The sequence below is a fragment of the Lissotriton helveticus genome, chromosome 1_1, assembly GCF_964261635.1.
Source record: "Lissotriton helveticus chromosome 1_1, aLisHel1.1, whole genome shotgun sequence".
Lineage (NCBI taxonomy): Eukaryota > Metazoa > Chordata > Amphibia > Caudata > Salamandridae > Lissotriton > Lissotriton helveticus.
This window is the reverse complement of record NC_136057.1, coordinates 391039714-392012626: the sequence shown is the minus strand read 5'-3', so window position 1 is coordinate 392012626 and position 972913 is coordinate 391039714. Positions and strand designations below refer to the sequence as shown.

The window sequence follows — 972913 nt, the reverse complement described above, 5'->3', positions numbered from 1 at the left end:
TGGACACCCCTACTTTAAGAAGTATGGGGCATATTACCAAGGGCCTTATCGCCGCTTTAGCGGGAATTTTTCCCGTTAAAGCGGCGATAATTTTATCGCCCTATTACCTAGCTGTCGCTAACACCAGTTAGCGACAGCTAATAGGCGATAGCGGGCATTTAGGGGCCCACTTTGCATGTCAGCGATAATTATCGCTAATGACATGCAAAGTGGGCATGCCAAGATGTTAGCGACTGGAAACAGTCGCTAACATCGCTATCCCCTATTATCAACTTTTGGAAATAATCGCGCTAAGCACGATTATCTCCAAAAGCTAACGCCTGCCCAGAGCAGTTCTTAGCTATGTTATCCAATGGTAGGTGGATAACATGGCTAAGAGCATTTGCTCGGTAATGCATGAATATCGCGGACTTTTCAGCGATATTCATGCATTTCGCCCGATTTTTATCGCTTAGGAGATAAACCTTGATAATATCAAGGCTCTTAAGCGATAAAAATAGTCGAAGCTCGGCGATATATTTTTGGCCGCTAACCAAGCTTAGCGATAATTATCGCTATAACTTGGTAATATGCCCATGTGTCTATAAGCAGCTCCATGTGTGACTGGAAAGAAGGGATGATAGGACAATAGAATCAAAGGAGATTACAGCAGCGGCTTCGCGAATCACTCTGCCAATTTATACCATGTCGCAGTTGTACAGCCAACCTTGGAGTCTAGTGATGGGGTAGATGTCACCCACGAACCCAGGTAAGAGGATGGGAGCCATGTATCTTTTTTCTGTGGCCAGATGTGGCATAAAGGGGGTGTGTCCGTATTAATGCATCACATAGTGCACCTGAGCACATAAAAAATAAAGCCTCCCCTTGAGAAAGGCAGAGAGAGGGTATTTCACTGGAGACATGGTTGTTTCCCCGCCCAGGCCAACCTAATCAGTTGGGATTTTAACACTTTAAAGAAGTTTTGACCGACGAGTAAGTGATATTAAGAAATAAATACAGAATCTTTGGCAGGACGACCATCTTCATGAGAGAGACACGACCTGCCAAAGAGATGGGCAATGAGATTTAACGGGTAATGCTGTGCTCGATAGTAGGGAGGGCTGTGCCATAGTTTGCCCGGATTAGCTCACCCTGATCCCTAATAACCACAATCTCCAAATAGTTAATCTCAGAATTGCACCATTTCAGTGAAAACTCAGAAGTGAAGTGCATTGTGGATGTGGTGAGGGGGAACACAATGGATTTACCCCAAACCCCAAACTGTACTAATTCACGTAGTACCCCATTGAAGCTATCCTGAGGGTTTGTTAAGTATATCGTGACATGGTGTGCATGTAAGGACAAGAGCAAATGTCTAGTGGGATATCTGAGAGCATAATTGTGGTGATGTTGCTGAAGCTTGGCAGCTGGCGGCTTGACTGCCAGCACAAAAAGCAATGAAGAGAAGGGACACTCCTGCCTAGTGCCTCCAGTGATGGAGAAAGGGTCCAAGTTTGTACCATTAATCTACAACCTAGCAGCTAGCTGGGAATAAAGGAGGGCTATCCATGAGGAAAAAGGAAGGCCCATACTTCACAGTACAATTGCAAAGTATTCCCACTCCGGTTAGTCAAATACCTTGGTGGCACCAAGAAACACTGCTACTGCAGCAACATCTGGATCTATGTCCTGCAGAGGCGCAAACAGAGTGTGCAAATTGTGGAATGTTGCTCTCCCAGGAAGAAAACTGGACTGGTCTGATCAAACCAGGAATGTCATGAGGAGTGTTAGGCGTTAGCTAGGGTATTTGCCCCTATTTTGGCATCACAATTAATAAGGGATAGAGGGCAGTAAGATTCGCAATTTGTCCGAAGATTTACTGGGCTTGAGTAAAGTGAAGTCATTGCTTCCCTCATGGAGAGTGAGATTAAATCAGAGGTCTTCGCATCCTGATACACAGATTTTAGAATAGGTAGTAATGTACCGATCTGTAATCCTTGCAGCGCCGACCCGACGAGGAGCATGCCCAATGATGAAGCATGACACATAGCTGGCTGGGTGTGTGAGGGCCCTAAATCCGACAGGAGGAATTCCCATTCTTCTTTCTGATAGACAGTCACCTGCACAATTCTTCCTGGTCACTTCTGGTCTCTTTAGGAACTGCATACTCCGTTATTTGAAATTGTTACATTGGACACGTATGCTGGACCTCTGACAAAAGCCGTATTATCTCTCCTTTTGTTAATTATAGAAATTCTAACACACCACAATGTTTCTAATTTGCTCCATCTATATAGGTCCTTAAGGAGGACATCAATGAGCGTAAGGCTATTGACCTCATGTAGTTCTTACTTCTACACAGTATTTTAACTCTTAAATACCCTAGATTTTGTTGCAACCTCACCGTGTAATGCACATGTTACTAACCTTCGGTAACTATATATCTGTAAGAAACAGTAGTTGGTGTTAGATTCCTTACCTTAGAATATCCCCAGGCGTCAGACTGGACCCGGAAAGTTTTCGTCAGCAGTACCCCTGCGCATCGGTAGGCGTCATCTGGGGCTCCGCGTCCGTCATCAGCGTTGTGATCGCCGGGATGACGTCGGAGTACATAGTCAGTTCTGTACATAGCTTTCCGTACCAGTACCGCAGAGCCATGATAGAAACCGACACTCGTGCCATGAAACTAGGGCCCTTGAAGGGATGCCCTTAACCGTAGATATCGGTTCTCAGAACGGGGAGGATGGGTGGCGCGGTAAGGAATCTAACACTAACTACTGTTTCTTACAGATATATCGTTACCGAAGATAAGTAACTTGTGCATCTGAAAGAAACAGGTTAGTGTTAGATTCCTTACCTTAGAATAGATACCCCAGGAATATCAACCCCGGTGGTGGATCTGCGATCCAAGATCACACCAGAAGGTCCTGGAGAACAGAACGGCCAAAAAAGCCATCTCTCCGGACTTGGCTGTCCAGGCAGTAATGTCTAGCAAACGTGTGCAGCGAGGCCCACGTAGCTAACTGGCAGATGTACTGCAAGGGGACTCCCCGACCCAGGGCAGTAGTAGCCGCCGTGGCCCGAGTGGAATGGGCGCGCAGCCCAACAGGAGGCTCTTTTTTCGCCAAAGAGTAGCAAACCTTGAGGCACAAGACGACCCACCGAGAGATGGTCCATTTGTGCACCGCCCGTCCGTCCTTTGCGCCCACGTAACCAACGAAGAGCTGGTCATCCACCCGGAACTGGCGTGTGCGATCTAGATAGAAAGAGAACGCACGTTTTGGGTCGAGAGGGTGGAGCCCCTCCTTCGAGGGATGCAGAGGCAGATAGAAGGTGGGCAAAGTGATGGACTGCCCGATATGAAAGGCTGTGACCACCTTGGGCAGGAAAGAAGGACAAGTCCTTAGAACAACCTTGTCCAAATGGACAGAGAGGAAAGGAGGTTTAGAAGATAGAGCCTGGAGCTCACTCACTCTCCTGGCAGAAGTGATGGCAACCAGGAATGCAGTCTTAAGAGTCTAAAGAGACCTTGCTCCACGCCCGAGTTCAGACGCCATTCGTGATCCATCATGCACCGGGGGCTGAGTTCGTCCGCCCTGGCATTCAAGGACCCAGCCAGGTGTTGAACCACCAGGGTGACGTCCTGATGTTCCAGCCATGTCCAGAGGCGCAGAGCCTCTTGACAAAGGGTACAAGACCCCACCCCGCCCTGTTTGTTGCAGTACCACATGGCGGTGGTGTTGTCCGTGAACACCTGCACTACACTTCCCCGGACAGAGGGAAGGAATGCCTTCAGTGCAAGACTGATCGCCCGCAGCTCCAGAAGGTTGATATGGAGCCGGGGCTCCACCGGAGACCAGAGGCCTCTGATCTCCTTCTCTCCTTTGTGGCCCCCCTATCCCAGGAGGGACGCATCTGTCACCACTACGTGCTCCAGTTGGGGTAGTGGGGAGAAATCTGCCGCTGACCCAATCGCGGTTCGTGAGCCACCACTGCAACTGACTCGCAGTGCCCTCCGAGATCAAGACGTGGTCGGACAGGTTGCCCTGATGCTGTGCCCACTGAAACTTAAGGTCCCACTGCAGAGCCCGCATCCGCCACCTGGCGTGATGCACCAGAAGGATGCAGGAGGCCATCAGCCGCAGGAACCTGACCGAGACTCGGGATAAAGGCTGAAAGATCAGAATCAGAGCCTGAATATCACGAACCCGCTGTTCGGGAGGATAAACCCGAAACTGCGCCGAGTCCAGAACCGCTCCGATGAAAAGGAGCTTCTGAGAGGGGGCACAGGTGTGACTTCGGCACGTTGATGGAGATCACCAGTGAGTGCAGGAGGTCGGCCATAGTCTGGAGGTGGGAGATGACTGTCTGGGGCGAGCCTGCCTTCAACAACCAGTCGTCGAGATAAGGGAAGACTGAAACCCCTGATCTGCACGGATGAGCTGCGACCACCGCCATCACTTTCGTGAACACCCGAGGTGCACTGGTAAGGCCGAAGCTGAGCACAGTAAACTGAAAGTGCTCGTGGCCTACCGTGAACCGCCGGTGGAATGTGGAAATACGCGTCCTGCAAGTCCAACGCTACCATCCAGTCTCCTGGGTCCAGGGTAGCTAGGACCTGAGCCAAGGTCCGCATCTTGAACTTCTTCTTTCGGGGGAAGCTGTTGGCGCTCTGTAGGTCCAAGATAGGACGTAGGCCTCCTTTGCCCTTCTTGGGTACCAGAAAGTAGTGGGAATAGCAACCACGTCCTACTTCTGGCCCAGGAACGCGCTTGATGGTCCCCTTGGCCAAGAAGCCCGTAACTTCCTCCTGCAGAAGTTGCAAGTGATCCCCCGACATGCGGTGGCATGGCTGGAGGGGTCGCCTCGAAGGGAAGGGAGTAGCCCCTTCGGACATTTTGCAGCACCCACCTGTCAGACATGATGGTGCGCCAGTGGAGGAGGTGCTAGACTAGGAAGGCTTAGAGGCAGATGCTGCGGGAGCGGATGTGGACGGACCTTGCCGTTGTCCCCCGGCCCCGCCACGGTGGTAACCATGTCCGCAACTGCGTTGATACTGATTCTGCAGCCTGTGGCTGGCTGGACGTGTGGGGGCGCCCTTTCCTTGGCCACGAAAGGAGCGAAAAGCGGAAGTTTGATGGTGTTGGCCTAGGCCCAAGAACTTGGCTGTAGCCCTGGAGTCCTTAAAACGTTCCAGCGCACAATCCGCTTTGTCGCCAAAAAGGCGACGGCCATCAAAAGGCATGTCCATTAGCATGGCCTGGACATCCCCCAAAAAGTTGGTGGACCTCAGCCAGGCGTGGCGGCGAACTGCCACCGTCAATGCCATCACTCTACCCAGTGAGTGCGTGGTGTCAAGTCCACACCTGATCAAGTACCGTGCTGCATCCCGCCCCTCCACCAGGGCTTGGGCGAGCTGTGTTCGCGCCTCCTTCGGACACTGTGGCAGCTCTTCCGCAACCATATCCCACGGAGAGTGGGTGCAACGGCCCAAAAGGCAAGCGGTGTTGACAGACCGCAGCCCCAAACTCAAAGAGGAGAACAGTTTCTTCCCAAACTGATCATACCTTTTGGATTCTCGATCCAGTGGAGCAGTTAGGAAAGCGGTCTGGGACGTAGAGGCCTGAATTACCAGGCTCTCGGGGTGGGGTGGGTGGACAGAAAGCAGGGGTCGCCCGGAGCCGGGCTGTGGCGTCGGGCCATGTTCCGATCCACATGGAGGACTGAGGAGGGCTTGGACCAGGTGCCCATCAGAACGTCGGAGAGGGCTTCGTTAAACAGTAGTAGAGTTCCAAGGAGCTTGCCTGCGGTTTGAGCACCTCAGTGAGGAGGTTAGTCCTCACGGCAGCAACAGGGAGCTAGAGAGCCAAGGCCTTGGCCGCCCTGTTCAACACCACACTGTAAGCAGCCCCCTCCTCCGAAGCCACGGAGGGAGAAGAGACAAATCCAGTGTCGGGCGAAGTGTCCAGACCACTGGTCTCCCCCAGCTCAATTGCCCAGTCCTGGCTCAACTGGCACTACTGTGCCAGAGGATCCTCGGACCCCTCCCAGTCCTCATCATCGTCCATCTCCTGATAAACAGGTAAAAATGATGGAGCTGGGTCGTAGGTGAAGGCCTCACCCATTGACGTCGGAGACGGTGCCGAGCAGCGCCGGTCCGACGCCGGACCCGGACCGGGGCTGAAACTGGGGTCGATGTCGTCCGAAGACTGCGCCGGGAGTGACACCCTTGGGGTCGGCGCCAGCGGAGGGGTTGTGAGGTCGACTGGCGACGGCCCGGATCCAGGCCTGGATCCTGCGGGGCCCTACGGCCTCTGGGACGGGGTCGGCGCCGGGGCACCCGACGGCGCCGGGGCCGGAGCCACCGACCCGCTTGCCCTCCCAGTCTGACCCGAGGGGCCCGAAAGGCGCCTCGGCAGGTTCTGACAGAGGGAAGCACAACCTCATGGCCATGAAGAAAGCACTTATCTCCTCTGGCGTTGCGTGCAGCCCAGGGACCGGCGGGTATGGAGCTGGACGTGGCGCCTGCGGCTCCGACGGAGCCGCGTGGGCGGTGAAGCCCCGAACCCCCGCATCGCGGGGAAGTCGGGAGAGCGATGACGTCTCTTCAATTTCTTTTTCGAATGCCTCGACTTACCTGAGGACTTTAAGCCCGACAAGTGGTGGTGACTCGTCGAGCGGCGATGACTGCGGCTCCGCGATCGGTCCCTCGACTGCCTCCTCGAGCGGCATGGCGCAGAGCCAACTGCCGGATCTCAAACAGCTTACGGGACCGCTCCCGTCTAGCCTTCGAAGTCAAGGCCCGGCAGTCGGGGCACGACTTGTCATCATGGTCGGCCCCAAGGCAATAAAGGCACCGACGGTGGGAGTCTGTCACCGACATCAGGCGGTGACAGTCCTCGCAAGGTTTAAAACCAGGCATCCCTAGCGGCACCGCGAGTCGAGGATCGACTCAAGGTGATCAAAAGAGATAAAAAAGTTAGTCAAAAATTGCCTGGGGTACTGCTCTTCCCGGATCTGCGCTTTCTGGCGCGGAAAAAAGAAGAACTGACGTCAGCGTGCAAGGGCGGCGTCTAAGTACTCCGAAGTCATCCCGGTCATCACGACGCGGACGACAGACACGGAGCCGCAGACGACGCCTACCGACACGCAGGGGTACTGCTGACGAAAACTTTCCGGATCCAGTCTGACGCCTGGGGATATTCTAAGGTAAGCAATCTAACACTAACCTGTTTCTTTCAGATAGTTCCAACAAATTGGCCTGTAGACTACCAAACACTACAGAGTTGGTATAATTAATTTGAAATTATATAATTTCTGAATAGGAGCTGGGAGTGCCGCTCCGGGGCTAGTAACAAAGCATAAAATGTCATCTGTAAATAAAACCACCTTATAGTTGGTATCATTGATTATTATGCCTTCTATCGGGGGATTAGCATTTAAGATACAGACCTTGTTATTTAAATCAAACAAACGATTGTAATACCTTCACCGTTGTAAAAAATATAATCAACCTATTTTTGCAATAGCTGCAATGCTATTCTCATGTGCTCTTTATGTAAAAAGGCTATTGTCAGGTGCCCAGAATAATTGCAGAAGTGTCGGAGCAGGCTCCTTGGACGATAATTGTAGGGGCTACAGAGCTGTGCAATTGAGAGAAAGGTCAGAGCCCCTGGCAGTCTTGAGTTGCGGGTTGTGTGCCCTGAGGGAAATCTCGTGAGAGCCTTTAAAATGTCTTGGCAAATAAAGTCTATGAGCATTAGGCAACAAGCACCGAATACAATCACAAGTGTCATCAGTGCCTGCATGGCAAGGGGACAGTCTCGGAATTCATACACATATGTGGTGGTAAAGTGGCGGTGTGCCAATCTAAGAGTACAAACCGACATACAGAAGCAAGAGCATAGTTTGTTCCACAAAAGTCTCCTTAACTCGCTGGCCCGTTAGCCAAACCGGGTGATCGATGACCATGCTTGACAAGTTTATGGGAACAACAAAGTAATTGACTGCCAATCCGGTTTCAGGACATGATGTAACACAGACAACTGCATTGCAAAACAGATGATGCCTGTCTGACCACAAAGATTACATCTGCTTCCAGATTTTACTGGACCTCTCAGGCATAGCCTCCTTCAACACTTTCAATGTCTCGCCCTGAAGTCTCAAATGCACACCAACAATAGTTTATGCACATCTTGCCCCACCCCCCGCCTCTTCAAACTTTACACATTACTTTATTTGGACTCTACTCACCAATACAAACATCAAAGTTAAACAAACTACCAAAGAGAGACACATCTCTACTCAAAGTCCCTGCTGCTCCAAACGTCCAGTGCCGCATACACTAACTGCAACTCATCCAGACCTGGATGTCCAGCACCCATCTGAAGTCCAACCATACCACCACAGAATTCCTACTATTCACCAAGAAGAACAAAGCAACAGCTATTCCTAACATGGCTCAATGACTTGAATTTTGGCAGATTCGAAGCCCAACTTTCACTCAATGACAAATCACTCCAATACTGCATGTATACCAACCTTTTCTTAAGGACCACATTGATAAGAAACCAAAGACAGCCTCATACCAGCTCTCTATACTGAAGAAATGAAACCATTTTCATACCTGAATCCTGGCTTTGCCTTATTTAAAAAAATAAAAAAAAGGGGGGGGTGCTTGGCAGAGACGAGTAGGGCAGGGCAAAATGCAAGCTGCAGTATCCCATGTGCATGTATAAACATTCTTTCCTGGTTTATGTGTAGTATTACATTTTAAGTGTGTAGATTAGGGTATTTTTCTATTTTCAAAGTAAAGAACTAGGGGTATATTATCAAGAAACAGAGCTAAAATTATCGCCACTTTAGCGGCAGAAAACTGCCGCTAAAGCGGCAATAATGGGCTTGATAATACGCCTTTTTGAATTCCCATAGAAGCCCATGCTCTGGTGTGAACATGGGTTTCTATGGGAATTCTCTACGGCATATTATCAAGCCCATTATCGCCGCTTTAGCTGCACTTTTCTGTCGCTAAAGCGGCGATAATTTTAGCTCTGTTCTTGATAATATGCCCCTAGGTTGGACATTCTGTTATTGCGCTACTGAGTGATTGTGGAGTACTGAGACCTCCACAAGACTTCCCTGAGAAGCCTGGACTGTTCACCAGCGCTACAAGTGAGAGTCAAGTGTTGAGGGGGTTCTACTTTGCCGAGCCATAGTAGGACAGACTACAGAAAATCTGAGGTAAATGAACCCCAGCCTCCACAACAGAGGACAGTAGGCTCGGTTTACCGTGTGTCCCCTCCCACCCCCCCGACCAACGAGGTCTGATAAAGGGTGGAATGTCAGTTCAAGTTTTCTACAACAGAGCAATAAGTTCAACTGTACAAGAGGCTAGGAAGCACCAGACTGGATCTAGAGACTTTTCAGAGTATTGCTCTCACACACCAGGTGGTGGAGTCGTGCAGCTCCACGTCAGCTGTTTTGCCCAAGAAGTGACATCAGAGCTGTATTTATGCACCACCCAGCATGCTGATATCAGTTTCTTTCTGGACTCTGACCCCCATCCTCGGATGTAAAGCTCAATAGCTGATCAGATGTGACAGTGTGCAGGTCTCTAGATTAATGTATTTTTATGTATGGAAAAGGAGACCAAAGGTGGTGAGCAATCTGCGATTAGAGTATCCACCAGAAAGAGTGTTACCAAAGGGAATTAACTTGTTCTTTTGTTGGATACTTTTTTTTCAGAAATGTATATGTGAAACTCAAGTATGAGCACAGGTAGCATCACAGATAATGCATTGAAACATCTAATACAACACAATCACTAGGTAGCTGAGGCAACGGATGGATGCGTCTAGGAGTAGGGTGTAGCGAGCATACAAATACAGATTATGGAGAGTTTCTTTTTCTGAAGATAAACATCAATCGAGTAACATAATTTTCTAGGTGATGTAAGAGTGTGGGCTTTTTGAAAGCATACATTGTCACCGCTTCCGATAAACCACAGCCAAGTCCACCATGTGTGAAAAGAAATATTGGCAGCAGTTTTCCATTCCAATAGAATCAGCTTTGTGCTCATGGCCAACTTAGGTCACTAGGATTAAGAAGAGGTATATCCCTGCAGACATTTACCCAGTAAGGGTATTGTTGGAACAATGTTGATTCTAATTTTGAACATTTTATTAATGACATTTTGAATTTTAACCCACTGATGGAAGATGTGTTAGCAGTTAAGGAGTATATGTGCCTGCCACTGGGCTCCGATTTGCATGTTTGATGCATATAGGCCTATATTGTGAAGTCTCAAAGGAGTCCAGAAGATGTTGTTTCAGACCACAATCTCGTTTAAGTGAGTGCCAGAGTAATTTTAGTTTTAACAAAGGGAAAATCCAGAATTTAGACCATGTAGATGATGGTATAGATAGATCTGTTTTTTCTCTGGTGGGGACTTCTAAGCGCGGATACCTCACCTTGTGAATACATACCAAAGCAGTACCTCCCAATGCGGTAGGTCTATGGAATGGATTAGATCAAAAAATCCTGCCAGACCGAAGAGGCAAAATTCCCATCCTGATTCACCTGACCATTAAGGCACAAGTGTTTCATGAACATGTGCACTGATGCTCACATAGCAGCCTAACCGATCCCAAGGACAGGCACTTTGTGCCAACGCAGTGGTACCTGCCTATCACTGAAGGAATGAGCCCTCAAACCTTGTGGCAGATGATTCTTATGTAATGTGTAGCCCATCTTAATAAACAGGAGTATCCATTATGATATAGTCCACTTCTGCACTGTCTTGCATTTCTGAGCACCAGAGAACCTCACAAATGAGCTGATTGTCCACCGGATGATCCTTGGTACGTCAATGTGAAAGCTCAACCTTCTTTTGTGGTCCGAACAATGGAGTCTCTCTTTATCCATTGAGAAATGAGACGGAGCAAACCATGTTGGAAGAGTGAAAGATTGTTCGACATGAAAGGGAGTCACAAGACAGGAAGAACACTGCTCTGGTCCAGTTTGTCGGGGAGCAAAAAGGTGATGTCGGTTGGTTAGACTGAAAGAGCCGTAAGCTCACTTGTGCAAAGAGCAGAAGAACAGTGAAAAAGACTACTTTAAGAATCAAGAGACTCAAAGGACGGTTGTACACTGCCTCAAACGGGGTACACATAAGGAATGTGAGAGCCAATTTGAGTTCCCACTGAGGCACCACAAAGGGGTTGGGTGAAACATATATGTACTATCCCTTTAAGAAAACACTACACAACAGGTGACTTACAAAGTCAGTTTGTAAGGTAAATGCGAAAACGGCCAGGAAACATTTAAAAATGTCCACTGCAAGTTCTTACTGGGTTAAAGACAATACAAAAAACAAGACATCTAACAGCTTTGCCAATAGTGTGTTCATATTGCAAGAACCACACCAAGCCACAAACCTATAACAGAACCTGACATAGTTGATGGGTGCCTAGCTACCAAAAGTATGTCCACTACTGTGGGGGGAATGTCGAATGCAGTCAACTGTCACCACTAAGTCTCCACGTTTGGAGTTGTAGATAGCACAGGCCACGGTGCAAGACCCTACACTGTCCTGCATTGCTGCTAAAATACAAGATACTTCCAAAGTGCCAGCCTGATCAGAGGATTGATGCTCATGCCCAGAAGTTCTGGGTGCAATTCTGGAGCCACTAGGCTGACTTGGTCCTGCTTGTTCCTGATCTTCTTCAGACCTCTGGGCAGCAGAGGCAGGAAGGCATACAAGGAGTCCCAAGCTGCTCTCTAGGTGGAATGAGTCTCCTAGGTGGATTGGGTCTCTAAGGAAGACCATTCTTGGGAACTCCAGCGAACAAAAGTGTTGGCATTGCACGTTCTGGACAGTGACAGACAAGGTGCTGGGGTGCTCCCCGTTGCAGGAAGATGCCCTGTGTCAACTGAGTTTCTCCGCCCTGGCGTTCAAAGATTCCACCAGGTGGTTCACGATCAGGGAAATGCCAGATGATTCAGGCACTTCCAGAGGTGGAAGGATTCCTGGCACAGGACCACACTCCACCTTCTTTTTTTGCACTGTGGTAGTGTTGAACAGGAGGACCTGAACAAGCCTGCCCTTGATGGACAGTGGAATGTTTTCAACACTCAAGCAAATGGCCCACAACTACAAAACTTTTATGTAGATCTGGGTCTCTGCTGGGAAAACAGAGGCCTCTGACCTCCCTCTCTCTCCCAGGTGACCTCCCCAGTCCAGCAGTGCTGAATTAATTCCTCCAGTCAGCTCTCAGTGGGGCAGAGAGAAGGTACTAAACCTTGTCCAATTGCAGTTTAGCAGTCACTCCTGCAAGCCTTTTGTAATTTCCTTAGAATCTGGAAGAATCTTACAGGTTCTCTTGGCGCTGAGCCCACTGAGATTTTAAGTCCTACTGCAGAGCCTGCATGTGCTAGGCAAGTAGGAGGTCAAGAAATCTCAGAGCCCTTCTCACTGAGACCCAGGACCAAGATTGAAACAGTAGGATCATTGCCTCAATGTCCTGGACACATTGACCCACAGGAAAGACTCACAACAGCACCATATCTAGAATAGCTATTAGGAATGGGAGCAGCTGCGAAGGAGTAACGTGTGGCTTTGGCACGCTGATCAAGAACTGCAAAAATGATAGGAGGTTTGCTAACATCTGGAGGTGGTCTACGACTGACTATGGCAATCCCTCATTCAACAGCAGGTTGTCAAGGTAGGGAAAGACCGGTATAACCAACCTGTAAAGATGTGCTGTGCCCACTGCCACCCCTTTGTGAACATCTGATGGCCACTGGTGAGGCTGAAGGGGAGCACAGAAAACTGAAAATGCTCTTGGCCTACATTGAACCACAATGCCTGTGGAATTGCAAAACTGGAATACGAAGATAAGGTGCCTGCTGATCCCTCGCTAGCATCTGGTCTCATGGATCCAGAGCAGAGCGAAACTGGGCCAGCGTGAGCATCTTGAATTAGTCAAAGTTGAGCGTGTGAAGATGTAAAATAGGAGAAAGGCCTCCGTATTTCTTCAGCTGGTTTTGACGTGGCAAGAACCAGCTTCGATCTTGATGCCAGAATCCAAGTCAGGTTTGGCATTGGCCCCTGAGTGAGGCTGGACCCCACGGCAGGGTCAAGAGGCACAGGTGGCATCGAAGGATGGGTCTGCCAACTGTAATCTTATTGGAGGCCTCCCCAGATTTGTGGGGCCCAAAGGCGCGCCATAGGGAGGCGAATTTTGCAACATGGCTTCTTTGAAAACCTCTGCTGCAACATCATCAACAGACACAGAAAAAGTTGGGGAAAAGTGTTCCTCAGTAGGAAATGTTCTTGCAACTTCTCTGGTTAAGAGAGCCAAGACTGGTCGGTATCCGCTTTCTTTTTTTGGTTTTTGTTTTAGACTTCGACTTTAACTCAGGATTTCAAATGAGAAAAACATCTTGCAAGAGAATGACCTTGGGAGCAGCAACGGGTCCCTGGCCTCGACTAATATTGGGAGTGGGACTTGCACACCTGTCTGTGTTCCTTGACAGAGTTTGGAATTGTGGTCTTGGATCACCTTAGGGTTCATCTGAGTGCAGTCTTCGCAAGAAGTGGAGTTGTACCTAAATACCAAAGACATACAGACAGGATCTGTGACAGTCCCTAAAAGGCTTAAACTCTGTGGTTTTAGATGGGGACATGTTCACTTGCACACTAGAAAAGAACTTGTAAGCAGAAAGTTTGTCAAAGATGAGGAAAAACAATATTTGGGAGCTCTAAACCCATGTTCGAGTGCCAGGAAACTGACGCTAGCACACAGTGGTGGCACATATGTGTGGCTCAGATGTCACATCTGGGACAGGACGAAGCAGACACCAAATTGAACAATCCCACCTGCTGATACACAGATCCATTGGGGCACCAGAAGATATTAGCAAGAGGCAGAATCTGCAGTTAGAAGTATCCAACAGAATGAACGGTGTAGCCTTCCATGTGTACTATTACAACACTTTTTTGTGTTTTTGAGTAGAATAAAGTGTACAATTAAGGTCTGGCAAAGTCTTAGAACTGCGTCTTTACCTTACCAGTTTTTATTGTGAATTAGATCCATTGTGTCAAATAATTCAGGTTATTGTGTTGTGGAATAAAATAATGACAAAGGCTATATGTAGAAAGTGCACATTTGTGCAAAAAGTACCATAAAATTCATGGTAGTATCTACCCGTTAATGCGGGGCTGATACATGATTCAATCTGCTATGTTGCGCACTTTCGTAGTGTAGCCAAACCAAGGTAGTTCATTCACTGTTCCCTCTTTTGCTACTGACAAGACAGAGTTCTACAGTAATACTTGTGGACGCTTTCTTACTCACAAAACCAAAGATTCCTGGTTAGAACCATTTAGAGATCAAAATAATTGTCGGGTACAGCTGCATTACCAAAATCCATTGCAAACACTGACTTTTTTTTCCACCACATTTTCAATTTGAAATGACCAAACAATAAATGGTGTGTAAGTTTGTGTATATATTAGTTTTTCTCCTGTACGTTTTCTGTAAATGTTGTGCTAATACTCTGTTTTTGAACAATACACGTGTACTAATTAACAGCATTACTTTATGTACTAAAATTATGATTCATAACATAATTAATATAATTGTTTATTGCTTCCTCTAAAATGTTAGTGTGGGAAGACAGGCTCCTTCTCCATGGTTACCCCCTCTTTTTGCCGGGTGCTATGCTGTTTCTGACTAGTCTGACTGGAATCCTGCTAATCAGGACCCCAGTCTCTGTGCTTTCTCCCCTAAATTGGTTATGGTAAGTACCTAGGTACCCGTACAAGTACCTAGTATATGGTACTAAGGGACCCAGGGCATAGGTACACCAGGGGTCCCCCATGGGCTAAAACATGTATTATGTCACCCAGGGAGACCACTCAAACTGCCATTGCAGCCTGTGTAAGCTGGTGCTAACGCCACTTGTGAAAGATATAGGTTTCCTATATCTAAGGGCACTGCACTTAAAACCTATGTCACCCCTAAAGCAAGCCTTTCAATCCTGAAGGCAGGGTGCTCGGTTCTAATTGTGAGGGTGCCCGGTTCTAATTGTGAGGGTGCCCCTGCATTAGCAGGCCACCCCTACAACGTTTGGAGTCCATTCTCCTGGGTTGTAAGTGCATCAGCCTTTAGGAGACAGAGTGGCCATGCATCATTACGCAATTACCATCTCTAAACTGGCTGTAATGAACCCAGTCATGTTTGGTATCAAAGATGTTGGAATCGTACCCCTCCACCGTAAACTGTGTGGGAGGTATGATTCCATGCACTGTAACGCTCCTCCGGGAGGCCCTCAGTGCTCCTGGTAACAGTCTTCTAGACCCTGACAGCACACCATGGTTGCTGTCGACCAGAGACACAATTCTGCCCTCCTGGTGCTGAGCCAAGCTCAAGCAGTGGAAGGTAGAACAATACGTATCCTGTCACAGGGAGGTGTGACCACCTCCCAGACAGGGTTTTGTGCATTGGGGCCGGGTGAGAGTGCTTGCCAGAGACCCTCAGTCTGCTTGAAGGGCATATTTGGTGCCCTTCTTTGCATAGTCCAGTTCAAACCAGCTCAGGCAGCCATTGGCTCTTGTTCTGGCGCGAAACTGGACACTACGACATGGGAGTATCTTTCCCACTGTCCGACCCCTTCCTGTGGAGGGAACCCTGAATTGTCCCAAACCTTTCCTTAGAGTACTTAAGGGACTTACCTGTGGGTGGGTCTCCAGATTCATTGTTGCACAAGATTCATTTTAAGACACCACTTCTTCAATCGTCTGGACACTCTGGACTTTGCTGGACTTCACTCTGGGCATCAAGACTGCAACTAGGAAGACTCCTGCTGCTCCTGGTCTCGTCGCCCTGCTCGTCTGTTGCAACGTCCGTGCCTGTGCTCCATACAGGAACCTTCCAAGCCCTGTGGACATCCAAGACACCTGAAGGATTCTCCCTTGAAGTGAAGGAGTCACTTTCAGGAGGCACCACAACGAAGCTGGCTGGTCTGCTGATTCCGAGCTCCCACGGATTCGGAAAGGCTCAGAAACACAGATAGTGGTTCTTCACATCCCTCGAGGTCTGCCCTGTCCTCTCCCCAAGTTTGAGGCCAGTATTCCTTGTCCGAGCCGCTGGAACCAAACCCCTGTGCACTGCGTTGACCTGCTGCAGCAAAGACTTGTTAACTTCCTTCATCCACGGTCTTTAGGCTCCAAGTAGCTCCAACCTCAAGCATCTCCAGTGACCAAGATCTATGTCCTCACTACAACACTTACCTCATGGGCCTGCATCTTTGGTGACCTGCTCGAGGTCCTCTCGCAACTCCAGTGCCTCTTCCCTGTGGGTCCTCTTGAGGGTCTTCTTTGAATTCAGCAGACTCCTCTGATTGCTCAGGGCCTGTCCTGACTCCCCTGCTTGTTGGGAGTCACCTGGACTTTGCTGATCCCAACACTCTACCTTCTTTACCTTCCACATTGGTTGCAGTTGCAAAGGCTTGTTGGTGCTCTCGATCGACACCAATTCCTCAACTCTGGACATCAGACGCTTGTGCACAGTTCCTGATCTTCGACAGTGTCGTCTGGTCCACGCAGCTGCAGTTCCAAGGTCACCCTCCGCTCTCCTGCAACACTCGACACTGGTGGGCATTTGTCTTCTATACCTCCTGCCCACTCCTGAGTAGCATAGTCTCTGTACCCTCTGCTTGCATGTACTTCTCATCCTGAATCCACCTTTGGGTTCCACCGGACACTTTCACCTTCTCCAGCAGTGGCATCTTCTTGAAGTCCTCCATGGAGTTTGATGGCAGTTTCTGATGCCAATTCACACTTATGCACCCGGCTTCCCTGGTGATGGTATCCTGGTTCCTAGGGTATCCATGGGTGTGGTGGCTCTCCTACCTTCTGTCCTCCACTGGGTTTCTACAGGGTCCACTGGGAAGGGTCCTTCTTCTTTAAAATTACATCTGTGACTTACCCATTAACTTTTATTGAGCCAGCGGTCGTGTTCCCACTCTGCATTGAGCCAGCGGTCGTGTTCCCACTCTGCACACAGCCTCCATGGGGTACCTGGTTACTTACCATAGGTGATTCAGTTGGTCCCCGGCACTTCTACATCTTCTGGGTATAGTCTTGACTTGAGTCATGGTTCGCATACCACTATTTTAGTATATGGTTTGGTCTCCCCCTTGGTGACCATTATGTATTTGTGCTACTTACCTGTTTTTTATTGCAACGTGTTGTGTGTATTATGTATATCTCCGGGTAGGAGATATCCAAATGTGTTAGTGAGGATCTTATAAATAAATACATATTTTCATAAATAAACTTTGTGGTTCTTTTTCACTTAATCTATATCAATAAGATTATGCTCTGGTACAACAAGCTGCTTTACACTCCTTCTCCACTAAGCGTGATGGCTGCTTTTTTGTTTAACAGCTACCACTTAGATAGCTTTCTAAGGTTGTCTAAGACCCCTAAAAACACCATAAGGGTTGTCTGGATTGGTGCAGGGTGCCCACTTACATAGGTGTGCACCATATACCAAGACAGCTACTCACAGTCTAAAGTGCCACTGAGTAACTTTTCCAAATTACTAAGTAAAGCAAAGGGGGAAACAGGTGTTGGCAATATTGGCCAACTCTGACTTTTTGAGGGGGATGAGCATCGCAGCCCCACAGCTTCCCTGGAACCACTGCTGCGCAATGCATCCTTTACGCAGGACTTTGCATCGCTAGCTCCTCGACGATGACTCAGGAGGACTTCGCATTGCAGCTCTGCAGCTTCCCAGCTTCCCTGGAACCGCCTCTGTGCGACCCGGGAACTCACAACGTCTGCAACCAGGATTGAAGGTACTGTGTTCTGCAAGCCTTACTTGGTCCCTGTATCTGACCAGCGCTCCATCGCAGACGCTCTGAATTTGTGACTTTGTCCCGGTCTGGTGCCACCAGATAACCATAGTTGGCGTTCTGTGTTTTTTGTCACTATTTTCACTTTAATATTTAAATTTGTATATCTCCTGTTCCCCTGATTGAATTTTAGTTGTTTTGGTCACAAATAATTTACTACATTTTACTATTTTTCAAAATTGGAGTGGGATCTTTCTAGATTTGAGTTTTCAATTAACTAGTGTTTGAAGTGCTGCATAAATACTTTAGACCAGTGGTTCCAAAACTTTTTTGACTATCGGCTACCTTGACCAATTGGCCGGCTGGCCGCGGCTCCCCGTTACATTACTTTTTTTTGGTAACTTCTGTTAAAGGCTTGCTATACTGTATCTTTTTGAAAGAATCTTCAAGACCTGGCCTGAATCAAGAGGGGCCGTAAGTAATGTATGGCATTGGATGGTGCAGCTAATAGGTTTAACTTTAATTTACTAATGGAGTGGTTCTTAACCTGTGGTCTGAGCTAATGCTTTACACAATTAAATAATATTAACATTAATCAATTAAAATCAATAACGTATATATACAAATAAAAATGCAAAATTGTAAACTTTTTCTATATTTACTTTTGAATTAAATAAGATATTTGAGCATCTGTTTGGTGTTTTTGTATTTTTAAGAGTATACCTGTTTTTGTATTTTTGTTTTGAGTTTCAACTCACAAAAGTTGCTTAGGCCAGCTGACCTTGGCTTCCAATAACGCCTTAGTGGGGTGCGAGGGGGAAAGGGGGTCCTTGGCTTCCAATAAGGATTCACTGGGACTCCACACATGTCAAAAGCTTAAGAACACTGTGCTACTGCATGCAAATACAGCATGTGCAGCTTGCAAACAAATTATGGTATAAATGATGTTTGCCTTTGTTAGCACATTTAAGCGAGGCCTATTAACTTTTCCAATGCTTGTTTGCTTCTGGTATAATATTTTTTCTTACCTCTGTCCCCAGTTTTTGCTTTTTTTCGAGAATTGGAAAAAAAAAGGGTACACCTGCATTACCGGGACCAGGGATACCTTACATAAACTTGATGGATCCATTGTGGATGATTTGGACTAAGTACACGAGGAGTCAACAAACATATCTCCCAAGTTATAAGAGACTGTGAAGTACTCAAAAACTCCAGTGTCAAGTCATATAAAGCACAACCCTGTGCGAGTTAGTTTATATTTCAAAACATCAGATTGAAGTACATAATTGCATAATTGACATATCTTATGTACCTTGGGACATGACTTAATAAACATGTATGTAAAGGTTTACTCCAGGATGTTCTGTAGTTTGGCATACACATCAATATTAATTTATTTCTGTGATAATTGTTTCCTTTGGTCTCAATGAACAGCTGAACAGAACTGCTGCAGTCAGCTAATTTTTTTATTTAAAAAGTATTTTAGTCATAATAAAGTTGCAGTTTTACTTAAACAAGTAAGCATTGATTGTAGAGTGCAGTCACAAGTAAAACTTCCTTCTTTGCGCCGAAGGTCTCACATTGATAATCCTATTTCAAACAAGTTGTAGCTTGACCCAACTGGAATACAAAGTGCTGCACGTTAACAGAAGGCACTTTATCAATGTCAAACAGTGCATACTGCAGTAGAGTCTTCCCTGCCCCTAAAGCCAAGCAATCCGTCAGCTGGACTTACATGACAAGTGGATTACGTCATGTTGCACAATGTTGTCTTGTTTTTATATAATAAAATTATATGACGCACTGCCGAACTCGCACAGATATTTTATGTTGAAAACACCTTTGAGTGATTTCAAACACATGAAAACAAACTTTTTTATGGTGTTATAAATACAGGTGGGTAATATACTTTGTTCTGGATGGGCATAACTGTTTTCTGAGAGCCCCAGGACAAGTAAAGGATGTTCATGATTAGGTATGAAATATTCCGACGATGCAGCAAATGCACCATCTAGTGGACACCAGACTCCGCGCACCCAGCCTGCACTCAAAAGGAAGGAATAATTCATAAGGGACTTGGTTCAGCAATTGCGACCATGGCGCCTCTGACTGATTTTGGTGGCACACCGGGGAGCCACGGCGCACAGTTGGGGAACTCCTGCTTAATACATTGCCTCTAAGTTAAGCCTGAATAATTTGTGTCAAGCTACTAGAGCGCTCAGCACAGACTAATGTCGGGTTTGCTTGTGACTTCACCCTGACACACATTGTGGTTGCTGCTTGATATGAGTTCACTCCCTAAACCAGTAACCCAAATTCTTACATTGGTGCTCAGAGGTGGGATTGGGACTTGTGTTTGTGCAGTGCCATACAATGATTTTGAATTGCACTAAAATCCCAGATACATAATTTGATACCAATTAGATTTTTTTTATTCTTTAATTGGCTCTTGTTTTTCCTCAAATCCAATCTCCTTCTACCTGACTGAGACCAAACCTTCAGTAATGGAATTCAAGCTCATCAAAATAGAGAGCTATACTGTAATTGAGCTCAAGCAATTCTGAAAGGAAAGGGGACTTCCAGCCAAGAAAGGAACCAAGAAGTTGGAGCTTCAGGTAGCTTTAAGAGCCTACGTTCAGCAGTTGCTGACAGCAACTTAAGATGGAAATGAGGAGGCAGATATGGAGGTCCAGGACCTGAAAATAAGCCCTGAAATGCAGCATTCAGGGGAGTGGAATGACATCTCCCGAGTTGGAACTCCCTGACAGAGTGAAGAGCAGTGTGTCTATACAAGGTCCGACCTCAGAGGAGCTGGTGGGCAGTAAGGCCAACAGTAAGTTTAGGCTGCAGATGGCCAAACTCCAGATGGTAGAGGTAGCAGCCCAGAGAGTAATTTAAACTAGCTGTGGAGAAAAGGAAAATGACCCATGAGCTAATTCCCAAAGAGCTACACATCAGTGCCAAACAAGTGGAGTCCAGCTATAATGGTGGCAGCATACCCACAGTGTCTGAAGTGGACACAAAAGTTTCCATACCTAAAGATCTGGTGCCCAGCTATGTGGTAGGGAATGACAGACACGTGAATGTCTGCCTGTGATGTGGCCTCTAAAATTCACAGAGTCCCAGAAGAGTTTTGGGGGACACCACTTCGAAAACACATGCCTCCAGTAAGGAGGGATACCTTACTTATACTGGTGGTGTGGGACCAGATGTTCATTCCAATTAAAACCAATCTTATCGCCAAGGTTGCACTCACCCAAGTAAAGTACTGCATTGGGTTCAGGGATAGCCAAAATATGCTGCACCAGTCTTAGATTGATTTTCTTGATTACACCAGCAAGGCACTGAATGGTTGGGTACGGGCCAGCAAAGTTGAATATTTTACTGTGTGATACTGAATGCACACATGTTCAATATCGGTTTTACAGAGCTGTACCAGCACCTGATTGATAGTAAGCGCACTAAGGAGGTGGACCTCTGAGTCAGCACTAGGGTGTCCAAAAAGGTATTTTGGGGGTATGACGGCGGGAGAGAATCACCACAAGGGTAGTAAGGGGGTCCCACCATGAGAAAGAGTGGAGGAGAAAAACTTAAAAATGAGTTCAGCAAATATTTCACAAGATAAAAACAGTAACTGGACCAAGTCTGAGCCTAAAAGGAGTTCTTTGTCAAACAAACAGGGAGGTTTGTCCCTCAGTGTACTTTGTGCTACAAGTATGGGCACTCCAAGAGAGACATGAAATGTCCCAAGAGGGACTGGTGGGTAGACAAGTGTTGCTCTTAGCGAGGAGGTGGTCCCTGTTACCTTGAGGGTGAGGACAGAGGTTATCTTTATGTCCCTAGGGGATAGTGAGATGGTGCCAAAAGCCCATATGCCTTCAAATACTTCTAAAGAGTGGGCACGAGGTGGAGGCTCTGAGAGACACAGGAGCCAGTATGACTTCTGCGAAGTGTCACCTGGTGTCCTAAGAGCAGGTCACCCCTAATACATTCTACCAGGTCAAAGTCACAGATAACTGTCAGAGTCACTGTTCATTGGCTCTAGTTCCCTGTGAGTGTGAGGCAGGGTGTCTCAAGTTCTCTGAAAACAGCTATGAGCCCTTCCAGCCCTGTGGATAGTCTGTTGGGCAATATCCTAGAGTACACTGTCTGGAAGGAAGTGGAGCTCAGTTCACACCTGGAGATGTTAGGCTTGCCTGAATGGGTATGTATGACAACAAGGTCCATGGCTGCCCAAGCCAAGATGGGAGTCAAGGAAGCCTGAAAGAATGTCCCAGGCAGCTGTCAATAAGAGGAAGGGCAAGGGGCATGGAAAACCAGCCCCAATATTCCCACAGTCCAGGTTGATGGGGCACCTGAAGAAGCCACCTCTAAGCCTACCAGGAAGGACATTGCCGCACTGAGAAACCTGCCTGAACTTGCTGGATAGCAAGTGAGAGTGCGCCCACCAGAGAGGAATTCTTCAAGAGTGCCTAACTCTAGACAGCTTGAGAAGGCAAGCTGAGGCCCAGGCAGCAGGTGATACCTCTGGAGATCACCTTATCTATTGGGAGAATTACCTCCTATACTCTGAGCCCAAGGTTCCTGGATCTGGGGTAGCCTGTGTGCTGGATGTCCCTCGCTGTTACAGGACAATCCTACTGGGGTGGACTCATGACATACCACTGGCAGGATATTGGGTACAAGTCCTTTGCTAGGCGTGTCCCCCCGTTCTATTGACCCTGGAAGAAGAGAGCCTCAATACATTCTGTAGGTCTTGTCTCTCCTGCAAGGCCAGTGGAAAAGTAGGGGGAAAGCTGAAGGCTCGCCTGGTTCCGAAGCCTGTTGCTGGCACTCCCTTTGAAAGGGTGAGCATCAACATTTTTGGTCCCTTGGACCTCAAGTCAGCCTTAGGCAACATGTTTACACTGGTCTTGGTGGACCACGCCACGCGGTACTCTGAGACCATTGCTCGGAGGTTGGTGACTGCACTATTTACCCGAGTGGGCACTGACAGACACACAAAATTCATGTCTGCGTATATGAAGTCCATAAGGGATGAGTGTGGCGTCTACACGTTCTCCACGCCCTTTTACCCCCAAACAAATGGGCTTGCTGAAAGATTCAACAAGAGCATGATTATCGGTCTACTTGTGTCCTTTAGGCAGAAGTGGGACATCAACTTACCATGCCTACTGTCTGTCTACCGGGAGGTGCCAAAGAAGGGTGTAGGGTATGGCCCATTTGAGCTCCTCTATGGACACCCTGTCAGCGCACCTCTCAGCCTTGTTAGAGAGGGGTAGGTTCAGGCTCCCATGAAACCCCCTTAGGATGTTGTCAGCTACATGCTGGAACTCCATGCAGCACTTCTGGGAAAAGGCTAAAGACAATCTTGAGGCCAGTCAAGAAGTGATACCATTTCGGGCAGGCTAGGAGAGCCAAGATGGCAGACGCGCATTGCTGAGGCTCTGCTGCCGATCCCGTCCTATACCTAAAATAAAAGACTTTGCCTTGTTTGTTTGAAAGTCCGGGTTTTTCATAAAATTCACATATGTATCTGACAACTTCTGGAGGGCACTTCCTGTACGGGCGATTAAAACCACATCATCTGCGTAAAATAATATTGGAATACGAAACCTATTCATTGAAGGAATATTCAAGGTTGATTATAACAGGCGGGCCTCTACACCATTGGTGTATAAGGAGAACAAAAAAGGGGTGAGGACACATCCCTGATGAACCCTGCCAGTGATGGAAAACCATCTAGTACACTCCCCCTGTTGCCCGAATCAGACACAAGCTGCAGCCCTCATACCCCACCAGGTAGGTTGCTCCCCCTCCGAACAGCACCGCCTGTGTCTCCCTGCCCCAGCTGCTGCTGCTGAGGAAGTTCGAGGCCCTCCACCACCTGCAGGCTACCACCTGCGCCTCATCCCTGGTGGCCAGTGGTAGGCCTGTATTTTCATTGTTGTCTGTGACTGCTGTTGTCTGTCTTCCCCTGCTGCCTGTACGTGGTCCGTGACCGTTTTTCTTCCCTCTGTTCCCTTCGCTGTCCCTGTGCTCTCTCTGCCCGGTCTTTCCTTCTGTACCCCTCGCTTCCACCATGTCTCTTCCCGGTTTTCCCTTATGTTCCCCTCGCTGCCCGTGCCTCTTTGCACGTTCTGCCTTCTGCTCTTAGCTGCCCCTATATTGCTGAGTTCTGTATTTTGCCTCTGTGCCACTAGTTTTTTCTGTATTTCTTTGCCCTTTTGCCTTCTGTGTCACTCGTTTCTCACTCGTTTTTGTGCCCCTTTTGCCTTCTGTTCCACTCGTTTTTTGTGTCACTTGTTTTTTCATTTGTTTTTGTGCCCCTTTTGCCTTATGTTCCACTCGTTTTATGTGCCCTTCTATTCTCTGTTCCACTTGTTTTTTTGTGCTCTTCTGCCCCGTGTGCCACTTGTTTTTCCCTCGTTTCTGTGCCCTTTTGCCTTCTGTGCCACCCGTTTTTCCCTCGATTTTGTGCCCCTTTTTCCTTCTGTTACCTTCGTTGTCCCTCACCACCCTCGCCAGTTGCGTCCCCTGCGGCCACGCCCCCCTGACGGCCCACTGCACATTCGCTGCCCCCGCCTCCCAACTGCTCCTCCCTCCCACAATATGCCGGCCGGTGAGTGGCCACGCCGCTGGCGCCGAAGGCGCGCCTAGGGCATGCCCGTCTGCGCCCATCCGTGCCTGGACCGCGCCCAGCGCCAGAACCCCTGGCCCCCGCTACCACTACGGCGCCAGCACTCTGCTCGCTCTCGACTACGGACGGAGCCACACCTGCTTTAAGTCCGCGCCGAAACGCACACACGGCCCCTTTACCTGCCGGAACTGCAGCTACACCAGCCTCAGAGCCGACGAACCACCCGCCAAGAAAGACCCCAACCACCTCCGATGCATACTACTGAATACCCGCTCCCCACGCAAGCATGCCATCAAGCTCTGGACCTGCTCGAAACAACATCCCCGGACGTCGCCTTCCTGACAGAGACCTGGTTTAACGACTCCTCCGCACCAGACATCGCCATAGCCATCCCAGACGGCTACAAGATCACCCCCAGAGACTGCACCAACGGAGTCGGAGGAGGAAATGCCATCGTCCACAAGAACAGCATCAGGGTCTCGACTAGCACCGACGACGCGCTCGGAGCCGCCGAACACATGCATTTCCAGATCCACACAGACCCTAACTCCACCCTCAGAGGCACCCTCGTCTACCGACCCCCCGGACCCCGCCCCCCAGTTCAGCGACTCCATCGCCGACTTGATCAGCACGCACACCCTGACCTCCACCGACTACATCCTCCTCGGAGACCTGAACTTTCACCTTGAGAACAACAACTCCACAACCCTGATCGATAACCTCGCCAACCTCGGACTGAAGCAACTCATCACAACGCCCACCCACTACACCGGCCACACGCTCGACCCCGTCTTCTCCTCAAGGCCGCAAGTCTCCGTCAGCCACACCACCAAACTCCTCTGGACCGACCACCGCTGCATTCACTTCGCCTTCCAGAAGCCCACCACACACCACTCCACCCAACAGATTCCCCGCCGCTGCTGGAGCAAAATCACCGAAGACCAACTACACGCAAACCTCGCTCTCAGCCCACCCACCGAACCCTCCAACACAGACGACGCTGCCCACAGCCTCAGACGCTGGATCGAGGACTGCGCCAACACCCTCGCCCGCTGAAGAAACCCCCCCCCACAGAGACACCAGCAAGAGGGCCAGCAGGTTCACCCCAGAACTCCTAGCCTCCAAACATGCCTGCCGGAAACTAGAGAAGAAATGGCACAGTAAACAAACTCCGGAGAGCCACGCAGCACACAAGGACGCCATCCGCAACCACTACCACCTTATGAGGGCGGCCAAGAGGACCTCCTTCAAAGACCCCCTCGATAACAACGCACATAATTGCAAGGAGCTCTTCAACATCGCAAGATAGCAGACATCCACGACAGCTTCAACACCCAGACAGCCCCAACAGACAGCAACACAACAGACCCTCCGCACACCATCGACCACGACCCCCTGCTAGCCTGGGCATCGATGACACCATCAAGACCATGCGCACAATCCACTCCGGCTCTCCGTCAGACCCATTCCCGCACCACATCTTCAACAGAGCAAGCAGCTCCATCGCACCCCACCTGCGCAACGTCATCAATCTCTACCTCGAGACTGCGACCTTCCAGAGATCTGGAAACACGCTGAGACGAACGCCCTACTCAAAAAACCTAAGGTAGACCCAAGAGCCCTCAAGAACTTCCGGCCTATCTCTCTGCTCCCCTTCTCGGCCAAGGTCATTGAGAAAACCGTCAACAGACAGCTAAACCGATACCTAGAAGAAAACAGAATCCTGGACCCTTCCAAGTAAGGGTTCTGCAGCAACCACAGCACAGAGACTGCCCTCATCGCCGCCACCGATGACATCAGGACCCTGCTGGACAACGGCGAGACCGCAGTACTCATCCTCCTAGACCTCTCTGCCGCCTTCGACACCGTCTGCCACCGCACACGTGCACGCCTCCACGCCGCAGGGATCCGAGACAAGGCTCTGGATTGGACCACCTCCTTCCTCTCCGGCAGAACGCAGAGCGTCCGCCTCCCCCCATTCCGTTCCAAAGCCTCTGAGATCATCTGCGCGGACCCCAGGGATTCTCCCTCAGCCCGACGCTGTTTAACATTTAGATGGCCACGCTCGCACACGTAGCCCGACAGCACAACCTCAACATAATCTCCTACGCTAACTACACTCAGCTGATCCTCTCCCTCACCAAGGACCCAATCACCGCCAAAGCCAACCTCCACGAAGGAATGAAGGCCATCGCCGACTGGATGAAGACCAGCCGTCTGAAGCTGAACTCGGACAAGACGGAGGTCCTCATCCTCGGCTCCAACCCTGCAGCCTCAATGACCAAGCAAGTCAACGCCATCTCCTCCTCCTGCTTCAACACCCTCCGCATGCTCCGCAAGATCTACAGATGGATCCCAACAGATACAAGAAAGACAGTCACCCAGGCCCTCGTCAGCAGCAGACTCGACTACGGAAACGCCCTCTACGCGAGAGCCCCGACCAAGCTCATCAAACGACTACAACGCATCCAAAACGCCTCGGCACGTACCACGCCACGGCCACATCACCCCCCACCTGAGAAACCTGCACTGGCTCCCCGTCAACAAGAGGATATCCTTCAAGCTCCTCACCCACGCACACAAGGCACTCCACAAGACCAACCCAGCAAACCTCAACAGACCGTTCTCCTTCTACATCCCCAACCGCCAGCTCCTCACCGCCAGCTCCTCTCCGCCGACCTCTCACCCGCCACCGTCCCGCGCATTCGAAGAACAACCACCGGCTCCCACCTCGCCGCCAAGACATGGAACACCCTCCTACTGAGCCTACGACAGACCCAAGACCTGCTGACCTTCAGGAGGATACTCAAGACCTGGTTATTCGATCAGTAACGCCCCCCCCCCCCCAGCGCCTTGAGACCCTCACGGGTATGTAGTGCGCTTTACAAATGATAGATTTACAGTTGTCTAATGAATAAGATTATTGCTTAGTCAACGCCCATCTCCTTCATAATCCTCCATAAGAGAAAAATGGCGACACAATCAAAGGCAGCAGATAGGTCCATAAAAGCTAAGTAAAGCTTTCTTTGATTGACTTGGGTGTACTTGATCAAAAGCAAACTCAGATTGAGACATTGGTCCTGGGTGCCTTTACCCTTTTAAAGCTGTATTGGGACGGGATCATAACTTTGTTGGTCGTCGACCATTCCTATAGTCTATTCAATAGGACACTGCCCATAGGTTTCACAGTGCTGTCCATAAGCGAAATGGGCCTATACTTTTTTGGGACTGATTTGTCGCCCTTTTGGAAGATGGGTATTAAAATAGATTTTTGCCATGACTCCAGCTGGCTCACGTTGGCTATTACATTAAAAAAGTTGGTAAGAACTGTGCCCCAAAGTTCAAGGACCTCCTAAAAGAAATCTATCAGGGTTCCATCCGGACCTGGGGCCTTATTACTAGTGCACGGGGAAAGGGCTTCACTAATCTCCAGATAATTAAAAATAAAGATAGGATTGGGGGACAGTGTGGTATCTTTTGAGAGTAACAGGGTTGCCTCTCGTTTACCTTCAAATGTTTTGTGAAGTGCACCACCCAAGATTCCTCATCCACATAGTAGACTAAAATAGGGCATGTGAATGGTATTTTCTAACTGGCCTGTGATTCTGCCGAAGGGGTTCATTATCTCTAAATCTTTGGTAATAATCAGTCAATTTAATATTTTGCCATACTGATTGTGCATAAAGTGCGGAATACATGCTCATCCAAGAGGCCACAATTCGACTTAGAGTAAAAAACAGAAACTATGCACATTAAAATCACCCATCCATAAAACTCTAGCGATATTCTTACAGTTATTAAATAAATTGTTCATTTTTGCTTCAAATAGGTCTGCGACCGTATACATCTAACAACCAAAATGATTATTATAATACTATATTATTAGTGCGGTGTTATCATCTGGGCCTTTAAGATATAATATGTTCTGATTATGGGAATCATTATGGGAGAATAAAACTTTAATAGTGTCAATATGCCGCCCCTCGCATGGCTGGAGTTTAAAGCAATGGCTGGAGTATGGAATGTTCTGTAGCCATCTATAAATGTGGGAGCTGTTTCCCAGGTCTCCTGTACGCAAATTAGATCGAAAGAGTTTATATACTTCATCCACTCTTGGTCATTCAGTTTGTGTTTTAAGCCTGCGATATTCCATGTAATGGCTGAAATCCTTTCTTTACTCTTGGGAAATTGGGTTGAAAGGTCGAGTCCCTTATGTATAATGGCGGTCTCTACTTTGGAGGACCTCCTTAATTCTTTGTCAATCAAAGGCTTCCAAATCTGACAATATGGTAAATCAATTGGAGGTTAGCAGGGGGTGTCTCTGTGTCTCAGGTGGTTTTGAGTGGGCGATGGGTAAGGGAAGTCAAATAGTCCAATGAACTACTTGGTCTAGGCAGTTGGGGTGCTGATTTATAAAGAAGCCAAGTGGCATCTGCAATGCTGTTGACAGAGTTTTGGCCAATAAATATAGGAGGTTCTGGCCCGTGAGATTTGTCTTAAGGGTTAAAATAACACAGCCCACCCGGATTGATTTGTTAGAACTTCCCACCCAAGGCACTCTGCTTGCCATTAGAATGTTAATATGCGCTTTGGGTCATTTATCTATGTGCTTATAGATCCAATGGCGCGCTTTGTGGCTTGGTTAGTTGTTTCTTTTAGCGTACTCTTTAATTCTGGGGTGTTGGCCAGAATGACCGAATAAGCGCATGCAGCTGGCGGGAGGTCTAGTCTTGTCTCTTCACAAACTCTCCGCTTGTTGAACCAAGTACCCTCCGACCCTGGGACTAGATTGGGCCAGCTCGGGTCCCAAGATGACTCTGTCTTGACGGTTCTGCCACCAGATCTGCTAAAGGTTTTAAGGCCATTGCAGAATGTGAACAAGTGCCAGCAGTCAGAGGGAATAAAGTTGTGACCGGGTGAGCCAGGCGACCCGCAACCCAATAGTAATGTGAATTGGTTGACTGCTATACTCCCATCTCCTCCTTCTATCCCTTCTTCACAGGACGACTGGAACTGGGAACATGCACCGTTGTTTTCATCAAGAGAGGAAGAAACAGACGCTGGCGCCTTTAACTGGGCCTTCCAGTATGAGGAGGCTCCCCCCCCAAAAGACGTCGGCGCTTCTCCATATGAAAAAGGAGAAGAAACCCAGAAGAAGGTGTGCATCGACACCGGAGGGAAGTCGGAAGACGGAGGTTTGGTAGCAGTTGCAGTACAAGAAAGTGCCTAAGAAGATGAACATCGTAGGAGAGATGGCTTGCCGATTACAGGAGGAGCCAAGGCGGAGCCAGGAGGCCAACGTTTCCACGCACCGCCGAGCCACGTTCCCGGAGGAGCATGGCTACTACAGGTACGGGAAAGAGTCTCGGGCAGGGTGGCGAGGCGGGGAAGAACGTCTGTGTAAAACTGCACCGCCTTAATCCCCCTACCGTTTCAGTGCCCGACCTGATTCTCTTAACCCCTGCACGAGTACTTCACACGCATGTTAGCACTTCCCAAGACGAAACCGACTTCACCTTTAAAAACACGAGTACACAGCCAAGCGGTGATTCCTTCACTCCCCGGTCCCTTGGGCTACGTATGCGAAATTGGGCGTCATCCTGACCCCGTTTATTTTACTCCCACATGCCCCAATCCCGGCTGGAGCTCTAGGAGATGTGTCATTGAGAAGGAAGAGACGAGCTGGCAGAAAGAACGAGCCAAGTACCATCTGCCACCACGGATCCGGCCAAGTTCTCCCAAGAAAGACTAACTAGCCGCTATAGACATGTATTTGGGAAAATAAAGCCTTATTTATCCCGACCTGGCCTCCGATCTGTCACTTCTAACCCGCCACAACTGGTGTCAGAAGTAATCCCATGATGGAGTCTATTATACAGCATCTGATCAAGGGCCAGAAAAAGTTAGAGTGGGCTATTGAAAGACAGATGACATCGGCCCAGGCGGCCCGCGAGGTGTTTAAAAACACCATATCTGCACAGATTGAAGGCCTGCAAAAAGTTATCCATGATCCAGGGACTCTCACACACGGAGAGAGGCGACCACCTACCCTAAATCCATCGGGGGTCTCACTCCAGAAATATGTATCCGGGGAGGATCTGGATGCTTTCCTGATGAATTTCGAGCGTGCCGCCAGAGCCTGTGACTGGCCAGAAGAAAAGTGGCCATTCTTCCTGGCGCCTCTCCTGACTGGCGAGGCCCAGTCAGCCTATCAAGTGGCCAATGCAAACAGAAACACTCTATATGCATAAATCAAAGAAATAATCCTTGACCACTTGGGGCTTGACGCAGAAGCCTACAGAGTCAGGTTCTGCAAGGAGAGAGGTGTACCTGGTGAAAACCCGAAAACTTTATTCTTTAGATTAAAAATGGCTGCCGATAAGTGATTGAGACCGTCTACTAGTACAAAGGTGGAGATCATGAGCCGGGTTTATTTAGAACAGTTCACGGAGGCACTTCCCTATGGCAGCATTCCAACCTCTCTGCTGAGCAGGCCATAGAGATGGCGGCCAATTACTCAAGAGCGTAGCCACGAAATTTACCTTGGGATAGCGACAGAAATCCCAAGAGCGGGACACAACCCAAAATCGAAAAAAAAATCAAAGCCAATGTCGGAGGCTACCAAGAGCAAATCCATCAGAGCTGAACTGCCTTCCTTTAAGGGACCACAGTGTTTTGAATGTGGTGACTGGGGCCATGTAGCCCGTCTATGCCCCAGGAGAAAACCAACGGAGGAGCCCATGGAGGTCGGGTACATCCCGAAGGCCGTGCTGTACTCTGCAGAAATGGGCCCGTCTTCTTATGTACGTGTGAAGGTGAATGATAAGGTAGTAAGAGCCCTGTTAGACTCTGGGTGCAAACAGTCAGTAATGCAGAAAAATGTAGCCCTCCCTTCACAACACCTCCCGGATACTCTAGTACATATTAGATGTGTACATGGTCATGTTAAGCCATACCCCCTTGCAGTAGTGACCCTATTCCCTGTTACTCGGGCCCCGTGTACGGTACGGGTGGGGGTGTTTGATTCCCTTCTGGAAGACCTTATTCTTGGAGTAGATAAACCTGACTTTCTTTCCTTATTCCAGGGGAACTCAAAAGTTTAGTGAAGGGTCAGGGAACTCCCCATCCAGCATTAGCAACAACAGAGCCATGGTTGTTAGATCGTAATTTCCAGTTTACCCAGGCTAACAATACCACTCTCTTTAATGCCTGGGAGGTAGCCCACATCAACAAAACTACCCCCCTCTGCTACATATCCCCGTTTCATAATCAAAAATGACCTTTTGTACAGAGAAGGAGGGGCGGGAGAACCCTTACAGCTGCTTGTGCCCTGGGCCTTTCGTGAACAGATTCTGTTCTACTCTCACGCACATCTTACAGCGGGACATTCAGGAGCAGAAAAGACTACTCAGAATCTGTTGCGTCAGTTTTACTGGCCTTTAATTTAGAAGGACACACAGAGATATTCTCAATCGTGCGAAGTCTGCCAAAAAAAGAACTTACAGCGTCCACCAGCCGTTCCATTGCAACCAATGCCAATTATAGGAAACTCATTCGAGAGGGTCGGAATGCACCTCATTGGCCCACTACCTCGGACATCAAAAGGGAACCTATATGCCCTCGTGATTGTAGATTACGCTACCCGATTCCCAGAAGCCTTCCCCCTCAGAACACCCATGACAAAGAACATAACCGAGAAACTTTTTTAGCTTTTCTCCAGGGCAGAATTCCCTAAAGAAATCCTGACAGACCAGGGGACTCCTTTTATATCCAGGCTGATGAAAGAAGTATGCAAAACATTGGAACTACGACACATACGAACGTCTGTTTACCATCCCCACACTGATGGCCTGGTCGATAGGTACAACAGATCTTTAAAAACTACACGGAAGAAAATACTTACCGTTGAGGAAAGAGACTGGGATCGTCTTCTCCCCCTAGGTCTGCATGTCCTACGTGCGCAAGTACAGAGCAGCCTAGATTGTTCAGCTTTTGAGATACTGTACGGAAGATAACCCAGGTCCCTTCTTGAAATTACCAAAGACGCTTGGGAAAAAGAAGAGGAAAATGAACAAAAATCTTTGTTGGAATATACATACCAGCTGAAATCCAAATTGGGGAAATTGAGAGATCTGGCGTATTCCAACTTGGAGAGAAGTAAGGAGAAGCAGAAGATAAACTATGACAGAGGGAAAAAATGGAGGAAGCTATCGGTTGGAGACAGGGTACTGGTATTATTACCCTCCTCCACTCAGAAGTTCCAGAGCGAGTGGTTGATGGTAGAAACCCTCGGCAACACGACCTACCGAGTCCGAATATCTCCCACCCGAAAACAGTGTTACCACATAAATTTATTAAAGAAGTGGTTGGTACCTTTGCCTAAGGACTCCCAACTTGTGTTACCAACCTCGGCCGGGTCCTCCACCCTTAGCCAACTTCCGGTCAACGAAGATCTCACGGACGAAATGTAATGGGACTACAGAATATCCTGTGGCCGTTTTCAACCATATTTTCAGACACTCCGGGTAGAACCTCGCTGGCAGAGCATAGCATTGAGACCACAGAAGGAAAACACGTGAAACAAAAACCGTATAGGATACCAGCGGCACGAAGAGTAGATATAAGAAGGGAAGTCCAAGAGATGCTAGAGCTTGGGGTCATCCGACCGTCCAAAAATAATTGGTCTTCGCCCATTGTGATGGTTCCCAAACCCGACGCAACAACCCGTTTCTGTATGGACTTCCGGGTCCTGAACAACATCTCTACCTTCGATGCCTATCCAATACCTCGGGTCGACGAATCAATTGAAAGACTGGGTGAAGCACAATTCATCACCACCTTCGATTTAACAAAGGGATATTGGCAGGTGCCACTCCGAGAGGAAGACAAAAGAAAAACTGCCTTTGCCACAGAAGAAGGGCTATTCGAATTTAATATGCTCCCATTTGTCCTTCACGGGGCCCCGGCCACGTTCCAAAGATTAATGAACACCATCCTGCAACCTTAGCTATCGTTCTGCTCAGCTTAACTAGATGACATTGTCGTCTTCAGTAAAACTTGGCCAGAACACCTAAAACATCTGGACACCATTTTACATGCACTCAAGCAAGCTTGTTTACACAATAACTCAAAGAAGTCCCGAGCAGCTTTTCACAAAGTGAAATACCTTGGGTATGTCTTAGGTGACGGAGTGATCGCCCCCCCGTCAGAGAAGGTGAAAGCGATAGCCAACACCCCTTACACCAAGCGGGAGTTACGGGCATTCCTTGGCCTAATCGGTTACTACTGAAGGTTCGTTCCCCAGTTTTCAGAGGTAGCGGCCCCTCTGACAAACGTCCTGAAGAAAGAGGCCAAAAAGCAGCAACTAGCGCACCCTACCAAAGAGATGACGAGAGCCTTCCAGAAGTTAAAAGAGATTATCACCACAAGCCCGGTGCTAATCTCCCCCGATTTCGACAAAACGTTCATACTGTCCACTGACGCTTCTAATTCAGGTTTGGGGCGGTCCTGTCTCAGATCTGGGAAGATGGTTCAGAGCACCCCATCCTATACATTAGTCGAAAGATATTTACCCGAGAATGCAAATACCCCACAGTGGAACGGGAGTGTCTAGCTATTAGATGGGCAGTAGACAAATTAAGGTACTACCTAGAGGGGCGGCCCTTTATTTTATATACTGATCATGCGCCCTTACAGTGGATGTGTAGGAATAAAGCCCAGAATCCTAAGGTGCTCTGCTGGCTTCTATCCCTACAGCCATTTAAGTTTGAAGTACGACACCATAAGGGAACAGACAATGGTAATGCTGACTACCTGTCTCGGGCCTTTCCTCTCCATGATCGGGAGAATCCAAGGGGAGGGTGTGTGTGACCGGGTCAGCCAGCCGACCCCGCAACCCGATAGTAATGTGAATTGGTGGACTGCTATACCCCTATCTCCTCCTTCTATCCCTTCTTCACAGGACGAGTGGAACTGAGAACCCTCATCCTTGTTTTTATCAAGGGAGGAAGAAACAGACGCTGGCGCCTTTAACTGGGCCTTCCAATATGAGGAGGCTCCACCCCCAAAAGACATCAGCACCTCTCCATTTGAAAAAGGAGAAGAAACCCAGAAGAAGGTGTGCATCGACACCGCAGGGAAGTCAGAAGACGGAGGTTTGGTAGCAGTTGCAGTACAAGAAAGTGCCGAAGAAGACGAAGATCATAGGAGAGACGGCGTGCCGATTCCAGGAGGAGCCGAGGCGGAGCCAGGAGGCCAACGTTCCCACGCACCGCCGAGCCCCGTTCCCGGAGGAGCGTGGCTACTACAGGTACGGGAGAGTCTCGGGCTGGGTGGGGAGGCGGGGAAGAACGTCTGTGTAAAACCGCACCGCCTTAATCCCCCCCTCCTGTTTCAGTCCCCGACCTGATTCTCTTATCCCCTGCACGAGTTCTTCACACGCACGTTCGCACTTCCCAAGACGAAACCGACTTCACCTTTAAAAACACGAGTACACAGACAAGCGGCGATTCCTTCACTCCCCGGTCTCTTGGGCTACTTATGTGATATTGAGCGTCCTCCTGAACCCCTGTTTATTTTACTCCCGCATGCCCCAATCCCGGCTGGAGCTCTAGCAGACGTGTCATTGAGAAGGAAGAGACGAACTGGCAGAAAGAACGAGCCAAGTACCATCTGCCACCACTGATCCGGCAAAGTTCGCCCAAGAAAGACCAACTTGCCGCCATAGACGTGTATTTGGGAAAAATAAATCCTTATTTATCCCGACCTGGCCTCCGATCTTTCACTCCTACCCCGCCACAAATGTTAGGATGGTTGAAGCGGTTTGGAGTCCTGGTTCACAGAGGCAGAATTGCTGGGGCCATTACAGTCCAAAATATTGTCTGCCCCCTCAGCAACAGCTGTCTGCAAGGCTGGAATTGGACCTTGTAGAACGATTCTTTGTTCACTTCCCTCAAGAGTGGCAAAGGTTTTTTAGCAATAGCACCTTGATTGCATTCTCAATGGATTCTAGGCGTTGAAGAATTGGAAGTAATAATAATGAAATGTTGTCATAAAGATCGTTCCAAGTCGAGGTCTTTGGTGGCATGACATATCTGGGCCAGGGCTTGAACTGGTGTAGGCACGGTTGACAGGGTTTGGTTGGGCTTGAACTGGTGTAGGCATGGTTGACAGGGTTGGCGGGGGTTATGTTGGACTTTCTAGGCATTACCAGGGAGAGAGGCTTTAGCGAGGCTTCTTTTTCTTTTCCAGGCATAATCCGATACTAAGGCAGAGGATGTTGTGCGACTTGTCATTGGATTACGATAAACAGGCGAGTTGGGTAAGGGAGGATTAGGAATGACATCTTGGGTTGTCAAAGTCTGTACCTGAGTACCCACATCTAATAGTAGCTCCTATCACTGTCCACTGGGCCCATCGAGATTCTTATTTCTGTGCGAGCAATCTCATTGGGTATAGCTGTGGTGGCTTTGACAAGAAACTAATCTAAAGAAGTTAGTGTTACCTCCTCTGAAGGCGGGTGGATTGTCTTTTTCTTGCCCATCCTTTGTCGTCTTTCTCCTTGTATAGCTGTTCAGGGGGGGGGGGGGGGGGGGGAGGAGGCAGCCTCTTCCAGGCTCTGACAGGCTTGGACGGGCCCACCTCTGGCCCGGGCGCGTCCCAAGATTGCATCACACTATTTAGCACATTCAGGAGCCAGGAGGAGCATGGGATACATAGTCCCCAGCGGTGCGGTGAAACGCGGCATGGCTCACTCCCCCAACAGCAACAGGAAACGTTAGTGGCTACCCACTGAGAAAAAAATCATATTTTCTCAGTATTTGAACTACTTGGAAAGGAGTGTCCAGGGTATATCATCAAGTCCACTGAGATGTGTTTGCAGTTTCAAGACCCAGCTCTGTTCTTTTTTGAATAGACATTTTTGTGTCACCTTAAGCTGTTTTCCCGATAATGCAGCTGATGTCATCAGCAGCATGGTTGGATTCAAGGAACTGGCTAGTCAATTTCATGGTCAAATGGCCACAACAGGGGTTACTCCTGTGTTTGTTGATAATCTTGATGCAACTTGATGTCATGCCTATGTAATGCAAGTTACATGGTCAAGTAATCAAATAGACACAATTATTGGTATTGCAATTTCTATGTTTGCTCAGGCGCCATTTGGTCCACAACTCCAATCAGTTTCTTTTGTCTGAGTTGTAAGATTGCACGCATTATAGTGGCCACATGTATAATGGCCTATGACGAAAGGGAGACCCACGAGTTGTACTTATTTCCTAGGTACTGTGTGTACTAGCATGCCTCTCGCATTACTTGGTCCTTTGAAAGAACAGGTTCTTCAATTGCCAGGGTTCAGAATATCCCATCTATGTTTTGATGATATTCTGGATCTTAAAGGAAAAGGTGATGAAAGTAGTTACGTATGTTAATTTGGGTGATTTCCCTCTGGCCCCATTGGTCAAAAGGGCATTCCTGAAGTTACTTTCTGCTCATTTGAGTATCTCTCAAAGAAATCTTTCAATCGATCTAGATAATCTGTAGGGGGTTCCCCCTTATTCTTCTTACAGCTAGTACTTTTTGTCCAGTCCGTTTTGAGTGGGATTACCTTAATTTCAGTGTTAAGTAATCTATCCTTAGCTGCATCATCAGGTGCACGTCGTGGCCAGGTATTTTTTTCCTACCAACTGATCTATTATCTTCCCTTTCTTGGCACCACCAATCGTAATAACTGTCACATCAGCACCGTTATTTCAGTAGCATTCAAAAACTGTTTGGAGCGCATCACTGAATCTTATAAAATTCTCATTATGTTAGGAAAATATTGTTTACTTGTAATACGATCAGCCTGGGACCAGTTGATTCACCTTTTGCTTGTTGTGTAGCCTGTCCTGCCCCCTTCAATTAGTTAAGATGATGTCTCATTCCTCGCACCTGGAATTTGTGTTTTCGTTTGTTAGCTTGCCTGCACCAATTTAGGAAGACTGGCCATTCATCTGCAATTATGTTGTTCTTATAGTTTTTTTTCTCAAGTTGTTGAAGTGCTCTGGCTAGTTTATGCTTGCATTCTGTGTTTGGCTCCTGGATTCCCTACCTATATCTCCCCATCAGACTGTTACTGAGCCCACTTTCTCTTTGCTATGGATTACATTCACACTCCTAATGACTTCTATATCTACCTTCCCAGTCTGGTTTAAGCTGTAGTCTCCTATGCAGATGACCATGCCATGAGTTTCTTTCAAAACGCATAAAGAATTAACATGATCAGACATCATAAAATGTCACCCCACTAACAGAGTCTGGCCTGATTAGTGCCTAGTTTCCGAGGAAAAATATTGTGTCCCCTTCCCCCCTACTTTGGTCCTAGGGATCGTTGAGTGGCGCCTGATCCAGCTCTCTCGCCTCAGCTGAGTTTAGGCAGTTGCTGGCCAATGCACCAAGATTTTCAAAGAAAAATAAGATCACAAACCTATAAGTCTTAACACTTTGATTAAAAAGCAAAATAGCACACCCTGTGAATTCATAAGATTGAACAAAAAAAGAATCTGCTTCTGCCGCAAGTGAGCATCTTATGCTGACAATTCCCAAAACATGGAGAGATTTTATAGGTTTTTATACACAGGCAAAAGTAGTGAACACGTACAGAAACTGCTAGATCATAGTAGGTGTGCAGTGTTCTAGTGAGAAAGGCTCAAGCTACCACGTGCTAAGTATGTTCAAACTTATAGCTGCCAAGCATGGAAGAGAGGCTAAATATGTCAGAAGCGGAACAGCTGGCAAGCAAGATGGCGTCTACTTTAATATTTACATTAAGGCAAGCGTGATTTATCAATGAGCATGCCTGCCTAATACTGAGTGGAGAATATAACTGCTTTTTATACACCAATTTAGATCACGAAACCAACTCCCCTTCCCCCTCCCCCTAATCAGCCCCCCCGGCTTGGTACCCAGGTGGAGAGGCCAGCCAGGCTACTTGGCTGGAGATTTGAAACAAGTAGACTTCTGGAGGCAGTGGGCAGTGTCATGTCAGGGAACACTCCTTTTATTCTGTGGTGTACAATCTGCATGTCCAATTAGAAGGCATACTATGTATGCCCCTGCCACAAATTTCACTTGTACAATTAGACTACCTTAGTCAGGCAAGACCGCATCATAACCGCCTCATGCTTGGTATAAGAGGATTGAGCAGGGGGAAATCTCGCAAATATCAATTTGGAGGCTACAGAGTACCATGCTGGTCCTTTGGGCAAGCTGGAAGACCCCATGCAGCATCCCTTCAAAAAGAAAGAAAGTACTGCCTTCGATTTATTGTGGTATGGAAAGCCAGCAAGATAATTGCTGGAAGCCACTGCATTACAATGGTAGTGGGCACACAAAAACAATTAGAACGTAAAATAAATATGCTAGAATTTTTTTTGCCAGATAAGAGCTGGCAGGACAAGACCCCACTCAGCAAAAGACGAGCGAGCGAAATATGTTGCATTGATGGAAAGGTTGAGGTGTCTACATAAAAAGAAATAAATGACAAGGGCACACACAGAGGAAGACAAAGCATGAAGGCTGCTTTCGTGGGTGGTTAAACCTGAATTAGGGGACTAGTTTAGAAGGAGATCCTAAAATACATGGTCCTGGTAACGGTCTCAGGCAGGATTTGATGAACTTAAATTGGAATTTTATATCACTTCTGCTGACCAAATGGCTTCACTGGACTTAGGATACCTACCCGGGACACCCAGGGAGACCCCAAAAGCCCCACTAAGTTCCTATGGATAGATCCTTCTATACAACACTGTCCATGTTAAACATGGATTACAAAATCCTGATTAAAACACTGGCTAGGCGATTGCTTTCCATTCTGCTAATGATAGTCCATTCTGACCAGAATAATTTTTTTTTCTAAATCTAGCACCTCTTAAAATATCAGGCAACGTTTGCGGGTAACTGATGAATCATCACACACCCTCCCACATCCAGCGGCCAAGGCGACCGATGTGATGAAAGTGTTTGATATGCTTGAGCGGTCTAATAACTAATGTGTTTGGTGGAAATACATTCCAGTGGATCTCCCTTTTGTGCTCTAAATCAACAGCAACGATCCAAACAGGCAAGATCATCTCTTCATTGTATGAATAGGATGAGGGACGTGGCAGGGGTGCCAGATGTCAGCGATGCTTTTTGCACTGGAATAGAACTTTCTGCTTGTGTGATGAGAGCTATGGGTAGAGAAAGGATAGATTCTATATTACCTTATTGCATCTTGCAGTCGAAATGCTGTTTTCTCCCCACAATATCTGCTCTGGGATGGACAGCACAGTCAGAACCATGGAGGGAATAGATGATCTCTGAATAAACTGGACCAAGTCCTGTACATAATTTAAAAGAGCTGCGGGGCAGCGGAGGCACTTTTGAAAACGGATCATAATACTGCACTTGAAACCACACTCATTCAGATATGTAGGGGTGAGCATTTCTTATTTGAAGGTTGAAACTAAGGCTGAGAAATCTGGATCCGGTGGTAGCGCTCTCAGGGCAACTGTGGAGAGTAGGAAATCAGTATCCTTGTTGGTCATGGGCCACACCACACTGGCCAAAACAGTAATGCCCCCCTGGTTATTATTATACCGCTTTGATAACTTCCACAACAGGTTTGTAGAATGTCACTTCCAGCCCTAGATATACAGTAATCAGAGAATCTATGGCTTTGGTAGAAACAGGGGGCCAAAGTGGGCTGGGGGGGAAGTTGGGGCACTTCATTCTGTCCTTTACTACTACACACCTTGTCAAAATAAGCTACCCTGAGCCGGGATGCAAGACCACACGCTTAATAGCCTAATCATTAAGGGCATAATGTTGGTAAAGGGTATTTGCAATTACTAAAAGTCCCTCTGGGGTGCTGGAGCAGGAAATGAGTAAGAGCTCGCCAGAGACTGCATTAGGCCCCAGGAATGTCACTGGTGGGTCTGCCCAGAGTACGAGGTACTGCAAATGAGGTTTTTAACAGGTGGGAGCTGGGAATTTGTTTCTTTTACATGACAGGCAAGGATGTAGCATAACAGCTAGAGCTGCAGGCTTTGGAGCTGGATAGCCATGATCGAGTCTTGGCATCGGCTCAACATTCTGTGATTCTGGGTAATTCACTTAATCTTCCCGTGCCTATGAACAGCGCCTGGATACCCTCATGGGTGATTAGCCACACTTTACAAATCCGAGTATTATTATTTACAAGGTCCTCATTGATACGGCTAAGTACTCACTGGATCTCCTGCAGATGCTGATTTGGGATGGGAAACAGGAGATGATGCCTGAAAAGAATACTTGCAAACACTTCTAAGGTTTCTGGATACTCCCGGTTTAAATACACCGTGTTTAAATTCAACCACAGAACATGCTTAACTCCTAGGAAGATTGGTAAAATGTGAGAGTCGGACACCTCAGATTGCCCAACATGCAAACATGGGTTCTTACACATGGTGTGGTGATACTCTAACTTGATACAATACTGGCGAGAAGTTGCATGCTCCCTTGAAAAACATGCTGGGCAGGCAACTGCATCAAAAGTGGTGCTTGCTGGTCTCTTACCCCACCCAAAGGAAAAGATAGCAGACAATAAATGTTTAGGCTTGGCATTACTGCTGACGAAGATTGCAGGGGCGGTTTCTCCATTAGGGCGTAGCCCCGCCCCCTGCTGTGAGCCAGACATCACATTTTTGTGCTATAAAGAAACTGAATAGTTTATTCGGTTTCCAATGCCCTGACCAGGTCGCTCTTTCTGTTATGCCGAGTCAGATGGTGTCATTCAGGGCGGGGCCAATGCTGATAGAAGAGAGACTGAAGTGAACATGGTCAATGCATGTAAAGTGCACATGTCTGGTTGGACAGTTGTTTTGGCAGGTCCAGCTCGACATGCGTACTTGAAGCTGTGCTCTCGCAGCACTCTCGACTCTCTCCCTTTGCACTGCACAGCTGACAACACCGTGCGAGCGGAGAGGGAGAGAACATTGGAGCACTGACGCCGAGAGAGCCGTCTGTGTTAACCCATGTGTGCACGGGGCAGGCACAATTAGCCATTCAGCATGTCCAGACTGACTGCAGCATGTAAGTTAAGAGTGTTCGGTAACATCCGAAGCAGTTACTTTTATTTGTTTTCCGCGGCTACCATTACGATCATTTTATTCAGCAGCTGGTCCTTGTATAAACAGTAAGTCATATTTTACACAGGCCATTTTCCTTTCTTTCTTGTCTTCTAGTGACTGCGTTTTTATTTCGCTTTATTGAGGAGACAGTTCACTATCGACAGCCACTTTTACGCTCCACCACTTACAAAAGTCACCCATCCGCCACTGTAAGACTGATCTCAATGTACCTGAAATGCATCAAAGAAGCAACAATATTTAAATGGAAGCAGTGGCTATTGTCAATCACGAACCACAACGCAGGTGTTGTCAGTCTTTATTGCAGAAATGTGGTAGTTTAGTTGCATGGTTTATTCGCAGCCACAGATATTGGTTCAGTGTTCGTAATTCTCACAACTACAGTATCCGGCAGGCTGTTTGATGTGGTGGAGGGTTAGGGTTACACCGTTGAAGCACTTGGAACCACAAATATCAGAATTCTGTTTTTTTTTTATCATTATGCATGACCGTTCCAGAAGGTATGGAAAATTCTGGATAAACAAGCAGCAGCACTAGTTAAAAGGAGCGTTGTGCCTCTGAATCCTTGCTGGTCAATCTGCCCTCATGGAGTTTCTGCTGTGTTCTGAAGAATTCCTGTTTCTTCAGCTGGATGAAGGTTTTTGAAGTGCTGCAAAAAAAAACCTTCAACGTCTGAAGGAGTTTCTTCTGACGGTTCACAGTTTCCACTTTATTTGCTGGGTCTAACGGTTAGTGAGCGTGGTTAGGCTCTGGAGACTTTAACATTTTGCATAATTGGACATTAGCTTGGACTTTGGTTTGAATAATTTCTTAAAATGTCATATCTTGTTCTAGTTTACAGGTTTATTTTTTGGAAGTGAGTGTGGGCGACATATTCTTCAGGCTGTTCATTATAGGCCATTGTCACAGGCCAGTCAGGTCAATATATTTCGATAAATTGTCAAAAATAATTGAAGATATAAAAAAGATTTACCCGAATCAAATAAGGTTACCGTCTGCCCTTCTTCCCGGGAGGACTAGGAAAAAAAAGAGGAAGAGGAGAAAGAATAAGAGGAGGAAAAGGAGATAGAGGAAGAGTAGAAAAAATAGGAGAAAGAATAAGAGAAGAAAGAAGTTGTGATGGCATAAACCTAATTGGAATGGGTGATGTAAGCTGAGAGTCAGGCCTTTATAAAACTCTGGTAAGATCTGACCAGTATCAAAATGGGCCAAATCTGAGAGCGAGGAAAAAAAAAAAGGGAGTTATGAAGACAGTCCATCATATATTTATGGAATGATACGATTACTGTTAACCACAAGTAGTGAAATGAGGATACACCATCATGAACAACGAGAAGGCCCTCTGGGATATGCAACTGTACAGTCATATATGAAAAGCAATGTGGAGGTGCACATTAGTCAGTATTGTCTATGTAAACCACTGTGGTTGAAAATGTTACGAAGATCTCCCCTTAGCCATGCTTGATGGCCAGAATGTCTGTAATGATTCGACTCCCACAAGGTGGTAGATCACCATCGCTTCAGAACAATAGACTTGTTTATTTTATTGTCCCTATCACCTGAGTTGCACTCACGGCTATTGGCTGGAAATGATTTTGCTATGAGATGCAAATTGTGTACTCTGTCCTTTCTGTATGCTTATTTACGAATTTAATAAAATGGTTTGAATACCCTTTTTACTACAATCACTTGGTGGAAGGTCTATGTGAGGTGGCAGTTTGACCCATATCATCCCACATTGCAGGGAACAAAACCCAGAAAAATGGGATCTACTAGAGAAGAACCAATATTTCCAGTAATACAATAACATAAAAGGCATGACTGAAAAAAATACAGCCACATGACATGGGTAAACTATAGCCTTTGCTATTTATGGTTTGTCATAGATGACAGGAATGTTGCGGCACAGGAATTGGAATACTTGCTTTTGGAAAAAAACAGCACAGGGAGAGTGAAAGGAAACCCACTCATACAAAAATGTGAATCTGGTGTATCTTTATGTTGACATTATGAATTCAGCAAAATAAAATATTGTTATTTACCTTTGGTAACGTCTTTTCTGGTAGAGACTATCAAATTACAGATTACTCAACTCTTTAATACTTCCAGGCATCAGACTGGATCTGGAAATCTTTGAATAGCAATTCCCTCCAGCGCCAACAGGTGGCGTTGTGCAACATCATGCCAACTCAAGTTGTTCCGTCTCAAGCGGATGTGACGTAGGGAACAGTATATATACACGTTACCTGCTTGCGTTGGTGTCAGTTCCTTTCTTTCTGCACCAAGGACGTGCATCCAAAGATTCCTTTGTCGTTTGACAGTTTTGGTAATTTTCTTGAAAAATTTTACTTTTTTGTGTGCATGATGTCACTAAAACTGCCAGAAACACTGTGTAAGTTAGGAGGGAGTATCATTGAATGGCACACAACCATGTAGAAAAATAATTTTAGATAACAGAAAAAAGAGAGGTTCAAAGAAATAAAGATACAACCATATTTTCCTTGTTATAGAAAAGCATGGACCATGATGTGTTTATCTTATGATTCCTGAAAAAAAGATGATTACGATGATACAATTGCATATGTTTTGCCTACTTATTCTTGATGGTTTAAGTACTGGAGGGCAGTACTTGTCAACTCACTACCCTCTGAACCTTTTGCGCTCTCAAATCAGATTCTGGGCCTTCAGTGGAGCCACTACCCAATAATCTGGGAATTTACTTGAGACAAGTGATTAACAATTCAGATGTCATGTTTTTAGTATCCAATGGTTAGACAGAACACAAGAATAGCAAACATGTTTTACATATATATATATATATAAATTATTTTATTTGTGTACAAAAAGTTACAAATGCTGCAAGAAAGAAAGTATAAGACTTGAACAAGACCATAAATAATAACGAAGACACATACTGTGAATAAAAGATGATGTAGGTTTCTTAGCTGTGCTCAGGTTTCTTCACTGAGAACAGTATTGTACATCTGCAGTAAAAACAGCAACTTTGGGTATTCAGGCTCCGGCTCTAGTGAGGGACATTACTCTAGTCTAGACACTCAAAGAGTTAGAGGTGTAGGTGGTGACCTTGAGAATGCCTTGACAAGCAAGACCAGTACATTGGGAAGTCAAACAGAAGCTCTAAAACCAGACATACTCTCCAATAACATGGAAACGCCTGGACCATGCACCCAGCCTTTATAAATGCACTTAGACATTAATGTTTTACCACTCTTCTTTTAAATTCTGCTGTTGGGGTAGAGTGTGCACTGAGACGGTGAAGCACATTCTTCTCTCACAGTAGTGAGGGAAGGAGGATGCCAGTTTTGTGCGACCTAAAATGGAGAACTGTACCATCAGTACTCACCTGCAATAAATTATTGCAAGCAGTGATACAGTGTGCTTGTAAAAAGAAAAATGTAACATCAGAACATACCTCTAATAAGAAAAAAGAAAAGCATTTACAAAAAATTATTGCCTTTCATATATTAAATATTAGTTCCAATATGTCCATACCATATGTGATAGTGGTATGGTAAAAAGCCTGTAATACATTAATTTATCTTTATCCAGTTTCTCAGTTCCAGGGCCAAATCAGCACTATTGAAGATGACACCGGTCCTCTTCTGAAGAGAATGATAGTCAAGGTCAGCGCAACTTAACTGTTGCATACTATTTTTGGAGCTATATTAGCTGAACGCCAACCAAAAATCTCATCACCTCAAACCTGGGAGAAACAAACCTAACAAAAATGTAAAACACTAGAGCGGGGTATTGGACCAAGGAATCTGCACTTTATCCTATGTAATTTGGTTAGTGGATTAATTGTGGGTGCTATGTAGCCTGAAGTCAAACACCCCTAGACTTCCTGACAAATTCACAACAACAAAATGCTACAGCACCCCACACAATGTAATTTGCACAATGAAATTAAATAGTGTTATAAAGAAATACTGCAGTAGGACTTGAGATTCTTTTCTTGCTTTTATTTGTGTTCTTCCAGTTTAAAAAGCGGAGAAGAAACGTAGCCAACGCGTTTCGTCCGTAGGACTTCTTCAGGGCAAAAGAGTATATATAATTTCCTATGTATTAATTTCCGGAATTTTCTTTCAGATTCTGTAAGTTCAACGTTTTCAGATGCGACTGTGAATATCATGTGTGGCCTTATTATTTGTAGCTGTGGCATAGAATCACGTTTGATTGTAGTTCCTTAATATTCCGAATAACCAAGAATATATAAAGGGCAAGTATTGCCTTGTTTGGAAGGATAGCAATCAGATCCTTTCTTGTTTCCTGATTATGAGGTCAGGGAGGACACATATATTCATTGTCCACAAACCATCAGGTTTTAAGCACGAGCCGCGTCTACCGTCCAAGTATGCCGTCACCCTCGACCACCGTGGTACTTGCCCTTTATATATTCTTGGTTATTCGGAATATTAAGGAACTACAATCAAACGTGATTCTATGCCACAGCTACAAATAATAAGGCCACACATGATATTCACAGTCGCATCTGAAAACGTTGAACTTAACAGAATCTGAAAGAAAATTCCGGAAATTAATACATAGGAAATTATATATACTCTTTTGCCCTGAAGAAGTCCTACGGACGAAACGCGTTGGCTACGTTTCTTCTCCGCTTTTTAAACTGGAAGAACACAAATAAAAGCAAGAAAAGAATCTCAAGTCCTACTGCAGTATTTCTTTATAACACTGTATTTAATGTCATTGTGCAAATTACATTGTGTGGGGTGCTGTAGCATTTTGTTGTTGTGAATTTGTCAGGAAACCTAACAAAAAGTACAGAGCAGCACTGCTTACTGAACAGGTTGTACTGTCAGTTTTTCAATTGTCTGTCACGAAGACTCAAACATGACAACAAAATGTATGTGCATGAGATAAAAATATAAAATACATGTGAATCTGATAAAAAATAATTAAAATCTGTATATTCCTCTCAAAATAACTGCAGTGGATTTCAAAATGATCCCAGAGAAGTTGAAAGAAATCTTTCTCTGGAATGTCCCTTGGTTAACTTAAAAAAACAAAAACAGTAAACAAATGGAAGTACAGACATGCACATTTGAGATTATAAATGAAAAGGCCTTAAAAATAAACAATTTCACGCTGTAATATAGACCCATCAAGTGACAAAAGCAGAAGCATTAAAAGGCACATTATAGCGATTTCTGTAATGGAGATAAAAGACGTACATGATTAAGAAATAATATCACAAGGTACCCGTCTCATAAAAGAATGAATATTGGAACACCCACTGGTACCAGCTTGATTCACAAAACAAGTGATGGGCGTGGAAGATCAGTGAAAAGGGAAGCCTACTGCTAAACAAAGGCATAACAAGTTTTAATAAAGCAACAGCCACAATGATCAGATGTGGAAGATTACATTGTGCGATTGTATACAATGCCATACATAGAAGTATAGGGAAAAGGTAACACCATTGTTTCTGGAGTTATTGCTGGACACAACTACATCTTGAGAACATGACCAGCCTAACAATTTACAGTCAACAAGCATCTGGATGTGTGGCACTTGACTCCCATACGTCCTAATACGTGTATGTGCTGTAAATAACCAAAAATATTGTCCAACGGGTGAAGACTCAAAATAATGCTATGGGCATTTACTAGTTCACTGTATCTCACAAAATTGAGAATCATCCTTCTACAGGCATCTAAAGAACAATGACTTCCCAGACACAGAGCTGTATTGAAGATTAAATGTTAGGCCGTACTACAAAACTGCATAAAACACAGTAGGTAGCAAATGTCTACTTATCTACACTGTAATTTATTAGAAGGAACATGGAGTATACACATACTTCACATTGCCCAAGTCACGAGTAACTTAAATACCCGTTAAACAGTTTATACAGAATCCAAACCATCTGATCGTGGTTTCCACTGCATTGCTTTGCGTAGATATTTTTTATCTTTGCTTACTTGGTACATAAATTATACCCTGGTTGAAACTCAAGGAAAGTCCCTTTATGCCTAATATTCCCTTTCCTTTGAACGGGTATTGCACTGCCACAAATGAAAAAATTACAGGTACTGAGCAGCTCTGCTAGCAATTCAAAGTTAATCCTATCAGGCAATAAATTCTCAATAATTCGTAAAGGGGAGAAACTGATTATTCTATATTAATAATAGTTTACTGGGCTTGATACCACCAGGAGATGTCAATGAAAATGTTTTTCTGCAAATTAGACAAAAATATGATCATCTATCACAGGCACAATGGCAATGTGCAATTCATTCATTTACTCTATCTAAAAACACTAGATATGATCTACAGTGTAAGTGTTTGTCTTCTAATAATGAACAGTTCGTAGAATGGTTGGACTTTGCACAAAATTAGAAAAATAAAACCCAAACATCCACCAGTATTAGGACTTAAGTTGGAGAGGTTATCATCAACCCAGATCCTGATTGAGGATATGGAAACTGTGGGATGACAATGGTGGTAATAGTGCCATCAATCCCACGCATTACTCTAAACATTACTGGCAGATCAAATGTTATCAAAGTTAACTCTCCCCAATTTTTATACACTATACTCAGTTATAGCTGCAAACCATACTTCACTCAAAACAATTTGGTAGTATTGCAGTATTATCAACCTTACTTTAACTCCTCATTTTAAATGTCTCGATTTGACATTGCAACTGCCAATGTCGATAATTTTTACTTCCTATGAAAATAGTTACCAAGATGCTACTCACTGTCAGCCTACCCATAGCTTACATAGAATGGCATTCAGTTTTTCTTTTTTGGATGCATGGCCGTTATCACAATAATGAGGCTCCCAGCACGCTATCACTGTGATTATACTCCATTGTAACCACTTTCTAAAACAGATCAGTGCATAATGTAGTTGGCCGTACTTTCAATTTAATCCATATGTGGGTTTTAAGATGGAGAGTGAAAGTAATGTAAAGATCAAAAACGGGTTTTGCAAATGCCTTCGCTTACAATGGTAACCAGGCGGCACATAAACCCCTACTACAACTACTCCCAAAAGTAGAAGGACCAGCAGAGCATTTACAAGATCACTAAAAAAAAACAAGTATTAATCATGTGTCGCAGATGGGCAGCTAAAGTCTTCGTCTTTGTGGCAATACAAGTTGGTCCTCAGTTTATTTCCTGAAGGTTAATGGGTCAGACAGTCCTCAAGGAGTTTCTCCAACTGGCTTGTGCTGTGTGGCATGGGCAACCACCTATACAGGGCAACCGTTTTGGAAGGTAGAGCAACCTATCAAGGATCTGAAAAAGCAAGGAATTTAATGAAGGTTTGATTTACTGGCGCACACAATAATTGTGGACCCATCTTACCAGGAAATACCAATGGCTTCACATGGGCACACCATGATCACTTTCTTACAAATTCTACTGGCAGGATTAAATAGGGGCAGTGGAAGCATCACCCAGATATCACATTATATGTTCAAGGAATACGACTGAGTTATTAATGTAATGCTTACAAATGAGAAAAGGCAACTACAAACAGCTTACACCAAATACAATTCATCCTTGTCAATTAAGATGAAACTATTGGCACAGCATAGCACACAGTGCACATTAACAAGGTCTCACTGCACTGCTGAATGTTTTTAAATAACTACTGAAATTGGGACATTGCAGTGTCGCACAAAACACTACAGGATTGCACATGTTCCTCATTCTACATCACATACGTCTATGGACATTAAAACTCCTTTTTTTCAACATACACATTCGGCTGACAGGGATATTCTGCCTTTGCTGCCCCTAGGAGCTGACCTGTTTTAGGACTGTTTTCATTATCCCTTTAAACATGTCCATGGTGAGCTCCCATGTCTGCCATCATTCCTATTCCTTGACTGAAATGTGTGAGGACCAGCAATGTGGTCCACTAGTACACAATATGGGTAGCTAGAAAAATATAAACCCTCTAACACATACAATAAGGACACATGGCTACAAAACACTATACAGACTACACATAAGAAATATCTCTTGTAGACAGGAACAACAATATTATAAAAAAGTAATTAAACTTAACAGTACGTAAACTGATATAATAATGAAAAGTACCGTGGTAAGCTTTGCAGCAAATGTTAAATCAACCAATATTCAATTTGTCAAAATCTGTAGCTTTGATCTTGACAATCTCGAACGTGTTTAAGTGAAGGTAAAACCCCCCAATAAAGAAGCCACATTTTGTTTAGAAAATAAATGAACATTCTATTTTGCAAGTCCCTTTTTACTCCGACTCTATGTACAGCTATTTTTGGTAACTCAGCTCAGATAAGGCTGCTTTTCATTGCCTCCAGATGCAACCCTGCCAATCCTTACAATGAAAACCAATACGTCTTAACAATTACTTATGTGCGTGGATTAACAAAATAATGCCTCAAATCAAAATCCATTAATTACATTTGCACTATAAAAGAAAACAAATACATCAATTGTGCTTACACATTTGTAATTAAGAAATGGAAATGTGCAACACAATCAGAAAAAGTCTACTTATTTTTGGTGGTGAAGATGACAGTAAATATCAAATTATTTTTGCAAAGATTTTCCTTTCCACTGACATGTAATCTGAGCACTGGCATGTAATCTGAGCGCTGGCAAGATAAATTACACAAGAGATGCACGGAATAAAATGCTTTGGAAAAGTAGGGAAGTTGGTTTATCAGTGTTTTTCCACATGCCCATGCAACAAACATTCACATCTTGAGACGAACGGTCTACCCTAGGCTTCCTATGGCTCGGATCATTTTGTCACAGCCAGCAAATTCTGAGAGAGTTTTAAATAAATGTATTAAAATGTCACACATGCACTAGTACAGACACACACGCACGTACACAAACATTCACTATCCTCAATCACTGCTGCTAAAATTGGGCAGTTACCGCCCTCCAAGGTCTTTGAGTAAGTTTCCACCAATGTATCAAGAAAAAGGACTTTTGATGTTGTTTGTTCTCAACCATGATTACAAGGCAGGTCACAGAGCGGGCCGCGTGAGTAAAAGTAAAGTTGTAATGTTTTGAGCATTGATTTTCAGAAGGTGCAGTTACATTTGAATCCTCATTCACATGCCAATTTGCTGTCAAAGCTTGAGAGACCAATGGCAAATGCCTGCAGTGCACACATGGGGTAGTTATAGTCCAAGGTGAAAACATCTTCTGCCACTCGTCCAAACTGCATCACTATGTAGTCAGCTGTTAAAAGAAAGAGATTTCATTGGGACATGAGAAAGAGTTATTTACAATTTCAATTAAAAGGAAGGGAAAGAGGATAGTTTACATACATAAATAAAAAATCCACAGTACAATATTTATTTTCTTAGGGAGGTTCTTTCGAACTATTGTACTAAAACCTAGTTTGGAAATCCTTACTCATGTTACCAAATAATGAACACTCTAAACAAAGAACTGTAGTCTCACATCAAGAGAAAAATGGGACACAGGAAACGCTTCCAATGACAGAATTGAATTCTAAACTGAACAATGAATTGAGGCTCACAAAAGAACAAGTTACCTACTACCTTCAGTAACACTCATTCTGGTGGATACCCTATCTAATTGCAGATTCTTGACAGTTAGAATAGTCCCCAGGTGCCTGGATTCTGAATCTGCATGGTTCCACAGCAGTGCTCCCTATGCACTGCTAGCTGCTGCCGTGCGGCATCACGCTGGATTTGTTCCACTCAGGAAGTGAATATAAGTAACAAACCCCTAGATGTTGATGTCATTTTCTTGTTCGACTCTACCATCGCCATCAGACGCAGAGCATGAACAATAGTACCAGAGTGCAGATCTCCAATTTGCAACATCTGTAGATGGTAAAAAGGGACACTCTACAGAGAAATGTGGAGGTGGTGAGGCATTTGGGTTAGGAGTATCCATCCAAAGCGGAGGCCTGCCAGATGTCAAGAACAGGCACCCTGAGGCAGCATTGGCTGTGGTAGAATTACCCGTCAGTCTTCCACAGCCTGTTTATTGTATAATGTGTAGCACATCTTAATGCAGAGGTCTATCCACTTTACCTTTCTTTGCCTCGAGCAACACACAAAAAGTTTATCATTCACTCAATGGTCTATGGTGCAATCGATTTTAAAAGATTAAGGGGTCCAGTCGTTGGCGTCCCTCCTATTTTTCAATGTGAAATGGAGCAGAGAATGATCTTATAGTGATGGATTGCCCAACATGAAAAGGAATCGCAACTTATGGCGAAAAGCCGCCCTGCTCGTCAACACCAGTTTGTCCAGAAAAGTGGTGTAGGTTGGCTGCACAGAGAGAGCTTGGAGATCACTCATGCGACAAGCTAAAGTGATCGCAATGAGGAAGACAGTTTTGAGAGAGATAAAATGCAATGAGCAATTATGCATTGGCTCAAAGGGGGTGCACATGAGGAACATCAGGAACGAATTAAGATCCCACTGTGGCATCAAATGGTTTGGGAGGGAACGCGTGTCAAGTCTTTAATAAACATCATCACAGATGATTTAAAGGAGGATGGCTGGTCTGGCAAACACAAAAAGGCATATGGGGATGACAAATAACATTTAAAAGTGCCCACTGCAAGACCTTGCTGTGCCAAAGAAAAAAAGAATCAATAAAACATCTGACCGTTAGGCTATCCGGTCTGTGTTGCAGACTCCACACCCGGTCACAAAGCATCCGGCATAAATGGACCTTGAAAGAGGGGTGCCCACCTGGGAAGATGGATTCCATCCACAATCTCTTCTGGTAGATCGAAAGCATTCAACTGCCGCCACTCAATCTCCATACAAGGAGGTGTGGATTGCCCAGGTTCGGGTATAGAAGCTTGTCTTGCTGCTGCAATAGAAGTTTCTCAATGGAAGCCTGATCATAGGACAGATGTTCATACATAGAAGGTCTGGGTACCACATACTGATACACCGGAGACTAGATCTCTCTGACCACATCGCTCAGATGACATTCCCAACCCTGCAGTGATGAATCCATCACAAGCATCACCTCTGGGTAAGAGGTCTGCAGCTGGTCATGCTGCGGTCGAGCAGCCACTGCTGCAGATGTTTTGCAGTCTCCTCTGACACCTGGATAACAACCAAAAGATTTCCAAGGCCAAGACGAGTCAAAGATGCTCTCAATAAGATTTCGGAAACTGAATCTGAAACATTGGGTAATCAACTGATTGAGAATGCCAATGATGGCAAGAGGTTCACTGTTGTCTGGAGGTGGTCTATGACTGATTGTGGCGATCCTCAACCTCCAAAACTAAGCAGCGACCACCATTTTCATGAAGACCAAGGGACGCTGGTAAGGCTGGAGGGGAACACAGCAAACTTAAAATGATTGTGCCCAATCTTGAACCGCAGGCTGGGCACATGAAAGTATGTGTCCTGCAGGGCCAAGCCGGCTATGCCAAGCCAGCCATGCAGTTGCCCAGATCCAGGGCAGACAGAATCTGGATCAGCGCAAACATTTTGTATTTGTCTTTCCTAAGGAAGGTGTTTAGAGGACGAAGAGCTAGAATATGATGGAAGCCTCCATCATATTTTTCGCACAAGGAAACAGTGGGAGTAATATTCCCTCTATATCCGAGGCCGGAACCATCTCTATGGCCCCGCGGGGGACAGTAGAGCTTGCACCTCCTGAAATAAGGTGGTTAGGTGCTGCTCTGAAAGCCACTCTGATGTGGGATGAAGTTGCGGTGAGTCACAACAGAACAGAGGGATGATCTGGAGGACATCTTCAGGCAAAATATAGCAGTTTGGGGAGAAAGTGCTGCAGAGGAGGGGGACTGAGAAAAGTGCTGTTCTGCGAAATATCTCATTTGTCCCCGTCCTCCGCCACGAAAGGACTGGGGCCACTGTTGGTCTTGCAGTTCACACGCCAACCCTCTGGAGTAGCCTTTTAAAGGTAGAACTGATGAAGAAATTGTCTGGCAGGGGTGGAAAGTCCCAAGGATGCGCTGAGACTCTTCTTTCCTTCAAGTGTTCGAAGGCGGAATCAGTCTGGTCACCAAAAAGGTGCAATCCATCAAAAGGCACAGCCATAATTAATGCTTGCACATCTCCAGAAAAGCCTATGAATCGCATCCACTCATAGCAACAGAGCACAACACTGGTGTAAACTGCCTGATCCAAGAAATCCGCAATATCCAGAACAGCCATAATTATATATTTGGCTGCGTCCTGGCAATCTTGACTGGTTTGAGCAAAGGAGGCCCTAAACTCCCCCTGACAGCCGTCAAGAACTCATTGGCCATGTCCCAGAAGGCGCATGTATAACAGTCTAAAAGGCAGTCCGCATTGACTGACCTCAAGACTAGGCTGGGTGAAGAAAACTTTAATTTCCTGAATGCCTCCATCCTTTTTGACTCCCTGCCTGGAGGGTCGTTGGGAATACATTAAGATTATCTATGCTAGTGGAAGCTTGGAAGCAAAACTCTCAGGAGTAGGGTGCTAAGTAAGAAAATCCGGCTCGCCAGGTGCCGGTCTGCAGTGCCTAGCCACCTGCCTGTGTAAGTTAGAGTTTCACAGGAATGGAAGTAATGAGGCTGGCTCAGGATGCTAAAGACACTTGTCTTGACCTCAACAGAAGGTATTTTCAAGTCCAGGACCTAAGTTGCTCACTTAATTACAACAGCAAATGAAGCACTGTCTTCTGGGGGCAAAATCAATCCTGCATCAGGGGAAGTATAATGCCCACTGGCCTCCTGTAAGTACATGTATAAACGGTTATCATAATAATGTGGGAGTAAGTTATTCCCATTATCACCATTAGCATCTCCAGGTGGTGGCAAAATCTGGTCAGAATCAGAACCAAAAACAAAATGATGGAGCCTCCTAGGATGGCTCCTGGGGTAGAGGGACAATATTATCTGAGCCACACTGTAGGAGGACCTGGTGCGCTGGAGTGGGGTTGGAGAGTGACCCTGGTCAGGTTTGAGACAGATTTGGATCTGGTTGGATGTCGGACAGTGGTCCTGGATTCCCCAGTGATGCTGATGAAAGTCCGTAACGGCGTCTATGAAAGAAGGACCGACGCAGGTCTTTGACATGGAGTAGAAGTATGCACAAAAGTCGATGCAGTACCTGAGGCCAGATCGATGGACTCAGAAGGCATCAAGGGCGTAACCCTACTGGAGGCACATGAGGATCCTTAGGGATTTAAGGCGCACCAGAGGAAGTCAGAAGAGGGTAAAAAAAAGTACACAGATGCATCGGGACCAGTTGCGGAATTGGCTTCTCCAACTGGGATTGGCAGCAAGATCGATTGGAACTTTGACTTCCTTGCAACTTCTCTTTAGACAGATTGTGGGGATGGGGTGAAGCTCCACCTTGACTTTTTATACTTCCTTGAAGTTGACTTACCAGACCACGAAGAACTGTCACTGGAACTGCCTAGAGAGTGGGGACAGGAATAGATGCTTGACTTAGAGCCAGAGCAGAACTTACACAAGGTCTGTGACTTCTTTTAATGTTTGGTGACATACAGCATCACTTCATGGTCGCGAATCACCTTTGGGTGCATGAAGGTACACTCTTCACATGACTTGAAGTCATACCCAGAGTCGAAAACACCAAAGGAATACCTCATCTGGGTTCACTACAACATCTGTTTCTGACAATCATGCCTTTGTTCGAACCCTTCCATCTTCGGTGGAGACAGTGTTCCCTTGCTCACTGGAATTCAATTAGGAGAAAATTGACAACCAACAAAAAAAGGGGCAAAGCTATTGATCGGTGCTCAAAGGCACAGAAAGAAAGGAACTGACAATGACACGCAGGGGTGGTACTTTCATATTGCTTTGCACCATCACTTCGAACGAGCTCAACATTCACCTAGCACCACAATGTCTCCATCTAATTGTAACTTCATACTAGAACATTGTCCCACCCAAAAAAAGAAGTCTTATATTTTATTAGTGCACAGTCATAATTAATCATGTGCTTCGCCCCTCACTTAAAATGGCCTATTGTAACATTAGATAGTACATGCATTGTCTCAAACCTTCCCATTCCACAATAATGTTTTCAATTACCTCTATTTTAGCTTTAAGAATGTGAGGTACTAAGGCTCCAGATGGAGCAATGAGGAGGTCATACCACACTGAGTCATGAGATTCTGTGTTACCATTGAAACGGTTGTCTTCTGGCACATTTGAAACACACTATCAATAAGGGAACGGAGCAGTCAAACTACATTTACTCCTTCAAAATGTGTCCCTCCATTACACGCAGATTACATTTAGTATTAAGTCATAAAACTGATGCACACCAGATCATGAGAAGGACTACGTTTGAAGAAAAAGCAATCTTGAGCAACTTAATAGACACACTGTCTGTTGACAGTTTTTACCCTCAACATACAATCTTCAAAGCAGGAGCTCCATTTTAAAGCACCATCAAGTATAAGGCTCAAATAATTCGAGTTTTGAATATTTTCTTAAAGCAAGCCACTTGCAGTGTCTATTTTAGTGGATTTTACATCTGCAAATAGAGCGAGCAAGCTTCATGCTTTCTTTACTGGTGATCTGTATGCAGTTTTCCACTGCAAAAAAAGGCATTAAGAACCCACCCTTCTTTTCTACCACAGGTGGTGTCTGATTTAAACACTAATTAAACAAGTTCACAGCCTATCTTTTCCCCTAATTCTTCATTCTAGGTGGAGATCTACAAATTAGGAAGGGGATTATCTTTTTATTTAGATTGAATTAAACAGAGTAGGAAGGTCAAACAGGGCTTTGTATGTCATGGTAATGGTCAAAGAAGCCTAGCTTCTTTTAAACATACCATACCAGGTGGCTTTTTATTACTTACATTACAGCCCGGTAGGAGAAAAGTAATAAGCCCTTACTTGACCATCCTAGGGCCCACTACACAAGTGGGAAGTTGGCTACTGATGCTTTAATGAGAAAAGCCTCCATCCTAGGCATTTGTAAGCCTACTACTTGGAGGTCAGTCCGTACTTTTGCTAAACATTTTTGTCTGAACTGTCTCTTCAGGACAGATACCTTACATGGTCAGGCATTTCTTCTTAATTTATTTGCGAAGATAAATTCAAATCTCCGTTTGTTTCATTGTTCCACACATATCAACAAGTAAACATGTTATATTGAGGCTATCATGAATTCCAGAATACTAATGTAATTCTCTTTAAACTCTACCAACTAAATGTGGAAAGCTTGTCTCTTTGTATATAATTGGGAAAGGCATATTTTGCCTTCGTTTTTACTAACCCCTTGAATCCCAAGTCCTCTTAAAAACTGACAAATCAAACCAATTTTTAATTCTTTAATAACCTTTATCGTCTCCATCTTGTTAAATTCACAGCTTATTATACTGACCTAATTCCAGGAGGCTTGTACTTATGCATGTTTGAAACAGTTCAGATAGTTCAAAATAATGTGTTCAGTCTCACTCTGCTTTGGACTAGAAGTTGTTTTTACATGTAATTAGATCAATAGCCACTCAGGAAGAACTGACAAAATCTTAGGATTGCTTCTGTGTCCAATCCCAATTCATTTGCATTATTTAGTGGCAGACAGCAGCTTCAGAAGTAAATAAATTATCCAACTGTTGTAAGGTCGATTTAGACCAGGTTATCTTCTAAAAAAGAAAAGATTTGCAATATGTTCAAACTTAATCGACTTGGGGGAAAAAAGATTTAGGCTGTAAGTTTCATCTGAAAACAATACATTTTGTTGCGCTCATCTTGAGCACATTTTCCTCCTTCCGAATTGTATAACTAAAACAGATTTTTGGGAGAACTCTTAAGATTACAGGTTTGAATATTTACCCCGTCTTTAAACTAGCAACTTGTTTTAGAATCTCTATCTTCCTGTCATTATCAAAAGTTTGACACATTTTTCGTCTCTTACTTTTACTTTGCCCAACTCTTGTAATCACTCTTACTTTTAGGATTTTTTCCCATTACAAAAATGACGGACATTTAATTCAACTCCTCGCCTACAGAAGTCCTCAAAATGTACCTTATCGGAGACTACGGTACTCGATTAAAAAACGGAACCTCCTACACAAAAGCCATATCTTGCAAGTGTTCTTCAACCCCCCATTTGCTTTGCTGACAGAGATAATCTAAACACTAGCAATCTGCTTGAAAGGACTTTGCTCCATATTAGCACTGACTAAACCAACATCATTCGCACTGTTTGATACTATATTAGCATAGACAATATTCCAATTGGCTAAAACTTGGGTAAAATGATCTCAATGTACCTTGATATTAAGTATAATTTGCCTAATACTCAGGTGCACCACTAAGTCTAATACATTTGATTGTAAGCTTATATGGTCACTTTTTGGCTCGCATAGACTAATCAATGTCAGGATCAAGTTAATTGTATCTTTAAAAAAAAATCTGAGAGAAATATTTTGGCTGAAATAATGCCTGGAGTAGTCAGTCTATAGTCTACCATAAACTAATCAGTTAACCTTTTGGGTTCACTCCAACCACTGAATATTCCATCCTCCTACTACTGAATAATCAATCATCTCTTTCAACTAGTCCCCGTGTATATAATAGATCAATTTGTTCGCCATCCCCTCAAATAAAGACATTACATTAACATCGGTTAGTCTCATTTCAACAGCATGCAAAGAGAAACATGGCACAGGATCGTGCATTAAGCAATGCAAGTATTATGGCGGGGTTCCTGTGGTGTTACTAACTGTCCCACTTAAACTTTCCTTGGGGGCAGAGGTGAATGGGGAGAAATGTTATGCATCCTCTATGTGTTGCCGTATTAATCCATTCTTAAGCGAATTGGGATGACATGCAGGTATAGCATGATGATAAAGTGTGGCTTGAAGTTAAACAGAGTGTATTTGTATCTTATTTCAATTTACGAGGAATGTTCATGCTCCTATGTCCTAACAGACATTCATGTGCATGTTCCTTTCCTTACATTAGGCTGGTATTAAAACGCTTTAGAGGAGAATGCCTGAGAAGTTAATACTAATGCTTAAAACTGTGCTAGATTGCCATGTGGTGAACTTCTTTGCCATTTAGGGGTTGTGTCTGAAAAAATGCTTTTAAAATATATATTTTGTATGGTATTATCAACTATAGGTAGTTTGACACATAATGAAGTTGGCAGCATAACCACTGTGCCTCAGTATGCGACCACAACTTCCAGAATTCATTGTCAATCAATCAATCATTCAGACAAATTTGTAGAGCGCGCTACTCACCCGCTAGGGTCTCAAGGCGCTGGGGGGGAGTCGCTACTGCTCGAACAGCCAGGTCTTGAGTTGTTTCCTGAAGGAGAGATGGTCCTGGGTCAGCCCTAGGTGGGTGGGGATGGAGTTCCATGTCTTGGCCGCCAGGTAGGAGAAGGATCTTCCTCCGGCAGTGGATTTGCGAATTCTTGGGACGGAGGCGAGGGCAAGGCTGGCGGATCGGAGCTGGCGGGTGGGTGTGTAGAATGTGAGGCGGCTGTGGAGGTATTTCGGGACCATGTCGTGGAGAGTCTTGTGTGCATGGGTGAGGAGTCTGAACGTGATCCTCTTGTTGACGGGGAGCCAGTGCAAGTCTTTCAGATGGGTAGAGATGTGGCTGTGACGAGGGATGTCCAGGATGATTCGTGCAGAGGCGTTTTGTATGCGCCAGTGTAGAGGGTGTTCCCGTAGTCCAGGCGGCTGGTGACGAGGGCCTGGGTGACCGTCTTCCTGGTTTCGGTGGGGATCCACCGGAAGATCTTTCGGAGCATGCGCAGGGTGTTGAAGCAGGATGACAAGACGGCGTTGACTTGCTTGGTCATCGTGAGGGAGGAGTCCAGGATGAAGCCCAGGTTGCGTGCATGATCCGTTGGCTTGGGTGCGGTGCCCAGGGCAGGGGGTCACCAGGAGTCGTCCCAGGCAGAAGGGGATGGTCCCAGGATGAGGACTTCCGTCTTGTCTGAGTTCAGTTTCAGACGGCTGAGCTTCATCCATTCCGCGACGTCTTTCAATCCTTCCTGGAGGCTGGATCTGGCGGTGGCAGGGTCATTGGTGAGGGAGAGGATCAGCTGGGTGTCGTCGGCGTAAAAGATGATGTTTAGGTTGTGTTGGCGTGCGATGGCTGCGAGAGGGCTCATGTAGACGTTGAAGAGGGTGGGGCTGAGTGAGGATCCTTGCGGAACGCCGCAGATGACTTCAGTGGCCGCGGATCGGAACGGGGGGAGGTGGACTCTATGGGTTCTTCCATCGAGGAACGAGATGATCCACTCCAGGGCCGCTCCTTGGATACCGGTGTTGCTGAGGCGCTGTATCAGGGTGCGGTGGCATACGGTGTCGAAGGCTGCTGAGAGGTCTAGGAGGATGAGGGCAGCAGTTTCCCCGTTGTCGAGCAGGGACCTGATGTCGTCGGTAGCTGCGATGAGAGCGGTCTCGGTGCTGTGGTTTGCTCGGAAACCGGACTGTGAGGGGTCGAGGAATCCGTTTGTCTCGAGGAAGGTGGAGAGTTGTTTGTTGACGGTCTTCTCGATGACTTTGGCCGGAAAAGGGAGGAGCGAGATGGGGTGGAAGTTCTTGAGGTCCGTGGTTTGTGCTCCTTCCTTTTCTATCATGATGTACTGGCTTAATTTATAATGCTAAAAAAGAGTTCTAAACATCACATTTACATGACAAAATACAGTTGTGAGTTACAAGGTCGTTATAGGACAAAATGAGGTGCTGAAAAAATGCATCTTATCTCTGAACAACAGAGACTAAATATTAGTGGACCTGAACAAACAGACAGATAAAAAGAATATGTAAAGTGTCCAGTGCAACAGGTATATCACATGAGCAAAGCGGAGGGAAGCTCCGTAGGTTTATGCAAGTTGTGCAAAAAATTCAGGCAAAAATATGTTAAAGAGTCATCTGTGCAAAACTGATATATATATATATATATATATATATATATATATATATATTATTTTTTTTTTTTCAAAAGAACAAAGGATTCTCCACACTTCCGCACAGCCGTGTGGCAGACACAGAATCACGAACCACACGATATCTTGTACTGTTGTTTATTGGGTCCTCATTTATTTCGGGTTTCTGTGAGCACAAACTTTTTAAACAATGAACGTGTAACAGTTTTTTCCTGAATAAGTGCGTAAAAGGCCTCCTTCACCCAAACACCAGCTGATTTGGAAATCAACAAATAGTTCTGGCCTACCTAGCTCCCCTATAATTTCCCTAACATATTGCACCCGTGGTATCTGAAAGCAATGGTCCAGACCCAGGTAATCTGTTACGGTCTCCCTATTAAGTTCAAGATCACTTTTTAGCCAATCTCAAAACCACAATAACATGGGGAAAATTTGGATATAATCAGAAATAAATCCTGCACCCAATTCATCATGCACAATCTCTGAAGGAATACTCTGGGGAATCCTCAAAATCCTCCTGAAGAATTTGTACTCTGTAACTTGTACAGGGTGACAAGACTTATAACCCCATATCTCAGCATCATATGCCACTGTTGACATGTATTTAGCTTTATAGAGGTCCAACATAGACTTAATATGAACATGACTCAAGAGCCTAAAGATTGAGTCAATACTATGCGCTAACCTATTAAAGGACTGTACATGTGCACTCATCAATAAGTCCTTATAGGGCAAGATGAGATGTTGATAAAAATGCATCTTATTAGTGAACCACAGGGACTAAAACTAGTGAACCTTAAGAAACAGACTACTGAGATGCATTAAAAAAAGCTTGGTGGCACTGACTGGTCCTTTATTTCCTCCCAAGCCAGGGGTACATCTAAAACATTCCCCCATCTACATCTCTGATGGCAGGAAAATATGCAGAGAGGAACTCAGCCTAGCCCAATGACACTTCTGCCTTCTTACAAGAACACCGCAAAAGGATGGCCTTTGAATAAAGTTAATTTTCCAATCATCTGTTTTAAATGCTTTTTTCTGAGTTAACATGCAATTTATTTCTTCCTCTGTTTGCACTCTAAAAGAGTGGCATAGCTAAAAGAACTGCAGATCAAAAAATGTCTTGGCTTCAAATGGCAAAACTATGCCAATAAGTCCAACAGCTAATTTGTGGGCTGCACTGCGAAGGCTCTTATCAATAACTAGACATAAGGTTCTGGAACCTTCCATCTAACCTTAAATGAGGGGTGAGCCTCCTACAACAGCATTTAAGAGTCAATAACCTAATAGTAACTTTTCACTTTTTGGAGATCACCACTACCGGGGTGAAGCTAAAATATGAATGTAAATTAAATTCAATTATGTATTATTAACATGCAAATACAACTACATTTTTACAGCAACATCAACAAATTAAATGTGTTAAATAATAAAATGTAAATATGTTAATTTCATTTTTAAAATCTTTTTAAACAATTGTAAAAATTATTCACCCTCAATATTTTGTTTATTTAGTAAACTTAGTTACAACACTTTTCCATCTATTATTTAACATAGTAAGTGTAATTTGTTCCAAATATAAGCAGTAAATATTATATATTTTAAATGTTGAATTCATTTAATTAATTTAACAGTTTCCTTTTGGTGTTTTTTAATTCCCTGCCTCAATTGTTTCTATGGGCATGTGTTGCAGTAAAGTGTTTGACCATATGTGGTGCTTGACTTGCTCCACAGCCTGACTCGAGTACAACTGCGCTGGTCATGACATCTTTAGGGCTGTAGAACAACTTACTTACCTTCGGTAACACTTTTTCTGGTGGATACAGTTTCTGCCTGTGGATTCCTCACCTTATGAATATCCCCTGCGCCAGCATTCCGCAGAAACGTTTTCCTAGCATTCCACGCCAACGAGGTCGTCACAATGCCATGCCTCCGCACGTGGCTCCGCATGACGTCACAAGAGCCATACGAAGACCACATCGACGTGATGACGTCAGTTCCACTTATTTTTTCCCTGCCACCAAGGCAAAAGGGCAGACCGACCATAGAGACAATGTATACATAGTACACAGTATTCACACAAATACACTCAGTGTAAAGTGAAATAGGAAAGCAAAGAAAGCAAACATTTCCTTTAAACCTACACAAAGGCAAACAGAGGCAAACAGAGGCAATAAAAAATGACAATATGAAATAACCATATTAACCCATACCTCTTTTAGGTATAAAAGGGTGGACAACGGGGAGGAGGGTGTGTCAGTGAGGAATCCACAGGCAGATACTGCATCCACCAGAAAAAGCGTTACCGAAGGTAAGTAACTTGTTCTTCTGATGGATACATCTGTCTGTGGAGTCCTCACCTTATGAATAGAATCCCACAGCAGTCCCACTCCCGCAGGAGGGTGTCCACCCTTCTATACCAAAAAATCTTGCAAAACAGAGCGCACAAAATGGCCGTTCCTCTTTACTTAGAAATCTAAGCAGTAATGCTTCGTGAAAGTCTGAAGGGAGGTCCAATTGCGGCCTTACAGATGTCCAACACAGGAACACCTATGGACAAGGCAGAAGTAGATGATTTAGCCCTGGTGGAGTGAGCTCTAATCCCTTCAGGAGGCTCCTTACCAGCCAGAGCGTAGCAGAAATTGATGCACAAGATGATCCACCTGGATAAAGTGTGCTTGTGCACTGCCTTGCCATTTATGCGTCCAAAGTAGCCCACAAAGAGATGATCATCCTGTCGCAAGTCCTTCTTTCTATTCAGATAGAAACTAATCGCCCTCTTAGGATCCAATCGGTGAAGCCTCCCCTCCTCCTTGGAAGGATGAGGAGGAGGATAGAAAGTAGGGAGGGTTATGGACTGTCCTAGATGGTAGGGAGTTACCACCTTAGGCAGAAAAGCAGCCCTGGTCCTGGGGACCATCCTTTCAGCATGTATGGTCATAAACTGAGGCTTTGAACTCAAAGCCTGAAGCTCACTCACCCTCCTAGCCGAGGTGATAGCCACAAGGAATACGTTTTAAATGACAGCAGTCTCAAAGAACAACTATGCAAAGGTTAAAAAGTAGAACCCATCAAGAAAGTTAAAACCAGATTAGAATCCCACTGGGGCATAATAACAGGAGTGGGCGGAAACATGTTAGTAAGCCCCTTAATAAACCTTATAACAATGGGAGATTTGAAAAGAGAAGGTTGATAAGGCAAACAAAGAAATGCTGATAAAGCCAACAAATATCTTATAACAGTAGCCACAGCACAACCCTGCTGGACCAAATGCAACCTAAAACAAAGAACATCAGAAAGATGAGCTTTTAAGGGATCAATAGACTTCTCTCCACACCATTTAACAAATTTAAACCACCTGTAGGAATAGATAGACTTGGTGAAGTGTCCCCTGGCCGATAATATAACATCCATCAGGTCAGGCGGGAGAGAGAAAGAATTCAGGTTGCCCCGTTCAATTTCCAGGTATGAAGGTGCAGGCTCTGGAGGTGTAGAACCTGCCTCTCCGACTGAGTGAAGAGGTCTACCCTAAGAGGGAGATGGAGCGGAGGATGCGTCGAGAGATAAAGAAGGTCTGTGTACCACACCCTTCTTGGCTAATCCGGGGCAATCAAAATAACTTGGGCCCGGTCTAGGACAATCTTCCTCAGAACCCTAAGAATCAAGGGTACAGGAGGAAACGCGTAAAGGAGTTGTGAGTTCCAACTCAACTGAAACGCATCCCCAAACGCTCCCTGCCTCGGAAACTGGAGACAGCAGAAGGACGGGCAGTGTGCGTTCGAGTGCGCCATACAGGTCCACCCGAGGAGTTCCCCACATCCGGAAGATGTGTCAAACTACCTCCGGATGAAGCCTCCACTCGTGGTCGGCAGAAAACTGCCGACTGAGACTGTCCGCACACAAGTTCAGCACACCGGCCAGATGATTTGCCATCGAGCAAACCTGATGATCCTGAGCCCAGGACCAGAGCAGTAAGACCTCCATGCAGAGATGACACGACCCTACTCCTTCCTGCTTGTTGACGTACCACATCGTGGCAGTGTTGTCTGTCAGGACTTGAACCGACTGACCGCGAAGGGAAGGGAAGGGAGAAAGGCCTTGAGTGGCAAACGTATCGCCCGCAACTCCAGAAGATGGATATGAAGCAATGTTTCCTCTGGAGACCAAAAACCCTTGATTTCCAGATCCCCCAGATGAGCACCCCACCCTAGGGTAGAGGCATCCGTTATCACTGTGGCCACCGATGGAGGAAGATGAAAGGGCTTTCCTTGAGACAGATTGCCCTCCACGCTCCACCAAGACAGATGCGCTGCAGCTTCTCTGGAGATCCTGACTGACTCCCTGAGATATCCGTTGTGCTGATACCACTGCCTGCAGAGACACCACTGAAGCGCCCTCATGTGCCAGCGTGCGTGGTTGACCAACTGAATGCAGGAAGCGAACAGACCGAGCAGGCGAATGACCTTCAGAACAGGAACAACCACTCCATTGTAAAACAAGGGAATCATTTCCTGAATGTCGAGAATCCTTTACGGAGGCAGGAAAGCTCGACAGAATGGTATCCAGTACTGCTCCTATGAACAGCTTGCACTGTGAGGGCACCAGGTGAGACTTGGGTACATTTATCGAAAAACCCACTTTGTCCAACAGCTGGTTTGTTACCTGCAGATGATGATGCACCATCTCTGGCGACTCTGCCTTCAGAAGCCAGTCGTCCAGGTAGTGGAAAACCGGAATCTCCAACCTCCTGAGATGGGCAGCAACCACTGCCATCACCTTGGTGAAGACTCGAGGTGCAGTAGTAAGACCAAACGGAAGGACCGCAAACTGGTAGTGTTGCGTACCAACCGTAAATCGGAGATACTTCCTGTGCGGCTTTAGAATTGGGATGTGAAAATACGCATCCTGTAAATCGATGGACACCATCCAGTCCTCTTGTTGCAGTGCCTGAAGAACCTGCACTAGGGTGAGCATCTTGAATCTCTCCTGCTTGATAAACAGTTTTAAAATTCTGAGGTCCAGGATAGTACGTAACCGGCCATCATTCTTGGAAATCAGGAAATACCAGGAGTAGCATCCCTGACCCCTTTCCAGCTCCAGAACCACCTCTATCGCACCTTTATGTAGCAGGGCAAGAACTTCCTTCTGAAGGAGAAGTAAATGATTCTCTGTGCAAAACCCTTGGCAAGGAGGGTAAGGAGGAGGGAATTCCCTGAAGGGAAGGGCGTACCCATTTTCTACCAGATCTAAAACCCAAAGGTCCGAAGTGTTCAGTTTCCAATCTTGTAGAAAATGGGTAAGCCAACCTCCCACGGGACCTACATGATCCAGGTTAGAGGATTTAGGGCTGCTTTCCTGCATTACCAGGAGGGGTTGGGGAGGAGGAGTAGGAGGAAGAAGGCTGACATCCGGCTCCACGAAGGCGACCTCTGCCTTTACCCCTATAAGATTTGTACAAGGGGTTTTGTTGCTGTTGCTGCTGCTGGGGCTGTCTGCAACCACGAAAGGAAGACTTCCCGAAGCCACGATATCATCTATAGCCATAACCTTTCATCTGAGACTGCAGGCCCATAGACTTCGCTGTGGCCTTACTGTCCTCAAATATTTGCAGAGCAGAATAAGCTTTCTCTCTTAACAGTCTAGACCCATCAAAAGGCAGATCAAGTAGGGCAGCCTGTACATCGGAGAGAATCCAGAAGACCTCAACCATGCATGTCTTCTTGTTGCAATGGATGAACCCATCACCCAGGCAACAGAATCCGCTGTGTCCAGGCTAGACTGGATGACTTGGCGAGCCGCAGCCTGCGAGTCTGCCAGCATTTCACTCAGATTTCCCCTATTCTCATCAGACAATTGCGGAAGAAGATGTGTGGCAGAGCCCATAAGGGTATGAATATATCTACCCAATAGACAAGTGGCATTAGTAGACTTCAGAGCCATGCTAGCCGATAAAAAGACCTTCTTTGCAGATTGTTCCAACTTCTTGGAATACCTGTCAGCAGGAGCCTGCGGTAAAGCACCTGTGGACTGCTTGGAACAAGAAGCCTGCACCACTAAGCTCTAAGGAGAGGGGTGGGATGAAAGGAACACCGGATCCCCTGGAGCAGGTCTATATCTTCTGGACACCGACCTTGAAACTGCAGGAGCAGAAAGTGGGTTGCGCCACACATTAAGGATTGGCTCACTCAATGCTTTGTTGAAAGGCAAAAGTGGTTCACCCACAGAGGACGGAGAATGAAGCACCTCTGTGAGTAAATTAGGCTTATACTCAGCCATAGGAAGCTGCAAATCCAAATGTTCAGCAGCCTTCCTTATCACAATATGGTACGGTGCAACTTCTTTCGAGGAGGAAGCCTTCTGAGAAGCAAAGTCCCACTCTGGGGAAGTATCAAGTCCACTTGCCTCACACAAACACTCAAACAAATCTTCTGTATCATATACTTCTCCTTCCTCCGTCTCTTCAGCCTGGTACTGCTCCTCCTCCAACAACCTCTGCACTTCTCTCCTCAAGCGCATCTTCGGTTGCGGCGTCGGCGGCACCACACGTGTCGTCGATGGCTCTGGGAGCGGCGAAGAAAGATCCGCTGTAGTAACCGGCGCAAACGAATACGAGAAGGTTCACGTGATAAAGCCGGGGACTGCCCATACAGCGTCGACATCCTTGGAGCCAGAAATTGCCAGGACGGCGTCGTCGGCATAAATGGCACAAAGGGTAACGGAGGAACTGGTGAGGCACACCCAAACTAAAAGTCATAGGACCCATGGGACCCGAAGGTGTTCCAGAGGGGTATGAGGCCCTGGCAAACACACCATAAATCGCATTTAAAAAATGCAATGGATCCGAACCCGGTGCCCGAAATTGTGGGTACTGTGCCAGTTCGAGATCCAAACGAGGTAACTCTGGAGTTGGAGCCGCCGGAGCCACAGGCGGAGCCGCAGGACCCTCAGCATCAGCCGGATTCTACACATCCTCTGGAGTCAGTGAAAATCTCGGCGTCGGTGACTGCTCGGGAGTACCCTTGTAAGAAGGAGAATGAACTGGTGTCACCTGAGAAGACACTGAAGGAGAAGGCGAGACAAAGTCCTTTTCTCGACGTCGATGGGCTGGAGAAGGCGACCTCGAAAACACAGCCTTCGATAACGGCGCCGAGATGCATGCCTCTTTTTCTTCTTATGCTTTCTCTTGGAGTCATGCGACGTTGAAGAGCTTGACTTCGATCTTTTACTCCCCCTTTTTTAGGTCTCGCATGAGCGAAAGACCTTATGTCGCCTGCTTGCGGGAATGTTGGACAGGGGATGTGCACGTGCTTTCCCTCGGCGGATTTCACCTCGTGGGCGCGCACGTGCACATCTCCTGTTCAAACATTCAGCAGCCTCTCGCCGTTCTCATTCGCACGTGCACACACAGCCACACTCACGCATGCGCACACACATTCCCACGTGCACACCCTCCCCCCCCCCGGCACACGCAGGGCTTACATACACACACAAACGCGCACACACACACACCCTCCCAACCCCACTCACCGGGCACACGCAGGACTTCCATCACTGGGGGGGTGGGCACCGTCAATGTGCCCCGACGCCCCCTCTCACCGGGTCTGTTGTACTCCTCTCGTCCTGTTCCTCCCTGTGTCCAGACTCCGCTCTGTTGTTTCTCCGTCCCTTCCAGACAGTTCGTGCGTGTCACGCCTCTCCTTTCTCCCGCTCGGAAATCCGATTTGCGTGTCAGGCCTCGCTCTCGCTGTTCTAGGCGGCATGTTTAGGGTTTCTTTTGGGTCCCACGCCTCGCTCTGGCTATCCATTGCTATTCTTAGTGGCGCGTGCGGCATGGTTAGTGTTAGTTTTGCGTTCCAGGCCTCGCTCTGGCTGTCCATTGCTGTTCTCAGTAGAGTGTGCTGCATGTTTAGGGTTAGTCTTCCAAGAGGGCCTGGTTGCTCTGGTTTCAGGGACTCTGGTGTCGGCCTCTAACGCAGCCTGTGTATGTGCTGTGTACATTTGCTATTTCCTAGATATGTATGAAGTGTTTGCACAGTTATGGCTGTGGGATTGTCCTCCAAGGAGGATGCCACGCGCATGCCTCCAGAGAAGCAGGTGGAGCCATTACGGTTTTCTTTTCGATATTTTTTATTTATGCAAAAAAAAACATACTTTTGAAAACTGTTGCCAAATCCTCCTGTGGATTTTGATATTTGCTTTACGTAGGTGTTCAGAAAGTCTCCAGGCATTGCCAGTACTCTGTAATCCGAGCCTGGGAAGTTACTTTGGGAAACCGGTTCAGGCAAAAATGTCAAAAATCATAGTTCAATGAGGATGATTTCAAGAAATATGTAAATGAGAAATGGTCTAATTGTCATGTAAATTAGACATTTATAACAGCACTTTTTAAAGGGGTCACATTTATTTCTATTCCGTCATCGAAGGGAAGGTAGGGGGTGGGAGTGAGGCTTTGATACTGAAGGTCGAGTCTGATTCGAGTTGCAAGGGCATTACCTCTAAGATGAGATGACTTTCTCGCTCAGCATTTTGTCACAGGCTTGCACCCAGAAAATTAGGTAATGGTGTTGCTACAGTACTGGGCCTTGGTAGAGATAAGGGTAGTAAAATGTAATCCTTCAAAACGAAATGGTAAAGCCATTTTTTTAGGAAGGCCCTATACAATCACCAATATCTGAATCAGACCTCAGCTTTGCAGGCTTAGGGGACGCACTGGCATGGCAGCTGCACTACTGTACAGATCAAAACTATTTATCATTATCCTCAGCCAGGGAATAATACCTCATCCAAGTGTCGTCATCAGGATTCGACATGGCACGCTCTGATTATGTAACACCAAGAAGAACAAAGACCCAGACGACTGGTCTTCCCTTTCATGCTTAAGGCCACCAGGGGCGAATATTCCTGTAACTTGTGTGCTTATCAAACCAGCCTTGACGTCCAAAAGCCTACGAATTGGCCTTTCTAAAGTGTTAAGAGGGGATTATCCACAGGTAAACATCACAGGCTTTACCCAAATTCTTACAGGTTGGATTTAGGGCCTGGAACGTACAGAGGGGGGTGGGCAGGATTCCTAGCAGTTGAGATTAAGTCGGTAGAATGTCCCGAGTCCAATTATGCAGCGGAATGTCCAGGAATTTTGATTCATGTACATGTGATTGAGGCTGCATAATATCCAGGCATACCAGTTCTGACTGATAATTTGAGACTCTGGAATTTGTAAGGGGACCAGTACTAGCCAATAGGGCGCAGGCGCCTGGATATTGGGTGTACGTGAGACTGAAGTGTAATATCCAGGGGTCTCAATTCTTATAAGAGAGACAGAGGCTTTGGTTGTTGTGGGGGCTTAGTGTCTAAGGATGAGATCGAGGCAGTGCGGTGCTAAGGGGTAGGTGCAAATGAGGCTATGTAACGTCTAAAAGCCTCTTGTTGTGCAAATGGCCAAAAGTAGCCTCTGTAAGATTAAAGAATGGCTGAAATCATGTTATGTTAAAAAAATTTATGCCGCTCGGTCACCAAAACGGTTTCATGGCGCTCATAACAAATGCGGGGGGCAGGAAAGTATAATTACTCGAAGGCTGACTGGAAGAGATACGTTTTTAACATCCTGCGAAAACAATCGTAGGTGGGGCAGTGTCGGAGAGCAGACGGGAAGGAATTCCACGTTTTAGGGGCCAAAAAATAAAAACAGGAACCGCCGTGTTTTTTCCGTTTATTTATTTTAAATCATTCCATAGAAAGGCATGGGACCTTTTGGCTTGTGGGAGCACACTATACAAAACAATTGGCCTCTGTTTATTGTTTTATACCCTTGAATAACATGGAAAATCATTGGGTCCGCCCTTGTTTGGTCCCCAGTTCTCCCTTGAAGCTCATTTAGAAATCCTCTGCTTCAAATCCAGGGGAGATTTGGCAAAGGACTTTGCTCAGTGCACATCTGGACGTTGCATTCACGCCTCCACTGCAATCTGAAACCACTGAAAATACTGTACCATTAAATAGGCACTCAGTAGAAGTGATTTTGGGGAGATGGTTATTAAGCACCAGCAAGAAGAGTAAATCTTGTTTAAACCTTGAGTGGTCTCCTTCCTTTAATGAACGAGAATGGTTTCTTCTGCAATATGTACAGTCACGGTTTGCCTCCATCTTTACTTACACTGTTTAATTAAAATGTTTAAACTTTATTAATCTCTAGTTAAATTGGAATGACAGCTTACAGTACACAATGTGAACGTTCTGAAAATGTTTGACAGATATACTTTCCAGTCAATAGCCATCTTTTTTTTCTCAGCGGGAAAAAGTAATGTTCAACACATTTTACGTACACTTGTAAGAACGCAGCAGTTAGAGCTTTTTCTCCAATTGTACGGAAGCTGTTAGTACAAATGAGCATTGGTTAAGAGAGCTGGCAAGAACTGGGACGCCATATTCAACAAGCATTTGCAATGCAATCGGTCTTGCATTTACTGCGAGTTTAAGCTATTGGCATTGTAAATGACAATGCGTTTTATTTACCAAAACATAAATAAAAGGCATTGTCATTTACAGTGCCAATACCTCAAACTCGCGTGAATGCGAGACCGGTTGCATTGTAAATGCTTGTTCTTTTCTTGCCTTTGCCATACACAGCTTGGCGTCTGGTTCCTTCAGAGCCTTCGAAATCATCTGCCTGCAAGAAGAACAGCTCTCGACGTCGTGGTCAGAAAACAAACACCAAAGGCAGTCCTCATGAGGGTCAGTAATCGACATATGACCCCCACATTCTTTACCGGGCTTAAACCCCGACTTCCTCGGGGCAGATATGCCAAAACGGAGAGCGAGATGTAATGAAAATTACAATGTTTCCAGTCGAAAGTATGAAGAGTCCCAGAAAAAAACGCTAGCGTCGACAGAGCTGAAAAAAGGGAACTGACGTCATCACGCGACCTGGTCGTCTCACGGCTCCTGTGACGTCATGCGGAGCTGCGTGCGGAGCAATGGCATTGTAACCACATAGTTGGCGTGGAGAGCTAGGAAAAAGCTTCCCCGGAATGCTGGCACAGGGGATATTCATAAGGTGAGGAATCCACAGGCAGATGTATCCACCAGAAGTAGCTTTACAAATGTATTTTATGAATTGCTTTCCCTCTTGTGGGTGTGTGTTTGGTATTAGGATGTCCCCACTCTTTAAATTTCCCTAAGACCCTCCCATTTAGTAATTATTCCCCATTTTCCCACAACGCCCCGGTCCTTCCCACATTTACTTCTAATTTGTATGCCAACGAGTGCAGAGATCTCCACCACTTTGGGCGAGCTCTACACAGAAAATACAGGTGAGGCAGAGGTCTTTGACAGCAAGTTTATGAATTACATATTGTAGTACATGAGTAGTACTACTGTAGAATTACAGTAAGTGCTCAAAAATGCAGTTAGTGAATCTGGCTAATAATGTTGATTCTGCATGTTCTAGAGATTCACACAATAGGATTGTTAACTTTGCTCATGTTAAAATAAGCGGTCAAGCCTGAGTGTATGCTGCCTGGTTGGTTTGAGCAAAAAGAACAGTTGATGGACAGACGCAGAACAATGTCATACATTCACCCCAGTACAGAGATCTGGGCCATGCCATTGCCTGGTTGGTTTGAAGCGTGTGTTACCTAGTTGCTTTAAAGGGCAGCCACCTCCTCAATACTTTAGTCTAATTTCTGATTTAAGATATTTGAGACCATAAAAGTTCCAATAAATAATATTGAAATATTCACGCACTTCTAATATATGTGTGGCTAAATTGATCATTTTCAGGTCTAAGCAGATAAAGAGGTACCAAATATCTCAACAAAGAATGAACGTTTAAAATGACAAGATATTGTCCATGTTTTTTTAAGTGTATTTTTCATGAGCAAATCTTTTCCAGACACATTAAATAATGTTACACCCTATTCCAGTGCAGAAATCTGGAGCGTTTAGTATGTGCAGAATGACAGCTGTGCTTCTGGAGTGGAACAATGTAATGAACAATACATACGTAACATTACTTACGGTCATTGTCATGGACAATCTGAAAGTTCTTCACTGATGCTTGTGTCACTCTCCCATGGAAATTCAAGACGTAAGACTGTGTGTCATCATTCCAAACAGGAGCTTTGTTATGCAGCTCAATTATATTCTCCAGATTTTTATTTTGCCACTTTGAGAGTAAACCTTCATTGTCCTTTTAAAGATAAAAACAAAAGGATATGTAGGTCATTAGCAATATTTAACCTAACCCACATCAAAAAGTGGAAGCACAGCCATTAACATGATCACTGAGGTTCCCTGCTAACACTTTCTTTCCCACATAAAAGTTTTAGGATGTGACAGGTGGAAATGAAGTCAGTACCCTCCTATCATTCAACTAATCTTCTCTCATTTATTTATAAAGATGTTTACAGGGTGCAGACTTAACCAAAGGCCACCAGAGTAACTGAAACATTAACAATAGGCGCCAAAGGGACGGTTACAAGATAGCTTCTAGAGTAAAGAAATGAGTGCTGAAAAGGAGGGGATTCATGTCTTTACAAAACAATATTAGGAACTGGTCGAACATGTATTCCTCAGTTAAAGTGTTCAGCAATTTATGGGCACAGCTGGCAGTTTTTTCATTTCATTTTATCTGGGCACGTCATGAACCATTTATTTATTTATTCAATTTATAGAGCGCACTATCACCTTGCAGGCATGAAGGCTCTTCTCCAGGGTACCGCTATAAGTTTCATATGTAGGTAAGATGGCTATTGTAACACCTTATTATCACACAGAGGGGCTCAAAAGGAGCATTTTATGCTACCAAAAACATACTACTCCCACAAGAACAATATAACACAGTAATTGTAAGTTTGAGAGTATACAGAAGAGCATTACGCTGTTAAGAACGAGAACCCTCAGTCACCCGAAGGTGACAGGCTTCATCATTGGGCTCCCTCCTCACACAAGGACCTCAAGGTACCTTGTGTGGGCTACAACTCCCAACTGTCCTGGGAGGGACTCAGGTGTTTTTAATGGGCAGAACGGTAATAAAGATGAGTGGGGGCAGAGTGCACAAATAGGTGAAAAAAGAATTAAAAGATTTAAGTCAGTGGTCCAAAAACGATCTCCCGGTGGGCAAAGTACAATTTTATTCTGGTGCTCCCATAGGATATAATTTAAAATATGCAACCATTAAACACTCTAGTTTCAGAAGAGCCCACTCCCCCAAGAAAAGAAAACCAAATTACACTACCTAATGAATTTTAGATTATACAGGAAGCCACAATACTCCTTAAGTTATATGTCCTTGGAGAGCACTGTTTGGCAAGTAAACTGCACTTTGCTAATGGGAGTAACAGTGTTATCAGAAGTATAAACAGTACCTGGACACTCACAAAGTGTACCTCTATGCAAGCCCTCAATCAAGCCTCTCCCATGATGTAGAAATTCCTATTTGTTATTAAACTTACTGTTATTATTTCTTAATCCCTGAAATCTTTCCTTTTGAAGCAAGCTTATGCCAATCTGGTGTGATGTCCACTCTACCATTTAAGGCTGCTTCTTAATACTATATGGTTTGAATTGTTTTACATTTTTTTCCCTTTTCATATCAATTGTTCTTATCAACATTTTCGACTTGTAGGCTTTTTAGGATATTATTTCTCGATTTTTTAAATTCTGAATAGCCAGTGTCCCATAGCAATTAGCTAATTTAGTATTCCTAAATTCATCTTGTACATTAAATTAATAAGTGACGCTGTCAGGATTCAAAGTTGTGACATACAGTTCACATGGATGCTGCTCATGATGAACTCAAATGTTATGTTATGTTAAAAGCATTTATTAAGCGCACGTACACCAACGGTTTCTTGGCGCTCAAGTGAGAGTAAAGGCCATGGCAAGAGGGAAGCTCAATCAGGGTAAGCTTGGGTAACAGCCAGGTCTTAAGCTGCCTCCTAAATTGGGCAAGAGAGGACGAGGACCTTAGCGCCACAGGAAGGGAATTCCAGAGTTGCTGTGCAAGAACAGTGAACCGCAGTCCGCCATACTTCTTCCGTTTGGCTAAGGGAATTTGCAGCAGATTAAGATGAGAAGATCTGAGGTTGCGAGAGGGAGTGTAACAATGGAGACACTACGAGATGAAAGCTGGGCCATTACCATGTAGTGCTTTAAAAATAGTGTAGCTCATCTTAAAAATGCACCTCTTGCTCACTGGGAGCCAATGTAAGCTTTTCATTGGTGGGCTGACGTGATGCCTTTTAGGCTGATGAAAAATCCGCCTGGCTGCCTGATTTTGAACTAGCTGAAGACGCCAAAGCTGGTAAACTGGAATGCCCACTTATAATGAATTGGCATAATCCAGACGGGAGATCACTAAAGCCAGAATGACCGCAATCATGGCTTCCCTGCTCAAAAATCTGCTGATCTTCTTTATTTTCCGCAACTGAAAGAAGCCAGCAGAGAATACCGAGCTGATTTGAGCTTTCATAGACAGATCATTACAAATAGTAATCCCCAGACTCTTTGAGGAGACAGCTGGTGTAGGGGGATTACCAAGTTTAGGGGGCCAAAAAGTGGAGTGCCAAGGGTTGGCACACCCACAGGTGAGGATAAGCTCAGTTTTCTCCGGATTCAACTTCAGCTGGTTGTTGTTCATCCAGTCACTTATAAAAACCATTGTGTCTTGAATGTTGGACTCAGATGATGGGGATGAATCAACATTATCCCAAAGCCATTTTGCTGGAAAACATTGCTATATACTAAATGGCCCATTCTGTGATACCAGTTACCTTTTAGCACCCTCATACAGATGGATGCTGTTAGCCTCCCATTCATGTTTGAACTAACATGAACTCTTGTTCATTCAAGAAGTCATGTGCACACATTTCAAACTTTACTCTGGTGATCTCTACATATCAAGGAAGCATTAAAATGTATTTTGGTACCCGGAATGGAAAGATGGGAGTATCTTTCCATCGTCAGACAACTAACTAAATAAATTGGGGAGAACTGCACGAGCACCAAAAATGCTTAGAAGCAGTGCACATTGGTCCCCAATTCCATTATATTAGGCTCTATCTCCCTTCATCCATAGAAAACTATAAATTAGTTTCTTTACTTTTCACATTAGATACCTGTGCACTCCAAAATGAAAGTCACTCAAAGCCATGCATTACAAGCAGGATTATTTTTGGGAGTTATGAACTCCACAGTATGCTACGTTTGTTCCCAAATCTATACTGGGGCCTTCGTCAGGCTTGCTCTTTAACTTAGTTTGCCTTTGCCCCATTAACACAAAGCAAAAAGTGTTCCAGTGCTGGGCTTCCCCGCCTCTCCCAATACCTATAGCAAAATGAAGGACCTGACCATCATGCCTGGGTTTGGTGTTAAAACATAAACCTTACATTTAGTGGTCTGAAAGGAATTCGGTCATGGTTCATATTCATTCCAGGAATAAGCACGGTCATTTTTCTGGGTCCCTTGAATCCTAATACGTTGGTCTCCTGCAAGCCAAACAATACATTGGTAAACACATCTATTAATTTCTATAAGACAAGTACAGGATTTCAATTGTGAAGTCAACAGTTTTGTTCATAAGAAATGTCAAAACAATTTCCATTGGGTGCGCAATTGTAAAAATAAAATAAAAACACTTGATTCAGGCATGTGAATCTATGAAAGATACCCCAATACTGGATAAGAAAACAAGTTACTTACCTGTAACTACGGTTATCCAGTATTGGTATCTTTCATAGATTCACATGCACCCTCCCTCCTCCCCGGCAGAACAGTTCTCTAGTAGGGATACGTACTTCTCACTTGTGCTGGGAAAATCTGAGGAGAACTGCCTCTGCTGGGAAGTTTCTAGAGGGTGCTGACAGCTGATTGGTTGGAACAACTTTCAGTTCTTTTCATATAATGAGGTAGATAGGCTGCTAGGTTTTGGGCCTTTTGGGGTCTGTAGTATTGTCAGCCTACTACAAATTTTTTCTAAGGCACTGCTTTTGTATATATTATTACCGTGGGACTCCTCGGCGACGGGGAATGATTCAGGCATGTGAATCTATGAAAGATACCCCAATACTGGATAACGGTGGTAATCTACACACTTCCGAAAATACATAAAAATGTAGATTCTCCACCTGGACGCACGATTGTGTCAGGGTGTGCCTCTATTCTGGAACCACTCGGTCGTTATGTGGATAACTTCATCAGAGACTTTGTGCCCACAACACAGTGTTACATAAAAGACACCAAGTCCATGAACAACCTAGTGGAAAACCTTACATTTCATACCACTGACTGTATACTCTGTACCCTGGACGTTGAATCCCTATATACAAACATCCCTCAGGCAGCAGGGATTGATGTCATTCAGAATATTCTTGATTCTAGGACCCTTCCCCATTCTGACCCAACATCATTCATTCATCATCTTCTCAAGATTTTTCTGAACCGGAATTTTTTCTCGTTTGATGGTAAATTCTACCAACAAATAGTACATCAATGGGTGCCGTTTTTGCACCAAACTTTGCCATTCTGTATATGGACAGGTTAGAAATAAGCAGGATCTTAACTGAAACTAATCCATTCATTTCCAATACAGTAGAATGTAAGAGATATATCAATTACATTTTCTTGATTTGGAAAGGCTCTGAAACTAGCTTGATCATGTTTCATGACTGGTTAAATGCTCACTGCAAAAGCTTAAAGTTTACACTTACACATAACCACAAACCAATAGCTTTCCTTGACCTAATGATCATTGCTTATGAGGAGAAGTTATACACCACACTGTTCCGCAAATCCACGGAGAGAAATACTTTACTGGCTTTAAACAGTCACCATCCACATGTCCTGAGAGACTCCTTGCCCTTTTCACAATTTTTACGAATAAGGAGGAATTATTCTCGAAACCAAGACTACTTTGATTAAGCAGGAATCCTGTCCAATAAACTCATCAGTAGGGGCTATCCACGCAAACTTATCAAAAGGTCGCTCAAGCGTGCGTTGTACTGTCCCCGTGAGGCACTTTTGTGCCCTAAATCCAAACCAGACAGGTGTCGCTTGGTATGTGTTATTACCTTCTCCCCAGTCTCAAACCAAGTAAAGAAATCTATTTTGAAACACTGGTCAGTTTTGAATGCAGTCGACATGATCCTGTGTTCCAGAAAAAACAGAAACATTAAAGATCACCTTGTCAGAGCACCCTTAACTACCAAAAACATTTCACAATCTCGAACTGTCCCCCACGGTAGGCCATTTCAAATGTGGAGGATGTAGTGTTTGTCATCTAACTATTGAGAGCAAGAAATTCACAATTGGCAACGTTGATACAACATTAACTCACTTTTCTAACTGCAATACAAACAATGTAGTATATGGTATCTTATGCCCATGTAACCGCATCTACATAGGTCACACAACTCAAAAGATCAGAGTACGCATCTGCCAACATCGCAGTCGACTGAGATGTCAAACACCCAATGCTGTAAACCAAAAGAGAGTACGCAGTTCCCCAGTAGGAAAAGAGCGGATGAACCAACGTGAGTGGAGGCACAAAGGAGGGGAATCCTCCTTGTCGCAACAACCCTAGAGAGGCGTTACTGCAGGTCTCAGTTAAAGAAGCCACTGACACGCTCACCTGTGTCACCTCCTTTACCCCCAACTCAACACTCATTAAGATAACGATAAACAAACACTGGGGTATAGTGAACACAGGAGACCTGAACATCCCGAATCCCAGGTTTGCCTTCAAACGTACGCCCAACCTCAAGGACACCCTGGTGCACACCAAACCTAGGACCAAGGAACCAGGTGTCCAGAGGACACTTTGGGACTTACCACCGGTTACCGGTCACTATGCTTGCGGGGATTGTTCAGTCTGTAACCAGACTAATGTCTTTAAGGAGATCCAACTTTCTGACACTTTCACCTGGCACTTCAAGAGGCCCACGAATTGCAACACAGCCAGGTGTATTTACCCCCTAACATGTCCTTGTGACAAAACAGTATATAGGAATGACAATGAGACAGGTCAAGCTACGGATTACTGAACATAAGAGTAATGTTAGATGCATGAAGAATACTACCAAACTATACACACACTGAAAGGACTTTCACCACAAAGCAGAAAGCCTTAAATGGATGGTGCTCGAGTCGCACTTTAGCATCACACACCAAGCACTGTTTAGAATTGAACAGAGATAGGTGCACCGCCTGTCTACTGACATTTGCGGTCTCAATGACAACATACCCTGGGCTGCTTTGACTAATAAGTAGCCTTCCCCTTTGATCCCATACAGAGAATTACTTTTCACACTCTACCAGTGACCCCAGTGTTACCTTGTGTATACATCATTTTACGATAACTGTAGACCGCCCCGCATTTTGTAATTTTACCAGCCCCTCTGTGACTGTACTGGACCCTATCATCCGGACACACGGCAGCAGTTCCCTATTTTGCCCCGCAAAACCACTCGCTGTTACCCACTAGTCACCACGGGCAAAACCAGACCCTTACACTCCACAACTAGATCAGAATTCATTTTCCACCCGGGTTGTTCGTGTGATCTAATGGAGATCGTCTTTTCACAGGCTAACCTTTTTGCCAGCTCTCTCTCCACCCCCACAACCCCCCAGAGACTCGGGACTGGCATTAACACACTCTAAGATGGCCGACTTACTTGCGGGGATGCCACCATATGCACTCTGCGTCCTCTCACTGGGCACCACGTGTCCTACGTTAGACCACGCAGTTGTCATACCACCTGACTAGGCGTGGATACAACCTTGTATTTATGCACCGCAAAACCGACTGGACACCGCTCCGGCTGTGCGGCTCCAGCGCAGGGGTAGATTACCGGCGTTTGTCCGAACCAGGACAGGTGAGTGCTTGGGCGAGGGTTAACTGATGTGTGGGTGTGTCTAGGACAGTATTCCTAAACGCTATGTGTTCTCTGTGTGCCCCGACTTTCCGAGGTTCAGCGGAGTAGGTCAGCTGAACTACCACTGGGTGGCGAATGGTTGTCTGAGGAGTCGGGTGCATGGGGCTCCTACTGCTGTTGGTATTGGCTGTGTTGGGGTTAGCGTGACACGCACCGCAGGCCCTTGGCCTCGGTGGTGCTGCGCACTGCCCCCTCGCTTCCCTTCTGGCATCAAGCTTTGGGCCCTTACTCCCATGACATCAGAGGGCCCTTAACATAGGGTTTATTGCTGGATGATCGACTAACCTCAGGCTACCTCTTTGAGTGGGGCCTCCACAGACCCAGACGTGGATGTGATGCGTACTGCGGCCCCCTGCCCCTCCGCTACCCCCGTTGTCCTTCTTGTGTTACACAGTGTTTTTATTCCCTAACTCCACATGGCACCCGATTAGAAGGTGCCATTTGCCGGAAAGACCACTGAAGCAAGAGCTTCCATCTAGTTGGGTGAGACATGTGATGTTATGTGTGTCTCATCAAGTTTGTTTGCGTACTCCTCTAGTCACTTAGTTTTTATTGATTTTTCTTTTTATACACACTTATAGTTAAGAGCACATATTTCTGACCCTTGCTCTTTATAGATGAACCGTGTGTTGTGGGACAGTAATGGTGACTTATCTGACCACTTTGCCTTTGTTTTTATGTCGTCCCTGTCTAGGTTCCACTAGAATTGGCGGGACTACGTGCTCGCACACTAGATCAGTGGGAGGTAGGTACTTTTCCTCCAGACCACTTAGTGTAGATAGTTGTTGGTCCTGATGAAATGCACTGTATCACTCTGAACAAACTGCATGAAACAAGTCGACCATTAATGTAGAGTAGAGCATTGCTCCCCTGGACCTTAGAGCCAGAGAACAGCCTCTCTTTTGTTTTTTAACAAGGTGGGTTACCACTCTATTAAAATTACTTTGTGGACTATCCAACCTTTTTTTAACCACCCACATACATCTACACACTCCCTCCCCTAGGGCCCTCACACCCACGGTACCATACGGCTAGGAGCAGAAGATCTCCGCTAAGGAGCCCCTTTTTGGGTGCCCATCGGGTATTTCACCGCCGACACAACGAGGAGCGAGCCCATATGATGAAGCATGACACTTAGCTTGCTGGGTGTGTGAGGACTCTAGTTCCGACAAGGAAGATTCCCCTCCGGTGTGCCTCCACTCACATTGGTTCAACCACTATTTTCCTACGCGGGAACTGCGTACTCTCTTTTGGTTTACTGTAGTCGGGCACGTACGCTGGACCCCGTTAAACAGCCCTCTTTGTCCCTCTCTTTGTTTAAAACACCCAATGCTCCCTTGGAGGAACACTTCATGGACAAGCAACACACGTAGGAAGATCTGAAGTGGCAAGTGATCAATGTGATTCAACCACCACCGCATAGCACAGACATTAGCATGATCCTCAACAAAGAGGAACTAAAGTGGATACTACGCACCAACAGTCTACATACCGGCCTCAACCGCATGGAGGATTGAACCAACATGATTTAGAAAATAATTTGTGTACCTATTACTCAATCACCAATAGGTGTACTTTCCCGTGCTGGTCAATGTTTTGCTTAAAATTCCATGTTCTTTCCATTATATCTTTCTCAAGGTCTCTGTGTCTGTACCTTGCCCATTGATCAAGCTACTTCCCTTTATTTTGTTCTGTTTTCTCCATATTCCATGTTTATCCTCCACCTTCTCTGCAATTTGCTCAGAGGCATGATGAGGTACTCCTAACACTGCCACCTCTCTCTTTTCTCCCTTTTCAATATTCTGTACCTAATTAGGTCTAGCTTTCTTGACTACTATTTTTGCATGTTTTACCACCGACTTTAAATACTGGCACTCCTTGCTGTTTTTCGTACCATGTATTATTGACATGCACACTTATTGAATGTCCTTTGGGCAGACCGCCTTCATTTGATGCATCTTAAACAAAACTGTAGTCAATTTCATAAAATCGCTGTTCCTCTTCAAGCATCATTACGATATTTCCAAATGTATTTTGTTACTATGAGTGCTCTAACAATGTTAATCTTGGAAACTGTAGTATTGTTCAACACGTCAACCTCCGACGTACTCTCTTTCTACTTTTCCCTATCCTTTTCCTACACTCCAATATGGCGCTCCCCTTTTTTATCTAGACCCATCAACATTACCCTGACAACCGTGCACATGCATGCGCACTGCTCACTTCCTCACAGGTCTTAAATTCATGGTTTACTGGCTCACATGTCGACATCAGGCTCACCCACTGCACTCTACTGCATGTCGTCCAGGTTACCTAGAAGGTAAGGTATTGTTTCACCACTCGCTCGTGCCCACTTCGGCTACTAGCGTGACCCTCTTCCCATTATGCCAATTTTGTTTTTACTTATAGAATCCCTCCAGTACACCGCAACGCTTCGTCCCAATTGGACGTCCTGGGGCTTTGTAATCTATATTTTCTATTCTTCACTCCGCCGGTGGACTCATACTGAGTGTAAGTTTATTCCCTATAATACATGTGGTTTCAGAACGTGGTTGTGCACCAGGCTTATGTTTACTCACTAGCTTCTTCAGGCACAACGACTATTCCCCCCATCCTGGCTGAATTTAATTGCTCGCCGCTCAAGCCCGTCATCGAGTAGGAAGTGTCCTTGGCTCAGTGTAAGTCCTTAACTTATTAGAGAAGAATTCTCTCATTCATGTTACCATAACCGTAGCATCACGAGCCTTTGGATATGCTCCTTGGCCAATTGTAAGGTTGTTGTCTCACGGGGTATGACTACCCTCAGTCATTTTGTGGCTTGCATGACAATATAGTTAGCGTCATGACCTAGTTCTGCTATCAACACCAGGTACAGACCTGGTGTAGTAGCCACTGAGAACTGCTCTCGCACGTCCTTATTAAATTAAGTTTTATTTTCCCACCGGGATTTCATCATTTTGTTCCTTGTTTGCCGAACCTCCCCCTAAAACTTTCTTTTAACTTGCTCCCTCCCCACCAATAGCTTTTTCTTTTTCTCTTCACTCCTTTGCTTTCCTGGCCTTTCACAGGCCGACTCTCAGGCTACATTTCTTCATCCTAATAATGATTCCCCACCCACGCTAGTGGAGATTAAAACATCGTTGAAACACTATGTCTTGACTCCATTGCTCTTGCCATGATTTCTGTGGAGCACAAGATGTTTTTTTTTTATATCATGACTACTGTAAATAAGGAAATTGCTGTTCAAGTCACTATATTTATACACACTTGCCTGAAGCTCAGAAATCTGTTGATTTCCAATCCTACTTTTACCCACTGCACTTTTGAAATATTTTGGTTGTTTGTTTAAATAAATATTTCTCTAATTTGAATGTAAAACTTCAGATTATATTGTTCTGTTTAACATTTCTCAAACTTACTTGATAGGGACCATTGTCTCTTACGACCTAACAGATGCCATCACAACATGTGGATCACCACCTTGTGGACTCCCTGGCTCCCGTGAAAACCTCTCCCACACCTCACTCCAAGTCACATGCCAGCTGGTATCTCGAGAACTGCTGACTCAGAAAGCATCATTGCAAGCAGCTGGACTCACTATGGCACCAATTCCATGATAACCCAGACAAAGGCTCCTACAAAGCAGCTCTTTGGACCTACAACCAGTACCTCAAAATCAAGAAGTACCTAGATCTCACCGAGCTGATTCATAACAGCTCCAACTCCAACAAAGAAATCTCCGCCAACAAGTAAGGATCTACATCCCACTTGCCAGCTGCATGACTATCACTCCCCACAAGGAGTACTCAACTTACAAACTACTTCTTGGAAAAAATAAAAACCATCTACAACTTCCATACCCCAACCAAACCATTCTACTCTTGACGTCCTCTGCTTCAAAGACAGCAACACCCAGGAAACCACCAGAACTACTGGCCAGCCATCACCACACTGGAAACCGGTAACACCATGCGCTCCATCCACTCAGTGGCCCCTCATACCCATGCCTGCACTACACCTTTGCCAAAGCGAATGCACCGAAACGGACAGTGGATCAATTCCTCACAAGGCACCTAAAAGCAGAAAAATATTTTACTAAAAAGTTTTTGAAATTAAAGAATTTTTTGTGTGCAAAACCTTTAACAGTGCTCAGTGCCCAGGAGCACCACCCTATCCCAGGGTAAACCAAATGTCATGACACATGTATTAAAGTTGCACCACCTCACTATATAATTTAAATATTGTGCACAGGTATATAGAGTCCATCCAAATAATGTAATTCCTTCTTTCAGGGTGTGTATTCTTCTCTTTATTTAAACAGTCACAGCACAATATTTAAATTATATAGTGAGGTGGTGCAACTTTAATACATGTGTTAAGACCTTTGCCAAAGGTCTTAACCCCACATCTGCACAGCTGTCACACCAATACTCAATGGATCTTCTCCACCGCCACCTACCTGAACTCCTGGAAGCACAACACCATCCTACCATTCCTCAAAAAACCATTGGCAGACTCCCTGACCATGGACAATTACAGTCTACGCGTTCTCCTCCCCTACCCAGCCAAAGGCCTGAAGAAACTCATCAACACCTGCCTGGCTATCCACCTCAACACAAATCAGCACCTGGCTCCTTCACAAACTGGCTTCAGACCCAATCACAGCAACAAAACAGTCCTCATCAGAGCCAATTATATCTGTATCTTCATGGAGAAGGTGACAAAACAGCCCTAATTCTCCTAGGCCTCTCTGAAACTTTTGACACTGTCCCCTACCCCATCCTCTTTCAATATCTCCAAGAGGCCGGAATTTGTGGCCCGGCGCTATGATGAAACAGCTCCTTCCTTCACAGACATACCCAACTGGTCAGTCTAGACCCTTACCTGTCTGATGGCAAGCTACCACTGATGAAGCAAGCAACGTGAGAGACCGACAGAGCAAGTGAAAGAAATTCAGGCATTGTTAATTCACGAAGACTACGAGGCAACACTAAACGGAAGACCACAGTGCCCCCAGTCACAAGGGATCAAAATTGCTACCATATATGAAAATATTGCCGTCTCCGTTTAAAATGATTTGTCATGGAAATTTACATGGAGGATCAGTGCGCCCCTCTACATTTCCAAGCAACATAAGCCTAAAGGACCAGGTCCAGGTCCTGAAGAGGAACCCTAAAAAGACTTGGGGTCTGAAACGCATTGACCACCGCATTTGCAGTGTGTCTGGGAGAGATTTTTTATTGTTACAACTCTCCATTTTACAATACTTTGAGATTATACTCCCAGAGCTATACAGAATGGCAGGATAAAATACATATTTTTAAAGTGAATGTTTCCGCCTAGTGTCTCATATGTTAGTTAGGATTGGTCAAATATGTCTTATAAAGCAATATGTCAATAAGTTTGTATATGTCACCCTTATAAACACGACAATGTTTGATGTATGTTTGAATATTGTTCTCAAGTGTGTCCAAAAATTATGTGTTGCCCTTCATGATGACCTTATTTAAATGTAAAACATTTTTCTGAATAAGTCAAAGAAAAGTGAAACAAATCTCGCGAGCTAATGAATTATAAACATTTGTTCGTTTATTTTTTTACTATTGACAAACAAAGCAACTAAATATTTTGTTGGTATAAAAATAGAAGTGGTCCTATCTAGTTTTGCTTAAGGACCCAAGCCTTCTCTTGAGTAAAAAAAAAAAACAATCCTATCTGCTGCATCCACCAGGCTCCTGCCTGACCCCCCAACTCTGTTCAACAACTACATGGCCCCCACGCCAGAACCATAAGCTCCCACGTACTCAGCATCACCTCCTATGCTGACAACATACAGCTCATCCTCCTCCTATCTGTAAACAATTTTCACCACCCACGAAAACTTCGTCTATTGCGTGACGACATCTGTAGCAGACTGGATGAGCAGGAATTTTCTCAAACTCAACAGCGATAAAACCAAAGTGGTTATATTTGGCAAAGATGTATCTCTGGTACCCGGCCTGATAGCCCTCCGAGCTAGGACCCACTCCCTCCCTTCTAATGCTGCTAGGAACCTGGGCACCATGATTGACAGGCACATTTTCAAGTTCAACCACATAAACGCGGTCGCGTCTACTCGCTCCAACACCCTCAAACGGCTCCGAAAAGTCTTCGTATGGCTCCCTTAAAATACCTACAGATCCATCTTGCAAACACTCAATGCAAACAGGCTTAACTACGGCAACGCCCTCTACGTAGGCATCACAGCCCCAAGCACCTAAAAGACATCCACTGGCTCCCAATCCACAAGTGCTCTCTATTACAAACTCCCCACACGTACCTACAAAGCTCTACACAATCAAAGTCTTGTCTACCTCAACAACCGCATCCTGTTTCACACTCCATCCAGACACCTCAGTTCAGCTATCCAGCTCCTAGCCCACGTCTCCCGCATACAGAGAGCCAGAGTTACTGCCTTCTCTTACATAAACTCCAAACCTAGAACAAGCTTCCCTAACGCAAAAGCCACCAGTTCAGTCCTCGAATTCTGGAAAAAAAACTAAAAACCTGGCTCTTCCAATAGGTCCATCTTAGACATGTACAGATCTTTATCCTTCTCAGGTGTCAGGATACTCTCCAGGGTGATTGCGTGCCCTACAAATCTGTATAACATATCATTATATAAACCCTAGCCGCAACCACCATAACCACCACAACAGGTTTAATATATGGAAAATTCAATGGTTCTCGTGGAAGGAGAGATTTCAGAACAATTTATGGTCTGGTACTTGAATCAACTATTGGTATCAACAGAGCTGTGATGCAATGAAACTAAAGACAGATTGTTAGATTATAGACAGCTTATACACAACGCAAAGTGAAATGTGTTAAAAAGTGTTCAGTGCTCACGGGTGGTGATTCACCCATGAAAACAAAAAAAAAAATTCATTCATTAAAGTCTGAATACAAAGACATTTGTGTAGTGGGGGAGAACGGGAGGTCATCTAGAAGGATGGTGTACAGCACAGAAAATAGAATGTCTGTATGAATTGGCTTCTAGAACAAGTGAATTGCTAGTTGACAGTGCATCAACCCTAGCCAAGTGAACAAGTCATCATCAGGACATGGATTCAATTAAAAGGCCCGACATAGGCTAGAAAATAACATACACCAATTAAAAGAGTTATAAGGCAAGCCGCTGTGTTAATACAAAATATGTGTGTGAATGGCACTTACATAATAGGAGCCAGGGGGTATCCATAATTTATAAAGCCGCCAAGAAAATAATTCCATAAAGTTGGCATACATAGAAAGAAAATTGTTAAAATAAGAGAAAAGCTCAAGAGTTACACACTAGGTAGTGGTTGAGGAATTATCAGGAAAGTATTTAAGCTGTAGAGAGAAAAACAGATTATGGGAGGAGTTTAACGTGAGAACAACCCTTAGTATTGCAAAAATGTGAGCTTATGAAAATCGTAGCTTATAAATGGGAAGCGCGTTGGAGCAACAGGAGAAGGTCCGGGAAGGTTCTGGTGAAGAAACAGGACTGTAATCGGCACTGGAGAAAAACTTCTGTTAAAGTCAGTCGCGTACAGAAAGGGGGCCAGACTTGAAGGGGAGCATTAGGGTCACGGCCACTGTAAAAACAACAGACCAATGTGCAGGAGAAAAGAACTGCAGCATCAAAAAAAAGTGCTACAAACCTCGTTCAGAACTTCAAGCGCAGGAGTTGCAGGACAATGGTCAGCCAAAGAGAGAAATTAAGAAAAAAACCTGTGAAAAATGCACAAAAGTTGAGGGGATTTACGAGATCACTTGAAAGCTTAACATTTTTTCATTATGTTCTTTTCAATTTCTTCACTCCAAATTCTACCGAGGATGGTCTAGATGCTCGTACTAGTGGACTTAACAAACCAGGCTCAAAGTTCAGCTATGCCAGGCTGTGATGGAAAGTCCTTTGTGTTAGTTTGGGTAGTAGCCAAGTCTCTGCACTGCAGCCAACAACTGCTTCATCAACAAAACGCACCTTAATAAGAAGCTGGAATGATAACAAGAGGGAAAAACATGGCTAATTCAGTGGGGCCACTTGGTTTCGCCTTGCCTAGTCTTTTTTTTTTCAGCTCCAAAAGAGGATCTTGATGACCCTCCGAAAATGTCCTACAAGACATCTCCCTACAAATAAAGTTTGGCACTTGTCCACATTGTGGTGGCCAGACAATAAAATTAACTTGAAATCCAGACTTCCCATCGCATTTTTCAACGACATTTGGCATGTCTTGAAACAGGGAGCCATATCCACACTAAAGTGCAACATTTCAAGTCTGTCGGGGTGTGGACGGGCAACATGACCCAGAAGAAGTGAGTTCCTGAGCTCTCGCCCAACTGGTTCTCTAATGACCCAGAAATCCTGCAAAATCCTGCTATAGAAAGAGCTCCTGGAGTACACGACCTAAGTAAAGTTTGGAGAGAGTGGAGGGGACCCCGGCGATCCTAGGTGTGGGATTTTCAGTGGCGTGAGCATTTGGGGCCTGCAGCACTCTCCCGCCTGCTGCATGGTTAGAGGCCTGCAGCATCGTGGACTCCCAAAGATAGACGGTCCAAACAAAAACAGGAAGACGAGGGCTACCCGACTCTGCGCACCTGCAAGCAGAAGACGCACTGGGAGGGGCTGCGGGAAAGGGCCATTGCCCCAATTACCTTGGACGGCATTGGGAGGGCCCGCCTCAACCGAAAGATGCAGAGTCAGCAGCAGCGGCCCATACAGTGGAGGTTGGTGGCTCGGCCTGGCCCTAGATGAGACTCTCGACAGACGAAAAAATAACCAACCTGAGGGCTGTTCCTTCTGGACAGTGGCTGCCTCTGCCGGGTCAGCTGGCCTGGGGGAGGGCCACATCACAACCATCAGGAGCCGTAGATGGGAGGGGGGGGGGGAAGGCGTCCACGAAGACTGCTCCAGGAAGAGATGGTGAGGCCAGGTTAGCAGCACGGGGGAAGAAGTGGGGACACTGAACATGGCCAGGTGGGTGCCCCCCACTTCGGCTGAGTCCTGTGGGCCAAGGCTGAAGCGCGAACAGCCCGATAGAGGGGTGAAATAGGCGCCCTACAGGCAAACAGAGGTGGACTTGCATGAAGCTTCCTGGAAATAAGGCAGATTAAGCTGGGGAGCCTGTTACTAGGACGGCCCCCACCCAGACGGGGGCATTGATGAGAAAGGAAAATAAATAAGAACAAAGAAAATAAGAGGACAAAAAAATGAAAAGAGCAAGGAAGAAAACGGTGATACAAGCCGACTGCAGAGACCCCCTGCAGAAAGTGGGCCCGGCTGGGAGAGGCCAGAGTGTGCAGTGAGTCCAGTGGCTGGTACAGGGAACCGGGCACGTGGGACTTACGACAGTGGTTAGCCTGTTTTATAAATAAAGGGGGAGGCTGCCGGAATCGTAAAGCCCAGTCAGGGTCTTTGCACACCAGATAGGGAGGGCAACCTGAAGTGCCTGTGCATAAAGGGGAGACATCTCGTGGTCCCAACAGGGGCAAGGATAGAGCAGCTTGGTCCCTGGTGACCAATACCACTGCACAATACACCACCCCCAGACAGCCTCTGCATAGACTGGCCATGCAGACCGGCCCGGTGGAAGAGAGTGGGTCGGGGGCCTCCTGCCTCAGAGCCATCCACGGCGGAGCTCCTGGTGGCCATACAAGGATCTCGCACAGCACTAGAGCGCCAGATAGAAACAGTCTCTATAGATGGGAATCTCCTGAGGGACGACTTACGCAAAGTCTCCGACAAGGTGGTGACATCAGAATCCAACATTAAGGCTTTGTACAGGGAGGTAACTGTGTTGAAATGCCAAGTCGCAACAATGTCTGCCACAATGGTTGAGCAAGGCAAGAGGGTAGAGTATGCGGAGGGCCACTCTCGCCGCAGCAACATCAGGGTGCTGGGTTTTCCTGAAAGGGAGCGATTGTTGCAAAAATCCTGAACCATAGGGACAGGGTCTACATCTTGAGAGCGGCATGGGAGCAGGAAGTACCGCGGTTTGAGACCTGTTGCATCAACATTTATCCAGATTACACAAAATTTGTCCAGGAGCAACGTAAGTCATTCTTGGCTGTTAAGAAAAAACTCAGAGCGATGGGACTCCAATATATGCTACTGTGTCCTGCCAAATTAAAGGTACTGTACAAATAAGCTTATTTCTTTCAACGGCCAGACGAGGTCTGGGTGTGGCTCGAGATCAGAAACCGTGGAGTGCGTCGCTGGCCGAGGAGCATGGGTCGCACGCTCTCGGAGATTCCCCATGGTGAAGGGCATCTCCTGAGACTCCAGAGAGAATCGATATGGCGGAGGTCGGAAAGATGCAGTTATCTGGGCCGGGGTCCCCAAGGGCAGATACCATAGCAACATCCAGTGGGTATACTGCCTCGGGGGCACCAAACCTTAGAGTAGAAATGATTCCTGATACGGCTATGGGGCATGAGAGCAGTAAAATAAATGACACAGAGAAAGGCAAGGTAGGGTGGGGAGGGGTGTTTCCTGCGAGGTGGGACACTGTGCGGGTGATATACATGTCTTCTACATTTATTTTATTGTGATTGAGATTTAGGGGACCCAAGATGGCCCACTTATGATACGAAGTATTGGTGGGGTTCCATTAAAAAAGGTTTTACAAGCAAAGGTATGAGCACGAATGGGGGATTTGGGAGGGTAGAGAGTTTGGAGTTTTTTTTGTTGTTTTTTGCTAGCCCGTGTTGGGCCAGCAGGGACGTTGCGTCAGTCTTCACACAGCAGTGGGTGGGCTTCCGTACACTGATGTTGTTACTATGGTTGTCCGTGGGAGGGGAGGGCTAGAAGTCCTATGTTACATGGTTGCATTCGGCTGGTTCATGTGTTGTTATTGAAGGCAAGTAGCCATCTTTTTTGCTGAAGATTGTGCAGGGAAGAGAAGTCACACTATAGAACTTAATGGAGAACTCCAACAAATATAAGCTTACTACTTGGAACATACAGGGACTTGGCACTGCAAGAAAGCGGTACAGGGTCCTGTTATTCCTCAAATGACAATACTAGCATAGTGTGCCTCCACGAGACACATTTGACGAGGCTGAAGCAACAAAACCTGCGAAGAAATGGAGAGGACCCTTACCCATCCTTCTCTAAGGGGGTTTTGGTATTTGGCTGAAGTACATGGAGGCAGACACATACTGGTTCTAGGCACGTTAGATGGACAAGAGATCCTGAACTCCTATAGCCCAATATAGATGATGTAGCCTTCTATGCCACCTTTGAGAGATGTAATGTCCCCTTAAGTGGGAGTAGATGCCTTTTGGGTGGGGGGATTTAATTGTGTAATGGATCGCCACCCGCTGAAAGCGCACTAAACTAAGAATGACAGCCAGCTTGTAGGAAGGGATGTCACAACTGGGGCTTGGAGAGGTTTGGCAGGACACACTCAGGTCATGGGAATACACCTGTTACTCAGCCACACGTGGAACATATAGCAGATTTGTTAATTTTGATAAGTACTAAGCTTTTTGTGCAGCATGTGGTCCAGAAGCGCCTAGACACCTACAGGTAGTAGTGCGCTATAGAAATTATGATAACATAACATAACAGTTATGGACGCAAGAGACAGGTTAAAACAAGCATTTGCAATGCAATAGGTCTCGCATTTACGCAAGTTTAAGCTATTGGCATTGTAAATGACCATGCCTTTTATTTATGTTTTGAAAACACAATTAAAAGGCGTTGTTATTTGCAATGTCAGTAACTCAAACTCGCATAAATGCGAGATCTATTGCATTGCAAATGCATGTTTTATACAGCGCTCCACCACCCTTAGTAGGGGGTTCCCAGCAACCCCCAAGAAGAAGAAAAGGACAACTGAAACGTGAAGACGCCATGCAAGAAACCTAATGGAAGAGAAGATGTCCTCAATGAGCCTCCAACAGAAGGGATACATTTCAGTATTTTCCTGAGGATTGAATAGTCTACGGCGCACAAAGGTCCAGAGAAAGAGGATTCTAACACCCTGTCCCTCGGTGTCTGGAGGACAGCCCCCACCCTTCCAAAGCAGAGGGGGCCGCCAGAGAGAGGGCCTGGTAATGTGCCCCTCTCTCTCTGGTCTCTACAAGTGAGCCCCACAGAGTGACCAAGGACTGAATGGGCATGACACCTCACTAACATGGTCAGCATTGCCCAGGGCTAGGCTGGCATTGCCCATGACCTCCTGCCGTATGCTGAGATGCCCATATGTATCTTCCTCGTGCACTGCCCCTTCCCTTCAGCTCACGGAGACCTCACACGCAGAGACACACGGATAGTGCGTGCCAGGGGCCCAGGCTGCTTCCTTCCCGCTAATGTGATAAACAGCCCCCTGCCACAGCTGCCATTCCAGCTGCGAGACAGTAATCCGGTTATGGAGCCATTGAGGGGAGAAATCCGCTTAATGGGCATTCAAGGCGCCTCCTGAGGTGAGAGCGGTCTGGCGCGAATTGCAGCGGCGAGCACATCTGCCTGCATGAATGAATGAATGACTGACTGAAAGTCCGCAGCGGCACCTGGGCAGCCCTCCCTGCTGCACCATTCACCCTCCTTGAGTGCCAACCTCTGCCAGACTGTCAGCCGTGCCAGCACGAGCTCACACACTGGCGAGTCGCCCTCTTCAAGACTGCCACCACGGTGTCTCACCCTATTCTTTCTCCACACGCCCAGGTACTCCTGTGCCACCCTGTTCACAGACTGCCGCCACTGTGTACCACCCTATCGTTTCTCCACATGCCCAGCCACTCCTGTGCCACCCTCTTACCAGGCTGCCAACACCCTGTACAACTCAGTGGAGCCGACGGAGGGGAGGGAAAGTGAAAGAGTGGGTTGCGCGCGCCGACAGGAGAAGTGAATGTGTACGGAATGCACATCTCCTGTCCTTACACGTGCACATCTCCTGTCCGCGCGTGCCATCTCCTGTCTCCCTTCGAGTCGCTAGCAAGACCTAAAAAACTACTTGTCCCAGAATGAGTATTCCTCATAGATTAGCAGCAGGACAGTCGCATAGTTCTGGTATAAGAACAATAGTTACTTGCCTGTAATCTGTAGTTCTCCAGTATTGGTGTCTTTCATAGATTCACATGCCTGAATCATTCCCCGTCGTCGGAGTGGGAGTCCCACAGTACATAAAAAAGAAATAATTATGCACATAAAAACCAAAACCCTTAGTAGTATACAACCAGGAAGTAAAGTAGCCCAAAGCTACAAGAGAAAAACTTCCACACCTATGACTATGCAAGTCATTATATACAGCCCAAACTGCAGCCAATCAGGCGTCAGCACCCACCAGAATGTTCTCCCCAGAGGCTCAGGCTCTCAGATTTTCTACCGCACGTCGTGTGAAAGGAGTCTCCCTGAGCTCTGCTCAGTATTTCACTATTTTTCTGGATTTCACCTTCTTTTCAGGATGTCATCTGCTAAGAAATCTCTCTTTAGGCCTTGTGAATCTTGTGGGAAGCACTGGCTATTTTCAGAAGACCCCCACAAAAAGTGCATCTACTGCCTTTATCCAGATCATGAGGTGAGAGATTGTAAGATTTGCAGGGCCTTCCCTCAGAAAACCCTCAGAGATAGAGAAGGACGCCTACTTCTGTGGCTACAGAAGATTAAAAATCAGGATAATCCTTTATCTGAGGTGGGAACTGTGGCCTCAGGTTCATCTGTGTCCTCCAGGAAGAGGATGGCTGAGGAAGATTTATCTTCTCCTGGGGCTAAGGTGTTGGGAAAAGTTCAACCCTCTAAGGGTTCTAGCTTGCCTTCTTCAAAAAAGGCTTCTCGACCTTCAAAATTAACTCCAGTGTCGCCCCCAAGAAAGACTGGAAAGTCTCTGGCGTTAGAAAGGCATCCTGAGAAAGATTTTCCTCAGAAGAAGGCCCCGTCGTCTACGGCTCCTCCGTCAACGATTCTCATCGTCGAAGCTACTTCAACGTTGACAGTTACCTTCTTGTCGCCAAGACCTAATATGATAATGTAGTCAGCTTCATCTCCGTTGACGCTGGTCTCTGTGTCAGTTAGACCCATCTTGTTGACGAAGGAAATGTCATCTATCGTCGACGGCCTCGTCGTCGACGTAACCACCTCGTCGACCGCTATCTCGTCGACGGAGACTGACTCGTAGTCGACGGTGCAGACTGCCTCGTCGTCGATGGCCTCATCGTCGACGAAGATTGCCTCGTCGTCGATCACTATCCTAACACCAACTCCATCGACGACTGCACCATCGACGGCAAAATAGTAGACGCCTCTCCTATCAACTTGCAAGGAATTGCAAGTTTGGTCCGCCACACCGACTAATGCCTCCTTTGCCCCGCCGGCTACGGCAGCTTCTTTGTTGGAAAGACGTGGCTCTTCATTGAAAGCTCTCTCCCCACTGAAGTTACCTGAACAATTACTGGATTCTGAAGACGACGAGGAACAATCAGATGTAGACGACAGATTCCGCACTGCTAGGAGTCCGTCAGAATTACTCATTAAGTATCAGGATGAGGATCAGGAGGAAGAACCGTTCCCGGAGCCTGTAGATCAAGCTCCTGCCACGGTGCCCACAGCACGGATACCTTTGGCCCTGCTCAACAACTTACAATATATGTTGTACGACTATCATCGCAGGTTCCCTCCATTTGAATTGGCAGAGTCTCTCCCATCGACGCCCATGCGTCAGGTCTCTGTATCTTCATTAAAATCTCCGAGACAACCTTCTCCAGCACCATCTCACCATTCCCAGGATGCTAACACCACGGACGAGGATAGAGAGGAAGGAGAGGTGGATGACAAATCTGTTCTGTCGGAGTGGGATAAATACCAAATACAAACTCCATCACCATCTGCTCCAACTCCTGCTGACTCTCCTCTAGTAGATATTGGAGGTTTCCATCTACTGATGGAGAGAGCTACAAAGAGATTTCTAATACCGATGGAGACAAAGAAGGACAACTGCTTTCTTTGATTGTAAAGATCAGCCGCGAAGGCAAGTAAGGGCCATTCCCATCATAGATTTCATCTGGAAGGTAGGGTTAAAGATCATGGCAACACCTAATTCTCTTCCTGCAGTCTTGCCTCGGTTGGACAAAAATTATAAGGCACCGGGCGACTCACCTGCATGCCTCATAGGACAGCCTAAAGCTGATTCGGTTGTCGCCCAAGCGGCTCAGAGACGGGCCAGGAACCCCTCTTTGCCTGTAACTGCTCCACCAGACAGAGATAGCAGACAGCTGTATTCCATTGGGAAGAAAGTCTCCACTATAGCAGCAACAACTGTCCGTTCCGCAAATTCTCTAGCAGTATTAGGGAGATATGACAGGCAGATGTGGTCAGACATCTACCCCTATGTTGAAATGCTATCAGAACCTGCAAAATCCGAGGCAAGAACATTTTTACGGGAAGGAGAATGTACTTCTGCGGAAATGATCGACGCAGCAGTGGATGTGGCGTCTACAGGATTCAGGCAGCTAGTGGGTGCATCAGTGCTAAGAAGGCAAGGTTGGCTGAAATCTACATCCTTTCGCCAAGAAATCCAAGCTAAAATAATCGACATGCTATTTGATGGGGTGTTTTTCTTTGGCCAGCATGTCGACCAGGCCCTTCAGGCTATCAAAAAGTACATAGAAACGGCAAGATCACTGGGTAGCCTTCAGTTTCGTAAGTCGTCCTTTCGAGGTGCTAAAGGATGTGGATCCTTCTCCAATAGAGGGGGCTACAATCAACAGAGGTCATATCAAACCTCTCAAAGTAATCAGAGATACCAACCTTACAGCAACAGTCTTACGGACAGCGAGGTAACTCCTACTCGCAATCAAGAAGGAAGCCCTCCTACTGTGGACGAGATTCCACCAAGAAACAATGAGACACGCCTCCTGCCACCATCTCTGCCCTCCCCCCAGTCAAAGGTTGGAGGAAAAATATCCCAATTCTACTCGAACTGGTCCGCAATTACTACAGACTGGTGGGTTCTGGATATAGTGGCCAGAGGCCAAAATTTGGAATTCATCAAGATCCCTCCAAACTCTCCTCCCAAGGGCCCACCTCCTGCTCAGCTCAAGGAGCTGTTTTCCCAAATAGGTTTGATGATTCGGAAGGGAGCGATCGAAAAAGTCCCTCATTTTCAAAGAGGAACAGGATTTTACTCAAGATTTTTTCTCGTACGAAAAAAGTCAGGAGAATGGCGCCGCATCCTCGACCTGCGCGCCCTCAACAAATACCTGAAAAAACTGTCCCTCCGGATTTTAACACTTCCATCTTCTTTCGGTAGGGGATCACATGGCCACCCTCGACCTTCAAGACGCTTGTTTTCATGTGCCGATCCTCCCCAGACACAGAAAATTCTTACGGTTCAGAGTGGCTGGCAAGGACTTTCAGTTCAGAGACCTTCCCTTTGGACTACGGTCAGCACCCCGTGTGTTCACAAAAGTTCTAGCTCCGGTGGCCGCATACCTTCGCTTAGAAGGCTTTCAAATCTTCCCATACTTGGACGACTGCCTTATCAAGGCAAATTCTTTTTCAAAGGCAAGCGCGCACGTTCAAAGATGTCTATCGCTGTTCCACTCTCTGGGTCTCTCCATCAACTTCGACAAATCTCATCTGAATTCTGTCTCAAAGGAAGACCTTCTTGGGAGCCACGCTGGACACCCAACTCACTCAGGCTTTCGTCTCAAGAGAGAGACAACACAAGAGCTGCAAGCTAGCTCGCTGGTTGCAAGAAAAAGAGTAAGTTTCAGTTTGACTATTCAAATCTTTCCTGGGGAGGATTTCATCCTGCATCCCTCTGATACCCAACTGCCGTCACAGAATGAGGCCTTTGCAAGAAGAACTCAACCTCCAATGGGTGCAGGTTTCAGGGTCGTTCAAAGACGTCATTCTCATAACTCCTCGGATGCGAGAAGCTTTTCTTTAGTGGACTCAGATGAAGAACTTGCAAGAAGGATGTGCATTCCTGGTGGAAGAACCAGATTTCACCATCACCACGGATGGTTCCCTCGAAGGATGGGGGGGCACACCCTTAGGGAATGACGGTCAACGGGAAGTGGAATGTACAGCAAAGTAAGTGGCACATAAACCTCCTGGAGTTGCGAGCCATTTTCTTGGCCTTTGGGCTACTTTACTTCCTGGTTGTATACTACCAAGGGTTTTTGGTTATTATGTGCACAATTATTGCTTTTTTATGTACTGTGGGACTCCCACTCCGACGACGGGGATGATTCAGGCATGTGAATCTATGAAAGACACCCCAATACTGGAGAACTTACTTACCCTCAACAAATTGTAGGATATGCTAAAGGAAACAATGAAAAAACCCCTTAGTTACCGCATACAGGAAGATGCTACATTATGCTACAACAGGTATATTGCGTTCGCCTTTTACTGCTGTCCAGGAATAAAGGTCATGCAAGTGATGCATGTGGGGATGTTTCAGCATTATGAAAATGTGGGTACTCTCAGCCTGCCCCAAGTATATTCAACAATGTGTGCATCTCGAGGGCCAGCCGAGCAAGGCAAGCCATGAAAGGACGAGCTCCGCCACCTAAATATGCACTGTTGGAATCTGAAAACCATTCACCGAACACTGAGCAGCAGCTGGGTAAATAACTTGAAGACTTCATTAGCAGAGTTAATGAGGCTCCCGCTGTGCTTTTAATGACACCGTCTAGACACCCAATCAAACACAAACCTTACTTCAAACTGAGCAGTGATGCGCACAGATCTGGAGAGAACTTCTCTTCTTGCAGGATAATTCGTATACATTTTACATTTTGAATGTAGTCCTCATCAATCACCTTAAAGGGGCCACCTCATTTCGAGAAAAACACCATTCTCTTTCATCTCTAACAATATCCGGCAATAGGCAATCTAGAATGCTGCTTTAGTTGATGATGTCATCAGATGTTTAGAGCTGTGTTGTGACGTCAATCACCGGGTGCCCCTTTCAGATGAAAAACTGCACCGCTGAATTGCCAAGTATTTTCCAACTTTGCAGCATATCGGTCAGGAAACCGTGATTTTGAGCTTCATCTACAAGTTGTTAATAATTTATTAGACTGAACCAAAGACACTGATCGCCCTAAAAGTGGGCAAACAACTATGACGCGGTGCCTGCAGAGAAACAGGAGTCAATTTTGCAAACGTTTGTCATCTGGTAGTAAAGAACAATACCAATTCCTGATCCCCTGAGACCCAAAAGTAATGGTGCTGGACTTAAAAACATAAATCTGGAAATCTATGCAAAATAAGGAATGGACTTTAAAAGTTCTACTTTTGATTTCGGCAAAAATAGTAAACGTTTTTGGAAACAACTAGTGGTCTTGGTGGGGCCATGGAGAAAGGTAAAGACGACTTCCTGTCTATTGGTAGGTGGTACGAAATTGCATGAACACATACTGCAGAGAAGTCACATGCTCTTCGACATTAAGTGCAGTACACGTTTGACTAATTCTGACTGTAGTTAGATGTTGGTCAAAGTTACCCAATTGTTCAGACTACCTGAAACCAGAAAAAATGTAATGTATAACTCTTGCAAAGGGCAGAATTTATATGAGGAGAAAAGGGGCGAGTGGGTTAAAGTTAGTATATTACGGACAACGATAGCAACTGTTTAATTGTGATAATTTGAGAGTATGTGATCGAGACACAAATAGCACCTGGCTTGCTTATTAATCACATGCTCATTGTTTATCGAATATGAGAGATCAATTGTTATTTAATTTTGAAAAAACAATAAAATGTATTTACGATAAAAAAAATACATCCATCCTCAATCTGTGCATACCCTGTCTCTCAGTGATGGGCGCCATAGGAAACCTGCGACGTTGCACTTGGTGAATATCAGAGAAAACCAGCCTGACCTGTTCTTCCAGCAAGCCCAGCCCCCAGCACCAGGGGGGTTTCACTGACCCTCCCAAAAAAAAAACCACAACACAGGGCAGGTTCGTGCATGCAACGCTGGGAGCCCAGCGGGAGCCCAGCCCGCGATTGCAGCCGCAGTGGTGTTCTTTAAAAAAGCGGGTGCCCACCACTATTATCTTTAATTTGGAACGGGATCCTACCTCGTATTGCAGCCGCCGTATTGAGGAAATCACCGCCGCAGCCCGGCTCGGATAGGAAGCCAGGCAACCTGTGTTGGGACGGGGCGGGGCCGCAAGAAGACAGGAAGCAGACGGGAGCCTACCCCGCGCTCCTGTGCCCGTGAAGCCAGCCGGAAGCGACCGTGTCAGCCAGCGGGGCTCCCGTGCTAGTGGAGAGCCCCGCCTGCTGCCGAGCCTGACCCGCTGATGAGGGTTAGAGCCCGGTAAAAAGGGACTCGTCGAGGCCTGGCAGGAGTCAGGAGCACCACAGAGAAGATAAGCGAGTCCCTAAAGAAAACTCCACTGGAGGGTACCTGCAGAGCGCAGTTACCAGCAGACCTGAGGAGGAAAGACCTGCCTGGAGGGCAGCGGGGGGAGTCCTGAGTCAGCCCGGTGAGTGAGGGGGACGTTTAAACACTATGTCTATTCCCTGTGTGACACTGTCTCACCCCGCATTAAAAAGACGGAACGGGGACAGGAGATGTGCACATCGCATGTGTTGACGTGCCTGTTCACGTGCACGTTCACAGACTCCAATTGCCAAAAGACCTGTGCGTGCCCATCTCCTGTCCCACTTCCAAGGCAAGTCAGCAACAATAGATCTCGCTGGCGACAGCGCTTTTGCGCTGCATTCGCTAGGCAAGACGTAAAAATACACACTAACTTCATAACAAGGGGACAAATCAGGACAACTCCTAGCCTGGATCCTTAGGCGGGAGTCGCCCCACACGAAGGCGACCCACCTTGTGAATCCCAGAGGAGGCGAAGCACACACCCAAAACGATATAGTGGAGGTGTTCAGTGGGCATCTCGAGCAGGCATATTCCAGCTTGGGAGACCCTACTCAAAAGCAATTAGCTGAGTACCTGGGGGATCTGTTCTTCCCACACCTGAGGGAAGAAGGGAGACAAGCCCTGGACAGCCCACTAACAGTGGACGAGATACAAGCTGCCATTAAATCTCTCAATGCGCCAGATAGTGACGGGTTCAAGGTGGAGTTTTATTAGGCGTTCCCAACAGTGGTAGCCTGTCGCCTGCACGAAGTTTATATTGAGGCATTGGAAAAAAGGCCCTCCCCCATCATTTTGGGAGGGCATTATAGCAATGATCCAAAACCAGGTGCAGAGCTTTCCAATACAGCCTCCTATCTCCCAATCACAATGATAAACCTAGATAAGAAACTTTTGTGCAAAACTTTGGTCCAGAGATGGGCAGACGACTCAACACAGACCAATGTGGCTTCATACCTGGTAGTAATACCACAATAAATATGAGGTGGCTCATGCATGTCATCCATGAGGTGGAGGACAGTGATCAGGACCTCGCCTTGGTATCCAAAGATATAGCTAAGGCATTCGACACGGTAAACTGGTGTAACCTCCAGGCAGTTCTGGGTAGAATGTGGGTTGGACCCCGATTCCAGTCCTGGGTTAGCCTGCTCTATACAGAGCCCTCTGCCACGGTTCGGCTGCGGTGGCTGACCTCAGCACTCTTTGAGACCCATAGGGGCACAAAGCAGGGGTGTCCACTGTCGCCCCTACTATTTGCGCTGGAACCCTTGGCCATCAGAATTAGGAGGGACATGGGGCGCTACGGGATACGGATTGGTGGGAGGGAGCATCTGATCTCTTTATACCCCGGTCACACTTCATTTTATTGGACTGCACTGGCAGTCTCGCTCCCATGCTTGTTGGAGCACTTTCGGCGACATCTACGGACTGCGTATAAACATGACCAAATCCTTGATATTTCTACGGAGTGCCCTGCACTGTTAAGACCCCAATGCACTGCTGGGAGAGGTCAGAGCGTGCAGTGAACCTAGTGGCTGGTACAGGGGACCAGGCACGCGGGACTTAAGACAGTGGTTAGCCTGTTTTATAAATAAAGGGGGCGACTGCCGGAATCATGCAGCCCAGTCGGACTTTAGACACCACATGGGTGTTCAAAGAGTCTTCCTTGTGCTGGGAGACAGACCAATTCCGATACCTGGGAATTATGGTCACCCATACCACTCAGAAACAGAAGCAATGTAATATAGAGCGAGTGATGGAGGGGTTGGTACAGTGTCACCTTCTGGAGCACACTCCACGTGTAACAAAATGGTGTTTCTGCCAAGATGCTTTTACGCCCTTCAGCATTCCTTGGACACACTCCCAAGGTCAGTTTTTAAATAACTTCACTCCCTGCTATTAAAATTGGTATGGGCGGTTGTCAGGAACAAGGTGAGCTGAGACACTGCAGCTGCCACTGGAGGAGGGGGGCGGGGCGCCCTAATATAATAATAATAGTGTTATTTATATAGCGCACACAGCTACCTCAAACAGAGGCATCCCAGTGCTTAGCGGAAGTCAGAGTAGATAGGTGCATTAGCTAACCTAGCCAAAGAGCCACGTCTTCAGTTGCTTTCATAACATGGCGTTGCAGTTACAACATGCAGCACATTGGCTGACTGAAGAGAATGATTGGGAGAAAGATCTCCTGGCAGACGACGTGAGAGAAAATACTTTGCCCCCGCTATTACATGGAGGTGGGAGGGGTCAAGGAGTAGGCCCCTTATTTGATTAGGCACACATCTGCACTGTGGGAAACAGCGTGAGGGTGATTCTGAGGCTCACCCCTTTTGCTGGAGAGTTTGTATTCTGGGACCTCCCAGCGTTCCTCCACCTGGGGTCAGAGGTAGATGCTACTGGCTGGAGAGATGGGGGATATGTGACATTAGCAAACCTTTTCCCCAACGACACATTGATTCCTTCTCTATGCGAGCATTGTCAAAATAGTCCAGGACACTTGGCTTACGTGCCCGGAAGTCCCCAGACTCCTCGGCCCTGTTCAGGACACTCCTGGAATTTGGAGGGGGAAGACACTTGATATCCCACTTATACAATGCCATGATTATGGATACACCCATACCAGTGTCACAAGCAAGAGTAGCCTGGGAGAAGGATCTGGGTGAGCCGAAAGCAGACACAGGGTGGAAGGAGGCCTGCTAACTGGTAAAAAGGGCCTCATGTTATGCGTGGTTTAAGCTAGCTCACTTTAATTATTTGCACCATACGTATGTCACCCCGGTGTTGCTGCACAGCATAGAACCTAAAAACCGGACATCTGTCCCAGATGTCAAACTACTCCGGCAACCTTTCTACACTTAGATTGCCACTTTCTAATGGTATATGCCTACTGGGGCCAGGTGGTTGAAACACTATAGAATGTAGGAGGTGTGACACGGAGGCTAGAACCCCCACCTGTATGCTAGGGACACTCAAACAGCATAAGGTGTGAAAATGCAATGGAGATTCATTCAACTGGCACTATTGTTGGCAAAAAGACTTGTAGCTATAGCGTGGATGGGCACTGTGTCCCAATGAGCAAAGATGGTGTACAGACGTGCAAGAATAGGTGGCAGCAGAGGAGGTCAGGATACGTGGGTGGAGGGTAAATGAATATGCAGAAGAAGATCTGGAGACATGGAGGGAGGCCATTGAGGATTTTGAGGCAGTGGTGGGAGAGCAGGTTCTGGTGGACTCGGGGTCCGACTACGGGAGATGTAACAAGACCTGGACAAGATTCAGGAATAAGAATATAGGAGTTTGCAATATTAACCGTACTGAACACACAGCCTGTATAAGTAGGGATCTTCTGGAGGGAAGTAAACTTCTCTGAAAACTGCATGAGAAGAGGTACGATGGCTACAAAGTTTGTTGTTTATTCATAAACTTTGTATTGTATACAACTATGAAAGTATTTCAACAACTGTGAAATTGAAACAAACACATTCTTAAAAAAAGGCAACATTTCAAAGACTAAAGGGTGAAAATAGGAACTGATTAAAGAACTGGTGAACAAAAACCTTACGGGATGGTGGGCTTCAGTTCAATTTGAATCCAAAAGTGTACAAAACAGCAGTGACCCATCAATGTTGTCTGAAAAAAAGAAATGTGTAGACTGGCCTGGTACAAAAATAAACAGGGGCTGCTGGAGAGCAGGCAGCACAATTTAACATACTGCATCTGCCTGCAGCTTTTAATGCCACTAAAACCGTAATTATTTTGTTTTAGTTTCCAATTACAATCTAGAATATTTTACATAATGTGTAGCTGGACTCACAGATAAAATGGAATATATTTTGAAAATGGGAGGAGGGTAAATCCATACCTATGCTTTGATAATATTATAGTCTATCAATCAACGAAAGACGATGCATTCCATTATGGAGCAATAGGTAGGACATGTTGTCTGGAGAGTCTTTAGGAAGTGTGCTATAGGTTTGCTGCCGGGACGTTGCACATGCGCACACATGTAAAAAGATGAATTTGATAAGCGTACACCATATTAAAATATTCATGATGAATTGAGGTTGATTGCCCCCCATACTTGTATTCAAGAGAGCTATTTGGTTAGGCCTATCAAAAGAAGAATCGCTCAAAGGCAAGTCACCGATTTCTCAAATATGACGGCTAGAAAGAATACAACAGCGCTCCTTTAATTTTCTTCAAACCATTTTACGAATTTACTAGCATTAAACATTTGACTGTGGATCTTTGGAGGGGTTAGATGTAGAGAAAAGAGGACGTATGTACTCACGTAGCATATGGCTGCAAGTTCTTGTCGTGCACAGCTGTCTTCTGATTGTCCCTGTGACTTCGATGGGCTTATTCCATTGTCATAAACTGTAAACTTGGTTCCCATGAGATTGGACCTATGATGAGTAAACAAAGAAACAGGTCAAAGAAGTGAAGGTGTCACCTTGGGCAGGTTTAACACTTCCATAGAGGTGTGACACGCCCTAGCTACATCAGATATTCATAGGATAATTTCCTAATGGAGCCATTTCCTCTTGCTTTTCCTTCAAGAAATCTTCATTTTGTTTAACCAAGTAGTGTGCAAAGGTATGGCATAAAAAGCACTTAGGGTCCTATTTTAACACGTGTGCTTAACGATACATACACCAGCGTCTTCATTGGCTAATATCCACTCATCACACATAGAGGACATACAAAGATCTGTGCATATGTACAACAGAATCATTGCACTTTTAAGCCACATACACATGTACCACTCTGTTAATCACTCCTACAAGTCCTGAAAGCACAGTATGATACAAAGGCTCTATTGAGTGGGAGAAATATAATGGACAAAGCAACTTGCCCCGGAAGTAACGTGAATTAGCTCTCAAGATTGTGTGATTATAAGATGTTCATATCTCTCTCTCTCTCCATATCTCTTGCTCTCTCTTTCTCTCTCTCTCTCCCTCTCTCCCCCTCTCTCTCTTATACAACTGTGCCTCCAGAGTAGGCAGAGTCTCGCCGCTGTTATTTGCTCTTGTGCTTGAGCCCCTGGCCTGTATCTTACGGCAGTGCCATGGCCAAACGGCCTTGCGGTTTATGCAACGTCCGCTTGCAGTCTCCATGTATGCAGACGACATGGTGTTGTATGTCCGAGAACCGGCGAGGTTTCTTGCACAGCTTATACGGGAATATGTCCGGTTTGAACGATTCTCAGGCCTGGGCATCAACTGGTCCAAGTCGACTATATTGCCTCTCACGGAGAGTACGCAGCAGTTCGACAGACTATCCCCTAACATGGTGCAGATACTGTAAAATATTTAGGAATTTGGCTACATAGGGACCCGCAAGCTGTCATACAGTCTAACTTTGGCACAGCCATCAAGCGACTTGAGGAGCAGGTAAACCGGTGGATTAAGTTGCAGCTGTCATTTGCGGATCGGATAGCGCTGATGAAAATGGAGGTCCTTCTGCGATTTTTATACCTATTTTAAACATCCAGGTGCACCTAACGCGACACTTTTTCGACAGACTTCGCTCCTATTTGATCACACTAGCCTGGGGAGGTAAGAAACCTCATCTTAAGTGGGAGATACTTACCCTTTTATATGAGCAAGGTGGCTTTTCAGCACCAGACTTTCACCTTTACTATCTCTGCACGCAGGTTCACCATGCCTACTATTGGCAGCATGATCCAGCATATACTCCACATGTGGCGGTAAAAGCAGGTGCTGTTCGCCCTATACCGCTCAAAGCCATGATAGTAAACAAACATACAGTGTTCGAAAAAGGGGAAATCGATACTATACATACTACGTCTAAGGCTTGGCGCAAACTCGGTCAGGGAGCGCATAAATTCTCCGCCACATCCTCTTCTAAACCCTATAATCAACCTTATGGGGTTCCTCAGGGTTCAATACTTAGTCCTTTGTTATTTAATTTATACATCAGTCCCCTTGCCCTCTTAGCCGAACAATCTGGGTTGACAATCTACTCATATGCTGACGATACCCAGATTGTGTATTCTCTCTCGGCAAATGCACATTCTAACCCGTCTTCCCTCCATTTGGGCCTTACCAACATTGCCAATTGGATGTTTGAGAATAAGCTAAAACTCAATGGAGGAGAGACAGAACTACTTCTGTTTGGAAAACAAACCTCCTTGTGGGGCCCACAACACTGGCCCTCTCAGATGGGGCCAACACCCACCCCCTCTAGCACCGCTCGCAACCTGGGCATAATTTTTGATGAAAACCTGTCCATGAAACAACAAACGGTCAGAGTGGCAGCCACGTGTTTAAACATACTCAAGTGGCTTAAGAAAATCAGGTGGATGCTCCCCCAGAACACACTAAAAACCGTAGTCCAAGCTCTAATTACATCCATGATACAGAAAAGGGGGTGGTGATGAACAGAGTGTCTGAATTAAGCAGACCACTCTTACCCAGTCCAAAGATCAGGGCTTGATCCATCACCGTTATTTATCTCACTGCCCCATCCCAGCTCAGAACCTGGCTATATGCAAATTAGTCTGTCCCTGGCCCAGTGCATCATGGGAACAGGGCAGACCAAACTACCAAGCCAATTCTTCACCAGAAAGGAGACAAGCTACCAGGGACCAGTTTCTGGCATTTCAGCCTCTTCGGCCCGGCTTGCTTGAATCCTGATGGAGCAGTGAGAAAGGGACTCATGTCTGAGTATACCCTGCCACACCTATAGTGGCCAAAAACGATACAGAAAAGGGGGTGGTGATGAACAGAGTGTCTGAATTAAGCAGACCACTCTTACCCAGTCCAAAGATCAGGGCTTGATCCATCACCGTTATTTATCTCACTGCCCCATCCCAGCTCAGAACCTGGCTATATGCAAATTAGTCTGTCCCTGGCCCAGTGCATCATGGGAACAGGGCAGACCAAACTACCAAGCCAATTCTTCACCAGAAAGGAGACAAGCTACCAGGGACCAGTTTCTGGCATTTCAGCCTCTTCGGCCCGGCTTGCTTGAATCCTGATGAAGCAGTGAGAAAGGGACTCATGTCTGAGTATACCCTGCCACACCTATAGTGGCCAAAAACGATACAGAAAAGGGGGTGGTGATGAACAGAGTGTCTGAATTAAGCAGACCACTCTTACCCAGTCCAAAGATCAGGGCTTGATCCATCACCGTTATTTATCTCACTGCCCCATCCCAGCTCAGAACCTGGCTATATGCAAATTAGTCTGTCCCTGGCCCAGTGCATCATGGGAACAGGGCAGACCAAACTACCAAGCCAATTCTTCACCAGAAAGGAGACAAGCTACCAGGGACCAGTTTCTGGCATTTCAGCCTCTTCGGCCCGGCTTGCTTGAATCCTGATGGAGCAGTGAGAAAGGGACTCATGTCTGAGTATACCCTGCCACACCTATAGTGGCCAAAAACGATACAGAAAAGGGGGTGGTGATGAACAGAGTGTCTGAATTAAGCAGACCACTCTTACCCAGTCCAAAGATCAGGGCTTGATCCATCACCGTTATTTATCTCACTGCCCCATCCCAGCTCAGAACCTGGCTATATGCAAATTAGTCTGTCCCTGGCCCAGTGCATCATGGGAACAGGGCAGACCAAACTACCAAGCCAATTCTTCACCAGAAAGGAGACAAGCTACCAGGGACCAGTTTCTGGCATTTCAGCCTCTTCGGCCCGGCTTGCTTGAATCCTGATGGAGCAGTGAGAAAGGGACTCATGTCTGAGTATACCCTGCCACACCTATAGTGGCCAAAAACGATACAGAAAAGGGGGTGGTGATGAACAGAGTGTCTGAATTAAGCAGACCACTCTTACCCAGTCCAAAGATCAGGGCTTGATCCATCACCGTTATTTATCTCACTGCCCCATCCCAGCTCAGAACCTGGCTATATGCAAATTAGTCTGTCCCTGGCCCAGTGCATCATGGGAACAGGGCAGACCAAACTACCAAGCCAATTCTTCACCAGAAAGGAGACAAGCTACCAGGGACCAGTTTCTGGCATTTCAGCCTCTTCGGCCCGGCTTGCTTGAATCCTGATGGAGCAGTGAGAAAGGGACTCATGTCTGAGTATACCCTGCCACACCTATAGTGGCCAAAAACGATACAGAAAAGGAGGTGGTGATGAACAGAGTGTCTGAATTAAGCAGACCACTCTTACCCAGTCCAAAGATCAGGGCTTGATCCATCACCGTTATTTATCTCACTGCCCCATCCCAGCTCAGAACCTGGCTATATGCAAATTAGTCTGTCCCTGGCCCAGTGCATCATGGGAACAGGGCAGACCAAACTACCAAGCCAATTCTTCACCAGAAAGGAGACAAGCTACCAGGGACCAGTTTCTGGCATTTCAGCCTCTTCGGCCCGGCTTGCTTGAATCCTGATGGAGCAGTGAGAAAGGGACTCATGTCTGAGTATACCCTGCCACACCTATAGTGGCCAAAAACGATACAGAAAAGGGGGTGGTGATGAACAGAGTGTCTGAATTAAGCAGACCACTCTTACCCAGTCCAAAGATCAGGGCTTGATCCATCACCGTTATTTATCTCACTGCCCCATCCCAGCTCAGAACCTGGCTATATGCAAATTAGTCTGTCCCTGGCCCAGTGCATCATGGGAACAGGGCAGACCAAACTACCAAGCCAATTCTTCACCAGAAAGGAGACAAGCTACCAGGGACCAGTTTCTGGCATTTCAGCCTCTTCGGCCCGGCTTGCTTGAATCCTGATGGAGCAGTGAGAAAGGGACTCATGTCTGAGTATACCCTGCCACACCTATAGTGGCCAAAAACGATACAGAAAAGGGGGTGGTGATGAACAGAGTGTCTGAATTAAGCAGACCACTCTTACCCAGTCCAAAGATCAGGGCTTGATCCATCACCGTTATTTATCTCACTGCCCCATCCCAGCTCAGAACCTGGCTATATGCAAATTAGTCTGTCCCTGGCCCAGTGCATCATGGGAACAGGGCAGACCAAACTACCAAGCCAATTCTTCACCAGAAAGGAGACAAGCTACCAGGGACCAGTTTCTGGCATTTCAGCCTCTTCGGCCCGGCTTGCTTGAATCCTGATGGAGCAGTGAGAAAGGGACTCATGTCTGAGTATACCCTGCCACACCTATAGTGGCCAAAAACGATACAGAAAAGGGGGTGGTGATGAACAGAGTGTCTGAATTAAGCAGACCACTCTTACCCAGTCCAAAGATCAGGGCTTGATCCATCACCGTTATTTATCTCACTGCCCCATCCCAGCTCAGAACCTGGCTATATGCAAATTAGTCTGTCCCTGGCCCAGTGCATCATGGGAACAGGGCAGACCAAACTACCAAGCCAATTCTTCACCAGAAAGGAGACAAGCTACCAGGGACCAGTTTCTGGCATTTCAGCCTCTTCGGCCCGGCTTGCTTGAATCCTGATGGAGCAGTGAGAAAGGGACTCATGTCTGAGTATACCCTGCCACACCTATAGTGGCCAAAAACGATACAGAAAAGGGGGTGGTGATGAACAGAGTGTCTGAATTAAGCAGACCACTCTTACCCAGTCCAAAGATCAGGGCTTGATCCATCACCGTTATTTATCTCACTGCCCCATCCCAGCTCAGAACCTGGCTATATGCAAATTAGTCTGTCCCTGGCCCAGTGCATCATGGGAACAGGGCAGACCAAACTACCAAGCCAATTCTTCACCAGAAAGGAGACAAGCTACCAGGGACCAGTTTCTGGCATTTCAGCCTCTTCGGCCCGGCTTGCTTGAATCCTGATGGAGCAGTGAGAAAGGGACTCATGTCTGAGTATACCCTGCCACACCTATAGTGGCCAAAAACGATACAGAAAAGGGGGTGGTGATGAACAGAGTGTCTGAATTAAGCAGACCACTCTTACCCAGTCCAAAGATCAGGGCTTGATCCATCACCGTTATTTATCTCACTGCCCCATCCCAGCTCAGAACCTGGCTATATGCAAATTAGTCTGTCCCTGGCCCAGTGCATCATGGGAACAGGGCAGACCAAACTACCAAGCCAATTCTTCACCAGAAAGGAGACAAGCTACCAGGGACCAGTTTCTGGCATTTCAGCCTCTTCGGCCCGGCTTGCTTGAATCCTGATGGAGCAGTGAGAAAGGGACTCATGTCCGAGTATACCCTGCCACACCTATAGTGGCCAAAAACGATACAGAAAAGGGGGTGGTGATGAACAGAGTGTCTGAATTAAGCAGACCACTCTTACCCAGTCCAAAGATCAGGGCTTGATCCATCACCGTTATTTATCTCACTGCCCCACCCATAATTACATCCAGGCTGGACTACGGCAACATCTTATACCTGGGAGCATGCAAGGATGTTACTAAGAAATTACAAACAGTGCAAAATGAAGCTGTGAGACTGATATGCATGTTACCAAAAAGATCCTCTACGTCATCTGGTCTCCGGAGTCTCCATTGGCTCCGGATTGAACAACGAACAAAATTTAAAGCTCTATGTTTCATGCATAGAATCAAGGCTGGTAAGGCCCCTGCCTATCTGAGCTCCTTGGTTAAGCAATACGTCCCCCCCAGAATCCTACGTTCCTCGACTCAACATAAGTTCCAGGTACCTAGGATCAATCGAGTTAGACAAGGAGGTCGCTCTTTTTCCTATCTGGCCCCCTCATTATGGAACTCCCTCCCAATTCAACTCCGCACAAATGAATGTTATTTCCAATTCCGTAAGAACCTGAAGACATGGTTGTTTAACCAATAATTAGATTTCATCTGCTCAATATTTTCTCTCCCCTTGTTACTTTGTTTCAGTTTCTTTCCTAGCGCCGGGAAACCTTAGGGTAGCTGTTGCGCTCTATAAAAATAAATATAATAATAATAATAATAATAATAATAAATTGCCATTGTACGCACCCAGCATGCCGCTCCTCCAACACTCAGAACTCTCGGTTACTAGTGAAGCTTACGCACCCAGCATGCTGCTCCTCCACCACTCAGAACTCTCGGTTACTAGTGAAGCTGGCACGCTGCAGACCCTCAAAGACATGGACTTGACCACAATGGCGGATGTGTTTCCGGGTGGCCAGTTCATAACCCCAGACAACATAAGCACCCGAGGCAATATCTCCGCCATGCACCTCTTTGTCTGTACTAGATTACGCTCTGCTATGCGTGCACTCTACCCCCACTTCCCTACAGAATCACCGACCCTGGAGGCGCTGCAATTACTATACACCACTACATCTAGGGCCAAGCTAGTCACTCAAATTTACAAAGCATCGCAGAGGGACATGCCAACTGGGGAAGCAGCTGCATTGACCAAATGGAATGCCGTACTGCCAGAGCCTCTCTCTGAGAATGATTGGTTAAATAGCTGCTGTCTAACGGGTCAGCTGACGGCCAATGGTAATCTAAGATTAGTACACTATAAATACCTACATCAGCTATACTACACTCTGGCACAACTTCATCGATATGGGCTGCAACAGGCTAACACCTGCAAACGCTGTGGTGCCCCTGGGGCTGACTTCTATCATCTAGCATGGACGTGTCCCAAAATATATGAATATTGGAACTCAATCTTAAGAATTATTGATCTGATGGTTGAGGAATCTGTTGAGTGTAACCCAAAGGTGTGTCTGCTGGGAGTTGGCGCTAAGGTGAAGACATCCAACAAAAAATGTGTTTCCATAGCACTGTTAATGGCTAAGCGTAGGATCTCCATCTGCTGGGGGAGAAGGGCTGTACCCACCACTAAGCTATGGTTGCAAGATCTGACCTACTGCCGGGATGAGTTCACATGCTATGCAGAGGAACTACCGACTAAATCCAAGCCACAGGATATATGGGGACCGCTCACATCTTATTGCTGACAATAACCGACATCTGATGCCCGAAAGCTGTTCATAAGACTGCCCTGCATGTATTCACCCTGCACTGTACTTTCTATGAGTGTCATGTCTGTAGATCCTTACACCCTAGACGTTGTACCGTACCACACTAGGAGTTATGTAATAAGTGTATTTGTAACATGCATACTATATCAACGCCGCAACTTGAATGATTGCATGTTGTCCGCTACTGTTTCGGTATGGAAAAAAGCATAAATAAAAAAAAACATTTTTAAAAAAAAGAAGTAGGCAGAGTCTCACAGGGGCTAAGGATTTTTAAATATTCCAACGTATGAGGATCCACAGCCTAAATATTATTGAAGGAATGGTTACAACTAATGGCACCTACATTTAAGGGAAGTATGTGGTTGCTTTCCAAATATGCCCAGCTGGAAAAGGACAATATTTGTGGCGACATTAAAAGATGATGGAGTTCGCTCTTTATGCAGATGACGATCTGATGTTCCTTGCAGAACCTCACGTCTCAGGACCCCGCTGTCTCAAAATCTTAACCTTACTTGGTGAGGCCTCCGGCCTTCCAGGTAAAGACCTCCAAGTGCTTATTCGGGCCTGATCGGAGGTGATGCCAGTACTCATCAGTGACAATACAATATCCCAGTACGAAGTCTCTCCTTTAAATTCCTAGGATTTCATATCGCTCAGCTTCCTAACCTTACGAGGCACCCCTATATGATCCCAACTGGTGTCCCTAATGAAGAGCGATATCCAGAAGTGGTTGCGGCATCCTCTACATGTGATGGGCTGTGTCGCCCTCTTCAAATTGATTCGCCTGCAATTTTTATACATATTTCACAATTTTACCCTACCGGGTGGTCGTTCCAGACTGGTGTTTTCAAATATGCGACATCCTCCTTATGCATAGCTGCCAATGTTTCAGATTACTATGTGTGACATGTTCATAATTTCTGTGTAATTATGAGTGACATTTCAGGCAATGAAGAAGAGGGAAACATATAAATAATATAAATGACAACCAATTGAGCAACAAGAAACTTTAAGGAGATCTTAAAGTGCTGCAAAGCACCAAAAATGGATGGGCACTTACCTAGAAACCTTGTAACCTGATTGTACTGTGAAGAATGTGTAACTATGATGGCTGCCCAGAACTTGGAGGCTATAACCTACTCTAGCCTCTACGTTATTAACACAACCCTGGAGTTGACGATTGAAGCATAGGTGCTAGTAGTGGCACTAACTGTACTTCGGCAGCGGTCCAGGTCGGGCACGCGGGACATCACAAACGCAGAGGCTGACTCAGTGAAGAGATATATATATATATATATATTAGATATATATTAGATATATATTAGATATATATATATATATATATGTATGTATATATATATATATATATATGTATGTATATATATATATATATATATATCTGTCTGTGGCATGCCCAGTCAATGAATGCAAATGAAGTTCATGTTTTAGCATTAGTTTAGCAACAGTGACAGAAGTAACGAGCATGACAGAATCCTTGAGTGAAATAGAAGCAGGCGCAGAACAGTTCTAATGCATAGGTGCCAGTAACATGCAGAACAACAGAAGCTGGTCAGCTATGTTATGCACCGTCTTCATATTAAAAAAGAGCTTCGTGTTTTAAAGCGCCAGTGGCAGTGATGTACATGATAAAAGGATCAGTCCGTGCGTGACAGCAGCAGTTCAGGTGTATCAGTGACTGACAGCAGAATCATTACTGAGTAAAACTGCAGCAACGAGACCCCATGTATGACAAAAGAAGCACAAGCATAAAAGGCAGCAGTTATGTACGAGAGATTAGAACTAGTTCTGTAACCCATGCATGATACACCCAACCCGCCGCACTGATGCTGTAAGCTGTAACAATCATAGTGCCTACAACAATAGAGCATAAGTGTGCATAAAACCAGTGGGCGGTTACGCCGAACCATCAGTGTAAACGATAAGTTTATACTGATCAAGAGGAAGAAGCGAAGGCGGCAGAGGATGAACAGGTTCATATTGAAGAAATTCCTGCATTTGCAAGGAAGGGTAAAAAACGAAGGAGACATATACAGACGTAACAGAAGTAGCCCATTGAATACAATGTGGGTGAAGGGCTTTAGAATTAGGAACGCTAGCCTTTGTGACTGCCTCTAAGGCAGGCACAGGTGAAACAACAAAGATGTGTTTACCTTGAGCGAGAGGCCATTCTTTAAGGATGACCATCTGCACTGCAGTTATAAAATGTTCAGTATAAGAAAAACGCATTTCAGCAGGAGTATACAGATGTGATTTAAAAGCAATGAGAACAGTGTCACCCTCATTGAATGTGACATAAGTAAAACCAATTACACCCAGTGCCATCCTGTTGACCAAATGTGTGGCATTAAGCCTGGTCTGTAAGAACTGCGTAACAAGTAGATCAGACTGTAAATTGCATAAGACTGCAGTATGTTCCGGAATCCAGGAGGAAGCAGAAAAACAGGTGTATCAAGGTATGAAGGGGTTTTATACGCTGAGCATATTCAGGAACGTAAGTACTGCCTAAATTTTAAAAACCAAGCAGGGACTGGAATTTCTTGAGGGCAAAAGGGGGTTGCAATTGTGCACATTTCTAAAGAAAAAAATGGGGCGCCTAACCCCTTCCCTCATTGGTCAATTCATAACCAAGAAAAAGTACTGCAAAAGAAGCAATGCAAGACATCGCAAACTTGAACTTGTAACCAAGTTCAGTGAATTGCGTTATGATGCGATCAACTCTTGCGAGATCGGGATTTAATTAATCATCGCTAAGAAATAGGTCATCGACATAGGACAAAGCTTCAGAATCAATGTCATGTAAAAGGGACACAATACATGTGACAAAAATACCTGAGCTGTTCTTATACCTCAAAGGTAAACAAGCGTATTGCCTCGGGGAACCGAGGGCGGTAAACACAGACCATTGGGCTCTCAGGATCCAGGTTGTGACTGAAAAAAACATTAGAATATCAAGTGTAGTTTTACATTTTTTACAGACAATATTATTAATCAGAGACACGCTGTGCGTGTTCTGCACTGCAAAAGTGCGTGTATGACCATTCAAATGTCTGTAGTCCAACATTATGCAATAAGAGCGGTCAGGTTTCAAAACTGGAAAAAGAGGATTATTCGTCCGAGAAACACAGGGTTCAATTGCACCCACATACTCCAGCTGAGTAAGAATGTCTTTTAACGGACGCTTTAGTGTGATATTTAATTGAAGGTTGAGGTTGAGGGGTGGAACGTATTGGAACATGTAACCAATGTGGTTGCCATATAAGGCAGGGGCCAAAGCCAAGGCCCACTCAGAAGCAGAAGCATGCTTTGTCTAATCAGGGACGAGATGCTAAAAAGGGAGTATAACATCTTCACCACGTGGACAAGCGAGAACAAATGTGGGAGGTAAATCGACCTCCGCCAATAAAATGTCTTAAGAAGTCAAATTATCCCAGAAAGTAGTATTCATTGTTCGTTTAATAACAACTTCAATCTGAATACCTAAATGATAAAGGCGATCAGGGGGAACAACGTGGGTGTCCGCAGTCTCAAATGTAACAAAGGTGTCAGTTGCTCTCGCCACCACAAACTGGCAGAGTGTCTGGCAAACTATGGTGAATTCCACCGTACTGTCAAGTAGAGTCATTGCTCAACTTCTGTGTAGGTTCTCACCGTCTGGGGCATATTTTGCAGTTAAAGCAGCAACCTTCTCTTTTTGGAAGGGACTCTATATTGAGGCAGTTCCTCTCTCGAAGTTTGCATCAAATGAGCGCTGCGTGTCTCGCTTGATCTGCCCGGACCCACATCGTCTGTCGTACTGTTGATCAAACAATTCCTGAAAAGAAAGAGGATCTGAACAGGAAATCGCTCCGGAGTCTTAATCTTATTGCGATCACACAAATCATATCGGCGTTCAGAAGTGTCTGGCAGCGATGACCCACCACGAGACCGGGGCTTCTGTTGTTGTTGCCTAGATTTATCCCAAGACGTCTTAGGAAAAACTGGACAACTATCTTTTTCAGGAGGAGGTTTGCCCAGAGATTGCGCAGATGGTCTGGACCACAAACTATTTCGACCCAAAGATGTATAAACATCAGAAATAACAGGCAACCTGCGCACATAGTCGAAAGCGGCCACTTCAGAAAGGTGTTGGTGTTGAATTAAGGACGCTGCTTCACCTTTAACATTAGAAAGAATCATTTTGGAGACTAACGGAAAATTACCTAGTAGCTTCATTCCCAAATCTAGGGCAGGACCTGCCCCATGTTTATTCTGTACATGTTTGAGAACTTTCAGAAGAACAATCATCAAGGGGGTGCCATAACAAAGTGTATACACTGTAGCAAACACTGTCCCCCAGGTGTCGCAGCCGGCCGGGGCAGGGGTTGGGGGGACACTAGGCAAACACAATGGTAAAGATCTTATGGTTTTCTAGAGGACCCATAAGAGGAAAAACAGCATCAAGTTGATCAATTTTTTGAGCAATTCAAAACTGCAAGTATTCACAGTTAAAGGGGCGTTTGCCCATAACAGAGTTGAGAATAACATGGATTATAACAAGCCCTTCACTGTGTGGAGGCTGCACAGGACATGCAGCCCCAGGTGGAGCTGCCAGAAAGGCACGGGCAACAAACTGAATCAAGCATCTATATAGATGGACTACTTGAGCGTACAACAAACGTGCATCCACCACAGTAGTGGTGGGATAATGTGGATACAGAGCAATACCGGCTAAGACAGGCCATGTGGCCCCATCAATACTTAAGGGGCTCATTCAAACAGAAGCAAGAGGATGGGGAAGGGCACCATTAAACCAAATGTGGTGCTCCCAGGCCGTTAGAGGAAGCTTGATGACCGCAGAAGGGTGATAAGCCACAGGAACATTGGCAATGGAATAAGAATGAAAAATATTGTTCTCATCAACAGCAGGGAACGTAATCCAGGAGTAAAAAACCTCGAAGCAGTATGCAGGGTCTGCTTTTCCACAAAAATAACAGGAAACCCCACATTGGAGACCCCATGCTGTACCAAATGTTGAGCAACCACTGCAAGGCAATGAGCAGGATTTGCAACCGGCTGAGCCATATGGAAAAGAAAGGGACGCAAACGGTAGAACAAATGATGGCAAAAACCTTTTGAAATTCAGGCTTTAAAACCTACAGAAAGAGGAAGTACCTTCAAACTGAGAAGGCCAAACCCCCACACCACGGTTATCTCTGGTTAACGGTGCTAGGGTATTGTAGACAGGCACAAGCGCTACTCAGGGGTCGTGCAAAAAAGTACCAGACCAAACGCTCGCGGCGCCATGTTGCAGGGATTCTGCGAAATCACAGAACTATGCTTGGGACCATAGAACATCACTAGGCAGGGACTGAGTTATCCTACCACCATAGTACTCATGAGCCCAGGACCGACTTACTCTACTACTCACTCACAGAGGAACAAGTGATTACACACCTCAGAACACAACACTCCCAACCCTCTCAGGAATCGCGGTAACAGAAATCACAGTTTCGCTCACACACTCTTACTTGTCCACAATAAGATCGGACAGAGACACAAGAAAGTTTAAAATATTTATTTCAACTATCGTGCTCTAGTATGCATTATACGTGACATAATAAGTAAAAAGATGCCTAACACAAATACGGTCAGCATAGTAAGTAATCCATAAATCATAAATGGAGCTGTCATGGTATTAGACAGGGTAAACTAGCTCCCCTCCCCTTTTTACAGAAGCAAGGTGATTATATATCAGAAGATCTCTAGGTGTTTGCAGCGGACCCCGTACCTTAGCATGCACAGATGAAAGTTCTACATCTCAGGTGTAGTCGCGATCTCTTCTGGGTAAAATCTCTCTTGAAGTGTGTCTTTACATGTCTGTGCATACCTATATGCCAAAATGTATGTGTTCCCAAACAGTTGCATTTGTGTGTTTTGTCTATGTGTTAGAGCCTGACCAAAACAGAATAACAAGAGGCAATGTTGTTTGACCTTGTCTACGGAGTTCAAACTAAATCCCAGGAAAGAACAGAACGCAAAAACAACAGTAGGGTCTGTGTGAAAGTACAGCATGACACAAAGCAAAATACGTTTGTATAGTAACGCGCGTAGAGCAGAGAACAGCCTGAAAAGTGCTCATGCTAATATAGGGAAAAGGACAATGGGTCTGCACGGGACATATGACAAATCCAGAGAAACAAGAAAATAAATCTTTATTCTCCTAGTAATCCAAAATGATTCTCAAAGGAAAAATCAATATCCAGAACACAGCCAACATGTGTTTACTCCCTTCCGGTGCACAGGCCTGTGGGCTTTCTTAAGGTTAACAATATGCAATACATTTGTAAAATTATATACAATTTGATGGTCATTGACAGAGGCCAAAGAAAAGAAACTGAAAAACTAAGGTAAAAACCACGTGAACCCAACCCAAGAAAGCAATTAAGATTTAACAAGGGTTTTCTTCGTCAGTAGGTAAGCAAACACTCACCGTACAACACTGAATTACCAATAGTCATATGGAGGACATCACAAACCAAAATCAAAGTAAATGGACATGGAATAACGTTATTATGTACATAATTCATGTATTCAGAGCAATTGGTTCATGTCGTCCATTAGAAATGATCTTGGGAATAAAAATTAAGTGTTTGTCAAGAGAAGATCAATGTGATTATGTAAAAGGACACACATAAGTGCTGAATGAATATAAAAGTGTATATACAAGTCCTGATTGGCGTGAAGAGTCCAAAAAAATTCATACGGCGCACCGCACCCTGCGAAGCAGATAAAGAGAGAACACAGTAGAAAAGAAACAAACAATTGTCAATGTTGAACCAGATAGTGAGATCATATGGATTGTCCCACTATACATATGTGAATGAATGTGAGAAATGATTAGGTTTAAAGCATAGAAGTGAATCCATGACTTAGTCTAAAAATGAGTACCATTTAGAGCATAAGTTATAAAGTCATTATCACTGAAAGTGCCCTACATGTCCAATTCTAACATGGCACCAGTCAGGTGGAATCACACTCCTTACTCAAGGTCAGCTGTCCTAAGATAATGACCACGGTTCCCAAACTAAATTGGGGAGCTTTACACAAGTATGCCAATCGTTGTAAGTAACAAGTAACTTACTAGTGATCCCATGCCCATAATCATGCACCAAGAGCAGAAGTTATGTAGCAATGTAGGAAGTCATCGGTTCTTACCGTAAGTGAATGGATTCAAATGATTGTATAAAATAGTTGACTCGGTACATGCCAAAATCCACTGCAAGCCACAACTGGTGAGAACTATTAGTCTCTATGCAAAGCGATGCCATCAGTACGAGTATATTTCCCCATTGTTAACCGAAACCACTTACTTTAAACCAGGGCAGCGTGGTCACTGTTCCATGAATCCTCAGCGGTCGCAGAAGTTCATAAATCAGGCACAGTAGAGAAACGGCTCAATAAAGTAAAAGGGGATCTAAATGTGCGCAATGGCGGCAGTTGCAGAAGGCTTTTACTTTTAGGTCGATCAAAGTGTAGTCTCTAGACGTTCAGCAGGACTTATCAAAATGAGGTATTCCCGCCATTCAACCATGAAATGCTGCCGGTGCCGTCCCATTAAAATAGTCATCAAAGCTACTTGCGGATGCAACGAGCAAGGTCAGTGGCCAGGGTTAATTAAGCGGAACAGGTGTTGCCATATTGGAGTGGGGGAGCAAGAGGGGCTTGAAGCAAAACAAGCTCACAGCTTACAAAGACACTGACAATACCAAAGGGGAACCTTTACTTTAACAGCGAATAGGATAGTACCAAGTCAGGTACCGATCATTCAAAGCGAGCTTATAATAGAAAGATGATAAGAGGGTACCCTGGATACCGCTTAATTCACAGATGGGCACCATTATGGGAGTCCATGGGTGATAATATATCACAATTTATACTGAAGTAAAATAAGGATAGAAATTGACCTGGTTGCAGAGGAAAGGTGGAGAATATTCTAGGTCAAAATTCATATTAAGCCACCTAGGTCGTACTAAGGATGGTTATACAGGGGTATCTCGCCCATATTGTGGTTCGAGATATCAGAATGTGCCTGCAACATCTCAGGTTACCAGAAGAGAAAAGGCTGGTGCAGTCATGCAAGAGAACATCTCATGTCCTAAAGGAAATATTAGAGTGATTGAAGGTCCAAACTAAAGTCTGAGTCGGCGATATTAAGTCAAAAAGCAGATCAGGGGAAGAGTCTCATAAAAATCAGGAGGGGATGAAGGCCCAGGCTGACCTCCTTAGGTGGCAAACTCTGCCACTGAACCCTATGGGTAGGATAGCCTTATTTAAAATGATGGCCCTGCCTAGGTTCCTTTATGTGCTCCAGAATACACACCTTTCCTTCTCGCGGTCGAGAGCATGGCCATCAAAATCCTGTGGGTGGGTCAGAGGCCACGATTGGCTCTTGCCCAGTGCCGGATCTGCCATTTGACAGAGGTCTGGGAATGACGAACCTCTACCTTTATTATCTAGCAACTCGGCTCCTCACTGCACACAACTGGTTAAATAGTAGCTGTCTAAGCTTCAAGGTATGCTTTACGGGAGCACTATCCCCCAAACTCTGCCTGAGATTACCCTTGGGGTGCTTTTGGCCTAGCGAGCGGCTCTGTGCCACACCCAATGGTCAGGAAAACTGCACATGGCTTCGCGGAGTTGCCAACCTCTCGGGCTTTAGAGCATGGGACCTCATTGGTGTCTCCCAGCTGGGCGACATCCGGGGTGGGAGTCACATTTGCCCTTTCCAAGAACTACAAACACGCTATTCCCTTTACGCTTCCCAGTTCTACAGATACCTCCAGATACGCCATGCCCTCCATTCCCACATTTCAGATGGCATCTCCTTACACACATGTAGTCCGCCCGTAGTCCAGACCACGACTGGTAATTTGGGGAAGGGGGAATCTCTCGCATTTATTGTTCCCTCATCAATAACACCCCTAACATACTCTCACACCTCAGAGACAGATGGGAGGGTTGGCTTGGGTCTTTTGACGACGCTGACTGGAGAGATGCATTGATGGCTCCCAAGCCAGTCACAGCCTCGGCAAGGCTGCACTTAGTTCAAGTATATTATCGTCATACCGCTTAACTTACGCCGCAGGGTCTCAGCTGTGCTGGACTATGATGTGATGCATCATGTCCCCACCTTACCCATCCACAGGCTGACATTTATCACATGGTGTGGTGTTGCCCCAGAATTACGTGTTACTGGGAGTCAGTAACAGGGGAACTTACTGAGGTTCTGGGCTGGGAGGTTCCTCTTAACCCTATGAACGTTCTACTAGGCGTCACTGATGGGCTGGATGGTTCCAGGGCTGAAAAGCCAAACTTTGGTGGTGGCCAAAAGGGACATTGCGGCCAACTAGCTTGGATAAATTGCTCCCACCATGACGCGCTGGCGTAGAGGGGTGGACTGGTGCGCTGCTCAGAAGCGACCCCTGTATGAGGCAAGAGGTTGTCCAAAGAAATTTCGTAGAATGTGGGGCAAATGGTTCGGAGTAGTGGAGGACTAATACCCCCAATGTACATTCGAGGTTGGGATTGGGTGCAGCACCGTCTTTATCTCTGTCTTGCTTATCAAAGCCTCTTTACTGATGTGATGTTCTCTTGTATTTGCATTGAGCGGTCAAATGTACAAAGAGCTGGTGTTTTTTGTTGGTTTTCTCTAAAATCAATAAACTTGGTTATCAAAAAAAATAAATCAAGAGGGATCAGCTCGACATGGCGGGATGAGCAACTTATATGCTACTTGTAAGGCGGCCATGGGGAAGTAAAATAAAAACCGTATCATAGAAAGGTCTCATAGGGATAAACTGAAATCAGCTTGACAGAGCAGAATAATCTATTGCATCCTACCTAAAAGGGTACAGAAAATCTCTAAGGCAGTTGGACAGGCAATGAGATGTAACAATCACATGATACAAGCCGTCCTAGTTTATTTGTCATAAGCAATGATGCATTTCGGCATCCTTGTTTAGGCCACTTTTCAGTGTTGTATCTTAGAATCAGTTTGCTATTTCTTCTGCGTAGCATAAGTTCTCGATTACCACCCGGTGGGTGTTTGTTGATGATTTCTATTCCTGCAAAATAAAAAGATTTGTTGTGGGGATGTACTTTGAGAAAATGGTCAGTCAATGGATATCCAATTGAGATTTTGTAAATATTCCAGTAGTGTTCTTGAATTCTGGATTAAAGTGCTCTGACAGTACTACCAATGTTCAGTTGGTTGTATGGGTCAGTCTGTATGGAGTGGTGTGGCTCACTGGTTAGAGGCGGCAGACCCGGGAGCAGAAGTCGGCCCGGGACCAGGGTTCAATTCCCGACGCGGCAGGGTCATGGACCAGGGTCAGCGGACTCGACAATTCTAGCCTCGGTGCCTACTCTAACCTGGGGTCCCACTCGACAACTCTGGGCATTAGCTTGCCTAATCTCCACAACGGCCCCATCAACGCTGGGGATGCCTGGCTCCACCTTGGGGATTCCCAGTAGGGACCATCCCACAGGGAAAGCCAGGACGGGTTCCCCAGCGGTATACAGCGCCGGGACGCCCCTTTGCTGGGGCAGCTGTGCGCTTTACAAGTATACAACATTTAACATTTAAGGTGAGGTCTTGTGTTTTGTTTGGTCCTAATTTGCAGCTATTACGGTCAGTATGGCAACAGAGCTTTCACAATGCCCCTCCAAGAACACCCAAACTCTAGTAAGTATAGCAAGCTCAAGGCATTCCAAGGGGGGAAAGGGCATGGAGGGTAAGAAGAGACAGCCCAAGATATTGGTTTCCTCTTCAGAAGATTTCTTTTTCCTTCTGTTAGTGTGTTCTACAGTGTTAACCGTCCTGATGGTGAAAAAAACTGTAAGAGAAAATATAACAATCATGCATAGCCTGCTCTATTCTGTTCAATTGCTTCTCTATCACTTTCTATTCTTTTAGTACACATACCCAAAACTGTGTAAGGCTATTGCTTCTCTCCTTTGCTGTATTTGTAAGTTCGTCTCTTGCTATGTTCTCATTACTCTTTGCATTTGTTATATCTTGTAAATGCTTTTCCAAGAATTACAAGTTTGCAATTATATATTTAAAATATTTTTTTTCTTCCAGAGGAAGTACTTGCGTGTCAAAAATCTGCTCGAGGAAGACTGGCGCCATCTGTTCACTCTGCTAAGTATTTTCTTTCTTTTCCTCTATGCTTGTAAGGTTTTTTCTCCAATGTCTTCTTATTTAATTGTTTTCTTAGTTTATCTCAGTGAAAAAGGAAGGAAGCCTTTTTAAACAGGTGAGTAATATTACTCTTCTTTTCTGTACCGATTTTTTTGCGCTTCGGAATACATATACTCTTTTTAGGGAGGCAGCTGAGTTTCTTGTGAGGGACACGATCACTAGGAGCGTAAGCTCCGAACAGGAGACACTCTTGATAGAGATGCTAGTCTCTCCAATGACTGGCTCGGAAGTGAGAGACTACTCAAGGAATCACCGTCGTATACAGACGGTAACCGACTAAATAACAAAACGCTCCTACCCTGACTAAACTGACACGACTGAGAGCTTAGGAAACAGTGCTACTTCGGAAATGTCCTCAGGTGAAGTACACATTCATTAGCTAGCCATCGCTCCACATTCTATTCAGAGTTGAGGGGGTGGGGAGGGGGGGGGGGGGAGTACACAACTAGTGTGCTGCAAGGAATGCTGAGCTGGCAGACATGCTGAATTTCCATTGCAGCCAGGTCAGTCTCCAATCGTTACTCCAAGTAATCTTTTGCCACCTTTTCTTTGGTTTACAGGTGGACACACTGGTTAGTATTGTGTGGTTGGAAGAAATCCTCCTAAGGATTCTGACAATTGCAGTTACGGCATATGTGGAAACTGGCAGTTCTGTCCAAGAAGGTAGATTGTTGGTTCTCGTATCCACACATTTTGATTTACACTACGTGCCCATCGAAACCCCATTTCGGGAGAATTGTTGATACAATCAGAAATACAAGCATTTTGATATAGGAGGTGCCAACTTCTCCTCGAGATTTTTCTTACATGCTGATGGCCATTATGGTAGTCAATAATAAAACATAGAGATTCCTTGTTTGCCTTAGGTGTATCCGTTTGAGGTCATAGGATCTCAGTACGTTTGATCTCCTCAATTTCATGCATACTTTCTTTAAGATGGTCTGGGGAAAGCCCTGGTGTTCTGGTTACCATTTCTGTTACTTTATCCAGAAAGATCTCGTTCTCATTGCAATTGCGTTTGTTTGGGATGAAAGCTGTCCAAATGTAGTATAGAGTTGACTGCTTTTTCTTTTCTAAAGAGGCTGGTTTGCAATTCATTGTTGTGGATATAGATGGTAAAATGTAGAAATCCATTTTCAGTGGTGGAAAATTTGGCAGTGGTTTTCATGTTCCAAACATTATCATCAAGTTGACTGAGAAAGGCTTTGCAGTAAGTGTACATCTCCTTGCCAGATACAGAAGATGTCATCTATTTAACAACCCTAAAAGTTAATATGTGATGTGTATTCTGAGAATTGATTGGTCGGTTGCAGTCATATAGCATATACAACTGTCCCCCTAGGCACTGGATGTGTTGCTGAGAAAATCCAGCCTTCCTTATAAATGAAGTTTCACTCGTAATCAGTTTCATGAGTTTTATTTTAATACTTTCAACTTGGGTTTTTTATGTTCAATTCACACTATGTATTCATTATCCCAATACAAATTTCATCCAATGAATACATTTCATCCAATGCATTTCGGTGGTTAAACCACCTTCATCAGGGAAACCATCTGCAAATAACAGACAATAGATTCTTTGAGCATACTGTGTTATTCTTACATTTCACGCTACATATTATACCTACAATGATATTTGACCACATTGCTTCCCTTAACCGCTTCTTTACTTTACGGAATTTGCCTTAATGGTTTAGAGGGTTCCCATTTTGGATATCTGCGTCTTACATGATTGTACCCAGTGAACTAGTACAGACAAACTTTGAGAGCCCTATTAGTCCCTATGGGGAAGGGCTGGGGATGCTGGAACTTCACTGCTATTATCTGGCTTCTCAGTTGATTGTGGTCAATGACTGGCTTAGTGGTGGGTGGGACGATCCAGTGTACCGAGGGGAACTTTCCCATTTGAGTTTAGTTTGCATAATGGATATGTTGTAAGGTGCACCATTACCCAACACCCTGCCCTATATTACTTGTGTGATTTTGCTTTGTTGGTGCTCCACGTTACGCTTTATGGGTTGGAATAGTAAACTAACGGGGATGACTCCTCTGTGGAGGGGGCAATGGCTTCATCACTCAGGACGGCTTTCAAAAATGGGTAAGATTCGCATCACCGTCCTCAGAGATGTTTGAGCAGGCAAACACATTCTGCCTTTACGGGATTTGCAAGATCACTACTAGCTCCATCAAATGAAATTCCTTAAATACCTGCAGCTTCATCATGCACTCTTGGCTAACATCCCCCTAGACACTAAAATGCCCACATTTAGTTCCTTGGAGGCCAAGTTGCTGATGGGTTGCATTGGCAGAGGTGCAACCTCCCAGGTTTACCGATTACTCTTTGCGAATGCCACACATGGTTTTAACAAGCTCAGACTCTGCTGGGAGGGCTGGGTCCATGAACTTGATCAGGCAGACTGGAGGGAGGCTAGAATAATGTCGTGCATATTGGCTATTTCTTCATGCCTACGGCAGGTTCAACTGAACTATTTGCATACAACCTATCTGGCCCGATCCATCTCCACAGGACTGGCAGGAATCCCTGTACAACGTGCTTTCCTGGTCCTGGGGTCTCAGTAGATTTTTATCATGTTGTCAGGGCGTTCCTGGTCATCTCAGTGTATTGGTAGTGAGTGGGCAATGAGCTCTCAGGGTTTTGGAGAGGGACCTTGTTCTGGCTCCTAAGGTGGCACTACTAGGCATAGTTGACAAGGTGGGCGGCTCTCGGGCCCACCGCTGGTTTAAAGGTGTCATCACACTGGTGGACCACACTTGTGATAAACTGTGTATAGGTGACATAGAGGGCTTAGCCACCCTAATGAATTTAGAAGGTGGCAACGCCAGTTGGGCCTCGGAGAGGTACCTTTTGCAGTCACTAGTACAAGTCATTTTAAAGGAAAATTACAGTGTGATCCCACCACACGAAAACATTTATATATATATATATATATATATATATATATATATATATATATATATATATGTCTCACAAACGCCCTTGCGCTCAGGCGGGCACTCCCAGTGCCCCATCAGTGTTTTCCTCGTGGCGACACTCGTTCTCACAACCTTCAATGATTGCCATGTCCGACGCGTTTCGAGGACCCCGCCTCTTAATCATGGACTGCTTGCAGCAATAAGGAAAGGCTCACCTGTATTTGTAAATCGTTTTTATTTAGTTTCCACAGTGGGCGTGGCTCGCATTGTTGGCCACTGATGCATGCTGGTACTTGCAGTTGCATACAGGTGAGTATCAGTGTTATTACCTATAGTAGGCTCCCTTGTTGCTGTGCATTAAAAGCAATAAATAACCTTTAGTAGGTCGGCTGGTAGTTTTGTGTGTCTTCATTTAGCCGTGGGGACATCGTTCCTTAAGAGCGGAGATGGTCTCCTCTCCAGACTTTCACCTTGGAAATGGTGCTCGAACCTGTTAACCGCGGCTCGGGCAGCCGCGTAGAATGTTTGTCTCACAAACGCCCTTGCGCTCAGGCGGGCACTCCCAGTGCCCCATCAGTGTTTTCCTCGTGGCGACACTCGTTCTCACAACCTTCAATGATTGCCATGTCCGACGCGTTTCGAGGACCCCGCCTCTTAATCATGGACTGCTTGCAGCAATAAGGAAAGGCTCACCTGTATTTGTAAATCGTTTTTATTTAGTTTCCACAGTGGGCGTGGCTCGCATTGTTGGCCACTGATGCATGCTGGTACTTGCAGTTGCATACAGGTGAGTATCAGTGTTATTACCTATAGTAGGCTCCCTTGTTGCTGTGCATTAAAAGCAATAAATAACCTTTAGTAGGTCGGCTGGTAGTTTTGTGTGTCTTCATTTAGCCGTGGGGACATCGTTCCTTAAGAGCGGAGATGGTCTCCTCTCCAGACTTTCACCTTGGAAATGGTGCTCGAACCTGTTAACCGCGGCTCGGGCAGCCGCGTAGAATGTTTGTCTCACAAACGCCCTTGCGCTCAGGCGGGCACTCCCAGTGCCCCATCAGTGTTTTCCTCGTGGCGACACTCGTTCTCACAACCTTCAATGATTGCCATGTCCGACGCGTTTCGAGGACCCCGCCTCTTAATCATGGACTGCTTGCAGCAATAAGGAAAGGCTCACCTGTATTTGTAAATCGTTTTATTTATGCCTACTATAGGTAATAACACTGATATTCACCTGTATGCAACTGCAAGGAACGCCACGAGGAAAACACTGATGGGGCACTGGGAGTGCCCGCCTGAGCGCAAGGGCGTTTGTGAGACAAACATTCTACGCGGCTGCCCGAGCCGCGGTTAACAGGTTCGAGCACCATTTCCAAGGTGAAAGTCTGGAGAGGAGACCATCTCCGCTCTTAAGGAACGATGTCCCCACGGCTAAATGAAGACACACAAAACTACCAGCCGACCTACTAAAGGTTATTTATTGCTTTTAATGCACAGCAACAAGGGAGCCTACTATAGGTAATAACACTGATACTCACCTGTATGCAACTGCAAGTACCAGCATGCATCAGTGGCCAACAATGCGAGCCACGCCCACAGCCTTTTCTTCCGTGAGAGAAAATGGTGCTCAATCCCCACGGCACGGGCCGCCGTGAAATTAATGAAAAACAAATTGCCCTTCAGCATATATATATATGAGGTAGTATGTGTCTGTTTGCTAACAATCTGACACAGGCACAGACCCAGGCATTAGACACCCTTAGCAGAGACCAAACTCTGGTCCTTAAAGCTTCTGATAAGGGGGCAACGTAGTACTGTGGGACCTCGACAAGTACTTAAAGGAAACGGACAGGCAAATCAATCTGTCAGTCAGTCAGTATGAGAGGGTCATATACCTGGATTATAAACAATCCATTTGAGATTCTCACATCCAACTATGCAATTGGAAAGAGAAAGGACTGCTGAGTACCAGTTTTTGTATAGCGAACCTATGGCTCCATGTATTCAATTCCTACCCAAGATCTATAGGCATAGTGTTAACCGACCAGGCAGACCAATTCAATCAGCTAAGCCTTTTGGAAAATACTTCCAAGTATGCAGACTACTTTCTTCCTGATGTTTTGAATTTACAGATTTTATTAAAGTGAATAGCATTCCTTGGAAACCTAGTTACACTCTAGTTACCACAGATGTGTATTTCCTTTACACCAGTATTCAACATAAACTGGGTATTCATGTTTGTAGACCTTTTTTATTTTTATAGAGCTAAACCCATCTATACGCATGATCATTCCATGATACTGCTCGATATGTTAAATTTTTGTTTGAAGATTAATTTCTTAATCTTTAATGACCAGGGGTATAAACAACGCATCAAGACTGCGATGGGTAGTTGCTTTGCGCCCAGAGATGCAGGGATTTTATGGGCTGGTGGGAGGAAAATTTGAGTGGACTGAGGGCAATGAACATTTCACTGAACATATAGTTCTGTGAGCATGCGATATAGATCATTTTATCATCTGTGAAAGTCCCTGTAGGAAATAGTTTGATTTTTTTAATCATATTTCCACTAATGATTTAAATCCCAAATTCACACGTACCATTCACAAAACTCATATTTTCTAGGTGTTTCCATAACCTTGAAAAATAATGTCCCACACACCAGCATACATCGCAAAAGTTCTGCAGGAAACAGCACACTGCATGTACCCAGATATCAACCCAAAAGCTTAAAATGAAGTAAACTGAAGACACTAGAGTCTAAATATATCATCCGCTTGAGCACAATGGCCCTGGCAAGGTAAAACATTGATGAAGAAATTTTTTTACATAAAGATTAGTCGCAAAAAATATGGACTGCCGCAGACTAAACTCAAATGTAATAGTAATGTATTGGTGTTTGCAACGAGATTCAGTATTTAGGATAACATGCATTTGCTTTTTCTAGTATTTTAACATGCTGGATCAAATATACCTCATGTGCATTCTGCTGCTGGATCAGTTTTTCTTTGTTTCTTTTTTCTTCTTTATATTTTAAGTTGACAATATGTTGAAATTAGTCACAGTGAGATTAGTTCACATTTGGCACTTTTGAATGTGGTGCGAGTTTTAGTATCATTTGGGCATATAGGATAACCTATATGGCGGACATGCAGCTTTTTTCAGTTTCTTTCTGCATCACGCTATTGTGTTGGGTGCTCAGCAAGGCAAACAGGCATTCTAATTGTTATTTGCCCACTAGGCCAGTGATCTAGCATTTCCATCTGCCACCGGGCTTCCGATATTGAGCATATCCATAAGCTTAGACAAATATTCCTGAGGGGTGCGCAAGGCCGCATATATGCATAATGATATTTCGGAAATGCATTTTCTTTTCATTGCATTTTTGTATATAATGATTAATACATTTTTGCTATTTTGAAATGTCAGAGCTTTTTGTCTGGTGGAGATGTTCTTGTATTTTTGTGCGTCAAGAACGCATAACCAAAAGTGGCAGGAATGCGCTCGGGGGCCTTTTGTTAAAGAGCCTATCAACATGGGAAAAGGTAGGAAATCATTTAAGCATACAACAAAGGAAAATGGGGGGGGGGGGGGCAGGGGGGGGCAAATGGACGGAGCTTGCAGATGATTTTGGGCATTTGCATAATCAGGGTAATTAAAAGGAAGACCTATGGTCTCTGCTTTTATATTTTTCTGAGAAGATGGGTGCCAATTTCGGCCCTTGGGACCGCATCCCCCAAAGGCCAGCCTAAATTCAATGGGGTGGTGTGGGGTGGCTGCGTTCCTCCCCCAGGCGGATTTCAGCCACGGGAACCCCATCCCCCGGGGCCTGTACTCTTTATGCTGGGTGCCTGTGAGCAAACCCAGGGGACACAATCTCAACATTGAGTACTGCAGAGGGAGCCTTAATGCCTCCACGGACCCTGTCGGCTCCCCGCTTTCAGCATAGGGAGCAGCCAAAAAATGTGGCTCCCTGCGTGTGGGAGGAATCCTTTCATGTGCTTCCCTTTCCACTAGAGCAGAAAAACAGATGAAAACTCCACTCCCATCAAGCAGGAACAGTTTTGCTTCCGCATGCTGGGAACGGAGTTATGTTTGCTCTCGCTTGGTATGAGCTGTCAAATTTTCAGCCAAGCCAGAGCAAACAGCTATGTCCCAGGTGTAGGCACCCTGGGACATAGGGAGCCGGCCCTGTGGGTCCCGGGGTCATTAGTGACTCCAAGAGGGCCCCCACTGCTTTTGTTTGCACAGTTCAACCCCAGGTTGGGTGGTGGTCCCGGAGTCTTTAAATGCACCCTTCTCTTTCCTTTATGCTTTTTGTTTGGGACTTAGCAGAGTCTTCCTGGTTGAAGTGTTGACAGCCAATCAGTTCTCCGGACGAGATTGAGAGGATTTGCGAAGGGTTTGTACCTCTAGATATACATTTGCTTTTTCTTTTATATCTCCGAAACTGTTGAATGGATTTACACCAAATAACAACAAGCATTTGCAATGCAATAGGTCTCGCATTAGGAAAGTTTGAGCTATGGGTATTGTAAATGACAATTTTTTTTATTTATTTATTGTTGGTTTTGAAAATAGCTAAATTAATAGCTTTGTCATTTATAATGCCAATAGTTTTAACTTTCGCAAATGTGACACCTATAGCATTTGTAATGCAATATGTGTTGTATTTACGTGACTTAGATGTATTGATATTACAAATAACAATGGCTTTTCATTTTTTTAATCATTAATACTTAAATAAAAGTTATTGTAATTTATAATGGCAATAGCTTTTGTAAATAACTTTTGTGAAGATTATATTCATTGTATTTTCTTGTGACGAAAATCCGGGAACAGAAGTGAAATATTAACATCTTTTTGTGACATTTGTAAAAAAGCTTGAAACATTGAGAGAACATATTTGAACCAGTTGTTGTTGAATGGTTGCACAGATTGATGCTGTGGTGGTGCTGAGTGATGTGGTGGGTACGAGTAATGCTGTGGCATTCAGTGAGGCTGTGGTAGCGCATAGTGATGTTGTGGTGCCCCTGAGTGATGCTGTGGTGGGGCAATAGATAGATAGAGTGAGTGCGATAGATAGATAGAGTGAGTGCGATAGATAGAGTGAGTGCAATAGATAGATAGAGTGAGTGTGATAGATAGAGGGAGGGCGATAGATAGATAGAGTGAGCGCGATAGATAGAGTGAGGACAATCGATAGATAGAGTGATGGCGATAGAGTGAGTGCGATAGATAGACAGAGTGAGGGCGATAGATAGATAGACAGATAAAGTGTCTTTATGTTGCATTGAGTAGAGTGTAAGTATGTGGCATGTAATTATGTAGCACTGAGTGGTAATATGTGGAGTGTATGTTGTATTCAGTAGAGTGTAATTTTGAGCATGTAAATTTGTGGCACTGAGTGGTATTTGGAGTGTATGTTGCATTGAGTGCAGTGTAATTATGTAGCATATAATTATGTGGCACTGTTGGACTTGGCCCTTTTCCCCAAATTTTTCGCTTTTTACCCCCCTAAATTGAAATGCCTCCCCCATGGTATTAGACATGTAAGGACCATGTGTGGTAAGAGTTGCCCTGTTGTAAAATTAAATGTCGTGAAATGGTGTGCAGAAAATATTCCCCGATGTTAAACATGCACCTGACTGAAATGTACTGTGTTTTTAAAATGGATGCCAAGGCCCTGGGTAGTGCCATCTGACTGCGTTAGGTCGGCGGTCTAGTTATTATTACCCAGCCACCCCTAGCTTTTGGAGGGAAGCCTGGCACCCAGGGTGCTCAACCCCTCCCCTTGAGCCAGTGTGAACCAGTTTTCCCCAACATTCCGGAAGGTGCTGGCTCTGTGAGGGAGGAGGGTATAAGTAGGGAGAAGTGCCACCAAAAAGTCAGTCAGCGCTGGGACAAGAAAGAGAGGGGACCTGCTACGAGGAGCTACCGCCACATGGGCCTGTGAGCTGGGCCCTGCACCCCTAGAAACCCCTACTCTACTGTCCCCTGGGCCCCTGACAAGGGAGGGCTCCTACCCAGGTCACTGAAGATGTTTGGACCGGGTACCACGCCAGCGCTGCGTGAAGAAGTGCCCAGGAGGTGAGGAGTGTGCCCCTGAGGAACTGCTGTGGGACTGTTTGCCCCCCCAGGGTGAAGCTGTGGCCCCTGTGGAAGTGCTGAGTCGTGAGGAGCTGCCCGGGGAGGATTGTACCCCCTGAGGGACTGTGACCTGTTAAAGCACTGTGCCCCCTGACTGTTGCTGGCTGAAGTGCTGTGAGGCCCCGAAGCGCTGGGCCCTAGGACTGTTGTGGCCCCCGGAGTACTGTTGGCCCTGGAAGCTGTGTGGGCCGAAGGAGGAGCTGTGCTCCGAGAATAGCGCCATTTACTGAGGAGCCTACCCTCGTTTCGGCGCGCTGTGAATACCGCCATATAATTAATTAATTAAACAGGGAGCCTACCCCTTACTGCCGCTGAGGAGACTGTGGCGCGGTTGGAAGATTGCGCAGGTTGTGAATAGGCGAAGATCACCGCCGCAGCCCGGCGCCGCCTTGAGGAACCCCCCACTGCCGTGGGAATCGTCGCAGCGGCCCCCGAAGCCAGGAGAGGGCCGCCGATGTGAGGAAAGGGCCGCGCTAGGCCCTGAGGCCGTCAGGTCCCCCATCACGTGACGGGGGCCAGGCCGCGTCATCGGCCCGCCCCCGCCAACGCCGCGCACGGATTGGTTGTCGGCCAGGAAGGCCGGGTGAAGAGTCGGTGTGGGACCCCCGTGGTCGAGGGGGAGCCCCGAAGCGAGAGTGACCGGAGCGGGAGCCCACCCCGCCGGTCTGAGCCCCAGAGTGAGGGGCCAGTGGAGGAGGCGGGGCCGGGGCACACTGTCGGTGCCAGCCCTGCCGGCACGGAAGAAGCGACCCGAAGGAGGAGGGAGGAAAGCCAGGCAGGCTTCCCCCTCGCGGGCCAAGTCCCCGCGCTCGTCCCCGGTGGCCTCGCCGACGCCGTTTGGACACCCCGGGCCCCTGTGAAGAAGAAGGGCCCGGGTAAAGCAAGACGCCAGGCACCCACACGGCCAGTGAGTGTCCCGGGTCCCCGTAAGGCAGAGGGACCCGGGAGAAGTCGAAAGATACCGCCGGGAGGGGCGCTCGAGGAAGCGCGAACCCCTCCTTCCTTCCACCCCGACGTGAGGGTGCTGCAGGGGCCTCGAGGCACATTGTCGGTGCCTGGCCCCTACTGCAGAGGAGAGCCCTGCGCCCACATTGAGGCGAAAGAAGAGCCCTGGGAAGCCGGTGAGTGAAGCCTCAGCTGCGTGGTGGTTGGTGGGCTGGAGTCGGGGCACAGGGTCGGTGCCCGCCCCGAGGACCTGACTTACTTTCCAGGTGCCCCGTCGGGCAGTGGGCACCTGCAACGTTGGGCCCCCAGCGGAGTCTGTGGCCCCAGTAGACTGTGCCAGTTGTAGGAGGCCGATAACTAGCCCATAGGGTCCCCCAAGGAATTATCGATGCCCCCTGAGTCACGACCACAGCTTATGTCAATGCTGGGTGCTTAGGTTACTGCGCCCCTGCCTATGATTGTCACTACTGTTATGTACTGCCTAGGTGATTTTATAGATAAGGCTTTTGTGCCCCCGGGCAGGTGAATGTGACTTTTCCTTTACAGGTGTGGTGCGCTTCTGTGCCTAGTTTTGATTGTAGGCTGATTACCCTGCTAATGTGATTATGCTAATGTTATGCCTACACTAAGGTTATTGAGGCCCAGGTATACTGTTGTTTTACACATGATGGGTGATTGTATGCTTTGGTGCCCACAGGGCAAGTGAAGGTGCCTTTTCTTACAGGTTTGGGCCTGGTGAGCCCCATGCTGGCCTGACATGCTATTCCAGGCCCCGGTTTATGCCCATGTTAAATGCGTTTTAGGCTGATGTTTGATACCCACAGGTTTATGGTGGAGGAAGCCTCGCTGATTTATTACAGGTGCTCCTATTTATGATGTACTGTGAAACCCTGATGTTTTTCCCTGACAGGGGTTGGGTTGGCTTTATTGTGCATGATGAATATCTATGCTAATGTGGTATTTTGCAATTACAGCCCTCCCCTAAGGATGAGAGTCTGAGTTGGCCCCATCAGATTGGCCTCAGATCTAATGTCATTTTTTATCCCATCCTTTTTCCTTTCAGCATGGACTTATAGACTCAGCCCTTACTTCCCATGTAAATAATCCCCCCTTTATATACTTGGCTCTGGCGCCAATTGGCGCCCTTTTGTGACACTACTGTTTTGCATTTTATTTTGCCTTGCAGGTTGGAAACACTACTAAACTACTTATCTTTTTCCAACTCAAACTGGTGTCCTGCCTCTTTTGTGCTGTGCCTGGTGTGTCGTCTGTGGGTACTGTGTGAGTGCTTCACATGTCCTCGAAGTTTGGCCTGCCCGCTTGGTTCCATGCTACCCCCTTGGAGATTTGGTAACCCCATTTCTTACAGGCACTGAGTGGTATTGTGTGGAGTGTGTGTTGCATTCAGTAGAGTGTAATTATGTGATGTGTAATTATCTGGCACTGAGTGGTATTTGGAGTGTATGTTGCATGGAGTGCAGTGTAATTATGTTGCATATAATTATGTGGCACTGAGTGGTATTATGGGGAGGTTATGTTGTATTCAGTAGAGTGTAATTGTGTGGCGTGTAATTATGTGGCACTGAGTGGTATTATTTGGAGTGTATGTTTCATTGAGTGCAGTGTAATTATGTGGCGTTCAATTATGTGGCACTGAATGGTATTTGGAGAGTATGTTGCATTGAGTGCAGTGTAATTATGTGGTCGTGTATTTATATGGCACTGAGTGGTATTGTATGGAGTGTATGTTGCATTGAGTGCAGTGTAATTATGTAGTGTATAATTATGTGGCACTGAGTGGTATTGTGTGGAGTGTGTGTTGCATTCAGTAGAGTGTAATTATGTGGCGTGTAATTATGTGGCACTGAGTGGTATTTGGAGTGTTTGTTGCATTGAGTGCTGTGTAATTATGTGGCATTGAGTGGGATTTGGAGTGTATGTTGCATTGAGTGCAGGGTAATTATGTGGTGTGTAATATGTGGCACTGAGTGGTATTTGGAGTGTATGTTACATTGAGTGCAGTGTAATTATGTGGAGTGTAATTATGTGGCACTGAGTGGTATTTGGAGTGTATGTTCCATTGTAGAGTGTGTGAGGGTGCAGAGTGTGAGAGTGCAGAGTGTGTGAGGGTGCAGAGTGTGTGAGGGTGCAGAGTGTGTGAGGGTGCAGAGTGTGTGAGGGTGCAGTGTGTGAGGGTGCAGTGTGTGAGGGTGCAGTGTGTGAGGGTGCAGTGTGTGTGGGTGCAGTGTGTGCGAGGGTGCAGTGTGTGCGAGGGTGCAGTGTGTGTGAGGGTGCAGTGTGTCTGAGGGTGCAGTGTGTGTGAGGGTGCAGTGTGTGTGAGGGTGCAGTGTGTGTGTGGGTTCTAATTTTGCACAAAAAAATATATAAACAAGTTTTCGCACAGCATTGTCGTGTTGTACCTCAACATCTGGAGTGCAAGACTGTCAGGGTGTCTTTTTGTAACTGTTGTAGCCTGAACACAAGTAACCTCACCTCATATTAAAAACGTTGTCCCTCCTTCAAAGAGCTGCAGAATACCAAGTGAGCTGTAGATGGTTTGTGCCCGCTTGAGGATTCCAAGATCAGTGGGGGTTTGCACACATGTTTTTCACCAGGTGGAACTGGGTAGAGTCTTGGCTGAATTTGCACATGGAAAAACACTATATTGTTCTCCTTTCTTTTAAGATGCGGAGCTGTAAGTAATGTGGTAATACTCCATGCGGCACCTACTGCACCCTGCAGCATCAGTATTTATAGGGCGTGGTATTACCACAGCAACACTTTGTGTTGTTTGTGGTAACCTGAACTATAGGGGAGCCAAAGACTGCTATCACTATAGCACTCTTGTGAAATGTATATCAATGCTATGAATGGTGGGAGAGAGGTGAATGGACAGGAGATGTGAATGGACAGGAGATGTGAATGGGCAGGAGAGCAGTGAATGGGCAGGAGAGCAGTGAATGGGCAGGAGAGGGGTGACCTGGCAGGAGAGCAGTGAATGAGCAGGAGAGGGGTGAATGAGCAGGAGAGGGGTAAATGGGCAGGACTGGTGAATGGGCAGGAGAGCAGTGAATGGCGAGGGAGGGGTGAGTGGGCAGGGTAGCGGTGAATGGGCAGGAGAGCGGTGAATGGGCAGGAGAGCAGTGAATGGGCAGGAGAGCAGTGAATGGGCAGGAGAGCAGTGAATGGGCAGGAGAGCAGTGAATGGGCAGGAGAGCAGTGAATGGCAGGAGAGAGTTAAATGGGCAGGTGAAAGGCAAATGGGCAGGTGAAAGGCAAATGGGCAGGAGAGGGGTGAATGGCGGGAGAGGGGTGAATGGCGGGAGAGGGGTGAATGGCGGGAGAGGGGTGAATGGCGGGAGAGGGGTGAATGACGGGAAATGGGTGAATGGGTAGGAGAGCTGTGAATGGGCAGGAGAGCTGTCAATGGGCAGGAGAGGGGTGACTGGGCAGGAGAGGGGTGACTGGGCAGGAGAGGGGTGACTGGGCAGGAGAGGGGTGACTGGGCAGGAGAGGGGTGACTGGGCAGGAGAGGGGTGAGTGGGCAGGAGAGGGGTGAGTGGGCAGGAGAGGGGTGAGTGGGCAGGAGAGGGGTGACTGGGCAGGAGAGGGGTGAGTGGGCAGGAGAGGGGTGAGTGGGCAGGAGAGGGGTGAGTGGGCAGGAGAGGCGTGACTGGGCAGGAGAGGCGTGACTGGGCAGGAGAGAGGTGAATGGGCAGGAGAGAGGTGAATGGGCAGGAGAGCGGTGAATGGGCAGGGGAACGGTGAATGGGCAGGGGAACGGTGAATGGGCAGGAGAGCGGTGAATGGGCAGGAGAGCGGTGAACGGGCAGGAGAGCGGTGAACGGGCAGGAGAGCGGTGAACGGGCAGGAGGGGGGCAATGGGCAGGAGGGGGGCAATGGGCAGGAGGGGGGCAATGGGCAGGAGGGGGGCAATGGGCAGGAGGGGGGCAATGGGCAGGAGGGGGGCGGGAGGGGGTGAATAGCGGAAGAGGGTGACTAGGCAAGAGAGCAGTGAATGAGCAGGAGAGCGATGATGGGCAGGAGAGCGGTGAATGGGCAGGAGAGGGGTGAATGGGCAGGAGAGCGGTGAATGGGCAGGAGAGCGGTGAATGGGCAGGAGAGCGGTGAATGGGCAGGAGAGCGGTGAATGGGCAGGAGAGCGGTTAACGGGCAGGAGAGCGGTTAACGGGCAGGAGGGGGCGAATGGGCAGGAGGGGGGCAATGGGCAGGAGGGGGGCAGTGGGCAGGAGGGGGGCAGTGGGCAGGAGGGGGGCAATGGGCAGGAGGGGGGCAGGAGGGGGTGAATAGCGGGAGAGGGTGACTGGGCAAGAGAGCAGTGAATGAGCAGGAGAGCGATGATGGGCAGGAGAGCGGTGAATGGGCAGGAGAGGGTTTACTGGTGGGATAGGGGTGAATGGGCAGGAGAGGGATGAATGAGCTGGAGAGCGGTGAATGGGGCGGAGGGCGGTGAATGAGCAGGAGAGGATTTACTGGTTTGAGAGGGGTGGATGGGCAGGAGAGCGGTGTTGGGCAGGGGTGTGGTGAATGGGCAGGAGAGCGGTGAATGGGCAGGAGAGGGGTGAATGGACAAGAGAGCAGTGAATGGGCAGGAGAGCGGTGATGGGCAGGAGAGTGGTGAATGGGCAGGAGAGCAGAGAATGGGCAGGAGCACTGAAATGGGCAGGAGATGGGTGGATGGGGATGAGAGGGGTGAATGGGGGAGAGGGGTGACTTGGCAGGACGGCGGTGAATGGGCAGGAGGGTGGTGAATGGGCAGGAAAGGGGTGAATGGCGGGTGAGTGGATAAGGGGTGGGAAGGCGATGAATAAGGAGTAACTGGAATATGGCGATGGTAAAAATAAGTTTGTTGAATGTGGATCCGGGGTGTGCAGCACCTCCTCTGAAGAGAGGGGGAGGCGTGGAAGGGACACTGAGGCCTGAGGAGGCAGCCGGGGCGCTGCACGTAGGAGAGGGCGCATCAGTGGATGTGAAGGTCGGCAGAGGGGGGAGAGTTCGAGGAGAGGTAAGAGTGGAGGAGGGGCTGTGAACAGGCTAGTGACCGAGGGCAGGAGTGGGGCTGCGAGAACATAGGGGCGAATAAAGCTAAGGGCGGACAGACGGGAGCCGCACCCCATGGAAGGTGACGGACAGCCACGGCAGAACGGGGGCTTGGTGCTGCCACAAAGGTGAAGTTGCTGACCTGGTACCTGCGGCCCTTGGGGGCCATGACATTTCTTGGCCGCTTCAGACCGCCCTGACCTCGGTGGGGGCCAATATCACAAAGAATATTAATAGCGCTACATTGCTTGAAATTATTCACCTGTTCAGAAATTCCTTAACTGCACGTTAGGAATTAACATACTGATGGGGTTTACTGCAAGAAGCAATAATTTAATCAGTGCTATTGGAGTGTTTCTTTTCTGAGAAAATAGACCGAGCACTATAGAAAATGTACCACTGTAGTTAGATCGTGAATATATAACAATCAAGCAATGACTTCTCCACCAACTAAGAAACTGTTCAGGTGGATGAACAAATTTATATGGAATCATTCAAATCACACAAGACTGGTATTATGACGTGTAAAAGTGTGTATTGAGCATGGGTTTATGACGTTGCAAAGGTATTCCAAGACAATCTATGAAAAAGGTTTTCCAATGCTTGGCAATTTTTGTGAATGTTACAGACAAAATAAACTGCTAGAAAATATTCCTATAAAATTGGGTAAGGACTCTTGCAAAACCGATTTTTTGGGGGGGAATTCACTCAAAAAATATATAAGCGTATTTGGGGAAAATGCAACCTAACCATAACAATTTGAGTGAGCTTCCCATGAAGATGAACTTCAGTGAAGATGAGAAAGTTTGCGAAACTTTGCAGGTGAATTTTAAATTTCAAAAACCTGTATTATTCAGGCACTGGACTTGTGGCTATCTGGCATGGATTGTAGTGTTTGCTCCTGTAATCAGATATTAAGCTGATAATGGTTTATGATGAAAATTCATGATTTGTCTGCAGTAAGACGCATATGCAAGATACACACACACACCCACCCTCCATACCTGTAGTATTAAGGTGGCTTCTCAGTTACCCTCCTGCGCACAGACTTACAATCTTCCCATCAGTGCGAGAGACACTAACACCGGTAGAGACAAACGACGGACTACTCCATTATAGCAGCGTGGAATGAAAAGAAGAAATTAGCAAGCCGTGAGCGTGCACGTCCCGAAACCGGAAGTTCGGGAGCGTCACTCACGGCTGTCGCGCGGTGGCTGCAGAAGTCAGGAGGGGCGACTGAGGACGTTGATGCGGTGAGTGGGGTTTAGTTGTAGGGGGGAGGGAGCGTTTGTATGTGTATGTGTATGTATGTGCATGTGCTTGTCTGTGTGTGTGTTCAGGGGGGGGCTGCGTGCGTGATTGAGAGAGGCGCTGTGTGAATGTGGGACAGACAGGAGATGTGCACGGCGCCGGGAGGCTGGGCATGCGCGTCCACGATGTGAAATCGACGCGCGTGCCCAGCTCTGTCTTGCTTGAGAGCAGACTCCACGACAATAGGTCGAGAGAGCTCGACCTAAAAAGGGCTCTTTTTGGATCAAGAGCTAGCTTTCTGCCAAATTTGGAGTATTTCTGTTCAGCAATTCGGGTTTTAGTAGTGTTCAAAAATACCTGGGGGGGGGGAGGGGGGGCGTGGCCGGGCAAGATGGCCAAACAGACGTGATCTGTTGCGGCTCCCGGTCCACGCGCTGCGCCTGTGGTGATTTCCTGCATTCTCAGCGTCGCTCGTACCGGTTCCTGGTGAGCCCACGCGGCGGAAGATGCCCTGCACCTGATCGACCGAAAACGGTGTTTGCCTCGCGCCGTGGTTGGAGGTTCCAGCCATGCGGCCTGTGGAGCACATGGACGGCCGTGACTGACTGGGCGGCGGAACCCCCGGGGAAGCCTCGGCTGCACTACAACATGCCCCAGGGCCTTGGTCGGAGGACGGATACTACCGTGTCATTGACGGCGCGACTGCGGTGAGGTATGGTGGGGCTACAGCGGCAAAAAATAACAGATTTGCAGCTCCCCCCCGCCCTGCCTGACTTCAAGATGGTGGCAGCCGCGACCTGTAATGGCGGCGCAACTGGCGGCCTCTAAACGTGTACTCAGGTCAGTCCACACCTCGGATTGCCCCACTGATGGCCACCACACAACCGGGGCCCCGCAGAACTAAAGCCCCTAACGTGCCTGTTTGACGCGCCTCGCACCGTGCGGCTTGCTCCTGGACTGCGGCGCCTTTCACCTATTGCGCCCTACGCAGCTGTGCATCACCATCCAGCGGGCCCGCGAGGCTGCACCATGGGGGCTCTTTTGGATGCTCCTGCATCTTCCTGAAGGAGGGCCCGAGCATCGAAGCTCTGCATTGTGTGGCGAGATATACCCCTCCCGATTGCTGTGTGCGTCTTGGTTCTCCTGAGTGACCCCCATGTCTATGGCCCTCCATGGATCCCTTTACGGAGCCCTCAGCCATCCACTAGCTCCTTGGTTCCTGTCAGCCTATTGCTTCGCCTCCTTGACACCTCTGCTGGGAGTTCCCGCCTGGCCGTGAAGCCTCCCCCCATAGGGCCTCTTGCCATCAGCGTCCTGCAGCTGAGCCGCCCTCGGGTACTATTCAGGAGTGGAGACTGGCTTATCAGGCTCTACTGTGATGTGAGATCCGGGGTCCCACCTGACCTCGGCTTTATCTACCGGGAGACGCCCTATGCCTCCAAAGAAGTCCACTTCCAAGCCCCCTGCCAAGGTTTCGGACTTTGTCGCATCTGTTGAAAAACGCACCTTGCTGAGAGGCGACACCACTCAGGCTACCATGGCTCTCACCAAGACCGAGCTCCTTAATATGTTCAAAGACTTTAAGACGGATCTCCGTAAAGATATCACTCAGGACATCAAGTCTTCTATCGACCAGCTTAGATCTGACCTCTCAGACCGCCTCTCCTCCCTACAACAAGATATAGACTTGGTGGGCACCAGGGTCCTGGAAACCCAGCACCAGGAGCAACAACGGCTCACCACAGAGATATGGGACGATGTCCGCTCGCTTCAAGATCAACTTCTCCAGGCCCAGCTTAAAACAGAAGATCTTGAGAACCGCTCCCGACGGGAGAATCTACGAATATGGGATTTGGAGGAAGGAGCAGAGGGGCCTAACAAAGAGGCCTTTGTAGTAGGCCTTTTTTCGGAGATCATATCTCCCCAATCCCTCCAGATCAAACTCGATAGAGTTCATAGAGTGGGACCCATGCAGCGACGTTCTGGCCAAATTCCATTCAGTTAAAATCAAGGAAGCAGTTCTGCAAGCAGCGAGGTCTAAGGATTGTGTCTCGTTCCAAAACTACTCCTGCACCATTTTTCAAGACGTCGCCCCCGCTACCCTCTCCAGGCGGCAAACGCTCCGGCCTATCACCTCCAAGCTACGAGACGAAAAAATCAGATACAGATGGACCTATCCCTTCGCGCTCAGCTTTGACTTCAAGAACAAAAGACGCCACATCACAGATCCTCAGGAGGGCCTCGACTTGTTGGGCATCACTTCAAGCTCAGACAGCTCTGCACCGGGGACAAGAGAGAGGCCCGCCGATACGGAGGCTCCACCTACCTCAGCATGGTCTCAGGGGTCGCGACGCTGATTGTCACCTCTGGGCTCACCTCCGTAGCCCTTAACTCATTCCGGCTGGAACTGCCATGCTGACTACCACTCACTCATCTGCCACTGTCCAGGTGAGCTGGGAATGTTGATTCCTCTAGCCCCGCTGCGGCCCCTGCACTGATGACACCGGGCCCCACCCCCGGGTAGAGGACCCGCTCTTTGCTGGTGATCTTCCTGAGTAAGACTGGGGGGGGTGCCTCCAATTTCTTTTGACTTATATTGATCACTCCGTGTAGTATGGGAATTGCCAGACTGTAAGCATGAGGCATGTGATTTTTCAATGTTAAGCTACCACGCTATGGTCCCTCTCCTGTGCCATGTAGCGGTCTCTAAGGCGCCTACCTAGGGGCCCTCTTTAAACAGAGTGTCATGCACACTTCGACGCTGTTCTGATGCTATGACACTAGCCCGCAGGTGCGGGCGTTGACCGGGCCCTCGGACCAGAGCCCCTCCATGGTCTCCGTGCGGCTCTTCTGGCCAAATGACGAGACCACTTTTTTAGTTAGCTTTTTTCTTTTGTTTTTTTCTATTCTTGTTTTTTCTTGGGGTTGTAGGGTGGTTGGGGAGTTTTTGGGGGGGTGGGATGGTGGCTTTTTAACTTTGTACTTTTAGGGTTTTATGGGCAGATTCCTAGCATGGATTCCACTGTTGTTACTACGTAGAGAGTGCGGAGGGGGGCCTGGTAGGGAGGGACCTTTTGGCTTCAGAATCAATGGATTTATCTTACAGATAGATGGCTCCCATTACCGTAGCCACTTGGAATGTTAAGGGCCTGAACTCTCCACAGAAGCGCCTTAAGGTGTGGAAATATATTGTAGACCACCATTTAGATGTAGTCGCCCTACAGGAGACCCACCTAGCTAGGTCGGATGAACTACCCCTAAAACACAAACAGTTTCAGCTGATCTATAGGTCCTCGGCAACCACCAAACACAGGGGGATGGCTTTACTCTTTCGAGCAGCAATCCAATTCCAACCACTGGGAGTCCAAGGAGACTGGGATGGGCGTTGGATCATGGTCAGGGGGCGTCTGCGAGGGAAGATTTGTACGTTTGTTGCCCTATATGCCCCCAACACAGGACAGACACCCTTCTTACACACCCTGCTGGGGAAAATTGCGGACTTTGCTGAGGGTTCCCTAATCTTACTGGGAGACTTTAATTTAATATGGCAGAAAGACCTTGACACTACACACTCACAGAGATCTGATGCTGGCACCTTCTCTGGGGAAACACAACAACATTTACGAGACCTAGGCCTCCTGGACTCGTGATTATACCTCCTTCTCCCATGCCCACCACACTTATTCCCGATTGGACTACATCTTTATCAATCAGTCACTCCAGGGTGCCCTCCAAGACGCGAAAATCTTCCCCATATCAGTCTTAGATCATAGTCTCTACTCAATCTGCCTTCAGTGGCGCAGTCCGGCCCCTACTACGCCCAAGTGGTACTTTCCGCCCTCCCTTGTGCGCGATAAATCCTCCTGCACTAAGCTTCGTACCGCCATCAACGATTTCTATGAAAATAACCCCCCAGACGGCATCTCTGAGTTCACCACTTGGGACGCAATGAAGGCGGTTGTTAGGGGTGAATGCATTGCCCTCAACGCTGCTCTGAATAAACAGCGGGCTTGTGAGCGCGAGGCCCTTGAGGCTGAGCTCTCCACTGTTGAACGATCCCATAAATCTAACCCCTCGAGGCAAACGCAGCGCCAACTCACAGCCCTTAGAGGCAAACTTCGGGCCATATACTCAAACAGGACGGAACATACCCTCCTTAAACTGCGCCATCTTTCGTATTCACAAAGCAACAAAATTGGTAGACATTTAGCCCGCCAACTGAGAGATAAACGGGAGAAAGAATATATAGGCGGTATCCTAGACTCAGCAGGGAGGGTAACACTCAAAGATGAAGAAAAGGCGGCCCTTTTCGGGACCATTTACAGGGACCTCTATACTGGGGACTCGCTTGATGCGGAATCCCAACGGGACTACCTCAAAACATTGCCCCTGCCTCAGGTCTCCGAAGCCTGGAATGACCTCCTTACTGCCCCCATCACTATCGCAGACGTCACCCTGGCCATTAACTCTCTAAAAGTCAATAAAGCCCCGGGACCGTACGGCTACACGGCCCACTTTTATAAAACATTCGCCTCAGAGCTCTCCTAGTTTGCCTGTTTAATAAAATGGCAGAGGAAGGAAGGACCTCAGGCACCATGTCCGAGGCTGTCATATCAGTCATTCCTAAACCGGGGAAAGACCCTCAATGTTGTGGATCTTACAGCAGGCCAATAGCCCTTCTCAATCTGGACGCAAAACTTTATTCCTCCATAATTGCCAAGCGACTGAATGACCTTATGCCCCTACTAATCCATCCAGACCAATCAGGCTTTATCACTGGGAAGCAAACGCACGACAACACCCGTAGAATCATCCACCTCATTGAAAAATCTAACAGATGTCACATACCAGCGATTCTAGTTGGGCTCGATGCCGAGAAGGCCTTCGACAGAGTCGACTGGCCTTTCCTCTTCAACACGTTGGAGGCCTTTGGCTTTTCTCCCAAATTTATTGACATGCTGAGAGCGAACTACCGTCTCCCCAACTCTAGAGTGGTGGTAAACGGGGCACGCTCAGACGCCTTTATGCACTCGAGGGGCACCAGGCAGGGCTGCCCTTCTCCCCTCTACTTTTTGCCCTTAGTATTGAACCCTTGGCCCTTGCAATCCGTCACAATCCAGACATCAAGGTGATCCCGTTCACTGGGGAATCCCATAAAATCTCGCTCTTCGTGGATGACTTGTTACTGTCCCTCACGGATCCCGAAAATTCTTTACCACAGCTGCAAATAGAACTTGAGCGTTACGAACGAATCTCCGGCTTTAAAATAAATGCCCGGAAATCCTTTATACTTAACCTCAATCTATCACCAGAAACAGTGGCTAGCCTTCGTTCAATCACCCCCCTGGCATGGGCTACATCTGCCATCCAATATCTAGGGGTCTATTTGACACCGACTGTACGCGGATTATATAGCGCTAACTTCCCCCCCATCCTCACCCGCATCAGGGCGGAACTCACAAAATGGAAACCTCTCTTCCTTTCTTGGCTGGGGCGGATCCATGCAATAAAGATGACCATGCTGCCTAAACTGCTCTATGTATTCCAGGCCCTGCCTATTGAATTAGACCCTGACTTTCTCCGACAAATTAAGTCTATGCTATTGCGCTTTATCTGGCAAGGTGGGCGAGCACGTTTCTCCTTCTCCCTGCTCCGCCGCGCTAGAGGAGATGGAGGGGTGGGACTTCCTGACATTCACCTTTACTACAAGGCGGCCCAACAAAGAGTAATAGTTGAGTGGACCCAGAAAACCTCTGAAAAGCATTATTATAATTATTATTATTATGCATTCTTATATAGCGCTCGATTACCCGTAGGCATCTCGGCGCTTGCCTTGGGAACCCGTCCTGGCTTCCCCAAGGTGAAATCCAGGCATCCCGCCGCAGGGGGGCCGTAGTGGAGATTAAGCAGGCTAATGCCCAGAGCTGCAGAGTGTGAACCCGTGATTCGAGTAGGCACCGAAGCGAGAATTATCGAGTCCGTGGATATATGGGCTCAAGACCCTGCCGCGTCGGGAATTGAACCCTGGTCTCGGGTCTGACCTCTGCTTCAGGGTCTGCCTCCTCTAACCAGTGAGCCACACTTCTCCTTTGGTTGCATATGGACCGCAGTGTGTCAGGTAGGACCATTTGGGATTTGATTTGGCGGCCACCTTCTGATAGACTCCCTAACGCATACATTAGCACACCGACCCGCACCACGCTTAGAGTCTGGAACACAATCTCGGGCGACGATAGATGGACTACCTTCCCATCCCCCTTTACCCCAATCCACCACACCTCCCTTTTTTCACCTGCTCTCACCGAAGGCACCTTTGAGGCGTGGAAAAAGGGGAGATATCTCGCATTGAGTCATCTATTCCGGGATGACGAACCCCTCACCTTTGATGAATGCAAAGTAGAATTTGACCTCGGGGACGTAGAGCACTATCATCATGCACAGCTTATGCATTAGGTTCTCCATCCCCAACTCCGAGAGGAAGCCACCCGCCCACTCACCAAATTTGAATCCTTTCTTTGCAAGACCTCCACTATGAAGTGGGTAATTTCCTTCCTTTATACCCTTCTGCTCACGACTACACACTCCCCGAGGCCCAGATATATGAACATGTGGGAAGACCTGATCCAACGCCCCATTGCAGACGAGGAATGGTCTCATCTCTGGTCTGATATTCACAGATTCAATCACTCCATAGCTCTCAGAGAGGCACACCTTAAGACCATGATGGACTGGTATCTCCACCCCTCTAAGCTGCGACAAATATTCCTCGCAACCTCGGACAGATGCTGGAGGGGCTGCGGCCTCTTGGGTGACTTTCGCCACATATGGTGGGACTGCCCATCTATTAGACCCTTCTGGGATGAAATCCTGGCCCGTATCAAAGAAATGCTGGGCTATCCTGTCCCGACTACCCTGGCGGAGTTCCTCCCGGGGCTTCGTGACCCCTCCTTAGAACACCAGACCCGAGCGGATAAGGCGATTATGTGGCTCTGTATTGGCGCGACCAAGGTCACCCTCGCAGCCGCCTGGAAGAAGAAGGATGCCCCAGCTATTTCCCTATGGCATGCTCGGCTCTGGAAGCTGTTGAGCCTCGAGCGTATGGCCGCTATATTCCAAGACGACTACAAAGATTTTGCATTCAAATGGGGTCCTCTGGTTGCTTTCCTCTCCCGGGGCCTTCTCTCCGCTGTATGTCCTGCCTCCATTAGAGCTCTACACCTATTTCAATTTTGATCCATGTATTTGAGCCTAGCACTCTTCTACCCTTTCCCTTATCGGGATGCTGCCGCCACCATGGGTGGGTGGGGGGGTGGGTTAGGGCGGGTGTTATGTTATGTTATGTTAATGGTTTGTGTAAGCGCGACAGGTATCCCAGCAAAGAGGCGTCCCGGCGCTAGAGATCAACAAGTGCAGTACCGATAGAGGTGAAAGAGCTGGAACGGCAATCCTAAGGGGGGGGGGAACAAATGGGTCTTTTGGGGACGTTTATTTTGTTTTTCTTTCCAATGATGCTTCACTGTACGCCCCATGTTGGTACGCCATATGTTGTACTCGTGTTATTGTAGTTGACATCCTTCAGCGCCTCTGGTGTGACTTCCGGCTGTTGTATGTTTTTATCATCTCTCGAGCCCCACTGGGCCTACTCCTTTCCCGGATAGAACACCTGAACTGGCATATTCCTCAGCCGCACTTGGACGATGGGACTTGCTCCGTACATTCAACAGCTGTACCTCTCCATTAGCTAGTGGACTCTACCCTTTGCCCCTTTGACACCCCTTCTTAGGCGATATGTCAAACTTTTTTGCTGTATCTTGTTGTTCCCCTGCGTGGGATTCAATGATGTCACTTTTGGTCCCTTTGGACTGTTTGCTTGCAACTTCCCTAATACAAATATCTTTGACAAAAATACCTATGCGAAAGATCGTTTTGGGAACTCCCTTTTTCTCGGCCCCCACTTGACAAATTACCCTAAAACTTTCAACACTGCACGGAGCGTCGCGCTACTTTTGAAAATGTTGTGAACATTCGTCATACTGCGCAGAAGTTATTGATAAAACAAAAAAAGCTATTCCAATGGAAACCAGGTCCTAACTAGAACTACCTACTGGCAACCAGCAGTAGGTAATATAAGTTATTTATTTATTTATTTATTTCTCTCTCTCTCTCTCTGAAGCCAGAGTCCCAGTCCCGCACCACTGTCACCAAATGCGAGACCCTGGACTACTCACTCAACGTTAGGCCAAGTAAGGACACAGTTTGAGATAGCCCTGCTCACCCTTTTAGTAGCTTGGCACGAGGAGCCAGGCCTATCTCCAAGACACGAGTGTACAGTATGTGTAACCACAGTCACAGCAACCCACTGGTGACACCACAAATGGACTCCACACGAGTATAACCTTTATATAAAAAGATATACGACCAGACCACATGATACAAAAGCCAACATATAATAAAGGGTAGTATTTGTTCCGGCTGGCTGGTAGGTTCAAATCCCAACCACCGCTTTCAAAACGTTATGTTGGTCGCAATGCTAGAATCACAGACGTTGCAATGGACAGACAATAGTGCGCTGCGTAACGATACAATCCTGTGCTGGGCAAAAGAGAAATAATACAATGTGTAATGATACAGCCCGGTACCTTGCAATGGGAGAAATAATGCAATGCGTACCGCTACAATCATGTACTGCGCAATGAAGGAATAATGCAATGCGTCACACCTCAATCACATACTTTGCAATGAAGAAATAATGCAATGCACACCGCTACAATCATGTACTTTGCAATTAAGGAATAATGCAATGCGTAGCTACAATCATGTACTTTGCAATGAAAAAAGAATGCAATGAGGGCCGCTACAATCCTGTACTTTGCAATGGAGAAATAATGCAATGTGTAGCGCTACAATCGTGTACTACATTATGCACAAATAATGTCAGGCGTCATAACACTGCAGTTCGTTAGCAAAAATATTGGCAATGTGTATTACGACAGTCAGCCTCTTGGATAACAGTTGCCCCCCACACGTATCAACAATGACAAAGTACAGCTCTCACTCTGGCCCCAGTACTTCCACTCCTTTGGTCAGTATGGGTCCCAATCTGAGCCGAAGCAAAGGCTCACGTCGCCAGAAGGCCTGAGAAGCCGAGAGAGTGTCTCTCTGAGCCCGCACCCCGCCCAAGCAGTGATCCACGTTACCAGGGGGCGCGACCACACTCTCCTCTCCTCCTTCAGCGACTGGGCTTTCCGTGCAGAACTTTCTCAATGGGCCTCAGCAGTTTGGCCTGGCAGCTCAGCTCCTACGGCGCTACCTGTCAAGGCCGCAACTGTTAGGAAGGTCTCAGGCGGCCACAGGGCACACGTACCCCACGCCTCTGAGATTACGTTACTCTGGGTGCACATTCACTACAGCACCCTCCGGGTCTCCTCTGGCACGAAGCCACACACAAAATGCTGATAGGACTACACGTTCACCAGGCACTCCTTCCTGTGGTCTCAGTTGGCACCAAGACACGCACACTGCGCTGCAGAGACTCACTTTCTTCCAGTGCATACGATGATCAGCCGATCATCTCCACAGTTCCAGGTTGCACCCAAGCACGCACACTGCTTCACTGAGGCTTTCTCCAACTCCGGTGCCTCGATATCCAGGTGCTCTTCACCAACGCCTTCGGCCGCACCGGACACGCTCACCGTGTCCGAGCCTCACTTTTCCTCTGTTGCACTCTATGACCAGGCGCTCTTCACCAGCGCCTCCAGTGCACCCCGACACACACCCTGCACGTCCGAGATTCACTCCACTCCCGATGCACATGTTAACCAGCGGCTCCTCACCAACGTCTCCTGTGCACCACGACACGCACCTTACGCGTCTGAGACTCCCTTCACCTCCGATGCAAACGCTGACCATGCGCTCTTCACCAGCGCCTGCGGTGCACCACGACACGCACCCAGCGGAGTCTCACTTTTCCGTGTGTCCAAGATCACAGGGCACAACTTCAGGGGGTCTCAAGCTGCCACAACACGCGCCCACCGCGTCGCTTGAAACTTCTCCAGAAACTTTTATGTTCCTGTGTTTCCAAACATGGAGCCAGTTCATCTCCGGCCCTTGGGGTAACAAGACACAGCACAAAGAACAGTCTTCTTCAAGCAGGGGTACCCAGCGCACAAAGCACAGTCCGGACAGCCTCTTCCTTGGTTAAAACAGCAAACTGCAGACCAGCCCCAGATCACGAAGCAAGGGTCGGTCCTTCTCAGCAGTCTCTTCAGTTGTTCATGCCTTAGCAGAGGTTCCTCTTGACCACGAAATGGGTCCAAGTCTTCTCAGTCTTAATCCATTTCTAATCCAACGTTCAGGGGTCTCAGCTCTCATAGTTATACCCACTAAATGTCTTTGAAGTTCGTTGTGCTCAGGGGTCCCTGACCCCTGCCTAAATCAGTTCTGGGTGTCTCCCTCCCATTGTCACCTTTCTCCCTTTGATACTGGGGGCCTGGATCCTTAATCACTCAGCAGGAGAAGAGTCAATTGTTTTATAGCAGCAACCCAGGCCTCTTCACCTCCTGGGGCTTCTCCTCCACCTACTCTCCAGATGCAGGTCAGCCTGGTGCCATCTCAACCCCTCCCTGGGTCAAGACCTCCCCCAGCTCCTCTCACCTCTCAGATCCAGATAGTCAATCCACATTCAGCAGAGACACACAGAAATGCTTAAAGCACAAAACTCAACAACTTTCTAAAAGAGTGGTTTCTGGACACACAGTGACAAAACCACTTTTATAGATAGATCTGTTATGATACTGTGAGTTCATACATACTAAACTTCACCTCTCCATTTTAAACTTATGGGAAACTAGGCGAACAAACACAATACCCAGTCTCCCCCCTCCTGTCCTACGGGCAGGATGGCCTTTCACCAGTGAAAAACAAAAAGGAGTGTTTTTCACTGTCAGGACATAGCACACACCTTCGTATATATGTTCTGCCTTTTACGTACACTGCACCCTGCCTAAGGGTTACCCGGAACCTACCACAGGGGTGCCCATTGTGTATGCAAAAGGGAAAGTAAAGTGTGACAAGTGGTTGTACTTGTCAGGACAACATGCTAACTTAGCAAACTGAGCGCAGGCCCTCCACTGCAGGCCTGAGTATCCTTCTCCACGCACCTTTGCATTACTAGCCCTGACTCAGACAGTGCACATCACTAGGGATTTTACTAGTAAGGCAAACATACCAATCATGGCCAAACAATTACCATTACACAGGGAACAAAAATGGAGAAAGGAATACAACAATTTGGAGAGAGAGACTTACAAGCAATGTATGGCTGATTATAAGGTTTTGCTAGAAAAAGAAAAATCCAGCTACTTTACAGAAAAAATGGAATCTTCAAAAAACTCTGTAAAGAACAGTTTCAGACAGGTATTAAACTGTCCAATATTCCTAGTCATAACCTGGCTGGTAGCAGCCAATCCTTTTGCAACATCCTAGCAATTCTTTTTCAAAATAAAATTGAACAGGTTTACAACAGGTTCTCCTTAAATAAGGTATCCATTTCAGAGGGAAACAAGTCTTCCTCTTCCTGTCGGGACATTGAAACCCTCACTGAATTCACTGCTCTAACGGTGAACAGGTAACATTGCAATTCAAATCTATAAAGTCTGGTCGCCACTCGACCCATGCCCCCTTTCAGTGGCTAAATTAGCACCCAAGATCATTGCCTCTAATCTTATGGGCATGTTTAAGGCAGGCCTCCTCCCAAAACAATGGAAAATAGCTTCAGTGCTTCCATTGATTAAAAATACCCAATCTCAATCCTATGGACCCAAATAGCTATTGCCCAAGCTCCCGACTCCTGCTATTGTATTTAGGTTTTGTTTTTTAACGCATAAATAAAAGGCATTGTCATGTACAATGCCAATTGCTTAAACTCTCGTAAATACAAGACCGTTTGCATTCCAAATGCTTGAAGGCATCACTGAGTTGTCCCCTTCTGTCTCTCATGGTCCGTGAAGAGCTCACGGTTTACTACGAGTTAAATAAGCCGGTGGTCACAACTGCGCACAGGGGACACTCCTGCCCTCCTGCATTAAGAGAAACTCGTTAAAGAAAATAGTGCTCACAGACTAGAGAAGACATACCGTGTAACAACCGAAGTAAGAGGGCCAGTCCTCATGAGAGGTTACAAATGAAGACAAGACGATACTAAGGAGGGACTAACAAGCCTAATAACAAATCAAAAGTCAGCATGTACGAAGGACAATGACAAATATGGGCAGAGAGTGGACGGGACTTCAAGTACATACTCCAATACAGCATTGCTCGCAGAGCAACGCATGCGCTGCCCAGGCTCAACCTAATAATGTTTCAATGGCAGACAATATAAGGATAATCTATGGCGTGCCTATATGCCATGCACTTTCTAAATGTGTAGTAAACATCTTATCATATATTTAACTAACAGTTTAACAACTTACACATTCCATTACCATAATCAACCTTCTGCAGAAGTCCTCACCTACAGTGTGCTGCCTTTTACAGACTCTCCACTCAACAAGCCACAATACCTGGCGCCTTGAACATTGGTATTTTTTTGTCTAAAATTTGGATATACACAAAACCATCCCCCAGAAGAATTTGCTTCCTCTTTTATTACCTGGTGTATTACATACCCGTCTTATTCTTTTTCAGGTGCTTCCAAAGCACATACATAGAACCAGACAGCAGCCAATGGATGCACATAGCAACAATAGCAGGAGGCAAATCTAGGTGCTCATAATGCACAGATGTGGATGGATAGACCAGATACGGTTATGTGGCATCAATGGTCAGTTATGGGGAAACATGTAAAAGAACAGGTAAGCATGGAAATTAGTTTTGCTTTGTGGCATTGGGGTAATGACCCAGATGAGAAAAGAAACGGGTGGCCATCATGTGTGGCTAGAGGACATCTGCCTTCTTGAGGTAGGTATAGCCCAAACAGGAAAGACTGCTTGAATGTCTTTTCTCTATGCTGTCTCTTAGATAGTAATAGGATTAAAATATTACTTATAAAATGATGTAAATGTAAGCAAAAGTTGGCACAAGATAACTATAGTGTGTCAATCCAGAAACAGAATCAGCACAAATTCTAAAGAGAATGGTTGTGCTATGCTGGTCCATACTAATGTAAAGTCATTTGTGTAGTTTCCCTAAGTAGTTCAAAACGCCTTTCTTACAAAATAGTAAAAAGCATCTGACAATTTGTTCATATTCTATGCAGCTTCCTCCTTGGTCTATATAGGTCATGTCACATACCCTGCAGGGTAAACATGCATTGTACCTTTCCTCAACGTTTTTCTCCCTTCGTGGTTACATTCATGTAGATTAGAGTCCCTTTGCTTCATTGTAGATATTCAGTTTTATTTAAAAACCTGTTAATGATTCATATCTGGCCAAAAGACCCTGTCAATCATGTCAATCTAAATTCACTAATATACTAGCAACCTTTAACTCTGGTTCTCATTCAAGAAAAATTAATCAGCGTTTAATCCTTGCAAATGTAATGAACTACATACTAAAAAGTGATTCACCCGTAACTATACTTTTCCATCTTAATAGAGTCATAATGAGCTGGAGCCTACCATAAAGCACTTTTGTGAGAATAACTCTTAGGATAATTTAAAACGCCTACTGTCCGGCTTGGGAAGGGGTGTGTCAGTATCAAGACATTTCAATTAAGTTGACAAATTTGAGCCTTGCCTGAAAATCAGTGCCCTTTTCAGATAAAGCCTCAACCGTAATGTTTCCATTAGCACGCATTGACGTCAACGCTCTTTTTTTTTAATAAATCTTTTTATTGCAAAGGCAAATAATAAGAACAAAACAAACAGGAAGAAAACAAGTTACTTGCCTGTAACTGTAGTTCTCCAGTATTGGAAGCTTTCATAGATTCACATGCCTGAATCATTCCCCGTCGTCGAGACGGGAGTCTCCGGTACATAAAAAAGCAATGCTTAGTAGTATAGCAAACTGAAAAGAGGCCTAGGCCCATTTTCCTTTTGCAACCCATAACCTTTGTTATGTAAAAGAGAACAAACTTGTCCCTGAACCAATCAGAGCCCCTCACCCTCTAGAACACTCCCGAGAGAACCTTTTGCCCCTCAGATTTTCGTGCACTTGTACCATAAACATCTTTGGAGTTAATCCGAGGTGAGCCTCTCAGGGGAGGCGGGTGGGTGCATGTGAATCTATGAAAGCTTCCAATACTGGAACAAAGACCTACAATTTAGCTGATGAAAGCACTACAGGAGGCCCTAGTGCCTCTTTTGACCTGGGAGGTCCTAGCACCTCGCTGTGGATGGGAGGCCCTCGCGCCTCACTTGACCCTGATGTCTCTCGCGACACTTTCTTGAGCGGTGCCCATAGCGGCACAAATTTGAATGGTGTCCCTCGCGGCACAATTTGGAGTAGTCCTCAAATTACCTCGACTCTTTATCTTCCGAAGAAGGTGTCTCAAGAGATCCAGACGACGAGTTTGTCTTAGACCTAGATGAGGTCGACCCTGACTTTAATAGCCAACCTGACCCCCAACCAACTTCTAAGAATACTATCCTCACCCGCTAAGGGAAGAAATGTTCTCCCCCTTAACATCTCTCGTCCTAATAGTTCAAAATGGTTCCCCCAGGGACACGTCTCCCGTTTTGTCACCCGTTGGCTTAGAAACATGCTGTACCAGAGACACCCGGAACACCTTGAGATCTGAATCTCCCAGACCCACCATTGAAGAGAAGGTTTGCCAAACGCCTAACCTTGTCCCTGACCTGATCAAATTCTTGTTTAAACTTGGGAGAGACCCAAGGAAAGGTCTGGAGAGAGCCCTTGAGGGCTGCCAGGATCGCCTCCTAGATGTGCTTGGGCCACTCACTAGGATCCTTGATCTCGCAGAGGAATGTCACCTCTCCTCTATTCCCTTGGATGTCAACCTCGTTCGTTGGTGGAGCCAAAGGGCATTAGTGCTCCTTGGAAACGCGAATTCCAGCCTCAATATTGAAAGGAGGAGATCCATCCTCACAAAAATCAACCCTAAATTAGGGGACCTAGCTGAAAAAGAACCCTCCGAAAAGGTCTCTTATTTGGGGAAGATATGATTAAAACGATTGGCAAATATGTCTCAACCTTTACTGCCCTTGACAGGGCCCAAAATAACCTGACGTGTCTTCAACCCAAACCTTTTCGGTAAGGCCGGGAGAAGGGGCCGTTCTTCCGGCCGAGCCTTGCAACGGCCCTTCTCGACCTAGAGAGGTTCAGGTAGAGGCTTCTACCCATCAAGACAACCTTTCTACCCTCAGAGAGGAAGAGGACCCAGAAACAGAGGTTCAAGAGGACGTGGCACTCCCAGCTCCACTAACCTTACAAGTACGTCTTCCTCTTCCTTCTTCTTCCCCTCCCAAGGTTGGAGGCAGATTAAAATATTTTCATCATGTTTGGGAATCCCTGACCCAGGATCCCTGGGTCCTGGAGACTGTACTGGGCTTCAGAATAGATTTTGTGGAGATCCCCTTCCAATCTCACCCACCCCTGCCCTTTACCCTTTCAACAGAACAAGAGAATATTGTAGAGGAAGAAATCCTTTCTATGCTCAACAAGGACGCCATCGTAGAGGTTCCCTGGTCTGTAGTCAGGTTCGTAAGCACACTTTTCCTAGTCGAAAAGAAGGACAGAGGCTGGCGGCCTGTCATAAACCTTCGGGAGGGAAACACGTACCTTGTTTATCGTCACTTCAAAATGGAAGGCATCCATCTCTTCAGGGACCTCCTTCTAAAGGAAGACTGGTTGGTCAAACTAGATTTGAAGGACGCATATTTTACCATCCACATGGCAACAGATCACCAACCCTTCCTTCAATTCTCTTGGAAGAACCGTCTATTCTAGTTTCAAGCTATACCCTTCGGTCTTTCTTCTGCCTCCGTGTTTTCACAAAGATCATGAAAACCATTGTTTCTCTTCTCAGAGAAAGGGGCATTTGTCTAATTATCTATCTGGACGACATCCTTATCATGTCTCAAGTCCACTCAGACCTCATCAGAGATCTGAATACCTCCATAAATTTAATAGAAAGTCTCGGTTTCATCATAAACAGGGAAAAATCCATTCTCTCTCCCACAAAGTCTCTAGAGTTCCTTGGCTTCACGGTAGACACCTCGACCTGCCTTCTCCTCCTTCCTGCCAAAAAGATTGCCAAGATTCGAAAGGAAATCAGATATGTTCTAAAACAAGAACCTCTGACCCTTCGAGAACTTTCCAGACTTCTCGGTCTCCTCTCTTCCTCAATACAGACCATCTTCCCAGGTCCACTGAACTACCGTGCTCTTCAGAGAATAAAGAGAAAAGCCCTCAATTCGGGCCTTTGGTAGACCTTGTGACTCTGGACATGGACGCAAGAGCGGAACTCTCCTGGTGGCTGAAGCACTTAGATGCCTAGATTGGGAAAGCTATCTTCGGTTCAACCCCGCAATTCATCCTGGAGTCGGATGCCAGTCTCCATGGCTGGGGTGCTCGCCTGCTCGACCAAAACACTGGCGGGGTTTGGACCCTGGCGGAATCCTCTCATCATATAAACTTTCTGGAGCTCACTGCCGGTTTATACGCACTTATGAGCTTCAACCACTCCCTCAGGGGGAGGTCCGTTGTTCAGAAAATGGACATTTCTGGTGTGGCTTATATCAATCGCCTTGGCGGGACGAGGTCTGCAGACCTTTCCAACCTAGCCAAAAAACTTTGGATTTTCTGCCTAGAACACAAAATCTCTTCCCGGAAAATCCAATTTGTCTGCAGATTGGAACTCAAGATTCCTCCTAGACTTCACCGACTGGAAGCTCAATATCCGCGTATTCAACGCTCTCTTTCAGTTTTTGGGTCCGTTAGACGTAGACTTATTTGCCAGCTGACTGACATTCCAATTACCGAGCTACTTCAGCTGGATGCCAGATCCGGGCGCTCTCGCTGTGAACGCCTTTCTCCAACCCTGGTCTCACCTGCTCAGTTATGCCTTCCCTCCCTTTGCCATGATTCAGAGGGTCCTTCAAAAAGTCAGGACGGAGGAATGCTTTCTAATCTTAATAACTCCCTTTTGGCCGTCCCAAGCCTGGTTCACGACAGTACTGGAACTCGCTTGCGACATTCCCTTCCTGATCCCAGCAGTCAGAGGTCTGGTTTCAAACGCAGATGGGGAAGATCTTCATCTGATCCTCTCAGGGAATTTGAACCTTCTTGTCTGGAAAGTGTCAGGCAATTAACGAATTGTCTGGACTTTCGTCGTCAGCTTTCTCTCTCCTCGGGGAATCGTGGGCCCGGGGAACACACCTTAGATACAACAGTATTTGGAGAAAATGGTTTTGTTGGTGCTTGGAAAGGAGTCTGGATCCCGTGGAGACTCCGGTCATCAATATCGTGAACTTTCTTGTGGAGCAATTTGATAGAGGTCTTTCCTATCGTTCTATTAATTGCTTTAGGTCCGCAATCTCTGCCGGTTATTCACCCATCAATGGTAAATCGGTAGGTAAAAACACTATCATTTGCAGGGTCATAAAAAGTATTAGATTAAGGAGACCCCCTAAACCTAAGTACCAAACTCTCTGGGACGTTAAAGCTATTCTAGACCTTTTTTCCTCCTGTCCGGATAACTCTTCCCTTAACAGGAAATTTCTCTCCTTCAAACTTGCTACACTCTTATGTTTAATCTCTTGTAGAAGAGTCACTGACAAGAATAGATATTTCCAATAGATGTTATGATATGTTTGGTGTTAAGTTTGAAATGCTAAGAAGGACTAAAACCAAGTCAGATTTTATCTCTTACCCTCGTTTTGACCTTTTCCCTAAGCTTTGCGTGGTGGCCTGTATGAAAGAGTATGACTCTAGGATGAGTGTCCTTCGCCCTAGTGATGCTAATCAACTCCTGGTTTACTTTATTAAGCCATTTAAACCTGTTTCTTCTTCCACCATAGCTAGATGGGTTAAATCAACTATGAGTCTAGCTGGTATTGATCTTTCTAGATTTCAAGCCCATTCTATCAGGGGAGCTATGGCCAGTAAGTCCTTTTGGTCTGGTGGTAAGTTGGATGATATCCTTAAAGCTGCAGACTGGTCAAACGCTAACACTTTTGCTCGTCATTATTGCAAGCCTATCGAGCACATGTCTGATTTTTATTTATTTATTCAAAGTTTTATATAGCGCGAACAAGATCCTTACAGATATCAGAGCGCTTCACAAAGACAGGGTAGGGGCAGTAGGAGTGACCAGAGATAATGGGAGCAGTATAGTAGTCACTAACATGGTAGGATAAAAGTAACATACATAAAACATATCAATATACAATCAGGTAAACAAGTAATATAAGACGGTACAAGTCATTGATCCCACTACAGAGGTGTTCAGGTGCCCTTGGGTGTGTGGATGGCTTATACCAAGGTCTTAGTGTAGCGAGAACACTGAGTGGGGGCATCGGGAGAGTGAATCAATAAACCAACGTGTATCATATAATGGTAGTGACAACATCAAGTTAGAAGTATAGTGCCAGAGGACAAGGTGAACAGAGATACAAAGCAATGCAGAGTCTCTGATCCAACACCAATAAGGTTCAGGAGATCTTGGCCAGAAGGATGGTTTTCACCTCTTTCTTGAAGAGTGCAGTGGAGGAGATCAGCCTAGTTTCAGGCGGGAGCGCATTCCAGATCCTGGGTGCCATTCCAGAGAAGGTGCGCTTGTATGTTTTCTCTTTCCGGAATCTACGAGGTTTCAGGAGTAGGTTTTTTGTACTTCTATTGGATCTCGAACCTCCTGATATAGACAACTTTTGAGCGAGGTAGTTGGGTGCATTGTGGTGCACGGCCGCGTGTGTCATAACTGCAATTTTTAGCTGTATTCTGGCTTCAAAAGGCAGCCATTTTAGAGACTTTAAGTCTGGGGATATATGCGAATGTTTTCTTGAGCCAGTAATGAGTCTTGCTGCAGCGTTCAGGGAGGCTCTTAAGGGTGCAGTTGTGGATAGCGGGAGTCCGCTGAGGGACACAATTCCGTAGTCTCTTCGAGGGATGACTAGAGCTTGTACAGCAGTTTGGAAGTCTTCGGCAGGGAGGTAAGGTTTAATTTTCCTCAATGTGTTGATTTGGAAATTAGCTGCTTTTGTGGCTTTGCTAACGTGCTGTTGCATGTTGAGCTTGGCGTCGAGTGTGATGCCTAGGGATTTCGCCGAATCCACGATGGTAGGTTGGACATTGAGTGCTGTTAGGTTATTGAGCCATGTTTGGGTGGTGGAAATTTTCGCCGGGGGTGAGATGAGTAGTTGATGATGTTGATGAAGATGATGATGTTGTCCTTCGGGGCTACCAACATGCATAATGTAGCCTCCGGTCTTGTAATGAAATTGCGATTCTCCTATTAACATGACCAGAGAATCTAGATTTCATTAAAGACACGGAGGCTGACATTATCCTACCCTCTCCTCCCTTTGACTCTGGTTTGAATTCTTTATTTGCTGGTTAATTTATTGTTTTCATCAAGCTGCGAAGTTTATTGTTATCATCTATACTGTATTTGTTCACCAATAGTGTATGTGAATTGTTTTCTCTAGGCTTGTTTTCTCTTTAACTATACTTCCATAAATGGCTTCTTAACCTGTTTTATCTCTTTTGCAGGTAATTCTGTTTAATGGTCTGGGCTGGTTCTATCTCCTTTCAAGGATCCTTGCTTCGTTCCTTACATCCTGAGTTTCGTCTCCATTTGCAAGTTCAAGTTGGATCTCACCCTTTGCTGATGTCTTTTCCTGCTACGATTGTTTTAAAAGAGGCAGACCGTTTCCTGGTTATAGCCTTTATCCTGTGTTATGTCTATTCTAGAACCTTTATCCTTTATGATGTAGTGCGGCTGCTTGTGAGTTGCATTAAAGGATAATGCATAATGTCAGCCTACGTGTCTTTAATGAAATCCAGATTCTCTGGTCATGGTAATAGGAGAATCGCAATTCTCGGGGCTGATTTACGACCAAATGGTAGTACTTTGAACTGGTAATGGTCCCCAGCTACTGCAAATCGAAGATACAGCCTAAGGGAAGGATGAATGGGGATGTGAAAATATGCATCCTGTAAGTCTAGAGTGGTCATATGATCCCCTGGGTTTAAGAGTAGCCGAATGTCTAGGAGGGTCACCATTTGGAAAAACTGCTTCTAAGGTAAGTATTCAGAGCTCTCAGGTCTAGAATAGGACGCCATTGGAGAGCATTCTTCTGGACTAGGAAGAAACAGGAGTAAAACCCTTTTCGTTTTTGGAAGATCGGCACCGGTTCTATTGCTCCCTTTCGGAGCATTGTCCGAATCTCCAAACGCATCCGAGATAGATGTTTAATCTCTTGACTTGTCGACGGCGTTGAAGGAGGGAATTGAAGAAAACTCAAGAGTGTGCGAATTGTATTTTATGGAAGACCCATCTGTCCGTCGTTATTTTCTGTCAATAATGTAGATGGGAAGCAACTCCCCACCCATGGGAACATGGAGAGGAAGAGCAACATGTAACCAGATCCAGGACGTTGTCATAGTCTATCATCATTGTTTTTCCCTTTACGACCTCCTCGTCCTCTAGGAGCAGACTTTGTATAGCTCCGTGTTTGTTTTTTACCCTATTGCTGAGGATATGGTTGTGATGATGAGGAATAAAAGGGGTTATCTTCCCTTCTTGATAACTCCCTTTGTAGGATGACTGGCCTCTTTCCCTGGTGCCTCGGAAAGGCACCTTACGAGATTGTAGTGTACCCAGGGCATTTGTAGTAACTGTATCTTTTTTGATACCTTGAAATGCCTCATCCACTTGTTTCCCAATAAATCTTCTCCATCGAAGGGGAGATTCAGGATCTTATTCTCAGATTTTTGTTGCGCCGCTTGCGAAAATACTGAATCAGGTTTTGGATGGTCCAGTAAACACGCTGGTGCGTCTAAAGGAGCTTTATATTGTTTCTCCAATCTAGCGAGCACAGGCGTAACTGTCATGGGTGTCTTCATCACTTTTAAACCTTCTTCCAACACATTGCTAACAATTGGGTATAGCCTGGACTGATTTTTTAAATGGCTCCTTGAAATCGTCTAGGAAGCATTCTGTTTGTATTGTCGCTATAGGAAGCTGGAACCTCTTGCAGATCTTTCCATTATATTATGGAATCTGCAGAGAATCCACCGGTCCTGGTGAGGGAGATGCTGGCGATGGATTTAAGTAATCATCCCATTTTTTGTTGGGATCTGTTATTTCTCCCTCTTCCTGGTCATCATCATCTGTGGTGACCGGATTCTGGTGGTGTATTATTTGAGGAGTTGTCGGCCTAACTTCTTGTTGTGGCTCCCTGTTTCCAACTGGAGCGGTAGGGATGGGATTTCCTGAGAAGCTGGTGTCAGCGGGAATCTCTTTCCATAGTCTGCCAGCATAAACTGCAGATCTATCATCATGGAGGATGGCATACCAACCATTCCTTCCCGGTACTCTTGGCGATAGTGCCATTGCTGAGGATATTGGTACTCCCCATATCCCTCCTCATAGTCATTCTCCTCATACTTCACATGTAATTGTGAGGGACTACTGGCGTATCCAAAGGGTCCATCCTCCTCTTCCTATGAACCCTGCTCTTCAAGCAGGTGCGTTCCTGATGATTTCTAATTTTGGAATTTCCCTCGTAGACGAGCCCGTCGACGAGATCGCCGTCGACACCACCGTCGTCGATGCCAACGTCGACACTAGGCGTAGAGAGCTATCCGTCGACGACGACATAGTCATCGTCGTCACCGTCGATGATGATCCTGCCGTTGTCATCATTGACACCACCATCGACACCACCGTCGACGACCACATCGGTCGACGACCACCGCCACCGACACAGTCGTAGACGCCGCCGCCATAGACGATGCCGCCATAGACGATGCCGCCATAGACGATGCCGCCATAGACGATGCCGCCATAGACAATGCCGCCATAGACAATGCCACCATAGACAATGCCGCCATAGACAATGCCGCCATAGACAATGCCGCCTTAGACGATGCCGCCTTAGACGATGCCGCCTTAGACAATGCCGTCGTAGACAATGCCGTCGTAGACAATGCCGTCGTAGACAATGTCGTCGTAGACGACGCCGCTGTAGATGACGCCGCTGTAGACGATGCCGCTGTAGACGACGCCGCAGTAGTCGACAGAGATGGCAATGAGACATAGGCAATGATGGTGTTTTTGATGAGTTTCACCTCAATCCTCGTTGACGACGATGATGGTTTCTTCTGGGGATTGATAAAGCCCAGAGTAACAAATTACAGTCCTTGCAAAATGCAGCTGCTAGGTTGCTGCTAAATATTCCCAAAGGCAGCTCTACGTCAAAGGGAATTAGAGCCCTCCATTGGCTCCCCATACAGCATAGGGCGGAGTTCAAGGCCTTATGCACTGTCCATAAAGTGCTCTATGGGGAAGGGGCCAAGGATATGCAGAGACTTTTCAGGCCCTATATTCCAGCTAGGACACTAAGATCTAGCAATGCCTGGTTCATGCAAGTAGATAAAATCAGGAGAGTTAGATGGGGTGGAAAAACATTCTCCCATCGTGCAGCTAAATTATGGAATAAGCTGCCACCTATTTTTCGACTGCAGCCTAATCATCGAATTTTCAGGAAGATCTTAAAAACTCTGCTGTTCTCAGAGGCATAGTTTGACATCTAGGTAATACCCCCTAACTTACACTAGCGCCAAGACGCTGTTTGCATTTGTGCGCTTTATAAATGTATATCCTATCCTATCCTAACCCTGGGAATCAATAACGTGCTCACATGTCATATCAGTTACATGATAAGCAATATATTACTCAATGTCCTGGTCCACAGAAAATGGGGGAATGTCGCTGAAAGGTGTATATATCATCCCTCTACTCTCAATCCATTGACCCCAAATTCTTGTCCATTTTCGTGGGCAGTCCCTCCCTTCGTATATGACCCTCTCCGCTTGCATGTACCAGTCCATATCAGACTCCCAATACTAAACCGCGGCCCAGCCACTCCCTTCCATGTCCTGGCTATATTTCGCTTTGCTACCATGCAACCCTGGGAGACCCAGATTTTCTCAGTTTCAGACAAGTTGGTAGCCTCCCAAATGTTAAGAAGACATAGGCGAGGTGAAGCCTCCAGAGCCTTATGACAAATCGTTGACATCGCTGAAGTGATCTTCCCCCAGTATGCGATGTAAACATTCTTGATCATAAATAAGTCACCAATTTTCTGAAAGACTTTAAAATTTAGGCCCCACATGATTTAAAATAAATAAAAACATTTTCAAGTGTGCCTTGCATCAGTTCAGATATATTGTCTGTGCTGTATCACACCGGCGTGTATAGCTATTTGTGCTAAGGATAGCCACTCAATGCTGATGGATATGGCCACTGACAGTGCTCTTGGCGATCCATATGGTGGTGGTACTTAAGTGTGTAGATTGCGGTCTATCGATTGAGAACTTAGTTACGGGATACATTGGCAACTATTAATTATCACAATTTTTGATATTACATTATTGAGACATTCAAATGCAGACCCAGTTTTATATACCTGTCGTGGTAATTTTAGACCCGGTTGGAAACACCCCCATTTTACATGGTCACATTTTTAAGTTGCCTTTTTTTCTTAAACAAAGATGCCATTTGACACACATTTGCTGCCTGCCTGGGCAGGATAATATTCTGTGAAATTACAGTTCAACTTTATAGCCACGTGATCACAATGCCTTGACCATTCTTTACAAGGGCTAAGTTCATGCCACAAAATATTGTTGTTTGTTATTGTCTTTCGGCGACAGAGCTATCACGAAAGAATCAACAAAATCAGCCTGACTGAGGCTTCGGCATGGAAACATGGATGATGCTTATTCTATAAACAACATCACTCCCTTGTTTAGAAAGAGGAGCATTTTGCTGGAGCTGGAATTCCAGTTCAGCTGATTCCAGATGAAGCCCAGCTCTCTATCAAGATGGGCTCCCTGATGACATTTACCCACAGGAAATTGGGGAGTTAGATCACCGTACAAGAATTTGGCAAATTCACAAACCCTAGGCACATTAGGTTAGGAAGGAGTACAATATATTACAGTACTTATATGCAGGCATATATTCTCTGTAACAGCAAAATAGTTGAACTTTTCACCTTCTTCACCATTCTCGTAATGCTGATCACATTATTCTGTTTCCTTCTATTGATTATTGCAGTGCACGTATTTTACTCAAGAATCGCAATGCTTCAATAAATATTGAAACGCCATTAAGTGTATTTCTTGTGGATCACTGTGGGTATGCATGAGTAACCAAACGAAAAGATTTCTAGATTTGTTACCACAATTTCCTTGGGGAGTCAGAGTGGTAATGTTCTGAGGTTGCTCAATCTACTTTTACCTTGTCAGGTTTGGGGTACAGATGGTGAACTGTGAGCTATCAGAACTAAGTCCAAACTATTCTGATAGTGTGCTCAGAATCAGTCTCACACAATTATGAAGTTAGTTGTCCAACAAACGCACAGCTTTTACTGAAAAAGTATAAGCCATACGACATGACAGTCCATGCTCTAGCTTGGGTTCTTATTTAATGGATGGCTTGCGTAGCATAAAGAACAGATGTATACTATTCATGGGTTATATTTCCAGCAGTTCATATAAAAACAAGACAGTTTCACACATACACTATGGCAGCAGTGCCTAACTACACAGCTTATGAAGCACTAGAAATTTCACTAACATTCCAAGAACACCATTTAAGGCGCCCTACCACATACAAACAACGTCAGACTAGGTCCCCTAAGTAATGAGGGAGCAACATGGCCAGTCTTATCCGGTTAAACACCCTACCCAGACATAGCAAATCTGACAGCATCAGACCGACATATACTATATACCAATCTGGTTAGAACATACAAATGTTTGATACAATGACAATAAATCCTGCAAGGGCTGCTCAAGTTGCACCAGCACAATTGGCTAAGCCTGAAATAAGTCCAGTGACTATCAATGCAGTCCTAGGTATGGTTCCCATCAGACGGTAGGAAATTTCGTTCTGGATTGCACAAAACTCAAACCAGGATTGAAGCAGTGTTTCCCCATACGAGACCCAAAGAAAAACACAGGATTCTCACCGTATGCCTGTCAATGGGGTATGGCTCACCCGCTGGAAGACTGCACCACTTGGGCTACAGTCTTTGCTGCAGTATATATACACCAGAAAACACGGTACACCCTCATTAGCTGTTTTACCAGAGGTGTTTAAACAGGTCTAAACCTAGTACGGTCAAGGAAAGAGAGAAGACCCCCACGTGTTCCAGGGAACAGGGTACTAAGTGACAATGTAAGTCTAAGGAATATTCCTGGACTGACTTGTGGACAACAGTTGATGTGACACTTACACCTAGATCACATCTCAGCCATGCATGTACTCATTAGAAACAGGCCAAAAACTAAAATGTAACGTTTACATTCTTTTATTAAAATACAGTCTGGTCATTCTTTTAAAATTTCAGAAAAGGCAAGTAATCTGAAAGCATACAATGTAAAGACATCTCATACATTTAAATAAAATACATTATATGTACAATACATAAAAAAGCACCCTAATCTAATAGGTACATTTCATAATAAAATTCATTACCATCAATCAAAAACAAACGGAGAACCCCTTACATTCAGATACTCGAATGATATTTCTACAGATTGGTAAGATCCAATAGCCTTAAACAATTGATATGTGGACACCAAAGTTACTGGATTGATATGTAACCGGTACCCTCTAGGCTTTTGTTGGATTCTCTATTTACACAGTGCGTCGACGCGTTTCGGTGTTTATGCCGTAGATATGGTCACACCTTCCTCAGGACATATATATGCGGGGTCGTCAAATTCCTGTCACTGGTATCCTTCTATCTTAGTTTGTTCATATCAGTGTAGCCGTAAATTTAGACGTCCTATTTGGCTGATCTTGCCGGGTATTATCTGTGAAGTACCCTCCTGCAAGAATCGTAGTTTGGTCTCTTTTAATCTTTTGCGAGGTCTGTATGTTACGTTCCTCTCTCTTGGTTATTCTAATTTTTTTTGTAATTCCCTCTTTTCTTAAGAGTCCGTTATCTTATTACTGATGTGCGAATATCTCCTATCGTACAACAGTGTGTCTATCACCCAAAATAATCAATGGTCGTGCAGGTTGTATGGTAACTTCATCAGCGGGCTTCTAGAACTGGATATGTTCCGGTGAGTGGTCGCTCTCGTCGTAACCTTGCGTCTTTTTCGGTATATTTAAATGTATGAGATGTGTTTACATTGTATGCTTTCAGATTACTTGCCTTTTCTGAAATTTTAAAAGAATGACCAGACTGTATTTTAATAAAAGAATGTAAACGTTACATTTTAGTTTTTGGCCTGTTTCTAATGAGTACATGCATGGATGAGATGTGATCTAGGTGTAAGTGTCATATCAACTGTTGTCCACAAGTCAGTCCAGGGATATTCCTTAGACTTACATCTAAACCTAATACGGCAGCCCCTGACCTGGATTTGGGGATGAACCTGATGGGCAATTTTGCAGCAGTATCCGCCATTATTTTAAGTAACATTAAAGGGGAAGCAGCAGCGTTTGCTGTTTGCCAGCGACTCACAAATGTAGGTCCAGAGACAAGAAATAAGAATAACCTAACCTTTTTGATTAAACCTATTCATCTGTAGGTAGAGACACTTTGGGAGCCGGACCTAGTAAACCACAAATTAAGGGTAATTCTAATAATGATAACTTGAAGCAGGCATTGAGTCTTCCAGGAAGAAGTGGGATAGTAAGAAAAATAAAGCTCTCCTCAACAGGAGCCCGTTGAAAAACACTACAATCTGCGTAAGCGTGATACTATTCGAATGCCTGACAAGTATCAGGATACTGATACACGTTCCTCATGTTCCTTTCAGGAGTCAACCAAAAAATGCTCAGAGAGAGGACGACGGTTAGAGCGCAGAACAGAGGAGTACATGAAACCGAAGAAAGACTCACAATTCTATTCAGAATAAAAACAAGGACGTCAAACCTAAACAGTACAAGGTTCAATTCAAAAAGAAGGTGGTATCTGGCATCAAAGTCAAGCATGCCGCTGATACTGTGGACACTGCTTCTGAGCAGGGGAGTGGACTCTGACCGTGCTGGACAGCGCAGCAGAAGTAGGCACTAATGAACAACATAGTGCGGAAAAATACAAAACCACATATGACATTTCAAATGTTTTTTTCCGCTAAAATATAGTTCCTGAAACCAGGCACTTGACTGCATTTAGCACGCTCGGTCCTCAGAAACAGTTCTGTCCCACGGGTATAGTAACAGTCTAGGGCTGTTTTCATCCCAGGTTATAGAATTTCTACAAGATTTTGACAAACAGGCATTGTCCGATATCAATGACATATCTAACGGATGATGACCTATCAACTCACTTGGATAGAGTAGACTGCAGAGTTTGGGGTTTTGCTCACATGGACTCCAAATTAAATTTAAAAAAATCAAAAATAGCCTATCCAAGTATACTGTTTTTGGAAAACGAACTGTGAAGTGAAGGCAGAAGCCTTGCAACACATTTTCTTGAAAACTGTGCACTTTTACAATCACCAAACAGATTGAAGAAACTCCAAACGATATTGGGCTTTCTATATATTGGCAGAACATAAATACCAGACTATGCAGAACGGGTAAAATCGTTCTATGACTTGATTAGTCCAGACCTTTTAAGCACACACTGGACAGCTGAACACACAAAAATACTATGTTCAGTACAAGCTGACATGCAAGCTTCAAAACACTTGTACATAAGTGTAAACACCCCTAACTTGGCAATCCGTATAAATGCGGGGCATAAGGTTACACCTAATACATGTTCAGCGAAGGAGACACTGCATCTATTGCATATTAAATCGGATTTATACACCAATGCAGTGATGCAGTTGCACAGAAGAGAACATTCTGATGACTGTACAGACTGCTGTAGTGAGCCTTAAAGGCTGCAACAAAGGCCAGCAAACGCTTTACATCCACGACAGGATACGATGGGCCAACTCACTTACAGCAACAGATGCAGGTTACATATTTGATTCCACACTACAAACACAAGCATATCTATAATATGAACAACAATATCCTCTGCCCAATAAAATTATGTATCCATCAGTATGATTACTTCGTCTATACTGACGGTTCTGCTTAGCCTGCTCAACAATCTGCCACGTGCCCAGGAGTTAAGGGTTGTATGCAGGAGGGAGAATTACTCCTGCATAAAACCTAAACACAGTCATTTGATGATTGCACAGCGAAGATGGCTGAAATGAAAGCGCTAATTCTGGCACTTGAGAATACGGATCCCGGATTCCCCACATTGATAATGTGCGATTCGTATTATTGTGTCTCGTCTTACTAGTACTTGCACTACAGGAGCCAGAATGGAGTGAAAGATTCCAAAGGGTACATGATAAAGCACAATATGCTTTAGGGACAGGTGGCTAAACTCCTTTGAGTCATCAGCGTGTAGAAATACACGTTGAAGGGAATTCTACGGCTGACGAAGCTGCAAAAGCATCAGTGCAAACGGCTGCAGTTGCTGCAATTACTCATTCTAACACAAGGATAGATGGAGACATCAGGTCGGCTGTCAACGACGCACGCAATGGCACTCACTTGCCGAAAGGTTTTCCAACTAAATATGCCTACCAGTTGAAAGCCCAAACCATTCAATTTGCTCATATTCCCAGAGTGGGGGATAGAGTAATACCTAATTCAGATCACAGGTTAGGACTAATCCTAGCAGCACATGAGGGACTAGCATCTGCTCATGGAGGGGTGGTGGCTACAATTAAATTATTGAAGCAACTTTATATTGGCCAGATTTATACAAACAGACCAAGGACTTTGTCCTTAAATGCGACATCCGACAGCAGATGATGAGTTTCACCATAGCGCACCCACCACAGACAACTCTACTGCTCTCAAGCACGCCTCTGGCTTGTGTTTATTTGGACTACCGCTGCCCATTACAAATACATCTTGGGAACAGTGGATTTCTGTTCTTAATTTCTAGGGGTTTGGCCACAGCGATCAGCTGATGCTTGAACCGTCATAAAAGACCTGTAAGTCTTTATCTGGGCATACGCAGTAGCCACATTCCATTCAGACTATGGACAGGCGTTTGCTTTCAAGACTTACAGAGGCACCAACGGAAAATTGAGTGTGACTGTGCAGTACTCCTCCTCCTATCATGCTTAGAGAAACGAGATAGTGGAAAGGAAGAACCGTGACTTAAAGCAGTGAACAGAAAAGTTGTGTTTACTCCTCTGAACAGTTAAACAATCTAGCAGCTTCAAGCAGTGGAGATTTTTATTTGGCTATATTTTTATCTATAAATTGCTTTTAGACATGAGATATTTTACTAACCATTTTTATATTGTCTCTTAATATATGATTTGGCTTTCAAAATCCTTTTATTATTAAAGCAGCACATTGCTTTTTAGGATTTTAGGTTTTATATGAAATCTAGATTTTTAGCATATATTTTAGTCGTCTCATGTCCAAGGAGTGGGTGTCATGTGGTCACATTAGGCCCTTTAGAAACACAACCTTTTTATGTGCTCACTTTTTGACAATTGACACATATTTGCTTGCATGCCTGTGCAGGATAATATTATGTGAAATGGCTTTGCTTACATTTTTACTGCGTAGGCACATTATCACAACACCTTGAACATTCTATACAAGGGCTAAGTTCACTGCCCAAAATGTTGTTGTTTGTTATCTTCCACTTAGCGACAGATATCGCAAGTGAATCAACAATAGCAGCCTGACTGGGGCTTTGGCATGGCAATATGTATAGAGCTTATTGAGTAAACAACATCACTCCCTTAGTTAGAGGAGCATTTTACTGGTACTGAGAGGTCCCCCTCCATGCCGGAATTGCACTCCAGCTGATTCCAGTTTATCTCTTCAAAGGGATGAATTCCAGCCCTCCACCAAGACTGTCTACCTGATGACCCTTACCCACAGGTAACTGGGGAGTTAGAGCACCCTACAGGGATTTGGCAGATTCGCCCACCCTCAGCATACTAGGTTAGGAAGTGCTAGGTATGAGTACAATATATTATAGTACTTATATGCATAAATATATTCTCTGTAACAGCAAAATAGTCAAACTTTTTATCTTCTTCACCATTCTCGTAATGCTGCTCACATTATTCTGTCTCCTTCTATTTATTGTGCAGTGCGCATCTTTTACTCAAGAATCACAATGCTTCAATAAATATTGAGATGCCTCTCTGTGTATTTCATGAGTATCACTTTGGGTATGCAGGGGTAACCAATCGAAAAGGTTTCTATAACTGTTACAATTTCCTTGGGTAGTCAGGGTTGTAATGTTCTGAGGTTGCACAATCCATTTGTTATCTTGTCAGGTTTGGGGTACAGATGGAGCACACTGTGAGCTAGCATGGGTAAGGCCAACATATCCTGATGGTGTGCTCCGAATCAGACTCACCCAATTTTGAAGTTTAGGTCCAACAAACGCACAGTGTTTACTGAGAAAGTATAAGCCGTATGACATGCCATTGTGAGGTTAGACCTTACACCTTTAAAACTGTTAATCTCCATTTACAGCATGACTAAGCACTCTTAATTCTCCAAGATTGTGATATTAATCCTCACATCTCCAAACACGAAATCCTTTCCCATCAATTGTAAACATTTATCATTATACTCATCCATTCTTGGCTCTGGGTTCATGAACATTTGTGTAATGCTCCAATGAGATTTGTTTCGCTACATTTTCCAGTACTCTTTTTACGGACTCTGCAGGCTCTTCAATTAGGACAGTAGTCCCCTTCAATTTCACAAGTTTTTATCGGCTAAACTGGTTTAGACGCATATTCAAAAATCTCTTTTCTCCAATTTCAGTAATCCCTAGATAATCATTTTACTTACCCTCATCCATATCATGACCCAAGGATTCAATGCATAGGGTCTTAATATCAACAAAAATAAGTGGGCAGCTAAGTGTCCAAACATTAATTGGTCCATGCATCATAAAATAATGATTTTATGATCCTTTTATATAATGGCAGTTAGAAAATACTGCTTTAAATTAACAACAGCACTGAATTCCACCAGTTATAGATATCTCAAGTGCCTTAAGGTAACTATAACACACCCCCACCATGCACATTTTTCTCATCAATAATGTCATTGTAAATGTTGCAGTGATATTATCAATGGTGTCACAGAACATTTCATGAATGATGTAATATGTGGTGTAAGTAGCAGTACATGGTGAGGGCGTAAGAGATACCTTAGGGCACGAGTTATAGCTACTTGAGATAAGTATAATTTGTGAATTTAAGTAATTATGTTAATATAAAACAGTATGTTTTAGCTGACATTTTCACCTAACTATAACATAGTATAAAAAGTAGACATGAAGTGCAATATGGATACATATACTTCTTTAAGTGTGCCAATGTTTGCTTATATATGCTGCTACTGAATTCAATTTAATGAGCATTGTTTTTAGTTTATACATCAGACCAAGATACAGTAAGGTGAGGAAACAACGCCTAAGGCCCTCAATGAAATTCCTTCTACATGCTTCTAAGACTTACTTGAAGTTTGACAAATTATGCATGATTCCACATAGTGGCTATCAAGAATACATGCTATTCAAAATGTTGGTTTGCATCCTGTTTCTTACTGTAGGAGCCACCATAGTAAATAAATCAATCAACTTTGGAAGAAAAGAGGGGATATACTTTTGGCTTAAAAAATACTTTTAAACACAAGATAAATCAACACTTTAGAAACATTTTCTGAAATTAAAACATTTACAAAGGCAAACTCAGGTGTTCAGAGGCCTTTCAACAGAGAGGTAACTGACACTGTACTGCACTATGCAACACTGAAAGAGCTTGCTGTCCTAAATTGTCAGAATCATTTTTACTATACTATAGATTAATACAGCCTGGTCTCATTTGTTATTCTTCCTCTTTTTAAATTAGGAGCATAATTAGAAACAAATACCACAATTGTGCTATCAATTGTATTTTAATGCTAATTTGGAGATACAAAGTTCAGTAGACTGTTTAAGCACTTATGCATTAGACTCTTCTTATAAAGACATATTTAGATCCCATAAGAAGGTGGTGATATTCAGTGTTCATGAATTGTAATTAAGAACTCATGATATTATGCAGTGTGGGTGCTGTAGATTCACATACAGCTTACACCCCTGGTATCTAATATTGTGCTCAGAATGTTACAAGTCACTTTTCTTTGAAGAAGGAATTTTAGTTTCAAGATTACTTTTTCACTTCGCAGTACAATATGATCAGGTAGTAGGTCTGTGCACTTCCCACAGGGTAGTCATGCCTTCCTGTGGGAGACTGAGATAGCCAACCTCTAAGACTACAAGTAACAGATTGCTATATTGAACTGTCTGGTGTATGGGTGCCTGATTCAGCTTTGGTTCTGTCTGAGAAGGGTCCAGCTTGTTGGAGTGCTTCTGGAAGGGGGCTGAAGGACATCTCAAGAAGTGCTGAGTACCAGGCTGCCTGGCCTCCGGAATAAGTGTGGGGGATGTTTGCAGCATCTTCTTTACCATGTACGTAGAGTGGGGGACAAACATATGCAAATATCCCTCATTAGTCCATCCATATCGGAATGCCTATGGATTGTGAGTATCCAGAGGCAAAGTTAGAGCAGTCTGTGTTGTTGTGGGTAGCAAACAAGTCTATCAGTGGGATACCCCAAAGGTGGAAGTACGGGAATAGGACTTGCAGGTGCAGTTCCCCCTCCGGGTAGTTGATGTGGTGCCCCAGCAGTTGGTGGTACCACATCTCCTGTTACAGGTAAATTTACAATCATTTGCAAGAAACACACAAATCTTGTTGAACCAAATTAACCACCATTAACTTTTAGTAAGCTCCTAAACTTAGAAATATGCAACCTGAAGCTGTGATTAACAGATGTAGGATACACAGTCCTGTATTTACCACAGCCTGTACAGCCCTGAGTGAGTTATTTACCATTGGCGATAACCAAGTCATATTCCAGGTTTTACCCCCTAAAAATGAGGCAAAACAGCAGAACTGTTATTTAACTAACCAAATTCCGCATGTATTGCCTTTTATTGAGGCTTCTAAATTTCCCCCCACATCACCCATCAATACATTTTAGCAGGTTTGACAAGATAAATGCTGGTGGAAAATATCAGGGATTGTTCTCGCATAACTCAAAATTCCGATCCTTGCTCCTATTTGCACAGGGATCCGAATTTATCCTCCCAGCTCATAATCAGCTCATTTTGTATTCGAAAAGGAGAACTAAAGGTAATGGGTACAACCATTTTACGACGCATTTTTAAACTGTAGTCACTACAAATGGTTGAACTTCGAAGTAACACCACATGAACATTTAATGATCGTGAGGTGAACAAACCAGTGCAGATAGGAATATTTTTAAACTGCCTTTCAACCTATGTTATTTATTCCTTACAGTGCTCCTATAAGTGAAAAAATGCCAAAGAATAACAACAGCTAATGGTGAGGATTGTGGAGCATATGTGAGCTATAGTGGAGAAAGAAATGAGATACGCTGTAGTGGAGTACTGTGTTGAATTGCATGATGAAAACTTAAATTGCACAGTGAAACCCCTATTTCATAACAGGTGGCAGGGAATTTGCTGTTATGCCAGAATGAAGATAAATTAATTAATAAAATGAACTGTGTTAATTTTGAAAAGTATACAGACTTGACGTGCAATAGTTTTGATATAATTTAGTTCTAGAACGTCTATATTCTACTTAAGTCTGTATTTCAATGTTGATAATATACCTATATATATATATATATATATATATATATATATATATATATATATCGTCATCTAAGTCAGGTTCTTAGCTATATGCATGTGAAAATAGCCATCCTTCTGAAACAAATGTAGTTGTCTGCTAGTCTGATTATAGTTTGGAGTGCATTCCAGACCTGGGGACCTAGAACAGAAAAGCTTGTTCCTCGCAATCTTTTTCGTTTAAATCTCGGCACTGTTAAGAGGTTATTTGGGCAGACCTGAGATTGCGCTTCAGGATGTAGCTCTGGATTTCTTGCGGATATGTACTTTAGACTATTGTTGTGGACTGATTTGAAGATAATACAACCTGTTGTAAATATGGTCCGTTGAGCCACCAGGAGCCAGTGTAACTTCTTCATCAGTGGCTTAATAGTGTTTTGGTTATTGGAAGACCATTCTTGCTGCTTGATTTTGTGCCATTTGAGGTCTATGGTCGAGGTCTTTAGGCAGTCCCAGTTAGAGGGCGTTTGCATAGTGAATTCTTTATACGACTAGTGCAATGATGATTTGTATAGTTGTTTCCAATGAGAAGAATTCCTGATTTCCCTAATTTTACTGAGTTGGTAGAAACATGAGGACGTTACAGTACTTATCTGGGGTTTCATGGACAGATTCTAATCAATTTCAATGCCTAGATTGTTTACAGCTGTCCTTGGATTTGGGGAGATTGTGGGAGAGCCCATCACTATTGGCCTATAAGCGGGATTCCAGTGGCTTATCTTGTTGTTAGTTATGACAATGTCTGTCTTATCAGAGTTGAGTTTTAACTGATTGCTATTCATTCAGTCCTTGATATATAACATAGTGTTCCGGAATAACTCCAAAATACCCTTCCAGTTGGGCCTATCTGTGAAGACAGTAGTACTTGGTGAATGTGGGGGTGGAGAGAATGTGGTGCTATGACGAGAGCTGACGTCTTTGAAACTGGGGAACCAGATTCAAGTCTTGTTCTGTGTCTCTGGGCAAATCACTTAATCTCCCCACCCTAAGAAATGATTGTGGCCTTGAGCAGTGAAACTAGTATCCATGTAAAGCACTCCATTACGTTCAGGACGAGTTTGCGCTATCTAAAACTACCCAAACAAATTGAGCACTGCGTCTTTAACATTGTGTATCATAACTTAATACAGAGGAATTTCAAATCTGGACAAAGTCCGCTTCTGCACAACTTTGCTTTTCTTTGCCCCGTACAGAATCTTACAAACAGCTGATTGTCCACCCGATGGACTTTGGTATGACAGATGTAAAATCTGACCACACTTTTGGGTTCCAAATGATGGAGTGTCTCCTCCTCTTCTGAGGCATGAATGTCTGAATAGTGATGGATTGACTGACGTGAAAAGGTCACAAACTTTGGAAGAAATGTTTCTCTACCCTTCAGCACCAAATTGTCGGAAAAGAAGGTGGTGCAAGGAAGCTGAACTGAGAGAGCATGAAGCTCACTCGTGAATAGAAGACGCTACCGTGACGGGCAGAACAGTCTTGAGGGTTAGTAGATGTAGGAGACAGCTATGTACCAGCTCAAAGGGGTTACACTTTGGTAAAGCAAGGACCAAGTGATAGACCCACTGTGGCATCACAAAAGATTTAAGGAAACATCACAAATGGTGATTAGAACAAGGACAGTTGGTCCGGCAAACACAAAAAGGAAGAAAGGGCAGACAATAACCTTTAATAGTGCCCATTGCAACAACTCGCTGGCCAAAGGCAAAATGCGCAGTAACGCAACTTACAAGTTGGCTTGTAATGTGTCTGTATTAAGAGTACTACATCAAGCCACAAACCTGTTCCAGTATCCTGCATAAATGGATTTTGTAAAAGGATGCCTTTCCATCAGGATGACATCCACTACTTCAGGAAGTAGATCAAATCCTTGCTGCTCAATCTCCAAACATGAAGGTGTATGTTGCACACGCCCAGGTGCTTGACCCTGCATTGTTGCTACAATAGAATATCCTCCAGAAGTGACAGCCTGATCAGAGGACAGATGATCAAGCCCAGACATTTCAGACACCCCAAGCTCTCCTGGCCCAATACGGAACCACTAGGATAATTTGGCCCGGTCGCTCTTGATTTACTTCAGCACCTGGGGCAGGGGAAGGACTGGCGGAAAGTAATTCCCGAGCTGCACTCTAATGAGTCTCCGAGGGAGAGCCTTCTTGGGAACTCCAACAATCAAAACCATTGACACTTATGTGTTCTCTGTGGTACTGATGAGATAGAGCCAGGGTTCTCCCCTCTGAATCCATGATCTGCTACGCATTGTCAGCCAACTTTTGCTCTGGAGTTTAAAAATCCTGCTAGCCATGGAGATGCCCTGGCGATTCTTGGCACAGAGTCCAGGATCCCACTCTGCCCAGCTTGTTACAATACCCACATGACTGTTCGTGAGGACCGGAACAGTCTTCTCTCGATGGACAGCAGTAAGGCTTTACTCCTCTTGCCCTTAGTCCTTTTAATGTCCCAAATCTTTCGAAGTTTTCAGAGAGCTGTATAAGGACTTCAATTATTATAACTAAACGTAAGCAGTTGTGAATTACTGTGAATGTGTGTATGTTTCCTTTTCTGCGTATAGGTCCAAAGTATTTGTGTCAACAGAATATGTTATATGGGTCATAAAACTAGAAACATAGAATAAATATGACTGGTGGTTAGATTCGACACTCTAATGGTCAAGAACTGATTTTTCTATCAAAGTAAATTGCAAAGCAGTGCATATTTCTTCAGTGGGAATGTGTGGGAAGAACCTTCCCATCTACACCGAACATGGCAGTGATCTCATTCCTATGCTTGTGAGTAATTAGGTGATGACTCCGAAAATGGATGTGTACACAAAAGGACAAGTGATTTTTTTTTAGTCCTTATTCTGCATTGTAGCGCAGTCCCCACTTGATATGATAAATGCTCTTAACCACAGCGCTTGAACACAAACGTCGTCTAGATGGGTTCCCCAACCCTTTATGGATTAGTCTACGACAATCATCTGCTAAGGCGGCTCCTGTCTAAAAAGCATGTTTTTCAGGATATTGTTATTTTTCCATGACTCTATGAGAGGCTGCTTTACAATATTCAAAAGATGATGTCTGTTGTCCTATTTGTCCTTCCATTGAGACCATTGATCTTCCAGACAATGTAAGTGGTCTCAAATGCAGTCGACATGGAGGACAATGAAAATGCAAAAAGCCATGGAACCCATCAAGGATGAGATATGATGTTAGAATGGCATTCCTAAAGGAGTGGACTCTTCTAGAGTGATAATACTCTCTCCTTCAAATGAAATACTTTTGCTTGTGCTCCCAGATCAAACAGGACCTGTACAGGGGCTGTCAATGGCTTTTTAAGGTTTACTTGCAAGAACAAGCGGTGCAATAGGAATATTATTGTCGGCAAGTCCTGGCCCACTGTCCGTGGATTGTGAGCTCTTAATACCTAATTGTCCAGCTATGGCTAGATGAATGTTCTCTGTTGATGGATGAGCTGCCACTATTGCCTGCACTTGGATAAAGCCCAAGGGGTGGACTTCAGACTAAAAGGTAACACTGCCTAGTAGACATGGTATGGACCTACTACAAATCAAAGAAACTTTCTGTGTCTGTATGCTACAAAAACATGGGCGTAGGAGCCCTGCATGTCCACAGAGTACATCTACTCTGCCAGTGTGAGATGTAGAATAATGTGACTGCGTGATAGCATGTGAAATTTCTCTCATTTGATTCACTTGTTTGCAAGGATTGGTCTGAATTCAGTCTTTGGTTTTTTTTTCTGAAAAAGGAAATGTTTCCAATAGATGCCGTTCTCCACGTAGGGAAGGGAAACTGGCTCTATTGCTCTTTTCTGCATTAACATTTTAGTCTCCTTGAGGAGATCGGCTAAATATAGCTTCAACAATGGCGATGGTTGAACAGCCCATGGAGGTGTTTTGAGATGCATAGAGTACCAAACTTCTACAATAGTCAGCACCCACATATCATCTGTGACCTTTTGGCACTCTTTTTGAAGTTTCATCACAGCACCCCCTACTGGAGGGGTTAACAGAGGAAGAAGAAAAAGTTGCTAGTGACCTTTAGGGGGTGGTCACACAGTATTAGAATGGGTTTTTTCTTGAGACCCATTTATTTTGGTATGGATACCCGTGACATTGTGTTGGGGGTTGGAGGCTAGTGGTGGTCTCTATACCTGCACTGTGACCAGGAAGAATTTCTTCCTCTCCTCAAGGCTAACCGTTACAAAGTCTCAGCCTAGTTCTTAATTCAGGTCATTGCATCCTGTGTGATAACCAAACAAAGAAGAGACAAAACTTTTTTGATTGTCCATCTGACTTTATAGAAGTGAGGTATAAACGTGAAGAACACTATAAAGTGACTGTGACCTGCGACTGCCAACTTTGCTGAATCGAAGGAAGCACTGATAACTTGGTTCAAGATCAGGAGGCTTACACCAACCACTTCCACAAAGTCCTGCCTGCAATGTTTTGGCAGTTCTTCCCGACAAAGACTTAATACTATCCCATGTTTCGAAATCGTAACAACCCAATAAACCAGACATACTTGCAGTCTTCAGGGAGTAGCTGCAGCCATGCACATCTTCTTACCAACAGTGTACATTCTTTTACTCTCCCTATCAGGAGGTGCAGACGACTCCATTACCGAAGCATGTCTTCTCCTTAGAGCAGAGAAGATCGGCAAATCTTGCTTGGGTATGCATTTAGAAACTCCAGGTCCTGATGTGGAGGTCTATAGTCCTTTATTAAGCAATGAGTCCGCTTTCGTCACAAAAAGTGTAAGGAATGTATCCTTTGACAACTCCATTAAGCCTGGTACCAGCATAAAAGGCCAGGGAGAGGCTCTACGTTGTAAGGCCACCATTCCAACTAAAACTTATGTACATCGAGTCTCAATAGGGATGTTCGCAATAAAACATCTTGCGCCAAGATATCATAAAATGTGGTAATGCCATCCACTGGGAAGACCCTGTAAGAGATCCCATTAAAGAAGTCTCTATAATCTGTAAAAGATTTCGGCAAATGAGAGGGCAATCTGTTACGTCTATGTTTTCTAGGGTATGTGGCAGGTCAACGTCTTGTGATGGAGAAGGGAGAGCTTGCGGACAATGCGATCTCTCAGGCGCTGGTGGTCGCTTTCTGCAGGGGTCCTAGCGGCTGAAGTAACTGATTAAGAGAATGCAAAAGACTCCATCTCGTCTTTGCAGTAGAGTCAGCATCTTGTAGTAGGAGTGTCGAAAGCCTCGATGGCAAGCAGTGGACCAACTGCGATCAGGTTGACATTGAGCAATGAAGCAACAATGAACGTATTGACGGTGCATATGAAAGAGACATTTGACAGGAGTGCTTTGATGTAAACGGCTTGTCTAAATTGTGTCAATGGTGATGTTTCACACTGAAAGGAAGCCTGTTCATGACTGTTAGAAATTCTGCACTGATGCTTTCAGTAAAGATAGAGACAGTAATGGATGTTGACATAATGAGCTTTTAGCAATGTTTTTAACTTTCTTTCCTGCTTGATCTCCTCTTGTGGGTTACCTCCTGTCCAAATCCTTACAGAAAACAGATCTTATGAGAGAAGGGTGCATTTTAACTCTTCAAATTAAACATCCATCAGGCCACTCTTTTTCTCTTTATTTATACATATTAGACAACCGGTTGAGCCATAGATGCTGCAATGTAGTTTTGAAAAGAGGCTTGTTTACATATTTATTTATATAACAGTCTAAAAATTCTGAAATGTTTGCCTGAAAAGGCTCTTTCAGGGTGATTCTCTGCATTTGGTCATATTTAGCTCGTCAACCATAGTTCCTATACTGAATGAAAAGCATTCCAGTCCTCACATGCAGCAAAAAATTATTCTAAGGTTAATGAGCATCAAAGAAGAACCCACGATGCGTAACACTCTGTACTATCATATAATAGTTGTAAGAAATTAGCTTATTGGTTGAGGAGGGTGAAAGCACTACTTGGGCAACAACCACAATGCTGTCAGGGTAAACCACAAAAGTAACTAAATTAACCTGTGCCGAACCCTCAGGTAGGTTGGCACAAAGCAGTCAGGCTTGACTTAGAGGCAACATTTAAAGTATTTATGAAGCACACAAACAGGAGTAAAGTGAAAACACAACACAAAAAAAATCACAAACCAATTTTGGAAAATAGCCTAACTTTTAATAAATAAAATGACACCCGAATGACAAAAATCCAATCAGTGCCAGCTCTACCTGCAACAGTTCTGTCCAGCTTGCCCGCAGTCTGCTACCCTCTGCTGCCCGTCTAACTGCTGCCCTATGCTTGTGCCTACTCCGCTTGTTTTTTGCCATCTGGTTTGCCTTCTCTGCTAACTTTTCTGCCCTCTGTTTTGCCTTTTCTGCTAGTTATTTTTGCTCGCTATTTTGCCTTTTTTTGCTGGTTTCTTCCCTCGTCCAGCCGTTTTCCTTCTCCTGCCATCCAGCTTTCTGCCATACCCCCAGGACCTACTTAATGGAGGCCGCAGCATGACCACATTGAGCAGGTCTTCGCGCCAGCTCTCCCTATGACAGTTTTCCTATCCAGCTTGCTTACAGTCCGCCACCCTCTGCTGCTTGTCTACCTGCTACCCTCTATTAGTGCCTTATCTGTTCTTTTCTCACTCTGGTTTGCTGCTTCTACTCATTTTCTCCCCTTGGTTTTGCCTTTTTCTGTTAGTTTTTCAGCCCTCTGTTCTGCCATTCCTGCTCGTTCTACTGCCCTCTGTTTTGCCGTTGATGCTCTGTTTTGCTTTTTCAGCTAGTTTTTCTGCCATCTTTTTTGCCCTTTATACTAGTTTCTTCCCTCTTCCAGCTGTTTTCCTCTTCCCGCAAACCAGACCCCCGACCTACTCTGATTACCTACTTAATGGAGGCTGCAGCGCGACCCCATTGAGCAGGCCCCCCGGCCGGCTGCCCGTCATGGTTTTCCTGTCCAGCTTGCCCGCAGCCAGCTATCCTCTTCTGCCTGTCTACCTGCTGCCCTCTGTTTGCACCTCCACTGCTCGTTTCTTGCTCTGTTTTGCCTTTTCTGCTAGTTTTCCTGCCCTTTGTTCTGCCATTCCAGCTCGTTTTACTTCCCTTGGTTTTGCCTTTTATGCTGGTTTTTCTGCCCTCTGCTTTGCCTTTCCAGCCCTGTCTTTCCTGCTCGTTTTCTGCCCTCTGTTCTGCCTTTTCTGCTAGTTGTTCTGCCCCCATTTTGTCCTCTGCTTTCCTTTATGCTTATTTTTCCCCCAGGGGTTTGCCTTTTTCAGCTCGTTTCTTTCGTCTTCCCACCTTTTCCCTCCTCCTGCCACCCAGTGCCCTGCCCTTCCCACAGGACTTACCTAATGGAGGCCGCAGCACAACCCCAATGAACAGGTCCTCGTACCAGCTCCCTCTGCAACATTTCTCCTGTCTAGCTAGCCCGCAGTCCGCTACCCTCTGCTGCCAGTCTACCTGCTGCCCTCGGTTTGTGCCTCCTCTGCTTGTTTCTTGCTATGTTTTGCCTTTTTTTGCCCTCCTTTTTGACTTTTCTGCTAATTTTCTAAGTCGCTGGCAGTGACTATAGCGTGAAGAGTCCAGTTCACCGGAGCTTCATGTGGGTAATCGTCACTGGAGTCTCGGTGCAACCGGGCACATTCACAGTCGTGAAGAGCCCAAAATCTCAGGGTTTACCTTTCTTATGAAGGACCTGGTGTCGCACCTCTTGGTGATCAGTAACTCACTCAAGAAGAGGCCATGCAGGTTCATTAGCAGGTCCAGGGTAGCAGGGACATTGCAGGGAGGCCTGTGGAGTTTGTTCTGTCCCTGTAGCTTAAACAGGTCAGTCAAATGACCTTTGGAGCCGGGGATGGAAGGAGCAGGTCCAGTCTGCCTTCAAAGAGGGCAATGCTGTCCACTGATAGCAGCGGGGCATTCCTTCCTCTGTAAAATCAACAGGTTCAGGAGTGTACTGATGAGTGGCTCTGGAGGTCCAATATTTATACCAGGTGCCAGTCTATGATGTGGGAGAATTCTGGAAAGTTCTTCCACCTTCCTTTGTCATGGCTCCAATTATTCTTGGGTGACAAAAGGAGGGTGTCAGGCTACTTTGTGTGTGCTGGAGGCAAGCCCTTTGACGTATAAGTGTGGCAGTGCACAGCTCTGCCCCCAGCCACCTTAATGGCCCATCCTGTCCACACCTAGTCCCTTTTGTGTCACTGACCAAGGACACTGACAGAAGCCACAAATGGTTAGGACAAGAAAATGTCAACTTTATAAAAGTAGCCTTTTCAGAAATTTGACTTAAAATCTAACTGCAGCATTAAAGGGAATTTTAAATAACAATTCATTGGAATCTATATAGCTTATGTGTACCTTCTTCCAATTCAAATGCATCACATATTAAATATAATAAGGTACCCCAGCGTTAATCAATGGGAAATACAGGCCTTACAGTAATGGAAAACAACTTTAGGAATATTTCATTACTAGGCCATGTAAAACTTGAGCACATGTCCTACTTTTTAAATACAAAGTGATTTAGAAGACAATTTAGGCCTGGCAAAAGGTTTAGTTTGCCTGGTCGTAATGTCAGTTTAAAACTGCACTACGGCTGCAGTGGCAGGCCCAATGCATGTCTGAAAAGGCTATTTCAGTATGTGGTGCAATGAACACTGCAGGCCCACTAGTAGAATTTAATTTACAAGCCCTGGATACATGTAGAAGCATTTACTAGGGACTTACAAGTAAATTAAATGTGGAAATTAGATGGAGGCCAATTTTATCATGTTTAAAGGGGTGAGCACTAGCACTTTATCACAGCAGGGAAAAAATGCACATATTCTGAATGCCAACAAAAACAGGTTCTTTAACAACAAGGGGTGGTGATGGACAGAGTTTCTGAATTAAGTAGAATACTCTCACCCAGTCAAGAGATCAGGGCTAGATCCAACACCGTTTTTTAGCTCACTGCACCATCCCAGTTCAGAACCCGGCTATATGCAAATTAGTCTGTTCCTGTCCCAGTGCATGATGGGAACAGGGCAAACCAAACTACCAAGCCAATTCTTATACTGGGAAGGAAACAAGCTTCCGGGGACCGGTTTCTGCCATTTCAGGCGTCGTCGGCCCGGCTTGCTTGAATCCTGATGGTGCAATGAGCAAGGGACTCACATCTGAGTATACCCTTCCACGCTTAGGGTGGACAAAATATTTAACAACAAGGGGTGGTGATGGACAGAGTTTCTGAATTAAGCAGAATACTCTCACCCAGTCAAGAGATCAGGGCTAGATCCAACACCGTTTTTTAGCTCACTGCACCATCCCAGTTCAGAACCCGGCTATATGCAAATTAGTCTGTTCCTGTCCCAGTGCATGATGGGAACAGGGCAAACCAAACTACCAAGCCAATTCTTATACTGGGAAGCAAACAAGCTTCCGGGGACCGGTTTCTGCCATTTCAGGCGTCGTCGGCCCGGCTTGCTTGAATCCTGATGGTGCAATGAGCAAGGGACTCACATCTGAGTATACCCTTCCACGCTTAGGGTGGACAAAATATTTAACAAGGGGTGGTGATGGACAGAGTTTCTGAATTAAGCAGAATACTCTCACCCAGTCAAGAGATCAGGGCTAGATCCAACACCGTTTTTTAGCTCACTGCACCATCCCAGTTCAGAACCCGGCTATATGCAAATTAGTCTGTTCCTGTCCCAGTGCATGATGGGAACAGGGCAAACCAAACTACCAAGCCAATTCTTATACTGGGAAGGAAACAAGCTTCCGGGGACCGGTTTCTGCCATTTCAGGCGTCGTCGGCCCGGCTTGCTTGAATCCTGATGGTGCAATGAGCAAGGGACTCACATCTGAGTATACCCTTCCACGCTTAGGGTGGACAAAATATTTAACAACAAGGGGTGGTGATGGACAGAGTTTCTGAATTAAGCAGAATACTCTCACCCAGTCAAGAGATCAGGGCTAGATCCAACACCGTTTTTTAGCTCACTGCACCATCCCAGTTCAGAACCCGGCTATATGCAAATTAGTCTGTTCCTGTCCCAGTGCATGATGGGAACAGGGCAAACCAAACTACCAAGCCAATTCTTATACTGGGAAGGAAACAAGCTTCCGGGGACCGGTTTCTGCCATTTCAGGCGTCGTCGGCCCGGCTTGCTTGAATCCTGATGGTGCAATGAGCAAGGGACTCACATCTGAGTATACCCTTCCACGCTTAGGGTGGACAAAATATTTAACAACAAGGGGTGGTGATGGACAGAGTTTCTGAATTAAGCAGAATACTCTCACCCAGTCAAGAGATCAGGGCTAGATCCAACACCGTTTTTTAGCTCACTGCACCATCCCAGTTCAGAACCCGGCTATATGCAAATTAGTCTGTTCCTGTCCCAGTGCATGATGGGAACAGGGCAAACCAAACTACCAAGCCAATTCTTATACTGGGAAGGAAACAAGCTTCCGGGGACCGGTTTCTGCCATTTCAGGCGTCGTCGGCCCGGCTTGCTGGAATCCTGATGGTGCAATGAGCAAGGGACTCACATCTGAGTATACCCTTCCACGCTTAGGGTGGACAAAATATTTAACAACAAGGGGTGGTGATGGACAGAGTTTCTGAATTAAGCAGAATACTCTCACCCAGTCAAGAGATCAGGGCTAGATCCAACACCGTTTTTTAGCTCACTGCACCATCCCAGTTCAGAACCCGGCTATATGCAAATTAGTCTGTTCCTGTCCCAGTGCATGATGGGAACAGGGCAAACCAAACTACCAAGCCAATTCTTATACTGGGAAGGAAACAAGCTTCCGGGGACCGGTTTCTGCCATTTCAGGCGTCGTCGGCCCGGCTTGCTTGAATCCTGATGGTGCAATGAGCAAGGGACTCACATCTGAGTATACCCTTCCACGCTTAGGGTGGACAAAATATTTAACAACAAGGGGTGGTGATGGACAGAGTTTCTGAATTAAGCAGAATACTCTCACCCAGTCAAGAGATCAGGGCTAGATCCAACACCGTTTTTTAGCTCACTGCACCATCCCAGTTCAGAACCCGGCTATATGCAAATTAGTCTGTTCCTGTCCCAGTGCATGATGGGAACAGGGCAAACCAAACTACCAAGCCAATTCTTATACTGGGAAGGAAACAAGCTTCCGGGGACCGGTTTCTGCCATTTCAGGCGTCGTCGGCTCGGCTTGCTTGAATCCTGATGGTGCAATGAGCAAGGGACTCACATCTGAGTATACCCTTCCACGCTTAGGGTGGACAAAATATTTAACAACAAGGGGTGGTGATGGACAGAGTTTCTGAATTAAGCAGAATACTCTCACCCAGTCAAGAGATCAGGGCTAGATCCAACACCGTTTTTTTAGCTCACTGCACCATCCCAGTTCAGAACCCGGCTATATGCAAATTAGTCTGTTCCTGTCCCAGTGCATGATGGGAACAGGGCAAACCAAACTACCAAGCCAATTCTTATACTGGGAAGGAAACAAGCTTCCGGGGACCGGTTTCTGCCATTTCAGGCGTCGTCGGCCCGGCTTGCTTGAATCCTGATGGTGCAATGAGCAAGGGACTCACATCTGAGTATACCCTTCCACGCTTAGGGTGGACAAAATATTTAACAACAAGGGGTGGTGATGGACAGAGTTTCTGAATTAAGCAGAATACTCTCACCCAGTCAAGAGATCAGGGCTAGATCCAACACCGTTTTTTAGCTCACTGCACCATCCCAGTTCAGAACCCGGCTATATGCAAATTAGTCTGTTCCTGTCCCAGTGCATGATGGGAACAGGGCAAACCAAACTACCAAGCCAATTCTTATACTGGGAAGGAAACAAGCTTCCGGGGACCGGTTTCTGCCATTTCAGGCGTCGTCGGCCCGGCTTGCTTGAATCCTGATGGTGCAATGAGCAAGGGACTCACATCTGAGTATACCCTTCCACGCTTAGGGTGGACAAAATATTTAACAACAAGGGGTGGTGATGGACAGAGTTTCTGAATTAAGCAGAATACTCTCACCCAGTCAAGAGATCAGGGCTAGATCCAACACCGTTTTTTAGCTCACTGCACCATCCCAGTTCAGAACCCGGCTATATGCAAATTAGTCTGTTCCTGTCCCAGTGCATGATGGGAACAGGGCAAACCAAACTACCAAGCCAATTCTTATACTGGGAAGGAAACAAGCTTCCGGGGACCGGTTCCTGCCATTTCAGGCGTCGTCGGCCCGGCTTGCTTGAATCCTGATGGTGCAATGAGCAAGGGACTCACATCCGAGTATACCCTTCCACGCTTAGGGTGGACAAAATATTTAACAACAAGGGGTGGTGATGGACAGAGTTTCTGAATTAAGCAGAATACTCTCACCCAGTCAAGAGATCAGGGCTAGATCCAACACCGTTTTTTAGCTCACTGCACCATCCCAGTTCAGAACCCGGCTATATGCAAATTAGTCTGTTCCTGTCCCAGTGCATGATGGGAACAGGGCAAACCAAACTACCAAGCCAATTCTTACACTGGGAAGGAAACAAGCTTTCGGGGACCGGTTTCTGCCATTTCAGGCGTCGTCGGCCCGGCTTGCTTGAATCCTGATGGTGCAATGAGCAAGGGACTCACATCTGAGTATACCCTTCCACGCTTAGGGTGGACAAAATATTTAACAACAAGGGGTGGTGATGGACAGAGTTTCTGAATTAAGCAGAATACTCTCACCCAGTCAAGAGATCAGGGCTAGATCCAACACTGTTTTTTAGCTCACTGCACCATCCCAGTTCAGAACCCGGCTATATGCAAATTAGTCTGTTCCTGTCCCAGTGCATGATGGGAACAGGGCAAACCAAACTACCAAGCCAATTCTTATACTGGGAAGGAAACAAGCTTCCGGGGACCGGTTTCTGCCATTTCAGGCGTCGTCGGCCCGGCTTGCTTGAATCCTGATGGTGCAATGAGCAAGGGACTCACATCTGAGTATACCCTTCCACGCTTAGGGTGGACAAAATATTTAACAACAAGGGGTGGTGATGGACAGAGTTTCTGAATTAAGCAGAATACTCTCACCCAGTCAAGAGATCAGGGCTAGATCCAACACCGTTTTTTAGCTCACTGCACCATCCCAGTTCAGAACCCGGCTATATGCAAATTAGTCTGTTCCTGTCCCAGTGCATGATGGGAACAGGGCAAACCAAACTACCAAGCCAATTCTTATACTGGGAAGGAAACAAGCTTCCGGGGACCGGTTTCTGCCATTTCAGGCGTCGTCGGCCCGGCTTGCTTGAATCCTGATGGTGCAATGAGCAAGGGACTCACATCTGAGTATACCCTTCCACGCTTAGGGTGGACAAAATATTTAACAACAAGGGGTGGTGATGGACAGAGTTTCTGAATTAAGCAGAATACTCTCACCCAGTCAAGAGATCAGGGCTAGATCCAACACCGTTTTTTAGCTCACTGCACCATCCCAGTTCAGAACCCGGCTATATGCAAATTAGTCTGTTCCTGTCCCAGTGCATGATGGGAGCAGGGCAAACCAAACTACCAAGCCAATTCTTATACTGGGAAGGAAACAAGCTTCCGGGGACTGAACTGGGATGGTGCAGTGAGCTAAAAAACGGTGATGGATCAAGCCCTGATCTGTTGACTGGGTAGGAGTGTTCTGATTAACTCAGATACTCTGTCCATCACCACCCCCTTTTTGTAATTATTTTGGCCACTATGAGTGTGGAAGGGTATGCTCAGACATGAGTCCCTTGCTCATTGCACCATCAGGATTCAAGCAAGCCGGGCCGAAGACGGCTGTAATGCCAGAAACCGGTCCCCGGAAGCTTGTTTCCTTTCCAGTGAAGAACTGGTTTGGTAGTTTGGTCTGCCCTGTTCCCATGATGCACTGGGCCAGGGACAGACTAATTTGCATATAGCCAGGTTCCTAACTGGGATGGTGCAGTGAGCTAAAAAACGGTGATGGATCAAGCCCTGATCTGTTGACTGGGTAGGAGTGTTCTGATTAACTCAGATACTCTGTCCATCACCACCCCCTTTTTGTAACAAAAACAGGTTCGGCAACAAAAGGGAAAAACATCCTGGGAAGACTCTGCAAAAAAGGCCCGGACAAACAGTGGTTCTACCAGGAATTATTGCTTGTTGCTATACCAGGAACACATGGACTCACTGAACAGGAACATTAAGGGATGCGGCAGCCCCCAAAGCAATGGATGGTCACTGTATGTCGTAGGTTTAATGTGTTTCTATACGTCCATATAGGTGTATTATAGCAGGGTCAGAATCTATAGTAATACAACCAGATACAGAGGCATTAATTGGCCTATTCAGTTATTCTGCAAGTGACAGTATGTGAGCACTACTAGAACAGCAATGGTATGACCATGTTGTTGAGCTGCTGCATGCACTTAGTTTGGTAAGCTGTCGGGTGCCAGCAATGCTGCATACTTCAGTCTGCGTTGGTGAAAGGCAGAGGCTGACAAGTGTATGCAGGTAGCACGTTTAAGAATGTACACAGAAAATGGATTAAAATTGATGCATCCTAGGGAGGTGGCGTATAAGGCGCAACTGTGCCTTATCCAATATAAAATCCTTCAACGGGTCTATTATGATCGAGCAACACTACATAAGATTGGGCGGGCTGCAAACCCGAACTGTCTGAGATGTGGACAAGACCCAGGGAACTTCCACCACACAGTATGGGGATGACCACTCATACAGACCTACTGGAACAGGATTGTAGGAGAACTCACTAAAGTAATGCAGACGTGCATCCCCCTAGACCCGACATTTATATTATTAGGGATCCCCAGCGACTTAGATATGGACAGACCGCAATTGATAATCAGTGCACTATCCCTGGTGGTCACGAAAAGAGACATGGCAAGGCACAGGGGCGGTCCGGCCCCGCCGACATTACAGGAATGGAAGGCAGGAATGAATATATACATGGCAGTGGAAAGGGTCACATATAAGGGCAGAGGCTGCCCAGGGAAATTTCACAAGATATGGGACAGATGAATGAAATACTACAGACTCGACCTACTGGACAAAGACATGCAGACGACCAACAACAGGGAATTGGCTATCCCTACAACACTTACCCAGGGACGATAGGATACTGTAAAATGGTGATTAGAATGGACATCACATGTTTCAGGTAAGGGAGAGGTACTACTGGAGTGTTTCAGACATACTACAATAGAATATGTACTATGCTCGTATATGTTTCACAGAACCGTGTAGTTTCTGACGAAGGTTGTTTATGTCCCTTTGTGATGACAGTTGTGTTTTCTACTGTTTCTTTCTTTTATGGAATTGAAAACCAATAAACATATACAAAACAAAAAAAAGTAAAATGGACTAAAATTATCTTACATGAGAAAACAGGAGTAAACTAAACAAAATCAGGGTGAATGTGGGAAGTGTACTGATCAGGTTGAATGTTATTGAAGCTGTATGCTAAGTATGAGGAAGGTGTGTGTATGTGGACGCATCTTTGGAGCATGAGGGGTTGTGTGTATAGGGTGTCATGCTTGTACATGCATGTGTGTTGTCTCGTTTTGCTTTATTTACCCGGTCATTGATGACGGTTTGTGACTGGCATGGAGTAAAGGCTAGTGATATACACGTATATACTAGGTTAATGCACATACAGCGGCAATTGGAGCCTATCAGCTAACTGTCCAGACATATGCTGGGTGTTGCCCGTTACAGTGAACCAGATCTGTGGTTTTGCTCCACAGACTCAGATGCCCAAACAGAAACAAGTTGATAGGATTTAAATTATCCTTGCCAGGCACCTAACTCACAAAATGAGCCTCAATCTAATAACCCCAGATAGCTTAGCTTTCTACCTGAGCTCCTCACCAAATTCAGGCTCAACCAATAAACTTGAAGAGCTCAGCATATGAATAAATATGATAAAATGGACATTGAAAAAAGGCATAGCTAGGTAACTATACTCCTTTAACCTCAGTTCATCACAGCCCTTACTAAAGCACACTACAAGGCTCAATCATCTCTCAACTCCTCCGTTATCCTGGCCTTATGCGCTAATAGGGGCTGAGAATATCAATATCACGTTACTAGTACTAGTACACAGATGGCATGCAGATCATCCTAAAACTGAAAAATTCCATAGACATAAATATAGCCAAGCCTACATGACTCATTGACGAAAGGATGATGACCAACCATCAAAGGCTCAACTCCACAAAAACAGATTATAAACAGTGGATTCTGGAACAACCATCAGACTATAATGATACAGCCCAAATAATTGGAAGTCAACCAGCAACATCAGACACGTCACCCCGGATTTGCGGTTCGCGCGGCACCACGTAAAAGTTGCCTTTTACAGGCCCGATTACCGCGCGCCGAACATAGGACCTAACATAGTCCTACCTCCAGAGATATCCATTGAATAGCACGCATTGGGAGAAAGTGATTGATTACACGTATTCACCGCATCGAGAACATAGGACCTATCTAAATCCTATTGTTGGAGAGACCTAAACTGCAACACGCTGTCTTATTTTTCAGGACCATCCAATGTACTTAACTTCCTAAAGAAATAATTTTGAAGAAACAAATACTTTTCAGACATACAAATCTCCAAGAAAGAATCATATTTATCTGGCCTTGGGGGTACGATAAGCCGCTCTCCTCTGATCAGGAAACGACATGTCTTTTAAAATAAGGTCTAAGAACTTATCGGTTCTGGGAATCTTTACGACACGCCTAAGATGTCTATTAATGACAAGAAGAATAAGCCTTGAGGAAGTTACGTTTCGTAACGAAACACGTGTCGGCTGCCTGCATCAGTTCTTCAGGACCAAAGTGAAGAAGAACGTGCAACAACACTGCTTATGTATTGCATTATGTCGTGTTAACATGAATTGTAGTGAGAGGAACTTTATTCAATTCGACATTAAATCACTGAATGAATGCAATATTTTGATGTTCTCTTTCTACATATAGACCTAGGTAGTATTTGTTCTATAGATCAGTAATCAGGACACTCGAAACAGGTCAGGATTAGGAATTCACTCCCCAGATAGCGAATGTTTGTATGATACTAAATATTGGAGTGCCAAGGTACAAGTAGTTTCCAAAAATTCTTGACAACGAATTCCATTGGAATTTCCATTGAGCCAATATCCTTGGTAGTGGGATGTTACTGTGACCTTGAGGGGCACCAATACTACACAAATAAGAGTCTGTCCAGAAATAACTAGTACGTCATAAGACTTTTTGTAGGATTGGAGGTGCAACTGTCAAAAACCACCACTACCTTTGCGGTATTATTGTGAAACATCAAGGGAGGTGATAAACCTTGGAGTGGCCATGGACTCAAACCAATCATCAGCTGTGCATTTTAATGATAGTACTAGGAAAACCCTTCACACAGTACAAGCACTAAATGTGCATCCTGTCCACTTTGGGAATTAGCACTAATTACAGGACAACTTTCAACAGTAGCATCTTGACTCGTAGCTCATGCCTTTAAGAGGATATCCATTGGAGGATTTGCCCTCTTATTACAAGCAGCAAAAGTCTAATTCCTTGCCAGCCAAGCTACAAAACATACATGAGCACCTAAAAATTCCAAAAGAAGTGAAAACGTAGCAATTCCCAAGGTTAACAGCCGCCTGGGCAACAAGATCATCTGGTGTTCGTATCAAATAAGAGCACTAACCACTACACTACCAAGAGTGGCCATGGTACCAGCAACGCTGTGATTTGATCAGTTATGATGGGCACAGCACACAGTCTTACAATGAACAAAAGACTATGTAAGGCACACTATGATCCTCTCATGGCTCGCTGCAATTCAGGCAACAGTAATGCACAAACTGAGCAGGAACTACTGCACTAGTGAGCATCACTATCATCCTTCATGGCTGGCAGTAAGCAATAAATACCTGACAACTATACAGAACTTCAAAGGAGATCGCAACTAGAGGGTAAATAGCCTGCTTTATTACTACAGGTTTAAAAAAAGCGATACACCATTGTAGACTGTCAAAGCATCCGTAACAGAGATAGAACTGCTTTGGGACATGCTGCAGCTTAAGAAATCCCTTTCAACGTATTTTAACCAACCGCCTAACAGAAAAAAACAGGCAGGCATAATGCCTGAAGAGATCTACTGCACATGCCTAGCACATTGGAAGACTCCAATGTAATCCATTCCAGGAGTCCCCCAGACACCACACTGCACAACCGACCTTAGCCATCTCATGAATGTATAATGGACAAGTGTAGTGCAGGCCATCCATGCATCTCCATGTCCACATGCCCCTCCTCCCATATGCACATGATAATAATGGTTGAATAAACTGCTGCAAGTGGCATGGGAATGAAACAAAAATAATGAAAATCATAAGCATAACACAGGACCTGTTCAGTAAATTATGGATGCCAGATAATTGCAATTATAAATTGAGTGGCTCATTCCATCACACTAGTAGGGATGGCCCCACAATGGGTATGAGACTCTATCCAAGTGGTACAATGCAATAGAATACAACTATGCAGATGACAGGCAAATCGTACTAATACTTGAAAATCTATCAGACAATGCCTACCATGGATCAATCACTGCATGCTACTGAACTACTTCAAATTCAACAACTCAAACACTGAATTCCTAAAATGGCAAATTAACCAACTTTTATCCTACAAACACCTGGTCCCAAGAATTAGGGGCACAAGCATCCCACTCAAGGCCAGTTATGAATTTGAGGGTGCATGTGGACCACAAGTAAATCAAGGTTGCAAAACAAAGTTTCTACAGGACGAAATTTCTGTGTAGAATGTTCCACCACCTTGGCTTCTCTCCAACAGTTGAAGTGACCATCGCCTTGGGGCTCTCCCACCTAGACAATGCTAACAGAACCAGCGCTGCAGCACCTCTCAATGCTTCACAAATTACGTAGGAATCAGAATAGAAGCCAGAACCTCAAATTTTCCATTCAGAATCACATTAGACCAGTCAACATAGCCTTAAACTGGCTGACTTTAGCTAGATGCATCTCCTTCAAGCAAGGTGGATCTGGCAGTTGTGGAGGTCGGCATCGGTGGAGCCTATGACTGCACCAACATCATCCGGTATTGAACTTCGTACCTTCTCTGCACACACTTCAGTCCCCGTTCATCAATGTGGGGATGTAGACTCTTTCCTGTCACTAGCAGCAGAACCCCGATGTCCCTCCTCCTTTCTTTGTTTCTTGAGCCCTGATGTTGATTGAATATTTTCTAGGACTAGCCTGAATAAGTAAAATGAAGAGGAAGGTTTGTGATAACCCCGCTTTAACTAATCTCCCAGACACCCTGATGCAGCTACTCATAGCTAAAAGTGGGCTGTAAACCCTTAGTCCTCTTAGTAGGAGTCTACCCGGGCCTCAAACAAAATTTAAAATTGGACCAATGGGTTTATGCCAGCCAGGCCTTTGGCTACTAACATGCAGCCAAGTAGAATGCATGATTTTCACTGCAGCTCCTCACTTCAACATCAAAGGCCACTCTCTGGTCTGATGGAGGTTCAGGGAACGTCATAGGTTGGATAGTGCTTGTTGGCACAAGCGTGCTTCCGTGTGCTAAAAGAGCTTTCCAGTGCAGGTTTACTCCATGATGGATTTGTTCAGCAGCCAGGTTAGCCGAGCTCCTCCCTGCCACACAAGATGAGTGGCATTGTGGGCTATTTACTCTCCCCTACTTGTGTCCTTTCCAAGCACTTCCACATTCGTTGGTATCTTGTGCCCTTCCCGGATCTGCTGTGAGTAGCTGAACCAGTCCCTGACAACATTGACTTTGATTGTCCAAAAGATCTTGTTATCAAACCACCTATGGGTACGTTTTTTTGATTTTGTTGCCGGCTGGTCCTTCCAAGCAGCTGCGACTTTCTCCTCATCAGTCTGGGCTATACACTGCGGGTTCCTCAAGGATGAATGTGGTCCCCACTGCTATGCAACCTTTGTGGCTCTATTGGCTGTGTTCATCCAGCTGCATGGGTTCAACATTTGTATCTATGCTGATGTCACCCAGGTCATACTAAAGATCTCAGACACTCTTAAAGACAGGTCCTGGTCTCCTATTGGTTCTAGATTTTAGAGCTAGTGTGATTAGATAGTGTTGGGGCAGTTGCCTGTTGGAGCTTGTTCGAGACTAACCAGGACCAGAAATTCTGCCCAATATACTTACCTCCTTTATGCATCTATATACTTTCAATGTACTTATGGATCTATATATGTATCACTTTCTTCTAATTTAGCATTTCCAATGCACTACCCTATTTCTCAGCCTTTACTTCGCTCAAAATATCTTCTAGCCCAACCTTCTGACTCATCTCAAACTTCTTTCTACTACTCTTTCCAATGCACTACCCTATCTCTCATCCTATACATCTATCAATATATCCTCTACATCCACTCTCATTTGTCCCAAACCCCATACCACTACTATGATCCCCAAAGTAACCCTTTCTAGACTCTCCTACCTTACCCCTCCTTGCATCATCTGACACCTCTTTTACTATACCAATCCCCTAAAACAAACCTTTCTAAAGTCTTCCCTCTGTTCTACCCCTCCCCAATCCTTCTCAATCCAAATAACTGACTAACATATCCACCATCAAAAAGAATTTTCATGTTTCACCATACTAATTCAACACTAATGCTGAAGGGTTCCAGAGTAGCGTGCTACTTGCGCTTCAAAACCCCATCAGGGGTAGCAAGCGCTATATAAATACAAACCTCTTTCCCTCTTCTATCCCGCCACCTACCCTTCTCTACCCAAATAACTGAACATATCCCCTACTCAAATATCCCCTACTCACCATATTAATTCACCACTAATCCTTTATGGGCTTCCTGAATAGTGTGCATCAACACCCCACAGGGGTAACAAGCACTATATAAATACAAACCTTTTTCCTCCTCTATCCTTCTGCTGTCATTCCGAATCCAAATAACTGACTAACCTATCCACCACTTAAAATGTACTTGCATGTTTCACTATACTAATTCAATACTAATCCTCTATGGGTCCTACTCGCCGAAAAAGCACTTTGACGCCTCGTCAGGGGTAGTTAGCGCTATATAAATGCAATTACATTACAATACAATACAATGTGACCACTTTCCCTTTGATAAAAACGCCGTAACTACTGCCAAACAATAGCGGTCATGTTCATATTGGCCCATGCGAGAGGGCTCTCAGAAACCAGGTGTAAAAGGGAGCACATAGTGTACCCGCCATAGGAAACGAAGAACTATAAAAATTGCACAATGAAATACAAATTAGTCCCTAAACTATGAAAGATTATATCATAAAATAAGTCCATACATTCAGTTATCTTCCACTACAAAAGTTAAGAAATATTCTGTAGTACACACTATATAATAAGGAAGTACTTGCCTGAGGTCCTTCACACTGGAGGTACAATTATATGCCAGCAAAGCTAGATGACATTTAAGAGTAACTCCATTTTATGGTGCAGAACTGACTAATACAATTTCAGTCGACTCTGTAAGCTGTTGTACTGTTATTCTTCCCATTCCAGATGTTTGGGTAAAAGGCATAAAATCAAGTCAGAACAATAGTTTGACTATCCTGTGGCACAGCCGATTATAAAAAGCAGTTGATGGTGATATAAAAATGAAGTATAAATAGAAAATTGAATGCAAAGTAAAAAATGCCAGCGAAGACAAAAATAATCTTTGCATAGTTTGTAAAAACCTCTGCACAATAGCAAAAATACAACCATAACACTTTCACACATTCAGAGAAAGCAAAGCATTAAACAAGGAACATTACAGCTAGAAATGTCTAATGAACCTATTGTGAGAGTAGAAACAAAAAACCTGCCGAAGCCTTACTAAGAGCTTTCTTTTACATATATGAAACTAGCAAATATTTCGAAAGGGACTGATCAGTCAACAGCAGTGTAAAAGCTTGGGATGAGAAAAGCTCCCCAGGACAGTAAAGGCCTAAATGCTTATTTATATTAAACTGTCCTTTTGCAACTCAGCTACAAAGGACTGTTGCAGGGATGTGCTCTGTTAGTAGAGATTTGCCATGATGCTAAGTGGAAGACAAACAATGCTTATAAATGATTTTGCAAGACAGTGTTCCAAGTCAACTTTATTTCATCACCCGAAGTTGCTGAACAGTAGCTTAGGATGCTGACCTCAATTTGCCGATGAAACTTTCAGCCTCACGTGATAAATCTGTTGGATCAACAGAGATTAGATAGTTTGAGGTTTTGCTCTTCTTACGCTTCCTTCCAGCAAGCAAGAATGTCTGAAAAACACAACACCTCATTTATTACAAGTACCTGGAATGCTGTGAACATAAACTGTGTGGCCTCAAACATTATTTACCACATTTCCCTCAATCGTCCATTTATTGAACAAGTCAGTCTGTTTTTAGGATTTCATAATTTGCTCAAACTCAAGGCTCAAAAACTTACCGATTGCAATGATTCTTTAGAGTTAATATATTCTATATAATTATTGCAGTGCTATAGATCTAGGGGAGAAATTTGGCATGCAGCTAATCCCACCATTCAAGGCCCAACAAACAGAATCTGTGAAAGGAAAACATTAAAATGGAGTCCCCTTTTGTAGATCAACAATATTTTTTATAAAAGTGTCACATAAAGACAATGAACAAGTTACTTTCCTTCAGTAACGCGCTTTTTCCTTCAGTAACGCGCTTTCTGGTAGATACTCTACCGAAATGCATATTTTTTACGTGAACAGCCCAAACTGCCAAACCGAATCTGGATATTTTTCTGAGCTTTGCTCCCACACACAAATACGTGGGGTCATGCAGCTTTTTACCACTCCAGAGCCATGTAAATGTGCCACCCCTGCAGGCTGACGTCTTTACTGTCTGAGCCATCAGACGCGGAGCTTACAAACTGATCAGATGCGACAGTGTGCAGATCTCTAAAGTGGGATCCTTTTATGGAAGATGAAATGAGTTGATTCCGAAGAACGGGCTGAGTGAGGAATCTGCAGTTAGATAGAATATCCACCAGAAAGAGCGCTACTGAAGATAAGTAACTTATTCTTATGATGGATACTTCTAACCGCAGAATTATCACCTGGTAAATACATACCACAGCAGTACCTCCCACAGAGGTGGGTCTGTGGTACGGCTTAATCCAGAAAGTCCTGCATTACCGAAATAAGCAAAGTGCCCTTTCTGCCGGATCTGGCTATCAAGATAGTAGTGCTTAATGAAAGTAAGGATTTACGCCAATGCAGTGGACTTGCAGCCGTCTAGAACAGGCACTCTGCGTGCCAATGAAGTGGTAGTAGCCTTGGCTCTGGCTGAATGAGCCCTTTGACCCTGCGGGGTCTGCTTATTGACCAATGCCTTGCAGATTTTTATACAGAGGACTTTTCACCTTCATATGGGCCCTTTGCTAGACTACCCTTCCCTTCTTCACCCCAGCAAACCGCACAAAGAGCGGATTGTCAAATCAATGGTCCTTGGTGAGATAAACGAAAAAACTCAGAACTCTCTTGGGGTCCAATTGATGGAGTTTCTCCTTGTCCTTTAGGGCGAGAGGCAGAGCACAGAATGTCAGAAGAGTGATAGATTGTCTAACATGAAAAGGTGTCAAAATCTTCAACAGGAATATCGCTATGGTCTGTAATACTAGTGTGTCCAGGGAAAAGGTGGTGTATGAACGTATGGAACTTGTAGCTCATTCACGCTGAGGTTATCGTGCTCAAGAAGGCTGTTTTCAGAGTCAGTAGACATAAAGGACAGCTATGTGTCGGCTCAAAATGGGTACATACATAAAGAAAAGTGATAACCAAGTTAAGGTTCGACTATGCAATTACAATAAGCCTGTGTGGAAACATGGGTACCAGACCTCTAAGAAAATGCATCATTACAAATAAGGACAGTCTGTAAAACTGCTCAGAGGCCCATCAAGCAACCTGTAACAGTGTCCAAAGCACATCCTTGTTGTGCTAAATATCGTACATAAAGCAAAACATCCAACAACTTTGCTGTGTAATGGGTCTGTATGGTGGGAATTACACCAGGCCACAAACTTATCCCAGCATCCAGCACAAGCGTTTTTCATAGGACGCATGGTCACTAGAATGACATCCACTACTTCAGGAGGGAGTTTGAAAGAAGTCAACAATCGGCACTGAATCGCCACGCATAGAGATGTAGACTGTGCAGGTCCAGGTGCAGTACCCTGCCTTGCTCATGTGACAGAAGACCCTCCAGAAGCGGCAGCTTGTTTGGAGGACAGATGCGGATGCTAAGAAGTCCACGCACCACACTCTCCTGACCCAATTCGGAGCCACTAGGATGACTTAAGCCTGGTTTTTCCTGATCTTCAGAACTCAGGGCAGAAGAGGTACCAGTGGGAAAGCAAATGAGAGTCCCATGCCCCACTCTAGGCGCACTGCGTCTCGGAGAGACAGCCTTCTTGGGAACTCCAATACTCAGAAGTGCTGACACTGCGCATTTGCATCAATGGCAAATAGATCAAGCCAGGGTTCTCCACATTGTTCGAGGCGGAGCGGTCATTCATGATCTGCTAGGTATAGCCGGCAGAGTTTGATAGCACTGGCTTTCATACATCCCACCAGGTGGTGCACCCCAAGAGAGATGTTCTGCTGACTGAGCCAGTTCCAGAGACACAGAGACTCAGGAACTCTCTAAGCCCCGTGTGTTGCACCTTCACGTGGTGGAGCAGGCCTTGAGAATCTGAACCCACCTGCATTTTAAAGACGGTGGGAAGGCCTTCAATGGCAAGCGTGTGGCCTGTAACTCAAAAAGGTTGAAGTGGAGGCAAGTCTTTGCCAGAAACTAAGCTTTTCAGATCTTCACTCTCCCAGATCTCAACAATCCAACATCGATACATATGTCACCACTGTCAGCTCTGGGTGGTGTTGAAAATGTGTCTGCCACTGGTCCAATTGTGGTAGAGCAGTCACCAGTGTAGATATATTGCATTCTCCCCATAAACATAAAAATATGAAACTGAATTTTATGTAGTCGAGAAGCAGGAGTCCAAGAAGTTTCAGTGTCACTCTCACTGAGAATCAGGACTGAGGATGAAACATCAGGGCCACAGCCTGACATTGTTGAAGAGGAGGTAAAGTTTGAAACTGCACTGTATCTAGGATGGCTCAGATTAATTGAAACATCCGCCAAGGAGTAACCCAAAGATGTTAAGAAATCTGTTGTCATCTGGATGTGGTCTACAACTGACTGTGGTGAGCTTGTCTTCAAAAGCCAGTCGTCGAGGCAGAGCAGGGACTCGCAACCTCCAAAGATGTACTGCAACCACCACCATCACTTTCATGAATCCTGGGGGGGAGGCGGGGTACTGGTGAGGCCAATGAGGAGCACTCTGAACTCAAAATGCTCAGGCCTACCTTGGTAAAGCCTTTGGGACTGCAGGAGGGGAATGTGAAAAAAAGGAGTCCTGAATGTCCATAACTATTATCCAGTATTCTGGATCCAGGGCAGAAAGCACTTGAAAATATGTGAGCAACTTGAATTTGTCCTTTAAATTCAGAGGAAAAGATCTGAAGTGGGACAAAGGCTTCTGCCCGTCTTTGGCGCAAACAAATAGTGGGAGTAACAGCCAGTCCCTCCCTATGGCGCCCGATCTCAAAAAGTCCTGAACTCCTGTAATAAAATGAACAAATGGTCCTCTAACAGCCGGTCTGAAGAAGGTGGACTAAGCAGCAGATCCAAAAAGAATGGCCATATTGTATGCTTCCTGGACTATTTGACGCACCCGTCTGTCTGATGTGATGCTCTGCCAGTCATGGAGGAAACACCTTATCAAACAGGTCAGCATGTGCTGCTGTGAGCAATCTAGAGCGGCTTTGTGGCCATCGTTGGAGGGGAGGGGGGGGGGATGGAGAAGGGGGTTGAGCAGTATTTTACTCCTGAAAGCCTGGTCTTTTTCGGGCGGATCTAGAATCCCAGCCTCAAAAGGACTGGGACATCTATTGCTGTGGAGGTGGACATTGGATGTCTTTGCACCAAGCTGCATTTCAAGCCTTGGAAGGGTTAAAACTATAGGGGATACTGATGGATGAGTAGTAGTCTGTCTGGAAGCCTTCTTAGATACTTGTGGCCCCAAGGTGCGCCAAAGGAACCTGAAAGGGTCCAAAGAGGTACAACTTGGCTTCCTTAAATGCCTCTACTTGTTGCGGTGTTGCAGATGAATTCTGGAATTTGGGTTGCACCAGTATGAGCTGTGGAATAGTTTCTTCAGTAGATCGGGACCGAGATCAGGAGTAGATCGGGACCGAGATCAGGAGTAGATCGGAAACGAGATCAGGAGGCCCTTGGTGTCCCTACAATTTTTCTGGAGGAGTGGCGTGATCAGAGAGAATCACTGTTTGACTTCTTGTGTTTCTTTTTTGAGTTGGATTAACCTCACAAATTGTTAAGGTCACCATAAGTGGAAATGACTAAGAATACAAAAGGGTTCACGTCTCAGATCCGGGCGCAGTCCCAGCAGAGTTGGGTAAAGACCTGAGGCATCAGAGACATACCAGGTGGAGATCTGTCACTGACATATGTTTGTTACAGTCCATACAAGGTTTAAAACACTGTAGATTTTAGAGGGGAAATTTTCCATTGCACACAATGGGAAATTTGGCGGAAACAAATCACCAAATAGATGAGAATAAGTGGAAGGAGTAACTCTGGATCAGTGTTCAAAGGCGCAGAAAGATAAGAACTGACGTCAGAATACAAGGGTGGCGCATATATAGGGCCCCAGCTGTACGAGGTTGATGTGGTACTCCATGCATTACTACTGCAAGACAACACATTCTGGCGTGCATAACAATGTTGACAAAAATCTCAAGATTCAGAAGGTGAGGAATCTGCGGTTAGAAGGATCCATCAGATACATGCAATTAATATGAAATTGTGGAGATGGGGCGTGCCCTCACACAGAGGAAACTGGCTACTTCAGCCAAAGCTCGATCTCCTCGACGCCACATTTCCTCCTCTATAATGGGCCAAGATCTCCAATCGATGTTCTAAAATACAAGGATAGGGCACTGGAACATGTAGGAAAAGAGGTTCAGGCTCCGAAATGCTCCCCGACACCCCTACTACATTGAAACACCGTACCCTGAACCGTGCACCCAGGGGCTGCCAACATCCCCGCAACAAGGTGAGGCCTATGATTGAAGATCCATCATGATCGCAGTCATACAAAGAACCAGAGAATATCGCCTACTACCACCTAGCTAAATGGAAAGAGAGTGATTATGGTTACCACGTTTTTGCTGAGACGCTGCTTCCCTTTATTAAGTGAATGGCCTAGCATTACATGGGACAGGCCGCAACTCAGCAACACCTACTGAGCAAGTGCCGATATCGCTACCACCAAACAGTTCATATTTTAAAATAATCGGCAACTACCCTTTTCTGCGCTCTCCTTGCACTACGCTTCCACTGCACATTGGCTAAGCCATTGGGTGCGAATATCCCTTGCTGTTTTGCTGTGTGACCACTCCCGCCTGACTGAGCTCATCCTTCCAGACCGCTCAAAAGAACCAGTAAGAGCGTCAGAACATGTGCACCTTTGGTGAGGCCTGATAATTACACCTGGTCGGAGCCGTCACAGCAGAGCTCAAATTAATAGAAATATTGACGCAACCCGCACCCCTCCTCATAAGAGAGAGGGCAGTTTGTACCCAAAATCTCTGCATGTAGCCGAGTACCATGCGGTGTATTAGATTACTCAGACCACTCACACTGGTACCAACGCTGTAAGTTTAGCTCAGTTTGGTGTCACCCAGCAAGGTACCGTCACAACGCAGGTGAGCTGAAGAGTCCTTCACAAGTCACAACCCGCAGCAAGGTACCATCAGAGAGCAGGCAAGCAGGAGAATCCTTGATCAAGTCACAACCCTCTGACAGTTGTTATGGAAATCCCTCCTCTCCTGCCCTCACTCAGGATACAGTCACCTGAGAAGTGCAAAGAACATCCACAATCTATAAAGCTACCCAAGGCCTGAAACCCAGCATAAACAGTCTAAAATTACCTTTAAACCACATAAGCCTTATAGTGGTACTAATGTCACTAATTTCATAATCCTGCACCTGCCCCACAATTAGCTCAGTACCTTTGCAGGATATCACAGTATACCATATACGTTATAACCCGAGTACACAAGTGCGCAAGCAAGTCTAGAAATGCATAAGTCGAATGAAAGCACAGAATGCACAATACCACCAGATAAAGACCATAAAGAATTACCATCAAGGCATTCACCTCCTGTATTTTGTCCCTCTTATAACTTCACACCATACAACAAAATCTTTGTTGGTTTTGTAGTTCAAAATTGCAGGTTTGTTCTCATTCGTCTATGATATTACCTGCAATAACCAGAGGGATCATGGCATCAAGATGGCTGAAAAGGATTCAAAATATTCAAGATGGTAGCGCTCCCCTGGCTTCTCTACCAGCTACAGAATCACCCGTACCCGATCCCACCTAGATGGTTCCGGCAGGTGAATTCTGTGCTTGGGCAGTTTTTGTGGGAGGGGGGAAAAGTGCGCGTGGCTCTGCGTACATGCTTCTTGTCCCCCTACTGTGGAGGTCTAGCGTCCTCGGATATTCTCTCATACTATCAGGCCTCACATCTGCTGGTCCTTAATAAGTGGTGGTACAGCGACAGGGGAGACCCGGCATATGCGTTAGAACAACAACTCATGGTACGCCACACACTGCATACGCTTTTGTACTCTGCGCAGCTGAGGGGTACGTTGCCATCGGCCACACGGGTGGTGTTTTCGATTTGGAGACGGGTGCTGCGACGTATGGGTTGGTGGAATGTCCTGACTCGGGAGACCCCGTTGTGGAACAATGGGCGCCTGCCCCAATTGGCGGCCCTTCCGGGTTTTCGGGGATGGGAGGACATTGGTATCTGCACCCTGGGAGATGTCCTGTGGGACACTAAAGCCATTCCGGGAACTCCAGAAGGAGTTCCACATGCCTCAGACACAATTTTATCGAAACCTTCAGTTCCGTCGCGCACTGTCCCCCAGCCTGTAGGGTCTAGAGTCTCTCCATGATTTTAGCCCCTTGGAAGCAAAGGTTTTTATGAGGGACCTACAAGAAAAGAAGATTTCCCGAATCTACCAGAACCTGGTCACTCACTGCTCCCCTACACTTCAAAAACTCTAGGGGGGACTGGGAGGGAGATGTGGGCATTTTGAAGGAGGAGGACTGGACGGAGGCCTTGGCAGCCCGGGGGGGCGGCTATAGCAATGCGACTCCACCTGATCCATTTCAAATACCTCCACAGGGTCTACTTTACTAGGGCACGGTTGTGGCGGGCGTGGCTGATCGCTTCCCCTAGAATGTCTTCGTTGTGGTCGGGAGGAGGGTACATTTATACACATGGCCTGGCGGTGCACATCACTGGATCGTTTCTGGAGGGGGGTATTTACATGTCTTTCCGAAGTCCTGGGATGGGAGCTCCCTCGTGCACCGCAGTTGGTTCTGCTTCATGTTATGGAGGGGCTAGGTGGCAATGTCTACAAACGGCATCTCATGTTGTTAGGCTTTATACTGGCGAAATGAGACATTGCTAAGGTGTGGAATGCGACGCAGGCCCCCTCAGTGGCCGCCTGGAAAAATGGTCTGGATTTTTGTATGGGGCTGGAGCAACCTATCTATGTAGCCAGGGGATGCCAGCGTAAGCATTATAAAATATGGAAACGATGGGCGGAGTATCGAGGCCTGTGGCTGGAGCAGCCAGCGATAGCGGAGCCTCAGTTACCGGACTAAGTTTCTGGGTCTGTAAAGATGGAGGGGAGGTATGGGGGGGGGGGGAGCGGGAGGATGTGTGTTCTCATGCTAGGATTCTTTGATTTTACATCAAGGCTGTGGACAAGATGATGTGGACTTAGTGCGATCTTCAGGGGGGAAGGGAGTTGGGGGCGTGGGGGGGGGGGGTTCAACATCATTTAATGTGCCCTTGTTATACATTGTTGATTTTGCAAACAAAAGTCGATTGCTTTCATGATTAAGTATGGTCTGATTCGGCAGACGACTCTGGTGTGCAGAGCTCGGAAGCGCAGCGGACGCGCCGGCGGCGCGCCAAAGGCAAGCCCGTCTGTGCTCGGCGCCAGCCACCCTGCCCGTTTGGGACCAAGTAGGAGGTATTTAGCTAGACATCTACTTGATTTAAAGCCCAAAAATTAGTGTAACCACTCCCTGGATGTGGACAGAATCATGGGTCCATTGACATGCCTGAAATGTAAGACTCCGCTTCCCTTTTGGGCTAAGGAGAAGAGAGTCGAGGAAGCCAAGGGAGAGGGCCCTCAGAGCCTTATTAGGGTGGTTTGATAAATGCACGTTCATTAGGCCTTCAGGCCCAAGAGGTCAGGGAGCTGATTATGGACAATGACCTGGATTTTTTGAGTATAACCGAATCCTGGCTAAAAGAGGGCTCAAACCCGGATATTGCAGTCGCTTTGCCGCTAGATTTCACAATATGCAGGGTGGACAGGTAAAGTGGGAGAGGGGGAGGGGTAGAGATGCTACATAAGAAGACTTTGCCTTGGAAAGCTTTTTCGCTCCAGGCTATCAGTGGAGCTGAACACATGGGCTTCTGCTGTAGCATTGCTCACACCTTTTACTTCTCAGGGGTATTGGTGTACCGCCCTCCAGGCAACAGCTAGGCCTTCCTGGACTAGGCCTTCCTGGACTCCCTCGGTGATGACTCAGTGAGGCTATGCTTAGGTATGCAAACTTTACTCTTCTCGGTGACGTCAACTTTCACTAGGAATCTAGCGATAGCCCTGGGGTTTTACCCTTTGTGGAGACAATGCAACTGTTGGGTATGGAACAAATGGTCCAGGGGCCAACCCACAGGGCAGGGCATACACTGGATGTAGTTTGCACCAATCTTAGCACTCTCCAGATTGGAAAGCCCTCCCCACAGATCTGGTCCGACCACAGCTTCATTCCACTATATATCCCGATTCCGGGGAAGGGGCAAAGAGAAGGGAAGTTAGTGGCAGGGCCTCCTAGGAAAGAGTGGCAGCGCTTGCTCACTAACAACTTGCTACAAACAGTGGCACTAGACAAGGTTCCTACTCTCACAGGAGTTCCTGGGGAGGACACCAGCAGGTTCCATGATTGGATGTCGGCGATAGGGGAGGAATTTCTCCCAGCCGGTCGTCCAGCTGGTTTAAGTAAAAGGAAACCTCAGAGAGACCCCTGGTTCTCGAAAGAACTAGAAGAACTCCACCTGCAATCTAAGCAGCTGGAACGCAGATGGAGAAAGGGTTATGAGGAATCCAATCGTCTGATCTTTAAAAAGTTTAGGAAAACATACCATGCAGCCATCAAGTCAGCAAAAAAGTCTTACTTTTACGATCAAATCACCAGGGCAAAAAATGAACCCCGGGCATTCAAAAAGAGATCTTTTAAATCGTAAAATCATTCATTGACCCTAAGGGGGTACATGTCGAAATCCCCCCCTCCCAAAAGCTATGTGAAGACATTGCAATCTACTTGACCAAAAAATTAAGGTAATTCAAAAGAACTTTGTGACCCATGACCATTTGGAGCCTTTAGAGGTACAGGGGACCTCGAATAGGGATGACAGTGTAGGCCTCCAAGCTTTTGAACTGGCCACTCTCTCCCAGACTAAGGAAGCTAGCCTGTAAATCAGGTTCTCCTCTGGATGCTTGCTCCTACATCATATAATTGACATTGTTAGCCCAGTGATTAATGAGATTGTGAATACCTCCTTAGCCACAGGGACAGTCCAGGACTAATGGAAATTCGCCATAAAAAAAACCCTTAAAGAAGAAATCAAACGTCGACTCCCTAGATCTTACAAATTATAGACCTATATCTCTGTTGCCCATTTTGGGTAAAATTACAGAGAAAATTGTATATAATGAGCTTTAGAATTACCTACAAGTAACAAAGGCTCTTCATCCCCTTCAATCTGGCTTCCGACCAAAATACTCCACTGAGTCGGCGTTACTTGAGATATCAGATACCATCAAATTTATTTTGGACGAGGGCAAGAAGGCAGTCCTGATCCTCTTAGACTTGTCAGCAGCGTTTGATTCGATCTCACATAAAATCTTGCTTACCAGACTAAGATCGTGTGGCATATCAGATCAGGCCTTGGCATGGATTACATCTTTCCTGATCAATAGGACACAATCAATCATGCTGGGACCATTCATGTCATCACCACAGGGGTGCCGCAGGGGGCTTCTTTGAGTCCTCGGTTGGTTGTTTAATGTAAATGTAAATGTAAATGTACCGGTATTTATAGAGCGCACAGCTACTTCCCTGAGGTAGTGTCCCGGCGCTGTCCGTATACCGCTTAGGAACCCTTCCTGGTTTTTCCCTGTGAGTGTCCACTCCTGGGCACCCCCAGGGTGAAACCAGGCATCCCAGCGCTTTTGGGGCCGTTGTGGAGATTAAGCAAGCTATTGCCCAGAGTCACAGAGTGGGACCCATGATTAGACTAGGCACCGAGGCGAGAAATGTCAGGTCCGGGGAGATTGAGTCCAAGAGCCGCCGAGTCGGGTATTGAACCCTGGTTCCGGGCCAGACCTCTGCATCAGGGTCTGCCGCTCTAACCATTGAGCCACGCTTCTCCACAATGTATATATGGCCCCTCTTGTCTCTCTGATCTCTAATTATAGGATCGAGATCACGTCGTACGCCAACGATACCCAATTGATCCACTAATGTGGAGGGAAACTTTAAAATCTGTCTGACGGCTGTGTTGCAATGGATGAGGGAAAACCGTCTCTGTTGCAACACCAGCAAGACAGAAATCTTACCAATTGGGCAAGATAATCCCTTTCATCCAAAGGTGGAAGTGGCCAGAAACTTAGGCATGTGGTTTGATTCCGCCTTTTCTTTCAAGCCTCATGCTTTGAAACTGACTGGGACCTGTTTTGGGTTTATAAAGACTTTGAGAAGGTTTTTTAATTTGATTCCCCTGGTGTCCAGAAAGATTGTAGCAGTGGCCCTCATATCATCGAGACTGGACTACTGCAATAGTCATCTTGTGGGAACTAATAAAATCATCCTGAGGAGACTTCAGGTAGTCCAGAACGCAGCAGCCAGACTGGTATTGGGACTACCACACAGGGCGTCGGCTTCAGCTGCACTGAAGATCTTTCATTGGCTTCCGGTCTGTAAGAGGGTTCGGTTCAAACTTCTATTGACAACATTTAGAGCCCATCGTCATCTAGGCCCAGGATATCTTTCAGCAAGATTTAGGCCGTACATTACGAAAAGAACGTTAAGGTCAACCACGGCCTACCTGCTCAGCGTTCCAGCATTTAGGCTAGTAACCAGAGGCGAAAGGTCAGCGACCGTCCTGGGAGCCAAAGCCTGGAACAGCATGCCCAATGAGCTTAGAGCCATCGAACAGGAGGGGCAGTTCAGAAAACAGTTAAAAACGTGGATCTTTGGCCTATCAGTTGCTTGCTGCCAAAAACTCATTTAGGCCTATGTCACTCTTGATCTGTTGTTGATAGCGCCAGGAGACTCCATCAGGAGTGACAGTACGCGCTTTATAAATTCTCTTTTCATTTCATTTCATTTCATACACAAATTGACGAATAAAATATGTTTTTTAAAAAAACTTTCCAATGTCTTACAACTTGCTCAAACCACAAAAGTTAGCATGGACTTAATGCAGCAAGATGTGGCAGGTATGAGATCCGATATTAAACAAATAACCGATAAACTATATGCAACATACAGCGACTTAGCGATCTGGAGGATAAATCTCACTGTAAAAAAATATCTTGTCTCTCTTCACAAAACCTCAATCATGATGCAACACTTCAGTGCTGAATTGGAAGATAGAAACAGGATGGGCAAAGTAAGATTATTTGGCTTTCCTATAAAACTGTGAAAGTCAACATGGTTCTTGCATCACCTTTCTGGAGGACTGGATCCCTCGCAATACTAACATACCCTTCGACAAACGATTTGAGCTTGAGAGAGCACATCGCATCCCAACACGACAAAAATGACCATGCAACCTCAACTAGGCCACCCTGATCGATAACCTTCAAACCCCTCAGATACCATCAAGTGGAACTAATTCTAGAATTCATAAGCAAACAAACATCTCATGGAAAGGCCTCCAGATCACCACCTCACAAGACTACTCTAAACCCATGATCCAAGCAAGAAAAGATTTCCTCTCAGGTCGACACTATGAGGCATGAGCATTCCCTTCTCATTCGCAGGCCCTGTAAGATTACGTATCTTCCACAAAGGTACAGCACACTTGTTCCATGACCAACGGCATCTGGCCTCATTCCTAGACAACATCCAAGAGGCCGAGATAGACACTTCTTCCAATACAGAGACGTTGTAAAGTATTATCATTTTCTATGCCACTTTTTCTGCATTATGTGTTGAGAAGGCAGTTCTGAGCTATCTGATACTATTTGATACTATTTGATGTCTCTCACGTCTGATAAGATGTTGGGTCATGAAGTCTCTGTTACAAGATATCCGTTCTGATTATTCAAGTACATGCCTCTGCAGACATATCCAAGTCTCATCCAACAAATTACTTCCATGCATGTACACTATATATAAGCCAATAGACTGTTACAAGGCTGGCACTGTTATAGGTGTCATACTACGATACTCTATGTATTTTCAATTTATGGTAGACACCATCAGTAGAATGTTGATTGGATGACCCCCTGCCAGAAGATAGCACTGCATGATCCAGCGACAAATGATGACAAACTGTTCCATCAATTTCCTACTTGGCGAATGAGAACCAACAAATGCTTTCGTTGTTACAACCTGCCAAATGTTGGGCCATCAGGTCTTCTTACTTGATTTTTATAACCATTGTTAGCTTCCGCCATTGGCATATCAGAACTTCTCTCATACCTTTATTGCCCTGTTTTTTTTTTTAACAACCTTTATTGGGGTTTTTCCTTTGTTTTTTTTGTTTTACCGCCTTGTCAACATACATATTTGATCATAGAATACATTGTTTCAATACGTTGACACAATTTTAACTCTGTAGAATTTGTCACATATATAGTTCTAGCTTCTAAACTCAAACACTACAGAAGAGAGCTGTAGTCAGCGACTGATGTGGGTCACAATACTCCTACAGTATATTGCACAAAACTCTTAGTAAATAAGTGTGTCAAACAACACCCACTAATCCACCCCCCACCCCTCTAACACCACCCTCTTCCCCTAGCTAATTCTGGCCATGCAACATATTAATTGAAGCAACATCCTCTTACAGTGCAAATACTTTATGTACAGGTCGTGACTGTGCTACTCCGTTTGGAACCACCCGAAGTAGTTGTACTTCGTGTCTGATTATCACAACTGTTATTGGGTTCTTGGGACCATAGGATCATCGTCCAGGCAGGTATTTCTGTCGGCTTCCACCACTGCATATCATTCCAGGGAAATTGGATTTTTTTCAAAGGCCGGAGGCCTCTTCCCTGCGCAGTGGCGCGCTTTCAGCACCAGCCCATCTCAGCGTTTCGCCATGCCACATTAATACAGTGGGGGCCCTGGCTGATTTCCATTGCATTGTGATCGACCTCTTTGCCACTATGAGTGCCAAATCAAGGAAACGTAACTGTACCTTATGTGTTTTTGTCCTTTTACGAATACCTAGTATGTATTCTAGTGGTGTGTCTCCCATGGACAAGCGAGCGGCTATCTCTAACTCATGTTTAATCCCTCTCCAGAACTCCACAAGGCCTGCCCACAACATATGCAGGAGGTCTGCTTCCTGTAATTTACACCGGGGGCATTGATGCGCTGTATCTGGGTACATTCTGTGCAGTCTACGCGGGGTCAGGTAGGCTCTGTGCACTATCATGCTCTGGAAAAATTTGAACTTGGCATTACGTGAGACCTTTCGTGGGTATTCCAGTATATTACTCCATTCTTTAGCCGCTAAGTCTCGACCAAGCTCTGCAACCCATTGAACCCTTGTGGAATCTAGCTGAACCCGGGCATGTTTACGGATACTAAGGTAGAGCCACTTAATTAAATGGCCCCCGTCCTATGTAATAAAGTGCCTTTATTAGTGCGTTTGGCTGGGGTTCTTCTTTTGTGGGGCCCAATACCTTTTAATATAGTGTATTAGGGCAGCGTGCGTCATGTACAATGTAGTAGGCGCTCCTGTGTTTGTAATGGTCTAGAAGTGTCCAATCACTAACAGGCGCCCCAATGGTCTCCACCCCCGCATCCGTCCATGCTACAAGTACTCGTTGCGTCAGCCCACCAGACGCAAGCGGTATCCCTACCAGGGGAATATTGTCAGCGTATCTGCCTCCCCTGAATGTGTAGTGCAGTGCTCTTCCCCAACACTGGAGAGCTTTGTGTAGGAGGTAAGGTAGCCCCGAGAGTGGTTTAATATGTGGTAGTAATAAAGTGTGTAGTGTTCCCTGCTCGAGGTGCCTGGTATTGTAGTCAATCTCCTGCAAGTTTCGTCCTGCCGTCCAGTAGGATAGCCATTGTAGTTGGCCCGCATAGTAGTAAGCCCTAAAATCAGGAGCACCCAGTCCGCCCTCTCGAGTGCCAAGTTGAAGGTTTTAAGGCTTATCCGACGCCGGCCTTTACCCCAGATTAAATCTATAAGGCTAGTTAGTATCTAATGTATTGAAAATTGACACAGGGAGAAGTAACGGTAAATTTGTGAAATAATATACTAGGCGGGGGAGCAGCACCATTTTAGATAAAGCCACGTGCCCCATTGCCGATAGAGGCAGCTTAGTCCAGAAAGACACCTGCGAGCGTATGCTGTGAATAGCCTTGCCCAGATAGCCCTCTACCATGTCTGCGTTTGAGCGATAAACATTTATCCCTAGGTATTTGAAAGTGTGTATGGCCACCGGGAACTGAAGCTCCCCAAAGCCGATGTAAGCCAGATTCATCCGTTCTTGGAAGAAAAAGGCATGGGATTTGGAGTCGTTGATGAGGAGGCCTGACACTGTCGCGAATTCAGCAAATATATCAGGGAGTGGTCCTTGACCCTCCAACAGATCTGCGAGGTATAGTATGAGATCGTCAGCATAGAATGACACCAGGTGCACGAATGTACCAATGGGAATCCTGTGGCAGCCTGCGTCCCGCCGTATGCGGAGCGCTAGTGGTTCCAGTGCCAGAACAAACAGGATTGGAGACAGGGAACCTCCCTGGCGCGTGCCCCTGTGTACCTCATATTCCCCAGATATCAATTTTCCTGTACGGACTCTTGCAGTGGGTGCCGTGTATAGCAATTTAACCCATTTTATGTATGCTGGGGGTAAACCAAAGCGTGCAATGGAACTGAACATATAGTCCCAAGATAGGGTATTGAATGCCTGCCTCATGTCTAGGGACATGCAGCCAGCACTCGGAAAATGTGTCAGATTGGCGGAAATTATCTGATGCAGTCTGCGAAAGTTTAATGAGGTGCTCTTCGCAGGTACGAACCCACATTTGATCAATTTGGTAAGATACGGCTGAAATCTATTCGCCAGCACCTTGCTTAAGATTTTGTATTCCGTGCAAAGTAGCGACAAGGGGCGATAACCTGTCATGTCAGTCGGATCCCTCTCCGGTTTAGGCAAGGACACTAACAAGGCCTGAGCTGTAGTACGAGGCAAGTACCGCAACTCTAGCGACGTCCTATAAAGCTCTTCCAGACGTAGTATCAGTATGTCTGAGTTTGCCTCAAAGAATTTTATTGGCAGACCATCTAGACCCGGTGTCTTATGTGCGAGCCCAGCCGTGGCTTTCTTAAGTTCCGTCCTAGTAATGGGCCCCTCTAGGTCCCGTGCCATGCCAGTCGGGGGTTATGGGTATGGCAGGTCTGTAAGGAAGTCGTCAATGTAAGACTCCTCCAAGCGAGGGGGCGCGCTATACAGTTCTTCATAATGCTTACTAAAGGCCTCACTAATCTCACATTGTGTGGTTGCAGTTTCTCCCCCCGGCAGATTAATGTAGCTAAAAGCAGTGATAGTGGGGTCATTTCTGATCAACTTGGCCAGCAAAGTAACCGACTTATCTGCATCTGTGTGATGTACTTGTGTGTAAGATCTGAGTCTATTAACCTCAGTGTCTCAAGTAATTCTGCGTGTTCAATACGTAAGTCTTGCAAGTTTGTCTGTTTCGCTGGATCGCGCGCTGCCTCCTGCTGTTGTCGTGACATAGTGGCCTCTGTGTCCTGTAGTTTTTTATGTATCTCCTGCCTGGCTCCCACTGTGGCGCTGATTGATGCCCCTCAGACAACCGCCTTGACGGCATACCATTTGACCAGTACTGTAGGGGCCGCATTATGATTCTCCGTGAAATAGTTTTGAAGTGTAGTGAATAACGTGCTACAGAAGGCAGAGTCCTCCAGTGTTTGAGGTCAGGGCCGCCATGTTGGGACCGGGGAGGGCACTCTACCCCAGCTAAAAATTGCCTCTAGAGGATTATGACCTCAAGCCATTCCTCGACATCCTCCAGACTTTCAAAGAAGTAAGTCTTCTGTTCATAGATGATCTTCAGACGTGCTGGGAACAGTAACGCGTATTTGAGATTCATTGTGCGTAGTTTCCTTTTCACCTCCAGAAACGAAGAGCGTCTGCGCTGTACTAAAAGCGTGTAGTCAGGATATAAGGAGACTTGGCAATTCTCGAATTGGATCTGCGATTTTTCACGGGCTTTCTGTAACAGCATTTCACGGTCCCGATAGTTGAGGATTTTCACAATCAGGGGCCGGGGCGACCCCCCCACCCTTGTCTTCCAGGTCGGAATCCGGTGCGCCCTTTCGCCGCAGAAGTAGTTCGAGATACCCTCGGGGGCCACATGTGTCAGATTTCTAACTACTTACTAAACATGTCCCCCATACTTTGGTCAGACACATTTTTCTAATAACTTAGACCACCTTCTCAACAAAAACATTTAGAACTCTAAAAAGCCATGTATCTCCTTAAAGAAACTTTGTCTACCTAAACAGTTAGGCAGTTCCAATCTTACAGATTTCAGAGAACACCAATTAGCCTTTCTGGCTGCTCACGGGACGAAATCGTTTGACAATACTCCAAACTTTACAGCTCCATGGCTCTCTTTAGAGCGGTTGCTAATAGACAATCTCCCTCTGACGTGCCTCCTAACAATTTATAAAGATCATCATGTCCTTGATTATTTGAATTTAAATCCCACTAGACATATCCCATCACATCTTGATCTATGTCTTTCAGATGTAAAAATCAAACACTCCCTACATTCCTCAATCTGGTTCAATAAAGACATCAAACTAGACCTCACATTTCCCCATTGCCATCTGATGGAAGTCAAAAGGGATCTCTATGGTGGGTGAGCTTGACCTCATCATTCTATATATTTTTTTTCATTGAAAACCGCTTTCTGATTATTAAGACTTCCACAAATTGAAAGTCGCAGTCTCTAAATACAAAGATTTTCCTTTAAACCTGCCCCACACCAGATTCTCTAAACAATACTTCAAAGAGGCCGTCATGTGGCTCCAAGATCTTTGTCAAGCCGAGACCCGTATCCACCTAAACAGTGTGACGCCACTAAACAGAAATGACAGAAGGAATGATCTCAGGATGGTCTACACAAACAAGCTCACACTGACTAGCTGGCTTAAGTTATGGACTTCCCCATTCACCAAAAATATAACCCCAAACCGTGCCCAGCCCATACTAGATATCCAACACAGAACTTATTACACCCCACACCAACTTACAACACTGGGCCTTATAGATAAGGATAACTGCTGGAGCTGCAATTCACCGCACACAGACCTTCGTCTCCTCCTGGAAGTCATTGGGAAATGCCTTCAATAACACCTGGTGGGAGTGGTTGAGATACATTAGGTGCGCACACTCTATCCTCTCTACCCAATACCCCTGGATCTCGGCTTACAAGGCTCTATGGAACAGCCTCGACCGATAACTAAAGGTAATTAATCCCCACATGAGATACATTTACTATTTCTGTCCTAACCAGCCTCGCAGCATCGGGACCAAAGCGGAACGAGCACCGGACCCCTCCCCCCACTCCCGAACAAAGGCAGATGCTGGCCGCTACTCGGGGACTGAAGGGGGTCGAGGCAACAACAACGGACCACCCTCGCAGCGCCGGGACGTAAGCGGAACGAGCACCGGTTCTCATTTTTAAAACTCCATTGTACAAAATGGCGGGGGTCTAAAAACCAAAAACTAAGGCTATAAATCACCTACTGTGCCCATGAGGCTCCTTCAAGATAAGACTCCCTCACAGCATGAAAGTGAAACTGCTCTCCCTGCTCACAAAGCAAGCACAATAAACAGAGGACTAATGTCTCTTTCCCCCCTATGTGGCGCCCATTTTTGTTCAGTCTCTCTCTCGGGTCGCCATCTTGGACTAGTCATTGTTGCTGGGCTATTAATTATTTCACTATCTGAACTGACACTAAGAACTCACCACTTTAGACTAAGCCCAACTACTGTACTTTGATTCACACCTATCTGTGTCATGTAACCGACTGCTTGCATTTGTATTCTGCTTGATAAGTTTTATATTCTTTATATATTATTTATAGGTTTATATTTTAACATAACTATTCCTCCAATTGTACTCTGCACTACTCTGCACAATTCTGCAACCTGCACCCATTTTTCATTTTTTCTCTCCTGTAATTTACCAACTGCTACCGCATATATTTTAGGTCTATATTCTATCAGAACTATTCCTCCAATTGTACTCTGCACTACTCTGCACAATTCTGCAACCTGCACCCATTTTTCAGTTTTTCTCTCCTGTAATTTACCGACTGCTACCTCATATATATATTGCGGTCGCTCACTAGTGATACTTTTGCTCCCTAGGGTCATTTTTGATCCGCGTAACCTGGTGTTGGCATCTATATCTTGCATTCAGCACATTTATGCAACCTGTACTCACTTTACTTTTCTCTCCTGTAATGCACCGACTGCTACCTTTTATATGCTGGTCGTCTCACTAGTGTCATTTTTGCCCGCTAGTGCCATTTCTGATCCATATAACCTGTTGTGTTTGCATTTGCATCTTGCTCCTGCTTTTCATTATTGTTCACCCTCCCGCGCTACCTTGCTACCATACCAACATGGAGCTCATCGGCAAGCACACATATAAAATCAACTACCCATCCGTGCTCACCAAAAAAGCTGCTAAACGCTTTAAACACGACTTCCTTAGGTCCCACCCAGAAACACCCTTTGCCGACACCTACTTCTCATCGGTCAATGGACCCTTGAACACCGACATCATTTTTCACACCACACGCAGAGCTCAATGGAAAAAAGCGTTCCTCACCCTACTCACCGTCTCCACCACCAGGAAATCCGCCCATGGCCTAACACTCTCCATCACACCATCCCAACTCTTCCCAGGCAGAACCACCATCACTATTTACAATAACGGGATTGTCCTAATTCAAGCGACAGACAGGAACCTGGAACTACTTGACAACCTGTTCCCCTCTCTCAAAGAGCACCTTTCCAACCCTCGGACTTACACGCATATCACCTCCTGTCCTACCTCCCCTGACGTCACAGCACCCACCCTTAACTCTCCTAACCCAGTTCAGCAACAGAACAACACTCACCTCACCTTCACACCCAGCTCCACAGTCAATTACCCACCTGTTGCAGCTACCCCTCCCCGCCCCTCAATCACAGACATAGACCTCGCCCCCTCATACACCACTCGCTTCCCCATCCCCCCTACTAACTTTCGTACCTCCGCTCATCTTCCCATATCCCCCCTCACACTTTGCACTCCCGTCTCGTCCCCCGCACCAATCTTCTCAGAACACCCCTCCTCCCCCAACGGCACCCCACACAACATGACTCTCTCTCCGACTATCTCCCCCCCCCACACTTAGCACTCCCGTCTCGCCTAGCCTGCACCCCTCCTTCAACCTCTCACCCCCCTCGCTCACTCCTCACTATCCCACCTCTCCCCCACAACAGCCAGCCTCCACATCGCCCCCATTTACCCTTCCCCCCTAGCACTGATGCCCTTCCCAATAACACCTATCCTCTCGCTAACACTCCCAACCCCTTCACCAGCTCCACCTCTCCACCCCATTCCCCCCGTCTCCAGCAACCTATTTGCCTGTTCACCGCCAGTACTTCCCCCCCAACCCCGTGCCCATCACCACGTTGGACACTATTATGTCCACCCTCCTCCAAATGAAAGAAGAACTACACTCCATTAAAGAGTTGCTCATCACATACCCCAGACACCCCCCTCCCACCTCCACCCTTACACCTAATAACACTTCCCCCTCACCTCCTACTCGCCCTACCACACAACACTCCACACATCGGACCTCTATCCCCCCTCGCAATACCAACAATCGCAATAACAATTGCAATCACATTACCACCAAGCGTAATACTCCCTCTACACCTAACAACACTTCCTCCTCACCTCCTACTCGCCTCATCACACATCTCTCCCCACACTGGACCTCTACCCCCTCTTGCAATACCACCAATCGCCCCAGACGCACTACCAACACGTTATCAGACCATGACATACACACCCTTCTCCACTCTTACGTCCCGGCTCCCCAAAATCCACTAGCCACCAACCACATGTCCATCCCAACGATTATCTCTAACCCCCTCAGGCACCAAAAGGATAACAACAGAGGCGCCGTCCCCAACAACCTCACTAATGTACCCCTCACTATAGAATCGTCCTCCACCCTTTGCACCCCTTGCCTTAAATGCATACTTCTCAACTGCAGATCGGCCCAAAGACATTCCACGGAGGTCGCCGACCTCATCATGTCCCTGGAACCGGATCTAGCCATTCTGACTGAAACATGGCTGTCTGACTCCTCTACACCTATCTTGGATATCCTAGTCCCCCCCCAACTACTGTATCATTAGACTTGACAGGGCCAAAAAGACAGGCGGTGGAATTGCCTGTATCTACAGAAGCAACCTCTCAGTCTCTAAAGTGTCCGCCCCCTCACTTACTTCCTGTGAATACCTCTGCCTTGATGTCATCAGCGAAAGCAAACCGCTATGCTCACTACACATTATATACCACCCACCTGGGGACAAGCTCTCCTTCGTCCAACAACTCATGGATACAATATCAGCCAACTCAGGACGGCAGCACACCCAAATTTTCCTTGGCGACTACAATCTCCACTGGAATGACAGCAGTGACACAGTGGTAAACAGCCTCAAAAGCTTCCTCAACGCACTTGATCTCAACCAAATATGCAATAGCCCGACCCATGAGAGAGGTTCTATCCTTGACCTTATCATCTCCAAAGAGGACGCTATTCAACTTGAGTCAATCCAACCTTGTGACTGGTCAGATCATCATATTGTCTCCTTCCTCATCAATGAAAAAATTAAATTTAACCCAGTTCAACCCTCTAAGCACAAAGCGTGGAAAAGAGACTTGAAGAAACTCAACCCAAACTCCTTACCGCCTAACAGCTGCAATCTCCTACTTCCCCCTGCCGGCGCTACGGACGTTCAACTTCTGACTGACCACTATCTCAATACTATGTCCACAATAATCAATGAGGCGGCGCCCATGCAACTGAAAAGAGTTTCGTCCAAGAAGATTTCCAACATATGGTATGACGGGAGCCTCAATGAGGATAGACGGGCCATGCGAATGGCAGAGCGCACTTGGAGGTCAGCCCCTTCTGCAGTGAACCTAAAAAGTCTAGAGAAACGCCTACTTCAGGAAAATAAAACGCTCAAAAAGAGATTTCTTCAGCCTCCAGCTCGCCCAAGCAAAAAACCGCCCAAGAAAATTGTTTGAGTTAATCAGATCACAATCCAAAGAGCAACCCCAGACACTCAGCACCATGGGCGTTACACCTTCCTGCGAAGACTTCTCTGCCTTCTTTATCCAAAAAACTGAGAAAATAAGAAGCGATCTCCTCAATGACGCTATCCTCTACTCCAACCCCCGACACACAGCAGTGCCTGAACCCAAGAACAATGCTACTTGGTCATCCTTTGGCACCTACTCCGAAGAAGAAATTGGCAGATTGCTCAGTACCTTGAAACCATCCAATCACCTCTCTGACCCCCTTCCTGCTAACGCTGTAAAAGACTTTTCCCCTTTGCTTCTCCCACTCTGGACTAAGATTATCAATAGCTCTCGTCAACAAGGATCCATCCCCAATGCCCTCAAAGTCGGGCAAGTCACACCGCTACTAAAAAAAACAACAGCAGACCCCACTGATCTAAACAATTACCGCCCTATTACAAATATTCCCACTCTCGCTAAACTGTTGGAAAAATGCGTACAGCTACAACTGACTAAACACATAGATAAGTTTGATCTCCTCAACGCTCATCAGTCAGGCTTCCGAGCAGGGCACAGTACCGAAACTGCCATGACTCACATAGTGGACGATGCCCTCCAAATCCTAGACCAAAACGATACCTGCCTCCTCATCCTTCTGGATCTCTCCTCAGCATTCGATACAGTTAAACATGAGAACTTACTCGAACTGTTAAACACAAGAATGGGCATATCTGGGACTGTTCTCAAGTGGTTCACCTCCTTTCTACACAACCGATCACAAAGATTCAAAAGTAACAATCTGCTGTCCTCTCCGGTACCTGTATCGCTAGGCGTCCCTCAAGGATCCTCCCTCTCCCCAACACTGTTCAACCTAGTTATGGAACCTCCCACTACTTTGCTACAGACATCTAATGTTCACTTTCACATGTATGCCGACGACACCCAACTTTATCTCAAAATACAATCTCCCAAGGACATCATGCTTCTGAACACCACGATCAGAAACACCCAATCCTGGCTTGCTGAGAATCACCTCAAACTCAATGCGCTGAAGACTGAGTTCCTCCTGATCTCACCTCCCGCTAAAATCTCCACGGCTCAAACATGGCTTAAGCACTTAACGGCTCTAAATGTACAACCTATCGTCGTAGACTCAGCAAAATCTTTAGGCATAACACTTGACGCCAATCTCAACATGCAGCAGCACATCAGCAAGGCAACCAAAGGAGCGAACATCCAAATCAATACCTTGAGAAAACTTAAAACCTTCCTTCCTGCCAAAGACTTACAAACTGCAGTACAATCTATAGTCATCCCGCAGATAGAATACGGTAGCACCGCCCTCTGCGGGCTCCCCCAAACTACAACGGCACCCCTAAGAGCGTCCCTTAACGCCGCAGCGAGACTCATCACTGGCTCAAAAAAACACTCGCATATTTCCCCTGACTTTAAATCCCTGAACTGGCTACCTTTTGAAGCCAGAATACATCTGAAAATCGCCTGCATGACACACAAGGCTGTACACATGAACTCACCCGCCTACCTCACTCAAAAGCTGACAATTTCGGGTGGCTCTAGAACTACTAGAAGCACAAACAATCTTCTGCTGAAGCCTCGAAGATTTCGGAAGGAAAAAACATATAAACGCTCCTTTTCAGGAATGGCACCCAGGATCTGGAACTCACTCCCACCTGAAACCAGGCTCATCTCCTCCAACAAACTTTTTTAAGAAAGAAGTAAAAGCGATCCTCATGGCTAAATACACATGATCTACTATTCCGTATTTCTCATGAATCTGCTCTGTAAGACCTGCCTGACCCCCCTGGTCTATTGTATTACTTGTATTATCAACTTACTTGATTGTATACGTTCACTCTTTGTATATTGTTGACGCACCTGTTTGACTTTGTATATTGTTATATTGTTGACGCACCTGTTTGACTTTGCACACTTTACCCACACCACCTCAACGATCCCTACTTTTCTACTACTGACGCACCTGTGGGACTATACATCCTGCACTCACCCACCTCAACTATGCCCACCTTTATGCTATCTCCAAAAATTTTAAACACGCTTAAGCAAGTATATGCTCCTTATTTTTGTACTTTATATTATTGACGCAACTGTTTGTCTATGCACCGTGTACCGACACTACCTCACCTGTGACCTACCTCATGTTTTTGACCTACCTATGTAACTAAGCACCTTGTACCTAACTACCTCAAATATTACTTTGTATTACTCTATCACCCCCGTGTCCTTGTAAAGCGCTCTGATATCTGCAAAGATCTTGTTCGCGCTATATAAAACTTTCAAAATAAATAAAATAAACTGATATAATGCCATATTGGTTCACATTTGAACCAATTTGAACCCCCCCTTCCCCTCACCTCATTATGCTGAGCTGTGGTCACTCCCTGCAAGGTAAGGACGGGATCCCTAATCCATCCTCAAGATAAGGTTGGGTCTAGTTCTTCCCTGTACTCTCTCTTTCCTACGTTCTCTACCCACTTCAGGGTTGCGCAGTAGAAGTACTCTTCCCTAACTGAGCTCTTCAATAACTGTATAACCAGCATTTGTACAATCAAGAATACAAGTATGTGACATCAAGAATACAATTATGTGACAACATATTCTGAACAGGATGTACTCCGCTCCTGATTGTATGCCAACCATGTGTTTTGTGTATTTAAACTTTCAATAAAAGCTTTAGAAATAAAAGAAAAATTAAGGGGAGAGGGTACAGTTTCTAAAAGAGCATAAGGACCAGATAGCTTCTTTGCCCTTTATGCTGGTCACCACTACATCATCAATTAAATCTACAAAATTCAGAGGTGGTTCTAAAGGTTTACTGATGCACTCTTGTATCAGCAACAATGAAGACACTAACAAGGGTGTTACGGATGTTGCTGAAATGATCCTGTGGGACTGATGCTGTGTTCACCTAAGGTAGAACTGAGTCCAAAGAATGATAGTATGAAACAGAAAAGCTCCAGAGCCTGTGACTTCACCTACCACCCATTTACAGTTTCCTCTTGTGCTTCTTTAAAGACAGAGAAATCAATTAGACCAATTGTGGTGCAAGTAACACAGCAGGCTTCAGCAGAGGCATTGTACTGGGCACATTTAAATAATACACTTTTAAGTGACTTGATGATGGCATGATGAATCTTAAAACAAAAACAAGCTTTCAGAATCTCAAAAGATGACCACTCAACTCAAGGCCAACCGTGGTATTTCAATGCTGCCCTATCTATAATTCCTTCTGATGTGGCTGAACCCAGAACAGCTCTAGCTTAATCTGCTTATGTTTTAAAGCCAAGGTAACAAAAAATTAGATCATGAGCAAACCATTTGTTTTGTACAAGTAGATTCAAGATCTTTCAAATAAACTAAAGCGTTCAAGAATGACTCCTACAGACATAAGCCAGGACAGATATCACCACCAAAGGACTGATAATTGCCCTTTGAGGGCTACCTTAACCTCTGCACCGATGGATACTACTTATTGCAATTAAAAACCAACTAAAGGATAATCTCGGGGTCTGAAAGAATAAAATGGAAGCTCTTGGACTACAGAAGAGTTCATAGTTTGTGCATTCTCAGACAAGTGCTATTTATGAACACTCACACTTTAACATGCTCTGAATTCAAACCATGCTGTGTTCCTTTCAATGCATGGGAGAGTGATTATGTGTGTATGTATCTATCCTTGGCAGAGTGTGTATATGTATCTATCATTGGCAGAGAGATGTTGAAGAGTCACAGAGCCCAATCACACGCAAGGGAGAAACATGCAAAATAAGGAAAATTCTACTTACTCAGTACGCATCTGTTATTGACATGTAGTGCTGTAAAATCTCATGATTTGCATAAGATCGCCATCTAGTGTTGTGTTTGGATGTTTGCACTTGTTTTTCTGGAAGAAGTTTTCCCTAGGGACAAGAGCAAACATCCAGACTCAACACTAGATGGCGATCTTATGTAAGTGGCAGCCCTACTGTAACGGGTGAGGCTGCGTGCTGCAGGAGACTGGTGGGCACCTGGTTCTGACCCGGTACGACCTCCTTCCTTACAGACAGAGCCATGGGGTACGAAGTCCGAGAATCACGAAGAAGAAGAACGCGGCTCCTTTAAGTGGATCTACACGGAGGAGGAGGATCCGCCCAGTGTATACCTCAGCAAGACCGGATTGGCCAAAAGACAGGAAGCGATGTGGATGGCGTGTGACATCACCCCCGAAGTGCCGGCGAGGAGTGAAGACGAAGAACCAGAGACTGGAGACGGCAGAACCGAAGGAAGAAGCAGAGAACCCGAAGAACAGCTGGGAGCAAGCGGAGGAGCGGCCGAGGGAAAGCCAGGAGGCCAACGACCCTGTGAGCCGCCGTGCCACTCTCCCGGGGGAGGAGCGTGGCTTGCCCAGGTACGGCAGCGTATGGCAGCTTGGGTGGGGAACAAGCGTGTAACATAGTGTACAGATCCCCTGTTTGAGATCCTGCGTCCCCCCCCCTCCTCTTGTTTCCTTTTACCCCGCGTTTACCCTCACAGTCTGTTTCCACCCCTCACCCCAGCACTGACGTGTGCTAGAGTTGTGTGATCACTGGTACATACTCTCCCACCTCACTACACCTGGGCCCCGGTGCATGTACTCCCCGAGGACGTTTGAACTAACGGCGCCTTTTTGTTGGTCTCCCCTTTCCCTGGGTCACCGGAGCCAAGACGACGGCTAACAACCCCAACCGTGACCAGACCTCGGAGGGGCAGAGACCCCCAGCCTAGAAGGAAGAACACCCGAACGTCACAACGGAACCCAGTCAGTTCGCGAGGGAGAGACTTACGTTCAGAACACGGAGAACTCTCATGTTAAAAACCCAACGTGGAATACCAATAAAACCCTCGTTGACCCCAAGAGTTAGTGTCCTGCCTGTTCCTACACCACCACCCGATACCGCCCCAACCCCTGGTATACAGGCCCAGTCCACAGTTGTGTCAGAAGTGGGATCTACTCCCTCGAAGCAAGACCCGATCATGGAACAAGTGATCCAGACCTTAATAGATGGGCAACAGAAACTGGAATGGGCTATCGGCCAACAAATCAGTACAGCAGATGCAGACCGAGCCCTGTTTCGCAACACAATGACACAACAAATGGACAATTTACAGGAAGTGGTGGCATCCCCAGGAACAGCAGTATCGGCAGATCGACGGCCTCTCGGACCCCATCCGTCGGGGGTATCCCTGCAGAAGTACGTAATGGGCGAAGACCCGGATGCCTTCCTAGTCAATTTCGAAAGAGCTGCCCGCGCATGTGGGTGGTCAGAGGAAAAGTGGCCTTTCTTTCTCGCTCCCTTGTTGACGGGAGAAGCGCAGACAGCATACCAGGTCGCTAACCAATCAGGGACAGCCACCTATACCGAGATCAAGGGGGTGATCCTGGACCACCTTGGTATGGACGCAGAAGCCTACAGACTCAGGTTTCGTAAGGAAAAAGGAATCACAGGAGAAAACCCGAAGACGTTATACCTGCGTCTGAAAATGGCGGCGGAAAAGTGGTTGAGACCCGAAACCCGGAGTAAAGAAGAAGTCATGACAAGCATCATCCTGGAACAGTTCATGGAGACTCTGCCCTACGGCACTCAAAGGTGGTTGAGGCAACATCCAGGACTGACTGCGGCTCAGGCGATTGAAATGGCGGCCAACTACACAAGGGCCGCTCCCCGAACCTTTCCCTGGGAACCGGAGAAGCAATCCAAAAACACAGTCCCTCCACCCAAACTGGAGAAAAAAAAGGCCGTCTTTGAACCCCTGAAAACACGGCCCTTCCGCCAGGACATAACCCCTCTACGGGGGCCTCAGTGCTTTGAGTGTGGGGAGTGGGGCCACATCGCACGGTTGTGCCCCAGAAGAAAACCAACGGAGGAACCCATGGAAGTTGGGTACATTCCTAAGGCCGTGATGTACAGCGCAGAGATGGGGCCTTCCTACTACGTAAGGGTACGGGTAAACCACACTCCAGTGAAGGCTCTCCTAGACTCGGGCTGTAGACAGTCTGTAATACGGGGGAAACTGGTACATCCATCACAGATAGGGAAGGAGGGTGAAGTACACATAAGGTGCGTCCATGGGGATGTCAAGACGTATCCCATTGCCCGTATTACCATACACTCAACGGGGAGGGAAACCTGTACGGTAAAGGTTGGAGTAGTGGGAGCCTTGCCTGAAGAACTGATATTAGGGGTGGACAATCCGCAGTTCCTGGCCTTGTTTAAACGGGAGCTGGACAAACTACCGGCCGAGGCCTACCTGTCCACCGAACCATGGGTCATAGACAGGGGGTTCAAGTTCGCACAGTCCAACGACCCTTCTCTCCTGAACGCTTGGGAGGCCGCCCACATCACCCAGACTACGGGAGCGCCTCAGAGATATCCCCGCTTCACTATGGAAAACGACCTGTTATATCGGGAGGGAAAGGAGGGAGAGCCCAGGCAACTGGTGGTACCAAGTGGCTTCCGAGAACAGATATTGTTCTACGCCCACACACACTTGACAGCAGGACATAGCGGGACAGAGAAGACTACACAAAATATTCTTCGCTTATTTTACTGGCCGGGTATCTACAAAGAGACCGAGACCTATTGTCAACAATGTGAGGTGTGCCAGAGGAAGAACATGTCCAGACCCCCAGCTGTCCCGTTACAACCCCTGCCCGTGATAGGCAATCCATGGGAACGCGTCGGCATGGACCTCATAGGGCCCCTGCCCCGCTCCTCAAGGGGACATACCTACGCCCTAGTGGTGGTGGATTATTCCACCCGTTTCCCGGAAGCCTTTCCATTAAGCGGCCCCACCACGAAGAACGTAGCCGAAAAACTCGTTGAGTTATTTTCGAGGGTTGGGTTTCCCCGTGAGATCCTGACGGATCAGGGGACGCCCTTTGTGTCTCGCATGATGAGAGAGGTATGCAAGACATTGGACCTCCAACACATCCGCACGTCTGCGTACCACCCCCAAACGGACGGCTTGGTGGAGAGGTACAACAGGACTCTCAAAACCACCCTCAAGAAACTGCTGTCCTCTGAGAATAAGGACTGGGACCGAATGCTCCCGTTGGCACTGTACGTAGTAAGGGCACAGGTCCAGAGCAGCCTTGGATGCTCACCCTTTGAACTGCTGTATGGCCGGCAACCCAGGTCCCTGCTCGACATAACCAAGGAAGCTTGGGAACACGAGGAGGCCAACGAACAGCGATCCCTCCTGGACTATACCCAGCAGTTGAGGTCGCGATTGGGGAAACTTAGGGATCTGGCATATTCAAACCTGAAGTCGGCCCAAACACGACAAAAGCGACAGTACGATAAAGGCAAACGCTGGAGAACCTTGAATCAAGGGGACTGGGCTCTAGTGCTGCTTCCTTCCTCCACCCAGAAATTCAGGAGCGAATGGAAGGGGCCGTATCGAGTTCTAGAGAAGATTGGCAATACCACCTACCGGCTACTTATGTCTCCCACCCGCAAGCAGACCTTTCACATGAATCTCTTAAAAAAATGGTTGGGTCCTATACCTCGATCAGCCAATTTGACCCTTCCAGAAGGTGGCGATAAATCAACCCTAGCCGACCTACCAATCAACCCGGAGTTGTCCGACAAGGAGAAACAGGAACTGCTGAGCGACCTCCGCCCTTTTTCCCCCTTGTTTTCTGACACTCCTGGTTGCACTCACTTGGCAGAGCACGAGATTAATACAACCCCGGGTAGCATGGTAAAACAAAGAGCTTATCGCATACCAGCAGCAAAAAGGGCTGACGTGAGAAAGGAAGTCGCTAGCATGTTAGAACTAGGCGTCATCAGACCCTCAAAAAGCAACTGGTCCTCCCCGATCGTTATGGTGCCCAAACCTGATGGGTCCACCCGTTTTTGTATGGACTTCAGGGCACTAAACGCCGTCTCCTCCTTCGATGCGTTCCCCATACCCAGGGTGGACGAATTGATTGAGCGAATAGGGGAGGCCAAATACATAACAACTCTGGATCTGACAAAGGGATACTGGCAGGTACCCTTAAGAGAGGAGGACCGCCACAAAACCGCCTTTGCCACTGAGGAAGGGTTATACGAGTTCAATGTCCTTCCCTTTGGCCTACACGGGGCGCCTGCCACGTTCCAGAGGCTCATGAACACGGTGTTATCCCCTCATGCCGGCTACAGCTCCGTATATTTGGATGACATAGTCATTTTCAGTCATACCTGGACAGAGCACCGAGAACATGTAACCAGGGTTATGGCCTCTTTGAGAGACGCCAGATTGCACGTGAACGCCAAGAAATCCAGAGCTGCCTACTCAAAAGTGAAATACCTTGGGTTCATGTTAGGGGACGGAGTGATAGCACCCCAAGAGGAGAAAATCAAAGCCATCACCGAAACACCGTTTCCGTCAACAAAACGGGAACTCAGGGCCTTTTTAGGCCTCATGGGTTACTATCGGCGATTCGTAGAGAACTTTGCCGACATCGCCACCCCCCTAACTAACTTACTCCAAAAAACCGTCAGAAACGTCCTGCCGGTCCCTCCTACACAGGAAGCCAAAGCAGCCTTCGAACGACTGAAGAACGCCATCACAACCAGTCCGGTGTTAATACCCCCAGACTTCGAAAAACCATTTATACTAGCCACAGACGCATCTGACACAGGGGTAGGAGCAGTACTGTCACAAATAGGGGAAGACGAAACGGAACATCCGATACTGTATATAAGCAGAAAACTACACCCTCGGGAACAAAGGTACCCCACAGTCGAAAAAGAGTGTCTGGCGATCCGATGGGCAGTGGAGAAGCTACGTTACTATCTGGAGGGGAAGGCCTTTACCCTTTACTCCGATCATGCCCCTTTGCAATGGATGCAAAAGAACAGGACACAGAACGCTAGGATACTACGGTGGTTCCTCTTCCTCCAGCCTTATGCATTTACGGTTGTACATAGGAAAGGGAGGGACAACGGGAACGCCGATTTCCTCTCTCGCATGCCCGTTCTCCCCAATCGGGAGAAAGCTGGGGGGGAGGAGTGTAACGGGGTGAGGCTGCGTGCTGCAGGAGACTGGTGGGCACCTGGTTCTGACCCGGTACGACCTCCTTCCTTACAGACAGAGCCATGGGGTACGAAGTCCGAGAATCACGAAGAAGAAGAACGCGGCTCCTTTAAGTGGATCTACACGGAGGAGGAGGATCCGCCCAGTGTATACCTCAGCAAGACCGGATTGGCCAAAAGACAGGAAGCGATGTGGATGGCGTGTGACATCACCCCCGAAGTGCCGGCGAGGAGTGAAGACGGAGAACCAGAGACCGGAGACGGCAGAACCGAAGGAAGAAGCAGAGAACCCGAAGAACAGCTGGGAGCAAGCGGAGGAGCGGCCGAGGGAAAGCCAGGAGGCCAACGACCCTGTGAGCCGCCGTGCCACTCTCCCGGGGGAGGAGCGTGGCTTGCCCAGGTACGGCAGCGTATGGCAGCTTGGGTGGGGAACAAGCGTGTAACATAGTGTACAGATCCCCTGTTTGAGATCCTGCGTTCCCCCCCCGCCTCTTGTTTCCTTTTACCCCGCGTTTACCCTCACAGTCTGTTTCCACCCCTCACCCCAGCACTGACGTGTGCTAGAGTTGTGTGATCACTGGTACATACTCTCCCACCTCACTACACCTGGGCCCCGGTGCATGTACTCCCCGAGGACGTTTGAACTAACGGCGCCTTTCTGTTGGTCTCCCCTTTCCCTGGGTCACCGGAGCCAAGACGACGGCTAACAACCCCAACCGTGACCAGACCTCGGAGGGGCAGAGACCCCCAGCCTAGAAGGAAGAACACCCGAACGTCACAACGGAACCCAGTCAGTTCGCGAGGGAGAGACTTACGTTCAGAACACGGAGAACTCTCATGTTAAAAACCCAACGTGGAATACCAATAAAACCCTCGTTGACCCCAAGAGTTAGTGTCCTGCCTGTTCCTACACCACCACCCGATACCGCCCCAACCCCTGGTATACAGGCCCAGTCCACACCTACTTAACAACTCAACAAATCCTACACTGTCATCTGGTGGAAAGGGTTTGGTAGGATATGTGTCAGGGTCGTTATCAGTGGGAGAATCAGTGTTCTAGTCATCCCACACGTCCCCAGGCTAATCGTCATCATTATTATCCCCAAACCCATCACCCTGATTGTCAGGTGTGTGTGGCGGCGAGTGCTCAGGTGAAGTTTGGCACAGGTGTAGTCTGGGGTAATGAAGGTAGAAGAAGAGGAAAAGGAGGAGGGGAAGATTTGTCCTAACAGTTCTCTTCTTCAGTGGTATATGGTATTCCTCTTCTGTAGTAGCACCTCTTTTTAAAGTCACTTTAGTGGTGATATGGCAAGTCTTTGGGTGTATAACCAGGATTTTTTGTTTTGGATCCGGTTTGTCGATGGGATCACCCAACACATGCTTTTTTGGTGACTTTGGCATCTCCGTGTGTTTCGGCTTCGAATTCTTTGACGCCGATTGTTTCTTGGCCGGGGTTTTCGGATCCGAAGTTTATTTCGGTGCCGAGGAAAAAGCATCGCGAACGGACGGAACAAGCAATTTCGCATGTTTGCGGAACTTTTTCGCGCTAGCGGATATTTTTTACTGATTTGCGGAGCTTTGCGTAGCGCAACTACGCAAATTCCGCCCACCCCTAGTATTAATTATTGTCTCATTTGGGTGTATGGATTGATACCATTCAAGGTCCAGATTGTGTTTAAGTGCAAGCGTTAATTAGAACTGGGGAGGCCAATCCAAGGGATCAATTGGTGAGGTGCTTCCTGCATTATCTTGTGGGCAAGGCTACATCAAGAAGTGAAGTAAGAGGACCTATGGTTAATAAATATAGGGGTGATTAAAAAAGCCAGTCTTTAGGCTAAATGTACTAAGATCAGATTTACATGTGTGCAGGGGGCTAAGAAATGTCTGGTTATTTTTACAATCATGTTATAGAAGACTGATAGCATTACTTATACTAGGCGCCCAACAGAGGCAGGGTAAGGCAGGAAAGCATGGTAATTGGGGATTAGAAAGGGTGGGGATCAAATATAGCTTGCGGCCACGATTGTCTGGCTGAGTTCGCCTAACAACCAACTCGTGGTGATTTCTCAGTGGAGGGGGAGGGCGATGGTCTGCGCACCCTGCCTTATAGAGATTTTTCATGGTGGTGGCATATTCAATGTTTAATCTTGTGGATCTAATGCGATTGGGGGTATGAAGTGTCAAGGTCAAAGGTGTTTTGTGCTGTAGTCTAAAAAGTGCTGAGGGCTGGCTATGTTGGCGTTGCAAAGCCCAACACCTTAGGTGTCAAGGTGCCGGCAACTAAAATTCATGACAGGGAATGATGAGTAAAAAAGTCTATGACCATGATACTGGCCTGGCTTATCTAGCAGCGAGCCAGTGGAGAATAAATGCTATCAAGAAATGTGTGAGTTTGTACATGCAGGCTCATGAAACCGACATCACATAAAAAAAAAACACGCATAACATCTTATAGCCCAACAGAGGTTAGAGCGAAGATTGATTCTCTTAACATTTCATCCACTTTGGTCAAGAATTTAACCAACCCGGAGATTGCTGGGGGATGGAAGTCATTCAAAAGGAAATCAACAGCTGCCTCTATTGTCAGAGTCCTTGTTTGATCATTCTGCTATCATCAGTTAGTATTGAGCAGATTCAGAGAAAATGAGGTATAGACTCCTGGGGCTGACTGAAAAGGCAACACTTACTGGTGAAAAGGTGAGTCGACAATGGCGGAAGGAGGTCTAGTGGAGAAAAGCTTTCCATCCTGATGAGACAGAACTTGATTTCGTGGTACATAGAGAACGTGTCAGTTATGTGTTTTTGCACTCCTCTTTTGTCGTAACTCCTCAGTACAAGGGTGCATGCTTTCTGCACCTGAAAGTCCGGCGACCCTGTTTAAAGGATTCTTTATGGTTTTGCGCTATTTTGAAATGCTGGTGGAGGTGGTTTTGATTCCAAAGGGCTGCAGCAGTTTTGAGTTCCAAAGCTTCCAGGAAGGCATGCTTCTAGGGATTTTGAGAACCTGGGTTATTCCTTTGAAGATGCCTCCAGCCAGATTAAGTTCTTCAATGTTCATGCTTTTGTGGAACACATTGAGCGTAGATATTTAAGGATGCAGATTTTCTGTGCCAGAACTTGATTGCACAACATAAACTCCAATCAGATCTGGGCTGCGGAGGAGTGTTGGGGAGCTTGAATAGCGACCTGAAGACAGAACTATGAGATTTGGTCAAGAAAGTGTCCAGTTTTCCATGGAAAGCTTCAAAACCGTAGTCCAGTGTGGGAATGAGTTTAGCTTTTACTATATTCAGCAGAGGCTCTATACTGGGCTGCTTTGTTAGTTTGAAGATAGTTTGAAGAGCAAATTGTAGTGAGGCGGCTTTAGGGTTTAAAGAATTTTAGTGGGTTGAGTGCCCTCACTTGTCTAACCAGCATCCAAGGTACTTTTATCTTGGTGCTCTTGTCAAGCAGCTGTTTTGAGATGACATGTTCCGGGTGTGCTCCTTTTTCGCCCCAAGATTACGATGTTAGTCTTTTCGAAATTCACAGTCATTCGGTTTGTGCTACTGTGCTGGTGTTAGACGCCAATCAACCTTTGTAGTCCCTTTGCTGATTTGCTTAAACGGACGACATCATTGAAGTAAGGCAAGGAAGTGATGGGACGATTTCCCAGTTTAGGTGCGTCCCTGACTACAGCGTCCAGCGCAGGTACCAGATCGCTCATTAGTACGTTGAAAAGGGCTAGGGCTAAGATACATCCTTGCTTTACTCCTTGCTCTATCTTTATTGTGTTGGAGACTGATGAGTTGTTATCTAATTTCACTCTGGCCCATATTTCTGAGTAAAGTAGTTGAATTCCTCAGAGCAGTGGCTCTGGAATGTCCCAGGCTACAAGAGTAGTTGACAATGTTTTATTAGTGCACAGTTAATTAAAAGCCAATGTTTAAAAAAACTTTACAAGAAGAGTGACATCAAACAGTAATTGTAAAAGACGACATGTTAAGGGTGAAATGTAAATTACTGAGGTATTAAAAAGCATTTTCAGGGTCTATGTGTCATTTTGATGGATTTCAGCTACTGTCCCCTGTGTTGCGCCAGACTGCAGCTATTTGCTACTGCGCTGCCATTGTTTGTGTCAATTACTAAAATCTTTACATGTTGGGGGTGCTCAAATTTAGGGCCCGTGTGTAGTCTTCACCACAGTTCTTGGAGCAAAGCGGTGTGCAGTGCGGTTAGAATGATATTGATAAACTTCGCTGCCTTCGCTGAAATTTGAGCTGTGTTGTTAGTGAAGCACAAGTCTGATGCTTCTCTGCAGCATCTAAGGAACTTGACCCGAAAGAGTGATAGCAGAAGGCGGCAGCTATCATTGACCAGGTGACGGCAGCATCACAGGAGCTGTAACCAAGACTTGCGCTGATAGTTGCAAAGCCTGCAAGATAGCCCTTTCTTCTATGCCCACAGCGGGTTGAAAGGATACGTTACGTACCTGTAATCCTAGTTCTCTTCCAGGGGTATCCTCATCAAAGTCATAAGTGTGAGAAGTTGGCCTGATATATGATGTTCACTAGTTCTAGTGACCACCTTGTATCAGTCCAAACAACCCTTATGGTGATTGGTTGTAAGTCAACCTTATAGACCAGCTATCCTAATGGTAGCATGGACAAAGCAGTCTTAGGCTAAACTCTTTTGGCATGTGAAGCCAGCTGTTTTACCACAATATAACCCCTTGAATACCAAGTGAAAGGACACCACACAGGTTGTTATGAAAATAAACAGTATATTTATTAATAACAACACCTCTGAACTCTTTATGAGGTCAGAGGGCTAAGCACATGACAATCTTTTACGAAAAATACAAGTCGCACAAAATTACAATGGTGCCCTAGGGGCACGACAAACCATATACTAAGTAAGTGGAATGTGAGAGTCGATAAAGGAAATGGAGCTGTCCAGAGGCTGTAGGATCGATGGGACCACGCTATACTAACTTCAGGTAAGTAATAGGAGGCCCACGGAACGCGTGTGCAGAGTGTGAACTCACACGCGAGATGCGTAACAACGTATATGGACAGTACAGTTCAAGTTAAAGGTGAGTACGGACAATCCTGACTAGGTAGGACTAAAACGACTGTGGAACTCGACACTAGGACAGTTAAACTACCCTTGAGCACCGAAATGCTCTTGTTACCTCACCCACGGGCCGCGGGTGCATAGGGTTCAAAGTGCGTCGGGTTCTCGCGTTCAAGTCAATGGAGCCTGAAAGAAAAGATGCTGCAGGCAACCAGGAGGAAAATGTCCGGTGCAATCCAAGGGTGGATTGTTGAAGAAGGAGAAAGCAGAGGGGACAATGTTCACAGTCACTAGCCAGTGACTGGAGTGGAACCAGGAAGGAACCAGATGTCGTCGTCGCGATCAGGTGAAGAGTGGACGCTTGACTCTGCAGCCACGTGGACCAGGAGGTGTCTTCGACGACCAGGATGGAGGCACGAGCTGTCCCACGCAGGCTCTCGCTGTCGGCGGTGTCGAATCCGGGCTGGGACTCAACAGGCCTTGGCAAAGGCAACCCACGCGGTGAGTGGAGAAAGCGTCTGGTGCGCACTAGGAGAGTCCGGGGTGCCCCTCTTTTGGAAGGGAGCAAGGGCCAATCTGGAGCAACCAGATCAGCAGTGGAAATTCACAGGTTCGTCGTCTGGGAGGTCACTAGCCAGCCGGCAAGTGACCAGACAACGCGTCGAGCAGCAACAAAGCAGAAGGGCCCCACGCAGATCTCGTGGATGCTGGAGGGCTGATCTTCGGTGCAGGGGCTGCTCGGGGCTGGGGCTTCTCAGTCCCCAAAGCACTTGGTCGAGTTTACCTTGGGAGTCGTGCTGGAAGCGAAGTGCAGGTTCGTTCAAGATGGCCGGTCCCACGTGTCTCGTCGCACCCACGGGTCTCAGCTTTGCTGCAGATGTAGGTAGAGGTCGGAGAGGTCTGGGAATCCGGGTCTCGTCGGGCTCTAAAGTCTGGATCCTCGAGGGAAGACGACAAAGTGAAGCCGCTGGACGCTTGATGGTGCCTGCAGTTGCAGGGTGGACACTCCTTGTCCACAAGGGAGATTCTTCAGTCTTCTGTGGAGCAGAACGTCGAAGGCCAGAGTTTCTTCTTGTTGAATAGTTCAGGATAATCTAATTTGGAATGGGACTAGCTCCTACCTTTATTCTCCTAAAGGGGGCTGCACTACTGACTAGGTCCCTCCCCTGGGTGGGACCAGGAAGGGGGGTGGCTACACCCCCTATCATTTGTCCGGTTTCCCGCCAGAGCTGGGGCTGGGATGCCCCAGCAACTGGTTTGAACCGGTGTATGCACAGGGCACCTTGTGTGCCCCAGGCATGTCTCATTCCTTTCAGGCCTCCCTACCTCAATACACAAAATCCTGTCTGGGGTGGTGCTAGCACCTCCCAAGGCAGGAAACCCTTTGTCCAAGCCATCCTCGCTGGAAGGACTCCCAGCAGCAGGAGGTCAGACTTGTGTCTGTGGTGGCAGCATCCATTTTGTGATGCTGAGGCTCGAGTTAACTTTAACCAGGGTTCACAGTTACATACATGTCGTGTCCCTCTAGAAGGGTGGAATGCTACCCTCGTCGCCAGAATTGGCGAGGGGGTAGTATTCCAATTCGTATGACACCTTACTCGACATGTTTTGATAATGTTATACCAGAGATAGCATTTAACCGCGAGGTTGATAATGCACTTAAGAGTATATGGTATAGCGTTATCATGGAACAGCTATTAGGACTTGGTTCCGCAAGCTGCAAACGGGCTCAGCTCATGCCAGAGCACCATCTCACATAATTCCAAGCACTCTGCCTTCAGGATTGATAAGGCCTTCCATAGGAGTGACTGATAGGAATCTGTGTGTCCATTTTAGGGTTAGATATAGGTATACTATATCTATAGCAAAGGGTGATTACACCACCTTGCCCCAGCTGTCATGCAGCCAGTTGTGTCAGATTTAGATGGCCAGCCAGGGGTGGCATAATACATGCTTCAGCCCCTGGTAGGCCCTGGGTACACCTATGCCCTGGGTACAGGGACTGATAAGGTGGCCCAGTACCAATTGGTAAATGCACCTAAAGTACATGCTTGTTAATTTAGAGAGAGAACAGCTAGGCTGTGGGTCTGATTAGCAGGCCCGCAGCCAGGGAAAGTCGTAAACCAGTGAAGCAAAAAGCAAAAATCTGGGGTGACCATAGGATTGCAGACCCCACTCTCCTACAATAAGCACTGAATATTCCCGCCCATGTGCGGGACTCCGGAAACAATATAAAAATATATATGTAAAAAAACACATATATCTCGCTCCAAATATATGTAAATACATATATCATTTTTCTCACACCAATGCAGCTCTAAAACCAAGGCTAGACAATGTAAACACTTGTTTATGTACAGCAATTAGAAAGGAAACAAAAAACACATTAGGTCAAATAGTCCTTGAACTTTGTGTTTTAATGAGTAAAAGCACTCATAAATCTTGAAAATTGCTCATAAAAGACATTGTCAGCCATAGGCTGCATTGAAAAGTGAACACAGAAAACTGAAAGCATTTTGAGTTAAAACTGGCACCGTGCCTTTAAGGCAGCCATGACCCCAGGCTTCCCATCATGCCTCAGGGGTGACAGTTAGGTCAGTTGTTCTTTGCATAACCCTGAAGTCAGGGCTAAACCACAAGTCAGAGAAGTACATCTCTCAATTACCTGGGGAGGCGGGTGGGTGAGCTTATGACTGATGAGGATACCCCTGGAAGAGAACTAGGATTACAGGTAAATAACTTATCCTTCTCTTCCAGGGGATCCTCATCAATAGTCATAAGCACTGAATAGAATAGCAAGCCCATCAACCACCTGCAGGTAAATGAGAAGTACATGACCCAACTTAAAAAGACCAATCATAACAGCCCAAATTGGCTGTTAAACAGATTCCGCAAGGAGGCCTGGCCTACCTAGGTGTCTGCTCTCGTGTCAGAATCAAGACAGTAATGTCTGGTAAATGTATGGACGGACCTCCAGGTCGCCGCCTTACAGATCTCAGAAATGGGTACATTATTGAGGAAAGCCGCAGTCGCAGCTCTCCCTCTGGTGGAATGCGCTTTGGGAGAAAACCCCAGGGTCTTCTGCGCTAGCTGGTAAGCAAGCTTAATACATGAAATGATCCATCTAGAAATAGAACGTTTCGAGGCAGAATGACCTGTTCGGATCGATCCATAGTTAACGAAGAGATGTTCAGATTGACTAATACCCTTAGACCTATCTAGATAGAATTTTAAAACTCTTTTCAGGTCTAGAGAATGCAGAGCCCTCTCAGCTGGAGTAGAGGGATTGGGAAAGAAAGTGGGCAGAGAAATGGTCTGATTTACATGAAAATCTGACACAACTTTAGGAAGAAAAGATGGATGCGTCCGTAGCACCACTCTATTCAAATGGAACACCATATAGGGTTCAGAGGAACAGAGAGCTTGAATTGTGCTCACCCTACGAGCGGACGTGATTGCCACCAAAAAAGCTGCTTTCCAGGAAAGATGTTGTAAAGCAGCTTTATGAATGGGTTCAACAGGTGGACCCATTAGCTTTGATAGCACCAGGTTCAACTCCCAGGGCGGAGAAGGAGGACGCACTGGAGGGTACACTTTTTTCAACCCTTGCAGGAAGTCCTTGACCGATGGTAACTGGAAAAAAGAGGTTTGAGAAGGTGACCTCCTATAAGCTGTTATAGCTGCTACCTTGATGGAATTAAACTTTAAACCTGCTTTAGCCAGATATAACAAATAAGGAAGAACTGCTTCTTCCTGACATTGAACTGGATTATGATCATTCTGTATACACCACATATAGAATCGCTTCAACTTGCATGCATAAGAATGTCTTGTGGAGGGCCGCCTCGCCTCTTTTAGGATGAACATGCAGTCCTCTGGCAGCCCTAGATGCCCGTACTGTATGACCTCAGGAGCCATGCTGCCAAGCTCAGTGACGGAAGGTTGGGATGGTGAATCCTCCCGTCCATCTTGGACAACAGGTCCGGCCTGCATGGTAGCCTCTTGTGAGGAGTCATTGACAGGTGAAGCAGGTCCGTGTACCACCATTGCCTCGGCCAGTCCGGGGCGATGAGGATCATCATTGTGCAAGAGTGTGTTAACTTGCTCACCACCTTCGGGATCAACGGAAGGGGTGGAAAAGCGTACAAAAAGTCCCCTGACCAGTCGATCAAAAGAGCATTCCCTCTCGTTCCTGGCCGGTAGAACCTGGAGGCGAAGTCTTAGCATTTTGTGTTTGGTCGTCCGTGAACAGGTCTATGGTGGGACGACCCCAGGATTGAAAAATTTCTTCTACCACTGCGTCGTATAGGACCCAATCCTCCCCGTCGAAATGACGGCTTAGAGCATCCGCCCTCACATTCTGCTCTCCTGGGAGGTGGACTGCTGTGATGGACAACTTGCGAGCCAGAAGCCAAAGCCAGATCCGTTGTGCTTCCAGCGACAGAGTTCGTGAGCGTGTTCCCCCCTGCTTGTTCAAGTAGTACATTGTGGTGGTGTTGTCCGTCTGTACTAGAACTTAGGCTTCGTGAATTGAGGGAAGGAACGCCTTGAGAGCTAGGTGGACTGCTCTCAGCTCCAGCATGTTGATGTGGTAGGTACTTTCCTTGTGCGACCACAGACCTTGCACCTGTAGTTGACCCGTGTGCGCTCCCCAACCTAGAAGGGAAGCATCCGTGATCAGTGTCTGCACAGGGGGAGGTTGATGGAACAGAACTCCCACCTGCATATTTTGTCTTTTGGTCCACCATGGAATGGAAGCTCGAGCTGCGTCTGAGAGAGTGATGTGATCGTCCCAGCGAGCAAATCGTTGGTCCCACTTGTCCTTCAGATCCTGCTGAAGAGGACGCATTTGAAGTCTGGCATTCGGGACCAGGAAGATGCATGATGCCATCGACCCTAGCAGGGAGGCAATCCGGCGCACTTTCTGAGCCTTGTTGCGAAGTACCAGCTGACATTTCTGGGTTATCGAAAACTGTCTCGCCTCCGAAGGAAACACTTTTCCTTCTTCGGAGTCTAGCAGAGCTCCTAGGAAGTGAATCTTCTGGGTGGGTTGAGAGACTGATTTTCCGAAGTTGACATGTAGCCCTAGTCGCTGGCAGAGCTCTATGCAAGTCTGGGACTGACTTCTTACGCTGTCTGGGGAAGGACCTTTCAACAGCCAATCGTCCAGGTATGGGTATACGAAGACCCCTCTGCGGCGTAGAGCGGCTGCTACCACTGCCACATACTTCGTGAACACCCGGGGAGCCGACTTCAACCCAAACGGTAGGACTTTGAACTGATAGTGGGAGGTCCCCACCCGGAACCAAAGAAATCTTCTGTGACTGGGGTGTATTGGAACATGAAAGTAGGCATCTTGGAGGTCCAGCGAGCACATCCAATCTCCCCTCCTGAGATGTGGATATATTTGGTGAAGCGCCAACATGTGAAATTTTTCCTTTTTGACACGCAGATTGAGAGTTCGCAAGTCCAGAATGGGTCTGAATTCTGCCTTTTGTCCCTTTTTTCTGACCAGAAAATATCGGGCGTACACTCCTTTTCCCTTTTGAGACACTGGCACTCTCGATGGCTGACTTCTCGAGAAGGCCAGTTCTTTTTGCAGAAGGTGTAACTGATGATTCGATGTTGCCATCGGGGGGAGAGGTGGAGGCTGATGACTGAAACGAAGACAGTATCCATTCTGAAGTGTAGATAACACCCATCTGTCGTTTGTGATGTTTCGCCAGTCTACCAAATGACCCGAAAGGCTTCCCCCCACTGGAGTGGTCCACTGCGCTGGGGGAAGGAAAGACTCATTGCTTTGACTGGGCTTTGCCGGTGTTGTTGCCCTGGTGCTGATTGTCTCCTCTGCAACTACGCTTTCCTCTATACTGGGACTTTTGCTGATCCTGCTGGTCTTGACTCTTCTGCCAGTTAGGGGTTTGAACCCGCTGTTTTGAAGAGCCCTTGTTGTAGGAGCAGTATTTCTTTTTGAATTCTTTTTTCTTTTCGAGCCCTACCACCTTGAGAGTGTCCAGCTCTGCTTTCATGCGCTGCATCTCTTCGTCCGTGCTCGCTCCAAACAGTGAAGTCCCTGAAAAGGGCAAGTTCAGAATGCGCGCTTGGGCTTCTGGTTTTAAAGCCGTTAGGCGCAACCAGGATAATCTCCTTGCCGATATTCCATGGGCATATCCATGCGCCGCCAGGGTAGCCCCATCCGCTGCAGCACTTATAATTTGGTTGGAGACATGACTGCCTTCCAGAAGGATCTCCTCAAAGTCCTTACGGTCTTCTTGAGGGAGTTTGTCCACAAAACGCTGTAGAGAATCCCAGAGGGACCTATCGTAACGCCCCAAAAGGGTCTCTGCGTTGGAAACCTTAAGAAAATACGCAGAAGTACTACAGACTTGTCTCCCCCACGAATCTTGCGTCTTGCTGTCCTTGTCCGGAGGTACAGTGGCAGAAGAGGAAACCGCGCTGGACTTCTTCGCTGCTGCGATGATTTCTGAGTCCGGGGGCGGATCAGCTCTTAGAAACAGAGGGTCCTCCTCTGGAGATCTTCAGGATCCTCGTCGGAGCCGCTTTGACAGTCGCTGGACTGAGAAATACCTCCATCACCGGATCTATAATACCAGGCACTAACGGCAAAAGGGGCTTAGGTGCCGACCTGTGATGCAGCGTTTCAAAAATCACTGAGGTCTTGACCTGCGGAGTTGTTAAGGGAACTCCCAGTTTTAGGGCCCCTCTACCCAGTATGTCCTGAAAGGTGAAGATATCATCGATCGGAGATACCCTTGATGGCGGGGAATCCGTCAGAGTGGGCGAGAAGTCTCTATGGGAGCGTGTCGGAGAAGGAGTAGTTTCTGTCCTGTAACTCCAGTTCTGTAGTAGGGGTATCTCTGTTATAGTCATAATCTAGTGAATAGTCCCGCTCATGAGCGTGGACCCCGGAGCAATCAAAAATAATCTCTTAAGCTGTCTAAAAATGCAAACCTGCAAAGACACTTAAGAGAGAATTTAAAGACATATAATGCAGCCTATATCCACAGGCCACACTGTCCAGCACTTCAACTAGACATTCCACATTCCACCAAAACCACAACCAGCCCAGCTTGCCAAGTTTTCTTCACAGAGAAAACTTCCCCTTTTACCAGTAACGCCTCAGGAAAGATAGACAGGAAGGGGAGGACAGACAAGCCCCACAGGCTACCATTATGTGGCTCAAAAAGGGATACCGTGCCTTTAAGGAAACTTTCTAGAACTTTCTCAGTATCCCAGAATGCTCATCAGGTCCCATTTACCTTCAGTTCTTTTTGAAGGCATATAACGCTAGACCTGTAGCATTCCGAACAAACATTTGTCTCCACCGGGGAAGGAGGACGGGCGCTTATGACTATAACAGAGATACCCCTACTACAGAACTGGAGTTACAGGACAGAAACTACTCCTTCTGTAGTAGGGGATCTCTGTGTATAGTCATAATCTAGTGAATAGAATGGCAAGCCCATCCCCACACAAAAGCGGTGGTGGAGAGAAAGAGTACAACACCACTACTGTGCGAACAGATTTCGCAGTGAAGCCTGTCCAACCTGCGCATCTGCCCTGGCATCAAAGAAATTTAGGGTGAGTACGCATTACAACCTTAGCAGCATGAAATACAGTATTAGGTTCTTGGCAACACAACGCCTGAATTTCACTCACCCTGCAGGCCGATGTAATGGCCACGAGGAACGCCGCCTTCCAGGGCAGGTGCTGCAGCGAAGCCTTATGAATGGGTTCAAAAGGTTCCTTCATCAATCTGGACAGCACCACATTCAACTCCCATGACGGCGAAGGAAGCTGGACAGGAGGTAACACTTTCTTCAAGCCTTCCAAAAAATCTTTGATCACAGGGATCTGGAAGAAGGAGGTCTGTGAAGGGCATTTCCTGTAGGCAGTAAGCGCAGCTAGATGAACCTTAAAGGAATGACAATTAAGGCCAGACTGTGCCAAATGTAAAAGGTATGGAAGGATGACGTCTTCCTTACACGTCGTCGGATCAAAGTTCTTGGACTTGCACCAGATGCAAAATCTCTTCCACTTGTACGCGTAAGATGTCCTAGTGGAAGGTCTCTTGGCTTCCTTCAGTATGTCCATACAATCTGCAGGGAGATTCAAATGGCCATATTGCACTATCTCAGGAGTCATGCCGCCAACCTCAAAGACGAGAGATTGGGGTGCACCATCTGCCCCCCGAAACTTCGTGAGAAGGTCCTGCCGGCACAGCAGCCGAATGTGAGGAAGGAGGGACCGGTGAAGCAGGTCCGTGAACCACCACTGCCTGGGCCATTCCGGGGCAATCAGGATCATCTGCGCCCTGGACTGGGCTAGTTTGATGAGCACCGCCGGAATCAGGGGAATGGGTGGAAAAGCGTACAGAAAGCTGTTCGACCAGTCGATCCATAGCGCATTACCCTGCTGGTAGTACCTGGATGCGGAGTTTCGGCATTTGCTGTTTTTGGCGGTGGCGAACAGATCCACGTCTGGCGTGCCCCAGCTGTCGAAGACGTCTCCGAGTACTTCGTCGTTTATGACCCATTCGTGGTTTTCCTGGATCAGCCTGCTCAGTGCGTCCGCCTGAACATTCGGCACACCTGGCAGATGAGTAGCCGTTATCGTCAGTCCTCTGGCAAGAAGCCAGTGCCAGATCGCCTGCGCCTCCTGCGACAGAGTGTGCGATCTCGAGCCCCCCTGCTTGTTGAGGTAATACATCGTGGTCGTATTGTCCGTCTGTACAAGCAGAGAGTTGGTCTGGAAGGACGGATGAAAGGCCTTCAGTGCCAAGTGAACCGCTCTGAGTTCCAGGAAATGGATATGATACGTGGACTCCGTCGGGGACCACATTCCTTGTATCTGTAACTCTCCGGAATGCGCTCCCCAGCCGAGGAGAGAAGCATCCATCACGATCGTCTGTGTGGGAATGTCCTTGTGAAAGGGAACCCCTTTGAGGAGATTCTCCGCTGAACACCACCATTTCGGAGACTGTAGAGCATGCAGAGACAGTCGTATCTTGTCGTCCCAGTGGCCTCTCCTCTGGTCCCACTGATCCTCCAGACACTCCTGAAGCGGTCTCATCTGAAGCCGTGCGTGTGGCGTGAGGAAGATACAGGAGGCCATCGATCCCAGTAGAGAAGACACCGTCCTCACTGTCGTAGATGGAGCGGTCATAAGAGCCTGAGCCTTCCGAAGGAGTGATAAACGTCTTTCCTCCGACGGAGACACGCTTGCAGACAGCGTATTGATGGTGGCTCCCAAGTACTGTAGGCATTGGACCGGAGTCGGGACAGACTTGGACATGTTGATGTGCAACCCCAGCTTGTTCAAGAGAACGGACGTCTTCTGGAAGTGCGCTTGCGCTTCCGAGAAGGAGGATGCCTTGATCAACCAATCGTCCAGGTACGGGTAGACAAACACCTTGTTCTTTGGCAGGTGTGCCTCTACCACTGCATTGCATTTGGAAAACGTACGGGGCGCTGACTTAAGCCCGAACGGCAACACTGTGTATTGATAGTGATTGGCGCCGACTTGGAATCGCAGGAACTTCCGGTGTTTCTGTGCAATGGGCACGTGGAAGTACGCACTCTGTAGGTCTATCGCGCACAGCCAGTCTCCCCTTGGCAACTGAGGATAAATCTGGTGCAAAGACAGCATGCAAAACTTTTCTCTGCGAATCCACTTGTTTGCTTGTCGCAAATCCAGAATATGCCTGAACTCGTTCTTGTCCTTTTTTCGGACTAGAAAGAACCGCGAGTACAGACCTCTTCCCCTTTGGGACAGAGGAACGTCTTCTATCGCCCGTTTTCTTAACAGAATATCGGCCTCCGCCTGGAGCTCGCGCAGCTGAAACTGCGAGCAAACCGGTGGAATTGCTGGAGGCGGGCTGGTAAACCGAAGACTGTATCCATTGCAAACAATATTCAGCACCCACTTATCCCGAGTAATTTTTCTCCACTCTGCCAGAAAATATTAAACGCTTCCCCCCACCGGAGTGGGTAACGGATGACGGAGAAGTAACCGCTCAGGGCCTAGACCCGGCCGGGCCTTTGGTCGCGGTGGCAGACTGCTGACCACCACTGCCCCTCTGACGTTTCTGGAAGGGCTTCCTCTGGAACTGATGCTGCTGTCCAGACTGTTGACCTCGCCCTCTGCCCTGCGCCCCGTGCCGTCTTTGGAAAGGGCGGTAGTTCTTCTTCTGGTCCTTGGGCTTCTCCAAGCCCACCGCCGTCAGAGTCTCGGCCTCCGCCTTCATGCGGGCCATCTCATCGTCGGCGTGTTTACCGAATAGACTCTCGCCCGAGAAGGGCAGGTTGGCCACCCTCTGCTGGGCCTCAGGCTTCAGGGATGTCAATCTGAGCCAAGCGTGGCGCCTCTGATTAACTCCGTGGCAGTACCCGCGGGCTGCCAGGAGCAACGAGTCTGCCGCAGCACTGATCAGCTGGTTCGACACCAGCAACCCCTCATTCAGGATCTCCATAAAATCCTCCTTGTCCCATGGGAGGAGGTCAGGGAACTGTTGGAGGGACTCCCAAAGCGCCCGGTCATAGCACCCCAACAGCGCAGATGCGCTTGCAGCTTTCATAGAGGTAGCGGCCGTCCCGCACACCTTCCTGCCCGCTAAATCCAACCAGCGACTCTCCTTGTCCGGAGGCACATTGGAGGACGGGGTGGTGGCGTGTTGCTTCCTTGCCGCCGTCACAATGACGGAATCTGGAGGTGGATCCATTCAGAGGAAAGCCGGGTCCGCATCCGGCACCTTATACTTCTTTTGCAGCCTGGAGGGAGCTGCCTTCGTCACCGCCGGAGTGAGGAAGAGCTCTAAAGCGGGTTCCACTAACCCAGGCACCAAAGGCAACAGAGGTCTCGATAGGTGCTTCTTGTGGAGAGTCTCAAAGATTACGGAAGTCGTAGGCGTGGGCACTGTCAGTTGGATGCCCAGCTTTCTCGCACCTCTCAACAAAACCTCCTGAAAGGAGACCACATCGTCCACAGGGGACACCTTCGTCCTAGGGGATCACGACAGGGTTGGTGAATAATCCCTTGCGCTGGACGACTCCGTGCTGTACCTAGAACGACCCCTCCTATGGCGTCGTCTTGATCTCGTCGATGAGCGACGGCGACTCCTGGATCTCCCTCTCCATCTGGAGCGAGATCTGGGCCTCCAGGCAGGTGCCTGCGGCGGTACCTGCGGTGGTGGCCTGACCGGGGACCTCGGCCGAGGTGCCCCCTTAGGCTGCGTAGGGAAGTGCGTCAGCGAGACCGACCTTGGAGGCCGTGGCGGTGCATGTGGAGGCACAGGAGGAGGAGGTGGTGGAGGAGTGCACGGAGGCGGCTCCTTCGGCAGTGGAGGTGGAGGAGTAACTGACTTCGGCTTGGGAGGAGAGTACACCACAGAGTACACCGAGCTCCGTGACTCCCTCATCTTCTTCCTCGACGTAGGAGAACGAGAGGCAGCGCCCCCTGTCGGTGACCGACGACGCCGTCGTGCCCATGAGGACCTGGAAGGACTCCTGGCTCCAGAATGCCTCCTGGAGGGTGATCTCTTCCTCTTCGGCGTCGAACGCCTCCTTCGACGCCGATCGCCGGGTCGATGTCGAGGGTGAACGGCGGTGTCGCCTCGACGGCGAGCGCCGAGTCGAAGCCGAGGGCGAACCGCGGCGTCGCCTTGACGGCGAGCGCCGACGCCGTCTGGAATCCTCACGACGTCGATGTGTCGACGACGACGTCGAAGATGATGACGTCGAAGATGATGACGTCGAAGATGATGACGTCTTCGGCAGCGACCTCGACGCCGAACGTAGACGTCGTCTCGACCCAGAGCCCTCGGCAGAAGGGAAGCAGATCGCCGTCATGCCTCTCGACGCCGTTGTCGATGGTATCGACGTCGACGGAGAACGTCGGCGCTTTCTGGCCTTCTTGACGCTGGGGAGTACCCCAGAGGCCTCAGCATGGGCAGAGGAAGCAGATCGAGCCTGCCCAGACCCACCTTGACTCTGCAGCCTTCTTTCTTCCAGTCCTTGGAGCCTGATCTTCTTTCTGTCTCTCAGGGTCCTGGAGGAGAAGGTCTGGCAAATCTCACACTCCTCAGGGAGATGAGTAGAAGGAAGGCACAGGATACACACAGAGTGTGGGTCCGACTTGGCCTACTTCCTGGAGCACTCCGGCATTTATCAAATAATGCAGGCATTTTTGATAAAAATAACTGCACAGAACACTAGAAGAGGAAGAGGGCACCAAAATATGTCGAGTGTAGACACTTACACACTTTAAAAGTGCAAACAATTCTATATTAAACCCAAAAAAGGGAGAGCTCAATGCTCCAGGGTCCTGCTGGCAGGAGCCGGAAAAAAGAACTGAAAGTAAATGGGACCTGCTGAGCATTCTGGGATACTGAGAAAGTTCTAGAAAGTTTTCTTAAAGGCACGGTATCCCTTTTTGAGCCACATAATGGCAGCCTATGGGGCTTGTTTGTCCTCCCCTTCCTCTCTATCATTCCTGAGGCTTTACTGGTAAAAGGGGAAGTTTTCTCTGTGAAGAAAACTTGGCAAGCTGGGCTGGTTGTGGTTTTGGTGGAATGTGGAATGTCTAGTTGAAGTGCTGGACAGTGTAGCCTGTGGATATAGGCTGCATTATATGTCTTTAAATTCTCTCTTAAGTGTCTTTGCAGGTTTGCATTTTTAGACAGCTTAAAAGATTATTTTTGATTGCTCTGGGGTCCACGCTCATGAGCGGGACTATTCACTAGATTATGACTATACACAGAGATCCCCTACTACAGAAGAGGTAGTAGGTGATCTTTGTTCTCTCCTCCTGCACCTAGATCTTGATCGAAGCCGGGAGGCTCGAACCCTGGAGCGTGATCTTTCCCTACGGCGAACCGGGGAGCGTGATCTTCCTTTGGACCTCACCGGAGAGCGAGACCGTTCTCTAGGCCTAGAGATCGGCTGCTACAAACGAGACGCTGTCTCTTTGTCTGTAGCCCAGTGATGTAGCGGTGCATACCATCGCGGAGACAGTCTGACGGCAGGAGTCTGCTGTGCGGCATCCCTCACTGGAGAGCGTGCAGGTGTTACATCCTTTCGCCCATGTGGAGTAGGTGAAGGAGAATGCCTTGATCCTTCGCCGCCCGTCGTATACATGATCACATCAGGGCCGGAAAATGAACCTGATGAGGAAGACAGGCTCACAGGAGAAGCCGTGCGACTGTGAGAACCACGATGCTCTGGAGTTCTCTTCCTCTTGGCAGCGTGACTGATGCTCACTGGAGAGCCCTGGTCACCTTCCGCAGCTGAAGCTGTTCTTGAGGACCTCTGAGATGTAGGCCCATGACTCGAAGACGGAGCCGGCCGGCTCCACGTCTTGGTGTGTTGTACCACCACTGGCTGATGAATCTGAGGAGAGTCCCATGTCTCGACGTCGAATGCTGGTGAGGTGACGTCGACGGAGGCCTTCTCTACCTCGAGCGCATATGCCTGGACGCCGACGGACGATGCTTGGACGCTGAATGCCCTCGACTGGACTGCGATGGATGCCTCGACGACGAACTCCGATGTCCTGTCGATGACGGTTAATGCCTCTGCGTCGAGCGTCAATGGCGAGACGCCGACGGAGGATGTCTCGACGTCGACCGTCGATGGTGGGACGGCGACGGAAGGTGCCTCGATGTTGATCGCGGATGGCCTGGCGCCGACGGAGGGTGCCTCGACGTCGAGCGTCAATGATGGGACGCCGACGGAGGATGCCTCGACGTCGTACTCCGATGACTAGGCGTCGATGGAAGCTTCGACGTCGAAGACTGGACCTGAGGTTTCGACGGCGGAGGTTTCGCCGTCGAGCCGCCATGCTCCAACGACAACCTCTCTCTCGACGCTGCACATCGCCCGGTTGACGGCAGCGGAGTTACCTTGACTCTCGACGCTGAAGTCTTCACCGTCGAGGGGAGTCGACTCGTTGTCGTCATCGGTGGAACCTTCGACGCCGATCCCAACGCCGAAGGAAAGCAAATCGGGACATCTCTCGACGTCGACCGCGCCCTCCGCTTTTTCTGTCTCTTTGGAGACCTACCTCCCTCAGAAAGTCCATAAATTCTGATTTTTTCTCTGTCCTTGATAGTTCTACTTGACAAGGACTTGCAGTGATCACAGCTTTCTGCAGAATGAGAGTCTGGAAGACAGAGGATACACACAGGATCTGTATCAGACTTAGCTTTCTTCTTCTCACAGGAAGGGCAGGGATCAAAAAGCGAAGGCATTTTTGACCAAAAATTAACCTTTTTTGAGCCCAAAAAAGGTAGCACTAGCTCTCTAAGGCTAAAAGCCGACGAGTGAATACAAAAATTGAAGGAAAACACCAAATATTTTTGACAGAAAGTCAAAAAAAGGTGGGAGATGTTTGACCAGGGTCCTGACTGAAAGAGCTAGAAAGAACAACTGACCTAACTGTCACCCCTGAGGCATGATGGGAAGCCTGGGGTCATGGCTGCCTTAAAGGCACGGTGCCAGTTTTAACTGAAAATGCTTTCAGTTTTCTATGTTATTCACTTTTGAATGCAGGCTATGGCTGACAATGTCTTTTATGAGCAATTGTCAAGATTTATGATTGCTTTTACTCATTAAAACACAAAGTTCAAGGACTATTTGACCTAATGTGTTTTTTGTTTCCTTTCTAATTGCTGTACATATACAAGTGTTTACATTGTCTAGCCTTGGTTTTAGAGCTGCATTGGTGTGAGAAAAATGATATATGTATTGACATATATTTGGAGCGAGATATATGTGTTTTTTACATATATATTTTTATATTGTTTCCGGGTCCCGCACATGGGCGGGACTATTCAGTGCTTATGACTATTGATGAGGATTAAAGCGACACAAAAGGGGATGATGGACGGAGCGTTTGAACAAATCAAACACTCACCCCCAGTCAATTGATCTGGGTTTAATCCATCACCATTCTTTAGTTCACTCAGCCACCCCAGTTCAGACATGGCTATATGCAAATCAGTCTGACCCCGTGCCTCATGGGAACAGTCCAGCCCGAACTGCCAAGCCATGTCTTCCCTGGACCGGAAACAAGCATCCTGGGACCGGTTTCGGACCCATAATCCTCACCAGCCAGGCCATCTTGAATCCAGTGGCAAGCGAACAAGGGACTCACGTCTGAGCATACCCTGCCACACTCAGGGCGAACAAAGCGACACAAAAGGGGATGATGGACGGAGCGTTTGAACAAATCAAACACTCACCCCCAGTCAACTGATCTGGGTTTAATCCATCACCATTCTTTAGTTCACTCAGCCACCCCAGTTCAGACATGGCTATATGCAAATCAGTCTGACCCCGTGCCTGGCAGTTCGGGCTGGACTGCTCCCATGAGGCACAGGGTCAGACTGATTTGCATATGGCCATGTCTGAACTGGGGTGGCGGAGTGAGCTAAAGAACGGTGATGGATTAAACCCAGATCAGTTGACTGGGGGTGTTTGTATTGTCAACGCTCCGTCCATCACCACCTTTGTTTTTTCTTTGTTTGCCCTAAGTTGGCAGGGTATGCTCAGACGTGAGTCCCTTGCTCACTTTGCCACTGGAGTCAAGCAAGCCCCGGCTGAAGACGGCTGTAATGCCAGAAACCGGTCCTGGGAAGCTTGATTCCGGTCCAGGGAAGACATGGCTTGGCAGTTCGGGCTGGACTGCTCCCATGAGGCACAGGGTCAGACTGATTTGCATATGGCCATGTCTGAACTGGGGTGGCGGAGTGAGCTAAAGAACGGTGAAGGATTAAACCCAGATCAGTTGACTGGGGGTGAGTGTTTGTATTGTCAACGCTCCGTCCATCACCACCTTTGGTTTTTCCTTGTTTGCCCTAAGTTGGCAGGGTATGCTCAGACGTGAGTCCCTTGCTCACTTTGCCACTGGAGTCAAGCAAGCCAGGCTGAAGACGGCTGTAATGCCAGAAACCGGTCCTGGGAAGCTTGATTCCGGTCCAGGGAAGACATGGCTTGGCAGTTCGGGCTGGACTGCTCCCATGAGGCACAGGGTCAGACTGATTTGCATATGGCCATGTCTGAACTGGGGTGGCGGAGTGAGCTGAAGAACGGTGATGGATTAAACCCAGATCAGTCGACTGGGGGTGAGTGTTTGTATTGTCAACGCTCCGTCCATCACCACCTTTGGTTTTTCTTTGTTTGCCCTAAATTGGCAGGGTATGCTCAGACGTGAGTCCCTTGCTCACTTTGCCACTGGAGTCAAGCAAGCCCGGCTGAAGACTGCTGTAATGCCAGAAACCGGTCCTGGGAAGCTTGATTCCGGTCCAGGAAAGACATGGCTTGGCAGTTCGGGCTGGACTGCTCCCATGAGGCACAGGGTCAGACTGATTTGCATATGGCCATGTCTGAACTGGGGTGGCGGAGTGAGCTAAAGAACGGTGATGGATTAAACCCAGATCAGTTGACTGGGGGTGAGTGTTTGTATTGTCAACGCTCCGTCCATCACCACCTTTGGTTTTTCTTTATTGATGAGGATTCCCTGGAAGAGAAGCATGGTTTGGAAGGGCTAGCAACCTCATATAGGTGATCCTGTTACGAGTCTGAGGTTGGAGGAAGTAACTGAAGTAAGGTTGAGCTTTCCCCTTAATGTATGAGATGTCCAGGGCTGCAAAAAGGGGGTTTTGTGGAAGCCTTGCAATGTCTCTCTCAAATGATCCTTGAGTGAATTGTTTTTTATTGTTCTTTTCCACATTGGCATGGGGATATTCGGATTAGACAGATTAATAGATTCGATCTTTTGTGTGCAGGTAGCCAATTGTAGCTGTGAGTGCCAGAGGGAGAGATCGTCCGCAAACGTAGATTGTAGTTGTGATTTCAGGGATTGGGCTGGGGAACGCAGGATTCAGATGTAAAATTTAATTAATTGGCCTAATAGTGAAGGGCTGCGCTTGCCAGGCTCAATTCCAGCCTCATCCTGGCCCTACTTGCATGCTGGGGAAAGGAGAGTATTTTCTTGTAGGCCATTATTTGATAGTTCTCAAGGCATGGGCCCATTTTACCTGGGAGGCCAAATGGCTGTAGAACAGAGCTGGCACAGTTTGGCACGTAGGACATTTAAAATTGGCTCAGCTGAAGGGCTGTGCAGTTGATGGTTAAAGCATCTCAAGCTGTGCATCACCCCGGCTCCATTGGACCTGAGGTGCTTGTAGTGGGCCACTTGGTTTGCCCTTTCATTAAACCAGACTCCCAGATAGTTGTAACTGCTACAGGTTATGATTCGCAATCCAACTACACGCCAAAGCAGGGTTTTTTTTTATTGGATGGCTCCTGAAAACCATAACTTTGGTTTTAGACTGGTTCACCAGGAGTTTGTTTGTTGTATTGTAAGTATTGAGGGCATTGAGGGCTCTTTGTAGAGCCATTCTTGTGTGGTCCATGATGACGATATCATCGGCGTTTTGCATGGTCTGGGGACATCCCCCCCGAGTTTAGGAGCAACCAGGCTTGCATCTACCAGTGATTTAAGCCAGTCCGCTATAGAGGTTGAAGAGCAGCGGGGCTAATATGCATCCTTGTTTTAGGCCATTTTTTGATGGAATTTTTGCATCAAATGTGTGAAAAAACCTACAGTGGAGCGTGGGTTGGCGCAGTGGCAGAGTTTCCTACGGCGTCGAGGGTGTAGTGCTCGGCAATGGTGTATCTTGGGGGACTGGGCACGGTCCAGGAGCTAACAGGCTTTCCTTTGGCTTGTCTTTTGTGCCCCAGTAGCGCACGTCCAATGTGGGGTCATGCAGCAGCCTGCCTTAAGTAGGTCCTGGGGTGGGCGGGGCGTCTGTTGGAGGAAAGAACAGTGAGCGGGAAAACCCGGGCATAGGCTGTGTGACTGGATCAGGGTGGAACAAGCAGGAACTGGAGGCCACAGGCAAGTAGCAGGCTAGATGTCTAGGTGCTTACCTGAGCTAAGAGCTGAAAGGGGGTTGTGGATCTGCAACTATGCAAGTATGTCAACACCTACAGTGTCCTCTGCAATTCAGCATGGGGCAGCAATTAAACGTTTAACTGCCTCCCCAGTTAGTCAGTCGGCCATTGGTCGATGCTGGGGCGGGTTGTAAAGGACACTTCCCCAGCAGTCCAAGTCTGTTTTTTTTAACAGTTCATTTCACTTTCACGGAATCAGTGCTCGGGGGCATATCTGTGCCCTCCAATCACCGATTTGTATTGGGGAGATATAATTAGAAATGGGAAAATCTCCCCTTTCACTGAGATCTTCGTCAATTAATCCCTGCTTGGAGGGGAGGCTAGCTGTTGACGCAGCAAGGTGATCCCCCAGCAGGGATCAACCCACTAGACACTAGGGATAATGAATGCAGGGGTGGGAGAGAGCTCCCCCTCTGCCCCCAGGTATGGGCCTCTGCTTCACCCCAAAAGTTGCTTTGCTGTTCTGGGGGGTGGACCCCTCCAAGGAGGACTCCCATTGATCCTGTATTGATTTGATCCTGTCGTAGGCAATAGGCCCAGCCACACAAGTGGGATAGCGTCTTTATCGGAACAAGTGGGGGAACGGTGGGTGGTAGGAATTTTGTGGAGTTAACGCCACAGTAATGAAAGGAAAATGTGCAATTTTAGACAAAGTTTGAGGTTTTCATGGCACTGTGGGTAAGAAACAATCATTGGTATCCATGCTAGGCACACCAGCCTAGACTCCCCTGGGTGTGATTAGTTTTTAGAAATGTCTGGGTTGGGTAAGCTTCCCTGGATGGCTGCCGAACTTAGGACTAAATATCAAAGCTAACCTCTTTGACAAATCAGGACATTTTTTTTAATTTTTTTTTTAACAGGAAATGTTGAAGTCTCTACATTGCGTTTTGGGCCCTTAGCTGTTGCAGGCACTTGGCCCACTCATCTAAGCAAGGTAACATTTTTATCGGGAGACTTGGGGCGGGGGGGGGGGGGCGCTGGATGGGTGTGGTTTCCCACAGATTTCAGAACCTTATGTTTCAGAACTGTGAGGAAAATGTGCATTTTTAGACTAAGTTGGAGGTTTGCAAGCACTTCTGGGTAAAAAAAAACCTTGTTAGAACCATCCAAGTCATGCCTTGCTGTACACCTGAGGGGATCTAGTTTTTAGAAATATCTTAGTATAGTATATTTTCTCAGGTGACAAATGAGGTAGAGCCAAAAATCTGCAGCTACCCATGTTGTAAAAAAAAAAACACATGGATTCTGCTTGGTAAAATAGGTCTCCAGGTCGAGTTTGGGGTGTATTGTGCCTCAGGCATTAGGCCCAGCCACACAAGCGAGGTACCTTTATTGTCAGATGATGTGTGGGAACACAGAATAGTAGAACATGAGTCATTAGCGATTCAATTTCTCTACATTTGTGCCTTCCAGATGTACGCCAGTGTGCTAGAAAAAAATTAATTTTGCAAATATCCACCTGAATCGCATACTAGTATGGGTATCCATAAATTCAGAGATGTACAAATAACCACTGTTCATATACTCTGTATCTGGTGTAGATTTCAAGAATATATTGGTTTCCTTCATACCCATTTTTCACTCTTTAGCCTTTACCATATGAAGTGCTCAATACAATAAAACACAATTGTGGTGCAGGTCAGTGGTGGGTTCGGTTTACCTTGGGTTCTTGGAGGACCTACAAATCCGATATATCACTATGACTACAAGGGTCTAGCGGACGTAACTATATATAGCTTATTAAACTGGCCATCATGAGAAGAAGTTGCACATGATAATGAGGTCATAAATGGCTGTTTTTCCAACACATTCCCAATTTTTTTTTTATTTCAACAGTTAGTTTCTTAGGAACAATCTTAAGGGATCTAGAAAACGGACACATTGCTGAATTCAGAATATGTTTTGTCTACTTTTCAGAAATGTGTAGCCACTGGTATTGGTCCATGGCTATTTTGGACATAGCTAGAGTCCGAGATTAATTCAAGCATTCCATTCACCACTTTTGTATACTTCAGTGTGTCACCTTAAGGGGGACTGGTATGCCCAGACATGGGGTCACATGCACACTGTGTCACTGAAACCAAGCTATACCTGGCTGATGATCCCAAGCTAGGGCGAAACCAGTCCTAGGTTGTTTGTGCTCCGAGTCAGGGAGGACCTGGCTTGGCAGTTCGCAAGACTGATTTGCATATGGCTGTGTCCAAACTGGCATGGTGTGCAACATAATGATAGACTGGGATGTGACCCAAGTAGTTACCAGAAACTGAGATTAATTCAAGCATTCCATCCATCACTTTTTGTATACTTCAATTTCCTATATTTACAAAGCACGTCTTATATCACACAAAGTGATTTCATGGCATACATACTCTTTACTTTTAATATTTGGAATATTGAGCATCAGTCATGTCCCAAATGCCTTTGGGACTGGCACTGTTGTAATATTCCTTTCCTATCCATGCATTATTCACGAAGTAAAATACAAATTCGGTGGGACCCATGATATACATTTTTCTCTCCATTTAGTATTGTCACAAATCCCCTTGTAAATATTAAATTCTGTGCCATGCACCTTAACTTGGCACGCTGCGTGATCTTTTGAGACACCCTCTCTATACCATAGTATTTAAACATAGAAGGATTAGTTACTTACCTGTAATCCTAGTTGTCTTCCAGGGGTATCCTCATCAAAGTCATAAGCATTAGAATATTCCCGCCCATGCGCGGGACCCCGGAAACACTATATTATATGGGCCCCACATATATATATACTCATATATATATATATACATATATATATAAAAACATGCAATAGCAGCCAAATCACATAAGAGCTGGCATATGCTGTGAAGAATTTCCACCATACATGAATAATATGCATTAGAAACATGAGAAACAACACAAAAGATTGTTTTAGAACTGTGTTAATGCTTAGGCAGCAGTAGAAATTCTTATAACACCCTGAAAGCATAGAAAGCTCCCAGGCTGCATTGCAAACACACAGTCTAAAAAGACTGAAAAGCTAACCTGTAGCTGAATACCAAAAAACTGACACCGTGCCTTTAAGGCACCCATGACCTCCTGTATCCCATCATGCCTCAGGGGTGACAGTTAGGTCAGTTGTTCTTTTCGGAGACTGAAATAAACCCAGTAACAAAATAGGTTAACAATATCTCCTTATTAAAGAATATCCTTTGCTCGGGGAGGCGGGAGGGTTGCTTATGACTTTGATGAGGATACCCCTGGAAGAGAACTAGGATTACAGGTAAGTAACTAATCCTTCTCTTCCAGGGGATCCTCATCAATAGTCATAAGCATTCGAATAGAATAGCGAGCCTCTCCTCATCCCTGTGGGCAAAGGAATGACAAGACAGTAATCTCATCAACAAGCCGGAGCAGCCTATAGGCTACCCAAACAGATTTCTCAAGGAGGCTTGCCCTACTTGAGTATCAGCCCTGGAATCAGATTCGAGACAGTAATGTCTCGTAAACGTATGAACTGATTTCCAGGTAGCAGCTTTGCATATTTCTGACATTGGAATGTCATGTAAGAAAGCTACTGTAGCGGCTTTCCCTCTAGTGGAATGCGCTTTGGGTGACACCAATAAAGGCTTGCCTGCAAGCTGATAGGCCAATTTAATGCACAAGACAATCCATCTGGAGATGGACCTCTTGGCCGCTGGAAAGCCTGTTCTCATTGAACCATAGTTCACAAACAGTTGATCCGTTTTCCTGATCCCTCTAGTCTTTTCCAAATAGAACTTGAGCACTCTTTTAAGATCCAAGGAGTGCAGTGACCGCTCGGGTGGGGTCGTAGGATTAGGAAAAAACTAAGGGAGGGAAATGGACTGCTTTATGTGAAAATCAGAAACCACTTTAGGCAAAAAAGATGGATGAGCCCTCAGGACTACTCTATTGTGGTGGAAAACAGTATATGGTTCCTTCGCACAGAGCGCTTGTTTCTCGCTCACTCTGCGCGCTGAGGTAATCGCCACCAAAAAAGCCGCCTTCCAAGAGAGATGTTGCAAGGAGGCCTTGTGGATGGGCTCGAAAGGAGGTGACATTAACCTGGATAGAACCAGGTTCAATTCCCAAGGAGGAGAAGGATTTCGCACAGGGGGATACACTTTTTTCAACCCCTGGAGGAAGTCCTTAACCACCGGAACCTGAAAGAAAGAAATCTGATTAGGTGATTTCCTGTAAGCTACTATAGCTGACAAATGCACTCTAATGGAAGCATATTTCAAACCAGAAGTTGCCAATGAAAGGAGGTATGGCAGGATTACCTCCTCCTGCCCTTTAGTCGGATCTAAGTGATGATCCCTACACCAAATGAAGAATCTTTTCCACTTGAACGCATAAGACGCTCTCGTGGAAGGTCTCTTAGCATCCTTAAAAATGTGCATACATTCGGGAGGCAGATTCAAATGCCCATATTGCAGGACCTCAGGTGCCATGCTGTCAGGTTCAGTGATGGGAGTTTGGGATGCAGTATCCTCCCGTTCATCTTGCTCAACAGGTCTGGCCTGCAAGGAAGCCGTCTGTGTGGACACACAGACAGATGCAGAAGGTCCGGGTACCACCACTGCTGTGGCCAATCCGGAGCTATCAAGATCATCTCCATGTCCGACCTGAGGAGCTTGGAAACCTCCTTCGGAATCAGAGGCAGGGGAGGAAACGCGTAGGCAAAAGTTCCCGACCAATCCATCAGGAGAGCGTTCCCCTGCGTCCCTGGCCGGTGGAATCTGGACGCGAAGGCGTGGCATTTTGCGTTTTCTTCGTCCGCAAACAAGTCTATGGCTGGACGCCCCCAACAACGAAAAAGCTCTTCTACCACTTCGTCGTTGAGCACCCAGTCTGGCTGATCTTCGAAGTGCCTGCTGAGTGCGTCTGCTTTGATGTTTAATTCGCCTGGAAGGTGCACCGCCACCACTGACAGGTTTCGAGAGAGAAGCCAGTGCCAGATGGTTTGAGCCTCCCGGGAGAGAGGGCAAGATCGTGTGCCTCCTTATTTGTTCAGATAGAACATGGTGGTTGTATTGTCTGTCTGAACTAAGACTGCATTAGACTCGATCGCTGGAAGAAAAGCTTTGAGAGCTAGAAACACCGCTCTGAGCTCCAGCATGTTTATGTGGCACGTCAGCTCCTGTGCAGACCACTGACCCTGAATCTGAAGGGGACCCATGTGCGCTCCCCAGCCTTGTAGAGAGGCATCTGTTACTATAGACTGGGTGGGCAGTGGCTGATGAAAAGGTACTCCCACCAGCACATTCCTCGTCCGAGTCCACCATTTGATGGCATCCTTCGCTGTTTGGGAAAGAGTGATACGATCTTCCCAACGCCCTGTCGCCTGGTCCCACTGTTCTTCGAGAGCCTGTTGTAGAGGGCGCATTCTCAGCCTGGCGTTCGGGATGAGAAAAATGCAGGACGCCATGGAACCCAGCAGGGATGCTACCTGTCGGACTGTTGGAAGCCGAGACTCCAATAGAATCCCGCACTTCTGCTTCATAGAAAAAAGCCTCTCCTCCGAAGGAAACGCTTTTCCCAATTTTGTGTCCAGAACGGAGCCCAGGTAGTGGATGGACTGTGTCGGCCGCTGGACTGACTTCTCCAGGTTCACATGGAGACCGAGCCTGTGCAACTGGTGCAGGCAAAGTTGCAGATCATGCGTCACCTGAACCGGAGATGGGCCCTTTAGGAGCCAGTCGTCCAGGTATGGGTAAATGAAGAGTCCCTTTTTGTGAAGAAAAGCGGCCACCACTGCCATGCATTTGGTGAAGACTCGTGGTGCGGACTTGAGACCGAAGGGTAGCACTTTGTACTGGTAGTGTTTGCTTCCTACGACAAACCTCAAGTACTTGCGATGCTGTAGAGAAATCGGAATGTGAAAGTATGCATCTTGCAGATCCACCGAACACATCCAATCTCCGGCTTGAAGATGTGGGCATATTTGGTGAAGAGCTAACATGAGGAACTTTTCTCTGACGATGACTTTGTTTAGGAGACGCAGATCTAGTATAGGCCTGAACTTGTCCTCCTGATCTTTTTTGGGGACAAGAAAGTATCTTGAGTAGACTCCCTTTCCTCTTTGAGAGGGAGGAACTTCCTCTATAGCTCTTTTTTGTAGTAGGACTGACACTTCTCTGCGGAGTAAGCTCAGCTGGTAAGGGCAAGAGGTCTTTGGAGGAATGCTTTTCGGGAGCGCACGGAAACGTAGCCTGTATCCATTGCGCAGTATATTCAGCACCCACTGATCTTTTGTGATGCTGACCCACTCTGTCAGGTGTTGTGAAGCACTTCCTCCCACTGGAGTAGGCAACGGCGCCAGAGGAAGCCACTGATCAAGCCTTTCCTCCTCTCGTAGTGGTAGAGGACTGCTGGTGACCTCCTCTACCTCTGTTGGATTTGCCTCGGAACTGGGATTTTCCTTGGTTCTTATTCTGGGACCACTGAGGGGTTTGAACCCTCTGTTGAGCCCCTCTCCCCCTGTTGGTCTTAAAGCGGCGTTTGAATTCTTTTTTCTTCTCCAAACCCACCGCTTTTACCGTATCCAGTTCAGTCTTCATACGGGTCATCTCTTCGTCTGCATGTTCCCCGAAGAGAGAGGAACCCGAAAAAGGAAGATTAAGGATGCGATGCTGAGCATCCGGTTCAGCCCTGTGAGGCGCAACCAAGCCGACCTCCTGGCACAAACCCCATGTGAGTAGGAATGCGCCGCAAGCACTGCACCGTCTGCTGCTGTGCTGATCAACTGGTTCGCCACCAGACATCCTTCTGTCATAGTTTCTTCGAAGTCCTTCTGGTCTTCTGTGGCAGTTTGGACTTGAACCTCTCCATGGAGTCCCATAAGGCTCTGTCGTATCTACCCAGCAGTGCGGCCGCACTGGAGACCTTCAGCGTGGAGACAGCTGAATTGCAAACTTTTCGATCCCACGAATCCTGAGATTTGCTGTCCTTATCTGGTGGGACTGAAGAGGAAGCAGCAACTGCATGCGTCTTCCTCGCCGCTGCCACTATCACAGAGTCTGCTGGAGGGTTAGATTTTACAAAAACTGGGTCAGAAGAAGACGGTTTGTATTTCTTCTGTATGCAGGCTGGCACCGCTCTGATGGCTGCTGGGGTTAGGAAAACGTCTTTGACCGGATCCATATCCCCGGGACTAAAGGCAGCAATGGACGAGAGATAGATTTTTTGTGCAAAGTCTCAAAAATCACTGTCATAGTAACCTGGGGGACAGACATTGCAATGCTCAGCTTCTGAGCTCCTCTCTGCAGGACATCCAGATAAGTGCCGATGTCATCCACTGGAGAGGATCTGGAAGTAGGACTATCCGTCAACGTGGGAGAGTAATCCCTCTTGGAAGACCGGGTCGAAGAGGTGGAGGAAGTAGGCGGAGTTCTTCCATGTCTACGATGAGCACCATGCCTCCTCTCACATGATCTTCTTGGATGCTCTTCCTTTCTAGGAGGGTGAGATCTGACCGGATCCTGTCTTCTTGGTGAACCAGATCTGACAGGATCTTCTCTGGGAGATCGGGATCTCACCGGATGTTCTCTTCTGGGAGAGTGAGATCTGGCTGGTCTTCTCACAGGTGATTTGTCTGTTTGGCGCCTGGGAGGACTACGCCTGTCCACTTCATCTACCAGTTTCTGGAGAGGAGATCTGTGCTGCGGACTGACGTACTCTTGCATTCGTCTGGTAGCCCCTGACTCTCACCAATGGTCCAATGATTTGTATCATCTGGGTGATAGTCTGACCTCCGCAGCCAAAGGATCTGGCACAGGAGATCTGGGGACAGGACTTCTGGACCTTGAAGATGTTGTTGAGGAGCCAGAAGACTGCAAAGTAGAATGACGAGAAGCTGACTCTGTTACCATGACCACAGAGTTTCTTGAAGACGACCGAGCCCTTTCTGAAGGTTTCGACGTTGAGCGTTCCGGCGTCGTATGTTTTTCTCTCGACGTCGCACGCCTCTGGGGAGTCGGCGGGTCCAACAATCTCGACTTCGAATGCCTCGACGGCGATCGATGCGAGGATCTATGGTCTCTCGACGTCGAACGGTGATGACCAGCCGTCGACGGAGCCTTTTCTCTCGACGTCGAATGGTGATGACCAACCGTCGACGGAGCCTTCTCTCTCGACGTCGTACGGTGATGACCAACCGTCGACGGAGCCTTCTCTCTCAACGTCGAACGGCGATGACCAGCCGTCGACGGAGCCCTCTGTCTCGACGTCGAATGTCTGTGCGACGACGGCGGAGGGGTATTGGTCACCCTCGACGCAACGCCGACTGAGACTGTGCCCTCGACGCCGACCGATGTTTTCCTGTCGACGGCAGAGGGGTCTTGGTCTTCGACGCCGAACGTCGTTTCTTAGACGACGGCGGAGGGGTCACACTTCTCAACGCCGGTCGTCGCCTGGATGACGACGGCGGAGGAGTGACCTCCCTCGACGCCGATCGTCGCCAGGTTGACGACGGCGGAGGGGCCTTGGATCTCGACGCCGACCGTCGCCCGGTTGACGGCGGCGGAGTTACCTTCCTCGACGCCGATCGTCGCCCGGTTGACGGCGGCAGAGGGGATTTCGACGACGGAGCTGGATCCTTCGACATCAACGTACCTGGTCTTCTTTTCGACGGCGAGCCCGCCGTCGACGATAGTTTTGAAGACAAACGATCCACCGGTGGTTCTTTCCTCTGCGCCAAGCCTGACGCTGAAGCTGAAGGGTGGGAAGACTTCTCTTTTGAAGATGTTCTAGCCTTCTTGGAACCCTTCTTCACCGGAGACCTTCCTTTGGATGACCTGTGAGCCAGGCCATAGATGCAAATTCTCTCCCTGTCTTTGAGAGTTCTTCCTGACAGGTGCTCGCAGTGAGGACAGGTGCCTGGATCATGTTCTTCAGGCAGACACAGGATACAAACGTCGTGATTGTCCGATTTTGCCTTCTTGCTACCACAAGAAGGACATTTGTCAAAAAGTGAAGGCATTCTCAGCTGAAAATGCTCACTAAACTGACTTAAAAAGACAGTTTCTTACTTGACTAGATGTAAAATGTCAAAGTAAGCAGAAAAAGTTCTTGAAAAAGAAGTAATTTTCTGTCAGAAAACAGAAAATTAGTGGAGCTGTGTAACCAGGATCCTTCCTGAAGGAGCCGGAAAGAACAACTGACCTAACTGTCACCCCTGAGGCATGCAGGGGGTCATGGGTGCCTTAAAGGCACGGTGTCAGTGTTTTGGTATTCAGCTACAGGTTAGCTTTTCAGTCTTTTTAGACTGTGTGTTTGCAATGCAGGCTGGGAGCTGTCTATGCTTTCAGGGTGTTATAAGAATTTCTACTGTTGCCTAAGCATCAAAACAGTTCTAAAACAATCTTTTGTGTTGTTTCTGATGTTTCTAATGCATATTATTCATGTATGGTGGAAATTCTTCACAGCATATTCCAGCTCTGATGTGATTTGGCTGCTATTGCATGTTTTTATATATATATGTATGTATGTATATATATATATATATATATATATATATATATATATATATATATATATATATATATATATATATATATATATATATATATATATATATATATATATATATATATATATATATATATATATATATATATATGAGTATATATATGTGGGGCACATATAATATAGTGTTTCCGGGGTCCCGCGCATGGGCGGGAATATTCTAATGCTTATGACTATTGATAAGGATCCCCTGGAAGAGAATGTATGCTTTTATTGTAGATTTGTTAGCAGTCTGGATATAATTTATTTTCCCCAGGCTCTTCATCTTCGAAAAGGTAAGCATTTCCTCTGATTCTGAAAAGACTGTGATGGTATCTCAAGATTTTCTTTGTTTTACTGGTATCTGCACAATTTTTTTTTCTAATGTGCCAATAGAAGTTCCTACTATGTACATTGTTGACTGTACGGATTAAGGTCCTCTACTAATAAACCTTAACAGCCTCAAATATTGGCACTGCAGTTTTTAATAGACTGGTTGCTAAACCTAAGCTCATGTGATATTACTACTGTTCACGTCTTCATTCAGTGTTATTTAGCTACAATTGAAGCAACATCTCTATCCTACAGAGCTATTTACTTCAATATACTTTTTGCTGTGTGTTTTAATTTCAAATACATCACAGTACACCGTTTAATACTTCATAAATTTCAATATTCTGAATAACTATGATCAAATAATGAAGAAAGGATTAACAAATACTGATCGTGTTACGGTTGAATGAGTCTTTTAGCATTTGAATTGTATTGGATCTCAATACATGACTTACTTGCAATATTCCTCATAAGGCCAGAAGTAATTCGCTCCTTGGAGTAACTGGTTTATATAGATGGCTTATTTAGTGAATACTCTATTGTCATGCATTTTTTAATGTATTGTGTCACACATCAGTTTATGAAAGCTTTGAACTGGGGAGAGGTGGAACAGAAGGGATATAGGAGATATGGATAGCACCTAACCAAATAATGCTTCAAAGTGTAGTGACACAGCACCATCATTGTAGGTCTGCTATAGAATACTGCTTGACATAACTTTGAATTCAAGTGGTCTAGTACACAATATTTCTAAGTGTCATGGGAGGTGGTAAATGGAGGTAGAGGAACATGTTTTTTGTTTCCACTAATGAGGGGCCATGAAACCAATGTATCAATGGCGAAATTATTGTTCAGCTAAAGGAACAGTTGCAGGTGCCAAGTAGAATAGTTTTATTGTGAATACAAAAGTAACCGCTTTCTTTCCTGAACGTGACATGATGTTAAACTCATAGCTATCCTTTGTCCTAGGTGTAAAAACTGTTTTTACCTCTCTTCATAACAGTTTTTGTGCAGTGCATTCATTTACTTCTCTATGCGCCTCTCGCAGGACAGATCAACCACTTACAAGTTGTATTGGTGGTACTGGAGCTTTCACATTCACCTTCTCCTAATTGTATCACTCATGTTTTCATATAGCCTTTCCCTTACTGGCTATAACAAATTGCGTTTTTACAATGTTATGCAGAGATAAGAAGCTGAAACACATGATCTGAGAATACAAAGTAGCACTGTGCCTCTCGCATACCTTTCTGCCATCATCCCTCTCCAAATGCATGAAATAGGTGGGGTAGAGACCTCTGTCCATGCCTTTCTTATCCCTGGTGATTCGGCACTTCACAGTCAGGCCACGCGGAGCAGGACGCACTGCAAATTCCTCCACATTTTCCACCTCCATTTGTTGAGCCTCTGGCTGAGGACCTGTAGAAACTGTGCTGGAGGCACCTGTATCCTGTGAAATCGAGTCAAATGAGAAATCAAAAATAAATTCAAGGAAATATTGGAAAATGTTACATTTCAAAGGAAAACAAGTCACCCGTTATTGACCATACTCATCTACAGAAGAGCAAATGAATTACTTCCCTTGAACAAATATGTTGTAGATTTTTCAATGGCAATTATTCTGCCACTGGTATGGCCTTGCAGTGGGTAGAAGGTGCCTGAATGATTTGGACTTACTGGGTAGTGCTTTAAAGTCCTGATATCCATTGACTGTGTTGAGAGGGAATTAAATAAATTCTGTGTAGACTTGTACTGTTATATGGTGGTGATTGCTCAGGGTTGAATGCTGCTATGCATGCCTCTATAAACTAAACATTGAATTAATAATGATAATGCTGTGTTTCATATATAAAGATACACAATGCTTTACACTGCACATCTTAAGTTTCTAAGTGCTGTAACTAAGAGGTATTATTATAACTCAATTTAAAGGTACTCAGTTGACTGACTTGAAAAAATGGAGGGTTAAGTAGGCCTTGCCAGGATTGTATGCTGTAACCTGCAGATCACTGAAATGTCAGTGGCAAGCAAAATGAACATTGAGAAAGAAATGAACAATACAGCTAACAAGAAGCTAGTGAAGGGATATTAAAACGTGAAATATAATCTAGCTAATACACTTATTGCCACAAGTACATACTTGCGGTGAGTCAGGCTGAGGAGTTTTGAATTTTCTGCAGCAGAAGCCATTATGGGGTGACCATAGTACTTTGGTTTAGATTAATACACACAACAGAAATGTTACAGAAGGAATGTTACAGAAACTGGAAAAAAGACATTTAACAGAAACTTTTTTTCCTTTTAACACGCATCAATCTGAACATTCTAGCCTTCGAGTAGCCTAAATGCACATTATGTTCCAGGATGAATTGAAAAAATACTGGGTTGCAAAAGGTCAGCAATGAAGACAGGTGAGCAAAACTAAAAGAGGATGAGAAGTACCATTAAACCACAACATATTCCAGGTTTGTAAGCCTCCAGCACAATCTTAAATAGGTATTTCATTTTTCCAAAGTAAAACTCGAGGATGGTATCTTAATAGGACTTCAAATTATGAAGTCAAGAGGTAATATGGTTGGAAGTACGAGACATCGCTTAATAAGGCAGTTCGATCATTTTTTATCACAACAAGCAGATTCTGGAAGTTTTTCTACCCCGCTCACTGAATATATGTTAAGAGATTCTTCCTTGCTCACGTGACTGAGGGTGCGAGTTTGCTACCTAAATTGTCCTGCTGAAGACACGCTGGAAATTATTTGTATTGGGGTCGAAACATTGACACATTAACTGATATGAACTGTAGTCTGTTGAAGCCAACATTTTCTCTGTACACTTACACTTACACTTGTGCACTTTCAGTTCACCTTTGAGACTAACCACCATCACAATGCCGTTTTTCTGACGCATGAAAAGGAGACTGCAACACAACCAGGGCCATTGCACACAACACAGCAGTTGTAGTCCGACGGGACAATGCACATATGTACATAGTCTTCCCCCGTTCCTTTCAGGAACTGAGGAGAGAGACCAGGAGACCTTCTACAGTACATGTCACTAATTTCTTCATTTAGGCAGTCTGTTTTCTCTGGGTGGTCCACACACCAGGAACACAGTGGGCTTCTCCATGACAGTTTCTGTTCCTGCATGGTCAAACTCCTTCCTTCTCTCAACAGGCAGACTTCTAGGCACAAAGCAGAACATTAGCCCCACTAGCTTCAGGTGATGTCCCCTCATCTCTGGGAGTATCCTTTGGGTACTCTGTGGGGCACTCCCTTCTTTGGTCATGAAGAACCTAGAACTGAAATAAAGTTCAGTGGTTTGGGTCATACTTTCATATAAACACGTTCAGGAAAGGGTTATGGATCCCCTCTGAAACTTTAGAACCTGTTTGAGGGTGGGTCTCATTCAAATGTCCTTCTCAAGCTGCTGTTCAAACATAACCTTTGTGTAATGTGATGTCATCACCCTTCAAGAAGCAGTAGTCTGTGACAAACAAAACGACAGGCCTGATTTGGAAACTTTTTCGCCTTGAATAACAGAATCTTCTGTCCCACCCTTTAACCCTATCATCACCATAACACAGTTGTTCAAGGGACAAAACTAAACAGCAGCCCCTTGTTAACAAAGTCTTCATGGAATGTCTAAATGTAGCTCGGTTTCCCTCCTCCTCACTTCAGTGCCTGTATCTTCATCCTCTAGCCACAGGAATGCAGTTAATACACTGCCACCCAGACACACACACACACACACACACACATTTCTACTGCGCACATACTATACACATACCCACACACACAGTATGTCAGCCCAAGGTTGCGAGCTTCGCACAGCTTTATATAACTGGGGACTGAGGGCACACTATCGCTGACACAGATATGAAGGTCTGGTCTACTTTATATATGATCACAAGACATGCTATGCTGACCCAGTTCTTTATTCTAAACCTAGGACAGGGACAGTAGTCTTCTGTCCACTAGGATGTCATGCTTGGTGCCCTTTTGCAGGTCACAGGACGGGTCTTTGACCTTGCATTGTCAGGGATAGGCTTAGGCCTCTATGCATGCTAGAACAGAGCAACCTAATTAAGTAAGGATACCAGATATAGATGCAGGTGGACACTCAAGACAGAGGGAATACCATGCAGAAGACATTCCCATCCCAACATCTTTAATCTGTAAACTCTTAAGTGGAAGCATCTTAACTGATTTGATCAGATGGCATGACCTACCAAAGACCGTAATTTATTCAGGATAGCAACTGGGTCTAAATCTGTAGTCCATCAATAGGAATCAAAATATGCACAATGAAACAAAGATGCTTCGCTCTTGAGACAAACTATCAAAGGGCCAGTCACCCTAATGTAGTTTAAAGTAATCAAACAGGTGGTGGTTTTAGCCAAGGGTAAAATAAAGCCAGCACACATGTATTCCCCAAGTCTAAACCTCATGATTTGGTGATCTTCTGTTTAAATATAGGGTGTGGGGCGTGGCCAAGATGGCGGCGTGAGTGGACATGTCGTTCCCGAGCTCCCGCCGACGGCCTGGTTTAACGCTGGCCTAGAGCCTGTCCCAGCCTCCTGTCAGAACTGGTTTGGGGCCGGAGCAGTCCCGGTACTGTCGGGACTCGCCCATTGTGAAGACCATGCCTGTGGCAGCGGATCCGCAGAGAACAGCGGTGAGGCGGACGGAGCCGAGCGGCGGTGCCTGGGAGCAGTGGTGGCTGCGGGGTAGAGCCGAGACAGGGCCCCGCGAGACCTTGTGGGCTCGGCAGCTCCTGATCTGGCCCCGATACGCCAGCCTGGACGGGAGAGAGAAAGGAGTGTGGCCGCCGCGGTATTTATACGGTGGGTCCCGGCCCTCGTGTTACCTGCGCAGTGCCTCTGTAGTTGGGCCTGCGCGGTAACGGTTGTGGGCCCGCCAACGAGGTTTGCTGCTTCCCGGTGAGGTGGCCGGGAGAGAGGTGCGGCGGCACGGTGCGCCCTGGCAGTGTCGGGCAGGACTGTGAGCCCGTTAGGAGGCATCGAGGTACGGAGAGCCCGCTGTGGGGGGCGGCCGGAGGACAGTGGAGTGAGCAGCCGGGCCGGCTGCGGATCTGACCCCCACGGAGACAGCCACGAGCCCCCCGGAGACCTTTGGAGTGGTTCCTGCTGAGTGGCGGCCGGGGTAGCACTCGACGATTATTGCAGAGGAGACGGACGAGGCTCGGCTGGGCCTTCGGTGACGCACAGCGCCCCTCTACCCCTTGGCCAGGCCGGCTTCATTCCTGAATGCCAAACCTCCAACAATACTAAACAGGCCCCCCATCTCATTGAGAAGGCGACGCGCACTGCGGGGGAATACATAATGTTGGCTATCGACGCCGAGAAGGCGTTTGATAGGGTCCCCTGGCCCTATTGGGCGCAGGTGGTTGAAAAGGCAGGATTGGGACCGAAGTTCAGTGCATGTGTCCTGAACTGTTATAAATTTCCGCCCGCCACGGTGTGAGTCAACGGCTATACATCCCCGCGGTTTACCATCGGGAGGGGTACGAGGCAGGGGTGCCCACTGTCGCCCCTCCTTTTCACCCTTTACATGGAGAAGTTGGCGCAGAAATTGAGGCTTAACCCAGGGGTGTCAGGGATCAAGTTTGGGGGTTATGTCCACACGATTAGCTTATATGCGGACGATGTCCTGATTTCATTGTCCCAACCGAGGGAGGCACTGCCCGCCTGTCTTTTTTTTTTTTTTTTTTTTTAAAACCTTTATTTATCCTATGCATATTACACAGCGTCTGCCTACAACCACTACGGGCCGGCCGCTATGACAATCAACAACATTCCAGGGCGTCTTACCATGCGGAAAAGCTAAAAATAAGAGCGCTACGGTGTATTAGCAGCAGACATAAGAAGAATAACGGAGGTTTCATTTTATAAATTTAAAGAGGTGTTATACATTCAGACCAGACGACCGAAAGGGCGAGCCATACGACATAGTATCAACTAAAAGAGCAGCAATAGTTAGGATTTGTGCGTTGAACATTATAGGCAGGATACATAAACACTATACTTCATTCCGCGCCAGTCAGTGCCCACCCAGTCAATATATCACTGCAGGATTTATTTGCAAACTTAACCACTATATAGCAGGACGTGAGAGGGCACAGTCTTACAGCAGGAAGAAAGGATCCAGTGTCATACAATAAAGCGAGTTTTACGTGGAACAAGCCATGTAGGAGGATACAGGCCCTCTAAGAAATATAATCGGGAAGTGAAAACAGGATATGGGAGCATTCAATGGCTGTGTATTAATATCAACGCCGTACACACAAAATCCAATAAACAGTGCAAACAACTTAAGCACAGAGTGCTAAATCCTACCCAAAAGGGACACCACCCGACCCCCCGTCTGATCTAAAATATACGAAAAAATGAAAAAAGAAAAAGAAATAGAAAAAATATAAAAGGAGAAACACAATCGTGCAAGATGGGCGCCACCCCGGGCCAGGCATCCCGCGGCTAATAATACAGAAGAAAGTAGAGAGCTGGCGAGAAGAAGGGTATGGCAGTCGCGACAGAGCATCGAAACAGACAAAAGTGGCATAGCGACAGACCCCAACCCACTCATGCCAGAGAAGTGAGGACAGAAGCGGCACCGCTATAAAGGGATAGAAAAGGGCCATAGAACCAAAAAAGGAAACATCTGAGAGACCCCGCCCACCCGTCCCACCCCGCACCCCTGCAGAAGGCTACGGCCAACCCTCCAAACAGCGTGCCTGTCGCCCTAATCCGAAACCCGAAATATAGTAAAGAAAGAAAGTAGAATAAGGAGACAAAAAGAAGGAGGAAAGGAAATACGAAACAAAAATAAGATGTGAGGGAGGAGCCAGAGGATATGAACAAACACACTCGGCTACGACCCTCCCCCGACCAGCAAATGAATAATTATCAAATCAATGCTACACCTTCACATACAGCGAAAACCCGCAGGGGGGGGAGGAGGGGAAATTTTAACGTTTCACAATGTCGAGAGTACAAGCATCAGTGCAACGGACAGGTAAACCAGCAGTCTATCAGCGTCTTGCAACTTACCCCCAGCCCTTCCTAATCACGAAACCAACCCAATAAAGGATAACATGGAGCGGGCCACCCAGCACAGAATAATCGTAATGTTGACCAGGGTTACGGCAGTGATGTAGAGTGGGAAGAGCCACCATACTAATGGAATACAAAAAGTCAATGAAGCAAGTCAATTGTAGCAGCAACGACAGGGCAAGCAAAAGCAAGCCGGAGTCCAGTTTCGCAGTTCGACAATGCAAAGGTACCCCACCAGGACAAAAGCTCGAATCCATCGAAGCGGGAGCAAACAGCGGCCCACCATAGTTCCCAATTGTCCGGGAAGGAGCAGATCTCCGCGTCGTGTGCAAGTCCTCGAAGTCCGGGCGGTGAGAAAGCGGAGGTTCAAAAGCCACCGGCCCATCAAGCGGCCGAAGAACAGCGACAGCAACTCCTGGCGCAGCCGAAGGGGGCAAAGCAATGGAGGCATTAGGACGATAGGGGTGCATGAAAGAGCGACGACCCAAAATGGCGGCGGGCCGCATGGGGTCGGTAGAAGCACCGGGGGCCAAGACAGCGTACAAGGACATCAAGGCGTCCAGGACATCTCCGAGCGTGGGCGCTCGAGCACACGCCCAGGCCTCCGCGCAATACGGCCAGCAAGGTTCGTCGGTGCAGAGCGGATCACCCCCCACGTTGTTGGTAGCCATTTTGTGAGTTTCGCCGCCCCGCACTCCACCGCGGGCCCCCAAACAGTTCCCAAATGTAGGACTTTACAGACCTCCGGAGGTTCCCAACAATGGCACAGAACGGGCCGGCGCTCAATGGGGGGGGGGGGGGGGGCCACCGAACAGTGGCGGGCCCCACAAGCGAGAGCCAGGCGCGGGGTCCAGGGCTGCCGGACAGAACAAAGGCGAAGGGACCCCTTCACACAGTCAGCCCCCGACACATCTCGTCCCCCTCCAGCCGCACGGTCCACAAATCGGGGCCGGTTCAGGATCGCCGGGGCATACACACAACGGCTCACACCAGTGGCTCACTCTCGCGGCCGGGGCCGGCAATCTCAGCACCGCCGGTCGGGTCCCACAGGCGAGGTCCCGGTCTCGAGCGCCCGGAGGACCCAATCCCACCGAGGGCACAGCTGCGGACCCACAGCACGCAGGAGCCTCCGGACCAGACGGTGAGTAAGAGTGGGTCGTTAAGTTCCAAAATCTGTAGTGTAGTATCGTCGCAGTACAGGATATATTGCAGGATATTCGAGGTTGGCCGGAGGGCCGACGGAGCCGAGCTAAAAGGCGGCCATTACGCTCTCGAGCTAGGCTCCTCTGCCCGCCTGTCTTAAAGATCTGGAGTTATATGGTCAAGTCTACGGATTCAAGGCCAAAATGAGTAAATCGGTGGCCCTTGACCTGTCTTTAGCGAAACCCACACGTGAGTTGTTGCAAGCCGTGTTCCCTATTCAGTGGGCGGCAGAGGCGGTTCCTTACTTGGGGGTTCAGCTGGCACCTTCCCTGCGGGATACAGTCACTATCAACTACGCCCTGCTGAGAGCTAAGATTCGACGGGAGCTGGGGCGGTGGAAACACTACCCATTGTCGTGGCTGGGTAAAGTCGCGGCGATTAAGAGGACTGTCCTCACTCAGATTTTATATTTATTTTGCACTATCCCTCTACGGCCCCCATTGGGCTGGATAAAGCAAATGCAGTCTGAGTTGGCTCAGTTCATATGGAATGGGCGAATGCCGCGTCTGAAGCTAAGGCTGGCGATGCTTCAGCCGGAGAAGGGAGGAATTGGACTTCCAGATTTACTACTCTACTTTCAAGCGGCTCAATTACGCTTCCTGGTAGAAAGGAGTAGATGGGAGTCCGAAAAGCATTGGCTAGTTCAAGACCAGGCCGTGGCTGGTAGGCCCCTGCAGGAAATTCCCTTCCTCCGCAAACAGCATAGACCCCCCCAATCTCTACGCCTCCTATATTACAAGGGTTCCATTGGATGTCTGGGACCAGACGAATGTTAGTCATGAACTCACCACTTTCCCGTCCCCCCTTACTCCCATTGCGGACAATCCTGATTTCACTCCGGGTATGGATTCAACGGCATATGTGAGATGGAGGCCGGCAGGTTGTCGGTACCTCTTTCATATGTATACAGCGGAGGGGATAATTCCCTTCTCCGAGTTCAAGCAGGAATATGGGATGCCAGAGGGGGAGAGATTTCGATACTTGCATGTACGGCATTTGGCGCTTAATGAGCAAGTACGTTCTGTGCCTGACAGACGCCTTACCCCTTACGAATACTGGATACTCACGCGCACGACGGATAAACAACAAATGTCGGAGCTATACAAGATGTTGCAGGTTAAATATACACACGTTTGTAGTGCTGGTATGGCGCCCTGGGAGAGGGAATCGGGCAGGACACTTAGTCATAAGGAGTGGGAGGGAATATATCACAGAGCGCGTCACTCTGCATACCATATGGAACTCATGGACACACTTACCAAGATTGCGACCTATTGGTACTATACCGCGAAGCGCCTCCATGAAATGGACCACAGTAGGGACGCACCGTGCTGACGGGGTTGCGGGCAGGTGGGTACACTAGTGCATTTGCTTTGGGACTGCGCGCAACTCCAGGGGTACTGGAAACAGGTTTTAGATGAGGTAGATGCGCACTTTGAGACGGAAGTTCCCCGTCTCCCATCGTACATTCTTCTAGGGCTATCGAACCCCTTGAAGTACCCGCTGCGCTCCAGCAGAGGTCGCCTAATCGCGATAGCGCTGGGCTCAGCGATGCAAAACATTCTCTCGCACTGGCGGTCTGCGCAGGTCCCTACATTTCAGGGGTGGTTACATTGCCTCTGGCTAGTACTAGGTATGGAGAAGCTCTCATTGACTGCCGCTGGGGAGGGGGCCAAATATGCAGAACTGTAGCAGCCGTTTCTATCCTTACTGGCCTCAGAGTTCCCTGAGGTTACCTGCCCCGATATCTTAGATTATTGCGTCTCTCGGACACAGAGGGTTGAGGGCACGGCTGGGTACGAGATGGGTGCGGGGGCACACAGACAGTGGACACTGAACAAGGGTGGAGGGTGGGAAAGGGGGAGTGGGGGGGTTGGAGTAGATGTTCTTCCATCTTGCTGTTTTTTCCTTTTCAGGATTGCACACTATAGCTCTCTTTGTTAGTTTAAGCTCCTAGTGGTACCGTTGGCCTCATTTGCCCTTGATTCTTGAATTCTGGTGATCTCAACGTAAGTAATGGTTACATCAGTACATGTATGATTATTTGTGTGGCAATCCTTCAAAAAATCGATTTAATACTAAATGTAGGGCGTGGTTAACAAATATTACAAAACTAAGAAAAAACAGATGAATTTTAGGAAAAATATGACCTCAAAGACATACATGTACCACACGAGATACCGGATTTAACAGAATAAACTGTCTGTTACAGTCATTAAAGGCACAGCAAATTCAGATTAGGATACTGGCCTCTGTGGTAATTTCATTTTAAAGTGCACATTTCAACATGATATAACAATGTGTGGCGGAACTGCACATAAAAATCAAAACATTCTCACTGTTGCAGACTTTTTGCTGGAAGCAGAGGAAGGCCGTATGGTTTCGGAATGGGGTGAGCGAGAATGGTTTTCATCCTCTTCCTCCTCTTCTGTTTCCTCCTCATCAAAGTTCAAACTGCCCGAAATACCTTCCAATAACAAAGGAGAGGCAAAGAAATAAATACGGTTCTATCTTTCTTTAAATCGCACATTTCAGTCTTTCACACTGTTTAATTCCACTCTCAATTGACAGACCCTTGGTTTAATATTTCTCGCAGGAAGTCAGAGTTAAAATTAGAACATTAAGGCCTTGCTCCTGGGATTAGCAGTGCTGGAACACCCTGTTTTAAGAGGTTCAGATTCACACCTAGTAAAACTGCTGTTGAAAGAGGCATGGGTGAGGGCTGAAGCAGTGACCGTCACCCGAACTTCTGTAGTATTACAGTAGACCATCCAAGCAGGACTTGCCCATTAGACTGCCTCCTGGTACCACCTCCTTTGCAATTTACCTCCTGCTCAACGGTTACTATCTAACGAGCTACATGGGAAATTTTCCATGTAGATTTAACCATAGGTTAAAAGGTGAGACAGTGGCAAGACATCTTACTTAGGAATAGATTAAGTTTAATTGAAAATCAAACAAAACCTCGACTTGAAAAGTATTATACATTTTCTTTTTTTTTTAAACATCTTTTTTATCAAGGTTTGAATTTTACATCAGACCAAGTCAATCACATTTTCTAAACAGTCGTAAAATTAGTGTTTGAGGCATAGTTGCAGACTTCACCAGACATTTGCCCCAATAAAATCACATCAGAATTTACGTCCAGCGCCTCCCCCCGCCCTTAAGGTCCAGTACTATGTGTTGATAGAGAAATACATATATGTCCCCTATGAGCATTCCAGTTTCCCCACATTCAATCCCACTTCCGGGGGCCTCTCCTGTTTACATAAAACGTTTTTTCAGCCAGTATGCACCAGTCCATGTCTCGCTTCCATTCCTCGACTGATAGCACCTCCTGTATACCCCACCCACTGGCGATGTTTCGCCTTGCTAATACCATCCCCAAAGTTGCCCATGCGTGTTCCATATGGGTCATATCTGTTGCTTCCCAGATATTGAGGAGGCATAGTTTCGATTGGAGCGAAAATTCCTTTCCACATACCTGTTGTATTTGTGCCATTACCCCCTCCCAGTATTGTTGGATTATAGTGCATTCCCATAGTATGTGCCAACTTGGGAACAGTTTCTGTTACATAGTGCATTTTCATTTTTCCCATTGTTTCACAGGAATAATACATTCTATGAAGTACTTTGAGCTGTATCAATCTAAATCTAGATGTTATAGCTACTTCCCACTGAGAGGACAGTGCTTGTTGCCATTCGTCTTCCTCAATGTTTCCCGCCCTACAATATTATACATTTTCAAAGAAAATTAAAACAACAAGTGTGGCTCTGGTGGCGCACTTGTCCCCACTTTCATAGTCTTTTTTCCATAGCAGACACAGTAATCCTGTGGATTCTGTAGTAAAACATACATGTCTTGGTCTTATCGGCTAAGTTAGGCTGTCAATGTCATCAGAATGTAGGACAATTAGACCTTTTGAAGCATACATTGAGAAAATAAGGGACATTTTTGAAAATCAGCATTCTTCCTTACCTGAGTGGGCTTGGTTAAGGATTAACAGTGAAGACGGTGAGGTTAATTATGATCTAAAACCGTAGACCTTGATTAATTACCAGTAATTGCTCACCTGTTTGTACTATCTTGCTGGAAGGACTCTCGGAAACTATAGATTAATACCTGGTGAGCATGGGTCACCCATAGTAGGTAAAGTAATTTATACTAAAAAATGTTTAAACAATATATATTGTAGTGGTTAAATATGGTGGGCTATAGGCAGCCACATAAATAAAATTAAGCATCCTTGAGGATCAATGACCACTTGAGATTAAGTCCATCTATTGATAATAATAGCTCGATGGGAGAAGTTCACTAGATGGTCATATGTGAACTTTCAGTTGATCTCCACCTCAATTTTCTGTCCCCACACCAGGCATGTTCAATGGTATAGCTCCAAGGACTCACTCTCCTGTTTATTTTATTTATGTGCGGTTAATGTTTTTAAATTAATTTAGTAAGTGTTATAATGTAGTCAAGTGGTATTTCCCTGATGTAACTTCTCCTTAGTTCCCCTTTCTTCTTGTCTTAATTATTTCCTTTTTTCCAAATACCCTTTAGTTTCGGCCTACATCACCTGGGACCAATATTATTGATGAGGTTAGAAGGATTGGCTTGGCCGTTCGGGCTGGACTGTTGTCATGAGGCACGTGCTTCCAGGAAAACGGCACATTGACTCCTGGAACATAACTCTGATCTATGCAACAAACTTAACATCTTCATGTTGCTAGCACCAAGAACCTATGAGTGAATGAAAGTTGAATGAAAGAATACCAGATAGATTGAGATGGAATGAATGAGTCTGTAAGTATGAAGGTAGTGTGGTATGTTACTGGGTAGGTTTTGTTATAGTCGTGGGATTAATTTTTCCCTTTTATCTCCCCCTTCATTATATGTCTGCAATGTTATAAATATAATGTGGATCCAAACAATGTAATAAATTTTGTACCTTTTGATACACAAAAAAAACCACAGAAAAATAATAAACTATATATATATCTTAAACAAATATATCCTCTCTGAGAATGATTTGCCTCTTGTTATATGTAGTGTTGGCTACTAGATAAATCACCCCTTCAATATAGATTGGATCCTTCTATGGACCACAATATCCTGGGGCAGGGTTGCTCTTTAGTGTTCTATTTTTAGCGTCTTTTTCCCCCCACTGCCTGCCCAGATCATTAATACCCACCGGGAAACCCTCTTCTTTCATTAATTTATTAGTCATGAGGCACAGGGTCAGACTGATTTGCATATGGCCATGTCTAAACTGGGGTGGCAGAGTGGGCTAAAGAGCGGTGATGGATTAAACTCAGATCTGTTGACTGGGTGCGAGTGTTTGATTGGTTCAGATGCTCCGTCCATCACCACCCCTTTTGTACCGCGTTAGAAGGATTGATAAAATGATCAATCGTGTACACTGCTCTTTCATTCTTCTGTACATTTCATTATTTTTTAATTGGAAACCCACATATTATGTTGTTTAATTGAAAAAGTTTTGAACAAAAAAATATCTTCAACAATTTATTACCTAGTGCAGAGTGTAGTTTAAACTCATGGTTCTTAAACTATATTCCTACAAACACTATGGACGACAGAGGACTTGAATGTAAGTTTAGTTGTTGAGTTGAGCCCCTTTGCAGATTTGAATGCCTGACCCCAAACATCACTTTATCGCCTCCTCCTCTAGCTAATTACAAGTGCTTCAAGCTTAAAATCTCCTGCTTGTCTCTCTCATGCTTCTCTCCCTCCTTTCCCCTTACCAATACTTCTTCCCCTTTCCTCCTCCTTTGCCCTTCTTAGGATTTACCACCCCCACACACACGTCTACCTCTTCCTTAGACACGAGGAACTCCAAGCTTCAAAAGCTATGGAAGGCTATGCTTTCTTTCTCCTCGATGTTAGGAGCTCTGTTCTGCCTCATATTTGCCAAACCTCCATTCTCTCCTCCCATTGAGCGCTCATCAAGGCTGTTTGGAGCTAAACAAATTATATGGTGTAGTGTTCAAATGATTTTACAACATTGCTGCAGCAGAGTGTGATAGTCCCTTATTTAAAAAAGCATTGCATCAAGCAATACATTTTGAGTGCTAATGTTGCACAGTGTTTTTTTGTAAAACAACTTTGTTATGAGAGGTCATCTTGTGACACTAAAATCCTGCACATCTCTTTCCAGGATAAAATCCAATATGGCTTTTTTGTACCCAACAACTCCACCCAGCACTAACTAGTTCAGCCATACCCAATAAAAAAAAACATAGGAACACCAGTATGGGCCAATGATGGATCTAGCTAAGAGAACAGGAGATTGTCTGTAACAGACCTCCTTTTAAAAGAAACTATCTGATAGCAGGCATATTCATCACCTCATGTGCAAGCAATAAGCGGAGGCAAACCTAGCCCTCCCTTACTTCTTGGATAGTTTATTTGCTCCCCGTCAAGCTTGTGCATGGCTGATAGGGCAGACATAGTTAATGTGTGAAGCAAACAGTAGCAGCTGTTACCAGACCGGTTGTTGAGGTGGGTAGGTGGGTGGTGGGGTGGCGGGGGAGGATGGTGTGGGGTGTAGGAGGGAGAGATGATGAAAAAAAATAATAAACCACTTACCTGTAATGGCCGGCTGCCGCCTGTCCTCTGTCCTGCATAATCTTCATCCAGTCCCGGCCGGCAGCAGCAAGCACCCGGGCTCCCAAGCTCCCCTGAAGCATTCCCATCTGAGCGCAGTGGTTCGGCGCTCAGACGGAGAATGGGAGTCTTTGCATGTTCCTCACCAGGCTGTGCAATGCAGCATGGTTCGGAAGATGAAATATGTGCAGGAGTGTTTGGCTGGCCCAAGCAGTCATGCACACTTAGGGAGTGTAAACCACTCCTCCCCTGCTCTGGCCAGCCCCGCCTGCGAGTCACTGATGAAATAAGAAAACAAAACTGATGATACCAATAGTTATTATAATTTTATTTTTCCTTTTCTTCAGTTGGGCGACGCTCCTCAGCCTTGCCAGAAGAGCAGCCACTGAAAGTAAACTGATCTCTCCAAAGGGGTAAGCTGTGCTTGCTCTTTAACCAAGTGAGTGTAGACCTGAGTAAATCAGTATGCCTTGCTCAGGCCCACAGGTGTACAAAAACTAAAATATGTAACTCAAAACTGAATGAGATATTAAATTGTTACAACCATAGTTTTGCAGTCAGAAAACAGTGCAGTTTCTATGAAGCCCTGTATGTGCTTGCAAACAGTAGGGATGAATTATCCAGCTCCACTCTACCCTTAACTGATATCACGTCCCCCTTATTATTACAGTTGTTTTAAAAACGGTAGGTATTAATATAAAGGCATTTATCACTATCAACCAGTCTAGATACCTGACAAAGTCAGGCTAGGTCTACAGAAGCAGGGCTGCATTGCTAAGACAAACGACAATAACACATGGAACTCAGGCTTGGATAGAACAAGTCAATCCCAGATTATCATATAAAACTCAGGCTAAGTATTTCCTCTCATTAACGGATGGGCTATTGGAATACTTTACAAACAAAACTTTTATTTAACACCAATCTAAAGGCACATTAAAATGAATGTCTAAGTTCAAAGTAGTAAACATATTTGCTTTCTTTCCTAAACATTTAAGAGGGAAGAAAACATCACTTTCATAATCCAACCAGACTGACTTTCAAGCTTATAATGCAGCAAACATCCTATGTGATAAGATGAATATACAGACTGGCGCTGATCCAAGCTACAAAGATTTCCTTGGATACATATAGAGGGTTTGACTAAAGAAAGCTACATTTCTTCTGGATAGACCCGGATGGAGGTATTGTGAAGGCTGCACCTTTGTATTCTTCTATGTCACTTTCACTGGATGCTGATGTGGAAACGGACCTGAGGCCCCAGATTCGAAGATAGCTAGATATCAGTTATAAACCTTGCAGAACTTTCTGACAGAAGGTCACATTTAACAGCCAGCTGTCCAGGTACCGTTAGATGAAATTAAGTTTGTAAAGGAGATGTGCTGCAATAACCACTATAAATCGGGGAAGCGCATGGTGCTGATTTCAGGTCTAATGGAACCACATAATAGTAGTACTGATAGCTGTTCATTTTGAACCTCAGGAATTTCTTGTGTTTTGCATGTAGAGAGTGAAAATACTAACCTTTGGTCTACTTTGCTCATTCTTGTGCTTTGATGTGGGAATTATGAAGAATGTAACTTTCCGAATACTTTTGTTCACTGTTAGTAGGTCCAGAATGGACTTTATATCAGAAAGAATATGAAGTGCACACCCCTTACTCCTTTTACACTCTAAAGCTTGCTTTTGGTGTGTAATGGAGCTCTATGCAGTAGTCAAGAGCTGAAATGCACTGCTCTTTACAGCAGACTTTAAATGTCAGCTGCTCAGACAGCTGGTGTTACAAAAAGAGGTTGTGAACTTACATCTTTCATAAACTCTAAAGGTGAGGCTTGATGAAATTCTTATTACTCCAGATGTAACTCTTTCTGCCTTCAAACAGTGGACAGGACGGTCAGTGTGATGCCCAAAAGATGCAACAGGCATAACATGGATACTGAGCTACCTGTTAGTTTTAGCAACAACGAATGAGATCTGTTGCTATAATCATTACATGATTTATAGATAGCAAGCGCTCATTAAGTATCTGTGGAGGTCCTGTCTATTGCCTTTCAGCACTTAACACATTTTGATGACTACCAAATCAATTACCCTCCTTGGTTTGTCCTAAGATGTATTTAACAAAGGTTATGAGGAAATATTTAACATACTACAGTGAAGAAGCACACTCTTAAAATTCTATAGTTTTACTTATTATAGCATATCTGATCATCATTTATTCTTCACCAACTCCTAACAATCGATAAATCTACTCTCATGAGGCAAATGGGGTGGACAGACCACCACCTCATCCTGTTCAGCATTCGAAGTCTGGACGGAATAAGACCTGGGGCTAGGAGAATGAGAACGCTCTTTGGTCGTGACTGGAAGCGCCTTCTTAAAAAGAAAACTGAGGCGGATGGTTCTGTGTTCCACATGGAGGACCTGTTTTGACCCTGGAAAACAGATCACAGAAAACTACACAGCTTTTTATGATCACTTGATTAAGGAACTGGATCAGGTCGCTCCAGTAAAAGCCATTAAGAATAGAGGAAATCCATCTGCCCCCTGGTACACGGAGAGACTGAGGAGTCTCAGGCTCTCGTGTAAAAAGGCAGAGAAACAGTGGAGGAAGAATTTCTCGGAGGAAGATCGATCTAGATGGAGGTGTCTAATCATAAAATACAAATCAGAAATATCCACGGCTAAGACAGAGTTTTTCGCATCCATTATATTAAAGAGCTGCAACAAATCTACGGATATTTTTAAGATAGTAAAAGATTTGACTAATCCAGAGTGTATTATGAGTAAAATTAAACCGTCACAGGAATTGAGCGCCGGTCTGGCGTGCTTTTTCCCGGACAACATAAATAAGATTGTGGAAAGCATGAAGGAACAACCTCAACCTACCTCAGGAATCCGAACAGAAGGGACCAGAGGAGTAAATGAGGAGAGCACCTCTGAGAAAGCCGATCCTGAAATTCCCCTGGATAAATTCCCAATTCCATCGGAGGAGGAGTTCATTAGAGTAGCCCTTGGGGTCTCCTCTGGCTCCCCTCTGGACCCACTGCCCCATAGGCTAATGAAAGAGTTCGGAACAGAATTTTTCCCTATTTTACAACAGCTTTGCTGCCAGTCTATTGACACAGGGATTGTGCCCATGGAATGGAAGTGAGCTATTATCACCCTGCTCTTGAAGAAACCTACCCTTTACCCAAGCAGCTATAAGAACTACCAACCAATCTCCCTTCTACCTTACCCAGTCAAGATCCTGGAACGTTGGGTTAGTAGGACCGTGTCCCAATATTTGGAGACAAATAACATATTAGAAGGGGAATATTTTGGTTTTCGCCCAGGTCATGGGACAGAAGCAGCTCTGGTGGTGGTGTTGGATGACCTCAGGAAGTGGTTGGACAGGGGCCAGTCGGCAATTTTAATCCTGCTGGACCTGTCCGCTGCATTAGATACGGTGGACCATGTAATACTGCTCTCTAGACTGGGGTCCTTTGGAGTCAAGGGAGTAGCACTTAGGTGGCTGCAGTCCTATCTGTCGGATAGGAAACAGGCGGTGGCACTTCCACCGTACCAGTCAGAAATGGTGGAAGTCCCTTATGGGGTACCGCAGGGGTCGGCAATTAGCCCTATCCTGTTTAATGCGTATATGCAACCCTTGCTGGGTATTATCAAGGCATATAACATCAGTGTGATCAATTACGCTGATGATACACAATTGCTGATATCTCTGGAGGGGGACCAAGCGGAATCATTGGAGGGCTTTCATGATTGTATGCATGAAATGACAAAGTGGCTGAAGGCAAACTCCCTTCAGTTTAACAGCGGGAAAACTGAGATCCTACAATGTAGGACGGGGGGATTGCCCGTAGCCTACCAATAGATTTCTGGCCCCTGTCTTCAGATGGTACAATGACCCCAGTAGATACGGTACGCAATCTGGGGGTCAGTTTTAATGAGAATCTTAATCTAGAGACCCATGTCAATAAACTGGTGGGAACCTGCTTCTCCATAATCCGTGGTCTGCGTAAAGTGCTACCACTGCTACCTTCCCAGGTGAGAGCAACGGTGGTTAGAAGTACGATCCTTAGTCGCCTGGATTACTGCAATGCTCTACTCCTGGAATCTCCAGGGTATCTGATTTCCAGATTGCAAAGTATCCAGGCGGCAGCAGTGAAGCTAGCACTATCTAGACCACGTGGCTCGTCAACAACACAAGCACTGGCGGATCTAACCTGGCTACCAGTAGCCCAGAGGATCCGATTTAAATCACTATGCATTGTGCATAAAGCTCTCCACGAGCAAGGCCCTAAGCCGCTGCAGGACAGATTTCAATGGTATAAACCCACCCGGAATCTTCGCTCTGCGACTACAAACTGCGTGAGAGTGCCTAAAGTGAGAAGGGTGACCCTGGGAGGAAGAGCCTTTAGCGTAGCAGCAGCGCGCCTATGGAACAGCCTCCCCTTAGAAATAAGGAGACCGCAAGACCTGATGCCGTTCCGCAAGAAAATGAAGACCTGGCTATTCCCCAGGACATGATATGCCTCTCTGTGAGGGGTAGTAATGAATTCTCAGGATAGCACGTCGACCCTCCGGTATGTAGCTGACCAGCGCCAGGATGCCCTTAGGGTTGCAGTGCGCCTTATAAATACTGTTTATTATTATTTATTATTAAATAACATAAAAACTGCACTTTGACATTATTTAGGAATACAGGAAACCCTTTCTCCAACTTAATATCAGGCTATGCCCACGGACAATGGATGCTTTCGCCTATCCAGGTGGTGAACCCCTCAATCCTGCCACTCGTGTAGGTTGTCTTACTGTCAATGACTGGGTACCCCACTATTCAAACAAAGTTGAGAATGTTTGATGAAAGGTGCCAACAAAAGACACTTGGGCTGTCCACTGCATGCCTGTTATTGCCAGCACTGCCAGCGATGACCAGAACCATGGCTCACCTCCGCCTTTACTCTCCCAGCTAGCAGGCTGATGAGGAGGGGCTGTCCACTTGCTGTCTTAGAATAAAAGAGGCTGTGATGTTGTCTGTGTGGGCCATCATCACTCTCGACAAGACAATGGAAAGATATTAGGGCAGGAAATAAAGTTGTTCTTCTGTTTATGATGCATTACAGTTCGGATTGTTCCCACGAGACACGGATGATAAGATTGCTCCAGGAAGGGTTGTGCACAAATATTAATGAGTCCCTCATGACAATAATATGTAGTCATGATTGACTGAAGAGTCCTCATACTTCAAAGGGGAGGGCACAAGCCCACCCCTCGGAGTTGACAGTGGAGCTACAGGGAGTGCATGGTGAGGTTCATGACGATTATCCAAGTACACGATGTCCCTGGAACCACCACACAAACATAGCATGCTTTTTTAGAAAGTGCCCCTGGTTACATTAATGGTCAATACTCCTTATGATGAAAATAGTTGAGAATACACAATGGCCACAAGTAATTGGATGGTCTTCGAGGGGATCAAGAGAGCGTCAGAACAACACTCTGGAGGCTCACAATCTACATCTGTAGATAGACAGCAGCAGAAAAAATTGGTGCTGGGCTACATACATTTTCAATCAGAACATGTGCCAAGGATATACAACAATTTTACAGACACACAGAGCAGACATTATATTAAGAGTTGATAATAAAGTCGACACATGCTCTGAAGTATTTCCACAAGTGTGGAATACAAAACATTGATCTCTGTCAAAACGCCAACTGACAAAACCTTGTGTACAGATACCTGCACCAACAGTCTCAGGGGAATGCTCTACAGACTGATTGGACAAGGACATTTGTGCATGGTTTATCCATCTAGGTCTTTGCCACATGTGGTCAAGAAAATGTGTTGGGCTGGTTTTCTTATCTCATGAAAACATTTGTCCATCGATTCACAAAACTAACAGCACATACCCACTGCCAAAACAACAAGAAGACAGGATCTTGGCTCCACCCAACATAACGTAGCAATTTGGCATCGGAAATCTTAGAGTTTGGGTATGGCTTGAGAATTGCATGAATGCCCCGAAAGAAGTATACCATCCAACTGTATATGCTGTCCTGTGACATAGGAGTATTCGCATACAACTTTATAACCTAGTAAAAACCTCAAACCAGTCTTTAATAGTGATGCAATGTTTTCATTTTTTTATACGTATGCATTTGTCAGCAGTAGCAGCTTACTTACAAAACTGACAAAATGATTATTTTTAAAGTTCCTGTAATCATGGAAGTCAAAAAACTAATAATTAAAGTTCACCTTCTGACCTGGATTGAATATTGTTTTTACACAGCATTGGGCCCTACTTTTGAACTACTAAATCCATTCGGTCCACATGGAACTGTTATAAAAAGTGTTTTACCTGGCGGCAATCATTTCTTTACATCTGGTCAATGACGGTACAAAAAGATAGTGTTGTGTTGCTTACACATCCTTAATTTGTACTTAAAACTGCAGCACCATTTTATTATTAATCAGCCTACTTTCAGTACCGACCCATATAATTTGACTCAGTATGCTCTCCTCACATTTGAAGTTAGAAAAGTTCTTATGTACTTCAATGATCATACTAAACCACCTTGGCTCAACAAAACAGCTTTCTGCTGCCTTTTCCCAATCACACCAAGGAAGTCAATTGCCAAATCTCGCGCTCCCTCACGGATTTTCATATGCATCCCTGTATGTTACATTGATTTATTAGAGCCATGCCAGAAATGACTGTCCTGAAATTGTGATATTTACATTCTAGTTATTTTCCCTGATTCAGGAACTGTTGTCAGAGGTACCCTTGTTTTTACATACATTCCCTGTATATTACATACCAGCCAACTTTACTGTTTATGCTACTTGACACCCACATTCCACATTTAAAAAAATGGATCAAATGCTTTTAATTTTTTTAAATTTGGTTTGGAGAGAAGATACTTCTTGCTGAGGTTCATGGTCCAGGTACATGGACTTCAGTACATATTGTGTCTACATACAAGAAATATGGAATGCTGAAGTTGGTCAGACTGTTTTGAGGATTCTATATTCTTTCTCTTCTATAAATTCACACCAACCATCACTTTAGAGAAGGTGTCAATACTATTTTGCACAACATGTAAATATACAACAGATATGTTTCAAATGGCAACTGTTACTCACCTATAAACATTAGTCTGAGCTTGTTTTGTTGCAGATTCAAATGTGCCTGTTCCACCTTCCTTATGATGAGTCAAAATGCATCAAATGTAAACCAGAAATAGATGTGTCCAACAAACTGTTTTTTTAATGCAGAACAGGTAACAGCAGTGGCTCAGAGATGCTGGTTCTATCACATTTATAGTCTTTCCTCAATTAGTCCTGGGCCCTTTATTTAACTCTGTAAAAAGAATTGTTGTCCAGACATCTTCATTTTTGATTTGTGTTTTTGTATCATTAGAGAAGTAATTTGGCTTGGGTAGACACTGCTAATCAGGGCAAAATATTTCTGGACGCCATTTAAAAAAATGGTCGATGTGTTGTAGTGATGATGTAATATTTCAGGAACCATGATCCCTATATACTTAGATTTTTTCTGCCTCTATACTTCTACTTGACCCCCAAAACCTGTGTTTTGCCACTAAAATGAAGTATATACGTCTCATGGTTCCTGAAATATTACATCATCACTGCAACACATCCACCATTTTGAAAAATGTCGTCCAGAAAAATTTGGCGGGTCAGCAATGTCTACCCAACATTACTTCTCTAATGATCTAAAAACAAAAATAAAAAATGAAAATTTCTGGACAACAATTTATTTTAACTGAGGTATATGAGGGGGCAGGATTAAAGGAGTTATTAGACAGCTGTAAAGTCTGCAACTGCCTGGATTCTACCAAAGTGGACTTTAGCTTATGCAGTACTTTTTGTAATTTCCACTGCCTGTTAGTGCCCAGAGGATCCAGTACAAGATTATCTACCCAGAATCTTAAGCAACTTCTAAATACGCTCACCCATTAATGATCAGTGCATTGCAGCTGCACAAAAGCTGCACCTCTCGGTGGTTCTCAAACATAATATAGAAACACTTCCCACACAGGATCAAAAGGAAGACAACACACTTCCAACCAAACACTGCACACTGTGTAGTGTGCTTCCCACGTAGGCAAGCACTTCAGTGGCCCCACAAAGGGGTAGTAGGTGCTGTACAAATGCTGCAAACACAAGGATACGAAGGACGGAGCGCTGCAACTTTTCAGACACCCACCCCCTGTAGTAGATCTGGGTTGAATCCATCATGGTTCTTTAGCTCACTTCGTCACCCCAGTTCAGACCCAGCCATATGCAAATCAGTCTTGACCCTGTTCCTTATGGGAACAGTCTAGCCCGAACTGCCAAGCCAGGTCTTCACTGGACCGGAAACAAGCATTCTGGGATCAGTTTCAGGGTAACACCCCTCATCAGCCATGCTAGATTGAATCCAGTGGCAAAGTGAGCAAGGGACCCACGTCTGGGCATACCCTGCCAACTTAGGGCGAACAAAGCAAACACAAGGAGATGCTGCAATACAATACCATACCAGACTATCTGTTCTGGAGTCAAAAGCTATACACTGATGTTTAGCAAAAGTTTCCATAGACCGCCAGGTCACTGCCTTACAAATATCTTGCATAAGCATACAGAATGAGAGAAATAGTAGCCGCATTCCCATGTGTAGACTGTGCCTAGGGTTACCCTGAAGGGGCATATTTACCTTTAGATAGCAAGTAATGATGCAAGAAAATTCATCAAGTAATGGTTTGCTTAAGAGCAAGCGAAATATCTGTGGACTGCACCATAATTTATTAATAGGTGCTTGGACTGTTGGCTGAATTTGGTCTTGTCTAGGTAATAATTAAAAAGCTCTCTTAGCATCTAAAGTGGGGATCACACTTTCAGCACAAGACGAATGTTCTGGGAAGAATTTTATTAGATGGTTCATTTGATTGATATGAAAGTCTGAAATGTCTTTTAGGGCACGTTCTTAAAGAAATCTTGTTCTGTGTAGGCCCTGATAGGGTTACTCAATAAAGTGAGCTTGAAACTCACTCACTCTTGGGATGCTATAGGTACCACAAAGGAAATTTTAAATGGAAAATTGCAATGGATCCTTTAAGAAATTAGATTATGAAGATTATGAATTGTGGGGTTGACGACCTGCCTCAAATAATAATACCAACCCGAGTCAGCGTGAACCCTCAAAATCACTAAATTAACCTGAGCTCAACTCCCTAGTCGCTAGACAGAGCAGTCCAAATACAAAAAAATAAAACATTAATTTCAAAAATATAGTAAAACATAATGAACAAAATGACACCAAAATGACAACAAAAAACAAAAAGGTAAACCGGTGACATGATTTTTAAAAGTTGAAGTAGAAGTATCGCCAAGAAGCACAAACTGTCAATGATAGTCAAATGGTTGTGGTAGACTGGGACTGGACGCAATATAAGGCGGGCTGGATAGAGTGCGGGTCAGATACACCAACCAGATTTGTCCTGGTCAAAGATTTTGCCTTTTGACATTAGTCCTTTAAGTCCCAACCCACCACAGGAGTACGCTTCTAAAGCTCCCTAGGGTCTCTTCACAGGGTGCAAGGTAGAAGCAAATAAAAAGGTATAGTCCAGGTTCAGTTGCTACTGTTCAGCTGCAGGCAAGGCCTCTTATAGCTTGTTGCAGCCATGCAGCTTGAACAAAAGGTCAGTCTTATGACCCATGGAGTCCACTTCTTTGTATTGGTTCAGTTCTTCAGGGCTCCTCTCTGGTCAGTGACAGTAGCTGGAGTCTTTTTCTATTCTTCCTCAGGACCAGCAGTGTTATGAAGTGGGTGCCTGGAGGTGCCACATTTATTTGTAGGTGCCACATTTATAACAGGCACGAGTTAATGGGTGGAAATTACTCCCAGACACACTCTAACCAGTGGCATAAAAGTTCCCAGGGACAACCCTACCCATTTTGAGTATTTTCAAGATGACGAGTGTAGAGTGTACTGTCCTCCCACATCTAATACCCAAATCCAGTTTGGAGCTGCCACTGTACTCCCAATAAACCCAGAGACCTAAGTATGGGGGGACAAAAGCAGGGTTTTGCAGCAACCATACCGTGGATACATTAGAAATGTCTTGGCATCCTGTTTCCCTCCTTTCAAGAACGATTAAAGTGTTATAAGCAAACCGAGCAGGCCTGTCAAACAGGATTTGACATGGTCATAAAAGATGCTCACGATCTCCAACCTTCTACTGAGTTCAACCTTGCCCTTTCAGGTCTAAATGTCAATCACAGTGACCTATTGTGTAGCTCCTGGGAGGAATATTACACATATTCAAATGGTAATCCAAGCTGGGAGAAGTTAGAGAGCAAATGCAAATTAGCCTCCAGGATCCTCGGGCAGGGAAAATTTAACATTCTAAAAGTTATTTTCCCTTACTATTTATTTAAAATCCAAATGCATTATTCAATTGGATTTTAATAACTTTTACAAATTGTTGGTTAATTATTTTTATAGCTAGCCAATACTGAGCAACAGTATTCAAATTGTAATCTGTATTCTATTTTTCAACATAGGACAGCAAGACCAGCCACCGTAAAAAATAGCTTTTACGAACATGTTAACATTAAACTTCTACATGTCTTACTTTCAAATGACATGCACCCTAGCTTGTTGGCTACAAGGGATGCACAGGGGTACATGGGGTGACCTATTTAAAATGGAGGTTTTGACCTGTCAAAAAGGTTTATTTTGGCGGTTGAATTGCAGTATTTACACTGCTATAGTCAGGCTAAACTGGTAAACCCAAAGCCATGTTTTACAATGTCGCTGTAGTGAATGGCACAATAGGTGTTCCAGTCCACTAGTGACATTTAACTTACAGGCCCTGGGTACACTTTGTACCATACTAGGGACTTATAGGTAAATTAAATATGCCAATTAGGAGTATACCAATGTCATCATGTTGAACGATGGAGCACAGGCACCTTAACCCTGGTTAGCAGGTGTAACATGCACAGAGTTATACAGCCAGAGAAAACAATTAAGCCAAAAATCTGGAGGTACACCACGCCAAAAGATGGTCATTTACTACACCTGCATTGTGCATTAGTTCAAATGGCGGACCTATCAACTTGGAAAACACGATATTCAGCTCTCAAAGAGGAGAGTCTCTTGGAGAAAATGTACTCACCTCTAAGAAAATCTGAGACATTAACAAAAAGTGGTATCGTAGAAGGGCTCTTCCAATATGAAGCGAGCAAAGCTAAAACTTTGATGGAAGAAAAATGAAGACAAAAATTACCTAAATAATGAAGATAAGGGGTACCATTTCTTCTTGAAAAGTTCATGGACTCACTTACTTCTGAAGACACCATGCACAGAACCTTTGTACTGTAAGAACTACGGAACCAGGCTGTCAAATTCAGCGAGAGAAGGCTGGGATGGAAAACCCTGCTTGACATTCTGGAAAGCACACCTGAAGCGCTGGGATGCCTGGCTGCACCTGGGGGGGTGCCCAGGAGTGGACATTTCCCAGGAAAGCCAGGAAGGGTTCCTAAGCGGTATACGGACAGCGCCAGGACACCTCTGGTGGAGGTAGCTGTGCGCTTTACAAATTCCGACATTTACATTTACATTTACATTTACTTGAGAAGAAGTGTCTTGTGAAGTTGAGGGTCTGGCTTCCCCCACAGCCTCAGCCAGTTTGGCGCTATAAGGATCACATGCAATCTGAAAGATTTGTCTGAGATTCTGTCTGCAAAAGGACAGTCTATTTAACTCCATTTCTTTGATGGTTTATCTTGAGAAGTAGCATGATACCCATATCTCTTCTTCTGTCGCTGCTGTGGAGGAGATGCAGGCAACGTAAGTGAATTACCACCTAAAAAGGGATGTGAAAAAAAGCATAAATGGAGGTACTGGAGCTCTGGATTATTAAGTCAATCTCCATACATAGAGAAGGGGGAAGCTCTAGAGTAGACTGTTGTGGCTATAGAAATAATGGACATTCAAGATTCGTCTCCGACACTGTACCTTCATACTTGATGGCAGCATCTGATCTAATGGTGCTGAGCTCATGGCCCCGTGAGCAGAAACTGATCTTATGAAAAAGGAAACATCTGACACTGCAAAGCATGATGGGAAGGTTGCCCGGCTCTGAAAGATGCAGTGTATTAATTTAGAACTGTGTGTGCCCAGCATATTAGAGGCCCTTCTTGGGGTTATAAAAAGTAGCAGTTTGAGGGGCGTGGCCAAGAACATGGCCGAGTGAGACGTTTGTTCCCAGAGCTCCCGACCGGAGCCTTAATCCTAAAACATCCTGCCTGCTCTAATGCCTAATTTCGATGCTGGCCATCCTGCGACACTGCAGTGCAGCAGCACAGAAGACCTGGGCAAAGGCAACTGGTGCGCTTGCGGTATTTTAGACACACCACGTGCTCTCCAACCAGAGGCCGAAAATGGCGGACGGGCACCCCTGAAGAACCAGACAGACTGAAAGAACTGTCAAAAGACCCTGCCTGCCACCCGGTGAGCTGCCGCGTTGTGTGCGGGGGCCGGGGGACTGGAGATCTGCGGCCCAGCGCCCGGCTGTCTCCCGGTAACTGAGCTCTGCCGACGGACGGTGCCTCCCTCGACTCTGAGGAATGGGAAGGGCCTCAGAGGAGGTGAAATCCTGGCATGCCTTGCGGGCCGAGGCGGTGACCGGTATGTCATTCTTGCCCCTTCACCCCTGCCGGGCGTGCAGAATCGACGACGGAGGGCCTCAAGGGAGATGGAACCCCTGGGGCACCGTGCGGGGCTGGGGCGGAGGCCTGTGTGTCGTTCCCGCCCGGGCGTGCAAATCCGCCGGTTACTGGGTCTCAGAACAATGAGAAGGCGTGGCCCGTTGGGGGGGGGGGGCCTGAGGCACATCACTCGTGAAAGAACTGGGCCCGATCGATGCTACGGTGAGTGCCGCCCTCCCGGGCTGATGTCCGGTGGGGAGCGGCTGCGCTTCCCCGCCGTGGGGTGTGGACTGCCCCTCTGCCCTCTGAGGGTCTGTGCCTTGAGACGCCTGCTGCTCTGACGGTAAAGGAGGCCTCGACCTGCCCCTGTGCCCTCCGGATTGTAGTCCTGCTGAACCATCGGCTGAGATAGAGGGGGGCCCCTTGTCCTGAACAGCTGAGCCCGGGCACGCTGGTGGATTTCCTGAACGGGACCCCACATCAAGCTGGAGAGGGCTGTGTGGGGTGCGGAGTGCGCCCGAGGCGCGGACCTCTTATGATCGGAGATTAAAGCGCTCCTCTGGAAAACTCAGTGTGTGGAGGACTGGGGTGGATTGCACTCAGGGGTTTGGCGAGATCCGCATACATTATCAGACTGATTCTGAAGCAGGGAGTGGTGCCCCTCCTCACCCATGATGACCAAAGAGAAAGACCAGACGCCCATAGACAAAGGAAAATGGACAAACGTACTACGGTTGTCACCCCTCATGAAGCTACTCAACCCATATCGGAGGCAGCTACTATACTCCAGGCCATACGGTTATCCAGGGAGGCACTTGAAAATAAAATCAGAGAGGTGCGCTCTGAAGTCACGTTGCTGAGGTAGGATCTTCAGAACGTCTTGGAGCGAGTCACGGAAGCGGAGTCCCGGGTGTTGAAGGTGGAGGATGCAGTCAAGCTCTTACAAAAAGCTGTGGCAGACCTCCGCAGCGCAAATGGTGACTTGCAATGGCGCATGGATGAAGCAGAAAGCAGGTCACGCAGAAACAATCACCGTTTTGTGGGATTTTGGGGGGTGGTCCTGCGTTCTTGACCAAATCGCTGAAAACGTTATCTTACCCGAAAACCTCTCTATCTCTTTCGCTCTTGAACGGGGACACAGGGCGCTGAATGCTAAGCCTCCGCCTGGCGACCCCGAGGTCCATCACTGCAAAAATTAAAACAAGTTACTTAACTGTAATTTTGGTTCTCCAGTATTGGAAACTTTCATAGATTCCCATGCTTGTATCATTCCCCATCGTCGGAATGGCAGTCCCCGGTAGACATAAAATAGCAATAGAAACTATCACCAAAACAGAACCTAGGCCTAGGCCCATTCTTATTTTGCAACCTATCCACCTCTTTTTAGGTCTCGCCTCTCAATGTGCATGCGCATTGAGCGGAGCGAGACTATAGGGGCTTAAACAGACCTTACCTAGACTGGCGATTTGATGCTGTGCCCGTGCGCTTTTAGGTCAATGCGCAAGCGCATTGACCTAAAATGCGCGTGCACAGCATCAAATCGTCAGCCATCTGTTGCCCAGCTTGGTGCCGCGCCACCCCCTGCCGGATCAAAGGCTTTCACGGCCGGCCGGCCGTGCTTTCAGTTTCATGCCGGATCAAAGGCTTTCACGGTCGGCCGGCCGTGCTTTCAGTTTCACGGCCTGTCTCCTTATTTAACTTGTTTAACTTGTTTTCCTTCCAAACTGGCCTCCACGTTGTTTAACAATGCGTGAGACACCTCCAGTTACTTGCCTCGTTGTAACTACGTCACAGGGTTTCCTCTTTCACTCACTCTGTGCCCGGGGCTCTTCTCTCCTGAATGGAATCAACTGCCACATGGATTTAACTACCATTCAATGAGACCTATTGCATTGCTGTGCTTCTCTCCCCTGCTGCACTCTCCTGCTCTGTAGAGATGTGGCCTAATGACCAGAGCTGCCATCTAAGTCACGTAAATACAAAATATGTTGCATTCCAAATGCTATAGGTGTCACATTCGCGAAAGTTATAACTATTGGCATTGTAAATGACAAAGCTATCAATTTAGCTATTTTAAAAACCAACAAATAAATAAAATATTTGTCATTTACAAGACCAATAGCTCCAACTTTTCTAATGTGAGACCTATTGCATTTCCAATGCTTGTTGTAAAAGAGACCAAAAAAAATGAACCACCAATCAGATTAGCCTCACTCCATTGAACCCTCCTGAGAAAAGCTCAGAACCTCAGATTTTCGTAGCAGTTGTATAACCACGCCACTGAAGAAGCTAGAAGCAGAGCTTTCCCAGGGGAGGATAGTGGGTCACATGGGAATCTATGAACATTTCAAATACTGGAGAATCAAAGTTACATGTAAGTAACTTGTTTTCTTACTCCAGTATTGGAACTTTAATAGATTCCCATGCTTATATCAGAGTAGCTAGCAGTTATCAGCACATTTTTGGAACCATGACCATTATAAAACCAAGAACAAAGCAATAGCATATTCACCATAATGGCAATTTCAATGGTCAATAACATACTTAGAAACTTTAGAAAATATAAACACATGAGGTTCAAAAAGGTGCAAGAACTGAACAAACAGTAACATGGAAGGAGGGATGAAATAGAAAGCTCACCACTACTGAAAGAGGTTCCTCAGGACTGCCTGGCCGACTGCTGTGTCACTCTGCGTTGCAGAATCCAGGCAGTAATGCCTTGCACAGGTATGGGTAATGCTTCAGGTCGCCGCCCTGCAGATCTCCCGGATAGGAACTCCGACAAAGAGGCTGTCGAAGAAGAAATTGCCCTTGTGGAGTGTGCACGGACCTGACCTTCCAGGGGCTTACCCGCTGCTCTGTGACAATACTAGATAGCTCTGGTAATCCAACGAGCAATCCCCTGCTTGGAAAGGGAAAGCCCTTATGAAGGTCACTCAAGGACACAAATAGTTGAGAAGACTTCCAGAAGTCCTTAGTACGTTGGAGATAGAATTTTAAGCACCTATGAATGTCCAGAGAGTGAAGTGCCTCTTCTGCTGGAGTAACCGGTTGAGGGAAAAAAGTTTTAAGTATAACCGGCTCATTCAAATGAAAGTCTGAAGGCACTTTCGGTATGAACTTTGGGTTGGTACGCAGTATTACTGTACCCTTTTTGAACTGAAGAAAAGGTTCCTGAATGGTGAGAGCCTGCAATTCACCCATACGTCTAGCCGAAGTCAAGGCTAGCAGAAGGAGGAATTTCAACTCCGCCCGGTGAATAGGTTCGAAAGGAGTCTTCATGAGTTGGGCGAGAACCAAGTGAAGATGCCAAAGAGGAGGAGGAGGCTTGACTGGAGGGAAAACTCTGAAAAGGCCCTTGAGAAACTGTTTAATTATCCGTGCCGACCAGAGGTAAGGACCTGAAGATGTGCGTCTGAAGTGAGAGATGGCTGTAAGATGCACCTCAATGGAAGAGTGAGCCAGTTCCGATTTTGCCAATGAAAGAATGTATGGAAGAACTTCATGGGGTTCAGACTTAAAAGGATGAACACCCTTTTGCCGACACCAAATGCAGAAACGCTTCCACTTCAACTTGTATGTCTTGTTGGCACTTGGGGTCGTGCCTGAGAGAGAACCTCTCTACATTCTGTTGAAAGGGTCAAAGCAAGAAATTCTCGCTGCTCAGGAGCCATGCCGAGAGCTGCAGAGATTGCGGATCCGGATGCAGGACTTGGCCCTGGGACATCATCAGCAGCGAAGGAATCGGCTGCAACGGAAGTGGAAGGTTCAGGGAGAGGAGGCGCAGTTCTGTGAACCAAAACTGTCAGGCGACGCAGGAGCTATCAGAATCATCTAGCAGGGTTCCGCTTTGAGCTTCCTGAGAAGCCTGGGGATCAGAGGAATGGGGGGAAAAGTGTAAACAAATGCGCCTGACCAGGCCATCGAAAGCGCATTCCTCAACGATCCCGGATGGTGAAGCCTGCTTGCGTAAAATCGGCATTTCATGTTCTCCGGCGTGTCAAAGAGATCTATGGAAGGCCATCCCCATCAGCAAAAGACCTTCTAAAGAGTGGAGTGGTCCAGTTCCCATTCGTGGCTGACCAATTTCAGTCTGCTCAGCGTGTCCGCTGCCTTCTTGAGAATTCCTGGAAGGTGCTCCGCCTTGAGTGATACCCCCTGCTGGATTGCCCATTCCCAGATTGTCTGGGCTTCTTGAGACAAAAGTCGAGATCTGGTGACGCCTTCCTTGTTTATATAATGCATGGCCGTCGTATTGTCTGAGTATTTGAATGGCAGGCTGCTGTATTCCCAGAATAAAAGCCTGCAAGGCCAGGCGAATTACTCTAAGCTCCAGCAATTTGATATGTAGTAGACGATGGTGGGGTAGCCAACAGCCGCTTACATGAAGGTCTTGCAATACTGCTCCCCAGCCTTCCAGCGAGGCGTCCGTAGTTATTATACGAGGAGCAGGGGCGATGTGAAGGAAAGACCCTGAGAAATATTTTCCTAGCTCGTCCACCATGAAGCGGCGTCCCTCATGGCCACGGTAACTGAGACCTTGTCGTCAAAGGATCAGTCGACTGCAAATCCAACTCCTCTTGGAGAGGACGCTTACACAACCTGCAGTGAGAGATCAGGGGGATGCAGGAGGAAATGGACCCTAGGAGGGACTTGTAGAGGCAAACTGAAAGTGACTGTCTTTTAAACAGCAGACGAGCCATGGCCATCAGTTTTTCTTGCCTCTCCTGGGTCGGAAAAGCTTTGTTGATGGACGTGTCCAGAATGGCTCCAAGAAATCTGGTTGTTCTGGATGGAGAGAGAGATGACTTTTCTGCTTTGAGAGTTAGTCTGAGATTGTCGAATAGGCGTGTGCACGCTATGACTGAATCTTTTACTGCGTGCTTGGTAGGAGCCTTCAGCAACCAGTCCTCCAGGTAAGGGAAGACCTGATGCTGTTTTCGTAGAAAAGCTACTACCGGAGCAAACACCTTTGTAAAGATCCGCAGAGCAGAGTGCAAAAGGTAGGACCTTGAACTGAAAGTGGCTCTTGGCTACTGTGAAGCGAAGAAACCTCCTGTGGGCTGGATGTATGGGTACATGAAAATAAGCATCCTCTAGATCCAATGTGGCCCAGTAATCCCCTGAGTTGAGAAGAAGAAGGATGTCCTGTTGAGAAACCATGCAAAATGATTGCTTGATGAGATAGGTGTTGGCTCCCTCAGATCTAGAATAGGGCGCCACTTACTTCCGGACCAGGAATAACTGGGAGTAGAAACCCTCTCCCCGCTGAGAGATACGGACCGGCTCTATCGCTCCTTTGAGGAGCATTTGATGGACTTCCAATCATAGAAGACGGAGATATTTTGACACGGTGGCGTGAGGGGGCTTGGAAGGTGTGGCCGCTTTGAATGATCTTCAGCACCAAACGGTCTGATGTTATTCGTTGCCAGTTGTGGAGGAAATGAGATATTCTGCCTTCCACTGATCTTACAGGAGGAGAAGGGACAATAGTAAGAGCCAGCAAGCAGCTATTGACGCTTCGAGGAATCTCTCCCCTGGCGCCCTTGTCTTCCTCTGTTTGACGATCTAGAGAAAGAAGAGGATTGATTTTGCCACTGGTTATAACTCTGCCGGTAAGAATGCAAATTCGATCCATATGAGGAATACCATTGTTGCTGGTACCCTCCTCTATATGTGGCATTACCTCTCCCTCTGGCTCCACGGAAGGTGACCTTGTGGTACTACAGAGTCCCTAAGGATTTTGCGGTCTCCATGTCTTTTTTGATGTCTTGGAGCGCATCATCCATATGTTTCCCAAAGAGGGCTTTCCCATCAAAGGGAAGATCCAAGATCTTGTTCTGGACCTCAGGACGGAACCATGCAGCCCGCAAGGGGGCGGAACGCAGTCGTTGCAATGTTCATTGCACAGTCAATCACTTCAGCTGACGTTACTTCTCCTTCCTGAAGAATCTTCTTAGCCTCTTTTTTCGCATCTTCAGGCAATTGGTCCAGATATGGGGAGAGATCGCACTACATCTGGCGATCACAGCGGCCAAGTATCGCTAAGGCGTTAGTAGCCCTGACCAACAGACTGGACATGGACGAAAACCTCTTGCCCGCGTTATCCAGGCGTCTGCCCTCTTTATCTGGAGTTGTCGTGAGGGGAGCTGAATGATTTCTCGACTTTCTCTGGGCAGCCTGAGAAATGACAGAGTCCGGTTTAGGCTGACTGACCAAGCTGGCCGGACTATCGTCTGGAGCCTTAGATTTCTTCTCAAGGCGAGGCAAAACTGGAATCACCATAGCAGGATTCTTCATCACCTTCAACACCTCATCCCAGACGGGACCAACACTAGGGATAGAGCAAACCGCTTTCCTGTAAGGCTCTTTGAAGTCATAGAGGAAGCATTCAGACAGCACCTTGTGCATGGGCAGCTCAAATGTCTTTGCAGCCCTCTCCATCAAATTATGGAAACCCCCTATGTCTGCAGGGCGGAATCAACAGGTGCTGGTGCATGAGAAGCCAGATTAGGAATGACAGTCATCCCACTCTGCGTCTGGATCTGGTATTGCACCAGTGCCCTGGTCCTCACCAGAGATGAAGGGGAAGACTGTACCTTTGATGATTTCGTTGACGGAGTCGTTGACAGCATCGTCGACGAGTGAACTTTCTTCAGAGATTTTACCTCAGAAGAGAGTGAGGAGGGCTTATAGAAGGTCTTTGGAGCCGGAGGAGAAGCTGGAGGAACAGAGCTGGATTTCCTCTCAGATAGTACTCCTTTTGACAGCCCTTCCCTCTCCTTTACACCTCGGTGAGGAGATTTGCCAGGACTACGCCCTTCAGACCCAGGAGAGGTCTTTTTTAAAGCCTTACCAGGACGTTCTTCAAAAGGTGAAGGGGAATCTCTACCTCTTTTTACAGACCTTCTGGAAGATGTAGCAGAGGATGCCTCATCATTGTCACTAGAGACTGGTTCCTTCCTTGACTTTAGCTTTTGGAGCCAGGTCAAAAGACGCCCCTCACGGTCTCGCACAGTCTTTGTAGAAAAAGTGTGGCATATTTTACAGTCTGCTGCCTTATGGTCTGGGTACAGACAGTAATTACAATCCTTGTGCTTGTCCTCCACATTTAATCTCTTCTTAGCACAAGTAGCACAGGCTATAAAGAGGGCCTTCTTCTTCTCCTTATCAGACATCCTGAAGCAGTTGTTGAAGAAAACAGGTAAAAAAACTGTAGAAATAAAGTTTAGAGGAAAAAACAGAGCAGAGCTCAGTGGAGACTCCCTTGCACAACTTGCGGTAAAAAATTTAAGGTTCTGAGCTTCTCTCAGGAGGGTTCTTTGGGCTAATCTGATTGGTTGTTCATTTATTTTGGTCTCTTTTACAAAAAGAGGTGGATAGGTTGTAAAACAAGAATGGGCCTATGCCTAGGTTCTGTTTTGGTGATGATTTCTATTGCTATTTTATGTATACCGGGGACTCTCATTACGACGACAGGAAATGACAACAGCATGGGAATCTATGAAAGTTCCAATACTGGAGTAACCTTAATTTCATGGACCGGGACATGATCCTGCGAGAGGCACGCAGGATGGGGGAAAGTAGACACAAGAACTCTAGGATAATGATTTTTCCAGACTACAGCAGAGACGTGCAGCAGCAAAGAAAGACTTTTGATTCTGCTAAAGCGAAAATAAGGTCACTACAAATTCAATACATGCTGCCCTGCAAAGCTGAAGGTTATATACAATGGCAGGGCGCAGTTTTTCCAGACCCCGGAGGAAGTAGGAGAATGGATAGAGGAGAGGACGATCCTTCGTCCCCCTGAGGGACAGACCAGGGGAGAGGGCAGAATAGGGATTGCCAGATCAACAGACAAATAGCGCAGGACCAGGAGAAGTCGGAGCATATCAATGAGGGCGGGCCCGGCGACGCCCTATGCACTCAGGAGAGCAAGTGGATGAGTCGATGTGCATAGAGGTTGTCGATGGCCACGAATCGGACAAGTCTAGCCAGCGTGGCACAAAAGTGGACTTGGAAGACCTGAGAGACTCATCCGGGGGAAAGAGTACCCACCCTCTGGTGGCGGCAATCAAGGCCATGGAGGATGGAGCAGAGGGTGGCTGGCCCTCGCCAACGCAAGATAAATGACCCTCCAGACTATTTGCCTAAACGTGCAAATCTGGCATTGTTCCCCAGTCAGGGGCCAATAACCCCCAACAGTACAGTTTTGTGACCCTGTTGCCCACCTGCCTGGCAGTACTTCTGAGAATGGTGCTGAAGCAGGGCCTGCCAAAGACCCTTTCTTTTTTCTAATAAAGGGCCTGCATAGCAGGCGGGTGTAGGTTACTGGTTCCTTTAATTTTCGGGGCTCGGGTGGTGGGCGACAGACCTCTCTGTCTTTTCCTACACAAGTTTGTTGCTATATCATGGGTTCGGATGTAGTGGAAAGGGAAGGAGGGTGGGGGATGAAGGGGAGAAAGGGACTGTTAATTTATAGGTTTATGTTGCTTGCACTGGATCTAGCACTGACACTTACCTACCCCGGGAGACCCACGTTTGGAGGAGGGTGCACACTGATAGGGCCACACCTCCGATATCGTGACACCCGTGCTCCCACACATAGAAGACCAAACTGTCTGTGTCCTAACCTGGAATGTTAATGGCCTGAGAGACAGTATCGAACGCGGCCTGTCACTCAATATATAAAGCACCTACGCCCATACGTAGTCTTATTACAAGAAACACACCTAATGGGTACACAATGTAAGTTCCTCGGGAGGGCACAATACACGGTTTTGGCACATGCCGACTTCACATAAGGCTCAAGGGGCGTAGCTATTTGATTAAAAAATCTCCCTCTTTCGAAACGACATGCAAATGGATAGACCCAGACGGCAGGTTCATTGGGGTAGCAGGAACCTGGGGTAGACGCAATATAACCATCATCTGTGCATACTCACCGCCTCGATTGCAATCCCCCATACTCCTTAAAATAGCCGATATCCTCCTTGAGACTCCCATGTCCTTCCACGTCAAAGGGGAGGACTTTAATGATGTCATCAGTACAAGGATAGACGGGTCCAGTGGATCAGAGGAAAACACCAACACTACCCCCTTGTACTGCTTCACAGACTCCCTGGGGCTTACAGGCGTATGGAGACCCCATCATCCGACTGCCCGACAATACTCTTACTTATCTGGGACCCATGGAGTATACTCCATATTGGACAACGCGTTTGTTCCCAGGGGGGAGTTGGGGTGGTCGGTCAGGCAGAATATCTGGCTTGGGGCCTGTCGGAACATTTGCCACTGTTGGTTTCGCTGGGGCAACAGACCCGAACCTCTAGGCTCACCTGGAGGCTTAATGCATGGGACCAACAAAAGGAAGTAATCCTAAAGGGCTTCGGACTGACACAAACTTTTTCCAAGAAAATCTGGGCACAGTCTACTCGGGGGTCACACTTTGGGAGGCATACAAAACGATGTTGCGGGACATGGCACAAAATCGGATAGCATGGAAGAAAAAGAAAGAATGGGAAGACATAGAACGGATAGAGGGTCAACTATTAACCTTAGAAAAGACAGTCTTAGTTACACCGACCCATGGACTGCCCGACAAATAGAAGCCCTAAGGGTCAAGTACCGCAAACTGGCTCAAGGAAGGCAGAGGTAAGCAACACCAAATCGTGTATATGAGGTTGGGGACAAGGCCGGGAAACTTAGCAAAAAGGAAACTGATGCCAGATGGGTTGATTCCATTATAGACGACAGGGGGATGACTTACAAAACGGGCAAACAGATACTGTCCGCATTTGCCCAACACTACGCAAACTTCTATGACCAGAAAACACTCAGTACCACTGAAGAGATCAACAATTACCTCATCGATTCTACTACCCCTCGGGTAGAAGAAGCCGATGTTCAGATACTAGAGGAAGATATAACACTGACAGAGTTTGGGGATGCAATAAATAGGCTTAGGTCTGGTAAAACTCCTAAAGCAAATGGACTCCCAGCAGTATTCTTTTAAAAATGCAAAGACCTCATTGGCCCCCACCTCCTGGCTCTATATAGGGATGCCTACACAGAGGGTATTCTCCAAGTCGATCTTCGCACTGACACAATGTGGTCATCCATAAGAAGGGCAAAGCCAGGGACAAATGCGACTAATACCGCCCAATCTCCCTCCTGAATATGAAGGTCAAAATGCTTGCGTCAATTCTAGCCACACGGCTACTGACTACCCTTATTCACTGCGATGAAACCAGCTTTATTCCAGTCTGGGTGACCTGGTGGACCCTCCGAAGAGCCCACAGCTGGGTGATGGCTGCCAGGAAGCATACTACCCCGCATGCCTTTCTGGCGTTAGACGCTGAGAAGGCCTTTGACGCTGTCCACTGGCCTTTCCTTGAGGCTGTCCTCGCCAAATTCGGCTTAAGCATGAATTTTAGGAAATGGGTTTCATTATTGTACACGGAACCAAGGGCAAACGTAAGGGTCCATGGTAGGCTTTCATCTGCGTTCCCAATCTCCTGTGGGACCGGACAGGGTTGTTCCTTGTCCCCACTGCTATTCACACTGGTGAGGACAACCCCTAGCATGCATAATCAGACTACACCCGAAGGTAACATGTTTACGGATCACACCGGATAACTGGGAAAAAGAAAGAATTTTGCTATATGCGGATGATATCCATCTGTTCATTATGAACATAGCAATCACGATACCCACTGTGTTCTAGGTCCTAGAGGAATATGGCCGGTTCTCGGGATAAAAAATTAACTATCACAAGTCCATATTATACAGCATAATTCAAGATATGGGCTGGCCACCGATACCCAGAGACTAATGAATAGCTACAGAGGGATTTCAGTATCTTGGGAATTTTCTCACCCCCAACCCTATAACATGTCGCCCGCATAACATACATCGGGTTCTCTCAAACTTCAAGCAAGATGCGGATAGATGGAGAGAGTTGCCACTCACCATAATGGGCCGTGCAGCAATGTACAAAATGATCTCACTACCCCAATTTTTATATGTGTTGCAGAACACATACCACCCCCTCCCTCGATCAATATTCAGGGAAATCGATTCTGAACTCCGCGCACTCCTCTGGTTGAAAGGCCATCCCAGAATTGCATTAAAGTCTCTACAAAGTAACCAGTACAATGGGGGACTCGCGCTTCCAGACATAGAGGCTTACTACTGGGCAGCCCACCTTACCCCCATAAATCACTGGCTAGACACTCCCAGGGACCGCCCGACTTATGGACTGGAAAGAGAAACACTTACCCATAAAACATTCACACACTATCTATATGGAGGGAAAGTGACCCACAGACTACTCCCTGCAACCTGAGTCACAATAGGGGTGCGGAACAGTGCCAATAAGATGCTGTGCACACAAAATAACTAGGTCCACCCCTCTGTGGAAAGGAAATTGGTTTAAAGAACTGAATAAGCTTGAGGGATTCGAAACTGGGACCTGCTTGGGATCTCCACTGTGGGAGATATAACGGCCAAAGGCAACCTTAAACCCTTCTCAGCCCTACAGGAGGAATTCTAACTTCATGCCTCCCCATTTTTTAGCTCTCGCCTACGCAGTACGCATGCACTGCATAGGAGGCCTTTTTCAAAGCACATACTCGTGCTCGTAGCAGCATACAGCTTGCGGGAGTGCGCAGCGGCGCGCCACAAGCACTAGTATGTGCATTGAAAAAGAGCAGGCTGCGCGCGCATGCATACACGCACGCACCACTCCCAGGCTTGTTAGGTCTTACAGCGCGAGGCGCGCGCGCGCTTGTTGTTCCAGTTTTGCGGAGGCTTGGTAATTAACATTAATTCCTACGTTAACCGGAGAACAGAGAAAAGCGCAATTGCTTTTGCAGGTAAGTATTTTAACTTTCATGTGCTGTTGCCACTCGCCCCTGTAACTGTTTTGCAATCTGGAAGTATACTGATCGTCTTGCCTTATATTGTCTTTTAATGTCCCTCCCTCTGCCCTTTATTCACAGACTCCTGCTTTTTGTAACAGTCCACGGGTAACTTCATGTTTGATGTCATCTCTGGTTTAGTATTTCAGTCTGAGCTAGTCGTCAAACAAAAATAATAAACCGAGTAGGCAGCATGTGTTTTGCCAGACAGTGCATTTGTGAACGGATGAACCGATTAACCAATATGCACTTCACAGGACTGCCTGCTCATTATTATCAACACGTTCTGATGAAGCCCGAGTAAATAATGAGCCCAGTCCTCGCGCCACCACTGCTTCAGAAGGCATCACGGACGCATACAAGGACATTTAATATACTGTTGTTTGTATTATTGTTATTAGTGCTATAGTTATGATGATGGTCATTCGTATTCTTGTTACGATGTATTCATATAATGATTAGTGGCATTTATTAACATTTTTGTTATCTTTCTGCAAAGTTTCACCATTTCCGGGACTCGGGTGAGCGATAGTCCGAGGCCCCTTTTTTTCTGCGTTTGGAGCCGCAGTGTCATGGTAGAGTCGAGGAGACAGGCGTGCGTTTCCCTTTTCCAAACATGATCTCCCACATCCTCGTTCTTCCAGCTAAAACCCAACAGAGGTCCCATTCATACGTCTGAAGAACATGGCTGCATATAAATGAGCGGGTCCACCTCTAACCTTTGTTTCTCCAGATCTCACCCTGTGACTCTTAGCAGAATGGGCAGCTCACATAGAAAAATAATGCTGCTGGACACTCATTGAATGCGGCCTCGGTTTTTCCTTCTATTAGAGGCAACAGAGATTATCATCTACATTCCCTTTCACAGCCTCGAAGCGCTCTGGTATTTTGCATAACTACAGTCACCTCTTGAGCACTTCCCCCTATGCTGCAGCTGTGGGTGTATTTCCATGTGTTAGAAATGTAGCGATTGGGAGAACTCTTTTCCTTACCTGTAAGTAAATAAGGCCACAGGACCTGAGTAACAAAACTTTATTTTTCTTTTTGTAAGTCGTATGGATGCCTGAGTGAAATTTTATTATCTGCGTAAATTTGCATTACCCAAGGGATGCGGAATTACCGAAAATCACAACTGTGTGCGTAATTTAGAGTAATTTGGAGCAAAAATGCCGAATACAAGAGCACAGGAACAGAGAGCAACTGGCTTCTGCTGTTCATGTTTTGTTGCTTTTAGTGCTACTGTCTTCGTGCACAATGCACCCTTTCATTTTGGATGTGAGGGCGCATTTTGCAGTCCCAAAATAGCACTAAATGCTGAGTTACACCCCTTGCTCAATACGCATAATTTTGCTACAGACAATTAATTATGAGAGTTGCACACATCCCTAGCCATATGTATTCCATATGCTTATTCTGACATCTAGAATAAATTTGCACCTTTTTTGTGCTCATTCAGAAGTCTCGAAAAACCTAGGGTACTCAAAGATGCAGAGCGGTAATAGAAAATAATTATAATAACCAGTGTTTTATTTGCAGCTTCATACCTCACTTCTGTTATTTCTTTTTCTAAAAAATATATATTTTTAGTTTATTTTCAAAACATTGCAGCAATAGCAAATAAAGGCACCGGACAGCAAATTTGGAGTCCAACCCCATTGACCACATGGTAATAACAACCCCAAACAAGCTTTGGCATAGCCAATAGGTGTCGCCTTTAGGAACTTATAAGTGTTTAGCCATGCAACACTTGATGTTGCACCAAGGATATTGTGCAGGCTAACTAAACACATATAAGGTCCCAAAGGTGAGACCTATTGGCTATGCCAATGCTTGTTTTAATATGCCCAGCTGCGCCATGCTTGGAGTGCAGAAGGAACTCCCCGAGTTCGCACTACAGGAAGGGACATTACTCCAGGAGGAACTAAGAACAAAGGAAGTTTATACCACTTATAAAACGCTGAACAACACCCTGGTTAAACTGAGGGGGCATGGGAGGGGGATCTGGGGGAAATGGAGGACAAAGTCTGCGAGGCGGCCCTGATGCAACCCCAGGGAGGTCGCAATCAAAGCCAGGATCCATCTTACTCAATTTAAAATTCTCCACCGGGCCTACTAAGACAGAGACAAATTACACAAAATGGGACGAGCGGAGTCGTTTCAGTGCTTGCATTGTCGGACAGGCACAGGCATTTTTCTCCATACGCTTTAGGAGTGCCCACAAATAGGGGTCTATTGGCAGACGATAATCGCAGAGTTGAACGCAATACAGGGAATTTGCCTCCCTAGATTCATCCTTTTAGTGATCCCAGGTGACGTAGTTGTTCCCCGACCCCAACTTCTCTTCAGCACACTGGGCCTGGTGGTGGCCAAGTGAGATATTGCTAGTCACTGGTGAGCACAAAAAAAACCTACATTACAAGAATGGAAAGGGGGTAAGGATCTATGCATGGCAGCAGAGAGGGTGATATACAAAAGTAGAGGCTACCCCGAAAACTTCAAGAAAATATTGGGTAGTTGGATGAGACACTACTGTCTGAGTCAGAGCGTCGAGGATACCCAATCCACTGCAACTGGGTTATCGGCCCAATAGTACCTTGCTGGACCCAGGGGGGATGGGAGGGAGGGGCTGGGGATGGTTGTTGGAGGCAGCCCTGCCGTGATGTGCACCAGGGTCTTGGATGTAATTATGCTTGTACTTTAATTTGTGTCCCTCCGATGCTCACCAGAAGTGGGAATTACCAGGTTGGTGCATGTGGTCTAAGTGCAATTTTGTTGTTGCAGATATGTCAATGTTTACAGTTGATTCAAAATAAAATAAATCTATATTTTTTTTAAAGTAGTAGTTCAGTAGGGCTTCAGGTATAATATAGGTTATGTTACTAACTTATGGTGCAATGGAATTTCTTTGAAAAACAAAAAAAAGATAGTAAAAATGTGGCTTCTTGTAGGCATGTTCTCACTTTAACTTTATACGATGTTCTGGGCATCTCACACTTGCACAGACAAATTCCAAACATATAGGGTTGGTATATGAGCAAGGAAAAGACGCACAATGTGCTGTGATTAAAACTGTCAGATAGCAATAGTGGGAAAATGCTTATATATGTTCTCTTAAATAAGATATTAAACCTCACCTCGTTGTTCTAAAATCTCCTGCAAGTCCGGTTTGGAAGCAGCTTCCAATAGGCTCTCTCCATCATCATCCCTGCTTATGTCTTCATCTGTTGTGGATTGGCCAACTGTTAAGATCTGAATTTTTGATCCCAAATGTTGTACCTCTGGGCCAAGAAAGGCAGCAGGACCATCAATCCCTGTAGAATGAGGAAAAAATAGTAAGGAACTGCGTGCCCAGTAACAATAATTATGCCCCAAAAAGACCTTCTTGCCTACATCCAAGTAACTCAAGGAAAGAAAGTAGCCTGTAGGTTAATATTGCATTATCTGACATCTCACCCTTCACTCCTTCAAATATCATATGTTTAAATCCCAAAAAAGGGCCACTGAAACAGAAAACAAATCTGTTTAAATGTAGGCTCTCGCAGAATGCTCACAAATTAACCTTTTCATACAGGACAAAAACACAAGCGTCTGTAAACATTTTATTGAATGAATTCTAACCAATGCTAATCGTACCATTTCTATATGTCAGGTGACTCCCCTAGGCAGGTCTAACTTTAACGTGAAACAAAGTAGGAACTGTGCAGCAAAAGGAATATGCTACTTACCAGTATGCATCTGTTCTTGGCATAGAGGGCTGCAGAGTGGTACATTTATGAATAGATCGCCATCTGGTGTTGGGCTCGTATGATTCCACTTTGTTTTTCTTCTGGAGAAGTCTTTGTCGTCATAGATGACTCCTCCTCTCGGTGTTAGTGCGCATGGGCATCGGCTCCATCCTTAGATTGTTTTGCCATAGTAGGGTTAGATGGAGTAGTGTAGTATAGTACATAAAGATATGCCCATGTAAGTGTATCTAAATAAGATAATGTTGGGACAGACACAGGTTTCCGGGGAGGCTGGGAGGGCATGTACCACTCTGCAGCCCTCTATGCCAAGAACAGATGCATACTGGTAAGTAGCATATTCCGTTCGAGGCATATGGGCTGCAGATGGTACATTTATGAATAGATTGTAAAGCAGTTACCTCCCTAGCGGTGGTCACCAGTGTCTGTCGCAACTGTTTGAAATAACGTTTTTAATACAGCTTGGCCCACTCTGGCTTGCTGTGCAGCCTGTACATCAACACAGTAGTGTTTTGTGAATGTATGTGGTGTAGACCAAGTTGCTGCTCTACATATGTCATCTAGGGGAATGTTCCCTAAGAATGCCATAGATGCTCCTAGTTTTCGTGTAGAATGAGCTCTAGGAGGAACAGTTAATGTTCTCTTTGCTTTAATGTAACATATTTGTATACATCTTACAATCCATCTAGCGATGCCTGCTTTAGAGATAGGATTGCCCTTATGTGTTGGGGAAAATGCTACAAATAGTTGTTTAGTTTTCCTGAAGTTTTGTGTTCTTTCTATGTAGTACAAAATGGCTCTTTTGACATCTAGTGTATGTAAAGCCCTTTCTGCCACCGTCTGTGGCTTTGGAAAGAAGACTGGTAATTCCACTGGCTGATTGATGTGGAATGTTGAAATTACTTTAGGCAAGAACTTTGGGTTTGTTCTAAGAACCACTTTATTCTGGTGTAACTGTAGGAATGGTTCTTGTATTGTCAATGCCTGTAATTCACTTACTCTCCTGAGTGAGGTAATGGCTATAAGGAAAGCCACCTTCCATGTAAGGAATTGTATTTCGCACCTATGCATAGGTTCGAAGGGTGGCCCCATTAGTCTGGTGAGTACTACGTTGAGGTTCCAGACTGGGGAAGGTGGTAATCTTGGTGGAATGACTCTTTTAAGGCCTTCCATGAATGCCTTTATCGCTGGTACTCTGAACAGTGATATGTGTTGCCTGTTTTGTAGGTACGCTGCTATAGCTGCTAGATGTACTCTGATAGATGTGTACGCTAGATTACATTGCTGTAAGTGTAATAAGTAGCAAATAATCTCCTTTGTTGATACGTCCAGAGGGTTGATATTGTTATTAGTACAGTGTATAGCAAACCTCTTCCACTTAGCTGCATAACATGCTCTGGTGGTTGGACGTCTCGCTTGTTTAATTATCTCCATGCAATTTGGGGGTAGATCTAAGTACCCAAATTCTAGGATTTCAGGAGCCAGATCGCTAAGTTCAATTGAGTTGGATCTGGGTGCATTATTTCTCCATGGTTCTGTGTAAGATGCATGGGTAGAATTTGTAACTTTTGATGTGGCACTTGTGAGAGTTTCAGGAGCGTGGTGAACCACGGCTGTCTTGCCCACGTGGGTGCTACTAGTATCATGGTCATTGAATGTTGTTGCAGCTTCCTGACCACTAATGGAATTAGTGGGAGAGGGGGAAAAGCGTATGCAAATTTGTTGGACCAATTTATCCATAACGCATTGCCCTGCGACAGGTGATGTGGATACCTGGACGCGAAGCTTTGGCATTTTGCGTTCTGATGAGTGGCAAAGAGGTCTATCTCTGGTTGTCCCCATCTTTGGAAGAATGGCTGCAGTATTTGGTGGTGCAGTTCCCATTCGTGTATTTGTTCCGACTGTCTGCTTAAGATGTCTGCTATCTGGTTTTGGACTCCTGGTAGGTGTTCGGCTAACAGATAGATGTTTTGAGGAATGGCCCATCTCCAAATTTCCTGTGCTAGTCTGGATAGTTGGAGAGAGTGCGTCCCCCCCTGTTTTTGAATATAATACATTGCTGTCATGTTGTCTGTTCTGATCAGGACTGCTTTGTTGGTAACATGTATCTGGAAGGCTTTCAATGCTAGAAACACTGCTAGTAGTTCTAGATGATTGATGTGCAGTGTTCTTTCCTGCACACTCCACCTTCCTTGTACTGTGTATTTGTCCATATGTGCTCCCCATCCGGTGAGCGATGCGTCTGCTGTTATTGTCACCTGTGGAATTGGTTCTAGGAACGACCGCCCCTTGGTAATGTTTGTTATGTTCCACCACTTCAGAGAGCGGTGTGTGCGGTCGTCTACCAACACCAGATCTGTAATCTGTCCTTGAGCCTGATTCCACTGTGTCGCTAAGCATTCTTGTAGCGGACGCATTTGTAGTTTGGCATATGGTATTAGCAGTATGCAGGATGACATCATGCCTAATAGCTGCATGAACACTCTTGCTGTTAGTGAGTGTTGTGGCTGAAATCTTTGAATGATTGTAAGCATTGTTTGGATCCTGACTGGGTTGGGGTACACTTTGGCTTTTTCTGTGTCTATAGTAGCCCCCAGATATTGTTGAACCTTGTTTGGTTGTAGGTGTGACTTTGTGTAGTTCACCGTGAACCCTAGCTGGTGTAGTAGCTGAATTGTCTTTTGTGTGTTTTGAAGACATTCCTCTTGTGACCTGGCCTTTATTAGCCAGTCGTCCAAGTATGGGAAGACATGAATTTGTTGTCTTCTTAGGTGAGCTGCTACCACTGCCAGGCATTTTGTGAACACCCTTGGTGCCGTTGTGACACCAAACGGAAGGACTTTGAACTGATAGTGTTGTCCTTCTACCACAAACCTGAGGTATTTCCTGTGGGCTTTGTGAATAGGGATATGAAAGTAAGCGTCTTTTAGATCCAGTGTAGAAAGAAAGTCCCCTTTCTTCAGTAAAGGAAGTACTTGTTGGAGCGTGACCATGTGGAAATGTTCCGAATGTATGTATGCGTTGAGAGGTCTTAGGTCCAGTATTGGCCTTAGAGACCCGTCCTTTTTGGGAATTAGGAAGTATAGGGAGTATACTCCTGTTCCTTGTTGGTGCTGTGGAACCTTCTCTATGGCATGCTTTTCTAGCAGTGATAGTACTTCTTGTTTTAACAGTGCCAGGTGATCTTGTTTCATTGGACGCTGTTTGGGGGGGATGTTTGGTGGGGTAGCTGTGAGTTCTAGGCAATAACCATGTTGGATAATTTGTCTTACCCACCTGTCTGATGTGATGTTTTCCCAGACAGGTAGGAACTGTGATAGGCGTCCCCCGACCGATGTTATATGGTCTGGGGGGAGCTGTATGAAGTCACTGTTTTGGGGTTGGAGAGTTGCGGTTGTTGTTGTTTCCGCGACCTCTACCCTTGTTGTTGTTACCCCTGTAGCCACCTCTAGAATTACCTCTGGGTGATGTAGGTGTAAAAGAGGTTTGCTGCTGGCTTGTACCTGTATTTTTGGATCCTCCTCTATAGGTGGATCTACGAAAGGAACCTCTTTGTGTCGGCTGTTGCAATGCTCCCATTGATTTAGCCGTTTCGGTATCCTTCTTCATCTTTTCTAGGGCCTCATCTGTCCCTGTGCCGAAAAGTGTTTTCCCATCAAAAGGTTGGTTCAGTAACGATGTTTGTACCTCTTGTTTGAACCCTGATACTCTGAGCCATGCATGTCTCCTTAACATGATGCTTGTGTTTGTAGACCTTGCTGCAGTTTCTGCCGCGTCTAGGGCGCACTTTATCGAAGTGTTAGTAATTAACTTCCCTTCTTGTATGAGTTGATCTGCCCTCTTCTGATGTTCTTTAGGGAGATGTGTGATGAGTTTTTCTAACTCATCATAATGCGCTCTGTCATACCTTGCAAGTAGTGCTTGCGTATTAGCTATGCGCCAACTGTTTGCCGCTTGAGATGCTACTCTCTTGCCAGAGGCATCTATTAGTTTAGACTCTTTGTCAGGAGGTGGAGCTTCCCCTGTAGATAAAGAGTTTGCTCTCTTACGAGCGTTTGTGACCACTAGTGAGTCTAGAGGAATTTGCCCTTTAATGTATATTGGGTCTTTTGGAGCTGCCCTATATTTTTTATCGATTCTTGGGTTCAATACCCTAGCCCTCACTGGGTCTTTGAATATCTCTGATGTATGACTGAGAAGGCCCTTAAGCATTGGTAGTGTTCCTGATGTTCTTTGTGCAGTAGGTAGTGTTTCTAATAAGAAATCCTGTATTTGAGGTTCTGCATGTAGTTCTACCTTATGATATGTTGCTGCTCTATTAATGAGTTGTGCAAACCCAGTATTGTCATCAGGAGGTGAAGGTTTTGAGGGATACAATTCAGGGTCGGTATCAGTATCTGACCCTACATTATACTCTTCCCATGGGTCTGCCTCCTCTGGGATTGTGTCTTCATCATCCCCACGATGTTCCCCCTCCCCTGTGTCACTCTCTACATCTGTTGTAGGTGTAGATGGTCGTTTGGGAGGAATATTTGGCCTATTGTGAGGAAGAGGAGAAGATGGTGTGTGTCTAGGTTTGGGAGAAGAGGGAGGAGTTGTATTCGTCCCCATTGTTCTCTTCTTCGGATGAGTCTTGTCGTCCGAATGTTCATTCTTCCTCTTTTTAGGTAGCTCTGTGACTACCTTGCCAGTCTTTGGGTCAATAAACAGAGTCTTTTGTTTAGGATCAGTCCCGTGTTCCTGTGTCGGTACCGCAGTTTTAGGGTCCGAAAGGTGTTTTTTCTTTTGAATGTCCATTTGTATTTTCGGTGCCGAGATTTTATTCGGATCCGATTTCTTCGGTATCGAAGATGTCCCCGGTGTCGAGGGTGTTTTCGACGCCGAAGCGTGCTTCGGTGTCGACATGGACTGCTTCGACTTCGAGCTTTCCTTGACTTGGTGCTTCGGTGTCGATGTGGTCCGTTTATCGGAACCGGAACCACTATGATGGGAGACCGAGTGTTTCAGTTTCTGTTTCGTTGCCGGGCTCGAAGGCGGGGCGTTGGAAACTTTTTTCGGTTGTCTGACCGGGCTCGAAGGCGGGGTCGATAACGTGAGGGGTCTGTTTTTTGGTAAAGGGACGTCGTCACTCACGGTTTGTTGGACGTCGATTTCCTCGACGTCAGACTCGTCCGCTTCAGACCCCGCCTCGTCGGCCTCTTCTTCCTCCTCTTCTGGGTGCTGGTCCTCGAACAGCTCCGGGATTGCTTGTGACTGCATTCTCGATACCTCGTGTCTTCGGGCTCGACGGTTTCTAATCGTCGACTTTGAAGAGAACGCTGCACAGGCCTCACAGTCCCTGGATTCGTGTTCAGGGGACAAGCAGAGGTTGCACACCTCGTGTAGGTCCTTGTGTGGGAACTTAGCACCACACGTTGGACATTTTTTGAATGGAGTCCTTTCCATGGACCCCGGGCTGGACTACGTCGAGTTTCTCGTAGTCGTCGTCCTTCGAACCGCGTCGGTATAGAGTAAAGTCGCGTTCGATAACGATACCGTCGATTTGGAAAGGAATACGCGCCGGTTATAACCTTCTTTGTTGAAGTCGGTCCGGAGCGCTTCGATCCTCATCCGAACCCGATGGCGGAAAAAAACAATCTAAGGATGGAGCCGATGCCCATGCGCACTAACACCGAGAGGAGGAGTCATCTATGACGACAAAGACTTCTCCAGAAGAAAAACAAAGTGCAATCATCCGAGCCCAACACCAGATGGCGATCTATTCATAAATGTACCATCTCCAGCCCATATGCCTCGAACAAAGCGGTTACTGATTCTTCACTAAAGATGTCCTAATTGAATGAATTATGCTGCTAGGGCAATATGAGAACTCAAACAACTACTGGCAGATTCACACATGCGATGACATCTGGTGACTAAGACAGAATTTTAAAAAAAATTCAGAGGAAAAAAGCAACAAACAATAGTTTGTCTGAAAGGTTTCCAATAGCCAAATAATTAACCATGCAGTGTTGGTGTAATTCCCAGAAGACCCTGTTGCTTTACCTATTGAGTACCAAACTGTAAAAGACAAGCAAGTGAGTCATTATTTTGATCGCCTATATGTCTTACTCCAGTGCATTGCCCTATTGAGGCCAACTGTATAACCTTAACATTACATTCAGTTTTTTAATTATCCTTTCGCCTTGGTCTAGGAAGATGGGCATGCTGCTGCGAAACAAGAAAGATCCTTATCATGGAATTGACACAATGTTTATTGTTTGGTCAGTAGCAATTAATATTCAAGGATTGGGATTTTCACATTCACATTGATACTCTGCCGTGACTCACTAATTCAGGAAAATTGATATGCTTGAGGATTGAAAAAGGAGAAAGATGCAATGTACATAATGTAGCCCTGATGAACCCGATTTTTCAGAGAAACATGTGTTGGCTGTTTTTCACTTAGGAATTGATGAAATTGTGATGGGATTTGAAGCTTTTTAACTTGGAATTACCAGTCCAACATCTAAAGAAAACTTTCAGATGCAAGATTGTCCTTTCTACAAAATAAATGATCGAGTGGCAATATTGATTGAATTAAGTTTGATTTACTACAAACTTAATATTTAATTACTCCCATACTAGAGTTCTAATAAACACATTTAATTTCTTTCAACAGTGATCAGTAGCAACCACCAATAAGCACGTATCATTTCCATCCCTCGTTACAGAGCATGGGACATAATGTCAATATTTATAACCAACAATAGGCTCACATCAACAATTTATGATATACCCACTATCCCCCCCATATCTTATGTTTTTGAGGACAGCCCCTTGTTTCGTAACTCGTGCTTTCCTGGCGCACACACCAGGCCTGCCCCGTTTCTCCAGGCTGCAAACGTAGGAGGTTAAGCCAGTTTCCAGGCACAGGTGATGTCCCACGTGGCCACCAAGGAGGTTAAGCCTAAGAACGTCCTTTCGGATCTCAGACATTTAGCTTCCTCCAGGAGATCCAACAGGGCCATCATAGGGCTCAAATCAATGCAGCGGCACAGTACCTCAGAAATCTCATTTGACCCCACTCCAAAAATTAGACAGGGCTGGACAGGACCAAACCATATGAAAGAAGTCAGTGACTGGGAGTGTGCATTTCGCACACTTTGCCTGGGTGGCAAGGCCCATCCGCTGTAATCGTTGGGGGGGGTCACATACATCACATTAAGATAGTTAATCTGAAGCGTTCAGGTCCGTGAGAAAATCGCCAACACCCAAGGGGCCAAGCACGCCTCCCTCCAGTCATCATCGTCCAAGTCCCCCACCAGTTCTCCCATCTGCGTCTCAGGGGTAGGAAATTATGGGTGTATGTGTATTGATCATCAGGGAGCGGTACAGTGCTGAGAAGGCCCCCTTGCCCAACCTCTCCATTAACAGTTTAACCTCAAGAGGATTGCATTTAGGGATTTGGGCATCAGATGAGATATGGACAAGCAGGGCATGACGCTGCTGGCGATAGCGAAAGAACTGTGTGTGGGAAGGGCAGTAACGGTTCCGCATCTCTAACCCCCCTGCCAAACGTCTTCCAGGTAGAAAATTCCATCCTGTCCCACTGCCCATACTAAAATTCTTACTTATTAACCATGTAGTGCTTGGAGTAAATCTTAGAATACTCCAAGCTGAAAAATGCAACCCAGTGATTCAACATTTTATTTTACTCATGTTATATTCTAATGCATTGCCAAACTGAGGTCACTTTTGTAATCTTAATATTTCAGTCCGTTTTTTAAAATATCTATGATTTACTTAACACACTGATTTTCTGAAGCAAATGTAAAACGAGCTTCAAAGAGTGATGTGAGGCTGCAGAGTTTTGTACATCCAGGGGAATGTTTGCAGCGAACTGCAGCATCTTTAGGTATATTAGCATCATACTCCTGTGATGCCAGTGAGCTGTCTGAACAAGCAAGTCCCATTTGCACTAAGGACCCTCTCTGGAATGTCAGTTTAATGATTGCTATTGAAAAGCAGAAAGCACAGTGCCCTCATCTACATAGCTAACCGGTTCGGCTGTTCTGATCTCATGTACGCAAGAACCACAATGGCAATTCAAGTGCTCCAAGGAAGTTGAGAAGGCAATGCTATAGAGACAATTCCAGTACTAAGGAATCTGTTAAACCCTAAAGGGTCTCTGAAATTCAAGTCAAGAAACTGTGGCACATGTGAAGGCAGCAGTCATGCCACATGCTGGAAATATTAATGTTTCTTTTGATCCACTTATTTAAGGCACAATCACGTCCGCTAGGCGGATTTTAAGGCGCATCCTTTTTCTAGCCAACATTTACGTTTTTCAGCCCCAAAGTCCTATTTTTGTGTGGCAAAAAAAATAAAATACATTATATTAATAATTTCTGTATTCAGAAAGTTGAGTACATGAATTAAAAAAGTTTTAAAGACATAGCACGGTATTTCTAATTCAGCAGTGTCAACTCAAAGAGCTTACGCAATGCAAAACTGTAACTTACTTTTATACGGTTAACTAATACATCCTTACAATCTAGGATTGTGCCTGTTCTACTCGCAAAACTTCACTGGCATCCTTAGACGCTTTCAGTTCCATTTACAATGACAGTACCTACGATTAATGCAACCAATTATGCATCCACATCAGTGATGTATAATCTAGAGGTATATCCTGGTACTGTTGAGCGTTGATACTGAAGAAAGTGGTTTGTGTGCTCTGAAGTTGCAACTTGGCTACGGCTGTAGACGGGGGATGCCAAATTCTAGCAGGGCACATCAGTACCGAAATATCTCTAACTTTAACTAGTATAGAGACACACTTTTATACTACTACTACTGGTGCTGTAGGTAATTTTGTTACAATGCCCAATGGATGTACATCAGCACCAAAACAGATAGCATTCTTGGATCGTTGCCCTTAAGAGTCTTAGTACCCTTTCTTCATTAGTAACACTGCTAGTGCCATACATCTCTACCATGAATGGCACTATATTCTCACCGCTTATGCTTTCCATGGCCTCACAAGTTACTGGCCATGCCATTGCCTTTGCAAGGGGACCAATATTGTCAGTGCCCTTACAATGCCACAAATCTTAGCAGCTCACCTACATAATCACACAGCCACAAAAACCCTACATCAGTCTCTCACAGTGCCAGTGCTGCTGTATCAATATTGCTACCAATATTACTCTGGTTCAAAACACTGGCAAAACCAACAGGCCAGTGTTACAAACCTACCCAAGGATAATTTCCTCAAACACCTTCAGAATCCAGGAATAGAAATCTCAAACTCAGCCACTGCCATGCATCAATATATTGCACACTGAACCAAAGTAACGACCTCAAAAATTAGTGGACTGTACTGCAGGTCTTTCTAGACCTGCTGAATGGAGTGCAAAAAAATATGCCCTTCAAAGTGCTTGTGTCTCTTGTCTTCTACTGATCAAATGTCTCCCCAAAGCACCTGAACAATCCCATTAACTGCCATGACATAATAGTTGAAAATATTAAGATAATCACAGAAGATAACCTGGGACTTCATTTTTTGTGCACAACATAGCGTATATCACTTTTTGTCTAGCTGATTTCAAAAGTACTGCTTTTTCAATGTAAAATGAAGAAGTTTAACCACATGATAGGATTTCAGTTATGAGAAAGGAAGATAAAGTGGTCTTAAAGAGATCCGCTAGGAAATAGAGGCTCTCTAGGTACCAATATGCATACACTGCTACTTTTCCTCCTTTTTCTTAGACTTCATGAATAGCCACTCGCAGGTACCTGGTCTACATATTTTATTGTATTGTATCCTAGTGCAATACAAATACGACCGTCCCCTTAAGGGTAGCATAAAAATGTGTAACAATTCATTTATTCAATGTCTTTTATAATAACTTGTGGCCTAAAGCACATGCGACCCTTAACAATTATGGTGCGTATTTAAGTGTTATTAAGCACAAGCTCCTTAGTAACTTTCAGCTTGTCTGGGACATGGTCTGCGCACATTGCACAAAGTAGGACCAAGTTCTCCAGTGCTGTTGGCTCTCTGTTAAATCTTCCGTCACCCAAGGGAGCGCGAGTTTTCACACCCCTCTTGCAAATATAATCTGCACAATTTGTTCCTATAGCAACTTAAGGGGCAGACATATAGGGCTTGAGTGACTTGGTTACCCTCCAAAGGGAGGAAAATATATTCTGTCGGAGAGTATGATCAGCCCCCTTGTCAACCTCTAGCTTTATTTGCCACAATGAACAAGGATTAGACTTTGAGCGAATTGATTTATAGCCGGCCAATACTTTTGTGGCTATCTATATGGAGTTCAGAAGAAGCAAAGTTAACTAGGGATAGTTTTAGACTATTTTGCATGTGATAACGATCTTTTAATCCCATGGATAGCAGACGCCAAAGAATCTCTGAAAGCTATTGCATTGGCTAATATGTTTACATAGAACGTGGCAGGCAGCCCCTGTCAGGAAGCAAGTGCAAGTCTTATTGCTTGAGAAAGCCAAAGAAGAGAGGATGAGGGCTGAAAGATAAAGCATTATTTATATCTTAATCCCGGGGCCATTTCTACTAACTAGCTGCAGAATACTAATAAGAGCTAGGAAAGGCTTTTATTGATCGGCTTTCGGGCTGGCAAGTTTTCTTTGCTTACTGGCCTGACACCAACCCCACCTCAACTCTAGAGAATACCCATGTACTCATTTGCAAAAACAAACTACAATACCTTTCTCTTCTTTTGTGAATCATTGATTATTTTAGGCATTTCCAAGTGATACTGTTGCAAGAGAAATTGCCTGACTATTCAGTGCCTCTGGTGGGGTACATGGAGATTTCGAAGACTACCAGATTGAGTAGCATGGGTCGTCCAAAAGGGGGCCTAGAATGTTTATGTCACTTACCCAGTAAGCATCTGTTGGCATGTAGGGCAGTGGATTCATAGTCCTTGCATACTCCTTCCATCTAGTGTTGGGTCAGGATGCTTGCAAGTTGTTTTTCTTTGAGGAAGTCTTTCCAGTCATACGGTAAGGTGACTCCTCCTTTCGGTGATAATGCGCATTGGCATCGACTACATTGCTAGATTGCTTTCCCACAAGAGCGTGAAAATGGAGTAAGTAAATGTAGTACCGAGATGTCCTTGCATATATATTGTAAATAAAGGGAACTGCAACAACTACAGGTGTTCGGGGATGTGGGAGGGCGCATGTGAATCTACAGCCCTACTACCAAGAACAGAAGGGACATAATCTGTTTGAGGCATGTGTGCTGTAGATACACATGCTTTGCATAGACTATATAACAGTAGTCTCCCAAAGTGGTGGCTAACCAGTAGATGTTGCAGATGTCTAGAAAAGTGTCTTTAGCACTGCTTGTCCTACACTGGCTTGTTGGCGTGCTAACACATCCACACAATAGTGTTTAGTAAATGTGTGTGGTGTGGAACATGTTGCTGCTTTACAGATGTCAGCTATAGTTATGTTACCTAAAAAGCCCATAGATGCCCCTATTTTGCCCCTAGGGGGTCTAGATACAGTTCTTTTAGCTTTAGCATAGCAAATTTAATGCATTTAACAAGCCATCTGGAAGTGCCAGATTAAGAAATAGTATTGCCTTTGTGAGGTGGAGCAAATGAACCAAAAAGTTGCTTTGTCTTACGAAAATCTTTTGTCCTTTTAATATAATACAATAACGCTATTCTGACATCCACTGTGTGAAGAACTCTCTCTGCTACAGAATCAGGTTGAGGGAAGAACACAGGTAACTCAACTGATTAGTTAAGATGAAAAGCAGAAACGACTTTAGGGATACATTTTGGGTTGGTGCGAAGAACTACCATATCCTTATGAAGCTGAAAGAAGGGTTCTTCTTAAGAATGCCTGTAGCTCACCAACTCTCCTTAATGAAGTGATTGCACTGAGGAAGGCAACCTTCTATGGCAGGAACTGTAAAGAACAATGGTTTAAAGGCTCAAAGGGTGGACCCATGAGTATTTTAAGTACAATATTAAGATTCCACACCGGTGCCGGAGGTATTCTGTGTGGAATGACTCTTTTGAAGCCCTCCATGAAGGCTTTAATCACAAGCACTTTGAACAAGGATAAATGTCATCTGTTTTGCAAATATACAGCAACTGCTGCAAGGTGCAACCTAATAGATGTATAAGCAAGACCAGATTGCTGTAGATACAAAAGGGAAAAATTAATGTTTTGAACAGAAGAATCTAAAGGATTAATCTTGTTGTTACAATAGATAACAAATTGTTTCCATTTTGCTGTATAACAAGCTCTGGTGGTAGGCTTTCTTGCTTTTTTAAGATATGCATACAGTCTGGTGGCAGATCCAAATATCCAAATTCTATGACTTCAGTAGCCAAATAGCTTAATTGAGCTCCTTTGGGTTTGGGTGCCTGACTTCTCCATGGGTCCGAGTGAGAAGGCTGGAGTTGAGATACAGCTTTTGAAGTGGAACCACAGACAGCTCTAACTGTGTGGTGAACCAGAGTTGATGAGCCCATGTGGGGGCTACTAGAATCAGTGTGAGCAATGTTTACCCGAGCTTCCGAACCAGAAACGGAAGGAATGGGAGAGGCGTAAAAGTGTAGGCAAATATCCCTGACCAATTCATCCATTCGGCATTGCCTTTGGACATAGAGGTGAAATGTGGGCATTTTGCATTGTGCACTGAGGCAATCAGGTCTATTTGTGGAAATCCCTTCTCGAAAGTATGGAAGGAGAACTTGGGGATGAAGTTCGCACTCATGTATTTGCTATCTCCTTCTGCTGAGGAGATCGACAATCCGATTGTTCACCCCTGGAAGGTGTTATGACAGAAGATTAATTCTGTGATGGATTACCTATCTCCAAATGGTCTGCGAGAGGCGTGACTGTTGGAGAGAGTGTGTGCCCCCCCTGTTTTTGTATATAATACATAGCTGTCATGTTGTCTGTGCGGACTAATACAACTTTGCCTATGAGGTGAGACTGAAAAGCTTTCAGCGCTAGAAATACTGCTAGAAGCTCTAGATAGTTGATGTATAGATGTTTGTGCTTGGTGTCCCAGAGACCCTGGATTGTGTATTCGTGGAGATGGGCACCCCAACCTGAAAGAGAGAAGTCTGCTATTAGCACGATATGGGGAACAGGGTCGATTAATGATACATTTTGTGGACTCCTCCACTAGGGAGAGCGATGGGTGTGGCTGTCTACCAAGACTAGATCTGTCAATTGAACCTGTGACAGATTCCATTGACGTGCTAAGCATTCTTGCAGTGGACGCATGTGTAGGCATTATTGCTATGCATGACGCAATCATTCCTAGCAATTGCAGGAAGGTTCTGGCTGGTAATTTTTGGTTGGCCTGGAACTGAAGTAACAGAGTTTGAATATTGAGAATTCTGGCTGCATTGGGAGAGGCTCTCAGATAAGATTGTGTCTGTGAAGGCTGCAGGTGGGACTTTTGTACATTTACCGTGAAGCACAACCGGTGGAGTAAGTCTAGCATGATCCAGTGTGTTGTAGACACTTTAGGTGTGTGCTGGCTTTGATGAGCCTGTCGTCTAAGTACGGGAAGAAGTGGATCTGTTGTCTTCTGAGATCAGCTGCCACTACTGCTAGACATTTGGTTAACACTCTTGAGGCAGTAGTTACTTCAAATATGAGTACTTTGAATTGGTAGCGTTTGCCTGCTATCACAAACTTGAGTAATTTGTGATGAGCTGGATGTATTGGAATGCGAAAGTATTTGTCTTAAGTCCAGTGTGGACATAAAATCGCCTTGCGGCAGAAGTGGAAGCACCTGTTGAAGTATAACCATATGGAAATGTTCCGACAGTATGTACTGGTTTACCACTATGAGATACAAAATGGGTCTTAAATAGCCGTCCTTTTTGGGAATTAGAAAATATAGAGAATATACCACTGGAATCATGGTAGTGTAACGGAACTGGTTCTATGGCTCCCTTCTGTAAGAGGGATTGCACCTCTTGAAGGAGTAACTGTAAGTGGTCTGACAACAGTTTGTAAGTACGAGGTGGAATGTTTGAAAGATTGGTGGTAAGCTCCAGGCAATAACCATGTTGAATAATGTTGATCACCCATTTGTCGGTTGTTAAAGATTGCGAAATGGGAAGAAACTGTTGAAGTCTTCCCCCGACAGATGTTAAATAATTGGGGGCTAGGTGGGGCAAGTCACTTTTTGTTAGAGGGAGGGGTATTACGCGCTGAGGCACTTCTACCCCTACCTGTAGAATTGTTTGCTCTATACCCTTTCCTCTATTAAAACTTCTACAGGGAGAGGATTAGGTATTCCCTTTATAAGAGGAAGCATTTGGGTCTGAGGATGTGGTTTTGGACCCTACTCTGTAAAAGGAGCGACAAAAGGAGCTTCTATTTGATGGAGACTGAAGCGCTCTCATGTTCTTTGCCACGTCTGTGTCCTTTTTCAACCTCAGGACCAAACAGGTGTTGCTTGTCAAAAGGGGTATTTAAAATGGAATACTTAACCTCAGGTTTAAAACCTGAAATCCTAAGCCATGCATGCCTTCGGAGGAGAATGCTGGTATTTATCTCCCTAGCAGCGGTGTCAGCAGCATCTATAGCACATCTGATAGAAGAGTTAGAAATTAGTTTCCCTCTTGAACTAACTCTTGTGCTTTGCTTTTGTGTTCCTCTGGGAGATATTGGAGCAGTTGCTCGATCTTATCCCAGTGTGCTCTGTCGTACCTAGCTGGTAGGCCAAGTGTATTTGCAAAGAGCCAGCGGTTAGTAGCTCGAGTAGCTACACGTTTCCCTGAAGCATCAATGAGCTTAAATTCTTTATCAGGGGGAGGAGCATCCCCAGAAGTTTGAGAGTTAGCTCTTTTGCAAGCATTGGATACTACAAGGGAGTCAGGAGGCAGCTGACCTTTAATAAAGATAGGATCAGATGACAAAGGTTTATATTTTTTTAAATCGACTCTAGAAGTCAAAATGCGTGCTCGCACGGGGTCTTTGAAGATGTGATCTACATGCCTCATCATGCCCTTCAGCATAGGGAGTGTCTGGCTGGACCTGGACATGGAAGTGTTTCAAATAAAAAATCCTTTACTAATGACTCTTTATGTAACGCCACCCCATGGTACTCTGCTGCTCTAGCAATGAGTTCCTGATAAGCCACATTATCGTCAGGTGGGGATGGCTTTGCAGGGTAAAGGTCTGGGTCATTGTCTAATGGAGGGTCAAAGGTGTAATCCTTCCATGGGTCTACAGGTAATTGAATATCTTCCTCATTAATATCATCCTCTTCAGGCTGTGAAAGTGGAGATCCCGGAGGTGCAATGTGTAAAGGATCTAAATGTGGAGAAGAGGGTGGAGGGAATGGTGGAGCAGAATAAACAGGGCTGGTAGCCACGTCCTTCTTTAAAGGAACCTTACAGTGAGGGTCCTCAGAAGGAAGCTTGCTTTTAATTAGAGATTTAACATGAATATGTCATGTATCAGGGTTGATCTAAATCTTCTGTTGCTTGGGTTCCAGTTTGGGATTAACAATGTCTAAATTAGTGTCAGAAGGCTCGGAGAGGTTGTTTATAGATTTTGGCACAGAAGGAGGTTTCGGTGCAGAGAAGGACTTGCTTTTAGGAGCGGAAGGTTTCGGCTCCGAAGCATGCTTTTCTTTCGGCATGCAGGGTTTCGGCTTCGAACCAGATTTGGGCTTCGAACTGGAAGGTTTCGGATCCGAAAAGGATTTTGGCCAACTCAGTCCCGAGCCGGCAGGCTGGACTATCTGTTTCGGTGCCAAGGCGGGGCGTCAGAAACATTGTCTCTGTGCCGACCTTGGCCAGAAGGAAGTGGTGGTACCGAAGCCTTATGTCTTTTGGGCCTGGGCTAAGGGGTCATCAGTACTCACGGCACCCTGTCCCAGAGGCACGTCTTCACACTCCATGTCAGACCACGGAACAGAGAAGGCGTCTACTTCTGCCGCCGTCGCCTCGACCTCTTCCTGCTCTGATTGTTCAGTGAATTGCAATTCACGAAGTTGAGCCCGACGATCCTGAAGAGTCGTCTTGGACCAAAACGATTTACAAGTATCGCAGTCTTCCTCTTTCTGCTCCAGAGACAAGCACAAGTTACACACTTGATGTGAGTCGGTGCAAGGGTACTTAGCGTGGCACATAGGACAAATTTTAAACGGAGTCTTCTCCATCGACAGAACACCAGACCGACGAGGTCAGGCCCAAAGGCCGCCCATGAAGTTTGATTGCAATTGAAGGATTCGTTGACCGAAACGATACATGGAGAAGTGGGAAATGTGTATGAAACCATACCGTCCAGGGTAGAGTGGATTGCGCACCGAGGGGAACCCAAAGAACAGTTTTGAACTGGAGCGTAGCAATACATGTCCGAACCCAATGGCGGAAACCTCGTGACTGGTAAGACTTATTCGCAGAAAAACAACTTGCAAACATCTGGACCCAACACTAGATGGCAGGAGTATGCAAAGCATGTGTATCTACAGGACCCATGCCTTGAATATATACATATCTCACTGCAACTAAACCTTAAGTTCAAACCAATACCCTGACCAGAGAACTGGCTAAGGCAGTTAAAATAGAGGGATGGACGCATAAGGTGAAATATCCTTTAATTCTACTGAACGTTTATCTCAACCCAGAACACAAGTCGAAGCTGCAATGGTTCGAATTTTGGAAAAAACACTCAACAACTTGAAATCAGCCCATGATGCACAGTTCATATTAATCTCAGGGGACTTTAATTATAATCTTTTCATTCTATATAAAAATGATGATAATCTCCATGTACAAGACGAAATATGGAACATCCCAGAACAAGGAAGCCCCGTTATCTAGACGTAACGATTCTCAGGGCTTGTTTCATGCCTAACAGCATCAAGGCTAAGAATTCTAAGTGGGCAATTTACAGGGTATACCCCCTCAGCTTGGACGCATACCTCAAAAAGGTCCTTCACTGTGATAGATTACACATCAGTTTCACTGGCTCTTTTTAAATATATCGCAGATTTTGAAATTGTGGGCGAGAGGAAACTACCATAACCCACACATAATAGCCGTAAAAAATTCTCACCCGGCTGTACCTGAATCAGCCAACACTTTAACCCCCGACTTAAAATCAGAAAACTTGAAGCGGTTGCGCTGGCAAGCACAACTGCAGGAAGAAATCCCAGCAGAATGCATGAATTTATTAGGTGAATATCCCACCACACAGTATAATGCAATCAGTGAGTGGGAGAAGTACTGCAGGATTCTAATAACAAGGCATGGTAATATGAAAATCTCGCCCCTCCTGTAAACTGCCAAACAGAGAACCACAACTTGGATGTAAAAAAACCTTAACTCAGCAAAAAGAACACTGAATCGGGAGTATGACCTTTTGAAACTTAACCACTTGGCGAAGGAGCAACAAGATAAAGTAAGGATACTGCACAAACAGTACAAGAAGGCTTTATATGGTTGGCCAAGAAACAGCACCCAGACACGTTTGGGGCAAGAATGCTCCATTCATGCAATTCCAGAGACTCCAGGGCTTTCTGTACAATAATCTACAGGCTAAATAAAAACAAAACTGCGGTTTTTGGTGCTAATATAATTAAGGAGGCTTGGTCCCAACACGTGCAAAAAGGCTGTATGTCACAACAACGCATGCCTTTACCACGCATGCTGTTACTCCGTAGTCTTTACAACGAATGTGTTTTTACAGCGCGTTCCTTGATCTCGCATATCATTACAACGATAGGCCTTAGGGAAAGCGCTGGACTTTGGAGCGTTATGATTTACTATTGCAACTCCAGTCTGCACAACATTAGGGAAAGTATTGGACTTTAAACTCCTGAGCCGCTTTACCTAAAGCATGTTGTTGTTACGACATGTGTGGTAAAGGAAGGCGTGGTAAAGACGCATTAGTTGTAAGCGTAGCATGTGGTTCAGGCATTGTGGTGAAGGCAGTTTCCTGTGCAAAAAAATTTCTCAACAAGGCCAGAAGAGCCATTGGCAACTACAGCCACAGGAACCCAACAAGGCTGTGACAGCCTCCTGATTCAGACCTATCCAGCAAGACAGCTCGACTCTAAGGGATTTGCTAGGAAAGGGGCTAAACAAGAAGGGTCGCCACTTCAGGAAACAAGTCTAGCCAAGGCAAAACCCAGGACGAGGCAGCCAAAGAGGGAACAAGACCCAGCCGAGAAGAATTAAAAAAATTAAATCAAAACTATAATACTGAGGAGTCAAATTGAAGGCAGAGCAGGGCCGAATGGACTCCCTTCCCCCCTTGTATAAAGTTAACCTGAACTATGGGCAAAAAAAGTCTGCCTTCTCTTTAGTGCTGTGAACCTCCATCAGGCAGTTCCTGATTATTGGCTTTGATCTTTAATCCACCCAATTTACACATGGGGAAATGGAGTATCAAAGTACTACGCAACCCTATTGCTGCAAGATCTGAAAGAATGGGTGGACAATCAGGTACTTATCTCATGGAATCAAGTAGGATTCTGTACCGGCCAGGGAACTTTATCCAGCTTTGCCGCTCTGACACACTGCATTGAGATGCCCTTCAACTCAAAATCAAAATTATAAGCTTGCTTCATTGACTTAAAGGAAGCAATCCTGGAAACTGGATTGGAGACACTGCTAGGGATCTAGTGCCAGAAATTAGGAGAGTCTCATGTAGAGTCAAGCCTTCATGTCCTTGATACACGGACACTCTCAAAGAAGGCAAGAAACCGTGCAATGCGCTAGAAAGACAATGGAGGGCACTTTACAGGCCCATCTCTCAAGCTCAGTATAAGGCTGCCATAAAGAAATAGAACAGAAAGGTCAGATTAGCAAAGAACGCTTTTCTGGAAGATAAAATGAACTAGATGGAAATTAATCACAAGAATTGTTTTTAATTGTGCAAAACGGTATGTCCCCGGAAGCAAGTTCCAGACATCAAGAACCAACAGCTGAATGGTGTGAGCAGCTGGGACAATACTTCCATGATAAGATTAAGAACATCCAGGACAGTCTCTACCCCAGCATGTTGCCAGAGGGAGCCATGTTAGACAGTATATATGCAAGTTATCCTCAGAATTCCACAGGATCTCTCTCCAAATTTGACCCCATTTCTCTGTAAGATTCCTTGAAAGCTTTTCGAAGCATCAAGTCTGGTTCTCTGGCAAACCCTTAATCCCTCCCCCCCAACCCCCAGTGTACTGGCACTGGGGCAGTGTACTGGCACTTGGCATAAGAGTTATTAACCCTATAGCCAATAACCTCTGGAATTAATCTGTCATCAGCACCGGTACCCCAGGCCTGTCTAATATCTTGCCTCTGCTCAAAACATTACAAGCAGACCCAGACGAATTTTCTAACTACAGACCTATATCCTTGCTTCCAGCTCTGTCAAATGTTTTGGACACACAGGTCAACTCTCAGCTCTCCGAATACTGGGATAGCAACACTTTTACTACTCCTAGTCAGTCTGGCTTTTGCTCATGTTTTAGTACTGAGACTGCGCAAGCGGAGGTGGCGGATTACACCAGGAGTACCTTAGACTCCAAGGGGGGGTAGAGGTGAGGGGGGGGGGGCTGAGAGAAACATTGCTGATCATGTTAGATCTTTCAGCGGCCTTTCATACGGTACTCCATGTCGCCTTACTGGCCAGTCTCAAAGCTATTGGAATTGGGGGCAAAGCCCTGGACTGGCTGGCATCATTCCTTGAAGGACGTGGGCAAGAGGTCTGGATTCCTCCTTTTTCGTCTGGACCACGTGTGTTGCAAGTTGGAGAACCCCAGGGCTCTGCTCTGAGCCCTATCTTATTTAAGATCTACCTTACTCCTCTTGCTCTACTTGCGGAGGCCTAGAGAGCAAAAATATTCTTATGCTGATGAAACTTAGATATTGTTTTCATGGGTTTGAGATGCAGGGTTCCCTGGTGGAAAAATTAGAACCTGCCTGTCAGCGGTTTTCCAGTGGCTAACACACCATCAGCTCAAATGCAATGCGGACAAAACAGAGCTGCTTTTTCTTGGAGCAAAGGCCTAGGAAACATGGCAATATTTCTGGCCAATCGAAGTCCCCTGTCCAGGGCGTCAAGCAAATTCTGTGAAGAATTTAAGCATCAAATTTGATGATTGCATTTCTTTTTTACCGCAGGTGAATTCAGTGGTGGGGTCCTCCTTTGGATTACTGCGCATCTTAAGAAAGTTTCTATTTCTGTCCTTCTTAGCCAGGAAACAGGTGATACAGGTGCTGGTGTCATCTAGGCCGGACTATGGCAATGCTTTGAATTTGGGCCTACCAGATTACTTAATCAATAAACAGCAGGTGGTCCAAAATGCGGCAGCACATTCTGTCCTGGGCTTGCCTCTGAAAGCACACATTTCTCTGCACTTGAGGGCATTACATTGGCTCAATATAAAAAAAGAGAACCTTATCGAAGACTCGTTTTGGTCCTTAGGATCCTTCTCCCTTTTAGGGCTGTCAGCTTGGAATAAACTTTCCTCTGCGATTCTGAGCACTACAGACATTTCTCAGTTTAGGAAGAGACTGAAAACATGTCTATTTAATCAAGCCTAAACAGTTTAGCCCCTGTATAATTGATTTTGATTTGATTGTGAGATTTATATAGCACACGAATGCCCTAAGGGGTCTAGGCGCGTGAGGTTTGGCAGAGGTGCAGAGCACCAGAACACTCCGAGGAGTATTAAAACGCTTTATAAATGCCCTTTCATTCATTTATTCATTCAATCGACAGGGTCCAGCAAAATTTACAATGAGAAAAACTTACCAGCCTCGGGATATCGCTGAAGATAGTGAGAGACATCCAACTTCTTTACACTGAAACCTGGCTGCACTTCAAATTGGAAGCTAGCACAAAGCTTTCCCAGAAAATGTACACCACCACTTGACTGAAACAAGGGTGTGTGCTAGCCCCCTTTCTTTTTAACATCCATCTCTCAAGCCTGTCATAGAACTGGACTCCATAAACACACACCCTATCAAATCTCGGGGACCGTCGCCTTACCCACATGTCCTATGCAGACGATCTTATCCTGATAAGCATGACCCATGTAGGTCTGCAACAGCTTCTAGACGCACTCTTAAGCTTAACTAAGTGGCACTAGAAATTAACTGTAAAAAAAAAACCCGCAAGGGGTGAAATTCAGTAAGAAAATAAACCCACCTGGATCTTGGCTGGTAGAAGGGGTCAGATTTTTTACAAGGCCCTATTTTAGGTCCTCTTCAAAAGGCTTTGGCGGCAAAGTTGCTACCATCTATCTCATATGGCTGTGAAATAATGATAGGGAAGAAGGTGGCAAGGCTGCTGGACCTGCTAATTGCAAAATCCTATCGTAGCGCACATAGGCCCTGATGTAGGTAATTCTATTTTACCAATTCATAACGATTCGGTATTTATGAATCGGTAAAATAGAAGTAGTGAGATGTAGGTACATTTATTTTTCAATTTACCGAATCGGTAAGAATCGGTATTTACCGAATCGGTAAAAATACCGATTCGGTATTTTACAGAATCGGTAAATTTACATGCAGGCAAGCTCTTATTGCTGCACTCAACCCAGAATTGACACAGCTTAACATCATGGTAGTAACGTTTCTGAAGCTAGAACAAAGGCCACAGTGGGGAAACACAGGCCCCACACTATATCGGCAAACAGTCTACGCATTAGGAGCTATAAAATCAAAGGCCCTCTACTAACGAGAGAGGCCACCCCACTCCCACCACGGAGACTGGCAGAGGTGGGATAGCTGTTGAGGATGGCGAGCACAGCCTGATGACACTGGAGACAAGTCCTGCAATATCAGGAACACCGTTAGTGAAACACATTGGTTTGCGGTGTTACATGAATAGCCGAAGACGGTTATGTTTACTGGCTGTGCTGAACCTTTGAATTTTCCTGTATGATTATTTTTTAAAAATGCACTTCAAGTTCACGTACCAATATTTGAATTGACATGTACATTTAATATCCAAGATTTTCCTCAGAAATATTTTTAACATGCATTTTAGGGTTTTTAAATTTAAATGAATGAGCAAGGATACTACATCTGCTCGTGACCATTTTGCACATTTATAATGCTATTGCCATTTCTTTTATGTTTACTGGAGTAATTAACTATGCACTTTAACAATACATTTGAAATGTATAATAAGTTGGTCACTTATCACACGTGTGAACGATGACCAAATTACAAAGTATGATGCACTTTCAGCAGGGGAAATTGATAGCAATGGTGCAACTTCTGCCTCTTCAAGAAGTCTTCCCTGGAATGCACTAAAATAATTTCCATCAGTAAACCATTCTGTTAAAATATGCAGTACCTATGCTCAAGTACATATTAAAGATTTATAATCATACCAATCTATGACCATGGTCCTAACCTGACACTGCATCTCTATACACCGCATTGGACATGACGTAGAGTATTGCGTTGTGGGTGCCGCCTACACTGTCTTCATCAGCATCCGTGCCTGCCTCTTTGCTTCGTTTCGCCCACTGCCTCAACACTGGAACACACATTTCACTGTTTAGTAATGCACCAGAGGATTTCCAGCAGCTTTGCTAAAAGAAATGAGTAGAGGGAAATTATATACTTTGACGCATGACAGAACCCACACAGCCATAGTGGGTCGCTTTTGAGCAACAGAGGAATGAGCTCTTTAGCAGTGGAGTGAAAAAGAGGTACTCTTCTATTACATGCTGTGGTGCACCTCTACATCCTACTGGTAGGAAACGAAGCACTGCCACAGCAATACATTTTAAAAAAAGTGGCTCATGCATCCGATATTCGTACTCCTGTCCCACATACATACTACATTCTCGTTCTCCGCTCCTTAAATACAAATATATTGTACTTTCTTGGTCTTTGATATAGTACAGGTAACACAGCATATGGTATCCCTACTGGCAATAGTCCAATAGGTCAAAGAGCCATTAGTTTTTAACTTTCACCAAACCAAGGAGATGACATGATGGGATTATAACGCAGACTACTAGTTAAACATTTTCTTTATTCACCTGGTTGGAAAGCTAATTCAAAAGAACACCATCATACCATTGAATTATGGGTTTTGGATAAATTCCTGTTTGTGATAAAGACTAGCTAAATGTGTTGTGCAAAAGGAACAGGGACTGGCGTTAGTTGTGGACACATCGACAATTACCACAAGTTAAGTTCAGAAACTTTTTCTCTAATCAATCTTTTAAAAGGTTGTGTAGATGCTTTGGGCTCTCACCTGTACCATCGTCCCTCCCAATTCCCCTTCTCTGCCCCATATCTGTAAAAAGAGGAGGGGGACTATTAGTGAGCAACTTCTCATTTAGGAGCGGGTTCCAGAAGGAGGATTTTATTTTGCCTTCCTTGGACTATAAACCATTGAACTCCAGGAAGCACACCGTGCCATCACTGAGCTTATGGTCATGATAATCGGAGGATCCTGAACCCTTGGCATAGCTCCTGTGAAGTGTCTCTCCTTAGATAGAGCAAAAATACTAACTGAGGAGAGTTCTTTGGATTGATCTGCCTTTATTGATGAGAAAGCTATATTCACAATATCCTCATTGAATGACATGTTTGTGAAAGCATAAAAGGCATGAGATCATCTGGAATAAGGTTCTTTGGCTCACTAGGGCGGACGTGGAAATGACTGCAGAAAAAAGATTGCCTTAATTGTGATACTGACACTCTTAGACCTTGCTCCCCTGGACGTAGCATAAGCTAACATGCAGAACTAGACCAAATATTGCTAGTGAAGCTGGTACAGCTTACCCACGTTGCTGGCACGTCCAAGTCAGCCCATCTATGCCCGTTCGTGTTCGGGTGGGTCCAATGACTAAGGTTTTTTTTTAAGTAAGTAAGTAAGCCCAAGTATTTTTCTGCACAACTTTTAGTGCTGCAAGGGTATTCTACTAAAAGGTTGTCTTCATTCCATCTGCAAATTTAAAGGAGAAACTACTTGCAGACACTGTTTGCTTTCCCCCCCTTAGTTCATTGACCCCAAGACACCTACTGACGTGCAAACTATTCGTAGGATGTTTCTGATCACATGCAGATTGCTACCAAAACATAAGTTAGAACGTTTTACTCTTCTAGAAGAAGAAAAAACTGTTGCAGTATTCTTGACAGAACCTTGCTTACATGCAGAATCAGGGCCAGACCTTGCTCAAGCTCTCCTGCCTGCATATTAAACAAGTTACTTACCTGTACACTTTGGTTCGCCAGTATGGATATCTTTTATAGATTCACAGGCTTGAATCTTCCCCCTCGTCATGGTGGGAGTCCCGCGATAACAGTAAAATAGCAGTATAAAGTTAAAAGGACAATCTCCCTTGAGAATCAAAAGTATTTAGCAACCAGTTAACCTCCTTAAAGAACATCCAAACTCCAGCCAATCACATCGCAGACCTCTAAGTATCCATCCCCTGCAGAGCCACCATACCTCAGATGTCGAGCACAAATGTAGTTAGTCAAATAAAAAAGGTATAGAAGGGTGCACCTTTATGGGAAGGATAGAGGGCTGCATGTGAATCTATAAAATATATCAATACTGGAGAATCACAGTGTACAGGTAAGTAACTTGTTTTTTCTCCAATATTGTATCTTTTATAGATTCACATGCTTGAATCAGACTAGTAAGCAGTACATAATAACAACTATAGGTGAGAAAAACATGTGATCCATACCACCATGCGACATAATGCCATCACCTAAATTGAACCAAGCAACGTAACTTCTGCGGTTATAAAATATACATATATCCATATAAATACATAAATAAGATTTGGCAGAGATAATAACAATAATAACCATAATAATAATACACATAATAATGCTAATAAGAATTCTTAATAAACCTCGGTAACTGAGGCCTACCTTAAGCGAACAGACAAAGGGCCACTTGGCCTACCGCAGCATCCGTCTTTCGCAAAGTATCTAGGCATTAGTGCCTTGTGAAGGTATGGACACTTGTTCATGTTGCTGCCCTGCAGATGTCTGGCAGGGACACACCAGCATACAGGGCTGAGGACGTTGCCATCTTCCTCGTGGAATGTGCAGTCACTTTAGAAGCAAGACGGCGACCTGCCCTTTCGTGACTGAAGTGTAACGATGTGAAAAGCAAGGGGCACTAGGATCTGCGCGGAAGATAGGACAGGGGCGGGCGGAAAGGGAGGAGTCGGGGAACACGTTGGGCAGTTAACGTATGAAGTGGAAAGAGGGCAGACGCAGAATAAAGAAAGTCCAACAGTTCCCGCCGAGTCCGTCAGACACTACAAGAAGGTTATAGTACAAGAAACCCAACGAGCAATCAAAGCTCTAGCCTGACCATTCATAGGGGCAGAGAAAGCGATGAGCAAATGAGTAGATTTGAGGAAGGATTTATTCCTCTGAAGGTAAGACTTTACACATCGTTTGATGTCCAAGGAATGCAGTGATCTCGTTGCTGTTGTAGACGGAGCAGGAAAGAATGAAGGCAGGACCACAGGTTCCTTCAGATGGAACGTTTTAGGTAACTTGAGTATGAACGAGGAATTAGTACGTAGCACCACTCTATCCTGCTGGAATTGAAGGTAAGGTTCTGTTGCTGTGAAGGCTTGAATTTCACCAATATGTCTAGCCGATGTGATGGCTAAGAGAAAAGCCACATAACAAGATAAAAATGTTATATTGCACTTGTAAATTGGCTCAAATGGCGGTTTCATGAGCTGAGACAACACAATGTTCAATTGTCAGAGCACTGGAGCAGGCCAAACCGGCACGTAGCCTCTGAAAGGGCCTTTCAGGAATTCCTTCACCAATCTGCAGGACCATAGGGACGACTGGTTTGAATGTCTCTTATACCTCGAAATTGCAGCCGTATGGACTTTTACTGAGGAATGAGAGGCCAGCTTTTGCTAGTGACAAGAAATATGGCAAAACTTCCTCCGGAGATTAAGAGAGCGGATGGCATGAGTGACTTGTACACCAAGAGCAGAATCTTTTCCATTTGGCTGATTAACACTTGACTGTGGAGGGAGCACAGGCCTAGTTAAGAATGGAACGGCACTCCTCAGAAATATCTATGTCCTCAAATTCAGTGTGGTGAGGAACCAGGCCAACAAGTGAAGAGCTTGAATTTGCAGACGAATCACCAGCCCTTGGTCCATAAAAAGTAGACATTCCGAAGGATGAAGACATACTGGAGAGGTCTCTGATAGGCAAAACAGCTCTGTGAACCAGTATTGCTTGTCCACGCCGGGGCAATGAGAATGATGCAGCATGTTCCATCTTTTGTAGGACTTAGGGGTATTAGTGGGAACGGAGGGAACGCGTAGGGAAACGTCCCTTCCCAGGAGAAATGGAAGGCGTTCCCTAGGGAACCTGGCTGAGGGAATCTGCTGGCGTAGAACTAACATGTTTTGGTGAGTGATGCAGCAAACAGATCCAGGGTTGGCAATACCCAACACTGAAAAATTCTTTGGAGTTGAACCAAACTCCAGCCGCAGATCTCATCCCTCCTTGTTTCTGCAGGTAAAACTTTGAGGTTATCTTGTCCGTGCGGACAAGGATTGAAGAACCTTTTATCCTTGGAAGGAAGGAGCGTAGCCCTAGAAACACTGCTTTCAGCCCAAACAGGTTGATGTGGCATAGAGATTCCAGGTCCAACCACTTCTCCTGAACCTCCTGGAGGTGAGCACCCCGTCCCTCCATGGAGGTGTCTGTTGTCATAACCATCAAAGGCTCTGGTGGAAGGAAGAAAAGGCCTTGCGAAAGATTGCTTTGGACTTTCCACCAAGATATTGCCATGATTATCCAAATAGTGACTGATATAATGTCCTCGAAAGAGCCTCGAGCTTGTACCTATTGGGCGTCGAACTGTTCCTGAAGAGGCCTCATCTGCAACAGACAGTGAGGAATCAGCGGAATGCATCCCCAATATTGATTTGTAAATCCTCACAGAAACAAACTTTTTGGAAGAAAGGGACTGGGCCATCTTTAGAAGACGAGAAATTCTTTCATCTGTGGGAAAAAAACTTTAAGAGGTCGGTGTCTAACCTTGCTCCCAGAAACACCAGGGACCTGGAAGGAAGGAGTGAAGACTTCTCTTCATTGAGATTGAGACCCAGAGAGCGAAAAAGATGAAGACAGGCGTTCGTAGACTTTCTTGCACCTTGAAATGTCAGAGCCTTGATCAACCAATCATCCAGGTAGGGAAAAACACTGGCGAAAGGCTGCTACTGGCACCAAGCATTTGGTGAATACCCTGGGTGCAGACTTTAGCCCAAAGGGCAGCACCTTGAACTGGTAGTGGCACCCTGCCACTTGGAACCTGAGAAAACGACGGTGCTTTGGATGAATAGGAATGTGAAAATATGCGTCCAGAAGATCGAGAGATGCCATGTAATCCCCTGAATCCAAGAGAAGGAGATTCTCCTGGAGCAACAACATCCGAAATGGTTGGCTTTTGATGAACTTGTTCAACAACCTGAGTCCATGACCTGCCTCCATTTTCCAGTACTTTTCTTTATGAGAAAAAAGTGAGAGTAGGATCCCAAGTTGCACTGGCTGCGTGGCACTATCTCAATTGCCTACTTGTGGATAAGGAGTATTATCTCCCTTTTTAGAAGCGCCATATGGTGGTGAGCAGTCTTTCTTGGGGGGAAATCTGGAGGTTGTTGAAGAAATTCTCGGGTGTGACTGTAATTGAAAACGTCTAACACCAATCTGTTGGACGAAATGGAGTTCCATTGCAGAAATAATTTGGAGCAATCCTGAGTCGAATAAAGTGGGACAGGGGTGATCGGTGCCTGATAAGTCTCAAATCCTCCTGCCTGAGTCATGGGATTTTCCTCCTGAAGCATGATGTCTTGGAGCTGGAGCTCTGAAGTAAGTTGGTGCAGGCAGGGGCGGAGTATTGCCGGACACCTTGCTGGTAATAAGGTTCAAGATGTTGCTGATGCTGGGTCAGAGCTATAAATTGACCTCTTCCTCTTCCACGAAAAGGAGTGAACCTTCTCTGTTGTAAATTGGTTAAGGATTTTGCTGTATACGTGTCTGGCTTGATAGCCTGGAGTGGTTAATCATCATGCCTGCCGAACAGATCCTCTCTGTCAAATGGCATGTCCAGCACCTTCGCCTGGACTTCTGGGTTGTCGCTTTCAGCCAACCTTGCCTGCGCAATACTGCAGCGTCCGCCATCTGCCTAAAGGCGGTGGAAGCAATGTCCATAGCCACCTCAATGGCTTCCGATGAAGCTCTCTCACCCTCTGAAAGGATCTCCTTTGCCTCCTTTTTCTTGTCTTCAGCAGGAATTCAAGAAAAGGAGCGATGTCTGACCACATCTGCCTATCGCACTTTCCAAGGATGGCCAATGCATTGCAGGGTCTGATGGCTGTAGCAGTTAGCGCAGAGAATCTCTTCCCAATATTGTCCAACCTACAGCCTTCTTTGTCTGGTGGGGTGGTACATGCAGAAGCATGGTTTTTTGATCTGCTCTGAGCAGCCTGCATTATTACGGAATCAGGCTTCGGATGGGCGATGAGGCATGCCGGAGAGTCTTCTGGTGCCCGGTACTTCTTATCCAGCTTTGGAATGACTGCTGGATTCTTCATTAACTGGATACCTTCCTGCCAGAAGAAGTCGATAATAGGAACTGCCCTAACAGAACACTGTGTATAAGCCTTAAAATCATAAAAGAAGCATTCCGCTTGCTTGACGGGCATAGGAAGGTCAAAGCGGTTTGATACTCTCTCAAGCAGATCGTGGAAGCCTCTGATATCTGCAGGGGGAGAGTCAGCCACTGGCAGCGTGGGAGAAGGCGGTGTATGCACTACATAATCCATCCACTCGTCATGGACTTAAGTGTCCACTTGTATCTCTCCTTCTTCTAGTTGATGGTCTCCACTGTCCGATGCCCTAGTGGAGATCTGCAGAGGAGGTAGGGACCTCTGTTTCGGTGGTGCCAGGAGAGTTTCCTGAACTGGAGTCATGGCAGTCTCCTCCTGCAGAGAAACTGTTTTTTGGACCACATTGGCTTCAGGGACTCGCTCATAATAGTCATCCAGCATCAAACGTAAGTCCGTGACCAGTGACATTGGCATGTTAATGGAGGGTTTTTGACGGGCTTCCACTTCCTGCTCATAATTGGAGTAGTGCTCCTGGAAGGTATCCAGGCGTTGCGCACCTGAGAGTCTATCCAAAAAGGAATTGTCACCTTCTAAGTAAGCCGAAGGCTTATCTGACTGTTCTTCTTCATCACGTTGCCTGACACTTTACTGCCAGTTGAGAAGGGCTGTCGGCCGGGCCAAACGTATCCTCATCCTCCGATTCCTGAAAATCCAGGAGGCGAGAAGGAGGCAGAGGAGATATTTTGAAAAAGTCCTGTAATAGAGACTTTGAGACTGGCATGTCCATTTTCCTCACCGACGGGATTGTCGACGGGGTCGTCACCAGAGACTGTGTCGACGGCATGGAAGTATCCGTCGGCAGGGCGGAGACGCTCATCGACTGCGCAGTACACAATTGGACCGTCGACAGTGAAGTTCTCGTTGACGACTAACTCCTCACCAGAGCCGTCGACAGTACATAAAGTAGTGGTCCCAGTAAAATTACATCAAAAAATGTGAAGGACAAATATAAAATATATATATATATATATATATATATATATATATATATATACATATATATATATACATATACATATATATATAAGAAGTATTTAAGCAAAAACACTTTACTTAGGCTACAGTGTTGTTAAATCACACTGAAGCAATGATCCAATTTCAAACAAGACATAAATGATCATATTTAAAAATACATCATTTGTGTGCCCGAATAGAAAGGTGAAAAGGATTGAATGGTGACTCAAGTGAGGAGTTGAAGTAGGTAGGAACAAGTAAAAGTGAATATCACAATTGAATTGATTAGCACGTTATTGAGTGTTGCACGTAATGAATTACAATAAGTCACATAGCCATATACAGCAGGATATCACAGTAAGGCAAGTATTGATAGTACTGGCATTGATGGTGTGTCGAAGTTTCGACCCCTTGATGTATGTAGGTTCTTCAAAGCTTTACTAGCGGGATCTTCCTCAGGACTGGTGTGAAAGTGATGGACAGGGCACCTGGGAGTTAAATTAAAAAGGGAATTTGTCATGTCCTTTGCTAATTGCAGTAAAGGCAGAAACATATAATGATGACTAAAATTACCGTGATTAAAAGAAGAAGCCTCACATCAACTGATGCGGTCAGGCAGGGTTGGCCCGAGGGCTCCAAAGAAATGAGGCAGAGAGTGAAAAAATACCTGCAAAAGTAAGGTGTCTGTCAGTGCCCTTGAAGTCAATAAGGGTGGCAATGGAGGAATTAAAAGCCCACATATTAGGAAGACTTACTCAAATGTCTGTAGCAGTTGTGATTAACTGTATTGGTTCTTCAAAATCTGAGGTCAAACAACCTCTTAATTGTTGTTGTTGTTGGCAAAAGCCATGATTTCATCATACGGGTCATGCTAAAAAGTAGAATCAGAGGAAAAACAAAAACATCACTACTTCAGTCTTCGTTGACGACACAGCCGTCATCATCATCTTCACCGTTGATGCTGTCGCTGATGAAAGCGTCAACTGAGTCTTCCTTTCAACGGTTGTAGGCAGAGAATGCCTCGTCGACGGGTCCGACAAAGAGCAGATTTTTTGTGAGGAAGCGGCGCAGAAGGAGTAACAGAACCAGATCTTTTTTGGGTCTGAGAAGAGCCAGGTTGCTCTTTTTTACCTCTCTTTTCCACTGAAGACTCCTTGTTCTGAGATCTTTGTTTTTTCAGATCTCTCTGACCAGAAGAAGGATCTCCTTTTCTTTGAGGAGGAATGAGGCCTCTTCCTTCTCGGAGTCAGAATCCCTCCTAGATCTTTTCTTCTGAAGCCAAATAAGAAGCCTTTCCTCACAATCTTTGAGGATTTTTGATGAGAAAGTCCGGCAGTGCTTACAGTCTTTAGGTCTGTGCTCTGAATATAGACAGTATAGGCACTCTTTAGGATGGTCCTCTGAGAAAAGCCTGGACTTTTCACAAGTCTTGCAGGGCCTAAACAGCCCTTTTTTAGACTCAGACATACTGGGGAAAATACAGAAAAAACAGACATAAGTAGTAAACTCACTTTCTAGCAGCACCTCAGTTGAAGAGAATGATGAGGAAAGGGAACTGCTAGCTGAAAGTTGAAGAGTTCAAAGTAGAAACACTGTGACTGAGTAGAGCTCAGGGAGACTCCCTAACACACAACATGCGGTAATAAATCGGAGGTATAGGGGCTCTGCAGGGGATGGATACTCAGGGGTCTGCAATGTGATTGCCAGGAGTTTGGATGTTCTTTAATGAGGTTAACTAGCTACTAAATACTTTTGATTCTCAAGGGAGAGTGTCCTTTTAGCTTTATACTGCTATTTTACTATTACCGCAGGACTCCCACCATGCCGCATTGTAAAATCTCTTCTTGCGTTTCCTTCTACTGCCCCCGTTTTGGAATTGTCACCGTTGGTGTAACAACCTGGCTAGGTTCTTTCATACGAACATCCAAGACATCTGTAATAAGTTGAACCACTCTCCTTCTATCCATATTTCTATCTCTGATAATGACCAGGCACATTATACTGAAAACAAGGGTCTTGGAATTTCCTATCCTGACCTCAGACAGGCTCACAGAGATCCTGAATCCGGTAAAGCCAGGATCCCCAAATGCACTGGCCCATCCAAGAATTTTAGCCAGAGCTAATGACTCGTTACTCCCCTCCTTGCTTTAATTGATGAATCTTACTTACTTATTTACTACCGGAGGCATCTCATTGGCATGGAAACATGCCATGGTTAAAGCTTTGCTACAAAAATCCTATTCTGGACTTCTCCACGGTAGGAAACTATTGGCCCATTTCCTTCCTTTCAGGAATCAGCAAAATACTAGAAAAACATGCTAACCAGACCCTGTCGGAATATCTGCAAAGCCACAAACTACTGCATTCTACTCAGACTTGGTTTTGACCTGTCTAAGGTACAGAGACCGCTCTAGGAATCCTAAAGACTACCTGCCATGATCATTCTGCTTGACCTTAGACCATTTGACACAGTAAACCATGACATTCTTGTACAAAGACTTACGAATGCTGTAATATCTGGAAGTGTTCTTTCCTGGCTTCAGTCATTCCTCAAAGATAGGAAGTTTCAGGTTTAGAAGAAGACTGTACATCTGATATTTTCCCTTTAAAATATGGAGTACCTCAGAGCTCCTCTCTGAGTCCTACTCTGTTCAATGTATAAATGAGGCCACTCGCAGATATCGTCCTCCTCTATGGGATCTCAATAGATACTTATGCTGATGACATTCAACTAGTCTTCTCTTTGATCCAAAACTAAGTGTCCCCTCCTGCCTCATAAGGCATTGCCAGTAACCTCCTGACTCTTTTAGCTGTTGCACTTTAGATTTTCAGCAGGTAGTCTCACAGTGGTCCAACCCAACTGGCTGTAGCTAAAGGCCTCTTTGTTTTCGATTCTGATTTAAAAGGCTCAAGGAGCTAGGTACTCAATTTTGAGCTCCAACACACTGAAGTGGAGGTGATATTCCTATGGTGACCAGTGACCCCTAAAGAAGAGATAACCAATTTCTGTTCTCTAACCTGTGGGAGTGCATCTGTGTTAATGCCAGCTGTGCCTGTGTTAATGCCAGCTGTGCCTGTGGGTCAAGAAACAATCTGCCCAGTACAAGTTGTTTTTGTTCCACCATTGCAGCTCATGTTAGACAATGGTCACTAGGTCCTCTCAGCCTCCAGGCACTAGTGACTAATATCTGGCAGTAGATTCTTATTCAGCGAATGCATACGTTACCGGGATAAGTACTATACAAGACGCCTCATTCCCAACAATTGTATTATGATTCTTACATACAGTCCGATTACATGAAATCTGATACAGGGGAACTACTCTATGAAATGCCATAACAGCTCCATTGACGGGGAAAGCTGAAGGAGAATTAGTATGGCAAAGTTTTTTGCATGGCTTATGCCCTTTAATTGATAGCCATCTAGATATGAAAACCGCAAAGACTGTTGGCACTCTAATCTGTTATACTTTAAATTGGTAATGTGTTCCACTTACCACAAACCTCGATTTGGCGATACACCCAATGTAAGCGGAAGTAGGCGCCCTCAAGATAAAGTGCTGTTATATAGTGTCTTACTGCCAAAAAGAGGATGACATCTTGTAGAGGAGCTAACCTGAAATGGCGGTCTGTTATGTAGTGGTTTAGCACTCTTAGGTCCAAGATTGGTTGTAAATTCTTGTCCTTTTTGGGGAGAATGAGAAAGTACAGAGAATACCCTCCTTGGTCATGTTGGTCTGATGGCACTATCTCTATTGTACCCTTTGGAAGAAGTGCCTGCCCTTTTTCCATCAGGAGGGTGGGGGTAATCCATGATGGTGTGAATCTCCAAGCACCAGCTATAACATCTACAGATCCAGGTTATGTTGTTTCAGAGAGGGAAGTATAGTCCAGTTTTCCCGAACGAGTGGTGGACAGTTAGTGGGGCTTGGAGGCCGAAGTGCCTTTACCTGTACACCTCAAGCCTTTGAGCATCCATGGCCACAAACACTGCTTGTGAGTACTGCTCTTGCCTGGCTTTCTGCTGACCATCTTGACACAACTGCTGTGATGGATATGGTAGCGTAATAATTTTCTCCATCATCTTGTTCGCTCGAGGTCTGAAAGGTGATGTCTATGAAAATGCAGACCTATGAAGTGCTTCTAAAGCTCCGGGCGAATTCTTTAGCAAACCTCTGAGGCAACAGAATACTGGTGATCACCTGCCTAGGAATTTGCATCCACTAGCACCGAAGGCAGACTGGATGCTTTCATTGGTGATTACTTTTCTCTAGTACTGGATCTCCATGGCTCTTTTTGAAGGCTGATTAAGGCGAGATGCTTTTCCAGCCATGAGGCAACCACCCTCACTTTGAAAGGACCATTAACATGGGTAAAAACAGGATGCTCCTCTGTTTTTAGAAAGTCTCTATGTGTTGATACTGTTGATATGTGGTCATATGTCACTGGGCTGACAAAAATGTTGCTCATCTCAGGTTTTAGAAAAGTAACACAAATACTTTATTAAAAGATGTGTAATTACTGGATGAATACTGTATGCCTATAAAACATTTAATGTACGGATTACTATATTATTAGGAAATCAAAAAGAGTGCTCAATGTACCACTGCGCCTGATCCTGTGGCCTGGTCACCCCCTCGCTCCTCCTGCCTGCTGCTCCTTTTGCCGCCTTTTTCTCCAGCTGATGACCGGACGACCCAGCCGTCGCTGAGCCGCCCGCCCGCACCAGTCTTTCCCGCCGCAGCCTCCCTGCGGCCCCGCCCCCGCTAGCCCATTCGCCGCCCCACCGCTGACCTTCCTCCCGGCTGCCTACTTATAACGCCCCACGTTGACGCGCAGCGGGCGCGCCGATTGTGCGCCGAAGGCGCGCCAAAGGCAAGCCTGGACCGCGCCCAGCGCCAGGACCCCTGGCCCTCTCCGCCGATGCAAGACGACCCGACTGACCTACGACGCCGCCACTCTCAACGCACTCAATGCCGGCCGGACCCACGCCTGCTGCCGAGCCACCCCGAGACGCACCCACGGACCCTTCACCTGCTGTACCTGCAAGTTCACCTGCCTCCGAACCTGCCCCGCACCCGCCAAGACAAACACCAGCAGCAACCACCTCAAGTGCATCCTGCTCAACACCCGCTCCGTCCACAGACACGCCGTGGAACTCTGGAACCTCCTCGACGCTACATCACCGGACGTCGCCTTCCTCACGGAAACCTGGATGAACGCCTCCTCTGCACCCGACATCGCCATCGCCATCCCGGACGGGTACAAGATCATCAGGAGGGACCGCATCAACCAGACCGGAGGAGGCATCGCCATCATCCACAGGAACACCATCCGCATCACGACCGACGCCAGCGACTCCTTCGCCGCAGCCGAACATCTCCACTTCCAGATTCACACCGACCCTAAGACGACCCTCAGAGGCACCCCCGTCTACAGACCCCCGGGACCACGCACACAATTCAGCGAAGACATCACAGACTTCATCAGCCCACACGCCCTCCCCTCCGCTGACTACATCCTCCTAGGGGACCTCAACTTCCACCTGGAGAACAACAAGGACCGCAACACCACCGCCCTGCTGGAAAACCTCGCTAACCTCGGACTCAAGCAACTGGTCAACACCCCCACCCACTACGCCGGCCACACGCTTGATCCCGTCTTCTCTTCCAGCAAGTACATCACCTTCAGCCACGCCACCGGACTCCACTGGACCGACCACAGCTGCGTCCACTTCAGCTTCAAAAGAACCACGACCCACCACCACCCGCAACAGGTACCTCACAGGAGCTGGAGCAAGATCACCGCCGACCAGCTCAGCCCTCTCCCTCAGCCAGAGCCCACCCGCCAACACAACGGACCCCAACGTAGCAGCCCGCAACTTCACACAGTGGCTGACCGCCTGCGCCGACGACCTCGCGCCACTAAAGAACCATCCCAGCAGACCCAGAAGCAAGAAGGCATCCTGGTTCACCGACGAACTCAAGGACTCCAAGAAGACCTGCCGCACCCTCGGGAAAGCCTGGCTCCTCGACCGGACCACCGACAACATGACCGCCCTCAAACACGGTACCCGCAAGCACCACCATCTCATCCGCACCACCAAGAAGAAATCCCTGAAGGAACGACTAGACAACAACGCCCACGACAGCAAAGAGCTCTTCACCATCGTCAAGGAGTCCTCCAACCCCAGCACCAACGACATCACTCCGTCACAAGACCTCTGCGACTCCCTCGCCTCGTTCTTCCACCGCAAGATCGCTGACATCCACAACAGCTTCGGCGCACCACCCACGCACCCAACCGTCGAACCAACGCCCCCCACCGCCACCCTCCGCACCTAGACCACGGTGACGACCGAAGACACAGCCCGCACGATGAACACCATCCACTCCGGATCACCGACCGACACCTGCCCACACCACGTCTTCAACAAGGCCGACTCCACCATCGCACCCCAACTCCGGATCATCATCAACACCTCCTTCAACACCGCCACCTTCCCGGAGAGCTGGAAGCACGCCGAGCTCAGCGCCCTCCTGAAGAAACCTACAGCGGACCCCACCGACCTCAAGAACTTCCGCCCCATCTCGCTCCTCCCTTTTCCTGCTAAAGTCATCGAGAAGATAGTCAACAGACAGCTGACCGCCTTCCTCGAGACGAACGGATCCCTCGACCCCTCGCAGTCCGGCTTCAGAGCCAACCACAGCACCGAGACCGCCCTCATCGCAGCCACCGACGACATCCGGACCCTGCTTGACAAGGGGGAAACAGTGGCCCTCATCCTCCTGGACCTCTCCGCTGCGTTCGACACGGTCTGCCACCGCACCCTAGTCCAGCGCCTCAGCAACATCGATATCCAAAAGAAGGCACTGGAGTGGATCATCTCGTTCCTCGCCGGAAGAACACAAAGAGTCCGCCTCCCCCGTTTCGCTCCGAGGCCACCGAAGTCATCTGCGGCGTCCCGCAAGGATCTTCACTCAGCCCCACCCTCTTCAACGTCTACATGAGACCTCTTGCAGCCATCGCACGCCAGCACAACCTCAACATCATCTCTTACGCCGACGACACCGAGCTGATCCTCTCCCTCACCAGAGACCCGACACCGCCAGAACCTGCCTACACGAAGGGATGAAAGAAGTCGCCGAGTGGATGAAGGACAGCCGCCTGAAACTGAACTCGGACAAGACGGAAGCCCTCATCCTGGGATCTTCGCCCTCCGCCTGGGACGACTCCTGGTGGCCCCCAGCCCTGGGCACCGCACCCAAGCCAACCGACCACGCACGCAACCAGGCCTTCATCCTGGACTCCTCCCTCTCGATGACCAGACAAGTCAACGCCGTCTCCTCATCGTGCTTCAACACCCTGCGTATGCTTCGCAAGATCTTCCGCTGGATCCCGACCGAGACCAGGAAGACTGTCACCCAGGCACTCGTCACCAGCCGACTGGACTACGGAAACGCCCTCTACGCCGGAACCACAGCCAAGCTACAGAAAAGACTCAGCGCATCCAGAACGCCTCCGCCCGACTCATCCTGGATGTCCCCCGACGCAGCCACATCTCCAGCCACCTGAGGAACCTGCACTGGCTTCCCGTCGACAAGAGGATCACGTTCCGGCTCCTCACCCACGCACACAAGTCTCTCCACGACCTGGGCCCCAAGTACCTCAACGACCGCCTGACCTTCTACACGCCCACCCGCCAGCTACGGTCCACCAGCCTCGCCCTCGCAGCCGTACCACGCATCCGAAGAGTCACCGCCGGAGAAAGATCCTTCTCTTACCTGGCTGCCAAGACATGGAACTCCCTCCCCATCCACCTTCGGCTGACCCAGGACCATCGCGCCTTCAGGAAACAACTCAAGACCTGGCTGTTCGAGCAGTAGCATACCCCTTCCCCCAAGCGCCTTGAGACCCTCCCGGGTGAGTAGTGCGCTATACAAATGGAATGATTGATTGATTGATTGATTACCTCCCAGACTTAGACGATCAGTTGAGCTCCATCCTGGGACTGCTCGATGCTTCTTTTCTCTGTTGCTCATTTCATTAGTTTCATCTTGCTCTGCATTATTTTTATCTAGCCTTTGTTCTGTTTGATTTGGAATACTCTTCCACATGCAGTGAAACCTTGTGATGTGCTGCGGCTCTTGTGGCTACAGCATGATTGGCTGAGGAGTCATCTGATGTAGAAGAATTATGGCCCCAGAGCGGTCTCATCTTGAGCATACCACCTGCAGTCATGCCACCCTTCCTCCTAGTATTCTGTTAGCCCTGGACACTGATCTAGAGAGGGATCATCTGCACCAGAATGAACATAATGCAAAGGAGACGTATATGGTGGCAGGTTTTGTGTGGTTGATTTTTTTCTTAGCGACAGGGAAAGCTCTAATTTCATCAAAAATTGCCTTCTCAAAAGTGAGCCTGCTTTTTTTTGTCATGTGGCTGTGTGTTTTGAAGTGGGTGGCCAACATTAAGGCAATGTTAGAGTCAATACATTGCTCTTCTTCTGATGTGGGCTGTTCACCACCTTCACGGTACGTCAGTTGTGATTTGGTTACCGAAGATTTGCTTGGCTTTGAAGTCCATCTCTATGCTGAAGAGTGACTGGAATTATGTTGGGAGTAGAGTCACGTCATCGGAGTTCCGCAGGTGTGAAGGGTGCCTTTTAGCATCAAACGGTCTTGTCCACAGATGGCGGTGCAGACTCTCAGGCATATTTGGAGGAGGTTTTTCCAGACAAGGCAAGGTGCTTCTCAGGCCGTTCCTTGCTGTGGAGAGGTCTTTCGGGATCAATCCCCGCAGAGATGATCCTCCGCATGAGTAGCTACTGGGACTTTTAGATGCTAGGAAGTTGTGACTAGTCCTTTGTGTCGATGCCTGAAAACCAAGGTGTGGCCTAAGAATTGGGCGTGTTTTTTATTGGCAATAATGCAGATCCTGCGTCACTGAATTTGGAGTCTTCAGAAGATGTTAAAAAAGATGCAAGTGGGGTACTAAAAGGGTCTCCCTAACCGTTTTCATTGGAAAGTAATGCACGCCGATCAGGTGCCTTCATAGTGATCCGATGGAAGACGGAGGATACAGATGGGATATTGCTCCAACCACAGAAACTGCTATTGCAAGAGGAGCAACATTCAAACTGAGTATTCTCCATACTCTTCCCCTCCCCAAACAAGTTATTCTACTACAACATGACCAAGGGCGGCTCCGATAACATTATCCCAAAGCGATCTGTGCTCTTTACGCTCTGCTCAGTGCAGTTGTTGAATTTCCAGGTTTCTCAGTCCCTCATCGATGAAAATTACTTTTGGTTAGACAAGGTAATGGGGCAGTCAAAATGCCCTCCCTAATGACAAAAAAAAACAATCTATGGTGGAGGCTAATTCCTGGGGCTTTATGGGTATTGAAAGTCGCACATAAACAAAAAACCTTTGTTTGAAAAAAACACAATTTGTAACATTCCAAGCCCAGCGCTAGATGGCAGGAATGTGCACAATATGTGATTCACAGCAATACATGTTGCAGACATGTTTATACACTGCAAGACATTTGGGATGCAATTTTATTTAACAGGTGTGAATTTCTGTTCTTTCTTAACACAAATGTGGAGGGAACGAATCAAGACTAAAGATATGGAGAAGTGGAAACTAAGAGGCTGAATGTGCAGTGACGAATGTCAATTAAATAAACAGCTGGAGGTACAACTGAAGAGTACAGGACAACAGTGGGTGCCTTGCCGACCTGATTAAGATGAAGGAGGGCTGAATTTACCTACGGAAAGCAAATACTATGTTTAAAGTAGCAGAGTTGTTTGAGGACAGAGAAGAATAGACATTTGTGACTTGACACTTGGAGCAGGTTACGGAGATAGCAGATAGCAAGGTCCTCCTTCTTTAACCACTCCTCTAACTAACAAAGATCACATTTGAGCATTCGATTCGGTGGACTGGCGATACCTAGAGGCAGTGTTGAAGGAGATGGGTTTTGGAACCCCTTTCCGCAACCTGGTTAGGATGCTATACTGTAAACCACAGGCCTAGGTAATGGTCAATGGCGCCCTTTCTCGCCCCTTCCCCATCAGAAAAGGCACGAGGCAGGGGTGCCCCCTTTCGCCCCTCTTTTTCGCGCTAGCAATGGAGCCCTTTGCATCTCTTGTTCGCACTGACCCACTTCTCACAGGATGGAGATGGCCCGGATTGGAAGAGGACAAGATTGCCCTTTAAGCTGACGACGTTCTGATATTCTTGTCTGATCCAGCTCGATCGGGAACTCGATGCCTCCAGGCCCTACATTTCTTTGAACGAGTCTCTTGCCTCCGATTGTACTTGGCCAAATCGGTCCTGGTCCCTCTCCATCTTTCGAGAGAGTGCTTTGAGTGGCAGTCGTCGATATCCCTTCGGTGGCAGTCATTCAAATACCTGGGAAACTGGGTGGCCCTCCTTCCCGACCTCGCCTGGTCCCTCAATGTAACCCCACTAGTGAAACGGGTTCGCGCTGACCTCCTTAAATGGGAAACACTACCGTTGAACCCTATGGGCAGAATTAGCCCTTTTTTAAATTATGGTTATGCTCAGATTTCTTTATATTCTCCAGAACACGCCCCTCTCCTTCTCACGGTCAGGATTCCGAGAGATGGACAGCTTAGCCACCAAATTCTTATGGGGAGGTCGGAGGCCGAGGCTGGCCCTCACCCAGTGCCGGATACCACTCTTTGACGGCGGTCTGGGAGTGATGAACCTTTATCTTTATTATTTAGCAACTCTGCTCCTTACTGTGCATGACTGGTTTGAGTTCGGCTGGTCGGACCCGGCATACTGCTTGGAACTATATAACTTGGGTTTCTCGATCATTCAGGGGATGCTGTACGAGAACATCTCCCAAACTCTGCATGAGGTCAAGCGTGGGGTGCTTCTGGCATGGTGAGCCTCCCTGCGTCACACCCACTGGTTGGGTAAGATAACCCGATAGAATACCCCACTGTGGTACGGAACATGGCTCCAGGACGTTGTCAGTCTCTCCGGCTTTAGAGCATGGGATCTCTTTGAGATTTCACAACTGGGGTATGTCTGGGGAGGGAACCATATATGCGCCTTTCAGGACCAGCTTAATCGGTACTCCCTCCACGCCTCCCAGTTTTACCGCTACCTGCAGCTGCACCATGCCCTCCACTCTCACATCTCAGATGGCACCTCCCTGCCAGAGTATAGTCCACCGGAAGCCAAGACAATGACTGGTAACTTGGGGAAAGGTGGGATCTCCCGCATTTATCGCTCCCTCACAAATAACACCTCCAATTCCCTATCCCACCTCAGGGGCAGCTGGGAGGGTTGGCTTGGATCCCTGGATGATGCTGATTGGAGGGATGCATTGATGGCTCCTTAAACAGTCACAGCCTCAGCACGGCTCCAACTAGTTCAAATATACTATCTACATGCTGCCTACCTCATGCTGCTGGGTCTTCATCGCGCTGGGTTCCGACCTGATGCATCCTGTCCCACTGCGGATACCCCCAGGCCGATTTTTATCACATGGTATGGCTTTGTCCCAGAATCACGCTCTATTGGAAGTCAATAATAACTGAGGTCCTGGGTTGGGAGGTTCCCCTTAGCCCAATGAACGCACTCCTGGGCATTACCGAGGGATTGGATGGTTCCAGAGCTGAGAAACTTTTTTTTTAAACACGGCTCTGATGGAGGCCAAAAGAGACATTGCGGCCAACTTGCTGAATTCAACTGCACCCACCATGGGGCGTTGGCGCAGGGGGATGGATTTGTGCGCAGGAGCGGCCCATGCATGCGGCCAGATGCTGCCCGAAGAAGTTTCGTAGAATGTGGAGCAAATGGGTTGGCGTGGTAGAGGACTGATCAGCTCAGTAGGTCACTTATGGACTTGGGCTAATGCGATGTTACTTTCTTCTCGTATGTCAGACTTTGTATGCTGGTGAACTAGTCTCCTGTCTTTGTTTTGCACTGACAAATGTACTAAGGCCTGGTATTGTTTTTCCTTTGCTGTTTTTCATAAAGTCAATAAAATTGATTATCAAAAAAGATCACATTTGAACAGATAAACCAATGTCGGAGCCATAATAAAACAAACAAGCTTCACAGAGGAGAATGCTGCACATTTTAAAGTAAGCTTATCTTTACTGTCCATACCACCAGGGATAAAATAGCAACTAAGGAAAGGAAAGTTCAAAGGCAGGGCTGGAATGTACAATTAATTTGATGTTGCCCTATACAGAGTCGACAAAATTATTAATGTGGCTGGCTACAGGCTTATTTTTCGTGTGAGATACTGTTGATATGTCATATTATGTCAATGGGCTGGAAAAAATTTTGCTCAGCTTAGGTTTTGGAAAACTAATACAAATACTTTAATAAAAGGTGTGAAATTACTGGATTAATACTGTACGCTTATAAAATACTCAATGTACTGATGACTATTTTAATAGGAAATCAAAAATGAGTGTCCAACGTATTAGCTCTACCTCCCAGACTTAGACGATTAGTTGAGCTCCATCCTGGGACTGCTCGGTGCTTCTTTTCTCCGTTACTCATTTCTTTAGACTCATCTTGCTCAGCATTTTGATCTAGCCTTTGTTCCATTTGATTTGACGTTATTTTCAACTGCACTTCTCCTGTCTTTGCTAAAGTAAGCAGTAAATCAACGAACTTCAGATAACAAATTAGTAAAACATTAAACTGATTCTTACAAAAAATTACGTTCACAGTAGCTAGACAGTATGGTACCCTAGCATTGTATGAAATCTGCAATGTAGTTCCAGTGCAAAACCTTTTTGATCCAGATTGTTCCAGTCCCGACAGTCTGAAGTTAAGGGGCAATAGAACAATGTAAGAGCTGGAACTGTTTTTTGGGAAGTTTGGGTGAGGGTAACAGTTAAGAGTAATTTAGGGAATTTGGATTTATGAATACTGTGCAGGGTTTCACGGCAAATATTGGCAAGCATACAGAGAGGCCTTGTATGCTAAATGTGGACTGTTCAAGCAAGCAATTACTTGATGAGGAATTTATGCATAGGCTAAATGCTCTCATTAATATTAATTCTGGATTCTACCAGTGAGTGGAGAAAGAATAAAATGAACCAGATTCTCATGTCTAGAGATGCAACAAGGGTACGATTTCAAGAGGAGACACCTATGGGGTATTCCCTTGGATTCACCTGGTAAGTGTTTCTTGACACAATAACAGTAAATCTTTTTAATTTTATGATTAAATAAAAGAACCATGGTATTATCACAATTTCACCTCCATAACCGGCAAACACCACGTATCTGTAAAGAGCACCCCTGCCCCAACTGCCATCTAAAAACGTTATGAAATTGTCTGAAAATACCAAAAAAAACTTCCAGGCAAGCAAAAATGGGAGTGTGTGCTAGCTTTGTACAGTGCAAGGAGAGAGAAATCATTGCTCAAGATATAAATCCCCACCTAAAAATACCTCCAGCAAAGGGGTTCCAAGCACTCAGAAAACAAACATTTAACTTTGAATTGAAGGAATAGTTACTTAGCTGCAATCCTATTTCTCCTCTAGGGAAGCTCCATTACAATGGACAATGAATTGTTCTACCTATGAGCAGAGTCCCAGAGCACTATTTAATGAACACTTTCTTAAATAGTCGCTATTTAAGGAACAGTGGCAAGATACCTCTTGCACAAATATTTCTAGAAAGGAAAAGAGAGGGACAAGTACTTCAATGTATTCAATAACCTGCAGCCTAGAAAAACAAAACTGGATAATAGTCTACCCCACCAGTATTCCATCAACCCCTCCAGTAGCAGTAGGTACGTTTTCTTTTTACAAGACCCTGAGAGAATAGAAATTGAAATGACCTAGTGGCTTCTGTGGGGAAGGTGAAGGGTTTCTCCGCACTACAATGAATAATACCCTAGAGAAGAACTAGCACTAAAGGGAAGCAACTCGTCCTTCTCCTTCTGGGGATCTCCATTCATAGAGGGTAATACGGAATATATTAGCAAACGCATTCAGTCTGCGAAAGAGACACAGTCTAAGAAACAAACTATCCAAATTTATACTGTAATGAAGCTTGGCCAATCTGGCCTTCTGCTCTGTTATCGGAGTCCAGAAAATATTGGCTAGTAAAGGTATACATGACATCCAAGTGGCCACATTACATACTTCACAAATAGAAACCTTTCCAAGTACTAGATAAGTAGTCGCTTTTCCACTTGTCAAATGGGTTCTGGGATTACCAGACAAAATCCTATTAGCATTGTGTTGACCTAAAAGAATACAAAAGACAATCCACTAGGAAACGGGCTGGTAATTACCAGAAAAATTATCTGATTGTCTAATGTCTTTAGCTTTATCAAAATGAAATTTTCATCAGATTGGATCTGGAAACTTTCCAACAGCGCACCGGAAGGTGATGCCTTGCGGCTTCGCACTGACAACAGTTACTTTCAAGACAGTCCACACCAATAGGCAGAGATCCAAAAGCAAATTGGTAAACCGTGTGCAGGTTCCTAGAATTAGAATCCTATTAATGGATAAAGTCCAACCACAGAACAGACAGGATGGGAAGGTCCGTGAGGAAACAGCAGCTAAATAGAGCCTCTACCAAAAAGAGCATTACCACAGGTAAGTAACTTGTTTTGCTGATAAAGAATTCTAGCTGCAGATTGCTCACCTTTTGAATAGATACCAAAGCAGTACCTATTTGGAGGAGAGTCTGAGTGTACTCAAACAAGAAAGTCCTACAGCACAGAGTAGGCGAAATTACCCACTCAGCAAACCGGACTATTCAGACAATAGTTCTTCATGAAAGTGTGGAGGGACAGCCACAAAGCTGCCTTCCAGACGCCTACGACAGGTACTCTGCGTGTTAACGCAGTGGTAGCAGTTTTGGCTATGTTAGAATGAGTATTCAGTACTTTAGGAGGTTGCTTTTTAGCCAATGTATAGCAGATTTTTATGCAGATGACAATCCAGCATAAGATGTTTCTCTTCCGCACTGCCTAGCCTTTTTTCGCTCCAGCGAACTCCACAAAAAGCTGATCGTCTACCTGGTGTTCCTTGGAACAAATGATGTAGAAGCTCCGTGCTCTCATAAGGTCCAAGTGATGGAGTCTGTCCTCCTCAGAGGGGTGAAGTGGCCCTCAGAACAACGCAGGGTGAGGATTTGACCGACATGGAACGGCGTCACAACGTTTGGCAGGAAGAATGCCCAAGTCCGCAGTATCAGTTTGTCTGGGAAGAAGATAGTGTAAGATAGATTAACTCAAAGTGCCTGAAGCTCACTCATCATGCTGAGGTGACGGCAATGAGAAATACAGTCTTGATGGTAAGGAGCCATAAGGCATAGCTGTGAAGCGGATTAAATGAATTGCACATCAGATAAATCAGGACCAGATTAATGTTTCATTGGGGCATCACAAAGGGAGAGGGGTAAACTTAGGTTGTAGCCCTTTAAAAAAAAAAGAAAGAAATCGCATCACAACTACAGATTTAAACAGTGATGGCTGACTGTGTCCAAAGCCTTGCCAGGCTGTTCTGTCTCATTCAGAACAAACAAACAACAGAACGTCAAATAACTTAAACTGAAGGGGGTCAATCTGGCATGTGCCGTACTAAGCCCAAAATGTGTTCCAATGACAGTACACAGGGACGCCTGGCTGCCATGATCAACCGCCTCCGGAGGAAGGTCGAAACGTGCTCAGTAGTCGCTGCTCAATCTCCAAGCATAAAGGTGGAGATAAGTTTTGCACCCAGTCTTTTGCAATCAATCAATCAATCAACGGCTTGTAAAGAGCGACTCACCCGTAAGGGTCTCAAGGCGCTGGGTGTGGGGGGGTTGGCTCGGGGAGGCTGTTGTCCACGAGGTCTGTGGTTCAGTCGAAGAGCCAGGTCTTGAGGTCCTTTCTGAATTGAGGCAGTGATGGTGATTGCCAGAGGTGGAGAGCCAAGGTGATCCAGGTCCTTGCTGCAAGGCATCAGAGGGCTGCAGTTTCGCCTCTGTTGAGGAGGGCGCGGACGTCATCTGTGGTGGCGAGGAGTGCGGTCACCCTTCGGTTGCTTCGGAAGCAGGATTGGGAGACGGCTAGGATGTGGTTCGCTTAGATGAACTCGGAAAGTTGGGTGTTGATTGCCTTCTCGGTGACCTTGGCTGGGAACGGGAGAAGAGAGATAGGTCTGAAGTTCTTGAGATCCATCGGGTCCAGCAGAGGGTTTCTCCAGGAAGGGGTTGATCTCTGTGTGTTTCTAGTCTTCCAGGAAGGTGGTGGAGTCGATGGAATGGCAGAGATCAGGGGCGATGGTGGTGCATGCCCTGTTGAAGATGTGATACAGGTAGAAGTCAGAGGGTCCTCCAATGTGGACTCAAGGGTGTCGTCTGCTGTGAGAGGGGTCTGTTGGGGTCCAACGTTGTACGGTGTGGTAGTTGCAGATGGGGTGGGAGGGTCTCGGGTGTTGAGGCTGTCAAAGCTGTCTTATATCGCTTTGATCTTGCGGTGTAAGTAGGTGCCAAGGTTTTTGCAGGGGTCTAGGGAGGGAGGGGGATCTCTGCTGGATCTGGTGAATTCTTAGACCACGGTGAAAAAATCCTTGCTGTTGAGTGCATGGACGTTGATCCTTTCTTGCAGGGCCACTTTCTTCATTGTTCTGATGAGGTGGTGGTGTGCAGTGGCAGCAGTCTTGAAGGCTAAGTGGTCTTCCGGGGTCTTGCTGCTCTGCGATCTTCGTAAAACTGTCTACAGGTACATCTGGACTCATGAAGAGTGGGAGAGAACCATCTGGCTTTCTTGGAGTGTCCCTTGCTTGGGGCTTTCTTCGGGGAGCCAAAGTGTCAGCGCAGTCTGAGATCCATTGGTGGAGGTCGCCTACTGCGGTGTTGGTGTAAATGGATGTTAGTGGAGGGGTTTTGCTGAAGGCAGAGGTGAGCTGTTCTTCGGTGACCTTCTTTCAGCTTATACGAGGGTGGCAGTGGACGTGTATGGTGGGCTTGGAGAAGGTGAAGTGGACACAGTGGTGGGTGGTCCACTGCAGCTCGGTGGTGTGGCTGAAGGGGATGTTGTTGGTGGCAGAGAAGATGGGGGGCAAGCGTGTGTCCTGGTGAGTGGGTGGACCGTTGTTTGAGCCAGGCTGTGGTGAGGTTCTCCATCAGTGACGAGGTATTTATGTTGTTGGGGTTGTCCAGGTGAAAGTTGAGGTCGCCGAGGATGTAGTCTGTGGAGAAGAGAGCATGGGGTGGGATGAAGACGATGGAATCGCTGAAGGGTGGGGTAAAGAGAAGAGGGAGGGTGGTGATCGGGTTGGTCTGGAACAGGAGGTGGAGGTGCTCCATGCTGGCTGAGAGGTGGTCCACATGGGTGGTGAGTGCTTTTGTGTACGATGACTAGGCCTGCCCCCGGTTTGTTGACGCTGTTCTTGTGGATTATCTTGTAGCTGTCCAGGATGGTGGTGGCAATGTCCGAAGAGGTACATTTATCCAGGGTTCCGTGAGAAAGGCGATTTTGGGGTTGACTGAGTCGAGCAGGTCCCAGATCTCTACAGAGTGTTTGTGGAGGGAGCCTGTGCGGTGCAGGATGTAGTTGAGGCAGCCGGGTCCGGTTTTTGTCACTCGTGTGGTGGGTGGGACTGGTGAACGATGGCAGGTGAATGTGCGGCTACAGTTCCAGAACCAGGGTCCGTGGCACTAGGGCACGGTACAGGCGCAGATGGATTTGCCTTTGGTGCGCAGCGGTGCGGTCGCACTGCAGCCACTATAAGTAGTGTGAGGGGGAGTGCTGGGCAGCTGGGAGGCGGGAAAGCAGGAAGCGGCACTGGAGGGGGACGCGCCATGGGGGCAAGTAACAGCAGGGACACGGAATGAAAAAAGACACAAAAGGAGAAGAGAGGCAAGAAAGAGTGAAAAGTGAAAAAGCAGACAAAAAAGCACAGAAAGGCCTTGAAAAAAGGAAGGCAAAAGAGATTAGAAGAAAAAGATCAGAAGGCGTTGAGACAGAGGGCAGAGCAGTGGCAGAGTAGAGAAGCTCCCCACTGGACCACCAGGGATGAGGCATAGGCGGGTATCTGCGCGTGGAGGAGGGCCTCTAACCACTGACCAGAGGATCGGTAGTGGTACACAAAAAATAGTCACAGTGGAAATTCTTCACAATGTATCAACAACCAATACATGGTCAATAGAAATAGAAGTAAGACGACACCAAAAAGAAGGTTCATACAGTAAATGACTGATTTAATCAATTGGACAAAGATTGTCAATAGATCAACGGTTCACAAGATAAGCTGTATATCACATTCTGCATTTTTTTAAAGATAGGTGCATATAACGTGAAGTGACAAGTGCGAAAATTGGGATCAGTGCAAGTGTTGTGCAGTGGAAAGGTGGTGCATATATATATACATCAACATACAATGGTAAAAAACCTATCCGGACAGATTTCTGGCAAACACAATTAATGCAAAATCATAAACAAATGATGCAGTTAATAATTCACTGTCATCAGGTTAATTGAATTAACTTCCTCCCTCTTAGACACACCCCACTAATCGTGTACCATTGTTCATAGGTGCACCCTTCCCTCCCCCGCCCCCTCTTGGTCCTGATGAAGACCCCCACCTCCAAGACGCTCAGTTTGCTGGTCCCCATAGCGGTCGAAACGTCGACTTTCTCTTTCCTTCTACATCAAACCTGGATGACAGTGAATTATTAACTGCGTCATTTGTTTATGATTTTGCATTAATTGTGTTTGCCAAAAATCTGGCAGGATAGGCTTTTTGCCATTGTATGTTGATGTATATATATGCACCACCTTTCCACTGCACACCACTTGCACTGATCCCAATTTTCGCATTTGTCACTTTACGTTATATGCATCTGATTTTCAAAAAATGCAGAATGTGATATACAGCTTATCTTCTGAACCGTTGATCTATTGGCAGTCATTTACTGTATGAACTTTCTTTTTGGTGTTGTCATACTTCTATTTCTATTGCTTGGAACAACAAGAGAGTAAGGAAAGGGAAAGAGACGCTCCTATTCCCCTAGGGTAATCATACAAAAACAACAAAGGAGCGTCACAACTAGAGTGACTGCAAGACAAAAAAATTAATTTGTCAGAAAATGAAGCTGTGTACCAGCTTAATTTTCTGACAAATTAACTTTTTTGTCTTGCAGTCACTCTAGTTGTGACGCTCCTTTGTTGTTCTATTTCTATTGACCATGTATTGGTTGTTGATACATTGTGAAGAATTTCCACTGTGACTATTTTTTGTGTACCACTATTTACCCGAGTCCAGTGGTCTATCGGGTTACCCCATTGATACATAACTCAGAGGGTCAGTAGCAGCAGCTAGAGGCCAACAGCTACCAGGCAGAGCTGTGCAGGGAACTGAGCAGTTCACTGACAAGATCAGTGGCTTGCACCTTCACCGCGTTTCGGCCACCATAAGTAGGGCGGGACAGCTGGGAGGCATAAAAGCCGGAACCAGTGCTGGAAGGGGACAGGGCCATGGGGGACGAGTAGCAGCAAGGAAACTGAAGATAAAAAAGGCAAGACAGTGTAAAAAAGGCAAGACAGTGTAAAAGAGGCAATAAAGAGTGAAAAGTACAGAAAAAAGTAAGGCAAAAGAGCTCGATCAGAAAACAGAGAGAAAAGGGCATAGCAGTGGCAGAGCAGAGATGCTATCCACTGGACCACCAGGGATGAGGCACAGGCAGATCGCTCTCTGCTCAAGAAGTTTGATGTGGAGCCCGGGACTCCGCCGCAGACAAGAGGCCTCTGACCAACATTTCTCTGAAATGGTCACCTCCAACCCAGAAGTGATGCATCGGTCACCACTGTGAGATCTGGTTGGGGAAGTGAGAGGGATCTGCCAGCAACCACCACTGTAGTTCTTTTGCAATCTCCTTCGAAATCTGAACATGGCCGGAGAGGTCCCCATGATGTTGCGCCCACTGGAACTTCAAACCCCACTACAGACCCTGCATATGCCACCTGGGGCGCTCAGCCAGCAGGATACAAGAGATCATCAGTCACAGTAGCCTCAGAATCGACTTCACTGAAATCTAGAAGCCAGGATGAAAGATTGGGATCATAGTCTGAACGTCCTGGACTCTCTTTGCTAGGGGTAATACACAAAACCAAATCAAGCCCAAAATGGCTCACGTTGAAGGGCTGTATCTGAGAAAAAGTCAGGTGTGACTTTGGCACGTGGATAGGGACCCCCAAAGATGACAGGTTGGCTGCCTTCGTCTGGAGGTTTCCAATGACTGCCTAGGACAAGCGCGTCTTCAACAGCCAGTCACCCAGGTAAGGGATAACTGCCACCCCAGACTTTCAAAGATGGGCTAACATCACCCCCATCACTTTTGTGAACACCTGAGGGGCACTGATGAGGAAAAGGGGGAGCACAGTGAACTGGAAATGCTCCTGTCCCATCATGAACCGCATGTATCGCCAATGGGCTGGCAGGATGGGAATAATAAAACAGGCATTCTGCAGGTCCAACACCACCATCCAGTCTCCAGGGTGAAGAGCAGACAAGACCTGGACCAGGGTGAGCATTTTGAATTTCTCCTTTCGGAGGAAGGCATCTAATATAGGCCAGAGCCATTCATCCTTTTTGTGTACCCAACGGTAGCAGGAACAGCAAACCACGCCCTCACCAGCACCCTCTCAATAGCCCCTTTGGCCAAAAGGACTTGCACTTCCTACTACAAAATGGAGAGATGGACCCATGTCAGTCGTTGGAGGGATGGTGGAAAGTGTGGGGGGTGGTTGGTGACTGGGCAACAAACAGACCTTGGGTGGGCACCTAGGTCGTGAATTAGTTGTGTTCCCTGAAAGGGTTAGACAGGCTGGCGGTAAGGGGTTTCTCATCCAAAAGCATGAAAGAAGCGATAAAACAGGGGCAGTTGGCGAGGAGGGGCAGAGAGGCCTAAGGAGAGTGCCGTAGCCCTGCTAACATTTAACCGCTCGAGGGCATAGTCAGCCTTGCCTCTGAACAAACTAGTCTAGTGAAAGGGCATGATCATTAGAGAGGACTGGACTTCGATAGAATTGGACAACAAGTTTACCAAATATAGCCTCCATTAGGCTATTCAAAACATTGTTTTTTTTAAAGTGGCTTTTAAAAAGAAAGGTATAAAGTGAAAAGGTATGTTTTTTTAAAAGTGCATGAGTATCATGGGTGTGACAACTCAGTGCTTATGACTATACATGACTATTTCCCTGGAGGAGAAATTCTAAATTCACACAATCCAGCCATTATCCAGAACACCCTAGACAGATCAAACACGAAACCTCTCTGCTGACAACTTGCTCCATCTTTCAAATCTTATACACTATTGCAGTATCACCTAACATCAAAAATACTGCCAAATATCTCAGAGAATGCTAACCACACAGTTAGACCAGCCACTTAAAAAAGGTGCTGTCTCTGATTTCCTTACACAAAGAATTACTCCCAAAACTCTCAACAGATACAAAAATACCAATTAATTTCCCAACAGCTAAAAACTTATTTTAAAAAAACATGAAATAAAAACACCATTTCCAAATAAACTCATCTCAAGACATACATTATCCTCACTGTAATGTAGGGCTGCTTACAATTGAATTACTGATTTAAACAAGCATTTGCAATGCAATAGGTCTCGCATTATGAAAGTTTGAGCTATTGGTCTTGTAAATGACAATTTTTTTATTTATGTGTTGATTTTGAAAATAGCTAAATTATTAGCTTTGTCATTTTCAATGCCAATAGGTATAACTTTCGCACATGTGACGACTATAGCATTTGTAATGCAACATGTTTTGTATTTACGTGACTTAGATGTATTGATATTACAAATAGCAACGGCTTTTAATTTTTTTAAATAATTAATACTTAAATAAAAGTGATTGTAATTTATATTGGCAATAGCTTAAACTTTTGTAAATAACGTTTGTGAAGATTATGTTCAGTGTATTTTATTGTAATGAAAATCCAAGAACAGAAGTGAAATAACATCTTTTTGTGACATTTGTAATAAAGCTTGAAACATTGAGAGAACATAATTGAACCAGTTGTTGTTGAATGGTTGCACAGATTGATGCTGTGGTGGTGGTGCTGCTGAGTTTTCTCTGAATCTGCACTCTGAATCTGCACCCACAATCTGCACCCACAATCCGCACTCTGAATCTGCACCCACAATCCGCACTCTGAATCTGCACCCACAATCTGCACCCACAATCTGCACCCACAATCTGCACCCACAATCTGCACCCACAATCTGCACCCACGATCTGCACCCACAATCATTGGCATTGCCAATAGGTCTCGCTTGTGGGACCTTATAAGTATTTAGTTTTGCAGCACAATATGATGAGTGGCGTTGCGTGGGTGAGTGGCGTTGCGTGGGTGAGTGGCGTTGCGTGGGTGAGTGGCGTTGCGTGGGTGAGTGGCGTTGCGTCGATGAGTGGCGTTGCGTCGATGAGTGGCGTTGCGTCGATGAGTGGCGTTGCGTCGATGAGTGGCGTTGCGTCGATGAGTGGCGTTGCGTCGATGAGTGGCGTTGCGTCGATGAGTGGCGTTGCATCGATGAGTGGGGTTACGTGGATGAGTTGCGTGTGTGAGTGGCGTTGCGTGTGTGAGTGGCGTTGCGTGTGTGAGTGGGGTTGCGTGGATGAGTTGCGTGTGTGAGTGGCGTTGCGTGTGTGAGTGGCGTTGCGTGTGTGAGTGGCGTTGCGTGTGTGAGTGGCGTTGCGTGTGTGAGTGGCGTTGCGTGTGTGAGTGGCGTTGCGTGTGTGAGTGGCGTTGCGTGTGTGAGTGGCGTTGCGTGTGTGAGTGGCGTTGCGTGTGTGAGTGGCGTTGCGTGTGTGAGTGGCGTTGCGTGTGTGAGTGGCGTTGCGTGTGTGAGTGGCGTTGCGTGTGTGAGTGGCGTTGCGTGTGAGAGTGGCGTTGCGTGTGAGAGTGGCGTTGCGTGTGAGAGTGGCGTTGCGTGTGAGAGTGGCGTTGCGTGTGAGAGTGGCGTTGCGTGTGAGAGTGGCGTTGCGTGTGAGAGTGGCGTTGCGTGTGAGAGTGGCGTTGCGTGTGAGAGTGGCGTTGCGTGAGAGTGGCGTTGCGTGAGAGTGGCGTTGCGTGAGAGTGGCGTTGCGTGAGAGTGGTGTTGCGTGAGAGTGGCGTTGAGTGTGTGAGTGGCGTTGAGTGTGTGAGTGGCGTTGCGTGTGTGAGTGGCGTTGCGTGTGTGAGTGGCGTTGCGTGTGTGAGTGGCGTTGCGTGTGTGAGTGGCGTTGCGTGTGTGAGTGGCGTTGCGTGTGTGAGTGGCGTTGCGTGTGTGAGTGGCGTTGCGTGTATGAGTGGCGTTGCGTGTGTGAGTGGCATTGCATCGACGAGTGGGGTTGCGTGGATGAGTGGGGTTGCGTGGATGAGTGGGGTTGCGTGTGTGAGTGGCGTTGCGTGTGTGAGTGGCGTTGCTGTGTGTGAATTGCTGGTTGGGGGAGTGGGGGGGGTGGGCGGGGGAGCAGCAGGCAGATGCGAGTGGAGCGCGCGCTGGAGAGGGAGGGGGTGGGAGGACTAGGCAGCGGGAGAGAGGGAGAAAGGTGAGTGGCGTTGCGTGTGTGAGTGGCGTTGAGTGTGTGAGTGGCGTTGCGTGTGTGAGTGGCGTTGCGTGTGGGAGTGGCGTTGCGTGTGGGAGTGGCGTTGCGTGTGAGAGTGGCGTTGCGTGTGAGAGTGGCGTTGCGTGTGAGAGTGGCGTTGCGTGTGAGAGTGGCGTTGCGTGTGAGAGTGGCGTTGCGTGTGAGAGTGGCGTTGCGTGTGTGAGTGGCGTTGCTGTGTGTGAATTGCTGGTTGGGGGAGTGGGGGGGCTGGGCGGGGGAGCAGCAGGCAGATGCGAGTGGAGCGCGTGCTGGAGAGGGAGGGGGTGGGAGGACTAGGCAGCGGGAGAGAGGGAGAAAGGAGCGCGAGGGAGGCGTTTTTAGATACATGAAGCCAAAATTACAAGTGAGCATGTTACAAAAGCAAACGTTACGTTACATGAGACAATAGTGACAGTTGTGCAAGTATCAAGAGCAACAAAATACAAGAGGTAGCAAACGATATGCAATAGCATATCTGAGGGAACACGGCCTGGGGGAAGCTGGCTGGGGAGGGGGAGGAGAAATGAAAGGAAGGCTGTGTTTGCGGGGAGAGAGAGGGGAGGTGCTGGTGTGGGCGGGGGGAGGTGCTGGTGTGGGAGGAGTGCTGCTACGGCAAGGCTGTGTTTGCGGGGAGAGAGAGGGGAGGTGCTGGTGTGGGAGGGGGGAGTTGCTGGTGTGGGAGGAGTGCTGCTAGGGGAGGAGAAGCCCTGGCCGTGAATGCTCGTGCATGTTCACGTGAACTGCAAGAAAACGCCGGGCTGAAACCCCTTAGTTTAAAGAGGATTTTGCCGACATGAATTCGATCCTATCAATTCCTGCGGAATGGGACAGGCTCGACCTAAAAAGGTTGTACAAAGGTTCTGGCATATAATCCTAAAATCAACAGATGAAAAAGCTGGTTCTATGACGGACCAATGAGTACCTAAACAAGACGGTCTGAATAACAACCGCGTCTTAACCACGCATTGATTTACCACGCATGCCTTTACCACGGATTTTCGTGGTATAGGCATGCATGGTAAAAGGGTATGCGAGGCTAAGGCCGCCACTGCCCTAAGGTACAAACCCCATCCCCCCCGCCTCCCTCCTGCCCTAAAGTGAAAATACACCTCCCAACCCCCACGCTGTGTCCTACCCCCTGCCCTAATGCCTAAAACCCTATCCCTTAACCTAACCCTGGCCAGTCCGGACCCAGACCCAGCCCTAAAAACTGCCCCGCCCTCCCCTAAGCCCTAAAAACTACCCAACTACCTATTTCCCTCCCCCTGCCCTGTGGCCTAATACCCTAACCCTGAATTTAAAAAACTACCCCAATCACTCGCCCAGTCCTAAAAATTACAATCCAGCCCTGAAACCTAGCCCCAGTCTCCCCCGCCCTGAAAATAACCTCCAACCCTGAATACTAGCCCCGATTCCCCCAGCCCAGAAAACTAAACCCAACACACCAGCAGCTCAGAAAACTACCCCGACCCTCACCCCAGCCCAGAAAACTACCCCAACCAACCCCCAGCCCACAAACTACCCCAACCCCCAGCCCACAAACGTTCCCCAGCCCAGAGAAGTTTCCCAAACCCACCCTACGCCCACAAAAGTTCCCCAACCCACAAACGCAGCCCTACAAAAGTACCCCTACCCACCCCCCAGCCCCACTCATCTCACCACGGATCTCTCCCTGCTTCCGTCCATCCGAAGCTAGACTGGCCCGACCCCACAAAATTACCCGGGCCCTGTCATGCACGCTTCTTCTTTGTCTCGGAGGTGTCCTGGAGTCACGCTGCTAAGCACCCTGTCTCCCCCCGTCACCCTCCAGGAGTCAGGAATAACCACTAACACCCAAAGAGTAACAAGGGGGAAAACAGGGGAACAAAACAAGGGTAGGAGGGGGAAGAACAAATAGTGCTCCACAATCTTCTTCCACTCAGAGGATGTTTTATCTTCTGGGTATGAATCTGTAGTGAAAATACAATAACAAGGAATGAAAACAATCCCCTCCCGTAATGGTCCCAAAAAGATATTAATGTTATATGTATGTACCTTCTCGATAGTGGAGAGAGCTGATAAGGAAATGAAGTAAACAATATGGGTTCCCAAAATATCTTCCTGGATATGTATCTTCCGATACAACATGCATCTAAACATAAAAGGACAAGATCAATAAAGCCTAATTGGTATGGTGATAAGATAACCTCTTTTGTGTATGACACTCACCAATGAGACTGTCGCCTACGCTGTAAATAAACTTCCCCAAGCTTCACCACAGAACGGTAGAGCAATAAACAAACCCCACTCAAAGATAAGTGGTAAGAATACGTGGCGAACAGCCCAAGCAAACAAAAATTCAAATGACTAGTAAACTGCACTAGTAATCCAAATAGGTCCAAAACATATAGCGAATAAATCAGAACAAATGTCAAGAAGCAAGCCGCTTCTTAGACTTACGATACTACGAACCTGCGCAATAGCTCGAGACAAACACGACCTCCTTCCTCCATGAAACGCTAGCTCCTCGGACGCCTAAACCATGACCCGGAACAAAACAGGATACAGCTGGCTAAACGCGAAGCGGTTCCCAATTGTTTGGGGCGGGTTTAAGTCTCGCATTACATGACGTCTGCGCATGCGCGAACACTGCGCATGCTCTAAATCTCCTGTAGACACTTTTGCCAACCATTGCCAACCACGTCTATCTCGTCTTCGGCAATTCTGCCGGTTTGAGTCTTGCAGGCATGACAGGCCCTCCCCCAGTCGACATAACCCCGACTCCCCAGCCGACAAAAGTACCTCGCCCCACCGCTCAGCCCAAACTCTCCCTGCTTCCTGCTTCCGTCCATCTCCAAGCCCTACCGCGCATTGCATTAACCATGCATATGCATATGCGTCGTTAAAGCATGCGTGGTAGGACTTGCAGAGTAGGAACACTCGTGGTTTAGAACGCGGTGTTCCGACTGTTACCCGAAAAAGATGCCTGCCCATAGATTTACTTCAAAATAAGTCAGGACCATTCATAAGGGTTTATCACACCACCTAGTTCAATAATATATTGAAAGTGGGCAGTCTCCTACCCTAGTTTGCCTCTTTCCTAGTCAACTGCCAACAACAGCTTTGATTGGGATGTTTACTAACATGTCTGTCAAGAGTCAAACACACTACCTCAGTTCCAATCTTCTCACCATCGATCTTTAATATGAACATTTACCTTTCTCCTAAGGGTATGCAGCGTCTGCCTATGGATCACCAATAAACATACCAAAAGGAAGTCCTGGAAGTCTTTATTTTATCAAAGCATGAATAGTCAAGATACACCGCAAACACAGTCTTCAAGTCAGAGGCTGCCATCTATGAAGCCCTAATCACCATCCTAACTCTTTCAGATGTGCAATCACATCTTGTAGCTAGAAGCAATAGTCAACATTCAGGTTGCGAAACCGAGGGCATCGATTTCCCATCTATTTGTATTTCCGATTGTAGATTAAGAAGACCTGTTTGCAATTCATGTTAAGTTCAGAACAGAATAAATGCAGTATTGTTACATGTATAGCTACACAATTATAATAAAACAATTATAAAAGCGCAAAAAATCTCAAAACAGGGTATGCAGACCTTTTAATATACATAATCTGTAAGGCAATAAACCTTGAAACATTCCTCTTTCCTTCACACTCGTCCCTGAACGATATAATTCAACTACCCCAAAATGTTAACCACCCCAAGGCAGTCCAATTTTCTCTTCAATTTAATTGTTCCCTTAATGAGCTCATTTTTAAACCATCGTAACTGATCCTGGAATTGAACTGAGTGAGACCTACTTAACTGATGCAACTACATTGTTGTGGTCTGTTTACGGCACAATAAAAACACAAAGCTTAAACCGGCTTGGAATGAAAAAAGGAAAGTGGGAATCAAGAGAAGTGGGATTTTAATGTTCATAATTGCTGAACGGGCCCATTTCTCCATTCCTCCACCTTCCTAAAAGACTACTGCTCCCATTTATCTGCTTTCTGGGCATACCACAGGATTACAACTTTCGGTTTTTAATAGACTATGATAGCCCTTTTGACTCAATCACGTACCATCCAGTATGATGTCGCAGCTGATGTTGCTTTGGGGTTCCACTAGCGGTGCTTGCTCCTCGCTCCTTTTTGGCCTCGACTTACGCTGTTTGGCTTCTGGGTTTGGCTGTACCATCAGTGGCTCTTGGCGTTTCTTCCTCTGCTTCTGCTCCAGGAGAGCCCTCTTCAAAGCAAAAGAAAAAGATCGGAACAGAAGTTTGAGAACTTCCATGGCTAAATGAATTAATAAACAACTGACATTCGGCAAGTGAACGAAGGAATGTGGAAGAGGAGGGAAGGAACAGGAATAATCTCCTTGCTAACTTTCCTTCCTTGAGACCATACGCCAGTGTATAGCCGCTGGGTATAGGATCACAGCTGCCAAGGTTTCAGATTGCTTATGCGTGACACTTTCATATTTACTGTGTACTTATGTGGGACACTTTCTCGCAAGCAAAATCAAGCAGTGAAGACCAGTGAAACATAAATATCAGAGATTGCACCCATTTGAGCAACGAGAAACTCTAAGAAGATCTTGAAACTGTTGAAAAGCATCAGAAATGGAAAGGCACTGACAATTGACTAAGAGGTTGCCCAAGCTCTGTCCCTCATTGGAGCGACCAGCCAGGCTGAGAAGTCCCAGCGCAGGTCTAAGCTGCTAATCAATTAAAATGTATTTACTCAGTCACTGTACTACAGGCTCAGTTAGGCTATAGTAATACGTTTGCACTATAGTACTAATAAATAATTAAAATCAATAATTTATCGACTCCACTCACTGTCCGTCAGCTGTGCAGCCCGTTGCAGCACCAGTGCACCCTGAGAGTAGTGAGGTACAGGCTCAGGCAGAGCAGTGATGCTGTAATTTAAATATAGTGTACTGTTGACTTGAAAGTTGGATTGTCACCTGACCAGAAATAAACAAAGTATAGGATGTGACTCACTCGTACGGTATATTCCTATCACATGAGATAATAGTAAATTCCAATTAATGTTCATTGAGATCTGCGCCGGGACACTCATGGGAGTAGCTGTGCGCTGTATAAATCTATGTAAGATACAGGGAGCTTGGAGTGGAGTGAGTGGAGTGGCGCTGCCCAACGCAGCCTATGGAGACAGGGGTCTCAGTTAGGCTGCGAGTGACCCTCTAAATTAAATACATGAGGCACTGCCCCAGAGTCATCGTCATAAAATCTTTATTTCGGTAAAAAAATACCATAAAAGCGCAGGTTTAAAATTCACAAGCACATAGCTGCCCCAGAGTCACCAGCGATGACACTGCCCGGTCCTGTGTTAGTTATGTTTACCAGGCGCCGGCTCTGAAGCTAGGTGGTACAGTGGAGGCTGGAGCAAGAGCAGAGGCAGCCCGGCCTAGGCACACAAGTAAAGTAGTGTTGTTGCTGCCCGACAGATGCCAGCCGCAGTATTTGAAACAGCAGGCACATGCCGCACGCAAACACGCTACCTTAAATGCCCAGCTCCTTGTTGAGGCGCCTCGCATGAGTCACAGTCAAGGCATCATTCAGTCTGTCCAGGTAGCCTCTGTCCACCTGGGACCCAACTGACATGGCTGTGAGGGGCCACCGTGGTTCTCCGCTGCTGCTATTTAACCAATATTACACTGAAAGTGAGTCAGCTGAGCCTAGTCCACCGTAGCACCAGCTGAGGTGAGCCCAGCAGACAGTTACAGGATAAATCTGTAAAATTAAAAATTCTCAATATTAGTATCACAATGCACAAAGACCTGTCGGCAGGGCCGTGACAAGTCTTGTAGCATGCACCAGAGGCAGTCCGATCCTTTTGTAATGGTCCCCTCATTATGATCTGGTGACTGTGCGACACCTCTCACATGCCACCAATTTAATTGCGGCAAACCAAAGAAACGTAACTGCCGCTCGCTGTGCTGCGGCCGCACTCAGAGAGACAGTCCCCTTTGAAATGGATACACTGTTTGTTGCAATCATGTGATGCTACCATGTCACGTGAATGCCGCCGTGGCCGGCCCGCAGCAGCTGTATTCATGAATGCCCATTGCTGCAGCCAGCACAGCTGAACCCCCAGGCAGGCACGACTCACTCCTGACCTGTCATTCAAGAAAACTTTGCACATTTGAGAGTATTGTACTGCACTCACACTTTGCAAGAGCAGCACGCAGTCTATGCTGCTTGCTCAATGCTCATCAGGAGTGTTTGTGCCAGAGAGGCACTTTCGGTCCCGCTTGTCTGACTTTGCATGACTTTGCGTTTTAAAACAATGATGTGTACCACCACGCTAAAATGTGTTAGTCTAACTACTAATGCGTGGTACCTGGCAGGGATGAAAATGAGAGATGAAAAGTGGCAGGAAAGAAGCTTGGTGACGTTTCTATCAGTACATAGAGCAATGTTGGTTACAACCTTAATTGTAGCTAGTACTATTTACTATATTGCCATGATCGAGCCTTAAAATTCACTCACGAGTGAATGTTCCACATTGTTTATGTATATCCTGGAATATTCGATTATTAAAGCACAGCCAGTGTTACTTTGGCACAGGATCTGGACTTCTAGTAGCCCAGGTCTGAATCAAAAAATAGTTAAAGGTTCAATGAAACTGGACCATGCTGCCAAGATTTCCTGGCTGAAATATATTTAAAAAATGATGCATGACCTTGGGCACCCAGATTACTAGGACTGCCCTGAGTCAATGAATTCTATTTCTAGGAAGGAGTTTAAAGAAACCTGTACAAGTCATCTGGAGGCAAACAGGATTGCTCTTGAGGTAAATAAACCAACAGTGGTACAGCATAAATTGTTTTTAACAACATACGACATTCAACCCTATCTATTATGTAGCTTGAGCGGATACAACAGATATGCTTTAACTCGTTTTAGATTTGGGAACTTTCATCGATTAATTAGTTACCCAGAAGTGAATAACTGGTCTAAAGAATTATGCTGCTGTCCTTGTGATGGCTTATCTCCACCATCAACTATACACATAGTTCTTTTTTGTAAATGTTATACAAAGGAGAGATCGAGATGGATTTTGCCTCTACTAAGGGCATGGGGTTGGAGGCCATGTCAACCAGCTTTCATATATTTGCAGTTTTTAGACAGTGAATGCTGCACTGGAGCTATGGCCAGTTTTTTAAAAACGTACACAGAGCCAGAAAAAGTAGAAATGCTGAACCTCTGTTAAGACCTGGAATTAATACAAATATGTAAGATTGAACTGTTTGTGATGCATGCTTGGTATAATAATCTCCCGTTTTAACTTTTAGAGCTATGTGCTTTTAAAAAAAAAAAATAATAAGTGGAAAATGAATTTTTGGGATATATTGTATGTTTATATCCAGATTTAATAATGTTTAAATTGTCTTCCTCTTTTATCTGTAATGCTTGCTTTTGTGATTTTATAGGACTAAAATCGAATAAAGCTTATTCTGATTTCTGATTCAGTTTTGACCAGACAAAGATAATAATTCTTAGCAGAACATGGTTAGCTTGTTCTATGAATCTTCTTGTTAACTATTAATTACATACATAGCCTGAGAGACTTTTTAAGGATTTAAAGTGCATTTTACACATGCTTCAGTTCACAGTGAATGTAGGTGCTTACGATTGGTACTTAATACACTGACTTAGCTCCATAACAGGTTATTTCAGGTAAAAGCTAAATCTCCCACGAGTCCACGTTGGCGCACAAAGAGCATTATCGAAGCATTTATGCAAGGGCAACTGAAGTCTATGGGCAGTTTTATGAAGAGAAGCTGTACATAGAAAACCAAACCAGCAACTATTAGTAGATGCTCATAAGAAACAATATTTCATGAGCCATATTCAAGTAGTACTATCACCAGCGATCGAATGGCCTAACTCCATAATAAAGACTAACAATCTGTAACAAGTGTGTTGAATTGGAACTGCCAGCTGGAATTTTAATTTGAAAAACATGTTAATAGCACAAGAATGTTGTAGTACTTTCACTTTTTTTCAGGTGAGCGGTCCACGACAGCTACAAATAAATAGGCTATCTTCTTCCTATACAGAAAGAGGCACGAAGAAGAATTGAAATAAAAGAAGTTTATTTAAACACAGTAACTGTATTTATATAGCGCTTACTACCGCTTTTCGGCGAGTAGTATGCTACTCCGGAACATAAAAGGATTAGTGGTGGATTAGTATAGGGAAATATTCCACGCCGATAATGAGCAATGATTACAGTGGTCGACTCCTACGTGCTCCTTGTTTTCTAAAGCAGGGAGGTCTCGATGGCACCAGTGAACTCGAGATGGGTTCCCGGAAGAGAAAGCGTGGCTTCTTATCTATGGCTCCTGCTGTAAACAAACAGCATCAAATGAAACATTTCTACACCCAAAACAAAGAGCCTTCTACTACTTTGCATACAAAGAGTTCTCCAGCCAAGGCAAGCAAAACGAATTTACTTCTGTGCAACATTGTTTCACTGTTTGCAGTAATGCATTTCAGTTTTGTTGGATTTCATAAAATTATAAAACAAGCAGCCAGAAGGCAGCCTGCGGTACCAGTCATCGAAGTAGGTGACATCGAACCATTTAGATCTTAAATTAAACATGGTAGGTTCTAAAGGAGTATGTTCCTTTCCACCTCCATGTCCGAGGTTAGTTTTCCGCAAAGAATAATCTTCTAGGATCATGGTTCGAATCCCAAGTGTGCTGTGTTACTTGTGGGGCATACCATTATGTTTAGTCGCCCGAGGGGTGTTTCTGTGACTCCCCCTCTGGGTGTTAGTCCCGATAGTCACGACTGTGACGTAGGGGCGTGGGAAGTTCAATGAAGAGGCTCGGTATGCACACGAGTGTAAGGAGAAGAATACTGCAGTGTGTGCTGGTTTGCTTACTTGTTGAATCCAGTGTACGTTCACCATCCGGAGGGGTGAACATAACACAAAGGAAGAAGCAGGGAAGACACAGTGCAATCTGCAGAAAGGACTCATCCTATTCCCAAGAAATACCCCAAAAGAAGCACACACTTCATACAACATACATAGTAGGGAGAAATGAGAATCCACAGTTAGCCTATGGAGCCTGAAGTCAGAGAGGCCATAGCACCGACAAACACAATGTAACATTACAAAATAGATAGCCACCAAAAGGTCGACTCATGGCAGAAAGGTGGTCGACTAGAGGGTTATCCAAGGATATGACACACCACAGGAAACAATGGGTGATACACTAGGGGACGTACATTCTACAGATGTGATATTTAGAAAAATCAGCAAAAGCCCATCTTTCTCTCCACAACGAAGCAATCAGATTCGGATCTATGTTAGTTATTAACATCATCAGACTAATTTCTCAGTAACTAAACTGAGTAAAATCCCATCAACGCTGGCAGTAGATGGCACGGATGTGATCCTCTGCCTTCTACTGGACAAAAACAACTGGATCTATTTAACAGCAGTTATTCTGAAATGTCCCAATATAGTGGCCTTGCAAGAGGGAGGAAAATATTGACAGCGTGGAAGGCTCCTGACAGATGCAGCCTGACAGCACCACCATCTGCAGGTCAATCAACACGGACCGTAGCATAAGCTCAGTGCACATACCAAGTTTAAACACAGTTCAGGGGCAGTCCAAGTCATGATTTGCTTCTCAATAGGCTTGCACCCTCACCCTAGACAACCTGACCTGGACCCCCGACGCAAACATCGCAGCCGCAGGACTCCACACCTGATTCTCCAACTGCGCGGACAAGCTCACCCCGCTACGCAACCCCGGCAAACCGTGCCCCAGGAAAGCCGCCTGGTTCACCACCAATCTCCAAGAAACCAGGTGCACCTGCAGACGTCTGGAAAAAACTGGAGAAACACCAAGATTACTGATAACCACTCCACCTACAAGGACGCTATAACCCACTACCACAACCAAATCAGAACAACCAAAAGGAACTTCATCCACAACAAAATCCTCGCCAACTCCACAAATTCAAAGGAACTCTTCAGTGTCATACAGGACTTCACCAACCCACGCAGCGAAGGCACATACATCACCCGTCCCAAGACCTCTGCGACAAGATTGGAACTTACTTCCACCTCAAGATCAGAACACTCTCCGACAACTTCGTCGACCACACTCAAGATGCCACAGCCGCCCCCCAGAGACACCAGCCAGCCCACCATCTCCAACTGGACATCAATCATGACCAAGGACACTGCCATGATCATGAAAAGCATCCACTCCTGGGCCCCTTTCCCCGCACATCTACCACAGGGCCGCAGACACCATCACACCCGAACTTCAACGGACCATCAACACCACCTTCACAACAGGCACCTTCCCACACAACTGGAAGCCCGCAGAGGGGTCAGACCCCAGCTCAAGCAGCCCACGGCCGACCCCTCCGACCGCAAGAACGATCGGCCCATCTCGCTCCTCCCCTTTGCAGCCAAGGTGGCAGAGAAAGCAGTCAACAGGGAACTGACACAATTCATCTAAGAGAACGCCGTCCTCAACCCATCCCAATCCGGATTCCGAAGCCACCACAGCACCGAGACCGCCCTATTCGCCCCCACAGATGGCATCCACGCCTTTCTGGACCAAGGCCACTCCGCAGTCCTCATCCTCCTCTATCTATCTGCAGCCTTCAACACCATCTCTCACCACACACTAGCCGACAGACTACACAACGCCGGCATTCAAGGAACCGCCCTGAACTGGATTCGATCGTTCCTCACCGGAAGAAGCCAAAGAATCACACTACTACCCTTCCACTCCGCTCCCACAGAAATCACCTGCGGAGTCCCACATGGGTCATCACTGAGCCCGACCCTCGTCAACATCTACATGGACCCCCTCGCAGCCATCGTCCCTCAATACGGTCTCAACATCGTATCCTACGCAGACGACACCCAGCTCATCCTCTACCTCACAAAGGACCACACCACCGCGAAACTCAACTTCGAGAGAGGAATGCAAGACGTCGCAGTCTGGATGACCAACAGCTGCCTAAAACTCAACGACGAAAAGACAGAAGCCCTCGTCCTTGGAACCACCCCTTTAGCATGGAACACCACCTGGTGGCCCACCGCCCTCGGAAGCCCACCTACCTACTCAGACCACGCCAAAAACCTCTGCATCCTACTCGATTCATCACTCACCAGGAACTGACAGGTCAACGCCGCCACCTCCAGCTGCTTCAACACCCACCGCATCCTTCGAAAGACCTTCAAATGGATCCCCCCCCCAGTCAAGGAAGACAGTCGCCCAAGCACTAATCACTAGCAAACTGGACTATGGAAACGCTCTCCACGCAGGCATCAACAAGTCCCTCCTCCGCAAGCTCCAGACGATACAAAACACCACGGCGAGACACGTCCTCAGCATCCCCCGGCACGAACACACCAGCCAACACCTGCGGAAACTCCACTGGCTCTCCGTGGAGAAGAGAGTCACTTTCAAGATCCTCACCCACGCCTACAAATGCCTTCACAACAACGGCCCCAAATACCTAAACGACATTATAAACTTCCACATACCCAAAAGAAACCTCCGATATGTCGACCTCGCACTAGCTGAAACCCCATGCATCCACAGAGCCAGAGTAAGGTGGAAGATCGTTCTCCCACATTGCAACTAAAACCTGGAACGAGCTACCAACAGACATCAGGCATGCTCCCTCGCTGAACACCTTCAGGAAGGCCCTCAAGACCAGGCTCATCGGCTGAATCGGATCTGCGCACCCCCGTCCCTCTAGCGCCTTGAGACCCTCCCGGGTGAGTAGTGTGCTTACAATTCCCTGATTGAGTGATTGAGTGATTGATTGAGATGCAATGGTGCTTTGCAGCAGTCCGACTACAAAAGGCAACTATTAGATCAGCTAAAAGTTCTCTAGACCTGAGGGGACTGGCAGAGGTTTCTTCAGAAGTAGTCCGTCAGCTGCTGATTTTACATCTTCCATTTCTATGTCAGATGACAGAATAGTCTAGCAGAGTACAAAGAGCTTTCTTAGACTGGTGCAAACTAAACCCTGCTGGTGACATAATTTTGGAAATGAGCAGCCATTCCTCCTGAGTAAGCAAGGATAAATTCTGTTAGATACCCAAATGGTGTACTACCCTTAACGTTCAAAGGTATCTTTTCAAACGGGATTAAATTTCAGCTGCAATAACTTCTTGTGTTTTGCTAACCTTTTCCATAAACTCAAAACTGCTTCTTACACAGGTCTAAAGAGGGTCTGATCTACAATAGCATAGAGGATTTCAAATCAACCACACCAACGTCACCAAGATCCTGCTTCTTTTTTGCTGCCACTTTTCATCTCTCCTTACTTTATTACATTTCTTTCTTCTGTTACTGCCTATAACATTCCCTTCAATTTACCAGTTTGTCCAGAAGATAACATTTCCTTAGAAACTAGAATCCAACGTGTGAAACACTCCAACATGGCTTCATATTTTCTTTTTATTCATTTCCAAAAACAGATGAACTTGTCAAAATCAAGAATAGTTTGCAATATTAAAATAAGCACGTCTAGTCTATCTAGTTTCATGGAGATACTAAACAATACATGAAGGTCTGGTTTCAAGACATGTATCTCAGTTATAGCTGGGCACTCATTTTTGAAACTACTCCCAGGATGATTGAGACATGACGAAAATCACACAGTGAGCACTAAGCTGTTAGTTTGGGCTGAGTTTTAGAAAAGCCATTGCTGCATGTCAACTTTCTTTCATTCTTGTGAAGGTGGGCAGATGGAGTGGAAAGTCTACTAAATTTTCAATAGCACCCCCAGGAAGAGTTCTCTCTTCTTTAACGTATCCCAAGTTCGCTGGTCTAGTTATTGGCCCTTACCAGGCTAGTTGGGCCAACATTCCCAGCTTCCTATTTACCCTTACATACACTCCCTAAAAATTAACAAAAAACTCAGAACATTGATGATGTAATTCTGACACGGACTTTTCCAGAATATAATATCTTTTTCAGAATATAATATCTCAAGGCAATGAATGTACCAGAACTGACTGAGTCTATTCGCTGATGGGTTCTCAACAAGACACCCAGAGCTTCCCAGCACCAGCTTTGGAAATGAGACGCCTTTCGTATAAAGCACTGTATAATTTTACAACATTTCCTGATGTTGCTAGAACTCTACCCAGTGTTTACCTGTTATTCGGTCCAGCCCATTTAGTCCTTAGGAACGCTATTTTATTTTAAGATTGGCTAGTGTATTTTGTCACATACAAAGTAAACAAATTCATATATTTAAAAATTTCACATTATATTATTTTTTAACAGAGTTTAATTCCATTACTTTAATTATTAATCCCAATATTTTGCTATTTAACAGCCTAATACCACAAGCAGTTTCTTAATTTTAAGGAATGCATAGCAACCAGTGTATTGACAACATGGACCTGCATTGTGGCCACCTCCTATGAATACAAATATCACGTTGACCTAAATGAATTGTGTCTGGACCAATTTGTAGACTGAAATGGAGTTAGAAGGTCTGAAACCTCAAGAGGTTCACACTAAAAACACTGAAATCTGATCTAGCTTCATCCTGTGGTACAAAAGGGGACAGCTATGCACCTCTGTCTTCCACAGGTTTAGTCTACACTTTAGAAATAAATGCTCGCATAAAACAAACTAACACATTGAGTCTCCTTAGATGAGTGAGGGCGAGTGCCGGTTAATTAATGTACCACCATGGCATTTAACTGAGCATTAAGGCAAGTATTTTGGCATTGTAATGGCTGTGGCCTACTATGAACAAAACATTTTATTTATTTTTCCATGATATGGCATGAAAAGAAGCATTATGAAGAGAGAGCACAACCAGTTTTCTCCTTTTAGAGAAAAATAATACAATTGTTTCCTAAACCGCTTTACTGAGTTTCTCCAAAACAACTTACAAAAAGGTACCATAATGTGCAAGAATGGCATGCCTGCTTTTTAGGTCTCACCTCAGACAGTGAATGAGCTCTCTGTGGTGAGACATTTGTTACTTTACAGTGGCCCATTACTTACCATTGGCTGGCTTCTTTGTAACTCATTTGCTTCCTTCTAACTTGTTAGCACTTGTGGGCTTCACATCCTTTTCTTGGCATTGTCCCTCCCCTAGAGTATGGACCCATTACCTGTATTCTTTCATTGCTCTGTTTTAAGACACTACTTTTTATTTTTATTTAAGCAAATTAGGAGAGTGAACATTTTTCTGTTTCCCTCGTGTACTTCCTTGTGTCTTCCACTCCGCCACGCTCACTGCCAGTGTGCTTCCCCCTGCCCATGTGTGCTATGTTAATGTTATGGGTTATTCATATACTGCACGGCTACTCCGAAGTGTGTCCCGGCGCTGGCGCACCAAAAAAACCCTATGAGAGAAAAGATGAGAAAGAACTGCTCTAGAAATCTGCGATTTTTGGTGGAACACCCAGGTTTTTAAATGGCACCTAAAATTAAGAAGCTCGTGCTCTTGTCCATATTTTACCGACTACCACCTGAAAGGATCTACCACCCTTTCTGACCAAAGAAAATTTTGGTATCACCAGCAGATGTTGTGTAGATGAGCTCAAGCTACTACTTGTGTAAACATATATCTGTAAGAGACATTAGTTAGTGATAGATTCCTTACCTTAGAATATCCCCAGGTGTCAGACTGGATACGTAAAGTTTTTCATCAGCAGTACCCCTGCGCGCGAGAAGGCCGTGTCGTGTGGCTCCGCGTCCGTCGCTGGCGTCGTAGGTGCTGAGATGATGTCACGGAGACTACTTAGGCGCCACCCATACGCACTGACGTCAGTTCTGTACACGACTTTCCTGCGCCAGGAACGCAGAGCCATGCAAGAAACTGACCACTGGTGCCATGAAACTAGGGCCCTGAAAGGGATGACCTTAACCCTAGAAATCAGTTTGCAGAACGGGACGGATGGGTGGGGTGGTAAGGAATCTATCACTAACTAATGTCTCTTACAGATATATCGTTACACAAGTAGTAACTTGTGCATCTGAAAGAGACACGTTAGTGATAGATTCCTTACCTTAGAAAAAATAGCCCAGCATTACCAACCCCGGTGGAGGGTCTGCGAACAAGATTACACCAGAAAGTCACGGAGAACAGAACGGCCAAATAGGCCGTCTCTCCGGACTTGACTGTCAAGGCAATAATGCTTGGTAAACGTGTGCAGCGATGCCCACGTAGCTGCCTGACAAATGTCCTGCAAGGGAACGCCGCGTCCCAAGACAGCAGTGGCTGCCGTTGCCCTGGTAGAATGGTCACGCAGCCCCACAGGGGGCTCCTTCTTAGCCAACGAGTAACATGCTTTGATGCACAGAATGACCCACCGAGAGATGGTTCGTTTGTGCACGGCCCGACCTCTTTTGGCGCCCACGTAGCCAACAAAAAGTTGGTCATCCACCCAGAACTGTCGTGTGTGCTTCAGATAGAACGAGAGTGCACGTTTTGGATCCAGACGGTGGAGCCTCTCTTCCTCTTTTATAGGTTGCGGAGGCGGAAAGAAGGTGGGTAAAGTGATGCCTCGCCCGATGTGGAAGGGTGTGACAACCTTTGGCAAGAAAGAAGGACAAGTCCTTAAAACCACCTTGTCCGGATGAACAGAAAGAAAGGAAGTTTAGAAGAAAGAGCCTGGAGCTCACTCACTCTTCTGGCAGAGGTGTTGGCTACCAGGAAAGCTGTCTTTAGAGTGAGAAGACGTAAGGGACAGTTATGAAGGGGCCCAAAGGGAACGCACATCAGATAGGTCAAGACAAGATTTAAGTCCCATTTAGGCATTATGAAAGGCCGGAAACGTGTGCAATGCGATTAACAACCGGGGACTTAAAAAGAGAAGGCGGATCTGGAAGCCGTAGAAAGGCGGAGATGGCCGAAAGATAACCTTTGATAGTGCCCAGAGCAGAGCCCTGCTGGGCCAAAGAGAGAAGGAACAGAAGGACCTCGGAAAGAGGGGCAGAAAGGGGATCCACAGCCTTTGCTGTACACCATGCCACAAATATGTTCCACCTGCAGGCATATACCGTCTTGGTGGAGGGACGCCTGGCTGCCAGAATGACCTCACAGACCTCGGGAGGAAGATCGAAAGCTGTCAACTGCCTCCGCTCAATCTCCACGCATGGAGGTGGAGGCTGGACAGGTTTGGATGGAGGACCGTCCCCTGCTGCTGCAACAGAAGATCCTCCCAAAGAGGCAGTCGGATCGGGGGATTGATCGCCATGCTGAGTAGCTCGGGATACCAGTATCTTCGTGCCCAATCCGGAGCCACAAGGATGACTTCGGCCCGGTCGCTCTGAATCTTCTTCAGCACTCTGGGCAGAAGTGGTATAGGCAGAAAGGCGTATAGTAGACCGCAACTCCACTTGCGACGAATAGCGTTGCCTATCGAGTGCCGCCTTCGAAATTCCATCACGCAGAACTGATGACATTGCGCGTTCTCTTCGGTGGCGAATAGATCTAACCAGGAGAGAGAGAGAGAGAGAGAGAGACCTTGATGCATGTCCGAATTCAGATTCCATTCGTGATCCATCATTTATAGCAGCTGAGTTTGTCCGCCCTGGCATTCAGAGTACCTGCCAGGTGTTGAACCACCAAGGTGATGCCTTGATGTTCCAGCCATGTCCAGAGGCGCAGAGCCGCCTGACATGGGGCCGCGGTCCCACCCCGCCCTGTTTGTTGCAGTACCACATGGCGGTGGTGTTGTCCGTGAACACCTGCACTACACTTACACGGACAGAGGGAAGGAATGCTTTTAGTGCAAGTCGGATCGCCCGAAGCTCCAAAAGGTTGATATGGAGCCAGGACTCCGCTGGAGACCAGAGGCCTCTGATCTCCGCCTCTCCCAAGTGGCCGCCCCATCCCAGGAAGGACGCATCCGTCACCACTGTGTTGTCCGGTTGGGGAAGGGAGAGGGATCTGCCATTGACCCAATCGCCACAACTGCAATGGTCTTGCAGCGCCCTCCGAGATCTGGACATGATCGGACAGGTTGCCATGATGCTGTGCCCACTGGAACTTCTGGTCCCACTGCAGAGCCCGCATATGCCATCTGGCATGTTGCTCCAGCAGGAGGCCATTAGGCCCAGGAACCGGAGGAACATCCTGACTGAAACCCAGGATAGAGGCTGAGAGATCGTAATCATAGCCTGAATATCCCAGAATCGCTGCTTGGAAGGATAAACCCAAAACTGCGTCGAATCCAGAACCGCTCTGATGAAGGGGAGCTTCTGAGAGGTACTCGGGTGCGACTTCGGCAAGTTGATGGAGAACCCCAGCAAATGCAGGAGGTCGGCCGTTGTCTGGAGGTGGGAGATGACTGCCTGGGGCGAGCCTTCCTTCAACAACCAGTCATCGAGATAGGGGAAGACTGGAACCCGTGATCTGAGCAGATGAGCTTCGACCGCCGGCATCACTTTCGGAAACCCTGAGGGGCACTGGTAAGGCCGAAGGGGAGCACGGCAAACTGAAAGTGCTCCTGTCCTACCGTGAACCGCTGGTGGGCCAGCAGAACGGGGATATGAAAATATGCGTCCTGCAAGTCCAACACTACCATCCAGTCTCCAGGGTCCAGGGCAGCCAAGACCTGAGCCAACATCTTGAACTTCTTCCGGAGGAAGCGGTTGACGTTCCTGAGGTCCAAGATGGGGTGCAGGCCCCCTTTCTCCTTCTTGGGGACCATAAAGTATTGGGAATAACAACCACATCCTACTTCTGGACCAGGAACTCGCTCGATGGCCAAAAGGGCTATGACTTCCTATTGGAGAAGCGCAAAGTGATCCCCCAACATGCCGTGGAACCAAGGTGGTATGGCTGGAGGGGTAGACTCAAAGGGGGGGGGGGGGTGGGGAGTAACCTCTTTGGACAATTTGCAGCACCCACCTGTCCGAGGTGACAGAACGCCAGTGGGGGAGGTGATGGAGAATCCTGCCGCCCACCGGCGTGGGGTGCACCCCAAAGCTCGGACTAGGAAGGCTTTGAGGCGGATGCTGCGGGAGCAGAGGTGGACTGACCCGCACGTTGGCCCCCTGTCCCGCGCACTGTCTGCCTTATCGCCAAACAGGCGATTACCATCAAAGGGCATGTCCATAAGAGAACTCTTAACATCCCCTGAAAACCCAGTGGGTCCGCAACCAGGCGTGGCAACGGAGGGCCGCTGTCGTGCAAATCGCCCTACCCAGTGAGTCCACGGTGTCCAGTCCACACCGGATGGTGACCTTTGCTGCATCTTTCCCCTCAACAACAGCTTGGGAAAGCACTACCCAAACCTCCTCCAGACACTGAGGCAGCTTCTGCGCAACCATGTCCCACACAGCGTGAGAGTAGCGGCACAAGAGGCATGCGGTGTTCACCGACCACAGCCCTACGCTGGCAGAGGAAAATAGTTTCTTGCCAAACTGTTCCAGCTTCTTAGATTCCTTATCCGGCGGAGCGGTAGGGAATGAGCTTTGGGAAGTGGAGGTCTGGATAACCAGGCTCTCCGGAGTTGGGTGAGTTGTTAAAAAGGCAGGGTCCCCCAGAGCCAGGCGATGACGCCTGGTTACGTTTTTATTCACTGGACTCACCATGGCTGGTCTAGACCAGGTGCCCATCAACATATCAGTTAACACCTCATTAAACGGTAGCAGGGTCTCCATAGAGCTTGCCGCCAGTTGAAGGACTTCAGTGAGGAGGTTAGTTTTGAGGGTCACCGTACGCAGGTCAAGGTCAAGGGCCTCAACTGCTCTACGGAGCACCACAGTGTATGTGGTGCCCCCCTCCATGGCCACAGCAGGAGGAGAAAGAAAACCAGGTTCAGAGGAGAGGTCAAGGCCACCTGCATCCTCCAACTCTTCTGTCCATTCCTGTTCCGACTCGTACTGCCGTGCAAGAGGGTCCTCAGACCCCTTCCAGTCGTCCCCTTCCTCCACTGCCTGAGGCACAGGCTGCGGCGGTGGGGGAGGGATAGGAGAATATAAATATTTCCCAGCTCCATGTCCCAATTAGGGTACCAACCCAGAGCAAAATTGTCCGGAAACCCAGGCACGGGCAGGGTGGAACGAACGGAACCCATTGTGGTGCCAAGAACAGAGCCGCGGGCAGCGCCGGAGTCGCCGAAGGAGGGCCTTGCAGCGCCGGAGCCGCGATCGGAGGACCTTGTGGCGGTGGCGCAGGCAGCGGAGCCAGCGGCAAGGGAGGGATCTCAGCTGGGACCACGGGGCCCGGAGGCGCGCCGGCGTGAGCCAGAGGCCTGAAAAGGCAGTCCATGGCAGCAAGAAAACCTTGCACCTGGGCAGGAGTCGCCGACGGACCCAGATAAGGTGGGTAGCACCCGGGACTCACAGGCTCCAAAGGAGCCGCAGGAGTTATATCCCCAGCCCCCTCGTCCGGAGACTGACGGGGCGACGTCAGAGAGCAGAAGTGCTTCTTCGACATTTTCTTATGACGTCTCTTACCAGATTCAGAGTGTGAAGACTTCGACCCCGAGGAGCAATGATGATGATGGCTCCTCGGTTTGTCCCTCAATCGACCCCTGGACCTCGAACAGCGCGGACACGACTGCCGGGCCTCCAGCAGCTTACGGGACCGCTCCAGCAAGGCCTTCGGAGCCATGGGCAGAAAGTCTGAACATGACCGGGAGTCATGGTCGCGCTCCAGACAGTAGAGACAGACACCATGGGGGTCGGCCACTGACATCGAACAGCGACAGGCCCCGCAGGATTTAAATCCAGGCATCCCTACATCAAAAGACTAAAAAAATTGGAAGACAAAAGTCTCAAAAGTTGGTCAAAAAGTGACTAGGGTACGTGCTCTAACCAGATCTGCGCTTGCTGGTACGGAAGAAAGAAAGAACTGATGTCAGTGGGCATGGGTGGCGCCTAAGTAGTCTCCGTGACGTCAACTCGGCGCCTACGACGCCAGCGACGGACGCGGAGCCGCACGATGCCACCTTCCGACGCGCAGGGGTACTGCTGACGAAAAACTTTCCAGATCTAGTCTGAGGGATATTCTAAGGTAAGGAATCTATCACTAACGTGTCTCTTTCAGATATGCAATTTCAAACGTGCTTTTCCCCTGCACCTCTGTTCTTTGTTCAGTTTCCTCTCCCCACGCCCCCTTCTCAGTTTGTTCCAACTGTGCCCCTCTTGTTGCTTGACCCTATGTGTTGCTTTCCCTCCTCGCTGCTTTATCTTACCCCTGTGTTGCTTCATCCAGCCCTCCTGTTGCTTTCCCCCTTTGCGTTACTTTCCCCGCGCCCTTCACGTTGCTCTTTCTGGAAGAGGTGTGGCGCAGCGGCCAGGGTGCCTGACTCCGGACCACAGGGTTCACGGTTCAATACCGGGCTCTGGCGGCATGTTAGCCCAGCACCATGTGACTCTGGGCAATAGCTCTCTTAATCTTCCCGAGGGCCCTCAGAGCCGGGACACCTCAACTGAGGTAGCTGTGCGCTTTACAAATGTTGGTATTTCATTTAATTTCTTCCGTTGCTTCCACTTCACCGTTTTACTTCTACCACCCATTCTACTTATTTTGCAACAAACCAAAAAAAAAGTGCATGCGTCACTTTGTAGGCAGGCGCATGCTTGCTGCACATGCCTACAAAATGACTTAACCAGCAAATGATGGCTTTTTTTCTTTTATAAAATCCATGCTGCACAGCCTGAAGGAATGATGTATACAGCAATGGTCGAGCAATTGGCAAAGCCAAAGGTCCCAAAGGCGAGACCTACTGGCTTTCCCAAAGCTTGTTTAGGTCTGGGTTTTGACAGCACAGCTGACAGTCCTATTGCTAACAATATACGCAGAATGGGCTTTGGGGTCTACCCATTTCAACTAATGGCTTTCTTCCACCAAGGTACTCCAGCAGTTGACTTGAGATTTTGTCAATCACATATCGGCTCAGACCAGTGGAGTCGTCATGGCTCACCTAATGGTATTGGCTGTTTGGTATTTCCTTTCATCTCCACTCAAGTGCTTGCATTGAACTGCCAAAGAGACTGATTTGTTTAAACATAGTGTTATTGAATATCAAAAAGCATGCTTACAGCAAAGTGGGCCTCGACTCATAAGTCTGATAAAACTGAAAAGGACAAAATAGAAGCTCTACCCCTTCACTCCAAGAACTACTGGACGACATTTGCATTCTCATTGAAATTGTCCTGACCACTTTTATACAGTTTTCATCGCTAAAAAACCGGCAACTGAGATCACTAGAAGGCAGAGGGGCAAAGAGGGGATCGTAGAGGAAGAAGAGCGCACAAAAGAGTCTTCAGGGGAGTGTCAGTTAAAGGGGCGCAGATCACACGGTTACAAAGCAGAGTCCTGTAGTTAAGTAACAGGGTGCCTCATAATAATCAAGTAAAAGTGGTCCTTTCCTTTACCTGCTCCCTTTTCACCACCCTGCCAGATCTATGAATCTGCCGAAGGGATTACGTAGCAATTATAATGGCTCCTGCTGGCTGCTAATCCTGTGTTACCACTGCACACGTCAGTCCATTAAACCAAAACATATCTTCTTTGGCAAAGCTTGTTTTATTCATGCAATATTCATCAATGTCAGCAATTATTGTTACAAGGTCAGTTGAGAGTCACTCTAACAAGCCCTTTACTAAGTTTATACAAGTTGAACCTGTTGACTTCCACCACATGCTAATCTTCTACTAGCAAAAAGGCAGCATCTTTCCACTTGTTGCTTTCAGCGATAAGAACCCGAATGCATAATTGTGGGGAGAGTGTATTTTAATCCTATTGCAGGAAGTACATCTCGTCTCAGAAATAAACGCACAGTCTGAGGCCATGTGAAAGAAGGTTGCACCCTACACCAGTTGACCTGTATCTGTAATGTTTGGTTTATATCTGGGTAACTTTGCTGGGTAAGTATGTCCTGTGCATGGAATTCATTTGTTTGTATTTGAACCTTGCATTTCTAGACACATTCATTTTGAGCTTTGCAAAGAAGCAACTTGAATCGTGCTGCAACACCTTTGTAATCATTACATACTTTTAGTTTCAATTGGGATGTGTGAAAAATCTAAAAGCAGATAGGAGGTACTTCCCAATTTTACACATTTATTCAGACATCGTTTGCATATAAATGCCTAGCTGCCACAGCTCTCCCTGAAATACTTAAGAGACATTGATGGTGGCAATAAATCAATCAATTTTCTTGTAAAGCACGACTACTCTCCTGTTGGGGTCTCAAGGCAAGAAGACTGTTAGGGAGCCTTTAACAGAAGGGGATCCAAGGTCTTTGAGGCTGGCTCCTATAGGTTAATAGAAGTTCCTTAATTTTTAAGTAGGTGCTAACTTTCTTAGCGTTCATAGGAGACAGAGGAACATATTTCCTCTAAAAATTACAAGATGAAGAACGGTCAAAAGCCTAGCTCTACTACCAAGATAACCATAGTTTCTAGTTCACATGTCTCAGCGGGGTGCACGGGTACACCAAATGAATTAGGCCCCACATGTGGCCATACGGTTAGATCTGTACGATTTCAAAAGATTTGCAAGTGAACTTTTGGTGGTCAAGGTATGTCAGAATATCGCATACAGAAATACTGCTAGCCGAGAATTATGACCTAAATAACGTTTACAAAAAAAATGTCTCACTGGTTGTAGATTTTCTATTAACAGCTCCCTCACGACGATATTTTGGCAGACCATACCTTGGACATTATCATTTATGTCCGATGATATTCTGGTACCACCTGTATGCCAGAACAGCAACGGAAACCAAGCAGGCATTCACCCTTGTTTGCGCTGGAATAGCACCAGCCCAGGGGGAGTTCGTCATTTGGCTGCACTGTATTTATTTTTAATGCCCATTAATGAACACAAAACTCCTGACAGTTAAGACCAGTCCTTTCATCTCGGTGTCTTGTCGAAAGTCATACTAAAAGGCTCTAGGATTATCGCTATCATTTCCAGGTAGGGAAGGTGTGTTTTTTCAGCTTTACTACCAAACACTTAACAGGAAAAATTTAAATTCTAATAGTATTTGTATATTGCCACTTGGGTTTTTCTTTCGCAATACAATTCCGCACACCGGCAGAAGGGGCTGCCACTGGGTTGGGTCTCAGGCGCGGAGTCGCAATGATTATAACATAGCTGTTCACAATAGATTTGATCCTTTTGCAAGTCTGGAGGATATAGATTGATTGAGTTGTACACCACCTATTTATATGATACCTCCTATACTGGAAGATCTAGAAAGGGGTGTACCAGTACAAGGCCTAAATCTAAGTACTGCCTCTCCCTTGTACGCTCCTAGAAGGCCAACATTGGGTATACACCTATCCTCTCCCGGATCCAAAGAGGTATTTCCCTGTTGTCGAGACCCCGTAGAGACTGGTTCCGGCAACGAGATTAATCATTCTGTACCTGTGTGTGGCCAATGTCCTGAGATAAGTAATAGCGATTCCAACAACTATTTCAATGGCCCAAAATTGGCCTCCTGGAACATAGCAGGACTTGCTAGTAAAATAGTTTCCTCTGAATGGTCTACATTCATTGAAGTACAAGACATTGTTTTCTTTCAGGAGACATGGGCTGTGGAAAAGGTTTTCCGTCCAGGGTACCTAAACTTTTCAAAAGCTGCTGAACAGGGATTGCGCGGTAGACCCAAGGGGGGCTTGATTACATGGGTGAGGCAGTGCCATCGATACAAGCTCGAGGAGATTATTATTGACTGCAGGGACATCCTTATCATCAGGTTATATCAGGGAAGTCTTCCGGGAATGTTACTTAACAATGTCTATTCCAGGGGCAAGCAAGGTGGCAAGGCTTCTGAGACGGTTGCAATTTTAGATTCTTTTTTATCTAATCATCTAGGGCAAGATAAGATTCTAATATCCGGTGATTTTAACTGCACTTTCAAACCACTGGATCTACATGACACGTATTTAAGTGCAGAAGAGGATGAATTTTGGTCCATCCCCACACTGGATCTCCCAGTTATTAAAAAGTGGTCTAGTACAGCATTACAATTGAATGTTTTCTGCATGGAACACGGGGTGAGAGCAGCAAATGGGCGTACCTATTCAGACAAAGATGGGATGCCAACCTTTATTAGTGGGCAACGTGTCAGTCACATAGACTTTTTTATGCTTAGTAAGGAGCTATGGCCGAGCTTACTGGACATGGAAGTCCATGTTCGTCCTGAAAGTGACCACATCCTCCTGCTACTCTCTCTACGTTATTTTAATTCTATTCATGTAGAGGGATTGGCAGCTAGCTCAGATTATGTAGAGGCCCAAATGACCAATGACACACTTCGTCTTAAATGGTCAAAGGTGGCACGTATAGCAGAGTGTGTGATTCACATGAACGGGTTGGTATCTAGTGCCATAGTCACATTACAGGCAGAGGCAGCGCAGGAAGAAATCAGCAATAGAGCAGTTGATGTTAATAAGCACCCTTTTAGTGAACTTAAAACGTTTTTTACTACTAAATGTAATGAACCGATTAAACCTGTCCGCCAGAAAGCTGCCGAATGGTATAACTCTTCCCGTCGGACAGCATACAGATCCCTTGCAGCAGCCATTAGGAACAAAGATAGGGCTCTAATAAGTAAAAGCAGGTCAGCTTATAAGGCCGCTCAGTTAGTGGCCAAAATAGAATGGGACGAAGAGCATTAGGTTGCCCTCCGTGTGGAAAATGACCAAAATTAGGTATATATAAGCGGCGTTCATTTATGTTCACCCCAGCCACTGTTGAAAGTACAGTGAAAATCGTGAAACAGTGGCCACGCCATCTTGTCCCTTTTAGGCCCCATCATGCACGTAAGTGGCAGTCATTTTGTGTGTCGAGGCCTCTCTGCCCATTGCCAATAGCCTGCGCGTCTCTCCCCCTCACTCCCCGGCCTCGCAAGCATTCCCCCGCGCCCCGACAGCCCCCGGTCTCTCCTGCTTGGGCCATAAACGCACCTCTAACGCGACCCTGTCTCCGAGCCACATCCCGTGCTGAACCCCCTCGCTCTTTCATCTCATTCAAAGAACAGGCCCTTTTGATAACCTCTTCCTCCCTGCCCGATTGTCCGGCCTGATCCCAGGCCATCACCTAGCCCAACAGATGCAGTTTATTGCCCCCTACAGTAGGACCCACCCCATCAAAGAAGCGGGGATTAATCAATGCTTTCGCACCCCGAAGATCCGACTGATCACACACATCCCCGTTCCCAGCGGAATGTCCAGCTGCGCGATAACCACCACATGCTGAGATCGGGGTGGGAACTCTTCTGTAGATATGTGTGGGAACTGGCCTGGACCGGGGATTCCGAGGATGTCTTTTCTGTCCTTCAAAGAAACATTACGGATGCATTGTATGTAATAAAGCCATAAACCTGTGTATAAGAGGCCAGGCCTCAGAGATGCGGTTAGAGCACCTCGAGAAGATACCCTGTTGTCTGATTTGACGTGTTCTGCTCCGTCGGAATAAACTCCTGTTTCCTGCCTTCTGTCTCCAGCGCCTGCCTCTTTGTTTGGTAATCTCGAATGGTATGAGAGGCGGCTAACGCCGGGCAAATACTGAAGGGTTCTTGGTCGAATTCGGCCCTACCTTTTTACAATTGGCGTCCCAAACGTGGGGCCCATCAGCGACACGCGGATCCAGTGGGAGAGGTCCCAACGACAGAGTGAACTACTGCAACGATCGGGAAGTGCACCTGCCCGATAGACCCTCGTCTGGCAGCCGATCATCCGAACTTCACTGGTTCCGAGCAGACCTCTCTCGAGTGATCTACGGTCCTGACTGGGAACCATCAGGAGTGCCACAGCAATTACGGAGAATAGAGGACGATCAGGTGATGGAAGCGGAAGACGAGAAACTGTCCATGCGGTCCGGGTAAGGTCGTGTAACACGACAAATTGCGAATTGATTGTTTGATTGTTTGAAAATACTAGTATTACGCATTTGATTGTTTCTGAGAGATTCTCTATTTTCAAACAAGCACAGAGTCGCAATACTCTGTTTAGTCTTTGCAGATAGTGAAGGGTAGGTAACGCAGGCCTTTGCCCCCATTGTAATCCGTCGTGCCTGCTTCCCTCTCCATTTGATTGATTGTTATCCAAGCATTTACTGTTTTGGAATTGGTTCTCTTTGGATCATTCTCTATTTGCAAACAAGCACAGAGTCGCAATACTCTGTTTAGTCTTTGCAGATAGTGAAGGATAGGTAACGCAGGCTTTTGCCCCCATTGTAATCCGTCGTGCCTATTTTTATCCCTCATTTGATTGATTGTTTATCCGAACATTGATCGTTCGGATTTGGTTCTCGTTGGGTTATTCTCTATTCACAAATAAGCACAGAGTCGCAATACTCTGTTTAGTCTTTGCGGATAGTGAAGGATAGGTAGTGCAGACTTTTGTCCCCATTGTAACCCGTCATGCCTATCTTCTCCCCATTGTTCAGTAGTTGGTTCAGCCCGGACCGTTATTAGAGGTAGATCATCCGGCTCCACCGGAGGACACCCCTAATAAAAAGGACATATATATAAAAATACGGATTAGCCGTTGTATCGTGCTAGCAAACTATAACATAAAAATCGTTAGGGAAAACAAAAGGAATCGAGCAAAATCAGTAGGCCACTGATGGGATCTTTTTGACCCCGCTAAAATAGAAACATTAGGAACAACCCCTCATGAGAAATATGAAACTAGTGAGAAGAACCGAGCTCGACGCCATGATGGCCGCAAGACAGCTCGGCTCCGTCGCCCACCCCGCCCAAATAACGACAAAACCCTATGCAAATATTATAAATATATACAACACTCCAGCAAAGTAACATGTCAAAACGTTTTATTATATAACTATTTACATGGCAGCCGGCTGCAACAACAATCCCAACGCATTCGCCGTCTGCTTAACGCTGTTCCTGTCCCGCCTTCAATGTTGGGCTACTTTGGGCTACTTTTTAGTTGGCTTTGGGCTATAGAAAGTCTTTGAACTGCCGAAAGGGATTCTGGTCCGGCCGCTAGTTATTGGAGGCATTCGAACTATACTCTGGACCCGCCTGGCCTCGACCAAAATGGCGCCAGTATGGGCGGGACTTGCAACTCCTTATGACGATTCTAGTTACTTAGCCTTGATGTTATGGGGGATGTATGCGGTCTTTGTGCACATGGCGGGTGGGGAAGTGTACTGACTGAGCATGCGGACAACCCTATTGATGTCGGGTTTATTTACTATTGATTATTGTATTATTAAAAGCTCCGAAGTAATGTTACTTATGATACTCGCCCATGGTATGCGTATGAACGATTTTATTGTAACTGATCCTGTTATACTCTCAATTATAAAATCAACCTTCACTGATCCTGCAACCGTTTGTCACGTTTAGTTTTTTCCAATTAAATGGCTCGCTCGTTACGTACTCCTATACTACAGTGTAATCTCTCCTTACCTCATGCGTTTCCCGTCTGCCCCGTGGCCGGCCTGTATGGTGGGAGGCCCGTATTTGAATGCTGACATTTTTTACAATCAAGGTTTTAAAAGAAAAATATATATGGAACTAGCATCATAACAGTCATTTAGATTGATAGGGTTGTTTTTTTAAATACCATGCTCTGCGAACAGGAACGACCCTATACCACCGTAAACCTTTTCTTTTCCTCGAATGAAAACATGAATCCGTCACCCCCCCACCTTATACTGAATACCCCTGGCCTTTGACCCTCTCCTACACGCGGTCTGTACTACCGCCCTCGGGCGATCTATGTAATGAACAGACTACCATTGGTTATCTTTGCCGCACTACCAGTTCCTCTGGGCTTCAATGCCGAGACATAAGGGACTGCATCCCAGAGAGATAAGTCAAGTACGTGGTAGGTAAAAACATTTTCGTGTTTATGCGCGCTGATGTGCTTTGAACGCTGCCCCCCCCCTCTTTTTCTTTTTGCAGGTTACATCGGAATTTCAGCTGAAGTATGGAGAAGACCTAAAACCGCACCGTGTTCCACGCGAGGAAAATAGGCTAGCTCTGTGAGACGGTACATTATATGTAGGAGCCATCTCTGGGAGCATGAAAAATTGTATGGTATGAATGTGCGCATGGGCCCTGATTTGTACGGTATGAATGCGTATGTGTGGCGCACGTCTGGGTCAATAAAAGAATGCTTTTTGTGTATGATTGAGGCGTTGATCGAAACGGTTAATGGGATAGGAAAATTAAGCCCGAACATGGTACCTGCATGTAAAAAACGAATAAAAATATAGCACTTTCCTTACTTAGGAACGACTCTCTCTGGAGCTAGCGAATGGGAGAGTGGCCTACACCAGAAACTCAAAAGCTTATTTCAGTACGACAAACCCAACCCCAACCGATATCCCAAATGTACACCCAAAATAATACGCACCAGTGAGTCAATTTATGTGCTGACTAAATAAGAAAAGTTAAGAGTACCCCGGGTTGGGGTTCATCCAAAATCCCCCTCAGCCCAGATATTAGGGATATTGTTATTTTTTAGATTTACCCCTTCTCCTTCCACCCTCATAGAAAAGTCAGAATTGTACCATCGCACGTCCGACTGACACCCCTCCTTTACCTCAGCTTGGATCATCATTTGCTAGATGTTGGAAGACCCCACCGTGAGTATAAGTGCAACTGGACTAGTGTCCGACCAATTAAAAAAAAAAAAGGAGTAAGTATTTTTGAAGTGAGGTTACCAACAAAAATTGTCTACTATTAGGAAGGAAGGAGAACGAAGAGCTCGACCCCCAAAATGAATTAAAGGGAATACTGAGAATACGCAACATGCATGACGAAGTCCTTTTGCCCAAAATAGCTCTGTGTTCTGTCTTAGGTTTCCGTACCTGATGTATGTACTGTCGCACCCTATCTGGTATTTGTGTGTACGTAAACTATGAATTTATGTTTTCCCTCAGCTTGTGTTTTATACGTGAAACCGACCCGTACTGTTCTATATGTGTGTGCACTGAATAACCTATTATTATACACGTCTCTCTCTCTCTCTCTCTCTTTATGTTGTACGTGTACTAATAGCCTATTTGGTGCACACGACGCTCTCTCCCTCTGAGGGCTCCCTTGCTCCCTTTTGAATAAATGACGACACTGTACCTCACCGGCACAGGTATAATTGGCTTTAGACACGACAGTGTTTGAACAAATTGACAGAAACAAAACGATCGTATTTTGCCATATTACTACCTCTCCTTTCTGTAAAATGATGCTACTTAATTGGCTGAGAAAGAAAGGACAGGTAAGACGACTAATGTCCCCTAATCTGACCCTTAAAAGGGAACTATATGTCAGTGGCTTTTGTTTTAGTGCTTCAGTAACACCACCCTCATCATTTGGATTACCACCGCCCATTGCACAAAAGTAGACTGTCCGAAACGTCCCCGTTTTTCCAGAATGGTCCCAGTTCTGTAACCAGCCGTCCCAGAAAATCTTAAAGACTGTAGCTGATGACCTTGTTTTTAAAGATAAATCGTCCAAAAACTGATAAAAGTTAGCCGTTGCTGTCAGAAAAGAAAAAAATGCTTAACGTATGTCCTTCCCTGGAAAAGGTAGCTGTAAGCCCATGATAATAAGCACTTCACACTTTTTATGAATTAGCAGACTTTGAAGAAAAATATAGCTCAACAGGATTTGTTTTAGAAAAACACAAGTCTCTACTGGAGGAGCCGGTTTGAATTCGATGAACCATGTAATTGTTGGATATCTGACTTCTTGCCACGCTCGCGAATATAACAGGAATAAACACCAGACAGACATGATGTTTGAAAATAGAAAGATACTTGCAGACCTGCACAACAACAATAATGCATGAGTTAACAGCATACACCGATGTAAGGATTACTAAGCATCCACCCTATCGTGACCAATAAACGTTTCCCCAACTACTTGGGGTTGGGAGAGAAATTAAAGTGTGTAAACATCTTCCCCTGCCAGTTCTCTAAAAACTTGTTTTTTTGTACTCATTTAAAGATAACGTGCGGTCGTCGGAGGAGAGGGGCCGGACGTGACGCGCAGCCTGGCTGCAGATCGGGGAATATCTATGACCTCGACCAAGGTGGAGCCACAGAGCAAAGAGTTGCGGGACAAGGCACCATTCTCAACGTGGAAAGTGAAGGAAAGAAGGGCTGTCCAGAAGCCCCTACATGTTGATGAGCTCGTGCCGAAAGTCCCAGCCCATTGTGCCCGATTGATGGGCCCACTTGCTTGAAATTTCTGCCCTCCTTGGTCCGTTTCAGACCTGATCCCACTCCACCCTCTTTTCCCTCGGCCTCCCAAAGCACGCCCCCATCACCCCTTTTTCCATATGGAGTTTTTTTTAATTTGACTTAAAGAAGAAACACAGCACAAAAGATAGAATAGGGTTTGTCCAGAAAGAAGAACGGAATACGGGTACCCCGACTAAAGTAGATTAGTTAGGTAACAGGACAAACAGGACTGTGGTCCGAGAGCAAAGAGAGGCCACACCCTGCAACGCGAAATCTGAATCCGAGCTGGATGCATAGCTCCACCGCCGGTGCTCAACAGTGCCAACGAAAGAAGAAAAACAACGAGAGCCTACCAGTGATGGCTCGCTGTAATAAGACACTGGAAAGACTAACCCTTTTTTGAACATTGCCACCCCTTGACTGTCCCTTATATTAAGTTGAATTCCTCTCCCAACCGCTTTGTATTGATTACCACCCAATTGAGCTTTCGAAAACTTACATCGGTCACTTCCAACTGTACATGGATAGCTAAGAAGGCGTTAACTCTGTATCTTGATGATTGTAGAACACCAGTTATGCACATGAACATGCTGTCTAGTTTTGAACCCCATGGGGTCCAGACCTCAAGTGATAATAGCCCTTATCCTGCCAGAACATTTTTTGTATGACATCATGTTTGTATTCGGACGAATCCCCTACATCGTCTAAAGTAATGTCCCCGCCTCCAAGGTCTAACGTATGACGCAGCTAATGTGATTTTGTATGCACTGTCTCCCCGCCCATCACATTGACTACATATGATTATGTACGATTCTGTCTGCATTGATAGCAGAATTATTTCCATCTGCCTGTAATGCATATGGGTTACCAAAGCGAATTGTATAACTAATGTCAGCTTGCACATCCTCCCCTGTGACATGAACAGAAATGAACTAACTTATGATAAAAACTGGGGACTGTGGAAAATGACCAAAATTAGGTATATATAAGCGGCGTTCATTTATGTTCACCCCAGCCACTGTTGAAAGTACAGTGAAAATCGTGAAACAGTGGCCACGCTATCTTGTCCCTTTTAGGCCCCATCATGCACGTAAGTGGCAGTCATTTTGTGTGTCGAGGCCTCTCTGCCCATTGCCAATAGCCTGCGCGTCTCTCCCCCTCACTCCCCGGCCTCGCAAGCATTCCCCCGCGCCCCGACAGCCCCCGGTCTCTCCTGCTTGGGCCATAAACGCACCTCTAACGCGACCCTGTCTCCGAGCCACATCCCGTGCTGAACCCCCTCGCTCTTTCGCCTCATTCAAAGAACAGACCCTTTTGATAACCTCTTCCTCCCTGCCCGATTGTCCGGCCTGATCCCAGGCCATCACCTAGCCCAACAGATGCAGTTTATTGCCCCCTACAGTAGGACCCACCCCATCAAAGGAGCGGGGATTAATCAATGCTTTCGCACCCCGAAGATCCGACTGATCACACACATCCCCGTTCCCAGCGGAATGTCCAGCTGCGCGATAACCACCACATGCTGAGATCGGGGTGGGAACTCTACTGTAGATATGTGTGGGAACTGGCCTGGACCGGGGATTCCGAGGATGTCTTTTCTGTCCTTCAAAGAAACATTACGGATGCAGTGTATGTAATAAAGCCATAAACCTGTGTATAAGAGGCCAGGCCTCAGAGATGCGGTTAGAGCACCTCGAGAAGATACCCTGTTGTCTGATTTGACGTGTTCTGCTCCGTCGGAATAAACTCCTGTTTCCTGCCTTCTGTCTCCAGCGCCTGCCTCTTTGTTTGGTAATCTCGAATGGTATGAGAGGTGGCTAACGCCGGGCAAATACTGAAGGGTTCTTGGTCGAATTCGGCCCTACCTTTTTACATCCGGGAGGCTTGTTCTAGGAGAGACATGACCGCGTTTTGGCACATGGTGAAGTGGGGGAGCGGTTCACCAGGCAATGTACCTATAAACCATGTGGAGCCCCAGCAATGGGTTTCCCATTACAAAGGACAATTTACTGGTGATGACTGTAGCAAGTATTTCCTTTGAGATGCCACCAGTAACTCCAATTTTATATATATAACCAAGTTAGAAGTGGTAAATGCTCTACTCCGGGTTCCTAAGGGTAGGGCCCCGGGGCTAGATTGTATCCCCGCTGATCTGTTCCTCCAAAATACAGAATTGTGGGCGGTTTACATCCAGCTCCTAGTTAATGCCATTGCTAAGGGAGCACGTATACCCTGTACTTGGGCAGGAGCAGTAATCCTACCCATTTTTAAAAAAGGGGATCGGTCGATACCGGCCAGTTACAGGCCCATTAGCCTAATAGACTACATTCAAAAAGTTATTGCAAGGGTGGTGCTAGGCAGAATTCAGGCCTGGCTGGAGGAATATGCTATTCTCTCAAACCTCCAGGCAGGGTTCCGGCAAAGCACCAGTACTGTGGACCAGGTTATGAGGTTTATTCGTATTTATTGGCGCACTGTAACTATAGGTTACATCACTGTAACTATAGGTTACATTACCTGATCTTGGTCCGCTCTCTCCCCGTTCCACCGCAGCAACCAGTGCTGTTTGTTGTGGAGGGAGGCAAGCGGCACCACTTCCTGGTTGCTCCCTCTGAGGCGGCCATCTTCGGTGGGTTGACGCGCTAGTCTCCCACTCCGCCCTGATTACTTAAGGGCTGGGCAGCTTCGCGCTCGAGATTGACTAATAATATCGTAGCGCTGCGCTTGGTAGCAAGTAGGACTGCTACAAGCGCTCTTCTTGTATTCCTACTTGTGCTTTGCTTGTAACTGCTTTTAAAAACTGTTTTACTGTTTTACTCTGTGCACATTACCTGATCTTGGTCCGCTCTCTCCCCGTTCCACCGCAGCAACCAGTGCTGTTTGTTGTGGAGGGAGGCAAGCGGCACCACTTCCTGGTTGCTCCCTCTGAGGCGGCCATCTTCGGTGGGTTGACGCGCTAGTCTCCCACTCCGCCCTGATTACTTAAGGGCTGGGCAGCTTCGCGCTCGAGATTGACTAATAATATCGTAGCGCTGCGCTTGGTAGCAAGTAGGACTGCTACAAGCGCTCTTCTTGTATTCCTACTTGTGCTTTGCTTGTAACTGCTTTTAAAAACTGTTTTACTGTTTTACTCTGTGCACATTACCTGATCTTGGTCCGCTCTCTCCCCGTTCCACCGCAGCAACCAGTGCTGTTTGTTGTGGAGGGAGGCAAGCGGCACCACTTCCTGGTTGCTCCCTCTGAGGCGGCCATCTTCGGTGGGTTGACGCGCTAGTCTCCCACTCCGCCCTGATTACTTAAGGGCTGGGCAGCTTCGCGCTCGAGATTGACTAATAATATCGTAGCGCTGCGCTTGGTAGCAAGTAGGACTGCTACAAGCGCTCTTCTTGTATTCCTACTTGTGCTTTGCTTGTAACTGCTTTTAAAAACTGTTTTACTGCTTTACTCTGTGCACATTACCTGATCTTGGTCCGCTCTCTCCCCGTTCCACCGCAGCAACCAGTGCTGTTTGTTGTGGAGGGAGGCAAGCGGCACCACTTCCTGGTTGCTCCCTCTGAGGCGGCCATCTTCGGTGGGTTGACGCGCTAGTCTCCCACTCCGCCCTGATTACTTAAGGGCTGGGCAGCTTCGCGCTCGAGATTGACTAATAATATCGTAGCGCTGCGCTTGGTAGCAAGTAGGACTGCTACAAGCGCTCTTCTTGTATTCCTACTTGTGCTTTGCTTGTAACTGCTTTTAAAAACTGTTTTACTGTTTTACTCTGTGCACATTACCTGATCTTGGTCCGCTCTCTCCCCGTTCCACCGCAGCAACCAGTGCTGTTTGTTGTGGAGGGAGGCAAGCGGCACCACTTCCTGGTTGCTCCCTCTGAGGCGGCCATCTTCGGTGGGTTGACGCGCTAGTCTCCCACTCCGCCTAACCTTCTTAGCTTGCTCCCGTTCGCGCAGCGGTAGCGCCGTAGACGCGCCGAAGAGGCGCCAAAGAGAAGCCAGTCTGCGCCAGTCCGCGTCCAGACGCTTCCTGCTGACTGGTGCCTGGCTTTGCCCGTCATGGTTGGCCCTCCGCTGTCCTATGACTCATTATCCCTGCATGCCCTCCGTTCGCCCCTTATTCTGACATGTGCTCATACCTTTTCTCCTTCCCAAATGGATTATATCTGTCCAAACTGCAATTGGTGCCCTTCCTTCCCCCCTTCCTGTCCGCCACCTCCCATTCAGGAATGGAAAATGTTCCTCCTCAATTGTAGGTCTATGTGTAAACATCACACCGAGCTCCATTCTTTGATTGAAGATCTCAATCCTCATGCACTTTTTTTAACTGAAACATGGCTCCATATGGATAACGATCCAGCTATTGTTTGGGCCATTCCCCAAGGATTCACATTAAAGAGACTAGATCGCCAGACTGGGAGAGGTGGAGGAGTGGCCATTGTTTATCGTGACAGTTACAAATGCCGAACCACCCCCACTACCTCGCCAACCTGCGAAAGTCTACACTTTTCGCTAGAGTTGTCACCAACCACTACTTTCTCTGGCATTCTAGCCTATCGCCCCCCAGGTGCTCCTAATAATTTTATTAGTAAAATTACGGATCTCGCTGCAAGTAACGTGCTATCCTCTCCCAACTTCACCGTGTTGGGTGATCTTAACCTGCATTTAGATGACCCTCACGATACCGCAGCCAATACCCTTTGCTCTAACTTTCAAGCGCTGGATCTACAGCAGAAGGGGTTTCATGTAACCCACAACAGAGGCCACCTGCTAGACCATATCTACAGTAACATCGAAGATCTCATAGTAAAACCCCCGGTTCCGCTACCTTGGACGGATCATTTTTTGATTCCTTTCTCTTGGCGCACTAATTCTTCCCCCTCCACTAGCGGTCTCATTAAAAACCGAGGTAGGAAATGGCCCTTGCTTCCCCTCCCTGCCTGGGAAACTGCCCTGGCCAAAGATATACCCAGGAAGGTGCTGAACTCCAATACAGCAGCCAACAATTTTGATGACTGGATCTCATCTACACTCAACATGGTCCTCCCTGTACAGGCTAGTAGCTCTATGAAAAGACCTAGAGCTGCTCCATGGTACACCCCTGCCCTTAAGGCCATGAAACTAACCTGTCGGAAACACGAAAGGGCCTGGAGACAGGACTATTCCGAAATTAGGAAGGATGATTATAGAGCCGCCATTAGGCTCTATAAACAGGAGATAAAATCGGCACAAGCTTCCTTTTATTGCAGCAAAATCGATGAAGCTGCCAATGCTCCAAGGGAAATTTTTAAAATTGTTAAAACACTTATTTCACCCCCTATTGAACTTCCTTCTGCAGACAGTGCCCAAAACCGCTGCAATGAACTATCTGTTTTCTTCTCTGAAAAAATTCAGACTATATACTCCTCTTTTGGGGATGCTGACAGTGATTTAGACCTTCCTATGCCTACCACCTCTGAAGCCCCCGTCCAGTGTATGCTTGATGCAATCCCCCCATTAGACACTCTGGCACTGGATAGACTCATCTCTAAAGTCACCACAGGCTCCCCTAATGACCCAGCTCCCCCTCAGACCCTTGTTAAGGCAATAGACATAATTCGCCCGGTCATATTGGACGTTCTCAACACTTCCATCTCCTCAAGAACCGTACCTCCCTCCTGGAAGTGCGCGATGGTGAGGGCCCTGTTGAAGAAGCCCAACCTTGACCAATCCAACCTGGCGAATTATCGTCCTATTTCCTTACTCCCCTGGCTGAGTAAACTACTCGAGAGGCACGTGAACAACATCTTGATGAACTTTTTGGAGTCAAATGGTCTCCTACGTGCCTCTCAGACCGGGTTTCGGCCCCTACATGGGACCGAAACAGCCCTCTTGGCCGTAACTGAGGAAGCTAGAGCAGTGTCGGACCGGGGTGGCAAAGTGGCAATCATCTTGTTAGACCTCAGCGCCGCGTTCGACACGGTGAACCATGTCATGCTATTACAACGTCTGGCAGACATGGGCGTGTCGGGCCCGGCGCTGGACTGGTTGACATCCTTTCTGGCTGACCGCTTCTTTCAGGTCTTTGAGGGCGAGGCAGTGTCACCCAAACATCCTCTTAGGTGTGGGGTTCCTCAGGGCTCATCCCTGAGCCCCACCCTGTTCAATGCTTACATGGAACCTCTAGACAGGATTGTCCAGCCCTTCGGTGTGCGTATTGTCACCTACGCGGACGATACCCAACTGGTGGTCTCTTTGGACCACTCAGAGGTATCGTCCAACACCCTAGGTCCCCGTCTAGAGGCTGTTGCCAGATGGATGCAATCCTCCCGTTTAAAACTCAACGGGGAGAAGACAGATGTCATCTTATTGGGCAACCCCTCGCCCTCTGTCTTTTCATCCATCTGGCCTCCATGTTTAGGCCCGCCTCCCGCTCCCAAACCTCAAATAAAAAGCTTGGGGGTTTGGCTTGACACCGCATTGAACTTCTCAGCCCAAGCCACAAAGACCGCAGCCACCTGTTTCGGCCTGATGAGGATGCTACGGAAGGTGCTCCCTCTGCTTCCATTCCAGGCTAGGAGGATTCTAGTCCAGGCCCTTATACTATCTCGCCTGGACTATGGCAATGTCCTCTATATGGGAGCCCCTTCCTATGTCATTCAGAAACTCCAAGTCACCCAAAACAGTGCGGCCCGTCTGCTTTACAATCTCCCTCGCTGGGAGTCAGCAAGGACCGCCATTGAGGAACTCCATTGGCTCCCCATAGCGGCCAGAGTACAATTTAAAGCTATGTGTACTCTACATAAAGCCTTCCACCACCTTGGTCCTGCAATTCTGCAACCCCTGATCACCCCCTATGTCCCCTCACGTTCCCTTCGTTCCAGTACCCTCCAGCTGGCCTCCTCTATCAGAGTGAGGAAAGCCCGTTGGGGAGGTCGTTCCTTTTCATACACCGCTGCCAAGTTCTGGAACACCCTCCCCCTTTCCCTTCGAGGAACCACCGATCATCTTTCCTTCAGAAAAGCCTTGAAAACTCACTTGTTTGCCAAATCCCGCTAATCTGCCCGAGCCTGTGCTAAGTTAGCTTTAGTCATAAGCGCTACGAGGCCTCCGGGTAGATGGCGCTATACAAGTGCAATTTCAATTCAATTCAATAGGGAGGGGTACTAGCTTTGCTGCTTTCGTGGACCTCAAGTCAGCTTTTGACTTGGTCCCGCACAATAAGCTGTGGTGTACACTGAAAAGGCTAGGTATGCCGTCAGACCTGCTGGCCTTTGTTGTGAAATTATATACTGATAACTTTGCCCGGGTAAGATGGGATGCAAGGGGAAACACCACACAAAAATTTCCAGTTGAGAAGGGGGTGAGACAAGGGTGTGTCCTTGCTCCCACTCTCTTTTCAATATACATTAACGGGGCTGTGCAATATTTTGAGGATTTCCCTACTGATGCTCCAAATTTAGCGGGGATCAGGATCCCACTACTGATGTTTGCGGACACCCTAATTCTTTCTAAAAACCAGACTGGGCCTCCAGTGTGCCCTGTCCAGATTTGAGGAGTTTTGTCTGGACCATGATCTTGTTGTCAATGTCGACTAAACAAAGTACATGGTCCTGACAAACTCCCCAAAGGCCACCGGTGTCGTCCGAATGAACGAGGGAATCCCGGAACAAACTGAGACTTTTTCTTACCTGGGCGTTTTAATAGACAGAAGGTTAAGCTGGAAGCCACAGATAGATTGCCATGCTGTTAGGCATGCCCAACTTACGGGGGTTTTGTTGAAGGAGCATAGTCAGTCTTACACAAAACCCATAGCACCTGCGCTCCAGCTCTACAACTCTAAAATCAGTGCCTCATTACTTTATGGGGCTGAGTTGTGGGGATATGCGAATTTGGACTGTCTAGTTACGGCTCAGAACAAATTCCTACGATCTATAATTGGTCTCCCCCAATCTACCCCTTTAGTACCCCTGTTTCTGGATCTAGGGTGCCATTCAATTAGGGATGTGGCACACTACAGGTTGGTTGCCTATTGGAGGAGACTTTGGGTGACCCCACAACTCACACACTATCCCCTGGGTTTGGTGGAAGTCAGGGATTTGGATGTAAATAGGAAACTGGTGTGGTTCAGGAGTGTCAAAAATATACTTTCAGATATGGGGTTGAGCCACTAGTGGACTTCCCCAGCTGAAATGTTATTTCCATCCAAAATAGAGTTTAAGGCTGCCTATTGGTCTATGGTCAATATGAAGCGCATTGTGGTTTCCCCTAGCTCTTCTCTGTCCAGTGTTTTCCTAGACTTTAAGCAGGAACCAAACTATGAGGGGTTTCTGGAATATAATTTCATCAACCCGCGATATGAAGTTATTCCATCAGTTCAGGGTGGGAACACTCCCCACTAATGTTTTTACATCTAAGTGGGGTAACTCACAATCCAGCAACTGCCCATTTTGTCTGGACATGTCGGAAACATTAGGTCATATCTTTTTCGTCTGTCCCGCTTATAGAAAACCCAGATCTAGATGGTTGAAACCCACATGAACCAATTTGGGTACTAGGTCCAGCCTCGAGGCTTTTAGAATCCTCAAAACATCAGTGGCTGAACCGGTTGTGGTTGCAGTAGCAAAGTTTCTAGGCTGGGTATGGGTGCTTCGCTAGAAAGAGAGGAGGCAGAGGCATCAGCCTACCCCCGATAGGCTTCCTTGATATTTTTAAACATGTATTATGTATTACCCTGCACAGATAAGACTCCTTCACTGTAAATGCAGAGCCCCAATCTCAGGCCACTTGTTATGGATCTGTTTTAATGATTTTATATATATTTATTAACAATTTTATAATGAATATACACGGTGCTCGAAAGGAAACAAATGTTATTATTGACTGTTCTGTCTTCTGATAACTATAATGAGTTGTTTAACTATTTTTCTTTTTATGCATATGTTGTTTTAACTTTTGTGATTTTATGTAAATCGAAATAAAGTTTTGAAATGAAATCCTATTGGAAGAGTTCTCCCCTATTTGAATTCGTTGTAAGGGAAATCTGTCCTATATATAAAACCGTGCCAAAATAGTGTCAATGCTTACTATGAATAAGATTGGAACAAAACCCATGGGTACCTAACCAGGTAAACCGGATAAATACGTAGGCTCGACACCACAAGGCATCTGAAACTCTCCACAGTGAAACAAAGGGGAGTTTTTACCTGCAGAAAAACAGGCTGAGATAAAACTACCTCCCACCTCAATTCATTTTAGATTTAAGATCGACATGAACGTAAATCAATAGCACTAATACATATTGTTAATCTAAATCAGTTGTGAAATCTTGAAAAACGGCAGCCTTTTCGATTGAAGAGTCGATGCTAATTTATCTCTTGTCTGCACTGATGACTTTGGAAAAAAAAAAACGGTCGGCCAACTCAAAAAGCAGGCTAACATTCTTAGAAACGACAAGTAATTAAAAGCTGCAGTCAACATAATTTTAGAAGACAACATGCTGCGAAGAAAATTATTCCGACACTGAAGCAGTCGTGCGGCACCTAATCTCCTTTCCAAATGTGAATTCCTCCTACCCAAAGATGAAGAGTAAAAGTGACTCACCTTTTCCACGGACATGGTCCCTGGGAGAGCTCCGCTGCGGGTACGGACACAATGCACGGATGAGGCTTTCGAATGGCCACGCCTCTCCTTCAATTCAAGGGCACTGCCATCATGCCGTCAAGTCTCCACACAGGAAACGGTGGACTTTTGCAGAGACAAGCGCCCACCGAGGACAAGGACTGCCAAGTGACACATCTCCAAGACTGGAGCATTCAGATAACACAAGCTGGACTGTACCACCGGGGTTGGGGGGGAGCACCAACGGGGAGGAGGGAGCAGTGGAAAAAAATCGAGGGGGTACAAAGAACTCTTTTCAAGTAAAACGCAACTACGTCAAATTGAATAGCTGATGAGTATACAATAGCAACTGGCTGGCTGACTGACTAAAACAGACTAACTGCGCATTGCCTCTTTATATACGATGCAGTCAGTGGGCGTCTCATACTTTCACAATTCAGTTTGCCAACAGGCAATCAGTCATATAAAAATGCGCTCTCCTCTCCAGCTACAGGTATTCTAGCACTTCCGGTTGTTTCAGATGTATTATAATTTTTTTGGCGCTCAGGCACTTTGTCTGAATTCTGAATTCCCCATCTCCTCGCTAGTTACTGCTTCCTAATCTATGACATCAGGTACTCGGAAATTGGCTATTCGTCTCGGTTTCTTTTATCTACAGTTGAATAACAAGTGCCCAGTGCACTGGATGTCAAAACATCTCCGCACTACGAAATGCTGCAACTATTGACAGCGGTGGGAAGTAGGAGCAGAGGAGGGAGGGTCGAGGGAAATGTAATTACTTTAGCAAAAAAAAAAAAAAAAAAAAAACCATAGAAAAAATGAAGCTGAATCATTTTAAAAACGATGGAATTGAAAGAAAACTAGGACACAAACAACCTTAATTTGAGAAGAGTGTTGTCATAGATACAGAACGAGAGAAAAACCCTTGATGAGAGTGGTCCGCTGTGGAAAAAAAATGCGCAACCCAGTAATTTTAGTCCTCGTGTGTACGTCATCCTCAATAGCCGGCTACATTCAGAATCTATCTTGGTTGTTAGGCAAGAGACATATACCTCGGATCTTAATGACTTTTGGGCAGAAAGGTGAAAACAACGCATTTAAGGCTCTTGACGTCAGTAGCAGCATGACGCGGGGCACACTATGACTACCACCTCAAATGTTATTTAGAGATGTCACTCTTACCTCTATAAAACACCTGCCACGTGGATGTCTCGGTGCGAGCAGAACAGTTCATGTATCAAGCTTTTGGAAAACCTACAATAATGGTTTATTTTTAAATATAGCGCTGTAGTCCTGTTGACCAATTATAGCATGGGATCCTTGCTCCCTGCTAGATTACTATGAAATGGGGTTTCTGTTCCTTCAGGATGTTTTAAATCGTTTGCAAACATGACGTGCGAATAGAAGTTTATTCTATTAATACTTGCAATTGTTTTCACTCTTCAAGATTACTTGAAAGCCTGCAACCGTCTCCTGTCACGCCTACAGTCCTAATGTCCGGAGAGGGAGCTGACCAAAATGCTTACCTTACAAGAATGCTTACCTTACAAGAAGTACACGGTGTTTAAAGTCCCCAAAATTAGACACTAAGGTAAGACTATGTTTGGAATCCAGGGGACACTATCATGGCCAGCTAAATACCTTGCTCATGAAGTTCTGAACACCGACTGCACAAAAAGGCCGCTCAAAGTCAACACCTAAGGAGAGGAAAGATGGATCGGAGAAGCATGATGGATCGGATAGTTCATCGGATAGCTCATTTCTAGCGAATGAGCAGCTCATTTCTAGCGAATGAGCAGAAAATTAAATGTTGGCCCGTTGGTCCTTAATAAAAATGTTAGATCCTCGCCTATGCTAATGGATCACCATGGAACTATGTCCTTGAGCTTTGACCCATATTTGAGCCCTTGGCTCTTCAATACTGCTGCTCTCAGCAACCAAAAGATTGTACTTGCTACATCTACATTACCCCTGCAACTTACCATTCAGAGATCAGAAGCTGATTTCTTGGAGGATCATAACGCTACTCTCTACATCCCTCTGGATGATGAATTTTGCGATGTGGGCAAGTTCATTCAACAAGCTGTGGCCTCCGCTATAGCTCCCCTGGAGAACAATCTGCTGCAACAGAATTATCGCTACCCCGATCCTTCATATTTGCTTGACCCTTTCACAGGTCCTACAAAATCTCTGCTCCTCTTACGTCCACAAATAGACTAATCCCCTTACGAAGCAGGGAGCTAAAGCAAACATGTACAAGGTGTAGAAGCCAATGCATTTGATCGCCTAAATCAAGCGTTTCTCTCCCAGTCTAAACCCTCTTCTACCTCTAACCCCAAGTTTCCTACCATGGCGGATAAGGCCGCTGACGAGGGAATGGTTTTTTCAAATGAGGTACACCATTCTGATAATGTGGAAGCGGACAATTCCCACGGGGAAACAAATGGAGACCCAGACACTTCTCTGCTATGGTGCCTCTCAACAGACCGTAACAACACGCCTCTCGGAGTAGACAGATCTGACATGTTAGACCCGGACGATCTCAAACATCCCCGCTCCTCAGAGTGGACCCAGGCCGAAACAGTCATGACCAATGTCGCCGCAAGATTCTGGAAGCCACTGGAAAAGGAAACCAGGGGACACCTGAGGTCCGAATGTCCTCAACCCTTACTGGAGAGCAAAGAAGCTACCTTCCTGGACTAGTATATTCGAGATCCCAAAAAAGGTATCAACCGTTTGTGGTGGTCCTGCCAAGATAAACTTTTAAGTACATGGGCCCCTCACTAAAATCTTAGACATGGCTAGAGAAGCCAAACAATCAGAAGCGTACATCATCATCCCCATTTTGCCAGCGCACCTCAGATCCCTTCAGTTCATGTGGGACAATCGAACATCCAAGTTCAACATTCTGCCTTTTGGCCTTTTCACCGCACCTTGGTGGATCACAGTATCTTGGTTATTGGAGAACATTTGCCGGGCAAGGCCAAAAGAGTAGTAAACTGGAAATCCAGATGCTTGCAGGATGCAAATCATTCGAAACTTCATCTGTCTTTCAGGAGATAGAGAAGAGATGGGGCCCCTTCACGACAGACCTTTTTGCATCCAACCTCGATTGCCAGATGACAAGATTCTTCAGCTTGTATAAGCGAAGGATGTGTTCCTGCAGGACTGGAGCCCGGAAATGGGACATGCATTTCTGCTCTTCTCAATGATCACAAGCTTGTCCATACACGTAAGAAGACAAAAAGCGGAATTGGTGGTAATAACACCGAATTGAAGATCTCAAGTGTGGTATCTGGTTCTGATGGAACTTTCTTGGGATTCTCCAATGATTCTTCCCTAGTTTCCAACTCTTCTTCTGAATCTGCAAAGGTATACCAGTCATCTGGTCCTAAACAGATAATTGTCTCTCATGGGTTGGAGGATTTCAGGGAAAGGTGGAAAGTCCCAGGACTTTTGCAAGATGCTCAATGCCTCATATCTAGAGCGGAGGGGAGGGGACTAATAAACGGTATAAATATGCCTGGAAAATATGGATGGGTTGGCGTATCTGGAGGGATGTGGTCCGATATTATCCAGAACTTGAATTTTCTATCCTCTTTAGCCTCGGACGGGCTAGACTTCATATTGGTAAATATCTTCAGATCAGCGATCTCTGAAGGGCATCCCCTTACAGAAGGGGTTCCAGTTGGAAAACACCCTTGGGGTTGGAAGTTGATGTGGGGTATATGCTGGTCTCTTCCTCCTGAACTCCGGTATTCAAGTCTTTGGGACGCAAAAAATGGTTGTAACCTCTTTTTATCATGGAAGAGTAACAAATACCTCTTCAGGAAGGAATTGTCTGGTTCATTGGCAACATTGCTCTATGTTATATCCTGCAGACAGGTGGCAGATGTCAGAGCACTTGACATTACAGGTAGAGTTTTTAACTTACATGGGATTTCCTTCCAGGTTTCCAGAAGAATTTAACGTAATTCAAAGTTAATCTCATATCCTGTTTTTGATGAACATCTCAAACTGTGCATATTGAGGTGTGTTTAAGGCTTTAAGACATGACCTCTAAATTCCTTCCCCAGGTGAGCAACAACTCCTCATTTCAATCCACAAGTCATTTTACGCAGTGTCTTCCCACACTATTGCGAGATGGGTCAGATGGGTCATGCAAGAGGCCGCTATAAATATTTCTAAAATTGGGGCACACTCTGCTAGGGGTGCCATTGCCTCTAAAAGCCTTTGCCCTTGCAGCATGGCTGGAGGACATTCTGAATGTGGCTGATTGGTTCTCTGATTCCACATTTAAGCGTTTTTATTTCAAACCAATCACCGACATGGCAACCCTGGTGGTCAATAAGCTTTCAACTACCATAATCCTTGCGTCCAGTCCGGACATCGAATGAAAGATTACCTAGTATCCGTAACAGAACGTTTCAATTCTATCAAAGACTCGGAGGCGAGGATCAATCCTCCCTAGGTTCAGAGAGTCATGTGCCACCCATATTACACATATACAATGACAGGTGGATTACGAGCAAGTATGCAATGTTTAATTATGGATTTTTATTGTTGTCTACTACCTAGTAGATGATATCCCTGTATTGTTGTTTGCTCTTTTAGAAATTAAAATGGTTAACAACGGACGCAATTAACAATGTTTAATTTACACACTCTTATCAATACTATTTTGAGTTATTGTTGTCCATCTTTCTTAGGGTCTGAAAAATCCAAGCAGGAATAACCAGTGGAGTGGAGAAGTCCTGGCCCACGTAATAAAGAGGGAGCCTGAGAACAAAAAAAGCACTATCATAAGAATGGCACTTTTGGTAATGGCCGTCTATTTCTTTGTTCCTTTCTCGTCGTTTCATGGAAAAGGTAGTTCATACTTACACATTACATGGCTGCTGTACTGGAACAAAGTGAAGTAAGAATGCATAATCCTCGCGTCCGAGTCCAATTGAAACTCTCTGTTACGAATGCTAGGACATCTTTCAGTCTTGCTTATTTTAGGATGCATGGTTTAGCATTCAGTACATGCAAACACTGATTTTGCCAATCAATCAAAGTTTCTGAAGCAACACTGGTATGTAAGGCAATATTAGACTCCTATTTGGCGAAATGGTGCGCTAATGTAAACCCTAGCTTCAGTAAATGTTAGTGTTAACACAATGGCTTAATTGAAAAACTGTGCCAGTCGCTAAATGGCCAGGATGCACAAAAACACCGGCTTCAGAGACTACCTAACTCACGTTAGCATATCTCGCGGTCATGACTGGTTTCTTGGGGCACCAGGTCAGTCTGATATTACTGGGCTCCAGTTGCATAAATTGCAGTTGACCACCACTGGTGTGCTGGGACCACAGTACTAATGGACGCCAAACTGCATAACCAAGTACACCCTTCCAGCACTTGACTCTCAGGGTAGTGATACAGAGCAGTCCAAAGCTTACTCAAAGAGGGGAGGTGGCTTATACATTCAGAATACAGTTTACAACATAATCCGAGCTGATAAGAATAATTCCCAATCAGTGGATTCTTTTATAAAAGAAAAGTAATTTAAAAAACTACAAAAAATACTACACATAAATCTAAGATACATAAAGAAAAGAGAAGTCTATAAGACACTTGAGCTCTGACCATAAACAAATATATAGCGAATAGAACCTAAGCACTATAAAAACATCTAAAATTGCGCTATACAGACCAAGTTGCACAGGGCTACTCTTCAAAGCTGCAGCAACAGTATCAATACTTGCACTGCAGTAATTTGGCTCAAGCAGTTGATAGGAAGTACATTGTTCCTGGTCCACCGACTGCCCAGCTGCCCAAAGTAAAAGAAGTAGCAACCCTTCCTTGAAGAGAACATTGCTCTGGTGGTGTTAGGGGTCTTAGCACAGTTACTGGAGTCACACTAATCCCATAGCCACTAGACAAGCTATAGAAACTAATGGTAAGTCAGGGAGTCACTCCAACTGGATACCCTCTGATGACACAAAATGGGGTGGGAGCCTTAAAACAGAGCCCACTGGTCACAGTCTAAAGTTTCTAAGGGTAGGGCCCCTATGGAGGCAGTGCTGCTAGCTACTAACGTGGGACAAGCAAGGATAACGCTGGAAACTATGTATGTCTTGGGGGCATAGACCAAGAGTTCAAACTGTAAATTCTTCAACAGAGCACTCTTCCTCAGTTACAGGTGATGAGGAGATACATTTATAGAGTGTGAAGGTTACCTTGACAAAGGAATCCTGGCACTGGGCAGCTGAAAAAGCGATAACATTTACTGAAACAACCATGCCATCAAATCTTTATGAAACCATAGGTGATTAGCTTCAACCCTCAAATAGAAGGGAAGAATACCATAATTTATAGGCCAGCAATGAAAACGATCTCCGACACCCTTCCAGGCAAAATTAATTTGAAGGACTGTTGAAAGAAGAGCATTCAACAACTAAGCGTCTGCAAGGAGGTAGCACTGAAATGTTTCCGATAGGATTTCAGGACCTATTTTATAGAAGGCACAATGAACCATACAGGGAGTTTTGAACAGCATCCTCATATTAACTGGCAACCAATGCAAAGTACTGAGTACTGGCATGGCTGAGTCCGAACGGTTTGCATCCTATAAGAGCTATACAGCCCAGCTTTAGGCACTCTGCTAACTGGTTTCAGCTTTTATCGGTTGCCATGAATATAGTGCATTGCAGTAGTCCAAGCTAGATAAGATGGTAGCCTGGACAGCCTTTTTGTTTGTGTTTTTTTTGTAACAATGGAAATATTTTATATAACATTCTTGGGTACAGGAAACAGCAAGATGAGAACATATTTATTTGTTTATACATATTAAAGGCCTTTACCGATACAGACAGCAAGGTTTTTTGCTACAGCTACTAGCATGGGGAGGAGGGGTCTCCTAATGTAGTTGGACACCAAATTGGTGAACTAGTGACTGGTAATGGACCAAAACATAACGGCTCAGTCTTCTCTCAATACAGTTTCAGTGCATGTTAAATGGAAGCAATCATAGGCTTGCATAGCACAGGGGAGGGGCCAAGGGCACTTTCAATAACAATATGGACCTTCCCTCGTATCCCTCAATGTTGACGTGCAGCAAGTTTCCTTATCCTGAGCAAGAGCCTGGCGTCTCCTGGCGTTTAAAAGTGCCAACCACTTGCACAAGTCTCAATGGTAAGCTCTGTATCTGATGGGATGCCACTTGAGGAGCTAAAGCCCAGCTCCTTCTGTCAGACTGACAAATTCCTTTCATAGTTAATCCGTGACAGAGACATTTCTCAAGTCTAGAGCCTGTTCCCTGGTCTGGCAGGGGGAATAGCAATACAATAACTGTATTCCACTGCTGGCTGTCTGCTTTCTCCATGACCTGGTGGGTGCCTGGTCAAAAAACAATTACATAGTTGAACATACAACTGGTCGAGAAGGAGAGTCTTATCAATTTGTGATGGACAGGCTGATCCAATCAGGGGGTCTGCTACGTTTGAATCCCAGGTGCCCCACCAATTCCAAGGTCAGATATCCAGCATGTTCACTGCATGATCAGTGTGTGTGGAGCACCTGCTGCCTTCCTTCCTAGTCTCTTCATTCCTGCCTGGGCTATCCCACAGAGAGAAATTGTAATTAACCCCACAGCAGGAGGCCCTAACCTTCACCGAGCAGAAAGGGCAAGGTCATCCCTCCAGAGGGAGTCTGAGATGAACACAGGTAAGAGCTACTGCATACCTGAACCCATCAAGTTTCAACAAGGAATAGGGAAGGGTATGGGGTAGGTGGAATGTTCCACAGAACGGATACCAGTTAGGCTTACATTAAAAACAATGGCTTACCATCTTCACCCAGTGAACCCACTGGTTCTCAAAACTCACACCCCAGAAATGAGAGGCAAAAAGAATTCAGTAAAGGGAGACTGCACATACTTACCAGGAGGGAGCTGGTAGGAAAACTCTCCAAAGAGGTACAGGTAGCCCGAGGATAGACTCATGCTGTCAACACCATCAGTCTAACACAGCCTGGGTAAGAGGGCAGTAGTCACTCTCCGTAAAAGAAGAGTGCACTATGCATGCCCCTTGACCTCAGAGCCAAGCTTTAGGGTCTCAATCCATGTACACAAGGAGACTCTCAGTGGACATGTGATAGTGCTGTTCACAGAGTTAGAAATCAAGAAAACCTACAGTAACTTTCCAGTGACTTGTCAGGAGATCAATTTAGGGCAGGGGAGCAGGCTCTCCAGAGTCAAGCCGAAGACTACCCATCTCAACACTCACAAACTACAATTCACAAAAAGAAAAAAAACATTGCACACCACTTACTTTCACAACTGTAACTGAACTGTTTGCCAATAATACAACAAGTGCAGTATGAACCAAAGACACAAGCATGAGTATTATTTTATTCTCCAGACCTTGAAAAAGGCCCTTGTATTTTAAATAAAATTCAGTCCACAATTTATTGATACATTAAGGGGAGTGGCAGGAATATCTCCGAACACATCAGAGTAGATTTTTTAAGTGAATTATGCTCAACCAAATAAATGCCTATAACATACATACCCGTACACTTTCCCAAATAGAGACCTGCTGTGTTTCCATGTACAAGCTGACTAAAAAGATGAAAGGAAATAAGTCCCACACACATTTTCCAGAGACCAGATGTCATGAAAACATTCTGGTTGCTCCCAGGTAGTGACCCACCCGATTGAAAGCAACATCCATATGCTCCAGACTTGCCCAGGATTCGTTTCTCTCACTAATTTTGCTTAGCAACTATTGACAGAATCTTTTGGATTTGGTTAGGAAATGTAGCTTCCAGGTTCCCCACAACTTCGATATAAAAGTTCTCATTAGGTTTTAGAAATTCATCCTCTGATTTTACCATGCTCATTAGGGACTGCTTATCCACTGTTAATGGCTGGATGACCTCCAAATTCCTAAGACTAAACAGCAGTAAGCCAGATATTTTGATAATTGATGGTAATCACACAGTCTGGTCAAGTAAACTATGACCTGCCCCTCTGGGGGACCTTTTGATCCAGCAGCTAAAATGATGTCTGTGATTCAACCATGAGTGGTCATTTAAATACAATTATCCATATGTTGTAATGTTTTTGTTTCTGTCTACTTCGCATTCTGAAAAAGATACTATATTTTCTTCATAATAGAAACTTGCCACTGTGGAGGACTCCCTGATCCTGTCGCATTTAGAATACTGCAATGCACTCTTATCGCTTGCTCTCAAAAGGTACACGCTAATAAGCTAAACAGAATCCAGAGCATGGTGATGCAGTTGTTACTTAGGCTTTGCAAAATTGACCAGGTTTCTTCTCCTCATAAAGTATGTCCAGGTCTCCCTGTCAAAGAGCATATTCATTCCAAGGCTAAGTAGCTTGGGCAAAAGGCTTACTATCATATTGGATTCAAGTTGGCATTATATTTATTGTTCCCTTATGTCCCTGCTAGATCTCCATGGGTTTTCTATTTCTACATAAGATTCAATGTTACAACACAGAGCTATGTGGCAGAAGATCATTCAATTTCTGTAATCTCAACTTTGAAATACCCTTCTTGTTGACCTCCGACAGACTTCCAATTCTGTTCTATTGAAAAAAGCTAAACAGCAACTTATCTTTCCCTGTTTTTCTTTTTCATTTCTGGCAAGACTGTCCTACCGCCATTATACACTCAAGTGACTATCTATGCTTTACAAATAAACAGCTTCTGTGCATGTGTTGCTTGTAGAGATACTAAATTGGCTGGAATAGCATACAATACGCTCCTTGTCTGGATGTCAGAGTTCCAGTTTCACAGCTATTCAGAAATAAAAGCAGTGCCGATTGCTATGGCACCAGTGTGGTGCAAAAGACAACCTCCTCAACTGTGGATGTAAACAGATTCATGTTCTTCACTAACACCCAGGGACAGAACCACAACCATTTGTTTTTACTCTGGGCTCTAGTGGATGACTTCAAAGGAGCTATCAGTATAAGAGCGGGTACAAAGAATAGGCTTAGATATTTACAGGGTTAACTACTTAGTGAAGATAAAGATACTAAGTTAGGGCATGCATGCTGGACCTATCCAAAAATCCCAGAGCCCCTCCTCTGTGATTTGTTAACTACTTAGTGACCATAAAAGGTGAGTGATGGGAGGAATCCATCACTCATCCTCCCTTCGTGAACAAGACAGCTCTGCTCTGTGAAAGGAGAATGTCTCTTTCTGCAGGTGGAATATATCTAACTACCAAAAGTTGGTGAAGCCAAGCCAGAGCACTGAGGATCAGTGAATAACTAGGGCTTTCCCTGAGCTTCTGAACTCAGCTCGGGGTAAAGCATACACAAACATCCAATCCAGTCCAGAATCAAGAATTCCCCAACAAGTCAGGCCACCTGCCCATTCAAAAAATGAAATTAACGCATCTGGAGTTCAGGTGGGTCGCAAAAGCTTCTATGAGGTCACTTCTGGGCCTTAACAAACGGGGAAGAGGACTTCCTGAAGGATTTCTCAATAATGTGATGGGCAGAGAATTTTCAAGATCTTCAATGTAGGAAGACAGCAGGAACAACGACCACAAGCCAGCAAAATTGAGTGGACAGAGTATCCCCTTAGTCCTGCCCCCCATTTCCTGATGCGGTGGAAATACTTCTAGGCAAAAATAATTATCGTCAGTTCAAACCGGTTTGATTTTCAGAGATATACATGACTCGGCCCATTAAGCACGGATGGGAAGTTCCCTGGCATGTGCCCACCACCCACACCCTGACGACTAGATGATGACCTCAAGCTGCAGACGGGGCAGGAGGAGTCACCATTCCATCAAGAGGACAAGAGCATGTCACAACATTCCAAGATCAGAATTAAAGATGTATGAACCAGGAGGAGTCTCACCTATACTGGGTAACAAAGCATATGCTATAGCCGAAAGTTCACCACCAAGGCCAATGCCTTTGCAAAGGCCCAAAGTGCTGCACTAAGACCAAATAGCAGTGCAAGAGGGTGAACTAAAAAGTAGGATGAAAGGTGAAAAATGAAATCACTTCTAAGCATTGATCCAAGGAAACAAAACATTCATTTTTAAACAAGGAAACTATAACATAGTTTTCTGGATTCTAAAACTTCATTTTCCGATCTGGTGAATATGAAACAGCGTAGCTGGGACAGCTTGAGGCTACATACATGTTGGATGTATTCAGGAAATCTCATACTTTCTTTTTAGTCATTTATCAGATCAGAAAACTGCAGACATGTGCCTTTAAAGAGTCACGTTCTAGTAAACATGTACATAAAACAGTACAATTAAATTACATAGTTTATTGATTTCTGGCAGTCTGCACTTGGGCAATGCTATGAATTCCGTACATCTTATTCCTGAGGCATGCCATCAATAAGGGCCTTACCTTTTGATCTGTTATCCAAGCATCTATTTCTATATTAGAACTCTCTGGGGAATGCTTGGAGGTAAGGAAGGAAAGGAAGGAAAGAAGAAAGAAATAAAGAAATAAAGGAGGAAAGGAGGAAAGGAGGAAAGGAGGAAAGGAGGAAAGGAGAGATGGAGATGGCGATAGAGATATATATATATATATATATATATGAAAAGCCGCAAGCCCCGGTATGGAAGGAAGTCGTCTAGCGGGGCGGTCCGTGTTCAGGGCACCGGTAGCCCTGTGTACTATTACTCCGCACTCCCCCAGCTCCAGGAAGAACAACACGGACACCTTACTCGGTTTGCAGTATATTTAATCGGACTGCACAGCAACGCGTTTCACCTTTCGGCTTGGTCACGCTACAGAAGCAAAACAAATGCACACATTTAAATATACGTCATTAAGTGAACAAAGAAGACGGACTACACCCTAGTGTCAGTAAACAAAATGTGATTTCGCCATTTTGACCTAGTCAATAGAGACCTCACACAATAAACATATATCAATGCATTTTTATACATTTAAGTAGTGCAGGTATTTGATACAGCTTATCTAAAATGTAAAAGTTTTCCAAAATAAAAGGATAATAGTCAAAGAAATACCATCAAAGTCAATATATCATTGAACTGCAAAGAGTGTGACCAAGCCGAAAGGTGAAACGCGTTGCTGTGCAGTCCGATTAAATATACTGCAAACCGAGTAAGGTGTCCGTGTTGTTCTTCCTGGAGCTGGGGGAGTGCGGAGTAATAATATATATATATATATATATATTTATTTCTCTAACCTGTCAGTAGCAAGTACATACTAGGAAAGCTCTTTCTTCCCTACAAGCAGAAAGTATTGTTTCCATCACTGAGAGTGGAGATTTATTTTCAAGCACAGTACTGTCCTGCAAAGCATGCCGAACCTAGGGGCGTAGCTTTAGGGGGTGTTTTACGGTGTTACACCCCCCCCCCAATAAATGTATGTTCACATGAATAGTTGGGTACAGGTGCTTTCAATCCAGTATGGTGAGGTGTCTGTCTGATTTCACCTGGGATTTTTGAATACACTCACTGACAAAAAACACCCACCTTCATCTCTGTTCTGGAAGCCCTAAAATGTGAATTTTACAAAATATTTTGTTTCTCTCCCCACCACACCCCCACCCCCTCCATCTACAATCTTACTGACCAAGCTACACCCCTAGCTAGACCCTCGCAGGGCAATATAATAAAAATGGCAGAATTGGTCTATCCTTTGTGTGTGAGCAACAAATTGACTATCCTAAAAATGACTGCCACATTGCCTTCAGTCCTGATGCTGACCTCCAACGTCATTGTCACACTGGACATGGACTTTCCTGTAGAGGAAGCGCAGTATCCATTCTTTTCAACCAGAAAGCCACAGTTTATAATATCAATGAAAAGTGTAATACGATGCTCTGAAGAGGCTCGTGTACATGTGTTAATTCTAATAGATAAACTAAAAGGCATACACTGTAAGCCCTCATCAGAAGTTGAGCATTGAATTGCGATATGTGTGGTGTTGTATTGTAATGTATTGTAATTGCATTTGTATAGTGCTTACTACCCCTGATGAGGCGTCGAAGCGTCTTTTCGGCGAGAAGCACGCCACTCCGGGACCCATAGAGGATTAGTGTTGAATTAGTATAGTGAAACATGCAAGTACATTTTAAGAGGTGGATAGGTTAGTCAGTTATTTGGATTTGGAGGGATAGCAGAAGGATAGAAGAGGAAAAAAGGTTTGCATTTATATAGCGCTGGTTACCCCTGATGGGGTGTTGAAGCACGCTACTCCGGAAACCCATAAAGGATTAGTGGTGAATTAATATGGTGAAATATTAAAGTAATTTGAGTGGTGGATATTAGTTATTTGGAGTGAGAAGGATAGCGGAGGGATAGAGGGAAAGAAAGGCTTGCATTCATATAGCACCAGTTACCCCTGATGGGTGTTGAAGTGCTTTTCTGGTGAGTAGCATGCTACTCCGGAACCCACAAAGGATTAGTGTTGAAAATTTGTTTAGTGAAATATGAAGTAATTTGAGTGGTGGATATGTTATTCAGTCATTTGGATAGAGAAGGGTAGGTGGTGGGATATAAGAGGGAAAGAGGTTTGTATTTATATAGCGCTTGCTACCCCTGATGGGGTTTTAAAGCGCTTTTTGGGCGGGTAGCATGCTACTCTAGAATCCATAAGGATTAGTGTTGAATTAGTTTGGTGAAACATGAAATTATTTTGAGTGGTGGATATGTTGGTCATTTATTTGGATTCAGAAGGGGAGGGGTAGAAAAGGGAAAAAAGGTTTGCATTTATATAGCGCTTGTAACCCTGATGGGGTGATGTAACGCTTTATTGGCGAGTAGCACGCTACACTGGAACCCATAAAGAATTGGTGAATTAGTAGTGGAATATGGAATTTGAGAGGTGAACTTTAGTCTGTTATTTTGATTGAAAAGGATAGTTGAGGGATAGACAATTGAAGGATTTTTTTTTTAGGTCAGCAGTAGGAGGAGGCTTGTGGAGAAGACAAAAAGGCTATTTGGAGGGGAAGAGTCAGAGGGAAGAGTTTAGAAAGGTTTGTTTTGGATAATCGGTATAGTAAAAGAGATGTCAGATGATGCAAGGAGGGGTAGAGTAGGAGAGAGTCTAGAAAGGGTTATTTTGGGGATCATAGAAGTGGTATGGGGTTTGGGATAAATGCGAGAGTGGATGTAGAATATTTATTGATAGATGTATAGGCTGAGAAATAGGGTAGTGCGTTGGAAATGCCAAATTAGAAGAAAATGATAAATATTTAGATCCATAAGTACGTTGAAAGTATATAGATGCACAAAGGAGGTAAGTATATGTATATTAAAGATATTGATAGAGGTATAGGATGAGAAATAGGGTAGTGCATTGGATATGCCTTTTCAGAAGAACAGTAAAAGACCCACAGATTCAAGTAATTGGAGGTACATAGATGCACATTGGAAGCAAGTACATGTAGACCAAAGATTATTATATTTTTTAACATAATTATTCTACATGTTTATACAAAACAATACACAAAGATAGGTACATATCTATAGTGAAAATAAATTCTTATAAACAGAGGGATGTGCTGTAAATTCCTGTTTGTGTGTGGTGCTTATGTGGGGAAGAGCCAATTCTTGAGTAGTTTTCTGAAGATAAGGTGGTTGTCGGTGGATCTTATGTTGGGGGGGTAAAGAGTTCCATAGTTTGGCTGCTTAAACAGAGAAGGATGTGCCACCCATGTTTTTTTCTTGCATCTTGGGATTTTGGAATGAGATGCCCCTTTAGAGCGGAGGTTCCTTTGTTGAATATGTTTGGTGATTTTATTCCTGGTGAAGAACAGTCCCATTCCATGTATTGCTTTGTGGGTGATACAAAGTAGCTTGAACGTGGATCTTCTGGCCGCCGGTAACCAATGAAGGGCTTTCAGGGCAGGTGAGATGTGGTCTTGCGGTTTGATATGCAAGAGTAGTCTGGCAGCCGAGTTCTGAATCCGTTGTAGTCTTTTCATGGTAGTTAAAGGTGATTCGTGTTAGAGGCTATTGGCATAAGCGAGTTTGGACAGAACAAGGAAGATGGTAGCTTGGACTTTGTGTGGCAATCCCAAATGAGGGACAATTTGTCACAGCGTTTTTATAGTGACAGCTCGATCTTTCTAGTTTGTCCACTTGGGCATTCATCGACACCTTGGAGTCCATGGTCATTCCGAGATTTCTTACTTCCTTCGATACTTTAGGCGGTGATCCCAGTTCATCAGGCCAGGCGGCAAGCGGGTTATAATGTTTTCAATCACCACACGTGAGTATTTCTGTTTTGGAAGCATTCAAGTTATCCACTGATCCACGGCTCTGAGACAACTGAAAATTGGTATTTCCAATGTCTTTGGGGCTTTTGGGGTTTTTGGTGCTTTCCAGTTGAAGGAGTATTTGAGTGGCATCTGCATAGTTATAGCACATGAGGTGAAATTGATTGATCAGTTCCGGTAATGACTTCATATAGATGTTGAAAAGCATGGGCAAGATGACAGAGCCTTGAGGGACCCCTGCTTTTGTGGAGTATGGTTTGGACGAAAAAGGTGGGGTATGGATGACATTAGTTCTGTTTCGAAGGTAGGACGCGATCCAGTCTAAAGCAGTTCCCTTTGCCGGCTTCACAGAGTCTTTGCTTCAGAGTGTTATGGTCAAACTGGTCAACAGCAGCCGAGAGGTCCAAGAGGAGTAGTGCAGTAACCTCGTTGCCGTCTACTTTATTCTTCAGGTCAACCCAGATGGCAAGGAGGGCAGATTCAGTGCCCCTTCCTGGATGGAATGCTGTTTGGAAGTCTGAAAGTATGTTATTCTCTTCAATGAATTGTGACATCTGGGCAAACACTGCTCTTTCTATTAGTTTGCCCAGGAAAGGTTAATTTGTAATGGCTCTGTAGTTGTCAGGGTTCAGCGGGTTCAAATTTGTTTTCTTCAGTAAAGGCCGTATGTGTGACTTTTGGAGTTCTTCTGGAAATATTCAGGTAGTTAAGGAATCAGTGATGATTCTTCTTACTGGAGTGGCAGCAGCAGTTGTTAAAAGAATTGTCTTGAAAGCTTGTGGTGGACAGGGCCAGAAGGGCTGCCGCAAGGCCTGCTTGCCTTGGCCAGGTCCATAAATTAATTGTGTGAGATGTGTTGGAAGGAACGGAGAGGATGGGTTAGAGTTTTCTTGGATTGTTGTTTTGTACAAGGGTTAGTGCTGGTGCTTTGTTTCTGTTTTAAGTACGAGTCCAATGTGTTACTCCTGTTACTGAGAATTTCATTAAATTGTATGCCCAGAGACATTTCGCAGTTTAAATCTGATAATATTTATCCAGGGAAAACGGAATGATAAATCTGGGACATGCACATTTTGGTGCGGTAGACACCAAAATCTGCATGTTATTCCCAGTTATTGGGGAAACACTGGTAACCGTGTGAGGTTTATCGCACCTCACAAGTTCCACCCCTGCGGACTGGAATTTTTTTGAGGTGCGAGAAATATCGAACTAATTAGCAGCCTACTCGTAATGAGAGCCATACTCTTAAAACAGCACAGGTCATTCCAGCCACTTCTGTAACCTGTTTTACATGCATAGCAACAGCTTGAGAGGTTCTCCTATTAACACAACAAAGAGGTAGCAGACTCAGCATTTCCAATGGTTAGGCTTCTGACTTCTTTCTTTATTTCCTGCCACATTTCTTTCTTCTAAATATATTATTCCAAACAAGAGCAAAAGAATCAATCATACATTTCGCACAAGCAACGTCTCAAAGGACACAGAACAGCCCAGTGAGAACACAGTAATCCACTCATGAGCTTTGGACCTAATAGGGAGACAGTATCATAAGACAACAACGTAACAAGATACCAATGACACCATAGAGCTGCTCATGGCAAGTTTACGACACATGATATTTGAAAGGAGCAGAGAAAGCATCCGTCAAACAGTTAACAGTGGGTACGTAACAGCATAGGTAATCTACAAAGACCAGGTCTACGATTAAGTTGAATATACTAAGAGTGTCAGGGCAGGGCAAGGGTAAGTGTCAATAGAAAGCAGGGACCAGGTTTCGAAATCGTGAGTAGTGTCAGACACTGGCATTAACCTCCATTGTGTGGCTCCAAAGGAGTTAAGAATTACAGGTTAAGTGCCTTAGACTACATTTTCAAACAATACATGCATCTGTCTGAAAAACAGTCTGAAATCAATGTTAACGCCTTTTTGTTTTCAAGTGTCAGCTTGAGTCACTGTGATCTACGTGACTACTAAATGGAATACGTAATTACATTTTCGGTAGAGATGAGACCATGTTCCTTCAAACTACAAGATAGTAAAGTAAGAATGGACGCTGTATTTTCGGTGAGTGGTCAATATTTGAAAGAAGGCTTTCACTTACGGAGTTGTTTAGAACACAGAGCCTGATTACGATGGTGGACAGACTTCTGTCCGTTCGCCATCGTCCGGGGGATGGGGACCGCCCGCCTAGCGCCAGGATACCTCCGGGTAACAGTAGCGCTATACAAATTAATTAACATAACGTAACATAAGGCGGCTGTCCCACATATGCAATTACAATACGGTTGCCACCACGGCAACCACAAAGGGCATTTTTTCCATTGCAGCAGGTGCTACTGGCTGCAGCACCCGCCGCAATGGAGAAAAGGCAGGGTTTGCTTTTCCCCGCACTAGGTGGCAGGCACCACATGGTGCCTGCCACATGGTGCAGGGAAAAGTGGGGGGCACCTATGCAAAAAACAAACTGCCCCTGCACAAGGGGGGCCGCAACGGGCCTCCAAAGGCTATCCCCACCAGCCATTCCCTGGCGGTTGAACCACCATGGAAAGGCTGGTGGGGAGCCAGCATCGTAAACTGACCGGCGGTGCCTGCTAGGCATCGCCTGCATGCATTACATGCGGAGGGCCTCCGCAGCACTAGCAGGCTGAAAGAGCCTGTCGGATACGTGGCCGTCGGTGTTTCCGACCGCCACGGTACGGCCCACCAAATGGCAGACAGAAAATGGCCTCATGATGGCTGTGAACCCGCCACCGACAGCATGTCAGAGGCGGATTCACTGCCATCGCAATGACCTCCCCTCAAAGTTTGTAGATCAGAAAGGCAGCCTAGCAGGGTCTAAAGCGATCTTGTTCCTCTGCTTGGTAGCCATTTATAGCTATCGTCACCTAACGTCTCCACAGTGCGCAGGTATAATTTAAGCACTAAGCCATTGTTATAATGAACCTAGTTTGAACAGGATTATGAAAAACTCTCAAATGCATAGCCATCTTAACAAAATAACCCAAGAACTAAAAAAGTGATTTTTTAAAAGTGAAAAATGAAGACACATTACGACTAGGAGGTGTGGAAGAAATATTGTAGTAGTACAGTGACCGGGAATGTGTCCATTAACTCTGCGAAAAATGCATAAGATATATTACAATAAATATTATGACAAAGTTTAACTGGCCAACGTATTTAAAAAGGAGTTACCCTATGGGCAAGGAAGAGATGTTCTTAAAAGATAGAGAGGGAATTAGATTTGAATAAAAGGAAGAAATTATGGCAAATGTGAAATAAAAAGTTGTTTTTTTAGGTATAGGTGATCTTTAATATTGAGTTTAAGTGTCAGGTTCTGTTCTGGGGGGGAGGGGTCACAGGACAGACCAGGGACTACTGGGTCAAAACAGTGGCGGTTGAATTTATTTGCCACTGGTGTCCTGGGGTTACTCTTACTTTGGCTCTACAAACTGGTGGACCAAGTAAATCTGGACTCGCAGGGGACGGAGCAGTCACAGCCCTCTCAGGGAATTAGTGTGCTGATCGGAGATTCAGAACTCATCAATCAATCAACATTCACAATAATCCACTGTCCAGCCTAGTGCTCGTCTAAAGAGAAGTATTATAATTTCACACAAAAAAAGATACATTACACATTATTAATGGGGTAAACACAGGGTTCAGCTGTCCTGACTATAGTTTCTTTTTAGGTGCTCCACCACCTACAGTGTCCCCTTTATCATTCCTATGGAACTAACCCAGTTTTGGACTATCTCAATGGAATAACAGGATATAGGCAACAATATCACAGGTATGAGTTCACAAAGTGATCGCAGGTCAGTTTTTATGATCTTGAGTTAAACATGTTCACATTGGTATCACTATGGTATCACTATGGATTTAAAGACAAGCAGGTGTTCAGAACTCGAGATGCAATCTCGGTCTCTTTAAGGCCCAGGTTACCGGGTCACAGGGTATACATTTGTATTGTTCCTGTTGGCACACTTATTTGGTCCTTAGAAGTAGCACAGGACTGCAGACAGCAGTTTCACTTCTCACCGGCTGCATTCTGTGTACAGAGCAGCTCGTCTGCTTGTCGGGTACTGTGCCCTGGACATTTACAATCTCCGAGATGAGGAAATTGCACTCCTGATATTAGATACTTTCACTTTCTTCTAGGTGCTCCACACACCTCATACAGTGCAAGGCATCTTCTTCTGCAGGGCTGGATACACCTCTTCTCTCTACTCTATCAGCAGGCATGCAAACAGGTTCCTTGGCTTTAGGCAAACCTTTCAGCTCCACCAGCAGAAAGTGATGGCCCCACACCTTTGGGAGACAGACTGTCACGCAGACACCAACCTTCGTTCCAAGAAGTTTTTCGAGTACTCCACTTAGCACTCACATCCTTAGTCATAAAGAACTTGAAACTGGAACACAGTGGGATGGTGTGGATCCCACTTATACGCATTTCCAGGCAGTGAATGTATATCCACTGACAGATTTCAGAATCAGTTTGGGTTGGTTCGCTTTCAAATAACATTTTCTGGATCTTCTTTGCACAGCCTTTCTGGAAGGTCACGGGTCTAACAGCAATTAGTAATAATGCTGGTTCCAAGCAGTAGTCTTTAAAAACGTGGGCACAATGAAGACTCTGCACCTGGCTGCCATCAGCTTCCTGAACTATAAATTAGGGCCAGACAAAAGGGCAGGTCTGCCTAGAAACTTCCCTCCCCTTTAACAAAATAACCTGCCGATTCATCCTTCTCCACTACAATACTGAAAATGGCAGTGCTTAGAAAACTCTATTCAGCAATCCCCTCCAGTCCTAGAACTTCAAAAGCTAGGAAATACTCCATCCTTCCTCACCTTAGTGTCTGGGTCTCCATCCTTTGGCTTCAGAAGTGTGATGTGTAGGGAAGCTGTACCCACGCTTCATCTTGCGACATGCTAAACCATAAGCCATTCAAAACGGATCCCACTGATCCCAGCAACCATACTAGCACTGCACAGTTTCACAGTGAAATATAAGCCACAGATACAATATTTACAAACTCATTCAACATGAACCCAGAATGTCAGCACAAAAGCCTGGGTGTTACATTGAAGCATGAACATGAATGTGCCAAGCATGTCCCACTGCCTTCTGGAAAAGAAAAACGTCTGCCTCGGACTATTAATCCTTAAAACCTGGATCGCAGCTACCATTACTTTAAGCCAACAACCCAAGATATGTACAGCAGTCACATGCTACCAAAGAGGACATGCTTAGTACAGCCTTACAGCTAACAAACAGGTTCTGGATTTTAAAACCTGTGAATATGCTAATAACCTAGTTATCATGAGGTGATATACCAAACTCTTGAATGTCCATATTCACTTTTCTACTTTATAACATGGATCACTGATGCCAGTGCATGGTTGCACTCTTTACAACCATTAAGGCGCACATGGTTCTTTCGGTACAAATCCTAACATGCTAACTAGATCCAATATATCATATCATCTATTATTGACTCCCATGGGTAGGTAGATGGGCTAGCCATAAATGTATATTTTGTACTCATGATATTTCTTCATGGCTCCATTCAAGACAGTATAGTCAATTGCTTGCATATTTCAGAACCTTTAAACATGATGGCCATATATTCATTCATAATCTGCCTTTAAGTGGTTCACAACCAACGTTAGTCTTACTAGCCATTTCCTGTATAGGAACAGGGACATACATTTTTTTCGTGACTCGCACTATGGTTTTTTGAATAATGGTCTCAATTGACTTTTCAGGATAAACTTCTTTTACCCTGACTTCTGCTTTTGTTGATCATTTATTCATAACGGTGGTTGCTTCACATTCCCATGTGAGTCTTACGATTGTTCTAAGATGGTGGCCACATATGGGTACTATGGCCGTCACTTTGTGGTCCCTTTTTCATGTTGATGTTCTAAGCTGACTTCCGTATTCGTAAGCAGGGATTCAGATGACTCCCTCGTGTATACGGCGTTAGTCTTAACCCGGATACGGCAGAGCGGATGAGTTTCAACCACGTGGATTACTACAATGCTGCTTCTTATTCCCATTTTTTACCTTTGTGCCTTGTTGTCTATTGGCCCAACATTGTATTATTGAAGATTTGCGTTCTATGCTCATGTTTTTTATATTCAACTAAAAGTGTGCCTGTGGTCTACGCTCTTCTTCTTGTCCCACTGAATTAGAGGACCCACAATCCCATTAGTGGGTTTGAGCTCAATACTCTTTTTTTCTCTTATTATGTAATGGATCCACTCGCTCTTTAGCGGTTATATCTGCTTATTGTTACTATACTTAGCCATGTCGTAACAGTTCTATTTTTAAACAGACTGACATTATTTCACCCTTAATAGAATAGCAGCATCCCTCTTATATGAACTCAGGCAGTAATAATATACTCTGGTTAAGTCTTTAATTTTCTTCTGTTTGAATAGCGGGCTTATCAAGGTTACACAATACATTTCCCATGGATTTCCAAAAGATTACACATACTGAGGTTAAGTGCCCGTAACTTTAACTTCAACAATGGGACCTGGTCCCAAGTTTTGGGAGGTGTGGTAAATCTCATGCACACTCCCCCGCTGTGACCGCTAATCTCATAGACAAAAATTGTTTCATCTTTGCAGATTATACTTTATGAGTTAGTCCAGTATTGGGAAAACCATCTTTCATACATCATTCCGGAAGGGACTCTAGAAATAGTTTGGATCTTTTTTCTTAGGTATGCTTTACTTCTATATTCCATCATTACTTTTGGTGGCGGCTCTGATCAGGGCACTTTTTACTTACCATCTAGCATGGTCTCACATGCATGGCTGCTATTCCCTGCACCATAGCGTATTCAATATGTGTTTGTATTTATACAAAGTGTGTGTTTTTTCACTTTGGAATATCACAATGCCTAGAATGAAATATGGACAACTGATGGAAATCCTCCATGCCTTTCTGTTTGTATATACCACTGGGATGTACGGCTTTGTGTTTAATAACAGGGTGCAAATGGTGATGGGAACATCGTCACAGATTCTAGCAGAAAAACAACCTTTTTTTAATATCAGTGCTACATGATCTTGCAGCCTTGAAAAAGTCTAGGAGGATGAAACACGTGTCAGCTGCGTTGTTTTGGACACACACTGTATGAAAACGTATCTTCAAGTAAAAACGCTGTGGAAGAATCTGACTCTTGTAGACTGAAACGGATCAATTCAACATAACTTTATCAGTAAGAGACTTATTGGAATGTGTGTGCTGGAGTGCATTATTTTTCAGTTAATATAGCCTTTGCACTTTGTTTTCACAGTGAGGCTGATTTGCACCGAAGGTGGCTCGGTGTGCAACACCGTAGCACCACCATATGCTGAAACAATGGACACTGTGTTTTTTCAATATAACCCCGACTTTGTGATAGATAGGGCATAGTCACCGATGTTGTAACTACATCACGGATAGGTTCTGGACCTTAGCTTTGCACTGGACAGGCCTAGGACTTCGCGCGCTTGCCAAGTTCGCATGCTAGCTGGGCCTACAAAAAGGCAGGATATACGTTTTTCATGCAATTGCATCACTCAGGGCAGGGGTACGCATCCATATCCCATGCAGGGGACAGTCACATCCGAACAATAACACATTTAATTTCAATATTTAATTAAAGAGACTACAGTAATTGTTTACAAGCATTTAAAACATGTGGCATCCAGCATTTTTTGATTTAGTTTTTTTAGTTTTACATAGTTTTATATAGCGTGAACTTGACCCGAATCGGGTATCAGAGCGCTTTACATAGCACCAGTTGATTTACATGAAGACACATTCATTTTCGTTATGCAAGGGGAGATTAAGTGATTTGCCCAGAATCACAGGATGTTCAGCGTCATTGCCGAGACTCGAACCCAGTTACCCAGATTCAAGGTCGACCGCCCTAGCTGTTAGGCATTAAGTTATTGATCAAGAGCAGTCCTGCCAAGTGTCACACATCTTGCGGTAAACTAACGCATTTTAAGTTAGGTTACCGCATTGTCGCATGCAAAACTATTGTCACGCAAGTCAGCTTACATAAAACTGAATGTATCACTTGCTTTCATGGTTCTCAGAGTCCGATATTTTGTATGGTTAAACTTTAAGGAAAGCAGGCAGCGTACAGCAGCAAATGCGAGTTCTGCTCTGCGTTGATGGTAACAGGCTGGTTTACCCTGATTGGATGGTGTTTTTTGCTTGTGGTACGTAACTTACGTAGGAGGCTGACCTGACTACATCGCCCGGTACATGCGTGCAGCGGTATGGCCTGCCCACACAGGAAAGTTACGTTTACTATTCAGCAGTCCGTCACTGTGCAGCATTAGTGCTTCTAAAAGAATAAAGTTATTTAATCAAGAAGCGCGAAGTTTTGAGGAAGGCGCGCCTCCGCGCTGGCTGGTTTGCGGAAGGTTCCAAAGTAACATTAGGCAGGAAACCTGTTGGCAAGAGTTTCTCTCGCATGAACCAGGGAAACGTCATAAGCTAGCCTCTGACAGTATCAAGTGGAAAAGTTGATATCTGTTTAGACAGCGCCGACTTTCGCTTTCCGGAGAGATCAGAGAGCACGTACCCGTTGGACTCTCTTGACAGCCTTGATGAGAAGATGTTCTCTGCAGCAGGAAGAGAGGCTCCGCTGCAGGGTGATCCGTGAGAAGCTGGTCTGTTCTAAAACCGACGGCAAAGCATAAATGCAGTAAGTCTGTTTTCAATGACAAACTGTTTCTATCTGCTAAAGAGTACATGCAGTTCTCTTAAGTTATTAACTTGCCCATGTAAGTTAATTCTGTAGGTGGCGGTGCGCCAGGCCCAGAGCCTCTCACTATACTGGTGTGGCATTTGGAAATACTACAGCTAGCTGTGTGTGTTTCACAGCCTCTCCTGAAGCCTGCCCAGCAATCATTGCTGTTAGCCTGTAACACATGTGTGGACTGAGGCGGCTGGAGTCCGTGAGTCAGCTTACTCTGAATAATTTATGGTATAGGCCCGAAACAGCTCATCTCTGTGTTAGGGCCATCACATCCGGTTTAGGGTCATATGGTTCTGCAGTCTAAACGCTAGTCCTTTCTCTTTTTGCTACTAATTCTTAGAAGAGCCATGTGACCTATTTTTTAAATGTCCGCTTTTTATTGTTTTGTAGTGGTGGCATCTGAGGCTAATATTAATAGTTACTTGAAAAGTCTTACATTCCAGATTACAGCATTTTCTTATGAAGAAGGTGGCCCCTGCAGTGGCAGGTTTACCGACTCGTTCACTCCATTCCAAGAGATAAACCTTTTCCCATCACATTCATTTTTTGCATGATCCGTCTTGGACAACAGCCACCACATGGTAAAAGTGATTTGTTTTATTCTCCTTGTTTTAACATGCTCCTTATCTTTTATTTTTGCCTAATTAGCTTAATGTTCGCCTTTTTCCTTATTAGTCAACACATTATTCTATCCAAAATTCACAAGTTTATTATACACCCACCATTGTACAAGGGCAACAATAAAATAGTAATATAAGAAAGCACATACTTCCTATCTACACTTTTATGAAATATGTACGTATGGACATGGTCTTCAAAGCTTTTGTCATGTGAAGTGATGCCCACCCTCTTTCATAGCTGCCAAGGTTTCAGATTGCTATGTGTGACATTTTGATAATTTAGTTGTAATTGTGAGTCAGCCATCTCAGGTGTTTGCAGCAGTTTTAAGGTCTTCTTAAAGTTTCTCGATGCTCAAGTGAGTCTAATTTCAAATATTTATACGTTTCCCTCGTCTTCATTGTTGATTTTCTGCTTGCAAGACAGTGTCACTCATAGTAGTTGAAATGTCACTCATAATTACACTGAAATTATGAGAATGTCACACATAGCAATTTGAAACCTTGGCAGCTATGCAAGAGGAAATCAGAATGGCCACAAAACATGGGATTTTGAGGATGTAAGAACATTCCCTGTGACCCAGTAACCTGGGCCTTAAATCAGAAAGACTGTTCAGTTGCAAGGATATCATTGGCAGGCCATTAAACAACCACAAAGTTGAGTGCAAAATGGCTACAACACAGCAGGAGTACAGTGATCCTCCTACAGAGACAGAATATAGTCTAGAAAGTTGCTCGAACTTACGAATCAGCCAAACTAGATCAGTTTTGGGATTCAACACTGTGTAGGAACCAGGAAATATTTGGAAACCGCTAAATGTATATTATGAATACATAATGTTATTTTACCTGGTTATCCAACTTCAGCTGACGGATTTTATTCTGTTCGTCATCAAGGACACTACAAAAAAAAGGCAAACAATTGGTTACCATTTGTCTCTTACAATGCTTCAAACAGGCTATTGTTATGCAAGATGGCAGGCTTTTTAAAGGACTGCCGACGGTCCTGACCATTTCAAGCTACATACCAGACACTAGTTAGGACATTAAAAAAACCTCTATAACAATGAAACTATCTGATATCAAACGTGATAACATCAAGGATTTAATAGTGCCAATTTTAGAACTTTATGTTTTACAGGGATTTAAATAAAGGTCTCTTGGAATACAACATTGAGCGTATTAATATAACCAGGGCTTCCCCAAATTGAGGAGTAGGTCGTCCCCACACAGCAGCAGCTTTCTCCAGACTGTACCGATAGGAATTCTTTTAATTTCTGGTTTGTCACTCATTACAAGGAACAATGACTTCACCGCTATGGAGCCAGAAGGCATCAGTGCAGCAGCGGCAGGTAAGAGCGGAGGGCCGTCTTGGGGGGGAAGGTGGGATTTCGAGAGACTACCACAAGGGAAACTTAAATAAATAATTTTCCCTCGCAGTCGTCTCTCAAACACCCCGCACCAAGTCGGCACCTCTGCCCCACCGCTCTTAGCTGCATCAGTGTCATGACCACTATAAAGAAGACATTTCTCAGGTAGGAGATAGCACATGCTAATTTTAGCCTGATTTACAGGTACCAAAATCCATCTTCTCTATATCCAAATTATGGAAGTATGCATGACTGATATGGTCACTCCACCCCATTAAACACCTTTTCTTAATCAGTAGGGATAAGGGCTTATTTAGTTTGAAATGTGTGTTTTTTATTATAGGCAATATTCTTCTGAGGTCGTTAGTGAATCACCTTTCTTTTGAACTGCATCGGTTATTAATTTTTCTTCAGAATATTGAAGTGTAAGTTGAATAGTGCACTTGGGTGATAGCTACTACACTGGGCTGTGTCCTTGGCTTGCCAGGTGGGTCTTTTGTTAAGGGCTCTGGTTGACATTTGTATGTTTTCCTATCTGAGCCATCATCTTCCTGATCTCTTCCCTCTGCGTGACACATTGTTTACAATTCAGTGGGCTACAACCCTATCACGGCATACCATTAGTTATTTTCACTGTCAATCTCATTTGCAATCCTTTCTTTGGTTTACTCCTGTAAGCTTCCCTTCCTTTCTTGTGTTAGCTCCTCCTTGGAGTATGGAGCAAGTATGCATGTTCTCTCCAGTCTTGGTTCTTCCTCGTCTTTTTGCAATACATTTTTTTATTTTTTATTTTATGAGCATTTCAGTATCATTCCTCGACATACAATTTGCTTTCCTAGTTTTAACACAGGCATACAGCTTATTTGTGTTGCTTTCAATCGATCTGCCGTCTCTATTGACGCTTTAGTTACTTACAGCGACAACTCAACTACAAAGCGGCAAGTTCTCCAAAACGCAGCTACTTGTCTACTTCTGAATTTTTCAATGAGAACGTGGATGTCCTCGCATCTGCGAGATCTCCACTGGCTCCCCATTAAGAGAAGGATTTTGTTCAAAAAACTCGTTTTAATGCATGGAACTTTATACTAAACAGGAGCAGCTTATCTTAGATTATGAATTAGCTTTTACTGCCCACAAAAAGCCAGAGATCGGTCAATAAACAGTTGGTGGCAGTGCCCAAAATAAGAAAGGCCAGAAAAGGAGGAATGTCACTGACCTACCTTAGAGCTATAGCATGGAATATGATCTCTCTGGAGCGTCGAGCAACAAGAGACAGTATATTATTAAAACAGTTGAAAACTTGGCTTTTTTTGCAGGATTAGTGATGGTTTTAGATTCTCAGACTTTTTGCCACACGCTGGAACACTTTTAGCCACTCTACGCTACTCCAACCCACTCTATGCTACTCACCACTCTATGCCATACTGCTATAGAACATGGCTAAAGGACATTGGCAAAGCCAATAGCTCAAAGCCAACAGCTCGCACATAGGCGAGACCTATTGGCTTTGCCTTGTTTTTCAATAAAATGGATTTTGGCCATAATTCACAGGTTCCTTGGCCCTTAATTTTTTCATCTTTTACATCTCTATACGCTATCTACTTCAGTTTTATTCCCACAAATGTTTTTGCATTTCTTCTGTAGAATTAAAGGCCTTACTACTATTAAAATGATATCTCACAGGCGTTTAACAATAGCTTTCCTCTCCTGTTTTTTAGGCTGGTTATTAAGAGACTTTCTATGCTGAATGCCAGATCACAGACCGCTGACAAGAAGGCGCTAGGTGCAGAATACAAATATTCAGGAGGACCATTAGCAACATACACAGCAACATGCACCATAATGTGCCACATCTATACTGCTGAAGGTTTACGGTATGGCTTATTAGTAGAGAAAACATGATTCAATATTATGGAAGGTAATGGAACATCTCTGTCTCATGGGATCCCTATTTTCATACATCCACAGAGGCCAGATGAAAACTAGATGCTGGATCATTCGCTCTTTCTAGTTATTTAAGCAGCTGACAGTCCCCAAGTGTGACAGGCTCAATGAGCTGCTTTTGTTGTTGTTGCTGTTTTCACATAACACAAACTCAACCCGAGGGCATTGGGAGCGCTTCACATGAGCACAGCTTACATTACACTAGAATGGATCAAATACATTTTTAGGTCTGGCATAGCAAGACCTGTTTTATTTTATGTGTTTTATAGAGCGTGAACTTGACCTGTTATGGTAGCAGAGAGCTTTATAGGAGAGCAAAGCAATATACAGACAGACTTCGAATCAACCAGTTACAGCTCGAGTAGTAAGGGGGAGGGGTGCCGGATACATAAGGTAAAGAAGAGCACGTATTTACAGTTCACATCAAAGTGAGATACCATATTTACAGAATACGATTACAATTATTCGAACCAGGTCCCAAGTTTCTGATGGGGTGACCAGGTAGTCCGAGGGAGGCAGTGGACGGCCATAGGTCGAGCCATAGAAGTGGTTGAGGCAATATTAGCCGAGAAATCTGCCCATAAGGAAGGTTTTGGCATCCTTTTTGAAGCGAGTCAGTGAGGGGATTCTTCTGATGCCGGGTGGGAGAGAGTTCCATATTCTTGGAGCAGCCCCTGAGAAGGACCGATTGTAAGCTGGGTTTTTTTCGAAAGCGTGCGGGTTGGAGCAAGCGGTCTGTGGCAGATCGGGAGTTTCTGGTTCCTCCGGAGATCACAAGTTTCTGTGTCAGATATGCAGGGGAGTAGGAGTGTAAAGCTTTGTGCGTGATGCATGCTAGTTTGAGCTGTATTCTTGCCTCCAGGGGAAGCTAATTGAGAGCCTGTTGATTTTACTAAATATATATATGTATAATATACTTCTTTAAAGAGGCTTTCAGTCAGCTCACAGGTCTGCTGTTGTGTTATTCACATACTGTTTCTACCCGCTACAGCATGGGCCAGAGGGTCAGCCTACTTCAGCCACTGGCTAACTTCACTTTAAGTAACTGCATTTGCTTTCACAAGGATCACATCCACACACAAGGTAGTTCCCTTCATTGCCAGTGTTTTTGTTTTTACTCGAGTAATACTTTAGTGTGGCCTTTATGTTTAGATCCTGATGTGATAGCAGGATGCTTTCTATCAGCAGCTTAGGGAACATTCCAGCTTTATCAGTTCCTGTCCCGTAAACTCGTTTGGAGGGGCCATTATCTGACTGCTGCCATTACACACCATACCAGATTATATCCATTTGAAACTGTTCTTTATGAATGTATCCTCCTTCTAGTATGCAGGCAATGAAGTGTGTTTATAACTGCACTTTAGTATGTCATTGCTGGTATGTATTTTGAAGATCACAGTTATACTTCTAAAACAATTTAGGCTTTATAACCTGCTTGTATATCTTTCTAGTTTGTTTTCAGTGCTCTTGTACTTCGTGCTTATTGAGACATTTAAATATTAGATTACAAATGGAAACAGTGTAATTTATTCCAGTTTTGAGCCACATCTATCTATCTATCTATACAACTCGCAGTACTAGTCTTTCTTGTTTATCTATCTTTCTATCTGTTTGCTTGTCTACCTGCGTATCTACCAGTCTGTCTATTAACCTGTCCCAATCTCTATCTGTCTATTTACCCGTCTATCTACCTGTTTGTCCAGCTCTCTCTATCCATTTACTTATCTATATATCTATCTTTGCAACTCTATCACTATATCTTTACAAACCTGTCTATATCGATCTATTGATCTACCCTTGTAATTCTTTTTCTCGCTCTTTGCAAATCTATCTATGCAACCCTATCGATCTACTTGTTTGTATATCGATCAATGCAATTATATTTTTTTTCTCCAATTTTCTGTCCTACCTCGATCTGTCTCGATCTAAGCAAATCTGTCCATCTTTGCAAATGTATCTATCTTTGCAACTCTACTGGTCTACCTGTTTGCATATCAGTGCAATTCTATTTATCCAATGTTGTCTTATCATTATCTGCATCTATCTAGGCAACTCTATCTATGCAACCCTATCTGTCTAATAACAATCTATAATTCTATCCATCAATACAATACAATCCACCTGTCTTTGCAAGGCTTTCTATTCATCTATTTTTTCCAACTCACCCTAGTTGTAGTAAGGTTTTACAAGAACATATTACATTATAGCATTAGCAAAGATAAGAGTGTGGCAGCCAATGCCAAACCGATAGCTTTGTTTAGGTCTTGTGTAAGCAACCAACCTTTTTATTTTGCTAAAATTATGTGTATAAACATAGAAGTTATAGGGATTTTCAGACATACATCATCCATTAGTCTGTGATTGTATCCTACGCCGATTACTCCCTGCTCATCCTCTCACTCACGAAGAATCCCGAAGACACCAGACTCTGCTTCCAGGAAGGAATGAAAAGCGTGGCAGCCTGGAAGAAAGACAGCTGCTTGAAGCTCAACTCAGAGAAGACCAAGATCCTCATCCTCGGACCCTACACCTCCGCCTCGGACAAGACCTGGTGGCCCTCCTCCCTCGGGAGCCCATCCACTCCTACAGACCACGCTCAGAACCTCAGCATCATCCTCGACTCCTCCCTCTACATGTATCGCCAGATCAATGCCATCGCCTCAACTACCTTCGCAGCCTCCGTAAGACCTTCAAATGGATCCTGCCCGAGTGCAGAAGGACTGTCACCCACTCCCTCATAACCAGCAGACTGGACTACGGCAACGCCCTCTACGCCAGAATCAACAGAACCCTCCTACACAAACTCCAAACCATCCAGAACGCTGCAGGCAGACTCGGGACACCGCGGCACGAACACATGAACCAACACCTACGAGGCCTCCACTGGCTCCCCGTCTAGAAGAGGGTCACCTTCAAACTCCACACCCACGCCTACAAATCCCTCAACAACATCAGACCCAAATACCTCAATGAGAGAGTATCCTTTCACGTACCCAAGAAAAACCTCCGCTCCGCCGACCTCGCCCTGGCAGAGGTCCCCCACATCCACAGAAACATCGCAGCCAGAACCTGGAACAAGCTCCCTGTGAACATCAGATGCTCCCCGACCCTGCACACATTCAGGAAGGACCTCAAGACCTGGCTCTTCGACTGAGCCGGAGCCGCTCACCTATCCCCAGCGCCTTGAGACCCTCACGGGTGAGTAGCTTGCTATATAAACCCCTGATTGATTGATTGATTGATTGTGTCACATATTTGTCTTCCTCCCCCTCCAGCATGCATCACTGGGCAATGATCAGCCCACTTCAGCTATTGTTTGACTTCAGTGAGTCACAGCCCTTTAGTAAGGAGTACATCAACAAACAAAGTCGTTGTCTTCAGTGCCAGGGACTACTATGGTAATGTATGCTTTTTTGAGACCAAAATGGAAGAGTTACTTACCTTCGGTAATGCTATATCTGGTAGAGACACAGCCTAGCCGCAGATTCCTTAACTTAAAAAATCCTCCCAGGCATCAGACTGGATCCGGAAAATCTTTTTCCCAGCATTACCTCTGCACGCCGGGAGGTGGCGTCGCCCGGCTCCATTGTGACGTCATCCACGGCAGTGACGTCAGTGGAGCCATATAAGCCCCTCCCGGCTTCCGGACGTTAGTTTTCTACAGGAAACTTTTCCGCGCCACAACACAGAGCCATGACAAAAACTGTGATAGCATAGGGACAGTGTGTGGTAAAAAAAAAAAAGAGTAATTTTTTTATAATGATAACCCAAAGTAAGTTGAAAAAGCACCCAGCACCAGAAAGGACTGGCGGGAACTCACAGAGCCCGTGCTGCAAATGGATCCTGCCCGAGTGCAGAAGGACGGTCACCCACTCCCTCATAAGCAGCAGACTGGACTACGGAAATGCCCTCTACGCCAGAATCAACAGAACCCTCCTACACAAACTCCAAACCATCCAGAACGCTGCAGGCAGACTCGGGACACGGCGGCACGAACACATGAACCAACACCTACGAGGCCTCCACTGGCTCCCCGTCTAGAAGAGGGTCACCTTCAAACTCCTCACCCACGCCTACAAATCCCTTAACAACATCAGACCCAAATACCTCAATGAGAGAGTAAATTTCACGTACCCAAGAAAAACCTCCGCTCCGCCTACCTCCCTCTGGCAGAGGTCCCCCACATCCACAGAAACATCGCAGCCAGAACCTGGAACAAGATCCCTGTGAACATCAGATGCTCCCCGACCCTGCACACACACAGGAAGGACCTCAAGACCTGGCTCTTCGACTGAGCCGGAACCGCTCACCTATCCCCAGCGCCTTGAGACCCTCACGGGTGAATAGCTTGCTATATAAACCCCTGATTGATTGATTGATTGTGTCACATATTTGTCTTCCTCCCACTCCAGCATGCATCACTGGGCAATGATCAGCCCACTTCAGCTATTCGTTGACTTCAGTGAGTCACAGCCCTTTAGTAAGGAGTACATCAACAAACAAAGTCGTTTTCTTCAGTGCCAGGGACTACTATGGTAATGTATGCTTTTTTGAGACCAAAATGGAAGAGTTACTTACCTTCGGTAATGCTATATCTGGTAGAGACACAGCCTAGCCGAAAATTCCTTAACTTAAAAAATCCTCCCAGGCATCAGACTGGATCCGGAAAATCTTTTTCCCAGCATTACCTCTGCACACCCGGAGGTGGCGTCGCCAGGCTCCATCGTGACGTCGTCCACGTCAGTGACGTCAGTGGAGCCATATAAGCCCCTCCCGGCTTCCGGACGTCAGTTTTCTACAGGAAACTTTTCCGCGCCACAACACAGAGCCATGACAAAAACTGTGATAGCATAGGAACAGGTGGCCGCTCCTTCAGTCTTCTGGCCCCACAGATGTGGAATTCTTTACCGCTCCCCTTGCGGGGGGCGACCAGTCTTCTTGAATTTAGGAAAGGCCTCAAAACCTGGCTGTTCTCTCAATAGGTTTGCCAGTAGCCCTGTTTCTTTTGTGGACTTTTAAACTGTTTTTATCTGTGTTGTGTTATTCTGAAACCAGCTTCACCTTACCTAAAGCGCCGGGATTCTCTTTTTGAGTAACCGTTGCGCTATACTAAATAATAAATAACATAACATAACATAACATAACGTGTGGTAAAAAAAAAGAGTACATTTTTTATAATAATAACCCAAAGTAAGTTGAAAAAGCACCCAGCACCAGGAAGGACTGGCGGGAACTCACAGAGCCCGTGCTGCAAGCACGGGCCTAACAAAGCGTCAAGCTGCGCCTCATGTTGTGGCTAACAGATGCAGCACCAAGGATATGACAAGGCAGACACAAATTATCTCCACAGGAGGGAAAGTAAAAGAACTACAACATTGAAGGAACATGTTGCCAGACAAGCGATTAGAAGTGAACGACCACCATAAATTCACTGCACACACCCTCCGGGGATAGAGGGACTGCAGTACCAAAGAGAACCCAGCCCAACCAACTGTCATAGAAAGAAGGAGGCACAGGCGGGGGCGTGGGAGGGATGTAAAAACAAAATAACTCATGCGTGAAGAACAGAGGTGGATCAACATGAGAAGGCAGTGAAAAGTATAAACACAAGCCACTTAAAAAACATGGACTGAGTGGAGAGTCAAATGGCTCGAACGCCGAAGAAAATACCCTGCACCAACAGAAGGTGCGAGAATGCGCCACCAACCAACACTAGGATAGATAAGAGGCGGAAGGCCCCTAAGCAGAAAAACACACCCTATCCCAGAGTGACAAGTGAGACACACCTCTGGAAGACCAAGGCTACCAGAAACTGGGAGGCCAGGTGGAAAGACACCATATGAAAAGGTCTTCGAAGAGTGAGGAGGATGGGCGGGCGTTAAGGAATCTGTCGCTAGACTGTGTCTCTACCAGATCTATCGTTACCGAAGGCAAGTAACTCTTCCATCTGATAGAGACATCTTGCAGCAGATAGATACCAAAGCCATACCCAATAGGAGGAGGGTCGGCGAAACAACCACCAAGTTCCAGAAGAACATATTTTCGTCAAGAGGCTAACGAAAAAAACTGTGGAAACCGCAATGCCAGGACAACAGGCATCAGACCCATGACCCACCTTAAGGAGGATGAACAAGGGATGGTAAAGACACTAAATCCGACGAGGGACGGTGTGAGACCTCTCTCGCCCAGACATAGACGAAAGGAAAACAGAACAAGAAGGTTTTGTGCCAACATAAGAAACAATGCAGCGAGACCTTCAAAGAAGGATCCAGGCATTGGTCTCTATAGCCCAAGAGGAACGAAGTACCAAGGATCAAACCAACATGACAACGGTAGAGCATACCGCCTGAACACACACCACAGTGGAAGCTACAAGAAACAGGGCACAATCGGTAGACTGTCCACCCAAGACCCGGAGCCGCAGCAGGAGGCCCGTGGGTTGAAGAAAAAACACCTTAATGTGTACTGCCTAGGACATGGGACAACAGTGGCAGGGCCGAGCCCAGAGCCTAGTGCCAACAGAGACAGAGGAGCCACCATTAGAGCAAAAGCTCAGGAGGTACGCATGCAGCCAAACGAGTTAAGGCACCATTGTGAGTGGATAACCTGCAAGGCTATTAACACACAGAGGACACTATCCCGAAGGAAAGAGTAAGCAAGAATGTATGACATGAAGGCAAAAAAGACTTAGTATGCGAGCACCCCAGTGGCGTGTAGAATCCAAGATATACACACGAGAGACATGAATGTTGACACATGTACGTGGAGTGACTAATTCCTAATTAGGGGAGTAATGCAAGCGGCACCAGAATGCTGAATAAGAGGTCCCCAAGGGGGAAGAATCCTGGTCTCCCGTGAGACAGCGGAAACATAGACCACAAGACTGCCCATAAAGGATAGAAAGAAGGCACCGACAGAAGCCTGGCGCCAAAGCCTAACCCGCCAAAGAGAGACACCGTCTACCAAAATGGAGAACGTCGAGAAGAATAAACACACAGTAATGCTACATAAAGAAGGTGTGGCGCCGCGGCCAGGGCGACTGACGCTGGAATCTGGGGACCACGGTTCGATCCCCGGCTCCGGCGGCAGGTTAGCCCAGCACCATGTGACTCTGGGCAATAGCTCGCTTAATCTTCCCGACGGCCCCCCAGCGCCTAGAGACCCTTACGGGTGATTGTGCGCTTTACAAATGTGGACTTTACTTTTACTTTACTTTACCTGTGCCATAATGGGAGTAAGAACTCACACCCAGAAAAACATCAGGGGTGGAGCACAGATCCAGAGGCAGAAAGGCATAGACCAGAGCTACTCCTTGAGAACTAGGAATATGCACAGGACAGGAAGTGACAAACCGGACCCCGTATCCTACAAGAAGCAAGGAACCGGAGACCGTGCCAGGGAAGACCCCCCCCCCTCCCCCAGGGGCGCATGTCCACCGATAGACAGGCAAAACGTGCACAATGAGGTTGTAGGAATACGCCAGGGTGACAAAAACCCCTATGGACGCGGGGATGTATTACGGACCAACCATAGACAACCAATGGTAACCCTTGGAGAGAAACTAATCATATGGATCTCACCAGAGGAGGTATCCTACAACAGTAGGAAGAGTCAGCTTGCGCCAAAAGTTCCTGGGCAAAGAAGAGTAGCAATATGATTGCCAACAAATACTCCACATAGGGTAAGGCACAACCCTACAAAAGAAGGGCCCTCTTGAGACAAGCTGGTAGGCAGCGCCTCAAAAAGAAAGGTAAACCCTGCTTAACCAGCTGTACCAGAATGGTATATCTTTAAGCCGCTCCTGAACATGCTCTGGGAAATGCCATCTCGCAACCACGCGTGGCGGCGTATGGCAACCGACCTGGCCATAGTACGATCCACAGTGTCCTTGGTGTCCATGGCAACCCTAACTGAAAAGTGCACCATATCATGGCCATCACTGATTAGGCGGGCCAGATCGGCACGAAAGATCCCCGGCAAGGAGGGAAGGAGCCGGTCAACAGCGTCCCAAAGTGGAAATGTAGCCCGAGCAAATACACACAACGTGTTGAGGGACCGGAGTCCCGAGCTGGCGGATGCAAACACATCGCAGCCATATGACTCCAACCACCGAGACTCCTGGTGGGAGGATGCAACGGAGCAGGAGTGACAGAGAGAGCTGCCTGAAGCACAAGTCCTCCAGCTCCAAGATGGAGGGTCAAACAGACGGGGTCAGTGGCAGCCGGCCGATGTGCCACAGCACGATCCAGAGGGTCCCCAGAGGAGAGCAGTGCCCACGTTCCGAGAAGGATGTCAAACAATGACTCCGCAAAATGTAAAAATGGTTCCATGTTCCCCGCGCCCTGGTGGAGAATAGCCAGCCAGGCACCGAAGGACTAGAGACTGAGGGCGGCTCCACCCTTAAAATGTCTGAAGCCCTGCAAATAGCCCCAACGAAAGACCACTAGCGTCCGTGGCTTCGCGAGGCGGTTGAAAGCAAGTGATCGGCCACTAAATAGAGGCTCAGCAGCAGGATGAGTAGGCCAGTTCTCCACTGGCGCCAGATCTGGAGAACAGTGAAAGGACTCAGGGGGTGGTGAACCCACCGGGACAACAACCTCCACCACTAAGGCTGGAGACGGTACCAGCGACGATCGGCGTCGAGCCGACGTCAGAGACCTTTAAAAAGGGCCCAGACTGGCAGAGTGGAGCAAGCGTCAGTGACCTCCGAAAAGGCCTCGACCGCCTGAGTTGATCTGGCGACCTCTGAAAAGTTCGACCCCTCGAGTCGAGCCGGCGTCGGCCCACGAGTCGAGCCGGCGACCTCCAAAAAGACCTAGAGTCGAGCTGGCGACCTTCGAAGGCCTCGACTCCGAGTCGAGCCGGAGTCTGTGACCTCCGAAAAAGTCTTGACCGTCCGAGTCGAGCTGGCGTCGGCGACCTCCGAAAAGGGCTCGACAGCTCAGTGTCAGACCGGCATCCACTCAACATTCCCGAGACGGAACCCTGCGGGAGAGTATGCAGAAGCAGTGTTGTGCACCGCACCGCAGCCACCTCCAGCGATGCCGCAGGGAGCCTCAAAAGGCTGTGCCACGGCGCTATGGAAGGGCTAAACATCATGGGATGCCCCTCCGGGCCATGTCTAGACGTTGCGGCGACTCTGGTGTCAGAGTCAGGGCACTCGGTTGGAGCCGACGGCAAACCCCCCCGGCAGTGTCCCAACCAGAGTCCCTTTGGGGCCCGGAGGCGTCCCACGGATTGGGGGGCAATGCTTACCTGAGGTAGGCGAATGACAGATATGGTGCCGGTACCGGACCCGCCGCATAGAGACCTGCGTTGCGAGGGGTCTGTTTGTGACAGCAGCTTCATGCGGAAAACTGCGCCCTCCATGGAGTTATGGTGCTCTCCCAAGCACCATATTCAGAGTTTGTGAGGGTGAGTCGCGGACATCTGTCGCGAGCAGGACTGGCACGGTTTGAAGCCCACAAGAGCTTCAATGCGAAAGGGCGTCGAAGAGGCCTGTAATAAACAATAACAGGCCCGAGGTATTACTTTCCCTGATCCGCTTAAGGACGCGGAAAAGAAGAAAACTGACATCAGCACGCCGGGAGGGGCTTATATGGCTCCACTGACGTCACTTCCGTGGACGACATCACGACGGAGACGGGCGACGTCACCTCCCAGCGTGCAGAGGTATTGCTTGGAAAAAGATTTTCCGGATCCAGTCTGATGCCTGGGAGGATATTCTAAGTTAAGGAATCTGCCGCTAAATGTCTCTATCAGATATATTTTAAAGAGAAAGAGACTAATGTATGTACATTTTACGAAGTTGGTACAGTAGTCCAAAGGGTGTTAGGCTTTTACAATCTACTTTGCCCTCTTGTACCTGTGACTATGTGGAAAACGTCTAATATTTTATTTGGCATAAGCAGCAGCTATTATGGCTAAGGTGTCCATTTAAGTTTCCTTCGTAATTCTTTCGTCTTTTCACTCTGCCTGTGCTATCTATTTTAGTTGACTTCCTGACTCAGCTAAAAGCAATGTACGTGCTGAGAGTTTTTAGCTGCCAGTACATCTGTTGTCTGTCAATCATTTGCTGCTGCCATAAGCACTCCTACTCCCCCCTCCCACTTTGCTGGCCAAGTGGTTATTCATCTGCCCTTCGTTGCTGAAAACTATTTTAAAAACGTGTCCTTCCTATTTTTGTTCACATGCTTGCACTGCAGAAAACCTGTAGTGTTCTGTGATTTCAGAGTACTACCTCCTCCAGCACTTGAGAGTGATGTGTGGATGTGGTCCCACTCATGAGCGATTAATAAACTTGTTATTTATTCCTACTCCAGTGCAGATCTCTACTTTGTTGGTTTTTGAACCCGTGGACCAAAGGGTGACCCTGCACCAGTGTACCCCTAAAAACATTAACACAACTATGCCTCCACTTTCACCTCCACGCACCTAGTTTTGCTTTGTCCAAAGTTATCAGCCCTTCGCCATAACATTCTAAGATCCACACTAGCCGCACATGGATTTAGGGAAATCAGACTGGCCTATTTATAATAACAGCTTCTGTCCTCAAAATGTGCTTTTTTGTTTCTCATTTTCTATCTGGGTTCTTATGTACATCTCGTTAGTACTGTATTCTGTTTCAGGATTTTATGTAGATTTTTAGTGCTTGTAAATATTCTGTGTTTTAACAGAATATATGACGGTACCACGCGTACTTTTACAACACGTACCGTTACAACGCTACTTTTACCACGCAAGTCGTTACAACGACTTGCGTGGAGGGGCGCTGGATAGTAAATTTTTTAATTTACTATTCCAACTCCAGTCCCCGTGGACTCTAGGGAAAGGAGTTGGATAGTAAATTAATCTATTTACTATCCTGGAGCGCACCCCAGCGCAAGTCGTTGTATCGACTTGCGTGGTAAAAGTAGCGTGGTAACAGTACCGCGTTGTTCAAAATGCGTGCTAACCGCTGTATACCGTTTTAACATGATTGTTGACTAGATATATATTATGCGTTGGTTTGGCAGATTATCTTAAGCCTATATGTTTTAAAACTGTCCATTTTTTATTATACACTTATATGATTTTCTTTGAAAATCGACTAAAACTTTATTGAATTCGACTTGCGTATTAACAGATATTTGCGGAATGATGTGGGGAAGTTGACGGGTTGGCGGAAAAGGAATCTGAGAACATTTACAGAGTCTAGGAAATGAGCCCAGCAGGGGCTGGAAATGATAGCATGCAAGTCAAGTACAGTTCTGAAAAAAAAGTTGTTTAAGCATTTACATTTGAGGAGGAGAGAGTGTGTGTGTATTCAGGTCAGGACACTGTATACACCAAAAGTAATAAGATTCTTCCTGGTACTGCTAAATCTACTCTTCCATGCTCGTATGAATGCATTCCACTCGATATGCTGGCCAGTTGGTCTCCTCACTTTGGAATTGTGTTGCATCACTCCATGCTCTTTAATAAAATTTATCATAAAACTAAACTGAGCTCTGTCATCATCCAAGCCATGCCGCTTTCCAAGTAATAAATTAATTAGAGCTATGGCCACTTTTGAAATATCTGCCTCACTCATAGCTCTGCCATAAAAGAGCAGCAAATTATACCCAAAAAGCTACAGCATACAATCTCACCTATGGTATAAAATTAAAGCATGTTGTAATAATTTGTGTTACTGTACATATTTACTGAAAAATGGAGGTTACAGTAAGGTTATGATTGTCTTTTTTATAAGACCTGAACGCATGTTAAAAAAAAAACTCAGAAATTCACCCCCCCCCCCCCCCAAAAAAAGAGCAGTAATGGTTACAAATTAAAACCGAAAACCACTGAAATTCGCATCAGAACCCATAACTTACACAACAGCCATGCAACCCATAGCACACACTAAATGCAACAATTATGGCCTCACCCTTAAAGAAACATATGCAATTATAAAGTATTCAAATGCTCTGACAGAGGAGTTTACAGATCACATTGTTACTACTTTGCCAGATGACTATAAATGTAGTATCATTGATTTGATTATGTGCTGTTGTTTAAATTAGGCTTTGCTTTGTTATTTATTGCTAAACAAAGTGCAGTCACATTCTACATCCAAGAGTTTCCTGCACCCAGTGTCCATTTCACACAGACAAATGCTGTGTGCAAAAGAGGGTGCCTGCAGGGCGTCTCCTTCCTGTAGAGAGGAGAGGCTTATTTATGGCTCGCTGCATCATCACTAATCTTTCCTCCTCCAGAGGAAATAATACATACGATAAAGTACCTCTGACGTACAATATAAAGATATTGCAAGGCAACAAGGAGTTCCTTTTTAAGGTCGTAGAACTCCGAGGTGACTTGGAATATCCTTATAATGTTCTTCAAGGGTACTTTAATCCTTATAATACATGCTCAAAGCATCATCCTTCCCTTTAGCCCATGGTGTGCTCCTTCATATGAATAAGACAGGATGTTTTCAGACAGGATAAAAGCAGAACCAGTAGAGCACAATAACACACACCAAAAAGCAGTTAGATATTCGTTGCAAAATATATTAGAATCAGTTTAATATAAGACCGATTAAAAAAATACCGTAGTTCAGAATGTGAAAAGAGAGCTTTCCTATAACTATCTAAAGTACGCTAAATAATAAGCATGTTGCCATAAATATCTCCTTTCTACGTATCACTGCTCATCAGGAAAAACAGGGAAGAAGAAAGAAAAGCTAGGTTTGGTTTTTGCAGTTTACACTCCAGCTGCAGTTATGCTGTGTCTCGCCTTTCACCTTGGCTGCAGGCAGCAAGCATTAGGACACACCCAGGCGGCTGGGTGTGTCATAAGCGCCTGTTTATACAGGGATTGTGGGCTCCCATGTACTATAAATGTATTGTCAAAGACGAGGTCTCTGCTAAAAGATCCATCTGACAGTTCGAATCCCAAAATAGAATTCATCACGACTTGGAGGCTCTCTGTTCTCCACAAAGACAATCAAATTATACTACGCTCGTGTCGACACCAGGAATCTAGGACGATGACTCAGTCCTCGCGCATTCTAGATGGCATCTGTGGCAAGCCCACAGAGAAACCAACCGGACTATCACAACAACCATGGACACATCACTAAACTGCTATTCCTCAAGAGGTATGTAGCAAAATACACTTTACTTACACACACTTCGACAATGTCAGACTAACGGAACTTTTTTTTTTTTAGCAGACTATGCCCCTAGCTACACCAAGAATAGAACACATCTCTGGACGTCACTCATGCCACCAATATGTATACATAGCCCACTCGTTTACACACAAAATACCTCTCATTCTCTCACACATTTAATTTCGGATGAATCTTCTGAATTTTACAATTCACCTCAGCGAAGCGATCGGCCTTCAGCAATCACCTGTACAAAGCATAGGTCACACTACCCAACACCCTTGTTATCCAAACACGGCTGCACCTGCATGCCTCCGAAGGCACTTCGGAACCGCATTATTGACAGCAATGGGCTCTGGAATGACAACGGTCAAATCTAATCTGAACAAGGGCGCCAAGTGCCCGACAGAATTATAGAAAGGTTTTGTGGCAATCTCAGAGAAAGCAGAGAGTTATAGGTCCGGCAGAAAATTGTGAGGCCCACTTAACCCACTAGATGCTCAGCAGTGCAGAAGAAGCGTGCTGTACAAAACAAACAATGGCCTCACAAAAACTGTAACACAAACACAGTCCTCACTAATGCAGTGCCAAACGTGAAGTAATGTCCTCTCTCATCCTGTTAATTGATGGTACACTTGGCCTTATACAGCAGTTTATTGCCCTATAGACAGAATGGTGTAATTGTGCGGCCACTGAGTTTTTCGCATATTTATTTGCCACATAATTCATCTGCCACATAAAATGCTGATTTTAACCAAATTTCTAGCTCAAAGGGTTTAAAAGTTACTAAAACACATCGACACATGTTGCTATTTGTTAGTGGCCCTTTGCAAAGCTTGGCTGGTCCCATTTCTGTTACTTATTGCTATCTTTGGATGTTGAACTGGTACTAATGAGGGGCACCCAATGCCCAGACAGTGTAAACAAGTATGAAAATGAAAAAATAGTGAATGCTATCAAAAAATATGCCTCAATATTTGCCTTTCTTGCCACATAATTTACTCAACTCACATACTTAGATGTAATATTGCAAGAGGGCCAGTAATGCGAATCAGAATACAGGACTGACAAATTTTCAGTTTGCTTATGTGTGACATTACTGTGTTTGCAATACACGGATGTGTGGCATTTGAATGTCTTATATGTGACACTTTCAGTGACACTTCATTGCGACAGCAATGTGGCAGAATTTGTATTGTTACCTGCATATACCTGCATACATAATCCCATTTGTACAATGCTGAGAGTTCTTCCAAAGAGGCTATCTTGATTCCGATCCAATCTTCTCTATCTCAAGAGTTCTATCAAATCTTTCTACCATCACCCTCAAATAAACTTTTTTCTCCATCGGCCTCAGGTAACTTCTGCCTTGATGTGCTCTCTTCTATATTCAAAGTCAGGTACCCCCAACTGCACTCCTCGTGAAGTTTATCTCTGCCACATCTACAGTTAGTCTCTTCTCCATCCTCTAGGTACTCTCTCATCCTCCTCCTTTTAGATACTCTCTTCTCCATCACTCCCTAGGTTACCCTCGTCATCACCATCTAGCACCTTCTATTCCATGTAGGTTCGCTCTTTGCTGTCTAAGGAGTATGTTACTTACCCTGTAAGTATCTTCATTGCGTGGAGTGCTGCAGGTTTACACACTACGCACACTCCGTCCATCTAGTGCTTGGCCCGGATACTGCAAGTTGTTTCTCTAGAGGACGTTTTATTCCTCCTCCTCCTCCTCCTCTCCTCCTCGAATTTTGCATGTTCAACTGCTCTTTTGTTGGACAGTAATGTTTCTTCCTGCCGTACAGGAAGTGAGGGTATAATGTGCTAAGTTAGTGTTTGGTGTTGAACATGCTGAAAGTTCCGTGCATTTGTGTCACCATCCAAAACCTGGCACAAGGGTGCATGTGAATCTGCAGCAATACACACTATGAATAGATACTTACCGGGTAAGTAGCATACTGCATTCATAGTATGTGTTCGCCGCAGATACACCGGCTAAGCACAGACTGTAAGGCAGTACTCCTCTTGCGGTGAATTTAGGCATCATATGGTGTATTTGCTTTAAAAAATGTGCTTTAGAACTGTTTGTCTCACACAGCCTGTTGTCTTGTTTGCATAGCTGCACAATAGTGTTTGTTAAATTATGTGGGTTTGTCCATGTTGCTGCTTTACAAATCTCTGTTAGTGGGATATTTCCTAAAAATGCCATTCATGCTGCCTTTTTTCGTGTTGAATGAGGTCTTGGCATTGCAGTTAGAGTTTGTTTTGATTTGACGTTGCAAATTTGCATACATTTTAATATCCATCTAGCGATTCCAGCTTTTAAGACTGGGTTGCCTTTTCGTGGGATTGAAAAAGCTACAAATGTTTGTGTTTTTCTGAAAGTTTTTGTTCTTTCTACACAGTACACCTGAGCATGTTTTACATCTAGAGTATCTTTCTGCAACGGTTTCTGATTTTGAAAGAAAACTGGCAAATCCAATGTTTGACATGACCTTTGGCAGAAACTTTGGGTTTGTGCGCAGGCGAAATTGGTCTTGGAATACTTGAAAGTAAGGCTCCTCAATAGTGAGAGCATGTATTTCCTACTCATGGACTTGTTGCGTTCTGCTAGTGAGTTGTCCACTTCTGGTATATACTGTGCTATGGGGTGGGCTGTGTGTGTTTGTTGCCCAATTTCCATATGGCTTGTGCTAGCTTAGATAGGTGTAGTGAATGGGCCCCTCCCGGTTTCTGAATATAGTACATTGCTATCATATTGTCTGTTCGTAGAAGGATATTTTTTGCTGATATGTTGGGTAGGGATGCTTTTGAGAGCCATTGTGAATGGCTAGCAACTCTAACATATTGATTGCAATGTCTGTGGTTGCGGAGACTAATGTCCCTATACCACAATGTCCTCGATAGGAGCACCCCAATCCATGAGTGATGCATCTATTGTGATTGTTACCTGCTGGATTGGTGCCCTGAAGGCTCTTCCCATTTGTGTTTTCTGTAAGTTCCACGATTGCAGTGCCTGAAGGACCTTGGGTGAAACCAACACTAGCTCCTCCAGGTTGCCCCTCATTTTTGGCAATTGTGATGCGGAGCACTCCTTTAGGAGTCCCATATATAGTCTTGCATGGGGAAATATCGCTATGCAAGAAGCCATCAGACCTAGAAGGTGCGTCACTGTTTTGACTGTTAAGCGACGATGTGGCTGAACAAGAGCCAGTTGGTTCTGGAGATTGAGAACCCTCTGTGGATTAGGGTATGCTTTTGGTGTGATCGAATTGATAATGGCTCCAAGATAAGGCTGTATATGGAGAGGTAGTAGACGCGATTTGGTGGCATTGATTGTAAAGCCCAAATTGTGTAAAAGGTTGATTGGCTCATAAAGAGTTTCAGCAAACCAAACTGTCTACAGGACACTCAAGCCACAATGGTCCAGCTAGAGAAACATGTATGTTTTCCCTTCTTAGTTTTGCAGCTACTACACCTAGACATTTTGTGAATACCCACAGGCTGTTGTTACTCCAAATGGTAGTATCACAAACCGAAGATATCGATGATGTGCGGGGTGGATTGGGATATGAAAATATGGGTTCTTCAGATATAATATAGTTATGAAGTGCCTTCTCATCTCCAAAGCGATGTCAACCAGAGCCCGAGGGCTTTGGCGCACTGCACTGTGGGGTTGGGGGGGTGGGGGGGGGGGGTGTATATGTAATAATTACTTTACTCAGGGTGGGTCAATCGTACTCACGGCCCATGGTGTCGTCTCTGGTATCGATCCAGGTACCGGCGTCTTCTGTTTGGGTTCCCTGACCTGCACCTCCAACTCTTCTTCCTCACTGAATTAGTCAGAAGTGACATAGTGGGGGCTGGCGATGACGACCCCACCTTGAAATCGTATTTTGGCATCGAGCTCACCCTCAACGTGATTGTCACTGCAAGGAATCTGCCTCGGTTGCCATCTCCATGTCATGTGTTAGGCGCCGAGCTCTTCTGCTTGGCAGTGGTTAGTTATTTTGAAGAGGTTGCACGCTGCGCAGTCCTTGTTCCTTGTGTTCTGGCGATAAGCACAAGTTACAAACCTTATGAGTGTCCAAATAGGCGTATTTGGCCACACACCGTGGAAATAAGCTTTATTTTATTTTTTTCCCTTGAGACGGACATTTTCAACGGGTGTGTATGTTGATGATGCAAAAGTCTGGTGCCTACACTCTATCTGTACATGGTTCCAACGTGTATCGGAGCGGTTTGTTGCTCTCCGTTGTCAATCTTCGATCGTGTGGATCTTCTTTTGTGTCCTTAGGCCGTGTGAGTGTCGAAACTGTAGATTTCACACGCAGTCCATCGGAGCCCGATGGCAGGAAAAAATAATTCAAGGAGCCATTGAACATGCACAATACCTTGAAAATGAGGAGATACAGGATGGGGTCCATCAGCTAGACTGCCGACTTTGGTGCTGGAAACCAGGGTTCGAGCCTCGGGGTCGCGTCCACATCCTGTGATTCTGGGCAATTCACTTAATATCCCTGTGCCTGAATTTGTAACGTAACCGGTGCGCATGTAAAGCACTCCAATACCTTCGGGTATGTTCGAGCTATATAAAATCTGCAATAAAAAAAGATACAATGCTGATCATAAAACTTCTGCAAGAAAAACAACTTGCAGAGTCCGAGACCAACACTAGATGGCAGGAGTGTGCATAGCATATGAACCTGCAGCCAACACATGCTACGAATACAAGGTTTTCCTATCTCTCTCTCAAGTACCTTGTATTGCCCTCAGGCACTACTTCTTCGCTTTTTCTCCAAACTGAGCCCTCCAAATCCCTCTTCTATTCTTGTTCACTATACCTACTCAGCTAATCAACGCTCTCTCAGTTATTTCTCTATCACTGTTACTCTTGCTTACATCCTTCTCATGCCCCCTCCATCCTCTTCCTGTACCCACAGGGGGCATTGGTACCTTCTCAGATAATCTGAGTCTTAGAGACACCATTCCAATCCAGTATCCAACAGCGCTCCTCACTCCAAAACCAGGTGCGTAGCCTTCTCCACCAAACCCACCTTTGTACCTTGAATGCATGTTTTTCTACTCTACATCCAGGTTAAAGCGAGCAGCTCATGGTTTCCCCATCTCCCCTTCCCCGGTTTCCATCAATGCACTATTTCAATGTGTATTTGTGTGTTTGGGTTTTCATTACAGTGGAGCCATTTAAAACACCGAGCACAAGACTCGCTGGACAATACATTTTTACTGATCCACATCTCCTATTTCACCAATGAACTGGACAGGCTCAGGTCTGAAGGATGCTGTGTGACAGATAAATGGTAAAGCAGCTGCTAGATTTATGCTGGTGCTTCCACTGGAGTAAAATGGCAAGTTTCATTCTTATATTTTGATTGCTTAGGAGGAGGCTCTGGAGCAGCTTCAACCCAGCTAAAACTCCCTACTGGTACAGCACACGCAGCAGAGCTGACAAGAGACCCCAAATCACGAGAGAGAAAACCCTAGCCAGTCCTGTATTGTAGGCTAGACGCCAAGCCCGGCTTTAAGCTCACCACATGGCATACAGTCCCATGGCAGATATGGGCACAGCATAAATGAATTGCTAACAGGGGCCACACACTCTATTGCTGAACCCTTTTGAGCAGGGTATGTAATTTATTTTAGATTTTTTTTAATGTAATACGATTTCACTGTGTCACTGCCTGTGATATATAGAGTGTATAGATGAAGTCTGAATAACCCATCCATACAACAATAAAACGCGCAAACAAAGACTTTAAAAATACGTTAATCAAAAAAAAGCAGCATCTCACCTTTCTCCCGCTCTCCCTAGCTAGGACAACCAGTCAACTATGGGCCCGGCCACACACCTCCCCAGGCAGCAGCGTGGGCACCCAGTTTTACAATAAGCGAGCTGTGCCACTGTTCTAACTGCAGGGCCTTGTCACACAATGCACAGAGATAGTAGTGTGCGGGCATTTCATTTTCATGCAGTTGCGTTATTCTAACCCGTGAAGCGTTGCACTTGGTAGGGTTGAGAATACAATGACGAGATGTAATCTGCTCCACCAAGGGCCCTGAACGAAAGAAAACGTCTTTCAATATGAAGGTGAAAGCAAAAACGACATTAGAATTACCGGGCTTCACACTAGGTTCAGTTACTTTACTACTGATTACCTCTATAAGAATTCGTGTTCAGAAAATGTCCATCAGAGTTATTGTCCGTCATAGTTAAGGCACCCCTGAAAAGGGGGGGCCCTCGGCCCCCCCGCACGCATGGCGGCGCGGCGACCGTCGCCCCCCCTTTCTCCTTGTGGTCATTCGGCGGTGGGGGCGTGCCCTGGGGGGGTGCGGCCCACCGCCGATTGGCCGGCGGCCCTCCTGACCCGGATTCAATTTAGTGGGTCCGGGTCAGGGGGGGCGGGCGATAGGAGGGGCCGACCGGCCCCTCGGGAATAAGAGGTAGGGAGCGCCCAGGAGACCCCCTTGTCCCTGGACGCTCCCTCGCTGAACGTTGTGCCCCGCGTTCGGGGCTTCTTTGTTTTGTTTAACCTTTTTTCCTTTTTTGTTGCAGGCGGATCCAGATATTTGCGGGCTGAGCATCGGGGACGCGAGGCGACTGGTTTTTTGTTCTTTCTCTCCGCCTGTAGGACTCAGAGGAGCCGCGTCGAGCCCAGCCGCGTCGTGAAGCGGACGGACCAGCCGCCGGGCAGATTACCGCCTTCAGGGGACGCAAACAGGCAGCGGAGGCGGCAGGAGCGGAGGCGCTTTCCCCGGGCGTGGTGGTACTTAAAAAGCGGCGCGCACGGCGACCGCGTAAGGTAGTTGTGTGCCCGGCTGTGATTAGTGGAGCGCGGGTCCGATCTCCCGCCATAAATGCTGCATCCTTCCTCTTTGGAGACCCGGGGCTCCCTTTGTGTGTATTCATCGTGCGTTTGGACTTGAAGGAGGGGGTATTACAAAAACGGGCGGTGTAGCGTCCGTTAGGGGACAGGCTAGCGGTGTAGCGTCCATTAGGGGACAGGCTAGCGCACTCGGTAGAGCGGGAGACTCCTAATCTCAGGGTCACAGGTTAGAGCCTCGCGTTGGGCGAAAAGGAGGTATTAAATTGCTCACGCGAGGGTTCTTCGAGTTTGTTAGGTCTGTAGATCCCGAGGCAAGCGAAGCAGGGTCGACCAGGGCAGCTCCTGGATGGGAGACCCTGGGTAAATTGTAATCAATTTTGTTTTGTGATAAAAGTGAACACTTACATGTTTTCAGAAGAAAGTGAATGATCTTTTAAACTAGGTAAATTGTAATCAATTTTGTTTGTGATAAAAAGTGAACACTTGCATGTTTTCAGAAGAAAGTGAATGATCTTTTAAACCAGGCCGCAGAAGTGTGTACATTTTATGAAAGAAAGTACACTGTTTACTGACCTGTGAATGCTACATGGATCTATACTAATGAAAATTACTAACGAAGGAATTTAATTGTTTATCTCTGAAGAGGGAGCATTAAACAGGGTTAGTAGTGCACATTCCAACCGCGGGGTGGGTTGGGAATTGCAAGCTCCAGTGTTTTAAACGAAGGGTGTTTTCCCAATAAATCTGTCCCCCTTTTGGTATTACTTGGTTGTAATTCATATCTCTATTTCAGAAATTAACCATAATACTGGTGCAATCCACTCAGAGACGGACATAAGAACGGTAAAACGCGCGGATATCGCCAGCAGACGCGCAGGACTGATCGGTAAGAGGGGTACGGGGGGCTAGCATTCATCGCTCCTGGTGGCCGCCGGGTGGGTCTACATTAGGTTTACTCACCCCTTACATAAGCGGACAAGCCGCTAGTGTTGCGGTCGCCGTTGCATGGTGCTGAAAGCCCCCTGGTGACCCTCCATCTGAAAGGTACACACAGTTGGCCTGTTGGGAAATTAAGAGAGTAGGCAGCGGGTGTTTTTTGGGGTAGCATCATGCCAGGTCCACGGGGTGGAAAAAGGGGGTCCAACATGGAGGCTATGATGCGGGCCATGATGCGGGAGATGAGTGACATTAAGCAACAGCTAAGGAAAGTTAATGAGCTGGAAGCACGGTTTAATGAGAGAGATGGTGATGCCCCGGGCCCATCCGGGAGGCCGATCCGCAAGAGGGTGGCACCAGTGCCAAGGGGGGATTTTGTCACCCCGCCCGGGAAATCTAGGTCCAAAAGACCCAGGGATGCGGCCCCCACCCCAGGTCCAGTAGATCCGTTACCTGCCGCGCCGCCGGCGGTCGTCCCACCCCCGCATGTGCCTACACCCATTGCCCCCGTGGTGCCGGTGCCGGCAGGTCAACCAGTAGACGCTGGGTCTGCTCCCGCACCGGTGCCCACAATCCCGGGTACAGGCTGGCCACACCCGGCACCCGCCCTGCCAGCTGTGCCAGGACCACTGGGCATAACCCCAGTGGTACCTGTTGTCCCGGGGGGTAATGTAGATTCAATGCCACCCGAATTGTTATCTCAGTTAACGGCCATGATGCCATGGCTCCAAAAAGGGGGAGCCTTCCCGAATTCTGCAGACCATGCGGCAGAGGCGGCGAGGTTTGTGGAGAAAATCAGATCGGCACCGGTCGCCGACAGTGTTGCATTGCCAATATCTTCTCCCCTTGCAGGTCCAAGTGTTCCCCAGCCGGACGGAGTTAAAGGGCAGCCGCCCCCGGTGCCCGCACTTGGTAAGGAAGTGGCATTGCCGCTCTTGGGGGACGGTGTTTTACCTTCCAGGAGCGAAAATCTGGCTCAGCATGTGTCATTAGCTGTGAAGGAGATGATTTGGGCGGATAAATACGTGTACATTTATTCTTTGTTGTTAGATAATAGGGAAATGGAGCAGGCAAAAGCACTAAAGGAGTGGATGCTCCCAAGTGAATGGAGGGCGCAGTGCACTAGATTTAGGGTTGAGGAAAATCTCAACAACTGGATGCAAGCATGGGCTGTATTCACTGCAATTAAAGCTGAGCGTCCTCCAGATTTACAGGCAGCATTGGCATGCTACTCGAGCAGGATTGTGGGGTGGAGTCAACAGTATTCTGGGGAAGCATGGAAGGGTTATGATGTCAATTTCAGGAAGGCATTGGAATTCAATAGATCATTGCCATGGGACACGGTAGATTCCATGGCTTGGCACAAACAGTTCTCTGATACTGCACCTCCCCCTCAGTTCGCTGCGGTCAAGGTGTTCACTAGACCGCATCAGCCCTTTCGGCCCCCCCAAACGAGTGAGGTACCTGGGAAGTTTAGGGCAGGTGGGCCAGAGAAAAAAGGGGTGTGCTGGGATTTTAATAGGCGCACCTGCACAAGGGCCGCGTGTAAGTTTAGACATGCATGTTCCTCCTGTGGGCACCCCTCTCATCCAGAAACTACCTGTAGGTCCAAGCAAGGTAACACAGGTCAGAGGGGTAGGGGAAAGCCACTATAAGTCAAACAGGTTAGGCCCCCCCACTCCAGTGGATGTGGTGGCAATGATTCCATGGCTGAACAGATACCCAGACCACACATCGGCCACCCTACTCCAAGAAGGTTTTTCTAAGGGTTTTAGGATCCCGGCCGGGGGATACACAGGCAGTGCGCACTGTAGAAATCAATTGTCAGTTAAGCACAATCCGGCTGTTGTGGCCGCCAAAATTGACAAGGAGCTATCATTAGGCAGGATAGCTGGCCCTTTTACTGAAGTGCCAGTACCCAATTTTGTGTGTTCCCCACTGGGAGTTGTCCCCAAAAAAGAGAAGGGGCAATTCAGATTGATTCATAACCTGTCAGCACCTAGGGGGACGTCACTGAATGATGCCATTGACGAGGGTATCTGTAGTGTTAAGTACGCCTCTTTTGATCAGGCTGTTAACTTATTACAGGCCACGGGACCCGGGGCGCTGATGGCGAAATCAGACATAGAATCAGCCTTTCGCCTCCTCCCAGTCCACCTAGCGGATCAACATCTTTTAGGTTTCACCTTTGGGGATATGTTCTACATGGACAAATGCATGCCTATGGGTTGTTCTATATCTTGCGCTTACTTTGAGATGTTTAGCTCCTTTCTTGAATGGGCCATGAGACAAGTGACGGGCCATCAGCGGGTCATGCATTATTTAGACGATTTCCTCTTCCTGGGTACAGCGGGATCTCAGGAGTGTGCACTGGCATTGCAGGAATTTTGCGTGCTCATGCGGGCTTTTGGGGTCCCTCTTGCGCCCGGGAAGACTGTTGGCCCGACCACCTGCTTAGAATTCCTTGGCATCGAGATTGACTCAATGGAGGGATGTTTTAGATTACCTAAGGACAAGGTGTGCAAATTCAAGACAGCGCTACAGTTATGCCTCCGGAAGGAGAAGGTCACTTTGCAGCAATTACAGGAGGTGGTAGGGCAATTGAATTTCGCACTGAGAATCATCCCCATGGCTCGCCCTTTCTCTCGCTCCATCGCTCACGCGATGAGGGGGCTGAGGGAAAAGCACCACCGCACTCGCCTATCGTCTGAAATTCGCCAGGATATGCTTATTTGGATGGCATTCCTGGAGGATTTTAACGGTAGGGTGGTCTGGCCCGGCCCGCTCACAACATCAGCGGAGTTGGGCCTATGGACTGATGCGGCCGGTAGTGTGGGCTTTGGCGCCATCCTAGGGAACAGGTGGGTCGCTCAACAGTGGCCAGAAGAATGGAAGACATGGGGTCTGATCAGCAACATTGGCTTCCTTGAACTCTTCCCAATATGGGTGGCACTGATGGTCTGGCCCGAACACCTATGTAACCAATCAGTGGTGTTTTGGTCAGATAACATGACGGTGGTAGAATGTATCAACCAGCAGGGGGGGCGGTGTCCTTTCATACTTCGTCTGATCAAAGAAATTGTTCTGCGGTGCCTTAAACTGAATGCTAATTTTAGAGCCAAACATGTCCCTGGTGTTCTAAACAATGCTGCTGACTCCCTTTCTCGCTTCAAAATGCAGGTTTTCAGGGAGCATCTTCCCACAGCAGACCCCTCGCCAGCACACTTCCCAGCAGTACTTTGGCAGATTGGTGCCCCAGATTACAGGACCTCGTGGTCGCTAGCCTAGCCCCCAGGACCAAGACGGCTTACGAAGGGGCGTTTCTGTCTTATTGTTCTTTCTTGGGGCCACAGTGGGAAGCGCTTTGGGCGGAGGAGGATGGCTTTGTAGCCTATTTAGAATGGATGCATAAGGAGGGGCGCTCGGTGGCAGCTGCGACCAGACATAGGGCAGCGGTGTCATTCTTCGCTCAAGCTAGGGGCTTTCGGGATCCCACTAATACCTTTATGATACGTAAGGCTTTAAGGGGATGGCGCCGTATTCAGGGACACCAGAAGGATAAGAGAAAGCCCATTGGATTGGCCCGGCTAACAGCCTTACTGGGCACGCTGGAGACTGTTTGTAGCTCGGAGTGGGAGGTGCTTCTTTTTAAGGCGGCATTCTCCTTGGCATTCTATGGGGCGCTGAGAATTAGCGAACTTGTGGCAGGTTCCAAGTCAGACTTACTGGGCGGCTTGCAAAAGGCTGGTGTGACGATAATGGGGGACACCATGTGGGTGATTATCCAAAAATCAAAAACCGACCAAGAAGCTAGGGGTCACACCATAGTTCTGCAACGGGCCCCCGCCAACCCGTGCTGCCCGGTGAGGCACGTAGAATTATTGCACGGACGGTTGGTAGGCTCAGCGGGCAGGGCATTGCTCTGTCACGCCGACGGGAGCCCCTTGACCAGGTATCAATTCAGGAAAGTATTGGAGATGGGGGTTACGAAAGCAGGTCTTGACCCTAAGGATTTTGGCTCTCATTCCTTCAGGATTGGGGCAGCAACTGAGGCGGTGGCGGGGGGCCTCCCAGTGGAAAGAGTGAAGACAATTGGGAGATGGTCTTCAGAATGCTATAAACGTTATGTTCGGATTGACATGCTATGATTACTTGTCACTCACGCCTGGTCTCTTTCCGCTCTCTTACAGTTTCTCAGACCTGTTACGCAGGGGAGGAATTTGTCGTCGGGCACCGGCAACATTCATCAGCACGGAGCGGCGACCAGGAAATAATGAAGAACAATGTCTGGATTGTTGGTCATTCATATGTGAAGCGAGCAGAATGTGTCTTCCTGTCAGGTGACAAGAGGAAAAGGGCGGCACAACTAGGGTTGGACATCACGTTCTTTGGCAGAGGGGGGTTATGTCTTCACGAGTTTAGGGGATTCTTCCAAGGGCTTTTAGCACGCCAGTAGTCTCCACCGTCAGTGGTGATACTTCACCTTGGGGAGAATGATTTGGCAACACTGGGCAGGCGCATTCTGATTGAGGAGATTATCTCAACGGCGGGTTGGATGGCTAGGACCTGCCCCGGGTGCACACTAGTATGGTCACAACTCATACCTCGACTACAGTGGCGGGGGGGACATTCGGTCAGGGCGTTGAATCACTCGGTAAAGAGGATCAACACACGGTTGGATAGGTTGTTTCGAACCCCCTTGTTACAGTCAATACCTCATGGGTGCATCTGGGGTCACAAGTATTACTTGAAGGACGGGGTTCATTTGACAGAGGAGGGTAATGTCCTATGGTCTGACAATATCTGGGCCTGGCTAGAGGGTTTTGAAAGTAGGAGGGTGTCCTTAGGCAGGGGCTAGAGGGGGAGGCCAGATCGTCGGTTAACAATGCTGGCCTGTGGCGGTAAGGTCATTATCGGTGAGCACATATTTGAGGTCTGAGGGGGCGGGCATCATCCTATGGAGGTTCCCGCCCAGGGGGAGGGGCCTGCGGGCCACTCCCAGAACTCCAGGGGCAAGGTAATAGGCAAAGGAGCGCGGGTAGGAGTAGTTCACGCTTTCCTTAGGCTGGTAGCCACCCCGCGCGCGTGGACTCATGACGCCACCGGCGCAGAGTAAGGGCCCTCCTTTAGTGGGTAAATGGAGTTTAGGGCGTAGACCGGGCAACTCCCGGGGTAACACTGCGCATGCGCACTTCTAGGGGGGAGGCGCAGCTTGTAGGACCTGACACCGGTAGTGACCCTGCCATATGGCCAGAAATGTACAAAAATCAAGTTTAGGATGTTTAGTCTAAGCTAGGAAACAACATGTATTAGAGTTTTGGTAAGGTCAGGCTCTCAAACTTGTTGATAAGAATTGTATAACTAAATGTCCTGCTGATTTTTGTATTCATTGTTGATTATGCAATTAAAACCTTTTTAATTTCATACTTTAATAAATACGGCCGGGCGACTAGCGCCCGCCTTCCAAAAAGTAAAACACGTCTCGTGTCCACGTTCCTGGGTGTTGGGTGCCGGATTGGGGGGGAGGCGGCAGCTAGTCGCTGACCATGTGAAAAGGGGGGGCCCTCGGCCCCCCCGCACGCATGGCGGCGCGGCGACCGTCGCCCCCCCTTTCTCCTTGTGGTCATTCGGCGGTGGGGGCGTGCCCTGGGGGGGTGCGGCCCACCGCCGATTGGCCGGCGGCCCTCCTGACCCGGATTCAATTTAGTGGGTCCGGGTCAGGGGGGGCGGGCGATAGGAGGGGCCGACCGGCCCCTCGGGAATAAGAGGTAGGGAGCGCCCAGGAGACCCCCTTGTCCCTGGACGCTCCCTCGCTGAACGTTGTGCCCCGCGTTCGGGGCTTCTTTGTTTTCCCACCCACCATCCCTTGGAACAAAGTTTTGAGCAGTGTTATGTCTGGTTTAATGGTAAGTTTCGAAGGTACGGTCCACAGGAGAGAGGGGTCTGTTGGTGTATTTTGTGATGCGTTTGTTTAGGAATTTTTCCCCTTTGTAGCAAAATATGTGTGAAGTGATTTGTATTTGTAGCTATGTGTCTTTAGGCCTTTTTTCCCTTTGTAGCTATACGTTGATACTGTTATTTGGCGAAACATGTGTGAAGCGGATTGTATTTTAATGCCATGTGTCGTTAGGCCTTTTTTCCCTTTTTAGCTATACGTTGATACTGTTATTTATTAGCCAGTGTAGCTGTCCTTTAGAATTTTTTCCCATAGGTCGTCGTATTTATTAGGTATGGGGCATGCGGTAAGGTCATTATCGGTGAGCACATTTTTGAGGTCTGAGGGGGCGGGCATCATCCTATGGAGGTTCCCGCCCAGGGGGAGGGGCCTGCGGGCCACTCCCAGAACTCCAGGGGCAAGGTAATAGGCAAAGGAGCGCGGGTAGGAGTAGTTCACGCTTTCCTTAGGCTGGTAGCCACCCCGCGCGCGTGGACTCATGACGCCACCGGCGCAGAGTAAGGGCCCTCCTTTAGTGGGTAAATGGAGTTTAGGGCGTAGACCGGGCAACTCCCGGGGTAACACTGCGCATGCGCACTTCTAGGGGGGAGGCGCAGCTTGTAGGACCTGACACCGGTAGTGACCCTGCCATATGGCCAGAAATGTACAAAAATCAAGTTTAGGATGTTTAGTCTAAGCTAGGAAACAACATGTATTAGAGTTTTGTTAAGGTCAGGCTCTCAAACTTGTTGATAAGAATTGTATAACTAAATGTCCTGCTGATTTTTGTATTCATTGTTGATTATGCAATTAAAACCTTTTTAATTTCATACTTTAATAAATACGGCCGGGCGACTAGCGCCCGCCTTCCAAAAAGTAAAACACGTCTCGTGTCCACGTTCCTGGGTGTTGGGTGCCGGATTGGGGGGGAGGCGGCAGCTAGTCGCTGACCATGAAAAATATGGGCATCAGCATTAATATGCCTACGCGGGGTCACACAATTACAGTACAAGTGGCAGGTAACATCTGATCTTTCAAAGGTGTGTATTAGCACTCTGGGGCGGGAAGGTGAATCAAGCTAAATTGTGAAGTCACAGGCATGTGAAACTTAAGGATTGGTTTGTACTTGAATATAAGAATATAAGAGGTGTGGCGCCGCGGCCAGGGCGACTGACTCCGGAATCTGGGGATCACGGTTCGATCCCCGGCACCGGCGGCAGGTTAGCCCAGCACCATGTGACTCTGGGCAATAGCTCGCTTAATCTTCCCGACGGCCCCCAGCGCCTAGAGACCCTAACGGGTGATTGTGCGCTTTACAAATGTGGATATTATTACATTAATGCCCATAAACACCTGTAACTCCGCCTATGTGTCCCAGCAGGAATAGCTTTCCTTCCAGCTGTTGCAGAGAAGGTAGAAGCATTGCCCCTTGGGGAGCACTGGGAAAATGAAAGGTGAAAGCTACAGCTCGGTAGAATTTGTTTTCCCTACGCTGAAAGGTCACCTTCATCAAAAGGAGGCAGGAAGAGCTCCATCAGTGAGCGCACCAGGCCTGAAAACCGTGACATTTAACTCGTTAAACGAGGCTCTTTAATAAAATATTTAGAGGTCAGTCTCAGAAGTGATCGAGCCTATGGCAGCAAGAACCGATGTATGTTTAGTTTATTTCTTAAGTGCAACATTCACTAGAAGAGGTTTCTTGGTGTTCCGGTAAAGGTTAAACAGATGGCTATGAAATAAATGCTAATTAAAAAGCTGTGCTTTCAAGTATTACCTAAAAGCAGAGTGGGCTGTTTACGGAGCTGGACTCGTAAGGACTTTGATACAAAGGCAGCCATCGTTGCCGGAGGTGGAGGTCAGAACCCCTGGGTACTTCCAAAAAAGACTGCTCAGTAGAGCGTAGACATCTAGAAGGACGGTGCAAGAAGATTTGTGTGCCATAAAAATCAAAGGAGTAGTGGAATGGATGGCTTTCTGCACAATGATTAGGGCTTTTAAAAATTATTCTGCACTGGACCGGTAACCAACGTAAATAATATCTGGCTGCTGTAACTGTAGCATTTTGGATTCTCTGTAATCTCATGATCTGTTTTCAGGTCGAGCCTAGGCAGCGCATGCGCTGCTCAGCAAGGCATGCTATATTGGAGTAAGGATTTGAAGCTCCGCCCACTGTCCACGCATATTTGTCATTGGCTTGTGTCATTGTACGCAGTAAATGCTGGCTTCCGATTAGTTAATAGGCTTCTTAGACCCTCCTTAGTACCGTCTTGTCTTCATTTGTAACCTCCCATGAGGACAGGCCCTTTTACTTCGGTTGTTACACAATACATCTTATTTAGTCTATAAGCACTATTTTCTTTAATGAGTTTCTCCTACTACAGGCACAACATGCTTTCCTGCAACATTCAGTGCGTCATGCGTACTTTCACTTTCCAAGCAGCCCGGGACAATGGCGGCTGCGTCTTTGAAATGCAATAGGTCTCGCATTGACAAGAGTTTGAGCTATTGGATTTGTAAATGACAATGCCTTTTATTTACGTGTTAATTATCAAAACAGATCAATAAAAGGCATTGTCATTTACAATGCCCATAGCTCAAACTCTCGCAAATGCGAGACCTATTGCATGGTAAATGAGTGTTTTAGGGGCAGCAAGAAAGACCAAATTCTCGCAGCCCACTGTTGATTGAATTCTGGCATTTATCACTGGCATTCTTAGCGCTTTCCCTAGGAGTGGTATAAGAGGTAGGAGCAATTTGAGATGGAAAAAACATTAATTTTGCCTCATCAGCCACCTGGGAGGTAAGTTCCAGATTTGTGCACTTCCGCTAGAAAAAAAACAAGTCACGAAGAAAATGTAGAATAACAAAAGATGATGCATCCACAGGATACATTCTACCAATACCCTAACTTGTACCACTGCAGATGGGAAAAAAATGTGGTTACAAACTGCATGTTTTGCTTTTTAGGTCTCGCCTACGCCGTGCACATGCACGGCATAGGAGACCTTTAGCCGTCGTACAGCTCTTTTTCAAAGCACATACTCGTGCTTGTGGTGGCATACGCCTTGCGGGTGTGTGCAGCGGCGTGACACAAGCACAAGTATGTGCTTTGAAAAAGAGCAGGCTGTATGCGCACGCATACACACAAGCACCACTTGCGGGCCAGCAAACACATGATTGTGGCCGCGGGGCCGCGCTTGTGTTTTAGCACTTATGTTAATTGCATGCTTCATGCTAGTGTCAGCTCTCGATGGACATCTGGGTCGACCCCCCCCACCCGCTCTCTGTGTCGTACTCCCACAGCCACCCACCCATCGCTCTTGGTTTTCTAACATACTACTAGCGGGCTCCGTTTCCATTAACGCACGCACACCACCCTGCATTCTTTATTGCTTAATCTTTTATCGCCATCTCTTTCCCTCCGGCCACCCTCTCATCGGTCGGTCCCTTCTCCCTCTCTCTTCTCCGGTCTCTCGCTCTCTCTCTCTGGGTCTCTTGGTATTTCTCGTTCACTTGCTCTCTTTCACATGTGCTCTTCCAGAGCTGTATCGAGACATCATCTTCCGCCATAGAACTGTCATTGAAACAGTCTGCCAAACCCCGACCGAGATGCAGGATTCTTTGATAAAATCTTATAACACAAGTTACGCTGCTGCATCTAGCTAGCAACACTTTGTTGCACAACCAAATCAACTCTTCACTTTTAGAGTATCAGTCAAGAGCAGGCTGCAGTACACATACAGCAGTTATTCAGGCTGTGGAAGGAACCGGGCTTAATACAGGCTACCGTGACCACTGACTCCTGACGGCAACGTGTGATGTGTATTTTGTTCGGCGATCATTCACCCCCAAGGTTTCCTTTCCACCAGTGCTGTAGAAAGCTACCAAACTCAAAACAACCAACGCACCACAAATAATATGCATAACATGATTCTAACTGTAATGTCAGACGGGGCAAAAGAGATGACTGCCACAAAAAAACAAGCATTGGCATTGCCAATAGGTCTCGCTTTTGGGACCTTCTAAGTATTTAGTTATGCAGCACAATATTCTTGGTGCAACAACAACTGTTGCATGGCTAAACACTTAAAAGGTCCCAAAGGCGAGACCTATTGGCTATGCCAATGCTTGTTATCTACAGGTTCCAAGTTTTTATGTTATCAGTCCGCTCTTCCTACTATCTCCCCACCATAAAAAGTAAACTTCTCTACTGGAAGTTTAACATGGCTCAATTCCTAACACTGAACCGGTGAGTTAGTAAAACTGTCCTCAGCTGATACAGTTTACCTTTGGCATGGCCTGCAAAAAATAACTATATTTAAAAAATCATGGTGGTGACCCTTCACCTGCAGTTATATGCAACAAGTGAAGTTTATGAGGACCTGAGGGAGGGAATCACCCCTTAGCTTTGTCCTTTATAAGTACTTTAAAAATGCAACTTCAGACTGAGTCAGACTAGCAGGAAAGGAAGCACACAAATTAACAAAAAAAAATTGTTTTTATCTTGCCACGTTTGCTGTGCATTAAAAGACAGAGGTCGAATGTCAGGTCGGTCTTCAGTTGTAGCTAAGTGTTCATTTTTCTTTTGTCAACTTCAAAGTGACAGGATTTAGGTACTAATCTTGCTGGATATGGAGGGTGGGAAAGGAAATGTAAATGTGTGTAAATGAACTGTGCAAATATTTCAGAATATACCAGAATTAGGAAAGAAAAAATAAAGCACTTTTGTAATTCTGAAGTTTGGGGGAAATAAATATTTTTAATACAATCAAAACAAATCAATACACTAGATGATAACAATTTCCACATATTCTAGTTCGTGCACTGTATAGATTTATCAGTAAAACCGATTATGAAAATCAATGGTAATTTCAATAGAAAATGTGGTGTCTGTAATGGCAGTACACTACCACACCAGGAATACTGCACTTTACGTCACTCCACTCTATGGCACTCCACTCCACTCCACTCCATGGCACTCCACTCCACTCCACTCCATGGCACTCCACTCCACTCCACTCTATGGCACTCCACTCCACTCCACTCCACTCTAGCCACTCCACTCTAGCCACTCCACTCTAGCCACTCCACTCTAGCCACTTCACTCTAGCCACTCCACTCTAGCCACTCCACTCTATGCCACTCCACTCTATGCCACTCCACTCTATGCCACTCCACTCTATGCCACTCCACTCTATGCCACTCCACTCTATGCCACTCCACTCTATGCCACTCCACTCTATGCCACTCCACTCTATGCCACTCCACTCTATGCCACTCCACTCTATGCCACTCTTGCCACTCCACTCTAGCCACTCCACTCTAGCCACTCCACTCTATGCCACTCTTGGCACTCCACTCCACTCTATGCCACTCTTGGCACTCCACTCTATGCCACTCTTGGCACTCCACTCTATGCCACTCTAGCCACTCCACTCTAGCCACTCCACTCTAGCCACTCCACTCTATGCCACTCCACTCTATGCCACTCCACTCTATGCCACTCCACTCTATGCCACTCTTGCCACTCCACTCTATGCCACTCTTGCCACTCCACTCTATGCCACTCTTGCCACTCCACTCTATGCCACTCTTGGCATAGAGTGGAGAGGTGCGGCTCACTGGTTAGAGGCAGCAGACCCGGAAGCAGAGGACGGCCCGGGACCAGGGTTCTATCCCCGACGCGGCAGGGTCGTGGACCAGGGTCAGCGGACTCGATAATTCTCGCCTCGGTGCCTACTCTAACCAGGGATCACACTCGGCAACTCTGGGCATTAGCTTGTCTCATCTCCACAACGGCCCCCCACATACGCCGGGGATGCCTGGTTTCACCTTGGAGATACCCAGTAGGGACCATCTCACAGGGAAAGCCAGGACGGGTTCCCCAGCGGTCTACAGCGCAGAGATACTCCTTCGGGTGTCGATTCTAGCGCTTTAGAAACCCACAATTAACAATTAATTTGGCACTCCACTCTATGCCACTCTTGGCACTCCACTCCACGCCACTCTATGCCACTCTTGGCACTCCACGCCATGCCACTCTTGGCACTCCACGCCATGCCACTCTTGCCACTCCACTCTTGGCACTCCACTCCACTCTTGCCACTCCACTCTTGCCACTCCACTCTTGCCACTCCACTCTTGCCACTCCACTCTTGCCACTCCACTCTAGCCACTCCACTCTAGCCACTCTTGCCACTCCACTCTAGCCACTCTTGCCACTCCACTCTATGCCACTCTTGGCACTCCACTCCACTCCACTCTTGCCACTCCACTCTTGGCACTCCACGCCACTCTTGCCACTCCACTCTTGCCACTCCACTCCAGCCACTCTTTCCACTCCAGCCACTCTTGCCACTCCACTCCAGCCACTCTTGCCACTCCACTCCATGCCACTCTTGCCACTCCACTCTATGCCACTCTTGCCACTCCACTCTATGCCACTCTTGGCACTCCACTCTATGCCACTCTTGGCACTCCACTCTATGCCACTCTTGGCACTCCACTCTATGCCACTCTTGGCACTCCACTCTATGCCACTCTTGGCACTCCACTCTATGCCACTCTTGGCACTCCACTCTATGCCACTCTTGGCACTCCACTCTATGCCACTCTTGGCACTCCACTCTATGCCACTCTTGGCACTCCACTCTATGCCACTCTTGGCACTCCACTCCACTCTAGCCACTCTATGCACTCCACTCTAGCCACTCTTGGCACTCCACGCCACTCCACTCTTGGCACTCCACGCCACTCTTGGCACTCCACTCCATGCCACTCCACTCTTGCCACTCCACTATGCCACTCTTGGCACTCCACTCTATGCCACTCTTGGCACTCCACTCCACTCTATGCCACCCCACTCCAGCCACTCTTGCCACTCCACTCCAGCCATTCTTGGCACTCCACTCTAGCCATTCTTGGCACTCCACTCTAGCCACTCTTGGCACTCCACTCTAGCCAGTCTTGGCACTCCACTCTATGCCACTCTTGGCACTCCACTCTATGCCACTCTTGGCACTCCACTCTATGCCACTCTTGGCACTCCACTCTATGCCACTCTTGGCACTCCACTCCACTCTATGCCACCCCACTCCAGCCACTCTTGCCACTCCACTCTAGCCATTCTTGGCACTCCACTCTAGCCATTCTTGGCACTCCACTCTAGCCACTCTTGGCACTCCACTCTATGCCACTCTTGGCACTCCACTCTATGCCACTCTTGGCACTCCACTCTATGCCACTCTTGGCACTCCACTCCACTCTATGCCACTCTTGCCACTCCACTCTTGCCACTCCACTCTTGCCACTCTTGGCACTCCACTCTATGCCACTCTTGGCACTCCACTGCACTCCACTCCACTCTAGCCACTCTTGGCACTCCACTCCACTCTATGCCACTCTTGGCACTCCACTCCACTCCATGCCACTCTACTCTTGGCACTCCACTCCACTCTATGCCACTCTTGCCACTCCACTCTTGGCACTCCACTCCACTCTGTGCCACTCTTGCCACTCCACTCTAGCCACTCTTGGCACTCCACTCTATGCCACTCTTGGCACTCCACTCTATGCCACTCTTGGCACTCCACTCTATGCCACTCTTGGCACTCCACTCTATGCCACTCTTGGCACTCCACTCTATGCCACTCTTGGCACTCCACTCTATGCCACTCTTGGCACTCCACTCCACTCTATGCCACCCCACTCCAGCCACTCTTGCCACTCCACTCTAGCCATTCTTGGCACTCCACTCTAGCCAGTCTTGGCACTCCACTCTATGCCACTCTTGGCACTCCACTCTATGCCACTCTTGGCACTCCACTCTATGCCACTCTTGGCACTCCACTCCACTCTATGCCACCCCACTCCAGCCACTCTTGCCACTCCACTCTAGCCATTCTTGGCACTCCACTCTATGCCACTCTTGGCACTCCACTCTATGCCACTCTTGGCACTCCACTCTATGCCACTCTTGGCACTCCACTCTATGCCACTCTTGGCACTCCACTCTATGCCACTCTTGGCACTCCACTCTATGCCACTCTTGGCACTCCACTCCACTCTATGCCACTCTTGCCACTCCACTCTTGCCACTCCACTCTTGCCACTCTTGGCACTCCACTCTATGCCACTCTTGGCACTCCACTGCACTCCACTCCACTCTAGCCACTCTTGGCACTCCACTCCACTCTATGCCACTCTTGGCACTCCACTCCACTCCATGCCACTCTACTCTTGGCACTCCACTCCACTCTATGCCACTCTTGCCACTCCACTCTTGGCACTCCACTCCACTCTGTGCCACTCTTGCCACTCCACTCTAGCCACTCTTGGCACTCCACTCTATGCCACTCTTGGCACTCCACTCTATGCCACTCTTGGCACTCCACTCTATGCCACTCTTGGCACTCCACTCTTGGCACTCTTGCCACTCCACTCTATGCCACTCCACTCTATGCCACTCCACTCTATGCCACTCTTGGCACTCCACTCCACTCTATGCCACTCCACTCTTGGCACTCCACTCCACTCTATGCCACTCCACTCTAGCCACTCTTGCCACTCCACTATGCCACTCTTGGCACTCCACTCTATGCCACTCTTGGCACTCCTCTCCACTCTATGCCACTCCACTCTAGCCATTCTTGGCACTCCACTCTATGCCACTCTTGGCACTCCACTCTATGCCACTCTTGGCACTCCACTCTATGCCACTCTTGGCACTCCACTCTATGCCACTCTTGGCACTCCACTCTTGGCACTCCACTCCACTCCACTCTATGCCACTCTTGGCACTCCACTCTATGCCACTCTTGGCACTCCACTCTATGCCACTCTTGGCACTCCACTCTTGGCACTGCACTCTATGCCACTCTTGCCACTCCACTCTTGGCACTCCACTCTATGCCACTCTTGCCACTCCACTCTTGGCACTCCACTCCACTCTGTGCCACTCTTGCCACTCCACTCTAGCCACTCTTGCCACTCCACTCTAGCCACTCTTGGCACTCCACTCTATGCCACTCTTGGCACTCCACTCTATGCCACTCTTGGCACTCCACTCTATGCCACTCTTGGCACTCCACTCTATGCCACTCTAGCCACTCTTGCCACTCCACTCTAGCCACTCTTGGCACTCCACTCTAGCCACTCTTGGCACTCCACTCTATGCCACTCTTGCCACTCCACTCTATGCCACTCTTGCCACTCCACTCTATGCCACTCTTGCCACTCCACTCTATGCCACTCTTGCCACTCCACTCTATGCCACTCCACTCTATGCCACTCCACTCTTGGCACTCCACTCCACTCTATGCCACTCCACTCTTGGCACTCCACTCCACTCTATGCCACTCCACTCTATGCCACTCTTGGCACTCCACTCCACTCTATGCCACTCCACTCCAGCCACTCTTGCCACTCCACTCTAGCCATTCTTGGCACTCCACTCTAGCCAGTCTTGGCACTCCACTCTATGCCACTCTTGGCACTCCACTCTTTGCCACTCTTGGCACTCCACTCTTTGCCACTCTTGGCACTCCACTCCACTCTATGCCACTCTTGGCACTCCACTCCACTCTATGCCACTCTTGGCACTCCACTCTATGCCACTCTTGCCACTCCACTCCACTCCACTCTATGCCTCTCTTGGCACTCCACTCTTGGCACTCCACTCTATGCCACTCTTGCCACTCCACTCTTGCCACTCCACTCTTGGCACTCCACTATATGCCACTCTTGGCACTCCACTGCACTCCACTCCACTCTAGCCACTCTTGGCACTCCACTCCACTCCACTCTATGCCACTCCACTCTATGCCACTCTTGCCACTCCACTCTATGCCACTCTTGCCACTCCACTCTTGGCACTCCACTCCACTCTGTGCCACTCTTGCCACTCCACTCTATGCCACTCTTGGCACTCCACTCTATGCCACTCTTGGCACTCCACTCTATGCCACTCTTGGCACTCCACTCTATGCCACTCTTGGCACTCCACTCCACTCTATGCCACTCTTGCCACTCCACTCTTGGCACTCTTGCCACTCCACTCTATGCCACTCTTGCCACTCCACTCTATGCCACTCCACTCCATGCCACTCTAGGCACTCCACTCCACTCTATGCCACTCTTGGCACTCCACTCTATGCCACTCTTGGCACTCCACTCTATGCCACTCTTGGCACTCCACTCTATGCCACTCTTGGCACTCCACTCTATGCCACTCTTGGCACTCCACTCCATGCCACTCTTGGCACTCCACTCCACTCTAGGCACTCCACTCCACTCTAGGCACTCCACTCCACTCTAGGCACTCCACTCCACTCTAGGCCACTCTTGGCACTCCACTCTATGCCACTCTTGGCACTCCACTCTATGCCACTCTTGGCACTCCACTCCACTCTTGGCACTCCACTCCACTCCACTCCACTCTAGCCACTCTAGCCACTCTAACCACTCTAACCACTCCACTCTAGCCACTCCACTCTATGCCACTCTTGGCACTCCACTCCACGCCACTCTTGCCACTCTTGCCACTCCACTCTAGCCACTCTTGGCACTCCACTCTAGCCACTCTTGGCACTCCACTCTATGTCACTCTTGCCACTCCACTGTATGCCACTCTTGCCACTCCACTGTATGCCACTCTAGCCACTCTTGCCACTCCACTGTATGTCACTCTTGCCACTCCACTGTATGCCACTCTTGCCACTCCACTGTATGCCACTCTTGCCACTCTTGCCACTCCACTCTAGCCACTCTTGCCACTCCACTCTAGCCACTCTTGCCACTCCACTCTATGCCACTCCAGCCACTCCACTCTATGCCACTCCACTCTATGCCACTCCACTCTATGCCACTCTTGCCACTCCACTCTATGCCACTCCAGCCACTCTTGCCACTCCACTCTATGCCACTCCTCTCTATGCCACTCTAGCCACTCCACTCTAGCCACTCTAGCCACTCCACTCTAGCCACTCCAGCCACTCCACTCTAGCCACTCCACTCTAGCCACTCCACTCTAGCCACTCCACTCTAGCCACTCCACTCTAGCCACTCCAGCCACTCTAGCCACTCCACTCTAGCCACTCCAGCCACTCCACTCTAGCCACTCCACTCTAGCCACTCCAGCCACTCCACTCTAGCCACTCCACTCTAGCCACTCCAGCCACTCCACTCTAGCCACTCTAGCCACTCCACTCTAGCCACTCAACTCTAGCCACTCTAGCCACTCTTGCCACTCCACTCTAGCCACTCCACTCTAGCCACTCCACTCTAGCCACTCCACTCTAGCCACTCCACTCTAGCCACTCCACTCTAGCCACTCCACTCTAGCCACTCCACTCTAGCCACTCCACTCTAGCCACTCCACTCTAGCCACTCCACTCTAGCCACTCCAGCCACTCTAGCCACTCCACTCTAGCCACTCTAGCCACTCCACTCTAGCCACTCCACTCTAGCCACTCCACTCTAGCCACTCCACTCTAGCCACTCCAGCCACTCCAGCCACTTCACTCTAGCCACTCCAGCCACTCCACTCTAGCCACTCCAGCCACTCCACTCTAGCCACTCCAGCCACTCCACTCTAGCCACTCCAGCCACTCCACTCTAGCCACTCCAGCCACTCCACTCTAGCCACTCCACTCTAGCCACTCTAGCCACTCCACTCTAGCCACTCTAGCCACTCCACTCTAGCCACTCCACCCACTCCACTCTAGCCACTCTACTCTAGCCACTCTTGCCACTCTACTCTAGCCACTCTTGCCACTCTAGCCACTCCACTCCACTCCACTCCACTCTATGCCACTCTTGGCACTCCACTCTATGCCACTCTTGGCACTCCACTCTATGCCACTCTTGGCACTCCACTCTATGCCACTCTTGGCACTCCACTCTATGCCACTCTTGGCACTCCACTCCACTCCACTCTAGCCACTCCACTCTAGCCACTCTAACCACTCTAGCCACTCTAACCACTCTAACCACTCTAACCACTCTAACCACTCTAGCCACTCTAACCACTCTAACCACTCTAGCCACTCTAGCCACTCTAGCCACTCTAGCCACTCCACTCCACTCTAGGCACTCCACTCCACTCTAGGCACTCCACTCCACTCTATGCCACTCTTGGCACTCCACTATATGCCACTCTTGGCACTCCACTCTATGCCACTCTTGGCACTCCACTCTATGCCACTCTTGGCACTCCACTCCACTCTTGGCACTCCACTCCACTCCACTCTAGCCACTCTAGCCACTCTAGCCACTCTAGCCACTCTAGCCACTCTTGCCACTCTACTCTAACCACTCTAGCCACTCTTGCCACTCTACTCTAGCCACTCTTGCCACTCTACTCTAGCCACTCTAGCCACTCTTGCCACTCTACTCTAACCACTCTAGCCACTCTTGCCACTCTACTCTAGCCACTCTATGCCACTCTTGCCACTCTAGCCACTCCACTCCACTCTATGCCACTCTTGGCACTCCACTCTATGCCACTCTTGGCACTCCACTCTATGCCACTCTTGGCACTCCACTCCACTCTAGCCACTCTAGCCACTCTAGCCACTCTAGCCACTCTAGCCACTCTAGCCACTCTAGCCACTCTAGCCACTCTAGCCACTCCACTCTAGCCACTCCACTCTAGCCACTCCACTCTAGCCACTCCACTCTAGCCACTCCACTCTAGCCACTCCACTCTAGCCACTCCACTCCACTCACGCTAGGTCACTTTAGGACACTCTGCTCTATGTCTCGCCACAACACCCTACTTCACTTCTCCACTCTCCCACCCTCCACTCTATATCACTCCATAGTATGCCACTGTGCGACACTATGCCACTTCACTCTACGGCCTGACACTTAACTCCACAGCAAGATACTCCACTCTTTGCCTTTCCACTTTACGCCACTACACTCCACGCCACTCTCCTCTACACCACTTTTAATCATGCTGAACAGCAGTCATGCTGGTGTACAACATGGCTAAAACACACTGTTAAAGTCAATGGCTCTTGCATAAGTGTGACCAATTGGCTTTGCCAAAGCTTGTTTTTTTAATTTGTTTTTTAATTGCTGGCTTGCAGGGCAGGATGAGCATGACAGTGTGGACGTGTGTGGAGGGGGGCAAAATGGGCAAAGAGTCCTGGTGTCAAAGGTGAGGTCTACAACATATATCAGGACAGCATGGACAGAGAAGCAGGCATTTTCAGTTAAGGGCCTCACCCTTCAAAGGGCCAACCTTTACTGTTGTCTTGCAGAGCCAAAACGCTGTACCAGTCTCAAATAATAAACATAGGGGGTGGGTCTCCATTACAGCGCATGACCACTTCCCAAGTTAACTCAAAGTGCACATCAGTGGAAAAGTCTGCAGGAAAGCAATAGAACAACCTCAGTTCACATTCACACCGTAAGTTTCGATCAACAGTTCCAACTCAAAACACAAAACACTGACAAAAGAAATAAATAAAAGCAGCACTATGAAGTGGCCAGAGCTGGCTGCGTCATAGTTGTTTTTTTTTTTTTTTTAATTGATGGAGGAAGGATGGGGCAGAAGCCCGCACAAGTTAAAAAATCAGAAGCAAGCACATGGGACCAATAGTAAGGAAAAGCAATGAGTGGCCACCAAGCCCACAGTAAGCTAACAAAATGTCTCCTATGCAACAGTGCATGCACGGTCTCAGGCGGGGTTTAAAAGAGCATGGAGTAGGCGTTCACAGCTAGTGCAAATAAGAACTGATTGAGGGAGATACGGCAGAGATGAGGAGGAGCAAGTCAATGGCAGACTCAGGGTTTTGCAACACAGAGATTTATGGTAATTAACAGGTGTGCCTATGGAAGGAAATGAAATGAGCATCACAAAGGCAACAGTTCATAATAAGCCAATCATGGGAGAGCAAATGACAGGGGAAGCGTAGAGATAAAACAAGCAAAGAAGTGGAACACAAATGGAAAGGTATCAACTTAAGGGGCAGATCAAGGAGTAACACCTGAGCATTCCCATTCTGTCATTGAAAGAGTAAGAAGGAGATGCAACACAAATAAATAAAAAAAATCTGGATAAGGCAGTCCTAACCACAGGCAGCCACAGATGCTTCAATTTGCAGAGCACACTAGGGGAATATTAATCAGAGAAACCAGGTATAGAGTATCTCTATAACATTAAAAGAGAATATCTAATCTTGCTCCAGGATGGCAGCCTAAGTCCAAGATGTAGCCCAAACTCGTCGGTGTAAAATTAAGATAATGGGGAGAGGATGTAGCCTAACGGCTAGGGTGGAGGATCTCAAATCTGGGGAACCAGGTTCGAGTCTCGGCAAGGACGCTCAACATCCCTGTGCCTAACAAAAAATAATGTGTCCTAGTGTAAGTAACTGGTGGCCATGTAAAGCGCTCCGATACCCAATACCTTTGGGACAAGTTTGCGCTATATAAAACTCTGAGAAAATAAAAAAATGAAAAATAAGTAATGAAACAACAAGTAAGCTATGCATAACGGATGATCACAACAATTTCCGAGAAAGTCCTCAATTTGAAACTCAAAACCGAAGAGCTAGTGAAATATAACTGAGGGAATAATGATATAAACCAGAATACACTGAGGCGACATGGACAGCATTCAAGACAAAGGCACTTTAGCAAGAACATATTCATTTGAAATAAACAAAGGGTGCAGGCAATTGGTAACCAACAAGAGAGGTGAAGGATATGCTGCATACACAACATTAACAGTAGTGGAGGCACAGTGCAGTTATCACATATTCAGAAAGGCCAAATGAGAGACAATTAGCGATGATGTTGCATCATTTTTACATAAAAATAGAGAGCAGAATAAATAGTTATTGTTGAAGGTTACACAATTAAGTGCAAATATTTTGTTTGTGGGAACAGTGATGGGCGATGGAGCAAGGTTTCTAAGATACAGGAAATGTTGTTCCAAACTTGCACATGTATGCTATAAAACAGCAAAGGAGGAAAAAAGGGAGATTATGATTAATCACGATTAATGTGAAGATCAGGAGAAACGATGTGAATCCTAGGAAAGCTAGCAGGGCAAGAAAGAGGGGAGACTAATTGGGGAGGGGTGGGTGTTGGTAAGGGGGTGGTGAAAGGGGGCTAAAGGGTTGAGATTTGAGGTTGGTGGTAAGGAGGGGAAGATCGGATATGGGTTTCTGGAGTGGAAGTGTTGAGTCTGGGTGTGTAATATTGGGATGTGGTGGGCTCTGGAAGAGTTGTGTTGTGAGTCAGTGGGAGAGAGGTGTTGGCATGATCGACCTGGTGGGTACATGAAGTCAGTATTGCAGGTTTAGCTGAAAGAGTCGAGGGTCAGTGATGAGGGGGGTTTGTAAGGTGATTCGGTTATGGTTCTGTGGTGAGTAGGTGGGGCAATTGAGGTGTGGGCGTTCAGAAGTTGGAGTAGCCTTGGTTTGTTGCATTTGTTGCTGTGTCGATTTGTTGGCGGGAGAGGGGAGAAGGGTGGTTGTATTGCTGGGGACGAGGAGGTTGAGTTCTCTGAATGAGGTGTTTGGTGTGGGGGTTCGATGGGGGAGGTGCGCAGACGTTACCCATGGTGTGTTTGATGTTGAGGAGCCTACTCAAGTGGGCGTGTGTAAGAGATTGAGGTTGGAACGCTATGTCCTGGATCATAACTTTGATGGTATTGAATAGAAGATAGTGTCATTTCATTTTGGAGAAGTTGGGACACAAAGATGGAGAGCATGCTCGATCTGCTCCCACTCTTGCTGGCCAGCAGGCCTCCCTGACTCTGCCTACAGGCTGGTGGCGTCTTCAATGTGCTGCATTGCCTTTCCTTTCCCTTCCCTTCGGGCTGCTGTTTGTTTTTGGCCTCGCTGTTGTTCCATCATTCGCACTGCAATTGATTGTTTATTTTGGCCTCACTGTTGTTGGTGGCCTGTGATTGGTTTGCTTTAGCCCCGCTGCCTTCTGTTTCACCCTTTGCTGCTTTCATTGTTATTCCTGCCGTTTTTTGCAGGGGAGCCAGCTCGCCTGGTCACCGCTCCTTTTTTCTGCAGCTTCGGTTTCCAGCAGCACCACACCCAGGACCTACTTAATGGAGGCCACACAGCAGATGTGTGCAGCAGGGCGCACTGCTGGCGCACCAAAGGGAATCCCGTCCATGCCGAGCGCCAGGAACCCTGGCCCTCCTGCCACCCACAGTTACTCATCCGCAGAGCTCTGAGCCTTGGACCTCAGATGCTGTGTTGCAGGGATTATGCGAAATCACAGAACTATGCTTGCAACCATAGAACCTTAGTAGGCAGGGACTGAGTTATACTACCACCTTAGTATCCAGGAGCATAGAACCAACTAGCTATAATGTCTCACTTGCACTCCTAATCACTCACAGAGGAACAAGTGATTAGACACCACATAACACAACGCACCGACCCTCCCTGAAATCACGGTATCAGAACACACCCTTTTGCTCTCATTCGTACTTGTCCACAATAATTTCTGACAGAGACACCAGAAAAGTTCAAAATCTCTTTTTTAACTATCATGCTCAAGTATGCAGTATACGTGTCACAATAAGTAAGATGCCTAACACAAATACGGTTAGCCTAGTAAGTAATCGATAAATCATAAAAAGAGCTGTCATTATACAAGACAGGGTAAGGATCATGCTACTTACCCAGTAAGCATCTGTTCTTAACATGTAGAGCTGTAGATTCACATGTTTTGCATACTCCTGCCATCTAGTGTTGGGTCTGGTTGTTTGCAAGTCTTACCTAGTCATGAGGTAAGGTCACTCCTCCATTCGGTGATAGTGCACATGGGCATCGACTCCATTGTTAGATTGTTCTCCCGCAAGAGGGTGAGAATGGAGTAAGTTTAATACAGAGATGTCCATGTGTATATAATGCAAAACTGCAACAGCTACAGGTGCCCAGGGAGGTGGGAGGGCGCATGTCAATCTACAGCTCTACATAATAAGAACAGATGCTTACTGGGTAAGTAGAATAATCAGTTCAAGGCATGTGTGCTCTAGACACACATGCTTTACATAGACTAAATGGCAGTATTCTCCCAAAGCGGTGGCCAACCAGTAGATGTTGCAGCTGTTTGAAAAAGTGTTTTAGCACTGCTTGGCCTACATTGACTTGTTGACGTGCTAACACATCCACACAGTAATGTCTGGCAAAAATGTGTGGTGTAGACCATGTTGCTGCTTTACAAATGTATAGATCAATAAGGACTAGCTAGTTAAGGGAGAGTATAGGAGACTCAGGTACGTCAGACAATAATAATAAGGAAAAAACACTGTTTTCCTTATAAAGCCCTCACCCACCGACCTAGTCGGTGGCATGCTTCATCATCGGGCCCACCACAGTGGCACCGAATGTGCCCCGGGTGTGCTGCAACGCCAGGTGACTGCGGAGCTGGTATATTGCTGAGTGTGCAGTGACAAGGTGAGAGAAGTGAAGTTTAAAAAGGCTATACAGAAGGTCCCAGCACCCGAGGGTTAACAAGTTTTAATAAACTGGGCCTCTGTTAGCAGATTAAAAAGGCAAAGGGACGGGAATAGGAGTGCTGTGATGGCCTCCAACGTCCAGTGTGGTCTACATGTTTCAGCCAGTGCCTTTTGAATTCTAAGCTGGCTTTCCTCAGGACCAATAGGATATGTGAAAAAGGTGCAAAATAAATTATAATAAACTTAAATTAAGTGTTTGTGCAATTCTTTGGCTATGTGTAGCGCACGCTAAGGCGCTATAACTGTTAGAGGGGGATTCCCTCAAGCTTTATCTGTTATTTCTTTGTAAAAAGCTTCAGGGGTCGCCTGGCAGAGAAAGAGACCGAGTAGTTCGGTCTGGTTCCTCCTTGGACCTATTCGTCCTTCCGCGGCGCCCGATATGCATTTACAAATGTCAGCTACAGGAATGCTACCTAAAAAGGCCATAGATGCTTCTTTTTTACGACTGGAATGAGCTCTAGGAGGTATAGATAAAGTTTGTTTAGCTTTAGAATAGCAGGTTTGAATGCAGTTAACAATCCATCTTGCAATACCAGTTTTAGAAATGGGATTGCCTTTGTGAGGTGTAGTAAATGCAATGAACAGTTGTTTTGTTTTGTGAAAATCTTTTGTTCTTACAATGTAGTACAAAAGCGCTCTTCTGACATCAAGAGTATGAAGAGCTCGTTCTGCTACCAAATCAGGTTCAGGAAAGAACAAAGGCAACTCAACTGATTGGTTGATATCAAAAGCAGAAACCACTTTAGGAAGGAACTTTGGGTTGGTGCGAAGAACTACCCTGTCTCCATGAAGTTGAAAGAAGTATTCTTCTAAGGTTAAAGCTTGTACCTCATCAACTCTCCTTAATGAAGTGATTGAAACGAGGAAGGTGACTTTCCGTGAAAAACTGTAGCGGAAAGTTGTGTAATGGCTCAAAAGGTGGACCCATGAGCCGTGTAAGCTAAATGTTCAGATTCCAAACTAGTCCTGGAGGAACTCTGGGTGGTATTATTCTCTTAAGGCCCTCCATAAAGGCTATAATTACTGGTACTTTGAACAAAGCAGATGTTGTCCGTTTTATAAATATGCTGCTATTGCTGCAAGATGCAAACAAATGGAAGTGTAGGCTAAACCAGCACGCTGTAAATTCAGAAGGTAACAAATTATATTTTGAGTAGATGCATCTAGAGGATCAATTTTGTTATTAGTACAATACATAAAAAATCGTTTCCATTTAGCTGCATAGCATGCTCTGGTAGTAGGCTTTCTTGCTTCTTTAAGAACAGTCATACATTCTGGTGGGACGTTAAGATATTCAAACTCTATGACTTCAGGAGCCAAATCGCTAGATTGAGCTCCTTGGGATTTGGATGTCTGACTTCTCGATGGTTCTGCATGAGAAGACTGGAATTGAGATGTGGCTTTTGATGTGGAACTACTGACAGTCCTAAAAGTGTTGTGAACCCCAGTTGATGGGCCTAAGTGGGAGCCTATTAGAATCGGTATGAGGGATGTTTGCCTGAGCTTCTGAACCAGAAATGGAAAGAGAGGGAGAGGCGGAAAAGCATAGGTGAATATCCCTGACTAATTCATCCCTAGGGCATTGCCTTTGGATAGAGGATGTGGGAACCTGGAGGCAAAGTTTGGGCATTTTGCATTGTCCACTGTGGCGAACAGATCTATTTGTGGGAATCGCCATTGCTGAAAGTATGGAAGGAGAACCTGGGGATGAAGTTCCCACTCAAGAATTTGTTGCCGCCTTCTGCTTAGGAGGTCGGCAATCTGATTGACCACTCCTGGGAGATGCTCTGCAAAAAGATGGACTTTGTGATGAATTGCCCAAGGCCAAATTGTCTGAGGCATGACAGTTGCAGAGAATGTGTCCCCCTCGTTTCTGTACATAGTAAATTGCGGTCACGTTATCGGTGCGGGCTAGGCCAACTTTCCCTTAGAAGTGAAACTGAAAAGCTTTCTGTGCTAGATATACAGCTAGAAGCTCTAAATAGTGGATGTGCAGAGCTTTGTACTTGTTGTCCCACAGACCTTGAATTGTCAAGTTGTGAAGATTGACACCCCAACCTGTGAGGGATGCGTCTGCTGTTCGCATGATCTGTGGAACAGGGTCGATGAAGGGCCGACCTTTTGATAAGTTTAGTGTGTTCCATCACTGCAGCTGTCTACCAACACTAGATCTGTTAATTGACCCTGAGACCGATTCCACTGACGTGATAAGCACTCTTGTAGAGGACGCATGTGCAATCTTACAAGAGGCCCCATCACGATGCAGGATGCCATCATCAATAACAGTTGCATTAACATAGTGGCTGCTAAGTACTGATTGGCCTGGAATTGTATTAGTAGAGATTGAATATTCTTAATTCTGGCTGCATTGGGAGAGGCTAGAGCTGTGCAAGTGTTTAAAGTCGCTCCCAGATCAAAGTCTCACCTTCAGCCTTCACAAATGCAGTTTGAGCATTGATCGTGAAACACAATTGGTAGAGTAGGTCTAATGTAGTCTGTGTGTGGTGTGGACACTTTTGGTGTGTGCTGGCTTTGATGATTCATATGGGAAGACATGAATCTGTTGTATTCTGAGATGTGCCGCCGCTACTGCTGGACATTTTGAGAATACTTTGGGAACAGTAGTTACTCCAAACAGGAGTACCTTCAATTGATAGTGTTTTGCTGATATCACAAATCTGAGGTAATTGCGATGAGCTGGGTGAACTGGAATATGAAAGTATGTGTTTTAAGTCTAGTGTGGACATAAAATCGCCTTGCTGTAGCAGTGGAAGGAACTGTTGAAGCGTGACCATGTGGACATGTCCTGAAAGTATGCACAGATTTAATGTCCATAGATCCAAAATTGGGAATAAGGAGCCGTCCTTCTCAGGTATTAGAACTTACAGAGAGTACACCCCTGAACCTTGGAACAGTAATGGAACTGGTTCTATAGCTTCTTTTGTTAAAAGAACTTGTACTTCTTGTTTGAGAAGCTGAATGTATTGTGACTAGAATTTGTGGGTGCGAGGTCGAATATTGAGAGTATGGCTGGTGAGCTCCAGGCAATAACCATTTTGGGTAATGTCTAGCACCAATTTGTCTAATGTTATGGATTGCCAAATGGGGAGAAATTGTTGAAGTCTTCGCCAGACAGGTGTTAGATGATTGGGGGAAGCGTAGGCAAGTCACTGCTTAATGGGAAAAGGCGAGTTACGCGTTGACATGCCCTTACCTCTTACTTTAAAATTATTTCCTCTGTACCCTCCTCTAAAGAAACCTCTACCGGTATGGGGTTGCATGTTGGACTTGTGCGAGGAAGTGTTAGGGTCTGAGGATGTGCAACAAAAGGAGCCTCTGCTTGAAGGAGATTGAAGTGCTCCCATGGATTTCACCACGTCCGTGTCATTTTTATTTTTTCTAAAGCCTCAGCAACCAGAGGTCCAAAAAGATGTTGTTTGCTAAAAGGAGAGTACAGACTGTTGTACTTCTGGTTTAAGCCTGAAATTCTAAGCCAGGCATGCCAACGTAAGAGAATGCTGGTGTTAACTTCTCTCGCTGCAGTGTCAGCAGCATCAAGAGCACATCTAATAGAAGAGTTTGAAATGAGCTTCCCTTCTTGAACTAGCTCTTGAGCCTTTTTCTTATTCTCTTCTGGGAGGTCCTGAAGTAGCGCAAACACAAGGAGATGGACGGAGCGCTGAATCTTTTCAGACACTCAACCCCAGTTACAGATCTGGGTTGAATCCATCAGCGTTCTTTACTCACTTCGCCACCCCAGTTCAGACACAGCTATATGCAAATCAGTCTTGACCCTGTGCCTCATGGGAACAGTCCAGCCCGAACTGCCAAGTTAGGTCTTACCTGGACCGGAAACAAGCATCCTGGGACCGGTTTCGGGCTAACAGCCCTCATCAGCCAGGCTAGCTTGAATCCAGTGGCAAAGTGAGCAAGGAACCCATGTCTGGGCATACCCTGCAAACTTAGGGCAAGCAAAGCAAACACAAGAAGATGATGGACGGAGCGCTGAATCTTTTCAGACACTCACCCCCAGTCACAGATCTGGGTTGAATCCATCATAGTTCTTTAGCTCACTTCTCCACCCCACTTCAGACACAGCTATAAGCAAATCAGTCTTGACCCTGTGCATAGTGGGACAGGTACTGAAGTAGACCATCCATCTCATTCCAGTGTGCCCGGTCATACCTAGACAGTAGGCCCTGCGTGTTAGCAATGCACCAGTGATTATCAGCTTGAGCAGCTTCCCTTTTACCAGATGCGTCAATAAGCTTAGATTCTTTATCTGGTGGAGGAGCATCTCCAGATATCTGTGAGTTCGCTCTTTAACGAGCGCTGGAAACTACCAGTGAATCTAGAAGGAGCTGTGCTTTAATGAAAACCGGGTCAGAGGGTAACAGTTTATATTTTTATCAACCTTAGGTGTTAAACTTTGTGCACAAACAAGGTCCTTAAAATGTCTTTTAACATAGGGACACTCTGGCTAACTGTGTGAAGACCCTAGTGTCTCAAATAAAAAATTGTCTTTATGCGGTGTAACCCATGATATGCTGCTGCTCTGGAGATTAGCTCCATATAGGAAACACTATCACCTGGAGGTGAATGTTTTGCAGGGCATAGGTCTGGATCATTAACCATAGGAGGATCAATATTTTAATCACCCCACGGATCTGTAGGTAAAGGAACATGGTCATCATTATCATCCCCATCTCTTAAAAATCAGGTTGTGTGTGAGGAGATCCCTTTGGTGTTATGTGTAGTGGATCTGAGCCTGGCAGTATAGGTAAAGGTGAAGATGGTGAAAGTGGTGGAGGAGATGGGAAAGTAGGATGGATAGGACTTGTATCAATGTCCTTCTTCTTAAGGGGGATATTGTATCCAGTGTCCTCTGAACGGACTTTCCTTTTGGAAGGAGTTTTGGCTAATATATGTCCAGTGTTTAGATTGATTTAAAGCTTTTTCTGCTTTGGATCCAATTTGTCTTTCATAATGTCTAAAATTGGTTCTGGGGGGGATCTGAAATATCTTCTTTGGATGCAGGCAATGAAAGTTTCGGTGCCGAAACTGACTTGTCCTTGGAAGCGGAAGCTTTAGCTCGAAGCAGGCTTTTGTTTAGAAACTGGGGATTTTGGCTCTGAACTAGATTTGTCTTTTTTTTAGCTGAATGTTTCGGGTCCGAACACAATTTGTTTCAACTTGATCCCGAGCCGGAAGGCTTGACTACTTGTTTTGATGGCGGGGCGTCAGAAACGTCGTCTCGGTGCCGACCAAGGCCGGAAGGCATAGGTGGTGCCAACGCCTTATGTTTAGCTGAAGATAGCTTATGGGGTGCAGGGGTTTCAGCACTCACGACCACCTGTACCGAAGGAATGTCTTCGGACTCCCATTCAAAATCTAGGTTGGAATCGGATTCTGTGACCGAGAAGGCCTCCTCTTCTTCCACAGCTGTCGCTTCATGTTCAGATTCTTCTCCAAAGACAGCTGGAGTATGTGGAGTGCTTTGGCACTGCATTTTTCCTCATCGAGCCAGGCGATCTCGAAGAGTCTTTTTCGATCGGAATGACCGACAGGCCTCACAATCTTCCGACTAGTGCTCCAGTGAGAGGCACAAGCTGCGGACTTGGTGTAGATCGGTGCAAGGGTACTTGCACCAAGGACAGAATTGAAACGGGGTCTGTTCCATTGGCAGAAGAATGGATCGATGTGGCTAGGCCCAAAGGCTACCCACGATGTTCAAAGATGAGATTTTACCGATCGAATGGATACGCGGAGAGAGGGGAAACTCGCATGATAACAATACAGTTAATGGTACAGTGGATTACACACTGAGGGGAACCCAAAGGACTGTTTCAAACCGGAACACAGCAATACACATCCGAACCCGATGGCCCCAGAACCACTTCCATCCCGTTTAACACCAGATTACTCTGCAAACACGCCACCAAAATCTAGGACACCATCACTAGCCTCACCTCGACGTTACCTTCATCACAGAGACCTGGCTCAACCCCCTCCTCCATCCCCAACATCTCCACTGCGACACCCAACGGCTACAAGATGATACACCAGGACCACACCATCAAACAAGGAAGCGGCATCGCTATCATCCACAAAGAAACCCTCTGCTGTAACACCACAGAACACAAGACCACACAGATCATGGAACACATCAGCACCCAACTCTAAAGCCTACTGAAGAATGCCCATCAGAGGCACCCTCACCTCCAGACCCCTAGGATCCCTCCCAGGCTTTTGCAACTCCACTGCCAAATTCATCACCCCACTTGTCATGGACTCCAAGCACTGCATATTCCTCAGGGACCTCAACTTGCACCTCAACGACAAACTCCACCAACCTGGAAAGCATGAGCATCATCGGCCTCAGCAACAGTCATCAACCCCACACATAGTGCAGGACACACTCTTGACCTGATCTTCACAGCCAGAGTAAAGTACAGTCATGTTACCGAACTCACTTGGACCGACCCCGCCAATGTCCACTTCACCATCATCACAGTATCCCCATGCAACACCACCAAACCTCACAGCTCCTTCCACTGCAGTTAGAACAAAGTGACAGAGACTTAATGGAAGGAAGCCCTGAACAGCACAAATCCCAACCCGCAACCAAATTATGGACTGCCTATTGCAGTCCATAATTTCTCCACCTGGAGCACCAACTGCACTGACAGAGTCACCCCCATCAAGCCCACTAAGACCAGCAGATCCATCAACCAAGTCAGGTGGTAAACACCTGCACTCAAGACAATGAAACACAACTGCAAACAACTAGAAAGAAGATGGCACGCCAATAAAGATCCCACAGTCCGAGCCACCCTCAAACATCCCTCAACAAATACCACCAACGCTTGAAAGACACAAGAAGAGGTGCCCTGGCAGACCACATCGTAGCAAGCTCCAACCACAGCAAGGAACTCTTCAGCACTATCAGAGTTCTCCTGCCCATCAGCCACCGAGAACATGTTCTCCCCTTCCCAGGAATTCTGCTACACCTTGGCTGACTACTTCCACAACAAGATATCTACCATCTACAGTAACCTCGAACCCCAACCCTCCAGCCTCTACAACCGCCTCACACCAACGGACGCCACCCACAACCACCTGTTCTATATATGGGAACAGCTCACCAAAGCCATCACGAACTCCATCCAAACTGCTGCCCCTCCACCCCAGCAGGTCTTCAACCTTGGGAGCACGGAAATATGCAGCAAACTCCCCTCCATTCTCAACTCATCCATCAACAGGGCCGCCTTCCCAGATGTTAGAAATAGGATTCATGGTTGTCAGAGTATGCATCCTGTACAAACAGAAACCACCACTCTAGTCAGGGTAAGTGTATTACACCCTATGTTTACCTATGCTCACCCTCTGGTAGCTTGACTCAAAGCAGTCAGGCTAAACTAAAGAGGCAATGTGTAAAGTACAGGCACACACACACACACACACACCCACCCACACGCACTAACACATACACGTGCGCACACATACATGCGCGCGCGCACAGACAAATAGCCAATGCTTATCTAAATAAACAAGACCAAAATGACAAACATACTCAAGTCAAGATATTAATTTTTCAATATTAAATGCAGTTATAGCTCTTGGAAAACAATAGCGGGGCTATTCAACGTGCTTGACTAAGTCAAATTCACAAGTTTGGACCGACCGCAACAAAGTCGTACTGATCCCCATACAGTACCTTGGAAATGCTGAGAACCAAAGAAGGTGCAAGGCACCGTAAAGGTGAGAAGTCGCATAGGCAGGTGCGATGTCCGCTCCATACTACTGTGCAGGTCATTGGCGCATCAGCACTCTGGGACGGTGCACTGCACAACGGAGGTGAGGTGTCACTGTAACTAGTGAGGCGCCTGTTCCTGGAGGCGGTGCAAAGACATTGAGCCACTGATGCCCGGGCACATTGCAGGGCGCAGGAGAAGTGATGTCGCATTTGCGACGATGCATCAGTTCTGATGGGGGTGCTGCGTTAATGGAGCTCTGAGGGTCAACCCCTGAGGCGTTGACTTTGCAGTGTTGATGTCAAACCACGGGGCCACAGCTAATGCGGCAGAGTCGGGCTTCAAGGACGTCGATGATGTGGCACTCGGGACTCCCGCTGTGGCGGTCCTTTGGAGGTGATGCAGCAAGTGTCGGGCTTGCCTTCTAAGTCGCGGTTGTTGTGTTGAGCGGGGACCCCCTATGGTGCAGGCAGCAGCATGATGGTGAACTGCAGCGCCAGTTCTGAAGTGACACTCCAAGTCGATGTGTTTGTTTCTTCTTGGTAGCACAAAAACCTCACTTCCAAGAGCCCAGGAGCTGCATTTGACACCACTTGGCAGAGTAAGGCTCTCAGGAGAGGAGCCCAAGTTCTGCAGGTCACGTCTTTGATGGCCCTGAGACTTTCAATAGCAGGCAAGCTCCACTCAAGCCCTTGGAGAAACTTTAGCGAGGAGGATGCAGAGAGCCAAGTCCAGCCCTCTCACTCCCAGACAAGAAGCAGCAGACAGGCCAGCACAGCAAAGCAAGTAGCAAAGTGGCAGTCCCTCCTGGCAGAACACTTCTGGACTGAGGACATTCTGTCAGGAAGAAGAGCTGTTGTACTAAGTATAAAAGGGAAGGTTTGGGCCTGGCAAGAAGGAAGTACTCGCCAGGTCGATGTGGCAGTTAAAAACTGGCCCCACAGGCTCTGCAGTGGCAGGACTGCGACTTGTTTGAAGAGCTACTCATGTGGTTGGCACAATAAGGGCTACAGGCCCACTAGTAGCATTTGATTTAGGGGCCCTAGGCACATATGGTGCACTGCACTAGGGACTTACAAGTAAATCAAATATGTCAATCAAGGAGAAAAAAAATCATATAATGTTTTAGAGGGGTGAACATATGCACAATAGCACCGATTAGCAGTACTTAAGCTCCCAGAGTCCTAAATTCAACAGTAAAAGGGTCAGAATAAAAGACAGAGGTGGCAAATAATCCTGCTAAAAGGGCCCGGTCTAACACCGGACAGATGGAAACATGCAGCGGTCAGACCCCTCCTCAAGAAACCCTCTTCCACCCCCAGGGAACTCAAGAACTACAACTCCATCTCTTCGCTTCCCTTCCCTGCCAACGTCCTTGAGAAGGCCATCAACCGCCAACTTGCCAAACAACTAGAAAGAAACAACTTGCTTGACACCTTCCAATCCAGCTGCGGCGCTAACCACAGCACGGAGACAGCCCTGATCACTGCCACCGATGACATCAGAACCCTCCTCAAAACAGCGGCCCGGTTCGATACCATATCCCACCACATACTCAAGAGACTCCACCACATCGGGATCGAGTGAGATACCCTCAAATGGATCGCATATTTCCTCAGAGAACAAACCTGGAGAACACACCTACCACCCTTCCCCTGTGAACCTAGGAGCATCATCTGTTGCATCCCTCAAGGTTCACCCCTCAGCCCCCACACTAATCAACACCTACATGACGCCCTTAGCCAACATCGTCAAAACCCAGGGCCCCAACATCATCAAAGCCCAGGGCCTCAACATCATATCCTATGCAGAAAACACCGAACTCATCCTCTCGCTCGCAGAAGACCCCACCACCACCATGACCAACTTCCACAACTGCATGACTAGCGTCACCGGCTGGATGAAGACCAACTGCCTGAAGCTCAACCCAGACAAGACGGAAGTACTGATCTTTGGGAACTCGGACCCATATGTACAGACCAAACCTGCAACCTTGGTATCATCCTGGACAACAAACTCACCATGAAGTGTCATATCAATGCAGTCTCCTTTGCCTGCTTCCACACACTCTGCACGCTCCGAAACATCTTCAGATGGCTCCCCGACGACACCAGGAAACCAGTCACTCAAGCCTTAGTCACAAGCCGGCTGGACTATGGCAACCCACTCCACGCACGATCACCAACCAACTCCTGAAGATACTCCAGGCGACACAGAACTCAGCTGCCACTCTCATTCCTCGACCTCCCCAAACAATCCCACAACACTCCCCACCTCAGGAACCTCCACTGGAACAAGACAAAATTAAACCTAAATAACACCAAGTAAAAAAAGGCAGAAAACTGGGCAGGTGTTAGATGTGGAAATTGAAGACTAAAGTGAAAATATTATAAGTAGGGCTCCCGGTTTTATGGTATTTATTTTTGTGACATTTCCATCTGTATTCATCCATATTTATTGTGGGTTTTGAAAAAAAAATTAAACTGAAAGTGGTATATTTCCACAATTATTCAACCAATAAATATGGAGTCATGCTTGAATGTCTGCCAGGTTTTAGTAATAAGAACACCTGCAAAACATAAATCAATGCACTTATATGAAAATAGGCACATTTCTGTTTCAACCTTGTGCATATTTACTGCTGTTTAAGCCTCTTTACTAAAATTCCTTTCTTTACCTATCAATTCACGCAGTTATTGGCCTGGCAGTCACGCCACGTCAATTCTGACTCTGCACGCTTTTCCCCCTCCTGAGGCGGAAGCCGGGAGGTCTCTTGCCTATCCTCTGTGTTTTTATTGTTTTAATTGCAGCATCTTGCATTTTGCACTTCGCCTCACCTGAGCTGAATAGGTGGGATTTTTATTGTACATTTGTGCTTTGGACCACCCAGCGCTCGTTGCGCTTCAAGTCTCCCTCTCACCCCCTCCCCTCTTGCACCGGACCTGCTCTCGGCTGAGTATCGACGCCGAGGGCAGAGCACCGGTTTTGGCCGCCATCTTGGGTAGGGTTGGGTTTACTGACGCGATTTCAGCGTCATAAAAGGGACGAGAGGGCGAGTGCAGGTAATTCTGACTCTGCACGCTTTTCCCCCTCCTGAGGCGGAAGCCGGGAGGTCTCTTGCCTATCCTCTGTGTTTTTATTGTTTTAATTGCAGCATCTTGCATTTTGCACTTCGCCTCACCTGAGCTGAATAGGTGGGATTTTTATTGTACATTTGTGCTTTGGACCACCCAGCGCTCGTTGCGCTTCAAGTCTCCCTCTCACCCCCTCCCCTCTTGCACCGGACCTGCTCTCGGCTGAGTATCGACGCCGAGGGCAGAGCACCGGTTTTGGCCGCCATCTTGGGTAGGGTTGGGTTTACTGACGCGATTTCAGCGTCATAAAAGGGACGAGAGGGCGAGTGCAGGTAATTCTGACTCTGCACGCTTTTCCCCCTCCTGAGGCGGAAGCCGGGAGGTCTCTTGCCTATCCTCTGTGTTTTTATTGTTTTAATTGCAGCATCTTGCATTTTGCACTTCGCCTCACCTGAGCTGAATAGGTGGGATTTTTATTGTACATTTGTGCTTTGGACCACCCAGCGCTCGTTGCGCTTCAAGTCTCCCTCTCACCCCCTCCCCTCTTGCACCGGACCTGCTCTCGGCTGAGTATCGACGCCGAGGGCAGAGCACCGGTTTTGGCCGCCATCTTGGGTAGGGTTGGGTTTACTGACGCGATTTCAGCGTCATAAAAACGGGCAGGGATGACTCCGCGCAGCGGACGCGATCAGCGGTCGCGCGATCAGCGGTCGCGCCGGAGTCGTGCCAGAGTCCTGCCCGTCTGCGCCCGTCCGCGACACGGCAGCGGTCGGCACGGCGGCAGGCTCTGTACTTAGGCGTATGTACTCTGCTGAGGATCTACTCTCATTGAACCCTAATACCGCCACTTGTCGGTATGTGTTCCCCGGCCGCTTTAAAGGTAAATGCTGCTGCCCAGGTTGCGGTTGGTATCCTAACATTTACCGGGCTTCTGAGGGTTCCCGGCCATCCCTGTCTAAACAGTTTAAGTGCTTACTACTTAACACCCGTTCAGTGCATAGGCACGCTTTGGACATATTTGAGCTACTTACCTCTGAGAAACCACTCTGTCTCATGCTCACAGAAACATGGCTCTGCGATTCGTCTAATCCTGACATCGCGGTAGCCTTCCCGCCAGAATATATTGTTTACAGACAGGATAGGACAGTGGGAAAAGGTGGTGGTGTTGCACTTGCAGTCCTAAAATCTTTTGCCTGCTCAATAATTCCATCTCTGTCTATTCCTGGCTGCGAATCCCTCGCCTTCTCCATTGTACTCTCCCCGCATCAATCTTTTACTGGGCTTCTTGTTTATAGACCTCCGGGTCTGCGGGGTTCCTTCTTTGAGGACCTTCAATCGGTTATCACTTCTCTCTGCTTGAAGGTGGAAAACTGCATAATGTTAGGGGATTTTAACATCCATATGGACGTCGAGTCTGATAGTGAAGCGACTAAAATCATGGACATTACTGCTCCTCTTGGTCTTATTCCTCACATCTCAAGTGCAACGCATAACAAGGGTCACACGCTTGATCAAGTGTTTTCCACCTTTCCCCTTGTTATGTCCCAGCCCACCCCTGTTCTCTGGTCTGACCACACATTGATCAGTTTTTTGATCCAGGGCAGAAGTAAAACTACTTATACTAACTCAGACCACCACAGACATCCCAGAAGACCCCTACATAAAATTACTCCTGAGAATCTGGCTCAAACGCTCCAGGATTATCCCTGTATCCAATCCGGCCATCTGGAGAGGGACCTGAAACCTTCCATGAATGGTTAACGGATAGGCTTGATGATCTCGCGCCTCTCTCCACCCCTTCCTCATCCGTCAAGCGTAGTTCGGCCCCTTGGTTCTCTAAATCACTTGCTCTAGCACGCCGTAATTGTAAGGTAGCCGAAAGACTCTGGCGGAAGCATTATGATCTAGAAACTAAGTTTGCTTATAAACTAGCTATTAAATCCTACCATTCTGATATTCTTGAGGCCAAAAAAAACTATTTTTCAGATAGAATCGAGGCTGCGGTAAACTCCAGTAAAGAAATTTTTTCCATTGTTAAAGAATTTACCTCTCCTAAATCGAGCATAGTCCAGCACAAGTTCTCTGAACCCTGGGTTAGGGAGATGGCCATTTTCTTTAACACTAAAATCAAATTGATTCAAGAATCCTTTCCATCTGCTGTTCCAACTGCTTTAATGTATGAATCTAATTTGATGTCCTCATCCCCTGACCCCTGCCCCACTCTATCGGAGTTTCCTCCCTTACTGGAATCCAATTTTTTGGATCTTTTACCCAAAATCAAATCTGGCTCCCCGCTTGACCCTTGTCCGGCGAGCTTTCTAGCTAGGAATGCCTTGACCCTGAATCCCATAATCTCCCCCATTCTCAACCTTTCTCTGTCCAGCGGCACTGTTCCACCTGCCTGGAAGAAGGCTATGGTTGTTCCCCTTTTAAAAAAAACAGGCCTCGATCCAGAGATACATGCCAACTATAGGCCCATATCTCTCCTACCCACCCTGGCTAAGATCGTCGAGAAGCACGTTCACCTTGTGCTGTCTTCCTTCCTTGAAGATCATGGGTTACTCCACTCCACCCAATCTGGCTTCCGCTCCAATCTGAGTACTGAGACCGCTCTTTTGGAAGTTAGCGAAGCCATCAAGGAAGTCCTCGACGCAGGCGGAAGAGCAATGCTGGTGATGTTGGACTTGTCGGCGGCCTTCGACACCGTCCCGCATGAGGCCCTCTTGAGAAGACTTCACGAGATCGGTCTCAGAGGGACGGTGTTGAGCTGGCTGAGATCTTTCCTAGCGGGTCGCCGTCAAGTGGTCTGGGCCCCCCCGTACTCTGCTGAAGTTCCGCCCATGGATGTCGGAGTCCCGCAAGGGTCGGTGTTGAGCCCGACCCTTTTTAACATCTTCATGACTCCATTGGCGGCGCTGGCGGAGTCAATGGGTGCCCAGATCATATCATACGCTGACGACACCCAGCTACTCTTCACCTGCAAGAAGGGCACGGAGTTTGACGGGGAGAGCATCCGTGGTTGCCTTGGGGCTGTCTTCAACTGGTTTCAGCGAAGCAGCCTCAAATGCAACCCTGACAAATCTGAGGTGCTCTTCTTCGGATGTCCGGCAGAGCCGCCCTGGCAGGAATGGTGGCCAGTGAGCATGTCCCCCCCTTCCTCCTCTTCTTCGGTTGCAAAAAACCTGGGGGTTAAAATTGATAACACCCTTGCTTTGAAAACGCAGATCACAGGCCTCACAGGTACCTGTTTCGGTCTGCTAAAAATGATTCGTAAATTCCTTCCTATGCTCCCCGCTGCCCATAGGAAGTTGACAGTACAAGCTCTGATCTGCTCCAGGCTTGACTATTCTAACATCCTCTACCTGGGCTTGCCGGATTATCTTTTGCACAAACTCCAGGTTGTGCAAAACTCTGCGGCTAGAGCCATCTTCGGCCTACCCCGGCAAGCCAGAGCCTCTGAGTTGCTAGTCTCCCTGCACTGGCTTCCGATTAAAAAACGAATCATATTCAAAGCTCTTACACTGGCCCACAAGGCACTCCATCTGGTAGGGGCTTCTTACATTAGGAAACGGCTTTCCTTTTACAAGCCCACCAGATCTCTCCGGTCGGAAAATCTTGGCTTGGCAATGGTGCCTCCCATTAAGAAAGCCAGAATCGGTGGACGTTCCTTTAAACATCATGCCCCCAGACTATGGAACTCTCTTCCCGTTGGTCTCCGCCACATCTCCAATTTGTTCGCCTTTAGAAAGGCCCTGAAAACGTGGCTTTTTAATCAATAATACTGTTATGTCTGTTATCCTTCTTCTTTTCAGTAATGGGTCAGAAAGCGCCGGGACACTCCTTGGAGTAGCCGTGCGCTATATAAGTCACCCATTAACATAACATAACATAACATAGTGTATTTCGAATCACTCTTCAAGCACCCAATGTCCGTTTTTATCCGCATATAAAAAGAAATGGTTTTCTGCCTATATTCAACTGTAAAAATCAGTAAAAACAGGGAGCCTTAATTATTAGTAAAGCAGATTCACTCTATGGAAGACATCAAAGTATACAAAGGTCTGAAACTATAGAAATTCTGGCCAGTCTGCAAAGCCGTTTTAGAAGAGTGAGGAAGAAGAGGAAACCACCAGGACATATAATTAAAAAACAGGTACATACCTAAAAGGGCAACAAAAAACACTAAGTTGGCTAATAAAATGTTCTTCAGGAATAATTTTATCAACCTTAACAGAAACCAGTGCTGGTGTCATCTTCAAATTGGGCAAAGGTTTCTAAATGCGCACTTTACAGATATCTGTTATTCTACTGACATAAAAATAAAATACTTCACTTAAGTAGTGGCCTGCAAACTTAAGAAAAAGGTACCTACCTGTAAGGAGACAGGTCAATAAGGATTCGATAATGGGTACCAGATTTTTTAAATATAATTTGATAAAATAAGTAATGAGAAAAGAAACCGATTGCATGGATGCCATTAGATATAGATAAAGCCTTTCAATACAATGAACTCGTCATTGCGCGGACGCCCCTGATGATCTGGAAGAGCAATTTCCAAGCAGGTTTCAAAGTCCCACCAGTATCCATAATGTTAAACTTTAACAGAAAGGTAGGATGGAAGGAGTCCCATCATGCCCCTGCTAGTCCTGTTATGCAAAGACTCACCTCGCCAATATTTATCCGCTACGCTGCGGCCGGAATTCCCCCGCTGATCGGGAGAATTCCACGGTTGCGCGGTTCGGACAGCCCCCGGCCGTCCTCCGCACACACCCATTGTGACGCCAGATGGCCAGGGGGCGTCCGACGCACCGAAGCGGTTAAGAACAATAGGATCATGTTGGACCCGGGCCTTTTTGGCTGGTTCACCCCTGAACTTTTTGCTTTTGATGGTGACCTGGCATTCGTGATTTCTGGCTTGGCGCACTTTTTCCCTGTGTCCCAGGGTAAAGTGCGTGCATGTAGTGAGGTTGGCCTGCCCTCCCATAGGAATGCATGGGGAATGTATGTAACCATGTTATTTCCTGATGTGTGGGGAGTGCAGGCTCGAGTTTGGTAAAATGCTGCGCAATGATGTATGCGGCGTGATTGTGTCTAGTGTGGAAGTGCCACTTCTAGACATGGGTGTGCGTGTGCAGTGAGTGTGCTGGCGTGTTATTGGCTGGAGCTGGCTGGTGAGCCTGGCTCCAGGAGTCTGGATGGGTCTGCCCCCGTGGTGAGTGGAGAGATTAGCATGCTGATGTGAGGGAGGGGTGCACCTCGGACCTGAATAGGGCTGGGCTTTCCCCACACAATGCTGCCTCCGCCCCCTGTGGTGCGACTGATGCCCCTAGCCTGGCCCGTGAATAGGAAAGGTGGCTGAGCACATCAAGAGTGCTCCAAAACCAGCTGCGACTGGTTTCCCCCTACCCTGCACACAGACAAAGGATGAATGTGTATAAAAGAAGGGGCTGTGATCCCAGTGTAGGTGCTTGTGCTTACTTTGGAAGGGCACTCTGCCAGCAGGAACCGCCGCGGGACCCGGCTGCTGCTTCCTGGGGGTCCCTGCGTGCGGGCCTGCCTGGCTGCCCTTTGCTGGGGTCTCCCCAGCCCTGAGGACTCGTGTTTCTGCTGCTGGAGGACTTCCTCGGGGGCCTGGCGCTTTGTTCCCAAGAGGGCGCTCTTTGGCTGTTCCTGAGAAGGACTCTTTGCTGGAGGGTTGTGGGAGCCTAGAAGGAGCCTACCCCTCGTTTTACCCCGCCGGGTATTGCCAGCCTAGAGGGAGCCTACCCCTCTTATGCCGGACTTTGGATTTTATCTTAATGCCCGGGTGACACGCCTCTCCGGCGATTGACTTCTGAGCGGGTGCCACCCTGCATTGCCCCCCATCATTGGGCGCTTCTCGAGGGAGCCTACCCCTCATCTTGCCGAAACGCTGCCTGGGATTGCCGAGAAGGGCTGCCGCGCTGCCCGCGCCGACCCGGAAGTGCTGCAGGCCCAACCCGGAAGTCCCTCCCCGCAGAGCGAGAAGGAACCTGCTGCATCGTGTCTCTGGAGAGGCTCTCACGAGGGAGAGCCCTGGCCGCCTGCTTGGGAGGCAGGAGTGAGAGGGAGCCTTGGAGGCTCCAGAGAGAGGCAGCCGTCGCAGTCTCCATCCCCGCAGCCCAGCCGCCGAGAGGAGCAGCCGCCGCACCGGGAGAAGCCGGTGCGTGTGAAGGGCGGGGAGAGCCCCGGGCAGGTTCAACGTGCCAGAGAGAGGCGCAGGGTCCTACCTTGCATCGAGCGGCCCCGTCTGGTCAGCGGGCCGCTCCAACGCGAGACACTGTTGTTTTAGAGCCCCGAGAGGCTCCGGGGGCAATTGATTTCGAGTCCCCAGAAGGGGACTCCAACGTGGGGGCAGTTGGTTACTTAGAGCCTGCGAGGATCGAGGTGGCATTTTGTGTTTCCGAGTCCCCCTAAGAGGGACTCCAACGACCAGGCCAGATTCGTTTAGAGCCCAGAGAGGCTCAGGGGCATGGCTTTGTTTTAGAGCCCAGAGAGGCTCAGGCGGCATCTTGGTGAGTTCGAGTCCCCCGAGAGGGACTCCACCAATCAGGGGCATATTTGTTGATGAGCCCTGAGAGGCTCCAAGCGGCACATTTGTTTAGCAAGCCCTGAGAGGCCCCGGGGCATTTCTACAGAGCCTGTGAGGCTCCCACGTGTTTTACCCCATTGATGATTCAGCTGCCCAGCACTTAGTGGGCAGCTGCCCCGTTTAGGCTTGTCCTTTGGCTGCCGCCACAGCCTGCCCTGCCTTTGCTGGACAGAGGGCCTGTGAGCCCCCGAGAGGCCAGGTTGGCCTGGGGGGGTCAGTGTTATGATGTTTTCGCGCAGATGTTTTGCCTGCCTAATGTGATTTACGCAATGCTTTTGCCCTTGCCTCTAACAATGTGTTTTTATATCTAGGAGGTGGTTTCCCTGGTATAGTGATGTTAGAGAAGTTATGGTGCCCTGCGTGATGTTTGCCTAGATGTATTAGGATTACGTAGGGGATACTTACCCGTTACCAGTGAGTACTGGTTGTGTGCTATATGTGCTGTTTTGGTACTACAGTATGATTATGTTCTACGTGCTAATTCTAAAAGTGATTATTCCTGAAAGTGGTCCATGTGGCCCTGTCCTGTACATATATCCCCTGTAAATTCTGCCCGTGCCCATGGCACCTTGTGAAGTATATGTTTATTATCTAACGTTTGTGGTATAATACAAAGACAATTTTTTTAGATATACCCTTTTGTGGAGTTTCCTTTGTGGTGAGCCTTGGGTGTTGTTGCTGGGTGCGCGCGCAAACGCTTTACAAATTGCCTCTGAGATAAGCCTGACTGCTCGTGCCAAGCTACCAAGGGGGTGAGCAGAGGTTATCTTGGCGGGTAACTTCCTTGCCCTGACTAGAGTGGTGGTTTTTGCCTGGCTTTGGCGCAAGCCTCAGCCAGCCAGAAATTCCCATTTCTAACAGATCATCATTAGTACTGGCTAAAAAGGGTAAGGCCACAATGTCTCAATGTCTGTAAAAGGCATCAGAGCATCACCGAACGCTCACACACCATAAAAGACAGACTTGCAGAGAACTTCAGTTCTTTGTAGTACTGTCCGAATAAAAATCAATATCGGCAAAGCAAATCAGGGATATGAGATGAAAAAGTGGAACTGAAGAGAATCTGTAGACTGAAAAATGGCAAAACCTAATTGCAATGCTTGGGCATCAAAGTCTAAAGGTAAAATCCTGCCCTAAATACACAGGTTCACAAGATTAAAAGACTTGAACGAAAAGAGGTGGAAAAAAAAATATGTATATAAGAGTATAAGAGAATAAACATATATACTCTCAGGCAAGTTTCTTTACTATTTTATTCCTTTTACAGCCGCCCACTTTTGCTCATTTCCTGTTTCAGATGGAAAGGCTCTGGTTATGGTAGTCCACTTTGAATAAAATTTTAAACAGACCAAAAAAAGTGCAATTCGTGCTAATGTGCAAATCATGTTTTGTAAAGTGCTTATTGTTGTGATTGTGCGGAAACTGCTTATAATTTAATATTAAAAGTATAAAACGGGGGGGCGTGGTCTTACCAGCGATTCGGTGAGACGTGTCTCTGCGGAGCTCCGGCAGTTTGCCACCATTATTTGCAATTAAAGCGGAGCTGGGGTGCTGCAATTGCTGCCCTAGGGGTGGACGTTGAATGCAGTGACCAGAGACACCTGTTGAGAGGCGGTATTTCGATCAGCAGTGATTTCCCGGGGAGACGACAGAGGGAAGTCGGAGGCCCGGTGAAGTGGGCCGCCATCTTGCGTGACCTCTGGCGGAGCCCGCCCTGCACTCTGCCAACCTCTTGGGGTCCCTGTAGCTCGGGCCGGTGAACGACGCCACATCTCGTGGACGTTGGGAAGCGGCTGCAGTGGTCGGGCCAGTGGCATCTCTGGGGAGCGCGACAGCGAAGCCTGCATCAGCGCTAGCGGAGGCGGGTGAAGACCGAGCGGCCTGGGGAGGCATACCCTGCTGCACTCGCCTAGAAGCGGAGGCTGCCACCCCGGGTGAGAGCGCTGCTCGGGGTGACCAGGGAGAACAGTAGAGTGACTGCGGAGCACCCGGCAGTGGTTCGCAGCGTGGAGTGCAACGGGGGAGTGGCGGCCTGCCAGAGCGGACTTCCGCGCGAGGTCTCCGGAAGCGGCCCCCCCCGAGGCCTGGTGACCCCCCCCCGGGACCCCTGAGCATAGGAGACCGAGCGGTGGTGACGGGCGTAGCGGAGCTATTGCCCATAAGCGACTGAAGGTGGCTGAGGCGGACAAGCTGGGGACGTCCTGGAGGTCGCATTGATAGTGCCTGCATCGGAGCCGACAGAGGGGACGTCGGAGCGGCCGGGCAGAACTTACCCGGAGACCTTACTTGGCTGGAGGATATCAGCGGCAGGGATCTTGACGGAGCTGGATGCGGACTCTGTCTCCCGGGGTCATCGGGCCCATAACAGGTGCAGAGCAACTGAGGCTGGGGACTGCAGGTAAGTGGTGAGATCAGACGCGCGCTCCCCCACCATTTTGACTCTCCACATCTGGCGGCCCTGGGACATTAGGTTTTACGCGCTGCTGTCCCAGGGAACCTGTGCCATACACAAAGCCTCTATTATTTACAACAAGGGGTGGTGAGGGACAGAGTCTCTGAATTAAGCAGAATACTCTCACCCAGTCAAGAGATCAGGGCTAGATCCAACACCGTTTTTTAGCTCATTGCACCATCCCAGTTTCAGAACCTGGCTGTATGCAAATTAGTCTGTTCCTGTCCCAGTGCATGATGGGAACAGGGCAAACCAAACTACAAAAGCCAATTCTTACACTGGGAAGGAAACAAGCTTCCGGGGACCGGTTTCTGGCATTACAGCCGTCTTCGGCCCGGCTTGCTTGAATCCTGATGGTGCAATGAGCAAGGGACTCATGTCTGAGTATACCCTTCCACGCTTAGGGTGGACAAAATTATTTACAACAAGGGGTGGTGAGGGACAGAGTCTCTGAATTAAGCAGAATACTCTCACCCAGTCAAGAGATCAGGGCTAGATCCAACACCGTTTTTTAGCTCATTGCACCATCCCAGTTTCAGAACCTGGCTGTATGCAAATTAGTCTGTTCCTGTCCCAGTGCATGATGGGAACAGGGCAAACCAAACTACAAAAGCCAATTCTTACACGGGGAAGGAAACAAGCTTCCAGGGACCGGTTTCTGGCATTACAGCCGTCTTCGGCCCGGCTTGCTTCAATCCTGATGGTGCAATGAGCAAGGGACTCATGTCTGAGTATACCCTTCCACGCTTAGGGTGGACAAAATTATTTACAACAAGGGGTGGTGAGGGACAGAGTCTCTGAATTAAGCAGAATACTCTCACCCAGTCAAGAGATCAGGGCTAGATCCAACACCGTTTTTTAGCTCATTGCACCATCCCAGTTTCAGAACCTGGCTGTATGCAAATTAGTCTGTTCCTGTCCCAGTGCATGATGGGAACAGGGCAAACCAAACTACAAAAGCCAATTCTTACACTGGGAAGGAAACAAGCTTCCGGGGACCGGTTTCTGGCATTACAGCCGTCTTCGGCCCGGCTTGCTTGAATCCTGATGGTGCAATGAGCAAGGGACTCATGTCTGAGTATACCCTTCCACGCTTAGGGTGGACAAAATTATTTACAAAAAGGGGTGGTGAGGGACAGAGTCTCTGAATTAAGCAGAATACTCTCACCCAGTCAAGAGATCAGGGCTAGATCCAACACCGTTTTTTAGCTCATTGCACCATCCCAGTTTCAGAACCTGGCTGTATGCAAATTAGTCTGTTCCTGTCCCAGTGCATGATGGGAACAGGGCAAACCAAACTACAAAAGCCAATTCTTACACTGGGAAGGAAACAAGCTTCCGGGGACCGGTTTCTGGCATTACAGCCGTCTTCGGCCCGGCTTGCTTGAATCCTGATGGTGCAATGAGCAAGGGACATACACAAAGCCTCAGCCCCCCCGTATCAATGCTTGGGGGGTTTTGGAGAGACTCAGCAGGCAGCGACCATTCACCGGCAGCCGGGAGATGGCAGGGGGGGGGCACCTTGCACAGGGAGAGCATGCCGCCATTTTGAAGCTGTTGAGCGGGGCGGCCTGGAGGCATTAGGCGACTCACCTCAGCGCCGAAGAGACTTGGACAACACCCCACACTGGTTGGAGAGGGAGCAGACTCTACCCTCGGGGGTTATCAGGACAGGTACGGTGAGGCTGAGACTGGCGGCGGCATGTGAGTGGCGAGGCGGGGTTGGAGCACCTCCGCCATTTTCGAACTCACCCCACCGTGCGGCCCTGAGACTCTGGTTCCTGTGCGCTACTGCATCCAGGGAGCCTGTGCCCTACACAACGCCTCTGCCCCCGGTGTGAATACTTGGGGGGTGCAATGGCACTGGTGGCCAGGCGATAGAGGAAGGGGCACCTCACACAGGGAGTACATGGGGCCATTTTGGGACTGTTGAGTGGGGCGGACTGGAGGCATTGGACGGCTCGCCCCAGCATTGATTAGGCCTGGAAGACACAAAACGCTGATTAGGGAGGTGGAGGGGGAGGCCAGGGCAACTGCACTACGGCAAGGGAGAGGCAGGGGGGCGCGGCTGGGTGGCACGGTGTACCGGCTGGTCAGGGTGTGTTGCTGGCTCTAGATGGCTTCCAGACTGCTTGTCGCAGGAGGAGAGCGCGGTGTCTTGGAGTGGCGTACAACCCAGAAGCAGTCACTCGAACTCACTGGTCCGGGATAGTGGGCATTCCAACATCTGAAGCAACCCGCTCATAGGTCCTGTTGTAGAGAGGGTGGACAGGTACTGGACCTCAACAAGGCGTAACTCACGTCCTGGTGGTTTGGGATCTGGGTGGTGGCCCTTACGCATTATACACCTCTGTGGTAATTTCAGTCATTGCAGGAAAGGACTCATAGTGGCACGGTTTGGGAAGTGGACCTCTCCAGGCACACTGCAACCGTCGTGCACGGACCGCGCTGCCTGGTTGTCAATAAAGCGCTTAGGAGCTGGCAATGACGCGTTTATGGGGGGGCAGGGCTGACCCGGCTGCGACCCCCAGGGACAACTCTGTGGTGGCACCGCAGGCCGCGGGGGACTCGACGCCTGTGACCCAGGCATTCATGACCTTTCATGTCAGAACTCAAGATGGAAATTGGCTCTCTACACTCAGAGGTCCACTCGTTTGTGTGAGAACCGGGTGGATGGGCTGGAAAAGACAGTGGATGCCCGTACGGAAGACCAGGAGCAATTGTGGCAACGCCTGGCTGCGTTAGAGGAGCAGCACATAGAGCTGCAAGTAAAGCAGGAGGATTTGGAGAACCGGAGCTGCCCGAACAACCTCCGCATTTGGGGGGTCCCTCTCTGTGCGGAGGGGAAGGACATTATGACCTATGTAGCACAACTCCTCCAGGAGGTCTGGGGGGGCAAAGACGCTTCTCCGCCGGCTTTGGATCGAGCCCACCGGGTATCCAGACTCCTCCCAGACATCTCAACAATGGTCCACTTTTTTACAGAGAAGGAGGTTATCCTCAGGGCGGCACGTGCTAAGCGAGATCTCAGCTACGAGGGGCACAGGATCCAGATCTTCCAGGACTTGGCGCCCAACACCCTGTGACGACGCCGGGCTTTCAAGCCTGTGACTGAGAAGCTGCGTAATAAAGGCATCTCCTACCAGTGGGGCCATCCATTTGCTCTCATTTTCCAAAGGGAATCCAAGCGCAGAGTGTTACAGTCCTACAAGGAGGCGGCACAGTTGCTTCGAATGCAGTCACCACCGCCGACTAGCCCTTCCCGCCCACAGCGCCAGGAGCGGGTGCCAGTCAAACCATCTTGGACCACTGTCCATCGCCATCGACGTTCGCCACCCATGGATGAGCAATCTGCCTCGCAGGCCAAACAGGATCTCTTCGCACATATACGATCCCTTGAAGGGGACAGGGAAGAATCCACCTCACAACCCCGACACCATGATAGGCTGAACAGACACCTGCAGCAAATTAGGAAGCACGCACTTGTTGAAATTTACTCTTCTCCCTAGGTTTGCTGATTGTTGTGCTATCTTGCTTGACACCCCAGCTCCCTGCCAATGGGATGGGAGACGCGAAGGCCTTCCCGCTAGATGACCTTGAGGACGACTGCAAACCTACCCCCCATTTGTTCCTGAGGGAGTGACATCTCTGGGCGTATCCGAACCCTTGGGTGTAGGATGCCCTGTGAAGGGAACAGAATACTATGGCCCCGTTGGCCGTTGTTGGTCTCCACTGCTGTGTGGCCCTGTTGGACACTTTTGGGTTTCTCTCCTTTCTCTCACTCTCTCGCTTTCCGCTTCTTACTGGTTTCTTTCCCTTGTTTCCCCACCTCTTCTGAGTGTGTCGGAGGGAGGGTCCTGCGGCTCTTTGCGAGGGTTGGGGTGGATGGGCTTGTATGTTTTTGATGAGGCAGAGTGGGGGGCCGTGGGCTGGCCTCATTTGGACTCTATCATGACTACGAATCTGCTTAGTCCCTTGAAAGTCTTGACGCTTAATGTCAAGGGCCTAAATTCCCCCAACAAACGGAGGCAAACGTGGCGTTATCTACTCCAGCATAACCCCGACATCATATTTCTCCAAGAAACTCACCTCTTGCGAGCTGATGTGAGGCGCATGGCACACCCTAAATAGCCCCTCCAATTTTCGGCAGCAGCAGATACCAAAACGGCGGGTGTGGCAATATTGTGTAGGAATGGCATCAGGCGGGGGGGGAGCCAAACCCTTTGGGAGCAGGGATGGGCGCTTTCTTAGAGTAAGTGTGGGGATTGGGAGGCGCATCCTTACACTGTGTAATATATATGCACCCAACCAGATGCAGGACTGATACCTCCGGACACTCCTGAGGGAGCACGTGCTGCAAGGCAACCCATCACTGATACTGGGGGGAGATTTTAATCTAGTATGGGACCCTGGAGTGGATCGCAGCAAGACCTCGTTCAGTGGAATGGGGACTATGTCATCAGCACTACGCACGCAGATAACAGACCTGGGGCTGTTGGACACTCGGAAGGATTACTCGTTCTACTCCCATGTCCACCGCTCGTACTCCCGTATCGACTATTTATTTATTTCTCATGCTCTGATACGAGACATGCTGGGAGCACTCATGTCCGATATATCGCTCTCTGATCATGCTCATGTTGATCTGCTCCTGCACCGCCCGAGATGTGAGGTGGCGCCTGCCGTTGAGTATTTCGGAACTCAGCCGACGTAGAAAGCATACGGGTTGCCATTGACTGTTACTTTGCTAGTAATGATCTCCCGGAACCGCCCTTCCCCGTGGTGTGGGACGCCTTCAAGGCCATGATTCGGGGCCACATTACCACGCTCTCGATTGCGCGGGCACGTGATGTTCGGGCTCTAGAAGATAGCCTCTCGAAGGACATAAAGCAGGCCGAGAAACGGGACCAGGCCCACTCTTCGCTGGCGTCTAGGCGGCGGCTTGCCAACCTCCGGGGACAGCTTCGACTCTTGCGTACTTACAGGGCTGAAAAATCTTTGTTGGCATTGAAACAGCGGTATTTTGAGGGGGGAAAAGGTGGCAGGCTGCTGGCGATGCGACTGAGGGCACATGCGGCCAAGGCTCATATAGCCAATATTCAGCTGTCGGACGGGACGAGGGTTACCTCGGAGAGGGACAAATGCGAAGTGTTTCGGGCCTACTATACTGCATCATACAAGGCAGAGACACCGTCTCCGGACCTGGTGGCGGACGTTCTGGGTAGATATACGGGGACGCCGATACATCCCCATTATGCAAGGACCCTGGAGGGTCCCATCACTGAAGACGAGGTAACAGCAGCCATAAGGGATCTCCCTCTTGGAAAGACGCCGGGACCGGACGGCCTGCCCCTGTCCTTTTATCGCATGTTCCAATCACAGCTTCGGCCTCATCTTAGGCGACTGTACAACTCCTTTACAGACACAGAAGGACCGTCTCCGACATGGGAATGGCGGAGATAGCGCTCATCCCTAAGCCCGGGCAGGACCCCGCGCTCTGTGCGTCCTACCGACCCATAGACTTGTTAAACACGGACCTTAACATTTATACTAAGCTGCTAGTGAAACGCCTGGATCCCCACATGCCGGGACTAGTAGAGCCGGATCAAGTTGGCTTCATCCGTAATCGGCAGGGGGCGTATAATGTGCATAAAATTGCGCACTTAGTGGGGAAAGCACACCACTGGAATATACCGGCCTGCCTCCTGTCGTTAGACATGGAGAAGGCATTCGACCGGGTGGATTGGGCTTTTCTTCGGGCGGTTTTGCAAAAGATCGGGCTAGGTCAGAATATGATTACTAGGGTCATGGTGCCATATCTCCCCCCGCAAGCCAGGATTCGGGTAAATGGGCAGCTCACAACGCCCTTCTCTATCCACAGGGGTACGAGGCAGGGGTGCCCCCTCTCACCCCTGTTGTTTGCCCTTGTAGTAGAGCCCCTAGAGGAACTGATCCGGCAGGCGCTAGATATACATGGCATCCCCCTTGGAGGACGTGAGAACAAGGTGGCGCTCTTTGCGGACGATCTTATCCTCCCTTTAACACGCCCCCAAGTGCCCCTCCCAGCGCTGCATTCAGTGCTGCGCCTTTTTGAGCGGGCCTCCGGCCTTAAGATCAACCATGACAACTCCTGGGCTCTCAATCTCACCATTCCGAAGGAGGAGATTCCCCTCCTGGAGAAGCTTGTGCCGTATCAATGTGCCTCCCACCACATTCGCTACCTCGGCCTCCAGCTGACTCCCACTCTGGACACATGGACGCAAGTAAACTGGTGGGAGTGTCGGAAGACGGTCCTAGAAGAGCTACGGAGGTGGAAGCCCCTGGTGATGTCATGGCTGGGTAGAATCAACGCCATTAAGATGTCAATCTTCCCTAAAATTTGTTATCTATTTCAAGGTCTCCCCACACCTATTCCGTTACATCAAATACAAGGCCTCCAACGCGACCTTACGAACTTTAACTGGGGCGGGAAACATCCACATTTCTCTCAAAAGCTTCTTATGTCACCACGAGATAGGGGAGGGCTGGCCTGTCCCAAACTCGTGGATTACTATTGGGCCTCGCACCTTCGTTTTGCGGTGGAATGGACGGTGACGGAGAGTGAGAAGGGACGGTTGCATATGGATCTGGTGGTGACTGGGAGAGCCATCTGGGATCTTGTATGGCCTCATCGGGCGGCGCGCTCTAGGAGTGCCTACATAGTGCCCACAAGAACAGTTTTGGATATCTGAGATAAAGTAGCTGAGCGCAGAGGCCTCACGACATTCCCCTCGCCGCATACCCCTCTGGAGGGGTACCCGCTCTTCCCGCCGGCCCAAGGCACACACGCCTTTGCCAAATGGACACAAGGGGGCTTCATGGTGCTCTGTGATCTATATGAGGGGGGTGCACTCGAGACCTTTGCCCAATGTAGAGAGGAGTTTCGCGTCCCACCGGAAGCGAGATTGCAATATGCCCAGCAGCGGCACTGGGTGTCCGGGAGGGAGATGCAGCAGGCGGCTACACACGCCTTCACCCCCTTCGAACGGCTGGTCCGTTCTTTTGGAGAATCAAAGGGGCCGATATCTCGGATCTACCAGATTCTGTAGCACCCAACTGCAACGCCCTCCCACCCGTATCAACGCCAATGGCAGTCGACGCCCATTGCGGAAATTGCGCCCTCGCAGTGGTGCGGATTATGGCAGGATATCCCTAAAATCTATCGCAGTATTCCGCAGCAGGAGAATGTCTATAAAATTATGACTCCATGGTATTATACGCCCCAGCGCCTGCATAAGAGGTTTCCCACATCTTCTCCTCTGTGTTGGAGGTGCCTGACTGCATCTGGGGACTTCATTCATGTTTGGTGGGCGTGTTCATCGTTGACTGTATTCTGGAAAGAGGTCCTTAGCCACATTAAAAGGGGTATTAGGGTTCCCTCTGCCTGAAGCCACGAACACAATCCTACTGGGCATCAAACCTGCTAGCCTGAAGGCGCTCACCCGGAGCGACTGGACTCTGGCGCTTCATATGCTAGAGGCGGCCAAACAGCTTATAGCCTTATACTGGAAAAAAACTGAAACACCCCCAGTCGCTGCCTGGTCTGTGCGTTTATGGCATGTCATCACTATGGAGCTCTTCACGGCGAGGCTGCAAGCACGCGATACTCGTTTTAAGGCGGTTTGGCAACCTCTGATTAAATAGGTCTGTGCAGTTGAGCGTGCGCGCCACATGCCTACCAAGCTTAGGACGCTGCGCCTCTTCGAGGACGCTACTGTTCCATCTGATCCTGGTAGATTGCTCCCGTAGTCACCCCCTTGAACTTGGACCTTGCCACTATAGGTGCCGGACTACGCCCTCTCCCCGCCCACACACACACCACTCTTATTCTTGCTGTGCTGTCTTATCCCTTCTTTGTTCCTTTTCTCTTTTTCTCTTCTCTCTTACCTCTCCTACTATTCACTCTTAAGGTTATAGGGCCTGTCTTGGTCTGTCTGTTGTCTTTGGGCTTGTTGCCCATCCGCTGCAGTTGTAGATTTCAGAGGTCTTGCTTCATAACATGCCCAGATGGCATAGCACTATACACCATGTAACGCGGCCGGCCCCTCAGGGGTTGTAGGCGCAACGCTGTGTACAAACATGCTCCCTGTGGTGATTCTTTATGTCACTAGTGAAACACTCATTTACACGGCTGGCCCTGAATAGGGTTGTGGGCTGAACGCTGTGTATCATTGGACCTTCACTATGTGTTTACATCTGGAAAATAAAATAGATCTGAAAATTAAATATTTTGGGAGGAATAGATTATAGTGACTTTCAAACATTCCTTTCGTGCAAGCATATTTCACAATTTTTTTGTTCATAATAAGTTCATTTTGGATCAGAGCATCTTGATTTATGCCCACTGGTGGGTGTTCTTCATTAATTTTGATATATCTTCACTTGACATCCACAAAGGTAATTTTGACTGCACTATATCTTTAAATGTATGCATTCCACCCATGATTGTCACGGGAATTCATGACATCTGATAATGCATTCTCATTTTCTTGTAACTTTTTTTTCTTCGTGATTTTTATTATTTATAACTTCTGACAGTGGGAAACACTTTTGTGAATGCTTGTGTTTCTCAAAATTTCTGCTTTGTCTCTCTGACTCATTGATCTTCCCTTTCTGTTGTTTCAATCATTTTTCATTAATTCTGTGTTATGCATAAATTGTTTGCTCTTCAGATATCGCTTTCATTCTTTTATTCTCGAGGTTATTTATTCTAATTTCTAAGGTGCACACATAGTTCTTCATTTTGGTTAAGGCCCATCGGATTGAGTGTTCTTAAAGCCAGAATGTCTTTTTCTTAACACTTTCTCTCTGTAGCCCCCTCTCTCCGACGAGGGGATTTGTTCAATTGCATAGTATTGTATTTTTTTCCCCCAATTACATTCATGTTTCTCTTCCATGTGTTCTGCACTGCATTGCCCCGGTCTTTGTTGCACGTGTCTCTGATATGTTCCAGGATACGTTTTTTTAATTCACATGTTGTGCTTCCCACGTATTTTTTCCTGCATGGACATTCAATTATATACACAACAAATTTGCTTTTGTATTATGTGTTGCGTTATTTCCTCATCGAACCATTTGCCATCTCGATTTGTTTCTTATTTATATTTTGCATGCTTTGCACTTGTTGCAGCTCCAAACCCCTTCTGTGCGTAACCATGTTTCCCATTATTTCAGCAGCTGTGGGATCAAGTTGCAAAATTCCCCAGTTTTTTTGCAGGATTTTCTGAAGCCTTTTAGATTCAGCAGAGAACATAGTTATGAGTCAGATAATGTTTGTTGATTCCTTTTTTCTGTATCGTTGAGGAGGTCTGATTGTTTTCTTCCTTTGACCTTTTCCAGACTGTTTATTTTTGTTGGATATCCTCAGTTTAGAAATCTGCTCTCTGCTTGTTGACTCTGTTCTACAAAGTCTTGATCCATAGATCAATTTTTGCGGATTCTTAAGAATTCCCCGGAGGGGATCCTCCACTTCAGATTATCTTGCTGGAAGCTCTCTGCAGCAATATAGCATTTGTGGCGGTTTCTTTTCGATGTATAGTTGTTTGCACCGATTTGTTGTCTATGAATATTTCCATATCCAGAAAATTCACTCTGTTGCTGCTGATTTCATAAGTTAACTTTAGATTTTCAGTATTGTTGTTTAGTATGTGAAAATAGCTTGCAAATTCTTATTCTGTTCCATGCCATATTATCAAGAGATCATCGATGAAATGCATCCAAATTATTATTTTTTACGTGTATCGGTCATAACTGGGAGCCCATGCTAATTTTGTTCCCACCACCCCTTTACTAAATTAGCGTATTTGGGTGAAAAGGAAAATTCCATGGCAGTTCCACGTTCTTGTTTGTAAATTGTTTTGTCGAATAAAAATCTTATTATTATTCAAACACCTAGATATCATTTCCAAAAGCATTTTATGTTAAAAAAACTGAATATTTATTTTGCCCAAAAAATGTTGGCAAGATTTCAAGCCTACATGATGTTACATGCTTGTATAAAGGAATATCACATCCATTGTTGTCAGTTTGTAAGAGGACTGCCATGGGATTCCATCCAATTCCTTTAGGAGATCCGATGTATCTCTTGGGTATGATTTGAAATCTTTTACCAAGGGGGCCAGGAAGTGATCAATATAGTTGGAAATGGATTGAAAATAGACCCCTTCGCTGATAATATGGGCCTTCCAGGTGGGTGTTTTTTGTCCTTATGTATTTTGGGTAGAATATAAATTGCTTCTTCTACATCTATCAGAATAGATTCCACACAAATGTTCAACTCTGTTAGCATTTGTTGAGTTTGCTTGAGAGGTTTTGTTTTCAAACAGCTGTAGCATTCGTCATCAGTTAGTTGCCTTCACGCTTCTTTGACATAATCGGATTTGTTCATGATAATGGTGTTGCCTCCTTTGTCCGATGATTATATTTTGATTGCACCATCCTCTTGTAGATTTTTTTAAGGCTGCTTTTTTTATTTATCATCAGATTATTTTTGTCCTTTGTTTGCTCTAATTTATAGAGGTCTTGAACTATAGCATCATGGCCCAAGTCAAACTTGTCGCTTGGTGGCAAGACTGGATAATATAGAAACTTTAATTTTTTGCCACTTTCTCCAGCCCCCAATAATGAGAACTCTTTTTCAATCTCCCTTAGATCCTTATCCGTTAGTTAGTCTTCCATTCCAATCAGTTTCACAAATGTTGGTCTGTCTTTAACCAACAGACTGCTCAATGGTTTCATTTTGAATCTTGCTTTTTCTTTTCCCTTTGCTTCAGCATATATTTTGGCTAGTTTGATTTTTCTGATGTATTTATACAGATCGATTCTTGTTTGTGGTAAATCAATATTTACACTTGGACCAAAACTTAGTCCTTGAGCCTCTTGTTCTGTTCTTGTTCCGTCAGAAAGATTGATCACATTAAATTCCGTTGTTATTTTGGTTCTTTGCCTGTTTGCTGCTGCCCCTTGTTTGCATTCTTGTTCTTTTTCATATATATGTATGTGTGTATCAGACCAATAATAATTAGAAAACATTTGAGTCGGCTTACAAGCTAACCATAAAGAAGCTCACAAAAAGTGAAGCAAGCTTTTTATTCTCTTCACTGAAAGTCAGTATCAACCTGCCCAGCTTTTGCAAATGGGGAAAGTCAAGAAAACACTAACCACAGATCAGGTGATCGTAGATCGTGTTCAGTGGAGAAAAAAAATAGTTGATAAAAAACTCACCATATAGAATTTGAATCGAGTAAGGCTTTACTAGACACATTGAACAGAATACAGCTATGGAAAGGGTTCGCGACTTTCCCCTCCAACATCCATTACAATCCACAATTTACTTCTGCATTACAGGGAACAAGAGAGCCACAGAGAGAGAGAGCGCGAGAGAAAGAGAGAGAGAGCTTGCATACTGGCACTAGGTATGTTTGCAAAATGTGACAAATAAATCGTCCAACTAACTTGCCAGCATGTGAACGGATTAGATATATTAATTTGAGTGACTGAGTCATGCAACCTGAAGTGCATTGATGTCGCAATTAAACACCCAATTGAGTTTAGAAAAATGGTCAAGTCAATAACCGACTTAACTCTGGATGAGAACTCTAGTCTTGTATTTCACACCTAAATGGAAGACAAAGCTTGGAATATAAACTGTGAACAGTATGTAATTTTCTACAAAGAATTCATTTATTGTCATGCATATGGATAATTCACCTCTAAAATAAATGCACTTACTTTTTAGCATTTGTAAACAACCAAACTCTTCACTGGCACTTAGAATGAGGGCCCGAAGATTTTTCAATAGATGTGGGACAATACTGTCAAACAGTGTTTCCTAACATATGGTCCAGGGATTCCTGGTAGTCAGTCCAATGTAATCAGGGGGCCTGCTACTGCTTACAAAAATCCATTATAGAGAATTAATAAAGTATATATACATTAAAAAACACACACACACACACACACACACACAAACTCCCCCCCCCCACACCCCCCCCCCACACCCCCCCCACCCCACACCCCCACCCCCCGGCCGCCGTAGGAAAGTTATTACATCTGTGAAATTCGGCAAATTACACACAATACCACACAATTTAGTTTCAACTGGAAACTGGTTCGAACACAATGTCTTGTGGGGGACATTTTCGCTTCAAAGCAGATTTGCTTCTATTTTGCGAGGCTTTTGAACGTGAGATATGGAGTTGTTTTTAACATTAATTAATTGGGAGATACTTAAAAATGTTCTTTTTCAAATTTTGGAGAACGAAATTTTGCGATTACTTGCTCACAGATCTAACTGAAGCCTATTTGATTACTATAAAAAATCGTTTTTTTAAGTGCCAATTTAAATGACCTGCCAAACTGAATAGGACTCAAATAAGAGCTGGATCAAATTAAAGCCGACTCAATGTAAATTTGACAATTAATATAGTGTGTTATTCCATAATTATACTGATTTTTTTTAACCTACTCTCGCTCAGCTTAGAAGCACTAGTTACCTAGGCGTATAACAACCTCCCTTCTACAGTTTGCGTTAACAAAAGCCAGAGCAATTATTTTCTAACTGTATGCTCAAGAAAAGGCGTCATGTTTGTTTTAATACAGGTTACACATTTGGTATCAACAAATATTATACCCTGCAACCAGGAGACTTTTCAATGGCTAACGAGAACAAATAATCAAAGATTCAAAAAGGTTTGATAAGATGCTATGGTATTCAAGCCGATCTGTTGTGCACTAATGTTAGATTAGTCAATAGAGCAAACATTTTATATTTGTTGTGTATGAGGTGCATCAACACTTTCAAATCTCAGAGAGATAAGAGATAGGAAGGCATATCCAATGACTGCCCTTGTTCCATGGGTGGCCAAGGATCCATGAACCAGAAACATGCGAGGTATCTTGCCCATGGAGCAAGTTTGAAAATGTTAGGGTGGCTAACAAGAAACCATGCAAATATCAAGAAGTTTCCGACAATTTTCAAGTTAGTCCAGGTTACCATCAGCATCATGGTGAGCAGAAACAGTGTGCATTATCTAGAATTCACACCTACCATTGTTAGCTCTATGTACCTTCGGTTGGTATAGAAACGCAAGTGGGACACATCTACAATTTCGTGAGTTGTCGGTGTGGGGGGTGGGGTTAGAAAGGGTGGCGAGGCTTGGCGCCCATAGGAAGAGGTGTGTCGCCAGGGCGACTGACTCCGGAATCAGGGAATCACGGTTCGATCCCCGGCACCGGCGGCAGATTAGCCCAGCACCATGTGACTCTGGGCAATAGCTTGCTTAATCTTCCCAACGGCCCCCAGCGCCTAGAGACCCTTACGGGTGATTGTGCGCTTTACAAATGTGGATTATTATTATCTAGGCGCAGCTGCAGATGAAGCCCTATCCAGTTCCAACCTGTCATAATAAACTGGGCCAGGGGCACCAGCCTAGAACCTACAGACCCCTAAAGAGGGTGTTGCTGAATTCCGCTGCCCAAGCTAAGAGACAGCCGGGCCACTGACAGGGGTGAGGAGTTGCAGCAAAACGACAGCCGGGCTATTTAACCAATATCGCACAGGAGACTTAAGAGGCCCGGTGACTGTACCATGACTTCGAGAGGCGTCTGGAGGGCCCGGTACGACTCCCACGAGCGGTGGCTGTGCCTGCATTGCCGGACGGCAGGGAGAGATGTGCCGCCGAAATCCAGGGGCGGTAGAGGAGCAGGGAGGCGCCACCTCGGACCTGGAGCAGCAGAGCTGGTGACTTGTGCCGGAGGGGGAGCTTCCCCCCGCTGCCTTGGGCCCCGGTTGGGCGGCCTGGTAACTGTGTTTTTGGCAGGGCGTCCTCGGACAGCGATCGGCAGTGCGGCGCAGGAGCCTGGTGGTGGGTGCGGGCCTCTTACTGCGTGGCCCAGAGAGCGAGCGGACCACGAGTGGACCTAGGGTATTAGTGCCCATGTCTGGTGACTGTCTCGCCACCAGGTCCCCCAAACAACACCGCCACAGAACTGCACAGCACTATAGAAGGCCCACAGCATAGTGGTGCAGGAGACCTGCTGCCACACAGGGAACAATATTACAGCAGGGCGAGATCCCAAGGTCTGGCTAGAGGGCCTATGCCTGGAGCTCTGGGAGTGGAGGGTCCCCCCTCCTCCACTGCCAGGGGAGAGGTGGCGAGGCCGAGCTGGTGCTCACTGGGTGCTGGCAACAGAGGATGGTGCCAGCCAGAAGCACATCAGCCAGAAGCTCATCGCCAAAGGTGAAGATAAAACCCAACAAACTGTGGTGGGACAAAGTGGACGGCCAGAGCTGCGAGATGTGCTACAACACGGTGGGCCCCAACAGAGCGCGGAGAGCCGACGACCAAGAGGTGTCGTAGCATGCACACTAAGGAGACTGCCATGGGGAAAACAACCAAGAAAAAGGGCAAAGACACTACGGGACCCCAACATGAGGAGGAAGGGGGACCTGCACAGCTGTCCGATAGTACCGTGACCTGTAGATGGTGGACTCGCATTACAGGATATCATGCAGGCCATGTGCGGCAGTGGAGGCACTGAGAGAAGATTTCAGCTTCCTTCGTGACGACCATCGCCACCTGGCTAACCGAGCTTCCATGACTGAAAAAGACCTCACAGAAATCCCCGCAGCCCTGGCATTGGCGGGCACCAGAGAGACCGTTCTGGAGGAGAAAGTATGCACCCTCGAACTTACAGCGGAAGATGCAGGGAACAGATCCTGACAAAATAATATTCGAGTATGGGGCTGCCTGTAAAAAAATGTTTTTAAATTTACAAAAAATGAAGGCCAAAACATGCTCAATTACCTTTGTTCTTAAGAGAGCACACAGGGTGCCTGCAAAACCCCAGTGACAGGGCACGCCACTACGCCCGGTGATTGCAAAACTTCAGTTTTATAAAGACAGATCATATTCTTGCACAAGCTCGTAGGAAGGGATCCCTCTCGGTAGAAAACAGCATAGTGAGGATCTTTCCTGACTTCTCAAAGGAAATCCAGAAGCAGCGATTCTCTTATCTGGAGGCAAAGAAGAAATTGCGACAGATGGATATCGCATATACCAGGTTGTTCCTGGCACGGCTAAGAGTTGTCCCTACAACCGAAACTCTATTCTTCAAGGCGCCCCAAGAAGTGTGGGAGTTGGTAAACCAGCAGCCTCACCTCCACGTGGCTGCCGATCCCGCAGAGCCAGATCGCAAGGGGAGGGGCACTTTGCACTTCCGCAGCCCCAACTCAGGAAGAGACTCAACATGAACCACTAAAAGGAGTGGCTGCGGTAGCCTCTTTGAATGCACCCAGAGGGCATAGCAGACAATCCCCCACATTAGAGAGGAAGTGTAGCCACTATGACTTGGACCATAGCACAAGTATGTCGACGGGATCTAGCCAGGAACGGCCACCAGTTATACCGAGAACATCAGATGAAACGTGGGGACGGGATGGGGAGACATGGAAAAACCACCTGTAAAGCAATGGGATGGCTAAGGGTTCGCCTTGCCTCGAGTCCATGATCTCATTATTGCTGATACACACTGGAATGGTGGACACTATGGCTGGGACCAGGTTGGACTTTCACCCCTCCTTTCCTTTTGTCTTTGTTGTTAAGCCGGTGGGTGCTCCCACTTGCACTTGTTAACTGCAAGAGTTATGATAATTTGGATGGAGGAAACGTACGCACGTGTTCTGGGGTATGGGAGTTGTTCTGTTTGTTGGGGGGAGTTATGAGAGTCGTGACCAGGGACACACTATGCACAGATACTAGTGTGGGAGATCCCGGAGCAGAATTATCCCTCCCGTGGGACGGGAAGGGGATGGGTTTACACCCACACCACAGACATGGAGGCCCCCATGAGCTATACAGTTCTCCTGGAATATAAGGGGGATGCACAGCAGGTCAAAGCACTATAAGTCATCCCTACTTAAATAGACTGGGCGTTTACATTGCCCTATTGCAAGAGATTATTACTGGCTAAGGAAGGGGCAGTTTACAGCACAGATGGCGAGGGCATGCAAATGATATCACCTACTCCACGTATGCTAGAGGGGTTCTGGTAAGGATCATGGGTCCCCTTTTAATACACAGGAGGTCTGATGGACCCGGAGGGCTGGTATGTGGAGGTGACAGGGACACTGGACAGGCAAGACGTGAGCATATACATGGCCCAAATGCGGAGCAGGGAACATTCCTGATGCGCCCGTTGCAGTCTCTGGCCCCTTACCTGCTACAATCCACAATCCTGGGGGGCGATTTTAACTTAGTAGCAGACCCCCAACTGAACCGCTCACAGCCCCCACTGTGGGACTCTCCGACCCTTGCACCACCCGCCTTTTTGTGGAATGGCAGGCCAGATGGGGAGTAACTGGTACATGGCTGTGCAGACATCCACAGGATCACGATTACTCATTCTTTTTCCTACCTTCGTGAACTACATGTCCGACTGGGCATCTTCCTCTGCTCACCGGATATACACAGCAGGGTCACTAATGTGAAATACCTAGCTTGTACGCTGTCTGACCATTAACCGGTCCTCTTGCATTTAGGAAGGGACACTCCACGTCCGTATATACCAACCTGGCAACTTTAACCAGAGGCCTTAGAAGACCAGGTATTCCTGGAAGTAATCAGGAAACAAATCATCCATTATTTTGCAGATAACATGGTTACAGCTTCTTCCCCATAATCAGAATGGGATGCTTTTGAGACCGTGATTAGGGGCAGATGTATAGCGACATTAAAAGGAGTGAGGCAAATCTTGCAACTAGAGGGGGAGATAGCAGATAAGAACCTATGAGAAATCGGACGATGACCAGGAACCCCGGCGCTGCATCATCCTCTTTTAGAGGATAGGGAGGTGGACCACACAGAGTTTGCGTTGCCAGGATTCTAAAAAATATACGGAACCCACCCACGCTGAAAGAGACCACACACCTTGTTCTGAACTCGGCAAGACAACTACCGCAAGGTGTGCAACGCCCTTTCTTCCATAAGATTTTCCACATTAATTCGGCCTTTGCATAACTATGAATGCCCAACTCCAGGGCTCATCTTTTCTTTGAGGACTTCACAAGACTGGTCCGCCCATGTGAATGACACCACAACTAGGGGATGTTACTGGCCCAGCTTGGATCCTTGACACACCCGTGATGCCGGCACGGCACCAGGAATAGGTTGCCATACCTCGTTCTGAAGAAGACTCGCCACAGAGGTCCTAATTTACCCCTCTTGCCTTAGTCGAGTTGAAACGTTGACGCTCTCCACCAACACGAGGCCTGTACCGCTTCCCCCGCCCGTCTTTCAAAATTGCATTGATGCATGAAAAGTTTCGATTAATTGTGATAAAAAATGTTTAATAATGGACAGGTCTCTCTACACTGGTCTTCCTTACCAGTTTGTTATTGAAAATTATTTGAATTGTGGACTGTTCAACCTGTGATCTTCACCTTCACCTACCTAACACGAGCACGCCCATTCTCCACTTCCTTCTCCTTTATGCAACCTGTTATCAAATATATATATTGTGATTTCAATCCATCATATGGAATAAATAGACCTCAAATGATTTTTTTCTGGCGCTTTTTTCACATTTATTGTATGCTTTTGTAATATATTCTTGATTCCAAGGAACGTAGTGGTCTCTCTACATGGTATTAAATACTAGTGTTGTATGTAAATGCAACACACACTAGATAGATTGGAATTTAGTTCTCCTTAAAGGAGTCACAGACCATTTTTTCATTCCAACATTGTACCCAGGTCTGGTGACGATTTTTGGGTTACCCCATTATTTGTAATGGAAAGAGACCGCACAGGCTCGTTGCTGGCATGGATCGCCAATCCCTCTAGGAAAGGCTCCAGCATAGTTGAAATCGTAGGGGAAGATGGCCGCCGGAAGCATAGGCAGGAAGAGATAAACCAACATTTTCCCAATTACTACACCACGCTCTACAAAAGCGTAGCGAAGCGAGATGAGTCGGGGATACAGCAATTTCTGTCGCAGCTCCCCCTCATGACTCTTGCAGTAGAGGAGGTGGATGAGCTGGGGAAAGCAGTCTCTATACATGAGGTGAGGGCAGCTATCAAGGACCTGGCCAGGTACCAACTGGCTCCCAGTAGAGTTCTGCGTAGCTTATGCTGTGGAACTGGGGCCCAAGCTGGTGGCTAGGACGACGGGAATGCTCCCTACTACAACATAGGAGGCCCCGGTGGTGCCTCTCCTGTAACCTGCCAAGCCCCCACTTGACTGCAGAGCATATCAACTGCTATTGATGCTTAACCTGGACTTTAAAATTCTGAGCCGATTCTTAGCAACAAGACTCCTGCCACGCATGCCATTCTTGACCAGCCAGACCGAATGGAATTTATCCCAGGCTGCAACACAGTGCAAAATGTACAGCGTTTGCTCTCAATTATGGAGACATATGAGCGAGACTGACAGGGCGCAGTGGTCTTTGCCATGGATATAGAAAAGGCTTTTGATATCCTGAAATGAAATTTCCTGACTGCAGTGCTGAAACACATGCAGCTGGGAGGAGACTTCTTCGCCTGGGTCAAATTGTTATATGTGCAGCCTCAGGCTAGGGTCCGAAAAGGGCGAGTGATCTCTGAGTGCTATGGAGTGGAGCAGGGCGCCAGGCAGGATTTTCCCTGTCCCTGTTGCTCTTAGCTTTGGCAATGGAACCATTGGCCCTTTTGGCCCGATCGGGAAGGTGCTATAGAGGTATATAGACAGGAGTGCATTGCCATCATATAGCATTGTATGCCGATGACCTATTACTTTTCCTCCAGGACATAGAGGAAGACCTGGACGGAGCACAGGGAATGATTGAGGAATTTGGGTCTCTCTCTGGAATCAAAGTCAACTGCCAGAATTCTTGTTTGTTTCCCATGGAGGTGGGTTGTGAGTGGCCAGTAGACCTCGGGGCCTTGCAGTGGAAGCCCCAGTGCCTGTCATATTTAGGGGTTAGGATCTTTAACCACCAGACAGACCTATTGGAGGGGAACCTGGGCCCGCCCAGAAGATTGCCGCACTCCAACATAGAGGTCTGGAAAACTTTACCCATGTCTGTGGCACGTAGGATCGCACTCCTAAAGATGGTAGCGCCCCCTAGGCTTCTATATATATTTGTGACATTACCTATTCGGATCCCTAGAATGTGGTTTGCGGAGTTGGACTCTTTAATAACATCATATATCTGGGGAGCAGGCCGCAAGAGGGTGGCTTTCTCTATCTTGAAACGGCTGAAACTGAACGGGGGACTTGCAGTCCCGGACTACAAGGCATACTATTTAGCCAGGCAGCTATAATGGTTCGCGCAATGGCTCGCATGCATACGAGAGGATGGCCACGTTGTGGGACCCTTTGTTCTCAGCAGCGAAGTGCTGACCAAAATGCTACTGAAGATAAGCCGCTTACCTCCGAATGCAACTATGGAATTGCGAGTGGAGAGTTATTGCTGGACTAGATGCCTCCAGAAGATGTGCAGTTTGCTCCTGTACTCACCAGACCTCTCTTTGCTCATGTTCTATGTTCTACCACATGGGGGAAAATAGAATGGGATACCTGAATGGGTGGCAGCGGGTGCTACAACAACAGGGGACCTGTACAGGGAGAGGGAAGATGCTCCCCTTCGAGGACTTCCAATTGGAGTTCGCTTTGCCACAGGGCCATTTCCTAATATATAGGGCAGTGACAGAGGCCTTATGACAGCACTAGAAAATGGGAACAAAAGAACCGCATCCCCATAAAGCCTGCCAATCTATAGGTATGGAGGTCACATGCCTCTACAAAGAGAAGACATGCTTCTGTCTTACGAGCCGGGGGTGGGTGACCTAACTGATCACTTGACGGACAGAAACTGGGAAAGTATCCTAGAACGCACCCTCAGGGAGTCCAGGAATGCACGCTTTAAACTGATTAACTTCTACATTTTCCACAGACAATACCTCACACCTGGCGGCATCAATAAAATATTCCAATGGACGGACGCTGCCTGCCCCAGATGTGGAGAGGTAGGAATAGAGCTTCAACACAGGATATGGGCCTGCCCGGTACTACCAGACTACTAGGAAGGGGAGACCAAAACAGCAGCTGAAATTAGAGGAACAACAGAGGACTGCCTGCTCATTACTTATTGGGCCGGATCCCTCATACATACAAAACAAAAGCAGCATGCCGACAAGAACCAGAGAGGAGGGCAGACTGTGAGGGAAGAGTACTGATCAGAGAGGCCAAACGAGGGTTAGTATTATTAGACAGAGCCAGGGCCTGGGAAGCATTAGTGGATACTGTGAAACACCCAGCAGATGCCACAGGGACATCAGCCCCGGGCACCCCACGATCATCCTAGAGATTACTAGAATAAGAAATGGGAAAGTGGATACTTGCGACTTGTAAACTGCAAGGATAGACTTCACTGAAAAGGACACGAGAGGATGGAAGGAGATAGATATATATATATATATATATATATATATTATACACATTTACATATACACACACACACACAATCTCGTGAGTTATGGAAATATCTAGGAAGCAATTGTATACTTGGTGAGCTTTGTTATAATTCCTTACGTCAGCCATTCAAGTGACATTGCATTGTATTCGCCTATTGTAAACACGTCAAGCATGACTACAGCAGCATTGTGCCCTGGTCCCTTCAGGTGCACTGCCCACGTAGGTGTGCTTTGAGCACCATGGAGCAGGTCATCTATTAGCATCAACGATCAAGAGAGCAGGAAGTGGAACTTAATGTTGCCTTTTGCTAACCACAGTTTGGAATCAATGCATCTTATGCAAACGAAACAACGGAAGAACACACCGACTCAGCAAGGAGCTGGTCTAGGAATTAATAAATGGTGCATGTTTAGCTCTTTATTTAAGTTCACCTGCTTTTCGCCCCCAACGCATTGTTCACGGACATCTTATTTACACTTATTACACATACAGCAGAGTGGCATTAAACAAACTAATCTCATTTGAACGCGTGGGCAAGCAACAAAAAAAAAAAAAAATCCTACACAGACATGGTATCTCTCAAATAAAAAAGTAGAACCTGGAAAATATTTTACTACATGGACGTAAACTCACAGAATTATTGTCCCACAAATGTACCAATCCATCCCCACGCTCCACCCGCCTCACCTCTCCATTAACACCCTTCATCTCCAATTTTATGCAATTTTTACCCATGTGAAATTGGTTTTAGTAGAAATGTCTTGTGGGAACTCTGGTTCTAGCTGATGCCTCATCAGCAGGTTTAGTCTCCTGCAAGTAGCTTTTGTTCTCAAGGTATGCCTTCGTGGTAAATTTTCACACAGATAACGGCCGGGAGCATTTGATTCATTGTGTGCAATTTTTTTTAAGTATTCAAATTCCAAGCAATGGTAACAAAGACATTCCTTCTATCTGTTCAGCCTCCCACTATGCTACCAGATTTTGCACTAAAGGTTTTTTTTGTGGTTTTTTTAGGAGAAAAAAAATTGTGAATATAAAGATATCCTTCCTGTGCAGGGTTATTCTCCCGTGCATTTAGCGCATGCTATTTACTGGTCCTTAAAAGTGCTGACGAGTCAATTGGTGATGTACAAAAGCTTATTTTTATTCTCAACCCCGCTTCTCTTTAGAGTGTAACCGTATTGTGTTCTGTCCCCCAAGAATCAGCAACACTCCAATAGCAGTGCAGACATACAACCTGTTAGCCTGATGAAACACCACGCAGAGAGTGCCAACAATTTAGCTGTAAGAATGCAAATACAGGCAACCACACAAACTGGCCTGAAATCATTAGATAAATAAAAAAACATTTGTCCCCCCCCTCCAATTTTCTTTAAAAGACGGTGGTTACACGCATACACAAGTATCGGCATTTTAGATTATGGGCAGCCTAACCTCCTCCAGAGTCAGGACCAGAGTTTCCCTAAAATGAAGGTGGCTCTAGTGCAGTGTGGTCCAGGTTATGTGGCATCTCCTAGCAGACCGCCACAAGAGGCAGTCCTTCTCTCAGCCTACAACTTAATGGCATTTCCATTTCACCAACACCTGCTTCTTTTCTTCGCCAGGATTTTAAAACGCAGCTATACCTGGAAAATTGCATATGCTGATATCTGGAGAATTGACGGTTTAGAAACACACACTGCAATGAATGTAAACAAAGGATTTTGCGTCAAGGATGTCTCAACCCTATGTGGAACATAATCTATATTCACAATACTATTCAATGAAAAGGAAGTTATTCAACATCTGTGGCGTTAGTGACGAAAATGTTTTTCCTGGAGTCCCTGCTCTTCTTATACAGGCAAAAATAGTAAGGAGAAAGCAAAGCATATGCACAGTGTAGTTACAATCTAACTCTGAGAAATTGAGTGGAGGGGTTTCTCAACCATGTAAGTCTTGATGTACAGTGCATAATATTTAGTTCACAATTCTAGGACACTCCCTTCTTACCCCTGCCTAAGACGGATATCTGTAAGTCGTTTGGAGAATGAAGCTTGCAGGACACACCAAGATGCTTCAAAAGGCAACGACAGCAAGCAGGACAAGGGATGAGAGACCATTACTCTTTCATAGCAGTCAAAAGGAGAGCAGAGTGCAGTAAGGTACTGTTTTCAAACCGGGTACATGCAAACAAGGAACACCAAAGTGATCTTGGTGCTATTATACTAAATACATTTCTTGTGCCTAAGCATATCTTGGGGGGTTTGCATCAATTAAGCCACAAGCAGTGCCTCCATAAGCCCTATGCACAAAGGCATTTAAGGCTGCAAATGTATGCTTATGGCTGAACAAAACTCATTTACGTTTGCCAGGAGTATATTACTCGTTTCCTGATTGGTGAAAATGCATTTACTGCTGCAGCTTTCTCTGTCACATAAGTGTATAAATCTGCATTAGTAATTCAAAGAAGGTTAGTGGGCGCTACAAGGTGTGGCTTCCCTTGCAAGTTTGTGAATATCCATAAATATGTACATTTGTGGGTTGATAGCAGTTTTCTAGTGTTCTGGGGGAAATGACTCTTCCATTGAAGCTCAGAAGCTTTGTGGATACAGAGGCAGTAGAAGAGGGATTAAAAGGTGGACCATAAATATCAGTACTTCTTAGGAGACTAGCTAATCTCAGGAAAAAGATACAAGATAATATTATGATGATGAATATAAGAACCGTAATTGCTATATTCTGAATGGTATGAAAGAACAACCTTTTGTTACAACAATAACGTGACCGCATTTGATCGAGTGGCTAGTGTGCCGCATACTGGCTTAAATTCATTTTGGAGACACTGTCCCTGGACTGGTAGGCAAGAGAATGGCTACCTACCTTGCTGACCACCCCTAAAATAGCCATCAATACTTTCTGAACTACAAGCGAACACCAACATATCTCTCGCCAAACTAAATCCTGTTCTATAAAACATTAACAAATGATTGCTGTCTCGTTCCATGTTTAAGTTTGAAACTAAATGCTATAGTAGGAAACCAAGGACTCTAAATATAATCCACTTGCATATCTCGGATGGTCTTCACTTGGTGATGCCAGTTTAGGAAAAACAGGGTGTTTCATGTAATAAAACATGCACGATAACTCCCGGATAAGCATTCTACTATTTGTATTCATTAAGTATATTATTTTTTTTTTTTAAAAGACACCTCAATCCACTAATAACATTGCAGTGTGGATTTTATGGCACACACAATATTTTTTAATGTACAAAGAGTACCCATTATCAAATGCATTAACTATCCTACTTTCAAGCCAGCAAAATTCCACTAACAGCCTTAAACTCTTCATACCGAAGAAAGTGTCTCGGCAGAAAGGACTTCAATGACCTAAATCCTAGGCCACAGCCATAGAGATGCTTGAAAGAAGCCCAGATTGCATTGAATAGCATCAGTACGCAGAAGAAGGTATCCGCAGAACATTTGATCGCTTTACTTACGAACCTGCTCACAACCTTCTGGAAGACCAACCAGCCCTCACACATTCCAGGCAGTTTGTTAATATGAAACTGAATGAGGCTTGTGATCTGAGAAACAATGTTACGCAAGGGGACAAGGAGATTATCAGTCCAGTATACACTTCCCGTCTCTGTTAACAATACAGTGTTGGCCACCTAAAGACCTGCATTTTTTGCTGCGGTCTGAAGTCAAGGTCAAAGACGTTAGACCCCAGCACAACAACAGGTCTATAGTCAACAGAGACAGGGGCCATTATTTCCTGATCTCTCTGTCATTTTTATTTTAATCTGAACATTGACCAGTGAGATCACATTAAATACTTTGATACATATGGTCCATAGTTCCTTTTAACCTCCGACATTCCCCCAAACTTCTCACTGCCTGGATATACCACTAGCAGTCCAGCTTTGTTAATCAGGCATCTGGAAAAAGATCTACGGTAAAGTGTCCCCCAGCGGGTCTGTCAAGCATTGCAGTGCAGGCCGGACTTGGAGTACAGCCCCATGAGGAAACAGGTCACCTCCGGGTGAGTGAGGGCAATTATTCCTAATAGCACATGCTCCCAGAGAACCTGCCATACAGCTAGAGATAGTATCTCTCAGGTTGTGCATGCGGAACAGTATACTTAGGTTAATCTGATCTGAGATCAAGACAGACTTCTCTAGAGACTCTCTGTTGTGACTAGTCAGAGCTCCAAATTTGCCCCTTGGGCTGCCCACCCGTCTGCAGGGAAGAAGATATGGCTAGGGTGGGGCCTTAGCAGGGGCCACCCCCAGAGAGCAGAGGCAGGGCTGGTGAAGGAGCAAGTAAAAGAATGCACTGAATACTTGGTTGACTAGCAGGATTTCTGGTTCGGCCCAGTCATAACTTTTAAGTGCAACTTGGGCTCTGGGGATCGGGAAGAATATTTAACCATTGGATGCAGACAAGGTCCCTCTCTTTCTCCAGGGATTCAGCAAAGGAATAAAGGATCCAGAAACCAGGAGGAAAGCAAAGTACAGGGTATTCGTGTAATACCATTTAGGGGGCTCTTTGCAGTGAAAAGGAGACCACAGCTGGTGATTTGTGCAGCATAAGTGGACATGTAATATATATTGGGGCCAGGATGAGATTACTCAGTTCAGTATACTTGGGATTGACTGCATGTAGTATCAAGCGAATGGCCCGTACAGTGGGCTGCATGCAATGTGCACAGAGTATTGGTGAAGGGTGGTGTGTACGGAGACAGCATGTTGAGTGTGCATGAGCAAGGAGGGTGGTAGCTCAGTGCGGGGGACAGCACGTGATTAGGGAGGAGGAGAGGATTCTATGGAGGAGTGCATGCACAATTTCATGCTTAACAGGGAAAAGAGAGGGCACCGCTGTACCCTTGAGCAATACTGGGCTCTTTGCCACCACTAAAGATTTTGGGCGATAGTAAGCAGAGTGTTGTTTTGTGACTCGCGCCTAACTGCATACACTATCTGTGGAGTGAGGCTTTTTTCTTCTACACTCTACTGCCCGAAAGGATGGGCCCCACCACAAGGCTTACTTAGCACATCCCCTGTGCCCTTCAGCTGTTTTCCCCAGCAAGAGTGATATCGGGCAAGGCGGTGGCTTGTAAGAGCCAGCAGAGCTGGATTGGGTTCAGTCTCAGCCTGAGATCGAATGACACAGACCCAATTAATCAATTGAACTAATATTGTCCCTTTTGCATCGCACCCAGAGATGGTTCCTGCCTTCTGCCTGTGGCATGCTGGGAATACCAGTGTGGTGAAGTGTGCACAATCCTCTTACCACACACAGGAGTGCACGCCCTTGCCTTGATCAGGTGCCAGGGATCTCATATAAGGAGGCAAGCATCTTGTTTCATGTCCAGTTGATACCTGTGAATACTTGTGACGAGTATTGTCTTATCACAATGCTATTTCGTTTAGGAAGCGTAAAACTTTCAAAGACAACAACGGCCTTTACCAAGCTTTTTAATACATTTGCTTCGGCGTGCTCCTCTAACAAATTTAGCAGGATCCCGGGTGATGTTCACTGCCAGTGAAGTGTCGTGCCACGATCAAGGCCTTCACGCTGTGCTTTTAGGTCTCGCTTAGGCAGCGCTTGCGCAGTCTCTTCGGGACATTCTGTATTCAGGTATGGATTTTAAGCTCCACCCATCTTTTCAATTGACTCCTGTTACTGTCCTATGTAAATGGTGACTTTTGATTAGTTAATAGGCTTAGTAGTCCCTCCTAGGTACTGCTTTTTCTCCTGTTGTAACCTCCCATGTGGACTCTTCCTGGTACACGTATTGCTGCTCAGTATGTTGTATTTACAGTTTCTGAGCACTATTTTAATAATTACATTCAAGTTGCTGCTGCAGGCAGAACACGCTCTCCTGCTTCTGCAACCCATCCTGCGGTTTAACTGCATGGTAACACTGCTCTCGACCCATCATCTTTAACAATGCCCTTTCTTTTCTTCTGAGCAGCACGACAAACTATTTTGCATCATTCAAAGTTTTTTTTTAGGTCTCGCGACCTATCGATGCGCGCATGCGCATCGAGCGGAGCGAGAATTCAAGTAGCGAAAACATCATGAAACCACCAGCTTTTTGCTGGCGTTTTCATGAAGTTCACGTGAACCACGTGAACGCGCATCAGGCACTCCTCCCACACCTCCCAGACATCTGCTCGCAAAAGGCTCTCCTCCCTCCCCACATCAAAGGCATCAATCACCGTCCCACAGGCTTCCCCAGCGCTGCCCCGCCCCCTGCTTCACGGCCAGGCCATCTGTTCCCTGCCAGACCTCGCCACCCCTCACCCCTCTTTCTCTAACTTTCCTGCCTTCATGTTTCCATGCGTAAACATCTTCCCTTTGAACACTAGGACTGTTGCAATCACTGTGCTTACCCAATTTAAAAAATGCAGTGGATGTTTCAAAGAACCTTTCATTTTGCATCTAAATTTCGTCTCTTTCATCGTGATTGTGAAATCACATACTTTCAACCATGCCCATAGATTTACATAATTTGCACAAAACACGCTCCAGCCCTCCTCCTGAATGCATAATTTCCTGGAAACTGGACCGTAACCGGATTGAGTGTTACCGTCTCTGAAGTGCAAGGCTGTACACCTTATGTCAGGTGGGATACACGCCATGGAACCGACGAGGCACTAGTTACACAATAGTCGTGCTTCCAACTCACAATAAAATGGAATATTAGAATTTTAGAGTGCACATCTGGTTACCGCATCATTTCAGTGACTTAGCCACACAGCTGCCTGCTCCACTGCTACCTTGTGATTTAAAGATTCATTTATAGATAAAGGGAGTGCAGCCTTTCTACATCCCGACATTACACCACACCTATATAAAAGATCAGCGGCACCACTGAGAGAAAGAAACGCCAATAAACTCGCTTCACAACAATTAGGTTCTCGGTTAGGGTGGGAGAAAGAAGGCCCTCAGTTCATTCCTTTCAGAGATAAGATGTGCCTTTGAAGTTTCAAACACATCACAGAGCCGCTCCGCGCCACAGCCTGCAGCCAACCCCGCCAAGCACGTTTCACCCCAGCGCTGCACGTGCTTAATAGCGACTGCCCTGCAAGCCTGCTCCTGACCGCAATAGGTATATCAAGGGGTATGTGCATTGGCGGCATGCACTGATGGCAAGAGCGTATTTTACGATTTTTGCATCTTAATTCCCATAAACTGACACTTCACAATTTATTGCGGGGGCGTTTCTTTACAAAGCCAATTACTTTGGTTCTGGTAGGGCAGCTGAGCAGCGCCTTACACCTCAACATCCCATTCAGACCCTGCTGCTTTCGCTAAATTGCATGCAACTCATCTCTGCTAACAAATACCATTAACCAACCACGCACTAATTCCCCCACCAAACAAGCATTGGCATTGCCAATAGGTCTCGCTTGTGGGACCTTATAAGTATTTCGTTTTGCAGCACAATATCCGATTATGCAACAATAATAATAAATTCTTTATTCGGTTTTCGTCATTGCAAAACCATAAAAGCCACAGTATAAAATTTACAACATAGCACTTTAAGAAAAAACAGATATCTGGAAGAAAAATACATTCACTCAGTTTTTAAAGGTTCTTCCGATGCCTAATAATACATTTTAAAAAATTCAATATATAATAACAAGTGCGCTCGGAGTCTAACATCTGCAAAGTAATCATGGCCGGACGACATTGTCTGAAACCCCAGAGTTTTAGTAATGGGAATAACCAAATCTTTCTGTGAGGATGGAAATATTTACAAAACACTATCGTGTGCATGCAGGTTTGTGGAGACGTCTCATCACATGGGCATAATGTCAATTTTGGTTCCCAAGTGTTCGTTTGTGGGAAAGCCACTAATCTGTGAAAGAGATTAAGTCTGAATCTGGTCAAAAGCATTTTATCGTATGTGCTGATTTCTAAAACAAGATAAGGCTGGATTTGTGGCATTAACTGTACCATATTTGCGTGTTGAACAGATTGCTTATTTGAGAGGAGGGTAATTCTAAGGGTTTCAAGGTGACTCATTGCTTTCTGTTTCAGCTCTTTCTTGCTTATCTCAATCAAGGTTGCTGGAGTAAGATAATATCTTTCCAGAACCAGGTCTGCAAAAAATCGTTTAACGTAAGTAAGCCAGGCTATTCTGTGCGCGTGGTCTAGTGCCATTGAGTCCTCTAGAATGGCCTTGGTCAGCATGTTCTTATCGGATAACCATGCGCGCCTCCAGAGTAGCAATGGCTGAATTTTTATTAAGTCCTCTATATAGGGAATTCCCAGTTCCAAATGACACGCATATGTGGATGAACACTTGGGGGTAGATAAAAGAAATCTCAAGAACGAGTTCTCGGCTGTCTGGAGAGATCTAACGTCCGCGTATCCCCAGACACCGGCCCCATATAGAGCGGTGGCTTGGCATTTAGCAGAATAAAATTTTAACATCTCTACTGGTGGTCTCCTTCCAAGTCTTTGTGAGAAGTTCGTCAGAGCAATAATGGCTCTCTTAAAAAGATGTCTCCTTGACTCGATAGCTGCTTTCCAATTTAACCTTTCATCAATCATTATGCCCAGGTAGGGGTACTGTGGGGTCCTCTCAAGTTTTTGTTTATTTAGGATGATGTTCTTTGTTCGTTTTCTCCCTCCACCTGCCACCATTACAAAAGTTTTCTTAACATTTATGTGCAGATCTAGTGCGCCCATGAATTCGGCATATTTATTCAAGGATTTCTGGAGTTCTATTGATGTACGCGCCAGAATGACTGCGTCATCCGCGTAGAGCAGTGCAGGAATCAGGCGTTGTTTTAGTCTAGGCAGATCCTGCCCCCCCCCTCAGCATCTTCTCTTCCAATCCGTTTGTATACAGGGAGAAGAGGAAGGGGGCTAGGACGCAGCCCTGCCTGACTCCTCGCTCTATTTTGAATGACGCGGTAAGCTCTCCCTTAGTCCCAAAGCGCACGCTCGCAGAAGCGTCCGTGTATAATTCCCTTAGGAAATCCAGAAGTGGGGGGTCTACCCCCATATTTCGCAAGAGGGTCCATAGCTTCGCGTGGGAGACACAATCGAAAGCAGGGGACAGGTCTATGTATACCATGTACATTGTCCACTGCTTCGCATGGATATACTTTGACGTAATCAGAGTTAGATTAAGGGCCTGTTCAATGGTTCCGAACCCTTCTCTGAACCCGAACTGCAAGTCCGATAAGATCTTTCTCTCGTCTGCCCATTGTTGGAGTTGTTCCAGGATTACTCGGCCAACTACTTTTCCTACAGAATCTAGTAAGGAAATCGGACGATAACATTTAACATCTTGGCGATCCCCTTTTTTGAAAATAGGTACCATGATAGAGTTGGACCAGGACTCAATCAGACCCAATTTCGCAGTTGCGGTGCATACTCTGGTCAGTATGGGGGGCCCAGAGATCCGGAAGTTGTTTGAAGAGATCAACAGGGACCCCATCTGGTCCTGGCGCTGTCATGTATTCCTATAGGTTCTGAATCGATCCCCCTATTCCTGACCCTATTCTGGTTAAACTAACTATCAAGTTAACTAACAGTCAGCCCATGAGGCAAGAAAAGCCCCCATGATGCAGATACCGTTATCTGACGCAGTCACACTACGGCACAGGAACGTGTTATCTGATTAGGTCATAACGCTTGAGATCTAATTAGACAAGCGACATTCCTCCAGCCCCTGATAAGGCATACGACGTTCTCATAACAAATCAAACCTATGACAACCTGGAAAATCCGTGCGCCCATTGTTTTGATTTCACAGAGAACTTTAGTAAAGAATGTGCTAACGAGCAAGTCGTATGACATCTTTATTGACGTATCTATGTCCATCCTTACGTCAATCTCGGCACCTTTAAGGTATAAATATTGCCGATCTTGCCCTATGCAAACACACGCGTGGTGACGAGACGGAGCAGCCACACTTGCCGAAGCCGAGAGCAGGAGCAGACCCCGCTGGCAGCAGCCCCGCCTTCCTGACGCGCTGAGAGACGCGCTGCTATCTCAAGCCGAGAGACCCAGCACCGGCGCTTCTGGGCAGCCCTCGCAGGCAGCCTGGAATATCGAGAGCAGAGAAAGAGATACCATTCCTCATTCATCCTAAATTCCAGGTACAGAACTGAATAACCCCTCACAGAGAATTCTTTAGTTATTCACTTGGCAAAAACAAACTTAACTTAAACTGTAACTTTCTATTCCCGCCCACGCATTAGACTTAGGTCAGGTACACGGGGTAGGCGTATTTAGAAACACCAGTTGAGTACGTTTAGTCAAATGTATATGTGTATGTAAATATATTTTAATCATTTTAAACATCATATGGCTCAGAAACCATATCAATGTTTTTACAGTATTATTTTATACTATTGCTTTTAATGTATGCACTTTACTTAACTATAAGTATTGCAATAATATCGATCCGTTTCTCTTGTACGAGAAAAGAGACTGATCAATAAATAACACCTTTTTATTGAACACGCCCGTCTCTTCCTTTTCTCTACAATCTGATGAGACTAAGAATGCACGTACTGACTGAGTAAAATAATTGCCTTGTGCTCACACGACTCTCGAGATTGACTCTTGATTAGGGGAGAGCAAAGTTGTCATGTTCTATGGTTGTCAGAAACTAAATCCCTTCTTGTCTAATCAGGGAAGTTAATTCCTCCTTGAACATTCGAGAAAGTTTCTAGCGAACTCTGAGCTACGCTGGCAAACCCAAAACTTAAGTCTAGTATCGACAGTAGTAGACCTAGTTAACGTCTGGTCTAGGCCTTTACTGCTGTAGGTATTATTCCAATGCGCAGAGCCTATTGGGAAAATAGGAACTACACTACATGGCGCCCAACGCGTTTGGAAAGGGCGATAAAACTAACGTAAGACATTTAGAGTAACTCAGTCGTGCTTTCTCACTCAGACCCCTTTTTCCAAATACTCCAAAGACGTCTGGAGTGGGTGAAAGGTAATATCCTCCAAAACCTCGCAGGAGGGAACTCATATGTAAGGTTCTTGGTTTAGTCAACGTTGAAGGATACACTGTTCCAAAATATTGTGCATCTAATCTTTGTTCCATTGAGAAACCTGATCTGCAAATAAACAAAATAAGTTTCTAACAGTAAAATGTCAGAAAGTGATGAAGAAAGAGAGGCAGTTAGATTAGCAACTGAACTCGCAGATGCTGATGCTACCATGCAAGCAGCAGACGCGGATATAATACTCATTCCGGTCATCAAAAGAAAATCTATAACTCTAAAACTTATAGAAAATGGACTGACACCTAGAGGTGGCACAGTCATATTCGTAATTGAGGCACACGAATATCGGCAGACAGAGGTATACTATTCATGGATACATTTTCCAGCAGCAAATGCTGTAACAAAGTACTTCCACTATTACAAATAGAGGAACCTCCTAATGAGTACACTCCTTTCGAGGAGGTGGAAGTACCACTCAAATTTCAAGAGCATTTGCTCTTATTTGATGGCGCCCTAAAACATAACAATCACATTACAAGGCTCGGTCCTTTAGGTAGACCAGGAGCAACGTGGCCGGTCTTAGCCGGATACACACCACACCCAGACATCGAAGGAATGTCTACAGGAGAGCTGTTAATACAGCTAAAACAATTACTAAAAATTCATAGACAATTAGTTCAGTATGTAATGCGGACTTCAACAATTCAGCCAGCGATTAAACTACCACAGCTGACCCCTCACCAGGGGAACACAAATAAAATTACACCACAGAACATCCAATCCTGCCTAGGTAAAGTTCCGGCTAAACGGGAACAGATACCATTCTGGTTGGCACAGAAAATCACCCAAATAGAGGCGGTGTTTCCTGACACCACCTCGATAGAAAAACACAGGATTCTGACTATATGTCTCCCAATGGGAATCGCACCACACATAGAGGACTGTGACACTTGGGGTACTGTCTTTGCTTCCATCTACACGAAAACGCACGGTGTTCCATCCATTTCGGTGATACCAGATGTGCTAAAACAAATTCAAGATGAATACGGTCCAGAACCAGCTTTAACTCTTGGTATGAAATTACTGAAAGACTTCAAGCAGGTCTCGGCTATATTATTAGCCAACATAAAAGGTGAAGCAGCAAACGTGGCGATCCGCCAGAGGTTAAAAGAGACAGATATAGCAGACCAACCAGCTGAAATTGCCAGAATCATAGAAAAATCCTATGAGGAACTAGGTAGAGATAGTTTAGGTGGAATACCAGTAAAACCGCAACTGACTGAAAGTCCAGAAAAAATATTTTTTAATAATAATTCACCAAAAAAGAACTGGGATGGAAACAAACAATCCAATCCTAAAGAAAAGAAATTCCAGTCCAGAGGAAGGTCTCCTAGGCGAAGAGAAAAATCTCCAAACCTAAGACAGAGGTCACCGCAGAGTGACCCCTCTGGGAATAGATATAACCTTAGAAATAGGGATAATATTAAAAAACCTGATAGATATCAAGACATTGATACACGTCCCTCTCAATCTTTTCAGAATTCCTCGCAGAAATCGGAAAGAAGAGGACGATCAGAACAAAGAGAAGAGCACGCCAAGTCCAAAGACAAGGAACCTGCTCAGCTAAAAAAGAAATTACAATTTCCAAAAAAGAAGGTAGCCAGTATCAAGGTAGTTAAAAATGCAGAGAATACTGAGGACACAACTGAAAAACGGAGAGTGGGCTCAGACAATGCTAGACAGCGCAGCAGAGGTGAGCATAGCTCGCAAAGTCCTTATGAATCATCTGGAGACAGTGGACACGAATGAATACCTTCAAGTGGAAACTGCAGACACCAGAGTTAGCAAGCCCCACAAGATATACGAGATAACATTACGTATAGAGGGAGATAAGTCTAGGAAAATAAGGGGACTATTTTGGGATAACCTCTCCAAGGGCTATGATATCCTTCTAGCTGAAAAAGACTGGCCACCAGAGTTTGTCAGGGAGTGCCCTCATGGCGAAGAAGTAATTATGCCTGCCTTCTCGAATCAAATCCCGATTCATAAAAAATACACACTTGCTAGAAAGTGGGCAGTGGCCTTAGCACCTGCTTTATATAAAAATCATGTAGGATGGGATGAGGATTCTCCTCCTCACAAAATCCAGTTAAAATCACAACCTACTGCACAAAGGCAGTACCCAATTAAGCAAGAAGCTAAAAAACAAGTAAATGAAATACTAGATCAGCTAGAATACCAGGGGGTGATTGAAACTTGCACCTCACAAATGAACAATCCTTTGTTTCCGGTCTCCAAACCAGACAATTCATATCGTCTAGTTTTGGATTACCGACACCTTAACACATGTTGCAAAACCTTTGCAGTGCAAAACTCACACAGTGCTGCACTAATGAATAACATAGTGCGCAAAAAATACAAAACAACCTTGGACATCTCCAATGGATTCTTTTGTCAAAACATAGCACCAGAGAGCAGATATTTAACTGCATTCTCAGTAAATGGCACTCAAAAGCAATTCTGTCGGTTAGCCCAGGGGTACAAGAACAGCCCGGGGGTATACTCAGCGAGAGTAACAGAATTACTACAGCTATATGATAATGAAGCATTATCTTATGTCGATGACATTTACTTAACAGATGATGACTTGGATACTCACTTGAAAAGAGTGAACACCATAATACTTGGGTTCGCAGCAGAGGGTTACAAATTCAACTTTAAAAAGTCTAGAATTGCCCATCTGACAGTCCTGTTCTTAGGATATGAGTTATCAAGTGAAGGTAAAAGCCTGGCTGACAATTTCCTAGAGAAATGTGCCGTAATCCAAGCTCCTAAAACACTAAAAAACCTAAAGTCAATTCTAGGCTTCCTAAATTTCGGAAGAACATACATTGCAAATTACGCAGAAAGGGTCAAACCCCTTTATGATCTAATTAAACCAGACTTTAAAAGATCCAATTGGACTCAAACCCACACAGAGATTTTGAGATCCTTACAAACAGACATGCTAATTAAAACAAAATTAGAAACACGTGATAACACACGCAATCTTGTGATTCGAGTCATCCCAGGGAGATGCGGATTCACATACCTGACCTCTAATGAGGGAGAAAAGGTACCAATTGCATTCAAATCACACTTGTATACAGAAGCTGAACAGAAATTCAGTAATACAGAAAAAATCATTTGTGCAGTTCAAACCGCAATAGCTAAAGAAAAAGACATAGCTGACGGTAGACACATCACAGTCAGAACACCTGAATCAGCCTTTGAGGCACTAACAACACCGTGTAATTTACCAACAACAACATTGAATCCGGAATGGATACAATGGGTGAATTCCATCACAACGGACAAAGTATACTACTACTTTGATCCAGAACTAGAAGAATTAAAAAATCTAAAGTATGAAAAGACGTATCCTCTGCCAATCGACATTCTGCCTCTACGACATTACGCCTGTGTAATCTATACAGACGGACATGCTCAACCCTCCGTTTGGGGAGAACAAGCATACAACCCCACATGTGAGATTACAAAAGAAGTGTGGCGCGGAGGTAAACTAAAACCTCTATTAACAAAATCACACTCAATAGAAACTAATTCAGAACAACAAACTGAAATAATAGCTTTGAAAATGGCGCTAGATAATGCGGATCGCGAATTCCCGACACTTATAGTGTCAGATTCATATTACTGCGTCAAAGCATATAACAAGGATTTGCAGACATGGATTCAGAACGGTTACAAAGATGACACAGATGCACCAATAAAGCAGAAACTGCTCTGGGAACAAATAGCTCTTTTACAAAAAGAACTACCAAAGACTCACGTGACTCACTCACTGAGTCATCAGCGTGATGGCGTTCACGTTGTAGGGAATTCATTGGCTGAAACAGCCGCAGCGGCAGCCACTATACCGGCTCCCGTAGATCGAAAAAAGCGTACATTAAAATACATTGACGGTGAAACAATGCTGGCGGTGAAAACGTTATCAAAAGGCGACTGCTCAGCGTTACCGATCAACTATCCACTCAATTATACATACATAATCGATGCAAACTCCGTCCCTTTTGCTCGAATCCCTGGAGTGGGGGATAGAGTGATTCCAAACATGGACAGGAGAAGCTTGTTAATCGCAGACGCACATATGGGCGAGGGTCTCAGACACCTCAAACTGAAAGATTCTCTGGAAGAATTACAATCACGGTACTGGTGGCCAGGCATGAGCCTGCATTACACCATGTTTGTAAAAAACTGCCCAAACTGCAACAGAGATCGCAGTGGGGAGAGAAACAGTTTAATACCTCGTCGTATCAAGGCAGATAATATGACCAATAAAAAGCAGGGCTTGCGATTAACATATACAGGCTAGTTCCACTTATAATGTAGATCCTCAGCACTCGGCTGACGTCCGGACTGTTATACAAAGATTTGAGAGTCTAAATGGCATATACGCTAAGAGCATGTTACGTTTGACCATTGTTTTCACTCAAGCCCACCAGCCTGGGGGGAAACATGGCCGAATGAGCACAGTCCAGCGGGAATCTTCTCACTTCCTTCCTGAGGGTACGGGATGGTGTAAAGAAAAAACCAAGGCAGAAAGCAATCTATAATGGAAAGGATATTAGGTTCGGGAGCTGGGTGGGTCAAACATCTAATAAGTGTCCAACGTAGTCTAAATAACTTGCCAAGAAATTCTCTGAAGAGATTCAGTCCGTACGAATTATTATTTGGAACTAGAATGATAATCTCTGACCTTGATAGTCAGACTTCAGTGGTTAAAGAAAAAAGCTTTGATGTCAAAGACCGTTTGGCTATTTTACAGGACTTAAACAAAACAAGAAAAGACCTGAGCAACATACAGTTGAAACAACAGCCAACAACCACTGAAGAACCACCACCTGTCCCAGCAAGACCTGTCTGGATTCCAAAAGTCGGGGATCTAGTCAGGGAGAAGATCGCGGTAAAGAAGGAATTTGGGCCTTCTTACAGAAAAGCAGTTCCTGTCTTGTCTGTCAACGGGACAAGATCAGTTGTACTACCGCCACTTGCTGGTAAAAAGGAGAACCGAGTTGTATCCATCGACCTGGTAAAACCACAACATGTGGCCGATAACAAACAGTAGGCCAAGTGGACTCCCCATAAGTAGCAGAACACCAAGGTTTGCTACCAGTACAGAGGTCCTAACAAAGAGGCTAATCACATTCGAAACGCCTACAGAAGAACAACAAGGACTATGCAACAATGCAATAGAACTCAGACCTCTGACAACCCAAATAAAAACATTTAGCAGAGACACACCAATCTATAATGAAGTACCAAGTGAAAATGCAAGAAACAAAAATCCTGAAGCAATTGGAACAATTGACAGAACTGCATCCGGGTACTTCATCAACTTCGATGATTCCTCTGAAGGCTTCAGTGAATCAAAGACACAGCCATCATCAAAATCCTTTAAAGACAAAGCTAAGGAACTTTTGAAACAACTGAAAGAAACATATCTGATTTCTCCATGGATTGAATTTTGGGTGGGTTTTGGTGCATTTATCCTCATACTTTGGCTCATCATGGTATTTACTTTGGGACGCTTCATTGAGGGAAAATATGCTAAAATGGACACAGCAAGTCAGAACATCAACTTGGTCCTCAAACCACACACATCTTCACACGTCGAGAAAAGAGAACTTTCTTCAGCCAACTTCACAGCCAATCCGATACCTGGTGGGGTAGCCTGGGACAACACTGACTATGAAATTTATGGTCCGGTCGAGATCCTGAAATATCCACACCAAATCAAGATCTCCTTGAGTGACTTTGCAAAACCAAACTCATTTGCGGATGATTGGGACTTCGAAAGCATTAACAACATGATGTCTGATCTAGTAATGTCTGCTAAATTTACAAAACATGATTATTTGCAAGGTTCTACAAATTATGATAGTATGTATTGCTATAACCACTATGGTAATCATTTTTTGCATAAATCTGCACAACCTAGAAATGTTTTAAATTATAATCAATGGGAACATTGTGCAACACCTCCAAAAGGGAGCTCAAGAACTGTTTACGACAAATATTCATATTTTTCAGGTTTTAACACAAGTAATGCTGAAACATTTTATTATAAATTGTCAAACAAGACAGGGATGAAAACCATGATAACCAACACAAAGTTGATATATTCAGATTCATTCTTCGAAAAAATGAATACTTTTGGATTTGATTATTGGGACAAGAATGTTGATTTGAAAAGTGTTTGGGGTACAAAAGATTGGCAAGTACAGGGTTTAGAAGCCTTGTTTAGAGCCTGCATGATCCCAGAACAAATGATATTTTTAAATGACACTGTTCAACAAACCACCTGTCTTGGCTTAGCCAAAATCAAAGATTTAAATAAACCGTCTATTCCAAAGCCAATAATGTTTAGCAATAACTCTGATACAGATGAAGAGATAGACGTAAACCATATATTAAACCAAAACAGAACACATCCTGATTGGAAACAATGGTTGATCTGGCCCACAGATACAAATAACTGTCAAGATAGATTCCTGAATAAAACACAGGGTTTCAAAATGACCAGGCCAGACCCTAGATATCCCCAAAGACATCACCCAGGGATAATAACAACCTACAGTGTGGGCAAATTATGCCTTCAGTGGCTACAAACTTCCACACTGCCTGAAATTAAGCAACACCTAACTTTACTTACTGATGGTGCTGACTTGCGTGATTTCATAATGGGACCACGCAAACAGCGTCAAAAGCGTTTCATAGCAGCCTCTGTATATGCAGCATACAATGAGGCCTGGAAGGTTACTGAATTGAAACAGCAGAGAGAATACGGGAAATTGACCGTATTAATTTGGAAAAATCACTTTCTGTAGTGGACAATGGGTTAATGACTCTGTCCTCCAGAATTTTTTCTTTGGACAGAATTGTGTCGTCAGCAATCGATATATTATCGCAAGACTTACTGTTATTACAACATGGTCAGTCACAATTGCGTTCTATTGTACAGCTTGGCTGGACGTTGCAAAATCTGCGTTCAGGCTATGTGCCTTGGCGTTTAATCAACACAACGTCACTATTCCAAATCTTTAACCTTACTGATAGACAAATCGGTATGGCGCAAAAGGGTGCTGATTATACAATCTTGAGCATTGAAAAACTTGAAAGATTACCAATGACAATGTCAGAACGACCTGTCAGTGAATGGATAATACACGGAATCATAAATATTCCAATCTCAACCTTCAGGTTTCAATACTGCCAAAAATATATACAGGCTGGCATGTACGAGAAATTGGGAAAGGGGTACCTTAAAACAACTTGGAACCTGCCCTATTCACATGCATGTGTCAGTAATAAAGGACAGAAAGTGTTTCTTAGTGGCAACAATTGTGCTATGTCACTAAGCGGCACGCTTCTGTGTAACGGAATTAGTTTGCATGGAGCCTGTGAAGGGAATTCATACAACCTTTCATGTCACCAGCAAGGCGCACCTGCAACTGAAATAGAACCATTCTTTCAAAGACTCTATAATGGGAGTTACATTCTTATTGTAGACCGCAGATGTTGTAGTCTTATGCCCGGGACTCCTTATCTAGTCACTACGACGGCGAAGGTCAAGTGCTGTGGACGTTCTTTATTCCCCAGCTCCTTTCCAGACAGGGAGGCAAGGGCATGGCCCAGTTTGAAAATTACTTCTATTCGAATAGATACTTTAAGCAGAATGAAAACAGTGCTTCTTCAGACGCCTACAAGGCTCACGTCATCAAAAGAAACGTATGATCTACAAGTCGCAAGGACGACTGCAGAGATACATACATTATTATCAACTAATTCCCCCGTACATTTTGCGGAAATCCTGAGCGAAATCTTAAATATTTCTGATACCACTGGGGTCTCAAAGGTATTTAAGACAGTATTTTCGATGGCATTAACACCATTCAAAGCCATACTGGGTATTTTTCCAGATTTCGTCTATTCGATTTTTGGCGGACTTCCCCTGATCCTGGGACTAATTGCAGGAATCTTATTCTTAGTCCTTATTTTTCGTTATGGCAACCCATGTCACAGATCAAACTCTCGCGACAATGGAAGAAACGATCCTAGCCATTGGATACCGGGACCGGATATCAAAAATCCTGGGACTATCCCGGCTTAGAGACCTGAACATGACTTGGTTTCTATCATTTCGACCAATGTGGCAAAGATGTGTTTTACCTGTATTGAGATGTCTGCTATGCGGAGAAGAATGCGTGTTAGACACCTGTCTGACGCTACAATCGGATGCGCCAGTGGATGCGGATACATTGTTGGTTCCTACCAAGGTTCACGCTTTGTGCTGCCCTCAAAGGCTGCCAATCCTGATGACGGCATTCCTGGAATCTTCACCACTACGATTGAAGAGTAGTGAAGTTCAAGATGAAAGCAGCATTGAACAGGTACGACCTTCTGTCAGCAATGCGAATCAGAATGTCAATTCAGACAATCATGCGCACAAATGCATGGTTACCCCTATTTCCGACTTAGTGGAACTTTCCCATGAAGCTGTTGACAGTTTTTTCGAAAGCCTTAATGATATGATGTTCTCTCCAGAACAGAAATAGAGACTTTTGAGCAAGCTCGCACACGGCGTTCCCTGAATTCGGCCTTCAACTTTAAAAATAAAGTCACATGAACAATTCTTCCCACCAGTTCACGGACAACAATTCTTTAGCAGCCCCAAATTATTTTTCACAAAATTTTCGGGACACTTATCTTCTGCTTAAAGTAAGAAACTATTCCTAGAGAACTAAGATTTCTATTTTTAGATACTTTATAAACTTTAGTTGCCCGCTGGGATGTTCACAAATATTTTATTATGTGATGAGATGGTCTCGAACTTCCTTTCTGTATAGCCATATTAAGAGCCATTTCATGTGTATTTTTCATATACCAAATAAGCAATAATGTCTACAAATGCGTGTTTACTTTAGCGTTTAATTCATAGCTTAAGTGCATACAATATATATGACTGCAATTTTTCAGTATATTTGAAAATTTCAAAATGCATTTATGTATTTTGGGGTGGTAAGGTATACACTATACTCTATAGTATGTTGTACTATATTATACTATGCATAGATTAGTAAATATGACCATAGTTAGCGTGGAGTGGGTGTCATGTATTCCTATAGGTTCTGAATCGATCCCCCTATTCCTGACCCTATTCTGGTTAAACTAACTATCAAGTTAACTAACAGTCAGCCCATGAGGCAAGAAAAGCCCCCATGATGCAGATACCGTTATCTGACGCAGTCACACTACGGCACAGGAACGTGTTATCTGATTAGGTCATAACGCTTGAGATCTAATTAGACAAGCGACATTCCTCCAGCCCCTGATAAGGCATACGACGTTCTCATAACAAATCAAACCTATGACAACCTGGAAAATCCGTGCGGCCATTGTTTTGATTTCACAGAGAACTTTAGTAAAGAATGTGCTAACGAGCAAGTCGTATGACATCTTTATTGACGTATCTATGTCCATCCTTACGTCAATCTCGGCACCTTTAAGGTATAAATATTGCCGATCTTGCCCTATGCAAACACACGCGTGGTGACGAGACGGAGCAGCCACACTTGCCGAAGCCGAGAGCAGGAGCAGACCCCGCTGGCAGCAGCCCCGCCTTCCTGACGCGCTGAGAGACGCGCTGCTATCTCAAGCCGAGAGACCCAGCACCGGCGCTTCTGGGCAGCCCTCGCAGGCAGCCTGGAATATCGAGAGCAGAGAAAGAGATACCATTCCTCATTCATCCTAAATTCCAGGTACAGAACTGAATAACCCCTCACAGAGAATTCTTTAGTTATTCACTTGGCAAAAACAAACTTAACTTAAACTGTAACTTTCTATTCCCGCCCACGCATTAGACTTAGGTCAGGTACACGGGGTAGGCGTATTTAGAAACACCAGTTGAGTACGTTTAGTCAAATGTATATGTGTATGTAAATATATTTTAATCATTTTAAACATCATATGGCTCAGAAACCATATCAATGTTTTTACAGTATTATTTTATACTATTGCTTTTAATGTATGCACTTTACTTAACTATAAGTATTGCAATAATATCGATCCGTTTCTCTTGTACGAGAAAAGAGACTGATCAATAAATAACACCTTTTTATTGAACATGCCCGTCTCTTCCTTTTCTCTACAATCTGATGAGACTAAGAATGCACGTACTGACTGAGTAAAATAATTGCCTTGTGCTCACACGACTCTCGAGATTGACTCTTGATTAGGGGAGAGCAAAGTTGTCATGTTCTATGGTTGTCAGAAACTAAATCCCTTCTTGTCTAATCAGGGAAGTTAATTCCTCCTTGAACATTCGAGAAAGTTTCTAGCGAACTCTGAGCTACGCTGGCAAACCCAAAACTTAAGTCTAGTATCGACAGTAGTAGACCTAGTTAACGTCTGGTCTAGGCCTTTACTGCTGTAGGTATTATTCCAATGCGCAGAGCCTATTGGGAAAATAGGAACTACACTACAGCGCTTTGCCCCCTTTGCTTAAGTTCAGAGCCTGCAAAACATCAGGAATATCGAGCTGTATGCTGATTGGGAAGTTGACGGGAGGGGAGGAGTGAGTTGTTTTTTCCATTGGTGCAGTTAATTTAAAGATGTGAGAGAAGTGATTCACCCAAGTTTCCTCCTCTATTGCTACGTCGATCTGGGGTCTGTTGGAGTCAGAAAGAAAGGGGGTCTTTACTATTCGCCAAAAAGTCGCACTATTCCTTGTCAGTGTGCTTTCATGTAGATCATTCCATAGAGTCTGTTTCAGCTCCTGTTTTCTTGATTTCCTGACTTTTTTATACTGGAGTCTTAGATGCTGGATCAGTTGTTGGTCTTTTTCTGGTTGTCTGAGGGCTTCTTTTAGCTTGGTTAATATGAGATGGTACAGTCATGGTTAAACCAACCTGGGGTTTTAGTGTTGTTTAAGTTATTTTTCCTAGTCAGCATAACTTTTATTTTGTCTAAAATGATCTTAAAGTTCTCAAGGATGGTGTTGTCATCTGTCTCCAAGTCTAGGCATTTTATTATGTTAGGATATAAAGTTTTTATTATATCGTTGCTTAATAGAATTGGATCCATCTTCCCCCATTTTAGCGTGAATCCATTTACTCTGCCCATTTCCAAACGATTTTGGGACAGGGTATGTGCAATTTTTGTTGTCTGCGTTATTTGGTTTGGAAGATCTATGTCCACTCTAAGCGCCGAATGGTCGCTCAGACTATTTGCCAGTAGAGAGAAATCCCTGATTTGATGACTCAACTCATCCGATGAAAGGACATAATCAACGGTGGTCTCATGACCTCTAGCTAAGTATGTGGGGTATAAGGTATTGCTGGGTGAGTTTTTCTTGTTGATTATTGACAATTGCATGTCTGTGAGTAGATTGTTCATCACCTCCCCTATTCCATCGTGGGAAAAGTGGACAAGAGGGTTGTCGTGCTCGTCCACTATCCCACAGTTCTGGTTGTTAAGGTGTGGGCAAGGGTGTAGATTGAAGTCCCCTCCCCATAATAAGTGGGGGGTTGTCTTTTTCCTATGCAGTTGGCTATATTTATCGATTTTTTCCTGAATTGCCAGGAGTGTTTTAATGAGCTGATCCCCCTCTAGGTTATTATAAAAGTTTACTAAAATGATAATAACTTCTTTGCCGACTGATAAAGAAAGTATTTGAAAGTTTGGGGTGTTTTCTGTTTTTAATAATTTCAAATTAGGAATAGTGTTCGCTATGTAAGTAATCAAACCCCCCTTGGGCCTACCCGCACTGCTGGGAAGAGCTGGGGAGAAGAGAGTTTTATAGCCCGCGATGTGTAGCTCTTTTATGGCCCATGTTTCTTGGAGGCATATTATGTTGCCATCCTCAAGAAACTGAGCAGCTGAACCATCCTCTATCTTAGATCGGAGGCCCGCCACATTCCAAAAGATAATGGACAAAGATTGTGTCCTATTCTCTTGGAGTGTGGTCGTTTTCCCCTCCGTATCCAAAGATGGTGTGATCTGTTCGTCACTTGGGGAATCTAGTGATGGTCAACCTACCATTTCTAGGCTGCTAAACCGGTTCATTGTTGGTATGCCCTGCCAGTTTTCCCAATATGGTGCCTCTCTATAAGTAGATCTAAATGGTCGCTGTGGTGGTACACCCCATTGTTCCCAGTCTCTACTTCTATTGCGAGGGCCCATGATTTGCCATGGGCCGTCCTGTTGATGATAATTGGGATCAGCCGGCCGCCATAAGGGTTCATGGTCGTTATATTGTAGGGGCATTTTTGGTCTAGGAATAGCAAATTCCCAGGGCTGTGGGACTGCTTTACGCCACAGGTTGTCGGATTCATTAAAGCGGTTGTTGTAATGCTTTTTGGGGTAAAAGAAGGAAAGAGGCTTTATGTCGATTCCCCCACTTATATTATGGTGTTCCCAGGAGAATATATGTTTGACAACTCTGGGGTCCTCAAAGGTGATCACGATGCAGTCTCCCTGTATTACTTTTTTTGTGTGTCCCACCCACGGGGTCCTGCATACTGTTGCTATTCTACTGGACCGATTAGGGGGAGAAGGGCGATTTGTATTGAGCCAGTAATGGACCTTGTTTTTCAAGGACCAATTGGGCTCTTTTGTTTCCCCCGTTAATTCAGGCACCCCCGTCATCACGGCCACAAATGGTGTTGCTTCAGGTGGCAGATTCAGGTGGCAGATTCATATAGGGTCTGCCCTCAGGAACTCCTCTCGTAGTTCCTTTGTTTGCTGTTATAATTGGGAAATTCTGAGCAACATTTATGGGGGCTGGTGTTTTGGGGGCTGAGGTTGTTGTGGTTGTTGTATTTATAATAGGGGGTTTTGGGGCTATGTTGGTATGGGGAGTTGGTTTTGTCGTTTCCGGGAGCAATTTTCCCGCTAAAGGATCTTTTACTACTAATTGAGACTTCACTGCGGGACAAGTTTGTCTTGTATTTTTTGTTTGTAAAGTAAGTGTAGGTTGGTTTTCTATTCTCTTACTTTGAAGTTCACAGGTTTGGTTGGGTTGGATGAATTTAGTTATTTTTATCAATTGGCTCTCAATATTAGTTAATCTAATTTCGAGAGGTTGAAAGAGTGATTTTAATACTGTAGTGATTTTGTTTACCAGATCCAAGGAGTCTGGTTCATTTCTGGGAGGAATTATAACAGGTGAGCCTGAGACAATTGTACTTGAGATGTTATTAAGTGGAGAATGATGTACTAAAACCTGATGGTTGGTAGTATCAGTCATTATTGGTGGGGGTCCTTCCAAATTTGAGGGCATGCTTGGGGCGATTGTATCAGCCGTGTCGCTATCTATGGTTTTATCTACATTTCCCTTCCCTGTTCTTTTCTTAACAGCCCCCTCCCTCCTCCCTCTTGCTTGTCTTACTTCTTCTGGTGTGTGTTCACATAGAATTTCCGGTGTTTTTTCTAGGTCAGAAGTTGTAGGTGATAGGGAAAGTTGGGAGGCTGAAAGGTCTACGATGTTCGGGAGGCTAAGTCTATTATTGCCTTGCGGCGGTTGTGCCAAGGAACTCACTAGCTCTGGTGATCTTGCTGTAGCCAGAGAACCCATTGAGGATCGTCGCGCATTCGCGAGGTCTGTGGATACTCTTCCCTCTATTAGACTAATACTTTGATCTATGAAGGTATTTGCCTTAGAAAGGAAATCGTCCATTGGCCCGAACAGCTGTTCTCCAATTCCACCCTTTTTAGCTTTCTTAGACTTGTTGCTCCTGGTGTTCATTTTCAGAGGTAGGGATTCATCAAGTTTTGTTACGTGGGAAGGTAATGGTTTGTATAAAGTTGTGGAGCCGTAGAATTTAGAGGGAGGGCCCGGCCCGGTCTCCTCGCGTTCTCGAACGGCCTCAAACGGCCCGCTCTTTGCCCGGTCTTCGCCCCGGGTTGCGACCCGCGCGCGTCCCGCGACGCGGGAGGAGTGAAGTCAGTTAAATGCTTATGGGCGGTGGGCGTGTCCGTGGGCGTGTCCGCCGGGGGAAGAGGAACCAGCTGTGCAGCGTAGAGATTGCTGGTCCTCGCAGTCCCCCGGCTCGCTGATGGTGTTTGGAATCTGCCAAGCCTCTACCCAGGGGACTCAAGCTGGGAGCGCTGTACTAGCCCTGCCGAATGCAGGGCTCGCTCACACCAGCGAGTCCTCGTGAAGGGGAGGCGGCACGCAGAGGGAACAGAAACCAAAGTTGCACGGAGCTCTACTTTCTCCCTGGATGACACAAGCAGCACGTTTCCAATTCAACAGAGTGAGTGGCACCCGCGAAGCGGGTGTCACGAAAGGTAATGACCCGATGGGCGGTGGGCGTGTCCGTGGGCGTGTCCGCCGGGGGAAGAGGAACCAGCTGTGCAGCGTAGAGATTGCTGGTCCTCGCAGTCCCCCGGCTCGCTGATGGTGTTTGGAATCTGCCAAGCCTCTACCCAGGGGACTCAAGCTGGGAGCGCTGTACTAGCCCTGCCGAATGCAGGGCTCGCTCACACCAGCGAGTCCTCGTGAAGGGGAGGCGGCACGCAGAGGGAACAGAAACCAAAGTTGCACGGAGCTCTACTTTCTCCCTGGATGACACAAGCAGCACGTTTCCAATTCAACAGAGTGAGTGGCACCCGCGAAGCGGGTGTCACGAAAGGTAATGACCCGATGGGCGGTGGGCGTGTCCGTGGGCGTGTCCGCCGGGGGAAGTGGAACCAGCTGTGCAGCGTAGAGATTGCTGGTCCTCGCAGTCCCCCGGCTCGCTGATGGTGTTTGGGATCTGCCAAGCCTCTACCCAGGGGACTCAAGCTGGGAGCGCTGTACTAGCCCTGCCGAATGCAGGGCTCGCTCACACCAGCGAGTCCTCGTGAAGGGGAGGCGGCACGCAGAGGGAACAGAAACCAAAGTTGCACGGAGCTCTACTTTCTCCCTGGATGACACAAGCAGCACGTTTCCAATTCAACAGAGTGAGTGGCACCCGCGAAGCGGGTGTCACGAAAGTTAATGACCCGATGGGCGGTGGGCGTGTCCGTGGGCGTGTCCGCCGGGGGAAGAGGAACCAGCTGTGCAGCGTAGAGATTGCTGGTCCTCGCAGTCCCCCGGCTCGCTGATGGTGTTTGGAATCTGCCAAGCCTCTACCCAGGGGACTCAAGCTGGGAGCGCTGTACTAGCCCTGCCAAATGCAGGGCTCGCTCACACCAGCGAGTCCTCGTGAAGGGGAGGCGGCACGCAGAGGGAACAGGAACCAAAGTTGCACGGAGCTCTACTTTCTCCCTGGATGACACAAGCAGCACGTTTCCAATTCAACAGAGTGAGTTATGCAACAAGGATATTGTGCTGCAAAACTAAATACTTATAAGGTCCCACAAGCGAGACCTATTGGCAATGCCAATGCTTGTTTTTTAAGCAGCACAGCACGCCGCTCCTAATCACTCAACAAGGGCGACTGCACCTTTCTTTTCTTCTGGGTAGCTCGTCCAACTCTATTTTTTCAATATTCAATTTATTTTTTAAGTAGCTAATGTTCAACAATGGTGGCTGCTTAGCTAGCCTAACTCTATTTTTTCATCATTCAAAGTTGTTGTTTTTTTAAGGAGTGATGCATGCTGCTCCTAATCAACAATGCCGGCCAGCAGCGCGCCGGACAACGGGGTCAAGGAGAGCGCGTGTCATAGAATATTGTACTTTGCACACATGCCCTTACTATAAACGATTGGCTTGCGCTAAAGCGTGGGCTCCGTTCCATTTGTGCACCGCCGAGACCCAAGGCAGTGCATTGCTCCTTTCCTTCCATTAAATTAGGGGAGAGAAGTAGGCCTAACGGCTAGGGCGGTTGACCTCGAATCTGGGGAACTGGGTTCGAGTCTCTGCAACGACGCTGAACATCCTGTGATTCTGGGCAAATCCCTTAGTCTCCCCGTGCCTAACAAAAATGAATGTGTCCTCATATAATGCAACGGGTGCTATGTAAAGCGATCTGATACCCGATTCGAATCAAGTTCGTGCTATATAAAACTCTTAAAAAACATTTAGAAAAATTCAAGGAATGGCATGTCTTCTTGTTCTCTTTGTGAGGACAATCTCCCTGAGAGCCCCTGTGCAGCAGCGAGTCCAAAACGCCACTTGAAAAAAAATTGCCAGTACTGGATTTACTTTTAAACAAAGAGGTTGCTCTCCTAGCTGTATCTTGGGTAATGAGAGTAACAGTAAGCAGCACTGATCAATCAATCCGCTGTTGGTTGTTAGCGCGCATAAAAGTAAGGCCTTTTGGTTCAAGGGTCTTGAAGCTGCTTTTCGTTCACTTGAAATGTAACTTGAGAGAACATATGCTAGTCTAGTGTTCTGTATTGCAACACATGTATAGTGTCTTTCAATTCCTGATGAGACCTCGACACCCTTTCTGGGTGGTTCGAGTGAGCAACAACTTTGTGGGTAGAGTGTGTTTTATAGTGTGGTCTTGGTAGTATTTTGGTGAGGTTTGTGACGCTCGGACATCCTTCTAGTTAATTGCAGTAAACTTCTGGCTCTACATAACCCTGGAGCGAGGAAGAGATATCCTTTTCTGTTATCACTTTTTATGTGGACTGCGTAAAATAGCACTAAAGAGTGTAGGGGATTCATATCCCTGGAATAACGCTTTATTGACAGAAGGGTCACGGAATATTATTTATTTATTTTTTTTAAATGTTTGTTTTTGGTCCTTTCTAGTTCACTGTTAACCCGTTTGCTGCTTCGAACGTTCAGCGCCAGTGCTGAACGTTCGAAGAAACGGGTGCGGCCGCGTCGGCCAACGCACGTGCGCAGCACTGGCAAGGTAGTACTCACGACGACCGTTGGCCGACGGCAGCACTAAAGGGGTTAAATCTCAAACACGATGTCATTGTTACACAATGGTCTGTTTAAGCCTGTGGTCTTCAAACTTGTTGATGCCGAGACCCCCCATCAAAGTGTTTTAGGCATAGTGACACCTCAGGATAAAAAATTTCTAGAACCTGGTTGCACCTCATAAGTACCAGTTTAACCCGTTAGCCGCGGCCGCGATTCCGCGGCAGTGCGGCACTTCCGCAAAACGGGCGGGGTGCGTAGGCCGTTGGACATGCGCAGCACTACGAAGGTAATGCTCGTGACGTCCAACGGCCGACGGCCGACGGCAGCACTTAAGGGGTTAACACCCAAATATAGCAAGAAGCAACAAAAGGTGACCAGTACAGCTTCACAAAAGGCCTACAGAGCGGCAACACCTGTTGCTCCTTTTAGTAACATTTGAATCTTTTGAGTAAATATTTTTTATTTAAATCAGCAGATTATGCGGCAGATGTATTATGTGGCAAATGCGGCAAATCTATAATTATGGTAAAATTGCTGCGGCTGCACAATCACATAATTCCAGTAGCCCTTGACAGCTGTAATGCATGGGCTGATACTTTATTGCATGACATTAGAGGAAAACCATACTATATTTCATGGGATGCGGACAGCTTGGCATTTACATCTGCATGTAACTGGAGGTAGCTGAACATCATTCATCTCATAATTAAGATACGTATATTTTTTAGGTCTTTTACCGTAAGGTAGCTACATATAAAATACCGGGCAGCCTCAATGATTAATAAATACATTTTAAAAAGTTGTTACTCAGTGGGAAATGCACTATAATAAATTATGAAACCTCTATTATTTAATGCACTGCAAAAGTCTGTGTGAAACCAGATAGCTACAGAATTCAATCGTGGTTGGTGCAGTGGAGAATAGTGACCTGTGTATTTTTAGTGCAATGAGGTCACAACCTGTGACAGAAAGCACTGTGAATATGTAAGTCTTTATTTTATGCTTGCATTACACATAGTACGAGATAGACCACTACATAATGCGCAAAATGTTTTACTATAAAACGGTGCTTCCAAAATATATGGGCTGCTTCAAGAATATAGGGGCTTATTTATAAGCCACACACACTAACCTCAGCGCTTGCTGAGGGTGGGAACTAGAGGCCAGGGGCTTAAGAGCAAGCCAGCCTCCAAACTAATATGTAAACACAAAAATTAGGCTGCCCCTAGAGTGCGTTCCTACAGTCGCTTATAGAGTTATAAGGAGATGCAGTACCAGTGGGGGCATCACACAAAAAATTACGTATTGGCCTCACACTCCACCCGGTGTCATGCTTCATCATAGGCTGTCCTCGCCCTCTAAAAACTTGGTTTGATAGAGGGCGGGCATACACCTGGAGACAGGTAGGCACTTCTAAAGCTAAGTGATGGCCGTGGGGAAGTGATAAGTGACTTAAAAAGCATTACATTTGTCCATTGACTAAGTTTATTCAGGGCACAAATGTATGGTGATTAAAAGAAGTAACCCGTGATGTGGGACATTATTCTCCCTTCACCGTTTTAAGTGCAGTCGACATGTTTCTGCAATTATGCCCACGAAGGGTACGCTGCATTCTTCAGGACCTAAGGGGAGGTTACTACCCAAGGGTTCAACTTCTCACACCTAGTGTAACAAGCATTTGCAATGCAATAGGTCTTGCATTTACGCAAGTTTAAGCTGTTGGCATTGTAAGCGACAATGCCTTTTATTTTTGTTTAAAAAACAAAAATAAAAGGCATTGTTATTTGCAATGTCAATAGTTCAAACTTGTGTAAATGCAAGACCTATTGCATTGCAAATGCTTGTTTAAACTTAGGAGCAGCGACATTGTTGTGGTGTCACCAGGGCTTTAAGTGGAGGTTTTTTCAATATTATATACAAGCCACAGTTATTGCTTATTTATCCTATGCAACTAACAACCATTAAGAAAGCCAATAGTCCTGACCTGTTGTAGGTATGATATTACTGGTTGATTCATTTAAAAAAAAAAAAAATTATTTAAAAGAGTTTTATATAGCGCTGGCTAGACCCGAAGGTATCAGAGCGCTTTACATGAGAATCAACAATGTAACAGAACAAGTTCAACAAATTACACAATACATCAAACAATCAGCAATACAATTAGGAGGGGAGAGAAAGGACAGAGAGAAGTAGTGGAGAGGGCAGGGGAGGTGAGAAAGGGAGGATAAGGGAAGAGAGACGAGAAGAAGTCTGTCTAGAGACCGACTGGGTAGTTGATGACCAAGGAGGGAATCCACGTCCCATCTCCCCTATAGCTAAACCAGGTAGCTCCATCGGGCATCAGACAATATAGTTCAGTCTCAATACATTGAGAGAGGAGAGAAGGAGAGACATAAAATAGAAGGAGGATGCGGGAGGAGAGGACAGGAGAGACGAAAGGAAGTGGAACAATGTGGTTCAACAATATAATAGAAAAAGATCAACAATTACACATTACATCAAGCAATCAGCAATACATTAGGAGAGGAGAGAAAGGAGAGAGAAAAGTAGTGGGGGGTAGGGGAGGTGAGAAAGAGAGGATAAGGGAAGAGACAACCGTAGAGACGAAAGAAAGTCTGTCTAAAGACCAACTGGGTAGGTGACGACCAAGGAGGGAATCCATGGCCAATCTCCCCTATAGCTAAACCAGGTAGCTCCATTGGGCATCAGATAAAATAGTTCGGTCTCAAGTGTTGAGGGAAGAGGTTCACTCAGAAACAGGGTGGGGACAAGAGGCAGGGGCAGGTGATGGCAGAGGACAGAAGCTGGAAAGAGTAGGAGCGGAGAGGGGAGAGAGTTGGGGGAAGAGAGAGGGGGAAGATAAGGTCAGGAGGGAGCGTTTGCCCGAAGTCCGGCTAGGTAGGTGATAGTCAAAGGAGGGAGTCCAAAGTTAATCTCCCCTATGGTTCGCGAGGTAGCTCCACTGGGCATCATACAAAGGTAGCTTTAGAGTTGAGGCCACAGAGTTGAGACAACAGAGTGTAGTGACGCAGGCTCCCATCACCGCCCATTGGAAGACTTTCTCTTTGGTGGCATAAGGTGGACCCTCCAGGAAAGTTTTGACGTCCAAGAAGGTGGGGGGTCCGCGTCAGTTTCAGGGGTAGTAGCTTGAGGTGGAGATTAGTAGAGACACCAGCACCAGTCCCCCCGCCTCTCAGCAGCTCCCAGGAAGTGCTAAGCACAGATTTTTCGCTTACGTGTTTTTAAGGCATACCTTTAATTACATTGGCCACGCCCCTTTCAGAGATCCCCCCAGTTTTTCATCCCACTTAAAGCCCTGCTTTAGTAGATGGGTGAAAGCAGCAAACCTGCAGCCCCATCACTTCGTAGCTCTGTGCAATGCATGCTGAGCGTTTGTGTATCAATACTATGAGCTACATCCAGTTCTCTCATTGCCGTACTGTCAGGGCTTCGAAGCCGCCTATTGGCAGCTTAGGAGCTATATATAATCAAACTGCAAAATACACTGAACTTTTGGTTTTGTATAATCCATTGCTCTGTATGCGGACAAAAATATGTTTTTCCGATATGATTAAACATTAGCTATCAAACTGAAACCAGGGTCCCGCTTGGGTCACGCCGCCACAGGCAGCGCCAGGAAGGCCGGTGGAGACTTCTTGGTGTTCACGAAGAGTCTGGGCCGCTGGGAGCAGTGACAGCTAGAGAGCCAGGCACAGTGCGTCTAGATACGTTCCCCGGGCACAACTCTCTCCCATAAATGCACCAAAACTCCCATAGGATCAGAGCCCCTGCTCCAACCCACTAGTTACTCGCGGTCTCGTACCAGTATCAACTGGAGGGTGTGCCTGTGTGCGAGTGGGTGTGTGTGTGTCGGTATGGATCGTGTGTGTGTGTAGTGAGTCATTTAGTGGGCATGCATGTAGGAATGCAGTGTGTGTGTGTGGGGGGGGGGACATGCAGTATGTGGTGGGGTGAGGCATGCAGTCTGACTGAGTGGGTGTGTGTATGTTGTTGGTTGATATGTAGTGTGCGCGGGTACGTGAGCGTGGTGTGTGTGTGTGTGATGATGGGTCTTGTCTGTGCGATCCGCTTCACAGGTGATGCCGGTGACAGACTTACAACTCATTTGTGAGCTGCTCATATTAAATCTTTGAAAGATGCAGTGTTCTCTGAAGAGCAGGTTACACCTGTAACCACTTCTACAGGGGAGGAGAATTCCCCCCTTGAAACAAACATATCTGACGAAGGTTGGATTAAACATTTTAGTGACATATATTCCAGTCATACCAGTGGAGATCCTGGGGCTCAGGAGGATGATATTAAAGCCATTGGGACTCAATTGCACTTTGAGATATCGGAAGTTTTACATGCAATAAACTGTACCCTAAAGAAAAAGGCGCCAGGACCCGACGGTGTACCTGCGGACGCCTTTAAATGCTTCCCTAATTTTTGGTCTAGACTACTTTGCAGGGTATTTAGTGCATTAAGCCATGATAATATACCTACATCATGGAAAACATCTATAATTATCCCTGTGTTTAAAAAGGGAAACAGGCAGGATCCTGCATGTTATAGACCAATCTCATTGATTGACTCATCAGTTAAGATCCTAGGAAGAGTCATCTTAGTGAAATTAAATGAGTGGGCTACTGAGAACAGTATCCTTACAAATGTACAATATGGTTTTAGATCACAAAGAAGTACCCAGGACCAATGTCTTAATCTCCACTTGTTGATAGAGAAATACACCAGGGCTAAGGAGGGGTCCATGTACCTTGGTTTCATGGACCTCTCCTCTGCCTTTGACCTGGTTAATAGATCGAAGCTCTGGGTAAAATTGCTGGAAATGGGTCTGGATAGGACCATAGTCAACCTATTGGCTGACCTGCACTCGGGCCTTACTGCCAAAATCAGAGTTACCTCGAGAGGCAGGTGTACTGACGCCTTGGCTTCTGAAAAAGGGGTTAGACAGGGGTGCATTTTGGCACCCCTGTTGTTCACTCTATATGTGAATGCCTTGGAGCCTGCTCTTAGGGACGTCACCCCTGATATTCCGCGTGCAGGGGAACAGGGGATTCCTGTCCTCCTCTACGCGGATGACGCGGTCCTTCTTGCGCGTACTGGGGTGGGCCTCCAACGCCTTCTGGATGCCTTTGAAATCTTCATGGCCTCACTAGATTTGAAAATAAATACAAAGAAATCTCAAGTTATGCTCATGGGCAGAGTAGCAAGGAAAAATTGTCACAAAACTTTCCTTTGCGGGCAGGAGAAGCTTGCCCGAGTAACTGCCTTCCCTTACTTAGGAATTACATTTGATGAGAAGGGAAATTGGGGCCCCCAGGTCAAGAATAGAGTAACTGCTTTAGCAAGAACTTCTGCAGCCCTTCAGGGGTTCTCTAAAAAACTTGGGGCTAGGCCAATCATAGCCATATTGAAAATCTATAAGGCTAAATGTATTTCGGTGGCAACCTATGGCAGTTCTATATGGGGATATAGGGTACTGGATTCTCTACAAATCATGGAAAACAAATTTTTTAGATCTGTCCTTGGTGTTCCACAATCGACCCCGTCCTACACTGTACATATGGAATTAGGGGAAGGCTACATCACAGACCTGATAAAAACAGCACCTTTAGTAGCATGGCTGAGGTTGTGGCTTAACAAAGAAATCCCCTTAAACCATATCATTATGAAAGATTGTTTGTGTTTGGACAAAGCTAATAATATTAAGTGGTTGACTTACATCAAGGAAAATTTTTCCAGGATGGGGAGGCCAGAACTTTATTCTGAAATAGATTCTATAACACTTAAAGACATTGCGCTCACAAAATGCGCAATGAGAGAGCTTCTATCTCTGGAGAGAGAAGAGCGGGAGCTAAAAAAATCAAGTGTTAGGGCTAGTCTAATATTATCTATACCTGACGGCCCAGAAAACTACTTGAACATTGTGACTCACCCTTACCACAGGTTTATTTTAACTCGTTTTCGTTTCAACTTGATACATTTTAATCTTGGTTTTTATCCTGTTTGGAGCACCCCAGAAAAGGCGTTACCGTGCTCTTGTGATCATTTCTCCGATCAAAATACAATGCACCTTGTAATGTTCTGTAGTTACTACAGTGATGCTAGGAGAAAGTTCCTAGTGCCAATTCTTAAGGAGGAGGGATTTATCCAAGTTAAACCTGCTCTTATCTTTCTACAGCTTCTACAGACTCCCAGGATTATGTTTCATGTGGCTAGTTTCCTGGTGAGTGCCATTAGGAGCAGGAACATTAGACTAAAAAATGTGGCTACCTCCTTAAGTAATACAGACTATCTACCTTAAAAAGGCTTTTTGTATTTATATCATGGCTAGTAATTAGGGCACATTTGGCCCCCGTTATGTTTGTCCTGATGGTGTTTTCCTTTTTAGTATTTGTTTTTAGCTTTTTAGCATTTTGCACTTTGTATTCCATACTGATACGAATTGTAATTTGTAGTGTGGTTTTTAGTCTCATTGTATTTTAACTGTTTTTAAGTATGATGTATTTTGATCAATTTGTACATTGCCATTGTCTTTATATGATATTAAGTTATCGCAATAAAGTATTTTGACTGACTGACTGACACTTCTACAGCAGTTATGTGAACGCTCTCTGGCTCACATGACTGTGATTTACAGCATGAGGTTGACACATCACGCAAACCCGAAATGACACAAACGTCATCTTGTCACTTGTCTGGATGCAAGGACATAACTAGCTCTGAAGTCAGCAGCTCTGGACATTACGCCACATCATCCCTCCACTTGTAAAGTTTAATAGTTAGTAGTTAGTTCTGTGTTAGGTAGCTCTAACAGGAGAAATGGGCTGGTTGAAGCTGCCCCGGCATCTATTGTTTTTATAAATTAACCTCAGAGGACAAACATACATATTTTTCATACCCCTGCTTTTATGGCCATCAAAAAGGGTTAATAAAAACAGTGTCAAAACACAGTTGACAAACATGTTAAAAATCACTGCCCATACACAAAAGGCATGCACTCCGTGAATCACCTTTCCCCATGCACTTTCTAAGCAAGTCCAATAGTTAAGTAAAAAAAATACGAATGGCCTACATAGTGAAACTGTGGGCTGGTTAGCATACCATGAATATCTTTCATGACCCTGAGCGCGTTCCGCCGGAGTCTGACATTTGCACTTCATAATTCATATTTCGGCTTTAATGCTCTTGAGCCCGTAAGATCTGTGCCTCTTGTCTTGTATTCATGTCTTGACTTCAAACAAGCAATGGTTTTGTTTTATTGCAATTAGCCAGACCCCCCAGGATATAGCGGCATGGATTAGCAAATTTAGCGGCACAAAAATGGAAATTTAGCGGCACAAATATGGAAATTTAGCGGCAATTTAGCGGCATTTTATTTGGCGGTTTCTCCTACAACAAACACAGATATCTTCGTTTTTTTAGTTGTTTAACAACATGAAGCTATGTATTTTTGGTTTATTTACAATGTAGACACTTTGTTTGGCTCAAGGCTGCATATAGGACATAAACTAATGAATAAATGCCCCAAAAGCAATCCCCCCAGGGCCCGCCGCAGAAAAGGGCCACTCCTGTTATTTGGATTAAAAAGGATAGTGGAGCGATAGATGAGGGAAGGAATTAGAAATCTTTTTTTCAAAACTTTAATTATAGCTACATATAGGACTTGAGTCCTGTTTATTTTGGGATGTCTGTATCCACTGTTGCTGGTTTAGAGGCCATTGCTGCCATGGCTGTCCACTCTGAGCCCACATTGTTTCTTCGGTCCGTTGCTGTTCACATAAGGTCACACAGTATGGTCAACCTTCAGACTTTATTGCACGCTCGACCCTCATGAGAAACATTGATCACAAGCATAATAGTAAATTATGCAGCACATTTCTCTGCACTAAACACAAAAGCCTTCGGTATCTCGGGAGGATGCTGTTGTGGTTTCCAGGGATGTGTAGTGAGTAGCCAATACTGGAAACAACCACAATAACAACCCATGGTGAAGTGGCCCTCTGGGTAACTCAGGACTCTCGGGGGATAAACCATTAGGAATCACCTTCTTTGGTATTGTTATAGTCTACTTTGGTTCACCAGTCATTTTGCAAAGCTTAGAGCTTGGATTCTTGATTCATCATAAACTGTAGTATGTACGGGACACGTCGATGCCCTGATTGCTATTTACTCTTGAGTCCAACCTCCCAAGTCAGCCCCCATACGAATGACCAGAAGTCTTGTTTGGGCATAGAAATATAACAGTCTCAGAGCGTTTTTGATCAGTAAGCATATGTTCATGAAAAAGATTTGCACTAAACAATACATCATTCCTATTTACAAGGTAGCACCATAGTTTGTCCTGTAAGTTGGACATCGAGCCGCCTACGTCTTAATACCTTCCATTGTTTCAAAAAATATTCTATGAGCTCCTGGTTTGTCCTTCAGCCCAGTCCCCGGCACCTCTGACCTTACTAGAGCCCTCTAAGATCCCCTCCGGCGCTTAAACCAAACAAACGCTCATAAGTGACATCCTTGCTCCTTGGGCATCTGGTCTTGTCTATGCTGCATCGATATTTATAGACATGTTGCCCTTTGTGTATATATGCATAAATATATAATCTGTGTCACTATGTGAATCGATAGTTTGTCTATGCTCACTATGCAAAAGTCAACCCTATTGACGTTATCAAAGCTTGTTTTTGAATAATAGTGTAAGAAATAGTTATTTTTGCTGTCACTAATATAGTTTACAAAAACATCGATTTGTCACATTGTGTTGTGAAAGCTGGAATAAAGTGTGTGCAGTCAGTTGTAATAAGTATAAGTGTTTAATGCGCAGAGCTTCGCCGTCAAGATGGGGCGTGGTTAAAAGTGGAAGAAGCCCTGTAAAATGCCCCATGCAGGTCTGTGAACATTCAGTAGATGGAAACATTTTTACATCTAGGGTGTTATTGCGAATTGTTTTTGTGATGTGACTGAAAATCTACAAAATTCAACTGTTCAGTCATATTCTATAACTCCCACGGTTATTTATTACTTTTGTTTGCCAGAATCATCGCTTTGTTGTTGCAGAGCTCAGCGTGCAGTATCCTCGTTAGCTGGGCGCCACTGCGTTCTCAGCACAGCGTGACGCGGTTGGAGGGGGACGCCTTCCCCAGAAGCAGCCCTACCCTCTCACTGGAGTTTATTATTCTAAGTCGCGAGGCCCAAATGAGAAACAAATGGGGCAAAACTGCAGCCCCAGCCTCAGCTTTAGACATGAAAGGTCTTTTAAAGACCTGTTAAGTACTCGGGTGCGGCTGGCAGCTAAAAAACTGACTGTCTGTGTGTCCCCGGGAAGCTGCTGACACACACGAGTGGGGAGGGGCGCACAGCCAATAAAAGGCATTATTTGTTTTGCTGTCTCCCGCCGGTAGAGACACTTTTTTCTAAATATCGCGGCCAATGTGGTTATTATCGCGGCCATCGCGGTAGTCTGCCGATTTCGCAATTTTTTCGTGAATCGCGAAATTGCGATAAACTGGAGGGTCTGATTAGCGGCCGTACTTAGCAGAGGTGGCAACATGCTGAAAAAATAATTGAGAACTTAACCTTCAAATGAAAAATACTTGAGCCTGGTACTTTATCGTAATCATATTGTTCAGCCAGACATGATTTTTGCTGAATAATACAGCTTTTGTTGTTTTACTATTAATTAAAACCTGTACCTCGGCAGCAAATGAAAGACGAACAAGAGTGCAGTTGTGTGTGTGGAAAGCATGACAGTGAAAAATGAAACAAACCCCGCATATATAAGTTTCTTCTAATAAAACCCCATCTGAAATAAAGCTCCATGAGCTATCAAATGCCCGTTTACCTAAGTGGCTTAGAAACAGTTACCCGAGAGAAGACAGCCCAATGCCGAGAAGAACAAGCGTTCGTGATCAGTATTGTAAACAAGCAGGCGGGGTGGAAACTGAAAGAGCGCGGCACAATAGCTACTCGTGCACACACGCTTACGTACTGAGCATGCGTGCTGCCAAACTTGCCTAGGACATGGGTGGGGATGGAGCACGCGGCACTGTCCGGGGCTCCTGTGAGCTGAGGGAACCCCGCGTGTTGCAGCCCGTGTGAAGGAGCGCACCCCGCAGAGAGAAGTCCCACGGAAGCCCATCTAGCCCGGTAAGTGGGGCATGCTGTATGTGTGGAGCGCGCGTGACCATTTTAAAAATAATGCAATTGCAGGAGGCTGACTTGCCTCGGTAGCGGGACAGGAGTCGAGCACACTGCGTGGCTCTATGTGCGGGTGCACCTGCTCAAATCGCCAATCGCTCTGCGCGTGCCCATCTCCTGTCCGACTTCCAAGGCAAGTCCACCACAATAGAGCTCGCTGGCGACAGCGCTTCGTACGCCAGGCTCGACCTAAAAAGGAGGGGACCTTCCTCTAAAGTGGATGCGGCTGTGAGCTTAGAGCTCCTCTCGTGGTGTAGTACCTAAGCAAGTAACTCTGTAAGGAAAAAAGGAATCAAAAGGAGAGCCATACAAACCACAGCTTGTGAGTATGTATATAACAAGACACATTTTCCCATTCATACCGCGTCACACCTATTTGCGTGTGAGGTTTGCTCTTCATGAGACACGTGACATGTACCCGTGTCATCTATCATTTCATGTGGAAGTAAATTGTACCATATCAACTCTTTATCTAAATCCTATCCTACTTGCTCCATGGGAGACTGTAGGGTGGAAGGACCTACTTAGACTTTCAGAAAATGAGAAGTACAGGTTTATCAGGTTTAGTTTTAGCAAGTTTGTCAATATACTTTGTACATTCAAGCTTAGTATTTAGAGTGTAATCAGTCCGCATAGAGAATGTCCCAGCAGCCTGGTAGTCAAAGGGTATAAATCCCTTCCATTCAAACACACTCAATCAGTCATCCGCTATCTTACTGTCTAGCTTCAGTGCTTCCAGCAGTTCTTCCCAGAGGCGTCCTCTCGATCTCCCAGTCGATGGCAAGTGATAGAGATGCAGGGGATATATATACTATAGTTAAGTGGCTAATTACCTGGGTAACGAGCGTTAATTGAGGGCGTATGTTATACTTCCTGTGTCCCTCTCACAAAACGCCTGGCCGACTGGGTGGAGGCGTTTCTATCTTTGCCAGCACGCGTTGGTAAGGGGCTATTGAGAACCTATCGCAGGCTTTTCTTAGCGAACGCCCATAGCATATCCGATGTCGTCAGTAAAACACATGCGCTCTGGAAAAAGCATGGCGGTCGATGCTTATGCCACAGCGCATGCGCTCGGGGATAGCGTGCGTGTCCATCGTATGATGGTCGATGCTACTGCCACAGCGCATGCGCTCGGGGATAGCGTGCGTGTCCATCGCACATGCGCGATAAAAGCACTCGCCACCGGGCCCGTTGGTGCAGGCAGTATGCCATGCTGCCGCGCATGCGCGAAACTGCTAAGAGGTGCGTGTCCGTTTTCTATTGTGCGTTTTGGGTTCCGACGCTTCAGAAGTCACTACACTTGCTCAAATACATATTTACGCGCAAGGATCTATTAATGTAGCCCCATCGATATGTCAAGGTCTATGCAATAGGCAGTGTACATAACCCTGGGCCGGTCCTGCAAGAGCATACTGCTTACGCTGGTAGCCGGCTCCTATGTTACTGGCCGTGCACATAAAGTGCAAGTATTACACGTGTACTACTATGTAGATCTTGGAACCTGTGTGACTACATCAGCCTTTTTCATGTATTAGGGGATAGTAGTCGAGTGTCTACTAAATACGGGGTACGCAAAAGGCAGTCTACTATGTCACGGCTTGCTTATGCTGTAGTTATGGGCAGTCTAGATGGCAAGGGTGCCCATGTTGGGGTGTACGGGCCAGACAGTGACTAGTAGTGCTATTCAATACCACCCCATGTGTCACATTCGGGTATCAAAATACTTCTCCAGAAGAGACGGTGTGCTGCTCTACACCCTCATAACGGACTCAGTGTCCCTAAATACTACTACTGGAGTGTCAGTGTCACATTATATTTACTCCCCTGTTGGCATGGTTCATGGATGATGGGAAATCTTGCAGTCGTAAGGGGGTACCCCAGATAAAGACTTGATTATCTTGACAGTTGGAGCCATGGTATGTCATCATTAAGGCCTCTCTCCCAGGAGCGCAACCTGTACACCCAGCATTGTTCCCTGACGTGTAATTGTCTTGTAATGTCGGTCTTCTGTTGTTTCATGACCTCCAGTATGACCCACCTCAGGTCGGAATCATTGTGGTTCCTCTCAGTGAAATGTTTTGTCAGTTTTGTGTTCGTAAACTTACATCGGTGTGCTGCGGTGTTCCATGACCCGTGTCTTCACCTTCCTTGTCGTTATTCTGATGTACTGCAGATCACACGGGCAGGTTAGTAGATTTACAACGCATTCTGTATTGCAATTACTAAGATTTCTTTAGCCTCCAGGGGTTGCCAGTGCCGATGTCAACCTCTTAAGTAGTGGTGGTGGTCAGACAGCAACACATGCAGCTGCCGCATGGATAGCAGTCGATTGGTCTCGGTTGACTCCATAGGGTCATCTGATTGTCTATTGCACTGGTGGTTTTTGAGTGTACCAGATTATCCCTCAGGTTCCTACTCAGTTTATACGTGAAGAGTAGGGGCTCCCACTTCCGGCTTCTGCTGTTCAGGATGGACCATTTCTTCTTGATAATGTTCTGGATTTTGTTAGAGACGGGAGTGTATGTTGTTACGCAGACAAGGTGCTCTTGCTGTTCCTTTGGTGTTGTCTCAGGTGCATCATTTTTTATGACACTCTGGTTGCGCAGAGTGCAGACCCATGGCTTCCTAGATATGGTGTACGGCAACGAAGCGCAAGTCGATGCGTTGCCTTACACTGCATTAGGGCATTGCGGTTGGTTTTCCCTTGGGTTTTGCTACATTCCCAGATTTACAAGGATCTGAGGATGCTTCAAAACTGTAAGCTGCCCCAGAGGATACATAACAAGGAGAAATATCTTTATTTCGCCTCAATTGTTTCCTCTTTCTATGTGTAGAACACATAGAAAGAGGAAAAAGCCTCCATGGGTTGTTTTTGCGCAGGAAGGCGTGCCTTGTTGCACAAAAACAATCCTGCCAACAATGCAGACGCCCTTGTACCAGGGTGCAAAGGGGCCCGCGTTGGCGCTAGGCACCAAATTGTGCGCCGTTAGAAAGGACAGGAGTGCATGCACCTTATCTTATAAATATAGTCCATTCCTGCTCTTTTGAATTGGCATAGGGCAGCGCAGCAAAAATATTTGCGGAGCTGCCCTACACTATTTGATTGTAAATAACGGCCATAGATTTTAGTAACATCCAGACCCTATGTAATGCAATTATTTTTACATAACTGTCCCTTCAACACATTCTCAGGGATAGAAAGCACTGCGTAAATACAAAGAAAATTAAACGCAAGCACTTCGCAGCTCTACCACTCGGAAAGTTTCAAGTGATTTGTTCAATTAACTGCAACAGCACTCTCCTGTTCTGAGAAATCAAGCCAGGCAGACTGCTAAACACACCTTTCTGCCAGTGTGCTGCTGGCCTGAAAGAAAGCAAATGTGACCAACGAGTTAATCTGCAAATTATTCACATTTGCAGATTAACTCACTGTGCACATTTGCATTTCTTTCAGGCCAGCAACACACTGGTAGAAATGCATGATTAGTGGTCTGCCGGGCCATGATTTTAACTAATAGTCTGGGCCGTTTTATTTTTGCAAATGAAGTGTGCGACCCCCTTTCCATGCCTCCACGGCCCCCCTGGGGGTCACGCCCAACAGATTGAAGGCCTCTGGTTAAGCAACTGCACTTACATAAATGAATTGGGCATGCGCCTTTAATGCTGTAGGTAAAGTTCTATTTTTTAAGAGAAGACCAGTAGTGCAGGCTTGGTCTGAGAGTTGGGGTATTCACATTATTGTCTGATCCTCCATTTACTTACATCATATATCTAGTCTGTGCCATGTTTTCAGCTTACCTGGTTATGCTTACAGTTATACTCCCAAAGGTCAATTTTTATTAACCATGTGTTATGCAACCATGGGCCCAGGAGCAGCCTACTTTGATATTTCTGGTAATTACCAACACCACCTATGGCTTAGAAGGTTTGTCAGAGGTGCATCTTTGCTGTATGTGCTTCCTAAATTAGGCACGCCATTTTGTCTCATTGATTTGATCAAATCTACTGTCTTCTTGAGCACTACTATTTAACATAACGTGTATTTGTAAATCGCACGTTCACTCGTAGGCATCTTGCCGCTGAATAACAGACGTATATTGTAACTCAACTCAAGGGTACTCATTTTATCGACCTCAGAAGGAGGAAAGGCTGAGCGGACTGACAGGGATTTGAACCTGTGAGCATGCGGTCAAACACAGGCGCATTAGTCCACTAAGCCACCAGACCTGGCTTAAAGCCTCTCTTGCTGAAATACTCCTCCACCCTTGACTTGGATCATTTAAAAAAACTGTTTGTCTGCTTTCAACTCCATGGCCAAAAGATTAGTTAATCTAGGCTGGGTGGATAAGAACTAACTTTGTACATCTTTTAAACGTGGCTTATGTTCGAATCGATGTTGATTGTTCTCCTCATCTGCTTCATTCTCCTTTCTCATGGGTTACTTTGAATTTACTTACCCATTTGCTTCTTTGAGTTGGGCCCTTTTTCCCTCATCTTGCTCTCTTCACACCTTTTCAATGAAAACAATCATGAAAAGGAGTCCAACCTATATTCAACTACTCATGCATTTAGTGGCGCAGCCGGCATGCGTTTGGTGTACAATGGATCGCTGGATGAGTAAGGGTAGTGGGTAGTGGCGATGGTCATTGAACTGGGACTTTTTTGCATCAGTTTCACAAGTAAAGTGGCGGCCGTGCTTTTATTTTCTTCTGCGTGGCTCGCCAAAATCAACTTTTTCAACATTATTTTGTTAATTTTTGCCAGCACGCCATGCCGCAGTTCCATTTTAATAGTACCGCCTACGCACCTTGCTTTTGTTCTGGAAAGTGAACCCAGCATTCCCACTGATGATTACTGGGACCTCGAGCACCCACCTCCTCTACTGTAAGTATATTTCTATCAAATTAAAACATTTTTAAAAAATTACTATTTTTAGCATATGTGAAATCCTGTATCGCTCTCGTGTCCCAGAGTTTTGCTTTAGACTTAATGAGTTTTCCATTGTGGAGGAGCATTTAACATACTCGCACTTTCATGTCATCCAAGTTTCAGAGTTTCGGCCTTGCTCCATCTTACACAACCTTTCTGCGGTGCTGCCCCATGTACATTCGTCTTAACACCCATTTTAGATTGCTACTCCTTGCTTAGTCATGCTAAACATGCTGTCCCTTTATTTTTTTTGCTTATAAACCTGCGAGTAAAAAAAATAAATTAAAAAAACATTGTAATTTACAACGCCATTAGTTCTAACTTTCACAAATGCGAGACCTATTGCATTGCAAATTCTTGGTCTTTCCTAGAGCAATGAAGTCCTATGAAGCTACATACCTACCAACTTGGAAGAAAAATGTCACAGTGTGAGGAGGGGGCGGGCCTCATGCTGAGAAGTAGCTATGAGGCACTTTTCAGCCCCACCCCGCACCCAAGCCCCCTCATCCCCCAAAAAAACAAGCATTGGAAATGCAATAGGTCTCGCATTAGGAAAGTTTGAGCTATTTGTCTTGTAAATGACAATTTTTTTATTTATGTGTTGGTTTTGAAAATAGCTAAATTAATAGCTTTGTCATTTACAATGCCAATAGTTGGAACTTTCGCAAATGTGACACCTATAGCATTTGCAATGTAACATATGCGGGTGTGAAAACCACCAGTGCACCAAGTACTCACGTAGGTATGAAGTTGTTGTCTCCATAGGCAGGTGTCCAGACCGGTACATGCAGTAAAGCGTCCTGTAGTCTGTGTTAAATTGTTGCTGACCGGAAGGACACCAAGAGTGCTGGGAAATAAGGTCTAATCCCAAAGCGTGCTGGTAAAGGTAGTTCTGACACCCGGTGTGGTCAGAAACAGAAACAGGTTACGGGGCGCCGAGGGCATGGAAGAAATGCTGACCCTGTGAGCCCTGGAGACAAGAGTTTAGCTGCTGCCCGCAAACGGTGACCCATCAAATGGTGGGAAGAGAATAGTGAAAAAATGCGAGACACGGCCTGGCGGCCGTGAAAGAAGTGCCGTGCCTGACGGAGACCAACTAAGCCCGAGACCACGGTGCTGCCTTGGAGGGTGATTATCAGATGAAACAAGCAACACCATTTTCTGGTGGTCTATATACGGTCATGTAAAAAAAAAAAGGGGGCAGTTTGAATTTTATCGTAAGTTGTACAATATGCTAATAAGTGGAGGCCTGCTGGCTATATAAAACACTGGCATTGCTTTTCTTATATGGAACTGCTAACGCATACAATAAAAAGTAAAAAAACGCATACTGTTTCAAATCTGCAAACACGTGTATTTCACATGCACCCCAAAAAACATGAAAAGCAGCACTGTGAAAGCGGCTGAAGGTAAGCCACCAAATCAAGGAAGTGTAACTGTCTAGGTACACTTGCATGTTGATGGAAATTGCTTCTTAAAGTAAACAAGTTTAAAAAAATAAAAGTAGACTGGGAGGGGGGAGGAGAAACGCGATAGACGGCCTGGCGGCACTGGGAAGTAAAACAGAAAGGGAGAGAGTTGTACCGCGAGTGGAAACAAGGGAAACGGGGGTGAGAGAAGGGTAGGGAGAGACGCAGATAGGCAATGAGATCGAAAATAGGAGAAGGATAGAATGGAAATCTCACCGGCTCCTCGGTTACTGCTAAATCCAGCATAAAAACAAAGAAAGGACACAGGAGGTAAGCAAGCAACCCCTGGAGGTTGGAAACAAAAGACAGACACACGTAGCGGTCCTACTATTAAAACAAAACAAAAAAAAGACAGTTATGAGAAAAGTCTTGAATTAGCGCGGGGGGCACACAGCAATGAAGAAAGACGCACTTTGTAAACAACCAGAGGAGTGTGAAAACAAAAAAAAAAAGTTTAAAACAAGTGTAACACCAGGCGAGGCTTTCAGAAGGGAAACTTGCAAACGTGTTTTCAAGTAAACGTGAGACACGGACTGGCGGCCGTGAAAAGACGCACTTTGTAAACAACCAGAGGAGAGTGAAAACAAAAAAAGTTTAAAACAAGTGTAACACCAGGCGAGGCTTTCAGAAGGGAAACTTGCAAACGTGTTTTCAAGTAAACGCGAGACACGGCCTGGCGGCCGTGAAAGTGAAAGTACGCCGGCCGTGAATAATTAGGGGAGGAGAAATGCCTGAGGCAGAGCGCACGCTGGGGATGCCTGTGGGAGGGCGGCTGGTGGCTTTGATGCGTGCACGCGCTTTTCACGGGCACTGCATGAAATCGCCCGTTTGGTTAAACTCTGGTTAAGCCCCTATATCTCTCGCCAGCAATGCGCAAGCGCATTAGCAGGCGAGACCTAAAAAAAAAATTGCAGAGGCTGGTGCAGATGTCCTGTGGTGTTTTCACATCCCTTAATAAACTTTGGCAGTTTAAAGCCTCGAAAAACGAGTCAGAAAACCACTACTTATAGTTGTTTTCAGCTCGTTTTCCCTGCCACCATGTGTTATCAGCTCCTCTTTCCCTGCAACCATGTGATATCGGCTCCTCACAGGGAGACCGTGTGATGGGAGCCGATGTCGGCGGCGGCACCATGTGAGTTGGCAGGTATGAGCTGTGTGTAGGACGACTATACGTTGCCTGTTATTCCTGTAGTTGGGGCGGTGCAGAGGAGAACCCAATTCCTGTGATAGGAGACTTTTGCAGAGAGGTCCCGTACCACCTGCCGTCGCTCGAGAGGTCCTAGTGCCGCTTGCTACTATGTTTTGGAATGCCTAATCAGGGATTGAAGAATGTGTGGGGAGGGGCGGGGATGATGGATGTGGATGGTACACGATTGATGGGTGCGCGGAGCAGGTAGTGAGTATGTGGGTGATAGGGCAACGGGGAGAAGGGATGTGGAAGGGCAGGAATTAGGGTTTTACAGAAATATGATGAAAGAATGTAGGGGAGAAAAGATGGGAGCGAAAATGAGAAACATGGGCAAATGGAGGGTGATGTGCCAGTGTGCAGCTGCCACTGTTTAGAACTGTGTTACTTTGGCCGTGTATATACCTACGGGGAAATGGTTGCATAGGAGTACATGACAGTGCGCAAATGGCTGTAGGGGGTACGCGATTCAGGGTGTGAGGGTTAAGGTGGCTAAAGGTGCAATTGTGGTCATCAAGGGCTGTATTCGTGTGCAGTTCAGAATAGCACAGTTTCATCAAGTGGAGATGAAGGGGTTGTCGTAGATATTAAGGTTTCACGCCGTGCCATTCAGATGAAAGACGCGATGAAGGGGTTATACTCACCCTCACAGTGCAGCGTCAAGGTGATTATGCGCAATTAACATTACAGTTTGGCTGGGGAAATGAAAGGTATAATTTGTCACGCGAGCATCCCCAACGTCTTTAAAGGGGCTCGGGTGTAAAATAATGAGGCGCAAATGGAGGCATGAGAATATGTGTGGTCACGTAGAGATGCTAGTATTGGGCATTCACCCTGTGCAATTCGGGTCAGACGGTGATAACGAGCAAACAGCAGGCTTGGAGGGGGGACAGGGAATTCGCCCAGGATCACATAGGGATGCTGGAGTTGGGCTCAGATTTCCGAGTTTCCCACTGTGAAATTAAGCCACTGGATGGGATTTCTGCAGGGGCTCAGAAGGCTGATAAGGTACAAACACGAGGCTAACGAGACACGGCATTGACATGGTATCTGCCCACAATCACAGGGTTTTGTCAAGCTGGCGCAGGTCCCAGATTTTTGGATTAACGCACAATTGTATCCAGTAGGTGTGCTGCAACGCCTCATCGGGGGTAGAAACGCTAATAAAGGCAATTTAATTAAAGTTCCATATCAAACGGGCATGGCACGGACCATTCCCGACCCGGGTTGTATAGTTCAGGTTTCACCTGCCATTGAGGTTGAGGCTTTACTCTGATCCTTTGACTCTGAACCTGAAAAGAGGAAGGCGCGCTACATGTCATGTTTTGCAGTCCTATGGCATGGACCCTGCCCGCAGACAGACAACCACTTCACACCACGTACAACCATTAGTGGACTAAGGCAAGATAGTAGTACGGTCGACTTTTACTGGCCCATATTATTATAGGGCGCCATCAAACTCTGTTCGATCAAATAAAATAGGTTTAGTACAACTGGTATTCCGAACGCACATATTTTAAAGTGATCTCAAACGTAATAATGAAGAAAAAGACTTTGAGTGAAATACAACTGTTGTTTAAGATTACACAATTTACGCGGGAGGCAGCGGTTTATCCAGGTTTTCTGGGTCACTTTGTGCAAATCAGCCTGTGCAATTTTCTGCTTTTTTTATACAGCACGAACTTAGATCGCTGTGGATTTGTGCCAGGTATATTACACATTCACTTTGGTGGGCGGGGGGTTTGATAAGAGTGATTTGCCTGGGCCCAGCACGTTGCACCCCATGAAGCATGATGAACGAAGCCTGTGAGCTAAAGAACAATGATGCATTCAACCCAAATGTAATAGTGACATACATGCCAACATTTCAACTTCGATAAGAGGGAGAAATATTCGCGGGTGGAAAGACCTGAATAACGCGTAACACGAAACGGGTCAGGCGTAACACAAAATAGATTGCAGGCAGTGGTGGCTGGTGACATTTGAAAGTTGTGAGGTGTAAACATCTGTGGGAGTGCACTGCGGCGAGCAAGGACAGCTTGCAAGCCTGAACACCTTAAGGACGGTTCGGGTTGTTCACCCCCCTGAGAAAATTTGGAAAAGAGAGTGGGTAAATGGTGCATTTTCAAGCACATTTGAGAAACAAGAAGGTTAATAAAGCAATTGTGAAAGTGCAGTATACATTAATAAAGGGATGTCATATAACAACATGTAGATAGAAATGTTTCTGAAGCTAGGCCCTGCCAGTGCCACGTACGTCTGAGCAATATATACGCTGCGTGACAGCAGGGCCTAGCGTCAGAAACATTTCTATCGTAAAGTCCTTCCAGCGTGTGACCTGCTGTATGCGTAGGATCGCATATGAATTGTTTTAGTCCAAAGCTAGCGAGGATATCTAAAAAATGAACAGTGTCTGCATTATTGTTACCCTCCAAGTGGAGATTGAAGTCTCCGAGGATGGTGAAACTATCCGTATCCGAGCAGGATTCTAGGTAAGTCTGGAGGGAGAGGAAAAACGGGGATCTGAGGTCAGGGGGCCTATAGACCAGCAAAGGTTTACAAATTATTAGATTTTAATAGGAATGACATTGCCTCCGCGCCCACTAAGGACTCCGCAGTGATCATAACTGAGAAGAGGGTGCGATAAATAATCGCTATTCCCCCCCTTTCCTGTCAACGTTGGCAATAACATAACCAGTAGGTACCGCGAGTTGCCAGTCAGGATCACTGCTTTCATTGGCCCAGGTTTCGGTAAGAAAGACAATATCAGGGTCCTCTACTTGGATGAGACATTCTAGATAGGGTTTATGTTTCACCATAGATCTATTTGAGGTAGAGAAAGCTCTTTCTACATAAACTCTAGGCTTACCAGTCCTTTCAAGACGGTTGTTGTTACTGTTACTTGTGGTGGTTATTTCAACGTCTTTCCTATTGGAGGTCGACTCCTCAGCCCTCCGGCCGCATCGATTGCATCACAGAGACAAAGGAGGGATGGAACTAAGCAGAACCTCATGAAAAGAACACGTACCAGGGTTAAGCTGCAATAGTTGATCCCGTGCGAAACGGGCAGGGGTCCTGACACCGGGCAGATTTTGGGCACAGACGGGCTTGCCTTTGGCACGCCTTCCGTGCGCCGCTGGCGCGCCCGCTGAGTAGTCGCTGCATCCGGGTATTTATGTCGAGGGAGGGAGGGAGGGAGGGCCAAACAACTAGAGCGCTGCTCTATGACCAATACACTAGAGCGCTAATCTTCAGGCGTGTCAGCACAAAATGGCCAGACAACACCAATAAACTAGAGCGCTAATCTTCAGGCGTGTCAGCACAAAATGGCCAGACAACGCGTTAGCATTCCAGGTGAGATGGCAAGTTCGAAGAATTATGCTTCAATTTAAAAATGCAGGAAGACAAACAAAATATTCAGTATAGAATTAAGATTTCCACTAAAAAGCCTGTCAGAATACCCACACCCTCTTTGCGGTGTATCTGCTTGGTTATTGCTGGCGCGGTGGCTGCATCCGGGTATTTATGCCGAGGGAGGGAGGGCCAAACAACTAGAGCGCTGCTCTAAGACCAATAAACTAGAGCGCTAATCTTCAGGCGTGTCAGCACAAAATGGCCAGACAAAGTGTTCGCGTTCCAGGTGAGATGGCAAGTTCGAAGAATTATGCTTCAATTTAAAAATGTAGGAAGACAAACAAAATATTCAGTATAGAATTAAGATTTCCACTAAAAAGCCTGTCAGCATACCCCACACCCTCTTTGCGGTGTATCTGCTCAGATGAATCACTGAAGCTATACAGGAAGATGGCAGGGCCACTAATAAAGGGACATGCTTTTTATTCCACGCACTAGCGATGGCTCTGACATTTTGGTCGAGCAGAGAAGTTGGGATTAATCTATAACTTTTCGAGGTTCACACTGTGCAATTCAGCTACCAGATGGGTACTATCTTTAACATCAAAGGTTAATGCTTTGTCCTTAATTCTTGGAAGGGGAGATTAGAGCCTGTGCAACAGGCAATCGGCATTTTATTTTTAGCAGCTGCACAATAGATAGTGCTAGTGCAACAAAATCAGTCCCAAACTCCTATTTTTGGTTTGTGCTGTGTAAAACTGCCAAAAATAACATGTTGATATATGTCCCAGACTATAATCTCCACCTCCAAGAATTAAGGAGAAAGCAATGATCCCTGATTTGCTAGTTGCATGCCGTGCAGTTCAGCCAGCCAGTAGATGAGTACCTGCCTCTGATATTAAAGGATATTGCTTTCTTAGAGGGGAGAACCAGAAAATGAACAGGGAGAGCTGAGCCAAGAGTGTGGCTTGGCTTTTAGGGCTTGTGCACGAGCTGAGCAGTGAGAATGTTTGCTATGTACATCATACAACAAACATCATGTAAAATATGACAAAATCTCTTCAAAATTCAAAAAAGTGAATTTCTCTAACATGTAGAAGCTTTAACATTAAAACGTCATATTACAGCACTGTACTAAAGAAATACTTACAAGTGATAGTTTTGAGGCACAAACCATTAGTGAAATAAGAGGCAAGTCATGTGTCATGTAAAACCTGTCAACTGCCCAGATTAATTTATATTCTGAACTCACATATTTGAAAATGCTATCATATGCGATCTTGAAGAAAAATTAGTTTTGGTGAAATAAAGTATTTGCCTCAGATCAGACAATTTAAACGGCGAAACCACAATTTACAAATCAGCCACTAAATAGGTATTTATTTGTCTTTACTTATGCTAATGCTTTGGTTTTAACCTTTGTTCATTTTTCATGTAGCATGAACTGACCCAAAGGTACTAGAGCGCCTTACATAAGCACCAGCTGTATTACACAATGTCGCCATTTATTGTTTATAGGCATGGGGAGATTAAGTGATTTGCCCAGAATCACAGGATGTTGAGCCAATGCTGGGACTTGAAACTGGTTCCCCAGTTCCAAAGAATGCAACTCTGGCCCTAACACCACATCTGGAGTATAGGGAGAATGAGCATTTCATTGTTGGCGCTAACAAAAACTGAGTTCTAAACTATGTTTTTGTAAGCACTATGTGAAACGGACTCAAAAAAAAGTTACTTCCCCCCCCAAAAAATTTGAGGACAAAGAGTTAAGCTTTAATGTAAGAGGTAATTTTTGGAGAGGGAGACTAGTGTGAATGAGATTGGCATCAACATTTTAATTTTCATCGTTTTACAAAGTTCAAAGAAACACAGGGTTAATAACCTTGGTTGAAACATATTTTTTTCTCCCAGGGGCAATTCATGGGTTTCACTTGTTTTGAATTTTTTCTTATCTTCACGTGTGTCAGGAGCACAGAAAAACACTATGGCTGGCAAATTGGGAGTGTGACAATATTGCAGGAGCAGGTTTCTGACAGTGCCTACTTCGAGTCACAGGAAACGAATCTCTAGGGCCTGCTGAAGCCCACCGAGGAATACTTTTATGCTGGACGTAGCCAGGCAAAATTACTTTCGGAGTCATCACCCCTGGGCCTGCCCAAGGTCACATTTCTGCCAATAGCTTTAGGACGGGCTCCGGTCATAATGTATTGGCAACTTCAGGTGGCGGGGGAGAAAGGGCAGAGAGCAGAGGTTATTTCCGAACTGAATTTAGCTCTTAAGTTATCTCGAGCCGATCATTCGGCAATCCGCATGGAATCGGGTTTTTAAATACAAGAATCGGGAGGCGGTAGACTAGCCATCAAATCGGTAGTCTCACGCCTGAATCGGGAGGGTTGGCATGTATGTAGTGACTGGGGGGGAGGGGGGCTGTCTGAAAAGTTTCAGCGCTCTGTTCATCATCTCCTTGTGTTTGCTTTTTTCACCCTACATTGGCAGGGTATGCCCCGACATAGGCCCAGGGCTAGAGTCGGGGTACCACGCGGGTGGACGGCGTCCCCGCACTTATTTTACCGGGGGACACCGTCCCCCCTGCAAAACAGCTGGACTTCACTCTTTGGCCTATCTGGGAGGAAGAGCTCGGCACCTTTCGTGACGTCACTTCCAGCCGTGACGTCACTTCCAGTGACAGCCTCCCCCCCACTTCTTTTTTTACAACTTGTGCCCTGCATTGGCCCCTTGCTCACTTTGCCATGTACTCAAGCTAGTCTGGCTGATGAGGAGTTTTACCCCGAAATCGGGCCTAGGATACTCGTTTCCGGTCCAGAGAAGACCTGATTTGCACATGAATGGATCTTAACTGGGGTGGGGAAGTGAGCTAACGAGCCATGATGGGTTCAACCCAGATCTAATAGTGACTAGGGGGGGGGGAAGTGTCTAAAAAGTTTTTGTGTTAAAAAATAAGGTTAACTGCCTGCTTGTCGCGCCGCCGCAGTACGTCCACCTGTTGTGTGTTTTATGAACCTCACCTCCAGGCTGCGATTGTTGTCTCCGTAGTAGGTAATGGACAGTCATGAATTATGTATTGAAATATATTGCAGAGCGGCCGGCGGTGTCGGGGGTGAATTATCCTATATTCTTACATTGTAACCACAGTAGAAGCTGCTAGAGTTGTGGACTCTGAGCCAGCGCCCGGAAGCAGCGCACACAGCACGTTGCCACTCCAGTTTCAGTGCTTTATTATGGCGATTACTAGCACTCCTTGCCAGCTCAGGAGGAGCTAATATGCACAACCTCGCATTTCAGTGCGGTGATGAAGACCACCACACTGTAATGTGTCAGTCTAACGCCAGATTCATGGTACTTGGCAGGGCTGGGTCAGGCAGAGTTTGAGGTGTTGCGTGGATCCATTGTCTAAAGATGGAAAGAGGAACTTGATGGGAGGGAGAGCCATACACTGCACCTCATGTTTTGATGCGTCACAGGGCATCAGCGCTAGTGTACAAGGCTATGGGAGGCAATCAGCAGGTGGATATAGATATAGATATAGATATATATACACACTGATTAATTTACAGTCCGGATGGAGGACATATTTGGAAGAATTGTGGCGCAGCTATGGGGGTGTGGGGGCTTGCTGATTGCGAAAGGCACCAGCAATGCATGTCGGTACTTACAAAGCGATAATGGGCAGTAGGAGTAAAACATCCCTTCAGCAGGTAAAGGTCAGAGCCAATGAGGTTCTGGCAGTACACTGCAAGGGCCGAAGGTGTTGAACCAGAAGGAAATCTAACAGTCGGAGCCTGTGGCCCCAAAGAATTTGGTACTGGGTCATGATGTAGGTTAGAAGCAGACGCTTACCCGGAAGTAAAGGCTATGCCAGAAGTGAACGGTCACCCGGTGGGCTGAAGGCAGACACCTACCCGGGAGTAGAAGGTAAATGGTACACCGAAAGTGAATGGTCACCCGTCGGGCTGGAACCAGACGCTTGCCGGGAAGTAGAAGTTAAAGTGGTCATTCTTTAAGTAAAAGGTCAACCGGCTGGGCTGAAAGCAGATGATACGCCTTCCCATGGCAAAAGGACAGAGGCAATAGAAAGCACTGAATGTGGGGCACAGTGCTTATGGGTATGGCAAGGGGGCACAGGCTCAGTGAATAAGCAAAGGAATAGTGTGTAAAGGAAAGCATGTACGTTGGAAATTGTCTAAATAAACTGCAGCCTCAATTCATCCATAAAGATTAACCGGGTGGTCTGAGTTTGTGGGACCTGGGAGCGTGACCAAGTGGGGAGTGCCTCCGCTAAGCAATCTCTTCCTATAAACCTCTCTCTGGGGCATGCCCAGGCAGGCTGCGTCACAAAGACATGGTATTTCCTCCCTGTTAGTACAGGGAAGCAATATCATGCTTTCCCAGCAACAGTTCACAGTGAGTCTCGCATGGCAGTGACTCATGCATTCTCGTCTTCCAAACACTGCTGTCTAAAACATTTACTAGTTTAAGGTGGTTTGGGTTATTTAACAGCAGCATAACCTACATACCCGTGAGCCTGATAAACCTCAGGTTACTTACACACAAAAATCAGATTGGCGCACCATTTAAATAAATAAATACATAGAAGTCAGACTGGGGGTTGCTGCATTGTTTCAGCATAGACATCTTTGTAAACGCAGACTATTGTTCAGCCTCCCTTACCTTAAAACACTGTGGCTGATGAAAAACTGCAAACTGCAACGCTGCCACACTACCACGCTGTAGAACTTAGCGCAGGGAAAGAAGTAAGCTTTTATTCACAGAGTTTGATTGTACTATTTCTACTACCCATACTGGTTTACATCAGATTTGGGTAGTTAATTTTAGAGCCTTGCCATTATTCTTTTATCACTCAGCATGTACTCACTCCAAATAACGGACTAATATTCAGCACTCAAATTACTTTCATATTTCACTATACTAATTCACCACTAATCCTTTATTGGTTTCCGAAGTAGCATGCTACTCGCCAAAAAAATAAATAAATAAAAAGCGCTTCAACACTCCATCAGGGGTAACAAGCACTATATAAATACAAATCTTTTTCCCTCTAACCTTCCGCTATCCTTTTGAATCTAAATAATTGACTAACCTATACACCACTTAAATCACATTCATATTTCTCTATACTAATTCAACAATACAATACAATACAATACAGAGGGGTACTAAAGTGTTTTGTTCTGCTTACACGAGAATTTGGCCCAAGGGGCCACTGGAGCGTTCCAGGGGAGGGTTGGCATCCCTCAAATAATAATAATTACACGTGAGCTCAACAGTGCGTGGAGAAGGGCACAAGAGGCGCGGGGTTCCAGGAGCTAGCAGCCTCCAACACTGCCATCTATGAAAAAATAATAGCTTCTAAGTTAAGTGAGACAGCTGTCATAAATTTCCCTCATAATAATGTATTTTTGAACTCAACCCCAGCTAGTCTCAAAAGCTTCCCCCCTATTTCACTAGAAGAGGTCACTACACTAATTACTCAGATCAAGAGTGGTAGCCCCCTTGATATCATTCCAGCTCGCATTATGCCCATGTTGTCTGAAGTCCTGGGCCCAGAAATTCAAAAATTAATAAACCTATCTCTGAGCACTGGAGAAGTGCCTAGAGACTGGAAACGGGCCCTAGTGAGACCTCTGAGGAAAAACTCCACCATTCCTTGGACGGACTTAGCCAACCTACGACCGATTTCTCTTCTTCCCTTTATGGGAAAGATTGTGGAGAAATACGTCAATCGACATTTGTCTAAATTCATCGAAGAGACAAATGGGTTGGATTCCTCCCAGTCGGGTTTCAGGCCAGGACACAGCACCGAGACCACCTTGCTGTCAGTCGCAGACGATCTACACAGGTTCCAGGATAAAGGTCACTCTGTTATCCTGGTCCTGTTGGATCCGTCTGCGGCGTTTGATACTGTGTCATACGACATCATGACCGCCAGGCTTGTTAACATCGGCCTGGAAAATAAGGCTCTGGCATGGTTGAGGAGTTTGACGGATCGCACCCAAACAGTCACCTTGGGTGCCTATCGGTCAGAGGAGTTGGGAATCTCGAAGGGGGTGCCACAGAGCTCTTGTTTGAGCCCTACTTTGTTTAATATCTATGTGGCCCCCCTTGCTAACATCATGAGATCCCATGGGTTCATCCCTGTGTCATACGCGGATGATACCCAACTCCTCTTCCCCTTTAAATCCCTTACGGATGAGATCAAGAACTCCTTCTCCCAGGGGATGAAGGCAGTGGCCCACTGGATGGCATCTAACCTCCTGCAATGTAATGTTGCTAAAACGGAGGTGATGCTGTTCGGTGAAGCCAAAATCCTTTGGTCCCCGGACTGGTGGCCGCAGGATCTTGGCCCAGTCCCCGAGCCTAAACAGGTGGTCAAGGATCTTGGTGTTCGTCTAGATCAGGACCTTTCCTTTAAAATCCACACTGCACAAGTGGTAGGGTCCTGTTTCCACATAATTGGGATGTTGCGGAAGGTATTTCCACTACTTCCAGACTCAACCAGGAAGACCCTGGTACAGGCCCTGGTACTAAGTCGGTTGGACTACTGCAACGGGTTGCTCCTTTCAGCAAATGAGGGGGTAACTTCTAGATTGCAGGTAGTACAAAATACGGCTGCCCGCCTTGTACTTAATAAACCCCCTCGAACACCCTCTAAACCCCTCTTGACTGCGTTGCATTGGCTCTCCGTGAAACAGAGGGTGAAGTTTAAGGTGTGTTGCATTATGCACAAGTGTCTCCTGAGGAAAGGCCCTTTATATTTGCTTAACAAATTTTCTCCTTATGTGCCTCCACGGTCCTTGAGATCTAGTGATCAGGCCTTGCTGCAGATACCTAGAGCAAGGAAGGTGAGACAAGGGGACAGAGCTCTTTCCATTGCGGGTCCTACGCTGTGGAACACTCTCCCACTCTCCCTGAGACTCTGCAAGGAGCATCTCTCTTTTAGGCGACAGCTTAAAACATTTTTATTTTAAATCATGGAGACACAGTGACAGGTTGTTTATTTGCTTCAAGGATGCCAAAGGCGCGGAGATACTCCTTCGGGAGGTGATCCTAGCGCGTTACAAACTCGCAAATAAATAAATGTTTACCACATTAAGAGCTGCTCCTAGTATAGTGATCACTGTGGGGTTTGGGTTATATGTGAGTGAAGGCATCTCACAAAATGTGACGGACTGGTCTCACACACCACTTGGTGTCATGCTTAATCATTGACCAGTCCTCGCCCTCTAAAACCTTGGTTTGATAGAGGGCGGGCATAAACCTGACGACAGGGATGCACTTCTAAACTAAGCGGGGCCCATGAGAAAGTGAGTGTGAATAAAAATCATTATAGTTATCAAATTATGTTTTAATGTGGTTGGTAACTATACGATATTAAAATCAATAAACAGTGTGTGGGGAAATTATTGTCCCCTAACCGTAGTGTAAGTGGTCAACATATTTCTGCCATGTTGACCCAGATGGGTCCAGGGCATTCATCAGGACCTAAGTGTAGGAAGGGGGGGGCTCCGTTCTTACCAACTGAAGATACCACTGTGCGGGTGTGACCTGTGTCACTCTCCACTATTGGATGGCTTCCAAGTTCAATCCCTAAATACCAAAGCTACTTGCCCCGTGGGAGGGGGAGGGGAAACCCCTGTTGTCAAACCTGCCTCAAGGAAAGTTTCCTGCGTTGCTCCTAGGTGACTTCCCGTTCCTCCTGGATGTAATAATGCCATGACGAATCGCTAGCGACGGTTCAAAATGGTTTTGTAAGTCGCACGAGTTAGATTCGTTAGCATAATAAATATTTGCATGCAGGGTAGGCTGGACACTGTGGGTGTAATGGCAGCAAACATGCCAACATTTCTGAACAGTAAAGTGGGAGGTATTTGAAAAACTATCGGCCTCTAAATATGAGGCAATGAAGGTGATAGGCTTCAAGGCTGAAGAGGTAAAGGCGACTGCGGGACTGCATGCGATGAAGAGGGTCCCACTGTGTTGCTCAGATCGTTACCATTAATATTTTAGAAGATCAGGCAAAATAAGGTAAATTCATTACTACGTATGCGCTACATGGTAACGGAGGGCAAAAATGCAAGGACCCCTCCTCTGCCAGCAACAGTTCCAGGAACAGCTGATCTGCCAGAACAATAAACTTCACATTCAATTCATGAACAACTGCTGTATCACATTACGAGGTTTGTAAAGGGCATTCTCTTTCACGCTCAAGTGCTCACACCTGCATGGATCCGCACAACCAGAAAGCGGCTGTGAAAGAATGAAAGTGAAACCGTACGGACATTCCCTCAACTTGCGCTGCACGCAAAAGCACTTATAAGCCGTGAAGGCTCGTAACTATAAAACAATGAGATCAGAAAGGCAGATGGAGGTTGCGCGCGATCACGCGCACATGCATGCAAGCTTTAGGCCAGGGTAGCACTTTGAAATCCCCCTTACTAAAGTCGAGCAGCAAGCAGCGCAGGCGCGGCTCTAGGCTCGACCTAAAAAGCATTTGCACTACATAAAATCCGACATGCACAAGCAAACAAGTACAAACAAATATGTTTAATGTATGTAAATCCAAAATACATATCTGCGCACACGCACACACATTTTGCCTCCAAAAACTCCTATTGTGCACTGAGCAAGTGAAAAAAGCAGTTATGACAAACAAAGGCTGAAAAATACCCCAACTTTGGCAATGCAGTAGACCACAAAAGGTAAGAGCACTGGGAAAGTCATTTTGTCAGCATTAAATGTGGTAACACACTCAGTGTTTTTGTTCATACCTGGTTTGCATGTGTTAGCAAATTAACCCAGATCTATTATCTTTGCCACCGTTTGTTTTCATTGCTTTTGTTGGGTCGCAAATGTCCTCTGCATGGTAAAGACATGTACTCCTGCCCTGAGTGCCTAACTGTACTGTTGCCTGGATCCCCAATGCAGATGTTTTTTTCATAAGAAAACACTGATCATGTCCATGCGCCACAACAGAGGCAGATCTCATGGACTGCGGTCTTGTTCGACTGAGAGGGGTAGCCAAAACGCTACGCTTATAGTGTTGGAAGGCTACCGCCTACACCAGGAGTCAAGCAGCAAGAGCGCGATGGGGGCAGCATGCCGTATACTGATCAGTAGTAGTGAACAGTACCCATTTAACCTGTGTCACTGGAGTGTGGCCTACAGGTTTGCTCGCCTTTTTAAATGTTTTGCTGATGTGTGCTTCACTCACCCCAGGCCTACATCAAGTAGATGTGGAGTGCTGCACAGCACAGGAGTAGTGACTTTACGCTGGCTGTGTGTGTGTCTAGGAAGGGTACAGTAGAGGGCCAGAGCAGTAATGTACAGTGCATGTGTGGTTAGTGCATCCACTGGGTGTATGTATGCCGGTAAGGAATACAGGAGATAAAAAATGTAGTGCTCTGAAGCAGGAGCACAATATACATGTGCTGGGTGTACGTGTACTTGCGGGAAGTACAATACATGAAGGGTGAAGTGTTGTGCAGCGCACACCTTGGTTGAATATTGAAAATATTTAGTGCTGCACAAGGCACGCAGATGGAGTGTGTATACTGAATGCATGTAATGCATTGAAGTAACAGTGTTGGACCGAAAGTGTGCCTGCAGTGGTATAATACATCGAGGACCCTGGGTTCTGTTTTGGGAAGCCAAGGCCTGCCCGGTGAAGACATGAGGAGGAGAGGAACTCCCTCACCCACCCAGAATTCAAAGGAAGAGACCCCCTTTATACTTCAAAAGATATTTCAGGAAGTGAGATGGGTCTGGGATTAATCTTTTGATGCACATATTACAGTGGCTAACATCCTGGTGTAAACTCTGGCCACTCTCGTGAATTGTGTTGAGGAACATTCAGGGGACTTACCTATTGTGACAGATATCTTTCATGAGGAAAGAAGAAAAAGAGAAGAGCCCACTTCAAAAGAAGCAGAACCCCAACATAAAACTTCAAAGACTCACCCCCTAAATCACATTTGGTGTTAGGAAAAAAGGACTAGATTAGAAGGACAGGTTGAGTCCCCTAAAACGTGTCATCTGACAAGCAGCCATACGGACTGTGTGAGAAGGGGAAGCTCTACAAGACTTCTGCCTGTGACCAGGATTGGGGACGAAGACCTGCTAGTCTCTCTGCTTGGTGAAGGGAAATCACCAAGGGAAACCAATATGACCTGCCTTGGAGCTTGGAACGCCAGAGCCATCCGGTTTACCAAAACCAGTGTGCCCTGTGAGGAAGAGAAGAGTGTTTGAGGGCGCAAGGCCAGTGGGGAGCCCTACTGTGTGAACTCCCTGTGCGAGGTGTGAAGATTCAGCTGAGCACCGATCTGTACATAGCCTGTGTGCAGGATTGTTTTCTCTGACCCCTGAAGGCCACAGAGAGCTGCCATATACTAAGCAGTTTTGAGCGCTGTGCGAGTCACACTAAGCCCATACCCGTGCACTGCGTTATCCCCATATGCCAGAGGGGGCAACTGGAAAAGTTACTACTTCGAGCAGTGCCAAGACTGACTGCCTGGGCCAGACGGCTAGTGCTGGAATAACCTACGCCCGTATTACCATGTACCACAGAAACACTGTATGCCATGAGGGGCTGCCAGTACCAGCTTTGACACAGGATTCGGGCTGCTGCCCGAAAGATAGACTGAGGGTACAATAGGCAGGATGGCCCCTTATTGCGAGGAAACTGCCCTTGACTAACCACTGAGGACTGCCAGAGACGCTGTGGACGTCGTCATACCCTTGATGGCTTCAGCTAGAAGCTCAAGAAAAGATTTCCCCAGCCCCCCACCTTACCCCAACTCAGGAGGGTTAAAGCCAACTTGCTGCATCTTCTCAAGCTGGGAGATGCACCAACAATTGAGAGACCTCCAGCAACGTCACTAAGGATAGAAGAGCAAGCCTGTACCACCATGTGCTGCTGTGTGGGCTGCCAGCTTCTCCAAACTGAGCAGGAACGCATGAGTGTGCGTTGAAGGCACCTGCTGCACCGCTGAACTCTTCTGTGCTGCATATGGAGGTAAAATGCAAATTGGGCCTGTTGGGCGTGGGTGGACTTGCTGCTAAAAGTGCTGCAGCACCTTAGACTAAAATCCTCAAGAGTCAAAGAAGAACTCTTTAGTATGGCCGAATAGTGAGAATTCCCTGGATGTAGCCACCGGTGAATATGGAATAACCCCGCACATGTTACACAAAGAAGGGTGGACAGGGATTTGCCTTTCAACTATTAGACCCCGACTTCAAGGTATTGTGATTGCGCTCCTTAAGTTCTGATTGGTAATTAACGAGCTCTGGGGTCGCCCACAGTCTCGGCCAGTAAGTTAGAGGACGAAGACTGATCTCTTCTACTATGGGTCTAATGCCAAGATCCATTCATAGTGGGGTGAGAGGGGTTCTGGAAGGGAGACCCAGCAACTGTTTCAAAGTTATTCTCGGTTTTGGACGTGCCGCCAGCGGAGCAGTGACCCCATAACTCAGCCCCGTAGCGGACAGCACCCCTGGCTTGGACTTTGTAAATTTATGCCACCGAGGCAGCCGGTTTACAGTAGGAGGTCCTGTAGGTTTTTAGTATACCCCCCGACCGTCTGAGCTAGTTTAAGGCTTGCTTTAGCAGTTCGAGGGCCCCACTGAAACTTTTCGCACAGAGTGAGTGACACCAAGGTAATGAAAGACAGAGACCCTCTCTAATATGGTGCCATTTGAAGAGGGGCTGGGGCGGGAGGTTTTTGCTGGTTTAAACACCATAAATTTGGTTTTGAGTGTGTTTATCTCCAAACCTCTTGTACAAAATGTTACAAACTTATAAAGGACTCTCCTCATGCCCATAGGAGACTTGAAAAGGAGCAAGGTATCGTTCGCAAACATCAAGGCTGGCACTTTGCTGTGTGGCAACTTGGGGGCATCCTTGTCAACTGCCTCATTAAGATGGGGTATCAGAGCATTGATGAGACAGAAGAGGGTTGGAGCAAGCACACATCCCTGCCTTACACCTCTGCCTACTGGAAAAGGAGGGGTTAATGCCCCTAATTTCCCATACCTTACTTGGGCATAATTATCCGAGTGCAGTCCCATGATCAATGTCAAGAGATATGGGGGATTCCCTGTTGTTGCAAAGACTCCCACAGTTTGCATCTAGGAACTAAGTCGAAGGCCGTTTTCAGGATAACGAATATCACATAGAGGCTGCCACCCCCTATTGACACCGACTACCAGTGTAATCATTATAACCTTAGAACTTGGTTAATGGTGGAGGTATTTTTCTTGAAACTGGCTCTATCCAATAATGCAGACAATCGTGGAGGATTCTTGCAAACAGTTTCTGTGACACATCGATCAAACTGATCGGCCTGTAATTCATTGGTAAGAAGGGAAGAGCCCTTTTTGTAGATGGGGTATATTTCAGCCCTCATCCAGGTATCCGGGATCCCCATTCCTCTCAGAATGGCGTTAAAAATTGCCCAAAGATAGGGACCCCAAATCCCTGGTTCTGCCCTGAATAAATCACCTGGGATCTTATCTAAGACCGGTGATTTGCCATGAAGCAGCTTCCTAATTGCAGTATGGACCTCCCCTAGATAAAACACTTGGTCAACCTGTGGAACGGGCCCCATGGTAACCAAAGGGTCATCAGCAGAGAGGTTGGGACATATCTCCGTGAAATATAATGCTTGGAAGAGAGATTTCCAAGCTGCTGCGGCAATATTGGGCTGAAGGGCTGACTGGCCTAAGTTATTGTCGGAAATTACTAAGAACCAGAACAGCCCCATATGTCTGTTGGAGAGGGCTACTTTAATGGCCTCCCATCTATCTAGCACCCATGACTTCTTTGCTTGGTTTATGGAGATACAGTAGCAAGCCCTCTTTTGTTTAATTAAAAGCCTGTTAAGGCCCAGGGTAAGGTTGCTATGAAGTGGGAGCCTAGAAAAGAAGCTATTACATAGCATAAAGACAAGAGACTGAGTCCTGTCTGTGGGGGTATGGGGTTATTTTATTTGAAGATCGAGTACAACACTAGACATTTTTAAAGTGATAATAACAGAAGATTGAGGTGCAACTAATATTACATGTATATTGGAATGTGATCTGGCATATATATGGGTTAATGGAATAATAATGCATATTTTATTAACACTTTCAGTTACCCCTGATGAAGGGCCTCAGTAGCCCGAAATGCATTGGGTTCTAATAAAAATTGCTTTTGATGAACAATGCGCTTGTACGTGTTCTTGAAGTGAGGTCCGGATGGCCATGTCTTGAACACGAGAAACCTGGGAAAATTGCATCACCCTGCATGGTGTTTGGATTAGGTTCAAACGGAAGATTGGATGAATAATTGGATGAAATTGAGTAAAATGGAGAATAAAAGTGAAAGGAAGCAAATGCAGAGGCAATATGAGCTGTGCCATTGGGCCCGCCCCGATAAAATGCTGTTCTAGATGCAATGCCTCGATTCTTTCTAGGGTATGAGGGGAGTCGCGCGCTCTATAAGTGCAAATAACATAACAAAGCCCCAGACATCCCCCCCAGTTCCTGTAAGGGCTTTATAGTTAGGGCAAAAAGTGCAGCCACCTCGTCACGTGACTGGTTAATGAACCCCCATCTAATTCTCCTTCTGTTGTTAGCAACAGTTAGATTGCTAGCTACTACGGCATGGTGACCCTTGGGGTTATTAAAATCTGGGAGCAGGAGTTCCAATAGGAGAGCACTGTCCTGTCTTGACAAAACAGAGAAATCAGCAACCCACTGCCATAATCTAGTTTCAACCATGATATAGTCCAACAGGGAGGCTTGACCAGGCCTATTAAAGGTGGTCTTTCTAGGTCTGTCTGACTTTGTACGCCCATTACAGGCCGTCAGAGAATGGGTTAGAGTCATTGTGTTGACCTGAAGTGCTAATGGTGTCCAGGCCTTTATAGTTTGGATTGGAGGAGCGGGGATAAGCTACGATGAGGCAACAGTAAAGGCCCCTTTCTCCACATGTTATGTGCTTGCAGCATGCTTGCTGGGTTCTGGCAGGGGGTCACGACATGCTTGACTGAGGTTCTGGCCCGCGATCTCCTCATGTTCCCAATAATGGTGATATTGCTCAGCGTAATGTGGATAGCAATGGTGTGATGACACCCCATTGGTATATTGTGGGTTCCTCCATAATTGAGCTAATTACTAACATTCTGGGAACATGCCTGGCATGAGATGGGGGAGACATGAATATGTGAGGCAGAGTCTATCCAAAAGCAGAAATAGTACAAATGAGAACGTGATGTAAATGACATTGATGTTTCAGCACAGAACATGTTTTTACAAAAAAAAATACCTGGGATTGCAGGATGAAAATGAGGTTTCTTTGTGTAAAAATGATAAGTCTTTGTTTGAACCAATTGGGTTTTCTTTCTAAAAATGAATAGTGTGCGTAATACCAAACTGTGCGTATTTTCATAAATTAACTCACTGATGTTTGGGGTAACATTATTGTATTCCCAAATATAAATGTGTAAAGCAGATATCGGAGTGATAACAACTATCCATGTCTGAAAGTCTAAACTGTGAGAGAAGCAATACAGACCTGTAAGTTCTTTGCAACCCAAGTTACAGGACTGCCATAGAAGTCGGTTAAAACTGCCTAGGTCTGTTGTATTTAGTTTCTGATGTATATACCATGTTTACTTTTCCATACTAGCCATTTCAATGCCAATTCCAGGCACCATAGCGCATTATTGTAAATCTAAATGGGAGGGCAGGAAGTAAAAATTAAACTAGGTAAATATGGACGTGAAGAAAGAAAACTGCTCTGATTAATGAAGAGCGCTGTGAAACTGCATTTCCTGAAGTGACTGCATCACCTATGGCTTTGTAGACGTTTTACAGGAAAACTGTACTGAAAAATACACAATAATGCCACCATTTTCTCAAAATTGTCTTAGGCTGGGGGAACCTGCACCAATCATGGGGAAGAGTCAGGATTAGCTGGTACCTCATCCAAGCACTGGAACAACTGGCACTATAGTTTCACCATTTAGTCTAATTGAAAGCATTTTAAACCATGGAGGCTGTAAAAAATAATTACTATAGAATGTATTTGCATCCTCTACAACTTTCATAAGCTCGCAAAAAAAACTAATAATTAAGTTGGTCATTAAACATCGTTCATAAATTATAAATACAATATCTGATTGATATTTGGAGATGAGATCATAGACAATATCTTTTCGATACAAACATATATATTTGTTACATAAAGTTTTACATCCATATTATCTCACACCTGTATAAATGAAAAGGCTATAGCCCACTGCAACTTAAATATGCCTACAATGTCAAAGGGATCCGGGAGACCTAGCTCAAATGATTTGGTACTGCTCCAAGCTACAGCAATACTGACGAGATCCAAGAGATGGAAATTAAATTCATTAAACGTACCAGTAACCTTTTCTGCTGAAAGCTGTTATCCATTTATTTGTATTAGAGTAGTCAGAGGTCAAGCTAAAGGAGGGTATGGATTATTTTTTTCTAGAGTTTTTAGGTCGCTGCTGCATGAGCTGTCTCGAGAAGAGACATGCTGCATCTCTTTGTGGGCTCATAGCCCACCCACAGGCTTCTCATTTGCTATAACCATTGTCGCTTCATTTTTCGCTCTTCCCATTTGTCAAGGGGGTGCATACGTTATGCCTCTTCTGATGTTTAGCCCTCCCAGAGAGCACAGGCCAACTACTTTTCAACATATGCATCGGCCATTTTCAACCATTGTTTTAGGACTACTTTTTTATTTATTTTTATAGGCGACTAGTCTCTGCCATATGTTCTGAGCGCTGGTGTTTTCCTACACCCCTGGTGACATTCCAAGATGAGACGTATGCATTCATCTTTCGACTCACATAACATGGCTCCTGTCATAGGGCACTGTATATGGCCAAGCACTGCACATGCAGATAGGTCCCTTGATATGTAGAACTTGCCCTAAAGACACAACTCTGGTTGTGGAGTTATTCCCAGGACACGCTGCATTCGTCGTTTCTCGTCCCATAAATGCTCTTTAGTGCACAATCATGTCAGCACATGCAGTGTATCCTTCATTTGTATGTTTCAGTCTGTTTACCCATGTGTGTGCACTCACTATCCGTGCTGCCTCGTCCCTGCTTGTATTCAGGGATTGCCTTTGCCGTGGAAGGCTGGGCCTAGACCCGGGTACCGGCTTTCATAGGGGGCGCATACACAGGCGCCCAACTGGTGTAACCTACAAAGAATAAGTGAAAGTGTGCAGGTTTATTTAGCAATTATCGGAGGGACCTAGGACGACGGGACTTGCTCAATACATCAGTGGAGCTGTGGTGTCGCGTGAAGGGAAATTCCTTTAAAAAGTACCGTTTACTAAGGGTTTTCCTTTTCGATTACCACCACAGCTGCGATTGGATTGCCACAGATGGAGTTAAACACCAACAATTTTGCAGGAAGCCAGGAGCCATCCCCACCAGAGCAGAAGAGTAACCCGTCAAGGGGTACAACAAACTTTCCTTCTCTGCCTAGGGCTATCCTGCTGCAGCACACACCTGCTCCAGCCCTCACCTGTACAGGACCCGGGATAAACAGGGCCCCCTATCTTCAAGGAAAAAACCTTCACTTGTCCAACTCATTCTGGCTGCTATCGTGACCCTGCACAACCCTCCCAACACCAGTACTTTTCAAGATCATTAGTAAGTGGCAGGGTTGGAAAGGAATTTGTTGGTCAAAGATTCTGTTAAGGCTGGGAATTATATTAATATAGAATATCATTTAAATCGTTTAAAATCATTTTTAACATGGCTTTTCTAACTTTGTTTACGTTATCAGTCAAGGACAGTGCCTTAAAGGGGCCGGTACTCACAGCTACTAAGTACCGGCACTTCTACATTATCTCCTCCTGAGAACTGGAACTTCTCTGTGCAAAGGAGAGTACCGGTGCGCCTAGGGGCAGGCTTAGATATTTTTTTGGGTATTTTATAATGCACAGACCGAGAAAGATTGTTTTATTGTGGTATATTTTGAATTATTTTTGTTATCTTGTTCTGTCTTCTGTTTATCAATGGCGTAAACGGTTTCTGTTTTCCTCTCCTCTTCCTTCCTGTGATTGTCAAGTTGGTATATTCTAGTATACTAATTGTTTGTCTGTTGGTTTAGTTTGATGTATTTTGCGGTACGCAAGTTGTTTGGTAAATATATGCTTAGTATGGAGAATTTGATGCATTCTTGTTACTTTTATGATGCACGCTAACTGTATTTCTTTCATGCACGCTAACTGTATTTCTTTCATGCAGCACATTTTGTGATAGTTTTACTTAATTCATTTGTCATTTTCACACGTGTAGTACTGTCTGTCTGGGCAAAGATGTCACCTCATTAGTACCAGCGTTACAACCAAACGACAAAGATGGCCAGTAAACATTTTCAAAGAGTTCTTCACTGCACAGGAACACGTCACCATGTAGGTAGTAACTTTTGATCAGACCAAGCTAGAAATAACATTTGTGTTGAAATATTCAGATTATGCAGCAGATGATGTATTAAGTAGCAAATCCATAATTATGCAGAAAAAGCCACAGCAAAATAAAGCGAAATCAACATCATTCTTGAATATCTGAACAGATCTCGCAGCTGCTGTCTCCATGTACATACACTGTACAGGTAGGCTGGTGGTACGAATTTTTCCATTAAAAACGAGATTGGAGGAACGCCAAATTTGATTTCGCCCAGGACGAACTCTGAACAAAGGCCGCCCCTGCTAAATTGAATTTTCTGCCTTTTATTATATAAGCCCAGTCCTCAGGGGTTGTCAGCAGACCCGAATCTGCCCATCCAGATGGAGAGAGGACTCAGGTTAATTTGCTTTCTCAGGGGTCATGCATCACCCAGCTCGGTGACACTATGGCAGGGGGGGTCCTCCGCACAGTTGTTCAAACTAGCCAGACAGAACTCGGATTTGGGATTGGTGGTCCTTTAAAACCCAAACATGTGTTCTTGTGAGTTGGTTCCATGACATATGACGTCAGTGTATTTTCTTTTTTTCTGTTTCTTCGCACACTGTTGCTCTTCTTTTACCCCAGTAGTTCCGACCTTTCGACTCGTCGTTTTCCTCTCTCTCCTTCAACATCTGCAGGCCTGCCTGCTCGGTCCCGCTCCATGCCTGCCTCTGTGCCCCCCACGCCTGCCTCTGTACCCTCCACTGTTCGAAACCCTCTTGATCTGCTCTTCTCATTCATAAAGCGGACATGGCACAGACGCAGTGCAGACACCTGCCCACTCATTTATGAACACAAAAATGGCACGCACCCAGAAGAATAGTCAGTGTGTGCGATTGTCTATGCCAATGCTTGTGTTTTTTATTGCGCCCCCGCCAAGCACTGCTTAGGACCTCACGTATTACATGACTCGATGTTAAATAACATCACTGATGACATCTCAGCAGGGCCAACCACCATCAGCCAGGCCCTGCACACAACCACCCCAGGGACAATCGACAACCTGTAGCTAAGGTTAGGGTCCACACTCTCTGGGCGTCAACTTCATATTCTTCTTTTTCTTGGTATTTCAAAATTCCTGTGGTACCCAGTGTGCAAGCTTTCACCTTATGGTACTAAGGTACCCTGGGGTGGAAGCTCGTGAGTACCGCTGTACGTTCCAAGAGGGCCACAGTAGGTCCTGCGGGAGCAGTAGGGGGTCCCTGAGGGTCTCCCCTCACATGTGTAGGGGAAAGGGTGTCAGGGAATCCCTACCTTACACCTTAATTTTTGATTTTTAAACAACATTTTCAGGACTCTGGGACCATGTCCAGATTCCTGTAATGGCAGCCACAACATTTACTTCACAGCTGCGGCCAGCCAATCAGATCACTCGGTGCTGTGAGACTGGTACCAAAATGGGTGACAGACTAAAAAGCTCCTTCAGGCAATCAGTAGGCCATATTTCTTTTTATTTTACGGTCTTGCTTGATTCCCACATTACCAAAAGTCCAGATAGATATAACTTTTTCTGAGAGTTAACTCCTGCGTGCCCAACCACAGCCCCTCTTTAAACACTAATTTCTGGAAAATGTCTTGACGGGATTACACCAAATCACAAAAAGGCAGCTTTCTGAGAAAAGTTCTAACGTTTTGCCAAATTTGGTATATTTTCCTGTATCATACAACAAATTTCCCTCAAGCAATTAACTTGGGAAATCAATGTTCTGGGATCCGCTCTCCCTTTTTCTTGGCCTCCGCCTGATGGATCGGCTCAAATATTTCAAAGAAGCAGCGGATTACCTTTTAATTTGTGTACAGATTTGTAACAGTGCACCATAGTTATTAGCAGAAAAAAATACTCTTCCTATGGAAACTCTGACCCAGCTATAACTACACAGTGGCAACCATCACATACACATATAGGTGTATGTATGTTTGTATGAAGGGAGAAACTCCTTAAAAAGAGACTCTGACTGTGGGCAAGGACTCAAAGGTTTACTCTTTGCAGTGCTCACATATTTGTCACACATTTGCATGTGCACTACAAATGTAAACGGTCCAGGGTGCCTGTTGCTGCTGCATTTCACAAAGTCCTCGTAGCATTGTTGCACTTTACTTAATACAAATAAAGCACACCAGAAACAAATACACGTTCACAGGAGCCCATCACCTTTTCAATATTTCAACACAGTAGACAGCTACAATTTCTTATAGCAGTCTCTCAAGCTTTTCCAACCTAATAGGTACAAATGTAAGCATCTATAAAGAACAATTATGTTCAGTAAAACCTCATATTAAGGATGGATGGACGAGTATTAATTCATTAAAAATTACACAGACCCAGGATAAAAAACATGTGTCAGTAAATTATCATTCAAATACTACCATATAAATAATTAACAACGAAAAAATTCTCATGTCTGGGTGAAGATATTCACTTAAAGTAGATGTAGCGAATGGTAGGGACTGGTAGTAAGTAGTCTTGTAGGATATGGACTGTTGATGACCGGTAATCCACATTACACATCTCAGTTCACAAATTACAGTACAATAGATCCCAAAGGTACACAAGATTGTCTCGTTATATGTGGCACTGCCAATATGCATTTCGCTCCATGATATACAGACCATTTCGATTTCTTAAGAAGTACCTATTTTAATTCAGTCCGGTTGTTCGCTAATGTCACAAAAGATGAACTGCAGTCCCATCTCATGCAGCCTAGCCTTCCCATCAGGTATTGTGCGTTATTTCAGCCTGGGGGCATAAAAGCATGCTTCCAATAATCCAGAATGAGGCCTGGTTTCGTTCTCATTACCTTCCTAACAGTTTAGTATTTTCAGCGAGAAAATTAATTCAGAAAGTAAAAGAGCCAAGCTCCTCAGTTTCACTACTGCCCTTTGTTTAATGGGCATATTTTTCATAAAAGGAATATAAACAGTCTATTTGCAGAAAGGCCCCCTATTCGACAAACCTTAAGGGAATCAGCTTCATAAACACTTCTATAGCCCGTGAATTGTGCTTCTTAACCTAGATAAAAATGTCCTAATTAAATTCCCACTTTCTTTTAAATATAGTCCTTAATACAGAATATCTTACTATAAACCAGACTGCTGTACACTAACAAAAATGCTGCATTTTGATTGGCTCTTAGCCAGTCAATATATACCCAGTAGATTCTTGGCTAGACCCAAACAAGCCTTATTACAACCCACATGTCACTCCACCTTCTTCCCATAAAATCGGTCTGCGCGAATTACGCCTGTCTCAAAGAATGTGCCTGCACTAGGAGACATGCTGATGTAGTAAAAAACACTTTTATAATCATTCAAATTTCCTGCGCAGAAAGAGGAGTATGTACTTGAAAATGTTTCTTGCCTCTGCTACAATTTCCTGAAATAAAAGAGAACTCAGAAACATTATTTCCATTTGTTTGTACTGTTAATTTGAATTGCTGAGTCTAAAACTTGTGTAATAGTGGACAGCTTTTACTGTTCTAAAAAAGCTGCCACACTGTCCTGCTGATGTACATTGCTACCTATTTTCAAATGTGTTTACATGTTTTTTTTAAACTCTTTAATAAAATATTTTTTAAGCCTGTACACATTTATACACAGAGATACAAGTACAGATAAGAGTAGGCCCAAGCAGCAACTCCCGAGGGTCTCACTACCCATTAAGGCATGTATATTCAATTTAAATAGGATATCTGTCTGTAAATAGCTATCAGCAACTGTACAAATAAAAGTTCTACTCATACAATATAAAAAAAAATTTAAAAAAACATTTTATATCTACCAAAAAAGCATAATTTTAAAATGAGGGAGTCATTAAGTGACAAAGACAAAATAGGTTCACTTAGTAAATAGACCTGGAAAAGAGATGTTGGAAATAGGTATTTTTTTTAGCTCTTTTAAAAAGTATATTACGGCTCAAGTGAGGAAAAAGATATATTTCCTCTCACATGCATTTTAAAACACTAGTTTCATATCTGCAGTAACACTTTAATGCTCATTTACTACAGCCTGCTACACAGGAAAGGGTTTAACTTCGATAAATCCAATCCCGGAAACCTGGCCTCAAGTTTTCATTAGAACTCTGTGGTGAAGCACAACAGAACACTGGGCACTCAACTGAGATAATGCTGTTGGCACTGCAAGCCCGTTTCACTCACTACGCCATACTTTTTTCCTGACACGAATGAGGAAGATATTGGAGCATTTACCGAAAATGTGTCCCCAAGCTTACCTTTCAAGAGCACCAACTTTAATTCCCATTACAAAATGATACCCCTTATTTTGCTCCTTTACTGCAGCCTCCTCCTTAGAAAATGCTTTCAGTTAAGCAGCTCTGGATCAGGTCCACCTCAAATCTATAATATATACAAACTGTTAGCGTACCAAACCTTTATTAGAACTCTTTGGTGAAGCAACAGTAGAACACTGGTGAGTCAACTGACATACTGCTGCTGCTGCCGCTGGAAGTACATGCTTTACTTATATGTCATACTGTTTTCTCACATACCCAAGAAAGAAAATATGTAATTTTAGTTTCGGGGCAACTTTTTAGAATTTCTATGAGAAAATCATGCGAGGAAACAGTTTTACCTCAAACATCGTTGATCAAATTCTGGCAGCTGATCAACATTTCTCACAGGGTAAAATTGCATTCCAACTCAGCACAATTTCCTAAAACGAGTACACCACCAGAAAATTATTTACATTGTGACAAAAATGTTTTATCACCCTTGATAGTGGTTTCTTTTTGTGATTATCAAAATCAGGCACTCACTATCACTCTATGGGAGAAAAATGTTGGAGCCTCATCACCAACAAAAACAAAAATCCATCAGGTAGGTTTCCTGTAAACATCCACATAAATTGTCCCATATATAAAAACAGCATGGTAAAAATGATTCTGTGAATTTCACCCCAAATGTTGATTTGCAATAGAAATAATATTCAGGGAGGAGGGCCTGCCCAGGGAATCATTGACTGCGGTGAAGTAGACTCCATCCCGATCAATAACCACCATGAAAGAGCCCCCCAACTTAGGCACAATTGCTTAACAATTTACCTTATTATTCTCTATAACTTTTTTCCTTAGCGGTGGTGGAATTATGTAAATTGCATTGAAATAAAGATCTATTAAAAATATACTTCAAAGAAAATATATATTTTGGTCAATAATTGAATTCCAGGGTTACAATGACATCTAAAAAACACTTGACAGTCAGATGTGTGGTTTATTGTTTCATTAAGACTACAGGCCAATTTCTAATGGACGTTTCCATTAGAAATAGCAGCATAGATGTCACAATTCATTGGTAGTCTGAAAAGTAAGGAGTTATCTTCAAACACAATTCCGCCCAGGAGGAGGCACAGAATCTGCCCTTATTGCCACCTGGGACCTCCTTAAAAACACAGTAGACTGGAACAGGGTTACTGCACTACTGCTTTTGGACCTCTCAGCTGCCTGCAACATACTTGACCATGACACTCTAACTCAAATACTCTCTGAAGCTGAAATAAAGGGGACTGCTCTAGACTGGATCACATTCTACCTTCAAAACAAATTAAATGTCATCCATTCCCCTCCATTACAAAAGCAGGGTTCCCTCAAAGCTCTATCATCTCCCCAATTCTTTTCAACATCTACACAAAGTCATTACCTGCAATGATCAATTAATTACACCTCATATGCCACAACTATGCAAATGACACACAAATACTCCTTAACCCCTTCAGTGCTAATGACAAGGGTAACTCGTCATGGAGTTTCCATTGATTTCAATGGAAATTACATGAAGAAGAGCAAATACCCTTAGCATCCAAGTGGTTAAACTGGAAAACCCCAAAGACATTAGAAACTCAAAAATCTTCAGTTGCTCAAAGCCATTGATCAGTGGATGACATGGAGTCATCTCAAATAGAGTACTTCCAAAGCGGAAATTCTCACTTGTGGCGATTGGAAAGATGATCCACTCTGAGCCAGGCCTGAAGATCTGGGTACACCTAAATTATCTAAGTAAGTAAGGAACCATGGAATTACCATGAACTTAAAGTTATCAATGAATGCCCAAGTGGACAAATTAGCACGATGAAGCTTCATTACTATGAAAACTCTGTGACGCATCTCCCCCAACCTAGGATTTCCACACAAGGTCAGGCTCCTATCTCTCTTGTACTGTCTAAACTTGATTACGCCAATGGCCTCTACCATGTTCTTGTTTATCAACTATGAAAAGATTCAGAACTCTGCTGCCAGACTACTTTTACAGGTAAAGCCACATGCCCACATCTCCCCTGCCTTGAGGGCCCTACATTGGTTACCGGTTGCCAAAAGCAGCTTTGTACCAACCAAAAACAATACATGGAATAGGACCATTTTTGATCAGGTAAAAATCACCAAATACATTCAACAAAGGAACATCCGTTCAAGATTGCCACCTCACCTCCAAACCCCACCATTCAAGAAAAAAACCACAAGCAGTATTTCTACTTTCTCTGTTCAAGAAGTCAAACTATGGAATTCATTACCCCCAAACAGAAGATCCACAGATTACGATCTTACCTTCAGAAGACAAAATCAAGAGCTGGTTACATATATATATCACTGAAAAAACCATAGGTTTCAGGAGTTATATAGTTAGGAATTCGTTTTTAAAAGACCTTTGAAATTCACTCAAAAAACTATAAGTTTTAGTGGTGTTATAGTTAGCTGGACATTTTACTCCTACAAAACCAATGAAATTGCTCTTATACAGTTAGTTGTACTAACTATATTTCGCGCACCCGCAATCCACTGCTGATGATGTCACATATTAGATCATTCATGACATGGTCAGTGACATCACTGATGACATCTCAAATGACATCAATGACATTCTGTCATTGGGCTATAGTTGGGCTACATCTGGCTGATATTGGGGCTACATTTGGGCTCTTTTGTCTCTGGTGGCCATCTTGGGAGACTGCATATCAGAATTATTTTAATGAAATATAAGAGGATTTGATAAGTCACTCAAAATGTGCCCTAATTTTTCTTTCTTCAGCACTAATCATAATTTAACACTTTATTCCAATCAAGAGGACTTCAGGTGTGCCATACTTTTGTCATAAGTAAGACTGTTAGCGTTCTAGTTGTTCTTTAGAACACTCTGGGACATTCTGTCATTGGGCTATAGTTGGGCTACATCTGGCTGATATTTGGGCTACATTTGTTTTTTTTTGTCTCTGGTGGCCATCTTTGGGCTACATTGGGCTACATTGGGCTACATTGGGCTACATTTGGGCTCTAACATATATATAGCCCAATGTAGCCCAATATATATTTTTTCAAAGTTAATTTTCGTAAAAACCACTGGAGCACATATCTTGAGACATAGCAAAGGCATATCGGGCTACCAGTCCCTACAATTTTGCCAAGTTTGGTGGAAAACCATTCAGCCGTTCGGGCTAAAAGTGAGTCCAACCGCCCTATGGAAATTAACATGGGGATAACACGTTTTGGGACCCCCTTTTATCTCGGCCCCCGCTTGACGAATCCCCCCCCAAACTTTCAGGGAAGGAGCGGAGCGCCGCGAGGCAAAGTTAAGGAAAATTTCAGGAAGATTCCTCAACCGGCGCCAAAGTTATTCCCAATAGAATGTTGCGATTTCCCTATGGAAAACAATCCTAACTATATATACCTACCGCCAGTAGGTAATACAATTTCTATGGCAAAATGAAACCCCTCATTTTGTTCCTTTTCAAATTAAATGTATTAAGTGTTACCACTTTATTCCAATCAAGATGACTTCAGGTGTGCCATACTTTTGTCATAAGTAAGACTGTTAGCGTTCTAGTTGTTCTTTAGAACACTCTGAGACATTCTGTCAATGGGCTATAGTTGGGCTACATCTGGCTGATATTTGGGCTACATTTGGGCTCTTTTGTCTCTGGTGGCCATCTTGGGAGACTGCATATCAGAATTTTTTTAATGAAATATAAGAGGATTTGAGAAGTCACTCAAAATGTGCCCTAATTTTTCTTTCTTCAGCACTAATCATAATTTCTATGGCAAAATGAACCCCCTCATTTTGTTCCTTTGCAAATTAAATGTTTAAAGTGTTAACACTTTATTCCAATCAAGATGACTTCAGGTGTGCCATACTTTTGTCATAAGTAAGACTGTTAGCGCTCTAGTTGTTCTTTAGAACACTCTGGGACATTCTGTCATTGGGCTATAGTTGGGCTACATCTGGCTGATATTTGGGCTACATTTGTTTGTTTTTTTTGTCTCTGGTGGCCATCTTTGGGCTACATTGGGCTACATTTGGGCTCTAACATATATATAGCCCAATATATATTTTTTCAAAGTTAATTTTCGTAAAAACCACTGGAGCACATATCTTGAGACATAGCAAAGGCACATCGGGCTACCAGTCCCTACAATTTTGCCAAGTTTGGTGGAAAACCATTCAGCCGTTCGGGCTAAAAGTGAGTCCAACCGCCCTATGGAAATTAACATGGGGAAAACATGTTTTGGGACCCCTCTTTTATCTCGGCCCCCGCTTGACGAATCCCCCCCAAACTTTCAGGGAAGGAGCGGAGCGCCGCGAGGCAAAGTTAAGGAATATTTCAGGAAGATTCCTCAACCGGCGCCAAAGTTATTCCCAATAGAATGTTGCGATTTCCCTATGGAAAACAATCCTAACTATATATACCTACTGGCTATCGCCAGTAGGTAATATATATATATATATATATATATATATATATATATACACATACACACACACACACACACATATATATATATACACATTATATATATATATATTCCATACGAAAAACACCAGACAATTGGATGCCCTCTCAACGTGTTCCGCTTTATTTCAACGAGGCAAGAACTAATTATTGCCACACTACTTGACTCACCTGCGAGCCGCTTTTCCTTACTGTCATCCCCATGAAGAAAGGCGAGAGAATCCTGAAACGCATCTGGACCTTTGGCGAAGAATTGGCTGTACCTACCATGCTTTTGTTCCCTGCCTCCTTGTTGAAATAAAGCGGAACATGTTGTGAGAGGGCATCCAATTGTCTGGTGCTTCTCGTATGGAATTTTTAGCGGCCTGCCGAGGTCGCGGAGAGCCCCTCCCTGCGGACGAGCAGGTCAAGCGCCGTCATGAGTACGGGGCAAGAATGAACTTTGTGTGTTCAGGAAGGTACAAAACTGGCATAGCAGTAGTATGGATAGCTGCGGCAACCCACTGTGGTAGAGAAAATGTATTTAGGAAAATGGCGGCTTGCCTTACTACAGGACAATACTATTGAAAGACTAACTACCAGCATTCAAAGCCTGCATACGCCCAGAGGGCGGGACTAATGATTGCCACACTACTTGACTCACCTACAAGCCGCTTTTCCTTACAGCCATCCCCATGAAGAAAGGCGAGAGAAGCCTGATACGCGTCTGGACTTTTGGCGAAGAATTGGCTGTACCTACCATGCTTTTGTTCCCTGCCTCCTTGTTGAAATAAAGCGGAATACGTTGTGAGAGGGCATCCAATTGTCTGGTGCTTTTCGTATGGAATATATATATATATATATATATATATATATATATATATATATATATATATATATATACACACATATATTACCTACTGGCGGTCGGCAGTAGGTATATATAGTTAGGATTTTTTTCCTATGGGATTTTTCAAAATTCTATGTTGAATAACTTTGGCGTTGATGGACGGATTTGGCTGAAAATATCCTGAAAATGGCACATTTACTTTCCGGTCCTTCCCTGAAAGTTTGGGGGGGATTCGTCAAGCGGGGGCTGAGATAAAAGGGGGGTCCCAAAACGTGTTTTCCCCATGTTAATTTCCATAGGGCGGTTGGACTCACTTTTAGCCCGAACGGCTGAATGGATTTCCACCAAACTTGGCGAAATTGTAGGGACTGGTAACCCGATGTGCCTTTGCTATGTCTCAAGATATATGCTCCAGTGGTTTTTACGAAAATTAACTTTGAAAAAATATATATTGGGCTATATATATGTTAGAGCCCAAATGTAGCCCAATGCAGCCCAATGTAGCCCAAAGATGGCCACCAGAGACAAAAAAAAACAAATGTAGCCTAAATATCAGCCAGATGTAGCCCAACTATAGCCCAATGACAGAATGTCCTCGAGTGTTCTAAAGAACAACTAGAGCGCTAACAGTCTTACTTATGACAAAAGTATGGCACACCTGAAGTCATCTTGATTGGAATAAAGTGTTAACACTTAATACATTTAATTTGAAAAGGAACAAAATGAGGGGTTTCATTTTGCCATTTGAAATATATATATATATATATATATATATATATATATATATATATATATATATATATATATATATATATATATATATATATATATATATATATATATATATATATATATATCCTACTGGCGGTCGCCAGTAGGTATATATAGTTAGGATTTTTTTCCTATGGGATTTTTCAAAATTCAATGTTGAATAACTTTGGCGTTGATGGACGGAATTGGCTGAAATTTTCCTGAAAATGGCACATTTACTCTCCGGTCCTTCCCTGAAAGTTGGGGGGGGATTCGTCAAGCGGGGGCTGAGAAAAAAAGGGGGGTCCCAAAACGTGTTTTCCCCATGCAATTTTCCATAGGGCGGTTGGACTCACTTTTAGCCCGAACGGCTGAATGGATTTCCACCAAACTTGGCAAAATTGTAGGGACTGTTAGCCCGATGTGCCTTTGCTAGGTCTCAAGATATGCGGTCCAGTGGATTTTGAGAAATTAAGGTTCAAAAAAATATATATATCTATCTATAGCAGCTTACCCGTGAGCTTACCGGTGCGCTTACGGTACGCGCACGTACGGTAAGCGTACCTCAACTGCACGAGCTGCATGCTGATTGGCTGCCAATGTCTGTCAACACTCCAAAACAGAAACTGTTGACAGCCATCTTGTGCCTCGGTAGACTGAGGCACAGGAAAGCAGAAAAACAAACGTGTAGAACTCAAAAAGTGGGCAGGGTAGAAGCACCCTGACCCCCTAGACCTGCTCAGGGGGTCCCACAAGGACCCCGAAGGCAAAAAGATTTATTTTTTTTAAGTCGCGGGGTACGCGTACCGTACGCGCACGGTACGCGTACCCCGATTTTTAAAAAAAAATAATAATAATTTTTTGCCTTTAGGGTCTTTGTGGGACCCCCTGAGCAGGCCTAGGGGGTCAGGGTGATTCTACTCTGGCCCCTTTGCGAGTTTCACACCTTTGTTTCACTGCTTTCTTGTGCCTTGGTTCTCGCAAGGCACAAGATGGCTGCCAACACTTCCTGGTTTTGAGTGTTGACAGACAGTGGCAGCCAATCAGCATGCCTTCCCGAGAAAGCTGCATGGTCATTGGCTGTCAACACTTCTAACCAGGAGGTGTTGGCATCTATCTTGTGCTAGTGTTGACAGACAGCGACAGCCAATCAGCATGCCTTCCCGAGAAAGCTGCATGCTCATTGGCTGTCAACACTTCTAACCAGGAAGTGTTGGCATCCATCTTGGGTCTTAGTAGACTGAGGCACAAGAAAGCAGAAAAAAAAACATGTAGAACACAAAAAGGGGGCAGGGTAGAAACACCCTGACCCCTTAGGGCTGCTCAGGTGGTCCCACTAGGATATTAATATATTTAAACGTTATCCGCTAATGGAATTAGCATTTAACAAACCTTTGAAATTCAAAGAAAAAAACATAGGTTTCAAGCCTTATATAGTTAGGAATTAGCATTTAAAAAACCTTTGAAATTTACTGAAAAAAACATAGGTTTCAGGCCTTATATAGTTAGGAATTAGTATTTAAAAAACCTTGCGAATTCACTAAAAAAAACATAGGTTTCAGGCCTTATATAGTTAGGAATTAGCATTTAAAAAACCTTTGAAATTCACTGAAAAAACCATAGGTTTCAGGCCTTATATAGTTAGGAATTAGCATGAAAAAACGTTTGAATATATAAAAACTTTATCCGCTAATAGAATTAGCATTTAAAAAACCTTGCAAATTCACTGAAAAAACCATAGGTTTCAGGCCTTATATAGTTAGGAATTAGCATTCAAAAAACCTTTGAAATTCACAGAAAAAACCATAGGTTTGAGACCATATATAGTTAGGTATTTGCATTTACAAAACCTTGAAAATTCAATGAAAAAACCATAGGTTTGAGACCATATATAGTTAGGTGAATATTTTAATCATACAAAACCAATGAAATTCCATATATAGTTAGTTGCACTAACTATATATTTCGCGCACCCGCAATCCACTGCTGATGATGTCACATATTACATCATTCATGACATGGTCAGTGACATCACTGATGACATCACTGATGACATCACTGATGACATCTCATTTGACATCATTGATCACATCACTGATGACATCATTCATGTGCTAATACGATGAACCTCTTCAGACTCTAATATAACCTTAGATACACTCAGTGTATACAGACACTCACACACTGTCACTCATCCATGGAGTTACTCACACACCTAGTCAGTCATGCAAAGAATCAATCTCACCTCCATTTCCTCAAATATACAGTTATACACACCTTAATTATTGAAACATATACTAACACATATTTACTCTCTTATACAATCCCTGATACAAGTTCACAATGATCCATACAGCCACTCACACATTCACTGGCTCTCATGCACAGTTATTTATATATGCCAACTCTCACATGTACTGTGTTTTACATATGTACTTACTGACATGTAGCATTGAGATATCCATTCACTCATCAATACACTCATGCACACAGTCAACCGCCCATGTAGCTGTTTCCACATGCACTCGAACTCATACACCTAGTGAGTCAACTGCTCACACATCTATACAAAAAAATGAGTGCTGTCACTGACCATGTCATGAGTGATGTAATATGTGACGTCATCAGCAGTGCATTGCACGCGCAAGTTATAGTGAGTCCAACTAACTAACTATAACGTGGCAATTTCATTGGTTTTATGCCAGTAAAATTTCCAGCTAACTATAACTGGTGTGAAACCTATGGTTTTTTCAGTGAATTTCGATGGTTTTTTAATAGCAAATCTCTATAGGTATGAAAAGTAATATTTTTAATAACGAATTTTATATTGTATAATTATCTAATTTTTTTAATTTATTTTTTATTTTTTGCCCTGGGGCGCTCCCGGGGCGCGTACCAGTGAACGCACGGGTAAGCGCAATATTACGGGGCGCCCCGGGGCGCGTCCCGTTAGCGTTATTCCTGCGAACGAAAACAACATCGTGACGTTTCGCGTAGCCGCGTGATGCGTCATATGACGCACTGCGTAAGCGCACCCGGAAGCACGCGCGCGCATACGATCGCGCAACGTCCTGACGCGCTTACGCTGCGCCCCCCGGGGCGCGTAGCGTATGCGTGTCGGGTCATGTGATCTGAAAATAACACTTTTCATTGGTGCAGATCAGTTTTGGTTTCCAAATGATGAAAGCCCGGAACATGCGACTTGAAAATAACACTTTTCATTGGTTCCTAACTTTTTTTTTTACAAAGACTGAAATCCCCACCCATTTCCTTCACTTCTTGTTTCACTTTTGTGAGTGCAAGACCTGTTTTTGGCACCTGTGTCATATTTACTTCTATTATCATGGCTGCAAGAGCATCCAGCAGCAGTGATGAGACTGAGGATTTCATTAATGAGGAGGTTCCTGAACGAACTGTGAAGGAACATTTCATTTGGAAATTTTTCAAAATTCCAGAGGGGGAGAAGAAGGTAAATGCTCCAAAGGTGGAGTGTAAAATATGCCACACCATTTTATCGAGAGGAAATCCCAGAAAAAAAATACAGCTTCGGGAACTGGACGATGATACGCCACGTGTCAAGGAAACATCCCCAGAACTATGCACGGGAGAGTGTCAGGGTTCTGGCACGAGAGGCTCCCAGGGATGGTGCCTCTACTTCTACCGGTGGAACAACACCTTCTGTGCGTCGGCGTGAGCAGGAGATGATACCAAATATTCAGCCTGCTTTTAATCAGGCTATATTAAAATGCCGAAAATGTGACCATCTTCTTTGCTATGGGGAGCAAAGTGTCACACTCATGGTTCGAGCTCTCGAGAACCACCGCTGCCATCCCCAGGCCTCATTTTTATTTTTTTTGGCTCCTGTTGAGCTGTTTCCAGTTCCCTGTTTTTGTTTTTGTTAAAAAAAAAGAAGAAAAACAAAAGTTCTTTTCAGAGCTACCTCCAATTCTCATCAAAGAGCTGTGTTCTTAAAAAAATGAAAAAGAACTACCTCCAATGTATTAAAAAATGCTACATTTGTAAACAAGTCTGTCATTGTTTTTTCTCCAGGGTACGCTCTCCGGTACGCGCACCGGGGCGCGTGCCGGGCGTTCCCCTCGTGAAAATCGAATTTTTTGTATTTATTTTTTATGCGGCGGGGCACTTTTATGACCCCCACATCAAACCTAGGGGGTCAGGGGGGGTCTACCCTGCCCCCTTTTGGTTATTTCCCCCTTTGTTTTACCACCTCTTGTGTCTCGATCCTACCGAGACACAAGATGGCGGCCGCTCCGGACTGTTTCGAATGTTTACAGACACCCGAGAGCCAATCAGCTTTCCGTGCGCAAGTCGCGTGGCGCGCCCGGAGCGCTCCCCGGTGCGCGTACTGGGGCGCGGCTATAGATATATAAATTTTTTTGAACCTAAATTACTCAAAATCCTCTGGAGCACATATCTTGAGACATAGCAAAGGCACATCGGGCTACCAGTCCCTACAATTTTGCCAAGTTTGGTGAAAATCCATTCAGCAGTTCGAGCTAAAAGTGCGACCGACCGCCCTATGGAAATTAACATGGGGAAAACACGTTTTGGGACCCCCATTTTATCTCGGCCCCCGCTTGACGAATCCCTCCCAAACTTTCAGGGAAGGACCGGAGCGCCACGAGGCAAAGTTGCTGAAAATTTCAGGCAGATTCCTCCACCAGCGCCAAAGTTATTCCAAATAGAATGTTGCGATTTCCCTATGGAAATCAATCCTAACTATAACTACCTACTGGCGACCGCCAGTAGGATATATATAGATATATATATATATATATATATCTTGAGTTTTGGCTCCTGCCTTCCCCCGCCCTCTGCAGAGGATCGCTAGTAGTTGGGGGGCAGGCCAACATCGTAATCTTTTACACAAGCACAAGTAAAGCGATCACTCAGAGGTTAATATACACCAGTTGTAGATTTTATTCCAGGTTACGCGTTTCGCAAGCTTGGTCACACAGTCAATCATGCAAGTCTTTTCCCATGATTCACTGTGTGACCAAGCTCGCTGTGCGAGCGAAGCACGTAACTTGGAATCAAATCTACAACTGGTGTATGCTAACCTCTGAGTGATCACTTTACTTGTGCAAAAGAGATATAGACAGATTGAGGACAGATGAAAATGTTTTAGCCCCCCATGATGCCATGTTGATAAGCATGATTAGTTTTTGCCTAAATAACAATGTTTTTTTATTTGACAAAACGTATTATCAACAGATGTGAGGAGTCGCAATGGGTGCCAGCTTCTCCCCCAGTTATGCCTGTCTTTTCATGGGCTGGTGGAAGAAGCTGGTTTTGGGGACAAGACATAAAGAGTATACGGCAAGCAATGTAAAAGGATATTTTTGTTACATTGATGACTTGTTTGTTGTATGGGAAGGAACAATGGAAGTAGCAATTTATTTTGTGGCTGTAATTAATATAAATAACATAAATTTACAATTTACTGTCACTATCAGTGATAGGAAGATTCACTTTTTGGATGTAGAGATTTACAAAGCAAATAACACCCTGGAGACCAAAATGTTCAGAAAAGAGACAGCTGGTAACTCGGTGTAACACTCCAGCAGCTTCCATTCCCGACATTTAATTGAAAGCATCCCCTATGGGGAAATGATTAGATTAAAGAGAATATGCAGCAACAAAAAAAGATCATCAGCTTGCAAGAGGATATTCCAGTAAAGCAGTTGAGGCCGCAATCAGAAAATCTAATGATAAGGAAAGATCCCTTCTCTTACAAGCCAAAAACACAAGAGAGTTGAAAGGGGCCCAGTCAGCACCAGAGGTCAGGTTCATTCTATCGTATAATGTCCAACAGCGAGAAATCCAGAAAATCATGCAACGCAATTGGTCAATAGTTAAAAACGACCCAATAATTAGTGAGAGCGTGCCAAACAGGTTAGGAGTAACCTACAAAAGAGCCCCATCTATGCACAACAGCTTGCTGAGCAGTAACCCTGAAGTGAAGGAAACAAAAGAATGGTGGCTGCAAAACGGCTTTACCAAATGTAAGAGCTGCAAAGCATGCCAATATGGGGTGTTAATGTCAAGCAAAAAGTCTTATTTATTCAATTTATTTCCAAATGTAATGGTAATGAAGAAACACTTCATATAGTTCTTCTTTTATGTCTACGCGCCGAAATGTAATCAATTAAAACACTTGTCACTTTAAAAGGGGTGTCAGGATGTCAGGATGAATGAGCGTCGTCATGTGATCAAGGTCTTCGGACTGAAACGAGGTATGGCCGACTTCGAATAAAGAAAATTCAAGCACTTACTCTGTGTGTGGTCCGTGCCTGCTTTTCCTTGACTAAAGGGGCTTTGGAGAATGCAGGTTTACTGGATAAAGAGAGACAGACAGACACACACCCAGAACCTCTTCTCCCAATCAGGGATAGATATATATATTAACCAAGAACAGCTACACTTGAATGTATGAAATTGAATGGTATTTATATAGCGCATAGCTACCCGGAGGCATCCCAGAGTTTGTACAATACAACTTTAAATCTCAATATATTATCTTCCTTATGCATGTACACCCTTTCTATGTAGGTATGTATATATTACTTTACTCCTACTGTAGAATTTTTTTTTGTATACATGTATACCCTTTCTATGTAATTATGTATTTATACAGTTATTATTTTACTCCAACTTTAGAACGAGAAAAAAAAAAGGTGACTCTCTCCAAAGTACTACTTTCTCACACTATACCTCTCTCAATACATCCTCCACCATCTGACTCATGCCAAACCTCATACTACTCCTACGATCTCCAAAATAAACCTTTCTAAACTCTTCCCTCGTGTATCCGAAACCTCATTTTACTACTGTGATTTCCCTAATCCCTTTCTAGAGATCCATCCCTCCTCCATCTCTCCTTTTAAACAACCCAAGTCTAACCTTACTACAATGACCTCCCAAATAACACTTTCTAGACTCTTCCCTCTTCATACCTCCATTATTCTATTCAATCCAACTAACAGGCTCACATGTCCACTGTTCAAATTAACATATTTCTCTATACTAACTTACCACAAATCCTCTTTGGCTTCCGGAGCAGCGTGCATCTCACTAAAAAGCGATTTGACGCCTCGTCATGATCTCTCAAATAACACATTCTAGACTCTTCCCTCTTCAGCCATTGCAAGGCCTGAATGTGCAGTTTACTGCCACTTCGACTTGGTATTTTAAACCGCTTGTCAAGTCTTAAACTCCCCTTTGATTACACATATATGTCACCCCTACGGCAGGCCCTAGGTAGCCCTATGGACAGGGTGCTGTGTAACTAAAGGTAGGAAATGTATTTTTAAGTTTTACATGTCCTGGTAGTGACAAACAGCTACATTCATTTTTCACTACTTTGAGGCCTACTCCTTTCATAGGCTAGCATTGGGAATTCATTAAACCTTTTCAGCTAGAGTTACAGATTAGAATGGAGAAGCTAAATCATGCTTCATATCTTTGGAATGGTAATGTTAAATCCTCTTTAGTGGTTTAGTTGGATTTGACATTAATATTTTAGAAATGCCACTTTTAGAAAGTGGGCATTTCTCTGTTCTTAACTTTACTCTGTGTGCTTGCAGCCAGTCTCCAATATACGTCTGTGCTGGGTGATAGCTACACTTTGTGCATTCCCTATAGACAGCTACAAACACAAAAGGAGCTGGGTTTGACAGAGGACTCATCTGCATTCTGATAGCCTTCCTGGGCAGAAAGGGGAAGATCACACTTACACATGAATACGCTGTGTCCTGTCTCCACACAAAGGCCTGAGTACCCCCACGGATAGCATGGCAGGAGGGACTGGGTTGAAAGGGATCCTTGTCACTTCAGCCAGAGCCTTTGAAGTCCACCCCTACAACAAAGACGTTTTTGGGTATAAGTGCTGGGGCTCTGATCCTACCAACTCAGTACACTACTTGACATGGGAACAACTCTGCTGGAGTAAAGACTGCTGTGCTGTCTCTAATGAATGCCACTTTGCCTTGACTGACTGTTCTGAGGAGCTGCTCATCAGGTTTGCCCTTCTGCCTGCTGATCCCTGGCCTGCGGAGGACAAGGACTGGGCCCATCTCACTTGAGAGCGACTTCAAGGGCTTGCCTCCTGTTTTTTTGATGTCTCAGGGACAAAATAATAGACTTCTTGCACCTCTTCTGGTGCTGCTGGACTCTCATCTGTGAGTCCTACCCTTGCCTGAGGTGCCCCCTCCAGTCCGGAGCCTCAAATGTGGATTCTGCAGCACATACCTGGAAACACTGATGCATTGCTTCAATTGTGTGAGTAATTCTGCAACATCGCCCTTCAACATGATGCAGAGGCTGCTCGATGACAGCAGTTCCACAGCCTGCGTGGCTCAACGACGAAGCATTGCCTTCACTTCAACGGAGATCAACGACGACGCGGGACCCCCTTTTCGCAGCTCAACGATGACACAGTAGGTTCTTGACGTTGACTTTCGCTCCATCCAAGGTATTTTTTTCAGCAGGACCCGTCTGAGCCTGTAGCCGGCCGGCCCTCTATAGCAGTTGGTCTGAACTTTGCATTTGCACCAGTCCCTCACAACCCAAAGTAACCTTTTGACCGGTAGTGACTTCTAAGCAGTGTGTTTCTGTCTGTTGTCTGTCTACTAGGCCGGGGTAGTGAGATGGCAGCGGGGGCTCAGGGAATAAAAACAAAAACATTTCACATACCTGGAACGGCCAGCTGACGCCTTTCTTCGTCATCATCCTTCTTCCTGTCTAGGCACACAGGCTCCCCGGAGCCAATCACAATGCTGCATTGGTCGAGCACTGTGGTTCGGCACAGGGAGCCTGTGCATGTTCCTCGCAAGGCTGTGTAATGCAGCCTGCTGGGGAACATGCAAAGTGTGCATTACTTCGGGAGTGCAAACCACTCCTCCCCTTGCTCTGTCCAGCCCTGCCACTGACTGCCATAGAGAAAATAAAATGATAATAACATAACGTTATCATTTTATTTTTGAGCAATAGGGCGACATTTCTCTGCCGTAGCACATTGCCTCTTAAATTATGCCTGCCTGCTCTGTGCCAAGATACCAGAAGGTGAGCACAGGTTAATTTAAAGTGTGTATCTAGCTTACCCTCACTAGAGTGGTGGTCCCTACTTGGAAATGCAAACTAGAGACCCCATTTCTAACAGCATTGTAAATGCCAAGCAACTGTGATGCATGGAAATTAAAAGCAGTAACGCACTGGAATTAAATCCTAACAACATGCACCACTTGCACAATCCTCAGCTTAGTATCTCTCCAACAGGCTCTCTTGACTTGTAATCTCCTAAAAGACCCTGATCTCACCACCAGACAGACAGATATGCTCATAGGCTGAGACAGATTCTGCTTATGTCAGTTCTTACCACTGGGTTACCATGATATTTATCCCTCAGTCAGGCCTTTATTTTAGTCAAAGACACTGCACTTACACACTTATATCGCCCATGCTTTTCCACTTCCTATTTCTAGGCCAACTCTCCCCCAGCCGCTATGGTTTCTGCTTTGCCAACAGAGGACTAGTGATGGCAGCACATTATGCACTACTGCTTCACCAGCATGAGCATTTGAAGCACTCTTTGAGGCTCCTTTTTCCTATAACCCTACCTACTGAGGAACACACACGTTAGCAATTAAAACTTTACAAGCATCTAACAGAATATATACATATTGTGCACACTACAGACCAATTATGCAGTTTCCAGAGTCAGGTGGGATATATAAACAAACCTCTCGTCCATTTTCTTCATATGTTAGCACAATGCATAAATGGCATTATAGGACCACATGACTGTGAGTTACATACATCTATGTAGACGTTTTTATAAAGACACTCGTACGTACGTCGAGAATAAATAACAAACAAAGACATTTATTTTCCTGGTTAGTGAGGTTGTAGGTTATCTTGTCTGTTAGTATTTTCCAAAGGCTTGGTCCTGTGCTCACTCCTTTTCCAGACATACACCAACTCTGGTGACATAATCTGCTCACTTAGCTGCTTTTACTGCTGTTACGCCGACAGCAAGCAAATCTTTTTTTCCAACCATCTCTCCCCACATCCAATCATGTCTGATGGCCATACATCGCTAGACTACACTGTCGTCCTCTAATGCTGAGTTTTTCTGAAACTTCTTCAGCAACAATTACCCCTCAAACTATCCCGCACGCAACATGCTGACGACTGACGTCCACATGCTTAGCTAGAAATCGAGGAGATCTAGTGATCACGTTAACAGAAATGATTATAGGGATGACTTTCATTACTACTACTGCCAATGGAACAGGTCTCAAACAATGAACATAAATGAAACACCCTCCATTCCTTTACACAAAGCACTACTCTGCTCACTAGTTACTAATAAATTATATGACTGCAACAGAGTATTAGAAGGCATCTCAAAATATTTGTCCAAACTTAGAAAGATTTTTAAATTGGTATTGTAACCTTCACAGTCACTCTCCCACCTCAGCATATTACCATCAAAGAAACAAATTCTACGCACAAAGCAAAGTCATCTACAAGCCACCGACACTAAATTCTTCAAGTGATCCTTAGCAATTTGTATGACTACCTCTCTAACACATAAACCTGCTCACACTCATTGTCGGGAGATACATTATGGCAACCAAAGGATTGTGTAGCATTTAAACTTCCCTGTACTGCATCCAGACCCTGGTCGTTTTATCTTCTAGGAACAATCTACTAGAACTCACTCCCAACCGGTAACTAGGCTTAGCTCTCCCTACTCAAGGTTAAACGTAACTAAAAGTGCCATCACGTGCAATTTATGGGCAAAGAGTAATCACTGGGTTGGAGCACGCTCATGTCTGCTTCTGTTTTAGTTGATCACACTTGATACCTCTGCAGTACTTTCTATGCCTCCCAATGTTAAATTCAATATTTATGCCGGCAACCTCCAGGCGGCGGTATAGGTGGCCAATCAGAAAGATAGCGGTGGCGAGTCACATGTGTTTAGAACCATCCACAGCCCGCGATTTTGGTGATGAAACTTTTACCTAGGAAGCAATTTAGAATAACTTTTGTTTGTCGTTCACAAAGTGGCACCTTTAACATTCCCTCAAAACTCAAATAACTTGATTTAAATTATGCACCAAATTTGCCTATAATGCGATGTCCATGTCTAAAATATTACTGCAGCTAAAATAAGTTAACATACACATTTCATGACACGTGAAAAGACTCGCCAGAGTCTCGCCAAATCAACCAGTATAAGTATGTCTGGGAGGAAAAATGAATACTGTACAATTGCGAACATCTGGAAAGTGGCATTGCTGCGTTCTCAGTGTTGGCGGTTGGATGATACGCTGCATCTAACGAAGGACGCCCCCTCTCGTCACATTGTGCATTGTGATGTAGGTGAGGGGTGCATCGTTGTGTGCTACGTTACTTAAGTGTGATATTACATATCCCAATGGAAACGCAGACTGTTCGCGTCGTTCAAATCCAGTAAGGCGTTACTGTCACCGATAGAAACTTTTCCTGAAGTGTAAGCTCACCACTTAAGCCTAGAAACAATAAATATTATTATCCACTTGAACATGTCAGACAGGCCTGGGCAGAACACCACAACTAACGTGTTGACGGGATTGCCACAAACTTTATTTAAGGGCGATGAAAAGTTATGAAATATAAGTTTAAGTGGGAAGATCAACGGCATTTTTAAGCAGACAAAATGGTCCCTATCCCCGAAACAGAGGGCCGCCCCTAACGCTGCAGGGTACATCCTGCGCTTGCAAAGCCCGTTATTCTGTCACGGAACCCCTCCTTTTTGCTCTGAACACAACATCGGCCTACCTGGTCCCGCAGTGGCCAGAGGGCAGCCGGGTTCTTGAGGTCTCCATTCTGTTCCCGGCAGCCTTAAAGCCCCCGACCGCGCAGCATCCACAGTCCCAAAGCCGGCCCTAGCAGCGCCGCCGCAGCGTCGCAAGTGTCGCCAAGGCCCGACCCCTTAGCAACCGCACCCCAGAGCAACACCTCCCTCCATTGGACGAGACACTTGGGTGCGTCACGGCTCATTGGTCGTTGGGCGGACATGGGCGTCTAGCTGGGTTTCTAGGACGATGGCAGCACATGCGCAGTGCAGCGCACGCTGAGCACCGCCGAGTCTGCAGGGCTTGTTTTAACTTATTCAGCCCCCGCTCCACATATTTGCAGACTTGTCTGAAGCCAGGACTGCAAGCTGCGAGCGGGCCAGGCAATACCAGGAAAAGCTGGCGGCAAATACAAATAATGAGGGAAAGTGACATCGAAAAGGAAACTTTCAACGTTTGAAGCAGTTACATTTAAATTAAAGGTTATTTTAGACGAGCTTAGTAGAGAGCCGCACTTTATGTAAGGAACAGGGAGGGCCGTGAGTAGGGATGCGTAAGGGTTAGCAGCGTTGTTTGGGCTTGGATGCAACAGTATTACTGTGTAATAGAGCTGAGTGTATTTATGTATGCGTTCAGTTCGCATTACATAAGGACTTCAGAATACATTCATTACATAAAAGATACAAACAGATAAACTCTAAGTTTACAGATACAAACAGATAAACTCTAAGTTCACATAAGAATGGTAGTAAGTACATAAGTCTACTACAGATACTAGTGGTTAGAGTTTAATGTAAACAAGTTGCAAATTCATTCAAGGTTACATTTTAAAAAAAAGGTAAAGCGATTAGGGTTGCACAAATATATATTACATAATTACACAGCATGATCTGCTCGTCATTGCTGTGGTTCTTGCTTTCAGCCCGGGTTTTAGGATGTTGTTGCACTCACACGCGGTGATCTTGGGCCTGGAGGGATCCCCGAGCTGGTGATGTCCAGAAGTCCTCCCCGCTTGTTTGGATGGTGGCTTGCCAGCCTGGCCCTTGCAAAATGAAGTGGCCGTCAGTCCTCCTCAAAGCTGCTGTATCGGGGCAGCAGGTCGACCCTGCCCCTTCGTATCCTTCGTGCCTCGCCCCTCCCTTTGTGTGCCACAACGTCAGTGGCCAATACCCGCATCACAGGATCCATGGCACCGTTGCTGCCCCATTCGCAGTGAGCACGGACCTCACCACTGCCACAGTGGCAAAAGATGCTTCCCCAGGGTTGGCCAATTCCTCAAGGGTCCACGTTCTGGATCAGGATAACACCGGGAAGCAGCTTCAGCCAAGAATCAGGAAGGGCCCAGCCTCCTCCACGCGGCATCCCCGTGAGCCAAGACTGGGCCCCTCTGTCGAGAAATGCAGGGGGGAAGTGGAGGGCCCCCACGTAAATGTGGAAAAAGTTTGAGTCCATGACTGTTAGCCAGGGTCATGTAATGTAGTACACCTCGAGATATGCTTGAAGGGTGGTCTAGTTGTTTCAACCTGTCTACTTGCGTTTTTTTTGCATTGCGCTTGTTTCAAATAAAAGTGCATGGGCCTGGTTGATGAGTGAGTCGCGCACCCAGACGGAATCAAGAAAACATCTCTGTGTCCTGTAGATTGTATATTCCACGTGTTGGCCTAGCGTACCGGGCCCAACACCACACTGGCGATGAGGGTGGGATTCACCACGCGTCCTGTTCACTTTGAGGTCTGGACTTTTAGGAACACGGCAACCCACCAGCTACCTTCAGCGCTGACAGTGATCTCGCCTGCTGTGCTGCCGCGCTATACAACTAGCATCAGCCTGCTGAACATAGTAAGTGATGCGCCGAATGCCTGATGGCCATTTATGAACAGGGGACACTTCAAAACAAAGCAAAAATAAATAAATAAATAAATAAAAGAAAAGAGAAATAGTTACCCTCAACTCCAATACATAAGCAGGCCAAGGAGCAGAGGCAGATTATCTGTCCACCCTCAACTCTGCACATAGCTCCTGGACCACAGTTTCTCTGAGGCCTGCAACAACACGGAAGTGACCCTCCAGCTACCATGCAAAGAGTGCCCCACGCAGGATCAACCCATATAATAAAGACACTGCCACAAAACAATTCTTCTGGAGGAGCCTACAAGTCACCAGAAACAATTCTTTAGGAGAGGCCTACACCAATACAAGATCTGCACACCACCCCTCTGTCAGGCAGCTGTATTGCACACCCTGCAGTAACGTGCTCACTAAGACAACAAGTTCAGCGAGAGCCAACAATGAACCAACACATATCTATGACATCATGGTCACAGTTCCGGCCATAGGGCCATTTGTCATTGAGTGTGCCTCCTCATCACAAGCACCCAAGTGGAAGGGCTGGGTAGAGCACCTCCAATTCTACTTAGTAGACGCCAACCTAGCAGTCGCAGGACAACGCACCTTCCTGCTGCACATAGGAGGCAAAGATATCCATAAGATCAATACAAACCTAGTGAAAGTGCCCCCCAAAACAACGCAACGCTGATCACAGCTCTGAATGCGCACTTTGAACCCATGGCAAATAGGGACTATGGAAGGATCATCTTTAGACAGTCCCGCCAAGAGCACAGCACATTTCACAGCCAATTCAAAGAGCTTGCAAGCATGTGCACCTTTCACGTCGAACAAGAAGAAATACGAGGCCAGATCATTCAAGGTGGCTTATCTTCTAAAATCAGAGAGACCATACTCCAAGAATCTGGAAAATTGCTCCGAGACATTTTGACCTTCGGTAGGTCAAAAGAATTATCCAAAGCAAGAGCGTTCACGATGGAGGCTACCCTCCACAGAGTCATTAAGACGGAACCCGTCAACGCCATCCAACCACGTCACACACCCACGGACACGCAGGCAGAGGCAGAAAATGAACAGTCTGCGGAAAGTATACCCACTTTGTCAAAGTCTGCAGGTGATCGAATAGCAAACCATCGTAGGAGACTGTTCAAGCAGTCGCAGATATCACCAGTGAGCCAGAAGACGTGGACGACGACGTTACAGAATATACTGTTCACACAGTCTTTGCAATTGGGCCTGCCCACTACACACGACGCCTGCTTCCCCAGTGCCAAATACAAGTGGGACCCAACACCGTCACCGCAACAATTGACAATGGAGTCTCTGTAGATATCATGTCTGCCGACACATCCCACGCATTAGCAAGGCCCCTGCAACTTGACAAAGTTAAAGTGAAAGAGTTTTTGCATACAGCCAGTAATAACCCCTGCCTATGCTCGGGAACTTCAAGTTGTCGGTATCCCATGGAGAAGTGAGCGTAGACACCACCATCTACGTGGCATACGGAGGTCATAGTATACTGGTCAGAGGCCACACCGCAGAAATCCTGAATCTGATTTCTTTTGCATTCAGAGTACAATTTGAAGAGCTGTCAAACATCCACACAGAGTTCAAACATGTATTCTAGGAGACTGGTTGTTAAAAAGGCAAAGACGTACATCAACACATCTATCAAGCAATACAACCTGTAGCCCTGCGGCATAGACGCATCGTATTCCACCTCCGACCGAAGGTGGAAGAAGAGCTAGAGAAGCTTGAGCGAGCCACCATCATTGAAAAAGTGAATGGCTCTACACCATGGGTATCCCCAATTGTGGAGGCAAAGAAGCAAAAATAACTGGGGGAAATCTGCATCTATGTGGACATGCTGTCATCAAACGAGAACGCCACCTGACCTCATGATCGGTGGCATCTTAGGAGAACTCAACGGGACGAAATGGTTTGCGATGATCGACCTTTGCTCAGAATACCAACAACTACAGCTACACCCTGTCTCAAGGTACATAACATTTTCAACCCATGTTGGCCTCAAAAAATACAGTTGCCTCAGCTTTGAAATAGCCAGCGCCACCAAGGTATTTCAAATACAATCCAGAAAATGCTTGCTGGTTTACCAGGGGTCATCAATGTCAATGATGACATCTTAATATTAGCCAAATCCGTGAGGAAACACAATGAGTGCCTGCAAGCAGTCCCCCAAAGGATCCAAAACTCAGTTTTGATCCTCCACCATGAAAGATGTGAATTCCAGAAGCAACAAATCAGTTTCTTTGGCTACACATTCTCAGCTAATGGAGTAGTGCCAGACTCCAAGAAAGTGTGAAACGTGCAAGAGGTCCCTGCCCCCACCAACCTGTCTGAGGTGCAAAGCTTCCTCGGAATGGTGAATTATTGTGGCCAATTCATATCTTGTTTCACTCTGCCACTCTGTGAGCTCACAAAAACCGTAACCCCATGGACATGGGAACAGCCAAGAAGAAGTGTTCCAACTAACAAATCAAGTTCTTTCACCAGACACTGCCCTGTCATACTTTGATCCACTGAAACCGACAACTATTGCTTTTGATGCAAGGCCAAAAGGGCTAAGAGCTGTCCTTACCCAACAACAGCAACAAGGTGACTGGACTGCACCAGCAGATCACTCACTGCAATAGAACAAAGATACTCTCAAACTGAGAAGGAGGCCCTTACCACACACTTGCCCTGCAGGCACATCCACTTGTACATCTATGGACACCCATTTGTAGTCATCACTGACTACAAACCCCTTGTGCCCCTCTTTCAAGGCTCAGCATCAAAACCGCCACCTGGCATCGAGAAATGGATGCTTCAATTGCAGGAGTACGATTGCAAGATGGAATACCTGTTATGTTTCATAAAGGTACACCAATATAGGCTCAGGTAACAACCTAACCTTTCACCTATATTCTCCCCTACATAACGGTTCATGGGACTGACCTTTTACCTAGTTACGGTACTGCTTACACGATGTGGGGGTTTCCCTGAAAACTAGCCTCATACATTATGCATGGGGATTCTTGGAAACTCAGCAGGTCTACCATCTCCTGCATAATAACTATGTATAAGGGTCATTCCTTCCGTCATCCGACATGACACAGCAAGGTAGAATCCCTGAGGGTACCACTTTGGGTATATATACACCATATCTTTGCTGAAGCAGGGAGAGGAAAAAAAGGACTTCCATGCTGACACACTAATGCAAGATAATGAGCTTCCTGCATGCAGACACTCCAGCTCGCAGTGGTCTGACATCCCTCGCGAGGTGTCCATCTTTGTACCAAGACGGGGTCCCACAGTCTCTCACTTCAGGTAATGGGATTGACTTTATCCTAGAGGGATTCTTGGCTTTACACCTACATACATGCTAGGTACACTGGTGTATATCTATTTAGAGCCGCGATGTAGGAGTATGCATTTTATTGTCATGAATTTTTATACCTGCCTGTTTTCACCGTTTTAGCACTATGGTAGAAATCTACCAACCTTTTACAATGTTGGAGCTTATAATCATTTATATCTGTTTCTGTCTTATGGTTGTTTCAACACACCTATTTTACACTAGAATGATGCTGGCTCAATAAATGCTTATTTAAAACTTCCCCACCATATTTATTTAACAGTCTTCTATAGCGCTGTCCATACCTGAAAGTATCAGAGCACTTTACAACATTAATCCTGAAGCAATCAAACACAGCAAATAACAATAATAACATATCGATCCAAGACAAATCCATTTCAAGGAGGGGGGACAAAGGAGAGAGACAAGCGGAAGGTGAAGTAGACGCCTTCTTATTGAAGTGACTATGGACTGCAGTGGGCAAGGTTCTACGTTAAGCGGCAGCTAGCAATTCGGAAAAGTTCAGTTGAGGAAGAGGTCTTTGAGCTGGCTTTTGTCCTGATATGGACCGGGATTGAGTTCCAAATCTTGGGCGCATTTCCAGAGAAGGAGAGTGATGGAGTTTTTTGTTTGTGAGTTTTTGAAGGAATGAGAATTAGATTGTTAGTGCTCCTGAGGTTCCTTATCTGACCGGCCTTCTTGAGTTTGGAGGCCAGGTAGGCAGGTTTACCAGTGTGTAGAGCTTTGTGTGTGAGACAAGCAGTTCTGAAGTTGGCACGCATTTTGAGTGGTAGCCATTTTAGCTCTCTGAGAGCGGGAGAGATGTGTTTGTATTTCTTTACTCCAGTGACCATCCTGACTGCTGCATTTAGAGTTGATCTGAGGGGAGCTAAGTGGGATTTTGCTGCGCCTATGAGGGTTGTGTTCCCGTAATCCAATCTGGACAGCAGCAGGGATTGAGTAGCCTGTCTGAGGTCATTGGGAGGGATGAAGGGATTTATTTTGTTGAGTAGTTTTAGGTTGAAGGCACACTTTGCGGTGTTCTTGATATATTTGACCGTGTCTAGGTTCAGGTCCAGAGTGATTGCCAGTGATTTTATGGAGTCGGCCGGGGTGAGACTGCAGTTGAGAGCATCAATGTTTTTTAGCCATTCTGTGGTTTGGGAGACCGCTCTTTGTTGGATAGGAGAAGGATTTCTTGGTTGAGTTTCAGGTGGTTGAGGGATAGCCAGTGTTGGATTTCTCTTAGAGTGGTGTTTAGTCTTTGAATGTCACCAATGGAGGAAGTTTCTAGGTAGATTTGAGTATCATCTACATATAGGGGGAAGAGGATGTTGGCTTTTTTGAGTATGGTGGTTAGGGGCTCCATGTAGATGTTGAACAGTGATGGGGAGCGAACTGATGCTTGAGGGACACCCCTGCTTCTGGGGAGTAGGTCAGACGTGCAGTTTTACATTTTTATTCTTTGGGTGCGATTCTGAGAAAAGGAGGTAAACCACTGCAGGGCCACTTCTTCTGTTCCAACTCTTTCTTGAAGTACATTGATGAGCAGTTTGTGGTCTGCCATGTCGAAGGCTGCCGATAGGTTGAGGAGTATGAGTAGACAACATCGGTCCGTGTCTAGTGATTTGTAGATATCATCTATTACATTCAGGATCGCTGAATATATTCTGTATATCTTTCTGAGACAAAGTGAGCATGAGTGACTGAGTGAAAAGTATCACACTGTTTCCACGATCCCTGATGGGAAAGAGTTGTCATGTTCGATAGTTGCCAAGAACTATTCTCTCCTTGGTAAGAGGGGTTTCTGGTGGCACTGTGAGCTAGCTGGTATACAAGCAAACATACCCGATGGGGGTGCCTGGAATCAGTCTGGACACCAATCCCGCAGTGTATGTGGTCTAAACGCGCAGATCCTATATAGGCTTATAGGAACTACATAACATGGCGTCGCCAAAGTTGGTTTGGTACTTATTTAACGGTCAAATCTGAGTAGTTCAGTCGTGCTCTTCTCAGAGACCCCTACTCATATTTTCCCAGAGACATCTGGAGTTGGAAGGGAACTATCCTCCACAGCTGAGTAGGCATATCCTATGTATTGGCTGTAGGTTTATCAAGCTTGAAGGACAAAAAGTTCCTATTGTGCATAAAACCTTATCTCAGTTTCCTTGAAACTTTTTCCTTCTTCAAAATAATGGCTGACGAAGACGCCACTGCGCCAGCACAATGTGCGGCTGCAGCACCGGAGGAAGAAGAAGATGAAATAAAAATTTCAGAAAATGTTAGAACTGCCATTACTTTAAAACTAGCAGACTATGGAGTTACATCTAGGGGTGGGACAGTCACATTCATTATTGAGGCACACGTGTCATACAAAACAGGGGTATTTCTATTCATGGGTTAAATTCCCACAAGCAGATGCACAAACACATACATTTCATTCTCATACTAAAGATGAAACACCGGATGAATACTGTCCGTATGAGTGACATTGAAGTTCCGCTCACCTACCAGGAGCATATAAACTAGTTTAAAGGCGCCCTCCCACATACAAAAGAAAAAGTGAGACTAGGTCCGCTCGGAAGAGATGGAGCAACTTGGCCTGTCCTAGCTGCATACAGATCGCATCCAAACATTTATGCAATGCCAGTAGCACACTTACATCCACTTCATAAAGAAATAATAAAACTTTACAGAAAACTGACACAGTTCGTGATGAGAACACACACTTCAGCCAGCAAGGGCTACACCAGCACGACAAATCAGGGATTTACAACTAAAATAACACTACTCGACGTTATGGGTAAAATGCCCACTAGACATGAGCAAAGCTATTCTGGACTGCTCAAGATATAACACAGCTAGAGGCAGTGTTTCCACACACAAGCCCTCAAGAAAAGCACAGAATGCTAACAATCTGCTTGTCAATGGAGATAGCTTCCCAGATATAGGATTGTACCTCTTGGGGTACAGTCTTCGCTGCCATATATACCAGAATTCATAGTATCCCTTCTTTAGCAGTAATAGCAGATGTATTAAGAGAAATACAGAATGAGTATGGAGCATAACTTGCTTTGAATTTAGGGATGTAAATATTAGGTCATTTTGCCCGGTATCAGCTATTATATTAGCAAATATAAAAGGGGAGACAGCAGCATTGGCAATTCGCCAATGCCTGAGGGATTTCACTCCTTTACAACAGGAGCGTGAATTACCTAAAATTATTGAATACACCTGTGCCGAATTAGGTAGAGATAGTTTGGGAGCTAGAGCAACATACCCTCAACTTATGGGTGGTCCTGATAAAGATAACACCAAACAAGCACCTGATTCTTCCAAAAAGAAATGGGATAACAATAAAAAAAAAGAAGAATAGAGAGAATAGATCACAATCCAGGGGTGGGTCTCCTCAACAGGAGCCCTCCGAAAGAAGGTACAACTTTAGGAATCGGGATAACATAAAAAAAAAACTGACAGGTATCAGGATACTGATACACGTTCCTCTCGTTCCTTTCAGTGTTCCTCAAAAAACTCAGAGAGGGAAGGACGGTCAGAACACAGACAAGAAGAGCATACAAAGTCCAGAGACAAGCAACACGGTTCGGACTTGTGTCACCTGGTCATATAAGACACCTAGTCGGGAGTGAGGTTGTCAGAGTTTTAATAGGCAAAACGAAGAGTATAAGAGTGTCCGGGTAGTGTAGAGGCTGGACTCTATAGTAAAAGAAAACTGTAGTGTCTTTTCTAACAGCTCAGTCAATGTCCATTGGGTTAATCCCCTCTCTTAAAGCTCTTGGGTGGGTGCTTGGAGTCGCCTTCGGCTCTTTTTTTCATCCTGCCAGGTCAGAGGAAGAGAAGAAGCGTAGACATGACCCTTGAAACAAAAAATAAACAATAATCAGGTTTGTATGTCCTCTTTTGACAAAATATTCCTAGACTGCGGGGGGGCTCTAGAGAGCCCGGAGCAAGATGGCCGCACTTTAGTGCTGCTCTGCCGGTCGAGACATCAATCCGCCTAATATCCTGATTGACTGGCGCCATCCTGAGCTTCCAAACACAGATTTATAATTCCTAACCCCTACGGATGTTTTTGACACCTTTTAAAAAAATATTTGTATTTGTTTTTGTCTGTTTGGACAGTGAAACCGTCTTAAACATAAACATGTACGTAAGCACAGCATCTTATCACCATAAACATTTTCAATTAATATAAAGTCACAATGGTTCATTTGTACAACTTCGGAGAGCAAACACATCACAGTTATTCGTGGGTCCGTAGACCTACTCAGAGTTCGAACTACTATCATAACAGTTCACGGTTCACAAATATTCCCTCTGTAGTCGTTCCATGCCCCCCAAACCTTCTTCCATTTTTTTGGGGCAACCCATGCCCTTAAACACTGCCCTTTCTGCTATCATTCAAAAACTACAGGGGCAGTCCAGCAATCCTGAACCAGGGACAAACAATCAATACACCCAACAGAAGGTTCAGGAAGAAAAGTCACATGAATTGTGCAACTTAATGTATACAATTACAGAATAAAAAGGGGGTTAAGGGGAGAGAGGGAAAAATAAGCCTATAGGATCATAAGTCATAAATCCGTCCAAGCCTCGGCGATGAGCAGCTCATCGCCGAGGAGTGGACGGATTTACAGTGCTGCGCTAAAGAAGAATATATCGCTGATTTATTGGGCGTACTATCTAGTGGATTATGGATATCCATTATTGACTGGATTATAATCTTTGGAAGAGGGGGGTAGGGTATCAATTTCGAATTCCGTTTTTCAAGCTGGAAATAATTTGACAGCCATCCACTAACGTTTGGTTGGACTCTTGTTTTTAAAGAAAAGCTGTGTAACGCTCAAGCAAACTCAAGTCCTGATGATGACCGTACAGTAATACAGCGGTCGAAACGCCGTCGCCTCTTTTTGTGGCCATAATTTCTTTGAAGGGCACACTATTTCTGTTTGTGCTGTTTCTTTATACATGTAATGTTTTTTTGTTAAGCCACTGGTTTGGTTTATGATATGTTTTTTTTTTGCATACCAACATTCTGTCTTGAGCGTAATTGTTCTTTTTAAATTTTTCAAAATATGAAATAAATTATAATGTTTTCTGAAATTTGATCCTATAGGCTTCTTTTTCCCTCTCTCCCCCTTTCCCCCCCCTACTTTCTGCTATCATGGCTGCGTCCATGTCTTTACTCCATGCTGCTAGTGTGGGTCGTTCCACTCCACCCCATCTCTGCGCTATATTTCTCTTGGCTACCATCATGCCCATTGTGACCCAGCTCTGTCCTGAATGTGTATAGTCGTTTCGTTCCCATATGTTTAACATGCAACACCTGGGCTCAGTTAGCAACGAGACCCCCTCTGATTGTGACATAGATCTTAGAACTTGCGCCCAATAGTCGGCTATTTTGGGACAATCCCATATGGTGTGGTAAAAGGTCCCTTCTTCTCCGCAGCCTCTCAGACAGTAGGGGTGATCTATCCTTCCTATTTTATGTAAGGTGTGTCTGGTGTAGTAGGAGCGGTGCGGGATGCGTAGCTGTACCAATCGGAGACGTGAGGGAATGCCCACCTCTTTTGGGGATGCTAGCGCTTCCTGCCATTCAGAGGAGTCATCAATCTCACCAACATCATGAGACCATCTCTCCCTTAGGGTTCTTGTCGGGTCAGGTAGATTATTCACCAGCTTACGTTAGGTTAGGGAGGTCGCCTTCTTTGGCATGTAATCAGTTAGCAATCTGTCCTCCAGAGGGGACGCCTCTGGGACTTCTGAGCCTGGTGGAAGTGTCGTCATTGGGGCATGTCGTATCTGTGCGTATCTAAACATTTCAGAGGGGGCTAAGTCATACTGCTGTCTTAAATTATCAAAGGAAAGCACTTCTCCTTTTTGCCACATGTCTCCGATCGTTGATATCCCTATATTATACCAGCGATCGAACCCTTTGCTATGTCTAAGTTTCCCTAGCCGTTTGGTGTCCCACAGTGGAGTAAGTTGAGTTAGTACTCCCTGGCATCCTAGCTTCGCCTGAGCCGTATGCCAAAGTCCCAGTGGTCCACACTTTGCTAGTGATAATTTTTTGTCATAGAGTGGAGCCAACATTCCTGTCATGCCCAGCTGTTCTCTATCTGCCTTTAATGCCGGGCCCGATTGTGGAAGATGTATCCAGTAATTAACTACTTTTAACTGTGCTGCCCAATAATACAGTTGTATATCTGGGAGTGCTATCCCACCATCGTACCACCCGCGCACCAGCTTAGCCTGTGCTATGCACGCTGGCTTGTTGCCCCACAACAAATTGGAGACCTGTGCCACAATGACTTTAAAATAAGAGGGCTGCACTGGGTAGGGTGTGTTTTCCTAAATACATAAAAATCGAGGCAAAGCCATAATTTTAAAAAGCGCTGCCTTTCCTAACAGGGTCAGTGGCAGCGTTTCCCAGTGCCGTATGTCTCGCTTGCAACACTCTAGCAGCGGCTGTAGATTCATATTATAAAAGTCATCTGAATTGGCTGTAATGTGGACCCCTAAGTTTTTAAACGGGCTCTTTGCGGTCTTTAGCGGGCAGTTGTCCGGAAGTTGCGGTGGCGGGCCGTAAAGTACATACATGGTGGATTTAGACCAATTAAGAGTATATCCGGATGCCTGTCCATAGCCGTGCAGACATCCAGAAAACTGATTATAGAGCGCCTAGGGGAAGCGATGTACAGCAGGATATCGTCGGCATATAGGGAGATTTTGTCCTCCCAGTCATCAGTCCATTTGAGGCTGCGTATCGTCGGTTCCCAACGTATCCATGCTGCCAGAGTTTCCACCCTAATGGCTGCTGTCACCTCATCTGCCGTAAGGTCCTGTTCTAGTACTTGTGCTTCTTAAGGGGACAGTTTGGGCATGGTGAGGTCCTTTATATAAGTCATGGCCTCTTTCTCTGATATTGTCGAGTCTGAGGAGTATACTGTCTGGAAATGTTGTTCCAGCATGTGTACTATTGTGTGCGGTTTCGTTGTGGGTTGTCCTCTCTCTGCGCTAAGCTGTGCTATCCATCTGTCCCTTCCCTCACGCCTATCCAGCCATGCCAGCAGCTTCCCTGCCTTGTCGCCAATATCATACAATTTGTGTTGTGTGTTTGTCAGGTGTTGTCTGGTCAGTTCCTTCAGGTGTTCCTTGTGGCGTTGCTGCGCAAGATGCAAGTTATGGGCCGAGTCGGGGGTCGGGTCTCCAGCGTGTAGGGCTTCCGCTGCAGTTAATGCGGATTCCAGAGTCTGGAGCTTCAGCTTCCCTTCTCGTTTATGTGTTACAATGGAGGCTATTGTCTGCCCTCTGAGGACTGTCTTGTATGCCTCCCATAAAGTGACGTAGGAGGTCACAGATCCTACATTATCTTGAAAGTAGTGTTTTGTCACCTTTTGTAGTTCCCTTCTGATCTTGTGATTTTGGAGATAACCAGGGCGTATCGGATAAATCCATCGCCTTTTCTGCTGATGGTGTGTATAGCTGAGTAGCAGTGGAGAATGGTCAGATATACCTCGTGGTCTGATTTCTATATTGGCTACCCAGGAAACCCAGGAAATAATCTATTCTGGTGAGACTGTTATGGACGCTTGAGTGATATGTAAATTGACGTTCCGTGGGGTGGTATTTCCTCCAACTATCTATCAGTCCCATTGCCTCCAAGAAGCTCCCCAGGCGGGACACCCCCGATGTTTCCGCCCTCATAGGGCATCTGTCCAGTGCGTCGTCAGCGACCAAGTTAAAGTCCCCACCAACAAGTAATTCCCCCGCCGGTAACCCAAGCAGGAACGCACTCAAGTCCGGGAAGGTCACCGTGTGTAATGCTGGGGGCATGTAGACTGAAACAATATTTAAGAGTCTCCCTTCCCATTGTGCATGTATAGCTGCAAACCTTCCTGCACCATCAGATTTAATTTCTTTTATTATTAGAGGGAACTGCTTTTTTACTAATATTCCAACCCCCCTGGAGCTCGATGTAAATTCGGAGTGAGCCACCATTCTATAGCCCCACCTGGCTTTACTGGACGTGACTGTAAGATGTGTCTCTTGCAGCAATACCACTGCTGGGCCTCCTCTTTTTATGCATTGCAGAACAAGGCCACGCTTAATTTTATCGCCCAGCCTACGCACGTTCCATGTGAGCACGGAGAGGGACGGCAACGTGGTGTTGGAGTCCCCCCCTGAGTTATGCTGTGATCCGTCTCCCATTATGGCATTGAAAAGGTCTATTAATGCTAGTGACTTGCCCCATATTTGAACTTAGGTGATTCCTTGTGTGTGCGAATATTTTACAACCATAGTCATACTGAACCATAGCATATTCATCGAACAAAAAACATAAACATTCCCCCCCCTCCAAACCCCTTCCCTGCCTCCCTGCCTTGCGGACCTTGAACTGCCCGTCACCCCAAGATAGCAGAGTGCTTATTCCCCAACCCTGGAACTGTGCTTTCATGTATGTACAGGGGTGGGAAGTCCAAGGAAGACCGGTCATTCCCCAAGTCCCAGAGTCCTGAACCATCAATAATTCTGTTACCATCATTAGATTGAGATGAGTCTTAACAGACAACTAGTTACACACCCTCAATGTTAAAAGAAAAGGAAAAAAGGGGGGGGGCACTTCCCGTATGAGCCCTTCTTTTGATTTTTCATTCTCCGGAGTCCTTGTTGCGTTGTGTCGCTTCCACCTCCTCCTGTTCAGCATTTTCAGATTCACCTCCTTGTCCCAGTCGTTGTCGTCTCCTTTGCGCTCGCCAGGACCCTTCCGCCGGACGTCATCCTTCAAGCCAGTCATGCGCCTCTTCTGGTGAGTCAAAAAAACAAATTTTGCCATCTGCAACCACACGGAGTTTGGCTGGAAAGAGCATAGAATAAGGTAGATCTCGAGCCCTTAGTGTCTTTTTCACCTCCAGGAAGCTTCTGCGGCGTGCCGCAACTGTCGCTGTACAATCCGGAAAGAAAGAAATCACTGAGTTTTGTATTCGGAGAGGTGGTGCTACCCGCGCTTTCTGAAGAATAGCGTCTCTGTCCTGAAAATTTAATATGCGGGCCAGTTGTGGGGGGCTCCAGATCTGGGCCTGCCGGCGGGCACTCTATGTGCTCTTTCAACAGAGAAGAAGTTGGAGAGTCCTTTAGGTTACAGTCGGCCTTTTATGAGTTCTTCTACATAGAGATCCATAGCGGGTCCCCCTTCACTCTCCGGAAGTCCCGTGATTCGGACATTGTTGTGGCGGGAGCGGCCTTCTTGCTCATCCAGCTTTGCCGCCATACGTTTGTTGTCCGTCTCCAGTTGCGTCACCTTCTTTATCAGTAGCGTAGTATCTTTAGTAAGCTTAGTCGTTACCTGTTCTACCTCGGATACTCTTTCGGACATTTTTGGAAGTCTGCTCGCAGGAATGTGACATCTGTGGAAATTGTGCCAACCATAGTCTGTACCTGGTGTAGGGCCGCATTACATCCTCTAGCGTTACTTTAGGGCCATCTATCAACACTGGGCCTTTAGTCCCTGTGTCCTTGTTTTTCGGCAATGGGGGAAAGTCCGTCACGTAGGCAAACTTATCTAGCTTGCCTTGTTGGGCCGTGCGGACCCCTCTGCCGCTCATTGTTCACCCGTCCACCTCTCTCCGCTGTTGCCGGGCTCCTGCAAGACTGATGCGGGGGGGCAGGGCCCACTGGCAAATCGGCCCCCAGGGGCTCAAAACCGGCCCCCACCCTTGTGGCGCACCGGGGGATTGCCCGGTGCCCGCTATGGCCAGTCCGGGCTTGCCCACCGGGGGGCGGTATAATAGTTCCCGTGCTTTGCGAGTGGAGGCACTATCGCCCAGTGATATGCTCTAAGGCACCTGGAGGGGGCCGTTACAGTGGGTCCGCGATATTGTTCAAACCTTTCTCAGGCGGTCCCAAGTGCTGTCTTAACTCGTGTGTGCCACTGTGCGGTATGTTCCTCTGGAGGTCCGTCCGTCCACACCTCCCGATTAAGGCTTTGTGCACTATGTATGTAGTACAAGGGATCTTCAAGCTGGCCGCTGTTTGTCAGGTCCCGAAGATACACAATACACTATCCCCGGCCGCTGGGTAATGGCTGCTGCGGTGGGATCCCTTGGTGGGATGACTGGGTATGGTGCGTGTTACCGTTACTCCTGCTGGGGCATTGCTCACACTGTATTCCCGTCCCCCGTCGACTCCGCTCTGTGCCCTAGCTGAGCTCCCCCGCAGCTCTGCCCCGCCTGCTTCCTGTTGCACGCCTCCTCCTGGAGCTGGGGCCCGGTCTTTGCTGCCAACTCTCGTCTTGGGTGGGCAGGGGGGCGAGAGAGAGGAGTCCCGCAATGCCGCACAACCGTCCGGGCAGCAGCCGCCAACGCCGCCCACCTCTTATTGCACGCCTCTACCCAGATCCGGGGCTCGGTCCCTGCCGCCAATTCCCCTCCTGTGGGGGGGGAGAAGAGTCCCTCAATGTCACACAGCCGTCCGGTCAGCAGCCGCCAATGCCGCCTCAATCCCGGTCTGGTCGGACGCTCACCTTCCGCGCCAGCCGTTCCTTCTCTTCACCGTTCTCCCGGTCGCGTAGCCAACGCAGTGCTAGAATCTAAGCCCCGGCTGCACCCGGGCGAGTAGGCCTTCTCCTGTCTCCGGCATTATCACAGCTCGCTGACCACGGGGAGACCCGCTTCACCTCCAGAGTATAATTTCGGTCTCTGGGCACAATTTTGACCTCGGATTTATGTTCGGATTTGTTGGGGAGCCAGTCTCACCCGTAGAGCTCCACTAGTTTGCGGCCATCTTGCTTGGTCACTAGCCACGTCCCCCCATTTTGACACCTTTGGGTTGCAGATTGGTGACCTGTGGCCGCGCTTTTACCTTCTGCGAGGTTCTGGCGTGAAATGGCGGCTCTGCTGTATACTTCCTAACTGCCTGCCTGCTGTGGACTCATTTACGGAGGTCTGTCGCTGCCTGCCAGGTTACCCTATGCTGCACTGCGGAGTGGAGGCGTGGCCGCTTTGATTACTGCAGGCTCCCAAGATGCTGGTGGACACCTGGAGCCTGCGGGACTACGGCGTGAAGGTAGGCCGCCTGCCCCGCGGCTGTGAGCCTGACCGCTGCGGTGTAAGATCGCGGTCCCTGGCGGGGGACGGAGTGTCTTTGACGGCAACTGGAGGGCCCTACCTGCTTCACACGGTAATTGTTGCGTGGCCTCGGCCGCTGTGTCACACACCCTCCAGCCACGGCTGCTGCTTCTGCTCCCCTGCCCCGCCATTGTACTCCGGTTCGGAGGCTGTCTCCGGGCACTGCGGGGGCTGATTCTTCTGCCGCCATATTTGCTGAACGCTGCCGCAGGTCTCTGGGTCTGATCTCAGTGGAGCCGGCGCCTGCACTGTGCTACGAGCTGATCGGCGCGGATAGTTTCTGCATTGTTTAAATTCAGCACGTCGATCACGCTCCGCGACATCCTCTGCCAGTTTAGCTCCTTAAGTGGATCGCAATCGTTTCCTCCACGTTATCGGAGATACCTGCTGCGAGGCCTGAGCTGGGTGATTGTTGGAGTTGACGCTGGGCGGGATCTGCTAATTCTAGTGCTTCATTGCCTGGTGAACGGCTGCGAGTGGCTGGTGACGTGAGAGTGCTCCTCTGTGGAATGTGGGCTTTATTGAGTCTGTGATCCTGGCCGGCAACCCATATTTGCTCAGACACTCCGGGGTGTGCCTGTTGTTGATGCTTGCATTGTGCCACAGCCACTGGACTGCCTTTAGTCAATGTAATCCTGAGAGGGCCTAATTCTACGTACCTGGGTGCACTATATCTGGTCTTAGTGCCCTGCTGCGTGGGGAGGAGATGAATCTTGATTATCGGCTGATTTGTCTGCTTTTCCAGTACTGGATCCCGATCAGACTAGCGGACCTCCCTGTCATCGTATTCAGCTGCTGTTTCGTTGCGCCTGCCCTCACAGTGTGCACTCACCAGTCTTCTCACCTAATTATGGGGCAAACGGACAAACAAAAGGGCAAATTCAACTTTGAATCTAAGAAAAACCTAAATCCCGTACCCCAAACGCATCTGATACTGAAATGGATCCTGAACCTGTTTCGGGCACGAAGCTGGAGCGTTAATGATGGCAATGCAACAGAGCCTTCACTCCATTGATGCAAAAATTGACCACCTGAACCTGCGCATGGACACAATGGCATCTAAGCTGGATAAACATGATGCACAAATTGCCGAGGCTGAGCAGCGCCTTTCCACAGCAGAAGACCGAGTGGAAGCAGTCAGCACCTCTTGTGCAAGTATGGAAAAGCTATTGGAGGTCATCAAAGCCAAAAATGAGGAGATTGAGGCCTGGTCCCGAAGGAACAATTTACGAATAACTGGCATTTCGGAGACAACTAACACCGGGCCTATGGAACTCTATGTGGAGACGCTTCTGACCTCTCTTCTGGGGGCGGAGCACTTTTTGAAAGTGCTCATTGTAGAAAGAGCTCACTGCTCCTAAGCTGCCCGACAGGGACGGACTGAGAACCAAAACCGGCCCTGGCAAAGTGCTCGGCCGGCCCCGGCGACCGAGCACTTTGCCAGGCCGGTTTTCGGCCGATTTTGTTCCAGGGCCGATTTTGCAGCTATGCTGCAAAAACAGCCCTGTACCAAAAACGGCCCCCAGGGCCCAAAACCGGCCCCCACCCTTGCGGCGCACCGGGGGATTGCCCGGTGCCCGCAACGGCCAGTCCGGGCCTGCTGCCCGACCTATTCCAGGAGCGCCGCCCCGACCCATCATAGCCAGACTGCTAAACTATCGTGATCGGGACACTGTGCTACGACTGGCTAGAGAGAAGGGCAGCCTCAACTACCAGGGTATGAAAGTGGAACTGTTTCCCGATTTTAAAGTGGCGATGCAGCAAGCGTGCAGGGAATTCCACGCTGTGAAGAAAAAATTGCAGGCCTTGCACATCCAATATGCAATGCTCTACCCTGACCGCTTGCGTATCCAACATGATGGGAAAGCTCATATCTTCTCGACGCCCAAGGAGGCACTTCAGTATGTTCACCAGCTGGAGCGGCGCTTGGCGAGACGAGAATAAATTGGAAGCTCTGACTCTGAGGGATGATTAAAAGGGCCTGGTATTCTTTTGTGTCATTTATTGTTTTTTACCACGGCTGCTGATAGCTAGACCGCCCCCACATGCCACACTGGGATTCCTAAAGCTGTTTTGATAAATAACCCACGTATATTATTGTATTCTGTTGCAGATTCCCTGTTTCTAATTTGCAGAGCTATTGTAGGTATAGTCTGTGAACTGTTGGACTCTTAGCCGGGGTATGAAGGTAGTTACTAAAGTTTTTTCTCTTTTCTGAGTCTAGAATTACTGTATTTGTCGTAAGACTGTGATTGGATAGCCTATCTTTCTGTGTCTCGACCCACCCTGTCCCTAGCAGGGTGCCATCGGCTGCTAGCGCCTCACTATATGGGAAATCCCCACAAAGTTGTCGCTTTTGTTAGGACAAGTTTAAGTGTCTAGGTTGCAATGTTTTTTCTGTGCAGATCCTTATTCCATGCTCTGTCAGCTGTGCAACATGCTCTGTTTTTTTTTATTTTCTGTTGTCAGAGGGATTGTGTAGTGACAGAGATATTTGTACTCATTGGTGTGGTTTTGACCATTGCCCAACACCATCTCAGCATATTTTGCTATTGTTTGTATATGTATGATGCTCATTTTATTTCCGACTTTACCTCACCTATTGGCAGAGCTTACCTACTTGCTTTGGCATGATCTTATGCCTCCTTTCTATGATCTTTGTTCTTTTTCGGGCCTAGAGGCCTATGCACGAGAGACGCCATATTCTTTTCTGACTCGATCTTTCTGAACCGCTTGTAGGTGAAAGACCATATTTTAGTTTCAATGTGTTATTCGCTAGCTATGAACAAGAGAGGACGGGTTCTTATCGAAGGAATGTGCTCATCCCACGCCGAGGTCATAACAAAGGATTAGCTACCCTGAGAAGTGGCCTTGGTACCAGGTGGCACAGGAATTCAGTGGGAACCATAGGATGAGTTTGCTAGAAGTTTCGATGAGAAACTGCATTCTATATTAGTGAAGGGAGAGATTTACTGGTCTGACAGTTCTTACATTTCGACAACCTATGAAGTCATGGCGGTCTGGTGAAGCAGCGTGGTGCAGACGTGTATCTACAGCTGTGGAACAGAGAGTCCTGACTGGACTAGAGGGAAAGAGAGGAACCAGTCTCTATTCATCAAGCGAGATGCCTAGGATTATGGTGAGGTGTTCCAAGTTAGCCTATTGTATCTAACCATATATTTTCTTTTCAGCTTTCATGCGTATGAATCTTTTGATGATTGTGATAATGTTTAGTTAATTCTTTTCTTGTCACCCTATTATCATGTAATAAAGAGATCCCAATGTGCATTAGTATCATTTGTCTGTTTTTCTTTGAAAGGGAGTAAGTGGACTCTTCTTAGCCTGGTGCTGTCGTATAGAAGGATGGTGGAATTACCTTCTTACAGGTAACTGATGACAGGAAGGTGTGCTGCTTCTAATCAGGGAATAACTGCAAGTGCAATTTCTACCTTATACATTCTGTCAGGGAAGGTCGGGCCCCTTGTCCATGTAAGGGAAATCGGTTCCCAACAGGTATGTACAAATTATAGATGTTGCTCCCTCGCAGAATTGCGTTGTGTCGCCGGGAGGCGTTGATTCGTCGGAAGACGTTGTGTCGTGTTGTGAATGCACGTTGTGTCTCCGGGAGGCGTTGATTCGTCGGAAGACGTTGTGTCGTGTTGTGAATGCACGTTGTGTCGCCGGGAGGCGTTGATTCGTCGGAAGACGTTGTGTCGTGTTGTGAATGCACGTTGTGTTGCTGGGAGGCATTGATTCATCGGAAGACGTTGTGTCGTGCTGCAAGTGCACGTTGTGTCGCCGGGAGGCGTTGATTTACCGGAAGGTGTTGGTTCTTACGCATTGTTGTATATATATCCCTTGAGACTCTGGCTTTTCAGTACTTTAAGTTCTATGTGTGTGTTTATTTGCATTATTCCTTTCTCAGGCTGGTATTTCATATGTCCACGTGTGGTGTTTTTATGCGTCCTGAGGAGGACTGTGGCAAGTTGTGACTTGGGACATGCTATGTTATTGCTTCGCGAGTAGTATGAGTTCCAAATTGTGCCAAAACGCAATTCACGACATTTTGGGTTCGACTCACAGGATCGAATAAGTGAAGTTGTGTAAGGGAAAGCTTGATACATAAACCTGCAGGTTTGAATAGAGAAGTTGCGTAAGGAAATTGTTTTATATCTTGGTATTGTGACATTTATAGTGTTGGAACTGATTAAACTGCTGTGAAAAACCAGTGGATGCAATATGTTTTCCAGGAAAACAAAGACTGAATTAATAGGAGGAAAGTACGGACAGTCATTGCAAAAGCAGGGCTTGACTGGGATCCTGAAAAGTGGGATGGAAATATCTGGGACTCGTCAGAATTTTCAAGTTCAGATGATGAGCATAATAACAAAACTGAGTGTGCTCAAACTAGCGATGAGACTAAATTGGAGGAGCGTAGAGAAGTGTGTGCGCAACCAATACATCGGAGAAAGTTGCAGGGTGGTCCTCATAATCCCCAAGGGATAGCTTTAGACAGCTTGGAGGATTTTACACAACAAGAGATCAATTATATTTTAGACCGGTTTCGGCAGAAATCTGGTGAGAGCTTGTTAACACGGATGGTTCGCATATTCGAATTAGGTGCTGCCCGAATAATGTTAGATCATGGAGATGCTGTAAAATTCTGTACATTAAGTACTGACCCGATGGTACAGGAACATTTTAGAAGTTACGTAAATAATGCCCAGACTAGTTTGTTGCAATTAGTTGTGGATATCCAACTGAATCAGATTGGGCCGTAAATGAGAGACCCTGGTACACACTGCGAGATGCAGCGCAGAGATTAAAAGAAGAAGTGATGAAAACATCCATCTTTCTAGGTACGGCTGAAAAATTAATGGATGGATTGCTTAACACTTCTGTGAGAAATAAAATAATTCGTACTGCCCCTTCTGCTTATAAGCAGGTGATGATGACATTGTTGATAAATCAGACAGGGAATTCATTAGCTAACGGAATTGAAGCTGTTCGTGAGTTAGGCGAGTTGGGAGAATGGATAAAGGTCGAAAGACCTTCCAGATCTGAGTTTCGTACAGACAATTCAAGCTATCTAGATGAGACATGTTTTTTGCTCTGCTTAAGGATGGGGTATGTAGGGAGCAGATCGATGGTGAACCTACTTCAAAATTATGGTACATATTTCGAAAACGAGGATTGGACAGGAAGGAAGGGAGCAGAAAAGTTAATAAACAAGAGCATGAGCGTATGTATTCTGATGGAAGTGGTGATGAAAATTACTACAAAGAGAGAAAAGAGTCTCCTAAGGATCGGACGCAGTTTGAGAAAGGGATAGAAAGGGAAGAATACACTGACCGTAGGAACAGGGGTGATCGAGGCAGATCTCCGGAACCGAGAGTGAGAGACAGACTAGATAAAACTCCTGATCGGAGGTCACAATTTAATAGTAATTCTCAAAATGTATTTTATGGGGAGAGTATGTATAAACAGGATGTACTGCCCAAACGATATGAGAGTCTATATGCTGATTTGTCTTGGGCAACCGACAAGAATAAAAGTGACTAGGGAGTAGGATGTGCATTACAGTCCCTCCGGCGCCGCTTACTTATTAGCTTTGTTTTTCGCCCTACCTGGTGCCCGGCCCAGCTGCTGAAGGTGCCCCCGGGAGTCCCCTGGTTGTCCTGCTTCCAACGGTGCCTCCTTCTTGATCTGGAGCGGGGGCAATCGCCGTTCTGCCGAGGCGCGGCCTCAGAGCCTCCGGAGCTGGCCGGCCGCGTGTGTGGAGGGGGACTGAAAGACAGCGCTGTGTCCTGAGCTCCGTGGGCCTGGAGTTGGAGCTGAGGGGCAGCGGCGGCGAGATATTGGGCTAATTGCTGCCGACGGGGAGCTTGCTGTTGCCGAGCCGCCATTGCGGTGGCTGGAGCTGTGACGGGGCTCGGCCGCTGTTAGACGGAGGTGGAGGAGGGGACGACGTCGCGGCGGCCCGCCGCAGTGCATCGCGGCCCGTGGCTCGGCCGGAGCGGTGGAACTTCACCCGGCCCTTGTGGAGGTCAGTGGGGCCCTCCCTCCTGCCGCCTGCCGGCTGAAGGCGGCACCGGCCCGCGGATCGGCGGAAGGAGCTGGGAACCCTCTGGGAGGCCCTGCCCCTCCCCCCTGGTGATGTGACCGTGACCTAGCCTGGGCCTAGGATCGAGCTGTGGTGTGGGCCCTAGTGACTGCTGCTAGAGACGGGGCCCGGTGGTGTTGGGGAGCGCGATCTCGCCCCGGGCCCTAGCTGAGGTGTGGGGCTTCCCGGGCCCGGACGCGGGGGGCGCCTGATCTTGGCCCGGAAATCGGCAGGCAAGGAGAGCATTGGGGAGCGGAGGTGTAAGCGAGGCCCGCTCTGCTGATACAGCGGTGTCCGGAGGGGGGATTCATCCCGCGTATCGGCGGGCAACGGGCTGACAAGGCATTGAGGTGAGGAGAGCGGAGGCGGTCGACAGGAAGGCTTGGTGGCTCGGTCCGTGGCTCGGCGGACTGCGGGGATGCGGCCTGGTGGCCGGAGCGGCGACCTGCGGAGCCCGACGTGGAGCATAAGAGCCCGGACAGGAGGCGGCTGGCCTAGCTACCGCCCCTTTGGGGTCCCCTCTGCGGCCTCCCCCACCTTAAACTTTGGTACCCATCCTCACAATTGCAGGGGGGGTGCTGCCACGTGGAGTGGGTTGTGGCTGAGAAGGCCTGTCTCTTTCTACGACGGCGGAAGGGATTGACCTGCTGGTTGTCTCTCCCTACACTGCGGCTTGGCCGGCGAGCTCCCGTGGGCGACAAGATGGCGGCGAATAGGCCCAAGAAGGACAAATTGCCGAAGGAGGGCGCCCAGAAAGCAACTGCGCAGCCTGCCTCACCGGCCATTACAAAGTCCCCACAGCGGGATGACGCGGACGCCCCAGTGACCAAGGCCTTCATGGTGGACCTTTTTAATGCAATCAAGGAGGACATCATGGAACTGTGCTCCCAACTTGCGTCAGACCTGAGGGAGATGCGACGAGATGTGGACGGCGTGGGTGAGCAGGTCGCGACGCTGGAGGAGCATGACCTGGAGACAGCAGGGGACATACATCGGCTCCAGCAGGACGTCATTCGCCTCACAGAGCAGAATCTAGATCTGCAGGCCCATACCGAAGATTTAGAGAACAGATCTCAGCGGAATAACATCCGGATCAGGGCAGTTCCGTAGAAGGGTGAGGTAACGGACCTGCGGGAATACGTGGAGGCTCTCATTCACCACATCCTCAATGAGGAAGACCTGCAACAGCTTCAAATGGACAGGGTGTATCGGGTTGGCTTGCCGCGGGGTCCCAAGGCTCCTCCACCCGATATTCTGGTATGTGTACACGACTTCCAGCTAAAGGAGTAAATCCTCAGGAAAGCACGCGACCTTACACCACTGCAGTTTCGTGATCACCGCCCAATGCAGTTCCAAGACCTTGCGGCGTCTACCCTAATAAAGAGGAGGGATTTCAAGCCTGTCACTAACTTTTTAAGAGAACAGTGTGTCCCCTACTCTTGGGGGCATCCCTTCAAACTTATTTTCAAGTGGAAGGCCAAGTTGGTCCAAGTCCGGTCCTTAGATGCGGCCCTCGACATGCTGGGTCTGGAGCGACCCACTGTCCCGCCAGAGTCCACTGGCTCCCCCAACAGACGTCGGAGGAATTCCGCGGAATGGAGAAAGGTTGACAAGTTCATACCAGCGACGAAGCCAGATCCCTCGCTCAGCTTACGGGAGAGAGGAGTTGTGGTAGCTTCAGTGGCTTTGGTGACTGACTCTCCAGGGGGCATGTGAGAAGCAGACCACATCCTTGGCCCTCACAGGGCCTATAGCTGGCGCCAGAGGGGACTACTCGCAAGTTCTGGATGAGTAGGGTTCCTTTGTCCTTCTGGAGGGTAATGTCCTATATCGGGACATGGGAGGAGAACTGGATGGTGCCACGTTCCCCTGCTGCTGGGGACTGTTTCTTAGGCTATTGTCTCTTTTTTCTCCTCGCACTGTTATGTTTTGGGAACTTGGGGGGTTCCTTGGTTGGGACTGGGGGTTGTGAGGGACTGGGGGTTGTGAGGGGCGAGGGGTGGTGGGGTGGAGGGGTCTTGTTTCCAGATCGGGTCTGGGGGTGGGTGGCTGGGCGGGGGGATGGGGAGACATGGTGGCGGCTTTTTAGTTTGGGGTCTTTTCTTTCTGTAAGCGCTGGGTTATGTGCTAGCTCCACTGTCTACTCACACATGGGGGCATGGCACGCGCCAGTAGAGGTCCCATTCAGCTTTGAGGACACTATCGCTTCTACACTGAGTCCATGGCACCTATTTCAATAGCCACGTGGAATGTCAAGGGCCTGAACTCACTGCAGAAGCGGCTTAAAGTATGGAAGTATATCGTTGACCACCACCTGGATGTGATTGCCCTTCAAGAAACTCACTTAGCCAGGGCAGATGAAGCGCGCCTCAAGCACAAAATGTTCCCACTTATTTATCGGTCCTCAGCTACCACGAAACACCGGCGGGTGGCCCTGCTCTTCCGCGCTGCGCTCCAGTTTCAGCCATTAGGGGTCCAGGGTGATAAGGAAGGCTGCTGGATCATGGTGAAGGGGATTTTGAGAGGGAGGGTCTGCACGTTTGTAGCACTTTATGCTCCCAATACGGGCCAAACGCCTTTTATATCGGGATCATTGGGGAAAATAGCGGATTTTGTATCGGGGCCACTCCTCCTTCTTGGCGACTTTAATCTCGTATGGCAAAAAGAGCTTGACTGCAAACACAACAATGATGGACAGAATGTGGATCAATGTCACACATTCACCCCAGTCCAAAGATCTGGGCCCAAATCCATCGTTTTTCCACTCCACACCACCCTGGGTTGGACAATGGCGATATGCAAATCAGCGCTGACCCTGTGCCCCATGGGAACAGTCCAGTCCGAACTACAAAAGCCATGTCCTTCCCAGAACGGAAACAAGCATCCGAGGACCGGCCCGGTTTCGAGGTAACACCTCTCATCAGCCCGGCTAGCTTGACTCCAGTGGTGTGGAGTGTCTGGGACTCACGTCTGAGCATCCCCAGTACACTTAGAGCGGTAACTGCAAACACAACAATGATGGACAGAATGTGGATCAATGTCACACATTCACCCCAGTCCAAAGATCTGGGCCCAAATCCATCGTTTTTCCACTCCACACCACCCTGGGTTGGACAATGGCGATATGCAAATCAGCGCTGACCCTGTGCCCCATGGGAACAGTCCAGTCCGAACTAAAAAAGCCATGTCCTTCCCAGAACGGAAACAAGCATCCGAGGACCGGCCCGGTTTCGAGGTAACACCTCTCATCAGCCCGGCTAGCTTGACTCCAGTGGTGTGGAGTGTCTGGGACTCACGTCTGAGTATCCCCAGTACACTTAGAGCGGTAACTGCAAACACAACAATGATGGACAGAATGTGGATCAATGTCACACATTCACCCCAGTCCAAAGATCTGGGCCCAAATCCATCGTTTTTCCACTCCACACCACCCTGGGTTGGACAATGGCGATATGCAAATCAGCGCTGACCCTGTGCCCCATGGGAACAGTCCAGTCCGAACTACAAAAGCCATGTCCTTCCCAGAACGGAAACAAGCATCCGAGGACCGGCCCGGTTTCGAGGTAACACCTCTCATCAGCCCGGCTAGCTTGACTCCAGTGGTGTGGAGTGTCTGGGACTCACGTCTGAGCATCCCCAGTACACTTAGAGCGGTAACTGCAAACACAACAATGATGGACAGAATGTGGATCAATGTCACACATTCACCCCAGTCCAAAGATCTGGGCCCAAATCCATCGTTTTTCCACTCCACACCACCCTGGGTTGGACAATGGCGATATGCAAATCAGCGCTGACCCTGTGCCCCATGGGAACAGTCCAGTCCGAACTACAAAAGCCATGTCCTTCCCAGAACGGAAACAAGCATCCGAGGACCGGCCCGGTTTCGAGGTAACACCTCTCATCAGCCCGGCTAGCTTGACTCCAGTGGTGTGGAGTGTCTGGGACTCACGTCTGAGCATCCCCAGTACACTTAGAGCGGTAACTGCAAACACAACAATGATGGACAGAATGTGGATCAATGTCACACATTCACCCCAGTCCAAAGATCTGGGCCCAAATCCATCGTTTTTCCACTCCACACCACCCTGGGTTGGACAATGGTGATATGCAAATCAGCGCTGACCCTGTGCCCAATGGGAACAGTCCAGTCCGAACTACAAAAGCCATGTCCTTCCCAGAACGGAAACAAGCATCCGAGGACCGGCCCGGTTTCGAGGTAACACCTCTCATCAGCCCGGCTAGCTTGACTCCAGTGGTGTGGAGTGTCTGGGACTCACGTCTGAGCATCCCCAGTACACTTAGAGCGGTAACTGCAAACACAACAATGATGGACAGAATGTGGATCAATGTCACACATTCACCCCAGTCCAAAGATCTGGGCCCAAATCCATCGTTTTTCCACTCCACACCACCCTGGGTTGGACAATGGCGATATGCAAATCAGCGCTGACCCTGTGCCCCATGGGAACAGTCCAGTCCGAACTACAAAAGCCATGTCCTTCCCAGAACGGAAACAAGCATCCGAGGACCGGCCCGGTTTCGAGGTAACACCTCTCATCAGCCCGGCTAGCTTGACTCCAGTGGTGTGGAGTGTCTGGGACTCACGTCTGAGCATCCCCAGTACACTTAGAGCGGTAACTGCAAACACAACAATGATGGACAGAATGTGGATCAATGTCACACATTCACCCCAGTCCAAAGATCTGGGCCCAAATCCATCGTTTTTCCACTCCACACCACCCTGGGTTGGACAATGGCGATATGCAAATCAGCGCTGACCCTGTGCCCCATGGGAACAGTCCAGTCCGAACTACAAAAGCCATGTCCTTCCCAGAACGGAAACAAGCATCCGAGGACCGGCCCGGTTTCGAGGTAACACCTCTCATCAGCCCGGCTAGCTTGACTCCAGTGGTGTGGAGTGTCTGGGACTCACGTCTGAGCATCCCCAGTGCACTTAGAGCGGTAACTGCAAACACAACAATGATGGACAGAATGTGGATCAATGTCACACATTCACCCCAGTCCAAAGATCTGGGCCCAAATCCATCGTTTTTCCACTCCACACCACCCTGGGTTGGACAATGGCGATATGCAAATCAGCGCTGACCCTGTGCCCCATGGGAACAGTCCAGTCCGAACTACAAAAGCCATGTCCTTCCCAGAACGGAAACAAGCATCCGAGGACCGGCCCGGTTTCGAGGTAACACCTCTCATCAGCCCGGCTAGCTTGACTCCAGTGGTGTGGAGTGTCTGGGACTCACGTCTGAGCATCCCCAGTACACTTAGAGCGGTAACTGCAAACACAACAATGATGGACAGAATGTGGATCAATGTCACACATTCACCCCAGTCCAAAGATCTGGGCCTAAATCCATCGTTTTTCCACTCCACACCACCCTGGGTTGGACAATGGCGATATGCAAATCAGCGCTGACCCTGTGCCCCATGGGAACAGTCCAGTCCGAACTACAAAAGCCATGTCCTTCCCAGAACGGAAACAAGCATCCGAGGACCGGCCCGGTTTCGAGGTAACACCTCTCATCAGCCCGGCTAGCTTGACTCCAGTGGTGTGGAGTGTCTGGGACTCACGTCTGAGCATCCCCAGTACACTTAGAGCGGTAACTGCAAACACAACAATGATGGACAGAATGTGGATCAATGTCACACATTCACCCCAGTCCAAAGATCTGGGCCCAAATCCATCGTTTTTCCACTCCACACCACCCTGGGTTGGACAATGGCGATATGCAAATCAGCGCTGACCCTGTGCCCCATGGGAACAGTCCAGTCCAAACTACAAAAGCCATGTCCTTCCCAGAACGGAAACAAGCATCCGAGGACCGGCCTGGTTTCGAGGTAACACCTCTCATCAGCCCGGCTAGCTTGACTCCAGTGGTGTGGAGTGTCTGGGACTCACGTCTGAGCATCCCCAGTACACTTAGAGCGGTAACTGCAAACACAACAATGATGGACAGAATGTGGATCAATGTCACACATTCACCCCAGTCCAAAGATCTGGGCCCAAATCCATCGTTTTTCCACTCCACACCACCCTGGGTTGGACAATGGCGATATGCAAATCAGCGCTGACCCTGTGCCCCATGGGAACAGTCCAGTCCGAACTACAAAAGCCATGTCCTTCCCAGAACGGAAACAAGCATCCGAGGACCGGCCCGGTTTCGAGGTAACACCTCTCATCAGCCCGGCTAGCTTGACTCCAGTGGTGTGGAGTGTCTGGGACTCACGTCTGAGCATCCCCAGTACACTTAGAGCGGTAACTGCAAACACAACAATGATGGACAGAATGTGGATCAATGTCACACATTCACCCCAGTCCAAAGATCTGGGCCCAAATCCATCGTTTTTCCACTCCACACCACCCTGGGTTGGACAATGGCGATATGCAAATCAGCGCTGACCCTGTGCCCCATGGGAACAGTCCAGTCCGAACTACAAAAGCCATGTCCTTCCCAGAACGGAAACAAGCATCCGAGGACCGGCCCGGTTTCGAGGTAACACCTCTCATCAGCCCGGCTAGCTTGACTCCAGTGGTGTGGAGTGTCTGGGACTCACGTCTGAGCATCCCCAGTACACTTAGAGCGATAACTGCAAACACAACAATGATGGACAGAATGTGGATCAATGTCACACATTCACCCCAGTCCAAAGATCTGGGCCCAAATCCATAGTTTTTCCACTCCACACCACCCTGGGTTGGACAATGGCGATATGCAAATCAGCGCTGACCCTGTGCCCCATGGGAACAGTCCAGTCCGAACTACAAAAGCCATGTCCTTCCCAGAACGGAAACAAGCATCCGAGGACCGGCCCGGTTTCGAGGTAACACCTCTCATCAGCCCGGCTAGCTTGACTCCAGTGGTGTGGAGTGTCTGGGACTCACGTCTGAGCATCCCCAGTACACTTAGAGCTGTAACTGCAAACACAACAATGATGGACAGAATGTGGATCAATGTCACACATTCACCCCAGTCCAAAGATCTGGGCCCAAATCCATCGTTTTTCCACTCCACACCACCTGGGTTGGACAATGGCGATATGCAAATCAGCGCTGACCCTGTGCCCCATGGGAACAGTCCAGTCCGAACTACAAAAGCCATGTCCTTCCCAGAACGGAAACAAGCATCCGAGGACCGGCCCGGTTTCGAGGTAACACCTCTCATCAGCCCGGCTAGCTTGACTCCAGTGGTGTGGAGTATCTGGGACTCACGTCTGAGCATCCCCAGTACACTTAGAGCGGTAACTGCAAAAAGAGCTTGACAGCACACACACCCAGAGGTCGGGTACGGGAACCTTTGCGGGAGAGACACAACAACACTTCCGGGATTTGGGGCTTCTAGACACATGGTGGTCACTTTATCCACAGACACGGGATTTCACATTCTTCTCCCACGTCCATGGTACATACTCCCGCTTAGATTACATTTTCATCAGCCAATCTCTGCGGGGCACTCTCCAGGAGGCAAACATTTTTCCTCTCTCGGTTTCCGACCACAGCCTTTACTCAATCTGCCTGCACTGGCGAGGACCTGCACCGCCTGCCCCTAGATGGTACTTCCTACCTTCCCTCACACGTGACAAAGAGTCGTGCATTAAGCTCCGCTCCGCTATTGCGAGTTTTTTTTAGAATAACCCCCCAGAAGCCACGCCAGACTTTACTAATTGGGACACCCGTAAGGCAGTGATTTGGGGCGAATGCATTACCCTCAATTCCGCTCTGAATAAGCAGCGCGCCAGTGAGCGCGAGGCACTCAAGGCTGAGCTCGCTGCGGTGGAACTCTCCCACAAAGAAAGCCCCACTTGACAGAAACAACGCCACCTCACGGCCCTCAGAGGCAAACTCCGAGCTATTTATTCCAATAGGGCTGAACTTACCCTCCTTAAACTACGGCAGCTCTCATACGCTCAGGGCAATAAAATAGGTAAACACCTAGCGCGCCAAGTAGGAGACAAAAGGGTGAAGGAGTATATTGAGGGGATCCTTGACCCATCTGGCCGGGTCGTTCATAGGGATGAAGAGAAGGCGGCCTTATTCGGTTCCTTCTATGAGAACCTTTATGCAGGGGACTCCCTAGATGGCGACGCCCAACAGGCGTTCCTCGACTCCCCCGCACTTCCGCAGGTCTCGGAAGCATGGAATAACCTCCTTACGGCTCCCTTCACTCTTGCTGAGGTCACCCTTGCGATTTTTTCCCTGAAAGCCAATGAAGCCCCCGGCCCCGATGGCTATACCGCGCTTTTTTATAAGACATTTTCCCCTGAGCTCTCTTTTCAATGCAATGGCCGATGAGAGTAGGACGACTAACACCATGGCAGAGGCAGTGATCTCAGTCATACCCAAGCTGGGGAAGGACCCCCCAGGGCTGCACCTCTTACAGGCCGATTGCATTACTCAACCTAGATGCCAAACTTTACTTTTCCATTATCGTCAAACGGTTGAATGACCTTATGTAGTCCGGCTTCATTAAAGGGAGGCAGACGCATGACAACACCCGACGAATTGTGCACCTTATAGAAAAAGCTAACAAACTCCGCATCCCGGCGATTCTGGTGGGACTTGGCGCGGAGAAGGCCTTCGACTGGGTCAACTGGTCGTTCCTGTTTCGAGCACTGACCTCCTTCGGTTTTTCGCCCAAATTCATCGACATGGTGCAAGCAAATTACCGCACCCCCACCTCTAAAGTGGTGGTCAATGGGGCCCGCTCCGACTCCTTCATGCATTCCCGGGGGACCCGACAGGGTTTCCCCCTCTCCCCGCTGCTCTTCGCCCTAAGCATTGAACCTCTGGGGGTGGCTATTCGGCAGAATCCGGGTATCAAAGGCATTCCGATTACTGGTGACCCCCATACAATTTCCCTCTTTGCGGACGACATCCTCTTGTCCCTGATGGAGCCAGAGTCCTCTCTCCCTGGCCTACATGCAGTACTAACCCACTTCGAGTCCCTCTCAGGCTTTAAGGTGAATTCTGGGAAGTCCTTCATTCTTAACATCTCCCTCCCTCCTGAGAGAGCAACTCAGCTCCGCTCCATGACAACACTCGCCTGGGCCTTCAAAACGCTCCAGTACCTTGGGGTGTCCCTGACCCCGACACTCCAGTGACTCTTTAAAGCCAATTTCCCTCCCCTACTCGCTCAAATCCAGACGGATCTTGCAAAATGGAAGCCTCTCTTCCTCTCCTGGCTGGGCCGGATCCACGCAATCAAAATGACTCTTTTGCCTAAACTCCTTTACCTTTTTCAAGCACTACCCATAGGCCTGGACCCTGACTTCTTCCAGAGACTCAAAACCACGATCTTACGCTTTATCTGGCAGGGCGGCCGGGCACGCTTTTCCTTCTCCCTCCTTCGGCGCCCCCGCACGGAAGGTGGGGTGGGCCTACCATACATTCAGATGTATTACAAAGCAGCCCAATTGCGAGTATTGGTCGAGTGGTCCCAAAGAGACTCAGAGAAACATTGGCTCCATATGGATCGGAGCGTGACGGGACGGACTATATGGGATTTAGTCTTGCGTCCCCGCAGAGATAGGCCTCCAAACGCATACTTGAGCACACCTATACACACTACACTGAAGGCATGGGACACGGTCTCAGGTGAAGATAGGTGGACTACCTTCCCCTCTCCATACACCCCGATCCATCACACGCTCTCCTTTCCTCTGGCTCTCCAGGAGGGCCCTTTTGACTCCTGGAAATGGGGCGGCTGCCTAGCACTGACCCACCTGTTTCGGGATGGTGAACCTCTCACCTTCAAAAAAAGCAGGGATGAATTTAACTTACCTGACACAGAATCCCACCATTACACTCAACTCATGCATTGGGCGCTTCACCACCTTGTCAGGGAAGCCGCTACACGGCCTCTGACCAAATTTGAGGCTTTTCTTGCGAAGTCCGCCTCAATGAAGGGTGTAATTTCCTTAATTTATGCCCTGCTGCTCAAAACTGCCACCTCTCCGAGACCCAGATATATGGGAATGTGGGAAGACTTACTGCAACGCCCCGTCTCGGACGAAGAGTGGGCTCATCTTTGGGCAGACGTCCATCGCTTTAACCACTCCATTGCCCTAAGAGAGACCCACCTCAAAACTATGATGAACTGGTATCTACATCCTTCCAAATTATGGCGGATCTTCCCCACCACCTCTGACAGATGCTGGAGAGGGTGTGGACAGCTAGGTGATTTTCGTAACATATGGTGGGACTGCCCCTCTATTAGACCCTATTGGGAAGAGATCTTAGCGCACATCAAGGAAATTCTAGGTTACCCTATCCCCACGGACATAGCGGTGGTTCTCCTGGGGCTGCGCGACCCGTCCCTATTACACCAAACACGGGCAGACAAAATGATCATGTGGTTGTGCATTGGGGCGGCCAAAGTCACCCTGGCGGCGGCTTGGAAGAAGAAGGAGGCGCCGGCTATCTCCCTCTGGCATGCCCGCCTTTGGCAATTACTAAGCATGGAACGCATTTCGGACATTTTTAGAGATAACTTCAAAAACTTTGAATTTAGATGGGGCCCGCTGGTTGCTTTCCTGTCCCGGGGCCTTCCGTTGGCGGTGTGCCCACCCACCGTTAGGGCGTTGCATCTATTCCAAGTGTGAGAAGTACCACAACAGTTCTTTATTCTTGTCGCTGCCGCCACCATGAGGGGAGGGGGGTGGGCGGGGAGGAATGGGGGGGGTGTTGTGGGTGGGGAGGGGGTGTGTGGGGCGGGTTAGTTTTCTTTATCAGGGCGCACTGCTTGCCTTCTGCTGAGGCACTTCAGTCACTGTCAGTTCCTTTATGCATCCCTGGACAGATCAGGGGCTTTTTCACTTACTGATTCCTTCGGGATGGAGTCATACTGGTACATGTGCCTAGACTCCTCGTGGAGTAGCCTTCCCCGCCGATTGCTTTCAGAGACACTTTATTGACTAACGCATAGCAACGGGGACCCCTCCCTCTCGGATGTCTTGTTGCTGTTGCCAACTGTTGCCCCCCCCTGCCTGACATTCCTCCATCTTGCATGCATGGTCCCCTGTGTGGGATCCTTGGCTCTGACTGTGGTTTTTTGTTCCATTGCTTGCCCCTGTATATTTCAATAAAAATATTTTTGGCAACAAAAAAAAAGTGACTAGGAAATAGGTCAAGCTCCAGTACGAAAGTGGGCTCAAAAAGATCACAAACCATATGTAGGTATTGAAATTGTTTGGAGACACCGTAATGTACAGCAGGCTCGAGCATTAGTAGATACAGGAGCGGAGGCCACTTTGATATTTGGAAATCCCAAGAAATTTAAAGGACAATGTTTTACTATTACTGGATTAGGCGGTAAAGAAACCCCAGCTGTACAAGCAAACCTTCAATTAAGAATAGGAAGGATACCAAAAAGAGAGTATAGTGTGTTAGTCGTGCCCCTTTTAGAATATATAATCGGAATCGACATTTTAAAGGTAATGACATTACAATTAGATGATGGATTTTACCAGTTTGGAATAAAGAATTATATTTCAACTAGACCCGTGGGGGTAGGACGTTTAAAAATTCCCCCTGTAAAAGTACCTCAACTAAAGTGATTTCGATGAAACAGTAAAAAATTCCAGGTGGGCATGATGAGATCAGTGCTACCATTCAAGATTTAATGGACGCAGGAGTTGTGATTCGAATGACTTCTGCTTGAAATAATCCCGTATGGCCTGTGCGTAAGAGTGATAATTCTTGGCGAATGACGGTTGATTATCGCAAACTGAACAAACACACACCTTCTTTGACTGTTGCTGTACCAGACACTGTCACATTGATAGAAAGGATTCAAAAACATCCAGGAACATGGTACGCGACTATTGATATTGCCAATGCTTTCTTTTCCATTCCTATTGCTCCCGATTGTCAGGAACAATTCAGTTTTACATGGAATGGTCGACAAATGACATTCAGAAGTTTGCCACAGGGCTATTTACATAGTCCGACGATCTGTCACCGGCTGGTGTCAGAACACCTAGATGAAATACCATTGAGTTCAGGGATACAGATTTGTTATTATATCGATGATATATTAATTCAAGGTGAAACGCAAGAACAAGTTTAAACTCAATTAGATCACATTGTGACTCACTTACATAGCAGAGGATGGGAGATTAATCCTGACAAATTACAAGGCCCAGCACAAAGTGTAAAATTTTTAGGTATTCAATGGCATGAAGGAAATTGAAAAGTAATTCCACAAGTGAGACAGAAAATTAAAGAATTTGCAGTTCCCCGAAATAGGAAAGAGGCCCAGAGATTCATTGGTTTGTTTGGATTTTGGAGACAACACATCCCTCATTTTAGTCAAATATTAGCCCCTTTATACAGAGTCACGCGTAAAAAGAATGTGTTTGAGTAGGGTGAAAAACAGCAAAATGCATTTGAATTAGCTAAAGAAGCGATTCAGCATGCTTTGGATTTGTGCCCGTCACGCGATGGCGATGTTGATTTGAATGTATCCGTGCAAGGTCCGTACGCAAATTGGAGTTTGTGGCAGAAACAAGGCAGAGTAAAAGTGCCTTTAGGATTTTGGACTAAAAAGATGCCTGATGCTGGTGAGCGTTATACCCCTTTTGAGAAACAATTACTTGCATGTTATTGGGCTTTAGTGGATACTGAACAGTTGACGTTAGGACATACTGTCGCCTTGAGACCTGAAATTCCTATTATGCAATGGGTTCTAAGTTCCCCCAAAACTCACAGAATTGGTCATGCACAAGAAGCTAGCCTAATTAAATGGAAATGGTACATACAAGACAGGGCTCGTGAAGATCCAAAGGGGATTGCGATATTGCATGAGCAGGTGGCGCAGGCGCCATTGGAAGAAGCAGATACGAATTACCATGTACCTGTAGTACAGGAATCTCCTGTTCGATGGGGTAAGCCGTTCAGTGATCTGTCCGCGGAGGATAGAGTGCATGAATGGTTTACGGATGGTTCAGCAAGGTATATGGGAGCAAAGAGACAATGGAAGGCAGTCTCATATAACCCTACTACGCAGAAACTGTTAAGTACTACTGGTGAAGGAAAGAGTAGTCAGTTTGCAGAATTAAAAGCTGTCTATCAGGCATGGAAACAGGAATTGCCAGGAACATGTCACATTTATACTGATTCTTGGTTGACTGCTAATGGTTTAGCAGTGTGGCTTCCTACATGGCATAAAAATGAATGGAAAATTAATTCGAAATAATTATGGGGAAAGGAATTGTGGACAGAGATTTGGGATTTGTTACCTCGGAGTACTGTCACAATCTTTCATGTTGATGCCCATACGTCCATTGATTCCATTGACAAATTATTTAATGATGTTGCAGATGAAAAATCAAAAATTTCTGAGGCTGAGGTGGCTATGCAAGACTCTGACATGGCCGGATTGGCGAGGTGGGCGCACCAAAAAGCGGGTCACTTTGGAGAAAGAATTACTAGCAGGTGGGCTATAGATAGAGGAATATATCTACCACTAGACTTGATTAAGACTATCATATTACAATGTCCCGTGTGCCAGCACTCTCGACAACGAGAGGTGCCCCAGATAGTTAAAGGTCATTTACATCGAGGTAAGTCTCCTGCACAGATTTGGCAAATTGATTATATAGGTCCCTTACCAATGAGCAGAAACTGTCAATATGCATGTACTATTGTAGATACATTCTCCGGATATTTAATTGCTTCCCCTTACAAACGTGCCACACAATTGAATACGATTAAAACTCTTGATTTGCTTGTGTTATATTATGGCGTTCCGCTTCAATTGCAGTCGGACAACGCTTCACATTTTAAAGGAAGATTAGTCCAAGAATATTGCGCCCAACATAACATTGAGTGGGTGTTTCATATACCCTATTATCCACAGGCTGCAGGTTTGATTGAGAGAATGAATGGCTTTTTAAAAGATCAATTGCGTAAATTGTCTGATGGTTCACTGAAAAACTGGAAAGATTATTTGTCTGAAGCATTATTGATTTTGAATAATCGCCCTTATTGGAATTCTGATACACCTTTAATGAGAATGTTGTCCCTCTCAGTTAATGTTCAATTTCATGCTACCGAAGGTACAATCTTGTATTGGGAATTACTCCAGGGGCTTTGGCTCCGCACAGAGCTACCCCTGGAGCTGCTGGTCTTGACTTACATTCATTGAAAGATTTTCTTTTACGACAAAGAGATATTGCTCTTATTGAGACCGGAATAGGTGTTCAAATACCAACAGGACACTTTGGTTTAATTGCTCCGCGCTCCAACCTAGCACTGAAAGGCTTTCAAGTGCTTGGAGGCGTCATTGACAGTGATTATCAAGGAGAAATAAAAGTCATTCTCTTGAAGGTTTCGGTTCCACGAATAAAAATTCAGGAGCCAAAGTGTGGGTCCAGTTACCTAATCAACTCCTGAGCAGGCTGAAATTATTGCCACTGGTAGTGACAATGTCCTTTTAGTAATGAGACCAGGACAGGAAAAATGAGACTCAGTCCCTGCTAATAAATGTTATCTTTGTGAATGAATAATGCCTGTTTTTTACTTTTTTTCCCCCTTAGGGCATTGTGTGGACTGCTGCTGCAGGATGTGTCGTCGCTGGACTCCTTTCGGCATGGTGCATTTGGGGCCGAGAAGGGCCGGGGAGGTTCAGGAGTGACTTGACGATTCGAGGTCGCAGATCCATTTCTTTGCTGGATCCTAAGCTTAATTTCTGGACGGAACTGGCTCATCGAATTTTCCAATTCTTCTCATTTCTGCATGACGCGTCTTCGTTCCGTCACTGATATGCTGTCTACATGCTTCGTTTCAGTTCCTGCTTCGACTGCTTCTTTGTTGTACTTTTTCAACGTTTCGGAGTCCAACCCTGATTTCATACATTCAGACTTTTCTGCTTATGAATACTGTGCTTTGTTCACGGTTTTGACGGAACTGGATTCCTCTTCAACTTTCTCCATTGCTACGTTCAATGTCACCGACGGTGATATTTGTTATAATTTTACGTGTAATCCCCGATTGATTGGCAAATGTGTGCAGCTTAAAATGGACAATGCTTCCACGTTTTATCAACATGAGAAGATTTTATGTGTTACTCGTACAACTGAAATGTGCTTTTCAGACCATAATTCTATGACACTTCTTTCTTACTGTTAGCCACTACTATAATGTGTTGCTACCTTCTGGATGGCTCTTTTCTTGTGGCAGCATTTCCTGGTCTTACATCCCAGCGAACATTTCTGGTGGCTCATGTGCTTTATCGCATTTAAGCCTTTTGATGTTTTCTATGTCCCCTTCTTTGCATTCTCGGACTGTGCGTAAAGCACCTTTATTGATTGAAGACTGTGATCCTCACCTTGTTCTTTTATCGAAGACTGAATACGTTAGTTTAGCTGCCTCTATTGTAGGTATTCCCGGACTGTCCATTTACAATTCCCGAGCTATAGGTAGATTAGCGTGTCTTATGGTTAAGGCTATTAATTCTACATCTACTGTTTTATCTGAGCTTTTATTAGATGCACAAGGAGAACGGCATGCTATCCTACAGAATAGGGCTGCTATTGATTATTTGCTGTGAAAACATGATCATGGCTGCTCGGATTTCAAGGGCCTTTGTTGCTTTAATCTGTCTGACCATTCTAGGTCCATCCAGTATCATATTAATAAGTTACATGATTCGTCCCGGGAAGTTTGACAAAATTTGGATCAAGGGTGATTTGATTGGCTTTTTGGGTGGTTACCTGATTTTCATTTACTTTGTCCAATTTTGGGTGGCCATACTTTTAGTTGTTTGTTTTTTAATTGCCATCTGTTGTTGTATTCAATGTATACCATCCTTTTTGAGTTTATTTCGTCCACGTGTTATATCAAGACCGATTAGTTGTTTCTTATTATTCTGCTACTGATGTACATGCTATATGATCTGATGATATGTTCTATGTTGTTGGACAATGGTCAAGGGTGGAATGTAGTGACAGAGACATTTGTACTCATTGGTGTGGTTTTGACCATTGCCCACCACCATCTCAGCATATTTTGCTATTGTTTGTATATGTATGATGCTCATTTTATTTCCAACTTTACCTCACCTATTGGCAGAGCTTACCTACTTGCTTTGGCATGATCTTATGCCTCCTTTCTATGATCTTTGTTCTTTTTCGGGCCTAGAGGCTTATGCACGAGAGACGCCATATTCTTTTCTGACTCGATGTTTCTGAACCGCTTGTAGGTGAAGGACCATATTTTAGTTTCAATGTTATTCGCTAGCTATGAACCAGAGAGGACGGATTCTTATCGAAGGAATGTGCTCATCCCGCGCCGAGGTCATAACAAAGGATTAGCTACCCTGAGAAGTGGCCTTAGTACCACGTGGCACAGGAATTCAGTGGGAACCATAGGAGGAGTTTGCTAGAAGTTTCGATGAGAAACTGCATTCTATATTAGTGAAGGGAGAGATTTACTGGTCTGACAGTTCGACAACCTATGAACTCATGGCGGCCTGGTGAAGCAGCGTAGTGCAGACGTGTATCTACGGCTGTGGAACAGAGAGTCCTGACTGGACCAGAGGGAAAGAGAGGAACAAGTCTCTATTCATCAAGCGAGATGCCTAGGATTATGGTGAGGTGTTCCAAGTAAGCCTATTGTATCTAACCATATATTTTCTTTTCAGCTTTCATATGTATGAATGTATTGATGATTGTGATAATGTTTAGTTACTTCTTTTCTTGTCAACCTATTATCATGTAATAAAGAGATCCCAATGTGCATTAGTATCATTTGTCTGTTTTCCTTTGAAAGGGAGTAAGTGGGCTCTTCTTAGCCAGGTGCTGTTGTATAGGATGGTGGAATTCCCTTCTTACAGGTAACTGATGACAGGTAGGTGTGCTGCTTCTAACCAGGGAAAAACTGCAAGTGCAATTTCTACCTTATACATTCTGTCAGGGAAGGTCGGGTCCCTTGTCCATGTAAGGAAAATCGGCTCCCAACAGGTATGTCCAAATTATAGATGTTGCTCCCTCGCAGAATTGCGTTGTGTCGCTGGGAGGCGTTGATTCGTCGGAAGACGTTGTGTCTTGTTGTGAATGCACGTTGTGTCGCCGGGAGGCGTTGATTCGTCGGAATACGTTGTGTCGTGTTATGAATGCAAGTGGTGTCGCCAGGGAGGCGTTGGTTCGTCAGAAGACATTGTGTCGTGTTGTGATTGCACGTTGTGTCGCTGAGAGGCGTTGATTCGTTGGAAGACGTTGTGTCGTGTTGTGAATGCACGTTGTGTCGCCGGGAGGCGTTGATTCGTCAGAAGACATTGTGTCATGCTGTGAGTGCACGTTGTGTCGCCGGGAGGCGTTGATTTACCGGATGGTGTTGGTTCTTGTTGCATTGTTGTATATATGTCCCTTGAGACTCTGGTTTTTCAGTACTTTTAGTTGTATGTGTGTGTTTATTTGCATTATTCCTTTCTCAGGTTGGTATTTTATATGTCCACGTGTGGTGTTTTTATGCGTCCTGAGGAGGACTGTGGCAAGTTGTGACTTGGGAAATGCTATGTTATTGCTTCGCGAGTAGTATGAGTTCCAAATTGTGCCAGAACCCAATTCACGACAGATTATCACAGCGGGTTTCCACTACTGGAGTGGGTGGGAGGGGTTGTTGGGGAAAAATGTGTTATGGATAGTGCATTGGCAGCATTCAGTGGTTACAGTATGGCAGTCATAGGGGCACTTTACAGGTGCTATCACAGGCGTATACGCTACAAGGGTGATTATGACTGGCTCCAATGGTAAGACAATATCTTGGCTTAATTGGAATGTAAGGGGGCTCAACAATCCGCAAAAAGTGCGTCAGGTGCTATCCTATCTGGATCGTCACCAAATCCAGATTGCCCTCCTGCAGGAGACACACCTCAATAAACAGGCGGTGTCTGCTGTTGCCGCCAGATGGGCTGGGGTTAGGCTAGCCGCTTCTTATTCCTCTTATGTACGGGGGTAATGATTCTGATTAAAAAAGGGACCCCTTTTGTGCCAATCTCTGAAGAGGAAGATGAAGATGGGAGATACATAATAGTTCAGGGGACGCTATATGGCACATTAATGGTAATAGTAAATGTTTTTCATTTCATTTTGATAACTTTATTTCGGTCACAGACCATAAAAGTGCAAATAAAATACATACAGAGCACAACAATAAAATCCATAAATATAAACAGTTAAAAAAGAATTAAAAAGGTATTAAACCGTAAGTTATCAAAAAACAGAAATGGATTTGTATAGAGAAGGACAAAAAAAAGGGATACAATTGATTCATGTTACTTCCATTTAGCCTTAAACAAAGCCTTTCCTTCTGCGCCACATACCGTGGAGGAAGCGGGAAACAGCAAGAACCACAAGGGGGAAGGTATCATAAGTTAAAACCCTACATGCTTGCACACATTGCCTAAGTCCCAAGTTTCTACATAGGGGGGTCAGCCAGCAATTCCTTATTTTACTGTATGCCGGACAGAAGAACAAAACATGCACAACATCTTCTCGGGGACAGTTGCAGGCTGGGCAATTTCCCTCATCAGTGTTGGCCCATTTAGAAGTAAACGCCCTGATGGGCAGGGAGCATGTCTCAGTTGAGTATATAGCTTCCTTGCAAGGGGAGGTTGCACTACATCTAAAAATTCCTCCCTCAGGGAATCAACTTTTACTAAAAGAAACTCAGCCGTGAGCTTGCCCAGAGTTGATGAGGACTGTAATGTCTGAGTGTTTTGATTCCTCACGCAGGCCACCAACTCTGCCTTGTATATCCTCGGGTAGCTCAACTCGGGAGTCTCCCATAACTGGGGCAAGCCTACATAATAGATAAGGGCCTTAATGTGGGATAACCAGGGGATGTTTTTGTTCTTTATCTGTCCCCAAACCTCACGAAAATCCGCTCTATAGGCAGAAAGCTCGGGTACAGACCAGAGCCTTCTCCAGTAGAGCAGAGGTTGTGCGGCTACTAATTCCTTAATTGATTCCAGACCCAGATCTAGTCGCAGGGGTGTGAGCGGAGTGCTTTGAGGAAGGCCCACCAGGTTTCTCATAAAGGACTTTTCGACCTTTAGGAGACTCTGTGTATTCTTGTGTCCCCAGAGTTCTGCGCCATATACGGCTGTCGTTCTTGCCTGGAGTCTATAAATCTCAAGGGCGGGCGCGACAAGTTTGAATTCTGTAGTTTTATGGAATTCACCAATACCCCCTGTAGTCTGGGAGAGTCTCAGGGCCGATTTGGATATTTGGCGGCCCCAATCAAAGTCCTCTGTCAGCGTTACACCAAGGTAGACAAAGGTGTTCACCCGTTTGAGTGGGATACCATTAAGAACAGGGTTTGGGCGGGTGCGCCTCGGGGGATTGAAGATCATAAACTTTGTTTTTTCCAAGGTTATCTCCAATCCTCGCGAGGCACAAAAGATTACAAACCCATCCAAAACACTCTGGATGCCCGTTGACGTTCGGGATAACAACAGGGTGTCATCCGCGAACATCAGAGCGGGCACCCGACCTGTAACTAACCAGGGAGCGTCATTGTCCTTAACACCATTTAGGGCATCCACCAAGCCATTGGTATAAAGGCTAAATAGTGCAGGGGCCAGGACGCACCCCTGACGAACACCCCTAGTCACTAGGAAACGGTCCGAGAGGTCCCCGTTTCTTCCACACCTGACCTGGGCGTAATTCCCTGCATGGAATCTAATCAAAACGTTAAGGAGATAGGACGGTAGGCTCAGTTCTTTCAGCACCCTCCACAAACTATCCCTGGGCACGAGATCAAATGCGGCCCGCAGGTCCACAAAAACGAGGTAGAGGCTGCCACCCTCTACTCTTGCGGTTTTCGAAAATAGGACCTGGAGCCTAAAGATTTGGTCCAGGGTCGAAATCCCAGATCTAAATCCGGCCTGGAGAGTGGTCAATATTTCGTGTTCCTCCATCGAACCTTGTATCCTGTCCAGTATGATCCTACCCATTAGTTTTTGAGTTGTGTCTATAAGGATAATGGGCCTATAATTAGATGGGGTAAGCGGGCAACCCTTCTTGTAGATGGGGACGATCTCAACCAGGTGTCCGGTAAGTCAGACCCCTTAAGGACCGCATTGAACAGAATTACAAGGTATGGTGCCCAAATTTTAGGCTGTGAGTGAAACAAATCAGCAGGCAATCTATCAAGACCTGGAGCTTTGTTTGGGAGCAGTCTTCCAATGGCGGATTCCACTTCCTTAAGGGAAATGCCCTCTCCAAATTCGGTGGGTTACACCTCCCGGTTTTCCAGGGAATCCCACTCTAATCCCACACTCACGCTCCCTATTGATCGAGACTCTAGTGCGAGGTCAGGGGCCGAGAGTGGCTGGTGGGCCGTTGCCCCTTCTAGCATCTGATCCAGACCTAAGGTCGCATGTTCGTCACACTCGGGATTTGTGTAGAGTGCTCCGAAATGTGCCTCCCACACTAAGGGAGCAATGTTCGGGGAGATGGCCTCACTTCCCCCTTTCACACCTGAATTAACTAGGGCCCAAAACAATTTGGCATCCTTTGAGAGGAGCGCGGATCTCAAGTCTTCCCACCTCGTTTCCTCCCACTCTCTCTTACCTCTACTGATTTCCTTTTTATAATGCAGTCTGGATGACTTAATTTTCCCACTGTCTTTGGATTTAAGTGCTGTGAGGAGATTCCTTTTTGCCTTCTTACACATATCATCGAAACCAGGGGTGTGTCTTGTCCCCTCGCCGCTTATTTCCACTCACTGGGTAGAACATATCCCCTAGTGCCACGGCTAACTGCCTATGAATTTCAACGGCTTGTTGATCTAGGGGCGAGTCACCCATCTCGATAATCCATGGAACGGCGATCCGGTAAATTTGAGCAAGCCTACTAGGGGAGTCCAGAATATATGGCCATTTCACCCTTCGCCTGTTGTTCGTTAACACGAGGGGTGTGGCCACAGTATTAGTATTAGGCTCGGGGTTTGTTAATCCAAAGGACCCCGGCTTGAGGGTTAGGACTAAGGCGTTATGGTCGCTGTCTTGCCTTGGTAGGACCCTAAATTCTTTCAGTTTGTCCCAATGCTTTGCTTCCATCAAAACATAGTCAATGATGGAAGTTTGGCTTGTCCTATTAAATGTAGCTGCCCCAGGTTGATCCGGGTACAGCCTCCCATTGCACGCCCGCATAGACGTTGCAAGGGAGAAAGAGTTTATTTGGAGGACTAACGGGGTCCATGCCTTGACTGGGGGGATGTTGGGGTCTACGATGTGCCAGAACAAATCTTCTTCATCCTGGTCCCACACCCCCGGATTACCCAAAGGCTCGAATTGGCAATTAAAATCGCCTCCGAGGATTATCGCGGTTGAGGGGTCTAATGTCTGTATAAAATTGTCCAGAGCTTTAATTGTAATCGATTCCTGCCCATTCTTAACTGGCCTCGAATAGATGTTAATTATGGCTATTTTTGGCTTGTTTTGAGGTGATAGTAGCACACATTGGACGTCTAGGGAATTTGTGTGCATTTACGTGGCCTGGGTGCCCAGGTGGGTGCCTATCCATATCGACAGACCACCCGATGGGCGCCCTCTGCCCCTAGATGTTGCCAGGATATCAAAGGTTGCAAAGCCGGGGCTCACGCTCCCCTCAAGTGCCCAAGTCTCCTGCATCATGCAGATATCATGAGCTGACATAAAGGAAAGCCACTCTGGTGTGAGCAATTTATTTTTTAGGCCGGCTATATTCCAGGAAAGGATTTTTAAACATCCTTCAACTGCCTGCACGATTCCTTGTGGTTTTCCTATTCCATTTACAGGAGGGCTATCACTAACGGGGGACTGTAACCGGGAATTTTCATCCCTTTTCTCCGAGCTGGGCACGTCCCATGTGTTTTTACTGGCTACTTCCCAGGGGAGAAACCGGGCCCTCCGTTGGCACTCCAATTCCCCCATTTCTCCTCCCTCCCTCATCACGCTGTAAATTAGTTTGCCTTCCCCGCAGGAGGTAGGAGGATCACATTCCTTCAGCACAGTTCCTTTGGTAGGCCCTCCATCAGCAAAATGTAGTGGAGAGTTACCATTTGGTGGAAGTCAATCCACTTCCTCCAACGCACTAAACCTGTTCCTGTGCACTAGCATTGGGGGGTGCAAAGTTATATGGATGTATGCCCTCCCTAGTTGTTCGCCACGGGTGCATTCTGTTTATTGGATCCCTGCAGCCCTCACTGTGGCGAGCGATTTCAGGATTTGGTAATCTCAAATAGGGAACAGGATAAAAGTGAGACAGATGTAGTGGGTGGATTTGGGTATTAGTTCTACTTGGCTGTATGTTGCAGATGTAATCCACAGCAAAGGTGTCCCTAAAATTGATTACCATAGTGTCCCCTACCGTTGTTTTGGGGCCTCTCCCGATCCATGATATTCTTCTGACACTGAGTATTTCCTCAGAAACGTTTGGTGGTAGTGGTCTATTTACATTTAACCACTGGACACACTTACTTTTTAGTTCGCTATGGTCTTCTCTTTTTCCCTCTCTCAAAGGGGGAACTCCTGTGAGTGCCACAACGTAGGGTAGGGATTCTGGGGGTAGATTTATAATAGGCAATTCTACTGGGGTGACTTTCGGTGGTACATTACTGTTCCCTGTTTCACTGTTTTTGCTCACAGTTTTGCCCTCCTTATGCTTAGGTCTGGTTTTATCACTATTAGGCATAGAGTTTCCGACAACCTGCTGGATTTGGCCATGGACGTTATTAGTGGGGGGAGGGTGGATCGGAGCATGTGCAGACTCAGTGATGGTTGGAACAGCTCTTGCATTATTTATCTGCAGGGAATTTTTTTTTGTTGGTGCTGCCCTATTATTTTGTATATTTTGGGATGTACAGCCGGGCTCAGAGGAAGCAAGGCGCCCCGAGGGATTTGTGGGTTTAGCTGCCCCAACACCCATATTATTAAGGGTTGAGATTAATCTATCAAGCTTGGATGTCAGGGGCTTAATATGGGTAGCAATAGTCTGCTCCAAACAGGTCTGTAAATCAGCCACCAGATTAGTTGCCCAGCATGGTACTCCTAGAGTAGATTGCGGGGTGTTAAAAGTTGGTGTTACAAGGTTGTCGTTAGGCAGAGTCTTTGTACCTATTTTTTTTGGTAGTCTTTCCTTTTTATTGCTGGGGCATGGTCTGTTTGCAACAGAGATTTCTAAGGGAGTGGGGGATTTCAAAACAGGAGAACTAGTCTCAATGATTATAGGTGCCTCTAAGGGAGCCTGGGCACAGGGGAGCTCCGCGAAAGAAGATGTTAGGTAGGAGCCAGAATTAGGGGCATTAATTTCAATAGTTGAGTGGTCCCCTCCTTGAGGGGGAGACATACCGTGGAAGTGATTGATAATCTTCTTTCTGTGTTTACAATTGCAGTTGCAACAACACCAATAGTTTGTTGCAACATCTTATCAATTGCCGTTAAACTGGGTAGTGTTTGTGGTGTAGCCGCCTGCAACCTAGTGTTTGGACGCGATACAGCTGGTTTTTGTTTTTTCCCCAAATGACTCATTTTGTATACGAGAGTAGTGATTTAAACAACGCCCCCTTCTTAGTTACTTATTTCACCCTCCTGGCTACAAGATGATAGTATACTTAATGTTTAAGCTGGTGTTGGCCAGGACGCGATAGGTCCAAATGAAAGTACCTTTGGTATATTGTCCAGACCTCGCTACTGTCCGTGACAGATGAAAGGGGGGTGGCCCATCCCATCCTCTTCTGTTCTCTGACCGTCAGAGACGGTCCCCGCCCTTGTCCCGGGCTTCTCCCGGGACGCTCCCACGCAGCGGAAGTCCAGGTTGAAGATAAGTTTGTAGAGGGTCCTGTGGGCGGGGCTTGGGGCGGAACGCAGGAGCAGGTGATGGTGATGGAGCAGGGACTCCAGGGTGATTGAGTCCCTGCAAGCAGTCACAGCGCGTTCTCCGCCAATGTTGGAAATAACCCCCAAGGCAGCCAGCAGTTTCCAGCCAGTCAGTGTTCCAGGGCGAGGAGTGCACACCAACGCACAAGGACAACCCTGGTCGGCAACCACAGGCGAGCCCCCAGTGCACCTTCCACCGCAAAACAACACCCACCAGTTTGGGAGAGCCAGGAGCTTAAGTTTGTAGAGGGTCCTGTGTGCGGGGCTTGGGGCGGAACGCGGGAGCAGGTGATGGTGATGGAGCAGGGACTCCTGGGTGATTGAGTCCCTGCAAGCAGTCACAGCGCGTTCTCCACCAACGTTGGAAATAATCCCCAAGGCAGCCAGCAGTTTCCAGCCAGTCAGTGTTCCAGGGCGAGCAGAAGCAACGAAGCGGCACCCGCGGAGCGGGTGCGGCGAGGAGTGCAAACCAACGCACAAGGACAACCCTGGTCGGCAACCACAGACGAGCCCCCAGTGCACCTTCCACCGCAAAACAACACCCACCAGTTTGGGAGAGCCAGGAGCTTAAGTTTGTAGAGGGTCCTGTGGGTGGGGCTTGGGGCGGAACGCGGGAGCAGGTGATGGAGCAGGGACTCCTGGGTGATTGAGTCCCTGCAAGCAGTCACAGCGCGTTCTCCGCCAACGTTGGAAATAACCCCCAAGGAAGCCAGCAGTTTCCAGCCAGTCAGTGTTCCAGGGCGAGCGGGAGCAATGAAGCGCGGCGAGGAGTGCACACCAACGCACAAGGACAACCCTGGTCGGCAACCACAGGCGAGCCCCCAGTGCACCTTCCACCGCAAAACAACACCCCAATAGTAAATGTATATGGCCCTAACATTGATGATCCCGCTTTCTATGACAAACTCTGGGGGAAACTTTACAAGCTCCCCCTTCCACCGTTATACGTGGGGGGGATTTTAACGTGACACTGGACCACAACATGGACAGAATGTCTATGACAGATTCGACTCCTAAGAAGGCGGCTGCTACTCTGCAGAACGGTATGCTGACACTGGGGCTTGTAGACATTTGGCGGTTACGGCACCCTTGTCAAAAAGAGGGCACGTGCCACTCCTATGCCCGTCAAGCGTGGTCCCGCATTGACTTTTGGTTAGTCACACAAGACCTTAGTGATTGGACAGTGCAGATTGGACACCTGCCCAGAACCTTATCTGATCACTCCCCCGTACTTCTTCGATTGGCCCTACCGGCTTATGTCCCTCCCCCTTTCCAATGGCGCTTACAGTCCAGTCCTCCTCCCTGCTGGACCTAGTGTTCTGTGAAGGTTTTTCGGGAGGCTATTACTGACTATTTTTCCCACAATACTGGATCAGTTGACTCTGTAGGGACACTATGGGAGGCTTTTAAAGTGACCATACGTGGGGCTTGTATTAATCTCTAAACTGGAGTTCTTAAATCTCTCAGGGGCACTATGTCTGCACTAGAGCGTGATCTGAAGGGACTAGAGTGCCAGTATGAACACACACCTGACACCTCTGTGCTCGCACTCATAAAAGAAAATGTTGCTGAATATAGTGGCTGACCAGGAAATACGTCACATGTCCCATAGAAGTAGGGCCAGATACTATGGGGAGGGCGGTAGACCTGGTAGAGTGCTTGCTGCCCGAATAATGGAGCCTCGAAACAAGGTATACACGGTTAGTGCGGTTACTGTGGACGATGTTACTCATTATGATACTCCTTATATACTACAATCTTTCGCCAATTATTATAGAGACCTGTACGCTCACCGCCCGGCTGCCGACAAAACAGAGTTGCAACAGTACCTGGATGATATAGCGCTGGTGTGGCTTTACAGAGGGCCACAGGAGTTCTTAATGCATCCTATCACCTTGGGAGGAATACGGGATGCCATTGTAGCCCTCCCCAATAATAAATCGGCTGGTACTGATGGTCTACCGGCGTAATTTTCTAAAACCTATATTGACATCCTTGCCCTCTGTCTACACCAGGTCTATGGGGAAGTGTATGAGACCCAAAGTCTACCTCCTACACTGCGCGATGCGCTGATCATCACACTTTTAAAGCCTGACAAGCCACCAGACAGGTGCGAGTCCTACTGACCACTATCCCTAATTAATACAGATGTCAAGATTTTAACAAAAGTACTGGCGACCAGATTGCAGCTGCTCCTTCGGTTATGGTATTGCCGGGTCAATCTGGTTTTGTTCCTACCCGCTCCACCTCCCATAACTTGCAGACAATCTTCGCAGTTATGCATGTCCTAGAGCCCACGCTGCCTGCAGTGGCAGGCCTTCTCGCCGCCGCCAAGGCCTTTGATTCTGTCTCCTGGTCCTATATGTTCGCAATTCTGCATCGCATGGGGGGTACCCTTTGTTTTTACTAATTAGATAAAACTGCTCTATACACGCCCTTCGTGCAGGTGAGGGTTAATGGTAGCCTATCCGAGATAGTTTATATTCATCGTGGCACACGTCAGGGCTGTCCGCTCTCCCAGGTGCTATTTACACTTCTTCTTAAACCACTCGCATGTATCTTGCGCCAATGTCATGCCCAGGCTGCCATGTGGTTCTTTCTGCGCCTATTGGCGGTATCCATGTACGCGGATGACATGGTGCTATACGTACGTGAACCTGCACTTCATTTGGCATCTCTCCTCAGGGAATTTGTCCGCTTTGATGGTTCTCTGGCCTTGAAATAAATTGGTCTAAATCAATGATCATACCCCTTACGGATTGCATGTCCCCTTTAGATCTAGACTTTCCCTTGGTATGGTGTACCGATACAGTAAAATATTTAGGTATTTGGCTCCATCGGGGCCCACAAGAAGTGGTGCGGGCTAACTACGGCACGGCCATTACACGCCTTGAGGAGAAAATAACTCACTGGATTAAGATACCTTTCTCATTTGCTGACTGTATAGCGTTAATGAAATTGGTGGTACTCCCGCTCTTCCTATATCTATTTTTAAACATCCTGGTTCCTGTGACGCGCCATTTTTTTAACTCACTTCGTTCCATTCTGATTACACTAGCAGGGGGGGTAAGAAACCCTCGCCTCAAGTGGGAAACACTAGCACTCCTTTATGAGCAGGGTGGTTTTACGGGGCCAGACTTTTATCTATACTATTTGTGCGTGCAAGCCCACTTTGCACATTATTGACAGCAGGACCCTGCCTACATCCCCATGTTGCAGTCGAGGCGGGCGCCGTTCATCCCATACCACTCAAGGCTACGATAGTTCATATTCACACGGTTTTTGAAAAAGGGGAGATTGACACAATTCAAACCACGGTTAAAGCGTGACAAGACCTGGGAAAGCGAACTCAGAAATTGTCCATTTATGCACCTGCTATGCCTCTTTTACATCACACGAGTCTCTCGGTTACTGAGGCGGGTGCCCTGAGGACCCTTAAAGATATGAACATGGTCACAATGGGGTATGTGTATCCTGGGGGTCACTTCGTTACTTCGGCATCACTGACTGATGGTGGCGATATCACGTCTATGCACCTTATCGTTTACACTAGACTGCGGTCAGCCATGCACACGCTGTATTCACATTTTCCTGCTGAGCCACCTACACTAGACGCATTACAACTCTTATATACTACTTCTAGGGTGAAACTGGTCACTAGATTGTATCAGGTGTCACAGAGGGAGGTGGTCACATCAGGAGTAGCTGCCTTACATAAATGGAATGCAGTATTGCCAAATCCCATGTCAGATGATGATTGGGTGGACTGCTGCCGCTTGACGGGGCACCTAACAGCCAATGGGAATTTGAGGATGGTCCATTTCAAATATTTACATCAGCTATACTATACACCTGCCCACTTGTACAGATATGGTCTGCGGGGTTCAGACGCTTGATAGTAAAGATGCAATGCTGATTGTGGCTGGTGATTTTAATTGTACTTTATGTCCGAATGCTGGGGACAAACTATGTGAAGCGTTAAACGATAGTGGGGCATGCATATCTCATTTTCGACACTCGGTACTGGGGGAACAATTCAACAAGCTCATTTTTACCCTCGACCTGGGATTTGCTAATGAAATGTGCCTAATCCCTGTCCAAATGCCCCCCACATTCAATGGAAGGGGCTTTTGCTCCACCATTGATTATGTTTTAGTCTACAATAGCCACGCACATAGTCTTCACTCATTCTATGTGTCTGATAACCCCCTGAGCGATCACTTCCATCTTTGCTTGGCCTTCTTACTCCCGACCAATACCATCTTAAGACGGGAAAAGAACAACCATCTGCTAAGCAACTTAGCAATAAAAAGCACCAACGGGTTTACATTGCGCTGGACTTTGGTGGATCAAGACGCCTTTAAATCAGTACTGGGTAAAACCAAACCAGCGATAGAGTTGTGCCTGAATGATACAGCCACCCCAGAAGCAATCTTAGCTTCATTCCAGGCCATCACGAATGCCGTCAGAGAGTCCTTAACTAGACAATGTAATTTTAAGGGTCGCAATAGGGTTGGTTTGACCCTAGATGTACTCAAGCTCTCTCCTATCTGAAAAAGGTACTACATAAAATCCCTAGGAATGGTACTGAAGTACAGGTGGCAAGAGACGCATATAAATTCGCACTAAAGTAAAGTAAAGTAAAGTCCACATTTGTAAAGCGCACAATCACCCGTAAGGGTCTCTAGGCGCTGGGGGGCCGTCGGGAAGATTAAGCGAGCTATTGCCCAGAGTCACATGGTGCTGGGCTAACCTGCCGCCGGAGCCGGGGATCGAACCGTGGTCCCCAGATTCCAGCGTCAGTCGCCCTGGCCGCGGCGCCACACCTCTTAAGGGCTAGGAAGGCCACTATTAAAAGGAGTGTGGGAAGCATTTATCACTGGGTCAACGTTTAATGACAGTGCGGCCTTCTGGAAAGTGGTTAGGGCCCCTTTCCTGTCTAGAGAGGATAGTCCATCACTCGAAATAGCTATAACCAAGGAGCAATGGATTAAATACTTTACCAAGGTCTACCAGGTCATGGGTAACTCCATTTTGACAAACTGTCTTAACCAGGATGTTCGCAATTTGAACTCCCCTGCCCAAGCAAATGCTCTCATGTTCACCTTGGATGAAGTAGAACGGGCCCTGTCTGTAAGTAAGGGCAGCAAGGCACCTGAGCCTGATGGGACACCCATTGATTTGTTTAAATCTAATACTACTCTTTGGGGACCCATCCTGATGCAAGTTTTAAATGCCAGCTGCGAAGCAGACTTCCCTCCTACTTGGGTAAAATCAACTATTGTCCCGATTTTTAAAAAAGGGGACAGACAGGACCCGACATGTTATACGCCCATATCATTATTAGATGCTATAACAAAAGTAGTAGGCAGAATAATATTAGAACGCCTCCAAGCATGGGCGGAGGAAAACTCCGAATTATCGGACTTACAATACGGCTTTCGAGCCAGTGTAGGTACCGTTGAGTAGGACCTGAACCTGTCCCTTTTAGTCAGAAAATATACTAGCGCCAAGGGGGGGAATTTATTTTTAGCTTTCGTGGATATCACAGTGGCTTTTGACTGCGTGATCCATGATAAACTTTGGTCAATCTTGGACACGATAGGAGTTGATTCCCAGGTTATTTATTTTCTTAAACAATTTTATAGCGACGCTAACGCTCGTGTGCGTTACGGGCTGCAGGGTGAACGCACAGCTTCCTTTCCAATTAATAGCAGAGTTAGACAAGGTTGTGTCCTTGCTACGTTTCTTTTTAACCTGTACATAAATGGCCTGGGAGAGGCTCTCCTAAAAGATAACCATGACTTTCCCCAAGTGGGAGGACGACCTATCGCAGCTCTTTTATACGCAGACGATGCGGTACTGATGTCCCGCACCAGTATTGGACTGCAGAGGCTGTGGGATAGCTTCTCCAAATTTATGCATGAGATCGGCCTTGAATTAATTCCTCCAAGACCTTAACTATGCGCTGTGGCTCGAGTACTAAAAAACCTAAAAGTATGCTTGTGTCTGGACAAAAGATAGGGGTCACCAAGAAATTTTAATATTTGGGCATTCTTTTTGCCCATAATGATTCCTGGTCACAGGCGGTAGCGGCCAAAAAATTGGCACTACTGCACACCACGTCAGCACTTAGAGCCTTTGCGATTAAGCTCGGGAAAAGACCACCGGAGGCATTTATTAAAATTTATAGAGCTAAGTGCGTCTCTGCAGCAATCTATGGGACTGGGGTTTGGGGACCCGTTGATCTGCTCCCCATTCAATGAGTAGAAAACTCTTTTTAAGGTATTTCTTATCGGTCCCTAATGGTACCTCCACGACCATATGTCATGCGGAGTTGGGGCTCTCCTTTGTTTCAGATTTAATAAAACTCGAGCCAGTGCTATTATGGCACAGACTCTGGTCAAAGGATGAGACAAAATTAAATAGAGAGATCATTTTGGACGTTATGAAGTTGGATAGGGCCTCGAGAATCCCTTGAATAAGCTATGTGGAAGAGTTTTTCCAAGATCTCGATCACCCTGAGCATTCTACCAACCCCAGTACCATAAAGGAGTTAACCAGGAAGGAACTAAAACTAATGGGCCTGTCTCTACTTGACTCTGCTAGGCTGTCAAATGAAATTGTAAAACCTACAGTCCTGAATAATAAACTGATTTTAACTACTTTTAATATTCAACCCTACCTCACCGTGGTCCTGAGTGATTTCGACAGGTTCCTTTTAACTCGCTTCCATTTGGGAATATTCTACAGGTTAGTTACCCTGCCTAAAGCGAACGACTGGTCCCAAACTTTACAGTCGTGCCCTTGTGATAACAGCTCTAAGCAGACATCTATCCACGTTATCCTCTTCTGCAAATACTACTTGGATGCCAGAAGAACGAGCATTGTCCCTGTGTTAAAACGGTTTGGGCTTCGCCAATGTCGATCCGCTCTTTTGGCATTAAAACAATTAGATAACGTCCACATTGTTTTCAGAATGGTCACTTATTTGAAACAAGTTGTCCAAGTGTATATTATATGTATTTTTAACATGTATGAAATGCTGCTATTGCGCTTTTATGATTGTTTGCTTACAATTGAATAAAGCTTTCTTGATTGATTGATCTGCTTCATATACACATATAGTGGTAGCATAGGGTGACATTAGTATATTGTCTTATAATACAATAAATACTTTATACAATTGAAAATTTTAACACTGTGAAACACAGCCAAATCTGGCCAAACTGGTATGTAAGATGAACAGTTATGGACATGATTGTTTTAATACTCTCTATGGCACTTCCAGAGGCTATACATTTGCCCTATCCAATGTGGTAAAAAGATGCCCTTCCCATCGTGGTCACAATTTGGCATCAGTATGGCCACGGTGGCCTCCTGAGATGCCCACAGGGAATGAGCATCCGTCCTTCCTGAGAACCTGGATTACAGCCTGGGCCTGCCTTCTGTTGTCTGTTACTTTGGTCATTGTGTCCGTATGGGCTAATGCGAAAGTGGACTCCCCTAACAATGGTGTTGAATGCTGCAGTTAAGTCTAGCATAAGTGCAGAAGTTTAGTTCCCATCAGTTATCTGTCGAAGGGATTCGGACACGAACAATAGTGCTGACGCCATGCAGAAACCAGAATGGGTCTCGAGCAGTAATTTCTCAGCCTCAACAAAACTCATCAGGTGTTCATTTACATGTTTATCGGCCAATTCGGCAAAAAAAGGAAGCAGAGAGATAGGCCAGAAATATCACTGCTTTCCAGGGTTGGTTTTTTCAGTGGTGGCACAACAATAGCCAACTTCCACCTCGTGGGAACTTGCCCCAATAAAAAAAGATTGAGCAGGTCACACAATCCAAGTTGGATTGCCTCCCTCGTTCCAGAATCATGGAGGAGGCAGGATCATTTGGGGAGCCGGATTTTACCTTAAGCATCAGAGCACGCAGCTCATCTATGGTTAGGGTATTAAAACTAGCGAGTCCTCCGTAGCATCCAATGGTTTAGCCCAAATTTCAAGGCATGGGGTCTCTCTAACAGCCTTCGGGAAGGTGATTAGCTATACAATTCATCACTGGTGCAGTGTTCAAGTGCATCAGTAATCCAATTGTAGGTCAGTCGTTTCTACACAATCATATAAAATTAGATGGTTTACAACCAGAGCCTCCGTAAAAACAGCGGGGGTAACCTTCATCCATTTTCGAGACCAGCTCTGCCTACATTCACTTGCAATAGGTATAAGAGTGGGTAAGAGGATCTGAAAAGGCATGGCCAATGATCCAATGTATGGCCCATGATATGCACAGGAGCATGGACCAGTTAGACTAACTGGAGAGCTTCCAAGTCCTCAACAAAAGTAGAAGCCGGCTTGCACATTGCAGCTTCAACATAAAGATTAAGATCACCCAAAACTAGAAAAAGTTTATAACCCAACAAAAAAGAGGGTACTATATCAGCCCAGACAGTTATAAAGATAAATTTATTTGAAAGAGCCAGAGAAATATTGCGGTCTGTGAGGCATCCCTTTTTTAATCTCTGCAACGGTACAAAAAAAAATGTCTAAAAATAATAGCAATCCCTCCCCCTCTTTGTGTCTGTGTCTTCATGTCTCACAATTGCATAACCATGCAGAATGGCGGCAAGAATATCCAGTGCGGAGTGTTCTGTTAACCAAGTTTCAGAGAAAACCAAAGCATCTGGCTGGTGGTCTACCAGAAAGTCAAAGACCTCAGTTTTATGCTGAACAAGAGAATGACAATTCAGAATGGAACCATGTGCCATAGACGGAATAGGCTGGCTCTTTCTTTCCCTTTGGATAACTGTTCGCGGGGCCAAAAATACAAACTCGCACCTACCACAGCTCCAAGGATGGCATCCAGAATTTGAAGACAGTCCCCATAGATGGTAGTGACAAGTGGTCTGATTTTGCTCACCAAATAGCACCTGATGTTGGTCTCCAAACCTGCAGGGGTCCTGTCCCCTGGCGCTGTAAAGGCACGAACAGATGCAGGAGGGCTTGCCTTAGGCGCGCCTTTGACACACCTGCTGTGTGGTCACGCCATCCCCAGTAGTCCCTAAATGAGAAAGGCTAGAATGGCAACCACTGAAAATGGCAGCCGGTACTTGCTTTAACAGGGGAGGTAAATGTGAGCAAACTGGAAATGTTACAGTATAGGTAAAACAATTAATAAAATACAACGTGCCCCTACAATGTCCCCCAAGCTGCAATACACGACCGGACTAGGTCCAGTAGTCGTACTATCCCTGGACTGATGTAGTCCCTAAATGAGAAAGACTAGAACAGTAAACACTGAAAATGGCAGCAAGCACTTGTTCACGCTAAATGGCGAGTCAAATGTGAACAAACTGGAAATGTTACAGCAAAGGTAAAATTATTGTAAAAAATGCAAGGTGCCCCCACAAGCTGCAATACAAGATCAGACTAGGTCATCCATTATTTTTTTTATTTTTTATGACAAACGTAATCCCCCCCCCCTCTCCACACGCAGTGTCTGCTCTGTGGCTTGAACATGTACCTAATTTGTTTTCATGCAGTGTAATTAACAAGCATTGGAAAAGCCAACAGGTCTCACCTATGCAAGAACTATTAACTTTGTATATGACATTTAGCCATGTTGCACAGCAGCTTGGCTGTGCAACATGACTAAAAGTTAGGAAAAAATAAACTGCTATGACATGGCCAGTACTGGCACCGCACCATAGCACTTTTTGTCTGGGTGAAACAGGTAAGCAAGGATGGGGTGGGGTACACACAAGCAACAGCTACTGGTAAGGGTACGGGGCAACAACACGGAGAAAGGGTTGGTTGGAGAGGAAGAAGCAACACGGAATAGGGGCAGGCAGTGGAAAAAGCCACACGGAATAGTGGCAGGCAGGAGGTGGAAGAAGAAATAGTACCTAAAGCACAAAAAGCCTAGTGGCGACAGACACTAATCAAGAGGAAACAATCTGTGTTTGGGCCAGGCTCCACAGAAAGAAAAGGAAGTGACACCCGGCAATATACTGGCCAATTAGGAGGCAGCAGAGAAGAGTGACAATGCATCTAACATCTGGTAAAAAACGGGCGAGGTTCAAGCACTGCATTGTACACAATGCCCTCTGCAGTAATATGCTCCATCGACAGGCGAGACTTAAAAAGCAGAGCAGTTCTTCTAACATGCTTCTATATTTACTAAGAATTCTTCTGTAAGGAGACCCACGTTCCCTACCATGTCCATCCTTGAACTACCTGTATAGAGCAAAAGTATCCAATTTGGGAAAAGTTCAGAAAGAAATGGTGCACAATAAAAACTATGTTTACTGACTCAAATTTAACTACGTCTGCCTTTCCATTGATACATACTTTGCGACTATTCTAAGTATTGAAACACTAGGAAACAATTGTTTGGGACTGAGATCTATATTGTAGGTTGGTGTATGCCAATGAGCGGTAAATTCAGAAAGGTGATGTTTCACGTAGCAGGTCGGAGATGATCTCTTGTTCTGACACCCAATTCACAAACTTACTTCCCACACTGCTGAATCAAGGAACGAGATTGGCCTTTAACAGACTGGATCCTGACAATCTGCATTGTTGAGCAATGGAAATGTAGTAGCCTGCTTTAAAGTGAATGCAAGGGCCAGCTGTAAATACATTGTAAATCTTGGTTAGATGCATGGCTAGGACGATAGAGGCATAGCAATTGCCCTGGGCTTTTTCTCCCCGCACGGCCTTCCCCTACGTTTGCTTTTAAGTGAGCCTTTAAACGTTCCCAATATTACAACACCAAGATCTCGTGCAATTTTTAATTTTCCTCCAATTAATCAGCCACAGCTGGAGTGCTGTGTTCGATGGTGGAATAGTAAAATGATTAACTCACTTAAAAGACCCTTTTGCGGTTTTTGTTTTAACTTCTTAGAAACCATTAAAAACATTCTCTTAAATAGAGCACGTTCATTTGCTTTTTTTTTTTTTTTTTTTAACTCATCTGAAAATGTAATTCTAAAAACATTTCAGAAATTACACTGTGATAGACGAGACTTGTGCAAGTTTCCAGGCATAACCTGTAAAGGTCTTGAGAATTCCCAAAAGTTGCAACCCTGCAGCAGCATGAGGTTGTAAATCTGTTGGGTGCGCATTTAACACTTCGCTTGGAGAATCAGCTCTATAGTTCTTAGATTAAGTGAAATCCGGTGCTTTAAGAATAAGACAACTTTACTGCAAACCGTATGCTTAGATCTACAGCTAGATGACCCATCTCTTGTGTCATTGCAAAAGTTTCTAATACGTAAAAACCAATATCTTGCGCAAGTCGTCACTTGAATGCACATTTCCACTAAGAATGCACATTTCCACTACTCAGAGAAGGCATATCAATTCTTATCTATTAGTTTCTCTGCCAAAAATGCTGTTTGGCAGACGCTGGATATGTCCCACACTCATCTGCAGATGAATATGGTGAGAAGTTATTGGATTCTTGCAACCAATTGCTATGCATCTTCCCAAATGTACCTTCAATGTGTCAACGTTTGCTGCATTGTCTGCATCAGCTACTCGTAACCTATCCTTTTTTTTAGCATCCGCTTCTTTCTCAGTCTATGTTTACAATTTATGTTTTCTTAGTTTATTTCTCCTTGTGCTGGTGTTAATGGAGGACAATAGAGGGTGCCATGTATGAATAGGTGTCATATGAATCCCTATTCTCCCCCCCAATGAGCTGTTGAAATTTTCATTCTGGTAATTTAGTAGATTATTCTCTAGGTGCACCACCTATCTACGCACATCTCATAGTCCTTCAAATAGCATGGTACCCTTGTCCCTCCATTAATTGAAAAAGCAACTGATGAACGTTCTGGTTAATTATATATTTTCTTTCTTGGGCTCCTAACACATTTACCAGTATATCAGGTAAGGAGGTCAGCGATAGAAACAGGGAAAAAATTCAACTCAAGAATGATTGCTACCATTAGTGCTCAGAATCATTATAGGAGTCTCAATAATATCGGAGGGATGGAAGGAGGCAAATCGGGAACCTACTGGCCAATTTACTCCAAATTGTAGACCGGACCATAGTTTATTCAAGGGCCTTGCTATGACATTCTGCACAGGTGAAATTGAGCTTCCCTTTGGAGTGCCCCCTCACTCCCTTGCTTGTATTTAATTCTTAAAGGGTGCAGGGATAGCCTTATTAAGGTGAATTCTTGCTTCCGAAAAGACAGATACATTATTTCCCTTGTATCCATCAACTGAGTAGCAAGTGCATCAACCCATTATCACGCAAAAAACCTTCTGGACAACAGTCTGGGGCTTAATATTGTATGTTCAATATGGTTATTAGCTACTGAGCTATCTTTTCTTCTTCACAGCCCCTTTGTTCCTATGGGTCAAAACGTTGATACCATGATCACAGACGTCATCTTTCTCACCGAGGAGTCATGGGTTGGCATGTTGTGTCACGTTTGAGTAGAGTCATGTTCAATCAATCAGAATACTTGTAAAGCGCGCTACTTACCCGTGAGGGTCTCAAAGAGCTGGTGGAGGAAGGGGCGGGCGGCCGGGAGGGAGCTGCTACTGTTCGAAGAGCCAGGTCTTGAGGAGTCTTCTGAATAAGAGTAGGTCTTGGGTCTGTTGTATGCGGGTAGGGAGGGTGTTCCAAGTCTTTGCAGTGAGATAGGAGAAGGATCTGCCACCGGAGGTAGTACATTGGATGCGGGGGACAGCGGCGAGGGAGAGGCTGGCAGGTGGGGGTGTGGAATCTGAGTCTGCTGTTCAGGTAGGCTGGTCCGGCACTATAGAGTGCTTTGTGTACGTGTGTGAGGAGCTTGAAGGTGATTCTCTTGTCGACATGGAGCCAGTGTAGGTTTCTCAGGTGGGGTGTGAAGTGGTTGCGGCGGGGGACGTTGACGATCAGTCGGCAGAGGCGTTTTGGATGCTTTGTAGTCGGCGCAGATGTTTGGCTGGGATTCCTGCGTAGAGTGCGTTGCCGTAATCCAGTCTGCTGCTGACGAGGGCATGTGTAACCGTTCTTCTTGTTACGGTCGGATCCACTTGTAGATCCTGCGGAGCGTGTTGCAGCAGGAGGAGGTGACGGCGTTGACCTGTTTTGACATGGAGAGGGAGGAGTTAAGGATGAAGCCTAGGTTGTGTGCATGGTCGGTGGGTGTTGGTGCTGTTCCCATTGTGGTCGGCCACCAGGAGTCGCCCCAGGCTGAGGGGGTAAGTCCGAGGATGAGGACCTCCGTCTTGTCCGAGTTCAGCTTCAGCCGGCTGCTCCTCATCCAGTCGGCAACGGCCTTTATTGCGTCATGGAGGTTGGTTTTGGCGGTGAGTGGGTCCTTGGTGAGGGAGAGGATGAGTTGGGTGTCGTCGGCGTAGAAGATGATGTTGAGGTTGTGATGGCAGGCCACCTGTACGAGGGGGCCTTATAGATGTTGAACAGCGTCGGGCTGAGGGATGAGCCCTGGGGGACGCCGCAGATGATGTTGGTGGCTTCGGATCGGAAGGGTGGGAGGCAGACTCTCTGGGTTCTGCCTGAGAGGAACGACGTGGTCCAGTCCAGGGCCTTCTCTTGGATTCCGGCTTCTAGGAGGCGTGTTTTTAGAGTGTGATGGCATACTGTGTCGAAGGCGGCTGATAGGTCCAGGAGGATGTTTCGCCGTTGTCCAATTGGCCCCGTGATGTCGTCTGTGGTGGCGATGAGGGCTGTCTTAGTGCTGTGGTTGCATCTGAATCCGGATTGGGATGGGTCTAAGATGTCGTCTTCCAGGTGGTGGGCCAATTGCATGTTGACGATTTCCTCGACAACCTTTGCCAGGAACGGGAGCAGGGAGATAGGCCGGAAGTTCTTGAGGTCCTTGGGGTCCACTTTGGGCTTCTTGAGGAGGGCGTTGATTTCGGCATGCTTCCAGCTTTCCGGGAACGTCGCTGTTTTGAAGGAGATGTTGTTGATGAATACGTGGTGTGGGCAAGGGTCTGACGGAGATCCAGAGTGGAAGGAGTTCATGACCTTGCGTGTCTCGTCATCGTTGGCCCAGGAGGATGGCGCTGGTGGTGTTCGCAGGGGAGGTGGCGACTGGCGTGGTAGGGGCGGTCTTGGTTTTGAAGCTGTCGTGGATGTCAGCGATCTTGCGGTGGGAGAAGATGGCTAGTGAGTCGCACAGTTCTTGTGAGGGCGGGATGTCGTTGGTGTTGGCGCTGGGGTTGGAGAGTTCCTTTACGATGCTGAAGAGCTCTTTGATGTCGTGTGCGTTGTTGTCCAGGCGGTTTTTGAAGGAGGATCTCTTGGCTAGTCTGATGAGGTGGTGATGTCTGCGTGTGGAGTCCTTGTGGGCTGCGTAGTTGTCCGGTGTGCGTTAGTGGAGCCATGTCTTCTCCAGTTTCCGGCATGCACGTTTGGAGGTCTGGAGCTCGACGGTGAACCAGGTGGCTCTTTTGCTGGTGTGGTTGTTGGATGGTTTCTTGAGCGGGGTGAGGGTGTTGGCGCAGTCTTCAATCCATTGTCTGAAGTTGCGGGCTGCGGCATCTGCATGGGTGGAGGGGAGTGGTGGTTCTGGGTGGGCGAGGGTGGTGATCAGCTGGTCGTCGGTGACTTTGTTCCAGCAGCAGCAAGGTAGCTTTTGGGTTCAGTGGTGTGTGGTTGGTTTCTTGAAGGTGAAATGGATGCAGCGGTGGTCGGTCCAGTGGAGTTCGGTGTTCTTTCCACTCTCCAAATTTCATGACAATTGTGCATAGCAATAAAAAAAATCACTTGAGCATGTCACCAAGAAATGGTTTAGTTTTACAATTTAGTTTAATTCTAAGATATAGATCTTTTTCATTCATTTTATATAGTTCAAGAAAATTAGAACTTTTCACTACTTAAAAGCCAAATGTAAAATGGATACAATAGTTCAGTGGTATGAGCGTTGGTAACCAAAGTATGCAACCAGGCTATAGAGCTAAAATACAGATCCCTAGTGCACATTAACTACACAGAAAACATTACAATTTAAATGCTTGCATTTTAACTATTTGTGACCTATAAAACAGCATGTGATGCTCACATTTTACATTCTTGACCTCAAGGAAACGCTTGTTCCCATTCAAAAATCACTCTCAAAATGTTTTCAAATGCAAATATGGTCATCCTTCCCCAAAGTGCCGACCTGGCAAAACTAAGAGGCCCTTATGCTTCTTGATGAATTTCTAAGTGACAGACAGATCCCATACATTAAACGATTGGAGGTGAATTGCCTCCAAGTGGAAGTGTTTAGGCCCACAAGACCCAGGGGGACAGGGCCAGTGGTCAAGGTTGCAGGATTCAAGTGACCAGGTGTGGAAACTTAATCCAATCATTTTAATGGTTTGATTCAGTCATCACAAGATAACCCAGGAAAAGAGACGAGTGTCCTGAGAAGTGGGCGACTAAAAAAGACAAAGGTACTCAGAACCCTGATACATATGAAGAATCTATAACGATATGTAACACAGAAGCAGACCCATGGATTTGCACATTAGTGTACTCATGGACTAGAAATGGTCCAATGAACACGCAAAAAATTAAACATGTTCTGTTTTAACACCAGCACAGCCAGCCAGTAACACTGCACATATTCATGATTTAGAACGCTGCTAAATATCAATGTTTCATTTTGTTACAAACAACATGCATTTTAATGGTGATATTTACCATGAAACAACATTATACAGTGATCCCTTACACACTATATTTCGAATTTTCTAACTCTACAAAGAGAAGAACCCTTTGTTAAAATAATTGAAACATCCACACATCTCTTCGGATTTATGGTGGTCTTTCCTATTCTGTGGTTCTATACGTGGAACTATACAGTTCACGAAGTTCTCAAATTACTAATAGCCACCAGGACTGCACTGCCCCACCAACCAGTGTTTGCTTTGAAGGCCAATGGCATTTTCACCAAATGATATGAATATGGGGGTGGAGGCGGGGGGAGCGGCTCAGGGAGGGGGCGAATAGTTGGGCTTACATTATTCATTGGACTACTGTAGAATAATACCCAGAAGGGACGCAAACTATGATTAACCAGCACAAAAACAACAACTTTTTCAAACCTTCCAGAGGCCACCTCTTTTAGAACGTCTAAGACATTGCTTTGAACCATGTACAAAAGGGAAAAGAAACATTGAATAGATGACTGCCCTGTACTAGGCTATTACCATATGATCTCAAAGTGCTACTGGACTAAATGGCAGATTATTACTTAACAAATCAATACCGATAAAGACACATTTACATTGAACTGTAGAAGCACAAGAGTCTGTTGCACACAAGTGGCAAATTAACTCAACTGTGCACTACCCACCACCAGGGTGGGCTCCAAATGGAACCATGTAGTGGAAAGAGGTAATCCGCAGACGTAATTGAGGTTTATCAGACTTTCAATGTTTACTTTTCTGATGAAACGTTCTCGCATTTAATAAATAAACAAGCATTTACAATGCAATGGTTTTGCCTTTGACAATGTTAGAGCTATTGGCATTGTAAATGTTAAAATTTCAATCTATGTTTTTTTTGAGTAAACAGATAAATAAATGGTGTTGTTGTTTAGTAGTAAATAGCTTTATTTTTCGAAAGTGTGAGACTTATTGCATTTGCACTTATACACACACACACAGGTATATGTACACAGAGCTATACATACACAGAGAGAGAGAGAGAGCTAGAGTGAGAAAGAGAGAGAGAGAGAGCTAGAGGGAGTAAGACAGAGAGAGAAGGAGCTAGAGAGAGTAAGACAGAGAGAGAAGGAGACAGAGGGAGTAAAACAGAGAGAGAGGGAGCTAGACAGAGAGAGGGAGCTATAGGGAGTAAGAGAGAGAGAAGGAGCTAGAGGGAGCTAGAGCGAGGAAGAGAGAGGGGGAGCTAGAGGGAGCAAGGGAGAGAGAGGGAGCTAGAGGGAGCAAGACAGAGAGAGGGAGCTAGAGGGATTAAGACGGAGAGAGAAGGAGCTAGAGAGAGTAAGACAGAGAAGGAGACAGAGGGAGCTAGAGGGAGTAAAACAGAGAGAGAGGGAGCTAGACAAAGGAGGTGGAGTAAGATAGAGAGAGAAGGAGCTAGAGGGAGCTAGGGCGAGCAAGACAGAGAGAGAGGGAGCTAAAGGGAGCAAGGGAGCTAGAGGGAGCAAGACAGAGAGAGGGAGCTAGAGGGATTAAGACGGAGAGAGAAGGAGCTAGAGGGAGTAAGACAGAGAGAGAGGGAGCTAGAGGGAGTAAGACACAGAGAGAGGGAGCTAGACGGAGCAAGACACAGAGAGAGGGAGCTAGAAAGAGCAAGACATATAGAGAGGGAGCTATAGAGAGTAAGAGAGAGAGAGCTAGAGTGAGAAAGACAGAGAGAAGCTAGGATTTATCATGTAGTTGGGGGAGTCTTAAATGCCAGTGTCCAGCACATTTACTCAAAATGGCCTTCCCTGTTCACTTGTAATATCTAGGAATCAACTTAGACATCACAGAGGCAAACTGTCCCCGTCTGCCTAAAAATGTCACGTTTCTACCGACAGGGGCAACCTCGGATGCCGGGATCCCAACGAGCCAATTGCATTTTTTCCTTGTTTCCCAGGAAACAAGGAAACTTTGTATAGGCCAGGCATAGGACCATGGATTGCCAGGCTAAAGTTAAGATAACATACACATGGCACACCACAAACTTCTTCAGCAGGATCCGAACGAATTTTACTTCTATTCTTACATAGGATATGGGTCCTTTTGCCCCAGTAGGTATAAAAGTGGCCTTGGAGAGCAATGTACTCACAATATACTACACCATTGTGGCATAATCTTGGCCATGACTAAAATGATTTGTGACTGCACGATTAAATTTCTCAAACAGCTTTTACGTGCACATTGAGCCAACTGCTCGTGTAACTTGAATTTACATGCGGATATGGCTCTGTGGATAGAGTCCTGCACAGGTGGTGGGCGAGCTGTCTGCCTCACTTGCAATATTTGTGGCATTTTCAGCGACAGGAACGCTCAGTGCTCTGACAGAGAGACGCAATATTCGTACAGCAGGCCTCAGCTCTCTAAAAGAACGCTGTGCACCCGTCCGCCCCCTCCCACTCCCCAGGCACATATGACGTCGTATCAGACTGAAAAGGCGCGCGCGCACCAGTGTGACTGACATCGCAGGGTGTGGAACATATTCCAGCCATGAACTTCCTGTTCTATTTCTGAAGCACGCATGGCACAACCCAACGTGATTCTATAAAACATGCCCGATATATTTTTAGTAACTAACATGAAAATACGGTAATAGACTAATTATTCGTAGCATAATCCATATTAGCAAGAGTTGCTCCAAAACCCGCCTGAAAAGACTTCTTTTTTGGACGGCCACAAAAAGAGAAAAGAAATGCACTTAATCAACATTTTCACCCTGGTGCTGAGATGAAAATAAATATATCTCTTATTATGTCACAAAGGACTAAGCTTTCATGAGTGGTATTTCCTTACATACTTTTTCTTTCTTTTGAATGTCAAAAGTGAGGAGCAAATAAGAGAAAGTTATTTTTACAAAGTACCTAAGTGTAAAGCGTATGGTCATAGTGCGAGGAACACAAATTCATCGAAAGGAGTTTAAACATCAGAAGCAATAACAACTTACAATAACCTGATGTTAAGAACAATAACATGAGTTAGATTAACAGTATTGATGCCTGCTCGAGTTTCTGAATTGAAACACGCGAGTTAACATTGGCCTTTGGCTGCACCTCTCTACCCGCAGCCACCGAGGAATGTAGTAGGTGACTATCACAAGGAATGGCGTAAGTGCCTGCTGTGCAATGGGCCGAGGGGCCCGAGGTACCAGCTGCTGCAGGGGACGTCCTCCCGCCGTCACTTCTACCAATCTGTGTTTTGTAGAGAGCACCAAGAAGGAGGCGTGCAAGAGACATGGCAGGGCACAGGGCTGGCTGAGGGCTGTCGGAGGGAAGTGGTGAGAATCAGAGGCCAGTGGGGAGGCCTAGGACTGTGACGATGTTCATTGTGAGTTTGCATGCTCCTGAGGCATAGGGGTTGTCGAGTGTGAGCCTGCGTAGGTGTGTTAAATGGGTCTGTTCTCCCGTAGGCGTATGTGTGCCACTCGTCAGCGTGGGACACTTTCTGTGTCACTTATTTGTTTGTGGACTGTGACTCCAAATGTGGGTATTTATAGAGAGCGCCATAGACTCATTTGGCCTGGTCCTAGGCGCTCGTGGTTTTCAGGAGACACTGGAGGTCAACTTGTCTCGTCAGGATCACAAATCATCTATAACGAAATCCATGATTAAACGTTTTTTTTGTTGGAAGCGGGGCTCTAGGCAATATTGATTTAAGACTATTGGTAAACTCAGCCTGGTGGTGGACTTAGGGGCCCTGAGCAGAAAAAATAAAATGCCCGTGCATTTCCCAAGGTCATGAAATACAGGGAATCTCAATTACCCAGGAAAGCTGCACAAAAAGGCGCAGGAAAACATCGCTTCAAAGCAACGCATTTCCAGCATTCACTTGTAAGAGGCTGGGGAGGGGGTGGGGCTGGAGGGGGATTTTCACTCCCTGTATTTTCTTGTCTGGTCAGCCGCTTATTTCACTCTGTGTGGCCCTGTGTTCCGAGATCGGCCCCCTCAGCACCCTCAACAGGGTGCTGAGGAAAAAATGTGAAAAAAGGAGTTAGGTCGAGTTTAGACCAATTATTACAAAAAACAGGTATGTGCAGTATAAAGTGCCCTGGCTTTGTCTAATGTTTATCTTTGTTTATATTACGGCTACTGGTATATTGCAATAATAATTTCCATCATTCTGACGCACAAGGTTTTCATGCGGATTATAGATAATAACCTAATATTATATATCCTACAAAGTTGAGTCCCTCTACTGCTCTCAGTAGTCGGGGTACGGGTCTATGCATCAACAAACAACTCCTGCAGATGAGACCCCCTCGGACATAGTTGTCTCATTCCTTCCATTCGCAATAGAGATGAGCCTACCTCGCTGTATAGAAGAGAGACACACGTCCATTTTACTTTTCTACAAAGGGGGTGTGAGGAGTTTGATCCCCTTAGAGCGAAGGAAATCTTTCTGGGCGTGCCCTTCAATGTGGGGTCTCACAAGAGTTTATCATCTATGATGAAGCACAAACAGTGTGTGTGCGCATTTAAACTTAGTCAGCACATTGTATACCATGTAAAAAATGGCACACAGCAGTGCACTCTGCACAAACAGAACAAGAAAATCACAGACACCAGCGACACAGCTAGCACCTCCCATCTCGACCGGTCAATAAAGGCTACGCAGCCCATAACTTTACAGATTAGAATCCAGCAGGGAACACAAAACCCAACAGTGCCAGCTGCCATTATGCTGACTGGGAGGATAACAAAAGCACATCATTCTCTCCCCAGAAAGCCGGTCACCATGCCAGGTATGCATACAGCCTAGAGCCAACTATTACGGCCACATCGACTACCGGGGAGGGGGGGGCGGAACGGACACACGGGGAGGGGGGGCGGAACGGACACACGGGGAGGGGGGGGGCAGGACGGACACACGGGGAGGGGGGGGGGGCGGAACGGACACACAGGGAGGGGGGGGGCGGAACGGACACACGGGGAGGGGGGAGGGAACGGCAGCACTCACCTCGACTTCCTCCAGCGGCGGTCGGCTGCGTAATGGGAAAAACAAACAAAAAAAAAAAAAAACGAAACTCCGCCCACCGCCGCGATGACGACATCGCAGAGGCGGAGAGGGAAAAAATGTCGGGAACGCCCCCGAATCTGGTCCGACCTTTGACGGACAGATCCGGCTAGCCTCCATTTATGGAGCTAGCCAATGGGAGGAGGGGGCGAGGAGGGGGCGGGATACCCGACCCAAACAGAGGAACGCCCCCGAATCTGGTCCGACCTTTGACGGACAGATCCGGCTCCCAATGGCTAGCCTCCATTTATGGAGCTAGCCAATGGGAGGAGGGGGCGAGGAGGGGGCGGGATACCCGACCCAAACAGAGAAACATAAGGATTTTGCTAGCGCATGCGTACTTCGTACGCATTGCCAGCAAAACCTAACAAGCATTTACAATGCAATGGTTTTGCCTTTGTTAAAGTTAGAGCTATTGGCATTGCTCTTGACATTATTTTTATTTATGTTTTTTTTAACATAAATAAATGGCATTGTCATTTACAATGCCACTAGCTTTATCTCTCGCAAATGACACACACAAACACACACAGAGCCCCCCCACACACACACACAGAGCCCCACACACAGCCACACAAAGCCCCCCACACACACAGCCACACAAAGCTTCCTACACACACAGCCACACAGAGCCCTCCACACACACCCACACAGCACAAGCGGGCAACAGGGGCACACGGAGGCACAAGCAAACCACTTCATAAAGATATACTGAACTCTAGCTACAAACTTTAATAGAGCCACCCGCGACCAACTGCATCAAAGAGATTAAATACAACCCAGCGTCCAAGGCAACCAATTTCTACGTACTGCAGATTTAATCCACAGCATCAAATAAAGCAGGTTCTCTCCCATGTCCAAGTTGAAAACCTTATAACAAGCCAGCAATGAGACAGTACAATTTAAGAGAACACTGAAATTTACCTGCAACCAAATTTCAGGAAACCATAGCTAAATAGTTTAATTCGGTTGTTCCCTCGGCTTCTCCGCGGCCCCGGGGCTGCGGCGGTGATTTTCACGGGCAAAACGGCTGTGCACACGACGGCCGGAGCAGAAAGGCGGGCATCAGGAAACAAGCGGGAGGGGGCGGGAAAGGGGGAGGAGAGACGCAGCGCCATTGCGAGGCCAGCATCAGGAAACAAGCGGGAGGGGGCGGGAAAGGGGGGTGGAGAGACGCAGAAGTGCCGGCAATGCCGGACCAGATTCGGGGGCGTTCCCGGCTTTCGGCTGACGTCGCGTGATGTCGGCAAAAGCCAAAGAATCTCGGGAACGCCCCCGAATCTGGTCCGGCATTGACGGACAGGCCCCTCGTCCAATGGCTATGCTCCATTCCATTTATGGAGCCAGCCAATAAATGACGAGGGCCGACCCAAACCCACACTACAGTTCTCATTAGGTTTTCGCCTGCGCGAAAAAGCTGCGCAGAGCGCAGCTTTCGCCAGGCAAAACCTAAAAAGGAGTGTGGTGTTCTAGAAAGATGTAAAACACCATAGATTGCATCGCCTGGTACGAAAGACCTTAAAAGGAAATGTAAGGTCTCCCTTCTATTTTTCCCCGTTACATGGATGTGCATGTAAGTGAATATTGTTAAAAAACTAAACAAAAAAAGGAGTCCTTGTACGAGTCAGTGACATGCACAAGAGTTATGTAAACAACTTAGAACAAGAAACACTCAAGAATCCTTTCAAAACAGACAACCGCCCAGTTTCTGGCTTAAGCAGCAACCAAGTTCCAGTTCATTAAAGGGTGGTCATTTTGAGTAAAACTGAAATAAATCACTTTTAAACAACCACGTACATTTTGAAAACATATATTCCTAGAAAAATAAATAGATACTTTTAAAAAAAAATGCCCGATTCTTGCCAGCATAGAGGTTTCTGTTTAAAAGCTGCCTGTGTTTTGTCAGTCAACACTGCAGTCTCCCAACATATTCCTTCAAGATGTTTTCCAGATGTGTTTTCGCTCTCAGCACCAGCCCTGCTCCTAACGGGGACTGTGATGGCAACCAGAAGAAGCCAGAAAGCTGTTGCAATCTCCTTCCCCAATAGCGGCTGCGGCTCCATTTTCCCCCTCAAGGAGCTAACCTTGTAATGCTCAATCTGCTGTCACCGACACACATGCAGGTTACTTACCTATGGCAAACAAATCAGTAAGTGGAGCATTCTGCACCGAAATGACCAGCAATACGGCCAAGCCTGTCTCGGATATATGCCAGTCAGTAAAAATGTACGTCTGAGATCAAACACCGCCTTTCAGAATAACAGTAGACCCAAATCACTTGATAAAGCATACCAAAAGTGTTCCGTCTGCTAACAAAACACAGTTAACAAGCCCTAACCCTGGCAATATTATATTTTGCAAACAAAATTCATTATGCCTTTATTCATTCTGAAGAGAAAATTCATTGTGTTTTAAGAACATTATAAAAGATGCCTGCAGATTGTTTTTTAGTCTCAGACACAGCAGTTAATTTGAAGGCAGACTTGTCAACGGCCCTCTTTTCACCAGTATTTCACTGCTCTTGAGTTTTCCTCTCTCTTTTAAGTACTTCATGAGCTCACGGCGCCTCCTCCAGGTTATCCTCAAGCCGTACTCGTGCTCTGGAGTGTCCTGAACCAGCACGGGAAGTGACGTTAGCCCTTCCGGAGTTCCACAGGAACTGTCCAAATCAGTCTCACAACGCAGCGCCATCGCTCTTCTTGAACGTTCTGTCGGGCTTCCTCCCTCGGGGGTGTACTTTGGTGGGAGCAACACCCTGCGTATCTGTACGCTACTACGTCTCAGCACGGGAGTAGGTTCTGGTGTATCAACTTCCGGTGGGCTGAGCGTATCCGCAGAAAAGCCGTTATCATTGTCGATTTCAAGAAGCGATGGAAGGGGAGCGGCTTGTACCAGATGATTTCTTTGCCTTGTTTTTGTGACAAGTGAAGAGTCATTCCCGCGAGCGGCATTACACGTTTCAAGTTCCCTGTTGTGCCTTAAAGGCCTCAGATCTAAAAGAGAGTCCGTCGGGTCGGATGGAATACCTGAAATGTCCTTAAAGTCTAACGGGGGAAACTTGCAGACACTCTGCTTTCGACATGCTTTACTTGCATTCAGCAAAGTCTGATTAGTTTTCCGTGTTCGGCCCGGCGCATCTAAAGTGCTGTTTGTAACATGCCTCCGTCGACGCCCCGGGAAATGCAAGTCGACTGTATGATCAAACTGTGGAGACACCTGAGGGTAAACAAGAGAAAAAAAACACATGTAAGAGGTTGGAGCATCGTCATTAGTGGCTTTTGTATGCTAGAAAAAAAACATTGAGTTAACGGAGTAGAGCTTACAACCAACCAAGACAAATTCAACATGCATAGTAGTTGCTGTACGAGAGAACTATGGGACAGTTGTACATTTCTTAGGAAACCAAATTAAACTCTGCCACCATGCATACTAAATAAAAATGCAAAAGGCAATGTGATGTGTCTGTGTTCTGTTTTACCATATTACCATTAAAAATAAATACATTAGAAAACCCCTTTTGCCTAACACCCACATTACATCTCACAATCTCCTATTCAAGTATAGCTGTGTGCTTGTTAACCCACTAACTTCTCGACCTGCTGTATTCCTCTTTGCATCTGTTCTGCTACCCATACTGTACACTAAACCCAGCCACATCAGTTTTTTGTTTGCATGTTTTTTCAATGAAATTATTCTTTCCACAATATTATACTAAACCCTTGTAACGTAGCAACGAAGGACTTTGGGCACAGCTTGCACTGGTCTGTTCAACAAGTACTACTATACCCAGAAATAAGTGCTTTAGGGCGGTTTTCATTGTGGGTTTATGTCTGCAGGTTTGTCGCACTGGCGAATTGCTTCCATCAATAGAGAAATGTAACATTTGTATTTAGGATAATTGAAGAATTAAACTCATGTGGCTTGCTAGCAAATGTGATGGAAAATGAAATAAAGATTTAAAGCCAAAGATGTGAGAACACCACAAATGCAGGCCTTAAGCCAGAATACTGTAATCAAGAAAAACTCGTGTTTATTAAGGTCACTACATTAAGTAATAACTGCCCGAGTGTTCTTATTAACACTCAACACTATCTCAGCTTTACCTGATTTGGTTTCATGCACAGCATCATCAAGTCTCTGTCCTGGTAGTCAGGATAGACTGCAGTTTCAATCAGGCAGGAATTGGTCATGCTACCAGCAGCTGCGACAGAGGCTGGGACTGAGGTGGTGTTGAAGGTGTGGGCCATAGGGCAGCCCTTGGTGGGACGCCAGAGTCCAGCAATGATCAAGCAGCAGTATCCGACAGATGCATACAGTCCTGTCCTCTGCACAGTGCAATGCACACTGCTTCATCAGCTGCCCTAGTCTACCAATTGAAATGAAGAGGTCCAAGGCTAGATGCATCTCCCTGCCACAGAAGAATTGTGTTTGCTTAGCTTAACATTTTGGCATCTGTTTTGTAAAATATTGGTTTTAGGACATGGATTATAGAGTGAACTAAAAGCGCATTCATTTCATATAATAGACAACAAATGTCGTTCATTCAACTTAAATACAGCCTTATGCAACTCTTTTTGGTACACGCTGGAAGATGAACCTTGCCCCTTAATTTATTTATCCGTTTATGACATGTAGCTGATAAACCACAGAATTAGAAGGTATTTCCACTGATACTCAATTCTTATCTGCTGAGACTTTGCCTAGAGAATCCAGGAGGGAAATGGGCCTGTAGCATGCGGGGTTGTTACGATCACCCCTCTTGAAAATGGGCAAAAGAGTAGAGGTTGACCAAGATTTTACAAGACCCCCTTTTAGAGCTGCTTCAATTACTCTGGTCAATACTGGCGACCAGAGCTCCTGAGTATGGGAGTAAATATCCAGGGGTACGCCGTCCGGCCCAGGGGCTTTGCCAGACTTAGAGGATGACAGGGCATGGATTACTTAGTCGTGACTAAAAGATAGTTCAATAGGATAAGGTGATGGGGATGTAATAGCTCCCTCCCCGCTTTCATTAGGGTTAACACCTTCAGCTGAAAATATTTTTGAAAAGTGAGAAACCCATCCCTCTGATGAGATTGCTACCTCAATACTGGGGCCAGAGTTCACATCTTTCAGGAAAGGTGAATTTACCACTTTCCAAAACATTAAACTATCCTTTCTATTACAGCTCTCATGAAGCTTCACCCACAGATCTTTTTCCTTTCTTGCCTACATTCTTTTTTAGCCAAATTATAAAGCTTTCTCAGCTTCCTAATTTCAAGTTGATCCCTCTCGGGTTTACGTAAGGCTGTTTTTAGGGTCGAAAGGGCCTTTACGGCATTCAGTATTAAACCATCCTTTATCATGCGAGAAAATCTGCTTTTGTTTACGATGCAACTCCTTGCTAATTACCTTATTTATGTTAATAAAACTAGTCAAAATCTTGTCTGCAGAGGAATGCAAGTTAAGGCACGTTTCTAGCATAGGAAGGGCTCTGGTAATGACCTTAGTTGTGATAGCATCCGGATCTATTTTGGACCATTTAACCGAATATCCATTGGTTTTATCTATGCTTATGGCCTTTTGGTTTAATAATCCAGGATTCCCAGTTGTATTATGTGCGAATTTCGCTGAGATGGTAACACTGTTAGGGAAATGATCACTACTAATATCATCTCCAGTTAAAAATGTAAGCAGCTCGTCCTTCATATGATTGGAGATCAAGATGAAATCAATTATGCGGTTACAGCCCCTACCATGAAAGGTGGGGGAGAAGTCAATTGGGGGTTCAACTAATTCATTCGCATAGCCCAGTCCTAGGGTAAAGAACTTTTCATTTAGAATGTTACCAGCACTGGAGTGTGCGAAATGTGTTAGACTCCCACCCTCATCTACAATACCACAGTTTGAATTATTATATTCTTTACATAAAGTAATATTAAAGTCGCCACCCCAGATCAATTTAAAAGGCAAAGAGGAACATCTATTCCGGTGCTCATCTAAAACAGAGGTTATCCTAATTAGAACTTTCACAAAATCAGGTGGTGACAGATTGTTATAGAAATGTACCAGAAAATATGTATGCCCTTGATTCACTGAGAGTTTAAGTATCTGATAATTCTCTTCAGTTGATATTTCTACAATTTTCTTAAAAATGAAAGGGTATTAGATGCATATATTGATAATCCTCCCTTAGGTCAACCAGAAAGGGAAGGACATGCACTTGAGTGATACAATCTGTACCCCTGAAGATGGATAGCGGTTACAGACCATGTTTCCTGGCAGCATACTAGATTATGATTTCTAATTATTTCTAGCCAGTTAGGTTGGTCGACTTTAGGACGCAAGCCTGCTATGTTCCAGAATATGATAGAGAGGGTCAAACTACTAGATGATAGTACCCTGGGAGGAGGATACGGTTGTTTAGAAAAGATTTGAGTTTCCGCAGTTTGACCTTGAGACAACGGAAAGGGATCTTGTGGTAGGTTCCAAGTCCCTTCTGTTAATCTACTATTATCCAGGGTCTTGTTTTGAAGATCGCTGGAGGGAAAAAAGCTGGCATAAAAGCCCTTAGTTAAGGAAACATTTGGGGGTACGGTCAACTTGACTGGGGGACGTAAATTAAAATTATCCAAAGGAGTTGAGGTGATTGGTAGTCATTCTATATCATCCATTCCTGAGGACCTAAAACAAACAAGCATCCTGGTGATGAAATAAAGGTCTGAGGCGATCATCTCGATGATTAGATTGAGGCCTAAATCAATCGACCTCACTTTGGAATAAGGGTCTAATGTAATCATCCTGATGATGGACTGGCGGCCTGGGATTAATAGCAGGGGTTATCAGATTTCTAGGATAAAAGTAAGTCAAATCACGGGCTGTGATTGCATTACTGCCATTGGGAGGAAACCAATCTAAGATATATCTGACTGCCCTTGTATCTCTAAAATGTATTCTAGTAATGTCCCCCGTAATATTCTTTGTGCTAGGACCTAGCCAGGGAAGGCGCCTGACGTATAGAATTTCACCATTCACATTAAGAGGAAGTGGTCGATTCTTCCTGAGCCAAAATATAACTTTATTTTTTAACTGGTTTTGGTTTTCATTTTTACCATCTTTACCATCCTCCAAAACCGGGACTCCAGTGAGGACCACCACAAGTGGAGCTGCTTCCGGAGGCAGTTCTACATTATGCCTCTTAGAAAGGGATGGCCTCACATAACCTTCATGGTCGGTAGTTTTTTCAAGATTTTCCAAGAGGATTAAGTTTTCCACCCACCTGAGCCACTTTATCACTGTTTTTCACCTTTGGTCGGGACGTTTTGGAGGGTATTGATTTTGGGGTTTTTGCGTTAATTTGGTTTGTAGTTTTAACCACCATTTGATCAATAACCTTTGGGGTTGGTACGGTAATTGTGGACACTGGTGGGGGCACTGGAACTCCCTTAATTCCTTCTTTGATTTCATCGATTGTCTGTTCTAAGTTCCCCAGCTGTTGGGCTATTTTTTGTAGTCTCTCTACTAGGCAATGTGAGAGATCTAACTAGTTTTTCAATGCTTCCCATTAAAGCAATACCTGATGGATCTAGTAATGAGAAGGGTGATTCAATAGCTGGTGCGGAAAGTGTTGGTGCATTAGATGAGGAACTCTTAGATTTGGCAGAATCAATGAGACTGATCTTATTTATCTGTGACCTACTACCCCCCTTTCTTCTTCTTTTCGGGGGAGGACCTTGTGGTCGTGGGTTTTTTGAGGGTTTATTAAATTTTTTAACAGTTTCTACCAAGGGTGACGGTATATCTACCAGAACTTCTGCCTCTCGTGTCATATTTCCTGAAGAGACAGAGAGGTTTATGAGCAAGTCATTATTTAGATCGGGAGGAGGGGTTATATCTTGTAGGAGTAATGGAATGCTATCTCCATGCGATATATCGTGACCCTCGCTTTCACAATACACACTGGGAAGCGGAGACAAGGCTAGCTGTAGCGGGCCCAGAGATGAACGTTTATTCTTAATTAGCTCAACAGAGCGACGTCTCTCGGCCCGTCGTTCAGCGAGTGCAATGTCCCTATCAGTTCCTATAGCAGCCCTGATAAAATAATTGTCTAATGTCCCCTGTTTTTCTCCTCCACCTACTAAAGATGATACTATGGTGGCAGCTGAGGTCATTATGCCAGGTTAATACTGTAGATATCTAGCCAAAACACACTTAGGCTATAATACAATTACAGACCAAGCAGTAAACACAAATTACACAATACTCAAATAGTTCGAATATACCATGAAAAGGCATAAATGGATCTAGTTACTGAACACAAGTACGCGTTCTAACAGTCAATCAATCCTCGCCGTGGTTAGCACATCAAAGGGAGGGGGCCCAGCCCTGCCTCCTCCGGCCTAAGAGGGCCCGGGCTTAGTCCGGCTTGCCCGCGCGCGTGAGGCTTTGGGCAATGAAATAGGATTAGGAGGTAGGGGCGGGAAGAGGACCAGCTGCGGCAGATTGAGCCACGCACTGCCCGCTGGTCCTCGCGGTCCTCGCAGTCCCGCAGGGGTCCGGGGTGAGTCTCTTAGCGGCGATGTCTTCTCTCTCGAGCGGCGCCCGCGGAGCAGGGGCCGCGAGAAGTGGGCTGGAGACAGAGGGCAAGACAAACAGCACAGCACTCCCACAAGGCTAAGGCAGCAATATCCCTCAGCGCGTTGATCAAAGCAATAAATGGCTTAAAAAGTCTGCCTCCAACTCCTCGCACTTTAATTTGTTACTAAAAACATAAAAATGTAGTTCTCTCAAATGGCGACTCCACCGGGACCTCTACGTGGGACATCCAACAGTCTGTGGCTGAGGAGAACAATCTGAGACTGAAAGATTGCGGGGCCCCAATAAACAAGAGATCAGTTTCTCACAGCTGCCATGTGACGTTTCAAACCAGCATCCCTCAGCAACAGGATTTCCCCAGCAGAGGTCCAGAACCGGGTTGATTGCAGACTGACACATTTGTCCAAAGTGCGGAGAGACGGACGCCCACACATTCACTCGGTGAGGTTGTTCTAAATGCATGCTTGCGCAATTGATTTAAGAGACAATTGTCATTTTGGAGATTGAGATTATTAGTTCTCATTTATTGAGAGTCTCCAATTTTAGGGGGCAAAGAGTGAAATACGGAAATGCATTTCTCTTTGTTATTGCTGTTTTGGAAGTCCATATTTCCACTCCACTCCACTCCCCACCCCAAATTGGAGGATGTAGGTGATATTTGGGGTGAATCTTTGGAAAAGATTTTTTTGGTATAAAAAATATACAAAGGAGAATAAAAATTTGAGAGGGCTGCTGGACAGCTCCTTAGATTTAAACAAAAATACAGTATTTACAACAATGTTTTTTTTAGGGGAAAAAAAGAAGGTAGATAAAGAAAAAAAACGAGACAGGCAATATGGGAAAACTTTCAAAAATGGGTAAAACATGCGCCACATTAGCTGGGCCTAAAAAAAAAGTCCACTCACAATATCAAGCAACTATTTTAGGGATTACCATAGCAAGCTGACAAAAGGTGTTCTGCTTACTCAGCAAACTGAATGAGAAATAACAATGCTTTTAAATATTTTAATCTTGCAACATTTGCTCAGCTTTCAGAAACAGAGGTCAAAAGTCAGTTTGTTTTCTGTGATTGAAGTTAAAGGATTTTGCAAAGTGAACTACGTGACAACTGCACTGTGCAAAGCATGTGAAATGAAAGGCTAAGATGCCAGGATTCCTTTTCTCGAACACAGCACTGAAATAGCTAATAAGTGAACTGTTCAAACATTTCAAATATGCTTCGCTAATTATGAAGACACACTTTTGTAAGTTTGGGTTGAGAAAAAAAATATTTTTATAGGATGAAAACAAATTAAATGTGTTTGCTTGGTGATCTGCAAATGTTAATTATTTTTGCTGAATGCCGATTTCCAAACATTGTTTGTGCACTGTGTATTTTTATTAGTGAGACTATATGTAAGTGGGAAACTTTTTGTGGCCATTTCAAAGGAGAATATGCTATCTGTAATGACAGATAAACCCAGGGTAGATCATAATTTAGCCCTATTGCAGCAGTTTTAAGTTTGTACACCCACTGTTCTTTGCGAAAAAGAAAATTTGAGGGGGTCTGACAAGTGTGGTGGAATCCAGGGTTTTTTCAATACCACCCAGTGTAGGTCAGTGTCAGCATGTCCTTTGTCAATGAAATGATTGGTCAGTTTAGTTGACCGTTTACCACATCTTATTGTGCTCATGTGTTCCTGGATGCGGATCTTAAGTTTCCTAGTGGTCATTCCCACATAGCGCAGTTGACACGGACACCATATCTAATAGATCAAACGATCGCTGTTACAATTTGTGTGTTTGTCAATTTGAAATGGGCGTGAGGTGCCTATGTCTATTTCCAGAGTTTTCTCAGTTTGAGGACAAACTGTACATGTCCCACACGGGAAATGACCAACTACTTGAGGCATGTTCCACAACGTGGTCTGAGACTCTGTTTTCTTCATACCAAGTGGTCGAGTATGAACCAATTTGTCTCGAAGGTTAGCACTACATTTATAAGCAAATAGAGGCTTAGGAAAGGTGTTATTTGCTAGATTCAACAACCCCCAATGTTTGTTGATACTCTTCTTCACAGAATAAGAGAAGCTAGAGAAGGTATTCACAAATGTTAATCTCTCGTTTTTGCTCTGGTTGTACTTCTTTCTAGCAACGATTCTCTATTATTGTTTGCTGCTCTTTTCTTTGATTTCTTAATCAATTGTGTGGGATATTTCTTTTCTTTAAGGTCAACCGACAAGGCTTCAGCATGTTTTTCATATTGTGTCATTTTGGTGCAATTACGCCTTATTCGTAAAAACTGCCCGAAAGGGCAGTTTTTTCAATTATATTTTTTCACTTTATTGCAGCAGCAATTGCACATAATATTCTGGTCCTGAAGAAAGCCGTTGATACTTTGGAATAGATCTATAGGCTGAAACATGTCGACCACTAAGTGACAGTGGTTTTATATCCATACCACTGTGCTGTTTCATTTTAACCCTGACAGGTAGCACACATTAATAAAAGTGATGTAGTGATTCTACTTGGCCAGTTTTAATCTCACCCTTTCACTCTTCAACACAGCGCTGCATACCTCACTATACCCTTCAGTTCACTTATGGGATTACCATCCTTCCTTTACCAAAACATCTCTGAGCTCCTTCCTTAAACACCGAAGTAGTAGCTCCCAGTGTTGACTAGGTTTTCAACACTGGTAAGGAGGACCCATATGATGAAGCATGTCACCTCTGGGTGAGTGAGGGTTCTTATCCTTAAGGGATGTCTTCCCCAGTTAATTTTCTTTGAAGTAGTTTGGTTTGAGAGAGGCACTACCTATTTGCTCATACACACATGTTAAGAGACCATAGGTGTATATTTGGTATTTACAACCTTCATTGGATCCAGCACAGCAAAGTAGTGGGGGATTAGGCCAAAATGAGTGTGCCTACTGCTTACAGGAAGGGCCCTTGGCAGGATGAATGCCCTAATTTACAGGGCCAAACAACGGTGGCGAGAGGAAGGGATAATTCATTCACAAGGAGTACAAACAGAAGTGGTGCAAACACACTTCTCAGACTAAGACTTAGATGCAGAAATGAAGGAAGCAGAGTAGATAACAGATGCAGGAGAGGGCAGATTCTGATGAAAGAGCAGAACAGATTGAGATGAAGCTAAACAGAGGGAGGTAGATTTAGCTAGGACGAGGACAGATTAGATGAAGGCTATGTGTTACATTTTTACTTTTTATTGAAATCATCAAGCTTAATGTATTGACAAACTGCTTTAGCTAAGGCTTATTTGTTTGGCTTTGGATTCTATGAGAGAATTTGCTAATAATAATCATTGATGTAGCTCTATGCTATTTTCATTCTTGCTTTATTTTGATACTCTTCATAAGTTCTGATTGACAACATCTGTGTCTTATTTATTAGAATAGGTAATCTTTTCTTTATGGAACGTACTGTGTGCAAATTATGCTGAGTTTTTGCACTAACTTTATTTTTCCATTATCAATTTCTGATACCTGATTTATATCTGACTAATGAATAACTCAAAACAAAATACTCATCAACTCTCATTAGTAACTACAATATATATTTGCATTTGATTACTTGCCTGTGTTTATGAAACAGTTTTTATGGTCAAAATATGACAGCAAAGATTCATGCGCTATAAGCATACAGACAGAAGCTTTTACAATGACGACTACTAACATTTGATTATAATACCTTTAAATACCCTCCCATAGGGCAGTCTAGAAAGGGCAGAAGGTGGTTCATTAACAAGTTAATAAAGATGACCCCTATGTTACTGTACAGCAAGGAGGAGAAAACATGAGTTCCTGGAAGATACTGGTGCTGTCCCGGGGTGGCTAGTGTAGCGCTTGGGATGGAGCTGCCCCTATATAGGGAAGGGGAGTGGAGTGGACAGGCCTGACCCTGATTTCACTTGGGGATAGAGAGATGGTCCCAGTGACGCCCTTACCATCGAATTCTGCTAAGTACCAGCAGAGGATGAAGGTCAATGGGGAGGAGGTGGATGCTCTGAGGGACACAGGTGCCAGCATGACCACCGTAGTGAGGCGGCTGGTGTCCCCTGTGTAGGAAGGTAGATCCCCGACTATGGTTGCCCCCAACTTTTTGCCTGGTGTTTTGCTGGTTTTCTGACTTAGTTGACCTGGGGCCCTGCTATTCAGGACCCCAGGCCTACTGCTCTCTGTAAAATGGATTCCATGTACCCTAGGTACATATCTAATTGGATACTGAGTCACCTTATCAGTCCCTGTACAGTGTACCTTAGGTACCCAGGGCATAGGTGTACCCAGGGCCTACCAGGGGCTGCAGCATGTATTATGCCACCCCTGGCTGGCCATCCAAATCTGACACAACTGGCTGCACGACAGCTGGGGCAAGGTGGTGTAATCACCCTTTGCTTTAGATATAGTATACCTATATCTAACCCTAAAATGGACACACAGATCTCCTATCAGTCACTCCTATGGCAGGCCTTGACAATCCTGAAGGCAGAGTGCTTGGAATCGTGTGAGATAGTGCTCTGGCATGAGCTGAGCCTGTCTGCGGCTTTCGGGATCCATCCCTTATCCGTTTCCATGATATCACATACCATATACTCTTAAATGCATTATAATCCTAGCGGTTATATGCCAACTCTGGTATCGCTTTATCAAAACATGTCGAGTAAGGTGTCATACGAATTGGAATACTAACCCCTCGCCAATTCTGGCGACGGGGTTAGCATTCCACCCTTCTAGAGGGACACGACATGTATGTAACCTGTAACCCCGGTTAAAGTCAGACAGAGCCTTAGCTCCACAAAATGGATGCTGCCACCGAGACACAAGTCTGCCCTCCTGCTGCTGGGAGTCCTCCCAGCCCAGGAGGCAAGGACAAAGGGTTTCCTGCCAGGGGCGGTGCCAGCACCGTCCCAGACAGGATTTTGTGTATCCTAGGTAGGCAGGGCTTTAGAGGAAGGTGACTGCAAGTGGCACCCCGGTGCTCACTGTGCATAGGCCGGCTGAAACCAGTTCCAGGGGCACTCCAGCCCCTGGCCTGGGGAAAGCCCGCCAAAGGAGAGGGGTGTAACCACCCCCCTCCTAGTCCCACCCATAGGGCAGGACTTAGTCGCGTGCCAGCCCCTTTTTGCAGGATAAAGGTAGGACCTGGCCCCCTTCCAAATCAGGTCATCTTTGAATCCTGAAACTACTTTCCACGAAAGGAACTCAAGACTCTTCCCAAGATTCTCCCTTGTGACTAAGGAGTAGTCACCCTGCAGCAGCAGGCACCAATCAAGCATCGCGGTTTGTTGCCAGTCTCTCCTCCGGATCACGACTGCTCCAGCACGACGAGAACCGGCTTCCCTGGCACCTCTGACCTCAACCTACATCATCAGCCCAGCTGTGATCCGTGGGTGTGACGAGACCTCGAGGGACCGGCCATCTTCAGAACTGCACGACGCTTGTCCAGCATGACTCCCGAGTGACCCTCGACTGAGTGCTTTGGGGTAAGAGAAGCCCCGACCCTGAGCAGCTCCAGCACCGAAGTTCAGCCCCCCTGCATCCACGAGATCTGCGTGGGGCCCTTCTGCTCTTTGCTGCCAACCGCGTTGTCCAGGTCGCTTGCCCGTTGGCTAGTGGCCCCCTCACAACGACAACCACTGCTGGTCCGGTTGCTCCAGACTAGCCCTTGCTCCCCTCCAAAAGAGGAGCACCCTGGACCCTCCTGGTCCACTCAAGACGCCATTTTAGGTCCACAGCGTGGGCCTTGCATTTGCCAAGACTTGTTGCCCAATCCTGGGTCCAGCGACGTCGACAGCAAGAACCTTCGTGGGACAGCTCGCACCTCCATCCTGGTCGCCGACAACGCCTCCTGGTCCGAGAGACTGCAGAGCCCAGCAGCGCCCACTCACCTGGCTGAGGTGACTTCGTCCGGTGCCATCCTGGTGCCCACTCAAATCACTGGCTAGTGATTCAGAACTTGGTCCCCTCTGCTTACAGGTTTCTTCTTCCCTGATCCAGGCTTGGATCACTCCACACTTTCTTCACTGACCGCCTGCCAGCAACTCTTTCTTCAGGCTCCTGGATCTTCAACAAGGGTTTCCGACGCAACTTCAACCCTATGCAGCCGCAGCCCCTGGGCTAGGTAACCTGAGTACTCCGGTGCTCCAGCATAGTCCAACACCCTAAGTGTTCGGATCCACTCTTGTTTTCGACCCACCTAGTCGGGTTCGCCCGAGAACAGTAACTTTGCAACTGCTAGCCTCCATAGACTTTTTCCCGCCTTACGCGTGAGAGTTCCCACTCTGCACACGACGTCCACAGGCCTCCTGCAACTAATCCAAGTGTTTAGCATTGTAGGACTAGCGTTTCTAAAGTCCATGAGAATAGTTACTTACCTGCTAGTAGTTCGCATTCCACTTTTGTAATATATGGTTTTTCGTGACCCTAGGGCATTTGTGTAAATTGTGCGACTTAAAGTATTTTCTCAAGAGTTTTGTTGTGTGCTTAGCTCCCTGACTCATAAAGAGTTCAGGGTAGTCTTGTTATAAATAAATATCTGTTTATTTTCATAACAACTTGTGTGGTGTCCTTTCACTTGGTGTTCAAGGGGTAATGTGATGGTAAAACAGCTGGCTTAACACGCCCTCTAGAGTCTTAGCCTTAGACTGCTCGTATCCATGCTACTAGGATAGCTGGTCTATCAGGTTGACTTACAACCAATCATCAATAAGGGTTGTTTGGACTGATACATAGTGTTCACTAGAATAGTGAGCACTGCATATCAGGCCAACTTCTCACATTGGTGAGCAGCAGTTGGGATTTGAGCTTGCTGTTGTTTTACCACACATATCCTAAGAATATCATTTGAAAGATCACATAAGTACTAAGGTACATATAACTTAGCTTCGAATACTCTGAGTTCTACTGAACCAGCTGTTGTAGCTCCTAGGGCCTAGCACACCCTAAACTACAACTCTAGCAAGGGATCAGTAGGTAAACATATAGTGTAGGTAAGTGCACCACTTACACCTCACTAGAAAAGCATGTCTACCCATGGAGAGTCTACTGAGACTCCCCTTGTGGATCTTGACCCTCCACAGGTCAAGTCAAGATATGCAGCTCTCAGTTTCCAGGAGATGAGACAAGTGTGTACCTCCAGGAAACTGAAACAGGGGTCTAACCCCACCATTCCCTTTCTGATAGGTCTCTTAGAGACATATGATGCGAGAAAGATTTCTCAGCTAGATGGGAATATGCCAGCCTTAGAGGGTACCACTGGGGATCCAGACCTCCACAACACTGTAAATGCAGTTGAGGAGGAGGATCTAGAGGAACTCTCTGAGGGTGAGGCAAACAAGGGTCCTGAGTTAGTCAGCAGACTCACTAGGGCCAACTTATACCTACTTGGGGAAGGATCTGGGGGACCCCCAGTACTGACCCTGATGAGGCCTAACCTTGGAGTTAGGAGAGATAGATCTCTTTCTAGGGACTCCATTGGATCTCTGCACTCTAATGCCTCTTCTCAGAGGAGAAGGAACTCTCCACAAAGGAGATTGACTTCCCCTCAGAGAAGAGAGCATGAAGCAAGGACGAGACAAGCTAAACTGAGGATTGAAAGGGAAGAACTTGCCCTGGCCAAAGAGAAGCTTGCCTTTGCTAGAGAGCAGCAGATGAGTGGGACAGTTCCCACTGGTGGCAGCAATCTCCCAAGAGAAAAAGAGAAGGGTTTAGATACTAAACACCTGACAAAAATAGTGCCCCCCTTTAAACAAGGGGATGACATCCAGAAATGGATGGCTGCTTTGGAGAGGGCCTGCACTGTACAGTGCATCCCCCAAAGTCAGTGGGCAGCTATACTGTGGCTCTCCTTTGATGGCAAAGGTAGAGATAAGCTCCTCACTACTAGAGTTGAGGATGCTAACAATTACCAGGTCCTGAAAAATGCACTGGTTGATGGGTTTGGTTTAACCACTGAGCAGTACAGGTTGCTGTTCAGAGACACCCAGAAAACTCAGTCTCAGGACTGGTCTGACTTTGTTGATTGTGCCACTAAGGCTTTGGAAGGCTGGCTACTGGGTAGCTAGGTTACTGACTTCACAGGATTGTATAATCTTATTATGAGAGAGCAAGTCTTAAATAATTGTCAGAACCAGTTATTACACCAGCACCTGGTAGACTCTGATCTGACCTCTCCACAAGAATTGGGTAAGAGGGCAGACAAATGGGTCAGAACCAGGATTAGGCCCAAGAACCAAGGTGGTGACCAGAAAAAGGAATCAACCAAGCCTCAAGAGAAGGGTGGGAATAAATCTCCAGATCAAACCACATCAGGGCCCCAAAAATCCTCTGAGGGGGGTGGGTCCCAGAATCCTTCTAATAACCAGAAGAAACCTTATTGTTATCCCTGTAAACAGGTGGGTCATTTGAAAACTGACAGCAGTTGCCCAAAGAACAACAATAAGGAGAACATACCCCCAAGTAACATTCCCAAACCTCCTGTTACTACTAGTAGTAATCCCCCAGGTGGTGGGAGTGCCCCCAAGAATTTGGGTGCATTTACTTTGGGAGTTCCTGGGGACTCTGGCCTAACCAGGTCCCCTGACTTAGATACTCTTGTCTGTGAGACTGGCATGGGGTTTGCCAACTTCACAACTTGTCCCAACACGTTGGGCAAGTACAGACAGGAGCCCCTCATCAATGGTATAAAAGTTGAGGCCTATAGAGATACAGGGGCTAGCATCACTATGGTGACTGAGAGTCTAGTCCCCTCAAGGCAACTTTTACCTGGTGCCACATACCAGGTGACCAACATTGATGGAGTACAGAGAGATCATCCCATGGCAGTGGTCAATCTCAGCTGGGGAGGTGTCACTGGCCACAAGAGAGTGGCAGTGTCACCAAACTTGCCTGTAGAGTGCCTACTGGGGAATGATTTAGAGCTCTCAGCCTGGGCTGAAGTAGAGCAAGAAACCCATTCTAAAATGGTAAGCTTCCATGGTAAGGTTAGTGGGGCAGTGATAGCCACAGCCCCAGTCCAAGATGTCCTCCCTGAACAGGCCAGGAGGGCTGTGCCAGACACAGCCCAATCTCAGACAACTTCCTTCCCAGAACAGGTTGTAAAGGCTGTGATGGTCACAGCCCACACCCAAACTGAGCCCCCTCCTGAAAAGGTTGGGAGAGTTGTGATGGCCACAGCTCAAACTCAGACAGATGATAGTGTTGTGAAGCCTGAAACTATGGATCACTCCACTCAGACAGAGAGCATTGAGGAGGAAGAGAAATCTCCCTCCCACCAGACTCTAGGAAAGGATCAGCCTCCTCAGGGAACTGATCTGACCCCTTGTGAAGGAACTGCCCCAGAGGTAGTCAGGCCTAGCCTGGCAGAGCCCCTGATGTCAGTGGACCCTTCCAAGGTGGGACCCAGTCTGGACCAGGTAACCTGCCCCTCTCTACCCTGCCTCAGTCAGCCCAGGGCTGTAGAGGTCAGGGAGGCCAGTGTTGGACCCCAAAGGGCCCCCTGTCAAAAAGAATCCCCCAATCAGCAGATTAAGGGCACTGAAGCTAGCAGTCCTAGCCAAGTGAAAATAAAACAAATTCCTGAGGGATCCCCCTTAAATTTAGTTAGGGACCTCCCCCAGATGGACACTTGGGCACAGCCAGACCTGGGACCTAAGGGCCCCCAACCTGACCTATCCCTCCAGTAAGCCAAACAGAGGGACCCAACCTCCAGCTGTAGGTAGCCAGAGGTTGACCCTGAGAGCCCAAAACAACTCAGTCTTGGAAAGAAAGGCCTCTATGGTAGAAAATGATTGGAGGAAGCTGAGCCCAAAATTAGTGGAGCCTCGCTTCAGTACTCCATTTCAGCACCAGCCTTTTCCTTTGCCAAAACACACCACAGGTAGAGATTCCCTATGGTGGAGACCCTCAGATACCCTTAGGGTGAGGGATTGCTTAGTGGACCATGAGATAGGGGGTAACCATGCCAGTGCTGGTACTTCCTTATATGGCCACTCATGCAATATAGGCTTACCTGGCAAGGATAGCCTTATCTCCTTTCGTTTGGGGGGGGGGGGGGGGTTATGTAGGAAGGTAGATCCCTGACTATGGTTGCCCCCAACTTTTTGCCTGGTGTTTTGCTGGTTTTCTGACTTAGTTGACCTGGGGCCCTGCTATTCAGGACCCCAGGCCTACTGCTCTCTCTGTAAAATGGATTCCATGTACCCTAGGTACATATCTAATTGGATACCGAGTCACCTTATAAGTCCCTGTACAGTGTACCTTAGGTACCCAGGGCATAGGTGTACCCAGGGCCTACCAGGGGCTGCAGCATGTATTATGCCACCCCTGGCTGGCCATCCAAATCTGACACAACTGGCTGCACGACAGCTGGGGCAAGGTGGTGTAATCACCCTTTGCTTTAGATATAGTATACCTATATCTAACCCTAAAATGGACACACAGATCTCCCATCAGTCACTCCTATGGCAGGCCTTGACAATCCTGAAGGCAGAGTGCTTGGAATCGTGTGAGATAGTGCTCTGGCATGAGCTGAGCCTGTCTGCGGCTTTCGGGATCCATCCCTTAGCCGTTTCCATGATATCGCATACCATATACTCTTAAATGCATTATAATCCTCGCGGTTATATGCCAACTCTGGTATCGCTTTATCAAAACATGTCGAATAAGGTGTCATACGAATTGGAATACTAACCCCTCGCCAATTCTGGCGACGGGGTTAGCATTCCACCCTTCTAGAGGGACACGACATGTATGTAACCTGTAACCCCGGTTAAAGTCAGACAGAGCCTTAGCTCCACAAAATGGATGCTGCCACCGAGACACAAGTCTGCCCTCCTGCTGCTGGGAGTCCTCCCAGCCCAGGAGGCAAGGACAAAGGGTTTCCTGCCAGGGGCGGTGCCAGCACCGTCCCAGACAGGATTTTGTGTATCCTAGGTAGGCAGGGCTTTAGAGGAAGGTGACTGCAAGTGGCACCCCGGTGCTCACTGTGCATAGGCCGGCTGAAACCAGTTCCAGGGGCACTCCAGCCCCTGGCCTGGGGAAAGCCCGCCAAACCTAGTCCCACCCATAGGGCAGGACTTAGTCGCGTGCCAGCCCCTTTTTGCAGGATAAAGGTAGGACCTGGCCCCCTTCCAAATCAGATCATCTTTGAATCCTGAAACTACTTTCCACGAAAGGAACTCAAGACTCTTCCCAAGATTCTCCCTTGTGACTCTGGAGTAGTCACCCTGCAGCAGCAGGCACCAATCAAGCATCGCGGTTTATTGCTAGTCTCTCCTCCGGATCAAGACTGCTCCAGCACGACGAGAACCGGCTTCCCTGGCACCTCTGACCTCAACCTACATCATCAGCCCAGCTGTGATCCGTGGGTGTGACGAGACCTCGAGGGACCGGCCATCTTCAGAACTGCACGACGCTTGTCCAGCACGACTCCCGAGTGACCCTCGACTGAGTGCTTTGGGGTAAGAGAAGCCCCGACCCTGAGCAGCTCCAGCACCGAAGTTCAGCCCCCCTGCATCCACGAGATCTGCGTGGGGCCCTTCTGCTCTTTGCTGCCAACCGCGTTGTCCAGGTCGCTTGCCCGTTGGCTAGTGGCCCCCTCACGACGCTCCACGACGACAACCACTGCTGGTCTGGTTGCTCCAGACTAGCCCTTGCTCCCCTCCAAAAGAGGAGCACCCTGGACCCTCCTGGTCCACTCAAGACGCCATTTTAGGTCCACCGCGTGGGCCTTGCATTTGCCAATACTTGTTGCCCAATCCTGGGTCCAGCGACGTCGACAGCAAGAACCTTCGTGGGACAGCTCGCACCTCCATCCTGGTCGCCGACAACGCCTCCTGGTCCGAGAGACTGCAGAGCCCAGCAGCGCCCACTCACCTGGCTGAGGTGACTTCGTCCGGTGCCATCCTGGTGCCCACTCAAATCACTGGCTAGTGATTCAGAACTTGGTCCCCTCTGCTTACCGGTTTCTTCTTCCCTGATCCAGGCTTGGATCACTCCGAACTTTCTTCACTGGCCGCCTGCCAGCAACTCTTTCTTCAGGCTCCTGGATCTTCAACAAGGGTTTCCGACGCAACTTCAACCCTATGCAGCCGCAGCCCCTGGGCTAGGTAACCTGAGTACTCCGGTGCTCCAGCATAGTCCAACACCCTAAGTGTTCTGATCCACTCTTGTTTTCGACCCACCTAGTCGGGTTCGCCCGAGAACAGTAACTTTGCAACTGCTAGCCTCCATAGACTTTTTCCCGCCTTACGCGTGAGAGTTCCCACTCTGCACACGACGTCCACAGGCCTCCTGCAACTAATCCAAGTGTTTAGCATTGTAGGACTAGCGTTTCTAAAGTCCATGAGAATAGTTACTTACCTGCTAGTAGATCGCATTCCACTTTTGTAATATATGGTTTTTCGTGCCCCTAGGGCATTTGTGTAAATTGTGCGACTTAAAGTATTTTCTTAAGAGTTTTGTTGTGTGCTTAGCTCCCTGACTCATAAAGAGTTCAGGGTAGTCTTGTTATAAATAAATATCTGTTTATTTTCATAACAACTTGTGTGGTGTCCTTTCACTTGGTGTTCAAGGGGTAATGTGATGGTAAAACAGCTGGCTTAACACGCCCTCTAGAGTCTTAGCCTTAGACTGCTCGTATCCATGCTACTAGGATAGCTGGTCTATCAGGTTGACTTACAACCAATCATCAATAAGGGTTGTTTGGACTGATACATAGTGTTCACTAGAATAGTGAGCACTGCATATCAGGCCAACTTCTCACAGTGTGCCTACTGCTTACAGGAAGGGCCATTGGCAGGATGAATGCCCTAATTTACAGGCCAAACAACGGTGGCGAGAGGAAGGGATAATTCATTCACAAGGAGTACAAACAGAAGTGGTGCAAACACACTTCTCAGACTAAGACTTAGATGCAGAAATGAAGGAAGCAGAGTAGAGAACAGATGCAGGAGAGGGCAGATTTTGATGAAAGAGCAGAACAGATTGAGATGAAGCTAAACAGAGGGAGGTAGATTTAGCTAGGACGAGGACAGATTAGATGAAGGCTATGTGTTACATTTTGACTTTTTATTAAAATCATCAAGCTTAATGTATTGACAAACTGCTTTAGCTAAGGCTTATTTGTTTGGCTTTGGATTCTATGAGAGAATTTGCTAATAATAATCATTGATGTAGCTCTATGCTATTTTCATTCTTGCTTTATTTTGATACTCTTCATAAGTTCTGATTGACAACATCTGTGTCTTATTTATTAGAATAGGTAATCTTTTCTTTATGGAACGTACTGTGTGCAAATTATGCTGAGTTTTTGCACTAACTTTATTTTTCCATTATCAATTTCTGATACCTGATTTATATCTGACTAATGAATAACTCAAAACAAAATACTCATCAACTCTCATTAGTAACTACAATATATATTTGCATTTGATTACTTGCCTGTGTTTATGAAACAGTTTTTATGGTCAAAATATGACAGCAAAGATTCATGCGCTATAAGCATACAGACAGAAGCTTTTACAATGACGACTACTAACATTTGATTATAATACCTTTAAATACCCTCCCATAGGGCAGTCTAGAAAGGGCAGAAGGTGGTTCATTAACAAGTTAATAAAGATGACCCCTATGTTACTGTACAGCAAGGAGGAGAAAACATGAGTTCCTGGAAGATACTGGTGCTGTCCCGGGGTGGCTAGTGTAGCGCTTGGGATGGAGCTGCCCCTATATAGGGAAGGGGAGTGGACAGGCCTGACCCTGATTTCACTTGGGGATAGAGAGATGGTCCCAGTGACGCCCTTACCATCGAATTCTGCTAAGTACCAGCAGAGGATGTAGGTCAATGGGGAGGAGGTGGATGCTCTGAGGGACACAGGTGCCAGCATGACCACCGTAGTGAGGCGGCTGGTGTCACCTGAGCAGGTAGTACCCGATGTGTTCCATCCGGCCGTGTTGGCTGACGTCAGTATGAGCTACTATCCCGTGGCTCAGGTTCCCTTTGAGTGGGGAGGAGTTCAAGGCCCGTTGAGAGTTGCGATAAGCCCTGCCTTGCCTGTGGACTGTCTGCTGGGTAACGACCTAGAACATACCGCCTGGAAGGAAGTGGAGTTTAAAGCTCCCACTGAGATGCTGTGGTTACCAGGGTGGACTTGCGTGGTCACGCAGTCCATGGCTGCCCGGCAAGAAGCTCAACCTGGGTTGGAGCCTGAGACAACGGCCCAACCCAATGCTGGTCCTGAAAAGGAGAATGGAGTGGAGGGCACACCCAGTGTTATTGATGGGGATCCCACGGAGGTACCCCCGGAGTCCGTGGAGGTGGATGTTGTTCCCGTGGGAGACTTGCCGACACTTGCTGAGTGGCATGTGGAAGGAGGGCCTACCCGGGAGGAATTCTGTCGGGCGCAGAAGGAGTGCCCCACGCTTGAAGGCATGCGACGACAGGCCGAAGCCCAAGCGACCGATCAGGAGACCGGCAGTTTTCATGTGTACTGGGAGGATGGCCTCCTTTACAGTGAGCCTCTTCCTGACCTTCTGGCAGCCCAGGAGAAGGATGGTTCAGTGGAGGGAGTTGTCCTCTCCCCATCCTTGTCCCCAGAGCAACAGAGGGACTGCCGCCAGGTATTGGAGCAGCACGCCTCGTTCTCCCTCACGCCTGGAATTACACATCTGTGTACCCATGATGTGGACCAGGGGACAGTCCGCCAGTAAAAACCAAGTCTTACGGGCTGTCCGATAAAGTGAAGAACAGCATCCAGGGTGAGGTGGCCAAAATGCTGGAGGTGATCGAACTCTCCAGCAGCCCGTGGGCTAGTCCGGTCGTGCTGGTGCCAAAAGCGGCTCCACCGGGCACCACACCAGAACTTCGGTTCTGTGTGGACTATCGGGGATTGAACTCTGTCACCAAGACAGATGCTCACCCGATCCCACGGGCAGATGAGCTGATTGACATGCTGGGAGCAGCCAAGTACCTCAGCACCATCGACTTGACATCAGGGTACTGGCAGATTGCCATGGCTGATGGAGCAGAGGAGAAGACAGCGTTCCCCACCCCCGAGGGCCACTTCCAATTCAGAGTGATGCCCTTCGGGCTCTAAAATGCTCCGGCCACTTTCCAGCGGTTGGTGAACCAGGTGCTGTCTGGCCTGGAGTCCTTCTCAGCAGCGTACCTGGATGACATAGCTGTCTTCAGTAGCACCTGGGAGGACCATCTGCAGCATCTCCAGGAGGTGCTGCAGGCTCTGCAACACGCTGGCCTCACCATCAAGGCTAGCAAGTGCCAGATTGGACAGGGATCTGTCGTGTACCTGGGACACCTGGTGGGCGGGGGTAAGGTGCGACCCCTCCAGGCCAAGATCGAGACCATCATGGCCTGGGAGCCCCCCAAGACCCAAACTGAGGTTCGAGCCTTCCTTGGCCTCACTGGATACTACCGCAGGTTCGTCAAGGGATATGGTACCATCGTAGCCCCCTTGACGTCCAAAAAGCAGCCACGCAAGGTGATCTGGACGGCTGCTTGTCAAGATGCATTTGAAACACTGAAGCGTGCGATGTGCACCGCTCCGGTGCTGGCCACTCCTGACTTCCAGAAAGAATTCATCATGCAGACAGATGCCTTAGAGCACGGCGTAGGCGCTGTGCTTTCGCAACTCAACAACGACGGCCAAGACCAACCTGTGGCCTTTATCTCCTGAAGACTCCTCCCTTGGGAACGGCGATGGAGTACCATCGAGCGAGAAGCCTTCGCTGTGGTCTGGGCTTTGAAGAAGTTGAGGCCATACCTCTTTGGCTCTTACTTCCTGATTCAAACCGACCACCGACCCCTTCGCTGGCTCATGCAAATGAGAGGCGAAAACCCCAAGTTGCTAAGGTGGTCTATTTCCCTACAGGGGATGGACTTCAGGGTGGAACATCGGACCGGAGTTGACCACGCCAATGCTGACGGTCTCTCCCGGTTTTTCCGCCTTAGTGACGAGAACTCCCTAGAGGTTGGGTAGCTCTCCCCACTTTCAGCTGGGGGGGGGGGGGGAAACACAGGAAAGACCTGTCAGCCCTAGGGTGGTCTTTCCCTTTTTTTTTCTTTCACCCTTGCCTGATTTTTTCCTCCTACTTTTTGTTGGCCTTAGGTCTCTGGGCACCTTCCTGTTGTTTCCCCAATGTTAAGGTGCAGGTGTTCTCTCCCCCCAACATGGCTGCCACTGACCCCTGCTATTGCAGCGTGGTCTTTGTAAACGCACTCTAGTAGGCAGGACGTGGCTGGAACCCTTAAACAATGTTGCGATGCCAGCCTGCCCATAGCTAGAATGAGGGAAGCTCCTGGAACGTTCTAGAACAGGGGAGGTGACACCAACTGCCACTGCAACTGCCAACTGTCGCTATATAAGGAAAGGGAGGGAAACTTTCCAGTCAGTTGGGGCATCACTGACCTGGGGGACCCACGCAGGAGATTTAGGCGGTAGGGCCTAGTCAGGGACTTATGCCACTGGGAGTGACAGGGCTTAGGTGCTGCCTTCCAAGTAGGGTGAGGTACCCTGATATAGCCCACTGATCTGGCCCGGTTGGAGGGGAACCCAGGGACCATCTTCAGTGACCATTTGAGGAAACTTGACAAGTCTTCAACTCAAACCCCCACCCCCTCTTAAGAAACAACCCATCAAGGGCGCAGGACCATCTAGCGCCAAGAAGACTCCTTGCCTGTACTACAAAGGACTGCTGAAGGACCCCCCCCAGGTACAGACCTGTGTTCACTCCCCCCCCCCCCCAACCTGGGCTTCTGTGCTGTCCTCCCTGTCCTGTGTGAACTGCCTGAATGGACTGTGCTGCCTATCCAGCGCTCCCCTGCTGTGGCTCCTGTAGAGCTCTGCACTGCTTAGACCGGCTGTGGTCCCGAGAACTGCTGGGTGCAAGCTAGTGCTGTAATTGTGGCCCGGAGCGTGGCCTCCACGAGGTGTCTACTTTCCCCCCCCACTGTGCCTGTGAGAAGTACCGAAGCGCTAGAGACCTTCCAGCCCTGAAGCGCTAGATCTACGAAGCGCTTTATCTGCCCAGCGCTGCTCAACTCCACGCCCCAGCGCCGAGGCTTCCTAGCGCTTTGCCACCCACCAGCGCCGTGTGTGAACTCACTATGGGGCCCGGCACCACGTCAACGAAGGGCCGCCGACATCCCCGGGGCCTCTGCGTCCCCCACAAGTGTCTTGCTGTTGGTTGTTTCCCCTCCGGCGACCCCCGGCATCGCGAGAGGGCCTCCGCTTCAGGAATTCCTGTCAGGCCACGGGCGCCCCGTAGGCCGTGCTAGGCCCTGAAAGCATCTCCTCAGCTCATGTGACGGGGGCGTCGTCACCAATTCCGCCCCCGCTGCGCTCTCATTGGGCCCTGTCATCGCGCCCCGCAGGCCGCGCTGCCATTGGCGGCTGCAGGCGCGCCTCTGTTGAGCCTCGCCCCGATTGGTCCCTGGGCCGGGAAGCCACGAGAGGCCCGGGAACAGCCTGTTGGGACCCCGGAAGGCTCGGAGAAAGAGCCAGGGCCCCTACCTGTCAGCGCCGGCCCCCCGAAGGCCGCAGGAGGTCTCTTCACCCTCTGCAGCTGCTCCGCAAGGGGGCGTGGGCCCGAAGAGTAAAGGTAAAACCCTGGGGGAGGGCGGAGGACCGGAGTAGACGCGGGGTCTCCCAGGAGGGAACAGAGGCCCCCGGAGCTGCCCCTCCCCTCGGGGAAACTGTTGTTGGGCCCCGTTGGGCCCTAAAAGGCCCATACGAATACTGTAGACTGGGCAAGAGCCTCATGAAGCATTGAGTAACTTTGAGACAGAGGGGGCTACAGCCGGCCAGAGAAACGTTTTACATTTAAAGAAGATGTTTGACCTCTAATAAATGTTTTACATTGTGAGAAGTGTTATATTCTCATTTAGTGCACCGGTTATTCCTGCAGCTAGGAAACGTTACGGCTGAGTAAGACAGCGTTTCTCCTTCTAATGAAATGTACAAGAAGTTAATGCTGTAGTGAATCTGTAATTGCCCTAATGATTTGGCAGCCGTGGTTTCAGCTCTAGGTGTGTGGCATTGATGATGAAATGTCCTGTGCTCCCCTCATGAAATGTACTGTTGAAATGGTTATTTACCTGTAGAGATGGTTATTGGTGCTTGCTGCAATGATATCTGAATGCCTTTATAAAGAATTTCTTGCAGGTGCTGAGTAAGAACAAGACTATTACAAAGCTTATGGTTATCTAATATGTAATATTTATTCAGTACAGTATTTATTGCCGAGTGATGAAGCACATGTATTTTTAGAGGGAGCTAATAAGTTATTGATACTGTGAATTTTTGATTACCTTGATTCTAATCTTATATAAAAGCTTATTAATTTGAATCAAACGTAACTGGTGTGGTCTAACTTCTTGCATGCACTTATTGTCTCAGTGGATGCGTGTGTTGTATAGTCACTTAACACCTGAGCTTTCGGGTGCCTACCTGCTCGTGCCAGGCTACCCCCGGGGAACTGGTGATCCAGTGGTATACTGCCAATAAAATTCTACGTGGTCATCCATGACCTTTACGTGACCCGAACTTCAAAGTCTTATAAACACAAATCCCAAATTCCAATTGAATATTGTCACTCACATTATCTTTGGTAGAGTGTTTAAAATCAATAATAATTCAAATTTAAAAAAGGCGTTTTTTCTATGGTCGTAATGCCTGTCAGAGGATGGCTGTGTGATCTTTCGACCTTGGTCCACCCTGACAATCCACTCGGTATTGCCAAACTGCCTCTATGCTTTTTAAGTCTCGCCAGTGCATGCACTGCTCTGGTGAGACTTTTAGTAAGTGGGCTTCAGAAAATCCTACAACTGTGGCCTAGAGCTTGCTGTTACGCGCGCGGGCGCACGCTTACGAGCACAGGCGCCATCTCGCGGGCACCTTACAGCCGCAATCACTTTTACTTTCGTGGCCACATCACTTTCACGGGCGCGCGGCCAATGCTTTTTCTTTTGTTTTTACTTTTAGTGCGCCTGACTCTTCTCGGCAGCTTGGTGATATGCATTCAGCCCTTAATCAGGCATCTACACACCCTGGCGTCGGCCTCACTGTCCAGACCCCTAATTCAACCACCGTGGACTAGAGCTTGCGCTCCAGCTTTTAACAGTACTTCTGGAATGTTGTCTTCTTTTGAATACATAAGGTTTGGTGACATGCACTGTGAAGCTCTACGTTAAAAGAGGATATTTTTTCGTAATTCATTCAGGTTTCATCATACATAGGGGAGGTTCCTTTTAGGTCTCGCTAGACGTACGCAAAAGCTTCGCTTTCGCACGCAAAAGCTTCGCTTTTGCGTACGTCTAGCGAGACAACTAATGTAATCACTTTCAGGGGAATGTAGACAGCAGACTGTCACGAGCGTCTCCTGCCGGAGATTCTACCTCGTGAGCGCGCACGTCGCCGTCCCTCATATTCCCATGCAAAGAAAGGCACACTGAACACACACATGCAGGCAAGAAGGCACACACACACAGGAGCGCACCTACACACATACAAAGCCCCCCCACACCCCCCCCGCCGACGCATACATAGAAGTCCCCCCCCCCCCCACCTGCCGCCGCATACATAGAAGGGCCCCCCCTCCCCCTGGCCGCCGCATACATATAAGCCCCCCCTCCCCCGCCGCATACATAGAAGTTCCCCCCCCCACCGCCGTATACATAAAAGTGCCCCCCCAGGTGCCGCATACATGCAAGCGCCCCCCCCCCACTATACATGCAAGCGCCCCCCCCCCCTTACCGTGATTCTAAGGTCCTGCAGCCTCCGCGGGGCTCTCCCTCGGGCATGAGCCCCGCGTCACCAGCACTGCTTTCCCGTGGGCGCGTGCGCGGGCTTCCGAAGACGGAAGTCCCGCCCCAAGGAAGGTTTCGCTTTCGGAGCTGGTTTTGCTGGGAAGAGGGGGGAAGGAGCCAGGTGCTGGCCCCGCTTTGGCACACTGCAATTTTGTCAGCTCGGGGATCGAAAGCAGGTTAGGACAACTTGTTTTATTTACACGCATTTGAAGTACATGAAACAGAGTGCGAGCGGAGCACACAGATGTAAAACAAAAACCACACGGAATGTCCAATCACAGATATACGTAACATCGTACCTACAACAAGTCAGCACTATTGCTTTGTCAATGGTTGATGTTGCATCAGCTGAAAAAGCAGTAACTATGGCTTTGACTAGACTACATTGCTCTGCGATCTGACGCAGGGGGTGGGGGGCAAGCACGTCACACACTCACTGCGTGCAGTTCCTGTGGTAGAGGGATCGAGATGCGGGTTACCAAGCGTCTCTGCAGTCAGGATGGGACCCCGAACCCAGATACCGCTCTGGGCTTTTAAACTACCAGCAGGCTGCAAAGTTCACGTGGGTCTGAGACGCAGGAATTGCGGTCGGCGCCTTAATCCTCAAAGCTACCGAAATGTATAAGAAACCTGTGTCCACGCAATGGGCCCGGCCGCCACACCGTCTAACATGTGGTCAAATTCCTCTCACACTGCTTCCACACCCGAATGACCCGCAGCATCTTCCCACCGCAAGACAGGGTAGCCGGGTCAGCTGCTCCGCTACGGCAAGGGAACCACACGGTGCCCACGCCCTCCACCCATGCTCTCCACCCGCTCCCCGAGGGCCTCGGCCCTCGAACCGGCAATCCTGTAGGTAAGGGGGGGTGCACAGTCTCGCAAAAAAACTTTCCATAGGCTCCACTAGCGGCCATATTGGAACAGATGCTGCATTTCCCTGCTTGAAACCCAGGCAAGCTCCGGACCCATTGCGCCAGAGAGGGGCATGCCAGCGCCCTAAGGCACACGCTACTAGATTATATGGCCCGGCCTCACTCTCGGAGCCAACATTATACCGCTTGCACATGCCCAATCTCGATCCCGTGCGCCGCCGTGCTCTGGTCTTGATTGTAATAAAGTGTGGCCTATCTTGTGTAATATGGTCCTCATGTAAAGTGCTCTGGTGCCTTTGGGCAAAGTTTGTTGCATATAAAACTGCACACAAATCCCATGTAAAGTTACCCAAACATCACAGCGATGCGAAGCATAATAACGGCACACAGTATTATATAAATCCCTGTTGCCATTACAAAGCACCTATGATGTAAGATAATCTGGTTGTGGTGTGTCATGTACATGCATCACCACTTGCACCGTCCATCTCCCTTGTCTGAGTTATGGTGTTTGATGTGTTTGTGTGTCTCTGTGTCCTCTGTCGGCCTGTTTGGGCTTCGGTGCATTCCTCTGTGCAGAGTACCCTTCCCAATATGGAAAGCAACATGTTTAGCCAAGGCGAAGAAAGGCGATACTACTGACGTCATGCCACCTCCCAACAGGAAAGAGTTCTCACCTGAAGCAGCTGATCCCGCTTCTGACGGAATCTGGGCCTGGTGGACAGCACTACGAGGCAATATAAACGTTACTTTCATCCACCTCTGTGGCATGTATTTATTTTACGTTATTTCCAGCACTTTTCCATATATACCTAAAAACAGATATTCTTTATAGTTTTTCATTGCAGTGCCTTTAGAAATTCGTAAACTCGCGTGCTTGTTGCTTTCACATCCTGCGCTTGCAGCGCTCATTAATGGTTGATTTTCATATGGATTATTTAAAATCGTTTCCACAACTTTGATCTCCTGGGATCGTACCAAAGGCTGGAAACTCTCGCCAAACATGCCCGGCACCGGTGCACATGGGCCGCCCCGCCCCGGCCACCAGGTGAAGCGGATGCCTCTTGGGTCCGCCCGAGATCAGCAGCGATCGCTTGATCTGCACCGAAGCAGGAGGAAGCCCCGTGCTCCAGTCCCCGTACTGCAACAATGCTCTTCTCGGCGAGAGATGTAGCGCTGCTCCTTTTAGGTAAGTTATGAGGCGCTAAATCTGGGTCGTTGGTGTATGTGTGTGTGCGCATTTGTGTAAGGGCTGACCCCATACCCGTCCCAGTGCAGCGCACTTAGGGTCCTGAGCCGCTCCCTGCTCGGACCAGCCCTTAATAACAGTACTGGGTAGGTTATCATCGTTTAGGGTGTCCAGTATGCAAGGACGGAAATATACCCTTCCCCCACTCCCCGGCTGCTGTTTAAATGATAAAATACAGCAATATTCAGTGCAATATTCAGGGCCCGTGGCCCTCCAGGTCTTTGGCTCGGTGCCACTGCACCTGCTGCAACAATGGAAGCACCGCCTCTGCATGTCATCCATATTGAGACGATAAAATGCAGAGATGGAAACCCTTGACCTGCAAATTAGCGAAGGAGCGCTGCAACTCACCCCAACCCACTGTGCCACAATGTGTTTTTCTGTGCATTCTCGAGGCCTTCTAGGTGCCACCTAAAGAATTCAGTATCCGTGGCTGATGGCCAGCTTTAGCACCCGGTGCGACAGTCATTTTCAGTGCCCCCACACCCAGGACTTCCTGTTTGGATTCCCTCACTACCGCGAGGCAAAAGTGCCCCTCATCTCTCCAGTCATAAGTTATTGCTAAACACCCAAGGTCAGCACCCTGTGCGGCCGCACCGGTCGCACTGCCCTAAAGATGGCCCTGTGTGGCTGTGATGAGCTGTGTATAATCACATTGCAGTGCTAAGAAATAATGGTAGTGGTGACCCAGAATGTCATTTAAAATCACATATCACAGTGCTGTTGGTGCTTCCGCCTTTCAGTGTGTACATCCAAGGGTGTGCACCATTCGAGGACCTGCCTTCGTGTGTGTGCAGAGATCTCAGGGGCATTATTTCCAGTATCAGTACATAATATTATTATTGGTTTTGAATTTGCCTCACATTGTTAACACAGGTCCACAAGTACCAGAATGCATGTGTAAAACAACAGTACGAAATGGGCTATTCACGAGTACCATGGAAATAGCAGAAGAATCCTTCCTTTTTGTTCAGAGAAAAGAGAGGGATAAAGTGGTGTCTCTCATTACTCATATTCCTGGAAATCCTTTGCGGTTACAACATTGTGTGCTGCCTTGGATTGTGACTTTGTTTATTTTTGTTTAAACTTCTTTATTAATTTTAAGATAGACATATCACACATAAAAATGGCATACATTCCATAAACCCTACATAGGCTACAAGTTCAGTTTTACACATCTCGCAAATTCATTAAATCCATCTTCCATTTTAAGACAAACCAAGCATTTGCAATGCAATAGGTCTGGCATTACTGAATGTTTGAGTTATTGGTGTTGCATTATTATTAGCAATGCCAATAGCTCAAACTTTTATAATGCGAGACCTATTGCATTGCAAATGCTTGTTGGAAATAGGAGTTTAAACTGTTGAGTTTTAGGATGCCTGTGCTGTGTTACCCGTTTACATCTTTATGTAGTAATAGGGTTGTTTCGGTCTTTTTTTTTTTACAGAACGCTGGCTTGTTTTCCGGCATTACAATCTAAGATGGCATTGGCCATGCAGTGGAGCAAGACCAAGAGCCATTGATCAATTAGGGCTTCTTCCACACTTTACTCACCATTTCAGTCACACAAACAAACCCAGACACGACTTGTTCGCCAAAGCCTTTATGGTTAAATCCAACACAGACCATTAAAGGCTCAGACCGGTGAGTTCCGGAGTTCGCTCTAGGGATTAATTAGTGATTTCTTAGTATACACATCTTGGTTTTATTATAGTTGTTGCTGTTCTTGCTGCCTGATTTTGCTTGATAAGTTGTTTTTTTGTCTCATCTTATTGGCAATCTATGGCTGGTGAATCTGGCTTTGATAATTGCATTTATTGTCATTCTACCATAACCAGTGCAAATATCATTTCCAGTTTTTTTGCACGGTCATAAACACCTCCCAAACAAAAAAAACACCGGCCCAGCGTCCTTAATTGTCTGCTTTTCATTCCAGCCTAAGCTCTCTTGGAAATCTGCCAGTGTGCCTGCCCTGGCTTCTCTTGAGATGGGATTTTAGGGGGGGAATTGTCTTGTTCTTTCTGTTGCAAAGGGCCCACCCATCTAGCTCAGCAAAAATGTTGCTGGAGATCTTGGATGTGTTTGTGTATCCCGTAGTGTGCATTTGTAGGTGTGTAGCAGTGCTGCGATCACCTTTCTGGTTTTCTCTGCGCCTCATTGAGGAGGTATGTTGAAGGCCAGTGTCTGCCGGCCACCTCTCGTGCGCTTGGCACAGCCTGACCTGGATGGCCTCTAATCTTGCTGGAGAAGTTATTTTCGTCCCTGCATGTATTATTCGCTTTAAACTCCTTTCAGGGGATTTACGTTGGTGCCTCTGGTTACAGAGTGCGTCCGCAGTTTACTACATGGGTGATTGCTGGCGTTCTGTGTAGAAACGCGCGCATTCTATGGCAGATCGTTAGTAAAGGTTTACGGTGTTTGGGTCGGGGGATGGAGGGTGTACACTATAGTTCAAGCTCCAGCCCAATCATTTCATAATTGCTGTTCATGTGCTATACAGCATGGTGCCAGCATATCCCCTTTCGCCAATCTCAGAGCACTGGTCCAAGACCAGGAGACTGGAATTAAAGTGTCTGCTGCGTGGTTAGCCTCTACCTCCAACTTGGTTCAGGCTGGCAGAGGGCAACGAAATAGAAAAACCAAACTATCAGACCTTTGTCCAACGGTGAAAAGGAAAAGCACCTCATTGGTTAATGTGCAATTGTCTGAAAAGCGATGCAGACCCACAAACCTCCTGATCTTTTTCCATGGACTTTTTCGTTTCTCTCTTGATTGGGCAATGGCGCCTTTAATACAAACAAGGCAAACCGGAGGCGTATGTGCATGTGACTGTGCTCGGTTTGTGCTAATATTCCCTCTTGTATGATGACGTGGTGTGGGATTGTGCTGCTGATTGGATCAGACTTTGCTCTGGTGCTGTGTTGTGGTGAGATGCTTCTGTCTAGTGTACGCTGTTAGAGTGAGGCCATTTGTAGGTGAAATTGAAACAGTGGCGTGTTGTGTTATTGTTGGGCTTAGTTTGCTTTGAATGTCCGTGGATGCCCAGCTATGGGTTATCGGAGATGTCTCGGTTGCATGTGGTAATGATTGTTCAAAATGTATTAATTAAGGGTTGTGTGTTCATTTTACATTTAAACGGAGAGTAGTCATATGAGAAATAGATCTCCAAAACCCTAGATGCCTTTCTTTTACATGAGTGTTGTTGGGTGGTGCTCTCCGGTGGTGAATAGTCAACCTTGGTTGTCCTGTAAGCGAAAAACTCAAGGAGATACAGTGCAGTCTTCACTTACACAAATCCTACAACTAGATCGGCTCAAGGCATTAATAAACAATGAACAAATTTATATTAAGATACTTTTAATTTTAGTGAGAGAATTCACAGAAGGAAAAACCAGCATGTGTGGGTATCTTACAGATAAAAGTGATTTTATTCACATCTTCAACCTTTAGTATGGAATTGTAGTACTGTCCTGATCTCGGCATTTTCTTTGCAGAATTGGTAGGGTGGTGTTTTAAAAAACAAAAGCGAGTGGGAGGTGGGTGTCCACATACGTTGGGCATCCTGTTAGAGGGTACTAGGCCCACCCTGGCAGTGTCGGCAATCAGAGCAGCCAGCTGTAGCTCCATGATTGGTACAGACCAAATGAGGGAAAACAAGAATGGGTTCTTTATCCGTCAATACTAGATACTAGTCATGGGTCGTTGGCATGCCCGAGGGACGTGCATGTCCCACACAATGAGAAAAAAGCTGGTCCTCAACGAGAAATGCAGAGCCCGAGAGGGATGAGTGATGGAGGTTAAAAGGAAATGGATGGAGAGCCACTGCATGTTTTATGGTCCAAGTGGTATATGGAAAAATGGTTGGGAATCCCTGGTCTCGCTTGACGGACACATTCGATGAAGTGTGTTTCAGTGATAATGCATGCTGTTTAAGGGTAATCTTTGCAGTTTATTCCTACACTGCGATCGCAACTATTTGGAAATAAATAAAATGGTGTTCAGAAATGTGCTGTTGCATGATACTGTGGGGAAAGGGGTGATAGACGCCTATCTCGATTCAGGGACCTTATGAAAACAATCTTCTCTCGGATGAATTATTACATGCTCCAGCAGTACCTCACAGAGACGGAGGACCTGGGGTTTCACCAGACTGTAGACTGGTCACAGAGTTTGGGCCAGAAATAATGGAAGATTTTTCCCTTTCCAGTGACACGGGGTTGTAATCTCCGAGCCTAGATACACTGAGCTACCTCTGCAAACTCAAATAGGAGCAGAGGCTAAAAGCTGGAACTTTAAATTCACTTTCTACAAGCACTTGTTCTTGGTTATCGTTCAACTATTGGTCATGGGTGGCTTCCTAACAGTTAGACTAGTATCACTGCATTGCAAAATTTAAAACATGAGCCAGGAAGGGCGCTGTTTAAACCCCCTGGCCTTGTATTCCATTAACCCGACACCCCTGCAGGAACTTTCAGTGCTGGACATTTGTTTCATGGGATAGGGCTAGTGTTTCTGTAGTTTGCTGTTGTCAACTTAAGTACTGGCAGTGTTGGGAGGCAGAACATTTTCGCACTTTGTGTGCATTTATTGTTTTAGCTTCCCTGTATTGTTTGTTTTAAGATTTTCTGAAATGCCAAAGCAGAAATGTAAGTTTTGATGGAAGAAGTTTATTTTCATCTGCAAGGGTGCAAATGAACAGTGTTCGGGGGAGATTTTCCAGCACTACTCTCTAGGATCTTTCACTTCCATGCTTGTTGGTCTATGGAAGCTGTCCTATTCATCCCCAGGTCTAGGCCCCTGTTTACATACGAGCCATGCAGTCAGGTAGGTCTTCTAAGATTGTACTAAGATCTTTATTAAATCTTCTATTGTTGAGGCAGGGTATGAAACCACTTTCATCCACATAAGATTATGGGTTTTACACTGATCTATTGGACGCAGTTACTAATGTAGACTGGAAAGTCGGTATGGCACTAAGAGCGTCAGATTTTCTGATGCTGATTTTAGAGCTGTGAGAAAGTGGCTCTATATATACTGGACCAGAATAAGGTACAGTGTGTATAGAGTCCACAAAACCCAGAGGTATAACAGAGGTTAAAGCCAGGTGTGGCCTTACTCTCTAAAGTAGTAGCTTGGTCGAGCAGTAAGGCAGTACCAGAGGACAGTGTAAAGCATTTGTTGTACACCCTCAGTCAGCAAAAGGTTTCACACACGCAAAGACTGATCTCCAGGCCAATTGTTTTTATATCAAAGATATAGTTGTTTTATTCTTAGAACTAACAGGTATCAAAATATACTGTTCTCAATATGAGCGGTCTCAGATGAGTACTTTGCAGAAAGGCAATAAACTTTGTAAACACCATAGGTACAGGGGTTGCAGTAGGCAACACAATTCTACACACAATTTAGCATTGAGCTCAATGGGTTTATCTATATAAACACAGTTGATTACTTTGTAGATTACTTTGGTAGTTCCAGGACTGGATCCTAGATTCAGTCCTGGGGTCTAAGCTGAAAACAATTTAGTAAAAACGTTTTAGTTATTGCAGTGATTTTTCAGGAATATAAAGCTATTTAAAAAGTTCACACTTAGAAACTTTATAACAGAAATCTGGCAATGTTATCCAATGGGAGAAAATTCAGGTTGCAGGTAAAGTACGATCTCGTTACTTTTGTAATCCAGTACAGGGATCCTAGGTCCAGCGCTGGGGTCTCAACTTAAAACAGGTAAGTAATTACGTTTCAGTATTTCGTATGATTTTTAAAGAATATTTCAAATTTTCAAAAGTAGACAGAAGAAATTTCCTAGAAAAGCAGACAATGGATTCCTATGGAGAAAACACAGGCTAAGGGCAAACCCGGTTCAGATTACTTTTGTGGTTCAATACTGGGCTACAAGGTACAGTACTGGCTTCTCTCCTGATCACAGGTGAGTACTTCGGAATTCGTTACTCGGCTGATTTTATAGGAATATTTTAAGTTTTCAAAAGTTGGTACGTAGAAGATTTTTCGAGTCAAACCAGTCAATGTTATCTAATGGTAGTTAAGTGAGTTACCGGTTTCCAGGGGAGTACTAGGCTGGTGAAGTTAAGGTTCTGGGCATAGACTCAGGGGTACCCCAGGGTCAGGTAGGTACAGTTAGTTCACCCTCAGCGGCACAGGGGCAGACGCAGAGGTAGTTAGGCCCAATGTTATCCAATGGGGGGCAGGGGGCCTCCGGTTGGTGGCTGCTGGCTGAATCGTTTTGGCCACTATAGGAGTGGCAGGGTATGCTCAGACATGAGTCCCTTGCTCACTGCACCATCAGGATTCAAGCAAGCCGGGCCGAAGACTGCTGCAATGCCAGAAACCGGTCCCCGGAAGCTGGTTTCCTTTCCAGTAAAGAATTGGCTTGGTAGTTTGGTCTGCCCTGTTCCCATGATGCACTGGGCCAGGGACAGACTAATTTGCATATAGCCAGGTTCTGAACTGGGATGGTGCAGTGAGCTAAAAAACGGTGATGGATCAAGCCCTGATCTTTTGACTGGGTACGAGTGTTCTGTTTAATTCAGATGCTCTGTCCATCACCACCCCCTTTTCTGAATTGTTTTGGCCACTATAGGACTGGCAGGGTATGCTCAGACATGAGTCCCTTGCTCACTGCACCATCAGGATTCAAGCAAGCCGGGCCGAAGACGGCTGCAATGCCAGAAACCGGTCCCCGGAAGCTTGTTTCCTTTCCAGTAAAGAATTGGCTTGGTAGTTTGGTCTACCCTGTTCCCATGATGCACTGGGCCAGGGACAGACTAATTTGCATGTAGCCAGGTTCTGAACTGGGATGGTGCAGTGAGCTAAAAAACGGTGATGGATCAAGCCCTGATCTTTTGACTGGGTACGAGTGTTCTGTTTAATTCAGATGCTTTGTCCATCACCACCCCCTTTTCTGAATCACGCGGCTGTGGGAGCGGGGCTCCTGGTCACTTGCTCAGGGCAAATGGGGAAGTAGGATAGGGCAAAGGTGGCATGGCCAGTGGCACTCGGGCGGCTGGTTGCAGGGTGCTTTCGAGCCATCTGGCGCTCAATGTTATTCAATGGGAAAGGTAACAAACGAAGAAAGGATGCAGGCTCGGGGACGGAGACTCTTCAGGGGCAACCACCACGTCGAGAGGTAAGTTGGGATCTTGGTGCACAGGTAGGTACCCCAAAGGAAGGCACAGGGGTGTCTTTAGGTGTCGGGAAAGCTTACCCTTAGCTGGTCGCGGTTGGAGGGGCCCCTCGTTCTGAGTCTGTAGGCGTCGTCTGGTTCGTCGAGGAGGGCCTTTGGGCACTAGACTTTGGGTCCCAGTCGCCGAGGGGACGTCCTCCTGGTCTTGGATCCCTTGGGCACGGGCCGGGCGCATGCAGAGTGGGCTGGTCCGGAGCTCCCTGGCTGGCACCAGGGTTGTTGTTGCAGCAGAGCCTCTGCTGATGGGAGTCCCAGTCTTTAAGAGGGTTAAAGCAGGCAGGTCCTCCGAGTGTCCCAAAGTTGCTGTCCGCTGGAGTCTCCGGGGCTTAGGCAGGAGCAGGTTCCAGGATCGACAGGCCGGTAGGGCTGGGGCAAAGTTAGTTGTGGTAGTCCTGTTAGCAGCTGCACGGCGGGTCTTCTTCCTCTTGATCTTCTTTTCGTATCGGGATCTGAGGAAGGAAGGTTCAGGGTGCCCCTAAATACAAAATTTAGAGGCGTTACAGGTCGGGCAAGGGCAGGGACCAATAGGCCCCTGTCCTGGGGTGGGTACATCCCCTAGCCTGCTCCTCTCCTATGGGAGGGGGGCAGGAGCCTAGCTGTGATTGGGCAGGGCTCCCCATCTTCAAGATGGCCGGAGCCCGGGGTCGAACTTCACCTCGCCTCTCCCACCTGAGGGGTGGGGTTGGCACAGGCTGGCACCCCCCCCCCCCCCTCCTGACGTAGGGTTTCCCGCCAGAGTGGGGGTTAGAACCGGTGGGGGCCAGTTGATTGAGTGCAGCAAATGGTCTGGAGAAGCTCACAGAGGCGGCATGCCTCTGAAGCTTCCCCCTGCCCATCCTGGGGGAGGTGACTTAGTACCTCGCCCAGGATGTGCATTGTTGCAGGCCCAGGAGAGCGGGGGGCTCTCCACCCAGGGTCCAGCAACATGTCTGCTATGTGGAAGCCTCTGAAGCCACTCAGCCCAGACGTGGATTGTAGGTTAGGTTTTCAGGGGGGCATCTCTAAGAAGCCCTCTAGTGCATTTTACATTAAATCCCACACTGGCATCAGTGCGGGTTTAATGTTCTGAGAAGTTTGGTACCAAACTTGTCAGTCTTCAGTATAGCCATTATGGTGCTGTGGAGTTCGTAATGACAAACTCCCAGCACCATAGACTCTTAATGGCATCACTGCACTTACAGTGCCCAGGAATGGCCCTGGGTACTGTAGGGGGCTCATGCACCTGTGCCCAGACCTCTGGCATAGGGCACCCAGCTAGAGGGGTGAATGAAGTATGCCAGGGCAGTGGGTTCTGTGGGCATGGCACACAGGGATGTATGCCACGTCGACTCTTTGTTTAGTTCTGCACTTAGACACTCAGCCTGCAAAGGCAGGGTGTGGGTGTCAGGGTACAGGGCCCCTAAGGGTGGAACAATAAGTGCTGCAGCCCTCAGGGGTCTCCTCTGGTCACCATGCCCTGGGTACAATTTTCTAGGGGCTGACAGGTGGCCAGAGATGCCAATTGGGTTTTAGTTTCAACACAGTTTTAGGTAAGGAACACAGGCCCTGGGTACCTGGTTGGCAGGAGCCCAGGGCACACTCAGTCAAAGCACATCAGCCGTTCAGAAAAAAGTGGGGGCATACCAATGCAAGAAAGATGGCACTTTCTCACAAGAGCCCATGCTTAATCTCTTCCTGGTTACAGTGATCATTCAGATGTGCATCAGTGCTCATCTATGGGTTGTGTAGCTTTGTGTTTCAAGAGATAAAATAATAGTATGATCAATTGCTTCTTGATTTTAGGTGGTTTATTTCTACTAAATCCAGGTTTTTGGTACAGGGTGAGAGAAGCACCTCCCTCTAAAAGTACCAGCTGTAGGGAAGTTGAGCAGGCTTTTGTCATATCAGTCTCAAACAGGACAGTTGGCTTAGGTAAAATCTATTCATCTGGGTTTTAGCATCTGCTCTCTATCTAGGGTTCCTTGAGTTATGAGGCAAGGTAGGACTAAATTATGTGGCAAGAAAAGGCAACTTATTCGGTGTAATGCAGCACATTTTGTGTTCGTATTACTAAGTTATTTTAACATTTTTACACATGGTAATATTGTCTGGCTAAAGATTGCTAGCACTACTTTAACACCCAAACACATCAATAAGCAATTGAAAGATGTTTAGTCAATCTTTGCAATGAGTTATCCATTACGCAGGAACACGTCGCCACATTTCTTATTATTTATAATCCTTTTGAGCTAGACATTTTTTTGTTGCTAAAATCTGCAGATAATGCAGCACATGATAGATTATGTGTCAGATATTGCACATTAATAATTATGTGAAAGATGCTGTGGCTGCTGAATCACATAATTCCAGTGGCCCAGTCTATAGCCTTTATGAGGCAGTGTCATCCTGCTTCTTTGTGAATTTCTGGCTACTCTGCAGTAACATGGTTTTTCCAGAGCTCAGAGAGGCTGACACTGCATCTGCTAGGTGCAATGCAACACTCTACTTATCGCTAGAGGAGTAGGAACTAGCAGATTGGTTCGGCATCAGATTCAGAACCAATGGTGCCTGCGGCCCTTCTTAAATTTGAACTTGCTTAACATTGATGGTGAAGAAGATATGGGGATGAGGGCATGGAGTCAAGTTCTTTCGCCTATTGTAGTACTTGAAAGTAGAATGCAGCCAATACCTTTTTCAGCAACATTACCTAGGTGGGTATCCAGGCACCATTGAGTTTCTTAAAATGCTAGTTCTCCACCATGTAAACCTTGTCAGTTCATTATGTACCCATCGGCGTTTAGTACTCTTCAAGGTTCATTTAGGTTAAGGTACTGATCACCTGGCCAACAATTCACAGATTTTACTATTCAGGTATTTTTCTGGTTTGTATTGCCATCTTAGGTATTTTGCTACACACTGGAGTACAAGGAAAAGCCACCACCAGGAATCCAATGCTGATTGGAACAGCCTGTTGGCTCTTTCCCTCTGAATAATTGATGCATTCTTCCATACACAGGGTTAGTTCTTACACATAGCCTTAATTATCCTAGCAGGTGGCAGAATTACTCTCTTCGTCTTCTCTTGCCCATATCTGTCATGGAACCCTTTATGGACCCCACAAATGATGGCCAATGAAGCCCCTTGAAGAGAGCATTGCCAAGCCTGATGAAAATGTTTTTTTAGCTACCAATATCTTTTATCATCATCGTTCCTGTGCATTCGTAGAGGGTAATGTGAGGTTAGTTCGAAGTATCCTAAAAATAGTCCTTTTGCAATAAGCATTGAGAAACTCTAGCTTCTCCGTCGAAGCCCCAGTATAAAATACTCCTGAGCACTGTTCTTGCAAATGGAGATCCAGGCTTTGGTGCATGGTTTTGCAGAGCTAGATGTTTTATTTTGGTAATCTTGGAAAACAGCAAATAATGGCTAATGCACGATTGCTCGAAATCTGTCAGTGTAAGTTAAGGGCATCCCCCAGCAAGAGAAAAGTCCTTGCCTTCTTTATCCTGAAATTTTCAAACCCTGCGAGAACTAAGGATATGAAATATAACCAGTGGGAGATGTTCTAAATAAATCTTGCAGGTTCATCTTTGAAGGTAATGAGGTTACAGGGTAAATGCTTTTAACCCTGAAACAACACACTGTTCTCTTGATCGATGTTTGTTTGTGTTCAAGTATTGTCCAGGGTACCAGAAGTGAAGGATAATGAACCAGAAGACTGTTCTTCTCTCTTAGCACAAATGAAGCCTCCAAGCTGCTGAGGTGATGCAACGGGTCAATTTTTTTTCATTTTTCATTTTGACACATATTCAGTGGCTATTATTGGGCGGTTTTAAGTACAAGGAAGACATATTTCCTCCTACACCTAATACAACAAGCATTGGCATAGCCAATAGATCTCGCCTTTGTGACCTTATAAGCATTTCGTTATTCAGCACAATATCCTTACTGCAAAAACATTAACTGTTGCATGGCTAAACACTTAAGGTCCCAAAGGCGCGAACTAATGGCTATGCCAATGCTTGTTCAATATTGCTGTGTGGCTTTGTTGCAGGTAACCAAATACACCGGTCATTAACTTCTGATCGTATTCACGCTCTGCCGGTTGTGCGTTATGTGCCTCCGTTCTCAAATTATGTGGAACAATTGGAGAACGGAGGCATGTAACGCACAACCGCCTGTTGGGTAAACTTCACGGATGACCACGTAGAATTTTAATCAGGAGTATACCACTGGAGGGAAATAGGACCCTACCATTTGGACGTTGAGCTAAGAGACGACTTGTTGAAGGATCTCAATATACCTTTATTTGAGAAACTGAAATAAAATGTGTTTGTCCTGAAGGAGGCGAGGAACTACTAAAATCTCGCCGAAACGCCACGTCAGTTTTTCTGTTTATATAATATTTGTATTTTGTGTTTTTTTTGTATCTTTCTTTATTTGAAATTTACCTTTAGATACAATATTACAGATATAGATAGAGATGTAATTGGTAATGACATCACTGTGATATATATTTTTAATCATTGGGTTTTTAGGTGTCTCTTGTTCACACCAATAGTGTTTTTAATAAAATAATTGGAATGGAAGCACATTAATGTTTATTGTCCTTTAAGGATTTGCTTGTTTGGAATCACTGTTATAATATCTCAACTACCTCAACACTGAATATTTTCTCTCAATTCCTTGTATTAATTATAGAAGTTATTGCTTGCTTATATCTATGTTAAGTGCCTATACCACATGATCCGTATCTGAAGAAGGTTATAATATTTACTTGCATATCTATCACAGTTACAATCATTCTAGTTGAAAAGGGATTTCTTTGTTTTTGAAGAGTCAATTAAGCCTCGAGGCAACTCTCAAAAAAGCTGGTACTAAAAAGGTATCAATTCTCAAATTATTTTCAACCAAATAGTGGATCCTTAACTTCTCTACTTATTTGGGGATATACCGTATACAGATCACAGCTATCCTTGCTTTCTCACAAAAGAGAACCTCGAAAATGTGGTTTGGCTGTCCCACCTTCTCTCTAAAACACACTCACTTAGATGGGTATGGGAACATTCACTTCATTATTTTCAAATCTTTTGTCAGCCGGTGCTTTTCAACAAAGGTTTACCCTACAAATTGTCTTTAAAGTTGCAAATTTCATTTTCTACTATCTGAAAAGCAAGTGGGAGTTCCACGCCTTATAGTTACTGCTCCAGTGTTTTGTGCATCAATATCAAATGTAATATTGTGCTCCTCTGAATCAGGTCGGCTGCAGTAACTGATTTTTTAGTTGTAAAACAGCATTCTTCCTTGGAGTTCTCCCTCCAGCCACCATGCCTGCAAGACATTCCATTCTTTGCTGCCCCAACCAGCGTGGAGCACCACCACTCCTACTTTTCTACGCATTACTCTCCTGGTTGAGGATCCAAGCCAAAGTCTCCAAGTACCGCCAGTACTACTTTGGCCAACTTTTTTTTCTTTTTTTACTTTCGTAATACTCCTAGAGTTGCACACAAGAGCTAGGGTAACATGCTCAGGTACCCAGCCAAGGACTTCCCTTTCTTAAGGTCTAAAAACCCGGCAAGCTACACTAGTTGCAAACCCATCTCAACACATTAGTTACATGTTTTCTGAAGGCTCCCATGCGCTGAAGCAGCGCATGGGTTGTTTGGAACGTAGTGCCTTTCTTAAATATTTGAACCACAATAAGACTCAAACCCCATCAAAAAAAAAAAATCAATGAGGACAGGCCCCCAACCCTATTGATATTAAAGTGTGAGAACAGCATGTGCTTGCACACTAAAGTTGGAGTTAGTTGCAAAGGGATCCTCAGCTTTTGGTCAACTAAACCCATCAACATGGCACCAGTGCTTATCACTGGCACAATATGACCTGGACAAACACCTTTAAAATATGTTGGATATAGCAGTCATCCAGTAATGAAGACACTTGACCAATAAAACACAGGGGTAGAAAAGAGTTGGGAGATCTAAAGAGTTAATACCTCTCCAGTCACATAAATGTACTAATCAGTCAGGCAAGCTTCCACCATAAAGATCAAATGAAAGGCAATAAAAGCAGACACGTGTACAAAGCAATCCAAGATCCCGGAACCCAATTTTTCTGCATTCCTTAAATTAGCTTAGTACAGAAACACTCTTTTACATACCCAGGATGTTGAAGTGCTTTGGTCAAGAGGTTTGGCAGGAACATATCGAGGGTTCTCTGCTTTCTGTAAGGGCGATCCATACTGATGAATGGGACCATGCAATGGGTTTTCGATGAACGGTAGCTGGGGTTTGCGTGGGTTGCTAATAGATTTCTTCCTACGAGGCATCAGCACTCAAAAGACCAGCAGATGAAACCCACATGATGCCTGCTAGCAGATCCTGTACCAGATGGCATTTCAGAGGAGGATAGATTTCAGATCTTAAAAAATAAAAGAGGAAAAAGTAAATTTTTCAACCACAAAACTTCCAGTTGGCAAAAAAAGCATTCCGAGTATTCACACTGCACATACATTTAGCCTATTTCAACAATACTTAATATGACAATACCAATCAAGGCTCCTCCACCGCGTATGAGTTTCTGAGCTTATCATGTATCCATTTTTACAAAAACCTCCAAAAACAGCACAAATGGGCCTTCAAGACCGCACAAGGGATAATCATGATGGATCGAGGACTGGTAGAAAAGAGACTTGCTCGGGGATAATCCTCTCGTTTAACTTCTAATATTGTATTAACTACGTATTGTGTAAATTAATAAGCACAACATTAAACATACAAGAAAGAGAAGCTTGCCTATTTGTATTACTAATAAGTAACTTGAGTGAATTTCTAAAATGGCCGCTAACTGAAAAACTGTACTGCGCATGCGTCAGCTGCATCTACGCAGTATGACTAGCTGTCGTTTGGAGGGAATTTCTTGCGCAAATGCTATTAATATGGCTGAATGAAAGCTCAACATCTGCTTTGCCAAAACTAAAACACGCTATTTTACTAATGCATGGAAATCATAAATAAATGAATGGGATTAGAGTAGAGATAGGGGTATACATTCAAACCATTTATGTTCAAATTTAACATATATCTTTTTGACTCTTTTATTAGTGCGTGTCTTGGGCCTCGCGTAGGAGACTAAAGTCTGTGGGTCACCTGATTCTTCACGCATGCATGAATTACCGAGCTGACAGAAGTAATGGGACTCTTGAACGTCGTCCAAGGCCAAAACTGATACATACCCTGGGAACCAGCTTGAGAACCTCTAAGATGAATGGGGAACGGATGAAGTTTATACTTTTGTTTCTAATGTGATGTGAACACAGATGGGAATTAAAAGTTGTGAATAAAAATTAAGGGGTGGGATCTTTCGAATGCAGAACCACTTTATCTTAAATTAATTTACTTAGAATAAGTTTGAAGAATCTTGAGGAGGAAGAGTGTCAGAGGTTATCTATCCTGTCCTGATGCCTTTGTCACCTGATCTTTCCCGGTGACCCTTCCCAGCTCCTTCACACCATCCTTGGTAACTATATTTTCGTGTTTGTGCAGATGTGCTTTTCTCTCTATCCTCTACTTTCTGAGCAACGTCATTGCAGAAAATTATATATATTTGTTTGACTGATTGAATAATTGAATCTTCCTTCATATAAGTAACGGTGGCTGTACTGTACTTTGTAAGTGGTTCACATGAAATTAATCTAGATAAAGATTAAAAATATTTCCAGTCTGTGGTTCAAATGGAAGTAGAATATATTTATGTAATTTCACCATCAACTAGTTCAACTAATTTGGTCCATTGACCAGAGGAAAGAACTTTTTGATCAGTGAAAGATTAGTTGAGAAAAAGAAGAGACTAATCTAGAATGAGTGTTTATGGGCCCAGGTGGGTACATGGCATTAGAGTACCTGTTGCTGGTAAGCCGCTGGATCAGTCACAGAACCGAAAAAGAAGAGGTAGCGCTTCACCTCTGATGGTTTTACAGCAAATGATTCCTGAACATATAACTCAATCCCAACCACCATATGGAGCGCTTTAGTGTGTCACACAAGTAATTAATAGTTCATTATATATATCTAGTATTTCACACACAGTACACCCAAGTGGGTGATTCTTCTTTCAGTCCATTAAATCACTGGAGACATAATGTTGAATCCCAATCATTCTGTTTTATCCTCCAAACATCAAAATACAACCTGGCTGACCCGTTTCGTCCTTAAACTGAGTCCAGGTGGCAGATACTTAGCATGTGGGCCCTCATCTGGGGACTATAGTATTTGCCACCTGGTCCTCAGTTCCATGTTGGTCAACATACACTCTGTAGGAAGGAAAATAAGATAGGTTAATGAAAATATGTATCCCTATATTTATCCCTGATGAAGTCCTCTTAAGGACGAAACATGATGGCAGGGCTTGATTTTGATGTTTGGAAGAATAACACAAAATCTTTGGGAGTCAACATTAGCTCCAGTATTTTAATGGCTGAAAGAAGAATCCTCCACTTGTGTGGAATGTGTGTGAAATACTACACACAATGATTTCTCGCGTGACCGGCTAATGTGCTACCTATGGTGGCGGCGACTGAGCTGTACCCATTTTGAGTCTACCCCCAAAAGAGACTTCAATGCAACATTTAACAGTGCGTATATTAAATATGGATAAAAGAGAAATTATTAAAACACTAGTCAATAAATGCAATGATCCACGATTACGACAACTTGTGCAGCAAAAAATTGTAGTAAGACGTGTTTGTCTTCTCTATATCACTACGTTATTGGGGATTCAATTCAGTTACATGTTTTTGAATAATTATAAGTAATATAAAATTGAGCCACTCAGAGTGCACCGATCTATTAGCTTTAGCAAACGCATGAAGTCAACATTTTCATGCTAACAGTCTTAGCTTTGATAGAAAGCTAAAGACTTCTAAACTGTAAAGGGAAGAATAGGACAGTTTACACTTTGATGCTACAGTCGAGTGGGCGCACTAATTCAGGTTGTGTCACATCGACAGATTTCACACCATACCTTCTACTGGCACTCACTTGAGAGCTCGCTCTCAGTTGGGGATCATAAGACAGCATGAAAATAGCACAGGCAGTCTTTAAAGCGCCGTGGCTTCCCCCAGTGACCGACGTACACCTTTAATAGGTCACCTCAGGCACAGATGCGAAGAATGTGAGGGCAGCTGGCCTAACTACATTCTCTCATTGTCAGTATATGCTCGGACTGTCCCTTATGCCAAGAAATTGGCTCTCGAGACCTGCTGCACTGGATTACTGTTTTGCTCTTCCCAGGTTTATAACTTGATAACTCTCAAACCAGCACCTTCCTATAGACATTCTTTGGCATGGCACTTAAGAGTGATTTTAGTGTCAATACCAGCTGCAGCAAGCGATCTATTAATCCAATGACAAGTTAGGCAATAATAGGCAAGGAAGAAAAAACAACTTCAGAATAGACGACAGCACCTGTTGTCAGTGGGTACATTAGCTGTTTGTCCTCCCCCCTCAGAAGTAAATTCGCCAGGCCCTTTTGTTGAGCTGTGCCCGTGTACTCATCGTGTGTAAGAAACGATCTCTGGCTGCATAGGTCTATGGTTATTGTTAATGTTATAGGTCGCATTAGCACTCCAGGAGTGGCACCGCTGTGCAAAAGTCCCCTTTAAACCGTTGCACTCTCTTTAAAGCGTTGCACTGCATAACCAATTACATACACCAAATACTTTTTTCTACTTACGGCAAAACATCACACTGAAATATTACAAACTAACAACTGCCAACATAAAATGATTACACGTATGCTAAATGAAAACTTCTCCGCTACTTCAGAACTTAGAGTGAAGAACGCTTTGCTCAGTTAACTTCAATTGTTTCTTCATATTTGCGAGCTATTCTGAGATATACTCTTAGAGGAGTTCTTCCGGGTTTTAAAATAACCAGATTTGGCTCTGCAGCGTGACAACAACAGAGAGAAAGCAATGATAGGTTATTCCCTTTCTACTCCGTTCAGCCCTCCAGTTCGACCAACAAACTTCCATCTCTCTCCCAATATCTGCGGGACATTGTTCCACTCACCGATGCACCCTGAACCGCCCGCGTCAACTAGATTTCCCGGTACTGGGTTCCCATTGGATAATCTGCATCTTCTGAAAAAGGAATTTGAGAAACGTCACAGACATAGAAAAACTCTTTTCATAGCCCCCTTCCTCGATGTAGTAAAAGAAACTACCATATCTGAAAGGACCAAGTGTCTTTGATAGAAAAGAAATAGACTTTTAGACAGTATATTTCGGTTTCAGTATGTTTCAGGAGCTTTTACTTACGTAAAAAATCAACAAAGTATTAATAAAGCTCCTTCGTGTTAGGTATTTCATTTTATTCCATCTGTAAATACATTGTTTCTACAGAGGACTGGGTGAAGTGCTTCCACTTATACGAAAGATTAATGGTGATCCAATTTTAAAATGTCCTAAAACTCATTTTAATTAGGGACCGATAATTAGGTGCACCGCATAAAATGGACATTCCAAGATGGCTGCAATCTCTCATCGCGACGCAGCCGGCCCGTCAGTTACTGAACGTGCTGCTGGTGTGTCATTTATTGTTACTATCCTTTGCATAGGCTCGTGATTGGCCAGGACTCTGACACATGACCGGAACGAGTCGGGCGGGCGCCAAAATTCAAACTGCGGAAGAAAACGGAAAGAGAGAGAGAGAGAAGAAAACAGGTCCAAAGGAGGAGTCACAGACATAAGGTAGTGGAGGCTGAGGTGGGATCGGAGGGGGTCAGGATCCTTTGAGGACACCTTTCAGTAAATCACGGGGGAGATGTAATTGTAAATATCACGGGTAAAAGAGGACTACGCCTTTGTGCTGACTCTGTATTGGGGGCGGGTTTGTTATGGCTTGATCTTTGTTTTATGTGTTCGTGTAGGCCGTTGCTCTTGGGCTACGCCCTGTGCAGGATCCCTTGATCTCCAGAGACATAGTAGCTGCTGCGTGTGCTGAGTCTGTGCACGCTTGTTACTGTACCATCCACAGACGATAGTGGGCGGGGGTATCTTGGTCAGTTGTGGGTGTTGTATTATCCTATTACTACTTTGAAGATGTTGTTCCAGTTTTGCTCTGTCAACTCATGACCTGTCACCAGCTGGCGTCTTCGTTCCAATGGATTATTATGGAACTGGGCATGGCAAAGACATTATCCCCCTGGAAAATTACTCTCAATTACCCCGTCTGCTTTTGAGGTTGGACTGCGTTGCCCATTATAGCGCTCTATTACTTGTGCAGTCCTAGGCAGAATGTCACGCGCAGTTGTGCCGTGCATCACCGTGGGCTACTTGTCAGGTTCCACCTTGGATCGTTATAAACGGCCTTTGGTTCCACCTAGGCCTGTGCGTGCTTTGAAAGGTTTTCCGTGTTGTAGGCGCCGCTGCGAGGGCCACAGCATGGAGGCCCATCCTTTGACGCCCTGACGTCCAGGGACCACGGATACCCAGAGCGAGCTATTTTTCTTTCATCCGGTTATAGAAGCTGTCACTTGGGTTACTCGGCAAAAAGGAGGATCCTGCTTCCAGCTCAAGAGTCGAATAGCATGTTTAAACGCGCGTTCCCCACTTGAAATTAATGATCTGCATCGGTAGTTGAGGCGTATGGCAACGAAATCTGTTTATCATCGAATCATGACCATAGGATCCTTTTTATCTTACTACAGACCCGAAACTATACTGATGCTTGCTGGAAGTGAAAGGATGGGAGCTAGGTGACAGGTCTATATTTAGCACTGCTCTACCTCAGAGAAATGGCCCTTATTAAGGAAGAACATAAACAGTGAAGTTTCCTACCTAGAGAAAGAAATGCGTGCAGCACATGCGCGAACCTGGTTTAATGCAGCTTTTTATTAAGCGCCATTAATGTTTGGTAAATGAAATATGATTTTGGTGCAAGTTATCTAAAATAAACCTACTGGATTTCTGAAATAGATGATATTTATAACTCTGCACAAATGTTGGTATTACATAGGAAAAACAAGATACAATTTGTGGGTTGAGGGTAATCTAATTTTCCAGCGCTCAAACAATTTTTTGATTGTATATTTTTGAAAGCTCTTTAAAAGCAGATACGACTAATGAAAGAAAACGTCCTGCTCTGTACACAAATATTTGAGACGTGCTTTAAAGTTTGTTACATTTGGAGTCTTGTGTTCCGTGGGACCTTCATTTTCCTCAAAAACACAACCCGGAATTCTACAACAGCTGAATGGCGGCTTTTAATTTTTTTTCTTTTCTTTGCAGGTCTTTTGTTTGGGGCTCAATGGAGAGCGACTGCACTAATACACAATGAGGACCAGTCCTCGCAGGCCTCTAATTCTCAAGAGGCGGAAACTGTCATTGCCCGTGGAAGATGCAGCTGCTTCACAGGACGCCCTTACAAAGAATGAGATAGATGACAGATGTAAATCTGTCCCCAGTGGGCGACATGGTATTGATGCAGACTCTGACCATCAGAAATTTCCAGCTGGAATTAAGATTGTGAACCACCCCAGCATGCCCAACACACAGGTGGTGTTCATCCCCAAACATGCCAACGTCCAAAACATTATTGCAGCTCTAACTGCCAAGGGCAAGGAATGTGGCAGCACTGGACCCAACAAGTTCATATTGATTAGCGGAGGTGGTGCTCTGCGACAGGCATGCCCATCTGGAGTCCAGGAGCAGGCAGATAAGGAAACCAGCATTGAAGGTGGGGGCTTTGGGGATGCTGGCAGTGATGGCAATATATGTGTGTCACGGAACCATGTGGATTTGGGAGACGGTATGTTGCTTCATACAGCAACACATATAACGCCTAACCAGAATCCAAAATCAGAGGAGGAGAACAGTAAGTACAATTGATAATTTTGCTGAAAGCATGTAATACTTTGAATTAGTTGTTTTATCTTGGACAACACAGAGGTGGTGGTATGGGCAACAGTTGCCTCGTTTGGAATGTTGTCAGCCCTTAATGATTGGTAATCTTTAAACACAAAGATGGCCTTTCTTACAGTGTTATGTTAACTTTGTGTGAATTACAGTTTTATGTTGTGGTTTGGGTGCCCGTTTTATATTGCGACAAGCACGTTTTTTGTGTATGTTTGAATAGGAAGGTTGTGAGACCTCCTCTGACAGCTCATCGTATAGTACGATAGGTACTGGACTTGAGTCTGCCTGAGGAGCTTGGACCATTTCTTGCTATTAAAATGGCTTGGATAGGTAGTGGGAAATTAGAAATGAGACCTCACAGTTAAACACTGGTTTCAGAAGATACCTCGATTTTAAAAACAGAAGTGGTAAAAAATGAAACTATTTGACAGATGAATTTCCATAGTACATGAAGTACCATATGTCAAGCACACCCATTTTGACACCAGGCAGCAGCTATTGTTTGGTGGTTGACATAACAAGCAAACATAGACTATCACCTCTGCTGACGACACCCACCTATACCTCAAGATCTCCTCCCTCAATGACATCCTCCGACTAAACTCCACACTGTCAAAAGTAGAACATTGGCTAACACTCAAACACTATCACAACAATTGATATCTGGGGGTCAGAAAGAGAAAGGAAAGTTTTGACAGTAGGATCCACTATATCAGACAGTAACAGTGAGAAATAATAAAAGAGTGGTCGAGTCAAGACTCAAGGGTACCAGGAGGGAAATATTGTTCCCATCAGAAGCCACACTGTACCGCCCTTATTATCATCATATGGGATCTCCTTACCCAGGAGGCAAGACGGCCGGTAAATATTACCGTGACCGAGATGTAATATGAGGTATGAGAGCAGAACAGAGAAGTGTGGTGGTGGCTGCTGAAAAAAGCAGTGTATAGTGATGAAAAAAGTGAAAGGTACTAAAATTAGGTGAATGGGTGGTAAAAAAAAAAATTTTAATAATAACCCCCACACCCTAAGGTTAAAAGGCAGGTGTAGGTGCAGGCTTTAAATAATAACCGCACTTAGTGGTCGACATGTTTCAGCATATTGTAAGATGTTCTTAATGCATTCCTCAGGACCTGTATATAATACACTACTGCTTTCAAAAAATAAATAAATTAAAAGTGTCACCTGAAAGTCCAGGCGTGCTCAACCGTAAACCTTATGTGTAGGCTGAGGAGCTTCACCCCACCTGGCTGCAGCGCAGGTAAAAGGAGCACCGCTCTGGCCGTCGGCGTCTCCAGGCAGTCTTCAGTACTGCTCGGGGGGGCTCAAACACCTCAAACTCCACCAAGAAAAAAACAAAATCCTTATTTTCTCCAATCGCGAACAGCCCCCTCAAATCCAAGAATGGATAAACAACCTCGACTCCCTAAACTGTAAACTTACTCCAGCTACCTCAGTCAAATCCCTAGGAATCTCTCTAGACTCAAGTCTCAACATGAGCTCCCACATTAACTCCACTGCAAAAGGTGCCCTCTACAACCTAAGACACCTCCACAAAATCAAACCTTTATTACCTCCCAATGACCTAAAAATCGCAAACCAATCTCTAGTTCTCTCCAGACTGGACTACGGAAGTGCCACACTAACTGGGACAGCTAAAACACACATGGCCCCCATGAAATCCACCCTAAACGCAGCTACAAGAATGGACACTGGGATCAAGAAATTTGGCCACATCACCCTTGCATTACAGGACCTAAAAGGGCTTCCCATCAAAGCCTGCTGCGTTTTCAAAACTGCCTGTCTCACCGATAAAGCCCTACACACAGGCAAACAGGACTACCTCGCAGCCGAACTCACTAAAGCTGGTCAATCAAGAAACCTAAGAAGCTCCAACTCGCTCCTCTTAATCCCCCCCCAAAAGACATAAACAAAAAGTCCTCTCCCGCTCTTTCTCTGTGAATGCCCAGAAAATCTGTAACTCTCTCCCTACCTACATCAGGACTAATCCCTCCTTCACGATCTTCAAGAGACAACTAAAGGAATTTCTCCTCATCTGTCATCTCTTTGCATCTGGCCAATAACCCCAATCTATGTGACCCCCAGTACTCTTGACTCTAGTCGTTGTACCCAAATTGTCTGTTTCTATTCATATTATGCTGCTCTAATGCCCATGTCTCTATTCATGCTTTGCTGCTCTAATGGCTATGTTTCTGTTCATGTTCTGCTGCTGTAAATCGCTCTGGTACCCTTCGTGTCTTGTAAGCGCTATATACAACTCCAAAAATGAATAAAATAACGTGAAGGTGGTTTCATCTGATAAGGCAGTTTGTGATGCAGAATGGAGTAACATGACTGGGCCAGTCAGTTGCTTGGAGAGTCTGAGGAGTGGAGAAGTAGCCACCCCGTGGTCTGAAGTAGTCTTGACTGGGGGCTTCACTGAGTGCCCACATCAAGGGTGAGACCAAGAGAGATGGGAAGTAAACTTTGTGCCGTCTGACCCTCTGGTGGCTGCCTTCATTTAGGAGTGACGGGAATTTCCCCTTAAGAAGACATGACCTGAAACATGGACATGCTGCTGTGCTATAACTGCAAAGCTGTCCTGAAAGCCCAAAGCATAATTTTGTCTAGGGTATTATATAACCTAGAGCAGCGATTCCAAAACTTTTTAGAACCACAGTCCAATTTTTGGAATGACAAACTTTCACGGCCCACCTAATTTTAACAAACGAGGAAGGGGTGTGTAGGAGAGTAGGGTCTGCTATCCTATGGTCACCCCAAATTTTAGCTTTTTGCTTCACTGGTTTTCGACTACTGAGGCTGTGGGCCTGCTAATCAGACCCCCAGCCTGCTGTTCTCTCTCTAAATTATTAATACATGTTCTATAGGTACATACCACAATTGGAAATGGACTCCTTGTTAGCCCCTGTACCATGCACTATAGGTGCTCAGGGCATAGGTGCCACCAAGGCCTACCAGGGGCTGCAGCATATCTTTTGCCACCCCATGTTGGTTCTTAAATTGACACAACTGGCTGATCACTCAGCTGGGGCAAGATGGTGTAATCACCTCTTGCTTAGATATAGTATACCTATATCTAAACCTATATCTGGACACATAAACCTGTGAGCCACTCCTATGGAAGGCCTTATCAATCCTGGAGGCAGAGTGCGTGGTTTAATGTGAGATGGAGCTCTAGCATGAGCTGAGCCTGTCTGCAGCTGTCGGGAACAACTCCCTAAGCTGTTCTAGGATAATGCCATACCATATACTATTAAGTGCATTATAATCCTCGCGGTTATATAGCAACTTTGGTTTGGCTTTATCAAAACATGTCGTGTAAGGTGTCATACAATTTGGAATACTATCCCCTCGCCAGTTCTGGCGACGGGGATAGCATTCCACCTCTCTAGAGGGAGAAGACATGTTACTTTACTAAAATGCGGTTGATTTTTAAAAGAGCCTCAGATCCACAAAATGGATGCTTCTGCCACAGACACGGGTCTGACCCCCTGCAGCTGACCGAAACTCAGCCAAGGGGGGCCTGGACAAAGGGTTTCCTGTCACAGGGAGGTGTCACACCACCCCAGACAGGAGATAGTGGATTGTAGCAGGGAGGTTTGAAAGAAACCAGACACTGCATGGGGAGCACAAGGCTGCCCCTTGCATAATCCGGCCAAACCGGTTCTGGGGCACACCAGCCCCCGTCCCAGTGCGGCCACCCACCCCCTTCCTGGGTCCCACCCATAGGAGGGGACCTAGCAGGTAATCCAGCCCCCTAGATTGGTATAAGAATGGGAGCAGTGCCAAAGCACTTCAGATTATCCTGATGAAACATAAGAAACGAAACTCTGGACCCTTCGACATCCTACTTAACGTAGAAGACTGAAGAATCTCTCTTGTGGTCAAGGAGTGACCACCCTGTACAAACAGGCACCATCCAGCACATCGACGTCTGCTTTGTTGCAGTTCCTACCGGAACTCGAGCGACAGAGATCGACGAGATCAAGCTTGCCTGCCTTCCTACAGCCCGATCCACAGTCCCTGCAGAGCTGAGACCCGTGGAGGCGACCGGAAGCGTGGGGCACGCCATCTTGGAAAGACCACGAGACGCTGACCGTGCAGCCCACGAGCGACCCTCGAAGCTGTACACCGGGGTTTGAGAAGCCCCAACCCTGAGCCACTCTTGCACCGAAGTTCACCCCTCTACACTCAACGAGTGCTGCGTGGGGCCCTTCTGCTTCTTTTGGCTCAACGCGTTGGCCCGGTCACTTGCCAGCTGGCTTGTGGCCCCTGTGCCGACGAAAACCGAAATACGACTTGTGATTCTGGTTGCTCCAGATTTACACCAGCTCCCCTGAAAAGGAGCCCCCACTCTGACCCTCCTGGTCCGAGTGAGAAGCAATCTTCCAGTTCCGCGTGGATTGCTTTTACCAAGTGTTGTTTGCTCCAATCTTGAAGCCGACCACGCCGACGGTGAGAGCCTACGTGGGACAGCTCGTGACCCGCTCCTGGACGTCGCAGATGCCCCAGAGCCCACGTGGCAGCGGAGAGAAGCTCCTCGACAACCACCTGATTGCGCCCGACATTGCCTGGTTCCGTCCTGGTTCCACCCTGGTCACTGCTGAGTGACCTAGACTCTGTCCCCTCTGCTTTCAGGTACTTTTCTATCTGGGTCCACCCTTGGATCCCACCGGACACTTCTCCTTCACATCGCCTGCAGCATCTTCAGCTACAAGCACCCAGAACCTGTATGACGAAAGCCGACGCCACTTCGACCCTATGCACCCGCTTCCTGTGGGTGAGGTAACATTGCAACGCCGGTGTTCCCACACTGGTACACACCTCTAGGGTCTGTGACTAAAGTTTTGTCCTTCTAGGTTCATCGGAAGTATCCTAAAACTCTGTTTGTTTAACTTTTACGCACCATTGACTTGCATTGGTGCATGCGTGTGCTTTAAGCACTGCACCCGAATCCCGCGGGCTTTTCCCGACTTCAGCATTGCTTGTCCCGACTGCTCCCAGCGATGCCCTAGGCCTAACCACTGTTCGATTGGTATCTTATACCACTTCCTTAGTATATGGTCTTGAGTGGCCCCCCGCCCTCATCCATAATTGTGCAACTTTGTATGTTATACTGTGCTTTTGATTTAACGCTTGTGCCCCTTTGTTCATAAAGAGTACTGGGGATTATTTTAAGAATAAACACATATTTTTATAATATATACTTGTGTGGTGTCCTTTCATTTGATATTACAGGACTGTGATTGGTAAAACAGCTCGCTTAACACGACCTCTTGAGTTAAGCCTTCAAGGCTGCTTAGTCTATGCTACCATTAAGATAGCTTGTCTACAAGGTTGACTTACAACCAGACACCATAAGGGATTGTTTGGACTGATACAAGGTGGTTCCATAATTGGAAACATCATATATCAGGCCAACTTCTCACAGGGTGGTTTAGTTTTGTATTTTATTTTATAGTAGACCTGCTTTTTAAAAGCTTCAAACTACCAAAATAGCATACTCTGGCCAATTGTTTGGCTTTCTCTCTAATAGCAAACGTTTTGTTAATGTCGCAACCTTTACCACACCCTTCAATACGTCTTTACTGTTCTATGGCTACGGTAATGATCTGCCCATAAAAGTAGCAGTTGGTAAAATGGAGCTGGAACACTTTTCAGAGGAGGTGCTGGCCTGTGTCTTCTGTTAACTATAATCACAGTTTTTGAAAAGTCTGTGTTGATACCAGTGATTTTTGCAGATTTGAAAAGATTTAAAAGGCAAGAGCATTGTCCCTCGAGCGCTCACAGCGCTTACCTCTGCCTTTTGACGCCGTTTTCTCTCGCCCAGCCGATTTAGGTGCTGGGGCGATAGACGGCCGCCATCTTGGAGAAGGCAGGGCAGCGCTCTAGTCGCTGGCTGCCTCCTGCCCTCCCGAATGCTATAAAAACGCCGGTTAGCCAGACCTCACCGACTTAAGGGTGTTGGTCACGCTGGGGGTTACCACATAATTTGATTCACGCAGAAATCGTTTTAAATGCTGCTTCCTGCTATTTTGCACATTTTGAAAAACGTGTTGTGCTTTTAATGTTTATTGTGGAAACGAACTTTTAATTTGTGCAGGACCTTGAGCATTGTCCCTCGAGCGCTCGCAGCGCTTACCTCTGCCTTTTGACGCTGTTTTCTCTCGCCCAGCCAATTTAGGTGCTGGGGCGATAGACGGCCGCCATCTTGGAGAAGGCAGGGCAGTGCTCTAGTCGCTGGCTGCCTCCTACCCTCCTCAGCCGCCTATAAATGTGCACCAATACCAGACGGCGCAGCGGGCTGGCGCAGCGGGCGCGCATCCAGACGGCGCAGCGGGCTGGCGCAGCGGGCGCGTCGGATGCGCGCCGAAGTCGCGCCAAAGTCCAGCCCGTCTGCGCCCGTCCATGCCAGTTTCGTGCCTCCTGCCACACCCCCTGCCCAATCAGCAAGACTGGTCTATGCGCCTTCATCGTTAAGAGCACTTCGTCCTTTACAAAGTAAGTGTTGTCACAATTATGACCCCCATACTCACTGTCATGCCCCCTCTCTCTTGATTTGCCCGCACTGTACTTGTAGGATACCGATTTTCAACTCCAAAATCAACTCATCCATGATTGTGTCCTCCCCCGCTGCTACTTTCCATTTAGCACTTATTAACGCCCGCTCCATGTGTAGACATAGGCAGGAAATCGCAGACTTAATAACAGACTTAGACCTGGACGCATTGTTTATCACGGAAACCTGGACGGATGGGGCATCCGACCCAGATTTGGTCATAGCGGTCCCGAATGGGTACACGATACATAGGCAGGATAGAATAGGCCAGCGGGGAGGTGGGCTTGCCATTATCACCAAAGATAATTTGCCGATCAGGACCTCCCACATACCATCCACTTCATGTGAAGCGATCATGTTTAGCATTAACTTCACCGCCCTTTTCAACTTTAAAGGTGTGCTGATATATCGTCCACCAGGAGCCCGTGCCCCTTTTCTACTCAGTTTGGGGTCGATACTAGAATCCATAGCACTTGAAGACTCCTTTTCGGTGCTAGGGGATTTTAACTTCCATCTTGAATCAGGCAGTGACGTCGACACTACATGCCTTATGGCCGACATGGAAACGTTGGGTTTGCAACAACTGGTTTCTGTCCCTACTCACGAGGCTGATCACACCTTGGACGGCATATTCACCAATATTAAGACACTACACATCTCAGCTGTTCTCCCCATGCCATGGACGGATCGAACTTCCCCTATTGCACCGTGGTTCTTCGAGGAATTAAAAAAGCAGAAACAACTTAATAAACATAGGGAAAGACATTGGCGAAAGCTGTACGACATCGAGAGCAAAATAATATACAAGGAATCACTCGCCCGATATAAACAGATGATTGCAGAGGCGAAAAGAACTTATTACGCCGAACAAATTAAAAAGGCAAAAAACTCAAGCAAAGAGTTATTCAACATCACTAAGCTCCTCTCTGGCAGCGTGCAGGATCTCACACCTCCCCCTCACAACATCTTTGCGATGCCCTATCTAATTTCTTTTTTTACCAAAGTAAATGACATTTACCAGGCTTTTTCTCTGAACATTCAAACTGGTCATCAGTCCTACTCCCTTCCTCCGATGGAGAATACGTTGACACGCTTCACTGACCTCTCTATGGATCAGACGAAGACCATTATCTCTAGAATTAAAACCGGCTCAGCACTGGATCCCTGCCCGCTTAAAGTTCTTGCCCCTGTTATGGACACATTGATTCCGGTTATAACCGCGGACTGCAACGTTATGTTTAGATCTGGGATTTTTCCCGACTCCCTGAAACACACGCTGGTAAAACCTTTATTAAAAAAAGCCAGCTTTAATAAAGACGACCTAAAAAACTACAGGCCAATTGCCAGTGTCCCATTTTTGGCCAAAGTCGTAGAAAAAGCCATGAATCAGCAGCTGTCGGACTTTGTAGAGCAATACCAGCTGCTCGATAACACCCAGTTCGGTTTCCGCAAATGCCATGGCACGGAAACCGCCCTCTTGAAAGCGGCTGATGACATCAGAGCCATACGGGATCAGGGGGGGACAGCAGTTCTGGTCATGCTGGACCTCTCGGCGGCCTTCGACACGGTCGACCACAAGATCTTGGCCGACCGTGTCGGACGGATGGGGGTACATAAAACGGCGCTGGATCTACTTGTGTCGTTTCTGGCTAATAGAACGCAGGCAGTATCCCTAGGACCATACCAATCCTCCAAGGTGTCGCTTCCGTGCGGGGTTCCGCAAGGCTCATCCCTAAGTCCGACACTGTTTAATATCTACGTGTCGGACCTTGCTATTATCAAAGCATTTGGGATGAGCCTAACCTCTTATGCCGATGACACCCAATTGGTATTGGCCATTAAGGGGGATGGTGATGAGGTGGCCTCCCGCTTTACAAGGGGGATGGTGGCCATAGGTGACTGGATGGCCACCAATTGTCTGAAGCTTAATTCAGGAAAGACCGAAGTGGTCATTTTCGGTCACCTTTCTCCTGGATGGTTATCAGTTTGGTGGCCTACATCCTTCGGAACGCCCCCTAGTCCAGCTCATAAAGTCAGGAATCTTGGCGTCACTTTCGATGTGGGTCTTAACTTCATGGCGCATGCCAACAAAATTGCAGCCACGGCTCACATGAAACTTAAAATAAGAAAAATTCTACCTTTCCTACCGGATTCAGTCAGGAAAACCTTGATTAGTTCATTGGTGTTATCCGCCTTGGATTATTGTAACGCCCTTTTCTTACATGCCCAAAATAAAGTGACAAACAAGATGCAGTCAATTCAAAACGCAGCAGCCCGGCTGCTTTCGGGACTCCCCAAATTCGCACCTGTTTCCAACACCATCAGGAAACTTCATTGGCTCCCGATACGCAGTCGAATTAAGTTTCGCTGTGTATTGTCTACAAGGCGCTTAACAATCAAGGCCCCCACTTTCTCAAACATAATCTTGTACGTTACATACCAACTCGTGCTCTCCGCTCCACCCATCACAATCATCTTGTAGTACCACGTACTAGAACAGTCACTTGGGGTGACAGACGCTTTCTGGTTGCCACCCCAAAACTTTGGAATTCCCTACCCTCTTACATCAAGACGAGTCCATCCCTGCTAATATTCCGTAAACAACTCAAGACGTGGTTGTTTTACCAATAGTTAGGAAGCTTCCGTTGGTTCTCCTGGATATTGACCTATGCCCTTAGCCAGCGCCGAGACGCCTTCGGGTATTCGCCGCACTTAAAAAATGACAATAAATAAAGAGCTTTCAAGCGCTTTACATAAACATCAGTTTACATAACATACAGTCACATGCATTTTCTTTTAATCACATGAGATTAAATGATTTGCTTAGTGCCAATGCCGGGACTCTACCCTGGTTCCCAAGATCCAAAGTTGGCAGCTATGGTTTAGGCCACATCTATATTTGTCAATTTATCTGGGAAAGTCATACATTCGTGATATGACTGTATCTGATTATGTATTGTGAGCACATTCTCTGTTCTAAATCAACTCGACTTGGGGTCATAGTTCAGCACCTTTTGCACAGTGGTGTAGGAACATTTTTCAGAGTGGTGGTGTGGTCATCCATGATAAATCACTGAAGTTACAGGGATTGTGAAAAATCCTAGATTTGTATACATTTATTCAGTAGAAGAGTGATAATGCTGTAGTATTTAGCAGGTGGTCCATTTTGGAGTACACTGTCACAAATATTACTAAAGCATTGTGCAGTAGCGCACTGTCCTTTACAGACTGCACTTTTTTCATTTAAATGGCCACTAAATTTGCAGAGGCATACAGTTTTACTGATAAAAGTATATAGCACACAAGTGATAATGTGTGGAAATCTGCTTTCAGTGAATATTATTTGCTTGTCACAAAATGAATGTGTTGATTTGTTTTCATCCTATTGTTTCCATTACACTTCAAATCACAAAAAGCTTAATTATTGCCTTAATAGCTGCCTATATATTTTGAAATGTGTACAGTTCATTTGCAGGTATTTTAAATTATTACAAAAAATGACAGCCTTTCCTTTCACACTTCCGTCCCCCAGCAATATTGTCACATAGTTTAATTTAAAATCTCACACTTTGCAGTTGGAGAAAGAAAAGTATACACCAATCTCCATGCAAAAAAATAGGCAGCAATTTGTCAAAAGACAGCCCGACACTTTACCTGTCTTTGAAGCGCAGCAAATATGACAAGATAATTCAAAATGTAAAGTAATTTTTTATTTATTTCTCTCTTGCGATCCACCAAAAATCAGGTGGTGACCCACAGTTTAAGAAATGCTTGAGATACGCCATTCCAAAATGCAAACAGTGAAGTTAGGAATGCAATAGACACATGTCGGCACTCACCATTTACTAGGGAACGGAAGGCATGGTTACAAGGTTGCCAAATAGTTGGCGATATGTCAGCAAAATGAATCTTGGTTTCTGTGGCTACTGGTAGTATCAAATGGAAAGTTTGGATTATTATCAGTCTTTTCCAAGATGGCCAACTTGTTCGCAGGGGAGACTACGCCTTCCTCAATCAAATACTTCCAGAATCAAAGATTATAGGCCTAATTTCATGTAAATTCTGGGTGAAGTACTAATGTGCAATAAGGGTAAGACCCCAATTGAGACCAGCTGACGCCTGACAACGTCATGTGTTGGTGGGCTCTCCATTTGCACTTGCTTAAAATGCAAACTGTCTCGCTTGCAATGATTTTGTGAATGCTAAATGTGCAGTACATCGAAATCTATTGTTTCAGGCAAAAATCACAACAATCTTTCACCTCATGTTTGTAAGATTATATTTGTAAACTTCTAAATCAGGAAGGAGAGTATATATACTTGTAGAGAATAAAAAAGCAAATATGGACATAGATAACCATTCGCATGATACCATGTTTGTTAGAACTGGGATCTCTAGTTGGCAATGGTATACACATTTGTCCAAATAGGGACCCTTGTTTCTAGTCAGGGTAAGGGCTACACTTCTAAAATAACCCCTGCTCACCCCCTTGGTAGCTTGGCACGAGCAGACAGGCTTAACTCAGAGGCAGTGTGTAAAGCATTTGTGAACTAATACAGTGAAAACACTACAAATGGACACCACACCAGTTAAAAAAATAAGTAATCTTTACTAGACTTAACACAAGACCAAACATAAATCTACAATACTGTAATCAAAACAAGTCTTTAAATGGTAGAAATAGCTTAGTTCACTTTAGATTGTAAATGCAACACTTTCCTCTCAAAGTACCTGGGATGCGCAACGCAAAACAAACAAAAGGGTATCGGGGAAGGTGATGCCCCGTTCCTTACATTCAGGGGAGTGGATGCGTTGGTTCCTTACTGCTGCGCAGGGAAGTTGAGGCTCGCTTGCTTACTGTGTGGGGAGTTGACGCGCCGGTTTCTTATTGCGATCCAATGTGATGACGCTCCGGTTATGGCGTCTTGGTTATGGTGCAACAACGTAGATGCTATGCATGCACGCCCGACGGCCGTGAACTTCTGAGCCTCGACAGGCCCTGCGACACGCTTCTCTGGTGATGTGACGACGACCTCTGTGATGGTGACCTCTATGGCGGCGACGGACTTCGGTGATGCGTTGGTGGCAGTGGCGGCACGCTTACTCGGCAATGCGACGAAACCTGCTGCTGTGGTGACCCGCTTCTTCTTTGTTGAGTCGCGCTCCCAGCGACACGCAGTCTCTTAGAAGGCCCAGCACAACAGCAGGCACTTCGGTTTCCAGGAAGGGAATTCAGGGGGGAGCTGGTGGTGACGTCTTGTATCCCTGCTATTCAAGCAGGAGGCAAGGACAGTTAAAACCTTTGGAGATTCTTCTTCAAGATGATGAAAACACACTCTGTCCTTTTTCTCCTTTCTTTGGCAATGAAGCAACCACTGCAGGCCAACCCTCCAAGCAGCACACATCACAGGGGTAGTCTCCTCCTTCAGTTCCTGGTTCTCCTCCTCAGCAAAGGTTAGTCTTGATTCCCAGAAGTGATCTAAAGGTCTGGTTTCCCATTTTTCTCTGGGTTCTCCTTTGTCTCTGAAGACAGAGAGTGCCTGTACCTAGTCCAAACCAGTTCTGGGTGCATTCTGCCAGTGCACGACTTCTTCCTTTGTCAGTGTGGGCCAGGGTCATCAGACACACCACAGGTGGTGGAGCCAGCATTATGGACGGCAGGCACAGCCCTATTCTGGCCCAAGTGCTACTCCTTCCGCCACTCCCAATGCAGATAGGTCTATTTAGCCTGGTGCTGACTCACCCTGACTCCTGGAGCCATCCCAGCCCCCATCGCTCACAAACCAGACATGGAATACACAAACCTGGCCGAGGCAGGCAGGATGGTTAGGCAAGAAAATATCTACTTTCTAAAAGGGGAATTTTCAAACACAGAATGTTCAAATCAACTTCACTAAAAGATGTATTTTATCATACTGAGTTCAGGCATACTGATGGTATAATCAAACTGCCCACATTCTATATACCTTTGTCGGCTGTAGGAATACTCAAAGATATTTCATGGTTATGTGGCTGGGAAATGGAGACTCTCCTGTATCACACAATTGGAACATTTCACAGAGCCCAGGGGATGTATATTTCTTTCTCTGATCTGGCGAATAAGTATCCACTTCCCAAAGGTCAATTTTTAAAATCCCTTCAGATACGTGATTTCCTAAATAAGCATGTCAGGAGGTTAAAACCACATGAGACAGATGAAGTGATCAGATCTCAGAAAAGATTTGAGGTTCTCTATAAAGCATTACAAGCTTCTAAAACTGACGATATTGAGAAACACGATCTTAAGTGTGGGAACTCCTTAGGAGTGCAAGCTGTGTTTTTAGAGGACTCTATCAATTTGGCAGGGATTATCTTTATGGCTGCGAACTTAAAAACACAGCATTATAAAATGATATTCAATTTATACCACACTCCTGCAGAGAAGAATTGGGGGGGTGTATGATGGGAAATGTTTACGCTTTGGAGCATATGATGCTAATATTGTACATGTTTTTTTACTCATGCGCTAACTTGGCCTTTGTATATACAAGGTATTGAGAGGTTTTTATCAGAGGTTACTGGAGTGGCTATAGCGATCTCTGCCCCTGTGATGCTTTTGGGTACCGGGGAGGATCTGTGTCAAGGGACATTGATACATAAATATAGGTTTCTTATTTTTGTTGCTATGGGGGTAGCACGGCCATGTATTGAATCTACATGGCTTCACCCGGAGGCACCTTCCTTTGAAATGTGGCTTGTTGGGTTTTATAATATATTCAACCTGGAGTTCAGCCTGTATTCGGTTAAAGGTTCAAGAAAGCGAGAGTTGGGTATGCAAATATGGGGTTCCATGCTTGATCATTTGACATGTTGATATTATTTTGGAATGGAATGAATTGATAGGTATTTGGATCTTGATTTGATTCATTTGTATGTAATGGTTTAACACGGTTTCTTATACTGTGAATTTTTAATAAATAAAAAATAATCAAACTGCCTATTCTGGCCTATGGAAAAAGGTACCCTTGCAATAGTGAAAAAGGAAATTGGGTGTAATTCCCTATCAGGACATGTCACACATATCGGAGCATGTCCTCCTTTTACATACAATGCACCCTGCCCATGGGGGTACCTTGGGCCTACCTTGGGGGTGACTAATATGTAGAAAAGGGAAGGATTAGGGACTGGTAAGTGGGTGCACTTGCCAAGTCGACATGGCTACCCCAGACTGCAAAAACAACAATTGATGGACTGAAAGTTGCACAATGGCAAAACATTCACCACCAGTCACAGATCTTGGTTTAATCCATCGTTATTTTGCTCACCACACCACCCCAGTTCAGACATGGCCATATGCAAATCAGCCTTGACCCTGTGCCTCATGGGAACAGTTCAGCCCAAACTGCCAGGCCAGGTCCTCCCAGACCGGAAACAAGCATCCTTGAAACTGGTTCCAGGATGCTTGTTCCTGGTCCAGGGAGGACCTGGCTTGGCAGTTTGGGCTGGATTGTTCCCATGATGTGCAAGGTCAAGACTGATTTGCATATGGCTGGGTCTAAACTGGGGTGGTATAGTGAGCAACGAACTATGGATTTTACCAAGATTTCTTAATGGGTTATTAATGTTTGATTTGCTCTGTATTCCGTCCATCTGTGTGTCTTTTGTGTCCACAGACCTGGGTTGACCAGGTCTGTTTCCACTCTGGTGTTAAATCTTTCGAAGGAAAGACTCTCAACCTCAGTAACATCAGGTCATACTTTTTTGATTCTAAGAAGTATTCCACAAATATGGTTAAGGTTTTAAAACTTTGTATGTTGGCATCACAACCTAAGCGTGTCTTGTTTGCCAAAGCTGTTGCGTCTATTGACAATGATTGCAGACTGGTAGCTTTATTACTTACTTGTTTAAACTCTGGGTAAGAACCCTCTTCTAGTTTTAAGGCTGCAAGTGACTGGTGTAGCCATGAGTAGATTGAATTCTTTACTCTAGATTGTTTGTTTTTCTATTTCGAGCCAGCATTGATGGGCAAGAGCGTTTGGGTCTGCTGCCCTCATTCTCAGTAGCATTTTATAAGGACGCTTTGTCTGGCTGGGACCTGTGTTTTTTTTTAAATCCAAACTAGAGTCTGATCTGTGCCTGTGATGTGTCGTGGAATCCTGAAAAGTTTCTTAAAAAGGCTAGATTGTAAGGTGTTCAAGCCTAATGCATCTTTGGTTTTGAGCATTTCTGATCAGTACTAAATTGAAGGCATGAATTTTGGTGCTACGACCTTCAGAAGATGGTTTGTTGAGCAGTCTCTCCGTTTTTGTTTTTTTGTTGCAGGATTTTAAATACAAATAAGAGCTTGTTTGCTTTTGCTGGTCTAGATGCCACATGTTTTTAGTTAAGATGGAGATCGAGGTTTGCCCCCCAGATATTTGTAAGCTACAATCTGTTCCAAGGTGTTAGTTTGCCTTCCAGGTGAATCTAGGATAACCAATTGTATTGATTTTGTGAGAGACTATCAAGAGATAACCATACCAGCTGTTTGTACATTAAGTTGTGCAAGGCACAGACGAGAGAAGACCACACCAGCATAAATAAGCTGATAGACAAGGCAAAAACAATGTTGCAACCTTTACAGTCCTCTCTTACTCAGTAAGAGTATTAGTCCTCCACCACTCGACCCACTTGCCCCACATTCTACGAAATTTCTTCGGGCAACCTCTGGCCTCATATATGGGCTGCTCCTTTTCGGCCCACCAATCCACGCCTCTGTGCCAGCGCGTCATGGTAGGGGCAGCTGCGCTCAACCAGTTGGCCGCAATATCTCTTTTGGCCATTATCAGTGCCCTGTTTAGAAAGAGTTTTTCAGCTCTGGAACCATCCATCCCCTCGGTGATACCCAGAAGGACATTCATTGAGTTAAGGAGAACCTCCCAGCCCAGGACCTCAATGAGTTCCCCTGTTACTGACTGCCAGTAGCTCGTGATCGTGGAGCAAAGCCATACCATGTGATAAGTCGGGTTGCGGGTGGCTGCAGCAGGGACAGGATGATTCTGTCACTATTTACGAATAAAGAACAGCGCGGTGGAGACGCAGCGGTGTAAGATAGGCAGTGTGGAGGAAGTATATTTGAACTAGGCGAAGCCTTGCGGAGGCTGTGACTGTTTGGGAGCCATCAATGCGTCCCTCCAATCAGCGTCATCTAGGGACCCAAGCCAACCCTCCCAACTGTCCCCGAGTTGCTATAGTGTGTTGGGGGTGTCATTAGTAAGTGAGCGATGGATACAGGAGATCCCTCCCTTCCCTAGGTTACCAGGCATGGTCTGGGCTTTGGGCGGGCAATATTCGGGCTGAGAGGTGCCTTCTGAGATGCGAGAGTGGAGGGCATGGTGTATCTGCAGCTAACTGTATACCTGGGAAGCATGGAGGGAATAGCGGGTCTGCAGTTCTTGGAAAGTGAGTATGTGACTCCCACCCCAGACATCCCCCAGCAGCGAAATAGCGATGAGATCCCACGTTTTAAAACCAGAGAGGTTGGCGACTTTCCTGAGCCATGTGCCGCACCACAGTGGGGTATGTTGGGTCAATTTATCTAACCAGCAGGTGTGACGCAGAGAAGCCCGCCAGGCCAAAAGCACCCCACACTTTACCTCCGGTAAAGTTTGAAGAATGGCTATCCCATACAGCATCCCTTGAATGTTAGACAAGCCCAGGGTGTGTAGCTCCAAGCGGTATGCCGGGTCAGACCAGCCTCCGTTAAACCAATCATGCACTGTGAGGAGCAGAGTCGCTAAATAGTATAGGTAGAGATTTGTCATCCCATCAAAGGGTGGGATCCGATAATGGGCAAGGGCCAGCCTAGGCTTCTGGCCTCCCCACAGAAACTTGGTGGCCATGCTGTCCAGCTCCCGGAACCGCAACCGTGAGAAGGAGAGGTGCGTGTTCTGGAGCATGTAAATGAATCTGGGCAGAATTGTCATTTTAAATAGAGCTATTCTGCCCATAGGGTTCAGTGGCAGGGTTTGCCTCTTGAGGAGGTTAGCCCGAGCATTTTTCACTAGCTGGGTTACGTTGAGTGACCAAGCGAGGTCGGGAAGGAGGGCAACCCAGATTCCCAGATAACTTGAAGGACTGTCGCCGAAGAGGTATAGACGACTGCCAATCAAAGCACTCTCTCGAAAGGTGAAGGAGAACCAGAACGGATTTGGCCGAGTTCAATCTGAGGCCAGAGATTTGTTTGAAGAGACTCAAGGCCCCGAGGCATCGGGGTCCTGATCGAGCCAGATCCCCTAAAAATAGCAGAACGTCCTCAGCGTAAAGGGCTATCTTATCTTCGTCCCGTCCAGGCCATCTCCGTCCTGTGAGGAGCTGGTCAGAGCGGACAAGACAGGCAAAGGGCTCCATCGCATATGCGAACAGAAGGAGCGAGAGGGGGCATCCTTGCCTCGTGCCACTTCTGATGGGAAAGGGGTGTGATAGGGCTCCGTTGACTAGTACCTGGGCCCTTGGTTTGCAGTAAAGCACCTTAACCTGGGTGCGGAAGGGGGCTCCAAAACCCATTTCCGTCAATACTGCCTCCACTGAGTCGAATGCTTTCTCGAAATCTACGAGAAGGAGAGATAAGTAAGGGGTCAGCTGTTGTTCATTCGTTAGAGCGAGGTGGAGACTTCTGAGGCAGTGCTGGGTGCCCCGTGAGAGCATACATCTGAACTAGTTGGGGTGGACCAGTTTGACAAGGTAGGGTCGTATGCTATTGGCTAGGACAGCGGCGAATATTTTGAAGTCTGAGTTAGAGGGAGATGGGGCAGTAATCAAGGCAGCACTTCATGGGGGGGGCTGAGACTTGGGAATCACCACTATAGTGGCCATATCCATCTCAGGGTGGAAGGAGCCTTGATCAGACTCCTCCCGATACACCTGTAGAAGGTGGGGAATCTGCGTGTCTCTGTAGGACGCATAGAACTTCTGCCAGAGTCTGTCTGGCCATGGTGTCTTACCTGCAGCCATTCGCAATGTGGCATCGTTGATCACCTCTGGGGTGACAGGGAGGTCTAGCGCCTCCGCCTCACTGATTTGCAGGAGGGAAAACCGTTTGCGCTGGAGGAGATCCGGGAGCCAGAAAGTGGGAGGCTGTGCAGAGTAAAGAGTAGCGTAGTAAGTGGCGAAGCATTGGGCCACTGCAACAGGATCTCGCTGGATCACTCTATCTGAGCCAATCACCTCAGGGATGATACGTTGGCCATCGGGTAAGTGGCCAGACGGTGAAGGAGTTTACCATTTTTGTCTCCCAACTCATACACACCCGACACGGAGTACCTCCACAGCAGCATGGCAGCCTCCAGTGAGGTCTGCTTAATCTTGTTCCTCAAACGATAGCCTCCTATCTTGGGCTTCAGTTCTATGTTAAGTTATGCGACATTTGTAGCGCACACAGATACTAGAGTGTCCCGGCGCGAAAGCCAGTTTAAGGAGGCAGAGAGGCGTGTGCTATGGCTGGATGTTAATTAAAAAGCAAGGTTTTTTACCTCCGGAGGTTGAGCTTCGATTTAAGACCGCCTGGGCCTCCAAGAGTGTGATGCAGGAGTTGGCCTTTGGCAAAGCACCGGATGGTGGCCTTCCCGGTTTCCCATAGAGTGCTGGGAGAGGAGACCGACCCATGATTAGTGGCAAAGTAATGGCAGAGCTAGTTTCCCACTTGGTCCCTGAAGTCCTTGTCCTGGAGGAACCATGCGTTCAGCCGCCAGATTGGGCGCGAAGATTGAGGAAGGCTGCGCATCCCCACAAGGGAGTGGTCTGATAGACCTCTGGGGAGGATGGTGACATATTGAATTTCTCGACAATCCAGGGCCGGCAGGAAAATGTAATTGAGCCGTGAGTGTGTGTGTGATGAGAAGCTGATGTGTGGGTGTAGTCGAGTCGTTTGGTGCCAGTGTCTCCAGGCGTCCTCAAGTAGCAGCCCAGTTCGACAGGAGGGTAGATTGAGCAACTCTGGATGCAGAAGGGGTCTTAGCGGTGTCAAGGTCAGGATCGATAACTGCATTAAAGTCTCACCCAACGATGGTCGTCCCCAGGTGCAGGGCAGAGACCAGCGTAGCGAGTCGCTGAAGTGTGGCAGTCAGTAGGGAGTGGGGGGGGGGGGTGAGGGAGTATACAGCGAGCAAGTTCAGGGGCCGGTCCCCAAGGCTCACCTCCAAGATGACAAAGCAAACCTTAGGATCATGGGTTTCCTTACTCGCCATGAGTGGAAGACCAGGTCACACCAAGACAGCCACCCTTCGTGATCCCCGGTTAAAGCCGGAGTGCCATACTCCGCAATTACCATAGTGTGCCAGGAAAGCGTAATGGTTGCCTACCCGGTGGGTATCTTGGAGCAGTAGGTTGTCTATAGTGTGACGCTGGGTATAATGCAAGACCGCTGTGCGCTTGACCTTATCCGGCAGGCAGTTAACATTCCAGGACATTATGTGAAGCAACGCCTTCTCTGTATAGGTGTCCGCCATGGGGAAAGCAGGCGAAGGACAGAAACTCTAGCGCGAGTGGGTGGAATGGTGCATTTGCGCGAGATAGTGGGTGCAGTTCTACAATGCTGAGTCTTGCGCTCTTGTCATGCAGCTGGAAATGTATGCTGGTATAATAAGCAGATGAAACCATAAAAACCGATCAAAAGGCGACAACTGTGGGGTTCTCCCCCTCCCCCCCCCCCCCCCCCCCCCCCTTCCTCCCTCCCTCCCCTGCTCTCACTATAATTAAGGAACGGAAGCATCTGTGCCACCCTAACAAGGAAACACAAGAAGGACCAAACAAATGCTTGGGAATGGGGAATCGTGGAGGATCCCTCACAGCAGTATGTTCAGTGGCAATGTCCTTCAAGAGATAGTATTACAAGTTGAAGTGCAGCCTCCGGTTTGCAGAACTGACTGGCAGAAAGATCGTATTGGGCTCAGGAAGGCCCTGTATGAAGAATCTGGCTACGGGAGAGGTCTGTGTCCGCCAGGTCCAACAGCGATGATTGTGGTGAGGTGGTCCCGGGATCCAAGCGGCCCGAAGAACCAGCTCTCTGCCCAGCATGGGTATCCCCGGTGGGCGTTCTGGGTGTCTGATGACGTGAGGGACCCAATGGTGAGTCTGAGCTGGCCCGTCTTGGGCCTCGCCTCCTGCGTGAGCGGTTACGTTGTGTCTGTGGGGCAGGGGAGCCGCACAGCCACAACTTGGGGCAATGGACTCCAGGTGTTAAGTCTTGAGGGTTGCTCCTCCGTTACCCTGGTCCAGGCCTCCTCAGGGGAATCAAAGAAGAGGGTCTTATTCTGAAACAAACCCAGAGGCGGGCCGGGAAGAGGAACCTATACTGGAGGTTGAGGGCCCGCATCTTTTCTTTGACCTCACCAAAGGAGCGACGCTGGCCCTGGACCTCGCGAGTGTATTGGAGGCTTCGCTGCTTGTGGGTTTCGGCCAGAATGGAATCCCTGTCCCTAAAAGTGAGTATCCGCATTATCGGCCTATGGGGTGCGTCCACTGGTGGTTTGGGCGCAAGAGAGCGATGTGCTTGCTCCACTGGGAGAGGGAACCCTCCGGCATCCACGAGCACAGCCAATGCTCGGTAAAGTAAGCTGCCCGGCCCGGGCCCTCTGGAAATCCCACCAGGCGGCGGCGGTTTCGCCAGGACCTAATTTCAGCATCTTCGGCCTGTCTGTGGAGCTTTTTGGTATGGGTCTGGAGGCGAGCGACCTGGTCCTTGAGTTGGTGGGCATCATCTTCCACAGTAGATAGACAGGACTCAGTTTCCTTAATCCGGGACGTTGCATTGCGGAAATCTTGCCGGATAAGGGTCCTGTTGATCCGGACTTCAGTGATCTTGCTTTCTACCGAGGATTGCGATGTGTGTATGGCTTGAAGGATAGTTGTTAAGTTTGTAGCGGGGGGCGTCTTTGTCCGCAGTTCCCCCGGTCGCTCCAGGATCCGTAGTTGTGAACCTGTCCATTTTGGTCTGCTTGGCGGGGTTTTCGGGACCGGATCCCTGCCCATGGTCGACACCAGGTGGGGCTGGAGGAACAAACATCCCCCATGCAATCAGGCGTGGGGGGAGAAGAAGAGGATGCGAGGAGAGGGGAGGGTGGCCACCCACTCCCATGCCGAGACTCTTCTCAAGCAGAGCCCCCAAGGAGAACCCAGGCGTAGTGACTCCCAAAGTGGACCAGAGCAGGATGAGTGGCAGCTGTGGCGGCCAGAGGAGGCAGGGCCAGCTCCTCCTCAACCCCCCTCCACCGCTGCCTGATGTGACGGCCGAGCCCCTCCAGGAAGTATGGCCTCCAACACGTACCACCGGTTCTGCAGTAGCTACAGGGGATGGTGGTGAGTCACCAGTCCCCCGCCTTGTCCAGGTTAGCAGGCTGCAGGTGCAGGTACCAGCCCCTCGGGCCACACAACAGTCAAGGATTCAGCCAACCCCACTACTGTTCCCGGCGGCCCACACCGGCAAGAGCGCCACAGGATCCAGGCCCCCGAGGTCAACGGCGGGGGCCGGTGCACTGGAGGGCCAACACCAAGCCACCGGGCGCCACAGGAGCAAGTCAGTTTGGGGGGCGGTGGAGAAGGCCCATTCCCAGGGCTCCACGCCGCTCGCTGCACGCGGCTGGTTCCACCACCCTCCGAGCGAACTCTTACACCAGCAGTGTCACCAGAGCCCCAAGGATAAATGCGTGCTATGAGTCCCGGCGGGGACCAGACCGGCACCGTGTGATCAAGGTAAAGTGAGCGGGAGGGGTGAAGGGGCCCCGCGCTACACGAGCAAGCAGCAGATTCCTCTCTCCCAGCCGGCAGCCCAGAGCGCACCTCTGAGCGCAGTCCCAGTCCCCCTGTGCTGCCAGGGCACTCACCGGAGCCTTGGCTCTTGTCAGATGTCAGCCCAAAACGGCGGCCGGCACCGCCGATTGCCTCAAGGGGCTCAGTCTTGGTTGTCTCTGGCCGCCTCAGTCTGCACCCGGGGCCTGCACTAGGAAAGCCCGGCCCCATGTCGGGAGTGGGGCAGGGAAGCACCGGTGATGGGCCACCAAAGCTGAGTCTTGGCCGGCCGGGGTAGGGTGCTTCAAACAGGCAGCAGTTGGCTGTCCAGTCCTCTAATCCGCTTATGGAGGCCCACGGTCTACCCTGCGTAGGTGCCCCGCTGGGGCCCCACAGGCCACCCCTCAGTCTCGGTCACAATGATGTGAACCTGGGACGCACACCTCTGGTGAATTCGTTCGCTGCGAGCCAAGGCACAGAGGCCGCCATTTTGTGAGCGAGGGCACCCCGTCGGCGTGCCAAGTTCCGAAACGCAGGTTCACGAGGAGTCCCGCGGCTGGAAATATATGCCAGTAGTTGTAATGATGAATTGGCAGCGATATAAGGCTGGATGGCTGCAGGGACAGGTGGATCTTGGGCGGATGTCGGAGGGGTCCAGGATCTTTATTAGAGTGCTTCTGCCATGTTGCGAGCCAAGCCACGTCCCCTAAATCTGGGTTCACTTTTGTGAGTGCCTGAGAAGCACAGGACTTTCGTTTTATGATAGTTGAGGTTCAATTGTGCAGTTGTTGTGTAATCTGCGTATTGCCGTCTTCCTATTTGTAAATTTCCCAATTTCTGGGGGGGGGGGAGGGGGTGGTATGGTCTCCCTATACTTGGTGTAGATGGTTCTCTAGGTCTGCTGTATAGATGTTCAACAAGCAGGGAGCAAGGACGCACCCCTGTTTTAAGTCATTGGTGATCTATATATTTTGTTGGTTATGCTTCGGCCCTCTCCTAGTTTAATTTGAATCTATGTTTTTGAATAAAGGTTAATGATTGCCTCGAACGTTTTTGTAGGAACACCTCAGTGTTTCATTCATCCCCCCCCCGAGAACTTTTCTGTTGAGCGGCTTTGAGGTCTATAAAGCATGCATGAAGTGTGCTTGATTTAGTGATTGCTTGCCCGGCCAGGAGGGTGACTATTTTTAAGTTAGTTAAGGTGCTCATTCCAGCGAGGAATCCAGTTTGTGCTTTGGCAACTAATTTTATACTGGTCGCCCAGTCAGCTAGATCTAACAGCAGTATTGAGGCATAGATCTTGGCCTACACGTCTATTAGTGGAATAAGTCTATTATTGTTCGGGTTTGAGCTCTCCCCTGTTTTGGATATTGTTTCTAATCTACTGCCTCGCCATGAGTGTGATATGATGCCCATCTCCAGTGTGTGGGTAAACCAGGGGATTAGATGAGTGGACCAGAAGGTTGGGGCTCGTTTAAATAAAGCATCGGATATGCCTTTTGGCCCTAGCGCCCTCTCGGGGCATTTTCTTCTTTTTTTTTTTTTTTAATGATGTGCATGACCTGCTTTTACGTGAACTGGGGATGGGATCCTTATGATTTGCCCACGTTATTGAATACCTTTTTGAATGTGCATCTTTCTGTGAAACTTGCTTGAAATGTTGCAGCATTGTCAATTTCTGTTAAAGGAGTGACTTTTGGTTTGATTAAGGAGGTCCGGCATTGGTAACCTCTTTAAAACTTGGGTCTGACTGGACCGCTCCCAATACTTCCGTCTAGTTGGTGTGCAGTGCTGAGCTGCATTATTATATGTAGTGACAGGGTGAACTGTCCATATGGATTCCATGTTGTCTGAATTGAGGTGACGGTTATGCACATTTATTAGGCTGTTTATATTGGCCCAGTAAAGTTTAGAATTTCTTTGCCGACTGGCATGGTGCATATTCATCCAGATAGCCTCATTGTATGTGTACTTCGCCGTCCTGATGGCTGTTTTACAAGAAATTTTCATTTTTGGGAGTTCTGACTTGGTTGCAGATCTTGAGACAGCTTCCTTCTGAATAATTTACGTTTTTTTTTAATGATCTTTAGGTTTTGAGTGACCATGCTGTACCTATGATCTCTTCAGCTTTTTGGCTTGAGGGCTTGGTCAGAAATTAAGCTTGTAACAAAATCCTTCCAGATCTCTGTCAAAGTTGAATTATTGTTGACTAGTGCCAGAAGGGTTACACAAGCCTCGATAATACCATCTATTGAGTCTTTGTTCCATTTGAGACGCTTCTAGTTGTGGGGCTGGACTAGCGAGGTAAGGACATTGGTTTCCCAGGTCTTTTCGGGAGTAAGTTCTAGGGTGAATGTTTAAGGAAAGTGATCCCTATCTGATCTTTCTTTTATGTTCAAGTTGGAAATGTATGTGAACAAGTCCGGATTTGCCAGGCTGAGGTCTATGGTGGAGCAAGGTCTATTAGTTACTCTCGAAAAGGCTGCTGGGCGATCCAAAGGGCCTCGTCCGTTTAATGTAAACCAGTCCAGATCTACTAGCGATGAGATTAATTTTTTTACTAATAAATCACATCTGGATATATTCTTCCCTCCTTATTTGACCAGGTAATTTTGGACCCTGTAGTAGATCATTGTTCAAGTCCCCTGCCAGAATTATGTTTGCCTGTGTAAATGTGGCTTTTAGAGGTTTAAGCGACCCTATAAATAACTGGATTTTTTTCGCCTTATGCTTATGTGCTTAGTGACTGTAAATGTTCAGGATTAATAAAGTATGGGAGGGTGTGGTTACTGATTTGATGCACTGCATCCAGATTGAGTCCAACTCTACCTCTTCGTGTTCCAGAAGGATTTCGGTATAGATGTAGATCGATAGACCACCTTTTGCCCTCCCGGAGCTAGTTTCTTTTGTGGCTTTGTTATAGGTGTATTATTTGTTAGCTGCAAATTTCCTGAAGTAGTAGGATCTCATGTTCTTGAAGGAATTTTAGAAAGTCTCCCTCTTTGGCATTGCTGCTTAAGCTGTTCCAAGAACAGATCTTACATCCTTGAACTGTAGCAAAAGTGTTTTGGGATGTGACTCATGCTTTGCTTTGTATGTTTTTATGGGACCCGGCTTGTGGATTTTCCTTGAAGTTGCCTAATTGGGACTTGGGACTTTTTATAAGTATTTTCCTAATGATGTGTGATCTGATGTTAACTATGCTGAGGTTATCTGGTCCTGTTGCTCCCTTCAGTATTCTTGTCGTTGGTTTGGCGCATTCTAATGGGCTTGGGTAACGTGTTGTCCCACCTTATTTAGCTCAATGCCCCATGTTGGAAATGATTCTCTGTACTGCCATATACATTTGGCTATACTCTAATCTGACCAGCTTGTGATCGTGATATCGGACCCTGGCTGATTGGGTTAGGTTTAAACTCTATTTTTTTTTTAACATGCTTGATTTTCTGTGCTTCAGATCTGGTAAACTTCTAGAAGCCTTAGTATTGCGCTTCTATTTAATGTCATGGGCGCCCGCTGAAATGTAGTGTGGGACCAGCTCAATCTCCCCATTGTCATGGCTTAAAGTTCCTTGGGGCATTAAAAGAAGGGAAGCAGTTCTGAGTCTCTGTTAATGCTTCAGTTGGCCCTTGAAATGTTGATGCGTGTGAAGTTTGCCCCACGGAATAAGTGATGTACTTTGGCGTTCTATTGTGGGAGGTGCTCCTGCGCTTAGACTATTTAAGTTGTCTAGCCACCTTCATTGTTGAGCCTCTCTGTTGTAAATCGCCTAACAATGGCTGTATCTTGATTGCGGAGTTATTTCGCTTGGAGGCCTCTTGCTAGGGGAACCCTACCACTTATGTTTTTTTAAAAGTCTTTCGTTCTGTGGGGAACTGCTGAGGCTGTAAATGGGTTTGAGTTGTACTGGTCATTAATTCAGCTTGTGCTGTTGTCTCATTTGCTTCATTGGTATCCAGGCATTTAAATATATTGTACACTCTAATGGCAGGGGATGTTTGTTATTGATTTTGTGACGGTAACTGTCTGCGTGTGATTCTTTCTGCTAGTTACTTCGGACGTTACATTAATGTTGTCTACACCCAATTCTATTACTGTTTTTTCATCGATCTTCTGAGTGGAGAATCGCTTTTGTGTGAATGTTATACAAGAACTTTGTTGTTTTTCTTTGTTTTTCCTTGCTTTTCCTAAGTGTTTGGATTCTCTCTTCGTGAGGGAGGGATGTGAATTGGTTGTTGGAGAGGTATCTGCTGCTTTTCTGATTGGAGTTTGCTGTTTTCGGAGAGTGTTTAGTGCTTCTTTGGTTGGGTTTAGCTCTGCCTGTGAGGCGACTTTAACTTTAGGCTCCCATTGTGTAATGTTGGAGATATTGTTTGAGATGCTATTTTGTGCCAGTGTTTGATTGCTACTGCCTTTGTCGGGCCACTTCCTGGCCATTGAAGTATTTGTGAGGTTTTCCTTGACTTCCCCCAGTAGTTCTGTCAATCTAGTCGGCTCCGTTGCAAGTTTATCTATTATAATGGGCAGTGGCAAGTGTGATAAGTTATGTCTCACTCCTGTTGTACTTTATCATTGTATTTAATGACTGCAGCTTTTGTTCTATCCCCGAACATAAATCACTATTGCATTTAAAAACTTGACTTGTATGTCGAGCTTATCTGTGTGGTATGTCATTGCTGTTCTGATTACTTCCATGGTGTTTAACAGATGATGCTACACTGAAGGGTCAGGAGGCTGGATTGTTACCTCAACCAGGAGCCGATCCGGTTGGTCATTTAGCTTTTTTTTTTATGCCTCCTCCTGACGCCCTTGAGTCTCTTGAGCAACTGTTGTCCCTTTTATCTCCAGTGCAGACGATTTGTTTGTATACTCATTATTTAGTTTTAGTTGACACTCTTCCTCTTCCATGAGTTGTCCTCTCTTGAAGAGATTAATTGGGGAGAGCAGACTGTTAAAATCATGTTCACATACCGGCAATCTTGGCTGGTCTGGTGGTGATAACTGAGGTAGTAACTGTGGTTGTTCAAACGGGCTTAGGAGAATGTCTTGCCAAACAGCTGGGTCGTCATGAATTTCCTCTGTTGCTGCTTGGTCGGTCAGTGTTACTTGCTGATCCATTTTATAGGATTGCTGTTGTCATTGTCTGGGCATAGATTGTTTCGTTATTACATGCCATCTTGTCAATGGTTGCGTATGGACTAGGACCTCTACGAGCTTCTCATGATTCCCTTATGTTTTACCAGTAGGATTTGAGTTGTGTGATAATTGAAGATCTGGATGGCTTGCTGACCCCTTTTAGGCTGGTTATTGTGGGAAGCTTGAGCTCTGTTTAGTCTTTGTTCTTGGTGCTGGTGGATTTCTCCTCAGTGGATTTATTATGATTAGTTCCATGATAGGCACCAATCATGGCACTAATCTCTACGTCGTCCTAAAGCTCTGGGGTTGACCCCCCTACAGTGTACTTTATAAAAATCTTTAATGAGCTCCTCTTTCTGACTTTGACGCTGGTTCGAGACCTGCTGGTTGCACTTTTCTCAATGATGTCTTCTGTGTGCGACTCTAAGGCTGGGTTCTGTGCGCCATTAGTTACTGTTGCTGAATCTCTTTGCTCCCCTTTCTCCGTGGGCTTTCCTTGGGTTTTTGCTGCAACTGATTTTACCCGAACTCATTTTGAGCCTTGTTCATCCTTATTTAATTTCTAGCTAAAACAGACTCCCTCCTGCCCACTCCAAACCCCTATCGAGGCAGAAGGGTGGTTGGGCGGAGGCTGCCTGAAGGCGCAATTGAACGGTTGGAAATAAAATAAATGAGGTTAAGACAATGATCCTGTAGTGAATCCTTGGTGGATAATTACTCCTTCAAGCGTAGACTTGCCCCCTCTTTAGAGTCTTAGGTCTGGAATCTGAGTCTGGAGTTCTAGGGGTTCTATGGCACTCATTAGACACACTTTGGCTAATGCCTTGAGGTTCAAGGGCAGTCTTTTACTGCAGCGTTTAGTTACTTAGTATCTTAGTTGCTGCCACCCCATAGATTTTCCATAAAAAGGAGGGGAACAGGAGAAATTTGTAAGGTTTTATAACCTATAAAGGATATAAAAGCAATTACGCCTGATTACGCTAAATTTAGTCTGTGCCTTCCCTACTAAATTCAGCACAGATGGTCTTTTATTTGCCTGCTGAAAGTGGTTGAGGGGAGTTAACAACTTAAAATTACACTTGCAATTTAGTCATGTTTAATAGACCACAGACACCGAATTCCAGCTTATGGATTTTACTATGAGGCCAAAATAATTGAATATACTCGCATCTAAAAGAGAATATAGGTACATAAAAATCAATTCAGTCGAACCTACAAATATAATTAATTTGGCATAGAAGGCATAATGTAATGAACTCCAAAATCTAAAAGCAAACCAGAATTCAAGCAGAGTCTAATTCCTTTTTCATGACGAAGAAAACAAAGATTATCATTCCCTACACTGCTATCACTGAGGGTTCTGCCTATTTCCCTTGCATCATACCCCAAAGGTATCCGCACATGTTGACTTCCTAAGTAGTACTCCCATCAAATGGGTCAGATAGCTTAAGGCTAGGGAGCTCGTTTGTAAGATGCTCCTTCGCCTCCGAAAAATGCAGAAGTCTCTTCTGTCGCCGCGCCTCATACAAAAAGACAATGTTGCGCCCCTAATACATCCCATAAAAACTTTTCAATCTCCTCTGTCTGTACTTTTCTACCGGAGCCGTGTGGTTCAGTTCCTGCTTGGTGTCCTTGAGTTTCAGATAGGCCAGGCACGGAAGGCATCATCCCTTTTCGCCTTTCAGACATCTTCAAAGACATTCCGGGTATCTCCTTAAAACTAAGAATAACGAGGTCAGATTCCTGCACCTGCAGTAGGATGAGCACATACTGTCTTCCGCATACAAAAAAGATTCATTTAATTATTTCTTGAGAAACCAAGGATTTGAAACCAATAACCTGCAGATCTAGGCCTGCTGTGCAGGCAACTTAAACGCTACACAGTTACATTTATAGGGGTATAATGTCATCCTGCACATTATACATATTGGAATTATAAATGTCTCTAATATATGTAAAATCCTGCTTGAATGTGTACACTATTTTAATACTTGCATAGCGTAAATAAATTCATCTTAATAAACGTTAAACACTGCAAACAATAAAATACATGAGTGCGTTTAACCCATGAGTATAACGCACACATACAATTTAGAGTGCTGTAAGCGCTCTATCATGCCTGATGTAAAAAACAATGCCCTTGTAGATAAAAGCGCTTATTGTCCAATTTTATTTCTATAAGCAAAATTGGTCTTGCTAAAGAAATATCTTTACCGCAAAAGAGACACTTGCGCTGCCGAACCTTTGGCCATTAAGCAAAATGGCAGCAGCTGTATATGAAATATTACTTTTTGGTTGTGAACCATTCTTTAAAAATTTGCAAATGCTTTTGATGGTAATTTCAGGTGTCTGTATTTGTGAAATACAGTTCTAAAATAGATTAGTGAAAGTTTAGCATTCCCCAATAGGTGAACTTAGTTTTTAAATGATGCAAAGTAGCATGTTAGCACAACCCCAGGGCACTGCTGAAAGCCCAGTAACTAGAAATACTGTTTTATCAAAACCTTTAATGTTGTCCTGAATTGGATCAGATTTTTAAGTCACTACTGTATATTATTTACATACTGAAGCAGTGTTATTCAGTAACGATGAAGAAAAGCAATTTGAGGTAAACTGATTCTGATGTGTAGATGGGAGGCTTTTGGGATTTGATCCGAAGGACTGAACTTCTGCCTTATTTCCTTCAATTGCATGTAGAAATGAAGTGGATTAAGTGCTTGCAATATTATTTTACTATGCATCTGTTCAGCTAATTTTGTATAGTCGAGGCCCATCCTAACAGATTGTTGTTTATTTTTGATCATATGCTTCAATTAGAGACTGGTCTGTGATTTCGAAGTTGTTATACAATACATTTAGGATTTTATTGCACCCTGGGTTGTTTTATCGGCAGACCAATATTGATTGCCTTCATTCTACTGGACAGGAATGAAATATTTCAGCAGGCTGGAGATACCATTTGGCTGGTTGGTGGTTTGGATCGTATGTTTGTGGAGTTGGGGTCATTGCGGGAGGGGGGGAGATAATGTATCTGGTAGACCGTTTTAATTTTGAGAATGTTAGTTGCTCATGTATTTAAACTTATAGAGAGTGTGGATTTTGCATGTCCTTTTTTTTTTTTTTTTTTTTTTTTTTCTTCTCTCTGAAGCATAACTAAATTCCAATGGATTAGGAACGTAATCTCACTCCCATACCGGAAGCACTGCTGAAAGGCTTTGTCGCACAAAATATTCAAAAAAATTGATTTTTGTCGTTTTAATCCATTTATTCCAGTTCTCAATTTTTTATTCCTTTACGTCCGTCACATGAAAAACAGTTATGTATTTAATTCTGATGAGGTAAGTATTCCCATCCGAGCCTTATTTTTACGGCAGGCAACATACATAGTTCATACTCGGTAGTATCCTATTCCCAATGCATTTCGGTTGCTTTCAGACAATATTTTAGACTTCATGTTTAAAACGCATGTCATATCATTACAATGTCATTATTCATTATGTACTTTGTTAAAAAAAAACTCAATCAGCGCTTTCCCTCTAGTGCCTCCCAACGCTGAACTACTTTAAATCAACTCTCCTCCATTTCTGTTATGCTTTACAATCCCACGTTAGAAAACATCTACGAGACTGTCCCCCCACTAACTTAGATGACAAAACCTGCCCATGCCTCTCGTTCCACATTAAATAACAATCCCTCTCGTACCTGTGAAGATTTTCGTAAACCTAGTTCTCATTCCACGAGCCGGTTAACAGCTCTTTCACATTTGCCTCCATTTTAAGCACATCGCGTTTTGAGACCCGCCCCTTATTGTTACCTAAATTTTGCCACTTTACTACGAGACCCATAAACCACTGGTACGGCTCCTGTATGTTGAATTCACCTGTATGTGAAACCTTAATCTATCCCCTCCTTCGAATCAACAGTCCCTCAGCATTAACTAGATTGCTCCACCCACACGATGTATAAATCTGCGCCTATTCAAAAGATTACATTCTTAAATTACATTACAGACTTCCTCCCCATTTGAACTGCTCTAAAACAGCAACAAGCGTGAAAGACGATTTAAAGTTACAAACATGAGAGATATCATATAGTTATGCAGTGGATGCATTTTAACCTTGAAAGTCCTGTTTAATATGTGTACTTTTTAATTCACTAAAACTCAGAATGTAATCTTTTTAATAGGCGCAGATTTATACATCGTAAGGGTGGGAAGAGCAATCTAGTTAATGCTGAGGGACTGTTGAATCGAAGGAGGCCAGACCTAACCAAATTCAAAGACTGACTCCTGTCATGCCACTCTTGCGAGTGTCAGCATCTTTCTAGAGACCTCAATGAGTGTGTCATTGCCTTTTAAGGGGCAAGATGACACATGTAACGAAAGCCTATAGTTGCTAGATTAACTATTTCACACCTATGCTATCCAAATGTGCGAAGAAGCTGAATGCATCATTTGCTGTTCATTATACAGGACAGCCATGTATAAAGCAGAGTGTTCCTTCTATAAAGCTTTCTTTCCTTCAGCTTAGCTAAGAGATCTGTGCTTCTGAAACAGAATGCTGAAGTAGCTCTGAGAAGATTTGTGCGAGGGAATGATGGACTGTATAGTTTAGCTACACCACACGTCAGACTGCATGTATAAGTGCAGACATGCCTAAGACCTGATAGGAGTCAGACATTCAAACTTGATACAGTACTTTTTCTGTTTAAAGCACACTCCTCACTATGTACAACCTAATTACAGTGTACCTTTGCAGAGATTTGCATGGACTAGGATACAGGTTCATACATGTGCAACATCTTTTAAAGGTCACTTACTTTTTCTACCAGTTTCATAAGAGAAGCAGAGCTCGCAATAGAGGCCTAAGTGAAAATGAAAGGCCAACTCCTGTCATGCCATTCTTGTGAGTCTCCGCATCTTTCTAGAGACCTCACTGAGTGTCAGTGCATTTGTAGGGGCAAGATGACACATGTAAAAAAGCCTACAGATACTAGACTACTTCTGTTTCACATTGCATGCTCTCTAAATGTATGTAGTAGAAGCTGCATGGATCACTTTCTCCACATTATACAAGGCAGCAAGGTATGAGTCATGTGTAAGTGATTCTGTAACGCCTGCCTAACAGATCAGTGCGTTTGGGACTAAATGCTGATGTAGTTCTGACAAAATTAGCGCAGGGGAATGATAGATTGTATAGTTTTTAAGTTAGGCTCATCAGCTACACCACACATAACAGACTACACGTACAAGTAGAGACTTAGCCGAGACATGGTTTGAGTCAGACATTCAAATTTGACTAATATGCTTTCAGTTTAAAGCACACACCTCACTAATTACGGCCTTCTTGCAGTGTACCTTTGCAGAGACTTATATGGACTAGGATACGGGTCAATACATGTGGCAATATCTTTTAAAACTCACTTTTTTTTCTGCAAGTTTCATTAGATAGGTAGAGCTCACAATGCCAGGCCTAACCCAAAATGAAAGGCTGACTCCGGTCAAGCCACTCTGGTGATTCTCCGCATGTTAATAGAGACCTCCATGAGTATGTGCCTTTTAGGGGTGACATGGCAAATATAAAATACGCCACATGCTCTCCAAATGTGTGTAGTAAAAGCTGCATGGATCTCTCTCTCCTCAGCCGTGTATAAAGCTTTGTGTTCAAGTGCTTCCGTGATGCTTGTCTAAGTAACAGATTGGTGCTTTTGGAACTGAATTCTGACCTAGCTGTGACAAAATTTGTACAAGGGTATGATGGATTGTATCGTTATTAAGTTAGGGTCTGCACCACACGTTTCTGACAAAATGTAGAAGTGCAGACATACCAAACACCTGGTAGTAGTCAGACATTGAAATTTGGCACAGAACACTTTGTTTAAAGCACACACCTCACTATGTACAATCTACTTGCAGTACACTGTTGTAGAGACTTATATGGACTGGGATAAAGGTTAATACATCTAGCAACATGTTTTAAAGCTCACTTGTCTCTACCAGTTTCATTAGACAGGCAGACCCCTAAATGCAGAGCCTAACCCAAAATGAAAGGCTGTCTCCTGTTGTGCCATTCTTAGGAGTGTCTGCATCTTTCTAGAGACTTCAGTGATTGTCAGTTCCTTTTTAGGGGCAATATGACACATGTCAAAGTCTACAGATACTAGACCACTTCTGTTTCACACCTCATGCTCTCCAAATGTATGCAGTAGAAGCTGCATGGATCACTTTCTCCTAATTATAAAGAGCAGCTAGGTATGAATCTGTGTTCAAGTGCTTCCATGAGGTCTACCTAGCAAACCGATCTGTGCTTCTAGGACTGAAGGTGAAGTAGCTCTGACAATATTTGTCCAGGGCGATGATGGACTATATCGTTTTTAAGTTAGGGTCATCAGCTGCAGCACACATGTCAGACTACAAGTAGAAACATACACGAGATATGGTAGCTGTCAGACATTCAAACTTGAGAGAGTATGCTTTCAGTTTACAGCACAGACCTCACTATGGCCTTCTTGCAGTGTACCTTTGCAGAGACTTCTATGGACTCCGAGAGAAGTTAATACATCTGGCAATGTTTTAAACCTCACTTTTCTGTTCCATTTTTATTAGAGACGCAGAGTTCTGTCATGCCTCTCTTGTGAGTGTTAGTATCTTTGTAGAGACCTCATTGAGTGTGTCTGTGCCTTTTTAGGGACAAGATAACGCATGTAAAGAATCCTGTACTAGACTACCTCGGTTTCACACCACATGCTCTCTAAATGTGCGTAGAAAAAACTGCATGGGTCCCTTTCTGCGCAATATACAGAGCAGCTGGGTATGAAGCTGTGTTTAAGTGCTTCCATGAGGTCTGCCTAGCTAAGGGATCTGTGCTTCTGGGACTGAACGCTGAAGTAGCTCTTTTTTTGTTTGATTTCTATATTTATGAGGAGTGTGGAACGTTTATTTAAGAAATGCGGGAAGTAAGAGCAAATGTGTGTTGTGACATATGTCTCTGGATAGCGCTTAAATGATAAGTCATTAAAGCTGGAACACACTGGGGAGGAGCCAAGATGGCGACCGAGATGGCTGCGTAAACGCTCGGCTCCGTGAGCCTTCTCACGCCGCGCATACATCCTGGCACCTATCCAGTGCCGTAACGGCATATTCATGTAGGCGAAGGATAACCTTCACTTACCGTTTGCTCCTGAGGCTTCTGCTTGCTGCAGACCCGTTGAAATGTCCCCGAATGTTTTGCGGCCTTCACGGAGCTGGGACCGGGGCCTCGAGTGCGAAGAGTGGCTGGCCGCGACTACAACAACAGCGGCCTCTGGTGATGGTGAGGAGTCGGCCGGAGGGAACTGACGACCTGCTGGCCGATGGCGACAGTGCCGACCCAGCTCAACTTGCGGAGAACCATGTCGGGAGTGCGATACAGCTGGGTCGAGGGGAGTGCATGATACTTGGCCCCCACTCTGGTGTTGTATCCGGGCACACTAACGACTTTTCCCGGAGTCAGCGTGCAGCCCCCAGGGAGCGGTGGAGTTTTTAGCCTTTTGGTGAATCTCCGCTGAGAAACCTGCCTTGACTTTTGAGATTCCCGTTGTGAATCCTGTTCCTCCCCGGTGTGGGGCCCGGTCCCGAAGTGAGGTGGAGAAAGACGAGGCCGGATCAGCTAAGATGGCGGATAGCACCCTCTTACGCACGCCTCATCCGGACAGAGAATCCGTTGTGAGGGAGAGTCCTGGGGTCTGGCGCCACGAGAGAGCCCACGTCCAGAGATATATTGGCTGCGTTAACAACCCTGTATATGACCCTGAGCCGGGACGCCTGGGATCTGGGAATAAGGATGGCCGCCATTGTTGTCCCGCTGCTCCACATGGACATGGTTCAATCTCAAGGAAGCGCTGATGTGCCCGCCTCTTCGTCAGTTATGAATGTCCCAGCTGCGCCTACGTTCGTGGAGACGCCGATGGACCCGGTCTGTGATACCGCTTTGGATTGCTCTGTTGTATGTGTGAGTGACTCGTCGGGGCCCTTATCTGTACGGCGGCTGACGAAACAACATCGATCCATAGTTTGGGCTGCTCCGGCGGCGTTTCAACGATTACTGGATTGTGTGACTCTCTCTTCCTGGCTGGTGAGACTGTATTCGGGCTGGGGGATGTTTCCGGTATCGCTACTGACACAGACTGCGTTCTGCCATACGTATTCGGCTGGGTTTTGGGGGCTACAGTCCCATGGAGTAATGGCGCTGCCCGGTCCGCCCGGATCGGTTGGACCCTCCACACTGCTCTGTATGCCGCTTGATGACTGGCTGCATGTGGGTACTATTGATAGAAAAGGCCAGGGGTGAGACCGTCTGGGACTTGAAGGAACGCATTGTTGGTGTTTCGGGGGACATTCAACGGGGATGTTATTGATTGAATTGATACTTATTGCTTACTGTGGCTATTCTGACCTTGCTTTTATGATGCTTATTGTGCGCGATGGGTGAGGGGGGGGCTGGGTGGTTTGATCGAGGGCCCTTCTCCACATTTTTTCTTTCTTTTTCCCTTTTTCTATTCTATATTTCGAGTTTCTCCTTTAGGGCGATAGGCACGCTGCTGGGGGGGGGGGTAGGCTGTAGCCTTCTGCAGGGGTGCAGGGTGGGGGGTAGGGGGTTGTTTATTTGTTCTTTCTTTGTCTCTATGGTCCTTTGTCTTTTCTTCTTCTTGGTGTCGTCGTTTTTCATGTTTCCTACAGTCTGTCTTGTTTTAGGGGCTGGGGTGCTGTTTGACATGACCTGTATGTGTTGTTTACATTTATCCTGACTCTTATGCCTTGCCCCCATGTCTTTAAGAGTGTTTGCACTCTTTGCAGATTTCTGTTTCATGTTACTATTGTAGGACCATGTATGACCGTATGGCAATTATTCTGATAATTTTTATTTTTTATTTTTCTTCACTGTAAAATGAACCCTATTGAATCCTGATTATCACGCTGTACGCTTGAATACGAGTTATATCCTAGATACGTATCTGACCCCGAATTACGGGTTGCTGTATCTTTCTATATTGCATTGCTGAACTTCCGAATTGACTAGCGGCCGGCCGGAAGGGTTGTAGGCCCATGCTTGTATTTATGTGAAGTGATAATAAAGGTTCTCAAAAAAAAAAAAAAGCTGGAACACACAAATCAACTGTTCTGTAAGTGGGCACTGCATGAAACCATTGTTCCTCATCGCATAGTATTTTAATGTTTTAGAAAACATGTGCAATATTTACACCTGCATATGTTTTCACAAGCAGCTGTCCTGATCGGCATGCAAAAACAAACAACAAGATGCCTTTTGCGCAGGAACAGCACATTTGAACACCGAGTTTAAAAGGTACATCATGTTCGTAACACTCATCAAATGTCCCAAAAGGAAATGATGTTTAAAAAAACAAAAAACAAAACCAAAACCTTTTCATCTGCTTTAAAAATACAATGAACGTTTATTAGGTTTAGCGTTAGTCAAGACTTTTTATTAACTAAAATAATACGCATAATCATTTGCATGGGTTTCCAGCCAGCCCTCGTCAGCCACTGGTCTGTTGTGTCATTGACATTTTTCTTCTGCCTACTAGAGCATTGAGCAATCGGCCGTTCACAAATATCACATCCACTCTCAAAGTACTTCCCTCTAGTCAAGGGACTGATGTGGCAATGCGTGCATTTTCAGGGCAAAGAAATATTTTGAGTTTCTAGTAATTGCTCCATCAATAAATACTACAAAACCATGATAAAACACAATGAGCATTGACAAAGCCAAAAGGCAAAGCACCAATTCAAGAGCTATTGGCTTTGTCAATGTGTGCGTCATCACCACTCCAAGCATAAATCATTGATGTGTTTGTACCGCTGCTTCTCTTGCTAATTGCAATTGACACCTGTGTCCATTCCACAGCACACGACGCAGAACTGAAGGAACAGGCTTTGGTGTGGAGCACATTAGCACTTCATACGAGTGCCCCTTTCATAAAGCACACAAAACCAGCAATTTAGACATGGTTTAATCACTGCGCGCGTGTGGATACAATCTGCAATTGAGTCCAGCATACATTTGAGGCACAGCACGCTGCACACAACAAAAGAAACATGCTTCGGTGTGGGACACATTAGCAGAGCTTTCACAATCCATTCCCAGTGTGGTTTATTGTTTGCGACAGGTCCCTTTTGTACTCTTATCCTCTATCTGTCGTAGGTGTGCATCTACAGAACTTCTACCAGATTCCTTATCTACAGGTTCCATAACTAACTCAAAGGCATTTTTCGAGACAGCAGTGATAACCTCCCCGAACAAACCTTGTGTGTTTTTGTGAAGCCATAATTCAACAACAAACAATATATTTGGAATCAACAACACAATTGCATAATACACCACATATATTCTGCCCACACCACATAATTCATTATACCGCAAAATTCAATAGCACACCCCATAATTAAGCTCCACTACATGATACTGCACAACACAAAATACCATTCCACATATTTACACTCCATGACGCACAATCCTACTCCACATAATTACAATACAATCAATACCACTAGTAGCTATCCACAGAACACCGTACCACAGAATTCCACTGCACAAAGCCACACCACATAATGCCACACCTAACCGTTTCATACCAAAGCACATTATTCCACTACACACCACATACATCTACTCCACTCTTTAGCATATAGGTAAAACATATTTACAACACAAATGGCTCGAACTCTCATTTTACTTTATTTTCTAAAGCGCATGCTTTTGCCTGGGGAGGGGGGGGTCTGTATCAATTAGAAATCCTGCATTAAATCCTGTTTGGCGGGTCACTTTGTAGGATTTATTAGTTAGTTTTTCTAAACGTAATATATTTTATTTGAAAAAAATGAAAGGTTTAAATAAACCAGGCTTTTTAAAATGTATAGCTACAATTTGTGTGGGGGAGGGGGGGTTAGTGCGCTTTTAAACTTTACAATCTACTTTTACACCCACAATTGCACTGTTCCACATTACACAAACTCAACACGTTTCCATTACACACCACATAATTCAACAAGAAACCACATAACACAAATCAACAACACAATTAGATAAACCATCACAGACATAATTCACACCACATAATACACACCACTATTAGAGAGTAAGGTTCCCATGACAATCTTGAGACCCAGGGACCCAATCCCCCGGGGCCGGACCCATTTTTTTACATTTTAATAAAATAAAACTGCATGGGGCCATGGGGAGGCCCCATGGGGGGCAGGGTAGGCGGGAGATGACATGCAGATCCCTGGGTGTAAAAAGCAAAGTGTGTTCCGCTTTCAACAAGCGAGAGCAAAATGCTCTTGCTTGTTCAAGGGGAAATGCACTTGTTTGCTATCGGATGGCATTCCATAGCAAACTGCAATGTCCCAGGAGTGGCCCTGGTGGGTGGCGCTCTCTAGGGCTCCTGGAGGGGGGCAGTGTGGCTCCCCTCCTTTCATCACATTTGCCCTGCCTGGGGAGGTGGTGGTCCCCTGGGCCTGGGGAGGTGAAGGTTCCCAGTGCTGCAAGGGGGGGGGGCGCGCTAGAGCCCCCCATGCATTATAATGCAATGTTGCCTTGGGGAGGTGGGGGGGGGGCAGGGTGTTTCTGCCCTGCCCCCCTTTCATTTTTTAAAAACATTTTTTCTTGTGACTCTGTTCGCAAAGACTTGACTTCAGTAGTAGAACTTAATTCATCACGCCCTATGGTGCACATATTAGGTCCTCCGTTATCAGGGGAAGGGTAAAACCTCAACACAACCTTGTAGAAGCTATCAGATCAGTGCCTATTCTTAGTAATAAAGATGGAAATTAAGTAATTCTGCTTTCGGAGTATTACTCAAAATTTGAGGAAACTTAAAAAAACCAAAGTTCAATTGGGGTACTGTCAAAATGCTTACACTAAATTGAAAGAAAAATCATTCATGCACCCCATCTTGGTCATTTTGACAATAGGAAGAAAACTATAATTGCTACGGATGCGAGTACTAAAGGTGTAGGGGCCACACTTAGTCAGGTGCTTCTGGAGCAGTTTCTGATACGGACTCTTTTTAGTCGGTAGTGGCGAGATAGGCACTTGCGTGTTTTTGGGCAGTGCAACATTTCAGATTCTTTGTGTGAAGCATTCCTTTCATCACAAGGACTGACCACCAGTCTTTAATTTATGCGTTTGCCGTGAAGAACATTGAGAGAACTACACTAAGTATTTCCCAATGGTTCTTGGGTTTAGAAGGTTTCAATTAGAGTATAGTTGCAGACTGCTTATCCTTACTTCCCCTTCCAGATACTGGGATGGAAAAGAGTATGGTAGAAGAATTCGTAGTGGCATCCATCTCTGAAGGGATTTGTAGGGAACAGTGGTAAAGAAGCATGAAAACAGACTGAGTATTATTTATGATTAAAGAGTTGTTTTTGAATGGATGGCCCCCCAAAATTTCTGAGCTCGATAAGTAGGCAAAAAACTATTGGGATGTTCGAAATGATTGTAGGTAACTTATACAGAGGGTGCAAGTTGGTACCACCACAAGCATTGTACGATCAACTTCTCAATCTAGCGCACAAAGGTCACCTAGGTTTTAGCTTAACGAAAAACAAGGAGAGGCTCGTGTACTGGTCGCCAATATTGAGAAAAGCATTAAAGAGTGTATGAGTTGTGCTTACAGCGATAAAAGCAGGAAAATTGCACGAAATCCCATATCTGCAGTAGAAGAGCCCATGTCTCCTTGGAATAAGGTCACCTTTGACATCTTTGGACATATGATTTTAGGGATGTGGAATTCCTATAGCCCGATGCCCGAGACATATTGTTTGGGGTCAAGGGCAACACATTTCCATGTGTATTTTGTCCTTGGGACAAATAGGCCCAACCCCCTACATCACAAACCCTTTGACTGCCAGTTTACAGTACCACATTATGGATCAGGGAAAGGCTTTGCCTGCAGTTAAGGTAATTGTGTCCAAGTATTAATTCTGTTCAAACTTGTATTTAAGGATCTGAAAGAGACACGTTAGTGATAGATTCCTTACCTTAGAATATCCCCAGGCGTCAGACTGGATCCGAAAAATATTGCGTAGCAATACCCCTGCGCGCCGGCATTCGTCATCCGCGGCTCCGTGTCTGTTATCGGCGTCGTTAGCGCCGGAATGACGCCGTCGGAGTACTTAGACGCTGCCCTCACGCGCTGACTTCAGTTCTTCTTTTTTTCACGCCAGCTAGCGCAGATCCGGAGAAGCTCTACCCCGTAGTCATTTTTTGACTAAACTTTTTGATCTTTTTGAGCATTTCTCTAATCGAGTCTTCGACTCCTATGGTGCCGGTAGGGATGCCAGAGTTCAAACCCTGTTCCAAATGTAAACGACTAATGTCGGTTACCGACACCCCGCCCACCTCCACCATCGCCGGTGTCTTTAGTGTCTAGGCCTTGACCACGATGACCGTACCTGCTCCGACTGCCGGGCCCTGACGTCCAAGACTAGGCGAGAGCGGTCCCGCAAGCGACTGGAGCTTCCGCAGTCGGCCCCGCGCCGCTCCAGGTCCCGGTCCCACATGAGGTCGAGGGACAGGTCGCGGGTTCGGAGCCTTCGTAGCTCCGGGAGTCAGTATCGGTCTTCAGGATCCTCCTCAGGTATGAGGCATGAGAGGTCGGAGAGACGTCATCGATCTCCCGACCCACCCCGACGCTCGCAAGACGCGGCCGGGGGTTCGGGTGAGACCACCCACGCGGCTCCAATGGAGTCGCGGACGTCGCCACCTGCCCCACACCTTCCGGTCCCTGGGCACAGTGCGACGCCAGAGGAGGTCGAGCGGTACCTCATGGCCCTGAGGTCCCTCCCTCCTCCGCCGGGTTCCGTGGCGCCTCCGTGCCCAATGGTCCCGGCTTGAGGGCCTAGCGGGTCGGGTGCTTCAGCTCAGACTCCGTCGGGTGCCCCGGCGCCGCCGGTGACTTCGTTCCCAGCGCCGCAGGCCCTCGCTGGATCCGGGTTGCGACGCCGTCCCCACTCCGACCATCGATTCGGTTCCGGTGCCAGAGCGGCGCTGCTGGGCGCCGCTCTCGACGTGGTTTGGAGTTTTCTATTTCCACAAACTGGCCCCCATCTGTTGACCCTGAACTACAGGGTCGAGGGTGACGAGTGATTGGGAGGGGTCTATGGACCCACTGGCACAGGAGTGCCAGTCTCAACAGGACTGGACAAATGAGCTTGGGGAGGCCAGTGGAATTGACACTTCGCCAGACACTGGATTTGTCTCCCCTCCCACCGTGGCTACAGAGGAGGGGGCTGCCTACAGTGTAGTGTTGACTCTGGCAGCCAAGGCCTTGGACCTGACGCTCCCCGTCGCGGCCGTGAGGACTAACTCCTCACTGAGGTCCTTAAACCGCAGGCATGCTCCACTGAGCCTCTGCTGCCGTTTAATGAGGCCTTGTGTGACGTTCTTGTGGGCACTTGGTCAAATCCCGCTACAGATCAGCCTGTGGATAGGAATGTGGCCAGACGCTACCGCCCGGCTTCGGGCGACCCTTGCTTTTTGTCCACCCATCCCACCCCCGAGAGCCTGGTCATCCAGGCCTTCACCTCCCAGACCGCATTCCCGACAGCTCCGCCCGATCGGGAATCCAAGAGGTACGAACAATTCTGAAAGAAAGTTCTCATCCCTGAGCTTGGGACTGCGGTCAGTCAATACCGCATGCCTCTTGGGCCGCTACACCCACACCCTTGGGCCGCTACACCCACACCCTGTGGGACACGGTCGCAGACGTGCTGCCACAATGTCCGGAGGTGGCCAGGGCTAAACTCGCCCAATGCGGAGGGTCGAGATGCAGCGCGCTTTTCCATCCGGTGTGGGCTGGATACCACGGACTCACTGGGCAGAGCGATGGCAACGACGGTGGTGGTTCGACGGCACGCCTGGTTGAGGTCTGCCAACTTTTCGGCCGATGTCCAGGCCACACTCCTGGACATGCCGTTTGATGGCCGTCGCCTATTTGGCGACAAGGCAGACCATGCGCTTGAGCCTTTTAAGGACTCCAGGGCTACAGCCAAGTCCTTGGGCCTCTCGGCCCGATGCCAGCAAACGGGTGCCTTTCGCTCCTTTCGTGGACAAGGAATGGGCGCTCCCACACGTGCTGTCAGCCACGCACCGCAGACTGCTACACAGCGCGGTGGCGGCCGTGGAAACCACCGTTGTGGCAGTCGGGGACAAAGGCGAGGCCAGTCCACACCTTCCCCTGCAGCACCTGCCTCAAAACCCTCCTAGTCCGTGCTTTCAGGCCCATGTGATGCCAGTGGCGGGGGCAGGGTTCGCCATCACCTCTTCCACTGGCGCACTGTCACGTCGGACAGGTGGGTGCTGCAAATCGTCCGAAGGGGCTACTCCCTCCCCTTCGAGACGACCCCTCCTGACATGCCACCGCAATTCCACCTCGTGTCGGGGGATCACTTGCAACTTCTGCAAGAGGAAGTTACGGCCCTCTTGGCCAAGGGGGCATTGAGCGCGTTCCTGGGCCAAAAGTAGGGTGTGGTTGTTACTCCCACTACTTTCTGGTACCCAAGAAGGGCCAAGGGGGCCTACGCCCTATCTTAGACCTACGGAACGTCAACTGCTTCCTCCGGAAGGAGAAGTTCAAGATGCTGACTTTGGCTCAGGTCTTAGCTGCCCTGGACCCCGGAGACTGGATGGTAGCGTTGGACTTGCAGGATGCTGATTTTCACACCCCCGTCCTGCCGGCCCACCGGCGTTACCTGCGGTTCACGGTAGGCCACGAGCACTTTCAGTTTACCGTGCTCCCCTTCGGCTTTACCAGCGCCCCTAGGGTGTTCAAGAAAGTGATGGCGGTGGTCGCAGCTCATCTGCGCAGGTTAGGGGTGTCAGTCTTCCCCCTACCTCGACGACTGGTTGTTGAAGGTGGACTCGCCCCAGACAGTCGTCAGCCACCTCCAGACTACGGCCGATCTCCTGCACCTGCTGGGGTTCTCCAATGTGCCGAAGTTACACCTGTGTCCCTCTCAGAAGCTCCTCTTCATCGAAGCGGTTCTAGACTCGGCGCAGTTTCGGGTTTATCCTCCCGAACAGCGGGTTCGGGATATTCAGGATCTGATTCCGATCTTTCAGCCTTCATCCCGAGTCTCGGTCAGGTTGACGCTGCGACTGCTGGGTCTGATGGCCTCCTGCGTCCTTCTGGTGCATCACGCCTGGTGGCGGATGCGGGCTCTGCAGTGGGACCTGAAGTTTGTGGGCCCAGCATCAGGGCAACTTGTCCGACCATGTCTTGATCTCGGAGGGCACTGCAAGACAGTTGCGGTGGTGGCTCACGGACCGCGATTGGGTCAACGGCAGATCTCTCTCCCTTCCCCAACCAGAGCACGTAGTGGTGAGAGATGCTTCCCTCCTGGGATTGGGGGGGCCACATGGTAGAGAGGGAGATCAGAGGCCTCTGGTCTCCGGCGGAGTCCCGGCTCCACATCAACCTTCTGGAGCTACGGGCGATCCGACTTGCACTGAAGGCATTCCTCCCCTCTGTCAGGGGGAGTGTAGTGCAGGTGTTCACGGACAACAACACCGCCATGTGGTACTGCAACAAACAGGGCAGGGTGGGATCGTGGACCCTATGCCAGGAGGCTATGCGCCTCTGGCAGTGGCTGGTGGTTCAACACCTGGCAGGTTCTCTGAACGCCAGGGCGGACGAACTCAGCCGTCTGTGCATGATGGATCACGAATGGCGTCAGAACTCTGAAGTGGCGCAAGGTCTCTTTCAGCAATGGGGAGAGCCTTGGTTAGATCTATTCGCCACAGAGGAGAACGCGCAATGTAATCAGTTTTGCGCATTGGAATTTCCAACGCAGCAGTCGCTCAGACGCTTTTCGTCGCGAGTGGAGTTGCATTCTATTGTATGCCATTCCGCCTATACCACTTCTCCCCAGAGTGCTGAAGATCACTCGCGACCGGGCCCAGGTTATCCTTGTGGCTCCGGACTGGGCACAAACATATTGGTATCCAGAGCTACTCAGCATGTCTGTCGATCCCCCGATTCGTCTGCCTCTTCAGGAGGACCTTCTGTTGCAGCAGCAGGGGACGGTCCTCCACCCGAACCTGTCCAGTCTCCACCTACAAGCTTGGAGATTGAGCAGCGACAGTTGAGGCCATTTGACTTGCCTCCTGAAGTCTGTAAAGTCATTCTGGCAGCCAGGCGTCCCTCCACAAAGTCGGTATACGCCTGCAGGTGGAACAGATTTGTGGCATGGTGCACAGCAAAGGCTGTGGATCCACTCTCTGCCCCCCTTTCTGAGGCTCTCCTCTTCCTTCTTTCTCTTGCCCAGCAGGGCTCTGCTCTGGGCACTATCAAGGGCTACCTTTCTGCCCTTTCCGCCTTCTTAAGGCTACTTGATCAGCCATCTTTGTTCAAGTCCCCAATTGTAAATAGGTTTTTAAAGGGCATCACACACATGTTTCCTCCTGTTCCTTTCGTGATGCCCCAGTGGGACTTGAACCTTGTACTTACTTACCTAATGTGTGCTCCCTTTGAGCCGCTCCATAACTGTCATCTCCGTCTTCTTACTTTGAAGACTGCTTTCCTGGTTGCTGTCACCTCTGCCAGGAGAGTGAGTGAGCTCCAGGCTCTTTCTTCCACACCTCCTTTCCTCTGTCCATCCGGACAAGGTTGTGTTGTGGACGAGACCCTCTTTCCTGCCCAAGGTTGTCACGGCCTTCCACATCAGGCAGTCCATCACCTTGACCACCTTCTTTCCGCCTCCCTGGAAAGAGGAAGAGAGGCTCCACCGTCTGGACCCAAAACGTGCGCTCTCTTACTATCTGGATCACACACGCCAGTTCCGGGTGGATGTCCAACTCTGTCAGGATTCCCCGGCCGCTGGTAGATCACTGCCTGCGGTAGACACGGCACTGCGGGGTCAAAGACTACAATTCCCATGATGCCTGAGTAGGCGCGGCAGTATGACGCCAGGCGACAGGAAACTGACAAATACGGCAGCAACAGAGGAAGCGGCGCCGATTATTTTGTGTTCTTGGCTTGTCGGAGTGGATTCATGGTCTTTGGCTTTTGTCTGCGATCCCTTGGATACTTTGGCGGGGCTTAGGAAGTGCCCGAAAACGGCGTGCAGAGCGCTCGCCTCGCGCCCTTTCATCTTGATGCGAGCTGGAAGGCGCCCGCTGTCTGACTATCCCCGCAACCTGTGAACCTCTTTGGATTACGTGGTGGGGCTTAGGAAACGCCCGAAACTGGTAACCGGTTCCCATGGTTCAGGTCTCGTTGTGGGGGTTGTTATTTCAGTTGGTTCAGGACTCAGAGGGGTCTTCGCATTTCACAGTTGAAAAACAGTATTTACTTTTGTGTTGCTTTTGCAGAGACGGATCTGCAACGGCCATTGCTTTTCTTTTGCATCTTTCTGGGCTGGTTTTGTGCTCTAACATTGGAGCATACTATTTTGTTGAAGTACATGGTGTGGCTGAGCCGTGAAGGGTGTGCGTGACAATTGTATGCCTTACTTTGGACTCCTGAATCACACATTGATTGAACCACACCTAGGAGGGGATACCAAGATCTATTGGTGATTGAACCTGTAGGTTCATCTTATGACTTGCGTTTGTTTACTTTGGAGAAGAGTGAATTTGAGGTCTGTTCTACTTCTGTGGGCTTCATGGTCATCCTCAGTCCTGTTTTAGGGTAGGTTACTCTAGCTCATTATCAGTAGCGGCTACGATTGGAAGGGAAGCCAGCATTACCTAATCTTCTTTTTCTATGATTATAGGCATACCTAGGGAATGGGAAGAAGCCTGTTCTGATTCACTCTTGTTACGGTTTATCCTGTTGATTTACAGGTGAGGTGTTGCTCTTAGTATTCTCAATATAGGGAAGTGGTACCACAGGGGATATACCACTTATTTCGTGCTGTGTATGTCTTGCAGGTCTCCGGTTTCATCAGCCCAGCTGTTCCCCTCCGGACATCATATTTTCCCCCGCTTGATCTCCTTTAAAGTCTGTGAACATTAGCCAGACTAGGGTTGATCTAGAGGTGGGCCCCCATTGAGCAGCAATACAATCCTGGGGACCGAACAGCGAAACCTGACAAACTCTTTGTTGGTTACGTGGGCGCTAAGAAAGGACAGGCGGTGCACAAGCGGACCATCTCTTGGTGGATCATCTTGTGCATCCAGGCGTGTTACTCCTTGGCTAAGAAGGAACCCCCTGTTGGGCTGAGGGCTCATTCCACTCGGGCCACAGCGACTACAACTGCCCTGGGCCGAGTAGTGCCCTTGCCGGACATTTGTCAGGTAGCTACGTGGGCCTCGCTGCTCATGTTTGAGAGACACTACTGCCTGGACAGCCAAGTCCGAAGGGATGGCTTCTTTGGCCGTTCCGTCCTCCAGGACTTTCTGGTGTGATTATTGGTTCGCAGACCCACCACCGGGGTTGGTATTGCTGGGGTATCTATTCTAAGGTAAGGAATCGATCACTAACGTGTCTCTTTCAGATGCACTAGTTACTACTTGTGTAAAAATATATCTGTAAGAGACATTAGTTAGTGATAGATTCCTTACCGACCCACCCATCCTCCCCGTTCGGCGAACCGATATATAGGGTTACGGTCATCCCCTTTCCGGGCCCTAGTTTCATGGCACCAGTGTTGGTTCTATCATGGCTCTGCGTATCTGGGGCGGAAAAGCTGTGTATCAGAACTGACGTCAGCGCGCGAGGGAGGCGTTTAAGTACTCCACGACATCATTCCGGCGCTAACGATGATGATGATGATGATGACGATGCAGACGACGGACGCGGCGCCGCGGACGACGCCTGCCGGGGCGCAGGGGTATTGCTACGCAAAATTCTCCGGATCCATTCTGACGCCTGGGGATATTCTAAGGTAAGGAATCTATCACTAACTAATGTCTCTTACAGATATATCGTTACACAAGTAGTAACTTGTGCTTCATTAATGCAAAACCTCTATTATTAGGGTGCGTGATCCAAGTACATGTTGTTAGTTTAGACTGTACTACTGACAGTGGGTCCAGTATAAAAATGTGTACCCACGTTTTCAATATTTAGCAATATGAGGCTATGCATACTGCTCTCTGATTAGATGAAAATATATGCAGAAGCTTGAAAGCAAGATTGATTATTGTTTGCTTTTAAATAAAATGTTAACAAAAAAATGCAAAAACATTTCGCTTAACTCCTGTAACATTTTAGGTACCGTTTTCCTGCAGCATCATTTAGTAACATGTGTTGATGTATGCTAGTGTTTCCCCCCAAATATTCATAATGGAAAATAAACAAGCATTGGTAAAGCCAATAGGTCTGAAATTGTTGGTCAGCCTTTTGGTTTTGTCGATGTGTGACTTGTTTTGGCATGTTTTTTTAAAACCTTATTGGTGTGGGAGCTGCTGGGCCCTCATAAACATTGGGAAAAGCAAACATTGTTTTGTTCTTAAAAAGCACACATTGCCACAGTAGTTCCTGGCACTGAACTAAACGACTATGTGTCGATTATGCTCCTTGTGAAAGAACAGAATGCGGTCACTCACAGTGAAGCTAGCCGACAGAGGGAGAGGCCGAATTTTTATAAACACAAAATGTCATGGTTAACGCCAGAACTAATCAGGGGCCCAATTATTAAATAAATTCTCATAAGTGCACAGATGCCCTTGCATTAAGTGCAGACATACGACTTCCATGAATTCACAAGACTTTAAAAAAGTAGGCCAAGAAAAAGTACTCCTGAAAGATATTAGTGAAATGCATTTTAGCATAAAGTAATCTGCAGGTGTACAAATGCTCATGCGAAAATCTTAAGTGTTTGCAAGTTCATTTTTTCCCCAACCCTGAAAGAAGTTTTGTATCTGCTATTGTCAGGAGTAAATTTCCAACCTTTCTCAGTATGGGAAAAGTTTAGAGAAGAGTTGGTGAAAACCCTTAAAATAAGCAAATTAGTAGGTTTGCACAGACTCAAAAGGGCATTCCAACCCTGGAAGTGATGGTTACCTTCAGCGCTATAATGTAGATCTACGAAACGTGGCAACATAAGGGAATTGCTAGTATTCAAACCCTACTATGGAAGGAGCCCTGCATAATCAGAGGGTCTATTTCGGAGCTCTTATATAATGAGATTGCTGCCATAATTTGTCACCGCATTACATGGCACTTAAGGGACAAGTGGATTTTGTTACAGGACAAGTAGATTTATGAAGCAAACTGCCCCATGGACAAGTAGATATTTTATTAAATTCCACACCCCTGGATTTGTAGCGGCCTTGGTGGAAGGTTTGCTTTGACTTTGGTAGACTGTCACTCTAAATGGGTAGTGGTAAATATGGTAGATAATGTAGATACCAGCACGGTCCTCACGTTTTTTAATGGTGTTTTCTACAATGAGGGTATACCTCAAGCTATTGTCGCCGACTATTGTGTCCAGTTTATGTCTACTAAAATAAAAGGCTTTCATGAAAGCTGATCTATTAGGCATCCCCAGACCGCCTTATTCTGTCCAAGAGTGAATGGGTTGGTTCAGCATGTTAATAGACTAATCCAGGATTGCATCCAACTAAATGTAGCCCGAGGGTCTGATTTGAAAAGAGTTTTGGATGAGATGATTTAGTCTTACCACATTACTACTCACTTAGAGATAGGAATGGAGAAACCCCTGTGACTAAGAGGGAAGAATCTGGGTACCAAGATGTGTCCTCAGTAGCTAATGGGCAATAATACTATTGAAGTAGATTATTGTAGTGCCGTGTAAAAAGTGCATACTTACCAACAGAAGTATTTGGATAAATACAACAGCAAAATAAACCATAGTCAAACCGGAAAGTAGGAGATCTGGTGAGAGTAAAATGACCCCATCCGGTTTACGCTAGTTCAATAAATATTCAGCTCCCATGAAAATGTGTAAGGTAATGAAGAATGCTTTAGACCATAACCAATGTGAAGCATGGACAGAATTGAGAAGGGTAAAACTGCAGGTACTAATGAGGAGTAAATGGAAGAATTTGCAAATGATTATGGTAATGACAAAATGTGTTTATGGAGGCAATACCAAAAACCTGATGGCACAAAGACTACAACCTAAACTAATGGTTTACATTCTTTATTTTTAGTTCCTGTAGCTATGGGTTGTATGATAGAGGGGCGCGCACCTCTATCACTTATTACTGTTGTAAAGGCATGAATGGTAAGGGGGGTATGCATGGGTAACTTCGCCACTACTCTGATCTTACCCCCTGTTGCCCAAACCTGTACTGAACACTACCCCTTCCCCCTGCCTTGAGGCCTACAACCCTGCCCCATAACATACACTACCTCCCCAAGACTCTCCCTGAAACTACTCCAACCCCTTCCACTGTCCCGAGGCTCTAATCTTGTCCCCATTTAAAACAAAACGCCGCCGCTTTCCCTCCCCGCCCTGAGCCCTAAACCGCCCCATTCCTAAAAAACTCTGCCCCATACCCAGCCCTTAAAACTACCACAACCTACACTTCCCCCTTCCTGAGCTCTAAAAACCTGCCCCGTCCGAAAAGTGCCCCAGGTCCACTTGTCCGTGCCTGGACTCTGTCTCCCAGAGTACCCGCCCATCCTGAACACTAGACTGCATCTGCCTTAACCATGCATATGCGTGGTTACGCTAGTGGTGTTCCAGACGTTTTTCGTAGCTGCGTCTTTTCTTTCTCCTTATAGGATGGCAATGTGTTGTAATGTAAAATATGTATTTATTTTGAACCTCTGTCTTATTAGCTGGTGTTATCTTTGTATTTGCAACCTTGGACAAAGTGCTGTTTTTTTCATTCAGTTAGTACAACCGTTCCCGCCCCCTTTCCTTCACCTAAATTTCCACCCATGTAGAATATTTAGTGTGGGATTTCGTTGTAGACAGTTTTGCCATTTGATTTATCTTGTGGAGAGTGCACATGAATGTTGTAGGTACATAAAGACCTCGTATAATCTTACTGGGATCATTTATCTTCATTATAACACCTAATTTCTTGAACCATGGCCCACATAGTTATTGTTTTTAAACATGAGCATTTCTATATTACTGCAGTTATGAGTTTATACTGATTAAGTTCTCATCTACATAGACTGTTTTCCTGCTGCGTTATGTTGAAGAATGTTTGGGTTTTTCTTTTTCAAGCCTTCAATCGGGGTTGCAGTCATCGGTTTCAATGTAGCCTATTCTGATGGATACATCTGCCTGTGGATTCCTCACCTTTTTAATTATCCCAATGTGCAGCATTCCATGGAAACTTTTCTCCTTGGCTATCCCACATCGACGAGGATGGCACAATGGAACGGCTCCACACGCGACTCTGCGGGACGTCATCGGAGCCATAAGAAGAACCTGCCGGCGTGGAGACGTCAGTACCCTCCAGTCTGCATTGTCGACGATTAACAGTTTATCCCAGGCTCTCAATCTCTGGGAGTTTTTTTTGGTACAGATTGTTGTGACTTTGTAGCCATCGAGGACCACTACTCCAAGAAAATCCGGTTTCAAGCCTTGCAAAGAATGTGGGGGCCAAATGTCCATCACTGGCCCACATGAAGGCTGTTTATGGTGTCTTTCATCGGACCACAACGTCAGGATGTGCAACTTCGTGCAAGCGCATGTATCCTAAAGAGCTAAATGAGAGGGAGGCCAAATTATTCATGGCCAAGAAGCAGAAAAGGGGTCGCAAGAGGTAAAGGATCCGTTCAAAGCCGCCGACTCCACACACTTCGAGGTCGCTGAAGAAACATAAGAAAAAGCTGCGCCATGGTTCTCTGAGTCACTCATTGAAGGCTGAGACTTCAAAGTCTGTGTCTCGTGTCACAGACGTCATCGAAGGGATGAGATCCCTCCGACTCCTTCACATGAGGCGTCTCTGGCCACGTCACCGGCTCAGAGCAAAGTAACTCCACCGGCTCCAAGAGATGACACCTCCACCGTTGCCGAAGTCAGCGGCTCCACCTCCTGTCTCCGGTGCTGCAGCCGAATTTAGTGCCTCCCCTAGCAGCTTCGGAGCCAGTAGCACCGGATCCAATGTATCCTGCTTTCCTGACCCCGGGTTCGGATCCATCACATTTTTTTAATGCGATATTTGGCTTGTTCAGCAGAGGAGCAAACTCTACAGGTGCGCCTGTTAGCCCCATGGGTCAGGTGGCCTATTCCCTGGGAGGCTTACCACCTCACTTTCCTTTCATGCCAATGCATCCAGCAAGTTGGCCTCTTTCAACGCTGAGATTTTCAACTTTGTTGCAGTCTTTGGAGGGGCGACTTCCTCTGGATGGTTCATCCCCAGCACCGTCTGGTTCCGAACTAGCGCTGACTTGACCCGCTTACTCCTGTTCCTGTGGACCTCCCTTCACTGATCCCGAAGTCACTGGCGCTGCATCTGGTGCTGGCGACACCTGTTCTGCTGATGAGGCTTCAGAGAGAGACACCAAGACTATTAGAAGCAGAAGAGTATCAAGAGGACCATGGTGAGGCTGAGGAAGGAGAGATTGTGAATCCTGACCCGGATATTTATGCCTCCAGATAGGGAGTCAAAATGCATGGAGCAATCCGCAAAGAAGGTGTTCGCCTTGGGTAGTATGACCTTCAAGTCAACGAATGCCACATGCCTTTTGGGTCGCTACATCCACACCCTCAGGAAGGGGGTCCCAAAATTGGCCATGGATGTGCAAGGTCATTTCTCAGAGGTGTTGTCGGATGCCCAAGCTGTTGCCCACCAGGTGATACAGTCTGGTTCGTACACAGCCGATGCGGTAGCCAGGCCGATGGGATAATCTGTGACTAATTGGAGGCACGCTTGGTTGTGTCGTTCAGGGTTCTCTCCTGGTGTACAATCCCCTTCACCCCCCCCCCCCCCCTTCCTTCCTTACAGATCTCTGGGTGTTTAACATAGTAGAGAATCGGTAGGTCCTACCCTTCTGGGAGTGCGTGTGGTAGATGTCTACATGGGGCAACTTGGGCCTCCCTCCACACTTTTGCCAAGCACTATTGCTTTGATTCGAAGGGGAGGGGCGGCCATTTTGCATGTACTGTGCTCCAGGATTTTTTTTGGTATAGTCAGTCAGGCACCCTCCAGTAGCGGGACTGCCTGGAGATTCAATTCAAAAGGTGAGGAGACTACAGGCAGATGTATCCATCTGAAGAACAAGTTATTTACCTTTGGTAATGCTTTTCTGGTGGATACAGTATCTGCCTATGGATTCCTCACGGATTCCTCCCCCAACCCTGTGAGCCTGTTATTGGTCTGCTTGTACCTAAAAATAATCACTGTATATTCTATGTGGTTATTGTTGGAATCATGTGATGCTTGGCACTAGGAAATGTTTGATAAGGAATGTCCAGTTTTGGTTGTATTTGCTTGCTGTGTATAATTGTGAAAATGTTGTTGGTTCACCTGTTCGCCACTAAGGGTGGAACTGACGTCAGCATGCCCACTAGGTAGTCTTATGGCTCCGATGACGTCACACGGAGTTGCGTGTGGTTTCATTCCATTGTGACGTCCTAGTCGATGTGGGAGAGCTGAAGAGAAAGTTTTCAATGGAATGCTGTGCATTGGCATAATTCAAAAAGTGAGTAATCCACAGGCGGATGCTGTTTCCACCAGAAACAGCGTTACCGAAGGTAAGTAACTTGTTCTTTCGCTCCATTGGAAAATCGTGCTATTATTGAAGATCCTTCCTGATATTAAAACTTTCATCTTTCCAGCTATGTCATGCCTAATCCGGTATATCCGGTATGCTTCCTGCATACTTCTCTCCATTCTACCCCCTCATACTGTAGCAAGCTAACGAATAATAAGTCATATATGCATTATATTAATGTATCTAGACAGTCTTGTTTGTTGCCTTCACTCTTTATTTTTAGTACCCCTTAAGTATAATATATACAGTGATTATTGCAGAATCGCCTTCTCTCATTTTTTAGGTCGAGGTAATATCCGGTCTGCCGAAGGCAGAACCGGAAGTACCGAGATTTAATGTTCCTTAGTGTGGACTATTTGTCACGCCTCTGTCCTCGTCTCTCCTCCATTGGCTGGCTTCCTAAACAGAGGCCAGCCATTGGAGGAGAGAGCCGTCCCTCCAAAGAAGCTCCGTTTTTTTCGGATTCGGGTGCGTAATTTTTTGCGTTCTTTAGCCCTGTGACGTAATCTGACACTCAGAGTGCAAAAAACACCCCCCGAATCGGAAAATGGCGGCGCTTTTCTTTATGCCATTTCGCAATGACCGCCGCCCCAAGAAGTCGCCGAGTCCTCGCCCCTCATGAAAACCAGGCTTTCATGTTCACAGAAGCAGCGCCCTTGTGTGCCAGGTCCGTTTAAACAATTGATGACATGATTAAGTGCCAATCTGGGCAGAGCTTGCAGCTTCAGCAGCTGAGGAAAGTGAAAGTTTAACATATATTGCTTGAAACCTGGAGTTTTCTTTAATTTACAAGACTCTGCAAAGGCTGCAAGTGTGTGCGTGTGTGTCTGTACACACAATGTGCAAGACACCACAGTGGCGCACTCTGACAGCCAAGGGCATGTCTCAGTAATGGGGTGGTGTAGCTGTCTCTGGTCAGGACAGATGTGCATGATAGGATTTCTGCAAAGGCTGCAAGTGTGTGTCTGTATGTGTACACCCAATGTGCAGGACACCACAGTGCATGTAGAATATTTTATGTTTTAGAAAAAGATAGGTAACCTTGGATTTCGGCTTTCTGCGCAATGCAGGTACAATTGAAAATTCCAGTGACGTTAACATTGTGTTTTTAATAGGCGTAATTTATTAGGAGCAAATAATGTGTTGCTCACACAAAAACGGCAGTTTCCCATAGGTTTTCAAATAACCGGTGTCACTTAGTGGTTTGTGGTGCTTCACCCAGTATCGTTCCGGTCTGCCCGACATGACCAGTGTCCTGCTGTTGCAGGTGACAAGCCAAGGAAGTTATGCCCCCACGCAGGACCAGGGTGCTTTTTGTTCCAACTGATTGTCTCTTTTCCTTCAGAGGAATATTTCTAACTGCTCTGAGGGGCAAATTTCTAACAGACATTATGACATAAGCATAATGCAACAGCACATACAGTTAGTAGATCTGCGTGCTGAGGGGCGAGTTGCAAAACATGAAGGCACGGAGGGGATGGTGATAATATTCAGTGCTCAACGCCCTCTGAGTTGTCAGGTGTGAATTTCTTGGCGAGTAGTTACTCCATATGGTGATTGCTATTTTGGAAAATATATCTCAGTTGCTGGGTTATATATCTGGATGCAGACGCTTTAACTACTGCTTCTTGCTTTCTCAAATATGCTTGAAAATGCACCATTTGCCCGCTATGTTTTCAAACTTTTCTCAGGGTAAGAACCCACCCCCAAAATCCTTTTATGATGGTGTGCTCACACTGCTCCCTTGCCACCAGGCGCTCACTCAATCTTTTATGCCCCACCACTTTCAAATGTCACCAGCCACCACTGTGTAGCTCTGTGTGTGTGTGTGGCTCTGTGTGGAAAGCTTTTTAGGTGGCTCTATGTGTAGTGGCTCTGTCTGTGTGAGGGTGGCTCTGTGTGTGTGTGTGTGTGTGTGTGTGTGTGTGTGTGGGTGGCTTTGTGTGGGTGTAAATGCAATAGATCATGCATTTGCGAGCGATTAAGCATTCTTAATGACAATGCCATTTATTTAACGATTACGCTATTGGCAATGTAAATCACAATGCCATTTTTTAGGATTTAAAAAAAATAAGTCATGAGCAATGCCAATAGCTCTACCTTTAATAATGCCGAGACCATTGCATTGTAAATGCTTGTTTTTCTCTCAACCCTGTCTATTGGGACTGTTACATGGGGAACTACAGAAAGCGTTTTGACAACAATTCATTGTAAAGTGTACTGGCTACGTATGCATTATCCGCTAGGGTCCTGTGTCATGGCAAGTGGTGGATATCTCCATAAAGCTAGTGTGCTATCAGAGGGCATCTGTATCTGTCTAGTACTGACCCCTCCCCCCCCACAAAGTTGCATATAATGTGCACCTGTAACTTCTACTGTCCATTCTGACATACTGAACAAGCTTAGTTTCTTATAATTTTTATGAACAGCGCAAAATGATAAAAAGTTGGTAAGAATGATGGGAGTCCTGAATGGATCACGAGTTGGCAGACACAAAATTACCTTGCATGGTAGTATTGTAAGCTTTTTCTTCTATCCAGTTCTCAGTTGTCTTCTGCCTAGACAAAAGCATATCTTGCTTGGTATTTAAAATTTCAGGCACTACTTGCAGTTTGGTGTTTGAAGTCAGAAAACATGAATTTTCCATAATATGATTTGTTTCCCATGCAGGCACCCCAGCGTTGACAAACTGCCTATTGGATGAGAGCCTGACCAACATCCAATGGCTGGGCAAGATGAGTTCAGATGGACTGGGAAGCTGTACCATGAGACAAGAGCTGGAGGACAAAGAGAACCTACCCCCGGTGCCACAGGGCTCGAGAGTGAGTGAACCATTGAGGTGGGAAAGAGCCATAAAATCATGTAGTTGGGATAAGCATTAGTTAACTAATTTGCACAATTGTTACTTCATATATCCATTTATCTGAAAAGAGGCAAGTGTTTCCTAGAAATAGTAGTCAACAGATTGAAGTCTGTGACAAAATGAATCCACCCCCACTCCCCTCCAGCCAATTCTGTTTCTTCAGGTTAAGTGCCTACCTCACACGACCTCCAGCAATTACTGAACGGGGTGTGGTTATAATTTAAGAACACACTGCTGATATAAATGTTTTGAGATCAGGACATATCTCCACAATGCGCATACTCTGAGACGTATTGTTTACATTTCAGTGGGCTTACAATCCACCCAAAGAAAACCGTTTTTAGGTCTCGCGTGGCCTACTGCGCAATCGAGCTCGCGAGGTTTTATGTTTTAGAGTGAGTTTCAATAGCGAGGGTTAAGCTCTCTTCTCCATTGGCTGGCCTCCTAAACCGTGGCCAGCCATTGGAGAAGAGGTGGCCATGATGTATTTCTTTCTCTTTAAGCCCCGTCCTTTTCAGATCAGGTTCCTTGACTCACTGCTGAAGTAAAAGGTTTCTTATCTTCTTTATGGGTCCAGATGGCACCATAAAGAAGATAAGGAACCTTTTACTCCAGCAGGAAGTCTGGGCGCCCAGTCTGGAAAGGACGGGGCTTAGAGACAAAATGCTGTGTCATGGCGAGCGCTTGTTCCCTTAGTCCAGAAGCGCACAATTGATTTGCGCTGCTCCTGATTCGGGTGATTCTCCCCATTTTCTAGCTGCAAGTGCATCCGATGGCGTTCCAGAGGGATTAGGAACTCAGAAAACTAAGATACAAGCTGTGTCGTCTGCTGGACTCGGTGGCTAAGTGTTGCATACTCTTCCTGACTTGGCGTTGCGATTAGCTGACACACCGCCCCTTTGCTCGCGGCTGTTTGCTGCTCTGCGGTACGAGCCACTGGCACACCGCGCTTTTCACTTGCGGCTCTGTTTCACCCGGCGAGGGTTGCTTGGGCTGCTGCTGCCCCTTCATAAACGGTTGCTCTCAAGAAATACCTTATCAGCTTAAGAACACGCTGATTAGCTCATCAGCTTCCGCTGCATCCAAGCCATGAATTGGGTTCCCGTATCCTCTCCGAGAAGCGCCATCTCCGAGGAGTACTCGACTGCCTTCAAAGGGAGTCCACGCTATATTAGACTCTGCCCACTCTTGATGTTTTTTCTTCTTTTTGAATCTGGATACAGTTTGGCAGTTTTAGAAACCTTCACTACAGCGTTAGCTTGCGGTGGAACAGGGACGCTGCTTTCCTTTAGTTTTTTTTCTTTTTCAAACTTTATTGAGAGCGATTCTGTTTCAGGAGACACAGCCACGGACGCTTTTGCTTGAACAGTGCTAACTTTTGTTGCTTCTTGGCTAAGGCACCAGACCAACTCCCAGAAGACAGACGTATGCCTCGGACACCATTATTGAGGTGCTCCTCTTCCCGCAAACAGTCCGTGGGGCACTGCCAACGTTGTACTCTGCGCCCGGGACTTCACTTCCCAGAGTCCCCGGGGCGCTTCACGGGCGTGTCACTCACCAGCGCCAGGAGGCGCTTTAAAGCCATCGTTGGGCTCCCGTCCGCGCCCATCAGAGACCGGACGAGGCTGGGCTGGGCCCATTCTCTAATATCTTCCACTAAAAGGTTAGTTCATTTTCTTCAAACGTTTAACTACCTTAATTGTGCACTCTAACATTTGTTGAACGCCTGGCTCGTTTCTTTTCATTTCATTAACAATGAGCAAGCGGGACACGAAGAGACTAGATGCCCCTATTGGTGGAAGCATTACAGGGACTTTAGACCAGTTTATAATTAAGGCAACGTCTGTCCTTGAAGGCAATAGCGCTAACTGAGCGCCGCTTGTCTTTGGATCCACGCTTGATGAAAAGATAGTCGCTAGGCTTAATTGCTACAGCACTCTCACCGGTTAACACTACAAATACAACTACAGTTTAACTTCTGAGGATAGCACCTCCGTGTCCATTCCATCAAGTCTTCAGGATAGCTTGGCAAAACTTCCTACAGTTACTGTACCCACTGTAACTAGTGTTCCCTTAAGATCGTCAGCTAGATCCTTGGAAAAGAATAAAACCAATAACAATAAATGTTTACCTGATCCACCAACTAAAAGGAAGAGAGGAAGTGGCCCCCAGAGGCCAACTATAGCAAAAGCGCCCAGGACTAATAAAAATGGAGGACGCACCCAACCAGTTATACCAAGTATTTCGAGTACCGAGGTAATGACCCCCCCAGACTTCGACCTTGCAGCATTGAGCGGTCACTCCTCAAACCCTAACGAGGATATGTGGAGAATGCTGGAAAATCTCTTGTCAACTCTACTATCCCCTATTACTTATAGACTGACCCGGATTGAAGAACGACTTGTTAATGTTGAAACTCAGGCGAAATTAAGCCTCTCGGCCATTGAGGTCCTTTCAGCCCATCCAAAGACCACAACGGGGATCTACGCTAACCAATTAGTGAACTCTGTGCCAGCCCCGGTTACAGCTAAACCTATGCGCTTAAATCGTCAACCTCTGCAAGAAATTGCCTCTAGTCCATCTATAGAGCCAACAGTAGTAATCTAGAGAAATTTACTTTCTAAGGACAATTGTGACGTACCAGCAGGGAATTTGTTGAGCGAGTATGCCCAGACAATTATGAGCCTGTGGATGACAGATTGGATATGAGAACAGTGTCACCAAAGGACACCAGTTGTGATACTCTTCCTCCAGTAAGGCAATTAACCCATCCTACAGACATCCAACGACTGGGAGATGGGGGCACAATGCTGAGTTTCCCGGGACTTCGACCCTCCATCTCCACCCCTCTAGTGGTTGTTCTAGTGAATGTTCCACCACTACGGGCTATGCAGACAGAAACCACTGATCAATTAATGTTAAAAGGTCTGCATTAGCTTACTAATAGTCTAAAGCAGTGGTTCCCAAACTGTTTTGTCCTGTGGCTCCCTTGACCTAATTGGAAGTTGGCCGTGGCTCCCCACCATTTTTTTACCCGCGCACCGGGGTGCCGCGGTGCACCCTTTGGGAACCACTGGTCTACATGAAGAATCAAGCCTAGACATGATGAAGGATTCAGAGAGTAGCCATCACTGTCATAAAACTTTATTTGCAATCACAAAGATCTTATAAAGTACATCTCAATGCATACATAATAATAAAGCGTTTTATAAAGCGCATGGCTGCACAACTGTGTATCCCCGCGCTACATAGAGTAGTATAAAGCACTCCCACTAAAAGTAACCAGGCTAGAGAAAGGCTCAAGGAGCTCTGTGGCGTTACAAGAAGTTTACGTGAGGTGGGCTCTGATCATGGGTATCCGCAGAAATGTTTTTTGGGGGGGGGGGGGAATTATTAACTTTATCACCATCCCCCTTGCACTCTTTCCCCCTCCACCTTGCACCCTTCTCCCCTTCCCCTTGTACCCTACTTCACCTCAGCCTTGCACCCTTTTCTACCTTGTACCCTTCTCCCCTCTGCCTAGAACCCTTCTCCCCTCTGCCTAGAACCCTTCTCCCCTCTGCCTAGAACCCTTCTCCCCTCTGCCTTGCACCCTTCTCCCCTCTGCCTTGCACCCTTCTCCCCTCTGCCTTGCACCCTTCTCCCCTCTGCCTTGCACCCTTCTCCCCTCTGCCTTGCACCCTTCTCCCCTCTGCCTTGCACCCTTCTCCCCTCTGCCTTGCACCCTTCTCCCCTCTGCCTTGCACCCTTCTCCCCTCTGCCTAGCACCCTTCTCCCCTCTGCCTAGCACCCTTCTCCCCTCTGCCTAGCACCCTTCTCCCCTCTGCCTAGCACCCTTCTCCCCTCTGCCTAGCACCCTTCTCCCCTCTGCCTAGCACCCTTCTCCCCTCTGCCTAGCACCCTTCTCCCCTCTGCCTAGCACCCTTCTCCCCTCTGCCTAGCACCCTTCTCCCCTCTGCCTAGCACCCTTCTCCCCTCTGCCTAGCACCCTTCTCCCCTCTGCCTAGCACCCTTCTCCCCTCTGCCTAGCACCCTTCTCCCCTCTGCCTAGCACCCTTCTCCCCTCTGCCTAGCACCCTTCTCCCCTCTGCCTTGCACCCTTCTCCCCTGCACCCTTCTCCCCTTACTTGCTTTTTGCCCTCCTGCTTGGTTCCACGAGGGAACTGGACTCCCGCCTGTGTTGCTGCTGGGGCTGCGTGGACGCTGGGAGCACCGTGTCGGCTGTGCCGGTGAGCCGCTGACCCCTCCCTACCGCTGTGGGACTGCGAGGCGAATCTACCAGCTGTAGCCTCTTCCCGCAGCGGCCACGCCCCCTGAACTTGGAAAAGTATAACTTTTCGCAGCACCCGCTCCGCGGGTGCTTCTCACTTGCTTTTTGCCCTCCTGCTTGGTTCCACGAGGGAACTGGACTCCCGCCTGTGTTGCTGCTGGGGCTGCGTGGACGCTGGGAGCGCCGTGTCGGCTGTGCCGGTGAGCCGCTGACCCCTCCCTACCGCTGTGGGACTGCGAGGCGAATCTACCAGCTGTAGCCTCTTCCCGCAGCGGCCACGCCCCCCTCTGACCGCTGAGGGCTACAAGAACACTCCGAGCTCTCCACGAAGCGGGACGCGCGCGGGACGTAGCCCGGTGCGAAGCCCGGTGCGAAGCCCGGGCCGTTTGAGGCCGTTTGAGGCCGTTTGAGGCCGTTTGAGGCCGTTTGAGGCCGTTTGAGGCCGTTTGAGGCCGTTTGAGGCCGTTTGAGGCCGTTTGAGGCCGTTTGAGGCCGTTTGAGGCCGTTTGAGGCCGTTCGAGGCCGTTCGAGGACCGGAGAGACTGGACTGGGCCACCCCCTTTTGAAATCAATTTTAATCTTATAAATTATATTGTAATCTTAACTACCACTTTTAGCCTGACTTATTGTATACAATATGGTGGTAACCAGAGGAAAGAAGACTAAGGCCCCTGGGAGCGTGAGTAAACTGCTAGGCCCAATGGATGATTTCATTATTAAGGCTAATACTTTCATTGACCAAAGCATCTCACTGATAGAGGAAAGGGTTTCTTTAGATTTAGCATTCGCCAAAAGATCCTCTTTGGGCAACCTGGCAGAAGCCAGAACTCCTGTCCCGGGTGGTAACAAAGAAGGATCGAGGGCGCCTGGAGAGGGGAGACGTAGTTTGCCCAATGTGGATTTGTCGGTATCCGAGCTCGCAGTCTCACAACTGAGTTCTGACTTAGAAAAAACGCCCGAGCTTCTACCGCAAACCCCCCCACTAATGTCATCCTTGGAGAGAATCCAAGTAAGGGGAAGGAGGGAGGGTGCAATAAGTAAAAGAAAGAATGACCAGAAAACCCCTACCCCCACTATGTTGGAACACTCCCCATGTATATTACGGCTCCCTCCCCCAAGATTAGACCAACAAATTGTTACCGCTTTAATTCATCACACTGATCAGGAATCCTCTACCCCCGTGATCATAGACTCACCAATTCTTTTATCTACTGATAAGGGATCTACAGATAGCGATAATCTATTCCTTTTAAACAAGATCGCCGATCTTTTTAAGCTATTCTTACAACCGGTAGAACAAAAGTTAGCAAAGTTAGAGAGTCAGATGTCCAAGCTTATTAATCTTTCACATCATAAGCAACGGGCTGGGCCCCAGAAAAGAGGGGGAACTAATCATATTAACCAGCCCCCTGCAAAACCCGTAGGTGCCATCTCGAAACCTGCCATTCCCCAAAAGAATGTAGTGCAGGTCACAACTCCCATGGTATTGACCTCTAGCGCAACACCCATAACAACATCCACTACGACTACCCCAAATTTAATCAACAATGTAGCCACTACACAGACACAGGGAAATGCCTCGCCACTAATAACATCTATATCACAGCCAGTGGCAAAAAATAAAGCAACGACTAAAACTTTGGCACCTAAGCTTCTTCCCCAAACAGGCAAAAGACATGTTCCTAGAGGCCCTGGAGAGGGGAGAATCCCTGTAGATCTGCCACCAGACGCTTCACCTTATGTAGCGGTTATGACTGGCGTTCCTGAGTTAGCCGCCCATAACTTGGAACCGCCTTGGTCCTTGAAAAATAAAGTACAACATTGGCTACAGGCCGTCCCATGCCACCAAATTGGCATGGAAGGATTTCCTCAGTACGTAGGACAACCTGGGTGGGCAAAGGTAGAAAAATGTTTCCAGGGGACTGCATTATCATTACCTTCGAAGATCCTAGGGTAGCAGATTATATCTGCTCCTGGGACCAAACAATTGTAAACGGGGGTATTAGTATTAAACCACTTTCCTTCTTTTATCCCGCAAGACAACCCAATAATAATTTTTTTGAGGATGCTGCCTTTCCCTGGCCTGAACCACCCCCTCGCCAGGTCGCATTCCATGATACTAGACATTATGGGGCCCCCTGCCATTGTGACTATGACAATTCTTGGCATCTAGCAGGACCACGCCATCAGGGAGGACACTGGGAAGAATGGGGCCCACATTTGCAGAGGAAGGTATATAGAGAATCGCCTCATTGGGATTCTTGGCATAACATCCCGTTGACTAACAGATTCAGCGCACTCAAAATGGTTGATTGACCATCAACGGACGCTGATTACATTAATCCCAAATCATCACACCGGCCACCTAAAATAAACCTCCTGCCGACCCCAGAGCTAGTAATCATAAAAGCTGAAACATCGCCCATACCCCTCCTTTTTTGGAACGTGGCGGGTTTACGCCCAAAAATTGAGGATGGGACAGCCCTGAATTTTCTTGAGCAAGGCAAAATAATTTGCCTTCAAGAGACCTGGTCTATAATAGACCTACATCTTTTGGGCTACAAAACATAATTTTCCCCAGCTCTGCGCAGCGCAATGGGTAGGCCCAAAGGAGGGTTAACAACGTTTATTGCAAATACACTCAACCATCTAAAAGTGTTTTCACCGACCCTAACTGTCAAATCCTCTCTCTGTCTTTTACCAACAAGGAGTCTATCCTTCTAGTAAATTCCTACAATAATTTAGAAGATCAATTCTTGACCCTTGTTGGTGATATACAGGAGAGACTAAGACACCTTTATCAGTGGAAGGATCGACCCGGAACGTTTCACCTTATATGGGGAGGGGATTTTAATCTCCATCCGTATCCCATGGCAAATTCCGGATGTTGTGGGTTCATGGATGAATTTGAGGCTCCATTAGCTCACTTTGTCCACACCAAGTTGGGAAACGCAATGAACAACTTGCTCTCCGACTTGGACCTGGTAATTGCAAACTACCCAAATTTGGAAAAAAACTCTTTCCATCCGACCTACGTGGGTAGAGGCCACCAAACGACAGTCGATTACATCTTCCTGTCTCCTGGACTGTTACCCATAACCAAAGATTACCAGGTTATTTCCAATCCATTGAGCGATCACTCTGCACTGAGGTTAGACCTTCATCTAACTGAGCTCAAGCCCCAAAACACTCAAATAGCAAATACCCTCGCCCAAAATAGGCTGGAACTAGGTAAAAAGAACGGCTACACAATAAAATGGGAAAAAATTAACCCTAATCAAATCAAGAAAGAACTGGTGGAGCGGGCGTATCCTTACATAATTAAATGCCTGGACCTCTCGGTAAACCATAAAGATGGTTTAAATAATTTTAATGAAATCCTAGAGATAATCAAGGGATTGCTTACGGCTAAACCAACGCCTAAACATCACAGCAAAAAAGGGTGGTTTAACCCTTTTCAGGTCACGCCTATACTCAAGAAACCCACAGCTGATCCGTCTGACCTAAACAATTACCGGCCCATCACCAATATCCCCACCCTGGCCAAACTGCTGGAAAAATGTGTCCAACTACAACTAACTAAACACATTGACCAATTTGACCTCCTCAACCCTCATCAATCAGGCTTCCGAGCGAAACATAGCACGGAAACAGCTATGACACACATAATTGATGACGCCCTCCAAATTCTTGATCGCAATGAGTCCTGCCTCCTCATCCTTCTTGATCTCTCGTCAGCATTTGACACGGTCAAACATGAGAACTTGCTGGAGCTGCTAAGCACTAGAATGGGTCTATCAGGAACTGTTCTCAAATGGTTTTCATCCTTCCTTCACAACCGGTCACAGAAGTTCAAGATCGACCTGCAGATCTAGGTGTTCCACAAGGATCCTCTCTCTCCCCCACACTGTTCAACCTCGTCATGGAACCACTCGCCACCTTGCTCCAAGCTTCCAATGTCCAATTCCATATGTACGCCGACGACACTCAACTCTACCTAAAGCTACAGTCCCCGGAAGACATCAAACATCTGAACTCCACGCTCATAAACACTCAATCTTGGCTGGCAGACAATCACCTCAAACTAAATGCTCTGAAAACCGAGTTCCTACTCATCTCACCCCCGGCGAAAATTTCCACCACCCAAACATGGCTCAATAACCTAACAGCACTCAATGTCCAACCTACCATCGTGGATTCGGCGAAATCCCTAGGCATCACACTCGATGCCAAGCTCAACATGCAGCAGCACGTTAGCAAAGCCACAAAAGCAGCTAATTTCCAAATCAACACATTGAGGAAAATTAAACCCTTCCTCCCTGCTGAAGACTTCCGAAATGCGGTACAAGATTTAGTCATCCCTCGAATAGACTACGGACTTGTGGCCCTCAGCGGACTCCCGCTTTCCACAACTGCACCCCTAAGAGCCTCCCTGAACGCTGCAGCGAGACTCATAACTGGCTCAAGAAAGCATTCGCATATATCCCCAGACTTAAAGGCTCTAAAATGGCTGCCTTTTGAAGCCAGAATACAGTTAAAAATTGCAGTTATGACACACGCGGCCGTGCACCACAATGCACCCAACTACCTCGCCCAAAAGTTGTCTATATCAGGAGGTTCGAGATCCAATAGAAGTTCAAAAAACTTACTCCTGAAACCTCGTAGATTCCGGAAAGAGAAAACATACAAGCGCTCCTTCTCTGGAATGGCACCCAGGATCTGGAATGCGCTCCCGCCTGAAACCAGGCTGATCTCCTCCACTGCACTCTTCAAGAAAGAGGTGAAAACCATCCTTCTGGCCAAGATCTCCTGAACACTATTGGTGCTGGATCGGAAACTCTGCATTGCTATGTATCACTGTGCACCTGTCCTCTGGCACTATACTTCTAACTCGTTGGTGTCATTTCCAATATATGATACACGTTGGTTTACTGATTCACTCTCCTGATACCCTCACTCAGTGTTCTCTCTACACTAAGGCTTTGGTAGAAGCCATCCACACACCCAAGGTGCACCTGAACACCTCTGTGTTGAGATCAATGACTCGTACCGCCTTATATTACTTGTTTACCTGAGTGTATATCGATATGCTTTATGTATGTTACTATTATCCTATCATGTTAGTGACTATTATACTGCTCCTATTATACTGCTCCCATTATCTCTGTTCACTCCCACTGCCCCTACCCTGTCTTTGTGAAGCGCTCTGATATCTGTAAGGATCTTGTTCGCGCTATATAAAACTTTGAATAAATGAATAAATAAAATAAATAACCACAGCTGCACTAGAGCCCTTTCCGCATTAAAATCTGCCTTACACAACACACCTAGAGATGCGGGACAGATCCAACTCCTTAGACGCTCATATACCCAGGAACGCAAGTTAAGAACTCAAGAACTGAAGGAGAAACTTTGGGATGATCTGCACAAGAGCGCTCTTTCAAAAAATAGTGAAGCTTTTTGGCGCACGGTTAGAGCTCCCTATCTCACAGATAAAAATACCCCTAGGATTGTGGTGGCTATAGATGAGGAAACTTGGGTGGCCCACTTCACAAATATCTTTAAAGCCGATGTGAAAGTAGGCGGGTCGGCGAATTCCCCCATAAAGGTACAGTATCCAATCCCGCTGTCCTTTGAGTTACCCGACATACTAGTGGCCTTGAAAATAAGCAAGTCCGGGAAAGCTCCAGGTCCCGATGGCGTCCCAGTGGACCTTTTTAAATATAACTTGGACCTATGGGCGCCCATTCTTACAAGAGTGTGCATGGCCGTGGCAAGTGAGGGAGTTTTAGACTCTTGGACTAGGTCAATTATGGTCCCTATCTTTAAAAAAGGGGACCGCCAGGACGTGAAATGCTATCGCCCCATCTCATTGCTGGACTCGCTTGGTAAAGTTGTAGGAAGAGTTATCCTAGAGCGACTTCAGCTGTGGGGTAAGGAAAGAGGCATTATCTCCGACCTCCAGTTTAGTTTCCGAGAGGGGTTCGGAACGGTGGAGCAGGCCCTCAATCTTAGCCTGATAATGAGTAAATATATTCAGGCTAAGAAGAATATGGTGTACATGGTCTATGTGGACCTGTCCGCCGCATTTGATTGCGTTTCGCACTCAAAGCTGTGGACGGTCTTAACTCAAATGGGTGTGGATCCCCCCCTACTAGATTTCCTGAGGGAGCTCTACTCTGGAGCTTCGGCAAGAGTTTGCTTTGGGAGGAACGGTGAGCTGACGGCACCTTTTGGCGTAGAGCGTGGAGTCAGGCAGGGATGTATCCTGGCCCCCTTCCTCTTCTCACTCTATACCAATGGTTTGGAGGGGGAGATGTTGAGGGGGGCTCAGGACCTCCCACATGTAAAACAGCGCCTGATTCCAGCTCTGCTCTATGCGGACGATGCCGTCATTCTTGCGCGAACCCCGCGCGAACTCCAGAGCTCCCTGAACAGATACACAACCTTTATGAGTGGCCTGGATCTAAAAGTGAATGTAAAAAAAACGTGTGTCATGATCTCAGGGGGTGGAAAAAAAGGGTATTAAAGAGATATACCTCGACAATCAAAAACTCGAGATCACCACTCAGTACCCATACCTCGGGATCATGATAGACGTTAGGCTGACATGGAAACCAGCAGTGGAGACCAGATGCCATTTGTTTAAATGATCGATAGCGGCCCTAATGAGCTTCTCTCAGAGGTTGGGGAGGAGGGCACCAGTAGAATTACTGAAAATGTACAATGCTAAGTGCCAGGCCATCGCCCTGTATCTAGCGGGAGTGTGGGGGTCATACGGATACCAGAGCCCCTCAGATTTCAGAAAATACCTTTTTAAGATTTCTCTTAGCCACTCCAAGAGGCACGTCAACTTATGCCTCCCATATGGAACTGGGAATCCCCTACTTAAAGGACCTACTCAAAATTCAACCGCTGATGTGGCGGCGCATCTGGACATCTGACAAAAACACGCTAACTCAGTCAATTGTGGCTGATACAATGTCGCTTGATCAGTCCTCAAAAGTTAAGTGGCTCTGCTATATCAGGAATTTTTTTAAAGACCTTGGCTTTGAGAATTACTTCCTCGAACCAGAGTCTATAGTTGACCTGTCGAGGAAGGCCCTAAAGCAACAAGCCCTCACCATCTAGAGACATTGAGACTGGCTTCTGAGTCATCAAAACCATCAGTTATCCATGCGAATCTGGTGCAGACAACATATGGCATCCAACTGTACTTAATTTTGCAGATTACAACATATAAGAGAATGCTGATGACTAGATTCAGATTGGATACTTTCTTCAGACTGGTTGTTTTTCCTCTAAATAATGGCTGGGACTCAATTCTCCCCTTTTGTCCCTGTGATGGGAAATCTATTCAGACCAATATACATGTGATCATGTTCTGCAAATTTTATCACCCACACAGAAAAATTTTGCTACTTCCCTTATTCAGGCGCTGGGGCCTTAGACAATGTCGACCAGTTTTCCTTCGATTGCAAATGTTAGACTCCGAAGATGTTTGTTACATAGTTCTTAATTTTTTTAAATGTATTATGAACCATAGAAAAAATCTGTAAAACACCTTCGCGTAAATGCAATAAGGATGAATTTCAGTATTTTAATACTTCTCTTTATTTCTATTGTATATTTCCTTCGCATGAATTTCTCTGGAACTTACATATAATTGGCATGTTTGTGTAATTATGTAAATTTTATTGTTTAATGTTCCTTTTATGGTTTTCCTTGCGAAATACCGAATAAAGAAAGAAATATAAAAAAAAATTCTCCCCTTTGCCTTGCACCCTTCTCCCCTCCCACTCTCCAACATGCAGCAGTCACGAGTGACGACCCCTCAACGAGGAGTGAGGCAAAGACAGAAGCTGGCAGAGTGCGGCTGCATCAAGGCATAAGGCGCCCACCCAACGCTCTCCACCAGGCCTCTCACCCTGCACACACCCAATGCTCTCCACCAGGCCCCTGAACCTGCACCCACCCAACGCTCTCTACCGGGCCCCCACCCTGCACCCACCCACCCAATGCTCTCCACCAGGCCCCTGACCCCGCACCCACCCACCCAACGCTCTCCACCAGGGCCCTGACCCTGCACCCACCCAACGCTCTCCACCAGACCCCCCCACCCTACACCCATCCACCCAACGCTCTCCACCAGGCCCCCCACCCTGCACCCACCCACCCAACGCTCTCCACCATGCCCCTGACCCCGCACCCACCCACCCAACGCTCTCTACCAGGACCCCCACCCTGCACCCACCCAACGCTCTCCACCAGGCCCCTGACCCCGCACCCACCCATCCACCCAAAGCTCTCCACCAGGCCCCTGACCCTGCACCCACCCAACGCTCTCCACAAGACCCCCCACCCTGCACCCACCCACCCAACGCACTCCACCAGGCCCCCACCCTGCACCCACCTACCCAACGCTCTCCACCAGGCCCCTGACTCCGCACCCACCCAACGCTCTCCACCAGGACCTGCACCCACCCACCCAACGCTCTCCACCAGGCCCCTGACCCCGCACCCACCCACCCAACGCTCTCCACCAGGCCCCTGACCCCGCACCCACCCACCCACCCAACGCTCTCCACCAGGCCCCTGACCCTGCACCCACCCACCCAACGCTCTCCACCAGGCCCCTGACCCTGCACCCACCCAACGCTCTCCACCAGACCCCCCACCCTGCACCCACCCACCCAATGGTCTCCACCAGGCCCCCCACCCTGCAACCACCCACCCAACGCTCTCCACCAGGCCCCTGACCCCGCACCCACCCACCCAACGCTCTCCACCAGGACCTCCACCCTGCACCCACCCACCCAACGCTCTCCACCAGGCCCCTGACCCCGCACCCACCCACCCAACGCTCTCCACCAGGCCCCTGACCCTGCACCCACCCAACGCTCTCCACCAGACCCCCCACCCTGCACCCACCCACCCAATGGTCTCCACCAGGCCCCCCACCCTGCAACCACCCACCCAACGCTCTCCACCAGGCCCCTGACCCCGCACCCACCCACCCAACGCTCTCCACCAGGACCCCCACCCTGCACCCACCCACCCAACGCTCTCCACCAGGCCCCTGACCCCGCACCCACCCACCCAATGCTCTCCACCAGGCCCCTGACCCTGCACCCACCCAACGCTCTCCACCAGACCCCCCAATGCTCTCCACCAGGCCCCCCACCCTGCACCCACCCACCCAACGCTCTCCACCAGGCCCCTGACCCTGCACCCACCCAACGCTCTCCACCAGACCCCCCACCCTGCACCCACCCACCGCTCTCCACCAGGCCCCTGACCCCGCACCCACCCACCCAACAATCTCCACCAGGCCCCTGACCCTGCACCCACCCAACGCTCTCCACCAGACCCCCCCACCCTGCACCCACCCACCCAACGCTCTCCACCAGGCCCCCCACCCTGTACCCACCCACCCAACGCTCTCCACCAGGACCTGCACCCACCCAACGCTCTCCACCAGGCCCCTGACCCCGCACCCACCCAGCCAATGCTCTCCACCAGGCCCCTGACCCCCCACCCACCCAACGCTCTCCACCAGACCCCCCACCCACCCAACGCTCTCCACCAGGCCCCCCACCCTGCAACCACCCACCCAACGCTCTCCACCAGGCCCCTGACCCTGCACCCACCCAACGCTCTCCACCAGACCCCCCACCCTGCATCCACCCACCCAACGCCCTCCACCAGGCCCCTGACCCCGCACCCACCCACCCAACACTCTCCACCAGGCCCCTGACCCTGCACCCACCCAACGCTCTTCACTAGACCCCCACCCTGCACCCACCCACCCAATGCTCTCCACCAGGCCCCCCACCCTGCACCCACCCACCCAACACTCTCCACCAGGACCCCCACCCTGCACCCACCTACCCAACGCTCTCCACCAGGCCCCTGACCCCGCACCCACCCACCCAATGCTCTCCACCAGGCCCCTGACCCTGCACCCACCCAATGCTCTCCACCAGGCCCCTGACCCTGCACCCACCCAACGCTCTCCATCAGACCCCCCACCCACCTACCTAACGCTCTCCACCAGGCCCCTGACCCCGCACCCGCCCACCCAACGCTCTCCACCAGGCCCCTGACCCTGCACCCACCCAACGCTCTCCACCAGACCCTGCACCCACCTACCTAACGCTCTCCACCAGGCCCCTGACCCTGCACCCACCCACCCAACGCTCTCCACCTGGCCCCTGACCCTGCACCCACCCAACGCTCTCCACCAGACCCCCCACCCTGCACCCACCTACCGAACGCTCTCCACCAGGCCCCTGACCCCGCACCCACCCACCCAACGCTCTCCACCAGGCCCCTGACCCTGCACTCACTCCTTATGAAATGTCATTAGTGCTCATGTAAAGCACTCCAATATGTTTGGGTTGAGTTTGCTCTATATAAAAATTGAGGGGGAAAAAATGAAAAAATTAGTTTCATTTACTCTTTCAATGCTATTTGCATCTAAATAACCAAAGGTGCTCGTGACTCCACAAGGAGCATGACCCCCTCCTGTGCTGCAACACCTTCCTTTCAGCCACTGACCAGCATCTCTTTCACAGCTCATCAGCAGCTGAAAGAGTTGATTGCCTTTTTAAATGGTTAGAACGGTCAGGCGCCAAAATGCGGGATTATGGCCTTTGAGTACGAAGTGCCTGGATCTTCTTTGGCAGGCGGGCCTCTCAGCTATGTCTGTAGCAGAGTCCTGTGCGCGCTGATTGTGCGCAACCCCCCCCGTCCCGCCCCCCCCGCCTCTCCCCCGCCGCCGTGATGCTCTGCTTCAGAAAGGCAGACACTAGGGGCAGAGCAACCTATTCATCTCGGAGGCGAGGGGGGGGTGAAAGTGACACATTCTTAGTGTGACTTTCACACTTCCTTTCCCACATCGTGCCCGCGGCGCCCCTGATAACGGACCAGGGCGCCGCGGCGCACAGTTTGGGAACCACAGGTCTAAAGGATGCTGGGATTTGGGAGCGGAATTTGGACAGACATGATAATGGCAAGACACACTCCTTGGATCGGTTACTCGAGGAAAGAAGGAAACGGGTATTGTGTAAAGGTAATTTTAATAACCCTAAGATGCCTAGATTTTTATTGGACAATTTGGCTGGGGCGGATGGGAGACATATGGACAAGGTGTTTATTTTACCCTTCGGGTTCTTTTATAGACCTGGGTTCTATCCACCAGGTGTCCGGAGTTTCTGTGGGGAGGGCAGGCAACTCCAGGCTTTTAAAAATGATGTACCTTGACTTCTAGAGGTTCCTTTGACCAACAGATTTACTCCTCTCTCAGGTCTAGATCAGTGTGATTGACTGCCTTTGATTATCGCTGAAAGGGGTCCAGCCGGAGGGAGCATGAGCGGCACCCCTAGCTGCACTTAACCCGACGGTGAACCAACTCTGACTGACATTTCCAAAAATTGTTTACACATAGGGCCAATTCTTAAAGATGATGTTGGAATTATTAAGGTGTCATCTCATTCAACCCCTTTAGTTCTTCACAACCAGAACCTGCCCAATTGTTTAAAAACAAGGGTTTTATCATGGAAAATTGCGGGTCTTAACAATAAGATGGATGACCCGGATTAGGAATCTTTTATTAGCCAATTTGAGATCTGCATGTTTCAAGAAACCTGGGCAAGAGGGGGTGCTCTTAAGTCAGGTTTTACGTAATTTAGTACCCCCGCAACATCTGGGGGTAAAGAGACCTTCTAGAGGCATTATGACATGGGTGGGTGCCCATTTGGGTTGTCCGGCCAAAAAGATTGACACAGGCTCCAATGACATATTATATGTCACATTGCAATTTCTATCGTCTATCTCGGTAGTCCTCCTAAATGTATATACCAGACCAACGCCCCTGGGCAAAGAGTCTACCACGTTGGAGGAATTAACAATATTTTTAGGCACCGTAGCCGACAACCATATGGTGATCCTAGGTAGAGACTTTAATTGCCAGTTTGAGCCCTTAGAGGGCATGCCCATGGATAGCCTATATGACTAGGATAACTTCTGGGCAATCCCAGAGACTAGATGCCCACCAGTTAAAAAATGATCCCCCTGGGAATTCAGATGAATTGCTTTGTCCTGAAACACTCACTAAGAGCGTGCAATGGGAGAACTTTTTCCGATACATCTAATGGTTTTACGTTCCACAGAAAAGATTGTGGTTCTCTACTAGACTATATCATAATCGACTCCAAATCATGGGAAAGGTTGATAGATTTCAAAATTATGCCACAGCTAGATAGCGATCACCATGCGCTTGTACTTGAATTAAAACCATTAAACCCAGGGAGTATGTCTATCCCGGACAACCTTATAGATTCCAGGCTGACAATTTCCAACTGTATGCGGAGAGTGCGATGGACTGACTTTAGTCAATCAGAAGATAAATTGAGCACCCTATATGAAACTTTACTGCCAGTACTTTTTCACGGCTACTACTACAAAAATTCATAATGGAGATTGCATAGCCCTAGATATGGTTGAGATGAATCACGCTAGATTAGGAGAAGTTGCATTGAACTTTTTTATACAAAAGAAAACTAACCGGCCCAGTAGGACATCCTCCCCCCGCCCCCCACCACCACCACCCTTGGTATGACTATCTCTGCCGTAAGGCAAAAAGATAATTAGTAGCTTCTATCAAAGCCAATGACCGCCCACAAATAAAACTGAACGGAAGGCATATAAATTGGCTATCCTAGAAGCTAAAAAAGGGTGGGAATTGGAACGTGGGATACACTGAGAATTGCCCTGGGTGATGAGGACAAGAGAACATTTTGGGGTGTGGTTGATACTGGTAGCTCCGCTCCCAAATCATCGGTAGACCCGAACCTGGACGAAAAGGTCTGGCGGGATCATTTTGAAGCCCTCTATACCAAGGAAGAGAAGACGAAGGGCGTCTCGCCTGAGGGATGTTACTCGGGGACTGATCTTCCCCCATACCAAGGGGAATCCAACCACCCTGAATAAGACCGCCTCAGTACAGGTATAAGTCTAAATTAAATCAAGGGAGCCTTAGCGAAAATAGCCCAAGGTAAAGCTCCAGGCCTGGATAAGATCCCTAGGGATCTTTTTCGAAGTGAACCATCTGTTTGGGCTCCCTATTTTTGGGTGTTATTCAATGCAATTCTTCAGGGTATGAAGATCCCCCTCCAGCTGGGTTGTTGCGGAAATAATCCTGATTTTTAAAAAAGGTTTGCCGCTCCTCTCAACCAATTATAGACCAAGTAGCCTGATGGATATCTCACCAAAAATCTTTGCGCGCATTTTGCTACTCAGGCTACAAACCTGGATGGAAGAAAAGGGCATACTATCCCCCTTACAGGCAGGGTTCTGGGAAAAGTTGTCCACCCTGGACCAAATACTTAGGTTACAATTGTTGTACTGGAAGACCGTGTGCCTGGAGGGAGGTAGTCTCTACTTAATATTTGTAGACCTGAGATCAGCCTTTGACTTGGTCCTGAGGGAAAAATTATGGTCAGTTCTTTGTGCAATGGGGGGGTTCCAGTATACTTAATCAATCTGATTAAACGGCTCCCCGAGAACACCTTCGCGCAGATCAGGTTTGGTAGGGATAAGAAGCTAACTGCACCTATTCCGATCAAGCGTGGCGTGCATCAGGGTTGTGTGCTTGCCCCACCTTTATTTAGCCTATACATTAATGGCTTGATAGACTCCCTGTTAGCAGAAAAAGACCTTGATGCCCCTAAGTTAGCCTCCCGCCTAATCCCGGCAATGATGTTTGCCGATGATACTTTATTAGTATCCAAATCATCTATGGGGATACAAAGGGTTTTCAATAAATTTGAAGTATTCTGTAGCATAAGAAGTTTAGAAATTAATCTACAGAAATCCAAATTTATGGCGTTTAAATTGTCCAAAAAGTACACGTCCCAACCCTTTATTAAATGGTAAACCTCTCGAAAGAGTATCCTCTTTCATTTATCTCGGTATCACCATCACAGAAACCATGGATTGGGGGGCTCAAATGATTAAATCTTCTTTTAAATTAGCACAATCATCAGGCAGCATCATGAGTTTTCTGCAAGTCTAGACAGAAACCGGTCAGCCCAGCAATTGAAATATACAGGGCTCAAGCCCGGAGAGGTGCGCTTTATGATGCTGAATTATGGGGCCATTCCAAACTTGAGAATCTATCGCAGGTCGAGAACCACTATCTTAGACATGCTAAGACTCCCACGGAGCACTCCACTAATCCCGCTCCGACTAGATTTGGGGATAATGGCGATTGCAGACGTATCGAACCTTAAACCCTTAATGTATTAGCGTCGCTTGTGGACTACCCCCGATCTTCTATCGTATAGGGAGGCTCTGTTAGAAGTAATCTGCGGGGGCTGCTAAATTGCCGTGGTTAGCTCACATCAAACTTGTGTTAACCAGTATGGGGTTGGGGGAATGTTGGGCTGCTCCTGAGTCTGCATGTGTATCAATAACAAGAAAAGAATTGAAGGCCCATTATATGGAGTATAGATTGGCTCAGCTCTACAGCTGCCCTCATACAGGCAAATTAACCTCCGCTTTTTTAGAAATCAAAGATGCATTTTGCTTTGAGCAGGCTCTAGATATCATCAAACCTGTAGCTGCTAGGAAGCTTTATCTACAGTTCAGGCATAGGGCCCTCCCTCTCCGTTGCTTTACATCCAAATGGAAGGGTTTGCAAGCTGCAAATTGCCCGGCATGCGCTTGCCCCGAAGAATCTATACTCCATGTCTTCTGTAGCTGCCCTGGCTACGATAAAGCAAGGAGACGTTGGTTGGGGCAGATTGTAGGAACCTTGGAAAGCAGGCAGTGCTCTGAGGCGTTCAGGATACTGAAGTATGACACCAGTATACCGATCGTTTTGCAGGCTTCCTATTTTCCATGTGGTGCACTCGTAGGATTTTTATGAAAATAATTTACGATGCTCTAGTACGCCATTGGGGTGGAATATTATCAATCGTATCTTAAACTGCGGGGAATAATTCCACCGGGCGGTTGGCCCTGATATTTCATACAAAATGTTATCCTGTGATTGGACTAGAATGAAAATAGTCACTCGCAGTGGTTGTCTTGCTACAGGGAAATGGTAAATTGTTAGCTTATTTCAACAAACCCACTAAAAACTTTTGTGTAAGAGTGATTTGTAGACCCGGGGAAGCCAGTGTAAGGACCAAATCTTTTGATATATGGGAATAATGTTGGTCATTCTTCTCATGATCCTTTTTTATCTAATTTATTTATTTATTTGCACCATGCACCTTTTGAAGTGATCCTTGTCTCCCGTTCGGAATTACTCAAAGAGATTTTTTATACTAATTTCTTTCTTCTTTCCTTTTTAAAAATATGCAATTGTTTTTTTTGATGCAATCTTTTAAATTATCCTGTATGTATTTTGTTGTACTTTTTAGGTCATATTGACCGAAATAAAGTTGTTTGAACTGATTTGCGGCTGCAGATATATAACGCTTCTAGGCACTGTGAACAGTCCCTGGATTATTAGAACATTGACAAGAGTAGCCTCGAGAACGAATGGATTTAGGCACTGTGACAGTCCCTGGATTATTAGAACATTGACAAGACTATCCTCGACAACGAATGGATTTTAGCCAAAATTTGTGGAAAAAATGATTGTTTAATCATTTGTTCTAACTTGTTTGTAGCCCCATGCATAATATCAGAGACCGCTCCGGTCCTCTGGTACCGGTTTGCTGACAGTTAGAAAATTTAAACGCTCCCGGATGGGGGGGGGCGGGAGGGGAGGGGGCTTTTAGTGTGGCAGGGGCACAGTTATGGAACAAGGTACCACAAGTGATTAGACAGAGTGCTTCGTTAATCGAATTTAGGAAAGGCCTGAAGACCTGGCTCTTCCCAAAACTCTGATCTATGTTCCATTCACTCTCTTCATCAACCAGCTGATCAAGTATCTGGACATCTATAAAGCGCCAGGATACCCGTAGGGTGGCAGTAGCGCTATAGAAGTATAGATACAATACAATATACAGCAGTGACTTGTGCAGTCACTGCGCCACCTTTCACTCCTCCTAGTCCCCTGTGCACCCCTGTTCTTCACACCTCTCGCCGACACATCTGCTTGCCATCGCACCATCACGGGCTGATAGCCCCCTTCGGTCCTTCCGGAGAAGGGGTAGGCGCTGTGCTGCACCCTGACAGCACTGCCAGCACCGCTTTCCCCCAATACGTCCCCCGCTCCCCCATGCCGGCCCTGCTGCAGCTGATTGCACCGCGCCGGTATGTATCTGCAGCAGCTGGGCCTGGAGCAGCCGGAGGAGGGGAAACCCCAGCACCTGCTGCCGTCAATGCCGACCACCCCACCTGGCCAACCCAAGCAATGTGGTCACTTTCTCTTGGCGAGTAATTTAATTGTTTCTTGCCTGAGCCTTTCTGATAGATACATCTGCCGTGTGGATTCCTCACCTTGTGAATATCCCCCTTGCGCCAGCAACGTTCGGAAATTTTCTTCGTAGTGGGCGACGTCACAGGAGCACGGCATCGCGCGCGACTCCGTCTGACGTCACCGACCCCATATCAGGCCCACGCCAGCGTGATGACGTCAGTTCCCTTTTTTCCGCGTCTTCGACGCTAACGGTTTTCGGGATCTTACTGCGATACTTAGTATCTTTCTGTTAATTAATAGACACTGTTTCTCTCTTACGACTTGATTCTTCTCCGAAGATGTCGTCGAGGAAAACAGGCTTTAAGCCGTGTAGGTCTTGTGCCCGCACGATGTCCATCACTGACCCACATAAGGACTGTTTGTGGTGTCTTGGTTCGAGTCACGACGTCAAGAACTGCAATTCCTGTTTTAAGATGAATCCGAAGGCACTTCGAGAACGTGAAGCTAAATTACTTTTAGCTAAGGTAAAACAGGATTCTGGACGTTATTCAAGATCGACGTCACGGAGGTCGAAGTCGAAGCAAAGATCTCGATCGAAGTCAGTATCGGCGTCGAGATCCAGAGCGGGTTCGAGATCTGGTGAGGATACGAGATCTAAAGAGAAATCGAAATCCAGAGAAAGATCGAGGTCTAGATCTAAATCGGCTTCCGGTCACGCTTCGAGCTCCTCGAGGAGAAAGCATAAGAGGAGGAAGCACAGTTCGAAACATCATTCAGAGAAGGAATCCTCTGACTCGAAGAGAAGGTCTCATAAACATCGTAAGGACTTTGTCTCTCCTTCTCCTGCTTTATCGAAAGAGGGTTCTCCGGCCCCGGAGCCGGAACCGGAGCCGGATCCGGATCCGATGTCCTCGGAACATGAAGAGGAAGAAGAAGTGATTCCTCAAGAACCGACTCCAGCGGAGACTCCTGCGGATCCGGAAGGTCAGAGTGAGGGTGTGTCGGGGCGACCTCCATTGGATCCGGTAGGTCTGTACCCTCCCTTTCCTGGTCCTGGACAGGATCCCTCGCATTTTTTAAATGCAATGTTCGGAGTATATTCCAGGGCAATGTACCCCACTGGGGCACCTGTTGGTCCCATGGGTCCATTATCATACAATCTGGGTATTCCTCAGTCGTATGCCCCAGCTCCATTTATGCCATTCATGCCGGCGCCTCTTCCACCATGGTTCGGTACGGCTCCACCGAGGTCTTCGACTCCGCATGCGGCTTCGCCGACTCCGGATCGACCTCGCAGTCGAGATCGAGGTACCACACCTGTTCATGACTCTCGTCCTGCTCCGGCTCCTCGATCGACGTCGGAACCGGCTCCGTCGGAGTCGTTACCGGATCCATCGACGTCTATTCGATTGGAATGGTCGAGGCGAAGAGCTCAGCGCCTTCTAGAACAAAAAGATGATGAGAGTTCTGATGTGGAAGAAGGCGAGCTTCCTGATCATGACGATGATTTCGATGAACTTCGGGATGCTAGTGGTCTAGAACTCTCTCCTGAGTGGGTTCTACCTTCAGCTTCTGATGCTCCATCTAGGGACGTGGCACCCTATCACGTGGTCATTAGGAAGGCTGCTGACCTTCTTAATTTAAAGCTGCCCACAGTGGAGTACAAACCCAACATCCTCACTGAAGTCTTACATTCTCCTTCTTCAATTGTGGAACCTACACTGCCATTTACTGATGCCTTGACGGATCCAATAAAGGAGATTTGGACGGATCCAATAAAGGAGATTTGGAAGAAGCCCTTATCTGCTCCTGCAGTTTCAAGAGTTATTGCAAGACGCTATAGGGTGGCTCCTGATGACCCTGCATTTCTTTCTACGCATCCATCTCCGGAAAGTCTTGTGGTTCAGGCGGCTTGCTCTAATAGGGCTGCTGGCTCCTTCCCTCAAGTGCCAGCTGACAAAGAGTCTAAAAAATTAGATCTGTCTGCGAAGAAGACTTTCTCTTCTGGGAGCATGGCTCTTAAATCATCAAATGCTACTTGCCTTTTAGGTAGATACGTGCATGCGCTAATGGACTCAGTGAAGCAATTATCATCAAAACTTCCTGAGGATGATAAGAAGAACTTTAATGAGGTTGTCTCTGACACTCAGGCTGCTGCCCGCATGGTCATTCAAAGCGGTATGGACACTGTGGATTCTGTTGCTAGAATTATGGGTTCATCCATTGCGACCAGGAGAGCCGCTTGGCTAAAGTCTTCAGATTTCTCTGTGGATGTGCAATCTACATTGCTGGACTTACCCTTTGATGGAACTGGCCTTTTCGGTAAGAAGGCTGATGTAGCCTTGGAAAGGTTTAAGGACAGCCGTGCCACCGCTAGATCTTTGGGTCTGCAGATGAGAGGATCGACGACTAAAAAGTTCAAAGGATTTGGCAGATCTTCTTTTCGTCCCTTCAAGCAGGGCCAACAACAACAACAGCAACAGCAGCAAAACCCTCTATATAGATCCTATAGAGGTAAACAGAGGGGTCGTGGACGTGGACGTCAAGTCTCCTCTTCCTCCACTTCCTCCAATAATGCCCAACCCCCACCCGCATCAGCAAAGCAGCCCTAGATCCACCATTCTGGATCATGTAGGGCCAGTAGGGGGTCGGCTTACTCATTTTCTACGAGATTGGGAATCGGTTACATCAGATCTTTGGGTTCTCAATCTCGTAGAGAATGGGTATGCACTTCCTTTTCAGGAATTCCCTCCCAATTACCCTCCTTGCCAAGGCTATTGTTCGGAGGACCACCTGCTTCTCCTGCAGGAGGAAGTCCTGGCACTGTTTCGAAAGGGTGCGATAGAGGTGGTTCCAGAGCAGGAGAGGGGTCAAGGGTGCTACTCCCGGTATTTCTTGATTCCCAAGAAGGATGGCAGGCTTCGGCCTATCCTGGATCTCAGGATTTTGAACCTCTATCTCAAACAGGAGAAGTTAAAAATGCTCACCCTTGCTCAGGTTCTTCTAGCGCTGATGGAAGAAGACTGGATGGTGTCGATCGACTTGCAGGATGCGTATTTTCACATCCCAATCCTGAAGTCGCACAGGAGGTATCTCCGTTTTACGGTGGGATCGCAACACTACCAGTTTGCGGTCCTTCCCTTTGGACTTACTACTGCGCCTCGAGTCTTCACCAAGGTGATGGCAGTGGTGGCTGCGCATCTCAGAAGGTCGGGGATTCCTGTATTCCCTTATCTAGACGACTGGCTGATCAAAGCAGAGTCGCCGGAGATGGTGCTCCATCATCTGCAGGAGACAACTCAGTTGTTACACAGGTTGGGTTTTTCGATAAATGTACCCAAGTCTCACCTGGTGCCCTCCCAGCGCAACCTGTTCATAGGTGCAGTACTGGACACTTCTGTATGTCGTGCATTCCCTCCACCTCAAAGAATTCACGACATTCAGGAGATGATTCCTTTATTCTACAATGGAGCGGTTGTTCCGGTCCTGAAGGTCCTTCGTCTGCTCGGTCTGATGGCTTCTTGCATTCTGTTGGTCAGTCATGCACGCTGGCACATGAGGGCACTCCAGTGGTGCCTCCGCAGGCAGTGGTATCAGCACAACGGAGATCTCAGGGAGTCAGTGAAGATCTCCGGGGAAGCTGCAGCGGATCTGTCTTGGTGGAGCGTGGAAGGCAATCTGTCACAAGGAAAGCCTTTTCAGCTACCTCCATCAGTGGCCACAGTGATTTCGGATGCGTCCACTCTCGGGTGGGGTGCTCATCTGGGAGACCTGGAGGTCAAAGGTTTTTGGTCTCCGGAAGAAAGGTTGTTTCACATCAACCTTCTGGAATTGAGGGCGATACGTTTGGCACTCAAGGCCTTCCTCCCTTCCCTTCGCGGTCGTTCGGTTCAAGTCCTGACGGACAACACGACTGCGATGTGGTACATCAACAAGCAGGGAGGAGTAGGGTCGCAGTGTCTCTGCAGAGAGGCTCTGCGTCTCTGGTCCTGGGTTCAGGACCATCAGATTTGTCTGGTGGCAAATCACCTGGCCGGAGTTCTGAACGTTCGTGCAGACAGTCTCAGTCGGCAGTTCTCTGCCGACCACGAGTGGAGGCTTCACCCAGAGGTTGTTCACGACATCTTTCGGATGTGGGGGACTCCTCGGGTGGATCTATTCGCCACTCGCGAGAATGCTCACTGCCTTTCGTTCTGCAGTCTCCAGTATCCGATGCAAGGAGCATTGGGGGACGCGTTTCAGCTGAGTTGGGGAGATCAACTCCTTTACGCGTTTCCTCCCATACCCTTGATTCCTCGGGTTCTGAGGAAGATTCGTCAAGACCGGGCCCAAGTCATATTGGTCGCCCCGGATTGGCCAAGAAGGGTGTGGTACTCAGACCTTCTCCGCCTCTCCTCTCACCCGCCGCTCCGTCTCCCTCACAGGGCAGACCTCCTCTCTCAGATGGAGGGGCAGGTTTTACACCCCCACCTCCAGACATTACACCTTCATGCCTGGAGATTGAACGGGGCAACTTGAGTTCTTTTTCTCTCCCTCACGAGGTAGTGGATGTCATTCTTTCTGCCAGGCGTGACACCACTAAGTCCATTTACTCCTATAGGTGGTCTAAATTTGTTTCTTGGTGCAGGGAGAGAGATGTTGACCCTTTGAAGGCTCATTTGTCTAATATTTTACAATTTGCCCTTTATCTGGCGCAGCAAGGTTTGGCTGTGGCCACGGTCAAGGGGTATCTTTCTGCCTTATCGGCATTTCTATGTTTGCCGGATCAGCCATCTCTCTTTAAATCTCCGGTGGTTTTGAGATTCTTGAAGGGTCTCATAAATATGTTCCCTCCTACTCCTTTTGTTGTTCCTCATTGGGATTTGAATCTTGTGCTGACCTTCTTAATGGGTTCTCCCTTCGAGCCCTTGCACAAGTGTCCATTGAGGCTTCTATCTTTTAAAACGATCTTCCTCGTTGCAATCACCTCGGCAAGGAGGGTAAGTGAGCTTCAAGCTCTAAGTTCCAAACCCCCATTCCTGACCATTCATGCTGAAAGGATGGTTCTCAGGACCAGGGCTGCTTTTCTGCCTAAGGTGGTGACTCCTTTCCATCTTGGGCAGTCCATTACCCTTCCTACCTTCTATCCTCCCCCTCACCCGTCTAAGGAGGAAGAGAGACTGCACCGTCTGGACCCTAAGAGGGCGGTGTCGTTCTATCTGGACAGGACTAAAGACTTCCGGATGGATGACCAGCTGTTTGTTGGTTTTGCTGGCTGCAAGAAGGGTAGAGCGGTGCACAAGCGCACACTTTCCAGGTGGATAATCCTGTGCATCAAGATCTGCTACTCTCTTGCTGGTAAGGACCCTCCTGAGGGTATTAGAGCACATTCTACTAGAGCAAAGTCTGCAACATCTGCTTTGTCTAGGGGTGTACCTGTTGAGGATATTTGCAAGGCCGCGACTTGGGCCTCCCTCCACACTTTCGCGAAGCATTACTGCTTGGATACCGAGGTGAGGAGGGATGGCCACTTCGCGCGCTCTGTCCTCCAAGACTTCCTGGTGTAGCAGAGTGGGCACCCTCCTCCGGGAGTGGGGACTGCTGTGGGAATCTATTCACAAGGTGAGGAATCCACACGGCAGATGTATCTATCAGAAGAACAAGTTACTTACCTTCGGTAGCGCTTTTTCTGGTAGATACTATATCTGCCTGTGGATTCCTCACTGACCCACCCGCCTCCCCGTTGTCCACTCTGCTATACCTGGTATTTCTGTATATATGTTTATACTATTGATTTAGTTCTATGTGTACTGTGTACATTGTATATTTGCATATTTGCTGTCGTTGGTCCGTCCGTGTGCCTCGAAGGCACGGAAAAAAGGGCGGAACTGACGTCATCACGCCGGCGTGGGCCTGATATGGGGTCGGTGACGTCAGACGGAGTCGCGCGCGATGCCGTGCTCCTGTGACGTCGCCCACGTCGGCGTACTACGAAGAATTTCCGAACGTTGCTGGCGCAAGGGGGATATTCACAAGGTGAGGAATCCACAGGCAGATATAGTATCTACCAGAAAAAGCGCTACCGAAGGTAAGTAACTTGTTCTTTTTATCCACTCTTTCTCGCCTGTTGCAATCAACAGGTGACAAAAAGTAATTTCTAAGTTAGTTGTGCACTCTACGGCCATACTTAGTCTGCCATTTTTTCTACAGCTGATGATGAACCATGAGATCCTATATATAGTAGTCATGCAGATTGACCAAAGACCATTTTTTGAAAGTGTAGTTTTGTTGTTTTGGAATAACACTAAATACACTACGTTTGCAGTGATGTAATGTGGCCTTTCTTGGGAAAAGGGGATTGCTGTTTTACCTTTCTCCATGGATCCTACTTGTTCTTTGTCAACTCCCTTGCATCTAAAGGTCATGTCACACTCTTCCAGGTTTATCATTGCACAAAATGTTGCCAACTCCTAAGCCTAGCTCGTATTTTTTTATTGGTGTACATATAATTTCACTAAGAACAGATTAATTCATGTTTTTTTAAGAACAGATTAATTCATGTTTTTTTAAGTTCTCCCCTATAAAATGATCTAATATATTTTTTCCTGTCTCTCCCACTTGTGTCAGCAGGGGGAGGAAGATGTTGGTTCTCTTCCCTGTGGCTCTTCTTTCACCTCCTGGCAGGAATCCATCTCGGAGCGCCCTCCCTATTCCTACATGGCCATGATTCAGTTTGCCATTAACAGCACAGACAGAAAGCGGATGACTCTAAAAGAAATCTATACTTGGATAGAAGATCATTTCCCATATTTCAAACACGTTGCTAAACCGGGCTGGAAGGTAATACATGGAGAGATGGTCTGGCTAGGGTGATAACCTTAAAGTTAGGGCGCAGCTTGAGGAAAACTTTAGTTGACCAAATTATCACCAGTACTCCTGTTTACATTTAACACACTTTAGTTGCTTATGTAAAAAGAATGAGTTGACTTTTAAGCTTAGTGTGTGCTGTAAAATTCTCTTGCATAATATCCCTCTCTGTAACTAGGGGAGCAGATAATTAAATTATTTTATTTTAAGAAATGTGTAAGGCATCCTTTTCCTTGATTTCAAAGACTGGTTGGAGACAAAAAATCACCTCACTGTTACATTCCAAGAGGGAAGTACACTTTGGTCACAGCTACCGATATGTTGGAGAACTAGCTACCGAGATGTTGGAGAACTATTACTGGATGAGGAGCTTGTTCTTGTGCAGGGTTACGGTCTCTTCTAGAGGCCCATGCTCTGAATTTGAAGTAGTTAGAAAACAATCTGAAGCAATGGCATCAAAGCTATTCTCTAGGCCAGGTTTCAAGTTACTGTCCTCTATATCCTGCCATTGGTGGTGTGCCCAAGAGTGCCTCCGCTTGTCTCTTCAAGAATAAGCTTTTGCTGAGAGGTGAGAGGGTCTGTTATAACAAACCCTAATACCGTAAATGTTGATCAGTTCTACTTCCCCAGCAGCAAGTTCATATGTAACTAACCGTTTTTGTTCAATGCCTATGATGTTTGCAAAGCTTATGTTTTAAAATAAAATCTATTTTCTGCCTCACCAACTTCCATCAATATCCTATTGCCCAGTAGAACTGAACATGAACTGATGCTTTTTAGCATCCATGTTGGCTATGGTGTCCATACATTAGTGCACAATGTTGAAAATCACATTGGCAAATAAAAAGGTGGGCTAGGAATGAAGCTGCCGATTGTAAGATTACACTCAGAGCAAAAACAGTCTTTAAGGAAAAATGGTAGTTTTTTTAAAGAAGTCTCCAGGATAATTAGTGCCAGGATGAAACACGTTAAATGAGATAGAACATTTGCAGTAAATGTGGGCAGACTTCAAGTGGCCCGAAGTTAATCCTGGCCTGTTGAAAAGCAAGGATATTTTGTCTGAAAGGTGGTATTTGTGCACTTGCACAAGACACTTGACATCCATTCATAGTTATGTGGCGATAATAGCTATGGAAGGATCTATTTATGTTTAGGTGTAGCATGAGACGATCAGCATCTGGTGCCCCTCTGTTAGATTGCGATTGTAAGGGTAATATAGTGAATGCTTGTTGTGTTGACTGCTTTGTCCAAGGTAATCTTACACTTGTAGTAGCAACTAGCCATGAAGGCTGGGACTCTTTGGGTTGGTCAGGACCTGTGACTTTTGCCCATGTGGGTAGTTGATGGCTGAGCATTTTATTTTCTCCTCCACCCTTACAGAATTCCATCAGGCACAATCTCTCTCTTCATGACATGTTTGTGCGTGAGACCTCTGCCAATGGGAAAATATCTTTTTGGACAATCCATCCTGATGCAAACCGCTGCCTGACACTGGATCAGGTGTTCAAGGTGAGAGTCAATTGTTTTGATGTTATGGCATCTAAAAAAAGTAAACCCCATTACAAATGTGTTGCAGTAAATGCAAAATTCTTTCAATTAATTTATGTAAGAATATTTGTACAACAATGTTCTGAGAATCTCTGGAATGCTCTAAACTGGTTTTCCTGGTGTTTCAATTTTTTTCTGGTTGCCATTTTTGATCTGTTCATAGTTTATTTGCAAAAACTGTTGGTATTCATTTTTAGGTCGAGCCGCAAGGCTTTTAGTAAGGGGCTTCAGAAAGCTCACCACACGCTTGTGCGTGTGTTTTTGTCACAGGCTATTGGGCTTTGCGTGCGTCTTTCTAAGAAAGACCACACGCAATTGGGCAAAGGCGGGTGCATGCCCCACCTTTGCTCTGCCCACGGCCTATTGCTTGCGGTTACCCGCACGGGCGACATCTGTTTAGAATTATCGTGCCCAGACGCGTACGTGATAATTAGAAACCGATCCCTCACACAAGCGCGTGCACGCTCTCCTGCACCACTCGCGGGCTTGTTTTAACAGTCTGTGTAAAGAGTTCATACCAGGTCATCTCTTAATAGAAGAAACTAACAAACTACACTCTGATTTGTGCTTCATTTTCGAACTGCAGTATCCTTTCTGATAGATACATCTGCCGTGTGGATTCCTCACCTTGTGAATACCCCCTGCGTCAGCAACATTCGGAAATTCTTTTTTCGTAGCCTCGCGCCGACGTGGACTCCTGACGTCATAGAGACACGACCTCGCTCGCGACTCCGCTGACGTCACCGACGCCTATAATAGGCCCACGCCGGCGTGATGACATCAGTTCCCTTTTTTCCGCGTCGTCGACGCTAACGGTTATCGGGAATCTCTGTAGCCAACGGATACTTTGTTGTCTATATTGTTGCCATTTTCTGCTTCTCTGTATCCTGTCTCTTCGACAATGACTTCGAAAAAGACCGGCTTCAAGCCATGTAGAGAATGCGGCAAAATGATGTCCATTACCGACCCACACAGCGACTGCATCTGGTGCTTGAGCTCGGACCATGATGTGGAGGACTGCTCTTCGTGTAAGAAGATGAACCCAAAGGCCCTGAGGGAGAGAGAGGCGAAGCTCCTGGTGGCTAAGATGAAAGCTGGAAAGGAGAAATCGTCGAGGTCTCGTTCTCGAAGGGCGAGGTCGAAGTCAAGATCGAGGTCGAGGTCTGGATCTCGAGGAAGGTCGTCTTCGAAGTCGGCTTCTGATCGTGTTTCAAAAAAGAGGAAACATAAGAAGAGGAGACATGAGTCCCGACGTCGTTCTGGTAAGGAGTCGGGATCGAGGTCGAGGTCACCGAAGAAGGTACGTTCGAAGGTGGTGACCGTTGATGTTTCGGATCCAGAACCTGAAGGTGAGGCCTCTCCTTCTGAGTCACGGGCGCCGTCTCCGGCTCCGTCTCCGTCTCCGAATCCGGCTCCGAGTCCATCTCCGGCGCCGTCCCCGGTCCGAGATGAGGAGGAGCCTCGTGAGGATGGGGGTTCCGCGCCCTTAGGTGAGCCGAATCCGAACGCTCCTCAAGACAGGCCTGAAGGTTTTCATCCACCATTTCCTGCCCCAGGCCAGGACCCTTCTGCGTTTCTCAACGCAATGTACGGAGTCTTTTCGAGGGCGTGGTACCCCTCTGGTGCACCTTCGAGTCCCATGGGTCCTTTGGCTTTTAGCTTAGGAGTCCCTCACTCCTACCCTCCAGCTCCGTTTATGCCTTACATGCCGGCTCCGACGCCGCCGTGGCATTTTCCGGCTCCACCGAAGCCGTCGACGCCGGTTCCGGCTTCGTCTGCTCCAAGTCGTCCTCGAACACATCCCTCTGAGCCTTCGGATTCGATCCCGACGTCGATTCCGAATCCGTCGGAGCCGGTGGTGGATCCGAAAGCAAAACGAGTCAAGATGAGATCCAGAAGGGAGGCTCAACGCCTTCTGGAGGAAAGGAGGTTTTTGGATTCACAATCTGACGTTGAAGAGGGTGAATTGGATGAAGATGCTTTTGAGGATTTGGCAGAAGCAGGAAGCCTGGATTTCTCTCCAGAGTGGGAGTTACCCTCAGGTTCTAGCACTCCTTCTAAGGACGTTCAACCCTATCATTTAATTATGAGGAAGGCTGCCAGTCTCCTTAAGTTGACTTTGCCTACAGCAGAATTCAAATCTAATATTCTGACTGAAGTATTGCATTCTCCGAGTTCAGTGGTGGAACCTCTTCTTCCTTTCAATGATGCTCTGACAGAGCCCATTCTAGAGGTGTGGAAAAAACCTTTGTCGGCTCCAGCTGTCTCTAAAAGTGTAGCCAGAAGATACAGGGTTGCCCCTGAGGATCCTGCCTTTTTAACCTCTCATCCTTCACCGGAGAGTTTGGTCATTCAGGCTGCATGCTCCAAAAAGAACGTTAGTGCTTTCCCTCAGGTTCCTTTTGAGAAGGAAGCAAAGAAGCAGGATCAGGTGGCAAAGAAGTCCTTCTCCTCTGCCAGTATGGCATTGAAGTCATCAAATGCCACTTGCTTGATGGGAAGATATTTACACGCTCTGATGGACTCTTTGCGTGTTCTTGTTCCAAAAGTTCCTGATGACAGCAGGAAGGATTTTGAGGAAGTCATCTCTGACGCTCAGGCAGCGGCTCGCCAGGTCATTCAGAGCGGTTTGGATACTGTAGACTCTGTGGTGCGCATTATGGGCACTGCTGTCGCTACTAGGAGGTCTGCCTGGTTGAAATCTTCTGACTTTTTGGCTGATGTTCAGGCGACATTATTAGATCTTCCTTTCGATGGTTCAGGCCTCTTTGGGAAGAAGGCTGATGTGGCCCTTGAGAGGTTTAAAGATAGCAGGGCGATTGCTAAATCCTTGGGTCTTCAAGTGAGAGGCTCTTCAACTGGCAGAAGATTCAGGGGTTTTGGCCGCTCTTCCTTTCGGAATTTCCGGCAGGGCCAGCAGCAGCAGCAGCAACAACAGCAGCAGCAAAACTCTTTGTACAGGTCATACAGGGGAAAGCAGAGTGCGTCCTCGTGGACGTCAGGTCTCTTCCTCCTCCACTTCCTCCAACCCCCCTGCCCCTGAGAAGCAGCCCTAGATCCGACATTCAGGATCATGTGGGTCCGGTTGGGGTTTCGGCTTACCCATTTTCTACAGGATTGGGAATCGGTTACGTCAGATCTTTGGGTTCTCAATCTTGTAGAAAATGGGTATGCCCTTCCCTTTCGGGAATTCCCTCCCAATTTCCCTCCTTGCCAAGGGTATTGCTCCGAGGAGCATCTGTCTCTTCTGCAAGAGGAAGTTTTGACTCTGATAAGAAAGGGTGCGATAGAGGTGGTCCCAGAGCAGGAAAGGGGTCAGGGATGCTACTCCCGGTATTTCCTGATTCCGAAGAAGGATGGCAGGCTTCGTCCAATCCTGGATCTCAGGATCTTGAATCTCTATCTGAAGCAGGAGAAATTCAAGATGCTCACCCTTGCTCAGGTTCTTCAAGCGCTGCAAGAAGAAGACTGGATGGTGTCGCTCGACTTGCAGGATGCTTACTTTCACATCCCAATCCTGAAGTCGCACAGGAGGTATCTCCGTTTTACGGTGGGATCGCAGCACTACCAGTTTGCGGTCCTTCCGTTTGGACTTACTACTGCGCCTCGAGTCTTCACCAAGGTGATGGCAGTGGTGGCGGCGCATCTCAGGAGATCAGGGATTCCAGTATTCCCTTATTTGGACGACTGGCTGATCAAAGCGGAGTCGTCAGAGAGTGCTCCATCATTTGCGAGAGACAACCCAGTTGTTGTACAGGTTGGGTTTTTCAATAAATGTACCCAAGTCTCACCTGGAGCCCTCCCAGCGCAACCTGTTCATAGGTGCGGTACTGGACACGACCGTATGTCGTGCATTCCCTCCCCCTCAAAGGATTCGCGACATACGGGAGATGATTCCTTTGTTTTACAATGGAGCGGTCGTTCCAGTCCTGAAGGTCCTTCGCCTGCTCGGTCTGATGGCTTCATGCATTCTGTTGGTCAACCATGCACGCTGGCACATGAGGGCGCTCCAGTGGTGCCTCCGCAAGCAGTGGTATCAGCACAGCGGAGATCTCAGGGAGTCAGTGAGGATCTCCAGAGAAGCTGCAGCGGATCTGTCTTGGTGGGGCTTGGAAGGCAATCTGTCCCAAGGAAAGCCTTTTCAACTTCCCCCATCGGTGGCCACGGTGATAACGGATGCATCCACTCTCGGGTGGGGTGCTCATCTGGGGGATCTGGAGGTCAAGGGCCTTTGGTCTCCAGAGGAAAGGTTGCTTCACATCAACCTTCTGGAATTGCGGGCGATACGTTTGGCGCTCAAGGCCTTCCTCCCTTCCCTTCGCGGTCAGTCTGTTCAAGTCCTGACGGACAACACGACCGCGATGTGGTACGTCAACAAGCAGGGAGGGGTAGGGTCGCAGTGTCTCTGCAGAGAGGCTCTGCGTCTCTGGTCCTGGGCTCAGGACCATCAGGTTTGTCTGATGGCGAATCATCTGGCCGGTGTGTTGAACGTTCGTGCGGACAGTCTCAGTCGGCAGTTCTCTCCCGACCACGAGTGGAGGCTTCACCCGGAGGTGGTTCACGACATCTTTCGGATGTGGGGGACTCCTCGGGTGGACCTGTTCGCCACTCACGAGAATGCGCACTGCCTGTCGTTCTGCAGTCTCCAGTATCCGATGCAAGGAGCCTTGGGGGACGCGTTTCAGTTGAGTTGGAGAGGTCAACTCCTTTACGCGTTTCCCCCCCATACCCTTGATTCCTCGGGTTCTGAGGAAGATTCGCCAAGACCGGGCCCAAGTCATATTGGTCGCCCCGGATTGGCCAAGAAGGGTGTGGTATACAGATCTACTCCACCTCTCCTCTCACCCGCCGCTCCGTCTCCCTCTCAGGGCAGACCTCCTCTCTCTGATGGAGGGGCAGGTTCTACACCCCCACCTCCAGACATTGCACCTTCATGCCTGGAGATTGAACGGGGCAACCTGAATTCCTTTTCCCTTCCGCCTGACGTTGTGGATGTCATCTTGTCAGCCAGGCGTGACTCCACTAAGTCCATCTTTTCTTATAGATGGTCGAAATTTGTCACGTGGTGTGGGGAAAGGTCTGTTGATCCTTTGAAGGCCCATTTGTCTAATGTTCTCCAATTTGCCCTTTCTTTGGCGCGGCAGGGTCTTTCGGTTGCCACGGTAAAGGGTTACCTGTCGGCGCTGTCGGCTTTTCTCTGCTTGCCTGACCAGCCTTCTCTTTTTAAGTCTCCTGTGGTCTTAAGGTTTTTGAAGGGTCTTACTAATATGTTCCCTCCTTCACCTTTCATTGTGCCTCAGTGGGATTTGAATCTTGTATTGACCTTTTTGATGGGTGCTCCCTTTGAGCCTCTCCACAAATGTCCCATGAGGCTTCTTACCCTTAAGACAGTCTTCCTGGTTGCAATAACCTCGGCAAGGAGGGTTAGTGAGCTTCAAGCTCTTAGTTCCAAGCCCCCATTCCTGACCATTCATGCTGATCGAATGGTTCTTAGGACCAGGGCTGCTTTTCTGCCTAAGGTGGTGACTCCTTTCCACCTTGGTCAATCCATTACCCTTCCTACCTTCTATCCTCCCCCTCACCCTTCTAAGGAGGAAGAGAGACTGCACCGTCTGGACCCTAAGAGGGCGGTGTCCTTTTACTTGGACAGATCCAAGGACTTTCGCTTGGAAGACCAGCTCTTCGTTGGATTTGCTGGCTGCAAGAAAGGAAGGGCGGTCCATAAGAGAACTTTATCGAGATGGATTGTCCTCTGCATAAAGATCTGCTACTCTTTGGCCGGTAAGGAACCACCTGAGGGTATAAGGGCTCATTCAACTAGAGCTAAGTCTTCGACCTCAGCATTGGCTAGAGGTGTGCCTGTTGAGGATATTTGTAGAGCGGCAACTTGGTCTTCCCTCCACACTTTCGCGAAGCATTACTGCTTGGATTCCGAAGTGAGGAGGGAGGGTCACTTTGCGCGCTCTGTCCTTCAGGATTTCCTGGTTTAGAAGAGTGGACACCCTCCTCCGGGAGTGGGTACTGCTGTGGGACTCTATTCACAAGGTGAGGAATCCACACGGCAGATGTATCTATCAGAAGAACAAGTTACTTACCTTCGGTAACGCTTTTTCTGGTAGATACTATATCTGCCTGTGGATTCCTCACTGACCCACCCGCCTCCCCGTTGTCCACTCTTCTATGCCAGAGTTACTGTAATGTATTATATATATATTTTGTTGTCAAGGAAATGTTCCAATTGCTTTCCTGCTTTTGCTTAACACTGTGTGTTTTGCCTTGATTATTGTGTACTGTGTATACTTGTATATTTCTACTGTCATTGGTCCGTCCGTGTGCCTCGATGGCACGGAAAAAAGGGCGGAACTGATGTCATCACGCCGGCGTGGGCCTATTATAGGCGTCGGTGACGTCAGCGGAGTCGCGAGCGAGGTCGTGTCTCTATGACGTCAGGAGTCCACGTCGGCGCGAGGCTACGAAAAAAGAATTTCCGAATGTTGCTGACGCAGGGGGTATTCACAAAGTGAGGAATCCACAGGCAGATATAGTATCTACCAGAAAAAGCGTTACCGAAGGTAAGTAACTTGTTCTTTTGTGCCAGGCAAGTAGAACACTAGCCGATGCGAACATCACTTAACAACCCTTAGTGCAAGGTCCACATCGTCCAGGTGTCCGATCTATATTTAGTGTAACTCTACTTTTAACAATATAATAATTTGCAGTTTCGTTACCAGATTCCTAAAAATACACTCACTGAGCGCTCCATCCTTTCACTCCACATACCTGTGAGTTGAACTAAGATTAGATAGGAAAATGATTATATAAAATCTGAGGTGAAATGAAAGCCCCAATTAGGAATTTCTGTGCTAATCGCCAGTGTGTCAGATATGGTTTTCGAAATGTTTTTCAAACGCGTTGCTTTGTAAGCCTGGATAGACGGTGCTTAATTTCAGTCAGTGGTTGCTGGTGGGATGCACTCAGCGGCGGCTCCTCTGCAATGGTTGAGGAGTGTCGCCCCACTGCCTGGTGTAGAGCCAGCAAATGAGAAAGAAGCATCGGCATAGCCAATAGATCTCGCCTTTGGGACCTTACAAGTGTTTAGCCATGCAACAGTTGATGTTGTTTCACCAAGGATATTGTGCTGCATAACTAAACACTTATAAGGTCCCAAAGGCGAGACCTATTGGCTATGCCAGTGCTTGATTTAATGACCGGTTCTTCCTTACGGGACTCTCCACACATTCAGCATCCCAAAGCACATTTTTCAGGTTAGCTTATTTTACATATAAAATTGGCATGAATTGAAAACCTGCTGCTACAAGGCAATATTAATTAAAAAAATTTTTTAAATCGGCCGGCACAGGTAAGCACGGTGGGTGGTATGGGGCAGACGGCTATAGGTATAATTAAATAATACCTTTTCCATTGTCTGCCGACTTTATAATAATAATAATAAAAATAATCCACATTTGTAAAGCGCACAATCACCCGTAAGGGTCTCTAGGTGCTGGGGGCCGTCGGTAAGATTAAGCGAGCTATTGCCCAGAGTCACATGGTGCTGGGCTAACCTGCCGCCGGGGATCGAACCCTGATCCCCAGATTCCAGCGTCAGTCGCCCTGGCCGCGGCGCCACACCTCTCCCTTGAACCCCGCCCCTCCCTCCCCTCCCCCAATACATATAATTAAAGGAATTACTGCATCATTACGCTAGTATTCTAGCTCCATCATAAGCTTCTTAAAATCATTATGTGCATCCCTGCATTTGGGAGCACATTTTGAACTAGGGTCTTTCTTGATCCATCAGCCTTAGAAGCACCTTCCAGGAGCACAAAATAGTCTGACTTGTAGGTGAGCCCTTTCTAACCGACCCTCTCCTTTATGATCCAAACAAGTGAAAGGGGTTACATTTGATATCTGAAAGGTCTTGCTGGGCTCACTAGCCAGGTTACTACCTTTCAGGTTACTACCTTTTTTATTTTTTAAATCTTGCTTTAATAAACGGACTGCACTTCAGGCTGTCTGGAGAACTCTGTCCTATCCCCTCACTACTTCAGCATTCAGTTGCTGACTGGGGTTTGTAGTGCCAGCTACTGGGGGGGGGGGGGGACACTCTGTCTCTGGGTATGAACTCGGGTGGGGTGCCGTTAGGCCGCTACTAGGGTCTGAGTTTTCCGCTCCGTTTGCCGGCATCCTCCCGACCCAAGGCTACTCCACATATCTATATGAGGATTGAGGTTTGACCGAAGGAAGTTACTTAACCTTTAACTTCAGTTCTGCAACATTGGTTAAACCGTAGCTCCATCCTGGGTAACTGTGGTTCTAATCAGGCGGGCTCACACAAAGGAACAAATGGAAAGCATTTGAACAGCACCAAATCAATTTAAGAAGAAACGAGACACTCAATCTGACACCAAGTCCGAAAAATGATTAGATTTGTATTAATTTTAGACAGCAAAACAAAAAAGATCCACAAGAGGCTTCCGGAGATACAGATTTACAAGCTATAGTCAATCACATCTTTTCACTTTATCACAAACCAGCACTGGCAAATTCAACTATTTGACACTTGAAAACATTTTCAAGAAAAACATAAGCAAGTTGCTTTGCGGTTACTTTGGGTGACCATCTCTGGCAGGGAGTCAATTTAGGGTTCCAGTAAGGTCCAAAGAAAGTTACCCTAATGAGAAGATGTTTCCAGTGTCAGTGTGTCCTTGCCATTGACGTATATTGGGGTGGTCCTCATGCAAGGGGATACAGGATGTTGAAGATGGTTTGCAGTCAACGGGGGTCTTCCTGTGGCGTCTACTTGGACTATGGGCTTGGTGAGATGATCCTGGTCATGAGTTGACTTCCTTCAAAGTCTTCTGGAGCTTTGCAGAAGTCCAGTTGCCCTGTACTGTGGTTTATGATTTACCTTCTGGGTAACGCAGCTGCACTCTGGCAATTCTCCTGGGTCCAGCAGACTTGGGTGCAAATTTTGAAGTGTCAGGTCATAGTCCTTTACACTGTGTGAGGGTGCAGAGCTGCGATCCGGAGAATTCGGCTACCAACTTGTCAGACAGGCTACCTCGGCTTTTATGATATTGTGCCATGAGCAGGTCAGCCTCCTGACCTATGTAGTCTTACATCTGTCTGGGCTCAAGAGTCTGCTTCTCCATAAATAAGACACAGCAGGCGCAGTTCTTTTTCTTTGTTAGCCCAAGGTGCAGCAATCCAACTTTGTTGCGGCATCTCTTCACCGGGTCTTTGGTACAGCAGGGCAGTCCTCCTTCGGTCCTCTTCTCCAGTTCAACGAGATCTGAGTTATGAGTGCCCTTTTTATTCTCAGAAAGTGGGGTGGTTTTGGTCACTAACCAATGGGCTAACCGGGTCACACCTGCCTGATAACTTCATGTGAAGTGACAACCAACTATCCCAGAGTGGTACAGAGCCAGCAGTATCCACACAGTGCCACAGAGGGAGTAACAATCTATCAAACATTGTCCCATAAAGTCAGTCGGAGGTGGCCCGAAAGATTAGATCTCCCCCACCAAGGCCAGGATTGACATGGCTCTAGATGTATCCCTCAATCCAGTGCTCGTCCTCAAAAGGCCCCAAGTTCCGTGTCCACGCCTCCGTCACTCCAACCATGGGATCTGGCTGAATGCGCAGAGAGGATGGATAGTTTGTTCCTTAATGTTGGTGAGTAGGATTTTTGCCTCTAGGGGAGAGTATCTGGGAATGACAGAGCGCTCAATTCTGCCCACTCTCGAGATCTCGGTCTAGAGAGCTTTATAGACCATCCTAGAGGTGTGGCTACCACTCGACTACATTCCCACGGGAAAACGGGTTTGGCAACTTGTAGGAAGTTGGCTCTTTATGTGATATATCAGTAATCTGCTATACAGTGTAAGTCTGTGTTCCCTTACTAGCAGACAGGGGCTTGTTATGCAGTCCCAAAGTGCTCTATTAGCTGGTAGTGTGGTCGAGCAGCCTTAGGCTTAACACACAGGAGTGCAAGACACTCACAAAATACAAACAATGGTACATAAATGATAACGCTACTCAAGAAGGAGATCCACACCCAAACCAATTTATAAAAATAGCAATTATCTTTATACTGGTTTAGGCATCAGAAAAAAAACTCGTTCAGGTAAGTATGTTTTTGTAAATATAAATTCCTTTCACTTTAAAAAGTGAACGCAGTGCAGTTTCAAAGTCCTGCAATGTTATCCTATGGAAGGAAACTAAAGTTCTGCTAATAGATATAGTACATCAACTTACAGGACCAATCTCCAGGAGTTAATGTGAGTGATGAGCAAGTTCCAAGGCAGCACCAACAGTAAACCACCAGCACCACGAGAGCGGCAGGGTGCAAAACAGTGTTTGGTGCCCAATGCGTTTCAATGGGGACCAGTCTGTTAAAAAGATGCAGGCTCTGGCGAGGAAGCCAGCCTGGCTGAAACAGTGACTGGGCTCAGGCCTTACGATGCTTATAGACGAAGGCATCACTGTTGGTCCTCTTCTCCCAATCCGAGGAGCGACGGGTCCAGAGGTGTCTTTAGACGTCGGGTTTTTCCTTACGGGCACAGTCAGGGTAGTGGGGGCCTGTGTGCCGAAGCTGCAGGTGACATCAGGGAGTCCAGGAGGGATGAAATCACATTTGACTCCAGCTCTGGAGTGCTGGGAAACTTGTTGGCACCATTGGCCCAATTCAACTTGGACCCGAGGCGACTGGTGCAGTATTGCTTCAGGTGTCTGGTTTTGGCAGTGCCGGGGGCCCCAGTCTTTGGAGTTTCTTCAGAAGAGGTCCGCTGTTCACTTGAGATCTAGAGTCTTTTTTGAAGTCATGCAGTCCTAGCAAGTTTATGCCGGCTGTCCTCTTGCATAAAGTGGAGCATGACAGGGGGATGGGCATCCTTTCCCATGAGAGAATCCAGAGTCTCATACCAAAGGCGAAGGGGCTCATTTGAAGCTCCCTTTCGTTGGCAGTCTGGTCTGCAGGTCAACTGCAGGGGGGGGGGGTGAAGTGTGGGCTTAAAGTCTCCTCCCCCACCTGAGGGTTGGCTGAGGTGGGCGCACCTTCTGGGCTGTTATATTTTTTCCCGTAGGTTATCCCACCGAAAAGGGGGTGAGACAAAAATGGGGGCCTGCTCCTGAAGCGGGAGAGGCTGGCGGTCGCTTTGCAAAGGCATAAAGGCCTTTAAAACCGACCTGCCATGTATGGCTATTCCTGACCTTGGGGGAGGGGGTGTGAACACTCCGCCCAAGAAAATGTTGTTCCTGGGCCCAGGGAGCGAAGGCTCACACCAGTGGTCCAGTAGCTTGTCTTGTGATGGCAGGCTGGTGGTCACCAGTCAGGAATGCACCAGAGACTGTTTTGGTTCAAGGGTCCTCTCTAAAAGGGACCCCTGAGTGCAGGGAATAATAAATCTGACACTGGAATCCGTGCAGGTTCATTATTCTGAGATGTTCAGTACCAAACATCCCAGAATTCAACAATGCCAGTATGGTGCTAGGAAACTCCTAATGACCAGGTTCTACAACATATACTCAGTACGGCCTTACTGGGCACTTATAATATCTAAGACTGGCCATAGATATTATAGGGGTAAGTCTCCTAATGCAGATAGGTCCTCACATGAGGGATAGTGCACCCTGCCTTAATAGTGACTTACCTAGGCCACATGCAGTGCTGTACAGGCATGGCACACAGGGTTTGTGCCATGTCGACTCTTCAATTTTAGCTGCACCACAATACGCAGGCTGCAATGGCAGGGGTGCATGCTTGTCGTGATAGGTCTCGGAGGGTGGCATAATACTTACTGCAGCCCTCAGAGGCCTTTCCCTGGCCGCTATTATCAGTGATTTCTTTTTTTGGTCTCTTCTTTGTTGGTGAGCTTCCTGAAGAAGAGGGTGCAACATCATCATGACCAGTCGTCCATACCTTCAAAGCAGGCACAGAGGGTCTTTTAATATGTGAAAAGCACAGCTCTGAGATGGCACCAGAAACTGCATATTTTGGTATAGGTACCTCCAAATTGCACTTTATGCATTTCAAAGAAACTGTTGATGATACCACATGAGACTACATCCCGAATAACCGGCCTTCCCTCTCTCTCCTTTGACATTTCCTCTAAAGGTCACAGTCTGCTTATGCATACAGAAATTGTCGTGTGTGAGGATTGTCAGTATAAACCTTTCTGGGCCCACAAACCTCACATTGTTTAAAGCCATATTTCTAGACAGAATCTTTCACAAATGTAATTCAGATGCTTGGGACTGAAGGTAGGAACTCTGCTTCACCTTGATGACCCAGGTAAAGAGTAGCTGAGCAGAGCTCCGCAGATTACCTGTTGCTTAATGTAGAACATTTGGCTGTTGGGGCCTATGAAGAGGGTTGCAACTCTGAGCCCCTCTACCGGATTGGCTGGACTTTGGGTCATATATTGAGGTGGATGGGATAGTTGGGGTCTTTGTATGATTTCCATGTGTTTTCAGTGGCATTTGCTGTATTTGAGTACTGCTATGTTAACATTGAACTATTGAGCTTTCCCAGCCGAACGTCAAGCGATAATTCAAGAATGTGAATCTTTGAGGGATCTAGTTTTGAAGATCTGAATATCTTTTTGCTTAAAAAACAAATACCTGCCAAATATAGTCATTCCACGTAGGTAAATACACATCCAAGTGGAGTACCTTATGTACGTCTCCTGGAAAGTGTGATGGGTATATTTTAGATTCCTTTGTTTTACCTGTAAATCTTGCTCATCCTGTACCTTCATATTTTATTTACTCTTTTTGGTAGTCTGAGTGAGGCCTCTGCAAAACGATGATGGGTATGTCGGTCTCAGTTGAGAATGCAGTGGACTTTGAAGACCCTGGACAGTTCCCCTCTGTAGCACCTCATTAGTTTTCCTGAATATGTTTTTAAGTTCCCTTGATTTCTCATTAATTGATCTCCCTACAGGTAAATCAGTCTGGCCCACACTTACGGCCCCAACCCCCCCCCCTTTTTTTTTTTGGTCCCGCTCCAGTTGAATCCTAGTCTAAATTGCAAGGCCACATCCCCTCTGAACTGGAGAACAGATCAGCTTCTTCCTTGTTGGAGTCTTATTCATCGATTGGCTTGTAATTCAGTGGAAAATTTAAAGTGTGATATACCTGGCAACTCGATCATGAACTTTGCAAGATTTCCTCCTTGATGATGTTTACTAAGAAAGAGAACAGCAGTTGCAGAAAGTTTGGATGTTGCACTTCATAAATTGGAATGGCTTACATCAGCACATACACAAGTATGGCCGAACAGATGTACAAAAATTGCAAGTTTTTATCTAATATTTACAAAGTACATTGGTGAACGGCCCCATCGGATGACTTTTGGAAAAAATAGTCCATTTCAGAGGCTTGTGCCAATATGGATAACTCCGCAAAACTTGCTTATGATGAATAATGGAAAAGAACGCTGCACAGAAAGTAAGAGGAATAAATGTTAAAATCAGTTCTGTCCAGATAGTCCATATATTTAATAACGTCTAAAAAAACCATACCAATTAAGTTACTCATATATTGTAACAGAGGGCATTAAATGACCCAATTAAACAAATAAAAAATGAGACATTTCAACAATTTCTTTGAAAGATTATCTTTTAGGAAAGATATAATATATCTGTTTCATCACATTTTTAAAAATAATTTACTCGAGTGATCGCGCAGTGGCTAGTGAACAGAAAGTTGGGAATGGGTGTTCACATAAGCTGCAAAAGAACGCTAAATTGAAGATAACTAAGTTACCTACAATGCAGTGACCTACAATAATCCTGAACTCCTAGATATTCAACTGGTCATGTCGACAGTATTTCAACCCTGCCATTATTTGGGAGTCTTCATTAGGGCCAAGAGTTTGAGCAAGCATTATAAAGGCTAGGGATTAATATCTAGACCTAAAAAGTACAGTATCACTATAATGGATAGGGAACAAGCTGTAAAACTCAGTATAGGGGTTGGTGTTCTGTTACTCAAAATGCACTAGAGGGAACACCAGTACCCGGTTCAAGGAATTTCCGATTGAGAGCAGTAATTCTGTGATTCTCTTGGGTAAAGGCGAGCAAGACTCCAGTGGTTGTTTAGTGATATGAACCTTTTGGGTGCATGTACAGACTTGTAGTAGTTGGATGAAAACCATTTTGTACTGTAGTCCTCACATGCTAACGAATGACAGTTTCTGATGGGTACATCAGCCTGTGGATTCCTCACCTTTTGAATTAACCCCATGTGCAGCATTCCATTGAAACTTTTCTCCTTTGCTCTCCGACATCAACATCACAATAGAACAGCTCCACACGCAACTCCGCGTGATCTCATTGGAGCCATAAGATAACCTAGTCGGCATGCTCTCTGTTCCCTTTTTTTCTGCGCCATTGACACATTTTTTTCCCCAGGACTCACCATTTATGGGAGTTTATTTGTTGCGAGTCGTGTCTTTGTAACATTGACTGACTATTCAGAAAAAATCTGGTTTCAAGGCATGCAGAGAATGTGGGGGCCAGATGACCCCCATGAAGACTGTTTATGGTGTGTCTCGTTGGAACACAGCGTCGAGGTTTGTTCATCATGCAGGCGCATGAATCCCAATTCTCTGAAGGAGAGGGAGGCCAAATTATTCATGGCTGAGGCAAAGAAGCAAAAAAAGAGCTGATGAAGGTCGAGGTCCCGTTCCAAGTCGCCAACTCAGCATGCTTCGAGGTCGTCGAAGAAGCACAAGAAAAAGCAGCTCAATGGGTCTCTGCTTCGTTTGCCAAAGGATGCGATTCCTAAGTCTGTATCTCCAGGCATCATCAGAAAAGTGACATCTGTCTCCTCCTTTTGCGGTGACTCTGGCCCTTCTCCGGCTCAGAGTGCGGTGACTCTACTTGCTCCAAGAGAGCCAATACCTCAGACGTTGCCTCCACCTCTGCCTCCAGGGTCTCCCGCGCTGCAGCAGTAACCGAATATGCTGCCTCCTCAAGGGGCTTCAGAGCCTGCAGTGCCAGATCCGGTCTATCCTACCTTCCGACTCGGCGTACGGATCCGTCGCATTTTTTAAATGCGATTTTGGTCTTGTTTGCCAGAGCGGCAAATCCTTCTGGTGCACCTATTGGCCCCCTGGGTCAGCTGGCATTTTCCCTCAGGCACCTCTTATGCCTTTTATGCTGATATCTCCAAGGAATTGGCGTCTTTTGACACCGAAATTTTCGACGCCGTTGCAATCTCTGGAGGGGCGAGTGCCACTGGATAAACCGCGTGGTTCTGAACCAGCGCTGACTCCTCCGGCATTGACTACTGTTCCGGTAGACCTCTCTTAGCCGATTCCGAAGTCACCGACAGAGAGAGACTCATAGATTATTAAAAGAGGAAGAATACCAGGAAAAGCATGAAGAGGCTGAGTCAGGGGAGATTAGGGATCCTGGTCAGGATTTTGAAGGCCTGCAGGAGGCTAGTGGCCTGGATGCCTCTACGCGGGTGGCGGGGGGGGCGGGGGGTGGGGTGGGATGGGTGGGGGTGGGGGGGGGTGGGATGGGTGGGGGTGGGGGGGGATGGGTGGGGGTGGGGGGGGGATGGGTGGGGGTGGGGGGGGATGGGAGGGGGGAGGGGGATGGGGATGGGGGGATAGGAGGGGGGGATGGGTATGGGGGATGGGGAGGGGGATGGGAGGGGGGGATGGGAGGCGGGGATGGGAGGCGGGGATGGGTAGGGGGGATGGGGGGATGGGTAGGGGGGGATGGGGGGGGGATTGGGGGGGAGAGGGTAGATCCAGATGAGCCTTTCCCATACCCTATTGATGATCCAGTCTGGGAGTACCCAAACCCACAAGATGTGCCAGACATTCCTGACCCACAGTCATATCCATCAAAGCCTTCTCCCCCAGAATTCCTATACATCCTTCTCACAGGAAGTATCTAAGGTTTGTACTGGAAGGACAGCATTATCAATTCAAAGTCCTTCCATTTGGGGTAACAACTGCACCCAGAGTGTTCACAAAGTGCCTAGGAGTAGTAGCAGCACATCTCAGAAGACAACAGATACATGTCTTCCCTTATCTAGACGATTGGCTCATAAAAGCCAAGTCATTCAATCAGTGTGTCCAACACACACATTAAACAATTCAAACATTGCACGACTTAGGGTTCACAATCAACTAAACCAAGTCGCACCTACAGCCCTCTCATGTACATCAATATTTAGGGGCTACAATTAACATGTCTACAGCTCTAGCGTATCCCAGGCCAGCAAGGATACAGAGCATTCAAGCCTTAATCACAAAGTTCCAACATCAACACTCTCCAAGCCAGAGTGTTCATGAGACTAATAGGCATGATGGCATTTTGCATCTTCATTGTACCATATGCAAGACTGCAAATGCGTCCGTTACAGGAATGCCTAGCACAACAGTGGAATCCGGCTCAAGGGCAACTAACAGACCTGGTGTTGGTAGACAGCCACACACATTGCTCTCTGCAGTGGTGGAACACCAAAAACTTGACAAAAGGGCGGCCGTTCCTCGAACCTGTTCCACAAATAGTACTCACAGCAGACGCATCTCTCACAGGATGGGGAGCCCATCTCCTACATCATACACCTCGAGGGCAATGGACTATACAACAAAGATCGTTCCATATCAATCACCTAGAGCTGCTAGCAATATTCTTAGCCCTCAAAACATTACAAGAAAACAAAGCTGTCTTGATCCGGACGGACAACATGACAGCTATGTACTATATACAAAAATGGGGACACACACTCTCTACAGCTGTCCCAGCTTGCACAGAACATTTGGAGATGGGCCATTTCACAAAACCTACATCTGTTAGCAGAACACCTTCCAGGAGTTCACAATCAGATGGCAGATCTGTTGAGTCGAGAGACACAACAAATTCTCGAATGGGAACTACATCCGCAAGTTCTTCAACCATTCTTTCACAAGTGGGGTCATCCAGACATAGATCTGTTCGCCACACACAAAAACGCAAAATGCCCAACCTTTGCCGCCAGGTTTCCACACCCGCTGTCCAAGGGCAATGGGATATGGATGAACTGGTCAGGCTGATTTGCGTACGCTTTTCCGCCACTACCACTAATACCACTAATAGTGCGCAAGCTTCGGCAACAATCGCTAAAACTGATTTTCGTAGCTCCCACATGGGCACGCCAACCATGGTATACAACTCTGTTAGAACTATCCCTAGCTCCTCACCAAAAGCTACGTCTGACACCATCACTGCTAACGCAGAACCATGGAGACATCAGACATCTAGACCCAAATCAACTGAATCTGGCGATCTGGCTCCTGAAGTCTTTGAGTTTGGTTATCTTAACCTACCACCAGACTGTATGAACATCATTAAAGAAGCCAGGAGACCTACTCCTAGAGCTTGCTATGCTGCTAAATGGAAAATATTTGCCATTTATTGCAACAATAACCAAATTGATCCCCTGGATGCTTCTATCCAAAATATCATTTGCTACCTTCTACATTTACAAATATGTCACTTGGCTTCATCTATACGCCTACATCTTGCAGCAATTGCAGCATATTTACAAAATCATCTGTCTCTATTTAGAGGGCCCGCTATTAAAGCATTTGTTAGGATTGAAAATAATCATCCCCCCCAGGTTACCACCCTCGCCAGTGTGGAACCTAAGGAATATGCTACTTACCAGTATGCATATGTTCTTGGCATGTAGGGCTGCTGACATTCATATCTGTGCATAGATCGCCGCCTAGTGTTGGGTCCGGATGATTGCACTTTGTTGTCCTGGAAGAGTCTTCGAAGTATCACAAGATGGGTGACTCCTCCCCTGGACTACAGGGCGCATGGGTCTCTTCTCCATCCTCAGATTGTTTTTCTCCATTGTGGCAGAGATGGAGATGGTAAAGTAAGAGATGGCCATGCCAAAGATAATGCTGCAGCTGCGACAGGCACTGGGGAGGAGGGCGGGCGATATGAATGTCAGCAGCCCTACATGCCAAGAACAGATGCATACTGGTAAGTAGCATATTCCGTTCGAGGCATGTGGGCTGCTGAATTCCTATCTGTGCATAGACTGTATAGCAGTATCTCCTCTAGCGGTGGTTACCTGTGCCAGCTGCAGCAGTTTGAAAAAGAGTTTTGAGGACAGCCTGGCCTACAGCAGCTTGCTGTTTTGCTTGCATGTCTACACAGTAGGGTTTTGTGAAAGTGTGTATAGTAGTCCATGTGGCTGCCTTACGAATGTCTTAAATAGGAATATTCCCTAGGAAAGCCATGGATACCCCCATTTTCCTTGTAGAGTGTGCTCTTGGGGGGATGGTTAAAGTATGTTTGGCCTTTTGATAGCATATTTGAATGCATTTAACTATCCATCTGGCTATTCCTGACTTTAATATTGGATTGCCTTTATGTTGTGGTGAAAAAGCAACAAATAATTGCTTTGTCTTTCTAAATGATTTCGTTCTGTCCACATAATAAAGCAGAGCTCTTTTTACATCGTGTGTGTAGGGCTCTTTCAGCTACTGACTGTAGATTTTGAAAGAACACTGGCAGTTCTATTGATTGATTAATATGGAAATTGGATACGACCTTTGGCATAAACTTAGGGTTTGTTCTAAGAACCACCCTGTTAGCATGTACTTGCATGAAAGGTTCTTGAATTGTTAGTGCTTGTAACTCGCCAACTCGCCTGAGTGAGGTAATGGCAATCCAGAATGCCACCTTCCACGTTAAGAATTGCAGTTCGCATGAGTGTAGAGGTTCGAAAGGAGGTACCATAAGTCTGGTAAGTACTAAATTTAGATTCCAGACTGGGGAAGGAGGGTGTCTTGGAGGGATCACCCTTTAAGACCCTCCACAAAGACTTTGATTGCTGGTACTCTAAACAGTGAAAGGTGTTGCCTGTTTTGAAGGTATGCTGCTATAGCAGCGAGGTGTAGTCTTATCAAAGAGTATGCTACGTTGCATGTTTCTAGATGCAGCAGGTAACATATAATGTTTTGTATGGAAGCATCTAATGGGTTGATTTGGTTATTGTTGCAGTAAATAACAAATCTCTTCCATTTAGCTGCATAGCACGCTCTTGTAGTTGGTCGTCTTGCCTCCTTAATGATGTTCATGCAGTCTGGAGGCAAGTTAAGGCATCCAAACTCTAAGACTTAGGGAGCCAGATCGCTAGGTTCATCTGATTGGGATCTGGGTGTCTGATTTCTCCATGGTTCTGAGTTAGAAGATGGGGTGCGAGGCACAGCCTTTGATAAGGAACTACTGAAAGCTCCAGGAACGTTGTGTACCATGGTTGTCTCGCCCATGTGGGAGCAACTAGGATTGGTGTGAGTGACTGTTGCCACAGTTTGCGTGCCACCAGCGGAATCCGCGGTGCTGGGGGAAAAGCGTACGCAAATCTGCCTGACCAGTTCATCCATATCGCATTGCCCTGTGACAACGGATGTGGGAACCTGGCGGCAAAGTACTGGCATTTCGAGTTTTCTTTTGTGGCAAACAGGTCTATCTCTGGGTGACCCCACTCTTTGAAGAATGGCTGGAGAACTTGGGGGTGAATCTCCCATTTGTGTAGTTGTTGGCTGTGCCTGCTGAGCAGGTCTGCTATCTGATTGTCTTTCCCTGGAAGGTGTTCTGCTAGGAGAAAAATGTTTTTGGGAATTGCCCCCTTCCATATGCTCTGTGCCAGGTGGGACAGCTGTGGAGAGTGTGTTCCTCCCAGTTTCTGGATATAGTACATTGCGGTCATGTTGTCTGTCCGAATCAACAGTCTTGCTGTACAAGTATTTTTGGAATGCTTTCAGGGCTAGGAATATCGCTAGCAACTCTAGTTGGTTGATATGCAGTTTCTTTTGTTTGTTTGTCCAGAGCCCTTGTACTGTGTATTGAAGGAGATGGGCTCCCCAGCCTGTCAGTGTTGCGTCCACTGTTAGTACTAGTTGTGGAACCGGCTCTTGGAACAGTCGCCCCTTGGAAAGGTTTTGTAGGTTCCACCACTGCAGAGGGTTGTGAGCCTGACTGTTTACCAGCACTAGGTCTTTTAGTTGTCCTTGAGCCTGGTTCCATTGCCGTGCTAGGCATTCTTGCAATGGACGCATTTGAAGTCTGGCATGGGGGACAATGAATATGCAGGAGGCCATCATGCCTATTTTTTTTTTTTATTTATTTAAAGTTTTATATAGCGCGAACAAGATCTTTACAGATATCAGAGCGCTTCACAGAGACAGGGGTAGGGGCAACAGGACTGAACAGAACTAATGGGAACAGTATAATAGTCACTAAACATAATAGGAAAACAGTAGTGTACAGAGAACATACCAATATACATCCAGGTAACCAGTAGTATAAGACGGCGCAAAAACATTGATCACGCTACAACAGAGTTCAGGTAAACTTTGGATGTAGGGATGGCTTATACCAAATTCTAAGGATAGAGCGAACAAGGGGTGGGGCAACGTGAGGGTGATTCAACAAAAGTGTATCATATAGTGGTCGGTAGTAGGAGAGTAGCATAATAGTGTCACAAACAAATAAGAGTATAGTGTCAGGAGGCAATCAGGAGATCAAAAGTTCAAAAATACACAGCGATGCAGAGAGACTGATCCATCACCTATAAAGTTCAGGTGAACTTGGCCATGAGGATGGTTTTCACCTCTTTCTTGAATGCAGTGGAGGGGATAAGCCTGGTTTCAGGAGGGAGTGCATTCCAGATCCTGGGTGCCATTCCTGAAAAGGAGCGCTTGTATGTTTTTTCCTTCCGGAATCTACGAGGTTTTAGGAGTAGGTTTTTTGTACTTCTGTTGGATCTCGAGCCACCTGATATAGATAACTTTTGAGCGAGGTAGTTGGGTGCCTTGTGGTGCACGGCCGAGTGTGTCATAACGGCAATTTTGAGATGTATTCTGGTTTCAAAAGGTAGCCATTTTAGAGATTTTAAGTCTGGGGATATATGCGAATGTTTACGTGAGCCAGTGATGAGTCTCGCGGCAGTGTTCAGGGAGGCTCTTAGGGGTGCTGTTGTGGCTAACGGGGGTCCGCTGAGGGCCACAATTCCATAGTCTATGCGAGGGATGACTAACGCTTGTACAGCCGTTTGGAAGTCCTTGGCTGGGAGGAAGGGTTTAAGTTTCCTCAGTGTGTTGATTTGGAAATTAGCTCCTTTTGTTGCTTTGCTAACGTGCTGTTGCATGTTGAGCTTGGCGTTGAGTGTGATGCCTAGGGATTTCGCAGAGTCCACGATGGTAGGTTGGACATTGAGTGCTGTTAGGTTATTGAGCCAGGTTTGGGTGGTGGTAATTTTCGCCGGAGGTGAGATGAGTAGAAACTCAGTTTTCAGAGCATTTAGTTTGAGGTGATTAACGGCCAACCAGGATTGAGTGTTACTAAGTGTAGAATTCAGAAGTTTGATATCTTCCGGGGATCGTAGCTTTAGGTAAAGTTGTGTGTCATCGGCGTACATATGGAATTGAACATTGGATGCTTGGAGCAAGGTGGCGAGCGGTTCCATGACGAGGTTGAACAGTGTGGGGGAGAGGGATGATCCTTGTGGGACACCTAGATCTGCTGGCACAGGTGTAGATAGCACATTGTCAATCTTGAACTTCTGAGTCCGGTTATAAAGGAAGGAAGTAAACCATTTAAGAACCGTTCCCGATAGACCCATTCTAGTGCTTAGCAGCTCCAGTAAGTTCTCGTGTTTGACCGTGTCAAATGCTGAAGAGAGGTCAAGAAGGATGAGGAGGCAGGATTCAATGCGATCTAGAATTTGGAGGGCGTCATCAATTATGTGCGTCATAGCCGTTTCCGTGCTATGATTCGCTCGGAAGCCTGATTGATGAGCGTTGAGGAGGTCATATTGGTCAATGTGTTTTGTTAGTTGGAGTTGGACACATTTTTCCAGCAGTTTGGCCAGGGTGGGGATATTAGTAATAGGGCGGTAATTGTTCAGGTCAGAAGGGTCAGCTGTAGGCTTCTTGAGTATAGGCGTGACTTGCCCCACCTTGAGGGAGTCTGGGATGAGACCTTGTTGAAGGGAGCTGTTAATGATTTTGGTCCAGAGTGGGAGGAGCAGGGGGATGAAGTCTTTTACAGCATTGGCAGGTAGGGGGTCTATGAGGTGGTTAGAGGGCTTCAGGGTGCCGAGCAGTTTGTGTATTGCTTCTTCCGAGTAGGTGTTGAAGGACGACCATGATGCATTATTTTTAGGTTGAGTGTTAGTCATTCTGGTGTGACTGGGGAATCGGCTTACATCCATGATGAGGTCATTTCTTATGTTGTCGGTCTTTAGCTTAAAGAAAGCAGAAAAGGCTTCACAGTGTGGGGTATCGCTTGTTGTGCTGTTTGGTTGTAAGGGTTGTGTCTTTGTTTGAGTTTTGATTAGTTCGAACAGCTTTTTTGGCCTGTTTTTTGCTTGGTCCAGCTGGCGGCTAAAGAAGTCAGACTTTGCGCGCTTTATTTTCCTAAAGTAGGCATTTCTTTTGCCTACTTTAGGAAACTTGCCTATGAGCTGCATGAAGACTCGAGCTGGCAGAGAGTGTTGTGGCAGAAATTTGCGAATGAGCATCTGCATGCTGGCTATCCTTGCTGAGTTTGGGTATGCCTTTGCCACGGAGGTATCTATAGTGGCTCCCAGATATTGTTGTGTGTGGGACGGTTGCAGATGCGATTTTGGGTAGTTTATCGAAAACCCTAGGCTGTGTAGCAGCTGAAGTGTTTGAGACGTGTCTCTTGCACACTGTTGGTACGATTTCGCTTGTATTAGCCAATCGTCTAGATACGTGAACACATGGATGTGTTGCCTCCTGAGATGTGCAGCTACTGTCGCTAAGCATTTTGCAAACCCTCTTGGAGCCGTGGTTACCCCGAAGGGCAGAACCTTGAATTGGTAGTGTTGAACTTCTGTTGTGAACCTGAGATTTTCTGTGAGCTAGATGGATGGGTATGTGAAAATACGCATCCTTGAGGTCCAGTGTTGCTAGGAAGTCTCCTTGTTGTATCAACGGGAGCACTTGCTGTAGTGTTATCATATGGAAGTGCTCCGACTGTATGTATTGATTTAGGGGTCTGAGGTCCAATATTGGTCTGAGGGAACCGTCCTTCTTGGGAATAAGGAAGTATAGGGAGTATGCTCCTGTCCCTTGCTGTTAGAAAGGGACTGGCTCTATCGCCCCCTTTTCCAGCATGCATTTCACCTCTTGTTGGAGCAGGGTGATGTGTTCTTTGGACATAGGACGGTGTCTGGGTGGTATGTTTGGTGGGGAAGAAGTGAGTTCTAGGCAATAACCATACTGGATAATTTGTCTCACCCACCTGTCCGTGGTAATTGCGTTCCAGACAGGTAGGAATTGTTGGAGTCTGCCTCCGACCGGTGTTAGGTGGTCTGGAGGTAGCGTGATGAAGTCACTGTTTTGTGGCAGTGGAAGCTCTGGTGTTATTGCCTCCACTTCCTCTTCCCTTATTATTGTTGCCCCTATAACCTTCTCTGTTGGAGTTTTTGGTGAAGGAACCTTGTGTGTTGCCTTTGTATGAAGATGACGTTTGCGAGGTATTGCCTCGTGTAGCTGCCCTGTATGAGGAGCGTCGGAGCGTCGAAAGGAACCTCTATGTTGCTGAAACTGCAATGCACCCATTGACTTTGCGGTTTCTGTGTCCTTCATTTTATCTAAAATGGTGTCGATAGCAGGGCCAAATAGAAAGTCCTGATTGACTGTCAGGTTAAGAATGGTGGACTGCACTTCGTTCTTAAAGCCCGAAATACGCAGCCATGCATGTCGGCGTAGTAAAACGCTAGTGTTAATAGACCTGGCTGCGATGTCGGCTGCGTCAAGCGCACATTTGATGGAGGCGTTTGTAATAAATTTTCCCTCCTGTATGAGGTCATCAGCTTGGGCTTTAAAAGGCTCAGGTAGATGTTGCATTAAGCTTTCGAGCTGGTCATAGTGTGCCCTGTCGTAACGAGCAAGCAGAGCTTGTGTATTTGCAATCCTCCATGAATTGTAGGCCTGTGCTGCTACCCTTTTACCTGAGGCCTCTAGTATCTTTGATTCTTTATCGGGGGGAGAGGCTTCCCCCGTTGTCTGTGAGTTGGCCCTTTTGCGTGCATTAGCCACTACCAGAGAGTCTAATGGTAACTGCCCTCTGATGTAGGTAGGGTCTGTAGGGGCTGCTCTATACTTCTTCTCAATCCTGGGATTGAATACCCATGCCCTGGCTGTATCTTTAAATATGTCAGGTGCGTGTTTTAACACTCCCTTTAACATAGGAAGTGTTCTGACACTTTTTTCTGAAGTAGGGAAGGTGTCAAATAAGAAGTCTTCTTCTACAGGGTCATTATGCATGTCTACATTGTGGTACTGCGCTGCCCTGTCTATTAGTTGGTTGAAGACAATGGTGTCATCAGTAGGTGACGGCTTAGTTGGATAAGAGGATACATCAGGGATGGGTGTTATAAGGGTCAGCTGGCTCCTCCCATGGTTCATTTTGGGGGGGTCAGGATCTTGTGGATAATCATACTCAGGCTGTGGCTCCTCCCCTGTGTTCCCCTCATTGTCCCCATGGTGAGAAGGAGAGTAAGGAGCAAAAGGTGTAGTAGGCATAATGGGATAGAAAGGAATGAAGGTTCTAGAGGGAGAAGTCCCAAAGTCCTTCTTCTTTAGTGGAATAGGGGAATGAGAGCCAGTGTCCAGTGGCCTCTTCTTCCTGTGCAGGATTGTGACTTTACCAGTCTCAGGATTAATATATATTTTTGCCTGGTCGTCGGATGGATCTGGATGGAAGAGTTCTTCCTCTACAATCCTTGGTTGTGTTTTTGACTTTTTTGGGTCGATAACACCTTCTGCTTCGACGACTTTTGGTGCCTTAGTGCTTTTCTTCGGCTCGGGCCCTTTCTTCGGGTCGACGAGTGATTTCGGGTCGACCGGGTCTTTCGGTTCGACACGTTTCTTGTGCTAGACAGGCTTTTTTGGTTGACTGTCCTTTGCCGAGTCGATGGTCTTTTTGGGATCGACTGGTGTTTTCGGAGCACTTGTCTTTGGGTTGATAGCCTTCTCCGGCCAGGTTACAGGCTTCGATACTTCACCCTTTCCGTCGGCGACCTTTGCCGGGTCGGCGGCTTTCGGTACAGCTGGCTTGTTCGAGTAGACTACCTTCTTTGGTTCGGCGTCCTTCGGCTGAGTGTCCTTGTTCGGTTCGACGACCTTCTTCGGGTCCACTGTTTTATTTGGGTCGACGCCCTTTGGCTGAATGGCCTTTTTCGGGTCGACGCTTTTCTTTGGCTCGACGCTTTTGGGCTGTACGGCCTTCGGGTCGACGCCCTTTTTGGGCTCTGGAACCTTCTATGGGATGACGTTACTTGGCCCTGGGGTCTCTGAAGGCTTAGGTTTCGGAGCCGAGCCGGATGGCGGGGCTGTCTAATGTTTTTTCGGAACTTGGCTAAGGCCTCTTGGCGATGCCTCGACCGGAGCCTTCGGTAACTGGGTAATTGGTGTCGGGGGCAGTGTACTCACGGTTTGCCCCGGTGGGATCTCGTCATCGGAGTCCGAGTAGTCCTTGACGGTGACTATCTCTAGGTCCGAATCTGGTGCTTCTGGAAGTTCTTGGTCATCATCGAAGATGTTGTCCGGTTCCGGTGCCTGTCACTGCATCTCTTGCCTAGCAGCCCGTCGAATCCGTATAGTTTTCTTCGACTGAAATTGGGCGCAGGCTGGGCAGGTTTCTTCCTTATGGTCTGGTGAAAGGCACTTGTTGCATACTGAGTGTTTGTCAGTATGCGGGAACTTGGAGTAGCATTGTGGGCACCTTTTGAACGGGCTCCTTTCCATTGCAGCAGGCCCACGTGGCGTTGATAAGGCCCAACGGCCCGCGTCGACGACCGAGTCGAGATGGAAAGCTTGATCGAGTCAAGAGGTACCGAGCGAGAACAATACCGTCGCAGTCTAAGGCCTTTAGAAAAGTTTTGTTTTGATTCCGAAGTTGGAGTATAGGATTAACATCCGAACCCAATGGCGGAAAAAAACAATCTGAGGATGGAGAAGATACCCATGCGCACTGTAGTCCAGGGGAGGAGTCCCCCATCTTGTGATACTTCGAAGACTCTTCCAGGACAACAAAGTGCAATCATCCGGACCCAACACTAGGCGGCGATATATGCACAGATATGAATTCATCAGCCCACATGCCTCGAACACGTTGTTCTTACAAGGCTCATGGGCCGCCTTTTGAACCTCTACACAAATGTGAACTGCAATTCCTCACATGGAAAACCGCTTTCCTTATTGCTATTACCTCTTAGGAGAGTAAGTGAGATACAAGCTTTCACTATACAAGAACCATTCTTAAAATTACGCCGTAACAAAGTGGTTCTAAGAACTAATCCTAAATTCCTTCCAAAAGTAATTACTCCTTTTCATTTAAACCAATCTGTAGTTACCTGTGTTTTTCCAAAGCCCTGACTCTGTAGCAGAAAGAGCTCTACACACACTAGATGTTAAAAGAGCTCTTCTCTGTTATATAGATAGGACCAAATCCTTTCGTAAAACAAATCAATTGTTTGTATCTTTCTCTCCACCACATAAATGCAACCCCATCTCTAAACCTGGAATTGCAAGGTGGATTGTAAAATGTATACAAATATGCTATCGAAAAGAAAAACGTACATTAACTGTTCCTCCTAGAGCGCACTCCACACGCAAAGTAGGAGCCTCTATGGCTTTCTTAGGGAACATTCCCCTAGAAGACATCTGCAAGGCAGCAACCTGATCTACAACACATACCTTCACTAAACACTACTGTGTTGATGTGCAAGCCAAGGAGCAAGCTGCAGTTTGCCAAGCTGTTCTAAAAACTCTCTTTCAAACTACTGCAACAGATACAGGAGGCCACTGCTAAGGGAGACACTGCTGCACATTCTATGCAAAGTGTACAATCTGCAGCTCATATGCCTCGAACGGAAAATGCCAAGAACAGATGCATACCGGTAAGTAGCATTTTCCTTTGTTTGCAAACACAAATGTCAGCTTAGGTCCTGCTTATAAAAGAATGGCCTGGGAGTGGCTTCGATGTTGTCCACACTGAAACCTTTTAGCTGGCGTCCTCTCTGCTTTCAAAAACCAAAAATGTAACTATCTTGCGAGACATGGACATATTTAGATATGCTACAGACTAGTATTGCAGGTTGAAAGGGAGTGATTATAGAACTAGATTGATTCCTTCTGTTCCTGAATTACAGTTCTGCTATGAAGTATCGCACTAAATGGCAGAGGACACCCCTGAATTAGACCATATGATTTCTTCTGTCCTACTGACTTAGAGCAAAGAAGATCACGCTACCTCTGTGCTAGCTACCAAGGATTCAAGCACTATGTTCACTTTCAAAGGAAAGTTGCATTGCTAACCGTATCTAGTAGCCTTCTACAGGATTTGGTTTACCACAAGCATGTTGTAGGCAGCTGGCTCTGTGCACACTATACCTTACTTTTGTGTATATATACACACAGAGTCCAGTGGATCCCCAGGGGTGTAGCAGAAGCCAGAATAGATAATTCCTTGCTCTCTTTTGTGGTAGTGTGGTTGATAAGAACCTCCTGTGATTCTGGGCAAATCACTTAATCTCCCCGTGCCTAAAAATGAACGTGTGTCCTCATGTAACATAACTGGTGCTATGTAAAGCGCTCTGATACCTGATTCGGTTCGGGTCTAGTTCGCGCTATATAAAACTCTGCAAAAAAATATAAAAAAGTCCGGCTTATCAGAAGGTAGTGTTAAGCATTTGTTGTACACACATGATGTGACACACTCAAAGACTGAATCCAGACCAATTGTTTGTATAAAGTTATTTTGTTTTAATACTAGAATCAAAATTTACTTAGTAGCAGGTAGGATAAACTCTTCATACAATGTTACTTTTCAAATTGCAATGAATACTGGTTTAATAGGGACATTCAGATTACTTTTTGCAGTTGAGAAAACAATTTGTAAACTGTTCAAAAACACATGAAATTACTTTTAGATTACTTTTGGATTGCTTCGTGATTACATTTCTACTTTAGCGTGAAACACACGCCTAACACAGTTTTAGCAACACAGTGCCTTTGCAACCGTTAACTTGTTTATCAATGCCCTAAGTTACTTTTGTTGCAGTTTACGACAGTTCAACACAACCTTTTTCAGAGAGAACCCACCATTCTGTCCTCTGGAGAAAAACAAAGTGTTTGGTTTACAGGTAGGTAAACCGTTTCTGGATTCGAATTTTTGGGGGTAGAGCCAAGGTTCCCTAAGGTTCAGGGTGGCCTTCTAGGGGCACCACCAGCAGCACAAGGGCGTCCGGATGCAGGGTGCCAATGGGGTTAGAGGTCACCTCGATTGGGGCTGCTCAAGAGCATGCCAATTGGCCTTTGGAGTACAGCTCATGGGGTTAAGGTAAGGGCAAAGGAGGGGGTCCCAGGTTGGCACCAAGTCCACACCACCAGCGGCATAGGGGTAGTCTGGTGCTCTGGAGGGGTCAGCAGCCCAATGCCTTTCTATTGAGGGTGTTGGTCGCAAAACAGGTGTGCATCCTTGAGCCAGAAGACTGGACAGAAGGGAACCAACAACTCGAGGATGAAGATAAAGAGTTGCTGGACACAGGATACCATCAGTCGGGCACTCAGAACTCAGAAGTTGCATGTGCAGGGGTGTCCTTTTGTGTCACTGGTTCAAGTCGCGGTCCGGGGAACCCTTCACGGTGGAGCTGCTGGCTTCGGGGAGAAGATCAGTGGAGGTCGTCCAAAGCTGCCACACTGGTCCGGATCGCAAGGGAACCTTCTTGGAGTGTTGGGCCACTCGGGCCGTGGGTGTCTGGTGCAGAGTGGTTAGGGTTCGCCGATACGGCTGGATCTGGAGTCCTGGCTTGGGTTGGACAAATCCAGTGTCCACGAAAAAGTTCTTTAGGAAGGCAGGGCAGGTTCCCGGGGTTCTTGAAGGCTGCTGGCTGCAGAACACACCGGTTTCAGCTTGCAGGTGTTTCAGAATAGAGGCAGGCCGGTATGGCTGGGGCCAACGCAGTTGATGATATCGTCCTCTTCTGCGGCATGGCTCGTCAGTCCCCCTTCATCTTCTTGTCATGTCTAATCTAAAGAGCCATGGTTCAGGGGTGAACCTAAATTCTAGATTTAGGGGCATTACAGGGGTGTAAAGGTTTAAACCAATGGGTCCCTTCCCTGGGGTGTCTACACACCTAGTATGCCTCCCTTCACTGGGAGGGGGACATAGGCCTCTTCCTGATTGGAGGGATCCACTCTCCTTCAAGATGGCAGGTGTTAAAAGGTAGGGCCGATGTCGACCAAGAACCCTTCAGTATTTGCCCGGCGTTAGCCGCCTCTCATACCATTCGAGATTACCAAACAAAGAGGCAGGCGCTGGAGACAGAAGGCAGGAAACAGGAGTTTATTCCGACGGAGCAGAACACGTCAAATCAGACAACAGGGTATCTTCTCGAGGTGCTCTAACCGCATCTCTGAGGCCTGGCCTCTTATACACAAGTTTATGGCTTTATTACATTTATGACATCAGTAGTATTGCTTTGAAGTACGAAAAAGGCATCTTTGGAATCCCCGGTTCAGGCCCGTTCTCACACATATCTACAGTAGGGGTCCCCACCCAAATCACAGCATGATGGCTATTGCGCAGCTGGACATTCCGCTGGGAGCAGGAATGCGGGCGATCGGTCGGATCTAAGGGTGTGAAGGCATTGATTAATCCCCGCTCCTTTGATGTGAGGCGAGGTTCTACTGTAGGGGGCAATAAACCGTATCTGTTGGGCTAGGTGATGGCCTGGGATCAGGCCGGACAATCGGGCAGGGAGGAAGAGGTTATCAAAAGGGCCTGTTCTATGAATGAGATGAAAGAGTGAGGGGGTTCAGCACGGGATGTGGCCCGGGGACAGGGTCGCGCTGGAGGTGCGTTTATGGCCCAAGCAGGAGAGACCGGGGGCTGTCGGGGTGCGGGGGGGGGGGATGCTTGCGAGGCCGGGGAGTGAGGGGGAGACGCGCAGGCTATTGGCAGTGGGCAGAGGGCAGACAGGCCACGGCACACAAAATGGCTGCCACTTACGTGCACGTATGGATCTGAAAAGGACAAAATGGCGCCGATAATGTTTATGCCACAATCCAGATTTTAACAGTCCTCCCTTTTCAACATATCTAGCCAGCTTGTCAATTTATGTCTATCCCCATTATATTACGTATTTCGATATCATACAGAGCTTTCATACGTTCAGCTTCGAAGTTCGGAGTCTTAGGGCAAATAGTTAGCAAACAGTGAGCACAGAGGCGGCAAGCATTGAATACCCAGGCAGAGTCCACATATTACGACGATTGGTATCAGTACGATCATGAACAACCTCCATCCCCAGTCTTTTACAGCACTCCAGAACCAACTCCCAAGTGACCATCCGTCTTGTTCCTGATGAACTTCTGAGGAGAGTCTGTGGAGGTGTTCAATGGCTTTGTAGACTGAGGGTGAATTGTCTGGTATGTAGGTACAACAGCTGGACCCGATGATACGGCATGCTCCTCCACGGTCCGCCAGAACCACATCTAGAACAAGGCGGTTTTGAAGAGCCACCAGACGGACTGCCTGAAGCTCGGCTGTATTGTTTGTGAGGATACCAGCTGTAATGTTCATCGTTGTTTCGACTGCCTGGGACAAATGCCGAATGGCACGACTGTTCGCCATCGGACCCCAAAGTGGAACAAGTCCCTTTATTGCATCCAAGAATTGTGCTCCAGTGGAGTCGGCCTGCTCAATGTCCTTTGCTCGTTTTTGTCGGTGATGGTTTGCCGGGGCCACATAGGTCAGAGGAAGGATGAAGGCAATGTAGCAGGTACCTCCCCAGCCCTTTGGGAGCCAGGTGTAGGCTTTTGTGCCGCAGACGAAGTACATGTTTGGAGAGGTGACAAAAGAGGGTGGGTCGGTTGAGTCCAAAGTTCTGGTGATGCGGCAAGCGCTGTGGCCCACCAGTTGTGTCCCATGGCCTGTGATGCATACAAGGCCCGAGACATTGACGACAGATAGGGCCACAGTCAGCGTGGCAGCCGTTCGTTTCCGGAGGTAGGAGAAGGTGGGTCTGGCTGGATTGTTGAATACTTGCATCTCCACCCTTTCTTTGGAGGGGATATCCATGTGAACAGAAGCATTGGAGGATAGAGGGCAGAAGGGAGCAGCAGTTCTTCCGGTTTTGTTCAGCCAGACCCCATGATAAAAGTGCGACATAGTTCCGCTGGAAGTGGCATTGTCTCTGTAGCTCTCTTGCAAGAGGATCAGCCAAGCAAGGCAGGAACCATGAACAGAGAAAGGTGAAGGGATGAAGGGGATGGAATGTCCGGTGGCATGTGGTATCAACCCACAGATCCAGCAATTCGTGGCATTGGCAGCAAGGTTGTGTTGGTGCAGCAACAGTACGAAGGAGTTGTTCCAGAACTCCTTGCGCCTTTCTTGGATTTGAGGTGAAAGAGAGACCAGGTAGTGTTCTTTCATGGCGGTAGGCTGTGCAGTCGTTAGAAATGTCTTATGAGCCGGTGCGTTCTCTTCCAGAAGGTAGTCATGAGGAGGAGGCAAAAGAGAAGAGCGATAAGAAGAGCAATAGTCTTTGAGCTGTGCAACCTGTCAGTTTTCGGGTTTCTGTAGTGGGTCTTCGGATGTCCGGTTGCTTCCATCATCTTCGTATCGGGCGCTTCCATCATCTTCAAGGTGCTCGGTAGTGGGCAGAACCACAAACTTCGTTGGGCTTCTCTCCTGGCAGCCTTAGTAGTGTTAGGCCACCAGTCTGAGAATTGTAACTTAGTCAGTGGTCTGCTTAGCCGAAGCTCCCTTCTTTCGTCGCAGGTTATACACTTCTCTGGATGGCACAGTGGGATCAGGGAATTCCGCCAATTCGAGTGTCTGTCTCAGGGTAGCAGCTCAGGGATGGTCGGTCTTTGTTCAGGAGCTCTTCTTGGGTGGTCACGTCTTCGGTCGACGTCAGGGTCGGAGAGATTTTCTTGCAATGATGTGCATGCAGCCAATTTCGCTTTCCCTCCACTCGAAGAGCTGTTCGGGTGGTGATCAAAACTTGCCAGGGGCCCGTCCAGCGGGGTTCCAGACTCTTCTCCCGCTGGAAGTTCCGAATTAGGACGAAATCTCCAGGCTGGATGGTATGTCCGGGGCCCCTGGAAGCATCGGGGATGGCCTGCAGCACCTGATGATGAATAACAGACAGTGTTTTAGTTAGGTTATACAGATAGTCAGACATTAGGACCTCCGAGATGTCGTGAATAGATGTCAGTTTGGGTGCAGACCAGATACTCATGGGTCGGCCAAAAACGACCTCGTAAGGGGGTCAAGTGGTGTTTGGTGGGGGTGGAACGCATTGACAGCAATGCCAGGGGAAGAGCGTCTGGCCATTTTAGTCCCGTGGTAGCCACTATTTTTGCCAGTTTTAGTTTCAATGTGGCGTTGTCGCTCGACCAGTCCAGCTGATTGGGGGTGAAAAACTGCGTGGAATTTCTGTCGTACCCCCAGCCCCTTCAGTATAAGCTGGATAACCTCGGCTACGAAATGGGGGCCATTGTCACTCCATAAAATATGACAAAGGCCGTAGCGAGGGAAGAACTCTTTCAGTAGTACTTTTGGAGTGGCAATGGCAGTGTTGTCACGCGTCGGGTAGGCTTCCACCTATTTGCTAAAAGCGCATACAACAACAAGTACATACTTCAGTCCTTGACATCTCTCTAACTGAATATAGTCCATCTGTAGGACTTCAAATGGGTGGTTGGGGACCCCAAATCCTCCTCGGGGTACGACAGTTCCTTTCCCAGGGTTGTGTTGTAGACAAACTAGGCATTGTTGGACAAGACGTTTGGCTGAGTCTGTAATTTTGTCGTTATGCCACACTCTGGAGACAAGTTCAGCCATAGGGGCTGCTCCTATGTGTGCAGGGGAGTGAGCCAATGTCAGTATAGGGATCAAGTATGAATTGGGTAGCAACCATTTGTTCGTGTCTTTTGTCCGCCAGCAGCCTTCATTGTCCTTCAGTCCCACCCGTGCCCATTCAGTCAATTCGTGTGGTGCACTGGCTATCTGGATGTCCCTAATGGTCTCCCTAGCGTCCTTCCATTTTTCTGTTTGTGACCTGGTCACGTATATGCGTGTTGTCGTCCTATTCTCTGCTGTAGTCCGGGCGGTGATGTCCGCCAGTGCATTCCCCTGTCCGACGATATCTGTCACCCTTTTGTGTGCCTGACATTTGATCACAGCAAGTCGTTTGGGAAGGAGAACTGCTTCAGTCAGAGCGGAGACTAGATCTCCGTGTAGGATGGGGGTGCCGTGTGAGGTCAGGAATCCCCTTTCCTTCCACAGGAGCCCAAAATGATGCACCACCCCGAAGGCATACTGGCTGTCCGTGTAGTTTGCTGCCGTCCCTGCTGCTAGGATACAAGCTCGTGTGAGGGCAATCAGTTCTGCTGCCTGTGCAGATTTCTGTGTGATGCGGGCGGTCTCAACTACAGTTCGGGCTGTGGTGACTGCATACGCAGCTGAGGTGGTGCCGTCGGTGAGTTTGATGCAAGAGCCATCCACCCATAGCTCTCCGTCAGGATCTGGGAAAGCTGTGTCTCGAAGGTCCACTCTACTCCTAGTCTGTTCGTCCGTGAGGGTCACACAGTCATGTATAGGGGGCACATCGGGATCATTCTCAGGCAGAGGCAACAAGGTGGCTGGGTTCAGTGTGGTGCATCGTTTCAACGTGATGTGAGGTGCGAGCAGTGTCAGTTCGTACCCAGTCAGTCGTGCGCTGGTCAGGTGTTGTGTCTTGGTCTGGTTTAGGAGGGTGTCAACAGCATGGGGCACTAGTACAGTGAGGGGATTCGAGAGTACGATCCCCTCACTTTGTCGGATAGAGACAGCAGCAGCGGCTACTGCTCGAAGGCAGGCAGGCAAAGCTCTCGCTACAGGGTCAAGAGTGGCAGAGAAATAGGCACATGGTCGTTGTTTGGGGCCTATGGTTTGGGTCAGGACAGACAAAGCGCATCCCTCCCTTTCGTGGGTGTAGAGAGAGAAGGGTTTTGTATAATCAGGGGTTCCTATGACTGGTGCTGAACAAAGGGCGTCTCGTAGTTCCTTGAAGGAGGATTGGCATTCAGGGGTCCAAGGGAGCGGGAAAGGGACATCTTTAGCCAGTAGGGAAAGTAGTGGTTTCACAATGAGGCTGAAATTTGGCAACCATTGTCGACAGAAGGAGGTGAGGCCTACCAAAGAGCGGACTTGCTTCGGGGTTTTAGGGATAGGGGTCTCTAGAATAGCCTGAATTCGATCGGGTGTGAGTTTTCTCCCATCTTTGGACAAGAGGTGGCCTAGGTAAGTGACTTGAGGTTGGCAGAATTGCAACTTCTTCTTGGAGACCTTGTGGCCGTTTTCCGCGAGGAAGTGCAGGAGTTGGATGGTGGCTGTGACTGCAAGTGGAGTGGTGTCGGCCGCCAAAAGGATATCATCGACGTACTGTATCAACACCACTCCATCCGGTAACTGGACTGCATCCAGCTGTCTCTTGAGGGCCTGGCTGTAGATGCTTGGACTTTCAGTGTAGCCCTGGGGTGCTCTACAAAATCTATATGAGCGGGATTTTAAAGTGAAGCTGAAAAGGTAGCGGCTGTCTGAGTGGATGGGGATGGAAAAAAATGCGTTCTTGAGATCGATTACCGTGAAGGTGGTGGCAGTGGAAGGAATCAGGGTCAGAATGGTGGTGATGTCTGAGACTACAGGGTACTGAGGTACGACTACTTTGTTGACTTCTCGTAGGTCGATGATGAAGTGGTACGCTTTTTCATCTCCCTCACCCTGCTTCTTCACAATGGGTAGGATAGGGCTGTTGCAAACATTGCTAACTACTTCTTCTACCACTCCTGCGTCTACCAGGGACTGGATGATTTTTACCAATGCCTTCGGGCGATATCCGATACTGTGGGAGTTTTGGGAGCACTGCGTCCTGTCGAACAGTTATGTGTACAGGGTCTATCATCATGCGTCCTACGTCCGAGTCAGTCTTTGCCCATAGGTACAGAGGTAGGGTGTCGAGTAAGGGCAAGTCAGCGTCAGTGATGGAAAACATGCGTTGTGTGTGACAAGATCTGAGCAGTGTTGGGTTGTCGTACAGAATGACTCGAACTCCGTCTTGTGAACACCTAATAGTAGCTCGAAAATGTTTCAACAAGTCCAGTCCCATAATAGCGTCGGGGGTGTTGGAGGAGAGCAAAAACGTTGTGTCAGTGGTGTTATTGTCCAAGTTAAGAGATCGGCGTGGACAAGGGATTGGTGGAGGGCGTTCCATCAAAACCTATTGATGTCACATGTGAGCCAGACAAGGGTGCCCTGGGAATCAATCCTTTAGACAACGCACTACGTGTTGCACCAGTATCTACCAGAAATGGAGACTTCGTACCTAGGACCTTAGCGGTGACATAAGGACCTTGCTGGTCAACATAGAGCTCGACTGGATCCCTTCCTTGCCCTTGGCAGTCCTATGCAAAGTCGTGGGCATTGTCGCAGTCAGACTGTTGGCACTGATTCTGTCGGGGACGGTCAAACATGTTCGGTCTGCCAGGTCTGTCATTGTTGGTGTCGTTTGTGTGCCCTCGTCCCTGTCCTCTATTTCTCGGCCCGCCCGCTACGTCTCGTGTCTTTATTTCTGAGTGCTTCTTGCAGAGCTGGACATTGAGATTTCCAATGGCCAAATCCTTTGCAAAACGCACACTGGTTCTCATCGAGGTCTGTTCGTGGAGCGCCGGGTGCGGGTGTGCGGTCTCTAGGGGGTGGATTTCTAGGAGCATTCGACTGGTAGTTCCCCCTATACTGTTCCCTTCCTATAGTCACCCCTTGCAACTGAGCATTCATCACCCTCTCTTTCAAGTCCTTTTTCCTTTTCTCAGTCGCTTGATCGTTCTCGTTCTTTTGTCGCTCATAGTATTGAGCCATCTGAAGGATAGCTGCGGCTTGGAGGCTGCCCAACTACTCTCGCTAGTCTGTAGTTTCTGAGAGACTTCTGGTGTCAGGCCTTTCACATAGTTCTGGACAAACAAGTGATGTCCGGTTGCAGTGGTCATGTCCTGGCCGCTGTAATCGGAGAACACCGTTTCAAACCGGGAGAAGTATTCTGATACGTCTTCCTGGGGTTTCTGGCGACAGGCCGTTACTATCGACCAGTCCACCTTCCTTTCTGGGACTAAGGTTTTTAATTTCTGCACGATCTTGTCTGGTAGGTCTAGAATGGCTTTCAAAGGTTTCTGTCCCGGCTCTCGCTGTTTGTCTACATCACCGAGTTGTATCCAGGTATGTCCGAACAGTTCAAGGTGATCGACTTTCCGGATTTGCTTCCACACATCAGCTGGCAGACATAACCCAAAAAACAAATCGATATCCGCTAGGGTCATAATCGTTGAACCCAAAGCGGTGGCTAATTCTGTATAGAAGGCTGTGGGGTTCTTTCGCAGATCAGGCAAGGACTTTCGGAAAGTCAGGATGTCTTGCCGATCCCATGGTTGGTAAACCCAGTTGTAAACTACCCTCCCTCTCGCATCTTGGTGGTTAATATAGTCGTGCGTTCCCTGTCCTCGTGGGGGGACCCAATAGGGGGCGGCCTCCTTTATGGTCATCATAGTGTCCATTTTTTCTGCTCTGGCTTCAGTCGCTGCAGGAGTCGTGGTGTTAGTCTCTGGTTTCAGTTCCGTGAGGTGACGGAAAACTTCAAGCGTACGCGTGAAGAGGTTCGCCACATCACACTCTTCCCCCATCTCCGACATCAATTTTCCTATACAGAGTCGTTAGGTTTTCAGGGCCTTTTCCTTGGTATCGGTCCTCGTAGGCATTAAGGGTGTGGTAACAAAGGCGTACGACAAAGTGTCGTCTGTGGCTATTGGCATATGTATTGTACATATCCGTTACATAATCCTCACTTTCCTTTCGCACCACCAGTGTCTATCGATCCCAGCTCGTTCGTCCTTACTTAACCTATTCGATCTCGCGGGGTCTTTCCTCCCCGCTTCGGGATCATCTGAAGTCGCTGCTCGCGCTGAGTGCGAGGGGTTCGAGGACCGAGGCTCCGGCACTACTCTCGTCTGTCGTTGGGGGTTGCGGGTGCTGCGCTAAGGGTTGGGAAGGGGCGTATGGAGGGGGCATGTAGATGATCGGGGACCTAGTAGTAAATCATCGTTCGTTCGCTGTTTCGAAGGTAGCTCGGGGTAAAGTGTAGAGGGTGTCCTGACGGGACACTGGCCCGATGATTCGGAATCTTGTTTTAGCTTGGTTTCCTCTTTCTTTTATTTCTTCCTTCAATTTGTTAGCGGCTAGGTGAGCTGCTTTGCGTAATTCCTTTTCTAACCTGACCTCATTTTTCTTTTTCCGCTGTTCTGTTTCTTTGCGCCACATGCCGAAGCTATCGAGCATAATGGGTGTTGTCTTATTGTTATAAAGGGCTGTTCCCAGCGCGTTTATTTTATCGTTATCAAAGGATCCTATCAGTGGCCACTGATTTTCCCGATCCTTTCTTGTGTATTTATGCCACAGCTTACTATAAGCCACGGCGACTAGTCCATATTTAGTAAACATGTCCTTATTAGGGGTGCCCTCCAGTGGAGCCGGATGGTTCACCTCCAATAAGCAGTCCGGGCTGAACCAACTACCAACAAACGGGGCGAAGACAGGCATGACGGGTTACAAAGGGGACAAAAGTCTGCACTACCTATCCTTCACTATCCGCAAAGACTAAACAGAGTATTGCGACCCTGTGCTTATTTGTGAATAGAGAATAACCCAAAGAGAACCAATTCCGAAGGATCAATGTTCGGATAAACAATCAATCAAATGAGGGATAAAAATAGGCACGACGGATTACAACGGGGGCAAAAGCCTGCGTTACCTACCCTTCACTATCTGCAAAGACTAAACAGAGTATTGCGACTCAGTGCTTGTTTGCAAATAGAGAATCTCTCAGAAACAATCAAATGAGTAATACTAGCATTTTCAAACAATCAATTCGCAATTCGTCGTGTTACACGACCTTACCCGGACCGCATGGACGGTTTCTCGTTTTCCGCTTCCAGCGCCCGATCGTCCTCTATTCTCCGTAATTGCTGTGGCACTCCTGATGGTTCCCAGTCAGGACCGTAGATCACTCGAGAGAGGTCTGCTCAGAACCGGTGAAGTTCGGATGATCGGCTGCCAGACGAGGGTCTATCGGGCAGGAGCTCTTCCCGGTCGTTGCAGTTGTTCACACTGTCGTCGGGACCTCTCCCACCGGATCCACGTGTCGCTGATGGGCCCCACGTTTGGGACGCCAATTGTTAAAAGGTAGGGCCGATGTCGACCAAGAACCCTTCAGTATTTGCCCGGCGTTAGCCGCCTCTCATACCATTCGAGATTACCAAACAAAGAGGCAGGCGCTGGAGACAGAAGGCAGGAAACAGGAGTTTATTCCGACGGAGCAGAACACGTCAAATCAGACAACAGGGTATCTTCTCGAGGTGCTCTAACCGCATCTGAGGCCTGGCCTCTTATACACAAGTTTATGGCTTTATTACATTTATGACATCAGTGGTATTGCTTTGAAGTACGAAAAAGGCATCTTTGGAATCCCCGGTTCAGGCCCGTTCTCACACATATCTACAGTAGGGGTCCCCACCCAAATCTCAGCATGATGGCTATCGCGCAGCTGGACATTCCGCTGGGAGCAGGAATGCAGGCGATCGGTCGGATCTAAGGGTGTGAAGGCATTGATTAATCCCCGCTCCTTTGATGTGAGGCGAGGTCCTACTGTAGGGGGCAATAAACCGTATCTGTTGGGCTAGGTGATGGCCTGGGATCAGGCCGGACAATCGGGCAGGGAGGAAGAGGTTATCAAAAGGGCCTGTTCTATGAATGAGATGAAAGAGTGAGGGGGTTCAGCACGGGATGTGGCCCGGGGACAGGGTCGCGCTGGAGGTGCGTTTATGGCCCAAGCAGGAGAGACCGGGGGCTGTCGGGGCGCGGGGGGGATGCTTGCGAGGCCGGGGAGTGAGGGGGAGAGACGCGCAGGCTATTGGCAGTGGGCAGAGAGGCCACGGCACACAAAATGGCTGCCACTTACGTGCACGTATGGATCTGAAAAGGACAAGATGGCGCCGATAATGTTTATGCCACAAACCAGATTTTAACACGGGGACTAAGAATTGGCCTTCATTTCACTTCACCTCCCCTACCTAATGGGTTGGCGAAGCTGGGCACACATCCTTTCGTGGCTAGGTATTGCTGCCGGTTCCATGCCCAAAATGAGGGTCACAACTGGTGGGAGCCAGTTGTAGGCCTTTGAAGCACCCTCTTCGAGGACCCTGCCTATCCTGGGGTGGAGCCATGAAACCTCTGCCCAGTATCTTCTTGGTTTCCAGACCCAGAGAGCGGAGGCTTTCTACCCAGTAGTCCAGAAACCTGTCTGGTGGTGGCAGATGGCTGGGAGTCAGTCAGGAACCACACCAGGGTTGGTTGTTTTTCAGGGGGCATCTCAAAGATGCCCTCTCAGGGGTGTGGAATTTAGTAAAATATCTACTTGTCCATGGGGCATGTTGCTTCATAAATCTGCTTGTCCCGGAACAAAATCCACTTGTCCCTTTAGTGCCATGTAGTGCGACAACAAATTATGGCAGCAATCTCATTATATAAGAGCTCTTATATAGCCTCTCCGTCGATAATGCCAGGGCTCCTACCATAGTAGTGTTTGAATACTAACAATCCCTTTGTTACCACCATTCCACAGATCCACATACTGGGACCGAAGGTAGTGGTAAGCAATAGCTCCAGGGTTGGAATGCCCTTTTGATCTGTGCAAACCTACTAACTTGCATGTTTTAAGAGTTTTCAACAACTCTTCTCTAATCTTTTTCCATACTGAGAAATGTTTTTAAACTCACTCCTGACAATGGCAGATGTAAACCTTCTTCAAGAGTTGGGGAAAAAGTGGTTGGAGGGAAAATGAACTTGCAAACACTCAGGTTTTTGCATGAGCAAATCTACACATGCAAATTTGCTCAAGCTAAAATTCCGTTCACAAATATTTTCTAGGAGTACTATTTCTTGCCCTACTTCTGGAAAGTCTTGTGAATTCACGAACGCCATATAGCTGCACTTAATGCAAGGACATATACCAAGGGTGCACTTTTGAGACTTTCTTTAATAATTGGGCCCCACATTTTGGTCTGGCGTTAACCATGACCTTTTGTGTGTATTAAAATTCTCTCTCACTCGTTATCGGCTGGCTTCACTGAGAGTGACAGTAGTCTGCTTTTTCACAAGTAGATGTGTTCAGTGCTAGTCACTAATTTGGCAGCATGTGCTTTTTTAAAACCAAAAATAATTTTTGCTTTTGCCAATGTTTGTTATAAGGCGAGGGCCCAGCAGCTCTCACATCAATGAGGTTTTACAAAAACCATACCAAAACAAGTCACACATTGCCAAATAAAAAGCTGACCACCAATTTCAGATCTACTGGCTTTGCCAATGCTTGTTTAATTGTGTTTCCCATATTCCTATTGAAATTGGTTACACTGATTTTCCAATATGAATATTTTGGGGCAATACGAGCATGCATCAACACATTTTAATAAATGATGCTGCAAAGAAATGGTACCTGAAATTTAACTGTAGTTTAGCAAATTGTTTTTTTTCCTGCTTTCATTTTTTGGGGAACATTTTATATTGAAAGCAAAGAATCATTAATTTTGCTTTCAAGCTTCTGCAAATAATTGCATCTAATCAGAGAGCATTCTGGGAGCAATATGCATAGCCTCATATTGCCAAACTTTGAAACAGTGTGTACACATTTTTATATTGGAACCACTGTCAGAAGTGCATCAGAACTTACATTTACTTAGAGCGCTCACTCTAAAAATAAAGGCTTTCAATTAATAAGCCATAAACCCAACTATGAACAGCATTAACATATGCACACAAATATTAACTTAACTGCAGGCAGTGCCCTTCCCTGATCCTTAATGTGGTACTGCAAACTGGCAGCCAAAGGGTTTGTGCTGCAAGGGGTTGGGCCTACTTGTCCCAAGGACAAAATACACATTAAAACTTGTTGCCCTTGACCCCAAACAATATGTCCTGGGCGTCGGGCTATAAGAATTCCACATCCCTGCCTCTGAGTGCATTTAATATTAAATCCCACACTCTCCTCATTGTTGGTTTAATGTGTTGGGAAATTTTATACCAACCTTTCCAGATTTCAGTAAAGCTATCATGGAGCTGTGGAATTTGTGTTGAGACACCCAGCCCATGTGCTCAAAATGGCTCCACAGCACTTAACTTGTCTCTGAATGGCACCGACACTATAGGGGCATATTGCTCCGGCAGCTATGCCCTCACCTGCGTATGGTGCACCCTGCCTTTAGGGCCGGCAGGCCTGCTGGATGGGTGACTTACCAGTGGCACAGGCAGTGTTGGTGGGCATGGTATACAGGGATGTGTGCCATGTCGACTCTTCAGTTTGGTCTGCACCAAATTACTTAGCCAACAATGGCAAGGTCGGGGTGTTCTGGTGAGGGCGTTTCTGAGGGAAGCACACAATACATGTTGCAGCCCTCGGAGATCTTCTCTGGTCACAAGGTCCTTGTTAGCAGGGGTACCTTTTACAAGGGACTTACCGGTGGCCCAGAGATGTGGCAATTGTGGGTACTAAGGTACAGTTTTGGGAAAGAACACTGGTGCCTGGGCCTTTTTAGCAGGATCCCAGCACACACTCCATCACGTTTGCATCCAGCAAAAAGATAGGGGGGTAAAAACGCAAAAAGGGTCACTTTCCTACACATGTTTTAACTCCTGCTGGATAGCTTGAATGTTGCAGTGCCTGCTGCACAGTTTTACCCTTCTAGTAACATTTTCAGAAAACTATACCATTGTGGTTGTTCAGAGGCTTAGACTGGTGTAGAGATCTTAGAATAATTTGCAGATTACACGTCTGAATCATGAGATCACCCACCATTCTGCTGTTAGAAGATTGGCAAAATCTATACATTAACACCTGGTGTTAGAAATATGACTGGGCACCGCTGGAAAATGTAACACACCCTCTTCCCTCACTCTTATCACCAAAAACCGGAAAAAAAGTGTAGAAGTTTAGTAAACATTTCCTATGCGAGCCCCATGCTGAAGAGTATTTTTGACTTAACCAATTAATGTTTTTTTTATCAAACTACTGTCTTTTTTTTTCTTTCATCTATGATTATAATACCTTTTTATTATGCAAGAAAAGGTATCCTACAAAATGCAAAAAGGCATTGGCAAAGCTAGTGAGTATCTGCATTAAATAGCTGAGCTACTGTTTTTGCAATGCTTGTCTACACTGATGTTCATGCATGTCTGGCAGTCTTGAAAGGAGTCTTGAAACCCATTCGAAGATGGTCACCATGCTTGTGTGTATGCTTCTTGTGTGTCTTGATGTGTATGCGTTTATCATGACGTGTGTGTGCATCTGTATCACAATACAGATTTTGTTCTTTACTCTTTTTTTAAATTTACCCTTCCAGTCCATGTTAAAAATAAAAGAATTCTAAAATTAAAACTGCCCAAAAGCACATTTATAGCAAGGACTGGACTGGCATGAAATGATATTGTAGACAGGGGTGTTTAGTAAATGCAGCTGAGTGGTAAGAACAAGCGGGAAGGGGATCGGGAGCTATTTTTTTTTAAATACTTAAACTATGAAGAGTGCTAAAAGTGAAAGGAAAAAAGAGTTCTTTGAATGCAAGCAACATCAGCAGTGTAAGGATACAAGTCAACCAATTGGAAACATCCAAGACCAAAATGCTCTGTTTCACCTTGGGATGAAAGCAGTTGTTCAGAAGCAGGTGAGTGAGAGAGACAACAAAGCCCGCCAGTCATGAGCATGGGGCTGACGTGAACTCCTCTCTGCCTATATTGGTAACAATAGGTCTGGGCAAGAGCCAACTAAACTTCTTGAGCAGAGACCTAAAAACATGAAATTTGTTCTTCAGGCTTTAACCTTTTGGTGGTTGTTCATTCTTAATAAAATTTCCTAATTGTTTTTTTCCAATTTCACAGTAAAAAGTAAGTCCCAGGTTAGCTGCCAGTTGGTCATTTCCCTTATTTTGCGTTGCTTTGAAATGTCTATATACCTGTGATTTTATAGCATTTTATTGATTGATACATACATCACAACACATGCCATGCAATGCAAAGAACAGCTGGTCATTCACTTTTTCATTTGAGATCAGAACACACATTAGGGCAACCATCAATGTTAGATCCACTCAATGTATCGACAACTATCTATCTGACGGTGTAGTTCAGCCACAAACTGAAATTGTCGGATGTCAATTCTGAGACTTAAAATTTATTGTAAAAGAATGTTTGCTGTAGTTTCTCCATGGTTTAAAGATAATTTAAGTCATCCTGAGGTGTAAAATATACTCCAGATGTTTGTGAGGAGCCGGATCATTGAGTAACACGAGACCATCTTTGTTCTCTGAACAGAAGGATTTCGCTTTTAATGCTTTGCCAGCTATTTGTAATAATGTTTATGGAGAGGTCGATTGGATTCCGTTTCCTAGACCATGTAGTTGAGTTGAGCCTTAGCAGTGGTTTTCATTGTGTGCAATGCCTTATTTTAGACCAGCTGTTGTATATCACCTTCTTAGTTGTTGCTATATATCTATCCATTTATGTGTGACGGAGGTTTGAAATGCAAAATTCAGACCAGTTTAAGTAAAAATGAGTAATTTTTCAGGAAATGGGTTTTATATTCTGTGTGCTTGTACGTCAGAGGTGTTTGATTTGCCTCTGTTTTGGTAACTTAATCTTATTTTTCTTCCCTGAATGCCCTCCTGTTACCAGCCTATGGACCAAAGCCCTCTGATGCAAGTTCTGCCTTGTGACCCAGTAAGACTCCACCCTTTCCCTGGACTGCCTTGCACAGGAAGGGTTGCATGTTTTTTTTCTTTTTAAATAGTGTTCTTTTCTTTCAAACTTCTGCTTTTTCTGATCACAGTAAGTGCTATCACATTTGCTTTTGATTGCAGATTTGGCATGCAGTCAAATGTTTTTACTCGTCATACTTCTATTACTAGCCTCTAGGCTTTGTTCTAGGGTTTTGTGCAGGATACTGAGGTAAACACAACATAGATAGTTCCTGTTATTTTTGTACCCTTATCCCTCTTCTTGCATGTAATTTTGATTTTTATCCAGTTCATTGATGCTGTGAAGCTTTACTTCATGACTTAGGCTGCAGGTTATCATTCAATATGGTGTTGTGGTAATCAGCGGAACATGAGTAGGTTTTATGACCAAACCATCAGTCTCTAACTCTGCTCTTGGATTTGGAATGATAGCTGCATCCAAACAATGAGCGTACTCCCTACCCACTTCCATTTGTAATTGTTCTAGTTCACTCGTGGATGACCTTGGGTGTACAGTAGCAGCCCTGTTTCTAGGTTCTCTTCTGTACCCCTGAAACACGGCTACCTGTTAGTAACGATCCGAAAGTTAATTTTCCTACGGTTAATATGGAAATGTCTCAAAAATAAATGTTTCCTCATATGCATACAAGGGAATCTGGCTCATGAATGGTACGTGAGGTCCTACTGACGGTCTATGTCATTATGAGCAGCTCATAGACATTAGCAGACCCATAATGTACAACCTCTTTTTTATTATTTATTTTTTAAGAGAACCAAGTTTAAAATAACTCAATGCCAGGAATTGGACAGATTCATTGAAGTACAGAAGCCCTGAAAAGTTCCAGTTTTCGGAATAAAATTTTACTGTGTTCTGGATATGTTTTGAAAAATAAAGAATTGTTTCAAGAAAATCAGAAGCTGTTGATGGATTTAATTAATTGGTGGGAAGGCACAGCGACCAGGGTTTTGCTTTGCTGACATGAATCGTCACAGGACTCCAGTTTGTTATAGAGTTCCTCTCCCAAATATAATATAATATAGTATTATCGCTTTCTGATAGATACATCTGCCGTGTATATTCCTCACCTTGTGAATATCCCCTTGCGTCAGCAACATTCGGAAATTCTTTTTGTAGCCTCGCGCCGACGTGGACTCTGACGTCATAGAGACACGACATCGCTCGCGGCTCCGCTGACGTCACCGACGCCTACAATAGGCCCACGCCGGCGTGATGACATCAGTTCCCTTTTTTCCGCGTCTTCGACGCTAACGATTTCGGGATACTCCGTAGCTTTACTAGTGACTTTGTTGCTATATTTCTTCGATTCTCCATTCTCTGACCTTTTTACTCGGTTGTCATGTCGACAAAGAAACCGGGTTTTAAACCCTGTAGGGAATGTGGGAAGATGTCTGTTACGGACCCACACCAAGACTGTATTTGGTGTCTGAGCTCGGACCACGACGTTGATGGTTGTTCATTGTGTCAAAAGATGAATCCGAAGGCTCTGCGAGAAAGAGAGTCTAAGCTTCTTGTGGCCAAGCTGAAGGCAGATAAAGTTCGAGTGTTTTGAAAGATCTTCTAAGAGGTCGAAGTTGAGATCCAGATCGAGGTCTCGAGAGGCGTCGGCTTCGAAGTCGTCGTCTGATCACGCTTCCAGCTCTCGTAAAAAACATAAGAAGAGGAGGCATGAGTCCCGACGTCATTCGGATGATAAGTCTGGCTCAAGATCGAAATCTCCCAAGAGGATGAAGTCGAAGGTAATTCCTCCACAAGTGTCGGATCAGGAAGATGAGGCCTCGCCTGCGGAGTCAATAGTTCATTCTCCGACTCCGGTTCCCGATCCAACTCCGTCTCCATCTCCGACTCCAGAAGACGCCGGTGGAGTTCCTATTGAGGAAGAGACTTCGACTCCTGTTATTGAAACAGATTCGAACCTACCTCGAGGTCAACCTGAGCATCCACCTTTTCCGGCTCCAGGTCAGGACCCTTCTGCGTTTCTAAACGCTATGTATAGTGTTTTCTCAAGATCATGGTACCCCTCTGGAGCGCCTTCGGGTCCCATGGGTCCAATGGCATTCAATTTGGGTGTTCCTCACTCATATGCCCTGGCACCTTTCATGCCGTATATGCCAGCCCCGACCCCGCTGTGGCAGTACCAGGCTCCACCGAGGTCGACGCCGATATAGACGCCGGCTCGACCGAAGTCGACGACTCCGGCTCCGGCGTCGCCTGCTCCAAGCAAGTCTATGGAACATCCTTCTAAGCCTTTGGATTCGATTCCGACGTCGGCTCCGGCGCCGTCGGATTCGGCAGTGGATCCGGCTACCCCCCTGCGTTTAGCAGAGGTCTAGGAGAGAGGCTCAACCTCTCCTAGAAGAACAGAGATATTGTGAGTCTCATTCCGACTTAGAAGAAGGTGAGCTTGATGGGAGTTATTTTGAGGACCTGGCAGAAGCGAGTGGTCTTGAATTTTCTCCGGAGTGGGCTTTACCATCAGGCCCTGATACACCCTCTAAGGATGTTCAGCCATATCATGTGGTTATGAGAAAGGCAGGTGGACTTTTGGGTTTAACTTTGCCTACTGTCGAATTTAAGTCAAATTTACTAACTAAGGTTCGTCATTCTCCGAACTCTGCTGTGGAACCTTTGCTCCCTTTTAATGATGCTTTAACTGAGCCCATTATGGAAGAAACCTTTTTCTGCTCCTGCAGTTTCGAAAGGTGTGGCTAGGAGGTATAGAGTGGCTCCTGAAGATCCTACCTTTTTGTCATCTCACCCTTCTCCTGAGAGCTTGGTGATTCAGGCAGCATGTTCTAAGAAGTCGGTTGGTGCTTTTCCACAGGTGCCTGGTGACAAAGAGGCTAGAAAGCAGGATCAAGTGGCCAAAAAGACTTTTTCTTCTGCAAGTATGGCATTGAAATCAACTAATGCCACTTGCCTTATGGGTAGATATGTTCATGCACTAATGGACTCTATGCGTTCATTGATCCCTAAGGTTCCAGAAGATAGCAGAAATGACTTTGAGGAAGTTTTATCTGACACTCAAGCTGCAGCTCGTCAGGTCATCCAAAGCGGCCTCGATACTGTGGATTCTGTGGCAAGAATCATGGGCACGGCGGTTGCCACAAGGCGTTCAGCTTGGTTGAAATCATCTGATTTTTCAGCTGCTGTACAGTCTGCTTTGTTGGATCTGCCTTTCGATGGTGAAGGGCTCTTTGGAAAAAAGGCAGACACGGCCTTGGAGAGATTCAAGGATAGCAGGGCAACTGCTAGATCTCTTGGTCTTCAAGTCAGAGGTTCTACGACCAGGAAATTCAGAGGATTTGGTCGCTCTTCCTTTCGTACATTTAGGCAAGGTCAGCAGCAGCAGCAGCAACAACAGCAGCAGCAGAATACCTTGTATAGGTCGTACAGGGGAAAGCAAAGGGCACGTCCTCGAGGGCATCAGGCCTCTTCCTCCTCCAACCCCCCAGCCAGGGAAAAGCAGCCCTAGATCCGCCATTCAGGATCATGTGGGTCTGGTGGGGGGCCGGCTTACACACTTTCTACGGGATTGGGAATCGGTTACATCAGATCTTTGGGTTCTCAATCTCGTAGAAAATGGGTATGCCCTTCCCTTTCGGGAGTTCCCTCCCAATTACCCGCCTTGCCAGGGATATTGCTCAGAGGAACATCTGTTGCTTCTTCAGGAGGAAGTTCTTACTCTATTGAAGAAGGGTGCGATAGAGGTGTTCCCGGAGCAGGAAAGGGGTCAGGGATGCTACTCCCGGTATTTCCTGATACCCAAGAAGGATGGCAGGCTACGTCCAATCCTGGATCTCAGGATCTTGAATTTTTATCTGAAGCAGGAGAAGTTCAAGATGCTCACCCTTGCTCAGGTTCTTCAGGCTCTGCTGGAAGAAGACTGGATGGTGTCGCTCGACTTACAGGATGCGTACTTTCACATCCCGATTCTGAAGTCACACAGGAAGTATCTCAGTTTTACGGTGGGATCACAGCACTATCACTTTGCGGTCCTTCCGTTTGGACTTACTACTGCGCCTCGAGTCTTCACCAAGGTGATGGCAGTGGTGGCGGCGCATCTCAGAAGATCAGGGATTCCTGTATTCCCTTATTTGGACGACTGGCTGATCAAAGCAGAGTCGTCTGAGAGAGTGCTCCATCATCTGCAGGAGACAACCCAGTTGTTGTACAGGTTGGGTTTTTCGATAAATGTACCCAAGTCTCACCTGGTGCCCTCCCAGCGCAACCTGTTAATAGGTGCGGTACTGGACACAACTGTATGTCGTGCATTCCCTCCCCGTCAAAGGATTCGCGACATACAGGAGATGATTCCTTTATTTTACAATGGAGCGGTCGTTCCAGTCCTGAAGGTCCTTCGCCTGCTCGGTCTGATGGCTTCTTGTATTCTGTTGGTCAACCATGCACGCTGGCACATGAGGGCGCTCCAGTGGTGCCTCCGCAGGCAGTGGTATCAGCACAACGGAGATCTCAGGGAGTCAGTGAGGATCTCCAGAGAAGCTGCGGCGGATCTGTCTTGGTGGGGCGTGGAAGGCAACCTGTCTCAGGGGAAGCCTTTTCCGTTGCCTCCTCCGGTGGCCACAGTAATAACGGATGCATCCACTCTAGGGTGGGTTGCTCATCTGGGGGATCTGGAGGTCAAGGGTCTTTGGTCTCCAGAGGAAAGGTTGCTTCACATCAACCTTCTAGAATTGCGGGCGATACGTTTGGCGCTCAAGGCCTTCCTCCCTTCCCTTCGCGGTCGTTCGATCCAGGTCCTGACGGACAACACGACCGCGATGTGGTACATCAACAAGCAGGGAGGAGTGGGGGTCGCAGTGTCTCCGCAGAGAGGCTCTGCGTCTCTGGTCCTGGGTTCAGGACCATCAGATTTGTCTGATGGCAAATCATCTGGCCGGGGTTCTGAACGTTCGTGCGGACAGTCTCAGTCGGCAGTTCTCTGCCGACCACGAGTGGAGGCTTCACCCGGAGGTGGTTCACGACATCTTTCAGATGTGGGGGACTCCTCGGGTGGACCTGTTCGCCACTCGCGAGAATGCTCACTGCCTGTCGTTCTGCAGTCTCCAGTTTCCGATGCAAGGAGCCTTGGGGGATGCGTTTCAGTTGAGTTGGGGAAATCAACTCCTTTACGCGTTTCCTCCCATACCTTTGGTTCCTCAAGTTCTGAGGAAGATTCGCCAAGACCAGGCCCAAGTCATATTGGTTGCCCCGGACAGGCCAAGAAGGGTGTGGTATACAGACCTTCTCCGCCTCTCCTCTCACCCGCCGCTCCGTCTCGGTCGCAGGGCAGACCTCCTCTCTCAGATGGAGGGGCAGGTTCTACACCCCCACCTCCAGACATTACACCTTCATGCCTGGAGATTGAACGGGGCAACCTGAATTACTTTTCCCTCTCGCCTGACGTTGTGGATGTCATTTTATCCGCCAGGCGTGACTCCACTAAGTCTATCTATTCTTATAGATGGTCGAAATTTGTCACGTGGTGTGGGGAAACGTCTATTGACCCTTTGAAAGCCCATTTATCTGTTCTCCAGTTTGCTCTTTCTCTGGCGCAACAGGGGCTTGCTGTTGCCACAGTGAAGGGCTATCTTTCAGCGCTGTCGGCATTTCTCTGCTTGCCTGACCAGCCATCTCTTTTTAAGTCTCCTGTGGTTTTAAGATTTTTGAAGGGCCTCACAAATAAGTTCCCTCCTTCTCCTTTCATTGTGCCTCAGTGGGACTTAAATCTTGTATTGACTTTTTTGATGGGCGCTCCCTTTGAGCCTCTTCACAAATGTCCCATGAGACTTCTTACTCTTAAAACAGTCTTTCTCGTTGCAATAACCTCGGCAAGGAGGGTAAGTGAGCTTCAAGCTCTTAGTTTCAAGCCCCCTTTCTTGACCATTCATGCTGATCGAATGGTTCTTAAGTCCAGGGCTGCTTTTCTGCCTAAGGTGGTAACTCCTTTCCATTTAGGACAGTCCATTACCCTTCCTACCTTCTATCCTCCCCCTCACCCTTCTAAGGAGGAAGAGAGACTACACAGTCTGGACCCCAAAAGGGCGGTGTCTTTTTACTTAGACAGATCCAGAGACTTTCGTTTGGATGACCAGCTCTTTATTGGGTTTGCTGGCTGCAAGAAAGGAAGAGTGGTCCATAAAAGAACCTTGTCGAGATGGATCGTCCTCTGCATAAAGATCTGCTACTCTTTGGCCGGTAAGGAACCACCAGAGGGTATAAGGGCTCATTCTACAAGAGCTAAATCTTCTACCTCAGCATTGGCTAGAGGTGTTCCTGTAGAGGATATTTGCAGGGCCGCGACTTGGTCTGCCCTCCACACTTTCGCAAAGCATTACTGCTTGGATTCCGAGGTGAGGAGGGACGACCACTTCGCGCGTTCTGTCCTCCAGGATTTTCTGGTTTAGAAGAGTGGACACCCTCCTCCGGGAGTGGGGACTGCTGTGGGACTCTATTCACAAGGTGAGGAATCCACACGGCAGATGTATCTATGAGAAGAACAAGTTACTTACCTTCGGTAACGCTTTTTCTGGTAGATACAATATCTGCCTGTGGATTCCTCACTGATCCACCCGCCTCCCCGTTGTCCACTCTTCTATACCAGAGTTACTGTAATGTAATGTATATATATTTTGTTGTCATGGAAATGTTTCTATTGCTTTCCTGCATTTGCTTTACACTGTGTGTTTTGCCCTTACTATTGTGTACTGTGTATACTGTATACCTTTCTACTGTCATTGGTCCGTCCGTGTGCCTCGATGGCACGGAACAAAGGCAGGAACTGATGTCATCAAGCCGGCGTGGGCCTATTGTAGGCGTCTGTGACGTCAGCGGAGTCGCGAGCGATGTCGTGTCTCTATGACGTCCGAGTCCACGTCGGCGCGAGGCTACAAAAAGAATTTCCGAATGTTGCTGACGCAAGGGGATATTCACAAGGTGAGGAATCCACAGGCAGATATTGTATCTACCAGAAAAAGCGTTACCGAAGGTAAGTAACTTGTTCTTTAGGTCTTATGATGGTTAACATGGGGGAATGGGCCTCATATTTCATAAACAACTAAATACAACTTTTATGTGTGGCTCAATTCACCATAGGACCTTTATTTTTTCCTTTGAAACTGTAATCTCCTTGCGTCTGTTAAGGATCTTCGGTCCCCAAAGCAAGGCAAAGCACACATCAAACCATAATGCAGATGTTCCTTGAATTAGTGATTTGGCTATGGATTTCAATACTGTAATAAGCAGGGGTGGCAAATAAGCTCATGGGGAGTGAGAGGAGACGACCTTCAAAAATATCGACCCAAGAACACTTTTTCTACAGAAGCAGCCCCTTTTCATAACACCTTGTCTCTGGTACAGAGGTGCTTCAGAGCTTGGAGCAGACACAGACACTTAAGGCATTAATGCGAACAAGAAAAATGATTGTTATAAGTTGAAATAGACAAACATTATTCAAGACAACTTGGATTAATCTTACACATTTGATTATTATTGAATTTTGTATAATATATGAAGTCAGTTGTGAACAAAAAACATAGTCTGTTTTTTCCACGTTTCCCTATGTTTGTCTTGTGACTGTAGCAGCAGAAACGACTACTCCCTGAGTTACAAAAGTGTGTGGCAGCAGGCAGTGGAGTGAAAAGTGAAAGCCTTGGTACCAGCGTTTCGACTGGTGAGTTTATATACTAAATAGCAGACAGATTAATGTTATTCCTTTTCTGATATCCTTCCCTGTACTCTGAACCATATGGGTTTGTGAGTTGCACTATAATTTTGATAACTTGGTAAGGTGGAACAAAGGGTCTGTTTTGAATCCAGTCACCCTAGAGTTAAAATTGATTAGCCATCTGATCATTTTTTTTGAGCCACGGTTTTTGTTTTTGCTACACCTGCTTTCTTTTGTTGCACCTTTTTTCTACCATCAATTCATCTACAATTGCGTATATTTTTAAATAAATACTTCCGTTCAGCTTTCGCACCAAAGTGTGTCCAGAGATGTTAAGTTTCAACTCCATGCTTGTTTTTTATTACCACTTCATTCTTTATCGTGCCTGTAAAAGTAATCCAATAGTTGTAACTGAAACTAATGCCTTTGCATAGGTGTTCCTGCCGACTGATATCAGCTCAAGACTTTGCTTACAGTGCTGCCATCATGGTATACTCTGATATATTGCACCAAATCAGCTTTGATCCTTTTAAGACAGTTGATCAAAGCATGTACATGAATGGAAACCCATTGGGCTCTTGCTTCAATTCTCCAAAGCATAATGAATTACCATTGAATTGTTTCTTTTAGACAATAGGTTCTGAGAGTTGGTGTCTGTGACCATGATCTGCCTAAACCCAAATCCAGGGCTCCATTTTGCCTTTTGTCAAAGGAGCCGATGACTCCCAAGCTAAAAATGTTGTGATAATTAAACAATTTTGTCGCACGCCCAGTCCGGCCCCCCTCGCACGCCCAGTCCGGCCCCCCTCGCACGCCCAGTCCGGCCCCCCTCGCACGCCCAGTCCGGCCCCCCTCGCACGCCCAGTCCGGCCCCCCTCGCACGCCCAGTCCGCCCCCCCTCGCACGCCCAGTCCGCCCCCCCTCGCACGCCCAGTCCGGCCCCCTCGCACGCCCAGTCCGGCCCCCCTCGCACGCCCAGTCCGGCCCCCCTCGCACGCCCAGTCCGGCCCCCCTCGCACGCCCAGTCCGGCCCCCCTCGCACGCCCAGTCCGGCCCCCCTCGCACGCCCAGTCCGGCCCCCCTCGCACGCCCAGTCCGGCCCCCCTCGCACGCCCAGTCCGGCCCCCCTCGCACGCCCAGTCCGGCCCCCCTCGCACGCCCAGATCTTTGTTCCCCCCTCGCACGCCCAGATCTTTGTTCCCCCCTCGCACGCCCAGATCTTTGTTCCCCCCTCGCACGCCCAGATCTTTGTTCCCCCCTCGCACGCCCAGATCTTTGTTCCCCCCTCGCACGCCCAGATCTTTGTTCCCCCCTCGCACGCCCAGATCTTTGTTCCCCCCTCGCACGCCCAGATCTTTGTTCCCCCCTCGCACGCCCAGATCTTTGTTCCCCCCTCGCACGCCCAGATCTTTGTTCCCCCCTCGCACGCCCAGATCTTTGTTCCCCCCTCGCACGCCCAGATCTTTGTTCCCCCCTCGCACGCCCAGATCTTTGTTCCCCCCTCGCACGCCCAGATCTTTGTTCCCCCCTCGCACGCCCAGATCTTTGTTCCCCCCTCGCACGCCCAGATCTTTGTTCCCCCCTCGCACGCCCAGATCTTTGTTCCCCCCTCGCACGCCCAGATCTTTGTTCCCCCCTCGCACGCCCAGATCTTTGTTCCCCCCTCGCACGCCCAGATCTTTGTTCCCCCCTCGCACGCCCAGATCTTTGTTCCCCCCTCGCACGCCCAGATCTTTGTTCCCCCCTCGCACGCCCAGATCTGTGTTCCCCCCCGCACGCCCAGATGTTTTTTCCCCCCCGCACGCCCAGATGTTGTTTCCCCCCCGCACGCCCAGATGTTTGTTTCCCCCCCGCACGCCCAGATGTTTGTTCCGCCCCCCACCCCCCCCCCCCCCCCCGCACGCCCAGATGTTTGCTTCCCCGCACGCCCAGGTCTTTCCCCGCCCTCCCCCCCCCTCCCCCCACGCCCAGTTGGTCTGAACTATGAGATTTACACACCGCACTGGGCGGCTGAGATGCCAGCCTGCACTCGTGAGGTACAAGCTAAACCTTACTCAAACAACTCCTTGAAGATACTTCTGACAGGGAGACATTCATCATAGTTATAATAGCAACAACATGGTGTATACAATAGAGATAAACTTTGTTAAGAACGAAGGTCTTTGAGTTTACAGCCCTGAGAAAGTCGTAGGGTGGCTTAAACAAAGACGTAACAAATGTTGCCTGGCGCTAATCGATTAAAGACCAGATTTGATGAATCTGAAAACTGCTGGATTACTTTCTTTTGGACTATAGAATCGCATGTGCTCAGAGTTCTTGTTTCAATTGATGGTCATTTGGTGATGCGGGTTGACATCCCTACTCTTTGGAGAACTGAATTGATAGTTCCATAGTAGTTTCAATTTGAGCAATTTTCCAGTGCTCCTGTTTTCCCTTAATTTAACAACAACAAGAGGCCCCAATTTAGTCAGCAGGGACCTTGGGGAACATACTTTTTTTCAAACAACATTGGTCCCAAGCATAGGAGAGTTTCAGAACAAAATAAAATAGACAGTCAATCTATATTTAGAGAGACATGTCCAGCCGGACAGTGGTCTTTCAGAGATTTTACTCAAAATTCATGTATCTAAATCACACAAAGTACCTTCCAACGATCAGCCAGTGTGGAACACAAGCCTGTGCCCAGCACTTACAAAACAGGTACATAAGGTTGATGTAGACAGCAAAGAAGGGCTTTATAAGGCAAAGCAAGTTACTCTACCAACAATACAATTGTACAGAGTATCACAACTAAGCACTTTACAACACATAGTAATCACAGTTTAGTTTCAGTGCTTGAAAAGTCGACGGCGTTTCGGGCCCCTAGTAAATCACAGGGTCCATCATCAGGACAATTACAATGAAAAGCCTTAAAGTAATGTAGCCTCTAAATGCCTAAAGGGGGAAATTTTGCACATTTAGTTGCACGAACTACGTTTACAAGAATAGAAAAGTGACTTGTGGTGACCAGTGTGTGGCGCGACACTGGTAAGGTGTAAGAGAGTGATGGACACGACAGCCTTAGTGGGGTTGCAATGCTGCTGCTTAGGTGGGAAGTGCGAGAAATAAAGCTATCCCACGTTTATGTGTGGAATTACCAGAGGGAGTAGCACTGTACTTGTGCTAAACGAAAATAAATAGTGAAAGTGATGAAAAGGCGGACTTTGTGGTCGAGCCCGTCGTGAATTTATACACAATACCGCAGTAATAGCAGGGTCGAGTGCCCTGGGGCAATCGGCGGCGGGGAAAGAATCATACGCGTGAGCTGACAAAGCGGGGTGAATTACGAGTGACAGATTACCGGAGTGCCTCGAAGGGTAGATGCCGAATGGTTTGGAGGAAAAGGGTTGCGGATAAAAACGTCCACCCTAAGGAAACAGAATTGGATATTAAGTGGTGCGGCCAGCGTGTCAGGGACCCGCGGGTGATAAAAGGAAGGAGAAATTCTTACCACAATCAGGCGGCGGGAGCCGCGAAACTAAGTGGTATTCGTCGGCAGCCAGGGGACCTGGGGGCAAGAATAGGGATTCAGGATTGGGAAATTGCGGGGAAAAAAGGGCGTGCAGGCCGGTGATCAACTGAGTAAATTTACCGGGTTAGTCGGTAAAGGATCTCGCTTCCTGGCGTGCTCAAGGAGGAGTGGCGAGGCAAGCTATATAATTACTTGCGATTGGTCCAAAGGAAGGAGGGGGCATAAAAGAAAAGGACCGCCGCACATGCCATCTTGGGTCAGTGAAGGGGGGGAGGCAGGGCATAAAAAATAGTAATAATAAAGAAGTGGTGAAGTGGAAGACCAGTGAGCTGCTTAAAGAAGAGCTTATAAACATTACAATTGAGACCCAGTATTTACAACAGAGTACACATATTACTGATTCAGAACCCAATTTTAGATCAGAGCAGTCCATTTATCTTGTAGGTTGAGACCAGAGTTAAGACTATCAGTCTTCAGAATCCATTTAAGCTCCTCTCTGTTCAAGAGGCGGTTGAGGTCCCCACCTCTGGGTGGGATGATTTGAGAAATTATGGTCCACCGAATATCATTCTCCGAGTGTCCTTTTTCCAAAAAGTGTTCCACCAATGGGGCCTTGGGTGTTTTGCACCGAATGCGACTCCGATGTTGGGATATCCTCAGCTTAATTTTCTGCTTAGTTTGGCCAACGTATATCATGTCGCATGGGCAGAGAATGGCATACACAATATTTTGGCTGTTACAATTTGTGAATGTTTTTAATACATTTCCCACATTTTTATACACAAATTCTTTACACACACACATATATATAATGTGTGTATATATGTGTGTATATATATATATATATGTGTGTAATATATATATATATGTGTATATATATATATATATATATATGTGTGTGTACCCATTATAGGTAGTAGGCTGAACAGTACCCCAATACAATTACTGTGGGAGTGGGGGTTCAGCCAAACCAAGTAAATTCTATAATTAGCATTTACTCGAAGTGTATTCACAAAACCTAAAATCAAGGAGTCTGTCAAATTCGAAATTTTAAATCACTTCACTTTCAATTTTATATTTAAATAATCACATTTGCACTTACATAATTTTTAGACATTCATGTATTAACATGCATACAGAAGTTATCAACAGTGCCAATCGGCCTAAATAACAATATAAAGAGGATCAGGCTGTAGTCTGAAAGAAATATAAACGAAAATGTAATTGAGCATTCACAGTATTTTACTAGGATGTATCAATAGCTTAAAATTTCAATTATTAGTAAAATTTAGGCCCAGTATTTTTAGGTCTCGTCCTATTAATCGCGCAAGCGATAATAGGACGAGAGTATTGAGGGCAAAACAAGCTCTGAAACCACCAGGCGGATTACATCGAGTGCATGTGCTCGTGAACGCGCTTACCATTTGCTCCCCGAGCCACCTGCCTCCGAGAGCTTCACTTCAAAGGCATCCGCTCCCCCGCTTCACACTTTTCACGGCCTCGCATTCCCCCCCCCCCCCTCCCCACAGCAATGCCAAAGTAAAGTAAAGTCCACATTTGTAAAGCGCACAATCACCCGTAAGGGTCTCTAGGCGCTCGGGGGCCGTCGGGAAGATTAAGCGAGCTATTGCCCAGAGTCACATGGTGCTGGGCTGACCTGCCGCCGGAGCTGGGGATCGAACCGTGGTCCCCAGATTCCAGCGTCAGTCGCCCTGGCCGCGGCGCCACACCTCTTCCCAAGAGCTTGTTTGATTACACTAGCTCAACCAATGCTTTATTTTCTTGCCAGTCTTCACCAACACCAGGCTTCTAAAAGACTCCCAACTACCTGCTTGTTGCTTCTGCTCCTTACTCTATTTTTCACCACCACCTTCACTTTTATTTGTTAGTTTTCCTTCACCCCAGACTTTTTACCGATCGTCTCCTCATGAAGGCTGCCGTTTTCAGTTTCTTGGCTGCCTCTAGCCCCACTCCCATGCCACCGTCCCCGGTTCTTTCCTCCCCCTTTCTTTGCCGTAACTGTGTCCCCACCACCCCAGCCCCTTGCAGACACCCCCATTGCCTCGCCAGCTTGTTAGCTGCTTCTTGAATGAGTAACTCCAGTCCGGTATCTTGTGAGCGCCGCAGGATAAATCTTGGCTCTGGGAGAGGAGCCCCTTTGTTCCAAAGGCAATACTCTGCAGCTTGTTTCAGGCCCTGGCAGGGCTCCGGGCCAGGATTCCAGTTCAAACAACCCTTGTGTGCCAGCAGTCTGTATGTGATGAAGTCGGGGGTACTGCAGTTCATGTGAGCCAGGCGCTGCGGCATGCACATAGCACACCACAAGCCTCTGCATCAGACTTCAAAGGATTGAGCCCGCCCCCGCCACAGCAATCCCGAGAGCTTATTTTCAGAGGGTCTGACATCTGCGATTCTCTGCAGTGCCCCTCTTTTCTCCACTGTGTTGACTGACGCATGCCATGACCCTGCACATTTTGCCTTTCTTTTCTTTTTGCAGATGCTGTTAGGCATCGGGAACAGTAAGCAGATTTTTATTACTTTTACCTATGCTATTGAGCATCAGCAAAAATGATTTAACGGAGCCAAAAGGCCGGGTAACGGCTTTCAAAGGAAATACTTTTTTTTATTTATTTTTTCTGTGCTCGGGGCAGGTGTGACGTCACTGTTGCTCAATCTGCATCTAATTGTAGAGCACAGTATAGAAACGGTGGTCATGTGTCGGATGAATTCACATGTTCTCTTTTATCTGAAGAGCATACTTCAATCAGAATATGCGCCGTGCCTTGCAATAGTCCAGGATGTGCCAGCATTGAAGGTTATGAGGGCTCTGCCTGTTGGCATGTTTCGCCGCTAAAATTGATTTGATTATACAGTCTAATTATTGCTCATCCTAGCCCCACGTCCTCGTGCTCAGTGTTGTACTGGAAAATGTTAATCCACTGTTACATTGTACAATATCCCGTTTAAGTGATGCCACAAATAAACTTTGCTGAACAGATGGGTTGTGAAAACTGAGCTTGTAAGCTTTGTTTTAGCGGTCTGTTTTTCTCAGATTTTCTTTTCTTTTGCATTTTTATATCTGGTGTTCCTTTTTGATACATTTCTGTAAGCCGTTTGCATTAAGAGTTATACTAGTGACCATTGGTAACATGAGGGAAATCTGTGACCAAAATTCCTTGATGGGCAGCTAGAGGCTGGGATTTCTACCCTGGGTATATGAGATTGGAGGTATGCTAAACCCCACAATAGCAATTATTTGCTCAGTTTTTAGCGGTTTTTCGAGTGGAGAAGTTCAGGCTACGAGTGGTTTTAGTGATTCTCCGATGGCAATTTATGTACTGAACTGCAAACGTAATCTGAAATATAAGCACTAACAGTTGGTAAAATCGAGGGAATGCTAAAAACTAATTTACAAAAGCTTTTCATTAGATGCTTTTCACCCAAAACGTCACAATTGTAGTATACTCAAGGCCTTGCTAGATTTCGATCCGGATAGAACATGAACCCTACTATAATCCGAGAAAATATTCCTAGAGCTCCGATATGATAAAGCTGGCATAATTCGTCACATCACTGTCTTGCATCAAATGGGCCAAGTGGAAATTTATGCAGGTCAAGTAGATTTACCACCCTTTGAACAAGCAAATGAATCATGGGCCTATATTGTTCACTGTTTGAATGAACCAGATGTTTTTGTTACCCCAGACTTATACCCAGTAAGTGTGTAAAGAAGATACTGCCTCACTTAGCCACAACATCTGAAACTTTGATGCTTCAATCGTCTTACTAAAATTCTCAAGTGCTGGGCTGAGAGCCCTGACAACATGGATCTCAGGAGTAGGAGGAGACAGTTGGCTTCACTCCAGAGCCTTCACCAGCCAATGCAGTAGAGAAAACCTTCCTATTTTCTAAAAAGGCACAACCGAAGAAATGGTCCCCTAACTCAAGACTGTAGGAAAGGCTTAAAGGAGGTTGGATAGCCAATTATATTAGTTTGTGCAATACCTAGGACACTGAAGGTTGTGCAGATAGCAGAACATTAATATTAGGAATCATACTGTCAAGCATGACTGCTATCATATGACTGCATTGTGCTGAGAAGGATCTTCTGCATTAAGATATCATCACAGCACCACCACAGCATCACTCAGGGACATCACAACATCACTATGCGCTACCACAGCATCACTGAAAACCACAGCATCACTCAGCGCCACCACAGCATCAATCTGTGCAACCATTCAACACCTGTTTCAAATATGTTCTCTCAATGTTTCAAGCTTTATTACAAATGTCACAAAAAGATGTTAATATTTCACTTCTGTTCTTGGATTTTCGTCACAATAAAATACACTGAACATAATCTTCACAAAAGTTATTTACAAAAGTTTAAGCTATTGCCATTATAAATTACAATCATTTTTATTTAAGTATTAATTATTAAAAAAAATTAAAAGCCATTATTTGTAATATCAATACATCTAAGTCACGTAAATACAACACATATTGCATTACAAATGCTATAGGTGTCACATTTGCGAAAGTTATAACTATTGGCATTGTAAATGACAAAGCTATTAATTTCGCTATTTTCAAAACCAACCCATAAATAAAAAATGTGTCATTTACAATACCAATAGCTCAAACTTTCCTAATGCGAGACCTATTGCATTCCAAATGCTTGTTATACTATCTGCACTCATACGAACGAACAAGGCTAGTTATAATGGAGAGGAAGTTAGACATTCAGACCATGACAGTAGCAGTTCATCTGATGATCAACAAAACTCTGATTGGATTTCAGCAAAACAACCAAGTCCAGAATAGGTTCGGAGAGACTTTGGTCTTTGTATGTACTTTGTATGTTGTCCCCACACATGAAGAGAGAAGGAGGGTGGATACAACGGGCAAAACAGTAAGTGTTTTTGCTGGTAAGCTAATAGTATGACAGGCAGCTGTGGAAGTACATTGCCCATTATGTTGATATGGTAATAGAGGACTGAGATTAGCAAAAACTTATCTTGGAAGTCTGTGGACACACACAAGAAACCAATATTACCACCCACATTGAGAGAAGCGATGATGGCGCTTTTGAAACCAGAGAAAGACCCGAAAATACTTGATAAGTTAATAGCCAAACGTTTGAAACCTTTGATGACTAATATTATACTTTCGGACCAATCAGGGTTTATAACTCATCACATCATGGGAAAAAGGGAGAGGGGTTGGCCTAACGGCTAAGGCGCTCGACCTCGGACCTGGGGATTCTGGGTTCGAGTCTCGTTAACGACGCCAAAAACCTCCTGTGATTCTGGGCAAATCACTTAATCTCCCCGTGCCTAAAAAAATGAAAGTGTGTCCTCATGCAACGTAACTGGTGCTATGTAAAGCGCTCTGATACATGATTCGGTTCGGGTCTAGTTCGCGCTATATAAAACTCTGCAAAAAAAAAAAAAAGAAAATTGATTAGTCCCAGAGGGACTAAATCTATTAGTAACACCCAACCGACTTTGTTGAATTACTTAACTGGAGCAGTGGATGCCATAGATAAGCAGATACTGACGGTAGAAGAGTCAATTCTGGGATCTTCCTCTGGGCTAAGCCAGGAGTCTTTAAACCATAAAGATCCCACACAGCCGAACTTGGGGGAAAGAGCATGTCACTGCAAATGGCTGCATCCAACCAACAACTGATGATTTGCTACATATTAGTAATGAGTCCCTAACGCAACCACCCCCGAAAAAGCAAAAAAAAAACAAATAAAGGATCGGGGGACCTCAATTATCTAAACAAGACAATGAAGTAGCAGTGGTTCATGTGTTAAGCCAACCATCTGAGAGAGTAAATGTCCCCTCAAAGACCTCGAAAGGTTACCAACCGAAAAAACAATCAAAGCAAAAGTCTAGAACATCTGGTAAAAAATCTGTCACTCTGTCTGAATCACAATCCGAATTACAAAACCTTACTTCCCTAGTGGAAAGACTGGACCTATATATAAGGGTCAGGTTAGATCAGCTCTCATCCAGAATGACTAGCGTAGAAAACCTTTTAAATAACAAAATTAAAATAGCTGACATGGCACCAATACCAACTTCCAGCCTAAATAACTGTGTGAAAACCTGGCCAAATTCTTCTTTGGAAAGGTGGAAAAGATCTTCTAATCCCTAGACAACCAAGTCAGGACTGATGCCCCAGAAATAAACCCAGAAACTGATAGGAAATTGGAAAAATGACTTATTTCACCCCAATCCATGAGGAGGAGGTAGCGACCCGGCTACAAAGGATAAAATCAGGCTCCCCTCATGACCCCTGCCCAGCCACTATTGCAAGATTAGAACCCTCTACCATTGCCGCAGGACTCACCCCACTGTTCAATGTCATGCTGGATAGCGGGGAATTTCCCTCACGGTGGAAACAAGCATCCATTCTGCCCCTTCATTAAAAGAAATCTAATCTTGACGTGACCGACCTGAACAACTATCGGCCGATCGCCAGGTTACCCCTTCCAGCCAAAATCATGGAGGGCATACTAAACACGCAGCTGAGCACCTTCCTGGGGACAGGAGAACGACTGGATCCATCTCAGCATGGATTCCGGGCGAGGCAAAGCACGGAATCGGCACTGATCAAGTCAGCCGAAGACATAAGAATAGTGATGGACGCAGGTGGTAGAGCCTCCCTGATCCTGCTGGATTTGTCTGCGGCCTTCGACACGGTCCACCACAAGTTACTGGTGGACCGGTTGGAGGCCTGTGGGATTCAAGGAAAGGCACTTAAGATCTTGCAGGCCTTGCTATCCAGCAGGACCCAGACAGTGGCCCTAGGGGACTTTGAATCAGACCCATTTGTGCTCCCTGCGGAGTTCCCCAGGGGTCCTCCCTGAGTCCGACCCTTTTTAACGTGTACGTTTCTACCCTGGCGCCAGTTATTAGATCCTTTGTATTTAATTATACGCAGACGACACACAGATTGTGGTGTCGCTGCTTCCGGGTGAAACAGAAAGCACGGCAGATAGGTTCAGAGGTTGCATGAGGGAGGTCAGCAACTGGATGGCAGAAAACTGCCTTAAGCTCAATTCAGCAAAGACGGAAGTTTTGCTATTTGGATCCAGAGATAACTTCTGGTCCCCACGATGGTGGCCAGAGGAAATGGGGGCCCCCCTTCACCGGTAGCGAAGGTAAAAAACCTGGGTGTACTAATGGACGACTCTCTGTCCTTTAGGCCACAAATTAACGCGCTGTCTTCAGCAACCCACTATGTGCTAAAAACCATTCGGAAAGTCCTGCCATTTCTTGCGGATGAACACAGGAAGACGGTGGTAACAGGATTGGTGTTGCCCCGACTCGATTATTGCAAAAGCCTGCTGCTGAATGCCCAACAGGGGCTGCTAAACAAACTTCAAATCTTGCAGAACGCTGCAGCCCGACTGATTACGGGTACACCCAAGTTTGCATCGGTAGCACAAGATCTGGTGAAGCTACACTGGCTACCAGTACGTAAAAGAATAGTTTTTAAAACGCTCTGTGATCTTCAAGGCATTGCATGGCCTAGGCCCCCAATGTATGACGCAGCTCTTCCAGTGGTACAAGCCTGTGAGATCACGAAGGTCGGCTGAGCAGGGGTTGGCTGTAGTCCCAAGAGTCAGGAAAGCTCGCTGGGGGGCAGGAGCTTCTCCCTGGGTGCTGCGAAGGCCTGGAATGCGCTGCTATTGAGCCTCAGCAGACATCAGACCTGCTGTCATTCAGGAGAGCCCTGAAGACGTGGCTCTTTACACACTAATTCCTCAGCAGACGTATACTAGTGATCACTCTGCGCCAGGACACCTTCGGGTAACAGTGCGCTTTAAAAATTTGAAAAATAAATAATTAAATAAACAAAACTTTAAACACTCACAAAGGAACCTTGTCAGCCACCCTTGGAGAGGGTAGAAAAGAGAAGACCCTAATCTCTACCATAGCTTCTGTTTCTGTAGCAGAACAGACACATAAAAAAGTAAAGGAGATGCGGTCACAGAATCAAGTGAAAAGAAATTTGGATAATGAGATCAATGTACCCCCCCCCCTACAACCGACATTGTCACAGACCCAAGGCTCCCCCTCCTTACATTTGAACCTTCCGCCAGAGGCCACTCCTTATGGTATCATATTGAGTAATGTTCCACCTATTCAATCCTCGAGCGAGGAAACATGGGCCTCTTTAAAAAACAAGTCATTATATTGGTTAACAAACAGGGTTGGAATGCGTAATCAAATATTCCAGGAGCTAAAGGGTGGGAAAGCAGGAAAAAGTCCTGACCTGTGACTGCATAGTCATGACATTTGGATCTCCGGGTCTGGTAGATAAAATCCTGAGGATAGGGATGAGCTACACCCCCAATATTGCAGACATCAGTATATTACCACTGGGTTTTTTTAATCCCCCCCAAAAAATGACTTACCCCCCTGATAATTTATTTAACCCATTGGCCATCTACCAGGGATCTGCATTACCTGTCCCGATTTGTAATAGATATAATGCACTCTCTCGGTTAGACGATAACGAGCGACTAGATCCCACATCACTAGAACCAGCAATAACAAATCGTATAAAAGAACTAAGCAAATTAAATATACCTGGGAGAAATTCCTCTCTCGAAGGCCCTGAAGCTATAGACTCCGCTTTAAGTAGAGCTGAAAAGGAAGCTTCTGTAAGAGATATAATTGCCCTAGAGCTAGTGCAGGGCATCATTGTCAGGGCAAAAGTAACCTCCCAGCAGGAGAAGGCCTAAGTTTAGACATCATTTTTTGGAATGTGGCTGGTGTATCAAATACATTATCAAATGACAACTGGATAAACCTAATCAGAGATTATAGTATTGTATGTTTACAAGAGACATGGCTCCGAATCCCACTCCATCTGGTAGGATATAAAACTTTCTTCTCAGAGGCAATACAATCCTCCTCGGTAAGGGCAAAAGGGGGCCTAATAATGTACATCTCTAATGTGCTGAGAGTAGAAGAAATTGAGGCCTTGAAGCTAGATACTAATTATCAGGCTATTTTAATATTCATAAACAGAGCATCCATTTATCTAGTCGTAAATGTTTATAATAACCTAACTCCTCTCGAGTTAATTTAAGTTCTAAATGAGGTTTCCTTTTTATTGCAAGATTTATGCTTGAAATATATAGATTATTTTTTGTATTAATTTGGGGCGGGGATTTTAATCTCTCGATATGTAAAAAGAGCATTACACAAGACTGTGGAATAGAGGATTAGGCAGGAAATTCTCTAACACATTTTGCACACAGGAGCAGGTGTACGAATGAATGAGGTACAGGCTACCTTTGACATGGGTTTTGCTAATGAACTAACTAGCCCATCAATTCCGTTTGCTCCAACTTATATTGGGAGGGGGTTCGCTAGTACGATTGATTTAATATTTGTTTCTCTCTTCGCTGCACCATATATTCAAAAATTTTTAATTTCTAATGCAGTGAGTGACCACTTTCCGAACATCTTGTCACTATATGTCCCTACTTTACGGAGGACCTGGTCCATCGGAATTTTCTAGACCAACAATTGTTGAATATAGGAAGATCTAATGGTTATACCCTAAAGTGGGAAAAGGTCAATCAAGAGCTCGTGACTACTAATGTGGTTAAAAAATCTTTACCCTCTCTTAAAATTTGCCTCGATTCCAATTCTAATCGGAACAAATATTAGCCAGTTATGGTATAATCAAAAATAATATAGCGGAGGAATTCTGCCGCAAAAATACTGGAAAAGTCACCGGAAAAAAGGGATGGTTTAGCACTGAATGTACAAAGGCGTACTCAAAATTAAAAATTTCATTGAGTAAAATTCCCCGGGATAGAGTGGAAATAACTAAACTACGGAAAGCTTATAACCTAGTTATAAAGAAACGTAAGATGGAGATTAAAACCCAGCTATGGAAACAACTACAAGAAAGTTGCTCCATGAAAGATAGTGTGGTATTCTGGAGTATAGTTAGATCTCCTTTCCTTTCCGAAGCGAGTAATTCCCCAAGTCTGGAGGTGGCTATTGATGCAACTACCTGGGTGGAACACTTTTCTAACATTTTTTAGTTCAGACGAAGAGTCCCCAGAGCAAACCGAGGGCGCATCAATCATATCGGACTTGACTGGTACAAGTTTCCCCTTAGATCTAAATTTAACCCATGTAGAGATAATAGAAGCCTTAAAAAAATCAAAGTCTGGCAAAGCACCGGGACCCGACGGGGTCCCTGTGGATTTCTTTAAACACAATCTAGACTTATGGTCCCCAGTTGTTACGCTTATTTCTCTGCATTTTAAACCAGCACTCACCCGTCTTCCACCACTGGAGCGGGCCCAGAAGCGCCGAAACAGCGACCCCTTCGCTGCAACTGTAAAACCAGCAACAAACATTTCTGCCGCCATTCACGGCGAGGGAGAGAGGCCACGCCGACTTTGAGGCCACGCCCACCCGCCGCCCACGGTATATAAACGCTGCCTTCAGCGCCCCTCACTAGAATCTCAAAACTCCTGAGGCGGAAAGCCGGGAGACTAGCAAGCACTTTTTTAAAATTTTCATTGCATTTCTGTGTCACGCTTATTTCTCTGCATTTTAAACCAGCACTCACCCGTCTTCCACCACTGGAGCGGGCCCAGAAGCGCCGAAACAGCGACCCATTCGCTGCAACTTTAAAACCAGCAACAAACATTTCTGCCGCCATTCACGGCGAGGGAGAGAGGCCACGCCGACTTTGAGGCCACGCCCACCCGCCGCCCACGGTATATAAACGCTGCCTTCAGCGCCCCTCACTAGAATCTCAAAACTCCTGAGGCGGAAAGCCGGGAGACTAGCAAGCACTTTTTTAAAATTTTCATTGCATTTCTGTGTCACGCTTATTTCTCTGCATTTTAAACCAGCACTCACCCGTCTTCCACCACTGGAGCGGGCCCAGAAGCGCCGAAACAGCGACCCCTTCGCTGCAACTTTAAAACCAGCAACAAACATTTCTGCCGCCATTCACGGCGAGGGAGAGAGGCCACGCCGACTTTGAGGCCACGCCCACCCGCCCATTTCCCACTCCTCAAAGATGTGCAATTACCGGACGCGCAGCGGACGGGCGCGCCGAAGGCGCGCCAAAGGCAAGCCCGTCTGGGCCCGTCCGGGCCCAGACGGCCCTAGGACCAGTCACTATGCCCGACTCACTGCCCCTCCTATCCTACCCCCCAGACACCCTCCGTCTCTGGAATACAAAGAAAAACCCGCAGTGTGATTTCATCCTGAAGGTTGACACCCCGTTCACAGGATGTCCCCTCTGCAATACCCCTGAAACCACGAAACCTAGCAGCACGCTTCAACTGGGCCTATTGAACTGCAGGTCACTAGTAAAGCACTCACATGAGGTAAACCTCCTCACCCTAACCCTCTCGCTAGATGCTTTATTTCTAACCGAAACATGGCTGACCCCCAACAACGGCTCAGATCTGGTCAATGCAACCCCCCCAGGCTACCAAATCTGCTGTCTTAACAGACCAGTCGGAAGAGGTGGCGGGCTCGCCATTCTCCATAAAGACCATTTTAGCTGCAGGATCACCGAAGGTACGGTCAAGGACTGTGAAAATTGTAATTTCACCCTTCAGATCTCGCCTACCACTTCACTATCGGGCCTTCTGGTATACAGACCACCAGGCTCAATAGGGGATTTCTCAAACACTGATGGACCACATCCTTTTAAAAACAATATCAACGCCTAACTTTCTTCTTCTAGGAGATTTGAACCTTCACTTCCTAGACCCGGCAGACCACACCGCCGCGAATCTCCTAGCAGATCTCGCGTCAGCTGACCTCCAGCTCCTGAACGCGAAACCCACCCACGAGAAAGGTCATCTCCTAGACCCAGTCTTCACCAATATCAAGAATTTCCAAACCCAAGACCCCTCCCCCCTTCCATGGACAGACCACTTTCTGGTCCCAATGCACTGGCCCTATCAACCCGCTTGTGTCCCCAAACAGAAAACCAGGATTTTAACCCGACGCTGGCACAAGTTAAATCCAGAAAAATGGGAAGCGAAGCTCAGGGATTCCGATGGCCCCCTTGCAGCTGACCCTAACATCGCTGATAGGGAATTTAACAGCTGGCTCACCAACCCCCTAGACAGCCTTATCCCATTAACACGCTCACTTAAACATGTAAAGAGGATCAATCACGCTCCCTGGTACACCCCAGCCCTGAACATTCTTAGAAAAGAGTGTAAAAAGACGGAACGAACATGGAGGAAAAATAAAACAGCAACGGACAAAAACGCCTATCAATTTGCCATGAAGGCGTATAAACAAGCCCTCCTCAGCGCTAAAAGCTCTTTCTTTGAGGTAAGAATACAAAATTCCTCGTGCTCTGCAAAAGAGACTTTCTCCATACTTAAGGAGCTTCTCCATGTCCCAGCTCCCCCGCAGACACCCCTGGACCCCAAAGCAGCCGAGGAGAAATGTGTCAACCTGGCCAATTTCTTTGATAGTAAAATCAAGAAAATCCTTTCCTCTCTACCTGCTACTAACCAGACCACTCCGGGAATCGCTAAGGACTGCACCCCTACGTCTGGAAACCCCATGGACAACCCGGTATCCCCTTGTTTAACCGCACTCGGACCAGTTTCAGAAGAAGAAGTGGCAACCACTCTAGCAGCCACGAAAAGCGGAGCCCCCAGCGATTCAGTTCCCGTACGGTTCACGAAAGACATAGCACGAACCATCACAGTCAGACTCACGGCCCTCATTAACATCTCCTTTTCCCAAGGAATAGTCCCACAAAGCTGGAAGGAGGCCGTTGTCAAAGGTCTGCTGAAGAAACCGTCACTAGACCCCACAGACCTATCTAATTACCGACCCATCTCGCTCCTCCCCTGGATAGGTAAGGTCGCGGAGAAGCTCGCAAACAAAAAATTGTCCCACTTCCTGGAATCAAACCACTGCTTAAAGAACTCTCAAACGGGTTTTAGACCAGGTCAGGGCACAGACACCGCCCTCCTGGCGGCCGTAGAAAAAGCGAGGGAAATCATGGATACAGGAGGATCAGTGGCAGTGGTCCTCCTGGACCTCAGCGCAGCATTCGACACTGTCAGCCATCAGGTCCTAGTCCAGCGCCTAGAGAGCACTGGCGTACAAGACAGTGCGCTGAGATGGCTCACATCCTTTCTCTCCCGACGCTCCTTCCAAGTTTGGGAAGGAGATAGCCGGTCTCCCTCTATCCCCCTCCGATGTGGAGTGCCCCAGGGCTCCTCATTAAGCCCCACACTTTTTAACGTATATATGGCCCCTCTGGAGGAGTTGGTCGCCCCTTTTGGAGTCACGATCGTCAGCTACGCTGACGACACTCAATTGGTGGTGACCCTCTCCCACCCCAAGCTACAGCCTTCCAACCTGCAAGACTGCCTGTCCACGATTCATCAATGGATGGGCGACTCTGACCTAAAATTGAACGGGTCAAAGACAGAGATCTTGCTTCTCGGACACAAAACCCCGAGTCTCCCTCCGAACATCTGGCCCGCATGTATGGGTGACCCCCCCTCCCCTAAGACAGAGGTCAAGAGTCTGGGAGTGTGGCTAGAGACAGATCTTACTTTCCGGACACAGGCCAGGAAAACAGCCGGCATCTGCTACGGGCTCCTGAGATCATGTAGGAAAGTACTCCCCCCTACTCCCATTCCAGTCCCGCCTGCTACTAATTCAAGGCTTAGTGCTAGCAAGGCTGGATTACAGTAACGCAATCTACCTCGGGGCGCCGGAAGCCACCTTGCAAACACTACAAAAAACTCAAAATGCCGCAGCCCGCCTGCTTACAAACACCCCAGCAAGAACTTCGGCCAAACCCGCCTTGAAAAAACTTCATTGGCTCCCCGTAAGGGAAAGAGTCGCTTTCAAGGCCCTTTGTCTGGCACACAAGGTCCTGAACAATACAGGTCCCCCCATTCTGAGCGCCTGGATCACTCCATACAGACCCTCGAGAGCGCTTCGGTCCGAACAAGGAAACCTTATTGTCGTCCCCAGGGTGAAGAAAACCCGCATAGGCGGCCGCAGATTTTCGGTGAACACAGCCAGAAAATGGAACGCTCTCCCCCCAAACCTCAGAGCTGAGCCAAACCTCCTTCGATTCAGAAAGTCCCTCAAAACCCTCCTTTTTCCCTGATTCTCTCCGAATTTTCTTTCTTTTTTTCTTTTCCTGTGCCCCCCGTTAGGAGTTCGAGGTTTCAGCGCTGGGATACTAAAGGGTGACTACGCGCTATACAAAAACCAAAATAATAATAATAATAATAATGAGGGTATTAACTGCAGAATGCGAGGTCGGCCTGGTGTACTCCTGGTCTACCTCAATTCTGGTCCCAATATTCAAGAAGGGTGACCGTAGCAGTCCAACTTGCTACCGGCCAATATCTCTCCTGGATTCTCTAGGTAAGGTCGCCGGGCGCATACTATTAGAACGACTCCAGGACCGGGTAACAGATCATAAGTTAATCTCTGATATACAATATGGGTTTCGTACGGGTCTGGGCACCGTGGACCAGGCCCTAAAACTCTCACTGTTAATAGGGAAATACGTCCAAGCAAAGGGAAGCCAACCTGCACATGGTTTACGTAGACCTGACTGCGGCGTTCAACTGCGTCAGCCATACTAAGTTATGTGCAACCATTTTAGCCATGGGGGTAGACCCGGTGTTGGTCAACTTCCTCAGAGAACTTTACTCCGGGGCATCGGCAAGGGTGAGATATGGAACAGGGGGGGGGGGAGACTTACTGAGACCTTCTAAATAGACAAGGGGGTCAGACAAGATTGTGTTCTGGCCCCCTTCCTATTTACACTATATACTAACTGATTGGAGGCAGCAATGTTGGGGGGGTGTCAGGATCTCCCTACAATTTGTCGTCGGCCTATTCCAGCTTTTATATGCCGACGACGCGGTAATTTTAGCAAGGACTCCCCTCCAACTTCAGAAATCACTGAATAATGACTGTGCTTTTATGAATTCTCTAAATCTACAATTAAACATAAAAAAAACTTATGCAATGCACATGGGCCCTAGACCAAAGAAAATTAAGTCCATGTTTGTCAATGATACAATATTGGAATGTACAACTTCCTATCCTTACTTAGGCATCCTGATAGACAACAAATTGAAATGGACACTCCTGAGAGGCTGTATCGTTACGGCCTTAGACGATCGGTGGAATGCGAACGCTGCCATGAACCAGTCGCAGACTTCATGCACCTGTCCTTGTGGTGCCCGGGATTCTGTCAATTCTGGGACGATATTTTCACTGAAATGAGCTTGATCTTGGAAAGGGAACTGCCCGCAGATCCTGCTCTAGCACTGCTGGCCTCCCCGTCGCAGTGAGACGATTGTCAGATATGGGCATGCTGATGGCCAGACGGGTTGTGGCTATGTGCTGGATGAGAGGGCCACTACCGACCAAGAAACGATGGGCTCAGGACATGCTGTTCTGCTGCACGCAATCAGAATGCTACAGTGAGCTACTCCCTCCCACGAGCCGCCCACAGAATTTCTGGAGCCTATATCAGGATCATTTGAGAGTGACTGACACAGAGGAGGATGCCTCAGCAGAAGTAATCGAGGAGAGGGAGCTATTAGACGAGGAGGAATAGGGTAGAGACCTGAACCAAGTTAGCAGTCCAGACACACGCGGACGGATCGGGGAGGAAATGAGAGTGGGGTGGCACATTGGACCTGGTTAGATGGTGAATCTTTCCGGTGCAGAGCAGGTTAGGATGAGGACTGTAGGAACCCGCATTGGCGGGAGGCTGGCCTTGTGGTAATTCCCCTTCATACACATTGGGTAGAGATTTAATTGAGTAGGGGCCCCTTTTGGGCAGTCAGGAGCAAGGGCTGGATGTAGCTTAGAGCGAGACTTGATTCAGGGTGGGGGAGGGGAGGGCGTTGAGATGGGGGAGGGGGGAGTTGAGGGTTTGTTTCGTTAGGAGATTCCTTAGGTAGAGCGGAATTGCACACACTGTCTGAATGGCCCTGGAGGCACACATAGTGAGGAGTCGGTCATCTAGCTGCATCTGGGATGGACCTTTCAGAACACAATAGAGATCCCAGACACTCCTAACTGTACATATATGGTCTCCGTTGAATGTGCCGCCGGTCCCCCGGGATGTCGGCTACTTGGCTGTGTATGATTTAACAGATATGGCAGCTTTGCTGCAAAGTACGCTGCCGGCCTCCGGGTTGAGGCTGCAAGCTGTGTGTGCCATCATAAAGACCAATAAAGGTTTTGGGAAAAGTAAAAAAATAAATATTGCAACATTTCAGGGAAAAAAACAATAAAATAACAAAATAAAAAAAATTGAAATGGACGCCAGCCATTAATGCAAGGAAGCTCACGTTCCTGAGAGCTACTGCTGTACTAGTAAGGTTTGCTCAGAAACTAGGGAAGAGACCACATCAAGAGATGCTTCAGATTTTTGAGGCGAAGTGCATTATGGGGCTTTGTGGGTACTGATGCACTGCAGAGGGTTGAGAACTCTTTCCTACGATATCTCCTAGCACTACCGCAGAGCTCTTCAACCTATGCCTGCCATTTAGAACTGGGCATGGATTATCTTTCGGATTTACTAAAAACCCAACCGATTATGCTATGGCGTAGGATATGGACTACGGCCCAGTGCGAACTAACACAATGTTCACTGAAAGATTGCATGCACCTTGATAATATGCATAAGATCAAATGGCTAACTTATGTTAAATCCTTCCCGTTTCACTTAGGTCTTCACAAATATTTTCATGATCCAGCGACCATTTGTGAGATCTCTAAAAAAGAGCTAAAGAAAATGTCTTTTTCACCTAGGACAACTGAGATTAGCTAGTGAGTCAGGGAAAAGCGCAGTACAGAATTCAGTAGCCATCCAAACCAGTTTTTCCATTCAACCATACTTGATGTACAATTTAAATCAATATGAATTTTTTTTTTATTAACTAGGTTCAGCTTTAACATGTTCTTCCGGTTAATTACCTTCCCATGCAAGAATGATTGGTCGAGGGAACTTTCACTATGCCCCTACGATAATAACTTGCCACAATCCTCCATTCACACCATCCTATTTTGCAAATTTTATGAAATTCCACGCAGACGATGGATTATTCCATTATTAAAATTCATGGGCCTGCATACCTGTCGCCCTGCGTTTTTATCATTGCAATATTTGGACAACGAGGTACAAGCCAAATCTGTAGCATGTTTTCTGAAATATTGTCTAAACCACAGACCGAATCTTTAAAATCTAACTGCATGTATGTGTAAATATTTTTCCTGTAAAAAACTGTATGTTATATAAATGAAGAATTAATTTGGAAATTAAATGTTGGAAAATATTTGTCGTAACTCGGATTGTATTAATATTCATTCTTTGCTAAAAAAAATTATGAACTTTTATGGTGTTTCGAAACAGTATGGAAACCGAATAAAGATACTTTTGATTTGATTGAACTCATCACTCTACAGCCCGCAATATTCATATCCTATTTGCACTATCGCATCAGTTAAGCCCAGACTTGCAGGTAGCAGCTGTTTTATTAGACGCAGCCAAAGCATTTGACTCCGTCGAATGGATATATATGTTTACAGTGCTACAAAAGATGAGTTTGCCTCTAATCTTTCAGACAGGGATCAAAATCTTATATACAGCTCCAGTTGCGAGAATAATGGTGAACCAATATGTCCCAAACACGATACCATTAACACGTGGAACAAGGCAGGGATGTCCTCTCTTGCCCCTTCTATTCGCCATCGCATTAGAACCACTGGCATTCAAAATATGGCATTCAGAATAAGACAGTCATAAACATGCGCCCCTACAATTTCCCCAACGTCCCTTAAATATATTATTATATGCAGATGACCTGGTATTGTACATTTGGGACCCCAGTACTAACTTACCCATCTCCACCCCCCTCCCTCCCTATTAACGAGAATATATTAAATTTGATAGACACTCGTGCCTTCAAATAAATTGGAGCAAGTCAACAATCATTCTCTTAACTGAAACAACTAAACCATGCTCAATAGAATTGCCATTGGAATGGCACAATGATCTGATTAAATACTTAGGGATCTGGTATCACAGAAACCCCAAAGTAGTCAGACAGACAAACTATGGCACAGCTATGTGCAAATGGAAGAAAAAGTGGACTGATGGATCCAACTGCCACTATCACTGGCAGACAGAGCACCAATAGTTAAAATGGTCATATTGCCCAAATTTCCATACCTCTTTAGTAATATTCCAATAGTACCACCACCAGCAGCAGTAGATTATCATCCGCAGTCACTAGGCTTATTTGGGCTGGTAATCGAGCCCAGATTGAAATGCGAGCACTCACACTGCCCTACTCAAGAGGTGGCTTTAAAGTACCAGATTTCCTCCTATACTGTTTGTGTGCAAGCTCAATATGCGCATCAATGGTATCCCCCTACTCTTGCAGTTGAGGATGGTGATGCACATCCAATCACGTCACACAACATACTACCACATCAGCGCGAACATGTGGCCATACAGGAAATAAAATCAATTCGCACTACGAACTTAGCATGGCAGCCAATGGGGAAATTAGCACATAAACTTCCATTAAATGCGCCAGCATTGCCACTACATCATCCAGCTCTATCAGTGACCCAGGACAAAGTTGGAATGTAGCTATTACAACGGGTGGGTTTAGACCGAATGTAAGATCTTTATAAAGATGATACCTTTATAGACACTGAGGAGCTTCAATATATCTGTAATCAAACCCTCCTATTCAGATTAACATATCACCGACTACGAAGCGCGATAAGACATATACTCCACATTTCCTACTGAACCTCGTGTTACAAGCGATTTTTATGAATCCCCATAATATACATCTTGTCACAAAATTATATGCGCTCCTGCAAGAAGATATAAACAGCACCACGACTAAAGTATTAGATAGGTGGAACAAAATATTAGACCTACAGCTTTCAGATGAAGAATGGAATACTTGCTGCACACTAACCAATATGCTCACCCCAAATGGGAACCTGCACATTATACATTATAAATATTTACACCCAAACCTATCACACACCATTAAAATTGCGTAAATGTGGGCTCCAATCTAACGAACCATGCCAAAGATGTATTACAGACAATGCCGACTTCCTACACTTGGCATCGACGTGCCCTAACATTAGGGAATATTGGGAAGATATAACAAAGATGTTAAGTGATATACTGGGAACGAGATTAGAATGAATACCTAGAGTATGTTTGCTAGGACTAGTAACAGGGTTACGATCTCTCAAACGTAAATTTTGCACAATAGTGAAGAGAAGGGTTTCAATATGTTTGGGAGGCAAGCCCTATCCAAGTGGACAACAGTAGCTTCATGATATGGCATATTGCAGAGACACTCTTAAGACGCATGAGGAGGAACTTCCCACCCGATCTAGGCCAAGAGACTACTGAGTAACTAACAGACTATTTACAAACTAATTCCAATGGTGGTGTTCATCACTGGCAGTGCTATAGACTGTAACATGCATCTTGCTTTACCATTTGTGAAGTCTCTTTTGTAAGCCTGAACTGTTACTTGTTTTTGTTACATGAGTCTAATAAAACAAAAAACATGTTTTAGAAGTTTAAAGTTGAGACTCAGACTTCTATCATAGATTTACGACTACATGCTTGTAATAAAAGATCCCTGCAAATGCCTTTGGGATTTGTTTTAAAAAGGTGCGGCTGGATATGCAGCAAAACCTTTCAACCAATGATCTAAACAAAGGTACTGGACATGCTTTTCAGTTGTCCGTATTTGTTTGGGCAAACCTGGACGATGCCTTACAAGCTAAAAATATGAACAAGGAAAAATTATTAGCAGTACCACAACTCAGAGATGCCTACTCTTAAGTACAGATAAATTAATATTGACGGAGATCATTCCAAACGAGAACTTAGTAACCTTTAGTTCCTAGAAACCAAATTATTATTCCCATGGTTGGTCTGCATCTCATTATGGATGATGACAGTGGGAAGGCTACAGTGAAAACAATAGGGCCCTTTAACTACCAGTGGCCAAAAAAGAAGCATGTGCACCTGAATTCAAATAAAGTCTATACCCTCCTACCAATATAACCGTTTATACATGTGGGTGGGAAATGTACGGTCACATCTTTCAGCCAAAGAGCCCATGCTAGAACATGGAAATCAAGAAATGTGCTCAACTCTTTCTTTCCTCAATCCAAAGAGTGGCAACCCTTTCTCAATCTGAGAAAACTAAAACATTTTTTTTTTTTAAACAAACATTCTGGAAGATTTAGTTAACAAAAGTCTATGAATTAGGAACACTTTTTTTTTTTGCATCAAAAGATCTATAAAATGCATATTTGCACTTACCAATACAAAATCAACACAGAAAATACCTGCCCTTTATGGGAGATGGTCATCCCTACCTGTTCAAGTCTAATTAGTCATAAGAATCCTAGCTCCGATGGCCACTCATTTATGTCAAAATGTGAGCGTCTTCTCACCCCTCATACTGGTTCATCAAGGCTCCGTTGTCCTGCCAAACATCGGAAGCAATTTACTAGACACTACCTCAAATGAAAGAATTGTGCCTGATACTCAATAAGAAAAAATAGGTACTCCTATTTATAGGAGTGAATATCTGTTCATATCTTCGAAGACCTTATCACTTCAATTAAACAGAGGAAAACGGAACATACATGCCAGAAACTACAAGATGCTTTTGTGCATAATGTCATCTTGCACTCCAGCAGTGTTGGCTCAAAATGAAACCTGCTCATGAAGGAGTAGATATTCAGGTTTGGTGGATGGCCAAAGAAAATATCTAAGTGGGACAAAATGTTTGAGATCCAACCGAAATTTCATCTTTCAACAGACACTTCAAATATTTGGGGTGCACATCTAGCAAACCTGTCCGCAAGCGCGAAAGCGATCCATAAACATACTGGAATGCAAAGGAGTCAGGCTATTTATTTTATTTATTTATTATATTTATATTGCGCACAGCTACCCGTAATGGGTTTCCCGGCGCCAGGGACAGACTGAAGAAGAAGACAGGTAATTGCTGAGTAAAGAGTACACAGAGCAGTGATCAGTTAAACAACAAAGTTTTCAATTTTTTGCAAAAAATAAGAAGATTAGTCTCCATTTTTAGCGCCAGTGGGAGAGCATTCCACATCTTCGGCCCCAAATGGGCAAATGAGCGGCCACCCATTTTTGCCAAACGAATTCTGGGAACTACAAGATTGGCTTGGTTAGAGGACCTGAGAGAACGACAAGGCTGATAATCCTGAACAAGATTATGCAAATAAGTCGGGGCAGAGCCCTGGCGAATCTTGAACAGAAAACATAGAGTTTTGAAAGCCACGCGGTCAGGAATTTTTAACCAATGAAGGTCACACAGGGCTTGCGTAGCAGACATTCTATGTGGGACATTGCACAACAGGCGGGCAGCTGAGTTCTGCACAACCTGGAGAACATTCATAGTGGCTTTATCGGCTCCCAAATAAAGCACATTACCGTAGTCGATACGGGACATTTCCAGAGCCTGAACAACCATTCGACGAGTGGACTCAGGCAACATCCATAGGATCTTCTGCAACCAGCGTAAGGTGTTAAAGCAGATTGCAGCGACCTTAGTTGCCTGCTGTCGCATCGAAAGTTTCTCGTCGATTAGAAAGCCGAGGTTACGAGCAACTGGCACGGGGGTAGGCAATGGACCCATAACACAGGGCCAGTGTTTGGAGCCCCACAGATCTTTATGCTTGCCAAGTATAATAACCTCGGTCTTTTCACCGTAGTTTTAACAGATTGGCCTGCATCCAGGCAGCTACCCGAGAAAGGCCGATTTTAAGGGCAGAGGTATCCTGGTCCCTGCTGCCAGACAAGGAAAACACAATCTGCGTATCGTCTGCATATGAATATATGGACAGACCGAAATTTCATCTTTCAACAGACACTTCAAATATTTGGGGTGCTAGCTATATTAACTTAAAAAATGAAGAGGGACCAGATAAAGCGGCTACCATGAGAAGCACAGCAGCTTTGGCATTGGAATCTACATCAGAGGATAAACAGTTCCAGCATTACAAAAGTAGATGCAGATGCCATAAGCAGAAAGTATGTGGACTTTCTCGACTGGGACCTTGGTTTGAGGCAGATGGAAGTGATATTTGAAACCTGCCAAATGCCAAAGATACACAATTAGATGGTGGTATCCTGACTGCCAAAGGGGAAGAGTTTCTGATTATTTGGGATATTTGTCTGCTCTTTTCCCCTGAATCCACTGATCCTGAGAGTTAAGAAAAACAAAAAAGGCGCCATATACCCGGATGCTAGTCGCCCCCGTGTGGGTCTGACAGTTTTTGTTTGCAGCCCTATTGGGTCTATCAATAGAGATGCTGATCCATTTCAAGCAAGATATGTATCTTCGCTCCAAGATTTAAGGCCAGGTGCAACAAACATGACAATCTATCTTCTCTGCACCTGGCTGCAGCCAGAATTTGGTTTTCTGAGCATTGCGCCAAACAGCGAAAATTCTGCGGGCAGCTAGAGCCACTTACTTACACTATTAACATATTCCTTAAAATGGAAGCTTTTGCATTTGTACATATTATTAATTATAAAATGATATTGACCCTTCTTTGATGCATCCTCATTAAGTACTACTTTACATCCGGTTACAGAATCCAGCATTAAGGTGTTCTTTGATTAGAATGCATCTATTAGCTTTATTAAGTTATCTAAGAACACCATTCACACCGTCCTTGTTCTAAACCATATTGGTTGAAGAATGTGATAACTGTTCGCACTCCACGAACACTCGAGCCACTGTGCACTCACCACCAATTCACAAGAAAAAAGAAGGGAGTCCTGTGACACATTCAACAAGAGGCATGGCTTTTGAAATTGCATTTTTTGCGGGAGTGAATCTGCTGGATGTATGTACGGCTGCAACTTGGTCTTCAAATCAGACCTTTGCCAACCATTACTATCTAGATGGCCAATGCAAAACCGAGATAGCTATAGGACAGGCGGTGCTGTGACCTTTTCCATTAACATAAGCGTCATTGTTGCCTATATTGTATTTAATGAACTGCTTTGGTACTTGTAATTCAAGCATGCACATCTATGAAAGACCTAATGCTGGTGAAGAAAGTTACTTACCTATAACTACAGTACTTCAGCATATTATTCTTTAATAAATTCATGTCTCCCCTTCGTTGTTCATGAAGCTACTGTAAAATTCTTGATACAAGTTGCGATAATTCCGACAGCTGGAGAACTGGACCTGTGGGCCTCTCCACCTAATTGGCTGGAATACTTGTAGTCTGAATGTTTTCTATTTGTTGTCAATGTCAATAATTAGTGTATTCGGGCACTGCTTTGTTAACATTGACTACTGAGGGTTCCCAGTCTGATGTCCTGGGATAATTCAATTGAATCTTTGAAACCTGGGAAGCTTGATTCCGGTCCAGGGAAGACATGGCTTGGCAGTTCGGGCTGGACTGTTCCCATGAGGCACAGGGTCAGACTGATTTGCATATGGCCATGTCTGAACTGGGGTGGCGGAGTGAGCTAAAGAACGGTGATGGATTAAACCCAGATCAGTTGACTGGGGGTGAGTGTTTGTATTGTCAACGCTCCGTCCATCACCACCTTTGGTTGTTCTTTGTTCGCCCTAAGTTGGCAGGGTATGCTCAGACGTGAGTCCCTTGCTCACTTTGCCACTAGAGTCAAGCAAACCCGGCTGAAGACGGCTGTAATGCCAGAAACTGGTCCTGGGAAGCTTGAATCTGGTCCAGGGAAGACATGGCTTGGCAGTTCGGGCTGGACTGTTCCCATGAGGCACAGGGTCAGACTGATTTGCATATGGCCATGTCTGAACTGGGGTGGCGGAGTGAGCTAAAGAAAGGTGATGGATTAAACCCAGATCAGTTGACTGGGTTTGTATTGTCAACGCTCCGTCCATCACCACCTTTGGTTAATCTTTGAAACATACCATGATGTCCTGGGGATAATTCATGTGAATCTTTGAAACATACCAATGTGGAAGAACTATGCTTACAGATAAGTACTTTTTCTTCAGCTGCAGATTAATGATAGTAATCCGGTACTTTTCTGCTCCACGTAGAAAGTTGTGTTTTAGAGGCCTATGTGCTGATTGATTTTTCTTCTTCTCCGCCAGAGCGAAAAATGAAACTCTTGCTTCCGCGAGTAAACTCCTATTTTGTTCCAGTCCACTTTCCACTTAGCCAGCAGTTTCTTCAGCAGCCCTCTGGAAAGATGCCACTCTCACCCAGCCCTTCCTCTTCTGTTTCCAATGCTGACCTGACCAAGAACAAGAATGTGCAGATTGTGCCAAAGGTCAGCAGCAATGTCTGTGCTTTAATGCAATATGTCTGGAAATAGTAATTGTTTGTACACTGCATATTTCTGTAGTGTCTTGCAGGGCCACACTGAATTGACATTTGTCACCAGTTTAAAAATATAGGTCCTTTTCTGTGAGAACTAGCTTGTTTGCAATGCATGTTTGAGATTAAAGTTGTTATAAACTGAGGCGTCCAGTTTTCATCAATGTCGGTCTGGCTGTGGCAGATTTTTAAGATGTCCAGGTAAGATACATTTGGAAATCGTGCTCATAATCACACTGTCCTGAAAACCTTGACTAAACCAGGTGCCTGTGCATGAATCTGAGACACCTCAGTACTAGACTAGTTACGGTACTCTATATCCTCTTGTAATGTAAATCCTGGAGTATTGTAATATAGATCAATCTAAACAGGCCTACAAAAACTCTAATCTGCTGAATGCTTCTAGTTGAATTTGCGATAAAGTTCAAGGCCCTTTCATCATAAGCAGTCCTACTGGAGCAACGCTCCTCTTGTGATTAATGTGAACATAATGGGGCAAATTGTTCATTTTATGGCCCAATTTATCATAATTAATCAAAAGTCTTGGGTTTTATTTTGTAGCTAGCTTGGTTTGGCATTGAAGCTGAGAACCGAGGGTCTTCCTGAAAGCCCAGTAAGAGGTCCCTAATGGATTACGTGTGCATTATGGAAATCCAACTAAATGTTATTTGTAAGAGCTCTGTGAAAGTCTGATTCTGTAGTGAGAAGTATGAGTCATCCGTTCATGGCAAGGTCATGAAGTCTCTGCTTTCATTCTTTCACTTGTAATAGTACCAGCTGCTATTCACAGAGATTAGAAATAGTTACCTTATTGAGCAATATATATCCTATAGGCTTCTATATACACACCGGATATTAAAGACCCGCTCTAGTGTTAAAGGCCCGAGGTGAGGGCACAAGGGAGCGGGACTTGTATAGCCCAGCTACGAAAGGGCTATAAGGGTATTAGAACATTCTGCCACTAGAGGGCAGAATGTTCTAACAAATTAAACAAAGACCTCTCTGAGCCCGGGGCAATTGAAATCCCCTCGGGCTTCGAGAGTCCTTTGTTTAAACAACAATTGGAATGTTGCTCTGCGGGCCTTTATTGGCCCGTAGAAGCACGGAGCACTCCATTGTCTGTTCTAATAAAAAATATATTTCTAATAGCGGTTAATGTTGAAGATCCAAACATAGATTACAATTCTGTGACGGTCTCAGTACTCTGAGCAATCAGAACAAAACTGAACAGGAGAGCATGGTTCGAGCTGTGTGGATTTCTGAATAGAGTATTACTGGTGTCTCAGTCATGTGATATTGGTGGATGGTGCTGATTCTTACTAATGTTAAAATTTTTGCGATTTATAGAGTGCTCTGTTACCTAATTGTGTCCTGCCGCTAACCTGTTATCGGACCGTAAACTGGAATCTTTACCAAAAGTCTGATCTACTGGAAAGCCAAGTTTTCAACTCCCGCCTGAAATTGAGGAGGGAGGTGGCAGATCAGATGGATAATGGGAGTTTATTCCAGATTGTTATAGTTCCCAGATAAACTTCTACCGCCCCAGTTCATTCTATTGAATTTTGGTACCACCAGAGTTCTAGAGTTAGAAGATCTAAGAGATCTACTGGGCGAGTACCATCTGAATTTCTGGAATAGGCATTGTGGTCCTTGCTTGTGCAAGACTTTGTACGCAAAGCATTGAATTGGATACTTTCCTTCTTCCCCAACCAATGCAGCTGTTTGATTGTTTTCCTGACTGACTTCTGTTTAGGGGTTCGAGTAAGAACTCTGGCTGCTGTGTTCTGTAATACTTGGAGTTTCCTAAGGTGTTGGGCCCCCAGATTGAAGTATAGGCCTTTCCAATAATTTAATCTGGCCAATACCAAAGCTGATATGACCAGTTTGATAGTTTACTGGGATGAAAGGCAAAATCCTTCTGATTCTTCTTCAAATGAAAAATGTGAAGGATGTCCAAGCATTAATCTGCTTAGCAAAGGTGAGCCTGTATCTAGAAGTATCCCAAGAGTTTTGGCCTTTTCAACTGCTTAGGCAGACCACCTAGATTCGCTGATCACCAACTCAGGGCCAGAAAGAGGGATCGTTTCCAAAGAACACAACTTCTGTTTTATTAGAATTCAGCTTTAAACTGTTAAAGCCCATCCATGAACTTACAGCTGACATGCAATCACTGAATTTCTTATGATGGTGTGTGGTTGTTCCATGACTGCTATGACCATTTGCCTATTGTCAGCATAGAAAGTTTAGGCAAACCCGAAAGATGTTATGACTGGGGCCAAGGCCGCAATGTAAATATTAAGAAGGGTAGGGCTAAGTGAGGAGCCCTGTGTTACTACACAAGGGAGCTGAAAAGGGTTCGAGTTGAATGGATCCATGACTAGAAACTGCATCCTATCTTGCAGAAAAGTTTGAGCAGGTGGACTGCTGAACCCTGCACACCTATCGCTGCTAGCCTACCCATCAGAATGGTATGGTGGACCGTATCGAAGGCCGCCAGCAAATCTAGAATTAGAATATGGGTGTCCCTCACACCATTATCTAGAGCTACCCTGATTTCCTCGACTGATTTGATCAGGGCCGACTCAGTGCTGTGACTGGCATTAAAGCAATGTTGTTTCGTCTAACGATCTATGCAAGTTGATGTATTCCATCAGCTGTTTATTCATGGCCCTCTCTAGGAGTTTGGCTGGAAAAGGTAGTCCCGATATATAGGACAATAGTTGTTCACGTCGTCTTGGTCAAAATCTTCTTCTTTTTTTTTAAGGATAGGGAGAATTGTTGCCATTTTCTACTTCTTGGGAAGACTCCTGTCCTAAAGATAGGGTTGAACACTTTTGACAGGTTGTCCGCTATGATCTATTGGGCCAGTTTTACCACCGCCACTGGGCAGGAGTCAATCAGCGAGCCTGATTTTGAAATTAGATCCACAACTTGCGCCTTATTCAGGTCCGCAAATTTATCAAAGCACGGCACCCCAGCAAATCTTTTTCCTGCAGGCCCAATGTCAGAAATACAGTTTCTCCTTAGTTCCTAAACTGCCTGATTCATTCAAAATACTTTCCACTTTATGCACAAAGTGTCTAGCTATCTTGTCACACAGAGGTTGAGTTGGCACAGTTTCAAGAGTGCGTGGCGAGGTGAAAGATAAGACAGTGCTAAAAAATTTCCTTAGAGGACTTTTTTGCGCCCTCAATTTCTTGTGAAAAATATCGTTTTTTCACTCATCATTTCCTTATATATGCTCAGGGTTTGTTTATATTTTTGCCTCTCTACAGGATCGTAGGCTAATCTCCATATATGTTCCTGTTTTTCGCAGCCTAGTTAGCAGGCCTTCGGCCTATCCAAGTACCAAGGGGCCGTCTGGCGGCTACGTTTTGAGTGTAAGGAGACCAAGGGGGCTAATTTTGAGCCACTTGTTTCCAGCCAATGGTTGTAGTAACTAGTGTTTTTATCTACATCCTCCTCGTACTCTGGTTGAGAACTGGCTAGGTTTTCTTGAAATTTCTGCTGGTTAACCCCGTTTCAGGCTCTCATTGATCCATTTCTAACTATTCAACCAATTTGGGTGGCTGGTTCTAATAGTCCAATATTGAACAAAATAGCCGAATGGTCTGACCAAACAAGTGGCAGGGTGTCCTTTACTAGAATATATGGATTGTTAGAAAAACACACCATAGAGTGTGTGACCAGCCCGATGAGTGGGCCCCTTCACCAATTGTGTGGGCCCGAAACTCTCCATAAGATCAAGTAGGCTCGCTGTATCTGCCTCTGTAATTTCTAGATGGAAGTTAAAATCCCCCAACACTGTTAGATTGGAGGCAGCCAACCGATCTAAAAGGTTATGGAGATTATCTGTAAAGGTACCTCTCAGGCCTGGCCGCCGGTATACTAAGATGCCCTTAAAATTTTGTTCAGCGTTTAGTTGAAATTGAAAAGATAGAGCTTCACAGACCGGCAAGGATAAGGAAGAGACGGTACCTGCAAATGACTCGCGATAAAAGAATGGCCAATTCCCTGCCTTTCCTGTATTTCCTATCCAGTGTAAAACTCCTGTAACCTGACTGTGTAGCTTCCACCAGGCTGGGACCAGAAGCTGCATCAGTCCATGTCTCTGTGATAAAAATTACATCTCATCCTTGATTTTCAATAAATTCAGCACATTCGCAGCTATGTTTGACTAAGGATCTAGCGTTAAATAAGGCACAGCTTAAAGTTTTAGAAAGTGTCCTGTCCATGGCTACTTTGGCTTTAGGTTCTCCTAGCTGTCTGATGCTTTGTCCAATAAATGTAGGAAGCATGGTCTTGCATGCTGGGCATAAGCGGTGCTGTACACTCCTCCAACCCCATTTCTTTCTTTTTGAAAATCTTTTTTTATTATTAACAGCGATTGTAAGACCATACAATACCCTGTTGAAAGAGCACTGTGGGGAACAGTTCAGACGTTATTTGTGAATTGCACATCAGGGAAACACAAGCGTCTTCCATCATTACAAATTGTCTAATCCTCCAAGAGGGCACCCGCTTCTCTATATTTGTGCCAAGGCGCCCATATTTTCTTCAATTTTTTCGTGCACCCCCTGCTTTTGTATAACGTTTCTTCCGCACTTTGGCTCCAGTCCCAGTCACGCTGCCAATCATCCCAGAGCGGGAGTGCCCGCACCACCTAGGCCCTAGCAATGTTCCATTTTGCTACCCCTACAGCCAGGGCTAGCCAAACCCCCACAGCCAGGGCTAGCCAAACCCCCACATATCTCGACCAGTCATTGTCCCCCTTGATCAACAAACAAAGCCACTTCGGGTCCATCTGGACCGGTACCCCCGCTACCGTTGACATAGTATCCGTAACCTTCGCCCAGAATGAAATGATCACCGAAACACCCTTAGGATATGGAAGGAGGAGCCCTCTTGTTGACAACCCTAACACAGGGCACCGACTGACACGTTCCCCACGTATACAGGTGTGTGCGAGGATAGTATGTGCGATAAAAGATTTTAAACTGCACAAGCCTAAACCTAGAACGGACAGCGATCTCTGTGGGACCTTGGAGCGCGTCTTGCCAGTCTTCCTCGTCGAGGCTTCCAAGGTCCCAGGCCCAGGCCGCTCTGAGACCAACCAAGGGATCAGGTATATTGTTGATCAATTTACGGTAAATTCCAACCCCATTTCTGGGCATACCATAACTAACTTACCTCTAAGGTTTAGCTCCTGTAGTTCGATTCTTGAGTAATGGACCTGCTGCTGGGGAGTTGATGTGAAACAAGTGGCTGGGGCTTAGCACGGGCCAAGCGCGGACAGGTGCAGACGGGCTTGCCTGTGGCTCACTGCCGGTGCCCCCACTGTGCAGACTTGCTGAGGCTGTGATTAAGTAATTTCCCATGTGGAAGGGGTCGTGTCCCCCTTTCAAAGCCCTGATTGAGAACAAATGAGGCAGGAGATTTAAAAATGCAGCTACGCACTTGGCAGCCTGCCCAGATGACGTGCAATGTTTAAAAGTCAATATTTTTTAAAAAAGTATATAAAGAAAAACAAAACACAACACAAACCAGTGAGGGCACCAGTTGAAGATGGCGCCCACGTTGCGGGAGCTAGGCACCTCCAGAGTGCACTATAAGTGCAGTTACAAGGAAAGAAACGAGGTGACTGGTAATAATCTAATGTTGAAATCCCTATCCAGCATGTCGCCCACATTGTGGGAGCCAGCCACCTCCTGATTACACTCCAAGTGCAGTTACAAGTAAATTAAGATATGCAAGTGCATTTAAACTAGACTAAACATCTTGGATAGGTGCTGTGCCTACTGCAGAGCTCCGCAATTAGCCCTCAGACTGTTTGGTCTTGTCCTATAGTGCAGGGGATCTATCATTTTTTTGCAGAAATCATTCTGTAAACGGCTCGATAGGAACTTGTGAGAAGTAGGTCCTAACTACGTCTCAAAAGTTCCCATCCTGAAAAGTACCTCAGGCTATATTCCATTCAACTCTTTTACTTACTGAACCACATGGCATACAAATCCTCCTTAGTTGTGCGCATATAAGAACAGTCCAGCATAAACTGCTAGGCCATGGATCTTACAGACTAGAACACAAACCAGACTAGTTTCACCCTCATTGGGCTCATCACAATATCACAGCAAGCACTGGACCAATAGCTAGGCATATCTGGTGCACGTAGGATGCCACACAAAAGGGAACAGGTGGAATGCTAGCCCAAGTCTGAGCCACTGACCGTTGCGTGGGCTGCATTCAATTCTGTTTTTGCCCACTGTCACTATATGCAATAATCAGCCATGTGCTAATCAAACTTGATCCTAATCTACTAGGAACTGTTCGGCTCAAACTGCTAGTCCAGGTCCCCACAATATATGAACACAGGCGAGTCCACGCTGGTTTCAGCCTTGTTGTGCCTCTTCAATGAGGTTCAGCTTGAGTTATCTGGCACAGCAGGCCTTGGGCCCACGTATCCTATTTGGACAGGACCAGTTCTAGTATTCATATAGCTGCGACCTGTCTGGAGAGTCTTTTCTTCTACGTTTTCAGCGGTGAAGTAGAGATACCTTTGATTGGCATTGAAGTGTTGAATATCAAATGCCATCAGAGATGGCAATTTTTCAGCATCTCCCTCCACCTCGGTCACCTTCAGTGGGAGTTATTGGAGAGTAAGAGCAGGTCTTTAGTAAAAAAAAAAAGTACTGCTTCGCTGTATGATGTCTCGCGCTTCTGGGTTTCATAAACCCTTTCCTTTAGTTCAATATTTAATGTATATTGGCCCCCACAGATTCCTTCTTTGGACAATTTCCTAGGTTTCAGGATGAATCGAGCCTGGTTCCAGTGTTGGGATAAGTTTAATATAGTTCACAGCCAGGAAAAGGTCTGCTGCCTACTTGAAAAAGATTCATTTCCCTGGAGGCCTAAAATGTCTAGGCAAGACTTTGAAAGAATGCATGTACTTTATAGGTTCAAATGCTCCAGGCTTTGATATTCTAGTGGGTCTAGATGACAGTGGTCTACGAAGTCTTAGCCACTACTTCAAACAGCTTACCAGCTTTTAGAATGCTCTGCTGAGACTGGGTTTCATCAATATCCGAGTCCTATTCTAGTAGAACATGCCTATTGATCTGATGTAATTAAGAGAGCAATAGGAAACTGAAATTCCAATGCATTTAGATGAGCTACATTCTACACTTTTCACAGCTAGGCACACTTTTGAACCAGTTTTACCATTTAGTTATAATCCTTTCATTAAAGAGGCTTGAGAGAAAATGCTGGCTGCTCTTGTGGTTGCAAGAGCTTCCTCAAGGATGTATAGAGCTGCTACTTTTGTCTTCACATCTTTGTCCAGACAACTCGTCACAGCATCCACCCACTCCGCCGATCACACGCTTGACACCATCTTCTCCGCAAGCCCCCACGTCTCCTTCAACAATACCACCGAACTCCACTGGACCGACCACCGCTGCATCCACTTCACCTTCAAGAAACCCACCACCGCACCCAACAGATGCCTCACCGCTGCTGGAGCAAAGTCACCGAAGACCAGCTAACCACCACCCTTGCCCAGAGCCCACCCGCCGACCATACCGACCCCGACACAGCCGCCCGCAACCTCAGACCGTGGATCAACAACTGCGCCAACACCCTCGCCCCAATCAAGAAACCCTCCAACAATCATACCAACAAGAAAGCCAGCTGGTTCACTGAAGGCCTCCGGGCCTCCAAGCAAACCTGCCGAAAGCTGGATAAGATCTGGCTCCGTGAAGGAACACCAGACAGCCAAGCCGCCCACAAGAATGCCACCCGCAGACACCATCACCTCATCAGATCCGCCAAAGACCGCCTAGACAGCGCGCACAACAGTAAAGAGCTCTTCAACATCGTGAAGGAACTCTCCAACCCCAGCTCCAACACAGACTATGTCCCACCCTCGCAAGACCTGTGCGACTCGCTGGCCACCTTCTTCCACCGCAAGATCACAGACATCCACGACAGTTTCAACGCCACGACTGCCCCGACAACCACTGAGACCTCCGCCCCCACGACCACCATCCGCATCAACCGCCTGCTCTACTGGACCAACATCAACGACGATGACACCATCAAGATCATGAACACCATCCACTCCGGATCTCCGCCAGATCCATGCCAACACCACATCTTCAAAAAGGCCAGCACATCCATCGCACCCCATCTCTGGAAAGTCATCAACACCTCCTTCGAGACAGCAACCTTCCCGGAGAGCTGGAAGCACGCCGAGATCAACGCCTTACTCAAGAAACCCAAGGCGGATCCCAAGAACTTCTGGCCCATCTTCCTGCTCCCGTTACCGGCAAAGGTCATCGAGAAGACCGTCAACGAACAACTGACCCGCTACCTCGAGGAGAACAACATCCTGGACCCTTCCCAGTCCGGGTTCCGCAGCAACCACAGCACCGAGACTGCCCCCATCGCCGCCACCGATGACATCAAGTCCCTGCTGGACAACGGAGAAACTGCGTGCCTCATCCCCCTGGACCTGTCAGCCGCCTTCGACACGGTCTGTCACCACACACTGCGAACACGCCTCCACAACGCTGGGATCCAAGAGAAGGCCCTGGACTGGACCACCTCCTTCCTGTCCGGCAGAACAGAGCGTCCGGCCTCCCCCCCCCCCCCCCCCCCCCCCCCCCCCCCCCCCCTCTTACGCTCCGAAGCCATTGAGATCTGTGGCGTACCTTAGGGCTCATCCCTCAGCCCAACCCTGTTTAACATCTACATGGCACCACTCGCCCATGTCGCCCGCCGGCACGACCTCAACATCCTCTCCTACGCCAATGACACCCAGCTGATACTCTCCCTCACCAAGGACCCCCACACCGCCAAAACCAACCTTCACGAAGGAATGAAGGCCCTTGCTGAATGGATGAGGAACACAGCCGACTGAAGCTGAACTCGGACAAGACGGAGGTCCTCATCCTCGGATCCAACCCTTCGGCCTGGGACGACTCCTGGTGGTCGACCACACTGGGAACCGCTCCAACACCCACCGACCACGCACGCAACCTAGGGGTCATCCTAGACTCCACCCTTTCCATGACTAAACAGGTCAACGCCGTCTCCTCCTCCTGCTTCAACACCCTCTGCATGCTCCGTAGAATCTACAAGTGGATCCCCACTGAAACGAGAAGAACAGTCACCCAGGCCCTTGTCAGCAGAAGGTTGGACTATGGAAACGCCCTCTACGCAGGAGCCTCGGCCAAACTCCTAAGACGGCTCCAACGCATCCAGAACGCCTCTGCACGCCTGATCCTCGACATCCCTTGCCGCAGCCACATCACACCCCACCTGAGACCTGCACTGGCTCCCGGTCAATAAGAGGATAACCTTCAAGCTCCTCACCCACGCACACAAGACACTCCACAACACCGGACCAACGTACCTCAACAGACTGCTCCGCTTCTACACCGCCAGCTCCGCTCCGCTGACCTAGCTACAGTCCCACTCCGCTGACCTCGCTACAGTCCCCCGCTTCTGAAGAGCGACCTCAGGCAGCAGATCGTTCTCCCACCTCGCCGCCAAGACTTGGAACACCCTCCCCATCCACCTACGGCAGACCCAAGACCTGCTGACCTTCAGAAAACTCCTCAAGACCTGGCTTTTCGAGCAGTAGCAGCATTCCCCACCCCAGCGCCTTGAGACCCTCACGGCTGAGTAGTGCGCTTTAAAAATGATATGATTGATTGATTGGCAGTACGGACTTCTTCCTCTAACCATAAGAAGCATTTTTGAATCCAATAACACCAGACGGAGTTTAAGCATAATGCTTTAGTGGGGTAGGTTTTTGCTCGGGGAGCGTGCCTGTTTGTGCAATGAATGCAAATTGTCCTTTGACTAGTTCTACACAATCATTATGAGAGATTGCAATGACTTTCATACTGGTCTTCCTAGACACAACATGAGAAATTGTTTAGGAGCAATGATCAATGATATTAGTGAGACTACAAAGCAATTGCCCCAGATAGACTTGAATGTCACAGATTCAGTTTGTTTTTATGGTAACAGGTTTTTCTTTTTTCACAGATGTGCCTGGAGGGGTTCTACTGGATTTGTCAATGATGTCCAACCACAATTCATAGAATTTTTAGGGAGACAGCTGTCAAGTGGCTTGAGCATTTTAAGCAGAATAAGGCTACTGCAGGAGTTCTGAGCTTAGCCTCCGAGCACATTTTCAGCTAGCAATACAGGTTCTTTCTAAAGGATACTTCTACCTGCAGATTTCTCACTTTGAATCGCTCCAGTGTGAAACTCAATACAGACACTTTCCAAAAGTTCCCTGGTGCCAGCAAGTTTTACCACGACTGCGCCCGGCTCTAGAACCTCCCCAGACATTACGCAATGCAGTCAACCAAAATTCCGTTCTTTCTGATGGATACATCTGCCAGTGGATTCCTCACCTTGTGAATATCCACTGCGCCAGCAACATTCTGAAACTTTTGTATCTCTCCACGAAGTCGTGGACGACGTCACAAAGGCAAGACTCAGCTCGCGACCTAGCTGACGTCACTGGATCCATAATAGAGCCTCGTCGGCGTGATGACGCCAGTTCCATTTTTTCCGCGCCGTCGACGCCAATGTTTTTTTGGGACTCTCCGTAGTTTACTTTGTGTTTCTAGACTGTATCTTGTTCTCCTCTCTTTATCTTTTTAAAGATGTCTTCGAGAAAATCAGGATTCAAGCCATGCAGGGAGTGCTGTGGACACATGTCCATAACAGATCCCCACGACGATTGCGTATGGTTCTTATCGGACCATGACGTCGAGGATTGCGTTTCCTGCAGAAAGATGAACCCGAAGGCTGTTGAGGCATCACTACTAAATTTGACAGGTTTCAAACATTGCCATGTAAACGAATGTCCCTCTCAGACCCTCATGGTGTCGGTCTGTAGTGTCTCAGCTAGCTGCAGAACTCCAAGGCCTACAACAAAAGTGGCCACATGCATGCCAAGGCAATGAAAAAAGGAGAGATTAAGCTGTTTTGGGCTCCAACCCTGAATAACTAGTGCAATCCCTCTTCGGGCATTACCCTAGGTCTCTCTGTACCTGTCCTTCACCAGCAAGCATTTTCTAAATAAGATTAAGGCCTCCTCCCCTTCAATAAATCATTTCTCCTATTAAACGTGTCATTTGGTCCTTGGGTTTCTCTTGTAGCAGGACTTTTACAAATTTTGGCTCTCACGCAGAGAATTAGCCACGCCATTCACCAGTGGTATCAGACTTGGCTTGCCTCCTGCATGGTATGCTTCCCTCTTCTCAGACAGGGTTCCCAGTTGAGACTATTTTTCTTGTAGCTATAACATCTGCAATGCAAGTCCTTGAGTTGCAGGGGCTGAGTGTCCAGCCCCCATTTGCTACCCTTTTCCCTGACAAGCTGGTTCTTCGAAGGAGGGCTGCTTTCCTGTCCAAGATGATTTCTCCCTTTCATATAAGACAGTCTTACCCTCATTCCTGCCACCTCTGATTCCTACTAAAAGGAAACTTCGTAGGCTGGATCCTGAGAGATATTTTCTATATTGACTGTGCAAAAGACTTGCAGCTGGTTGACCAGCTTTTCCTAGGCTACACTGGAGATGAAAGGCAAAGCCATCCAGAAGAGAACGTTGTGAAGGTGGATCGTCTTATGAATTAAGATTTGCTATGCCTTGGCAAAGAAAGAATCACTAGAGGGCACCAATGTACACCCCACCAGAGCCAAACCTACTGCAGCCCTGGTGATGGGAATTTCTTTTGCAGAGATCTGCAAAGCAGCAACTTGGGCTTCTCTCCACATCTTAGCAAAGCATTACTGTTTGGTCTTGAAAGTGTGGAATAAAGATCACTTCACAAGCTCAAACCCTCAGGATTTCTTAATTTCTTAATTTAACCAGCCATTCAACCCATCTTTTGGATGGGTACCTCTTAGTGAATTATTTCAGAAGGTGTGGAATATACAGGTAGAAGTATCCATCAGAACAAAACGTTACTTACTTTCAGTAACTGTTTAGTGTATAGTCAATCTACCTGTAGATTTCCCACTAACTCCATCCTTGCTCCCCATTTTCATGGCTCATTACGAAGTCCACCACTTTAATAAGAAACCACTTCACCTTGTCCTGATGTAGTTCTTGTTTCTTTTTCCTGGAAGGCACATAGAAAATGGATAAGAAACCAGTGCCAGTGGGGTTGCTTTATAGCTCTGGGGATGTCACAATGGCATCGCCTCCAGCGCCGAAGTAAAGCCAATGTCCCCTACTGACGTGGAGCGCTATTGAATAGTTTCCAGATTCAGTATGATGCCTAAACCATTCAAAAGGTGAGGGTTCTGCAGGTAGATAATCCACCGGAAAAATTGTTAGTAACTTAAAACTTACTTGGCACCCCCAAACCACAAAGACTCTTGCAATAACAATGGCTCTTTGTTTGAAATGGTTTTTCTTAGCTATGGTGGGCCAGAAAATACCAATCCAGGATCTTTCTGGTAAAGTGAGAAAATGTTTCATGGCATTCCCTAGTATATTCTTGAGTTTTCCTTTTATGCACTTGGATTATTTTCTCTACTTATGCATTGAGTCCTACAGAATTTCCAATTGCTCATTTCAATGGATTATATATTGTATATACCCAAAAATCTTATTGGATACTTCTTTCTGAATATGTGAAGAAGTGGCATTAAGTCACTGAGCCAAAAGTTTTTTTTGTTTTTTTAATAATGTATTTTAACTAATATTTGTTTTTTTTGCAGCCAACCTTGCAGGGTGGAACTACATCCACGTATTTGCCACTTGAATCTACTAAGGAAAAATCAATCGTTGTGAATGAGTCGTCTCCATCCGCTGTGATCAAGGATGAAGAGGATGATGAATCTTTGCTTTCGTCCTTGAAAGAGAACACATCATATACCTCTCTTAAGCCCTCGGCGTGGCAAATACATGATGTGCAGGTAATAAAAATGCTACTATTTAGCATTTTGTTGATGGCCATTTAGAACTTTTATATATTTAGTATATGCCCATGAATTTCTAAAGACAAAATGATTCATTTCTATATTGCCACCAAAATGTACAGTATACAGACAATGCAATTCAATACCAATCTGAAGGTGTATTTGTTCACAGTAGATTTTTTGACTCTTGAAAGAGCCAGGTAAAATGTTATTAAAAAGGCTCCTCTTTGGGCATGGCAATTTTTAGTGATTATGACTTCAATGGAGGTTCACCTGAAAGAGAAACTGAATTATATGTAAGTAACTCCTCCTTCTCTTCCAGGGGATCTTCATCAATAAACCAAAGCAATGGATTGTCTTGCCCAGATGCGAGATTCTGGAGCACATTACAAACATATGCATAAGCTGTTTTAGTAAAAAAAAAATGTGCATACACATAAAAAAAAATCTGTTTGCTAGGAATGGTTAGAATTGGCGAAATATATTATTTTCTTTTAAAAACATAGAGGGAATGCAGGGCATTTCTTACAGGCACACCAAACAAGCAAAGCCCAGAGGTGGTGGGCCAGTTCATTTTCCTGGCTACAATATCCTTGAGCACTAAACTCAGCCTTTTATGGCCTTTTCATTTAATATTTGAAACCTGGTTTAAACTAGCTTATTTGACATCTTTCTGGACTAGGAAGGGTTTTCACCTGTTTTCTTTCACTGGAACAGATGTATTTTTCCAGTCAGAATGACTTCACATTTTGTTAAGTGCCAAAAATCTTAGTCGGCCTGGGGAGAGGGGAAAGTAAAGGGGGTATAGGGGATTTAAGGGTCATCAGTCAATCTCTTGTGGACTGAAAATTGTGAGCAATGGAGTGGGAGGGGGTAGAAGTACTGCTAATGTGTCAAACAGGTTAAGTATATGTGGTTTGGGAAGTTGGAAGCGTAAATATTGAAACGAGTTACATATTCAATAAGAGGTGTCCAGAGGTGCTGAAATGTCTTCTTGTGTGAGATCTGCTCCATAGCAATAGTATCCCAGAGTTGTGTAAACTATGATGGTGTTGATGGATGATCGCCAGGCCCAAGGTATAAAGTGCTTTGCCGTACCAGTCATGTGGTGCCCCAGATACCAGTCTATGGGAGTCATGTTAGTTAAGGATGCGGGTTTGATGCCCAATACAACCATGTAGTAATCGTCCGGTATGGGGTACCCCAGGGTGCCCTTAATATGACTTCAGATCACCTTCCAAAAGCGGCAAGAGTTCTTTCTTATACTAATCGAAGGACTTGATTGTCTGGCCCTGAAAGAGATCCCATAACACTCTACGTTTACCCTTAACCCAATCTGGAAAGGACTCCCGGGGAAGAACAGTGGAGATTTCGGAGTTTTGTGCGATTGGAGTGTTTGAGGACGGGAATGTAGTCAATCCCCTTTTGATAGCTAGTCTGTGCCATATCTGTGAATGTTGTGGTTGCAAAAGAAGTAATCAATCAGGGTAATTGTAAGCGTGCTACTCACCCGTGAGGGTCTCCATGCGCTGGGGCTGGGGGCGCAGATGTTTTGCCGAAGAGCCAGGTCTTGAGGATCTTCCCGAAGGTGTTCAGCGAGGGGACGCAACTGATGTCTGCTGGTAGCTCGTTCCAGGTCTTGGCTGTGATGTGGGAGAAAGATCTTCCGCCTGCTCTGTGGATGCGAGGGGATTCAGCCAGCTCGAGGTTTGAGGATCAGAGGTTTCTTTTGTGTACGTGGAAGTAGATTCTGTCATTGAGGTATTTGGGTCCGCTATTGTGGAGGCATTTGTAGGCATGAGTGAAGATCTTGAAGGTGACTCTTTAATCCACGGGGGGCCAGTGGAGTTTCCGTAGGTGTTGGCTGATGTTTGTGCCAGGGGATGCCAAGGAAGAGTCTAGCTGCTGTGTTCTGTATTGTCTTGAGTTTGCGGAGTAGGGACTTGTTGATGCCGGTGTATTGTGCGTTTCGGTAGTCAAGTCTGCTTTGTGATCAGTCTGTGGGTGACTGGCTTCCTTGGTTCAGGGGGATCCTTTGAATGTCTTGCGGAGGGTGTTGAAGCAGCTGGAGGTGAATGCGTTGACCTGTCTGTTCATGTTGAGTGAAGAGTCTGGCACAATGCCGAGGTTTTTTGCGTGGTCTGAGGTGGTGGGTGGGCTTCCCAGGGCGGTCAGCCACCAGGTGTTGTCCCATGCTGAGGGGGTGGTTCCAAGGTTTGAGGACTTCTGTCTTCTAGGCGGGAGTTTCAGGCAGCTGTTGGACATCCAGATTGCGACGTCTTGCATTCCTTTCTGGAAATTTAGTTTGGCGGTGATTCCCTCTTTGGTGAGGGAGAAGATGAGCTGGGTGTCTTCGGCGTAGGATACGATGTTGAGGCCATGCCGTCGGACGATGGATGCGAGGGGAACCATGTAGATGTTGAAGAGGGTCTTGCTCGGTGGCTACCCCAGTGGGACCCTGCAGGTGATTTCCTTGGGATCGCGAGGTAGGGTGGCAGTCGGATCCTTTGGCTTCTTCAGGTGAGGAATGATCGGATCCAGTCCAGGGCTGTTCCTTGTAAGCGGTTGTAATGTAGTCTGGGGACTAGTGTGCTGTGGGAGACTGTGTTGAAGGCTGCTGATAGGTCGAGTAGGATGAGGGCTGCGGAGTGGCCTTGTTCCAGGAGGGTGCGGATGTCATCTGTGGCAGCGAGTAGGGCAGTCTTGGTGCTGTGGTTGCTTCGAAATCCGGACTGGGACGTGTCGAGGATGGCGTTCTCTTCGATGAATTGCTAGAGTTCCCTGTTGACTGTTGTCTCTGCAACTTTGGCTGCAAAGGGTAGGAGCGAGATGGGCTCCTAGTTCTTGAGGTCACAGGGGTCAGCTGAGGGTTTCTTTAGCAGGTGTCTGACTTCTGAGGGCTTCCAGTCGTCTGGGAAGGTGCCTGTTTTGAAGGTGCTAATGGTCTGTTGTATTTCTGGTGCGATGGCGGCTGCGGCTCTGTGGTGGATGTGAGAAGGGCAGGGGTCGGTGGGGGCTCCTGAATGAGTGCCTTTCATGGCCGTGGCGGTGCCTTCGGCCATGATCAGTGTCTAGCTGGTGATGGTGGGCTGGCTGGGGTATCTGGGAGGAGGGGGCGTCCGGCTGTGGCGTCTGGTGGGTGGTAGATGATGATGTCGTAGAGATTTTTGATCTTGAGGTGGAAGTAGGTCCCAAGCTTGTGGCAGAGGTCTTGGGATGGGGTGATATCTGTGGTTTCGCTTCATGGATTGTTGAATTCCTGGATAACACTGAAGAGTTCCTTGGAGTTGGCGAGGATTTTGCTGTGGATAAAGTTCCTCTTGGTGGTTCTGATTTGTTTGTGGTAGTTTGTCATGGGTCCTTGTAGGTGGTGTAGTCCTCGGTTGTTTTACCATTTTCCAGTTCTTTTCAAGACGTCTGCAGGCATGTCTGGCTTCTTGGAGAGCGGTGGTGAACCAGGCAGCTTTTCGGGGGCGTGGTTCGTCGCGGTTCCGTAGAGGGGTGAGCTCGTTTGCGCAGTTGGAGAGCCAGGTGTGGAGTTCTCTGTCTGCGGTGTTGGCGTCGGATGCACAGGTGTGGTTGTCTCGGGTAAGGGTGGGAATGAGTTGCTAGTCTATAACCTTGCTCCAATTCCTCCGTAGTGGGCGTGGGGCTGGTTTGGGTGTCTTGGGTTTGTCAATGGCGAAGCGGTTGTGTTGTGTGGCTGAAGTGGACGCTGTTTCCTGCTGCAAAGATGGGGTTGAGGGTGTGTCTTGCTCTGTGGGTAGGTGTGGTAACCAGTTGCTTAAGTCAGAGGTTGGCAAAGCTGTCACCGAGGATGGTGGAGTTGGGGTAACTGAGGTTATCTAGGTGAAAGTTCAGGTCTCCAATGAGCATGTAGTCATTGAGGCAATGGCGTGGGGTGCGATGAAGTCTTTGATGGAGGAGGCGAAGGATGTCCACGGGGCGTGGGGGTCTGTAGACTAGGGTTCCACAGAGAGTGGCGTTGGGGCTGGTCTGGATCTGAAAGTGCAGGTGTTCGGCTGCAAGGTAGGTTTCGCTGGAGGTGGTGAGGCGGAGGGTGTTTTTGTGGGCGATGGCAAGGCCCCCTCCCGGTTGGTTGTGCGGGCCTTTCTGTGGTACTTGTATACGTCTGGGATTGCAGTATTGTTGTCGGGGGGCGGAGGAGGCATTGGTCCAGGTCTCCATGAAGAAGGCGATGTCAGGTGAGTGGGAGTCGAATAAGTTACAGATTTCCATGGCTTGTTTGTGTACAGAGCATACGTTGTCGAGGATGCATCTTGCAGTGTCACCGGTGGTGGTGTTGGAGGCCGGGGTGGTGGCGAAGGTCTGGCGGCAGTAGAGGCAGGAGAATTGGCCTTGGGTCGTGTGTGACAAGGCTTGTTTGCCGTCCCTGCCTTTCCCGGCGTTGAGTGCGAGAGGGGTGGTGGTGTCGTAGCGATGGCTGGTCGGAGGTTCAGGGTTCCTGGCGCTGTTCACGGACGGGCGCACACACCGGCTTGCCTTAGGCACGCCAGCGACGTGCCCGCTGCATGCGTCTGCTGTGCGGTCATTAAGTAGGGGAGGGACGGCTGCTGGGAGCAGGTGTGGACAGGGGTGCGGGGCAGCAGCTGCAAGAAGGGGGCAAGACACTCTGGAGAAGGGAAAAATGCAGGCTAGAAAATGACACTACCAAGGGGCACAGTACTGAGAGACAATATTTAATGGGGAAAAAACAGACAGTAAAGGCAAATACGGGCGCAGCAAAAAGAAATGACAACACTGACTACCAGCAATTACAGGCGCAGAGTCGGGCAGAGCGCAGAGCGGCCTCGAACTACTCCCCGGAGGTGGCGGCGCAGGGGGAGCAGAGCTATGGGGAGAGCGTAGGCCTGAGACTAGGGTCAAAGGACTTACTAGCGCTCCTCTGCAGCAATATCTGGGAGCATCCATCGATACGCTCATGGTAAACATATATCCGTTCGAAGGCAAGACGTTTATCGATCTTTCAGAAGGCTCAGGCTTTCATGTCAATGTCTTTCCCAACTGTGAGAAAGGGGAGGAGGAGGGACGTCAGCTGGGAGGCGGGGAACAGGCGTGGACAGTGGTGGACAGCAGGCGTAGTAGCGGCGGTGGGAAGGGAACAGGGAAGAGATGCTCAGGAGAAGGGAAAATTGCAAGGCTAGAAAATGACACTACCAAGGGGCACAATACTGAGACAATAATTCATTTTATAAAACACTAACAGTACAGGCAATTATGGGTGCAGCAAAAAGAAATTGACAGTCCCAGCAATTACGGGCACAGCGAGGAGGCAGAGTCAGGCAGAGCGCACAGCGGCTTCTAACACCTCCCCAGAGGGGCAGGAGGGCTCAGCGGCGGCACAGTAGGAGCGGAGCTGTGAGGAGAGCTTAGGCCTGGGACCAGGGTCAGAGGGCAGGAGTGTCTAGTTAGCAAAGCAAGATCCCATAGCGGTCGACAGGCGACTGCTCTATCCATGTGTTTCTTGCTCTCTCTCTCTCTCTCTCTCTCCATACCCATTCTAAAATGAAGTGTACTTGGGCTGGCCAGTAATAGTACTGGCAGTTGGAGCAGACAAGTCCCTCTCAGTTTCTTGGAAGCATAAGCAGTGCAGCGGAGATGCTGGAGCGTTTCCCCTTCCATATGAGTGCTGGGATCTGCCTAAAGCAGTTTAATGTCCTCAGAGGGGATACGCGTGGACAGGGGTTGGAATAAATACAGAAGGCCATTGATTTTGACCACATTATTGCTGCCCAACCAGAATGCGACCTAACCAGAGGTGGCGTGGTTTGCATCTCCGGATGTCTTCCAGGATGCCCTTATGGTGGCGTGAGCAGTTTTCCCTCAGCCAAGTATTTAGGAAATTTGATGGTGAGACCTAAATATTGTATTGAGGGGGCGGTCCATTGAAGGGCGGAAAGCATCTGCAAGTAGAGGAGACGCTGAGGTGGAAGGGTGAGCTTTAGTGCTTGTGATTTCTCCAGGTTGATCTTATATCCTGATAACCTCTCATACATCTGAAGGGTTTGGACTATTGCAGGTAGGCAGTGTCTGGCTCCGTGAGGGCCAGGAAGAGGTCATCTGTATACAATAGAACTTTGGGGTCCTGACCCCTGAATGGCAGGTGAGTGTCTTATGTGTGTAGCCAGAGGTTCCACTGTGAGGGCAAAGAGAAGGGGAGATAAAGGTCAGCCTTGTTGGGTACCCCTGGATAGAGGGAAGGAGTTCGTAGTCTGGCCATTGATGCGGATGGAGGCAGTGGGTGCTAAGTAAGAGCCCATGGTTTTGCTAATCATGATTGGGCCTAATTCTATATTCCTGACGACAGCATGCAAGCAGACTTAGATTACCTGGTCAAAGGCCTTTTCAGACTCTAGGGAACAGAGAAGGGCAGAGATGGAATGTCGCTAGACCTTTTCAACTAGGTGTGCAAGGCCATGGTCTGTCTCACCGCGTTAAAAGCAAAGGTATCGGACTCATGATGGCCAAATTTTATAATGGATGCTTTCACCTCACATACCTTAGTTGAGATGCATTAATAAACCCTGTGGTATACTGGCTTTTGGTCAACTGTGGTTGGAACAAGAAAGTCCCTTCTAGGTTTAGACCGAAGTACAACAGAGGCACATGAGTCTCTTGTAGGGGATTTCCGTGTATAGTCATAAGCACTTGAATAGTCCCGCCAACGTGCTGGGTCCCCGGAGCACTTAGATAGATCTTAAGTGGATATTTTTCGCTTTTTTTCAGGAAGGCCTAGCTAACTAGGCTACACTGGACATGACTTCATCTTGAAGGGAAAAAAGATAGTTCGTAAACTTATATTTTGCAATTTTTATGGATTTTAATGCACAGAGAAATCTGCCCTTCACAAAACTACTTTTTTCATGAAAGAGATGAAAAGGTTGGACATAGAAGCCCCATAGGATGCTATTATAGGTCTCAAAATAGAAGATGTGCCTTTAAGAATGTCCAGAGACCACCAGTGTCCCATAATGCACTGCCAGTGGCTACGATATCGAGAGCAGGTATTGCACCGACCTGTTTGCTGTCGACTTAGGGCTCTGGGTAGAATCGACGTTCCATGTCGAGGAAAAGATCTACAAAAGAGGTGGGGGAACCAACAGTGAGACCTCGTTCGCTGTCAAGAGACCCTACACCGCGGAGGTCTCTGTCGAGACCATTGTCTCGTCATTGATCGTAGACACATCGACTCACCATTGCCGGTCGCAGTCAGTCACCGATCGCCGTCGAAGACACTGGCGGTCAACGTCAAAGGCTCCGTTGATCTTCGACTCGATTGACGTTGAGTCGCCAGTTGACGTCGAGAGGAAGTTCTCATTCGAGACGACGTCGAAGGTCACCGTCGACAAGTAGATCGATGTCGAGGGGGAAAGATGGATCTTTTGTAGTATCTGTGGCTCCTTCCTCACTCCAGGCGGCTCGGAAAGAGAGGAGATTAATTTATTCTTCGGGTTGGGAATATTCCCCATCTAGGTCACCAGCTCAGTCTTCTGATCGACCAGATGATCCTCCGCATCCTCCTCCACCTCCTCTGCTACCTACTCCACCTCCTCGGCTACCTACTCCTCCTTCTCTGCACCTCGAAGACCAAAGTCTAAGTCTCATGCAAGGGATCGTTCTCGCAGCCATAGACGTTCCTCAACTCGTTTTCATCGCTGACATCATGGTGAGAGATCTTGCTCCCGACACACCAGGGACACGTCCTTAACGAGTACTGGAAAATATTCCCCATCATTACTGGATTCTCCTGCTCAAAGGGTTTCTCCTATTGATGATACTACTTTTCAAGAAGTTTTGGTGCGAGGAGCTTCCAAACTGAACATTCCAATGTCCACTCCGATTCCATCCACCTCTGTGATTTCTTTAGACTCTCCAACAGAGATAAGCCTCTTGTCCCTTGCTTCCTCTGGTGCTGGGCTTGTTAGAACCGGCAATGGAACTGGTTATAACTCCTTCCATTAAATCGGCTCCTTCCAGACTACAGTAGAGATATCGTCCTCCAAAGCTGGATCCCACGTTCCTCCGGACAGACCCAACTCCATATTCTGTCATTGTGGTGGCTGCGATAAAACAGCATAATACAGCTCCAACATCCACACTTCCACCTGACAGAGAGCCGTAAGATAGACTCAGTGGGGAGGAAGGTATGCAACAGAGCAGCGACTTCTATGAAAGCTGCTATGGCCGTAGCCCTGCTGGGCAGCTATGACCGGGCACTGTGGGAGTCTCTCCAGCAGTTTGCAAACCCCCTACCTACACACAAAACGGAGGACTTTAATGAGATCCTAAATAAAGGCCTTATTGTGTCTAATCAAGTTATTAGTGCAGCGGCATTCACTTCCCTTCTGTCTGCACTTGGATATTTCTACGGGGTGGCACGCTAAAGGCATTCATGGCTTTGCTTAACCTCTCAAGCCTGAAGCACAACAACGTATTCTGAATCTTCCTTTTTCAGGAACAACCCTTTTTGGCTCTCATACAGATGAGATGGCTCGAATGAAAGCAGCTTTGGAGACACTAAAGGCTGTTAGTCTCAAAAAACCCACAGACCGACATAAATCTTTCCGCCCTTTTTCATGCAGATACTCTACACAACGGTTTCAAAGGTATCAGGCCAACAAACCAGTACACAACATTCGTCCCAACAATCTTACCAACCTTTCCAACAGTGACAACCAAGAGGAAGGTCAGCACAGCAACCTGTGCAAGTAAACAAGGTGCCTACAGGTTCCAAACCCTGAATCCGGTCTCCCCCCTTCCCTCTTCAGTTACCCACTCCAGTAGGGGGAGCATTCAACATTTCTTAGCAGAGGGGCAAAAAATAACACAAGACAATTGGGTTCTGAATATTATTTGCAATGGATACTCTACGTTTCATCAACCCTCCACCATCAATACCAATAAGTGTCAAGATTCCAGCTGTGCCAATTACAAATGGAGGCCAACATTCTCTTACAAAAACAGGCAATAGAACCTGTTCCTCCTTTACAACGAGGAAAAGGGCTGTATAAGAGGTTCTTTTGTAGTGTAGTTCCTATCATCCCAATAGGCTCTGCGCATTGGAATAATACCTGCAGCAGTAAAGGCCTAGACCAGACGTTAACTAGGTCTACTACTGTCGATACTAGACTTAAAGTTTTGGGTTTGCCAGCTTAGCTCAGAGTTCACTAGAAACTTTCTCGACTGTTCAAGGAGGACTTAACTTCCCTGATTAGACAAGAAGGGATTTAGTTTCTGACAACCATAGAACATGACAACTTTGCTCTCCCCTAATCAAGAGTATATCTCGAGAGTCGTGTGAACAAAACGCAATTTATTTTACTCAGTCAGTACGTGCATTCTTAGTCTCATCAGATTGTAGAGAAAAGGAAGAGACGGGCGTGTTCAATAAAAAGGTGTTATTTATTGATCAGTCTCTTTTCTCATACAAGAGAAATGGATCGATATTATTGCAATACTTATAGTTAAGTAAAGTGCATACATTAAAAGCAATAGTATAAAATAATACTGTAAAAACATTGATATGGTTTCTAAGCCATAAGATGTTTAAAATGAATAAAATATATTACATACACATATACATTTGACTAAACGTACTCAACTGGTGTTTCTAAATACGCCTACCCCGTGTACCTGACCTAAGTCTAATACGTGGGCGGGAATAGAAAGTTACAGTTTAAGTGAAGTTTGTTTTTGCCAAGTGAATAACTAAAGAATTCTCTGTGAGGGGTTATTCAGTTCTGTACCTGGAATCTAGGTTGAATGAGGGATGGTATCTCTCGTCTCTGGTCTCGATATTCCAGGCTGCCTGCGAGGGCTACCCAGAAACGCCGGTGCTGGATTTCTCGGCAGGAGAAAGCAGCTTCTCTCAGCGCGTCAGAAAGGCGGGGCTGCGCCAGCGGGGTCTGCTCTGCTCTTCGCTTCGGCAAGTATGGCTGCTCCGTCTCGTCACCACGCGTGTGTTTGCATAGGGCAATATCGGTAATATTTATACCTTTAAGGTGCCGAGATTGACGTAAGGATGGACATAGATACGTCAATAAAGATGTCATACGACTTGCTCGTTAGCACATTCTTTTACTGAAGTTCTCGGTGAAATCAAAACAATGGCCGCAGGGTTTTGCCCAGGTTGTCATAGGTTTGATTTGTTATGAGAACTCCGTATGCCTTATCAGGGGCTGGAGGAATATCGCTTGTCTAATTAGATCGCAAGCGTTATGACCTAATCAGATAACACGTTCCTGTGCCGTAGTGTGACTGCGTCAGATAACGGTATCTGCATCATGGGGGTTTTCTGCCTCATGGGCTGACTGCTAGTTAACTTGTTGGTTTGTTTAACCAGAATATGGTCAGGAATAGGGGGATCGATTCAGAACCTATAGGAATACATCACACCCACTCCACGCTAACTATGGTCATATTTACTAATCTATGCATAGTATAACATAGTACAACATACTATAGAGTATAGTGTATACCTTACCACCCCAAAATACATAAATGCATTTTGAAATTTTCAAACATACGGAAAAATTGCAGTCATATGTATTGTATGCACTCAAGCTGTAGAATAATGCCAAAGTAATCGCATTTGTATACATTATTGCTATTTTGTATATGAGAATTACACATGAAATGGCTCTTAATACAGAAAAAAAATTCGAGACCATTCCATCACACAATAAAATATTTATGAACATACCAGCGGGCAGCTAATGTCTATAAGCTATCTAAAATTTAGAAACCTTAGTTCTCTAAGAATAGTTCTTACTTTAAGCAGAAGATAGTGTCCCGAAAAATATGCAAAAATATTTTGGGGCTGCTGAAAAATTGCTGTCCGTGAACTGGAGGTAAAATTGTTCATGTGACTTTATTTTTAAAGTTGAAGGCCGAATTCAGGGAACGCCGTGTGCGAGCTTGCTCAAAAGTCTCTATTTCTGCTCTGGTGAGAACATCATATCATTTAGGCTTTCGAAAAAACTGTCAACAGCTTCCTGGGAAAGTTCCACTAACTCGGATATAGGTGTAATCATGCATTCGTGCGCATGATTGTCTCAATTTACATTCTGATTCGCATTGCTGACAGGTCGTACCTGATCGATGCTGCTTTCATCTTGAACTTCACTACCCATCAATCGTAGTGGTGAAGCTTCCACGAATGCCGTCATCAGGATTGGTAGCCTTTGAGGGCAGCACAAAGCATGAACCTTGATCGGGCTCAACAATGTTTCTGCATCCATTGGCGCATCCGATTGTAGCGTCAGACAGGTGTCTAACACGCATTCTTCTCCGCATAGCAGACACCTTAATACAGGTAAAACACATCTTTGCCACATTGGTCGAAATGATAGAAACTAAGTCATGTTCAGGTCTCTAAGCCGGGAGAGTCCCAGGATTTTTGATATCCGGTCCCGGTATCCAATGGCTAGGATTGTTTCTTCCCTTGTCGCAAGAGTTTTGTCTGTGACATGGGTTGCCATAACGAAAAATAAGGACTAAGAATAGGATTCCTGCAATTAGTCCCAAGATCAGGGGAAGTCCGCCAAAAATCGAATGGACGAAATCTGGAAAAATACCCAGTATGGCTTTGAATGGTGTTAATGCCATCGAAAATACTGTCTTAAATACCTTTGAGACCCCATTGGTATCAGAAATATTTAAGATTTCGTTTAGAATTTCCGCGAAATGTATGGGGGAATTAGTTGATAACAATGAATGTATCTCTGCAGTCGTCCTTGCGACTTGTAGATCATACGTTTCTTTTGATGACGTGAGCCTTGTAGGCGTCTGAAGAAGCACTGTTTTCATTCTGCTTAAAGTATCTATTCGAATAGAAGTAATTTTCAAATTGGGCCATGCCCTTGCCTCCCTGTCTGGAAAGGAGCTGGGGAACAATGAGCGTCCACAGCACTTGACCTTCGCAGTCGTAGTTACTAGATAAGGAGTCCCGGGCATAAGACTACAACATCTGCGGTCTACAATTAGAATGTAACTCCCATTATAGAGTCTTTGAAAGAATGGTTCTATTTCTGTTGCAGGTGCGCCTTGCTGGTGACATGAAAGGTTGTATGAATTCCCTTCACAGGCTCCATGCAAACTAATTCCGTTACACAGAAGTGTGCCACTTAGTGACATCGCACAATTGTTGCCACTAAGAAACACTTTCTGTTCTTTATTACTGACACATGCATGTGAATAGGGCAGGTTCCATGTTGTTTTAAGGTACCCCTTTCCCAATTTCTCGTACATGCCAGCCTGTATATATTTTTGGCAGTATTGAAACCTGAAGGTTGAGATTGGAATATTTATTATCCCACGTATTATCCATTCACTGACAGGTCGTTCTGACATTGTCACTGGTAATCTTTCGAGTTTTTCAATGCTCAAGATTGTATAATCAGCACCCTTTTGTGCCATACTGATTTGTCTATCAGCAAGGTTAAAGATTTGGAATAGTGACGTTGTGTTGATTAAACGCCAAGGCACATAGCCCGAACGTAGATTTTGTAACGTCCAGCCAAGCTGTACAATAGAGCGCAATTGTGACTGACCGTGTTGTAATAACAGTAAGTCTTGCGACAATATGTCGATTGCTGAAGACACAATGCTGTCCAAAGAAAAAATTCTGGAGGACAGAGTCATTAACCCATTGTCCACTACAGAAAGTGATTTTTCCAAATTAATACGGTCAATTTCCCGTATTCTCTCTGCTGTTTCAATTTGAGTAACCTTCCAGGCCTCATTGTATGCTGCATATACAGAGGCTGCTATGAAACGTTTTTGACGCTGTTTGCGCGGTCCCATAATGAAATCACGCAAGTCCGCACCATCAGTAAGTAAAGTTAGGTGTTGTTTAATTTCTGCCAGTGTGGAAGTTTGTAGCCATTGAAGGCATAATTTGCCCACACTGTAGGTTGTTATTATCCCTGGGTGATGTCTTTGAGGATATCTAGGGTCTGGCCTGGTCATTTTGAACCCCTGTGTTTTATTCAGGAATCTGTCTTGACAGTTATTAGTATCTGTGGGCCAGATCAACCATTGTTTCCAATCAGGATGTGTTCTGTTTTGGTTTAATACATAATTTACGTCTATCTCTTCATCTGTAGAGCTATTGCTGAGCATTGTTGGCTTTGGAATAGACGGTTTATTTAAGTCTTTGATTTTGGCTAGGCCAAGACAGGTAGTTTGTTGAACAGTGTCATTTAAAAATATCATTTGTTCTGGGATCATGCAGGCTCTAAACAAAGATTCTATACCCTGCACTTGCCATTCTTTTGTACCCCAAACACTTTTCAATTCAACATTTTTGTCCCAATAATCAAAACCAAAAGTATTCATTTGTTCAAAAAATGAGTCTGAATATATCAATTTTGTGTTGGTTATCATGGTCTTTGTCCCTGTCTTGTTTGACAATTTAAAATAGAATGCTTCAGAATTACTTGTGTTAAAACCTGAAAAGTATGAATATTTGTCATAGAAGGTCCTTGAGCTTCCTTTTGGAGGGGTTGCACAATGTTCCCATTGATTATAATTTAAAACATTTCTAGGTTGTGCAGATCTATGTAAAAAATGGTTACCATAGTGGTTATAACAGTACATACTATCATAATTTGTAGAACCCTGCAAATAATCATGTTTGGTAAATTTAGCAGACATTACTAAGTCAGACATCATATTATTAATGCTTTCGAAGTCCCAATCATCAGCAAATGAGCTTGGTTTTACAAAGTCACTCAAGGAGATCTTAATTTGGTGTGGATATTTCAGGATTTCGACCGGACCATAAATTTCATAGTCAGTGTTGTCCCAGGCTACCCCACCCGGTATCGGATTGGCTGTGAAGTTGACTGAAGAAAGTTCTCTTTTCTCGATGTGTGAAGATGTGTGTGGTTTGAGGATCAAGTTGATTTTCTGACTTGCTGTGTCCATTTTTGCATATTTTCCCTCAATGAAGCGTCCCAAAGTTAGTATCATGATGAGCCAAAGTATGAGGATAAATGCACCAAAACCCACCCAAAATTCAATCCATGGGGAAATCAGATATGTTTCTTTCAGTTGTTTCAAAAGTTCTTTAGCTTTATCTTTAAAGGTTTTTGATGATGGCTGTGTCTTTGATTCACTGAAGCCGTCAGAGGAATCATCGAAGTTTATGAAGTAGCCGGATGCTGTTCTGTCAATTGTTCCAATTGCTTCAGGATTACTGTTTCTTGCATTTTCACTTGGTACTTCATTATAGATTGGTGTGTCTCTGCTAAATGTTTTTATTTGGGTTTTCAGAGGTCTGAGTTCTATTGCATTGTTGCATAGTCCTTGTTGTTCTTCTGTAGGCGTTTCAAATGTGATGAGCCTCTTCGTTAGGACCTCTGTACTGGTAGCAAACCTTGGTGTTCTGCTACTTATTGGGTGTCCACTTGGCCTACTGTTTATCGGCCACATGTTGTGGTTTTACCAGGTCGATGGATACAACTCGGTTCTCCTTTTTTCCAGCAAGTGGCGGTAGTACAACTGATCTTGTCCTGTTGACAGACAAGACAGGAACTGCTTTTCTAAAAGAAGGCCCAAATTCCTTCTTTACCGCGATCTTTTCCCTGACTAGATCCCCGACTTTTGGAATCCAGACAGGTCTTGCTGGGACAGGTGGTGGTTCTTCAGTGGTTGTTGGCTGTTGTTTCAACTTTATGTTGCTCAGGTCTTTTCTTGTTTTGTTTAAGTCCTGCAAAATAGCCAAACGGTCTTTGATATCAAAGCTTTTTTCTTCTACCACTGAAGTCTGACTATCAATGTCAGAGATCAACATCCTAGTTCCAAATAATAATTCGTACGCACTGAATCCCTTCAGAGAATTTCTTGGCAAGTTATTTAGACTACGTTGGACACTTATTAGATGTTTGACCCACCCAGCTCCCGAACCTAATATCCTTTCCGCTATAGATTGCTTTATGCCTTGGTTTTTTCTTTACACCATCCCGTACCCTCAGGAAGGAAGTAAGAAGATTCCCGCTGGGCTATGCTCATTTGGTCATGTTTCCCCTCAGGCTGTTGGGCTAGAGTGAAGACAATGGTCAAACGTAGCATGCTCTTAGCGTATATGCCATTTAGACTCGCAAATCTTTGTATAACAGTCCAGACGTCAGCCGAGTGCTGGTGATCTACATTATAAGTGGAACTAGCCTGTATATGTTAATCGCAACCCTTCCTTTTTACTCCTGATTTTTCCTGGAGTAAACCGACGAGGTATTAAACTGTTTCTCTCCCCACTGCGATCTCTGTTGCAGTTTGGGCAGTTTTTTACAAACATGGTGTGACGCAGGCTCATGCCTGGCCACCAGTACCGTGATTGTAATTCTTCCAGAGAATCTTTTAGTTTGAGGTGTCTGAGACCCTCGCCCATATGTGCGTCTGCGATTAACAAGTTTCTCCTGTCCATGTTTGGAATCACCCTATCCCCCACTCCAGGGATTCGAGCAAAAGGGACGGAGTTTGCATCGATTATGTATGTATAATTGAGTGGATAGTTGATCGGTAACGCTGAGCAGTCGCCTTTTGATGACGTTTTCACTGCCAGCACTGTTTCACCGTCAATGTATTTTAATGTACGCTTTTTTCGATCTACGGGAGCCGATTTAGTGGCTGCCGCTGTGGCTGTCTCAGCCAATGAATTCCCTGCAACGTGAACGCCATCACGCTGACTCAGTGAGTGTGTCACGTGAGTTTTTGGTAGTTCTTTTTGTAAAAGAGCTATTTGTTCCCAGAGCAGTTTCTGCTTTATTGGTGCATCTGTGTCATCTTTGTAACCGTTTCGAATCCATGTCTGCAAATCCTTGTTATATGATTTGACGCAGTAATATGAATCTGACACTATAAGTGTCGGGAATTCGCGATCCGCATTATCTAGCGCCATTTTCAAAGCTAATATTTCAGTTTGTTGTTCTGAATTAGTTTCTACTGAGTGTTTTTGTTAATAGAGGTTTTAGTTTACCCCCGCGCCACACTTCTTTTGTAATCCCACATGTGGGGTTGTATGCCTGTTCGCCCCAAACGGGGGGTTGAGCATGTCCGTCTGTATAAATTACACAGGCGTAATGTCGTAAAGGCAGAATATCGATTGGCAGAGGATGTTTTTTCATATTCTAGATTTTTTAATTCTTCTAGTTCTGGATCAAAGTAGTAGTACACTTTGTCCGTTGTGATTGAATTCACCCATTGTATCCATTCCGGATTCAATGTTGTTGTTGGTAAATTACACGGTGTTGTTAGTGCCTCAAAGGCTGATTCTGCTGTTCTGACTGTGATATGTCTACCGTCCGCTTGATCTTTTTTTCTAGCTATTGCGGTTTGAACTGCATGAACAATTTTTTCTTTGTTGCTGAATTTCTGTTCAGCTTCTGTGTACAAGTGTGATTTGAATGCAATTGGTACCTTTTCTCCCTCATTAGAGGTCAGGTATGTGAATCCGCATCTCCCTGGGATGACTCGAATCACAAGATTGCGTGTGTTATCACCTGTTTCTAATTTTGTTTTAATTAGCATGTCTGTTTGTAGGGATCTCAAAATTTCTGTGTGTATTTGAGTCCAATTGGATCTTTTAAAATCTGGTTTTATCAGATCATATAGGAGTTTGACCCTTTCTGCGTAATTCGCAATGTATGTTCTTCCGAAATTTAGGAAGCCTAGAATCGACTGTAGGTTTTTTAGTGTTCTAGGTGCTTGGATTACGGCACATTTCTCTAGGAAATTGTCAGCCAGGCTTTTGCCTTCACTTGATAATTCATATCCTAAGAACAGGACTGTCAGATGGGCAATTCTGGATTTTTTAAAGTTGAATTTGTAACCATCTGCAGCGAACCCAAGTATTATGGTGTTCACTCTTTTCAAGTGAGTCTCCAAGTCATCATCTGTTAAGTAAATGTCATCGACATAAGATAATGCTTCATCATCATATATTTGTAGTAATTCTGTTACTCTCGCTGAGAATACTCCCGGGCTGTTCTTGTACCCCTGGGCTAACCGACAGAATTGTTTTTGAGTGCCATTTATTGAGAATGCAGTTAAATATCTGCTCTCTGGTGCTATGTTTTGACAAAAGAATCCATTAGAGATGTCTAATGTTGTTTTGTATTTTTTGCGCACTATGTTATTCATTAGTGCAGCACTATGTGAGTTTTGCACTGCAAAAGTTTTGCAACATGTGTTAAGGTGTCGGTAATCCAAAACTAGACGATATGAATTGTCTGGTTTGGAGACCGGAAACAAAGGGTTGTTCATTTGTGAGGTGCAAGTTTCAATCACCCCCTGGTATTCTAGCTGATCTAGTATTTCATTTACCTGTTTTTTAGCTTCTTGCTTAATTGGGTACTGCCTTTGTGCAGTAGGTTGTGATTTTAACTGGATTTTGTGAGGAGGAGAGTCCTCATCCCATCCCACGTGATTTTTATATAAAGCAGGAGCTAGAGCTACTGCCCACTTTCTGGCAAGTGTGTATTTTTTATGAATCGGGATTTGATTCGAGAAGGCAGGCATAATTACTTCTTCGCCATGAGGGCACTCCCTGACAAACTCTGGTGGCCAGTCTTTTTCAGCTAGAAGGATATCATAGCCCTTGGAGAGATTATCCCAAAATAGTCCCCTTATTTTCCTAGTCTTATCTCCCTCTATACGCAATGTTATTTCGTATATTTTGTGAGGTTTGCTAACTCTGGTGTCCGCAGTTTCCACTTGAAGATATTCATTCGTGTCCACTGTCTCCAGATGATTCATAAGGACTTTGCGAGCTATGCTCACTTCTGCTGCGCTGTCTAGCATTGTCTGAGCCCATTCTCCGTTTTTCAGTTGTGTCCTCAGTATTCTCGGCATTGTTAACTACCTTGATACTGGCTACCTTCTTTTTTGGAAATTGTAATTTCTTTTTTAGCTGAGCAGGTTCCTTGTCTTTGGACTTGGTGTGCTCTTCTTTGTTCTGATCGTCCTCTTCTTTCCGATTTCTGCGAGGAAGTCTGAAAAGATTGAGAGGGACGTGTATCAATGTCTTGATATCTATCAGGCTTTTTAATATTATCCCTATTTCTAAGGTTATATCTTTTCCCAGAGGGGTCACTCTGAGGTGACCTGTGTCTTTGGTTCGGAGATTTTTCTCTTCGCCTAGGAGACCTTCCTCGGGACTGGAATTTCTTTTCTTTAGGATTGGATTGTTTGTTTCCATCCCAGTTCTTTTTTGGTGATGTAGAATTATTATTAAAAAATATTTTTTCAGGACTTTCAATTAGTTGCGGTTTTACTGGTATTCCACCTAAACTATCTCTACCTAGTTCCTCATAGGATTTTTCTATGATTCTGGCAATTTCAGCTGGTTGGTCTGCTATATCTGTCTCTTTTAACCTCTGGCGGATCGCCACGTTTGCTGCTTCTCCTTTTATGTTGGCTAATAATATAGCCGAGACCTGCTTGAAGTCTTTCAGTAGTTTCATACCAAGAGTTAAAGCGGGTTCAGGACCATATTCATCTTGAATTTGTTTTAGCACATCTGGTATTACCGAAATGGATGGAACACCGTGCGTTTTTGTGTAGATGGAAGCAAAGACTGTACCCCAAGTGTCACAGTCCTCAATGTGTGGTGCGATTCCCATTGGAAGACAGATAGTCAGAATCCTGTGCTTTTCTAGCGGGGTGGTGTCTGGAAACACCGCCTCTATTTGGGTGATTTTCTGCGCTAGCCAGAATGGTATTTGTTCCCGTTTAGCCGGTACTTTACCTAGGCAGGACTGGATGTTCTGTGGTGTAATTTTATTTGTGTTCCCCTGGTGAGGGGTCAGCTGTGGGAGTTTAATCGCTGGCTGAATTGTTGAAGTCCGCATCACATATTGGACTAATTGTCTGTGTATTTTTATTAGTTGTTTTAGCTGTGTTAAAAGGTTTGGTGCAGACATCCCATCGATGTCTGGATGTGGTGTGTATCCGGCTAGGACCGGCCACGTTGCTCCTGGTCTACCTAAAGGACCGAGCCTGGTGATGTGAATATTGTGTTTTAGGGCGCCATCAAATAAGAGCAAATGCTCTTGAAATTTGAGTGGTACTTCCACCTCCTCGAAAGGAGTGTACGTTTCAGGAGGTTCCTCTATTTTGTAATAGTGGAAGTACTTTGTTACAGGATTTGCTGCTGGAAAATTTATCCATGAATAGTATACCTCTGTCTGCCGATATTCGTGTGCCTCAATTACGAATATGACTGAACCACCTCTAGGTGTCAGTCCATTTTCTATAAGTTTTATGGTTATAGATTTCCTTTTAATGACCGGGATCAGTATTATATCCTCGTCTGCTGCCTGCATGGTAGCATCAGCTGCTGCGAGTTCAGTTGCTAATCTAACTGCCTCTCTTTCATCCTCATTGTCTGACATTTTACTGTCCAAAAGGTTTTTTCTTTTGTTTGCAGATCAGGTTTCTTATGGAAACAAAGATTAGATGCACAATATTTTGGAACCGTGTATCCTTCAACGTTGACTTGTACCAAGAACCATACATAGGAGTTCCCTCCTGCGAGGTCTGGCGGATATAACCTTTCACCCACTCCAGACGTCTTTGGAGTATTTGGGAAAAGGGGTCTGAATGAGAAAGCACGACTGAGTTACTCTAAATGTCTTACGTTAGTTTTATCGCCCTTTCCAAACGCGTTGGGCGCCATGTAGTGTAGTTCCTATCTTCCCAATAGGCTCTGCGCATTGGAATAATACCTACAGCAGTAAAGGCCTAGACCAGACGTTAACTAGGTCTACTACTGTCGATACTAGACTTAAAGTTTTGGGTTTGCCAGCTTAGCTCAGAGTTCACTAGAAACTTTCTCGAATGTTCAAGGAGGACTTAACTTCCCTGATTAGACAAGAAGGGATTTAGTTTCTGACAACCATAGAACATGACAACTTTGCTCTCCCCTAATCAAGAGTATATCTCGAGAGTCGTGTGAACAAAAGGCAATTTATTTTACTCAGTCAGTACGTGCATTCTTAGTCTCATCAGATTGTAGAGAAAAGGAAGAGACGGGCGTGTTCAATAAAAAGGTGTTATTTATTGATCAGTCTCTTTTCTCATACAAGAGAAATGGATCGATATTATTGCAATACTTATAGTTAAGTAAAGTGCATACATTAAAAGCAATAGTATAAAATAATACTGTAAAACATTGATATGGTTTCTAAGCCATAAGATGTTTAAAATGAATAAAATATATTACATACGCATATACATTTGACTAAACGTACTCAACTGGTGTTTCTAAATACGCCTACCCCGTGTACCTGACCTAAGTCTAATACGTGGGCGGGAATAGAAAGTTACAGTTTAAGTGAAGTTTGTTTTTGCCAAGTGAATAACTAAAGAATTCTCTGTGAGGGGTTATTCAGTTCTGTACCTGGAATCTAGGTTGAATGAGGGATGGTATCTCTCGTCTCTGGTCTCGATATTCCAGGCTGCCTGCGAGGGCTACCCAGAAACGCCGGTGCTGGATTTCTCGGCAGGAGAAAGCAGCTTCTCTCAGCGCGTCAGAAAGGCGTGGCTGCGCCAGCGGGGTCTGCTCTGCTCTTCGCTTCGGCAAGTATGGCTGCTCCGTCTCGTCACCACGCGTGTGTTTGCATAGGGCAATATCGGTAATATTTATACCTTTAAGGTGCCGAGATTGACGTAAGGATGGACATAGATACGTCAATAAGGATGTCATACGACTTGCTCGTTAGCACATTCTTTTACTGAAGTTCTCGGTGAAATCAAAACAATGGCCGCAGGGTTTTGCCCAGGTTGTCATAGGTTTGATTTGTTATGAGAACTCCGTATGCCTTATCAGGGGCTGGAGGAATATCGCTTGTCTAATTAGATCGCAAGCGTTATGACCTAATCAGATAACAAGTTCCTGTGCCGTAGTGTGACTGCGTCAGATAACGGTATCTGCATCATGGGGGTTTTCTGCCTCATGGGCTGACTGCTAGTTAACTTGTTGGTTTGTTTAACCAGAATATGGTCAGGAATAGGGGGATCGATTCAGAACCTATAGGAATACATCACACTTTTTTGTCAAAAAGGACAAGAACGAGTTCAGACCCATTCTCAAAAGCAAACAAGTAGATTCGGAGAGAGAAATTCAGAATGTTAGCACTACAACTCATTCAACTACATAGAGGGGTTTGGTTATGCGCAATAGACCTGCAAGATGCATACTTCCACTTTCTCATCATACTGAAGCATCGCAAGTTCCTTAGGTTCACAATGGGGAACAACCACTATCAATACTGTGTACTCCCATTCAGCCTGAAGTCTGCGCCCAGGACCTTCTCCAAGTGCATGGCGGTGATTGCTGCCCATCTGAGGAAGCACAAAGGGTTCGTCTACCCCTACCTAGACGACTGGCTGATCAAAGCATCCACGTAACAGGAGGCTCAACTACACTTCAGTTGGACCTCCGACCGTCTTTCGTTTGGGTCTTCACATCAATCAAACAGTCTATCTCAACCACTTTACAGCACCTACAATATCTGGGAGCATCCATCGATACGCGCACGGCAAATATGTATCCATTCGGAGGCAAGACGTTTATCGATCCTTCAGAAGTGTTAGGATTTGTGTCCAGTCCTCTGTCTATGACCATGCACTACCCATCACCTGACTTACCTGATTGGGGGATTTAAGCTGTGTACGCCCCTTCCTTTTTGCTTGGTATCTTTCTAGGTTTTGGTTCCAGGTCCTGGGTGTTCTGGAGTACGGTTTTGGGGCTGGTGCGCTTTTAGGCTCATAAGCACTTAGAACGAGTATTCTCCTGTTCCTTGCCCCGTGCCTTTTTTCCCCCTGTGTTTTCTTCCTTCCTCTCTTGTTCCCCTTTTGGATTTTGCTGGACTGGTGAATTCCGTTCTGTGGATCGTTTGGGACATTTCTTTTGTCGAGGTCAGAGCCTAGTTCTTGTTGGGGGTTCTGGGGCTCCATTACCCTCCTATGGACTTCGTGTGGGAGGACTGCACCCTTTGTGGGGCTAGTGAGACGCTTCACCACATATCGGAGTAACGCACGGCTGTGCGTGTGTTCAGCGTATTCAGCTTCCGCATCTTTTGTATTCTCTCGACTTCGTTGTGCAGCTTTGGGTGTTTTCGGCGTCTCTGGATCAACACGGAGCAGAGGGTGTTTTTGTGCTTCGCTCCAATAACGAGTATCCTTACCGAATTTCTCTCGTTTTTTGGGATTCATGAATCCATTCCTTTACCCAGGGGGGTTTTTCAGTCATTAATCAACTTTTTCCCCCTACCATATTTTATGAGACAGGTTGGGCTTTGTTTTGTTTACTTCGACTTCATGAGAAAAACAGAGGGCAAGGCATCAAAGAAAACAAAGAAAGGACCACAACCCCCACAGGACCTCCCTTGCATACAACACGGGTAAGGAAGTCAATGGTGTGGTATATGGGTATGGGTAGGGCATGGTCATGGCAAAAGGTGGGAGGGGTTTGATGTAGTTAGAACAGAGTAGTAATATTGTGCCTTGTTTTCATAGGAGCAGATACGTGGAGGGCCCGAAAGAAATAGAAGCAGTTCCCTTGTCTCTCTTCCTTGTTTTCCTTTTTGCGCTCTCTCCCACCCTCTCCCGGTGTTCATCTGCTTTCTCATCGTGTGCTATCCGGTGAGCGGCATATGGGCAGGGGTAGCGGGTTGGGCCATACGTCGTTCCTGCAGTGTTGTGGGCATTCTGAGGTGGAACCTAACAAGAAGGCTCAGGCTTTCATGTCAATGTCTTTCCTAACTGTGAGAAAGGTCTCTTCTCTCCTGGGCTCCACGGGGTCTTGTATCTTCCTCACTCCGAATGGACGTCTCCACATGAGACCCCTGCAAGAATGCCTGGAGGATCAATGGGACCAGCGAATAGGAGATTGGGAGGACCGGATTCAACTGTCCCAACATGCCCTCCGGTACATCCAATGGTGGTGTTCGCCCAACTATCTCCTACGAGGGATTCCCTTCCACAAGGAGATACCTACGCAAACTATAGTAACGGATGCCTCTCTCCTAGGATGGGGGGCACATACAGATCACCTTCAAATTCAGAACAAATGGTCACCAAAGGAATCCACTTACCACATCAATCTGCTAGAGCTATGAGCATTTCATTTGGCTCTGAAAGCCTTTCAACCATCATTCCATGCCAGCTCGCTCCTTGTCCAGGCGGACAATACGACAACCATGTTCTACCTCAACAAGCAGGGAGGCTCGAGATCCAGACCATCATCTCTGGAATCCCATAACATCTAGAAGTGGCTCTTAGTCTTAGCCAGAAATCTGACCATAACAGCAACTCACCTCTCAGGTGTTTGAAATGCTCAGGCTGACGTTCTAAGCAGACTCCTTCAGGAAAATCACGAGTGGGTCTTAAAAGATGTGGTGCGAGATGTATTCAAAAGATGGGGTACTCAGAGGTCAATTTGTTCACCACTGCAGAAAACCACAAATGCCAAGACTTCGCCTTGAGGTTCTACCAACCGGGAACTCTGGGTAATGCCGTATGGATAAACCGGTCAGGCAGATTTCTCTACGCCTTTCCTCCGATTACCCTGATCGCGGCAGTCCTCATCAAGCTCAGTCACGGGCCAAGATGATTCTCATAGCCCCGGAGTGGCCACGTCAGTGGTGGTTCACAGACCTTTTGCAGCGTGAATCTTTCTTGATTCACTATGCTGTGCATTATTCCGCGGTCTTGTGGTTGGGTCCGGATTCGTAGTCTTTTCTTTGTTTTTTTTTTTTTTTCTTAGCCCCGGTGGGCGTCGGCGTCACACCCCCTTGGGTGTATTTCGGTGACGTCGGCATGCTTCCTGCGGAAGCTCCCACTCTTGGGCGCCATCTTCAGATTCTTTTTTTCCGCGGTCGGGTCTGGATCGTTCCCGTTTGGGCTCCAGACATTTTTGGAGAAAGAAGAAAGAAAATACAGAAAAGACGAGGAGAAGTCATCTGAAGACTCCAGGGGACTTCATCGACGAAAAGTCAGCAAGGAGAAGGCGTTTTTCATCGAGATCCTCGACGACCGTCGACGAACACGCGACCAGGGAGGCCCTGGACGCTCGATGATGGACAACACGCCGTTCAAGTTCTGCCGTAACTGCCACCACAAGTACACGCAGAAGGACCAGCACCCGGTATGCAACCTTTGCCTACCGGTGAACCACGAAAGCGGAGACTGCAACGCCTGTTCCGCCTTCGCCCCGAAGACCCTTCGTGTGAGAGAGAGGCAGAGGGTAGCACACGCCACCCTGCAGGGGAAGGCCCCGACTCCGTCACTCTACGAGCTGGGGATGTCCTCCGAGGAAGAAGACAACGCTGCCGCCGAAGACGACAGCTACACGGTCGTAGAGACCGATTACACGAAGACTTCTGACAAGGTAGGAGACTCTTCGGCCCCCAAGAACCCGAGAGACTCTGAGTCTAGAAAAATCGAGGGAAAGACCCCGAAAGCGCCGACGCCAAAAAAGGCGGCGTCCGCGACTACTCCCAGGCCCAGCGGATCCTCCGAGAAAGAGTCCCCGGCGCCGAGAGCTGCTGATCAGCAGAAAACGTCGAAAATCGTCCCCGAAAAGGATCGATCGACGCCGAGGGAGAAAGACCCAAAACTGACGACGACGACCAGAGACCCAAAATCCGGTTCGACGTCAAACTTCGACACCGAAAGGCACGGCGACGAGCCATCCGCCGAAAAGAACGGCCGGCCCATCCGACGCGGAACACGCGGCCGAGATGGAGAAGAAGAGAAGGTGCCTCGAGGCCGAAATGGAGAACATCATGCAGCGGAAGAAAGATTTCGACGCAAAGATGAAAGCCTTCACGATCCCTCACAAGACCAAGCCACCGGTGGTGGAGGCGGTCGAGGAGGAAGATGAGATCGCTGAAGTGGCCAAGGAACAAGACCAGGACGTCGAGGTGATCGACGACCAGGAGGAGTACGAGAATCCCTACGATATTTACAACTATGGGGAGGAAGAGGAAAGCAGGACGGACACAGAGTCGGCACCCTCTGACCTACAGGAGGTAGATTACATAGATGTCGACACCGACAGCCCGGAGGAGGTGGTCGACACTTACCCCTCGAGGCCCTCGACGCCGGACGACATCGGGGCCTACAACTCGGTGATACAATCTGCCGCAGCAGCTTTCAAGCTCAAGCTCGACGAAGAGAAGCAGAAAGCAGACTTCCTTCTAGAAACATTGCTCCCAACACAAACGAGGAGCCAATTCCTTCCAATGCTCGAAAGCGTCTTGGCTCAGGGGAAGGAAGCATTCAGGGAGCCCGCAACATGCAAGGCAGTAACTCCCAGAACTGAGAAGTACAAACATTCCACAAAGGACCCGGCCTACATTCAGGGCACGGTCTCCGCAGACTCCATTATCACGGCCACAGCAAGGAGGAGGGCTAACGTACCCACTACCTCGGGCCCACCACCGGATAAGGAGAGCAAAAGGATGGATCTGGTGGGCAGAAGGATCGAACGGAATGCCGCGACCCACTGGCGCATGGCTAATTCCAACGCCCTGATAAACAGGCACCTGTACCAGATCATGGAGGGGCTGGGGCAGTTGGTGAAGGCCAAAAAACCAAAAAGGGAAGCACAGAGGTACTGATAGAATCACCCTCCTAGCAGTTTCATATAAACAATAAGATTCTATCAATGTGAAGAGGTGCAAAATATTTGTATTGTTTTTTATAAAAAGGTTTTTATCCTGTGAAATATTAGGCTCTCTCTTAGGAGTGGAAAGACGAGAGCACAATGTGCTTGTTAAAATACCCCTCACACACTAAAAAAATCCTTTAGTGTCATGCTTCATCATAGGGGTCTTCCCGTCCCTATAACGGGGCGGGGCGTGCTACGACCAGACGAAATACGCGGGAGCACTATAGATGTGACAGGGCTATGTGTTGGTGTAAGGGTATCAGTGAAGTGTAGGGACCTAACTAGTGAGTGCAAAAAATACAAAAATTAAAAATTCCCTGGCTTAGTAGAAAAATATATTTTATTTGCTTCTCTAGCTGGGAACATTAAGAAGGGGAGTGTGAGGTAGAGCAATTGCTAGCTACCTAGTCGACATGTTTCGTAGGCAGTCCCCTACTGCCTACTCATCAGGACCATATAATCGTCCCTACTACTAATAGCTCGGTTCTATAGTAATAAGCCTACTGTCCTACAAATATAACAGCAAAAATAAGCTGAATATTTGAGCTTCAGGGCATGAGCTGGCCCAGGTGAAGCGTGGTATTTAACAATGAATACCAAGAGGAATAATGACCGTAGGTCTCTGTAAATGAAAAGGGGTAAAAAGAGAGGGAGAAAGCACAAACAAATTCATGTTATTCTTCGATCAAAATACTGCTATACTTGATCTATTCTGACACTGGTAACATTGTGAATAAAGCGAATTGCCTCTTGTTTCTGAAAGCTTTTGTTTGCTTCTTTTGAACAAGGTAATCATTATACACCTCTCATAACTGGTTGCATATGCCAGAAGTTTCATCCGGAACCCTCCAACTGAAGTGGTTCGTAATTGTGTCATCACCCATACAAATGTAACTCAACACACGCACCCATTTGTTAAATACTGCTTGTGTCTAACGCGGAAGAGAATGGTTTGTTATAGTTGTACCTCAAATGAGAGACCGACAGTCCGCGGAGCTGCACGGAGGTAGGGATAGAGGCAAACTCACACGCCGGTGATGTAAGTAATAGACTCAGACCTCGAGTCTTTAATAAATGGGTCACAGGGACTCTTTTTTGATATTATAGACACGAGCAGTATTTAACAAATGGGTGCGGCATTATTTATTATTCTTTCAGTCGACCGAGCCAAACAGCCTCCGCCTGCAAGCTCATGGGGTACTGAACATTGAAAACGAAAGTATGTATAATGTTGGCCTCTACTGACATTACTATCTTTGTAGATTACCGCTACTTTTTAGAATAACGAAATATAAGGGTCTCATTTCTCCTATCTGTGGGATCGTTTGTGTGAACACACCGTTCAACGGCAACACGCTTTTCGGAACAACAGTTGATGAAACGCTCCGTCAACTGAAAAAAGATAACGAAACAGCAAGATCCATGGGAGCATTGCAGTTCAGAGGGAACAAGAGGGGCACCCCGTCACGGAGGCCCGGCGGGAGAGGCGGAAACCAGCCAGGTACATCACACCAGGCTTTCCAGCAAACGCACCAGGCAGACTCGCAGGCTCAGCATGGTCAGCAGAACAGTCCTGGCAGTACCAACAAAGAGGCCAGTCCTTTGGAGGGAGAAATGGACGGGGACAAAATAGAAGAGGGGGGCAGCAGCCCGCCTCTAAGTGACTTCAAAAAACTCTGTGTGCCCGCCCACAAAAAAGATCCCAGGGGGCAGCACGTACAGATGGGTCAAGACAAACTAGACACCTACGACCACATGACACCAGTGGGAGGAAGATTAAGATTTTACCTCCGAGAGTGGAGAGAAATCACATCAGACAAATGGATCCTCAACATTATCCAATTCGGATACTGCATAGAGTTGGAGGGGAGGCCAACAAGCAGAAAACCAAAAAGAAAAACACTAGCAAGCAAGCAGCTGCAGTGTCTTCAGGAGGAGGCAAAGGAACTTCTGCGGAAGCAGGCCATAGAACGGGTACCCTTCAAGGAAAGAAACACAGGAATATACTCAACGTACTTCCTGGTACCAAAGGTAGACGAGACAATGAGACCCATTCTGGACTTACGGTTCCTGAACAAATTCATAAGAACGCAAAAATTCAAAATGACCTCCCTGCAAGAGGTGCTCCCACAATTGCAGACCGGGGACTTCATGGTCACAATAGACCTCAAAGACGCCTACCTGCACATCCCAATGAACAGAAAGCACAAACACATGCTCAGGTTCACCATTGGAGAAAGCCACTACCAGTTCACGACACTGGCCTTCGGACTAAAATCAGCACCAAGAGTTTTCACAAAGTGCCTCGCAGCAGTCGCAGCGCACCTACGAAGGCAAGGAATAAACGTATACCCTTACCTGGACGACTGGCTGGTGAAAGCAAACTCATACCAGAAATGCAAGCAGCACGCACATACAGTGACGAGCACGCTCATAAGCCTGGGGTTCTCCATCCATTGGAAGAAATCATCAATGGAGCCGGAACAGGTCAAGATCTTCCTGGGAGCACAGATCAACACCTTACAGGGCAAGGTGTTCCCCAGCAAGAAGAGGGCGAGGGCGCTTGTGAAGGAAACTCTCCTCTACCGGAAGGGACAAGCTCAGACAGTGAGGACTGCGAGCAAGATCATGGGCATGATGGCATCATGCATCCACCTGGTACCAAATGTACGACTCCACATGAGACCCATTCAAGAATGGCTACAGGAGCAATGGTCACAAGCTACAGGCGGTTGGGAGGATCTAGTGGTTGTAACGCACGCAGTGCAGAAGGAGATGGCATGGTGGACCATGGAGAACATAACAAAGGGAAAGCCTCTAACGCCCCCAACGCCAACAGTGACCATCACCACAGACGCATCCCTGAAGGATGGGGCGCTCACATGGAGGAGCTCAAGGTGAGGGGACTGTGGATGCCAACAGATGCGGCAAAGCACATCAATTACCTAGAACTGAAGACAATCTTCCTTGCACTGAAAGCCTTTCAAACAAGACTGTACAAACACAAGGTATTGATACAAATAGACAACACCACTGCGATGTTCTACATCAACAAGCAGGGGGACACACAGTCAGCCCCGCTTTCAACGCTGCCGCAGGAGATATGGAGATGGGCCATCCCTCTCAAGATAGACCTGCTAGCCATACACCTACCAGGGAAGGACAACATACAAGCCGATTGGCTCAGCAGGCAGACATCGGCATCCCACGAGTGGGAGCTCAATGCTCAGGAGACAAGGTACCTGTTCGACAGATGGGGGACACCATCGGTGGACCTGTTTGCCACACGCCAGAATGCAAAATGCCAAAGCTTCGCATCCAGGCAGCCCGAGGAGGTGTCACTGGGGAATGCCCTATGGATAGATTGGTCAAGGACATTTGCTTACGCCTTTCCCCCGATACCACTGATGCACAGAGTGCTGAGCATGTGCAGAGCCAGCAACATGACACTGATACTGGTCGCACCACAGTGGGCGAGGCAGACATGGTATTCACAGATCATGGAGATGACACAGTGTGCACCCCACAGATTCAGCAGGAGGAAAGACCTACTCTCCATGCAGAACGGAGAGGTACTACATCCAGAGCCAGAGAGCATGAGCCTAGTAGCGTGGCTCCTGAGGACATAGAGTTCGTACATTTGAGACGACCAGAAAGCACCCTGAGGGTACTTCGGGAGGCACGAAGGACCAGCACTCGGAAGTGCTACGTAGCGAAATGGAAAAGATTCACAATATGGTGCAGACAGGAAAGACTCCACAATAAAATGAAGAGGGACTCCACAGTGCTAAGGTACCTGACGCACTTGCTGGAGAAGAACCTTAGCTCATCCTCTTTAAGAGTTCACTTGGCAGCGATAGTCGCCTACACAAGGGGAGAAACGTGCAGGAGCTTCTTCACATCACAGGTGGTGAAGAGATTCCTAGAAGGAGCGAAAAGGATCGCACCACCCAAGCGGGTGCCGCCACCTGCATGGAACTTGAACACAGTCCTAACGGAACTCATGAAAGAGCCATTTGAACCACTTCACAAGGCCTCCCTAAAGATGCTAACTATGAAAACAGCCTTCCTGGTTGCAATAACGTCCTTACGCAGAGTAAGCGAGCTTCAAGCGCTGACGCTACAAGAACCCTACATACAAATACATAATGATAGAGTTGTGATGAGGACTGACCCACACTTCATGCCGAAGGTGGTATCCAAATTTCACATGAACCAGTCTATACAGATACCGAGTTTTTTCCAAAAACCAACAACTAGCGCAGAGCGAGCTCTGCACACCCTGGACGCCAGAAGGGCAGTCATGCACTACATTGAAAGGACAAAGGGACACAGGAAAACAAAACAGTTTTTTGTGTCATTCGCAAACAGCTTCATGGGGAAAGCAGTAACCAAAAAGACCATTGCACGATGGATCGCACAGACAATTCAACTCTACCACAAGCGTGCAGGACAAGAACTGGCAGAGGGGACACGTGCCCACTCCACCAGGGAGAAGGGCGCTACAATAGCCTTCCTGGCTAACACACCCATAGAGGACATATGCCTGGCGGCAACATGGGCTTCGGTGCACACGTTCACGAAGCACTACTGTGTGGACATACAAATGAACAAGGAAGCTCAAGTTGGACAGAAGGTGCTACAGCACATATTCAACACCCAACGCTCATCTTCCACCCAGCCGCCACAGAGATGAGAAACCGCTACGAAATCTATGCACAGCATAGTGAATTCAGAAAGATTCACGCTGCAAAACGAATAGTTTTCTTACCTGTCGGTGTAGTTTTGCAGCTTGAAGATCTTTCTGGATTCACTAGTGAACCCACCCACCTCCGCCAGAAAGATGAGGCTGGAGAGAGAAGAGGTGGTTAACTAAAGAAAGGACTTTAAAAGTACAAAGCGGTAAAATACCAACTAAATTGAACATTGCCATTACTTCGGAAACAAAAGAAACACGGAAAAAAGAACCCGAAGATGGCGCCCAAGAGTGGGAGCTTCCGCAGGAAGCATGCCGACGTCACAGGAAATACACCCAAGGGGGTGTGATGCCGACGCCCACCTGGGCTAAGAAAAAAACCAAAGAAAAGACTACGAATCCGGACCCAACCACAAGACTGCGGAATAATGCACAGCATAGTGAATCCAGAAAGATCTTCAAGCTGCAAAACTACACCGACAGGTAAGAAAACTATTCGTTCTTCACCAGTCTATCCGTCCACATCTCAGGCTGCCATGCAAGTCAGACCTACTAACGAAACTGAGGACAGATGGAGCACCCCAACCTCTCATCTTTGAATTTGGCGGCATGGCTCCTGAGTTCGTGCAGTATGGACACTTGAACTTATCTTAGGACTGCATGGACATCCTTAAGTAAACTAAGCGGCCAGCTACACGCTCCGCTTGCACGTATAAATTGACAAGATTCTGTATCTGGTGTTCATCAAAGAATGAGGATCCTATTTGCCAGGATGTCATCCTTCCATACTTGCTTCATCTAGCACAATGTGGCCTTCAATTTTCTTCCATTAAGGTTCACCTGGCAGCTCTGACAGCTTACAGGAAATGCCCTTCACAAACTTCCTTTTTTAGAATTCCTATCATTAGAGATTTCTTGGAAGGTTTGAAGAAAGTTTTTCCCCCCATTAGAAGTCCTTCTCCTCCTTGGGAGCTTAATGTGGTTCTTTCTCGACTGGTGCAAGAGCCCTTTGAACGCATTCAAAATGTCTTCAGCATCTGTCTTAGAAGACAGCTTTCCTTGTGGCTATCACTTCCGCCCGCAGCGTAAGCGAAACCCAGGCACTTTGCTGTCCAGAACCATACAGTTTTCCATTCATCTAAAGTGGTCATGACGACTCATCCGAAATTCCTCCCTAAGGTAATTTTGGACTTCCATGTGAATCAAACTATTTCCTTGCCTACATTATTTCAGCATCCTTCTCCAGCGGGGACATCTCTTCATAGCCTGGATGTAAGAAGGGTTTTGAAGTTCTATTTGGACAAAACTAATGATATAAGGAGATCAGATCAGTTATTTGTAAACTATGTCACTCTCCATACAGGTCTAGGGACCTCCAAGCAATCCATCTCCAGATGCTTCCTGTATTTTACTCTGTTACCAGAAAGCCAACAAAGCTCTTGTTAGTAAGCCTAGAGCTCCCTCTACCAGAGGAAAGGCAGTTACTGTGGCCTTGCTTTGTAATATGCCCATTTCTGAGATTTGTAAGGCTGCTACCTGGAAGTCAGTCCATACAAAACACTAATGCCTGGATTCTGATGCCAATGCAGATGCTCAAGTAGGATAGGCTTCCCTGTTTGCTTAAACTGGCATGTTAATTCTCTGTGTCTTCCACCATGTGTTTGTTTATAGAGATGGACTTGCTAATCTATTCAAGTGCTTATAACCATATACAGAAATCCCCTACAAGAGAAGGAATAGTTTCTTACCTGTAACTCCAGTTCTCTTGTAGGGGTATTTCCGTGAGAAGTCATAAGCAACCCTCCCTCCTCCCCGGTGGAATAGACAGGCCTATTTGTAACATAGAATAGGCATTCACTTCTCTACGCCTTCAAAAAAAAAAACGGAACTAACTGCCACTGGCTGTGCATCATGGGATATTGGTGGTCTCTGGAGATTCTTAAAGGCACAGCTTCTATTTTGAGACCTATAATGGCATCCTAGGGGCTTCTCAGTCCAACCCTTTCATCTCTTTCATGAAAAAAGGAGTTTTGTGAAGGAGTTTTCTCTGTGTATTAAACTCCATAAAAATGGCAAAATATAAGTTTTACTGGCTTTCTTTTTTCCCTTCAGGATTAAGTCATGGCCAGTGTATCCTAGTTAGGCTGGCTGCATTATTGTCTTTTCTGTCTCTTAAGTGTCTTTGCAGGCCTTCCTGAAGAAAGGTGAAAAATATCCACTTAAGAAGATACATCTGGGTAGTGCTCCGGGGGCTCAGCACGTGGGCGGGACTATTCAATTGCTTATGACTTAACGGAAATACCCCTACTAGAGACCTGGAGTTACAGGTAAGAAACTATTCCTTCCCACACGGCAGAGAGTTTTCACAGACTCTTGATCATAGGACTGGATGACCCGGCCTCCCTCATTCAAAACTGTTAGCCTGGTCGTTGAAGTCTTTAACACATTCATTGTACTGCTGAGAAGGGAGAGTGGAAAATGCAGGAACCAAGTAGCATGCAGCACAGAAGCATCAATCTGTGATTTCCCAAGATGCTCGTAATGCTTGAGTAGTCTGACTAGGTCTAAAGGAGTTGAATGGCTCTGACAAAAATGCTAGTTGTGTAGGAAGGTTAAACCTTAGTTGCAAGACAGAATTGTGTCCACATAAATCTGTTTTAAACGTACCTGATGTTTTTTGTTGCTTCTTTAAAGAAATAGGATAGTGACATGACTACTACTAAGTGCAGAAGCACAGTTGCGTGCTCGCACACTGTTTTTCTCTATGCACAATATGCCTGTGTCTTATGGCAGGCTTGTCCGAATCGTGCATGTGCATCATGTCCTGTACATGTATGGCAGTGTTACAATGAATATGCAGCTGCTAGTAACTAAATGTCACTTTGTTCTGCCTAATATATTGACACAGATTCCACCAGTTAAGCTATTGCCAGGTTCAGCTGGAGTTTGGAACACACCTCGTCTTCTACATAACCACGTTACCACCTCTCAAATTTAAACTTTTCCAACTGAGTAGCTTATGGGCCCAAAACATATTTGCAGTAAATTGATTTTGTTACTCAATAGTATCACCAAGTTATCTCCAGGTTTAGGAGTTTTTTTTGTTGTTTTTTTTTTTTTAAACTATTACTTAGCTGTGCGACAGCATTTTTCTTCTGGTTGTTTAGCTCTAATCACCAAGATTTTTAATTTTTTTTAATTTTTTTAATTTAATATACATTTTCCTAGCAAACCTGTACAGTGATGACTACTCCATTTTCTTGCTAACTCCATCTGTTAAGGAGGTCTCCAACATAAAGGATCAGCCACCATCTTCTGATAGATACATCTGCCAGTGGATTCCTCACCTTGTGAATATCCCCCTTGCGTTAGCAACATTCGGAAATTCTTTTGTAGCTTCGTGCCGACGTGGACGACGTCATAGAGGCACGGCATCGCACGCGACTCCGCTGACGTCACCGACACTACAATAGGCCGGCGTGATGACATCAGTTCCCTTTTTTCCGCGTCGACGCTAGCGGTTTCGGGGAATCTCAGTAGCCATTTAGTGACTTTGTTGCCTTTATCTTCGCTTTTCTGCTTCTTTGTTTCAACACGATGTCGACGAAGAAGACCGGCTTCAAGCCCTGCAGGGAGTGCGGGAAAATGATGTCCATCACGGACCCGTACGAGGACTGCATTTGGTGTTTAAGCTCTGACTATGATGTGGATGGATGTTCATCTTGTCGGAAGATGAACCCGAAGGCCCTGCGGGAAAGAGACCAAACTTCTGGTGGCGAAGCTGAAGGGTGACAAGGGAAGAAAGTCTTCGAGATCTCGTTCGAGAAGGGCGAGGTCGAGATCGAAGTCAAGATCCAGATCTTGAGAGGAGTAGTCTTCGAAGTCCGCAACAGACCATGCTTTGAAGTAGAGGAGGAGACATAAGAAGAAGAGACATGAGCCCCGTCGTCGTTCCGGTAAGGAGTCTGGGTCGAGGTCACCGAAGAAGGTACGTTCCAAGGTGGTCACGGTGGATGTCTCGGATCAGGAAGATGAGGCTTCGCCCTCTAAGTCGCAGGTACAGTCGCCGACTCTGGCTTCGAATCAGTCTCCGGCGCCGTCCCCGGCCCAAGAAGAGGAAGAAGTTCATGTGGATGAGGATTCTGCGCCTGTCGAAGAGCCGAATCCGAACCCTCCACAAGACCAGCCTGAGGGTCTTCAGCCTCCTTTCCCAGCCCCAGGACAGGACCCATCAGCATTTTTAAACGCTATGTATGGTGTCTTCTCAAAGGCGTGGTACCCCTCTGGCACACCTTCGGGTCCCATGGGTCCTCTGGCCTTCAATTTAGCAGTCCCTCACTCCTATGCTCCGGCCCCATTCATGCCGGCTCCGACGCCGCCATGGCAATACCCGGCTCCGCCGAGGTCGTCTACGCCGTTACCGGCGTCGCCCGCTCCAGATCGAGCTCGAGGGCAACCCACTGGACCATCGGATTCGATACCGACGCCGGTTCCGGCTCCGTCTGAGTCGTTGGTGGATCCGGTGGCGAGGCGTGTTAAGGAGAGGTCCAGAAGAGAGGCACTGCGCCTTATGGAGGAGCGCAGATATATGGAGTCACATCCTGATGTGGAGGAAGGTGAACTGGAGGATGACTGTTTTGAGGATCTAGCTGATGCTAGTGGCCTAGATTTTTCTCCAGAGTGGGAGCTACCATCGGGTTCTGATGCGCCTTCAAAGGACGTCCAGCCTTCTCATGTGGTGATGAGGAAGGCAGCGGAACTTCTGCAATTGACTTTACCTAAAGTGGAGTTTTAAGTCCAATCTTCTAACAGAAGTTTTACATTGCCCCAGCTCTGTGGTGGAACCATTGCTTCCGTTTAATGAGGCCTTAACGGAGCCTATTATGGTGGGATGGAAAAAGCCACTATCAGCATCGGCGGTTTCCAAGAGTGTGGCGAGATGGTACAGGGTTGCGCCTGAGACCCTTCTTTTCTGAGGTCTCATCCTTCTCCTGAGAATCTGGTCATACAAGCAGCCTGTTCCAAAAAGACTTGGTGCGTTTCCTCAGGTGCCTGGGGATAAGGATGCCAAAAAGCAAGATCAGGTGGCTAAAAAGGACCTTCTCCTCTGCGAGTATGGCGTTGAAGTCAACTAATGCCACTTGCCTTATGGGGAGGTATGTACATGCCCTTATGGATACAATGCGTTCTTTGGCTCCTAAGATTCCTGATGGTAGCAGGAAGGATTTTGAGGAGGTGTTATCAGACGCACAGGCAGCGGCACGTCAAGTAATACAAAGTGGACTGGACACTGCAGACTCGGTGGCACGTATCATGGGCACTGCGGTTGCCACAAGGAGATCGGCTTGGCTGAAATCTTCGGACTTTTCAGCAGATGTTCAAGCTGCTTTGCTGGATCTGCCGTTCGATGGATCTGGTCTCTTTGGCAAAAAGGCTGATACAGCCTTAGAAAGTTTTAAAGACAGCAGGGCTACTGCCAAATCTTTAGGGCTTCAAATCAGAGGTTCTTCGACCAAGAGGTTCAGAAGGTTTGGACGCTCTTCCTTTCGCAACTATCGGCAAGGTCAGCAGCAGCAGAATCCCTTGTACAGGTCTTATAGGGGAAAACAAAGGGCTCGGCCTCGAGGTCGTCAAGCCTCTTCCTCCTCTACCTCCTCCAACCCCCCAGCCACGGAAACGCAGCCCTAGATCCGCCATTCAGGATCATGTGGGTCCGGTGGGGGGTCGGCTTACCTACTTTAAACGGGATTGGGAATCGGTTACATCGGATCTTTGGGTTCTCAATCTTGTAGAAAATGGGTATGCCCTTCCCTTTCGGGAATTCCCTCCCAATTACCCTCCTTGCGAGGGTTTTTGCACAGAGGAACATCTGTTACTTCTACAGAAGGAAGTACTGACATTGTTAAGAAAGGGTGCAATAGAGGTGGTCCCAGAGCAGGAAAGGGGTCAGGGATGCTACTCCCGGTATTTTCTGATACCCAAAAAGGATGGCAGGCTTCGTCCAATCCTGGATCTCAGGATCTTGAATCTCTATCTGAAACAAGAGAAATTCAAGATGCTCACCCTTGCACAGGTTCTTCAAGCGCTGCTGGAAGAAGACTGGATGGTGTCGCTCGACTTGCAGGATGCGTATTTCCACATCCCAATCCTGAAGTCGCACAGGAAGTATCTCCGTTTTACGGTGGGATCGCAACACTATCAGTTTGCGGTCCTTCCTTTTGGAATTACTACTGCGCCTCGAGTCTTCACCAAGGTGATGGCGGTGGTGGCAGCACATCTCAGAAGGTCGGGGATTCCAGTATTCCCTTATTTGGACGACTGGCTGATCAAGGCAGAGTCGTCCGAGAAGGTGCTTCAGCATCTGCAGGAGACAACTCAGTTGTTGTACCGGTTGGGTTTTTCCATAAATGTACCCAAGTCTCACCTGGTGCCCTCCCAGCGCAACCTGTTCATAGGTGCTGTACTGGACACAACTGTATGACGTGCATTCCCTCCTCCTCAAAGGATTCGCGACATACAGGAAATGATTCCTGTATTCTACAATGGAGCGGTCGTTCCAGTCCTGAAGGTCCTTCGCCTGCTCGGTCCTTCGCCTTCTTGCATTCTGTTGGTCAACCATGCACGCTGGCATATGAGGGCACTCCAGTGGTGCCTCCGCAGGCAGTGGTTTCAACACAACAGAGATCTCAGGGAGTCAGTGAGGATCTCCAGAGAAACTGCAGTGGATCGGTCTTGGTGGAGCGTGGAAGGCAATCTGTCACAAGGAAAGCCTTTTCATCTTCCTCCATCGGTTGCCACAGTGATCACGGATGCCTCCACTCTAGGGTGGGGTGCTCATCTGGGGGTTCTGGAGATCAATGGTCTTTGGTCTCCAGAGGAAAGGTTGCTTTACATCAACCTTCTGGAATTGAGGGCGATTCCTTTGGCACTCAAGGCCTTGCTCACTTCCCTTCGCGGTCTGTCGTGCAAGTCCTGACGGACAACACCACCGCGATGTGGTATGTCAACAAGCAGGGAGGAGTAGGGTCGCAGTGTCTCTGCAGAGAGTCTCTGCGCCTCTGGTCCTGAGTTCAGGACCACCAGATTTGTCTGATGGCAAATCATCTGGCCGGGGTTCTGAACGTGCGAGCAGACAGTCTCAGTTGGCAGTTCTCGGCCGACCACGAGTGGAGGCTTCACCCGGAGGTGGTTCGTCACGTCTTTCGGATGTGGGGGACTCCTCAGGTGGACCTGTTCGCCACTGACGAGAATGCTCACGGCCCGTCATTCTGCAGCCTCCAGTTTCCGATTCAGGGAGCCTTGGGTGACGCGTTTCAGTTGAGTTGGGGCTCACAACTCCTTTATGCGTTTCCTTCCATACCCTTGATTCCTCGGGTTCTGAGGAAGATTCGCCAATACCGGGCCCAAGTTATTTTGATTGCCCCGGATTGGCCAAGAAGGCTGTGGTACACAGACCTTCTCCACCTCTCCTCTCGCCCGCCGCTCCGTCTTCCGTTCAGGGCAGATCTCCTCTCTCAGATGGAGGGGCAGGTTCTACACCCCCCCTCCCCCACACCGCTTTGTCGGCATTTCTCTGTTTGCCGGACCAGCCGTCTCTTTTCAAATCTCCTGTAGTTTTGAGATTTCTGAAGGGACTCACAAATAAGTTCCCTCCTACGCCTTTTATTGTTCCTCAGTGGGATTTTTTTTTATTTTTTTATTTGGAAAACCTTATATATGTTGCTGCAAAGAAATACAGACATGGGCCTACAACCCCTAGGGCCAGCCGCTAGACAGAATCAAAACCTTGCAAAGCAAAAATGAACACAGTCCAGCATCACTTGGTCCGGAGACATAGTAAATCGTAACAGCAGGATGTATATTGAAGCGTGTCCACGAAATATCAGGATTGAAGAGGATTCCATTTTATGATATGGGAATAAGGATCCAATGACAAACAGTCTAGCAAAGTCATACTCGGAGCAAATCGTGCAGTCGGATATTCGCTTTCAGTATAAGCATGATTAAGAAGTTAGTGGAGAGCGTGAAAATCAGAATATGCAAGCATACAATAACCATGCGCTAACTCGGTGTCCTACCCGTAGGGTCAACAAAAACTGTGAGAAACATAAGCGCACATTGCAAGATTCTCCCAATTCTTCCAAAAAGAACAAGACTTGACCCCCCACCCGATCCAAGGTATATAAGAAATAAAGAGTACGAGCAGAAAAAGAGAAAAAAGGGGCCATAGAAACAAAAGAGAACCGAAAACAATCCCCATCCCCATCCCCCCACCCCGCATACCAGCAGAAGGCTACGGCCTACCCCCCCCTATAGGCCTGCCTGTCGCCCCAACAACTGAAACCCCAAGTAAGGAAAAAAGGGGAGGTTCGAAGGGTGAGGAAACAAGAGGAAACTACACCGCTGATTTGTGAGTGAAGGGTAAGCTGGTTGTTCATTTTAACCCCCAGTGTTGTAACTGTGGTTGAGGGAGTGGGGGAAGGACCAAGAGAGGAGGGCCAGAAGAGGGAGTTCCAGGGACTGGACGAACCACCAGTGAGAACCAACTCGGTTTTGTCCGGGTTCAATTTGAGATGGTTGTAGTTCATCCAGTCCCGGATGAATGTCATCGTGGACTGGAAATTGGAGACAGAGAGAGGAGAGGAGGATAGGTCGAAGATGAGCTGGAGGTCGTCGGCATAATTGTACACGGTGACCTCCAGCTGCTGAAGAGCGAAAATAAGAGGAAAGATATAAAGGTTAAATAATAAGGGGGAAAGGGAGGAGCCCTGAGGAACACCACAAGTGACAGCCCCGTTAAACATCCCACCATTAGCTGAGTTCTCCCCCATCTCCAAACAGGAATTACTTAAAATCATAGGCCGAGTTAAATCGGGTTCCTTGGTGGACCCTTGCCCTCCTGACATATTCAAGGTGGCAATGCCAGGAATAGAGGAAGAGGTTCTGCATCTATTGAACACTTCTCTTCGCACAGGACAGATTCCTCTAGCTTTTAAGGAGGCTCGCCTGATCCCCTTACTGAAGAAACCTGGTGCAGACACAAAATGTCTGCAAAATTTCCGGCCCATCTCTCAGCTGCCTTTTTTGGCTAAAGTGGTTGAGCAGCATGTTAGCTCTACTATCGGTCCATCTAGAGAACAATAACCTGCTGGAGACCAATCAGGCAGGGTTCCGTGCTAATCATAGCACGGAACTAGTTATGTTATCCATTTTAGATGAGCTAAGAACGCGGGCTGATGTAAAAACACCGAGCGCCCTGATACTACTGGATCTCTCCGCGGCGTTTGATACCGTGTGTCACAAACAGCTTCTGTCGCGGTTGAGATCCTTTGGCGTCATGGGTACAGCACATGCATGGCTTACATCATTTTTGCAGGGTAGGACACAACGAGTGCAGCTGGGTGACCTACTTTCCACCCCTGCCCCGATCACCTGTGGGGTCCCACAGGGCTCTGCCTTGTCACCCCTACTCTTCAACATCTACCTGCAGCCACTAATTGCCCTCCTGAACAGGATGGATTGCCTAGTGTATAACTATGCCGATGACACCCAGATAATCATCCGGTTGGATGATGGTCCGGGAGCATCCACTAGGCTACAGGACATACTGAAAACTACAGTCAATTGGATGTCCGAGAACTCTCTGAAAGTCAATCCGGATAAGACGGAAGTGTTGCCCATCTCCACTTCGGGTAACCCTTGGAGCGAGAAATTTTGGCCTAAGGAGCTGGGCGCACCACCAAAACCGGCAGTCGCAGTCAAAAGCTTAGGCCTATACGTGGATAATAAATTATCCATGGAAAAACAAGTTACCACCGTAGTGGGCACCTGTATAGGCCTCCTAAGACAACTAAGGAAGATCTCTGCCCTACTCTCATTCCCTACTCTGAGACACGTGGTTTCAGCCACAATTTTGGCAAGGCTGGACTACGGGAACTCCCTATATTTAGGTTTGCCACAGCGGCTGCTGGACAAATTACAGGGAGTTATGAACGATGCAGCTAGGCTGATATTTAAAAAACCCAGGACTGCTCATGCCTCTCCCCTGATGCAGGAGCTGCACTGGCTCCCAATTCGTCAGAGAATTGTCTTCAAAGGACTGTGTATCGCTCACAAGGCTCTGTATGGCAAAGCACCAAAATACCTGAAATCCCGACTATCCCCCTACACACCGGGCAGGACTTTGCGTTCGTCGGACGCCACTCTTCTGTCCCAATCCCGCTTCAAATTGACCACGGTGGGGGGCCGTGCGTTTTCCAACACGCTCCCAGCTTTATGGAACAAACTGGATCCAGAGCTCAGGAAGGAAAGTAACTTACTTTCCTTCAGAAAAAAACTAAAAACTGTATTGTTTAAACAAGCATGGAGCAGATCTTAGGCGCACAGCTGGTTTCAAGTGAATGTAACATCTTATCACGTAAATCTGGACAGACAGCGCTTAGAGACCCCTGTGGTTATAACGCGCCATATAAATGTAATAAATAAATAAATAAATAAACAGGAAGAGGTGTGGTCGTGAAGTCTCCTAGCCGGACCGCCTGGAAGGAGGAAAGCCATATCAGGGCTGAACCCTCTATTCCAGCCGCCTTGACACGGGACAGTAAGATGGTGTGGTCCACCGTGTCAAAGGCGGCGGAGAGATCGAGGAGTACCAGCGCCTGATGTTTGTTATTATCCATACCCTTCCTGAGGTTGTCCAAGACCGAAACCACAACTGATTCGGTCGAGTGCCTGGGACGAAAGCCAGCCTGGCGGGAGGCCAATCCCCCATTAGCCTCTACGTGGGCGCTGAATACCGCGGTGGCATGGCGTTCCAGCACCTTGCCCAGGTAGGGCAGCAGGGAGATGGGGCGGTAATTGGCTGAGATAGACGGGTCCGCGCCAGGCTTCTTTAAAATGGGCACTATAGTGGCTGATTTGAGTGCCGGGGTCACTACTCCCTGCGCAAGGGAGTTGTTAAGGAAAATAATGGGGGGTTCGGGGCAAGAGGAGTAGATTTGTTGCAGGATTCGTGCCGGACAGATGTCTGCTGGAGAACCCGATTTTACTTTGGGGAGTATCTCCCGGAATCTAGCCTCGGTAAGGGGAGGGATAAAAGTAAGGTGACTTTGAACAGTGGGAGGGGAGGGATCAACAAAGGCCGATGAGGGGGGGGGGGGATGTTAGACTTGATAGTAGCGATCTTCTCCAAGAAGTAAATATTGAGTTGGTCACATAGTGACTGGGATGGAGGGATTTGGGGTGAAGCTCTATCGGAGTAGGCCAGGTCATTCACTATACCGAATATTTCTTTAGGTTTGTTTTCGGCTGACAGTATTTTTATTGAAAAATAGGTGGTTTTAGCGGAGAGAATTGCATTTTTGTAATTGGCAAGTGATTTAAGATAGAGGGTTTTTAATGAGGGGCAATAATTTTTCCTCCACTGCCTCTCTGCCTGTCGAGCAGTCAGTTTAAGTTCTTTTAGGTGGTCGTTAAACCACCTGTTGGAGTCCTTGGGTCGCCGGATGGAGATGCGACGCAGGGGAGCCACTGAGTTGCAGCCTCCAGTCAACCAAGTGTTAATAGCGTTGACTTGAGAGTTGGATGAAAGCCCGGAGAGAATCGGAGTGGAGTTCCGCAGCAGGGACGACAGGGCAGGAAAATCGACTCTGTTCCAATTCCGCGCCCAGGTGTTTTTGGCGTGTGGGGCTTTAAATATGGGGTTGTGAGAGATGGTGAAAGAGATGAGGGCATGGTCAGACCAGAGACAGGGGGATACGGTCACCGAAGATATTGGAAGATTGAGGGACCAAACCTGGTCAAGTGTGTGACCATGAGAATGAGTGGGGACAGTTATGTGGGGGACAAAGTTCAAAGAAACAAGAGATTCCGCAAACTCTTTCGAAGCAGTGCACTCCGAGGGATCCGAGGGCCAGTAGTTAAAATCTCCTAGCACCAGAACCGAAGCGTAATTGACCACCAAATTGGCCAGCAGGTCTTGAAATGCTGGTAAGAACAGAGCCGAAAACTGGGGTGGGCGATACATTAAAAGACAAGTAATAGGAGGGGAAAAAGAGAGGCAACGGACTACAAGGAACTCAGTGGAGGGAATGGGAGGAGAGGGAAGGATTTGAAAGTTTAAATCCGACCGAGCGATTAACGCCACACCGCCACCAGCCTTGCCTGCCGGACGATCGGCACGTAGGGCAACGTAGGAAGGGGGGAGGGCAGCCAAGAGAACAGGAAGGGAAGAATCACAGAACCAGGTTTCGGTCAAGAGCAGTAGGTCAGGCTTCTCAGTATCAAGCAGGACGAACAGCTCATGATGGTGCTTGACCGCTGACCTGGTGTTAAGTAAAAGAGCAGATAACGACGGAGTAGGGGGGAGAGGGTCAGGTAGAGAAGAGCAAAGTGGCAGAGGGATCGATCGAGAAGGCGGCGATGTAGAAGTGGAAGGAGGGACAAGCCCTACAGAGGCGATGTGCCTACGGACGGTTTCTGAGAGAGGCCAGTGGCCTTGGAGGGTGGTGAGCTCCTCAGAAGAGTATGATGTAAATTTGGCATAGGGTCGTGCCCCTGGCCCCGGACGGGCGCAGACGGGCTTGCCTTAGGCGCGCCTTCGGCGCGCAAACGGCGCGCCCGCTGCGCGTTCTAAAGTGGCACATTATTATAGGAGGCCTCAAGGGCGGGAAGGGGGCGTGGCCTCGAGATGGGCGTGGCCAGCGGCGAAGGCAGCCGGTGTAAGGGGGTCACGTGAGTGCTAGGTCCGCTCTACCGTGCCCTTAAAGTGCGAGGTGCTGCAGTAAACAGAAATACAGTTTTTAAAATCACAACAGTTAAAATTGCATCTACTCCCGGCTTTTCGCCTCAGGAGACTGACCCAACCGAGCGCTTGCAGATCAGCGTTTATGAAGGGCGGGAAGGGGGCGTGGCCTCGAGATGGGCGTGGCCAGCGGCGAAGGCAGCCGACATACCATACTCCCATCTATGCCCACAGGCCCCATTTCAGGAACAATAGACGCCAGCGAGTCATGGAGAGTCAACAGACTACGGCTCATGAAGGAGTGAACTTCAGTAATAGCCAGGAGGACATCTCCTAGTGTGTACTCCCTTCCTCTGCTGTCGGCGGTCACAATGCTCCTCGCCCCCGGGGTCCCCCCAGACAGGATAGTGCACATCGTAGCAGGCATCCGGGGTCCCAGTGTCTCCGAGTAGTATGCGTTGGGGTCGGAGCGGAGCACTTCAAAGCCCTTAGTATTACAGTACCATCAATATCCTACAAACCATGCCCAGGAAAAGAAAGAAGGGCGTCCATAGTCCGACATTTGCCGCGGCCGGCGGACTGTCACACTGAGGGGCAGGCCACCCCGGGCAGTCCACCAGATAAAGTCCGATGCGGGCGGCAGAGCTGTCTTCGGCGCCCGGGTCGCTCACTACAGGGAGATCAGCCAAATGCGTGTTGTGAGGCTCGGGGCACGGCATCATGATCTGTCTGCGTCCGCTGGAAAAATCGGCATGCTGCAATGACCGCCGGGGTCCATCGGTCCCTCCAGTCCGGCCACGGCCGCTGTTGTTCGACTCCCCTCCGGCCACGTCACAACTCGAGGTCCCGGATTACTACCAGCACAGGCCACAATCTTCGCGTCGACGTTTCTCGGCCATCCGAGGCGACCCCGAACTCTGAGTTGCACGATCGGGTACCGCACCACTTCAGCTATGCGGGGGCACAGTGGAGATGCAGGATAAATGTCAGGATGTTAGGGAGGGAGAGGGCGAGCGGCGGAGCCGGGCTCCTAGGCTGCCATTTTGGACTCCGACTTGGCTCCTCCTCCTCCCTCAGTGGGATTTAAATCTTGTATTAACCTACTTGATGGGTTCTCCCTTCGAACCCTTGCACAAGTGTCCCATGAGGCTTTTGTCTTTTAAGACAGTCTTCCTGGTTGCGATCACCTCGGCAAGGAGTGGAAGTGAGCTTCAAGCTCTTAGTTACAAGCCCCCGTTCTTGACCATTCATGCTGATCGAATGGTTCTTAGGACCAGGGCTGCTTTTGTCCCTAAGGTGGTGTCTCCCTTCCACCTAGGTGAATCTATTACCCTTCCTACCTTTTATCCTCCCCCCCCCCTCACCCTTCCAAAGAGGAGGAGAGGCTACACCGTCTGGACCCCAAGAGGGCGGTGAGTTTTTATATTGATAGAACTAAAGACTATCGAATGGATGACCAGCTCTTCGTTGGGTTTGCTGGCTACAAGAAAGGAAGAGCGGTACATAAAAGGACTCTTTCAAGATGGATCATCCTCTGTATAAAGATCTGCTACTCTTTGGCCGGTAAGGATCCTCCAGAGGGTATAAGAGCTCACTCTACTAGAGCTAAGTCTTTGACTTCTGCACTTTCAAGAGGTGTGCCGGTTGAGGACATTGCACTGGCTGCCGGTGACCAGCAGATTAAAATTCAAGGCTCTCACGTTGGCATTTAGAGCTTTACATGGAAAGTGCCCGCATTATTTAAGATCTCGGTTGCCTAGCTGCTCCCAGGCCCGTTCTCTCCGTTCAAACTTCCGGGTCCAGCTACTCGTGCCGTGAGTTAAAAAGGCTCGACTGGGGGGCTGGACGTTCTCGGCAAATACGGCTCGGCTCTGGAACACCTTGCCACCGGGCCTCCATAGCGCATCCTCGGAATCCAGCTTCGGAAAACAGCTGAAGTCTTGGCTCTTCACACAGGGAAGCTAAATATCTTCTTCTCTGTGTTTCTGGCTTTGCTTTGCTCTCACAGCGCCGGGACACCTCCTAGTTGAGGTAGCTGTTCGCGCTATACAAAAGTCTGTATTATTATATTATTATTGTAGAGCGGCGACTTGGGCCTCCCTCCACACTTTCGCAAAGCATTATTGCTTGGACACTGAGTTGAGGAGGGACGGCCACTTTGTGCGCTCTGTCCTCCAGGATTTTCTGGTATAGGAGAGTGGACACCCTCCTCCGGGAGTGGGGACTGCTGTGGGACTCTATTCACAAGGTGAGGAATCCACTGGCACATGTATCTATCAGAAGAACAAGTTACTTACCTTCGGTAACGCTTTTTCTGGTAGATAGAGTATCTGCCTGTGGATTCCTCACTGACTCACCCGCCTCCCCGTTGTCCACTCTTCTCTACCAGAGTCACTGTAATGTATTTATTTTATTGTCAAGGAGTTGTTTATTTCAAATGTTTTATTGCATTTGCTTCACACTGTTACCTTGATACTTGTACTGTGTATACTGTGTATATGTCTACTGTCATTGGTCCGTCCATGTGCCTCGAAGGCACGGAAAAAAGGGCGGAACTGATGTCATCACGCCGGCGTGGGCCTATTGTAGTGTCGGTGACGTCAGCGGAGTCGCGTGCGATGCCGTGCCTCTACGATGTCGTCCACGTCGGCGCGAAGCTACAAAAGAATTTCCGAATGTTGCTGACGCAAGGGGGATATTCACATGGTGAGGAATCCACAGGCAGATACTGTATCTACCAGAAAAAGCGTTACCGAAGGTAAGTAACTTGTTCTTCTCTAATAAAGGAGGAAGAATTTGCCGAGTCTCTCTGCTTAAGAGATGTTTCGCACACTGCTTTCAAGCCCCCAGCATGGAAAGTACCCGAAATACAGGTCATTTGCTACGCTTATTCAGAGTTCCGGTTCAAAATATTCTTACCTTCTTTACCAAGGTGATATAAGAAATAAAAATCCTCTGCATTGCATGGCTAGTCTGAATTAAGCTATGTTTGCTTAATTTAAGTAATGCGCTAAAAGAACTTGTTTTTTCTAACTAGTTCCTTTAAATTGGGCTTCATGTGGCACATGTCATTTTTAGGCACTGCATGTAATAAGGCTTGCTATTATCCAATTCACTGCCACTAGGGAATAAAATGCAGTTACATTTATTGGAATTCAGACTCCCAACATACCTATCAATGAATGTCCATGACAAATTTAATCGGTATGTGGTACTCTTGCGAATAACTGGTTTACGAAAATCATGTGCTTTCTTTACAAATATTTTGGCAGAAAAACTATAACCCCAGAGATAAATTAAATGGGCCTTTGAGTCAAATGCATGCAAGTAAATTAAATTTGCAAAATCTGAACATTTTTTTCACAATTTTTAATTAATAAAATAGATCAAAAGACGGAATCATTGCAAGATACCAGCAGTTCCACATAACTGTTGTCTCTAGAACTCCGCACCTCTTTAGCTGGCCACTTTCTGATCTATGAACATCCATTTAGTACCATCCTTTACCACTTCCTGAACATGTAAAAACTGTATTAACGCATTTTAATTTGCTGACCTAGTATGATTTTGTCAAATTATTTGACTGATGTCGCCCATCAGAGGCAGCCGAAGATCTATTCCCAGCAAAACTCCTTAAAAGTAGAGTGGCAATATTTGCATCATTTATATATTGCTAGAAAGTGGCCACATTCATTCCCATTTAAAGCAGGCCATTACTGTGTGTAATCTAGTGTTCCTCATTGTAGGTTCTTTATGAAAAGTCCTAAATTTTGCAATTATTCTCCACTGCATGCATGGACCTTGAAGCACTAATATCTAACATATAAAGTTGCAAAAGGGTGGACAATCCAACATAATGCAATGCAGCGAATCACATCCAATTAGCCTGTTCAGGTGCAATTTTCTGAATGTTTAGACTATGCAATATATCATTAAATCAGGGATTATTTTCCTAACACTATTTTCCCCCTGGCTTTTGTGAGTGGGATCCTGAAACACTTTAGGTGGTTCCACATCTTTATTTTCTAAAATTCCGCTCAGAACCTTCAGTTTATTACTTCACTTAGTGCCTTTTAGTGCAGTTAAAGGATTTTACCGCTTCCATCTGTTTTGTAGCACTATGCCTACATTGTTTGGTGTAGTGCCATTCTTGAGACTGGAAATAAACTGCTACAGACCGTCACAAAGTCTGTGTGAATCTGTCTTTCTACTACATATTTGGTCAAGGAGTGTCAAGTTTTCCAGAAAATATCCAAAAGAACCTTAAAGGGCAGAAAAGGCATGGCACCATGAACTACTCTGCTTCTACTATTACTGTGCCTTTCTCTTCTAAGGATTCCCATAGAAGTGTGCTTCAATCGTGCCCCTGTCGCACACGGGTAGAGCAGTCTTCTCCAGACATGTTCTGGTTTAGAAAGAGAATTCAGTCCAATATTGGATCTACACATGACCAATAAGTGGATCAAAAGATGAAATTAGTGAATGTGTCCATCACATTTTTCCATAGCAAGGGGTCTGGATGTGCGCTATGGATCTACAAGACTTGTACTACCACATTCCTCTAATAAAAAAAAGCACAGGATGTGCCTAAAGTTTCTAGCAAAAACCTTGCACTACCAGTGCTACTTTATTGTCTGAAATCAAGTGCTCAGTTTTTCGCAATGTGTGGTAGTAGTAGCATCCAACCTTTGACGTCGGATTATTCATTTTCCTTTACTTAGACTATTGACTGATAAATGAATGAATGAATGAATGACTGATAAAGCCTCATCAAAGGTAGAAACAGCGCCTTGAGACTCTTACGGGTGAGTAGTCTCGCTCTGAACGACATTGATTGACTACTCCCATCAAAGTCTTTACTTACTACATGGTAGTGCTAGACATAGCTCAAGGAAAAGTGTTTCCTTCATAGGAGATAGTGTTATCAATCTGGGTAAAATGTCATCTTGTCCTGAAAACTTACAATCCATCAGCGCAGAATCTCCCCACTAGGGTCAATGGCATTCAACATTCATATTATTTTGTGTGCAATATGCAAATGAGACCTCTATCATTATCTAGAAGACCAGTGGTCTCCGAAGTATAGTTTCTGAGATGGCTAATTCTGCATGCGAACATCTAGACCATCTCTTTTTTTTGGTGGTGAAATAGAGTATATCCAGTCTTTGGATTCCCTTTTCAGCAGAGACCTTCAACCCAACCGATTTACGACAACTGTATCTTTCAGGATGTGGAACACATTTGAGATTTTTCTGATTGAAACTTCTAACTGCAGATTCCTCACCATTAGAATATTCTCCACTCTAGATCTGGAAAATGTTAACCGAATTTCACCCGGTACTGCTAGGTGCAGCTTGTGACTCTGTGTTAACTTCATTCTGCCCTGAAAGTGAAGATGGAGCCACATATAATTGCCACCCCTGCACGTCTGATCCCAGAGCATTCTTCCACCTTTTCCTTGTCAGTTGAGTTTTTCCCTCAAACTTCTCTTCTGCGGTGTGCACTGTATCCCCCTACTAAAACTGCAGGGTTTAAACATTGTTGGGTCAAATGTCTGTGACAGACCTCCAAGCGTGGTGCCTCTGCTATTTGGGTTCAGGGTAGGACTCCAACTCCTGCAAGGAGTGTGCCCTTGTAAATCTGAAGGCGATCTGGTAACGTGATGCTAAGCTGTATGCAAACACTAAAAATAGTCATGGAAGTTCCACTCAAGGTCATAAGCCTGTTACTGATGTTGTTACCACAATGAGTTCTTGTCACTGCCCAAGTCTTCCAGTAAATAAAAGCAGAAACCTAGGAAGACCTAGCAGGATTCGTCCTAGACCTGCCACTCTGCCAGAACAATCACAAGGACAGTCAAGGTTCCTCTGTTATATTATGTCATGTTAGATTTGTAGAGCACGTTGCTCTCCCAGCAAAGGAATGTCCCAGCGCTAAGAGACAGAGGAAGGGTACATATGAGGCTACTGCTACTAAAACAGCCATGTCTTTACTGCCTTTCTAAAGGCCAGATGATTGAAGCTGTTCCTGATAGAGAAAAGCTGCCAGTTCCACAGAGTTGGTGCTCGTTCCTTAAATGAACGGCCACCGGTTCTCGCTCTACAGAAACGCGGCACCCGCAGCAAGTGGTGGTCCGCAGAACACAGAGCACGGGTAGGAATGTAGGGAAAATATTGATCACTGCGAAATGTTGGGCCAACGCCCGCCAGTATTTTGAGCGTGACAGTGCTTTGAACCAGATTCTCGGCTCAATAGGCAGCCAATGGAGTCAGCGCAACGCACCTGAAACAAAGCTGTGCTTCGGTATTGCAAGTAAAGTATGAGCTGCGGCATTCATGGTGCACTGGAGGCTACTGGCCACAGATTTATTAGCACCAATTAGAAGACTGTTGCAATAGTCCAGCCGAGGTACTTTACAGCAGTTTTAGGCACAGGAGGGGTACCCAGCTCCTGCAGCCACCAACTGTTGCCCCATAGATGGGAGACAATTCGCCTCCATTCAGCCTGCTATAGTGGAATTTGACCGCATCCTGGCTGGGGGCCTTAGTGCAAGAAAAGACGAGCTGCGGGGGCATGGCCAAGATGGCGACCTGAGAAAACGTGTTTCCCGGAGGCTCCCTGTGCTGATCTTCCCCCGCCGACCGAATTCAGCATAAGCACCCCCACCGGAGCAGCGATTCCAGCCGGGAGCGGCGGGGGAACGGAGAGCCCATCTTGAATGCTATTCGGGACTTACACAACGCCAGGGGAATAGCCATAATTCCACCGCAGCAGCTGAATGCGACCAGGGCGCAGCTTGCAGGCCTGGATCTAGATAGCGCAGAGTACGGAGGTCTACGACTGCAACACACTTACTATGTTGGTTGCGATAAAACCGGGCGTTTGCTTGCGAGCAAACTTAGGGCGCGGGTCCAGAAGTCTAAAATTGCCACTATCCAGGGTGAGGGTGGGCAGGAGCTTCAGGATGACGAGAAAATAGCGGACGCCTTTCGAGCCTTTTATGCCTCGCTCTACAGTGCAAATCCATCTCTTGACAATAAGGGGGAAGCTTACCTTTACGAGTCGGCGGTCACAGCACTTAATGAGGCGGGTGCCACTTCCTTAGATGCACCCATTCGACGGAGAAAGTGGTCTCCGCGATTGCACACCTAAAGCCTTTGAAAGCACCAGGGCCAGACGGCTTCTCAGCAGGTTTTTACAAGACATTCTGTCCCCTGTTAGCGCCACTCCTGACCAAGCTATTTAATTCCTTTCAAGGGCCTGGCTCAATCGCCCGGACATGCTCGCGGCTGACTTCATAGTATTGCCAAAGTCAGGCAAGGATGCTACGCAGTGTGCCGCATACCGGCCCATTTCCTTGCTGAATCTTGACCATAAGCTTTTCACAGGGATTCTGGCGGCGAGACTGGGCCCGTGCTTACCGGGCATCATAGAGCCCTATCAGTCGGGATTCATCCCCAATAGGCAATGCAGTGACAACACCAAGCGCCTCTTACATGTAATCGATAAAACCCACTTTAATAACTCCAACGCTGTACTACTATCTGTTGACGCTGAGAAAGCGTTTGACAGGGTGGATTGGGGTTTTCTAGATAAAACTCTGGTGCGCTTCGGTATAGGGTAGTGCTTCCTGGCATGGGTCGCCAGCTGCTAAGAAGCACCTCGGGCAGCGATTTGCGTCACTGGTGTTGGTTCACAATCCTTTGACATCCGGCGCGGAACCAGATAAGGGTGCCCACTATCTCCTTTACTCTTTGCGCTATACATAGAACCGTTTGCGCAAAGAATTCGGGACGATCCGGATATTACTGGCATCACATTCGGGGGCAAACCACACCTATATGCCGACGATATCTTGGCGGCTTTAGACAACCCTACACTGTCCGTGCAAGCCTTTCTGGAAGAACTGGAGGCATTCAGAAAGTATCTGGGTTCAAAATGAACATGGGGAATGCCATGACACTCCCACTGGGCCGTAATGCTTGCAAATCCGTTGGCGGGGTCAGGACATATGGGTGGCTTTCTTCTCGCACTTCAATCCCATATTTGGGAATCACCTTGACGCCGAGCACTACGCAGACTGTCGACCAGAACTACTCTGATTTGTATGCCCAAATTCAGGGGGACCTGAGACGTGGCGGCAACAACCACTTTCGCTGTTGGGGCGAGTGGCAGCGGTTAAAATGTCCGTTACCCAAGGTCCTGTATGTGTTTCAAACCATTCCCGTGACTCCACCGCTTGGAATGCTAAAGAAGTTGCAGGATGCAATGCAGCAGTTTATATGTGCTGGGAAGAGTCCGCGGTTACGCAAGGATCTCTCGCAATGTGCTCCACAGGGATGGAGCCGCAGGCGTTCGTCCAGTGGAGCAATTCTGACTGCAGGTCGACGGGAGATTTGTTCGACTTAAAAGGTTTTATTCAGTTTGATGTCCTAACAGAAATGTACAATCTAAAAGCCCCGCGGCATTACCGGTACTTCCAACTCCGACACTGGCTAATGCAACCGGACATGTGGCCGCTGGTGGGCAGGCGACTCACGGCCTTTGAGAAATGACTCCTCACGAAACCAACTTAGACCAGCGATTATGGACCTTTATAAAATGATCAGCCCACCACCGCTCCAGTCACACTCTGCTAGCCAGAGAAGATGGGAACCGGAGTTGGGGAGAAGTTTTATAGACACGGAATGGCAGGACATTTATCACAGGGCCCACCATACGGCCAGGAACACGGCCAGTAGGGGAATCTGCAGTTAAGACCGTGTCGTACTGGTACTGGACGCCTGCCCGCCTCAAAGGTAACCCAAGCCGCAGCCCATGCTGGAGGGGAAGTGGCGAGATAGGGATCCTAACTCGCCTGCTATGGGAATGTGTAGAGGTGACAGACTATTGAAAGGGGGTTCTGGACGACATCAATGCACACTTCGACACAGAGAACCCCTGCTTCCCAGCCTATACATTGTTAGGACTCCCAAATACACTCTCATTCCCACTAAAGTCGAATAGAGGGAAACAAATGGGGTTAGCAATGGGGGCCGCAGTTCAACATATCCTCTCACTTTGGGGCACCACGAGGCATCCTACACACAAGGGCTGGGTTCACAGACTCTGGTATATATTGGGCATGAAACTAATTCAAGCAACCCTCACAGTCCACGGAGTCATTTAACACCATCTGGCAGCACTTCCTCACCTTGCTAGCCAAGGAATTTAACGAACTCACATGTCCTAAATACTTTAGATTGCTGTGGTTCACGGACACCACTTTCGCGGGGGCCACCACCAGGTAGGTGGGCAATGCAGGCACTTCCGTTCTGCGCCTCTACACGACGGAGTGACACACTGGTTGGGGAGGGCGGGGGGGGATTTGGGGGTGGTTGTGGGGGAGGGGGAAGTTGTCATTTTATGGAAAAGTTGGGTGCACGAACGGCTCACGCCTACTCTGAACACGCTCGCATGGACTCATTACCTTCATATGTTTCTCAAGTCTGTATTCCCCAAGATCCCGGGGGAGGTACGGTATTGAGCCATTGGGAGCTCGAAAGGAGCATGTATTATTGTACTGTACTATACTTGCTGCACCTGAAAATAATAAACAAAGTTAAACAAAAAAAAAGACGAGCTGCGTATCCTCCTTATAACATATCAAGGATATATTACGCGCTTTGGTCACTAGGGCCAGTGGCCGTACATAAATATTGAACAGGGTCGGGCTCAATGCTGACCCCTGGGGACCCACAGCACAGAGGGTAAATCTGAGAGTGGAAAGAAGGAGACATAACCTGAAAAGACGTATTATGCAGGAAGGACACAAACCAATCCAGAGCACTCCCTTGATACCGATCTCTTGCAGCCGACTGATCAGGATGTTGTGGAGACCATATCAAAGGCGTCTCGGAGATCAAGCAGGATGAGTGCTGTCATATTGCCTACATCCCTGGACGCTCTAAGTTGTTCAGTTACAGCTAATAGGGCTGATTCTGTGCTATGGCTGGGACAGAAGCCATTTTGAGACTGATCCAATAAGGAATAGGACTCCAGATACTGCGTCAAAAGGCCGTTAACAAAGAATTCTGTAACTTTCGCTAGGAACGGTAGCAGAGAAATCAGGCGATAGTTCTGGCTTCTTTATCTGCGGCTTCACATGCCACGTGAAAGCCATCATAGATACCAACCACTTTATCGATAGAGGGGTTATTGCTAGTGATAATCTTATTGGCAAAAATGTCTCCCTCTCACACTGTTGAGCTGATTCTGCAACTATTCCCAAGGCACCCAGTTTTTCCAGAGTCATCAGCGATGTTGCAACAGATTGAAGCCTTTGATGAGACAATGTTTCATATTTTGAACACGTTTGACTCCCTTTGTTGATACCAGAGATTTCCAGAGGCCTCCAGTTGGGGTTGCACCAGCGAGTCTGTGCTCTTTCAACCTGTCTGTGACCGGAGGAGAACTTTGTCCCAACAGTCGTGTCCAGCCAAGCCAAATTTGTCTGCCCAATTGAGGTCCATGCACTTACATTGGAGCCGCATTCAGTGCTGTAACAACATTTTGGTACCAACTGATAACCAGGTTTCAGAGATGACTGCAGTTGATGGAGATGATTTTCCCAACACTGATGATGACGATGACGACGACAATCAAGACTTGGATCTAGAGGAAGCCAGTGGGTTGGACACTTCCCTGGATTCTGGATTGTGCTGTCCTCCCGGACAATCACCTGAAGGATGCTTCCTTTGCTGTGGTCATGAGACTTGCAGCTGAGATATTAGTCTCAACTTCCATAGATGGCAGCTTTACGTCTAATTTGTTAACAGAAGTTTTGCTATCTGGGCAGGCTACCTCTGACCCCTTACTACCATTTAATGAAGCACTGACTGACACACAACCACACTGTGAGGCAGGATCAGATGTTTGTTCCAATGATGGCAAAATAAAGCATTTGAAAAGTCGGTCCTTCAGGTTGTTCAACAGGACCAAACCCTGCTATTCTTTTTCAATCGCCACATTTTCCATTCTCATCAGAGCGTCTTGCAGAGGAGCTCCTGTCCATCTTGTGTCAGGAGGTGCAGTCTCGGTTTGCCAAAGAAGCCATTGAAAGGTACTAGCTGTTGCACCCTCTGTTTCCTCATGCCGCAGAACTAAGGCCTTCGTCCCCTTTTACACTTCTTGTAGAAGGACAAATTCCAAATGCTCATGTTGGCCCAGATTCTGTCTGCCCTAGATCTATGGCACTGGTTTGTAGCTTTGGACCTGCTGGTGGCCTACTTTCATGTATCTATCCTGCAGTCCCATAGATGCGACTTACTGTCCATGGTAGGTTAGGAACATTTGCCATGCTCCCCTTTGGCCTCCCAGTGCCCCCTGGCTTTTCACAAACTGATGGTCGGGATTGCAGCACACCTTCGAAGGTTGCGCAACCAAGTTTTACCCTATCTCTGCTTGGCTGTTGAATGCGCCTGGCCACAGTCAACTGGATACCAGCTTCAAACAGCAGTGCACCTCCTGGCTTTATTGGGGTTCCCTATCAACATGCCAAAGTCACACCGGGCTTCTTCTCAAACGTTTGCTTTTTTTATTGGGGCCATTCTAGATACAGTGCTGTTTCAGATCTTCCAACAGTCATGACGAGACGAGGACATTGCGGTTATGTGAGAAGTTGGCCTGATGTGCAGTGTTCACTATTCTAGTGATCACTATATATCAGTCCAAACAACCCTTATTGATTGGTTGCAAGTCAACCTTATAGACCAGCTATCCTAGTAGCATGGATACGAGCAGTCTAAGGCTAAGACTCTAGAGGGCGTGTTAAGCCAGCTGTTTTACCATCACATTACCCCTTGAACACCCAGTGAAAGGACACCACACAAGTGTTATGAAAATAAACAATATATTTATTAGAATCACAACAACCCTGTACTCTTTATGAGGACAGGGTGCTAAGCACACAACAAAACTCTTACGAAAATACTTAAGTTAGCACGGTATACACAAATGCCCGAGGGGCACGAAAAACCATATGCTTTAAAAGTGGAATGCGAAATTACTAGCAGGTAAGTACAGGACTAATAGGCTTTGGAATCGCTAGGACTTGACTAGGGAATCGTTAGATTACTTCTAGGAGACCTAGGGGACTCGGGTGCAGAGTGTGCACTCTCACGCGGGATGCGGGACAAAGTCTATGGAAGCTAGTAAAGTTAAAGTTAGTGTTTACGGGCGAACCCGACCTGGTAGGAAGAAAACGACAGTGGATCCTGACCCTTGGATAGTGAGGCTATGCTGGGGCACCGAAATGCCGAAGTTACCTAGCCCAGGGGCTGCAGCTGCATAGGTCTCAAAAGACGTCGGGAATCCTCGTTGCCGGACCAGGAGCCTGGAAGAAAGATGCTGGCAGGCGACCAGTGAAGATAGTTCGAGTTGATCCAAGCCTGGATCTGGAAGATGGATGACACCTGAAAGCAGAGGGGACCAAGTTCGTGACTACTAGCCAGTAGTCAGTGGGCACCAGGAGGGCACCGGATGATAGTCACCTCGACTAGGTGAGTGGGCGACGCTGGCTCTGCAGATCTCACGGACCAGGAGGCGTTGTCGGCGACCAGGATGGAGAGGCGAGCTGTCCCACGATGGATGAAGCTGTCGGCGTCGAAGTTACCCAGGATTGGGCAACAAGCCTTGGCTAATTCAAGCCCACGCGGTGGACTCAAAATGGCGTCTTGAGTGGACCAGGAGGGTCCTGGGTGCTCCTCTTCGGGAAGGGAGCAAGAGCCAGTCTGGAGCAACCAGACCAGCAGCAGTGATGTCGTCGGGCGTCGTTCAGAAGGCCACAAGCCAGCGGGCTAGTAGCCAAACAACGCGGTGAGCAGCAAAAAGCAGAAGGGCCCCACGCAGATCGTGGAGATGCTGGGAGGCTGCACTTCGGTGCTGGAGCTGCTCAGGGTCGGGGCTTCTCGGACCCCAAAGCACTCACCAGGAAATTACTCGGTGGGCTTGCTGTGCAGAAGTCGTGCAGTCTTGCAGATGGCCGGTCCCTCGAGGTCTCGTCGCACCCACGGTTCTCAGCTGGGCTGTAGAGGTGGGTAGAGGTCAGAGGTGCCAGGGAAGCCGGTTCTCGTCGAGCTGGGCAGTCTGATTCCGGAGGAAGGACTTGCAGCAGACCGCAGTGTTCTTGCGATGGTGCCTGCGGATGCAGGGTGACTACTCCTTAGCCACAAGGGAGAAATCTTAGGAAGAAGTCTTGAGTTCCTTTCGTAGAAAGTAGTTTCAGGATTCAAAGATGATCTAATTTGGAAGGGGGCCTGCTCCTACCTTTATCTGGGAAAAGGGGGCTGGCACGCGACTAAGTCCTGCCCTAGGGGTGGGACCAGGAGGGGGGTGGTTACACCCACTTCCTTGGCGGGCTTTTCCCCAGCACAGGGTCTGGAGTGTCCCTGGAACTGGTTCAAGCCAGCCTATGCACAGTGAGCACCGGGGTGCCACGTGCAGTCACCTTCCTCTGAAGCCCTGCCTACCTACAATACACAAAATCCTGTCTGGGACGGTGCTCGCACCGCCCCTGGCAGGAAACCCTTTGTCCTTATCTCCTGCTCTGGGAGGACTCCCAGCAGCAGGAGGGCAGACTTGTGTCTCGGTGGCAGCATCCATTTTGTGGATGCTAAGGCTCTGTCTGACTTTAACCGGGGTTAGGGGTTACATACATGTCGTGTCCCTCTAGAAGGGTGGAATGCTAACCCCGTCGCCAGAATTGGCTAGGGGTTAGTATTCCAATTCGTATGACACCTTACTCGACATGTTTTGATAAAGCGATACCAGAGTTGGCATATAACCGCGAGGATTATAATGCACTTAAGAGTATATGGTATGCGATATCATGGAAACGGCTAAGGGATGGATCCCGAAAGCCGCAGACAGGCTCAGCTCATGCCAGAGCACCATCTCACACGATTCCAAGCACTCTGCCTTCAGGATTGTTAAGGCCTGCCATAGGAGTGACTGATAGGAGATCTGTGTGTCCATTTTAGGGTTAGATATAGGTACTCTATATCTACAGCAAAGGGTGAGTACACCACCTTGCCCCAGCTGCCATGCAGCCAGTTGTGTCAGTTTAGTTAGTCAGCCCAGGGGTGGCATAATACATGCTTCAGCCCCTGGGAGACTTCTGGGTACACCTCAGCCCTGGGTACAGGGACTTGGAGAGGGCCCAGTGCCAATTCAGTACCTGAGTACAATTTGGATAGAGAGAACAGCTAGGCTGGGGGTCTGATTAGCAGGCCCACAGCCAGGGAAAGTCGTAAACCAGTGCAGCAAAAAGCAAAAATCTGGGTGATCATAGGATTGCAGACCCTACTCTCCTACAGTTTATGATACAGATGTTTTGGTCTTGGGTCTTTGAGTATCTCTGAACCTTCTTGGTCTCCTGCATCATGTTCACTGACTGTGCCCGGAGGCAAATGCTGGCTCTGCAGTGAAACCTGAAGCCTACGTTGGTGTAGCAGATGGGGAACCTGTCTGATTCCATAAAGGTTTCCGATTGCAAAAGACCTACAGTGGTGGCTGGTCGACCACATTTGGGCCAGTGGCAGATCCCTCTCCCTGCCCCACCCATAGCTGCAGGTGGCGATGGATGCGCAATTGCTAGGATGGTGAGGTGTTCTAGAAGTGGAGATCAGAAGATTCTGGTCTGTCAGAGACCCAAATCCACATCATGCTGTTGCAGTTGCAGGCCATGTGGTTGGTGCTCAACACCTTCCTACCATCTGTTCAATAGAGGCTGGTTAATGTTCTCACAGGCAACACCACCACTGTGTGGTACTGCAACAAGCATGGAGGAGTGGGGGTTTCGTGCCAAGGGGCATGTAGTTTCTAGAGCTGGTTAGAGTGTATGGGCATTTCCCTAGCCGTGAACCTCCTGGCAACTTCTGTGAACACCAGGGTAGACAAACTCAGCTGGCAGCAGTTGGTGAATCGCGAATCGAGGTTGCACCCGGAGGTGGCACGCTTTATCTTCCTGCAAGTGGGATTATCCTGGTTAGATATTTTTGCCACCATGGGATGTGCAGCATCAAAATGTTTGCACAATGGAGTTTCAAAAAAAGGTTTTCTTTCAGAGAATTCTTCTGAATTAGAGTTGAGCAAAGAATTCCGACATGCCTTTTCTCTACTGCCTCTCGAGTTTTATAGGTCAAGAACAACCAGCCTGAAGTCACCCATGTATGAAACAAATTGAATATCCGCAGCTGACTGCGTTCGTTCTTCCTACTGTAGTTGTGGATGATGTTCTTGCTGACACGCGTCCCTCTACACAGTCTGTCTGCGTGGGGCGCTGGGACAAGTTTGTGGCCTGGTGTAGCAGAGGCAATACGGACTTGTTACATGCCAAATGGTCAAATGCCTTGTTTGTTTTATTTCTGGCAAAGCAAGGACTTGCAGTAGGCACCTATTAAAGGTTATTTGTCAGGCCTTTTTGTGTTTTGCCGTCCTTGTTCACCTCATCAGTTGTGGTGACGGTTATAAAAGGGTTGAGTCCTATGTTGCCTCCAAAACCCTTTTAGAGGTCACTGTGGTCTCCGTTTTAAACTTCACGTTCCTAAAGTGCCCTTTTTTTTTTTTTTTTAAATCAATTCAGTGTTGCCCACTGGGTCTCCTGATTCTTGTCACGATAACTTCAACTTGTCCAGAGTGAATTCCAAGCTCTCTCAGAGCTGCTGCTTTACACATTTTTCTTTCTTCCCAGAGAAGGTAGAGTTGAGAACTATGTTGGCCTTTTTGTCAAACGCCATGACTTCTTTGCATGTTGGGTAATCGATCACTCTCCAAAGCTCTTGCTGCGCCTCACCTCTTGGAAGAAGAGCAGAGGCTCTATTGCCTGGATCCCAAGGGAGCCTTGAAAATGTACAATGAGCGCATCAAAGGCTATCGGGTAGACCAACAGCATTTTGTGGGGTTCTCTCTGGCAAAGGCAGCAAGAGGGTAATGTGTTGCAGAAAAGGATTTAGTCAAGGTGGACAGTTCTCTGCATTAAGATCTGCAACACCTTGGCCAAGAAGCAGCCGCCAGAAGGAATTTCCACCATGGCTAAGGCTACTATCACTGCGTTAGTACACAGAGTGCTTGTTATTGAGAACGGTGAGGTTGCAATATGAGCATCAGTGCACATGTGCACAAAGCACTACTGCTGCAAAGGCCAGATCCGAGGGGGAAAGGTACTTTGCCGTTCTGGCTTTACAGGACTTTTTGATCTGAACCCATACCACAGAACCACCAATACGGGAAGTACTGCTTAGGTATCTATTTTAAACGCGAGTAATCTGCGATTAGTGTTCATCCGAAGAACAAATTAGTTAAATTGTGTAATTTGTCTCCTGGTAGAACTCTAACAGATTAGTCACTGCCCTCCCGTTCTATGAACCTCTAGTTATTGTTGGGGCCCACATCTGAGGGTGTGAATAGCCAAGAAAGAAACCAAGATTGACATTGTAAGAAAATGGGGTGTATTATATGATTTGGGGTCCCATGCCTCACTGTACACAATGCTTCCCCCCCCCCCCCCCCCTTATACCTTGTGGGTACCATTGATCTCCCCTTGTTCCTTCCTGACAGCCAATTGATGCATGTCTTCCAGAGGAGGGCATGTCCTTTTTCCTTGTCGAAGGATCCCCCTGCTCCCTGGAGTTTTACCAAATCTGACAAGTCACTTCTTCTTTCAAGTACCAGGCCTTCCCTCTAAGGGCTGGGCTTCTTCTGGTCTTGTGGACTCTTGGAAGGTGGATTACCTGCTTTCCTGCCCCTTCTCTTGGGTCTAGGGACCTGGTCCATTATGTCTGGGTCCAGGATCCCTTGACTTCCCTCTCTGGGTGTTCTGTGCACCTGAGGTTACACAATCGCATTCAGGAAGTCCTAATATTGCTGCATGGGCCTTTCTTTCCACTTCCGCCTAAGCACATTCTCCCGGATCATTGCCCAGCAGGCCCTCTACTGGGATGGCAGGGGTCACAGCTACCTTATTTGGCCAGTACCTCCTCCCTACTCAAACTCCACCACATCCATTGGATGTGACTTTATAACATTTCCACTATTGACAATCTTGTGCACCTCTTCTGGTACTATCTGGTCTGGCCGAAACCAGTTTGACAATCACCATGGTTACACTGACACCTGTGTCCCTCTGAACCTTAATCTCTACCCCATTGATTTTTGGCCACTGTATATACTTCTCCATGCTAGGAGGCCAGTTGGCTAAAGGTTCAATATTCTCCCCACCCATGGGCTCTAAGGCAGCCTTTGAGTATTCTTTCAGTTCTCTAGGGGCAACTTCCTTATCTATTTCTACACTAGCCAGTCCCTTGAACTAGTCACTGGTGGGTGCCTTATTGGTGCACTCGGAGTCTCCCCTTTTGTGCCCTGGTGGATTACAATCAAAGCACAACCCAGTCTACGAAGGATCATAGTTATAGCTTCTCCGCTTTGAATGGAATGTGGCTCAGGGTTCCTCCCTCTTGCAACTTTTGGGGACTCTTTGGAAACCTTACTTTTATCTTTCCCTCTGAACATAACCAGGGACAATTCCTTTGTGCAATCTGGCATCCTGGGCACCCCTTTCAGCTGTTCTTCTGCTGCCACCATCTTTGCTGGACTCTAAGCACAGCCTCACCGATCTCTCTTTAAAGCAAATCTTCCCTCACCCAAGGCTAGGTCTCTCTTTTAGGTCCAAAGTAGCCATGCTCTCCTGGATGGAACTATGGCTAGTGATGGAGCCTGCCTAGCTGATAGCTCACAAGGCCATCCTTGACGGTGTAGGAGGCTAGGCTCCCACCTGTCCCAGTAGCTTGGCCAATGGCACTGTTGCCATCCTCCTCCATGTCATCATCTTCCTCACTACCTTGCGGTAATTCCTGCTCCAGGCATGGAGGTACTCTGTGAGCCTCCTCCCAAGTTCTGATGGCCTTGCTCAGCTCATTTTCGTTTGGCCTTGGCCCCCATGTTGCTTTTCCTGTCCTTACAAAGTGACCTCAGCCCATCCCTCTTGAGGATGGATAAGTTTGCCATGTCGCACTCCATGTTTCATTTGCTGTATGAGTGACTCCTTAAAAGTTGTTAAAACGTATTTAAACTTTAGGAAACTTTGTCACAACTCTCTCAAACTTTTTCAATCTTTTTGAAATTGTCTAGCAATCCTTTGGAAACTTTCCCTTGAAGATGACAACTTAACAAAGGAACAGGAGCATTTTTCTAGATGTCCACTTTGCTGGTTCTCAGTGGTTCTCATGTTTCAGCAACTATATTGTACTGTTAAACACAAGTTCTGGATCTCACCGCTGCCACCAATGTGACTAAATGTAAATGTAAATGTAGTATACTTGTAAAGCGCACAGCTGCCCCAGCAACGGGGCGTCCCGGCGCTGTATAACTCTGGGGAACCCGTCCTGGCTTTCCCTGTGGGATGGTCCCTTGCTGGGAGTCCCCAAGGTGGAACCAGGCATCCCTGGAATTGGTGGGGCCGTTGTGGAGATTAGGCAAGCTAATGCCCAGAGTTGCCGAGTGGAACCCCTGATTAGAGTAAGCACCGAAGCGAGAATTATCGAGTCCGCTGACCAAGGTCCACGACCCTGCCGCGTCGGGAATTGAACCCTGGTCCCAGGCTGACTTCTGCTCTCAGGCCTGCCGCCTCTAACCAGTGAGCCACACTACTCCACTAAATGGACGTATTATATGGTGTGGCTGTGCGACCCTACTGTGTAATAAACGTAACTCCTTAAGATCAGTAGGGTTCGGTTGTGAACCCCTTAGCTCATCCTTAGGTAGCTGTGGCTCTTAGCTGTCAGGCATGGGCCAAGGAACAAGTGTAAAGCATTTAAACAGCACCAGAAGAATCTCAGAAGTAATGCAGGAGAAACTCGAAATCAGACATATTTTTTTTTTTTTTTTAAATGTTATATTTTATTTTTATTTATTTTCAGGGTTTTGTATAGCGCGAACATGATCCTTACAGATATCAGAGCGCTTTACATACATATGAAAGATGGACAAAAGAAAGACAGGCTTAACAAGGCGGTTTGTGCAAAAATGCCAACCATGCATGGTAGTAGAGTGTGATTATGATATTGTGGTCAAATCAGGCACTGAAATACAAGGTGGAGAAACATAGGCAAGTAGTATTTGCATAATTTAAGTTCAAGTGAATTTAGCCATGAGGATCGATTCGACTTCTTTTTTGAAGTATGCAGTGGATGAGATGAGTCTAGTTTCTGGAGGGAGGGCATTCCAGATCCTGGGGGCCATACCTGAGAAGGAGTGCTTGTACGTTTTTTTCTTGTTGAATCTTTGTGGTTTCAGAAGGAGAGTTTCTGCGCTTCTTGTGGCTCTTGAGCCTCCTGAGATTGTCAATTTCTGAGCAATGTAACTGGGCGAGCTATGATGTAAGGCCTTGTGAGTAATGCATGCGATTTTCAGGTGTATTCTGGCTTCGAGCAGTAGCCAGTTAAGAGCTTTTACGTCAGGAGATGTGTGTGAGCATTTTTTTGATCCAGTTATGAGCCTTGCTGCAGCATTGATAGAGGCTCTTAGTGGTGCGTTTGTTGATAGTGGGAGACCGCAGAGGGAGGCACTTCCATAGTCAATCCGAGGGATAACTAGCGCTTGGACTGCAGTTCTAAAGTAGTCGGCAGGGAGAAAGGGTTTCAGCTTTCTAAAGGTATTGATTTGGAAATTAGCTCCCTTGGTTGCATTACTGATATGTCGTTGCATATTGAGATTGGAGTCAAGGGTGATACCTAAGGATTTTGCTGAGTCTACTATGATAGGTTGGACGTTGAATGCAGTGAGGTGTTTCAACCAATCCTGGAAGATGGGGATTTTGGAGGGAGGTGCTATTAGGAGGAATTCTGTTTTCAGAGCATTAAGTTTGAGATGGTTCTCTGCCAACCCTGTCCTTAAGTGTTAAGTTTTGAGTTGAGAAGTTTGAGGTCATCAGGGGATTGTAGTTTGAGGTAGTTGGGTATCATCCGCATACATGTGGAATTGCACATTAGAGGCATGAAGCAGTGCGGTGAGTGGCTCCATGACTAGGTTGAACAGTCATGGAGAAACAAAAAAGATCACCATAGGGATTCGAAGATACAGATTTTGCAAGCTAGAGTAAATATGCACGTTTTACTTCACCACAAACAAGCATTGGCAAATTCAACAAATTTGACACAAACTTAAAAAAAAAACAGGGTTACTTTTGCTGACCAATTCCAGTCAGTCGCCCAGTAATGGGTAATCCTTCCTTGGACGGTAACTTGTCTTCTTGGCAACAAAGCTGAACTCTGACAACTCTCCAGCAGATTTGGTCCCTGGTTCTGCATAGCGGCAGAGCAGTGGTCAGAAGTTCAACTACCACCTCACCCCAGCAGGTTTCTTCAGCTGTTGTGGCCTTGTGCTGTGAACAAGAGGTCAGCCAACTGACCCTTGGAGTGTGTTGCTTCGTCTGGGCCCGTAAAATGACTTGTCCATGAGCAGGATTCAGCAGGCACTTCTCCTTTGCTAGCCACCAGGATAAGCAGGTGTCGTACATGTAGGTGCTGCCGTACTTTGCTGGGTCCTTGATGCAGCAGGGCATTCCTTCTGTCCTCTTCTCCAATCCATAGAGTTGTAGGTGCCAGCGGTGCCCTTTTTATGATCAGAAAATGCCCTCAGGGTAGGATGCGTTTGGTAGCCAATGGGCTACCAGGTTTTCTTCCTCCCTCCTGATGACCACTTCCTGCTAAATGTGGCATCTGGCTATCCCAGGATGCACCATTCTGCATACTTTCAACATGGCCGAACCTCCATCTCCATCTCCTTGTAGTCCTTTGTTCTTATAGCCTTCCTGCCTTCTCTGACAAGCAAATAAGTTTTGTATTCAAAAAGACAATACAAACACCATGCACTACCTGAACAAATGAGGGGGCCAGAAGATCAAGGCTACTAGACACCATCTCTCCAGACGTCGCCTTCCTAACAGAAACCTGGATGAACGCCTCATCAGCTCCAGACATCACCACAGCCATCCCGGAAGGCTACAAGATTATCCGAAAAGACCGCACCAACCAAACAGGAGGAGGCATCGCCATCGTCCATAAGAATTCCATCCGCATTTCAACCAGCTCAGACGTCAACCTCGCTAACGCCGAACACCTCCACTTCCAGATCCACACCGACCCCAAGACCACACTCAGAGGCACCCTCCTCTACAGGCCGCCAGGACCCTGATCACAATTCAGTGAAGACATCACTGACTTCATCACCCCTCACGCCCTCCCCTCCGAGGATTACATTCTACTAGGAGACCTCAACTATCATCTGGAAAAGAACAACGACAACTACACTACCACTCTTCTGGACAATCTCGCCAACCTCGGACTCAAACAACTAGTTAACACCCCCACCCACTATGCAGGACACACACTCAACCCTATCTTCACCTCCAGCAAACATATCTCCTTCAGTCACACCACAACTCTCCACTGGACGGACCACAGCTGCGTTCACTTTGTCTACAAAAAAAACACAACCCACAACCATCCTCAACCTACTCTGCGAAGAAACTGGAACAAAATCACCATCGACCAGATCTCCTCATCGCTTCTTCAAAACCCCCCTGCCCACTCATCGAACCCCAACCAAGCAGCCATTAACCTCACTCAATGGCTAACCATCAGCGCCGACAACCTAGCACCTTTGAAAAATCGTCAAATCAAACTAGGCAGCAAAAACGCCCCCTGGTTCAACGATGATCTTAAGAAATCCAAGAAACTCTGTCGCTCCCTTGAGAAGGCTTGGAAAAAAGACCCAAACAACAGCACCAGGGACGCCTTCAAAAACGTCACACGTTTACACCACCAACTGATCCGGACAGCCAAGAAAGCCGCATTCAAAGACAGACTTGACGACATCGCCCACAACAGCAAGGAATTATTCAACATCGTCAAAGAATTTACCAACCCCACTGCCAACTCCAACGACATCACTCCCTCTCAAACCCTTTGCGACTCCTTAGCTTCGTTCTTTCACGACAAAATCGCAGACATCCACAACAGCTTCGACAACCAAACCGGAGACCAACCCTCCCAACCGTATGCCGAACCTTCACCCCCCTTGAACATCCTTAATGACTGGAACCCAATTTCCACGGAGGACACATCCGCCTGATGAACTCCATCCACTCAGGATCCCCCACTGACCCATGCCCTCACCACATCTTCAACAAAGCAGACTCCATCATAGCACCACACCTCCGAAACGTCATCAACTGCTCCCTAAACACCGCCACCTTCCCGGAAAGCTGGAAACACGCCGAACTCAGCGCCCTTCTGAAAAAACCCACAGCTGACCCCACCGAACTCAAAAACTACCGCCCCATCTCGCTCCTTCCATTCCCGGCCAAAGTCATCGAGAAAGCAGTCAACAACCAGCTCGCCGCCTTCCTCGAAACTAACAAATCCCTAGACTCCTCACAGTCCGGCTTCCGAGCCAAACACAGCACTGAGACCGCACTCATCGCAGCAACAGACGATATTCGAACTCTACTGGACAATGGAGACACAGTCGCCCTCATCCTCCTCGACCTCTCTGCAGCCTTCGACAGTCTGTCATAGCACCCTGTTACAACGCCTCAAACATCGAAATCCAAGGAAAAGCACTTGAATGGATCACCTCGTTCCTGGCCGGAAGAACTCAGAGAGTCCGCCTCCCACCGTTCAAGTCAGAGGCCACTGAAGTCATTTGCGGCGTGCCACAAGGATCTTCACTCAGCCCCACCGTATATATGAGCCCCCTCGCGACCATCGCACGCCAACACAACCTCAATATCATCTCCTACGCTGATGACACTCAACTGATCCTCTCACTCACCAAAGACCCTAACACCGCCAAAACCAACCTACATGAAGGAATGAAAGAAGTAGCAGAGTGGATGAAGCACAGCCGTCTAAAACTGAATTCAGACAAAACAGAAGTCCTTATCTTAGGTACCTCCCCCTCCGCCTGGGACGACTCTTGGTGGCCAGCGGCCCTTGGAAAAGCACCCATCCCAACAGACCACGCACGGAACCTGGGCGTCATCCTGGACTCCTCACTCTCGATGACCAGACAAGTCAACGCCGTCTCATCATCTTGCTTCAACATTCTTCGCATGCTCAAAAAAACATTTCGCTGGATCCCCACCGAAACCAGAAAAACGGTCACCCACGCACTGGTTACAAGCCGCCTGGACTACGGAAACACACTATACGCCGGTACTACCGCAAAACTTCAGAAAAAACTACAACGCATCCAGAACGCTTCTGCCAGACTCATACTAGACATCCCGCGTAAAGACCACATTTCTGGTCACCTGAAAAACCTCCACTGGCTCCCTGTCAATAAGAGGATAACATTCCGCCTCCTCACCCACGCACACAAAGCACTGTACGAACTTGGACCCGAATGACTCAACGCGCGACTCTCCTTCTACACCCCCACCCCCCCCCCCCACCCCCCCCCCCACCCCCCGCCGCCAGCTACGATCTTCCAACCAAGCCCTTGCTGCTGTTCCTCGCATCAACAAAACCACCATGGGAGGAAGATCCTTCTCCTACCTGGCAGCTAAAACCTGGAACTCACTCCCTATTCACCTTCGCCTCACTCAAAACCACCTAGCATTCAGAAAGCAACTTAAAACCTGGATATTCGACAAGTAATTCCCCACCCTTCTTCAAGCGCCTTGAGACCCTCTGGGTATGTAGCGCGCTATATAAATTATTTGACTTGACTTGACTCTGGTGTTGCTTTAGATCTTTTGGCTATGGGACTATCTAGGCAATCCAGTTACCAGTAATCAGTAACCACAACACATGGCTCGCCGCAAGACCCCTGGCACAGATGGGCTACCAATTGAATTTTATGCAGATGTATTGATACTGCGATTGCAGAAGGTTTACTGGGAGGCCTGGGACACCGGGGTCCTACCTGCGACTACTCGTGAGGCCTTGGTGATACCCTTACTGAAGCGGGGTGGCGAGGCTAGCTCTCGTTCGGCCTACCGCCCATTTTCCATGCTCACGACGGACTACAAGATTCTGAGCAGGGTTCTTGCGACGCGGCTTCTGGCCCACATGCGCGCTTTGGTGCACTCAGACCAAGCGGGCTTTATCCCCCAGCGCACCACCGCCACCTGTGTGCGTCGGCTACTTCGGGTCATGGGGGGCAATGCTGCTGGCCCACCGGGTGCCGCTGTCCTTTCGACTGACATTGAGAAAGCATTTGACAGCGTGGAGTGGCCGTACCTGCTCCGAGTACTGGAGGCCTTCGGATTGGGCGAACGATTTGTGAAGTGGACTGCCTTGCTTTATGCGGCGGCCACAGCCCGAGTCAAGACGGGGGCCACCATCTCTGCCCCGTGCACAGTAGGGCGGGGGACTCGACAGGGATGTTCCTTGTCCCCCCTACTATTTGCGCTCGCCATAGAGCCCCTAGCCGCTCATGCCCGTATGGGCCTACTGCTGAGAGGCGACACCCACTACATCTCTCTCTATGCGGACGATTGTCTACTGTTTTTAGCCGACACGGACGATTCCCTGCGTGGAGCCGGGCGCTTGCTCTCGGATTTTGGCCACCTCTCGGGACAGAGTCAACTGGGGGGAAATCTTGCCTCTTCCCGTTGGCACCAGGGACGGATGACTCCCAACCGGAGGTTGAGCTGCGATGGGAATACCATTGCCTCCCTTTATCTAGGTACGCACATATATCGGTCATCGTTGGACCTCCTGGAGGGTAACATTGGAAGAGCGATCCGGAAATCTACGAGGCTGCATGGGATTCTGGCGGACGCTGCCGTTGTCGGTCGCGGGACGAGTGGCGTTACTGAAAATGGAGACACTTCCTCGTTTATTATATCTGTTTCGCACACTGTCGGTCTGGATCCCGGCGTCGGTTTTTACCAGACTCTGCTCCCTAATTTCCGCGTTCATTTGGGGATCGGGTAGGCGGCGCGTGGCGCTGACCACGTTGATGCGCCCCAGATCGGATGGGGGACTTGCGGCCCCGGATTTCGAGTGGTACTATTTGGCGGCGCAGCTGCAGTGGCTTACCCAGGCAGTGGCTTTAGAATTCCGGGTTCCAGAGGGGGTAGTGGGCAGGCTATTTCCGAGACACGTCATCTCTTTCATAATTCTAGGCCAGAAATTGGACCTTACCCAGCTCACAGGGGAGGAACGTACGGTTCGTAGCTGTTGGCTTCGTTGCCATAGGCGAGCCGGCGTCACTCGCCCATATGCCCCTGAGATCCCGCTAGGGATGTGCACTGCCTTTCCGCACGGAGGAGATTTGTCTGCGCTGGCGACCTGGGAGGAGCTGGGCCTGCAAATGCTCGGTGATCTCTACAAAGAGGGATCGCTGCTCACGTTTCAAGAGTTGCGAGACGCTTACGACCTCCCAAGGGGTGACTATCTGTTGCACGCCTCGCTGGTGGCCTGTATTCGGAGACACTGGAAGAGGGGGCTCACAGAGCCACCGATCTCAGAGTGCTGCCAATATGTGGTCATGGCTGCTGGCACTTACAAGGCCGTCACCTGCCTTTACCGGAGGCTGTCGACTGAAGCTCTGCAACCTCTAGATGGGTTGAGAGCCAAGTGGGAAGGTGATATCGGGCGACCGATCCCTGAGTCGACGTGGCCGCAGCTATTGCGACGGGCGTGGAAAGGCACTAGGAATGCCAGGTTCCAGCTGGTCCAGTTTTTCACCCTACACCGAGCTTACCTAACGCCGGTTAAGATCTCGCAATGTTTTGAAGGTGCATCCTCACTCTGCCCTAGATGTGGGACAGAGGAAGCGGACTTTGCGCACATCTTTTGGTCCTGTGGGCGGCTAACTGGTTACTGGGAAGCGGTGATGGCCTGCCTTAATGCTGTCACGGATCGGCAGATTGATGCAGATATGGGCGCTTGCTTACTGTTGTGGTTCCCTCACACCCCCCGTAATCGCATTACCAGTAAGTTTTATGACTTGGGCCTGATACTGGCTAAACGAGAGATCACCATGCATTGGAAATCTAGCCAGGGTCCCAGCTACTTGCGTTGGAGGACCACTTTGGAGCGGTGGGCGAAAGCAGAGAGCGCGCTGCGGCTGCGACAGGCCAGGCGCCTAGATAATGACAAGGCTTTGGAGGTGGCTAGGGCGTGGGAGGCCTTAGTGCCTGCGCTCCAGTCGCCTGAGAATGACCAAAGTGAGGATGACTGGGTAGCGACTCCATAGGGTTGTTATTTTGAGGGGTACCCCACTTCCAGTGAAGCGCACAACCGCAACGAGTAACGATAGAGGATCTGAGAGCTCGGATCTCCCATTGATATGCACTACTTACCTTTTAATATTGATCTTCACAAGGAGGTAACTCACTGTTGGTTCTCAGCTGCTTGGGAGAGAGGACAACGGCGCACTGACCAGGGGGGTGGGACCCAGGGAGGGTACAGTTTGGGGGATTGTTATTATAAAAGGCATCTGGTCGGAAATGTAATGTTATCCTGAAATGTCGGTTATTACTGCATAATATTATCCTTTGCCATGTGCTATTTTGACTTTGAATGCCAATAAAAATTGTTTTTACAAAAAAAAACAGTAATCAGTAACCACCAAGCCTATTTCCTATGCTGATTTTGCAAAGAAAATCACATATTTGCAACAATATTTTTCTCTGAATCGTCACATTTTGGAGATATTAAACAATAGCTCTCTTAGCACCATCTCAAAACAACAAATAGCAAGACTTTGCATCCTCACTATCGAAACCAGTTTCATTGTGCAATGCCATTTTGATGAATTGGTCAAGAACATTACTTTTCGCTTTTCTTCAGATTACCCTGATAGTTGCAACCGTACTGAAATGCTGACATTGCCAAGTGACAAGGTTCATGTCATTGCACTAGGGTGTCCAAGGCAGTGGTGCTACCCAGACCTGTTAGAATTGTCTGTCCAACCACACAAGAAGTTGCCATGCAAACCTACTGACCAGGCTGCTGGGTGAGATATTCCACTCAAATCCGAAATCCTTGAATTTGGTCTCCTGGCTCCTGAGATTTGAACATCTAAATCTCCCCCAGTCATCCTTGGGTATTCAGAGGGAAGCCTAATGCCCTTTATAAGGGGCTGTTATTCCGTCAAATTAAAGAGGTTTTGTTGCTGATCAACACAAAGACTACAACGCTATTCAGCTTCTTGCCAAGAGAACGTGATTCTTCCATACCAATTACGTATGGTCGAGTGGAACTTTCACTTTTCTTCCATTAAGTGTTTCTGAAGTGTGTGTTATTGCTATTATAGGTTTTTCAACATAAAATCCTTTAATTTGGCATGCTGTATATATTTCTGCGTTTTAGTGGTTGGGAGGTTAGAGGTGCTGGTTTACAAATATTTCTCATGCTCTTAGTGGGAGTCGACATAGGTGGAGCCTGAATGTTGTCAACCGTAAGTCCACAATGCCTCCTAATGCGGTCACCATGTCAGGTTAATTTTTTCTGCCATTTGGTTCAGAAGTGTATAGAAATGGGCCATGAAGAAATCATTGAAAATTCATAAAGACCTTGAGAAAACACAAGTTGTTGAAAAAACGCTCTTCACTAAATTGTGTGTAAGAGGATATTCTCGGGGAACTGCATCTAGGTCAGAGAATGAAATATTTTGTCCGTAGAGTCCTTGACATTCCACCACCATTTTGTAGTATTTAAATTATGCCGAAACTGCCATCAGAAGTTAAGGAGTTACCAAAAGGCATTGGCTCAGATTCCATGATGGATCAAGCACTGAAGGAGGTCCAGGCAGCCCCAAGGAAAAAAATCCCAAGCAAACAAATACCTGTAACAGTCAATGTTGAAAGGGCACTTGCAATAGAAATAGAAGACCTTATCAAAAAGAAAAGTTTTTTTCAAGAACTTCTTGGAACAACGCATGGTTTTAAGCCCCTCACCACGAAGCCAAGGTAGGAGCTAAAACTCCCCAAAAAACAGGTAACACCACATGAAGATGAACAGAATACCTAAAGGAATAAGTGCCAGATCACACATCCTGGCGCAGAGGAGATAGAATTCCGTGTTCTCAACGAAGAACGGGCACTGTCTGAGGACACTGAGACAGACTCACCACAGAGGAACTGCAAGTGTGTCCTTTATAAAGACTGACAACATAAGAAATGACCTCATCATGGATGTAAGCCGATACCCCAACCACACCAGAATGGCAGACACTCAACCTAAAAACAAGGCATCCTGGCAGCACTTCGATACCTATTCGGAAGAAGCAATACACAAACTGCTCTGCACCTTGAAGCCCTCTAATCACCTCACAGACCCTCTACCTGCTAATGCTGTAAAAGACTTTATCCCCTTGCTCCTCCCTCTCTGGACCAAGATCATCAACACCTCTCTGCAACAAGGCCACATTCCAGACTCCCTTAAGGTGGGGCAAGTCACGCCTATACTCAAGAAACCTACAGCTGATCCAACTGACCTAAACAACTATCGGCCCATCACCAATATCCCCACCCTGGCCAAACTGCTGGAGAAATGTGTCCAACTCCAACTAACAAAACACATTGATCAATATGACCTCCTCAACCCTCATCAATCAGGCTTCAGAGCGAAACATAGCACGGAAACGGCTATGACACACATAATTGATGATGCCCTCCAAATTCTGGATCGCAATGAGTCCTGCCTCCTCATCCTCCTTGACCTCTCGGCAGCATTTGACACGGTCAAACATGAGAACTTGCTAGAGCTGCTAAGTACTAGAATGGGGATATCGGGAACTGTTCTCAAGTGGTTTTCGTCCTTCCTACACAATCGGTCTCAGAGGTTCAAGATCGACAATGTGCTATCTACACCTGTGCCTGTAGATCTAGGTGTTCCACAAGGATCCACCCTCTCCCCTACACTGTTCAACCTCGTTATGGAACCGCTCGCCACCTTGCTTCAAGCTTCCAATGCTCAATTCCATATGTACGCCGATGACACACAACTCTATCTAAAGTTACAATCCCCGGAAGACATCAAACATCTGAATTCCACACTTATTAACACCCAATCTTGGCTGGCTGATAATCACCTCAAACTAAATGCCCTGAAAACTGAGTTCCTACTCATCTCACCCCCGGCGAAAATCTCCACCACCCAAACCTGGCTCAACAACCTAACAGCACTCAATGTCCAACCCACCATCGTGGACTCGGCGAAATCCCTAGGCATCACACTCGACGCTAAGCTAAACATGCAGCAGCACGTCAGCAAAGCCACAAAAGCAGCTAATTTCCAAATTAACACGCTGAGGAAAATTAAACCCTTCCTCCCGGCCAAAGACTTCCAAACTGCTGTACAAGCTTTAGTCATCCCTCGAATAGACTACGGAATTGCGGCCCTCAGCGGTCTCCCGCTATCCACAACAGCACCCTTAAGAGCCTCCCTGAACGCTGCCGCGAGACTCATTACAGGCTCTAGAAAACATTCGCACATATCCCCAGACTTAAAGTCTCTAAAATGGCTGCCTTTTGAAGCCAGAATACAGCTAAAAATTGCAGTTATGACACACGCGGCCGTGCACCACAAGGCACCCAACTACCTCGCTCAAAAGCTGTCTATATCAGGAGGTTCGAGATCCAATAGGAGTACAAAAAATCTACTCCTGAAACCTCGTAGATTCCGGAAAGTGAAAACTTACAAGCGCTCCTTCTCAGGAATGGCACCCAGGATCTGGAATGCGCTCCCTCCTGAAACAAGACTGATCTCCTCCACTGCACTCTTCAAGAAAGAGGTGAAAACAATCCTTCTGGCCAAGATCTCCTGATCGTTATAGATGTTGGTTCAGAGACTCTGCATTGCCTTATACCACTGCTCACCCTATCCCTTGGCACTATACTCTATTTGTTGGGGGCACTACTACGCTACTCTCTTACTACCGACCAAGATATGTTACACGTTGGTTTTCTGATCCACCTAAACACCTCTGTAGTGATCAATGATTTGTGCCATCCTTATTACTTCCTTACCTGATTGTATATGGATTGGTTTTATGTATGTTTTATTATCCATGTTATTACCATGCTATTGACTATTATATTGTTCCCATTATCTCTGTTGACTCCTACTGCACCTACCCTGTCTTGTGAAGCGCTCTGATATCTGTAAGGATCCTGTTCGCGCTATATAAAACTTTGAATAAATAAATAAATAAAATAACTATTCCCATGTGATGACATATCCATGTATCATGCAGTAGTCAAGAGGGCAGCAGAAGCCTTTGGCCCTCTGATGCAGGAGGAGAGAAGGGAAATAGGTTTCGTGTTATAGGTATTGTGCCCTGTGTAGAGAAACATGTTTTTTGCATTGCCCTCGATGCATCTTACAACAAGGAAATTAGATTTTCAATAAGCCAGCAACATCTGAACCATTGACACCTAAAATAGAAAAGAAGTATAGGTCATCATACCTAGAGCCGAAGTGCATCCCGTCACATGATGAGCCATACTCGCGCTTAGTCTGTACTGTCACCAGCCTCTAATCGTTCACCGCCAGATAATACAAGACTTGAGGTATTGGGGAGATTCATTTAGAGCACTTCATCCACCCAATGGTTAATTGCCAATTCCAGTGCCCTTATGATTGGATACACTTGCTGGCACTGGGAGGAAATGGAGGACCTTATGTCACACCTGCCCAGGAGTAGCAGAAGACCAAGACCGTGATTGAGGAGGACATAACTTTGTTAATTTCGGCATTAGATTCTGTAGATACTGCCAATAGACAAATCTCAGTGGGCACCATATTGCATTCCTGGATTCATACAATGTGTACGGGGACGCTTCAAAAAGCCACATACAGGCAAGCACCTGTTCACGCCAGAAGTAAACCAGTCCCTAGAGACCATGAAAAAAAGCAATCACACAGTCCTGGCTATGGGTAACTTGCAGGCATTCAATTCTTTTTTCAAAAGGGTTGGTATCCCTAACAAAGAAGGACATCAAAGACCCTGCTACACTCCTCAACCTTCAGGGAGCCATTTCACATGGAAACAACCCCAGCAGCCAAAGCCAAAATGAGGATCCAAATTTTCTGCAAAATCTTGGACCTTCGATTTGTGAACAATTAATCAACACACCAAGGTTCCAAAAAAACTGATATCCAGAAAGTACTACCATTAATAGAGGAAAGGTCTAATTGAGTATAGATTTAAAAACGCCTAATTCTACATTCTGATGCACCCATCGTACAGGAGATATCGCCGTTTGTAATGATGAGGGTAAATCATCATTTCAAGGCTTGATCTTATCTTGCAGCATAAAATCTGCACCAATAGCTTTTACGAAAACACAAAGTTGTAGCAGCCCTCCTCCCAAGACAGGCTATTCATGTCGACCCTTACCCGGATGACTGGCTGATAAAGGCTACCTCTCATGAGCATTGCCTTACAAACGGTGATGAACCTGCTAACTCAACTGGGGGTTTGCAGTAAATTTGAAAATAATCCCCAGTCCCAGAGTGGTCCGATTAGGACACTGTGAAAGTGATGGCGTACCTTACTATGAAGAGGGTTCAGGCATTGCAGGACCGAGTTTGCCTTTACCAGCCATTTCAGCTGACACTGACGACCGTTATGAAACTGTTGGGTATGAACCTGTGGTCACAGACAATGGGAAAACCTGTCTTGAAGCCATCTACTACATGTGAGCTAGTATCCAGCTTTCTGCAGTTAAATAGGTAATTAGGCGACCCATTTCGTATTTGTTCTGGCAATGTTAAAGCAATTCTAACCTCTTTTTTTCCTGACTAGTTTGGTCAGAACAATAAGTGAAGAATAAGACGGAATCAGAAACACACACCCACACACTCTCTCTCGCTGTCTCTCTCTCTCTCGCTGTCTCTCTCTCTCTCTCTCTCTCTCTCTCTCTCTCTCTCTCTCTCTCTCTCTCTCTCTCTCTCTCTCTCTCTCGCTGTCTCTCGCTGTCTCTCGCTGTCTCTCTCAATATCTCCTTCTGCCCCTCTCCCCCCACCCCTCCCTCACGATATTTTTAACCACAGGTTTTGGTTAAATTGTAGGTGTTTTAAAGGCAGCCATCAATGGGGACAATAAATTAGGTGCTATACTTATTTATTTATTTTATTTTATTTTGAAAGTTTTATATAGCGCGAACAAGATCTTTGCAGATATCAGAGCGCTTTACAAGGGCATGGGGGTAAAAAATACAAAGTAATAAAGCGTATATACAGAGTAATATATGAGGTAGTTAGGTACAAGGTGCAAGTTACATAGGTGGGATAAAGGACATGAGGTAGATAACAGGTGAGGTAGTGTCGGTACACAGTGTATAGACAGACAATTGCGTCAATAGTATAAAGTGCAATAATAAGGAGCATATACCTGCTTAAACGTGTTTAGAATATTTAGAGTTTAAAGGAGGGTACAGTTGAGGTAGGTGTGAGCAGGGTGTATAGTCCCACAGGTGCGAGAGTAGTAAGGAACGTTGAGAAGGAGAGGGTAAAGTGTGCAAAGTCAACCAGGTGCGTCAATAATATAATAATATAACAATATAACAATATACATAATCAACGTTGTGCATCAAACATAACAAAATACAAAGAGTGAGCGTATACAGTTAGGTTGAGGTAGGTGTGAGCAGGGTTTATAGTCCCACAGGTGCGAGAGTAGTAAGGAACGTTGAGATGGAGAGGGTAAAGTGTGCAAAGTCAACCAGGTGCGTCAGTAATATAACAATATAACAATATACATATCAACCATGTGCATTAAACATTATAACAAAATACAAAGAATGAGCGTATACAGTTAAGTAATTCGAAAACACGGGTGGCACAGTAGACCAGGGTCGGGAAGGACTTGCAAGGCAGATTCATGAGTGATACGGGGCAATAGATCATGTGTATTTTGCCATGAGGATCGCTTTAACTTCCCTCTTAAATATTGTTTCGGAGGAGATGAGCCTTGTTTCCGGAGGGAGTGAGTTCCAGATCCTGGGTGCCATTCCTGAAAAGGAGCGTTTATACGTTTTTTTCCTTCCGAAATCTTCGAGGTTTCAGCAAAAGATTGTTTGTGCCTCTAGTAGTTCGGGAGTCACCCGAAATTGTCAGCTTTTGAGTGAGATAGGCGGGTGAATTCCGGTGCACAGCCTTGTGTGTCATGCAAGCGATTTTCATTTGTATTCTGGCTTCAAAAGGTAGCCATTTCAGTGATTTAAAGTCCGGGGAGATGTGCGAGTGTTTTTTTGAGCCAGTGACGAGTCTCGCAGCGGCGTTAAGGGATGCTCTTAGGGGTGCCGTTGTAGTTAGGGGGAGCCCGCAGAGGGCGGTGCTACCGTAATCTATGTGCGGGATGACTATAGATTGTACTGCAGTTTGGAAGTCTTTGGCAGGAAGGAAGGGTTTGAGTTTCCTCAGGGTATTGATTTGAAAGTTTGCTCCTTTGGTTGCCTTGCTGATGTGCTGCTGCATGTTGAGATTGGTGTCCAGTGTTATGCCTAAAGATTTTGCGGAGTCAACTACGATGGGCTGTACATTTAGAGCCGTTAAATGATTAAGCCATGTTTGAGCCGTGGATATTTTAGCGGGAGGTGAGATCAGGAGGAACTCGGTCTTCAGAGCATTGAGTTTGAGGTGATTCTCAGAAAGCCAGGATTGGGTGTTTCTGATTGTGGTGTTCAGAAGCATGATGTCCTTGGGAGATTGTATTTTGAGATAAAGTTGGGTGTCGTCGGCATACATGTGAAAGTGCACATTAGATGCCTGTAGCAACGTAGTGAGAGGTTCCATAACTAGGTTGAACAGTGTTGGGGAGAGGGAGGATCCTTGAGGGACGCCTAGCGATACAGGTACCGAAGAGGACAGCAGGTTGTTGCTTTTGAATCTTTGTGTCCGGTTGTGTAGGAATGAGGTGAACCACTTGAGAACAGTCCCAGATATGCCCATTCTTGTGTTTAACAGTTCGAGTAAGTTCTCATGTTTAACTGTATCGAATGCTGCGGAGAGATCCAGAAGGATGAGGAGGCAGGTGTCGTTTTGGTCTAGGATTTGGAGGGCATCGTCCACTATGTGAGTCATGGCAGTTTCGGTGCTGTGCCCTGCTCGGAAGCCTGACTGATGAGCGTTTAGGAGATCAAACTTATCTATGTGTTTAGTCAGTTGTTGCTGTACACATTTTTCCAGCAGTTTAGCGAGAGTGGGAATGTTTGTAATAGGGCGGTAATTGTTTAGATCAGTGGGGTCTGCTGTTGGTTTTTTCAGTAGCGGAGTGACTTGCCCTACTTTGAGGGCGTTGGGGATGGATCCTTGTTGAAGAGAGCTATTGATAATCTTTGACCAGAGTGGGAGGAGCCACATCATCCGGAGTACATTTATGTATGTTCTGTCTTCTTCCCGTGCCACTTGCTAAGAGTCTTTTCAGCTTCTGGAATACAAAATACTCCTGCTTTAGTTGAAGTGTACTAAGCAATTCATTAAGTTAAGGATTTTCAACTGCCTTCAAGGAACGTAGGGTACCTAGTGGACATCTTGGTATTTCCTTTGGTTCTTAAACAATCCATGCTTTCGCCAGATTGTCCAGTAGCTCAACCTTGCAACATAGTGACAACATTCAGATGTGGAATTACCCCATTCTGCCTCATGACTGCTGTTACCACACCCTATCTAATATTTATGTTTTTGTGTAGATGGAGTAAAAAGAGGCAGACATAAATGGTTTTTTGTGCTTCTTTGCCAGGGTCAGGCTGTGCAGGTACACAGATATATAAATATCTTTAATTTGTATAATGCCTTTCATTGTTGCTGTAGTTTGCAAACTCTGCTCTTACTGAGCTTTTCTTACTGGCTATGAGCTGTCTATCTTCCACTATTCCCTAGTGAGTTTTGTGGAACCGCAATTTATAGGGCCTACTGATTTTGACACTGGCTTTGAGTTTTCAATCCTCAACGTAAAACTCCATCTCTGATGTGGTGATTTCTAATGGGGATTATTGCAATCTCCCACTGGCAGTCAATGTGTTAGCTTGGGTTGTCCTGATATCTAGTCAAACATTTGTAGGCCCATACTTCTAATGACAAAAGAGAAAATACAAGTTACAGGCTACAATGGGTGCTTGAATAAGTAGCTATGGCGGGCTGAAGATACCTCCCAAGCCATTCACTACTGGCATTTGACTGACCCAACTTCTCTATTAAATTATGATGTTATTGGCACTTGTTTCCATTTTACTGGATTATTCCTTCCCTTATGAAAGATTCCACATAATTAATGTAGCATGACTGCTTGCAGGTTACAGCCTCCACTTTGTTCCCACTCGGTCAAGTGGAACCAGATATATTTTTCTCCCATCTTTTGGACTTTTTCCTAACTCCATGGAGCAGTTAAATGTGTTTTTCTCCTTTTGGTTAACAATACATTTGGAATCCCTTTGAATATGTGCACATGTATCTTTATCCTCTAGATAGGCCCAGGGTAGAGGCATTGTTACTTGTAAGTCATTTCCTTCTTTTTTTCATTGTCCTTCGGGGACCAGACCTTATATGCTTCGAGGCTTGATTGGACCATTGTATATCTGCTTTTGGCATCCTATCTTGTATTCCAAAACATTCAGATGTTTGAAAACACAACCCTTTCATCTAGGGTACCTAGCAACTGTAGCCTGTGGCCTCTGCAGTAGGTTCTCTATCCATTTGCTATCCAGCATTGCACCTGGTCTAGATTCATAGACTATATAAATAGTAGGTTTATGCAAGAGAATTTTATTTGCATACTTCAAGTTTACAATTCTTTAGAGCACTGCAGGCATTAACCGTAACCTAATGTGGACTGGATATCTCTTTTTCAATATTACCCTGTTTTCTCATTTTATTTCAGATGTCTACACTTGAAGAGTCTTCCCAATCTCTGCCACTTTTATCTGTGAAAGAGGAAAACCCTTTGAAAGGAAAAAGAGACTGTCAATTCACAGTTTTGCGAGATGATGTTCCACTTTCCTCCTGGAAAGAGGAGAGAACCTTTACTGCTGCTAAATCTCCGGCACGGAAATTATCTGACATGCAGGTGATCAGGCGACGGAAAAGCAGTTCTCGGAGGAAGCAACATTTGATTATCCCCCGTGCAGAGGAGCCATTGCTTGTGTTCCCAGACTGCAACAACTCCGATTCAGGCTTAGTCTCGGACTTCTCTTTCCTTCAGGAGACTCAAACCCTGGAACATCCAACAGATCTTAGCAGCGCCCAGGATACTTGCCCCTTTAAAACACCGATCAAAGAAAAGTTAATCAAAATGCCTGTGTCATCTACACCTAGCAAGCCAGTCCGCACAACTCCCCAAGCGGGTGGGTCTGAACCATGGAGAGTAACCTCACTCAACAAGGAAGGAACCCTGCCAGATTTCAGTCCAGTGAGGTTACCCCCTGGAACCACTCTCACGCCTTTCAAGGACAGCCTAGATTTACTTGGTTTCAGCAGCCCTCCATTCCATGATGTACCTCTGTTTGAATCCCCACAGCAGCTTCTGAACAATAAGTCACCCGACATGACCCCTGGGCCCTTCGCTAGTTCACCTACCTTAGAGCTGCACTCTGCCAAGCGATGCTCAAAGGAACTGCCAATTGGAAACTTGACTAACCGGTCACTAACAGAGGGTCTGGTCTTGGACACTATGAATGATAGTTTGAGTAAAATACTACTGGACATCAGCTTCACTGGGTTGGAAGAAGATGACCGCTTTGATGGGGACAATGTCAGCTGGTCCCAGTTCATACCTGAGCTTCGATAGACATTTATATGCAAGACTTTGACTGTGTTCTGTAATATTGGGCATGTGGTTAACCTGACATAAGAGAATCACAGAGCAAATGTGTAACATTGTACAGAAGAAAAAAATGCAGCCATCTTGATGTTGACAGTCACCTTTCTGTAGCACAGTTTTACCTGTGCACATTCGGGGTGGGTGCATCTGCTGTCTTCTCCTGATGCATGTGTATGCTGCAGCTATAAAAATTGTGTAGTCTTTCAATTTGCAGAGTAGGTTAACCACTCGTTATTGGGAGACGCCTGAAATTTGGAGCCCAATCTAATGAAAGATTGGGTCATCTAATTGAGAAACTCGATAGTTGAGGATGTCTGTGCAATATACGAACAAAAACCCTGTATAACCAACCTTCTTGATGGCTTGTCGTTTTACTAACTTGTGTTCAATAAAATCTGACCAGTTCCTAGAACGAACTTGAAATAATTTAGTATGTGGTAACAGTAATTTTCAACGCTGAAGTTGGTTAAAAAAATAATGTAAGTTTGTAGAGAATAGAGGCATCTCCTGTGGAATGGCGCCAGGCCAATGATCTCTTGCACTACTTTCACTAATGTGCATTAGCCTGTGTTCAAATTTTAAGCTCTTTGGAGGCACTTCAATGTGGATGATGGCAGCTTTTGTTTGTGTTATCTTGTCACCACTATTAAACTGGCATGCAGATTTGGGTGGACTTTAGTTAATTTCAAGTCTTATAATTGCAGTCCTGCTTGCACATGGAATTAATCGTGAAATTTGTACGACTCCAAAGCCTCCTCCATCCTTGGTTCTTAATGCTGCATCACCAACATGGAGTTGAAATTCTGTAGTTTGGCTGGTCCACTATGGTATTGCCCTCTACTAATTTACATCCTATAAATGAAGTCCCAGGGCTCCTCCTCCACGAATGTCGGATAAATGCAGAACTGGGATGCAAGCCTCAAGATTGTTTTTCTTTTGTGAAGAGTGCTGATTACCCTTTGTGAGTACAAAGTGTATAGTTCAAAATGCGATTTGCCACCAAACAAAAACTCATTATCCCAGTTTAAAATAGAACTCTAGCCCCTCGCTATTACGCCCTTCATCTATGAAGTCTAAGATATGGGCACTCTTCAACTGCTCTTAGAGATCAAATCCAGTGCCACAATAAATGTATTTGAGCTAAATGTTTACAATGTAAAATCTGAATGAAGTTATCTGCATGCTCAATTTGTGGTGTCCTCGAGGGCTTTGTTCTAATACCCATAGAATCATCAACCAGCCATTTGTTGCACAGAATGGTGGAGTCTTTCTTTCTAATGATCTATGCTTTCGTTGCACAGCCAAATTTACTGTATATTTATAACTGTGACCCCTTCTTCCCCAGTCATTAAAAAGCATCCCACAATGTGCTCTTCTCATTCCTTTTATTTTTATTTCCTAAATTTCTTCTATGATGCTTTTCAGAGGGAGTGTCTAGTTTGCTTTTTCCTTGTTTTGTATGGGTCTGAATTCTTGAGATGGCACTCCTTGTTTTGTAAACTCAGTGAAACTAGTGTTAATCATTTTTATTTTACTAGGTCACATGAGGCTTCTGTACATGCCTTGATCTTTTTCTAACCTCTGGGTTTCTTTCCTTTGAGGCCAACTGCTGCCAATGGCCTCCCTTGTCAGCATTGCAGTTGTGTTCTTCCTTTTTGGTTGGGCGACTGAACCAGAGAATTCAGTTTTTACTTAAATATTGGAGTCTTCCTGGATGAAAAGACTCTTCAACCCTTTCAGTATGTGCAACTAGAAAGGTTTTTTGTGGCTGATTTTTAGTGTTTACTTTGTCTCCTTATGTGAGAACTTCAGTGCCAGAACTTTATGGGATTGAGAGAGCCTTTTTCTTTTGGCACTTAAAATATAACTGCCTTATGCTTGTCTGTTAAAAACAACTCTCCAGAGAACTCCAAGCATCACAGATTTAACCTTGATACTTCTCGTGTGGTGTAAAGTTTTAATCATCTGCCTTTAACCCCTCCCATGCTCGTGACGGAACCGCTCCGTCACGAGCCTCGGGTGGGCTGTGCTGGTGACAGAGCGGTTCCGTCACGGCCCGCTCGGCGGGCCTGCGCGGTGCTGATTACGCGCCTGCGTGGAGCGTTCTATTGAGCGGGCGGAGCCGCGACGGAACCGCTCCGTCACAAGCACAGCCCACCCGAGGCCCGTGACGGAGCGGTTCCGTCACAAGCATGTGAGTGCCGCGCGGCACCCCCTCCCCCCTAGCGCTGCGGCGGAATTGCCGCCGCTGCAAAGGGGTTAAAGCTCCTTCTGGACTGTCAGCGAGATGTGTGGACTCTCGTCAAAAGGGTCAATGATGACCCTTTTGACGATGGATGGTCTTTCGGTATCTACGTTCCAATACAATCAATTTTCGCCCCAATTTGGCATACACAAATGCCTCCCATAGCTGGCTGGAAGGAGATGAAGATGACTATAAATGACAACAATATGGAGTAGGAGATTATGCAGGTCTATTCTGATCCAGTAGAAATAAGAGCAGGAAGATTATTTGCCACATTGGCATGAAGACCTACAAATGCAATGTATTCATGACGATATCGAAGAAGAAATCATCTGCACAAACACCATGTAAGGTTATCTTAGTAACCAACATTCGCTATACCACTAATTGTTCTAATGTCTGTAGATTTCTTGGCGTCATTGAAGCACATGGTTCAAGACTTGTATGATGCAATGCCACAGTCTGGGCAGCATCCACTGTGCTATATGCCTCTTTAAGCTGTTTCCAAATTTTCTTTGCAACTTAAACCACCCACCCCGGCCTCCTTCTCCGCCTTAACTGGTCAGTGTTCCTTCTCAACCAGTTGCACCTGATCATGTTCCTCCTTGTATGTCTAATAAACAACCGAAAGACGCAGATGACTAATCTTCTGACAGCGATAGGTATCAAGATCATACTGAAGATGATATGCAAGCTGGCTATGGATATGACCTACCACCACCAGATGTTTGAGTGGGGTGTATATGTCCCTTCTGAGGATGCTACCCAAGATTTGGCGCACCAGAGACTTCACCTGTTGACATTGGGAAGTTCAACAGTTGCATCGAACGATCGGCCAAAACGTTTAATATAGCAATGAGGACTGGGGTAAAAACGAACCTCCTGTTTGACTTGAATGATAAAGACAGAAAATCTGTCAGAGCTAACTA

The 972913-nt window shown here is 46.5% G+C and overlaps 3 protein-coding genes across 18 annotated transcripts; 1 reads left to right on the top strand and 2 right to left on the bottom strand.

The window, feature by feature from the left end:
* Window positions 1-45750: 45750 nt before the first annotated feature.
* On the bottom strand, window positions 45751-595752 carry TULP3 (TUB like protein 3). Of its 8 annotated transcripts, XR_013606868.1 has the most exons (14): window positions 595583-595752; window positions 419723-419774; window positions 358543-358705; window positions 343359-343517; window positions 323636-323761; window positions 300635-300811; window positions 268570-268697; window positions 259205-259408; window positions 194361-194473; window positions 103098-103212; window positions 75897-75995; window positions 72526-72697; window positions 45880-50858; window positions 45751-45788 (listed from the first exon to the last, which is right to left on the bottom strand). XR_013606868.1 is itself a non-coding variant. In XM_078673739.1 (13 exons), exons 1-13 carry the CDS (start codon window positions 595627-595629, stop codon window positions 50725-50727), a joined length of 1689 nt encoding a protein of 562 aa, XP_078529865.1. In that variant the 5' UTR covers window positions 595630-595752; the 3' UTR covers window positions 45757-50724. The 8 variants fall into 8 exon arrangements, 7 of the variants coding, with proteins under 7 accessions (XP_078529865.1, XP_078529867.1, XP_078529868.1 ...); XM_078673739.1 differs by having other exon boundaries at window positions 45757-50858; XM_078673741.1 differs by lacking the exon at window positions 323636-323761 and having other exon boundaries at window positions 45757-50858.
* Window positions 595753-664956: 69204 nt separating this feature from the next.
* RHNO1 (RAD9-HUS1-RAD1 interacting nuclear orphan 1) lies at window positions 664957-710645 on the bottom strand. Of its 2 annotated transcripts, XM_078673737.1 has the most exons (4): window positions 710629-710645; window positions 710381-710451; window positions 706471-706730; window positions 664957-665819 (listed from the first exon to the last, which is right to left on the bottom strand). In XM_078673737.1, exons 3-4 carry the CDS (start codon window positions 706636-706638, stop codon window positions 665070-665072), a joined length of 918 nt encoding a protein of 305 aa, XP_078529863.1. In that variant the 5' UTR covers window positions 706639-706730; window positions 710381-710451; window positions 710629-710645; the 3' UTR covers window positions 664957-665069. The 2 variants fall into 2 exon arrangements, with proteins under 2 accessions (XP_078529863.1, XP_078529864.1); XM_078673738.1 differs by lacking the exons at window positions 710381-710451; window positions 710629-710645 and adding an exon at window positions 710100-710335.
* Window positions 710646-710940: 295 nt separating this feature from the next.
* FOXM1 (forkhead box M1) lies at window positions 710941-971105 on the top strand. 8 transcript variants are annotated; one of them, XM_078673734.1, is made up of 10 exons: window positions 710941-711060; window positions 712600-713185; window positions 768005-768156; window positions 795455-795664; window positions 797072-797200; window positions 841114-841158; window positions 848776-848866; window positions 876607-876785; window positions 889583-889780; window positions 968801-971105. In XM_078673734.1, exons 2-10 carry the CDS (start codon window positions 712645-712647, stop codon window positions 969704-969706), a joined length of 2451 nt encoding a protein of 816 aa, XP_078529860.1. In that variant the 5' UTR covers window positions 710941-711060; window positions 712600-712644; the 3' UTR covers window positions 969707-971105. The 8 variants fall into 8 exon arrangements, with proteins under 8 accessions (XP_078529860.1, XP_078529855.1, XP_078529862.1 ...); XM_078673729.1 differs by having other exon boundaries at window positions 795452-795664; XM_078673730.1 differs by having other exon boundaries at window positions 711041-711141; window positions 795452-795664.
* Window positions 971106-972913: the final 1808 nt, after the last annotated feature.

Excerpts from the sequence above, each read along its gene's own strand:
- TULP3 (XM_078673739.1), bottom strand. The coding sequence starts at position 595,629 with ATGGAGACCTCAAGAACCCGGCTGCCCTCTGGCCACTGCGGGACCAG. Across the intron at positions 259,409-268,569 it reads CCAGCAAAAAGTCTGCAACA|GATACAGGTGCCTCCAGCAC; the intron begins GTGAGAATGTTT and ends TCGATTTCACAG. Across the intron at positions 75,996-103,097 it reads AACTTGCAGCCATATGCTAC|GAGACCAACGTATTAGGATT; the intron begins GTGAGTACATAC and ends TTTGGCTTGCAG.
- RHNO1 (XM_078673737.1), bottom strand. The coding sequence starts at position 706,638 with ATGCCTCGTAGGAAGAAATCTATTAGCAACCCACGCAAACCCCAGCTA. Across the intron at positions 665,820-706,470 it reads AAAGCACTTCAACATCCTGG|GTGTCTCCACAGTTTGATCA; the intron begins GTATGTAAAAGA and ends GTTTACCCTCAG.
- FOXM1 (XM_078673729.1), top strand. The coding sequence starts at position 712,645 with ATGAGGACCAGTCCTCGCAGGCCTCTAATTCTCAAGAGGCGGAAACTG. Across the intron at positions 713,186-768,004 it reads AAAATCAGAGGAGGAGAACA|GCACCCCAGCGTTGACAAAC; the intron begins GTAAGTACAATT and ends TTTCCCATGCAG. Across the intron at positions 797,201-841,113 it reads CACTGGATCAGGTGTTCAAG|CCTATGGACCAAAGCCCTCT; the intron begins GTGAGAGTCAAT and ends TCCTGTTACCAG.